The sequence below is a fragment of the Daphnia carinata genome, chromosome 4 (genome assembly GCF_022539665.2).
Source record: "Daphnia carinata strain CSIRO-1 chromosome 4, CSIRO_AGI_Dcar_HiC_V3, whole genome shotgun sequence".
In the NCBI taxonomy this organism is placed as follows: Eukaryota; Metazoa; Arthropoda; class Branchiopoda; order Diplostraca; family Daphniidae; genus Daphnia; species Daphnia carinata.
The window spans coordinates 3,344,347-4,367,423 of NC_081334.1; the positions used below are offsets into that span (position 1 = coordinate 3,344,347).

Below are 1,023,077 nucleotides of genomic sequence, written 5' to 3' on the forward strand. Positions count from 1 at the left end.
AGCCTAAACAACGCAAGAAAAAAAAAAAAAAAAAAGAAATACAGTTTCTTGGGGGTGGTATATGTATATCTGCTCGAAAGAAAAGAGTGTGGAAATGGGAATGAATGGTTGGGGAAAGAAAGGAAATGAAGCATTATGGCATAACAATTCTTTTTCTGAAATATTTTGGCAGTTAAAAGAAACCTTTCTTTGGCTAAAAAAAAAAAAAGCACGGAAAATAAAGAGAAAAAAATCTGTAAAAATATGTCTCGTGACAGGTGTCGACCTGAAAGAGATGGCAAGCGGGAGGGGGGGAGAGATAAAAGAAAAGAGGAAGGTAAAAGACAATTGGCTATTTTCAGTATTGAACCCCGGCAAAAAAAGAAGGGCACCCCTTATTTCCCAACAGCCCAAGTGGCCGTGATTCTTGTCGGCATTGCCACGTCACTTCCCGCACAGGATGTCGTCCCGATTGTCATAAACGCTCTTTTCATTCGTATAAGCTCTTTTTTTCTTCGACTTTGTTTCCTCCGAACTCACATCCGCATCACATCGCACTTGCCGGGTCCGCTCTGAAATTCGTGTATATATCTCTTGCTGGCGTACGCAATTACGGCCGTTATCAAAATGTGCCGATCTGCAATTGTAGATCATTATTTCCTCAGACCTATTTCACATAGACAGTCGAAATTACACCGTTAGAGAGAAACACAAGGGGGGAGCTGCAACTTCCGGTAATATAAAAGGCTTTTCCGGTTCCTACTATCTCGTACACTTCAAAAGTCAAGTTTCAATTTTTTTTTTTTCAAAATAAAACGAAGAGAAAAAGAAAAAAACAAAATCAAAATATTTTGCGTACTTAAAATGTGCGATAAAAAAAAATTAATAAATAAGAGCAATTGTCTTTTTGGCGGGACCGGATGCAGGATGCGAAGAAAAAGAAATCCTCACTCCACTGGTGATGTTTAAAAAAGAAAACAAAAACACACAACCAGTTCAGAGAGCGATGACTTTTCAAAAAAAAAAAAAGAAAAGAGGTGAAACCAGAGCACAGCAATGATAATCAATTTCATGTATATAGATTCGAATTTAGCGCTCCTGTCGAACGGTATAAAACAAAAACACAAAAAAAAAGAGGAGCTATATCCTCGCCCTATCGTTAACTTCCCCCCAGCTGCTGCTGCTCTTTGTAATCCGCATCGTTTTATTATTATTATTTTTTGGTGTTCTTATATTGAACTTTTGTTTTCATAGTTTTTTATTTTTAATTTGATTATTTACGATCCCAAGTCCCTTGTTTTTTTTTGGTTTTTTTTTTGGAGGGGGTTTTATAGTTCCATTGTGTTCCGGTGATATAGCCCACTGGTTGAATAGGTCACCATCCTACACGTTTTTAACTCGATTCTCTCTAAACATTTAATCGTAATCATAAAATTCCAGCATCCAATTTTGATTTATGAAATTCGATTTTCCTTTCCCCTACCCCCTCCCCCCTCTCCTCACATTGGTTCTACCAATCACCGTGCAATAACGAAAAGCGGTTCGTGGACGACTTTATCGTGTTGTCAAGGACCGACGTGCATTTCCCGATCAGAGGCGAGTTCAACTATCGAGCCAGGGCTGGAAATAAAAGTTTATCAATTATTCTTCTCTTTTTTTTTGGGGGGGGGGGGAGTTTTCATTATGGATAAGTGACTCGCAAATGCATCGATAATCGATTGATCATATAGAAACAGACGATAGGATAAACGAGCCGAGAGCCACTTTTTGCTGCCATTTAATTCAATCAAATAATAAAAGGCGCCGTGTTGACGAATGGCATAACGTGAGTACACAGCCCCACGTTTTTACGTTATCAAATTGAATATTGAATTGAGTTCTTTTACACGGCCCTTTATTATTCAATGTTTTTTTTTTTTTGGGGTATGAAATAAAAGCTGATTTCTCTTGTACACGTAGCACAACCGGTACATAATAATGTGACCCTTTCCGTATAGAGACAAGCGATCGAAAGATCCAGCTGGACACAATATGCATAGCCCCTATGAATAATTGAAATCATTCGACATACAGGAGAGGGGAAAGAGAAGAAAAAAAAAACAAAAAACATAATCAATAAGTCACTTCTCTTTCTCCCATATTAACATGAATATTTGTTTCAATCGAACGTTCGATTCCAGCATAGGGGGGGGGGGGCCTTCGCAATTTAAAGGCGATTGATAGAGTGTGTAACACATCTCGAACGGGGTGGAGTCGCTAGTTATTAAAGAGGATCAAGTCAATCATCTCTGATTCCTCTTCGTGTAACGCAATGACTGTCGCGAGCTGTGATTGGTCCCCCCCTCTCTTCCCTTCGTTCTGCTTGATTTTCCCTGCCGTTCCAAAACAGTGGCGTTCCAGTAATTGAATTTTTTGTTATTCAACTGCAGACTCGTCGATGTCCCCCCGCAAGACCCTCAAATGCCACAAAGTCACGGCGTGCTGCACACGCAGTCGTGTCTATTACATAATGAAAAAAAAAAAAAAGCCTGGACTGCGTTGCTTTTTTTTTTTGGACCTTTTGTGCGGAATGAAAAACAAAAATAATTTTTTTTTTTTTTGGAATGAGGGGAAAGACGAGGTAAAAAAAAATTCTGCTTTTTTTTCTCTCTCTAGTTTCCCCTCATGTGATACACGGCAGGTCATCCGGAAGTGGCTGTCGTGGAATTGATTTATTCCATGACGCTGTTTTTTTTTTTTTTTTTTTTTTTTTGTGTATGTCCTGAAAAAAAAAAGGCCTCTCCGACATATTTAATTCGAATGCTACGTTGTCAATCAGTTAAAAGTCTTGTTGTTGTTGTGGTCTTGAAACGAAACAAACCTGCTGAACGAGCTGCAATGCCTCTTATTTCCTCCCCCCTTCCTCGTGTGCGCGAGTGTTTGATTTGTAAATGGTCACGGCAAACACAAACGCGTGTCTGGGACGCCGTGGCGCGGCGGAAGTTTGTCTTTCGACTTAACAAGTTGACACTCTCTTTTTCGTTTTCTTCTTTATGTGTATATAAACATATACATATCCCCCCCCCTTTCGTTCTTCTTTCTACGTTTCCCGTGGCCAAAACCGGCAGACCGTGACAACACGCGTTTAAGTAGACGTTCAATTTCTCAACGAAAATATGGCTGGCCTCACACATCACGCACCTCACAAACAAAACAAAAACACTTTGTTATTTCTCTAATTCAATCTCGGTTGGAAAAAAAAACGAGGGGGGGGGGAGAGGATATTTAATGATGATGTAATGATTGTACGATATGTTTTGTTTTAAATTCTATTTTCTTTTGTGGCAACAAAGAATGGCTTGTGCCACATATAATTTGACTCCCCCCCCCCCCCCTCTCTACTTTGCGGTTGGAAAAAAAAAAAAAAAAAAAAAAAAAAAAGGCTCCGCCGGAAGAGGTCAATCGCTTTCAACACCGACGGAGCGCACATTGTTATTATTATTAACATACAAGCCCTTGTTTGTCTACACGAGCCATTCGCCGAAAAAGGGTCACGTTCATTTTTTTTTTCTCCTAACACATAACATCTAAACTTATTATACAAGCAGAAAAGAGAATTTAAAAACAAAATTACATCGAATTGCATTTTCTTCTTTTCAAATACATGTGAATAGGGCAGCCTCTTTAGTATTCCGTTTGCTGGCTCTATTTGGAGCGATTGACGTCAACATTATAGATCTCTCTATTACAGCAATGCGATACGACTATGGCAGATTGACGTGCTAAGCTACATTTCAGCCATGTTCCAAAAAAAGGAAAAATAGATTTCTCATTTTCTCTTCCCCCCTTTGGTCATTGGGCTTGATTGAGCGTTGAATAAACGATCGACAGGCCAAAGGAAGTCTGACCGCGAGGGGAGACACATGATTGCTTATAGACTCTCTTTCCCGATAGATTTTCTTTTTTTTTTTTTTTTTTTTTTTTCCCAAACAAAACTGGCATCATGGGTGGGGTAGACTTTTGTTTGGGGAGAGCTGCAATATATTTTCGTCTTGTAATATACACACACAGGTATATACGTGTGTGTTGTGCAGAGAGGGGCCGATAGAGATATAGATGGAATAACAGAGACATCAACCCGTTCGTGCAGCCAGACACGCGACACAAGTTTCTCATTCAATAACTTGTGGCTTTCAAACTGTTTGTGAAAAATGGATTTCAAAAAAAAAAAAAAAAAATAATAATAATAGTAAAAAAAAACGGCGCCAGAAGATGCTTTTCAATTTTAAGGAGGGAGGAATTTAGGGCGTCTATTGCTCTATTAGTTTTTGTGTGTGTGTGTGTGTTCGCCGAACAAGAAAGAAGATGTCACTCGCCCCATTTTTATTGCGACGCTCGATGCGACGCCCTTAATGGCAAATTGTTGAAAATATCGTTCGGTTACATCCGTCGGTAGAGCTTTTTGTTTTTTCTTACATAAAGGGATTTCGCGTCTTGCAACTTTTCAAAATTGAATTGGTCGGCAGAGGACACAGTCAAAAGTTGATGAAAACAATAAAAAAAAAAGGTCACGGATAAAAGGAAGTAGAAAAAAGAGAGAGCGTGCGTGTATATCAACATCCCCCCCCCCCTCTTCTCTCCATGTATGCAAACCCCACAGTTAAAGGATTCCAGTATGTGCGTGTAGCCGAGAAGGCAAGCCGGGGAAAAAAAAAAAAATACAAAAAATACAAAAAAACATTACCGGCCGGATATGACACGTCGAATGTTATAACCGGAATCGGATAATACGAAGTGTCTTTTCTCTTTTTCTTCCTTTCGTCACTTGTCTCTTTATCCTTAACAAACAAATAGGACATTTTTATCAGATTTTAGAAAATTGACTAATTGTAATTTCTTTTTTTGTGTGTGTGTGTGTGTGTGTGTGTGGTTTGATTCAAATTGACGATATGAAAATAGTAGCTCTTTTTGTTGTAATCCCATTTTTGATGTGTGGGAGCGCTTTGATTCTACGCATTAAATAAATACAAAAATAAAAATGGATATAGAAAAGAAGAAAAATATAAGAAAAAATGAATGTGTGTGTGTGTGTGTGTGTATGTATATAAAAATCGAGTCAGAAACTCGACGGAGCTTTATTCGGAGAAGTTGAAACCCCGCCTCGTCCATACATGGAGAACAAACTGTGCGCTCGCGCTTTATACAACAAGAGTGATGAATAATTTCTCTCCAAAAGATTTTTTTTTCTTTCTTCTTCTTCTTCTCAACTGAAATAAACATTTTGCCTTTTTTTTTTTAAATTTCTTTTTTTTTTTTTTTTATCTTCAGAATTTTTTTTTTTTTGTTGTTGTTGTTCCGATCCCGGCAGCTGACATCATTCTTTGCCAACCAATCAAAAGAGCCCAAGAAAAACTCGAAATAGATTATTGTGTTTAAAAAAAAAAAAAAAAAAAAAAAAAAATGGGGGCGATGGTGTTACCGATGGCTGACTTAAAAAAAAAACAAACACGCTGCTGGCATTGTCTCTTTTTTGTTTTGTTTTGTTTGTATTGCGTACATTCGACTGGAAAATAAAAATTTGCATCAGAGATGACGTCAATTCCTTTGGAATAGATCTGCGTGTAAACAACGAACGAGTTGTTGACGAGGAGACTGTGTGGGCGCTCTATCGTTCCCATCATGTTTCTTTTCGTCCCACCATTTTATATTTTTCGCTGTAGACGCCAATAACTGGAAATAATAATTTCTTTGGGAATTTTTTGCGCCCAACTTGAATTTTTCAAATCGAAAAAGAAAAAAAAAAGAAATTTATATTTTACAATTGAGAGTCTGGAGAGAGAGAGAAAGAGAAGGGAGCATATTAGATATAGGATTGGAAATGTGTTATGTATGTGTTATGATGGGAAGTATAAATATACAAGATACACACACACACACACACACACGTACACACTGAAGCTCATGAATGAATAATGAAAATTTGTGCGGGTTTGCCGGACTCACCGAACTTTATATACATGTATATATATATATATAAAATAAAAAAAAGCCGATAGAGATGGAGAAAACGGGCGTGGTCCTATCGGTTCGATGGATTCGTCTGGCCAATCATCGCGTCCATTACTTTTGTATGATCAAAAACGCAAAGCGAATAGAGAGAGTCCGCCATCACGGCAGAACATCTTGCATATTTGTCTTCCTGTCGGCTACGATTTCAAACGCATAGGCAACATTGTGCGCGTTCATAAATTACGTATTTACTATGCACGGAAATAAGACGAAAAAAAAAACAAAACAAAACAAAAATCTCGCATTTCCCGCACTCACTTCTCATCGACATTCATTCGCACCTCTCTTGCGCAATACGCTGATATACGGCGTTCTACGCTCTCGTTAATTATAAGAAGCTGAAGTTGATTACACATCCAAGAAAAAACAAAAAATACGTACTGATTACACGCCCTATTGTTTTCGTGAAATGACACTTGGTATCACATCAAAACTTCATTGAAAAATAGAAACAAGAACCGAAATTTCGAGCGGGGGGGGGGGGGGGGCGAGAATTCAAAATGGGCGTGTACACCTCAGTTCTTTTTTAAGATTTCTTTTTTTTTTGTATGTACACGAGATAAATCGTTGTTGTTGTTGGCTTTTTCTTCGGCTATGTGTGTGTAGGTGTTTTTCGTGAAAAATAAAAGACGCAGACGGTTCGTGCTGACAGGTGGAGGTCTCTGATGGGGGCAAACGAGTAACATACCCATATACGATTTCTCCCCCCCCCTTTTTCTTTCTTTTTCCAAATGTTTTGTCACTTGAATGTTTACGGACGGAAGAGAAATCGGGACCAAAATAAACCACTCCAGCGCACTCGAAGAAAACAAAAACAAACACAAACACATTTTGAAATGCATTCATCTTGCGCCTTATTTTTACGTTTAGGATTTAAAAGGATGCCTTTAAGGACGTGATGGAAACGTTAAGATTTGGATGAATGGAACAATGTCGTCAATGGATATTCGGTAGTAAAACGACAATCTTTGCTAACGTTCCAAGCGTGATTTACATTGGAAATGTAGACAAGTGCGTCTACACGAAATGAACCTGTTTTTCTTTTTTTTTTTTTGCATACACGAAGAAAGAAATTTTCACAAGACACGCAACAGCTTTTGTTTTGGTTTGTACCACCTTTTTAGCAGCCGAGTGTGAGTTACGAGAAACAAGTGACTGATAAAAAAAAAAAAAAAAGGGGTTTCCTCCATCCATTACGACCCTCCTCTCTTTTCGTTCCATTTCCCTTGTCGTTGTAATCTTTTTTTCCAGTACACTCGAGCGGAAGTCGATGTTGCCTTTTGTTGTCTCTTGTATTGTAAAATACTGGATACCATGTTTTATGTGTGTGTGTGTGTGTGGCTGGATGACTTTGTACACGGAATAATATCTAGAAATATAATTTTTTTTTTTCGATTTGTTTTGGAGCGTTGAACTTTGTCCGACCTGCACTGCGATAAAAACGGGCAACGTAATTCGGTTTCATGTTAAATCAAACATTTTTCTTTTATGGTGGGGGGGGGATAGAGATAAAATGATGAAATATCAAAATGGCGTCAGATTTCAATGGACGGAAATCAGTTAGAAAAAAAAAAAAAAAAAAGGCGCATTGAATTGGAAATTGAATGAGCCACTTCGCAACGAGGGAATGTCCATTGATGGAAATTCTTCTAGAGGATAGATTTATACATGTCTCTCTTTTTTAGTGGTTGAACAAGAGGAATTATTATTAATATTATTATTTATTTTTGCATTCATCAGACGTTATTTACAGTTCACATTAAGAGCCAGGGCATTCTTTTCGTCGACAGGCTCCTCTCTTTTTAAAATGGCAGAGCTTCTTTGCTGATTAAATATTCAAACACGATTTGGATGATGACGCAAATTAAGCCTATACATCTACGTGCTATACATATATATGATCGATTTCTCTCTCCGAGTATAATGTTCTTTTTTCTTTTTTTTTTCAAATCAAATCAGACGCACTTGAAAATAACACACACAAAAAAAAAAAAAAAAACGAGTAGAGAAATTTGATCTTTCTGAAAAGTCAAATGAATCAAGGCGTCGTTCGAAACAACCAAAAAAAAAGGGCCTATAAATTTCTCAACAAACTCTCATCACACAACGCGAAAAGAAACGCAAGAAAATAATCAAACGAAAACAGTAAAAAAGCAGAAGAATAAAAACTTTGGTCAGCCATTTTGTTAGTTTCATTCAAAACAAAAAATAATAATTGTGCTATCAATAAAAATGAATTTTGTTTTTCGCGCCCTTTGCAATTCAAAACCTAATCTTTTTCATTTGATTGTATTCCTCTTAAAAAATAAATAAATAAATGTTTAGGCAGTCACGTGCCGTTTCATGTGCAAGGCAAGATGGTCGGAGCGCGAAAAGGCCCGCTCGCACAAGCGGCACTGGAACGGCCGGTCGCCCGTATGTTTGCGGTAGTGGCGGGTCAATTCGTCGGAGCGGGCGAATTTCCATCCGCAACCCTTCCACGAGCACTGGTACGGTTTCTCGCCCGTGTGCGTCCTGTGATGGGCCTTGAGATGCGACGATTTCGTGTAGGTCTTGGCGCATCCGGCAAACGAGCACATGTGCGTCGTCACTTTTTTGCGACCCCAACGTTTCCGTCCTGAATTTTTGTTTCACCAGACATTTTTTAAAATAAAAATAAAACCCAAAAAAATCGTTTCATCCAAAAAAAACAAAAAAACTGACCGCGTTTGGATTTAATCAACGGCCCAGATGGGCCGGCTGATGTTTGCCCTGTCGGCGGAGGAGGCGGTTGCTGTTGCGACGTGGACGGATGTAATAAATGCGAGTGATGGTGGTGATGATGATGATGTAATTGCATCTGATTGTGATGATGAACGGCCGAAGGATTGAGCGTCTCGGCCGTCACCTGAGGCGAACAGGGCGGCGTCGAGACGGCCACCCTCGCGCCCGGCGGATGGTGACGGCCAAACGGCGGATGGTGGTGCGCAAACCTGCCGCCGCTGGCCGTCAAATGATGATGCGACGCGGCCAACACGCCCTGCTGATGATGTAGGCCATTGTGGGCCATCGGCACGGCCACCGGTCCGTACGCGTAAGCCGACGGATGATGATGATGATGATGGCCGAACGCAGCGTAACTGCTGTTGCTATTGCTGCTGTTAGGCGACGGAGACGGGCTGCTAATCGACGGATTGCTCGACGCCCTAGCGTGAACGGCGGCGTGATGATTGGACGCCGCCGGCTGATAGAGGCAATCTCTCGCCGTCGTCGAAGCCGACCTGGCGTAACCGCTGCCGCCGTGGTCGGCCGACGCGTTATTCGCTTGATGATGGAACGAGCTCGACGGATAGTAGTGATGCTGCTGGACGTGATACTGCGTCAAGTGATGGCTGGCCGCGTTGTTGCCGAAACTGTAAGAGCCGCTAGTGTCGTCCGTTTGGTGACTGATCAGGTCGACGGGTTCGTTCTTAATAACCGGCTCGCCCGTCACATCACTGTACGTCGCGCCCTTTTTTTTTTTTTGTTTTTTTTTTGTGCGTTTCATTTGAGAAATAAAAATAAAAGAGTGTCAAAAATAGAGCAATAATCTTTGTGAATGATTTCAAATAGCTTTCACAATCCAGAGCAAATTTGTTTTCGTTTTGGAATATAACAAACACGGCTGGAACGATAGCCCTTGCGGCTTTTTGGTGTGTGTGTGTGACACCTCGCTTTATGTCGGACTACTATTTCAAAATTCAGAAGCAAAAAAACAAAACAAAAAAACAACGACCTCGATTTCATTTCGTCCTCAAGTGGAATCAAAACTTTTGAATGAAATGCGCTTTTGGTTTATAGGCTAATAAAAACTTGAAAAGAGAATCACACACACACACACAGACACACACGAAAGACGCCATGTTGTGATTGATACGTTAAGGTGCCAGTGTATCATTATTATAAAACAAAAACGTTTCGTTTCTTGTTGTGATTGCGAAGAGGGGGGGGGGGGGGAAACGATCCGTTTCGCGCGGGTCATTCTCCCAAAGACACGCGCGTCTATGTGTTTTACATCTTCTCAAGAGTTATGATTATTTTTCTTTGGCTTATATACTTGATGGTTGATGGGGTGCTGCTGGAATCCTGGATGAACAAGACTCATCTGATGAGCTGCAATCGGATGATGGATGGCGTGGTAGTGATGGTAAGCGAGCGGGTCGCCGCCGGAAGCGTGTCCCGCGGTAGCAACGCAAGCGTTTGGACCTTCATCCAATAAAACGCTCTCAATATCTTGCCACATCTGAAGTGTTTTGAAATAAACGAAAACAAAAAAACAAAAAAATAAAAATAATAAATGATACATTTTCTCGAATAAATGAATCGAGGATTTACACTTGATCTTCAACCCCCTTAGCGGACCAATAGCGACAGCACAGACTCGCTTGGCTGAGGCCGGAAAAAAGGGACGCTAAAGTTCGATGACTTTAATGTTTCAAAAACAAAACAAAATAAAGGGAACATCTGCCGTGTGATGTTTGGACGGGCCGGCTTATTATACCATTATATTTAAAAAAAAAAAAAGAAAGAAAAGAAGCAGGGAAGGGTTGTAATAATTTGTGACTCGAGACGGACGCATTAACGAGCGTAACGATACATAAAGAAAACAGTGTTTGTACGCAACCGAGATTATATGTGTGTGTTGGGTGCACGTGCCGAGAGTGTGAGCCGTCACTTGCTGGACAAGGATGATATGCTGGACTCATTTTTTTTTTTTTTTTGTTAAAAATGAAACGAGCGCGCGTTTGAAAAAAAAAAAAAATTAAAAATTCCAGGAAAAAAACAAAACAACAAGTTGACTGACGACCGTCGCGGTTTGTGCGCATTTTTGACAGACAAAATGATGATCGATCCTTCCAGAGTTGTCATTTTTCGTTAGAAAAACGTAAAATAAATTTGATTTCCGTTATTGCACGTCACCCGACCAATTCGGACGGAAATCGTGAACAAAAGACGAAGAGATTCATCTTTAAATGTAAAACATTTCAGCGCGTTAACGACGTCGTAGGCGTATTGAAATGTGCCTTATTGGTGAATGGACCGTGACTAATTTTTATAAACAAAACAGAAAATTTAAAAAAAAAAAAAGGGGGTGCCACGACGTTCGTCTAAACGTTTTCTTCTCATTTGAAAAAAAAAGAAAAAGAAAAAAGAAAAAGAGGGCCGTGTACTTGCTTTCAGATCGCTCCATCATTATTACCGAGAAAACGTTCACGTATCGCGTCTTGTTGTTGTGGCAACTATGAAATCAATGCGCGCAGGGCTTTTCGTCTGATGTGTTCACCTAGGAATTTTACATAAGCTACACCTATTTCTATACTCTTAGTTTCAAAACAAAATTGAGATTTAAACAGGTAAAAGATTTTTTTTTTTTTTAAATAAGGGGAGGAAAAATAGTGATCTTTAAATTCGTAATTTCTTTGAAACAAAACATCGCCTTAAGCGAATACAAGGTCTTCCCGTTTTCGTTTTACGTTGATGCAGTTCTTTAAAAAAAAATACGCACCTAGTCGCAAACCAGTTCAATATTATCTCCTTTTTAGTTGAAATCAACACAGAAATTTAAAATGGGAACGTCTTTGTCCTTAGAAAAACAACAACAAAAAAAAAAACCAGCAAACATTGACAGCGCATTTACACGCGAATTAACACATCGGATGATTTTTAACAAAACCTGTTCAAAGATTTGAATTCATTTTGAATAGCAAAACGCACGAAATGCATCTAGGCCTATAAGAAACACCCCCCCCCCCCCCCCCCCCAAAGCTGAAACGCACATTTTTTTTCTGGAGGGGGATGTTGGGTTTAAAAACATCAGTCCAATATATCGGACATTCACTTACAGCCGCATAATAAAAATAAATACGAAGAACATGCACACACGCCAAAGATAAAACTACGAAGATTTCGATAAAGGGAGAAAAAAAAAAGGAGGTACCGCGATGAGCAATAACAATATTTTTGGTCACATGAGATTGCACTTACGTCGGTGAGATCGGTCATCTTGTTGAGTCGTTGATGATGTTGTTGCGGCTGGCCGTGGGCTGGCGGCGGCGGCACGACGGCTGCCATATCGCAAAGTGAACGACAATTTTCGTCTCTTTTTTTTTGTTTTTTGTCCTTCTTTTCGTTTGTTGTTGGTACCTTCGTGCCACTATTGAACTCTTTCCGTCAAACACACACACAGACACACACACACACACACACGGCGCAACGGTTTTTCACGATATGAAGGGCAATCAAAGAGTTTAACTATCGACACTTAAAACCGAATAAAAAGACACGAAAGAAAAGATGCCGACAAGAGGACGCGCGTTGGCGGCGAAATTCAATTTCGGTTTCTTAAAAAAGTAAATAAATAAAAACCTTTTTCCTTTCTTTACTCCGAAATGACAACACAGCACACGACACACGACACACTAATAAAAAAAAAAACAAAAAAAACCTTTTGCTCTCGTCGTCTCTCTTGGCTCTTGTGTTTTATTTGCTGTTTCGACTATAAGAGCAAATAGAGCCGAACGATCGCGATTCTTTAAGAAATAGAAAAATTCCTTTCCAGCTCGAAAAAAATCAGCCAGAGAGCGAGAGAGCGAACGCAAGAAAGAGAGAGAGAAAAAAAAAAATAGAAGAACTATTTTTTTTTTTTTGTTTGTGAGTCGGGTGTTCTGCCGGTTGATCGCGACGGAGCACCTGTCCAGGTGGAAATGCTTTCAGCTCTGGCGCAGGCTCTTGCTCTATTGTTGGCTCGAGGAAAAAAAAAAAAAAAATATATAAAAAATAAAAAAAAATGTTACATCGGCAGCTCCCCCCCTTTTTTTTTTCTCTCGATAGAGGGAGAGATGTTGCGTGGAACTGTGTGACGTTGTTATTCCTCTCTCTCTCTCTCTCTCTCAGTCTACTCCCGGGCTTATGTTTTTTTTTTTTTCTATCGGTTGTCTATTTCTATTTTTTTTTTTCATTATATTTTTGTGGGTTTAATTTTTTTTTTTTTTTTACCTGTGTCCCTTCCCCCGAATGTAGGAGAAGAGGAGGAGCTTGTGCTGCAATGTCCTCGCCTTCTTTTCATTCCCTTTGGCATCCGTTTGCGCATGACGTCAGCATTGGCCAATCGCAAACGCCAAGTTCCCTGCCGACTCGTTTTTTCTTCTTCTTCTTTTCTCTTTCTCGTTGTTTTACGTGAGATTTTTACATTTTTCTTGTTGAGCAAGAAAACAAGGAAAAAAAAAAAACAAAAATACGAAAGGGGGTTGTCCTCACTCGTTTGAAACTCCCGCTAGACGAGGAATGGGGGGGGGGGGGCCGCCATCACTCCCCGGCGACTTGTCGGTTATTCGCGTGACTGTCAATTAAACACGCACACGAACAACACGACAACCTCTATTTCTCAGCTTCGTTTTTCTTTTCTTTTTTTCTTTTTGTGTGTGCATGTGTGTGTTACCTGTTTGTTTTCTTCTTTCCTATTCGTCGCGAGAAATTTAAAGAAACGCAAATTTCTCAGACGATATCGATCGCAATTTTTTTATGTTCTCATTCGAAAATAAAAACAAACAAGAAAAATTTAATTTGCAAGAAGAAGAGGGGCGGTGAGAGGTGTCAAAATAAAAAAAAAAAAGGGCCGATATGTACACGTAGCACATTATTATTATTATTTTTTTTTGAATGATAAAGGAAGAAGCTCATCGTGCGATAACATCGAAATTAACTTTCAAATCGCCCGCCAACTATATGAAATATTATCGTGTGTACACAGTGGCCACAGGTCGTGCCACAGTATCTCTTCAAAAAAAAAAAAAAAAAAAAAAAAAAAAAATAAAATAAATTTTTTTTTTGTTTTTTTGTTGTGTCCAGAATCAACTTCTGGAACAACTTCCCAATATAAAAAAAAAATGAACTGGTATATATATTTATTTTCTTTAAAATAAAAAGCAGAGCGGGTTGCGTGTTTGGCCTTAAGAGATATAAGTGGTCATTTATTTATTCCCCTCTTCACGCACCCTCCACCTCCTCTTTTTTTTTCTTTTATTTGGAAAGATAAAAGAAACTTAAAAAGAAAAAAAAAAAAAAAAATCAGGAAACGAGTCCGTTCTGTAACTCAGGTGGTGATGGATGAGGAAGTCTCTGGCTGCTGGCCTGCCGCACTTCATTAAAAACACCTAACAGACGAGAGATGGTCTAACATCAAAACGAAAAGGTAAGGAAGAAATGTATAACAAGCGATCCGAAAAACATTTCCTTTCAAGAAAATCAAGAGAAAATTCAAGATTGTCCAAACAGCGCCCCGAGATGAAAAGAATCAACTGGAAAATGTGGCCATTGGCGCGAACAAAATGGCCCCCAAAAACGCAAAGGCAAATCAGAGCAACAGACACACACACACACAAAAAAAGCTCCAAACTTATCATTACGTGTGTGTGTGTGTGTGTGTCTATTAAACGAATGTGGAAACGACCAGCCAGAGGTAAGCACGTCAGCTGTTGCCAGTTGACAACAACAAACAAGAAAACAACGAGACAGTGATGGAGAACCAATCGCTTTATCGATAACTTGCTACCCACTTTATTTAAAAAAAAAAAAAAAAAACTAAAAAAATGTATTTCTGGTTTTTGAATTGAAAAACAAAACAAAAAAATGTTGCGTGGTGAACTGCCAACTACCGTGGGAAATGACTCGTTTCGAACGGGACAATACGCAACACCTTTCTTTTACGAAGTAACACGTTTTAAAAATCTTTGGAGGGCGCAGATGATTGAAAGAGAATGAACCACTTGAAGATCTTTGAGAACTGTGGATGTTGTGCAGGCATTCCTGGCATTTTCTGTTCAGCCATCAGCGCGTTGAAGAGGATCAAGTGCGGCCATTCAAGTCACCACACCCAACTGGTGGGCCCACAACGAACAGGGAATGCTAAAGAGCAATTTCTGTTTTTGTTGTGCCAAGCCGAAAAAAAAAAAAAAATAAATTTCTTTTGGATGAGTCCTAAGTATCGAGCCACTGGCCGATAACGTTCACCATTCGATGCAAAAAGGAAGCATTTTTTTTTTAAATATATAGAATTTATATATTGAACAAAAAATAAACGAAAATTCCTAAGAGCTCATAGAGAAGGGAGGCTCCTTTCTCAGTGTCGGTTGTGATGAAGTGTGGCCGTCTGCATGAAAATTTGTGCTCTTGTTTTCTCGTCAGAGAAAGTTTTTTTTTAAGGATTGAAAAAAAAAAAAACAAAAAAAAAAAACGTATTTATCTAGACCGGGCGATAGATAATTACGACTTGTAAAGTAAAAAAAAACAAAAAAGATAGTCCAGCACTCTTTTTTAAAAACTAGGTAATCGATTCAATCTGCATACAAGCGGTGGGTGGGCGAACGTGAGCGATAGCCTCGCGTTTCCTCATCGCTTCTCGCCGATCTTATTAATACAGATACCCTTAATTATATAGATTAACCAGCCAATGATTTCCGACTTCGTTCGAGCAAGAAGAAAAAAAAGCAAAAAAGCAAAAAAAAAAAAACAAGAAAATAATTCCAATATAGAAAACACAGTCGACTATGAGTTATATCAAATTGCGCGGTGATGTCATGAGCTTGGGAAAAAAAACAAAAAAAATTACAATACGCCCAATTGCACCTGTTGGCCATCAATAGCCGCGTCCTATACAGCACATAATATTTGCTTGTCAAAGGGTGTGCGCGTCTGATATCATCCCCTTTGAGAAGCTGCACAAAGATTGGAATCACCCAATATATCAAGTTACCCCATATCCAATGGAATGCGCATTGACATATCATTCGCCTCCCTTTTTTTTTTTTTTTTTTTTTTTTTATATCTCCCCCCCCCAAAAAAAAAGAAATGATTGTGGGAAAATAAAAATAAACATGATGATTTCTATAAATGTAATAGAAAAACATATTTTCTGCCCTCCCCTCTCCCGGCCGTCCTGAATGTTTGAAGAGTTTCATTATAAAACAGCAAGGAGCTGTGTTCTACCTGCACGAATGATGTACGATAGGCAGTGCGAGTGTGCGGGATAGATATAGCATGTGATTAAACATCCCTCCCCCCCCCCCCTCTTTTGTGCATATTGAGCTGGCCCATTCATTTAGCCGTCAACTGTTCTTTGGTGGAGGTACGTTCACGAGTGCCAGCAACTGAACTTGCAGCACGCGTCGCCCATTTTGCTCTTAAAGAAAAAGAAAAAAAAAGAAGAAGAAGAAGAAGAAGTGCGTCTTACTCTGTTATTACGCGCACCAGCACCGCTGAAAAAGAGATTTTCAAATAACCACATTTTCGCGCGCGCGCATTTTTGAAATATCGCACACACACCTGTGATAAGCGGCAAACGATCATTACAACCCCTTGCACAGTTTAAAATAAAAAATCAGGGGGAATTAGAGGGTGAGAAAAAAAAAATTATGTAATCCAACTGATGACGTATGAATTTGAAAATAAAAAAAAAAAATATAAATGGAAACGAGTAAATATGTTCGTTGGTGGAAGGTGTTGATCAATGATTTATGATGATGGAAAAGTCCGGTTGGGGAACTTGCTTTTGAAAAAAAAAAAAAGAAAAAAGAAAAAGAAAAGAAAGAAAGACTTGGAAAATGTGCACAATTACATAAAAAGGGGGCGCCTGAATTAGAGGGTGGAGTCTGAACGGCCAAGGGTTTGGCTGGTGATTGTAAAAGGGGGCCCCCATTAGTTATTCTACATATCCATTTAGACTTGTTTTTGTTTGTTTTTTTTCTTCTTCTTCTTCTTCTTTCAATCCTCTGTGCCTACATCTTGTTTTTCCTCTCTTTTCTTCGTGTTTGCAATCACACGTTTAGAAGAAAGAGACAAAAAAAAAACAAAAAAAAAACAAAAAAAGCCAATCACAAAACAAAACCAAAGAAATAAATAAATCAAAAAGGCCTCAAGTTATTGGTTTTTCAAACCCCCCCAAAAAAATCAAAGAAATGAGTCACACGATTGCCTCACCAGCCAAAGAAAGACAAATGCGGTTTCTCGTTTGATTTGATTTGATTTTTTTTTTTGCCAAGACATAATCAGACTAATTCGAGACGACAGCTCCTTCAACAAAACCTGCGACTCTCTGAACTTGTGAAGAGGAGCCAAAAAGAAAAAGAGCTACGCACGTCCGCATCACGAATTCTGACCCATTATCCTTGCGAGGAGATTAATATATTGCCTTAAAAAGAGAAGCAAAACGTCCATTTTCTTTTTTTTTTGGGGGGGTGGGGTGGGAGGGGTGGGCAGGATAGAAGGGTCGACTTGGAAAAAAAAAAAAAAAAAAAAAAAAAAAACGTTCACATTTTTTTGTTTAGTTGCGTTTGAATCGGCACGTGATGAGGCTATAAAAAATGTTAAACACATAAGCCGAACGAGATTGAGTTGGCTTCCTCGGCTATTCAAAAAAAAAAAAATATATATATACATCTCGCGCAGAGTGCCGTCTTTTTAAAGACTGGCCACGACGGGCGGTAGGTCGTCAGCTAATTGAATACGTGTGTGTGTGTGTGTAAAAAGATGGCCCGTGTCTCTCTCTCTCATTCCAAAACAAAATGAAATATAAAAAGGAAGAAAAAATCAGCCATTTCTTCCTAAAAGATTATCTACGTTTTTAGATCAATGCAACATTTTTATAGATCACAGTAGATGACCTTAATTGGATTGAAACATCAGATCCGACAGTTTTTCTTTTGCTCCTAGTGGCATTGATTGAATTATTCATCGCTTTTCCCACCGTCCGCTGGAAAACAACGAAGAGCTGTAAAAAAAAAAAAAAAAAGCAAAACAGAAAATATTTCCAGCGCACCATAACACGAAAAGGAAAAAAAAAAAAAAAAAAAAAAATGAAACACAACGAGGGTCGATTGATTTATCCGAAACAATATCATCAAACGGTCGTTTATAATCCCCCCGTGTACAACCGCGATCCTACACGGAGTCGGCATCCTTTTTTTTTTTGTTGTTGTTTTCAATTCTCTTTATAAAATAGAAACCCCATTGAAAGTGGGCTTTGCCCTCCTCCAAACTGTATCTTAATGAAAATGAGAGCTCTTATAATAAACAACGTCTATAAGCTTTTTTGTGTATGCAAACAAGAGAGCATGATCTTCCTTCTTTCCTCTTCTTCATTGGACTCTATCAAAAGCAATAGGGGCATTATCTGTGCATGGAACAGATTCTTTTTTGTTTTTAAAAACGTAGAGTGTATACTGATCGGCTTTAAACACGATCGTGTGTCATAGATATGGACCTATTCTATCGTCTATTTATTTAAAGGGAAAAAAAAAAAACAAAAAAACAAAGGGGCCCTGTTGATATTGAAGGAAAGGAAAAATTTGTCGGTTTTTGTGATGCTGATGACTGTCGATCGAGACAATATCAATCGCCATAAATTCAAACGAAATTCTATGCCCGACAGAGAGAGAGAGAGAGAGAGAGAGCTGAAAAGAACTTCCTTGGCGGGTTGGGGGCATAATAGAATTACATTTTTGTAAGACTGGCCGTTTAGAAATTAGCATAGGTGGATGAACACGAGTCAAAAGGAGCATTTTCTTTTTTCTTTTTTAAGAAACTAATGAAAGGGTGTCCATCGCCGCAATGTTAAAAAGAGCGATTCGTCAATACTAAAAAAAAAAAAAAAAAAAAAAAAAAAAAAAAAAAAAAAAAAATGATTTTGGCGGGTAAAAATCAACACATTTGAATTTTCGCTCACGTCTTTTAAATGAAAGATAATTTTCCGAATGTTATTACTGCCCGACAGGAAGAGAAACAGACGGTTAAAAAATAAAAATAAAAAAGGGTCAAACGGTATTTAAAATAAAAAAGCGCCCAAAGGTGATGAATCGATTTCTGGCGTGATTTAATCTTATTTACATCAAACGAGAAATTCTTTTTTTTTTTTCCCGTAATAATTCCAGTCGCATGCTGTTACTAAAGAAGAAGAAAAAAAAAGAAATGAATATTCAGAGCATCTCGTCTGATGATTTTTGACAAGTGGCCAAAGGTTGTTTATACAAGCGGTGTGAGTGTGTGTGTGTAGAAGCGAGCAGGGCCAATTTAACGAGACACACACACACACACACACACACACACACAGATGGCCGTACACCTTGCGTTTCGAATAATTTGATGTGTAGTATTTGTCTAACTAAACGAATTCGAGTTGATTAAGAGCCCGGGCCTATATTTTTGTTTACAATTCCAGCGGGCATTTATAGGTTGGATGAATACAAACAAATCGAATTATACAACTCGGCGTGTGTGTGTGTGTGTGTGTGTGTGTGTGTGTCTCGAGGAGAGAAAAAGGGGACGGTCATTTTCAAATGGTTTTCCATTTGATTAATCTTTTTTTGTGTTTCTCCAACTCAACGATCGTAACGAGCTGTAATGACAATCAAGGGGGGTGCCTACAAGATTGATGAAAAACAACGATGAAACACACATTTCGACTCGAAACGAGAATAGCCAATCAGAGAAAGAGAAACGATTCAAAAATCTCACACTGTTCTTTTTCTTCTTCTTCTTCTTCTTGACGATCGTTAAATTTAAAACAACATTTTCTTTTCTTTTTTTTTCCCCTCTTGTTGTTTCGATGCTGACGAAGAGGGTGGACCGAGTTAACAAGGAATTTTGATCGAAGATCCTCCGTAACTTTTCAACATTGAAATCAAATGGATTTTTATGTTTTTTCTTTAAATCGAATAAAAGCGCAATCGAAAATTGATTTCTCGTGACTTGCCCTACACACAAAAAGAAAGAAAGAAAGAAAAAAAAAAAAATGAGCATCTTCACTTTCGAATAAGAAAAAGAGTTGCGAGAAATGCGCATCGGTGGTGAGTCATTAGTCTTCACCTGGTGGGTGGTTTCTCCCCCCTGTTCTTGTATACACGTCGTTCTCGGGGCTCTCCTAAGAAAAAGAAAAAGAAAAAGAAGAGAACCCAAACGGAGTTATCTATTCGTTTTTCGAATTGTTTCGTGTGTCCGCGGCTTGTACGCAGGTGCGCAAGTGCTGCCTAATATTTATCATCCCGTTTTCCACTGCGCAACACATTCTTCTTCTTCTTTTTGGGACCACTCACGCAGCATAAGAAATAACGTCGTAACTCGCAATGATGTTTCAAAACTGTTCTACATCTTATTACATGATGAATTCCAAGGCACGCGCTTTTTTCTTTTCTTACCCAAACATTAGAAATAAAACACGATACAAAAACAAAAAAAAAAAAGAAATGTTTCAATAAATTAAGGGGAAAATCTCGCGTCGGATATCGTTTAAACGAAGGAGCTTATCATCGCGTGTAATTCACCCATAACTTTGGGGTTTCTTCATTTCCTTAAAAAAAAAAAAAAAAAAAATGTACCATCGTCAATAGACGATCAATTTCCGACGCTACTTCATCATTCAACTTGCGCGTTCCATTGGGAAACAATCGTAAGACGAATGAAAAAAAAAATAAAATACAAACGGTCCTCTCTCTCTCTCTCTCCCCCCCTCTCCCTCCTAACGTTCGGATGTTGTTGCACGAACGCGAGCGACTTGTAATTACATTGATAAGGTGCCAGCGCAAATCTATATCTAAAAAAAAAAAAATAAATAAATAATAATAATAAAAAAACAGAGGGAAAAATGAATTGTTTTGGAGAGAGAAACATGACCGTAAGTGACGGCTGTCTTCTCTCTTAAACATCGCCGTGGTACTCGTTTTTCCATCACGATATCAAAGACAAAAACAAAAAACAGTAAGAAAAGCGGCGTTTCTTTTCACTTCTTTTTTTTTTTTTTTGGAATGAAATAGCCAACAGCAATTGATAGCGTATAGAGTAGCAATTGTTTTTTGAAGTCATCAAGGAGAAGCTATCAGACCACCGGCGCAGACAAGCCTCTGAAATGGCTCACAAGAAGAAGAAGAAGAAGAAGAAGAAAGACAATAATTGAATCGGATATTTTTCGTTTGCAGGCGCCCCCTAGGCTCAATTGAGAAGAAGCGGCTTCTCTTTTTCAAGAGACTGATGTGCTGCCGTGTTCGGTTATGATTATCATACACAAGCATTTCTTTTTTTTTTGTTTTTGTTTTTAGACAAGTCGGGAGAAATCACAAGCAACATTGAATTACAAAAATACAAGAAAAAAAAAAAAAAAATAAGCTACTGAAATCGACCGCCGTGTTCAACGAGGCAAATTATTATTTTTTTTTTATTATTATTTATTAAAAGAAAAACCTCCAGAAGTTAGAAACAAGAGGAGAGAGATCACTTCACACGTCTTCGTGTTTTTCAAATCACAAAATTGAATACTCTCGAATGAAATAAAAAGTCGTGATGTCTCGTGAATCGTTGCGGCTAATTTTAATCACACGGCGGCGCGCGCATTAAGCGCTTCAAACAAACGTGGCGGGAATTTGAAAAAAAAAAAAAAATTGAAAAGAAATTCAAAATTCTTTGATTTCTTCAACATTTCAAATCAATTCAATTAGTAATTTAATAAGAAAAAAAAAATGGGGAGTTTTCTAATGATGTTCGATGTTATTAGCGCAATTTTTCACAGACGTCTGGCCTTAATATGATTTTTGGGGATAAATGTTGGGTTAGAGCGTTAACCGATGACGGTTCTCATAGTCATCCGTCTCGTTGAGTTGATGTATCAAATGCAAACCACCCATCGTGTTTGGATGAAAGCAAAAAACAAAAACAACACAACAAACTTCACGTTGATGCCGGGACCCGATAAACCTCCAATTGCCAACGTTAATCAATTAAATAAAGCAACGCAACGAGAAGACGCGTAATAAATGAGGGCAACACGTAGAAACGACGTCGCTCGCGCTAAACTGAAAATGGATCGAGACTTGATTACTAACTGATTACACGTGTAATTAAAATGAAGTTAAAAAAGAAAAAAAAGAATTTCTTATTTTTTTTTCCACGCCCATTTTTACTCGGAACTCAAAAACCGAAATTTTTTTTTTTTCTTTTCTTTTTTAAATCTAAAATTAATGATGTAGTAAAATACACTCCTGTTGGCGGGTCGTGCATTACTACCGAAGAAAAAAGAAAAACACATTTCGTTTTCCTCAGTTAAAAAAAAAAAAAAGAGAAGAGTTAAACCGACTAATTTGCCTACTATTGTACACACAAACGTACAATAGAATTGAATATATTTCAAACTTTTTTTTATTGATTGCTTACTGCCTTTTGAGATGCTTCAAACCTTCCGAGCAATTCAAAAAAAAAAAAAAGCGTCAAATCTATACAGAGAAATAAAAAAAAAAAAGAGAGGAGGTTCTGTCGTATTGTTGAATACCGACTGATTTGCATGATAAACATTAAAGCATTTTTAGATAAATATTTTCCTCTCTTTTTCTTTCTTTTTTTTCGCTTGACTGTATAAGCTGCTGTGTGTTTATAGACTGTGTGTGTTGCGCGCTCGTTGGGCCCAGGCGCAGGCAAAGACCTTGTAATTAGATATGCAAATCCAACAGAGGTTACCTAAAAAAAAAAGCGCGCGCGCGTTCCACACACTTTCGGGAACCCCGGGTCCCGAGACACAATCCGGGTTCTGAATTTTTGGAACGTCTAAAAAAAAAAAAAAAAAAAAAAAAAAAAAAAAAAAAAAAAACCTTCACAGTGTGAAGCGCGCTCTTAATAACCGTCATCAATATAACCACGCGAGCAAGCAAGCAAGCAAAGAAGAAGAAAAAGAAAAAAAAAGCCTGAAACATACATTTTATTATAATATGTTTCGGACTTCTATCCTGCTGTTCCATTTTCTCTTTTTTTTTTTTTTTTTAAATCCGAAATATTTAAAAAAAAAAAAAAAAAAAAACGCGAGATAACATTCAATCTAAACATTTTTTTTTTTTTTTTTTTTTTTGAGAAGGGTAAAGAAAAACTGTTCCAATTTTCGAATCGAACACGTCAAATGAAAAAATGCGCGCACAGAGAGAGAAAGTTCGCTTAAAGATGCATTCCTTACAAGGTGATGTTCAATTGGAGTCTTCATTTTTCGAGACTACGGTTTCTACTTGCATGAAATTTAGAGAGAGAGAAAGAGAAAGAGAAAAAAAAAATGTGTAAAAATTTGAAAACTAGCTTCGCACTTTGACGCTTCGCGAGCTGCAATTTGAATAAATACACAGTTGTAAAAAAAAAAATAGAAAATGACGGAATCATTCAAACCAGTTAATATTTTTTTTTCTTTTGTTTTGCTGGGGAGTTTCGAAGGTTTTAGAACGTCATTTATAATTGGACTTTGCGTCCTCCCCGAAAACCAAAAAAAGGCAATTGGTGACATCATCCGCAGAGCGAAAGGAAGGGGGGGGGGGGGGAAAGCCTCGAGGATGGGAAGGGGGGGGGGACCGGTCCGTCATCATTGATTCACGCCGACGATTATTGGCGCGAGCATTGATTAACTTTGAAGTCCGAAAATATATTCGTGAAACACGCAAACAAACGAGTTTTTTTTTTCTTTTCGTTTCTTTTCTTTTTGATGGCCAAAGTAGTTAGAAAGGAGCAAAGAAAAAGATCACAAACGACCTCAATCAAGAGCCATGCGATCTCGTCATTATTACTGTCCCTGCTTCATTAAATAAATAATAAATTTTTTTTTTTTGAGGGGAAATAAAACCCCATCGTCCATGTGTCCCATAAATGGAATCGTGGCCCTCAATTGTTTTTCTTTTCTTTTTTTTTTTTTTTTTTTTTTTTTTTAAAGAAAAATTCATATTGATACTATCGACATGTACCCCCCCCCCCCCCGTCACTGGAACAAGGACCAACAAAAAAAAAAAAAAAAAAAAAAAAAAAAATTCGGTGCTGTGTCGGGTGTTGTTGATTGTGTCAGATTAAGCCAGTTGGTCTTCATCGAATCACGTGGATGATGGGTCAAAAATGAAACAAAATTAAGGAATTAAAATAAATATAAAAAAAAAAAAAAAAAAAAAAAAAAAAAGACTTGCGAGTCTGGAGAAAAAGATTTAAGTGTCGGAGAGCACGCAATACTTTAAGGTTTCGTGATAAACGATCACGAGCTGTTTGGACAAGGCAAAAGCGGGGAGTTAAACTGGTGCGCGTTTCGGGACTGACACACACACACACACACACACACACAAAATTATTATTAGAATAAAAGAGACAGCAAAGTTAAATGATGATGACTCAGTTTTTGTGCAGCTCTTACGACACCAGTTTAAAAGAATAGGTCAGCTGTGTGCATTATACACAGAAGAAACAAAAAACGAATCATTATTAAATCATATTTTATTTTTTGCCCGAGTCCAGTGCGAGCCAAAAAAAAACAAAACGTGACGATGATGAGCATCGTTTTGAATAACGAGAACTTCAAAGATTCTTCATCTGTCATTTCTCCTTGTTTTTTTTCTTCAAAAATTAAAACAAAATGTTACAAAGAGGCTTGTAGAAACGAATTTTCGTAATCAGCCGATTACGAGAATTTGGAGAGGAAAAAAAAAAAAGAAAAGAAAAAAGGGAAAAATGAAACAAGTGAGAGGCGACGGCGAGCAGAGCAGATTGGTGCAATCAAAGCCTCGCGTCCTTAATTACTGGCAGAGGGGCAACACGCAGACAGCCATCCCGCGGGCCCGAGAATAACAAGAAGAAAGAGAAAGGTGATGGATCTCTTTCCATTTTGTTTCTCAGTCAATTCCTCCTCGTTTTTATTTTTATTTTTATTTTTAAGACAATTTGAATTTGTTGGAAGACAAAAAAAAAAAAAAAAAAAAAAATAATAATAATAATAATAAATAAATTCTTGTAAGAGAAAAAATCAGCTGATGTTTGAAGCTTGTAAGAAAAACAATTGGTGGACAAGTTTTTTTTTTTTTTTGTTGGTTTGGCCGAGGATGACGACAATGTCGCAATTAAATGTTCAACGTGAGAGGCGGGAATTTTCAAAAACACGAGTCAAAAAAAAAAAAAAAAAAAAAAAAAAAAAAAAACTAAAAAATTCAAATTTGAATGCGTTTATGTTTGGTTATAATCAGTTGAAAATGTACGAGATGAATACATTAAAGGCCATCGATCTTCAAGAGAGGAAAAAAAAAACAAAATTTAATCGAACTGGCCTGAATGAAGAAATCAAACCTCCCCCTTTTTTTTTTCTTCTCTTAGCAGAGAGTGAAAAAAGAAGAAGAAGAAAGAAAAAAAAAAGAGTTGATTATCCCGTGTTATAGTGTGGGGGGTCGGATTCCCATTTGCATAAAATCAATGAACATTTTCCTGTTGGTGGTGGTGTTACTTGTTCTTGTCAAGTCTACGTCTTACTTCATTATTTCTCAAAGCGTCAGAACGGGCCGATTGTTACGTCAACGAATCACGACCGACGGCGATGTAGACCACACGGGATCAATCAGAAAATCATTACAACCACAAAACAAAACTCAAACCTCAAAAAGAAAAAATTGAGAAACATCAACATTAGCCAAAATCGACTTCTCTTCTTAAGGGCCTTTAAAAAAAAAAAAAAAAAAAAACGAAACAAAACAAGAAAACAAATCAAGTCGAGACATCAGCAGATCCTCTATTTGCGCGCTGGCCATTTCGTACCGAACTTGTGATTTCAAGTCGGTGCCGATGGGTCGCAGCTGATACAGCGAACGTCCTTAAAACAAACCAACAACAACAACAAAAAAAAATGTTCAACCCCATCCATTTAAAAATGGACTTTGTACAAGCGATAAATAAACAAGTTCGACCTTTTCTTCCTACAGACCTCACAGGTACGACAGAAAATCCAAACTTTTTCTTTAAAAAAGAAAAAAAAAAAAGGCAATTTCAAAATGAAAGAAACATGCAAAAAAATATTGGCAAACAATTGACGTTTCACGGATAGCCCCGCTGCGTCTTGTTGGCTCAACGCCATCCTAAGATGACCCTACCATTCTCTTTTGATTTTTTTTAAACAAATTTTCCGCTACTTTTTTTTTGTTTAAAGGGGGGGGGGGGGAATGCGCTTGTTCTTTTCCTTTAAATAAAAAAAAAAAAAAATGAAGAAAAAAAAAGGGACCATATAGTTCACCGCAAATTTACGAGTTGCTCGTATAACTGGCGGGCCTTTTTCAGAATAGACAGCAACATAAGAGGCTCTCTCTCTCTCTCTCTCTCTCTCTCTCTCTCTCTCTCATTCGTGTTGTTCTGATGTAGGTGAATAGTTTTTCGATTTATCGGCCCCCACCGAAACTCTGCATCGTGTTATACTTTGAAATCATACGCATCTGTATGCACACACACACACACACACACACACACAAAACGTCTATAAATGTTTTAAGAGTCATTTAGAAGACAAGCGTTTCACAGCTGGCGGGCCGAAACGGTGCGAGAAATTCTCAAACATTTCGATCGGAAACTTTTGAAATGTTCTTTTAAACTGCAAACAGAAAAAAAAAAAAAAGAAAACAAATGAAAAACGGTGTGAACGCGAGAAAAAAAACAAAAACAGCATCGATTATGATAATTGCCCGACATCCTCTCTCTCTCACGGATGTCTATTTACACATTCTTTTATTGTTTCAGTTTGGTTTTCCAGAGCGGCTGCTGGACGGCCGTATACACACACTCACACACAAAACAAACAATTTTATCTATATATACATTTTGGAGGAAAAAAAAAAAAAGAGGCGCATCGAAACGATGGATTTATTGAAATGATTTGGCTTTTTTTTTTTCCTCTCTCTCTCTCTCTCTCTCTCTCTCTCTCTCCCTACCCCACATAAAGTGTGGAAGAATGTAACCCCCTTGAGGTGATGTGGTATGTAAGTTCCCCTTCTTTTCCAAACGTTTCGTCGCTAGGGCACACACATCTAGTGTTACCTGTGCGCATAGGAGAAAACAAGAGGAACGCACTGGGCGGTCCCCCCTTGTGTCTAAGTTTAACAGTCGACTCCTACACCAACACACACCTGAGTCCTCTTTTCTTTTCTTTTTTTTTTTTCTACCTACTTGTCGTATATCGTCGTCATCCCACTCGAATTTTCTTTTTTTTTTCTTTTCGAAATGTTAAAAAAAAAAAAAAAATCAACTGCACAAAGTTTAAGAAAAATAAAAAAAAAAAAAGTTTTTGGATGATACGATTGAATCAATCAAACGTTACATCCGGTTATTATCGAGTCAGGACGTTTGATAAAAACGTCGTGTACACGGGAATGGTGTGTACCGTTTATCCGCCCTTGTGTGTTTCGTTTTTTTTTTTTGAATGATTTCTTCATCGTTTTTCTCCGTTCGTGAAAATAATTGAGACGTGTGCAGACTCGGCTGTTCAACGCTTTGAAAAAAAAAAAAAAAACTCTACACACATCATATCACACAGTTTCCAAAGAAAAATAAAATAAAAGAGGGGAAAATGAATTTCCTTTTGTCACGACCACCAAGGAAGTCTGGCCCCAACTGCGGGACTCCATCATTGTAAAGCTGATCAAATGTTTGACAGCTTTTTATCCCGAAACCCCTTGATTTTTTAAAAATTACACTCGGCCTCTTTTCTTATTTGAAAACAACAACAACAAAAAAAAATAAATAAGAAAATTCCCGCGTAACCAATTCAATCAGGAAAAAAAGAACAAAAACAAAATTTTAAAAAAGAAACTCCGGATGATTAGTCAACATCCAAAAAAAATAAAAATAAAAAGACGCAATGCTTCGTTTCGAAATAAAAAGGGCGGTCGTAAGCGCCCTCCCGCCGTGCACTTGCGTACCCTCTGTGCGCGATGATATTATTAATTGCAAACGCGATGGTAACAAATGGATTACATTTTCTCCGCCAGACACACACACACACACACGTACACACGTACACACACACACACACACGTGGAAATGTAGAAAGCAAAGCGAAGAGAAACGAAACTGTTGCACCAGGAACTGCGTGCGACAGCTTCATTTATCTCTCGAAATGCAAGAGACCTCCCCGAATGCCATGACGCTATTTTATTTTATTATTGTTATTATTTTTTTTTTTAATAATAAATATCGAAAATTTTCATTTAGAAAAAATTCAAAAATAAAAAAATAAAAAATAAAAATCGACGATTTAAGAGTAGAAGGGGGAAGAGATGTTGAGCCTATAAATGATGACTGGAGATGATGCGATCACCTGTGCATCCGGCTGAAATATCAGGCGCGCCATCCATCGTCCAAACAAAAAGAAGCTTGCTGACCCCACACCTGGAGAACTGTGGAACCTTTTTTTTTTTTCTTCTTCTTCTTCTTTGATCGATTTATGGGCATCAAGTGTGATAAACGTCCCTGCCTATTTTTCTTTCAACAAATTCCCATTCTTTTTTCTAATATAATCATCCACCACACACACACACACGAGGAAAAGAGCCCCCTCCTACCCCTATCAGCAAATGGACAAAAGGCCATACGCAGGTACGCGACAATTGAGTTCCATACGCAGGAGAGCATTGGCTCATTAAGGACAAACGTTTTTCACACTTTGGCTAAGAAAAACTATTAATCATTTTTTTTTTTTTTTTTTTTTTTTGTACAGGAGCACGAGCTGCGTAGGAGGCGACTAATTCAAATACAAAAAAGAAAAAAAAAAAGAGGGAGAAACGATGTCCCACAAAATTCATTTAAAAAAGAACGACGCGGAACGGGTCAAACCCTCCATTGTTCGAAGCGGTTGAACACAGATCCATACAGCACAACTTCGATATATAAATAGAACCTCTCTACATGTGTGTGTGTGTGTTTGTGTGTGTGTGTGTGCGTAGAACATTTTGAATAATGCAAAGGTCAAACAGGTTGAGGAGCTTCCCTCCAATGGAGGAGAGATCTATAAAAAAAAAAATAAAAATAAGAGAAAAAAGTGTTTTCTTTCAAGACGCCCATCTCGTTCTATATGCCAAGTTTTGAATCTTCTTTTCGCTGGGGCTGCTGATCTGTTCCATCAGCTTTCGACCATGTTCCTTTTCGTGTATAGGCCTGGGCGTGATTTCCGTATATCGCACTTCGTTTGTTGTATTTATAAGACGCGAAAAAAAAGGGTGGGAAAATAAATAATAATAATAAAAAAAAAAAAGCCAACAACAATAAAGGGCTGGGCCGACTCTGTGTGTGTGTGTGTCTATGTGTGTACATATACAAATATATATTGGTATTGGCGCAGACACACGTAGCACCGGTGGAATATTAATCGGTTGATCGATTAGTTTTTCCCAATTTCCTCACACGTGTGTTTTTTTTTTTATGGCTTTGCCATTGTTGCAAATCTCTAAAAAGAAAAAAAAAAAAAAAATTCAAATCCGCATTTAAAATTTTAGAAAAATAGAATTTAAATAAAATTCTATTATCCGCTTTGAATTTGTAAAAAAAAAAAAAAAAAAAAAAAAAAGTGTGTACGCTGACTGGACCAGAGTGAACGCAACGAGCGGACGGGTAGTTAACACGGACCCGAATAAAAAGAAGGGGAAAAAAAAATAGGGAGACTCGGGAGTGTATAATTGAAATTTAATGACAGTGGGCGCAGATAGGAAAAAAAAAAAAAAAAAAAAAGTTTCGACACCAAAAACGATCCCGCTCCGTACAGTCAGCGTGAAAGCAAAAAGAAAAAATCATCATAAAAAAGAGATATATAACGCGCTCAACTTTAAGTATAGAGATAGCAACATTTTTTTTTTTTTTCTTTCTTGCGCTCAATTACTTGATTATCACAACACGAAAACCTTTTCATAGGGAAGGAAGGAAGAAAAAAAAAAAAAAAGGGGGGGGGGGGGGGTTTCAAGTGGACTATATCTATATCATTAAGAGCTATCCGAAACCATTCAAGAATATACACACAGAAACACACACAAGATAAGCCCCTCAATGATGATGATGCCCTTCGGAGCTCGTATTTATTTTCTTCTTCGGACCGGGTGTTGGGAAAGATGTATAATAGAAGGGCGCAACGTTACATAACAACGATTCGGCACACAAAATGGCGCAACACTTTGGGGAAAAAAAAAAAAAAAAAAAAAGCTGCTCATTTTCAAACACCCTCCCACTTTTTTTTTTTTTTTTTGCTACGTAATTATTTGTGATGGCATCATTTGAAATAGCGAGATTTCGAATGTACCGGCACCGTTCAAATGGTCAGCAATTTTATTTCATTTTTTATTTTTTTAAAAGAATTTTAAATTGAATAAAATCTCAACATTTTCGTTATTTCAACAGCTTATGGAAAACTGAATGTAAGGTAATGAAAAATAGCGATGATTTTTTTGGACCCATTCCTCATCTGGCAAACGGAAATTTTATCGGCGAGATAACGAGGCGTGAAATGAGAAGTAAAAATTCCCCGACAAATGGCCGCCATCCATTTATTTTTCCTGCAAACACATTTGTTTATTGCCCCTCTCCATTAATTGATTAAACGTTCAACGATTTATCGCGCATTCTTCCTTAAGAACGAGATCGTGACGTTACGACACACGACGTGCATCGCTGTCGTCGGCGCATTACACATTTTTCACGCTCTCCCCGCAAACAGGTGAAACGATAAAACAAAACAGAAAAACAAATGATTTCAAAACGTTCGGCGCGTTGTGGAAAACAAACGAGTAAAGACCGCGCCCCGTTCTCTCAATGCCGACGAAATTCAACAGTGCGCACTCCGTTAACAAAAGCCAATTTACGTTTAGTTTGACGTGTTGCGCGAGCGCAAAACCATTGAGAAACAAAGTGAGTCACGTAAAAAAAAAAAAAAAAAAAACAACAACAACAACAACAAAAAGATATGTACCGCCGAGTTCAATTTCATTCACCCTCGATGACCTTTTCCAAACATGCCGACTTTGACGATCAACATCCGGAAATTTAAAGAAAAAAAAATTTAAATTCTTGATCAATTTAAGTTTGTTTTTGTTTTTTTTTTCATCCATAATTTGTTAATAATGGCGCACGTCTTTACATCGGGGGGAGAAAAGAATGGTAGCCCTATCTGCGACTACTGATCCATCAATCAAAGTGCAGTTTGATGGTGCCAGCCACTTGGAGGCGGCACAGTAGCATTAACGTCAACATTTATGCCTTTTGCTGTCTGTATGTTTAGCAAGGAATAATAAATAAATAAATAAATAAATAAAAAACGATCACGATTCTTTCTTCTTCTTTTTTTTTTTTCACGTTATTATACTATTCAAGTTGATGGATGTGTCCGGCCTATTCGAAATTCAATTTTTTTTTTCCCCACCGAAATAAAAAAAAAAAAAAAATCAAAATAAACAAACCGGCGTGAAAAGAGGCCGATTCAATGAAGCAACAACAACAAGAAAGAAAAAAGAAGAAGAAGAAGAAGAAAAAAAAAAAACATGTTGTGGGTTTCGCCCCCTTTTTTTTTTTTTTCGCTCTTCTATTTACACACAGAGTCCTTGAATGATTAAAATCCTACAACAGCAAACTATATCTATGCTCTTTTCGAATTGAATGTTGTAGGCACTCGGTGGACATGCGCACACCGTTCAAATGAAAAGGCTCCCAACTTCTCTCTTCTTTTTTTTTTTTTTTTTTTTTTTTTCTTCTTGTCATCATTTTTTTTTTTTTTTTTCGGCGTCGGCTTCTCTTTTTATCAAACTACGTTTCCCCACCCGTCCTGCCCAACAAACGATTTATCCAGCAAAAGAAAATGTTTAGAAAATCTATTCCAGAAGCTCCGTGTACGCAAAACAAACATACACACACACACAGAAGGGCAACGTCAAATGACACGATCCCCAAACAACAACAACAAAAAAAATTCTTTTTAAATTCCAAACATAAAAAAAAAGAGGAGCTTAAATTAATGACACCAAAACTGGACAACGCACACACACACACACACACAAAAAGATGATTTATTCAACAACAAAAGGTAGTGTGCGCGCCTAACGTGTGTCTTGATCTTCTTTTAACAAGCGTCCACTCTTTTTGCTGCTCACAACACCTTGACAACTTTAGTTTTACCTACTCCCTCCCCTCTCTTTTTCGCTGTTATTTATTTGATTTATTTTAAAAAGTCATCATCATCATCATCATCATCTGTCTGTGGGCGCAACAGGGGAGGATAACCCATTCTTTCTTTCTTTTTTCTATTTTTACACACGAGAGAGAGAGAGAGGGGGGGGGGATTAATAATTTCGTGTTTGGAGATCTTGACCAACCCCGCGCGCGCCCATTTGATGATTTTGCGCGCACCGGCGCATCAGCTCAAACAAAAAACAAAACAAGACAAAAAATGTCGGCGCTACTTTGGCGCCCTCCTTTGACGGAAAACGCCGCCATTTTCAATCGCCACAAAAAAAAAAAAAAAATGTAAAAAAAAAAAAAAAAACCGACATATGAATTAAAAAAAAAAAAAAAAAAAGAAACGGGAATTGTATAACAAGAAACTTATTAGAGGCACATCAACAGTAAAGAAAATGTTGGTGATTTCTTTTGTGTGTGTGTGTGTGTGCGTGTCTACGTTTGACAGATTGGCGCAAACGGAGGGGTGGGGTGGGGGAGATAGAGGGAGAGGACCCTGTAATCAAAAAAAAAAAAAAAGTTGGAAACGCAAGTGAGCAAAATGGCCGCCATCCATCACGCGACATCCGAACCGCAGCCGACGGCATATCCGGTTTTTCTCCCCCGTACGCACAAAGATCCGACATTTAAAAAATTCTCTCTCTGATATTTCGTGTATAAACACACATCCGCGCGGAAGCCGTGAAATTTGTGATTCGATCCCCTTTCACCGTATACGTCTAACCCTAATATTGGGAGAGAAAAAGAAGAAGAAAAAAAATGCATGCCGCACATGAGCAACAGAATCCAACGGAATTCACAGTTTTCGAATAAGGGGAACGCGGTTTATTAGGGATAGAGGTAAAAGAGAGGGGAACGGTATATGACTCGCATCATCATCGACATCACGGCCGGTTGAATTCCAAATGACTTCCGGATATTCAAATTGTGTGTATCCCCCCCCCCCCTCACTGGTTCTCCTTTCTCTCTTACTAGAAGAATTCGAAAAAATATATGTATATATTCAGTTCCGGGTATTTATAATTCGTTGCGTTATCTTCTTATGTATCAGAATTTTCAGCATTTTATTTGATCGTGTCAATTTTCACGAGACTCAAATAAAAAAAAAAAAAATAAATAAATAATTCAGATTTATTATTACGGGTAACGTGTACGCACTCGATTGTTAGCCGTTGTTCCATGTTTCTCTCTAATACGTTCCTCCTCTTGTTTTCCCCCCGCGTGTTCGTTTTCCGGAAGCACGCTCCATCGACGCATCGTCCTCTTCCATCATAAAATTTGGATGTTTCAAATGTGTACAACCCCCCCCCCCCCCTCTTTTTTTTTTTTCTTCTTTTTTCGTGTACGGACTGTCCAAAAAAGCAACAAAAAAAAATAAAAATAAAAGTGTGTCGGAATGTTGTGCCTCTACATGCGTGCAGTACGCGTCTATTGTTATATCTACACACACGAACGAGTCACACGAGAGGGGGGTAGGAGAATGATGACTGATTTCACTCACCTACCCCACACTACCCCGACGGGTGGTAAGGCGGCAAAAAAAAATAAAAAATAAATATGAAAAAATAAAAAGGGAAATTGATTAGCAGACGCACATAGTTGGAATGGCATTTCAAGTATTTAATACCATTTTAAAGATGATGCATCATCGATTGAATTCAATTGAACGGAAAGAAATTTAAAATGAATGGATTCGTTTTCACTTAGGGGATTTGTTTTGTTTTTTTTCTTCTTAAGAAATACTAATAATAATAAGCGTGGGTGTTTTTGTTTCTGCTTTCCAGGGTGGAAAGAACGTGAAAAAGACGGGGCCCTTTGGCGGCGGGAAATTTCGAACGCGAACAAACTCGGAGAAAACAAAATGGGTCAAAGGTTATAATGGCACCAGAGTGAATCACTTCGATAACAAAAAACAAAAAAAAACCATACACAAGAGAGAGAGAGAGAGAGAGAGAGAGAGAGAGGGAAAAAAAAAATGCATAATAGAAAACAAAAAAAAAAGAAGGGGGGAGGTGAAACAGACAATCTCGGCGGGAGTTCATGACAGACGAATTTTCACGCTCGTTGAAGAAAATGGCCCCTTTCGACTCCCCCGCACAAGGGGGGGATAAGAAAACATTCCATGTTTGTTGTGTGCCTCTTTTGCATCGATAGAAAACATTCCAAAGCGCATCTACATACGAATGTAGATCCCTCTTAACGCATTCACATTGTTCGCCCTCCTACGCCTATTGGGGCAACCCATTTCGCCATCTTTTATTCCTTAAAAAAAAAAAAAAAAAAAAAAAAAAAAAAAACACGAATTTTTTTTTCCCCCATTGATTCACAAAAAAAAATTCTTCAGAAACAAATGCCAAGCGCATTTCTATTTTTGAAAAAAAAAAAAAAAAAAAAAAAAAAAAAAAAAAAAGAATTCCGGTAACAAACAAGCCCAGTCATTTTTGTTTAATGCTTTGATATTAATGTGATAGACATCCGCCCATTGAGATGTATGGGCTCATTGTTTTCATTTCTCTTCGGTTTTTTTTTTGTTTTTAAGAATAAATCAAAAAAGAAAAAAAGTCTGCACGATAATTTTGTTTTTCTTTCAAAATTATTCAAATCAAGTGGAATCTTTTATTTGAAATAAATAAAATGATATGGGCTGGATGTTGTACAAATTCCTTCGGCGCTTAAAATCGTCAGAGAAACAATACGTGAAAATGCCTCTCCCAAATTGAAAGAATTCATCAAGACGCAATCCCGAACAATAATAAATTCATATACAAACAACAACAACAACAGATTTATTTTTTTGTGGTGTGTTTGTTTGTTTCCTAAAGTTGCACAACACACACACACACACACACACACAAAACGACATCACACATGTTTTTGTTTTTTTTCTCCCTTACATTGCCCCCCGACTGATGGAACGCGTTCATCTCCCGCAGTCCGCCTCGTGCCGTTTCACGATCCATTAGCATATTCAACCGATTTGTGAAAGTTCTTTCTAAAGAAAAAAAAACAAAACAAACCTCCTACGCCTATGTCTGATGAAAACCTTCTCTTTTTTTTTTTTTTTTCTTTCTTTCAAAGTTATATCGAAGGGGAAGTCTGTTAGTGGTTGTATAAAAGCCCCTATAAAAATTCACTGGCTGTGTTGTTCTATACAGAAAAGACATTTTCAAAAAAAAAAAAAAAAGAAGGCGGCGCCCGTTGTAAACCCCCTCGTGTGGTGGGCCCAAAAAAAAAGAATTGTCGGACGATATTTAAAAAAATATATATATACATGGCGGGAATCGGTTGTTCTTTTTTTTTTTTTAAAGAGGAATGGGGGGAAGAGACCCATCTATGGAAAAAGCCAGCAGCCAAAACACGTAAATATTTTGGGGAGTTCAAATAAATAAAAATATAAAAAACATGCACAAGAAGCAAACACGCAGCGGTAGTCTTTTGCACGAAGAGACTCCCGAAGCGCAGTGCTTTATGGAGATGAAGACCAACGAAAATTCGATTCCGATTAGGTAATTATGTTCATAAAAAAAAAAAAAAAAAAAGAAAAGAAAAGGAAACGAGGTTTTTTTTTTTGATACCATATTGTCCTAATTCAATCCAAATGAAAGATGGCCAGCTGGGGTGGAGCTGCCCATCAGATTATTTGTGTTCCAAGGAGTTTATTAGTCAAAATGTACCAAAAGAGAATATACATTTTTTTTTTGTTTTGTTTTTTTAATTTGATGCGCGCGACATCAAAGTTTCATCAATCCTAATAATACGCAACGATAAGACCAAACACGGCCAATCGAAAACAGTGAATTTGTTTTCGAGGTTTTTATCAATTCCGGTTTCCACACATTTTCAAGTCCCCCCCCCCCCACTTTTTTGTTTTGTTATTTCTCTTTAGACGCTATACATTTATGGTCCATTCCCTTTTTTCTTTTTTTGTTTCAAACTTCTCAAGAAAGAAAGAAAGAAAAAAAAAAAAAACGATCCGTCTCAATCTTTGAAAATGGATGGCCGGATGATATTTTTTTTTTCTTTTTTTTCTTTTTTTGTTTCTTAGATGGAGATGGATTTCCATGCAAATGATTCCAGACAGAGATAACAGGCAAACAGAATATTTATGACGAAATACAGTATTGCTTGTATCTACTTGTAACGTTTAAAAAAAAAAAAAAAAATATGAAGCGCGACACGAGCCATTGAAAAAAAAAAAAAAAAAAAAAAGCTCCCGCTGTCGAAGACGCACTCACCAAAAAAAAAAAAAAAAAACGAGTCGTTCAACACAACTGTGAACGTGACTCGGTGAGTTGTAACATTTGAAAAAAAAAACAAAAAAAAACGTACATATAAAAGAAACAATCACACACACAAAAAATGGAATAAATGTATATGGAATCTTGGCGTCACCTTTTGTTTTCTTTTACCTTTACTCTCTCTCTCTCTCTCTCTCTTTCCCCCCCCCCCCCCCATTTCTAATGGTCTCCAGCTGTCGGAGAGAAAGAAAATAGTGATAGATTATAAGGCCAAATCATCTTCGATATGATGGAGCGAAACGTTAACTGAACGCAACTCGAAAATGCCGCCATTGGCTTATCAAAACGAACGTGATGAAGATGAATGCAGTCCAATCAAACGGTATCAATCTTTCGATGAATATCACAAATAGATTTTTTTTTTTTTTTTTTTTTTTTTTTTCAGATATGAGGAAAACTTGGTTGGACGCGTTTAGCAGAATCCCCGCACGGGCGCTGCTTGACGCGAACGCGATAACGGAATAGAAGGAACACAGGGTTTTCCTCTATTTTGAATACGGAATTATGGAAAATGAATTGAAATAAAAAGGAGAGCAAAAAAAAAAAATAAATAAATAAATAAATAAAAAAAAAAATATAGGCGGCTAAGAAACGAAATGTGTCGATCATTATGCGCGCCGCGTAAATACAAAAATAAAAATAGAAAAACAAAAACAAATGTTTTCCTGTGGTCTGCTGCTGTGCTGTGTTACGTGTGTTTATTGAAATGCGACTTGCATGAGTAATGAAGCTCCCATTGTTTCTCTCCTCTTCTTCTAAAAGTCCGACGCACTGAACAAGAAGGAAAAAAAAAAAAAAAAAAAAAAAAAAAAAGAAGGACGCCCGCGGTGAAACGATGCAAATCTAGAGCGCTAGAAAATAAATAGACGAACACTATGCCCCGCGTCCTGACGTTTTTTCCAACACCTACACTCGCCATCGGATGTTTGTTTATACAACTCCCAAACTCGAAGATTTGAAACGTGACTCTGGACAAATGGAATTTCGGGTTTTATTTTTATTTTTTTATTTTATTTTTTTTTTTTTAAAGCGTCCTGGAACATTTTGTGGAGGAAAATCTTTTCGAGCAAGAAAATGTAATTAGAATGTAAAAGAGGCAAACAGAAACAAGTTGGTTTTCTCGCTCCGATACCAGTCGATTATAAATTGTCCTTTCGTTCGAATTACCAATTATAGAACAACTCGTCCGGATGATTCACCTACCCCCAACCCCAAAAAAACGTCTTTCTCGTGTGAGAAAAGAAAAAAAAAAAAAAAAACAACAATAGAGTTGCGTTTTATATGGAGCGGTCAAACGAGCACGGAGTCAATCCATCAGCATCACCCGATTTGTTTTCCTTCGTTTTTAAAACAATTTTTTTTTTTCTATTACAAGAAAACAAATCTAAATACGGTCATTTCTTTTTTTTTTTTTTTTGCCTTTGAAAGAGAAATCAATGGACAACAAGAAAAATATTTATCACAGTCCCCCCCCCCCCCGATTGAAGAAATCATTTTGTTCACACTCCAAATAAAGGAGAGCGAGAGAAAGAGAGAGAAGGTGCTCATAAATATGGAAGGGGCCGAAACGACACGATATCGCCCAATTAGAAGGAATCAAGTAACGGGCCCTTGTTTTTCTTTATTTCAAAAAAAAAAAAAAAAAAAAAAAAAATCAACGTCCCCAATCATTTTTCTTCGAATACACAAAGCTCTTAAAAGAGCCTATTTTCAATATGCCTATCAACAACAAGAACGGAAAAAAAAAGACAGTCACCGTTAAAAACGAAAATTCGAGTGGAATACATATTTTCGTTGTTTTTTTTTTTTTTGTTTCAAATGCAAATGATTTATAAATAGGGAATAAGGGCGTTTTTACGTTACACGCAGAATGTTTTTTTGTTTTTTTTTTCTTTTTTTTGGAGAGTCCTAGAAAAAATCAAATCAAAAAACCTCATTTGTCGGGACGATGGCGAATCAGCGCACGTTTCCCTTTTCTTTTTTCTGTTTCAAATGACTCAGAAAAGTACAAATGTTATTATTATTTATTCACGGACTGTTGTTTGATTTTTTTTTTTCTTTTTTTTTTCGTGCGTCATTAATCAGGACACCAAGTCGTCAAACGAAAACCAGTTGTTCAAAATAGCTCTAACTCGCCTAAACTCCCCCCCCCCACCCTACCCCCGATATGAGAAAACATTCTCGCCCAATCGGAAAAAAAAGGACTTTAAACAGCCATTTTTCGTTACGATTAGAAATCGATTGTATTCTCGAATTAAAAAAAAAAAAAAAAAAAAAATTGAATAATCCGGTAGGCACGTGCTGCCCGCCCAAACGCAATTGTTAAAGTCATCAAACTACTCGGATTCTTTGATGAACCTGTTTCGATTCTTCTTCTTAAAAAAAATAAAAATAAAATAAAATCTCTTCTCTTTTTTTTTTTTTTTTTTTTTTTTTTTCAATGTACTATCTCCTCCCCACCTTTCCCCTGCCGTTGTCACAACGCTTTTTACGAGCGCCGCCAGAGTGGGCAGTAAAAAGTCACACACACAAAAATAATAATAATTGTCTAGTGAGAGAAAGAAGTCGTCGTCAAAGTGCCTGAAAATGACACTATCCCCCCCCCCCTCTTTTCTTTCTTTATCGATAAAAGGTCCCCAAACCTTTCGTCTCTCTCTCTCTCTCTCTCTCCAAAAAAAAATAATCCCGCACTGTCCCGTGTATACCTATCGGGGTCCGCAGGTGATGATGATGATGTCGCCTTCGATTGTTTTGTCGTGTCACGCGCGCGATACAAGCACCGGCCGACCGGTTTAAAAAAAAAAAAAAAAAAAAAAAATCCTCTTCTTTCAAACAAAACAAAAGGATTTTTCTTTTCTTTTTTTTTTTTTTTTTTTGTTTTGTTTTTCTCTTTCGGTCGAGCGTGTCGTCATAAGATAAAAGTCAGCATCACCACACAAGATGGCCACCAAGTCCCATGACCTATACCGTAAAGCCAATAAGCCAATAGAATTTTCATTCCAAAAAAAAAAAAAAAAAAAAAAAGATGTGGCTAAATACGCTTTATTTTGTTAAGATTTTCGGGATTCTTTATTTTTTTTTAAGAGTTGATTTATCGCCATCGCATTCGGGAGGTTTAAAAGAAAACCTCAACATTGTCTTTAAAATTTCAGGAAAGATAGTTCAATACGAGACTACAAGATGCTATGGGATTGCCTCAATAGTTGGGGGATATTTGAATAGAAGATTCTTTTTTTTTCTTTCTTTTAAATAAAAATTCAAATGCGCCATACCGTCTTCGAGTCACGTTCCTACTCTTCTGTTCCGACATTTGAGGTTCTCTTTTGTCACCAAGGGCCAAAGAAAAAAAAAAAAGGTCAAACGTAAAAAAGGCCTTTTAAGAGGGCAAGACAAGAGGTGTCTATATCTACAAGAAAGAAAAAAAAAAAAAAAAAAAAGGGAGGATATCATCATCCGTGGCATCGATGGACCGGTCACAAACTTGTTGGCCGGAAACGATCTCCCCCCCCCCCCCCCCCGCTCAAAAGTGCACTAAGTTTGAAATGAATTTATATATTAAAAAAGAAATATAGGCCTGTACAGCGATAGAGAGGGAGAGAGAGCTGCTACAAGTCATACAAGTCAATAAATGTTCATGGAGCCTCTTTCCAACTTGGAGAAAGAAAATCAAATACAAAACGATGTTCCAGAGTATCGCGTTTCACAGTGTTTAAGCTTATTGGGTATAACCACAAGTCAATATATTTGAAGAACACATTCCAATCCTCTCTTCTTCTTTTTTCTTTTTTTTTTTTTTTTACCTCGGTGTGTCCCGGAACGTCTAAATAACAGAATGTTCCAACAAGATATTTGACTTGGCTCCCTGCACAAGCAAAACACTCAACTAATTTCTTCCTACCTCCTCCTGCCCCCCCCCCCCTCACAAAACGTTCTCCAGTCAACACACCAAAATCAACATATCGATGGGCCTATCCTCGACATTCTTCACGTTCTTCTTCGAAAATTCAAACAAAACAAATTCAAATCGTTTCCAATACCTTTTTTTTTTTTTTTTTTTGGCTTCTAAATCCCCCCCCCCCCCCCCCCCAATTTTTCCGGGTCAAAATTGAATGCAGATAGAGACTACGTGTGATTTGTTTAGCGTTTGGCAAACGAGGCTCAAAGTGTTGGTACACACCGAACCGTCGGTGATGGGCCGAAAGATACACAAAACGTTCCAGTGCTAAAAAGCGCACCTGTAATTCTTTTCGAATTACAAACGCATCTAGTTCTCTCTCTCTTTTTTTTTTTTTTTCTTCAAAGAAAAACATACCACCACCATTCAAATGGATGGCTCTTTTTTTTCTCAGGCCTCGAGCATCTAAAAAAAAATAAATAAATAAATAACTCGTTGAGAGCGCAAAATAAAAAGAAAAAAGGTGATTCTTTCTTGTTCCAACACCTACGTAAAAAAAAAAAAAAAAAAAAAGAAAAAGAGAGGCCCTCGGTTGCGTGTTTGCGACGAGTTGGTGCGTCAGCGGCAGAAGAGCCTTCACGAAAAAGGGGGGGAGACGCTTCTACGTTAGAAAATTAATGATAGTGGGGCACACACACACACACACACACACACACAAGAAAAACCGGGAAGCCCGAGTCGATTAGTCAATGCCCAAGTTACACAAACGTATTTCTTTTTTATTCTTTGCTCTATCCGTCCACTCGAAAATGCAAAGAGACAGAGAGAGAGAGAGAGAAAAGAAAACGACATCTAAACTGTCACCACAAAGAAGATTCTTCTTCTTCAAACGCGTCCCAACTCCCATTCTTTTTTCCGTTTTAGAAAACAAATAAGATCAACACCAAATTTCCAAGTTGAGAAAATGACAAATGAATTTCAAGTAGCGCGCGAATGTTAAAACAAAAAAACCAAGTGGAGTTAGAAACAATCGACGTAGGCCTACGACGGCAAACGAAAGGGAATTCAAGATAAAAAAAAAAAAATAAAAAAAAATATGTCCATAAAAGGAAATATTTAACAAAAACGGGTCTTCTTCATCATTGACTCCTCATTAAATGATAGGAGAGTCCGTCCCCTATAATCATAATGCAACAAACGATATATCGATGATGAGAAATGAACACGGTTTTTTGAAGAAAAAAAAAATATCTTTCATCATTTTCCTTTCTATTAACGTCTATACCGATCCAAAAAGACATTGACGTGCAGACATTATAGCATTTTATCTTTCAGAGGCATAATCTTCTTAATTTAGAGGGGGGAAAGAAAAAAACCACTTCGTTAATGACCCCTCAACGTCTCATCATTTTCGTGTCAGCTTCGAACTGAATTCAAGGGGATTCGATAGGAAAATTTCAAATGAATCGTTTTCTTTAAAAGAAAAAAAAAAAAAAAAAAAAAAAAAGGAACGAGAAAAAATGGTAGGAAAAAAAAAAAAAAAAAAAAAAAACAAATGGAAAGAGACACAGACATCCGCCAAAAGTGGCGAGACGATGGCCCAAATGGCCGGCCATTGTCAAAGCCGTCACGTATACAAACATTTTCACTAACGGATACAGTTCCACACAAGAGCCGGACCACCCCTCAAGTCCATTTGCACCTCTGGAACTCTTCTCCTCACCCCTCACCCCCTCTGCTCTTTTTAATTTTAAACCGAGTGTGTATAAAAACGGACTTCATCTCTCTCCCCCGCCCCCCCCCCCCCCCCCCACCCCCGTTTCCTTCTATGCAGGGTTCGTTCTAATCAATAGAAAACTCGAAAGGTCACGATAATAAACAAACACAACAGAATCGCACATTCAGACATCCGTGTGTGTCCAAAACGAATCTGGTTGTTTCAGAAGAGACTGGAACTGTCACAAGGAAAGAAAAACCTGCTGGCTGTGGGGGGGGGGGGGGGAAAAAAAAAGTGGGGGCACAGAGAGTCACGTACCATGTAGACATCAAAAGATGGTCATCTCTCTTTGAATGTTTGACGGCCATTTAAAAAAAATAAAAATAAAAATAAAAATCGATCATCTCCTTTTTGCTTCTTTTCTTCAACCCCTTTTTTGCTACAACCAGTCGACCCCCCTTCAATTTATCAACAGGTTAATTGGCTACTACTGTGTGGACGCTTTCCAGACAGAACCAGACGAGTCAAGTGGTTTCCTTTTTAAAAAGGAGTCAACAGGTAAAAACTTTTTTTCAATTGTTGGGATCTCATTCCATTTTTGTTTTCTTGTCTTTTTGTAATGTAGCATTCTGATGGAAATAAAAACTGTACAGCAATAGAGGCGACATGGAGAAATCAATTTGTTTTCTTCAAATTAAACAATTCTTATTTGATAATAATAAAAAGAGGCAGCAGCAGGCACAACCAGAACATCATCAGAAACAGAAATCGGGGAATGCAACAAATAAATTCCATCGCGTTTAAAAGAACGAAATGAAAACGTGCGTTTAACGACGGATATTTTTGTCATAAAAAAATACGATCATTCAAAATGGCCTATTTTTTTTTTTCTTTTGATGAAAAAAATATTTGCATACACGAGAAAATAATGATTTTTTTTTTTTGTCTTTTTAAAAATCGAAAATGAAAAGAAAAAATAGTCTAATAGTCTTGTAGGCCTACAGAAAGAAAAACGTGCGGATCCCTAGACGATAGGTAGAAAACATTTGTTCTACGACAACAGGGTTACACAAATCAAATCGACGCGAATCCTGAATAATGTCAATTTGTCCACAATCAAAAAATATTAAAGATAATTTCAAATGATTAGTAAGATATATAAGATTTTAAAAAAGATTTAAAAAAAAAAAAAACAGAAGGAAAAGAAAAAAAAATAATAATAATTTGACTAGACGCATCGAAAATATAAACCGCATAATCGAGAATTCAAACGCTTATGTGCCGCTTCATGTGAAGGGCCAAATGGTCGGAGCGCGAAAAGGCCCGCTCGCAGAGGCGGCACTGGAACGGCCGGTCGCCCGTATGTTTGCGGTAGTGGCGGGTCAATTCGTCGGAGCGGGCGAATTTCCATCCGCAACCCTTCCACGAGCACTGGTACGGTTTCTCGCCCGTGTGCGTCCTCAAATGGGCCTTGAGATGCGACGATTTCGTATAGGTCTTGGCGCATCCGGAATGCGAGCAAGTGTGAATAATGACCCTCCGTTTGCCCCAAGTCCTTCGGCGACGGGGTCGCACCGTCGCGCCGGCCGCAACGACCGGAGCGCACGACATTTGCGCCGCCTTCAAGTGCGGAGACGACGGCGGCGTGAGAGCCGGGACGAGGCGCGGCATGTGCCCCTGCATCGCTGGCTGTTGCGGCTGTTGGTTATGCAAATGAGTCTGTTGCTGATGGTGATAGTAATGCGCGTGCTGCTGAAATTCGTCGCCGTTCAAAACTTGAGTCTGTTGCTGTTGGGCCAGCCGATTATTGGACGCCGTCGTTTGCTGGTGGCCGTAGACGCTGTCCGGAGTCGTCGGCGGCGACATTTGACCCTGCTGATGCGGATGATACGCCTGATGATAAGCCCCGTGTTGTTGTTGATGTTGTTGTTGTTGCATCCCGTTGTACGAGGCATCGGCCGTGTGATACGAATAATAATTCTGTTGTTGAACTGCTGCTGCTGCTGCTGCTGTTGCTGGAACGCGGTGATTGGCGACGTTCGCATTGGCCATCCGCTGCGGATGAAGAAAATAATTCTGCTGATGATGGGCAACGGCCGTGTAATTGTCCGTCGCCGCGACGTCTTGCAGTTCCTGTTTGATGACCGGATATGCCGAAGTGGCGCCAGCAGCGGATGGAATCGCCACGCCGCCACCTTCCTTCCGGTAGTTGTAAAACGGATACGAAGCCGCGGAAGAGACGCACTCCGCCTGGTGGTGGTGGTGGTGATAGTGTTGGCCGTGATAATTGTAGGCCATCGTTTCGCCGTTGTACTGCTGTTGCGCGGCCGCCGACGGATGCTGCTGGAACGCAGCCTCCACAGCCAGCGAGGAAGGGCCGGAAGACGAGCGCGTTTGCTGATTTTCTAGAGACGAATAGGCGGCCGTTGCGGCTGTCGGCGCATTCGAATACGCGCAATGCTGTTCGTTCAATTCGCGGTTACCGTAAACGGACGCATTGACGGCGTGAGCTCCCGCCGGAGCAGATCCTAACAAAACCGTTTCGATATCTTGCCAAATCTACGCGCAAAAAAAAAAAAATTTTTTAACGAATAATTAATTAACTAATTTTTTTTTTTTTTTTTAAATCCCCTCTCATATTTCGGGCCGAAAATTCGATATGTTACCTCTTGAAAATCCGACATTTTTGAGCAGACGCAGAATCGGCAAAAAAAAAAGAAAAACAGATGTTTCACAATTTCACGATTGTCAATTGTTTAGCGACGATTTCAAAATGAAAACTCAACAAGTCAAAATAAAAAAAAACGTCACTTGTGACGGGCACAATTTGTTAACACACTGTTTTTCTCGTTGAACGCACTGCGAACAAAACAACAAAAAAAATAACAACTCGTTTCTTTTTCTAAGAAGAAGAAATGTGCGCGACGTGTCTACCAAGAGCTTCACCTTGTGAATGACTCGTACGACCACCTGAGCCACTCGTCTTAAAACCCCCTGAAAAAGGGTACACACACACACACACACACACACACGGGGAAAGAGAGAGAGTCAAGAGAAGTTAACACAGGCCCTCTGGGTTTACCAGGCACAAACACCTGGGGACGGAACCTTTTTTTTTTTTTTTCCCTAACGATGGAGGAGGGTCCTTTAAAACTGAAAAAAGAGATAGAACTCGCTGTGTGCACATACCTCCGTTGACGTCAAGACCGACCAATCACGAAGTCGAGTACCATCCTCCTCTTTTGGCCGTGCATATCCGGCCCCTTTTTGCCTCTTTTGTTTAACCAAAAAAAAAAAAAAAAAGAAAAGAAAAAAACACACACAATGAAATCATCCGAGCATCGAATATTCAGGAAAAAAAAAAAGGAATATGTTCCATGTCCTTGTTGAAAAAAATATCGAGCGAAAGAAAAAACAAGAGGGGAAGGTGACAAAAACGAACGAACCGCAGACGAACTTTCTGAAATCAGTGGCTAACAAGGCACGAAAGAGATTTTTTGATTTTCTCGGGAAAGAAACCAGATCTTGATTGAGAACAGCTTACAGAGTCTTATCAGTTGTGAATCCATCATTGCCGAGCGCATGCGCGCGTCCAAAACGTCTACCTGTTTGCGTGCGTCTCGCGACTTACACAGGCAACGTTGTAATCTAAGCGCCAGGCTTGGGACATTTGCATCGATGACGGACACGTTTCACACTTTTGCCTTTTTACCAATAAATGTTTCGATCTTTTATTTCCTTTATACTTCAAAAGAAAAAAATAATAATAATAATAGATCTCCCCTTTTTTGGAGCGGGAATTTTAAACCGGTCCCGCGGGATAAAAAACCAGAACCGCCGCCGCACCGAAATAAAAAAAAAAAAAAAAAAGAGAGAGAATAGTATGTCGTAAAATCATCAAATTCGGCTTAATAGATGTGTGTGTGCATAATAATAACAATCGACTATCGCATCTGTTTTTCTCAACATTTTTTTTTTCTTTCGGTTTTTAAAAAAAGAAAGCGTTTTTTTTTTCTTTCTAAATGACAAACATTGTCACTTTTAAAAAGACAACAGGGGCGGATATCTGTTGATTGTGTGTATAAAAATATATATATATATAAACACGGACGCACGTTTTTAACAATCAAAAAAGGACTGCACGGAGGCAAGACAGAGGGGGGAGGACGGTTGGGGGATATCGCGTTACCACCTTTACCTATAAGATGATAAATAACGCGATACATATGAAAATATATCTAAATAAAAACTAAAAAAAAAAAAAAAATCTGGGAGAAATAAGAAGCAAAGCAGAAGCGAGGCCAGTGGGGAAAAAAAAAGGAAGAAAAAAAAGTAAACAAGCTTCGGTCACGTGATTTGTGACTTGTCTCCCCTGTCTAAACACAGCGCGAGCGCAGATAAATCTTTCTTTTTCTCTCTCTCTCGTTGAGGAGGAATCTTTAAAAGAAAAAAAAAAAAAAAAAAGAAGAAGAAGTTGGTGGTGGTTAGGAGAATTTAAAAGAAAAAAATAAGAAAATGCAACACGGGCCGCAGCGCATATGGTTTTTGATGAGATCATCTCGTTAAGCCATCTGGTGGCGGTCAGTTCACAAAAAAAAAACCCAAAAAAAAACACGGAGGAAAAAAAAAAAATTAGAAATTGCAAAGTAGGTGAAATGATGATACAAGTCAAATGTTATTATTTGAAAATGGAAAGGAGGGAAAACATGAATGTCTGCCGAGTCCAAATTTGGAAAAACGTTTGACGTGCGATGCAAAAACTTGTCGGGACGAGAAAACACGCGGGATTTTCGGGATAAGACAACATGAAAATAATCATTTTAATCGAGAAAGAGAGAGAACGGGAAAGAAATACGTTCAACTCTCGCGTGGTGTTCCATTCGCGCGTTTGTTTCACTTGAGAAATGTATTCATCACCATTTTCCCCTAGTCACAATAATCAGATCTGATTTTTTTTTCCCCCGACTGATTTACGACTTAATTCCTTTCTTCTCGATTTATATTGACGGTGCATTATAATAGCCATAAAAAATAAGGAAAACGAACATGGAACAAAACAAAAGTTTTGAGATCAAAGATTCTACAACAAACGGGATTTTTTTTTTTTTTAGCTAAAACAAAATAGTCCAACCGCACACGTCAGATTATTTCCATTACTAAAAAACAAAAAACATTTCCGTTGGATTAAAAAATAATTAAGCCAAACCCTCTCCCCCCTCCCCCCCCCAAAAAAAACGTGTCCTTCTAGCGAAAAGATAAACGCGCAGCGCAAGGACGGACGACACACGAGGCCTTTTGTTCCAAAATAAATTTGGCCCATGTTTATGTGCATAACCTTTTCTCTTTGAAACAGAGAAAGAAACTGGCCCGTAGACCTCGTAAATCGGACGAAAGACTTGGTCAAAACAAAACAAAACAAACAAAAAAAAACAGCGTTGCACACGACGTAAGGAGGGACGCAGCGGAGCAGAAAATAAAGAAAAAGATAAGCGCACGCCATACGAAAAAAGACACTTTTTTCGTCGATTACGTTTAGATAAACATGAAAACAGACTGTTCTATTAGTTGCGCATACACACACACACACAAGCGGACATTCCATCTCCCCCCCCCCTTAAAAAAATCGATCACGACCTTTTATGCGTATCGGACCCTACAACGTCGTCACGCAAATGATTTAAAAAGATAAAATAGAATCAACGTAACAAATGAACGTTTTCGACTCTACAAGAATTTTCAAACCAAGTTCCAAACATTGACAACCTTGCACTTTTGACGGAACGAAATGATAGTCGTCTTCTTCAAAAAATAAAAATGCAAAATGAATTTTCATGTTGCAGCAACAAACGAACACCCGTAGAAAAATGAATGAAACGGTAGTCGATGGCCATCACAAGAAGAAAGGTACACACACACACACACACGATGGTCAAAAATGGGTGTGGACTTTTTTCAAGATCCAAAAGAAAATACAACAAAAATGAGATCTATGGGCTATAACCGCAGACACAAGAAAAACATGTCACCTGAATTCTTTTCTATCGCTTCGAAAATTGTAATAACACACGCCCCCCCCCCACCACCTCTTCAGTAGATACACACACACATAGAAAAAGGTGCTGATGGCTGTAAAATTAGCCGCACTTGATGATATATTGGAGTCACAAAAACCTTTTTTTTTTTTTCCTTTCCTTTACCTACCCCGAGCACTCAAAAAAAAAAAAAAAAAAAAAATCTGTGTGTAGTGGACTCACTGACTCACAAAACGCAGGAGAGGAAAAAAAAAGAGACAAATGTCACCTGGGCAAAAGACCTCCATGGACGAACACGATGGGGGGAGCTATTCCTTCTCTTTTTTTTTCTTTCTACATGCCCCTTAACAACAACAAAAAACTGCTGATGCGACGTGGTGGGTGGGTGGTTGGGGGTAGTATATAGACGACAACTTTTTTTTTTTTTTTTTTTCTCCAGGATCCTCAGAACCGTTTTGTTGTTGTTGGTAAAAGGCATCCCCCCACGGTGGGCAACAATAATGACCATAGGAACAAGAAGAAGAGAAAAAAAAAAAGGCAGGTACATATAGAAGAGAATCAATGGCTCTGCTGGAACGTACTCTCTTTTCCTTGCTGGTTTTCTATTGTATCCCATTTACGAGAGATGGCCCTCCCAGGGTACTCCTCCACACACACACACACACACACTACATCAAAATGTCTTCTTGTGTGTGTGTGTGTGTGTGTGAAGGGACAAAAAGAAGGAAGAAAATACAAGTGGGAGGAATGAAACGACACGGTGCCAATAATCACCCATTTGACGGTTTGGGATAATAAAAAGTTTAAAAGATAAATCATTCGTTTGACGAGCAAAAATAAAAATGTTACGCAAAAAAAAAAGGGGGAACAAAAGAATTTTCGTGCAAAACGGAGTTGAGCAATAAGTTTAAGTGTCTGTTGTTTACCTTTTTTTTTTTTTTTCATGAAAGAGCTGGTCATAATACGTCATTTTTGATGGGCCCTCACACGTTACACTTATCGCATTTTTCAAATCTCCCAAACTATTGAAATCGAATGGCCAACATTGTGTCGTTCACCGACGTTCACCTGTCTCTGCCAAAACTGCCACTCCATTAAAGATGGACACATTTTCTTTAGTAGAAGAGACGCGCAACTGGACCATTCAAACAAAAATCTTTTAAAAATGTGGCAAATGTGGAGAAACAGGTGGACGTTTGAGGACACCTGTATTCCGCCGAGACCCCCCCAGTTAATAGCTTTAACTCTGGGACATGGTGCATCCTCATTGAACCAGCATCATTATCATCATTCCATGAATGATGGTTCACTCGTGAGCCTTTCATCATGCACCATCTCTTTTTGGCTACCCACAAAATTAAACCAAAATCTTTACAGGTGTTTTTATGAGAATGAAGATTCAAAGAAAAAAAAAATCCCAGGGATTTAAAAATTCTTTTAATAAAAAAAAATAGGGGGTCCATTATTTAGCCCACACGAGCCAAAAAAAAAAAAAAAAGAAAGTTTGAAATACAAAAAAAAATTGAAGAAGACATTCGTGAGGTAAAAAATAGAAAATGTTTAAAGATGATCGGTGTGTGCGCACACTGGTCGATAGTACAGAACACGTATGTTGGCATATACAAATGTATCGGCCCGATCTATTTTAGAAACCCCAAAAAATTTTACTTCTTTTTTTTCTTTTTTTCATGAAAGCGAATCGGAAAAGAAGGTTGTCTCGATACGGAGATGATTCGGTATGATTATGATGATTGTGTGTAAGCTTTTTATAGTGCAGTCGATGACGCTGCGATATTGCCCCGTATAACCCGCCGGGTCTATCTCCATTTTTTCTTTTTCTTTTTTGATGTTTCGATTCATTTTTTTAAATAGACACAACAAAAGAAAAAAAAAAAAAAAAAAAAAGGGAACGAGACTTTATTTTCTTTATTGATGGCCTCCGGAATAAAGAAATAAAAAAAAATATGTGAATCATAGCAAAAAAAAAAAAAAAAGGAGGCTACTATCTCGTCCGTCTTGCGACATGACACGATACAGATAGCGCCGCCGCCGCAATAACCGCCAGTCAGAGGATGAAAACAAAAATTTAAAGGGTAGAAGCAAAATACAGAAAAGGTTAATTAACTGTTTCTCCATTTTCAAAAATTACGGCAAAAAAAAGTCAAATGTATTTCGAAAGAAAATGATAGATAACGAAACCTCTTTTTTTTTCAAAATGGCGCCGCGATTCTATTTTTAACTGTTGGAACGTGAGATCAAACGACACCCAATACACACGTACGTCATCCATCCCTATCTGTTACGCTTTTTATGACCATTTGTTCCAGCATCTACAGAGAAAACGATGTTATCTCTGACGAAAAAGAACAAATCAAAAAAGAAAAGGTTTTATTCGATTCGTGTACGATTGTCATTGGCACGTGATGATTACGCGTACGGCTGTTTTATGACTGTGCCAACGCAAACAGAGGTGCCCAAAAAAGGGACTAGACGACCCCGACTTTATTTAAACCAAAACGCATTACATTTTTTTGGTGTTTTTCTCCTCCTTGCCAATTAATCACTCGATTTTCCAATTTCAGTGGAACCAAACACAATCCCCTCCTTTCCCTGCTCATGCCGACCGCAGAGTCATGCCCGATTGGATCATTCCCTCAAAATCATCGACAACAAGAAAAAAAAAATAAAAATAAAAATTTCAAAAACACACAGACCTCCAAAAAAAATAAATAAAAATCTTTGCTTATAATTATCGGAGAAAAGACAAAGAAAAGAATGTTTTTTTTGTTTTTTTTTATGTCGAGTCAACATCGAGACATACACACCCCTGTCACGGCTCCCGTTTGTGTTTATTTGAGTTTGTTTGATGAGGAGAGCAATTGCTGCGGAAAGTCAAAAAAGAAAAGAAAAAAATGAGACGCAGATATAATCATTCGAATTGATTTACTGCGGGTCATTTTCCAGGAAATTTCCTCCGAATAAAACGTTCCAATAGAAAAAATATCCATCACCAAATTTATTGAATGAATTGAATAAGAAAAAAAAAATGTATTTTTTTGAATGAGACTACGAGGAATTTGGTTCGACCCACGTTCCCTATTTGAGTTTCTATTTAAAAAAAAAAAAAAAAAAAAAACACTCGAGACAAGTGGAAAGAAGAGAAAAAAAAATATATAAAAACACGATGAGATCTTCCAGATTGATTCGATTGCTCAAAAGTTCAAGAAGCAGCTGAGAAAAAGAGAAAAAAGAAGTTGATGTATGCATTTGGCACTTGTCAGGATAAAGCGCTTGTCTCCTTCTCCGACGTTTTGATAGGCCATGGCGATAATAAAAGAAGCCTACAAGACGGCAGACAAAACAAAAGCAAAACGCTTTCAAACAGAACGAGAAAAGAGGGCCCAAGAGGTATACATATATAAACCGTCATCGCGCTCCCTTCGCTTCTCTTATATATATATATATTTAAATATTATACAAGAATGGGAAAGAGTGTGTAGTGTGTGTCTCTCGATTTGTTTCAACCATCAACACGCCAGCAGCTAGAAGTAGCAACTTCAGACACTCTTCATCTTCCTTTTCGAAAACATTCTTTTTTTTCTTCTTCTTCAACATGTCGAAACAAGTAGCTCCACTCTCGTGAAAAAAAAAATGCATTTCTTTTTTTTTTTTTTTTTTTTAAATAAGAAATACTTTTTTTTTTCTTTTAATTTATTCAGAATACGACAATTGCCTGCGATATTCAAAAATCTGAGCACAACTCCATTTCACACAGTCGCTCCGTGTGGAATGTGTTTTTCACACATTATTCGGAAGCCTTTTTTCCCTCCTTTCTAACTATACTCTGGCACCTCAGCGTGATGTCAATTCCCTTCCCCCCTATTTTTAATATTTAAAAACCTGGCCCCACGAGTTAAAAACCAACAGCTCCTGCTGCTGTTTTTATGTTTTGTTTGTTATACAAGTCACAGATCGAAAAGAGAAGAAAACACATTTAATGCAGACGAACTAAGTCACGAATTTTTGTGATCCACAAGTTAAAAAAAAAAAAAAACTCTTCTGATAACGAAAAAAAAAAAAAAAAAAAAATCGTGCTCATCATGACGCTTAGAGGGGGGGCCCCAAAAAATGTTTTTTTTCTTCTTCTTCCGAAATATATATATATATACAAATACAAGATTGCAGCGCAGAGTCAAGTGCGACGATAACCATCTCCTCCACGAGCTACCAGGTATATACAAAAACAAAAACCAGCAGTAGCCAAAAAGAGTAACAGGTAGTAGAGAAAGGTTACTCAGCAATCAATGGGGGGGGGGGTTGTTGTTCTATAGCAGTTATAAAGCACAGCTTCTCTTTTATATATATATATACGTGGATCAATAGAAAATGAATAAATCAACCCCTCTTCTTTACATAGGGGAAAAAGAAAAAAAAAAACCTGTCGTACGTGGCTCTGAATTTTTGTTTGTTTGAAATGTACACACAACGCCGCAGTCGGCGTTTGTTCTTATTTTCTTTAAAAAAAAAAAAAACAAAGGGAAAAGATCTTGATCGGTGATTGCTTACACAGCGAAATACAGACACATAAGACGAGTAGCCCTCCGACAGTGCCGATGCCACTACAAAAAATTTTTCCCCGTGTGTGTTGTTCTTTTTTTTTCATAAAATATCGATTACCTATGGTGATTGACTCGACCCTATTGCTTGTTCTCTGAAGGAAATTGACTAGAAAAATAGCTACGAACAACGTGTCGATGTAGTCCCTGCTGGAGGTATACATCTATCCGCGTCTAACAAAACATCAAAGTCAAGCCAAAAAGAAAAAGAGAAAAAAAAAAAAAAACGACCGTGTCCACGCGCTACCGCCTTTTTTTCCCTTTGATGTTCCCTTATTTGTTCACATTTGATTTCAGATTTAACATCACAAAAAAAAAAATGACGATAGCGAATAATATTTTCAGCAAATGCGTCAATGTAAATTTGAAAAAAATAAAATCTCGTCGGCATTTTCTTTCTTTTCAAATCAACATCATATATAATCTTGAAAACGCTATCTTTAAATTAAAAAAAAAAATACACTCGAAAAAAAAAACTTTTCTTTTCTTTTAAGTTGCGGGGTTTATGGCCAGCGCGCGCTAAGCGATAACGAAGCTTGTGTTGATAATCAACTTCTTTCTTTCTTTAAGAAAAAAAAAAGAAATATATAAATATACCCAATGGGTGAAGAAGTGGCAGTGACCAGTTGCCATCTTCACCTGGAGCGTATCATTCATGGCAAGAAAAAAACAAAAAAAAACGAAAGAAAAAAAAAAGGAGTTGAAAGCCAAAGGGGGGGAATAAATGTGTGGCCAGGCACTGACTTATTCCCTCCGTCTTTTTTTTTTTTTCGCTGGTAGGAATCCCAAAAACCAGCCGCACCACCGTAGGAAAAAAAGAAAAGAAAAAGGATTTACGGCTGCTGATACACGTCTCTTCTCTTTTCTCTTAAGACTTTCTATATAAATATCAACTCCAAAGATATCAAAGTTCAACGGGAAAAAGAAGAAGAAGGGGGGGGATAGTATATATCGCGTGTCTTCTTCTTGCCTTTGCTTAGTTGAATGGCATTTCATTGGACCAGATGCGGGGGCAAGATTATCAAAGAAAAGTGGATAAGCAAAAAAAAAAAAAAAAAAAAAAAAAAAAAAGGAACTGGAGAAAAGACACAAATTTCGTCAGTCACCCGCCAAAATGGTCGCACAACTTCTCTTCACGATTTATTATTTTTTATTTTAATTCACGCACGGCTCAGTTACATTTTTTTCCCCCTTCTGGATGGGAAAAAAAATTGAAATTGAAAAAGACAGGGGGATTTGATTGGACACACGCTGAGCTGTTCAATCGCAGCGTTACAAACGCGAAATTCGGGGATCAAACATATCTACCGAATCTCTTTCTAGTACACCCCGCCATCCGAGACTACCACAATTCCAAATGTTCCTTTTTTTTCAATGACCAATGATTCGTGGAAAAATACAACACACACACACAGAAATAGAGAGGGGAGAAAAAAATAGAAATCTTAACAAGATCAGTCGGAATCGATTTCGATAAATCGGACAGAGAAATCGGTGCTGACCTCTGATTTTCAAGAGAAAAAAAAAATTGAGAAGAATCCCACAGCAGGGGCTTGTATCAAAAAAGGGAGATAGCCAACGAAACAGAGCAGAGACCCCAAGCAATTTACGATCTATTCATGTACACACACAACATCGTCTCATATATACACACCTTTCGAAAAAAAAAAAATATTTAGCCCGCACAATCATCCAGGCAACGCTCAGGGAAGAAAAAAAAACAAAAAAACATTTCTTGTATATGTGGGTGTGTTTGTGTGATTGGCTTTTCGCTGGCGTTATCTATTGGCTATTACGTATACATCTAGAGAGGAATGCGCTCGCGCACATAATTGAATTCCTTTCGGAAGTTGTTGCGTACGAGATTATCTTTCTTTGCCCTGCTAGTTCGTATGCAAAGTAGGGCAAAAACAAAAAATTTATATTTTTAGGGGGAAAGGCTGCCCACGTTCTAGCGTCTGAGAGAGAGGGGGAGCAGCAGTCAAACCAGTCAACAGGTGTGAAAAGATTTACTATAAGAGTGTCTGTTTCATTTCTCGAACTTTCAGTGTTGGACGAGAAAGAGAGAAAAAAAAAACTAAACAAATGACTATCGACTACTTCCACTACTGAAGCAGCCCATCGATTATCATTCCAACCCGCCATACCACTCGAAAGAAACAAAAACGATATGAAATACGATCCACACACACACACACACACACGAGATAAGTTTTTTTTTTTAAAGCGATTTTTTTTCATTCGATATCAACGAAAAATGTTATTTCAAAATATAAAAAAAAAAATAATTTGGGATTAGAATGTGTGTCTTTTGGATCTCGTCCAAAAGAAAACATTGTTTTAATGGTCCTTAGCATATCGAATAATTAAGACAATTGGCTCGAACGAAGCAAAACAAAAACAAAACTTTGGCTAATGTTTTTGTTTTGCTTCCTTGCATACTAATTTGAATAAAGGCGACATCAGCAAATAAATAACTGTTTTATTTACCGACGTGTAGTGGCGTACGACAAACGGAACCTGTGCCAGGTGAGTTAAGACTCGGAGTGTGCGTGCATGTCTGACCGTCATATCGTTGATGCGTCGTTCAAATCTAGAACAGCGCATATAAACTCTTTGTTTTAAAGCATCCAATCCAACTTTTTCACCTTTACCCACCAAATAAAAAAAAAACCAAAACCATTCCTATCTTTAAAAATATTTTCCGGCCGAAATGTAACGCTCGCAGCTGAGATTCGAAGAAGGGGAAAAAAGCAATTGCATCTAGCGCGAGCGGAGGATCGTTAAGAAAACCTGGAACGCGCTCTCTCCGGAGCGCTGGAGAAAAAACATTCAAAAAAATTTTTTTTTTTCTGGGATATGTCTCTCTAGACCGTAGTCCCTTTTTTGTTTATATCGGGACAGCTCTACATAAGAAAAATAAGAGGCAGCCCAGATGCGAGAGGAGCCCCGTTTTCTAATCAAATTAGAACCATCGTGATTTGTTAAGATTGGCCTGTTTGGTCGTAAAAAAAAATATAGATAGAAAAAATAAAAAGGAATGTCTGTTTTGGCTTTTTATGATATCTCCCACTTACAGGCAGAGAGTGCAGACATTTCGATCGAGAAAATTACAAACAAAAAATTGCCAACCGCTTGTGTTTTTTTGTTTTTTTTTTTTTTTGTTGGTTTCTTCTTCCTCCTATTTGGCTGTTGAATTAGAATTTTCCAATTGTGGCCAGCAGCAAAAAAGAGAATTTCGGCATCAAAATCCATTTAAAAAATTTAAATCCAAGGGATTCCATTGACCTCGCACAAATTGTGACCAACTTCAACAGCACAGGAAACTGCTTGTTTTAAATAGTTAATTGACACGAAATACTTTGGCTTTCGAAAAAAAAAAGATCAACATAACAAATCAACATGGACGCAATAGCCCAACAAGAAATTCCCCTATTCAATTATGCAGCATCTTTACATCACGAACATCTTTTTTTCTTCAGATGAGCTCGTTCATTAAGCCTCCAACGATAACGATACGTCATCGAACACAACTCTATCATAGACAACAAGCGAACAAGAAAAATCCGAACATTTTCATTAAATTGAAAACATTCAAAATAGTGGCCACAACAAGAGACGAGGGTGCTCTATGAATAAAACTAACATCGCATCAATTGATCAAGAGATTGTTTTGCATATGCGCAGCTGCGCAACACGAAAACCTTTTAAAACAAGAAAAAATAGAAAGAAAAAAAGAAGCCTGATAGAATGCTTTCCGCACGCTCATTCCAATTTAAAGCGCTTCTTTATGAGCTTGTCCCGAGCTCGTTTGAATTGACCGAACTCGACATGGTCATTTTTCTTCTCCTTTCGCCCGTTTGGAGGCACCACGCGCGACATGTTATTACATAAAAAAAAAAAAGAGAAAAAAGGTCGCATACAGTTTCTCGAAGACAAAAAACTAAACAAGAAAGCGCCTCGAGATTCCAACGGCGTCGTATAGATTTCAACAAGCTTATCTTCATCGTGACATCTGGATAAGAGAACTCTTAGACCGGTGGTATAAACTAGATGGAATCCACACGCAGCGCCAGCGCACACATCACTTAACTCCCCTCAATTCACATTTATGGATGTTGACTATCTCAAATGTCTATTTTGAAGAGAAAGAAGAAGAAAAAAATTTCTTTGTTTTTCTTTCTGTTCGGCGCGAGTAAATATAGTATAATAGTATATGTACACAAGGGCCTTGATAGTACTGTAGTAGTAGTATCAAAAGATAATCGAGGAAAAAATCCCTTCACACCAAAAATAGGAGAAAATCGATTTTCAAATGAGAAACAAAAAGAACAGCCAGTAATCACTGCAGTTAGCAGTCGATCCAATCCAAAAAAGCCTGTCGCCTTTCGTAATCCAATCATCAGACATCCATCGTAAAGTCCAAGAGATAAGTTGACGTCATTTTTTTTTCAAACAAAAACGAAAGAGAAAAAAACAAGATTTCGAAAAAATACAAGAGCAACTGAATGGCATTCGCCAACTAATCAGATGGTCTTTCTCTCCCCTTTGCGCGCACGTTCAACAGCCGTAAAAAGCCATGGAGTGACGTCACTGTCTAGCAATAACAAGGCGGGGTCGCCCAGCAAATATCACTCCATCAATACGCAACAACAAGAAAATAAAAACGTGATTTAAACTGTTTCAAGGACGCAAAAGTTAATCAATTATTTTGTTTCTTAAAATTTTAGTTTGTCAGGGATTTTCAAGTGCGTAACTGTCATTTGAAAAACCCTTTCAATTAAAAATCAATGCAAGAATGTGTATCGGTAAATATAACTCCCTTATTCAAATAGGGTGAAAGAGCTAGCATAAATTTTTAATAACCAACTAGCAAAAAAGGAAAAAGAAATCAAAAGTTGATTCAAGTGGGATTGGATAAGACTGTATTGACCAACTCCCATTAGGTCGCAGGCTAATATCTAGTGTTACACTTGAAGGTCAAACCATGAAATGAAAAAAAAACCACCCACCATTTGCACAACTAACCAAAGATCGAGACCTCCCCCCTCTTTAGCAAAACAAATTAGTTCAGCCATTTTGCCAGTGATTAAGCAAGCTGAACGAGATTGAAACAAAACTTCAAAAAGAAACGACCACGATAGTTGTAGCCATTTGCATTAAATCACCTGAGGTCAAATTGATTTCAAAATTTGAACAGTACTCGACAAGAAACGTTTGGAACTCTCGACGAAGTTCCCCAAACAAAAGAGGAACTTCACCAGATCAAAAATACAAAACAAGAGGCCTAAACGATAAAAATGTAGAAAAGATTTTGGCGCGAAACTGAACGACAGCGAACCCTAGCGGTGAATATTGAAAGCTTTCGAACGAAAGAAAAAAATTGCCCCTAATTCTTCAAAAAATTCGGCAATTTCACAAAAATCTCCAAACGAAAAATAACGACAATCGCGTGCAGAGAGTAAGGTGATAGTTTGTTCGATCCTACCTGGTTTGAAGTTCTGGAAGAACGTTGCTTTGGCGATTCTGGTCGAGGGTAGCGGGCAGGACGAAAACGGCTTGACCACGTGTGAAACAACCTTTCACGTGTTGCTAGGTGTCCCTGATGAGTCAGGCATCTAAATAAAAGAAAGATATTAAATTGCAATCGAACGCAGACCGAAAAAGAACAAATAAAAGAAGATAACACTAATATTACACAAAGCTCAGGTACATGCATGGCAAATATTGCAAAGACTGCAGCAAAACAAGTCCCCACACGAAACAATTAGTACCGTCCACTGTGACACAATAGCAATTACTGAAGGACCGCCAAAAAACACTCCAATAAGACGATTCGACGTTTCATTACCATACCCGTGTTGCCAGCAAATAAATTAAGATCTTCACGCGCATTTTTTTTTTTTTTTTTAAATTACATTTAGTCAAAATGGCGGCTAAACCGTTTGGCAACACCGTGGAGCGAAAATAAGGAAACCAAAAAAAAAGGTGCAGAACGAGATGCTTTAAGACAGTGTGACGAGATCGTCTGTACTAATGAAACCAAAATGCGGATTGCTAGAAAATACCTGTTTGACGTCCATCGCATCACACCAGCAAAATGAAAAGTTTCTGGCGTCATAAAGAGTTCCTGGCTCGGAATGCTTTGTGCGCAAAGCGAAACATCGTTCCTATGTATTCCAAATAGAATTATTTGATGCATTTAAATATGACAAATAGAAAAATGCTCTTATACCAGGTTCAGTTTTGACGATAACGATAACAATAAACGAACTTGGCACAAAGCCTTGCAGATTCGTTATACTCGGTATCCCAAAAATATTCTGCAAATTATAAATAATGGCATAGAAATAGATTCATCGATTAACAAAAGGAAACGAATTACCCAAGTTCACCCACGCAACTGAATGAGGTCCATATTTATTTTAAGACCTTGGTATTATTCAATGTGATGTAGCTAATCTGCGCCAGCATAATGTGAGGCTGCTTTCACATGGCCCAGAACTCTTCGCAGATACATAGTGCAATCTACAGCTTCCATGCAGATTAGATTACAGCCAAGTCATATTGGCAACAAAGATCTTTTAAGTACACAATAGTTGGTCAATTCATGTACCTTTAGAAAAATTGTTGTTTAGGGATGGTTCTTGACCACTAAGCTTTAATTTCAAAAGTGTACCCAGCATCAAAAAATTTCACAGCAATGCCTCCAAATCCTCACATCTGCCCGAAAAGATTCTGGATGTCAGTAAAGAATAAAAACAGATCACAACCAATTCCATACTTTGTATAACCATTGCCGGAGTTCTTCCAGCAGCGTTATACCTAACATGACAGACGAATAATTAAAATTAATAAACTAAATAAACTAATTGAAAAGGTATACCAGGCGTAACACGTTGAATGCTAATGGAAAATCCTTAGTCCAAAAAGCAATGAGAAGCTACATAGCTAGAAATAGCTACTGTGAGATGCTCAAAATGGGCCTTGAATACAAGCTTGACATATTTGTAGTGGGCTCTAAATTGTGGAGTGGTCATTGGTCACAGATGAGTTAATCTTTAAGAAGAATTTTAATTTGCTATAAATAAAGGATGTAATTCATAATTATAGAAGGGATGGTATTAGTTATTCTGTATAATGTACCTTACATTACAGGCCCTCAGCCTAATTACTAAGTTAGCAAAATGGTTTGCCGCTATTAATATCTGGATAAACATACATATATGTCAGTATCATGGTTGTTTTATCAGCAACACAGTTACATCTGGTAAGCCATAACGAATAAACATTATAAGTGCCAAAATTTATAATTATGCAATTACGGGGCAGAAATTTCCCTCTGTTACAAACCTTTATTGTTCACTCGGATGAAGAACAAAATGTAGCTAATATTGATTGTTGTGTAACAAACATGAAATACTCATGGCAACACAATATCTATTCACACACTTTTAACCTACGCACACCACACCGCAACAAAAAAAGAACTGAAACAAAGCCATTACGTGCGTCGCCCTCGACGTGTTCGAACGGAAAATGGACGTACCAACAATGACCGGGATTTTAACTTCTCCATCCCTAAACACACTCACATACGCAAAATCGGGGTATATACATATATAGCAACTGCAAAAAAAATTAGTATTGGGATACCTATGGACATGAAATCAGGTGTGTTTTTGAAGAAACATTTTTTGTAGCTGAAATGTATTTGACCTTACCACGAAATAAACAATTGATGTTTCATTACTGTTTCCTTTTTCTTTTTCTGGGCGTCGTTTCACACGAAAGCAGGCAGTCGAATCAAACACCCTCTGTTTTGAATCTGTTCCGTTTCAATGGCTGTTAAGAGGATGGCATTTTCATTTATGATTAATTCTTTCAAATTTTAATGAAAATGACTTTAATCTTATTGAACGTGGTGCGTAATTACCTATATCGCAATTATTTCGTAACAGGATATGTTTTCAAAGTCAGATTTGTTTACAAATAACGGAAAAGGGGTGACCCCGTACTTGTTAGCCAGGTTTTCCCCCAGGTCCTCCCTACTTAATCAACCGAAATTTGAACAAAAAATAAGCAATCTCCACTCCGAATTTCTAGTGTTTTCAAAATGGACCTCGATCCGCCATTCGCCTGGGCAGCGGCCCTTCTGGCACAAGTGTAAGAGAGCGAAGGACGCTTCCCTCTGTTCCAGAAGCCCGCCCAGCTGAACCGAAACGCAAAAGATCTGCCGACGACAACGACGAATGCTGCGAGCCTGGTTCGAGCAAAAGAGCTTGCCGGCCGGTTACCATCGCAAGACAGGATAACAGAGTCGATGAACAACCCGAGCCTCCAAAACGGACTTCTGCCTTCGACCGTTTTTTTATCACTATCCAATGTGTTGTGTACAATTATTTCATCCCATCTTTAGATTAAATAGTTTATGTCTGCAATTAAAAGCTATAATGCTTGTTGCAATGTGTATAAGAACATTGAAATTCACATTCATATGTATGCGGAATATAGTTATTATGGTAATCATACGAGAAAGTATAAAGATAAAAAACAAATAATGTCAATTAATTTCCCCACATACATTTCTTTGTTTTATTCACTGATATCGTAATCTAAATCTCCTTTCGATACCGAACAAGTTCTGTTTCCATACTTACAAGGATAAGTTCCGTTTCCAAACTTAGAAAGAAAAGTTCCATTTCAAAACTCACAGCGTCAGTCTGTCAGATTAATTCGTCTGCTCTGGAAATCAAGGGACCTAATACTATGGCTACGCGGTTAACAGATTGCATTTTACAACATAACAACTATCACCACAAGTGGCGCTCATAACCGTTGCATACCAGGTGGCGTTGCAACAGTTGCGTACTCTCTACCAGCCATTCCACTTCTAGGGATATTACCCTATTTAGGGGGATTTAAGGAAAATTTTTGGAATCTAGGGTGCAGTTATGCAAATCTAGGGTTTCCGGGATTATCCAGGGCCTATTTAATTTTCTGGGGATTTCTCGGGATTTTGAGATTTTTGGCCAAACCGCTGTTGCTTTTGGCGCTTCTATGCAACTTCAAAAGTAAAATGTTCCTCAATAAGAGCCACCAAGCGGACAATGGTGAACGGTACGCTTTTCAGAAAGTAACACTGACTAGGATACACCACGAACTCTATTTGATCCTCCAAACGTCTGTGCCAAACATATCGCACGCCGAATTTTATAAGACTCAAGTCTCCGGCTGAATTTCTGACAAGCACTTGACCCAATTGCAAAAGCTGGGGAGGAGTTCCTTGAATATATACGTAGGAATTACGAATCTATTTTGTTCAACCATGATGAACAATTTGTTGTTGAGACATGATGAACCCGAGGCCTCTCACACAATTTTGTTATCTAGGTGAGCAACACACTGTTCATTGGGAAACGCTGTGATTCTCTTGAGGCTTTATAACGTTGAAAGTTCGATGACAATTATTTCTGGAAAAAACCATATCTTTTAATAATAACGAAAAAAAAACCATATCTTTATTGCTTAACTAAACAAATATGATGGGGCAATCCGATGGTTTTATTTCCATAGCCAATTTAAATTTTTCTGGTAACTTGTTTGGCTTTGACGGGCACTGGTTAATTGCTTTAAAAATGTGTTCGATTTAATACTGTTCTAAAATAAATAAAATGGGTTATTTTATATTTTTTATTTACATTTATAAAAATAATTAAAAGATTTTTGAAGCAATGGCGTCTATAAGAACCGAACACGGACAATCGCCGTATGATCTCAGTGCTATACCACAGTGCCCTACCACAGCGCGACACCACTATTAGTCATATATTATATAGTTCCGGTATTAGAACGAAGGTCGATGAAAAATAAATTTGTTTGAGATGTGCGGTCCTGGCACAGTGGTTACCACCTTCGCTTCGCATTCTGAAGGCCCCGGGTTCAAGTCCCGACACCGCCAATTTCCCCCCCTCCCTTTCCCTCCAAATCTTCATTCAAGATACGCAAAATTCATCGGATTACGCAAGTTTCTACAACAGATCAAAACGCAAGATTCTACGCCTTCAAGAAAGAAAAAAAGAAGAGAGAAAACAAGAAGAAAGAAAAAAAAAGAGAGAAAAGAAAATAGAAGAGCCATGCCTACTATAAAGGGGCTAAATGGCACACCAAAAAAAAGCCTTGCCAGGCTAAAATTGGCAAAAATAGCCTTGTCAGGCTAAAAATCGATCTGTAGTACTGTTCACTACCTTGAAGATCGAACCACAAACTGAAAGGTAGAGAAGAGGTGATCGTTGAACGTAGGCTGTTCGTTAGCCTCCCCACGGCCTGAAAGACGGCTCGTGGATGCAGGCAGCTTATCATCGGGATATGTGACCCAATTCGCTACCCGTAAGTTTTTGTTGTTTTTTGTGCCATTAGGGCGTGTTAGTGTTGTTGATGAAGTTCGAGTTGTTGATGCAGTTCAAGCATGAAAGAGTGGTTTTGTAAGTAGCTGCACAATAAAATAACAATATAACAATTTCCACTGTTTTTCCCACACATTTCAATTCGTCATTCGTTACCAAACAGTGGAAAGTGGAGCTCGGTTTGGGGTATTACCCTCTGGCAATGCAGTTTTAGGCGCTGGAGGTAATGCGCGCTGACAGGCCGTTATTATAGTAGCAATGTATGAATCATTCAAGCATAGATAAAGACCTCTGCTATGCTTTTAGCCCTATCCCTACTGACGCAGAAAAAGCCGAATGCTTACTCTGGTTACAGTGCCTCTCGCGGACATAGGGAAGAACTAAATGACATGAACGCCAATAGAAATAGGGTTTAGGTTTGAGGGACTTTTGGCGGATGTTCATAACGAATATATGTTTACATGTAGGCTAGTTCATTATTATTAACATTTGATAAATGTTTATAGGAATAATATTATAATCTTATGTCTTGTCTTCCCCTTATGCACATTTTCAAGGAGCTATTGGTACCAAATTAAACATCACATACTACACTGAAATTTAAGGAAGCTTTGCACTTGTCGCTAACAAAGTTACTAATAACGAAAAATCAATTTTAATAATTTTCCACCATAAAAGACCTTATGAGTCTGTGATTAATGTTAAGTTGATTAATGTTATGTGTCTGTGGTTAATGTTTATGATTAAGTCACTAAACCTTTTTAAATAAATCAAAGATTTTTTACTTCAAGTTTTCCACGATCATGGAAAGCATGCCAGTGTATTTTTATACAAAACTATCAGACTATCACATGTTTTGCACATAACAGAACACGAGTTAACTCATCCAAGAGTCAGTATCGCTCATTAATACGATAAATTGGCCTTTTTTCATTAGTTTAGGTTCTTTCTTTTCATTTTTCTTAATCTTGGCTTTTCTCTTTTTCTGTTCTTCGATGCAGTCGTCCCCTCCTTTTTCTTCGTGATTTAATTTTATCTTGTTTTGACAAACTCTGTATGATCAGAGGTTGCTGACACAGATGCTGCCTTGGTGGTTTGTGAAAGTTTCACAATTTTGTACTATCGAGATCTTGAACTATAGAAACATCCCGAGTTTGAATATTGGTTAGCAAGGTAGAAATGAAAAGACCTTCAGAAGAATTATTTTTTAAGAGAAACGATGTTAATTGGCCCTCGCTTTTCATCAGGCTCTTGACTTTTTGGCTCAATTTTCTTCAAATTGTGGTTACACGGCACTTTCAAGTTCTTGTTTTCCGTTTTTCCATTTACCAAAGCTGCCCTTGATATCGTAACCTTTAAATTCAATTATCATTTACTTTGGTCTCTCAACATTGTAACGATCACTCCATAGATCAAACTGTACAAACCTATCCTATTCTTATTTTCTTTAGGGAACGACATTTTCAAGCCAAATCTAGCTTCAGGACGCCACAAACTGCCACGAACAATGGCGGTTGTTGGAAAGCTATTTACCCATCAGTAGTGATAAAAACCTCCACTTGATGGCACTGCAAGCAGTGTAAGGATCCAAAAAATCGTAGGAAGGGTACCCAAAATTTTTGCGTCAGCAGCCCATGTTATTCGTGTTTGTTATTATTTATTTAGTCTTATGGAGATAGCGAACCAGAGGTCTTTATCTATGATTCAAGTATGAAAGTAACAGGGATTTTTCTGGGGATTTTATTTTTTTTAAATAGGGATTTATGTCCCCAGTCTGGCAACGTTCTAGGGATACCACTTTGCGGAAAGTGGAAACACTGCTCTCTACGAACATTATGCGCAGTACTAAGGAATGGACGGCAGTGATGAGATGGTAGCAAGAGGTTTCCGACATTTTGGGCCCGTGATGTCGAAAAGTTCGTTCTTGAAGAAAGAAGAACGAAACTATCATGGAGGTTTTACAACCAACTAGCTTAATATGGACCGTGTTTCATACCTGCAAATCGGTAAATTTACATTGTGTGATGTACGACTTAATTTTTACAATTTGTATTACATTGTACGTCTCGTAGACCGTATGTTCTGCAGTTGTACCACGTTGCATCCAGGCATTTTTAAGGAAAAATCTATTGCCCCGCAGAATCCGGGGGGTAATAGCATTTTGTCTATTGCTCCCCCGGAATCTGTGGGGCAATAGGCGTCACCCATGTTTAATGTAAAGCTGTTTGCTTTGGGTGAAATTTATGCAGTATAAAGTTCTGGATGATAAAATTGCATTTGGGATGTGACCCAAACTACTGGATCTCTGTCTCGCAATGACATCTGGCAAAGTATTATGATAAAAAAACAATTAAAAATTATACTATTTAGATTAGAATGGTGAAATTTATTGCAATGCATGCTGTTTCTAACAAAGTAGTTCCTTGCAATGGTTTCTATTTGCTTAATCACATTTTGTTTAGGCAACTGTATTGGGGGTTCAGTAAAAGCCTAATACGATAGGGTTCTAGTAGAATCTAAACTGTACAGTTTGACAAACCCATCTAGAAAATTGGCACAGTATATTATGTGATTACTTCAAGTTGGGTTTAGTAATTGCAGGCAACTTCTAATATAAATGTAACAAAGCATGCTTAAGGGTTCGGTGAGTTTAGAGTTATTACAGTTTTGCTGCTTAATGTTTTTGGTTGATGTCTGGGCTTCCCATTTACTTGTCTTAAAGGACGAATTTTTCTTAACTTTTTTAAAAGTATGTTGCTGTGAGTATTTTTAGTAATAATAAACTTGGCATATTAAAAAAAGTTAGCATATCTTGCTGTTGAATGGTTTGATTAATATAAAAATTTTTACACGACTTGGTTGCTATTCATTGGCATTAATTATTTTTTTCTTTAGGGTTTCCTGTTGCTGATGTGCTAGCCATGATACTGACAGATCTTTGTAACATTTTTAGAAGAAGCACGAAGTGGAGCTTTTTGGAGGTAGCTTAGACCACTTGCGTTTAAACCCATGATGTTCTGTATAACCCCTGGTTACACAGAACCCGACAAAGATATCAAAGCTGTCTTCAACATGAAAGGACATGGTAGAAGAATTACCAACTGTTGGGCGGTCAGCTGTAGGTGTTTGTTACGAAAAAGTACGAAAATCAAACAATGATGGTCGCTATGGTGGTTGTCCCGAAAACTCAGCCGAATGCGAAGCTCGTTAAGTATGCTCTACTATCACTACCTGTTTTAAGTGGTTTCAAATGTAAATCACGTTTTTAAAGAAAAAAGCCAATTATTTTGCTTTTCTTGGCTATTTATTTGATTCAGGAAGCAGCGTACTACTTCATGAGAACCACGAATTATGCACACCGAGGCCAAACAGTAAGGGCCTCTAGGGTAATTATCTAGACAGAATGTCGATCAACTCGTCGTTACTGTCTGATGTACTGGCTATTCTATAATTCTAGAATCTAGTTTGTATGTCCCATACATTAAAGTTTTAAATACTCTCAATAGATTAACACATCTGCGAGCAAGGACCTTTACGGGCTATGGGATCCTCAAAACGTATGACAACGAGCCCATATTCAAGTTGTAGCTCGAAAGTTCTACAACTAATGTTTTCCCTGAACATCAATGCAGCATGGAATGCTTTACAGGTCAATGGTACACTAACATCCCAGAGATATTATTCATCTGCTTTATTTGTTTTTCTTGCAATAGATGCCTAATGCGAGATGTGGAAAATGCTTGACAGAATGTGTAGGCTATTTTGATTAGACACATTGGTACCTAAGGTTTCTTGTGTTGGGTACATCAAAGCAGAAATAATTGTACTACAAAAAATGTGCAAGGCATGCTGGTCTGTTCTTCACAATTATGAGAGGTATAGAATTTATCAAGTAGCATTAAGGAAAGCTAAGGTTACCTAGAACTGATGAGGTTAATGTGGACATCAAGCTTTCAACTCCATCTATCTAAAACCTCCTGGCCTTTGGTCTTATTATTTGACCAGCTATTGCAAATCAAGTCGAGGTTAGTTTCAAAACGAAGAGGAAAGAATACTATAGAATTTGTGGTGTTTGCATCAGCAATGGACCCTTCTTCTATTTCAGAATCGCAAGGTACTGATCGTTTGCGTTGGAAATCTATATTTGGCGATGGTTCCAAATGTTATATTTTACTTATTATTGTGCAGGCTTTTGCGGTCCAATCTGAGTGAAAACTGCTGTGTAACTTATTACATGAGGAACTGGCGATTTTTGGAGATGGTTACACCTGGTAATACTTTTTTTTTTTTTTATATATACAGAGTGTGCCTAGTTTTTTTTTTTTTTCATACATCCATTATATTAGATTAAATTCTTCTGAAAGAGAAGCATTTGCCTATGGATAATGGTAACCCCAAGTGCGTCAAAACTTCGTTCCTAAAAAGAAGTTTCTAGGTATGAAGGCAATTTTCTTTAAATTATTTTCAGTTTTCTCTTTATTTTCCGGCAAATCCTAGTACCTGGCCAAGGAAACAGTTTTTAGCCTTATTATATGACAAACCTTCCGAAGTCGCACTAAGTTGAATTTATTAATGAAGGGGAAAGAAAACTTCAAAAAAAATTGGAGCTTTGCATTGTCGAAGAATTTCTATTGGGTCGGATTTCAAAAGTGCTAGCCTTGGGCGTTATTAAATGTTCAGTCGTCTATGGTTCTTCAATAATTTGTTCCACGTGCTATTGCGTGACTATTGTTAGAATTTCGCCATCCAAGTTATGAGGAAACTCGTGTAGCTTCTCAATTCATGATGAACAAAGGATTCGCGATCGCCATTGGAGATGTTGCATTTGGTAATGTTTTTTATGGATTTTATTCGGTGTTGTAATCTTAATTTATCTTTGATAATTCCCAACGAAGAAGAAGCAGATGAGGCAGGCAATAGTTATCTGTTGCTGTACAGTGCGCTCGCGGCCTCTCCGGTGTTAGCAGTGCAATTGGCACATGAAACGATGTTTCAACGAATACGAATGCAGTCGTCTTTCGGTTCAGCGTTGGATAAGGAAATAGGCAACGGTTATGATGTGTCCGGCAGTATGTTCCATTACGATCGCCGTAACGGAACACGTTTTACGTAATTTCGTTTTCTATGTCCGGACATTGGAAACATTTTAGGTGATATTCTTTGTTTGTTGCTCGTGCTGCCACATGAAACCTGTCGTTGGCTTATTTTGAGAAAATGTGCATGTCCTATATCGTTCTTTGTACCATATTAAACGGCCGCCAGATGATTCTCAGGTGTAGTTGTCTCTTGACTCTGTCTCCTCACTTTCCTACCTCCACTGTCAGTCGCCAAACGTCTAATAATAGACTTCAGTATAGTGAAACTGTGCAGCAATTTATATACCGAAACAGCAGGTAAGAAATGATGTGTTATAATTTTCAACAAAAATATGTAGTATCGTTTTGTCTTAAAAATGCCGTTTGATGTTGGTCATGTCCGCGAGTAACGAGCCGTAGTCAAATATTTTTGCTAAATTTTGAATCCAAATCACGTATTTTCGTAAAAATTTCTCTGGTTTTTAATAAATAAATAAAAAATTGATAAAGTTGCAATTTAGTATTAGCCCAACATTTGATCGACTGCTAGTCACAATTTTTAAGGGGACGCTGGGAATTTGCGCTTTAAAAACATAATTAACGTGTTCCTATCAGCATATCACTGTTAATACAGTTTACTCGTTAAAAAAACAAGTTTTACACTTCTTTAAAAACCTGCCTTTTGATTATAAATTTAAAAAACAAGATGGCGCTACTGCTCCTGCTAACTTGTGTTGTGATTCCGTGTGACAAGAAAGATCCGTGTTCGAATGTTTGTTAACTGTGTTACGTTCCAGTAGAAAATTCGAAAAATGGTGTGCTACTGTCTGCCAACTACCAAGTGTTTTTTTTTTCTCTTGTGTTATGGAAGTAAGGCAGATCAACTGGATTATTTTTCTGGCATCTTGTCTCATCTATGCCAACTGTGAAACCCCAAAACTGTTAGCAACCTATAGTTGTTGCATTCCATTTTGCTATGAAGTTGCTCACCTAGAGGTATAAGACTTATATTTTTGCTATAAGTATCTGGTTGAAATGATTCTGCTTTTAAGATTTAGCTCGTGAAACTTGCATTGCAAAGAATGATGACGGGGAAGAAATGTCACCAATGATACAAATGCTGTGGGATGGAATACCATAATATTATGCTGCTACCCTTAATACGCTCATGATCTTCTGTCATTTCCACTCTGACTAGTGCATGATCATCATCATTTTGTGTATCCAACTATAACCACCACCGTTTCAGCATTCATCTTACAATTTCTACTTAGCTGCGAACACACAAACATATACGTCAAAAGCATTTCCTTTGGTATTAGATGTCTTTCTGTTTAGTACTGCTTTTTTCAATGTCCCCTCATAGAAGAAGCTATATTTTTTTCAATATCCCATCGTAGAACTGCCAAGCCTTTGCCTTCATCTTCATAACTTCAGGCCCTACAGTCTTTCCAGCATTTGGACAACAGGCGTAAGTCAAATTGTGTTCTCTGTTTTAGTTACATAAACAATCTTATATTACCCAATAAGTAACACTTTTTCTTGACATTAACCATCTAGGACTATGCCTTCTTCCTCATTCGGATTCATCCTCAATATTCAAAGTTTTCCCTTCTTCGCTTCATCGTCGTCCCGTCTTCGCCTCGTCCGTCCATCGCCTCGTCCGTCCATCGCCTCGTCCGTCCATCGCCTCGTCCGTCCATCGCCTCGTCCGTCCATCGCCTCGCCCGTCACCCCGCCTTCGCCTCATCGTTGCCCGTCTTCGCCTCGCCCGTCGCTCCGTCATCGCCTCGTGGTCGCGCCGTCTTCGCCTCCCCTATCTCCCCTTCGTCACCTCGTGGTCGCCTCATCGTGGTATTGTTTTGTTTTGTTTCGTATTATGTAATGCTAATCTAATTAACTCGTTGGCTGCCACCCACCCACTTTGATCCCCTTTTTTTGTAGCTTGACAGGGACGGGCCGCGCTGTTCTGCTCCATGGTTTATCTGCCATGGGGTGGAGCAGCGCCACTGCCCAAGATTGGCCGAATGGCCCACAGGCAACGCACCATAGGGAATTCCCTTATTCGATGCGGCTGATGAGACCGGGGGTGTGCGTTCCCAGAAAGGTCTCATCGCCGTGTCAGCCCGGCCTACCCGGCCCCCTTGGTCGCTATCCCTAGGATAGCGACAGTAGCGATTGTAGAAAATGGTGGCGTGGCAGCCAACGAGTTAGTTGTATGTATTTGTGTATGTATTGTATTTTGTATAGTGTATTAAAATGTATGTAAAGTGGTGGATATGTGGGTGGAAGGAGGGACAATAAAATACTTTATACAATATTTACTTTTGTATTATTTATTTTATTGAAATTGACGGACTTGGGGATTGAACCCAAGTATTCTACTATGCTAGCCCCATGCTATATCGTTACGACAACGCTGCCTTATTTTATTTCAGTAGGCATTCCATAATAAGCTAGTGCGAAGTCCCTTTTTACAAAGCTATCGAAATCTAAATCATCGTTAGTAAGTACAGATATGCCATAACGGTAGGATGCTGGCCTACAGTGCGGAAGGTCCGTGGGTCCAACCCCAGAATGGTTAATGTTGCTTGGACGTGGTTGTCCCAGGATACATCTGGGACGCTGGAAAGAATTTTTGCCATTTTTCGTTATTTCACAAATAAACATTTGCACACTGAAAATTCCTCGTTTGGCGATTCTGAGTATTGAACCCTATACCTTCGACTTCTGAAGCCGATGCTTTACCACTGAGCCATTTCACATATTCTATCACTACAATTATTAATAGTGAACTTAGGAATAAGATTTGGACTTAGAATAAACAATGAACAACTCATCTTCCTTCGCTTGTACCAGTGTTCATGCAACGACACCATAAGCAATATTAATCATTCTGGGATTCGAACCACAGACCATTCGCACTGTAGAACAGCATGCTACCTTTATGCCATAACTATCCTTGTATATATAGTTTGAAATTTTGATAGCTATGTAGGTATGCGAAAAAGTAAAAAGAAAAAAACATAAACCGGATATGCAGTAGAAAAATGTAAAATAAAGTATTCTAATTAACTGTTTCCTTAGACAAAACGATTCCGTTCTGTATTCAGGTATCTGTCATCTTTTGTTCGTCAAAGAAGCTTCTTGATTTTCCAACATTTCCCACGCTGCCCGTTCGACCAACACGATGAAAATACTCTTCAATATCAGTTGGCAAATCATAATTTACGAAGTATGGCCAGCTTCATGACACAAGGGGTAAGACAATGGACCTGGGAACATAAGATATTTTTGTGAAGTACAATTAACATTATGTTGTAATACTTGCTGCCACCACTGCCTCCTCTTTGTGGACAATCCCTTGCTATATGGCCCTCTTTGCTGCACTGTTACAAAGAAACATTAAAAATTTGGAAAAAAAACAAACAAGATCTGAGTCTCATACTTACCTTATGACATGTACAAGCTCCAACACCCATCTTTTCCTTGTGGGCATTCCGGAGGAATATTCTTCTCTATATTACATAACCATGGATTAGCAAGACCAGAATGTAATAACCCAAAATGATTTTTTTTTACCTTATGGCGGCTACGACTTCCACCACCATCGCCAGCTCCTTATGGACAATCTCTCGAAAAATGTCCCTCTTCCACACACTACATAAAGCACCAAGAAGTTAAGTTTGAATATATATTTCTATACTTTTATCTTACTTTGTTACTCCACCACCACCGTCACCCCAGGCTTGTGAACAATTTGATAAAATATCCTACTTGTCCACACTGTTGAATTAAACCGTATTAAAGTAATCACACTGTTATCGGAAGGCGAGAAGGAAAGATGTACATTCCAGTCTAGCTAAGCCTCTTGCATTTAAAGTGAGGTAAATACTTCATTGGCGTAAGACCTCAACACTTGACTTTTACTCATTTGCCTTTTCACAAAATATTGTAAAAACAATCACACTTAACATCATCTTATGAAGTCCTACTTTCCATTGTCAAACCTTCTTCGTACAACATTCTGCTTAATACAATAAATATTTAATTCAAATTAGAAAAGCAAATTAACTCTGCAAAAAAGCATTACTATGTGTTACAGCTCTAATGGTGATGAAGAATTCTTGTTCCATCATAGAACAAGAAGCTATATAGCACTTGACACAAAGCCTGGAAGGTAAAAATGCTATCCATCAGATTAATTTTTATGGAATGTTGGTATACCACATGCTCGTCATGCATTCCTACTACATGATTGGTAATAATCACAGATGTACTAACTTCGTACCACTACTCAATATGGCTGGTTGTTGCATTTGATGAGAGCTGTCAATCCCGAAACGGTTACTTGCTCGCAGATTTGATACTCTATTTGAAAGATTACAATTTAACTGATTAGACGTAAGGGTGTCCACGTACCCAATGCTGGGTTACTAACATTCTGCTACAAATCTCCAAATTTCACACCAACTCGCACTACACACGGCTATTAATTTACTATTCGTACTGAATTCCACACCTCACCTAAAGAAATTAAAATACTAGTTGAATGTTAGACATCCAGTGCCAAGTATAACAGGTATCATCAGAAACGTGGGCACAGATAAGTTTCCTATGTTAATGTTTTCAGGTCACCAACTTCTTCTAAATGAGTCAAGTGGAAATGAGGTTACAACACCAGAAACTTTACCTTACAATTCAACTGATAAATAAAAATACTGTGATGCATGAAAGTGAAATACACCACATCAGAGCTGTTAAATCTGTATGATTCACCACCCATGCAAAACACTTTCATCACCTAGCCTATACCAAGAAAACCAAACACAATTAGTGCAAAACATTTTGATGATGAAAGTTAACGTACCTGACAAATTCACTGCAGACCAACAATTCCTGATGGACTCCCACACAACATTCCAGATAAACAAGACAATAGTAATTCCTAAACATCTTGCAGTGGTTGTAGATGTTCCTAACTGATAAACATAACATCTCAACAATGAACAGATGTGAGTGTAACCATTTGAAAATGAAGTTCATGTAAAAAGGTTTGATACACTCACTATAAAATTAAGAATGAATTCCTGAAAAACAAATTCCAAAAATGAATTTAAAGGGTTTTGCACAATTCTTATGTTCCAATATTTAAAAAATAAGTTATGGTTTCTTTAAAAACTTAAGTACCCTTAACTAATCAATAACAAACGAGCTGTCAACGACTTTGGAGCCTAATCCGCCAAGCAACGGCAGCTGCAGGGCATCAGGAGGTTTGGCAAGCTGGCCATCTATCGGGTAGTCTTAGTCAATCAAACTTGGGGTCATGTTCATATACTAACCCTGTCCAACAATGCCCATTATTCTGTGTGACATCCATCTGTACCTAACTTTATTATTAACCTCAGCACCATTTTCTCCTTTCGATTCGTAGTAGCTATGTAATCACGAAATATCTTGTTTGATCAACAATCAGATTGCAGTCAATCTGAGTCAACACGAACAAACAACAAATTATCAGGGATTTTTTTAAATTTGTACAGAATGAACAAATACATATACATTATATATATATATAATTAAACATATAATTACATTTTGCTTTTTTCATTATATATATATATAATTAAACATATAATTATGCATACATATAATATGGCTCAAAACACTTCGGTCAGCTCAGATCGTTCAGGGGAAATAGGAATCATAATAATAGCAATCACACGCTTATGTAAATGTGTATAGAATGCTTTTCTTTTTCGTTTCTTTCCCATTTTCCAATAGAAAACGATAGAGAAACAAAAAAAGTTTTTTGCCTGATTACTAACATTTGCAAAAAGTTTTTTTCAGGGCCATACCCTGTTTTTCTTTTCTTTTTTTTTTTTTTGCCCATCTCTTCATCTCGTTTTTGATTATTATTTTCTTTTCGACTTTTTGCAAACACGTTCAGCAGTCAGCGAATTGAAGGATAGTAACAGCAGAACTACATTGATTTTTCAGCACAGTCCGATATCCACAAAAATGCACTCACCTTTTATCAAACTAAAGGCAACCAGGTCCGCCTCTTGTTCATACGAGTAAGTGGAGGTTTGTTACCACGATGTAGGTTTATACTTCCTTCACTTACTGTTGTTGCTGAACTAACGGCTGCCGGTCACAAAGTTGCCGCTGACGGAGAGAAGAATCTTGTTCGGAGGTGCCATTGCCAGAATAACGTCCACATGATTTTTACAATTCACTCAAATGAAAAAAAAAAAGACACATTAGTTAAGTACATATCAAAACATTCATGTCCGGTATAATATATTACCTCTAGAGTTCGGGAGTGGTATTGACTATTGGCTGCCATTTCAATGCGCGAGTATTGGATCGCAATGGGCTGTTTTGGATGTTGTTGAGCCGTATGCTGCTATCCTGATCCTTCCAAATTATTGCTGCTGATATAATCAATTGTTCGTTCGTCATAACAAAAGAAGGAACTAGCGTAAAAGGAGTAACAGTAAGTCCCAACCATAGTGTGATGCCACGATGGCATTTAAGACGAGTCCATCGTCGTCAGAGTACCTGGCTTCCGTTGAACTTTAACCTAACCCAACCATTCATTTCTGAATGATGTTAACGGTTGACTATAGGTCTTCGGCAAGGCAAAAAATGATTGGATATCCATTCCAGTTCAGTTGAACCTCTTGATGTCGAGGACGTACTAAATTGGCGTAAACCCTCAGTAGTTGACTGGGAACGTGTGAAAGATCAGCAGCAAAAGAGAAAAGCCAAAATCCTTCCTCTCAGAGTTATTCATCATATTTCTTCTTACATGCCTAATTTTCTCTTCTTCAATAATGAGCTTATTAACATTTGCAACTGGGCGAAGAAACCATCAACGCTCTTGGTTTTTTGTTACCTGGCCTTTGTTTAACTTCATGAAAATAAGCGTCACATTTTCCATCTTTTGCTCGCTGTTCCAATTCTTTTGATATTCTAATCATCCTGTATGAAAAAAACTTGCAATATCACATTTGGACATCCACAACATGCTATCAAATTCAGAAATGACAACTAATCATTTAAGAATTTGATGTAATTTGGTGTGTATTCAAACCTGCACAAGTCCAATACGATCCTTTCCTGTAAAAAAAATTGATAAATATAAAAAAATAAACTTAATGGATGTATTTGTGATACCAGTTTGAAAAAAAAATGTACAGTTTATCTATGACGACACAAGGCTTCCTTGGGGTACTGCATTTTCCTGTAAGTGCCGAGTCGTCATCAATTAGGCAGTGGGGGCGAAAACAGGTATATTATTAGCTTGTGAAGCGTTAATGATTTTCTAAAATCTGAAAGTTACCGGAAAACAAAGTCATAAATCTCAAAATAATATAAAGAGAATTCATTTCTTGCCTAGGAATGAATGTCTGGATGTTTTTACTCCCTTCGGGTAACCATTGTACAAAGCTAAATACTTTTTTTCCCAGGAGTTTTATCTAATATGATGGATAAATGGTTAAAATTAGAAAACTAGACCAACTCCGAGAAATATCATTACCAAATATAACCATCTCCACAATAATGGTAACTCCGCGGTTCATCATGTAACGAGACGCTACACAGCTTCTCAAGATTCTCAAGCATTGTTGAAATAACATTAAAATTATTTTCACCTGGCTAAAGGACTGCGGCTTTTTGTATACATGGAGGTAGAGGATTAATAACATTAGCCTCACCAGTTGTAAATGTAAAGCATCTTTGGAGTTCCTTAATGTTATTAGATAAATTTTTCTCATCTATTAAATGAGGTCAGTTCAGCATGCACTGCAAATTTTTGTAGCACAATTATTATTGCTTTGAAATAACCAATACCAAAAAAACCTTAGGTTCTGAATGTGCAAAACCAAAGGTAGCTACACATGCTGTCAAGTCCATTTTCTACATTGGGCATCTTATACTTTCATCCCCTAGAAAAAAATCATTTAAATTAGGCAGAATATTGAAACTAATTGGATATTTACTACACCATTTGCCTGTTAAGCATTCCATACTGACCAGGTGTTCAGTAAGTATTTTGACTGTAGAAATTTTGTCCTACAATTTTAATATGGGCTTCTTGTTTTATTTTCAGACACCTCTCAATGACGAACCTGATCTCTGCATCGCAGATGTGCTAACCTATTAGGAGGATTTTAAATGTTAGCCGATGGAATATACAGTATGCCTTTTAAATTAAAGATAAAAGACAGTAATGGAAGAGATAGTACCGAAGGTTGAGTTGCTAACATTCTGCCTGGAAGATCTCACATCAGGGGCTCTCATTCCAGTCATGAAGTTAGCAATAGGATTCGGGTTTCGGTCGCCCTGATCAGAGTTCTGGTAACGTAGCACGCTATTTCCTGCTTCAAATAAAAAGCCAAGATAAGCCAAATATTTTGCTACTGTAATCTTTTAATTCATTATTTAAATGTGAAGATATACTTATACAGATGATAAGGACAATTTTGGCACACTGAACACGCTTCGTATTTGGTTGAATCTGCGGCGACTATCGTTCGCTGTACCTCAAAGATGACGCCGTCAAATATATCGGACCACCTATCGGGAGAAATCTCAGATAAAAGTTTGGTCGATGGCGTTGAATTTGACAATAATAGAGGTTCCTTGTATGATACAATCTCTATCGGGGAACATGTGATACAATCCCTATCTGGAAATAACAAATGTAGAAAAGCAAAATGGAACTTTTTTAAAAGTTTTTTGCTTTTTTAAAATTCAATTTCCCACGAGAAGAAAACAGGTACGCGTACACTGACACATCCCCCGTCGATCTTTCATCGTTACTCACGTTTCATTATTCTTTCGTTTGTGCTGTACGTACCGTGAAAGAAACTAAACATGCTTCGACTGCTAGTCCCACGCTGACTAAAAACGAAAGAACACAACCGGATGATTAGTCTACAAACTAAGGTGCAGCTCATAAAATTCCAAACGCATGTTTCGAGATGTGTGCACCTGACGTGAAAAGTATTCGTCATTAAAGCCTTTCTTTCATGGTTTCAACGCGTCGAAGTAAGTCTACGCCCAAGGTAATTAATAATCCATTGATAAACTCAAAACCTATGGTAGTAACCTATTCTGAATGCCAGGATTTACAGGGACGAAGGTCGATTGAATTGCTAACGATGGACGCCACATCAACGCCATCTTGAATAGCAATTCAACGAAAATCGTATGTTTGAAGAAACATGAATATCAAATGTGCCATAATGAAGCTTTTGAGAAAAAAAGCTTTCTGGTTGGAGGCTTTCAGTAATTATGAGTTGCTTAGTGACGTAGTCTACCATAAACTCAGCATTAGGTACAGACATCGTTCAAACGGCACCCATCCATCGTTTCAACAGCTACGCTCAATTCTATCGACTCACGCGATTGCCATTTCGTTCCACCTTTGACTATTCAGCAGGGCTGATGGTTAGAAAGGTATGTAAGAAAAAATTCACGGCTTTCTAATGTTGAATATGTGATTGATGCAGACTTTTACCAAGTACGAAAGTAGCCAATAAAATTGTGCCGGCCGGCAAGCCTTCTGGCTCGTAAAAGAAGAAGCGAGGAGAATTGTGCACATTTAAAAAACACGACACACAGGATAAAAGAAATTTTAATATCTTTTTACTGGAGACTATATCAGCTGCTATACTTCATATCTTCCCCAAGGTTGGTTGATTTAATTACATGCTAGAAAACGATCGTAATTCATGAAGAATGACTTGCAAGAAGTAACAAACCTAAAAAAGGCCATCCATTTTTTTTTATGTTATGATGGACACACACAACGTGATTTCTTTTTCTTTTTAATTACAGTCGTTGAAGGGCAGTCCGTGAGGAACGCCACCAACACAGCTCGTGGAAAGTTCTTTTTAATTCATTTGGTAATTTTAAAATATAATTCATTAATTAGATGGCCCACGAAAAAGGACAGTTTCTTACGTCAAACGCAGTTGTCACGGTCACGCGTAGAATTCCTGCAGTCTCAACAACGCACGGCCCTGCAGCCGTAAATCTTACGCGTGATGTGTCGTGACAGCATCTACTACGTTTCATTCCAGGTATTTATACGCTCTTTCTTTTTGCTCGTTTGTAGGCTGATTACCACGATACTTAACTAAGCCAACAGCAATGTTAGTGCCGAATATTTTCAACTTTAGTAGCGCAAAAGAAAAACCTCAACACGTTCCATTTCCAGAGTTAGAACTCGGCTCCTTAAAGTTCTAATTAGAACAACAACAAAAACGGATTCCAATCTTTTCGAGAAAGTGGGGAAAAAAAGAAGGAAATTAACGGGGTGTGTTCGGGACAGCTGCGTTCGAGATGTGCCAGACTAATTTGGAGGACATTCGCGGTGTTGATTTACGAATGGTCCAGCTTTTCATCTCATTTTTTTTTTCCAGCCGCATTTAAAAACAGTAAATATAAGCTTTTTTTTAATTTTTGCATCCTCCTAATGCCACATCTTATAAAAAAAAAATATTTTCTTTTTAGGCTATACGGAAAATTCCTACCGTGTTATATATCTTGTTTGTTTAAGGCCGCCGCACATGGAAGGAGAAAACTGAACGTCGGGATTTAGCCGAGTGTTTTACGAGCCACTCGAGTCGCCGCTTTCAACCGACAAGTTTTTTTTTTTTTTAACTTGTTGCTCATCCCTTTTTTTTTTTTAAATCCTGAAGACCAACCAAATAAACAAAACTAAAAAAAAAAAGAAAACATCCGACAATTTGAAACGACAAAAATCATAAACGAAGCACGCCCTTTTTTTTTCCTACACAGCTACTACACTTACGACTCTTGTAACTGTTTTCTATGTGCTGTGCTTTCTTCTTTGTATTTCTGTTTCTCAAAGGACGATGAAATGACACATTTCTCTTTTTTTCTTTTTTAAGAAGTTGTTTTCTTTCAGTTTGTTTCTTTGTGTGTTAGCAAACGGCCAGAGAAAAAGGAAAACAAAATGATGATTCTTCTGTTTAAATCTAGTTTAGGTTGAAAAAGGAGAATAATTCCAAATATTAAAACAAACATAATTAATCACAATCCTATCGTCGTTAACGAGGACATTCTATGTTATGTAACAAGAAAGAGGGGAAGGCAGGAGGAGTGGAGTGCAATTGAATTGCTACAAAAAGCCCAAAAGTGAATTTTGAAAAAACAAAAACAAAAACAAAATATAAAAAAAACGAACCAAACGAAAAAAAAAAATTTTGGCAGCATCAAATCTATGGAGGGGAAATGCGGTTGAAACAAATAATTCAAAAAATAATTATTATTCCATTTTTTTTTTTTTTTTTTTTTGTCATACGCATTATGTGCGTGAATTTTTGCGGACGGATTTTGCGGCTTCTTCAGCGGCCGTGGCAGCCGCTTGCTCCCGCCGGAGTTTCACCCAATCTTTGAACATGTTGATACCTCCTTGATTGCACTCGTTGTAGTAAGGCAATTCCGTTTTGAGTTTCGTGACCCAACGGAAAATGTTCTCGTACGACTTGTACGACCACTCCACACCTTCCAGGTGAGTTACGGTTGCCAAAATGGCCAAATCAGCGATCGTCAGATTATCTCCAGCCACGTATTCTTCAATTTCCAGGTACTGGTCCAGGTAGTCGAGGCTCGATTTCAATTGGTTGGCCTTTTGGGGATCACCTGATGAGCCCATGTACAGGATCGGTTGCTATAATTAAAATAAAGTTTTTTTTCGTGAGAAATCAACATTTTTCGATGGGTTCGTTCTCATTTTTTCTTTTTTTCTTTTTTTTTTTTGGTTTCGTCAATTTGATTTATCGATCAAGATTTCGCAAGGTCTTTTTCAATCTACATATGTAAAAGACACCCTGTTGCGCTGAAAGGAACTGACCATATACAGTTGCCGCGGCACATAAGACTCCCGCGGGAAGTAAGCACACAAATAAATCAAAAACATGTTGTCTCCCTCGTGTTTTCAGATATCCCTTTCGTTTTGAAATCCGTGGGGTCCGCGCGTGAAAAACTCAATTCACCGTCAGATATCAAAAAAATTTCTTTTTGAAACGGGAAAATAATATCAAAACACGCGGTAATCAGCTTAAAAGCATCCCGCAAAAGAGTAAATTTGTGTGTGTGTGTGTGTGTGCGCTATCAAATTAGATTATGCAAAACCAGTTTGTAAAACAAACTTCTAAATACAAATTTTCGCTATCTATGATGACCACACACCCACGACATTAATTATTCCTTAAAAAAAGGAAAAACAACATTTGGGGTGTACAGTGCTGCCGCTGGGGTCTGACGTAATCGCAGTGAACTATCTCGCTATTGGGCGTAGTTTAAATGGATGGATGATGAATTGGTCAATTCTTCTACCATGTAGGGTAAAACTACATTTGATATTTGCTGGAAATATTAGTAGTTTCTCTCATCAGACGAAAGAAATGACGGTGTATACACAAAATATGCATACATTTGAGCTCTCTCACAGACACACACACACACACACCCTTCAATAAAGAGTAACACGGAAATAGCATTCGGGACTCCCGCGGGCTTGACGGCCCACCCCGATCCCCTCCCAAAAGGCTCCAAATAAGTCCAAGTTCCAAATCCAGGTTACATAGACAGACAAGCTGCCTTTAAAAAAAAAAAAAAAAATGTTTCATTCCCGCCCTGTGCGGGAAATCCATTAGGCGGGACGTCAAAAAAATATTTCACGTTGGATATCAATCGCCTCGGGGACAGACTGATCGATCATCACCTTTCTTTTTTCTTTTTACATTGGCCCTAGTTCTTGTTTGTTTTTTTCTAAAAAAACTGAAGAAGATACCACACACGAAAAGTTGAACGAGTTTTCTTTGAAAATGACTTACAAAGTAGTCGACCATCGACTTGTAGAGGGTGCCGATGTCAAAGTAGAGCATTCGGTCGACCATGGCCCTCTTCTGCGGATCGTTGGGGTAGATTCGGTCGTCCTTGCCGTATTTGTTCACCAGATAGCCGAGGATGGCGCGACTGGATTTCCACACACACACACACACAAAAAAAAAAAAGAAGAAGAGATAAATAAAAATTCGTTAGAAAAAAAAAACCCCAACACACTCGTTGAGAAAATTGAATAAAATTTTTGGCTGTTAAGGGAGGAGGTGTCTCGTTTGTTTAACGTCTATACCTGGAAGGAGCGTTGCCACCTGTAATCATCAGCGGTTAAATAAAATAAAAAAAAAAAAGTGCCACAACAGCACATCAAAATAAGAACCAGTGACGGATACGTTGATACGGTCATAATAATGATACACACACGCCATACACTTTTTTGTTGAAAACATATGGTAGCTTTTTCCTACTTTTTACTATGTAATTTTTACATGTTTTAAAAATGCGTTCCAGCCTCTGGCTGAGAAAAAAAAAAAGAGCTTGTGTAAATAAGAAGCCCTTTTTTTTTGTTTGCTTCTGACTACATATAATCTCCATTTGAAATGACTTGTAGGCCACGGGGAGGACTTCCCGTACACGTTTGATTATGCATACAATTGATGTTACGAAAAACAAAAGGGGAATTATAAAAAGCGCGTGTGCCATTTCATATGAGACTGATCGATCCTTCCCGAATGAATAAATAGTCGTATAATTCAAACTGACGTGTCTCTTGTTTTTTTTTTTTGGTTAGGGGATCGTACGAAAAATGAATTGAAAATATTCACGTATGATGGGCGGAGTTAACCAAATCAAAACGGATACGCATACAAATAGTCACAAGCTTTTCCTTCGTTTGATTTCTCGCACACAAGAAAAAGGAACAAGAAAACAAAACAATGCCCTCTCATTTCAACAACGTCGGCGTAGTTCACGTCACGATCTTTATGCAAATTCGAAACGTTCACGTAGAGATTCGCCTCTTGGCGATGTGTCTGACAAGCGGTGCCATCATTTTCTTTGTGGACGTCATCGTTTAAACTTGTAACGAATTGCGTTTGAAATGACACATTGTAATTTTTCAAGTTAAACGCAATCAAAAAGGGAAAAGCAATTCTATTCGCGTTTCTAATTCGTGTCTATAATTTTAATTCAAAAAAATGTCTATTTTTTATTAGAATCACCTGTTTGTGGCATTTAAGGAAAGTGTGCGGAATTGTCGTTTACCACGCGACCGTAACACAAGAAGAATTGCGTGTCACACACAAAGACTGCCGTAATTTCATCTTGCGTTCGTGCAGCGTTCAACTGAACGGTCCTTTTTGATTGGCAATTTTCAAAAAGGAGGAAAAGTTTTTTGTTTTTTTTTTATTACGCATAAAGAACTCTATCCGAAGGTAATAAAATTATTTACAGTAACTACATAATGTCAATAAAAGTTGTAACAAGACACTTTGGGTCTAAAAAAAAAATCGCCGTATGTTTGCAACGTTCCCCTCCACTGTTTAAACATAATAGGTTCTTATCCTATAAATGGTGTTGGCAAAAAAAGAACGTCCCACTATCAAAAATTTCTAGAAACTATTTGAAAATGTGGCAACCTGGAAAACTTACAATGTCATCATTTTTAAACAATAGCTTTTTTCTTTTTGTTTTCTCTTTGTGCTGTGAAGACGCAGTCTCAGATTATACACGGGCCCCACCTAGCCATCGAGGTTAGACAACACCATCTATCGATTTCCTCTAATAATAGGAACGCCTAATGCCCAGTGGTGAGAGATTGCACACATCAAAAGAAGAAGAAGAAGAAAAAAAAAGAGTGGAAGAAAAAGAATTCAAATACGATTTCTCCCGAAAAAAAAAAAAAAAAAAGTTCCGCAAACGCCCATTTCGGGATTGGCGGCGGCACAATCACACGTTCTGTTTTTGGGCCGCACGATTGTAAGCGATTTCCCAGAGCGATTAGAGAAGCCACAACAACAAACCTCCCCAAATTCAATTTCTTGTTGTCTATTTTTATAAAAACGATGACGCCATGTTGCGTTGAAGGAATTGCCCTCACAACAACAAAAAAAAAAGGGACTTGACTGACGTCATCTTCTTTCATCATCTTGGGTATAGAATACACCAACATTCCGAGAACAACCCAAAAAAGTTGGCCAGACTGTCTCTCTTCCCCCCCCCCAAAAGTGTTTTGTTGAACAACACACACAAAAAAAAAAAAAAAAAAAAAAAATTTCGAATCCGCCCCCTCGAGCCTTGAAACACTAGACGCCATTCAGAAAACAGTATGTTACACAGGCCCCGGTTCTTTTATAGCGTACGTGCGGCAACAACGGGGAAGGAACCATCTGTTTTCAAACGGACTTAGTCTCTACGTCATAACACGATGTGAAAAACTGAACCAATAGATATGCTAATTTTTTTTTTTAGTTTCCTAAGTTTCTTACCTTTCCCATAGGATGAATCCGTCATCGTTGATGGTAGGCACCGTATGTTGCGGGTTCAACTGCAACAATGAAAAAGAAAAAAAAAAAAGGATTTAAGGTTAGGAATTCACGAAACGGCCAATCAAAGATTTTTGTTTTCTTATTTTTGGACTTTTCCAATATAGTCGAGATGTCGTGGTATTATCGGTGAACAAAAAAACCGTAGATGGTTCGAGCTATACGCCGATGACTACAATAGGTAGCCGGTGCGGCCATCAACTGCAAATAAAATCGTCGGGATCGGCCAAAAAAAAAAATGTTTTTCTTAGCGCCAACTCACTTTGATGAACCACGGTTGGGTGTGCTCGGCTCTCTTGTACATGTCGATGTGGCGCATGTCGACTTCGATGCCCAACTCTTTGATGCACATCCAAACGGCGCGGCAGGGCGGCGACGCTGCCATGTAAATGAACTCGATGCTGGCCGAAGAGAAGCTCATCTTCTTCCTGGAGTCCATTCCGACCTTTAAAGAAAAAAAACAAATGAATGACGTTATTACGTGATGTTACAAGACTGTTGTTTTTTTCTAGAGCTTATTTTTTTTTTTTTAATGATATCACGTCACTCTAAATACAGTAAAATAAAAATTGCAAGTTGCGTGTTTTGCCCTTTTTTCTTTTATCGTTTGATTTATTAGGTACAGAACTAAATTTCTTTCTTGATCACCTTCATATGGTCACCACCATTTTGAGGTGACTTTTCAAGGATGTCGGAGAAAAACAAAAACAAAAAAAAATACTGTATATATATATAGTGCGCAATAGAATGGCGCAGGGGAGGCCGCTGTGGGCTAACCATGTCTGGCCGAACTAATGCGCTAAATAGCGAAAATAAAAATTTGTGAAAGATATTAAAAAAAAAAAAAAAATTTTCTCAAAAAAAAAAAACAAGCCGAGCAACCCCCTCCGGGATGGTGTTCTTTTATATACAGCATCTTCTCTCAAGTCCCTGCACCATCTTTTACCTGTACTATCGACATGCACGCGTGACCATATAAGGCCAAGGACCTTATCCACCGAAAGAAAAAGAAAGATACATATATTTTTTACTTGAGATGCTAAAATAAAAAGTATAATTCTCAACCAGCGGGTTATATATATATATATATATCTTTTTTTCTGAAACAAAAACACGGCATTTAACTGAAGAAATAGAATTTCGTTTTGCCCTGCCCCAGACCTCTTTTTCTACGAAACATTTTTATTCTTTCCGATTGAATGGTAATCCTCTCAAATGTCGATTGGATTTCGTGACGATGGTATTTTTTTTTTCTCCCGTTGTCGCTCTTAACGCCACGTTAAATAGGACACTGGATGCATTTAAAATTAAAACTTGGCCGAGAAGGAATTTTCGTTATCGAATCAAACGCCTGATTTTTTCTCGATCTTTTTTTTTCCCGAAATGTCTGCATCAGATTGTTATAGTTATTACAGTTTGTTACGAGATTCATGTCTATCTATAGACCTTTTGACGACGAGCTGGGCGTGACACGATCGTCAAATTCGACTGTTAGACACACACAAAAAAGATCTCCCCCCTCCCTTTCTTATAAGGTGAAAGTTTTCGATTCTATCCGTGCGGATAACAACATCTGAAGCTTGGTATATAAATACTAAACTTAAACGCAATTCACGGCAAAGAAAACGTCAAAAAAACAAAACAAAAGAATATCAGTGGGCCACATAATTTGACACTGGTTTGTCAAGATAAAACAAGAAGCCAAGCAACAAAAGGAAACCTGTCAATTGGGTTGTATACCTATAGCCTCACCTGGCCAGAATTAAAGCCCCCAAAACGATTTCTTTTTCTTCAGCTAACGCTATTTGAATAATTCATGTGTCTTTGTTGTTGTATTGACTGAAATTCTTTCACGCATTTTCTTGAATTTTTATTATTTTAGCTTTGATGTTTGATCAACCAATGACGCAGCTTTTGCACTTTTTTTTTGTTTGTATGTCCCGCAAAAAAATTTCCATGTCTCTCTCTTGGCACATGAATTTAAAGAAATTTCCTTTTTAAGAAGGCATTTTTTTTTTGTTCCCAACTAGAATATTTCGCACTTGGGCGTTGTTGACACGTTTGTCGATTGGAGAGGATAGAAAACAAGAGAGAGAAAAAAAAATAGGAAAACTTGATATACGAAATGACGCATACGCTTAACGCAAGTTCTTCTAGCATCCGTAAATAGAGTTGGCTGACCCCGACAGGTGTACTACCCACCCGATTTAAAGTAACCCACCAGTACAACAACTTTGATTTCCCTATTTGTACACACACACGCAACTAACTCGTCTTCCGATTTAGGCGCATCCTCGCACACACAGTGTAGGTAAAAACAACAGAAATTTTTCTGAGAAAAAACAAAACAAAACCTTGGGAATGAATTTGAAAATATAAAGGCGGATATCATTTTTCGATGTCTACGGCCGCATTAATGAGCGAATCCGCTTCCTAGTCACGCTGAACTCTTGGGGCCCTGTAATTTCTTTTTATAGTACCATGCATGTTATTAAAACATAATTAGAATATGGCTGCGGGGCGAGTGCGTACGTCAACGCGAAATGTGTAACACAAACAGAAAGCGTTCGCAAAAGCTGTTGGATTCACGCATTTGCGTATCTTAACAAGAGTAAGCGAAGAAAAGGGCGTCGCCCAACAGAAACATTTCCTTTTGAAATGGCTGAAAAAAAACCACTCTGCATCTGACAGACGCTTTATAGTTGTATCTGCCAAAAAGAAAAGGATAAAAAAAGGTGGTAGATGTATGGCAATTAAACTGGTCTATTGAGATGGAGAGACTCCGAAATTGGACTCTCTGAATCTCCTTTTTTTTTTTTGGCTTTTTCGTAGTTGTTGTTGTGTAAAACTGACAGGACTCTTGTGCCATAAATTTACGCCGGGCTTTTTCGAATGACCGAAACTAACCGACAGAAATTTCCATACATTTTCCTTTTTTTTTTTTGCCTTTGAGGAAAAAACAAAACCCCCCCTCCTGTTGAATAAAATTACAGGGGGGGAGGGAGTTTGATTGTGTTTAATAATTCGTCTCAATTCGATCTAAATATCTTTTTCGTGCTTTATGGAAATCAACCGTTAGGGCGTCTCTCCTACCATTTGATTTACAGCAAACCCTGAAACGGGTTATACGATCAAATCAATTTATCTGATTCCAAAAGAAAGAAAACGAATGGCTTCTATTTACGACAGAGCAAACGACTGTTGAACAAGATGCTTAAAAAAAGGGAGGGAGGGAGTTTTCGTGTAATTTTCGATTTTATTTCTAATTCTCGCTCTAGTAACTCGCAACAACGGTAAAACGCGGGAAATAAAAATGTGTTTTGAAAAATATAATTCGATGGTTTCTGTGAAAAGACGATCATATTTTTATAAAGGCATTGATATTTACATTATAAGGAATGCAACGTCACGCGTTTCGATTCCAGTGAAAAAAAAAAAAAGAGAATATGGGCCACTCAGATTTTTGGACACTGAAACCACATCAATGACTTATCACTTCCTCTGTTTACGCTCTCAGCCGACGAGGGGAGAAGAAAAAAAAAAACGAATTTAAAGAAGGAAAAATAAAAATCTTGAAATTTAAACTAAATAAAGCAATTACGCGTTACGACGCCATTTTTTAGTGCTCCACGACAAACGCGAGTTAAAAACGAATTCAAAAAGACGATGGCCGTATTTAAACGAAATGAGGACGGTCAGAGGTGAAAGCTTTAAAGAAAAATTGTTTTTCACGAGCCGGATCTCTCATTTGCCATATGGAAAATGCATAACCCTACAGGCAAGGGTTTTTCTATAGGCTCTCTTTACTCTCTCCCTACCACACGATGTGTGTTCTCGCATTTCGCAGCCTTACGTATTTTTTTTTTTTTTTAAAGATTATCCTTCATGGGCACACACCATAAAAGGCTGAAAAGATGTGCGTACAACAACAAGAGAAAAAAAATTTTTATAACTTTTTTTTTTTTCATCTGGACTTACAGGTGGTTGGAGCTAGTCGACAGCGTTGAAAAAAAAATACTTTTTGGATATTCTGTACGAGAGAACCTGCTGGTTTTGTTGAAGAACTTGGCAGCCGAGAAAGAAAGAAAGAAAAACAGGAAATAAAAAACAAACTTGTTGATGTTGAAATGCACACAAAAACTTTAAAAGTCGCCTCTTTCTGTCTGATTTGCTTCCAGTTATTTTAGCAAACGAGTAAGGGGAAAATTAAAACTTAGTGTGGGAAAAAAATCGTGAATGGACTAGCGATCAATAAAAATTGCTAAAAAACGAAAGAAACTGTTTTTCGGAAGAGGAGAGAAAATAAAAAAAAGTTTTACTTCTTTCGGGATCGAACCGTTCGCTACGAGATGATTCGACCGACTGGTGAAGTCTCGGTTGGCGTTCGGTCCTTTTTGTTACGGCCAGATTTTTTCGGTGTGTACAAGGGGGAGCTAAGAAGAAGAAGAAGAAGAAGAAGAAGAAGGAGGAGGAAGAGGATGAAATAAGAAAAAAAAAGAACTTTTTTTTTTTAAAAAAGAACTCCCGTCTGGCAAACTCTCAGCTGATGATACCGTAAGAAACTTTAAAAAACAAAAAAATGGCCTAGTTGATTTTCAGAAAATCGGTAACCACAAAGACGAGAAATAAATTATCATTCAAATGCCACGTACGTAGTGAAAGTTTATGACATTTATAAAAATGTCACATTTCCCTTCTTCGACTGCCCACCCAAATACGAATGGAATACAAAAGTCGATAGTAAATCACATTCCTTGTTATGTCCATTCTCCCCATTTAACACACTAAAAAAAAAAATGAATTCGAAATCAAAATGCAACGCTTTAAATAAAAAAAAATCAGCGCCGATTAGACATCGCACACGCCAGGAAACGCGACAGTAAATGTAGTGCAAGTGTGATTATCTGCTCCCGAGAAAGGATGTCAGATTCACGGCTGTCAAAACGAGAAGATGGGAGTGGGCATCTCAGCTTAAAGATATCATTAAAAATTTTCCTCCCACTCTTACACGACTGGATGATAGCGAACTCTCTAATGGCGGCCTCGATCGTGAAATCGTGCCCAGGTGGTAAACGTGTCACACGCCCGTCCATCACCACACGGAATAGATACCGCAGTCGCGTGCCCAGTCCCGGAAATTTTTCTTTTTGAAAACTTAAGAAAAAAAAAAAAATATATGTTCCAATTTGTTTTTATCTGAACGAATAGAAAATACGGGGCCACTTATCTTCGGTCGACATTTTTCCGTCCTTAATGATGCCACAAAAAGCCTTCGGAAATGTTACGCAAGTATTTCAGATAAAAAACAGTTACACATTTTTTTTTTGCGTCTACAAGTCCATTTTCTTTATCTCCGGCCAGAGAAATGTCCGTCACGCGCCCCCCCCCCTGTGATGAATCATTCGGAACGCGCGGCCCACTATCATTTACATATCTTCATAAATATATGCAAGACGAAAATTCGTACGAACAGCTCGGAACTGACGAAGCGGAACAATTAAGCGATGACTTGATTTGCCTTTCTGCCGGTCTGTCGACATATCCTACACCGCGATTATGTCACAACGAGCCGAGTCATTTATCATTCCCACTTGTTTACCGCTTTTATTTTTACTTGACATTTTGTTTTTGTCCATTTCACGCACGACCAGTTTGCAAAAAGACAAGTTCTTTCCCGTGAAACATTTTTAAGCTGCGTGAATTTTCAAGAGCCGAAAAAAAAAATTAAAAACGATGAGGAAATTGTCCGAAAATAGAATGTGTGGATTTTGTTTTTTAAGTCGGCGTCGGTCGTGGCCTCTGTCACGCTTAAACGAGTATAGACCGAGAAAAATAAAGCCAGACTTTGCGGCGTCTTTTCTCTCGGCGTTAGAGCCTGATGGCGAGGCCATACAACGGGCCGATAAACGCGTGGGAAAAATACACAGACCTAGCCTTTTATGGGCTAATCTCAAGCTCTTTGCTCGTTCACGGTTGGCCCATCAATACTCCCGCGGTACAATGCACTTTTATTTTAGCTACATGATGCGAAAAAAAAAGGGTGGGATTTTTCCTGGTTCTTCTCGCATTCCATTGGTACAACCAATAGGATACGTTACTGGTTAATATTCCAACATCTTTTCAAAAACCACTTGGATACACAACAAAAGTTTGTTCGTGAGTAGTCAAATTGCCACGATTTGTTTTCGTTTTCAAGCATTTTTTTTTTTTAGGTCTTAGGAATTCCGCGATTCTCGTGTTCGCACGTAAAATATACGATTCAAAAATGACGACGTAAACCACGCACGAGAGAAATATTTTAACACGCCTAATGGTGCATTGTAAACACAAGTTATATCGACTATGCAAGGAAGCCAGGTCCTGCTATGCTGAAACCTAATGCTAAACGCCATTCGTACGCAGAAAAAGTAAAGCGTTCTTAGTAAAAAGCGATGATGAAAGTCCGTCGTTTTGTTTTTCATTGAGAAGTTGAAAAACCTCTAAATGCAGCAGTTTTCATTTACAAGCAAAACGTTATTCTTCGCGAAAGTTGCAATTTTTTACCACTAGGTGCCATTAGCTCCGTTTGGATGTCTTGCAAAAAAAAAACAGCCATGCAAAAAAAAGCTCTAGTACTAAAAGAAAATGTAGTTCCACTTACATTCGATGTCAGCAAGACGATGAAGATTGGATTCAATTTCGAGCCGTCAGTTCAGATAAAATCAGCAGTGCTGCCATCCTTGGCAATCTAGGGACGATCATGAACGCCGATACATCATCGTCGTATATGCAGAATTTGATTCTTTTTATCACCGTATCGCATGCTGGCACTTTCTCAAGGAACAAACTCGAAGGCAAACTGCATAGATAATTTCGAAATAAAGAAATGCAAATCATTTGAATTTATACTTGGCAAGAAAGACAAGCATGATGGTAGATGTACCTGATGGACGTCCGTCAAGGATCGTTCATTGTAGCTGTCAGAAGTCGTGATTATCAGTGTTCAACTGATGGTAGGCCTTGGAAAATTCACATTTCATGTGATGGATGATGAAGCGTCTATACGTGAAGTCCATGTATCAGCCACTACATTGCACCATACACTATCTATTACATAAATATGGGTATTAACGTCGGCGAGGTCAGCAGCACTCAATGAAAGAGCAATCCAAAGTTCTTTCCATTTTCTTCCCTTTTGGGGCTACCTGGCTTTTCCTTTCACGCTAAACACTGATAATAATCTCACCTCTCAATTGTTGTGCAGTTTACGATTGAGTTCAGAAAAACTCTGACCAAGGGCAGCCATGATTCTTTCGAGCCAAGTCGTGCATGAAGTCAAGGCAGCGAGAAAACGTATGGCGGTTCTGCGATTACTATTATTCGGTACACGTTGCTCTAAATACAGGAATTAGTCGAACTAAGATTCTTTCTCGACAGAACTCCAAATCAAACCACAAAATCTATCGTCAAACGTGCTAGCAAATCTTGCTGGATGGCAGAGTTCAAATTATTTCCATGCCCAACTTCAATGTAGCAATGAGTCACTTCACGTGGTGGAGTTCTCTGGTGGTATGAAGACAGTGTCATCTGGCGGCCTTTTACAAGTTGAGCATTGTAAATTTGTAATGAAATGAAGAAAATTAATAACCATTAATAAAAAACTGGTATTTGTTTGGCCAAGATTGCATTAGTATGAAAAAGGCATTATGTTTTTATTTAAAAACTTGTTACGTTACATAAGGTTTGTGGCAACACTGCTAAGCCACAAAAAAAAAAAAAACGACTTCATGTAGGCGCGCAGTTCGTACGATCAACGTTGATTGACCGTTGCATTTTCCAGCAGTTTTTCGTAGTGTAGATTGGTATGGCTGCACGGAAGTCTGTAGATTAACTTTTGGTCATTCGTAATTGAATAATATTTAAACCTTCTCCGTCAAGCGCGAAGTGATTAGGATGGCAGACCTGTATGGCGATGATTTTGAGCTCTTGTTAGACGAATGTGAATCGAATGTTATCGTAGATTTCGTTATTTTCCCGCTTAATGATAATCTGGAAGAAGAAAAGCATAAAATCGCCGTCCCGAAGATCGAAATCAAACAAGAACCAGAGTATTGTTTTGATTTCCATGAGGAATCCACACACATCAATTTCAAAGAGGAACCCATCTCCGATGATATCAAAGAAGAATTCCCCTCCAACCTCAGCAATTTGCTAGAGGAAGCACTACAGCTAAATCATGAATTACAAAAGGATTTTGAAGGCATTCTTTATGGATTTAAAGAAACTCTTCGGTTGAACTACCAAAAACAAAATGAATTGGAAGTAGAAATAATAGCATTGAGAAAAAGAATTTCTGGAGCAGACAAAACAGAACATGAAAAAAGAGTTAACAAAAGACAACAGCTCTCAATCTCATATTTTGGAGCCCCCTACTTCAAGAGCAATTTAGTTCTGGAAAGAATTCCTCCAAGTAAGTGTTTCGTAGACAAACTCTTCCATTTAACAAACAAATTTTTTTTTTGCAGTGAATGCAGATGTAGATATTGCACGAAAATTAAATTTGAGACCCATAATCTTTCCGTCAAAGAGGATAAAAATGACGGACTGCGAAGAAATCAAATTGCACGAAGCTGTAAAATCGGAAGTTATACGGTTGGCATTAGAACTCAAACTGGGGCCCGAACAAGAAAAATTGGAAAAGAAATTGGCAATGCAGAAAGAAAAAGGACGCGGCACGAGATCTACTGAGATGCTTCTGGCAAAACTAAAACAGAGAATTAGCAGTCTTGGACAAGATGAACACGAACTCTTCAAAGACTCCACCATTCATCGTATAGATCTCGTCCGATGGGATTTGATTGCCTACGTGATATTTCCAAATAAGTTTGAGTATACTGGCGAATTTTTACGGCTTTGGTGGACAAATTACCTTCGCTCTGATTTATTGAAAGGAGAAAAAAGTACAAAAGAAAAACAAGCCCTTAAAACACTGCTTGCAAATGTCGACTTGAATCGGGGCGTGTCGTGGTCGGAAATCGCAATAGAATTGGCACGTAAAACTAAAAGTAAACTACAGCGACCTGCTTTCGATTGTTTTTCTTACTTCCAACGCCGTTTGAATAACCATAATCGTATATTCGGCTGGTCAAAGGTAAATTTTTGCAAACGTCTTGTGTTTTTCCAAACCGTAATTTTCTCAAATTGCATTTCAGGAAGACGATGCGAAGCTCACTTTAATTTTCAACCAGCATGTATATGTTGACAGTAATGGATTAGTCAGAGTCGACTGGGAGGGAATTCGACCGCATTTTCTTGGTCGATCAGTAGCGCAAATGTGGAGCCACTTAAAGTACAGTGCACGCGCTTCCTATACCTTTCCGAATGTGACCGTCTCAAACGTTGAAAGCGGTCGAAAACAAGTGATTGCTAGAAAGGCTAAAGTTGCTACTAAATTGAAACCCCGTGGAAGACCGAGCCGAGTCAAAATCCCACTTGAAGACGAACTCCAACAGTTGCTCCGACCCATGGGAATCTTCAGGCAGTACCGTCAGCGCGTCATGTCGCTTCCCGGCGATGGTCGCAGAAACGGCCCAGTGCTCGCTGCTCTCTGTCGCTTGTTGGGCGTCCAGTTCGACACGACCAAGCTTCCCAACGTGGAAAAAGGAGCATGGAATCGTGCCACCATAGATGCATTTTATGCATCTGGAATTGAAGAAAAAGACCTCCATTCATATAGGGTTCTACTGGACATGATTGCGGAATTTCCAATAGAACATGATACCTACAACGCACGCTACTTGTCTGGAGAGACCCCACCGCCGGAATCACTTCTGCCCCCTTCGCTTCACACTCTGGCTGGGCTTAGAGGACTGCTACTTTGGAGCGAGTCCGTAGCACATGAGGTGGAGGAGAAGTTTGTTAAATTGGAAAAGGTCGAAGCAGCCGATGACTTGTACGAAGCCACAGATGTGGACATAGAAGACCTGAAAATCGAAGATGTTTTCGGAGATCCTGAAGCTGATAAACAGTTGCTTTTTTTCCTAGAAAGCATTTTTGGTTTGACCGGAGAAATGGCCTGCGTCTGGTGAAGACGTTCTGTTACTGCCATTGAATTTTCCCGGCTTAAAATTCTTGTTTTGAAATTCTTTGTTGCAAAACTTTTCGTGTTCTTTTTTGTTTTAGGTATTGGGAAAGCCATCCCGTTCCACTCAGTTAATGTCAAAATTTTAATATAGATGCATTTAAATATTTCTATTCCAAAAGAAAGAATATAAATTGGCAAGGAGACCAGATACAGTTCTAATACGTGCAACACAAAACAGTGTTCAATTACACTTTGCTGTCTTTTCTTTATTTGGTTCCTTTTTCTTTACCTTTTGAATTGTCAGTTGGCTGATGTATTCCGTTGTTGTGCGTAAATAGAAACAGAGTTCGATGACATGGTCCTATTTCTTTTATTGAATAATTAAAAGCTATGCACTTCCAGGGACAACAAAGATTTGTACATTAACATACGTTTCTTTTCCGTTTAAGCTCCTCTTTCCATTTCGATAGGCTTGAAATGGCCTCGCATTTCTTTTTCCATTTCAAAAACTTTGTTTTTGTATTTGGCGGCTAATTCAGGATTTTGTGCCACTCCATCACCTTTTGAGTACATCCGACTTACATTGGCACAAGCATAAATGTTTCCTAATTCACAGGCCTTCATACTGTAGTTGTATGCTGTTGTCATGTTCTTCTCTAAAACATCTGGTACACCTGAAAGGTACATACCACTCAGGTAATAGCATCCATTGTGGTTACCCTTGTCACATGATTGATTCAAGAATCCCATTCCTTGTGGGTAATCTAGTTTAACTTGATGCTTTTCATTGTTGGATGTGCACAAAAGGCCAGCATATAAGCAGGAATCTGCTTCTCCCAGGCTGCAACCTTTTTTGAAATATTCAAAAGCTTTTGGTTGATCGGCTTGACATCCTTTACCAGTCAGTGAATAGGTAGCAAATTTGTGGCAGCTCCGGCCAAAATGGTAATCGTCACATGTAGATCTGTATAAAGAAGCAGCTTTGTTGAAATCCTTTTTAATACTTTCCATGAAATCTCCCAGGAGATGGCACACTGTAATAAACACATTCTATTAGGTCTTTTTTGAGAGTTTACACAACAAGTATTATGGTAAATGTTCAAGAGGTTAAGAGCAAGCCGATGTCGTTCACCTTCCGGTTTTTTCTCGCTCAAGCATCCGAACCTATATTCTGTTCCTAAGTTTTCCAGGTATTGCTTTACCTCCTCCTCATTTTTTAAATCCCACGCCATGGTAAATATTACTGATTCGAATTTTTTCCCCGGTAAAATAAAACTTATTATACAATCGTATTTTCGTCTGCGAAGGTTGCAGCATCGACATCTGCTGACAGATTAGAAGTTCATCGCCATCTGTGAGCAAAAAAAAAAATAAACGAAAAAAAAAAACAAATAAAAAGTTACTCGTCAATCCGCAATTCAACATGCTACATTCGCGAAATTGTTTTTAGAACATAAACGAAAAATATTTCTGTTTAAATTCCAAAGGAAAACTGGTACAAGGATAAACAGTTCCTGCCTGAAATGCGCAAAGTTTAACTTTTGGCTAACCATCACACGTTTTGCGTCATCGTTTTTCGCAGCAACAAGAGTCGGACGTGATTTTGCATCTTATTTGGTCCTAGTATACCCGCAGGTTACGTGCTTGTCACGTTCGCAAAGGTGGCGCCACAAATCTTTTAAATGAAAAAGGAAATCGTCTTTGAAAAGAAGCCAACCCAGTAAATACCAGCACGCTCATGCAAACATTGAAAATTCTGCTACGGACCACCAGTTTGGCAACTACAGTGTGTTTATTAGGGTGTTAAGTTAGGGATGGGTGATTCTCCTGAATAGGGAAAGTGAAGTTTTGCGCTTCTGGTTTGTTTAGACATAACAGATTTGCCTAGAGAGCACTCTAACTGGAAAGTGCAGAGAACACGAACAACACAACCAAAACGGAAGCTATTCATCATTCAGCTATTTACGAGAACAGAGACAATTTTATTCCCACTTCAAAAAACCACAACGGATGTTGTTAAATGGTCAGCGGCCTAGCAATTCTCCATTGCCCATACTATGTGATAAGGGTATTTAGGTGCCTTTCTTATGTTAGTTATAGATATCTAACCGGTCAAAATCTTTAGTAACTTTGAAGCTAAAGTTTGCCTTGACTAATAGTATCTCTTCCCAGACGCTGGCGGACCCAGCTGTTTCTAGTATTGTGGTCACAGTGTTGATGGATCCAGAAGAATAGTGTACCCAGCTATTGGGTTCAATTATAGTGGGTTTTTAAGTATTTGGAAGCTTGGATTAACGTCACCACGCAATAAATTGGCCTAGCGGTCAAGTTCGTTAAAAGGAAGCCGTGGCCGACTTCGGCCCGGCAACCTTTGGTCCCTGCAATTGAGAAAGTTAACGGTTATCACCTCTCACTGAGAAGCCAATGATTGTTTAGAAGGTAAACATAACTACGTTTAGCTAATCACGTAGGCTGGCACGGTCGCCTAGGAGAGAAAACGACTTTGCAGGGCCCTGGGACTATTAGTGTAAATTCAGCTGGACGAGAAAGTTATTGATTCATGGTCCTAGTTCCAATGTATATCCTCCATTAGTACTTGTCACTGTAAGTTTCTTCTCTTAGATTTCGTTGAATCTTCTTCTTTAATGCTAAAAAAAGATACATTATTAGTCATCATTATTGCTATTTAGGCTAAACATCCCTATGTAACCAGCAAGAAAGTAATTTCCCATTTAATCTCAATAGACCTATGGTTTTATGCAAATTCCTCAATTGCAATATCAGCTTTTATGCTTATTAATTTTTTTTCTTTTCAGGAACATAACATCCAACCACTTGCTGTGACAGCAACTAAAGTGTGCAAAGAAACCAAAGCTTGATGCCGGTGTACAACTCTTTTCTCCTTTGGAGCCTTAATACTTGGAATGAAGAAAAGATTCATATTGTTGGAGGACGTGTCTGCTTCGTCCTCAGTTGATTGTCACCCGTCTCTATCCAGCATGGTCGATTACTCTGGTGCAGCACCCGGAGGCCTTCTTTTTGCTGTCTACTTCAGTCCTGGTGGAAATGGTGGAATTTTTTCCTCATGCTCCAATCAAGGTCTTGTAGCCAGTCCAGGTGCCATCGCCTTAGAGAGCGGTGTGTGTTCTTTCTCTGGTAATGTCGGCATTGAAATTTGTTGGCTCGAACAAGCATGGGCTATTGCCAAACATTCAGGTAATGTTTTGTCGAACTACCATACATTTTTGCATTTGACATTACATTGTTTGTGCAATTTTTTCTTCAGCCAAGGCGGCAGGATTCGTAGTACTTCTCGGAGTAGGCGGTGTTCTTTGTTACCACTGGCTCTACTCCATGCACAGGAAACGAAACCTGAGTGGAAGACGAACTTCTTTATATCCGTTCACCATTGAAATGGAACAACAAGGCGATTGTGAGGAAATGGAAGAGGTACGTATTGTCGTGTGACGTCAATACTAGGACCGTTGGATCCTTTCCACCTATTGATCCATAAATAGCGTGGCGGTGTCGAATAGACTGGGCATGTACTTTTTTGTTTTCGTTTTCTTGGCTAACGGTGATGTATTGTGATCAAATTTAGGATTTATTTGATTTGTTCGAAGTCGACATCTCGGTCGGTCTCAACTGCCTTTCGGGCGATCACAGGCCAAAACGCAAGGTGTGTTGCATAGTCTTGGAATGTTTCATCGCTAGATGAAAAACTAAATTTTTTGTATGTGTTGTTGATTGGACACATCGTTCCAAATTTAGATTGGAAAAGGAGTATACATAGCCGATCAAATTCGCACTCGTTGGCGTCACGTACCTCGTCGCAATAAACAAACGCAGGAAGTTGAATACCATCCGCAGCCACTTCACCAGAGCTATTCCATCCCCGATGGATTGGTTAAGTTCAATGAACCGCATTCATTGCACAAATTTGCACAAAATGAACGCTTTTTGGTTCGCCAATCCAACGAGTCATTCTCAGGATTTTCATCACACGAAGCGTCACCCAGCCATGCCTGTCGTATCCGTTCTTACAGCCTTTCTGTTAAAGATCAATACCTTCAGGTATTTCCTTTAGCCGAGCACTTTTTTTATGAATTTTCAAATCACGTTCCGTTTGTTTCTGAATAGTCGGAAGGAAGCTCTTGGAGTTTTTGGGATAGTTCTGTGGAATCCTTTATATCCGGAACAGATTGCAGTGAAACGAGTCGACTGATCCGGGAGTATTCAGTCGATAGCGACTGTTCCGATTTCTCCCTTGATATACCATTCAGCGAGAGTTGTAATTCAAACACTCTGGAGGTTATCGAACGAATCGAACAAGAGATCAACAGCGTCAAAAACAACTGTTTAGCCATGAATCATGAGTTATATACCCTTCACGACGTCCATCCATCTGGCATTACAAGTGGCGAATCAGAGATGGATCTCTCAAGTATTACCATGGAGCTCGCTCCTCTCCATATGTCCCAATCTTCCTTCAAAGGAATGCTAAACTTAACGTCCATCCCAGACGAAATCAGCGACGTAGCTTCAAATGCTTCAGATTTTTCACCAAGTCGCATGCAACTTGCGCTTGTTTCAGGAAGGTAGTATTCTTGACTGTCTTTTTTTTCTGCCTTATAGCCAGAGGTGATTTGACTTTTTTTTTTTATCTAGCGACGAAGACGGAATCTCTATGGAATGGGATAACCGTGATCTACAATCGTCCGTCCTGGACGAAGAGAGTAAACCCTCTGAAGAGGTATTGGTATTTACGGATCCGGTAGTTCCAGCTCCTAGCCAGTCGCTCGTCTTGTACAAAAGTGGCAATCTGTTGGACGTTCAAACTATTAGTCCCCAATGGTGCTCGCAAGAATCCGGCTACTTGGAGTGGGAAGGAACACCTGGCAGCGATGTATCAACTTCCTTTACAACTGGCTCAATCCTCTCACCTCTTCAAGAGAAGAGGTAGGAAAACTAGATAGTCATGGCCAATACTGGGATCGAGAAGAAAAACATTGTTTCATTTCTCTTGAAAAGGGAGAATGATTCCATGAGCTGCACCACGACTTCGTCGTACAGTAGCTGCCTTACCAGCCCGGATGATTCATCCCACGAAGATAGCATCGGAGTGGTCAAGCGTCGACAGTGGGCAAAAGCCAGTCAGCAAAATCGGGATTCAGCCATCTCCGATCTTGGACTTGATCTGGAAGCAGCCTGGAGAGAAGAGGCGGTTGGAATTACTGTTTTATTGCATCATTACGCCCAGGATACTTGGCAAGCACCAACGCCGCGTGCTCAGACTATTAAACAGGTACCTTGTTTGGCAGTTAAGCTTGCATATCATCTTTTCTGATATCCCGATTGTTTGGTAAACAAAGGCGTACATCGAATTGGAACGCATGACGGAATGCCGGCGGATGAGAAAGATGCGCGGTGATAACTACGGAATTTTGCGAGCAGCGCTGTGTCAGATGGTGATGAAGAGGATTCCTATACCTCGAGCAAGTGAAGCCATCGATTCCATTTCTCGTGAGCTGGCACACGGAGGTGACTGGATTCGGCAATGGACGTTTGGGCACCGACTGCCCTATGGACCCAATAACGTCTTACAAGGCATGCGTTTATGTCTAGAAACGCTGGACCGTTTGGTATACCTACTAATGTTATCAATTTAAAGTACTTGTTAATGCTCTTTTTCTTACTGTAGATGGAAGAAATGGAAAAGGAGACCGATCCGTTAGAAGCTTTAGTGTCACGTCTTAATGCTGACCTTGTTTTAGACACACAACTCATGGAAGCTCTCAAGTTACACATGTTGAATGCTGCCTTGAATCTGCAGTTAACCGATTCGCTTGGAGATGCACTTCCGCTGTTCGCCCTGGGTCTCTTTGCACGACCTGATTCCAAAAATGTCAAAGAACTGACGATTAATTATCTGAACCCCATTGGGGATTCAGCTACGTTACAGCGGGTACGTTTGCTTCTTTACTATTACCTCATATTGTTACGAGACATTATTCTGCTTGTTTTACGTTTACTAAATTGCCGCGCGTTACAGAGGAACGTAAGAATGGTAGAAATAGTGCGAAGAAGTGAGTCGCGTAATGTTAATTATCATCTTTATCCGTTTTCTAGGCCGAGTATTATCTATTGGGATTTGCACTTCACGCCCGCATTGACGTATACCGTCCCACGACCACAAATCTTGATGGGCAAGACAACGTGGACCTACGAACGTCTTACCCAGATTTCGAATCCTTCAGTAATTTAATATCCATCATTGAGGAGGACGAGCGACATTATTCAGTCCCAGTGCCTTAACTTTGCTAGCTGTTAAACAAATCAGTTTACATGTCTAGTCTTTTCTGTTGTGTTACTCATTTCTGTAAATGACTGGAATGAAGATAGTGTCGAAACTGTCTGGTCGTTATGTTCCTATGCAAAATCATCCCTTCTTGCTTGTATAGTCTTTTATAGGTGTAAATGTTTCAATGGCAATAGTGTTGTAATATACCTAAAGTTGTTAGAGCTGTTTTAGATGTTTAATAAAATAAAACAGACATTTCCTTATAGTTATGGAACAATCATGTTTTACTATGCAGATGAAGAATTTCTAACAACCAGGAAATGGGTCCACCCTATTTGCCCTCAACACAAACTGGATTTTTCTATTCATGTCTTCATTGTAAATGGCTTTACATTTTTCAAAATTGATCCTCCTTCTGGCCTATGAAATACAATCATTGAATTATTAGAATTCATCTTTAATTTCTTGTTTCATACCATGTAAGGCTTTTCATATCGTCGAGTTCTACGATACTGATCAAACCATCCTTCTGAGCCCATAATCCTGTAATTTAAATGGAATATATGAAAAAAAAAACATGTAAGTTGTAACTTATGCGGGTGGACCTGTTAATAATACGACAGGCTTCTTCGACATTGTTGTTTTGGACCAATACAGTCCTAGCAATGAACTTGGCATGCTGGCCCATCATCTTGCACACCTTTTTTGGTATATCCCCCTAGTTTTTATACAAAGAAAATTTGCGTTGATTTCATACTTGCAACTTAAGTCAAAACATATGAACATTAATACGAACTTGTTTAGAATTATACCTGATCTTATAGCAGTGGAAAGTCAAGATACATGAAAGAGCTTGCTCGCAAAAATGACAAAATTGATATAGTCGTCTGCTTCGCTGAACGATGAATACTTAAAATCGATTAATTGGCCATACTATTTTAAGAATTTATTGTAATGCAAAGATTAGCTTCCTGAAGAAAGTTATGGCCCGACATTTTCTCATTCCCATACTTCTAACAAGAATTTTTCCAATGGCAGGCATTCACAAATAGTTCTTTATTAAAGCAATTTGGCTAATGCCAAGAGCATGCAGTTGCATTCCTTTTGTTGATGACGCTTACAGCCAATCGCATTTTCTTCGGCCACTGATTGGACGTCCTTGTTTTTCTGGACAAAATTCAACTCACAGTTCCGATAAGTTTTCGCAAATTATTTTTTTCAGTTTCGTTTATTATTTAAAAATGATGGATGGGAATGACGCTAATCAAGACTTGGGTGCGACGTTCCTCTCCTCGGACTCACAATTATTTGTGCAATCTGATGGCGATGGTAAAAACTAAAATTAATTCTTGAGTTTTCATGTATGAAAATCTTAACTTATCAATGGAAAGGTGAAAACAGTATGGGAGGAGACAATGCAGATGATTCTGGTGATGGAGATGGAAGTGACCGTTCCAACCCTATGCTCAGGGAACAGGATAGATTTCTGCCAATTGCTAATGTAGCTCGTATCATGAAGAAAACAATTCCTCGCACAGGAAAGGTACGATTCACATTCTTATGATAAACTTGTTCAAAGTTGCACTACGCTTAGCCCTAGGTTAATAGGATCTTTGACCCTACAAAACCAGCTTTACAATTGTTATCAATGGTTCCAGATTGCCAAGGATGCTAGGGAATGTGTTCAAGAGTGTGTTTCAGAGTTTATCAGTTTCATCACCAGTGAAGCTAGTGAACGCTGTCACCAGGAAAAGCGCAAGACTATTAATGGAGAAGATATCCTCTTTGCCATGTCTACCTTGGGTTTTGATAACTATGTAGAACCACTTAAGAATTATCTTCAAAAGTATCGTGAATCAATTAAAGGAGAAAGGACAGCTGGAGCTGATGGATTTGAAGAAGGGACTGAAGAATCTTATGGTAATGATTTTTGTTTGGTTTTGGTTGAACGTATCACTCACCTTGTTTATTTTAGGCGACGCCAGTTCTTCAAACCACACAGTAAACGTTTTAACTGCAGACGGTCAGTTAACTAATCAGCAGGCCAATGTAATCTATACCACTTATCCAGGCACCCAGATCACACAATTCCAATTAGGATGAAATAATAACAATACAAGGTTTTTTTTTCTGAAAAAATTATTCATTATGTATTTATATACACACGACATTGACAAAATACACGAGTGTCAAATGAAATCGATCGCGATTACTTAAGAGAAAAAGACAAAAGAAACAACAAAAAAAACCTTACAGAATAATTATAAAAGGAAAACACGTTCGGAAATAAGGAGATCACCGCCAAGTTACAGACAACTGTAGGGGATAAGGGGTCCAGATAGGGACGAGTAATGGTGAAAAAAAGGCACAAACTAAAAAAAAGAGAGGAAACAACTTATCTTCATATTGGCCAATCATGTGGTGGAGCGCGAGAGAGTCATCTCGTCAAATACAGCAAGAAATATCTAATGGGAGCGTTAAACACAGCATGCACATGTCATCATCATCAGCTCTGGTCCCTGGTTGGTTTTAATCCGCCGTTTGTCAGGTACGTGCAGAACACCAAAAACTATCCTTCCTCACCTCAACACGGAAAATGAAAACAACTGTTGTGATTGGTAAAGTACGGAGCAGAAAAAAATCTTGAAACATCTAAACAGAAATAGCTGCAAAATCGGTGAGGTTCTCGTACAAAAAAGAAATTTCGAGAGGTAGCATAATTGATTTTTTTTGTTTCTTTTTGTTGTTTTTTTTTTTGTTTTGGATAATCCCGGCGGATTGAGATAAGACGAGGATGAAGAAGTAAGAATGGGCCATGATGGAACACATGAGAACTACATCTGAAGTTCACATGGTTTCCATTCGCGTGTCGCCAATGATAATGAGCTCATTGCCCGATGTCTGGAACTTGGGCAAGCTGTAATACACTTTCTGTGGCTGGGGTTTGGCAGCACCCGATTGTGGGACGGACGGCCTTCGGCCCGTAATAGGTGGGGCCAAACGGGACACAATGCTGACACCAATATTGAGCTGCTCCTTGTTGTTGCCGTTGGTAGTAGTCGACTTATTGTCGTCCAAAGGCGGACTGGGCTCGGGCGGTGTCACTCGAGCCAGTGGAGATGGGCATTCGACTTCTTCTTCAGGGCCTTCACCTTCGTCTTCAGATTCAGTGCTGGCTCCACCAGCTGACTCCATCTTCATTTCACCGCTTTCCAGCATTTCGAGTGCATCTAATTGGTACATTGACGAAATTTTGTTTAAAAAATACAGAGGTTGAAAAAAAAAAAAAAATAAAATACCTGGATAGGCCATGGCACGTTTGATAGCGGACGGGTCCTTCCGGGACCATTTGAGCACTTCTTCATCCATCTTTGTAGCCTTTGCAGGACTTAACGTCCACAAACATCCTAATAATTAAGGAAGGAAACGTATTACATTTTATCCAGAATAGCAATCCATTTTATCACGAGAAACAATGTATTAATATTTACCTTTGCGGGTCGAGGAACTATTGGTCGGGGTGGATCCTACGGTGCCATTTGGATTAGTAGCGCCAATTTTTTCCACCTTTTCAAAGCACTTGTTCAAGCTTAAATTGTGGCGGACTGAATTTTTCCAGCCAGCTGGTGCTGTCCGGAAATATGGAAAGTGCTCACTAGCAGAAAAAAAATTGCAATGCAAAAATTAAAGACTGTAAAGACAGATTTAAAGAGAATGCAATTATCTAAACGTACCACATGAAACGGTAGATTTCAGAGACGGGCAAGCAGCCAGTTCGGCTGTTTTTGAGCGCGAGAGCGATAAGACAAGAGTAAGAGTATGCAGGTTTGGGGAAACCGCTTCCGTTATTTGCGCCATTGCTTCCAGAATCGTTCATCACAGATGAGCTATTGTTGCTCGCTATAGACTTGGCGATTCTTGCCGGCAAGTTGATGGGTGAACCCTGTGGAGCCGGACTAGCCGGCATGGGGGAAGGAACATTGACGGTCGACGGTGCCGTGGAGACGATCGGCCTCTGGAGCAATGCTGACCAGCCACTGCTCAAGCTGCTTGCAGAACTACTGACAGGCAAGACTGATAAGGGGTTGACTACCACATCTGTCGAATCAGAGTCCATGGCCGCTGTCACACTGCACCCATGACTTAAACTGGAATCAATCTACATATAACAAATACAGGTTAAACCATGCCAAAATGGTCACATTATAGTGTAGACTTACGCTCATGTCTGAAGGAGCCCAGCCACTGAGCCCCAAGGAAGGTCCAATGAGAGTTGGTGGGAAGGTGATGGCTGATTCTCCATCCGAGTCCAGAGAACCCACTTCCACTTCGAGCCTTTCCAGTCGCTCAATCCTTTCTAGGTCTGCTTCCATCCTGACAAGTTGGTCAAGCTTGTCGAGGTCTAGTCCACCAAAGGAGTTGAGCTCTGGGAAGCTAAATCCCAAGCTACAGTCCATCAAGTCATTCTTGCCATCAAAATCACAGAAGTCTGGTAGAGCCAGCGGATCATGCATGGCTGAGTAGGTGAAAGATGTTGAAGCTAGGCTAGGGAGTCCACTATTAGAATACATGTCCATATTGAGAACAGGACTGTGCTAGATATATCACCTTTGATCAGAAAAGAACACAAATTAGACAAAGTTATAAACATGCTGATGACTTTCACAATTGCATACATCCAAAAGTAATTGTTGCAGTTACTGCCGTTTCAAACAGTGAAGGCCATGCCCTTCAGTACCGCGCAAATCAAGGGCACGTTTTACGTTGTTACTACTACTGCTACTACTACTCGAGGGGTGGGAGCAAATCTCTTTGACAAGAAGGTACGTGGAGAGCCGGGCGGGAACAGACGAAAAACGAGGGGCACGTAAAGTTTCTTTAAAACCAAAGACACACGTTTTCAAATTAACAAATAAAATGTGGTAAAATATATTGACGCACCAATATAACCAGAATGGCAATATTACTATAGAATTAATGGTTTGCCATAATTCACAGGCAAAAGTTGTGGTAAACATGAAGAGGCGCGAAAGGTGGTGCAAAGGAAATGAGGAGTAGAAAAGAAAGATGGAGGGTCGATCGCTACTAGTGCGCGCGACGGAATCAAAACGGAGCCCGCCCCGTCCGGCATTTTCCCGCGCCACTTTTTTTTGTTCACAACACGTTAAAAATACATTAACAGTGACGAAATTTAGTACCAATCGACGTGAAATGATGTTAACTTACTGTTTGTCACGTTGTTGTCTTGAATCGGCGGGCAAATGACCGAAATCCGAACGAAAAACTGTAGTGCAAGTTTGAGTTTCGTTGGGCCCACCACACCGCACACACACTACATACACACACACAGGATACACTTTACAACGGTCGTCCTTGTGGGGCGCTCGCTAGAGGGCGCATGTGCGATAGGGGTAGGGAAGGGAAAAACCGTTGAGGGGGGAAACCTGGCGGACGAACAAAGAATCTCCACTCCCCTTTTGAAAATGTTTGAAGCCTCTGAAAGCTCGTTTCTGGTTGGCTAATGGCTGTGCCCGCCAGCCATAGACATCACGTGATCTTGTATTTTCCCTACTTTGACCGCCATCTTTTCTCGCTCCCCTCGTTTTTTTTCTACTTCTGAAAGAAAAAAACATCTTTGTGTGTCACTTTCGAATTATTTATCATGCCCTTTTCGACCCTTTTCTTTCTTTAACCCTGTTTTCCCCCTACTGCACAGAGAATTAACTTTAGAAATCCGTCGCCTTAAACGAAGCGCGCCATGACTTCTGCCTTGATTTCAAAGTCTGCCGTGATTGCAATCTCTCGATTTTTTAAGAACTATCACTCCCATTCGGGTAAATATGAAACCTCATGATCAGACATAAAAACGTGGTCGAAACAAAAAAAAATGTAGTCTTCGCGCTCAAACTACAAGCAAGAAGAGAAGACCACGAGTAAGACAAAGGAATGTTTTTCCCACTTTTTGTGGCTTTGTATTTCAAGGCCAAACCGTTCTGTCATAAAAAACAGTTGATGGCTGTTAAGATTTATCCAAGAATCCTGTATTGCTGCATGATTTTTCTTCCCTTCCAACACAGCAAGTTACTTTTTATTATTTGAGACGAATCAATCTGCGTAACTTAAAATAAATAAAAGATTCAATTCTTTCTGCTTGAATTTCCAAGCCGCTGTCGTTGGCGCGCAGTGAGATACCGACGACTCCAAAGTTTGTTCCCAATCCATGCTTAGCCTCTTTTTCCCCATCTTTCCCATGTTACCCTCTTTTTCCTGTCTCTCCAGTGTCACTTTTTTCCTTATCATTTATATACTTTCTTCTACGAATAACGGACAGTAATCAATGCACAAAAATAATGTAACTATAATACACGATAAGTGTTTTCACAAGCTCGCTATTAAACATTATTTTTACTTAAAACTTTGTTATTTTATAATTCATGGGGCTAAGCTCTACTAGGGTACCCTAAAATCAATAACATTCCTTGCCCTGGGGGCACGGCCAAAGGGATTTAAGAAAGAGGAAAGACATGTTGTACCCCTAGCGGGGAACGATGGCATCTCTAAAGAACAAACCTTCCACAAAAAAAAGAAATAAAAACACCTTAACATTTTGAAGGCAAAACATGTAGATAAGATTGGATATTCGCAACAGTTACCCGTTATAGGCTGCGAAGAATGAATAGAAATGCAAAGGAAAAATTATTAGATAAATGCTGCTTGTCTACAATTTAAAATTCAAGTTCAACAGCTCTCAGGGAATTTTCCCCACAAGATGTTGCTATCCAGAACTTGTCTAGCAAGTTTGCATTTTCTTTTGATTTTGTTTTTTTGCAAAAATAAAAAAATGTTTTGGACAACTGCAATTGATATTGCAAACAAGCAGGTTTTACTAGTAGGAAAATTATATACTTCAAATTCCAATTTTTTCAATATGTTTTTTAGGGAAGTCAGATACCTTAATACAATACAAAGTTGTGGACATTACTTTCCATTAATGCATCACTGATGAACAGAAAACATCTGATTAAAAAAACAAACAAAGCAATATGTTTTAGTAAAAAAACAACACAAAACAAGCTGGTTAGGAAGAGGGATATTTGTGTGGAAAGCAATGGTATTCATTTAATATTATTAAGCTTCCAGAACTATAAAAGTGGCAAGTTGCAATCGGTAAATGCTAGATTATACTAACTCAACATTAGTTCATTGGAATGGTTGCCGTCTAAGACTTGTGATGGCAAAATTCCTCACTTCTTAGGTTATTAAAATTATTCCTAGTAGGTTCAATTAGACAAACACATTACACATTTACTACTAAAAAGAAGACTACTACTCGCCATAGGTAAGGTTATTATTATAACAGCCTGGGCAGATGGCAAAAGATGCACACTTTAATTATAATGAAGATGTAGAAATAACAAGTTAATTATATGTTATTGATATATTCAACTGAAAAGTCCTAAAAGGATAAACATGAATTTTACCATAGTATCACGAAACTGTTATTCACACTTACGTAATTCCTTACTCTTAAATTTGGTTACATAAAAAGACGTAAACTGTCTAGTGTCTAAAATGGCATTGATTATGCGTGTTTACTTCTCGTTTCCCACACTCCTCGAACTGATGAAACAAAAAAATAAGTGCAATCGCCACCTACCGAAAGAACAAATAACTAAATTATGGGGCAGAGCTACAGGAAGAAAAAATTTAAATAAAAACTTAAGTTCAGTCGGAATACAAAGTTTGCTACCTCTTAATTAAATACCCACTGGAGTATCAACCTTTGTGAGCATGGCTTTAGTATAGAACTTTTCCAGAACATATTTTGTTGCATAACTTAAATTCGACAATGCCGGGAGAGTATTGATTGGTTGATGGTTTACCGCCACGCTGCCAAGCAGAGTTGGAAGGAAAAATATTAAATGGTGATGGACGTCCGAAACCGTCCTGTATTTACCCAGTTTATGTTATTTGTTTGTATCCAATTGCTTCTGCTTCATTCTGGCCAACAAGAGTCGATAAAATCGACCAAAAACATACCAAGATACTCGTTCAAGGAATACTCTTACGTTGCATTGCCTAAATATGTGCGTTCATTTCCATTAGTTACTGAGTATCAAATAAATAAATAAATATTGAATCTTTTGTTAGGAAACTTACTTTCAAGAATTCCAGTCTGCGTGTAAACAAAATCCATCGTGCCAATTGTTAGAAGGTGTTGATCGGCTAAACTGCATTCGCGAGTGTATCTCTCCAACATGCTACATTGAACTCTATCAAGGAGACAAGGTATGTCAACATGCTCTTGTCCAAAAAGCTTTACCAGTACTGGTTTTCATATATTTTATGTTTAGCTGGAGATTGGTGAAATTGATGTTCGTTTTGAGTCCTTCAAAGGCTGCTTTATTCAACGCGGGATTCGACGTGGGTAAACAAGCCACGATGCAGACAACCAAAACAATCGGATAGCCAACACATTCGACTTTGAACAGGTTTCACAACCTCCTTTACTGGAAAAAAAAGTCAGCTTGTCGTCGACTACTACTAAGATATCTTCCTCAGATAGAAAATGTCCAGTCATCGTCCATCTTATATGTAAAGCAGTTAAACAACGAGTTTTTTTTTTCAAAATAGAAAACCCTCTACGTGCCAAGCCGCACGTAGTTTAGACCACGTAGTCAAAACACTAGGCTAGCTAGCCGGGATGGTTCGATATTCTATATCCTATTTTGGCATAATTTATTGCTTCGAGCACCAAAATTTACAGAGAATGGTCGCTCTAACGAATAGCGATTGGTTATCTAAAAGAAAAGAGTTAGACTGAATCACGATTTTTGGTTTGATTCAAGACATAATGCTCAGGACTATCAAATAAGGCGGTAGGAAGGCAGGCATAGAATGCAATTCAAATCTCTAAGTAAAAATCTGCAATAAATCCAAAGTGCTCGTTTTATAACAATGTTTTCCTAGTATGAATACTCGGAATGTAGTTTTTCATTTTATAACTAAATGGGGAGGTTTCTTCTCTCCCCAATGGAGAGAATGTTGTTTATTTGTTAAATGTTGATGAACATCACGAAGGTCTTACCCGGGGCAAAGATATTCTCGCACCACCTTGTTGGCCTTGGGTAACAGAAAACAAAAATTTTCCCTAGAATCCATTACGTCAGCGGCGCTCATAAGCGGGATTCCTATAAAAGCCGGCCACCATCAACAGTTCAGTTTGTATTCGTTTGCTCTGGAGAACAGTTCCTAAAAAGCTGGTAAAATTGAATTGTCCCATCACGTTCTTGGTTACCATATTTTTCGAACATAGAATTACGTACCTTGCTCCAAAGTTTAATTGATTCCCACGAAAATGTCAACTGAAATTTCACCTGCTACAAGCTTGGATCACCCTGGTACTCCTAAACGGATGTACATGGACGATCCAGAAATCGAATGGAGAACAGTGAAACCCAATTACGACTTGGTCAACCGTAAATACTTGGCAGAAAGAAGCAAATTTCATCCTGTCGATTCTCTAGAAAAATTAGTAGAAAATTTGGTAAAGACTTGGGAGATGGAGAGCACTCACAAAATCAAAGAAAAGGTACACTCATTTAACACATACTTTGCAAAACAATGTATATTAATTAAAAATTCAATTATAGGATTGGGGTACAGTCGATCCCGAACGTTACATTTTCCGGACCAATGGCGGGGCGCCCAAAGACCTGGCAAACAACATCGTTAACGGAAACTACAATATGATGATGGATAACTCACCCTTGTTTGATGCGTCAAAAGAAACCAACGAATCGTCGCATTTACTTTTTAAAACTGCCTTCCCAGATGGATTTGCTTGGGAATTACTTGAACTCTATTCGGGTAAAGATTTCTGTCTTAGTTTCATCAAGCCGAAAGGTTAAATGCAATTTTTAATATTTTCTATAGGTCCCCCTAAGGTGTCTTTCACCTGGCGACATTGGACTCATTGGACTGGTCCTTATCGCAACAACCCTCCCACTGGAGAGCTTATGGAGTTGATCGGATCTTGTGCGGTGGAAGTCGACGAAAACCTTAAAATTGTTGACCTCCAAGTCTTCTTTGATCCCCATCCTATACTAGGACGACTGATGAAACGAAAAGATGCCGACGACTCCGATTCATCAGGGGAGGGACCAAAGCTCTGCCCTTTTCAACATTAAATTCCCACCTTTAAGGTTTTTTGCCACGTCTCGGATTTTTACACAGATTTGCTTTGTGTTTTAAAGAAAAATGCATGCTAGACAATATCTATTTTGTCTCTTATCCCATTTGTTACGTTTGCGAATTATTCTATGGGAAAACGGCCTACAAATTAAGTGCAAAAAAAAAAATATTATATCAGACTGTTTCATTAAAATCTCTTTCACCTTTTCTTATCTTTTGACTTATGAAAATACAATCGATAGGGAAAAGAATGGAAACAGACGGGTTCAGTAATCAAATGAGTTTTCAAGTCAATAGTGGTGACAGATCTCAATGCGGAAATTACTGTTTAGTTGTTTTACATATTGTAGCGGCCTCTGACGTAGTAACGTTATCGCTTAGTAAAAGATCAAACAAGTTCTACGTATGTAACGTAACCAAAGGATGACGAAAATTGGCATCGCAGCACGGAAAATAGTCGACGTCAAAATATTGAGAGTAGCAAGAGTTCTATCCCGTTCATCGCACAACTGTTGGATTGTACAATTCTTTTTACGTGAAAGAGTTTTATTCCTGATGGAACTCTTTGATTAATGAAAGCCCGTTATATCCTTTAATAATGGCTGCTTTGAAAACTCTGCATCGAAATGTTCCTTATTTGAAGCAACAGCTCTCCGCCCTCCTGGGGAATACTAGCTCTTCCGTCAAAATCGTCTGCCTAATGGTTCTCATAGGTTATTTCATATCCTATTATGAACCCGCAGTTCGAGCTCTCACCGTCACACCCGGCTATGTCTTTCCACCTGGATTTCGAATTTGGACCATCTTCACCCATTGCTTTGTTGAATTTCACTTCTGGGAGGTGTGTGTTGATGTCGTTACTCTGGGGCTGTGTGGGAAGCTTATCGAGCCTCTATGGGGCAAGATGGAAATGTTGACCTTCTTCACCCTGATCAACACCTCAGTAGCCTTTTTTGGGGTCTTCTTTTACTTAGCAATTTACATGGCTACCTTCAATACAGATGTGCTCTTTGAAGTTCACATTCACGGACTCTCTGGATACATAGCAGCTGTTTCTGTTGCTGTAAAGCAGATGGTAAAAATAGCCAAATAAATGTTGAAAATACATGAATGATAAACCTTTATATATTTCCAGATGCCGGATCATGTTGTCGTCAAAACTCCATTGGGAAAGATGACCAATCGCAATGTCCCACTCTGTGTTTCCCTCCTGTCGGTGATCCTATACCTAGTTGGTTTGCTTGAGGGGGCATATCCTACTATGTATGCAACTGGAGTAGTCATCGGTTGGCTGTATCTCCGGTTCTACCAAAGGCACAGCAATGGCACAAGGGGAGATATGGCAGATAATTTTACCTTTGCCAGGTATCTAAATGTACAAGTATAATGTGCCCCATTTCTAATTTTGACAATTCTACATATCCTTTTTAGTTTTTTCCCCACAGTCATGCAACCCCCAATTGAAATTTGCTCCAAGTTTGTCTACAATTTACTGGTCGGATTGAGAATTTGCCGGAAGCCAATAAGGAAATATGACGTTGGCGGCCCTACAGCAATAACGATTAGTCTCCCAGGAACGGATACACACGATGCTGAACGTCGAAGGTACTTCTGCAATCTGGAGCTGCTTTAAACACTTTCATTGTTCTTCAAATCTCATATGCACAGGCAAATCGCTCTTAAGGCTTTAAGCGAACGACTAAGCCAGCAAGCAGATTCAGCATCATCTTGGCCCAACTTGGAAGAAGATTCACGACCAAAAGCTGGAGTGCAGGCAGAACAAGTCACTCAAGCAACGAATCAAGTAGAAGCTCTCACAGTTGCTGTTGAAATTGAGCCATCTGTTCCTAAGCCAACAGCTTAGTGCATACGTCCAATTTTTTTTTGTAAATACTGTCCGTTTTTCTCCCTTTTTTTCCTCCAGTCCAGCCATGGATTGTCTTTTAATTATGACGAAAGACAAAGAAATTGCAACAGATAGTTACGTCAGTGTCATTGTATTACAATTATTTTACATTGACAGTGTAAAGGGTACGATTCATTTAACATACTTTGGCTAAGGATAGCATGTTCTTGTCCGTTTGTCTCTCGTTGTTGGACATCCATATCTCATTTTCACCGATAGAACGATTGATTGGTGGTTGAACTCCACTGATTGGCGTACGATTGATTGCCATCGTACTGATGCTGTTGCTGAGGCGGTGGTGGCGGAGGAGGAGGAGGTGCGGGCTGCTGGTAATTGGCGTAATAACTAGAGTTGGTGTAATGGCCGGTTTGGGAACTGTACGAGTAACTGTATCCAGCACTTGTCGGAGGTGCTATACTGTTGTAATAATTTCCCGCATTACCACTATTGTTACTGGGCAAACCCGTCGTAGGATCTTGAATGTGCACGGACACAAGATTGGAACGACTGTGCAGAACAGGCATATGCTGAGAACCACGAGAGCCGGACAGAGGGACGGTGCTGATTTTTTGTGGCTCCTTTTCCGGCGGGAGCCGAAGGTGTCGATGATTAATGTGCGCTTGCAAATCCCGCTGTGATAGATAAGTCCGACGACAGCCGTCATTGCCGTAACGCGAACCACCGTGAGTACACATAAACACTTGACCAAGGCTCGTTTGCTCCACTCGCGCCACCCTCTCACGGCACCTCGGACAGGGTTGGTGCTCCTCTTGCCTTCCACAACCCAAGCAAAATACATGTTTGCAGGGAATCTATAGGAGATTCAGCACTGGTATTAGATGAACAAATATTTGGTTTGTTTTTTTCATTGGTGAGTTCTTACAAGGCGGCCATAGATGAGAATAGGTTTCAAACACTTGTCACAACAATGGATCATTGGATTGAGAACTTTTTCCCCAATCAGGTTAACTGGTAGGTTCCAGGTCAGGTGCAGCATAGGCTCCGGGGGGCCTCTGTTGATAGTTGTGAAAGTAGGTGCCTGGAGCTGGGATATGTCAGCCTCTAAATCAACTAGATAAGATCTTGTTAAAATCACTGCTGGAAACTGAAACATATGGCTTCTTTTTACATTCAGGGTGCTTGATAATAAGTTCGGGGCTGCAAGCTACAGGTTTCTCATTTTCGGTATCAACAATTTTGATTGGTGATGTTTGCTCCTCACCTTCTGATTCATCATCATCGCTGAGTATCAACTAAATACAGAACAAAAGAGACGATAAATGAGTAAACAGGAAGTTTTTTTCTATAAAAAAAATATTGTGCTTGATTGCAAACAACATACTTTAACTGCTCGTTTACCCCGGCCTCTACCCCGCGGCCGGCCTCGGTTCGATGGCGTAGTTGATGTCCCACGTCCTCGTCCCCGGCTTTTACTTCCTTTTTTAGTTGGTGAACTATCAGAATCCATTGTTACACAAGAAAAAAGTACAACAGTCACTATCAATAGAAAGTAAAACAATTAAAAAAGGTCGCACGCAATTGACATGTTAACAAGAAATGTCATTATACATTGCGATGTGTATTGCTACACAAATTTGAAGATGCGCTAGTGGCTAAAATGGCGCTTCACAACTTTATTTCCTTTCTTTTACATTAATTCAAAGCGCTTTACAAATTTAGTATTACATTCAAATATTCAATTACTTACATAAAGTAGCCTTTCTTGCAATCGTTGACCTATAAATTCCTTCAACAACATAAAAAATTCAAACTGACCGGTCTCAGTTGCACGCATCCCTTTGACACAACTCTATCAAGAAAAAGAATCCTTATCTTAGCACAGAATGACAAAGCATAAAATTTGTTTTAAGTTGCATAAACTTCTGCCTCAAATTTTACTAAGTAAAAGTATGTATGTTTACAGCAAAGTTAAATCTAAAACAAAGTGAAGTAAGTGAAACACGACATACCTGACAAGTGGAGCGTCCCACGAAAGAGCAACCATAAAGTTCCATTAGAAGAATCTTGCATGACTGTGACATGTAGTGCTGGCTACCGTCTTTTATATACGCAGGCACTTTCCACGTGCTGGCTTTCCTGGAATAAAATTTTAGGGTAGAGGAACGTAATTCTAAAGGTCGATATATGTCGTAAGGTAAATTTGTATTTCAACGTGGGCTCGGGGTTATGACCATTCCCCCTCGATTGAACCAACCTCTTGCAGTGACCTAGAATAACCTTCGGCCATTTAATACAAAAAAAAAAAAAAATCTAAACCAAGTTTTTGCCAAGCGGGCTCAGTAGCTCACTCACCTACATGTTGTGCACTAGTGTAGATTTGTTGCATTCAATGCTGTGTTCACTCGCACATGGATTAGATTTTTATTCACAAGCTGGTTATTTCGTTTCGTAATTTGTGGATATACCAAATCACCCACTAGACAAGCACTGCACTTTGTTTTGCCTCAGCACTGGTTTAGTTAGTCGCACTTGTTAAGCCACATTACTTGGGTCTACTTTAAGTAATACAAAATCCACCTCACTGGTTGCTTTTGCACAACACTACGTCGGCCATTTTGACGATTTCTCACATGTATTGTTTATCTGCACTGGTCACGTTTGTCGTTTGTATGCAATGAATTCTATGTTTCGCTACCCACAGTTTACGTCCCAAACTTTTTTACACGATTTGCAAATGCACATCCCAACTATTAACTAACATTAATCAATTTAAACCAATTTTTTTTTTAGGAACTTTGTGATTAAATGTAATTGTAATTTCTGTATTTGATGTTTGTTAGATTTTAGTTGAAGGCTGTCGTTAAATCGTTATTCAAAATTTTTTTCGTTCTCGTTTTTTGTGTGATCAGGAGGGCAATCTCGGGGGCCGAAGAGGACACTGGACAACGGAGATCGCCAGGCATCAGAATCCTGGCCCAGGTTTGTCAGCTATTAATTAAAAATTTGCAGTGTCTAACCATGTTTTTGTTTTGTTGTTTATGCAATCTAGGAGGGTGCACATCACCGAAGAGGACCACTGGACAGCGAGGATCGCCGCCGGAGCTGTCAGGTTCTTCGCTCAGGACTGTCAGGTATTACCTATTAAAATGTTTAATGTCTAACAATATTTTTTTATGTGTCTAGGAGAGCCCATGAAGAGGACCATGGGTCAACGAGGATCGTCGGCGCAGTCGCCAAGATTGTCGACCCTGGTTTGTCCATTATTAACTTAAAAATAGTAAATGTTTAACCGTGTTTTTTTGTGTGTGTCTAGGAGGGTTTACATCATTACCGAAGAGGACCCGGGACAACGGGGATCTTCGCGGGAGCCGACAAGATCGTCGCCCAGGTTAGTCACGTATTAATTTGAAAATTTATGATGTCTAATTCCGTTTATAAAAATTGATCTAGGGGGGCTTACATCACCAACGAAGACGACAACTGGACAACGAGGATCTCCGCCGGATCTGCCAAGATCTTCGCCAAGGACCGTCAGGTATCAATTTTAAAATTTGCAGTGTCTAACAGTGGTTTTTTTTGTGTGTCTAGGAGAGACCACATGATGACCGAAGAGGACCACAATCAGAGCTGCCCATATCGTCACTCAGGTTTTTCAGATTTTAAGTTTAAAATTTTACGTGTAAAACAATTTATTTGTTTTGTTGTGTAATCTAGGAGGGTATCACCACCGAAGAGGATCACGGGTCAACGAGGATCGCCGCTGCAGCCGCCAAAGATCGTCGTCCCAGGTTTTGTCAAGTATTCACTTGAAAATTAGATATGTCTAACAACGTATTTTTAATTTGTTCTAGGAGGGCCTACATCACCACCGAAGAGGACAACAGGGCAACGAGGATCGCCGCCATATCTGCCAGGATCTTCGCCAAGGAGTGTCAGGTATTAATTTAAAAATGTTTAATGTCTAACAATGGTTTTTTTATGTGTCTAGGAGTGCCCATGTGATCACCGAAGAAGACCACGACCAGAGCTGCACAGATCGTCGCCCAGGTTTGTCAGCTTTTAATTTTACCACTTCAAGTGTAAAACCATTCTTTTGTTTTATTGATCTAGGAGGGTATCACCACCGAAGAGGACCACGGGTCAACGAGGATCGCCGCTGCAACCGCCGAAGATCGTCGTCCCCGGTTTGTCCAGTATTAACTTTAAAGTAGTAAAATGCTTAACCGTGTTTTTTTCTATGTGTCTAGGAGGGTCCATCATCACCGAAGAGGACCATGGACACCGGGGACCTTCGCTGGAGCTGCCGAAATCATCGTCCAGGTTTTGTCACGTATTCACTTGAAAATTAGATATGCCTAACAACGTTTTTTAAAATCTGTACCAGGAGGGCCTACATCACCGCCGAAGAGGACAACGGGGCAACGAGGATCGCCGCCGCACCAGCCAAGATCTTCCCCTGAGACTGTTAGGTATCAATTTAAAAATTTTCAGTGTTTAACAGCGTTTTTCTGTGTGTCTAGGAGGGTCCACATCATCACCGAAGAGGACCACGGGACAGCGAGGATTCACCACCGAAGAGGACCACGGGACAGCGAGGATTCACCACCGAAGAGGACCACGGCACAGCGAGGATCACCACCGAAGAGGATCCCTGGACAACGAGGATCGCCGCCGATCCCCGAGATTCACGCACATTCGGATGAAGACAACAACAAAAGATGGTACGGTTGAGTATGCGCTTATTTTTATTCTATTTTGTGATTTGTGTGTGCCTTAAAAACGTGTTTCCTATTCCCTTTCCCCTACGTTTATTTCCCTATTCATTATGGCAAGGTGGTAAGTCTCACTATGGATGCACCTTACACTGGTCACTCAATTCTACGTAACATTTAGCTCACAGTTCGTTCACTGATGGTATTAGTATTAATGCACCGGTTAGGGATTAGGTAATTCTGGTTGGTGGAGGTTTAACAATACTTTTTGCTTTCAGAACAGTAAAACAAAATAAATTGATAAACTTTATCTGCCGTCTTCTTATTGAATACGAGTGGTGTTTTGAAAGAAGCTGACTTTTTAAAAAATAAAGATTACTGTAAAAAAAAAATTAATAAAAAATTAGTGCGGGTCTAATTAGGACGGGGTGGCCGGGTTGCGCACCCCGATAAAGCTACCCGATTAAAACCTGACGGGGCAAAATTTACAACCCGATTCACCCCGAAATCGAAAATGAACCGCCCCGAACCGCAAAAGCATTCGACCCGATCACCCCAAGGCCGAGGACTATTTGAGCGAAATGATTTTCTTTAGAATTTAAAAGATTCCTATAAGGTGTGCAATGCTGATTGATGATGATGTGTCTTCGCACCGCACACAAATTTTGCCATCAGTCACGAAATTTTGACGTTCCAGTATTATAATGTCTATGAACAATTTCGGGTTATATAGAAAGTCCGACGCGCTTGTGCCATGCGAGAATCTATTACGTTTCTCAAAAAGCCCAAACTAGAAAAGGTGAAAACGGTTTCACCCTCAACCTTTTCGCAATCGTTATCCGTTGTGATTTTGAAAAAATTCTATTTCTCGAATAATCACGCGCTGGCCATTAACATATCTCACATAAAAAAATAAGAATTCAAAACTGAAAAATGTCATCAATTGGATTTATAATGGTAGGATTTCTGAAACTGCGTGGTAATAGAAGCTCTACTTTATAATCCGGCTGATGGGGGGGGGGAATAAAATGATGCTATTTTTCATTTTTATTTAGTCTTTAAATTTACGATTGATGCGGTTAATGGCCATCGCGTGTAGCTTTACAAGCGAGCCATAACTACCATGGCCTTTCTCTTTTAAAAAAAAACGAGCAAAATACGTTCCATTTTTTTAAAAATATATAATTCAGGGTTACATAAAATTTGCATGTGAGAAGATGATCGATCCGTAACCGATTCATTTTACTTTCACGTTGAAAGCTGTTATCCGCACAATCATCGCCTCCTTTTCAACAACTGATTTTTTTTAGATGAATACCTTCCCAGAGGTGTTTATCGATTGATCACTTTCAATATATTTTTAATGTAAAAAAAAAACATGGCACTGATTGAGCTAGCCCAATGGATAAAATATCAAAGATCTATGTCAAGCGATCAGCATCTTATCTATCAGGGAAAAAAAAACGTGAAGAGTGAAAGTATGCAGGGTTGTAATATCCGGAATGTGTGTGAGTGTGTGTGTGTGTGTGTGTGTGTGTGCAATAGAGGTATTACGCAGCAGCCAATGCGGCACCTACTGGAAATGAAACAAGGAATCGGGTCAAAAACAAAACAAAACAAAAAATAATACTCATTTTCTTTACAAAATGGGCAAGTGTCCAAAATGAGACGTGTATTATGTACATGCACAAACAACATTAATTATCTACATCAAAGATTTCTTAGGAACTGGACGAATTCTATTTAATTCTTTTGTCGGCCAACCGCTAAATTCTCTTTTATGTCGAGAATTAAAAACTGGGACTTGTGTGTATTACCAGGTGAGCTAATTTTTTTTTTTTTTCGAGTAGATCTACCTCTAGAGAAATAGTGCAATTACCATAACAGGATGAAATGCGTGTTCCTTCTATTTCTTTTCGTGTGTTCTCTCTACCCAATTTTGGAACACATAGGAGGCACGCCATGGCGAATCGTTCCTCCGAAGACATTTGGCCTCAGTAAATGTAGGTGGTCTCATCACGACGCAGGGCAAAAATGCTCAACATTTATTTTTCCCCTTCACTCGCCAATGTGACGGATGGCTATCACAACCAACGTCTGGCGCCATTCTTTTTTTCTTTTTTCTTTTTTTAACAAGTAAATGGCCTGAAAGTGACGATTCACCGATCGTCTTTTTCAGTGAACTCATCATGGAAATTTTTCAAAAAAAAAAACAAAAACAAAAAGGAGCACTTTCACCTTCTTCACCCTGAGATCGACCGATATAGGGCCTTTTTGCCCTTGGTGCGGATCACCTTCCGCTGGCAAAAAAAGAATGCTCACGTAGGCAACAACAAAATGTTAGTTTCCGTCTCATCCGGAATGGCCTGCGTACAAAGACTTTATAGTCCTCCCCATCCACGCATTTTTACGAAATAAAAAAAAAAAAAAGAAAGAAATTTTTCATTTCAAACCATTAGACTTAAAAAGTTCTGGCAATAGCCAAACAACAAGAAAATAAAATAAAAAAATAAAAAACATTTGTGATCATAAAAATTTGTCATCGTCGATACATCAGTAAATCTTAGTTCAGTCAGATGTTGTCCTTTTTCTCTATACACGATTTATGATTCTTTTATTTGAAACGATCATTATATACGTTTTTTTTTTTCTTTAGCCGGAATGCGTTCCGGAGTCCGCGCGTTGTTAAAGGCTACCGTTTTTCTTCTTCTCCCCCCCCCCACTCCCATCACCTTTACTTTTATTTTCCTGGATTATTAAAAAAAAAAGAAAGAAAAAAGAGAGAGAGAAAAATACACGCGGGTATAGAAAGAAAAGGGAGGGAGCGGAGACAGGGAGAGAAAAGAGACGGCCCGGACCCTGACCTCAATTCCGCCCGGTTCCCTCCTCCCTGAAATCTATTTCTTCTTCTTCTACTAGATTTTGTGACTCTCCGTTTTTTTTTTTTTTTTTAAATGCAGGGGGGTAAATATGTATATTTTTTAAATTAAATGTTTTGCCCGGTTTCATCGACGTTATCATTTTTAAATGATAATCGGTGTGTTAATCACAGTACTTTTTTTTTTTAAATCAGTAAAACGCGGGATAACTGCCACACCCTTTGAAAAAGAACAGGGCGATGCGGATAAGGATTTTTCGTTGAATTTTGACACGACGATTAAATCGGATTTTACGAAATTATTCAAAGAACGAGGTGAAGGGATCGCCGATTGTCTTGTTCCATCGAAAGTGGGTCGCGTTGACACTTGCAATCCAGACTCTATGATATACATTTGAAAGAAAAAAAAAATGAACGATTTGTTCTCATTTCTTTATACACTTTTTGGGCGCAGTTCATGTAATAAAACATGCAACATTACGACATCTACGCGTATGAAATAAAAAAGACAAAAAGCCTTTTTGGCAGGTGTTTTTTTTTTTTCAAACGTTCTCCATTTTTAAAAGATCGCAAAAATCCCTTTTATTTTTCGAAAGGAATGCTCTCTGCTTTTTAGCGTGTTAACATATGTGCCATCAGTCATCATGGCAATTTATACCTGTCTCTTTTTCTATGGCTTTAGTTGGATCTGCAAGGAAAAGGGGGGGGGGGGAATTCTTTTTTTGAATTTCACATCTCGCCGAATTCCCTTTCAATGGCCAAAATGGTCTAATTCGCTACGGACTCCACCCGAACGACCACGCCCTATCGTGTCTCTATATAATTGGGTAGCCTCCATTTTATTTTTTGTGGCGTGATGGACCCCCCTGATTATCTTCGACCACCCCCCTAGCCGAATATTCACGCAACTCTATTGTTGATTTTCTTACTTGATGACTGATGTAAAAATGTTTGTGTATGCCATCACATTTACGTTTTTTTTTTTTGTCCAAGAGAGAGAGAGAGGCAAACCTTGGCAAGGCGACCGCAAATTCTTTGAAACTGTTTCTATCATTGTCTACACATCATCAGGGTAAAGACAAGGCCATAGGTCACAGTGAGCAGGTTCCTTTTTTTTATATATATTCAAAAAAAAAATGATCGAATTTCCGATTTTTATGGTAATTGGCATTTCTTTGTTGTTTGTCGCACACCTTGGGAGATAAAAAGGTACGTGTACAGTGAAATGAGACACGCCTTGACCTTGCCTTCTATGTCTCCTTTCCCCATTCCTCGCGCACTCGATATTCTCAATTCGTGTGTTTTGGCTGTTTCACGATGTTTTTTTTTTGCATTTTCGAAATTCTCCTTTCGAAATAATTATTCATCATAGCGCGGATGTCGTCACGAATTGTTCAGATCAAATCGACGGGATCGCAAAACAAAAAAATGCTGTCGATTTTTGTCTGACCTCGAAACGATGGTCTCGTTATGACGTCACCTATCCTTGATTTTTGGTTCGAAATCTCTTTCTCGTTCGGGCACAGACGTCACGCAGTTCAAAGTTCCCAGCGTTTCATAACGGATTTGTCACTATCCACCTTAAAGGGGCGCAATCATCATTATCGCAATCTACACGAACACGCACTTCGTCATCGTTAGCGACACAATGTGTGTGTGTGTGCAACAAACAAACACACACACAAATCAAAGCAGCTCGTGACGTCACACTGACCTCATTAGCATCCATCGATTTTGTAGGGAAGAAAAAGCGGTTAAACAGTGAAAAGAAACACAAGTTGCGTAAACTCGTTTTTTTTTTCCTATTAAAATACGTTCACGCCATTTAATTGGCTCATTATCTACGTTTCTAATTAGAGAGAAATGCAAATGGCTGTCGAACGTACAATCGATGCGGGCACCTGCATTTCACCCAAACTGTCGTGAAACGATTTCAAATCAAAAATCCAATACAAACTTTCGACCCCCTTCTTCTTTTTCTCATAGGGTCCACACCTTTTCTAAGCACATCCTTCTCATTTTTTTTTCTGGAGGTGCAGGGACGTACCGGATGATTTTGTACAGGAGGGGGGAAGGGCGAGTAAATCTATATATCTCAATATACCTGTGTTTGCGCGTATATGCCGGAGCCCCTTGTCAGAAGAAAAAAAAAAAAAGGAAAAGGGAAACACAACCTTGTCCGAACGACTTCTCTCTTTCTCTCTTACCTTCTCATTGTACAAGGCAGGGTTCTCTTTTTTTTTTTTTTTGCTATAGCTCGCTTTATATAGCCGAGAAAGAGAGAGAGATAATCCCGCACCCGTCAGTCAACCGTCGAACGCTGTCGGGCACAGCCGCACTGGCTATTTGCTCCCAAACTGTTTTTTTTTTGTGTTGTACAGTATTTTAATTTGTTTAGAGAATTTAGTTTAAGAAAAGTGCGTTATCAAATGTCGGTGAATTTTTTGGAGATCAACAGTGTTGCCGTCATGTCGAGCGTTCACCTATCGATTTGAGAAAAGAATTTCATCGACTGATTGGAGGGGGGACAACTAACGAGTTGACGAGAAAGCAATTACATTTTATTTATCTAATTAAAAAAAAAATTTTTAAATTGTTATCAACAAAGCTATTTGGATCAGTGATGGATTGTAATCGCCGTCGTTGCTGGTTAACGTCTTTATCGGACGGTAAGTCGAACACGAAATCTGTTTGTTATTTATTCAATCGCGTGTGTCGCCTCTGGGCTTAAACACAAGTATGCAATACGATTGCCGATTAAAATGCAATCGGGTTTTTATCAAAGCCCAATCATTTTTATTGGTTCAAACATCGACAAAAATTTGAATATAGAATATAAATACCATATATTTATTCTAAAATGATAGCTCCTTATTTTGTTTTTTTATTTACCGTACATTGCACTACCGGCATTTGTTTTATTTTATTTTTTAGGTTAAACCAATCGTAGCCGACATTGAAAAAAAAAAAAAAATGTGTGTGTGTTCCACTCCCACGTAAAAGGTCGTTTCATTATGGGCGTTCGATCAGCTGTTTTTTTGTTTTTTTTTCCCACAGCATATGTAAATGTAGAGTAGCCGTGAGTTGTTCAAGGTTTTGCAAAATCTCGTTCTCCTCGGCCCCCTATCGCGATTGCCACCTTTTGGTTCTAACTGTCCCCGATGCGCCAAACTGTTCCATAATAACCGCTCAAACTCGTTATGGCTCGTGTGAGCGGCTGGACAAAAAATCGCCAATCCTTGAACGACCTTCCTTTTTTTTCTTCTTGTTTATTCAGTATCTTAAAAAAAAAAAATCTTTTATTTTTTCGCGATGATAAATAATAAAAAAGCAGGCCACCTTGTCCCCCGACACGCTGTCTGCTACGCCAACAGAATAGCTGATCGTGCGGGATTATCGGAGCAGCTATCCAGGCAATTATTCCGAACGGCATTGCATTCCGTCCTTGATGAACACTATTTTTATTGGTATTGTTTTTTTTGTTTTTTTTTTGTTTTTGCGCCGATTGGCTCTCATCAATCATCATTTTCTTATAAGGACTTTGTGTGGATTTATTTTAGCCTTCAGCTTTGATTTTGATTGGGCGACCTACGCGTTCAATAAAAAAAAAAGTGAGAGGAGCAACCGTACATATTTTTTCTTTGAAGAATTAAAACAAAACAAAAACACAAAAAAAAATGAGAGTTTAAGAAAAAACAAAAAAAAACAATCCCGTCTGTACAACCTTCTCTTCATCGAACTCCATCGTCACCTGTGCACGCGATAAGAGAGACTCCCTCTTTCTTTTTTCGCTTCCACAAATGATGTGTTTTTCTTTTTACAATTTGACACAGCGGGACGCGAGTGAAAGGAATTCTTCTTTTCGAAATGCGAGAGAAAGAACGTCCAAAATAATAAATACGTACGAAATAATGAATGAAAACATTTTGGAGAATATCAAAAGAAAAGAAACAAAAAATGGACTCAAACATGAAACGACCGCGCCCGTATTTCTAGGAAAAATCGCTTCTAGTTTGAAGAATGGCTTAAAAATAAGAGAAAGACCTTTTGTTTATTTTTTTTTTTTTAGGACGAAAATTTCTGAAGAAAGAAAACAAAAACCGGTAGCAAAATATGTTGGTCACACATGCTGTTCCTTTCTATTACGGCTGTCATGGAAGACTATCACCATGCAGTTTTGTATTTGTTTTTGAAATGTAAGAAACGTGTCGAAATCGGGCGAGCTTGCACGTGTGATTAATGCGTTCAGTAAATCTAGGATATATAGGTATATCTAAAAGCCGATTTGAATAAGAGCGCTGTCCCAATCCCGCGTGATAAAATCCGGTTGGTAACAGCGTTTCAGTGTTGTGTGACAAGTACATTTGATACTCAGTTATTGGAAGTTATGAAAGCAAAAGAAACAAGTGCGGTAGCCAATCGAATATTCTGTACAATCAGAAAATGAAAGCAAAATGCTATGCGCTTAGTTCTTACCTGTTGACAACAGTTGCATATCATTAGGACCCGTTTCGAATTGCTGTAAGTAGAAGGGTTGCATTTCGAGGGATCGCCTCTTATTTTAACGACTCGTGATGGCAGTGAACTTTGACGCCCCCGAGTGTTGTTTTCAAATCACAGTGTAGTGAACATGACTCGGAATGCACCTTTCACTCTCTCGAGCGTGTCAGAGACGCACACGCGAATTATGAATGCCCTGTCTGTAGATGGCCAACGGGTTCCCGGAAATCTCAACACACGCTCCTTAATTAGACTGCGCAAAAATCATAACACCAGTATAGGAAACTTCCTGCTCTTACTTTTTTTTTAGTGTTCACTTGTAACAAAATGTGACAGGCAAAAAAACAAAGGGGGGACCTTCAAATTTGAAGGTTTGCGCCCCGCACGCGAAAATGCAAATCATTGGCGCAGAATTTTAATTCTTTGACTGCTGCCCACGCTTTAGAAACATTTATATCAAGGTGATAGCATAATGAAAAAACCCTGGGTACGCTTTAATCATTGCTTTTGAAAAAAGAGAGAGAGAGAGAGAGAGAGAAACCCCATGAATTTGCATTGCAATTTCACGGTCATTGCAAAACGAAGGATGTGCGTTGTTTTAATTGGGCCTTTTAATTTCTGCAAAAATAGCTGACCGATGAAGAAATCATGCGTCCATTGAAAAAACAAAACACGAGAGTTGCATTCAGCTTTTAATTGCACACGCAAAAAAAAAAAATATCATAGGTCATCTGTTCTTTGGAACCGATAAAATAAAAAGGACACGACTGGACGGCGTCTCGCATTTGGCCGCCTGCCCGTCTGCCACATTAAAAACTATGCGTTTTACTTCTTAGAATTGTTTAAAATAAAAATCCGAGTCATCTTATTGAATAAATCCTCCCTCGGCGTGAATAGAAGAATTTAAACTTTCCCCTTTTGAGATTACGAGAAGAAAAAGAAAAGAAGTGATGTCGTTGTCTTGGCTGAACGCAAAAGAAGAAGAAGGAAAAAGTAAAAGTAGAGCAGAGTAACTAAAACCGCGATGATTGGCTGTTGGGTAGAGAAGAAAGAAGAAGAAGACGAAAAAAAAAAAAAAATAATAATAAATAAATAAAAAGTGAGCGGAAAAAAAAAGGCAAATGGAACGGGGAAAGGAATGGCGGTCACGATTCGAAGCCAAGGTCGGGGACGTGAGCAAATATCAAAGAATCCCACGTCTTCATTTCTTTTTTCTTTTTTCTAGATCTATTCGCCCACGTCGGATAGAAATGCGTGTAAAAAAAAACCACAAACAAACAAAAAGAAAAAAAAGACTTTCTTTTCATTTCCATTTCAACATCATCGTGATTAGCAACTTGAAAAGAGTCCCGCGCGGGATCGTCCGATTTCCGATATGCGCAGCATTGCCATATATGGAGAATGAGTCTTCCTTTTATTTTTGTTTTGCATTTACATCCGCCAAACTGCAAGTTGCAAATAGGCGAATAGTTTCATTTTTTTTTTTTTTTTTTTTTTTTTGTTGAGGGCGCCAACTATTTAGCCCCGTTTTCTCCCCATTGGGCTGTGAACTTTCACATCCTCTTTACCCCAGCAAAAATAAAATTGCGCAACCTTCTTTGATATTTTTTTTTTTTTGTTTTCTTTGGCAAACTCCCACGGAAAAGAAAACGGCATTTACGAAGCTGGAAAGAGAAATATCTAAAACGTTTTCAGTTGGTCTCTGCGTTCGACTCATTACGACCGCCAATGATTTTTTGTCGTTTCACAGTGCCGCAATGCAACGTCTTCTTGCTACTAGTGGCCGTTCTTGTTTGCACGAGCCAGGCCGTACCTGTTGGCATGCCACAGGTGAGTTCCCCATCATCTGATAGACTCTTTCAATTGTTTATTTAAAAATTAAAAACAATTTGAAACGAAGATCGCTGACATGCCGTCCATCGGCGCATCCGGTTTCTCTTGCGAGGGAAAAGTCATCGGCGGTTACTACGCCGATATCGCTAGCGGATGCCAAATGTTTCACGTTTGCACTCTCGGCCAAGAAGGTAAATTATTTTTATTGAATTAGAAATTGAAACGGGTATGACCGTTATTTTTTTTTTCGTTTAGGAGAAATACAAGATATCAAGTTCCTTTGCCTGGCCGGGACCGTCTTTGATCAAGAAACGAGGGTAATGATTTCGCAACGAAATATTTGCCGTTGACCCGAATTTCTAAAAAAATAAAAACAATTTCCAATTTGATTTCATTCGTGATGGATGTAGGTGTGCGAAAGAGTCGACGAAGTGGATTGCGCAAACTCGGAAGCCTTTTACAATCTCAATTTGGACCTCTACGGCCAACACGGTCTCATCTTGTAAGATTTTCATTTTTCGATAATCATTTTGGCCCAATTTGAAATTGAATTTTCGATGTATCGCCACACAGGCAGACGGGTCGTAAAGTGCCCTCGGGCGAGGCAGGCTCTTTCGCCGACGAGCACAATGTCCAGCAGACGGACACGTTCTACGACTACGCCGATTACGATGACGTAGCGCCCGTCACGTTGACTGCCACTTCAACTTCGACTGAACCGATGACGACGTCAACAGAGCCAACAACAACAACAACAATTGCAACAACAACAACAACAACTGATCCACCGACGTCCCCAGTCATCCCAGAATTACCGTTAATTAAATGTTTCTTAATAAAGCAAACGAATTTAATTACTGATTTGATTCAAAATGATAGAACATTCAGCGAGCCGCCAAATGAATTATCTTCTTCGACTTTACCACCTCCGCGCTCGACAACGGAAGTACAGCCGGAAGTGCCATCGCGACGCCCTAGTGACATCGCCGAGGACGAGGACGTCTTGAGGTTGTTGGGTCAAATCGAAGCCGACGTTCCGCGAATTCCATTTTTCGGTAAACCTTCCAGCGGGAGCCGCGGCGCGTTCCATCCGCGCATTAGGAGGGACGCCGTGGAACCTTCTTCCACTCCGACGCCGAAGAGAAACAGGACCAGAAGACCCGGAACGGGACGTCGAGTCTACAATTCGACGACGCTACGCTACGCCAGTGAAACGGTACCGACTCCATCACCTACTCCGGCTGATAACACAGGGCCGTTCACCTGCATCGGTCGTATTAATGGAGGCTTCTATGCTGACGTGTCCAGCGGTTGCAGACGATTCTATACCTGTGGGGTTGGAAAAAAAAACAGGTAGAGAATTAATCAAGTTTTCCAAAATGAATTTTTTTTTTTTAAACATAATGATGTTATGTAGAGTGGTGTCGCACGCTTTTACGTGTGGTGTTGGGCTACTCTTTGACCAGGCGACGTTGACATGTCAAGACGTTGATAAAGTGGATTGCTCTTTATCACCGAATTTCTTCTATCTAAACGACCCTGCCCTACGTCCAGGTAATTTCTAGCCAATGGGGATTGAAGGTATTGATTAATGTTATATATTTTTTTTATAGCCGTCACAGAACCAACAGTGACGGATACGTTTCAATCGTTTAAAACGACTACACCTCCTCCTGAAACAACATCCTAGGATTATCTAATTTCTTCTTGTATAAAATAAAAAGTCTTAAACATTCGTTGTGACCGCTGTCGGATTGATTAGTCTTGTGCCATTGATTTCGATATCAAGAATACATTCCTATCACAGAATATTTAGTGACATTATTTATTAATTTTTTTTTTTGCACTCGTCACACGTGAGCATTGATTAAATCTTTGACAAATTCGAAATAGTTATACTTGATGTCGTACTCCATGTCGTACCAATAGTTGACGGCTATGCATCCGTGCGATTGGCGGACGTGGTGGAACCAAAGAGAAGGCAGGTAAAGCATTTCACCTTTGTGAACGCGGCAGTGAATTTGTCGAGCATTTTTGTATTTGGGATATTTGTTGTAATCTGGATTTAATGGGTCTATGTCTATCCAGGGAATAGCTCCATCACCTTCAGGTACGATTTTTAATTCGCCATCAACTTCTTGGTAACCAGCTGTGGGATAATTGACATAAGGTATCCAGGGCTGGTCTGTAGGGGGATGTAGGATGAAATCTTTGTGGCCAGAAACAACACAGTACATATTCTCATATGGATCCTTGTGCACTGCAAAGGATGTGTCATGATTAGGTGGATGCCTTTTTGTGATACTTTTAAGTGATTAGGGCCAGTACTTGATGTGATTGCTCGCTCATCTCCCATCCAGAAATTGACAGCATCTGGCTTGGCACCAAACAGTGTAGAAACCCATTCAATCTCATTGGCAGAATCTGCAATCAGTTCGGGAAACTCTTGTGTGAGATTAGAATTCTGCTTTTGGATGTAGTGAACTCTATCTTCAACAGGGTTTTCCAGTGAACACAAGAACTGATCTATGGGCATTACTTTTTCTAGGGGCAGGACAAAATGTCCATCCGTGACAGCGTCAGCATAGCCATTAGGGGTGACGGTGACTGTGACATCTTTTGTCCCATAGTGCTGCCTGTGATAAAAATTAGAATGACATTACGAATTCATTAATAGCAAGATACGAACACAACCTAAAATATTCAATGTTCCATTTCGATAGGGCTGGCCAGCTGGCGAAAGCATTACGAATAATCACAGGTCGATTTTGGGCCACAAAGTTACGATAGAATTCCAAGCAAGTCGGTAATTCTTCCAGGTGCGTTACGCTCGTTGATAAATAGAGTTCTAAATAACGATCGTTATAAGACCAATTTTACTACTAAATCATATGCTAGCCAACCAAAAGCTTCATTGGAAAGTTTCTCAAACGCGTTTGTTGACATTTTTCACGAACATGCTGTAGCAGACAGATAAACAACTGCAAGCTTAGTGACGTCATATGCCGGTAATTCGTCTCTGGCGGGCTATTTGATTTACATTTTTAATAAGTTTCCCTGCAGCTGTGCATCAAGAAAAGAAAATTCGAAGCTACACGTGAATATTTCCTACAGATTTAGAAAAGGTGTGGTTACATTCTGACGTAAGCGAAGGTTAGCCTCATTTGCATTGATCTCAATGTTTTTACATAAGAACTAGCCGTAAGGTTGGGAATACAACGCAGAAAAAAACAGGGTAGGGGTAGGAAGCAATTGAGAAGGACGGGAACGAAAACTGGGTCTCCTACCCTTCCCGTTGGAAATGTGTCGGAGAAAAGCAAGGAAGTTATTAAGTAACCTTGAATTTTCAGCTTTTGGTTTGCATTTTTTTTAGACGTATAATTTGCAAACGTCCAAAGGCAAGGGCACGATGAAGGACACAGGTGTTAGTTCCCATCTTTTTTTACCGTTTCAGCTCAATTGGTTTTCAGTAGCGTCCAAGTGATAGTTCTTCCAAGGAAAAGTGTTGTTGCATCGGTATTGAGGGTCTCAACAATGTCACGGCCATCGTTTCTGTAATTCTTTTGCATATAAAACATTCCAAAAGGAAGGAGCAACCAATTTACCATTACTAAACAGTAAAAAACTTATTTTGATTACACAAACTTAAAACAAAAAGTGATCGTGAGAACAGCGAAGTAAACAGTATAAGCCAATGTGAAACGGACATCATTTGCTGAGCCTATGTCTTCTGAGCTCTACTTTTCTTCAATCAGACTAAGAAGAAAACGGTAAGTGAATCAATTTGCTCATGCTACAGGAATATTATTTACTACATCATTAATATCGTTGGCCATAAGGAAGACCTGTGTCAACACGGTATACGTAATCAAATCAAAAGACACCGTTAGGCGGCAGTGTAGGTAGCCCTCCATCCTCTAAAATAATTGCCAGTGGCATCGGTGACGAATCGCACCAGCATTTCGTTGGACGAGGAGGTAACAGGTGCGCTGGGCAGCGTCGATCCGGTGTGTTGCAACAGCCAAGTAGCAGAGGTGGATGATCCGTCGTACACCTCGACGTAGTCGAAAGGACTTTCGATTGCAAAATGGCTAAATGTCAAACGAATTTTGGAGCCAGGTTCCAATTGTATGGTCCATTGGCAATTGTAGTTATTGGGGTAGGCGCCAGGGTAGTTGGGAGACGTTAACAATCCGCTAGGGGTCGTCAATACTCCATTGCACCCTGGTAGAGCAAGAATTTAGAGATATTTCCTTTTTTCGGATGAGATAATGAGAATACATACCAACGGTGAAGTTGCTGGCTATTGTGCGTGGCGCTAGAGTGGTCGATGGTTGCGTTTGTAGTGGTTTCAAAGCAGCAATTTTGACTGAGACGACATTGGAAGTGGTGCTAAGTAACCCATTCTTGTTAACAGCTTTTAGCGCGACGTAATAAATCACTTCGTCGGCAGTCAAAGGAAGCCGGAGGGACACGCTTTGCCTGTTTCCAGATTCCAACGGTTGCAAACTGCCATCGAGGACGTCTTGCGATCCAACTTGCACAGCCAAATTTGAATCGAAATTGTTGTCCATCAGATAGCCAAATGTAGTCGAATACTTAATCATATATGCAGAGGCTAAATTTGTTTTTTGAAACGTTTTAATTACTGATGGAAAATGTAAATTTATTAGAATGTATTACCCGTTCCGACATCGAGCTCATCACCAGTGGCCGTCCATTCAATTGTCAAAGACATTTGATCAACTTGGATTGCCACCACTTTTAAATCCGTTACTCGGCTGGGTGGGTAGGGATTTACCTTTGGCTGTTCCACCTTGAAATATTTATTAACTTTGAATTATCCGACAGATTGTTAACATAACAATTTCAATATTTGTTATCATTTTTACCCTAAAAGCGCCACCGGATTGGACGCGGTTGAAATTGCCCATAGCGGATCGCTGTCGTGTGGTCGATCCGTTTTCAATGTAAGTAGTTTGCGTGCTGTTAACTTTACATACCAAAGTGTAGCGTCCAGTAAGACTAAGGGCCACGTAGTAGCGTGAATAGATACCGTCATTTTTGTTGGTATCGGCTCCGACGCCGGTATCTTCTAAATCGACTACTTCAAGTAAGGCGTTGGGCGCTTCGATGTAAGCTCTAAAAAACACAATTATCTAAATGAAATGTTTCTTTAAAAAAAAAAAGGATTTGATGGATAGTATGTACTTGACGTTAGCTCCGATGACACGATTACGGCCCTGTTTGACAACAGCCACAAGACGGACGGCCGTTGTGGAAGCATTGTAGACGACTGTTCCACTGGGGACGGAGCATTCGACGGTGATTGGTGCCGTTGAATCGACTCTCGCTTTCGACGTGACGATAACATTTGCGTAATCTTGAGAATAAGCCGAGTTGACATTCAACGTGAATCTCCAATCCCCTTCTTCGGCAATGCCGGGAACGATGAAGTAGGCCAATTTCGCAGTGTTGTCGTAGATAATGTTTTGGTACAATTGGCCACTGGGCGATTGGATGTAGAAGCCCAAAATGTAATTTCTCTGCGTAAATTCGAGGCGGAAGGTGAGGTTTCGACCGACAGTGAAGTCCACAGTGACATAATCTTCGAATTGTTTGCCATTTTGGTATTTTTTTTGGAAGAGAACAACCGTAAGGTCCCCAGTAGGCACGGCCGGTTGATAGGTTAATGATCCAGTGAAGGCGTCGTTCAGCTCGTCGCTTTGACCATTGTCGTGAATGAAGTAACTTTTACCTTCGGTTTTCGTAGCCAAAACTTCGATTTCATTCTCAGCAGCGCGGCTTCATCGTGAAATCTTTTAGCAGGCTGAAATCTGAGTCATTGATCAATAGAGTATTACCCGAAAGCAAGAGATACGACTTGAATTTGGGCGTTGATTAATTGGGGATACATATCTGCTATGAGCGGATCGTGATTCTCCATGCCATCACTCACTAAGACGATCACGCCTCCTTTACCACCAGGTGCCAACATCTAAATGTTTGTTTCAAAGAAATTAATCGCTTTTCATTGAAAAATGTGGATTAACCTGACACTTACATCAACAGCTGTCTGGATACCACATCCTATACATGTGCTGCCTTCTGTATAGTATGGAACTTTATCCATCAATTTTTGGCGGGCACTATCGTTTACGACGGTCAAGGGACTTAAGATTGAAGCGGTATCACTGTAATTATATACAACGGTGAAATAAAAGTTTGCACTTAAGCGGTTGGGTTTGGACGAAATGAATTGTAGATTTACCTGAACTTGACGATACCCAAAGAAGTACCATGTCGAACATCGTATTTGATCCAACGACGGGCCGCCTCGTTTAATCTGCTGATACGATTCTACAAAGAAGCCAATCGCATATCATAAGGTTCTTTAAAAATACTTAAAAAAAAGATTCTGAAGTTAATTGAGAAAGCTGCTACTGTGCTTACATAACTGTCCATGCTTCCAGAAACGTCAGCAACGAGGACGTAGCGACCACCGTTCAAAACTCGAACGATGTTGAACATCGGTTTGACATTGGCGATGGCAGCAGGCGGATTGTTATTCCCGGCGAAATCGGCGTGATTCGAAATAACCGACCAAACACTTCGCAAATTACAAACAGCATTTTGCTTGGTCGGTGCTTCTCGGTTGTGTTTGTGAAGGCTGGACGGATCGTCATCGCAAAAACGCACCGCCTGCAATAACAAAACGATGAGTAACTTTTTAAGGAAAGCCAATTGTAATGTAGAGATACCGTGGAGAGCATTCTGTTATCGGACATGATGGATGACGTAGGCTTAAACGTCTTCACAAAACTGTACATGCAATTCGAATCATAAAGGCCTGTCTCGGGGTCCACACCGCAACCGTAGTCAATCGTAAAGTCAGCTGGTTCATTGGAGCAAACATTGGGCACCATATCAGCTGGCTGCTGAGCAGATCCTGGCCGATAGAAGGTTGGATAAGCAGAATCAGCGCCCTTGTAACCGTGCTCTTCAAAAACCCCGTAGCGCAATCGGGCCCATTCCTTCACGAACGCCTTGCCTGTATGTTACAAACGTAATATAGTTGTTAACGTTTCGAGATAAAGCAACATTACCAGCTGGGCCGAATTGAGATGTGATCAGGCTCGAATTATAAGTTAAAACATAATTTGGAGTCAAATGAATGTGCTGGCCAGGATCGCCGCATCCGCCTAGTTGCACGGTGTACGGCCTGTTACCGTATTTCGAATTTGGAAGGTCGATTTGAACTTCAGCATCCTGAAACGTTCGTAAAATATTCAAGGGTTTCTTGTATTGAAATTAAATTATTTTGCTACGTACGTCGAAGGACTCCCAAGTGTTGGGATTCGCCGTGATGTTTACCCACGACTGTGGGATTAGAATTCGCACCGATTCGATGTAGGATCTTTGCCGTGTAGCCGTATACAAATCAGCCGAAGCCTCAGTGATGATTCTCTGCAAACCACAATGAACAATTAAAATTTAGACAGAGCCTTTGTAAATTGCTTTTAGAGATAAAGGTATTTTGCATACTTGAATGTTTGTCAACAAATCAACAGCTTTGTCTTGTTGGACGTCAGGTGAAATGGCCACAACGATGTCGCGATAGCCGTTGTTGCTGATGCTCACTCGGCTTCCAAGTGCGAAACCAAATGAGCAATAGACAATGAGTAGAACAGGGAGATGATTGAAGACAACCATGTTACTGCGTTTCGAGAACTCACTGTACAGAAATAGGTATTTTGAAAACCCGTTTATATATCCACCCAAGCAAAAGAACCGGGCGAATGAATTAGTGTCTCCATTTTCCTGGTTAGTTACATGTTGACATTTATTTATTGCAGGAAAAGTTTTGTGCACGCGATACATGCACTGAACTTGACTGAAACGAACGTTAATCTTGTACGTAAGCACAAGTTTTACAATCGGTACGCATTTGCAAACTGCTCTTTTAAACTTGATAAAGATAACGAAACACCCCCCTAGAAATCAAGACCATTTTTTATGTTTTCTTCTAAACTCTTAGGCAATTACCTTTACGAGCGATAATTATTTTTCGTGTTCGAGTTGAGTGGTCGTTTTAACTGCTGTAGAAAGTGTTAAGATAGTGAGTTCCAGCACTTCAATTCATAAGGGATGATATTGCCTAGCTAGACTGAACACCACTATTAGACATCAGCATTAAGGAGGCCAGGAATTCCATTGTAAAATTGGGTGTACACATTCTGGCTTATGCCGATTTATCTTTGGCTTTAGGTTTAGATGCAACTAAACTTAACATAAGACTATCAACTAATAATTACTGTGGCAAGCCATAGAAGATTTATGTGCTGCATATCTCTGTGCGTTATTTCCAAGTCTTACGTAATCACAGAAAATCTTCATTGTGAAACAAGTGAGAATCGAATTAAATTACCCTGGACTATTGTTTTATTGCAGGTGATCAAACGTTGTTGTTTTCTTGTGCACCAAACGCTGCCGAAATAATCTGTCGTACAAATTGATATTTCCCATGGACCGATTGGCAAAATCCTGGACATTGGCTCTGAAGGCACGATTACGCCCTAATTGTTAAATTATACTATTGTTGGCGGAATACTGGAAGTATAGCACATCAAAATTGCGCACATCTAAACGATAAGTTGACAACGTCCACGCCATTTTGTTGAACTGAAAACGTCTGCAGTACGTCTGCACAAGCAACAGGTGCGAGGTTGACAACTCTAAGCATATCATGTACGAGAAACGGACGCGTCAAAGGATGGAGTACTACAATTGCACAACTACAATCCTTTATCGTGCCCTCGAAAGCCTGTGCCTAAGGCTTTAACATTTAGTCGTAACTCAACATTTCGCGGACAGACAACTGCAGTGATTACTAGTTCAAATTCAATTCAGTGATAGACGTTGCTCAACTTCATGGCCATCGCTTCAGCTTAGCTTCAAATAAAATAGGTAAGTCCTACGCGTTAGGTTACGTCTTATGCTACTAAAATTCTATGTATTTGATCAATACGGTTATTAAGAAAGAAAAAAGGAGGGGTGATCAAATCATCGTTGTTCATGACACGATTAAACTGTACCGTAACTAGCCCTCCATCCTCTGAAATAATTGCCAGTGGCATCGGTAATAAAACGCACCAACATTACGTTGGACGAGGAGCTAACAGGTGCGCTGGGCAGGGTTGATCCGGTGTGTTTCAACAGCCGAGTAGCAGAGGTGGATGATCCGTCGTACACTTCGACGTAGTCGAAAGGACTTTCGATTGCAAAATGGCTAAATGTCAAACGAATTTTAGAGCCAGGTGCCAATTGTATGGTCCATTGGCAATTGTAGTTATTGGGGTAGGCGCCAGGGTAGTTGGGAGACGTTAACAATCCGCTAGGGGTCGTCAATATTCCATTGCATCCTGGTAGATCAAGAATTTAGGGATATTTCTTTTTTCGGGTGGGATAATTGGAATACATACCAACCGTGAAGCTGCTGGCTGTTGTGGGTGGCGCTAGAGTGGTCGGTGGTTGCGTTTGTGGTGGTTTCAAAGCAGCAATTTTGACTGAGACGACATTGGAAGTGGTGCTTAGTAACCCATTCTTGTTAACAGCTTTTAGAGCGACGTAATAAATCAATTCGTCAGCCGTCGAAGGAAGCCGGAGGGACACGCTTTGCCTGTTTCCAGATTCCAACGGTTGCAAACTTCCATCGAGGACGTCTTGCGACCCAACTTGCACAGCCAAATTTGAATCGAAATTGTTGTCCATCAGATAGTCAAATGTAGTCGAATACTTGATCTTATATGCAGAGGCTAAATTTGTTTTTTGAAACGTTTTAATTACTGATGGAAAATGTAAATTTATTAGAATGTATTACCCGTTCCGACATCGAGTTCATTACCAGTGGCCGTCCATTCGATTGTCAAAGACATTTGATCAACTTGCATTGCCACAATTTTTAAATCCGTTACTCGGCTGGGTGGGTAGGGATTTACCTTTGGCTTTTCCACCTTGAATCGTTATTAACTTTGAATTATCCGACAGATCGTTAACATAATGGTTTAAATTTTTGTTATCATTTATACCCTAAAAGCGCCACCGGATTGGACGCGGTTGAAGTTGCCCATAGCGGATCGTTGTCGTGTGGTTGATCCGTTTTCAATGTAAGTCGTTTGCGTGCTGTTGACTTTACATACCAAAGTGTAGCGTCCAGTAAGACTAAGGGCCACGTAGTAGCGTGAATAGATACCGTCATTTTTGCTCGTATCGGCTCCGACGCCAGTATCTTCCAAATCGACTACTTCAAGTGCAGCGTTAGGCGCTTCGATGTAAGCTCTAAAAAAACACAATTATCTAAATGAAATGTTTCTTTAAAAAGAAATAGGATCGATAATATGTACCTGACGTTAGCTCCGATGACACGGTTACGGCCTTGTTTGACAACAGCCACAAGACGGACGGCCGTTGTGGAAGCATTGTAGACGACCGTTCCACTGGGGACGGAGCATTCGACGGTGATTGGCGCCGTTGAAGCGACTCTCGCTTTCGACGTGACGATAACATTTGCGTAATCTTGAGAATCAGCCGAGTTGACATTCGTCGTGAATCTCCAATCCCCTTCTTCGGCAATGCCGGGAACGATCAAGTAGGCCAATTTCGCACTGTTGTCGTAGATAATGTTTTGGTACAATTGACCACTAGGCGATTGGATGATGAAATCCAAAATGTAATTTCTCTGCGTATAATCGAGGCGGAAGGTGAGGTCTCGACCGACAGTGAAGTCCACAGTGACATAATCTTCGAATTGTTTGCCATTTTGGTATTTTTGTTGGAAGAGAATAACAGCAAGTTCACCAGTGGGCACGGCCGGTTGGTAGGTCAATGAACCAACGAAGGCGTCGTTCAGCTCGTCGCTTTGACCATCATCATTGATGAAGTAACTTTTACCTTCGGTTTTCGTAGCCAAAACTTCGATTTCATTCTCAGCAGCGCGGCTTCATCGTGAAATACTTTAGCAGGCTGAAATCTGAGTCATTGATCAATAGAGTATTACCCGAAAGCAAGAGATACGACTTGAACTTGAGCGTCGATTAATTGGGGATACATCTCGGCTATATACGGATGCTCATTCTGCCCGCCATCAGTTACTAAGACGATCACGCCTCCTTGACCACCAGGTGCCAACATCTAAATGTTTGTTTCAAAGAAGTTATTCATGTTTCATGGGAAAATGTGCATTAACCTGACACTTACATCTACAGCTGTCTGGAGACCACATCCTATACATGTGCTGCCATCTGTATAGGATGGAACTTCATCCATCAATTTTTGGCGGGTACTTTCATTCACTACAGTCAAGGGACTTAAAATTGAAGCTGTGGTGCTATGATTATATAAACCGTTTAAACAAAAGTTTGAAATTCAGTGGATCTGTTTGAGCGAAATGAATTGCAGGTTTACCCGAACTTGACGATACCCAAAGAAGTACCATATCTAATATCGTATTTGATCCAACGACTGGCCGCCTTGTTTAACCTGCCGATGCGATCCTACGAAGAAGCCAATCGCATATCATAGGATTCTTTAAAATGCCTTAAAAAAAGATGCTAAAGTTAATTGAAAAAGCTGCTACTGTGCTTACATAACTGTCCATGCTTCCAGAAACGTCAGCAACGAGGACGTAGCGAGCACCGGTCAAAGCTCGGACTATTTTGAACATCGGTTTGACATTGGCGATGGCAGCAGGCGGATTGTTATTCCTGGCGAAATCGGCGTGATTCGAAATTACCGACCAAACACTTTGCGTGCCACAAACAGCGTTCTGCTTGGTCGGTGCTTCTCGATTGTGTTTGTGAAGGCTGGACGGATCGTCATCGCAAAAATGCACCGCCTGCAATAACAAAACAATGAGTAACTTTTTAAGAAAAGCCAATTGTAATGTAGAGATACCGTGGAGAGCATTCTGTTGTCGGACATGATGGATGACGTTGGCTCAAACGTGTTCACAAAACTGTACATGCAATTCGAATCGTAAAGGCCTGTCTCGGGGTCCACATGGCAACCGTAGTCAATCGTAAAGTCAGCTGGTTCGTTGGAGCAAACATTGGGCACCATATCAGCTGGCTGCTGGGCAGTTCCTGGCCGGTAGAAGGCTGGATAAGCAGAATCAGCGCCCTTGTAACCGTGCTCTTCAAAAACACCGTAGCGAAGTCGGGCCCATTCCTTCACGAACGCCTTGCCTGTATGTTCCAAACGTAGTATAGTTACAAACGTTTCGAGACCATTAAAGCAACATTACCAGCTGGACCGAATTGAGATGTGATCAAGCTGGAATTGTAAGTCAAAACATAATTTGGAGTCAGGTGAATGTGCTGGCCAGGATCGCCGCATCCTCCTAGTTGCACGGTGTACGGCCTGTCACCGTACTTCGAATTTGGAAGGTCGATTTGAACTTCAGCATCCTGAAACGTCCGTAAAGTATTCAAGGGTTTCTTGTATGGAAATGAAATGATTTTTGTAACGTACGTCAAAGGACTCCCAAGTGTTGGGATTTGCCGTGATGCTTACCCACGACTGTGGGATTAGAATTCGCACCGATTCGATGTAGGATCTTTGCCGTGTTGCCGTATACAAAATAGCAGAAGCCTCGGTGATGATTCTCTGCAAACCAAAATGAACAATTAAAACTTAGAGCCTTTGCAAATTGCTTTTAGAGATAAAGGTATTTTGCATACTTGAATGTTTGTCAACAAACCAACAGCTTTGTCTTGTTGGACATCAGGTGAAATGGCCACGACTATGTCGCGATAGCCGTTGTTGGTGATGCTCACTCGGCTTCCAAGTGCGAAACCAAATGAGCAATAGACAATCACCAGAAAAGGGAGATAATTGAAGACAGCCATGTTACTGCGTTTCAAGAACTCACTGTATAGAAATAGATATTTTGAAACCCGTTTATATATCCACACAATCAAAAGAGCCGAGGTAATGAAGTAGTGTCTCCATTTTCCTGGTTAGCCACTTGCGGGCCTTTTTTTTATTGCAGGAAAAGTTATGTGCACGAGATTAAGATTCCCATTGATTGCACATGCACCGAACTTGACTGAAAACGAACGTTTATCAGTTGTACATACGCACAAGTTTTACAACCGGTACGCATTTGCAAACAGCTCTTTTAAACTTCATGAAGAGAAAAATAAATCTCCCAATAAATAAGATAATTTTTAACGTTTCTTCTAAACGAGACAATTATCTTTACGAGCGATTACGATTTTTCGTGTTCGAGTTGAGAGGTCGTGTTGGCTGATGTAGAAAGTGTTTAGATAGTGAGATCAAGCACTTCAATTACTAAGGCATGATATTGCCCAGCTGGACTGAACACCACTATTACACACTAATATTAAGGAGATCAGGAATTCTTTTATAAAATTGGGTGTATACCTACAGGCTTGTGCGGATTTATCTTTGGCTTTAGGTTTAGATGCAACAAAACTAAACATAAAACTATCAACTAATAAGCTACTGTGGCAAGCCACAAAAGTTTTATGTGCTGTATATCTCTGTGCGTTATTTCCAAGTCTTAAGTAATCACAGAAAATCTTCATTGTGAAACAAGTGAGAATAGAATTCAATTACCCTGGATTTTTGTATTATTGTAGGTGATCAAACGTTGCTGTTTTCTTGTGCACCAAGCGCTGCCGAAATCGTCTGTCGTAACAATTGACGTTTCCCATGACCGATTGGCAACATCCTGGACATTGGCTCTGAAGACACGATTACGCCCTTACTGTTAAATTATACTACTGTTGTCGGAATACTGAAACTATAGCACATCGAAACTGCGCACATCTAAACGATGAGTTGACAACGTCCACGCCATTTTGTTGGATTGAAAACGTCTGCAGTACGTCTGCACAAGCAACAAGTGCGAGGTTGACAACTCCAAGCCAATTACGTGCGAAAATTGGACGAGTGCAAAGGATGGGATACTACGATTGCATGCTTTATCGCACCTTCCCCCGAAAGCCTGTGCCCAAGGCTTTGACGTTTAGTTGTATCCCAAACGTTTCGTGTGGACAGACGAGTGCAGTGGTTACGAGTTCAAATTCAAGTCAGCGATAGAAGTTGTTCAACTTCATTGCCATCGCTTCAGCTTAACTTCAAATAAAATAGGTAAGTGCTAAACATTAGGTAACGTTTTATGCTGCTAAAAATCTACGTAGCTCATTTGAAACATAGCATTGTTAAAAAAAAGGGGTAAATTCAAGTCAGTAATAGAAGTTGCACAACTTCATGGCCATTGCTTCAGCTTAGCTTCAAACGAAATAGGTAAGTCCTAGTCGTTAGATGATGTCTTATGCTACTAAAATTCTATGTATTTGATCAATAACGTTGTTAAGAAAGAAAAAAAAGAGAGGGGGGAATCAAATCGTCGTTGTTCGTGACACGATTAAACGGTACTGTAAGTAGCCCTCCATCCTCTAAAATAATTTCCGGTGGCATCAGTAACCCACGCTCTTAAACTTAAACACGTGAGAAATAGGATTCAATTACAAAGGACTACTGGTTTATTATGGGCTATTTAACGTTGCTGTTTTCTTGTACAACAAACGCTGTCGAAATCATCTGTCGTACAAAATGACGTATCAAAGGGACTGTTTGGCAACATCCTAGACATTGGCTCTGAAGACAAGATAACGTCCTGACTGTTTAAATAGACTCATAATTGGCGGAATGCTTGAACTATAGTTCAAAGAAATTGCGCACATCAAAACAACGAGTTGATAACGTCCATGCCATTTTGTTGGACTGAAAAAGACTGCAGTACGTCTGCGCCAGCAACGGTGCGAAGTTGACAACTCCAAGCCAATTACGTGCGAAAATTGGACGAGTGCAAAGGATGGGATACTACGATTGCATGCTTTATCGCACCTTCCCCCGAAAGCCTGTGCCCAAGGCTTTGACGTTTAGTTGTATCCCAAACGTTTCGTGTGGACAGACGAGTGCAGTGGTTACGAGTTCAAATTCAAGTCAGCGATAGAAGTTGTTCAACTTCATTGCCATCGCTTCAGCTTAACTTCAAATAAAATAGGTAAGTGCTAAACATTAGGTAACGTTTTATGCTGCTAAAAATCTACGTAGCTCATTTGAAACATAGCATTGTTAAAAAAAAGGGGGGGGTCAAATCATCGTTGTTCACAACATAATTAAGCGGCAATGTAAGTAGCCCTCCATCCTCTGAAATAATTTCCAGTGGCATCGGTAACGAAACGCACCAACATTACGTTGGACGAGGAGCGAACAGGTGCGCTGGGCACGGTCGATCCGGTGTGCTTCAACAGCCGAGTATCAGAAGTGGATGATCCGTCGTACACCTCGACGTAGTCGAAAGGACTTTCAACATCGAAATGGCTAAATGTCAAACGAATTTTGGAGCCAGGTGCCAATTGTATGGTCCATTGGCAGTTGTAGTTATTGGGGTAGGCGCCAGGGTAGTCGGGAGACGTTAACAATCCGCTGGTGGTCATCAATACCCCATTGCATCCTGGTAGATTAAGAATTATGCGAATATTTCTTTTTTTCGGGTGGGATTATTAGAATACATACCAACAGTTATGCTGCTGGATGTAGTGGGTGGCACTAAAGTGGTCGTAGTTGGCGGTGGCTGCGTCTGTGGTGGTTTAACACGCACAATTTGGACGGAAACGACGTTGGAAGTTTTGCTAAACCCATTGTATTTGTTTATGGCCCTCAGGGCGACGTAATAGGTGGTGTCGTCAGCCGTCGAAGGAAGCCGGAGCGTGACATTTTGTTTGCTACCGTATTCCAGTGGTTGCATGCTGCCGTCAATGACATCTTGCGATTCAAATTGAACGGAAGAGCTTGAGTCGAAATTGTTATCCGTCAAACTATCGAAGTTGGTCGAATATTTGATCTGATACGCATACGCTGTTGGATTTTTAAACAACACAAGTTTCTAGAAGGAATACCGAATTTCTTTTGTGATAAGTTACCAGTTCCAACATCGAGTTGATCGCCAGGAGCCGTCCATTCAATTGTAAAAGACATTTGATCAACTTGCATAGCCATCACTTTCAAATCTGTTACTGGACTGGGTGGGTAGGTAGTTCTCATAGGGATTTCCACCTTCAAAATGAATTCATCAATTTTCGATAATTCAGCATCAATCGTAAGTCAACGTGTACGAACACGTTGGTTGCATTTACCCTGAAGGCGCCTCCGGACTGGACGCGTTCGAAGTTACCCATAGTAGTTCGTTGCTGAGACGTTACGCCATCATCAATATAAGTCCCTTCCGTACTATTGACTTCACAGACCAACGTGTAGCGTCCGACAATGTTAAGGGCCACGTAGAACCGTGAATAGATACCGTCGTTTTTGTTTGTATCGGCTCCAGCTCCGGTGTCTTCTAATTTTACGACGTGATCGGCAGAATCGGGGCTCAACACGTGCGCTCTGAAATGTCGAAAGTATTGAACGCTATTGAAAATGCCCTTATTCTGTTTTTAATATGATCAATTACGTACATGACATTGGCTCCGATGACACGGTTACGTCCTCGTGTCACAACGGCGACTAGACGGACAGGCATGACAGCCGGGTTTGCGACGACCGTTCCACTCGGAACGGAGCATTCGACGATGATTGGCGCCACCGAATCGGTTCTTGATTTCGACGTGACGATAACACTGGCGTAATCTTGAGAATAAGCCGAGTTGACATTCAACGTGAATTTCCATTCCCCTTCTTCGGCTATGTCGGGAATGATAATGAAAGCCAATTTCGCACTGCTGTCATAGCTAGGCTGGTTGTACGCCTGGCCACTAGGCGATTGTACAGAGAAGCTTACAATGTAATTTCTCTGTGTATATTCGAGGCGGAACGTAAGGTTTCTGCCGACGGTGTAATCGACGAAGACAGAATTTTCAAATCTACTGCCGTATTGGTATTTTGCCTGGAAAAGGATAACAGTAAGCTCCCCGACAGGTACGGCCGGTTGATAAGTCAATGAACCGGTGAAAGCGTCGTTCAGCTCGTCATCATTCCCGTTATCATTGATAAAATAACTTTTGCCGTTCGTTTTGGTAGCCAAAACTTCAATTTCTTCCTCAGCCGCCCTACTAAAAGATGAAGGATGATCAGTTAATCAGTAATCGAAAAGTAGATCATTGAAAAAGCTCTTAAGTTATACCCAAAAGCGATAGACACCACTTGAACTTGAGCATCGATTAGTTGGGGGTACATCTCGGCTATATACGGATTCTCATTCTCCATTCCATCAGTCACTAAAACGATTACGCCTCCTTTACCACCAGGTGTCAACATCTAAAATGATTAGATAACGTTATTCCTGGTACAGTGAATAGTACTGATTTCGGTATACATGGTGGGCCTGCTTACATTTAAAGCTACCTCTAGACCACATCCTATACATGTGCCGCCTTCTGTCCTGTATGGAACTTTATCCATCAATTGTTGGCGGGTACTTTCATTCACTACAGTCAAGGGACTTAACTCTTGAGCCCCGGTGCTATTACATACAATGTAAACAAAAATTTACACCACAACGAACGTGTTTGGTCGAAATGAATTGTAGGTTTACCTGAACTTGACGATACCCAAAGAAGTACCATCGGTGATGTCATATTTAATCCAACGGGTGGCCGCATCGTGTAATCTGCCGATGCGATTCTACAAACAATAAACGCCCGTTCTCAAATGTTTTTGACGCTCAAAATAAAATTTCTGGACTTATTGAGAAAACTGCAAGATTCTTACATAAGAGGCCATGCTTCCGGAGACGTCAGTAACGAGGATGTAGCGAGCACCGGTCAAAACTCGAACTATGTTGAACGTCGGTTTGATATCGGCGATGGCAGCAGGCGGATTGTTATTCCCGGCGAAATCAGCGTGATTCGAAATTACTGACCAAACACTTAGCGAGTCACAAAAAGCGTTTTGCTTAGTCGGTGCTTCTCGGTTGTGTTTGTGAAGGCTGGACGGATTGTCATCGCAGAAATGCGCCGCCTGAATAGCAAAACGATTAGTAACTTTCTTTATAAAAGCTATTTTTAATGAAGAGTTACCGAGGGGAGCATTCTGTTGTCGGACATGATGGATGATGTTGGCTTAAAAGTGTCTGGGAAACTGTACATGCAATTCGAATCGTAAAGGCCCGTTTGCGGGTCCACCGCGCAACCGTAGTCAATCGTAAATTCAACTGGTTCGTTGGAGCAAACATTGGGCACCATATCAGCAGACTGCTGGGCAGATCCTGGTCGATAGAAGGTAGGATAAGAAGTGTCATTACCGGTGTAGCCGTGCTCTTCAAAGACACCGTAGCGCAGTCGAGCCCATTCCCTCACGAAAAGTTGACCTACGTTTTGAAAATGTAGCTCAATGTAGTTCGAAAAAATTAATGAAATAGAACAGCATACCAGCTGGACCAAACTGCGATTTTGTGGTATCGTAATTGAAAGTTTTGACATAATTTGGAGTCCAATGAATGTACTGGCCAGGATCGCCGCAGCCGCCCAGTTGCACAGTGTAGGGCTGGTCACCATATTTCCAGTTTGGGACGTCAATTTGAATTTCAGCATCCTGACACGTTTTATGTTATATTATATGACATTGTGCAGTTTTAGCCGTTCGAAACCAAAAATGAATTCAAATGCTTTTGCGTATACCTGAAAGGTCTCCCAAGTGCTTGTGTTTGCGGTGATGTTAACCCACGTCTGTGGAATTAGAATTTGCACAGATTTGATATAGGATCTGTTCCGTGTAGCCGTATACAAATCAGCCGAAGCCTCGGTGATAATTCTCTGCAAGAAAATTAAAAAACTAGATTTGCTTGAACTTATTTTTTGCTTTTAAAACAGAAAGCTAGTGTACCTTAATGTTATACACTAAGTCTGCACCTTCATTTGGCTGAACATCAGGTGAAATCGCCACAACCAAATCACGATAGCCGTTGTTGGTGATGCTGACCCGGCTACTGAAAGTGTAGCCGAAAAACCCGTAAAGGACTAGCAGAAGTGTAAGACGACAGCAGCCCGCCATGTTGTGGAGCTTGTGATGGTATGGATGAGCATCCTAAGTTTGAAACCAGTTTATATAATAACTCAATGTAAACGATTGAGACACAACTGAGGAAAAAAAATGCGTTTGGTCATAAAAACGAGACAAACACCATAAGTATTAGTTGACATTTAGTTGACATTTTAAGCAGGGGATTTTCTTTCCATTTTTCGTGATTAGGATTATTTAAAGAAAATTACCCTCTGGATGTAAGATTTCGATAACCAAGTGTCGGGTAGTCCGGGTAAATTCGAAATGCTAAAGTGTACATGCATCGGATAAGAAAATTGCGAAATAGCTTGCTGTTGGTTTTCGAGGTTTGACAGTCACTTCTTGATGGGATTAGGAAAACTGTTTATTAGACAGAAATCCTTGAATATTTATGCACATTTGTGTACTTTAGTATATTTTTGTTTACAGAACACGTTATATCTATAAATATTCAGCAAATAGATTAAATGTCAGCGAGAAGAAACTGACGGCGTGGGAACTAGGAAGACAAGGCGTTCTTTATGGTACTGCAACATATATCCGTTTGATTTCAACCTTTAAAAATCTTACCGATTCTCCATGGCACTAGTTGATTTTACATTCGTAGTAACACGTAGATTTGATACAACATTTTTGTTTGCAGAGTTATCTAATTATTGTTTCCAGGCCACGAATTTTTCAATAAAGTTTTATGTCAATATGTTATCCCACCAGAAGGCGAAGAAAAAATGTTGTTTATCCAAACCTGTGAAGAATGGCGGAAAAATCACTCGTGAATCAGATCTTCCTTCCAGGCGATTCGGTGACTTTATCAAAGACAGATGAAATTTCGAATGCCAAAATCGTACTCGGTCCCGGTCTGAGGAAATATGGAAAACAGATTTTAGTTACTAAACCAGGCATTTTACGTACGAAATCAACGCCACCAACTTACTGGATAGACTGTCATCACAGACAAGTACTAAAAAATTTCAAAATCTGCACTTGCCATGTGGTATGCTCCCTTTTCCGATGACTATATCCGTATTCTGTTTTACTACGTTCCCGCAAGAGGAGATTGGTGTTCTTGATGTGGTTACCAATGTTGTTGGTGAATTGTTCAAAGTCTATATTGGATCAAATGAGGAAGCTTCCTTTTCAAGCATTGCATTTCCAGGTGCCCCTAAAAGAACAAGCCCAACATACAGGTATATTTCTCTGATTTGTTGCTAGTTCAAATTTGATAAACTGGAGCTTTATTACCTAGATCAGGGATCTGGCGTTTGCCAAGGTACTAATAGCGAGCACTGACATGGAACCAGAACTGGTAAAGGTGAATTCACTGGGAGAAAATGTTGGATTGGGTATCTGATCAACAAACGGCTTTGTTTTCACTGGACATTTGCATCATATTCACAAGTATGTTAAAACTAAAACTAATAAAAACACTGCTAACATAAAACTATCAACTAATAAGCTACTGTGGCGAGTAATAGAAGTTTTTGTGCTGTGCATCTCTGTGTGTTATTTCCAAGTCTTAATCAATCACAGAACATCTTCATTGTGGAGCAAGAGAGAATAGAATTCAATTACCCTGGACTATTGTTTAATTGTAGGTGATCAAACGTTGCTGTTTTCTTGTGCAATAAACGCTGCCGAAATCACCTGTCGTACAAACTGACGTTTCCCATGGACCGATTGGCAACAACCTGGACATTGGCTTTGAAGACACGACTACGCTCTAACTGTGTAATTGTACTCATAATTGGCGGAAGGCTGGTACCATAGTACAATGAAATTGCGTACAACGTGTACGAGAAAATGAACGAGTGCAAAGGATGGGTTACTACAATTGCATCCTTTATTGTGCCCTCGAAAGCTTGTGCCCAAGGCTTTAACGTTTAGTTGTAACTCAACGTTTCGTGGACAGACGAATGCAGTGATTACTAGTTCAGGTTCAATTCATTGATGGACGTTGCCCAACTTCATGGCCATCGCTTATTCAGCTCAATTTCAAATAAATTAGGTAAGTCCTAGACGTTAGGTGACCGTGTTAGCTACTAAAACTCTATGTATTTGATTGTTAAGAAAGCAAAAAAAAAAGGGGGGGGGGATCAAATCAGCGTTGTTCATGAAATGATTAAGCTACAATGTAGGTAGCCCTCCATCCTCTAAAATGATTTCCGGTGGCATCGGTGACGAAACGTACGACCATTTCGTTGGACGAGGAGCTAACTGGTGCGCTGGGCAGGGTCGATCCGGTGTGCTCCAACAGCCGAGTACCAGAGGTCGAAGATCCGTCGTACACCTCGACGAAGTCGAAAGGACTTTCAACGTCGAAATGGCTAAATGTCAAACTGATTTTGGAGCCACGTGGCAACTGTATGGTCCATTGGCAGTTGTAGTTATTGGGGTAGGCTCCGGGGTAGTTGGGAGACGTTAACAATCCGCTAGGAGTCGTCAATACTCCATTGCATCCTGATAGATTAAGAATTTAGGGGATATTTCCTTTTCTCGGGTAGGATGATCGGAATACATACCACTGTTTAAGCTGCTGGATGTAGTGGATGGCACTTGAGTGGTCGTAGTTGTCGGTGGCTGCGTCTGTGGTGGTTTAACACGCACAATTTGGACGGAGACGACGTTGGAAGTGTTGCTAGCCACATTGTTTTTGTTGATGGTCCTTAGGGCGATGTAATAGGTGGCGTCGTCAGCCGTCGAAGGAAGCCGGAGAGTGACATTTTGTTTGCTACCGTATTCCAACGGTTGCATACTGCCGTCAATGACGTCTTGGGATTCAAATTGCACAGACGAGCTTGAGTCGAAATTGTTATCCATCAAACTATCGAAGTTGGTCGAATATTTGATCTGATACGCAGACGCTGTTTGGTTTTTAAATAAAAAATTAACATTTGAAAACAAGTTACGACAAAGAATTAGCCGCATTTCTTTAGTGATAAAATTACCAGTTCCGACATCGAGTTGATCGCCAGGGGCCGTCCATTCAATTGTAAAAGACATTTGATCAACTTGCATAGCCATCACTTTCAAATCTGTTACTGGACTGGGTGGGTAGGTAGTTCTCATGGGGATTTCCACCTTCAAAATTAATCCATCAGTTTTCGGTAATTCAGCGTCAATCATAAGTCAAAGTGTACGAACACGTTGGTTGCATTTACCCTGAATGCGCCTCCGGACTGGACGCGTTCGAAGTTACCCATAGTAGTTCGTTGCTGAGACGTTACGCCATCGTCAATATAAGTCCCTGCCGTACTATTGACTTCACAGACCAACGTGTAGCGTCCGGTAACGTTAAGGGCCACGTAGTAGAGTGAATAGATACCGTCGTTTTTGGCTGTATCGGCTCCGACTCCGGTGTCTTCTAATTTGACGACGTAATCCGCAGAATCGGGGCTCACCACGTGAGCTCTGAAATGTCAAAAGTATTGAACGTGAAAATGCCCCTATTCTTTTCTTAAAGATGATCAATTACGCACATGACATTGGCTCCGATGACACGGTTACGTCCTCGTGTCACAACGGCGACGAGACGGACAGGCATGACAGCGGCGTTTGCAACGACCGTTCCACTCGGGACGGAGCATTCGACGGTGATTGGCGCCGCCGAATCGGTTCTTGGTTTCGACGTGACGATAACCCTGGCATAATCTTGAAAATAAGCGGAGTTGACAATCACCGTGAATTTCCATTCCCCTTCTTCGGCTAAGTCGGGAATGATAATCAAAGCCAATTTCGCGCTGTTGTCATAGGTAGGCTGGTTGTACACCTGACCACTAGGCGATTGTACAGAGAAGCTCACAATGTAATTTCTCTGCGTATATTCGAGGCGGAACGTAAGGTTTCTGCCGACGGTGTAATCGACGAAGACAGAATTTTCAAATCTACTGCCGTATTGGTATTTTGCCTGGAAAAGGATAACAGTCAGCCCCCCGACAGGTACGGCCGGTTGATAAGTCAATGAACCGGTGAAAGCGTCGTTCAGCTCGTCATAGTTCCCGTTATCATTGATAAAATAACTTTTGCCGTTAGTTTTGGTAGCCAAAACTTCGATTTCCGTCTCAGCGGCTTTACTAAAAGATGAATGATGATCAGTTAATCAGTAATCGAAAAGTAGATCATTGAAAAAGCTCTTAAGTTATACCCAAAAGCGATAGACACCACGTGAACTTGAGCATCGATTAGTTGGGGGTACATCTCGGCTATATACGGATGCTCATTCTCCATGCCGTCAGTCACCAACACGATCACACCTCCTTTACCACCCGGCCTCAACATCTAAATTGATTGGGCAAAGTTATTCCTGTTACGGTGAATAGTACTGATTTCGGTAGACATGGTGGGCCTGCTTACATTTAAAGCTATCTGCAGACCACATCCTATGCACGTGTTGTATTCTGTATAGTATGGAACGTTATCCATCAACTGTTGGCGGGTATTCTCATTCACTACAGTCAAGGGACTTAACATTTGAGCCCCGGTGCTATTACATACAATGTAAACAAAAATTTAAATTTCAACGAATGTGTTTGGTCGAAATGAATTATAGCTTTACCTGAACTTAACGATACCCAAAGAAGTGCCATCGGTAATATCATATTTAATCCAACGGCGGGCTGCATCGTGTAATCTGCCGATGCGATTCTACAAGCAGAAGAGGTCTGTACTCAAATGTTTGATGCTGAAATTTCTGGACTTCAGAAAGCTGCAAGATTCTTACATAATCGTCCATACTTCCGGAAACGTCAGTAACGAGGACATAGCGAGCACCAGTCAAAACTCGAACTATGTTGAACGTTGGTTTGATATCGGCGATGGCAGCAGGCGGATTGTTATTCCGTGCGAAATCGGCATGATTCGAAATTACCGACCAAACACTACGCGAGTCACAAACAGCGTTTTGCTTGGTCGGTGCTTCTCGGTTGTGTTTGTGAAGGCTGGACGGATCGTCATCGCAGAAATGCGCCGCCTAAATGGCAAAACGATAAATAACTTTTTTAGAAAAGCCAATTTTAATGAAGACGATACCGAGGGGAGCAATCTGGTGTCGGACATGATGGATGATGTTGGCTTAAACGTGTCTGGGAAACTGTACACGCAATTCGAATCGTAAAGGCCCGTTTGCGGGTCCACCCCACAACCGTAGTCAATCGTAAATTCAACTGGTTCGTTGGAGCAAACATTGGGTACCATGTCAGCAGACTGCTGGGCAGATCCTGGCCGATAGAAGGTAGGAAAAGAAGAGTCATCACCGGTGTAGCCGTGCTCTTCAAAGACACCGTAGCGCAGTCGAGCCCATTCCCTCACGAAAAGTTGACCTACGTTTTGAAAATGTAGCTCAAGATAGTTCGAAAAACATTAATGAAATAGAAAAGCATACCAGCTCGACCGAATTGCGATTTTGTGGTATCGGTATCGAAAGTGTTGACATAACTTGGAGTCCAATGAATATATTGGCCAGGTTCGCCGCATCCGCCCAGTTGCACGGTGTATGGTTTGTCACCATATTTCCAATTTGGGAGGTCAATTTGAATTTCAGCATCCTGAAATGTTTGTAGAGTATTCAATGTGGTTTCTTGCATAGAAATGAAATGCTTTTGTACGTACGTCTAAAGACTCACAATTGTCAGTGTTATATTATGTGACATTTTGCAGTCTTTATCGTACGAAAAAAAAAGAATTCAAATGCTTTTGCGTGTACCTGAAAAGTCTCCCAAGTGCTTGCGTTTGATGTGGTGTTTACCCACGTCTGAGGAATTAGAATTTGCACCGATTTGATAAATGATCTTTGTCGTGTAGCCGTATACAAATCAGCCGAAGCCTCAGTAATGATTCTCTGTAAGAAAATTAAAACTAGATTTGTTTGAACTTAATTTTTGCTTTAAAAACAAAAAGCTACTGTACCTGAATGTTATACAGTAAATCTGCTGCTTGATCTGGCTGGACATCAGGTGAAATCGCCACGACCAAATCACGATAGCCGTTGTTGGTGATGCTGACCCTGCTACTGAAAGTGCAGCCGAAAAACCCGTAGAGGATTAGTAGAAGTGTAAGACGACAGTAGGCCGCCATGTTGTGGAGCTTGTTATGAAATGGATAGACATTCTAAGTTTTCAGTTGCATTTATATATTAGCTCAATCAAAACTGTTGGGACACAAACGATAAAAAAAATTAATTTGGTGATAAAAACGAGACAAATACCATGGGTAAAAGCATGTTATTTTCTTTCCATATTTCGTGGTTAGGATAATTGGCAAGATAAATTACCCTAAAGATGTAAGATTTCGATAACCAAATGTCTGAATATCAGGGTTATTTCGAAGTGTTAAGGTGTACGTTTATCGGATAATGAAATTGTGAAATAAATAGCTTGTTGTTGTTATTCGAAGTTTGACATTAAACTTCGAATCCCATCAAGAAGTGATTATGGTATTACGTGTTAAGGTGTACGTTTATCGGATAATGAAATTGTGAAATAGTTTGTTGTTTTTATTCGAAGTTTGACGTCAAACTTTGAATCCCATCAAGAAGTGATCCCTTCTTAATGGGATTCACTTCTTGATGGGATGAGAAAAACTATTTATTAGACAAAAATCCTTGAATGTTTATGCACACTTTTGCGCTTTTGTATATTGTTGTTTATGATACATCACTTTATATGTATAAATGTTCAGCAAATAGATTAAATATCAGCGAAAAGAAGCTTACGGCGTAGAACTAGAAAGCCAAAGCATTCTTTATGAGCTACTACATATACCCGTTTGACTTAAACCTTTAAAAATCCTTCAAATTCTCCATGCCACTGGTTGATTTTACTTTCGTACTAATAAGGAGATTTTCCACAACATTTTTGTTTGTAGAGTTATCTAATTATTGTTTCTAGACCACGAATTTTTCAGTAAAATTTTATGTTAATATGTTAGCCCACCAGAAGGCGAAGAAAAGATGTTGTTTATCCAAACCTGTGAAAAATGGCGGAAAAATCATTTTCCACACACGTGAATCAGATCTACCTTCCAGGCGATTCGGTGACTTTATTAAAGACAGATGAAATTTCGAATGCCAAAATCGTACTCGGCCCTGGTCTGAGGAAATATGGCAAACAGATTTTAGTTACTAAACCAGGAATTTTACGTACGAAATCAACGCCACCAACTTACTGGATAGACTGTCATCACAGACAAGTACAAAAAAATTTCAAAATCTGCTCTTGCTATGTGGTCTGCTCCCTTTTCCGATGACTATATCCGTATTCTGTTTTACTACGTTCCCGCAAGAGGAGACTGATGTTATTGGTGTGGTTACCAATGTTGTTGATGAATTGTTCAAAGTCTATATTGGATCAAGGGAAGAAGCTTCCCTTTCAAGCATTGCATTTCCAGGTGCCCCAATAAGAACAAGTCCAACATACAGGTATATTTCTCTGATTTGTTGCTAGTTCAAATTTGATAAACTGGGGCTTTATTACCTAGATCGGGGATCTGGCGTTTGCCAAGGTACAAATAGCGAGCACTGACATGGAACCAGAACTAGTATGTGTGAATTCACTGGGAGAAAATGTTGGATTGGGTGTCTGATCAACAAACGGCTTCGTTATCACTGTACCTTTGCATCATATTCACAAGTATGTTTAAAACTAAAACTAATAAAAACACTGGTAACATAAAACTATCAACTAATAAGCTACTGTGGCAAGTAATAGAAGTTTTATGTGCTCTGTATCTTTGTGTGTTATTTCCAAGTCTTAAGTAATCACAGAAAATCTTCATTGTGGAGCAAGAGAGAATAGAATTCAATTACCCTGGACTATTGTTTAATTGTAGGTGATCAAATGTTGCTGTTTTCTTGTGCAACAAACGCTGCCGAAATATCTGTCTTACAAGCTGACGTTTCCCATGGACCGATTGGCAACTTCCTGGACATTGGCTTTGAAGGCACAACTACGCTCTAACTGTGTAATTGTACTCATAGTTGGCGGAAGGCTCGAACTATAGTACATTGAAATTGCGCACATCTAAACAATGAGTTGTCAACATCCGCACCATTTTGTTGGACAGAAAACGTCTGCGTAGGTGCGGGGTTGGCAACTCTAAGCATATTATGTACGTGAAAATGAACGAGTGCAAATGATGGGTTACTACAATTGGATCTTTTATCGTGCCCTCGAAAGCCTGTGCCCAAGGCTTTAATATTTAGTTGTAACGCAACGTTTCGTGGACAGACGAATGCAATGATTACGAATTCAAGTCAGTGATAGACGGTGCTCAACTTCATGGCCATCGCCTATTCAGCTTAATTTGAAACAAATTAGGTAAGTCCTAGACGTTAGGTGACCGTGTTATGCTGCTAAAATTCTATGTATTTGATTGTTAAGAAAGAAAAAAAAGGGGCGGAGATCAAATCAGCGTTGTTCATGACATGATTAAGCGACAATGTAGGTAGCCCTCCATCCTCTAAAATAATTTCCGGTGGCATCAGTGACGAAACGTACGAGCATTTCGTTGGACGAGGAGCTAACCGGTGCACTGGGTAGGGTCGATCCGGTGTGTTTCAATAGCCGAGTAGCAGAGGTGGAAGATCCGTCGTACACCTCGACGTAGTCGAAAGGACTTTCAATGTCGAAATGGCTAAATGTCAAACGAATTTTGGAGCCAGGTGCCAATTGTATGGTCCATTGGCAGTTGTAGTTATTGGGGTAGGCTCCGGGGTAGTTGGGAGACGTTAACAATCCGCTGGGAGTCGTCAATGCTCCATTGCATCCTGATAGATTAAGAATTTAGGGGATATTTCCTTTTTACGGGTAGGATGATCAGAATACATACCAGCGTTTAAGCTGCTGGATGTAGTGGATGGCACTTGAGTGCTCGTAGTTGTCGGTGGCTGCGTCGATGGTGGTTTAACACGCACAATTTGGACGGAGACGACGTTGGAAGTGTTGCTAGCCACATTGTTCTTGTTAATGGCCCTCAGGCCAATGTAATACGTGGCGTCGTCAGCTGTCAAAGGAAGCCGGAGCGAGACGTTTTGTTTGCCACCAGATTCCAGTGGTTGCATACTGCCGTCAATGATGTCTTGTGATCCAAATTGAACGGAAGAGCTCGAGTCGAAATTGTTGTCCATCAAACTATCGAAGGTGGTCGAATATTTGATCTGATACGCAGACGCTGTTTGATTTTTAAACAAACATTAACATTAAAAAAAAGTAACTGCAAAGAATTAGTCTAATTTCTTTAGTGATTAAATTACCAGTTCCGACATCGAGTTGATCGCCAGGGGCCGTCCATTCAATTGTAAAAGACATTTGATCAACTTGCATAGCTACCACTTTCAAATCCGTTACTCGACTGGGTGGGTACGTAGTTGTCATAGGAATTTCCACCTACGAAATTCATCAATTTTCAATAATTTACCATCAGTCATCAGTAAAAATGTAAGAATAAGATGGTTGCATTTACCCTGAAGGTGCCCCCCGACTGGACGCGTTCGAAGTTACCCATAGTGGTTCGTTGCTGAGACGTTACGCCATCGTCAATGTAAGTCCCTTGCGTATTATTGACTTCACAGACCAACGTGTAGCGTCCAGCAATGTTAAGGGCCACGTAGTAGCGTGAATAGATACCGTCGTTTTTGCCTGTATCCGCTCCGACTCCGGTGTCTTCTAATTTGACGACGTGATCGGCCGAATCGGGGCTCAACACGTGAGCTCTGAAATATTGAAAGTATTAAACTTAATTTAAAATTCCCTTATTCTTTTTTTTTTAAGATGATCAATTACGTACATGACATTAGCTCCGATGACACGGTTACGTCCTTGTGTCACAACGGCGACGAGACGGGCAGGCATGACAGCGGCGTTTGCGACGACAGTTCCACTCGGAACGGAGCATTCGACGGTGATTGGCGCCGCTAAATCGGTTCTTGATTTCGACGTGACGATAACACTGGCGTAATCTTGAGAATAAGCCGAGTTGACATTCAACGTGAATTTCCATTCCCCTTCTTCGGCTATATCGGGAATGATAATGAAAGCCAATTTCGCGCTGTTGTCATAGGTAGGCTGGTCGTACACTTGGCCAATAGGCGATCGTACAGAGAAGCTCCCAATGTAATTCTTCTGCGTATATTCGAGGCGGAACGTAAGGTTTCTGCCGACGGTGTAATCGACGAAGACAGAATCTTGAAATGTATTGCCATTTTGGTATTTTCCCTGGAAAAGGATAACAGTCAGCTCCCCGACAGGTACGGCCGGTTGGTAAGTCAATGAACCGGTGAAAGCGTCGTTCAGCTCGTCATCATTCCCGTTATCATTGATAAAATAACTTTTGCCGTTCGTTTTGGTAGCCAAAACTTCAATTTCTTCCTCAGCCGCCCTACTAAAAGATGAAGGATGATCAGTTAATCAGTAATCGAAAAGTAGATCATTGAAAAAGCTCTTAAGTTATACCCAAAAGCGATAGACACCACTTGAACTTGAGCATCGATTAGTTGGGGGTACATCTCGGCTATATACGGATGCTCATTCTCCATGCCGTCAGTCACCAACACGATCACACCTCCTTTACCACCAGGTGTCAACATCTAAAATGATTAGATAACGTTATTCCTGGTACAGTGAATAGTACTGATTTCGGTAGACATGGTGGGCCTGCTTACATTTAAAGCTATCTGCAGACCACATCCTATACATGTTGCCTTCTGTCCTGTATGGAACGTTATCCATCAATTGTTGGCGGGTACTTCTCATTCACTACAGTCAAGGGACTTAACATTTGAGCCCCGGTGCTATTACATACAATGTAAACAAAAATTTACACCACAACGAACGTGTTTGGTCGAAATGAATTGTAGGTTTACCTGAACTTGACGATACCCAAAGAAGTACCATCGGTGATGTCATATTTAATCCAACGGGTGGCCGCATCGTGTAATCTGCCGATGCGATTCTACAAACAATAAACGTCCGTTCTTAAATGTTTTTGACGCTCAAATAAAATTTCTGGACTTATTGAGAAAACAGCAAGATTCTTACATAAGTCTCCATGCTTCCGGAAACGTCAGTAACGAGGACGTAGCGAGCACCGGTCAAAACTCGAACTATGTTGAACGTCGGTTTGGTATCGGCGATGGTAGCAGACGGATTGTTATTCCTGGCGAAATCGGCGTGATTCGAAATTACTGACCAAACACTTTGCGAGTCACAAACAGCGTTTTGCTTGGTCGGTGCTTCTCGGTTGTGTTTGTGAAGGCTAGATGGATCGTCATCGCAGAAATGCGCCGCCTAAATAGCAACTGATAAGTTACTTTTCTAGAAGAGCCAATTTTAATGAAGAGGATACCGAGGGGAGCATTCTGGTGTCGGACATGATGGATGATGTTGGCTTAAAAGTGTCTGGGAAACTGTACGTGCAATTCGAATCGTAAAGGCCTGTCTGCGGGTCCACGCCGCAACCGTAGTCAACCGTAAAGTCAACTGGTTCGTTAGAGCAAACATTGGGTACCATATCAGCTGATTGCTGGGCAGAGCCTGGCCGGTAGAAGGTTGGAAAAGCAGAGTCATCACCGGTGTAGCCGTGTTCTTCAAAGACACCATAGCGCAGTCGAGCCCATTCCCTCACGAAAACTTGACCTACGTTTTGAAAATGTAGCTCAAGATAGTTGGAAAAACATTAATGAAATAGAAAAGCATACCAGCTGGACCGAACTGCGATTTTGTGGTATCGGTATCGAAAGTGTTGACATAATTTGGAGTCCAATGAATATACTGGCCAGGATCGCCGCATCCGCCCAGTTGCACGGTGTAGGGTTTGTCACCATATTTCCAATTTGGGAGGTCAATTTGAATTTCAGCATCCTGAAATGTTTGTAGAGTATTCAATGTTTTCTTGCATAGAAATGAAATGCTTTTGTACGAACGTCGAAAGACTTACAATTGTCAATGTGACGTTTTGCAGTCTTTATCGTACGAAAACAAAAAAGGAATTCAAATGCTTTTGCGTATACCTGAAAGGTCTCCCAAGTGCTTGCGTTTGCGGTGATGTTTACCCACGTCTGAGGAATTAGAATTTGCACCGATTTGATAAATGATCTTTGTCGTGTAGCCGTATACAAATCAGCCGAAGCCTCGGTGATGATTCTCTGTAAAAAAAAGAATGTAAACTACATTTGTATGAACTTATTTTTTGCTTTAAAAACAAAAAGCTACTGTACCTGTATGTTATGCAGTAAAACTGCAGCTTGATCTGGTTGGACATCAGGTGAAATCGCCACGACCAAATCACGATAACCGTTGTTGGTGATGTTGACCCGGCTACTGAAAGTGCAGCCGAAAACGCCGTAGAGGACTAGTAGAAGTGGAAGACGACAGAAGACCGCCATGTTGTGGACTTTGTGATAAAATGGATTGACATTATAAGTTTTCAGTCGCGTTTATATATTAGCTCAATCAAAACGATTGGGACATAAACGATAAAAGAATTAGTTTGGTGATAAAAACGGGACAAATACCTTAAGTATTTGGTGACATTTGATTGACAGTTTTCCTTGTTGCAGTTTTCCTTGTTAGGATGATTGGAAAGAAAAATTACTCAAATGATGTAAGATTTCGATAACCAAATGCCTAAGTATCCTTTTAATTTCGAAATGGTAAAGGTGTACGTTTATCGGATAATGAAATTGTGAAATAACTTGTTATTCGAAGTTTGACTGTCACGTCTTGATGGGATGGGAAAAACGGTTTATTAGACAAAAATCCTTGAATGTTTATGCACACTTGTGCTCTTTTGAATGTTGTTTTCATGCTACATCACTTTATATGTAGAAATGTTGAGCAAATGGATTCAACATCATTGAAAAGAAACTGACGGCCTAGGAAGGCAAAGCATCTTTATGATACTACAACATATACCCGTTTGACTTCAATCTTTAAAAATTCTTCAAATTTCCATGCCACTGGTTAATTTTTCGCTTGTATTAAAAAGTAGATTTGGCACAACATTTTTGTTTGCAGAGTTATCTAATTATTGTTTCTAGGCCACGAATTTTTCATTAAAATTTTATGTTAATATGTTATCCCACCAGAAGACGAAGAAAAGATGTTGTTTATTCAAACCTGTGAAAAATGGCGGAAAAATCGTTTTCCACACACGTGAATCAGATCTACCTTCCAGGCGATACGGTGATTTTATCAAAGGCAGATGAAGTTTCGAATGCCAAAATCATACTTGGTCCCGGTCTCAGGAAGTATGGCAAACAGATTTTAGTTACTAAACCAGGCATTTTACGTACGAAATCAACGCCACCAACTTACTGGATAGACTGTCATCACAGACGAGTACAAAAAAATTTAAAAATCTACTCTAGCCATGTGGCCTACTCCATTTTCCGCTGAGTATATTCGTATTCTGTTTTAGTACGTTCCCGCAAGAGGAGATGATGTTATTGGTGTGGTTACCAATAAGGTTGGTGAATCGTTCAAAGTCTATATTGGATCAAGCGAGGAAGCCTCTCTTTCAAGCATTGCATTTCCAGGTGCCACCAAAAAGAACAAGCCCAACATTCAGGTATATTTCTCAGATTTGTTTCTAGTTCAAATTTGATAAACTAGAGCTTTGTTACCTAGATCGGAGATCTGGTGTTTGCCAAGTTACTAATTGCAAGCACTGACATGGAACCAGAGCTGGTATGTGTCAATTCTCTGGGAGAGAATGTTGGATTGGGTGTCTTGTCAACAAACGGGTTCCTTTTCACTGTACCTTTGCATCACATTCGCAAGTAAATTATTCATATTTTTCTTATAGCCGTATTTCTAATTGTGATTTATAGGCTCTTGAATCCTGAGTGTACACTGCTGAAATCCCTAGGAAAAGCATTACCTTTTGAAATAGCTATTGGAATGAATGGAAAGATTTGGATAAAGGCCAAATCTGTCAAACAAACAATTACCTTAGCAAGAGCAATAAGCATATCTGAACACATGAACAAGGAAGAGATGAACCAGTTATGCAGAAAATTTGTAGACCGACAAGCTGGATTCTGATTCTCGTGATAACTTTTCACAATACAAATATTCAAAATTGTTCACACAGTTTCCAACTGTAGAAGGCGTGGGAAAAATGGGGAAGATTTCACAAAGGCACATATTGGAGATGGGCTGGCAGTTTGTATCCATCGGGTTTGTTATCATCTATCTTTCCTTGTAGCTCCGCTGGATCAACAGCTCTTAAACTCGTCGGTATATTGTCGAGCATGGCCATCTCCGTGGGATTTAACTGAAAATCAAATACCTGCAAGACCAGTTTTATCGTTACGTTTAATTTTTGTTATAATAATTCATACATGTATACGAAATTTAGAGTACCTGGCAATTTTCCTTAATTCTTTCTCTCTTGATTGATTTAGGTATAGTGACGACTTCATTCTGAATCGACCAGCGGATCAAGACTTGAGCAGGAGATCGGCCAGTTGATTGAGCCACGTTGACCACTGGAGCTTCTTTCAATATCAGCCCGTTAGCTAGCGGACAATAGCCCTTGAATAGCAGTGAGAAACATTTTTACTCCGATGAACGTTGTAAAAGAAAAACGTGAGTAGCATTACAAACCTGGAATATAATATTATTTTTTCTACAGAATGTCCTTAGTTCTTTCGGATTCTGATACGGATGGAACTCGCATTGATTTACCTATAGAAAGACTGTATCATCTTGAGATGCGTGGCTAATCAAATCCATTATTGGGGACTGACGTGCGGCACGACGCTGCAATTTTCCATCAATTCAGTAAGGTCTTTTATTGAGAAGTTACTGACACCTATAGCACGGCATGTTCCTTTATCCAGCAGACGCTCCATACCTCGCCAGGCATCATCCAACGTGGACCGGACGTCGTTCACTGAGCTGGGACAAAGCGGCCAGTGCATCATGTAGAGATCTTCCATTGGAGAAAGCCAAGGTTTGACAAGTTGAACGTTCTTTGCTTTTTGTTTTGAAATTACCCAAGTAATCAGTGTCGAGTTTGGTGAGGCTCAATTTTGCCGCCTGAATTGCTGATTCCATTCCGTAATCCGTTGGCCACATTTTAGTAGCTAGAAAAACAGATTCCCGCGTAACACCGCTTTCCTGTAAACCCACGTATCATGGCCATATTTTCGTACCCGTTCCAGGAAAATCTTTTCATTGAACTGACGTACCTTGATGGCCTGTCCGATTAGATGCTCACAACCATAACGCCGGGCAGTATCAATCAGCCGATAGTTGCATTCACGCAGCGCAAAAACGACAGAGTCTTGGTTATATCCTCCACCGTGGGATGTACCTGGAATAAAAAAAAATTACAGAAAAAAGCCAATTCAATTGGATCGCGCGGTTTCGTGCGTCATTCGGAATGGCCAGGTATACAATCCAAAAAATATTGCAATGAAATTCACCAGCTGGTCATGTTCTCTATCGTTGTCTGTTCTCACAAGGGATTAAATGCACACCCGATAAGGGAAGGGCCCGTGATTCCAGCCGGACAAAGGCACACACGCGTGAAGAAGATTAACAGATACGAGTGGAACTGAGCACATAGGAATTGCGAGTCTACAATAAGGTAAGACATGTTTTTCCCTCCTATTCTTTTTTCTTTTCTCTCTTTACCGATATCCTACCGTATTGCCGTAGAGAGCGACAGACACATTTTACGATACGATATATTTTTTTTTTTTTTGCGAAAACTTACCCAAGCCAAAAATTGGCATTCGGACACCGTTAGGTAGTGTTACGAAGTTCTCAGACGACGCCATTTGCTTGCGATGATCACTGTTCTTTTCCGTGCAATCTTTTTGGTCAGCAGTCCTTTAGGACGATGTTTCTTGGCTCCCGAGTTATTATTATCGACCGACGGTGGCGACGGTGGAAATTTCCTTTTCTTTTGCTCGATCCCGGGGATCATACAAAATCTTACAACCTCTCCCCCCTGCCCTTTTTCCCGCGGGAACTCAACGTCACAGTTGACATTCAATATGTTTTTTGCAAGACCTCCACCTGGAACTGACGAAATCTTAAAGAATCTCAAATTGGATGGCATGTTCTTCCTTTAAGCCGATTTCAGCATGAACGCTCATCGCTGTAAGCAATTAAGCCGTCTATACAAAAAAAGAGAACTTTGCCACAAACAGGCAACCCTGCTGCGCGCATCCCCATTAGTTATTTCGGGAAAGCTACCTATTTTTTTTTTCCCTTTTTTTTAAACGAACATTTGAAAGCAGTACGAGTTCTGTTTTTTTTTTTTTTTTTTTTTTTTTTGCTTCTCTTGTGTCCGTTGATGAACCACTAAGTGTTGGCTCTTCCCATCTAAACGGGCGTTTCTTGTGTGTGGGGGGTGGGAATAGAAGACTAAAAGAGAGCGGCAATTCGAAATGAGTTGACCTCAGCAAGAAAAAGATTGCGCTCTGTGTTGAAGGGGGGATGTCGAACGGCCTGTGATAGTAGAGCTACAATCAGCGCTGATTGCCCGTTGTTTATACACAAAAGGCTTAGTTAGCAACTATTTCTTTTGCGGAAAGGAAGGAGGAAATGCCAACCGAAAGAAGCTTCGTGATGGAAGTGCTCCTATTAGTTTGGTTGTTCCGAACGGATTCAACAAAACATCGTGGCACATTTCCATTGATGTCGCAGCGTAACGAACAACTGAGCGCGGGGTCCATTGTATCGATGTCAAACATTGAAATGATGAGGAGATGGGGCCCCCAGCAAGAGTACCGCCTTGATAGGGTTATTTGCATCCAGAAACCAGCACGTAGCCGCAAGTTTAGTAACAACTCTCGTCATCTTAACTTGGGGATGCATAACAAGGTTTTTCTTTTAAAAAAATATAAGAGAGGGAAGGACGAGCTTTTATATGTTCATGTTGGTCTACATGTTGACATTGGTTCGCTAATGGAGTGTGCGCGTGTTTCTGAATATCCATCGAATTTTTTTTTTTTTTTTTAGAACGCCGAAGATGTTGTCTAGATATCTTTAACCATGCTTGTCGAGTGCGATGTTATACCCCAAAAATCAGACTTGCTTTTATAAAACTACAATATCTTGGGGTTATATCCACGTGCCGTTTAGATAAATTGCATTGCGATCGATTGTGTTTCCGCTGAAAAACAGTCCTGCCCCCGGAATTGCGCTTAGGTTATTCGTTTGGCTGGCTTTGCGTCTTAGTATCCAAAACATATCCGGAATTCGTTTTTCAAAAAAAAAAAAAATTCTTCAACTCGTCTAGTTTTTTTTTTCAATAGATTTCTTGAAACGGACGTTTCAAATGTTTTGGATGTAAAACGGGATGTGTCAAATCCGCATTCAATCTCGCGTCAGCTTCGCTATGTGGATATCATCGTTCTATCTTATATATGCATATATATCAAACCGACGCTTTCCATTTATACAAGAAAAAGAAACAAAATCCATTATGTATCGAAGGTATTGTTTACAATATCTATTGTGCGAACGTCTACGATGGCGGTGGCATAATCTCGTCCCGCAGTCCTGCGCATACGGTCTTCTATACTTAAATCCCTCCTCCTCTTTTTCCGCATCTGTGCTCTCGAGATCTGACGAGATGCGAGTCGCTAGCACGCATTCTCTCTCTCTTTCTCTCTGCGTGTGTGTGTGTGTGTGTATGTATATATATATATATACATTCATAGAAGCAGGACGGAAAAGATGTGCGTTTAGTAGACCATATCTAGTTGGGCCAACTCGTTGAAGATAGTCAGTCGGCTTCGTTCAGCTGTCGGCAACATTTTGTTTTTCATTTGAAAGTAAAGGAAGGATCTCTAGTTTTATCAAATGTGATGGGGCCTGTGGTCTTGATGGAGACTATCATCTCAGCGGCTGTATTGGTGGCTTTGCTATTCGTCGGTAATGTTGGGGATTTCTTTTCATTTTTGTTTTGTTCATCAGTCATAACAGCGATGATTATCTGGCTAAAACTAGGGGTTGGGGATGGAAAAAGCTGTTGTTTGTATCCACGCGGGGTTATTCAAATAATCCATCATTCTCGTGGAAATGCGCTTTTAACGACGTCGTTGAAAATGTAACGATCCCGCACGACTTGAAATTGTGAGGCCGAATTTTGATTGACGATCCTTGTTTGCCATAGTTTTTCAAATTTTTTTTTTCTCTATTTAAATAACTATGTGGTTTGCGTTGGCGTTGAAAACAAAAAAAAAATTAGAGGAAAGGTTAATGTAAGTTAGTGATCAATGGCTTGTTGATGTTTAATTATTGAGCGCAATTTGAATTTCCCGCATTGCTCGTTACGGGCGGCGCTAAGTCGATGCAATTTAGAAGCTAGAAAATCTTTTTATGGGCGTGTTCCTAGCCACTTAGCGGTGCCGTGGGAATTTTATTTCAATTTGCCTGCCCATGTATCCCTTTTTTTTTTTTTTTTTTTTTTTTTGTCTACCTTTTTTCAGTTTATTCAATTTTCCCACACGTTTTCCCCATTCTTTGCCCCGGTAACGTCCAATCATTTCCAGTTTTCTCTTGGGGGAGACGGGATTTTCCGCCATGATCTTCTTTTCATCTCCCCCCCTCCGTTTTATTTCGGGTCACAATAATCATCGGATATTATTATTTCGATTTTAAAACGAAAAGAAAAAAGAATAATGTTATCACCGGCGGTCCTCCTTGTCTGTGCATACATAATAAATAGATGAACACAAAAAGCTGTTTGCCGTGGGGGGCTTCTGTTAGCACATAGCTGATTATGTATTTTTAGCTGGGGTTCTCCCCGCTTCTCTCTTTCTATATGTGTGTAGGCGAAACAAGGAAAAAAAAAACATTAGAGACATAGGGGCTTGCCGTATCACCTTTTATTAACATACCGGCAGTTTGCCTTCCCTTTTCAAAATGCATATTTCATTTTGGTACTCAGAAAATGGGTACGGTTTAATTTTTTTTGAAGAGAAAAAGAAAAATAGGAGGGCGGTAATCAAATTGAAATCAGAGTTTCTATTGAAAATGAAGTTCGTCTTTTTGTGATTGAATGAGTCGCGTCTCGGCTGGAATTTGACGCGCTTGTCTACATCCAAAAAATGGGCGAAATCATTTTCTCCACTTTCATCATCATCGCATTCGGACATGTAATTCAATTTGTCTCTTTTCGTTTCTCTCTTTTCTCTCCGGTTGTCACAAATGTTCTCGTTAGGAACGGCCCATTTTTTTTTCTCGAATCTTTGCAATAGATTTTTATCTTTGCCTAACGAAATGATTTGAAATTACAAAAAGAAAAACTGACAAGCCAATCGGGTAGCTCATTGAAAAGTGTTTCTTCTTTTAGAGGCAGAATTGAGTAGTACAACGAACAGTAATAATCATTCGTTTCTTTCTTTAACGTCTCTCTTTCACCCCAAAAAAAAAAAAAGAAGAAATGAAATTCTAATAATAAACAGTTGAATACACAGAGGCGGACGTGAGGGCCCAACTCGTTGACGTGGCCAGCGTTTTTTATCACCGGCCATTTCAACAACGACTTTATGTAGAATCAAGACAAAGAATAATAGCTACGCTATTCTATACTATATATCTACCACGAAAATAGAGGGGGGGGGGACCTGCTGGATGTAAACCAGTCTGTTGATGATCTGCCCTTGAGAAACGATACCAGTTCTCCGGGCATGACGTGGATGGACACTTTTGCCCGATAACACAATGTCCACGTGTCGCTGAAATGCCCAGCCGCATAGTATTGGGGACTTGTGTCAATATTTTTCTGCAATGGCTAAGGCCGCATGCCTCTCGACTGTCATTGCACCCATCCAACAGGAAATTTTTTTTTTCTCGCGTATTTTATGTATTTTCTTATATTTGGTTTGGTACGTCTCGAGCCTTTGGGGGGGGGGGATATTGTACAATGCATGTTAGGCGCATTCTCTTTTAATTGTTTTCCCGATATCAGGCTCGCTTCGTAGCGAAGGAAAATGTGGGCTACTAGAATTTGATGGCCGCTCGATGCAATTGGCATCGACGACATAAGAACACGCTTCTCTCCCTCTCTCGAAAAGCAAAGTTCAAATCATTTCGCTTGGCTAAGTCAATCAATAAAAAATGTCGTTTGTCTATTATTTTACAGGCTTTGCCCAATCGGCCGTCAATTGCAACCGGACCACGCTGGACCAGTGTCTGGAAGCCATCGAACCTCTGCTGAACAGCCCAGCCATGGCCAAAGGAATTCCATCGACCAAAGAGGCTGTCCAAGCTCGTTGCGCGTAAGTTCCATAAACATGACGTTCTTATGTCTATTTCGACGTCGTAACACACACATGTCTTGTGCCCTTACGCGTTCGAGCTTTAAACCCCCCCCCCCTCCCCACACGAAACATAACAAGAACACGAGGACTTTTCGTTATTCCTATCGATTTTCGTAAAGCGCTACGTTCAACTGTCGGAATTTTAACGGTATCGCATGATTTATTGTGCCACGTATAGGGAATCCTTTAAAAATAAATGGGGTCACTTGATTTCAATGGAAAAGAAAGGCAACCCGCACGTACGCCGGTACGTGCCGCATAGGCATTAACTTACGATGCGATTTTTATGTGTGTGTGTATGTCATTTAAACAGAAAAAAATAATTTTGAGCTGTGAGCGGGGAGAGTCCCCGCAAGCGCGAATGAGATTCAATTAGTATGGCGCTGCCTTTTGCCATTGCTGATGAAGATATACTTCAAAGGGGGGGGGGGGGGAGCAAGCTGCCCAGGAAACGAACAATGACATCTTGTTCAAATCACTCATCGTTCGTTTGTCGTATAATAACAGCGCAATAGAGTGGCGGGGAGGAGCTGCTGAGGAAGCCAAAAAAAATGTTCTTTTTCGTACTTTGTCATCGTTATTATCGATTGTAACGTCATCAGCTGAAGATGGAAAGAAAGAAAAAAGACGTGGGTTGAATTTTTTTGTTTGTTTTTTTTTTTTGAAGGAATAACTTCAAGTTAAAGTTTGAAAAGCCAAGACTAAAGTTTGAAGGGCTTTTCTTTCTTCTTTCTGATTATTTGCACGACTAATAATAAGCGGCAAAAGCGATGGGCAAACTCTGTTCAAAGTCAATCACCAAACGACGTTTTTGCTTAACCACAGCGCGTATTCATTTAAATTTCTCCGAATTGCATAAGACAAAATCGAGGCCCGCAAGAAGAAGAGAAAAAAAAAATGGCATTTCTATGTGATCTCGTTTATTCTTTTTTATTTGTAAATTATTCCGGACCCGTGATTCCGCTTGGATGCACCGATTGATCGACATAAAACTTTTCTCTTTTGAAAACTAGCGCCCCCCCCCCCCCCCCCCCCCAAAAAAAAAAAAATGTTTGTGCACCTGGAAGTTTTCCAACTTTTTTTTCTTTTTTCTCGAGGATGGGACAGACCGTTGACATTGATTCATCCGTGAAAATGACATTCTTCTTGCAGCTCACGATGATTTCCATGTTGACACTCAGCGGATGAGCGATGACCTTCTTGTTCTCCCTGCCCCAATCATTTCCATTGAGCTGTGCTTCTATGGCGCATCGCTTCATTATCTTCAAAGCGAGTGGCGGGCGAATCCATCACAGTTTGCCTTGTCCGAACGTAGCGTTCGAGAGCAGGGGGGGGGGAGTAGGTCTATAGTGATAAATGTATTCCACCTTGGAACATTTTCCATCACAAAAGGTTCAGGATTTAAAAAAAAGGGGATCAATTTTTCTTTTTCTTTTGCGTGAATCCTATCGGATCATAAAGGAATTAACAGCCTGACGCAGATGTTTGCGGTTTCGTTGTATTAAATTTTTAAAGCATCGATCGTGTGTCATGAACGGACATGTTCCACGTCAATTTCTGTTATATTTGGCTCTTGTGTTTTTTGTTTTTTTTCTTATTCCGTTAGCACTTTGGTAGTTCCAAACAGTTCCAGTTATTGTAGAACATCGGTCGTGTTCCTACTATGGCCCATGTTGCTTCAAATGTTCTAACCCCATTAGCACACAGCTGTCTTAAATAAAGACGGAGGGGAAAGACAGCTCAGCATTTGAGTCATTTATCTTTCAATCTATGGATTAAGGAGGAGTTCCTTGTTGCCCCCGCTGTCTTTTTTATTAAAATGATTACGACATCAATAAAAAGGAGCTCCTAAATAGATTTATGATGATGCATTTGATGTTTTTTGCTTTTCTAACAGGGTCTTCAAAGTGGGCATGTCGTGCATCGACGAGTTCAAAGATAAATGTCTAAATCAACGCCAAAAGCTGCAGATGGAACGGGCAGTGGCTGGAGCTCAACACACGTTCGCTTTCCTGTGCGACGATCCCGTTTTCCAGTCGGGTAAAGTGGATTTTTTTTTTTTTTTTTTTACTTTTCACGTTTTTTTTTTTATTAAATAAATCCCTTTTGTGTGTCGATGGATCCGGTTTAGAATTTCTGCAACATCAGAGCTGTCTCCATGGCACGTCCGACGATTGGGAACGCTGCGCTTATCATTTCCAGGTCTCTCTCTCTCTCTCTTCTCCTCTTTTTTTTTTTTTTAAATCATTTTTCATTTTCGTATATCACTGACATTTGCAATCTTCTGAGTTTTATCTGATCAATTATTCTTTCGTCTCCCTACCCCAGGGTATGGTCGCAGAAGAAATAGCAGCCAACGTCACGAAAGCCGATCGAAATCTTGGCCTTTGTTGGTAAGTCTAGCATATTGTTTACGTTTAAGACGTAGCACTCTAGATAGCTGGCGCATTTCAACTGTAATTTTCCCTCTAAAAAAAAATATGGCCGTTTGATGGGACGAACGTTGATAACACTGATAGACTACGGGCCAGCATGGACATTCATTTCGTTAATGAATGGCTCGAAAAACTTAAAGCATTTCGTCCTGCGTGTCTCTTTTGCAACACACACACACTCTCGGTAATAATTTTGTAAATCTTCCTCCCTCCCTCTCAAAGAAACATGTACTTTCAATCTAGGAGATTGCTCGTTTTGAATAACGCATTGCTTCTCCAAAAGCTCTCCGGTATCCCTTTCCCCCAAAGAGAAGAGGCAGGTTCGATGATGAATAGGTCATGAATAAGTAATAGCTAACCATTGGAGAGTATGTGTACTACAGTACAGCACTTGGCATATTAAAGCCATATTTCATTGACAATCGTTTTGTGTGTGTATGTGTGTGTGGTTGATCGAAGTCAAACCTTTCTCATTCCAGTCGATACGTTTAAAAAAAAAAAATACCAGTTATGTGATACGGTGCTTTTAAACGGATAAGGTTCATTCACGATTATTGGGAAAAACTAAAATAGTTGTATTTATATTTATTTTATTTTTTTGTTTTTTTTTAAAGCAAAGCTCAGCGATCGATTGCAGAAACCGATGTGATTTTCTACAAGAATTCGTTTGATTATTCGGCCCCTATTTTTTTTTTTTCCTTTCGTTTTGTTCTTTATCCTTTTAGTGTGTCTAGTTTCTTTTATGTGTGACGTAGTCGAGGTCGTAAATTTTCCATGTAAACACGCTATATCGACGTCGATGTTTTCCCCTACAAATTTCTAATATTTTTTTTATTATTATTGACACAAGCCTTTTTTTTTTCTTTTGCGGAGTGAAAGGGGGGGGGAGGAGGGGAGTTAAGCCCCTTTGATGATTCGTAATATTTTGTATAGGCAATCGATGTGATATGCTAAGTCGATCGATTGCACGAAAGCGGCGATCCTATTTTCCGGCGATTTTCCCTCGTTTATTTATTCACGAGTTCTACATGATATGATCTTTTCTTATTTGCTCACAGTGCTAAACACGGTTTCCTGAGGTGCGTCTATTACGCGGCCCAGTTCAAGTGCCGTAAAGACGCCGCGGTAAATTTCATTCATTCATTTTTTCCTCTTCCAAAATTGAATTTGAATATTGACGTTGGATATATATTTTTCTTCTTTTCGACAGTTGTTCTTGATGAGGGTTGCGCAAACGTTGACCGAGTCGCAAGTGCACGAGAACGCTTGTAAAAAGATCAAATTCGATGAGGTCTGCGCATCAGAGTCCACCGTCCTGACAACCTCTTCGTTCCTGATGACTCTGGTCGTCATGGCAACGTGGCTGTCCATCTTCGTCGCGCCACGATAAAAAAAATATTTTCAATTTATTAAAGGGGGGAGTAGGATCTTTTGAAAGAGAAAAAATTTTGTTTTGACGATGTCCATATTTATTTGTATACCAATTTTCAATTAATCGTGTGTAAATAAAGCCATCAGCGAGTCGTTCCAAAAAAAAAAAAAACGATTTGGAATTGGGTTTTTTTTTTCAGGTGTATTTTGTGGTCGTCTGACCAAAGCTCAACTTAACGGTCAGTAACGATAAAATTTCGCACAATTTATTTGTTTATAATTTCTCTTGGTCTACGTCATAATTTCTTATTCATTTTCGGCAGTTGTAATAGATTCCCTGGCGACATTTGTAAGAATTTTGTAGATAGTCTTCCTTACTTTTTTTTTTTTGTTTCTTTTTTTTGCACCATTTTTTCGATTAACTTTTATTTTCTTTTTCAAATTTCAGTGGAGATTCAACCAAAGTGTAATCGTCTGCTGCGCTTGCCGCTCTTCCTCAAGCCGTTGGAACTGGTTTCGTCGGTCGGGAAATGAAACGATCCGGCGGCTGGCAGCCACGTCTGATGCCGGCACTTTGAATCGGGAAACATTTGCCGCGATTCCTTCGAACTGATGGGCGTATCTTCTCCGCAAATCACCGTACTGCGCAGCCACACAAAACGTATGACAATTAAAGTTTAAGATAAATTCATTTAACTATTCATTGTCTTTTTCCAAGTACCTGTTGTTTGATTCCAAATTAAGGACGATAATGCGATTGACGTGAAGCGCCGGGACGGAGAGGATCCGCCAAGTGAGCGGATTAAAGACGCTGGAGGAATAAGTCCAAATGAGGGTGGCGCTTTTGATGGCGCCCAGCCACGGCGATCCCAGAACGTAGGAATAAGCTTTCTTCGGCTCGAATCGAACGCTCCTGTTTGATGTTGGTAATTTTAATTGTTTAAGAATTTTCGCTTTCCTTTCCTTTTTTTTTTTTTTTTTTTTTGTTTCTAAAAATGAGATAATTGCATTTTTTAAAAGAACGCGGCCGGAAAGAAGGAAAATCTTGTTTCAGTTGGCTTTTACGTGAAAGTCTATCCAATTCTGGTGTACGCCATAAATAAATCAAGTAGACGCGTTACCGAAAGAGTCATCAATAATAAGGGCGACAGTGCCAAAAGACGTTTGCGGATGCCACCTTTTTTTTTTACATTGCTACTCTTTTTAAAAAAAAAACTAATAAAAGATTAAGCAAAAGCCTTCCAATATCCGCAGCTAGTACGCACGTAACATTTGATTAGCAAAGCCCCAATCCCTTTTTTCCTTTAGCCATTTATAGAGATGACTAATGCCCTTATTTTAAGTTTAAAAAAAAGAAAGATAGGGAACCCACGGATGAGAACAAAAAGGAAAGTTTGCCCATTTTTGGAGGGAGGGCTACGTTCTAGACGTTAATAATTCGAAAGCAAAAAAAATGAGAGATAAAGAATTCATCTGTTATTTACTCAGGAGTAAGGCGAGTCGGCGGGGATGACCGGTTGTGTCCGTGCAGCTGGATCGAAAGCCATCCGCGGTCGCCGCCGTGCTGGACGCTCTCCAAAGTGTCTGATATGACGATCGTCACCCGATAGTGGAATACTAAATTTTTGTTTCAAAAATAAATTGAATTTAATTAGTTAATAAAAAAAACTTAAACATTTTGTTTGAAAGGGAGTAATTACAACAAAATGGCTGATCGTCCCGCGTGAGGAGATACATTTGAATGGGATCTTCCGTCTGCTGTTGGCCGGGCCAGTTGAGGCCGGTTGATGGGACCACCGATTGATGGTCAGCCGAATATCCCATGCGGTGGCAAGCGTTCGTGCCACAATGACACCTTCCCTCAAGGAAATCTTCAAAGGACGGACATTGAACAGCTAAGAACGGACAGGCCGAATTGAACGACTCGGTGAAGAATTCAACAGAGCGCAGGTGATTACAACCGATGAATCGGCTTAAACCTTTCAAGGTAAAAAAAAAAAAAAAAATAATAGTGAATTCACTCTTAATGTGTAACTGATTTTCAAGGTTGTGAGTTAGTCATTCAACCAGCCCCCGACTTGCTGTATTCAAATGAGGCTTCGCTAGAATTAGAAAGCCAGACAATGTCTCATCACTCGAAAAAAGGGCCTTTCTGTTACCGTAGAGAACACTGCCTCGCTCCTTTTCGATCGAATCAAGGACACTCGTCCCGCAGCCTGGCTGACGAACCCCACCGTTCGGGTAAAAGTCAATATGACCCACTGGCTGCATCATTCCCAATCCTATTATTCGTCCATAAATATACGCGTTCACTCTTACTAATCAGAAAATTTAATTTCTTTCATTTTTTTTTTTTTTTTTTTTTACCTCCAGAAAGGATGGGTCCAGCATCCGTATGGATAACGTCAACGAAGAGAGCTGCACAGCGTGTACGTATAATAGGAATATGTTTAATTAAAAAGAGATTGTTAATAATGCGGACTACCTTTACTAAATTCATTTCTATTTACACACGTTACCATCTGTAGGATCGAGCCGGATCAAAGGTTCTGTATTCTCGAAGTAAGGGTCAGCTGGATCCATGCCTTTTGTTATATGTTATTACGCCATTATATCAAGACAAAATCATTAGTCAGTAGAGGTATCGAATTGCAAATGGCCGTATGGATGACGATGTAAAATGAGAAATGCTTTGGTTTTTTAGATAATGGTGTGGAGAAAAAAAAAAGGCTACTGTTACCTGTTATCCTGCCGAGCATGTGACCTCGATCTCTTAGATATTGACCAGCGTATCCAGCCAAATGCGCTCCTGGGTTTTTCACGAAGGTAATCATTTGATTGTAATTATTATTTTCTTTTTTAAAGAAGAAAGTGCGTACCTAAACTATGTCCGGTTATATGGCAATTCTCCGTCGGCACTTGGAACTGAGCCTATTCCAAACACACAAAAACAAATTTGAATTTAACGAGGAAATTAGGGAAAGAGAATGTTAACTACGCACGTGGAGAAAGAGAAGTAGGTGGGCCAACATGACACCAATCAGTCGAATATTGGCCACGGCTTGGGTATAGGGTGGCCCAGAACCTTAGAAGTGAAAAGAATTGATTACGAAATTGTACGGGAAAGAAACAGAACGTTTTATGTCCAAAAATAACCGGATGTGTGCCATATACTGAACCTTACCACTAACCCAATCCACTACAACGACATTGATGTTATCGTAGATGAGGGCCTCTTCCACCATCCTCTTTTGGTCATTACAAAAGAAAAGAGAAAATTTAATGCAATCAGTCGGCTAAATTAAGCGTGGGAAAAACAAAACATGTTGGCAAACCTTGATCCATTTCTTGTTGCCATGTTCGAGATAACCGTGAACGATGAACAAGAGACGACGAGATGAATCTAATCCGCTACGCTGGATCGAATTTACGTCGCCTGTCACCAGATTCTGCGGTTGAACAAAGAAACATGAAGCGGATCGTTTTTCTAACACACTTTAAAAAAATCCCGCCCAAAAGTCATAAACATTTATTTTATTATCCCGTCATAAATTCATTTTTTTTTAAAGGGGGGCGGACTATGATTGTTATTGTTAAGAGGCATACTATTGATACCGACATTTTCAAAATAAAGGAAATGAAAAAAAATATATATGTACCTGACACCGGGACCGGTTGTGCCTTGTATACAAACAAAAAGCCGGTTGTATAATTTCCGGTGCTTCCGGAAAATTATTGATAGGTCTATTCGACGACGTCCATGGTCGGTTAACGGAATAACACCCAAAAGTACCGTAGCAGCCTGCACGAAACAATTAATCTCCGTTATGGTGTGTTTATAAATGACTCCCAGTTTTTTATTTATTTATTTTTTAATCTCTTCCTTTTAAATTTTTGTTTCTAGAAAATAATGATAATAATTTTAAAAAAAAAAAAGGTGGCTGGCATTTACGTTCAGTTGGTTTGTTGGAAACGGCCGTGCGGATGCCTCGTGTGGTTCTCTCGTGATGCGGAAGACTCGTGTTCTGCTGACCGTCGTGACGAAGAGATTGCGGATAACTGCTGGATCCATCCGTGTCGGCGATCCAATGGAAACACAAGAGCACAACGCAAACTATCCAATAACGCAACATGTTGGCACAACAGTAAAAAAACAATTCGGTATGTGAGGCAATCAAGCGTTATATCTTAAATCTAAAAATAAATGCCTTATTTTTTCTTTTCGCACGTAGAAAAAAACAAACAAAACAAACTGAAATTAAAACAACAACATCAACACAGAAAAAAGGAGAGTAAAGAACCAGTACCAGCCGAACAGATGGCTGGAACCCGACTGGAGGGATTTTCGAGAGAAAACCTGATGATAATGCTCCATGACCGCAACCTTCACCAAGGCAGTGTGTATATACATAACGTATATACACACAACTATATACAAGAAAAAAAAAATTTGTTTTCTTAAAGTCCCGCCCACATAAAAGCAATTAAGCGCTTCCTCATTCCTGTATTTTTCTTTATCTCTCCTCGGTTATGTTCGTTTTTTTTTTTTTTTTTTTTTGGTTGCTTAGTTTTCTCGGTCAACCTTTCCTCTCCCCCCCTTCCCTATGCAGTTACGCACCTATTGAGCAGAAATAGGTAAAAAGAAGAGGGGAGAGAAGTAAGAAGCATCTCGAAGGACAGGAAAAGAAAAAAAAAAAAGAAGAAATATAAATGACAAGGAGGGAGAAGGTCGTCTTTGGGAAAATCTATTACCTGTGATTTAGGTCAACATGCAAAATATCAATAATCTTTTTTTTTTCTGTTTTTAAAGTTACTTACCTGAAGTTTAAATGTTGGGCGAATTTAGTAGATGCCTCGGAGGGGTTTAATGTTACGTGTCGTAAAAAAAAGCCGGTCCTTGGTCGTCAGATCTCTCCAGTGAAAGTGAAAGCACGAGACCCTCCTTGATTTTTTATTTCTCTCTACGTATTCCGTTGATTCGTTTTCTCCTTTTTGAAGGGCGCCAGTGCGTGCTGGCATGTCACTCTATTTAAGCAAGAAAAGAAAAAAAACGTGAATTAACTTATCCACCATGTGTGTGTCTCGTGAAAAGTGATGGTGTTACCCGCCTATTTTCTGAAACAGCAGACACAAAAAAAAAGTTGACTGTCGCTTTCACTTTTAATCGAAAATGCAGTCACTTTTCTTTGCGACTGGTTGGTAGCGAAAAAATTGCGTTAATACAATTTAAACTTTGTGACGCGAATTCTTTCCTACGCCATCGTGTCAAACGTGTCAGCGGGAAGTCACGAACGAACGCGAAGGTTCGTTTTCGCGCTGAAACATTTCGTTCAATTCGTTTTTTAAATGGAAACGTAGTTAACCTATGTAAAACAGTTATTTGAGCGTCGACTTTAAACGTCTCTGACTTTCTTTTTCGTCCATCAGTTTTCTATTAGGCGCCGCTACAAATTTCACTAATACGCTGATGTCTATAAAGAATTTGGCAGAGAAATAATTAGACTATGCTGCACCTCCCCCTTTGTCTTGCAGACATTTTTCGTTTTCCTTTCCAATTTAGTTTTTTTCTTTTTCTTCTTGTCGTGATTTATACATCATATAGCGAAGAGAGATTGCTTAAAATAGGCTATCCCGTTTCATACATTCTGCATCGTGTTCGCTTTATTTTTGGAAAGGGACACCCGTTGCTTGAACAGCTTCTTCGTACTTCATTAAAAGTAGAGTCGAGTAACTTTTCTTCGAAACTTTGGCTCGTTTGTCATCTTCGTTTACACGTGGGCGGCCAATTGCAGCAAGTCTCTGTGGGTAACGTGAAGATCGCTGAACGGGAACAAGCAATAGCTGAAACTTGGTGTCACAAAAAATTGACGACAAAAGGATGTAAGCACATTTGACTTGCTGCCAACTTTCTCTATGTGTCGTTCGTTTTTTTTTTAAATACTTGATCGTTTCCTTTATTGACGAACTGCGTGATCTTTAAATTTCCCTTTTAATTAAAGGGAACCTTTTCGACGTTTTGTTAGAGGGATGCAAATGTTTTGTGTGTGTCGTTCCTTTTGTAGAGAATCGTGAGAAACACAAAATTCTTGGTGATGTTGGAAGAAAATTGTTTTTGGTGTAAGCTCTGTGGAGAAAGGGAAAAGGAAACGAGGATTAAGATCTATCTACGCACAAATGTAACACAGGCATCGGCACAAAAACAAACCTGAAATGACGGCAGCCATTTAGTGAAAAAAAAAAAACAAACATGAATTTCTTCTGGTTTGCTTTCCTCGGACGAGAAAGTTTTCCTCTTCAAAATAGAGTCGTTTTCGGCTGATTTTTGCTTTGATTGTTTCCCTTCTGACTCTGTAATTTCCCTTAGTCGATTAGTGCAACGAAATCGGGGAGATAGAAAATTCGAAATTAGATTGCTCAATATTTTTGGCAACCCTTACAGGCGGCGTATATAGGTCACTTATGTAACTTTGTTCGACGAGTAGACATCTATTTTCTGATGTCCATTGTGCCAACCTGCCACTCAATGATTAAGTCTTTTCAAAGGCAAGGTTTGGTGTTAATCTATCCCTTCAAGGTTTTCCATCCTTCACTCAGGCTGTCACGTTGTTTGCAAAACGTACATAAATCAACGATGAAGATGTAGAGCTCTGAAACACTAAAACCTCTCCAAGGCATGTTTCAATTTGGTGATGTTCCAAATAAACGAATGAAGTTTTGCTAGTTTTCGTCACAGTCAATCAAACTAGAGTTTGTTTTGAAACTTGTTCCCTGGTCGAATACAAGCATCGCTGGAAAACAAATGAAAATGCAGTGTTAATGAGAATTTCGTCTCCAGAAGACAAAGGAGAGATTAGTGCTAAATGATTCTGGTCTATTTCCATTGTCTTATGCTTATATAGGTTTAGGTCAAGGCCTCCATTGTATTTTGCACGAGCGATTGGTGATCTTGCCGTATATACAAAATCTTTTGCTAATATGTGGCTTCCACTAACGAGAAAGGTGGTGGTGCCTCGTGAAAGCTCCCTTATTAACATCTGTACTTCGACCTCATCGAACCATAAGACCACTGTGAGTTAGGGACGATGTTGCTGAGCCGATTACAGCGCTCGTCACAGAATACTGTACGTTTGATAAAGTATTAGTAGGATTTTTAGTTACCAAATCCACGCTGTGTGAGCAGGATAGCAAAAGTCTCCGCTTACCTGCTGTCTTTTTCCCATTGAACCCGAAAAGACTATGTGATGGCCTTGTGAAAAGTGCAGCTGATTCTTGCTGACATGCCCCACGAGACGAACAAATATGTGAAGTTATTACAAAGGATTTCTATCGGAATTATCTATTCAAAGTTCCTTTTTGCGCCACTGCCGTGACTCGTGTGGCAGTGTCGTGAAGCAGACGAGCATTGGAGGTAAACAGTCAACAGGAAAAACAATTTCTCTCGTGATCTACTTTATTTTATCAGCCTATAAACCAGTTATTATTGAATAAATTAAAGATAATTGAATTTAAAAATGCCAAGTCTTGAAAGTGAAATTGAAGGAATAATTGAAACTTTCACCAATAACCTCAAGCAAAGGTATGGTTGAAATAAGCCATATAAATAATGGCCATTCCCTCTCTTTATTGATATCCGGTATTTTTTTTCGTGTTTAGAAAATTCAAGGGATCGAGAGATTTGGCCCTTAATTCTGTACAGCTATGGAAAAAAATCATTGGACAAATGAAATGGCAAAATGCAAGGTTCGTGATTTAATATTGTGCCCAGTACCAACTTCGAATGAATGATCCAGCCTATTTTAGGGAGCTAATGGATGCCATCAAACAGATTGGTAAAGATCTGGCAGAGACTTTACCTTCCGAAACAGTTATTGGCAATATGACGAGAAGAATGCTGAAGATTGTACGGGATGAGTATGCTATGCTGCAGAAAGTAAAACAGGAAGAATCTGAAGAATCACTTCAAAAAATTCTTACGGCAGGTGAAGTTGATGTTGATTATATTAAAAACATACCTTCACTCAAATCAGCCATCATGGAACACATTGGAGAGTTTCTCACCGAACTAGAATCTAGGTTTCTTGAAAAAATGTCTTCAATATGTATTGTTCCTCACCTCTTTTATCAATTTCAACAGTGAAATTGACATTTCAGCACAAGCACTAGAACACATTCATGCTAATGAAATCATCATGACGATTGGATACTCTAAGACTGTCTTTGCATTTCTGAAGACAGCTGCCAGAGATCGAGCCTTCCAGGTCATCGTGGCTGAATGCGCCCCTTTCTACCACGTACGACTTCTAAAGACATTTTTTTAGATAATAGTTGTATTGAATTTTGGATATTTCAGGGGCATAAATTGGCTGCAGACTTAGCCGAAGCCAAAATCTCTACCACTCTCATTCCGGACTCGGCTATTTTCGCTATGATGGCTCGTGTCAACAAAGTTATCATTGGCACTCACTCTGTAATGGCTAATGGTGGTTTGAAATCAGTATGTGGTACTCACACCCTCGCGCTGGCGGCGAAACATTATTCAGTTCCGGTGGGTTATGAATTGCCAACTTAAATTTCATATCAAATGACATTTTTTCTTTTGGTTGCAGCTTGTCGTGTGCGCGCCCATGTTTAAATTATGCCCAGAATATGTATGCAGTCTAGATCAGGATGGTTTCAACCAGTTTGCCTCGCCTGAAGAAGTGTTAAGCTATGACGAAGGCATGCTCGTTTCGCGAGTAAATGTCTACAATCCCATATTCGATTACGTACCGCCAGAGCTTGTTACCCTCTTCATATCGAATACGTAAGTTAATCATAAGATTCATATAAACATCTATAATATTCATAAATCTTTCACAGGGGAGGCAATGCACCTTCATATATTTACCGACTGCTGAGCGAACTTTACCATCCTCTAGATGTGCAATTGTGATGCAAAAAAATGCTTTGTATTAAAAGCAGCTGGATTACACAAACAGAAGTACGAAGTCACGAGTATACAGGGCATTATCATTGTTTTGTTCAAAAATTTTCGAATGGGTCCCATATTTTCTGCTAGCAAGCTTGGAGAAGCCTGCTAATAGAAACAAAAGAAAATACAAAAGGAGCTAATCCATTAGTTAAAGCTTTTTTCGAGACACTGGATCGAAGAGAGAAACTTAAATAAGTAGCGAAGAGGAATAGTAGAATCATCTTTCAGGTACAAGAAAGAATTTTTTTAAAGTAGTGATGAAAATATCATAATTAGATAGTAATACCGTGTTTCGCTGAGCAATTACAAGGAGAATGAAAAAAACAGATTAGAAAGACGACAGGATTGGAAGGATGGGTTCGTATTTGAAATAAAAAAACTTTGGTGAATTCATTATTTTCAATTGTTTAGGACTGTGCACTTGAAGAAGCAAGTTGCATTAAAGCTATGGCACCAGTCCATTGCTTTTCGGCATTTTGCAGTGCGCGCATCAAGTTGCTGTTGCTGGGCTTGTCGGGCGTGGATGTGCTGTTAGGTTGAAACACCCTAGGCGAAGCAATGATGACGCTTGGTCGGTTCATGTTGGCATTAAGTTGTTCATTATTGCTCGTCAGAGCCTCCCGCAACCAACGCCGCTTGGGTTTTTCCGGACGGACAGGCGTGTCAGGCAGCGCCAGGAAACTGTTAGAACCGTTGGCTGTTTCGTTCATGGTATTCTCGCGACTGGAATCCAACGTGCTGTTGAGGTGACATTCTTGAAACATAGATTCATAGCCGGATGATATGTTGCGGCATGGTGTTGACGAAACAGAAGTACTAGCTGCAAAGGATTTGTTCTTGCTGCTACTCGACCTCGGAGACCATTGAAGAGGGGTGCAACCAAATGAAGATGGCTCCACAGCTTCGCAAAGCTTCCTGTTACAGCACCGATGCACGTTAAAGGGAATCCGAGGAATAACTTTTATAGTTGAAGAACTAACCTGTATAGTGGGATCGATTGAGCATCATCGCTACTTGTTTCCATTCCATACTGTAGCGATTTAGCGATACTGCCTTTGCCTCTTCTCTGTTGCCTGTTGATGTTATTCTGGCTTTGCTGCTCGTTTTCTTGCTGCGAATCGGTTGACCAGCAGCCTTTCTTTGTCCGGCACTTCTTCATCCTTATATCACTAGAATCAGCTTCATCATTGGTATCAGAAAGTTTGCCAGGTGTCTTCTCATCATTTCTTTTTCTGTAGCTAGCAAATAAAAAACAAAACAAGTTACAGATTATTTGCACTGTTATTAGTGTAGGGAAAAAGTAATAAATTACTTTTCTAACCAGCGGAGAACATCTGGGGAGTTCTCTGCCTGATTAAGCAAGGGTTGAAGAGCCAATTCATGGCATCTGCGCAGGCTAGCAAAAGGATGATCTGGGCAGTGGCGATTGGCATGGGTAAAACGACTGTTGCACCTACAAGTTGAAAACATTTTGATAACATGGCATTGGCACGCTGAGCAACATTAAAGAGATTTGTAGCTGACTTACCCAAGAACACTACAAATAAATGGCTTCTCTCCAGTGTGAAGTCTTTGATGTGTCTTTAGCTGCCCACTTTGAGTGAATGCTTTACCACATGATGGGTAATCACAGCAATAAGGCTTTTCACCGGTGTGGATTCTTTTGTGTGCTTGGAGGGACTTTTCTCGGGGGAAGACACGGTTGCAAATGTCACAACGAATTGAACTGTGAGATGAAGATCCCTCAATAATCAGATTATTGATCACTTCGGCTCGTGGTCTCCCTCTCTTTAAGTTATTTTCGTTATAGTGGGTCCTTGTTGTTTGAGATTCGTCGCTGTCAGTGACGAACCCTTGAGTAGCTTGACCAGAGTTATCTAAACTGACAAAAGATTCTTCTTCTTGCATTCGACATCTTTTTGGAGTTGTATAAGCATGAAGCATTATTTCCTCCATCTTCAAATGAGATGACAAATCAAATAGACACTATAGAACCACTTTGATGTGCAAACAATCGCCACTTATGTTCTCCAACAGCTATCACTGGTGACAACAGACGCGTGTAACCGCTTTCCCCCGCTTTTTTTCACAACCAATTCGCGCTCAAAACATGACACTATTGTCAGTTCATTTTCATTCTTATAATAGTAAAAATTGATACAAACAAAATAATATTAAAGCATTCCATCATAAAATAAAATATAATGACGTAAAATGGATTCATTATCATTTAAAAAATTATTTTGAATTTAAACATGAAGCAAAATCCAAATCTGATTAAGGTCTGGCAACTGTGCAGCTAGGGATTCTCGTGCTGTTCAGACTTCTCTTTGCAGTCCGCCAGCTCTCCCTAACTTATGTGCTCACGGTTAAAGGCTGTTCGAACAGCAAAATTTATATCCAGATTCATCGGGGCGTCAAAGCACAGGTAAAAGAAGATCAATTATTCATTCCTGATGCAGTGCTTAAATTTAACTATGTAGTCATATTTTATATGTTTTTCTGCCATCGCGTGCTCAACTTTTGCAATGCATGTGATGGCCCTATCTACAACCTAAGCATTTCGTTTTTGTTTCTTTTGTTTGACTGTTTTGCATTCACTTTAAAATTGAAAATTGTAAACAAAGTCGACTGCTGAAGTAATATTCAGAAGCTCCGCTTATTTTCATTTAATTATTTGTGTGTTCATGTATTTTTCACTTGGAATTGTTAGGGCCCCAGGAAAGCATGGAGGCCACGTACGGGATAGGAATTACCAACAGGCAATTACCCTGCATACGATTGAACTAGTAATTGTTTTAAACTAATAGTGATTGTTTGCAATACAATAGGTATGCGTTATTTCTTGAAGAGGGTGAAGATCCTCTTGAAGTCATCAAAGAAAAGACTAAGAAACCGGCAGAGAAATCTGCCGATGCCGCAACCAAGTCTGGAAGCGTGAAGCCGGTTGAAGTCAAAGGCAAAGCCGGTGGAGCCCCCACTCAACCAGCGGCCGTTAAGAAGACAGCCGTTCTCAAGGAAACGCAAGCCAACGTTATCAAGCCCGCTGAACAAAACAAGCCCCGTGAAGGTGAGAAAACGTTTCTTAATTATCAGACATTGTGACCTTGAGCTGTTCACAACGTGGTCACCACGCTGTGAATAAGCTCTACTTTCTATTATTCGGAAACTACTACATATATCTTAACGTCAATAGTACGTTTAGTACGTTTTCATGTGGTGAAAATCATTTAGTGAAGGAATATGTGAATGTTTCTCTTGAGTTTTCCAGATAATTGTACTAGTAAATAGGTTGTTTTTTTTTCCTTACAATTACACAACTTAAAGCTGCCATTTATTATGTAGATGGATATCGATCTGGCCTTGGTCCTAGACCACCAAGGGGTGACAGGGGAGGTCGCTTCCCCAACAGTGCTCCCCGAGAGGAAAGGAACAACAGGAGGAATGAAGACCGTCCAAGGGAATTTGGGTGAGTGATATTGTCTATATATCTCAATTACTTTGCTTGATGAGGAAATCTATTTGTGGTGAGAGTGCAATGACTAAACCATAGCCAAAAGGATGCTGAGAGCTTGTTCGACAGAATGTGTTAACACAATGTCATTCCTGATAAGTTAATTTTCTGTAATCATTCCTAATCTGAGCTTTTCTACATTTCAGATCCGTGACTAACACGGAGGGTGGATCTCCTGGCACTGGAGGAGCCGATGGCGAGTACCGTCCTCGCTCGGCTTTCCGTGGCGAACGCGGATCGTTCCGTGGTGGTGACCGGGGTGGCCGTGGACGCGGACGTGGTCGCGGTGGTATGCAAGACCAACGAGGCAAACGTGATTTCGACCGCCAATCAGGTTCTGACAAGAGTGGCGTTAAACCGATCGAGAAACGTGAAGGCAGCGGTCCGCACAACTGGGGGAGCGTCCAAGACGAGATCGAAGGCCAGCTTGAGCCGACTGTCGCTGAAGAAGTCGTGGAGGGAGAAGCTGAAGTCGTTGCTGCTCCTGGTGAAACTACTGAAGTCAAGTAATTACCCGCTTTATTCCTCTCTCTCTTTAACAATGTTTAGCTTTAAATGCTACATAAATTGCCTTTAATTATGTTTGTATTGCAATATGATGACTCTTCAAAGCCGAGAAAGATTTCAAGGAAACTTTCGTTGAATTTGGCTGGCCAAAAGGATACTGATAATTTGCAAAATGTTTTTTCGGTTTAGTACGTTAACTTTGACAACAAACTAATTTAGTGCTACTTTCTATTTATAGGGAGGGTGAAGAGACTGCCCCAGTGGCACCTGAAGATGAAGAGCCCAAGGAGTTGACACTTGACGAATGGAGAGCACTACGGGGTGAACGCAAGAAGCCCGAGTTTAACATTCGCAAGCCCGGAGAAGGTGAAGACAACTCTCAATGGAAAAAGACCTTTGTCCTCGACAAGAAGCAGCACGACGATGAAGATGAGGAAGAAATCATCGACTTGACTGCCGAGTATCCTCAACGCGCTGGACGTCAAAAGCGTTTGGACATTGACATCCGTTTCTCCGACTCTCGCCGTGGAAGTGACCGTGGTGGTCGCGGACGCGGAAGGGGCCGTGGCGAAGGAGGCTTCCGCGGTGACCGTGAAGGCGGTGATCGTGGAGGCTACCGCGGAGATCGCGAAGGAGGAGAGCAACGTGAAGGCGGCGGCTATCGTGGAGGATACCGTGGCGATCGCGAAGGCGGTGAACAACGCGAAGGTGGAAACTACCGCGGTGGATACCGTGGCGATCGTGAAGGCGGAGAGCAACGCGAAGGTGGAAACTTCCGTGGAGGATACCGTGGCGATCGCGAAGGCGGTGAACCACGTGAGGGCGGATACCGCGGAGGTTATCGTGGAGGCTACCGCGGGGATCGCGAAGGTGGCGAACAGCGTGAGGGCGGATACCGTGGTGGATACCGCGGCGGCGATCGCGAAGGAGGCGAACGTGGTACTTATCGTGGCGGATACCGCGGAGGACGGGGCTCCCGTGGTGGAGCCGGCGGTAACCGTGGACCGCCCATGCCCGTCGCTCCTAAAGTCGACGACGAGAAGGATTTCCCGGCCTTGGGTTAAATCCTCGCAGGTAACAAATCATAATTTCATGCTAGTTGAATGTTTGGGATAACTCGTGTTTTCTAATTATAGGGTTGATAGGTGTGCCCTAAAAATCACCTCTTCGAACACATATGAGAAGGCCTCCTCCACCAGCTCGACCAGGCTCCCCACCACTACTCACCTCTAAATTTTTTTTTTTCTTTTCTTGAAAAAAGAAGCCAATACCACCACGTCCTCGTTAATCCAAGGATGGATAGTTTTTCAAATGACGTAGCTCCAACAAATTTTTTGTCCATCTTTCTCTTTCGTGTGCGTGTTCGTCGTGTATTACATTTACATCCTCGCATCCGATCTCCCCCCACCTCATCTCCCTCCAAGTGTCAACATCGTGCCAGATGTTGAGTAATCAAAGTTGAAGCAGATCTTGAAATACCCGTCCCCACCTGCATTATAAAAAAAATCATCTAGCTCAACGAAAGCTGAAAGTACATAAAAATTTCCTAATCGAATCTACCTAGTAGGAAGAAAAAAAACGAAAAAAAAAAAAAATTTAGAAGTACCCCATGATTAAAACTTTACGGGTTTTTCGCTCGCCTCAACTTGGTTGGAAGTCTTTTTGTCAATCTCGCCAAACATTTCCCTTCCCTAATCCTTCCCCTCCCATCCCATAATCCCAGTCTGGACTGTTTGAAGTATTTTGAGGACGTGAAAAAATATGGTGTGATGTTTATCAATTTTTTCCTTTCTTCCCCGACAGTTAAGAGTTGGAAATTCTCGGAGCCCGTTCATTGAAGTAGTCAAAAACAAACAAAAAAAAAAGCTGTGTGAAAATGGTGGGTGTGTGGTTATGACTTGGTTTCTCCATTTTTTTTTTCCTTTTTTTTTTTTCTAGGAGGAGGCGTGACCTCTTTTGTGTAGACATGTGACAGATGACGATCCGTTTCAGAAAAAATAAAAAAAACGCCATTTCGCGCTAAATGGAAAAGAAAAAAACATCCTAGCTTTCGCTTTTATGTAGTAGTAGTGAAATCAAGGTTTCTTTCGGCGAATGTCGGTGAGTAGTCGTCCTTGATACGATGGATAGTATGTTGATTTACCGCCCTTCATCATTTTAGATGGTAAGCAGACCACTGGCAGAACCATCTTTAAGATTCCAACGTTGACGTCATCGGGAGTTATCAAGTGGTAGCTGAATTATTTTATTATCTACGTCGTCGGAGGATTTGAATATCCAACGGTAACTTCAGCTACTTTTTCTAACTTTACCATCCGGGGTTGGGCCGCTGTGTTTGACCTTTCAATGATGGCCTTGTTAACGTTAAGGAAAAGCTTTTTTGAGAGAATTAGTGAATCGGAAAAAGCAAACAGAATTTGTGTTGTTTGAAGACGCACATTCTCTTGTGGTGAATGGGAAATTGCGATGATGAAATTCATGCATCCATCCTTTTCCTCGCTAAATAAGCTCTCCCACCCGCTGTCATAAAAAAAAACGAACGGTGAGAAAACGTGCACGCTGCGGTGGCGCTAGCTTCCTCCGTGAGTGGGGGGAAACAATTCAGGTGAAGGTTTCCATAGGGGCAATCCGGGTACGTTTCGAATTGAATTAAGATAGCAGATGCCCGGCAGCTATTGAAACACGAGCTTATTCGTTTGCCTGCATCGTTTTTTTGTATTTAACGATCATCGTTACGCTTGCGGTCAAAATCCCTGGATGATGCACCAAGCAATTGGATCGTTATAAAACAAAAGAGAGCGAAGGTTACGTGTTTATCATCCCGTGCGATTTCCTGTCCGTTGCTGTCCATCGCGTTTCAGACATTTCCCAAAAATCGCCTGCGGTCACAAAAGTTATCGACATTTTCACCGATTTTCAGTAATGTTTTTCTAATAACACTCTAGAATGATGTCTACGTTTAAAAAAAAAACGCAATCCGAGAGTTGAATGTTTTGTTGATAACGTGTCAGCATTGCGATTCCCTTGCGCCCAACTGTCGTCACACGGAGAACTCGGTCATGTTGCGTGCAAAATGATCCTCGTCTGAAAAACGATCAAACTCGGTAATGTGATCACCACTGCAACCCATCGACCACGTTTTTTTATTACCCACTTTTTCTCTTTCTAAACGTGATAATCTTTGTTGAACTTAAAGTTTTTCCTGATTTTTTCAAGTGAATCGTCGCCGTGTGATTTTAACGATCTTGATAACTGCGCTAATCGAAAATCTGAAAATTAATAAGCAATTCGGTCTTTGGACTTTTGCCGCCCAGTGGTCAGTGATAGGCGTCGTGGGGGGTTTTTTGACACGACGTTGAGAGTTTTATATGATTTCGTACACGCCCCGCGACCATCGGGACTGTACCAGATGGCGCGTGTGTGTGTGTGGGTTTAAAGCTATTCTGCTTGCGGCTGAGCTATGTGGTGTTGTTTATACACGTTGAAACAAGCTGATGCAGCACAAGAGGTTCAGTCATCCAGTGAACAGTAGCTCGCCGACCATTGACCAGTGTGGTAGCGTCAGTTTTATATTCTCCCGAAAGGAAGGAGGGCGGCCTCTTCCACTCCGCCATTGTGTTTTTTTTAAAGCGATCGATCTTTCCTCTTCAGTTGGACTTGAAAATCAACAAGTGTGTTTGCTGTCAGTGTGGCCATGTGATCTCTAGTGAGCGCATCTCTTCAACGTTACCCTGTGCTGTAAATGTATATACTTATTGGGCACGAAATCTAATCAAAACTTATTGATTACTGTGTGTCTTGTTTGTTGCGTGACAACAGTTTGGGAATATCGATGGCGCCACTCAGTAGTCGTCTCGTGTTGTTAGTATTCTCCGTCGTCATGACTACGCAAATTTTAGGTAAGCAAACCCCCCTTTTCAAAAATTCATCGATCTATTTCTAGTAAATTTGGAATATTTTGGGAACACTCCCTTAATTTTCCGTGTCTTCCGCAATTGCCGCTTGGCTTGTCAGTTAAAAACAGGATAATAGGGAGCGGTGGGTTGTGATTGTATAGGTTTAGCTGTTTAAACATTCATTTGAAAAATGTTTTTTATTCATTATTTGTATAAAAATCTTTTCTATCTCCCTTCTTTTTGGGGCGTTGTTTTCATTCCGTTTTGCTTCTCGTCCGGTTCCGATGTTTCACATCCGTCCAAGGGCGTGGATTTTCCATTCTGCAATCTGATAGACCGAATAACTAAACAACATGTCAATGTTTTTCCCCTCCGTCTGAATTTGATTGACATTTTTCCTGTTTCTTGTCGCCAATTGCATGCAAGACCTAGTTCCATTTGTAGACACATCACTTGAAGGTTGGATAACCACGCTGCCCTCCACGACTATCAACAACCATTCTCCATTGATGCTCGAAATTGTGGTGTAGTATTTTCAATTTTATGGAAATGCGGTTTCGCCATGTCTAGCAGAAAAAAGAACAATGCGCCCGACACATGTAGATACGCTAAAAATACTATAGCTCTCTATCAAGAGTGAAAGGTCTGATGATTATGACAGACAGACGGGGGGATAATTCTTTTTTTCTCGTAGCCCCCCATTTTAAAACCTTGTAATTCAATGTCGCCATTTCGTCCGTGTCACCAACTGTCGGGAGTCACGCGTGTGTTATTGGCGGCCGTCTCAATTTACTTTTCCCCCCTCCTGTCTCGTGAGCGAAAACAAAACTATTTACTAAAAATGAAGATAACAAGTGAAATTATTTTTAAATGTGCTCGAGGCAAGGCCGGATCTAATTCCGTCACGTTTTAACGTAAGCGCGTGTTTGCTTATGGTTCTTGTCATTTCGTACGTACGAAATAATATTCGGCGTTACGAATTTAGAAGGCATTTGCTTTTTATTAGAAAGAACGTGGAAAGTGATTATTGTGGGCGACGTCCTTGAGCCGTGCGCTCTTCACTTGTTGCTTCTCATGTTTGGTGTGTTACACATTTGATTGAATTAAAAAAAGTAAGTAATTCTTGCTTGTTGGGCCTGGCGTTGATTAACGTCCAATTAAAAACCAATTCGGTTGTCGAAAAACATTTCTTCCCGTTGGAGTAACTCGGTCACGGCAGACTGATGAGGGATCGCGTCAAGGTCTTTTAACGTTGCCCACCGCAGGCTCGTGTCAATCATGATTCTTTTTATATTTAACTTGTCGTGTACTATATTTAAATCTATTTTTGTTTTTTTTTCTAGGTCTCAAGTTTGACAAAAGTAAACATTTAGAAGTGACCGCGGGAGCTCCCGCGGGTACCATCGTCGGAAAGTTAAGAGTCATCAGCCGTGCGGCTGGCGGGACATTGGTCGGCGAGCATGTCGGTATCAATTTTTCATTGCACAATTCCAGTGACTACGCCGATTTTCACGTCGATCCGAGATCCGGTCTTTTGTCTGTCGCCAGGTATCGATTTCCATTATATTTTTTTAGAATCATTCTAATGGGTTATTAATTTATTGTGGGACAATAGAAAGGTGGATCGTCCGGTTAATTCAACCTATCAGATAATCGTCCGTGCAATGCTGGCAAAATCGAGGAGTGGCGATACAGATCGATTCGAAATTCGAGTCACGGAACCGACCCAACCATCGGATGAGTCTCGGCTTCTCATGGATTCTAACCACTACGAGTATAATATTTTATTATTTGAAATGCTGGGAATTTTAAAATTGGCAATTTTGAAACTAACTAGCGGTGAAATAGATCCAGACAGTCCGGTAGGAATGGCCGTCATTGAAGTGATGGCCTTTGTTAATGGCAGCCATAACGAAATGCCGGGCAACGTCACTTATTTCATGGAATCATTTCCGGACGAAGAATTGTCGTTTACGGCCATCAAAGATTGGTTTCGGATGGACAACCGGACGGGCGTGGTCCAACTCCTCCAATCACCGCAGGCGGGCATGAAAGCCCACAATGTCACTTTCATGATCGGAGCCAGAGAGCACAACCAATCGCTGGAAAGTAGAGCCCCGGCCGTCGTTCTTTTCCACGGATTGCCCAGTTAAAAAATAAAATTCTTATAATTTATTGCTACAAAACTAAACATTTATTGGCGTTCTTTTTGGCTGTCTTTGTGGTCAGGGCCACGAAATGTGACGGTGACTAAGCTATCAGCCGACGCTGCCGTAATCTGTTGGAAATTTCCGCTAGCCGCCGGAGCTCAAGGTTATGTTTTGCGTTACTGGCGTCATCCGGCGTCACTAATATCTAGCGATGGTGATTCCACATTAGTCGGAATGGCGCCTCCAGTTCCACTGGAGCTGAAAATTATCGACATGGACGGTCCGCCCACTACAACAGTCAATGTATGAATTTCTTGCGTGCAATTTTGTCCGTTCACAACGAAGCGCGTCTGGAATTTTCGGCTGTTGTTATTATATACTCTTGTTGTGTATCAAACAGACGACAAACGACGAGATACGGACCGTTTGTTCCAGTTTGAAGCAACTGGAATCGGAGGCCGCCTACAAGTTGCAAGTGTCGGCCTGCGCCGGCGGCGACGCCACCGCAATATGCGGCGACTCAATCGGACCAGCTAGCGCCATTCTCCACTTCACCACTCAGACCAATCGTAAGACATTCGCAAAAAAAAAACAGAAAATCGGCTTGTGTGTGTGTGTGTGTTTTGTTTTTGTTGAGAAGGTTATAGTGAGCGAATGCATGTGTGGGATGTCAATCGGCAATGATCTCACCAGATGGCCAGCAAGACACTTTGCAGCTGGCTCTCTCAAAAAAAGGAAAAACTTTCTGTATATACCACATATAAATTTATATATACAAAACAATCCGTTTTGTTTGTTCCATCGAGTTGTTATCTCGAATTCAAGAAGGCTTTTCCGCCGTTGTGACGTCATCAAATGTGCATGTATGGTCGTTTGTTTGTTCTTATAGTAGAGCGTTTCTGCAGGCTACTAATCGTTAAAATCTCGTTTGATCAGTCTGACCTGCAACACACACACACACGCTCGTTATTGTTTATAAGTATATATTCTATATGCATGCTAATTTGTTATGTAGATTGCTTACTGGAAGGCACTTGCGTGACGGGCGAATGTCAGATACTGTTCGAACCGCCCGGTTTCGAGTGTCTCTGCCATTCGGGCGACTACGGCCGCCATTGCGAGTTATACGACCCTTGCGTCTTAACGCCTTGTCAGAACGGCGCCACTTGCCGCAATTTTGTAAATGGCACGTACGAATGCCAATGCCTTGAAGGCTTTGAAGGTGAAAATTGCATCGTCCCTGTTGGTCCGGCTTGCCTTCATGAAGAACCTTGTCTCAACAACGGCACATGCTCCAAGTGAATTAACCTTTATATTTTTTGTGTAGCTCTTGAAAATCGTGCGGATCGAATGTGAACAAAAATTATCTATTTTAGAGATGGATGCCATTGTCTTCCGGGCTATGAAGGCTCCCAATGCGAAGGTTTCAATCCTTGCTGGAATGACCCATGCCCCGAAAAGGCAAACTGCACCGTTCTGCTAGACAGCAATGAATTTCAATGCGTCTGTCCTCTAGGCTTCAGAGGTTTGTTCACTTCATTTTTAATTTAAATGTGGTTATTGACGTGTTTTCTTTTTTTTTTTTTTGAAGGACTCGCATGTGATGAAGCAATTGATTACTGCATTCTCGATCCGTGTAAAAACGACGGTCAGTGTACCAGCAAGGACGGCTTCTATCACTGTGAATGTACTAGCGGTTTTCGAGGTATTGTGTTGTCTATCTAGATATTGTGTCGTTTTGTTACCATATTTGATGTGACTAACTCGTTTTTTGGAATTTTTGTTTTTATTTGTATTGAAAAGGCGTTGACTGCGAACAAGACGTGGATGAATGCCAATCTGGCAATCCGTGTGAGAACAACTCCACATGTCTCAATCTACCGGGATCGTTCACCTGTTTGTGTCCACCAGGTTTCACAGGTAAAGAAGACGAACAACAAAGTAGAATTGAAATTTTTTTAGAAGAGATAAGCTTCGTTGGAATTCTAACCGCAACCCTGATACGTCAAGAACGCGGTTGAAATTTTGTAACAAACAGGACTTTGACTCTTTTGTATTTACGCATCATTAATTTTAATTTGGGTTCAAATTTTCAAGGAGCGAGATGCGAACAAAAAGAAGAAGCCTGTCTTTCATCTCCATGTCGGAATAAAGGTGTATGTCAAAATGATTTTGAAAATCATAGTTATACCTGTTTCTGTCGACCCGGTTACGATGGTCGTGATTGTGAGAATAACATAGGTAAAACAATCCTTCATTGTTGTTTGTAATATGCGCTCATCTTTCATTTTTGTTTAAATTAAAATTCATAGACGACTGTAACCCGGATCCCTGTCTCAATGGGGCGGCCTGTCGGGACTTGACGGACGCATTTGAATGCCTTTGTAAAACTGGTTTTTCAGGTCTACGTTGCGATCATGAAGGTATCATTATTTTTAACTGTCCTCATATGAATTCCTTGATCTGAATTCTTCTGTTTGCTAAATCAGACCCTTGTCCAGAAGAAATGGAAGAATCTGTTGAGAAAGGCTCTTTTCATTGGCCGGCTACAGAGATAGGTCAAATGGCCACATTGGCATGCCCTTTTGGTTCAGTGACTACGCTAGAGGCGAAATCGAAGCGACCGATTCCAACGGGCCTAGTAACAGACACAGAATTTCGAGAACGTCAGGAACGCATGAAATTCGACGAGTTTGCAACATTCGCAGTGCGATCATGCGACAGATTAACAGATGGAACAGCTAGTTGGAAGATTTCTGATTTATCCGCATGTCGAGAACAAAGACTAGCCATTGCTGAAGAGAGATCAGCTATACTGGAAAACATATCCATTGCTGCGAAAAATTTAACGCTGATTGGAGTGGAACAAGTGGCAGATGAAGTGGCTAGTTTAGTCGAAGACGCCCTAATGGATCTCAACGTAAAGACAATGTCAGCCATATTTTTGAATTTCTAAAAATGCGTATCGTTCTCACAGGTGGCGCATAATTTTTTCAATACCTTATCCAACGTCATGGAAGTCGATGATGACGTTTTGAGCTCTTCCAATAACAGCTGCGATCGATTATTGGATGCCATCGAACGTTATACGAGTCAAGTTCATTTGGAACCCGATCAGCCTGTTGTCTTGGCCACGCCCAACATTGCTATTGAAACTCTATACCATAGTAAACGAGAGTCTTACTCTTTTCGCCCGTCCTTTGATGGAGATCCATTAGCCAGCAATATGGTAAACCACTGCAATTGGATACAAATGTATCTTAAATAACGATAATAATTCTTTCAGATATCGCTGACGATACCTAAGGAAGCCCTAGAAGGATCCAATGATGGTGTTCGATTACAGTTCGTATCCTATAAGAGTGGTAAACTGTTCCAAAGCCGCACGAATCGCTTGCCTGGACAACCGGCTATGGTTCTGGCTGCAACAGTGGGCCATCTTTCCGTTTCCGGACTCAGTGAACCCGTGACTTATACAATGCCCTTAGTGAACAGCAGTTCCTTCTACTCGTGTGTCTACTGGGATGAATTAGGTTTGATTGTGTCTCAATTAAATCAATGTACGACTCTTTTAACTGATAAACTTTGACATACAGAAAAGGAATGGTCAACGAAAGGCGTTAAAACGACAAAGACAGAGTCGGGAATGATTAAATGCCTGTCAGATCACTTGACGGCTTTCTCCATTTTACTCGATCCGACACCCATGGATCGCATATCCGGTTTCCATGAATATATTCTAAGGATAATCAGTTACGTCGGCTCTGGATTGAGTATCCTCGGTCTATCCGTCACCGTACTGCTCTACAGTCTTTTTAGGTACGTGCGATTACATTACATTTGAATTCGATTATTATGTAACTTTAAATTTTCAATCAGGAATTTGAGGAGAGACCGAGGTGGCAAAATTTTATTGAATTTGAGCATTTCTCTTTTGATGCTCAATATCATCTTCCTTGTGGGTTCTATCCTTGGAACTACTTTTAAAAATGTGGATCTGGAACAACGTGCTAAAATGTCCGACCGAGTGTGGGCAGTCGGAACGGAATCGCCAGTTAATCAGGCGCATGTAGACATTTGTACAGCGTTGACCATCGGCGTCCATTATTTGGTGCTGTCATCTTTATCATGGATGTTGGTCGAGGCCGTTCACATGTACCAGTTGCTTATTCTCGTCTTTGCCAATAGCGAAACGTGTTTCATGCTGAAACGGATGGTCTCCGCTTGGGGTAAATTGCATCCACAAACGAGAATAGAAAATTATTTAATTCAAAATTCGTTTTAGGTGTACCGTTGATTATTGTCATCACCACGGGTCTAACGTCCTTAGATTATTATCAAGATCCTACGGGACAGACATGCGGCAGTATGTCACACGACCATCTGACCATCTATTACGGCGCATTCATCGGACCCACTTGTCTCATCCTTTTAATCAACTCAACCGTATTCTTCATGGTACTTCGAGTTATCCTGATGCAAGGGCAACGAGGAAGAGCTGTTGGTAAAGTGGCCACTGAGAACGGGAACGGCGCTGGTGGAGGCAATCGCCTAATGATCATGGCTCAATTGCGTGGAGCTGTGACGGTCATGGCCTTGTTGGGTGTCACCTGGGTAGCTGGCGCTCTGGCTATTGGTCCAGTCAAAGTGTTTATGACCTACGTCTTTTGCGTTTGTAATTCACTTCAAGGCTTCGTCATCTTTGTTGTCAGAGTTTTCCAGTACCCCGAGGCTCGGCAATCGTTCGTCACTTTGTGGAACACTGGACAGACACACATTCCTTATGATGCGACCCGTCATTCTTCTGGACCAACTATTAATTCTTCCGGTTCGGCCACTGGCCAGTCGAGTGCCCATGCAGTTTTAAGAGCACGCAAAACAATGTCCATCAATTCGAGATCTTCAGGACGAAACATGGGGCCCATTACTCGTGGCCCTGACGATTCATTGACTCCGTCGCAAGCCCCAACCCTTCCGCTTGGTGATCCGACCAACTCTGCTTCGCCTTCATTATCTTACCAGCACTGGTTCCCTTCCGCAACGGCATCGCCTGCCAGCAATGGATCAACTCAATCTCGATTTAGACGCATTTTTGGCCAACTAGGACTGGAACCATCTTCATTAAGAATCTCATCCAAATCAAATGGAAAGTCTACTGGCTCTCATTCGTTATTGGAACGTCATGTTTCTGGGGCGACAAACCCGCCTCCGTCGCCGGGCGATAAATCACATCAAATGCTTAGCGAACCATCGCCATTGCCAGAAGAATTGATCAAACCGAATTTCATGATTGGCGAAGAGATTTCCCTTTTGCATCCGGCTATTTCATCGGAAGAGCCATCCGTTTGTAACAAACGCTCCTCTTTGATCAGTGCAACGGGCGCGAGTAGCAAAGAAGGAGCCAATACATCATGGACCTATCTCCGGCCGGAAAATGAAATCGCTGACGACGATCAAATGGATAAAGGATCTGCCTCAGCATTAAAACCCTCCGATGGATTGATCGCTCGTCGACGAGCTGCATCTTTCGTCGTTCATTTACCCACCGAATCGATTCAAAATGCGTTGTTTGATGAGGCACCAGATGGCCAGCGTCCCATTCGGAGAACTCAGTCACTCCGCGAAGACGATTCAGAGTTGTCCGTAACCTTCCGCGACGGCCAACTGTCATTGCCTCTTCGTGAGCCTTTGTTTCATTCCTAAATGTTTCGCTAGATGGCAGCAGTTTACGTGTGGCCCATTTCCAAAAATCTGACACATTCATAACATATACAATGTCTGACGGGCACGTCAGAAAAGTCTCTTTGATGCTTGGCAATTTCGGACAACGATTGCCCAGCTAGAAAAGAAAGAAAACAAGTAATATAAACAGCCAAAGAAAGCATTCATTCGAACCCCAGCGTCGATATTATATACAAACTATTAAAGGTTCATATTGCTAGTCCAGCTGATTGCGCACCATGCTCTTCCTTTTTTCTTTTTCTCTGTTTGTTTCTTTTACGTTGATTGATTCATCTTGCCTTTCTATTGTACCTACAATCTATAATATGGATATATCGTTTGTATAGCACAATAGCTAAATTTCAAAACAAAATATTTCCAAGGCTTTCAATGTGTCGTGCAATTCAACGGGTCGCAAGGAAAAGGCCTCTGCTTTTATTGTGCATCAAACAATTTTATGTGTGTTTTGTTTTTAGTGGGAGGTACAAAAAGAAAGATGGAACGCTATTTGGAATGTGACGGCGTGACACTAAAGCACGTGTAGGATATTGTTTCCCACCAAAAAAAAATTAAAATGTTACAATCTTTTTTTTTTTTTGTCTCGTTTCTCATCGTCGCCATGGAAACCTTCCTCAAATTTACAATGAAGAAAAGAAAAGAAAACGGAAAGCAGTATAATTTTTTTTTTTTTTGTAGGAAAAAGAAAAGAGCTAAAGTCGTCGGGCGTGACTGAACCCCAGCTCTATGGGAGCCAACCGCGGATCGATAAGCTCCGCAGCTGTGTGCAGATATGTGTTTCCCCTTCCTTCCGTTTTTTTACACCCTCTAGGATGGGAATACCGAGCAAGCGATAGAGGCTCACGATCATATGGACCGCAATGTCTGCATTGCGCGTCGTCGGCTGAGCAATCGGTGCAGATCTTTTAAGTGTTTTAACTCAAAGGAAAATGTATTACTGTTTTCTTTGCCATACCTGATTTTTTTGCTATGTAAATTCAAAGTTAACGCTTTGCGTAGTTTAAAAATAGATGTCGTTGAAATATTCTATAAACATGGCACTGCTGTAAACATGCAAATGAATGACAAAGAGTGCCTGATGCGTTAGGTAAGGAATCATTTCGGATTCGAGTGCACTGTGCCAGTACTTTCTTCGAAGACTAAACTTTGTCATATTTGGGACTCGACGCTGCACTAACTCATGTAAAAGCAATAGCTTTCTAAACACCAACGTAGTTTGACAGGAAGGAGGAAGGAAGGATATAGTAGTCAGTCGTAGCAAAGAGAAATGTAATCCCTATAAAAAGCAATACATTATTCAAGGATGTGCCACCATTTCTTTACCCGGCAACCGTAATCCAGCTTAGGCGAAGCAAGCCGGCTTCCAATCAAGATGTGTTACACTCCATACCGCAGCGGCAAATGTCCACGTAAGATAAGTCTGTACGAAGGCCTGCACGAGTGAATCGATTATCAGACATCGGCGTGGTAACCTTTTAACCAATGGTAATTCTTCTAATGTTGACCTCATGGCTATCCAATCGTATTGCGAAAAGGATTGGTATCTGGATAAAATGTTTCTTTATCGGTGTAAGGATTGTAACATTCACTGAAGTGTTCATTGCAAATTACAAAACGATAACGTAGAGAAAGTTGAATAATATTCAACAAGTTTAGATATTTCAATTTCTAATATTTTTTTGTTATTGATTAAATAATCGATATTGACGTCACTGACTATTTCGTGGAAATTCTGTTCGCACTTGCAGCAAGAGTTGATGGATCGAAAAAGTTTGTAATCGCGATTATTGATCAATCCAAGCAAACTTCTTTTTTTTAACAAGGTGCCGTTAGATTATTCGTACATTGCTATAATTCACTCATGCAACCAAGATTTTACGATCCTTTTTCACATGCAATGGAAACGAAAAAAGTTAATTTTCTTCCATAAATAAATTAGGCAACGCTGGTAATTCACTAACAACAAGGAGTCAAGGAGCCTTTTTTACGTTTTTCGTTTTGGGGGGTGTGTTATCTCGGTGTTGTCCGGTTGGTGTGTATGGCGTGTGACTGCGTGTAGTTGTCATTTTTGTTAGCTAAGAGCAGTCGACATTTTACACTGAAGCGGTCAATATCGCACAGCAGTTTGGTCTTCTTCGTTCCGCCGAAGAAACGAATTTTGTTGAAACTCGTTACGTCATTTAACGTGGCTTCCGATTACTTAAAATTCCACAGAATATCTTGTTTCCTTTCATTTGAAAACTAGTATCTCTCTCGACAAAGGTTTTAGTCGTTTTTTTCTTTCGCATTCGGAGTCGTTTGTCTAGGAACGAATCGCTTGGTCGGTTTGAAATGCTTTTAAGCCGAGGAGAGGCTCATCTTTTAGGTACATCTGAGGTTGGCTTATCCCTTGCAACTCCTGCTTCTCGATCTGAGGCTTCCGTCAATTCATCTTTCCAGAGCGATGCCAACAGTTTGACCGAGGATGGCAATGGTGTGGAATGCCACAGCCCTCCTCTGTGTTTGACTGAATCTAAAGTGACCTTCCTCTCTCTGGGTGCGTTTTCCCCCAGCAATATTGGGCACAGCAAACTAGCTTGCACCCCGCTCAGCTTTGGCCTCCAGCCTGCCAGAACATTTTGTGAGAATTCTTGTCCTTCAGTCGCAATCAACGGAGAATCTCCAATGTCTAAATTCATGAATCTCGCCAGAAAGTTCAACTGCTTTTATTTCAACGGTAAGTTTACATGCAATGTTTTCCCAGTCATTAAACATTTCTAATCCTGGTCATTTTTCTTCAGGTGATCTTCAGAGATGCAGACCTTTTCTAGTCTGCGGCAAGCAAGTGGGTGTGATGCAGGCCAGGGTGGTAGAAGCTGCTTGCAGGTATCCCGACGTCTTCCACATGGATTCCTCGGGAATGGTGTCAATGCATCCCTCGTTAAAGACATACGAAGAGCGAAGTGCCAGAATTAACCACGTTCTAACCCAGTGGAAAGAAGAACGTCTCTTCGTTACACTAAAGGGTTGGCGAAACGAGGTAGTTGCTTCATTATACGATCATTAATTTCATTATCATCACGCTGTGCATTTCATTAGTGCTACGAAGTCAGAACTGGATTTGCCGATCCTCCCCTTCTCAAAATGGATCGCTCTGCGGCATGTAAGTGGTTTATAAATAGAGCTATGACGCTAGAATGATGGATGACTTTCGATTCACCAGGCCTTTTCGGTGTCCGTCAGTACGGCGTAGAGATAAACGGATACACACGTCATCCTCAACTAGGCATGTCCCTTTGGCTTCAACGACGAGCTCTTACGAAGCCCACCTGGCCGGGAAAGTGGGATAACATGGTAGCAGGCGGTTTATCGGTTGGTCATTCTGTCCTGGATACAGCGTTAAAAGAGGCGGAGGAAGAAGCATCAATTCCTGCCCATTTGCTGGCTAACCTCAGATCAGCAGGATCTGTTTCGTATGTCATAGCATTTTTGTCCAATTTAGACGAACTCGTTCATTCATTGTTGTTGAATTATTCAGGTTCTACTTTGAAAGCGAACGGGGTCTCTTTCCCAATACGGAATTTGTCTACGATTTAGAGTTGCCAGCCGACTTTGTTCCGCACAACTCTGACGGTGAAGTGGACATCTTCGAGCTGGTGCCCGTCAATCAGGTGATGGAACGAATCTTTACACCCGACTACAAGACGACCAGTTGCCCGACGACGTTAGACTTCCTCATCCGGCACGGTTTCATCAATTCGGACAACGAGCCGCGTCTACCCGAGTTGGTGGAGCTGTTGCACATTCCCCTCCACTACCTCTACAGCCAGTCTAGCAGCCAGTCGCCCATCTCCCCTAATTAGGAGTACCAATCAGCGAGCTCTAAGCTTAACGATCACTGGTTAATCGATCACCAATAATGTCATCTCCTCCTTCCCCCCTCCAAAAAAAGTTCTCATAAAATCTCATTTTTCTTGTCCATTTTTTTCGGTACTGGTAAGACGTAATCTATCTTGCTCTTGTTAATTCTTTTTTCTCAATTTCAAACCAAAGGAACATCTCATAGGTCGTATAGCGCGTTGCTGCCCAGTCGCTCTTGATTGATTTACACATAGCCTTTTTGACTGCCCAAACGTAAACAACACGTCGTATGTTTCTCGTCCCTCTTATTTTTCACTCTTCTGCCCATTAGTATCATCGGTCGAACTAATCGCTTTCTCTCATTTTCTTTTCACCACGCATTTTTTTTTTTTTACGTTTGCCTACACATCCGTATTCCTACCCTGCTCTACCCTACTTTCGGTCGCTCTTCTAGCAATACGACGAAGCAAAGGAGGTCTTGTTTATGCTAAAAATATCAACCGAGATTTGTTTTTTGTTCCGTTTTCACCCAGTCGAAATTAAAAGGGCAAAAAGTTACCCAAGGCGTCCTACCTATCCAAAGAGCGAAATAGAAAAAAAAAATCTTGTTGTTTTCTCAAACTATCAGCATAGAAGAAGAAATTTAGAATTAGGCTTTCACGGTATAAACAATAAGAAAAAAATCTCAAGCAAAAAAAATCATTTTGTCCCATCTACCAATATCACTATTCTAAATTTTCGTGTTTTTGTCAAACTTTTTTGCCAAGGTCTTTTCTTTTCTTTGTAATATTTATTGAACCGGTTTTCTCTACGCACGTGGCCTGTGCTTTTTTTTTTGCTCCTGTTTTAAAAATAAGTTACATGCGTTTAGTTTTTATATACCATACTCACATACACTTGCCGATAATTTCCCCCTTTACATTGTGTTTTGCACTCATCCTAGTCTCTGTCAGCTGTTCCCTATTTTTTTTCCTCGTCATCCGCGTATTTGAGTATACCATTTAGGCCTACCATATAATGAAAAGAAGATTAAAAATCAGAATTTCCCGATATGATACACAAGTCCACGTTTCAACGCTAAAAGAAAAAAAATAAGATGACTGTGGCGAGATAAGAAAAAGCGGTTGTATGGTCGGAGAGAGCGCGCCTTTCCGTGTATTTGTATGTATGATAAACCCGGATTAAAAGAAAAAAACCAAAAAAAAAGAAGCAAGAAAAATAAAAAAAAAAATTGTTTTTCCGTCTTTAACAAAATATGCATGAAATAAAAATTCGTAAGGCAAATAATAAAGCAGACAACAAAAAATGGAGAATGTATGTCCTTGTCTTTTTATTTCAATCAACTAAATCGTTCCAAAAATGGGTCGGTCGTGATGACAGCCGGGTGCCAGCAGTAAAAAAAAGAAATTCTAAACAGAAGAGAAGTGGCTGGTCCGTTTCGAAAACTTCTACCACTAAGAAAGAAAAATAAGTTGGTGTCTTGAAACGTTTCCTAAGAGAAAAAGTGGCAAAATGTCTGCTCTTCAAAGCCCGTCGAACGACTGGCATTAAGAATAGGAAAGAATCCTATGCCATTCACTTTAGCATAATAATAGCCAAGAAAAAGTACCGATTATTTATGAGACTCGTATTTTAGATATTCATCGACTACGGCGCAGAGGCAACTGTCATCCATAAAATTTTTTAAACAATACGGCAACCTCGCTGACGTCAGGGAGCGAACAAAAGTGAAGGCCGAGCAAGCCCAAATAGTTAAACGCGTTCGTGCTGTCGGCATACCAACAAGCATCACAGCTGCTCGTCAAACACAGTGCAATAGTTGTTCGGCGTTACTTCTGATTTGCCGTGTTGCAATCATTAAAGATTAGCCTTTACTTTGAACCCGTCTCGTTATTTAATTGTTATTGTTATTGTTGAGAATCAACGTGTTGTGATTTAAGTGACATGGCTCCTACCGCACTCATTCGCCAAGTGGTCATTGACTTTATCTGCCTCGCCATTGGTAACGTATGTCTTTCTATCGTGTTTACGTTAGATTAAAATCAGCCGACATCTCTGGTATTAAAAACATTTTTATGGCCGTCTATATTTTGTTACGTGTGGAGTTTTCACGCCTGCCTCTTTCTCGGAATTAAGTTATGCACTGTTTGTGCCATATTCGGACTGGCATTGAAAGCCGTTTCGCTCGCGCCTACGTGCTCAATGCTACAAGATGATTTTCGTTTTTTTTTTCGAGTGCTGCACACGCTTTTTCAAATTTTAACGCGACTTTTAGCCCCGAGCTACATATTTATCTCACCACCGTCTGTTTTTCCTTTTTTTTCGTTGGGGGAGAAAAACCGGAAAATACCAATCGTATGTAGCCGAATCCAATTTTTTTTCAAAATTTTGTACAGCGAAAACTTGTTTGTCGGTGATTTTTATCCGATACATGTTTTCAATCGCTTTTTCAAAGTCAATGGACTTCCTAATTGAAACAATATTTTTTGTCACCACGACATAGTCTTTTCCGCTTTCTAAACTTTGTGAACTGGTAATTGGATTCTAACGTGTAGGAATGACTCATTGCGGAATCTTAATTTTTCATTGCGCAACAACGGCGATATACGTCAAAGACTTTCAACATACCTGCAGCGTCACCGTCTTTTAAGCTACAATCAATTTTTATTAAACATTTCACATTAGCCGTAAGAATGTTGAAAGAAACTTACGTTTAGCTAATAAAGATATAAACATTAGTCATCACGTACACGATACGTTTCTTTGAAATACTGGGCGTGTGTAGTTATACCTAATGAGTAAAGAAAAATGGAAGGTTAGCGTGTGTGTGTGTATGTGTATGTGTCAGAAAAATTCCATCTCCATTAGTTTTTGTTGATATTGTGGGGGTTGATGACTGACATGAACATCAGTCTTCGTGGGCCTTCCGCTGATCCCGGAGAAAGCTTGGAGTACGCCGCTTCGGGGCTTCTTCTGCGATGACCCGGACATCCGCTACCCGTACCTGGATTCCTCTCTATCTCGTAAACTCGTCGGTGGAGTCGGATATATTGGTCCGATAGTGACGGTATGGTCCGGAATGGAAACAATTTTGAACACTTTTTCATCGTCCGCTCATTAATATCTACCTGGCGCATGAAAAAACAAAACCAATACTGGAAATCTACTGGAACTTACTCCTTCTACCAAAAAAAAAAAAAAGAAAAAGTCAATTAACATTTAATTACACATTTTTTATCTGTTTCGTCCCGTGTGGTTGAAGCATGGCTTTATTCTTTAGTGGGTAGTTTATTTTTATTTTTATCTCTATACTTTTTAATGGTATTTCGAGAAAGAGTGAGGTGGAACACACACTTTTAAACGGCAGCTGGAGATGTCGGTGTGGTTGAAAGAACTGAGATTAATGACGACATCCTGGGTCTGGAAAAACAATTATACATTTCGTATAACTCACATATACAACAGTTTGGTTGCCCGTCCTACTTTTGCACCTGCTCGCCGAGCCGTTCCAGCGAGGATTCTACTGTGATGACAATTCCATTCGCTATCCTTTCAAGAACTCAACTGTCACCAACGTTATGCTCTACTGTTTCGGGCTCGGCCTGCCCATCGCATCGGTATAATAATAACATTCAGAAAAAAGAAACCAGACGACTGGGGGATGAGTGAAAGAATCCTCTATTTTATTTTTATTTATTTTTGGCTTTGTGGCTGCTGTTGTTTGGCTGGATCGATCGATCGCACTTAACTGCTTTTTTTTTTTCTTCTTCCTTCTTCGCTACTTACTTATATGGCTTTCATCTATCAAACACAATTATCTTGATTGGAAGCTTGTCTTCTTCTCCGTTTGTGGCGGATGCTTTGTCTATCGTCTTTTTTGTTAGTATCGAGGAACGTTCGCTCGATGGATCGATCTAACCGTCAGCGACAAGCCAAATTTGGTTGTGTTTGATAATTGTGTTTCATTTGGCTTTCTTTTTTGAATTCAAACAGATGTTCATTGTGGAAGTGGTTCGTTGGAGACACAACTCAAAGTCTAAAAATTTGAGCAGACAAAACAGTTGCTCCACAATCAATCTTTCATCGTCAATTCGAATTCCATCGGTGATTGCCGAAATCATTCACCTGGTAGCCATCTTCCTCTTCGGTGCAGCCTGCTCTCAGCTAGTAACAGATTTTGGCAAATATACCATCGGTCGCCTCCGGTAAGAAAATGGAACTTTGCCATTTTTCCTTTCTCCTGAAATAATCCCATTTTATTTTAACGATGTCCTATTTCAAAAAAAAAAACTTTTTTTTTTATAGTCCCCATTTTATTGCCGTCTGTCAGCCGGAAAACCTAGCGGAATTGTGCTCGTCGAACGCGCCACACACGTACATCACCAATTACAAATGTACGGGTAGTGACGAAGATCTCGTCCGAGAATCTAGGTAATAGCCAGCGCAACCTAAAAATAATTCTTATTTGTTTCTCTTTTCAAAATGAGATTTTTGTTTGGTTTTTTTCACGCTTCATTTAAATAGTCCCTGATACTTTCCTGAACATTTATAACTCTCCCCCCCCTGTTCGTCATCTGCATTTTAGATTGTCTTTCCCATCTGGCCATGCTTCCTTTTCGGCTTACACGATGCTGTTTTTGGCTTTGTATCTCCAGCGCAGGATGAACTGGTCTGGCTCAAAATTGCTCCGACCCACCATCCAGATCTCTGCATTGTTGCTTTCTTGGTATACTGGCCTTACACGCGTTTCCGACTACAAACATCACTGGTGAGAAGCTTAGCAAATGCAAACACTTGTCTATTAAAATTTGTACAAGTAAACATAAAAACCGGCGCTTGCGTCATTTTTTAAGGAGCGACGTGTTGTCGGGATTCCTCATCGGCGCCATCGCTGCTTCCTTAACGGTATCAGCTTTTCTTATCTACAACATATGGCTGCTGTGAAATCTAACCATCTCCGTTTTCTGTCTGTTTGAATTGCCAAAAAAACAAAACAGGCGCTCTACGTCTCCAGGCTTTTCAAAATGTCTTCCCGGGACAATTCAGAATTTTTGCCTCAACATAAAGGAGATATTGAATTAGTAGATGATCTTGAACCACCTTCGGCTAACAAGTGACTACTACATCCTCTTTGATTGGTAATAACGAAATTTACTGCACGCATAAATGAGATGCCACTGCCAACCACAACCCAGCAGACTATTTTAAATTAGTTAAGAACTATTGACAAATTCAAAGTAATATAAATAACTGGCTTTGTTTATAACCATAACGCCCCCGTGATCACACATTTAGGTGCCTTTCGTTTTTTGTCAAACGTATTATTATTATTTAGTGCAACAGCCACCCGATACAACATTCACAATTGCTCTTTAACATTAACTTACAGCTTTCGCGATTGCAAACTGTAAAAAGAGAGATCGAATTCATGCTCACCGCACAACCACGTTGCCATGTAACAATACACACGGTTTTTCGCGAAGGAATTATCTCACGCTCAAGTTACTTTGGACAACAGAGGAGGGCCATCCGGATACAACTAGACGCTGCTTCGTCACAAAGCATCGATTATGCATGTTTCCGACTTAGGCAAGTCGTCTCAAGTTTAAGTGCAGAGTTAGAAACGCCCTTGTTTGCTGTGACAGTCAAAGTTGGCCCCTGTTGGGGGAAGCGGAAGAGAAAGCCAACCACCGTCTCTAGCAGTTTGTCATATTAGATACTTAACTTGGAGTTGTGGATACAGCTGCTAGCACATTTTAATTCTATTAGGAGAAATGCAGGACTTGTAAAAGAAAATGGTAATTTTGTTTTTTCAGGCTAGAGTTTTCGATAAAAAAAGAAAACATTTCGGTTAGGGGTTAAGAAATTGGAAAGAGAGGAGATAGGCTTTTAATCGTAAACATCTCATGGGTAGTAATGTGAAAGCTGTGAGGCCCTTCTCTTCGCGGGGCAGTAGAGAGTCTGTCGTAAACGGAGTAATTTTTCCCATAAAGGACAAATAGACTCCCTCAGGATGAACAGTTAAACACAGCGCCGCGTCTCTTATCACACAAGGGGAAAAATCTTTAAGAAATCCAAGAAAATACGGCTCATTCAACCACAATTTGGGGAAGATTTCCCGATAGCCGTAATGGGGGTCATGACACTAAAAATGTCGTCTGCTTTATGTTATTCAAACAAGATGCAGATGTGTCTGAATGAATATTATACTCCTCAGTTTAGCTATCAAGCCAAGCAAACCAGACAAGCAAACTGGTTCACATTTTGTGTTGAATATGGGGGAGAACATGTCTTGGAGCTGAAGCCATCATCTCATATCATGGTACATCTACGACCCTGAAAGCAAAAGGAAAAGTGAACAAGGTAATTGCATTTCATTAGCTTATAATTTATGACCGTTTAAGGGTTTTTTAGAGTAATGCCATATTTTCAAGAAAGATAGAACTCATAGATCAGAAAAATTACAAAGAAACTAATCACTATGTTCAAGCAGTGCCGGTCATAAAATTGAATATTAAAACGAGTCAAGCCCTGAGTTACAGCATGCTTACCGACAATGTATACCCGAGAGAACATTACGAGAGAACATTACGAGAGAATTTTCCGTTTTCCTTTGATTTTTCCTTTTATCACATAGCACGAAATAGCAAAACCCCATCGTTTCCCGCACATTCAAAACAACACCACGACAAACCTTATTATAGAATGGTATCTCATTTAAATTTCTTACAGTAGCACAAGCTTTGGCTGTGATTTGACGTCAGTCAATAGTACAAGGTAACCGGCCACCATGCGGCGCTAGCGATCGAACGTCCGTTTACCTCACTAAAACGAAAAGATAGAGCCACTCGAATATTTCACCCCAAAAGTAGAATAACTATAACTTTTTTATTAGGTTAATTAATTTAATAAAACTGTTTGCCAAATTTGTAAGAAAGTAAAAAAGTATGGTCTCATTCGCCCTGACGCTTTGGACAGAAAACCCTCGAAGTTTTAGTCTTTCGCCAGTAATAAAAACCACACAATAGTTTTATAATTAAACAGTTATAACGAAATTTAGAAATAATTAAATGTTTGAGTGATTCGTTCAAATATTGGAAAAAAACAAAAATAAAATTTTTCATAATTTGTTCGAAAGCATGTCACAACGCTGTAGTGTGATGTGGTTCTCCAAAAAGCAAAAACGAAGGCGGGAAAAACAATCAGCTGAGACCACAAGCTGTATTGTCCATTTGCCCTGAAAGTGAAATCCATACACTCATTTTTTTAACTCAAGCTTTTAAAGAAAGTCCCGCCGAAATTGGGATCCAGCAGTGAGCATTCATTTGCTGAATACGTAAGTCTGTAGTGTAATTATCTGCAAAGGGACGTATGTTACTCTGCAAACGTCATTAGAAATCTAGAAATGTTCGTTATTCTAAAATAAGGTGCTTTAGCTATTTTCAAAAACTGCATCATTTGGTTGTTTTCGTGATGTTCTAGGACACTCTAAATACCATAAAATGAAAATAGAGCTTGTAGATAGTGGTGAGGCCACCTGCAATCTAGTCAATGTTAAAGTAGAACCTGTGGCACCAAACCCAGAACAAGAATCCAGCAGTGACTCGAATAGCAGAAACACAACACCAGTGGAAGAAGAAGCTAAGCCAGTAATAGAGCAAGTGAAAACAAAAACAAGAGGAGTTAAAGTCAGGTATGCCTTTGATGATGCTGCAGCCCTTGGTGAGGATGACGATTTCCTTCCCTCTGGCAACTCAAAAAAGAAGCGAAGAACTACTAGTAGGCATGCCAAACTAGAATTGCCTGATATTGGTGGCTATAGGCCATCCAAGAAGAAAAGGATCAATCGTAAAGATCCCAACCGATGCCATGTGTGTCGTCAAAGGTATTGGGTTATCATTTTGCATATTTCTTTAAATTGTCATTGATGTCTTATGTCAAAAGATTTGATGATCCAAACCTGAAATATTTCCCTGGCCCACCTGCTGATGCCATTGAAGAAATTATAGCTCTCACTGATCCATCATTGAGTTTATTCACTGGTGAAGAAGAATACATGTCAGAGTTGGACCAAAGGCCCATTCTGAAATTAACTCAATTCGGCATTTACGACGAGCCTGGCCATTTGTGCCATTTAGACGGCGGTGCAATCGAAGCCAACCATTTGCTTTATGCGTACGGTTACGTTAAACCTGTTTGGAATGACAATCCTGGCACGGATGGAGGTATTGCGACAAAAGAAATTGGACCAATCAACGAATGGTTCATTAGTGGCTTCGATGGCGGCGAGAAAGCCATCATGTGTAAGTTGAAAGTGGGAACTTCTTAGGTTCTGTATACTAATTAAAACATTTGATTTATCTCTTTCATCAGGTTTCGCCACGTCATATGCCGATTATTATTTGATGTCTGCATCAGAGTTGTACGAACCCATAATGAACGAGTTGGAGGAAAAAATCTTCCTCAGCAAGACCGTCATTGAGCTCTTGATCGAGGAAGACAATGCTGAATATGAAGATCTACTTACGAAGTTGCAAAATTCTTTGATGCCCAATGGCTCACGTGTTTCGGAAGATTCCCTTCTGCGCTATGCTGAATTTGTCTGTGATCGCGTGTACCACTTCGACGCTGCCGGAGCGGAAGACGAACCACCACTTATTCTCAGCCCATGCATGCGCACATTAATTCAGTTATCTGGTATTACTCTTGGTAAAAGAAGAGCCACTCGAAAATTGGAGAAGAGGCGCCAACCAAAAGCCAAAAAAGGGCCCAACTGGACGAAAGCCACGACTACGCCATTAGTTGGTTACGTCTTCGAGAGCTTCTTTCGCGATCAGATGGATCAAGGTGAAGACAAATTCGGGCCCACCTCAGCACCTCGCCGCACCCGCTGCGGTATTTGCGAAGCTTGCCAGCAAACAGATTGCGGTAAATGCAATTTCTGTCGAGACATGGTGAAATTTGGCGGTTCAGGTCGCAGCAAACAAAGTTGCGCTTTACGTAAATGTCCAAATAGGGCTGTTCAAGTAGCCGATGATGATGATGAACTGGACGCTGTCCTTGATTCGGAAATTGAGGTGGTGAGTCTTGATGTTGACCACAAGAAGCCAGTGAAACGCCACGCCTACGATATTGAATGGGACGGACCTGAGCTGAAAGTAGTCGACGGCTTAACTTTCTATTCAGCTGCGATCGTGAATGGTGACATGCGCGTCTTCGCTGGTGGTCACGTTACCATCGAGCCAGATGACCCCAGTATACCCATGTACATTGCCGAGGTTGTCGCATTATGGGAAGATGGAAAAAGCGGAGAACAATTCTTGCATGCCCGATGGTTCTGCCGTGGAACTGATACCGTTCTCGGAGAAACATGTGACGACCCCAGAGAACTTGTTTTGATTGAAGATTGCGAAGATCTGCTCTTGTCTGCTGTCGTTAAGGTAGTCAACGTTAAGTACAAGCAGCAGGATCCTATCAAATGGAAAGCAGAAGGTGGATCAGATGATCCGTCTTTATTCCAAACAGAAGACGATCATTCCGATACTACCTTTTGGTATCGCTATCTCTATCAAGGCCGAACGGGACGTTTCGAAGATCCACCCGCACCTCCGGATGTAGTAAACAATAACAAAGGTTGTTACTGCTGTGATCGTCTGGATCGTATCCGCCAACGCGACTGTGCCAAATTGGGCAACAAATTGGATTCTGGCGGTTTTGATAGCGTTGCTTGGCATGAAATGGACATCAAAGTTGGTGATGCTGTCTTCCTGGAACCTGGTGCTTACGTCATGCGAGGTCCGGATGGCCTTATTGTGAAAAAGGAAAAAATCGATCCAGAAGAAGAAGAAGGCTTTGGGGATGATTACGATGAAGAGTATTATCCAGAAAAATATCGAAAAACAGATAACATCAAAGGGTCGAATAATGACACACCCGACCCGTTTTGTATTGGCTATGTTGTTGGTATCGTTTACAATGGAATAATCCGTAAGTTAAATTCTTAAAAAATTATGTTATTTTTTTAAATATTTTTATTCTTTTAATTATTTACTACTTTTTTAGATAACAATTTGAATGCCCACGAAGTTTGTCTGAAAGTTAAGCGTATCTATCGCCCAGCAGACACTCATTTGGGTCGCGATGCAGGTTTTCGCTCCGACTGGAATTTGGTCTACTGGTCGGATGAGATCCATAATATGGAATTATCCAAGGTTGTAGACAAGTGTGTCCTTGTCTGCAGCACTGCCATTGATGAGCCCATTGAAGAATTTGTCCGTTCTGGGCCTAATCGCATGTATTTCAATAAGGCCTACAACCCGGCTGAGCGAGAATTTGAGCCACCGCCTGTTGAAGCTGAGCGAATAGGCTCCAGTTCCAAAGGCAAAGGTGGAAAGTCACTCAAAAGTGCCAAAACAACTCAACCACTCTACCCGTCATACCCGAAAATTGAGCCGCTCAAGACGTTGGACATTTTCGCCGGATGCGGAGGATTGTCGGAAGGCCTACACCAATCGGGAGTGGCTAAGACCTACTGGGCTATCGAGTGTGAGCCTACAGCCGCTCAAGCCTTCCGGCTTAATAATCCTGATGCCGCCGTCTTTACTGATGATTGCAACACTATTCTGAAAATGGCGATTGATGGCCAATTGGAACAAAATGGACAATTGCTTCCACCAAAAGATGGTGTCGAATTGCTCTGCGGAGGCCCGCCCTGCCAAGGTTTCAGCGGCATGAATCGCTTCAACTCTCGACAGTATTCTGCTTTCCGTAACTCTTTAATTGTTTCCTATTTGAGTTATTGCGATTTCTATCGTCCGCGATTTTTCATCCTGGAAAACGTTCGTAACTTTGTTTCCTTCAAGCGGAACATGGTCCTGAAGTTGACGATGCGCTGTTTGGTACGCATGGGCTACCAGTGCACGTTCGGAGTCCTACAAGCGGGCAACTACGGAGTTTCTCAGACGAGAAGACGAGCTTTCATTATGGCCGCTGCGCCCGGTGAGAAACTTCCGCTCTACCCTGAACCGACTCACGTTTTCAGTCGACGAGGCTGCCAACTATCGGTGGCCGTCGGCCGCGATAAGTTTCACTCCAATTGCCGCTGGCTCTTCTCCGCCCCGTATCGCACCGTCACAGTTCGTGACGCCATGTCTGATCTGCCCGAGATTGCCAACGGAGCCAAACAAGAAGAAATCTCGTACGGAGGCGATCCGCAGTCGCATTTCCAGCGATGGATGCGCGGCACCGAGTCGGATGCATCCAGCGTCCTTCGCGATCACATTTGCAAAGACATGGCGCCTCTTGTCGAAGCTCGCATAGCCTTTATTCCGTCGAAACCCGGCTCGGATTGGCGCGACTTACCCAATTCCGAAGTGAGGCTGAAGGATGGCATCATGACCGTCAAACTTCGCTACACCCACGAAGACAAGAACGGAAGATCATCCAACGGCGCCATGCGAGGCGTCTGTTCGTGCGCCGAAGGCCGTCAGTGTGATCCATTAGACAAGCAGCACAACACATTAATTCCGTGGTGTCTTCCGCATACCGGCAACCGCCATAACCATTGGGCCGGACTGTATGGGCGTCTCGAATGGGACGGATTTTTCTCTACGACAATTACCAACCCCGAGCCCATGGGCAAACAGGTAGATCCGGCCGTATCTGAGTGAAACTAGTCCCCCATTTTTCGTTTCTTTATCTTTTTCTTCTATTTGCTTTTTACTAGGGCCGTGTGTTGCATCCGGAACAGCACCGAGTCGTCAGTGTACGCGAGTGTGCCCGCTCGCAAGGTTTTCCTGATTCGTACCGCTTCTTTGGCAACATTACCGACAAACATCGACAGGTTAATACCGGATCTATGGCTTTCACCCCATTAGTGGGAAGAACGAGAGAAAAACTGACTTCATTATTTTTGCTCTTTTCAGGTAGGTAATGCCGTCCCGCCCCCGCTGGCTCGAGCCATTGGCCTGGAAATCCGCAAATGTGTCTACGAAGCCGACTCTAAAAAGAAAAAAGAGCCTCTCACAGTCGTCGAGATTTAGACCCGTTTTCGTTAAGTTGTTTTTATTTATGGTGCCTTTTACGCAGTTTTTGTCGAGAACACGTCCTCCATTTTAGATATTAGCACACTGCCTATTCATAGTAGTCCTTCGCTTATTTTTAATTAATTTTTTTTTACAAGCTAAGCCACATTTTGTGAATTTTCTTTTTAATTTTCAAAGTGTGCATGGATTTCTCCTCATGTAATATTAATTTCTAGAATTGATTTACTTCCGTCTCTTAATTAACTGATCAAAGTGCACAAAACCTAAACTGTGCGGACTACAAGACTGATCTCTTTCCCGCACTTAAGCAACTGTACTGCGCAGAGTCTGGACTTGTCTAAACCTTATCAACGTGAATTATTTTTTAAATCGGCCTAGTGGCCGTTGGTAACGTCTTATGCCTATAAGAGACACTTGTTCATTTTGGCGGGTCACATATCCAAGGCAGTTCCCGCCGGAGCAACTTTTGTTCGCCAACTCCTTTTTCTACCACATTCTCTATTCCTTTTGAGAAGTAACTTATTGGTAAGTAAATCTTGTAAATTTTACTAATACAAAGATTTCCTACAAGATTAACCAGCAAAATGTGCACATTTTCATTTGTGGTTCAATTTTCTTCAAAAGGTGGTAAGCATTTCAAAAACGACCATTTTGAAGGTCTACAGTTTGATCACGGGTTCGGTTTGATAACCGAACAGAGATCGTGAAATAGATCCCAGTTTTGATCTATATACCATACGGAAGCTGGCCCGTCTCGTCTATCCACAGTTCAAATTAATGACTGTTGAAGGCCAATCGGTTCAAACGATGGCATTTGAATGTCTGAAAACGAGACGGGAAATGGGGGCTTCGAAAGGGTGGGAGGGGAAGCAGTTTTCCATGTCTTCTTTATGTTAACGTGGCAACGCCGCGATGCGCCATCTTTGTAGACAACAAAAATTTAACCGTTGCTACATTTTAGTAGTAGTTTTCTAGTTGTTTTCGCTTCCCTATGTGATTTTCGGGAAATGTTTTAATCAAAATGTTTGTATAAATGAAGTGCTTTTAAAAGGTAATCATCCGTATTTCACTATTATAGTAGAGACACAACAAATTATGTGTAAAAACGAAAAATACTTGTTTGTCCTCACTAAGGGGGTGGAGTCTTGCCTTGAAAAAAAAAAAAAAAAAGAAAAAGAAACATTCGTCATCGATGTTTTTCTCATCAGTATGTTTTCTGTTTTCGTATCGTTGATACTGAATTTTGTTTATCATTCCAGGCTGGGAGTTTTCCGCGGCAAGACGTGTGTTTTAACATCTGCTTGAATACCAAGTTATCAACTTAGTGCAAATCACAAGTGATACTGTATCCTGCTTCTCAACTTAGCAGGTAAGTGCCTAAAATTTCTGTTGTTGATTCAACTGTTCGAATGAGGAAGTTAGTGAGGCATTCCAGGACAGTGTTACAGAAATGATTTACAGCAGAACGTCAGCTATCCATGAGTTTTTTCGCTTTACTACATTTTGTAAGAAAAGATTAAGTGTTTTAATATTTCTCTTGAAATTGCTTGATTCATTTGCTGTTTGCCCACTTGAGTAACTTGTGCTTTCATCCGACACCTTCCTGTTGTGTCAGTTTTCATCTGTTTCTGATTGAGGTTCGTGTTGCAATGTCTCAGATTGTGTCAGATTTGAATCAAACCACTAGCTTAATTAGATTTGCAAATTGAACATTTTTATGAAGGCAGATGTTCAAAGCAGGGTACCAGGATGCATCTGCTGACAGGATACAACCTATTTGACTAAGAGGGTTGGGTGGGGAGAGAATTTGGCTGCAGGAAATGTTTTTCATTTATATACACCTGAGAGTTCTTCATTGTTGTTTGTGGTGGGGGGAAATAGTTGTCAAAAGTTGGAAAAAAAAGAACTTTCATGGATCATAGCGTACCCATTGTGAGACATGAAACTACAATTCATATTGTTCGTTTTTGGATCTACCGCGCTGTATTAGACGAATGGCCCGTGCTGCTGCACGTGTTGCTTTCTCGTAATCCGAGCACCTGTTTCGGTGAAGTCACATTTCTATTTTTCCTCTCTTTCAAAGCACAACAACGGAACACAAATGTTAGAATCCAGTTACGATCGACGCCTCCGGCGGACAATGGAACTAACAGCCGGTCCTTCAACAGTTACAACGACCTCAGCACTTATCTCAGTAATTCTGATCTCTCAATATGTTTAATATAATTGATTTTAACGTTGCGAAATAATTAGCCAACGAAGAACCGACCTAATTCAACTCGCAATATCGGTGATCGTCTAGTACCTACTCGGGCGGGAAATAATTGGCAGGTTGCCTTCCATATGAAAGAAGAACTGAGCCCCACGTCATCAAGTATTCGAAATCGAGAAGGGCCGCCAGTTGCAAGTGACGCCGCAGGCCGCGATCGTAGTTTGTTTCGTTCAATTTTAGAGAACGAAGTGTTGAATAGTGGTATTGAGGATCCCCGAGATTTACAAAACAAAAAGCGACGAGTGTTTCACGTACGTTATTATATATATATTTCTTTTTCAATTAAATTTCTTATTAATTTTTTAAAAATGTTATCCAGTACGATAGTCCGTTAAAACCGGAGAATCGAGTCAGTCAACCTTATTCCCTTTCGCCGTTGAGTCCTGCAAGCCAAAAACTGCTACAATCACCGCGAAAAGCAGCAAGAAAAATTGCCAAAGTGCCTTTTAAAGTAACAATCGTGTGATGCGTAATTTATATTGTACGTTCGACTAATTACAATTTTAACACCAGGTCCTCGATGCTCCTGAACTACAAGATGATTTCTACTTAAATCTAGTAGATTGGTCTTCGCAGAACGTGCTTAGTGTTGGATTAGGCGCATGCGTATATCTCTGGGCAGCTGCAACAAGCCAAGTTCGTCTTGCAGGATAAAATTTCATCTGGGAAAATTTATCTTATCGTCATTGCTGTTGTTAGGTTACTCGGCTGTGCGATTTGGCACCGGAAGGGGATAGTGTGACTTCAGTGGCCTGGGCGGAGCGAGGCCACTTGGTATCGGTGGGAACGCATCGCGGCACGGTCCAAGTTTGGGATGTAACGGCCGGTAAGCGGATTCACACGCTAGAGGGGCATACGGCGCGCGTAGGCGCACTAGCGTGGAACGGAGATCTTCTCGCCTCTGGTAGTCGAGATCGCCTTATTTTGCAGAGAGACATTCGCACTCCGCCATCGATCGCGCAACGCAGGCTCTCTGGGCATCGGCAAGAAGTCTGCGGCCTCAAGTGGTCACCCGACAACCAACTCTTAGCTTCCGGTGGAAACGACAACAGGCTATTTGTTTGGGGCCTTCACTCTGTTGCGCCATTGCAGACTTTTACCGAGCATTTGGCTGCCGTAAAAGGTAACTCGTTGTCAATCGCTTATCTATTGAGGATGTAACCTGACTATCGTATTTTGAACAGCTATCGCTTGGTCGCCGCATCATCATGGAGTTTTAGCCAGTGGTGGAGGTACCGCTGATCGGTGCATCCGTTTTTGGAACACGCTTACCGGGCAGCCTATGCAATATGTCGATACGGGATCCCAAGTGTGCAATTTAGCTTGGTCTAAGCATTCGTCCGAGCTGGTAAGTTTGAACTCATTTGTCCTTGCCAAGTAGCCTATCACATTTTATTTTGTAATATTTTTTTTAAGGTGAGTACCCATGGCTACTCGCAAAATCAGATCCTTATCTGGAAGTATCCGAGCCTGGCTCAGGTGGCGCAACTTACGGGTCATTCCTATCGTGTTCTGTACCTGGCAATGTCGCCCGATGGAGAGTCCATAGTAACGGGAGCAGGCGACGAGACGTTAAGGTTCTGGAGCGTTTTCAACAAAACCCGATCGCAAAAGGTAAATTATATTTCAGTAGCCTTGTCGGATTCGATTTAAAAACTTGAGCTTTACCTTGATCTTAATTTTTTAGGAAACACGATCGGTACTGAATCTGTTCACTAGTCTAAGGTAAGTTCGGTCTAACGTAATAACACGTTAAATCGAATCGAGTATACACCTATTCCCGATGCTTTAATCCGCAACTTGTAAATTCTACGAGAATCTCTGGTTTTTTTCCTGGTCTGTAGTTAAGACAGATGGCTCTTTGTTACTTTCATTTTCCCTCTTAAATTTTTTTTTCTCCTTCATAAATTATTGTGTGTGTGTGTTTGTGTGCGTGTCTGTCCTTGTGAAACCAAACCTTTCCAGAAATTGAGGGAAATTAATGAAGACATTTTATGTTTTGTAGGAGGGCCCTAACTCCTACATCCCTAAACCTCCCCCCCCCCTTTCCCCCAGTGGTTTCCTTCAATTTGATTTTTTACATAATTATTGTCCTTGATAGGTTGGGTACAGCCGTCCTTTTTCCTTATATCCACTTAAGCTTCTCGTTTCTTTTGTTCAAAATCCTTTTGTCCTAGACATTTATATGAAAATTTATTCAATAGGTAAACAAAACAGCTGGGGCATGTCAGGTGTTGCTCTGCGTTGTTTTGCCGGTATTTTTCTGGCTTTTGGGTCACAAATTAAGGAAATTAACAGAAATATATATGGAAATTCTTTAATTTTTCTTTGTAATCTTAAATTTTGATGGGGACTTTGCAACGGGTCAACACAGTAAATTTAGAGCATAATTGGTACACCTGTTTACCTTTTACAGTATTATTGTCAAGCATCCAAATCTAAGACGAGAAGAGCCTCTGATGCCCCGAGACCCACCTCCGCCAACGTTGGTGTAATCTCCATGCCCGGTTGCCAAGGTAAAGTCCGTTTGGGGAACGAAGTAGCCATTTCAAACTGGTAGGGCGAATCCGGATGGGATAAAATGAAATAGTACAAGTCCTACGGAAAACAAAGATCAGTTGAAAACTGGAAACTGCGAGTAGTTTTGCGGCGAAAATACTTTGAGTGTGTGTATAGTTCGATGGAAGCGTCGTTCGAGTTTTTGCCCTTGTGGTAACCGAATTAAAATACGGCAAATACCTGTCTCATCCGCAGCAGGTTCTGGTGGTACTTGCATTATCGCATCTTGCTTTTTTTTAATCATTTCCTACCATAATTCGTTGAACTTAATCCAGGTAAAGTAACAGTATTTTAAGAAAATTACCTCTTTCTTGCGTTCCTCGGCAAGTTCCAGCTCTCTGATTTCCCTAAGACGTTCTTCTTCAAGCAGACGCTCTCGTCGCTTCTTCTCTTCTTTTTCTTGGTCAGCACGTAACGACTCGAGATAAGCAACGTCTTGCTCTTGTCTCAGAGCTTGAGTAAAACTTCGTTCTTCACGGTCAGCTCTGGCAGCCACAAGAAAAGCTTCGTTATCTGAAATAATTGTTCGTAAACGTTGTAAGAGGCCTTCAGGTTCAACAAAGCCTTCGATCCTGTGAGAAAAGCAACAGTTATGAATTCACAGAAAGACGCCGTCAATTCTAATTTGGAACTAAGAAAAAAACTACTTGCCTGCCTACGATGGTCATGCGAAACTCTCGTTGGACAACAAGGGCCAGAAATGGATAGGTATTCTCGCGAAGGGCCTGCGAGACACGGTAGCCTTCTAAACTATCAACACTGCATGCCCACATTAGACAATTTCCATTGATAAATTCTATGACTTCAGGATTGCAAAGTGTTTGGCGACAAAATTTGTTTGTATCTTGGTGGTCCTTGCAATGCAGGTATACCAACAAGAACTTAAGTTCCTTTTTAGCTTCATTAAGAACCTGACTATAGGTTCCCGGATAGAATGTTGGGTGTGGATCACCAAATGTTTGATTATACTCTTGGATAAAAGATACAACATTTCCTGTTGGGTCTGTCACAGCTATTTCAGTAGAGACAATAATCAGGTGAAATCCCAACATATATAGAGCAGAACAGTAATACCTGGACGATGTTCTGGTCTGATGATCCTGAAGACAAAATGAGTAAACTGGTAAACGGTAACCATAATAACTCTCAAAGGCAGGGATGAGATGAACAGCAGCCATCCTGTAAACCCATATGGTCTTTGGTTTGTTCCAGAAGGCCAAAGACCCATGTTGTCATCAAAGAAAGTGTTCGAGAAAAAAGTCATTATCCTCTGAAAGATTGAGTCTACTGGCTGTGGTCTGTGTAAGCTCTGTTGCCTGACAGGTCTGTTGATAGTAATTTGCCCATTCTGTAGAGGAAAGACAGGCAATTCTCTGACAGGTTGGGTCACTTCTCTGGGATCAAGGCCCAGGTGATCATGTATAGCTGTCTCTACATCCCAGTTGTGCCTTTCCAGAATTTCTATACATCTGTTTAGGTTATCAATTCCAGATAACTCCTGTTTGCCGTCCAAGAAACGTGAGTAAACAAAGCTTTATTTTTGACACAATTGTAAGCAATAAATACTGATTTCTCACCTGAAATTGGACTAGTTTCTCTGTATTTTGAGGACTCAGTTCCCTCTCCATTACAACAATATGAATTCGTATTCAAAAAGCACTTGGGTAATAACCTTATGTCTTTTTACTATGTTTCTAAATCGATGAACAAAGTTTAGCACCTCATTCAGTCTTCAAGGGAAAAATAATTGGGAGATGGACATGTAGGTGCACATTCAGGCCGCTAGATAACGTTCATGTACACCATTTAACCCACTTTTTGATAGATAACTCCTGTTCTCTATGGCAATCCGTTTTACACAAAAAAAAAAAAAAATTCGTCGGTTTTTTTCTTTTTTACAACTATGGCCATCTATCGGCCGGCTTCCTATTTAATTTTCTAAATACAACTTTACGTATTTTAGCCATGTAAATATATTATTTTTTAATTAATAACTTAATTTCATTAATATAGAACTATACAATAATTCCTTTGTTATATTCTACTTACTTAAATTTATTATTATTACTATTAACTATTAACTATCCATTTTGTACTGCAGTAAGTATAATGAATGTATTTCTAATAACAATTAGAATGATTACGTGTTTTAAGTATAATGTTTAAGTAATATAGAGTTGTTATTGTGTATTATTTTCACACCGCAACAACCGAAAACGACTTTATATTACTCAAACCGTTCTAATAACAATTAGAATGATTGCTTGTTTTAGGTATAAATAATATGTTTGAGTAATATAAAGTCGTTATTGTTTGTTGAGGTGTGAAAATAATACACAAGAATGACTTTATATTACTCAAACATATTGTTTATACCTAAAACAAGCAATTATTGCTATTACTATCATTGCTGCAAAATGCAGTTCAAATTGAAAAGTTAATAGTTAATAGTAATAATAATTAAGTTAAGTAAGTAGAATATAACAAAGGAATTATTGTATAGTTCTATTTTAATGAAATTAAGTTATTAATTTAAAAATGATATATTTACATGGCTAAAATACGTAAAGTTGTATTTAGAAAATTAAATAGGAAGCCGGCCGATAGATGGCCATAGTTATAAAAAGAAAAAACCGCCGAAATTTTTATTTTTTTTTTTTTGTGTAAAACTATGGCAATATGGCAATCCGTTTTACATAAAAAAAAAATGGCGGAAAAAAAAAATTTTTTTTTTTTTTGTGTGTTATTACAGGCATGTAAGCAATTTGAGTTAATTGTATCAATATATGGCAGAACCGTTTTACACAAAAAAAAAATACCCCCTCGCCTAAAACTAAAAAAAAAACTCCAATTCCACCCATTCCGATTTCCCCGACTTTTTTCTGAATGGTAAAGGAGGCTTTTTTCTTAACTATCAAAACTTTGGTGTAATGGGTAACTTTCAGTCGGGAGACCCGTGTTCGAATCCAGCATAATCCTTTCCTATAGTAAACTGGCCAGCGCGGCGCTAGGTTCCACTTTCCATTGTTTTTCCCACTCATTTCAATTCTTTGTTAGTTAATTGTATTTCGTTTTAGGCGCAGTTAATTGAGGCCGTGATTATAGTAGGCCATGCTGAGAACAACGCGTGGCTGGAGGAACAATTGAAAAATGGATAAGATAATAAAACAAAAAAATGGTAAGTATAAACATTATTATATTGGTTTTCAATTATTAATTATTGTTTATTAGACCAAATTATGAAGCTGCAGGCCCAGTTATTGGAACAACACAAAATATTAGATAACAAAGCTAAGGATCGTAGGCCTAACACGTAATGATTCTATTTATTTGCTTTTATTCATTCGTGTTTTGTAGCTCAAATTTTGAGTCTTCAAGCTCAGCTAGGGGAAAAGAACAAATTGGAACTGAACAGTTTCCAAACAGTGACGGAGGTTTTTCAAAACTCATCCCTAACTGAATGTGAGGATGAGTTGGCATTAGGCGAACACAGCCAGGTACCTAAAGTTTTCAAATAAGAATTCAAAATATGTATAGAATTTTAAAAAACAATTATTTATTGTTTAGTTATTCAGTCCACCACCTGACAGTGTGTTAAATTTAAATTCTGTTAGTGCTGCTCTAAAAGAATCGTTAGTAATAAGCTCATGCAGTGAAGGAACTGAACAATTGTGGGACCGTATTTGGGCCGAAAATGGATGTGGTACAGAAACCCAGAAATGGCACAAGTTCAACATGAAACATGGATTAGGTACTTTTCAGTTTTTTGTCTATCGAAAAAGTATTTTTAATGCTATTATTTTGCATTCACAGATTTTAACGGGGGATCAAATCAAGTCTGGAAGTGTTACAGGATGGAAGAGTGAGCCTACAGATGAAAAAACACTGAGAGTGCATTACCGTAAGGTGTGAGGTAAATTAATACAGTAATGCAAATTGCCTAATGAGAAGTACCATCTTGTGTTAATGAATCCAGTACAACAGCAATCCTTTATAGTTCTGTCACAGCTAGAAGCCTCAAATAATTCTGCTTCTCTGTCTAAAGAACAACTTGTCCTTTACGTTCAGAGTGTTGGGGAAACTGGGTACTTGAATGGCCCTAAAGATATTTTAATTTTGCTGCTATTGCAGAGATGAACATCATACATGGACTCTTAAGGTATGAAAGGATATTTCTTCAAATAATTTTGAACTCATGACGAAGAATTTCTCCTCCTTTTTGCCAACCAGGTCTTATCTACCAAAAAAAATTTTATCCAATAGGAAAGGATTTTCATGTACTGGGAACACAACTATCAACAATGCAACATTCTACAGGTGCTAGTTTATCATTCAAGAGCCTTATACAATGAAGTTAATCTGCAATTTGTATGTCCTTTCCCAAGCTTCCACCAGAAGTTGAATCTATGAGTCATGTAAATTCCATTATCAACAATTGATGTGTTTAACGGTGTTGTTTTTCTTTTCTCAATATAGGTTAATAGTAACATTGGATCTGAAAAGATTCTTGGTTGGGGCAAGACACTGAATAAATTGTATTGATTGGATGGATGACATGACATTTCTATACTTAATTCGGATTCCCCAGACGGTATTTGATATTAAAAAAATTGAAGTGCATATCTGGGCTCCCTTCTTTTCTGAAGCCCCGTTTCCCCTTGACTCATAATAAGCCCGTAGGGGGTCATGCCCCTACTGTACGGTATATATAAAAACAACATATACCGAGGTTTGGAGGGCTCTGGCCGGAAAGGGGACGTGGGGTGCCGCTTAGTCCGATGATGTGTTCACGGAGGGCGACGTGGCTACCCACAAATCCGAACTAAAGGTTAATCGCTCCTGTAAAAATGTTCCAAATCTTCAGCTCTTCTTCCGGCTTCTCTTAGCCAATCACCGGGTAATCTCCCCGGTGGGTCAACAAGGCAGTGTCTCCCCCTGCCTGGGTTGACGGCAACTTTTGAAAGGGCTATTGTGCCTTTTTAAAGTTGCAAAAATAATAGTAGTGTGCAGAGAATTGTCAATAAAATTTTTTTTAGAAAATATTTTTTGCAAAATTTGTTTCTTTCATTGTCTGTGTTAGCTGTGTTCACACATTACATTTATCAACTTTTTTAAATTTAGGTTGCCAATTTCATCCTTATTGTTTTCAACCTTCCAATCCATTTGACTACACTGGGACTTGAACCACAGACTTCTTGCTTCACAGGCCAGCATGCTACTGTTATGGCATAGCTGTTCTTATTAATATTCTTTAGGATTGTGATACCTATATTTTGATTTGCAATTCCCATTAGCTTATTATTGAATGCACATTAATTGTTTATATGTTCATGGTTGGAATAATGGTAAAGCATGTGGTTGTCACGCTTGAATACTAGGGTTCGATCCCCATGTCAGTTAATGTGTAGCTAAATAAAAATACAAAAGTAAATACTGTAAAGTCGTTTTTATTGTCCCTCCTTCCACCCACATATCCACCACTATTACATACATTTCAAGATACAGTACACAACATACAATACATACACAAATACACTTAAACTAACACGTTGGCTGCCATGCCACCTATCTACAATCGCTACTGTCGCTATCAAAGGGATAGCGACCAAGGGGGCCGGGTGGGCCGGGCTGAAACGACGACGAGACCTTTACGGGAATGCACACCCCAGGTCTACATCGCCGTCTCGTTCAAGGGATTCCCTATGGTGCATTGCCTTTGGGCCATTCGGCCAATCTTGGGCAGTGGCGCTGCTCCACCCCATGGCAGGTAAACCATGGAGCAGAACAGCGCGGCCCGTCCCTGTCAAGCTACAAAAAAAAGGGGATCAAAGTGGGTGGGTGGCAGCCAACGTGTTAATTTGCAAAACATAATACAACATAAAACAAAACACAACCATACCACGAAGACCAGGCGACCATGAGGTGACGAAGGGGCGATAGGGGAGGCGATGACGGCGTGACCACGAGGCGAAGGCGGGGCGACGGGCGAGGCGAAGACGGCGCGACCACGAGGCGAAGAAGGGACGACGGGCGAGGCGAAGACGGGACGACGGGCGAGGCGAAGACGGGACGACGGGCGAGGCGAAGACGGGACGACGGGCGAGGCGAAGACGGGACGACGGGCGAGGCGAAGACGGGACGACGGGCGAGGCGAAGACGGGACGACGGGCGAGGCGAAGACGGGACGACGGGCGAGGCGAAGAGGGGACGGGGCGAGGCGAAGACGGGACGACGGGCGAGGCGAAGACGGGACGACGGGCGAGGCGAAGACGGGACGACGGGCGAGGCGAAGACGGGACGACGGGCGAGGCGAAGATGGCGCGACCACGAGGCGAAGACGGGCCATACAACAACATTTTGCACGATGTTCCACGATGATCTCCTACATGTCACTGCTTATTTACTATTCGGCATTGCATCACTTTTTTTTTTTCATTTTGCTGTCATGGCGCTACCTAAATAACAAACAACGATATTACAATATTACATTTGAACGGGCAAATGGAAACTTACGTTTACATGGCTTGAGAGAATTAATACTTAGAGACTGTAATCTTGAAGGTCTTTTTACATGGGACAAAAAAGGAAAATGCCCTAGCTCTAAACGGTAGAAGTTAAAGTAAACTGTTAATTTATGGGAAAGAAAACTTTGTTGGTGAAACTGTAACAGAGATGGCTATTTGACTTACAGCTGTTAACAAAAGACGAAAAAGATTGTGGGGCCAGGAATTACGAAGAAGAAAGTAAAGACTTGGCAGTCCTATGAAGGGATACTAAATGTAAAGAAAAGTCATATTATACTAAGAAAGAAACTTAAAATACCACGGGAAAATGGTTTTTGGGTCCATGTGTATGTGTGTTGGTTGGTAGGTAGGAATGGCAGGAAGATTGCTGAAACGGTGGTGAGTTTTGTTGGTCACACGACACAGAGTAATAAACCACGTTTGTCAGATCCGAACTGACAGTTGATGAAGGGATAAAGTGCTGCAAAATCAGACGAAGATATTCTAACGATAACACTTATGTCACTGTCACAGCCTCTATACTTTGTAAATAAAGTATCATGAGCTATCCCTTGAAAGTAGAATCATACTAATTGGATTCTAGTATCAAAATGTAAGCCTTATACCTTTAAATGAGTAATTGTATCACATGATTGAATGTGAAAGCCAGAGTATGCTACCAGGCTTTGTGTTTGACAGCTGGCATAGCTGATCTCGTTAAATAAGAAATAATCCATTTCATGTGGTTGACTTCCAAAACACAATCAAAACACTTAATAGTTGGTAGCACACCATTTTTAGTATCTTCTGTTGTATATGGCAATCCGTTCACCTCCTCCCACCTCAAAAAATATCGTTTTCTTTCTGTTTTACTGCTATTGCCATCTACTGGTCAGATTTCTAGTTAATTCTCTACATTCAGTCGCCGAATATTTCAATATATAAATATATAAAATAGCTCATTGGTAGATCACTGGCTTCAGAAGCAGAAGTCATAGGGTTCTATACTCAGATTCGCCAGGCACGTCTTTTTCTTCATAGTACATGTTTATTTGTCAAAATAACGCAAAATGGCAAAAATTCAAAAATCATTTCTTCTCGACGATCGGATGATGTTGATTAAACATTCTGGGGTTCGAACCACAGACCTTTCGCACTGTAGGACAGCATGCTACCGTTATGCCATAACCGTCCTTACATGTATAGTTTAAGATTTCCATAGATATGTAGTTATTTGAAAAATAAAAAAAAAAGCACTGAAAATGGAAAATTATAATTCAAAACATTCCAGTAAACTGTTTTCTTAAACAAAATGAATTCGTTCTGTATTGAGGTATCTGGGTTAGCAAAACAAACACGTAATCAAATTTTTCAAACATACATTGCAGGTAATTTCCAAGATGTTCTTGGACAAGAACTTTGGTTTTGGATTACTCCAAAATAAGACAACCAAGTGAACGACATTGAGTTAATCCCAACTCTCTTCAACTTCAGTAGGCAAGGCAGCAAATCCAGGTTTATCGCCGAACTGCGAATAGATTAAATTAGATCTACAAGTTATAAAAACTACCTAGGTCTAAACTTACTCGGCGCATATCTCGACTAGCAAAGCCCCCTTGAGTCGAAGGGGCGCTAAAGTCGTAACCCATTCCACTCACGCCTGAGACCATCGCTTGCAAGAATGGCGGTACATCGGCGTTGGACTAAAAAAAATTGTGTAGGATTATTAATTAAGAACAAAAGGGCATAGAATATAATTAGGCGTCAAACTGGAGTAGGTTCTTACCTTAGTTAACAAAGATACAAACTTTCCACCGTTAGGGCCGTCTCTTTCTTCGTCAAAGAAGCTTATTGATTTTCCAACATTTCCCACGCGGCCGGTTCGACCCACACGATGAACATACTCTTCAATATCAGTTGGCAAGTCATAATTTACGACATAGTTGACGCCGGCAATATCTAGGAAAAACAATACAAACATCAAATCCGTAAAAAACGCACGAAGAACCCATAAAGTATTACCTAAACCACGGGCAGCAACATTAGTGGCCACGAGAATATTCCTAATACCATTTTTGAAGTCACGAAGCGCTTGTTCACGCTGACTCTGAAGACGATCACCATGGATGCTGGTAGCCTATAGACATAAAATTAAGTCACTTTACCCAATTCACAACAGGTTTAAATCTTACTTGTAAGTTGTTATTGCACAAAAATGCAGCGACGAAATCCGCAGTCTTTTTGCTGTCGACAAAAACGATGGTCTTGGCATCACCGATATCTTGTAAAACTTCGATCAGCTTAGCTCTCTTATCTCTTTTCGAGCACTGGAAAAACAGCTGTTCAACATCCGGATTGGTGCCACCGACAATGCCCGTTGTGACGAATATGTAGTCTTCCATGTAACTTGCAGCCAGCGCTTGTACTTCATCTGGGAATGTAGCTGAAAACATACAAACACGACGGATTCCCTACAGAGAAACAAATAGTATTACATCAGTCAAATCTCATACTGAAAAGCCATCGAGAACATACTTTCGGAGGCATCGTTGGATGGTTGACAATTTTTTCAATATCGGGGCCGAAACCCATATCAAGCATTCGATCAGCTTCGTCCAAAATTAAAAACCTGACCCCGGAAAAGTCAAATACTCCACGGTCGAGAAAATCCTTGAGTCGCCCCGCGGTCGCGACGAGAATATTGCACCCAGCTTGAAGATTTGACCGCTGATGGCTCGTGACAGTTCCTCCATAAATAATCACAGACTTTAAAATGGAATTGTAGGAGAATTTACAAGCCTCGCGGTGAATTTGAATTGCCAATTCACGAGTGGGTGCGACTATGACAACTTCTGGCTTCTGAACCATGGCGTGAGACGCACCAGCAACACCTTGTTCTAACAAAATGTTCATAACCGGTACCAAGTACGCCGCCTACGTGAAAAAATGTAAAATTTTAGATTACTTAATCAAAGAATATCACGGAGGGTTTGTTGGGTATCTTAGATGCAATTGGACCTTATAGCAGTCGCAATCACCGACGTGCCCACTCAAAATTACTTTTACCTCAACTTGCCCATTTCATACCGACCCATTCAAATCAAGACAGTACGACGGCATCAAGGTTTCAAAATTAACCAGGGTTACTTAATTGAATTACCGTTTTGCCGGAGCCCGTGACAGCACAAGCAATCAAATCTCTTTTGGCGAGAATAACTGCAATTGAAGCTTTCTGTACAGGTGTGGGTTTAATGTAGCCGGAATTCTTAATGTTCTGAAGTAGTAGTGGGCGCAAGCCGGCTTCTTCGAATGATGTGATGTATTGAGGTACATCTTTTCCTGTAACCTAAAGCAAACCCAATAGATATTTCCAAATCATAAAATACAGTTTCGAAAAATGGCTTACCTGTAGGACGACTTTGTCAAAATTGCTGAAGCGTTCCCCACAGACGATGCCCTTAAACAGTTCCTTTTCATCGCACGTCACAGCTTCCGGAATGTATTGTTCACGCGGCTTTCCGTCTTCCGTCAATTCATTGAATGGATTCGGGCAGTCTTTCGAGGAGTGGCCAGCTTCATGACACTAGGGGTAAAACAATGGACTCTAGAACATAAAGACATTATGGCAAGATACAATTAACATTTACGTTGTAACACTTGCTGCTTGCACTGCCTCCTCCTTGTGGACAATCTCTTGCCATATGGCCCTCTTCTCCGCACTGTTAAAAATAAACATGAAAAATTTGTAAAAAAAAAACAAAAAACAAAGAATGCGTCTCATATTTACCTTATTACACGTACGAGCTCCCCCACCACCTCCTTGTGGGCATTCCCTGGAAATATGTCCTTCTTCTCCACACTGTTTAATAACGATGGATTAGCAAAACCAGAATATAATAACCCAAATAGTATTTTTACCTTATGGCAGGGACGACTTCCCCCACCGCCGCCTCCTTGTGGACACTCCTTCGCGAAATGTCCCTCCTTCCCCACACTATAAAAAGCACTGAAAGGTTAAGTTTGAACATATATTAAAATATTTTCATCTTACTTTGTGACAAGTCCGTGGACCACTACCACCGCCCCCACCAGCTTGTGGACATTCTCTGGCAAAATGTCCTTCTTCTCCACACTGTTAAATAAAACCATGTTTAAGTTACCACACTGAAAAGACAAGAACACTTACTTTGTGACAAGGCCGACTGCCGCCGCCGCCACCACCACCACCGCCTTTAGGACATTCCCTGGCAAAATGACCGTCTTCTCCACACTACAAAAGGAATTCAGAATTCACAAAACAAAGTTTGACGAGCATGCTAGTTTTCTTCCTTCTTTACCTTGTGACATGGACGACCACCTCCTCCACCACCTCCAGTGCCTTTGAATCCATTTCCTCCAGAGGTGCCCCATCCACCACCACGGGGCTGGTCATCAAAATCGTTCTTGAATTGTGAGGTGGTTTCAGGTGCATTCCAACCACCAGTATTTGGAGGAGCAGTTGACGCTGGAGCTCCCCAATCACTGGAATTGCCAGCATTTGTGGCTGGAGCATCCCATCCATTAGAGCTAGGAACAGGTTTTGCAGTTTGAACTCCCACTCCCCATTCATCGTCAGTTGAGATCTTCACACTGTTCATTTGGCTGGCCAATGTAGCTGCCCCTCTTCCTCTGCCAGCAGGTGGTTTTATTCCTGCTTGGTTGTTATTATTCCAAGAACCTCCACCCCTGCCTTGAGGTGGAACTGAGTAAAGCACATCATCCCAATCATCACCCATTTCAGAAAGCCTGTCCTAATCGATCGAAGAGAAATTAAAGGGGACTTTGTTAACAAAGTGGAATCAATTATCCGTTCGTATCAGTTTCATCCTAATAGTTACAAATGTGGGCAATATACAAGGTATGAATACTTAATATACGTATTTAACTTACAGAAATTACTCGCTTTTGCTTCAACTAATTACCCAAACCTCGGTTGTGCTTTGAGATAAAACGAGGTCAGGTTCACAGGTTCGTAAGAAATGAGGTGAACGCCAAATACCTCATTACCTCACCAATTGTGAACTTCAATTGTAGAACGTTTTGTCTCAGTTTTCAAGAGAGTCACGTGACTTTCCAGATCAGGGGCGACAATTCTTCAAATTTACAACTACAACGAAAAATATTAATATAATGAGTTAATACTATTTAAAATACGCCACATATTGCTCCATCTAAAAGTACAGTACATTAGTAAGTTAGTGTTTTTTTTGTTTTTTTTTGTAAAAGAATATGTGGCACTGCGATGCCATTTATTAAACACGCCAAAAGCTTCTGCTAGCCATCAAATTTTTTTTGTCTTACTTAGACTTCCAACTTTTCCCCGAGTTCCCAATAATATTATTCAGTTCTGGCTTATAACAAAATGCCAATATAGGGTAAGTAAATATCTACCACCTTTGACTGTGATTAAAAGCCGAGATAGTTAGTGAGGATATGGTATAGTCGATAGTGTGTGTATTATACTTTCATGACGTAGTAAAACCAAAGGGGCTATACCAAGTTCAGGAAACGTTTACCCCGATTATTAATGGAAAAGCCAGCATATTTTCTATTATAACTGTGCTTCAGACTCATGTTGAGCACTAGGGAAAAAAACAATTTTAATTATGTAAGTAATCTGAGATTGGCAAATGCAAAACGTTGAAGCCATGATGAACTCGTAAAAAGTTTACATGTCAACTGCACTTCAGAAGTCCAGACTGGAGTACAAGTATAGTTTTTACAATTTTCAAGAAAGATAATGGATCTATAATGGTTTTAAATGACAATATAGTTAAAGAATGTAATGTAAAAATCAATGCACTGAGAATAGTTTTGCCAGTAATCGTTTTCCCATTTGTTGTGAAAGTATGGATGAAGAACTCAAAATCCAACTATCATAAATGCTAATCAAAATGAGGAATGCTTTTACTGTCATGACGATTTGGCTGCTGTCAAGGTACTAATTGCGATTTAGCTGTGGAGCACGAAACTCCGCCCTGATGCTGTTGGCAGTAGCTTGAGGATGAAGTAACCTACAAATAACACGACCCTCCCCCTGACTATATTCTCAAATGAAATCCATTGCCTGTCAGATGAAACTTGTCCTCTTTTTCCTTAAAGTTTTATTTTTATTTAACGATCCTGTTTCTGTATTTGCTTATTTTCAGTTGATTTCCTCGACAGAGGATCGCAAACAAGAGACGGAAACTTTAGCAGACCATGCGATCGTCATTGGTAGCATCATGTTTATTCCTCCTGGTCGTGGATTTCAGCTCGACAACAGGATTGGCGTCACCACAAGGTATGAGGGAGTTTATAAACTCTGCGAAATAGGCGGAAATGAAGTTGGTTTATCTTGTCCGAAGCGGAAAATGCTCGCAGTTTCAAAGCCGTTTCCATGGTCCTGACTACCCGTAAACCACAGAGATGACGAACATTGAACAATCAGCGTCGTTTGTCAAAGCGTTCCGGTCCATCTATTGACATCATTTCAGGCCTTTCTCTCCGGCTCTTTATGTAGATCCATAAAAGCTTTCAGGTCTAACATGGATAGCCACAATCACAGAATGGCGCAATCAAATCTTGATTCGCTACCCGTCCTTTTTATTTATCATATCAATAGCCAGGCATATTATCCTCCTCTTGTTCTATTCAGAACGTGGCTCTTTTCTTTTTTCACGACGTCCCATTGCCAGTCAAACTGTCAACCGATTTTTATTACGTCTAACAAGAAATTCATTTGATAATGGCTCGTTTGATGAAATAGGTAGAAAAGCATTTAGAAATGCTTAGGCACTCGAGTGCAATGGATAGTTATTTTCACGCAGGCCGTCGAAGGCGCTTTCCTACAGGGCCGTCCCGTGAGATGTTACCTTCTTACTCTCCCCCCTCCCCTTTGTATTCATCTTGGTTGAATGCTTTCACAGTCTGAACAGCTCGTGATGAAATTATTCAATGTCAGCTAAGAATGTGGAAGTGCAAAGTCTATTGTTTCGTATCTCAACTGCAAAACTTTTTGAGCCAGCTCAACTTGCGTCTGCTAGTCTTTAGCGTGCGCTGCACAGCGAAAAGAGATTTTAAGAAAAAAAAAACAAAAAAAAAACGTCGTCACAATCCCCTCCCACCTTTTGCTCATCAAAATAAAAAGAGGGGGGGGGGGGAGAAAAGAGAAGCTAAAGGCCAACTTGATTTCGCATCCGGAACTGAATCCGGATGGGCCGTCGAGATTGGGGACCAGTTCCTCCTCCGTCTTGATCTTTTGTCGATTGTCTTTTTCTTTCTTCTACTTTGGTCGTCTTCATCTTTTTCTTCACTCCCCCCCCCCTCCTGTCTTTCTTTTTTTTGTGTGTGTCTATGTTGAATAACAAAAAGAAAAAAACGGATGCTAACCCGATCGACAGGAACAATCGATCCGTTTTTTTTTCTCTTTTCTGTATGATTGCCTTCAACGTTTTTAGCCCGTCGTATCGGTCGATATTGCCGACACATTTTTTTTTTTTTTTTTGCTCTCATCGCTACTTATTATTAGTCGTTTATTTCATTAATTATACATGCTCATTTCGGTCCAGCTTCGTCTGAAGTAAAATTATGGGCTTGGCAGTGTAAACCCCCCCCCCCCCCGCCCACGTTTTTTAAATTGAACAATTGTTGCATGGGTGCACATTTATGAAACTAACAACAATGTTAAGATGGTGTAATTGAAACATAATTTGTTCTCTCGCGCTCATCCTACGTGCTGATGAGGGTGTAGCTATTAAGAGATTGGGCGGGGTTGTTGACAGTCCGCTGTCGTGCCGCTCATCAGGAGCTGTAAAATGTTTTTTGTAGGAATCCAATAGAGGTAGAACAAGGGGGATTAATCGATCCGAAAGTTTAGTGACATTTTCGAGTGACGGGCGTTTCTCCTCTTTCAAGACTTGACACGCTCACGGGGGCTACGTCCTCGCTTCGCCCTTTTGAGGATGTTAGACAAGAGCGGTGCCGCTAAACGAATTGAGATGCGCCGTGTCTCGGATGTTGTCATGACAACAGCCTCTAGGTCCTTTAAGATTCGCTCATCCCTAAGTTACGGTCGAGAAATCTGTTGATACAGTTGATGGGAATTTCAATTCCTCCGGGTTGTGTGTTGTGGGGGGGAGGAGAGAACGAACTGACGGCAAGTTTTGAACCCGGCCAAATTCAATCGGAAGGAAACAAGAAAAACATTACGGGCTTCTTTGACTTGTTCGTCGTTGTGTTTCTCTCTTTTTCATTCTTGCTTCTGTGTGCTTTCCATAACCTTCTTTGTTGTTGTTCAACAGTTTCGTTTCTCCATTTTACTTGCCGCTTTATTTCTGAAGAGGTTGATCGCATCATCAGAAACCTGTCAGCCGCACAGATTGGTCTCTCTTGTCATCGTTTTCAGCTCAACCCCCCCCCCTTTTTTTTAGATGACAAACTTTCACCATTTCAGTAGGGTTTAAAAAAAACTGGTTTCTTTGAAATGAAAGTATACGATTAAATTTGGGAATTTCAAACTTAGAGGGAAAGAAAAAGGTAGCGCTACTATTGCACATGATTGGAAAATCGTTCGTTTTCTTCAGAGACATCAAGCAAAAGATGTACCCCATGTAGATGGACATTTTCCTCCTATTTTTCTCATTTATTCCAAACATTTCATTCAATTCTTATCGTGTTTTTTTTTTTTTTTTTTTTTTTTTTTTTAGAATCCCGAGTTGTTGAGAAAAGACTTTTATTATTTTTTTTTTTTGCCTCGTCTTTTGATCCATCCGTCTCGTTGCTTTAGGCAACGGTGTATTTATTTGATTTTATTTTTTAAAGAAATATTCGTCGTATCCGTGTGTGTTGCGCCAACACACTGGCGCTTTGAAGAGTAGTATTACTTCCTACCCACTAAGCCGTTGAAATATAGATCTAGTCCATCTTTTTCGACACCATTATTATTACTGTCTGCATTTTCCAGAATAGGTCTCTCTCTCTCTCTCTCTCCGTGTTATAGAACACAAACAAGAAAGATAGAAGATTGTAAGAGTCGTATAGTCTCGTTAAATAAATGGGAGCAATGGGGGTAGCTTCCCGGAGCTAGTGTCACAGCGGAATAGGTTATAATATACTATCAAAAACGACTGGAGAAAGAGAAGACAACAACAACAACAAAGAAAAACCGCCTCCCTCCCCCCCCCCCTGCGCAATGATCCTATTTGTTATCGTGATGACGTGTCTGCAGGACTGTAGGTATACCGCGGTGTTTTTCTCACTCACGCACACAACTATTCCCGGAGAAAAAGAATAGACAGATATATATATATATAAAAAAAAAAAGAAGGAAACAAAATCATAACAGTAAATCTTTTAAGGGATCCGTCCTTCCTTTATACTCCCAGCCGAGAACCATTGCGAAAGTGTAACGTAGATTCCCGACTGGCTGGTCGTTGCCCGGCAGTGTTGATTGGATTATTGGACTCGACACATCAAGGGACTCGGTCTGCGTGTCGCCCGTATTCTTTTCTTTTTTATTATTTGATTTCATTTCTTTTTTTTTTTTTTTTTTTTTTAGATATATATTTAAAGGTATCCTTTCTCTTGTTGGCCGTGGGCCGGCCGTGCCACTTGATCCAAAAGTCTTTTTCTCTCCAATGGGTACCTCTCGAGTCCTGGTTGAAGACGTGACCGATGATCCGGCAACACAAATAGAAAAAGACACTCTACGGCACTGGGGAGGGGGAGGGGTTCTTTATGTCGCATCTCTCAATCACGTCGACATCGGATGTAATAACTATCACCCTGCTACTAACATCGCCGTCGTTAGTTTTCCGTTAACTCTGATGGTGCCCCCCCCCCCCATCTTTTCTTTTTCGCCCGTTCCGGACTTGATTACCGTCGCATCTGTAAACGACAGTGTGTGTGTGTGTGTGTCTTTCTCGACCGTCTTTAGGACTGCTGGCCCAGTTCGCTAAGGCCAACAATAATCTTTGATCCCCCTATACGTTTTTTTTTTTTTTTTCTTTTTTCGCTTGCGGATCTGTCAAATAAATAGAGCAAGCGAAAAGGAGATGACATAAATGCGTCTATTTGAAGTGAAGGAGAAAAGGAAACACAATCCTTTAAGGGGGGGAGGGGGGGGGCAAGGGGGAAAAAAAAGATGAACGTCGCAACGGGACGCACACGCGAAGATGATAATCACGAACGAAGAGATTGTGTTTCTGTATAGTTAAGCTTCCGGCGTGAGGGGTAGGGCATCAAAATGAGAGTTTACTCTTTTCCGCCACAGTGGATGACGTTATCGTTTTTTTTTTTTTTTTTTTTTTTTGGCTCGTCTTTATTTTTACCCCGATGGCCAAAAGTAAGTACCCCCACCCCTGCACGAAAGGGTTAAAAAGCGTAGGGAGGGAGAGAAAACGATGTTTGGGTAAAACGCTTGTTGATGTTGTGTGCGCTCGACCTCACACGTCATTGTCGTTTGTTCCGTTGATGGGATGCCAACGACATCCTTTCAGTTCTTCCCACCCGAGGGAAGATCAACAAAAAAAAATTCGATGAAAATGGGCGACGATGATCGACAATGACAGCAACCGATCTTGAAAAAAAAAAATAAATAAATAAAATGTTTTTTTTTTTTTTTTTCCTGTTCCAATTGTTGTGTTGTGCAACTTGAATGGCCAGGAGAGAGAGAGAGAGAGGTCAGTTGCCACCATTTTAGCTTTATTCCACTCGATCATCCTGTCTGCCTCAGGTTAAATCGTTTTGGGACTTGTTTATTCATTCCGTGGATATCGTTGGAGCGTGTAGAAAAAAAGGGAGGAGCTCCTTGTTCGAGACGTGAAAAGGCTAAATAAAAAGAAAACTGGAATGGGCCATGGTGATGAAAATAAAATAAGGAAGAAAAAAAAAAAGAGGAGGTCTCAACGACAAGAATGAAAGAATATACCGTCGGACGGATCAAAGATCGAAAGGAAAAAAAAAAGGATTTAGCCTGCGCTGCTGGTTATGTATGGAAAAGACTTTCTGACGAGCTTGAATGTCGTCCTCGATATCAACCCCCTCTTCTTTTTTTTTTTTTTTTTTTTTTTACTCCCCTTATTTTATTCCGGTCCTCTTCTTTTCTCTTTTTCTTTGTTAAGTTCGCTCTTTTGTATGTCTTTTTTTTTTCGAATCGATTTAAGGGGGTGGGGGGGGGAATATCTCATACTATGTATTTACGTATAGATTAATGAGGAATGATTTGTGTAAAGAAAGTTGATCAATAGGCTCCCAACCATTTTATTTCTTGGGAGAAGAGAAGAGGCCGGGCTATGGGTCCCCTTTTGAAAGTCAATAAAACCGTCAAATATAAACGACAAATGCCCCCCCCCCCCCGTAGATATTGTCTACTTAACCGTGTGCCATATTTCATTGTTTTATTGCAACTTATTTCCGTTTGTTTTCATTTCATTTCGGTTTTATATTTGGATTTTCGTATTACAGTGCAAGATGGCCAAGTTGAAACGGTAGAGGCAGTGCTCGGTGACGGATTAACGCTGCAGTGCCACCTGCCCGACATGGAAGATAAACCCGGTCTGACAATACGATGGCAAAGATGGGCAACGTACCGTGGCGCCGTTCACGACGACGCTGAACTAAAGAGCGAGGGGCTCGTACGGCGTCGCCGCCGCCACCACCACCATCGCCGCTCCCGCCGCCTCATCCATCAGTCTACCGGCTCCGCATTACGTTTCGCCTCCATTTCAGAAGAGGACGAGGGCCTGTACAGGTGTGTCGCATCCAGCAGCGTCGATAACGTCGGGACTAGCCTCGTCGAAGGAGATCAGTCGTTGAACGACAGCGATTCTCACGTATCAAAGCCGACACTCGATCAGCTGGACAACGCTACCGACGTTTCAGCTATCGACGACGTCCAGCAAGCGAGCCAAGGAGGGGCGGCATTAACGAGTAGTATTACTGCTACATCCACCACGTCGACAGTGTACGGATCGTTCATCTACTTACGCATTCAAGGTAAATAGAAAGAAACAACAAGCTCGTCTGTGTTTAAATGGGAAGCGGGGCTCTAAACGAGATAATGGGCTAGTGCGTTCTCGTGTGTGATTATTTGCAGCTCAACCTTTGATAGTGTAAATTTCCTCCAATTTATCTTTGAGATGATAGAAAATGCGGCGGGGGGGGGGGGGCTGAAAACGACGTTGTTGATGATGCAGCCCAACGTCGTTGTTCCCTTCTTTTTCCTCCGCATTTTGAGGGTTCAGTGCAAACGTCTTGTTCCTTATTCATGGCGCCAGCCTAAAAGGAAATCCGATATTCGTCAGATGTTAGGGGGGGGGGGGGCTGGAGACGAACGGGAAGCTTCGCCGTTGTTCCTTCCGAAAGTAATGGAGTTTTCAAAGGTAGACGACAACGACGTGTCGCTCAAAAAAAAAAAAAAAGAAGGCAAAGAACGTCGCGTTCTTTAGTAGTATTGACACGTCTACAGATCCGAACACACACACACACGTTAGGCCACACATGTTCATTTCCATGGACACACAATGGCGTCAAGGAAGGAGACAAACTATTCTTTTATTTCCTTTTGCTTAACTCTTGTTTTTTTGTTTTTTTTAAGGGGATCTTTGCGACGGGGATACACGCTACATCTCCCCAATCATTTCCCATGTATTAGGAAGCGCGTCTATGTATATAATGTAAGAATATGTAGGACAAAGTCGAGTCGACGGAGAGTGCAAGTCTCGGATGGATGAGAAAGAGCGGGGAGTTAGTGAGATGTTGGTCTATGCGGAAGAGAGAGCCCCCCCCCCCCCTCCGTTTGTTAATCTCCTGGTACATCTCTCTCGTGGCGCTCAACTTGGTTGCAACTTACTTTCCTTCTTTATGGTCTACGGTTTTCGCGCTTACCCAAACTGAGCCCGCTTCTACTTCTTTAATAGATGAGAGCCTCTCTCTCTCTCTCTCTCTCTCTCTCTCTCCAGGGTCTCTCTCCCGCAGTCTTTTCTCTTAGCAAACTCGTTGTATAGTCCGACGGACGTGATTCTTCCGTCTAATGAACAAGACCTCCACTCGACGAGGGGTTTTTAGGTTTTGGCCGGGACGATGGCGATGAGCATTAAAAAAATAATAATAATCGTACAGACACTCAACTTGAATTCGCTTCGTTTGTTATACTTTGTCTCATCCTGGAACCGCCTAATGTGAAATCTAAGAAAAGCTGCCCATCATTAGCGAATAAAGAGAGGGGCTTTTCTTTTTTCTTTTTTTTTTTATTTCATAAATCATTGGATTGATTTGCCTTCCTTTTTTCTTTTATTATGCCCATTGGCTTCCATTACATCGATTTTTACGCTATCAATTTCAGGAAATTAATGGCCCCTTTTTACCCTGACGAAAAAGGGATTTGTTACATGGAGCATCGATCTTTTTCTTTTAATGATCTACCCAAAAGGGCGCGTACTTAAATTTCTCTTTTTTTTTTTTAATTAAAAAATCCTTTAGTGGCTGCCGTCTTGACGGACTACCCGGAATCGCCTGTTTTGATCCACCCGTTGCGGCAACAGCGACGACAGCAACGTCTCAAGTGTTTGGCTTTTGGCCATCCGACGCCCGTCATCCACTGGCGAATCATCAGCAACGACAGCAGCGCGCACCAGGTTGGCTTCTTTTTTTTTTTTTTTTTTTCAATTTTCATTTTGACATGAAAACGTCGAAAATAAAAAAAAAATAAAAAATATATTTGATGGGTACCGGTGACAGGATGACACGCAGCAAAGGATTTTGTCAAAGGGTCGAGGAAGGGACAGCCAATGAACTGTTTCGTTCTAATTCATTGGAGCGTGAGGGCATCGGGGAAAAAAAAAAGACATGGCACCCCTAACATGGACGGAAAAGTAGAAATTCGTACGAGCCCCTTTGCGAAAAATGACAATAGATCTAGTGCGTAGGGGAGTTGACGTCCGGGGCCAGCGAGGTCGGTATATAGAGGAGGGGAGGGCTAAAGGACGTATTGATTAGCATTGTGTATGTGTGTATATGTACCGTGTGTGTGTGTGTGCGTGCCGATTCGCGTAAGCCATAAGCTTTATTTCGAGAACTGCGGCAATGATGAGTTGGTCGGTTATGGTGTGCTTTTTGCTCTTTCTCGTCGTTAACTTCCAACTTTCCTCTCTCGATCCGGAAGCCAATTAGACGCAGAGAGTATCATGCCCTAAAGGTGGATAACAACACATACAAAAAAAGAAGGAAAAAAAAAAAAAAAATTTCTTTTTATAAAATAAAAAGATGTTTCCGAGTGGAAGAGTAGGCTTTGGCGCCGGATCGTTAAATTAAGCGTCCCCTTCTTTTCCTTTTTTTTTTTCTTCTTCCGCTTTTTTATTATTTTTTTTTTCCTCATCCGCATTCCGCACTATCTGCGATGATGATGATGATGGCATATGGATTCATCAACACGCACCGTTGACTTCATCTTGGTTATTAATGTCATGTCAAATTATCGTCTCGTGGCGGCGGATATGGCCGGAAGAGAATACTTTTCTTGTTCCCTCTTCTTCTTCCTCCTTCTACCCCTCGGGTTGTATAGGATGAAAGAAGATCGTGGATGATAGAGCACGTTCGATCGGTAGGCACGTACACAACGCATGGAACCGCAAGATGTTTTCAAAAACAATAGGGATCGATGACCGACTGCATTTGATTTTTCTTTTCTTTTGTCTTTTACGTTGGCAGTTTTTACGCCGTTCGTTCATCAAAGAATTTGAATAAAAGAGAGAACCTTTTCTTTTTTTTTTCGCTCGACACCGATTCTTAAACCCTGCAGGTTTCTTTAGAAAACAAAAAAATGTCTCATAGACAGCAATAGAGTTAGCTAAAAGAAAAGAGAGTGAAGCGGGAGGCGTCGTGTGTGTATTCCACGTTTTTTTTTTTTTTCTTTTGTGCTCATTGATTGGACCGTGACGCAATTGCGTGGTAGGAATAAGCGAAGAAGATGATTATGCCGGAAAACTGTGCGCATTAAATTCGTGGCCGCAAAAAGATGAAGGTCTCGATGTCCGCCCGTGATTCGTTTTCCTATCCCGCAAACGATTGGCGGGGAGCAATCAAAAGAAATGAGACGACGCAATCATTCTTTGTTTGATCGCTGATTTATTGTTCCCCTCCCCCCCCCCCCCCAGCCTCTTCCCTTTTTGACTATGTGTGTGTGTGTGTAGGGAACGTACATTTGTTCAATGTTAAAACCTCGTGACATAAACCGAGTAAGTGAGAAGAGCCGGCGGAAGGACACCGTCATCGACATCAATTGGAACACAAGAGAGCTATAAACGATGTTTCTGTTTTGTTTTTTTTTGCCATTTCTATCGGCCGTTGGCACGAAAAAGAAAATGCCCCAAAAGGGGACAGTAAGAGGAGTGGCAGATATTATATGTACATCTGGCATAACTCGTTCAACAAACTCTTGGCACGAATGTCAATGGCCGTGATGGCCGCTCTTAAGAACTCTTCGCTTGCTCGCCTCTTCACATATTGGATTTCTTATCTTTTTTTTTTTTTCTTTTTCAACTTCTCTCGCTTTTCTTTGGAATCTAGAAAAAAAAAAGAAATCAAGAAAAGCTCGTGACGTTCGCGTGTGTAGGACGTGGAGACTCTCTCTTTTGTTTGCCAAAGTCGTGTGTGTTATGTGTGCGGAGCGGGGGGGGGTCCCTTCTTTTAAAACTTGGTATTCAAACGGGCAGCGGGTATGGCACCTTTTTGAAAAAGCTTTTGCCTGCAAAATGGTTAAAGAGCGTGATGTACTTGAGAAAGCGAAAAAAAAACAAAAAAAACTAACCGTATCGATCGTATAAGCGACACGCAATAGACCAACTGGTCAAGTGCACAATAGGCTCAATTCATCTCCCATTTTCGGTTTTGAAAAAAAAAAAAAAAAGAAAAATTCGATGTAACGAAATAGAGAACAAGAAAGGACCAAAACTTTTGAGAGCTCAACGTTTGTTTGTTTATTTTCAGGTGCGTTTGGTCGAAGAAGAAAGGCAGCAAATCAAACGGGCTGAACGAGGTTACGTTCGCTCTGCAGTTGCAATCGAGTGGGAGAGCGGACAGGAGGAAGACGAGCAGGAGGCAGAGGAGGACGACAGCTGGCGGCAGACGATTAACGTGACTTGTTCAGCTAGGAACACTATTGGACGTCAAACGCACACCGACACGCGAATGTTCAACTTGGAAAGAGTCCGCCCGGCGGACGTGAGAGGTAACACAATTATTCAACTTTTTTTTTCTTTTCTGTTTTTCACAAGTCGGAAGAGTGAGAAACGCTTTGCATTTGTTTATGACAGTTTCTTTTCTTTTCGATTCTTTATTTTATTTTTTATTTTTTGCATTTCATTTCTTTTGATTTCGAATACAGGTGAACAAGAAGATGAAGCCAATGATAATCAAGCGGGGGCCGGATATTGCGGCCGCTACACGGGCCATATTTGCCGCGGCCAGTTGAGCAATCCGTCGTCCGTCTGGTACAACATCAGCAGCAGCGACCAGACGGGCGGTTGGCTCAACGAGCAGCTCGTCCACGGACTCTGGGACGAAGTCGTCCGCACTTTGCGAGAGCCCTGCCAATCAGCCGCAAAGGTGCCTATTTTTTATTCATTTTTTTTTTTAATTATTATTATTATTGAATTTTTTTTAGCGAAATTCTTTTTGATTGAAAAGTTCTTTTTTGAAATTTTCAATTTTTAGAAATTATTGTGCTTGTACGCGTTTCCCGAGTGCCATCTAGACGAAGATGGATTTGCACGCAAGTTGCCTCTTTGTTACGAAGATTGGTACGTTCCAAAACTTTACACTTTCGGCCAAACAAAAAAAAAAAAAATAATGAAAAACTTGAAAAACATTTTTAAAAATTGTTTATCGATTAGCATGGCGACGAGGCAGCTCTTCTGCGTCGACGATTGGGCTCAGCTGGAAAGCAACAAACAACGGGGATTCTACCTCGGTTCCAGGGGTCACTTCCGCCTGCCCAAATGCGAGAAATTGCCCAGGATGAGATCGCGTAGCTTTTTCATGTCCAGCAGCGGTAGCAAGTACGGCCAAGATCCGCCCAGTTGCTCGCGTGGCCATTTGACTCAACTCGTTCCAGCCGAAGTGACCAGTCAGTTTTTTTTTTGTTTTTTTTTTGGAATGTTATTGGATTTTGATTGGATTGCGCTTTTTCTTTTTGTTTTGTCTTTTAGCGTCGTGCGTCAAAGGACGCGGCCGATTCTACCAGGGGAACGTGAGCGTGACGAAGGAAGGGATCGCCTGCCAGCGGTGGGACGCCCAGGAGCCGCACTCGCACAACCGCCCGCCTCTCAACATCTTCCCGGAGATGCAGGGAGCCGAAAACTTTTGCCGGAACGCGGGCGGAGAGGAGCCGAAGCCGTGGTGTTATACGACGGACCCGCTGGTCCGGTGGCAACACTGCGACATCCCGCAATGCGGTTGGTTATTCTTGTTCTCGATCCTATCCGTTTTCAAAAATGGGGATTTTGGAAATAATTAAAACATCTTGCGTAGGTCGTTCAGAGGTCGAAGTGACTCTGCTTCCAATGGAAGCCACTTTCACTCCCGGATTTGTTCTGCTGCTGGCCGGAGTCGGTTTCCTCTCGTTACTCATCTTCCTCCTGTTTCTACTCTTGTGCCAGAGGGCCTTGAAGCACAAACAAGGCTACCAGCTTCCTTCGTTACAAGTAAAAAACGAGAGACGTTAGCAATAGAACATTCGGCCTGCAGCTGCTTGTTTTGTTTGTTTGTTTTTATTATTATTATTATTATTATTTCATGATTCGCTTCTATTTTCAATATCGCTTCTATTTTTCGTTTATGCGTTCATACAGAAAGAATCGATCGACTTGCAGAAGCTGCGAGACAACTCGACCTACCAGTGTGTCGGCGCCCGCATCGATCCGTCGCTGGAGAAACTCGAATATCCCCGCAACGACATCATCTACATCAGAGACATTGGCCAAGGAGCTTTTGGCCGCGTCTTCCAAGTAGGTTCCCCTCCCCTTCCCTAAGAAATTAATGGACAGCCGTCCTCATTTGTTTTGTTTTTTTTGTTTTTTTTTTTTTTGATTAATTAAAAAAGGCTAAAGCTCCTAACCTGGTGAAAGGTGAGCCGTGCACAATCGTGGCCGTCAAGACACTTAAAGAAGAAGCGGACGATGAGATGTGCGCGAATTTCGAGAAGGAAGCTTGCCTATTGGCCGAATTGGACCATCCCAACATAATCGGCTTGCTGGGCGTCTGCGCCGTCGGCAAGCCCATGTGTCTCTTACTCGAATTCATGGAGCTGGGCGATCTCAGGCAGTACTTGCGCTCCTGTTGCCCGTCCAATTACATCGCCATCCCCGAATCGTCGGCTTCGTCCAACGTCGACTTCAAGGACGTCAAACTCAATGCTGCCGATCTGACGAGCATGGGCCGGCAGATCGCCGACGGCATGCTCTACCTCTCGCAGAGGGGATTCGTCCACCGCGACCTGGCCACCCGCAACTGTCTCGTCAGCTCCAACGGGCCGCCCAGCAGCGGCGGAGGCGTCACCGTCAAGATCGCCGATTTCGGACTCTCTCAGAGGGTCCACTGGCAACAGTACTACTACACGGGCACCGACAACGACGCCATACCCATACGGTGGATGCCGCTCGAGAGCATCATCTTCAACCGATACACGACGTCCTCAGACGTCTGGGCTTTCGGCGTCTGCCTCTGGGAGATCTTCTCCTACGCCCAGCAGCCCTACCAGGGCATGTCGCACGAGGAGGTCGTCCGCTACTTGCAGTCGGGCGGCATGCTCCAGCCGCCGGCACACGCCTCCTGCGCCATCTACGCCGTCATGCGGTCCTGCTGGCACAGCTCGGCCAACGAGCGGCCCAGCTTCGTCGAGCTCCACGACGAGCTCGTCGCCATCGAAGAGGCTCTCTGCTGCCAACCTCGTCCGGCTTCGGACCCACCTCCAGTTCACCTTTGAACAGTTATTTTTTCTTTTGTTTCTCACCTCTAAAAAAAAAAACAAAGAAAAGAAAAAAAAAAAAAACAGTCATGCCATCCTATTTTTTTTTTTTTTTTTTTTTTTTTTTTAAATCTGCTATATCATAGTATATTTAAATTACTTCCAAACCTTTTTCTTTTCTATCAAGCACTCGCGTTACACTGCACAACGTCAATCATATCATATTTCATTTTTTTTGTTTTTGTATTCCAGTCATAGCGCCTTCGGCTAACGCATTATGTTTGTGCTAAGAGCGAAGATATGAAAGAAATCTCTGTTTGGGTCTGATGTGCATGTAGCATTAACTTTTGTGTCCCATTGTTCTCGTCTTGTAGAGAAAAAAAACCACAACTTGGCAATGATCTCTTGCAACAGTCAACTCTGCTTTTATTTTCTGTTTTGGTGTCTTTATTTCTATTTTTGGGTTTGTTTTTGCTGTACGATGTACCGTATATTGGTAACAGTTGTCTAATAAGTAAGACGTTTACAATTATCGATCTTGCTGGCAGAGAAATGGATGTATCGACTCACTGTTAGTCAATAGATTCTTTTTTGCAATACCACGGTCTCTTTCGATTTATTACGTAATCTATGAAGAGCAATCGATAGGCATTTTGAAGTTACGAAAAAATCCTTTAAACTTTGAACACTTACAACTTACGGATTTCCTATCTTACGAAAGAAGCCTCGATAAATTTATGGGCAATCATTACTGGCTTATGAACAGTAGTAAGGAAGCAGAAGACTTTCTAAGGTTTCGTCTGCAACAAATATCCGTTGGACTATGCTTGCGTACAATTTGTGCAGTTGTCAAATTGACGTAATTATGGTATAAAGCACAGCATTAACATTATACATTAACACATGTAGTAATGAAAATTTGTTCAAAAATTTGTGATGGCTACATGAAATGTTCTTTCCATTTGGTTTTATACGTTCGACGACGTTTAAAAATTCGCGCAGGTACGTCGTAAGTCAAAACAAAGTAAAAAACATCAAATCATTTTCAGTATTTTAATTTATTTTCGGCCTTTTAAATATTTGTGAAGTTTACAGTGTTATCTAGAACTCGGTTCGTTAGTTTAAAAAAAAATTATTGAAGAAGATATGCGGAATTTGTATAGTCGCTCAATTGACTATCCCTAAACTAGCCCTAAACACATTTTCGTCGTACCGCGCCACCGCCATCTTCCTCCTCGCCGCGATCTCGTGTGCTTCACGTGCCTAAGACTAATTACAGGTTCGTTTTAACAGTTTCCCGCAGTTCTTGTTCTTAAATTTACTTGTTAGAACTCAGAAATTTGTGCTGAAGTGAAGTAAGTCCGGCTAAAACCATACTGAGCTGCTTTTCACGTGACGTGACATTTTGACAATTGGTTTATAAACGGACAATCTCGGCCGCATGGTCTTAGTCGGTTAAAAATAGTCTTCATGATTTTGCTATCAGTGTACAACATACATGTTGTGTGTAGTGTGTAAATCAATTTAGAACTCCTTAAAATGTATCTTTTCTGTTTTATCTAGAATGAATGCAGAGAAGTTGGCAAAACTGCAATCTCAGGTCAGGATCGGGGGCCCTGGCACTGCTCGCAGGAAGAAGAAAGTTGTCCACCGTACAGCCACCACTGATGACAAGAAGCTGCAGAGCTCCTTGAAAAAGCTGACCGTCAACAACATCCCTGGCATTGAGGAAGTGAACATGTTCAAGGATGACGGAACAATCATCCACTTCAACAACCCAAAAGTACAGGCTTCTTTAGCGGCCAACACTTTTGCCATCACCGGCCATGCTGAACACAAACGTAAGATGGAAAATGGAAAATGTCTTTCGTAGGTTTATTTCACCTGTCGTTTGGTTTTCAGCCATCACTGATATGTTGCCAGCCATCCTCAATCAATTGCCAACTGAAAGTTTGGCACACTTGAAGGAAAGGATAGTAGGAGCATCTGCTGGTGGACAAGGTGCGTCATCGGCAACATTGCCCACAACCGAAGAAGATGATGAAGTTCCCGATCTTGTGGACAATTTCGACGAACCCAGCAAGAAGGAGGCGCCCACTGTCGAGACGAAATCGACAGCTGAAGTCAAAGTAGCTGAAACTCCTGCTGCGACAACCGCCGAACCAGTCAAAGCTGCTGAGACTCCCAAAGCAGAAGAATAATGATAAAGGACGGACTACCGGCAACAACATGAAGGATGCAGTCGGAACAAGCAGGCACCAGCGAAAGGAAAATCAACTCCCGACTGTTTCTATTTTTTCTCTCCTCCCTTCACTTTTTTAGATTTTTTTTTCTCCTCTTCTTTAAACTCCTTTTCTGTCCTAAAAGGAGGTACTCCTCTGGTCCCGCCTAGGCCATTACTACTAATCATTGGAAAGAAACAACTGTACTCGTATTACACACACTGAACGAAAAGAGAAAAACGGGGAAGGATTTCTTGTTGTTATTGGCTGTTTGTGATTGTCCCTCAGATCAAACAGAGAATGAGCTTGTGGCTGCAATGTTTCCCTGACCGTCATGAAAATCTAAAAATACACCATCAATTGATTAGTATTCAATCTAATCCTTTTTTTTTTTTTCATAGTTACAGCAGCAGGGCGCCGGCCAACGTAGGGAATCGCTTACGCGGAGGAGCTTCATCTCTCTTATTAGGCCCTGGTATGTTAAACTGCAAGCCAAACAAGTACTCAAAATTGGGAGTGTAATGTTTTTATCGTGATGATCGTCATTATCATGAATGATGTGAAATCCCATTTTACACTTTGAAGTTGCATCCACTAACATTTTTCTACGATTGCAGCTAATGTAAAATCGCACTTTTTTTTTTTTTGCGTATTTGTTTTTACAGTGCAATGATTTATGTACATATGCCGCAAAAACGTACAAAAATGTCCTCATGGAAGCACTTAGGGAACAATGGAAGCGTAAAATACGAAATTTGTACAAGGAATTTCGTGTTTTAAAGCTACAGTAAAAGCAATCCAAATCGATTTTCTTCGCGTCCAGTAAAGTATTCCTGGACGACATTCTATGAAATCGCTATCTTTTTCATTGAGAAGCTCGTCAGCCAAGAACTTGCTAGAATATTACTGGGTGATATTCTATATCTAGTGATGTTAGACTGTTTACCATTAGAACAAGTTTGAAGTTTGGGAAGGTGGTAACGGGATAGATGAACTTACAGTGTAACTTTTTTAGCCAACGGTAAATTGATAGTTTTCGGAATTGGTTGTCGAGCTTACGAGAAACCCCAAAAGGTAAAGTAATTAATGTCATGAAATTTTGTTGTTGTTCCGTTGAAAATAATAATTTATTTTTCAGTATTAGGGTTAGCAGTTGCGTAAAAATAGCCAACTGGTACCAAAGCTCATGGAAATGTAGAAACGATTTGGAGCTTGTTGATCCCCTGGCAGTTTACTATCGAAGTACGGGATTACATTTGTACAACGCCCTACTTGATGAGGGTTTAGAGGAGCTAGAAAAAAACTGCATATGAAAATCACTGCAGGTAAATGCCGTCTCAGCGGTTAATAATTAATAAGCTTTTTCAACCACATTGAATTTATTGTATCGTTTTTTATTCGTGGCAATCGAAGATGAATTTGGCTTTTTCGATCGATTTGAAAATGAATGATGAAACGATCACAGAGACCAACGTAAATCGCTGAAACATTCAATTCGATTCGCTTTATTTGTCTTCAATTTTTCTGAACGTTATCACTTTCACAGAAACCCGTTATATCTTGCGTTGTTTCCCACATCTTAACATTCACTTTTTTGGCTAATTTAGCGCTTTTTATATTTTCCTTTACCCGCAGTCGTTTGATTGTGTTAACCCATTTAAGAGATTTCTATGTTGTGCGTTGTTTTAGAACTTTCTTCGTGATAATATCATTGACACTAACAGCAAACAGGCATACACATTATCGTACCTATTATGTGTGCGGATTCTATTGCGGATGCTTTTGAATCATATTATACGGCTGCCAATTGATTTTCTGGTGTTGTGTTTTTTTTTTTTACTTAATTTTCCCATTTTGTATACTCATTTTCAAATCGAATGAGAGCAATGTGGTGACTATGTGCGACTCTTTATATGCAAAAACAGCAGGTAAGAAATGGTAATTCTAATTTTAGACAAAAAATGAAGAATCGCTATCGTCGTCTAAAAATCCGCTGTCTACGAGTACTAGTCACATGTGTTGGGGGGAAAGGTGAATTTGCGCTTTAGAAACAGAATGGACGTGTTCACAAAAGTAAAGTTCACGCATTTAAAAAAAAGTTAATTCTTAGGAAAATTCTGGTCTTGATTATAAATTAAAAAACAAGATGACGCTGCTGTGCAATTAATTTGTTCAGTTGGAACGCACAACAAGTGAAATCCGGTCGAATGTCTGTTAACTGTGTTATTATACAAAAGAAGATTCGAAAAATGGTGTGCTACCGACTATTAAATGTTTTGATTGTGTTTTGGAAGTCAACCAGATGAAATGGATTATTTCTTGTTTAACGGGATCAGATATGCCAGCTGTCAAACACAAAGCCTGGTAGCATATTATGGCTTTTGCATTCAATCATGTGATAGAATTACTCAATTAAAGGTATAAAACTTACAATTTGCTACTAGAATCCAATTAGTATGTTACTACTTTCAAGGGATAACTCATGAAACTTTATTTGCAAAGTATAGTGGCTGTTAATCACAATGACAAAAATGTTATCATTTGAATATCTTCGTCTGATTTTGCAACACTTTATCCACTCATCAACTGTCAGTTCGGATCTGACAAATGTGGTTTATACCTCTGTGTTGTGTGGCCAACAAAATTCATCACCGTTTCAGCAGCCTTTCTGCCATTCCTACCTAACCAACCAACACACATAGACATGGACCTCAAAACGATTTTCCTGTGGTATTTTAAGTTTCTTTCTTAATCAAATATGACTTTTCTTTACATTTAATATCCCTTCATAGGACTTCCAAGTCTTTACTTTCTTCTTCGTAATTCCTGGCCTCACAATCTTTTTAGTATTTGGGTAAAAGCTGTAAGTCAAAAAGCCATCTCTGTTATAGTTTCACCAACAACGTTTTATTTCCCATAAATTAACAGTTTGTTTTATTTCTATTATGTAGAGCTAGGGCATTTTCCTTTACTGTCCCATGTAAAAAGACCTTCAAGATTCCGGTATCTAAGTATCAACTCTCTCAAGCCATCTAAATGTATGTTCCCATTTGCTCGTTCAAATGTAATATTGTAATATCGTTGTTTGTTATTTAGGTAGCGCCATGACAGCAAAATGAAAAAAATGTGATGGAATGGCGAATAGTAAATAAGCAGTGGCCTGTAGGAGATCATCGTGGAACATCGTGCAAAGTATTGTTGTATAGCCCGTCTTCGCCTCGGCCGTCGCCCCTTCTTCGCCTCGTGGTCGCGCCGTCTTCGCCTAGCCCGTCGTCCCGTCTTCGCCTCGTGGTCGCGCCGTCTTCGCCTAGCCCGTCGTCCCGTCTTCGCCTCGCCCGTCGCCCCTCTTCGCCTCGTGGTCGCGCCGTCTTCGCCTAGCCCGTCGTCCCGTCTTCGCCTCGCCCGTCGCCCCTCTTCGCCTCGTGGTCACGCCGTCTTCGCCTCGCCCGTCGTCCCGTCTTCGCCTCGTCTTCGTGGTATGATTGTGTTGTGTTTTGTATTGTATTATGTAATGCTAATTAACACGTTGGCTGCCACCCACCCACTTTGATCCCCTTTTTTTTTGTAGCTTGACAGGGACGGGCCGCGCTGCTCTGCTCCATGGTCTATCTGCCATGGGGTGGAGCAGCGCCACTGCCCAAGATTGGCCGAACGGCCCTTTAGGCAATGCACCATAGGGAATTCCCTTTTTCGATGCGATAGATGAGACCTGGGGTGTGCATTCCCAGAAAGGTCTCATCGTCGTGTCAGCCCGGCCTACCCGGCCCCTTTGGTCGCTATCCCTTCGATAGCGACAGTAGCGATTGTAGATAGGTGGCGTGGCAGCCAACGTGTTAGTTTAAGTGTATTTGTGTATGTATTGTATATTGTGTATTGCATTTTGAAATGTATGTAATAGTGGTGGATATGTGGGTGGAAGGAGGGACAATAAAAACCATTTTAGACTATTTACTTTTGTATTTATTATTTAACTATACATTAGCTGATACGGGGATCGAACCCTAGTATTCCAGCGTGACAACCACATGCTTTACCACTATTCCAACCATGAACTTATAAATAACTATTGTGCAATCAACAATAAGCTAATGTGAATTGCATATCTATATACATATCACAATCCGAAACAATAATTATAGGAACAGCCGTGGCACAACAGTAGGATGCTGGCCTGCGATGCAAGAAGTCTGTGGTTCAAATCCTAATCTACTTGGATGTAAGGTTCCGAGTCGAATATTTGCATCCCCTCTGCTAATCAACTAGATGCCATTTTTCTTTACTTCGACTATATAAATAAAAATTGCCGCAGTACAAGATACAGTTCCGACAAAGTTGTGTATTTGTCAAATACAGGATTTTTGAATTTTGTACAAAAAAAGAACAAAACAATCATTTTAAAAAATCCGCCATTTTTATCAAAATCGAACGGCGTCCATCACAAAATACACAGCCACGTTGCAGGAAAACTGTTTTTTCTTTGTGTTTTTTTCCATTTCTCAAGAGAAAATGAAAGAAACATGAGAATTTCTCTTACCGCTGGTGATGTTGGTGGCAGGGAATCAATGGCCGACTGTCGCCATAGGATCAAGACGATTCGCGGCTGACGTCACCGCTGCTCCGACGACGATCTTTGTCGCAAAATAAACAAAAAACAAAACGTTAACAAAAAAATCTCACGTTATTAGAACAAGCTTTGGCATTTTTACTTTTTGTGGTAATGACTAAATAGGCATCATGATATGTAGTCATCGTAGTGTCATATCTTTGAAACGGCAATGTTAGCAATGGAATTCGTTACCTGTACCGACAATAAGCTGGCGACTGCGGATGGTTAGGTTAGAGATAGAGATCAGAGTTGCACTACTCTAAGTTTGTTCAACATGCAAATGAGAAAACTTAAGGTGGTACCTTTCTTACATCCATCATTTTCTCTTCTTCAAACGAGCTTTAATACTTGCAACTGTGCAAATAACCTATTCAAGCTATTGGATTTTTCTGCCCTCTGCATCCACTTAAATTTATGACAGTAAAATTTGTTGTCTCACCTTATGATCCCTGTTTTATTCAATGTTTTTTTTTATTCTGATTATTCTGTAAAAAAATCTTTCAAAGTTGTACTAGAATAATACAAACCGAGAATGTGTGAAATATAGACGTATGTTTGCATTGATATACATTAATAACTTCACGCGTACCTGAAATTTGAAGTGACATGCAGTCGACACTTAAAACACAATTGTGGGGTGTTAGTGTGCTTCATTCTGGGTTTTTGAATCGCCTCGCAATTCTTTAACTGCAGCAGAAATGTGGCAAAGGTCTTCGAAACCAATAAATAATGAGGTTATCAAACATAAATGTAAAGTACATGAATTAAGTACGCAATTAAAGCCATAATAAATGTAAGTATAAATTACCTTCGGCAATTGAGAAGTAGAAATTCAGTACATTGTTAGCCCTCCTAATAATGCACTGCCAATATTCAAACATTTTTTGATCCATACACTTTTCTATTACAATGGGCTGACTGCTAGACTTGTGAAAAACAAAAGAGGAATCTGGAGGCTTAGGGTTTAAAGTTGTATATCATTTAAACATCATAACAAATTTCATTATAGTTTACGAAGAGCCCAACGATGTTTTTGTGTTACAAAGTTCTTTCCCACAAGAATAATTTTACCACGTTTTTTTTTTAAAGAATATGTACTCGAAAAGTATTTTTTTTTTTAAAGAACTTACTCCCCCTTCTAAAAATCAAAACTTGAATTTTTAAACGTGTTCTTCCTTAACCTTAACTACCTTTTCTCAATGTATCCTTTCTAACAATTCGCGAAGTTATTTAAGCCTAATTCGCAAGGTTCATCGTACTACGTGGAATTTTTCATATAAATTACCTTATCGCGCAATCCTTTGCCAGCCATATGCATGGAGGTTTATCTTCCCTCTTCGTTTTATTGAGTATGATTGGACTTAACACGATGCAGTTCATGTCCAGGAGACAGGTACTATTTAACGCGTTTCAGCGGGCAACTGCTCTGGAACTCCAGCCCTGTTTCATCACCGTTCTCGTGCACGAATTCATTGTGCCCATAACACTGAAATACAAAAATGAAACAGCATCAGGGTAAGCTGTCAGAACTAAAGGCAACAATGTCGTTGTTATAAAAGAGAAATGATGATTCAATTCCCATCAAAGAGCTTACCACATCCGTTAGCCTCCGCTAATGGCAATAGTAAATTGCAATGGTAAGCTGCAACTTGCCTCTCGTAATGGACCCAACTCTCCTTTGCTATTAAATCTATTTGACACGAAGAAAAAAAGGGGGAAATTAATCGTACTATTTCAAAGCATGTGAGGAATTTGAAACAAATTTAATTTGGGTTTGTTTATCGCCATCATTTCATCCAAGATGGTTGCTCCGCCTAAAAAGTTAAATTTTACAATTGGGTAGCGGTTTCATTTGGGAGCATAAAAATTCTAGGGGTATTCTACGATCGTCTTCCTACTTGCGTTTCCACACATAGAAAAATAAGAAAGGTAAAAGTTAGTGATACGAAGAGAATTAGTTGAGACGTGCTGGTTATATAGAAAACGTGCAATAAATTATATCAATTTCAACACTACAAAATCTGTAAAATAACTGTAAAAAAATTAACACTTGAACCGGAATTTTGAAGTGGAGTAGTCCAACCATAGGGAAAGATGTAAAAAAAAACTGTTGCAAGGTGCGAAACAGCTGTAGTTGAATCTTATAAATCACAGAGTACCACGCCTAGTCCTGGTGGTCAGAGTTTTGGCGAGAAGTCCATTTTCATCCAGCGGGAACGTAAAGGGATTAAAGCAATCGTGTGAAAAGAAAAACTCCCGTACCACGTGAATGTCTTTCGATAAAGCTTTCGTCCGTGCAGACCATTCTCCTTCAGACCACAGCTCGCTTCTCCTCTCAGCTAGATATTCATTCTTTTCTTCACGTGTCATGCTGCCGTTTTTCGGTGCTACGCTGTGCTCAATAGTGGGACGTATGCATCGATTTCTCAAGTTTTTCCTCAACTGTTTTACTACAAGGTATAATTTTACTCGAGTTCTTTCGTCCAGTTTCTTCGGCATTCCTCCACGCATAAAAAACACGATAGATTGGTATATGAGGCCGTAGTTAACCCCGCCAACTTCGGAAGGGCAAGGGTGTTTGCCAAACTTGGAATAGGCAGCAACGAACACAGGCCAATTTTCTCCAAAACTGAGCCGTCCATGATCATCTTTTATCATTTTGATGTATCTATCCAACGACATTTCCCACTCTTCTTTCTTGGGATAAATCAAGCTGGCGAAAAAGTAACGTAAGCTGTCCACACTCTGTCCAGGAAACTGGGCTGCCAGATATTTTATGTCTCCATCGTATCCTTCGTTTTTCAGGATATTAACAAGCTGTATCCGTTCATCTTTAGTCCACTTTCTTGTCTCTTTGTTGCATTCCATCGGTTCTTCACTTTGCTTTTTCTTAATCTAATTTCAAAGATTAAAGATGATGATTCGTTTATGAAACAAAAATTTTATGACTAATTACTTACTGGTGTTGTGCTACGTAAGTTGTACATAAGGACAGGTAGAACATGTTCAGATTTGATTATTACTTTATCGATGGGCTTTGAGCTCTCTCCCTGCTTTAATTACGAAATGCTGTGATGTTCAGTTTTGACATTAAACATAAGAAATTTTACCTTTTTGTGAGAACTGTTTTCACTCTTTTCAACTTTCACATTTAATGGACAGGAATTCATGTCCTCTTTATCAGATGATAGTGTGGCGCTGTGTAACCGACTGGGCAATGACAAAGTCCGTCTCCTTCTTCTGCCAGCAAACCATGCTTTCTCTTCAGTTTCAATTTCTTTCTTTACCAGAGTATGGTTTACTGATACATCTGTAGCATTGCTTTCCATTTTGTGTTTTTGATCTTTTATCTACACATAGGGAACAAAAAGCGAAAAGGAAAGATTAATGCAGAACAGGAATCCAACATGTATCACCAGAAACCATTTTGATTGACCTATTGATTAGAACGTAAGAGAATCCACGAAGTTCTTCATTATATTTACGCACCAAAATTAAAACTTACCTTACAAAACCTTTGAAAGAAGCACACGTGAAGAAACTCGGGGCACAGGTGTGACTATTACGACACGTAGTCACGTTGTCACAAGACGAAAAGCGTCTGCTAGAGCTAGACAACCTAGGTAAAAACAGGTTTCTTTTCAGTTTAGGAAATAAAAAATGATTTCAATTGTGTTCATTGAAATTTGAATGAATTCGATTAGAATAAGAATTTTAATGTACGCAAACTATTCCTTTCGAAGTCGAAGTGAACATCAAGATGCCAAGGTAGTATTTGGATTTCGATCACTTGCCACTCCCACGTACACCATTTTCGCTTGAACTTTACGCTCACTTTCATCTAATAACACTTTTTAAAACTTTCGCATAGTTTCCTGTTTTGTTGTCCATCTTTAGAAGTACGAAAAACAAAAAAACATAACGACAGAATATCATAAAAACCACTATGTACAATGTATTGTTTTGCCGAGGACAGAGGGAGTGAAAAAAAAACACGTTTGCAGCACAAAGATGTAGATAGACGGAGAAAAACCAAAAATACAGAGAAAAAAAAATTGCAGGAATAAAACAACCAAAAAAAACACGTTCAAAATCAATGACGGATGAATACACAGCACGTAGCCTATACGCAACGTGGGCAATGTCAACAAGTTTTAGGATATTATTATTATTATTATTATAACGTTTGTGATCAGAGGAGATATAGAGAGACAAAGCGAGCTCAAAATATATTCACAGGCTCGCTCGTGTGCTCGCTCACACACATACACACAAAAAGAGTACAATTTAGAGTCATCATCAGTATTACAGTTGGGCCTTTTTTTTCTCAACTTTTTTTTTCTGTTTTTTTTTTTGTTTATTTTTTTTTAATGATTTTATTTTTTGTTTAAATTCTAATCCAGCCGCATTTATTGTATATGACACGTAACGAAATCAATGGAGAGACATACACGACGCGAGTCATTCGACAGTGAAACATTTTCCAAGAGACCACAGAAAAAAAAAAATAAACCAACAAAAAAAAAAAAACAGGAGCAGAATACAAAAGCAATCCATTCGCAAAACACAATATAGTTGTCATTGATAATTGTTTTTTTTTTTATTGTTCTTAGCCATGCAAAAGAGACGGAGTGAAAAAAAAAATTAGAATAATTAAACGCAGCACATCTCAACGGCTTTTACAGAATAGAGCGTTGTTGTGTTGTTGTTTTTTTTTTTTTTTGCAAATCTTGGACATACGAAACAGACGAGCTCAGAGAGACAGTAGAGTGAAAAAGATTGAATCGTTTTGTTGTTTTTTTCTCCCCCGAAAATCACGTTGAGGTAGAATCATCAGATGATTTTCACCATGGGGTCGCGAAAAGAAAATGGCAACAAAAAAGAAGAGAAAGATCTAAAAGTATAGTTATAATTCTTTTTTTTTTTTTTACTTGATCTTGATCGATGATTGTTTTTTTTTTAATCTTGATTTAGTTGTTTGGTCGGCGGGTAGATGGCTCTCAGGCTCGCTCTGTTTCGTCTTTTGAATGTTGGGGTGGAACGAAAGGTGGACGAGAAGTCACGTGATAACACTGTACACAACAGGAGTTTTTTTTTTAAAGGAAGGTGGGGAGAAGAAGTTCAAAAGCCAAAAGAAAAAGAAAGAAAAAAAAAAAAAATGCAAGGATTCCTTTTATTTTTTTTGTTTCTCTTAAAAACCGGAGAGAGTCCAGCCATGATGTGCAACCTTGTGCCAAGAGCCAATTGAGCACCTGGCCGGCCGCTTATTTTTTTCTTCCGTGTCTTCTGTCAAAAAAAAGTTCCACAGTTGAAAAAAAATCCATGCACTCGATATTTCTCACCACACACACGCACACACACACACACTCTCGCATTCACTATCACACACACATCATTTGTCTTTTTTTTTTTTTCTTTTTCCTCTTCTTTTTATTGCTTTTAACTTTTTTTTTTCAGCTTCACTTGTGACCGAAAAAGTTGCCCGGCTGGCCGGCAGCTCCCATGGCCTGTTGCTGTTGTTGCTGTTGGTTGTTGCTCATCTGACTCCGCGTATTCGTGGCGTACAACTGCTGCTGGAAATTATGGAACTGTTGTGCATAGTTGGGATCGTTTGTCGTCGGGCCCATAAAGGGAGAAGACTTGAAACCGCCTGGACCGCCTCCTCCTCCACCTCCGCCCTGCGGGCCTTGATTGGGATCGCCTCCCGGACCGGATGACGGTTTGCCACCACCACCACCGCCGCCACCACCTCCGCCGGACGAAGGGTTGTACATGTTGGGATTGGGTCCTCCTCCGCCGCCCATCATCATCGGGTTGTTGCCTGGACCTCCCATCGGTCCGCCCATTCCTCCTCCCATGTTGGGATTGCCACCAGGGCCCATGTACATTCCGCCTTGATCGTTGCCCATCGGGTTGCCCGGCGGACCTCCGTACTGCATTTGTTGTTGCTGTTGAGGCCTCATGCCCATCGGTCCAGGTCCTGGATGCCTTTGCATTTGCATCGGCCCTTGCGGTCCGCCCATCATCGGGCCGTTGTTCATTCCCATGCCGCCCATTTGTTGCTGCATTCCCATCGGTCCACCGCCTGAAGGGCCGTTCATTCCGCCGTTGCCTGGACTCATGACACCGCCGCCTCCGCCACCTGGCCCGCCGGGTCCGTTCATTCCACCAGCTCCACCCATCGGGCCGCCCATGTTGTTGGGGTTGTTCATCATGTTGCCGGGGCCGTTGGGTCCAGGTCCTCCGTTTCCAGGGCCGTTCATGGGTCCACCAGGGCCCATTCCGCCCATATTCATGTTGCCCATCGGTCCTCCCATCCCGGGTTGCTGGCCCATTCCAGGTCCGTTTGGTCCGCCCATATTCATGGGCATTCCTCCCATACCGGAATGAGGTCCGCCTGGACCGCCTCCGCCGCTGTTGAAAAACATCTGATTCTGACCTCCGCCCGGCCCCGGTTTGCCACCGCCGCCGCCGCCACCACCGTCCATGTTGCCGGACATGGGTCCAGTGAATCGTTGTAGAAACTCCAAACTGGGCGGACCTCTCGGACTGGGCGCCGTCGTCTGCGGCCTGGCCGGTAGGTACTGGATCGTGTTGGGCGCACTTGCTTTCACTTGAACGTTGGCTCCGTTGAAAGGGCCACCACTCGACGGGCCGGGAGCTCTGCCGCCCGGACCCATCATTCTGGGCATTCCGCCAGACATTGGGCCCATCGGCCCATTAGGTCCTGGCTGTTGTTGCATTCCTTGCATCCCAGGGCCGGGGAAAGGTCCGGCTGGTGATATCGACGGTCTCGGAGGTCCTCCCATCATCATTCCACCTTTAGACGGATCTCCGGGTCCCATCATTTGACCACCAGGGCCGCCCATGTTATGTCCAGGTCCGTAGCCGCCGTGCATGTTCTACCAAGGCATTGAAATTTTTTTTTAAATTTTGCAATTCAATTAAAAATAATAATAACTTACCATTCCGGGTCCGGATGGTCCGCCTGGTCCACCATTTCCAGGTCCCATCATCATCGAGTTGGGATCGCCCATTTGTTGAGGCATGCCCTGCATGCCGTGCATCGACGGGTTAAACTGGCCCATCATTTGTCCGCCGGGTCCGCCCATTCCACCTGGTCCCATGCCGCCCATCATGCCACCGGGTCCCATCATTCCGTTGGGTCCGCCCATCATCATCATGGAAGGCGGAGGCGTCGAAGACATGGGCGGTCCTGGCCCAACTTGGCTCGTCAGTTGTTGCGACATTTGTGCCATCGACGAGATGGGATCGAACGGAGTCGACATCTTGTTGTTGGCCGGCCCCGACGAGATCGGCGACGGCCCCATGGCGTTGTTGGGTGTTCCGCCCGGATTCAACGGCATGTCAGACGGCGCTCCTGGGTAATTGCCACTGGAATTCATGTCGCCCATTCCACCACCGCCAACGCCACCTCCTCCTCCACCTCCGCCCATCCTCGGCGATGACAAGTCCGGGAAGGGCGATGAAGGCATCTTCATTCCGGGGCCGCCAGGGCCAGTCGGATAAGAAGCCGGCCCTTGGCCAGTCATCATGGGACCTCCTGAATTCTGGTTGAATCCGGGGGCACCGACGCTGGCCGGACCTCCCGGCATCTGCGGACTGGAGCCCGGATAGCGATTGCCATTGCCTCCTCCTCCTCCTCCTCCGCCTCCTCCTCCTCCTCCACCGCCCATCATGTCCATGTTGATGCTGCCTGGCGTTCTCGGCATGCCACCAGAACTTCCATCCATACTCGTACTGACGGGCGTCCTGGGGCCTTGTTGCTGTTGCGGTTGCTGCTGTCCGGGAGACGGGCCAGGGTAGCGGGCCTTCTCCGTCGGAGCGAGTGGTGTGTGCGGTCCGGCCATGTTGTTTTGATTGGAGCTCTGCTGTTGACACTGGTTATTACTGCCTGCCGGACTGGGACTGGGCACGGTAAACGGGTTGGTAGGATTGGGCGTGTGCGGCGTTTGAGGGCCGGCTCCACCACCACCACCCGAAGAAGAGTTGTTGTGGCCTGGATAGCGAGGCGGTAGCGAATCGTTGGCGTTGGAAGACGGCGTGAGCGGGGTATTGGGGCCGGACATGCCTCGATTGTGGCCCTGGCCTTGATTGTTATTGCCCTGGGAGTCCGGACAGGAGCCTAATCCGCTGCCGTCCATATTCCCAGATTGAAGCCTGTCAGCGAAACGAGATGAAACGAAAATGAAGAGCGTCGTCTCGAGATAGTAAATGGGAAAAAAGGACGGGCCATAAAAAAAGAAAAACTTACGAAGGCGAGAGAATGTCCGTGTCCCGTAAGCTGGTGTTTGGCTGCTTTTGTATCGTCAGCTCCTGGGCCTCGAACGCATTCAGGTACTGGATTTGCTGCGGCGACGGAACGGGCATTAAATTGGGCTCGTTCTGCTGTTGCTGCTGCTTATTCGGCTGCGGGCCGCCATGTTGTTGCTTCTGCTGGGCGAATGACTGCAACTGACGCCCAAACGACACGCCATCTAAATTCGCATAAAAACAAAAGAAAAGCGTTACAACTTAAAGCTTTTAAAGGAGATGAGTGACCAATATGAGCTGACCAGGCTGAGGTTGTCCAGCAGAGATGAGGTTACCCATGCCGGGCGAGACGTGAGGTGGTCCTGGTCCAGCTAAAGGCGTACCGGGATTACTGGGGTTCATCGATCGACCTCCTCCTCCGCCTCCTCCTCCGCCGTTGTTGTTGGGGTTGGGAGAATCCAGCGGAGTGTTCAAGTGATTGGAGGAAGACGGGCTGGGCCCAGACGGTATCCGCTGTTGTTGTTGCTGTTGGTAACCGCCTCGTTGGCCGTCAGCCGGAGAATTGAGACCTGATGCGGCTCGAGGTGAAGGCATCGATAGGCCGACGGTGCCGCTCGGTGAGCCCGGACCAGGACCGGGACTCGTCATCGAACCGGGCACACTGGCCGATCGCTGCGTTTGGTGGTAAGGAGGAGGAGGGCCTTGCATTCTCATATTGCCTATGCCCAACAAGAAAAGAAATGATGAATTTAAAGATCAACGATTTAAAAACAAAGAGATTTGACGCATACCTGGACCGCCTTGAGGTAATCGAGGGCCCGGACTAGGACCAGATCCAGGTCCGCCCGGTTGCATATTCATGGGCATCATGTTAGGGCCGCCCATATGTCCACCCATTGGACCCATCGGGCCCATAGGTCCCATCGGCCCCATTGGACCCATGTTGTGCTGGTTCATCATCGGGCCGCTCATCATCGGTCCACCCATTGGGCCTCCGCCCATGGGTCCTCCCATCTGGTTGCCCATGGGGCCGCCCATTTGACCGCCGCCCATGGGTCCTCCCATTTGATTTCCCATCGGGCCGCCCATCTGGCCGCCCATTGGTCCGCCCATGGGCCCCATCGGTCCACCCATGCCCATCTGCATTCCCATCGAGCCGGGACCCATTCCTCCTCCGGGTCCCATCGGCCCACCTTGTTGTTGTTGTTGCTGCTGCTGCTGCTGCTGCTGCTGCGGGTGCATGGGTCCGCCGTGCATGTGAGGATGGCCGGGCATGCCCATCCCGGGAGGCATATTCATAGGCATCATTCCGCCCATGGGTGGCCCACCCATCGGGCCGCCACCCATGCCCATAGGTCCCGAAGGCCCACCGTTTCCACCCGGTGCTGGACCTCCTCCTCCGGCCGCGTTATTGGCCGCGGCTGCGGCTGCAGCGGCCGCAGCTGCCGCCGCCGCCGCACCGCCTCGTTTCTTCTTGGCCGGCGGTTTGGACGACGTCGTCTGCTGTGGCGGAGGAGGTGGAGGTTGTTGTTGTTGCTGCTGCGGCTGTTGTTGCTGCTGCATCATCGGGTTGGGCCCGCCGGCCATCATCATCTGACCGGGTCCGCCGGGCATCATGCCGTGAGGTGGTTGTTGCTGTTGCTGGCCCATCATCATCATGCCGCCTTGATTTCCGGGCGGACCGCCAGGTCCACCGCCGCTCATGGGGCCCATCATGCCCGGTTGCTGATTGCCGGGGCCTGTCGGGCACGGACTGCCGCTCGATCCGGGGCCCATCATTCCACCGGCAATTCCGCCGTCGGGTCCAGCATTTTCAGGGAAGAGCAACTGCTGCATCTTCCTGATGGTGGCCAGCTGTTCCTCTCGGTGCTGTCGCTGTTGAGGTGTCAAGTTCTCGTCCGGTATTTTCACTCCTGACACACCGAAGAAAATGTTAAACCAATTATTTCAAGAAGTAATCGATCAAGTGGACACGCACCTGGAGGCATGTTCATGTTTCCGGCTTGCATCGACTGGGACATCATGGGTCCGCCGGGACGGCCGCCGCCGTTGCCCATGCCCATGGGTCCTCCTGGACCTGGCGGTCCTCCCATGCCCATCGGACTTCCAGCCGGAATGCCGGCCATCATGGCTCCTGCCGATCCTGGCCCGCCCATCGGGCCCATGGATCCGTCCATCGAGCCGGGCCCACCTTTGGTAGGGCACATGGGACCGCCGGGGTTTCCCATCATCGGACCGGCCGACGAGCAAGGAACGGGGCCACCACCGCTAGCCGGACCGCAGGGCACCATCCCCGTCGGATGGTTCGGCCCGCCGGGTCCTGTCGGGCAACACTGTTGTTGTTGCTGCTGCTGTTGTTGTTGCTGCTGCATTAAACCGCCAGGCCCGCCTGGACCTCCGGCCGCATTGCCCATCTGACCGTACGGCCCCATGTTGCCTTGCTGAGATCCTGGTGGCCCGCGCATCATGCCCTGACCGGGCATCGACATGGGCATCGACATGTTCGACATCATCGGTTCATTTGCCTGCACGAATCAAATCAAATTCAATCAAAACATTGAAATCTCAACAATTCAATCGAAAATTGAATGGGACTCACGGGATTCCATCCGCCCATCGAGTTGGGTCCGCCCATTTGATTGAAATCAGCCGGCCCGCTCATGCCGCCAGGTCCTCCTCCACCGCCCATGCCGGGATTGGGACTCATCCCAGGGCCCGGTCCTGGCCCGGGACCCGTCCCGAAATGCCCGCCAATGCCTTTCATGGGCATGTTCGACTGGCAGTAAGGATTGGGCCCGGCCGACTGATGCGGTTGCATCTGTTTGGGCTTCTGCTGCATTTGCTGCTGCTGTTGTTGTTGCATCTGCTGCTGCTGCATCCAGTTGGGCGGATTCCGATTGTTGGGATTCTTGGGCGGATATTTCTTAAAAATTTGCATAAACCAAAAAAGTCCATTTATTTTTTATTTTTTTTTAAATAATTGAAATGAAAGATGAATACCTCTAGAATCTTTTTCGTTCCGGGTTGGGAACAGTGGAAGGCAATGATCGTCTGGAACTGGCCCTGATGGACGGCCTCGGCCGCCTTGTTGGCCAGGCTGGTACTGAAGACGAAGATCTGCGACTGTTGTTGCATGTACTGCGCCTCCATCGTACTGTTGCCCGGCTGCTGTTTGATGGGCTGCTGCTGCTGCTGTTGCGGCGGAAACAGCTGCTGTTGCTGCTGCTGGGGCGATTGGCCCACCATGCCGCCGTCCACGGGTCCACCCATGCCGGACATGGGTCCCGCCATAGGTCCACCCATGGGTCCACCCATCTGTCCGCTCATCGGGCCGCCCATGGGGTTGCCCATCATCGGTCCGCCACCCATCATCACGTTGCCGGGCATGCCCATTCCCATGCCCATCGGGTTTCCTTGGCACGGATCTGACACTGCAATTTTTTTAAATGCCAACATTTTATTGATTTAATATTTCAAATGATTTTTTAAAAAAATGATGCAGTTCAAAATCTCACGATGGCCGAAATCAGCTCCGCTGAGGCCGTCTTCCATTTTCAACAGCTGATTGACGAACATGCCTCCGTCCGGTCCGCCAGAGCCATCGGCACCCGATCCGCCCATCATCTCCCCGCCACCGGATTTCACCGACTCGATGGGCGAAAAATGAAACGCTACACGTCGACACCAAATCAAATTAAAAGAAATCTAAAAATGCCATTTTATGCAAAACGAACGTACCGTCCTGTCCGGGATCGTTGAGGAAGCTCTCCATGCCGGAGGGCAGGAGCGACCCGTTGGCGTTGACCATCGTGTTGCTGTTGGGTCCTTTCAGGTCGAGCAGATTCGAACCGGCACCGTTACCACCTGAAGACGGAGTCGGCGGTCCGTTGCTAGTCAAATGATTGCCAATGCCACCCCCACCATGTTGTTGCTGTTGCGGCGACGACGCCAAGGGCGGCCCCGACGCCCCACCGACCACTGACGACGACGGCGAGTGTTGATGATTGTTTACAACGTCACCTGGCGTCAACAACAAGTCACTCGAATTGTTCTCACCATTGCTCACTAAAGACACGCCCTGTTGTTGTTGTTGCTGTTGCTGTTGTTGCTGGAGACCAGAGTCTTCCTTGTGATTGACGGGTACCCCGCCGCCAGACGGGTCGGCCTGCAGGGGCGGCGGGGAGGAATCGGGGCATGAAGAATTGGACACGGCCGACGAGGTGCTCGACGACGACGTGGGCGTGGCCGGCTGCTGGAGGGCCAGCGGCGGGCCCGAAGAGGCGGCCGGCGTGGTCGGACTGTTCTCCGACTGCTGCAGCTGCTGCAGGTTGTTGTTGATATTGACGTTGTTGGCCGACACGTTGCCGCCGACGCCGTTGCTGTTCGAGCCGGGCGCCGACGAGCCGTGAGACGGAGACACCGAACTCGACGACGACGACGACGATGACGAAGACGACGATGACGACGACGACGACGACGAGGTAGGAGGGGCTTGTTGTTGCTGGTTTGTTCCGGCTGCCCCGCCTCCTTTCTTGTCTCTCTTCTCCTTACTCTCTTTGCTCATTGTCAATCAACGGCGGCTATAAGCTGCAAGCGAGCTGGGCTGCCCACCCTTTTGTTGTTGTTTCGTTTTTCTTTTGTTTTATTTTTTGTTTTGTTTTTTTGGTTTTCAAGTAGACCTCGGCCCCTGCTGGTGGTAGGCGGCGGGCGGGTCGCTTGGTCGCGGTGGTCCAGCCACGGCGAGTCGTCGACACGGCGTCGTCCTCTCCACGGTGCGGAGCGGAACGGCCCAAGACACGAGAAAAAACAAACGAAACACGGCAGCTATTTTTTTGTGTTTCGCCAATCTGAAATTGTGGGAAAAGGAAAAAGAACAATGAAACGTTCATTCATTTTTATAGTGAAGCACGGTAGGTAACACAAAAACGTGGCATCAAAGAGAAGTTCATGTGAAATTCAGATGAGATTGTTTGATGTCAACGTTGTTAAGTGGCATTCACGGTGATTGTGTTTAGAGCTAATGACGAACGCGTGCACGTTCAACAGCATCAAGAAATCGACAACGTTTCATCACTTGTGTTGGGTGTTTTGACAATTCGATTTCGTTTCACTCGACACGTTTTCTGCAATTCGCAATAAGAACGATGTTGCACAACCTGACCAAAGACAACGGCTTGACAAAACAAAATGGCTGTATTGAAAAGAATTGCGAAAATCTTGGGCTGGAAAATGATTTTGCTCGTTAATGAACATTGACGTTTTCACTAGCAGACTAACTTCAGTGTTCATAACCATGGAGACGGGTTGCCAAATCAACCAATGCGCTTTCCTCAACGCGGCTATTGAAAAAAAAAAAAAAAAAAAAAAAAAAAAAAAAAAAAAAAAAGGCTAGTTGCCAAACGCCACCGCTCCCCCTTTGCCATTCACGCATATTTTAATACGTGGAAAAATTAAAATAAATAAATTATTCAGAGCTCTTCTGAAATTGTTTGTAATTTTGAATTGAATTAGCCGAGCTGGCGATTTTTTTTTTTCTTTTTCGATTTTCGACACTCTGACGCACGCCATCCGACGGCCGGAAGTGACACTCGATATCGATCCGTTTACTTGTGTACACTAGGATTCAGGCCACCCATTTCAACTCCCACTCATCTATCTACCACAACTCGGCTTGACTTTTTTTTTGTTCTCATTTTTTTCTCACATTATACGCTCCCGTCTGTAACACAGCATTTTAAAAAAAAAAAAGATCATTTTAAACGAACGTGCAACTTTTTCAAGGTTTGATTTGATTCACCATCAAATCCATCCATAATCAATTTAACAATAGAAAAATATAAATATTCTCTTTAAAAAATTTAATTTTAAAAATGACAACGATGACGCAACGACGTTCCTTTCCATATGATAAATAATTAATAACAGAATGTTAAAAAAAAGGAAATGGTGGCTGATGGATTCGAACTTGAGGTCTGCGCGGAAAGAGGTAGACCCTTTTAAAGATATTTCTTAATCAATTATTGAAAACAAGTCGAACGTATCGACTCATTGGCCCATAACTTTCTTTTCCACATACGCATCAATGTAAGAAATAGAAAGAGGACGATGAGCGTGAGGAGAGGGGAGGGAAAGAAGATTCTATTTCGGAACTCGGGCGTCTGCTGTTGTTGTTTCTTTCGTTTCTCTTCGTACTACTACGAGATCCCACCCCACACACACACACACACACGTACACACACACGTAAACATGCTCCAATATTGGTAAACGGGTTTTATCGCTGTTCATTTTTGGGGGGAAAGGGGGGGTTGTTTGATCCATTTGGCAGATTTCGTTTAAATCTTATACCGTTAACTTTGTTTTGTTTTCTCTTTCTATCAATGTTAATGCTGCGTGGGCTTCTTTTTGCGACGGGTGGCGATAAACAAAACAACGAAAGCTTATGTAGCAGACACACTCACACAAGAGCCACCCATGGGAGAGGATGGGTAAGGAGGAGGCACACAACAGAATGGAAATAAGGGGGGATTGGGAGGGAATCAATAAAAACCCTACCACCCTCTTTAGCCTTTGGCTATTTGAATGCCATCTAGTGAGCAGAGCAAAAGACTTTCAACCAAACAAACGCATATCTTTTTTTTCTTGTTTTGTTTGCATTTGTTTCTTTGAATGTGTCAAGAAAGAAAGAAGGAAACGCTGATTCTCGTCCTTCAATTCGATGGGTTTCCCCCTCTCCCCCCCACCCATTTGACATTGACACGTATGATTGTTTCAGTTCCCAGTCATTTCCTTTCAACTTTTCAGCTGTAAAAAGATAATTCATAAAAAAAATGAAATAAATGGAACGCAAAATAAAAATATCAGTATCTAGGAAATCCACGCGGGGCATCGATCTTTCACCAACAAGAAGAAGAAGGAAAAAAAAAAAAAAAAGAAACAGACGTGAGGCTCGATGCCACCTATCGTGACCGTCATCGCCATGACAACGGCCTTGATCCCGACCAACTGCCACCCTGGACGAAGAAGCGAACGAACCCCCCCCACAAAAAAAAATCTGCATCATATCCTCTCTTCTACCATCTCACGCACGCATAGCCCAAAGGTGTTGTATAAACATTCTGCACGACTTATTTCAAAAAAAATAAAAAATAAGAATGTTTTCCTTTGGTTAACATTAGATGGCAGCACAGGAGCAAATCAAGTTTTCGTCCATTTCTTTTTCTTTCTTGTTTCCTATCTATTCATTTCTTTTTTTCTTTTTGAATTGATTTGCCAAGTTGTGCGTCGTCTCCCCGACTCCTGGACTCTCGTGTGTGCGTTATGACGTCATTGTTATCGATGGGGGGGGGGGGGACGGTGGGCCAGCACGCACAAAATAAAAGCCGAGCGGGGTGGATTGACGGTGGGAGGGACAAGGAGGAAAGGTTTTCTCGGTCGGTATTGATCACAATGTCAACTCTCTCCCCTACCCCCTCGCACCAAAAACCTTCTTCTACTGCGCCGCCACCTTCCCTCTAACCCCCGTCGCACCCTCAATAAAGAAAAGCGAAGACAAAAGGGGATTGCACGTAAAAGCCCGTCCTTAATCCCGAAATGGGAAACCAGTAAACTTCTTCTTCTTCTTTTTTTTTTTTTCGGTTTAAATGTTCATTAATTCTTTCATTTTTCATTGTGGAAATGAGAAGTAAAGAAAAATCATTCGCCCTTACATCAGTCGTAACGACTCGTTTCGAAATGAGATATCGAATACCATAAATGGAGACTTTTTAATTTTTGTAAACGCAATCGCGTACAGCACCGCAGGGCCCAGCACAAACTGACGAGCACCGAAATTTAAAAAAAACAAGACTTTTTTTTTTTAAATCAGAATTCCCCTTAAATAGAAATGACGTAATCAACGGGTTCAAACGTCCAATTCGAAAACAACGTTGAAATTTCGTCCTGCAAAAAGGAGACAATCGTCAACCGGATGCTAAAAAAAAAAAAAAACAGGAGACACACACAAAAAAAGAAAAACCCGTTCGTTTGCTTGAACGCAATTGCCTCTCCCATGAAACGTAAAAAAGAAAAAAAAAAAAAAAAAAGATATAACAGATGAGATTGTTGCACCCGTTGATTTACATCGTTTCAAAAAAGAAGAAAAGAAAAACCTTTCCCGCCGTTGTCTTTTTTCTTCGTCTTCCTCTTTTATTATTTTGTTTTCAAGGTTAACACACCACCACCATCTTCTTCTTCTCCCTTTTCGGTGTACATAAATAATCACCTGGCTCTTCCCCTTCCATTTACCTGGGCGCCTCCCAACCCCACTACCGCCACCCGTCTTCTTCTTCTTTCCAGACATACACGAAACGTGTTCATTGGTTCCAAGAAAAACTCTCAAGAAAAAAAAACAAAACAAAAAAAATCTAAACATATTTTTTTTTTTTTCAAACAAGAAGAAAAAAAGAAGGTGGTTGGCAGTTGGACGGAGATCTAAAGCCCCCCACCTCCCCATGAAAATGTGAGGTGGACTCGGTGGTCCATCCATCACGGCCGTTTGAGGGGCTCCCGAATACACACACACACAAAACACACGCATTTTTATATTTTTCTTTAAACTTTTGAAGGGCAATCGCCACCCGTTTGTCGTCTCTCTTTTGTCTCCTCTCTTCTCCCCACCTCTTGCCCGCCCGTCCATAAACGAAATCAAGGCAAAACAGTGCCTCTCGGAAAAAAGAAAAGAGAAGGAAGGCATCATCGTTTAATAAGTTTTGAACTCGTCCCTGTGTGTTTGTTATCCTCACCTAACATATCGTTCAATTTTTTTTTGTTTTTTAAAAGGAAAAATAGAAATTTTTGATTTTTGTTTCAGACGTGGAAAACAGACACGCCGTCAAAAACGATCCAAACTACACGTTGAAAGGCGCGCAGGGCGGCCTTGAATAGCAGACACACAGCCGGTGTGTTCCACGCACATACACACACACTTCCTCTTCCGTTCTAACCCACCCAACCCCCCCCCGCAACGTAACCAACTCCGTCCTTCATTGCAACAATTCCCTCTCGTCACGTTGTCTCGCAACTTCATTTTTTTTTTAAATCACTTGATTTTCCCTTTGTTTGTTTTATGTAAAAAAAAACTATTTTTGAAATTACCAATTTAAAAACAAAACAATAATAAATTTTAAATGACGTGCAATGTGGCAACGTCGCGCTACTACTACTACTACTACTACTATATTTCCCTGCTACTACACGCAGTGTGGTGCGCTGGTGTGGTGAATGTGTTTTGTGTGTACGTGGTTTCCTCCTCCTCTCTTGCCCCGTTTCGAATATAAAAAAAAAAAGAGGAGGGACGTTAACATTCGGAAGAAGGAACTTGACTTGCGTCCCCACCATCCCCTTCTTCTCCTTTTCTCTATATATACATACACACCCAAGGGGGAGTGGGGGGGGAGGATGGCAAGAAGATGAAAACGGGAAAGAATTCACGACGGGTAAAACTAAAATAAAATAAAAATGTTTGAAAAAGAAGAAGAAGAGGGAGGCAAGCGTCAGAAAAGAAACGACGACCGAGAGGAGGGAGGGAGTGAATTATAAATAACTGTCTATGCGTGTGCGATGCGCCCCAGCTGACAAGAGCGAGGCAATAAGGAGGGAGCTGCGGTGGCGTCGGAGGGTGGCACACGGTCGATAACTACACACACACACGCACGCAAACTTTCCGGCCTGTCCTCCCGATATCGACGGATTCAATCATTCCTCTTTTTTTTTTTTCAATTGGATTTCACAACGATTCAACGAAATAATTCAATACATCAACATTGAAATTTAAAGAGGAAAAAATGCGTTTAAATAATAGGACAAAAGTAAATAAATAAATTCGATTGGTTTTTTAAGACTAGAATTTTAAAGCGAAATTTGCGACACCCCCCCCCCTCCCGAAAAGAAAAGTTGTGTTCACGATGACGACGTCACCTCCCCCTCCCCCCTTTTTGTTCTCCATCGCACCTCCTCGTGCGTGAGCGGTGTTCGCGCGCGCCCCGATCAATAATAATAGAGGGGTCGTATCCTTCATCCCCCCCCCCCCCGACGTTGGAAATCGGGCGCCGCTGCGCACCATCTTCAACGATTTTTTTTCCCGCCAAAATTATTTCGTTTCATTTTTTTTTCTTTTTGTTTTAACTTGTCGTGATTTTTGTTTAAAAAAAAAAGAAGGTGGAGGAGGTGAGGGGGGCAGGGAGGAACAGATGACACCTAGTGACCCCAGTAGGACTCATCCGGCATGCGACCTTTTGACGTGTTGTGATCGTAACAAGAAGGAAATGGGTACCCTGGGCATCCCGTTGATGCCCGCCAGCCAAGTGGGGGATTCTTATTGTTTTCACATTGCGCACTTCTTTTTTTTTTTTTCGTCTTCTTCAAATTTCATCTTCCTGGGCTTCTTGCCAGTTCAAAAGATCACGCAACCCAATTTGAAAATAAAAATTGAGGTTCGAAAAATGTCAGCGCGTATCAAAAAACGAAGTAGAAAAAAACAAAACACGTCGACTCATTTTAATGCATTTTTCAAAGATAAAGATAAAATGATCGTGTGTATGTTTTTTTTCAAGGGACACGACAATCAGCTGTACAAAGAGACCTAATTTTTCAGGGAATAATTTGTCTCATCGTTTAATCACGCACACCTGAAAACCGGATGGTGCCTGTTCGTCCACGGCGCTCTAATCAGCAACGGAAAAAACAAAAGAAGGACGAAATCAAAAGTTTCGGAGAAAACGTCGACATCGATGTTTCATTATTCAAAAATGATTCTTTAAAAAAAAAATTGATTGAAATAATAACAAAGAAAGAAAAAAAAAACGATTTGCGAAGTGAAATTCTTCGTTTTTGGCATGGCGCCAAATTTGAATGTTCAATTATTTGATCAAATTCAAATTGGCGGGATCAATTAAAATATTCCTCAAATTTTAAATCGTTTTCTGTGTGTCTGTGTGTGTGTTAAACCCAAATCTAATTCGAAGAAAAAGAATGCCATCATATAAAAAAAAGGCCAAGGGCCTGAGCTAGAGCTGCCGTTTTCCCTACACCCCTCGAGGCTATTTTTGAAAGAGCGACTTTTCATGACGGACGGAGCAGGGAGAGAAGCGGCAGTGGTGCGTGTTGAAAAATACCCAAAAATAAATTTAAAAATAAAAAAACACACACACACAGGGACAGACACACACCCAAGGTAATCAGAAGAGGAAACGGATATATTGGGACATTGACTGTTCCAACTGGTCCGCTCCGCTTCGCTGTGTGTAGGAGAACGAACGCGTTCAAACAACCGTGAAGTGGAAATATGTTTCGTTTCTTTCTAGTCGAACAAAATGCTCTGCTGCAAGAGAGAGAGAGAACTACTATTTAAAATACAAAAAAAAAAAAGAAGAGAGGCACAAGTCAATAAACAACTGATGGCCAACCACCTCCCCCCCCCCTCTCATCTATTTTAACTGGACAGTGTAGGTACAAATTCGCTATGTGCGAAGTCTTTCATACGTTTCTCTCACCGGAAAAACTTGAAATCCTCAGAGTTTGAAAAAAGAAAAAAAACGTCGTCGACTCGATCGAAAGGCGACGTTGCCTCTCTGAAAATAGACGAGCCATTTAAAAAAAAATTTATATATATATTCGTTTTTTAGAGGGAGGGTTTCTTTAGATCCGACCGTTCATCCAGCACTTCTTCCTTTCCACTTCTTTTCGGAGAGACCCCGAAAAAAAAAGAAGGTGGTAAAGTTTTTTTTCTTCTTTTTTCGTTTTTTTGAAGGGCAAATACTTTTGTGTGGTGTGTCCTATGGGGGGGGAAGCTGACCGGGACCCGCCTCCAGGGGCTTTTAAAAAAAGAATAACACGTCCTTCTTCTTCTTCTTCTTCTTCTTCTTCTTCTTGTACTCCAACCTTTCATCCAAACCCTCCTTTTTCAGTTGAGTTTCTTCTACTTCTTTTGGCTGTGTGTGTGTGTGTGCGCCATGGCATCCATTTTTATTTATTTTAACAACCCCCCGGCCTCATAAAAATGCCTTTCGTCTTTTTTGGAAGTTTTTTTTTTTTTTTGTGGGGAGTTTTTCTTTTATTATTATTTTTCTTCTTCTTCGTGTGCGTGGAACTGTACCGAAAAGCTCTCTCAACTTGTCTCTCTATTTTTTCTTTTTGAATATTCTAATTCGAAAAACTGGCACTTCCAGTTTCTTTTGATTAGTAGACTCGCACATGGGGGTCAATCAGAGCCTCTAGCGGTTGGATGGAAAATTTTGGCAACTGAATTTGATGACGTAGGGTAGTGGGGGGGGGGGACTTTTGTTTTTTGTTTTTTTTTTCTGATCCTTTCGTGACGTTGAATTTATTTCAGAACGTTTAAAAGAAATTGCGTTTGAGGAAATTTTTTTTTGTTATTTTTGAAAAAGGCGGAATGAAATGATAAAACAAGTGAGTAGCGAATGGCGGGAAACAAGATGCCGGATGAATGCACTCCGCTTATGTGTGAAGTGAATGGAAACGTTTTTTTTCCTAGTCTTTTAGTGGGGGGGGGGGGGGGGGTTCTACAGGGGGGGGAGGAGGAGTGCCGCCATTTTGTAGGGAGGGGATTGGGTGAAATTTTTTTTATTTCATTTAACGAAAAAAAAGTTCTTAACAGTTTCAAAATCCGAGCGCCTTGGGGCTAAACCGAAAATATTAGTGAAGGGGGGGGGGGGGAGTGGGAAGAAGAAGATGACACAAACACAGACGGACGACATATCCCCCCCCCCTCCTTCTCAACATGCCTTCTCTACTATTGCCCCTGGTGGCTAATGAAATGGAAACCAAACATGAAAATGTCAACTTTTTTTTTTTTTTTTGCCGGTATGTCTGTGTGTGTGTCTTTGGGCTTGTGTGTGTAATAATAATCTGTGTGGCGAAAGTCGGCGACTTGCATACATAGAGCGATAAGATTACGATTGGGAAACGGAAATTTTTTTTTTCCATACACACACACAAGATGGCCGACACACACACCTGAGGAAGGGAATTAACTATTTGACACAATCATTTTATTTATTTTTAAAACTGGTGTTTGTTTTTACCTGGCGAAAAAGAAATGGACGACAAACCAAAAATTCTTTGATTTCAGGATTAAAGATGGCGGCAGCAGTCGATGACGAATTGCATTCCAAGTGATATGATTCTTGTGTTTCTTCTTCTACTGATTTTTTTTCAAACTTTTGATGTAGGATTTATTTTCACACGACACAACACGAGGTAATAACACACGCACCGCCACACTATTTCCTTTATCTTCTTTACGTGAACGTTTTCAGTTTTGTTATTTTTTCCTCAAACGATTATCTCCTCCAAATGTGGCCGACAAGATATTCTCGGTTTTTCTTTTTCAATTTGGACCCTTCCAATAAACGAAAAGGTGGCAAAAGAGGAAAAAAAAAACACACACATCCACACAATATAACATACACCACCACCAAACCACTCACACCACTCGCACTTGAGCCGCGTTGCTGTAGCTGCTGCTGCTGGTTGTTCCTACTCTTACTCCACAGCTGATGGAATCCTCCATCTTGGACGCGACTGGCGGCAAATATGCACAGGCAAGGCCATTCGGTCTGGGCCTGGCGCGCACACACACACACACACACACACACACACTATTTCTCCCCCCTCCCCAACAACACACACAGAAATGCCCCTTCCTTCCTTTTTTTCTTCTTTCTAACCGGCTTCCTAAAAATGAATGTTTTTAGGCAGCAAGTCAACGGCAAATTTGTTCAACGCACCAAATAACGTCTGTGTTTCTAATGGACAGATGGAAATCGTGAAAGAAAAAATGAATTAAAGCTGCCCCGGCAATGGAAAAAAGAAACAGACACAAAAAGTTTGGGATAAAGTTGTGGCGGGGGGGGGCACACACAGGGGAAGAACAATGGCCGCGCGCTGAGTTGTCTGCTGGTTTTCAGAACTCTCGACACTTTTAACGAATAAACACACACACACGCCAATTTTTCGACAAATTTTCTCGTGCAACACACAATTTCTTTATTTCTTTTCAGGGTGTATCAACGTTGTCACTTTGAACTCCCACGAAAAAACAAAACAACGGGAGGATTTGTCCGAGAAAAAAAAAAAGAGTGACGACAACGACGCCGTGTGTGTGTGTGTGTGTGTATGTGCACAGCACGGAAAATGGGAAACCGTCTGTGGAGACCCAAGCAAAAGGAAACAGAACCGCATTCACACACTCACATGCCCACTCGTGATGCCTTCGCCACCCCGACTCTGAGGCGCTTTTTGTACTACCAATCGCAAGCTGTCCCCTCCGAAATTTCCCAAAGCTTCGGCAACCAGCACTTCCCCCCCTCAAGCACGCGCGTCTCCAACCCAGCCCTGAAACCGAGACGGCGACGATGGCACTTGCGGTGCCATCTAGCGGTCGTTATTTACATGAAGAATCGGTGTCAAATGAATAAGAATAATAAAAAAATTTCGCTTGTTGTGGGGGGGAATGGTGGCAAAATATGACGAAGGATAAAAAAGAAATGAAGAACGATTGACAAGAAAAGACGTGAACGGTCTAGAAAGGGAGAGAGTAGATCTGAGGAAGAGAAAGGTTGAGATTGGTGTTTGACGTATTTGGGGAAATGGCCGTCTAATATAACTTTTGCGTCATTGGCATGTTTTTTTATTACGCACTGCAAACTCCGCAGCAAGGCACAACAAACCCCAGTTTTGGTTCAGTTTTGTTGTGACAGTGCATAGTCTGGTTCAACGTCATTCAGTCGTGTCGTCACACGCTTCGAAATTTTCTCACAGAAATATCAAAAAGTTCTTTTCGTTTCTACTTTCTTTTCATTCCGCTCTGTGATTTTCCGACTTGCGGATACGAGAAAAAAAATCCATATTTTCTGCAACAAAAAACGTCAAAGCCGTCAATCGGAACCCCCCACTAGGGCCATAGTAGCCCCGAGGCCAAGGACCTGCGCGTTAGTACTCAAAGTAGCCTTCCTTTGTTGTTGTTTTGTTGCTGGGTCGTAGGGTTGTCAGCTGTTTTAGGCTTCGCCCAAGTTCCTTTCTTTTATTCGCATTTTTAACTCGTTTCTCGCCCAAAAGTGATGAGCAAAATGACGCAGACTTCTTTCAAAGAGCGTAGGACCTACGGTGAGCCACAGTTTTGCAACAAAACGTAGTTGTCTTGTTTTAATTGTTTTTGTCCGACGATTGCTTGATAATACAGGTCAGAGAGTTAAAGATGCTGATATGGTGAGGGAGCTGCACCCTAACAAGATTCCTATCATTGTTGAGCGTTTTGCTGGAGAGAAAAATTTGCCTCTATTGGACAAGACCAAGTTTCTGGTTCCCGATCATGTCACTGTTGCCGAGCTCATCAAAATATTGAGGTAGCTATCTCATCTCGTTCTGCCCTCAATTTTTGGGTGGCACTTGAACTAAGATTATATGTAGAGGGCAGCACTTCTGACTTTGTCTCATTAAATGTGTCATAACCCCATTTCGAAATTGTTGCATTGCAACATTCTCCTTTGTCCACAGACGCCGCATGCAGCTGAATCCCAATCAAGCTTTCTTTTTGCTGGTGAACCAACGCAGCATGGCCAGCATCTCCATGACCATGGCTGAACTCTTTCAAAGGGAGCAAGATGAAGATGGCTTCCTCTACATGGTCTATGCATCTCAAGAAACTTTTGGCTACTAGCTGCAAGCTCTACAACAGCCCAATCTCTCCACCTCCCGTTTGATCCTGATTTCGACACAAAGAAAACTAAGTGTATATAAAGTTAGTTTCCAATTTGAAGCAACAATTGTGACAGGTTCGTTCAGACACCTTCAGAGGGATGCTACAATAGTGAGGCACACCGTCTTAGATTCTGTTTCTGTGGACAGCAGTGGCTATTATGTCAGGAAAACTTTGGGTCATTTATTTTCTATAATCTTGAACCATTGAATTGTTGTTTTTTTTTTGTGTGTGCTTTTCGTTTCGTTATCGTATTTCGGTTTTTTTTTTTTCGATTTCGTCTCGTCGGATTAGTGTTCAACTTGCAGTCTTATTCTATTCGCCGGCTTCTGTGTTGTCACGAGACACAAAGAAAAAGAAATGATAAATGTACAAAAAAAAATAATAATCCATTTTTGAAAGTGTGTCTGTAATTGGTATCCGCGATTTGAAATTTTGTTGACCTGTACACCGTTTGAATAAACGTATTCAAACCTCAAAAGAAAAAAAACGACCAGGCTTCTAAAATCGATAAAAGTTAACTCAGACAAGACTCGGCTTCGTGTGTGTGCACAAGGATAACAATCTCGATAAAACGTACAGACGTCACGCTATGGAAAATACACACAAAGATAACAGTAACTCGTCCACATAAGGAGCATTGTGTTTGGTAGATACAAGCCAATCGATCGTCTAGAAACGTCCCAAATTGTGTGGACACAAAGGTCTGTTTATTTCGACATTAATTAACGTGTTAAATTGCACTTACACGAATCGCAATAACAATTAACTGTGTACGTGTAGATGGCGATGAAATTAACATGTTTGCTACTGGTAGTGGTGGGCACCGTCACCGGTATTTACGTCGATGAGCCGCTACTCTACGACACGTTTCCAACCGACTTCATGTGGGCAGCGGCAACGAGTGCCCATCAGATAGAAGGCGGATGGGATGCTGACGGTAGCCGCCGAAATGACTTGACCATTTCTAGCTTTTTCTAAAATAAAAATAAATAAAACATGACAAGTGAAACTACACAAAAAGTAAAATATAGAAAATAACGTCTCCAACACGTTCCAGGTAAGGGCCTGAACATTTGGGATGTCTACACGACCAACTCGAGCAATGTGTTGGACGGTTCGACCGGACAGACGGCCTGCAACAGCTACAATTTCTACCAGAAAGATGTTGACGCCCTACAGAGTTTGGGAGTGAGTTAACACATTAAATTTGTCGATCTACAGCTACTACTACTACTACTTGCTACCATATACTTAAGCCCCCCCCCCCCACTCCCCACCTGCCATGCTATACATAACAAAGGGTCTTATTATTTTCTGATGATGATCTATCCCAAAAGGTGTCTCATTATCGTTTCTCCATCTCCTGGGCCCGAGTCCTACCCAACGGCATCGGTCAAGTTAACCAGCCGGGCGTCGACTATTACAAGAGATTGATAGCCGCTCTCAAAGCCGCCAATATAGAACCCATGGTGAAAATGAATTTCTATTTTTTTTTTTATTTTTTAGAAATGATTATTTAAAAGAGAAAAAGAGGTCGATGGCATTTGTTTAACCTTTTCCACTATCTCTGGGTTAAAAATAATTTTTTTTCAAACGTAAAACAACTAGGTGACTTTGTACCATTGGGACTTGCCGCAATCGCTGGAAGATATGGGCGGATGGCTGAATCCTAGCATTGCCGACTGGTTTGAAGAATACGCCCGCCTTTGCTACACGGAATTCGGCAATGATGTAATTATCTATTTTGCCATTGTCCACGTCACAAAGCAACTTTTTGCGCATTACTACACGACTTGCTAATTTTTTTTTTGTTTCTGGCCAAGGTCAAAATCTGGATCACCATTAACGAACCATGGGTTGTGGCTTACCAAGGTAAAATTCTACAAGAAACCAGTCGTTCCAAAAATTGTCATTTAGAAAGACATTTACATTTGTTTCAGGGTACGGATCAGGCATTAACGCTCCCGGTACATGTTTCTCTCGACTTGCGCTCAATAGATTATAAGTAAAACGACAGCAATCATTTAAAAAAAAAAAACCCCAAAAACAGGAAGGTATGGCCCTGGAACTTTTACCTACCAAGCTGGACATAATTTGATTCTAGCTCATGCTCGAGCTTATCGTCTTTACGAGTCGGAATTTAAACCGACACAACAAGGTTATACCTTTCTACAATTTTAAATAATCATTTAATTGAATTGGACTTACTTTCATAATTGGGATGATCGTCGGTTGTGATGCAAATCCAACAGGTAAGGCAGGGATCACGTTGAACATTAACTGGTACGACCCCAAAGACGATCAAGTTACCAGCCAAGATGCGGCCGAAAGAGCCATGCAATTTCTAGGCGGTTGGTTCGCCAATCCAATTTTCGGCAACGGCGAATACCCCGCAATTATGAGGCAAAAGGTAACCTACACAGAAAATTGTTCTTTTTTTTTTAATTTACACACTTAACATGAATTCAAAAGGTGGACGAGAAAAGCGCTGCCCAAGGTTACAATCCGTCGCGATTGCCCGTCTTCACGGCCGAGCAGAAACTGTTGGTGCAGGGCAGTTCGGATTTTTTCGGACTCAATTATTACACGGGTTCGTTGACCATCGAAAAGATCCAAGACATCAGCATCGTAGACTATAGCGCAGATCAGGATATCGAAGCTTCTTACGATCCAGCCTGGTACGGGTAAGTTTTCTTCCCCTTTTCCTTTTCCAGTTTTTGGCATCGACTTCTTCCAACACCTGCAATTGATTTGAAAAAAAATGTCAAAATACAGGTTTTTTATTTTATTTAAAAAAAAAAAAATAAAGATCGGGTTCCGGTTGGTTGAAAATCACTCCTTTTGGCATGCGCAACACTCTCAAGTGGATCCGTGATCGATTCAACGATCCCGACATTATCATTACCGAGAACGGTTACAGCGACAACTCTGGTAATCTTGACGATATGATGAGAGTTTACTATTATAAGCATAATATCAACAACGTCCTCAAAGGTATGTAGAATTATTGCATTTTGAAAAAGACTAAGTCTAAACGTTTTTTTTAAAACGTCCACAGCCATTAAGGACGGAGTTAAAGTAATCGGATACGCCGCTTGGAGTCTAATGGATAATTTCGAATGGGGAAGCGGTTACACGTAATTGATTTTTCCATTTAATTTTTTTTTTGTTTGTTTGTTAAGAAAACAATAATTAACTTTCATTTGGCTTCAGGCAAAAATTCGGAATTTTTAGCGTGGATTTCGCTACGGCGGATCTCAATCGGACGGTCAAAGCTTCTGGTCGTTATTACGCCCAATTAATCCGCGATAACGGGTTTACTGCCGACCAGCCTTGCAATAATTACCCAATCAGCAATTAACACACTTAATCAATTTCGTTCTACATTTACAATCAAAATAAATGTGGCAAAAAAAAAAAAAAACAAACAAACAAGCAAATAATAAAAAACAACTTAAGCATTTAATTAGCTGGGGCTTTCATTGTCTGCGGCCTTTGTGATGGACGCCATCCAAAATCCGTCCAAAGTCAAACAGATAACAATGAGAATGTGATTCAATAATAATAAAAAAAGAGAAACACGGCAGAAACAAATAATAGCGTGCAAAGTTGGCCCGTTAAAATACAAGCAAAAGATAACGAATGGCTGTCATGGCAATCGCTCAAACTCGAAAAATAAAAATAAAAAATTATTTTGATAAGAAAAACCTGACGATATACGAAAATGCACCAAGCAACCGGTTGTTACTGTTGGCGTTTATCTGTTCGGTTAGATCATTTTTCGAGACATCGCCAAGGTGCATTATTATTAAGGTTTTGGACATTTCTTAATAAAAACGAAAAGAGTGTGAGAACAAGAATGGCCAACATCAACTGGATGTGTTGCTTGCTAATGGCTTTACTCGTTGGCAACCATCACATTGTGCCCGTCTCTTGCATCTTCGTCGATGAGCCGCTACTTTACGACACGTTCCCGCCCTCTTTCGTTTGGGCTTCGGCCACTAGCGCTCACCAGATTGAAGGCGCCTGGAACGTCGATGGTAATAAAAAAAAAAAAAAAAGAGAAGCCAAAACAAAAACATTTGATTCTATTCGATTGAAACACGCAACACGGAAAACACGTTTGAAAACACAGGTAAAGGACCTAGCATTTGGGATACCTACACATCTCAGCCGGGCATTGTTGCAGAGGGAGCGACCGGTCAGACGGCCTGCAATAGTTATTATTTCTATCAGAAAGACGTGGACGCCCTCAAGAGTTTGAATGTAAGAAGAAAGGCAAAACAAAAACAGGATATATGCTAAATAATATCGGCCTAGCCTCTTCTTGCATTTGTTGTGCTAATTCTTACGATGACGTGAGTCCCTTCTTTTTTTTTTTTGCATACATCAGGTGAGTCATTACAGATTCTCCATTTCTTGGCCGCGCGTTTTGCCCGATGGAATCGGACGTATCAACCAACCGGGAGTCGACTACTACAAGAATTTGATTGCAGCTCTTAAAGTGGCAAACATCCAGCCCATGGTTATTATTTTTTTTTTTTTCATTTTTTAAAAAATAATATAAACAAGCCGCCATCTTGTGCCCCCTTCGTTTTTCTCAGATTTCTTTTTGCTACTCAGGTAACCTTGTACCACTGGGATTTACCGCAAGCGCTCGAGGATATGGGAGGTTGGTTGAACCCAGCAGTGGCCGACTGGTTCGAAGAATACGCCCGCCTCTGCTTCACTCAATTCGGCGATGACGTACTATACTATACTCTTCTTCATTTAGACGATAATATCGCTTCCATTCTTTTTCCTCATAAAAAAAAAAAAAACAAAAAAAAAACAAACAAAACAAAATGTTGCGTTAGAGCCACAGGCTCCTTTCCGTGTCTTGCACACGACGACGCATTTTGCTTTTAATGTCGAGCTTTTATTCAAGAAAGAAGTCGTGTTAAAGTCAACGTCTTTTTTTTTTTTTTTTTACTTCCCCCCTCAAACTGTTTTCAGGTAAAAATATGGGTCACCCTGAATGAACCTTGGATCAGCGCCTGGCAAGGTTATATTTTTTTTTTTTTACATTTTCCGGTATTATTTAGAAAAAAAAAAGTTTGTCGTAAATCTTGATATTCATCTCGGAATATTCTCTTTCTTCTTTGTCCTTCTATTTTTATCCTTCAGGCTATGGACTCGGAGTCAGCGCACCAGGTATGTAACACGAAAACACCATCTATCCCTCCCTCTTTCCTCCTCTTTTCTTTTAACATCTCACACACACAAACACAGACAGAATTCTTCTCCCCCCCCCCTTCTCCTCCTATTTTTGTTGGGATTCTTATCTCTTTTAATATGCTTGCTCGTCGTCTCACAAGCCAAATATGGACCTGGGACGTATACTTATCAGGCCGGCCACAACCTGATCCTTGCCCACGCCAAAGTCTACCGACTTTATGAATCTTCTTTCAAACCCTTTCAACAAGGTAAAAACAAAACAATAACAAAAAATTTATGGTTCACAGTTAGAGATGGTAGGAGAAACGCTAGCCAATTTGAGATATTGTGCCAAATTGTTTGTTTTTGGTAGGGAAGGTAGGCATCGCTCTCAATGTTAATTGGTACTCGCCCGCCACCGACCTGACGGCCGACGCGGATGCGGCTGAGAGGGCACTCCAATTTATGGGCGGATGGTTCGCAAACCCGATTTTTGGTAGCGGAGATTATCCGTCAATCATGAAACAAAAGGTGGGCATTTTTTTTCTTGAAAAAATTCAATTCAATTGGGGGAAAAACAAATGTCGGTTAATGAAACAATGAATTGTTTTTAAGATTGCGGAGAAGAGCGCACTGCAAGGATTCAATCAATCGAGATTGCCGGAATTCACAGAAGAGCAAAAGATTTTTGTTCAGGGTAGCGCAGATTTCTTGGGTATCAATCATTACACGAGTTTCTTAACGCAGGACAAACCCAGTGACATCAACGACGTCAGTTACGAAGCCGATCAAGATCTTTACGCTTATCACGATCCGTCTTGGTACGGGTGAGTATTTCTTTCGAGGAGGCAAATTAAAGATGTTTTTATTATTTTAATTTAATTTAAAAAAAAAAGATCGGGATCGCCGTGGTTGAAAGTCACGCCGTTCGGATTGCGTAAGCTCCTCGTTTGGTTAAGAGACGGGTTCAACGATCCGGAAATGATCATCACGGAGAACGGATGCAGCGACACGGCCGGCAATTTAGACGACATGCTGCGAATTTATTATTATAAACACTACATTAATAACGTCCTCAAAGGTATTTCAAAGAAATTCATTAATTTAAGAGTGGAAAAATGTGGGTCGATATGTCGCTAAAATTGAACGCAGCCATTAAAAACGACGGAGTTAAAGTTACTGGATACACGGCCTGGTCGCTCATGGATAACTTTGAATGGCGCGCTGGATACAAGTACACACATTTTGAATCCCCACCTTTTCTAAAAATAGCATTTGCATACTTAAAAAAAAAAATTCTTTTAAATATGTAAAGTGAAAAATTTGGGCTTTTCAACGTGAATTTTACGTCACCCGAACTCCCGCGGACTGCCAAAGCTTCGGCAAATTACTACGCGCAAATCATCCGCGACAACGGATTCCGAACGGATCAACCGTGCAATAATTATCCTATTGCTTAGCATAGTCTGCCTAAAAATTAACGCTTCAAATATCAATTCGCGATATTTTTTTGAAAATATATTCACCGTTTAAAAACAAGTTGTTTGGATTTTCAATCGATTCTCACGGAACATTGGGATGCGCTACGATAGTTGAGATCGATACGGCAAAGTGTTTAATGCCCATCGCTAGTTGAATAAATGGCATTCATTTCCCGATTGCATTTGTGCCCGTGTTTAAAATTTCAAATAACCCGCGCAACTCTACACGACCTTGCAAAATAAAAAAAAAAGACTGACGATCGCATTTTATGTCGTTAAGACGTTTACCTGCCGTGCCACGCTGAGTCCCCCGCACGTTTGCGAATCAACCCCAATGTCAATATAAGTTTACGGATACATAAATAATAAATAACATTGGTCCAAAAATAGGACGCAAGTGTTGGCCTTCCTTAGTTTGTTGACAACGTTTTGCGAGGGAAAAAAAAAAGATAAACAAAAACAACATCGTTTAAAAGAGGTACGCAAAAAACCCACCGGCCGCAAAATTGCGTGTTTGAAGAACCCAATGTGCAAGGCCAGAATCTTTTGTTTCCTCACACATCCTACGCAACATATGGTCAATACGTGACGTCAGTGTGGTAATTTCAGACGATATATATGCGACTTCAGTTTTCGCATCCTTCCATTCCAGAGGTAAGTTGTCAAATTCTTAGTTCTCTTTCAATTCTTGGGCTATTCCTATACTTCCGAGTTAACATTCTTTTACTTGCATTATAAAGACAATTTTATAAACGGAGAAGAATCTTAACCTGCAAAATGGCCAGTTTTTCGTTAAAAGTAAGTCGACAATTACATTTAACTTTATTTCCTCAATCACTTTTATAATTATGCAAAATAGCATTTCATCGCTATTGCCCTGATCGCGATTATCTTGGAGACGTCACACGTATCCGGTAAATTTTCTGTTGGGTTTTCTCGCATAAGTACCTCACTAAATAAAAATCCCTATGCAAATCAGGTGGTTCTTTCGGTCCCTGTAGCGGGCAGAGGCTTGACACGCTGGCCAAGGGTCAGTACATGTCTGCAAGTCAATGCGTCTCTATGGGAGGCACCTGTTGCGGGCGGGACAGCGTTCGTGATCACAGTAACCCAACATTTAAGCAAATCACCTTACTCCGCCCTTATAAATTAATTCAAATTCCAAATTTTAACAGTCAATGAGGACCCGAGAATCATGAGCGCCACTGATAGATGCTTCACTTGCTACAACAGCAACGTCTCCGTGAAATGTACGGGCACTCTGATCCGATTTAAACCTGGCCTCCAGGCCGACTGGTGGGTGACTGCGGCTAAATGCAATCAAGTCGGCGGTACCTGTTACCAAAAATCCGCCACGTACGCGTTCAGTCCTCAATTCATGACAACCGATCAGGATTGCATCAATTGCTATTCCGGCCAAGTGTCTCTACCGTGCGGGGGAAGACTGCTGGCTTCGAACGATTACACAGCAAAGGCGTGCACTGCATTCGGAGGCTCTTGCTGCGACGAATCTCCTACTGGTTCAGTTTTAGAAGTTAAAAACATGAGATGCAAATGACACGTAACATTCAATATGCCTACAGGTGGGGACGCTTTCAATGCTGGAACATTCCCTAACCCGGAATCGCTGTCGTGCCTCTATTGCTACAGTGGATTGCCCGCAATCTGCGGTTAAAGGTAAAGCGAATCCCATTCCACTGACACGACGCATTATTGTTAAAATTGAACGTTCAATGAACATGTTGAATCATTATGCAGCATTAAACGAAGGTCTGAAATACACATACCAGAACTCTCTGAAAGGGTAGTTTCAGCGATTCAATGATGGGTTTCAAACAAGGCGATTTTCATATTGATCGAACAAAATAAATCAGAAGCTTATCAATTTTCTCGTTTGATGACGAGAGAACAAAATCAAGAGGCCGAATATGGTAGTCCGATCTAGCATCACCATTTGGAAAAATATGTTAGAAAAATAGTAACATTAAATCATCGACAAGCCACCATTAGTTGCCCGCTTTGTGCATTCAATGTCAAATGATATCAAACAAAACCAAATCTATTCAAACATCAAAGAGAAGTTGGTGCCTTTCCGCTATGCAAAAAAAAAAAAAATCCAGTGTGGATATGCAAATTATTTCGAAGCGTTCAGCGTCTCTTTGAATCAATTGCAACGAGTCGAGCAACAGGGGATTGTATGCGGCAAACAGGTGGGCAGTTGGCTTTGCAGCTTTATCGGAAGCTCCGCATTATTTAAATTGGACCAGCTGCAGATGTAGCAGCTCTGCTTGCAGAACTGCCCACACAACAGTTCATTCAATAAACGACGTCAATGTCTTAATTGCATAGACACGTATAAAAGTCTGCAGCCTTTGAACACAGTTCTACCACACTGGCCTTCAGCGTCCTGTTTCTAATAGTAAGTTCTCGCATCGCTTACATTTTTGCATTTCTTTTTTTGCTAATCTCATTTAAATTTATGGTTTTTATACGTGACGGCCTTTTAACTTGTTGCACGCGAAATTCACCAGAACTCCATAATGAAAAACTTATCGATGCTAAAGGTATTGTATAGAAATTTTCAAATAGAAAAAACAAAACAAGAAGAACTAATGTGATCTGTATCAATTCATACAGTACACCCTAACGCTATTCGCCTTTGCCTTGGCATTCCATAAAGTGGCAGGTAATTCGATTTCTACAAGATTGGGTATAATAAAACTCCAACGTTCATACTTCCAGCGGAATTGAAATATGGCGAGTGCACAGGATTGAGACTCGATAATTCCGTATCCATCCGCGCAGGCAAATGCGTCGCTCTCGGCGGGAAATGCTGCGACATGACCGGCTACAGTAAATCACCAACACGATGATTTCAATTCTTCCTATTACATTCATATGGTTTACCCCTCCCCCTCTAGTGATCGATGACCCGAGGACAATGAAAGCAACCGACAAATGCTTCACTTGCTACAATCCCGACGTGACCGTCAAATGCACTGGAAGAAGAATCCGATCGAAACCGGCCGTTTGGGGTGTGGACGCAAATTCGTGGATTACAGCGGCCAAGTGCATCAGCCTGAAAGGGGGTTGCTGCCAAGTTCGCGGGAAATCATTCAACCCTAACGATTCGCCAAACGAGTTCTACTGCAACGATTGCTATGCGGGTGCGCCGGCCGGCGCTGGATGCAGCGGTAAACTGTTGGCTTCCGTAGACTTCTCACCGAAGACGTGCATCGCCCTCGGAGGACGTTGCTGTGACGGCGATTTCGCTGGTAGGGGTACAAACAATTTAAGGATTTCGCTGAACGAAATTAAATTGAGATTCCGACGCAGGTACTAGCACTGGATCGGCCTTTTGTCCTTGGAGCACGTTTAGCTCCTCGCTATTGAAAAAGTGTAATGTCTGTTACACTGGCGTGCCGGTAGCCGGTGCCTAATTCGAGCGTTCAGACAATGTCATTTGATCGTTAAGCATTTCAAAGAAATAAACTTGTGCTGCAAAATGAAAAGAAAAAAAAATGAGCAATGTTTCAACGTTTTTTTTTTTTTTTTTTAGCGATGTAGTTTGGTTTTAAAAAATTCAAAATGAGAAAATAATTTTAAAGCAATTCCGCTCATTGTTGATGATCAAAATAATCAGCAAAAAACAAAGCGTCACGGGGTAAAACACAAAATATGTAAAAATCTGGATAATGCTGACATTTTCCATGAGATTTTTTTTTGGCAGCAATTAGCCTGTTGCGTTACACGCTATTCTCAGAAAAAAAATAACGCGGAACAAACGAATAAAACCAAACATACCGCGGACGCGATTTTGAAAATGACAAGTATTAGCGCGCTCTTCGTTCATCAAGAGAAAAACGAAAACATTTTCTGCGTAACATCCAGAAGATGCGTGATGTTCATAACTGGTTTTAAATTTTCCCATTTGAAATCGGCACACGAACGGTAACAAAAGAAAAGAGACGCATAGTGAAGTCGCACGTGAAACAGCAAGAAATACAACCTCTACTCAGAATCACCAATACAGATTGATAATTTCCGGTGAAATGGCTAGGACGTGCTTCGTAGTTCTCACGCTTAAAGGTAACTGGGTTTTGGTCAATATTAGACATGTGTACAGAGCCATTTGCGCTATAACTGCCCCATCTGTTCAATCAATGACGTCAATTCATTAATTGCATCGGCCTCTATAAAAATGGACCGCCTTTTATTTTTGCAAGTGCCACCATCGAGTCTCATCTCTGAGCTCCTCGTTACGAAGGTAAGTCGTTTAAGTCGCTCAATAATCGCGAGCACCTTATTTTAAAAAAATTTTTCCCAATACATTCAAGTCGCCAAAATGAAGCGCTTTCATCTACCGAAGGTATCGCGATTATCTACCAATCAAAACGTAATTACAATTTAAAATATACCATTTCATTCGATAGCACATTGTTACCGTTTCGCTGCTTGTCTTCGTTTTGGAAACATCAACCGTGGCAGGTTAACAATTACAGCCAATTTTATTCCGAATTTCGCGTGCATATATTAATGAAAATTAATTTAGGACGCCTAATGTACGGCGAGTGCACGGGGAAGAGGCTGGAAAATGCTCTAACGACATCTGCCGGTAGATGCTTCGCATTGGGCGGAACGTGTTGCGATATGGGCGGCTACAGTAAGTCTTCATTTCCAATTTTAAAGGAAAAAAAAAAGGCGATTCTATTAACACATCATTATGTAATTATAGTGATTAACGACCCGAGGACAATGGCACCAACCGATAAATGCCTCACTTGCTACAATCCGAACGTTAAGGTCAAATGCACTGGCAAGTTGATTCGAGCTAGACCTGCCGTTTGGGGTGTGGACGCTAATTCGTGGGTTACTGCGGCTAAATGCATTAGACTCAACGGCCAATGCTGCGACAATGGCAGGACACGTTTCTGTCCTAAATCTTCCCCTAAAGAATTATTTTGCAACGATTGCTACGCGGGTGTGAATACGAACGCCGGATGCAGCGGCAGGTTATTGGCTTCCAGCGATTTCACGCCGAGCGTCTGCGTCAAATTTGGCGGTCGTTGTTGCGACGGAGACGTCCGTGGTATGTAAACATTTAATCTTTTTATTTTTTTCAGGTTTTAAAAAATTGGGATATTTAATTTCACGTAGGTAATAGGACCGGCTCAGCTTTCGCGCCAACAAGAATTTTCAATTCAGCCGTGGGGAAGCAATGCAATTTGTGTTACAATGGCCCACCAAACGTTATCGATTAAAAGAAAAAAGCCTTTCCTAATGAAACTGATTCTAAAAAATACATCCGTCGTTAAGCATTCACAAATGTCTGAAACCTAAAACCACAACGATATTGAAAGGCAAGCCAAGTCGAAGGGGCGGAACGTGTACGTCGATACATTAAACGTTGCAAAGCGAATAATGTTATCCGAAAACAATTCTTAAACGCATAGGGCAAAATCAGATTTGAATCCGCTGCCAATATGAAATCCAAGTGTCAGATTAAACGACGACGTGACGATTGCACGTACATTTCGATTAAGTCATGGAAATGGACGATTGTGGCGGTTCAATGATCCTTTCCCTCCACCGACGCAGTTTATTTCAAATCAAATAACAACTGGTTGTAGATGGTCAGACAGCAAGCTGAGAAAGTTACTTCCTACGCATCAATCAATCTCCCACACAACAAACACTATCTAACGTCCCCACCCTACGGGGCATAAAAACCACTTTCAATCCGGTAAGGCATTTGCCCTGACGTTGATGCAACAAAACATTGATTTAATGCAGATGCAAATGCGCTAACTGTAGGCGATCTTCAAAAAAAATAATGGCTTTCTTATGAAAATGGAATAATTAAATGGAAATTAAAACAAAAAAATGTTGGCAACGAAGTCAAAAATGTGAACCGTTCCCAACTCGACTCGAAATGTCTCATCCGTAAAACTGGTGGTCCTGTCGGTTGATGTTTTGAAAACGAAGTTACACCTGGTTCAAATAGCTTTATCGGCAGTTAGCTGTCAATCCATCTCACACGAGTAATCATTTAATGGACGTCTTTAAATAACAAATCAATTGTAAGATGTTTCATCAACGAACGTGTGCCAACTGTATAAGCGAAAAATTTCGAACGAAAGGGGGGTCCTCACGGGCAAGCCTTTGGGTGGTGGGGGGGGGTTGTTGTTAATTAATTCACTATCTGCGCATTTATTCGCGTGTGTGTGAAACACCTGTTGCATACGTAACGACGATACAACGAAGGACATCCGCGAACCGGATTTTCGGGTAATTTTGTTTTCCCCCCAACTGAAATGCAACATGTCGAGCGGATGAAATTTCAAATTGACACGTTTCACGCTCTTTGGCTTGTGATCTGGCGTAAACTACACGATGCAAATTTCAGGATATAATGCCATAAAAAAAAAGAAGATAAAGGATGGCACTGGGTTTTGAGAGCTGAACAATCGGCTATCCCAAAGATCTTGCCGGAACAGCTAATCAACAGAAATAAATTAATCAAAGTGCTGAATTAGACGCACGATATCTACTTAATAATTAGCAAGTGTTCCCGCTCGAGATTTTTAAAAATGCAAATGAGAATAAGAGATGCAAGTAACTGAAAAGCGGCAATTTTTCAGTGAACGCCGGAAAAAAAGAGCATCCTGTTTGGTTCGCACAGCTGGCTCACCACATGCGGACCAAAATCGAAATTAGAACAAATTGGTTTAACATCTTCTGCGGCACACCTGAATGACGTCAATGCCATTAATCGTATGGATCGGTATAAATACAAGCGATATTCCGGATCTCTCTCGATCGCGTTCACTTCGTTGCATCCGAGGGTAAGTTAACAAGCCTAATGTTAAGTGTGCTCTCATTTTAATCATCCTAACTGATAGTAAAAAAAAAATTGCAATTCAACAGGTGATTTAATTTAACTGCAAAGATGAGCTATTTCCTCCTGAAGGTAAAAAATGTTTTTTTTTAAATTTACAATGTCAAATGAATTTCCGACGATCCAGAATATTATTGCCATGGCGCTGGTTGCCTTCGTCTTCAAGGCAACAGGGGTTTCAGGTAAGTCCCTGTTATTCAAACAATTCAATTGTTCTGCTACACTTTCTAAACGGTATGCAAATCAGCCGGTTCTTTCGGCCCCTGCAGCGGCCGGCGACTCGATAAATTAGCTAAAGGCCAGTACATGTCGCCCACCAAATGCGTGTCAAAAGGCGGAACGTGTTGCGGAACTGATCCTTCAGTTCGTGATCATAGTAAAACAACGCACAATCAATTACACGCCAATTTAAAAATAAATCTATCGCTAATTTTTAAAAAATGGTAGTCAATGACGACCCGAGAACAATGGACCCTAACGACAGATGCTACACTTGCTACAACAGCGACGTCAGCGTCTCGTGCCATGGAAATCTGATTCGAATACAACCGATCCGCGAGACGGAAAGGTACGTGACATCCGAAAAATGCAAGCACGTCGGCGGAAATTGTTGCATGAAATCGCCCACGTACGCGTTCAACCCTCACTTCATTTCGGACTCTTGTGACAACTGCTATTCGGGAGACGTGAGCCTTCCCTGCAAAGGCAAACTGCTAGCCTCTTCTGATTACACGGCGAAAACGTGCGCTTCTTTCGGTGGTAGATGTTGCGATCAATCTCCTACTGGTACGTGATTACGTTATTTTTCTACGGGACTGCCACGTACAAAAAGAATTTGTTCCGACAGGTGGCGATGCATTCAATCCCAGAGTTTACCCCGATCCGGAATCATTGACGTGCTACTACTGCTACAGTGGGTTACCCACAATCCGTTAAATCCCAACACTGAGGTTCAAATTGGGCAAGACGTTTGACAGAATTTAAAAAATTAATAAGCAAAGCATAAAAGGTTTGAGATATGCAGAGCTTTGAATTCAATCTGGCCAAGTTGCTTCAAAATGATAAAATAAAAACATTTAGATAAGAGAAAAGCCCAAAGATGAATAATAAAAGATAAGAAAAACAATAGTTTTTGTTGTTCCTATATCAAGAGATGCGTTGATTGGTCTTCACAATCATTCCATAAATACTGAAAACGTTTAGCAGTCCCCTATGCGAAAAATAAAAAGGCACAGACACAGTCTACAATTTGGAATGAATTGGGTAAGTCTACTTTTATTGACATCGTCCACACTTGTGGTCAGCATCTACGTCGATGAGCCCTTGCTCTACGACACGTTCCCACCCGATTTCATGTGGGCCACGGCCACTAGCGCCTATCAAATCGAGGGTGGATGGGACGCCGACGGTAACGTTTTAAATTGAATTCAAAATGATATCGACTATCATTTTTTTAATCCCATCCGCGCAATAAAAGGCAAAGGATTGAGCATCTATGATGTCTGGATGAACGATTCTAGTCACGTGACAGACGGCACGTCGGGAAAAGTGGCTTGTAATAGTTATTATTTGTACGAAAAGGATATCGAAGCCCTGCGAAGTTTGGGGGTAATCTGACATGTGTAAAACGTGCGCGGAAACGCCGAGACGATTAATCCCATTTGAAAACATGCGATGTATCAGGTTTCCCATTATCGATTTTCAATTTCGTGGGCTCGGGTTCTGCCCGACGGGATCGGACGAATCAACCAACCGGGCATTGATTACTACAAGCGATTAATTGCAGCCCTCAAAGCAGCTAATATTCAACCGATGGTTCTTTTTAATTTATTATTTTTTTAAAATTTTCTTTAAATCCATTTTTTTTCGAATTGGGAATGCAGGTGACTTTGTACCACTGGGACTTGCCTCAAGCGCTTGAAGACATGGGCGGATGGCTCAATTCCAGCATCGCCGACTGGTTCGAGGAGTACGCCCGTCTTTGCTTCACGGAATTCGGCAATGACGCAAGTTAAAGAATTTTTTTTTTTAAATGGTGGGAAATAATTAAAGAATTTTACGACAGGTTAAGTACTGGATTACAATCAACGAACCATGGGTTATTGCCTATCAAGGTTTCTTTTTATCTTTTTAATTTAATTTTCTCATTTAATTCCCGCCCAAAAAATTCCTACATTAGGCTATGGTTGCGGAAATACAGCGCCAGGTTAGTTGGTTCGTCAAAAATATTTGAAAAATGAAGTCATTTAAACACTTAACTGAAGGAACGTACGGACCTGGAACGTTCACATATCAGGCAGGTCATCACATCATTCTGGCACACGCCAGAGCGTATCGAGCCTATGAAACTCAATTCAAACCAACTCAACAAGGTTTAGAAAACGATTTCAAAAAAGCGTCGCAATCAATTTTGAAAAAAAAAATGTGTGGCAAACACAGGTAAAGTGGGAATCACACTCAACATTAATTGGTACGATCCGAAAGACGACCAATTAGAGAATATCGAAGCGGCCGAACGAGCTTTGCAGTTTCTCGGAGGATGGATCGCCAATCCCATTTACGGCACAGGAGATTACCCCGACGTGATGAAGCAAAAGGCCTGTTAACTACGTCAATTTTTATTTTATAAGGCCAACTCAATTTAACCAGTTTCGGCAAATAAAAAAAAACAGGTCGGCGATAAGAGCGCCCAGCAAGGATTTAATCAATCTCGATTGCCCGAATTCACGGCCGAACAAAAAATTTTAGTGCGAGGCAGCGCTGATTTCTTCGGACTCAATTATTACACCAGTTACTTGACGGCTAACAAGATACAAGACATATCGATAATCGATTACGGATACGATCAAGACATAGAAAGCTACTCGGATCCAACTTGTTACCAGTTAAAAACTTGTTTTTGTTCTCTTGAAAATGACTCGTTTAAATTTGTTCAACGTTTGCTTTTTTTCTAGATCAAGTTTTGATTGGTTAACCATCACGCCATTCGGCATGCGCAAAACATTGCAGTGGATCAAGGATAGATTCAACGATCCGGAGATTATCATAACGGAGAACGGCATTAGCGACCGAGCAGGAAATTTAGACGACATGGTGAGAGTTTACTATTACAAACATAACATCAACTCCATGTTGAAAGGTATGAACGCTATTTTTTTAAAATTTAAACGAAAAAATCATTAATACTTTTTTAAACTAATTGCATTACGGAAGCCATCAAAGATGGAGTTCGAGTCACTGGTTACGCAGCCTGGTCGCTAATGGACAATTTCGAATGGGGAAATGGTTTTACGTAAGTTTAGAAACGATCGATAGTCAAGCGATAGAGTTTTATTGGACATTCAACATTTTATTTCCTTACAAAAAAAAAGGCAAAAATTTGGGCTTTTTTCCATCGATTTTACAACGAGCGATTTGAATCGAACCGCCAAAGCATCTGCCCGTTACTACTCCAAACTCGTCAACGACAACGGATTTATGGCCGATCAACCTTGCAACAACAGTCCCATTTAGTGATACAAAAAAATTCAAGAGGATTTTCCTGTTCCACACGAGCAATAAACAGACATCCAGTATCTCGACCGAATTAATCGATCATAAATCAAAGCGAACCCCCCCCTGCAATTTCGCTGTATTTTTATGGGCGCCGTTTGCGAACGGCGAACGAGACGTCATTACATAAAATGACACGGCCAAATTATCGCATTCAAAAATCAGGCAAATTAATACGCTTCAAATTAACTGTACAAAAAAGGATACGCACAAGACGAAAAGGTTGGGATTTTAAAAACCTAACCTTGATCTCAGACATAATTCTAGATAAACTAAAAGGCGCGCCAGGTGACTCATTTATCCATCGCAGGGAGTGGGGGACTACACGTTAATCAACGAACAGGATTTTCGACTTTTCGTTAATCGTTGGAGCGTCAAATGCCTTCCAAAATAAGAAAAGAATCTTCGCTCCATTACCAGTCCTTTCTAGTTGGTTAAACGTACTGATTTTGAGTCGATTAAAACGATGGATCAAGTCCTTTCTTTTGAACTTGAACTTTTACCAAGAAATACGTCAGTGCAAGTCTCTAAAATTCGGTTAATTAGACGACCATTCTGAATCCCTTACGAGTTCTGATCGAGGCTGTCTGTTTCATCTACAGTTTAGGAAAATCGTTAGAACAATTAGAAAATGGTGGACACAGGTTTTCAGGTGTGTCAGCCGCTAGCTAGTATTCCTTGCATTGTTCTCGGAACTGGTGACGGATGAGCGATTAACCAAATGATTTAGAAATTCAAGCAGAAAATCGAGCGGATTTTATGTGATAAGGTTTAAAAAATGTGAAACTAACAATCACCAACAATTGATTGAATATAATTATTTCTGGTAATTAAAAAATTGCCCTGAAGAGTTTGGATTGTCTCGTGATTTAAAATGGCGGCACGAATTTTCCCTGGATATCAATTAGAAAATGCTCGGGCAACGAATAGATGAGAAACAACAAAAACAAGAGCCGCAGAACGTCACGTCAAAGCGGTGGATATTTAACCCGTCGTAAATGCCAAATAAAACCACGCCTTTATGACTCTTTAATTATAGCTTTACCTAACGAGATAACTATACATCACTGGCATTTTAATCCAACCATTTTTACAAAAGCACATAAAATTCAGCATCACTAAACGATTAAATCATTTGTTCAGTTAATTGCTTTTTTTTTCTTTGGCCAACAAAATTACAATAATTTGATGTCTTTAAATGCTGGGCTAAATGACCAACGCTATCACGTTTAAGGTTAGATGCTGAATCTTAAGTAATCTATTTCGTGCCATGAAACAGGTCGTAAGCAAAGCAGTTCTTCAACTAACTCGAAAACTAGAAAATCAATCATTCAACTTTGACTGGAAAACGCGAGAAAATTCAAAAAATAAATCGATGCAAGAAAACGTTTTTTTTTTAACAAACGGGACATGACAGGCTGCTGGCTCACGCTAAACCAAATCATTTGCATAATGACTCATTTTTTGGGTATACCTAACAAAGGTAGTTGTAATTCTCTGAATTCGTTAAAAGCCTTTAACCTTCATGTGCCATTGTGCCTCTAGGATGTTGAAAAACAAAATAGGAATCACGCTAGACTGTCATTTGTTTCGACCCGAAGAAAACCAAACTACTCACACGTACACGGCAGAAATAAAAAAAAAAAAATTCATTTACGCCATAAATCCTCTTGGTTAGATTTTTATTGCAACATGCATTTTAATTTTTATAAAATTCAACGACCCGAACAAAATTGATTCTCATTATCCCGTCGGCAAGGATTCGCAGAACATGAACATCTACTCGTAAGTGCAAAAATCTAAAATTTCTTCGGTCACTAGCCAACGATTCGAAAAAAAGATCTGAAATCAAATACAAAATGAGGATTCCGCACATCCCATTTTACATTTGTAAATCAGCCGAAAAAAGGACTAAACGAAATGAACGTAACCACATCGTCACATCTGATTTTTAAGAACAAAAGTTCCCCATTTTCGGAGAGAAATCTAAACATGAAAACAGTCGTTACAATAAAGTTGATCGCCGAAAATGGACTTGACGAACCGCGCATGTAACTCACGCGTTATCGCGGCAGCAAGTCAAACAACATTCCCCGACTGTAATTCGTTTGAAGACCAAAAGTAGTTAAGTCCATAAATAAAAATAAAAAGAATGTTTGTTTCATCAACAAGGTTTCACCAGAATTTTACGGTTACACGAACTGATCTTTAAATGTCACTGAGTTGCTTACAGTGAAACAGGAATTCGGAAAGGTCATGACAATCTCATTAGTAATAGGTGGAGACCAATTTCCGAGGAAACAGGCAGAATTAGCGGCCTACTATTACACGACACATGGTTCGTGATAATGGATTTGTCAAGGACAAAGAAGAGCGAATTAGCAAAGTAAAAATGTTTCAATCTGATTTCGGAGACGGGGATTACAAATTCGGCATCATAATCCTGATTTATTTCGGTATTTTAACAAGATTAGCAAGAAATTAGTTGAGTGGCCGCTCTAGACAAACGCAAAACATGTAGCAAATAAGATTACAAATGAGACCTTGGAAGCCAAAAAGATAAAGTATTCAAGGTTTCATGTGGTGGCGGGGTGGAAAGGGAGGGAGGTGTCAGCTTCTTTAACTCCCAGTTATTGCGTCAGAAAGGACAATACGCAAATGAATTTACGGACAAACGTCTGAAGCCATTTCTTGGCAAATAGCCATTTGAAACGCGGTAATGAACACGCTTTCCCGCCGCAGTTCCACGCGATTACGTAACTCTTTCGAAATACCTCCTTTTTTGGAGCTGTTGCTAAGCCGTTTTAGCTAATAAAACGACGGCAAGCGATCAAAATGAGAAAAAAAAACGAATGCATACTTGTGCTAGAAAAAAAAAGTAAAAGTCCATCGCTAAATTTCAAAAGAACAAAACTCAAGGAACGTCTTTCCATCAAGTTGTAACAATTAGCAACAAAAAACCAGCTCTAAACGCCATCTAGCAGTCGAATCAAAGACCAACACAACTCTTCATTTCAAAAAAGGATGAACGACAGCCTCGTTGTTCAACCACAATATAAAAATAAATTATTGGTTTTCCTACCTTGGAGTCACACTGGAACGAATGTTGCAGGTTTCACACCTCATCTAATGAAGGATGGCACGAATCATGTCCAGAACAGCGTGGGATGTTCCCGAACCTGATACATGAGATAAAACCGGGTTTTAGATAGTTCATAGTTCGATAACACAAACAAAGTATTGAATTCATGCAAATACAATAACTCTAATTACATTTATCCACACATACAACTTCTTACAGGGCTCTGAAGTTCTCAATAACTATACTAAGCAACCGACACCAAACCAAATTGCCAAATTGATCATTACATTCATCTGCTGATCAAATTGTTGTAATTGAAGGAATCCATCACCTTAAACACTTATTGCCCTTCAAAAATGATCGTAGAAATTAGAAAAGCTTACCTTTTTGCCTGGAATTCTCAGGCACAAGCACTACATATTGACAGTTGCATGTCGGCAAACATTCTGAGGAGTAATTTGGCGGGGAAGTTCGGACATGAACTCCCCCCCTTTTTTGTTAGTGCCTAGTTGCCAGATTCCTCTGTCAAGGTCAAAGCAAAGATTTTTATTTTGAAATGTCGCTAAATTCGCATCTTCCGTTTATATTGCACAGATTAAAATTTTTATTACTGAAAAGCTAAATGATTGTCACGTTTAACTGCATATTTCATTGCAAAAATTTTTTCCTAAAAAGTATTTAGGGATGATCGACCACGACCTAGTGATTCCCATTCGGTGGCGGCCATTTTGCGTACTTGCTCGAAGACACATTTTAAAAATACATTTAATTATGTATATCCTAAATTCCATTATCTTCTCAGAGTGCAACAGTTTGACAAATATTCGAAAAAGAGCATTTATTATTTGAAATAGAGTTTATGCCATCTATGTTCTTTGGATGTCGTTCTAATAACGTTATGAAAAGTAAAAGAGGTCAACGGAAACATGGAATGAAATCTACCATCCTTAACATGCAACACATTGGAAAGTAAACCGACAATAGATCGTTCAGTTGGGTCCTGAGTTTCTCCATGCATGACTTTTCTATTATTTTGACAGCAACGGTCACGGCATATCCCAATTTATCGTCATAAAAATTGGTTAACCTTCTTGGGGGTTGTGGCTTGTAATGGCGTAGAGGATAACGAAACCGAATTGTGGGTTACTTCCGGACGTGTCGAAATAAAAACGGCGTATGCGGTTTTTACCGAAAACGTAACCAAGTATGTAAAAATTTTCTGTTATCGAAAATGACACAGTCCTCTTCGTGCTGCCAGTTATACACAGATTGATCAGTTGTACCACGTCAAGCCTCCCAAGTTGCATGCGAGAGCTTGGTAGTTTCCCGATGCCAACACACATGCGAATGGTACGTCAGATTTTTCGTATGGCTTAAGCTAAACATAGTACAAATGTCGTTTATTTTCGGCCGTACAAATGATAGTGCTTACCTTTTCTAAAATCGTTTTCTTTCTGGAGTTGTCTCGGAAAGATCTTATTAGAATTTACCATTTCATCTATCATTATTATATTGACACACAAACAATTTTTTTATTCATTTTAGGATTGTGTTCAAATCCAGGGAAGATAAAAAAAATGTTCCATTCCGTCTCTCACACATTTTTCTTCGTTTTGATGACATTATGGATGTTAATGTCCGGCACACTAGCGGCTATCCATTCTAAAACACCACTGACGAAATGTTGTTTTAATCATCAAGCTTACATGGCCGAATTGGATGTCTGTCGTGATTGGAAAAGACCCATAACTCATTCCAAATTGTCGGAAGCCCCGCCCGTCTACTCTTTAGGAAGAAGCTCTGAACCGGCTCCCGTTCATGTGGAAACTGACAGCTTTGTAATGACTCACCAGTTGAAACGTTGCCCTGTAGGATACGTCGGAATGAGCAGCCCAGATTTCAAATTCTATGAGGACGGTTCCATCTTTAGTCTGGAGGAACACATAACTTACCAAGCCGGCGAATTTTGCATACAAGAAACGTTTCCTTCCGGACGGCTAGTGGCTCGCTATTGCGTCAGAGATCCATGCAATCGCACAGACGTCTGCATACGGAAATGCTGTCCAAATTACACAGCTTTTGACATTTCTTCGACGCGTTGCATTAACCATTTGAGCAATTTGACCGTGACGCTGTACAACAACACGGGATATCCTCTTCACATCAAAAGCGAAGATCTTTTCATTCGGGATGGAATAGCTCCGCAATGCCGGGATGGTTTCAAGCACAGACTGCTGGATGTAAATGATTATATCATGCTACCTAATGGTTTACTGGACATTCTTCAAACTCGGCGTTGCTCCGGAGCTCAAAAAGACGGTGGCCTAATCACTGACGAATATTGTATCGACCATTTCGTGGATGTCAATGGCACAGTAAGACTTATTTCGTTTTTGTTATCTTTTTAAATTTAATTAATGAGTTGTATTAACTCACTTGTATTCACAGTCTGGAGAACGCGCCCTGGTCTGCGTTGAAGATGACACGAATTCAACTTATCCGATCTTCTTGTTCGTTTCGTCATTCTTCTTGGTCGCAACATTTGCTGTCTACGCCCTAATACCTGAAATTCGAAATATTCATGGTCATTAAATTTGCACATCAAGGAGAACCCAACTTTTAAGAACAATTTTTTTCTTAATTTATTCAACAGGTGTGGTCATCATGTGCTATGTTGTATCTCGGGCTGGTGCCTACCTGATTTTCGGCACTCTACAATTAGTAGGCACAACTAGATCAACAATTGCTTGTAGAGCTATGTCCATCCTCATTCACTTCTCCTACCTGTCGACTTACACATGGCTCAATGCCGTTTGTTTCGACATTTGGTGGACTCTAAAGTTTGATAACGTTTAATACCATCAATTCTGGAGTAATATATTACCTTTTAATACATGTAGATCCATGCAACCGTGCAGTTCCGTCAACCAGGCCATCCGTCAAAATAATCTGGGCAAACCATTTGTTGCTTATTCACTCTATTCGTGGGGACTGGCCGCAATCATCGTCATAATTGGACAAGTCCTAGATTATTACAAAATTTCGGCATCTGAATCGATCATCAGATCACAATTTGGCGAGGATGCTTGCTGGTTTTCGAGTAATAATTAAAGACAACAGATTAATATTTTAAATAGTTGACAATGGAACTTGTTTTCGTTTTGTTTTTTACTTAGGTTATGGAGCCATGTTTGCATACGTGTATGGTCCGGTTTGCATCTTGATTCTTGTCGATATCATCTTTTTCGTTATGACAAGCGTCCTTCTTCGTCGAGCTGGAATCGGCGCAGGCAATCGCCATGCTCGCGAAAAATACCGGTTGGTTTTCTCTTTCCTTGGTTTTCCCCCCACACGACATCTAATGTTAATTACATGTTTACATTGTACAACAGTTTACGTGTCATTTTCGGTCTGTTTGTCCTGAAAATCGTCTCTTGGCTGGCCGAGTTTATCACTTACGCAATCGGCTGTCTAAACGAGGCATCGTACGCCATCGACGTTATCGAAACGCTATCCAGCGTCTTGACGTTTGCCATTTTCGTCTGTAAACCAAATGTTTGGCGTTTGTTTAAACAGAAATGCCCATGTCTGGAACGACTGGAACGCATTCTACCTTACAGCGCAAACGCAAACAATAGGTGCAGCACTGTACCGACCCTTTCGACCAACGTCAGTTCCAGGGAGCACCTCCACGCCGATTTAATTAAGAGCATATCATCACGATTCCGTAAATAGAATGAAGAGCCTTTTCCATTTGTCCGACGTCCATGACGTAAAATAAAACGTGTCAAACTTGAAAATAATGTCATCGATCTGAAATGCTGCAATTTTATTGTGGATGTGTAACAAATTGTTCAAAAATTATTTCCTTGAGTGCCACACAAAATTTGAATTGTCTTACCCGCCTTAAAAGGAGTTTGAATATTCTCTCCTCCGTTGCTCGTTACGAATCTTCAACTGCAATCGCCTGATAACGAATCCATTCGAAATTGGATTGTCGTGAGCCGGACTTTCTACTGGTAGAGCGCCTCTGAGGTTGGCGCAGGCGAGCTGATTGCCCAACTGGCACGCTTTTAAATCGTACCTGGACGTGACGGAAACATTCCTTTCCAGGATGCCAGGCACGCCAACGAGATACAATCCGCCGGCCAGGTAACAGCTGTTATCGCAGCCGAGATGGCATCCCCGATCGAGCAAGTTGACGGCCTCCAAAGGGTCATTGAGTTCGATTTTTTTGCTCGATACTTGTCCACGCTCAGCATCTGAAACAATAGCCATTGCTGCATGAAAACAGGATTTCGCCTGACCGTAATCACATCCCTTGCGATCGTAATCAACGCTCACGTTCGGGTCGATGCCTTCAATTCCTCTTCGTACGAGACTGGCGAATTTCTGACAACTATCGCCATATTTGTGGTCGTCGCACGTCTTACGGAATAAGGTCGCAGCTTTGGCCACGTCTTGGTTCACTGTTTCCAAAAAGTGGGCCAGATAATGACAATCTGTTTGAAAAGAAAAGGGAGACAATAAGGAACATTAATCTTATAGAGTTAAAGTAGATGCAATACCTTTAGGGCTTTTATGTCGCAGACATTTCTCCCTGTATTCAGATCCTAATTGTTTCATTAGAGTTTTCCTTTCTTCCTTGTTGCCAAGATCCCACGCCATGGCTCCAAAACTCTTAATGGCTACCTGCGTCCTAGAAAACGAAAAACCCAAGATAAGCCATTTTTAGCTTTGCAAATTCCTTCGAATGGAAAATGTCAACGATAACGTGGTAAAAACGATTGGATTTTCCGAAGCTATGTATTTGCCAACTTCGATAAAGGCTATTTCGATTCGGATGGTGCAACACCATGCAAGCTCTTAAAATGAGCTATTCTCCATAATACGCCAATAGATGGCGCGGGTGTCACTCCCGCGTTACTCAACGCACCGTTGAGGTTGGCGCAGGCCAACGGGAATTCGAGTTGTTTACACGCTTCAAAATCGTACTTGAAAGCGAGCGATAAGTCGCGATCGACTACACCCGGAATGCCGGTTATGTAAACACCGGCAAGCAAATAGCACGCAAATCCAGAGCCGAGTTGGCAGGCTCGTTTCAAGTAGTCCACGGCTTGCGGGAAATCTTGTCCGACGCAACCTTCCTCCCGCGTGTCACATAATTTAGCCATACCAGCATCAAGACAACATTTGGCGTTACCGAGTTGGCAACCTCTTCGATTGCACGCGAAAGCTGCCCGATGATTTTCCAAGTGGACATCGGAGTGGTAAAGCTGGCCCAACTGGTAGCAACTGTCCGCGTGATGGCCATCCTTGCAGTTTGACCTGTAGACGTCGGCTGCTTGAGAGTTGTTGCTCTTAATGACTTCCAAGAATTTGCCGAGAAGATGACATTCTGTTACAAAAACATTTTGGATTCCAAAAATTTGTTCAATCAACTGGTCCAACAATTTCGCTTTTCTCGAAAACACTTTTTTTTTTAAACATTACTTTGATGGCCTTTGTGTTTTTTACAACTAGCTTTTGAGGATGACGATGGCAGGGTACTGGCTCACCTTCGGAAAGTTTAAGTTGAAAACAACTCGTTTCCAGTCGAGTTTCCAGTTTGGTGACTTCCTCTTTCAAGTTCAATGCCATTTCAATATGTTTATCCCGTTTTTATTCTTATTTTCCCCCTACCTTGGTTGATGACTCTCTGATGCGCTGTTTCGTTTTCGCCTGAAAAAAAAAAAAGAAAGTCAATGTAAATAGAATGACGCAAAAAAAAGGCGGTTATGGATAAACTACGAAATTCGTTTTGGCAAAAAAGAAATGCGTTAAACTTATTGTCAGTTCAATACGCCTCTTTCAACAAAAAAAAGCGTTAAACGGAAAAACGATCGATCAACGTGGGTATGGATTCACCAGCACACCGATCAATTGTGTGAAAGTGAAGGCAAAAGAAATAAAAAAAAAAGGTGGATGGCCTTAGGCAAGGTTGAAAGGTACGTTTGAAAACAAAAATCAGAGACATACGCAGGTAGACATAACACGGGGGGTGGAAGGGGTCGTGCTGTCAATGATCCTTTGATTATTGAATGGTTAGAGAGATGGGGTGGGAGGATTATTCTCCATTTTCACACAGAAACGAGGGAAAATACACAGACGCAAAGATACAAAGTCATTAGCATTTCATATCGAGAAAGAATAAGACGTATCAATCACGTACCAATCGAGGTAAAAGGGAGTCGTTGAGCGTGATGTATTGATGCCAAGCTGGAAACACGTGAGCCGTACGATAATTACAGTTTTACTGATCGACGCTGTGCAACACTGAACACCTGCACTCTCAAGGGACGAAAGCAAGAAAATGACCGATCATAAATGTCCTAAGGGCCCGATGTTGCCAGTCAAATCAAAATGAAAGATTAAAAAATAAAATAAAACAATTTATTTTTATTTTATTTTTTCTTATGATTTAAGAAATAATTTACAGTTAATTTTCTCGGTGTGAGGGTGTTTTTCGTTGACAAAAAGCCAAGGTTGCAATCCCTAATGATGACTCATTAAAACAATGGCCAAATTCGGATGTTGAAAAACGTTCAAAATTAAAGAAGCAGAAAACGAGTTTAGATACAAACACCGACAAGGTTTCCTTTTTTAAAAAAAGAACAATACAGAAAGGGAATGGTTCAAAAGGGAATGTTTCAAAAAAGAAGTTTCTATTTTTCGAATGTTGAAAGTAACAGCGACGTAAAATGAGTTCGTTACCCTGAGAGAAACATGTAAAAAAACGTATTTTCAATTGTAATGAACATAAATAGATGTCAGCGTCTGTTTCGTGCACAGCTACTTTAAATATTCAAATTGAAACAATGAGTGGCAAAACACTCCCAATTTGGAATCCCTTTTTCGGCTGTGATAAATTAACGGATATACAAATTGCAATTGTGTTGGCACCGATGTCGAAATACAACAACAGGACAACTCCTGTTCATTTTGATTAATCAACTGAAAAACTCTGAAAGAAACGTTATTTTTCATCGACGGTAATCTTAACAGTATACGAAATCTAATTATGTCGTCACAATCCCGTTTTATCGACCGATTGCCAATCTACGATTTTCCCCCATGGCAACCGTCCAAGAAAAAGTCTGATCCGCCCCAGCAACACACGAAAATTGAGTCAAAAAGAAGAAATAGAAAAAGAATTATTTGCTGAACAATCATCTAAATATGGAGCCATTTAAAAAAAAAAAATAATGGAGGGTCGTTCGTCCAAAAGATCATGGCTGAACTCTTTCCACAATACAACGATGTGCAATAAGATTGGAATAACCTAGATATCGACACGCAACAGCATATCATAAAATACCTTACGGGCTTATTTATTTGCTCGTAAAAACAGAAAAAAATGAGCATGTCGCTAATAATGTAGACCTTTGTTGTTGTTATAGCATCTCTCTCATTTTATTTATTATTGTGTTATTCAATCGTGGCTGTTTCTCTTGGAGCCCAGATCGCCTGTCTCAGCAATAAGCGCAGTATTGACGTATGTTTACACAGTTTGGCTGAAACGGGCAAAATGCCCGTTATATTGAGGGCAAAACACACACACAAAAAAAAAATAGCGCTAACCTTGCCAAAAAACAAAATGTTCCTGGCTGAAAATCGAGTTCCTGTCTCCGTGGGGAAGATCGAAATAAATAATAAAGACAGTAGAAGTAAACAGTGGGACGCCATACTGGATTGTAAGTGAGCAAACAAACGGGGGGCAAAATAAAAAAAGGAAGTCTTCCCTCTTCTTCCGCTACTCGCATATCCTATTGGAACCAATGGCGGAAGCCGGAATGGAAAAATAAACACACACAAGAACGAATTTTTTTTTTTTTTTTCGTGTCAACAAATTCGCGTTTTTGTTTGACAGCGGTAAACAGCAGAACATCTTCGACGGATGCGTCTCGAACCCTCGTCCTTTTTTGCTGTGCGCCGTCCTCGCGGAGAAAGAGACGACGGAATGCATAAAGGAGACGGACATGGTGAAGGGGCTCAGCATTCTTGCCAAGATAGCCGTTGGTCCATCAGCCGGACCAACAAGTTCGTGAAAATGAGTCGTTGCTCTTTATTGTCAACGTCCTTTGTCATTGTCATCACTCTGCTGTCCCTTTCGAATATGAACTGCCAAGCTCGGCCCAACAGCCCATCGAATGGCGGCCAATCCGATTTGGAATTGTTGATCCATGAGGTACGCTTTTTTTTTGTTATTAGACACACAAGTCGGCCATTGTTGTTTTGTCGCTTTTCATAAATGACATTGAAAAGAAAGAAAAAGTCGATCGATCATTTGAGTGTTATTTTTCACCTATTTACTTGTGGGGTGGGGGGGAATGTGGACAGGTAAAACTGCTCCGGAACGACCTTCGGAATCTCAAAACTCACGTCGAGGATATTGGTAACCGTCTACCTGGGGTGGATCTTTCAATGGTCAACAAGGTAAACATTTGAATTGGCATCGCATTTTTTTTATATTTTGTTTGCTAAAATCCTTAACGGTTTTCACATGTTTTTTTGAAAATGGACCAGACCGATTTGGCCAATGATATTTGGGCAGTTCTCAACCGCCATCTCGGATCGAACAAACAGGTAATTCACACACAAATCTATCCCATATTATAAAGGGGCTTTATATCTAATGACGTCAATTATGTTCAGGACATTGAACAACCATCCGAATGTCTACTGGGATCGATCTTGTCATTGGCCGTTTCAGGCCACGATTCGTGGGACGGTGTGACGCGAAAATTCGGCAAGAAGAACAAGAACTTCACGCCGGCCTCACCTTCGAAATTGGGCAAATACAAGACGGCCGCCATTAGTTCGGACAGCACTCCGTGCTCCGAAATTGGAAAGTAAACAACCGAAATACGTAAAAACGTATTCGTTGAACAAATCGATTTCAATAGGGATGTGATGGCTGAAGGTGGTAACGCTATGGATGCCGCTATCGCCGCCCTCTTTTGTAACGGCGTCGTCAACCCGCAAAGCGCCGGAATGGGCGGAGGATTCCACATGACCGTCTACGACACTGCCACCAAAACGGCCAAGTGTCTCGACGCTCGCGAGACGGCCCCAATGGCCGCCACTGAAGGCATGTACAGCAGTAACGCCTTCCTGTCTCAAATAGGTGAGGTTTTTTTTTTTTTATTTCGTTAGTGCTCGCCATTGAACCTCAATTTTTTATTTGGAAACAAAAAATTTATTAGGTGGTTTAGCCGTGGCCGTGCCTGGAGAATTGGCCGGTTATTGGGACGCTCATCAGACGTACGGCCGATTGCCCTGGTCTCGTTTAGTCCAGCCGGCCATCAAATTGGCTGAGAACGGAATCGAAGTCAACACTCACCTGGCCATGGTTTTGAAATTGAAAGCTGCTTCCATCAAAGCAGAGCCTTCCATGTGGTACGGAGAGCTTTATGCATTTTTAGTTGTTCATTTTTCATTCCGGAGGGTGAATTTGATTTTCCAGGATATTTCTGAATGAAACGACGGGCGATGTCCTCCAGGCTGGAGACACGTTAAAGATGCACGGCCTGGCCAAGACATTAAAAGAAATTGCTGAACACGGTGTCGATGTGTTCTATAAAGGCACCATCGGCATCAAAGTGGTAGAAGACATCCAACGAAGAGGAGGAATCATCACCAAAGACGACCTCCTCCATTATCGGTATATCTCTTCCACATGTCATTTCACTTAAACACAGAACAAAAAAAAAATGTGTGTTCCAGGACGGAATGGATGGAGCCAATCGCCATTGATCTCAGCGATAATTTGACGTTGTACTCAATGCCATCACCCGGTTCCGGCATCTTGGTCGCTTACATAATGAACATGCTCGACGATCGTTTACCGCTGCAACGAGATGTGCCACGGTCACTGGACCCGCTGACGTATCACCGCATAACCGAAGCCTTCAAGCATGCATTTGCTCAGCGAACCAAATTAGGTGGAAATCATGTCTCTATATTTTTTTGAAAAATTTTTCAAATCTTTTTCATTCTCTTTTCTTTGAAGGTGATCCGAGATTCGTGCCTGAAGTCTATCAAGTCAGTTAAAAAACGGTGCGTTGGGTGTGTGTGATATGCAAATGACTTTGTACTTTTCTTTCAGTTGAGTGAAACGCTCGCGTCAAAGAGATTCGCTGATGAAACGTTCGAGAAAATTAACGATTCCTTCACTTCCAACGACCCGGCTTTCTACGGCGCCGTTATTCACAGCCCGGACAGTAAAGGGACGTCGCATATTTCAGTTCTAGACCGAGACGGATTGGCCGTCTCGGTCACGACAACCGTCAACACCTAGTAACGAAAGAAAAAAGAAAAGGGCCATAACTCGTCCATGACGGCGGCCCTTTGTTGAATGTGTTTTTTTTAAAAGCAAATATCGTTTATGTCCATTTCCAGTTTTGGCGCTGGATTCATCTCGGAGCAGACGGGCATCATCATGAACAGCGAGATGGACGATTTCTCATCGCCCAACACGACCAATTTTTTCGGAGTGCCGCCCAGTCCGGCCAATTTTATCAAACCGGGCAAGAGGCCTCTGTCGTCCATGACGCCCACCATCATCGTCGATTCCGACGGCAAAGTCCGTTCGGTTGTCGGGGCGGCCGGCGGCACCCGAATAACAACATCCGTTGTATACGTACGCACAAACTCGATCACGTTCAATCAAAAAAAAATGTATTTAAATAATTGAATTGAATTGACAGACGTTGATTCGCAACTTGTGGTTGGGCGATAACATCAAGGAAGCGATCGATAGTTATCGCATCCATCATCAATTGATGCCAATGGACTTCCAATATGAAGCGGGTTTCCCCAAGGTGAACCCGCAATCATTGGCCCATTCTAAAATCAAACGAGTTTTTATTTATTTATTTATTTTTTTAGACTATTGTCGACGGTTTGAAAAAGAGAGGCCATAACGTGACGGAGCGTGTCCTTCGCTCGGCTGTTTACGCAATTTCCGTCGAATCGGATGGCGTCATTTACGCGAACGCCGATTATCGCAAAGGCGGGGACGTTGCAGGACTCGACCCCATTATCGATGACATTTTCTAAACCCTTTATTTTTTTTTTGTTTTGTAATTTATGATCCTTTTGTGTTTAGTTTCTGACGTCAGTAAAACTCCCCCACCCCCCGTTTGTAAAAACTCACGCAGCCGGCGAACAATAATGAAAACATTTTCGGGATTGGGAGAAAAGGGCCCAGTCAACTAATAAATCGTGTAGAATACAAATGATGGCTGGTAGAAGAACAAAAAAGAAACGACCGATTGTATTGATGTTCACAAATAATTAGAATATAGCAGAGCATAAAAAATAGAGTATCCATGGCGAAAATAGTTGTTGACTTTGATTCACTTGTTTCTTTTTGCTCTGTTAACTAACGTGCATAGCTGCGGTAGCTAACAAAAACAAACGGGGCATAGCATTAAACCATTATGTCGGTGTTTATATATTCCCTGTCTGCCGAGGTTACCCACACAAAAATTTGAATACGTACATACAGCACTATCTTTTTTTTTTTTTTTCCGGACTATAATACACACTGAAGCCCTGCAGCCAAAAAGCATTTGTTGTTCATATTGATGGCCTCCTGTTGGCCAATCAATGATGTGTTGAATGTATTCGTGTTTTCACTCTGACATTTGCCTCATTATTTATGCGTTGGCAATGATTTTTTTTTTTTTACCTGTTTCGCGAAAAGCCATTGAAGGATGGGAGGGGGGTATATACCGTACGGTCACGAACGTAACGCGATGGTTGAATGAACTGGCGCTAGATGGTGATGATTCACGTTGGCAAAAAAAGAACCATGACCGGGGCACAAGCTTTACGAGGGCACGGACACGTTAACACGCAAAAGAAATAAATAGGTTGGTTCCCGAAACATCGCACAAATCACGGAGCACACAACAAAAAACAAGCCTCTTTCTGTTTTTTGTTTTTTTAACAAACAGAATGTGTTGTTATTGCGTAATAGATCACGCGGGAAATCGTGAACAACAGCCATTAATAAAAGAGAAGAAAAAAAAATTCATGAAGTTAGGGATAGACGATATAGACCCTTTGAAAAAAAAAAAATCAACCGGATCGAATGCGCACATTTCCTGCGTGAATGCTGACCATTCGCATAAGTTTAACGCGTGATAACAATCAAGCCCACCCGTTCAAACAAAAAATACACGAGCTATAGAAATGAATGCCAAACACAACGCACGTAGAGTATAAATACAGCACCTTCACACTGACAACCCGCTCGTTTTTTTATTCGCTATATACCTCTGCATCCGTTTTCATTAAAAACAAAAAAGACGGATGTTGCATGCCCGTTGTTTGTACACACAAAAGTCGTGCGGTCTGGGCGGATCATTTTTGAAAATAAACATCAGACAGAAATGAGTGTGTCTGCCTGTTGGGATTCACAATATAGTAGCAGTTGGTTTGCCTCTTGTTAAAACCTGATCAGATTTCTTTAAAATTAAAAAAAAAAAATAAATCCCCCCCCCCCCCCCTCTGCTGGGCACAGCGGACCGTAATGTTTCTTCTTGTGATTTCAAGCCTTACACAAGAAGATTATCGTGCCATTAGAGGACGAATATAGAACCAATACATGTGTGTCGTGTGGTTGTGTGTTTGATGAAACAACGACCTTGCCACCAGGTGATTATACCTGGCCTCTAATGAGGTGGACCGGTCTGGTATATAAATCTACGGGGTATGGGCCATCGCGTCTCCGTCTGGACTAGGGCCCATCTCCAAATCAATCACAATCATTTTTTTTTTGTTGTCTGTAAAAAAAAAAAAGAAAGAAAGAAAAACAATAAAAAAAAAAAAAAACATTGGGAGGCCCCTCAAGGGTTGATGCGAGGGGGAACACAAAAGAAAAAAAAAACAAAGGGGGGTAAAAATATAAGGATGAGCTTTTATTTGAACAATGTTCCAGTAGAATGGAATGCGGAAAAAAAAAAAAAAAAATATCAAATCGATAACGTCTACGTGACGATCATGTGCCTCCTCTACCTGTGTGTGTGTTTTCTGTTTGACGATCGTTAATGAGTGGGTTACACACCAACGGACATTTGCGTTGCAACTTATTTCCGTGGAAAAGATAAAGCGAGAAAGATTTCAATCTAATCTGAGCGCTAGAATCACAGGTTCTTGGGATGGAGAGGTGTCTTTTCATCGGCCCCCGTAATAACGGCTTTGCTCCTATGTAATATGCAAGAAGTAGTCCCGGTAAATACATAGTTGTATGCATAGAGAGAGAGAGAGAATCACGTGCCCGATGATGGTTCTTTTTCTATCCGGTTCGATCTGAAACTTTCCAACAACAACAAAATAATTGCGTAAGCGAGAGTCCGGCGCCTCTGTCTTCATTTGCATATTTTTATTTTTATTTTTTAAATCAAAACTCGTTTTTTTTTTTTGGAGAAGAGAGAAATATTGCGGGGGGGGGTTGACGTAATGTATTGACAATTTCGGGATTTTATGCCTGGCTTTTGCTTTATCTTTTCGTCTTAAAAGATAGCCACACATACCGAAGCATTAACTAAAAAAAAAACTAAACTAAATAGAAATAAAGTTATATTGTACATAATCGTTTGTTTTATTGCGCAACGGCGTATCATATACTTAACCCGTACGACATTCGACGGCAAGCGCCAGTTCGCTCTCGCAAAATACGTGGCGTTGTGCCCCTCTCTCGCTTTTCATTCAATTTCGACATTTTTAAATAATAATAAAAAGAAAACCCCGAAAGACAAAACAAGTTTTTTTTGAAAAACTCCCTCTAATAATTGAATTGATTTTTTCTTTTTGAAAAAAATAAAACAAAACAAAAGAGATAAACGTCACGTTTGATTGGCCAGACGGAGCTATAAAAGAAGACTGATAGCGGCAACACTGTTTCATTTTTTTTTTTTTTTTTTATCCTTTCATTAAAAATTTTCTTTCATCCTTTAAATTTTTTTTGTTTGTTTTCTTGCTTCTAATTTGTTGAAAGAATCTAAGCCGATGGCTTTTCAAGTAAGTGCCTTGCGGCTTTCAAAACAAGTGAAATCATTACCTCTTCTACCAGTGGCACCCCGTGCCAGTTCAGTTCGACATTCGATTCAATCGAACAGCAGCGGTAGTCAGTCCGTCCCTGACCGCCGCGTGAATATGGCATCACGCGCTGGATACGAGCTGGCCTTCGCCGCGTCTCCGACGTCCACGCCGTCCCGACTGGGCCGGTACAAGAAGGTGGCCGTCAGCTGCGATGGCGCTCAATGTTCTAACGTCGCACGGTAAAACATCCAAAATACGTTTTCCAAAAAAAATAAAATAAATAAATAAGATTCAATTCTTCCTGAACATTTCGTTTTTGCTATGATAGCGAAATTTTACAGCAAGGTGGCAACGCTGTGGATGCGGCTATCGCCGCTCTTTTTTGTAACGCCGTCGTGAACCCGCAAAGTGCCGGCCTTGGAGGCGGATGTCACATGACGATTTACGATCCCCTCACGCGAACCGCCAAGTGCTTGGACGCTCGTGAAACAGCGCCTCTAGCGGCCACAGAGAACATGTTCGAGGCCGATCCATCATTAGCTAAAAAAGGTTATTGAAATCGAAAGAAAACAATCGGCTAATTTATAATGTATATTTCAAAATAAAAAAAATAAATAAATAAAAACCAATGTCGTTATCAGGCGGTTTGGCCGTTGCGGTTCCGGGTGAATTGGCCGGATATTGGGCCGCCCATGAGACGTACGGCCGATTGCCCTGGTCTCAATTGATCCAGCCGGCCGTCAAATTGGCCGAGAACGGAGTGCCCGTCAATCGTCACCTCGCCGAAGTGTTGCGGTGCGGGGCCGAATCGATCCGGAAAGAACCTTCCATGCGGTTTGGATTCATTGTTCTTTTGTTTTTAATGCACTACATTTTAAATGTTTAATGTGATTAAAAATATAATTTTTTTCGAATGAAAAATTAGTTCTTACGTGGACGAAACGACCGGTAGAGTTCTACAAGTCGGGGACACGTTCAAATTGCCTGCGCTGGCCGACACGTTGAAACAAGTCGGCCGCCACGGCATCCAAGTCTTTTACGACGGACCCATCGGCGACAAGATGGTTGAAGACGTCCGCCTCAGGGGGGGCATCCTCACCAAAGAAGATCTTCGCCAATACCGGTCAGTTATTTATTTTTTTAATTTTTTTTTGTGTGTGTGTGTGTGTGTGGAACGTCTGGCAAAAGAGATGGACACGACAATGGAATTTGGTGTGACATTATCTTTTCTTTGGGGGGTGGCTGTTCAGGGCCGAATGGGTGGAGCCCGTCCAAGTGGAGTTGAAGAACAACTTGACACTTTACTCGCATCCACCGCCCGGCTCGGGCGTCGTGACAGCCTACATTATGCGCCTTTTGGACGGCCATGTTGGGTCGGGCGCAATGGATGGAGACAACCCCGTGACGTATCATCGCATCGCAGAGGCCATCAAACACGCCTTTGGCCAACGCACTAAATTAAGCGATCCCAGGTTTCATCCGGAGGTCAACCAGGTTCGTCCGGCCTCCATTTTTTGTTTTTATTATTAATTCATGAATTTTAAATTAAATATGAACGATGGGTTTCTTACTTCGGGCGGTGTAGTTGGCAGAATTGCTGATTTCAGATTCGTTTGTTGATGAGACTCGTTCGAAAATGTGCGATGCCTCTACGTGGGATGATCCGGCGTATTACGGAGCGGCGTGTAACGCTCCGGAAGATCATGGGACGTCGCACGTGTCCATCGTGGATGAAACTGGAATGGCCGTCGCTGTCACATCGACCATCAACCTGCAGTTAAAATATTATTATTAATATATTTTGGAAAATGGTCACTTAAAGGCGATAGTTTTTTTAATAAATGAACGCAGTTTTGGAGCTGGATTCGCATCCGCACAGACCGGTATCATCCTAAACAACGAAATGGCGGATTTCTCACTGTCCTGCTCGGAGAATTGCTACGGTCTACCGCCTAATTTCATCAACATGGTGAAACCGGGCAAACGGCCGTTATCCTCCATGACACCGACCATCGTCGTCAACTCATCCAGCGGACGTGTCCGTCTCGTCATCGGTGCAGCCGGAGGCATCCGCATCACCACATCCACCGTTTACGTAATCGAACTTTAATCATCTTTTCAAAAAAAAAAAAAAGATTTAACAAATTCAAAATTCCCGCCGATAACGGCAACGTCGCATTTTTCAAAATAATAATAATAATTAAAAAAAAAAGGCTATGATTCGCAATTTGTGGTTCGGCGAGGACATCAAAGAGGCCATCGACAGCCCGAGGTTCCACCACCAACTCTTCCCCATGACGCTGAATTACGAAGAGGGTTTCCCCAAGGTATTTACATCCCCGCATGTAGGGGACCCTTGTTTTCGTGTACAATCACGAACGTCCAACCGCAAGCTTTAAAAAAAAATATAAAGGAAAAGAAAAAACATTTTTTTTTTCCCGTTACATCGGGAGGCCAATTGATTTCCTCTTTTCTTTGCTGCTACTGGAACGCTACATTTCGATTTTTTAAAAAATCATTTCTGGATTTGATTTCAGGAAATGGTGAAGCAATTGGCGAATCGAGGCCATCAAACGAGCCAGGAGAACACGCGGGGCGGGTCAGTTTATGGCATTTCCGTTGAACAAGAGGACGACGATGAATTTTACCTCTACGCCAACGCCGACTACCGTAAAGGTGGCGACGTAGCCGGTTTCTGATGCGTAATCGAACACCCAAATGGTATTTTTTTTTTCTTTCTTTTTTTTTTCGTATTTCATTTTCGCATGTCGGTGCGCCCACTCCTTTCTACCTCATTTGAATTTCTCGTTTGATTTTTTTTTTTTTTTTTTTTTTGCTTTTCCTGGAAAACGAGAAGAAGAATGACGACATTCCTGTACGACGTTGCCGCCGAACAGAATGAACGATTCGTTTTTCTGATTTCAAGTTTTTATTTTAAATTTAAAAAAAAACAAATAATCCCTTTCCAAAAATTTGCGTTCCATTTGTTTTTTGGAATTTTTAGATTTCTGTTTTTCCCCAGCATTTTTCATTGCCGTTGTGACAAAACAAGAACGAAACGATTAATGCGTTTTATAATTCGTTTATCATCGGCGCTTGGCGAACTAACCGGTTTCAATCGGCCAATTAAACGGTAGCCAAAATATGAAATTCTCTTTTTTTTTTGTTCCAGGACGAAGGTAATGGAACACAAAGTTTTTGCGGGGATACGAAAAAAACAAAAAAAAGAAAAGAAGGTTGTGGTCTATTATTTTTTTTTTTCCTGGCCCTGTGGTTCCGCCCTTGCGCACAGGTAGAGCACCAGAAGTGTTCCAGGTTCCTGGAACACAAGGTGACGAGAAAAAAAAAATAATAAAATAAAAGTAGCAGACCGTGCAACTAGACCAAAAGGACAAACTGCCATTTTAAAAATTTTAAAGCGTGGGTTTGATTTTTAACGATCCTGGAACACTTTCACGATTTGTTCGTTTAAAAAATCGCCTGGAATCCACACACATTATGTAATGCGTGTCGTGTTGATTTCGTGTACACGATGTGAACGCTCCCCTTCACCCCACATGTCGTGAGTGGAATTGAACGATTAATCAGCACGCGCGGCAACGTTTGAAAATCTTTCGAAAATTGCCATTCATTCCCCCTTCGCACCGTCATTTGTTTCTCAACCGGTTCCCTCTTCTGCGTGAATCAATACACATCACCTTTTTAAAGAACCCGTGTCTGCACTCGTTGCGCAATCAATTTTTTTACGCGTTAAAAACGATCTCCTTTTTGAAAAATCAACTCTGCAAAAAGTGACACGGTGTCATTGCCGTGAGCGATGGCCGTGAAAACAACAACAAAAAATCGCATCCCGCTATTCTTCGTGATTCCCGCCCCATTCGATTCCCCCCCCCCATTTTTTTAGGGGGATCAATCTCGATTATTATTACTATTATTTTCGTACATAGGGAAGAAGCTTGCGGGCTATTTTTTGTTGTTGTTGTTGTTTCTCTATTACATTGTTAGATAGCCCTGCGCGCGCACGGATCGGCTCATTACCATTCAATTCAAACCTTGAGGGGCTATCGTTCGTGTTTCGCGCCTGTGCCTTACGGTTCGAAATCGGCCCCCACCAGGGTCATAATATATAGATATATTTTTTTTAAATTTCCTTATCGGTAATAACTCTCCCGAAATTGTTGTTGTTTAATCCTTTAAATTATTCATCCCGCTGTTGGGTTGTTTGTCTGCTAGATTCTCGATATTTTATTTTTTTTTTTATTCTTTGTCTCTTTTTTTTATTAGAAGAGAAGCTGGTTGTCGATGTATTTTTTAGTCACGCATCGATTTACTGAGACACCTTATCTACCATTCTGCGCCACCTGCTGAGCGGAATTCCTTAACGTGTCACGCAGTTTCCCCCCGTTTCGCTTGAAAAGACAACTGATTGGCACGTGAAACATTTTTTTGTTTTTGTGGGGCTGTTATCGTTTGAATCAATACGTCATCGTTGACCTTGCCATCGGACTGATTACGGCTAACATCTAATTAACTCTATAGAGCGAAGGTTAAAATAAAAAGAAAAAGGGGGAATAATAATGCTGGCTCCCTGTTGCGTTTGATGAATCATTTTGATCGAAGGCTGCCTCTTTCTTGGCTAGTATGTAAAACAGCTTACGACTCTACCATGCTCCATTACGAACATGTATATACTACTACTACTGGGTATAGACGATCAATCACAATCAACCAGATTGCTCATCACGAAAGCCTGAAAAACAAGTGGTAGCAGGGCGGTGTTGCCAAGAAAATGAGAAAAAAAAACGAAAGAAAACCATGGAAAATTGGCGGGATTTTTACGGTAAATTATAAATCTATAATACAAAAAAAAAAATGAAAGAGAAAAAAACCCAAATGGATTTTTTTTTTTCTTTCAATGTAGTTTAATTGTTGAAAAAAAAAATGAATTTTTAGTTTCTTTTGGAAAATTGAAAGCAAAAGAGAAGATTGAAGAAGATTGCCCCAGAAGGAATAATGATTTGTGTATAACATAGAGGATAATAGAAACGAGCGTTCGTGGGGAGCCGAACAGTAAAAACACTGCCGCATTTTCCATTCATTTTCTCATTGTTAAATTTTCTTTTGTGACTAAATAAAAAAAATTTTAAAAATGTACACCAGGGAGCCAGACCTGTGTATACTGTCCTGTGGTTCTTAATTTCCCTAGCCAGTAACAATTAACTCACGAAGAAAAAAAAAAATTCGTGACACTAATTTGCATATAATTAGCATGCGGTGATTAGATGTTTTATTTACCTTGTTATTGCTGTTACGCGTATCCAGGAAAGAAAAATCACGTTGAAACTGAATTGTTAAGAGTTACGTCCTTTAACTTATTCACCTGCAAAAAAAAAAGAAAAGAAAATATATTTTAAACGTGTCGTCGATAATAAAAATACTTTTATCATGTTGCTGATAGCGAAAACTGATTACATGCTGGCGGTGAATCCAACTTTATTTGATGTACTTCCTTTTTTTTTCTTCATTCCATAGTTTTATCTTTTTATTCCTCCCACATCCTTTTTTTTTTCCTTCGTGAATATTAAAATATTTAAAAGGTTCTCCACCACGATAACAAACATCAAAGAACCTTCTTTTTATTCATTTGGATGGAATAAAAAGAAATTAAAGAAGATGGTTCCATCTCAAAAGGAAGAAGAAAAAAAAAACAAAATGGCAGACAAAAATCTTGACGATCGTTTCAAGTTGCTGAGGCGTTACCTGGTTTTTTTTTTTCTCAAGTGGCTTGGAGTTATAATCAAAAGCACCACGTTTATATTGGATAGGGCAGCATACACATACACACACACACACACACACAGGTATTTTACCTTTTTTTCTTGAGGGGAGTTCGTCCCTCCTCGTCTTAAACCTCTTGCCCTGTGGATCAAAGTGGGAGTTTGAGAAATGACTCGGTTCACATACACACAAACTGAGAGGAAAGAAGGACTCATTTGCATATCTGGAACTGGTATGTTGCTTCTTCTTCTTGGCTTTTTAACTTTCATCTGGTCGTCCCCTTTCTCTCGAACGCACAACGATCTTTTCCATGGGCTTCTTCTCGTCATCGTTTTCTTTCAATGGCGTCTGCTACTCCCCCCCCCCCGCACAACTCACAAGCCCAAACATGGCAGAGGAAAAAAATAAAAATAAAATGAAAAGTTTCTTTTAATTTTGGTTTACCGGAAAAAGAAAAAGAAAAAAGAGAGAAACATAAAACGGGAAATCTTTGCACAAACCGCAAACATAAAAACAAAAGAAAAATGAAAAATCATCGAAATTCGATACGAAAAGAACACGATACATGCAACGTCCCAATTGAACTATCGATATAATCAAAGACAAAGGGAAAAAAACAATTGAATAATGCATCTAACCCTTCCCGCCCAAAAAAAGGGGGGAAAACAATATTTTGCAACTGTATGAGTGCGGCAACAGCGCAAGTCTGCATAGTTTGCCTTGTTCATTCCATGCAACGAGGAGGCAATGGGCCCACGTCGTGTCCAGTGCTGAGCCCCCCACAGTCGCCGTCGGTTAGGCGCCCCGTGGTCACGTTAGAAAAAAACCTTCTCGGTCCCTCACATGGTTTTGTTTCTTCTCTATTCAAGTTTTCTTAAACTTTAATTCCTTTTTTTTTTTTGTGAGAGTGTGTGTGTGCGTGTGTATTGTTCGAAGTGCTTCCATTTTTCCTGCGTTGCTGATGTTTCTTCCTGGACGCGTTTTTATTGCACATTGATAGGTAAAAATTTTTTTATTTAATGAACTTTGACGATTGAGTTAAACGAAAAAAAAGTATGCCACTCGTTTGTTTAGCTTTTGCTTTGCATGTTTAACAGACGTTGATGATGGTAGGAAGCCAATTAGAGCGTGAACAAGTCGAAAATGAGGTGGCACTGCCTAGACTCTGGAAGTCCCTGGGGTGGGGAGGAAAGATTATGGGATTAACGAAAATTTCCAAATCGAATTATCTTTGCTCACGCGTGTCCACCTTGTAACGTTGTAGACTTGAAAAAAAAAAAAAAAAAAAAAGATTCAGGTGACCCGATTTGTTGTTGTTGTTGTTGTTGTGCCTGGGCATGCGGAAAATCATGCGTTCCCATTGAGGAAAAAGTCAGTAAGACTCGGCGGCTTATCGATTTGTGTTATGTTTGTTTCGAAAAGGTTAGCCCAAGAATCCCGAACCCATTTTCATTCCGATAACGCATTCCCGCTGTTTTCCCCTGTTGAGATCGTGCCATTGAAAGACGATCGGCGTTTTTTTTTTCTTTCGGGACACGAAAAATATGCGGACGCTGCACGTCGTGTGTCCCCCCCCCCTCCCCTTCTCAACGTGACTGAAATTGCTGATGGGATTCAATCAATTCAGAGACTCTTTTCAGGAACACTCTTCTATCGTTTTGATTACCGAATCTGTTTGAAACTTTTTGTTGAAACTATTTTTATTTCGTTTCTTTTTAAATGGCCGCGTTGAAAGAGTTTTTTTTTTCTTCTTTTTGCTGTTTAAAAAAAAAAATGGGTCATTGATTTCGGGATGAAGGTCATCGCGTCTATGATTACGTTTATTTTCGGGTGAGTAAAACAAAACCCCAAAAACATGTCCGGGAAAGCATTATCGAATGTCCCTTTACGTACGTCCTTGAAAATTTCCTCTAAAATTCGTTCCTTAAAACGCAAATTTTTTTGATAACCGTCTTAGTTATGCATGCAAATCTCTGGGAGCTGTCGTAACGTCGGTACAGATATGCATTTCATTATGTTAAAAGCTGAGATTTTTTCTTTTTTTTTTTTTTTAAACACAAGTTGTTTGACGTATTTTCGTACATGGCTGCCCTGATTGGTGACATCTATCCACAAAAAAATGGCACTTGAGTTAGCCCCGGGCGGACGTGCAAGCCTGGACATGGTAAACTGTTTTACGTCGCCCACCCCCCTCCTTGTCTGAAAGACATGAATAAAAATTACATTTTAACTTTTTAGAAAAGTATAGGGCAAGGAGGAGGGGAGACGTAAAGTAGATGTGTCTTTCGAAAAGAAAAAAAAAAAGATGGTGGGGGTGGGTTGAAGAAAAAGAAAATGTAGGGGGAAGAACTCTAAACCTCAAGAAAATAACGTTTGTATTTGGTCAAAAAAGAAAAAAAGATTATGGAATGGATTTTGAAATATAAAAAATTTTGAATCCCTCCAGGTGGAAAGCCTTTAATGATATGCATCCAGCTACAGTTACAACCACAGTATGATTTTAAATGCATCATCTTTAACTATTTTACTTTCTTAACATGCAGGAAGAAATTGCCGATTGTTTTCTCCCCAACGATGGACGATTTATTACACCGGTTGCGTCACGACATGGTGAGTCCGAAACAACTTTTTTTTTTTTTTTTTTTTTTTTTAATGGCGGACTTTTTAGCGATTATCGCATCCCATTTGCTTGTTATCGTGAACGAAAAGAAAAATCCCGTTTTTTTTTTTTTTTTTTTTTTTTTGCTTGAGAGAAGCAAAAGAAATATTTTAACAATTGTCTCGTTTGATATCGCGTAAATATTATCGGAATGGTCTTTTCACAGTGCTGGAAAGAAAGACGAAAACAAAAGGCACTTTGAGATCAAAGAATTATTACAGCAGCGGCCGCCGTGTCGGCGTGAGAGATTAGCTCGTTCGTGTCCCACCTTTCCCCTTCCCCCTCCATCCCGACAATGAGAGTACAAGTAAAACGTTGACGCTTTGCCAAACGAGCAGTGCTTTTAAAAAAAATAGTAATCACGCAATGACATTTGCCGGATAGCAACCGAATAATAAAGGGCACATGTTTTTTTTTGTTTTTTTTTCGTATTCTGATTAGAAAAGGACGGGGGGGGGAAAGGAATTTTCTCCCGATATTTTCAGTTTTTCTTGATGAGATTTCTCATCATTACGAGAGTCTTTAATTACAGGCTTCCTCATATAGTTGATGGATGTGTGGGATCTCCCTTCTCGACATTTGTGGCCGTGAGTGCTAAGGTGTTGGCCTTTTACACACGGCTGGAATGGGGAAGTCTCCTCATTGGTCCGCCCTTTTTTTTTTCTTTTTTTTTTTTTTCTGTTCTATTTCATTTTTAGCGATATCGATCGAAATAAAGAATATCATCGATGGACACGTACCGTACGGGCTCAGTGGTTTTTGGTCCTCTATTTTTTTTTTTTTTTTTATTCGACCTCATTTGCATATTTGGCTGAGACCCGCCTTATTTATTTATTTATTTTTTTTTTTAGGACAAGCTTTTCTCCTCTTTAAAAAAAAAAAAAAACTTTCGAAAGACAAAGTCCGCAGTAGTTGTTGTAGTAGCAACTCGCCCTCCATGTAACACACAAAGTGTCTATCAAAAGAGTCGATCTGTTGTGCCGGACGGAACAACAACAACAAAGTGTTATGTGTTGCAAAACGTGGGCTTGTACACAATGGAGATGATGTATGAATAGTCGACACGCTATTACGCCATTTACACATACATGTTTTTTTTTGCTATGAATAAATTTTCCGTTTTTTTTTTTTTTGGCTTTAAACCAAAATATTTATCCTGTACCACCTGGATAGGTATTTAGGTTAAACAGCAATCAGCCATCACAAATAATCCGTCCGGGTCAAAGTTTTTTGAAAGAACAGCGTGCGAGTGTGCCCGATCGCCTAAACTACGTAATAAGCTATTAAATTAAAGGGAGAAAAAAAAAAAAATTCTTAACCCAATAAGAGGGGAACTGTCTATCGGTTTTTTTTTTGAAAAATGGGGAGGACGAGATGATGGGTCAGAGACATCCCGCAGCGCCAACTCCCGCGGCCATAGCCTTCCGTCACAGCGTGTGCTTAGACGTTGTTTTTCTTCTCGGGAGCGCACGCGTTCATTTCAAAGGGGAATGGAGGGGTTCTTATTAAAAGAGATTCATGGATGATGTATGAACGTTTTGTTTATTTTTTGTTTCGGTAGAAAAACAAACAAAATCGGATATCCGTGTCGACATTAACGTCCGCATTTTTTCCCGCTCTTTAGCTCCTCCCCGAATTGACAAATTACGATTTTTAAATGCGGGGATTTGATTGAGTTTTTTTTTTTTTTTTTTTGTTTAAAGGTTGTGGAATTCTTGCGACCCAAGTTTTCTCCGCTCGGAGCTCTTTTTCTCCATCGAAAGAATTTTTCTTACAAAAAAACAAAACAAAAATGAATAGCCGTAAATTATTATTTCGGTTCGCCTCCAGTTGGCGGCTTGTATGAGCTGCTTTGGCGATTCTCTAGAAACAAACGCTAGCGTGTAATTCCACACGAGAGAGAAAGCCTCCCATCACAAAAAAAGCCCCCCCCCAAAAAAAAAAAAAACAATAGGCTACTTTGTCTGGCCGTTGTAGCCTCTCCATTTTTTGATTTACGACGAAACGTTGAGCCGCCATTTTCGAAAGATGTGAGAAGGGCGCGAAATGGATGTCTTTTAAAAAGAGCAGGGAATTTTCTCCTGTTGGAATGCTGTGGGCTAATATAATGTGGCCTCGTTTGGCCAGCAAAGTCGGACGACGGGGCAAAAGTCTAGACTTAATTCGCACCCGCCATCATGTAACACATATGAGGAAATGTTTTGGAAAAAGAAAAAAGATTGTTTTCTTTTATATATTTCGCTAATCATTTGAACGGGGTCTGCGCTCTCTCTACATTCCGCGTAACATTCTTATGATTATTACAACATCGCGTGCCGAGGTGACGCCCATCTTCATCGGTCTCGCATCATTTCCCATCACTAAAATAAAAAGGAGGGGAATTTAAAAAAAAAAAAAAAAAGAAACTAATTTCAAAAAAATTACTCGTTCCAGACATTCATGTGTGTGGATTTGTTTTTGTTTTTGTTTTTCCATCTCGGAAGCCTAAAGACAATTCACAAGTTCAAGTCCGATTCCTCTTGGCCCTTTATTTTTCTGAATTTAGCCTAAAGAAATTAAATTTAAAATGCCCATATTTGCATGTCTACCCTGTATGTAACAATTGTACGGCTTCCTCTATTGTTGTACAATTTTTTTTTTTTTTAAGAACTCTTTGCAAAGGGGCTCGTGATTGGCCCTCGGCCATTTGATAATTCCCTCCCTACTGCGGGTGTTTACCTGGCAGCGGCTGCGTGACAGGTCGGTTGTTGTTATGCTACAACCACATCGTGAATCATTCCCAAAGCTACGGGTAGAATTGAAGCAATGTTGCCTAATCGTTTCTAAGACAATCTTTTTTTTTTTTGTATTCCGGAAATCTAAAAAAGGCCAATTTAATAGAAATAATTGGCCTTTTTTTTTTCTAAACATTTTGGATTAGACGTGGATTAAATTTCGAAGGACGAGTAACAAAGAAGTTTGTCTTGACTATGAAACAGTAAGCAAATAAATGCGTGAAAGTCTTGATATTTAACAAAAGAACAATTGCAATTGAGATTTTTTGAAGAAAAAAGAAATGGGTCTTTCTCCGAGGGTAGAAGAATATGCAGACAGACAGACGTAGACATACAAATATGTTAGACGCTCGGGGAAATTGGATACGCTTGCGAGGGATACACACACACACACAAAAAAAGACCCCCGATGGAAAGCAGCCCAGCAACAATCTCTGCACAGTCTACTGAGTTAGGGCATTTTTGAATAATAATTTTTTTTTTTTTTAACTTGGCGCTCCGTGACCAATTGGAGATTGTTATCAAATCATCCCATTGACTTTGTCATATTTTGCTTCATCATTTTTTTTTTTTTCTTTTTTTCTTTTTTTTTTTTGCTCGTCTCATTGCCCAGCTGCTGTTTTCCTTTTTGGAGTAACAAAAATCTCAGACATTTTTTTTTATTGATTAAAAAAAAAAAATTATAGTTTTCTGAATTTCCGTTCGCGTGTCCCTCTGCGGTCTGCTAACGTTTCCGGTGTTATCCATATAATTGAGGGAAGCGTCCCTCTACATGACCGAATGTTTTTTTTTTTTTTTTTTTTTTTCAAAAGAGAAGCAACAGGTAGACTCACTATGTGTAATCATCTATGGTCGGGGGAGGGATGTAACATTGTCGTAAGACCGCACGCATAGTTTTGTGTTTTAAATTGTTCTGGCCGTTGGTCGAGTGCGATTCAATTTCATGGCGCACTTCCGCCTTCTTTTTCTCCCCTCTCTACTTAAAAAAAAAAAAAAAAAAACAAGGGTGGGACGCGCGTTGAAAACGCGTGTGTTGGATCTAAACATTCCGATGTTTTGATTTGTTTTACTTTTGTTCGTTTTCTGTTTGATGACCAATCACAAATCAAACAAGGAATCGGAAATTTAAACAAAAATATTTTCTTTTGTTGTGTTTTTGAAAATCGATGAATAAGAGATGAGAACCCAAGTGGGGACGACATTTTTAAAAGTGCGCCTATTTTTTTTTCAGGGAACTAAAAACGATCGCGGGGTGTCGCCGGATTTATTCCGACACTTTTTTTTTTTTTTTCTTTACAAAAAAGTTAAAAAAAAAAAAACCCGGTGTTAAATGTGACGATTTACTACCCAGGGTTGTTTCTTTAGACACCTACTTTTCGCTGGATGTTTCTTTTTATTCAATACTATTATTCTTTGAAAGAAAATAGCAAAAGAGAACCCCTTCTTTTTTTCTTTCAAAAGAGGAATTGTATGGGATATCCGTGTCTTTTCACTTTGTTTGTACGTTTGATGGTCTTTTGCTTTAGTCGACGGGGTGTGACCTGTTGACCCTTGTGGTTCGAACCACAGGTGTCCCTCAAAAATATAAATCGTACGGTAGGGGGGGGGATGATGATGCTGCATACACACCTCTTACAGTATGTCTTTTAACATTTGTTATGATTTTTCTAAGCAAAATCCCCCCTTTTTTTTTGACACCTATTTTTTTTTCTTAGGGGGAGGGGGTTTGTGAGAACATGTTTTCCTTTTTTTTTTTTTTTTTTAAAGATTTTGGTTTTAATTTTGTTTGATCTTATGAGGAAAAAAAAAGAACTGGACTGACCAGAGATTGATAGTTAAAAAAAAAAAAAAAAAGATTCGATTTTTTGTTTCATTACCCCTATAATAAAATGGGATCATTATAAATGAAAATTAATTGGATTTTCAGTTTCCTGGTAAATGTGAGGAAAAAAAAGAGAGGGGGGGGGGGGCGGAATTTAGAAAAAAAATCATGTGATGCGGGTCTCTATCTAATCATCCCAAATGAACGTTTATGAAATAACGAATTCTTATACATATATATATATTTTTCCTCGATCATCAGACGTCCTATTAAAGTAAAAAAATCGTAAAAAAAAAAAAGAAAAAATGGTTGGAATCGAGTCTTCTAGGGGGTAACGCGATACACAAGTCCGTGGGTGGGGAACGTAAACGTAAAAGGGTTACCTGATTGAGATGCGATTTTTTTTTTTTTTCTTTCTGAAATTGTATCGCACCGTTGCCTCTTTTGATGGTCTACAACTCGAATTTCGATTATGATCCACTGGAGCGCAAAACATGATACAATACAGTACATCCCCCCCCCCCATTTCGTTTCTTCAAAATTAACAATCAAGAAGAGGAAAAAGGTGGGGTTTTTTTTTTTTGTTATCTACAACGACTCGAATGAAAAAAAAAAAAAAAAAAAATGGAGGGACCAACAAACATGTCGAGGCGAGTTGGGACGTGTTTCACCACAGCAGCCACATTCTTCACAACAGTTCCACAAAGATATAGAGGGGGGGGGAGGAAGGTATTCTTTGTCCGACAGGGGGAAGCTTTACAACCGCAAGTTGTTTGGTGAGGGAAGTAGAAGCAACGAACGTAGGACGGAACCGTGAAGACACCACGTCTTTTAAAGAAAATGTTTTTTTTTTTATTTCTTTTTTTTATTTAGCAAGTGAATGAGAAAAGTTTTGAATGGATCGATGCGATCTGTACGGTAGGACAATTGTTGTCTTATTTGGGGGACTATCGATAGGATCGTCTGTTGGGTTTAATGAATAGAAAAAAAAAAGAAAAAGGAAGGTGATATGGGATAGGGGATTGATGTGACGCGGACAATGGCCTTGCGACATTCCTGATCAATTAAGAAGAAACAAAAAAAAACGAAAGAAGATGAACTGATCTCTGCTCCCATACAAATGGGATTTGAATGTTTGGATGGATTAATTGTGTGGGGTGCATCTCTTGTCATCTATCGGCAAGGTATTAAACAAACATTTTCCAAGAAAAACAAAAGATGTTTTCCCCCTTTTGTTTGTTTTTTTTTTCTAGCGAAAGAAACTAATGAACGAGACGAAAAACAAATCCCGCTGTGCATTTTAATTCTTAACGATGGCTGGGGTCAAACTTAATTTTTTTTTTTTTTTAGTGGCGGTCAGTTCGAAAACGTTTTAAAAATACACCGCGCATAACTCGTCGATGGTTAAAAAATGCCGCCGCATTCATTTCTCTCTGTGTGTTAATGAATCAATTGATAGCCAATTAGTTTAGTATTTACTTAAATGGACTCCTGCTGATTTTTTTCCCTTCGATTCAAATCAATCCCCCCCCCCCATCTAAACATTTAAAAAAGAAAAATTCCAAATCTTTCCCCGGAGTCTGACGTGTCATCAGCCCGCAGCACATATCCATCTTGTAGAGTCCCCCCTCCCCCTTCCAAGAGGTAGGAAGGAGATAGGGAGAAACGATGGACATGTATCACTGTATACCGTGACCACACAACGGACACGTTTTCACATCTGTTGAATTATTCATTTTCTTATTTTTTTTCTTTTCTTCTTCTGTTTCGCGATGGGCTTCGAATTGTTTATCGGGAGCTTCTCCAATCGATGAATCGCGTTGGGTGTGGTATAAAAGTAATATTGGATTGTGCGATTTAAAAATCGGTGAAGGAGGTGTAAGCATTTAAACGGCTGTGGAATGTCTGAAGAAAGTAAATGGGCAATGGAAGGGAAGTGGAACATGTTTTTTTTTTTTTTTATTAAGTATAGTGCGCCCTTGTGCAAAGACGAGGGCTCTTTATTTTCCCCTTACGGTGGACTGGTGCTCCGCCCACTGCCGTGTGCGCCCTCTGGCGGCCTCACCTGGCAAGTGAGCGGTTCTCGCTGCTCTGAAAAAAAAAAAAGAAGGAAATAAAGCGCCCCTTATTTTCTTTGGAATGAACTAAAGCTTCTCTTCCCATAGGGGAGTGAACAGAAGAAGGGAAGTGTGTAAAGAAACCAGTTGCTCGGCGAACGTGCACGACATTAGACGTGTGTGTCATCCTACTCTCGCGAACTCCTTTCAAATTTTCGTTGACAAAGTTATTTGAAAGGGGGAAAAAAAAGTGGCTCATTGTGATCCCTCACCAGGTTTTTTTTTTTTTTTATTACAACCATTTTCGTCTTTTTTCGGAGAAACGTTTGTGTAAAAGAAGAAGAAGAAGAGGCTCTCCCATACACATAGCGGATTATTTAAACATCACAAGAACAAACCAAAACGGACTGCCATAAAAACTCGTTTTTTTTTTTTTTTTCCCTCTCAGTTGAAAGGAGACGTTTCAATTTTCTACGATTGGGATTTAAATAGAAAAGGTAAACGAAAAAAAAAAAAAAGGGCACGTACAATTCTTTGAGTGTTTTATTTTTATTTTTTTTTTTTTGGTGGAGGGGCTTCCGGATTCCGAAAAGGTGCGAAGCCGCTCTAAAAAAAAAAAAAGATCTTCTTATTTTACGACGAGGCAATTTTGAAAAAAAAAAATGTGAAATTTACGACTCGGTGACAAATCTGCCGAAGAATTTTTTTTTTGTTCCTATAGGTGGGGTTTATGGTTAAAGTGAAAACGTTGGATCGATATCAATAGTTGATTAAAAAAAGAAAAAGAAAAATGACGGATGATTCGGGGAGAGTTTTTTGGAAAGTGGGACAACGCCCGTCTTCCGTGCAACATTTTTATTTTGAACCACAAAATGGGGAATTGATATTGGACCTCGTTTTCATTTGTCAGATGTCGTTTGCAACATTGTACAACAAGTCGCCGAAAATGCAGACCGAGTTTTGACAGTGGCTTTTCCTTGTTCTCACGCGGGGCCAGGGGAAATTTGATATCAATAAAAAAGCATCAGCCATTTGCATACGTTTCAATTCTGCGTTGCACATCATTGTTTGTTTTTCAAAGTTTGCACGTCTGCCAAACGTAGCTGAAAATCAAATAGAAACTTTGATCTGAAGAGAGAACAAACCTGTTAGACATTTTGTCCCTTTTTTTTTCTCATGCCAATCTTGGACGTTTGCCCGCACAAAAAGAATTTGAATAAAATGTTATTGGCATTGGAAACATACTTGCTGTCACATCGCATATATTCAAATGAGTTTTTGTTTTGATGAATTGCACAGGTAGAATTATCATCGCAAGGAGACAATTTCACGCAACAAATATGGTTAATGTACGGACAATTTGAGCAAGTGGTGGACCGTTTCAACAGCCCCGTTGAAGAAGTGATCCGGCCGCAACGTCACACGGCCAGACGTCGCGTCACGCGCCATATCCATCCGACGACGATGAGCAAGAGCGGAGAACGTCATCGCGTCGCCGCACGACGTTCGTCCAGTTTCGTCAGTGACTCTGAATCGGACAGTGAGTTGGAAGTGCCCAAGATGAGCGGACTGGCCCGTCAGGGCGTGTACGGAAGTCGTTCGGCCAGCAGTCGCTTGGGATTGAACCCGCTCCTGGAAACGATCAGCGTCATTGGCGATTTGTGCGACTCTGACGACGCCGTCGACGGCCCAACGTCGAGCGCCACGCTCTACGCCGGATCGAACTCGGTCGATTCGGGATACAAGAGTGCGTGCCCGACGCCCGATTGCTTGATGCCGGCGCACGACGCCAACAATTACATCAGCGCCAGGTCCGCATTACCTCCGCCCGTCCTGCCTAAATCGCGGCGGACGCTGCCCGCCGTCCCGATGGCGGCGGCCGCCGCTCACCTTCGCTCCTCGGCGCCGGACACGCCGCTCGATTTGGATCATTTGACGTCGCTGCGTCGCACCTTGTTGACGGCCATCGAACGCTACGACACGAAGACTAAAGAGCTTATCGATCGCGATTTGCCCAGCAAATCGATCGATCAACATCAGCTGCAATCAGCCTCGCCCGGCAAACCGGAATGCGATCGCCAGCCGGACGACGACACGGATCGAGGTACAGTCCTTCTTTTTTGTTTTTATGGTTCAAGTTTTCATTTTTTTCGTGATTCACGACACGTTTCGTGAATGAAATTATAGACGTTGTTAGGCGCACGCCATTTATTTCAAAAGTGTGTGTAAAGACGAGCGCGCGCGCGCGCGTTATTTAAACGTAATAAGGATGAAATGATGTTCTCCTTTTTTTTTTTTTTGTTATGTTTAAAGAGATGATGACCGGATGGCGGTCCGACGGTTGGGCGGAGTCAAATCTGGAGGTTGTGGCTAGAAATGACAGATGCAAAACAGTTTTTTTTTTTTTTTCAAATTGAAATTGAAAAATAATTTCTTGTCTTTATTTTTTTTTAACTGTCGGCTTTGTTTTTTTTTTTTATTGTTTTCACGTAAAAAAGAAAAGAGGGTTGGAAAAAAACAGCATCCGGGTGGCAAAGCCCCGCGGTTATAAATGTCGGGATGACTCCCGACATATGGGCGCTAACGTAAAGTTTTTTCTTCTTTTTTTTTTTTACAGTCATTGCGTAATGACTTACAGACTCGAAAACATTATTTTTTTTTTTTTGTTGTGTTTTTAAAGAAAAGAGGAATAGAACAGGAATACGGGCAGATGAATAAATTAAAGATCGGACCCTTTTCTATGGTTGCAATTGATGTGGCATTAGAAAGAAAAAAAAAACGAAAGAGATTGTTGGGAGCCCCCTACGAATCGAAATCGCCTTTACGCATTTCTCTTCTTCTTCTATTTTTATCGGTTCTCGTGTGGCTTTAGCCGCGACAAGTTTGAAAGCTTTTTGTGGGGGGTGGGAGAAAGGAAACCCTAGACAAGAAAAAGGAAAATGGACAGACTAATGTTCCACACACGCGGCAGACAGAGAAGACACAAATGTCGTCACTCTGCTGGAAACTAACGATGGCTATCTTTCTTTTTTCCTTTCCCCCCCCCCCTTTTTTTTTTTCTTCTTTTGTTCAATAGTTTCCACGTGTTTTTTTTTCCTCTTTTACGAATGACCCTTTTAACCCTTTTTTTTTTCAAACCACAACATTAAAAAAAAAAAAATAATAAAAATTCCCTTAATCAAAGCGGATATTAAAAAATAGTTTCTAGTTTTCCCAACAGCTTCATTTCATACGTTTTCTCTTCAATTTTCACTTTCAATAAATCTAGAAAATATTATTATTATTTTTTTTTTTTAATTTAACGATCGACCTCATTTTGAAACGAAAAAATTCCTGTCTATAACGATCAATTTTTTTTTTTCTTGTTTCCTACCATATAAAAACAGGGTGTTGCAAATTGCCTAAAGGTGAACTGAAGGAGCCGGACGATGAACAAGACGGAGCCACCCGTTTCTCGCGGGTAGCGCATTGCATGCTGGAAATCATTGAGGATCTTCAGCGCCACCAGCAACAGCAACAACAGCAAGAAGAATGTGGCGTGGCAGACGCGCCGGCCGTTATGGCCGATGGGCCCGTAGTGCCACCGAAACCCAGTCGCATTTCGACGGCGGCTCCGGCCACGCCGCCACGGGTGGCGCGTCGAGGACGTCGCAAGTTGCCCACGCCGACGCAGCAATTGATTGCGAACGATGGGGCCGATGCGGCCAGCGATTTGAACGGCGCCGATTATCATTTGTACGAGGAGATCATCTACGATTTAGCTGGTTCGAATTTGGCGCTCAATTCGAACGAGAAACATTCGAACGTTTCGTGCCCGCCACCTCTGCCGGCCAGGCCGGCTCGACCTGCGCCCACGGTGGGCTCTTGTCTGAGCAGCAGCGTCGTCAAGCCGTGGTTGAACGTCATCAAACCGCTGCGTAGAGACCGGAATAATCAGCTGATTCGCAACAGCACGTCGTCGACGAGTCACTGCTGGACGTCTAAAATGGCCAACAAACTCGGCCATCACACGGACGTTGCCCGTTCCAATGTGTACACGTTCGCCAGCCATCCGCAGCACACACCTCAACAGCAGACGGCTGGCTGTCATAATAATTCTGCTATTATTAATCCGTTTCATCCGTTGCCCGGCCGCAACGCCAACGTCCATCACCACCACCACGAAGACGAGTACGGATTCCGGGCCGTCTCGCACATGGTCTAGATTTCTTTTTTTTTTTTTTTTTCTTTCTTTCTGTATTTCATTTGCTCCTTTAAATCACAAAATTTTTAACTAAAATAATTTACTTACTATAAATATGAATGTGCATATTTAAACGTATGCAAATTGGATTTCCGCATTGTCCCAATTTTTTTTCCCAAACGCCTCTCTGCCTGATTGTGTTTAAACCGTGTGCGTGTCAAACCTGTTTTTCTTGTGGCAAAAGTGTAAAGATGGCAACATCTTTGAAAAGGGGGGAAGAGCTGGCAGCTTAAAAAAAAAAAAAAAATGTGACTGAAAAAGTTTTAAAAAAAAAAATGAATAAAAAAAAAAATATTTGTAAATGTTTTGTATAATAGGGCAGGGTTTTTTGTGGTGATTTCATTCTGTACTGCTGCTGATGCTGCTGCCTTATTATAAGCCCCCCCCCCTACGCTCGCGTCATTGAAATTTGCCTTTATTGTGGAATGTGTGACCTTATTTCCTCATCTGTGCTCTCTTACCTGCCAGCTCCGCGCCATTTTTATATAATAACAATAATAATAAATGTTATATCGTCCTCATTCTTTCTCTCTCTCTCTCTTTCTATAGAAAAAGAAGAGGCAAACTCTTTTCAATATCCTTGTACGTCAGTACAATAAAAAAAAGAAGAAGAAGAAGACGGGAGACAAATAACTGGTTCAACCTCAAAGAAAAGAAGAAGATAACTATACCGGGTTTGTAACGTATTTATAGAGAGAGTTTTCTGTTTAAAAAGTCTAGAGTTTAAATATTAAGGTTAAGGGGAGAAACCGACCGTACAATTTCGAGTGGCGTGCGGGAGCTGCAACACTTCGTCAATGGAATTGTGTTTGAACGCGACGCGTGAAATTTCAAGTTATGCGAGTCAAACGACTTTTTTAAAAATGTCAACAGGTATGATTTGAAAAAAAAAAAAATGTTTGCGTCGACAAACGTTGAACGTAGCGGAAAACCGCATCGATAAAAAATTGTGCAATTACATTTAAACTTTTAATTGGCATTTTTTTTTGTTTTTAAAACGAACAAGAAAAAGGAAACCTGTTTCAGGTACGTGGACTTACGTCCATTTTGTTTAAAGACGGAGAAATTATACGAAGGGGGGGGGGGGGGAGGCGGGGGGACTATATGAAAAAAGGCCTGCAGGTAACAGGGGCGGATAAAATAAAAAAAAAAGAAAAAACAATTTGAGAAATAAGAGAAGCTCAAGAAAGTGCCCGAAAGGTCTTTTTTTTTTTTTTTTTTTTTTTTTAAATTAGAAAAAAAAAAAAGCGCTAAAAAAGAACCGCATTCCTGAGAGCAATTACACAAAAGGCAGCAAGCACATGAACCGCAAAACTATACTGTCATTGATATACACTCACGCGGCTGAAGGTGGTATCACAAAAGAAGTGAAAACAAAGAGAAGGAAAAAAAACAAAACAAAAGAAAGCGGAGAAAAAAAAAATACATTCTTTTGTATAATAATAATAATAATAATAACGTATATATGTAAAAAAAAAATATATATATATATATATATGAAATGAAAGTATATAGACGAGTGAAAGAAAAAAGAATTTTCGGGATGATGCGCACAGCGCCGCTGGTGATTGTTATGTACATTTTTTTTTTTTTTACACACGGTAAGAGAGTTGGCCTGTCTCGCCAGGTTGACGATAGTCTTCTTCTTGTAAGCTTCTGGTATTTTTTTTTTTTTTTTTTTTAGTTAAAGCTTTCACCTCGTTTTGAAATTTGAAAGAAGAGAAGAGGGGGTTTCATTTCGTACACACCTGTGGCACCTTTAATTGGCCTATAATAAATTGATGAAAAACGTGTGGCGATCATTCATTAAATCATTTTTCTGTATTTTTTTTTTTTTTTTAAGAAAAAGGAGAGAGAGGATTTGCATTGAAGACAAAGTTTTTGGCTTTCGTGTTTAGACCAATTGTAATTGATGAATAAATCCATACATTTTGTTCTCGTTGTTACATGAATTATGACCTGCAAGGCGGATAGCCAATAAGAGAGCCCCCTTTTTTTTTCGAATATCTAATAAGTTTCATTTCTTTTTTGTTTAGGAAAAAGAGAGAGAGAAAGATGCAACAACAACAACCCATAAATCGCTTCGATGCCAACACATAGAGTTTTGGAACAACAACAACAAAAAAAATAGGGGAAGAATATCATGATTTACGGCCGACTTATTCCTTCCTATATTTTGAATAGAGATTCCATCGACAGATTGGAGGTAGGACAAAACTTTTCTTCTTATACCTATCACTATATATTTTTTTTTTTTTTTTTTTTTGGCTGCTGCACAATAGAGAACCAATGCGATTTATCTGTGTTTTATTCTTTGATAAAATATTTATTTTTTTTTTTTCTGTATCCTTAAAGTTCCATCGAAAGATAATAACGAACATGTTTATTTTTTTATCCAGTAGAACGTGCCTGTTCGACTGTGTTTTTTTATTTTATTTTGTGTGTATATAAAAAAAAAAAAAAAAAAAATTTTGTACTCAAATATTTCCCTCACATCAACTGTCAGCTTACAAAATTCTTTTTTTTTTTTTTTATTTTTCACTCGCTTGCAAAGCATCCAACTTGTAGTAGCAAATATCCCCCGTAGTTCTATTGTTATTAGCACAGCTGAGGATTTAAAGTGAAGACAGAACAATGAAGAAAAAGAAAATGAAAATTGTATCTGGGAAAAAAAAAAAAGAAAAAAGAAAAACAGGATTTTCATGGTAACAATGGGGGGAGAAGAAGAAGAAAAAGAAATAAGAGAACAATGACTGTAGAGACCTCTAGTGTATTAACTCTATGGATTTTTTCATCCGTGAAGAAATTCGTCTAGATACTTCAGCCACTGTATTACAGGCCCTTCAACGTCCCACTGTTTAATTACATTAAATTTGAGAGAAAAAAAGTTGTTGGATGCGATTGGGATCGTTCCCACTCGTGCCGAGTAGCTGAACATCTTTCACCCATCAATAAGTATCGACCTCTGCGAAATCGAGATAAAAACAGTTAGAAATAGAATATAACGGACTGTAGCACAAAAGAATTTCAGTGTACTCCACAACCGGAAATCATTGCCCAAAATGTTTGTATTGATTTAAACAAAAGAAGAAAAAAAAAACAGTTGATCGTTTTACAATCAGCCGTGTCGAACACAATCAAGCGTTTTCGTTTTGTTTTCCCCCTTTACGGTAACCCCTTTATTATGATTAGGATATACACCTGATTTTCTCCTTTAGCATGGTAAAAAGGAAGAGGTCAAGAAGATCCACCCACTCTTGCCCAAAAGGTAAGAAAAACGCGTACTTCAACATCTATACGATAACTACTCTTTTTCTTTCTCTTTCTATGTGTGTCTCTCTCAGGTTGTAATTAACCCGCGTTGCAACTCTTTAATGACAGAGCAGCAACCAAACGACTCGAATTTTTTTTTTTTTTTTGCTTGCGTCTTTTTTTTTCCCATCAAAAAGAGGTTGTTTAAAAAAAAAAAAAGGAGGGATGGATGAAGAGGCAAGAAAAATATGGTCGAGGGGGCGGTCTATTGTTTTCTCATTCTATAAAGATATACTTCTTTTTCTTTTTTAGCTTTCTACCTTTCGGAAACCTTCCAAGTTGTTTCTTTCTCCCCCCCCCCCCTCCTCTCGTCTCTTTTTTTTTTCTTTTAATACGAAAAAACGCGGAACGAATCCAAAGAAGACCGCACAGACTGAAAGTTCTTTGAAAGAAAAAAAAAAAAATGTTTTTTTGAAGCTTATTGTATTGTCGTCATTCGTCGTTTCGGTCGCATGCCTTCAAAGGCAAGTCGGGGTAGAGTATATAGAAAATTGAAGGGGGGATGGGGATAGCACCACCTTTATTTTTATTGCGGTTTACACCGCGTCAGTCGTTAACAAAATAGACGAGGCCGAAGTATTTTGGGTTCGCAGCAGTCACGGCAACGACACGGAAATTTTGTTTTTCTTTTTTACCTGATGAAAAAATGGACTATAGAGGGATAAACTATTATGCCGCCGGAAAAGAAGTCGAACGGCTATTATAAAAACGTGAAAAAAAAAAAAAATAAAGGGAGAAAAATGAAAACGATTTATTATCACGTCGTATTGGTGTAGTTTTACGGTTTACTACTAGATGGCAAATATGGAAACTGCTATTTAAAAACTCGTCGACATAAATATAGCTGGCACGTTTAAAAATATAAACCCCTTTTAAAAAATTTTTTTTTTGTGGAGTGTATTTTATCATCGAATCAGGTCATCTCTCACGGTAAATGTCTGCAGCAATCCGTGTACGGTTTGACTCACAGCATGGGCAGCACTGTATGACTCATGGACTGCATTGCCATATCCAGGTATATACGTCATAAAATCTCATCACAAAAGGGGACGAACCTGCAATTTCACAGCGAGAGCCAATTCATTTTATATGTTTATTGATAACTTAATCAATTCTGTTTCGGTTGATTGAATTTCAATCATTTTTATTGCAGCCCTGCACGTCCGGGAAAAAAAGGCGCCAACAGGTGGCGTCGGCGCCAAATTGCGAGGGCATGGGTCACTTATAATAGATTTGTCTCTGAAGGAGGAACATGTGTGTCGATGACGAGAAATGAAGAAAGCGAGGTAAATGAAGTTTGATAATGTTGCACGTTTTAATGGTATTAACTCTGATAACACACTTAATCAAATTGTATAATCACGAATGTATTTGTTGTAGTGTTTCTGGTTCGTTGAGAGCAAAATGGCGAAAAGTGAAGAGGTTTTTATCGGCCATTATCTTGAAAGGCGCCATAAGCAGCAAAATGGCGCCAATTCTTTGCCAGCAGTTGATGGGTAAAAGCACTTTTGTCGATTGATCTAGACCATTGTCATGAACAAAGAGATTCTTTTTTTATGTGATGTGTTCCACATGTTGGACTTGTTTCTGGAGCAGGGCCAGGAAACTTTGATATCTGGAACGATGTGTGATGGGAGCCTGGCAAACAACACACAGCATAAACCTCCTGATGATTACATCCATGCAGCTCGTCCCCCAGCAGCCAGCCAATTTTGGTAAGTTCACACTCGTAACATCCTTTCATTTTTTGTTTTTCGAAGGTGCCTTGGAGCATCTGTGAGATTCTTCACCAATCACTAGGGCCTTAAATACTTTGCACCCTGTTGTGTGGTGGTCATCAAAAGGATGCTCTCGTACTTTCTCCTGATTTTTTTTGCTGCTGGTAGAGTTTTGCTTGACCACCAACTGGGATGGAACAAATCATCGGAAAAAATGTTGGATGATAATAATATTGCTGTTGCAATCAGGTGATGTTCCATGCTAGTTATCTAATAATGGCTATTACAGTTGATAGACTCAGAACAGGGGAGAAAACAATCTTCTCTAGCAAAAGATCACTTGGTCCACTTTCTCCAGCAATTAAGTTTCTATCCTCCTCAGAGTCCGCGTGCGTGCATAAGGATTGTGTAAATTGCTTGAGAGGTGTGTTGGGTTCAGAGTTCAGGCAATTTGAATATATTGAGGCTTTTGTTGTTTCCTTTTTTTTACGATGGCAGGCCACACACATGCGTTATTGTGTTAGTCGCGGCATGATGTATTTATATACAGACAACTAAAGAAAAAACATCATATTGTGGATTCTTTTTTTTTTAACACTCAATGAGGCTCTTTTTCTCACGCGTTCTTTTTCCTTTTGTTTGGCAGTGTCAAAAAAGTGATTGTTTCTTTTTTTAAATTGTCGATTTGATGTGTACACAATCGACGGTGAAAGTCGATGAGAAAAAAAAAACAATCGAAAAAGAATGGCGAATGATTAGGGAATGATAGAAAGGATTGCGAGAAAAGACAGATGATGTATCGCTTCACTTTTTATAATATAAACAGGAACTGGTGAACCATCTTTTTTCTTGAAAGAGAGAAAACATTAAATTTTTTATACAGAAAAACTGGCGATGAATTGGCGAATGAGAAAATAAAAAACTGCGCAACAAATGGCATTTCTTGAGGAATGGGGTTGAATTGTTAACGAAGAGCTGCTATGCTCTCTTGAATCTATCGTGCCGTAATACGTGGGTCCGGACGTTGGGTGTGGTCCTGGGGCTTCGTCTTCCACCACGTCCCCTTTTGTTTTACGATCAATCAAATGATTTTATGCGCCTTTTTTTTTTTTTTATTTTATTGAAATGGGACTCTTACCGTGATTATTGTCATCGGTGACTTCATTTTGAGTGGCTGGAGAATTTCCTTTGTTTGGCCTTGCTCTTTTCCTCTCTTATTGAACACCAATCATTTTGGATCAAAACTTGCAGTACCAAAAATCAAAAAATTTTCAATACCTTTCTTTTTTGCGTGCCTGATAGATGGCTCTGTACTTGTTTGTCTGTTGACTGTGTTTGTGACCATGCCGATTGTTGTGTGGGGATTAGGGATTTCTAAACAACGGATTGATTGACATTTAGAGATTTCTTCTTTTTTTTTTTTTTCAAGCCATTTTTACGTACCGTAGAGTTTGATTGTTCCGTCCGTTTCGCCCAGCGAATTTTTGGCCACGCATTTGTAAGCCCCGTAATCGGCTAGCCCGACGGAGCGGATTTTGAGTCTCATGTAGACCCGATAGGAATCGTCGGATGATACAGCTTCGTACTTGTCGCCCGAAATGATCATATCTCCCTTGGCGGTGGTCCAGTAATTGATGGACTTTGGATAGGCTTCGATATGGCACACCAGGACGACATCCTGACCGCTGTAAGCCAATTCTTGCTGATTGGGGATCCACAACATTGGCGGAACTGTTTGTTTGTGTTCGTTTTGCAAAAAAAAAAAAAAAAAAATTTAATTTTGATCGGAACTTTCTAGCGACGTTTCGCCATCTAGGGGTTAGTGGGTGCACTAAATTGAACTTACATTGAATTTTGAGGGGAATCCTTTGCGATACGGATGGTGGAACGCCGTTCGATGCTGTTTAATCGTCCATTTAATTGATTGAAATGAGGGGAAAAACAAATCTTGTTATTAAGATTTATTTTTATCAAAGGAAAAGAAGCTTGTAAATGTTTTCATACCTATGCAGAGATAGGGACCCATGTGAAGCCGACTGGCTTTGGTCAATTGCAGCACTTCGCTCTCGACGGCCGATACTTAAAATTTAACAAAATTAGTCAGAAATAAAAACGGGGAAAAGAATTCTAAAACAACTTGCGTGTAAATTTTTGCTTTTTTTTTTTTTTTGCCTTTTGCTTTTTCAAATTCTATTGAGTGGATAATTGCGGAAAAATGAATTGAATCGATGATCAACGTTTTGGAATCGCGCCCTATTTGAGAAATCCATTACGCCCTCACTCGGGTTGGGTGGGTGGGTATTGCAATAAATAAATAGTTCAGAGAGAAGGGGAAAGAAAAAAAAAAAAAAAGTTCACGCTGCGCGCTGATCGATAATATGACTTTGATTGACCGCGACATCATCTGTTATTATAAGGCGGTACTATCACGGCACCCCTTTATGTGTGTGTGTGTGGTGGTCGTGGTGGTGTATTATGTTATATTGAACGCTTCCGTTGCCGTCGGTCGCTTTATTTTCCTTTCCCATTGTACGATCATCGCTTTTTTCTCCTCCCGCGTTTCTCGTGAGTGGCCCGGGACTGATCAATGGGCCGTGGTAATTGGTTCCTAACTCTCGAGCTCGTCCAAGCCTTTCACTGTGTGTGTCTAGAATTCTTTTTTTTTTTTCTTTCCTTTTTTTCTTGAAGATTATTATTAATATTATTTCTGTTGAATGAACAAGCGGGGGACGAGGCACTTTTGTATTCGTTTCTGCCATTGCCACCACACCAACATCCCTCTCTATTTTTTTTTTCTTTCTAGTTATTGCCCCCCCCCCAAAAAAAAAACTGCAATATGGTTTGTTGTACCATCTGTTGGCACAACAGATGATGATTCAATATGCTCGCTTGATGTATGCATCGTGTAATCATCTAGCTCTTAATACTCACGCCGCCGCCCCTCCCGTTTTGCTTTTCTTTACATGACACTGACACATTCACGGTGCCTCTTGACGTGGGAGGCATTCGCAAGAGGGGATATTGCTTGATTTCAAAACGCACATCAATCCCCCCACCCCCCAAAAAAAAAAAAATCAAGACATTCGTTACAAGCCAAGATGTGTCTTCATTTTCTTTACCCTCCCCTTTTTTTTTAGATTTAATTTCTTTGATGAAGATGGAAAGACAGTAAAGATTTTCGTTAATCCCTCCATTTTTTTTTGGGGGGGGGGATGAGGGTGAGGCGTTTCAAACTGACCTGATATCCCATTGTGGACGAATTCGGAGCCATCCTCCCGTCTCCAGGTGATGTTGGGTTCCGGGTGGCCGGTGGCCCGGCAAGACAAGCTGACGTTGGATCCCTCGCGAGCCACGACGCCGTCCGTCGTCCCGCTGTCGACGATATTAGGAGGCACTGTTTTTGTTTTGTTTTGTTTTTGCCCCCGTGATGTTGATGGATGGTGAGGGTTGGTGGGTGTGAAGCGCACGTCACCACCCCGTACGCAATACAAATCACAATTTGAAAATAGGAAAAGAAAAAAAAAAGAGGAACATGTCATTAGAACTCGGGAATGGGATTTTTTTGTGTGTGTGTGTGTGTGTGCTTCTTTCATAAGAAAATGTGTCCAGGGAAATTTTTCTTTTCCTTATTGATATATGTGCGGTAGCGTCCCGCGATTGGATTAGCTTATTGTATATGTATCAATTTAGGCTTGGGGCGGTTTACTATTAAAAGCAAGTAAGACAGGGGAGGAGCTAAATCAATCTACTGGCCCCAAAAAGCCTTTCAAAAAGAGACACATTTTTTGTTGTTGGTGTTGTGTGTTCCATACCCAAGACTTCCAGATAGCCTTTTCTGTTCTCCATCGGGTCCGTGTTGATCTGAACGTCCCAACCCCCGCCGCCGCCGACAAAAAAAAGAATGAAATCAAAAGAAGTTGATTAGGTTTCTGATGACATATACTGTCGTGCTTTTCTCTCTGATGTTTGGGTAGGAGGGGGCAAGGGAGGGGATTGCTTTGATGTTGGGAAACATTACCTGGCACATGTAGTAACCGCGGTCGCTTGGCTCGACATTTTTCAGCCGTAAATACCAATGACGTTTGCTGCTTTGCGCTAAACCGACTCTCGGATTGCGCGATATTACCTGTTGTTGTTTTTTTTTAATGCAAAGTAATTTGCATTTTGTTGAATATTTTTCATCAAATAGATTTTTTTTTTTTTTTTTTTTTTTTACCTTGGTGTGAATTGTTAAAATGGTTTGAGTGTCCACTCGTACCCAAGCCACCTATTTGGACAATTGATTTTGAGTTTTTTTTCTTCTTCTTCTTTATTTTAAAAGAATGCTATTTACTTTGAAGTGTTCCAAATTGTCGACGATGCACGGTAGAACGACGTCTTTACCAGCTACGACCGTTATATTGGGCACGTTCTCGGCGAACGATGGTGTCATCATCCCAAAGGCTTTTTTTTTTTTTGTCGTTGCAAAAAAACATAATCGTTATCGTTAAAAGAGAAAGAAGTAGGTGCCATATCAATAGAGCAGTTCCATGAAAACAATGTCTATTAGTTTCGTTCCCCGTTTGATAAAACGCAAAATCCGATCTTATTTCTTGAAGGTCTTGTCGTCTATTTCCAAAATTCCCAGGGTCGTGTTAGAGAAAGGCAACATTTAAAAATGTAGCAGAAAACATTTTGGAACTTAAAAAAAAAAAAAGGGTTAAATCAACTGGTAGCGCCGTTTTCCAAGGCTCTTTGGGTTCTCTCGCACACATCGCCGGATTTTGTAATACCGTAGGCCGGATGCTTTCTCAATATTAACAAAAGAAGATGAAGGAAAAAAGAAAAAAAAAAATCATTAGATCCATTTTATTCTTGGCTTTTTATTATTTTCCTTCAATTTCTTATGATTCGTTAAAACAAAAAAACAAAAAAAAAAAAAAGAATTGAGATTGGGCGAGATGCTTTATTCAATCGTTAATTCTTTTTTTTTTATGCCGTGCAAGATCAATGGAAACGCCTAACGCGACAGAGTTCTTTTTTTTTTTTTTTTTTTTGCAAGTCTTGCGTGTAAAGAGAAATGCGCGCGTGCGTGGGTAACAAACACCCCATTTTTCACGCTCACGATTGTTGTCTGGTGCACAACAAAGCAGACTAATATACTAACTCTTGATTTGCATAGGGGTACACACAAGTCTATTTTCTTTAAACAATAGAATTTTCCAATGTTCTTTTACCGGCGGGGGAGTAGGCGTTATCCAACGATAAACATCTGAAGAAATAGGGTGGCGCACACACATTATCTTGACTGTTTATCCAATAGGATTTCTTATTTCTTTACACATCGTATGAAAGAAACATAGTGCCCAGCAGTGTGTTTAGGGTCATCCCCTCGAATCGATAAATAATATTTTTTTTTTTTTTTGGGGGGGGGGGAGTTAAAATAATGCGATGTGTAAATTGCTTTAAATCAAGCCGAGAGCGACTGACTTAATAGGCCTTGTATTCCCTGTTGTACACGATCGCTTTAAACCAATTGGCCGTATGAAAATGATCGTATGCGATGAATCCGTTTACACTTCATAAATATTATCGCCGCATCGTTCCCCCCCCCCTCCCTTTTGGTGTCTGTTTGTGCGAGTTCAAAATACTTAATCAAGGTGAATGTTAATTAATTTATTTCTCTCTATGCGCCATGTTTTTGGCGTTCCCTAAGGTTATTGACTAGAAGCAACACTGGCATTTCCTTTCGTTATTTTTGTGTGGGATATGTTTGCACATCAAATGGAAGGGGGGGGGAGGGAGGTATTTTGTATTACGCGGTTGCGGTACGGGATCGTTTTCTCTCGCTGGTACGACTGTCCATCCGTTACGGATCCGACTTTTAGGAAACGGAGAAGGGAAATTGAATATCTCCTGTAGAATTTTCTTTTTTTGTTGTTGCTGAAGGGGCGGGAAATTCGAGCAGCGCGTTTCTTATTCCGTCTTGTCTTATCTTGTAATCACATCGCCATCATAACAGACACGCACGCCACAGTTAACTGTGGTCGCGTACCGACTTCTCTATTGACATCCAAACCGATCGGTAAAGCCACCACCAGCTTCTCCCATTACTCGCGTCTAACAATTGAACGAGCTGCAAATGTATTCCAAGTGACGTCTAAAACTGCGGGTGTAAATATTTTTCGTCGTCTAAGCGAAACGAAAATTCACGTTTCGATATTGAAACTCGTTCTTTTTTTTCTCTCTCTCTCTTAAATTAAACAAATATTAGCATTTTCTGACCGTGGTCTGAAATTTAACTTCTAAAATTTTTATTTTGGAGCTTTCAAAAAAAAAAAAAAAAAAACTTTTTCTTTCACAACTGCCATCCGTTGCCAACCCAATTGACCTATTATCATTGCGTTTCAATTGAAGTAATGCGGGGAGGGGGAGGGAAAAGGTCGTATAATCATAATTTCATTTTTGGAATGCTACGCTGTGTATGCATGTATACAGTTGATTGATCGATGATTGTCATACTTGTAAAGTTACTTGCTCTCTCTTTCTCTCTCTCTCCCCCTTTCCCGCGTGTGATCGTCATAATCACGCGGTCATTATCAGCTCTTCCTTTTTAGGTGGACTTGATTCCTCCCCCCCATTCTCGGACATGAATTCCCCCCCCCCCCTTTTTTTTATAGATTATTACATCAGAAGAAAAAAGGGGAAGCTCGTAATGACATCTTTGTTGTAATTTGAATTTTGGGTGCGTTGTAGTAGAATGATTTCAATTCATAGATTTGATTGTAATATCTCGCTCGCCTTGAGGGGCTCGTAAATATTTTTCGTTTGTTATTGTTTTGAAAAAGTTTTTGTTGTTTTATTCATTCTCTCGCCTGTAATAAAAAGGAAGAGGGAAATCATCGTAACAGAAGAACGGTAAGAGGGGGGGGGGAATAAAAGCGCTATTGCCAAGTTTAGTTTCTTGCGTTATTTGTGTCTTACATTGCTGGCCAATATGGATTCGTTCAGTAAGCGGGAATCACGAAAACTGTTGTAGACACAAGAGAGAGGGCAAACAACAATAAGGGATATCAAAAAAAAGGTAGAGTGGGAATCGAGATGTCAACACACACACACACACACACACACACGAAACGAAGGAGTGCACAGGAGCTCAGCCGGCGGGATTCAATTTAGTTCGTTTTTGTTTGTTTTTTTGCCAGTATGACCCGCGGGACTCTTCTCTTTTGTTTATATAGCCAATGTCTTTTTGCCCGTCTCTCTTCCTCTCTCTGTGTGTGTCTGGAAAAAGTGAAGTACAAGGGCGCAGAAAAATAAGTGGAAAGAAAAAAAAAAAAAAAACTTTTTTTTTTTTTTTTTCGAGAGGGGAGGAGGGGATGTGAGTGTGTAATAGTACATCCGGATTCAGTTCCGGTGCCATCACACAGTAAAGAGATGAAGCTGCTGACAAACTCCCTCTTCTTTCTATTGTCATAATAAAAACTCTGCTTTTTTTTTTCTTCTTCTTCTTCTCCTCCTTCTCCTTTTCGTGAGTGTCTACAAGGAGTCGTGAAATCGGGAAAAGTTTTTTGTTTTTTAGCTGACGAGGCTTGATACAGGATCTCTGTAGTATCGTAACAAGTTGAAGCGATAGAGTTGGCCAGCATAAAAAAAAAAAAGGAGTTGAAATAGCGAACCACTTGACGCGCAAAAACACACATCACATTTCTTGTTTTTTGTTTTTTGTTTTCTTGCTCGATATGTTCCAAAGTGTCCTTGATCATTTCCTTTTGTTTTGTTTTTCTACTGGAACATTCTTGTTTTTGTTTCTGTTTTCGTTTTTTTTTTTTTTTTTTTTCTTTTGGGGTGCGCATTAAATAGTTGATTTAATCCGGCAGCTTCTTTTGCACGTGTTTTGTTTCTAGTCGCAATGGAAACAAAAGAGAAACATACAATTTTTTTTGTGTGTGTGTGTGTTTTGGGCGTTGCTATAGGAGGAAAGAACCTTGGGAAAATAACACGAGTTTAAAAAAAAAAAATGAATTTCATAGAAAATCCTTTCAGGTTTTTTTTTTGGGGGGGGGGGGGTCTTGGGAGAAAAGAACAGCTGATGATGGAAGAGTAAAAGAGTTGGCGCCATCTTTTTGAATTTTTTATATGTGCAGAAGAGCAGCCGTGTGTCATCGTGAAACTTAGAAAAAAGCCTGTGCGTGAGACATTGACGAACGTGGCCGATCGAAAATGATCCCTTTGATTTCATCTTTTTTTTCGTTTAAAACGATCAAAGTTTTCGAGGCCGGCCAGTTCAATGAAATGCCCCGTTTTATTATTTTTTTTTTCTCGCCCCTCCATCGTTACAACATTTTTCTGCCTTTTTCAAATTCGATTATGCGGATCACGTCTTTTTAACTCTAGTCGTCATAATTGGGCAAGGACTACGGGCCGTGTCGGCGGAGTCGTAAATTCAGAAGAAGAAAAAAAAGAAGTCTGCGATTCCTCCCCCTCCCCTCTCGTTCCCTTGCCTATCGGCTTGTTGCCGGATGAAGTGATATACACCATCTACTGCTAATAAAATATATTAGATACCAGTGTGTGTGTGTGTGTGTGTGTGTGTGTGTAATATTACGGTCGTGTCAAAACATTTTGGCCGACATTTTTATGAGATTGTTTTTGTTTTCTCAGCAAACAAGAACAAAAAAGTTTGGAACGTTTTATTTTTTCCTTCTCAATTGTTTCAAATGGGCCGATATAAAACCGGAAGAAAAAGAAAGGCAGGAGGGGGGGGGGGCTCTAATACTACTCGATCATCGAATCAAAATTCGAGCGGCAATTTGAAGCACAAAAATGGCGATAAAAACCGCGGCTTTGTTTTTTGTTTTTTTGTAGTTGATGATTTTTTATTTTTCTTCCTCCTTTGATTCGATTTTCAAATGCAGTTTCAGGAAGAAAAAAAAAAAACAAAAAAAAAAAAGAGGGGGAGAAGCGAAACAAGTAGAAAGAGAACGAGGACAAAGCCGTCAATTATTCACGATGTCGAGCAAAAGAACAGCAGACGGCGGCTATGTGGAAAGTCCCCGGGTGTGTGACACACACAAGGAAAGGGGGGGGGGGATAAAAGAAAGAAAAAGATACATCTATAAAAGAATGCACGCCGATCATAATTCAAAAACCAACCCGCTATAGTCTTTTCTATCTCTCTCTCTCTCTCTCTGTGTCTCTCCCTTATCTTTTTATGCCGAAAAGTCAAAGCCTTTTTCTTTTTGCCGTGCGACCCGCAGGCGTTGAAAAGTAAACAAGAAAAAATGAAGAGTCGGTTTTTTGTTTTTTAGGCGTGTAACTGTTGATGCTATTAGGCGAATTATTTTTGTAAGAGACGAAGAGATAAAGACATTGTTTTGTTTACCTTGGACGTTGCGAGCTGATTGCGTGAAGAAACAAACGAACGCTATGAATCGCATGGTGTTCATGATGAATCACGACGCATAATCTGATTATGATCGAGTTAAAACTACACTTTGAATATTGTCTTGTTTTTTTTTTTTGTTTTTTTAATCAGAATGTTTTGTTTTTTTGAAGCGCGCGAAAATTCAAAAAAAAAAAAAAAATTTCGGGGGGGGGGGAAACGATGTTTTGATTTTTGAATGCGATCCTGCCGACGGTTGGCGACGGACTGACGGTAACCACCGCCACCCGCTTGCCTTTCTTTTTCCCTCTTCCCGAACTCTCCCCCCCCCTCCGACTGTAGAATCGGCGTGTGTCTCTGCGCCGTCAGGTCCCGTTGAGAGTCACGCCGGACATACTCCTCCCCATGAACACACACAGAGAGAGAGAGAGAGAGAGAGAGGCACGCACACAGTAGATATTAGATCTGATGATGGTGGCGTTAGTAGTCGTACATGAAAGCCAATCAAAAAAGAATTGGACCTGTTATATTGTTTGGCCCGAGGATCGTCTTACCTTGCGGAGTCGTTCCGAATAAAAAAAAAAAAAAAACAACAGAAGGGACGGGATCAAGATGGATTGCTTCGTTGTCCTGGAACAAAAAAAAAAAAAAATCCTTGGGGAGGGAGGTGTCTGTAAAAGAGTAGAAATCATCATCTTACACGGGGAGAAAAAAAAAAAGAAATGTTCTTTTTTTTTTCGAGGGGGGGGGGGGAAATAAATATGTAAGTGCAAAGAGATCGTATTTCTCTAGAAACCGAACTCAAGACGAAGGCGTTCGGCAGGGGCCCGGAAGCCATCGGATGCCCCGTGATCAACACACACGGTGCGATGGAGAAGAGAACCGTGAAACGGTTACGGATCAGTACATTTCTCTTATTTTTTTTTTTTTGGGGGGGGGGAACGGGAGGGTTTTGGCTGGTGGTAGTAGAAATACAAGACACAAAGCAGGGGTATGTTATTTTTTTACTTCTTATTTGTTTTGTATCGATATAGAAAAGAAGAAAAAAAAAAAATCCATTAATGGTGTGGAAGGTTATGCCTAGTTCTCATCCGGGTGGATCAAGTTGTAGAAGCGAAAGTACGTAAAGGTTCGTGAATTGTGAATGTTGTTCCAGAAAGGAAAAAAAAAAAATGGGGGAAGGAGAGCGCGTTGAAAAGTTTAAACAAGACGAGAACAATTCCATGTGGGTTGTGGGACCTCTTGAAAACTTTAGAGCCCTTTTTTTTTTTTTTCTTTCTCTCTTTCCCTTACCATTTTTGCGACAGGAGTGGGGAACACGGCGTCTTTTCTTTCTTTACACGCAAGAGCGAGAGAGGGACAGGGATGAGCTGCATCATTTGCTTACAGAAAGGAGAAGGGTGCGGTGGGGAGGGAGGGAGATTTGTCATTCTTGTCGTCGCCAATTGGAACAAAAGTCTTCATCAAGTAGTAATCGCTTTAATGTATAGACGATGTGAAACTGCAGCCGAGGAAAAAAAAAAAAAAAGAAAAGCGATGATGATGACGAAAAGAAGTTAACGTGATTTTTTTTTATACCGCATTGATTTTTTTTTTTTTTTTTTTTTGATTTTCCCTCTTCTCTTCATCCGATTAACTTTTCTGTAAAAGTGATAATTGAATGGACCAATCAAGCGATTCATTGTTTAACCGCCTACACACGCTCACCTCCACATCGTTTTAACGTTTGACTGTTTTATTTTTGAAGGGGATATCGAAATATTTTTGATGAAAATGATGACGTTAGATGGCGGTCATGTTAAATAATTCATTTGTAAAAGAAAAGGGGGAATTTTGTTTTAAGAAATTCCACGTACTCTTTTGGCCTAGTCAAATTGTAGAATTTCCTCGTATTCTTTTCTTCTTTTCTTTTTTTTTTTTTTTTTTTTTTTGTAGAATTCCAAAAAAGTTTGTCATGAAACATTAAAAAAAAAAAAAATCCCTTTTGCGTAGTGCTAGTTGAATAATTCCCCCCCCCCCCCCCCCACCGCACATCCGCGCCCCCTTTTGCATAGTGAAAAGCGGATCTGCACGACGACGACGAACGGATCAACTTTCTGTATGATCCTCTTGTCTTGGGCTAAAAGCTTTGCAGCGTCGTCAGCACACACACACACACACACATACACACACACAAGCGTCTCTTCTTAGATAATTGTATAGTACCCGCGTACTAATGAATCATCGCTGTCTCTCTGTACAGCGCCAGTTCTTCTTTGCGGCATTTGACTCTCTCCCCCGCTTGTTCCCGTCGCTGGCTGAAAATGGAAACCAGCCACCACGAATTTTTTGAACGCGTTTGCTCTTTTTTGGGAATAAATCTTCCACTTCTTCCCGTTTTTTTTTTTTTTTTTTTTTTTTTCAAGGGATGAGTTCATATTTTTTGAGGGCGCGCAATTCAAATTTTGAAAAAGTTTAGCGCGTGTTTTATATTAAAGTTGAATTAACTCTGGATCTTTAATTGGGTCGTATCGCATTGATGTTAAATTGAATGAAGGGACACGTTTTTGATTACTCTCTCATTTACCCATTTCTTTTTTTTCTTTTTTTTTTTTTTAAACATGTGGATCTATGAACGTTGCGGATGACGTTAATCAAAGCGGATTGGGGTCATTTGACGCGCGTGTGTTTATTCATGTCTTGTTATACGCAGAACACATTCTTCTACGGAAAGAGAGGGGGGGGGGTTGGAGGAATGGTTTTCTTTTGATTAAAACTATTGAACGAGAAAAAAGGGGGAGGGGTGAGGAGGGAGAGAGGGCTAGTTTCAGTTTTTGTTTGTGTCCGTCCACACAATGTCGTCCGGCTATGATATAATCAATTGCTCGGTTTTTTTTTGTTTTTTTTTTTTTTTACATTCCCCCTCTTTTAATTAATGAAAATTTTGCGCTAGTTTAATGATGCAGCCTGCAAGCCGTGTACATAATAATCTGCACACAAAAATAATAAGACGCAAACGGCGAAACAAATCATAAAATGCGAACCGTATTGTGTTTTCGCCCGTTTTCAAATCGTAAAACTTTGTGTGTGTGTGTGTGTGTGTGTGTGTGTGTTTGTTGGGTTCGTTATCGTATTCATCCAGACACGATTTGCGTCTCGTTCCCCCCCCCCTCGTTTCTCGGTAATAAATTAATAAGTCGATTTCTCAATTTTCTTTTTTGGCCCCCCCCCCCCCCCCCCCTATTCCCATTTCTTGTCGTTTTTGAACTCCGCCATTGATCAAATTCACGACTCTATTGCACCCTGTTAAATACTAGCCGTTTGATTTAAAAAAAAAAAAAAAACTTGAACGGGAAGTCGTTTCGTGGGGAGGGCGATCCATTTGGTTAGGAATCCGAATCAATGTCGGTCACGCACTGCTGGATTTGATTGAAACACAAGTTGAAATGGCGGAAGAGAAAAATATGATATCCTTCTAATTATCTCTCTGCGCCGCACAACAAAGCGAATTTTGTTTTTTCCTTCTTCTTCTTCTCATCTTTTTTTTTTTTTTGGAGGGGGGGGGGTGTAAAAAAAAAATATATATATATATTAGGGTAGAGAGAAGGGACATCAGAAAAAAAAAAAAAAAGAAACTCCTCCGGCGATATGGTGCATCTCCTCTTCCCCGCACACACACACACACACACACACACACAAAATTCCGGTTGGATGGATCCGGCTGGAAAGTCGCTTCCAGTTAAGAAGTCGGCGTGTCTCTCGGCGCATTTATAGAAAAGCCGGGGCGAAACAACTTAATTGGCCCCCCCCCCCCGTCTTTTTTCTTTCTCGTTTCTTTCTAACTGGACCTCCCGTTTGTAATACGAATATGATTGAATCAAATAGCCTTTTATCCCCGAAAGAAAAGTATTTAATGTTTTAGTGTGTAACATCTTGTAGCAAAGAGTTTTCCCTATTCTCGTGTGTAATTCAATGCAGATGAGCTGCCCCCCTCCCCCTCATGAATATTGATGGACCTATGCAGTAGAGCGTTCAATGTAAACAACAGGAATTTTTTTTTTTTTTCTATCCCTTTTTTTCTCTCTTTCGTACTGGAACATCCAGAAAAAGAAATGAAAAATTGTGCACGTCGCAATGTTCGACGTCGTCCTCTAGAGTCGTCCTTTTTTTTATTTGATGGTCTGTTGTGCGAGAGGCAATCCCTCTAATGGCCATGGCCCCAAGTCCATTTGTATTGATATATAAAAGGTCCAGTCAAAAGTTGATTGACGTTACACCTTTCGCTGTCTGTGCTCTTGCATTGTGTTACGTTCGTTCTTGTGTTGGGCACACATTTTCGTGTCTTGCCTTTGCAATCCGATTGCGCATGGGGGCCATGTAGGCCCCCCTCCGTCTGCGTGTGTGCGTCACGAGACACAAAGTTCCAATTATCGTGAGAGAGTTTGAGGACGCGAAAAGAAGAGAACTGCGGCGTATTTTTTTTTTTTTTTTTTTTTTTTTTTTTTTTATTTTAAACCTAAAGAGAACCTGAGACAGTCGTCTCTTTACGGTGTGTGGCAGGCAAGTCGGCAGAAAAGCTGAAGAGAGAGAGAGAGAGAGAGACATGCAAGAGAGGGGCGGTAAGATGGGAGCCACTCGAGAGTGAAGAAACTCTTCTCGCACAGAGCGGAGAGAGAGACTTGGGCTCTGCCCGCCGGAAAAGGTTCGCAATTGGCTTCGTTACGCGGACGAGGAAACGTCAGGCCGTCCTCTCACGCCCCAAGTTTTTTTTTTTTTTTTTTTTTTTTTTTTTCCCCTTTTATTTCTGTTTCCAAAATTTTTGTATTTGATTCTTACCTTATTACCACAGTAATGCCAAGCTTCCCTCCTCCAAAATGTACATGTCCACTTGACGCAGAACAAACAGGAAGGGAGAGATGGGGGGGGGGGCACTTTTTGATGTTTACCGGCCCGGCCGTGTATGTACGACGAAAAAAAATAGACAAAACGAAGAATGGCATTGATTAGACATGAATTACGCTACGATGGCCATTTTTTTTTAATTTTTTTTTTTTGCGTTCCCTATTTTTAAATCGCTATTTAAAGATGAAATAGATGAATGAGTAATGATTGCGCTACTAGCGAAAGTTTGATTCGTTTTTTTTTTTTTGTTCTTTCGGGAGTCCGGCCGAAGGCAGAGGAACTCGTTTGTAATAGTTTCAGCGTCAGACGCGACTGAAAAGGATGAACGTTGCGAAGATGGGCGACACGATCCCGACAGCGAACTATACATCCACGTCGGGCCGTGTGAGCACAAGAAGAAAAAAGTTGGGGTGGGGGTAGGAGCGAGCGCGCGGGCCAGAAAGAGAGAGAGAGAGAACTGACTCGTCAAAATTTCACAAGTGGATCTTCTTCCCTTTTCCGACAACTCGTAAGTCACTCGCTAATGGACAAAAAAAAAAAAAAATAAAAAACCGGGGCGCAAAGGGTCGCCAGGTTCAGCAACGTGCCCTCTCGCCCCAATCACTAAGAAAAAAAAAAAAAAAAAAAAAAAAAAAAACCACCATCGTTCCAGTCGTTTGGTCCTCTCACATTTTGCGTGCTAGGGGCGAGGGAAAACATTTCTACAAGACCATTAGTCATAAGTAGAAGCTCCTATATCTTATTGAGGATGGGGAGGGGACTATGTTTCTTTGGCGTCTTTTAGTCTACGTTATTAGGACAACCGCACGGCATTTGGCTTTGACACTTTTTGAAAATGGTTTTAAAATTTTGTTTGTTGCTCTGGCGCAATTTGTTTTTTTTTAAAGAAATTTCTTTATCTTTTAATGAGAAAGATTTAACACTATAGAAATGTGTAATTTTTGTTTATTGGCTTTTGAAAAAAAAAAAAAAAAAAAAAAAAAAAATCTATTCGACTGGATCGATCCCGGCAACGTCGCTACCTTTGCGATAATCGGCATTGGCGTAAATGTAGCCGTCCGACTCGACGGACAGGCCGTGAACGGAAGATCCGACCTGGAACTCGGCCAGGGTGTGGTTTTTCGTTAGCATGTTGTCTGTGATATCTTTTGGAAATCCGGTTTCGTACTCGAACGTCATCGGAAACAATTGATGATGAATTCTCGGCCTATCGATGGCCTCTTTGATCGTTTTGCCGAACCACAAATTTTGAATAATTGTCTGTAAAAACATCATCAACATAATTATTTCATGTCCATTCTGAATTCATTTTCTACTTGATATTTAATTAATAATTTATTTATTTTTTGAACTTACGTAGACGACGGAAGTGGTGATCTTGGTGCCACCGGAAGCTCCGACAACCGAACGCACTTTGTTCGTGGCGGAATCGACGATGATGGTGGGCGTCATGGACGACAGAGGCCTCTTGCCCGGTTTGATAAAATTGGCCGGACTGGGCGGCACTCCGAACGCGTTTGTGACGTTTGGAGAGGAAAAATCGTCCATTTCGTCATTCAAAATGATGCCCGTCTGCTCCGATGTAAATCCAGCGCCAAAACTGTGAGGCAACAACAACAACAACAACAACAACAAAAACTGGGGTAAGTGATGAACACTCCTCATTATCTTTAATTGGGATGGACGAATGAAATCAAAAAAGTGCGATGGAACAAACAAAAAAGGGCATTATATTTGTCTGACTAGAGATTGACGGTCGTCGTGGCTGAGACGGCCATCCCGTCAGCGTCCAGGACGGACGCGTGTGATGTTCCTTTATCGTCCGGTGTGTACGTCACGGCTCCGTAATATTGCGGATCGTTAGAAGTGAACGAGTCATTGATCTTTGCCCGGGTGTCTATCGCCCATTCCTCCGACGTCAAATTGCTGGCCAACTAAATTATTTCCAGCCACCATCGGCGAAATGATGCTTTTACAAATTTAATGAAATCGAAAAAAAAAAAAAAACAAAAAAAAAAATGGAAATGTTTTGAAAATAACCTGATACACTTCTGGAACGAAACGCGGATCGGCTAGTTTAGTGCGCTGGGCGTAGGCGTGTTTAAATGCTTCGGCCATGCGGTGGTAAGTCAGCGGCTCCGTGTCCGACATTGCGTTCTCATTCTCTTGAGCGAAAAGGTCGAGGATGTTGATGATGTAGGCGGCCAAAACTCCCGAGCCGGGCGGTGGCATCGAGTACATGACGAGATTATCTTTGAGTTGCACGCGAACAGGTTCCATCCAATCCGCACTGGGATAGGCAAAAAAAAAAAAAAAAAAAAAAAAATATAGTTTTATATGAGGAGGACAAGCTGTTCGATCCCCCGGTTGATTTAAATGATTAGAAATCGTGCCTGTATTGCATTAAATCCTCTTTGGTAATGATGCCGTTCCTCCTTTGAATGTCCTCGATGAACCGGTCGCCAATCGTTCCGTTGTAAAACGCATCCATTCCGTACTGGGCGATGTCTCTGAGCGTTTTGGCGAAGGCGGGCCTCGTGAAGACGTCGCCCTCCACCAACACTTGGCCCGTCTCTGGGTTTAGGAAGTACCTGGGGTCCCATTTTTGGACATTTTTTTGTTTTGTTTTGTTTTGTTTTGTTTTTGCTGTAGATTTAATTTTTTTTAAATATTCATTTTACCACATGGACGGCTCGGCTTGAATTTCAGCGGATTTTTCACGGAGGGCGTTGGCCAAATGTCGGCTGACTGTGATGCCCGTCTCGGCCATGATGACGGACGGTCGGATCAATCGAGACCAGGGCAATTTGCCGAATCGTTGGTGAGCTTTCCAAAATCCGGCAATTTCTCCTGGAACGGCCACGGCTAGTCCGCCTGAATTTTTTTGGGGGGCAGGTTTTAAAAATCGAGTTTTCGAATCCACTTTGGCTAGATTATGTTTCCCCCCCCCCCCCCTCTTTTCAATTACCTTTTTGCGCGAGAGAGCTGTTGCCGTTAAACATGTTCTCCGTCGCCGCTAGGGGCGCTACTTCACGGGAATCGAGGGACCAGCCCGTCTTGGTGGCCGGATCGTAAATGGTCATGAACACTCCGCCTCCAATACCCGACGTTTGCGGATGGACAGTGCCCGTGCAAAACATGGCAGCGATGGCCGCGTCCACTGCATTTCCACCTTCCACCAAAACGTCCCTTAAAAATTTCGAAAAAAAAACAAAAAAACAACGAAATAATTCAAATTAAAATGGGCCAGTTTACAAACATCGCCGTTTCATCTTTGACTTTACACGTCAGCTGCTATCGCGTTGATCACGATCTTTATTTTTACGTTCAGAGCTGATTAAAAAAAAAAAAAAAAAAAAAAAAAAGCGGATCGTTATCTGATTACCGTCCGACAGCCGAGCAAGGTACACCGTCCGAACTCACGGCCGCCGTCTCGTATTTGCCCAGTTTAGAGACCGATGGTGGCCCGAAAGGCACTTCGGGTGCATTGGCGATGCCATAGATGCCCAAACCGAGTGTCAGTCCCAAAATGCAGATGATGCTCAACGTTCCAACTGTCGCTTTGATCAATTTTTTGGATTTTCTGAAAATTGCGTTTGAAAAATTTGCATAACTCGGATCAAATTATCAATTTTTTTTTTTTTTTTTTTTTTTTAACGTTACGTTTTGGACATTTTGGTTAGGCGAAACTGAGAAAGAAAAGAATGTCGTGCAGAAATCCGATAGGCAACAGTTCGGCTGGAACTTTGTGAGAGAAAAATTCGAACGTCCAAAAATCAAATTGAATGAACGGGAATTTCGTAACGGCTCGTGCGACACTCGAAAACAGACTAACTATTTCTATCTCGATCTCGTTTCTATTATGTAAAAATGAAAAAAACGGCTTGACCCAACTGATACAGACAATTGAGTGACAATCGAGGTGATATACATTTGAAAGAATGAGGAAATCGATTCGATAGGTCGTGTCATCTTCTCCTATTCAAATTGACGTCAATGGAAACGTACCAAATCGCGGCGTGAGTGGTTCCAACGTTCGTCAAAGCAGACGTAGGGTTTGCGATAATCACGATGACCGTCGAGCACAATCATGCTTCTCTTGTATTTTTCTCCAATTCAAATGACGAGCGTTCGAATCTCAAGTGCTCGAATTAAACGCGCGTAGTTCGTTACGCCGCTTGTTAGCTTTCCATTGCGGCCCGCCCAATCCCGCCCGCCTTGTCTCCTAAATATCCCGACATCCGGATTTAAAAATTTTTCGTTTCTCAATTGTTTTCCCTACCCGCATTTATAATTCTACAGTTGGACTCGCACAATGGTCTTCAAGTGATCATCTTCAATCCAATTGCCAATGTTTCCGCACTAAATTTCTATCAAAAAAAAAAAATAAATAAAACCAAAAATCGTAACAAATCTACGCTTGTTTCTTAACGCAGTATGCCTTTGGGTTTCGCAATGCCAGCCGCGTATTGTTTACAACGGGTCGGCTGTTACGTCATGCGTCGCTAATAGCGTCTTTCGCGTGAGCGACCTCTTTTTAGATGCCCCCCCCCTCTTCTCTCTTGTTGGTCCGGGGGTATATTCGTTCAAGCGAATACCCACTTTGATTCTAACGATGGGGGGGGGGGGGAGTGCGTGTACCGAAAACCTACACCCTATGGGCATGCAACTCCTTACAAGTTTCTGGACATCTTAAAAAAGAATTGAAATGTTTATGGAATAACTTACGCCCGTCCACGCCCACTCTTTGACAAGCTTTACACGGCTCGGGGAGGGGGGGGGGGTTGGTTACCAGCTTATTAATGATTTCGAGTTCGACATAAACACGGGGGCCGAAATGTTTTATTTAGATTTTTTTTTTTCTGTGAAGAAAAGCTTAACTTGTGGCCTAGTAATCCGGTGCTGTAATGTTCACTTGGTGCGTAGTTAAGGGCGATGCTGATTATTTGTCATGTCTCATTGTTTTTTTTCCCATAGTTTCGTGTTTGTTAGGTAACGCATCGATGTTAGTAGGCATTTGCGAGGAAAGAGTGTGCCATCGTAACTCATTTGTACCAACTTTTGGCGGGGATTGTAAACAATCCATTTTGTACTTTGAAAGTTTTCAGTGGAGAAAAAGCAATTGAAGTGTTTTGTCTCTATTTTTTTTTTTTGAGCAGAAATCAAATGGCGTGTTGACAACGTACGAAAGAAAAAAAAAAAAATCGGGGAATAATTTGGCAAGCTGTACAAAGCTCCGGGGTATTTGAACTAATTGAAGAATGTTTTTCTATTAATCGACTGGATCGATACCGTCCACGTCTCCGCTCTTTCTCCAGTCTGAATTTGCGTAAATGAATCCGTCCGCTTCGACAGCAATGCCGCAAATGACTGCCCCTCCATCGTATTGCCCTCCCGTTACGTTGTGTCCCTTCGCCGTCATGTTGTTGACGATATCCTGCCAATCACAATGAATTTTTAAGTGTCAGCGGTTGTTACGTCATCCGTTTTGAATTCAATTTTTACCATGGGGAATCCCTTTTCGTATTGCAAGGTCATGGGGAAGAGCTGGTGATGAATTCTCGGACTGTCGATGGCTTCTTTAATGGTTTCTCCAAACCACAGATTTCGAATAATTGCCTTTTAAATTTGAAAAAAAAAAAAAATAAATAAAATTTTTAATGATGAATTGAAATTTAATGGATTTGTTTTTAAATTATTATTTTTTTTTTATTTACGTAGACGGTCGCCGTGGTGATTTTGGTGCCGCCGGCCGCCCCGACAACCGAACGGACTTTGCCGTCGGAATCGACGATGATGGTGGGCGTCATGGACGACAAGGGTCTTTTGCCCGGTCGGATAAAATTGGCCGGACTCGGAGGCACTCCGAAAAAGTTGGTGACGTTGGGCGATGAGAAATCGTCCATCTCGCTGTTCATGATGATGCCCGTCTGCTCCGAGATGAATCCAGCGCCAAAACTAACGAACGAACATAAAAAAAAAAAAAAAAAAAAAAAAAAAAAAGGTAGGAACAATTTGAATTTTTTTTGTTTTTTGTTTCATATAAAAATGCGCGCAAGTTCGTACCGCAAATTGACGGTGGACGTAACGGCAACGGCCATTCCGTCGCCGTCGAGTACGGAAACGTGCGAAGTGCCGTGATCGTCGGGATTGTAAGTCACGGCGCCGTAGAATTCGGCGTCGTTCGATGTGAACGAGTCGTTGATTTTGGCGTAGGTTTCAGCCGCCAGAGCTTCCGAGGACAAGTTTTTAGTCAACTGTTGGGGTTGGGTTAGTTTTTTTTTTTTTTTTTAAAGATGGAGGTTATTTAAATGGATAATAATTTACAAAAAAAAAAAAAGTTTGTTTTTAACCTCGTTCACTTCGAGGACGAAACGAGGATCAGCCAATTTCGTGCGCTGGGCGTAGGCGTGTTTAAAAGCTTCTGCCATGCGGTGATAAATTTTGGGATCGCTCGAAGCTTTGGCCGTCTTGTCTTTGATCAAATGTCCGTCGAGGATGTTCAGAATGAAGGCAGTTAAAACTCCCGATCCCGGTGGGGGCATCGAGTACAGCGTCATGTTGTTGTGCAGTTCCACTTTGATGGGATCTCTCCAGTCAGGCCTGTTTTCATTTTCGCAAAAATTAGATTTCGCATTTGCATCTGATTTAGTGTTTTACCGATATTGCATTAAATCCTCTTTGGTAATGATGCCACCTTTCCGCCGGATATCCTCCACCATTTTATCGCCCAGAGTTCCATTGTACAAGGCGCCGACGCCCTCGCGAGCGATCGTCCTCAACGTCTGCGCTAAAACTGGATTTTTCACTATATCGCCAAATTTCTTTACTTGTCCCGTCGCTTCGTTCACGAAAATTCTGTTTTTTTTTTGTGTTTTTTTTTTTTTTTATTATTGGAATTTGATATGGGGATAATGGAATTCATTTTCTTTCAAAATAATTACCTCATGGACGGGTCGGCCAGGACGATTTTCTGTTCTGCTTGCAACGAATCGGCCTGGTGCCTGTTGATTGAAACTCCCTTTTCGACGAGTTCAGCGGTCGGCAGGACTAGACGTGACCAGGCTAATTTTCCGTACTGTTGATGGGCTGCCCAGTAGCCGGCCAGCTCTCCCGGTACACCCACAGCTAGTCCGCCTGTTTTTTTTTGTTTTTTTGTTTTTTTTTTTGAAATTTGTAATTTTTGAAAGAGAAAAATCCGCATTTTTAACGTACCTCTTTGCGAGATGGAAGAATTGCCTTTGAACATGTCTTCGGTGGCCGCTAGAGGCGCCACTTCACGGGCGTCGAGACATCGCGCCTGCCGTTTGACTGGATCGTAGAGGGTCATGTGGAATCCTCCACCGATTCCGGCGCTTTGCGGATTAACCGCCCCGATGCAAAATATCGTGGCGATGGCAGCGTCCACTGCGTTTCCGCCATCCGCTAAAACGTCCCTGTAAATTGAAACGATTTTCTTAGAATTTATTTTTTTTTTTATTGATCATTTGAGTCGGTTCAAATTCAAATTTTTTTTAAATTTGAATATTCGCGTACGTGTTGAAAGTAGATGAAATTAGAGGAGCTAAAATTGCAGATTGTTTTTTTTGTTTATTTTTATGATGAAAAATTACCGTCCGATTGTCGAGCAAGGGACGCCATCTGAGCTGACGGCCGCCGTCCGGAATTTGCCCAGCCGGGATGGTGACGGAGGCGAAAATGGCGTATCGGAATTGACTCCGTTTAAGAAAGTTAAAGCCAGGGCCAGACCCACTACGCAAACGAATGCCACGGCCGTTGCCGCCATCAGTTTCACTTTCCTAGACGGCCTAATATTTTTTCCAAACACATCAAACTAGTTAGAATTTTCAAATTCAAAAACAGTAAAAAAAAACAAGATAACAAGACACGATAGTAATGTAAAATCTATTTGAAATTAGTGCTATTCTAACCCGCACAGAGGCCTCCTAGATCCGAATACGGAATAATTTGAAACACTTCCAGTCATTCCTGTCCAGCTTATTTGCACAGATTTTATTTTGTTTTTCTCAAATTCAAACAATCCCCTAAAGGACTTTGGGGCGTGTTCTTTTTGCTCTAAACGAACACAACTTTAAAACGCCCAATATAAAAAGATATTGGTGACAAATGACTCTTTAATTGCTTACTACTCCCCTCCCTTCCATACACACACACACACACATACACACACCAAAACTACTGTACAAATCAGATAGGAGTGGTTTTTTTTTCTCTTGTTTGACTTCCAAAAACCCGAGTTTCCTAAATCTCCCAAACCGCAGCTGTTTGAACATGTGGCTGTCACAACACTGGCATAACGGTACAAGGTAACAAACGAGGGGGATTTCTTACTCTTTCGCCATAGTTGAGTTTGTTTAAGGGCACACAACAAATGGCTGCGATTGGGTCACGATCCGCGGGGTTTTTGGTGCACGAAATTGTAGAAGAAAGTGTCAAATATTCTTTTAAAAAAAAACAAGTCGATAACCCGAGGGCGATGACAACACAGCACTAGTCTTGTTGTCGGGCGAACTGTCAGAAGCCAACTGCCGAATAGTTCAGATTGTTTGGGTTTTCTTTCTTTCTTTCGGCCATGAATCGAGCCGGAAAAGGGGGGAAACGGTAGGCTTTTTTTGTTTATTTAACAGCCCTGAGGCGGTGCAGGTACCCAATGCCCGTGGCTCTGATGCATTTCACGAAGATCCTTTAAATTTTTTGCTAGTCATTCTGGCAAAATAATTAAATTGCAGCGTTTTTTTTTTCGGTTCATTGATGTGTTTTTGCGGATGGATGTATTTCCTTATTTTGTCGTACAATTATTTTGATTTGTTTTACCCTTTTTCCTGTAAAGGGATTGGCGGTACAGGCACTTTTGAATTCAATATTACGGATCATTTTATGTGTCCATTGATCCCTCAACTTGTGTGGCCCTACTTTCCGTTCTCAAGTCTCAAGCAAAACCGATGTGTTGCTCAGTATTTGTAAAAGCAGTTGGGGGCCAACAGTTTGTCTTAAAAACGGGATGCTTCGTAATCCATAAATTTAAAGCATCGCAGCGTAATGCGACGAGACGTTTTGCTCGGGAAGATCACGAATCTCTTTGCGGTAATTCTTTTCTAATATGTACGGTTGAATTAAATATTTTTTTTCTGCGATGAGGCAGCGTATGCAAACTATTACCGTGGTTACTTCTACATTGGGGTTGGCTTAACTGATTTTTTTTTTTTTTTTTTTTTTTTGGTACGATTGGATAATGCAAATGAAGCCGGAGACAAATGATTTTCAATTGCACGTTTCTCTCCTTTTTTTTTTGTGTGTTAAGAGAGAAACATGCAACAATTGATCGGCACAATGGAGTAGGAAATGAACAAAAATCAATGCCGCCAATACCGAACGCAGTCGTCTAGACATTTAATGCTTTTGTATAGACGTGCAGCACTTTAATTCTTCCATTATTTTACAAGAACCATTGCCGAATTGAATGGTACATGTTGATGTGTTTGTTCTTTTGAGGAATCCAACAGCATGAAACAACTCAAAACAGTTTTGAAGAAATAATGCATTTTCAATGGGTGTTCTGTTTTTATTAAAATGTGAACGGGAAATTCAAATGAGGCGTTCACGAAATACATCAACCGTATTTAAAAGTAACGATGCTAGATGGCAGAGAAAGTCGAGTAGATTTGAAGTTGATATTGGGCCGCTAGATGGCAGTAAGTGATGGGCACGAAAAGCCGGGAAAATTCAAATCGCTTAGGTTTCTGTTTGTTGTAGTGATTTTGGCATCGCCGGCACTCTCATCACCGAACGAACTCTGCCATTTTTTTTTGTCATTGTGAAAATATTGGACGCTTGCCCAGTTCCATGAAACTGGCGTTAATACCTGCCTTGATTTGCTGCCATGTTTCTTTTTATTTTCATTGCGTCTCCAGACGCAGCACTTGAATCTCCTCATCTTTCTTTTGCATCTTTCTTTTTTTTTTTTTTTTTTTTTTTTTTTTTTTAGAATCTGAGAATGTCGAAGGCAAGAAATCGGGTTCTCTTTTCGGATGACGAGGTCAATAACCATCAAAGTTTAGGGCCATAATCGAGGAATGTCTGTCCACACCTTCAGTGCCAATGACTCCTTTATGCGCCTCGTCATGCAGGTCACGGTGACCCATCGTTTATTTGGCAATAGATATGAGCATACGAATAGGTTGTACATTATTCTAATCTCCCGTTCATCCGCCATTTCCGTATATTGCGGAGTGGGGGGGGGGGGATTTAAATGGCCGTTACAGTGAGCAAGTAGGCGATGGGCAGACTTCCAAGACTCGTCGATAGTTTCAGAATATCGATGCAGTTTTTTTTTTATAGAGACTTTTATTTCGTCATAAAACCAGTAGAAGTAAAACTACCTCATTTTAAATTATTGACATCGATATATATATTGCAACAACAAAAATTCGTGATTGTTTAAATAATTCGTATACATCTAACGGATGCATTTCGATTCAGCCGTTAACTTGGGGATTACCACTGTAACAATAATCGCATCCTCTCACCCCGTGATTAGTCGGGAAATCGATGGCGGAGAAAGCCGAACCGCCTTTGAAATAGCACGTTTTTAATTGAATTGAATAAAAAAAAAAAAGCTATTAACAGAATCGTTCCGTACCTTTCGATGTCGTATCGCAGCATTTACCGCCGAGCTCCGTGCAACTTTCAGCTTTCAGTCCGTTCTCAAATTTCACCAGTTTTCCCGTGCATTTCACGCTGATGTTGCTGTTGTAACAAGTGTAGCACTCGTCGGTTGATTTCATCGTTCTCGGATCTTCATTATCTGATGCGTGCGTTTTTTTTGTTAAGATATTGGGAAAGAAAAAAATATGTTAAGGGAAAATTCTAAACCAATTGACTTTGAAACTTACAATGGTCAAGGTCCAGCTCGGTACTGCAGCATGTGCCGAACAGTGAAATGCATTTTCTGGCTGTCATGAACTCGTCGGTTGCGTGCCGATCGAGTCTTAGCCCATCACAAGGGCCACGTGACCCACCTACAAAATTTGTAAAATAACGTGTTGTAGCAAAAAAAAAAAAAAAATAGCTGGATGGAATGAAAACTTACAGGCAACGATTGATATTTGGGTAGCAACCGCAATGAGTGCAATGGCGGTGATCCACTGTTTTGGAAAATTAAATTGCGGTTTATTGTTTTCAAATAAGGGAAAAAATTCTTACCTTAATCTTGTTGTAGGCCATTTTGTGGTTGATCTGTTGATTTATTCTAAATTGAAATTTAGTTTAGTAATAAAAATTGATTTGGCAAAATGTTACGAGGGCGAATCGGGGGAAGGCAACACTGAAATTGTGCTTCAGCTTCCTCAAGGCTAACGGGATTGAGTACATGCTTTAACGTATTCAAGTCTGAATAAAATACATCGGTGCATTGAGGCCTCAGGACTTTACATTGTACCTGTCGCTAGTAAGCACGACACATTTTCTTCAGATTTCAATATCATACGATGCAAAAAGAAAAGGGCCAATGTTTACATAATAATAACAAATAAGGGAACGAGTATAGTGCTAAATTTTTAAGGTACCAAAGCAAACTAAAAATGTATCACTACAAACAAAAATTATCTTTTGTTTTTCAGTTGGTGCCTACCTTCCGTGCGATCCGCAGCAGCCAAAGATGCGCAATGCTACTCCGGAATTTCGAGATGGGAGCCGCCGATATGTAGGTACCCAATTCCCGTTATTTTTCTTTTCTTTTCTTTCTTACGTGCACGAACCCTTTTGTCTGGTATTATCGGACACTGCTGCCATATAAGGCGTTCTCAGGCATACTTTTTTCTTATTTAAAAAGAAAACTGGGTTTCCCCCTGTTAATGTTTTTTCTCGACTTGACGCGTAGTGTTTATTATGATCAACAGTTGTAGGTCGTGTTATCTTCCTCAATCGCCTTCCAGGTTAAACTGAGGCTAACGAAACACGAAGACGCAGAACGTGCAAAGTACAAAGGAATGGGCACTAGCTCTTGATATGAGGAGCAATTCAAGGATAATTGTCGCATAGGAACTAGTCAGCCATGTAAATTCATCAAATTCAACTTACGTTTTCGGGTTTAAAAAAACAAAACAAAAACGCGTGCGCTTTAGTAAATAATTTCAAGATCGCCGGTCGCTTCCAAGGCTGACACATTAGGACAAGACTTGTTTTAGGGTGGAGTAGCTCCGAAGCGTTATGTGAATTGCGGAAGGGCGTCAAAGATTCAAAATGGGATCTACCCCTCGTGAAACCATGAGATGATGGCCGTGAACAATGTGGCTAGTTTTAGTCAAATGTCCAAGCGTATATAAAGAGCGAGTGTTGCGTTTATTTTATTCACAAGCAAAACGTCAAGCTTCTCTCAAGTTCCCCAAGACGCGCAAGAAAAATGGACAAGGTACGCATTTATCATTTTGATTTTAAAGAGGTTCGTTCTTCATCGGTTAACATATTGAATTTTAAATTCATTTGCGTTCGGCCCGTGCCAAAAACGAAGGTATTTGTTTTCCTCGCCATCGTAGCGGCCGCCAGCGCAATGAACTTTGGTTTGGGAGCTCCTCTCCTTTCTAAAGTGAGTTATCAGCCAACAGAATATACTCACGTCAGGCCGGAGGTGACTGTCCAGCAACCTGAATACACGTACAAGAGCTATCCGGTGCCCGTGCCTGTTGCCCAGCCTTATCTCACCGCGCCTGTTGTCCGCAACTTCGTTGCCGCTCCGCAATTCGCAGCCTATCCGGGTTTCGGCGCTGTTCCATTCGGTTATTAGGCGATGGCTTGACCTCTTCGCGTCTTCTCTCTTTCTATCGTTTTTCTTTCTTTGCCGATTCATTTTGCAACTTCAAAAATAAAGCGTCTTTTACGATCTCCTTGTTTAATTCGTAATGAAAGATCAAATGTCTTAAAATGCGAATGCGATTTTTTTTTTTTTTTAATGGATGCTCGAAATCCATACGGTATAGAATCATCGCAAGTCATTCAAAAAATTGAGTTTGGTCTATGGAATAAAATACTGTGGTAAAATGGGAGAGGCGTGACGATGAGACAACTTAGATTGCATAGATGAGTTGGATGGATGCCGGGAGAAAACTTGGTGGCATTGGCTAATTTGGCCGTGTGTTGTTCAATGAAAGTTAATTTAATTTCGATCTAAAAGCATCAGTTAATGACAAAATATTTTTGGTTTTTTTGATGATCATATTAGGCGTCTTGGAAGATAAATAGCCATTTGCCCAGTCGGATGAACTTGGCCGGACTGGATAGCCCTCCGACGTAACTGATAAGATTGCTGTCTACCACAGGACCCAAAACTTCAAGGTATTAACCACAAGTTCTTTGCAAACATATTGCTAATGTCACTTTCTTTCAACGTCCAAAATTTCGGGTTGAAATTTGAAGTAACAAAAGCAGCCATTCGTTTGCGAACCCAGGCAGAAATGTGCGCGTTGTGCTGATTATCTGGATTGTGCGGAACGTCTCTACGGAAGGCTGTACCAAACACGAATGTTTTGCAGTGAATTGGCGAGCTGATTGTGAACTCTTTTTCCCAACTGATTCCGAAATCGTGAGAACAAATCAAGTTCATGGCAATGCTGTACTTTACTGATGAACGACGTTTCATCCACCCAACAATCGCTGCCAACAAAGGAAGTTAAACGTAACGCACTTTTGAATTATTTTCATATTTGAATCGAAATCGATCAATTACTGTCTAATATTTGACTAGGACGCACCTTCGGCACTGGCAATTGTCTTTTTGAATTTAACCAATCGAGATGTGATGGGAAACGTAGATGTTTTTGGCAACTCTGGACAACGTAAGGGGAAGTACAATTCAGGAATTAAAGCAGACTCAAACCAGAGTGAGTACACTACGATATATACTTATTCGATTATTGTTATCGTAAATTGTTTAGCCAACAAACTTTGTCCGAATGGGGTTGGTGCGGCCTATTGGCATTTTTGGACTGTGAGGAGCGACGCATTTCGTGTAGGGGTAGAATAGATAAGTGTAAAAATAGGTTAGGCCAAGAAGGACGTTTTACTCTAGCCACCAACCGTTCGACCAAAATGAGTTTGACTTTGCCCTTTGTAACGACAGTGGGAGTCTCAAGAGTTACTATCGTAGGCTGGACTTTCTGTAATCTCAATTGCGTTATCCGTGGGCGAAGAGATGTACTTTGTGTTCGGTCAACCAGCTTGGGCCGTTATGTTTTGCTATTCAGGTTTGTGCCTTTTTGTTTGTTAAGGTCGATTTGCTTTATGAGCAATGGTTTGTTAGAGAATTCGAACCAAACTGATAAAATATTTTATGGCGTTGGTCTAAGTTATGTTGTGCGAGCCACACTTGATAGTGTTGATGATACGTCACTTGTAATCATGCTTTTGTGAAAGCTTGGCCATCCATTTGTCAACGAATTTTCCAACTTTAAAATATGACTATGATCGTCCGTATATTTCATATTCAAATCACCATCACTAAATTGCGCCAGGAAGAAAACAAAACAAAAACTTGTAATCAAACATTGCTATTAGATATCCCAGTTTAATAAGTGCATAGTAAATAATATTGATGAAATGTCGATGATCACTGCAACTAATTGAGAAATTAACCAATAGAAACGAACTTGCCAGTTTCATTCATTTAGAGGACTAGAACAGCCCCCGTCGCGACGTGGATCTTCGTCAATTTTCAACAGCCGCGTGAGCCGCTTAGTCGTCCAATGGACCCACACTCATCACGTCTTCGTCATCTTTGATCTTTTTCATAGTAACGGCCATCTTGCGCAGTTTCTTCAGACTCTGGATCCGTTCGTTGTAGCCCGGACTTTTCTCCTGTTGCTCGGCGTCGATGATCAAGTCGATGTACTGCGGAGTCGAGAACGGATTCGGACGTAAGGCGATCTCGTCCAGCCGCTGGATGCATCGCGAAACGGTGTTGACGTGTTCCAGAACAACCTTGTTGTTTTCGTCGACATCCCTTTCCAGAGCTTTCATTAAGTCTTCGTATGTCAGCTTCGTCTTCAATTCCTTTTCGTATTTTTTTCATATCGTTTGAAGAGACGGTCTGCTTCTCTAAAACGTACTCCCACCTGTACGGTTGGTTGGCGTGCATGCTCCAGATGCATTTCTGCGGGCAGATGCGACATGTTCGATTTTCAGCCGGCATCGAATGATCCATAGCAGAACAGCGGGCCTTGTCACTATCGTCGGCAAATACACAGGTAAGATGACAAGTCATATAACACTTGTTGCAATTTGTCAGATAATGTCCGTTTAGGTTCGTCACTTTTTTGGCACGTTGACCTCCACCTCGATCTGGACGTTTTGATTGGCCTCTATCTGCGCCTGAATGTTGGTCATTTTCTGCTGGATTTTCCTCATCTCCTCCGTTTTGGCCAGCCCGATTTTGATGAGCGGTTGGAGCCCGTCCACAGTCACTTCCAGCTGCTTCCTCTCCTTAAGGACATCTTTGGTTAACAAAGCGATCTCGTCTCCATTGTGGCCAGTGTGATGAAGAAACGTTTGAAATTGTCCATTCCCATCTGCCAGAAGAAGCGATTGAATTTGTCGGCGTTATTACTGGCACCGTCTCCAGACTCGAGGCTCGAGCAAAAGAAGCCAGAATTATTGAACTTATGGTGGCGCGGTTTCCCGGTCTCGGGGTCTACCGGATACGGTAGATCTGTCTCTGTGATGGCTGCTAGAATTGGTGGCACCTGGCTGTCGGCGAACGTCAACATGAAGTCAATGTTGTCCCTAACATCTACACCGAAGATGGACAGCACCGAGTCGAAGATGTACGTCTGGATGGCCGTCAAACGAGGTAACGAAGCTTGGGCCACGAAACCGACGACATCCAGCTGCTGGATTCCGTCTTTGTCTTCAAAAAACTTGCGCACCATTTCCGTAATTTCCTGGTCTCGGTCCAGGCCTTTGGTGTCGCCGTAGCCGGGCGTGTCGACGATCGTCAACGAATAAGGGATGCGGAATCCTTCGGCGTGATGGATGTCGTAGGCCGTGATCTTGCTCGTTTGACTGTGGCCCTGCGAATTGCCAACCAATTGCGAGTGGATCAACTGGAACCGGAACGTATCTTCCCACTGGACATTGAAAATGTAATTGATCATTCCATTGATGAGCGTCGTCTTGCCCGAGCCGGTCGCTCCCATCACCAAAATTGTTTTGTGTTGTGCTTTTCTAGTTCCGCCAAAGCCGAAGCTGAAACGTTCGACCGTTGAGTTCGACTCGGTTGATTTGTTGAGTGGAACAGCAAATAGATCCATGCCGTTTCTAACGCCGATGCTGTCGCAATGCTTGACAAGAATTTCGGCGAAACGGGGATCTTGTTTGAGCGTCGTCAGATGGACGTCTTCGCTGGGTACGCTGGTATGCTGTCCATCATTGGAAACGGTCACGATGTGAACGCGGTACGTTGATTCGGGCTGGAGGTTCTCCAATCGACATCCGGATTCATTGAAAGGGACCTCCAGTTCATTAGCTGATGGATTGTCTTCTCCTGCTTGCCAATATAGGACGCGATAAAAGACTTGGTTCCCAGCATCAGTTGTCTTCCATTCCAATTTCGCCGTCAGCTGCGTCACCACTCCAACCTTCACGTCAGTCGGAGGCGTTAAATCAGGTCGTACAGCCTTACTTTCAGTCGGTGGCTGACTTGTAAGCTGGACTGGTTCGCTGTTTCTTCCAGTTTCAGGGATGACTTCTTCCAGATTGATTGATCCATTGTATGGAAGAGTCTCATCATCTTCACTAGCATCCAGCATCGTGTGTGTACCAATGACTTCGCTGAATTCACTTCGACCGATGCAAGTCTCAGCCGCAACCCGGAATTCCATCGCCGACCCCATTTTGTAGGGGATTACAATTTGTGTCTCATCTAGATTTGTTGTTTTCTTCTGATTCCAAGTGTTTTGTTTACCGTCAACCAATCGATATTCTACTAAAAATAAGCAGGGGAGGCCAAGGTCTGCATAAGTCCATTCAAGCCGGATGGTTGAAGAAGATGACGTTCTCTTCACGCCATGGATGTCCGACACGTGAATCCGCAAATCAGTAGGAGGTGCGGGCAATTTTCTCATGTTATCCTTTAATAGATTTCCAGTATCGTAGACAGAGTAAAGACATCCAAATTTCTCTAGCGCTTCGTCAAATACAATTAAACACTGCACGTTTTTTTCTAGGTCTTTGTTATTTTCCAGGTGATCGACAAGCTCCTGGATTTTGGCCAGAACAGGCTTCTGATTGCGGTTGAGCATGTGCCACGGAACATCGTCTTCATCGTCGTCAGTGCTACTTTCATCGTTGTTTTCGTCGTCACGTATATGGATAAGTATCTTGTACGAACCAACGTGTTCCTTCATATTTTCGAGAGTTTTGTTCGTCAGTTCATCCAGTGGTGGAATGCTGAGTACCAGAGAGTATTTCTTGTCGAAGGCAATTTCCAGGTGTTTCTTCAGTTCTTTATTATTAGCCAAGCATTCGATATCCGTAATGCTGCGTATTTGACAGGACATTTCGTACTCTGCCTGTTTGTAGCGGAGCCATCGTTCCAGTCGTGATGGCTTGAAAATCGTGTGATTTTCAACGATGTTCGCTACCCGTTCAATCTCGTCCTCTTTGCCAGTTTGGCGCGCCTCTACAACGCTGCTTCCCAAAGCTTTTTGCACCAGCTGTTGGTATTTGTTTAAAGCTTTTTCGAATTGACGCAATGAACCGTGATTGGCTTTCTTGTTTGTAGTGCGGATGGCGACAGACTTGGCGCAGAGGCCATTCAGTGCCTCCCAGATAAGACAACAGCGAGTTAACAACTCAGAATCGATGTCTTGAAAGTCAGCGTATACATCCGCAGCTAGCCCCGGGATGACTTTGAGGGGACAGAGAAGAACAGCAATCGGTACAATCTTTTTGTTTCGGATGTCGCCCTTTCGGACTTGCTCAATAAGTTTATGGCATTGTTTGAAAGTGTTAAAAACACTACCCTCTTGGAATGACGTGGAGGTCTGGAGATCGGCATACAGACGACATTTAATACGAGTCAGTTGTTTTTTTTCTTCTGCATTGAACAAATCTTTGAACCCGCAGAAATCCAGGTTTTTGTTTAACGCTGCTTCCATTTTGCTTGATATTTCGGACAGGTATTCTTCGTCTCTTTTTCACGATCATCTTCGCATGACTCTAAAGAAAGGACGCAATAGGCTTCGACCCCGTATGTTACTTCCACTACCATATGAGTTGGCAGTGTTGTGGATGTTGATGACTCCACCCCGTCCTTCGATGCAACAAGTCGCGGAACATCTTGGCTGATTAGAGTCTGCAAGTCCAGGCAGACCTTTCTTGATTTGGCGCGGCAGATCAACACTTGACTGGCCTCTGAAGGACTGGCTCGATCACCCAGGTACTTTGTAGCACCGCGATATTTTTCGATGAGACCGGCCATGACGCTGGCCTGCAAATGCTCGTCAAGGCCCACGTTTTCACTCTTGTTGCTAGTTGAGCCGGAGTCGGGGCTCTTTATTTTCAATGTAAACTCATTTTTGCTTGACGTAGCTCGTGCTATTTCATTTGATTCCCAACATTTCGTACCTGTTTGGCGGTATATCTTGATCGTTTTATTTTCTACAAATTAATATTCAAATTCACTAAAATATGAAACATTACCTGTCACTATGCGGTCGTTGCGGTAGTCGTACAGGTCTCCTGTTTGAAAAGCGCCACCCAACACAACCATCTTGGTGAAGTGTTGCTCCATCGCGTTAGGATCCATCATCTTTTTTTGGGCCATATTTTGTAGATATTAAAAAGTCCACTGTTTCGGAACAACTAAAATGTGAATGTGTTTTGTATTGTGGCTGTCGATATGACTGGCTTCAGCTGTCTTATACGGTATGTCCACCGAACTCGAGATGCGTCAGTCAATTGACTTTTTTATAATTTCTTTGAATTGCTCCATAGTTCTTTATCTTGTATTATCTGTTTGTTGGTTACGGTTTGCTATCAATTTGATGACAGCCTGTCACAAAAGTTCAACTTTTCCATTACGCAGTTCGTTTTGGTCAATAAGCGCTCGATGTTATCAGCAGTGACGTACATTTCTATTAACGTTGTTGCTGAAAAGTATAAATGGTATGCCGAGCAAATGATTAGTCCGAGGCCGAAAAAGCCACGTCATTTTTCGTTCTTTTTAGGTGAATGATGTCATCGACTGCTCGCGTTTTTTTAGAGTTCAAAGAAAGGGTCTATGCGTAGGAATCGAGTCGTTTAAGGAAAAGAAAAAGAAAACATTTCCATTTTGTTTCTTTGTGAAACCAATGGTTTTCGTTAAATTAACTTAAGTTGATCAATTCTTTTGAAATGGATTCTGCTAAATGCTATTGTTGTTTCAAATAATTTACATGCGCATCAGCGATTCGACCGAATCGAACTGGTTAAGTTGGCGAAATCCCGATGATGAATATCGTTAAAGAAAATACGACTGTTCATCCAGTCGGGTGACGCTGGTCGTCACACTGATTGTTGAGAAATCTTCCAATTTCGCTTTTCTTCAAGATTCCTGTCTGCCCTGAAATTATTCCATCATCAATCCTTAAAGGTGCTAGTGAAAATTAAAGTTCAAACATCTTAATGTTAATTTTTTCTTAAAACTTGCAGCGCTAACATCGCGAAAGCAAAGGATTTCTTTGGTCAGACATCAAAACGGTATTGCTATAAAAAAAAAGGAATAAATCGGTAAATTTAAATGTTTTTCTTTCGAATGCAGATCGCTCAATATCTTCCAATTTTTGAGTAGAATACGTCTTCGGAGTTCCAAGCATTCTTTTTTTTACCCTCCGTCGAAAAAGTGATGGAATTGAAATGGAAGTTCCCGTACAACCCGAGCATCAAATCCTAAATTATAGCAAAGTAAGTGCATTTAATTATTCATTTCGTAGTCGTTTGGTGGCTAGCCGGGCTGAACACGTTTTAGCACTTTTGGTTGTCTGTTTCGTGACTTGACGTAGTAGTGGATCAGATGCGAAATTGCGTGGGGAATTTTTATCGCACCTATAAAAATGTAGTTTAGGTTAGCAGAATTCAATTTTTTGTTGACCTGGCGGCTGTTGACAAATGTAAGCTATTTTTTTTTTTTCGTTCTGAATTAACTAATTCGAAGGACAACGTATAGGTTTGCGTTTCAAGTTGTATTAGCTTCCTTTTTTATGACTATACTTGCTATCTCAATTCAGCCAACGTCTTATCATTCCAATTTTCAAGGCGGGATGAAACATGCATCTGTGCGTCGCTTTCACTATTGACAAATACTTAACAACAAATCGGTAAGCGGGAAGTAGATTATGGCTTTACTGGGTACTGCAATAACAAAAAATAATCAAATTTTATTTTCGGAAAGAAAGGTAATTTTTCCATGTCCGTGATTTAGAATTGTCAGTTTGTGCACTCTGCAGCAACATGATGTCATCATCGTAAGCTTAGATCGTTTCATTGTGTTCCTCTTCATCGCTGTACTCCGGAGTTTCAGAATCGTCTTTTCTATCCAAACAGATTTTCCATATTCTTAATTTTGGTTGTAATAACAGCCACCTTGCAACGACATGTCATCTTCAAACTCGATCCATCATCTCTTCATATAGCCTTGACGTTTTTCGTTGTCTGTCTGAGTGAAAAATCGTCTTTTCAATATATTAGAGACCGGCGTACTGGGTATACTGGTTCCGAGTACATCGAGATGGTGTCTAAATTGGCTTCATCATCATCGTCAGAATCCGACGCGGACTCTTTGTTGAAGACTTGACTGAACTCACTTCGACCGATGCAAGTGTCAGCTGCAACGCGGAATTCTATCGCCAATTCCGTTTTATAGGGGATAGTAAGTTGCGTTTCGCCCGCGTTGTTGTTCTCTTTGCGCCCAAGGTTCATCGTTACCATCGTCACCTGTTCGATATTCCACTAGAAAATGATAGGGAAAGCCAAGATCTGCATAGTCCCACGTCAATGCGATGTTTCTTTTTTTGGGGTTGTTCGCTGTCGGTACGTGAATCCGCAGACCTTTTGGAGGTTCGGGCAATTGGATAATGTTATCCTTTAGTAGACCATTAGCGTCATAAACGGAGTAGCGACATCCTGCTTCGGCTTTGCCCGTCTCACAGAAAGTCACGAAGAATTGGACTTTGTTTTCTATATGCTTATTTTTTTCCACGTGTTCAGCAAACTCACGAACTTTGGAGAGGACATACTTTTGCTTTTGCTGGTTCCATGGCATGTTGCTCTCTTCTTCCTCATCATCGTTCGTTTCGTTATCGCCGTCATCGTTTGCTACCAGTGTGTTATATGAATCAGTGTATTCGTTCATCGCTTGAAGGATTGTGTTCGTCCGTTCGTCCAGAGAAGGGAGACTAAGAACCATGGCGTATTTTGTTTCATAGGCTTCTCCAATTTCTTTCTCTAGTTGCTTTTCGCTTGTTAACCGAACGTTCTTTGCCATTTTGCTGATTTTTTCGTGCAGATTGAACTCTTCCTTTTTGCAGAGGAGCCAACGTTCTAAATGCGACGGCTTGAAAATCACGTGGTTTTCGACGATGTTGGCCACTTTTTCTATTTCACTTTGCTGTCCAGTTTCTCGCGCTTTCCGTAAGCGATTTTTCAAACTCGATTGCATGAAAGATTTGTATTTACCAACGGCCTCTTCAAACTGACGCAATGAAGGGTTACCGACTTTTTTCTGGACACTGCGATTAGCAACGGATGTCGCACAGATTTTGTCTAATTCGTCCCAAATAGAGACACAACGATTGATCAGTTCTGGATCGACGTCGTGATATTTGAACTGGTCTTCCTCGTCTTGTCCCATGATTGCTTGAAGAGGGCAAAGAGACACAGCTATCGGAATGGATTTGTTGTTTCCGATGCCAGTCTTCTCGACTTGCTGGATGAACTTGAGGCAATTTTTATAAGCGTCAAAGACGCTGCAATCCTTTACAATTGTAGTTTGCAAATCGGTGTACAAGTTACATTTGATACCAGCCAGCTGTGTTCTCTCTTTCACGTCAAACTGTTGCTTGAACTCGGATAAATTTTGTTTTTTATCCAACGCGTCCCTCATTTTATTTGCGATTTGGAACAGACATTGTTCAGCCTCTTCACAAGAATCGTCGTCTGTCTCTGCGTCTTTGAGACCGTACGTTAGGACGCAATAGGCTTCGGCTCCGTAAGTGACGCTCACCACAATATGAGTTGGGTTTGTTTTCCATTTCGACGAGTTTCTTTTTTCGCTTAAGTCATTGAGATGCGCAACGTCTTGAATCGCAAGATTCTGCAAATCTAATCGCACCACTTTTGATTTGACGCGGAATTTGAAGACTTGCGCTGCTTGTGATGAGCTGCAACAGTTGCTCAGGTACTTACTGCTACTGCGAGGCTTTTCGATGAGTCCGGCCATGTAGCTGGCCTGGAAGTGCTCATCAAGGCCCATATTTTCCACCTTGTTGCTCATGGAACTTGAATCGCAGCATTCAAATTCCAGACTAAAGTCGTTTGCCACTTTAATACCCGATCCTATTTTGCTCGACTCCACATACTTCCGACCGTCTGCTTTCAATGGATTTTAATTGATAGAAAATGTAGCTCGTAAATCGTAATTGACACAATTGAATGCTGTTACCTGTCAAGATGCGATCGCTGCAATAGTCGTACAAGTCGCCCACTTGAAATCCGCTTTCTAGCACCACCATCTCAGTGACGAATTGCTCGATCGCCTTAGTCCTTGTTTTCTCTTCTTCTTGTAATTCCTCACCGTCGTCTCCCTTTTCCAGATCTTCTTCATCTTCGTCACTGTCCATACGTAGCAAAGTTTCCTCATGCTGTGTCATGCTGGTAGAGTCAGGCGCCTTCCAACCTTCCCGTGTCGTGTCGGTCGTGAAGACACGAGACGTAGGCTGTAAAATAGGTGCAGTATTTTGATTTTCTATTGGCTGTTGACTCGTTAACACATTTGTCGCTGCAGGTTCAGCCTGCCTGACTCGATCCATTTCCGCATGATCGTTGGCGTTGACGCTAGTATCCGCTTCCGAATCCAAAATTTCCTTTTCAGTTATCGCCTCTTCATCTTCGTAAAGTTCCCGCATCGTTATTGTGTCGATCACTTGGCTGAATTCACTTCGACCGATGCAAGTGTCTGCCGCCACGCGGATCGTCATCGCCGATCCACTTTTGTAGGCAATTGCTAGCTGGGTCTCACCCGATTTGGCTGTCTTCCGTTGCGTCCAGTCTTCATCTTTATTCCCATCCAGCCGATATTCTACCAAGAAGTAACACGGAAAACCAAGTTCTTCATAGTCCCACTCGAGATCGATGGGGTACGTAGAACCTGTTTTCCTGACGGTTCGTGTTTTCGGGGCGCGAATTCGCAGGCCAGTAGGAGGTCCGGGCAAATGACGAAGGTAATCCTTTAATAGATTGCCAGTATCATAGACACAGTAACGACATTCAAATTGCTCTTTCGCGTCACTAAATACAATCAAACATTGTACATGTTTTTCTAGGCCTTTATTCTTTTCCAGGTGATCGACAAGCTCCTGGATTTTGGCCAGAACAGACTTCTGTTTGTGTTTGAGCATGTGCCACGGAACGTCATCTTCTTCGTCGTCAGCGCTACTTTCATCGTTGTTTTCGTCGTCACGTATATGGATAAGTATCTTGTACGAACCAACGTATTCCTTCATATCTTCGAGAGTTTTGTTCGTCAGTTCGTCGAGTGGTGGAATCCTGAGCACCAGACAGTATTTCTTGTCGAAGGCAACTTCCAGGTGGTTGTTGAGTTCTTTGTTATTAGCCAAACAATCGATACCCGTAATGCTGCTGATTTGACAGGACATTTCGTACTCTGCCTGTTTGTAGCGGAGCCATCGTTCCAGTCGTGATGGCTTGAAAATCTTGTGATTTTCAACGATGTTTGATACCCTTTCAATCTCTTCCTCTTTGCCAGTTTGGCGCGCCTTTAGAATGCTGCTTCCCAATGCCTTTTGCACCAGCTCTTGGTATTTTTTAAAAGTTTTTTCGAATTGACGCAATGAAGCGTGATTGGCTTTCTTGTTTGTAGCGCGGATGGCGACAGACTTTGCGCAGATGCCATTCAGTGCCTCCCAGAAACGACAACAGCGAGTTAACAACTCAGGGTCGATGTCTTGATATTCAGGGTATACATCCGGAGCTGGCCCCATGATGACTTTGAGAGGACATAGGAGAACAGCAATCGGTACAATCGTTTTGTTTCGGATGTCGCCCTTTCTGACTTGCTCAATAAGTTTATGGCATTGTTTAAAAGTGTCGAAAACGCTACCCCCTTGGAAAGGCGACATTAGGGGATCGGCATACAGACGACATTTAATACGAGTCAGTTGTTTTTTTTCTTCTTCATTGAACAAATCTTTGAACCCGCAGAAATGCAGGTTTTTGTTTAACGCTGCTTCCATTTTGCTTGCTATTTCGGACAGGTATTCTTCATCTTTTTCACGGGCATCTTCGCCTGACTCTAAAGAAAGGACGCAATAGGCTTCGAACCCGTATGTGACTCCCACTACCATATGGGTTGGTAGTGTTGTGGATGTTGATGACTCCACCTCATCCTTCGATGCAACAAGTCGTGGAACGTCTTGGCTGATTAGGGTCTGCAAGTCCAGGCGGACCTTTCTTGATTTGGCGCGGCAGACCAACACTTGACTGGCTTCGGAAGGACTGGATCGATCGCTCAGGTACTTTGTAGCACCACGATATTCTTTGATGAGACCGGCAATGACACTGGCCTGCAAATGCTCGTCAAGGCCCACGTTTTCACTCTTGTTGCTAGTTGAACCGGAATCAGGGCTCTTTATTTTCAATGTAAATTTATCTTCCCTTGACGTAGCTCGCGCTATTTGATTTGAATCCCAAAATTTCGTACCTGTTTTGACGGTATGTCTTGATCGTTTAATTTCCTACTAAGTAAATTTTTAAATTCACCCAAATATAACATTACCTGTTACTATGCGGTCGTTGCGGTAGTCGTACAGGTCTCCTGTTTGATAAGCGCCCCCCAACACGACCATCTTGGTGAAGTGTCGCTCGATCGCGTTAGAATCCATCATCTTTTGCTGGATGGTGCTTTGTGGATATTAGAAAATTCACTGTTCTGAAATAACTAAAGTGGGTATGCGTTTTGTTTTGGGACTGTCGACATGACTGGCTTCAACTGTCTCATACGGTATGTCCACCGAACTCGAGATGCGTCAGTCAATTGACTTTCGTTATGTTTCCTTTGAATTGCTTCATAGTTCTTTATCTTGTATTATCTGTTTGTTGGTTACGGTTTGCTATCATTTTGATGGCAGCATATCACCAAAGCTCAATTTTTCCATTACGCAGATCGTTTTGGTCAATAAGTGGTCGATGTTATCAGTAGTGCCGTATATTTCTGTTTACTTTGTTGCTGAAACGTCTTAAATGATATGCCTGGTAAATGATTAGTCCGAGGCAGAAACAGCCACATCCGTTTATCCTTTTTCGGTGAATAATGTCGACTGCCCGCTTTTCTTTATATTTTAAAGTAAAGGTCTATGCGCAAAAATAGAGACGTATAAGGAAAAGAAAAAGAACACAATGGTTCTGTGGTATCTTTGCGGAACCAATATCTTCCGTAGATTTACTTCAGTTAGTCAGTTCTTTAAAAATGAATTTTACTAAATGTTATTGTTGTTTCAAATGATTTACATGCGCAGTAGCGAATCGATCGAAACAAACTGGTGATGTTGGCGAAATCACGTTGGTGAAAATCATGAAGGAAAATAACGACTGTTGTTCATCCAGCCGGTTGACGCCTATCTCCACACTGACTGTTGAGAAATCATCCACGTTTTTCTTCAAGATTCCTGCCTGTCCTTATATGTGTGAGTGATAGTGACATTTCAAACATTTAAATGGTTAATTTTTCTATACAACTAGCAGCGTAAACTCCGCGAAAGCAAATGATTGCTTTGGTCAGACATCAAAACGTTATTGCTATAAAAAGAAACAGGAAGAAATCGGGTAAGTTTAAAGGCTTTTCATTGGAATGCAGATCGCTAAATATCGTCATATTTTTTTTTTTTTTTGGGGGGGGGGAAGATGTCATCAACTGTCCAGTTATTTATAGTTGACAGTAAGGGTCTTCAAAGAGGAATAGAGACGTATAAGGGAAAGAAAAAGAAAAACATTTTCTTTTTGTTTCTTTGTGAAACCAATCGTTTTCGTAGATTAACCTTAATTAATCAATTGTTTTGAAATGAATTCTACTAACTGCTATTGTTTGAAATCATTTACATGCGCAGCAAACTGGTTAAGTCGACGAAATCCCGGTAATGAAAAGCGTTAAGAACAAACAACGACTGTTGATCCAGTCGGCTGACGTTGATCGCCACGCTGATTGATGAGAAATCATCCACTTTCGTTTTGCTTCGAGATGCCTGTCTGCTCTGAAATTAATCCAGCCCCAATCCTTAAAGGTGCGAGTGATAATTACATTTCAAACATCTTAATGTTAGTTTTTCTTTCCAACTTGCAGCATTAACGCGAAAGCAAGGGATTGCTTTGGTCAAACATCAAAACGTTATTGCCAACAAAAGACACGAAGAAATCGGGTGAGTTGGTAAGAAATGGAAGATAGAAATGGTTTTCAATGGAATGCTGATCGCTCAACATCATCCAATTGTTTGAGTAGATTACATCATTGGAGCTTACAGCCTTCGTTTATTTTTGTTGCCCCGCTGAGAAAGTGAGTTCCCGGACACCGCGAACTGTAACTGCAGATCTTAAAAAACTCCGAGCATCAAATCCTAAATGTGAGCAAAGTAAGTGCATTAACTTATTGCATTTCGTAATCGTTTGGTGGCTGGCTGGGTTGCACAAGGTTTAGCACTTCTGGTTGTCTGTTTCTTGACATGACGTAGTGGCGGATCAGAAGCGGAATTGCGGGAGGGTTTTTTTTCGCACCTAGAAAATGTGGTCTGGCAGAATTCATTTTTTGGTGACTGGACGGCCCTTGACAAATTTTAACTATTTTTTGCGTTCTAGGTTAACTGATTCGTAGGACAACGTATAGGTTTGCGACTCAAGTTGTATAAGCTTCAATTGTACATGACTATGTTTGTAGTCTCAATTTAGCTAGTTTTCAATGCGAAAAATTTTTTCTCTCCCCGTGATCCTCTTTTTTTCCCTTGAAACATCCAAGCGTACGGATCCTTCTTCTACTTCTCCCAGAATAACAAAACAAAACAATGGTGATATTGTTTACTACTTTTACGTGCTTCACTTTCACGTATGACAAATACTAAACCACAAATTTATCAGCAGGAAATAGAAGATGGCTTTTCTCGGGTATTACAATAACAACAAGTAATTTTTTATTTTCGAGAAAAGAAACTTGCCAATTTCTGTAATTTCCACCTGTCAGTTTGTGCGCTCTGCAACGACAGGGTGTCATCATCGTCGTACGCGTGGGCCGTTTCATTGTCGTCCTCTTCATCGTTGTCTGACTGAGCCTCGTAAACGTCTTTTCGATCCAGGCTCATTAGATTTTCCTTATTCTTAATTTTGGTGGTAATAACGGCCATCTTACGAAGTTTCTTCAAACTTTCGATCCTCTCCTTGAAACCGACCTTTTTCTTGCTGCTCGGCGTCGATGATCAAGTCGATGTACTGCGGAGTCGAGAACGGATTCGGACGCAAGGCGATCTCGTCAAGTCGGTGGATGCAACGCGTAACAGTGTCGACATATTGCAGAACAATCGCATCGTTTTGATGTAAATCTTTTTCTAAAACTTTCGTTACGAACGGGTTCGTCCACTGACCGTTTGCGATCATTTGCCTCGTTTTTCTCATCTCCTCACATTTAGCCAAACCGTGTTTGATTAGGGGTTGAAGCCCCTGCACCATCGCTTCCAGTCGCCTTCTCTCCTCCAGAACTTGTTTAGTTAACGAAAGCGATTTCGATTTCATCGAGGCTAACGTGGCGAAGAAGCTCCGGAAATTGTCCATGCCCATCTGCCAGAGAAAGTGGTTAAATATTTCGGCGATTCCGTTGGGATCACTTCGGGATTCGCGGTTTCGGCAGAAGAAACCGTAACTATTGAATTTGTGATGGCGTGGCTGCCCGGTTCCGTGTTCTTTTGGGTAGGGAAGTCCGGCCTCTGCGATGGCGCTCAGAATAGGTGGGTCCTGGCCGTCGGCTAACGTTAACAAAAAGTCGATGTTCTCCTTAACATCTTTACCAAAAATGGAAAGCACAGAGTCGAAGATGTACATTTGGGTGGGCGCCAAGCGATGCAACGAAGCTTGTACCACAAATCCAATGATGTCCACATTTTGGATGCCATTTTGGTCCTCGAAAAACTTGTGAATCATTTCCGTGATTTCCTTGTCGCGCTCGAGACCTTTAGTATCACCGTAGCCTGGCGTATCGACGATCGTCAGCGAGTAATCGATAAGGAATCCTTCGGCGTGATAGATGTCGTAGACCGTGATACCGCTGGTCTGACTTTGGCTCTGCGAATTGCCGACCAGTTGCTCGCGAATGAGCTGAAATCGATACGTGTCCTCCCATTGAACGTTGAAAATGTAATTGATCATGCCGTTGATAAGCGTCGTCTTGCCTGTGCCAGTTGCTCCCATAACCAAAATCGTTCTCTGTAGTACACTTTTTGCACCGCTACCGCCCTTACCAAAGACGAAACGCTCTACGGTCGAATTGGATTGAGATGATTTGTCAAGTGGAACGGGAAGGAGTTCCATCCCGTTTCTAACACCGATCGGCTTACAACGCTTGGCCATAGTTTCAGCGAATCGGACGTGTTCATGGACGGTCGTTAGGTTGACTGTCTCACTAGGCTCACTCATCTCCTGCCCGCCGTTTGAAACGGCCACGATGTTGACGCAGTATGTCGTTTCAGGCTGGAGACGTTCCAGCCGACAGCCGGTTTCACCGACGGCGACTTCCAGTTCATTAGCTTTCGATTCATCCTGTCCGTATTGCCAATAGCGAACCCGATAAGAGACGCCCTTGTTTCGAGTTCCAGTCCATCCCAGTTCTGCTGTGCTCAGCGTGACCATTTCAACCTCCACATCAGTCGGAGGTTTTAACGTAATTCTTACATTTTGTATCAATGACTGGCTGGTTTGCAATGAAGCGGCAGTTCTGTTCAATTCGGAACGTTGTCTAATGTTGGTAGATCCTTCTTCCGAGTACATCGAGACGGTGTCTAAATTGGGGTTACTCATTTTCGGTACATGAATCCGCTCTTCTGAGACCTGTTGGACAGGGGCCAAGATCGGGCCAGAGCGATGTTTCGTTTTTTGGGGTTACTCATTTTCGGTACATGAATCCGCAGACCTGTTGGGGGTTCGGGCAATTGGCTAATATTGTACGTTAGTAGGTCACTAGTGTCATACACGGAGTAGCGATATTCCTCGGCTTTGCCCGTCTCTGAGAAAGTCATGAAGAATCGGACGTTGTCTTCTAGATGCCTATTTTTTTCCACGTGCTCAGCAAACTTGCGAACTTTGGAGATCACGTACTTTTCTTTTTGCTCGGTCCACGGCTCGTTGCTCACGTCTTTCTCATTGTCGTTGGTTTCATCATTGTCGTTGGTTTCATCATTGCCGTCATCGTTTGCTACCATTGTGCTATATGTATCAGTGTAGTTTTTCATCGCTTTAAGCATTTTGTTCGTCCGTTCGTCCAGAGCAGGAAGACTGAGAATCATGGCGTATTTCGTTTCACAGGATTCTCGCAGTTCTTTCTCCAGCTTGTCTTTGCTTGTTAAACAAACGTTCTTTGCCATTTTGCTGATTTTTTCATGCATTTTGCATTCTTCCTGTTTGCAAAGGAACCAACGTTCTAACTGGGAAGGATCGAAAATCGCGTGGTTTTCGACGATGTGGGTCACTTTTTCTATTTGCTTTTGCTGTCCCGTTTCTCGCGCTTTCTTTACGGCATTTTTCAAACTCTTATGCATCAACGATTTGTATTCACCAACGGCCGCTCCAAACTGACGCAATGAAGGGTTACCGATTTTTCTCTGGACGCTGCGAATGGCAATGGATTTCGCTCAGACTTTGTCCAATTGGTCCCAAATAGAGGCACAACGACTGATCAATTCTGGATCAACATCGTGATAGTTGAACTCGTCTTTCCCGTCTTGTCCCATGATTGCGCCAAGAGGGCAAAGAGACACCGCTATCGGAATGGATTTTTTGTTTCCAATGCCACTCTTCTCGACTAGTTCGATGAACTTGAGGTTATGTTTATAAGCGTCAAAGACGTTGCAACCCTGTATAGTTATAGTTTCAAAATCTCCATACAGGTTACATTTGATGCCACCCAGTTGTTTTTTCTCTTTCATATTGAACTGTGCCTTGAATTCGGGTAAATTTTGTTTTTCATCCAACGCCTCGCTCATCTTATTTGCGATTTGGGACAGATACTGTTCAGCCTCATCACGAGAACAGTCATCTGTTTCGTCGCCTTCGAGATCTTGCGTTAGGACGCAATAGGCTTCGCCTCCGTAAGTGACGCCCACCACAATATGAGTTGGATTTGATTTCGATTTCGGCAATTTCGTTTTTTTCCATACCTCATAGAGATGCGCAACGTCTTGAATCGTAAGTTTCTGCAAATCCAATCGCACCACTTTTGATTTGACCCGGCTAATGAGGACTTGCGCTGCTTGTGATGAGCTGCAACAGTTGCTCAGGTACTTACTGCTACTGCGTGGCTTTTCAGTGAGACTGGCCAAGAAGCTGGCCTGGAAGTGCTCATCGAGCTCCATATTTTCTACCTTGTTAATCATGGAACTTGAGTCGGAGCACTTAAATTCAAGACTAAAATTGTTTTCCACCCCAACAGCCGATCCTATTTTGCTTGACTCCACATACTTGCGACCACCTGTTTTCAATAGATTTAAAATGATAGAAAATGTTGCTGGCGAATCGTAATTCACACAATGCAAGGCTCTTACCTGTCAAGATGCGATCGCCGCAATAGTCGTACAAGTCGCCCACTTGAAATCCGCTTTCCAGCACCACCATCTCAGTGATGTGTTGCTCGATCTCCTTAATAGTTGTTTTATCTTCTTCTTGTAATTTTTCGCTGTCGTCTCTGTCTTCCTTTTCCAGATCTTCGTTACTGTAGCGATCCATACGTCGCAAAGTTTCTTGATTCTCTCTCATGCTCGTAGAGTCAGCCTCCTTCCAACCTTCCGGTGTCTCGTCATACGCGAACTCAAGAGACGTAGACTGCAAAATATCTTCTTCCGAATCTAAACATTTTTTTACAGGTGTCGCCTCTGCATGTTCATTAAGTTCTCGTATAATTACTGTGTTGACCACTTGGCTGAATTCACTTCGACCGATGCAAGTCTCAGCTGCAACCCGGAATTCCATCTCCGATCCCATTTTGTAGGGGATTGCAATCTGTGTTTCACCTGGGTTTGTTGTTTTCTTCTGATTCCAAGTGTTTCGTTTACCGCCATTCAATCGATATTCTACTAAAAAAAAGCAGGGGAGGCCAAGGTCTGCATATTTCCATTCAAGGCGGATGGTTGAAGAAGACGGTTTTTCCTTCACATTACGGATGTCCGAGACATAAATCCGCAGATCAGTAGGAGGTGCGGGCAATTGACTCAGGTTATCCTTTAATAGATTGCCAGTATGATAGACGGAATAATGGCATCCAAATTTCTCTAGCGCTTCGTCAAATACAATCAAACATTGTATGTTTTTCTCTAGGTCTTTGTTATTTTCCAGGTGATCGACAAGCTCGTGGATTTTGGTCAGAACAGGCCCCTGTTTGTGCTTGAGCATGTGCCATGGAAGGTCGTCTTCTTCGTCGTCAGTGCTGCTGTCGTCGGTGTTTTCGTCGTCACGTACCTGGGCAAGTTTCTTGTACGTAGCAACATATTCCTTCATATCTTCGAGAGTTTTGTTCGTATGTTCATCTAGCGGTGGAATGCTGAGCACCAAAGAGTATTTCTTGTCGAAGGCAACTTCCAGGTGTTTCTTCAGTTCTTCATTATTAGCCAAACAATTGATATCCGTAATGCTGCTTATTTGACAGGACATTTCGTACTCTGCCTGTTTGCAGCGGAGCCATCGTTCCAGTCGTGATGGCTTGAAAATCGTGTGATTTTCAGCCATTTTTACTACTTTTTCAATTTCGTCCTCTTTGCCAGTTTGGCGCGCCTCTACAATGCTGCGTCCCAAAGCTTTTTGCACCAGCTGTTGGTATTTATCTATAGCTTTTTCGAATTGGCGCAATGAAGCGCGGATGGCGACAGATTTTGCGCAGATGCCATCCAGTGCCTCCCAGATACGACAACAGCGAGTTACCAACTCAGGGTCGACGTTTTGATATTCAGGGTATACATCCGCAGCTGGCCCCATGATGTCTTTGAGGGGACAGAGGCGAACAGCGATCGGTACAATCGTTTTGTTTCGGATGTCGCCCTTTCGAACTTGCTCAATTAGTTTATGGCATTCTTTGAAAGTATCGAAAACGCTACACTCTTGGAAAGGCGACATCGGGAGATCAGTATAAAGACGACATTTAATACGGGTCAGTTGCTTTTTCTCTATTGCATTGAACAAATCTTTGAACCCGCAGAAATCCAGATTATCGTGTAACGCTGCTGCCATTTTGCTTGCTATTTCGGACAGGTACTCTTCATCTTTTTCACGGGCATCTTCGCCTGACTCTAAAGCAAGGACGCAATAGGCTTCTGCGCCGTATGTGACTCCCACTACCATATGGGTTGGCAATGTTGTCGATGTTGATGACTCCACTTCATCCTTCGATGCAACAAGTCGTGGAACGTCTTGGCTGATCAGAGTCTGCAAGTTTAGGCGGACTTTTCTTGATTTGGCGCGGCAGATCAACACTTGACTGGCTTCTGAAGGTCTGGCTCGATCGCTCAGGTACTTTGTAGCACCGCGATATTTTTCTTTGTGACCGGCCATGACGCTGGCCTGCAAATGCTCGTCAAGGCATACTTTTTCGCACCTGTTGTTAGTTGAGCATGGATCAGGGCTCTTTATTTTCAATGTAAATTTATCTTCGCTAGACGTAGCCAGCGCTATTTTATCTGAATCCCACAATGTCCTATCTGTTTGACGGTTTTATCTTAATTATTTTAATTTCTACAAAGTAATATTAAAATTCACTTAAAATAACATTACCTTTCACTATAAGGTCGTTGCCATAATCGTACAGGTCTCCTGTTTGAAACGCGCCCCCCAACACGACAATCTTGGTAAAGTGTTGCTCGATTGCGTTAGGATCCATCATCTTTTTCTGGGCCATACTTTGTAGATATTAGAAGTCCACTATTTTGAGACACCTAAATTGGGAATATGTTTTGTATTGTGGCTGTCGACATGATTGGCTTCAACTGTCTTATAGGGTATGCCCACCGATCTCGAGATGCACCAGTCAATTGACTTTCGTTATAATTTCTTTGGATTGCTCCGTAGTTCTTTATCTTGTATTATCTGCTTGTTGGTTACGGTTTGCTATCAATTTGATGGCAGCCTATCAACAAAAGTTTTTTTTTTTCCATTACGTGGGTCGTTTTGGTCAATAAGTGCTTGATGTTATCAGCAGTGCATACATTTCTATTTACTTTGTTGCTGAAAAGTCATAAATGATAAGCTGAGTAAATTATTGGTCCGAGGCCGAAAAAACCACAGCTTTTTTCGTTCTTTTTAGGTTAATGATGTCATCGACTGTTAGCCTTTTTTTTATAGCTTAAAGAAAGGGTCTATGCGTAGGAATCGAGGGGCGTAAAGAAAAGAAAAAGAAAACATTTTCATTTTGCCTCTTTGTGAAACCAATGGTTTTCTTAGATCAACTTAAAGTTAACCAATTGTTTTAAAATGAATCCTTCTAAATGCTATTGTTGTTTCAAATAATTTCACATGCGCAGTAGCGAATCGAACGATACAAACTGGACAAGTTGGCGAAAGCACGGCGATGAAAATCATAACGGCTGTTCAGTCAGTCGGTTGACGCTGGTCGTCAAACTGACTGGTGAGAAATCATCCACATCCGTTTTTCTTCAAGATTCCTGTCTGCTCGGAAATTAATCCAGTTTTAATTCTTAAAGGTGCGAGGGATAATTACATTTCAAACATCTTAATGTTTCATTTTTCTTTACAATTTGCAGCGTTAACTACGCGGAAGCAAAGGATTCCTTTGGCCATGCATCAAAACGTTATTGATATGAAAAGGCAGGAAGAAATCGGGCAAGTTTAAATGCTTTTCATTGGAATGCAGATTGCTCAATATCGTTCAATCTTTGAATAGAATACGTCATTGGAGTTCAAAAATCTTCGTTTATTTACCCCGTAGAGAAAGTGATGGAAATGAAATGGAAGTTTCCGGACAACCCCAACAGCGTCTGCAGGTCTTCAAAAAACTTCTAGCATCAAATCCGAAATTAAAGCAAAGTAAGTGCATTTAATTACTCCAGTTCGTAATCGTTTGTTGGCTAAGCGGGTTGAACAGGTTTTAGCGCATTTGGTTGTCTGTTTCTTAACATGACGTAGCGGCGGATCAGAAGCGAAATTGCGTGAGGGGTTTTTATCTCACCTAAAAAAGGTAGTTAGCCAGTATTAAATTTTTTTTCTTGTTTGCTCGACTGCGGACAAACTTGAGCAATTCTTTGCGTTCTAGATTAACTGATTCGGAGGACAACGTATAGGTTTGCGCCTCAAGTTGTATTAGCTTCATTTTTGCATGACTACATATGCAACCTCGATTTAACCAATGTTTAATCATTCCGATTTATCAATACGAGAAAGTCTTTTCCCCTCCGACCCGTGATCCTCTTCTTCCCTTGAAATATTCATCCGTACTTCACGTTCACTTTTGACAATTACTTCACAACAAATTGATAAGCAGGAAATAGATGATGGCTCTACCCGAGTATTGCAATAACAAAAAATAATCAAATTTTACTTTCGAAAAGGCAAGAACTTTGCAAATTTCTGTAATGGTGATTTGTCGGTTTGTGCGCTCTGCAACGCCAAGGTGTCATTGCCGCCCTCTTCATCGTTGTCCGCCTGGGCCTCGTAATCGTCTCTTCCATCCGGGCTTATTAGATTTTCCTTATTCTTAATCTTGGTTGTAACAACAGCCATGTGGCGCAATTTCTTCAAACTCTCGATCCTCTCTTTGTAGCCTTGACGTTTTTCGTTCTGCTCGGCGTCGATAATCAAGTCGATGTACTGCGGAGTTGAGAACGGATTCGGCCTTAAGGCGATCTCGTCAAGTCGGCGGATGCAACGCGTAACAGTATCGACCCGTTGCAACATAATCTCGTCGTTTTTCTTAACATCCTTTTCCAAAACTTCAACTAGTTGGGTGGCCGTCAACTTCTTTTTCAATTCCGCTTCGTACTTTGCTTTGATGGCGTCTGATGTAGTGGTCTTCTTCCGCTTTTCGTACTCCCACTTGTACGGTTGATTTTCGTGCAGGTTCCAGATACACTTTTGCGGACAAACGGTACACGATCGATTTGCTTCCGGCATTGAGTGATCCATAGCTGCGCAGTTGAGCTTCTTATCAGTATTTCCCAAATAACACGGGATGTGACATGTGTAGTGGCATTTGTTGCAGTTGGTTAGACAACCGTCGGTGTACTTGACTTCCACGGCTTCGTTGACCTCCACCTCGATCGTGACATTTTGATTGGCGTCAATCTGCGCCTGACTGTTTGCGATGATTTGCTTCGTTTTTCTCATCTCCTCCATTTTAGTCAAACCGTGTTTGATTAGGGGTTGAAGCCCCTGCACCGTCGCTTCCAGTCGCCTTCTCTCCTCCAGAACTTGTTTAGTTAACGAAAGCGATTTCGATTTCATCGAGGCTAACGTGGCGAAGAAGCGCTTGAAATTATCCATGCCCATCCGCCAAAAAAAGTTGTTAAATTTGTCGCTGGTGCTGCTGGCATCACTTCCGGATTCGCGGTTGGAGCAGAAGAAACCGGAATTATTGAATTTGTGATGGCGTGGCATCTCGGTATCAGGTTCCTTTGGGTAGGGTAGCTCGGCCTGTTTTATAGCGGTCAGAATAGGTGGGCTCTGGCCGTCGGCAAACGTCAACAAAAAGTCGATGTTTTCCTTAACATCATTACCAAAAATGGAAAGCACAGAGTCGAAGATGTACATTTGGGTGGGCGTCAAGCGAGGCAACGAAGCTTGTGCTACAAAACCAATGATGTCCACATTTTGGATGCCGTTTTTGTCCTCGAAAAACTTGCGAATCATTTCCGTGATTTCCTTGTCGCGGTCGAGGCCTTTAGTGTCACCGTAGCCTGGTGTATCGACGATCGTCAGCGAGTAATCGATACGAAATCCTTCGGCGTGATAGATGTCGTAGGCCGTGATACCGCTGGTCTGACTTTGGCTCTGCGAATTGCCGACCAGTTGCTCGCCAATGAGCTGAAATCGATACGGGTCTTGCCATTCAACGTTGAAAATATAATTGATCATTCCGTTGATGAGCGTCGTCTTGCCCGCACCAGTGGCTCCCATCACCAGAATCGTTTTCTGTAGTACACTTTTTGCACCGCCACCTTCCTTACCAAAGACGAAACGCTCCACGATGGAATTGGATCGAGTTGATTTGGCAAGTGGAACGGGAAGGAGTTCAATCCCGTTTCTAACACCGATTGGCTTAAAACGCTTGGCCATAGTTTCAGCGAAACGGACGTGTTCTTGTACGGTCATTAGGTTGACTGTCTCACTAGGCTCACTCATCTCCTGTCCGCCGTTTGAAACGGCCACGATATTGACGCAGTATGTCGTTTCGGGCTGGAGACGTTCCAGCCGACAGCCGGTTTCACCGTCAGCGATTTGCAGTTCACTAGCTTGCGATTCATCCTGTCCGTATTGCCAATAGCGAACCCGATAAGAGACGCCCTTGTTTCGAGTTCCAGTCCATCCCAGTTCTGCTGTGCTCGGCGTGACCGTTTCAACCTCCACATCAGTCGGAGGTTTTAACACAGGTCTTACATTTTGCGTCGATGACCGGTTGGTTTGCAATGAAGCGGCAGTTCTGTTCAATTCGGAACGTTGTCTAACGTTGATAGTTCCTTCTTCCGAGTACATCGAGATGGTGTCTAAATTGGCTTCCTCATCATCGTCAGCGTCCGACGCGGCCTCGTTGTTGAATACTTGACTGAACTCACTTCGACCGATGCAAGTGTCAGCTGCAACGCGGAATTCTATCGCTGATTCCGTTTTGTAGGGGATAGTAACCTGCTTTTCGCCCTGCGTTGTTGTTCTCTTCTGCGTCCAAGGTTCATCGTTACCATCGCACGATCGATATTCCACTAGAAAATGGCAGGGGAAGCCGAGATCTGCATAGTCCCACGCCAATGCGATGTTTTTTCTGGCAGGGTTACTCGTTTTCGGCACATAAATCCGCAAACCTGTTGGGGGTTCGGGCAATTGGCTCATATTGTCCTTTTGTAGGCTACTAGTGTCATACACGGAGTAGGAACATCCTGCTTCGGCTTTGCCCGTCTCACAGAAAGTCACGAAGAATTGGACTTTGTTTTCTAGATGCTTATTTTTTTCCACGTGTTCAGCAAACTCACGAACTTTGGAGAGGACATACTTTTGCTTTTGCTGGTTCCATGGCATGTTGCTCTCTTCTTCCTCATCATCGTTCGTTTCGTTATCGCCGTCATCGTTTGCTACCAGTGTGTTATATGAATCAGTGTATTCGTTCATCGCTTGAAGGATTGTGTTCGTCCGTTCGTCCAGAGAAGGGAGACTAAGAACCATGGCGTATTTTGTTTCATAGGCTTTTCCAATTTCTTTCTCTAGTTGCTTTTCGCTTGTTAACCGAACGTTCTTTGCCATTTTGCTGATTTTTTCGTGCAGATTGAACTCTTCCTTTTTGCAGAGGAGCCAACGTTCTAAATGCGACGGCTTGAAAATCACGTGGTTTTCGACGATGTTGGCCACTTTTTCTATTTCACTTTGCTGTCCAGTTTCTCGCGCTTTCCGTAAGCGATTTTTCAAACTCGTTTGCATGAAAGATTTGTATTTACCAACGGCCTCTTCAAACTGACGCAATGAAGTGTTACCGACTTTTTTCTGGACACCGCGAATGGCAACGGATGTCGCACAGATTTTGTCTAATTCGTCCCAAATAGAGACACAACGATTGATCAGTTCTGGATCGACGTCGTGATATTTGAACTGGTCTTCCTCAGCTTGCCCCATGATGGCTTGAAGAGGGCAAAGAGACACAGCTATCGGAATGGATTTGTTGTTTCCGATGCCAGTCTTCTCGACTTGCTGGATGAACTTGAGGCAATTTTTATAAGCGTCAAAGACGCTGCAATCCTTTACAATTGTAGTTTGCAAATCGGTGTACAGGTTACATTTGATACCAGCCAGCTGAGTTCTCTCTTTCACGTCAAACTGTTGCTTGAACTCGGATAAATTTTGTTTTTCATCCAACGCGTCCCTCATTTTATTTGCGATTTGGGACAGACATTGTTCAGCCTCTTCACGAGAATCGTCGTCTGTCTCTGCGTCTTTGAGACCGTACGTTAGGACGCAATAGGCTTCGGCTCCGTAAGTGACGCTCACCACAATATGAGTTGGGTTAGTTTTCCATTTCGACGAGTTTCTTTTTTCGCTTAAGTCATTGAGATGCGCAACGTCTTGAATCGCAAGATTCTGCAAATCTAATCGCACCACTTTTGATTTGACCCGGAATTTGAGGACTTGCGCTGCTTGTGATGAGCTGCAACAGTTGCTCAGGTACTTACTGCTACTGCGAGGCTTTTCGATGAGTCCGGCCATGTAGCTGGCCTGGAAGTGCTCATCAAGGCCCATATTTTCCACCTTGTTGCTCATGGAACTTGAATCGCAGCATTCAAATTCCAGACTGAAGTTGTTTGCCACTTTAATACCCGATCCTATTTTGCTCGACTCCACATACTTCCGACTGCCTGCTTTCAATGGATTTTAATTGATAGAAAATGTAGCTCGTAAATCGTGATTCACACAATTAAATGTCGTTACCTGTCAAGATGCGATCGCTGCAATAGTCGTACAAGTCGCCCACTTGAAATCCGCTTTCTAGCACCACCATCTCAGTGACGAATTGCTCGATCGCCTTAGTCCTTGTTTTCTCTTCTTCTTGTAATTCCTCACCGTCGTCTCCCTTTTCCAGATCTTCTTCATCTTCGTCACTGTCCATACGTAGCAAAGTTTCCTCATGCTTTGCCATGCTGGTAGAGTCAGGCGCCTTCCAACCTTCACGTGACGTGTCGCACGTGAAGACACGAGACGTAGGCTGCAAAATAGGTTCAGTATTTTGATTTTCTATTGGCTGTTGACTCGTTAACACATTTGTCGCTGCAGGTTCAGCCTGACTGACCCGATCCATTTCCGCATGATCGTTGGCGGTGACGCTAGTATCCGCTTCCGAATCCAAAATTCCCTTTTCAGTTATCGCCTCTTCATCTTCGTCAAGTTCCCGCATTGTTATTGTGTCGACCACTTGGCTGAATTCACTTCGACCGATGCAAGTGTCAGCCGCCACACGGATCGTCATCGCCGATCCACTTTTGTAGGTGATTGCCAGTTGGGTCTCACCGGATTTGGCCGTCTTCCGTTGCGTCCAATCTTCATCCTTGTTCCCATCCAGCCGATATTCTACCAAGAAGTAACACGGAAAACCGAGGTCTTCGTAGTCCCACTCGAGATCGATGGGGTACGTAGAACCTGTTTTCCTGACAGTACGCGTTTTCGGGGCGCGAATGCGTAGGCCAGTAGGGGAACCGGGCAATTTGTTCAAGTTGCCATTAAGTAAACATTCGTTTTCGTAAACGGAGTAGCGACAGCGGAATTCTTCGGCCGATTGACCGAGTTCAATCAAGAATTGCACGGTGTCCTCTAGGTGCTTATTCTTTTCGACGTGTTGGGTAAACTCGCGGATTTTGGCGAATACGTGCTTCTGCTTCCGTTGGATGCCGTTCCAGAAATCTACGCTGCCGTCGCAGTCTGCGTCGCCATTTGAATATTCTCTTATGGGCATAAATTCGGAAGCGACGTAGTTCTTCATGGCCGATAGTGTACTGTTCATCCGCTCGTTCAATAATGGAACGCCGAGTACCAGCGCATATTCAGCGTCAATCGAATTTTTCAGTTCCATTTCCAGTTCGTTGCTTGACAAACAAACGATGTTGGTCATACTGCCGATCTTCTCGTACATCTCGCACTCGGCTTGCTGGTATTGGAGCCATTCTTCCAAACGAGATGGACTGAAAATCGAGTGCTTTTCGGCGATGTTGATGACCTTTTCAATTTCGTCTTGCTGTCCAGTTTCTCGCGCTTTCGTGACGCCGTTTTTCAAACTCTTTTCCACGAGTGCTTTGTACTTAGCGATACCCTCTTCGAATTGAAGGAATGATGCTTTATCGGCTCTTTTGTTGACAACGCGAAATGCAGCCGATTTCGCGCAGATTCGATCCAGTTCGTTCCAAATCCGGCCGCAACGTGCCACCAGTTCTGGATCGACGTCGTGATATTCGAAGCGTTTACCATCGACGTTTCCCATGATAGCTTTAAGAGGGCAAAGAAAGATGGCGATCGGAATGGATTCGTTGTTTGTGGCGTCCGTACTTTGCACTTTCTGGATAAGCTTGAAGCATTGTTTGTAGGCTTCAAAGACTCCGCACTCGCGGAGAGCAGGAGTTTGGAAATCGGCATACAGGCGACATTTTACGCGACTCAGTTGGATCTTATCTTTCTTATCAAACTGTTCCTTAAAGTCGCCGAGTTCGAGATAGTGGTCCAACGCCTCCTCCATTTTGCTTGCAATTTTGGACAGATACTCTTCGGTATCTTTTCGAACGTTTTCGTCCGACTCCAACGTCAGGACGCAATAGGCTTCGGCTCCGTATGTGACGCCTACCACAACATGGGTTGGATTCATTTTCGAGTTTTTTTCTTCTCCGAAATCCTGCAGACACGGAACGTCTTGGCTGATAAGAGTCTGGTAGTCCAGCCGCAATTTTCTTGACTTGGCTCGGCAAATGAAGACTTGACTAGCTTCTGAAAAACCGTCTCGATCAATCAGGTACTTTGCAGCTCCGCGATCATTTTCAATCAGACCGGCCATGAAGCTGGCCTGCGAATGCTCTTTAAGTCCCATGTTTTGCCACTTGTTGCTGGTAGAGCCCGATTCAGGGCTTTTTAATTTCAAAGTAAATCGATTGTCGCTCCACATAGCTCCCGCTATTTCTTCCGAATCCCAGCATTTCCCACCTATTTTTCGGATCATTTAATTCTCAAAACTTTCCGGAAAGTAATAATTTCCAAATGAATTTAGCACAATACCTGTTACTATGCGGTCGTTTCGGCAGTCGTAAAAGTCTCCCATTTCGTAACGGCCTCCCATGACGACCATCTTAGTGACGTCACTATCGATCGCTTTCTTGCCCGTCATCTTTCTCCAGGTGATGGTTTTAGTGAATTAATTGGTTTTAAAGGTCGTTTTAAAGAGTGGTTTGTGTCTGCCAACGTATTAGCTTCTACTGTCTTTTGTTCTCTCCAACAAATTTATATAATTTGAAATGCGACCGACTCTCAACGTTCGTTATATTTTCTTGTGAATTTCTCCTTTAGCGTTGTTCCTTATCTGTTTGTTGATATCTGAAATCCAACTTTTCAACTGCGCAGTACGTTTTGACTTTTACAATCAGCAGTGACTCATATTTATTTTTTACTTTGGTTTCGTAAAGCCACTAGGTGCGTCTGATAACAATGATCATGGAGACCGTATCATTTGATGAATGCTTGTTTTGTTAAATTTTTTCCGTGAGTTTATATATTTATTTTTATATATTTAGATATATATCTAAATAATTCGATAAAAAGCACATGGCACGATCAAAATTAAACGCTGAATTCGATTATGTTAGTGGTTTACGCGTTAAACCAGTCGTTTTCAAACTAAACTAAAAAAATGCGAAAATATTATTATTTTGTCGCTCGACCGACAAAAAATAAGCCCGACTTTTCGAATTTTTTATTTTTAATTCAAAAACTACAGGGCCAATTGTAAAACAAACTAGATGTTCGTGATTAGCATTCAATTCTGCATCGAATTCATGTGTTTTAAGCCAAATTTGAAATTTGGCCAAAAATGAAAAAGTGGGAAGGCTACCTTCTCACTTTTGACAAAAATCATCAAAATAAGACATCTCTCAGAATTCAATAAAAAATATACATCTGGCTCAAAATCGAACGCTGATTCTAATTGACATGTTTGTTTTGCCGTTACCTATCAAGTTTCTGAATTATGCGCAATCAGAGCTGTTGTAGCGCGTACAAAAACTGGCGCGCCAGTACGCGACAGCTCTAGCTCTAGCGTGATGCACCGAATATATCTAAATATAGAGTTTATATATTTAAATATTTATTTATTAATGGAAAGGTCATGATTAGGAAAGTAAAGTCAAATTTAGATTTTTTGCTTTAAGACAAGAATGCAGATTCCTTTCGTTATGCCGTTGTCATAATCATGGCCTTTCCTTTGCCTTTTTGCGTATCTATTTATCCTGTTCAGTCTTTGTGAATATCGAACACTCATGACTATGGCTCGGCGCCGTGTACTTGAGACGCTAACATTATCGGAAGATAAGGTCGTTACACACGTAAAAGTATTCTGAAAATGTTTAGATTGCCGATGGCTATTGATTTATTTATTTTCATGTATTTATTTTGTTTTATTTTATTTTCTAAGTCATTTTTTTATTTCTCAAAACGAATCGTATTTCGAAATTTAATGTATTTTCTTAAACGGGAATCAAATGATCGTTTTCCGAAAATCTGGCAACGTTTTTTTATTAAGTATTTCCAGAGATCTCTCAAAATTCGCTTGGAGTAGTCTGCTATGCTCACTGTGCAGGTTTTAATCTTTGACATCGTGGTTGGTAACAATATTTGGCGTATAATTTACTAACCTTTAAAGTACAGTAATAGATCAGATAAAGTAATTCAAAAGTAAATGAAAAGCAATCAAACGTTATCGCCCAACTTACATTTTTTAAAGAAACTTGCCACATTGTATCAACCTGTATTGCAATATTTTCTCTGATACCAAATTGAATGATACAGGTTTGCAGTTGTCTTTTACATTTTTTAATGTCTAGTTACTCACAGTAAATTACCGACTTTTGAATCAATTGTAGATTCTAATGTATCATGTTATTTTAAGTTATACCTCACTTGTTATCTTTGAAATGTAAAGAGTTTAGTTCTTGCGGTAAAAAACAACTATCTTTGTTTCATTCTAATATTTTATTACTTTCTTCACAGAATACCTTGTGTTGATGTGCTTGTTGATAATGCACTGGCAGCCAGTCACAAGAGGGTGGGTGCGTAAGGACTGCCTTGCCAGAGGATTAAAATTTCCCAAAGATCTAAGTAAAGGTCAACAGGTGTATGCAAAACATCCTGAATCAGGCAATTATTGCATAGTAAGCTACAACTGATTTATATGGTTATTTTTCTTATTCTCTAATATTCTTACTTTTCTTGTTTATGGAAAGGGTCATGTGACGGACAATTCAAAGACAGTCACCTACTATTCCATTGAGTACAAAGAAGGAGCAAGCAGGCAAGACACTTATACAGAGGACATTCTTAACTACAACTGCATAGAGGACGGCCCTCCACCAATAGGTGCTGCGGTGGAACTCTTTTGTCAGGGGAAACGTGTTACTGGCTTTTCCGTGGAATACTTGAGCGCCAGCTATACGAATTGTGTTTTCATGATGGAGAAGGCACTATTGTTATAGCGGAAAGAGAAGAATTCTATCATCCCGACGAAGAGCTTCCTAGAGGTTTTGAAAAAACCCAAGCAATGAAATTTATCCCAGAGCGAACGGATTAAGCCTTCACACGAAAGTGAGTCTCAGCCCAAAAAAAAGCCAATATCTTTTATTAATTCAGGATTCAGGATGAATTCACTTGTAATTAGATTTAAATATCATTTGTATACCATTTTTTAAAATGTTCGTCTGCCAGACATGGCTCTTAGAATAAAACTTCGATGTCCCAAACTTTAACTTTTTATTGGTTTTGATTTCAGATTCACGTCCCTGACGAACAACTGCAAGTTTTTATTTGTTTCTAGAACGATCTAATTTCTAATTCTATGAAAGACTCGTCATGGAGAGAGAGGTTCGTTTGTGCAACATTAATCTGGAATTGTCTTGTTTTTGTTTCATCATATTTTCTAGGAGAACAAGTGCATTGGGTTTCCACCATTAATGTGGAGAAAATGACACTATTCTTCTGAGATGTTCTTTTAAAATCTCGTCACCCATTAACTCATTGCTTCGTACGGTGATCTTCATAACTGGCGCCATGAAAGGTGTGAAGTCTCATTTTCAGGTTATATGATCTATAAATTTTATGGTTGGAACTAATAGCTGCATTTCTTAGCATTTTGTCTATTTGCTCAAATAAATCTCTGAATTTGCCTGAAGCACCTTCGCTGACGTGAAGGATGGCTAAACGGAAACTAAATCCACGTCTTGGTAGAACTGCGAAATTTGACCGATTCCGTGATTGGATATTACAGAGCGCCCGCGCATGGATATCCAAACATTCTATCATCCAGGTATTTGGTGTTACTTTGTCGTCTATTATCCGTATAACTTTTCGAAGTAAATATTTCACTACCGGCACTCTGAATGTGCTTGCTAGCAGTTAGAGCGACCATCAGAAATAATATTATTTGTAAGCAAATTCCAAAGGGTAATCAAGACAAAAAGATCGTTTTCATGTTACCTGTTCGAGTTCAAGCAATTCGGGCTAACTTTTTATTTTATACATTTTGTTTATACTGTTAATTATATAAAATTTTATATGTGCATGTACTGTATCTTGTGTTCTTTGTATCATATTATACGGTCGCCAACTGATTCTCTGGTGTTACGTTTTTTTTTTTGCCGTAATGCCCCCATTTTGTTTCTTCATTTCTAAATCGACATAACACAAGGAATGGTTAACAGTCCGGTGAGTATGTGCAGCTATTTGACTGCAGAAACAGCAGGTAAGAAATTTCAAATACCAATTTAAACAAAAATGTGAAAGACCCATTTTTTAACCTAAAAATTCAAAAAATCCTAAAATAAAAAAATTGGTCGGCCATGCGTGTAAAGAGCAACGGTAAACATCCTTGTTAAATTTTAAATACAAATCATGTATTTCCGTAAAAATTCCTAGTTTTCATTGCTTTATTGGTTTTTACCGTAAGTTCTGTAATTCTTTTTAAATTCGCTATTTATTTTGGTTACAGAAAAAAAACCAGAGGGCGCCATTGTGCCTCTGGTGTTTTTGTAATGACTTGTTACCTGGACTGACTTGTGAAACCTGTGCTGGAAAGTTTGTTTTAAATGTGTTTAATTCCAATTGAAAGTTATCCAAAACCTACTACTTCTACTGAGTGTTTACATCCTTGTGTATGATTGGAAGTGAAACATATCAAATGGTTCATGTTTAATGTATTGAGTAATCTTGTAAGCGAAGCAAGCTGTCAAGCCCAAACATCCATGGATTGCCCTGTTAGCAACCTATGATCTTAGCATTCCATCATGCTATCGTATTGCTCATTGAGAGGTATGTGATTTGTTTTGTGGCCATTTGTATACCAGTTGGCATTATTCTGCCTTTAAGATTTAGCTCGTGAAATTTACAACGCAAAGGATGTTGACACTGGGGGATGGCCACCAGCGGAGTGAATCCTTTACATCAAACACCACTGTATCATCTTACCATCTAGCCCAGTCATCATCTTGAGTCAGTTTCCATCTGATGAATGCAGCATATCCCCATGTTTTGTTGCCAATGATGAACCACCACCAGCCATCATACTGAGATTGACATCAAAACCAATCCCTTTTGGTATTTTGAGTCTTTTGCTTCTCTAGTATTGTGTCTTTTCAAACTCAATCCCATCATAGGACTGCCAAGCCTTTACTTTCTTGAGCGAAATTGCTGGCTTTACAATTTTTGTAGTCCTCCGACAACAGCCGTAAGTAAAATAGCCTTCTTCCTTCTAATATGACAATAATCTGATTTTCCTCGTGCAATGACATTTTTTTCCCGGTATTTATCACTTAGAACTGCCACGGCAAGCTGTTTTCAAGTTTTACTCCGTCTTCGTTTCGCCCGTCGCCGCGTCTTCGCCTTGCCCGTCTTCGCCTCGCCCGTCGCCGCGTCTTCGCCTCGCCCGTCGCCGCGTCTTCGCCTCGCCCGTCGCCCCGTCTTCGCCTCGCCCGTCGCCCCGTATTCGCCTCGCACGTCGCTCCGTCATCGCCTCCCCTATCGCGGCTTCATCACCTCGTGGTCGCCTCATCGTGGTATTGTTTTGTTTTGTTTCGTATTATGTAATGCTAATCTAATTAACTCGTTGGCTGCCACCCACCCACTTTGATCCCCCTTTTTTTGTAGCTTGATAGGGACGGGCCGCGCTGTTCTGCGCCATGGTTTATCTGCCATGGGGTGGAGCAGCGCCACTGCCCAAGATTGGCCGAATGGCCCACAGGCAACGCACCATAGGGATTCCCTTGTTCGATACGGCTGATGAGACCGGGGGTGTGCGTTCCCGGAAAGGTCTCATCGCCGTGTCAGCCCGGCCTACCCGGCCCCCTTGGTCGCTATCCCTAGGATAGCGACAGTAGCGACTGTAGAAAATGGTGGCGTGGCAGCCAACGAGTTAGTTGTATGTATTTGTGTATGTATTGTATTTTGTATATTGTATTAAAATGTATGTAAAGTGGTGGATATGTGGGTGGAAGGAGGGACAATAAAATACTTTGTACAATATTTAATTTCATATTATTTATTTCATTGAATATTGCCGGACTTGGGGATTGAACCCAAGTATTCTACCATACTAGTCCCATGCTATATCGTTACGCCAATGCTGCCTTATGTTGTTTCGGTAGGCATTCTATAATAAGCTAGTGCGGAGTCCCTATTTACATAGCTATCGAAATCTAAAACATTGTTCGTAAGAACAGCTATGCCTTAACGGTAGCATGCTGGCCTATAGTGCGAAAGGTGTGTGGTTCGAACCCAAGAATGGAAAATGTTGCTTGGACGCTGCCGTCCACGGATAAATCTGGAACGCGGGCAATAGAACAAACATCGGAGATGACAAAGACATTTGGCAATTTTACGTTATTTTAATTATTAAAATTAACGTTTGCACGGGGATGCTTCACTTGGCGATTATGAGTATTTAACCTTCGACTTCTGAAGCCGATGCTCAACCACTGAGCCATTGCACATATTCTATTCCTACACATATATATTTACCGATTGCAGGTATTGAACCCTAGACCTTCGGCTTCTGAGGCCGATGCCCTTCCATTGAGCTATTTCACATACTTTAGTACTGCTGTTACTAATAGTGAATTTAGGAATAAGTATTGGACTTAAATAATGATGAATAAATGATTTTCCTTCGCCTGTATCAATGTTCATGCAACGACCAACCCCAGAAATATTAATCATTCTGGGATTCGAACCAGAGACCATTCGCACTGTAGGACAGCATGCTACCTTTATGCCATAACTGTCCTTGTACACATAGTTTGAAATTTTGATAGCTATGTAGGTATACGATACAGTAAAAAAAAAATATATAATTGTCTACCACAACATAAACACCCACGTTGCACAAAATCAGTACAAGTTGGCAAGGTGGTCTTTAGCCGAATGGTTTGGTGTCAAATATTTTCTTAACGGTATAATTAGAGGCTCCTTTACTTTCCAACTTAGGGCATTTAAGGGAAATGGGAGCCAACGATAATGAAACCTTTGAAAAAATGTAAAATTAATATTTTCTTCTCTTTTTTTTCCATTTTCCAAAAGAAAATGAGAAAAAATACGAAATTCTCGTTTTTACCGCTGCTGATGTTGCTGGAAGGGAATCAATGGCCGACTGACGCCATAGGATCGAGACGCTTCGGGGCTGACGCCATTGCTGTTCGTACGACGATCTTCATTGCTCTGATCCGGCTGCAGATGGTGCAGATCTCACTGGGAGAAGCATTATCTTTTTCGGATTCGCCATTGCCAGAATCACGCTTGTGCAATGTGCACGATCAATTCTAATGAAATAGAAACAAACAAACCGACACATTAGTTTATCACATACTTAGTAGGAACTTTAGGGATTTTACAACCACCATTCATGTCCGGACGAGAGAATCTGATAATGTACCTCTAGTTCGTTATAGCTGTTGACCATTGGCTGCTGTTTGAATGTGCGCGTGCTGGATCGCAATGGGCTGTCTTTGGCGTTATTGAGCCGCATAATGCTGCTCTTGCTCTTGTTGCAGATCCTTCGAAATTATTTCTTTTTACTGATATCAATCGTTCGCTCCTCGATGAAGAAACGAGAGATGGACGTTAAAAGAGTAACAGAAGACGCGCAGCCAAAAAGTTGAAACGAAATTGGGTTCTGTAAGGCATCCTTTATTGGCGTAGTTCCCCAATAATAGACTGGGAACTCGTGAAAGATCAGCAGCAAATGTCGGACTGCAATCTAATTCAATGTCGCCCATGTGACGTCAACAGCCCACGTTATTTCTACAGCTGTAAAATTATTATATTTAAAAAACGTATAGTAGACCAACCTTTTCTTGACGATTAAACTAGTGGCGTTGTGAGGAATCAAGGGGTCCTTCGATGGAGGAATCTTAAAAGACAAAACATAAGACAATTGATAATCTACTGTTAAATAATTTTTGTTTTGTTTTGGTAGAAAGTTCAATGCATTTTTTTGGGAAATAAAAAAAAAATACTTCATTGCTGCAAACAGCCGTTACCGAAGCAGTGAAATTCCACTTTCTCAATGTGTGGTTATGAGCCTTGCAGCGTGACGGATCGTAATCCTGTTTATTTTTCTCGGGTTGATTAGTCGTGATGCGAAGTGAACTATTTTCTCCATCTGCGGCGCATTTCTCTCGATAACAACAGCGATCGAAAAACGCAAAAACAAAAGTAAGGCCACAATCTTCATCTAAAAAAAATAAGAACAATGAAAAATATGATTGAAAGTCGGCGCATTAGAAGAGCTTGTGGCCGCACACCACAAGCCCAGAAAACAAGACTCTCACGCCGATACCAGAAAGCAAGTGATCACGCGGAAGGGGAAATATTGACACTACATTTGATGCTAGGAGATGGCACCTTTTCTTTAAAGTGGGGTATAAGTCCCCTTCAAGGTGCACATCTTTTCATCAGTCAGTTCTCGACTTCAACGTCAACAAAGTGTCTCTAAACAAACACCCTCTCACGGATACATAAACTGACACTTGTTTTCACGATGAAACATTTCATTTTCCAGGTAAGTTTTGATTGATTGTCCACAGCCGTTTCCTTAAAGCGCTTTCAACTGAACACCCTTTAATTTATCAACATTTTGACACAGAATTTCGCTGCGATTCTGTTAACTGTTTTATGCACAGCTGTTGTTATGCTTGATGGAAGCAAAGCACAGCCAAAACGCACTGCGGCGGTACGAAACGACAGCGATTGGGTTCCGATTTTCCATCGGAATCAGACAAAAATTCGTGCTGAACATTACCATCGTGGGCGATACAGTGAATATCGCATAGTGAGCCGGCAAAGCAAGTACCGACGACCCAATTCAAACTACAACGAATGGAGGCCCCACTTTCCCGCTCCAGCTCACAGATATCTCTCTTCAACAAACAAGCCACCTTCGATCCTTGATTCGTACGCTCCCGTTTATCCCCAAACACCTTACTCTCCGCCGAAAATTCAAAGCTATGAACGTCCAGCATCGATCTATCCTACAGCTTACTACACCAAACCAACACGTACCGTTTATCGCAAACCTTCTTACTCGTCACCTTCGTCACCTTCGTCACCTTCGTCACCTTCATCACCTTCTTACCCATCACCTTCTTACCCATCACCTTCTTACCCATCACCTTCTTACCCATCACCTTCTTATTCATCACAGTCTTACTTTCCTCCGGCCCATTTCGATGTGCCTAAATTTCCATTACCGGAGCCTGAATACCCTTCGATTTACTACAACGATTTTAAACGAGTACCTCAAAGTTATAAACGCCCAAGAGAACGCTACGTCAATAAGCCAATCGATTTTCCCGATTTCGATGAGTTTCTAAGACAGAGCATCGCTTTTCAACACTTTAGACCTTAACATTTAAGAGATATTTTGTAAAACTATATACCTTGTGTTGAATTTGACGTTTTCTTGTTGACCATTTTAAGCTTTGAATGCATTCGATTTCGCCAATTAAGATGTTCATTGTCCTCGAGCGCATGGCAGGCCTATTCCAACACGAAGACAATTGTAAATTATGGAAATTTAAATAAAAACGCAATTCTCATTTACCATTTTTCTTTTCCTCCGGTAGAAATTATGAATTCCTTTGATTTCACATGTAGAATGAAAAATAGGCTAGAGAAGAGAAAAAATAAACAATAAAAAATATTATTGAGGTTTACCCATACTGGTGTTCTGCGTGATCTTATGGTGTTTGATCTAAAAAAACAACAAAGCTTTCTCTTAACAATGGCCGAATTACTTTGAAACTACAAAAACTGTTAGCAAATTGGGCAGAAAAGTTTCTCTATTCTAATTTCATCGCAATCGAATGTGCCAAATTAAAAGAAAATAAACTGATGGCGTACCTGTTATTTTAGTGGTTAACATCGAACCAGCCGCTGTAACGATCGAAGCACCCGAATGAGCCCTTGTCCCGTTTTCTCCATCCCTTTTTCGGACATCATTAAAATTACCACCTCCCTTTGTAATTCGATCAAAAAAAAAAAGTTGAATTCCTTACGAAACCTAATGGACAAGTCGATAAGATCCCTCGTTCAAAACAGAATCAGCTTTTTTTTTTTTTGCATCGATCAGATTATGCAATTTAGACGGCAGGTAACCTAAACAGGTTTCGACGAGACAATTGAATCAACGAAAAGGGAAACGTTGACATCAATATGACAGCTAGACAGAATTAACAACACTTTTCTAACTGACAGCAAAAAAGAATTGGCGCAGCTATTTAATTCAATTAGTCGGAGTCTTTTTTTTTGTGGCTGATAGACAACGATGAAAAGCGACGATAAGAAACGACCCACTACTTCTAACAACGCCAAAAGCTACTGACGTATAAGCACTTTCCCAAATTTTGAGAAAATTGGCTACACCGAAAAGCATTCAACGTAAACCGATTAGATATCTTAACGCAAAGCTGAATAAGAATAAATTTCTTTCTTTACATGAGGCTGCGGTGAAAGGGAAATTGATCTGTCAGTGGCACCTGCGTGAGTGCACTAAATAGAGGAAATGCCACCCCCCCCCCCAACCCATGCATTTCTGACAATTGACGGATTTCTTTGTGCTATTAAGGACTAGCATTTGCGTGAGAACAACAAAAAAGTTGGTAAAATACTACCTTAATTGTTATGAGATTGAATAGACGAGATAGACGCGATGGCCAATAACGTCTGGGAAGATGACGAACTCTCGAAGAATCACCTGCAAATAAAAAGAGATAAGTGACAAGATTTGATTTACGACTAATATTAATAATTGAAAATATAACACGTGACAGATTCATCTCCCACGTGCTATAACTAAAAGAAAAACAAAGTTCCATTAAAGCGTAAAGTTCAAACGAAAGCTTTTAAATAACTTGTTTTTCAAAATCCCATAAGAAAACTGGTTTACTTACACTATCTCTCAATATTTATATGATAACCGTCCCCTTCTATCTTTTTTTTTTTACAATAGCAACACGGGACTGTGTTTTTCTTTTTTCATCATCAGCTGATACGCGATTATTTACTTTACTACCTAACACGTCCGCTCCGCAACTTTTTGTGGAGTTTCATACAATCTAGTAGTTGGAACTGGAACGCACCGCAAAATGAAAAGCAGCTCCTTCAAGTTAACTCTGTTGGCCACCATCATTGCTGTCTGTTTGGCCAGCCATTTTGCGCCGAATGAAACGAAAGGTAATACAAAAATCTCAAAAAAAAAAAAAATAAATAAATATTGAAAAACTTACAATAAAATGAGCTCTCAGGTGAATGACCCCACAGGCGAAGCGTATGAATACATCTCATTGCCGATTGTTATTGTTAGGATATTGTCCACAGTTTCTACAAGGCAACAGCAGCATGCCTTGCTGGAACTTGGGAAGCAAGTGTTATTGTTTTTCCATCGTCTATTTTGTAAGTAGTACTTGTAAGAATTTGTAATTAATTTGACGTAATACTTTTATCTGAATTATTACATTACCAAATACTGAAGCGCCCCGATTGGAGTGGTGCGGATGCGTTTTGCAGAGGCGGAAACATGACTCTACTGAGCGTCGATTCCGAGGAGGAAGACCAAATGATTTTCAAGCACATTCGCCAAGATCATCCAGGTACACATCCACCTGTTATGATACAATAATTATGTTTTAAATAACAATATTTTTTTTAAACTGTGTACATTGGAAATGGAAAGAACTGGACGATGGTAGCTACTGGACTTCAGGCAGATTTTCTGGAAACATTTTAAACGGACAATGGGAATGGGCTTCTGTCGAACCGTTTCAGCCATTCAATTACAGTAATTGGTATGTGGGAGAACCTGGCTTCAACAAACCAGGTTATTGCGTCTATTTTTATTTTGGCTACTACTACGAATACGGCTACTGGTGGGATTACCCTTGCGATCACTCTTACGGGTTTATTTGCGAATCATATTAACTGAATTAAAAACCCCAAACTAAAACGACTATTAAACCACTTCTTGCACATCAATGACGTCGAGTTTTTGTACAGCACAGTTCAAACGACAAGCGGTCTTGTAGGGGCATCGAGTTGCACTGAAAGACAAACGATGGCGCAAGCTTCGGGTGCCCAAGCAGAAAAGAAAAATGAAACAATAAAATTCAAGTGGAGAACGTAACTTAAAAAAAAAAAAAGGACGTGAAGATCCACTATCGAGTGGCAGAATCCATTCAATGGGACGTGTCATAACTGACGAACGTGACAGAATTGCAATTCGTACTGAATTGGCACTACTTCAATCCTATTGAGACAAAAAGGAGGAGCTTCGCATTTTTTTCGTAAAAAGCGTTTAAGTACCCCAGCTCGATTACTCAAAGTCAACGACATGATTTTCTTCACGTTTAAGCAGACGAAAATTTCGTTGAACTAGGTTTATAAATCTCGAAAAATTAACAGATGCTAGACAGTAGATTAATGAATATCCTACTTGTCGCTGAATAGGACGCACTCAACTGAAATCAAATGTAAAACTCATCTAACCGGATTCCTACGCGACCGGGACCAATGAAGATCAAAGAAAGTGATAACATTGTAAATAATTACGCACCTCGAACGATGTCTGGGTGTTGCGTGTTCAGACGAGATTTCGGCGATGATAAATTCAGAATTTCCATTGTCACGACAGCGGCGTATCAATCGATTTCATCCAACGGCAAGCACAACAGAAGCTTTTATTGCCATGGGCTAAACTGGCGCAACCAGTAAATCAGCTGAAAAATAAAGCAAAAAAGAGAAAGGAATTAAAACCGTTAGTTTGTAACATGTAACTGTTGCGTTCCAACGTTTCTTATCCATCAATATCGAATCAATTACGAAATTCCTGCTCGTCAGTTAACTTGTAGCAACCGTGTGAATACAAAACATACCAAGCAAATCGTGATTAAAAGCCTGAGCGAGATTAGATCAAAATTTACCTTATGAATAAGTAAATGTGCGGCCGTCAGTTCATCCCATTTTTTTTCCCGTTCGGACGTATGCTGATGAGCAAAACACAGCCGAACAAGTTTCTGTAATGTTTTTACACCTTAACCAAAGAAGGCAAAACATGGTAGGTGGTAATAGGAGAGTCTGGAACAGTTTAAAGAGCAGAATATGTTGTATGACGAATGACATGCATGAGAAACACCATTATCCTGCACCAGTTTAATGACCGATGAAGAATTAGGGTTACCAATATCTGATTCAACTGCTGTTTCTTCTTTTACTGGTAGGATAGCTGCACTATAAATCAACTACCTTAAATTGCTGAGGTGATAAATTTGTGTTACATTACTTGTCATGGAAGTGTCCCTAACTCATCATGGACGGCTCCATCAGGATTTGAAGTTCTCTCTTTAAAAGATGGAAATGTGCTGACCTGGAAATTAAATTAATGAAATCTAATTAGGAAAGCCAATACATGTTGCCATTCAAGTTATCAGTTTTCATTGTAATCAAAAATTCTGAAGGGTGAATTAATACCAAAACATTGGTAAGACTTTGTGTATCTACTTTTTACATGACACACGTGTTCGCAGACCGTGCAGTGCATTCTCCTGGCAAAATAATTTCCCGTTTCTTACCAAATAACTATGATCACGAATACCAAACACGTGGTTAGCAAAACTAGTCATTACACTTTTTGAGACATAAGCCCAATGGTCTACTTCAACTCTTCGTGATCTAAACATTTTCCTACACGTCCACATCACGCTCATTTTGAATACGAAATTCCAAGGATTTATTCTTTTTTCACCATTCACTTTCCCCAAAATCTTCATAGCCATCTAGCGTCAATAAAACGAATCCTTTTTTGCATGCCATCTGGCCATTAATGGCAAACTTTCTCTAAATGCGTAGGAGAGCGTGAATTTATTAATAAATAATATTTAAAGATATAAATATTATTTATTTACTACCGACTACTCTTTATTATTAACTACAGCCAGGCCTTGTCGTAAAATTGCTAGATAATCAGCAAACGCTCGTAAAAAAGAAAAAAAAAGAAGGGGAAACGGCAAATAGTCAATACTTGTGACCTTAGCCACAAAAAGTTATTATGCACAGGGCCTCAACGCCATCATTCTCTACGAGTGCGATGGGAGGACTTAACCAGATCCGGTACATAATATGCATCTCACCCATGAATATTTCCCGCGGGATTTTAAGACCCTCTCTCGCAATTTGGCTGTGCGCAAATCACCGACATCGATCAGGATCGACTCGTTGATGGCATCCCGTTTGTCACTTAAACATAAAACGAAAATGAAAAAAAAAAAAAAACACTTTAACAACGTCCATAAAATCAAAATATATCATTTTACGAGAATCGAACAGGCGAAAAAAAAAATTACAGGCAACTGCCAGTAATTTAATTTCCATTTAAAATTGTTTTGTTTTTTTCCTTTTCAGCGCGGGAAAAAAAAAATTTCAAATATTTTTCGGCTGATGTACAGTTCTTTTAAATGGATAAATTCTTAATTGGATCAAAGGTCATTATTGGAGCCATAAACAAAATTTTTTTTTTGAAAAACACCATAGAGCGCGCGATTGGGGACGGGGGCGTTATAAAAAGGATATCCGCCCGTGAGAAAAGCGAACGAACGAATCCGCAAAAATGATTTTTTAATACCAAGGCTTCTCTTCCTTTCTTTCTTTTTTTGGACATGGCGTATAAAATGAAAAAAGAAAAAAAAAAAATCTTGTTTTTGTTGTGATAGTATCATTGAAAATGCGTGTGGGAGAAGATAAACAAAACGCTCGAGAGCCAAAAAAGGGAAAGGGGGGAATGCAAATCAAAAAATAAAAAGAACGAAAAGGAAAGAAAATAAAAAACAAAATATTTAAAATAAAAATAAAATAACAAGAAAGACGCCACGTAATATTGACTCACGTTGTTGAACTACTACGCACGAGATTGCACGACGACGAACGCGCCTTGGGGGGAATAAATTAAATTGAAATAGAAAAAAGGGGGACCCTGATCCATAGCGCACGGGACGGCCAAGGTAAGAAAACACAGAAACAAAAAGAAAAACACATTTTTTTTCCCTTTTTGTTTATAAAAACGAAAGGAAAAAGTTCGTATTTTTTCTTTGAAATTCGGCCAGTAGCGACCCCCCACCGCAAGAAGATGTGGAGACTGTGGAACATCTTGCGTATTATCTCTATACGCAATAAACGTTGTATATTTTTAAATAGAAAATTAGGTTCCACGTCGAAAAGCAAAATAAACAAACAAAAAAAAAAAGTCGGATATCTTTTTTTTCCCTTTCGCTATCCTATTTCGTGATGATATAGTTGATATGCTATGTGGGAGATTTTCATGGAAGAATCTCTGCCGACATTGTATGTATCCAAGTCATTGGAATACTGATTTATATCAATGGCCTAGAGCGCTCTATAAACAAGACCTCCTCTTGTACAGTTTTTGTCTATCGACGATGTGCTTCACCACCATCTTCTTTTTCCCCCTTTTTTCAAAATGATATAACAAAACAAACAATTCCTTACCTCATTGTGTTCTGGTCGAGATCCATTTTTTTTCTTTTCTGGAAAATGTCATGGAACACACATTCTCCGCCACAGACTTTTTGGAACGTCATATCCTACACAAAGAAGAAAAAGATTTTTATTCGTTTGGGCTAGACAGCGTCAGCGTCTAACCGGTTCAAAAACACGGAAATGGTTTTTTTTTATTTTTTATTATTATTTCTCCAAAATGTTTCCAAAATGGAAATGTTAAGTTTTAAATAAGGGAAAAAAGGGGGACCTTTTTTTTTATTACCGGCCATATAAGAATCTCGCGGTAGCTCCTCGACGTTGTACAACATGAACGACATCAGCGCCACCGCTGCCAGGAATTTGAAAAATCCCACTGAAGGACGATGTTCCAAACGTAAAAAAAAAGGTAATCCTGAAATAAGAAAAAAAAAAAAAAAAAAAAAAAGACAAGCGCGAGAAATGTGTATGTAATAATTTTTAAAGGGAAGGGGAAATTATCGATCGTGTGGCATCAGCAAAATAGAAACACGCCAGCTATTCTTATTGTTACAGCCCCACCACCCAGAAGGCGCTCACACATTGTAGCAGACTTGTAATTAGAATTTCAACCTCAATCCCCCCCCTTCTTTTTCCATTCATCGCATGATTAATGAGTCTATCAATTTGGGTGGATGTAAACAATGTACTCGATTCGACGACGTACATCAAAAATTGGGGAAAAAAAAAAAAAAAGAAAAGCAATTCGTCCCTTTCTTCTTCCTCAAACCACGTGAATATCAACAGGGGGTTTTAAGGTCGATCCTACGTACAACAAGCTTTTATTTTGTTCTTCTTGAATGTAAAATGTCCTTATCGGGCAGGGGGGATGATCCGAGAGAAAGTACCAACCTACCCAAAAACAGCTGTGGGTGATTTCATCTGTCGCGACGGACGTCGGGGAGGAATTGAGTTACCGCTTACATTTTTTGTGATGGCCTCATCTATAATACGAGTACAACAAGGACCGTTGTGAAAAGCCTACACACAGACGGTCATTACAAACGTTTCTTCTTTCTCGGAATAACATTTTTGGTGCCTTGAACTTTGCAAGTGTAGTTGTACAAATGATGATCGTACACACGAGTGTGTGAAAGGGGCTTGGCTTTTCGCCCGAGCATGTCGTGAAATATGCAAATGAGACGATACAGCTATAGAAGGGGCCTGCTTCCATCGAGCGCATAACTATTAGCTACTCTATAGGCGAGGCAAAACACAGACACCTACCGTCTCAACACACGGAACGAATGGCGCAAAATGAAATTCAAACATCAAGAAAGAAAATATTTCGTGTAGAGTTTTTTTTTTTTACCTACTTAGAAATGCATCAATGTCCGAGTGTTTTGGCGCAAAAAGGCCTAGATTTTTCTGTGGCCGTATTTCGAAATGCTTTTTTTGGGCATCCGCATACGAAAACTGCTGTGACGGAATGATGAACGAGCACGTAACGCGGAATTGTAGAGTCTACAGCTTTTAATCGGAATCCGTTTGTTCAGAACCTTTCTCTCCCAACAGCCTATAGGAAAAAATTCAAAAATGATTTGTCCATTATTTCAAATCTAAAAAAAAAAATGAAAGCAGAAATAAAATTGTTTACATGTTGTCATGACGACAAGATTCCTGTCGTTTTCTTGGCGAACGTGAGGAAATGTTTTTTAAAAAAATCCTAGCATACAAATGACCAAGAATAAAGAGGATCGCCTTAAATAAATATATATAAAAATAGGACCTTTTTTTAAAAAAAACTTAACTTCATCATTTTGTGTCATGTCCATTGTCGTCGGAGGGCTGCACGCTCTGTCGCTCTGCGAATCGATCGATAACACATTTGGCTTCTATTATTCTTCGTGTGTGTACTCATAAAAAATAAAGGATGGCGGCCAAGCTTTTTGGCTTTTGCGGCCTCAGCAGCTGGCCCTGTCAACGTCATTCGAAACTGATGAATGACTCGTGCAAACATATCTGGAGGCCTTGTCATCATCCGGCCGCTGCTCTCCTAATAAGACAATTTCAACCGGTCAAAAGAAATTCCATTTCATTTTTAAACGTAAAATATATACATGCCCTGTTTAATACGTCGATCCAGTTATGGACTCCGAACTCTAGAGCCTGAAAAAGAAATGAATAAAAATTAGCCAATTATGGATATGTGAGAAGAAGAATACGTTGTTTTTTTAAAAATATACTCATGCATTTATTTATATACGTTGTAATATAGCGATGTAGGGAGGAGGCATATGTGCCGGGAATGAGCGATTCTCTGTCTGTCTCTAATGGCGGATTTATGATGATGATAATGTCCATTTTTTTTTTCTTTCTTCCTTCCTCTTGTTGTGCCATGTGTAATGAGTTGAAGAGAAAAAAGGGGGTGCCGCTCACTTTTACGTATTCCATACGCAAACTCTCTCTCTCTCTCTCTCTATATATATATATATATATAAAAGAGCGCCATCGGCGGTCAACGGGAACGAACCGGACGGATTCACAACCTATAACGAATGAGAAAAAAAGGGCTGTATGTAGAGGTGTATGTATCAACCATTGTTACATGTACCCACTGTGCATAATATTCGTGAGCTGGCCCCGGGATTGATTGGTGTGTTGTTCCGCGGGCGGATCACGCGTTCACGGGATGCGCTTCTCCAAACGGCCGAATGGATTACCAACTATAGAAAAAACAAAACAAAAGCCCGCATCCAAGTTTGTTGGCTATTACACATGTGGCACAATTTCTACCAAAAGCCGGAAGCATTTTTCTTTTTCTTATAGAGATTATTATTGATAAGAAAATAAAAATAAAAGAATTGTGCAAACTTGTTTTTGTCTATTGGAAATGTTTCCGTTATGTTTTATCTTCCGGAAAAAGGGAAAACTTTTCCACAACTTTAGAGACAACAATAACAGAAAAAAACAAAAAACAAAAAAAAACTTTCGATCTAACAATTGGATTCAAGTACTCGATAATCCGATTTAAAAAAAAAAAAAAAAAAAAGTTACACTCTCAAAATCCCTTAACAATCGAACTTCATTTTCCCTCTGGTTGTAAACCTATCGTCTCTCTCCCGCGTTTTGACGTAACATTTAACGTGAGTGGCAAGAAGCCATTTTTTTTGGCGTGTAAATCATTTCAACTTTATAGAAAAAAAAAAAAAATAGAAAATCCTTTCAAAAAACCTTCAACCGAAAAAGGTGCGGACATCAGAAGACTTGATTATCGACCGATATAAGAGGAGCGGCCTATACAAATCTCGTCTCACCCATAAGCGCTAAATTACGGCCATGAAACACACAAAGAAAATGTTTTTAACACTTGCGCCCTGGTCTAGTGTTGAAATCGATATTACCCCCGGCTTAAGAAAAAAAAAAAAAAAAAAAATGTGCAGCCGTTAACGTGAAGAGCGAAATAGAGTCTGTGTGTGATTAGAGGCCTATTCAACACGTCAACGTTTGCATTAACATTCAAACATGCCTGAGCTAATAAAAAGAAAAACAGAGCGTTTCGAATTTTACTCTCGTTTTCACGGGAAAAATGGAAATCGAAAAGAGACCAACTTTCTATTGTATGAAGAATTGCGCAGAGCAGACGACGTCTATAAATAAAGCGAAAATGGCCTCTTCAACAAAAGGCTGATTGGCCAAAACTTAACAGCGCGTGTGTGTGTGTGTGTGTGAATGCGCCTATTTTTTTTTTTTTTTTTCGTTGTTATTTTTAGGTTAGATACGATAGCGAAGAATGCAATAATAATAATAAAAAAAAAGGAGGGGGTATCTCCAGAGACGATGGGTTTCGGCAACTTGATTCCGCAACTTATTCACGCAAGGGCTAAAAAAAAAAAAATTGAGGCTTTTTTAAGACTTACTTTTACTTGTGTTTTGTACACATTCAGAATAAAGAACTCGTGAAAGAAAAAAAAGCCTTTTTTCAAAGGGGGGAGGGGGAGCCTTACATTAAAGCTGACGCCATCGTGAAGGCCCCCGAAGGGTTTCTTTTGTATGAACGGGAAGGCGAACCAGAAGAACACGACTGCAGTCAGTTGGCTCACGTCCGTTCACGAGAGCGGGCGTGTTTTTCTTTTCATTCCTCTTTTCCCATGTTTTCCAAAACGATCGAGCACAACGACATTCTCTAAACAACAAAGTGCGGAAAAAAAAGAAACGTTGCCAATTTTGAAGATATTTTAAGTGTTTACATTCGCAGAAGGAGGAATTCTAGCATAACGCCCCAAACAAGGTAAGATTCATAATTCGCTCGTTAATTGCTTTTAAAATTCCCACCAATGGCAATTATAAGCGGAAAACAAAATCAATAAAAACAAAATTAAATTTTCGTTTGAAAAAAAAAAAAGAGGCAGAAATATAAGAGAGAGAGAGAGGGTTAGTGACCTGAACACACACACACACACACTGAGGATATATATATATATATATATGAGAGTTGTTGCACGTATGGACTGATTCACGCTCGGCTGATTCCGATAAATATGTGAGAGATGAGGTTCGCGGCTGGGGTCCGTTATTATTACATGTGTAGCCAGTTTCCCTTACTCGTTTTCCTCGGGATATGATCCCTCTCTTTCTTTTTACTATTATTACATTTCCTCCCCCTGTTTTTTTTTTTTTAAATACGACGTCTCAGAATGAATATGATTATTCATGAAAGTTTGTGCCATCAAAAAAAAATAGAGCTAAAGTCTAGAGACATAGAAGATCAAAATCTTTGACACGCGTGAATAATCAGCTTCATTTTGCTAAACATTTTCTGTTTATGCATTGCATCGTTTTCGCTTTGCAAATAGGGTCCCCCTCCATTTAAAGTTTTGAAACAAATCGAGTCAGGGCCATTGTTCTTTTTGGATGGTCTGGATTTTCTGAAGTATTGCGTCCTCGTATAGGGAAATCGAAGGTTTTGCGTTTCAATCAAAGTCAAAAGAGCAGACGACATAAAAACGGCGGGGGGATGGTGAGACACAATGAGATCCCCATTTTAGACGGACACACAAATCCATTTAGGACATGTGGCGCCGGTGGTTTCAAAATGAAAAAAAAATCGAACAATCAAAAATGACGATCGGAGCGTTGCAATGAACGGACCAAAATTGGCGGGACTCGGTGCCGTGAGAGATTTTTTTTTTTCGTGAATTAAAACAGACGGGCAGAATATCAAGGCCTTTTTTTTTTTTTTTTTTTCTCTCTTTCAAATGATGGAGCAGGTGAGCGCGTTTAGAATTTTAAATTGCAGCCGCTTTGCAAGGACTATAACAATCACGTTGAAATAGTTGAAATAAATGGAATAGCATTGTTTTCGTGTCCCCCCCCCCCGCCAATGTCGAGAGAAACCATTTTTCCATCCGCTAATTATGAATTAAAAATTCTTTTTTTTTTTTTTTTTTTGACCATATTTCTTTCGTTGTGGGACACACAGACAAAAAAAAAGAAACGGTTTATAGAACTAAATTTGCATAAACTATCCTGGCGACGTTCTTTGAAAAGGCCAAAAACAATAAATCAGTTTAACCTTTTCCTCTTGTTTGAATAAAATAAAAGCAGAAGAAGCTCAAGGAACATCAAACCAGCAGCGCGTACATGTGTGATAGCGAAAGAAACATGTTAACGTGCTAATATGGTAGTGTTGGTCAAGCTCTGTGTGTTAGCCTAGTAGAGAAGAAAATGCCTTGACCCGATTGGAAGGACACGCACAAAAAAACGGGAATAAAAAAGAGAAAATGGATAAATATAAGAAACACTAACAAATACACGAGTCATGTGAGAAGGCCACCGATTCTTTAGAAGACGAAAAAAAAAAAAAAGGGCCTTTTTTTGCAAAACGTTGTGCCTATGTCTCAAAACTTGAAATAACATGGCCGTTGCGAAGGGAACATGTTTTTTTTTTTAAAAAGAAATGAAAATGTTTGACATGACTCACGTTTTTCGTGTGTAAATGCAGATGTCGATCATTCGTAATCCTCCATTTTTCCTTCCAGCTGGTGCATCCATCATAAGCAGCCAATCCCATATCACAATTCCCCTTTTTGTTGGCCATATTCGTCGTTCCAAAATCTAAAATTTACAAAAAAAAAAACATTTTAAATAAAGAATTTGACACGGTACGTTGCTCTTTATGGATCGGGTTACCTCTTTCTTGTACGGTCTCAAGTTATATCATTTCGTAGTTGCGGTACCCATCGCAGCCTGTCAACAGATTACAATGACACGTTTTAAATAAAAATCGACAGTTAACAAAGCAAAAAAAAAAAAAAAAAAAAATGCCTTGCGGGAAACAAACGAATGTGCTCTAGTTTCTTAAAGGATACAAGAGTCCCTTTCGTGTTGTTGTCCAATTTTCTAAAACATCACGGGATTGATTTACAGACTAGCGTGATAATCATAGCCGACACAATTTTCACGCTCCACCCCATAGACTTACATCTATGTTAAATGATATCCTTGACTGGCTCCCCCCGTCCCGGGGTCTCCAAGAATCTGCGCCAAAAACAAAAACAGAGAAAGTTGTTATTGTACAATCAGACGAAGACGTCGGTCCCAATTTTTTTTTTTTTCCTTCTATGATGCGTGAAATATTCCGGGAGCGAACATGTAAAAAAAAAAAAAGGACATAGTGCACGTAGAAAGTGAATAAAAAAAAAAAGCAAGGGATGGCTGATCGATTGGGGAGTGACGTCATTGGGCAATCAGCGGGACCCATAACTCTCTCTCCGCTCTTGGCCATCCGTTTGATCGCTACTCAAAGACAATCTATATAGGGTAGCACAGAGACGTAAAAATCGAATTACACACATGCCCTTCACAGTAAATGCAATTTCACCTGAGCGAAATCGATCTATTAAAGGGCGAGCTTCAACGATGAGTCACACACACACAGCCTCTTCCTTTTCTCACAAGTCTTTCAAAATATCGATCAATACGCAGTTTGGCATCTGGTAGCGGGTCACGATGCCAAAAAAAAAGAGAGTCTCCTGTGTCAAGTGGATTTGAATAAAAAAAAAAAAATACAGATGACTATATTTTTTTTTTTTTTTTTGAAAATAAACTTTGAATTTGCATAAGATGTACCCGAAAATGTCTAAAGGCCTCCATTTTGTACATCTCCTTATGGTAGACATCATTTCTTTTGTGTAAAGGCCCCCCCTCCCTGAAAAAGAAAAGGAATTCTTTTTCTTTTGTTTTGCAGCCGATGAATATGTGTGTGTAGTCTAAGCACGAACGCAGGGCACACGCCGGGGTTATTATAACCGCAACCCGGCCCATTGAATTCAGAGCACAAACATAAGACGGCCTTAAAAAGAAAAAAATACTTCCATTTATGTTTGTGTGTCTCTTTTCGGAGTTTCAATAATGGCAACGCTGTAGAACGTGTTTTAACGGGGTCTTTAAATGCAAGTTGAATCCAAACTAGAATTGTAGTTACCTTTGATTCGACGAGTTGATGAAACGTGATTTGTACAGATGGGATTTAAAAGAACATGTCATCCTTGTCAGCTGATTCCCACTGCCTCCATAATGCGAGAGAGAGAGAGAGAGAGGGTTGAAAGGATATTGAGATGGATGCAATTTGACTTGTGCTGTTTGCGAACGATCGATCAGGTCGATAAATGTTCAGGGCTTCCATCCAATTTTCTTATTTATCCGTGCGAGCAAGACGCCATGATTGAAAAATAAACATTTTTTTTCCTCCCCCTTTTCTTTCCGGCTTCCGTAGGAATGAGTTGAAGGATAACATCGCCTGGAGGAAGAAAAAGATCATATTAAAAAAAAAAATAAAAAAAAAAAATACGAAAATGTTGAGCAGTAAGCTCAAATCGTGGATGGAATCGCATCTGACGCGGAAGAAATCCTCCTCCGGAAGTAGTGGTACGAGCACGAGTAATAAAAAATGCACATCCGCATTCCACGGTTCGGGTAGTAACAGCACAGGCAGTTACAAAGAATTGTCGCCAGCTGATAGGATCGCTCATCCAGCTTCTGGACTCGTCAATCTTGTTCCAGCTGTCCCACTATGCTCCACAAGCGGCCGCAGCAATGCCGGATTGGTCATCCGGCTTCAGAACGATTTCAGAGAGAACCAGCACGCATCGCCTTGTCATCTCAGACATCAACATCCGTCATGGACACGCAGTCCAGTCATGTTGGCCTGGAATACGAAAATTCATCCTCCTCCTGTACCGCAAAGACCAATCGAACCGCCCCTTTCGCCGCCATCTTCCCACTGTTCCACCATCATTCAGCAGGTTCCTTTTTACTTCATTATCCAGCTCCATTTTTCTAGGAAATATGTAAACATTTTCATGCATCATTCATTATCAGAGCGTGATGGCATGGAACACAAAGAGATTGCCAAAGCTTATTACCATCTTTGTTTTTTTGTTTTTTTTATTTATTTAAATAAAAATGGCAGAATGGAGAACCTTCGCCAACTGGAAGTGATTGGACGTCAAAGAGTTTTGCCGATGAAAGCGGAATAGGACGGACCGATCGTGATGGATCCCTTTCGTCCAGCAAAGCCAATACGACGGGATCTTCGATTGGAACGGGCGATTTTCATCACGAATCAGCCGGAAGGCGGATCAATGCCCCTTCGCTATCCTCGCCAGAGTCGGCCTACTCGACGGGATGTTCGGCCGACGGAGTCTCGCCCAGTCAAGACGGAACGTACGATTCCAACTTTCATCCGCACCAACCGCTGGCCGCTTTGCTCCTCGATCCAATATGGAGGAGATCGACGCTGGAAGCGGACGCGTCCGGATCAAACTCGTCGACCCAATCGCCGAGGACGCGGCCGGCCATTCGAACGAATCCGTGGCTTCCAGTGAGGACCAGTTTGACATCGGCCGGATCAACAACATCAGACCGAGCGTCGTGGATGACGGACTCGACGCCCGAGGCTCCGTTATCCGAGATCTGCCCACCGGCCGTGAAGGAAACGGATATCGTGAGCAGCGGGGAAGATCCAGCAGATGATCCCATAGCGGCGGCCATGGCCGCCTGTGCGGCCAACGACGAACTCGATCAATTGTGCGATTCCCTCCAGTTGCTGATGGACGGGGATAATTTGCGCGTCGTCAGCACAACGGGCCAGCCAGCGCATCGGCAAGTAGCGACGGTGGCGCCACACCAGACAGCAAAAACGGGATACAGCCCGGCCGTGGATCGAAGACGCGCAACTGAAGTCGACGTCGACGATCAGTACACGCTGCTGATCCGTCAAACGGAAGAGATTCTCCTGCAACTGGAGAAGGATGAAATGCTCTTATGCAGCCGGAAAAACATGAACCAAGACGAAACAGATGCTGCAGCTCTTCATCTTCTTCCGGCCGGCAAGAACAACATCAGCAGACAGCCTTGTTCTCTCTCTTCCGGCTCGCATTTAAAACAGCCCCGCAGGCGATTGAGGAAAAGGCCAACGTCACGAAGACGCTGCTCCAGCCGGAACAGCGCCATCTTGTGCTCATCGCCGTCCTCCAGTTCGGAATCTTCCGATTGCGAGTACTTGGATAACAACAGCAGACGGACGTCATCCGACTGGAACGCCAACCGACGTCCGAAAAACATGAACAGTCTGAGTAAAGGAATCACCCCTCGTTTTGCCCAGCGTCAAAGTGTTCGAGTGCTTCCGCAAACGCCATCGCTTCTTCCGGCCCAGCCGCCTCGCGACTGCTGGATCCTGGGCAGTCAGAAGCCCAGCTGTTCTCCAGACGATTGGACTACGGAACACGACAGGCCTCCATCGCCGGCCCCGATGGACCCGCACTGCCATTGGGCCAGCCATCCCGTGCGCCATTGCGAACGGATGGCCGTTGCTGCAACGCGATCGCCTTCCGTCTCGAGTTGCAGCAGCAACAGCCGAAGGAATTCACGCGTTCGTGCAAAAAATTGCGCCGGACACTTGAGTTCATCGGGACCGACATCTCCGGTCATGCGACTCGATGCTTGGCCGGACGATGATTACCACCCGCAAACAAACAACGGGGGCGCTGGGCGGCGCTGGCGCCAGTCCATGACGAGAGAACAGCAACGTCTCGAATCTCAGATCGCCTTCCTCCGGCGCCAGTTGAAAGACGTCACCGACGACTATTACGATTACGATAGAGGAGCTCGAACGCCCTCCAGCACTTCAGACTCTTCATCTCATTCTCACCGTCTGAAATAAAGAGCCGACATAGAAAAAAAAAAAACAGACAACATCAACATGCAGAGACACACACAAAACATGAACACTAGTCCCTTTCTTACTTACCCCGCCCCCCAAATTTTTCCAATTTTTGAATCAAAAATGAATTTTTTTTTTTTTTGAATTTTATTTTTGTTCTCATTCTCTTTCCCGTCCATCATTGTCACACAAGTCATTGACTGAATGATTATGAAATCATCATCGCTATAAATAATCTTTTAAGGGGGGGATCGGGAGCTGTTTTTTTTTTTCGGGAATCACGCTCAAACATTCAAACACACAAATAGAAGAAATGTGGTGGGGTAAACGGTGAAACTAACAGCCGTTTGTGTTTGACACAGTTTTGTTGTGCGCGTCTTTTAAAAGATAATAAAAAATTTCCATCTTTTATGTAAATTGACACACCTGGTGGAGGTCGATAATTCCATGAAAATAAAAAATTATAATAAAAAAAAACGTCATTATTTACCTCGAATAAAAGAATGAAAAAAAAAAAACTTTTTGTTGTTCTTCTTTTGGGGGCTGGAGTTCGTCGAGCAAAACCAAACTAGAATTTAAAAAAAAAAAATAATTTTTAAAAAAAAATAAAAAAATAAATAATAAACAATGAGGATTATTTTTATATAGGAGAACATCTGTTTTGGCACCCACGTTGTTGTCTGCGGTTGCGAGGAGAAAATAGCGAAGCCGACCGTTGTTGTTGCTATTGCATTTTACAAAGAGGAGAAATAACACGCATGAGGAAGAATCAAAAAAGAAGGTCTAGAGGAGTTGTGTAAAAATGAACGAAATTCCGTTCTAGATGTAAACGCAGTTATTTATATATTCATTGGGGTTGGTATTTCAAAGTGACGACTAGCCGACTCTGATCCATCGATCGATCGAGTACTCCAAAGCGGCGATCCACCTGGGGGCGAAAAAAAATGTGGGATCACGTCATGTTTCGTGTCACGCCAGCCCCAAACACAAGTAAATGGGTTGGTGGCGTGACTCCTTTTTGAATAAAAAACAAAAAAGTATGTACCGTTTGCGATCGTTCTCCGAGTCGGTGTAAAAGTGGAAATGGCGCATGCGCGGCTCAGGCGGCAACAGTTCGAAGGCGAATTTGCGTCGCTCACCGCTCGAGGCCGTCGTGCCCGAGGCCTGGACGCGGTAACCGTGCAAGTGCAACGCTCCTGTCCCAAACGAGAGAAGAGATTTAAATCCAATCAACATCAAAGAGAAAATGTCATAAGGGGGGAAGACTTTGAACTGCTGCGGGGCACCGATAGAGGGGGGGATTATTATAATTATCATTTTCAAAGGGAAAAAAAAAATAATTACCGAGGGCAGACGAGACGTTGATGTCGACGTAAAAGTAGAGGCAGGCGTCTTTGAGAAGGCAGAGTCGACGCTGCCATTCCTTGGCCCGGTGACCGAGCTTCATGAGATGGCCGACGCAGTCGGGCGATGCCATCGACGCCGGCGGCAATTGGATGTTCTGGGCGCACATCTCCAGCCAAACATCCTGCCGGGCCAAAAGAGGAAAAGACACACAAGACGACGACACACTCAGTGGTTTTTTTCTTTTAGGTTAAATAAATAAGCAGCTTATTTTCTCTTTTTCCTATGTTATCTGATCCCTCATTTTTGTTTTATTTTTTACGATTATTTTTTTTTACAAATAGTGTATGTGTGTGTGTGTACCTGGACGGCGGCTTTAGAAGCGTGATTGAAGACGGAATGCCACAGTTCAACCGATTCCGTAGATTCGGCTGCCAGCCAATGTCGTATAGTTCCACCTTTGCTCAACAGTAAACCGTGAGGTCGTTCGGCAAACGATGTACGAGTCACCGTGTAGTGCAAAAGAGAAACGGCTCCCAATGGCTGCGAACTCTGTTTCAAAAAGAAATTCAATATTAGACATAGAAACAAAGTCGCATGGCCAACAGCCAGCAACAGACGGTAAATTACGAAAGAAAATATAAAAAGGGGACTTGTGTTAGAGACTGTTATTAGGCTATTGAAAATCCCCCCCCTCGGAGCGGTGTTCACTACTCTTTTATTGTATTTTTCTTCCTGCTAGACCATGTTCAGAGAGACGCAAGGACAGAGAGAGTATCGATCGCTTTGTGTGGGTACCGTACAATGGGAAATTACCCATGATTGGTTAGACCAGTCTGAAAGCAAAGGGAGAGCCGTTTTGGCCGGCCTTATTTGATCGTCTCTTTCCCTTTTGTGATTCTCATAGAAAAAAATGCAATTGCGTGATCAAATCTTCACGCTCGTTCCACCTGAATAGAAATGGGCCCCGACGTCTCGTTTCCTCCTCCTCCCCCCTTATTTGAACGTTTCCATATACACACACTTCTGACTTTCCTGGAAAAAATAACAAAATTTATCTGGTAGGGGTCCTGATGGAGAGATGTTGAAGAACATGACATTTCCCAATTGTAATTGCTGACAAAACTATTGGATTATGCCATCAGTCGTGGAATAGTGGACCTGCCAAGTTCAACCTTCAGTGGCCAGACCTTGGCAGCGAAGACAACCCTGACATGCAACTAATTGATTTGCTTGGATGATGATGTAGGAAAATGCACTCACATCTTGGTTTTTGTAGTAGTAGAGACAGTTGTCTCTCTTGAGGACGAACCATCTCCTGTACCAAACGTTGCTGCTCTCGTCAGCCCGGCTGGCTGACTGGCTCTTCTTCCACAGGTAACCCACCAGAATGGGAGACTCGTTGTCAGTGGTGTTGCCTCCCTGGGAACCATCAGTTGTTGATTGGTCTGCAGCCAAAATGGGGTTCGTTGACAGGATGTTGCATGTTCTTGCCACCTCAAGCTTCAGCTCATCTGTGCCTACACATAAACAACAAAATAATTTACACTTTGATTGTTTGGAGATTGTATCCTAGCTATTGTAAGGTCATGGCCTTTTAGATTTAAGTGGAAAAAGGTAAAGTTATAGTGCAAAGAGAATTCGAGCAACTGCTGAGAAGTTAACGAGTTTAGCAAAAGCGACGTCAGTTTCAAATTTGCAATGGGAGGCAACTTAGTACAGATAATAAAAACTATGGCAGTAATCCAATAAAGGAAAGTTGAGAGACCCCCGACAAACTAGATCAGCCATGAAGTTAAGTGCACTCAAGGGTGCACGTCATAAAACAATTTTCCCTCGCAAACTGCGAAAGAGTTGCAATCCCGCCAGAAAAGAAAGACTAACGCCATCTATCAATGAAAAAAGTCACTACAACTAACCTGTATGGGCGATGCGTACAACTTCCGAATGAGACGAATCGAGGACGTTGACATCGTTGATACTAATGAGGATATCGCCCACCTGCAATCCAGACAATTCAGCTGGAGTTCCAGGCTCAATGGCTGACACAACAACCGGCTTAGAACCGTGAATTCTGAATCCAAACTCGCCCGATTCTCTCTTCACCAGGACGACATTATCGCACTCTACCGGGGAAATTAAAAAAAAACAAAAAAAAACTATTAATTAATAAATTCTAGTTAATTAGATGAGAACAGTGTGGATGAAAAGGGAAATGATCAGGCTACCAAGAAACCCTACAACAACGATACGGTTAAAAGACAAATGAGTGGGAAGTCGTGGGAAATGTTAGTTCAAGATGGCGAGACCACAAACAATTTCTTCATAAAAAAAAAAAAAGAAAAAATAAAGATCGAAATAATCCAGAGATGAAGATGATGAAGTGCATAATCCATAGCACAGTTGTTTGACACCGCAGTGTGTTCTGTTTTACGTACCGCCTGGACGAATGTCCGCTAGTCTGCGCAGTGCCAGACTCTCTCGGCACCAAATCATCAACATCAACTGGTAAATATCTTGTAAAGAGTGTCTGACACTTGAGTCGGTGGTTGGATCTATGGGCCGCAGCAACAACAACGGGGGGAGTAACAAACAACAACAGCAAAACACAACAAAAAAAAATTAAAATACTGGGTCAATCGTAGCCACAACTGTCTTTTGTTTTGATACATTGGAGCTGAAAACAATTTCGTGATTCACGTGGCTGTTCCAAATTCCGGATCACATCACACGAAAGATATTCAAAAATTTTTTTAATGAAAAAGTGTTAGTCTACAAGGAATTTTTCTCGTTTTATGTGCCGGTGCTCTAAAAACAAATTCCGGAATTCCGGTTCACCAGTGTAAGAGAGCGTTAAGTGCATGTTAATTTATAAAAAATTTGTTTCCCCAAAAATTAAAAGAATCTATATCAAACTTTCTATGAAAAAAACAAAACAAAAATTGATGGATAAGTTTTTACCGAATGTGCTGGTTGCGAGCCGTCTGAACATTTCCACGCTGGACTTGCGGTGAACCATGCGGTGTGTGATGGATGTGTATTTACGGCGGAAGTCTTTTTCGGATGCCGTCGACGAATCGTCGGTTTCTGTTTTAGAATTTTTCAACAAGAGATCAAGCGAGAGATAATGAGTTCTAGAATGCTACACGGATGAAATGTCTCTTCAATGATGATGACAAGTCTAAGAAAAGATCGATCACCTTGTAACGGCGTCTGCGGTTGGGAACGGCGCCAGACTTGCAGCTCTTCCGTCTCGCCGATGTATGCCCACGCACCAGCCCGATAGCTCGCATTGTAAATACCTTTCAACACCAAACAAAATTTATAACGTACTATTAATTAAAAATTAAAATTAAAATACCTGCGTCTTCATCATCTAAAGGTGTTCCGTCGCAACTCAATTTAGAACCGAGAGAATCCCAGCTGGCCTCGACGGATCTGATTAAATGATTCAAGTTCCTGTCCGTGTTGAGCGCAAAACAATCTTTTGAACGACGATTGAAAAACAAGACGACTTTAATTACCGTCTAACAGGTCGATTAAAACGTTCCTTTTCTTCCGACTTGGCACGAACGGTCAATTGCCTTTTGGGCGGCAGTTGAGTCTCCGGATACCACATGTCGATGGTGGAAACGGTCCTGTGAGGGACTTGATTGTCAGACGAATCAGCCGTTTCGGCTGACAAGGCCGATGCGCTCGAATTGCCCGCCGGTAATGTGCAACTCTTGGTCCGTTTGCTACGGCCGGAATCCCGCTTCCTTTTGCTCATTTCTTGATTGTCACAGCTGATCGAGTCCGCCTGACTGCCGTGCGTCTTGGAAGTTAAATTCCAGTCAGGTGCCAAAATGGCCGGTGAATCGGCAAAACCTTCCGGCGGAGGAGGTACTCCACCGTTGCCAGATATCTCAGCTGGTGTTTCAGAAACAAAGACATTGTCGCTTCCGGGACTGACGGATCGAATGGAATCGCAATTCTGTTTGTGCGATGGAGATGGGGCCGTTAAATTCCACGATTTGCCAACCATGTCGGCCATATTGTCCGGATCGTGGAGGGAAGACTCGCTCGGATGTTGCAGAGTGAAATAATTGTGTTCATCCGATAATTCCGCGTTTGCCGGAGGCGATATTTGCGGTGCGGCAACGTCCCAATCCGCCAATCGGAAGCCTTCGTGCATTGCTGGACTGCGAACCATTCCGGGTGTCGTAACATCCGCCGCGATTTGAGAATCACGTTTTTTGGCACATCCATCCGGAATAGAAAATGAATTGTTCGGAGTGATAGGATCTCGATTGCGCGTTTTCTTGTGCTTGGAAGACGGACGTTTGACCACATCAGGTGCGGGCTCTGTGGCGACATTGTTCTTGTTCGACCTCCGCTTCCGGCTGGAACGATCTCCGGCTTCATCATTGTCTTCCGAATCAGTCGAACTGTGCTGATTGGTCGATTGCTGTTGCGTGAAATGTTTACGTCTTCCGCTGGCCCCAGATTTGGTCGGAGTGGAAGGCGAAGCCGTCGAAGAAAACATGCTGGATCCCGGCGGAAATTGCAATTTCATTGTCTCCCTCAACGTTTTTCGATCGGTTGCCTTGGCAACAGCGCCCTCTTGAGTGGAAACTAGTACAGATTCCGGATTCGAAGTTTGTTTTGTTGAATCCATTACAGCCGCGAGGCCAGCAATCGGACTAAGTGAAGCGCAAGGAGTAGCTTCCAGGCTATAGCTTCCGGATGTGGAACTCTCTCGGCAAATGTCTTGCCCATCGTTGTTTGAATCCGGTGACGTCAGCAACGGAGGAGGCCCATCGAGAGGTGGAGGAGATTCGTAGGGCAATTCTTGAACGCCGGAATGATCCATTCTCAGAGTGCTGTTATGTGAAGTGTCACTTTCTCTGAAGCTCCTTTCACTGCGCTCCATCGCCGTGTTGTAGACTTCCGTCAGTCCGGCCGTCGTCAAATGATCCGACAGGGCCGTCAAAAACGCGTCCGAATTCGTATCGGTGGAATCCAACCCAGCCGGTTTGCTGTTGATATCCGCTTGCAAAGGACTATTGAGCTCGCTGACAGGCGGACTGAGAGGTTCAGAACTGGCTGACGTTTCATGTTCGGTCACTCGACGACCGGAAGAATCCGAATCGACGGATGTAATCGTCTCAGACATGCTTTTCGATCCGTTCTTCATGTGACGCAATAAAACGCGTTGACTCATCTGATTGTTTGATAATTCAACGTCTTGGGGTAGGAGAGGAGGAATTGAATCATCATCATCTTCCGGATGAAGAGACGAATTGGCGGAAGAACAAGCAAAACTGGGCGGGGCCGGGATCACTTCAGTGTCATGAGATCCTGGCCATGGAGGAAACTGGACCATAATTTCCTTCTCCATTTCTAGTGCTTCCGCTGGATCGATTGTGGCTGGTGGGCGTCTAGGTGGTGGTGTAGGCGGACGCGGTGCATCCAAATCTGAATCGCACGTGACAACGAACGAATTATTTGCCTTTTCATTGGGACCTACACAGGACGAGTTCGGCTGGAGGACCGTCACTTGCGACGTGCTGCCAAACTCGTCGCTGTAGTTGCCGGCCGTGTCCGGCAGAGAGGCGTTCGAGTCGAAGGATTTCTGCGCTTGAAGAAAAGACGTAGAGGTGACGTCTTCCGTTTGCCCGTCTGGCGGATGCTCCGAGTCAGACCAAACGTCTTCCACGTCAGTGAAACCCAACGAGCGGTTGATATCTTGCGAGGAAGTTGTGGCTTTTCCTTTCAGCGGAAGCGACGAAGCAAAAAGCTCCTCATCGTCGAAACTTCCATCCTCACTGGAGCCGTGGCGCATTGGATCGTGAACGAGGACTCTGCCAGCCACTTCTTCGACGGGCGAACGTTCGTTGTCGTGAACATTAACTTCAACATAGCCGGAAGCAAAACGTCGGGCACGTTTACGATCCAGCAGGATCGTTCCTTCCGATAAAGCTTTCAACAATTGTCTCCGTCTGCTGGAACGCACGTGTTTACCCGTGCTGGGCGACCCTCGGTCAGGTGATGGAGTCTTTTTATATTCTCCAATTTCTTCCGGTTGAGATTGACTTAGTTCATCCGGCAAACGTTTTAATGGCTGGAATTCAGCCTCTGTTTTCTGACATTCTCTTTCTCCTTCAACGTCCTGATCCACAGCCGACGAGCTTCTTGTTAATCGTTTTGTTTCTTTAGATGAACGCGGTTCAAAGTTCGTCTGCACTTGGCGTGTGACTGTGCTGACAGCTCCCGGAATCGACACTTGCTGGAAAGAATTTTTAAGTAAAAAAAAAAATAGGTTTAAAACAAAGTATCGATCCATTTTACCGATCCTGCGCCACTATAGCAACTGGGGTAGGAGAGTGACGTCGTTGAATTATAATAACCTTCCGTTTGCGTGGCCTGGCTTCGCATCGACGCTTGGCGCAATCTCTCTATTGTGTGCAAACGTGCAATTCATTTGGATGACAAATTTTCGTTAAAATAAATCGTGATAAATGGAAAAATACCTAAAAGGATGGCACGAGCCAATACTGGAGAAAATGCAGCTGTCTGATGTGGATGTCTTTTGGATTCGATGAATGGCTCAGGAGTTTTACGGCCGTCTAAAAGCCGTTCCTGGCTTTTGGAAGCATTTGCTGGAACGGCTGACGTGTAAATTTCTGAACAAGGAGACGAAGCATCGAAACTGACATGTTTCGAAATCGAACCGGTAGATCTTCTATCATCTAAAAGGGCCTCGCTGGACATGACCTGCCTCCGGTAAAGTGCAGCCGATAGTTCAGGCGTGTTTGGTTGTGTGTAGGCCAATCTGCCACCATACCGGAACGGATGGTTAGATCCGTAATTTTCATTTTCATTTGGAGCATCACTGTTTGTCCGACTGCATCAAATATCAAATTTAAATCTGTAATATTTTATTACAGAGATTTAGAAGCAAATACTCACTGAATGGGCAACGTGCTAATTTTCCAATCTGGATCAGAATGGCGAGGTGCATAGCTATTCACAATCTAAATACATTTTAGAAAATTAAAATTAAGCAGATTAGAATGAAAAACACTGAATTTACGCAAGGAGCAGTTGAGGTTTGCATGGAGAATCTGCGTGGATCAGTTGTACAGAATGATTGAGGACGATTCCGAAACAAGCCTGGTTGATTCGAGCCATCATCGCGAAGAGGAACCTACATTTCAAAAATAAAAATAAGACGTTACATTTTTTATGTATATAACTTTTCAAAACCGTTCTGTAAAGATTGTAGCCCAACTTCTTGGTTGAATGGCATACCAAATAGCTTTGTTTTATCTTTTGACAACAGGCTTATTCAAAAGACGGGTTATAAAAAATGTATCCAAGTTGATACTTTTATCTTCCTCTGTGTCATCTGCCCCACTTTCTTCCTACAATACTTCAGACTCTAGCTAAATGTCCCTTTTTCTAGATCTAACATTAAAGTTGAATGCTTGAGATAAATGTACTTTCCATGTTGCATGTGGGTTGATCAATATTGGTCCCATTGTTAGCAGATTTACAAAATGGTTGCTTACACTGTCTGTTGACAATAGCTTTAAAGTGGAACCATGAAAACAAAAGGCTACGTAGGCTAATGGAAAATGGCTCTAGTTTGCAAGTTGCATCCTATTTTCCATCTTACACGAACAAAGACCTGACACTGCACATAGTTTGGTGTGAAATGTGCACACACTAAAACATGTTAACACTCTGGGATAATTCCTAATTGAGTTTTTCAAAGGCCAATGACATGCCCGTGGGTCATGTGTATCTGATTATTCCACATCACAACCTTGATGTAAACAGCTCTCTTGATTTGATTCTATACGCTTCTTTAGTTCCCTAACGAATCACGCATGCCGGTTGAAAAGATCAACAAACCAAAATGTCAATAACCAGCCGCACACAGCGGTTAACAGTCTTCTCTACTCAACATCCGGCAGAGAAGAAAATGATTGCCATTTTCATTTCCTGGGCTACAACAACGTAACACACAAAAGCTGTGAAGGAGGAAAAAAGCAACAGTATTAGATTTAAAAGGCACAGTTTGATTAAATCATAAATGGGAGCTGACGTTTTCTTTAGCTGAAGGTTTCCTATTCTTTTTAATGAAACCCTGCTTAAAAAATACGGCCAATTTTCTCTCCTTTGCGTGTGTATACATTCGATCTACGATAGAACTAGAACGAGTATCAATACGTAATCTAACACGCTTCTAGTTGATTTGAATGAACAGTTATGTTCTTTTTTGTTTCGTTACGAAGCGAAACGAGAAACGGTGCAGATAATTAGAATGATTAAATTTTACCGTAAATGGCTGAAGTGCAGGTAGAGTGACGCTCCGATTTGTATTGGCTACGGGTTTATTGCAGCCGTTGTACAAATTCTCTTCGCTCGCCCGTCGGACGCACAACGCAGAAAAGAAGGACGATCGTGATTTCTTTTTTTTAGCTCCATGATCCTGTAAGAATACAAACATTTTGTAAAAATTTTGTGCTAAAAATCGAACCCTCCTTTTAACGATTAAAGATTTCCTGCTCATAAATCACCGATGCATCTCTACACAGTTTGCTAACGTCTTGGATTCTTTGTTGTCTTGATATCGATCGATTCCCGTGTTCTTCAATTATTGAAGAATAAGAAATAGCCTCTCCCCGAATGTTTTATCGTTTACAAGAAATCGTTGTCTAAAAATTCCTGTTCCACAAAAATGCCATCAGAGGGAAAATTGAAACAACATCCGATCTGATTGATGGACAAAACCTGCCGTTCACTGTGTGACGATCCCTATGACATTTGTATCTCTTTTTTTACGGCGTACACAGACGCCATTTTATGACGGTGTGGCGATTAAAGAGCCGACTATTTACAATCCAGCGAGTCATAAGGACAGAAGCAAGCGGATGCGACCGGAATATCTATGTAAGCTGCCAGTATATAGACGTATATTCATGTTCACCCAACTCTCTGTGTGGATCCCCCTGTATTGATTTTTTCTTCTGCATGGTCCTCTTTTGAGAGACGGAGCAAACAAAACGTTAAAAAAAGAAAGGGACAAGATGGCTGCCGCATAAGATTAAATAATAATATGTAAAAGAGTGCAAACAAAAAATTACCCTTAAATAAGATGCTCCCTTTTTATAACTTAAGAAAAAAAAATGTTACCTTGCGACTTGTTAAGCATCCGAAGAATCCCTTGGCTCTTTGGCGCACGTGAGACGAGCGATCCAGCACATCCGTTTCTTTTTTGTTGATGCAATACTGTTCGCGAATGTCTTCTCTTGAATAAAGGGCCGTTTCATATTGCTCCGATTTTCCAGCGCCTCCAACTTTTGGATTTTTTGTTGTACGGCCCATTCGATCGCTATTGGCCGTTTTCGATGATCCGACGTCAACCTGCGAAATAGTTTCATGTCAACTGACGTGTGTGACGCAGGGTCTAATAATAAATCGAAGCTGTTGCCCTTGACACGTCATTTTGAGTAGACTGTCAAAACAGCTGATTTGCTTGCAAGTCAATTGATTTTCCAGCATTTCATGATTTTGGATAGTTAATAAATTCTAGTGCAACTGACTTGAATGGAAACGTCACTCCGGTTGTTGCCTCGGTTGCCTCTGCCCGCCGGCTGGCCTGTCGGATGATGAACGTTTCCAACGGCGCCACCAAAATCCCGAGAAGTTGGCAATCCTCTTAGCGCTCCTAATCAAATTTATTGACATTAAATCGATAGATTAATAAGTGGTAATTAAAAGAACGTTAGATTTAACGCTTTTCGAATAATTGGATCAAAAGGCGCAAAAAAAAAGAAAGATCTATAAATAAAGAGCCTCGACGCAAACAAGATGGATATCTTCTTCAGGGCATCCGCAATATCCACATCCAATGGGGAAACAACGCATATAATAAAGGTCCTCTGGGTTTAACTGTGGACTACTCTAATAAGTTTCCCGCTAGCAGCATTTTTCGGAAAATGTAAATATAAATCCTAAAATCTTGTTTAGACTCTGGTGACATTCGATTACTTTTCGTTAATACATTGCAGAGGCCTTTTCAGCGATTGTTTTGCTCAGAAAAATCGAACTGTGGGTCTGATAAGAAAAACTAATGCGATCGAATGTTGCAGATTTCTTATCTCCAATATCACGACATTGTAACTGAATTCTTTGAAAACAATTCGTTGGCTAGAAATTAAACATTCCGATTTAAAAAAAAACACGACAAAAATGAATTGCCTAAGAAAATTGATCGATTTATGCCACATTCGCCGAAAACTTTTATGGAATCCAGACAGATTGTCTCTGCTATTTTTTCTTTCCCACGTCTATGGTGAATTCCACCATTCCCCCCCCTAAAAAAACATCTTGTTTCTAAAGAGGGGGGCTACTTCCGGAACATCCCACAACATCCGCATTTGTTCTCTTTCCCCCATTTTCGACCCTTTAAATTAGGAAATTGTTGTTCGATAAAATCCCCCCCTTTAACGGCGGAATAAAGACATTTAAATGAATGGCGGGATTGTATGGGAGTATTTGGCCGTAGCAAGTGTATCCTCTCTAAAAATAGATTCCCGAAACTGATTTTCAAGGAAGTTATGAACGATATTCTTATGTCTACTTTTGGTCTACTCTGGGAAATGCCTGTCCTATATACGAAAAAAAAAAAAACAATCTGAAATAAGTTGTTTTTACAGCTTAACAAATATGTCAAGCTCGGCATTGAATTTGAAAAAAGGGACGGTTAAATTGCGCTCTGTTTTAATACGATCGATGGTGAAAGATCTGTAGCTACGCGCTTGATAGTCCAATGGTGCGTGACATCAAAGACACCCAAAGAAAAATTTGATGACTACGTCTTTGCTGAATAAGGATCGAAAACAAAAGATTGGCGAACATCACAGAAACTAGCAAATGAAAATCCTTTTAAAATCTATAATTAAAAATGCTCGCACAGTACGAACCTTTTTCTTTAATCAAAACGACAGTTGTTTTCCAAAGAACACGCGGAATATCTTAAACAAAAATAGCAGTGAACACGAGAATCCCCGTCCGGATTGACGGTTACTGAACGACTGACGTTAAATTCTTTTCAAGAAACTCTTTCACAGACGCTAGGGTCACCCCGGCAACATATCTGGCAACAGCCCCGCTGTACACCTTCTTTTTTTAGCGCCCCCCCCCTCCCTCTAATCTTTCTCATTCTCACTGGCGTGTACGCGTCTGTCCTTTTGTCTATTTATACACGGATTCAAGAGAAAAACAAACGGCGAGTAAGGTTAACTAAGAACGCAAACATCTGTTGCCCCCGTGCTATTATGTTTTCATAATAAGCCAAATTATCCCTTTGATAGGACTAATCCTATTGTTCTTATTCTCTAAAATTGCCGCAATTTTAGCCTGAAAAAAAAAAAACATGTGACGGACCTGGCGGTGCGTGATGCTGTTGAATGATGGCATTTCCGACGTTAGTGTCCGAATCTCTCGAGTAAGCTCTTATATTGATCGCCATGTCTTCTTCGTTCTTTTTTTTTGATTTTTACGAGACGCTCTCAATCTTCAGTGATGAGCAGTGCTCCTTCCACACGGCCGAATTGATAGGTTTAATGATGGATTCTCTTGCTGTTTTCTTGGGCCTATGTTGAGACTCGTGTTGACCCGACCTAAACATTAATTTCAAATGAAAAAAGAACAAGCTGAGATGTAAAAAGATTAAATACCTAGAAGTAGGACGTCCTCATTTACGGAATGAATCTCTCGCGATCCCTGTGTACACAAAAGAAAAAAAACATTCAAGATAAAATCGATAAACATAGGTGAATCCAAAATCCGTTACACATTCGTTTAAAAAAAAGGTCTAAATTTTATAGTATCCCTTTCTAGAGATTGCAGTTCGTTGTACGATGTAACTCCACTTATTAAGTAACAAAGGATCGTTCAATCTCTTTTTACAGCGACGGAAGATATTTCTTTTTCACATTTTATATGCGCTTGCTTATATAATAAAGATACTACCGCGAGAGAACATCAGGCTTTTTTTTTATAGAGCTGGACGTAGACGGAATGCTTGCGCACAGTTCATAAGCACAAAGTTTTATAGCTGTCTCTGCGAAATATGACAAGATGGTTCCAGCGAAATATCAAGGGTCCTCATTTTTCGCACTTGGATCGATTCAAACTTGCGTATCTTTTCAATTTATTAAAAAAAAAAAATACCTGATGGACCGGCTCAAAATCAACTGTCGAAATGTTTAGCTTCGCGAAAAGAAATGAGACTAGGGGTCTCTTTAACAATTGCAATGTTAACACATTTACGAATTTTGTGAAAAATCAAACATTTTCTGGACACAAACACGGTTCGCTGATGCTGCTAGATGTTGTCATCAGGAAAAAAAAAAAAAAAAGCGCCGCTGTCGCCACTCAACTTGTGTGCCCCCCAACGGCTTTTGCCCCACTACTACATCTAGCATTTACTAACCTATACACTCCATCCCCGGTGATGCTGCTCTATCGATCCTCACCGTCTCTCGTTTCCTCAAAAGATTTTCTTTTTTTTTTTTTATTATTCCAACCGCGCAACGCGGATGCGCACGACGTTCATCAACAGCAGAAAAAAACGTGAAGAGGGATATGTACGAGTTGCAGGCGCGTGCGATAATCATCCCACCGTCCTGGCATTTTCTTACACATTGTCTTTCATGTGTTATCAATATTTTTTTTTTTTTGCAAGGGTTGTACTTTATTATCCTCTGGTGTTACGGTTTCTGCCATGTTCTTAGAGTTTAGTATTATTCCCTTTTGGTATGCCCCATACAACTAGTTTATTATTTGTCTGACAACTCTCCATAGTCTAACTACTGACGAGGGAAAATGAGGTTTGATTACATTTCGGTGATGTGAAAATGTTTGACTGAAAAGTAGTTTTTAAAAAAATAAATAAATGGGGAGGGCATGACAAACGTCATGTCACATTCTGGCGCGACTTGTCTTTCTGCGCGTTAGAGGAGCACACCCAAAAGAATTGCGGAAGTCGCGGATAAACTTGTTAACGCGCGTCAGCTCCTATTTACTTTTGCTTTAACAAACCGCTGTCGCCCTGACTGTTTTGCAAAATGAAAATAGATTGGAACTGAAAGGGGGGGGAAGAAGTCTGTGCACCTGAAAAAGTTAAAGAGGGCAAAAAAATAGAGTAGAAAGGGAAAAACAGGGAGTGAATTGCCTAATCCTATTTTCATCTTTATCGATGTTGATATGGAAATGAAGACTATCGATTTCGGGGTTTTGCTGTCGCCATTTTGGTAAATCCCACGCTACCCATGGCACTTTGTACTCTTCAGATGATACAAGCGGTATAAGCAATTCCATTTCCAAATATCTTATTTACATATATGTAAATCAAGAGGGAAAGCGGCAAAGAAAACACTATAAATAAAAGCCCATTTTTTTAAGAAGGGGGAAAACGCTAGCAAACGCCATCTAACGCCCAAACAAAACACTTTTCAATTTTGAAAAATTCAAAATAGTTCAAAGATTGCCGAGAGAAAAATTAAGATCGAAACAGCAAAGGAGGATCAATTAAAAAATTAATTCACAATCCTAGGTACCTCGCAAACGCACAAACAGCCTAGTAAAAATATTGATTTTGCAGATGCGACTGACACAATTACCCTTCAATCTACTTGGCACGTCTTCCAAAAGAAACGAAAATAAGAAAAATAGGATGGAAATATTAGAAAACAAATGAAAGGGAAATATACGATACGAAGACGCCTACGCGAGGAACGAAATTCATCCGGAAAATGTGCCACGACAACAATCATTCATTACACTGAGCACCTAATTAGTCTCTCGATTTTTGCACATCACTAACGACTAGCTATTACGCCATTCCTCCCACGTAATAGCAGACACAGAGGGAAGGCGGATTCGTTAGTAGAAATGAATCGGTCGGCTGGGCTTAATGACACAAATGGCATTTTTCAGCATTGTCTACTTGCACTTTTATTTTTACCATCAATTACCGCAGACAGATAGCAATTTGTAGAAAATTAATTATGAAAAGCTAGTCCTATCGCACTGCAATGAGAAAAGATAGGCGCAACGGTCTAGATTATTTTTTTCATTTGAAATCCCATCCCATCCCCCTTTTAAGGAAGGAAAAATCCCATCCCATCCCCCTAAAGGAAAACGAACTCGTTTCTCTAAGTTGCTGTGATATGTTAAAACGAACTTCTTGCAACATAAACATCGTCAATGACTTCCCATAAAATAATTCATATCATAGTCCTACCTTCAACATTCGGCGTATGCAGGTGATGGCAAGCCCAATGATGAAATCCGTCATAACGCTGTGGTTGGCCAGCTTGTCTGTTCAGGAATACTGCGATACCTTTCACAGAATAGAGCAACAATTACTATATTAGACATTTGTCATCACATGTGGCAAAGGGAGATTGGTAGGGCAAATGAGTACGAACGATTAGGCACCGTAGGGCATCCAGACAAGACAGGCAATTTGCTACGACACAAAATGAGGGTAAACAAGATTTCTTCCCTGCTGGTTAAGCAACGACATCGACCAATTGAATTTCGTTTAATGAGCTGTATGGCTGATAATATGATGCATCATGCAAGTAAAATTTGCTGTCGTCATGAATGGTAGATTCAATAACGAGAAGTCTAAAACATGATCGGAAAGCCATCCGGCTTTTACAAATGATCTAAGTGATAAAGTAAAATTTTGTTTCGAGTAACTGAAGTTTCACGAAGCCCCACGCTTGGGTTTAGGACTGTTCCGGAAAAGGATCTGGCTATCAGTAAAACTTCTGCACCAATATCTACAATTCAATTCAACTGAAAATATTAGTAATTAGCGACAGCAAACGTTGTTGATATGCAAAGGCTACGATGTATAAATCCTACCCACTATCAGTGAAAAATAATTTTCTCCATAATTACACCAATCGATGCAGAAAGCAATGACCCTCAAAATTCTTTAAAACCATTACAGATTAAGCTGTTTGCACGATTTACTACCGATATCAAACGATTTTCTTCGATTATTCAATACAGCCGCCCCAAATTTCTCATACAGGCATACGAACAAAGAAATACTACATTACGCGTTTCTACACTTAGACTAAAAATACAAGGCACAATGAATTAGTATCACTAATATTGAACACTCAAACAAACTAGTTAAGAAAAAAAAGCGAATTTGGTCAGCATTGCTAAACACACCAAACGAAAAATGTCGGCCACAAGAGGCACTGGTAATTGGCCGGAGGCACAGTTTTTTCCAAGTTGCTCAGTCGCAACGCAGGGATTTCGAATTTAGTTAAGTGAAACAAATGGAGTACGAATGATGTTATCGAACTATGGATTAACTCTAACTTTGTGACGATTCCCTGATTACTTTACACAAAGGAAGTGGCTAGCATTTGCAAACGATGGGGCACACGAATAGCAAATAAATATGAAAATTTGATATTTACCAAAATTTTTGGCCTCCCGACTAGTTGACGAAGATAATTCGCCATGATTGATTGGACTTTTTCAACTTCGCCAAACGAAGGGATGACTCCATGCCGTCTCCATTTTTTCGTCACTGTTCAACGTGGTCTTTCCCTCAACGGCTCAGTTCAACCAGCATGACTCCTTGGAGTCATTTGGCCTTCACATTGTTTATCCACCAAAATTTCCAACATCGCTTATTGTTTAACATTCTAGCACACACCAAAAGCTGCCTTAAAATATTACTTTGAGAAAAAAAAGTAAGTTACTGTAACCATTGTCTTCACCGTGTCAGATAACGTTGGACAATGACGCGCAATTGTTTAGTTCCTTCGTCATCGACAATTAAATGGCGGAAGCAGAGGTCAGCACAGCTGTCACAATTCACAATTCTGCCGCGAAATTTCCAAAACTAAAAACATTAATGTTTACATTGCAATTATTTAACTTTAAGTGCTTTCATTTTTTAGAAAATAAAAATTTTTATAATTTGTTTGCTGAAATCAATTACTGAAATTTTGTAGTAAATGGTGAAACGTTCAACTTCCTCAGTTCGCTTCCTTGGTCAGTTCGAAGTTGGGCACACGAGGTTGAACGGTCATTTGGAACTGATCTATCCTTTTAGTTTAGAAGAAACGCAACAGTTTCTATATAATCCAGTGTTGGAATCCTAGGAAATACGTCGATCCTGCATGTGCAGCCCTACAACAGCTCAATTAGCTTTAGTAAGTTTTTTTGTAAACTAGTTATTTAAAGTTTTGCTTCACTGTTCTTCCCTGTTGCTTGGGGCTTCTGATCGTAATTTTTCATCTGCATTGCCACCATTTTAATATGAAACTTTGGTTTGGCTCTCGCGTTTTATCGGCGAAAAGATATTTTTGTCCGTGTTTTTAGTGGCTATTTGTTAACCAAAAAAGGATCAAGTTGTCATCGCATGCTCGGTGATGTCGTAAAAATGAATTTAGTCGTTTTAGCTGATGGCAATCGTTCTCAAGGTTGGTCTGCCAAAAAAGGACAGACAAATAAAATTGTACTATCCTAAAGTCTCAAGAAATTCAAACAACGGCCTTCATGGCTTTGCTTTCTTAAGGACAAAATACAGAGCAGCCATTGTTCTTAATTTAATTGAGGAATATTTACTTTGATATGGCATTGTGAAAGTCTTGCTTAGGAAAAAACTTCGATTGTGGAGAAACCTTTGCATTACTAATGGCTAACTGAATTGGCATTTGAATTCCTAGAAACTGGAATAAAGAATCATACCAGATATACGTCCATGGGGCGTTCAGCTGGCTTGCAGGTCATCACAATGTGGACACTGAAGTTGCTGTTGGATTCGGTCGTTGCCAGCAGACAGGATGAAAATCAGCCAAAGATCTAATGAATGGATTCGATGAACGTCAGATTTTCTACAGGAAAATTAAAAACTCGTTAGTGAACTGTGGTATGTATGATTATGCCTCACGATTACCCGTTTTATTTTTGCCTTTGGCTTCATTGAACAACGTACACGTCAACTCAAAGTGCAGTACGTTAGCCAATGAGTTTGATATGGTCGACTACTACTAAAAGTGATTCGATTTGCATGGCTATTAGTCCGTCTCGTCAATTACGAATGTTCAACAACGGATTTGAAGTTATCCGGTGTTGCTGGGAATGAAGTGCTCGACGAAAACGGCAAAGAGATTAAACCCATTATTACTTCGGAAGAGACGAGACAAGACGGGTTTCAAATACTAGTAATATATGCCAGAAACATAAGCATAATTTCTTTCATAAGCATCTGTGATGTTACGCCATAGTCCAAAACCCTTTTATGGTAAACGTAGCATTATCACTAAATATTCAAAAAAGTAAGACGCAACGCCCTATTCAACGCAGAACAATGTTCCTTTAAAACATTTTAATAATTTACTTGTTACACAACCTTAATTATGGAAAGATGCATCAACAATGACGAAATTGAAAGTCTCACTTGACTAATTTTTTTTTTTTCGCCAGCAGACACAAAAATTTCACTTGAGGAGGCGCTGATGAAAAATGAAGATAAATCGACCGCCAATGATCCAACGGATGCACTCTATGAACATCAGATTTTCTTAAAGAAATTTAAACAAAAACCTGATAATGAGTTGTGGTATGTGTAACATTTTCTATCAACTACGCGTTTTATTTTTGTAAGTTGTTTCATTGGGCTTCGTGCACATCGATTACAAGCGTAGTACGGTAGTCAATCAGTTTGGAGTCGTTGGCTTCGTTAAATAGTGATTCGATTTAATTTTGTTTGTTAGTTAATCCCCACTTAAAGTAAAGAAAATGTGTTTGTCATAGAATAACCAAGAAAATTTCTTTTCTAGGGGGATGGAGTAGGACAATGACTTGAAAAACTGCGCGAGAAAGATAAGCAAGGTTACTTTCATAACAGTGGATTACGTCATGCGATAGTTCAAATCTCTATCATGATGATTGTAACGCTATCATTAAATGATGAAAACAATCAGAAGCAACGCTCATTTTAACAAACAGAGAAGTTCATTTAGAAAATTTTAATAATTTATTTGTTACGCAGCCTCAATTATGGAACGAATTCGTCGACTATGGTTGTACAGAAAGTCGTCTAAGGTTTGTTCGTGTTTTGTTATCATTTTTAAAAATTTATTTACAGATAAAATTCCTCGACATTTTTCTGCAGGACGCTATTTGCATTTTCAGCGGTTCTTTTGAATCAATAAAACGTGGAAGAAGGATCACGTAAAAAAACGTTTTTTGCCTACATAATTGGTATGTCTTAAACGTTTATGCGAAAACATATGATGAAAGCTTCAGCATTTTTACATGTCATGCAGTTTTTTTTTTTTAGGAAGAAAAAAAGTTGTTTACCTTTTCCGACAACCAGCGAAATGGGACCCTAAACATTTTGGAGGGACGTACTCAAAAAAAGCAGTTAAGTTTTGAATACTACCTTATTTGAATAATCGATCACGAGCGCCCATTCGACGCAATATTTAGTGGTTGTCGATTCTTACGCTGAAACCCACAAGCGAAAAAAAAATAACATCTATTTTTCAGGTCGCACCTTCCAACCCTCCCTTTCAATGCTAATGCGCCAGCTTCCCTACCCCTCTTTTATTGGCACTAAACAAACACCGGCCCATATAATTTTAGTTAATAAAAAAAAAACAGCCTTTAGTATCCTCTGTAGTTTTCCATCATCTTTGGCGTCTTGTCAAATCGATCGTTAAGCTTATTTTTTTTATCGCTGTTTTTAAATAGTTTGATGTTTCCCGGTCCCAAGGCCAGCTCAAGTTATTCGCTCCGTCTTCCACGTACGTCACTGCATGATTGTTACCCCTCTTCCTGTAATCAATGACCTCTCCTAAGAGGCAATAGTTCTTCTTGACAAGTCTGCCGTGTCACGTGTGCTCTATTTTAACAAACAAAATCTACTTTTCCGTTGAACGGAATCCTTTTGTTTTTAACCGCAGGGAGGCAGACGATAAATAACGAAAAAGTGAAAAGTAATTTTTGTTTACGAATGTTTTAGGATATCATCGATTCAATGCGCTGACACAGCTGGCACAATCGGATGGAATTTGGAATTCTAAATACTAAACAGAAAGTATTACCAGAAAGATGCGAGCCGGATGCAAATGCCGCCGGTTGTCACGCTCCGCCGACTAAGCAAATCGTGGAATGTAACGTGAGTCAAAGTCTTTTATTCTACTTCCACACTTTAGCCTTTTTCTATTCTTACAGACGTCAGTTGACTTTCTTTGAAGTTTTCTTTTCCGACCGCTCAGCGATTCGGATGTTAAAACGCATCCGTCTCATTTTAAAAGCTCAGAATGTAGACGGAAGTCGGAGGACTGCACCGCGAGACAATGATTCTCCATTGTACGTATCCTAAACATTACCCGTTTATTCTACCGGATGGAAAGCAGGGAAAACGGGTGAATGCTGTAGGTCTTATAATCTGTAGAAGTCTTTGATATAAAAAAACTCTTGATTTCGTGCGTCACGGAGTTTCGTCTTTTTGGCATACCAAAGTATGGTAATTAGTAAGTTTCATGATACTAGTCGGACGTCAAATATTTCTTTTGCCAGTTTACGTCAATGCAAAACGTCGGAACAAAAACAATGGACTTCAAGGAAAAAAAGTTTGGATGTCAACAAAAGAGAACTGGACACTGCTGCCATCTGTTGCCAATCTACGAAGTATTTTACCATAAACGTTGGGCTTCAAATTTAAAGGGCAAAACTATTACAACATCGCAAGGAAATTTTTAAGGTGAATTTCTTTACGTTAACGCACATTTCCACAATTACGTTATCCTTTTCTTCAACGCAGCTTTTAGGGAGACATTGTTCGAGTTAAAACGAATGGCGGCGGTGCTTTCTGGTGGCTATGTATTCGTAGTTTTTTATTTTCCACCATCGTTCAAAAAAATTTTAATCGACACTACACTCGGAAGTGCATTCGTTACATAGACTCTGAGACCTTTTAAGCTAAACGATTCATCTCGGATCCTTCGTACCGTGGTAAATAGTAGTGGCTTTTGTCTGCATATTCTAATAAGTGCGAGCAGTACGAACGCATAAGAGCTCTTTGGTTTTTAATGCCAGGGCAATTATTTGTTTAAGAGCAATCCTCAAGTGCAGCGAGCAACTAGAAAACGCGTCATGAGGTCTAACTATTATATCCACAAACTATTGATTAGAAGAAAGAGTACATGCTGAAGTTACTACGTAGCGTCGGTTGTCGAGGATGTTGGCGAGGAGGTGAGTAATGTGAAACATATTTACAACTTTTACGTAAATCGCTTTTTTTTTTATTAGTCTGATAGGAAAGTCTTCCTTTCTCTTCGCTTCGCGTTATGCACGTGTAAGTAGACTGGAAGCCGATTATTTCGTATTCAAATCGGGTTTTAAAATGTCAACAACTTATTTATTATTTACAGTCCATTATGATACCGATACTTTTTTTTTCAGCGGAATTCCGTAAAAAATGTCGATAAATTTTCCATGAGACATTTTAAAGAATAACCATGAAGCATTATCATCGTGAAAATTATGTCTTTCATGCCGTTATAATTATGTCAACTATCGATAACGAGCAGTGGCATAGCGAGGCGGGGCCTGACGTCAATTGAATCAATTGCAACTCGTTTACATGTAAGTCGTTTAACAGTGAATGGAATTTGTTAATATCAATGAAGGTATTTGTTGTGTAAGCCTTCTAGTGTACAAGGAAGGAATGAAACGTCATGGCACTTCTGTTAATTGGAAAAGTTTTGTTGAGTTCACAAACATTTTGATTTGTAAACTTCTCAATGAACTTTCAACGACGACGGAACCGAGACTTTTATTTTGGAGATTCAAAGAAAAATATCGTGAATCTTTTCCTTTACATTTAATTAAAGAAATGGTTAATTTTAAAACAAAACAACCAACGCCAAAAACTGCATTGGTATTGTTTGATAAATACTCGATGAACTTCTCAAATCTATCGCATTTGATTGTTAATTAGTCAATTGCAGACGAATAAATTAATATGGCCAGTTATAAGTTACGAAACTTATATGCAGAACTAGAAACCGGTGTTTAATGCAGGTAACTAAAGTCCCCAAAATTAAATTTTTAAAGCTATTTTTTCTAACGTTTTACTGCTGTCTTGACATGTAGGAAACCTTTCGCATTTGGATGTACCGTAGCAACCAGTTAACCGCGTATACCTGTTTTCTTAGTTAACCTGGTCAACGGATATGACCTCGGACTTCCTTGGGTAGCAACAGAAGAACTTATTTATAAACTACAATAAAAATAGGTCGAAGGGTCGCTACAAAAACAGGTGAAAGTATAGAAAAGGCCCAACTTGTTTACCTGTGAACGAGGTCAGTTTTTTTTTCTATTTCCTGTAGATATGGAAAACCGTAAACTCCATCTGGAGTAAATGCGTAGCTCCCTGGCGTATATAAAGACCAGAGATTTCTTGGAAAAGACACACTCCACCTTGTTAACTCCTCCAGTTCGACACTCAACTCTCCAGCTCAAAATGAACACCTTCAAGACTGTAAGTAAAAACAAGTTCTGCATAATTGAATAGTGTCACCATATTTATAGTTGCTCCATGTGAAAGTTTTAAGTTTTTTCAACAACGGAATCGAATGCATATCTCATTATTACTTCGTGTTTTTTTTTTCAAGGTCGTTATGGTTTGCGCCATGTTGGCTGCCTCCTGCTCCGGCCAGTACATGTCCCAGTAAGTTTATCCCTATTTTTTGTTCCAATATGAATTACGCAGCTACTGCTTAATAAAATAATTTTTACTAATTTAAACTTTACTTTGATGTACGTCAACAAAACAGCCAAGGATCTCAGTCGGGAAGTTCCAGCATGGCCGGTCAATACGCCACCCAGGCCCAACAGGCTGCTTTGAACGCCGGATCACTTTCTCTTGAACAACAAAGACCAGCAGCCAGCCCAGCTTTTGTTGCTGAGCAGTCCATTCCTGCGTCCAGCCCCGTCTCAGGTGCTGGCAGCGTAACAGCTACCCAACAGATCTGCTCGTGCGTCACCATCAACCCGGCCGCATCAGCTCTCCAGACCCCAGCTTCATCCGCTCCAGAATCCGTTGCTCCTGTTGCCGCTGCCCCCCAACAATCCTTTGCTGCACCCCAACAATCCTTCGCTGCACCCCAACAGACCTTCGCTGCTCCTCAGCAATCCTTCGCTGCTGCCCAGCAACAGGCGTACGCTGCCCCACAGCCGGCTGCCACCCAGACCCAGGGACGCTATTAAAAGATATTGACATTTGATAGCCCATCATCTTCATTATCGCTCGCCACTCATTTCTCATTTTGTATTGTGAAAATACAATAATATCATACTCGCATCAATTGTGTAACTTTTATTAGATACTCTTACGAATACCTCGTTTAAGAATTTAAGACAATTAAGAGACCTACCATAGGAAATGAACAAGGACGTAGAGGGCATGTGTATGTTCATTGCTTAGTCTGAGCTTATCTAGTCGTTTACAGACCTGACTACGTTATTTTATGGAGAAATGTCTATGCGCTAGAGATGAATTGGCTTAAGGATTTAGTTGCCTTGACATTGAGGTATTCGATCGATTTGCACGTAATAACGATAATACGTAATATGAAAATTCCTTTTATATATTTCGTGGGCAATGTTCACTATTGAGAGCCGAGGAAAAGAAGAATATCACCCTACAACATATTGACTGCAAAGTAACGTTAAAGTTTTGTTTCCCCTATGAGCTTTAATATTCTCCCATGACACGAGAGTTTTAGCTACTTGACAGGCAATTTTTAAACATATTTATCTCAAAAATTCAACGTGAAAAAGAGGGATGATGGCACACACAAGTCTGGGAGTGCGAAATAATACTGGCTGTTGTGTAGATTAGCGGAGACATATTGATTATGCAAACGGGCATCAGCAAAAAATTTATGCTTAAACAGCATCCAGTTTTTAAACAATTCTGTGTTGAATAACAACAAAGGTAGAAGAGGAAGGATTTTTTTTTAAACCTTCAATTTTAAGTCTTTGGTGTTCTGACGTTCCTGCGGTTACAACACGTCCATCGAATTCAAGCGTTAAAAAAAGAATGAACTCGTTATGATCAATAGTCTGTTGTTAGTTTTACTTAAATCGAATGTACTTTCATTCACTTAAATTGGACCAATTAGTAACATGAAGAAAGGCCCTACCTATTTGAAGAATTTGAAAATGGTAATGAGTGTTGCTATGTTTTGAATTCTATTTCCTTTTCATTCTGTGAACAGCAAACATTCCCTAACAAAGAAAACAATTAAATGTCTTTCATCTTGTCTAAGAGTTTCTTTTAATTAAGAATGAAAGAAATCTAATTATTACTTGAACCGTCAATTCCCACCAACGAAGGCCTGTCTGTTTATAAAGAAGCATACTGCATGAAAAATAGAAAAAGAATAATAATCCAATTAGAAGACAGTTCCCAGATTATCATGATTCCATCTGACAATGTTACAAACATTTAACCTGATAGCAATTAAATTTTAGATTTTAGCCTACGTGACCTAGCAACAACACTACCTGAAAACTGACCTACTTCAATTTTTATACTGACCTCTAATGCCCCATTTGAAAAATCCATTCTGGTTATCTTGTTTTGAAAATCAGATGCTCCTACCTGAGAAATCTTCACCTTTAGTGAGATAGAGAAAGGTCGAGGGTTCTTAAAAGAACGTACAAGGTTAAAACCTTGTACGAAAAGAGACGACCACAATAAAAACGAGTGAAAGTACAAAGAAGACCCAACTTGTTTACCTGTGAACGAGGTCAGTTCTTTGTATTGCCAGCGGGTATGAGAAACCTTAAACTCCACGTGAAGTTCCGTGTACAGTACACAGGAGTATATAAAGGCCCAAGATTTCTTGGAAAAGACATACACTTCACCTTGTTAACTCCTCCAGTTCAACACTCAACTTTCCTGCTCAAAATGAATACCTTCAAGACCGTAAGTCATTTCTACATGATAGAAAAATGTCATAATATCTAAAGTAGCTCTATATCAATATAATATCCCTACCCCAAAAAATTCAGCAATTAACTTTGAAATTATTCTTCCTGATTTTACAGGTCGTTATGGTTTGCGCCATGTTGGTTGCTTCCTGCTCCGGCCAGTACATGTCCCAGTAAGTTAACTTGAATTCATTTCAATTTAAATCCCTAGTTTTTCAATTCAAATCTCACATCTGCCTCGGAAGGTCATCAAGCAACCAGGGAGGTTCCAGTTTAAGCGGCATGCTGGTCGGTCAATACGCCAGCCAGGGCCAACAGGCCGCTTTGAACACCGGAGCACTTCCTCTTGAGCAGCAACGCCCAGCAGCCAGCCCAGCATTCGTTGCTGAGCAACCAAGACCAGCGGCTAGCCCAGTCATGCCAGCTGCACCGGCAACTAGCCAACAGATCTGCACGTGCATCACCATCAACCCGGCTGCCCAGCCCGCAGCTGCCGCTTCACCTGCCGTTGAATCCGCTGCCCCAGTGGCCGCTGCCCCTCAACAGACTTTCGCCGCTGCCCCCCAACAGACTTTCGCTGCTGCCCCCCAACAGACTTTCGCTGCTGCCCCCCAACAGACTTTCGCTGCTGCCCAGCAACAGGCGTACGCTGCCCCACAACCCGCCCAAACCCAGGGACGTTACTAAAAAAAAAGAAAAATTATGACTTGCTCATCCTTCTGCGTGAATTGTAACAACGATTACAATAAAACTTAATTCTTTCCCGAAAAATTATTCATTCATTTCTTATGTATAATAAATAAGGTTGAATATGGCAACGTCGATCATCTCCAGGGTTGTTGTTCTACATGCAACTAATCTTATTTTGACGTTTCCACGTAAATGTTGATGCAGCAGTTTACGAAGGACATGTTTACCCTATAATTGTTCTTCCGAGTTATCGCGTGTTTATTTCAAACGACTGCGTCGTTGATGCCAGTTAGATGCGGACGCGCTTGCGTCGCGCAACTACCCGCAGAACCATATAGACCGTGCGTGAAAAGAACGAGGGGCTGTAGTCCGACTGCGGTCGACAAAGCAACGTGCAATTGTGGCACAAGCCGTTCGTGTGTCTTCAAGTGTAGACGGAAACAGTGCGGGGACGAGGAAAATACAAGAATTAAGATCATCGGGAAATGAATTCGAACGTGCATGTGGATGGTTGTTTGTGTGTCGTGATGCAATTGACTTTCACTCAGTATAAATCAAACAAAAACAAAGTGTCATCTGTTACGTTTCATTTAGAGAGCGTGATATCCAGCAATCCGGAATGATTTTACTTCCTGTCGGAAAGAAAACCAATTAAACAAGGTTCGTTGTTTTTTTTTTTTATTTCTCTAACTCATTCTATTTTACGTTCGGGAGCGAGTGTGTGAACCCAAAGAAACGAAGGGAGTGCTAATGTAATCATGGCTATTGCAACATCTTTTATTCTGTTGAGGTAATTTTGCTCCCGAAATGATCCAGTCACGCACCCTTCCCCAGTAGGCCTCGAAACTAGACGCCCAAAAACATTGTGGAAACATAAAAAGAAAACGTTAAAAAAACAGCTTTTTGAATAATCGTAGCTCTCTGTTTTTATCATTTCATCCATTAAAATATTTAAAAGGATTCCTGGACACATTTCGATCATCCATTGCCGATTGAAACTCATCAACAAATTTATCCTTGAACGCATGTAAACATACAAGCAAACACTCTATCAAAATGAAAATCCCAATTGACATGTTTCCCATTCAAATTGCACTCCACGATTTATCGATAAACCTTAAACATTTTTCTTCCTACACCTTGATTACGTCCTACGCACACAAAAGTATCGAACGAAAGTGGATGAATTGCTTCTCCGTTATTACTCTGACCTCTTCAATGTCAGGCTCGCTCTTTGTTGCGTAAGAAAGTGCGAGAAAAAGATATGAATGTGATCGTTACACGTACAGGCGGATAAGAAAATTCCATTCCTTTCAACAAGGAAAAAGAACATTTTTTTTTTCATTTGGAAAAGTGGTAAGGAAGACCATATTGTGGGATGCAGATAGTGTCGTTTTTTCTAAATAGCTTTTTTGCTTTTATTAAAAGGTGGGCCTGGATTTGTATACTACGCACTTACATTAAAGCTTACACTAAAGCGTTGATGTTTGGTGAAATGTATTTAATAATTCCAGAAGCATCCTTTCTTTTTAAGATAATTATTGTTGCATAAATGCAGGTAACAACGTGCACGCGTAAACGTTTCGTATGATTTAGTAATAGGGTCGTACGACCTATTGAGATTTAAGTCCAGGGAATTATCTAGTGGAGTAGCAAGTCAGCGTTCGCGGCTCGTGATTAAAAGTATATAAACGATTGATTTAATAATTAAAAAAAAAATAGCTCTATATAGAGAAAATGTGTAACCAGTAATGACCTACCCCGGATGTTATATTCATTTCATGAAAAACATCCTCTTGTACGCATTATAATGGTTTGGGCGCTACAGTTGCCCGTGATCGTGAAAAAAAAATATGTATTGTAACGCTATACATTATCGGCCAAAATGCAGTCAACTGCTAATGAACTACGTGCAAGTAGGTTTTTACCCTCCCGCAAAGTCCGTGATATCAAATTGCAACGTTCAATACGAGCCTGTATAGCTAGCGGCAATCGACCACGTAAGGTCAAATCAACAGAATACAGATAGTCTTTCTTTCAGTTTTTGTTTCAATCAGCTTTTTTTTATAAAAAAAGAAAAAATCTGCGAACTATTCGATATTTTTTTGTCCAGCAGAGTCCATTCAAACTGGTCGAAGAAGATTTTCCACTTCGCCAGACACGTAAGCATTCAACTGGAGCCAAAATAAAATAAAATTCTTAGTGCCTTTAAAAGAGAGAAGAAGGGAAGTTTGACGTCTCTCAGAGCGATTTACTTATCCAGAAATTCAGTTCGATCTTGCTGAAATCAGTTAAAAATGTATGTGATGGCTATTTCGGGAACCTATAGAAGCTCACGATAAAAGCAAAGTTCACTGTTCGAATTCAACGTCAATGATTCAGTGCCCAAGTGTGAAGTCGATATTTTATGATTGAAAAATGTTGCATTTATTTTAGGAATCAGAAGACAAAAAATAAAATGGACGGTTTAACGTGGACGTCTGGATCGATGACGACGACCGATTTATTTTTGAGTGAATCTTTCCTCAACTCTACCGAAACGAACGTCTCGAACACGAACTCGTCGTTGCTGACGATTCCGGCGTTCGGTGACGTCGAGTTGGATCTCTCGCTCATCGAGCGTTTCCGCTCCAACAGTCGAGTCAACGACGGCGCCTTCTTTTGCCTCATAGCGGCCTATTGCGTCCTCATCATCTTCGGAACACTGGGCAACTCGCTCGTCGTCTTCGTCGTCGCCCGCCAACCGGCCATGAGGACGGCTCGCAACGTCTTCGTCGTCAATCTAGCCATCTCCGACTTGCTCCTCTGCCTCATCACTATGCCACTAACGGTAAGTTTAATTTTTGTTTTTTTGGGGGGGTTTATTTCTTCGGGTTATTCAGTTGAATCTGGTCCGTTTAGTTCAACATCTTGTTTCAGCGGTTGGAGGGCCAAAACACTTGGACCCCAATCGATTGTGTATGACGTCATGTGGGCCGGAACCAAGCCAAACAAAGTGAACAAGTTTCATTCGACTTTTCCTTTTATACTGAACTTCTCTATGATTTTAGAGTTAGAATAGAAAAATATTGTGTGTAGAAGGCATTTTTCTTTTGATCCTCCTATCGTTGGGCTTCCAAACTGCGTCTTTTCATGCCCAGTTTTTATATATCAACGGTCAGTAAAATTCTCTGGTCCGGTCTTTCTTTTTTTTCATCAGAAGCCTTTAGATGACGTAGAGAGAAATGTAATAAAATCTGTTTTTGATCAAGGAACATACGTATATATTCTTGTCCGGATTAAAGCGTTCGGTTGATGTGGAATAGCTTTGATAGTATTGGTTCAAACAGAAAAGATTGTTTATAAAGTTTAAGGACGTATTTGGCATTCAGTTTGAAATGGAAGATCCGATTGCGATGAAAATAAACAATAAGGGTGAAATAGAAAAAAAAAATGACGTGTAGCAATTATATTGATCGTTATCGAGTTGGGAGATTTTCAAATCATAGCTGAAATCTTATATGCATATCAATTTACGATTATGCACGGTAGCATAATCGATTGCGACGAAATCGAGACCATTTGAATCTGTTTATAGATCGTCAATTGTTTCCTCTTATTTTGTTTGATCCCGAATTTGTAGCTCCCCCTTTTCCGATTTTTTCCTTTATAACGAAAAGAGCAGCTCCCAGTGATGTGTATAGGCTCACAATTTTCTATCACGTTACCTCCATTCTCGAATGAACAGCAACGGCAGTCAAACTCAAATTGGGATATTGTTCCCTCATTAAAAATGAATGCTCATCAATATTTAAAAACACCAATCGTGTGGGCAATTTGACTGTGAATAACTATAGCAGTTGCCTTGATTGCTGATTGCCTGCACGATCTCTACAGAACTATACAAAAAAATTAACGGAGCATTCATTTTTCTGATCCGTTTGTTACTCGTTTGTGTTAGCTACAAGGAAAACGAAACGAAGTGGAAAAGGCGTAGAGTCATGGTAACATGCACTTTGATTTGTAAGATAAAAAATGTTGCACCAATTTCAGAATAGTCTAGTCACATTATTCATGTGTTTGTCGAACCATGCGTGGCGTTCTGGCTATCGTTCATTTCTTTTTTGTTCTTGCAATGTCAAATAGTTCCTTGCCGAAAAGAAGTAAATTTTCAAAATAAGAAACTGGTAGAATCACGTCAGTCACGGTTTGGGTCTTCCAGCTGACAGATATCTTTTTCTCGTTCTCACTTGTTATCTATGGAAATGAGCCGACGTTTCCTCTTCTTTCCATCGTCTGAGTTTGTAAAAACAGATGAATAAATCTATCCTGTCAAAGTTATCTTTTTTTATTCGCTTCAGTTACTTTAAAGGCACTTCAAACTTTTCGATTAGGGGTGCAGTCATTTCTTATGTACTAGATGTGCCAAGTGTTTGCCGAAACCCTCTAGACCTAACGCTTTGAATACTACGCCCCTAATAGAATCAACTTTACGTTTACTGATTGACGCTCATTTGTAATTCAAATGTTTTCATTCGTGAACACTGTTCACTACCGTATGTTGTAACGGAATACGTCACATTATCGGTTTAAGAGGCAATCTAAGAGATTTTGGCCAATGATTAAGTGAACTGTCGTTTGCAAATCATGGTCGGGAACAAAGTTCTATTTAGGGCACGACTTTTTTTTTTTGCAAACTTATGGACACGTTGGTCTGGTGTTCTAGTGGTTCGCTGTTCTGGTGGTTAGCTGTCACCAGGTTTAGGCTAAACGCGAGGCTAAGCGATAGGCTATGCGTGTAGGACGATCTCCACCTAGGCATGCTAGCCGATAAACCACATGATGTTAAACAAATAAATTCAGATTTATAAGCAACCAATGTAGACCGATTGTGATTGTGTTCAGAGTAAAAGATTTCACGTCAAAGTAATGTCAGTAAATCTGTGCACAGTAATTAACAAATTCGCTTACGAATAAACACGTAACAGTGATCAATCCTCATTTTGAAATATTGAATTTGGCCGACTCATAACGTACGTACATTAGTTTGTTTATCTCCTTCGTGACGTAACTGCCCTTTTGCCACCAAACCGCCCAAGGCAAATCTTGAAAAGATAAGCCTCTAAAAACTTCTAAGAAAACTGTGTAAACATTTCTACGCTAAAGTTAAAGATACTAAACCAAAATTAAACAACCATTCTATGTTTTACAGTTGATGGAAATACGGTCGTACACTTGGCCGTTGGGCAACTCGCCCGTCTCGTGCAAAATGGTGGGCTCATTGCAGGCCGTTTCCATCTTCGTTTCGACGCTCTCCATCACGGCCATCGCGCTCGACCGTTACCAGTTGATCGTCTACCCCACTAAGAAGAGTTTCCAGCTGACGGGCGCTTTGCTGGCCCTGGCCGGCATCTGGACTCTCGGCGTCGTTCTGGCTCTTCCCCTTTTTATCGTCCGCACGCTGCAGCATCACGACATCCCCATACCCAACTCGCCCATCACCTCCGTCGACTATTGCCTGGAAGAGTGGCCGAACGAGAGGGGCCGTTCCCTTTATTCCATCGGCAGCATCTTGATCCAGTACGCCTTGCCCATCATTACCGTGTCCGTGGCTCACGCGCGCATCTGCAACAAACTCCAAGTGCGGATGGCTTCCATGAGCCATCAGCAACAGCAGTCGATGCGCCAACCGCCCAGCGTCACCAACGGCCAGCAAACTCCGAACGATTCTTCTACGGCTGCCCGTGCCGTGGCCCGCGAAGAGAAACTCCGTAAAACCAATACGCTCCTAGTGGCCATCGCTATCATTTTCACCATCTGGTAAGTGATTTGAGTTTTATTTTAAAATATTCCCGACAAGTAAATTGGATGAAATCAGCGAATTGACACGAAATGTTCACATAGTTGGTTGCCCATGAACACGTTCAACGTCGTCGTCGATACCTGGAACGTCTTTGGAGATGACACAGAAACGATGCTAATCTGCTACGCCGTCTGCCACATGGTCGGCATGTCTTCGGTAAGCCCACGTACAATTACATTTCTAATTCAAGATTCACAAAATGTAACTGTGACCAAATCAGCCGGCAAGAAGAATTAGGGAAAAGCAGTTGAATTGATTTCGTATTTTATCGTGAATGTTCCAAAACATGCAGGCCTGTGCTAATCCGCTTCTTTACGGCTGGTTGAACGATAATTTCCGTAAAGAGTTCCACAAGATTGGCACTTCTTTCATTACCAAAACGATGAAAACGAAAGCGACGACTAGCAACGCCAATCCTCCGGAGATTGCCGGCATTCACGCGGGAAGTAAGCGACTCGAAGCGACGTCCGCCGTGATCGAGAAAGACGGCCAAAAGCAATCGATTGTTGTTCCATGTCCACAAGCGACAGGTGCCACTACAGCCGTGACTATGTTACCATCGCCGACGGGTGTGTCTCATTACCGGACGGAAGTGACGGTCGTCACCCATTTGGGGGCCGAACCTCCGGCTTCCGTCTATCGGGTCAACGAGACTAATGCGTCCGTCTCTCAGGAGCAACACCTTTGACTGACGAGTCGATTAACGATCGCTTCATTTATTTTCAATTTAATTAGCGACGATCATTTACCAAATTCAAATTGGCTATTAAAGCACGTCTGTAAATACGCTCTTTAGCTTCTTCCAACTGTCTGATTGTCTTTTGTGTTATGCGTGTCGTTCTGTTTGATTTTCTAGAGCAACATGAACGATATATAAAAGAGCTTTGATGAGATTGTCTGCAAATTAGGTTAAGCCATTAGTCCTTCTTTTTTAAATAGTGACTCTTTTCTTGTCCATACGAATATCGACTGACAGTGGGAGGAACAAACTGTGAAGCCTAGCGATGTTGTTTGTTAGTGGACTTCTATGGTAAATAATCTAGGCTGTTGAGGATTACAGCTGAAGAGTTGAAATTGGGTATAAAAATACACGTAACGCTCTTTGTGTAGACGGGCCTCGCGTATTGCATAGTTGAGCTGTACATACTTGCACATTGCCCTATTTATAGAACATTTTGATTGGGAATAGAAAAATGAGAGTGATTCCAGTTTGAAAATATTACATAACTATTTAGATTGAATTTTCCGGTAAAATTAAAAATGAGCTTATCGTGTAGCATTTTGCATGGAGGGATCAGTTCTTTATCATGTTGCGATTTTGAGTTTCATACTTTCAAATGGCAAATGTATCTGGAATGTACTCATCCGACGGATAATACACATTCTCTTGTTACAGCATTACAACTTTCTTGTATGTCGTGACATTTATGAAAAGACCGAAAAGGTTATGAGGATTTTTCAGAATCTTTTCTGTGTGGGCTTACTTAATCTGCATCTACTTTTCTTTCTTTACATTTAAATGTTAACGTAGTTCTTTTCTTTCTTGGGCTCGATAAAGTTCGTGCTGTCAGACATTTTGTATCACATTCATCGTACCATCGACCAATGCCAAACGAACACAGTGGCAGTATAGACTTTGGTTGTAATTCATCTCGATATCAATAGCCTCGAATATCAAAGCTCGTCATACCGAACGCCATTTTCAAATACGTCTTAATACTTTATCAAAGCTCCTTTCAATTATTGGCAGCTAGTGCCGACGTGACTTTTTAACGTCAAATTCTAAAAAAAAAAATGGCAAAAGAAGAAAGACATTCCTACACACAGGTCTGCGTGTGTGTATGTGTTTAGGGAACCATCTCTGTGTGTCGATATGAGAAGGTGGCATGCAATAAAATTTTTAGAAGAACTGAGCATCGATGATTGAAGAAAAAGCTTTCAACATTACTCTGTAAGGCCAAGGAATAAAAGCAGTTTGATAAATATGTCGTACAAAGGTGCATTCTGTACGCCATTATTTTTTCAGGATTTACGGAATATGAAAAACTAAAAGCTGTACAAAAGAAAATGCAGACGGGTCGTTTTCGACTTGAACTTTTCTGGAATGTACATTTTTTTTTTTTTAGCCAAATATCTTATGTGACCAGATAGTGAAATTGAGGTAAAAAGACTTTTTTTCCTTTTTTTTATTGTACAAATAAATTTGCATGTGCTCGTCACAGGTTATTCACGATATATGTGCTGAAAAGTGGATTATTTACATAAAACAGGCACCATTGTGTTTTCTCGATTTGTAGACGTGTCTGAGCTCGCATGAAAGCTCGTAGCCTATACTTACAGAAGTAATCTCGCCGCCACACAACCATCTTTAAGAGTAAATCTACTCATCTATTTGTGAATTGTAAAGCATTGTTCCAGAAGAGCTTGTAAAGGCATTAAAGGATCTACAGAGCCGAAAGTATAGTCCGTGCGTTGTGTTAAACATGTGACGCATTTTTAGAGAACGTGTCGAAAGGAAATGGAGCCCAAAGTACGTATGGAAAATTTGTTTATGCAGGTTTCATTTTTCGTGTGTATCAACATGCAATGTGTACTTTTGTTTTGATTCCAGCATGTAATGGTGCTATGTCATGTTTAGGATTGTGAAACTGGAGAATACTTTGGGAGCGGTATAATGCAGATAAATTTGACCAATTAACATGTAGAATTAAGCTGGATGTGAATTTCTGTGCGAAAATCACAGACTTGCGATTATGCTGTTAAAGAAGTTCATTTAAATCTGTGGAGTGTCAGACCGTAACTGAATAGTCAAGTGCCACTGATAAGAATTAACTTAATTTTTATCTCTTCTCCTTTGTGCAAGGGTACGCCGGGAATTCAATAACGCTTCGTCCCAAGCCGTGACAGTAATTAGCAGGGAACAAGGGAGAGTGAACAAGTGCAAGTTGACACTTTTTGCCCTTGACGAGGTCTTTTACGTCGCTGCAGGTAAACCGTTTCAATTTTTTATGTAAGAGCGAAAGCCATGTGTGAGACACGTTCCCGTCGAACTTAAGATAATGATTGAAAGGCAGGCATTAAAATTCAAAGGGTGTCAATATTTTCTACCTAAATTTGTCTCTTTAGTTTAACATCCAACAGAAAAAATAATGAGGAAAAAAAGAAAATGATGGAAAACCAAACAGAAGCAAATATTAATCAATACAAAGCAAGGCCTTTCCTGGCGAATGCAAATGATTTGCTCTTCAGTTCGCCAATATACAATTTTCACCATTTGGTAAATTGTCGCCTATGCTGGGTAAACTCGTGAACTCTCAACGACGACGGGTTTGTGGATGACTAATAATCTGCACTTGTAGATCTTTTGATATGTTAAGTTGCATGTTGAACTTGAAATCGACATCTCCGCAAGAGAGAGCGAGCCCATTTAAACCCGAAGCAATATCATTGGATTACATCCAATGATATTGATCACTGATGTTTTGTCCCCAGACAGCATACGCAAGTTCTTTACGCTGTCTGATTTTGTCGGATTTATCTCTTTTCCAATCCTGTAGGATGCATAAAAAATAGAATTTTGTTTTTTTTATGATTCCAGGTTGGTCCAACTCTGATGGTACTGGTCTTTTATTATGGCTAAAATATCATTTTTTGCTAGCCAAACATCGCATTTTTCTTTTTCTAAAAAAAGAACTTAATACTGTTTCAGTTATCCACCCACTATTTTGCAACGCCATCAATATTGCTTAAGCAGAAGATACTGCGTCGTAACTTTTCGCTGCCCAAATACGTCAATTGTTTTTCTTTGTGTGATTTGATCGCCAGCTTTTGGCAACGAAAAGACTTATGGTGGGCGTTGCAGGCATGCCTCCGACATATACTACCCTTTTTCGTAGCAAATTGATTTAGCTTCGATTCGGAAATTTGTGTCGTGAAATAATTAATGGCGTAATTGCTATTGCATCAATCGTCTCCATAAATCACTTCTCAAGGCGTAGATAGGCCAACCCTTTTTGCTGTGACCGACTGCAGCACTTAAGGAAAAAGTAAGACATCGTCGCAAGTCTTCCACCATCTTTATTCATAGACTCAATCTCGTTATCGTTTTTCCCTGGAAATTAGCAAAGAGTGTATAATGCGTGCATGATAAAATGTAGTCGAGGAACAAATCATGCATTTATTTGTCTAATGCGTTCGCAATCTGAAGCTCAAGTCTACCATTTTCTCGAAGTGTGCGGAAATGCGATTAGAGTTTTACGTGTCATTCAGACGTATGATCCATAACACCCAGATTCTTAATAATTAGTCTCCAGATTACGTGGATTTAATTTTGTAGGAATCTCGGGGGAACTTGGCTTCTAAATTGATTTCATCGTGATTTGCAGTTTCTTATTAAATAAAACAAATTATGTGCAGATGCTTCCTGCTATTGTCCCATCATATTTGCAACGCCGAATCGTTTTATCAAGAAATACACAACCAAATAAAGGAAAAAAAAGCTTCTTTTGCACGTTCATACATTTTTGGTCTAATAATAAGAATGGGCTTTTGTGCCACCAACTGTCTGGGCAGACGAACGCGAAGGTTTAGTACAGCTGATTAGCAGTTGATGTAACAAAGGACTTAATTGGATTTTGAACTTCGATGGATCTTCACAATATTAATCGCTACACGTTTCCACTTCATTTGATCAAAGCCGTGAAGTAGATTAGACCTTAATCTTTTAAGTATGTAATTAACGTCACATCCTTATGGTTCAGTGTTTCAAAAATTTCGCTCTGTCATCTGCCACCAAAGCAAAGTTATGATGGCGGGGATACACAACTATATGCAGTCACCTTACACGTCCTCACCGATAACAAAGATGTTTGAGTGGTGTAAAGAGAATAACAAGCACTAGCTCTGGGCCTTTTCTATTGCCTCTAGATGGAAAAAAAAACTAAGATATAAATAACAGCAAAAAGACAATAGTTCATGTGAGCAATAAGTTACTGCAGCACTTGGCTGTGAAAAAGTATTCTAGAAAGTCGATCAAGTATGTGTGCGTGCCAAAACCGGCTGCATCTGGCGCGTAGCAGCCGACGACAATGGGACGTGGAAATGTTCCATTGGAGAGGATTAAAGGCCACCAGAATTTGGCAAGTGGGTTGACTAAATGCCAGATAATCAACAACAATTGATGCTGGGAAATAAAAAAGATTTAGCAGATAAGAACTGTACGAGTATTTTGTTTCTTTATTGTGTAAGATAGCTACAATTAACGATGCAAGAGCTGTTCGACTGATAATTTTGTTACGCATTGCTAATGGCGGGAATGTCTAGACGCTTGTCAAAATGGCAATGCAGCCGTTTCCGATCTCTGCAATTAGTCGTTATTGTTTTCTACCGTAATATAAATTGCGAATTAATTTCCCAAGTAATACGAAAATAAAATAATTCCCAGATTTTAGCATAGCTTTCTAGTTCTCTACTTCTGACCTAGAATTTATTGCAACAGCGATCGAGATAAAGAAATCCGGCAACGTTACACGTTGCGATGTAAACACGAACTCAATTCTTGTTGCCGGCCAACGACCAGTCACCATTTTCAACCAGTCTCACCATGCCGATGAGAAGGTAAACCCTGTGATCTCAACTATCAGGAGCATATACGACACCTTTTGTGTCGTTTCAATCCATTTGTTAGCCAGGTGAATGGTAACAAACGTTTGGACTCGGAACATCGCCTGCAACACAATCGGTAAGTCTATTCCATATGAAATGTATTTTTTTTGGAACATGCTGCCTCAGGCTTCGACACTTTTGATCAGTTGATGATGTAACACTTTGTAACTTTCCCAGATGCAAATTTCGATCAGATAGTTTGATATTGAACACAGCATAATTTCAATCAAAGACCAACTTCCACTCAGATGAAATGTAATAGATGAGCTACATATTGGTGATTTCATTTTTCCCCGTATTAAGTTTTCAACATTTCTCATCTATTGTTTCAATTGCTTTCCTTTTTTTTGTATTTTACTCCTTCGATCTTAGTCTGACGTTCGATTTGTAAAAAGTAATTGCTATCCCACTTCGCGTGTTCTTCCCACTCACAAACACGTGGTGTTTTCCGCGTATTTCGATAACTGGGACATTTATTTCCATCCAATTCGTTTCTCACCACTTTCAGTTCTATTGTTTTATTTATTCCCAATTAGTACATGCCGTGAAAGTGAAAGCTTATGAGAAACCCAGTGAAGCAAATAACATTCAATCGATAGCACACCCATCCATAAGCCTGGCAATATTCGCACCGATCCATTCCAATTTGGTTAAATTTACGTCTGTTATTTGCCACAGATACACCGGTTGCCATGTTAACAAGTTTGCTCCGCTGATTCTTCGTCACGTTTCAGACGTAACCACGGCTTTAAATCAAATGCCATTCAGCTGTCATGGTTCAATCATGTAACACCTATGCTTTGCTTTTGTTTTCTTAAAGAGATGGTTGTTTATTCAAGCCATGAATCTTAGACAAAAAAAAAATTTCAATTTTTTATTTTAAGTCACAAAGTTGTTACATCACGAATGGAAGTCAGGATTATGCGGCTGTCTACATAGTTTTCTTTGTGAATAGAACATGTTTTTTTTGCCGTTGGGAGTAAAAAAAAAAAAGGAGGGCGGAGTCTCTCTGTCGTAGGTTTGCACCATGACGTTGTGTAAGAATCACTCTTTGATCTTCTTCGTGTCCATTTTGTTGATCTAGTTGCAAGTCGGCAGTACTAACCCAAGGAGAGATAAACAAAAAATCAGCAGCTCATCACACAACCGGCCCAAGTATTTTCTTACTTTCCCCCGCTTCCAAACTATCGTGGAAGCGTAATGGAGCATCGTGTCGCCGACCCCTATTGATTGCCCACGGAACAAGGCCACAGGACGTTCACTTGTGTACCGGCGAACGTAGCAGAAAACAGCTGATTCATACAAAAAGAAGGTAAAACGTTTTCTTTTTCATCTGGATTAAGTAGGAATCAAATGAACCCGGGGAGAAAAAAAAGAATCACGATCGAGTATTAAAAGAAATGCAAAAAAACCTACCGGTGGAGGATTTTAAGTATTTCGATTTTGAATTCCATTTTTCCTTTTATTTATTTTTCCAATTTTTCTGAATGTAGTGGATTGCAAGGAAATGGGGAGGAAGAATTCAGATTAATTAGGCAACCGCCGATTTTGACTATAAGTCTGGCGCTGAATATGTGAAGGAATGTCAATACCGATGCAGCCAGAGATTCGCCCCTTTATCCTATTTGTGAATATCAATCAGTTCGACAACGAAACTTTTTGTTATGATGGAACGGCAACTGAAGCGTACAATGGAAAATCCTTTCAATAATTCTCTAATTCCTCGTGTGGCTCGATTGAAACTTCCCAATTTCATGCCTTTTCGCTAATGTCAAGGGCTGTACTATCGTCCTTTTGCAATCCGCAAATGTAATACGTGCCTCCTTTAATACTTCCGTATTGCGCTGTAGGCGCGCCACAGATCTGTCTAGTCATATTCATAATGAGGACTGTGGCTCGTGTGAGCTTCCCAGATATCATGCCACTTCATTACTGACTGGACGTTACTGTCAAACAGACCTAAAAAGAAGAATGTTCTATTTACAGGCAAGTCTCGTGATTGGAAGCAAAGCTCTAGGTCGGGGATTAATTTGTGTACATTCATTATAGCTCTTACTCCCTCTGAGCTTAGACATCGTGAAGGATGGATGAAAACGACCTTTGGAAGATCGATAACTAATTTTTTTTCAATTAATCTTGAATAGGAAAGAAGAAAATAGTGGACACTGTAATTGAAATCGGCGAAAGAAAGAATGGCCATTGAAGATTTCGACGACATTTTACCTCATGTGGGCAGTTTCGGCGCCTTCCAAAAGAGGATCTTGCTCTTATCTCTGCCTGTCAATTATTTCCTGGCTGTCGTCTACATGGCGCAAATCTACCAGACTTTGGTATCAGACTCTTGTTATTGGATACCCGTAAGATTCGATCCATTAGACGTCCAGACGCTGGGACTCTTTTAATGTGTTTACTTGAAGAATATTTTCTTAGTCTTTTCTTTCAGCTGGGAGAGACTCTCCTGTTTCCACGTTTACATTGGACCTTCGCTTATTTTTTTCTATTTGCATTTTTACTTTGTTTGACTAGACACCAGAACATTGGTGCGCGGTACCTGAACTGAGCAACTTGGACTTATTGGATCGACGGAATTTGTCAATTCCGTTGGAGCTGCGCGACGGTGAGCTGGCCTACAGCAGGTGTCGCATGTTTGATGTCAACTACACTCACGTAGGCTACTAAAAAGTGCAAATCATCTAATAACTTTATGGCCAAATTTTCAAGTTGAGCTATCGGCAAAATCAGTTCGTTTAACGTCACGTCTTGTTATTGAATGGCATTCAACTCGTAGTGTGTTAAATGTTATGTTTGACGTCATTGGTTTTGTCTAATCAACTTCTTTTATTTTGCTTGTTCCGCAGTGTTTTTTCTTTTTGCCCCACTTGATTTACAGCGTTATAAATGTAGCTTCTTTTGATGTCAGTTCTCATTTGATGTTACATTCATTTTCTTTCCGACACGGGCACAGATGGACGTGACGGAACAGCCAAACTCATCGTGGCCTACCAAACCGTGCTCAACTACTGACGGCTGGGATTATGACCTGAGTGGCGGCATGTATCACACTATCGTCTCTGAGGTTCTATTCTCCACACTTTTTTTTATTATTAGTTTGGTCGTCTGTTAATCAGGCTTTAAATCAAGGAGAATTAAAGAAATGTTTCTTTTTTTTTTAATCAGAAAGCCACTCGGCCAAAGTCTGGCCAATAAAGTTTCGTAAATTGATTAGATGTTTGAAATTGATATTTCCTGTTTAGGGGCAGAATGAAATTGCGTCATTGTGTGATGTTTTAACTTTGTTAGTTTAGTCCTTTTTTTTTTTCCTTTTTCCACGTTGACCATTTCCAAAATGATTAATGTCGGTTCTGTTAATGAAATTCGGCCTTTTTCTTTTTGGCGTCTTCAAAGGGGTTTTCAGCTATTCAATGTCCGGTTCTTTTGTGCCTGTCTTTCCCCGGAATGAAACTTGATGTTCTATCATTTGCCATTTTGTTTAGAGTAATTGGGTCTGCGATGACGACTGGCGACCCAATTTCGCACAAGCCATGTTCTTCGTCGGGGCCATCGTCGGCAGTCTGCTCTTTGGTTTATTGGCCGACTGGTATGGTAGATTACCCGTCTTGATCATGAGCAATGTACTGGCGTGCGGCGCAGGCGTGGCTACCGGATTTGCCAAAGGATTCGTCGATTACGTCGTCTGCCGCTTCCTCGTCGGCATGGCTTATGATCTCCATTACATGTAAGTTGATTATTCAAATGTCAACTGATGTTTCTTTGATCCACCGTTCTGATTCGATTATTTATTGAATTTGTTTTTTTTTTGTCCAGGATGATGTACATTATCTGTAAGTATGTTACGATATTATTACGTACTCAAAAGTTTATTTTTTTTTTTCAAAACGGTGAAACGAAGGATTTTGAAAGTTATCGAATAACATATTTACAGGAGGGTGTTGGAGGGAATGGATTGGGGGCGGAATAAGCCGATTAAAAGATGATCCTTTTCAACAGAAACGTTCCAAAGTGAGATATTTGAATAGACGCAAAGCTGGGGGCTGCGTATGACGTTTTGTGCGTCGCGGACAAAACGCTAAAGCCTGTCGATTTCCGTTTCTATCGTTTCGCATTCGTCGTCAAGCTTTTGAAAAAATACCGGGGGCGTAATATAATTGGCTTCTCTCATTGAACTTGGTAGCAGAAGTAAGCTTTTGTAGTTCTTCACGTGCGCTAATTTCTATTGTTCAAAGAGTTTTACGCATTCGCTTTGACTGGCACTAGAAATAGTTGAACGATCAAAAGATTTTCCGTCATCCATTTTTGTTTGTTCCCTAATTAGGGTAATAATAATTAGCATACATTGCGGGGGCGATTGAACAGTAGGTTTTTTGTTGGTACTTTGCTCTTTACTCTCGGTGATTAAGTTTAGCGGCAACGATTCTCGACTACGGCTAAACTAAACTTGATAGTAGCTGAAGAGCCTTGTCTATTTCTCCGTTGATTCTCTTTCATGTTTTTGTTGTGATTCGATTTCGCCATTTTTAGCCGAGCTTTCAACGCTAGGGGGAAATCTATGGAGTGTAGTAGGTGGAAAGAAGGGATAGTAGGAAATAATCTTTAAAAGAAAAATAAACTGGTTTTCTAAATAAGTCTGAGGGAGCGTTTTGGGAGCCGTCCGAAAATAGTTTCTCTTATTTCCTACGCAGTTTCCGATTCTACGCTCAATTTGGTAACAATGCGTATATCGATCGATAGAAACTGTATCAAAAGTTTGGGCTTTTTTTTCCCTGGAATTGCCGAATGTAGAGTGACCAACCGTTTTTTTTTTAAACTAAAGTATTTTTTGGATACGTCAGAAATGGGGAATTAAAATCGATATTTATTGGATAGTTTTGTTACGTCAGAGAGCGTTTGAAGCGATGATGCGTTGTAACCGCCGACATCAAGATTTTTATCGTCAAATCTCATTCCCTCCGTTTTGCTGGATTCACATTGTCCTCTTCGTGGGTTGCCTTTTCTCCACGAAATCGCTTTTAAACTGTTTTGTTTATTTTTCCCGCATTTTTTTGTTCTTCCGCGTTAAATGACGTTTCTACGCAACGGGCAAACTTGCACGAAAAAAAACAAAACCAAACATAAAGAGGCAGGAATTAAAAAAAAATCGCTTGCTTCCGCCCTTTTGTTTTTTGCTCAGTGATGGAGTACGTCGGTCCTGAAAAAAGAACGATAGTGGGCAACGTTCCCTTGGCTATTTTCCTGACTCTGGGCGCTAGTAGTTTGCCGTGGATCGCTTACGCTTTGGCGGATTGGCGTCTTTTTTCCATCATTTCCTCGGCTCCGATTGCCATTATCGTTGTCGCTTGGTGGCTAGTTCCCGAATCCGCACGATGGCTCGTCCTCAAGGGAAAATCAGACCAGACGCTCAAGACGCTGCAGCAGTGCGCTCGTATCAACAAGAGAACAGTCGATCCGCTCATTTACCAGGAATTTCAAGTAAGGCCCACCCCATTTGCCTTTTCTTCTTATCTCTTGCCATTTAAAAACAATTCAAAGTTTACGAATTATAGGCGGCAACGTTGAGAACGTACCAGCTGGAAAAAGAGAATCCCACCAATTGGATGGATCTCTTTCGCTCGCCAAAGATGCGCCAACGCTTTCTCATCATCACGTTAACGTGGTAAGCATTTCATTTTTCAATTCGATATCTGATTCAAATGGGGTCTACACATTTCCTTATGCATTGAATTATTGTGTTATCTTCTTTTCTTTTTTTTTTTGTATTGATCGCGGACACCATGCACGCACGGGAAAACATTAGGATGGTCATCACGGTGGTTTACGACGGCTACGTCCGCTCCTTGGCCATCTTGCCCTATAGCGTTTTCATCACCAACAGCGTGGCCGGCTCCCTGGAATTGCCGGCCGATCTAGTGCCCGTCGTCACGCTCGATCGACTCGGAAGGCGCTGGACTCTGATGTTGGCCCTCGGTTGCGCTGGATTGGCCGGAATCGCCACCGGACTCGTTCCCCAGAGTAAGAACTCGCATTCTTTTTCAGCATCCCCCTCCCGTTTTTTGGCCGTCTGGCAGTTCCCAAGAAACAAAAAAAGAAAGGAAAGAAGACAAACACTGTCACGTCGCTTTATTTTTATCTTCTATTAGGCTGGGCAATGATGATGACTGTTCTGGCCATGGCCAGTCGCTTCTTTATCACCATCGCCATGAATACGGGCCTGCAGTATACTGTGGAACTCATCCCGACGCAGTTGCGCGGCCAAGGGACCGGCGTCGTCCACATCACTGGGCACGCTGCCACTTTCTTCGCTCCATTCATCCTCTATCTGGTAACGTATTGCAAACACTGACACCAACCGTTTCTATAATAATAACCCACCCCGCCAAAATAGTTCAACTACTGACGTGTGCAGTCTGTTTAACTATTTATGGACGTCATTCTCCCCCCTCACTGTTTTTCTTTCTTGTATTTTTTTGCAATTTTGAATCGACCTCCGGGGGGCTATCGATCCACTCCTTTTTTTTTTTTTTTTTTTTTGCTTAGCTGGACTGAATGTCTTAGATATATAGTAGACCGCGACAATAATGAAATGATAATATTGGTTATGTATGTCGTCTGTTTGCTTTCTTTAGTAGATAGCTGTAGATATTAAATCATTTAAATGTTAGTTTTCGTTAAACATTATCTGTTATTATTTTTGTTAGAGCACGTATTACAACACGTTGCCGTACATTGTGCTTGGTGCTTTATCCATTTTTGGCGGACTTGTTTGCCTTCTCTTACCGGAAACTGCTAATCAAAATTTGCCTGAATCAGTCGCCGATGCTGAACATTTTGGAACGGGGCAATCTTTCTTCAACATACCGTGCCTATCAAAGTACCATTTTTTTTTCTCTTTTAGTCAATTTATTCATTGTTTAAAGTTTTTCGTGATGTAATACAATCAAGTTGTCAATTTCTTTATTCGATTGCCGTGTAGGCGTCGTGAACGTCGAAGAAGATTGAACGATGTCGACAACGTTAAAAAGATTTTACCAGCCTTGGATGCTGTGGGCGTCAACTCTGCTCGTCGATACGTCAAGGACCTGTCACATCCACCGTGTCAGCTTGGAAAATCTCAACAAGAAACGGGTTCTCTTCCTCGTAGACAGCAGACTGAAGGCTGCCAGAATGACTCTTTTGCTAGCAGCAATCCATCTTTTTTGAATCAGACCACTCGATTTTGATTGTGATTCTCAACTAGAATAGGCTAGAATTTTTCTTTTATGTTTTGACGGTTCCTTTTTTTCTTCTTCTTCATTCTAGACATCCATTTGTGCCTCCCGACTCTCTGCGGGATGTACGCGTTGATCCCCTTTCCCGCAAGTTGGACAGGCGTATAAACGAACGATTTCAAATGGGTTCTCACAATAAGGTTGTCCAAGTAGAACGAACGATGATGGCTCTGAATCGCGCGTACGCGCCATAACTGCTGGCACACATAACAAGTCATGTCTTCTAGACTATTTTCTTCTTTGTTTGTTGAATACGCAGCACAAGTCTACTAGTGTCGAAAGATACAGAAGAGATTGCATTTCCAGATCTGCTCAAAAAAAAAAAACTGAATTAATGTGGGAGCTGTTATTACGTTAGCAATGCGTGGATAAACAACTTATAGCCTGTAGATTAAAAAAAAAAAGATATAAACAATGAGTATGAGACTTTTGATGACTTGCTGTTGTTTGTGTGCACAAAGCGGATAACTTGGCTCCGTTATTGGTTTCCTTTTTTTTTTTTTTTTTTCGTTTTTATTTCCTCTCCGGCACGATCGTCAATCTTTTTTTTATCGAAAATTGTCATTATGTGAAGGGTCTTTCGTACATAACAGACGATAACTTGGCGAATGAAGTTGTTGAGAAACTGAAAGCAACTCAATAAGCCAAAGTTATTGACATCAAGTATAAAGATGATTTAGGAATCAATGCGGCGTTAAACCAATGGAAATGTGTTGACGTGGAGCAATTTTTGTTCTAATGTCACTGGGTTCAATTAACGCAAAGTAGTTTTCTGAAACTACCGTAATAAAGTTATTTATAGGATATAATTTAGGATTGTGTTATTTCTCTACTTACTTGCAGACGTAAAATGAATAGACCATTTCAATTGCCTGTAAAAAAAAATGGCAAAAGTTGCTGATGAGGATCAAATTGGTATGAAATAAAAGTTAACTTTTAATTACATGCTGTATAATCGATATTTATCAGGAAATGAATACCGGCTTGCAAGAAATTTCCATGTTGGTCTAGAGCAAATTAATTTCCTACTTTATATCACTTGAATTGTTTCTGTCTTCTTATTCATTTTGTGACCTTTGGTAAATCAAGCTGTCGATGGTACAGCAACTAAATACACGTGTTTCGATTTCTTGTACGTGTTCTTCTTTAGAACTCGTTATAAAGGATTTGATGTACTACTGTACAGATTGGATTGCTTGTTAACTTAAATTTGAATTAACTTATTGATTTAACAGTTGACCATAACAGATAAGTGCCTGCAGCGAGATGATTATACCACCTCAAACTTCGCCACAAGTTTGACATTTGCAACTGTGAAGCCACAAGATAGAGCAAAGGTAGTTGACGGCATAGGAGATGGGCTCCTTTTCTAAAATAATAAATTTACAAAAAAAAATTTAAAAAAAAATGCTTTACATCACACGTACATTAAATAAAGTAAAATAAATCTGAATTAATGGAACAACATCCACCGTCATAAAACTTGCAGACGACGTTATGATCGTTGGTCTATCAAATAAATTCGCATGGAGATCATGATTTCATAGCAGTTTTATATGTAAATGGACTAGCCTACACAAATATTCTCATATCAGAGATGAACGGCCTTCTTCTCTAGCACGGCTATATCTTTTAGTTACTACTCGTTAATTTCGAATCATTGATCCAGACAAGCAGAAATGGCTTCACTACTATTAAAGTACTTCACATCAATGCTTACTCCCCAAAAGATTGGGCTTGGGTGATTTTAAGGAATTGCTACGAAATAACATGCATATTTACCCATTAAATATTCCGGACTTGCCAATTCGCGATATCCGAGAATTGAAGTTATGTGTTTTTGCCAAGGTGAATAAAAATCGGTCGTTGTTCCCTTAACGATGTCGAAAAACATTTAAAGTTCCACTGAGGCAATCTCGAACGTACTACATCATTGGGTCCATTTTTATTCCCCCCTCCTTACACCGGTTTCCCGCCAACTTTTAGGAAAAGCTAAACAGGAGTTTCCCGTCCATGATAGAATTAGGGTGAAATTTTTTATGCTAGTGAATCAATCAGCCCCTATAATTAGGGGTATTTTCGGTCAACGTAACACGACTTGAACAGGATTGCATTACAAGCTAAACGATACACAATAAAATCATTATTAAAAATTAATGATGCCCCCTAGCGACCTTCGTTTTCTATTGTTCAAAAGGATTCGTCCTGACCTTGTCCAGTACTGCTCTAGCCCATGACACGTGACCTATTGTTCCTCGTCAATTTTGCTCTTTAATCTTTTTTGTCGTTGGCTGAAATTAACATATTTTATTTGTTATTGTAACTTATCAACACAGTTGTCAATGTCTAAGAAATTTTCTTACATATCAATTTATGTGTATATTCCTGAAATTGGGCTTTGAGCCATGTCCGCCAACCGAAAACCATATCAGAATCATGGCTTCCAAAACCACTCATGTCACGGCGGCATGGTGCCTCCCTATCTGAATCTCGAACGGTCAGCACAAACTGAAGCTTTCGTCGTTGCCCCCCTCGTGTTTGATCCAGTTACAGAAAATAGGCAAGCATCTGTAGGATCTCATGAGCATGCTGCCGACATCTTCAGCACAGATTACAAGTATTTGCCCGACACCTGGAATAGTGATTGCTATGATGATGCAGAACATGTGGCATTTAATCTCTGTGAGGTAAGTTCGAAATTTAAAGATTATTTGCCAAGTGGGTTTGCTATAGTTCATAACTTGTTGACTTTCGCTAATTCATTTGTATTGGAGTGAACATGAAGATAGGTGGTGGTTATTCATCATACCAATTCTTTTCTTGTAGGATAATCAAAACTTGATCTACTGGAATGACCCATTCACCAAAGGCAATTTTACGCAGCTATCTCCTTCAGCAAACTCTCATACCACGACATCAGTAATGCCCATATTGCAAGATATATCTTCCCCTTGTGTACCTTTAAGACAAAATCAGCAGAAAGAAGAACTGCAATCGACCAAGGGGGCGCTACTTATAGCGAGCGAAGAAAAGTCAAGAGAGAATCACGTATGCCCTATGTGTGGGCGTACATTTGTCTACCAATTAAACTTTGCAAAGCACTTGACAGCAGCAGGCTGTTGTCAGCCCCCTTGCAAAAAGAGCCGAATGGATCCTGAGTCTGATACAAAAGAAACATTCAAATCTAATACCCTGCCACGAACCAGCCGTACCAAGAAAATAACGCGATCCAATTCAACCAAGTCACGAAAAAAACAAACCGTTCCATCATTAAACAACCATCCACAAGAGTATCTACCGAACACGGTAATCATTTCCGATTTGCAAGGGACTCCAATGATGATGCTTTCAAGGGAACAAGATTCAAGATACTTAAGGCTACGAAACAACGGCCCTCAAATGCATCAGGCCAGTACGAAGCCCAAACCCTTTTCGATAGTCTACAAGAGTCTACATACTGCAGTTTTTGTGACTTGCAGTTGAATTCAGAGAACCTCTATCAACGACATCGCCTTGCTCATGCTCTTGTGATCCAGCTTACTCGTTGCCTGGTGCATTCTCTACCAAGAATTTCATCTCCATATAATGAGACAACTTGTGGCAGCAATCCGGCTGTCCTCGGTGATTGGTTGAGTGACCAAATCCGTTGCAGTATTAATGACGACAACTGGTTAAAACTTTCTGTTCAGGAAGTGGAACAAGTACTGGGCAACAGCAACATGGACGTAGATATCCCACAACGCCACGGAATTCAAGATAATGCTGGGTTTCAAAACATTGTTGACCTTCTAGTTAGCCAAGATTTGAATCTCGCTCCGGTTAGTGAGTTTGCCGACGCCACAAGAATATTGGATTTCATTCCACAGGAAACGGAAAAATCTATAGAAACGACTGGGATGTCTACCTCCGTCACGTACGATCCGTTTCTAATTCAGTCGGTGTGCAGTATGCCGGACCAGCCCATGGTTTGCAAATTAATGATTGCTAATTATTGCTACTTCAATGATCTTCTTTACCCCCGATTGCTAGATCGTTCCAGTTGGCAGCGACTTAGGGACAACTGAAGTGGCTAGTCCTGTTTGGCAGACATCCGGAATTGAAATGTCAGATGTGAATGGATGCACGTCTTTCTGCGATTTTAATGAAGCAGAGGGATCTTTCAAGTTACTTATTACAGATCTTGATGTTGTGGAAAGGCAAATGGCTAGCCTTTTGAAGAGTTACGAAACTCTTTCACCGTCAGGTAAAAATTTAGCTACTTATTATGTATTCACTTAGTCACAGATAAATGGTCTTGAATTAGACGATGGCGGGAATCTTAGTCACTCCGAATTGGAATTTGAGCATATTTGCAACGGCCATCCGCAGGATAAGTTTGCGATGCACCACACCGCTTCCTCACGGGCGGCTGAATATCCTTCAACTTGCAAACTCGATGTCGAACTTGCAAATCTCACGAGTTGCAAAATGTTGCCCATATTGGGGGACGTTGACCGTTTGACTTACAAACTCGATCGACCAGTTAGATCAACAACGCCAGAGGAAGAAGAAAATCTAACCCACTGACGTCACTTTGCACCGTTACCCAGTTGCGCAAGTTGCACTGTCTAATCATTTGAAGTTCTTACCTTATTTTCAGTTTATAATATTTTTCGTTTTCAGCACAAATCCGCCATTCCGCGGCAATTCCTTCATATCTATTATATCGTTTTAAAAAAATTATTTGGTCAAACTGTAGAGAAAGAACAAAAAGAAAGTTATTTGTTATGACACACAAAAAAAAAGAAAAGAAAAAAAAATAGAAAGTTTCCCGTACAGCAACCGTACCCTACGTCCCCTTTTTTAAACTTTTAAAATTTAAAGTTTTGTTTTTCTCAAAGACCTTGACGCCATCATCGGCCAAAAGGTAATCGACCTTTTGGTTACATCTTCCTCTTGCACTTCCTCGTACCAGGCATACGTTGCCATAACACACTCAATCGAGTTTGGGGCGGAAAATTCTAAGAAGAAAAAGGCAAGAAAAAGGAAAACAGAAGAGACTTTCTCCCGAAATGTAAAAAAAAAAATCCCTACGTAATCTTCTTTCGTTATCTCTTTTTATCCTCTCCCTTTTGTCTTTTAAACAAAATTTTTAGGACACAGGTATGGAAACGAGATGGCCCGTCGAAGGCGAAAGGACGAACATGGAGTGAAGGCGGGGGCCTCCTGATTTTCAAGTTCAACGACCGTTGGGCAGTGCGAACAAACACACAACCGCCCAAAAAATTCCATTTCTTTTTTTCGTGTGATTCCGTTGCCCATAATAATGATGGATTACTCACGTTTGAATGTGTGCTTGGCATGTCTATCAACGCTTTCCCCTCCCTGGCCGTGAACTTGAAGAAAAAAGGTAGCGGTGCGTGCTTTTTCCAGCGTGACTTTCATCACCTTCAGCAAATTGCGGTCGTCTAAAATGGAAGAGATGTGGGCAAATACGCCATTTCTTTTTTTTAATTTTTTAAAAATCTTTTTTAATTAGTTGTTCGAGCAATGATTCCGCATGAGGACGCATGTAGCTGTTAGCCGAATTTCCGTTTCAATCAGGTATACGAAAAGTGAAAAGATTTCATCTGTTGTCTTGAGATCGTTAAAAATGTCACATGTCGTTGCACTTTTAGGATGGCGGGCGGACATGTTACGCCACATTGAATTTGGAAGAGGAAGAGTGAGAGCTGAGGGGGTTTGCGACCTCGAAAAGTACGGAATCCTCTTCTCTAAAGGCGTACGGCATTGCCTTCTGGAAATATGGTATTGGAGAACCTCTATTGTAACCTTTCTTCGTACATGTTTTTGTCGCTCTCTTCCTTTTTTTGTTTGCCTACTAATGCAGGTAGTGCCGAGAGAAGGTTTAAAAAGCATAAGACTGCAGTCTGCACGTGTTCAGTTGCCAGTGGACCTTCGAGACTTACACAACAATCTTCATACCTACACACACAAAAAAGAGAGAGAGAACAAAAACAAAGAAAAATAATGGCCAACTTGTTGATATTCTTGGCTGCATTGCTGGCAGTTCCTTCGTCAGGAAGCGTTCCATCATCTGCCAAGTACCGAGTAAGTCAATTATAATCCTTTGTTTTTTGTTTGCGTTTTATTGCAGACGAATATACGTTCGTCATTATTTCACATGTTTTATTTTTCTCCCGTCCAATAGAGAGGTCGGCAATGGGTAGGCGAACTGGAAGATCAGAGCGGCTGTAGCTTTCCCGTCTCCGTCGGGCAGAACGGCACGATGAGCAATTCGCCGGTTGAACGAGTTTCCTTGTGCAATTTCACGATCAGTGGGCCGCTTGTCGACAGTGTGTATCCCTGGCGGAAAGGATTAGCCTCACTGAGTAACTGGCTAGGTGGCCCGGCTACAGATGCTTCCAATTCTTCTGACGGTAAACATCGTTTTTACGCAGACAATGTTACCCCCCGCAATTCAGTTAAACGTTGCGGATGTTGTGTGTTTTTATTTTTCGCTCCGTTAATTGAAAACTTTTTATTACATGTGTGTTTGTTTTATTTTGACCCTTAAAGGGGGATACGCATATTTTGAGACTTCCTTTCTTCCCGGACAACATCAACAATTACCCGGAGTTCAAGCCAAGGCGTGGCTCAAGAGTCCCGTTTATCAACCTACCACGCCTAGCGGTCATTGTCTCCATTTTTCCGTAAGTCACTTGTTCCATCTCACACGTTTCCCATCACTATCTCATCAGTCTTTCTTATTTTTTTACTTCACATCATCCGTCTCCATCTGCGGTTGATGTTTGTAGTACAACGTTCAAGGTGTGAGCGCGTCCGGACTGAGGCTATTGCGCGTCCAAATGGTCCCTCTTGAAGGTCACAGCGCCGCACCCAAGAATTCTCCAGCAGCCACGACGCTCATCGCCAACAGTATCCTCATGCCGTCGTTGTCATCGAATACGCAACATAAAAGACAAGCAGACGGAAATTTGATATTCGCAGCGCCGTGGACACCTTTTCGAAATATCCTTGTCAATCAGACAGGATGGCAGGAAGTTGTGGATGAGATTTGGTTATCTTCCGACTCGACTCGAGGTGAATGGCTCAAGGGTCACGTAACTTACAGTTCTCCCTATCCGCACGCCTTCATTTTTGAGGCCGTACCTAATTTGGCGTATTCGCAATATCGCGGCCACGTTGCCATTGATGATATTCAGTTCGCCAGCGGTTCGTGCGAAGGTGCGTACTTATTCTTGCTGCATACATTTTTATAATCATTTTACGTTTTTTTTTGTTTTGGGTCGCGCCATTCTAGCTGAATGTGAATTTAATGTGGACTTTTGCCAATGGTCTAATGACCCTGATGGAGATTTTGATTGGTCGCTGAGTCGAGGTTCATTGTGGACGAATACGGGGCCTTTGCGTGATCAGCTTTCATCGCAACACAATTTCAATTTTGGTACGTTTGAAAATTTCATACAGTCTTTTTATCTTTTGTCTTTACTTATCGATCTTACCATTAACGACTCTGTAGGAGGATATGCTTTTATCGATTCGCGACAGCCGCATTTTGCTGGCAGCCGTGCCTCGTTGACGAGTAATATTTTACCTGCAACGGCTAATCAAGAATCAGATAACGCCCTTTGTTTCGTCTTTTGGGTGCACATGTTTGGCGCAGGCATCGGGAGCTTGAGGTTATTCTCGTCTTTTGTAACGAGTGCACTCTACTAAGTATTCGTTTGATTAAAAATTCTTCTTTGTCTGACTGTTATAGAGTTCTTCAAAAGTCGACAGACAATACTTCCTCGGAACAAGAAATATGGCAACTTTCCGGCCAATCTGGCCCTCGTGATTCGTGGTACAGGGCTCAAGTTACCTTAGCTTCATCATCGCCTTTCAAAGTAATCCTTTTAATTCATCTCAATCGTGTCTATTCGCCAACACATTTCTTTTTTTTTGCTTCATTTCATTGCAAATTCGGGAAAAAAAAAACAGATTCGATTAGAGGCGACAGTTGGCGAATCTGGATATGGTGATATTGCAATCGATTCGCTGCGCATAGAAAACGGATCATGTCCTGGTGAGTTATTGCCACTTCATCTCAATTTCTGTTCTTATTCGATAACCTGGTGGCTATCTTTAAAAAAAAAAGGATTACCCGAGTGGGCGGTGAATAGAGGCCTTGACTGTACATTCCAGAATGGATTGTGTGGGTGGGTATTAACTAATAGCAGACCTGGAATCACATCCATGTGGACTCGAAATAGCGCTGACATCTTCTCAGGTCGCCCAGACGGTCATACGCAGTAAGGAATTATCATTTAATGTACCGCAGGCCGTTAATGTCTGGCTTTAATGAATTAATTAAATCATCCATAGGCAGAACGTACTATCCCATTTACCCAACAGCTACATGTTGTTTGATACTTACCTCAACGGACATACGCCCGGATCGCGCGGCTTTATTTCGAGCCCTCTGCAACGTAGCACCGAACATCATTGCCTATCGTTTTGGTTTTACATGGCCAGCGCTACAGCTGTCCATCCTCGCGTGGGCGCATTTGAGGTGAGTTGAAACAGAAAATTTGGATTCCCAACAAAACTCTTTTAACCATTTTGTATTAGGTGGTCTTGTATGAACCAGTTACGTCTAACAAGAGCGCCAATGAGACAAACAATGCTGTCAAGCATACGTCAGCGGTATCGAGCACTTTGTGGCGCTTGGAGAATCATCAAGAGGAGAAGTGGCTCTCTGCTCAGGTGACCGCGAAAAGAGATGCCTAGCAACGGGGGATTTGCTTGTCAGGCATCCCTTTGATAGAACATTTTTGTTTTAATTTTTTTAATGTTGTGCAGGTGTCTTTCGTCCCCGCTTCCGGGGGATACATTAGCTTTGTCGGCATAAGAGGTGAAGGATTACGTGGGATTATTGCCATAGACGATGTTACGCTCTTCCGGGGCCGTTGTCAAAGTAAACAAAAATTATATACATACATTAAATGTTGATTATGCCACCTTTCAAAAAAAAATGTCACGGCGTCGGCGTAGCACGATAACGTATTAAAAATCTAAATGTTGTACAGTTTTGCCAGCGGATGCTGCTGTCAGCCCATTAGATTGCAGTTTCGATCAAAACTTTTGTAATTGGAGCGTTGATACTGAGTCTGTCATTGCGTCCATCAGTACTGAAGCCATTACAACAGAGAAGCAAGTGGAAGCTTCGGTAACAACGGAGAAGCAAGTGGAGGCTGCCGTCACAACAGAGAAACTAATGGAAATGACGACCACAACTGAAAAGCAAATGGAAATTGCGATCACAACCGAGAAGCAAATGGAAGCTTCAGCAACAACTGATAAACCAACGGAAGTTTCCGTCACAACAGAAATACCGCCAACTACGAATGCCTCTTCTTTAGATTCAAAGATCAATTCGACGCCTGAAAATGACGAACAGCCCATTGTATTTCCGGTCGACGACGAGCAAGTCACCACAGAAGATTCCATTCCAACGACGACTGCTGATGTCGTTCCCACATCGACTGGCATTGCTGAATTGATTGAATTGATTCCAGCCCAATCGTCACCTGTCGCAACAGAAGCAAGACGCAATTCTGTTCAGACTATCGCATCGATATTGGTCAGTGAAGTGTCTCCAGCAATCGGAGCATCAAAGGAAATTGAAAGTTCCAGCAGTTCATCTGTTTCGATTCCATCTTCGACGCCATCTACCACAACAGTGGCGGCAACAACGAGCACGCAAGCATCAACAACAACAGATAGTGCAAAGAAAGCATCTCCAACACCATCAGCCAGCAGCCCGTCGATAGTAATCAAAGCAGCGTCTGATAATGTTAACAAAGATAGCGCCGTGAGGGGAGTCTCTGGTCTCTACGATGAGATCACGTCCTTTGGCGGTAACACAATCGAAGTGATCAGTACAAGTCGCGATGGAGCCACTAAATCGATCATCATCAGCCAACCGGTGCGCAATCGGTTCCGACGCTCTGCTAAATGGATTGGTTACAATCATCGGCGCGATTCTAGGATCGTTAATTACCGCAGAGCTCAAAGTTCTTCAGCCGAAGAAGGTGTCTGGAAACGTCCAAAACCCGTCCCGCTTTGGCTCCGGTCACGTCAGCCACCCGTTGATGATGAACAAATCACTCCCGTATCTGCACACCAAACGTTTACGTCACAGAGAACGTCACCGCCAAAATTATTTGCTTTTTCAAGCGTTCCAAGATCTCCCGTCAATGAGCCGCCTTCTCTCCCATCTGGGTAAATTTGAATGTTATTAGCTTTTGTATGGTGTCTTGATTAACAAAATTGGGGGGTTGCTTTCATAAATATTTTTAGGAACGGCTCTCAATCTCTCGTCAACGAAAACCCTCAATGGCTATTATCGAGCTCTTCAGCATCGCTTTATGGCGTACGTGACCACACGCTCCAACTAGCAGACGGTGACTTTTTATTTAGCACACATAATTTGTTCACCCTAGGTAAAGTGCTGTTTTTCAACTGCGTTCGGTTTTTTTTTTTTTTCTAGGTGGCTACGTTTACGTGGAGGGTAAAGGGAAATCGAGCGTGAGTCGGCTATTTTCTCCATCATTCCCTGGCAACGCAACATATTGCCTGTCATTTTTCTTCACCATGGTTTACAATAGCCCGAACTCAACTTTGACTGTTTATCGGTTAGTTTTTATACCACTGACCAGAGGGAAAAAATAATAATAATTTTAAAAACTATTCATGTGGAATCGACATAGGCTCAGCGAGGGTCCGTTGAACGAGTTGTGGAGGGTTACGGCAGCGGCAATCGATCGATCCGGCGGCCGCAACAAATCACCCTGGATACCTGCCCGTGTCCCTATCCCAGCCGTCGGAGAAGCCGATCAAGTAGAACGAGTGATGTTTTTCAAAACTTTGGTGCACATTTTAGTTTTAATTTCTATTTTTTTTTTCCTTTGATCTAGTCTATCGTCATTGAAGGATCAACAGATAGCGGCGGAATCGGACTGGATGACATTCGCTTTAGACAAGTCCCATGTTCAAGTAAAATATTATTTACAGAAAGTGGACATAATTCGCTGAGAATTTAATTATGCATATCTTTATTCTTTCCGTTTCAGTTCGGCCCTGAAGAGCTAATCAACACGTGTTCCTAATTTATATTTTGCAAAACTTTTTGTTAATCTTCTTTGCATGTTTTGCTTCGCTCTTGTTTGAAACTATACAGAAAAGTACTAAAACAACGTTAGTGACTTGTGTTTGAGCAATTCTCACACGCTTTCAAGTCTGCAAAGTTTGCATGGGCATCGAGTTATATGTGCCAAATATTCATGTGATTCCACTACTAACACCCTTGTCATACATCTGTTGTGTGCTGTGGGCGATGGAGCAGTCTGGACGAACCCAACAAGTGAAAGGGTACCCTCTATTGATCCATTTTTGCCGGAAAAATGAGCTAATGCTTCGACCCAGAGGAAAAGCCGTAAATTCTTTTAAAATGTTAATCAAACACTGATGCTACAGTTCTATACAGGGATTTGTGTCTTACAGACTACGTGGATCGAGGTAAACGTATCTTCTGACATTTTAAATAATTTGACTGCCATTAACATTAGGAATCTAGATGGATTGCATTCTCTATGCAGTTGTCTTACAGTAAATCGGCCTATTGTGTTTTTCGGTTTGCGGAAGGAAATCCTACCGTTCAACATCCGCTTCCAACGGAACAAGGTAAAAACCCTACTTGACGATCTAATGATGTACCCTTGTATAATAACCCCCTCTTGGCGTAAAGGACAGCGATGATAGTGAAGTGTTTCCTGCCTCTTGAACTTTACCATGAAGTCCTTACAAAATCTAAATGACGGATTATTAGTTGCATTTGGAGTAGTTGGAACCCGTGCGTGAACGAAGACTCGCTGCCATCAAGACGTCCCCAATTTAGTCAGAAGTCAAAGGGTACAATCCTGTAGCAAAAGTTTGAGAAAACAGCTTTGTTCAAGTTAATTTTACGTAAACAGCACTCAGGAAGATGCACTTCGCTCCGTCAAAGGACGCGTGATTTCTCGTATCCCACTAGCGGCGTAAAAATCGCGTTTCCAGGTACTGGCATGACTTAAGTTGAAACGGTTCTTGGTATCATGTTGCTCATTTTGTACCCAAATGTTTTACCGTTGTTTTTCAGGCATTAACTGCGTTGCGCCATTACTTGCTGCTGGTAATGATAAACGATGATACGTCCTAAGGAATATTTTTTTTGCCAGATGTCATCAAATTGTGACGTCAATTGGAAATCGGATTGTGTGCAGTTCTAACAACGCGTTTTAATGCAATCGTCTTATATGTATTATGAGGTAAATCTTCTGTTTAATTTCTTTTTAAAAAATATCGTCTAAAAGCTAAATTCCCCAGCTGCTGCATGGCATGACCGTGACGCAGCACAATTCGCTTGTTTCATTTGCAAATAACAGACGTGTTCTAAAAGGAGCAGGCTTTTTTTTTTGGATCAGCTATCACCCCTTAGTTAAAAATGAGAACATTTCCTAATTCAGTAGGAATACATCTGTTACTTATGGTCATATGGAGAGAATCAAGTGAAAGTAGGTACACGCAATGCAGAAAGTTGATCCATTGCAAGGTATTATGCTAACTAAAATCGATGCCTTGCATGGAAAGCTGTCATTTGCTATTGTACCTGTTTCATTTTCGAGACACCACTTTCGTGCAAAGTAGGCATTTCAGCCGTCTGCCAAAAAATGCCTTTTTTTTTAAAATTAATTATTGGCTTTGTGAAGAAAAGGTTTAATTTTCTTTCTTGTTTGCTGCAACAGGAATCTTTTTCCGGCGACATAGAGAATAGCAAAAATGAAATAGACGCAATGCAATAAAAGCAACGGCAAAAATGGCGACTAACAATATTAACAAAACATCGAGAAGGGCCCGTTGTGGAAGAGCAAGTTCGCGCGAAGCATTACGTAAATGAGGTGCGCCTTGGTGACGAATGACGTATTCGATCCAGAAAATAGCTCGATCCAGTGGATTGTTTATCTCGTCGTGCATTAGTGCAGAAACTTGTTTCACCCTTTGGCTATAGCTACAGATAAGCAGGTAAATTATAAAAAATAGTTGAGTATTTATGTATTAATGGTACCTCGGATTGGTAAGCATGAGCTGGATGGCATTGTAAAGCTTTTCTTCGGTTAGATCACCCCAATTTATACGGATTGCGTATCCATCGTCTTCGGATTTCTGGGCATTGATCGGATGATCGGCCCAGACAGGCAGACAAATGGACGGAACGCCGTGATAAACAGTTTCAAACTGACTCAACAGACCACCATGTGAAATGAATAATCGAATTTTAGGGTGGCTTAGCAATTCTCGTTGTGGTAACCAGGAAATTGTTTTAACATTATTCGGGATTGCTTCCCCGGCTTCATCGAATATACTGTTGTTTTCCCATTTCCAGATGACGCGCTGCTGTAACCGGGCAAAAGTTGACAGGAAAATTCGACGGAATTGTTTTGGAAGTCCATCACTCCGTATCATGGAACCAAAACTGAGAATGATAAATCCAGCATCACCCGAATCGTCTAGAAATGCAGCCAATTCCTAAACCGGTAAATGATTACGTTTAAACTAAAATACTGCGGTATTCATTTGCATTTTTTTTTTTATTCTTCAAGTTACCTTGGATAATTTGGTTGATTCTCGCTTTCCACTCATATGAATCCCACCGACTTGTACGACAGCCGAAGCGGTTGGCAGGTGATAATTGACACTAAAATGACTGTTGACTAATAGTAAACTCAAATAACGGTTTTCGATTTCCACAATAGACGTTAAATTGTTGATTCCCAGCGTCTGGGATGCCACGTTTTCGATGAGAGGTAAAATAAGCCAACGGTGAATGTAAATAGCAAGAACAGTCGTTACACTGTTGAACAAACGCTGCCAAAGATTCATCTTATCTCGATGTCCTACAGGATTTGGAAATTGTTCTAGAGCCAATGGTGAGCCGATTTGATACAAAAGCCACGGTGGAGGGGCCAAACAGCTTAAATAGACGAAAGGGACATCAAGGATTTCGGCCAAAAACAAAATGCAATCATTGACAAATCCGTCGACGATAATCAAATCATATCGTTCCTTCGAATGCATCAGCTGGTGAAAAACAGGATCTTCGTACACAACCCTGCAATATGTCACCATTGTGCGTGGCAATCGGAAAAACAGAGTGAACTGGCTGTCGCGATCGTTAAAATCAATTTCGTGTTGGGTGTTCATCTTCACGAGATTCGGAGACATCAAAAGACGTAATTTGCCCCTGCTGTCTGATGAACCCGATTTACTTGATTGCAATCCATTCCAGTAGGTAACGAGATGCCCACGTTCTACCAACGCTTCCACCAACGGTTTAAACACAAAACTGTGACTCGGCGAGGTGATGGGTGTCAGGATGAGAATGTTGTAAGCTTCAATATAAGACGTTGCTAATAACAGGTACATAAAACATTCTGGTATGTACGGGATACGCATTTTTCGGGGTTGTTTAGTTACCTAATTTCACGTTTTATGTTTTTGTAGGCACCAAGCGATGTGACGTATCACTAGACTTTCCACCTTCCACAGAACGAAATATACTGAACCACTGAGAAGATGGAAAATGGAAATCAGTAGAAGGGGAAATTTCAATCGGACGTGTCTTAGTGTCAGCAAAATAGTTGGAAATGAAGTGAAATGCAGGTATGGAACAGGTTTTTAAACGTAACCTAGAAATCCTTTTAGAAAATGCTGCCAACGATGTTGAAATTATTTTTATAAAAACGGAGGGAAAACGTGAAAGATTTAAAAAACGGGGAGGTTTTGGTGTAAATTTCCGAAAGGATTTTACGTTGTAGTACCCGTTATGCTAATTAAAACTTCTTCTCCGCAAAAGGTCACAACAACAGTATGGCTGCTTACTTTCTTTTGATTTCAGAATAGCTACACCGGTTAATCCCCACGTTTGCGAATGATTGTTGATCGCAAAGCAAGAGAAGAAAGTTGAAGAAAGAGTACAAATTTGGAACAGAGCAGGATTTGCACCGAGTTCAACATCACCTTAAACACGTATTGGGTAGCTCTCTTTCTTAAAAGTAATTGTTCTAATGGAGTTGATTGCGCTTATTGTAAGTGCGTACATTAATGTCCCACTAATCATTGTTAAAATGTTTTATTTTCAGCGCTTGTATGGATTCATTGTCGGCTTGCCCTTGAAACACGGAACTAGAAGTTCATTTTGTGGAACACGAAAACAAGATTGAAGGTTGCCATTCTGACTTAATAAAAAATTCAACAGGTAACAGGTTTCAGTTACTTGTTGTAATGTAGCCACATTATTACATAACCAACTAGATCTAGAGCAGAAAAAAACTGGCATAGGTGTGTACCGACAAGACCCTAGGAGATCTGAAAAAAGCAACAAAATGAACAACAGTCACATACAGCATACCTGTAATGATTGGCAGGGAAAAAAATTCACAGAAACCTGCTTTGTAAATAGGTCACCTTTACAGTGAATGGCGTATTTCTATCCACGTTCCAACTGTCTATGCATCAGGGCAGAAATTTTCTTCCCTTTTACAGGTAAGTCTACAATTATAGATGAAAATGTAAATTAAAGTTATTGGTGAAACTCTTTAGAACAAATTTGGCTGAATGCAGTAACCAAGTGTGTTCGACGTACGTACGGCACTTGGCAAGAGCTTGCTGATTAAAGTGGGAAAACACTTCTTTGGTTATTGAAAATGGAAGAGTGAATCAAGTGCAATCATTGGCAAATCAGCTGGCATTAATCAGATCGTATCGAGAGGAGAAAGAAAGGATCTTAGTAGACGGCCATGCTTTGTCACCGTATTTGGTGTTGGAAAGAAATCAGACGGAAAATTTGTATAAACTAGAGTGGGAGAGGTGAGCAAACGTAACTTGCAATTTATCATCGTTGAATTCGCGTTTGTCAAACTGGTTTTTCTTGATTGCAGTCCTATTCCAATAGCTTACGACCACGCTGCCACCATTTGGTTGGAATTCATCGGCATTGCTGAGAGACGGGCTTGGCATTAGAAAGAGAATATTATGGTCTTTGACACAAAACGTTATTGGCAAATAGCAACATTATTTTTGTCAAAGAGCGATACACATAATTTTCAGGTAATACTTATTCATCCAATAATTTTACAGTGTTGATGATACCTGAAATTGTTCACTAATCTGAAAAAGCTTTACTTCCTGGTACATGAAGAGCAGCTTCAGTTACCATCGCAGTAGAGTCAAAACTAAGCAAGAATTGGAAAGCAAACGAGTTTCTGGTTTTTGGCAAACAAAGAAAACGAACTAGCTATTCAAAACAAAAAACAAAAAAACCCCAGCAAATGCTGAAAAGGAATATTGGTGGTGATAATCATCAGTTTCGTTGTAGTGGTCACCCACCACAGAGAAGTGAATCTGTTATTGGAAATCTAGTTGAAATCCTGGTTTGGTAGAACGTTGGCTAACTGACCGAGGCGTTCATCCTTAACAGACATTTAATATGCTGTAAGGGTTTGGGGGCAATGCGTTTCTTTGTTTGTTTTTTTTTGTTTGTTTTATTTTATTATATGGAAGAGAATGGTCACCTATGATTAAAGGATAATATTCTTAAAGAACTGTCCGTAAACTTCTTGGGAGCAATTTGGATAAGCTAAGAGGAATGATGCTATTTTCCAATGGCGGGATATAACGAAGTGTTTTATGAAATGTTATTCTACTAACTGACATCGATGTTATGCATGTGTAAGAGTCATTTGTTACAGTTACTTTTTTATTTTTTAAATTCATTAGTGCACAGGAGACGTTTTTAAACAACGGCAAGAAAAAAAATTCAGATTTGGCTATTGCTAATTAGCAATGAGGTAACAGGTTCAATTCTCTTTCTTGTTTGTTCCAATAACAAAATTTTTCAAACTGTATTTAGAACACCAAAACCAACCTAGGCGAAGGGCAAGATACGCAGCTAAAAGTATGGCGACCATCAAAATTAGAAAAACATCCAAAAGCGCTCGTTGTGGAAGAGCAAGTTCGCGCGAAGCGTTGCGTAAATGAGGTGCTCCTCGGTGACGGATGACGTATTCGATCCAGAAAATAGCTCGATCCAATGGATTGTCTATCTGGTCGTGCATTAGTGCAGAAACTTGTTTCACCCTTTGGCTATAGCTGCAGACAAACAGGTAAATTATAAAAATAGTTGAGTAATATTTATATATTGATTGTACCTCGGATTGGTAAGCATGAGCTGGATGGCATTGTAAAACTTTTCTTCGGTTAAATCGTCCCAGTTTATACGGATTGCGTATCCATCGTCTTCGGATTTCTGGGCATTGATCGGATGATCAGCCCAGACAGGCAGACAGATGGACGGAACGCCGTGATAAACAGTTTCAAACTGACTCAACAGACCACCATGTGAAATGAATAGCCGAATTTTAGGGTGCATGAGCAATGCTTGTTGTGGTAACCAAGAAATTGTTTTGATATTTTTTGGGATCGGTTCCCCGTCTTCATCGAATCTGCTTTCGTTTTCCCATTTCCAGACAACTCGTTGCTTCAACCGAGCAAAAGTTGACATGAAAATTCGTCGGAATTCGTTTGGAAGTTCGTCACCTCTCAGCATGGAACCAAAGCTAATGACGATGAATCCGGCGTCACCCGAATTATCGAGAAACGAAGCTAATTCCTAAATTGAGTAAAAAAACAATTATTTTTAAGGTAATCTACTTTTATCTGCAATTTACTTCAGTTCTTAGAGTAACATACTGTTGATAATTTTGGTAGTTGACGCTTTCCACTCACATGAATTCCCCCGACTTCTACGACTGCCGAAGCAGTTGGCAGGTGATAATTGACACTAAAATGACTGTTGACTAATAGTAAACTCAAATAACGGTTTTCGATTTCCACAATAGACGTTAAATTGTTGATCCCCAGCGTCTGGGATGCCACGTTTTCGATGAGGGGTAAAATAAGCCAGCGGTGAAGGTAAAGACCGCCTACGCTCGTCAAACTGTTAAACAAACGCTGCCCAAGATTCATCCTGTCTCGATGTCCAGCAGGATTTGGAAATTGTTCTAAAGCCAATGGCGAGCCAATTTGGTACAAAAGCCACGGTTGAGGAGCCAAACAGCTCAAATAGACGAATGGGACGTCAAGCGCTTCAGCCAAATACAAAGTGCATTCATTGGCAAATCCGTCGACGATAATCAAATCATATCGCTCCTTGGAGTGCATCAGCTGGTGAAAAACAGGATCTTCGTAGACGGCCTTGCAATAGGTCATCAAAATGCGTGGCAATCGAAAAAGTAGAGTGAAGGGGCTATCACGATCGCTGAAACTAATTTCGTGCTGGCTGTTCATCTTCACGAGATTCGGAGACTTCAGAAGACGTAAGTGGTCCTTTTTCGTTCTGTTTGAGAAACTCGATTTACTTGGTTGCAATCCATTCCAGTAGGTAACGAAATGCCCACTTTCTACCAATCCTTCCACCAACGGTTTAAACACGATACTGTGGCTCGGTGAGGTGATGGGTGCCAGGATGAGAATATTGTAACCCTCGATATAAGATGTTACTACCAACAGGAGGATAACATATTCTGATATGCAAAAGGTGCGCATTTTTCACGTTGGTTTTGTAAAGTTATTTATATTTCACGATTTTGCATCCGACGCTAGAAGACGTATTGTAGACTTGCCGCTTACTACAGCTCGACTGGTACTAAACGACTGCGATAAATTCAAAATAGATATCTGTTGAAGTGAAAAGTAGGAGTGTATTTGGACTAGGTGACAAGAAAAGTATTCGTAAAGTGACCCCTTGGTACGAAACAGGTTTCTTACAGACTAACATCTAATTCCTTTTGGGCAGCATCACCACGCAACGTAAGGGCGTGTCAAACGGGAGGGAAACGTAAAATAGGAAAGAAAAAAAAATTCCTGTTGTCTGGCTTTTTGGTGTTCAATTCAGACATACGAACTTTGACTCGTGGGACCCGCGCATGTTTAATGGTAGGTCTTTGACACCATAGGTCACCTTCGTCCTACAGCTGTTTACTTTCTTTTGATTTTGTTACCGGTTACACCGGTTTAACGATATATTGACAGAATCGTCGATGGCTAATGGACGTCAAGCAAGAAATGAAAGTTGGAGAAAACGTGCGAAATCGGAACACAAAAAGATTTTTTTTTTTTTTTTGCAAATCTTGAACGTCAAATTTGTTCATCACCAATTTGCCAATTTCATGTATAGACGGGGAAGTTCTTAACAGCTCTCATCCGTCAAAAGTAAGTGTTGTCCTAAAGTTGATGTATCTTATTGGAAGTAGGTAATGTAAGTTCTACGCTTTTTTTAATGTTATATTTTGCGTACAGCAATTGGCTGTAATATCAGCTTGCGTTCACCACACTTAATCGATTCCTTGTGCTAGATACCAACCGGAAACGAAAGATAGTGATGCTGAGCTGTGTGGTAACAGCTAAAAGTTTTCATTTACTTTTTTTTTTTAATGTAGCCACATTGTTACTTGACCAACTAGGTCGAGCGCAGAAAAACTTGCATGGGAATGCAAACAAACCTCGTAGACCGAAAAGAATGAAGAATGAAAATACGTACACGGTATCGGCTGACATGGAAGGGAAAAGTTCAAGACACCCGCTTCGTAAATAGGGCACCTTTACGATGGTTGACGTCTTCCATCCAGTTTCAAACCATCGGCCTGTCTGATTATGCAACAGAGCTGATATTTTCTTCGCTCTCTAGGTATGTTTACAGTTACATATCTGAACATGTAAATTTAGGTTATTCGTGGAAATTGCTGGTAAAAATTCTAGCCGAATCGTATTCGGCGCTCGATTTGATAATAGTCTGAACGACATTTTAAATACTTATTCGGTTAATTCGTTTCAGACCCCCTAGTTAGGATTTATAATCGTAGTTCTCGGCTTATAGTGCAATAACATTGCGGGTGTTCTGTGTCGGCAGAACTAGTTTAATTTCAAATTACATTATCGACCAAAGCATTCGCAAAAATGGTTAAAAAGAAAGTCAGTCTTGGGGTTAAAAATTCAAAAAGAAAGTGCGAAATGGATTTACATTGTATATCGTAAAGTGAATGTAGGTATTTGAGATCAAGAAAGTATTTTGTGAATATCGCGCACGTTAGATTACAGGTATGGGGTACTGCGTCTGTCCTTAAAAAAAAATGAACCTGAGACCCTCGAAATCTGTACAAAAGATTATGTTCACGCAATTTTGAGAGATGTGGCGATACTCCTCGTTAATGTCGCCATCAAAATCGGTTACGACCGAATTTTCATTGAATTATAAATACGGTTACTCACTCAAGGGCTTGTTTTGTAAAACCGGTTTTTAAACTCGCCTATTTCATAATCAAATCGTCATTTCATAAACATAATGTTACAATGCAGCAATGGGTTGAAAACCAATTCGATTCATTACCACTAAAATGAAACGATTCTTAATATTTATCTCTTTTTACGTTTTAGATTGTGGCTATAAACTATGCAGAAATGTTTGCACCTACGGAGCACTCAGTTACCGTTAAGCGTGATTAAAGCGTATCGCACAGTTTCCTGCATATCCACATTCTTCGAAGGAACTACAACTGCCTTGTATTATTATAGAATTCTTAAAGGTAAAAAAAATTCTAGCTGGAAACAGGTTATAGAACTAGGGAAGAATTGACAGTCTAGTTTATAAAACTAGTTCACCGAGTCTCTTCTGGCTGCTGCTGTTGATTAGCTGCCAGATTTTCTCCTAATTTTTAGAATTCCTTTTTCATTTATTTATTTATTTTTTTTTTTTTTCAGGAATCCTTCCTACCATAATTTGCCTGGCGAATTAACGGTGTGATCAATCATGTCAAGTTGTGATTATATAACTTTATGATGGGTTGCCAGATCTTTTAGTCGTAATTACATAAGGTACATTCTTTTGTGAAGCTCAAAGATTTATGAGTTCTACGGGGTTTTTTTACGTGCTGAATGTAGGAAACCTTGGTTACTGAGGTTTAGTCACTTTTCCGGGGGCGCTGCTCTACTGACAAAGTACTGCGAGTCGACGAGTACGCAAGTTTTGTTGTTGAATAAAAAGTGAATGGAGGCAAATGCCCGATTTTTCTCCTCCACTAGAAGGTAAATACTGAAATGAAAAAGATTTAAAGCCCATGGGTTTTTATGACCCAACTTTTTATTAATTGTGATAATCTTATTGACATAGTTAACAATCTTTATTCACTGGTAATCTCGTTACAAACTGTCTGCATTGAATTTACAGTTTGTTGATACTGGAGAAACAACTGAATCTTCGAGAACGCAAGAAAATTCTGGTGCATTTCAGGAAAATGCGCTATTCACTATTCTTAGGCATTCTGGCTTACGTCTGGCTTTCAAAATCAAGTGAATGCTCAATTGGTTTTTCATTACGGAATTAGGTAACACATAGGTTTAATTATTTTTTTTTTCCTGGTGTCAGTAACCACTCTTTTCCGGATGAAGGAACAAATGCAGATATGGCACAGACGAAAGATCACGTAAGCCATAAACAGAGAAACTACCAAAAGAAGCAGAAATACGTCAAAGAGTGCTCGTTGAGGAAGAAAAAGATCGCGAGAAGCGCCTCGTAAATGAGGGGCACCTTGATGACGTACGACGTATTCTATCCAGTAAATAGTTCGATCCATTGGATTGACTATCTGATCACGCATTAGTGCAGACATTTCTTTAACTCTTTGTTTATACCTAGGTAACGAGAAACATGTAAACTGGAGAAATATTCAAAATTATGCACGATTTTCAAACCTTGGCGTGTTTAAAATAAGTTGAATGACGTTGAAGAGACCCTCCTCGGTTAACATCCCAATTTATACGAATAGCGTAGCCATCATCTTCGGCCTTTTGAGCATTGATTGGCTGATCAGAAGAGATGGGCATAAAGATGGCTGGAACATCATAATGGATGGCCTCTTGTTTACTTAAGAGGCCAGCGTGCGAGATGATCAATCGAACTCTTGGATGAGCCAAAAGTTCTCGCTGCGGTAACCATGGCATTGTTTTAACGTTAGAAGGGATTGGTTTTTGCTGATGATCCAACTTTTGTTTATCTTCCCATTTCCAGATAACGCGTTGTGACAGTCGTGCAAAGGTTGACAGAAAAATCTGACAGAAACGATCTGGAACGTCGTCGCCTCTCAACATGGATCCAAAACTAACCACAATAAATCCTGCGTCGCCGGAGTCATCCAAAAATGAGAGTAGTTCCTGAATTTGGGACAATTCTAAATGAGGTAACTTTAATCAATAATTATTTATAAACCTCTGAAAGGTTTCGATGTCTTCTGTTCAGGTGCATTCCACCCACTTCAATGACAGCAGGTGATGTTGGTAATTGGTAATTGATACTAAAATGAGTATTGATTAACAACAGACTCAAGTAACGGTTCTCAATATCTGCTATAGATGTTAAATTGTTGATACCCAATGTTTCGGCTGCGACGTCTTCAATAAGGGGCAAAACAATGCGTCGGGGGAAATAGACGGCAAATACAGTTGTCACGGTGTTAAATGAACGCTGCCAAATATTCATCCTATCCCGAATGCCAGAAGGATTGGGGAATTGTTCCGTAGCTAATGGCGAGCCGATTGCATGCAAAATCCAAGGTGAAGGAGGAAAACAGTTCAAATAGATGAAAGGGATGTCAAGGACTTCGACCAAGAATAAAGTACAATCATTGGCAAATCCATCGACGATAATCAGATCGTAATGCCCCTGTGAATTCATCAGCTGATGAAAAACAGGATCTTGGTAGACGATTTTGCAATACTTTGCTATTGTTCCCGGTATTCGAAAAAGCAGACGAAATGGACTGTCTCGATCGTGGAAACCAATTTCATGCTGAATGTTTAATCGAGCAAGTTTCGGGGAGGTAAGAAAACGTAACCTGTTCTTCGTCTGTGGAACTTAACTTATCTGATTGCAATCCATTCCAATAGGTGACAAAGTGTCCGCGCTCTACCAACTCTGTAACCAATGACTGGAAAGTGGTGTGGCTAGGAGACGTGATTGGCGTCAGTACGAGAATATTATATGCTTCGACAACTGATGTTATAAACAAAACGAAAAGAATTTTTTCTTTCGCACATGTGATGTACATGATTAAGAGGTTTGGTCACCTAATAATTTTACAAAATTAATTTAAAACCGCACTGTTTACTACTCTAAACAGGATCTAGAAAAGCAGCTTGCTTACCACCGCAGCACAATATAAACTAAGCAGGAAGACCAATTCTAACGAGTTTTGGTTTGATGCCGAAAAAAAAAAAAAACTAACCAAACAAACGAAAAGAACGTTCTTTAAAAAGACTAGTACATGCTGAATATGTATTCTAGTTGTGATAACGTAGCGACAGAACCGGTTACGGGCAATCAATAGTTGAAATTCCGGTTTGCAACATGTTTCTAATCTGGCCGTGACCTTTAAACGAACATAGACTATGTGGCAAGAATTGAATGGAATATATTTCCGTTTCTTTTTTGTGGCCCACGGTGATCAGCTATAATTTCACGTTAAAATGGCTATCCGTGTCTTCAACGTTCAAACCGATCACGTTATTGTAAGTCACTTTTATACTTTGTTCTAAATTGGCTTCACTAAAGTTAAGCGTAATATTTTGTAATGTATAATTGTAAATGCACTTAAGTCAGTTTCTATAGGCGAAGAAGACTCGATTTTGTTCCAGTAACGAGATAGTGAAATACAAAACTATAGTTTTCTTTTTTAGCAATTCAAACGTGCTTGAAAAGAAAAGAAAAACACTTGCTTGAAATGTGACAGTGTTCTTCATGCTGTTTCAAGTTCGACAAATGGACAGGTGAATCCTACCTGTTGAAGATGCGAAATTAATAGCTCGTATTACCACACCCACCAACCAGTGACAGAAGGTAAGCCATACAACGTTACCTTCTCGATTTCGCAAACTCTGTAGATTTAAAAATAACTCCAAGCGCAGACCTTCTTGTCCAACCCTCTGTTTTCCCTAAATGGTGCGTCCTCAGGTTCATCTTCATCGCGCGGAATTCCTATACCAAGGACGGCGTGGGACTAGTACACGAATGACACTATGCTGGGGATCCTTCGACACTGCACTGTATAGGCCTAACTAAAATTACACGTAGGCCTTTACCTCACCAGTAAGAAAACTGCACGTATGCCATTCACATTCACGTCATTCGACGCGTAATAGACACGCTCAATACTCGACTTAGTAGTAGATTTCATTACAATGTAAAGTTTGAATCGCTAACAGGGTAGGGAATTGGTAGTTAGCAGGTTGTTCTTAGTTTACCGCATGAACCTAATACATCGCATAGCGACCTCTAGGACACAAGGCAGACAGCGAATCAAGGAGCTACGACCTAATTTTATTATAACTATGACTGTCCATAGTTCTTCTGCCATCTACATACAACATATTGTTATTACACGAATGACATTCTGGTTTAGTGGTTACTATTAAATAATAAGAAAACACAGAATTTTGAGTCAGCCAACCTTGAAGCTAAATCCATTAGTGCCAGCACACCATTTGTACCATGATGTGGATGTGCTTAACTTGCTTTCAGGTATCCTTATAAAGAATTTTGCTTTCCTGGATCCATATTAAGCCAATAAGCCCCATTTTGTTCTTAAGTGAATTTTCTGTAAAAAATTTAGTCATTAGTTCATGTTTTCCTTTAGTGAAAGTAACAATCACTTGCCTTTGAAGTTTTATCACTAGGTATATAGTGGAAGAAGAGATTAGTCCTCAACTAATCAAAGCCATAAACTAATACAAAGTTGATGGTTGTGGGATTTATTTTTTAAAGAATTTTAATATTGATTATAAGAAATCCATTCGAAAGAATCCAAGCAATAGGATAAATAAAAGCCATTTCCCAACTATCGCTACCATGGCTTCCATTGTGCAAAGTGCATCGTCAATTTGTCGTAACTGTCATTATATATTGCAAAAGTTTGTGTTTGTCTCCTTACGTTGACAACCATAGTAACAAATAATGAAATAGATGAGAATTTCTAAAGTATTAAAGAGTATTACAGTCGGTTTTGTTACCAAGAAGCCAAATGATGAAAGACATTGATCGTCGACTGCCTGAAGCACGTGATTGAAAAAATGGAGCCAAAACGATGTGCCATGACGCAAGAGCAGCAATGCCGGTTGTTATTTAGTTTTACATCTTAAAATTTACATTTATAAAATGTCTTTTTATGCATTTATTATATACACCAATTTTTTAATACATATTAGTAGTAGAATTTGTTCAAATTATTTTGAATATCTTGAAAGTGAGTCCCACCTTCCCGCCCAACAACAACGAAATATGGCGGTAATCGCGTGATCCTAATTGACCTATCAGAAGACAAGGTCACTGATAAAACACCCAATCCTCTTTTTCTCTTTGTTTTGGCGCCAATTGAGCCTCAGTTCTATAAGAGGGTGGCGGATCAGACGTTGATTTCATTTCAGTGTCTCATTTTATGGAGAAAGCATGTCCAGTCTCTGTTTTTTAGGTAATAGATATTAGTTCGTAATTGTTTGATAACTGGAAACATGCATGTGTTTGATTTATCATTAAGGCTTTTTTAACTGTTCGAAATTTTATCTGCATTTGTGGTTTTGTAATTTACTGGGAATCATGTGTGTAATAGTTGAAGGCTGTTTCATCCATTTTCTGGTGGGTTTAATCATTCTCATTTCACCAGCTTGAGGTAATTTGGGAAACGTCTTCACTATGTATAGGTATGGAGGATTGGCATAGAAACTTCGCAGTGATCCTGTTAAGATTCAATTTCTTCGCAGCATGTTTTTCAGGTTAGGATACAAAGAAGATTGAGAATTTTTGAAGCATATTAAGGCAACGCCTAAGTAAACTTGTAATTACTGTGATGTTCTGGTTACAGATTCCGCTACCAAATTCATCTGGCACTGATGCTGATGCAATGATGGGCCATGGTTAGCTGGGAAAAGAAAAAAATTCTATTGGCTTGGAATACAGGTAAAAAGGTTTCACGTTTTCCCGTTCACTGTTTAAACTTGTTTGATATTAGTGAAGGATTTGTCAAGTCATTAACCTGTAGCTTCTCAATTGTTTTTGTTTCTTGAAGCAAATCGATTGATTGGGGTACTTCCCGTAGAGATTTTGTCCGATTTAGTGCTATCGATGCACTTACTGTTTAAAAAAGCAATTTCAATAAAGCACAATGAAGGGTAGGTTTTAATCATTTACCCCAGCTATGCATAGTTTCCATTGTCCCGAATTAATCAACCAAGCATTGTCATTGACAAATCTCGTTCTCTTTTTTCATTAATTACGTTATCAATCGATGTGAACAGCTCTAAATTTCAAACCATTCCAACTAAAAAGTTAAAGTGTTAAGCCAAAGTGTAAAGTTGTAAAAAAATCCAGCTAGACTTCTCCAGCTAACTCTATTGCACTGGTCACATTTAGATTCTAATCGAATAGCAGTCGCTCTAACCGCGGGAAACAACAAATGTCTCGTTTAGAATATCTCCGGGGGGGGGGGGGGAATATGCGACAGGTGGTACCAATCGCTTTGAGACGCCCGAGGATCTGTATTTCATTTCGTACTTTCCTTATTGTCGAAAAGTTTCACTCGATGGGCGTGTGCAACGGGACCGTCTATAGCTGAGAAAATCTGATCCCGCTGTCCGCATTGACGGAAAGGAGGTGTTTGCTTTCGTTCACTTCCTTATTTAATCACCTAACTGCACAATTAATGGCCATTTGATCAATATTCTCTTCTAGTGGGAAACTAGGCTTTTTCTATGCAACGTACGGAATCGCGTCGTAAATGGCCGGACCATCTGGAATTATTATACACTGCCCCTGCCGTCTTCCATTTCCTAACCGGTAGTTCAATGGACCTTGACGATGAAAACAAATCGCTAAGACTTTGGTGTTGGGGTGGGGGGGGGGGGAGGGAGAAAGTCTTATTTCCTTTCCGTATGCGACCCGTGTCTTAAATCCGCTTTGTCGTTTCCGGCAGTGTAAAGCAATTGCGGCGTCGAAAAAAAACAACAAGATTTTTAAATGTAAGAACTTTGTAGATAAAAAAAAAATCCGTTAATTCTTCGTAGGATTCTCATTCATTTCAGGTTCGTTATAGGTGCGTGAATATTTTTATGATCTACAGTTTTACATAAAAATGCCATTAAGAAACTTAAACTACCATTAGAACCGGTTACTTTTTGTTTAAATTACAAAATACGAAATGAATACCGGGAACTTTGAGTCCGAGATTTATTGCGTGTCATCTAGCGGCGTGCGGACACACCGGGTGATGTTAATTGATCTTTAAAAAAAAAATTCACGGTCGTTATTCAAAAAGGACGAGAAGGTGGTCGAGAACAACAATATCAAATGACAGCACTTTTTTTTATTTTTGCGAGGCTCTGCTACCGTGTCAAATAAATTCCTCTGCGCCTACTAGCATCTAAGAAGCGAACCTTTTTCCCCTTCAATTAAAACGAATACAGTTGAAGTGTGTTCTTTTGAAAACTTACAAAAAAAAAAATGTTTTAAGTAGTCAAATAATGGCCTCACGACGACATCCTCTTCATCCAAAGCCTTTCGGGAGAGTCGTGTTGATGTGATTTGCATATGTACAGCTACTTTTCGTTTTAATCTCTGCGCGTGTAAGACGTGAAAAAAACAAGAAACGTTGCAATTTCGGGCTTTTTAAATGACCATTCTTCTTGTTTGTATTCTAGCGGCGAATATAACGGAGCAATTGAGGATGGAACAACGAGCCGAAAGGGGAAAACAAACGAACAAGAAAAAAAAAAAAAAAAAAAAAGTGATGCTAAACACAATTCGTTCGTCACGGACACCTCGTCAAACGAGCTTCACGGTCGAAACAGGGAGTCCGATAAACGGTATGTGCAGTGAATCAACGTCACGTCGTGAATCCCGAAATTGAAACAGCCCTCGAAGAAGTTCACAAGGTAAGAACTATTTCAGTGATAACAGTCCCGCGTGTGTTTCCCTTCCTTTCTTTGCGTGATGTTATCGCCAGCCTGTTTTTTGTTTTTATCCCGCTTAACTGGCAACTTGATCTTACCGTTAAAAACCTACTAGGTGAACTTGAGGTGAATGTCGGGCATTGGATTTGAGTAAGGGGAGGGTTACATTTTCATATCTGGGTATGTAGTGGTTTGGGTTCGAAGAGACAATGACAGTGACGTATCCATGCAGAAAATCATTCAAATGCGTCAACGTCTTTTTTAATTTTTAAGTTTACCTGATTTCTATTCCATTACCTGTCGCGACGAGTTGTGACGTGCTGCAAGCGGGACTGAAGAGTGAATGACCGCTGCGTTATTTTTTATTTTACAACATGCCAGCTCGTGAGGGTACGCACATTACATGGCACCCTCTATTCTATTCTTTTTTTTTTTTCCGAGGAAAGAATGTTTTCGTTTCTTTTTGAAGAAGTCCAAGCCGACTGGACTTCAGGTCCAACAAGAGGTTCAATCTTAATGTCCCGTTTTGATCTCTTCATTCTTTTGCTACGTCAGGTTTCGGTTGGGAACTTCATTTCAGTTGGGGAGGGGGGAATTGTCCCGTGAAAAATACCGGAAATATTTCTCACGAATTCCCTTTTTTTTTTTCTTCTTCTTCTTTTCATCAATTAATAGCACTTGTCATTGTTGGCGTTTTTCTTCGCGTATTAACCGTCCCCAATCAATGGCTGTGTTCACCTAGTCATGCCCGCGCTAATAGCGTACACGTCTAAATGTCAGTCACGTTAGACGCGTTAAATATGTAAATTCACGTCGAGTGAATCAGCAACGGCTTTATCCCACACGATTCGACGAGTCCTTTTTTTTTTTTTTATAATTCTTAAATGCGAGAATAGTTAATTCCAGCATTGGCAGTTTTTCCTTGTGTTAACGTAACAATAACAGCCCATCGTCACGAGCTCACGATCTTGTTAAAAGGGCCGTTCTTTTCACAAACGTCGCTTCTTTTCTTTTTTTTTGTTGTTATGAAAATATATTTAGTCATTATCCAATTGTAAACGTAGTGCACGAAACGTCGATCGTAAGTGATGGGAAAACGATGAGGAAAGGGGATGGGGACGAACCGAAAAAAAAATAAAGCGGGGAATTTATGGGGAGAATTTAAATTGAGCAAAACGAAACGTGTTATAAAAAATTGAAAGAAAACAAAAGATAAATGTCATCCGCCGGAAATTATTCTCCCATCCATATCCACATGCTTTGATACGTACAACTTATTGTTTGTTTTTTTTGTTTTGTTTTTTTTAGAGGGAAGCAAAAGAAAAAGAAAACAAACGAATTCTTATTGGAATCTGTTTGTGTATTCCACCCGTTTGTTTTCATTTTCTTGCATCGCTGCGGGTGGCTTTCTGTTTATTTTATTATTATTTTTTTTTTCCCACTTGTCCTTTCTCTCTCCCTACACCCTTGTGTTGCATTTATAAGTAGCCCCCTAATCGTTATGCTAATGATATTCGCAATCATAACAAGAGGCTACGTCTATTTACCAATACCGTACACATATAGGGGTAGTTACAATGGATGTGTGCTCCGTGATGTCGAGTCGCTCAGACACATTCGATCCGCCTTTCTTTTTTTTCTTTTTTTTTGGGTGTAGTAAGAAGAAGAAAAAAAATTCCATTTTGCGCTACCTGTCGATGGTTTATTCCCTTTCTGAATAATGGCGGCGGCGGCGGCACATCCGTGCATATTAAAAGCTACAGTCATGTGGGTTTCAGTTTTTTAAAACTTTGCCTTCTCTCTTTCCGTTTGGCAAGTTCAAGGTCTCGACGAAAATTGGGTGCGTGTGTCTGTGGGGGTTGGCGCACCTTTCCCTTTTTTTTTTTTCTTTTTTTAATTCTTCCTATTTACTCTCTCCCCTCCCAGTATTGACGTCGCCATGTAGGATGACGAACGGGCTCCTTTGTGTGTGTTACCTGGCCATATCCACCATGAAGACGCCCCATTATTTCAAAAATCAAATGAAAACGAAACTGGTAGGGTATTTGTGTTGTTGTTCTTGTTGTCGAGGATGAAGTTCATCATCCAAGACGTGATGAGATAGATGAGCATGGACAATTAGACATTTAAAAGCCGGACGGGCAAATGTCTAGTAAGAGGGGGGAGAAAAAAAAAAAAGGGAAAGCAGACTATAATTTTTTTTTTTTTTTTCAAATATATTTTTCTTTTCCCTTTTCATCAGGCCTGTCTGACCGACCTTTACTGGAGCCCCCCTCCCCCTCTTGAAATTTTTCTCGTAAACAAGAAAGAAGAAAAAAAAAATAAAAATGCGAGGTGGCACGGTCAATTTCCCATTTCCGGAGAAAGTTTTATTTTTTTTTTTTTTCTATGTGGGGGGGGGGGGGTTCAGACGGACAAAAGTGACCAAGTAAGAAAACACGAACGACAGGTGTAAGAGAGAAAAGAAAAAGAAAAAAAAAAGCCTCGAGAGACGCAAAGGTGGATGACCTTTTTCTTTTCTTTCCATCATTGCGCCGTTGATTGCCTCTCATCTCTCACCTGTTGGCTCTTTTTTTTTTTTTCATTTTCTCGTTCACATTGCACCTACGAATTAAGTTTTTAGATTTTTTTTTTTTAGATTTCTTCATTTGTTCGTGGGTTCTTTATCCCCCCCCCCCTCAAAAAAAAAAAAAAAGAAATTCACGATCGTGAACTGTTGGGATGAAAACGTGAGTGATGATGTTAAACGGCGATGAACCCCGGCAGCAAATCGAGAAATTACCGTCCTCATAAAATGATCGTGTAAAAAAGTCCCGTTTGGAATTTTTCTTTTTTTTTTTTTTTTTTTTTTTTTCTAAACCGACGAACAAATTTCCATGTTCGATTTACACGTTTTCATTTTTCTTTTTTTTTTCTTTTTTAATTGCTCCGATACGCAAAAAAGAAAACGTAAAATGTTTAGACTATTCGCCTCTTTTCCTCAAACAAAAAAGATTGAGCAGATTTTATGGGTGGGGATCGATGACCCGTGAAACTGCCGTTGTTTTTTTTTTTTCTCCTCTTTTGTTTTTCCCGTTTAACGTGACATAGCAGTTGATGGCACGCTCTTATCAACGATCGAAGGGATGGGGGGGGGAAAGAAGAGGGTAGTGAAAAAAAAATATTTGATTCATTTTCACACTATTCGGATTTATCTCGCACCATTTTATGTTTCCCTTTTTCCTTTCTTTTTTTTTTTGTTTTCAGGAGGTTCAAATGAAATGGCGCCTTTTGTTTAGCTGGCCGTTTGTCCGCGTCGTTCGTTTGTCACACACACGCGGCGAAGCGGTGGCAGTTGGTAAACGAGCGTGTTGGGGTCAATAGTCTTAACGCCACGCGAGTTTGTGCATATCGGTAGACGAATTAATGAAACGCTGCTGGAATGCCATCGAACCTGTTCCCGCCGGTGTCACGTCCAATCGGGTAAGGCCAAACTTGGGGGCAGATTTCTATCAGACATTCCCTACTAACACACACACCCACACCCACAGCCCAATATGCAAAATCGTTGACAATATATCGACAAGTATTTCGAATATTTGATTGCCCCTTCATTTTCGATCAAATATTGGAAATATGGCAAAATTCGTGTGTTTAGACGTTTTCAATTTGAATTTAATCTGTCGTTGACGTCGTACTTCCCTTTCCCCCTTTTCCTTGATGGTAAATTACGAACGTGACACCTTCACCTTGTTTGTCAATTAACGCCCGGCAGCTTCTTTTTATTTTTTGAAGGCGTGTCTTGCGTTTTGGCTGACACGCCAACATGTCACCACCACCACCGCAATTCGTTTCCTTTTTTTTTTTTTTTTTTTTTTTTCTTTATGGAAAAAGGGGGGAAAAGAACATTTCGATGGCGAAGAAAATTCCCGCATTTTCTTCATTGTTTCGTGACCTGTCGTGAAACATTTTTTTTTTTTTTTTTCGAATGATTATTAACCGCTGTGAGATTGCGGGTGACAACGAACTTTTATAGAAAAGAGAATTTTCAATTTTTCAAAGAAAAAAAACAAAAAAAAAAAATGTTCAGTTCAGTTTCCGCCGGAATCGACTTGTCTCCGTGTCAGCGGATGGTGCAGACACATGAGGCGGCGTCCTTGACGTTCAAAACGAGACGAAAAGAAAATTATCTATAAAAAAAAAAAAAAGGAAAGTTCAACATTCCACCCAAATACTATCACTTTTTTTTTTTTTTCCCTCCTTTTCAAAGCGGAAAGGTGGACGGAAGTGATCCGTAACCGACGACACCTTTTGCCGTCCAATCAAGTGTATCACCTGCCTTCCTTCTTTTTTCCATCGCATTTTTTAAGGTACAAATTGAACAAGTCGTTAATCTCATTTATTTTATTTTTTTTTTCATTTCTTTTTAAGGGAGATGTCTAAATTTAGCTGCCAGCAATATGGTGATCATCGAAACATAACAGGCGTAAGATGCTCTTAACCGTTCGTTGACTCGCGCAAAAAAAAAGAATTAACTTTTATTTATATTTTTTTTTTTCTAAGGCAGGTGAGAATAGTGTCCGCTACGCGTTTGTAAATCAAACAATCTTCGTAATAATAAAAGAAGTACCCTTAACAAAAAGGAAAATGGCAGACGGAAGAAGGGGACCGATGAGCCGGGCAACGTAGTAGCCTACTACCTGGTTTTGTTTTTGTTTTTGTTTTTTTCCTCTCTTTTTCCCATTCGCCTTCTTTCCCTCCTCCCCCTTGGGGGGAGTGGTGAGAGAGAGAGAGAGAGACGCGAAGTAAACAGAGGAGGTGGGAGGTAGAGAGAAGAGGAGCTGTCTTTCGTCCGGCTTTTTGCCTAGACGGCCGGAGCCCGTTGTTGCATGCATTATAAAAGGCAAGTGGCTTTGGTGCAACGACTTCAGTCACGAACATCTCACCCACGTCGACAGATCTGCTCCTCTCAATTTTTTATTTTTGCATCTCTTCCCCTCCCCAGTACAAGTGCCGAGTATTTTTTGAGGTTTTTCTTCTTCTTCTTCTTCTTCTAAGGATGGCCATGTCCGGTAGTATGTCCAGCAGCGCGTTGATGTTCGTGTTCGGCATCTTGTTGTTGGGCAGCAAAGTGGCCGATTCTCAATCGGCCGAGGCGATCGAATGCGACAGCCAAGACACGACCTTTGAACTGAGAACGGGTTACGTTTTCACATCACCGCAGGAGATCCTGGACACGCGGCCCGACACGCTCCAACTGTCAGAATGTATCGAAACTTGCCGTCTCAATAGCAGCTGCGCAGCTCTTAATTTCGAGACGGGCCTCTGTGTCCTTTTCCGCACCAACGCCTTCGACACTCCCGGTAAGCCATTCCTTTCTTTCTTTTTTTTTTTTTTCTTCTTTAATTTTTGTTGTTGTTGTTGTTGTTTAAATTGGTAGCAAGGAAAAAGTTAAAGAAAATTGTCCATCCGCGACTTGGTAGGTGGGTGGTGTCAGGGTTCATTTTTTTTTTTTTTATTAGCGGCAGGGTGTAGTCCAATGATCCAGGGATCCAGCAGAGCGCGACCGTATCTTTCTTGCTCTTTTTGCAAATAGAATGTATATATATTTTTTTTTAAACGCACAGGGGCACGGAGATTGCCAGCTTTGTTTTTCTTTTTTAAATCATTCGTCATAAAATGTAAAGAAAAGGCTAACGATTTTCAATTCTAGGAACGAAATTGTTTGATGGTAAATACCAGTCATTTTCGATCTGAAAATCGGGGGGGCATCCGATTACAATCAAAGGATCGTAATCTTTTCTTTTCGAGAGAAGAGAAGTTCAAGTTCAAGTTCGACAGGTTTTCTTTTTTTTTTTTTTTTTTAATATGAAACAAAAAAAAAAAAAGTAAACGGGAAAACTGGTCGCCCGTGGGTGCCGAACGAGATGCACCGCCCATAGCCGTACGTTCTCGGCATGACGACACACATCCCTGACCCTTTAGGTGTGTTCAGTCTTCCTTCTTTTTCTTTTTTTTTTTTTTTTTTTTCCACGTCTTGCATACATCTCCGAATGCATTATAAGGCACGTCGAACCGAAAGTAAGAAAAAAAAAGAAAAGCCCATCACAGAACATTCGCCTGAAGGTCGGCTGCTGTCTGCTAAGGTTCGGTTACTCCGCTCTATTGCAAGAGAGTTGGGAGGGGGATCGTGAATTATTTTTTTTTTTTTCATTCTTCGGTGTAAACATGCGCCTGTAAAAATATTTTCGCCTTTGGGAATTTTTTTTTTTTTTCTTTTCGTGAAAAGAAAAAGAAAAGGTGGAGAGGGAAATGTTGGATGACGTGCGCTTAGGAGAGATGCTGTAAGATGTCTTCGGTAGCGCTCTGGACACGGGCCAATGACTTTTCCGCCTTTTTAAAAATTATTATTATTTAATGCCTGCAGAGAATTATTTATTGGGGGTCTTTTTCTTTGATGGTCACTCACCTTCCTCAACTGGATGATTACGCAAATGCATTTATTATTATTTTTTTTTTTTTTAAGAAAAGTCAGTTCCGTAGGCGTTTAACCGCGTCTTCAGATTTGAAAAACATGTCGATTGACTTGGTTATATCGTCTGTGAATCCGTGCGTTTATCGAAAGGCAATTACGAACACGAGACGCTTTTCGTTGCTCATTTGTTGTCGGCCATTTTTTTTCTTTTTTTCGCTAATGGTTCACGAACGTCGAATGAAAACGGAACATTTGTCTTGACCGACCCGTATTTGCATGAGAGACGATCTTTATTGTGCCAAGTCATGACCAGTACTCGGAGACGCAGCCAAAAAAGAATACGAAGACGAACTTCCTTAAATGACTTGACGCATTTCTCGTCCTTACGATCTTAAGGGCACTTGGACAAACAAGGAGATCGGTCGTAACGGTTTCCCCCTTCTTTTTTTTTTTTTTTTTCATTTTGTTTCTTCTTTTTTTTTTCTTTCCTGTTTGGCGTTGTTCAACAAGGATTCGCCCCTTTTGTGGGTGTGTGTGACGACATCCTCAGCAGCTCTCAGTCAAACACTCCCTTTCGTGTTTTTTGTTTTTTTTTTTTCAAGGGGAATTTTTTTTTTTTAATGTCGGGATGACGCACAAGTTTATCGACTCGCCCAAAAAAAAAAAATAAATGCAGAAAAACCAGACACTCGATTTACCGTAAGGATTGGCAACCCTGCCAGTGGAACGTAATCATCAAAATTTTGATTGACATTGCCATTGAAAATGTCAGTTACGCTCATAGATTGAGAACCGACATATTTTTTGTTTTTGTTAGCAACGAAGATTGCATTTTTTTTTTTTTTTTTGAATGTCGTGAGACGTGAAATAATTTGATTAATGGTGTGTCATTTTTGTTTTTTTTATTTATGCAGAGGCGCTGACAAAGTCGCAGTTTCCTGTTTACACGATTTACGCTCAAAGGATCTGTTTGGCCAATGCCAGCCAACTGTGCGCCCAGAGGTCCTGGTCTTACGAGATGGTTCCGTCCTTCGAAATGTCGACCTTCGTCCGCGAAAAGAGACGGGCGGCAACCCGTCGCGCCTGCATGGAACTCTGCCTCAACGAGCAAACATTCCAATGCCGGTATGACTCATTTTCCCCTTCCTTTCGCTTACTAAGAACATTTCATGTCTCTCGCTGGACGGTTATCGTCTTCTTCCTTAATGTCTTTGTTTCCAATCGCCAACGAGAAGTGAACACTAAAAATTCATCACGTCGAAACGCATTGTGACCGGTAGCGTTTCGTTCCATCGTCCGTAGCAAAATTTAACTTTTCCTTTTCTTTTTCTTCTCACACAGCCCGTCGTTTCGCCCGTTTAATGGATTTTTAGCTTTTTAACAAAAACAACAGACGGACACTTTGAAACGAAAAAGAAAAAAAAAAAAAATGAATATCTTGTTTGGAAAAAAAAAAAAAAAGGTTTCAAAGTGTTCCAGCTTAAAAAAATAAGAAATGATGAGAATGGAAAGGAAACAACAAAGAAAAGAAACAAGAGCTTTGACACGTAATCATAATGAGCGAATTTTTCTTTTTTTTTTTTTTTTTTTTTTTTTTTTCCAAGTAACAAAAACTGAACGAAAAAAAAAATGTTCAGGTGAACGAACGTTCGAACGAAAGATTTCCTTTTTTTTTTTTTTTTTTAAACACCTCACGTCGGAGGAGGTAGGAAAATACGAACATTGAATCTGTTTTTAGATGGTCGATTTTGAGTAATAATGTGTTTCATAATGTGCGTAACAAGGTGTCCAGTATGCAAATTCTTCGCTCCAGCGTCCGTTCAAAAATGGCCACTTGCCTTTTTTTTTATTTTACTATTTCTGATCCGTTGGCTACTGGCTAATAACAAACGAGGAAAAAAAAAAAGTGCCATACGAAAAACGTTTTTCGATTATCTAAAAACTCCGGTTACGGTCGATGTGCGGTCAACCGCATCAACGAGGCCCCCACGTCTCCGACAATCGAACGGGCCGTAGTGGCTCGTTTCCACGACGAATTCCCAGCATTCTTTTTTTTTTTTTTTTTTTTTTGGTCCGTTTTGCTTATTTGCTCTATCTAAGCAAACAGGGAAAAGAATTAAAATAATAGCTTACTTTTTTTTTTGGGGGGGGGGGGGGGGGCTTTTTAGTCGAGGAAATATGTACTACATTTAAAGATGAAAGTCTAGACGATATGGCGATCAATTTTGAATTTAGAAAAAAAAAAAAGAATTATCTTGAAGGAAAAGCCGACAGATTGAGGACTCTTTTATTCTTTTTAAAGACAACGTAATCATCTCGAAAAACAAGATGATTTGAAAATGTCGGGTACCTCGTAAAAAAAAAAAACATAATCATTTCACGGTTGATTCACCATCGTTTTTTTTTTTTTTTTTCCCCTTTATTTTCCAGACATGGAAAAGGGGGGGGGGGGGGCAGAGTAGAAATGTAAGAAGAAAAAAAGCAGATTGGAAAAAAAAAAAACCTGTTTGATGATTTCCGTTCCGTGTGTTTACTTTCATTTGTCACAATGTCAAGCGGAGCTGAAAAAAAAAGGGAGGGGGGGGGCAGATAAAATAGTGTAGTAAATGACTGTGGGAACACACACACTACAAAAAAAAGCAATAGTGTCTTGGCATGCTTCCGACTTCTTTAATCACGAGTCGGCTGCCAAGGGTTTTAATCTAAAAAAAAAAAAAAGGAAGGGGAACACAAACAAACAGAAAATATTTTATGGGGGGTGGGGGGGTGGAGCAACACGGCATTGGTGTCCCGCGTGCGTGTTCTCTTTTTGAATAACAACAACCTTGAAAGTTGGAAGATGATTTGGTGTCGTATCCAACATAAAAATGATAATATTATTTTTCTTTTCTTTTTTTTTTTTTTTTTCTATTTGACAACAACAGGTCGGCCAGTTTCAGCGCCACGACCGGCGAGTGCGCTCTCAGCGACATGGATCGTTTCTCGGTGACGGCCCGGTCGGCTTACTCCTCCTCACCGGACGTGGATTATTTCGAGACCAACTGCGTCGATGACCCGGTGAAAATGTGCGACTTTCAGCGGACCGAGGGACGCATCCTGAAAACGGTGGACGCCGTGTTCCAGGTAACTGCAAAAAATACACATTTTTTTTTTTTTTTTCCAAATAGAACTGCAGTTCAAAAAGATCAACAACCTCTCGCTCTAGGATCGAAACAATAACATCAAATGTAATTTTCATCTTTTTTTTATTGACAAACAGGATGTCGAGACGGAGGAAGCGTGTAAAAATCTGTGCCTAAACGCCAACTTCCGCTGCCACTCGTTCGATTACGGCGACACTGGCGATAAAGTCTGCCGACTCAGCCACCACTCGGCCAGCTCCCTCAGTCAAATTCAGGTGATGACTTCATTTTTTTTTTTTTTTTTTTTTTTTTAATAGTGACATCTATCGATGTTCAAATGGGCAGCACGAATTGAGAACAACAACAGAGACACATCGAACGATGCGCCTGCTTGAATTTCGTAGGACGATTCACTGGAACGTGAAGGCATTTTGCGGTTTTTAAATTAAAAACACTTGAATGCCGATCGTTATTGCGTCGCAATCACCCAATTTTATTAAATGTTGTTTTGTTTTCGTTTGCGGTTGGGGTGGCTTTTTTTGTTGTTTTGGTGACACAGGATCCCTACTTGGAGATTCCAGAGGCGACGACGCACGAGTTGACGTCTTGTTACAACGTAACGATCGATTGTCGCTCGTCAGACATGGTCGTCCGCGTCAAGACCAACCGCATTTTCACCGGCAAATTGTACGCCAAGGAGAGGCCCAACTCTTGCGTCACGGACGTGGCTAAAGGCCTGGAATTCGAGTTGACACTCGGCTACCAAGATCTCGGCTGCGATGTCAGACAAGAAGGACTTGGCAAATTTTTCACCGAAGTCGTCATCCAGGTAATTAAACGTTGCCAAATATTTTGGAAAACAAAATCTAATTGATTTATTTTATTATTTTTTTTTTTTTCCTTTAAATTCGAAAATAGCACCACGATCAAATTGTGACGAGTCAAGATGTCGGTTTGGCTCTTCGCTGCTCTTATCAACTGCAAAATTACACTTTGACCAGTGGACTCGATTTGTCGGTGGCCAGTCGGGTGCCGACCATCGCCGAAGAGTCGACTGTCGTTCCAGGACCGACGGTTGTCATGAAAATCGCCGCGCGTCAGGGTGGCGACATCCAAACGGCTCAAGTCGGCGATCCGCTCAGCCTCTTCTTCGAAATTCAGGAACCAAACAGCCCGTATTCGATTTTTGTGCGCGAATTGATCGCAACCGATGGAGTGGACAATAGCGAGATCTTGTTGATTGATTCCAATGGATGCCCAACTGACCAGGAGATCATGGGACCCATCAACGTTCTGAACGGAACCTCCAAAGTCCTTCGCGCTCCGTTTGACGCTTTCAAATTCCCCAATTCGGACGTTGTCCAGTTCAAAGCCCTGGTGACGCCGTGTCTGCCCACTTGCGAGCCGGTCCAGTGCGACGTCCAAGACTACCTCGGCTACCATCGTAAAATCGAGTCGCTGGGCAAGAGGAGGAGGCGTCGTCGCGATTCCGCTAGCCACGACCCACACAATTTGCTTGTCGTCCAGTCCATCCGCATTGCCGACAAGTTCCAGGCCGTTGCTGACGCCTCGCCGGCCAAGACCAAAACGGCCTCGACCGAATCCGAAGTGGTTGTCCTCCACAACACGGACAACGTCTCGCAACATCACTCCAATGTTCCACCGTGTCTTAACTTGCTTGGACTCCTGATGGCCGGCGCCTTGTTCCTGGTCGCTCAGGCCGTCCTGATCGGTGCCTGGGCGTTCATCTGGCAAAAGAGGCGTCAAACGAAGATGGCCGAGACGACGATTGAAAGCGACAGACGATTTTTCTCAACTTACGCCAATAATGCTTACGCCACTAGTTAAACATTGCAAACTGATCCAGCTCAGCCCTTTAACTTATTCAACTTAAATTGAATACCCACTTCTAAACCTTATTTTCTGATCATTATCTTGTTGGAGTTATTTGTTCGAGTGCCTTATTATTAATTTTTTTTTTTAATTATTATTATTATTTTTTTTTTTTTGTTTGAGATTGAATTCGTTTTGACAGGTAATTGAAAACGAGTTGATCACAAAACCAAACAGAAAAACAGGGAAACTGTCACTTTACGTCCTATTATATTGGCTTATTTTGAAAAAAGGCTTTGGGTTAACAATGTATTCCAATCAAGGTGGCTGGGTGTGTCTTCTCCAGATTTCCCCGATTTTGTGTGTTGTGCGTGGATGTGGTTATGGGTTTCATTTCTTTTTAACTTGTTTTTTTTTTTTTAATTGTTTCACTCTTTTGGGTCCAGGCGTAACACGTTCGACGTGTTCGTCGTCTTTGTACAAAAAGAAAACAGAAATCACAACACAAATTTCAATGGGTGTCACGTGCATACGTCTCGAGATCAGCCAATAAAACGGATTACGATGAAGTTCTTCTCATTTGATTTTTACGAAATTTATTAATTTTTTTTTTTTTCGTTTTGTGCTCGCTAGATTGCGCGTGGTAAGCGTCTAGTATGAATTATTGATTACGGGTACGCGTGTTGCACGAAAGATGGAGAAAGTGGAGAACAATCTACGTAATACGATTCTTGTGACCATTCAGCTGGAAAAGAAAAAAAATGACCAATAAACCGGATCTTGTGAAGCATCTTTCGCAATCGTATTCTCTCAGCTTTCAATGATATTAAACATCGATTATAGAACAATATCACGTACTTGTTTAGACCTGACCCATGTGAAGGTGACCTCATACGTGGAGATCAGTCAGAACTCGTTTGATGATTCATTCAGCTGCGACCTGCTGATGTGCATTAACGTGAATTATCTTGGTTATTTCAATTGCGAAAGAATTTTCCCTGCCTCGTGAGGAGTATGCCAGGTACATAAGGAATACTCTGCAGACGATCGGCAGGTACACAGTCTGATACTGCAAACTTTACATCGCCCCAATCCAGGATAGAAAAATCATGTAAAATTGCTGTTTTTCTTGTCAAGTCTAGACAACTAGTGCCAATTATTACTCAATGTATCAATGTCAGTCAATTCTTTGTTTGAACTCGTTCAGGTTTCCATTGCTGTTACTCATTTGTGCTTTGGCTCTTCCGGCCAGCAATGCAATCTCGGTTGATCCCTCGTCATCCGGCCAAGTCTCGCCTGTCGGGTCACCACCGGCGTTTGTTGCTGCACCACCGGTGTTTGCTGCTACTCCACCAGTTGCTCGGTACATTGAACCCGTCATTTTTAGCGCCATTCGTGCCTCCGACAAGAGCAGAAAATCCAATTCGAAAATCTTTTTCGACACCACCTTGAGCGATGTCGGGTTTGGCTGGAATGCCAAAAGCAGTGAATTCGTCTGCTTCTACCCAGGCTCGTATTTCTTCACGTTCACAGCTGTATCCGACTCCAGCTCTCACTACAAGTGAGTGTTTGCAAATTTCTTTGACCAACTTTGTCTAACGATGTTTCTTTTCTTTTTTTTTTTTAAATACATTAGAGCTGCTATAGTCAAAAACAGCGAAGAGGTGGCAACTATTTGGGGCGAACAAGTTGGCTACCAATCGGCATCCAATTCGGTCATCTTGAATCTGGACAAGAACGATCGTGTTTTTGTTCACTTAAAGGAGGGAGAAATTTATGAAACTTCAAAGGCAGGACGTGGCTACACGACTTTCTCAGGTTTCCGACTTCATTGAATTAAACTGTTTTTCCTCTTACCGTCCAGTTTAAATTAGCTTTTTCGACTTCGGCTAAACAAAAAATTCTATTGTGGTAGTCTGTATCCTGTATGTCTGTCAGTACGCTAAAAGAATAAAGAGAAATGGCAAACCACAACTTTCTTTGCAATTATAGCCTACGTGTTTCTTAGAACTGAAAGAATATTATATGTGATATTGGGAGTGAATTCAAGCATTGACGTTAGTTTAGCGGTGAAGCTCAAGTAACAGTTGAACGTCATTTGGCTTGTCTCATGAGAAATCGTAGACATGGGAATTCGATTACTTCGGTAACTATATATCCGTATGACACGAATGTATCCTGCATGTAAGAAGAAGCGCTCTCATACTCACGGTTCGTTTCCCGAATCAATCGGAGACTGTAGATATTTTAAATAATGTGGGTAGCACTTGAAATAGTTTTTTTTTTTTTGTACTAGGAATCTCTGTGTGTGAAAGGATTTATAATTAAAACTCAGTTTTGGCAATAACTAGTTTTTTTTATGTCTTTGTTCGAAGCAGCCGCCAGCAATGACAGCTATGGTAGCGCCACCTAGCGAAATATGTTGACATTACGAAATATGCATATAAAAAAGGGGTCCCGAAGACTCGAATATTGTAATACACGCACAGGACACGTTCTCACTGATAGTTCACGGACGCACGTGAAAAGACTATCGAAATCTAATTAATAGCGTGGTGTCTCTAAAAAAGATCCCCGTTGAGTATTATCGTTAATCCATTCTCTGACAGCTGCGCTTCACTTGAAGCCTTCCATTTTTGTTTTGATTTTTTTTTTAAGTACCTGGTATCCATACCAAATTAATTATGGCTGACTTTTTGATCACTGGGGGAACAACTTATGTTCCAGAGGACGGCCTTGTCGGTTCATCCTTGTTCAACGTTGGAGACGGACTGACTTACAAGTATGAGCTGATTAATAACACTCGTTGCCAACACATGTTTCGCCTCATGTGTCTCATGTCTCTATATGTCACTTTCTCTCTTTTTATTTTAGTGACTTCATCATTCTTCCTGGATTCATTGATTTTGCAGCTGAAGAAGTGGTAAGATTCATTTTTTTTGTCATGAAATTTCCTGTGTTTATTATTGTTCATCATTCTCTAGGATTTGACTTCTGCTTTGACCAAGAAAATTACTCTGAAGGCTCCACTTGTTTCTTCTCCCATGGATACCGTCACAGAATCTGAAATGGCCATTTCCGTTGCAGTAAACTTCAGCATTTCGTTTAATCTCTAGACCCTCATAAAATACATTTACTTTTTGTTTTTGTAGTTATGTGGTGGTATAGGAATTATTCACCACAATTGCAGCCCAGAATATCAGGCCACTGAAGTTTCCAAAGTAAAGAAATACAGACATGGATTCATCAGGGACCCTGTTGTATTGACAACCCAACATACTGTAAATAACCTGTTGTGAAACATTTTTCAAAGTGGAATGATTATGTAAAGTGTCCTATATAGGTTGGAGATGTCTTGGAAATTAAAAGAAAGAAAGGGTTCTGTGGTATACCCATTACCGAAAATGGGCGTATGGGAGGAAAACTGGTTGGCATTGTCACTTCAAGAGACATTGATTTCTTGGAAAAATCATCGGATATTCCCCTCGAACATGTAAGTGTTTCTTTGCTTCACCTACGGTGCGTCATTCTATTTGTTTACCGTTAAAAGGCATAATTTGAAATTAGTGTGCATTCATTTAAAACTGCTGCCATTACTAAGGAGCGCTCATGGAAGCTCGGTCAGGTAGCCCGAAAGCCGCTGCTTTTTGCCTCGACCTGTAATCTTTTCTAGAGTTTGTAAGCTTATACGAGTACTTTTGAATTCGCTGTACAGGTAATGACAAAAGCGGGAGATTTGGTTACGGCTCCTTCCGGTGTCACTCTGCAAGAGGCTAACGCTATATTGGAAAAGTCCAAGAAAGGCAAGTTGCCCATCGTCAACGAGTGCGGCGAACTCGTGTCGTTGATTGCTCGAACTGATTTGAAAAAGTCACGAGAGTATCCGTTTGCGTCGATGGATCCTGGGAGACAATTACTTGTGGGCGCAGCGGTTGGCACTCGCGATGCTGACAAACAACGGCTCCAGCTCTTAGTCCAAGCGGGTGTTGACGTCGTTGTCCTGGTAACAGCTCGATAAAATGGAAGTGATCAAAAGTAGCTTATTAAAGTATTATTTCATTCTAAATGTAGGACTCATCTCAAGGCAATTCGATTTTCCAAATCGACATGATTCAATATATTAAGCAACACTATCCGGATCTGCAAGTAGTTGGTGGAAATGGTAATTTGAATAAATTTGCTAGGTTTGCAGAAATACTGATTTACTGTTTTGAATTACAGTTGTAACAGCTGCACAGGCCAAGAACTTGATCGATGCCGGCGTAGATGGTTTGCGAGTTGGTATGGGGAGTGGATCGATTTGCATCACGCAGGAAGTGATGGCTGTTGGACGCTCGCAAGTAACTAGTCTCATCCATTTTTTTTTTTTTTTTAGGCTTCGAACAGAAGAGAGGACACTAATTGATGTTTTTTTTTTTTTAACTACTTAGGGCACCGCCGTATACAAAGTAGCTGAATATGCCCGCCGCTTCGGAGTTCCAGTCATCGCTGACGGAGGCATTCAATCTGTTGGTCACATAATCAAGGCACTTTCGTTGGGCGCCTCTACGGGTATGCAATTTAAAAGGAGTGGCGAAGGGGAAAGTCAACAAGCTGACATATTTCTTACTTGTTCAAACAGTCATGATGGGCTCCATGTTGGCGGGAACAACGGAATCTCCTGGGGAATACTTTTTCTCTGATGGTGTCAGACTGAAGAAATACCGAGGAATGGGCAGTCTTGAAGCCATGGAAAAGAAGGACACGAAAGGTGCGGCGTCCAGCCGTTACTTCCATCGTGAATCGGATAAAATCAAAGTGGCCCAAGGTGTTAGCGGCGCTATCCAAGATCGAGGATCAGCTTTGCGTTTCTTACCCTATCTACAGACGGGTATTCGACATGGTTGCCAGGACATTGGAGCTCGCTCTCTGTCTCATTTGAGGTACAAATCGGGGTGCATGGATCATTTTGTGCGACCCTAAAATTTTATTTTCGTAGTATTAGTCGGATTCTTTAATTTAGAGTGTTTTCTTATAGGGCCATGATGTACTCAGGAGAGCTAAAGTTCGAACGCCGTACTCCTTCTGCCCAAATGGAAGGAGGCGTTCATGGCCTCTACTCTTACGAGAAACGTCTATTTTAAAACAAGAAGATACGGAATCCAGTCAACAGCTTTAATCTACAATGCTCAGCTGATATTAACTAATCCTGGAGTCACAATTTAAACTTGAATTGGAGCTCAGCCAAATTGAAATTGGACAATACCCTATTCCAAATCCATGGGTTTCACTTCTAATCTCAATTAACGAAAGTCCAATTCAAATTTGAACCATAGCTCTTGCAACTGACCATATAGGTGCTCTTTGTGTAGGACACCTGTTTACGTCTTGTCCGACTTGTTGTTATCGGCACATTCCCCAACACTGTGACAAACAAAATTTTGGTTTTCATTTAGAGAATCAATCCTTTTCCTTAATTAATTCTAAATGATTATTTTTTGAAATGAGATGTTTCAAATTAGGTCGTTCTACCAGAAGTGTATAACTGTGTTAGTTTCTCAGCATGTCCTGTTGACCACTTTTCAGATTCTCATGCATTGGAGAACAATGTAATGAGACTGAATTTCTTTGTTTATCTTTATATTTCTGTGAAAGAAATATAGATTTATAGTGGAACACGCTGTCGAAAGAAAAAGTGATTATTCACTGATTTTGATGCAAGGTTTCTTGTTTGAAGTGATGTCGACAACGTAGAAAAGATTCAAAGATGTATTTAACTGGCTTAACTAATAGGAAAAAATGCAGGAAGCCTAATTCTTAGGAGCACACGAAATGGGCGATTTTTGGGTTAGGTCCAGAATTTCAGGAAAGTTTTGAGTACAAAATCCGATAGTACGCAGGTAAGTAATTGAGACCATTTTCCATTAACATTGGTGCACTTATAACCCAACGTTCATCACCGGTTTCAAAGCCCCTTAAAGACAATATAAGCACTATAACATATCACACAAAAATGTAAGTCACTTAAATGCAAGTAATGCGTTTTAATAACTGATTAAATGCCATGAGCATTAATCGAACCCTGGAGAATGATAGTCGAAGAGCCTGAAATCCATCTCGTATATGTGATAGAGATGCAGCAGTTCTTCCCGCGTGAGATGTTTGGTATACTCTTCGACAAGTGAGTTTGTGCTTGACGGTCGATCGGATCGGGGAAAGCTAACTTTTTGATTGAGATTTGCTTTCTCCAACACTAACCATGCATCGTCCATGAGAGTTTCGTATTTTCCGATCACGTTGTACTGAATGGTGCACGGCAAACAAAGGTCTACCATTGGGCGCCAGTGTTCGTTGAAATTAGCACGCGCAACTGTGCGAGGATCGATTATGTACTGGACGAACTCACGAAACGTGACGTCATGACCTCGCGAAAGAGATTCTTCCGAAGCATTGGTGCGATATTGTTTGATGATTTGACGTCCATATCGCGAACGAAAGTAGTCAGAACTGGAACTATTTTGGCCAAACTTGTTACGGAAGGCGGAAACGAGCCTCTCAAATGGATGCCGGATAAACATGAATTTCATGAAGTGATCTAAGCGATAGCGTATTTCTTCACCAGTATAATTGTCTAGGCGGCGGAAGACATTCAAACGATGGGAGTCATCTGCTACGATGGCTAGAGGATTGGTTGTGTTTGCTTTGCCCATCAACACCATCTGACCAATAAAGATTTGATATGATTGATGTAAAAATTGTAGGTTTACTTTGCAAAACATGACTCACCAGTAATCTTTTCCAGTTTGTGCATGCAACTTTTGGCACATAACAATATAGTAGTCTGTGTTCCTCATCAACAATAATATGATCCAGTAGCACACGGTCCTTTATAACTGAGTCAAGATTTGGGTATCTTTGAGAAAGTGTGCATACCTCTTTTGCTAATTTTTTTCTTTGGGTTTGCTCTGTTTCTAAGGTAGTGATAGACTTCTCAGGCAAATACTTTTCTGTACCAGCATTTGCTGGAAAGGAATCTGTAAACGAAATATCAGAAAAATGCATTTGTAGCCATAATTTCCAAAATATTAGATGTTACACAACTATAAAAAACATTACCATCAGTTTTTTGATTAAATACAAGGCTAACATGATGGCTGGGGAGTTTACCATTCATAACAATTACACCAAGCCACAAACCAAACACTGACAAGAGCACCAACACAAGCTGCTTACTTCTTCGAAGTAGTACAACTCGCATTTTGACTAACTAATTTTGATAGGAAATAATAAGTGATAACCTTGTCTATTAAATTCATGAAAAACCCTGATGCTTGTTTGGAGAATAACTTCAAAGCAAATATTTCCTGATGACTACTTAATGGTTATAAGGTCTTCCGATTTTCTGGTAAGAAAACGATGGCAGTCCAGAGGGTAACATCATAAAGATTCTAAAATAGCCCACGAACTTGACTCTTTTCCCCCAAAAGTTTACTTTTCAACAAGGGTAAGGCGGGCACTACAATTCCACAAAGGCACATCGAGGTCCATTCAACACAAGAATGGATCGGAGGCCATGATTGTTTATACTTCAAAAGACAAGCGTGACGTCACACGCGGTTATTTTATAATATTTTTTGAATTGGCAACAGCGGGAATCGTCTGTTTAGGTACAAATCGAATATCCACGCCCCCAGTTGCACGCGCTAATGGAAGTGATCGTGTTTTTTCTTGTTGTAATAAAAAATGTGTAGTCGCCGTCCTGCGTCTTCTTCTTCAAAGCATATTTCATCACTTTGGTATTTGTTGGCAGTTATTTTTGCAGTAAGATGCGGGGTGTCACCATCCATAGATAATGATATTTTCAGTATGCGGTCCCCGTAATAGTTGTTTGATTTTGATGTATTTCCTTGTTTTTTTTTTTATTGAGATTTACATTTTCTTAGAATTCAATGCTTCAGAGATGACCTAATTCCTGTACTAAAGATAACATGGGATGAATTCAGAGTAGAAGTGAATCAAGTACCGGAAACTGGTTCAGTTATAAAATATTTCCTCCAGTCAGAAGGAGCAAACTTAAGGTTGAATTATGTAATATGAGTTGATTGTACACATTTTTAAATTTCAGTTCTTTTTTAATAGATCTACTGCAGTGGCATGCATTTCAACACAGAACTTGCCACTCTTCAAATTTTCTATTACTGGCAATTTGCTCAATCAACCTGTTGAATTTTACTTTGATCCCATGCTTGGGGATACCAATGGGTTCTTCCACTACCCAAAATCTGCAAAGAAACTATCGTTTTGGCTGAAAAAAATGGGTGATCAACAAGTATTTGAGGTTAACAAAATATTCTAAAAAGCTTGACTATAGCATACAATATCTTGTGATTTTTGATTTAAGGATGGTGAAATGCAAGGCTTCCCATGGAATTTCTTTTTCCAATACGTAATACAGGATACACCCTTTATTAATGGAACTTTGTCAACCAACTGCAATCTTTATGAGGTAATTGTCAACATCTACTTGGACTTACTTAGATCTGGAAATGTAACATTTTCTTTAACCTTTCATGGTTTTAGACAAATTCCAAACCAATGTGCATCTACAAAAGCATTTTGAATTTTCCAACAAGTCAAGTTTCCTGGGTTGCTCAAGGGAAAATTCATCGTTCCTCAGATAGTAGTATCTTGTCAGCGCGGCTTACAAGAAGTGCATCTCACCAGCCGATAGCTCCGCTATTTTTCAATGCAAATTGGAACACTTCGCAAGAATCGTTCAGCCTCTCTTCGGACCTTGTCTTGGGTGAACAATCATTATTGTCATTGGCAATCACATCATCGTTTCTTAACGGGTATATTATTTTAGACTACGTCAGACTGCCGTTTTAGTGTATTTAATATTTATTGTATTTTTCATACATTGAAAATTAGGTGGCAATTGCACCTTGAGATTCTTTCATTTGCATTCGATTGGCGATGGTCAAGCAATTTGAGTATTCTACCGAAACAGGATGGCCGAGAGGTCACAGCTATATCAGAGGGAAACTACTTATTTCAGCCAAGTCCTATACCGATTAGATATCGCTTTGGCTTATTGGAAGGCAATTCATCTTCACAAGTGTTCATGCTACGACACAACATCAGCTCTGCGTTATATCGCTTTGAAGGCAATATGTCAATTGATGTGGAACCTACGGATTCACATCCAGAAATCATCACAAAAATTACCCAAAAAATACGTACATCATCATTAGAAAGACCTTTGCGACTTGACCTACAACAGATTTTTCACGAATCTGGCTATTGGACGTGGGAAACCGTTGTGTTGAGGTCCGGTTTGTTCGACATGCACGTTTCAGGGCACTGGAACGATACAGTTCTTCAACATTACCGAAAACTCTTCCAGATTCATTCGCACGATGAAGACTGTTTACCCTCAATGAACTTAGAACTTGATTATTCAGATCGACGCCGCTTCTATCACCAGATCTCATATCCGTTTTTGGCCTGTTCGTACGGTCTTCTTGTTCAGCTTTCTGACACTTCCAGGTTCTTACCTGCTGAAGTAAAAATTCTTTATCGAGACGAATTCAAAGCAAATCACTCACGAAGCATATTGCAACTGAAGCTCTCTGAAGTTAATTCAATTTTGAACGCCAAAGTATCTACTGAGTGGTCGGACATAAATCGAATGACTGCAGCTATTAAAAACCACCTGGATAAGGTATAAATTTAAAGCATATAGTTGCTATTGTTTTTTTAAAACTATTTTTAAATTTTCAGATTACCAATTGGATGGCAGATGAACAACATCCTATTAACCAGCTTCTTAAACCAATTCTCCGTCGGCCTACTCTTGCCAAAAGTTTTGCTGATGCGTTGAAGTGGCTAGAAAACTATTCAGGATTGTATTAGGGCTTTGAACCAAAAGTCTGCTAATACGGTAGATCAAATTATACTGAAGTATTTTTAGGCCCTCCTCCAACCGCCCTACATCTAAATTTCAATTGAAAATGGAGAGATTGTTAAGAAGCATCGCGTTGAAATGACAATTCCTCTCAAATTTTTCCGACCTCATTCTACAGCCACCTGGAAAACAAACTGGAATAGATTCTCAACAGCTGGTCTTCTTCGTCCGGCGTTGGAAAGTGGTGCGTCGAGAGATGAAACTAAAACCTAAGTAATCCGAACTTTACCATTAAAATTAGGTAAGATGATTAACATTGTTTCAGTTTAACCCTTAGTTTCTGTTATGATTACCAGAAGCCTATGGTTACCGGTAAATCTTTCCTAGCTATCGTGCCATACAAATTCTGTCAGATTAAATTTTTTTCTTATTGGATTTTTTTACATTTGTAGATCATCTCGTCTGAGTATTGGCCGATGAAAAATCGGTTTGGGCAACATTCATGATTGCTAGTCATTTTACCATTTCCTCAGCCAAACACCTCGTTTTAAAGGGTAAAGATTAGACAAGAGAAAAATAAGCTAAGACTCATCAACTTATGCTGTTCATAACACAGAAATTTAAGGGCTGTGTTAAGTATCACTAGGTGTTGCCTCCGTTCAGTCGCTGCTGGTTCGCAAAGTAATTTGAAGTTAAAACAAATTACGAATGGTATAGATGCATGTATTCAAAATTGTATAGATAATTAACCGTTTCCCTCTCCGTATCCATAAGTGCACATACCCCTTTAAGTGACTAGAACAAAAACAAAACCATTCCAAATGTAAAGGGAAATTAGAAAATTCCCAAGTTCAGCCATTGTCGAAACCCACCCTACCCAAAGTACGTGTTAGTAATATCCTATTCTCTAAACATTGCTCTATTTTGGTGGTTTCAAAGTAATGAAATCGTTGTCTGCGTAGCCCGAGTCGCTCTTTCCGTTGTCTTTGGCTGCCTTTAAGGTCTCGGCGTCGATTTCGTCTTTCACAGGTTTTCCATCTTTGTCCAACGTAAAGTAATCCTTTGGTGTTTTAGGTACATCAAAATAGGCCATCATTCAGATCGTGCACTACTCTCGAAAACAAGACTATAATACAACCTCAAGTGCAGCGGGGATTTTGTGATGGGCTTCACCCGTCATCGGAGCGTTATTTGCCAAATCCAAATCGGTGTGTTGGCCTACTCTGCGAGTCAATCCTTCTGCTACGTCGGTCGACACGCATGATCGTTGAAGACAGTATAGCTCCTTTTGGCCGTCATTACCGCACCAAGTGCCATCAGGAAAATGGGCAGAGACATCAGGCAAACTATTCAAATCCAAACGTGGCGTGTAAAAGCCATCTCGGTCATTGCGCTTGCAGAAAATGGCGCACGATTGCCAGGGACGTTCTAGTATGAAAATAAAAATATGCACATGATTAAAACTTTTGCCAGACAATGGATGGGTGTTAAGAAAAACTTACTGTCTGAATAAGCAGCTTGCATGCCTGTTCCTTTCGGATCGATAAACGGTACAAATTGGCTGAATTTGGCACACTGCTGGGTAGCAAATTCGACAGGCGTTGTTCGTGGTTTTCCAGTGCAAACCTGAGCATCGTCGCAAGTCGCCGCTTTGACACTGGCACCTTCACAACGGTGTAACACATCGCTTGGCTTGGGATTATTACATTCTCTTTCACTCACAATGGCTCCTGTTAAGGGCATCGTATATTTCAGCCATTGGTGCAGAATTTAAAAATCTTATTTTGCAAATGGGTTACCTTTGGATTTCTGAAGACAGCCTGAAGTGCAAGGTTTGCTTTTCCAATCTGACCATCCACCTTGGATTGATTGTACAATGACAGAACGACCTGTCGGGACGCAGTTTCCTCCATCACACCACTTGAAATGCAATAGAGTATTATTGAATTTTTTCAAGTACATTTTAAACAAGTAATCAAGTTCTAGGATTCACCATCGAAGACCCACAGACGGTTCCTGGAAGTGCTGGTCCAGACGTAAAGAAACCATCGCGATTGGGCGTTCTGCATTTCAACGAATTACACGATCCCTTTCATGTAAAATGGTATAACAATTGGATTACATTTTGGTTTGAATTAAGCTATTTAAGTCTTTTTACAGCTATATCAGCATTAGTGGCAAAGTAAGCAACAGCAGCCTTGTCCCTCAAGAGAATTCGGCATTGCTCGTCTGCTGTCCATAGTTGACCGGGCTTGTCTCCATATTTGTCGTGATTGTAGTCGGGAAATTTGCCAGACGGGACGTCGTTCATGCAAGTTTCACTGCTCAAATGGAAGGTTACTATTTTTTGTACGTCGTTTGTTAATTAGTTAAATGCGTAAAAGTGAATTTTTACGTGATAGAAGCTAAAGTTTTGGCGCTGCACGTCGACCATGTAGCTTCTCCTACCACACCACGTGACGGACTCATGATGTAACCTATGAAACGCAGTATGAATGGTAAAATAGTTTTTACATTTTTTCCAGGTTTGCCTTCGAAACATGTTTGGTACCTTCTGTCGGACATGTATTTCCAGAACTATCGTGGGACATTCCTAAACTGCAAAAAGGCATTGATAATTCTGTAATCAATGATTCCTAGTTCTAAAAAAAAACTATTTTGATATCTTCATAGAAGAGTCTACTTACTTGTGACCAATTTCATGGGCCATCACATAAACTGATGTGAATCCAGTGGAAGGATATGGCTGCCCCTGCTGGTTGGTGATACCGAATTCTCCAATAACACAATTGTAAATATTTGTGCAAACTCCAGTTACCGTGGACAAGCCTTTTTGGAATCATACACCAGACAAGTATCATAATTTGCTTTTGAAAGGTAGAGTTTTTTAAAGATGACATACCCATTGTTACGTAATTGTTTTTCCCATTTTCAACAGCATAAAAATCAAGCCCAGACAGCAACAGTGCCATATCCCAATGCTCAGCTTCAGTATCTGAAGGTTTATTGAGTTTTGTTTGGAATGCACAGAAGGAATCAAGCAGTTTCCCTCGATCGCCGCTGTTGATTAAATTAGCCGGTGCCTTGGCATGGAATTCCATGTAGACGATTGAGAGGTCAACTCGCTGGCCCAAGCTAGGGAGGTGATACAGCGCTTGCATCTAGGTAAATATAGAGATTTTCTTTCAACTTCCAATTGCTATTTTTTAATCAATTTTTTACCGCATTGACGAAGGCTAGAACCAATTCGCGGAGCTTCACGTATTCTTTTTCCCCTAGGTAGGGCATAAACAATCCCAATGCCGCTTGATCGACGAAAATTCCCAGCTCAATGATCTTGTTAGATGCAGCTTTGCCAGTAATGGATTTCTCAAGAGCATTTTTACTTGAGCCCTGACTAGATTTACCAGAAACGTCATTTCCCTTGGCCTTAGCCCCCTTGCTCTGCTTAGTCTTCCGTTTTTCTTTTGATTCAGATTCCACCTGATCGAATAATACGTAAAATTTTAGGTTGGCAGAGATAATTTTCCAGTTTTTTTTTTTTTACCAGGACGGGTTCCTTTGCAAGCATCGGTTTCATCCTTACAGGTAAATCCGCTAAAGTGCAAATCAAAAATTATTGAAATCATTAAATAATTTTTCATGTTTGCGTAGTGTACCGTCGCAACTTCGCTGATGAGCTTTAAGATGAGGGAAAGGATCAACCGTGCGAAGGATATGAGCGCCAACCATGATTATTTCGTTACCCTCTTCGGAAGGAGGATGCAGCAGCTGACGAAGTCGGGGTGGAATTGGTCGAATTTCCATTGGTTTCCCCCCATCGATCACGTAACCATGCTTTTTAAAAAATATATACTTATTTGTTCATTATCAAAGATCAATTCGTAGACCTTACAATGTCATCTTCAGTACAGTGACTCAGAGCGGCTGCGAGTCCACCGTCAACGTGAAGGAAATGGCATTCGATGCCTCTAGGATGTTCCTCCACAACTTCTTTATTAAGCCCCCCGCTACTCCTCACAACCGTCTTCATGTTTGGCGCCATGAGAAAATTATTTGGCCGCACTTTAAGGTCATATTTCCTATTAATTTTATATGGTTAATAAAGGTAGCGTTTAAAATAGCTTATTTATCAAATTTTTCATACTTTCCGTTGGCAGCGAAAGAATAATGAGCATGGTTGTCATGCGGTCCGCTGCGTTTTGTCTTGGGCCTAATGTCGCGCTGAAGAGGATCTTCGGCTACGAAAACTTGATGACGGCGGATGTAAATCACCTCGTAATCGTCCACTTGTGACGAATTGTCAACGCCAAATGTCCGACCCAATTCGTCTCCGTTCATGAACGTGTGCAGAGTGCGCAACAACTATAAATTGTGTGAGTGACGATAACATATTTTTCTAATTCAATTAAAAAAGTAAGATCGTATACCTCTGAAGGCTGTTGAATCACTCCCGCCGATGCCAAAGCAATAGCAGATAAGAAAAGAATTATGCACTTCATCGTTTTAGCTTAAAGCTCACGAGTGATTCCGAACGGAAAATGTCAGCCATTTATATGCTTCGTACGTCGTGTTCCATACTGGTGAGCAGGTGTAACGTATTTAAATCAACATGTTTCGTTGTAACAGCTGCTAATAATATGCTGTTGGTTACCTATGTATTTATCTCTGTATTGCTTAATTTTTTTTATGCAGAGACAATCAAAACTGTCATGTTCATAAAAATATGCTAAAAAAAAAAGCAAACAAAAAAAGACAGAGCATTCCAAAATGCAGGAACATCAAGGACACGAACTGCATATCATTGTGAGTTTATAAACTTCTAATAAATCTTTTTTATTACTTATTGTTTATTGTATGTTTATTAGACAAGGAGGAAAGGGATATCCTGGTAAACGGTCCTGGTTTGACGGAAGTGGGTGTTATCGCGACGGGTGGCTATGCAACGGTAGACACCTTCATCGCGGGCAGAATATTCTCCTATAACGAGCCGCGACCCAGCAATCGATTGTTGACGGATGGAAAATCGTGGATCTTGTCGATCTAGTGCCCAGCTATCCACACCATTTCGCTCCAGCTTCTCCCACACGATATTCTGGAACGTTTAAAGCAAGTATTCAGCATTTTTTATTAAGAATTTAAAGATAATTTATAGGTTTGAGAATATCCTGATTTACCGAGATGATGTCGAATGTGGGGGGAAACTGGCAGGTGAGTTCTGCCTCCTGGCCGTTGACTCGAACCTGTCCCTGACCGACCAACTGCGGGTAGGCCTCGTTGGTGTAGTAATCATCGCGGTAGCCGACACTCTCGTAGTTGAGACCGTGCAGCGACGTGTAGCCGCTGCCCTTGATCCGGTTGCCCATGTATCGCGTAGTTCCCGGTAGATAGCCAAAATCAAGTGGGCGATAATCTGATCCACTATCGAAACTATTAGCCAAAAGCGGATCCGAGTCTTCCATTGGAGATCCCGGAATCATGGAGTCGGGTATCGTTCCTAACGAACCTGGACGAGATTTGGGAATTAGGGCGGTAACCGTTGCTACCAGTACACATGACAATAGGAGAATAATCAAGTAACTTTGCTTCATCTTGTGACGACTGGAGATGCACTAAAGTAGACGAACTTTGTGACTGGGCCCTTTAAATAGACTCGTCAACTACTTTTATTCTTGGGTTTGCTGTGCTCCTAATAACTCCTTGTTGGCATTTCTTGAAAATGATTGTACCATAAAAATGGCAGCAGTAAGGGGCAACAGCCGAAGAACAGGATGAGAGTGTCCTTGGATATTAGCTTTGCGTTTCCATCTCGGGGTTTTTCTTGATGGTGAGTGCGCCGGAAACCAAATTCGTGATGCCATGTTTTTCTGTTTATTTCTTATTTTGAGTGCCCCGTGAAGAAAGAAACAGCGGAGAGGCGATTTCCTCGCGACTTTCACTGAGCACATTAGCAGCATCGCTTGCACCTGTGTCTCTTTGAGTCGCGATTTCTTTAATAACCGTGCCGTGTCATTCGAAGGTGAAGAGGCGGATTGATAACGACCATAGCCTTTGTTTGAAGTCGTCAACAATCTAAAATCCATTAAGCCAACTTTTGTTTCTTCATTTCCCTCCGGAGTGAAATTTGATGGCTAGTTCCCGGTTTTTTTTATTCCGTCGTCATCGACAGCCGTTTCGTAATTACTATGGTCGCAACTTAATTTCTTTTTTTTTTTTGTCCCCTTTTTTCTTAAAGTATTTTATTTATTTTATATATTAGTTTGCTTCACAAGTTTCCAGTTGTTTTCGTGCGCGAGAGAGATAGACGGTGTCTCTAAATTGAGGAAGTCACCTCGAAAAAAACAAAAAATGTCAATAAAAGCGGTCAAACAACCCCGATACCCCTATGCGGTATCGAACAGAATGATTTTAGTTATATGTTATCCCTCTTACAGTTGTGAGTAATCGCTATCTGGTATCGCTATGAGTACGGGATCGTTCACCCCTTATCACGCTTACCCCGTTCTTCAGTTTTTATTCATGAACCCGAATGTTAGCAGGTGGTTTTTTATACAGCTGGCTAGAGGTTGGGACGGAAGGCTTTGAAGATGGCAACTATCCATTTATTTTATAGCAATCCTAAATTGTTTTCTCTAATTTCAACTGGTAATTCCCAATCCGTCATTTGCTGTGAATGTGCGTTGAACCTACATCTAAATACTGCTTTCCAGGCCAAAATTACTGGGATTGCGTGGTTTTTCCTTCGCAGTTTTATGATCTGCAATATTTGTTGCACGCAGTAGTTTATAATTGGCAAGTTGTTGCTTCCTTGCTGTTCGTGACTCAATCGCTGGGAAACAAAAATGTAGTCCATCTAAGGTGTCATTTAAAACAATACGTGCTTGTTTACTTGCGGTGGGAACAACTTTCGCTGTGCTGTAAAGCTGGCTAGTGGAGATAAATCCAAAGAAGATGTCCAAAAATCGAAGAACAGTCTGTGCAATTTCCGATTCGCATTGTTTACTATAATCACTAGAGCAGCATTAAATAGCTCATTCCATAGTACTTGCTTGTTATGTTTTGTCGTCTGCAATGATCAGTAAAACAATACTGAAAATGGTTTGGATAAATACGCAATATTGATGTGTTCTACACGACTACCCGCCATTTAACTTCAGTTTTTTTTTAATCTAAGGAGAAAAAAAAAGTGATTTGGTTCTTTGCAAAGCTGTAAGTAATTATATAAAGGATTTGTAAAAATATGTCTGTTTTGACTGCTAAATTTATTGTTGTATTCAGTTTCTTTGCACATTATGTTAGAATGCTCATGCATTCTGTCAATGAGAACCTCAGCCTGTGAAATAATTAATAGGTAACATTACTTGTATCGTTTCTTTTATAATCTAGTATATATTTTGTAAAATGCCTAATTAAAATTCAACCAGTATTGTGTCATTTGGAAGATGGTTAACTTGTTACTTGGGAAATCTAATGTTGGCAGATATTTTCCTACTTAAGAAGTACAGTACAGCAAAAATATTTCTAATTTGGAAGTCTGGAATTAACTGCCTCGTGATGTCTTCAGATTTTTTTTTTTTTAACAAGGGCAATATTGTTGTTTAATGGATCACCTGTAAATATTTTCTTTGGCAAGGAGATTTAATTTGATTGAAACATTTAACCAAATTCCTTGTTTAAAGCTTCCCTGCTCAATTTTATCAGGAATCATGTAGTTTAATGAAAACAAAATCCATAGTATTTCCATTATTTATTGAATTGCGTAGTATAAGCCCAGAAGCAATTTCGAGGACGATGTAATAGCTTACAGTGTACGCAAAAAAAAACGGCCATGTCGAAATAAGGTAATATTATTATTTAAAATGTTTTCTATTACATTACGATTAATTAGAATTCCAGTTCTCCGGTACTATTCATACTGCGAAGCAGTGTAAACAATGCGGCGGTGGCGTTATGGTTAGCGCTCTGTCTTTGCATGTTCAAAGCCTGAGGTTCGATTCCCGCCTCCGCCAATCTACGGTTGTCCCAACAAACCTCCTCGGGCTATTGGAGCCTTGTGGCACGGGAGTTACATTAATGTGACCTATTCCCAGCCAGATCGTAGTAGATTAGTCTTCTCCTTAAATGTGATGAGGACGGTGCCATATTCCATGATTCTGTCGAGCTCCTAGTGGGCGAGGATGGCGTGAGGAGACCATGGCACCGACATTTTTAACGCTTAAAATCTGCTTTGTATTGAGAACGTGAAAACGATACACAATTCTGAATTTTCTATTAAATTAAAGACCGCTTTTCGTATAAATAACACCGTTATCCTGACTTTCAAATGTATTCATAAATCCAGTAATTAATTTAAATTCCCGTATTTTTTGGCAGTGTTATGTTAGTCATGGCGGTCTTTTGAATTAAAAAGCAATAAATCTCTTATTGCCTGCTTCGTAAAACCCCTGCTGCTGTAATAAAACATGTGGTGTATAGAATCGAGCTGTTTTGTATAATAAGCCATAATCTTTCGCAAGTTCATCATATGGCAAAAGGATGCTTTGGAAAAAGTTGACTGCATAGTGCACGTCTGCTACGTCATAACGCTACGAAAAATGCAACAACAAATACAAATGTGGTATGGCATTGCCAAAAACAATCCTTAATGCTGAAATTCGCTAAATTTCGTATACAAATTCATACAAAAATTAGAATACACGTTTATATTCTTCTAGATATTTCCTAGATTTTTTTTTTTTTTACTGGAAAACACCAGCCATGCCTTCAAGAAGTAGGAACAATGAATTAAAATTAAAAATTAAAAAAATTATTCGATGTTGAAAACTTTTATATTTTTTTCTTGATAATAAAGAAAAATCTAAATGCTAAATTTCTTGATGACAAATGACACAGGAAAATTGATTTAGATCGTTTGCTGATTTGAGTGGTATTTTTAAAAAAGTGTGTTGAGGGATTTGATAGTTGAACGCCTTGGCTTTTAGTTGCCTTCCTGCCTACTTGCATTTCTGGTGTCTTTTCTCGTCGTCGATTTCTTTGCTACAACATGGCGGATCAGGTATAATGCTATGGATTATTTCTAAAAATTTTTATAGGTTTTATGTAAAGTGGCCTGTGTATTTGAACCAAAAATTACGAATCGCTGATAGTCGTTCTTTTTGGAATATCTTAACAACTTAAAAAATCCGAAGAGATCACAATTGTATTTGATAGGCGAGTTGCCTGATCTGGTCACATGGTTTACTTTGAAGTTTTTCATTTGGTCAAAGTGAAAATTTGTAATTCTTTATCTACGATAGGATTCGTGTAAAATTTTCTTTAAATGTTATTTAATGTAACTGTGGTTTGGGGGTATTAAGTGTCAAATTTATAACGATTTTGTCATCAGTTTGAAGTGTTAACGTGTTTCGAATTAGGGAGAGCGTTCATTTCAACGTCAACCAACCATTTTCCTTAACCGGAAAAGCGGTAATAACAAAAAGAGTAAAATCGATCGCTACACACGTGCGGTTGGTCTGGGTTTCAAGACTCCCAGAGAGGTAAAAGCAAACAGCAGCATCTGGTTTTGCAACTATTTGCACAAATTTGCCTGCTGTCTGCTTTGTAGAGGGTGGGACATTGAATCGTTTTGTGTCTGTAATGAATGCTTTATCCGTTTTGCATGATTTGGTTTGATGGATTGTTTCCCTTTCCCTATGTCTTTTAGAATGAAAAGTCCTTCCAGAAGCAACCCACTGTCTTCTTGAACAAGAAGAGTGGTAAGAAACAGAAAAATCTGAGATACCATAGGAATGTTGGTCTTGGATTCAAAACTCCCCGTGAGGTACTGTTGCAAATGCCCTTGTAGTATAGTTTTCAAAATGCATGTTACTTTTAATGTTCTTGAAGTGCAACGTTATTTATTGAATTGGGTTTAATTTTAGGCTATTGAGGGCACCTACATTGACAAGAAATGCCCTTTCACCGGCGATGTTTCTATCCGTGGACGAATTCTTACTGGAGTTGTCCAGAAAATGAAGATGCAAAGGACCATCGTCATCCGCCGTGATTACCTTCACTATGTTAAGAAGTACAACCGTTTTGAGAAAAGACATCGTAACATGTCCGTGCACTTGTCACCGTGTTTCAGGTAAATAACATATGGCTAATCTATCCTTTATCGTTCGTGTATTTTAATTCTATTTTTGTTACAGGGATGTTGCTCTCAATGATGTTGTTACCATTGGCGAATGCCGGCCATTGTCCAAGACAGTTCGTTTCAACGTGCTGAAGGTCAACAAGGCTGCTGGAGCCAAGAAGTCCTTCAGGAAGTTTTAGACCATTATCTTCTGAGAAAGGATTTCCAATACAGAAAAAAAACTCCGGCTGACTTGATCATTTAAAAAATCGGTGGATAATGGTTTCATTATTGAATCTTTTAAATTCGAGTACCTCGCGCTGTACGTAAGTAAAGGAAGAAATTTAATGATTCAGTTAGCTTTTCGCCTCACTTTGCAACGTGTTGGTAATGGAGATTCGTTTCAACCACAAGGAGTTTACCTCCGAGATGGACGTGACAAATTCAATGGAACTTGGCAATTAGATCAAACGTTTTTTATTTTGATAGCTTTTCTTTCGCAATTAAGGGACCAAATGAAGTGAGATGAATTTTAATCGATGATTTTGTGCAGCCTTCGTTTTTTAAATCGGCATAACAGTAAGCCAGTAAAAAAAGAAGGGACGTCTGTCGGCTGCAGTTCAAACGCATACCGAATTGTGTAAGTAAATATATATATTAGAAGTTCATAATAAGTAGAGTAATAAATTGTGATTGTCTCTTCCTATTTAGTTGAACCTACATTTTTTTTCCAAAATCATTAGTAAATATTGAACTTGTTGGCAATGCTTAAAATACGAGTCTTCATTTCGCGCTTCGTCTGCTCATTTCCATTGTGTTCATGTTTCGACGAAGGAAAGATGATAAATTTTGGGCATAACCAATTCTTCAGGCACTTTGATTAGACTGCTGTTCGCGAAGGAAGTGTTCAGACTATGGATTCGAGGACGAAAGACGGTTGAGAGTAGCATATGTATTATATGTACTGAAAATGGAAGGTAGAAGTATTTCAAGCATACTGCCTTGAGAACAACAGTACACAAGGGGTTTTATTTTCGCCGAAAAGGTAAGGTTAGCAAAACGCCAGTAATCTGGTAAACATTTTCAGTAAATTTCAAAAATTTCAATTGCATCTGTAAAATTCCAGGAGAAACCTATGTAGGGTTTGGATTCTTAAGGCTATCCTCGTATATCTTTTCTATCACGAGGAGAAAATAAGCACATGCTGATGTATCTCATCCTTGCTTATGGTCCTTCTTGGGGAATGCTCATGAAAGAAAAGATATCTGTTTTGTTACATAAATTTAAGACTTAAACTTTGTAATAGTGTATTGTGAAATTTCCAAATGGTAGTGAACTAAATAGTTGTTTGTTAAAAGAATGAAACTGTATCATATGCTTGACACCCAAATAATTTAGTTTGTTTTCTTTTTCTAGGTGAATGATTTGGTATTTCAAACGGAAGAGAACAAAAAAAATTACTGCTCATGTCACTCAAGAGATCTTGACTATCCAGTTGTCCAGACTACCATAGCATGGCTTTTGGAAACCAAGAAAATGTTTTGTTCAAGGTATGCAATTATGTCTGGGCCTTTTTGAATGAGTCTGTTACGCGATCGGGGATTCCCTAGGATTTAGCCAAAGAGGTTACTTTTAGCCGCCACCGCTTATTTTCTAATAACGGAAATCAAATTTTTAAACACTAATTTTTTATCCGTTTAAACAAACGAAAGTAGTGTCCAATACTACTAAAATAATTCATTATGCAATTTGACGTTCAAAGTGCCGTTGTGTTATGTGAATCCGGTTGGGTCGTCTAAGTCATAGTGGTTGATATTGGGATATCAGTAGTCACCGTGTCTCCAACAGATTCACATATGAACAGGATATAGGATGGGCGATATTCATTAAACCAGTATGCATTTGGAAAGTTATAATTGATGTAGATATAACTTCCAGTTTGGTTGTTGTTAGGATACCCCACATACCAATTTGTGTAACTTATTGGCTGAAAAGGTTGTGCCAGTGTAGTCCACTTCCATCAATCTTTACCTTCTTGGGAATACCTACCGGAAGTCCAATAGTAGTCGACCGTCAATTCTAAATTTTAATTCCATTAAACAGTTCAAGTTAATTGTCAAGCTAAGAAATACGACAAGCAATAGTGTTTCTTACTTTGTGTAGTTTTCATGTGCATGTTAATTAACTGGTCTTGTGATTCCACACTGAGCAGTGCCATGCCTTCGCTTCTGCACGTTAGATCTGCACCCTTCCAGTCACGGCGACTTTGGCCACTCTGTTATGCAAATCTGAATTTTTAGGAATCAACCGTGAAGCGCATGCTAGTGGTTACTTACAGATGAATCAGTTGAAAAACAGTAGCATTTTCCTGCCAATTGCCAACATAGCAAATCAGGATTGCCTTTGAAATAATACTGGCAATTTTCTGTTGAATAGAAATTCGAATTGAAACGTCACTTTCGTACTGCACATTGCGAAGTAGTGTGCAATTAATAATTCCATTCAATTCAAATCATCCAATTCCATGATTTTAAGAAAAACGCTACCACAGTTTCGTTTAGCCTTTAAATGTAACAGTTACTTTACATTTTGTTTCCCCCATCTCGCTGTACTGGGACGACTTCGGCCCAACAAACAGCAATAGATATGGTCGTAACGAATAGATTAAAAGTACTTGTATTCATTTTTTATTTTATTTTTTACAGGTTAAGCACAGCCAATATGCAACTGCTCTGTCCGAAGCCGATGGAGCTTAATTTATATCAAAAGGCATCAGGAACCCACCATTGCCGGCATCAGCTTCAGAGATTGTCCAATGCAGTAAGACGCAAGCTAAGCAGACTTCATCCCAATAATCTGTAATAACGGTTACGTCAAGTGTCCTGTCAATCCAACTAAGATGTGTGGAGAATAGTAATCCAGGTGCGGATTATATGTTGTATTACTTCAGCAGTTCAAAGCAATGTAAAAGATTTTTTTAACTTTCTTTTTTTTTTCTCGTCACCGAACGATTAATTCCAGTGTTTCTTATTTTTTCAGAAGGCCTCGGTTGCATGGAGAATCTCGGAATGTTTGAGGCAACATAGATATTATACTAGCACTGGCTATGATTGTCTATAGAATAAAGGAGCAACCAGTAACGGACCTTTTTTAGGGCTGCCGTGTCATGCTGTAAACATACGACGGAACAGCTCGAGGTTCGTTACAATTCAAGCTTTCTCTTGCGCCATCTAACCTTTTCTCAGTAGTTTATACATTGATTGCATCAGGCGCGAAGTAAGTTATTTAGCCATACACGTCAGCCACTTAAATGTCCTGTTGCAATAATTGTACCACTATTAGCCACCATAAAGCAGACATATCCAGATCGAAAATTTCCATGTGATAGTCAAACAAAAGAAAAAAAGAAAGATGAGGCGAATTTTGCTGGTCATTTGCACTTTTTGTTTAACTCACCCCACATGAGCTATGAAAATCGTTGCTTAACAAAGGAATCACAATTCGTTGTCGACGTTGCGTTTAAAGTTTCGGTGAGGTATTGCGCAACGCAAAAAATCACGCAGTAAAGCTTAAAATCCCAGTAAGCCTCTTAATTTAAAATCAGTTAACTCTACTTGGTTGTCAGCAAATATTCATGCCCCCATTCTGATTATGTCTTTTCTTTTTAGGCATAGAAAAATTCAGCCCATCCCATGATGAACCGCTTCATCATCAAAAGGGGCATCCAAAGTGGAGAGCGGAACAAAAACTTAGACCTCGTCGGAAATGGATGTACAAGCTGTGCAATTTCAGGTGAGAATATTTTTATTCATATTTTATATGCTGTTCCTTTCGTACATTGCCTTCCTGCTTAGTCCAGTGATTCGCATATGAATCTTTGATAAGATGCAGAAGAACAGGATATTGGGTACCAATATCCGTTGGCATAGTCTCTGTAGAAACTAAGCTGGACGCAATGTCCGGGCTGGTTATTGGGAGGGTTGTAATCAGAAGGTTGGCCCGTAATCCAATTGGTGTATTCAAATGGCTGAAATGGTTCGTTTGTTGCCCATTCCCATCGCTTATAGCCTGTTTGGGAATAGCTACCCGAAGTCCAATAAGTGTAGGGGTATTCTGCCAACTCTGGAATTCATTTCGAAAATCGTGAGAGCGATAAACGATATACATTTTGTATTTAGAGACTCACCTGGGTGGGTTTCACGTTGGCTGTGGATTAACAAATCTTTTTGCTCCGTTTCAATGCTGAGCAGGGTCATATTTGCTGCTTTACATATTTCATCTGCCTGCGTCCAGTTATAAACCTTAAACAAACAGCGAAATTACTACAAAGTTAAAAATTGTAAATATCTGGGCTTTTATATACTTTGTCTATTACGTCATTGTTGGAAAAGCAAAAACACTTGCTGCCCAAGCTCCAGCAAGGAATGGTCGTGTCGCCTTGTAAATAGGACGGGCAGTATTCTGAAAACATATTGAATCTATTAGCAGGAGGGCGATTTGATTTTAAAACCATTGTTGCACGTTTGGGCGATTTTAGACGCAAATTAGAAACCGTTGTCCATTCTATCTGACGAGATGCATTAGCAATTATGTAATACGTTACCTTTAGGTTCACCTTGATTAATTATTGGTAAGCTGCTTGCCAAACAAACAATTATAAAAGCAGATAGAAACAACTTGACTAGAATTTGCTGCATTGTTTAAGTGTTTTGGTATTCCAAATGGTGGACATTTTTTTGACTGTGTCTTATCGCAATCAGTTTTTAACCGATTGTCCGATTGGTCAGTCACGATGGAATTGAGGGTAGCCACGATAAAGCATGCGAAGAAACTCGTTTGATTTTCAATAATATTGTCAAAATTTGCTTTGTCCTTGTTTCCTTGTCCGCGATTCAACCAAGTGGGAACTGAGCGTTGTTTTCATTTCTTTTTTCATACTATTAGATAATTCTGTCTACGAAGAGGTGAGGCACGTTGTTTATTTATCTTCTTTTCTTTGCATAATCAGATGCAAGAAGTAGATGAAGTGGTCATACAGTGGCTTTAAGAGTTTTTCTATTGTAATGGATTAACCTGTATTTATTTCACACTAAATATTTTCTTTGTTTGTTATTTTTTAAAATCTATTGCAGGGACATTATCCAACATTGGCTAACGTGACGATAATCAGGCTACAAAAACTCACGTAGCCGTCTGGCAATAAAATCGTCCAAATCTGCGTCCCTGCCAATGAACAAGATTATCAGAAACACCGCCATGGTATGTGCTTACAAATAGTTTTCCTTTTTCAGTTATGTCATGCAGTTGTGATTGCAAGGTGGCTTGATTGATTTGTCCCGTCATACGTAATGCCAAATTATTTGTGGAATGTAGTCTTTTGATAGGAGTGCGTGACATAAATCTCGATCTAAAAGGGGCGTTTCCATTCAGGTAACAAGCATGTTCACGCCAAGAAAAATGGTTGTATATGAAACTGTTTTTAGTTGAATCTGCATTCTAGCTGCTTTGTATATAATGTAGATTGAGTAAAACGGGAGCTTGTACTTTTGGTTTGCGGAATACTAGCATATAGCCAGAGTCTGCTTGATAACGTAAAAATCTTTTGGCGATGATCTAGTTGTTGAGCGCATGATGTTGGTGATACATAGAATTCCAAGAGCTTGTCTTAAGAGTATAGCGAACCATATTTGGGCACATTTACAAGTTCAAATGGCTGTTTTCATTTCACATTTTAAAGTTTACGATAGTTGATCAAAAAAGCTCTTGAGCGATAAACCGCATTTTCATGCCCTTGTACAATTAACCTTATGCGATACCTTTTAAGCACTATGGACGTAGTAGATGTTGTGTTTATATATTTACACCAATGTATACATTGTCACGACAAAGAATATTGGATATGTTTTTTAATTTCTCAATTTATATTATTTTAATAGATCTTGTAGCCCTTTCCGTTGAAGGGAATGTGTACTGGTGCGACGGGGAGAACGTATTCGTGGACGGGGGCAACTGGGAGTTCGTAGACGTGGACGGGAGCAACGGGCAAGTGGTCACCCTTGGGTTGGAAACCGGCCTCATCGGCAGCCCAGGTCAAAGTAAGTTTCTCGCCTTCGGGAGAGATCCAGTAGGAAGATCCTTTGTTGGTGTTGCCATAGACGACTTCTCCATCCGATTCTTTTCCATAAGAATCGTAGGTAACTCCTTGGAATTTCTTCTGGACCTGGGATTCTTCGCGGGTGGTGTAGTCGGACTGAGCATAGCTGTAAGTTGAAATTCATTTTTTAAAAAATCATTTAGATCATACTTAGCAAGAGAATTATGGATGTTATCTTACCTCCATTGGCTGCTGCCATCGATGTTGCGCTCATCGGATTGGCTGGTGACGGTGATGTCGTCGTATTTGTTATCCTTGTAGCTTGGTGCAGAGTAGCCTGATGCAGGGTAGTTTGGGGCTTTGTACTCCGGCTTGTAGCTAGCAGCGGCAGCGACGGCCAAGACAGCGGCGATGATAAACTGTTAAAAAATTTTACATTTAATTTCAAATACTGTAAGGTTTGATAGATTGTCTTACCAGCTTCATGTTGTAGTCGGTTGAATTGCTGGAACAACTGATACTTTTGAATCTTAACGTCTGGGCTTATATAGTCGGGTGAAGGGTGTAGAAGAACTTACCTGACCCAATTGAATAGGAAAGATAGTACGCGTTTGGGCGTCGTGCAAGACAAGACTAGACTCTCACTTTTTGTTTTCTTTTGTGAAACCCCATTCGAGATGTTTTTTCGGCTCATTGGAAAACACTGGTGAAGTCACACTATTTTTGCCAAAAGAAAACAGCGTTTTGACGTTCATTTGATCATCCTTCTCCCGAAAGCTACGCGTTTTGCATATATTAATTTGGAAATTAGATTGAACATCTGTTGGTGAAATTAATGCGAAAGCTGCCAAGCGTCTTCATACAATATATTCAGGTCTATAGCTTTCTGTCGATTAAACATCTTTTCTAAAGAAATTAACCTAGATGTGTGTTTTTATATTTTGTTTTTACCTCGAAGTTGATTCATTGATGTAGCGAAACGTAAATAGTAAAGAGCAGTTGGGAGCAAACATTGCGCGGATCTTGAGAAATGTCATAAATCATATTTTGTGTAATAAATCTCGTTATAATTGTTTATGACAGAAACTTGAAAGTAGATAACTAGAGTCTTTCCTTCACATGCCTTTCGCCCTTAGCAATCACTGCATCAAAAAAAAAACTAGTGATACAGTCAAGGTTTTAGAATAGAAATGTCGGTTAACCACCGAAAGAGAGTGAAATGGCCATGGATGTCAAAACTGGGTCAACAAACGCTAAAATATTGAGACGGCACTCCCTGGGCTGTCTACATAAACTCGATTGAAGCAAATCCAAAGCATCACTTGTTCCATCCATCCACTGAAATCAACATGAAGCTGGTAAGAAAACTAAATTTCAATTGTTTTCAACACATTAGTTATTTGACGGGAGAAAAAAACATATCCAATTTCTGTTCATAGTTCGTCGTAGCCGCTCTTCTGGCCGTTGCCATCGCTGCCCCGTCCAGCTACAAACCGGAATACAAAGCCCCTAGCTACCCTACACCGAGCTATTCCGCACCTGGCTATAACAAGGATAATAAATACGGTGAAATCACCGTCACTAACCAATCTGATGAACGAAATCTCGATGGCAGCAGCCAATTCAGGTAAAAGCTATTTTCTATTTACCCCCAAGAATATCGCTTAAGCATTAGTAAAATTTTTAAAACAAACTATGTGATTTTATAGCTATGCCCAATCCGACTACACTACCCGTGAAGAATCTCAAGTACAAAAGAAGATGCAAGGAGTCACCTACGACTCGTATGGAAAAGAATCGTATGGTGAAGTCCTTGCCAACACCAACAAAGGATCTTCCTACTGGATCTCCCCCGAAGGCCAAAAGTTCACTTTGACCTGGGTTGCTGATGAGGCCGGTTTCCAACCCAAGGGTGACCATTTGCCCGTTGCCCCCGTCCACGTCTACGAGCTCCCAGTTGCCCCCGTCCATGAGTATGAACTTCCTGTAGCTCCTGCTCTACCTTACTCTCGCACTGGACCCGGATACTAATTCCCCATTTTCAGTTGAAGATCATAAGAAATCGTATTTACGACAGGAAACTTACGTCTTGTAATTTATAAATGTCAAATTATATATTAATATCTTTTTACGTGGTTCAGCTTTGGCTTGGTGTGTGCACGAGGCATATTTCCATGTTTCATTGCGAGATGTAGAGCTATTCCGACTACTCAGTTTCTCAACGCCTCAAACCAAGAAAGTTGAGGGGATGTTCCCTTTGTTGGAAAGATCTTTAGTAGATGATGTCAAGAGAATTGTTACTAATTTCACGTAGTAATGAAAGGAATGGTATTAGTCCTAAATATGAAAAAGTCATAAGTTGGAAACACGTAATTTGTAGAGCTCTTCTCGATTTTTATTTAAAAAAACAAGATTTCAACTTCCTTTATGCAGTCATCAAAATCAATGGCCGCCAAAGAACCTCTTCGTGGAAGCCTGACCACTTGGTCAATCTTCGAGAAAGTCTTTAGTTGCATATCTGAAAAAGTATATCGATATTATCAGAGAAATTCGTCCTCGTTGTTTATGGGGAAAAATAGCTAAATGTTTTATGCATTTTCAGTAAAAAGAAAAGCAAAAAGAAATGTTTTCTGAAAATCTTGCAACGTATTTCTTTTTAGACATCATCCTTGCCTAGTTTCGCCGATCACACGTAGCAGCTTGCCGACTGCCTTCTTCACTAGCATTAATCTTTGACCTCGGGGTTTTGACTTTTTTGGCGTTTGATCTTCGCGCTTCTCAAGGTATTCTGGGAAGGGAAAAATAAATTTATGTACCAGTATAAAATGTTGACACAATTTAAATTTGCTAGGAAACTATTTCATGACCGTAGGAGCACATGGCTCAGAAGTATCATCGGAATTGCACACGAAACGAGGCTTTTTTATGCGTCCGTACAACATAGTGCAATTCTAGTGGTTTACACAGATATGGGTTTACAGCAATATGTGACTATTGATGGGTGAGTCAATGGAAGAACCTGATCTTTAAAAACTTTTGAGATGAATAAAATATGTTTTCTTACCTGCAGTGACAGGTGAAAGTCAAGATATTACAACGCCAGGTAATGTAATACCAGGTTTTGCAATACTATGTTAATTCACAATGTATAAATGCATCATGTCCGGGAAGCAAATACAGCAGTGACCAATGTGGACTAAAATGGTCAACAACACACATATACCAGGTAGATTCATCCTATTTCGAAGAATTCGGGAAAAAGAATTGAAGTTAATTGCTGTCTAGATTTTGCCTCAAACGTATCCAAGAATTGGGCCTAACCCCTTGCATAGCAAAAGAAAAGAATAAGAAAGAACTAGAACCAATTCGTAAACAGCAAAATGAAGCATGGGAAGCTCTGGAAGAGTTGGATGTTAAACAAAAGGTATTGTTTCGTCTTGGAATTTTATTATTTGTAGGTTTTGTTATTTGGGATAATGTGTTTCTTGGTCTAAAACTCAATAGGAGCTGGATATAACTACAGCAAAAGCTATAAAGTTTACGGTTGACATAAACTCTGACGACGAGGCAGATCATAGCGAAACGGAATCAGCCACCGTCCAGAGCGTCGCATGCGGCATCGGTATTACAGTCAGTAATGCAATTCGACACATGGAGCGATGTTGCAATAAATACGAAAGCCAAACCTCCTTCGGTTCCATCTTTGATACCAAAGTAGAAGGTAACAACGTTTTGTGACTTTTACAATTCAGTAATCGAAAATATTGCAAACGATTTCGTGTTTTATATCCTGAGCATTGCAAAGATCCTGAGGTAATGCTACCGGTTTGTTTCTCTGGCTACAAAATAAAATCCTTTGTCTTCTATTAAGGTCAATGACACTGATGTATGCGGGTATCCTTCAATGCGGGAAGTCTTTCACGAGACTGGAGAATTCTGTCTTATTCAAAAAAAAAGAATCGTGTGAAGCACAACAACTGGGAGAAACTGCGAAGAGCCGAAATCGATATGGAAAGAGCACGCCAGTTGATCAAACTCGAGTTATTCGAAAAAGAACGCCAGAATCAACAGCCATGGCTTAAAGAGCAGGACTTTCACCACTTATGCTTCATTCAACTTTCAATCATGAATTGATGCAGCAACAGTATTCCGGACACCCTTTATCGACTGCAGAAAGCGGCGATACCATAGCGATCAATGAAAACGCCATCAAAGAAGAGGATACTTGTGGATAATAACCAACAGCACGTCACAGCTCTAGGATATCGAAAAGTTCTACTGTGTTGTTGACGTACGGCTTCAGTGAACTTAGAACAGGGAAACACCACCCCAAAAGGAAACTTCTTACTGGGTATCCCAGAAAACTAGGAATTGGCTATGGCTTGGACGCCGATGAGGCCGGTTTCCAACCCAATGGCGACCACTTGCCCGTTGCCCCCGTCCATAAATATGAGGTCCCTGTAGCTCCTACTTCTCGCACTGGAAACTGGATACTGATTCCTCCGTACTCTAAGTTGGAGAAACTAAGAAGCTTTATTCACGACAGTAATACTATGAATTCTAATTTATCAATGTCAGAATATATCTTAATAGGTTTTTACATGGTGGGGCTTAGTTTGGTACGCTAGTTCAAAATGCCAAATATTGTTATTTATGTAATTGTGGGGCATTCGAAATCTGATCAGTTACGCAATTATGTACTAACATATTGTTTTTATTTTTTGGTTTTGCTGAATTTGTTAGGCTTCCTCCGTTTAGATGATTCAACAGAAGCCACCATACCGCTGTAATTATTTATCTTCTCTGTCCAGTTACGTTAGAGCCGGAGTGGTTATTTTACCTATGGATATAGTGATTTCTCAAGGAATACGCTACGTATCATTGTCTATCTTTGGTAAAGATGTGCACACTTGATTCAACCTTTGTAGATAAAGTAATCGCCAGTTGTTGAAACCTAGGAACTCGCCATATTTGCATGTTCCAATGAATGATGTAGAGCAGTTTCGACTGCTTAACTTCTCAACGCATTGAACCAAGAAAGAATCGAAGGATGTTATCTTAACCGACGAGCTGTTTTCGTAAATATGCCAATAGAATTTTCACAAATTTTATGCCATTTAGTAATGAATGCCCACAATGCAGATTGTGTGACAATAAACTTTACTCATTGGAAATGCGTGATTAGCATAGCCCTAACTAAAGCCATGTTGTATGTGCGGCTATTTATATGCAGAAACAAAAGGTAAGAAACCATTTTAAACAAAAAGTGTAGAATCATTTCATCTAAATATACCGTTTGATCTAGATTGGGTACCTATGTGAAGAGCCGCAATCGACCAATTTGTTAAAGTTTGAATTCAATTCCTATCTTTTCGTAGAAATATCTAGTTTTTTAATTTTAAAACAAATCGGGCTTAAAAACAAACCTCGACAAGATAAGCCCGGATCCTTGGATTTTGTTTATTCGCATTTACTATTCGGTTATAAACAAAAAAACCAGATGGCGTTAGCGCGCCTCTATTTCTTTTGTGCTTACGTATGACCTGATGTGACAAGTGAAACCTGTGTTAAAAGTTATTGTTAACTGTGTTATATTACGATGGAAAATTATGTAAAACTAGCAATTATTAAGTGCTTTCATCTCTGTGTATGTTTTGGAAGAAAAGAAAATCAAATGGATCATAGTTTATGTAATGGGCAAAACTTGCCGTCACCTATGCAAGATGCCAAATACAAACAATCGTAGATTGCACTGTTAGCAATCTATGACCTTAGCATTCCATCTTGCTACTCTGTTGCTTGCTAAAAGGTATATGACTCATATTTTGCCCATTAGTATACAAATTGGCATATTTCTGCCTTTAAGATCTACCTCGGGACACTGACAATTCAGAAGACACCAACCTTCAAGGAAGGTCACCAACGATGGGAATTCTTTGGATAGAACATCACTGTCTCACTCTACAACTCTTTGTGCAGTCAACATCATGAGTTAGTTTTAACTGGATGAGTGCGGCATACTCTTCTATGTTTTCCGATTAACCATCATCAGCCAACACACATAGACATGGACCTCAAAACTATTTGTTTCTGGTATCATAAGCTTTTTCTTTGTCTAGCATTACATTTTCAAATTTAATATCCCATCATAGGACTACCAAGTCTTCATCTTTTTCAGCAAAATATCTGGCCCTACAATTTTGTCAGTCTTCAGACAACAAATGTAAATAAAATTGCTTTCTATTACATCAGTAATATTATTCCTCATGTAGTGACACATTTTCTTCTCATTTATCATTTAGAATCATGCGATCTTCATTGTTTTGTCCCACGCAAAATTTAAAATCAACATTGTAAATTTTGCTGCTTCTTCGCTTCATCATCCGTCTTCATCTCGCTTTGCGCCTCATCTTCGCCTCGTCTTCACCCCGTCATCGCATCGTCCGTCACCCCATTTTCGCCTTGCCCGTCGCCCCGTCATCACTTCGCCCGTCGACCCGCCATCACCTCGCCCGTTGCCCCGCCATCGCCTCGCCCGTCGCCCCGTCATCGCTTCGCCCGTCGCCCCGTCATCGCCTCGCCCATCGCCGTGTCATCGCCTCGTGGTCGCCTCGTGGTATCGTTTTGTTTTTGTTTGTATTATGTATGTTAACTAACCCATTGGCTGCCACCCACCCTCTTTGATCCCCTTTTTTTTTTAGCATGACAGGGACGGGCCGCGCTGTTCTGCTCCATGGTCATCTACCATGGGGTGGAGCAGCGCCACTGCCCAAAATTGGCCGAACGGCCCTTAGGCAATGCACCCGTAGGGAATTCCCTTTTTCGATACGGCTGATGAGACCGGGGGTGTGCATTCCCGGAAAGGTCTCATCGCCGTGTCAGCCCGGACTTGTCCTATGGCAAGTCCCTTTGGCCGCTATCCGTATGATAGCGGTGGTAGCGACTGTAGGTAAGGGTGGCGTGGCAGCCAATGGGTTAGTTTTAAGTGTATTTGTGTATGTATTTTGTATTGTATGTGCAATATGTACAGTGGTGGATTTGAGGGTGGAAGGAGGGACAATAAAAAGCGTTTTACATGATTTATTTTCGTATTTATTGGATGATGTGGGGATCGAACCCAACATTTCGAGGATGCCGATCACGTGCTTTCCATTATTTTACATATATTGGATGATATGGGGATCGAACCCAAGAATTCTAGCATGCCAATCACGCGCTTTACCTGTAATCTAATCACGAGTTATTTCCATTTAATAGTCCTCCCATAATAGCTTTGTATGCAGTTCATTTTAACATAGCCTTCAAAATATAAAGGTAGGGTTGTAAGAAAAGCCATAGCGCAGAGGTAGCGTGCTGGGCTGGTGTCTGAAAGGTCTGTGGTTCGATTCCCAGCCCGGATGCTATTGCTTCATCGCCAACGAGATGTCTAGGATATTACCAGGCCAGAAAAAATCTTGGACAGAAGACATCGGATGGTCGAGAGAAATGAATTTTTAACGATTTTTCGTTATATCGACAATTAAATGGGAATTTTTAAAAGTAGTATGTGTGGAGAGTCTGGGTATTGAACTTTAGTCCTTCGGCTTCTGAAGCCGATGCTTTTCCACTGAGCTATTTCACATATTTTTATACTACTATTACTATTGGTGATTTTAGGAATGGCTTCTGGACTTAGAAAAAAACGACCAACACCTACTTTCGATCTCCTGAACCAGTGGTCAGGCAACGGCTTGGCTGGCTCGAAAAATCGAAAACATGAGACCACTTGCCTTTTCCAAGACCAGACAACGGCTTGGCTGGCTTGGAAAATCGCAGCCAGGACTCAGGCCACTTGCCCTTCCGAAGACCAATACCTCATACAACAGAAAACCTTTTTTTTTTTCTCTGACAGGTGTTTTATCATTTTGCCATCAGCTGTACGTCAAACCCAGTGAGAGCGAAATGTGGACTTGGAAATATTTTCTGAAACACTTTTTTTCATGCCCCTTTGGCAAAAAGAACATTTCAGTCACACGCTGGGAATCGAACCATAGCCTTTTGGCTTCCTTTGCAGATATTTTACTGGTCTTACTTCCACTACGTATACGAAAGTAACCACCATTTTTTTTTTTTTTTTTTTTTTTTGTGATTTTGAACGTGTTTACAATTGCGTAAATATTCTGTTTACAATGCCAAATTTAGGATAAAATCTGGATCTGTAATCAGGATATTTTTGACTAAAAGTTCTTAGTTACTTAGCATCAAAATATATTTTTTTAGTTAGTTTAAGAGGAGCCAAACAATAATACAAATATTTTAAGAAAATGAATCTACCATTGAGATGAATACCACTTGTTGCAGAAGGGTCTTCCATTTTCTAGTCTTCTCTTCTTTGGTCATGAAGTACTTTCACTGTCCTGTCACAGCATAAAAATGTGTCGTAGCCAAGGGTTTTAATCAATTTCCAGCAGATCGTCTGTTTATTGAAGGAACAACTACGATGAAAAACACTGTCTTATTGCTTTATATACATGACATGGGCGTGTTTTTTTTGTTTTCAATTACGACAAAATGTAAAGAAGAACAGAATAATAACACTGAGTATGTTATCCTTTTTGACGATCTGAAATGCAACAGCTTTAGTCTAGCTTCTTTGAAACCATCATGCTGGCATGATTTTTTCTCTCTTACTTACGTATCATAGCAAAGGACCTTGAGGACAATCTTGATCTTGCCCGTCTTCGTTGCTGTCATCATCGGAAAGATCGTCGTCATCTTCACTCCATTCCGACTGGCTGGTTTCTGCCTGGAGAGCGGCAGCGCTGGCCAGTATTTGGCGCACTTGTTCCTGTTCCCTCTGCACGTCAACGGCCACCTCCCCCCGTTTGCGCTCGTCGTCCGTCGCATTTTCGTATTCACTTTTCTTGGCCTGGCTTTTAAGACTAGGGAAGAGACCTTCTGACCGTGTCGGACTACTTATATCCAAAGGAAATCTGTAAAACAATAAACCAAATAAAAAACGATAAAAGCTTCCCATAGATTTAATAATTACCTGCTAGTCTGCAGTTTGGTTGATTCGGGCAAGTCTGAAAGGCCTCGACGGGAGCGAACTGTTTCGCCAGCAGCTGGTGTCAGTTGAGCGTCATTTTGTTTTCTTGAGGATCGAAGCGTAAACCAAAGACGCTCCCGATTTCTGATGTGCTACTGGGACTGCTAACAGCTGAGCTGGATTTCGTGCCGTCGGAGCTAATGATGAGCAATTTGGGTGGCGAAGGCGGTTGAGAGCGTTGCTGTTCCTGTTCTGTCGTTTCGTCTTCCTCTTCGTCATCATCTTCGGCTTGCGCTTCCGGTTCGTCTTCGTCAACAAATTCAAAACTTGCACACGATTCTGCTACGCATGATTCCGCCATCAGATCAGAATCAGCGCCTGTAGTACCCGATTTCATGGAGCGATTGCTACTTCCGGCAGTCGTCAACTTGGCCGTCGGAACTTTCAATAAATGCAAATCTAAATGGTGAAAAACAACGTTAAGAAATACGTCATCAATTAAGATGGAGATGCTGTTTACCTTTCAATTCAATCGACTCTGCCGCCGGTGCAGCGGCCCTAGCTGCTGGGCGTGCTGGAGTGGGGAGAGATGGGACAGCTTCACCCACTTGGCCACTAGTGTGTTGTCTCTTGAGAGGTGGAGCGCTTGGCGAATTTTGCAACTGGATCGGTCCGGCCGCCACTGTCCTGACGCATAATCCAACGCCTAAGGGCGATCCGTTTTCCGTCTCCGAGCAGCTGCGTATCGGACTGAGATTCTGCATTTGTTGTTGTTGCTGCTGGTGGTGATGGATGCGACCGTTGCTCCGGGGGGGTTGGGAGCGCTACCGTGCCGAGGGACTGGTGGATTGGGCTGGATGTTAGGAATGAATGACTGATTGTTGTTGATGTTGCAACTGTTTATGGTATGGGCTTTGGAGAAACGAGGAATTTGATGATAGGCCGATGTCGGTGGAGGAGGAGGAATCAACGGTGGCACTATCATTTCTTCTGATAGCGGATGAAATCTGGGGTGACCCGGATCGTGCATTGGACTGCGTCTTTCTCGAATTGCACTGCCGCCACTGCCACTGTTGCTCCTTCCAACCGGCCTCAGCTGCCCTAGGGGGCCAGCCATTTGTTGCTGATGATTTTGCTGTCGAATTTGCTGGTGGACTAACGCCAGCGGCGTTATGACTCCACCGTACATCGAGGCCATAAAATTCGAATTGTGATGATTGGGTCGTTTCGTCATCATCAGCGCAATATCATCGACGCGGATAGTGGCTGGCTGTTTGCGATCCGTCAGGAAGTAAGTCGTCACCAATGTTCATTCCAACACGCAGCGTGAAATTATTGGACGAATTCTCAAATAATCAATAAATCAAATAATCAAATGAGCCGTCTAGCTCGATATAGAACTCGTGGAAATCGGTGATGGACGCGAAAAAAACGCCCAATCGCGATTAACTATGATGCTACAGTTCCAGATTGCTCCTCGTTTTGTGGCCGTCTTGGCCGAGAAAATGCTGGGCCACGTGCGACGGCAGTAAATTGAATAGGATGCGCCGATTGCTGTGCTGCAACGCGTCCATCTTCTGTTTCTCCTCCTTAGCTTGCCTTTGCAGCAGAAAATCTAGACGAGCCGTCCACTCGACTTGGCGTCCATGCAAGATGACTCCCAGCAGGAAGAGTAGCAGCTGTAAAGAGCCCATAGCGCGCAAAGGGATCAGCGTTCCAGTGCGGGCGTCATAGCAGTCGAGGATGGGCCGATGGGTCAGGTGGAAGAGCAGCAAAGAGACGGATGTCACCAGAATCAATCCGATTCCTTTGACTACGGCAGGCAAACGTAAACAGATGGCCACGCCCAGAAAGCCGAGTACGCCGGACAGGATGATGTAGTGCGGCAACGGGCAACTTCGATGGTCTACAACGACTGAGCCAGCGGCAGATGGCGTGACATTAGACGACACAATGGGGGCGCACACGTTTTCGGGACGGCAAGTGAACTGATCAAAAATCAATCAATTATTGTCGATTGAATTCTTAAATATGAAACCATTAAAATTAAATAAATACCACGTTAACTTGTGCGACGGCGCACAAGAGGACGATCGTAAAGACGGTGATGGCTAGCCGGAAGGCAAAAGCGTGCGTCACATTCCAACGCAGCCATCGGAGCCGGGCGGCCAAGAGCATCATGAGCAAGACGGCCGTCCAGACAAAGGCCGTGAGGAAGAGGAGCAGGAGAATGAGCGTCCGCGGCAAAACGGCCAGCTGGACACTACCCAAAAACACAAGCAAGACCAGATTGAAGCCAACAAACTTCCGAAACTGCTATCCGCATCCCGTTGGTACTACACATAAAAGGCCGGAATTTTACAAAACCATTGCTTTCACAAAAGAACACATGATGGGCGTTACTTTTTCCTCTTTGAGCGAGTCACGGAAGCAGAGGGTTAGCGCGTGGACATGATTGGATTTCTCTTGTCCCATCGAACGTGCCTCGATCGCCTGAGCTAAGAATTTGTTGACCCTATTGGTCGGTTGATGTTGATGGAAACTGGCATGGCGCTTTTTTAGTGGCCGTTTCAACTTATCCGTCACCTTGTTCTAATGCAAACAAAAATATAAACATTAAATGAAATTGGATGCGCGTTATTTATTTGATATTTTTTACGCGTTACCTTTTTATGGCCAGCCATGCTAGGACCGGAACTGTGACAATTGGCCGGGTTCTGTTGATGTTGCCCGTAAATAATGATTCAATGCATATTCTTCATATGCCGCACATCCATTCAAGAAATATGAATGCCCTAAGACACCAGACAAAACAAAGAATTAGAATAAACTTCAGAAAGGACATCGTGCATGAAAAACAAAAAAAAAACCTTTTTCCTAGAACATAACTTGCTTCTTTTCCCAATCATGAGTCAGTGAATTTCACAGTTTCACCACGAAGTGTATTTGTTTCTGTAGGCCATCACCCTGACGTCAGCAAGAGTGCTACGACCCAATTCTGAGATCTAATTGACCCCAGTTCCAATAATACTCTAAAATTTTCAACAATAAATTATGTTTTGTTTTACACATACCTTTCCAGTAATTTCACATGTTGCCACCTTGGGCACTGTGGATGGGTTGAGTCTATATTTGCAGTTGTCAACTCATCGCAAATTGACGACCCTGAAGTAATCTACATTAAGTCATATAAGTACACCAAGTACAATAAGACATTGTTCTACAGTAAGATATCCAATCATTCTGACCATTCTGTATGAAAGAACCAGCAATAACATACCAGCCTTCCATCATACCTATTCCAGATGAGATTATGGTTATTGAATTGCTTCACCATTCTTAAACATATAGTGCAAACACAGGCAGGTCCCTTAAAACAGGTAAACAAAGAGGTAGTCACACATTTGCATACGTAAATATAAATTCTACGCAAGATGCAATGGAAGGACAACCTGCCCCACATTAAAAGCGGTTTAAGCTGTCATCTGTAAAAAAAAACGTGATAAATTAATCCTACCCTAAATTGCTGGATTACTTTAATATACCTGAACATAAAAACACACAACAAACTGTGATTGGGAATTCTTGAAATACTACGAAGGTGCCAATCAAGGGAACCAAAACTACACAATTACATGTCATGAAAGTTTGTGTGATACTGTGCTATGTAAAAACTTGCCCTTTCGAATACCAATGGCATTTTGATGTAATGTAGTGTGTACTTAATCATGAAATTTAGTTGGAGGTGTGCTTGTCCAACATGATCCTTCCCTGTAAAAAAATGGAAAAAATAAAATTAATGGATGTAGTTGTGATACCAATTTGAAAAACATACTGATGTATGTTACACATATTTTGCTTCAGGAAGTCAAGTTGAGTAACAAAAGAATCTGGATTTTACACAAGAATTGAGTACAAAATTCTACAAGTCTGCTATATAGAATCAGTTACTAAAATAAAATTGAAACTTGTTAAATCAAAAATCATGATAACCAGAATCATTTTGACCAATTTGACTTCTCCAAATTTCATTAATTTCGATAAAATTCCATTTTACGTTTGATATATACGTATTTAGCTACAAACCTTCCACGCACATTATTCAGAGAACACAGATGACTTTTCAGTCATCATACCACGGCTTTGGAGTTTTTAGGAAGCAAATGTTCATTTTCAGAAGGTGCCCAATCGTTTTTTATTCTGCCGTCAAGTCGTATTTTTGAGGGTATTTCGTATTGTAAATAGAAAAATAAAAATTTTAAGTACGAAATCATAAGTATATTGATGAATTAAAATATTCAAGGTTTTTTTTATAGTTTATATGGAATTTTACAAACCGGTACATCGTAACGCGGCAACAGTGCGTTTCTTGTTTACAGACCGGCTAGACTTTGACTTAACCAACGTCGGAATTTACTTGTCGAGTTAAAGCTGATAATTTTTACTAGTCAATACCTTACCTTTGGTTTATTGATATATCGCAATCCATCATGTCTGAAACAACTGGAAAGGTAAAGATTGGTCTATTTGTACTGTTTAAATAATCCCTTGTAAATGTTAGACTAGTATAAATTAAGAAATTTTGTAGTATGGCTATTATAAACAGAAGAATGGAGACATATTTCTAAGTTACTCTTACCTTTGTGTGTGATATATTAGATGATCACCTGCCGTGCTGCTGTTGCTTGGGCAGCAAAGGAACCCCTCAGCCTTGAAACAGTTGAAGTGGCACCACCTCAAGCTGGAGAAGTCCGTATTAAGATTGTGGCAACTGGTGTCTGCCATACAGATGCTTACACTTTAGACGGACATGATCCTGAAGGAATCTTCCCTTGCATTCTTGGTCATGAAGGTGGTGGCATTGTAGAAAGCATTGGAGAAGGAGTGACGTCTGTTTCTCCTGGTAAAGCTAGATTCAGCTCCATTGTTAAGATGGTTATTGGACCTTAATAACTTATTCATTAGGGGATCATGTAATTCCCCTTTACACCCCACAATGCTATGAATGCAAATTCTGCAAGTCTTCCAAAACAAATCTCTGTGTTAAAATTCGAGCTACCCAGGTAAGGTATATTCATAAATAATCAGTATAAATGTGTGATGTGGAAGTTTTACCTCTGTAGGGAAAAGGAGTAATGCCTGATGGAACAACTCGTTTTAAATGTAAAGGCAAAGACGTGTTTCACTTCATGGGATGTTCCACATTTTCCGAATACACAGTCTGCGCCGAGATTTCTGTTGCCAAGGTAATCATAGAATGTCAGCATTTTTCGCTTGAAACGGTATGTTAGTATTTCTTTAATGTTTACGTTTGGGTCTAGGTGAATAGTGTTGCTCCCCTTGAAAAGTGTGTCTCTTGGGGTGTGGTATTTCAACTGGATACGGAGCAGCATTGAATACTGCTGGAGTGGAGGCCGGTTCAACTGTAGCGATTTGGGGCTTAGGTTAGTTAAATTATGATCTGCCAAACTGCGTGAGCAATTATTGCTAACTCAACATAAAAATTAACAATGATGTTGGAATTTTTACCTAAGTGCTATTTCTTTGTAGGCGCTGTTGGTTTGGCTGTTGCCATGGGATGTCAGCAAGCTGGTGCTAGCCGAATTATCGGTGTCGACGTCAATCCAGCAAAGTTTGAATTCGGTAGTCAAATTTACCTAACAATTTAAGGTGAAAACATTACTTGGTAGCCTACTATTATTTTATGTTATTTAGCCAAGAAGTTTGGGGTTACGGAATTTGTCAATCCTAAAGATCACGAAAAGCCGATTCAAACTGTACTGATTGAAATGACGGATGGCGGAGTCGACTATTCTTTTGAATGCATTGGAAACGTGGGATGCATGGTACGCATTTTTTAAACAGATTTTTCCTGAATTATCTCCTAATAATAATCAACTTGTGATTAAAGAGAGCTGCATTAGAGGCTTGCCATCGAGGTTGGGGAGTATCGGTTATTATCGGAGTTGCGGCGTCCGGACAAGAGATTTCAACACGACCTTTTCAATTAGTTACTGGTCGTGTCTGGAAAGGAACAGCTTTCGGAGGTAGTATTCAGTGCTACTTATTAATGGCTTATTTTAATTTGACATTTGAGGGAATTAGGTTGGAAATCGCGCGACAGTGTTCCTCGTCTAGTTGAGGATTATTTGAGCAAAAAAGTCAAAGTTGACGAGTTTGTTTCTCACGACGTGCCTTACGAAGAAATTAACAAGGCGTTCCATTTGATGCATTCTGGCCAAAGGTAATGCAATTATGATTTACAAATTTTAGCTACATTTGATAGTTAACTAATTGCTTTTGTTCTGCATAGCATCCGTTCTGTGGTTCATTTTTAATTACCGAAGAATTCAGATGAAATTTGCTTACAAGTCTCAAGCTAAACAGAATTTAGTACTGGTTAATGTTTACTCTGGGTTACATGCATATATCAATACAAATATTCTAAAAAAAAAATCCCAAATGAAGTTTGGAACGTGATCAAGTATTTTTTTTTTACATGTTAATAGTTGCTTAGTAAAGCGAACTTTGTAGAAAAAAAATACTTAAGCATTAAAAGTTATACTTTACTTAGATTTCAAATAGTCGTGAAATTTCGTTTCCCGATTACGAAGGAAACTATTTAACGGAGAAGTAAGAAACTTAAACGGTTCAGTCATGCTGGTGCATAAAAAATGTATCAAACTAAGCTAACCTACTCAGGAATGCTACCCCATAACGGGGGAAAAAACATGAAACGAACGACGTGACTCCCTTTATATCCTACATACCTCATTATCGGTTAACTTTCCAGTATTTCGATCAGAAAACACAGACGGAAAGTCATGCACGCGCCGGGTGAAAGATCCAACCATGGGTCAAACGGCCTGTCAGGATAGCGTGCTCTACGGCAAATTTGTTAGACGGCCAGCTTGTAGTACTCATGTTTGCTGTTAATTAGCAAATTAGACATCCAATTACAGCAGTAAATTCTCATAAGTTAGCTGAAGCTGGCGTGACGAGAAATCCTGTAATGCAAAAATTAGAATGAGAATCGATCGCCTTTCATTCCATCCACATGACACAATCCTTTACCACGATATGGACTGCTGACTCAACTAGTTAAGAATTCTCGTATGACCTTGGCGCTGACAAATAAGAATCCTTTATTTTCCGACTGAGACACAGCGGTGTTGTGGTTTCGTCCCGATATGGTTTCTGAAAAATATAAGATAATAAGGAAGTGTCAGATGTAGTTTTATTTTTTCTCCATTTTTTAAACAGTTGAGCATGCATATTATTCCCATGCAATTTTTAAAGTGACACTAGTCTGCCTGATGTAAAAAAAATCAAAACCAACAGATCAGGATCTGTTTCCAATCTAATTTGGTGTTGATAATTTGCATTGCACAACTATTACTTTTTAGACTAACACAGCTTTTATGGTAAGTGGATGAGTCAGTATTCCACGAATTGCTTGGAGTGACGAAATGTTGAGACTGGCAGCTCATTTGCAATCTAAATCAATTTTAACTAGCTTGGGGCTCTGTCAAAAAGCTTGTTTGCCTTGAAAAGTTCCACATAGCTTTTACACAGTGGTTATAGCTTGTGAAGGGTTCACTGGTCATTCGTAAAACATGGGGAATTGTCAATCCCTCAAACAAATACTTAACTAATGGAATTGAATAATGATACAGATTTTTAAAACTACAGAAAGGAATGTTGTAGTATTACCTTTTATATTTAATGGCGTCAAGTCCAGAAACCTTCATTGTAACAGTCTTCGACAACACACCTCGAGTTAATGAGTTCTATTTATAAATGGTTCATGTATGTCGTCTGCTGGCACCAACATAAAAAAAAAGAAAACCGTCTGAATACGAAGATCCAAAATAATTCCAAGGCCAATGACATTGGTGCTGTGCGTGACACTTTGAGTGTAAAAAAAAATCTTAAACTATTCAGTGATCCGTCAACCGAACGCAGGATTCTTTTCTTTTTCTTTTTAAATTTCTATGTATTTCGAGTGTTATGGAAAATCAGGAACGAGAGCAATACAAGAGACTTCCCCTATAGCAGTAATTAAAGGAAAAAAAATGAAATAAACGAAATATTACAAATGTTTTTGCGAGTTTTTTCGTCTACACACACAACCGTGTAAAAAATGGCTTCAAGCTGGCAAGGACTCGAACAGACGGGGAGCGACTTTTCTTTTTCAATTTTCAGCATCAACTAAATCAAGGGAAAAAAAAGAAAACCTGTTTGCATAAAAAAAAAAACAAGCGACACAAAAGATCACGTATCATTTTGCATCACTCATAAAAACTGAAAAGAGAATTCAATAAGCGAATTACAAACAATATATTCGCTCTACACGAAAAAAAAAAGATGAATGCATTATGTGTATATAATACCCTAGTATATAATAGAAGGGGGAAGAGAGAAAACATTTTTCAACGAAAAGAAATACAGCCCTCCAAAAATGTCGGTCACGCGTGACTAGTCCAGTGATATACCATCATCATCAAATTTCGCGGGAGCCCTAACGGTTTTCACGAGGTTCACAACAAGAAAAGGAGACTGTTTCCATTTTCTTTTCGTCTGCTTGTTTTCTTTTTTTTTTTTTACTCCATCTCCGTGTTCTTTTGACACGATTCCGGCTCGGCATATTTATACAAGCAACATACATACAATGTGAGATTGCTCCACTCTTATTCCGCCCCTTTCTCTTATTTTTTTAATCGTAAAAAAAAAAAAGGAATACGTTTCTTAATCTTTTTCGCATCACGTCTGGACACGTCCATAGAGGGAAACAAATGTTTTTGATATCACGTATTCGATTGCAAAATACCGCCGCAAGTAATTGTAAAAGAAAATAAAGGCACCAACGATAATATTTACGGGCGAGGAGGGGGCACACAGTTCAAATATAGCAAGATTTGAAAAAAAAATAATAATAATAAGGAAGAAAAATATCAGGCAGAGGAAAGAAAAAGCCGATAGCGGAAGCACGTCAAATATTTCCGGGATACATTTTTGTTTTCTTTTTTTGTGTTTCGTGTCTAAATTTTTGCAATCAACAAAATCAACTAGCTCCAAAAAGAGTCTCTAGTCAAGCATTTGGTGTTCTTTTGTTCTGCAGGGGAAAAAAACATTGCCATTCGTGATCGATCGTAAATGACCGTGAACAAAAATCATGGCGGAAATGAAAGGAAGGCAAAAATAAATGAGGAAAAAATATATTTTAGCAGATTGTTTTTTTTTTTTTCCCCAATATTTTCCTTGTTTAATTTTAGCGAGGGGCTTTTATTTTTCTCAATTCAGAAAAGAAATTGTTCTTTTTGTTGCATTACTGTTTCATCCGATTGGCTGGGAAAAAGAGAAACAATTCGATTTATCCTCTATGCATTCCAAATGGGGCCAATGAACAAGCTTTAACCCCACCCCCCCCCCCCCAAAAAAAAAGGGAAAGAAAAACTAAATAGCATTTAATCAAAATCAATTCTATGTGGATTGTTTGATTCGTTCGAAATTTTTTCGTAAAGGAAGCGAAGCAATTGGAGAAGGAAGAAGAGAAGACTTGCATCACGCACGGCTGTTTAAAGAGACTTTAAACGCACGCTAGTCATCAACATAGATAATGGGGAGGAGGGGATTTCCGTTTCGTGCTTTCCGTCGTCTTTCTTTCCTCAGACAAATACAAACACACAACACACGCACACAAAATAAATCCCGCATGAAAAATCACCTTCGTCTCGCTTTCTTATGTCTCTGTTTCCATTTGATATCACAGCAGTGACTTGGTACCGCGCGCAGAACATTCGCGTACACACACACACACACACACATAAACACAATCGACAAAATTCGGAGAGGGCAAAATAGAAAACCCAAATAAGATTAAATTTTTTAAAAAATAGATTGGAATTCGGAAAGGAAGGGAAGCGGCAAAAAAAAAAAAATGTAAACATCCAGTGCTACGGGAATCGCTAAACAAAAAAAAAGTTGATAGGAAAAGAAAATAATGACTTGCTTGCCATTAGCTAATTGAACCAAAAAAAAAAATGAATAATTAATAACCTTTAAAAAAAATTAAACTGTAATCTCACATCCCTTATTTAATTACTTAAATGTGTGTGTCGAGATGGGGGGGGGGGGGGGAATAAATGAAAGAAAACTGACTTTCTTTTATCTCACGCTACCTCCCCCCCCCCCCCACCTTCCCAACGAAATAAATCTATTTACTTATTTACTTGTCATTTTAAAATTTCCATATTTTTTTTTTTTAGGGTGAAGAAGATCTGCTATCTTTGGAGCTGAGTCTTAGCGGTGGGGAACGCAAGGGACTGCCGGCCGGAGTGTTAAAACTGAAGCCGGCCATTGTCGATGCCGACGAGCAAGACGAAGAGGAGGATGCTGCTGCTGCTACTGTGCTGGCCAAGAGGGGCACTGACGGCGGCGAGCCGATGACTGAAGACAACGAGTTGGGCTGGATGTTGATCGGGTGGCTGGAAGCTCTGCCCATGTGGCTGCAACAGGACGCTGCGCCCGGCTGTTGTGAGGCGGCCGAAGGGGCAGGCGTATGGGCAACGTACGGCGGATGGATGGGAGAGAAGATGGACTGTTGACCGCAGAGACTCGACATAGAGCTGGTGGACGGCACGGGCGACAAGACACCACCGAAAGGCCGGCCGAAACTCAGTCCTGCCAAGCACAATGGAAGCTAGACTGCCTTCCTCATTTTCTTTTTCATTTTTCCCCTTAACAACTTAACAAAATTCAAACTTAAAAAAATTGAAATGCTAAGGCACAAGAAGCCTCCGATATTAGAAAAGCTTACAGGGAAAGAAAAGTAATGATTTTGCGTGTTAACTACCGGTAATTAAGCCCAAGCAAAAACAAATAAAAATAAACAAAAAGGAAATAAGCCAGAGGAGAGATTCCGAGAATGATTTAGGAAAAATAGGAAATCATTAATTGCTTGTCACCCCCGATTTCACCTTGGAAATGTCCCTCGTCAACCTCCCGCGAAATCAAATCGCGTTCAAAAAAATAAGCGATCCATCAAAAAAAAGAAAACATTTTTTTTTGTTTGTTTGTTTTGGCTTTACCGCAATGATTTAAAGGGATCAGGTGGGTGGTGTAAAGATACCAGCAGTTTGAGTCAGCGAATGATGTTGTTGTTGTTGTTGAAGACTTGCGGCTCCGTTAGCGCCGGCCCTCAGTTGATTCAACGTCGGCGCTTTCTCAACACCTTCCGCTCCGGCTTTTTTACTCTTCTCCGTTCCAGGTTTGCTGCCCAGATCTTGAACGAGTCGCAGCAGATCGTCGGTGAATGTTTTCGTCTGTCGCGTCGGCGTTCCAGGAGACGAACTGCGCGTCGGATTGTTGGCCGTCCCACTGGCCCCGTTCGCAGCGGCGGCTGTTGCGCTCTGCGCGGCCAAACCACGCCCCTCAGCTTGATCCAAATTGCAACTGGCACCTGGAGAAGGTGTCCTGGAACCTTCTGTGGCTTCTTGCCTCTGCAAAGGATGCGGTTGCGATGGCTGCTGAACAGCTGATTGCTGTTTCCTGCGGGCGTGGAAAGCGGCCAATTCTTCTTCGTGCTTCCGGATCAAAGCTTTCCTTTCCTGTTCGTGTCGCAATAACAATTCCCTCAATTCAGGATCTTTATTGGCCTCTTCCGGCAGTCCGCCTGTTCCAGTCCGCTGTTTCTCGTCAACCAGGCTGACGCAAAAGCGCGAGATTCGACGCTCGCCAGATGGAACCGCTGGAGGAAGTGATAATTTACGTAGCTGCTGGCCTTGCTGGACAACGCTAAGCTCAGGCTCCGTTTGGCTGCTCTTCTGTTCTTTAGTTGTAGCTACTGGAACCAACGATGCCGCTACACTAACCGGAATCGGTTTAATCAACGTCTTATCCGCAGGCGGTTCGTCAACAACTTCAGGCGGATTGCTCGCTGCTGGCTGGACAATCGATGTGGTGGATGCTACCGTAGCTTCCGCCGGACAAGCATTCAAAACTTCTTTGGCTTTCAGCAACGACGGCGGATGACCCGGACCTTGCGAATGCAATTTGGACAACTCCGAATGCAAATCGTGAATGTCGATGGTAGATGGCAGCACTTTGCGCTGCTGTTGTGCTGGCCGGTTATTCTCCGCCGCTTGATCCACTTGATCGACGACTACCGATGGATGAACAACCGGATCCAGCAGAGGTGTACCTTCTTTGGTTGACGACGAAGGTGACGGAAGTTGTTGCGTGGCATCGGGCGAGTGACTCTGATGCTGTTGCTGCTGGACGTGAGCGGATGGGTTCGGATTGGCCATGGATAGCGAAGCCAATTTATGTTGTAGGTCCATCAAATACGTGTCCATCGTGGGGCACGCTTGCGGGGTAGGTGGTTGCGATGTCGGCAAACTGTTACCTCCGGCAGGTCGCGATCCGGCCGCATTCGCCTCGGCGATGCAAAGCTTTAACGGGACGGAGGCCGTGCTGGTGGATGGATCGGCCGCAGCAGCATTATTGTTATTTGGAACACGTGCTGGACTGCTACATCGGCTCGTCGCGTAGATGCCATTCGACGTGATGTTGATGCTCAAAGCGACCGTCACAAAGGCAGCGCCTAAATCGCTTCCGGCCATGTTTGCGGCAGCGGACGGAGCTGCTGGAACGGAGGGCACGTTGGACACGGGCTCTTGTCCGACAACAACTGGAGGCAATTCGCATTTTTGAATAGCTCCCGCGGGCAAATCAGTTGGAAATAGCTCAGGAGTGACCGCCATGGCTGGAACGGGCGTCGCTGGCGGCGGTGTGGGTAAGGGTGCGTCTAAAACAGCTGATTGAGGAGCCGCTGGATCCAAAACGGGCAGAGGAGCGGAAATGGTTTTGACCAAAAATCGTGATACCTTGCGAACCTGTAAAAAAAAAAACACATCGAGACCACAAAGAAATAAAAAAAAATAAATTAAAATCCCAAAAAAAACAAAAAAAACAACCGGAAAGCGGGAGGCAGGAACCTGGAACTTGTGTGTCAAATAAAACGATAAATAATCAAAACAATCAAAACAAAAACTACAACACACAAAATTAAAAGCTTAAAAAAAAAAAAAAGGCGGCTAATGAATTAAAATACCTTGGGCGTTACGGTTTCAGTGGGTTCAACTACCCCACCGACGGTAGGAGGAGCTGCGTCAGCAGTGGCGGGTGTAGGATGAGAAGCCATGGTGGGGAATTGAGGTGCGGGAATGGCTACGACTGGCGGGGTAGCACCGTCAACGGTGACTGCCACGACAGGATTATTAGAAATACTAAGCGGGACAAGGTTGGGTGGTTGTGTTGTTGTTGTTGTTGTTGTTTGGGATTGGGTAGTAGCAAGCGCAGCAGAGACGGCCGAGTCGGCCGGCGACGTGTGACATACATCGCTGCCATCCAAACTGGCTGATCGCGAATGGAGATACAATCCGGCCGCTAGAGGGACAGCCGAAGCCACGACCACTGGAGCAGCGGCTGCTTGCTGGACGTCACTTAACGATCCTTGGGCACTTTTGCTAGTCGTATCGACACTGTCGACAGATGTAGTGGCAACGCTGGATGCGGCTGTCGTCGCTGTTCGATTGGGCGAGAGCGAATCCGCAGCTGGCTTAGTTGGAGGTAAAGAAACGACAGGGAGGACATCTGGATTCTCTTTCAATTGACGCAAAATATCCTCCACCTTTAATATTGAATAAATAATGAATTAAAAATATGAATACAATTATTGATTAGCGAAATACCTGTTCGATAAATATATCTGCGTGTTGTTCGCTAAGCAGACGATGTTTAATCAAGTTGTTGGCCACGTCGGCCGGGACCGTGTCGGCCTGATCGAATTTGAATGTCACCGTTTCTTGTTTCATCGTCTCCACTTGACACTCGACGACGGAACCCTGGACACTCAAAACAGACAATCGCGGGCCACGTTCGGCCGTCCGGCGACGTTTATTGGTCAACCGGCGGCCGAGGCGCTTCTCACCTGCCGTTGCGGTTGGGTTACTGCCGCTAGCGGCGCTAGTAGTAGCACCGGCAGCTGACGCAACCGTGTCGACCGACTCAGCGGCCGATGATTCACCGCACGAGTCCGTCGTGTACACGTCGCTACAACAGCACGGCGCCACAGGCTCCGGGGTACCCGAACGATTGACGGCCGGCACCGAGTCATTGACAACGGCTTGCAAAACAGGGTTTTGCAATTGCATGTCCACCACGGCGGCGGCTATTTGCGGATCGCCTTGCGTCACTTGGCCTGGATGCGGATCTAATTTCTCCAGGAGGTAGGCTGTTGAGGCCGCTTCTAATTGTTGTGGACACAGGCCAGATTGTTTGCGGACGAGCTCGGGTTGAACGTACGCCTGTTCAAGCGTTGGCTGAGGCAGTTGGTACGTGGCTGGAACGTACTGATCGACAGGGTGAGCTTGGATGTAGGCGGGCTGTTCCATGTGTTGCAGCTGATGGATGGGCTGTTGTTGCTGTTGAAGATAGGCCGTTTGATCAACCATTTGCTGGCCAACAACGGGTTGAATAATGCCCGCTTGCGTCAGCGGCACCTGCTGGATGACTGGCGGGGGGGAAAGATACGTCGGTTGCTCCGATACGCATTGTTGGATAGGTTGCTGAGCGTACGTCGCCTGATCGACCATTTGCTGGATCGGTTGTTGGGCAACCGTCTGTTGGATGTACGCCATCTGATCTTGAGATTGCTGCATCACTTGAGGCACAGACTGATGGATGTACGCCATCTGATCCTGAGTCTGTTGCATCGGTTGCTGGGCAACTTGCGGCATCGCCTGCGGGATGTAGGCCATTTGTTCTTGAGTTGGCTGCGGGTAATTTGAAGGATCCACCACCTGCTGGACGGCAGATTGCTGAACGTACGACATCTGGTCTTGCGCAGGCTGGATCGAAGGTTGAACAGGAGGCAGGTGGATGTAAGCTGCCTGTTCGACGGGTTGCTGGACCATCTGCTGGATGGGTTGTTGCAGATAAACAACCTGTTGGGCATACTGCGGAGCCGTCACTTGCTGTTGCTGGACAGGGAACGCCATGGATTCGGCGGCCGTGCAATGGACTTGCGCCTGATCCATCGGTTGTTGTTGCACATAGTTCACCATCTGACGGACGGGCTGTTGTTGTTGAGGAACAGGCTGAGCGTAAGGCTGAGCTTCCGTCGGTTGGTATTGGTTATACGTTTGTTGTTGCGGCTGTTGAAAGACGGGCAATTCGGCCGGAACGAAATACTGGGCAGGCACGTCTGCAGGTTGTTGTTGGTAGTGCTGTTGTTGTTGCTGCTGCGGTTGAGTGAAACCCTGATGGTCCATTTGCTGGGCAGGCGCCATGGGTTGATTCAGCAAATGTTGTTGATGTTGCAAGAGTTGCTGCTGGATCTGGACCGTTTGCTGCTGCTGGATCTGTTGATTGACTTGCTGCAGCTGCTGTTGTTGTTGTTGGATCTGCTGATTGACTTGATGCAGCGTTTGCTGCTGCTGGTGGATTTGGTTCTGGATGGCCTGCACCGTCAATTGTTGTTGGTTAGCTGCCACTTGCTGTGGAATCAAATGTTGTTGCTGTTGGATCACGTGTTGTTGTTGAATGACGTGCTGCTGAGGCGGAGTGACCAAACCCGTTGCCATAGCTAAAGGCAATTGCTGATTGGACAACATCGGCTGTTGTTGTTGTTGCATCAATGGCTGTGGCACAGGAGCAGGTTGCTGTTGTTGTTGTTGCTGCTGCTGTTGTATCGACATGGTCTGATCCTATCAAGAAAATAACATCAAAATTGCATTCAAATCAAATGAAGATATGCATTTACCATAGGAGTAGCTTGAGGCTGCTGGATGACCGGCTGCTGAATCACTGGCTGCACCACCTGGGGGGCAGGTTGTACAACAACTACAGCCGGCGCTTGTTGTTGGGAAGCAACGTGATTCTGCCTGCGAATCTCTTCTCGTTCATCGCGTTCCTTGATCAATTGCTGCACTTGACTTCTCAGCAATTTGGCCAGCACCTTGACATCTTCTTCCATGAGGATGCCGTCCGAGTGCTTTGACAAAAGAGAAACGACGCATTAAATCAGTGAGGCAAAAACGCATAACCGCAAAACATTGGAGATAGCCTAAAAAGGGCGCGTGATTAAACGAAGGGAACGAACCATATCCTGGGCGAGCTTGTCAGCGTCGTCCGTCACAACATTGAATTCGAACTGGATGGCCTCGTTCTCCTTGTGCTTGTCGCGCCTTTTCTTCGGATCAAGGACTCGCAACCGGAACTGGACGCTTTCGCCATTGCTGGCCACCGCCTCGTCTCGCGAGACGACTTCCACCTTCAGTCCGGTTTCTTCGGCGAAGAACTCGGTATCGTTTAATAAATCCTTGACACTCGGTCTACATTATTTGTTTTTCAAAAAACAAAAAACAAAACACCCAATGATCAAATCCGCGTTGAATTCAATAAAAACGGGACGCACCTTTCGTCCTTGCGCAGACGCGTGCAACGGTCGATAATATCACGAATCTCGCTGTTCTCCACCTTATCGAAACTCTGCGGCCGCACTCCCTGTATCATAAAATACGCATTGAAACGAATAGTTCATTCACGTCAAGATGAGCCCCAAAAGGGGATTAGGAGAACATGAAAACAGATGCGGGACGAGTTGAGACTCACGCTGACGACTTTCTTATAGATCTGAGCCGGTCCCATGCATTCGCTGTAAGGGTACTCGCTAGTTGCCATCTCCAGCATGCACATGCCAAAGGCGTAGACGTCGACGCCTTCGTCGTAGTGCTCCTCGTACATTTCGGGGGCCATGAATTCGGGCGTGCCAATCACCGATTTGGCGAATGAACGATTTTTGAGCGTAGCCAGACCGAGGTCTCCGATTTTCACGCAGCCCGTCGTTCCGGTGATGAAAATGTTGTCGCACTGTCACGCGCCCAGCAAGTGAAGTCAGTAAAAAAAAAAAAAAAGAAATAATGCATTCTTTTAAAAAGGATTACCTTCAAATCACGATGGATGATGTTGGGCGTTCTCGAGTGCAGGAAATAAAGGCCTTTCAGGATCTGACGGCACCATGACTTGAGCACTTTCAGATTAATTTTTTTGAAACGCCTCAGATACCTGCGTGTTTGTTTGTTTTAAGTGAACTTTGAATTTAAACAGTTTAAAGAAATGGTACGTTTTGAGTGTGCCAGACGTCATGAGCTCCGTGACGAGGACGATGTACTTGCGTTTGGTCAGGGCGACTTCCCAATAGTCGTAGAATCGGACGATGTTGGGATGTTGGAGGCCTTTAAGCATCTCGGCCTCTTCGCGGAACCTTTGCCTCTCCGATTTGTTTAGTTTCTTCTCCTGCACAATAAAGAAAAATAATTTCAAAACACCGTGTGGAATGTTGCCAAAAATGCAATGTTGGCAAAAAGCCGATGCGTCAAGTGCACACATCTTTCAGGTTCAAGTTGTTCTTGATTCATGATGACGCAACAGGCAAACAAGATACAACTCTATTTCGTCCGCTACAGTCATGTGTTCATCCAGCCGCATAGACTAGTATTTTTTTTTGCGCAACGGGTGACGTATCAGAACCTGCACAAAACTTTCTAGCCATCCAAAAAGAACTGGGGAAAAAAAACGAGGGCTGGCGCCAGCGCAATCAAGCGGTTATACTTTCTCTTCAGAGCGAGCAGATTATGAAACTCGATAAACGGGAAATGATTCTAGAAGGACGTGTGATGGGAATAAAGAAAGCATCACTTGATCCTATTGTTAGAGGTTCAATTGCTTTTTCCCCTCACATGATTTTTGTTTTTTATCACATCGATCGAATGACGCAGATAAAATGCGCTCTAGCGTAAATTGCAAACTTGAAACAAGGACAGCCATTGGCGAATGCCCTTCGCCAAAAAAAAAAAAAACGGGCAAAGTATATAAACAAGATTACGTCCGCGCGTGTGTCTTAAGCACATGCGACAGGAAATGAACGATTGGGCGAGACGAATAAAACCGGAAGGAAAAAAAAGAAGGAATTGAACCTGAAAATTCTATCTGACGCAGAACATGTGCAAGCAGTAAAGGATGTGCCAAAAAATAAAACACCTGACTCATTATTATGAGAAGGAAAACACCTTGACACGCATTCCTTAATCTAAAATCGTTCATTTACATAGCGCCGGCTATATACTAGCAGTACCAATACATGGCTGCTGCCTATTTAAGGGGTATGAACCTTGGGATTCAAAGAGTCAAGAAAAAGCCCCCCCCCCCTCCACATGACATCATTCGAACGGAAACGTGAGACGGTAATCAATCTTTTTTTTTTTTCGTGCAGAACCCGAATTTAGTTCGCTTCGTTCGAGCCTCTCTGCCCGTCTTTGGTATCGGCTGAATGAAAGTTGACCCCCAAACGAATCGGATAAGGAACGACCTGGCACTCTGTCACGTCAGCAAAAAAAAATACTGTTAAATATGATACCCATCGGTGTGATTGTGATTACAACTACGCACACACAGACACGCACGAAAACATTGCTATCGCGAATTACGTGAATAAACAATTTAGTTTTCGACGGTCAAGGTTGATGCCAGTTCACGCACGAAAACACACAATAAATCACATTATGTACGGCGGAAACATTAAAACTTAAGCATGATCCGTCTAATGGAATGCGGCTCATCGTTAGGAATCTATTGGCGGAAACAAACACAATTCGTGATAACACTGCGCAATTTTTCACGATTTTTATGTCGCTTGTTTTTATTGCGTAACATATTCAAATGACGTCACATGTCGATAAAAATGTCAACATTCTTGTGTTTCGACAATCGAACATTTTATAATGACCCTCCGTGAACTGGCTTTTATCGGCTACTCACGCAACATTTATCAGTCGCAACAAAGAGAAATGTTAATTGAATGAACAAAACTCTCCGTGTTTTATCGCTGTGCGGATGTTCGATTCACCAAACGTTGCCGAAATAAGATTTAAAAAAAAACCTACGTCAAGGACGACGGTAAGTCAAACACGTCTCGCATGTGCGTTAAACGCCTCGTGTTGGTAATAACAAACAACAATTGAAATAAGGAGAGGATGCAAATCGAACGAAAATTGCTGAGCGTTCATTTTCACGCGAGGTGTCGATCGAATTTCATCATCAACAACAAGAATTAATTTGGAATTTTTTCACGGAAAAACCGGGGGAGGTTAAATATACTGAAATGCTACGAAAATGGTCGTGTAAAAGATTCGCCTTGAAGATGAAAGAACAACGGAATTGACATTGATGTGTCAGGAATGCGAGGAACCACCCAACCAAGCCCCACTTTCATCAATGCAAAGTCTCGTTCGGTATGTTTGACGCAGACCGTGAATGCATGAAAACGCACGCCAATACGCAGTAACATAGATCGGGAACACAAGAAAAAAACACATGTCAATGGCATGTGATGTAAAAAGCACAAAAGACAAATCAAGCGAATTAAGCCAATCCGTGCAAACATCCTTTCGTTACGAACCCAATCAAGCGATTTTTAATAGTAAAAAAAAGAAAATTAGTTATTTGTTTTAATCTATCAGAAAAGGAGAAGATTTCGTGAAGGAAAAAATCCGAAGGAGCGCAAAATTCGGGAAAATGCGGTCAATGTCACGACCGCGGGCGGGTTTTCTCCTTACTGCGCGTTACAGTGGTGGGCACGACATGGTACCGCCATCGTACTTAATTTTTTTCTTCTCCTCCACGTTTGATGTTTATTAAGAGCCAATCGTTTGCTACTAGCGCTGAGAAGAAGGAAAAATGTAGGACGTCAACAGCCCGGTACAAACGAGCCGTTTCCTTCAGTTAAAAACCTACAATTTGATTCGGCTAAAAAACAAAGTCATCGGAGACGGGCCATAATAACTGGAGAGCCAACCCAAGTACAAATGAATTGATCCTTTTCCTGGTTATTGACCAATCGATTTTCAGTTCTACTTTTCCAGCACCAAATCATCTTACCCCGCTTATTGCAATCATTTTACGTAAACCTCAGCATCAAAAGTGGCGTAGGAGTCAGAAAAAAGAAGTAGAACTCTCGCATAAAATTAAGTCCCTTCGTGGTCGATGTCTGGCTTTGCTGGATCGATTCAGGACACAGACAAGGCGGCACGGTACCTTCTCTGTCCTACAGCCTTATTTTGGTAAATTTTTGTTTTGCTGTTGGCTTCATTTTGTTCAGAGCAAAAAGAAAAACAGAGCAGGAAAAAAACAAAACGAGTTTGTCACGGGCCTGTCCCGGGGTATTTACCAAGTAAAAAAAGGAACGGTACTCTTTTAGAAGGACCACAGCTATTGAGTGGGAAAGAGATACAATAAAAACGGACCAAGAAGCCAAGGACGACCTTGGTATAGAAGTGTAAAAGAGAAATAATAAAAAAAAACACACGAGGAGAACTTGAGGAAGGAGAAGAAGAAGAACAATAAAACGAAGAACCAGAGGCCTTCAGGAGTTGTTCTTAACACTGGAGCGATTATTAGAGATAGACCGAGCAGAAGACGCCAACAACCTAAGAAAAAGCTCTTGTTTTTTTTAAACGCGTGTCGTTATCGACGCCTATCAGGTTCAGTTTTGAGTTCTCCAAAAAAAAAATATTCAAAATTCTTAAAGAAGCTTGGAGCGATCCTAACTACCCCACCCACAAAAATAACTCATTTGAAAAAGAGAGACAACAACAAAAATCATTTTTGGAACCGGGAAGAAAATGCGAAGGGCATCGATGTGTGCATCCAAGGCCGCTAGACGCTGGTGGTAGACACTTAAAAACATGAACCAACCCTTTCAACCACGTCATAACGAGACGAGTCGTTTGAATTTTTTTGTTTTTAATACGAGGAGGAGTAGCCGGAAGTAAGCCAACAAAACTGTGATGGATCGTCTATTCTGATCCCGTGACAAAGGTCGACAACTTTTTTCGAACGACGTTGCAATGGCAAAAGTTTCACATTACCCGGTTTCGTGTTTCTTTCTATCTTTTTTTCCTTACTACTGGACAATAAACCTACAATCGATAGTCGGCTAAGTTTTACCTGAAGTTCGCACCAGGCAACCGAGACTCCCGTTTGCGTGTCCAATCCTCGATAGACGGTCTTGAAACTGCCTCGACCGATTTCCTCCTCGAATTTGAGGAATCGCTCATCCGGCGATGTGGCTACAGCTTGCTCCTCGCTGTCCTCAGTTGCGTGAGTCTCGTCACTCTCCTCCTCTTTCTCGTGACCGTTTTCACGATGACCACCTCCAATTGGTGGCGGATCGGTTTTGGTAATCGTTTCCAGGCTGTTCTTCTTCTCGTCTTCCTCTTTAATTTCGGGCTGCGTTTGCAGAGTGACAGACTCCAATTCAGTTGACTTGATCTCACTGGGGACTGGCTCGCAGTCTTGGTCAGTTGATTCTTGCTGGCAAAGCGTCTTTGAGATGGACAGGTTTATCAGATCTGTTGCCAATTTACTGCTGGCCGGTGCAATCTCCTCTGGTTTATTGGAAGATGCTGGGCCTGACTCTGACATACTGCTCTGCCTCTTCACTTTGTTGGGGATACCCGCCCTGGGTCTGGGTGAAACAGTGTGTGATGGGATTTTGGAAACCTTGGTGTTATGCACAACTTTGACTTGACGGTTGAGGGCTTCCACACTTTTCGAAGGCCCAGGCTTTCCAGGAGTGGAGGAAGGTGGGGGCCACGACTGCTCCATCCTACTCTGTGGAGTGTTGTTGGATTGTGTGTTGTTGGCGGACCTGGGTGAAACAGAAGGCAGGTGTTCTCTGCTGTTGGTTTTCATCGGGGGCCTGGAAGCAGAATTTCTGTTGTGGAGGAAGCTGCTGCTGCTGCGTGAAGGGCTCTGACTGGGGCTTCTGCCTCCCAATACCAGCTTGTGGCTCGGCTCATCATACTGGCAATGAGTCTGGAAGACATTTCTTATAGTGTTGTTCATCTGACGGGTGTGAGTAGTGGGGCCCAATATCTCCCCAAGTCCTTTTTCAGACTCTTCTCTGGCTTTCGTGGCTATCCTATTAGGCATGATAGCTTTAGTTCTCGGCATCCTGATGGCACTGTGCACAGGCTACTTTCTCACTATGCACTAAATCAAGAAAAGGAGCACACAATGATTGTTATAGTGGGTTGTAAATTCGAAGTCGTTCTGCATAGTCTTTTTTTACTATAGCGAGGAAAGGAAGTGGGCAGAGATCCACGGAAACGTCAAAACACAAACAAATGTTTCACTAGCGAACGGAAGCACTCATACCACCGCCTCCGTCGTGGATTACGGCATCGAAACTGTTACCCACAGTGTCTCCAGCTGGTCCATTTATCAGATTGTCTTTTTACGTGTGACGACGGAAAATTTCAACCATGGACACACACACAACTCCACCTCTTTTTATTCTCTTTCTATTACTCGTCTCTCGCTCACTAACTTTACGTACGGTTCTCTCAGAGGCTAACAGCCAAGTGCTCCTGCACTCGCGGATGTCTGTACCTTTACCCAGGCTCCCACAGTCTGCTTTTACACCAGACGGCGGTAAAAGCACATAGATAAAATAATTTGTGTCGGCTTGTGATTTAGAAAGTCACAACCAACGCCATCTAACGGTCGTTAAATATAGCGGATGTCCCTGAAGAAGAAATGTGTCCCTGGGGGATTAGAAAATAAGCGGATACGTCTCGATTTCCAGAGAAAAAAAAAAAACAGAAATTAATCAGATAATAACCGGTACTGTCTGGTCGATAAATACCGGATCAAAGGTTTCAGACTCAATCATGAACACCAAAACAATAAAGGAAAGTGTTTTGCTTTGTTTTTTTGGTGGTCTCTTGAGGTAACGGCACAGACTTCCGCGAAAACTTTTTTTTTCCCTCCCGAGCGCGATATGCGGATTGTACAGCTCCAGCCATCACCTTGAGCGTTCCAATCCAAGGTCTTTGTTGTTTTTCCCTATGCGCCAAAATATACGTTTGCGTTGACTCTCAAGTGCATATATCGCCGGCATTATTGGCATTACGTCACGCGTGCAAATAGATGAGAGGATTGATTGTCGCTTGCCAAGGTCATCGCAAAAACAATTTTAGTTCTTGCAGCATGCACAACGACAAAAACCGATTGGCTAAAATAAACGACATCGACTCACGACCTCGCGAAATACCAAATACTCAGTCTTCCGGTGAATCACCCATGGTTTGTCTGAATGCAGAAAACATTTCGCCAAATCCCCCTTCTCTCATTAAACAATAAGCCATACTCACGGTCCTCGACGAAACCCAAACATACACATTTTTTTCTTCCTTAAAGGTAGCCACACAGCTGCCCGTCACTGCATCTTGACGGAGTGAAGTGCCATTCCGATTCCCGTAGTCTACACACACACGCCAGTCGGGCGGGCGCCAGATGTAGACGACTGGCAATGGCTTGTCGTGTCAATAATAACGACCCTTTTTTTTTATTTCGAGTCTCCAGGATCAGGTGACTGACGAACTATGGTAAGATATAGCCTTGAGATACGCGTCCAGCAAATGGCAGCTGTGATTCTTCTGTTTTATTTTGATTTTTCATTTTCTTTTTATTTGGCGCTCAAAGGCTTCCCGAAAGTTTCCACACGATAGGTTCGAGCAAAAATATTTGCTTAAATACAGCCCATTACGTCAAGTTTTTGCATTCGAGCGGCTCTCACAACCTTGATGAGAAACGTACACCGGAACTCTTGAAACGACGCTCATGGCTGGCACACTTCCCTTTCCAGAGATCATCCCCAAGGTTCCACTTTTTTACAAGGAGAGGAGGAACAACATCATGTGAAGTGATAGTCATTCGACACCCAGCAAGGCAAACGAGCAAATCGCCACATGTTTAATTTTGCTGTATCTACATCCGTTCAAGGTGGGTACTCGCACTTACGTAGTACACACGCGTAACGGTACATCAAATGTGATTAATTGAGTTACGTCTTTCCTTTAATCGTTTCTGCCTCGCTTGTGGCGACGTCTGCTTCCACTCGCTGAAGGTTCCGAATTAAACTCTCCGGCATTACGCAACCGATGGCGGATTTCTTCTGGGTCCATATCCCAATAACGGACAACGCCGCCTGAAATTTGTGAAGTTGGGAGCTCCTCGTTGTCATTATTGTTTTCTTCCGTTTCTCTCCTAAAACGGCCTCTGCTAGAACGTAGTTGTTAAATGTTGACATCATGAATCTTGCCGATCGATGCACGTGTGGAGCATCGGCATGGAATACCTGGTTGATTGCAGTTGTTCAGGAGACCGAGAAGAAGAGCGTTCGCGCCTCCTTTTCTTCTTTTTGGATTTTGTGCGTTGCTGCTGATCTCTGCGCGGCCGGCTGCTTTGTTTGAGGGCCTTACCGCGTGATGACGTAGAGCTAGCTTCGTTTCGCTCCGCATCTTCTTCGCGGTCTTCTTCGGATTCTGATAAGGTAATCACCACAGGGGAAGAAGGGCGGACAACTTCTACTATCTCAATGTCGCCCTCGTCCTCTTCATCTTCATCCGATGGTCTCCGTGCTACATTTGAATGTCCTGGAATTGCCGAATAACTTTGCCCATCGTCTATCATCGCAGCTGATGAAGAACCGCGACCGATTCCACTTGGTCCGGGTTGAGGAGACGGGGGTAACGGAATATCAAGAGGGGCCTCAAAAGAAAATTTTCTTTATTCAAATTGTCATCCAAAATGTAAATTTAGGGAAATTACCACACGATGTTGTTCATTACTGAATGATCGAGTAACAGGTACGTCTTCCTCACTGGATTCACTGACGGCCACCTCCTCATGTTGCAGGTTGTTTCTAGGCTCGTAATCGGCGTTTTCATCAAACCCGTACATATCGTATGGCGAGCGGGCGAATTGGAAGAACTCGTGAATGAAATGTTCGGTATATGCGCCGATGTAAGATTGGATAGCTTCACGAAAAGCTCTACTTCGAATATGAAGTTGGGTAATAAGTCTCAGAATAAGTTGTAAAACGTATGATAGTCGATTCTCGTGGTTGACCAACAAAACGTTCAATTCTCGGTTTAGCCAGGGCACAAGTCGATGAGTCATGGCGGGATTCATTTGAAAGAATTCGGGCGTCGTTTCACGGTAGCGGCCGGTAATATCCGACAGTGGACGAACCCACAGATCTCTTTGATATACTCGACGGCGAAAGGTGCTTGTCCCAGTTAACCGACTTCTCATGGGACGACGCTCAGTAGGATGTGGTAGCACACCTTCTTGTGCAAATTGCCTCATTGTGTGAAGTCTTTCCAGTGCTAACATTCTCCTCCTTTCTGAAGTGACTGTTGTCCTGTTATCAAAGCCAATGTTTCGTTCTGTTAAAATAACTTTTCTTGGGAGAGGGTAGTTGCTTAAATGCTTACCTGTAACGGAATCGGTGATGAAGCAATTGATCAAAAACATCAGGTTCTTCAGGTTCTACCAATGGTATTTTATGCTCATCATATTCATGATTTGCTCTCACATTATGAATGATAGAAGTGAATGCCTGTTTACACAGCGGACATTCTGGTTTCACCTAAAAATGAGAGAAATATTTAAGCATTATAGGCATTATTCATCTTATTATGGTGACTCATTTAATACCTTGGACCATTCTAGCAGGCAAGTAAAGCAAAACTCATGAAGGCAGTTATTAGTGTAGGACTTGTTTTCATGCCGTCCAAGACATATGGAACAGGATGAGCCTGGTGAAGATCTGCCTGAGTCTGGGGAAGATGGGCAGGAAGTTGAAGGCTTTTTGGATTTGCCTACCTTTTCTGAAATCTTCAGTTTTTTTGGGACACCACGTCTTGCATTTGAGTTCGAAGACATAACTAAATATAGTTCTAGAATTATGAAAACCTGAAATGTATGGCTCGCGTCAGTTAACAGGGAAATATTCAATGGATTTTCTGCCAAATTAGTAACCAGGATTATGCTTAAATCGTATTTCAGACATCATAACACGTTAGCTAAATCCTTAATGCATTTGTTGATAAAGTTTGTGCTAGAGCGTAAATACAGTTATGATTTCAGAATTACACAATGGGAGAAAGAAAAATGAGGTAGAACGTTGCCATTCCGTAAATTTGAACGTCTGAATTTTATTAATTAATAACAAAATACAATATGTTTACGAAACCCAGTCAGTTGTCATGGTCTTAATTACGACAATATTTTCTACAGGAAATATGTATTATTATTTGATATAATGCTGAAATAGCATTCCAATCTGGCATTGTTCTAGTGTCAACGGTAGAAGAATTGGTCTGCCTACGTGGTTCTTTTTCAAATTCAAAATTTATTTAGCCGATCATCTAATTTGTGATGATTTGGTGATTCTTCCACGGTTCTCAGGTTCTTTTACTCGGTTCCTACTGCCTTAGTCAGCATCTCTCAAAGTTGTACCTTTTTGTGAAATTCCATTTAAAAGCCTTTACACGTGTAAGCACCCATGCTAATCGTTCAGTCAAGTAGTCTGTCGACAGTTGACGTTATTGCATAAAACATGCAATGAAGTAGACTCAATGCCAGTTTCGTACCAACTTATGTGAAACACAAAATCAGTTGTTCTGTTTCCAACTAGCAAAATTATGCTGTCTGCTAAATATGATTGACGGGATCGCCACCGACTCGAAGGTAGGTATGACCTTCACGCTTAATAAACGTAAAAGAACTCTTCGCTTAGGCGTTGAGCATGCTTAGAACAACTAATAACAAATTCATAATAATGAAAAACAAAAAATAAATGGAAAATCCTGACCAAGAAGAACGATCAGGCTTGCTTTTCTCCTCTTTGGATTTTGTGCGTTGTTGCTGCTGCTGATCTCTGTGTGGCCGGCTGCTTTGTTTGACGGCCTTATCGCGTGAGGACGTAGAGCTAGCTTCGTTTCGCTCTGCATCTTCTTCGCGGTCCTCTCCGGATTCCGACAAAGTAATTACCACAGGGGAAGGGCGGACAACTTCTACTATCTCAATATCGCTGTCCTCTTCATCCTCATCCGATGGTCTCCCTGCTGCATTTGAATGTCCTGAAATTGCCGAATAACTTTGCCCGTCGTCTATCATCGCAGCTGATGAAGAACCGCGACAGATTCCACTTGGTCCAGGTTGAAGAGACCCAAAAGGAAAATTTAGGGGAATTACCACACGACGTTGTTCATTACTGAATGATCGAGTAACAGGTACGTCTTCTTCACCGGATTCGCTAACGACCACTTCTTCTTGTTGCAAATTGTTTCTCGGTTGGTAGTCAGCGTTTTCGTCGAACCCATACATGTCATACGGTGAGCGCGCGAATTGGAAGAACTCGTGAATGAAATGTTCGGTATATGCACCAATGTAAGATTGGATAGCTTCACGAAAAGCTCTACTTCGAATATGAAATCGGGTGATAAGTCTCAGAATAAGTTGTACAACGCATGATAGTCGATTCTCGTGGTTGACCAACAAGACGTTCAATTCTCGGTTTAGCCAGGGAACAAGTCGATGTGTCATGGCGGGATTCAATTGAAAGAATTCGGACGTCGTTTCGCGGTAGCGACCGGTTATATCCGACAGTGGACGAACCCACAGATCTCTTTGGTATACTCGACGGCGAAAGGTGCATGTCCCAATTAACCGACTTCTCGTGGGACGACGCTCAGTTGGATGTGGTAACACACCTTCTTGTGCAAATTGCCTAATTGTGTGAAGACTTTCCAGTGAGAACATTCACCTCCTTTCTGAAGTGGCTGTTATCCTGTTATCAAAATTAATTTTTTGGTTCTGTTAAAATAAATTTTCTTGGGAGGGGGAGGGTTGCTTAAATGCTTAACTGTAATAGGATTGGTGATGAAGCAATTGATCAAAAACATCAGGTTCTTCAAGGTCTACCAATGGTATTTTATGCTCATCATATTCATGATTTGCTCTCACATTATGAATGATTGAAGTGAATGCCTGTTTACACAGCGGACATTCTGGTTTCACCTAAAAATGAGAGAGAAATATATAAGCATTAAAGACAACACTCATCTTATTATGGTGACTCATTTAATACCTTGGACCATTCTAGCAGGCAAGTAAAGCAAAACTCATGAAGGCAGTTATTAGTGTAGGACTTGTTTTCATGCCGTCTAAGACATATGGAACAGGATGAGCCTGGTGAAGATCTGCCTGAGTCTGGGGAAGATGGGTAGGAAGCTGAAGGCTTTTTTGAATTGCCTACCTTTTCTGAAACTGTAAGTTTTTCTGGGACACCACGTCTTGCATTTGGGTTTGAAGACATAACGAAATATAGTTTTAGAACTGTGAAAATCTGAAATGTATGGCTCGTTTCAGTTAACAGGGAAACATTCAATGCATTATCTGTCAAATTAGTAACTAGGATGTTGCATAAATCATATTCCAGACATGATAACACGCTATCTAAACCCATAGTGCATTTGTTGATAAAGTTTTGTGCTAGAGTAAATACAGTTATGAATTCAAAATTACACAATGTGAGAAAGAAAAATGAGGTAGAACGTTGCCGTTCCGTGAATTTGAACGTCGGAATTTTGTTAATTAATAACAAAATAAAAAATGTTTAAGAAACCCAGTCATTTGTCATGTTCTTAATTACGACAACACTTTCTGCAGAAAATATGTATTATTATTTGATATAATGCCGAAATCTCATTCCAATCTGGCATTGTTCTAGTGTCAACGGTAGAAGAATTGGTCTGCCTACGTGGTTCTTTTTCAAATTCAAAATTTATTTAGCCGATCATCTAATTTGTGATGATTTGGTGATTCTTCCACGGTTCTCACGTTTTTTATACGTTTCCTATTGCCTTAGCCAGCATCTCTCAAACTTGTACCTTTTTGAGAAATTCCATTTAAAGGCCTTTACACGTGTAAGGCACCCATGCTAATCGTTCAGTCAAGTAGTCTGTCGAGAGTTGTGACGTTATTGCATAAAACATGCGATGAAGTAAACTCAGTGTCAGTTTTGTACCAACTCATGTGAAACCCAAAATCAGTTGTTCTGTTTACAACCACCAAAATTATGCTGTCTGCTAAATATGATTGACGGGATCACCACCGACTCGAAGGTAGGTATGACCTTCACGTTTATTAACGTAAAAGAACTTTTCAGTTAGGCGTTGAGCATGCTTAGAACAATTAATAACAAAATTATAGTAAAGAAGAACAAAAAAGAAATGGAAAATCCTGATATTCAAAGAGGTATACTGCGGGAAAAACGTTGACCCCATCTAGAAATTAGCTAGGACCATGAAAATGTTGGAAAAACCCTACTGTGAAAGCAGGGTTGAATACGCGAAAGATTTCACTGCGCTGAATCCAAATGCATAGTTGGTTTGAATTCAATTACGACATTAGGAAAATTTTCAAATTTTCAAATTTTATTCCGACTTTTCTTCGGTAGATTCCCCCAACATGCAAACCAGTCTAGATAAAAGGAAGGTCAGTCAAAAACATTATTTATCAAAAGCAATCAATGTGCAATTTGATTGGTTTGTACTAGGTAGTTGTAGCATTCTATTGTTGTTCAATGGAATAGGTTTTTGATTGCTTTAACACGAAACCATTCCAAGGCAGTTAGCCACAGAATTAGAGTAATCATTAGGTAAACCGGCAAAATGAAGATTGCAAAATTCAGATCCATCGCTTTGAGTTACTCTTCGAGCGTTAGTATAACCCGGACTCGTCGATCGGATAGGTTTGAGTAAATCCAACAAGTAAAATGCCCACGTACTTTCTCGTGTCATTGAAGACGATTCTTTCTTATTCGTTAGTTGGTTAGTTGCCGCCAGTCCTTCATTTCTATCCGACACTCCTCCAAAAGTAGAATTCGATCGTTTAGCTGCAAGCAAACCAGGTTGGGCAAGACGGTTGTTTGTGTTTGTGGAAGAATTCCAGGGCGGGCGGTTATCTAATGGATAGTTTTTAAAGGGCTTTCTCTGCGCCGTGAAAGTCGGGTACATTACGGATAATCTAACAGGGAAGTCACATACTTTCGAACAAGTTAAAGGGACAGAATACATAATTTCGTTGGATACAAATTTGTAACCAACAAATGTTCTCCCAAGGGTGTTAGATCGGATGTGGTTTGAAGACATGGCACAAGTGGAACTTACTGGAATTTCTGGAGTAATTGGTACTATTCGTAGTTCCTGGGTTTATGTTTCACTCGCAGAAGGTCATGTCTTTTCCCAGATCGACACTGATCCCTGTATTATTACCGTCGCTACGCACTTAAAATTTGAGATGCAGACACAACAGGAAGTAGCCAGAAAATGATAGACAATTTTCTAATACATAGCAATTTCATATCTAAAGGTAGTTGACAGTTGGGCTGCAGATGGTCAAACAAAATTGCGTTATTTGCCTGCATAAACGTTTCATCTGCTTCTGACTGTTTGACTACCTACAACACATCATCGATTCTTTTTTTTCCCCTTTCTTTAATAATATTTTTTATTTTAGTTCTGCTCTTAAATTATAGTTAACGTCAATTTAATCTTTATTTAATTTTAATATCAAAATTTTTGTTTTATAGTTGCTAATTGTTTTATGTGGCAGACACGCGCAAAAAGCAGACAAATTTTGATTTTTCACAATAATTTCTTCTTCTAGCTGTCACGTGTTTGACAACTTTTGTGTTTTTCGTCACTGTTGATTTTGGTATCAGAAATGGTACGTTAGTTATTCCTGTTTGTAGAAGCATCCCACTAATTAATTTTCTGTAATTAGCTGCGTAGACAAGCTCGATTGCGCCGAGAATATTTATATCGAAAATCCCTAGAGGGACGACAGAAAGCCATCCAAGACAAGAAAGATCGCTTGAGACAGGCGCTTGAAGGTTCAATTTTTATGCTACCTTTTTAAACTAACCATATAAACAATTATTTTATTTTGGCAGAGGGAAGACCAATTGACACGGATCTAAAGAAGCAGGCTATTGAACTTCAAAAATCATTAGAATGGGAAGATGCTGGGCCAGAAAGAGCAGCGCTTTTGGGTGGAACAGATACAGGTTTGTTTCCATTTTTTGTGTATAAATGTTCAATACTATTCAATAAAGATCTCACTCTGATTGTTCAGGTGGTGGAGGAACATCACATATGGATGATGAGTACCGTTGGGCTGGAGTTGAAGATCCAAAAATCATGATTACAACATCCCATGACCCCTCATCTCGTTTAAAGATGTTTGTTAAAGTACAAAAACACTTACTGAAATAATTAATTTCCAGGACTTACCTTTTTTTGTTGTTTATGTTGCAGGAACTCAAGCTGGTCTTCCCGAATTCACAGAGGCTTAACCGTGGCAATTATGAAATGAAACAACTTTTGGATGCATGCAGGGCTAATAGTGTAACTGATTTCATCGTCGTTCATGAACATCGAGGTCAGCCAAACGCCATCATAATCAGCCATTTACCTTATGGTCCTACGGCGTACTTCAACGTTTCCGATGTGGTTATGCGTCACGATATTCCTGACATTGGGCCCATGTCCGAGCAGTATCCTCATCTCGTATTTCACAACATGAAAACGCCATTGGGTCAGCGAGTCATGAACATTCTAAAGTACGAAGGGTTCTTTTGGAATTTTAACTGGCCGTTTGAAGTAATAATTTGTTTATTTGAAATTTACAGGTATCTTTTCCCTGTTCCGAAAGAAGACAGTAAACGAGTCATTACATTCGCCAATCATGATGATTTCATTTCATATCGGCATCACACTTACAAAAAAGGCGAGGCAGGCAAAGGCATTGAACTTAAGGAAGTTGGCCCGCGTTTTCAATTACGACGTAAAATATTGGTTTTTTCGGTTGTTTTGTTACTATATTCACCAACCATTTTTTTTTCATAGTGTATGATTTGAAATTGGGGACTATCGACCAGGCCGATGCGGCTGATACAGAATGGGCATACAGGCCATACATGAACACTACTAAGAAGCGGCGTTTTCTTTCAGATGACGATGGTTGGAAAGCTTGATTAAGAATGAAATAAGTACACGCGGTGAAAATGATTGACGCGTTCAAAATGGTCATTTTAATAACTCGATGTGACTAGCACAGGAAAATAAACAAGAACCTATTAATAGTTTGTGAACCGACAGATATTAAGGAGTAGGGAAATTTGGACTATTCGCCCAATTTAACAGTAGGAAATAGTGTAGAGAAGACAATCTAAATTTTATGTTCTTTTATCTTCGTAGCGAAAAAAATATATCATTGGGCGTTTCAAGACGATTCCACTCCATCACGAGATAATCACAAGATAGTGCACTGTGGAAATAAAATTAGTTCATTAAACTGTTCAATACCAAATGCTAACTATCTCAATTACATCTTTCTTTTTTGATGGCTGAGGCGGCGGCGAGCGCTGACCTGCAGCTGGTGACTGTTGCGAGGAAGTTGCTGCAGTTTCCATTTCGGCTGTCTCAGCCTCGGCCGCATGCCTCTCTTCTAACTGCAACTGACGAGCCAACTCTAAACTGTTCAAATGAGAAAACAAACGATAGTTTTTTCCCCTTCAACTCTAAATAAACAGTGTTTAACTTACTCTCTCTGCTCCTGGGAGGTCCTTTCATTTTCAGCTAAAGTTTTAGCAACATCCTCTCCTACATCCCCTACGACTTCTTCATGAACAGCTGCTGGCTGCTCTTGTTGCTGCTCCTCTTGCAGGGACAAGGCCACTAAGAAACTAAACCAAAAGATTTCAAGAACACATTAAACCGGGCCCCAATCAAACACGAAAATTGTATTTGAGACTACTCATGGTCAATCTGTTGCTCGGCGGTCAGTTGAGCAGAAGTATTCGGTGAGGCTGATTCGCCGCTTGTTGCGAGTTCAGGTTTTGGTGGTACTGTGCGGAAATGACTATCAACAAACTGACCATCTCCATCGATGCTACCTAGAGTTTCCCATACGACACTGGGTTCACCGAGAAATCCTTGGTCTGTAACTAGCTGCAACAACTCCTTTTGGTGCTGTAACATGACAATTGTTTAAAAATTAATACAACTGTAGCAACCAACGCTATGACCAACAAATACTTTGTAAATAGTGCTAAAGTGATTGTTGCGAAACAGAACACCAATTTCATCTTCCTCCATGGAGGTAGTAAGCTCGCTTAGCCCGTGATAGGTCAGTTGAGAGGCACTCCGCTCCAAAAAGTTTTCAATGACCAACGCTTCAAGTACAGCATTCTCGTCGTTGGAACACTTTTGACTGATGACTTTTTCCACCAACTGATTATATCCAGCTTGACCTGATGGAAAAAAACACGAATTATGTGTAATTTAAAAGAGAACATACAAATGCAAAAATTGAACTTACCGACAGCCGAGACTACTTCTGGTGTCTGAGGATCGACTAGCCAACCGTGAAACAGTGGAACACGAAGCAAATCAAAAATGATGCATTCGGGCGTGTACTCGAAGTCACGAACGCCAGTAAACTTGACATTGACATCCAAACCGGTCTGCAGCTTTGGCAAGACAGCCATGGCGTCATGCATGTTCTGTTCATAATTAAGCCGTACCTCACCACTCAAGTTCTTGGGAACACTTTCCAACATTGCGTCACCAATATGCTCCATCAGTTTTGCGGCAGCAACGATTTCGGAATGAGGTGGAAGCGTGATCTGGCGTCGTAGCAGCAAAACATTGATGATTGCAACCAGCGGGCAAGGACCGTTCTCGTTTTGGGTTACAATGCCTACGTTCTTGTCTTTAAACTGTATGTTTTTGATATGATGAAGCATATCACCAGGCGGAGTGGTATTCATTTTAGCGGAAGGCGACGTGGTAGCAATAGGTAGTTTTGATAGGGGTGTGGGACTTCCTACTTCGATATCATGGTTAACTGGTGGATCTACCGTTTCAGTCGGCGTCACAATTTCTGAATAGATAGCCTCTTCTACCGGATTGCAGGACTGACCCAGCTCGTCGCTTGTAGCTTTTTCCACTATCTCTTCTTCTCTTATCTCGTGGGGTTCTGTAGGTTGATTGATATGTTTACCTTCTTTATCTACATCTACATTTGAGGAAATCGTTGGTTCTTTTTCAATATCTTTCTCGACATCCGTTGCGGTGGAACATGGGGCTGTAGTAGTAATCTCATTCTCAGGAATGGGATTTTCTTGTCGTTTTTCAGCATGAATATCAGAAACCTTTTCTACTTCCGATGCTGCCTCTATTACTTGGGTTGGCTGGTCATGCTTCTCCAAAACAATATCTTTAACTGTTTCACGGTCTCCATTATTACAAGTTTCATGGAATGGAATATTTTTCTGTTCTTCCGGGTACTGTTCGGATACTTCTTCTTTACTTTCTGTGGCGGGGTGGGCATCGTCTCCTCCCTGCTGAGTTTCCTGGAATGATAGTTCTGATAACTTCTGTTCGATGTCTTCTATTTCTTCTTCATAGTTTGTCTGGTCTTCGGTCGGCTGTTCACTTTCAACCATGTGGGTTTCTTCTTTAGAAGTTTTGTCCTGCTCAGCCATATGTACTTCGTGTTGGCCAGTGAATGCTCTGCCATCATTGCCATCATCACCATTCCCATCTTCATTTCCCATAACATTCCCTTCACATTTTTCTTTGTTTGGAGTTTCTTCCTGTTGGCCAGGTGATGCTGTGTCATCAGCATCTACTTTTGCTGTCACATTCTCTTCAGGTTTTCCACTGGCTTCCTGGTGGGTTTCTTCTTTAGAAATTTTGTTCTGCTCAGCCATATGCACTTCGTGTTGGCCAGTGCATGCTCTGCCATCATTGCCATCATCACCATTCCCATCTTCATTTCCCATAAAATTCCCTTCACGTTTTTCGTCTGTCTCCTGATGAGCAATCTGTTTGACAGGTGTTGATGCATCTTCTGCCAAGTTGATTCTTTGTATTTGAGTTTCTTCCTGTAGGCCAGCTGATGTTGTGTCTTTAGCATCTACTTTTGCTGTCACATTCTCTTCAGGTTTTCCCCTGGCTTCCTGGTGGCCAATCTCCATGCCAGCTGATGGTTCCATTTCAACCAGGTTTGGTTCATCTTCAGTCTCTTCTTTGTGATCTACATTTTTTTCTTCAAATTGATCAATACACACCTTGTCATTATTCTCATCTTCTGCTTTCAACTGACTCTTTTCAACGGTTTTTTCTTTGGTTTTCTTATTGTGCTCTGCTGGCGAGTTTTCATTTTCAGTCATGAAGATTTCTTGTTCAGAGACTTTTTCTGGTTCAATTTTGTCAGTAGACTGGTTCTCTGCAGACGTCATACTATCATTTCCAACATCTCCTTCTCCATCGACTGTCATGAACAGGTTTTTTTCAACACTTCCTTCTCTATCTTCATTGTTGAAAGGCTTTTCTGTTGATTGTTCATTATTAGCACCATTTGCTTCTATGTTTTCTGCCATCTCTCTATCACCCTTTTCAACAATTGGCTCTCTAGGAGAGGAATTGCCAGATTCAAGGTGCTCTGGGCGGGGCTGTTCTTTAACTTCTAATTTAGGACCTGTTTGTTCTACCTCTTGTGCATTTCCAGAATTCTGACTCTCTGACTCTACCACCCAATTAGGTGAAGTCGCCGTAACATGTTCCATGGCTTGAAAGGCTGACTTAACTTTTAGTCGTGCCTATAGAAATTCAAAACAAGGTAAAATAACTTGAATGTCATGTGTTATAAAACTAGTTTTCTGATTTTTTACTTAGATGAGAGACCAAATTTTGGGAACCGCTATCGAACGGACGATTCTGAGCGTAGTGCGCCGAGTTGAAACACTACAAATTTATCTCAAACGGGCGATTTTAATACAGTACACAGTAACGTCCATGGAATTTCTCTACTCCCATAAGTTTTTTGCCTTGGCAGCTGATGAATCAGATACCAGCGTTGACAGTCCGCTTTAAAACTCTATTTCTTTTTTAATCAAAGAGAAACGATGCAAAAAATCAAATTTTCAATAAATTTGGGAGAAAACTCTAAAATTTTACTATTGAGTGCTATATTCAGGATTTTAAAATAAAATAAATCGGGAATCTTGTCTACTCGCAAAAGAAACTAAAAATGGGGAGGAGCTATGTGTGTGTCGCGCTGTGCATTTGCTGTGGTTGGATGGCGGAGGTAATACCTAAAAAAGGGTTCAAACCACCTCTTGCTGTAGTGAATCTGCATGTAGCCATGTATTTTTTATTTTTATGATTTATACTACCCTGGAGAGGAAAATAAAATCATCTTTTCCGTAATCCAAGAAGATTTTAAATTAAAAAATGGGAAATGTGATTTAGCGGTCCACCAAAAACAGTGCGTTCTGGTGCGTTGCTAAACGCAAAAAAAAATATTTAAATAATTTTAAATAAACTAATAAGTGTTTAAAAATATTTAAATAATTTTAAATAAACAAATAAGTGTTTAAAAATATTTAAATAATTTTAAATAAACAATAAATGTTTAATAATAGTTTTTAAATAACAAAGATTTGAACCCGTGGTATCAGAATGGCAGCTGCAAACTATGCCATAGCGCCATACTTCAATCGCTTACTATATGTATAAGCTGCCTATTTTATTGGGTGACCCCCAAAGCAAATTTTGATTTGAATGTGCGGTCCTGGCACAGTGGTTACCACCTTCGCTTCGCATTCTGAGGGCCCCGGGTTCAAGTCCCGCCACCGCCAATTTCCCTCCCTCCCATTCCCTCCAATTCATCATTCAAGATACGCAAGATTCTACGCCTTCAAGAAAGAAAAGAAGAAGAAAGAAAACAAGAAAAAGAAAAAAAGAAAAGAGAAAAAAGAAGAGAGAAAAAAAGAAGAGAAAAAAGAAGAGCCATGCCTACTATAACGGGGCTAAATGGCACACCAAAGCCTTGCCAGGCTAAAAATGGCAAAAAAAAGCCTTGCCAGGCTATAATCGATCTGTAGTACTGTTCACTACACGTCGACCCACAAACTGACGGGTGGAGAAGAGGGGACATTGAACGTAGGCTGTTCGTTAGCCTCCCCACGGCCTGAAAGACGGCTCGTGGATGCAGGCAGCTTATGATCGGGATATGTGACCCAATTCGATACCCGTAAGTTTTTGTTGTTCCTTTTTGTATCTAACACCATTAACACGATAGGACGTCTATTTAAAATTGACAAATTTATATAAATTTAAAACTTCTTTCATATGAGGACTTCACTTCATTACTCCTAATGTTAAATTAGCGCCACTTGGCGGTTCTGTGTTCATCCACTCTTCAACACTCTTCGGCTACTCTTCAAACATGGAGTCTTGCTGTCATGGCATCTATGATCTTCGCTACCAATAAGTTTTTGTTTTTCCTTGCTGTGCTACTACTACTAAGCAGGCTAATCTTTATCCTATAAAGAAACAAGGAAAAATGAACCCACTCTACCATATGAATCGTACCCTGTATGAACCCCCGAGCGGATGGACGGGCAGAGAATGTAAGGGTTTGGAAAGAGGCAAGTTAAGGATCAACGGGCAGAACAAACAGTGATCTATGCTCAAAGAATGGAGGGTCTTGATTTGCAAAAAGGCGGGCAAAAAAAATTGCGTGGATCGATTTGCTTACAAAAAAGTGTTAAAACACGCTGGCGCCACCTATTCCGCGCCCGGGATAGGCCCAAAGTTGTGTAGGTGGCGCAACTGTGATAAACGTTGTTTTCATTTTCAACTTTTTATTATCGAGTTTTGACATTGAAATTATTTCCGCAAAGCCACATGTCCTTCTGATTCCTTTCACTTTCTTGTGTGTCTGCAATAGCTTGCATGAATCATGCGTTGATACTTGCACCAACCCATTTACGAGTTTTCTTTAGCAATATCAATGGCGTTTTTGTCGAGACGATCCGTAGCATGTGAAAGTAATAGACATTCATATCAGGATCTGTCGTTAGCACACTCACAGCTTTTGTTAAGTGACAGTCATAGTAGCAGTGATTCTCCAATCAGTCATGATGCTGAGCATTGTCCACAGAACAAAACGGAAAAAACAAAAGAGCCAGAAGATGGAGATAGAGTGAAAACCAAGCTTATGAGCATGTGGAACAATGTCCGCTACAGTTGGAACTTTAAGAGCAAAGCTCATTTTGCAAAGGATTCTCCCATCTGGCTACTTGGCAGAATTTATCACCAGTCACTCAAGACTGATGATAGCACAAGTTTACCCACAAACAATTTTGAGTCCCTAAAATATGATTTCCACTCAAGGATATGGTGAAACACTTACATTTTACTTTGTTATGGACATTTGTTTTTACCAATTTTAATAATCTAGGTTGACTTACCGGAAGGAGTTTCCTGTATTAAATGGTTCCTACTACACTAGTGATTGTGGTTGGGGATGCATGTTACGAAGTGGACAAATGTTGTTGGCCCAGGCACTAGTCTGTCATTTTCTGGGTCGGGACTGGAGATGGAATGAGAGTGGGGTCCAAGAAGAACAAACTCTGCAGGAATCCCTCCATAGAATGATTGTGCAATGGTTTGGTGACAAGCCTTCTCCAGCTTGTCCACTATCAATTCATCAAATGGTCTCGCAAGGTCACATATCAGCTGGAAAGAGGCCGGGTGACTGGTATGGACCATCTTCTGTTTCCTATATTATCAAGTAAGTGTTTTGATAAAGTCAACCCACAGTTTGGATACTTCTGAGCAGTCAATGCATTTACATTCTAGGCAAATTTTAGAAAGAGCCACAGACACATACCCTGAACTTGATACATTAAGAGTTTATATTGCACAGGATTGTACAGGTATCAATGTTAGAAATTAGCATTCAAGTCAGTTTCCAAGAAACTATTGTTCTTTCAGTTTATTTAGACGACGTCAAGCAATCCTGTTCAAAAACACGCGATTATGAGTACGAAGACGCCGAATACGAAGTGATCGATGACCAATGGAAATCGCTGGTGCTACTCATCCCTTTACGATTGGGTGGTGAACGGATGAACCCCACTTATGATTCTTGTCTCAAGGTTCTTCTCCTAATATTTATCTCATGTACTCGTATTACAGTTACTAACTTGATCGTATTTTTAGGGACTATTGTCATTGGAACAGTGCATTGGCATAATCGGCGGGAAACCCAAACACTCTCAGTACTTTATTGGCTGGCAAGGTAAAATTAACAACAACTCTTCCCGTTATTCTTTGTGCTATACATGTTTATGCCAATACCATTCTACCTGTTCAAATAGATGATTATCTCATTCATTTGGATCCACACCATTGCCAAGAAATGGTAGACGTTCTCATCCCTAATTTTCAACTAAAATCTTTCCATTGTCATGAACTTCGTAAAACTTCTTTGAAGCAAGTCGATCCTTCCTGTTGCGTTGGATTCTACCTACGATCTCAGAGAGACTTTGAAGACTTCCGTCGCAACGTTCAGCATTACCTTGTACCGACACAGAACAAAGGTGACTACCCCATCTTTGTATTCAGCAATGGAAGTAGTCCCCACCTCGACGACGCTTGGTTCAACCAAGATGAAGACTGTCTATCTCCCGCAGCAAGTCAGCCGCCAAGTAGCGGTCCAGCGACCGTTGGCGATAACTATCTTGACGATTTTGAATTCCTCTGAAATTCTTTGGACACGAGTGAAACATTTTGAAACCACGTTGTATCTTGACAGTACCATCAGATTCTTGTAACTGCCTAATACTTATTAATATCTAACTAAGATCGACCTTTATTCCTTCGCCCTATTGTACAGAATACCGAATACAACGTCTATGTTGATTACATTAACACAAGAGCCGAAACAAACCAAGTTTGTATGCATCGAAGAAATTTAAAAAACAAATTAATTTAGTCTGCGTCAAGTGCAGTGAAGCTTCCCGGACTGGAATGAGGTGTTCGTAGAGGACTGCCAATGCTGAAAACTTCTTCAATGGAAACGGAACCGAATGGAATGAAGAGATCGGATGATACCTGCTCCTCGTATACTTCAGATTGGGAACAAGTCGCTGTGAATTCATAAGAATGTTGTTCCTGTCCCCCGATGGAAGGTGCAATTACATCCGAATAGAACTGCTCTTCATATGTATCTTCAGTGGATGTAAAACCAGGACCCAGGACATCAGAAGATGGCTGTTCATCGTCCACAGACTGATTGGAAACTGTTACCATCGTTTCGGGTGAATTGTCGAGTACTGGTTTTGACCGTCTCAGCGAACTCCGCTTCCTCGTTGGCTGGTTTTGATTCTCGTGGATCCTCTCTGTTAAACGAAATATTTAAAAGATGAAGAAGCACGAAAATAATTGAAAAATGGGTGAACCTATTCCGCATTCTTGGCTACTGTTCATTAACTGTCTGTTATGACTTTTCGGCCAGACAGTGAACAGTTCAGGATCGGCAAAAGGAACCGATTTTTCACAAATTTGGCACGGTTCTCCTCCTTGGACAGTCCGCAAAACGAAAGCTCCAATGGGACCTCCAACTCTTGTTGGGACGTGAAGATTACGAGCATTTTCACAGCAGCCACTTAGCCGGGCATGTCGGACGCCATCAATGAAGAAGGTCAGACTAAATGTGAACCCTGGTTGACGACGGGATACGATGGCGAAATCTTCTCCGATATGTAAATCTGCTGCAAACACGAGAGCGTTTGCCCCACCTAGTGGTTGCTGCTCTATTCGGATGTTATGCATCCGGCCACCGGCGGAAGGAATTGCTGTCTTATTACAGCATCCCGGTCGTGGCTTGGATGGATTACCGGTGAACTGGAACCACAAAACACAACGAGGAGCTTTAGGTTGTTTAGGTTGTGAATGATTAACATTCAAATGTTTCCGGTCCGGATAGGTGCTTGGACGATTGAAGGTCACTACCGTCGGATTACAGGTACTAGATGGAACGAATTTGCGCCACCAGGCATAATGAGCACTGCGGTGTTGAAGCCATTCTTCCACATGATCAATCTAAACAGATATCATTAAATGCACCGAGTTTTCATAACTGAAATTTGAGTTGAAAACTCACCTCGTTAACAGGTTTATTATTACGGATTGTGATTTTGACTGCTGGAGTTGTAGTTTGTGATTTTTTCTTGATTTTCTTTTTATTATTCTTACCCCTTTTGCTGTTGCAGCTTGCAGATGACGGTTTTGACGGTGAACCATTGATCTGGTCTACAAGTAGGGAGGCAAAACTAACTGTCAAACTCTCGACTGGCTGACGGTAGGAACTAATGGCGCTTCTGGTCCGACGTGAAGATGATTTCACAATTGGCCGAATTCGATGAACTGGCGAAGATTCAGACGTCGATGTGTGATTCATCTCCCGCTGAAGATGAACCCAACGTTCCACTAAATCGGACGGCGTCGTTGTCCTGGGCGATGACGATGAGATGGGAGGGTCGTCCTCCATACCAAAATGCCAGCCCCTCAAAATGGACTAGACGCAAAGGGTTCACGTCTCTTTGTCAACTAGGTAACAAACCTTATATATACCCATGTTTCCTAGGTTTTAGTCAGACACAGAAGATGGATTGTTTAATCGATGAGTACGATCTAAGCCCTTTTTTATTTTAGCTCGGTTACGGTCGCAATCGGTCTTGTATAGAGCGACGTTGGACTCGAAAAAAGTTGGGCTACCATGTCATAATTTTCCGAATAATTTGCGAGAATGAAAACTACCCCATTCTGCAAAATGCAGCGAAAATCAACTAATAAATTCCGGGCACTTGACGTTTTAGTTTAAATGATGCCAATGCAATATTTCTGTGACGCTATTGTTTGATCGATACGTGAGCAATCACGGAGCTCAAATCAGCAGACACGGACTTGTTTACATCATCCATCAGCGCTGCAAACTTTTCTTTGCATGCTAATCAAATAACCGTGCAGCTTTTGCACAGTTTTGGACTGGACGATTCTTGGAATGGAATTTTGGAACATGGATAATCTCAAGTCTTTATTCAGTACTCTCTAAGACACTTGGCAATCGCTATGAATTTGGTGTCCCTCATTCGGTTGTGGAACTGATGAAGAGGATGTCATCAATGGCGATCGCATCTTCAGAATTTCCACCACAATAACCGTAAAATATCAGCTGTAAAATTATAATGAATAATTATTAAAAAGATTTATTTAGGTTTTTGAGAACACTGGATGGCTCACCGTCAAGTTTGTTGGTGTCGAGATGGGGAAGGAAGACGAGGCTGTACGCCACTCGAAATTCACCGAAGTGGAATAGCTGGACAATGTCAACAAAGTTGTTTCAACATTTTCAATGGCCAGGACGAGCTGTGTACAATAAGTATACACATTACGTTAGTGCAATAATTGAAAATAATTATGGTTTTTTATTAATTGTACGTCTAGAGTGTTGCCACCGGTGTATTTGGATCGAATCCAGAACTTGAACGTAATTGAATCACCGGGAATTGCTGCGAACGTTGCGGTACGCAAGACGAGGAGACCAGGAGTCAGTTGGCTGTCCCTTGTAGCTCGTAAATATTTGGTGCCTATTGACGGGGTAGGAGGAGGATAATCAACCTCCGCCGGAATAGAAAAATCCTCAACGTTCCAGTAAACACTGGTTGGAGAAGTATCGATCCATGGATCAGGTGAGCCACTTTCAAAGTCGTTGGTTACTGAAGTCCTTGTTAGTTTAGAATTGATATCAACTAATGTAACATCTAGCTTCCTGGTGTTTTGTCTAGAATCTGGAACACGATTGCCCAGACAAACGACAATCGTGACTACAGCTAAGAACAACTGCAACAGATTGCTCATGTTTAAGTATTAAAAATGCCTATAAATTTTACGAGCTAACGAGTTCGGCTTTTCCACTTGGAGATACCATGATGCCTTATCAATCTTATCGCATAACAAAGTGCATTAAATTGCCGGGATCATGTTTCCTTTCTGGAGATTGGTAAAGTATTTCTATGCTTTTGTGGGCGTTGGATTTCATTCTACTCTCTGCCCCCAAATTTAAATTATATCCAGTCAATTGGGTTACTCATGGGCAACTATTCCGTACAGGTTGCCCAGCTCTACTATACCGTTCCTACTATTTGTTACAGCCATCTAATTCGCAGCTTATCTGAATTAGAGTCTGTCCTATTTGCTTTCACTGGAATGATGTAACACTTTCCAATTCATTTTCTTGTTTACTTTTAACTTTATTGTTGTGTTATTCCAACACCACAAAGATACATGACTATTTCTTGGTTTCATTCAGTATCGAAAGCGAAGTAAAACAAATTTTTATGGGTTGCATCTGGAGCGTGAAGCTTGTACAGCTACGACCGACTAAATACCATTTGCATTATGTCACACAACCATGCAGCGTTATCTTGTTTAGCTGCGGCCTGTTTCCAGTTAGTCGTCCTCATCACTTCAGTTGGAAAACGCCGGAAATAATCCAGTGCAAAGTTCTTCAAATGACTCGCCGGATGATGTTCGGTAAGCAAAAGCAAATCTAAGCAATTTTTTGCAGATAGCCTATGAATTAAATGATTCTCACATTCAATTTTCAGTTGATCGAGCAGGTATTTATCAGCGGCAGCCAACAAACCGGTTGCCATCTTATTCATCGTTTCAAGAGTCAATCGTCCGGTGTAAATGAAACGGAGAATTTCTTGAAAGACGTCAGGTTCGCTTGTACGTAGTATTCACTTGTACGCGATTAGATAACTTTTCTTTTGTTTCGTGGGCAAACATGGCAGCAAATACTTTGCTTCTTGATGCTAAAATGCTCTTATGGGCTTGAAAATGATGACCGTTGACATCAAGAATGACGTCATTGAAAGCTTTGCTCTCAAACAACTGTTCCATTACGGTTCGCAGCAATTGATCACCATCACTAAAAGGTAGGTTGGAGACTGCTGTTGTGCAACTCGTTTCTCCTCCTAGATAAGTATATACGTCAATTTTACAGTAAATGATGAGACTCTTATCAGGTTGCAAGCAATCGGATTCTAGCATCGCTTTCTTGCTTAGCGTGTAAGTAACGCTAGCAACATAACCATCATTTGGTCTAACAAAAATTTGTTCGAACATTTGTTGACGTTTTGTGTTCAGAATTGCAAATTGCGCTTTAATAGTATGGCTTGTCCTCCCGTCACTTTTCAGGTGGATTTCTATGGTTCGACCTTCGTCCCTCAAGTTTAAGTTCCACTTGTAACAATAGCGGTTGCCTTTGAAGAGGTACATGGATACATACATTTTTCGTGGGAATCCAGAAATGTAAACTGTTGAATGTTCCATTCGAAATCCGTTGTAAATATTTTACAAACTGTTTGGTACCCACAATCGGCCAATGGTCTAAAACTGAACCCACTCATTTTGGATTTGGTTCGCCTGTGAAAAGCTGACAACGATACAATCTGACGCTGTCTGACTGACGGAAGATGGACGACAACGTTTGCACTCCACGGACGTCTTTCGAATGGACAACGTTCGTTTTCTACGTTCATTTTGGTAATTCCTTCTCTCCTAGTAGATTTCTTTTGTTAACTTAACCTTCAGGGACGCTATAACGGCTTCGAACGTTTACTTCGTAGAAGCAACTGGATAATAGAACTCATAAAGACAATCCCGAATTCTTGGCTGCGTTCATCTGGCAAATTTTTATTGCTTATTTACGTAGGTAAGGCAACCTGCTTTATTCGTTATTTGTTCAAAATTGCAACGCATAAATTCGTGTATTTGTTTCGCGCTTACGCTAGTAGTGGATATTGCCAGAGGAATCGATTCCCCTGTTTCAAAAATTGTTTATGTCGCTGTACTGCTGCACAGTTGTAGTTTCCGTTGTTGTAGTTGTTTCTGCCTTTAATATCAATTTTTCTGTATAGGTCAAAGAGATATCGTCAATGGCGACAGCATCTTCGACATCTGTACCGCAATAAGCGTAAAACACCACCTGCCCACCAATTCGGCATTCGATTAACAGGCGTAATGCAAATAAGGTTATTGAATACCTGAATCTACCTGATTTTCAAAGGCACGGCCGTTTGTTATTATACGTACTGAAAAACTTATAGTTTGCCACTTTCGATTGTTAACGTACGCATATTCGTACAAACTTCGAAACAGCTTTTCCCTTCCATTTGAGACGGTGTAAATCTGAAGAGGTAAGAAGTTGAACGAAACAATTGAATTGTGAAATAATATGTATCCTCTACGTTTATCACCTCAAGGTTCGTGAATTGTGGCCATTTGGAGCGTATCCAGAACGAGAACGAAAGGGTGAACTGCCTGTCACTAGGTGGAGTAAAAAATACTGGGCTGCGAAAAACGGCTACACCGAATGATAAAGAGCTACCACGATCAACGCGGAGATAGGTGGAACCATTCAGCGGTTCAGGAGCAATATTATCCAACTCCCAGGGTGAGTTTTTGTTCTCAATATCCCATTTTACACTTCTCCGTGACGCCTCCGTCCATGGGGCTATTGTTCCATTTTCGTAATCAATATTAAAACCAGGGATGATGGAAACTGGTGTAGGCGTAAATGTATCTGTAACCGATTTTGCGTCTTGCAAAACTGTATCCGTTGACGATTCCTCTGAATTAACTTGTGCGTTAGTAATCAACATCCACAATAAGCCAACTGAAAACAGAATGAAATGCTGGTCCATCCTTTTCCAACTGTTTCCAACAAAATATTCGAAAGAATAAGAGATATGTTGAAAAAAGATAGATCGAGTTGATTCGACCATAACGCGGCTTTTTCCGGTTCTTACCTGATGAATTAGATATAAAAATCCAAAAATGATGGGTTGCAAGGTTCCTATCGCTCGTTTGCGATAAATATGTTTTGATAAATCGTAATAGTTGAGCGACGACAACTTTTTTGCCCTTGTTGAAACAATTTATCTCTGAAGTGGACGCTTAACTGTTATTGCACACTAAGGCGACGTAGAAATGTTTGAAGCGAAACATGAGGTCCTTTAGATTAAACACATTTAACCTGTGAACAAGCAAATGTGCCCTTGCCGTTTGTGTTGCTAAAAATGTGCGTACGAGAAAGGAGTTCATTTGTAAACAAGAATTCGAACGAGAGAGGAAAATAGTTAACAGGGCTTATCGAAGAAATTCCCCCTGCTGCAGTTGATTGGGATTGGACCCTAAAGTTATGGGTGGGTCCGAAAAAGCCGCTTCCATAGTGCCAGAATATCTTGTGGATCGAAAAAGATTCGTATTGTTATAACGCAAACATCTGTGTAAAACAATAGTGATTTATCTAGCTTAATCATGACATTGTTGCTACCCGACAAACAACTGAAATGTGGATCAGAGCAACCGGCGGCTATGCAACTGATTGATCGGTAAGCTTACATTATAAGTAGGATATAAATCTCAGATTATATTGCTTATAGCCATCATTTTTTATTTATGTTTCGCCACCCTTAACTGATTGTAATTTCTTTTTATAGGTTACGTTAGTCTGCAGCGACTCACTCACTTCAACAATTGCACAGACGTGTTCTTTCAGTGAAATTTGCCCAACTATAATTAAGTTGGGTAGTGATTCTGTCACGTATCCATATTTTTAATATGCATCCAATAAGTAAACAGAAAACTAAAGATTAATCAATTGTAGAATCTGGCCGATCAAACGCAGAAACGGTGATGCAATTGTAGTTGCCGGCGTTGTAGATTCCGTTGTTGGAGGTTCCATTGTTGGAGTTTCCATTGTTGGAGGTTCTGTTGTTGGAGGTTCCGTTGTTGGAGGTTCTGTTGTTGGAGGTTCCGTTGTTGGAGGTTCCGTTGTTGGAGGTTCCGTTGTTGGAGGTTCCGTTGTTGGAGGTTCCATTGTTGGAGGTTCCATTGTTGTAGATTCCGCAGGAGGTTGCGTTGGAGTTTGCCTTGGAGTTTGCGTTGGAGGTTGCGTTGTTAGAAAAGGTGTTGTAGTTGTTTCTGTTGTCAATGTCGATCCACCTGTAATGGTCAATGAGATATCGTCGATGGCGACAGCATCTTCGACATTTGTACCGCAATAAGCGTAAAAAACCACCTGCCCACCAATTCGGCACTCGATTAACAGACGTCATGCAAATAAGCTTATTGAATACCTGAATCTACCTGAAGTTCAAAGTTACGACCGGTTGTTGTTATATTTCTTGGAATACTTGTAGTTTGCCACTTTCGATTGTTAATGTCCGCATATTGGTACAAAGCTTTAAACAGCTCTTCCTTTCCATCTACGACGGTGTAAATCTAAAGCGTTAAGAAGTTGAACGAACCGATTGAATTGTGAAATAATGTGTATCCTCTTCGTTTATCACCTCAAGGTTCGTGAATTGTGGCCATTTGGAGCGTATCCAGAACGAGAAGGAAAGGGTGATCAGTCTTACATCAGGTGGAGATATAACTACTGGGCTGCGAAAAATGGCTACCCCGAATGATAAAGAGCTACCACGATCGACGCGGAGATAGCTGGAACCATTCGCCGGTGCAGGAGCAGCATTATCTAACTCCCAAGGTGAGTTTTTGTTCTCAACTTTCCATTTTACACTTCTCCGTGAAGCCTCCGTCCATGCGGCTATTGTTCCATCTTCGAAATCAATATTAAATCCAGGGAGGGTCGAAAATGGTGTAGCCTCAACTGTTGTAGTCGCAACCGTTGTAGTGTAAACTGGTGTAGTCGAAAATGTATCTGTAACCGATTTTGCGTCGTTCAAAACTATATCCGTTGACGATTTCTCTGAATTAACTGGTACATTAGTAATCAACATCCACAACAAGCATACTGAAAACAGAAAGAAGTGCTGATCCATTCTTTTCCAACTGTTTCCAACAAAATATTCGAAAAGAACGAGAGAGATGTTGAAAGAAAGATATATCAAGTTGAATCGACTGAAACGCGGCTTTTTTCGGCTGTTACCTGAAGAATTAGATAGATAATAAAAAGCAATAAGAATGATGGGTTGCAAGTTTCCTATCCTTGGTTGCGATAAAGATGTTTTGATAAAACGTAACAGTTAGCAATGAACACTTTTTTACCCTTGTTGAAACAATTTTATCTTTGAAGTTAACTATTAACTGTTATTGCACACTTAGGAGACGCACGAATGTTTGAAACGAAATATGTGGTCCTTTAGGTAAAACACATTTACCCTGTTAGCAAGCTAATGTGTCTTTGTCTTTTGTGTTTTCAGAAGTGCGCGTACGAGAAAAAAGTTCTTCAAGAAGAGGAGTAGATAACTCGGCTTATCGAAAACATTCCATGTGCAGCACTTGGTCGGGATTAGGTCGTAAAGTTTGAGGGTGGACCCGAAAAAAACGCTACAATAGTGCCGCGATATCTTGTGGATTGAGAAGGATTCGTATAGTTATAACGCAAACATCTGTGTAAAACACTGGTCATTCATCTAGCTAAACCATTGTTACTACCCCAGAAACAACTGAAATGTGGATCAAAGCTACACGTGGTTACGTAACTGATTGCGCGATAAGCTCGCAGCACAGGTAGGATACAAATCTCAAACTCTGTTGTATATAATCAATACTTACTTTTCTTTCGCCATTCTAAACTGATTGTACTTTCTTTGTATAGGTTACAATTGCGTGCAGCGATCCACTCACCTCAACAGTTGCATAGACGTGTTCTTCCAGTGAAATGTGCCCAACTATAATCAAGTTGGGTAGTGATTGCGTCAGGTATCCATATTTTTTATGTGCATCCAATAAGTAGACAGCAAATTAAAGATTAATTAATTGTAGGATCTGGCCGATCAAACTCGAATCGTTGTTTTGCTTTCAGTTGTAGTTTCCGGTGTTGTAGTTTCCGTTGTTGGAGGTTCCGTAGGAGGTTCCGTTGTTGGTTCTGTTGGTGGTTCTGTTGGAGGTTCCGTTGGTAGAAAAGGTGTTGTAGCTGTTACTGCTGCCGATGTCGATCCACCTGTAATGGTCAATGAGATATTGTCGATGGCGACAGCATCTTCGACGTTTGAACCGCAATAAGCGTAAAACACCACCTGCCCACCAATTCGGCACGCGATTAAAAGGCGTAATGGAAATAAGGTTATTGAATACGTGAACCTACTTGAAGTTCCTGACCGATTGTTGTCCAATATAGTGGAAAAGTTCGAGTTTGCCAGTTTCGATTGTTAATGTCCGCATATTCGTACCAAGTTCGTAACAGCTCTTCCTTTCCATCTGTGACTATGTAAATCTGAAGAGGTAAGAAGTTGAACGAAAACAATTGAATTGTGAAATTATACAGTATGTATCCTCTACGTTGATTACCTCAAGGTTCGTGAATTGTGGCCATTTGGAGCGTATCCAGAACGAGAAAGTAAAGTCGATCCGTCTCACACCAAGTGTGACTTCAAATACTGGGCTTCGAAAAATGGCTACACTGAATGATAAAGAGCTACCACGATCGACGCGGAGATAGCTGGAACCATTTACCGGTGCAGGAGCAGCATTATCCAACTCCCACGGTGAGTCTTTGTTCTCAACTTTCCATTTTACACTTCTCCGTGACGCCTCCGTCCATGCAGCTATTGTTCCATCTTCGAAATCAATGTTAAATCCAGGGATGGTCGAAAATGGTGTAGGCGAAACTGTTGTAGTGTAAACTGGTGTAGTCGAAAATGTATCTGTAGCCGATTTTGCGTCGTTCAAAACCATATCCGTTGACGATTTCTCTGAATTAACTGGTACATTAGTAACCAACATCCACAACAAGCCTACTGAAAACAGAAAGAAGTGCTGGTCCATTCTTTTCCAACTGTTTCCAACAAAATATTCGAAAAGAATAAGAGATGTTGAAAAAAGATAGATCGAGTTGATTCGACTAGAGCGCAGCTTCTCTCGGTTGTTACCTGAAGAATTAGATAGATAAGAAAAATCAATAAGAATGATGGGTTGCAAGATTCTTATCCATGGTTTGCGATAAAGGTGTTTTGATAAAACGTAACAGTTAGCAATGAACACATTTTTGCCCTTGTTGAAACAATTTTATCTTTGAAGTTAACTATTAACTGTTATTGCACACCTAGGAGACGCACGAATGTTTGAAACGAAACATGTGGTCCTTTAGGTAAAACACATTTACCCTGTTAACAAGCAAATGTGTCTTTGCCTTTCGTGTTTTCAGAAGTTCGTGTACGAGAAAAAAGTTCTTTTGTAAAGAAAGAATTCGAACGAGAAAGGGAGTAGATAACTCGGCTTATCAAAAACATTCCACGTGCGGCGATCGGCATTGGACCGTTAAGTTTGAAGGTGGACCCGAAAAAAAACACCACAATAGTGCCGCGATATCTTGTGGATCGAAAATGATTCGTCTTGTTATAACGCAAACATCTTTGTAAAACAATGGTGATTCATCTAGCTAGACCGTGACATTGTTACTACCCGACAAACAACTGAAATGTGGATCAAAGCTACCCGCGGTTACGTAACTGATTGAGCGATAAGCTCGCATCACAGGTAGGATACATATCTCAGACGATGTTGTTTATAGCCATAAATTTTAATTTTTGTTTCGTTTTGTTTCGTCACCCTCAACTAATTGTGTTTTATTTATGCAGATTGCAATAGCCTGCAGCGATCCATTCATTTCGGCAGTTGCACAGGCGTGTTCTTCGAGGGAAATGCGCCCTACGCGATAACCAATCAGTGATTGTGTCAGGTATCCCTATTTGTTATGTGCATCCAATAAGTAAATAGCAAATTGTAGTCAAGTTAATCATTTGAATCTATCGCCTGCGTAACAACTGCGCTTAAACGAAAGAACTGAAAATTAATTCATTGTGGAATCTGCTCGATCAAAGCAAAAAAACTTTCGTAGAGCCCCTAAGCATCTTATAGCAATCATGGATGTATAACGCTTCCTTTTTTCAATCATCAAGCTGTTAAAAACAATAATTTTAGTCCATTTCTCTAATGGAATATCCTTGGTATGGTGTCCCGCGCTTTTGACGGCATCGATAACCTAATCTACGAACGTCTGTCTTTGTTATGGTCGCTTGATGCAATTTTTTTAAAAACGTAGATCAACTTCGTGTCAATCAGATTTCTTCTGTGTACTCTCGAACCGTCCCAAAGACAACAAGTCTTAAAGGCCTTATTGTCTTGATTGTTTTGGAAACGCAAAAGTGTCAAGTGAAAATCCGTGATTATGCATAATCCATTCCTATTTTCAGCGTTCTACATCTTTTTGGTACTTTCACCTGTTGACAGATCGTTCGTTCAAGTCAATTGTTGGCATGATTCATGCGATCGGGCAGTCGGAAGAACAGTGGCAGAATCGAACGATATTTCGAATCTTGGCAATGATTTTGAAAATGGTGTAGTTCACCCATGGATTGAACAATCAGAAGCCAGTGCTAAATGGAAAATTGAGAACATAACATCACCTTGGCAAACCAATAATGCAGCACCTACACCATTGAATGGCAAAAATTATCTTCGTATCGATCGTGGGACGTCTTTATCATTCAACATAGCTATTCTGCGCAGCCCACATTTTAAAATTCCACCCGGCAATGATAACGTGATCTTCTCCTTCTCTTTTTGGATTCGTTCCAAATGGCCACAATTCACAAATCTTGAGGTAATCACAATTCGTTAGAACTTGCAAGTATTTTATTAATGAATTTTGTATTCAGTTGTATTTAGCGAAAGAGGAAAACGAAAGCCTTCTTCTAAGTTTGCACAATTATTCCGATATCAACAATTTGGCATGGCAATCTCAATCGGTTTTGCTAACAGATTCATCGTCCACTTTGACGGTATCAGCACTGTTTCTCTATTTCTAACCATTTATTTCATCTTCTCTAAATTTCGTTCAAACAGTTGGTGTTTTACGCTTATTGCGGATTAGACATGGAAGATGCTGTTGCCATTGATGATCTACGATTTATCTCGCAATCTACTACGTCGATTCCATCACCATCATCGACCGAATCGATTCCGTCATCATCGTCAACCGAATCCACGGCTGTAACTGACTTTGCAACTACAGAAATCAGCAAGGATACCACTGTCGTAACAGATATGTCCACCACAAGTACTCCGCTTAAAACAACTACGGAGCAGGAGGCTCAAACGACAACGACCACTAGCACTTCAGGTTGCCCAAGTTCTTTCGGAAGTGATACTAGAATGAGTTGTTGGATATTGGAGGGAAAATGCTATTGCTTCTCACTGACTACCGTAAGCTAAGTTCTTATGATTGCTGCTCCATTAATTTAAGTTTGATTTAATAGGCTAGTTTGAGTTGGATGAATGCAGATGCTTTCTGTAAAAGCGGAAACATGACGCTAGCCAGCCTTGAAACTAAAGAAGAAGACGAACTGATCTACAATCACGTAAAAACCATACCAGGTAAACCAGGGTGCTCTTTTACATTTCAGGATTTTTGAAATTGATTTTCGTTTTGGAAACCAATTAGGAATGTCCAATACCAGGTACTGGAGTTCAGGAAAATATTCGATGGATGAAGATAGGTTTTGGGAATGGGAATCTACAGAACCCTACCAGCCCTTCACATACACCAATTGGAGTCCTGGTGAACCTAGTGAAAATGAATTTGGATACTGTGTTTATCTTGATTTCAACAGTGATTTTAGCAGTGGTTACTGGAAAAATTTGTTATGCACCAACCCAAGAAGATTCATCTGTGAATCAATCAACTAAAATCGTAGCCCATCTGTAATTGATCTGTAACTAATTTAATTTGTCTAACTAATAAACGTTTCGGATTCCGATGTTCAGCGAGGCGTGCGTTGGTGCGTGAGCGTGAATGCACGATTTTTTTCGAAAAAAACTGGATCTTTGGCAACGTTGGTTAGGTTAGCAGACGAATTTTTCAGAAATTCTGATGTAAAGTTAGTAGCGAACGAAGAGCCGGAAATCTCGTGGCAGATAAAAGTACACCGTTTGTTGGATTTTTTTCTTTTCTATAGGTAATTTTATAAAGATGATATTTATTTCTTCCATTATTGGACAGCATTTGATTACTTTATCAGAAATTATTTGGATAAATTTTGTGAGCTTATATTTTTTTGTTGTGTCAAAATCGGAAATTACTGACTTAGCACTAGAGGAAAGGTTTCATTTGTCTTGCTAGTAAGTCATAAGCCTTTGCCAGTGTTAGCACATATTTGCGATGATTAAATTTCAGATGAATAACAACTTATTCAATTCAAAATAGTTCTTTTCCATTAAAGCATTTAATCATTCCTTATTCCTGTCTACACCCATTTCTAGTTAGAAATGGTGGAACCAGTTCCTGAATCCATCGACTTTTCCCAAGAAGAGGCAAAAATTTTGGAATACTGGAAGAAAATTGATGCATTTAAAACAAGTTTGAAATTGTCAAAAGGAAAACCAAGGTAATAGACAATGGGAACATTTGATGTTATTTTGTGTTTCTTTAAAAATAGTTTGTTGTTATAAACATGAAAGGTATACCTTTTATGATGCATTTATGGGGCATTTGTTAAAGGGGGCAATCGTCGCTATCCCCTTATGATGGCCCACCGTTTGCTACTGGCCTTCCCCATTATGGCCACATTTTAGCTGGAACAATTAAAGATATTGTAACACGGTATGCACACCAGAATGGCTTTCATGTTGAAAGGCGCTTTGGTTGGGATACTCATGGACTTCCAGTTGAATATGAAATTGACAAAACTCTGGGAATCAAAGGTCCAGAAGATGTCATGAAAATGGGAATAGCAAACTACAATGCAGAGTGCAGGAAGATTGTCATGCGGTATGCTGAAGATTGGGAAACAATTGTCAACAGACTGGGACGCTGGATTGGTATTAAATATTTATTTTATGTCTACGTTGAGTGACCTAGCAATATTTTTCTGTTTATAGATTTCGAAAACGATTACAAAACTCTTTGTCCTTGGTTCATGGAGTCAATTTGGTGGGTTTTTAAGCAACTCTTTGAGAAAGGACTGGTATACCGTGGTTTCAAGGTGATGCCTTTTTCAACTGCTTGCAGTACTCCATTGTCCAATTTTGAATCAGGTCAAAATTACAAGGAAGTAGTAGATCCAGCAGGTAAGCTCATCATTGTTTTGCTTACTATTTTTATTGTTTAATCTATTTCGCACTGAAATTTACGTGTTCTCGATATGCAGTTATTGTTAGTTTCCCGCTGGATGACGAACCCGGAGTGTCAATTCTTGCATGGACTACCACTCCATGGACACTGCCCAGTAATTTAGCACTCTGTGTTAATGCCGCCATGGATTACGTTAGAGTTAAAGGTTTGTTGCTTTTTGTTTTAAATAAAATGTTAAAACTTATACATCTTACATGAACAACAGAGAAGGCAACGGAAAAGGTTTCTATCATGATGGAAGCTCGCCTCAGTGCGTTGTTTAAAACAGAAGAGGAATATGAAATTTTAGAAAAATTCAAAGGAGAAACTCTTAAAGGAAAGACTTACCTGCCGCTATTCCCGTACTATGCGAACGTAATAATCAATCACAATTTTATCTAATGATCTTGAAACTCAAATCAGTTTTATCTTGCAATAGTTGAAGACTTCCGGCTCGGGTGCATTTAGAGTGTTAACAGATTCGTACGTAACTGAGAAATCGGGTACCGGCATCGTTCATCAAGCCCCTTACTTTGGTGAGGACGATTACCGTGTTTGCTTGGCAGCTGGCATCATTTCACGAGACCAGGACATGATTTGCCCTGTGGATGATGGAGGACGCTTCATCTTACCAGTGTCTGATTTCGCTGGTCAACACGTGAAAGACGCAGACAAAAACATTATCAAAATGTTGAAAGATTGCGGTCGACTAGTGAACGCTGGCACTATCAAACATAGTTATCCGTTCGGTTGGTGATCCGAGACGCCCCTAATTTACCGTGCCGTGCCTTCGTGGTTTATTCGGGTGGAGCAAATGTCGCAAACAGCTATTGGACAACAACCAGAAGACTTATTGGTCAGTTTAAAATAAAATTTTTTTGTTTTAATTTGACTGATTTAAGAAAATTTTGTATTTTAGGGTGCCCGATTTTGTTAAAGAAAAGCGTTTCGGTAATTGGTTGCGAGATGCTAGGGATTGGGCCGTCAGTCGCAATCGTTATTGGGGTACACCTATTCCCATATGGACGTCCGAAGATGGTGAAGAAGTTGTGTGTGTTGGATCCATTGCCGAATTGAAAGAGCTCACTGGTGTTGAACTGACTGATCTCCATCGTGAAAACGTTGATGGACTCACCATTCCGTCCAAGATTGCTGGCCGACCGCCATTTCGACGTGTTTCCGAGGTCTTTGACTGTTGGTTCGAATCGGGGTCTATGCCTTACGCCCAGGTCCACTACCCATTTGAAAACAGGAAGGAATTCGAGGATTGTTTCCCTGCTGATTTTATTGCAGAAGGCACCGATCAAACCCGCGGATGGTACAGTTATTTAAGAATTTCATCCGATTTTATTCAGAATTGCATAATATTATTTAAGAATTTTATTCAAAATCGCAACACATCAATTCGTGTATTTGTTTCGCGCTTACGCTGGTAGTGGATATTGCCAAAGGAATCGATTCCTCTGTTTCAAAAATTGTTTATGTAGCTGTACTGCTGCACAGTTGTAGTTTCCGTTATTGTAGTTGTTTCTGCCTTTAATATCAATTGCTCTGTATAGGTCAATGAGATATCGTCGATGGCGACAGCATCTTCGACATTTGGACCGCAATAAGCGTAAAACACCACCTACCCACCAATTCGGCACTCGATTAACAGGCGTAATGCAAATAAGGTTATTGAATACCTAAATCTACCTGATTTTCAAAGGTACGACCGGTTGTTGTTATACGTACTGAAAAACGTATAGTTTGCCAATTTTGATTGTTAACGTATGCATATTCGTATAAAGTTCGAAACAGCTTTTCCCTACCGTTTGAGACGGTGTAAATCTGAAGAGGTAAGAAGTTGAACAAAACAATTAAATTGTGAAATAATATGTATCCTCTACGCTTATCACCTCAAGGTTCGTGAATTGTGGCCATTTGGAGCGTATCCATAACGAGAAGGAAAGGGTGAACTGCCTGTCACTAGGCGGAGTTAAAAACACTGGGCTGCGAAAAACGGCTACCCCGAATGATAAAGAGCTACCACGATCGACGCGGAGATAGCCGGAACCATTGGCCGGTTCAGGAGCAGCATTATCCAACTCCCAGGGTGAGTTTTGGTTCTCAATGTTCCATTTTACACTTCTCCGTGACGCCTCCGTCCATGGGGCTATTGTTCCATTTTCGAAATCAATATTAAAGCCAGGGATGGTCGAAAATGGTGTAGGCGTAAATGTATCTGTAACCGATTTTGCGTCTTGCAAAACTATATCCGTTGACGATTCCTCTGAATTAACTTGTGCGTTAGTAATCAACATCCACAATAAGCCAACTGAAAACAGAATGAAATGCTGGTCCATCCTTTTCCAACTGTTTCCAACAAAATATTCGAAAGAATAAGAGATATGTTGAAAAATGATAGATCGAGTTGATTCGACTATAACGCGGCTTTTTCCGGTTCTTACCTGAAGCATTAGATATAAAAATCCAAAAATGATGGGTTGCAAGCTTCCTATCACTCGTTTGCGATAAATGTGTTTTGATAAATCGTAATAGTTAAGCGACGACAACTTTTTTGCCCCTGTTGAAACAATTTATCTCTGAAGTTAATTGTTAACTGTTATTGCACACTAAAGGAGACGTAAGAATGTTTGAAACGAAACATGTGGTCCTTCAGGTAAAACACATTTACCCTGTTAACAAGCAAATATGCCCTTGCCATTTGTGTTGTTAGAAATGTGCGTACGAGAAAGAAATTCATTTGTAAACAAGTCGAACGAGAGGGGAAAATAGGTAACACGGCTTATCAAAGAAATTCCCCCTGCTGCAGTTGATTGGGATTGGACCCTAAAGTTATGGGTGGGTCCGAAAAAGCCGCTTCCATAGTGCCAGAATATCTTGTGGATCGAAAAAGATTCGTATTGTTATAACGCAAACATCTGTGTAAAACAATAGTGATTTATCTAGCTTAATCATGACATTGTTGCTACCCGACAAACAACTGAAATGTGGATCAGAGCAACCGGCGGCTATGCAACTGATTGATCGGTAAGCTTACATTATAAGTAGGATATAAATCTCAGATTATATTGCTTATAGCCATCATTTTTTATTTATGTTTCGCCACCCTTAACTGATTGTAATTTCTTTTTATAGGTTACGTTAGTCTGCAGCGACTCACTCACTTCAACAATTGCACAGACGTGTTCTTTCAGTGAAATTTGCCCAACTATAATTAAGTTGGGTAGTGATTCTGTCACGTATCCATATTTTTAATATGCATCCAATAAGTAAACAGAAAACTAAAGATTAATCAATTGTAGAATCTGGCCGATCAAACGCAGAAACGGTGATGCAATTGTAGTTGCCGGCGTTGTAGATTCCGTTGTTGGAGGTTCCATTGTTGGAGTTTCCATTGTTGGAGGTTCTGTTGTTGGAGGTTCCGTTGTTGGAGGTTCTGTTGTTGGAGGTTCCGTTGTTGGAGGTTCCGTTGTTGGAGGTTCCGTTGTTGGAGGTTCCATTGTTGGAGGTTCCATTGTTGTAGATTCCGCAGGAGGTTGCGTTGGAGTTTGCCTTGGAGTTTGCGTTGGAGGTTGCGTTGTTAGAAAAGGTGTTGTAGTTGTTTCTGTTGTCAATGTCGATCCACCTGTAATGGTCAATGAGATATCGTCGATGGCGACAGCATCTTCGACATTTGTACCGCAATAAGCGTAAAAAACCACCTGCCCACCAATTCGGCACTCGATTAACAGACGTCATGCAAATAAGCTTATTGAATACCTGAATCTACCTGAAGTTCAAAGTTACGACCGGTTGTTGTTATATTTCTTGGAATACTTGTAGTTTGCCACTTTCGATTGTTAATGTCCGCATATTGGTACAAAGCTTTAAACAGCTCTTCCTTTCCATCTACGACGGTGTAAATCTAAAGCGTTAAGAAGTTGAACGAACCGATTGAATTGTGAAATAATGTGTATCCTCTTCGTTTATCACCTCAAGGTTCGTGAATTGTGGCCATTTGGAGCGTATCCAGAACGAGAAGGAAAGGGTGATCAGTCTTACATCAGATGGAGATATAACTACTGGGCTGCGAAAAATGGCTACCCCGAATGATAAAGAGCTACCACGATCGACGCGGAGATAGCTGGAACCATTCGCCGGTGCAGGAGCAGCATTATCTAACTCCCAAGGTGAGTTTTTGTTCTCAACTTTCCATTTTACACTTCTCCGTGAAGCCTCCGTCCATGCGGCTATTGTTCCATCTTCGAAATCAATATTAAATCCAGGGAGGGTCGAAAATGGTGTAGCCTCAACTGTTGTAGTCGCAACCGTTGTAGTGTAAACTGGTGTAGTCGAAAATGTATCTGTAACCGATTTTGCGTCGGTCAAAACTATATCCGTTGACGATTTCTCTGAATTAACTGGTACATTAGTAATCAACATCCACAACAAGCATACTGAAAACAGAAAGAAGTGCTGATCCATTCTTTTCCAACTGTTTCCAACAAAATATTCGAAAAGAACGAGAGAGATGTTGGAAGAAAGATATATCAAGTTGAATCGACTGAAACGCGGCTTTTTTCGGCTGTTACCTGAAGAATTAGATAGATAATAAAAAGCAATAAGAATGATGGGTTGCAAGTTTCCTATCCTTGGTTGCGATAAAGATGTTTTGATAAAACGTAACAGTTAGCAATGAACACTTTTTTACCCTTGTTGAAACAATTTTATCTTTGAAGTTAACTATTAACTGTTATTGCACACTTAGGAGACGCACGAATGTTTGAAACGAAATATGTGGTCCTTTAGGTAAAACACATTTACCCTGTTAGCAAGCTAATGTGTCTTTGTCTTTTGTGTTTTCAGAAGTGCGCGTACGAGAAAAAAGTTCTTCAAGAAGAGGAGTAGATAACTCGGCTTATCGAAAACATTCCATGTGCAGCACTTGGTCGGGATTAGGTCGTAAAGTTTGAGGGTGGACCCGAAAAAAACGCTACAATAGTGCCGCGATATCTTGTGGATTGAGAAGGATTCGTATAGTTATAACGCAAACATCTGTGTAAAACACTGGTCATTCATCTAGCTAAACCATTGTTACTACCCCAGAAACAACTGAAATGTGGATCAAAGCTACACGTGGTTACGCAACTGATTGAGCAATAAGCTCGCAGCACAGGTAAGGATACAAATCTCAAACTTTGTTGTATATAACGAATACTCATTTTTCTTATGCCATTCTAAACTGATTGTACTTTATTTCTATAGGTTACAATTGCCTGCAGCGATCCACTCACCTCAACAGTTGCACAAACGTCTTCTTCCAGTGAAATGTGACCAACTATAATAAAGTTGGGTAGTGATTGCGTCAGGTATCTATATTTTTTATGTGCATCCAATAAGTAGACAGCAAATTAAAGATTAATTAATTGTAGAATCTGGCCGATCAAACTCAAATCGTTGTTATGCTTTCAGTTGTAGTTTCCGGTGTTGTAGTTTCCGTTATGGAAGCTCCGTAGTAGGTTCCATAGTAGGTTCCATAGGAGGTTCCGTTGGAGGTTCCGTTGGAGGTTCCGTTGTAGGTTCCGTTGTAGGTTCCGTTGTAGGTTCCGTTGGTGGTCCCGTTGGTGGTTGTGTTGGAGGTTCCGTTGTTAGAAAAGGTGTTGTAGCTGTTTCTGTTGTCGATGTCGATCCATCTGTAATGGTCAATGAGATATCGTCGATGGCGACAGCATCTTCGACATTTGTACCGCAATATGCGTAAAAAACCACCTGCCCGCCAATTCGGCACTCGATTAACAGATGTAATGAAAATAAGCTTATTGAATACCTGAATCTACCTGAAGTTCAAAGTTACGACTGGTTGTTATATTAGGTGATTCAATAACTATACCTCGCCAACTTCGATTGTTAATGTCCGCATATGGGTAGCAATCGTAAAGCAGCTTTTCCTTTCCATCTATGACGGTGTAAATCTAAAGCGTTAAGAAGTTGAACGAACCGATTGAATTGTAAAATAATGTGTATCGTCTACGTTTATCACCTCAAGGTTCGTGAATTGTGGCCATTTGGAGCGTATCCAGTACGAGAAGGAAAGGGTGATATCTCTTACACCAGGTTGAGATATAACTACGGGGCTTCGAAAAATGGCTACCCCGAATGATAAAGAGCTACCACGATCGACGCGGAGATAGCTGGAACCATTCGCTGGTGCAGGAGCAGCATTATCCAACTCCCAGGGTGAGTTTTGGTTCTCTACTTTCCATTTTACACTTCTCCGTGACGCCTCCGTCCATGGGGCTATTGTTCCATTTTCGAAATCAATGTTGAAATCAGGGATGGTAGAAAATGGTGTAGGCGTAAATGTATCTGTAACCCGTTCTGCGTCTTTCGTATTTATACTCGTTGACGATTCTTCTGAATTAACTGGCACATTGGAAATTAACGCCCACAACAAACCTACTGAAAACAAAAAGAAGTGCTGGTCCATTCGTTTCCAACTGTTTCCAACAATATATTCGAAAAGAATAAGAGATGTTGAAAAAAGATATATCGAGTTGAATCGACTAAAACGCAGCTTTTCTCGGTTGTTACCTGAAGAATTAGATAGATAATAAAAATCAATAAGAATGATGGGTTGCAAGATTCTTATCCGTGGTTTGCGATAAAGGTGTTTTGATAAACCGTAACAGCTAGCAATGAACACTTTTTTGCCCTTGTTGAAACAATTTTATCTTTGAAGTTAACTATTAACTGTTATTGCACACTTGGGAGACGCACGAATGTTTGAAACGAAACATGTGGTCCTTTAGGTAAAACACATTTACCCTGTTAACAAGCAAATGTGTCCTTGCCTTTCGTGTTCTCAAAAGTGTGCGTAGGAGAAGAAAGTTCCTTTGTAAAGAAAGAATTCGAACGGGAAAGGGAGTAGATAACTCGGCTAATCAAAAACATTCCGCGTGCGGCGATCGGGGTTGGACCTTAAAGTTTGAGCGTGGCCCCGGGAAAAAACGCCGTAAAGTGCCACGATATCTTGTGGATCGAGAAGGATTCGTATTGTTATAACGCAAACATCTGTGTAAAACAATGGTGATGCATCTAGCTAAACTGTGACATTGTTACTCCCCGACAAACAACTGAAATGTGGATCAAAGCTACCCGCGGTTACGCAACTGATTGAGCGATAAGCACAGGTAGGATACAAATCTCAGACTATGTTGTTTATAGCCATAACTTTTTATTTTTGTTCGTTTTGTTTCGCCACCCAAAACTCGTACTTTATTTGTGTAGATTACAATAGTCTGCAGCGATCGACTCACTTCATCAGTTGCACAGGCGTGTTCTTCGAGGGAAATGCGCCCTGCGATAACCAATCTGTGATTGTGTCAGGTATCCGTATTTATTATGTGCATCCAATAAGTAAATAGCAAATTGTAGTCAAGTTAATCATTTGAATCTATCGCCTGCGTAACAACTGCGCTTAAACGAAAGAACTGAAGATTAATTCATTGTAGAATCTTCTCGATCAAAGCAAAAACGTTTGTAGAGACCCTAAACATCTGATAGCAATTATGGACGTCGCTTCCCCTTACAACTATCAAGCTGTTAAAAAAATCATATGGTATCCCTCGCTTTTGACGGCACCGATAGCCTAATCTACGAACGTCTGTCATTGTTATCGTCGCTTGATGCAATCTTTCTAAAAACGTAGATCAACTTCGTGTCAATCGGATTTTCTTCTGTTTACCCTCAAACTGTCCCACAGTCAAAAAGTCTTAAAGGCATTTTCTGTTGATTGTTTTGGAAACGCAAAAGTGCGAAGTGAAAATTCGTGATTATGCATCATCCATTCCTGTTTTCAGTGTTCTACATCTTTTTGGTACTTTCACCTGTTGACAGATCGTTAATTGTTCAAGCCAGTTGTTGGCATAAGTCATGCGATCGGACAGTCGGAAGAACAGTGACCGAATCGAATGATATTTCGAATCTTGACAATGATTTCGAAAATGGTGTAGTTGACCTGTGGATTGAACAATCAGAAGCCAGTGCTAAATGGAAAATTGAGAACATAACATCACCTTGGCAAATGAATAATGCAGCACCTACACCATTGAATGGCACAAATTATCTTCGTGTCGATCGTGGAACGTCCTTATCATTCAACATAGCTATTCTACGCAGCCCACCTTTTAAAATTCCACCCGGCAATGATGACGTGATCTTCTCCTTCTCTTTTTGGATCCGTTCCAAATGGCCACAATTCACAAATCTTGAGGTAATTACAATTTGTTACAACTTGCAAGAATTTTATTAATCATGTTTGTATTCAGTTGTATTTAGCGACAGAGGAAAACGAAAGCCTTCTTCTAAGTTTGCACAATTATTCCGATATCAACAATTTAGCATGGCAATCTCAATCGGTTTTGCTAACAGATTCATCGTCCACTTTGACGGTATCAGCACTGTTTTTCTTTTCTAACCATTTATTTTATCTTCTCTAAATTTCGTTAAAACAGTTGGTCTTTTACGCTTATTGCGGATTAGACATGGAAGATGCTGTTGCCATTGATGATCTACGATTTATCTCGCAATCTACCACGTCGACTTCATTACCATCATCGACCGAATCGATTCGGTCATCGTCAACCGAATGGACTCCATCATCATCGTCGACAACATCGACTCCATCATCATCGTCCACGGATGTAACTGACTTTGTAACTACAGAAACCAGCAAGGAAACCAATGTCGTAACAGATATATCCAGCACAAGTACCTCGCTTGAAACAACTATGGAGCAGGAGGCTCAAACGACAACGACCACTAGCCCTAGCACCTCAGGTTGCCCAAGCTCTTTCGAAAGCAATACTGGAATGACTTGTTGGACATTGGACGGAAAATGCTATTGCTTCTCACTGACTACCGTAAGCAAAGTTCTTATGATTGCTGCTCCATTCATTTAAGTTCGATTTAATAGGCTGGTTTGAGTTGGATGAATGCAGATGCTTTTTGTAAAAGCGGAAACATGACGCTAATCAGCCTTGAAACTGAAGAAGAAGACAAACTGATTTACAATCACGTTAAAACCATACCAGGTAAACTAGGCTACTCTTTAATGTTTCAGGATTTTTGAAATTGATTTTCGTTTTGGAAACCAATTTAGAAATGTCCAATACCAATTACTGGAGTTCAGGAAAATATTCGATGGATGAAGATAGGTTTTGGGAATGGGAATCTACAGAACCCTTCCAGCCCTTCATGTACACTAATTGGAGTCCTGGTGAACCTAGTGAAAATGAATTTGGATACTGTGTTTATCTTGATTTCAAAAATGATTGTAACACTGGTTACTGGAACGATTTGTTATGCACCAACCCAGAAGATTCATCTGTGAATCAATCAGCTAAGGTCGTATCCCATCTGTATTTGATCTGTAACTAATTTAATTTGTCCAAGAACACTCACTTCATTGTCCAAAGCTTAATGTGTTTCCAAATTGGTTTGTGTACTGGAATCCTGCTACTCCTGTTAACCAAAAAATACATTGTGGTATTAGACAAATAAACGTTTCGTAATCCGATGTTCAGCGAGGCATGCGTCGGTGCGTGAGCGTGAATGCGCGATTTTTTTCGGTAAAAAACTGGATCATTGGCAACGTCGCCTATATTAGCAGACGAATTTTTCAGAAATTCTGATGTAAAGGTTGTAGCGAACGAAGAGCCCGAAATCTCGTGGCAGATAAAAGTACACCGTTTGCTGGATTTTTTCTTTTCCCATAGGTAATTTTATAAAGATAAATATCTATTTCTTCCATTAATAGACAGCATTTGATCAGTTTATCAGAATTTATTTAGATAAATTTTGTTAGTTTCTATTTTCTTGTTGTTGTGTCAAAATCGGAAATTGCTGACTTTGCACGAAAGGAAAAGTTTCATTTGTGTTGCTAGTATGTCATAAGCCTTTACCAGTGTTAGCGTATATTTACGATGATTAATTTTCGGAAAAATAATAACTTACTCAATGCAAAATAGTTCTTTACTGTCAAAGCATTTAATCATTCCTCATTCTCTTCTACAACCATTTCTAGTTAGAAATGGTGGAACCAGTTCCTGAATCCATCGACTTTTCCCAAGAAGAGGCAAAAATTTTGGAATACTGGAAAAAAATTGATGCATTTAAAACAAGTTTGAAATTGTCAAAAGGAAAACCAAGGTAATAGACAATGGTAACATTTTGATGTTATTTTGCTGTTTCTTTAAAAATTGCTTGTTGTTGTAAACATGACAGGTACACCTTTTATGATGGACCTCCATTTGCCACAGGTCTTCCTCATTATGGACACATTTTAGCTGGGACTATCAAAGATATTGTCACTCGCTATGCTCATCAAAGTGGTTTCCATGTTGAAAGGCGCTTTGGTTGGGATACTCATGGCCTTCCAGTTGAATACGAAATTGACAAAACTCTGGGAATCAAAGGTCCAGAAGATGTCATGAAAATGGGAATAGCAAACTACAATGCAGAGTGTAGAAAAATTGTCATGCGCTACGCAGAAGACTGGGAGACGATTGTAAACAGAATGGGCCGATGGATTGGTATTAGATGTTTCATTGATGTCTAATTTGAGTGACCTAGCAATATTTTTCTGTTTCTAGATTTCAAAAATGACTACAAAACTCTTTATCCTTGGTTCATGGAATCAATTTGGTGGGTTTTCAAGCAACTCTTTGAGAAAGGGTTGGTCTACCGTGGCTTCAAGGTTATGCCTTTCTCAACTGCTTGCAGCACTCCCCTATCCAACTTTGAGTCAGGCCAGAATTACAAAGAAGTTGTCGATCCAGCGGGTAATCTCAATATTGTTTGGTTTCTTGTTTTCATTCTTTAGCCTATTTTGCATTGACATTTACGTGTTCTCGAAATGCAGTTATTGTTAGTTTCCCGCTGGATGACGAACCCGGAGTGTCAATTCTTGCATGGACTACCACTCCATGGACACTGCCCAGTAATTTAGCACTCTGTGTTAATGCCGCCATGGATTACGTTAGAGTTAAAGGTTTGTTGCTTTTTGTTTTAAGTAAGATTTTAAAACTTAATACATCTTACATGAACAATAGACAAGGCTACAGAGAAGGTTTATATCATGATGGAAGCTCGCCTCAGTGCGTTGTTTAAAACAGAAGAGGAATATGAAATTTTAGAAAAATTCAAAGGAGAAACTCTCAAGGGAAAGACTTACCTGCCTTTATTCCCTTACTTTGCCAGTGTAATAATTATTCACAATTTTATCTAATGATCTTGGAACTCAAATCAGGTTTATCTTGCAATAGTTGAAGACTTCTGGCTCGGGAGCTTTCCGAGTTTTGACTGATTCGTATGTTACTGACGAATCTGGTACCGGCATCGTTCATCAAGCCCCTTACTTTGGTGAGGACGATTACCGTGTTTGCTTGGCAGCTGGCATTATCTCCCGAGATCAGGAGATGATCTGTCCCGTTGATGACGGAGGGCGTTTCATCCTCCCTGTGTCCGATTTCATTGGCCAACATGTAAAAGACGCTGACAAGAACATAATCAAAATGTTGAAAGACTGCGGCCGACTTGTTCATTCCGGAACAGTCAAACATAGTTATCCATTCTGTTGGCGATCTGAGACGCCTCTAATTTACCGCGCCGTGCCTTCGTGGTTTATTCGAGTTGAGCAAATGTCGCAACAGCTTTTGGACAACAACCAGAAGACTTACTGGTAAGTTAAAAATTAAAATGTTTGTTTTACTTTAACTGATTTAAGAAAATTTTGTATTACAGGGTGCCAGATTTTGTGAAGGAAAAGCGGTTTGGTAACTGGTTGCGTGACGCCAGAGATTGGGCCGTCAGTCGTAATCGCTATTGGGGGACACCTATTCCTATTTGGACGTCCGAGGATGGTGAGGAAGTGGTGTGCGTCGGATCGATTGCCGAGCTCAAAGAACTAACGGGCATTGAACTTACTGATCTGCATCGCGAGAATGTTGATGGAATCACCATTCCGTCCAAGATACCCGGCCGTCCACCTCTGCGACGTGTCACAGAAGTTTTCGACTGTTGGTTCGAATCAGGATCCATGCCTTACGCTCAGGTCCACTATCCTTTCGAGAACAGGAAAGAATTTGAAGATGCTTTCCCTGCCGATTTCATCGCTGAAGGCATCGATCAAACTCGCGGCTGGTACACTTATTTAAGAAAATTTCGTAAACTCAATGTGAAAATGCCAAATTTCTTTCTGATTTCAGGTTTTACACATTACTGGTTTTGTCAACGGCCCTATTTAACAAACCACCGTTCAAGAATCTGATCGTAAACGGTTTGGTGTTAGCCTCTGACGGCCAGAAAATGTCAAAGAAGAAGAAAAACTATCCCGATCCAATGCTGGTATGTTGGAAATATTTTTTCATTAATAGAGTTGCTTAACGAAGTATTTTTACGTTCAGGTTGTGAATAAATTTGGAGCTGATGCTCTTCGTCTTTACCTGATCAATTCACCTGTGGTCCGTGCTGAGAACCTGCGGTTTAAAGAAGAGGGAGTACGAGATATTATCAAGGATGTTTTTCTTCCCTGGTATAACGCCTATCGCTTTTTCGTCCAAAATCTGGAGCGACTTGAACGCGTAAATCTTTCATATATTTCTTTATACGTTGTCGATAAATGACACTTCTTTCATGGCTACAGGAAGATGGAATCAAGTTCGTTTATGAAGAGGAGTCGTCAAATTTATCAACTAATATAATGGATCGCTGGATCATCTCCTATACTCAATCCCTATTGTTGTTCGTTCATCAAGAAATGGCTGCGTATCGATTGTACACTGTCGTTCCACGTCTTGTCCGGTTCGTCGATTATTTGACCAACTGGTACGTGCGAATGAACCGTAAACGTCTAAAGGTACACAGAGATTTCTTATTTTTATTACAGTATGTGTAGAACATACATGCTTGTTTGGCTGAATAGGGAGATGGCGGTAAAGATGATTGCCACCACGCTTTGCAAACACTGTTCAGTGTCCTGTTTGCCATGATTCGTGTTATGGCCCCGTTTACGCCATTCCTCACCGAATTGATGTACCGCAATTTACGTCATTTGGTAGCCAACCAGAAAGCCGGAACAACGGAATCTGTTCATTTCTTATCTACTCCTGAACCAAAGTAATATTTCATTTCTTGCTCATTTTTCCTAAGCGTTAACAATTATTTTTTCTTGTAGGAAACATTTAATTGACACAAAAATCGAAAATGCTGTGAGCCGGATGCAGGTAGTGATTGAATTGGGACGCGTCCTTCGCGATCGTCGTACACTCCCCATTAAAGTAAGTTTGTGTTCCAACTATTTATCTCGACTGGTTATCAATTTCAATTTGATCGATAGTATCCTTTACCCGAAGTGATTGTTATCCTTCGTGAGCAAGAATCGTTGGATGAATTGAGGACGATGGAAAAATATATTCTAGAAGAATTGAATGTTCGTGCCCTCAAGTTAACCACTGATAAAGACAGTTTTGGAGTCAGTCTACGTGCTGAGCCGGATCATCGCATCGGAGCCCGTCTTAAAGGCCAGTTTAAGGCTGTCATGGCTGCTATCAAGGTACTCATATTACTAATAGACCTGAGGATGCCTGCTAAATTGTTGTGTTTCAATTAGACTTTAACTGATGAGCAACTGCAAAAATTCCTAGCCGATGGACAACTTGATGTACTGGGTAACGTCATGGGTCAGGAAGACTTGCGCCTTTTCTACCAGTTTACTGGTGACCGAGCTGCTGAATTGGCACAGCAATACGAAACTCAAGCTGAGAAAGACGTATGAATAATTTTTAAAGTTATTTTTAATTTTTTGGCTAATGTTTTTTATAACATGGATTGGGGGACGAAACAGGTGCTGGTCTTGTTGAATGTCGTCCAAGACCAGAGCATGAAAGACGAAGGTTTGGCACGAGAAGCCATTAATTTAGTCCAAAAACTACGCAAAGAGGCTCATGTGACACCTTCTGATGCTGTCACGGTCTATTATGAGGTAGAGATTAGCACCTAGTTAGCAATGTACGGTTTCTATAATTGAAAATTCTGGCAGATTGTTCCTCCCACCGGTTATGTAACCGACGTTGTCAATACGTATTCGGCTTACATTGAAGCCGCAATCAAAGTCCCCTGGAGGGCCGCAAAAACCGACAAATCCAGTGCAAAAGTCCTAATCAATAAATCGCAAAAGGTAGAACCAACTTCTTGTTTTCTCTTTACAGTTGGAGTTTTAAAAAATTCGTTATCAATCTACAGTTGCAAGGCGCCGATTTAGTGCTAACTATTCAAGAAGGATTCACCGCTGACTGGGCAGCAGCAAAAACCGGTGCACCACCGGCCAAAAAGGCTCATCTTTCCAATTCAGCGCCCAGTGGCAGAGGCAAACCATCCGTGCCGTAATGAAGCACTATTTCCAATTAATTCTAGTGGTCAAAAGCTTATAGTTGTATTTCTGTTTGCAGGTTTGTCAACCTGTGCTTAGATGGACTGAAACCTGGTTGCGATGTTGTTGGAAACTATGGAACAGTCCTTTTGTGCAATCCTGCTGGAGCATCCATGATCTCTTTTGAGAAACTGATGAACGAGGTAATCCTTTTAAAAGAAATCCACAATGAATGATTTGCTGAGCTTTGATTATGTTCAGGTTGCTAGGGTTTTCGGTATTCATGGTCGATCTTACATGTTAACAAATTCCGGAGTTGCTCTTGACTCCACTGCTGATATTTCGAAACTAGACGGCACCACGTTGACTGTTGTTCCAGTAGTAGCTGCTGACGCAACTACTCAGACCCCATCCATTGATGGATCTACGTGCAGGTAGTTACGATTCTAAAAGAATTGAATAATTTCACAGCTCAATCCTTTCCTTTGTTAGATTTGTTAACGTTAAGATAGATGGCAAAATGGGAACAGTCCTCTTAGAAAATCCTGCCGGATATAAACTATTTGACTCCTCAGATGACATGGAGCGAAAAATCAAAGTTATGTTCGGAACTTCAAAGAAGCTGTCGGCGGATGAAAAGCTGCCAGTTACATTTGCTGACGGATTAGACGGATTACATGCGAAAACTTTGTATTTACTTTGATTCTATCAAACAATATTGGTGATTTAGCAATAGCTTGACTTTTGTCAGAGTTGTTGTGTATTGGGCTAAACTGAGACAACATAAAATACAGTGAATGGTCTCCTCGATTTGCATGTGCGTTAGCGATCGTCAATTGTTTCGAACACGACTCAGTTTGGTCGGGCGCTTGCTTTAAACACTTACTGAGAATCTGGCACGCTGTTCCGTTCAGTTCCTTTCCGTACACTACAGAGAGCGCATCTTGGGACGGCATTATAGTGCAGTGTATCTCACCAAGGATATCTAACTTCAAGTCGGTAAGTAGGTTAGCTTTTGTTATTCTTTTAACATTTTACCTCGAGGATTTAGTTCTTCTTTTACGATATTTTTTCCAATTCCATAGTTGTTCCATTGAATGAATTTGTAATAAAAAAATGAAGTACGGTTAGATGGTGTGGACGTTAGGCGCATTAGAAGATAACTGCAATCTGTAAAAGTTAAAAGTGCGAAAGATTTAATCCTGCTATTCGCCTTTGTTTTCTGACGAATCATGCAAGACAAAAAGTCAAGTGGTTTGTTCCACATATTTATACTTTTGTTCATATCAAGCTGACGTGTTTGCTATGCGGCTGGAAAACAGATCCGTGAGTCTTCACATTCCGCGTACGTACACCGGGCCACTTGTGCAATGGAAGGGTCCGTGATTGAGAATACATTAAGTCTTTTGAAATAGAAGCGGCCGCCGTGCTTCTTAACACATCATTTCTAATTATGTCTATGAGTTTACTGATTTTTCTAGCGTTTCGTTCTACCCTGAAGCAAAACAGAGAAAAGAATTAGTAAAAGCATATGCTTACAAACCCACTTGAAGATAGTGCATACGAACTGTTTCAGTTCAACTGCTGATATTCGTCTTCCATTGTAGTTTCATCCCTAAATAAGGCTTGGAATGCTTTTGGACTGGAAAATGAGGAGATGTTACACGCTGTTTATCGGGCTGATGTTTTCCGGTGTTTTCGCTCTATTTCTTATGGCGAAAAGAGAAGCAGAACACTCCAGCAGAAACTGGATTCTAGATGAGGTAAAAATAAACATAAATTACTATTGACCATAAATAAAGAAAATGATAAAATGTTTAAATGAATTCAGGAGGAAATAGCATACTGCGAATGGAAAATGATGCATGATCCAGCCATGCGACAGCAGTCATCAAATCACGAAAGATGGAATGTCTCGTTACTCCTAAGCCTCGGCTTACTGGCTCCCAAGACCTCATATGGTTTTAATGGCTCTTCGATGATATACCGTCAAAGTATGCTATTCGATCAGATAACATTTCACATTTTCTCACTTTTGCTAACTTTGAGGCTATTAAGCAGATGACAAACAGATTTGCCGTGAATACGACGGCCAAATGACATCTCAAGTAAGTAACTGTTTTCATAATTTCTTACAGTTAATTAATAATTAATTAAATGAAAATAAATTTTTTTTAGCTCACTTTGAAGAGAATTCTTGGGCAGCTATCATCCAATGCAGATTCCTGGTGTCAAACGTTGCGTAACGTAACTGGCCGTGTGAGTTCCTGTTACGATCTCAACAGCAATTTGGATGAGTTCCTGACTAGCGAGCATAGTTTGAGCAAAACGTGGCATTGTTTTCATCCGTCGGAAACCAAGAGCCAGACATTGACGACTCTGCAAATCTATCAAGCAATTCGACTGAAAAGGTTGGCATTGACATACATGATGTAGACGATTTCTGACGTTAAGTTATTAAACGTGAATAAAACTATTTTTTCAGATTTTCAACGAAGGAAACTGTGGTTATACCTGTGCCGGAAGACAATTTAATCGGGTTGCCAAATTCAACGTTAATTTTCCGTCTTTTTTTCTTAATTGGAGGTCTTGATCCCCCAGAGATTTACACTTTTAATGGTGGACTACTCTTGCTAGACCAGGTTTGCATTTTAGTCATTTAAAAAATTTAATACAAAATTTTAAATAATTCAATTTAAAATTAAATTTTTCTTATTTTTAATAACTTTATTTTAAAACTACGGATTTTTTTGTGCTTAGGAAAATTCGTTCAAACAATTTGGCTGCTCAGCTCTTCAACAGGTTTGTGACTCAGCCGCAAGGTGGATTCAACTAGTTTTAAACCACGTGGAAAAGTCGCCCCAGGTTCACGAATTCAAACTGCTTCCTCGGTAACAAAAGAAATCATGCAATATCAATTAAAGAAATTTGCATCCCCAACCAATTTTTCGACATCTTTCAAGAGATGGAAAAGTATCTCAGATTATTGCTGCAGATTTCATACGCACGCCTTCAGATACCGAATTATTGCGTATTCACCACGACGTACATCGCCTACGTACGAAATCCACCCCCCATTTCCTCCATCTGCTTTTACATAAGACCATTAGCATTGCTGTCCGTTTCCTTTCTGTTCGACGTTTCTATCCGGCTACCAAATTCGGCTCAGCCTTGAATGAACACCTTTATGATGAAAGGGAAATATTTGGCCTTATTCACAGTCTTGTCATCAACCCTTTCATCAAACTGGAGCCTACCTTTCATTCGAGATGGACTCACTACAGTGCAACTGTTCCCTATGAAATGACTTGGCTAAATCTGCAAGTGTTTTTGAATGACCATGCTACATATGCTCTTGTGGAAAATCAAAGGCAAATATCATACATACTTACAATACTTCTTGGGTTCACTGTACTAACATATTCTCTTTTATTTTAGGGCCAAGAGTTTCAAAATCAGTATCGGTCTGGGATGGAATGATTTCAAAATAGAAATTGGCAACAAAGACACACGGATAAGGTCCATCACCTACATTCTCAGAATAAGACGCCTACCCAGAGAAGATAACCCAATTCCATTTTGTGCCAACAATCTAACTGTTTGCATCCTGGAACAAGTAATAGTACATTCTAATGGAATTTCTTATCAAGCATGTTAGATATTCATTTACTATTGTTTTTATATCTTTTTTTTTATCCCTACCATAATGCAGGAATGCAGTCTCAAGTTTAAGGAGAAGGCAGAATGCGGATTGCAGGCATCACCCTTCGGCAACTGGAACTCGGCTTTGACCGATTGGGACCGGCTGCCGACTTGCCCGTTTGGCAACACAGAAGAAGGTATATTTTAGTGCGCAGTCGGCACAACAAGGAGCCAAATTGCGCAGTCATCAATCCTAGTAGGGAAAACAGACCTTTATATACCTATAGGTTTTTTTCCTCCTCTTTTGAACAAATTATCGGACATAAATCAAGTAAAGTTTTATCTCTCTTGTCTTTTTATGTTATGGAACTCGGCTGTTCCGCTTTTTTTTTATTTTCCTGAATGGATTTCATCTCCCATCGTAAAGAGAATAAGAAAAAAAAAAAAGTACAGCACAACAGAAGCGAGGGCGAAGTTATTTCAAACCCGTCACTTTTTGGCTTTTTACGCAGTGTTAAATGTCGTCATGGAACGCGCGTGAATTCCGACAACCAATTAGACTGTGCGTGTGAGAAAAAAGAGACTCGGAACAATTTGACAAATTTATGACGTCATTTCCGTTCATTCTCCGCCCCCACCCCTAAATAGGAAAGAGGAAAAAAACCTCAGGTCCCCCCTGCAATTTGCCATGGAACTGTCATGGAATTTTCCCTTTTTTTCTCACTTTTTTTTTTCATTTACCTACTTGGAACTTTTTTCTATGTGGGCGGAACCAAGCCTTGGAGATATATCGATAGTTAACTCCTCCTCCTCCTTTCGCCTCTCGTGTGAAAATGCGAAAATTGAGAGGGGACGACAAAGGCGGCCATTTTGACTGGGCAGCCCGCCGCGACGTACACAGACCCCCCAATTAGACTCGGCCCCTAAAAAATGTATAAATTACCCTCAATGACGTCACCGGCCCTCCCCTACACTTTTTGCCTGTATGTCTTTTAAAGTTAATTCAATTTCTACCCTTTGTACATATTTTCCTTGTTTTTGGCGGTTTTTTTTTGTGGGGGTCATAGAAGGCGCCTGGATGATCCCCTGTTCGTCTTGCCTTCTGGAACGATCCTGTTATTGGAGCCGTGCTCGCTGGCAGCCGTTTGAATGCCGCCATCCTCATTATAGCCCGTCCAAAGTGAAACAGTGTCTGCTACATCGCAAGGTTAATTTAATAATGTTTTGGTATAATTCTATTTTTACCCCTTAAAATGTATTACGATTTTTTATATTTTACAGTTGATATTTGTTGGTGACTCGACGAACCGTGGAATGATGGAATCGCTGCTGGAACGGCTAGACGGTTGGCTAACGACGTCCGACAGGTATTGTATTTAATAATAGCATCCATATTGTCCTTTTTTATTTCTCCATGGTTTTATTATTTTGTTTTGTTCCAGGACAAAGTGGCACGGTTATCGCCACCGTCTTGCCAACACTGGCGGGCAGACACAATTCGACTTTGATTATTATCCAAAATTCTGGATGTCTTCGAGGACTTCGCTTGAACAGACGCTCACCCACATGCTCCGGAGGTAATACCGTAAACAATTTAAGTATTTTTTTTTCATTGATGTGTACATTACGGAACATAACAACCTTACAATCCGAAATATCCGTTACGCACCGTCTGCCATGATCAATGATGACAGGCGCAGTATAATCTTAGTGGTTCAAAAAAGAAAATTTCTATTGTCTTGTTGTAAACAGCCGGTCCATCATAATAGGTCCTTTTTTAGAAACGAAAGGTTTGTGTGTGTGCCCACAAAACACAGAGAATAGATCCCCCCATAATAATAAATTGAATGATGGTCGAATTGGATAGAGGCGGATGTTGACAGCAGGTTTTCGGACCATTGAAAATCAAAGGAGCATCATCTTTTATTTTTGATGGAACGAGACGAGCGCAAGTTTTTTGGAAGATTTCTGTAGCACGTCTTTTCTTCGATGGCCGTCATGCGGAATCCGTAAGACCCCCCACTTTGGAGAATCATGCGCATCGCTTGTTATTCGCCTCGAGAATGGCCACTCGATTGTTCATTCACCGTGATGCACCAACATGGCCTCTGGATGTTTCATTTTTTAAATTGTATTTTAGTGTCATCAATTTTTCAAAATTCATTTCAACTTTTCACGTATTTAGGGTAGCCGCCAATGAAAGTGACACGACCCTGATTATTGGCGGATTAGACTGGATGTCTGTCGAGCATTTTGAAACGATCCAGCGAGTCTTGGCCGCGTAATTGTGTTCATAAAATGCGAATTTCTGATGGACTTTAAATAAAAACATTTTATTATAGCGAAGGTTTATCACGGATGGCGGTAGTAATCAAAATGGCGGGCGCCGGTCAATCAGACGTGACAGCAACACATGGCGAAAAAGGGCTCGTCTCGACCGCCCGTCGACTAGCCCGCTTGTCGCAGACGGCCCGTCTCCACTACGGTTTCCGCACTGTCGACACGTGGAACATGACGGTCGCCAAATTCCGCGATTTTCTGCCGGGACGGTGTCGCTGCCATTTCCATCAGGTCATTTTTTATTTTATTGCCTTTAAAAAAAAAATTAAATTTGTGTAAAGTGGAACAGTTTTATTTAATTTGAAAAGGAGAATATTTTTTAAAAAATTGGTGAATGCTTGGCATGATTTGAATGTTTTTCCCGCGGCTGGGAGAAAGAATGCGGATTAGTTAGTTATGCCACATCCATCACGATCTACTTTTCTTCTTCTTTCTGTTTGTACATTCAACTGGTGTAGGAGGATTGAATAACTCGGATAAATAAATTTTATTGTTTATGCGCATATTTAGATCACGGAAGTGGCTGGCGATTCGTCTGATGCGGATGCGATCAACCTCGATTCTTCAAGTGGCTCATCCCCTCGTCGATTCAGCATTGACGGGTCCATCAATCAAGTCTACACGGAGATCCTTGCTGATCAAATATGCCGTACGTATTTACATTTAACTCTATTCCGCAATGATCACAAGTTGACCTTTCCCGCATGTTTGGGTGACCCTCTTGCCGAGCTAAATCCAGATGGATGCGTTTCGGCTCTGAGAGAGCCACGTGGTCTTTCAGATGATGGGGAGGGTTATCAAGCGCGTGCGGAGGGTGAAGAATTTATCACGCTGGATGTGCGTTCTTGAGGCAAAAAAAGCCGACATTGTAAATACCGATGATGACCTCATAGGATGAACTTGCGCGCGCGTTCAAAAGCTTTTCTTTTATTTTCGTCTTGGATGTGATGGATGGCGTAGGTAAAACTCTACATTGGTAGAGAGAGAGGGGTGGAAGACGTCACGTCTTCTACAGAGTCCTAAGCGATTATTCAAAAAAAAAAGAGAAACCGTCCGTCTCATTAAGCGACGCATTCAGTCGGCGTGTCGTGATGGATCGACTACTTGAACAAATAGCGACACATTGGCCATGTTCTTTTCCCCCACCCCAACATTCCGGTCATTTTCTTTTAGTTTTTTACGAAAAATTTGATGCGAGTTTGCCAGGGGTTTGAGAAAAAAAAAAAACAATTCTTGGTTCTTTTGGCGTTCCAGTGTTGAATTCGCCACGTCTGGTGCGAAAAATTTTTCGAATGAAGGGACACCTGTGCCAAGTGTAAGGTGTGTAGTCCTAGTATAATACGTATCGCCTTCTATTTTTTTTTAAGGGTACATTTTTTTTTCTTCTCGAGTTGCGGCTTCCAGTGGTCCCTCCTTGTAATTAACTCCCTCAAGTTCTTGTAATTGAAAAATGTTTTTTTTTTCTTCTTGTCCGGGGGGTGAAAGGCGGTCGTTAAGACACTACACACACACACACCGATACCTTTTTTTTTTCGAATTTGTTGGCCATTTTATTATTTTGACCCTCTTTTGTGTCGTCTAAAATTAGAAGGTGGCTGTGTTTTTTCTCTCTCACACGATCTCTCGACTTATTTTTTTTTTCTGAAATTTTTTATGACTTTTAGCCCCCCATTCTAAATCTAATAGGTAGAGACGTATTTATATTACAACAAGAAAAGGTAGCCAATGTGTTTTTTTTTTTTTTTCAATTGGGGTATTTTTTTTTTGCGCGCTCCAGAATAAGAAAACAATGTCACAACATCCAGAAAAAATGAAATCTTGGAGAAATATTTATTACAGCACAGAACCAGGTCTCTTTGTTTTGACCTTTTTTTTTTTTTAGGTTTACCTAAAATAATCACAGAGGAATGTAATAATCTCTACAGGGGGGACGGCCAAAGGCTTCCATCGATCGTTAAATTGCGGATCGTCTTTTGTGTCATCATTTGTTTAATTTGATTTAGGCATTTTTTGTTTTCTACTCTTTTTTTTTTCTTTTGAGAACGGAACGAATTAATAAAAAAAAGGGGGGCAGGTAGGAGACATCAATCGAAAAATTTGTATCGGGGTCATCGCTGCCGCCCCGTGTGTTTTACCTGTTCTTTTTCTTGCCTCCGACACACCGCCTCACTTGGAAATGTCGGAGGGATAGAAAAAAAAAAAGTCTTGTTCTGAAATTAAACAGCACCCAGGGGGTCAAACAGGGTCAAGGGCTTTCCCCCTTTAAAACCAATGAAAAAAAAAAAAAAGGCCAAGAAGAAAAGATGTGTGTACAAACAGTATACGGTGCAGGTACCCTAAGAGTCAAGAGGACCACTTGAACCCTATCTCTTCAAAAGTCTATATTGATCCTCTTTTTTAAACATTTTTTTTTTTGTGAAGAAATAGAAAACACACCTTTAAAAAGAACAAGATCGATCACTACTTAGTTTTTAAGCCTCTTGTAGTAGAAAACAGATAATGTATTTCTCTTTTTTAAAGACTCGTGTCTTTATTGTTTAAAGGGACGCCGGCTCAACACAAAGTCGTGTGGCTTGTTTTTTGATCAATGACTTGATGAGTTTTGGCCGTGGTGTGAAACAGCTCGTAATTATTCCTTTAATTTTGAATTTTTTTTTTTTGCGCGCGGGCAAGTTTAAAAATCAGCTGATGGATGTTTTCGTCGGTTAAAGAAAGAACACCGCGACCGAGTGGGTTTTCTATTTTCTAGTAACAAACACAATTGACATTTATTGTGTTGAGGGTAAAAACTTGCGCTTTTTTTTTTTTTACCTACCCCTAGGAGGTGGTGACGATGCCCACCAGGGGGCATTGACCACCACGACAAGCCGCGCTCAGACAGGTAGCCTGTTCCAACAGCAGGAAAAGAGAAAAAAAAAAGGTGTAGACAAGGAAATGTGATTTTTCTTTCTTTTCTTTTTTGTTTGGGAAATGGTAGAAGGGAGGAGTCTGAAGAGTGTTGGAAGGTAAAGGGAGGAGCCAAAAAGAAAAGAGCCCTGCGTGGAAATCCGATCCGTAAATCCCCCCTCGTGAGTCTCTGTGTCGGCACCGTCGGAGAAAGACGCGCCTTCCTATTAGTGAAGCGACACATAAGAAAAAACAGTGTGGCATTCATTTCTTGTTTTTTTTTTTTTTGGAGATCATCTTCTTTTTTATCCACATTTTCGGTAATGAAAAATTTAAAAAAGAATACGTTATTGGTGTTCTGCGTGTAAAATTCAGGGAATTTGATAGAAGAAAAAAGTGTTTGTTTTTTAAACGTGAAGATGCTGACGTGCTGACACCCGAATATGGGAACAAATGAATTATTCATTTCCCAGCGTGTCCATTTTGAAAAGAAAAAAAAAAAATATTTAAAATAAGAAGAAGAGACAAGTCGAAGCGATTTGATCTATTAGCTTTTGGAAGATGGAAAAAATGTGTGGCTACCACTAGCAGATTGAATTACAACACGTTATTTTCCAATGTGTTTGTTAGCCATCCATCACACCTCGTCTTACCAACATTTTGATTGAAAACAACTCGTTTTACTAATTACACATCTCATGTTCTCCTTTTTCTCTTTTTACAGGTAGATGACAGCATATACAATTTGAAGAAGATTGTTTGGGATAATCTAGTGCAGTCTTTCATGATCATGCTATCCGTCGGATATTTACATCGAGTGCCGTGATTCAAATCCAGTGAACGTTTTCTAAAAGGAAATTCAGCCAATTTTTTGAAGAAAAAACAAACTAGTGCGTGTGTGATTCAGTGTGTGTGTGTGTGTGAGGGACGCAAATCGTTTTGGAATCCATAATGTCAGCTGATCGGATTGGCGCCTATCCGAGGACGACCCTCTTGGCAACGTTTGTTCTTCTATTTATCCTACTACGGCCGGTCACCTGCAATTGGATGTAAGTTTGATTATATCTGCCTTTAATTAAAAAAAAAATGTATTCGATGAAAATTACGAAACGAAAACGGATGTCTTGGGGGATATACGAGAGGAGGGTTGGCCATTAGAAAGACAGACAGTGACCGTGAATAAGGTGAGGTCACATTAGACGTCAATTTATCATCGGGACCGGCGGTCATTCATCACGGATGTGTGCATGGCTTTTTTTTTTCTTTACCTTTTTTTCCCCACGTCCATCGATCCACCTCGTCCTTAAATGGCACGGCTTTCCATGGAACTTTTTGTTTATTTTTCTATTTTATAATTCACTGATTTTGGAAAAAAAAAAGTCAATCGTCTTTTGTTCTCGACCTAAAGTTCAAACCTGTACGTTGTGTCAGGTGTTGCATTAAAAAAAAAAAAAAGTGAAACGCCATTTTATGCAAACGAGTCGGGTGAATGGCGTACGAAAATAATGCGACGGGAGAAATAGGTCACGTTCTAACGAAGCTTATTATTTATAAAGCCAACCTTAATAAGGTTTTACTTTCATGTAAGCGAAAGAACAATAACAATCGTCGGTCTCTCTTGTGATATTTGATCTATCAAAAGGAAACAGATCTCTTCCTTCTTGTCGCTTTTTTACTTGGGATAATAAACCCCCGTTTGGCCGTCTCCGGTTACTGCGGATATCCGCACACGGAGACATTAAAAAAAATAAAGAGTTGATTTTTTATTTTTAAATCGACCACACAGAAACGATGACGTTCGGGTAACGAACAATGTCGTGGAATTTAAATGTCACCACCGAGATAAAAAAATTTTTAAAAAGCCCTGTGGGAAAGTAGGGGGGAAAGAGAATGGCTTTTCTTGGGCGTCTATTTATTTTTTGATGGGCATCCCTGATGATTGTTATCAGTTTGAGACAGAGATGAAATGCGCAAAGATGGCCACCAAAAAGGGCCGTTGCAATTAATCTTGCAGTCGTTGTCGATAACTGAAACATTTCTCGATGTTTTCCCACAGTTTGTAATAAAAAAAACAACACGTCATTAATTCGTGAATTATGCAGATGATTCACGAGTTATTCATTGCCGATGGCCTAATTACTTGAGCCTATTTTAGATCATAAATAGTTTTTTTTTTTTTTTTTTTTTTAACTTTGATGTTATCATTAAATATTTTTGAAAATAAAATAAAGGCACTTGGGGCTGTCGGGCACTTCGCCGTCGTTGACGATGCCGCCACAGTCTACGCTGACGGACCAGGCTCCTGACCAGCAGATGGACCAGGGAACGCTGACCCCGGGGTCGGCGCGGGCCATCTGCGCCGCCCTGCCCGGACTCGTCTCGCGCCAGATCCAAGTCTGCCAGGCCCATCCAAACACCATCCAATCCGTCTCTGATGGAGCTAGAAAGGTAAACTTTAAATCTTTCAAACAAAACAAAGAAAAACGAAATTGAGATCGTCTTTTGTTTAAAAAACACGCAGGGCATACAACAATGTCAGCATCAGTTCCGCAACGAGCGCTGGAATTGCACAACCAAGGACGACCAGAATGTGTTTGGAGCCACTTTAGAAAGAGGTGAGTGTTGTTTCTTCTTTTCAATGTTCTTCCCATCACGGGGTGTGTCTATCGTTTCACACAACAAAGTCATGAAAATGGTGGTATCTTAAAAGCGATTGAATCGTTGGGACGACGCGCATATTTGGATGCATCAACATTGTCTCTCTTTCTCTTCTAATCTTTTGAATCGTATTAGAAAGAAAAAAAAAGAAGTGGGGGGGGGGGAATGGAGATAGCGAAGATTGAGACATGCAGACAGTTCTCTACGTTGAATTGAGATCATAAAAACAAGAAGAAGAAACGTAGTCGTAAACAATCGTTTCTTCAACCCCGAAAATGATTGTGGAATTATGCCGACGTAGCCTCGTCCCTTTTTTCTTTTTTAAATTGTAGAATCAACAAAGAGAAAACGTGTTGGTTGTGTCTTTTTAAGTTAAAAATGAGGTAGTATTTCAATCACGACAAGCGCGATTGTCGATTCCAGCCGTGTGCTGGAAAGTTTTTTTGTTTTTTTTTCCACCTGTCTTGATATTTTCTTCATCAAAGATAAATCAAACTGTTTTTAGAACAACAACGAATTTGGGAAGGGGAAAGAACCGTTGCCAAGAAACAAACAAAACGGCCCTTAAATGTATTTAACACGTCCGTCCAGACGGACACCCCGTCATCACAAGTATTTTTGTTTTCTGGCCCAGCAACGTGCCAGGTGGGGAGAGAGATCCAGCATCCGCTAGATTCGTGTTTACGTGGATGAATATTTTTGAGAATTAAATATCGATGCCAGGTGGTCTCCGATAGCGGCAATGTCGGAATTTCCGGGTTTTTAAAAAAATATTATCGATAGGCGTTTTGAAAAAAAAAAAAGAAGAAAAGAATAGCTCAATAAATCTGGGGAAGGTTATGTGGCATTTTGAAAACCAACAGATGGCGTTGATTGAGTTGCTTGACGTTTGAGGGACAACAACATTTTCATTGAATTTCAATAGTTGGCCAATCGTTTTGTTGCGCTGTCGTCGCTTGATTGACCTATTTAAAAAAACTTGAATTCAGAAAAAAACGATTTAAAAAAAAATGCATCAACACGAAACAGTTGAAAGGTAAAATGTTCAAAGTTTTTTTGTTTTTTTTTTTTGAAAGACCGAGGACCCTGAGGAAAATGTGATACAACATCATTACATCGGACGATAGCCGCAAGCGTTTTTTTAACACCGGCCGCAAGAGAGAGAGAGAGAGTTAATTAGTCGGGATTGAGTTGTTGTACAACACACAGCATCTCCATGGGAGGTCTGGCTGTTGTTTCTTCCCAATTCTGAAACTATTTTTCTTCTTTTTTTTTTTTTTTTTAACGGGAGAGAGGGGGGGAATAGAGTTATTATGTATATATTATATAGATATATATTTTATTACACATGTCGAGTGTGTGAGGGGAAGATTGGATTGTCGGAGGAATTTTTTTTTCTTTTTTAAATTGTTGGACACCTATTGCGCCCGCAATCGAGTTGGGTGGCCATCTTTACCACAAACATTTCATATTTTCTACTGGATTTATTGCTTCTTTTCTTTTCTGAATAAGAAGGGGGAGGTAGATAGAATTCACACATAGTTGTCGGATGATGATTCAATTATTTAAAAAAATGCGTTTCCCAATTTCTTTTTGAAAAAAAAAAAAAAATCTGATGTCTGGAGCGCATCGTGACACGAAAAAAAAAAATGTTTTCAAGATAGAAAAAAAAAGAATGAGAAGGTCATCGGTTCGGCTTTCAATTTTTTTTTTTTTTTTCATAAATAGATATAAGAGTTGACAGCTTTGTCTAAGGTCTCCACACAATATATAGGAGCTATGCTTTATTACGCAGGTATGTGTGTCCTCGAAAAAGAGCGGGCCCCCCCTGTTCCATTAGACACGCTCTCCCCACCTTTCAACACACAGTCGGTCCTTTGTAGACCTTCACGTGTGTACGTGGCATTCATCGTGCCGACTTTCTTTCTTCAAGAATCTCAAACTCAAACATGTTCTTCTTCTTCTTCTTTGATTATTTCATCTTTCCCCCCATCATCCTGAATTTTAAATGGATTTTTTTTTTGTGTCCTATTCGAAAGGGTCGTCATCATTTGAGCTAGAAAAGAGAAAAAAAAGGAAATTTTATTTGATGTGTCTCTTGAGGTGTAGGAAAGAAAAGGGCTCTGACTGTTGTCGTTTTCAAAAATGTAGGACGGAGTACCTGGTAATGAGATTGGAACTTGTGATGATGATGGGAGAGGCGGAGTTCTAGGCCGCCCACTTTTTTTTTCAACATTAATTTCATATTTCTTTTTTTTTTTTTGTTTCTTCGAAAACATTTTTTTTGTGTGTGCGTGTTTCCCACCTTACCGTGTGTGGTCTGACATTTCCAGTCATTAACACGAACACTGAGAAGGTTACCCTACAGGAGCTAATCTCTCTCCATATTTAGATGCTAATTGCGCTACAATTACAAATTTCTTTGTATACACGTTGTGACGTTTTTTTTCGAAATTTTTATTTTTGATACATAATCAGATGACAAGAACGTCAACAACAACAAAAAAAAATAGGGGGGACCGTTTTTTTTTTCGCGTGTCGGGAAGAACCTTTTTCTTTAAAAGGATCACGGCATGTGTCCAACATTTCTCTCTTTTTTCTTGACATTTTATTTTTTTTTTTTCACAGCGATTTTAAACTCTTGTCCTTCTAAAATTCTATTGTCCACACCTGGATGTCATGTTCTAATCAACACCTTTTTTTTGGGGGGGGGGGGTATGGCTAAGGTGTGAATACGAAAAGAAAAAAGAAGGGAATCCATCATTTTTTGATTCTTGTTCCATGTTAGTTCTTTTTTTTTTTAATAATAATAAATTATTCCGACCACACCTGATGATGGAAATGTTGCGAGTTAATTAGTTGTTGTAATAGCCCCCCTGAAAAAAAAAATGTAAATATTATTTTGAAAAAAAAAAGAAATACCTGGAAAATGAAAGAAACTCGATGATGGAGCTCTTTCTTTTTTTTCGTAGTTTGTGCATCTCTTTTGTGCTTGACCCTCCATTCTCTAGTAAACAACAAAAGAGATGAATCTCACATCGGCGGAAGAAGGTCTGGCCGTGACCAATTTCGATGCTCGGAACAATCAGGGGTGGTCTCATTTCAAACTTTGCATTTTCTTCTTCTCCTTTTCTCCCCTTCAAACTATTTCCAAAGTCAAAAAAAAAAAAAAAAGGGATTGTCTATTCAAGAAAAAAAAAATTCTTTTGAAGAGAGTGGAACCATTTGAGTTCAAATGAATGTTCCATAAAAAAAAAAAAACTAAGAAATTCATAAATAGCCTTGTGTGTGACAATGCAAAGGTGATGGAGGACGTTTCAATAATTATCACATTTTCTTTTTGTTTTTTTAAATAGGGAGCAGAGAAACGGCTTTCATTTACGCCGTGACATCGGCAGGCGTCGTGCATGCTGTCACGCAGGCCTGCTCGTTAGGCAACCTCACCGAGTGTAGCTGCGATATGGAGCGACAGGGTCTGCCCGCCCCTGACGGATGGAAATGGGGAGGATGTTCGTAAGTTTAAATATATTCTTTTTTTTTTTTTTTAATTCTAGTTGTAAATCTATAAAAAAAAAAAAGAAAAATGTTAAGCCAATAACGAACAGGTGGACACGAAAATTTTGACACCTTTTCGGGGTCTTTCGGTATATTTTCTTTAAAAAAAAAAAAAAAATATTTCGGTGGCTGTTTGAACGGGCCGAAAGTGTGAAACTGTTTGTTTGACGGCCTTCCCTTTTTTTTTTTTTTTTTTCACCTTTTATGTGTTTATTATTTTTTTGGTTGGTAGGGATGGAATTTTATTTAACTTGAATTTTGTTGAAAACAGAGACAACATCCGCTACGGGATCCAATTTGCCCGGCAATTCGTCGACGCTCCCGAAAAGGCCGTCCAGAAAAAGCCGAAGAACGTCCGTAACTTGATGAACCTCCACAATAACGAAGCCGGTCGTAAGGTAAGATTGACTCATTTAAATCGCTTGAAAGTCTCAACTGACTCGACTCATTAGCGAAAATGTTTGCATGTTCGGGGCAAAATCATTTGGAAATGGAGACAATGGCTTTTAGTGTATAATTCCTTATCATTTTACAAAAGAGAAGGAACACATTCCAAAAGGGAATGATAGAAATGCGCTGTCGTGTTGCGTGTTTCTCATTCCTCAATTTTCACATTTCTTTTCCCCCTCCTCCACCCCCCTGACTTGTGGGAAACTGAAAATGGATCCAGTAAGTTAACGTGGAAGAGATATGAAGAAAAATCAAGGGACATTCTCTACATTCCCGGGTAGGAAACTCCCTTTCCTCTCTGTACTCGTGTGACAGCTATTAATTGCCCCTTTAAAAAAAGATTCCTGTTTGTTTCATTTTATCGCAATCATCTTTTTTTTTTTTTTTTTTTTTTTGAAAAATGCAAAAAAAAATAGGAAATTAATTCGTTTGTTTTATCGCACTGAATGTGGGAAAAAGGGTCAGTTCATTTTGTCTTTTGTTTCCTTAATTCTGTAAGGTCAATCAGAAAATTCCTTTTTTTTTTACGATCCTTTTAAAAAGAATATATCATCGACGATGAGAGGGGGGGGGGAGTCATCACGATTTTTTTTTCTTTTTTCTTCGGGGTCCATCATCAATTATAGTGGCTTAAAGAAATTCCAGAAAGGATCTCTCTCTTCCTGTGTGTTTGAATCCTAAAGGTGGGCAAGAGAAAATGTTGATTGACTGGAACGCGTTTTTTTTTGTTTCCCACATTTCCAAACAGAAATTTTGACAACTCTGAAAAAAAAAATGAAATTTAAAGAAAATAAAAATTAATTAAATATACCGCATATCTCATCCTCCTCTCGCACTATGCCCCTCCTCTCCTCCCTTTTTTTTTTTTTTTTCTTTCTTCAAGTTAAAAAAAGAAACCGGATCGAATTTCGAGAGCCTTTCGGTTCTTTTCCCCCTCCCTTCGCCCGATCCTCCTTTGATATGTTACCCCCCTCCAGTGCGGATGCCCTTGTATACACACACACACACCTTCTGTGTTTAGTAGACTATCTGCAAACACCGTGAATAATTTTTACAATCGAGTCTATTGAAAGAAAAAAAAAAAAAGAAAATCTTGTTATTCTTGATGTAAAAAAGGAGGGGGGGGGGAATTGAGTTAAAGAAAAACGGAAATGGAAGGCGCTTATTATTGTGATGTAAGTTATCAAAAGAACGTTGAACGACGACATGAATGTCTGGCCGCCAAAACGCCTCAATTTAGTTTGTAGAGGGGAAAAAAGAAAAAAACAAAAACAAATGAGAAACGGATGTTATTTGATAAAATAATTTATGATCATCATTTTCGTGTGTTTGGCAGGCCATAGCGACTCTGATGCGGATGCAGTGCCGCTGCCACGGCGTGTCAGGTGAGAATACCTCCGTTATGTATTAACATTGGAAGGCCTTTCTAAAAAGTTTGGCCGAGAAAAACAAAAACAAAATACTCAATTTCGAATTCTTTTTTTTTTTTTTTTTCTTTTGTGTGTGTGTGGAATGGCGTGGCAAAAAACCGTGACGACAGGCTCTTGCGAGTTGAAGACGTGCTGGAGGACCATGCCCACTTTTGCCCAGGTGGGCGACTACCTGAAACAGAAATACGAAAACGCCGTTCAGGTAAAAAAAAAAAAAAAGCCCAAATTTTTTTTGTTTTTTTTTTATATTTAAACCGCTCGCATGCATAAAGGACATGTATTTTTACGGTAGAGATGCGACAAGAGACACACAGACTTGACAGGATGACACTTGAAAACACAACAACAACAACAACGAAAAACCGCAAAATAGTTTTTTTGAATGTTTTTTTTTTAAAAAAAAAAAAGAAAAAAAAGAAAGAAGCTTTAGGGAGAGGGACTAAAATTTCAGACTGGTTATGTAAATTTTTTTTAAAAATTCAAATGCGAAACGTTTTTTCAAACTTGATCTCGTACACATGTAGAACTTAGTGAGAGCCATAGGGGTCGTTTGATTGATCTGTGTCAAACTGGTGAGATAATTGAGTAGCCAACCAGTCCGTGAACTCGGCAGATTCACATAAACATTTTCCAACAGAACATAAAGAAATTGTTCAATTTTTTTTTTTTTTTTTTTTTGTTTTTCCTACTTGTGGTGTAACAATTTTCGTGAAACTGGGCGGGAACAAAAGAAAGAGCTGTCGAAATTCCTCCTGTTCATACTTTTTGATTCTTCCCCAATTTACATAAAGCAGATAGTTGCAATATCTTTTTGGAATTTATTTTTCGTTTTGTAAACCAGACTAGTTTTTTCTTTTCTCTCTTTTTTTTTTCAAAGGGAATTTGTTCGTAGTAGCTCGAAAGTCGAATAAAAACTACATTTTTTTGACAGTAAATATATTTTGTGTTTACATCTTTTTTTTTTTTTTTTTTTTTGCTTTAGTTGAGGGAACATTTTTTTTTTGTTTTGTTTCTATTGTCTCTTCTTATTTTTTGATTTCTGTTGTAAATTAAATAGAAAAAAAAACAATACCCGAAGCAGTAGGAGAAAATATATGTACGTTAAGGCACGTTGGTAAAATAACGTGGGGCTGTCAACCTGTCGGCCCACCTGGTCCCGAGCTCCTGACGGCCTTCTTTTTAATGATCATTTTTTTTTTCTTCTTCTTCTTCTGCTTCTTAAAGCTTTTATCTCTTTCCCCTTTGAGAATTTTTGCTTCTTGCTTTGTTTTGTTTTTTTCTACCTTCATCCAGCTGCTGTCTCTCCCGCTGCTTTTATGAAAGGAAACATTCCGATAGTCTGTACTTATAATATTCCCTCTGTTACGTCTACACACACAGAAGAAAAAAAAAAAAGGGCCATTTTTGTTTATTAATGAGACTACGACGACTAAGAGACAAGCCGAATGTGAACGTTGTGAAAGTAGCGGTCGCATGTCAGTCTTCTCATTATTCATCATCGATAGTATTAACCTGTTTTTTTTTTTTTTTCTATGTTCTTTGTTTTGTTTTGTCAGATGAAACCGACGAAATTCGTGAGAACGGTAAGAAACGCATTTTTCTTTATCGTTGTGTTACCCACATTCGTTTTTGTTTTGTTTTGTTTTTTGTTTTTGTTGCTTTGTTTTTGTTTTTTATTCAATATTTTTGAATGCCATCTAGTGTGAAAAGAATGAACAAAGTACGCTATATTTAGAAAGAAAGATAAACATTGAATAAGTTGATTGAACACCAGAACAAAACATTGAAGTTCTAATGCCTTTGATTTCATTTGGATTAAAGATGATGCAGGATAAAATGTCTTCCAAGGAATTGGACATTCAACCTTCTTCCATCAAGACGAAGCGACAGGCTCCTCTGGGCAAGACGGACTTGATCCACATCCACAAATCGCCCAATTACTGCGTCGAAGACCCGAAGAAGGGCATCTTGGGCACGTCTGGACGAGTTTGCAACAAGAATTCAACGGGCTCCGACAGCTGCGATCTACTCTGCTGCGGCAGGGGCTATAACACCCAGGTAAAGCATCATTTAACACCTCAACCGTTTTTTTCCCGTGCCATTTAACGAGTGCCGTTCATCTTACTGGACATCCAATTCCAACACATATAAAAAAAAAATGGGGTCAAATTCTCGCTTTACTGCAGAAAAAGCAATTAAAATATAAGAGATGTTTGAATTCTTAAAACGAGTTCATTTGAAATTTCAAAGAATATATTCCTCCATCTCCAGGTGTTTTAATGTTTTAATTTTCTTCTTCCACAGGTGGTCAGACACGTTGAACGCTGTTTCTGCCGATTCGTCTGGTGCTGTCAAGTCAAGTGCAAGACCTGCGTGACCATGTTGGACGTCCACACGTGCAAATAGCTTCCCAACTAGAACGAGTTAGTGTCACCTTCATCATAGTTTTCTTTTTTAATCTCTCCTTTGCATGAAAGAAAGTTTTTATTTTTTACAATACCCCTCCCAACAAGAGATGGATGCATCATCAGTATTAAATATTCGGACGTTATTATTTTTTTTTTAAATATTATTATCCCATCTTACGAGATAATAATACTTTTTGGCCCTATGTTAACGTGCCAGCGCCCTCTCCTTAGAAAAAATGGCCTAATATCCATAATTGAAAATCGTTTAGTAGTCGTAAAAAAAAAAGTGTCCGGTCATCTCCCCCCCCCCCCCCATTTTAAATGTCATTTTTACCAGCTATATGATTATTATAAATATTTTCTATTACGTCAGCGAAAAAGAAAAATCGTTAAGATTATGATGTACATAAATTCATCCGCATCTCCCTGTCCTCCCCTCCCCCCTCATCTTTCTGTACATGAAATCCGTAAAGTGTGTGAACTGTTTCAAGTCAATCGCCGAATTCACTTGCAAAAATTATCCACACGTTTCATATTTTTAGAAATCCTTTCCTCGTTTTTGAGAAGCCAGTGAAATGATACAGTTTTTAAAAAATTACAATTTTTCGTGTAAAATTAAAGGGAAAAAGAGTTTACATAATCGTGAGTGTGTTTGTGGGAGGAAGAGGAGGAGAAAGGATCTGTTACGCTTTTCGATTCTGTGTATCTTTCAGTTTCTCTCATCTTCATTTATTTTGGAACCCGCCCCCTTTTATTTTTTAATGATGTCATTTTCTTTTTTTCCATTTAAAATCAATGGGGAGGTTCAAATTTCAGAATTTTTTTTTTTTTTTTCGCGCCATTTTTAACTGATCACTTTTACACATCGATCCGTTTTAATCTCATTTTCCATACACACACACGCGCGAAAAGGAAGTTATGGATAGAAATTGGTTTTGAAGAGTCTCGTCGTCATGTTTTTGCGTCCATCTCTCTATATTTTAAGTGTTTTATTTGTGGCGTGAATCATTTTGTGTTGTCTGTGTGTGTACCATGTCGTTCAGTGTTCTTCCCGAAAGAGTAAACAAAAAACCCAAAAAAAAAGAAAGAAGCAGGAAATCGATACAGTTTATTTATACTTTTGAATATAAAAAAAAAAATACCCGCACATCTTCAAAGTTGATGACAGTAGCGGGTTAGCCTATTTTCAAGAGGGTCAAGGATGACACGGACAAGTGATGCGCCGATGCTCTTGACACACACCAAAACTAACCAGGCGAAATCAAAGATTTTAAGCGGGCTGCCCTTTTTGCGCGTTAAGAAAAACCCAAGTGAGTTTTAATATTCAATTTTTATGAAATACGATTTAATCTGGCATCAACATTCCTCTTCTATACAGATCACGCGTGGAACGCTTTTTAAAAAATTAGTACGTGCTTGGATTTCCAAAATCCTGTTTCGTCGGCCGACAGAAAGGGGAGTGTCGAAAAACAAAAATGAAAACTATAGAAGGGGTGCATGGCGTTGGGAACTGCTGGGACATTTGATAAATCGACCGAACGTGTAAATGAAAATCAAACCTTTTTTTTTTTTTTTTTTTTTAACATTTTCATTTTTTTTTTTTGGGGCTGATTGAAATTCTAGTAGATCCTGGTATGTACACCCCAACCGACTACACCGGATCACACACACACACACAAGAGTCTGCTGGGTGGACCCGGTGCTCTCCCCCCCTCATTTTTCTTTTGAGGTCCATCCCTCACTAGGAAAGTGGAAGTTACCATGGTAATGGCATGGCCCTTGTGTATATATACAACAGAAAAGCAAACGGGCGCCACAGCCGGGAATGAAATAACGCCGCGGTGAAAAGAAAGAGAGAGAGAAGAAGAAAAAAATTCGTGGCGTCCGTCAAGTTTAGTGTCCGGCAGTCCTTCAGTGTATCCAGCAGCGCATTTCTCCCTCAGCGAAAGTGTTGAATTTTTGGTTTTCTTTGGCTGCGATGAAGATGTCCGCCGCTTTTGGCCCTTCATTGGCCATCGTCGCCACCCTTTTATTGGCCTCAGGTTAGATTTGAGATTTCATTCGAAATGAGTTCCAGAACTTGGCTGTGTTACTATGTAAATTCAATTATTCAAATTCGACATTGATTTTTTTGAATTATTTTGCTTGTTTTTGGCCAGCAGCCAGGACAGCTGGTTTCCCTACCCAATCACGAACGCATATTTAGTTGTCAATTATAACGTTCGCAGTGTCTACGCTTTTGCGTGAATGTTTCTGATTAACCAGAAAAAGAAACGAACCATTTTTTTGTGTGTGTGTGTGTGTTTGGCAGGGAAAACTTTGACACACTTGAAAAAGGGTTATCAATTTTTTTTTTGAATAGCACAAGTGGTGAATGTAGTCGTGGCAGCTCTTGAGAAGGGAAAAAAAAAAGACGTGTCAGCATCAATTTTATGATTGACAAAATTTCGTAGACGAGTTTGTTCTGCAAATGGTATTTGCTCTTAGCAATAAGTGATATTTAAAAAAAAATTAATTAATTCAGGTGTTCACGAAAAGTGAAATGTATTCATGATGTAGCCTAGATTTGTGTTTCGTTCGGAGGTAGTAAGGTTGACGTGCTCGACGCCCACTTGCGCATCTCGAGTTACTCATACAATCAACCCCGATCCTGTTTTCGTGTGCGTTTTTATATTTGATGGTTATAATATTCAACAGATCCAATTTCCATTTTTTTTTTGTGTGTGTACAGAAATTAATAATAATACTTTCCTTCACGGTTCATTTTTCATTGACTGCAGCCAAATCGCTAATGGCTAAACAACGTGAAAAATGATGAATTAAAACAATTTTGCAAAACAGATTCTGGTTTGATTTTAACCAAATATTTATGCTAATGGTTATGTGATCTTTCTGGCAGGTTACTGCACCGAAGATGTAACGGGAAGCGAACCACCGACTTCTGAAGCCGCCACGGTGCCAGTGACGCAGGATAATGGTGTTGGAACACAAACGATGACGACCTCTTCGATGCAAACACTTGGCTTGGATGTCACGGATGGCCCTGCTGCTGATGCATCACAATCACCGGAGAATAACAATCAAACAGAAACTGATCTAGCAGAGATTGCTCTCGCCACGTCGATGGCGCAACCCTCAGATGTTCCAGTTACTGTTTCGGAAGAGACAATTACAACGAACCAACAGGACGTGCCTTCACCTGAGCCATCTGTTAGTGGTTCTCCAGTAGAAGGAACAACTTTGACGAACCTACCGGCCACGACTGTAACCGTTCAATCAACAAGTTCCACGACGATTAGGCAGACTGAGAAACCGATATCGACGTCTAGCATTACTGGAACAGCGAATGTTGATCATTCGACAGCTGCGGCTGCGAATTCTCAAACGATGATAACAGATACTCCGCTGAATAGTACCATCGATTCTACAACTTCGACGACGGTTCCACCAACGACCACAAATCCTGGAACGACTACGAGGAGATCTACCAGGATCCCTAGGACGACGACTCAGAGGCGGTCGTCAACGACGACGGCACCCCTACACGAATGCGTGACATCGACGACCTGCCTCGATCCGAATGCCCATTGCGTTAATTTAGGCGGACATAACACCTGTGAATGTCGTATGGGATTTCGCAAGAGTTCGCCTGTTGGAAGGTGTGTATTAATCGCTCCTCCTTCCACGACGACGACGACGGTGCCGTCTACGACAGTGTCTTCCACGGTAGAATTGGCCACTCTGACGAATTCGAATGGTCAAAATGTGACCGCGACTAGCTCGCCTTCAGAGAGCAGTTTAACCATCCCGCCTCTGCTGCCTTCAAATAATCGAGTAAGTAGTACATTTTTACCGCTAGATGTCTGGTTCGTTATTGTTAATTTTCCCCACTAGATGTCTGGTTTGTTATTGTTAGTTTTTCCCACTAGATGTCTATTAATAATTGGTACCGATAGATGGCGATAGTTCTAGTTTATTTTGAATGGGAAAAGAATGTCCACATGTGCTCGTCTTATGTGGTTTTCAGTGCCTTATCGTAATATATTACCCTAAAGGTAAAAATCAATTCGAGATCATAGTGAAATAGTTTCGCGTCAAATAGATCCTCGAATAGTTCTGTTGGCGTACTAATCTTGTACTTGCTTCGGTTTAAAATGTTAATTTATATTTACAGAGAGATGCCGTTCGACTGGCTTCGAATTTGAGCACCAGAGAAAAAATGGATGTTGTTTCTATTTCGTTTCAGCCAGCCTCCAGTGTGGTTGAATGGTTGCTGTCACAAGATCTTCCATTCCGCAAAGCTATTGCAAAAATTCTAAGCTCTACAAATTTCACTGTAATATTCTCGTTTATGTGTTAAATTTATATGAATAATTAAAGGTGTCCATTTCAGATAGTGGAAAATACAGAGACAATCAAGAGGCTGAACATAACTGAGGATGAAATCTTATATGTGGCTCCATCACCACAGTTAACTGCAGAAGGCCTACTTGTTTGCTTTCTAGTTCAGGATAAAGAAAAGGCCACTCCCAGACACCGTTCATTTATTGACGGCACTGTTGCACGTCGAAAGAGAGAAACGAATGTTACGGACGAGATTTCCACTGGTTACCTACCCTCTGTATGGATTACCACAGCCATTGGAAATAGTCAACATCACTTGGAAGCAGCGGTACATCATATTATTTAGACACCAAATTGTTAGTCAAAAACCGTTCCCTATCCAAAGAATTGTTTGTTTCTTTACGAATAGCTGAACCAAACCGTCTGTTCCCTCTATGGTGGGATAATCCCGTATGAACTTCTTTCAGTTGAGCAACTTGCGGCTGCTTCCCTTTTCGAGCGACGGTTGGATATCTTCATCCCACTTATACTGGTGGCCGCCCTCGGTTTCATGGGCCTGGCTGTCAGCTTAGTTTGCATTCGAGCCAAGACAAGATCAATGGCCACTTGGGATCCTCCAGCCGGAGTGGTTTTCGGAAAGGTTTTTTCCTTAATGCCATAATTTTTTGTTACTTATAGACGGTGTGGTCTTGAACTGTTTTCACTTCTCATTCGAATTACAGACTAGTATTAACAGAGAAAGCAGAGAAGATCCATTGGGTTGTACTAGCAAACCCGATGCTACTGGCAATCATTTAGCCACAGATGAACAATGTCGCGATGGTGAAGAGCAGCTTATGAAAAATTCGTCCGAAATTCATGCAGATGACGACGTTTGGGTCGTGCCTTACGAGGATGGTCCTCCACAGGGCAATCCTGGACATATGAAAACCCAATACGAAGACACAAAGCTTTAACAAAAAAATGTAACGTTTAATTAAAAATATCCGGTGTAATTTTCTTAGCGGAACAACCCCGGCAATATGTTGTCAGTCGAGTCATCAAAAGCCATACCATCCCAATTGTGTTTCCTTTTGAAAAATTCTGAAGTAGAGTTCGTTCAACAATGTGTAGACATTAGTTATTGATTGCTAAATTTATTTCATTAATCGTAGGTACATGCTTTGTCCTTTTTAAAATTTAATGTACAGACTCAAATTTCAAGTAAGTTCACAGCAAAATCCAGTGCTATTTTTAAAGCGTCATTTTCTTGCATATGGAACATTGGAATACGTGGACGAATACAAAAATAAACGATCAACATTTTTGTGAATTCCAACTCAACTTCCGTGGTCGATGTTTTTCTGGTACTAAATGCATCAAATTTGATTTATTTTAGCGCCAAACATTATATTTTATCTGTATTTTTCTGTTTGTTTTGTTCGGTATCTTCGCTACTGGCAACATTGCAAGTCGACAGGTGTTGTCGTGGCGCCAGTTAGTTAAGATGTTCACTTGTCTTTTGATTTTAGCCACGTTAACAGTCTTCATTTTAAATATAGATTAACTACTTTTCGGTTTTAACGTCTTAATTTTATCGTTATAAAACATAAGTCATATTTGGAAATGTCCTATTCAGGTAATGCTGTGTTAGTCAAGCTTTTCAAGTAGATTGTTAAATTATCAAATGAACATTTAGGAATTGATAACATCTCTCAAAAATTATCTACAGGATCCCCTTGTAATTCCTTAGAAGGAATCTGCGCCATATGCCTGGGAGTTCCTGACAATAAGTCATTTGCCAGTAACTGTCTCCACGAATTTTGTTTTATTTGTTTACTCGAATGGTCAAAGGTAAACAAGATTTTGGCAAACGTAACTATGAATCAGATGTCCTAAATTTTTGCTTCTACTGTAGATCAAAGCTGAATGTCCATTGTGCATGCAACCTTTGTGCTCAATCATCCATAATGTGAAGTTTGATCATGAATATGATGAGCTGGAAATTCAGAAATTGGGAAAGCATTCATCAAGACCATTTCCATCTCCTGTTGTGCTGTTGCAACGGCAGTCACTACACAACTCTACCTTGGCAAATGCCAGCAATCCCCAGGGCACCACCAAAAACCACCTGCAAACACCAACCACTTCTGGAAGGAGGCAGACTATTCACACTGGTATACGAAAGCAAAGCACAGTTCCTCGACAGTCTGAAAAGCAGTTGATTGCCCAGAATCATCTAGCCAAGGCTCTAAAACCTGGTGAACGAACTGCTAACGTGATTCGCTACTCACTTAGATCTAGAACTATCCTACGTGACGATATTGATCGTGCTTGTGACACTGAGCTTGTAACTTCACTTGCATTTAGTTTAAATTGTACCCTTTCAATAATTTCCCCGTTGTTTTAGGTAAATGAATTCCGTCCAATCAGTTCTTCTTCTGCTGTCACGATTTCTAACATGCTACCAGTAATTAACGTCACTGCTGACCCAGCTGAGAAAGTGCTGTTGTGGCATGATTTTGTTCCGACTGACATGCGTAACCAAATGGTCCAAAAACTTGTGGTGGCCATAATTTCTGATCCAGTTTTTGATCCCCATAATCACATGGAAAGGGTGATTGCCTACATGCGCCGAATCGAAAGGGATATATACATGAAGGCTTATTCGGAAGATGTGTACTTTGCGTTTTGTTCGGAAAAGATTGCGGAATTACGGGACATGGACAAGACTCGAAAGAGATTGTTTCTCCAGCTGTTCGAATCTTACGAGGGTGCTCTACATTCTGAACTAAACCGCGGTACTTTCTCTCAGGACGCGGTAAGTTAAATGCTATGGATGTAACATTCCTTCACCACGTAATTACGACAAACGCTGGCCATTTCTATCTTTTAGGTCAGGTTAAGTGTGAACCCTGAAATTTCTTTGGAACCTGGCAACAGCCATTTTCCCATTGAAAATCTTAAAGATACTGAAGAGGATGATCTCATTATTTTGGAAGTGCCTCCTAAACCTGTGCCTGAAATTATAACATTATCAGATTCTGATGACGACTAGTCGTCATGTAAAGTCCATCCTGCTATTTTAAGTCATTCGTTTTTCGTCGTTTTTTTGTGCTTTTGACATGTGATATTTATTTTAATTCCCTCTAAAATGTTAAAATTTCCCGAAATGTCTATGATTTTAGAAATAGCAAAGAAAAATTACCCAGCTTACAGTGGATATTATGAAATAAAGTTGCCAAATATGTATTTTTGTATTTATCTGTTATTGATTTAAAGCATTTGTAATAATTTTGGCTGTAGAACAAAGAAAATTAGTTGTGAATTTAGATTTAATAAAAAAGAAAACACAAAAAAATATATGTTTCTTTTTCAATTATGCAATATTGTTTGCGTTGGCAACGTTGCTTACGTTAAGGCGCCAAATTGTCACATGCCTTGGAGTTGGTCGACCTAATCTTCAGTTTCCTGTCTGACCTGCTCGCTGTTCTTGCAATCGCGCGTGTTCTTCTGCGTTTGTGCACGTTGTGAATTAATTTGTAACTGATGAATCGGAAAAAAAATCCGAATAACTTAAGAAACTCGATAAGCAGTAAGTTTGTTTTTCACTTTTGTTTGCAAAAAAAGTTGCAACTGTTTGGCAGAAGTAAAATTTTGGTTTGAATTTACCCTAGAAGAAAACTGAGTGAAACACATTGTATTAGCAAGGAACTCATATTCATGAAATAGAGTTTAATGTCAGCCTGTAAAGGTAATCTACTTTTGAAATGTGAATTTCAATTTCCTAAACCCAATGAATCAATGTTCAGGAATGTCGGAGCTACCTTTGGTGTATCCAGTCGAATCAGCCGTTGACCCATGTGCCATTTGCCTGGGAAAGTGTGACAATCAATCATTTCCTAAAAACTGCCTTCATGGGTTCTGTTTCATCTGCCTGCTCCAGTGGTCCAAGGTAACTATCACTTACTGAAAGAGAATTTTTCTAATTTCAAGTACAAGTGTTTCAAAATTTTTGCTAGGTGAAACCCGAATGCCCCCTATGTGTAAAACCTTTCAGCTCAGTCATACACAACATAAAATCTAATGATGAGTATGACGAATTCAATATTGACTCAGCGTGGCAAGAAGAAATGCTTAACAGTGAATTCAGTGAATCAGCTGATGATGATTCGAGCTGGAGCACTACCAGCAGTGATTCCAGCTGGTATACCATTAGCAGTACATCCAGCACAGAACTTCTTATTGTAGAAGAGCCAAGCAGTTATTTGCAGCAATACATGAGACAAGAAATAGCACTATTCAGAACGAGGAGAGAGTCTAGCAGCGAGGAATCCAGCAACGACATACCTCGCCATGAATCCAGCTGGGTCACTATTGACAGCGAAGAGAGCTCTGAAGATGATTTTTCCATAAGCGACGATATATGTTCCCGCGACCTCATCGCGAGCGGGCAGGATCTGCAAAGTCTCGACGCTTTTCTGTTGTCCCGCCATCCAGACTTGGCTGTAATTTAAACATATCAGTTGACTTTTCTGTTTTTATACTTAACGTCCAATTTTTGTATTTACAGGTACCTCACAACGATCCATCTTTTCCCACCGCGCCTCAACCAAGCCGAAATAGGATTGGTCGACTTACGCTGGTAATCGACGAAGAACCAAACAACGGTGATGCAACAGAACTGTCCTTTGTCAGGGTACCCGTGTCTGAAGTCGTTTATCGTTGGCTGCAAGGAGCATCATCGTCAGATGAAGATAATGTAAATATTGAATCACAAATTAATTCTGCTCAATGAGCTATCGCTTTCAAAGATATAGACATGTCATGTTATGTGATAATTAAACCAAGAAAAAGAAATGGGAAAGGGGGTTTTAAAAAACAAAAAATAATCGCATCCTTGTTTTTTTTTTGTTTTTTTAAAAGGGGTATGGGGTAGTAGTTCCGTGTGTGAAGTTGAAATATTAAATGTTTTGTTCATGGCTATGTTCACTATGCTAACGAAAGCTCTCGTGTTCTATAATAAAGGGAATCAAGGACAAAGGAACGGCCCTTCGATGCATCAGAAAAGGCAAGAGCCCTTCATGTGAATGAATGAAGGTACATTTTGATGACAAGTTGGTTGCGTTGAATTTCAAATTTTTTATTTTTCTATCCATACTTGCAGTGCGTCGTGAAATATAGCCTCGACCTACATTTTGCTGGATCGGGATAAATCGAGTCACGTCCACCTCAAAGGTAGGCTCAATATTTTTCTAGCACGCATTTCTTTTTAATTGACATGTGTATAGATATCACCGCCGTGATCAATCATTCACCCATCAACAACCAGTAAATTTAAGCGAAAACTAAGACGAGGAAACAACGAGAAAACATGCCCGTTTTTTTTTTTTTTGTAAATCGAACGAATCTAGGCCTCTTTTTGTGCATATCTCTCTTTGAAGTGTAGGGTAGATTGAGAAATTGAGATTGTATCTCTCAGATCAATGGGGAACGTGAATCCATGACCTCGTCGACGGTCAGTCCACTGCCGCCCAGAGCATCGGCCATTTTTCCAAAGTGGACGTTGTTGTAGTGCTCCTTCAACGCCCGTTCCAATTCGACAGCGTGTTCCACATCCCTCGTTTCGCACATCACTCGGACCTAAATCAACACGCGATCGTTAGCCAACTGCAAGATAATTTGTAAACCCCAAAAAAATTTTTTACCTCGACGCTAAAGATGTCGCTCTTGAGCCAAGCGCGTTCGTGTAAAATATCTTTAATGGAAACGCCCAAGTTTGCCATCAAGCGACAGAGTTCTGCAATTCCGCCTGGACGGTCAGAGACGGTTACGCTGAACTTGACCAAACGGCCATCGACGGCCAGACCGCGCTCGAGACAACGACCCAAGACGGTCGTATCGATATTGCCACCGCACAAGGGAATGACAACTCGTTTGCCTTTTAATTCGGGCAAAAGACCCGCCAGAATAGCCGCCAGTCCGCAGGCTCCCGCTCCTTCCACAACGGCTTTTTCAATCTCCACCAACCTGTAGATATTGTTGACATTTTTGGGCGTTCTATTTTTTTTTTTGTGTTTGACTTGTTTCTGCGACCTACCTCAAGATAGCCATAGCGATGTATTCTTCCTTGACGACGACACACTTGTCGACAAGCGGAGCGGCCGTTGCCAGTGAGTTGATACCGACTTTAGGGACGGCCAGACCGTCGGCTAGCGTCGAATCGGCTTTGGTGTAAATAGGCTGGCCGACTTTAAGCGCACTGCTGAAGCTGGCGCAACGCTCCGACTCGACACCGATGACTATCATTTGGGAAACATCATTTGAATTTTAAAAGGCATTTTCCTTTTTTTTTTTTTTTTTTTTTTTTTTATTTTAAACGATGGTAAATTACCTTGAATGTGTGGGTAGAGGGATTTGACGGCCAGGGCCACTCCGGCTATGAGTCCGCCTCCTCCCACAGGTACCACGACAGCGTCAACGTTCTTCACCTACATATAAATAAAAATATGATAACGTTAGAGTTTTGCGTTTGTAAAGAAAATAATAATAATAATATGCGTCTGCTTTGAAATTGGGGGGGGGACCCGTTTTTCATTTCGTCTGTGTGGCTAGGAATAATTGAGGCTAGATTATACAGTTATTCCCCCCCCCCCCCCCCCCCCCCCCCCCCCGCTCTTCTCTCACCAACCTGTTCGACGATTTCCAGTCCCATGGTCCCTTGGCCAGCGATAATGTGCGGGTGGTCGTAGCCATTAATGTACGTTAGGCCCTTTTCCTTGGCCAGGCGCATGGCGTACTCGCGTGACTCGCCAATATCACGGCCCTATAGAAGAGGAGGGTAAAGAATAATACGAAACGTTAAACGCCTTTCCGTTTTTTCTTTGTGTGCGTTATTTGAAAATGCTAATCACGTGAATGATGATGTTGGCGCCAAATTGACGACATGATTGGACTTTCATTATGGGCGCTACGATAGGCATGACGACCGTTACTGGAATACCTGTTGAAGAGAGAGAAAAAAAATGATTTGAATTTGAATTTTTGAGGAGGCGTTTTTTTTTTGGGGGGGGGGGGGGGTTTGTTTTTGTTGGATTATTTTCGTACCTAATTCTTGGCCGTGATAAGAAAGAGCCAGAGCGTGATTACCGGCCGATGCGGTACACACTCCTTGTTTCTGATTGGCTTCTGGCAGCATCAGTAACGTGTAACGGGCTCCTCTTTCCTGTTGTCCATCGGAGCGCAACGTTCGAATTTTTTAGAAATTATTACGTAACGGTTTGAAATATCTGCTGTAAGTGGGTTTACCTTAAAGCTGCCAGTGTATTGGAGGAAATCTTTCTTGAAAAAGATTTGAGTTCCAGTCAGGTTGGACAAATGGGAGCGGGTGCACGGCGTCACCATAATGCCGCTCTTGATTTTAAAAGCCGCCGCGCTAATGTCTTGGAATTGGACGATCCGTGGCCGATTGGGGTCGCACCACGGGTCGAACAGATCCGACGGATCCGATCCGTTAACGGCCACCTCGTTGCCGTTAACCGAAATGGCGGGCGGTTGTTGATTGGCGCTGCCTTCGTTGTTCGACATGTTGATGTTGGCCGTGGAGATGACGGTCGGCGGCTTTGGCGGTTCCTCTTCCGGCTGCTGGCTGATGCGTTCACTGGTGAAGACGAGTTCACAATCGAGTTGGGTACGCGTCGCAGGTTGAATCAATTCGAATTCGATCGATTGCTGATGTTGAACGGGCTCGCGTTGAGGCTGAACGACGGTCGTCTGTTGCGGATATTTGATGATGGATTTGAGAGCGGCAGGAGATTTCGTTTCGACCTTCTGTGCTGCGCAGAAAGGAGACTGAGACGCGGCTGCGATGGGATCGCGGCCGTTGATGGCCGCCGACGAGGGAAGCGAGTCAGCGTCACACGTTGGTGACGTACTTGGCGTCGATCCACGTTCGTTGGCCACCTGACCGTCTATTATTGTTGCCGACGAGTCGTAATCTGCAAAGTCCACGCTCTGCAAAATAGAAACGTAGCGTTGCCAATTTGCAAGTGAATTATTACTTTGGACATTTAGGAATTCCCCCCCTCCCTCCCCTTCCTTAAAAAAAAAAAAAAAAAAAAAATGGGCTTTTGAGAAAGGTGAAAACATTAAGGGAAAAAAAATGGCGGCTGCAAAATGGGCGATAGATTAGACAAGAAAAATGAGGGATGCAATCAAAATCAAATTAGCTGCAGGTACCTTATGAGAGGTGGTCACGTGTGAGACGAAATACTGACGCCGATCCTTGCTCGACATGTGGCTGCTCATTTTCGCGTCACGCTTCTTAGTCCCCGAGACGACAACCCCAAAAAATTTCAACAACAACAATGAAATGGACTAACTTTCAATTTTTTTTTTTTTTTTTTCAACTGACAAATGTTCGACCCCGACTGTGTTCTCATCCACGAACACAACTGGTTGCGATCCCGTTCCTGTCTGACTGAACACTCTTTCCTCTTTCCCCCTTTTTTTTCAGAATTTTTTTTTTTTTCTTTGTCCAGGGCCCAAAAAAAGATAATTACTCAACTGTCGTCTGCTCTTTTCTTTCTTTCTTTCTTTTTTTTTTTCCCGCCCTTCAACATTTACATTCGCCGTGTGATGAGTAAAATGTTTGCCGCTTCTAAAAACAGATCAACCTTACTCTACAAATGTATTTGTAGGTACTGAGACGTACACACACACACACACACACGTTCGGCAGACTCAGTCGACTGCTATGTGCCGTCTGCTCAATTTTGTGGGGTTCGAAAACCAGGGCGCCCCCCCCCCCCCTCAGTTCCGAGTTGAGGGCAAGGAGGGGGGGGGGGGATTGACGTAAAAACAAACAAGACAGGAAAGAAAAAAAAAAAGGGCGTGGTGTCTATTTCGGAAGATGCGATTATGAGGAAAATGTTGGACACGAGCCCGTTTGACGAACGGAAAATATATTCGATTTTCTTGTCATAGGGCCAGGAAGAAGAATGGAAATGAATATGAAAAATAGTCTGACCTTGGCTCTAGTGCCGGACAAAACCTTGCCCCGATGCGTTTAATAGACGAATGTATTTTTGATCTGAAAGGCCCTTCAATTCCACGTCATTTTTTTCTTTATTTTTTTTTTTTTTCTTTCGATCGATTCTTGGGAAACACTTAAAAATAAAATGTGATGAAGAGGGGGGGGGGGTTATAGAGTTACACCTGTCGGCCAAATTGGGTAGATTGGAATATCAACGCCATCTGTGGATTTTCATTCGATTTTTACGAGTCGCTTTTTTTTTTTTTTACTTTTTAATGGCCTTTTTATTTTTTTTAATTGTCTTAAATGAAGTTGGTTGGGGAGGAAGAAAAGGGCGGTGTTTAATTGAACGATTTTCAAACATTGGATATCCTAATGTTTGAAATTTTATTCCCTTCATTATTGTATCGCAGAGAGGCCAGGTGCGTTCGGGTGTGTCTCGTAATCTGAGAGTCAAACGATCAAGTTTAACGTCGCTCGAATTGCTCGTCATAAATTAGGCGATAGTTAACGTTTACAAAAATGTGCCGAGCTATTTCTCTCTCTCTTTTATTTTTATTTTTTTTTTTTTTCGTAAACACAAACGTTTACCACATTTTTTTTTTTTTTTATTTCGCCCCCCCCCCCCCCCCCCCCCCCCCCCCCCCCCCCCCCCCTCAATTGGAAGACATTCTTTCGTATTATTTGACTAGAAATTTGGTATGGGTCTGCTAGAAACACGAAATGTTTTTCTTATGTTCAAAAAGGATCTTCCTCTCTCGTTTTCGGATTCGCTCTGCATAATGGGACCGGTATTTTTGTTTAAGCCACTTGTGGCGGTGCGTCCTACAGGATTTCTTGTCTTTTTTCGGTAGACGTCAATAAATTTCAGATTTCTTGTTTTTTTGTTTTTTTTTAAGGAAGAAAAAAAAAATTGTAGCGCGTCTCGCCTCCTTTTTTAAAAAAAAAATAAAGAAATGGGACCACCCGGGACGAACTCAATCAAGAGGATAAACGAGATATTCCTTTTTTTTTTTTTTTTTTAAAGAATGATTTACTAGATGGCCCTAGTATAGATCTCCTATTTCTCGTGAGGAGATCTGATTGCTTAGATTACGGATTTCCTCCATGGCCAGCATTACCATATAAAATACGCGCGCACATAACGATCACCTCAATAAATCATTTTCTTTTCATTAAAAACAAAACTTGAATGTAAAGAAATATTATGAAATTTGTGTTTTTACCTGAATGAAGAAGACGATGCGTTTTTTTTTAAATTTTTTGGGTTTTCTTTTGAAAAGCGAAGAGAAATGAAGATGTCTATTGGAGCTTTCACAGGGTAGTGTGGTCTTAACGATCATATGTGTCGATTCTTATACAAGGGGGGGGGGGTCCAATGCATCTCACTTGAATACTGAACCATTTTTGTTTTACCTATTTTCTCGTTGGGGTCCGTGTCCAGTTCGGATATGACCCTCCTCCCGCTGCCCTTCTCGGCAAGAAATGTTAATTACCTTTCGTCAAAAATGCGCGTGTGTGTGTCTGTGTGTGTTAGCCGCCTCTAGCCCTCCTCTTTCGCCTTGTCCCGTATAAGGTCGAACAAATAACAATCATAACAAAAACAAGACAAAACTCTCCAAGGCCTACGGTTTTTTTGTTTTTTTTTTTTGTTGTGGGGGAGAGATTTGGATTTGCCATAGGCGACTCGACCTGAATCGCCTCATCGACAATGTTTTGCACACAGCGCCGGCTGAAGAGATTGAGAAAACGAAAGACAAAAAAAAAAAAATAATAATAATGCGCTCAATTTTGGATAGGATTGTAATTTTTTTTTTTTTCCAATTGAAACTAATCACAAAATCTTGTTATCGAACTTTCATCAAAATCAAAAACGACCTTGCCTCGATCTTTATTTTCGTCCATTTGAAATTTCTCTTGTTTTTTTTTGTTTTTTGTTTTTTTTTTTTTGGCTTTGAGATCGTCTTCGGGGTAGATCCGTTCGGATTCAGATCGGAATAAAAACCGGATTTTCCCGAACGATTTATTGCCCGCAATCGTCTCTATTTGGCAGTGAACACATCTTTGAAAAAAAAAACAAACCTGATATGGGTACATGGAAGATGATAAGACGGGTATCAGAAGAAGTCCTCGAAAAAAAAAAAAAAATTGTGAACCGTTAAAAACATGAACAAATAAAAAAAAAAAGAAAGAAAAGAAGAGGATTTGAGAAGGAGAAGAGAGACGCGGAGGTCATCACGTCCAATGGCAGTCCGTAGTGGCCCCGTGCATATATGGCGCGGAATTCAAACATGAGACCCATCTCGTGTTTTGTTATGTACAATTGACAAAACGCGCACGCTCCGACCGGGGGGACCACTGACGAAAGCGAGCGGACCACGTCAACAACTTCGTGTTTGTTTTGTTTTTTGTCGTGAGGTTTCGACCCTGGCCCTTTTTTTTTTTTTTTTTTTTTTTGTTACCAAGACGATGATAACGGGAGGGGGGTAATCAACAAATGCGTTTAAAAAAAAAAGAAAAGAGAGAATTAAAAAGTAATAATAATAATTAGCGATGCGTATTAAAATCGTTTCTCGTCAGCGCTGGTCGTTCAGGTGTTTTATTTTATTTTTTTTTTTTTTTTTAATATTTTTGTTTTTTTTTTTTTTATTATTATTTTAAAAGAAAGAAGAAAAAAAAATGTGGTGACGACGCCCCTTTTTTTTTTTTTTTTTTTGTTTTGGCGTTCCTTTTGCTTTTCGTTAGGTAGATGGAAAGGATTCTATTTTTACTATCTAAGCTATTCCTGCCTTATTGCTTTTCGTCCGCTTTTTTTTTTTTTTTTATTGTTGAGTGCTTTTTAAATCTTTCCTTTTTTTTTTTTTTTTTTTTATTTGTATAATTCTTTTTTTGGGTGTTTTATTCGTCATCGACCGTTTGCGTTGAGAAAACAAAAGAATGTTTCTCGCTTTGGCCCTCTGGCATTTCGATATTTATTCACGGAATAATAATAAGAAATAATTTTGTTCGATTTTTTTTATTTATTTTTATTTTTTTGCGAAGCCCTAGCCAGGAAACATTGTAGGGAGGGTCATAAACGAACGTGACAATTTCGTTTACGTTCGATATCACGATTTGTCGTGGGGTAATAAGCAAGTTGATTGCACATCGGATAGATGGCGTTCGCAAACCAATATTTATTTTTTGCACCGGTACGTAATCCGCCACTTTCTTTTAAAACAAACGACAAACAGGATCGATCATTTGAAGAACTGCCGAATTTGAATGTCCACGAACATTCGTGATTATTGATTGCATTGTTCTCTATCAAAACTCATAGAATCGTAGGGCCTTGAAATTTCCCTCGTTAACAATCCCGCTCCCCCATAAAAATTCGAGTTTCCATTGTTTTTTTTTTTGGTTTTTTTCTGGTCCACCGAAGAACAAAATTAAACCAACCCAACTTAACTGTCCAATTTTGGTATTGTCGAATTCCAAAAATATATATTGCCAACAATCAGGTTTCGTTCTTCGGTGAATCGTCTCGCTCGATTCAAGCTCTCCCCACTTCATCCCGGTGTCAAAATAAGAAGATCCCGTTAGCACGCGTTCAACACGGTTACTTTTATTTCATTTTTTTTTTTTTTTTTTTTTTTTTTGTTAAAGCCACACAACAGCATAATTTCCTTTCAAAATTTATCCTCAATCCTCACACACACACACACACACACACACAAAGAATTTACTTACGCTATACGTGTGATGTTCTTTTTTTTTTTTTTTTCATCGTGCGAACTGCTACTTACCCGATGATCCGTTCATTGAGTGCCCGTTTGCCGAGCTTCCATTTCACGCTCGGGACGTTTTCTTCGTTGCGACCGCAAAAATTGAGGCCGTTACGATCACAAGGCATACGGTCAAAACATAAATTCATTTTTTTTTTTTTTTTTTTTTTTTTTTTTTTTACATGAACGAGGGGGGGGGGATGTCTAATGATGGATAGAATCATATCAAGAGAAACGAAAGAGGCTGGTTTTATATCGCAGTTGATTTTCACCACGTTATTCTTATTTTCAAAAAAAAAAAAAAATGGGATCAATAACAAGAAAGGAGAACTGTGTCGTGTAGCCTTTTTTTTTTTTTTTTTGGCGTTCTACCTAACCCTTCGGAAATGAAAGAATGAAGGCGGATTGTTAATCTTTTTATTGTTTTTCTTTTTTCTTTTTTCTTTTTTCTCGGGGTTGGAAAGTGCGTTCCCGTGTCCAAGTGTCAAGACAAACGACCTCTTACACGTTGGTTGGGAAAGATATTCGATGGAAAAGCATCAGAGAACTTTCCCTTTTCTTTTTCTTTTTCGGGCCTAATGCAACAAACGTTCATCTTGCACGCGCTGCTTCTTTATCTTTGATCTCCAAACAAATGCCTAAACACGTCTATAGAGTTCATCAGCCATTCATGTAACGTCGTCTTTTCTCGAGAAACATTTCTTTTCTTTCTACCTCTGCAAGCCTACCGGTCCATTCATGAAACTCTTGATGACTTGTATCACGTTGAGCATTTCATTTTGCGTACCATCAGCTTGGTCAACGGCCACACTGTTGGCTTGACGCTTAGTCTCCTTGTTTTGTTACTAAACATTCACCTGTGAAAAGAAAGAAGTAAGAAAAAAAAAAAAAAGGGAGAGAGAAATCCCCTCACATGGCCATCGAGCTAGTCAGTTGGTTGGTATTAGCCACGTTCGATGGATCGACCATTTTGCTCAGTCGGGAGTCACACACACACACACACACACGAAAAAACTGGAACACCTGTGCATTAGAAAAAAAAAAAACAAACGAGTGCGTGTTTTGTGCTTGCGTGAGCTACTCGTGTTTACTTACTTCGTTTTGGGTGACATGTTTTTGATGTTGTCGAAAGGACGTGTGTGTGTCGTCGGATAAAGTGCAAAAAAACATACCGGCGTAGCGAAATTTGATGCAAATCAAAGGTGAGCGATGGATTATAGCCGCAAGGGTTTAAAAAAAAAAAAGTGCGATTCGATTTTTGTTTTGCTTTTTTTTTTTTTTTTTGGAACGAAAATATGAAAAGAGATTTCTCCTTTCTTTCCATTCTGATGTGGGTGAAATGAATGAAAAGAAAAAAAAAAAAAGTTTGTGGGGAAAGTTCGGCGCGAGTTTGTTTTGAAAACTCGTCAAAAACATTTTTAGTAGATTGGAAATTTTTTCGGGAAATTCGGTGGATCCCGTTATAGAAAGAAAAAGGAGAAATTCTTTTTATTTAGTTTTTTTTTTTTTTAAATAAAATGAAAGGGAATAAGTTTTTTTTTTTTTTCTAATTCTTCAACCGCTATTTGTAATTCATCATTCACCTGACTGTGTGAATTATGGAACGAAAACGGGTTTACACGTTTCAATCAGCCTCCAGCTAAATATCGAAAATTCAATTCTTTTCGTCGTCTATGTGTTTGGTGGCAGATTAAAAAAAAAAAAAAATAAAAAAAAATAAAAATACCATTATCACTTTGATTCGTGATTGATTACCCCCGCAGAACTTTTGATTTAAAATATCTTGTTTTCCTTTTTTCTTTTTTCTTCCCAGTTTTCTCGAAAAAATGCTGTAAAACTCGAGGAAAAGAAAACACTCGAAATAGGGAAAGAGAATGACGTCACCGATAGCGCGACAACAACACGACGTGGCGTTATCGATGGTCGCAAACGGGCCGTCCTGTCCGACTAATCAGCCGAAGAGGAAGAGCAACATGCTGGCCTTCTCCAACATGTTACAACACGAGCCGTCGGATTGCCCGCTGCCATCGGCCGGCTCGCACAATCACCATCATTATCGCCAAAATCATCGGACCGCTAGCAGCGGATTCCTGGCCATTAGAAATCGAGGCAGTAAACTGAAACTGCTCCGTCGGGCCCAATCATCGTCGCCGTCGTCCACCAACGCTAATGTAAGTCCCCCCCCCCCTTCTTTTCTTTCTTTTTTTTTTTATTACGATGATTTTTTTTTTTATTTTTCTTTTTAAGTATGTGATTGCGATTGGGGGTTTATCGTTTGAACGGACGCGCGCGTTCTCGTGTGTGTACGGGCGAATTTTTTTTTTTTTTTTTTTTCTTGTGTTTGTTCCAACGTTTTGTTCGATTATTGGCCCGTCCGATTTTTTTTTTTTTCATTTGTTTTCAAGGATAGGAACCACGCCCTTCTGAAAAATTTCGTACAAAATCAAGAAAAAAAACACACAAAGTTTCGAGACCAAACATGGTGGAAAAAAGGGGGGGGGAGAGGGGAGGTTGGTCTAAAAATAGGAATGACGGTGTGTGTGTGTAAAGAGATTTGAATTTGGCGCGCCTTTCATCGCCTTTTCCCATTGCGGACCAAAGAGAATCGGTTGGGCGTGGGTCAGCCTCGATCGTCGTCACCGACCTAAAGCTCAGCTTTGGAAAAATAGGCGTCCCAAAGTCCGGCACAACATTTTCCCCGAATGACATTACACGTCAAATCCGGGTGAGGTCATAAACTTTACCGGTTTTTTTTTTTTTTTTTTTTTTCAAAAACCGATAACACGGCAACAATCTAAAACAGGAAATGAATTTATTTTCGTGAAGCCCGTCGGTAACTTTGAAAGGAAAGAATCTCATTTAGTGGAAATCATTTTCTGTTGGCCCGGTGTGCCGGTGATGGATCCGTCTAAAATCTAAACTCCTCCGCACATTCGTGTCACAAAAACACACACACACACACTCACCTGTCGTGTTTACAAACATTGGAACCCACCTCTTCCTTTTTTTTTTTAAATTTAAATAATTACGCAATCCGGTGGAAGATGTTTCGAAAGCGGATACGTTCACGACGCGATTGGAATTTCATCGTGAAACATTTTTTCTTGATGCTTTAAGGCAAGGTGTCCGATATTTTTTCGCTCGTTTAAGGAGTGACACTCTTTAATTTGTTGACCCTTGACCTCGTTTTTCCTCTCTGTGTTACGTTGGTTCTTTCTCTTCTTTCGTTTTTTTTTTTTTGAACGCTTGTCCATTTCGGACCGCGATGTGCGACGTCACTGACACAACGGAACGAGAGGCGAATTGTTTCGTTTTTTTTTTTTTTTGGGGGGGGGGGGCGTTTCTTCACCGCAATGTTTTGGTTGCAACCTCCCGTCAAGGACGATTTCACCTCACCATATCGAGAAAAAAAAAAAAAAAAAGTCCCCCCCCCCCCCTCCTTCTCGCTATATACCCAAAATAAAATAAAATAAAAAAAAAGACCGGGAGAATTAGAATGCGATCCCGCGGCGTTTGAAAAAAGAAAAAAAAAAGACAAATGTTTTGAAACTCCTTAATTTAAAGGAAGAAAAAAAAAATCACGACAAAGAGAGCTAGAAAAAAAAAAAAAAAAAAGACGTTTCGATGTGAAACAATAGGCGAAAGAAGAAGGGGAACGTGTGTACTAGATACGCCATAAAAAGAAAAAAGAAAGAGACAAGGGGACTGTCTTTGGTGGAGAGGTGGAGGAAGGCTCATCATGTGTTATTACGCGCGATAGGAGCAGTTAATCACGTCCACCTGTGAAAAAACCTTCGTTTTTCCCATACCGTAGAGTAATAGTCATCTGACGTGAAAAGAAAAGAGAAGAGGACGGATAATTATGACTAGAAAGGGGTATCACAATCTCACGTGCGGTTCCCCCCCCCCCTTTTTTTTTTTTTTTTTTTTTTATTTCTTTTCAATTGCAATGATTCGCCCAAATAAAACATACACACACACACACACACGTATAAAACGGGGTGGGGGGGAGGTTTTTAAAGGGAAACTTGTAATTGAACTGATTGCAAGAAATGGGTTCTTGCTTTACCGAGAGTTTCTGTCGCGATCGATCAAACCGGAATTCTTTTGAAAATTGGCGGGCTTTTTTTTTTTTTTTTTTTTTTAAATCTCCATTCATTTGTTGCGTGACCCAATTTCTTAATTTCACGCGCCCACACCGCAAATGTTAAAAAAAAAAAAAAAGAAATAAAACAAAAAGCTGAACCGGAAAAGAAAAATGATGAAAATTGAAATTGCATTATGGCATTGGTCAATCGCGTATGACGTCACTAGCGTCATCTACCAGGCATTTTAAACGTAATAATCCCTACCCCTACCTTTGAACTAGGCCGCGAATTTCAAACATTTCGTGCGTGCGCCCGTGATCTAAAAATGTCGTTCATTCAAAAAACTCGATATCTCTCAATGAAATAAGAATCACACACACACACACACACACACACATTCCCTTTCCCCCCTTCTTTCGTACACCTTTCGAGATCAGAGCAAATGTCTTTGAACTATAGCTGCCAGCTATTTCACTCCAAAAAGATTTGGCCGGGCCACACTCTGTCCGGCGGTCTTCCCCCTCTCTGACTCTGAATGCTTCGACTATCACTAACATAAAATCTAAGAAGATACGCTCCAACTGGAGCGTCCATCCGCAAACGATACATTTTTATTTATTTTTTTTTCTTTTAATTTCATCAAACAGCTAGGGCCTCCCTGCCAATTAGGATAACACCTGTCGAGTCCCATTTTTGTTTTGTGGGCCCATCACAGCGTATGTGTGTGTGTGTATGTTACCGAAGCTAATCAGCACGTGTCGTCTGTCCAAAATAAAAAAAAAAACGGGCCACAATTTTTCAGAGCGGAAGGCAGCGTGTGTGTTGTGTGTCTAATTAACCGAGTTTTTTTTTTGTTGTTGTTTTGTTTTTGTTTTTCACACAAAAACGAAGTCAACTAAATTCATTTTTTTTTTTTTTACACAATATCACATTGAAAGAATGAGACTGTACATTTGCATACGTGTTGACGTCATACGCGTGAGACAAATAATCCATCATAGTAAAAAAAAAAAAAAGAAAAAGAAAATGTTTGTTTCTGGAAAAACTTGACCACAGCTGAGCTTTCTAAACCAGTTGGGATCCATATAATTTTGTTGTTGTTGAATTTTGTCTTGCTGTCCTCTACGATACTTTCTTATCAATATGCAAAGGAATGTCGGGAAATGTGTTTTTTTTTTTTTTTTTTTTTTCCGGCCCCACACTCCCGACGCTTGCGGTTTTTGAGGTTTTTCGACGTTGGCCACTTTCACGAAGGCTAAGGATTTTTTTTTTTTATTTTATTTTTTTTTTTTTTGTTGAGAAACAAAACAACAACAACAACAAAAAATGGCGGATGTGTATTTGGCTGTAGGCGGCTCCGTAGAGCACTCTTATTGAACATGATTTAATAGCATACAGCTCGAGGATGTGCATTAGTGTCACTTTCACGATCCGTCGGCTCCTCCCCTTTTTCTTTTTTCTTTTTTCTCGTGAAATACCCTAATCGAGAAAATCGCTTTTCTTTTGTTTTTGTTTTGTTTTTATAAGGGAACGATATTGTTTCACGGCCGTCCATCAAGGGAAAACTTTGAACGTTCATTTTTTATTTTAAAAATTTCGAATTGAAATCGTTGTTGTTGTTTTCTTTGGAATTTTATTATTGCGCAATAGTCGTAATCAAATGTGATGAAGGTCGCCATTTTGATTGAACGAAAAAACACCGACCGACGTTTTGTGGCTTTTGGGTGGGGGGGGAAGGGGATGTTATCTCGCCGAATTTTTTTTTTTTTTTTTTTTTTTTTTTTTTTCCTTCGAAATCGGGACGGTAGAACGCACTTTCGATGTCGTGTCAGCTCGAGTTAGCGCACGGAAAGCGCCAGTTCCTCGGCGAATACATTGGCGGATCCATTTGCATTTGCATTTCCATCCAAAAAAAAAAAAAAATAATAAAATAAATAGTGTTTGTGGTTGCGCAACATGGCAAGGTCGTCACCTCAATCCAAATCCAATTTGCTAATCCGCAGTGGCAGCCTCAAACTGATAGCCAGACGCGTCATGGAGGCCGGCCACAATCTAATCCAGCCTGTTATTGGTATCCAGGTAAAGGTTGACTTTCACTCTGACATAACATTTGTTTTGTTTTTTTCTTTCTTATCTTTTCTTTTTCTTTTTTTTTTTTTAATTGCTTTTTTTATTTTTCATTAAAACAAATGATGAATGTCAATGATATTTCCGGGCAATTGACAACATGCCTTGTTATTAAATCACGTCAATGTTCGAAACTTGATGGCTTTGAAGAGACAGGTGCGCATGTTTAGGTATTGGGCGTATTTTAAGTAGGTCAAAAGGTCGTTTGTTTTGTTTTTTAATTCGTTTTAACGATGTGTGCGACAAATGTCAAAATCGATTGAATGTGGGGGATCGAATTATTTATGACAGCATCAATGGCCGACGCGTACACACACACACAAAAAAAAATGTGTTTCTTTTTTTTTCCCCTCATTTTCGTTGGCGTGATTTATAGCGCTGTGAATCGTAACGTTGGGCCGTTTATTATTCCCATTTTAGGGGGAGGGGGGAGGAGGACAGACAGCAAAGAAATGAATTCACATTTGATTGAAAATTCACGCAGCTAGTGAATTTACGAGCGGCTGCAAATATTGTTTTTTTTTTATTATGATTATTTCCTTTGCATTTTTGCGCATTGTCTGTGTCTTTTTTTTTTTTTCATCGTTTGTGTGCGTGAATAACAAACGAAACAATTTCTGTTTCGTTTGGGTAGCCGGCGTGAGTGGCATAGCCAAACAGGTGGGTCGGGATTTTTTTTTTTTTTACCCAGTGCCGAAGCAGGAGAAAGTGGTGGCAGCACCGTAGCTGCTCCGACAGGCAAAAGAAGGAGGGAAGGCAGGCAGGCAAGGATGAAAGGGGGGGGGGGGTACTCACGATGGATGGAGAGATGACCATAATTGGACGACCCCAAGGTTCGCTCATTTCCAATAGCCACGTCCAAACCACGTCAAGGTTATTTAACCTTTTGTTTTGTTTTTAAGGAGGGGGGGGGGGGGCGGGGGTTCGTATACCAGGATCTCCCAACTCTCTTTTTTTTTTCTTTTTTTTTTTTGCCTTCTTTAGGACAAAATGTATGCAAGAGAAATTCAAAAGTCACAAACATTTTTGAATTTTTTTTTTTTTTTTCTTTCTTTTTTCCCCATTTTTTATTTTTGGCGTGTTTCGTTTTTAAAAGAAAGGTTGTAAGTGATGTGAAATATAGCGCACGACGTAGGAATCAGATTACGCATGTGATTGCGCTGCCATTTTGGGAAACCTTGTCTAATAACCTCGAGAACTGGAAACAATTGCAGAAAATGAGTTTTCTTGTTTCCTTCTTCGTTTTTTTTTTTTTTTTTTTTTTTTTTTACGTTTATAATTCGCAGCACATTCCGTTAAGGTTTTTTTTTTTTTGTTTTCTCCGGTTAAATTTCGCGGTAGTTTTAAAAACAAAACAACAATCAATCTCATTTATTTATTTTTTTTTTTTAAAAATTGGCGCCATTTTTTCTATTGAAATCGAGACGATTGCGTCGGAGGAATTTGAATTTATTACCACATTTTTTATTTACCAAAGATGCAACGCAATAAAAGCTGGACTTTATTCAATACGAAGGGAAAAAGGGATCAAATTATGTGACGCAGTTGTTTACGATTGCGACAAACACTTTCCAAACGGAATTTTCGGCCACCAAATAAAGAGAACAAATTTTTTTTTTTTTGTCTTGTTTTGTTTTTGAAACGTGAACCGATACGTCCCAGGTGTGTACGTGACACGATAGTCACAGACGAACTTAATGCCAACGTCCATCAGGTCCTTGAGAGATTACGCCACACCTATCTTTACAATCTTATTACTCATTATCACCCGAAATCTTTTTATTTTTATTTTTTTTTTTTTTTTCGTGTACCTTTGTGTCCAATGACACAAATAGAACAAACAAACGAAAGAATGCGTTACATATTTTTGTGTTATATACAACGTCATTAGATGCAAGAGAAATGCCTTCCGTTTTTTTTTTTTTTTTTTTTTTCTTTTTCTCTTTTTATTTCTCATTTTCGTTAATAAAATGGAAAGGAGCGCTCACGCCGATGACCTTTGCCGACCGTTTTTTTTTTTTTTTTTTTTAACACGCTCGCACGATCATTTTCTTGAACTTGCTCTCTGGTTCCTAAGGGGATGCGAAGGTTGTTCTTGCTGCTTCCCGTCTGGCGCTAATTAAATCCACATTTGTTATGCGTTTTTTTTTTTTTTTTTTTTTTTTTTTTTAATTCCGGTTATAAGGTGCGAAGATAAGTTTTTGAAGAAAAACATATCAACGGCTACTTAAAATGTAACGTTGCATTTTTTTATTTTTCAAAAATTTTGTTTTCTATTTTTTAAATGACATTTCGCGGGGTTTTTTGTTTTCTTCGTTAAAATGGATGGACGTTTATTGCACCTGTTTGGGTTTTCCTAACGTGTGAACGCAATCGAAAGGAGAGAGGTTTTTTTTTTGTTTTTTTTTTAAATGAGAATTTTTCGTTTCAAAGATTTTCTTTTTTTTTGTTTTTAATAAAAGGAATAAATATTTAGTAGCGGCAACGTCGCCATTCCATTCGGCCCCTCAGGTGTTTCACTGTGATGTTGTCTGGAGGGTGACGTGCGTGTGCCCGCGTTCCTCTCTTTGGTCGTTCGCTTGCGTGTGTCTGTAATAACAAAAAAAAAAGGAAAAAGATAACCGCAGGTGAAGGAGAAGGATGGGTAAAGTGGGTGGAGTTTTCGGGTGAGAGTAAGCCGAGAGGCGCTTAGCAAAGAATAAAAAAAAAAAAAAAAAAAAAAGAAAAGGGTCCCCCGCCCGACCCGAACCTCCGCCAAAAAAGATACACGCGCAACGTACGGGACGGATTTTTTAGTTATCGGTGAGACACGGTGTGAGTCAGTTCGCGTCCGCTTGGTGTCTAAAAAAAATTTTTATTTTTTTTTTTTCTGTTTTCATCTGCGGTGCTGTGAAAAACCAAAAAAAAAAAAAATTTCAGAAGAAATCAAATTTATTTGATGTTTTTTTATGGGAGGGGAAGGTGGTAGGGAAGAAGTGTGTGTGTGTGTGTGTGTGTACAGGTGTGGCGTGCCGCAACGATGTGAATGGTTTTCTCACTTGAAGTTGGTGTAAGTTTCATCGACATGGCGCACCTGATGGGATCTATTTCATTATTCCGTTTCTCACCTACAAATCCAATCGAGTGAAACGTTTTCTTTTTTTTTTTTTCCCCACTTCGGCCGACATTTTTTTCTTTTGCTTCGTGTGCGGTACCCCTTTTCTTATTTTTTCCTTTAAAAAAAAAAAGAGTACAAAAATGAAGTGGCCCATCGCAGTTAATAAGGATTATACATCATCCGCCAGCCGACGCCATCAACACCACCTACAGGTGCGTTTTGCGTCCATTATCGAATTTTTTTTTTTTTTTTTTTTAGAAAGATCGTCGATAACAAAAAAAAAAAGGGGCAAATCGAATATTGCACCTTTTTTTTATCGAGTTGAGTCACGTCTCGTTTGATTTTGAACGTGGGTGTTGTCCAACTTTTTTGTTTTTTTTTTTTTTTTTTTTCTGTGTGTTGTTTACATTGAAAAAAAAGATTTTAGAGGTCGCGAAAAATGATGTCGAATCATATCTCCTTTTTAGAGGCAAATGATAATTCCGGTTTTATTTTTAAGTGTTTTTTTTTTCCCCCCTTCTTTAAATGTTGTTTTGGCAACAACGCATTTCTTTATTTGCGCTCCATTTGATTTCCTCCGTGATTTCTTTTTAAACTGTCAAACTGCGCGGACGTAATTCTTTTTTTGTTTTTTTTTTTGGCGCCCTCATCATGTGGTTAAAGGGAGGTTTCTCTCTAGAAAAAAAAAAATGCCCCTCTACATTTCGTATTTAAATGCATTTTAAATTGGTGCAAATTCGGCGCCTTTTTTTTTTTGTTGTTGTTGAAATCTCGTCCCAACCGAGTGATAATCATCGTGGCAATGGCGTCAAAAGCAATTAAACGACGCTTACTCATACGTTTCCCCGTGTAGCCTAGTAAACTTTTGATCTTTTATCTGAGAAAAAAATTCGAGTTTACTGTTCCAAATTCATTGGATTCTATTTCAAGATTTTGAAATCAATTAAAAATCTGAAAAGGAAATTGTCGTAAAAAAAAAAAATCAAATGAGATGACCCTCTTTTTCCATCGTGCTGGATATTATTGCGTAGGTCACCTGTTTTTCTTCTTCTTCTTCTTAATTTCGCGTGAATTTTTCTGTTTATTGTTGTTGATTTTTATGTGTGTGTCCCGTTGGTGGGCAAGAAATAGTTGAAATTCAATGGCCAGCAGCTATTAGTACAGTTTTAAATGGTCAGTCGTGTTTATAAAAAAAAAAAAAAAATACTTAAATTGACGAATTGAATGAAGAAAAAAGGTTAGACTTTGTGATGATAGTCCGAAGGTCAGTTGGAACGCAGCTGCTCCAACGTCTGTGTGTAATCATCTGCCGGCAACAATTGTGTCTGCGCTATAACGATTCTCCATCATCCGCATTTTTTTTTTTTTTTTTTTGCGGTATCATTTGTCTCGGTGAACCCGTTTTCTCAAACTTGATTTTCATAAAACGTGTGCAATTTGAAAACTCGATGATCGCCAGTTTGGCAGGTCCTTGTCCAATTCGATTGCGGCTTTTAAAACAAAATGATAAAAAAACAAAAAAAAAAACAACTGAAAATGACGTTCACTTTCAAAATGATGCGATGAACTTGGAAATGTTTCTCTTTTGAAATCTGCGAAAAATGAAAATGCCATTAGATTAATTTTAATTGTAGGCATTTCTTTTTTTTTTTTTTTTTAGAAATTTCACGCTATTTTTCGCGGTGCGTCTCTTTTTTTTTTTTTTTTACATTTAACTACGTGAACTTTACAGTTGTGCTGTGTGTCTTGCCTAGTGTGTGTGTGTGTGTGTGTGTGTTAATTCGAAAAATATCCGTGATTCTGACGTCACACTAAGCCCGTTGTTCTTTTGTTTTTCCTACTTCTCTTCTACCTCTCTCCCTCGAAAATGCCTAATGACGATAACGGGATCGACACTTTGGCCGCTTCTCCCTACACACCAAAAGTTCGTTTGCAAAGATGCACGAAAGCGTCCAACATTTTTTTTTTTTTTTTACATAACGGAGCTGCGACCGCCTATTTCAAAAATAAAAATGGCCTCCTATTTTTATCAAGTCTATGTTTCTTTCGATAAAAATATTAGGCACTTGAGGGTGGGGATGGCGCACCTATCAATTGGCCGATATGAAAACTATATGCGATGGAGGTTAGTAGCGTGAATGAAACACAGTTAAAGAGCATCGCCGAAAAAAATTGCGGTACTCGTCTTGCCTTCCTTTTTTTTTTTTTTAACGGTGGGAGGATCGTGAAAACAAATTTCCCGATTCTTATTTCGACAGTTTTCATTTGCAAAAGATTTTATTATTCCATAGAATATGGCCGATTCTCTCATGTCGAACGAGGACAGCTCCGTTAAGTCGCTCTTCATTTTTCGCGTTTTTGAAAGCGTTGAATGTTTGTTGCGCCGAAACGGAGCGCGCGCGTGCCCAGTTTCCGCCAGACTGCGCTGCCACAAGAAGAAGAAGAAGAAGAAGAAGAGCAACGTGATGCGTTTCATATAGAACCGCCTAGCGTACCGCTTGTTGCGGTACCCGATTGTTCGCGTCCGAGGCACGCGCCATGACTATGTCTCTTAAAACATGTTTCATTTCCCGTTTCAATAACATCGCATTTTTTTTTTTTTTTTTCGCGCCCTTTTTTTTTTTTTTATTTGAATTATTTTTATCGTTTTTTTTTTTTTTTTTTTTACATCCCCCGCACATTTCGAATTTCTTTTTTCAAATGTTTTAAAAAAAAACCAAACAAAAACAAACGACCGAACTGCGCAGCCGCCAGAATGGACTCAAAGTATCGGCGGTCGACTGAGTTTTTTCGAAGCGCCCCAGCATTTGACTCCCCGCCGCTGGTGTGTCGTGTGTCGTGTCCCGCGTTCAACACACGCACAGGGGGCCACAGCCGTGAGTGTGGGGAGGGAAAGGGAAACAAAAAAAGAAATCGTAATCATTTTTGTATTTCTTTTCGCTGTTTTGGTCGGCTTGTTCTCTGGCCAGCAAAGGCAGTCGGTTGGACGACGAGTGCGGATGTTTGGACGACGAGCGTTGTACAGCAGATCGGTTTTCATGTGCGTTGCGTGCGGCCAGTGAAACAGTGCGGGTGGGGTGCGGGATGCGTCTTGGTGTTTCGACAATCTCATCCACACATGAACGGAGAGAGAGGAAAGAAATCAAAGCCATCATGGATGGATGATTGAGAGAAAAACGAGAAGAGAAAAAAGGGTCCGTCTTTTTTCTTTTTTTTTTTTTTGGATTGAAGGGCCGGCCGTGAAGAAGAAAAAAAAAACAAACAAAACAAACGATTTTACATTTGGTTTTTTTTTTCGTGAGCGTGAGTGTTTCAGTGTTTTTTTTTTTTAAAACTCGATGCTATACGAGTTGAAGATGCTTGAAATAGCATCAAGATCGGAATAACGAAAATTGAAAGAAGAAGACAAACAAAAAAAGTGAGTCCGTTTTTTGTTTTTGTTGTGTTCATTTTTTTTGTTTCTGTTCGAATGACGTTGGGGAAAACGTCATTTTCATCTTCGGCTTAAATGGGCAAAATGACTTCAATCCTAATTCAAAAGAACTCAAAAAATGAATACATTTCACGACTTGTATTTTTCACTGCCGAGGGACGAGAAGAAAAGAGAGAAGGAGAACGGTCTCCTTCTTTTTTTTTTCTTTTTGTGTTTGTGTCTTGTGTGTGTGTGTGTGTATGTGTGTGTGTTCTTCTGTGCGGCGGGGCTCGGCCGCCCGTTCTAAGTTTAGACAACCTCGACGACGACCATTTGGCCCAGCGCCCGGCTTCTTATTTTCTTCCTTTTTGCTTACTGAGGGAAGGGATGGGGCTGCTGCGGCGATGTGTTACTTCTCCCTTCCCTTGCCCAGTGTGTATACACACACACACACACACGACGGTTTTTATTTTTATTTTTTATTTTTTTTTCCCTTCCTCTCTCTGTTGGGTTTTGAAGTTAAAAAGAAAAGTCGGTTAGGTTTTGCCGTGAGACGGGCAAGCGAGCGTGTGTCACTGCTGCTGCTGCTGCTGCTCTGCTGTACGCCCTTCTTTTTTTTTTTTTGAAACTCTTTCGAAATGTTCGAGACGAAAACGGAACTGGTCCGCCAGACAGAACGGCGCATTACGGACACCAATGATGTTGCGTCATCCCCCCCCCCCCCCCCCCGTTTTTTTTTTCTAAATCGCAGAAAGGTGAAACGAAACTGCGACATTTTGTTACGCCAACTATGACGATCTTTTCCTTTTTGAATTGACGTTTACTTTCGATTGTTTTTCGTCCCCGCAGTTCAAACTGGGCGGCGGTGAAGTGTCTCGGGAACGGCGCCAAAATTTCAAACCTCCCCCTTTTTTTTCCTTTTTTTTTTTTTTTTTTGCGAAAAAAGGTGAAAGTCGTGACTGGGGCGTTTAAAGCCACACGTAAGAAGACAACAACAACAACAACAAAAAGAAAAAGAAAAAAAAAGATAATTGCGTCACACAAAAGCCGATGGTGTGAGAAAATGAGAAAGAAAGAAACAAAAAAAAAAAAAAATGAAAATGTTTGATTTAAAAATGGAAAAATTGAAATTGAAAATTTGCATTTTGAATGCGACAGGTGCCTACAGTTCAAACGCATTTGATGAGCAACGGCAGTAACGGCGTGCTGGAAGATCCCGTCACGATGGACTCGCCCTCATCGACGATGACGGCAACGTCGGCCGGCCCGGCCAAAGGCAACCAACAAGGCGGCGGCGGCGGCGCTGCGTCGTCGGGTCGCGGACGCGGCGTGGGCTCGGCATCCGGTTCGCGATCCGTTTCGCTGGCCAGCGTCAGCTCCGACGGCAGCAGCTCCGAGAGTCACCTGGTGGAGCAGGAAGACATTGTGGCCCTGACGCAAGAGGTCCGCGCCTTCAAAGAAGCCCTGGGCAAACTCCGACGGCTCTTCCACCCCAATGACAAAGGTACGTTTTTCGTTTTGCATTTTCCCTCAATTCATCTGACGTCGTCCTCCCTGTGACGTTAGAGAAAAAAAGGGGTGGGGGGGGGAGAGGGAGGCGCACGCAATTGTTATTCGGAAATTGATATTCACGATACCTGGGAATCGTTAACACGTACACGGGCAGATGCATTTCGAAAAAAAAAAAAAAAAAAAGAAAATGGGAATCCCGTTGGATTGTGTGTTGAATTGTTAACATGTGTTCAAGTGCCTTTACGTAACAGGGACCTAATCTAAGCGCGGAGGAATTTCGGCATCGCGTAGAAACATTGGCTAACGGGAATGGTTTTTAACGAAGACGGCCTCGTATTTTTCCAAGTAGCAACAAACACAAGTGGAGCTCATTTCACGGCATTTGTATTATTATTATGATGATGATTATATCGAAACGAAAAGAAAACAAAAAACAAGAGTAACACGGGGGTAAAAGTTGATTGTTCTCGTCAACGATGATTGCGCCATCTGACGTTTTTGATAGATTTTTCCGCTTCATTCTTTCGAAAATTCATAATATTAGACGCAGTACCGAAAGCCCAAACAAACAAATGGAGAGAACCATTTACCATCTGCTATAGCCTATTTTGTTTTTTTTTTGTTTTTAAAAGGGGGGGGGGGAGGAATGATAGTTGTACTCCTATTGTTTGAAATGATTATACACACGTCTTCTCCCAATCCTAAAATGGGAGACGTAGTTGGGAAGAACGACGTTGTCTGCAATCAGTATGCGTTCTGCGTGTGCTGTTTTTATTCTTTCTTTCTTCTTTTCGGGCTTTTTACCAAATCAAACATTTAAAATATTTGAAAAAAAAAAAAAAAAAAAAAAAAGGAGGCTAAAACAAAATGGCTGTTAACGACAGCCGGTTAACTGTGAACGGAGGAGAGCTGAGGGAGAGCTAGAGCCTTTTAAAAATGATTTGATGCTCATATTCGATGTTATTGCAGTCGGCGAGTTAACAACAGTTTAAAAAACATAAACACAAATAGGATTTTGTACCAGTTTCGTTTTTTTTTTTGTGTTTTTTTTTTTATTATTTCTTATTTGAATATTTGTTGTTTAGAACCCGTTAATTCAAGTCGCCATAAATAGCCCCACCTTAGTTTGTTTTTTTTTTTCCATTTGGTTTTGGATGGTGGGGGAGAAGGGTCATTGGGTAAGTGGGGCCACCTGATTGCAGTGCGTTGTTCTAATTCGAAAATGGGAGGAAAAGAGAACTGGACTTGCTAACGACGCCTAACGAAAGGAACGAAAAAGAATGAGAAGCCTCTGCTTTTTTGTATGTTTCGGCGTGCAAGACGAAAATGCGATTGCATTTTGAACGAAAGAACGTCCTATGAGAAATGTAGTCGAACCGGAATGACAGGTGTCAACCGTCTCCATAGAAACTAGACGAAAGAAAAAGGAATTGAGAATTATTCACCAGGAAGAAGCAAAAACTGATTGGCTTTTTTTTTTTTTTTTTGTTTGTTTGAAACAATTTTTTGAGATTCCGGGTCGTGGCCTTTTTTTTTTTTTTTTTTTTTTTCATTTTTTTTCACGTGACATTCCGGTTTTTTTTTTGTTTTTTTTTTTTCGTTTTTTTTAAACAATATACGTGCAACATATCTTTCTGGCACATCAATTCTATGTGTAATGGCATTGAATGCGAATCGAAATCCGGTTGTTCCCCGCCCCCTCTTAAAAAAAAAAAAAAAATTTAATAAAAGATTATTTTGTTCATTTGTAGGTTTTTTATGTCGTTCAATTTGATTAGATAAAGATTCATTTGTTTGTCGTGTCGTCACGACTCACCATTTAGAAATGCGTTCGCTATTTGCATTTTTTTTTTTTCAATTGAGAACAAACAAACAAACACAAAAAAAATGTATCGATTCATTTGATTATTATTTTTTTTTTTTCGAAAATGGAAAACTCCCGCGTGACGCAAAACTCGATCTCATTTCAATTTTTCACGGTGAATCATCAAAAGATTATTATATTTTTGCCCATAATGGACGTAAGAGAAAAACATTAAATGTGTATTTTTATTCATCTTTTATTTTTATTTTTTTAAAGACCTAAGAATTCGTGACTAAAAGTAATAAATGATTGGCCGCTTTTGGATTTGATCTTTTTTTTTTATTCCCTTGTTGTTGTTGTTGTTGTGTGCGCAGACAAGTGCGACGCTCTACGGGTGGCCGCTCACGAGCGGCTCGGCGAAGTGTTGCGCATCCTGCGGATCATCCTGGAGCGCTATCCGGCCCTGCAGTCCACTGAACTTTTGGTCGCAGCGGGCTCCTTAATCCATCAAGTCAAAGGTACAACCACCACCCCACCCCCCTCTCCCCATTGCCATTTCGTTTCAATTCTTTTTTTTTTTTTTTTTTTTCTCTTCATTATTTTTGTAAGGTCTAATTTGATTTCTTTATTTGTTCAAAATGAATCGTTAAAACCAAACAGAACATCCGTACGAGGACGAGAAGAGCGACGTCAGAGAATTCATGGAGTCGATCGACCAGCTGGCACTGGCGTTTAGCAGCAGGTAAGACTAATCACGAACCCCAACAAACGAATTGATTTTCTTTTCTTTTTTTTCTCTTGTGTGTGTGGGCAGAAGCAAGGCTAGTCGAGGCTCGTAAAACAATCCCCTTTTTAAAAAAAAAAAAGAAAAAACTTGTTGTAACATAACCAAAAAAACACGCGAGACACGCAGTTCTAGACGGAAATCAGTGAACTGGTGGTGAGCAGCTGGACAGGGACGCGTCAGAATGTCAAGGATGTGTCGGCATTTAACCTTGGACGTTGATGGTGGGAGAAGAAGATAGTCGGGAATCACGCGGCAATGGGAGCCAAAAAAAAAAAAAAAAGAAGGAAACGATGCGAAAGAATTTAGCAAACGACACACACACAGAAGCAACAAAGAGAAACGAGAGAAATGGAATTTTTCTTTTTTTTTTTTTTACGTTGTTGGAAGTTGCATTTTGTGATTGTTGGTGGAAGAAGAAGAAGAAGAAGAAGGCCGTCTCTTGTATGCGCCAGTCGACGACGGCCGACACCCGTGATCCCGAAATAAAGTTTCTCAAACATTCCAGCTGCCATCGTCTACCTCCCCCTCCCCCCGTTTTCGACTCCTTTTAGTCCGTGTCGGAGAAGCGGCTCCTGCACTTTTTTTTTTTTTTCTCTTTCTTTTTTATTTCTAAATATTGAATTCTCTCTTCTTTTTTTTTTCCAGCACACGCCTTCCAGTCTCTTCTCCCCCCCCCCCCTGTTCTTTTCTTTTTTAGAGACAGAGGGCAACGGCCATTTCAAATTTTCTTCTTTATTTTATTTTATTTTATTTTTTTTTTACACATTTTAAGAAATCCGCCGTTGCCAAATTGCAATCGAAAGAACAAAATATGCGCCATTTTTTTTTCTTTGGACGCGGCTGAAAACACAAAGTCATTGTCACTTTCATCTTTAAACGTAAAATCGAAATATGTTTAAGATAATTCCCCCACGATATTCCCGAGGACAAAAAAACAAACAAAAAAGAACAAAATTTAGGTTACTTTTTGATTCTTTTCTGGGGGAGGGGAAGTGTGTAGGTACATTAGTTAAGAGTCTTGATTGTAATTGGTTGAAAGGAAACGCAAGAGAAATTTCTTTTTTCCCCGGTGTATTAAAATAGCGGTCGTGCGGGACCCGAATATAATAATAATAACACACACAAAAAAAAAAATTGAAAATAACAAGACAGGAAGTGATTAGTATGCCGGATCACATGTGGAGTGCGTTACCACTCGATGGTTGGCCACATTATTATTAGCCAAGAAAAGAAAAAGAATTAAAAAAAAAAAAAAAACGTAGAAACTATTGATGGAGTTTCTACTACTGCCAGACTCGTTCCAAATCATAGTTCACTGACCTGATATCGTTTCCTTTTTTTTTTATTAGATTGTCGGAAGAAAAAGTCGGCAGAATTTGCGTGTGTTTTATGTGCATTAAATGTAGCGGACTGTTTTTTTTGTTTTTTTTTTACTGACGAGGAAACGGCAGGCCAATTTGTTGTTGTTTTTAATTGGACGCAGCAGCTGCGTGAGAAGATCGTTAACTCTCTTTTGGAGAAAGAAAAAAACGAGGATGGAGATGGATCGAGTCGCCCACGGGTTACTCCCAACTTTTTTTTTTTCTTCTTTTTTCCCTCACCTTCCCTTTTTTTTTCCGTAGAAAAACTTACCGAGAAGCAAAAACAAAAAATCCATGTAGGAATTGCGTGTGTGTGTGTGTCAAAAAGCAAAGCGTTGCATCACATCCGGTAACATCGTGAGCCGCGTGTCAATATGTTGTTGCGATAAGGACGTTTTAGATTAAGAGTCCGACTTGCTTATCTTCGCTCTTCAACTTCTCACGATGCCAAATTCTTTGACATCAAGTAGCGGTTCCTTCCGTCTTTGCAACACTTGACAGTTGAGTTTTTGACGGAGCCCAACGTTAGTGGTATAATGGTTAGCATTGTTGCCTTCCAAAACGTTCGCAGTAAGCAATAGACTCGGGTTCGATTCCCGACTAACGCATCCATTTTTTTTTTCTTTATTCCTTTAATTTTCTAATGGACTTGACGGAGATAGTCATATCCGTTCGTTGATTTACAAAGTTTAGAGTGCCTTATCGCATTGCGAAAGAAGGAATGCATACCACCCGATCGGTGATTAGATTTTTAGGTAAAGATTGCGTAGTTTTAATTGGGGGGGGGGGAATCGGCGAGAATGAACCGACAAAAAAAATTAATATTAAAAACAAACTGGGTTTTTATTCTATTTGCATATGTTGTTTGTTTTTTTTTTGTTTTTTTTTATGTCCGACATTTAAAGGGCCAAGGACTAAAAGTCGGAACACTGACCTTCTTTTCGCGAATGTCCCCGTTTGTGTAAGAAAGACTGGTTACGACGACATCAAAACGAAGAGAAACAAAAAAAAAAAAACCTGTCCACCTCTTATTTGTGAATGCACCAAAGTTGAAAAGATTATCGCGTTCTTATCTGCGCATTAAAAAACAAAAAAAAAAAAAGAAAAATTCCTCCAACTCCATGTTTAATGGCAAAACAAAAAATATTCACTCAAAGTCGGGAATCTCTCAATCGAGAAAATCGAGTCCTCGTTATCATCTCGTTTCAATTGGGCGCGTTGATTCTCGTTTGACACGAATAACTAAATAAGGGAATGAATAAATCATTTGTTTTTATTCATTCAGAGTTTCGGAATACCTAATGGGCGATTTGGACAGCAACATCTCGCTGGCCAGTTCCGTTTCGAGCAAAACAAAGTCGTGCGAAAACATCCCGTCCGATGCGGAGAATGGCGTCGCCTTAATGGCCGAGCCGGCCACAACGGCCACCAGTAAATCCGAGTCGGTGACATCCGTCGTTTCGGGCGCCTCGTCCTCCTCGACGGCCATCACCGACCATCTGCAGCAGCAACAAGCCAACCTGACGGGCATCCAAATGGACGCCGTCCTCTTGCAGCTGGAGCAAGGCGTCGAGGTGGCCCTACACCGGGCCAAACTCTGGTCCAAGTACGCCAAAGACATCATGACCTACGTGGAGAAACGCTGCAATCTGGAGATCGAGTTCGCCAAGAACGTGGCCAAATTGGCGCAGACGATGCGATCGGCTCTCAAAGAAGAGGTACGTTATTTTATGAAAAACGAATGCAATTTCGGACGTAATGTTCGTGTGCCTTTGAAAGACAAAAAGTGATCCATCTAATCGTCGATCCTTGCACTTGAAAAACAAAAAATAATTGGTTACGTCATTCCTGTATAACCATTAAATGTTGGGTTATAGACGTAGTATTTATTACGAACAAGGTTAACTACTTATGGCCGGAGGATTGAAGTCATTGCTTTTTTCTCGTGGCTATTTCAGTGTTATTTGCCGTTCCAATCGATCTACATTACGGCCATGGACCGAGAGATTGACAATAGCAATTCGGCGCAGTCGACCACTTCTCTACTGACCGGCCACAAATTCCTCGAGGTCCGGCCGTTACGTTCAAAAAAAAAAAATTCCGTTATCCTCATTCTCATCTACAAGAATAAAAAATAATAATAACGATAATCGCCATCTTGTCGAACGATTACGTTCTCTTGACACGGATACAACTCGAATGCCGTGGCCGAACCATTTTTTTTTTTTTTTTTTTTTTTTATTGACGTCTTTGATCTTCTTGTTTCTTATGTTTGCCATCACGTGTGTGAACACAGCCATTGTCGGCGAGACGGAACGAGCACGAACGCTGCCGAAAACAGATCAAAGAGACGTGGCATCGCGAGCTGAAACGCATGCAGGAATCAGTCGGCAACTTGCGCAAGGCCAAGGCGCTCTACGTCCAGCGGCAGCAAGAGTGGGAGCGGGCCAAGGAGGCAGCACAAAGAGCCGAAAACGCGGCAGAGTCTTCCACAGAGCAGGCCTCCAAGCTGGACAAGAGGAAGAAAACGGAAGAGGATGCCCTCCAAAAGGTAAACCCGACACATTTACATATTTTCAATTCCCTTTTTTTTTTTTTTTTTTTTTATTATTTATTTATTCTGCTTGCGTTTGGGGTTCCGTGTCACGTGTGGCTTTGAATTCCTGCGTGTTGCCTTGCTTCACGCAGATCATTTCACGGGCTTTTGCTTTTGCCAAAAACGCAAACACACGCACACCAACACACTACGTCGAGCGTGAAGTTATGACCATCATTTCTTTTTTTTTGCCTCTTTGCTTCGCCCACACGTTCTGAAGTCACACTATGTCGCCAATATTTACCACAAGAGTAACCACCATTTCCTGCCTTTAAAAACAAAACAAAAAAAAAAAATACGATTTGTACTTTTAAACAGTTATGGTTCTTTATTTTGCTTTCGTACGTTTGATTCAATATTTACGAGAAATCCGAACGTTTCATTTGGCGTACTAGTTTTGTTTTTCATAACATTGAGGTGAGGGGGTCAGCGGACGTCCGGGTTAGCTGTTTAGTATCCACCCTCGTCTTGTTAGACTTGTCAAAGTCACCATAGATCAGCAAAGATGTAGTGTGTCTTTGATGGGACGTAGATTAATAACTGTTTTGACGAAAGCTATTTCAATATCACCATGATTCGTTCTAGGTAAAAACGATTTTGGTTTAATTGTTAATGTTGTTTGGTAATTGCATTTCGATTGAGTGTTACCAACCGGCTCTTTCGTATTTTAATGCCTTTTGCTTGTTGTTTCGTTTGTTTTTTTTTTTGTTTGTTTTTGTTAACCTCATGGTGTGTAGGCAATGGAAGCTGAGACCACTTACAAGGCCAGCGTCTGCGAGGCGAACGAGAGGCACGGCCAGTTGTTGCGCGTCAAAAGTCAAGTGCTGCAGCAGGTTCGCGAATTGATGCTGCAGTGTGATCAGACCATGAAGGCGGTCACTGTTTCTTATTTCCAACTTCAACACACTGTTTCCGCTCCTGCACCTGTTCAGGTAAACTCATTGCTGTCTCATGTTTGGGGAATCTTGTCAACCTAATGCTTCTGTGCAGTTTCAGACTTTGTGCGAAAGCAGCAGATTGTACGAGCCTGGCTCGCAGTACATGGAATTCATCAGGAGGATGCCTCTACCCAGCAAACCCAGTCGTGACAGCACCCCGACAGCCACGACAGGAAGCCCAAGTGGCACGTCCCCAGGTCCCTACACTTTTGAACCTTACTCTGAAGAGTCCACTGTGTCAGAAAAGGAGAGAAAGTCGAACGGCTCGCTCAGTGCAGACCTCAACGAAAGTGCCGGTACAGTATTGCTTAACAAAAAGATGCTCATTAAAATGTGCACTTTCCCTTGGCGCGTTGCAAGTGACTCACGAGCCTTCGTCTCCAGGAAAGGAAAGAGTCCAAAGTGGAGGTCCAATGAAAGCGTGGAGCGCCTCGGCCGTGTCGGGTGGCCAGTCCACCGGCAATGTCGTCACCCAGGTCAGCAGCGACACGGAAAGTGTCGAATCGAGTCCCAGTGCCAAGAGCCGGGAAACTTCGCCTACCGCCAGCCCCATGATGCCCGCAAGGCGACTCGTGCCCGCCTCTTCCGGTGACGAACTCGAAAATGAACCTGACCCAGAAGTGGACGCCACCTACATGGGCTACACCGCCACCCGACGTCATTGCATGTCCAAAGCGGCCGTCACGCATACTTTTCGCAAACTCAAGACACCGTCTCGGTGCCGCGAATGCGATTCGTACGTCTATTTCCAGGGTGCCGAATGCATCGAGGTAGAAACACAATTTGAATAGATCGTTCATATATGTCAGTGGGCTTTTGTTTGTTCTTATTTTAACCTCAATTTTCCTTGTGATTCCAGTGCGGGCTCGGCTGCCACAAGAAATGTCTAGAAAGTTTGACGATCCAATGCGGCCACAAGCGGCTGCCGCGCAAAATGACCACCTTTGGCGTCGATTTGAGCCAGCATCTGGCCGAGACCGGCACGCAAGTGCCGCATCTGTTGGCCAAATGCATCAACGAGATCGACACACGAGGCATCCAGATAAAAGTATGCACCTAAAAAAAAACTTGCCTTTCTTTCTGTCAAAACGTCAAGGAATTGACCTCGTTCGTCTTAACAATGATTTTTCATTTCTTTTAAGGGACTGTATCGAGTGTCTGGCGTCAAGTCCAAAGTGGAAAAACTGTGCCAGTCGTTTGAGAACGGGGCCGATCTTGTCGATCTGACGGACATTCACCCGAACGTCGTGGCCAACGTGTTGAAACTCTATTTGCGCCAGTTGCCGGAGCCGCTGCTGACGTCGCGACTCTATCCGGACTTTATCCGTGTGGCTCGAGAGTGGACGTGCCCGTCGGCGGACGCGACGGCTCCCGGTTTCGAGGAGCTCAACGAGCTGGTGCACAAACTGCCCCGGCACCACTACGCCACGCTGGCCTTTTTGATGCACCACCTGAAACGGGTGGCGGGCGAGCAGGAGGCGAACAACATGCCGGCGTCCAACCTGGGCATCGTCTTTGGTCCGACGCTGCTGCGGACGTCGGAGGGCTCGGCGACTCTCTCCTCTCTCGTCGACACGGTGCACCAGACCAAAGTGATCGAACTGCTCATCGAACACGCCGACGCCATTTTCGGACCGCCGGATCCGACCACGTCCCTGATGACGGCGGCCATGGCTGCTGCTTTGCCCGGCAGCAGTCCAGCTCACCGCTCCGCTCAATCGCCCAAAGTGGAACCGGAAACGACGACGACTTCTTCTTCTTCTATTTCCTCGTCCACGTCCACATCGACGTCGTTGCTGTCCAAAGTGCCCGTCGTCCGCTCCATCTCCTTTCTGGAGAAACACCGCTCAAAATCGCGAGACGCCGCCGATCGCGACCACGCGGCCGGCAACGCGGCCATCATTTCGACGCCGGCCGATCGGCGCAGTCAACACGTTGGAGAACTGCGCGAGGAAGTCCTCTTGCCCGGCTTCGTGGCAGACAAAACGCCCAACAATTCACTAGACATCGACCCCCTGTCGGGTAATTTGCGCAATTTGTTTCTTTGTTTGTTTTTTTTTATCTACACCATCATCTTTCGGCCATTTATTCTTTTATTTTGATGGGAAAGAATCACAAGTGCATTTAATTATTCGGTGCAGCCCAACGGGTTTCGACTCGTGTAACAATCTCGACTAACGGATGTTTTTGTTCAATTAGTCGTTCACGTTATCGGACCGCAAAGGTCCAACGGTTCGCCACATTGTAAAAATCGAAAGATTTTGTTACTTGGCCGTTTTTCTGAGCATTGTTATTACTGTTTATTGGTTTTTCTTGTACTAACCCTCGCCCGTTAACTGCGAAATTGTGGTTGTTTTTTTTTTTTTCTTTTTCGATTGAGGTCGAATTCGTGAAAAAAAAACAATAGCCACGCCCTTTTTACCGTAAAATCCGCCCTGCCGGACGAACGATGTCCGGAAAAAAAAAAAACGTTGTTGAAAAAAGGAACATTTTCATTTTGTGTTTCGACAGAGGAAGGCTTACTCGGAGCGGCTTCAGACGACGACTTACCCGACTTCCTGCTGCCGGACGATTCGAGCAAGACACGCAAACTGCCCGGCTACCTGAGAAGCGGCTCTGCCCCCAAAATCTTCAAAAGTTCGCTCAAAGATTATCACGGCCTGGAAGGAGTAAATTGCAATTGTTTCTATTTTCAATTGATTTTCGATTTCTAATTTTAAATTCCTAAATTGCCAGGTGGATTTGAACTTGCTGAGTAGCCAAGATCAAGAAGCGCATCCCGTCACGCCCACTGGCCGAGCAAAGAAATCCATCACGGACTCGATCGCAATGACCACTGGCCAACTATCCGAGGCAGATACAATGGGCAGTCATTCGTCTGGAGTTCGGGCTTCGTCACTGGTGAAAACTTGACCAACTTAAAATTTTCAATTTCGTGATTATTAAATTTTTTGCTTTTCCAGGTGAAAACAAGTGGCGTCAATCCGTTCATGGACAGTTCCATCGATTCGGATCACAGCTGGGAGTCGCATTCGACCGGATCGAGTGGGCGTGGTACTCAGCACAGCGACCAAGGGTCTTTGGGCTCGGCCCAGCGAGCTGTACTCTTGCCCGGCAGTCACGACGAAACGGACGGTAAAGCAAATGGTGGCTTTCTTGTTTTCCCAAGATTTAGTTTGTTTTCAACGCTTGTGCCTCGCAGGTCGGTTGGACATGTCGTTCACGTCGGTATCGAGTCACCGCGTATCGCAATGCGACGAGAATCGAGTCAAAATTCAAGTCCCGTCGGCCGCCTCGTGCCCCAATTGGAATCAAGCCACCAACTGTTGCGGGCCGGCTTCAATCGCATCCGTCGAGTCATCGTCCTCTTCGTCATCGTCATCGTCGTCCTCGAGAGGTGTCGTCACGGTGCTGGAAGGACCTCAAAGCGGCACTACCCTGGTGGAATCGCTGTCCGGCGAACCCAATGTCAAGGTGAGAGGTTCACTTCGTGCCTCTTTCACGCACACACAAATCGCTAAAGCACCGCTTTGAAATATCTTTACCTTTCAACACACCTTCCTCCTTGACTGCAACTAACTCAACTCAAACACACTCTTATTAAAACCCCATTTTGCAACCTCCTAAACTAATCCAAAAGAAAAAAAAAAGTGTGGTAGCGTGTAGCCGCTCAGTAACTGCTATAGCATCTTTGGGGTGGTTAATGAAAATTCAGGTTCAAGGTGGACACGTTTGATTGATTAATAACAGAGTGTGCTGATGATGGGTGGAGGACGGTGCACTTCTACTACTAATATGGCTGGCGGTGCAGCGGCGGCTCTGGTGGTCTCGGATCTGGCGGCCGTTCCGTTCGGACTCACTCACGAATTTGCTCACGTCTTCGGCAGGTCGTCGGTCGTCAAGAGCGTCTCCACAACCACAACAACCTACAGTTCTTCGGCGTCGACGACGATGACGACGACGCTGGAAAGCACCAGCAGCAGTAGTAGTAGCAGCAGCAGCGGCACCAGTCCCAGCAGCGTCAAGAGGGCCGGCGAACGTGTTCCAAGATTCGTCTGAAACGGACATTTTAAAAAACAAAATCTATTTAAACAAAACAAAAAAAAAACACAATCGCTTTGAATGTTATTGTTGTTGCAATTCTTTTCTTCGTTGTTATAGCTATGGATTTATAAAAAACAAAAAAAACAACATAGACATTGTACTTACTGCTACCCAGTACCCACCCTCCCTTGCTACGAGAGAAAGAACGTTAACAATCAGTGTTCCTTTTATTTGAAAATAATATTTTTGTTTTGTTTTATTTGGTATTCTCCGTCATCTCTTTCTTGTTAAACGAACCGTTTTGTTTATTCGTGAAAAGATGTGAAACACTTGGAGACACTCTTTTTAAAGCTGTCATCTTTTCGTTGCAGAAACCCATTTTTCAATTATTATCATTGAAACAATTGAATTCGCCGTAGAAAAAGAATCACATTCCAAAAACACCAAAATTGTTTTTTTGTTTTTTTTCTGTTTCCTTTCTCTTCTCTTTAAAAAAAGAAAAATGCGTGTTTTTATCGATGATGTGCACAATCAACGACCTGTCATTTGTTGTTGTCCTCTGAAATTGTCCAACGAGTCTACAATCGTTTGTATTTTGAATGTCGATTTAAAAAAAAAGTCACATTTTTTACGTCGACAAAAATAACAGAATTTTGAAGGGAATTTTGTCATTAACAGTAACGTTGTGTTGTGCGTTACTATTATTCACGTTCTTGTTTAGGAGCTGGCCAGTGTATATTGTTTCATACATTCATACAGTATATATATATATATATATATATATATACAAACAAACTTCTATATATATATATATATAATATTTCGCTACTGCCATTGCGATTCGAAATGTTGATCGAAATGATGTGTCTCGTCAATGTTGTTTATTGGGATTTATGTTTATTATAATATTATTATTAACACAGTCTATGGTCGACCCATCCGTTTTCAGCCCCGCGCACAACCAAACCCAAAAGACCCCCGTATCTACCCTTACCAGACGCACCGTCACCCTTCTCACCAAACCGTACCCATACGTACGTCGTGATTGATACCCTTTCATCTGTATAGTTGAACAGAGGGCGTTCATTCTCTGTAAATCTATTGAAAATACAATCTTGATCATTTATTGGTCTTCTTTCATAGTCCGTGCAAGGTGTTGAATTTACGAGTAAGTTTCGAATAAACCGCCAAAATGTTCGTCCGCCATTGAAGCATTGGCGCGCGTCGTCTGCTTTTCCATGCTCATTAATCATTCATGCGTAAACAAGTGATCTTGGTAGTTCTCTCACGTTGAATCCCTTTTTTCAAAGTAATTGAATCCGTAAGTTGCCTTTTGTTGGAAAGAATGACGGCATTATGAAACTAGACTGCATTAAATTGTCCTTCAATCTACAATTCGCTGGTATGTCATTAAATGATAAAAATTATCATTCAAGGGAGTTAACGATGTTGATTGAAATTCCGTACAGCCTATTGACGTTAACAACCTCAATTGAAACCGTCAAAGAATGGACGAGAATAACATGAAGAATGAGGACAACGTGTCCAGAGAGCAATCTTGCTTTGCTCTGGATGAGGGTTCTGCTACGGAAAGCGAACAAACTTGCACAAGTGGCTCTAGCTCATCTGCCTCCAGCCCAATGCCAGTGGAAGATTTAGGACCTGTATTTGATGTCAAGGGCATTCGTGCCACTGCAGACTCGTTGGTTTTGACGTTTCGCATCTCGAGAATTGATGACCCGGAAATCAGAGATTCCTGGTGGGAGGTAACGAGAAGTTACGAAGAATTTGAAGCCTTCAATCGGTTGCTGGTGGATTGCCAAAAGTTTGGTGGCATGATATATCCCCCTTTACCCCCACCATTGACATCCAAGTATGAAGACAATTTTGCCGAAGCTCCCATCATTCATCGAAAACAAATTGAAAGGTGCTTTCTATTTCTTTGTGTCATTAAAACCACAGAGTCAAAACTAACAAAACATCTTCTTCCAGGTACTTGCAAATGGTTGCTTTGCATCCCACGTTAGGCAGGTCTCAAGCCTTAGCCGATTTTCTGTCCCCAACCTATGTGATAACAGAAAAATCGGGTCGTAAAGGGCTTTTCGCTAAGCTTGCCGAGAGTTTTACCGGATCTTCCCAGCCGGCTAAAGTGCCTCTTCGAGATATTGAAGAGTTTTTTCAAAACGAGCGTGATTGGTCGGCCAACTACTCGATTCATCTTAAAACCACGTTGAATGCCGTACTGACCGTCATTCATTCGGAAAAAAGTAATAAAAATTCATGTTGATGAGAAACTGGATCATGTCTGCATTTCCATTTTGCGGTTTCTTTTCTTTTTTCAAATTAGAAATCATCGGCCAACTGAAACACCTGTGCACAGCTCTATCGATGAATGCCCCGAGTTCGTACCAGCAGGAAACGAGCCGCATCCATCATCAACTGCATTCCAAAATGGCAGATTCGTTTCTCAGCATACAGGTATTATTGTTTATTACGAATAGAAAAGCAAAATTCGGTCATTTGACGTTTCTCTTTTCTCTTGTTTTCCTTCTGTCCCCACGCTGACGCCCCAGGATTTGACAGAAGACGGGCTGCAGCGTGGCTTGTGCGATTTCTATTGCATTTGGGACCTGTACCACCAGTATTTGGCCAACGAGCAGCTGATGCTCAACCGACGGACCGCGTTGCTCGTCAACTACGAAAACGCCAACCGCAACTGGGATAAGGCCAAAGCCCATAAAAGAGACGAGGTACTGTCATTTCTCTTGTTTCTTTTCACCTTGTCTCGTCATTTCTCATCCTTGTGACAACTGCGTATGACCGTCTCGGCGAGCCGCACGCTCGTGACTCTCAATAAGATCTCGCGTCTTCTCCTACGTCATTTCCGTGCCATTTGGTACAGCGTAATTTTTCCTCGTATCTCCGTTAGCTCGACGTTAACGTGCATGAATGTTTTTCGCTACAACGACACGAGCCCGCACGATTTGAAAAGGATTTCCCGTTTTATGTTATGGAACATCACTTTCCTCCATTTTTCCCTATGACACAACGGGGAGGGAAAGATTTTTTTTCTTATGAAAAAATGCCGTTTTGAATTCTTTCTTTTTGTTTTTCGACTCAAAATCGTTTACTCCCTGACGGAAAAAAAAACGAGCGTCATCAACCATGTGTTCATTCGTAAAAGTCATTTGTAAAAAATCCCTTTTTGCAGAGAGAGAGTGTAAAAGCAAAAAGAAAAATTCTTTCGGTCTTATTCCTCACGAATTTTTCCCCGGCGGGAGTTTTAAAAAAAAAACAGAATAACGGATCATCACCACCACCACTTGTGTGCATCATTGGCGTGGAACCGTCAGCTGCAGCTCCTGCGGCTTTGGCACCGGCTTTTAGGTTATCAACCCTCTTTCCCCTTCTCTTAGTTACGTCCGTTGCAATAACAACAACAGCATGCCATAGGTGGTTGTTATCTGCTTCTCTCATTTTTTTTTTTCTTTCTTGTCTTCATCTTTATGGAAATAGATGTAGCCGAGCTGTTGCTCTGACTTGTCGAAAATGCCCGAGAATAGCAGGATGTTTACCGTTACGCTTCTCCAGCTTCCAATTCGAACACAACGACAGCCTCGAATGTTATCGCGTTAGTCATTTCCCATTTTTTTTTTTTTTTTTAATGAAAACGAGGTCTTGGTTGGTTGAATTTTTTTTTATTAAATCCAAATTTCGCGCTCAGGGTTGTGAAAAAAAAAAATTCAAGTGCATTGGCATCGTGTGAATTTCAAACACCTTGTTGGATGTTACGTGTGTAGCCGACGGAAGTCCCGGAAGTACCATGAAAGTGTACGTCGTAAGAAAAAGGGGACGTTGTCTTTCGTGAGACTTTCATTTTCTTTACTACCCCCCCCCCCCCCCCCCTGTACCAGCTATTCAACAAATTTGTAGAGAGCCATTTTTTTGTTGTTTCTTAATGAAATCTGGAAATAATTTGTCGGGTAGAGAAAGGGTGGGGGGGACTGACCAGATGTTGTAATGATTCCGTATTAGAGAAGGAAGCGAAACGTTTAGTGGGTGTCTGCAAATGGTCGTTGCACTGATGCAGCGGGAATCATCGTCGGGAAAAAGCGACGGTGAATTTCATTCGACATTTCCCACCGACGTTCTTTTTAACGTTTGTGTTTATTTTTGCTCCGTTGATTGGAGCCCCTCCATCAGACGACCAGCGCCTATGAGAAGCGCAAACGATTTGCGATGAATTGACGTGAGAAATCAAACGGTTTCTCCCAATAACGCCCGTCATTAAAAATGTTGATTGTCGCAGTAAACTGTCATTGGCAGCAGATGGTCCACCAATTTCTTATTGAAGATGATTCAATTCATTTTTAAAGAAAAACATTTCCCTTTTTAAATAGAAATCAAGACAAAAAAAAAAAAGGAGAGAGCAAACTGATGGCAATCGAGTCCGTCATGATCGTTTCTATTTTTATTGTTTAAAACAGAAAATCTTGGAAATTAGAACAAATCGAGAACGAAGATTGTTTATTTTTTTTTCGAAAGGTAGAAAGGTGTTTTCTTTTATCACAATAGATTGTAAGAGGGTGGAAGGGGGGGTCGTTGGTCTTTTTTTTTTTTTTTTTTTTTTATTCCATCTCGTCACGGCCGGCAGAGTGTTTCTCATCGGGAAGGTTGTACTACTTCCTCCTCCATGCCTCGAGGAAGAGGAGGAGCAATGAGGTCTTTTGCCCGACCGCACTGATTCCAAACGCATTTCTATCTCGCGGCGCTCTCTCTTTCTCTCGTACGCGTCCATCCCTCGCCTCTCTCATAGTCCCGTTGGTCTTTCGGGTCTGGCCGTACAGACCGTCCGTTTCTTTTTTTCCGATGAAGTTGCACCGGCTGTGCAAAGGAAAACACCTTAAGGGCGGAAGAGAAAAAAAGAAGAAGAATCACAGTGTGCGTTAGCGACGTGGAACAATCTTGCCCACACGCTGGACGCTACTTTTCAAAGACATTGGCCGGCAACTGATCGGTCAGACTCAGAAGGTCCTCGAGCGTCCGCCAGTGAAGTTCTTCTCCCCCGTTTGAAATTCTTTTCTTCAATTTTTGTTTTGTTTGTGATTCATTGGTCTTTAAAGAGAACAACACAAACAAAAGTGGACGAACATTAGTTTCGAATTTCGCGCTGTGGATAATGTCTTGAAAATCTTCAATGTTAGTCAAACGTTTAGCCTACACCCAAGTGAACATGTTGAGTGCGCTCGTAGTACTTTTAATGGCCGCCGGAACGGCCGTGGCCGTTGAGAACGCGGACAAAGTGGTGACCGATCGTGCCGAAAAGGCCATTTTTACGATCCGCGTCGATCAGAAAGGCTCTTCCTACATCATCCATCCGGATTTGAGCCGACTGGAAGCCGAGGCTTTGCTCTCCGCTTCGCGCACCAACAACACGTCCTTCTTTTACAACGTGACCGGATTGGCCGCCGATGGCGTCGAAGAGGCCCGTTCGGCCCCCAACTATCAGACGACGGCCAGCGCTAAATTGTTGGAAACGCTTTTGAATAACATTAAAACTTCGACGCCATCTTTGGTGCCGGTACCGGATCAAGCGACGGCCCGTCACGACACGGAGTGGGTGGTGCACAGTGGCGACGCTATTAGCGTCGAAGACGTGACGCACAAAGTGTTCCACGCGGCCACCAATCGCGTTTCGGGCCAGCAACATCATCACCATCATCCGCTTTTGGCCGCCATGCCGTTGGCTCACAAACCGGAACAGTTGATTCCGTCGTCGTTGGTCAAAGCTCGGCCACCTGTCGTTCGATTGCCGACGGCCGTTCATAGCGCCGCCGCGCCCAACAACAGGATCATCGATAAGAGAATAGGGGCACCGCTTCCGGCTAGAGGGCAAACTTCGGCTCCGCGTCCGGCCCGTCCCGTGCCGACCAACGCGCCAACAACAACGACAACGAGGAGAACAACAACTCCGTCGACTACGACGACGATGAAGCGTCCGGATGATTCCAATTTGAGGTCGATTAATAATCCGCCGGAAGAAGAACAAGATTTCTACGACGAAGAGTACGAAGAGTACGACGAGGAAGTAACGCAGACGACGCAGAAGACGACCAGCACGAAACAGTCCACCGTTCCGTCCACTTCCGTCTCGACTAAGAAAGCCATCATCGTCAGCCTTCCGGTCCGTCCTTCCGCCTCAACGACGGAGAAGGGCTCGCCAATCGGAATGGCTTACATGCCGCTAAGTTCGGTGGTAACTAACAAGAACGGCATACTCACGCTGGCTAAATTGAACACGACCATCCCGCCACTGACGACGTGGAGGCTTCCGGAGTACACGGTCAAGACGGGCGGCAATTCCCTGGGCGGAAATAGCGTCAACAGCAGCAGTTTAGTGACCAAAACGGAACCGATGTCGGCTTCTTTGTCCACCACCAAACCAACGACGACGACTAGACCTACCCCGACGTCGACTAAGCCAACCACGACGTCCGTTAAACCGACGACGACAACGAAAGCGGAAGCGTTTGATCTGGCGGATTTTTTCGCCCGCGTGGCTGGAGATGCCAGCGAACTGTTGATGGAACCTTCCATTCCGGCGGCCAACACGAAACCTGTTGGCGAGGGCTCCATTTTGAGTAGCCTGTTCTCGTCGGCCGAACGCAGACGCAAAGAGGAGGGCGAAGGACGGCCCAATTCGGCCCGTCCGTCGGGCAATTTGAATCCGCCGCCACCGCAGCGCAGCGGCAGCGTTCACAACTTGAACAGGCCCGGCTTGTTTTCGGCTTTTAACGCGCCGCCGCCGGATCAGGCGGAGTCGACGCGAGGCGATGAACGATCGCGAGCAAAGAACGCGCATCATCACCGCCAACAGCATCCGATAGCTACCGGTGGATTCCGGCCCATGGAACACGGCCAGTTTCGCGGAAAGGACGACGTCGGCCACCACACGGTACCCAACACGGACGCGCTCATTCCTCTGTACTCGACTCCGGATGATCCGGCCGTCTCTGGAATCGCCCACGTGACGGAACAGCCCGGCGAGGTGGACGTCATTACGGCCCCTTCGCAATGGAATCTCATTGTCAAATCGAGCCTGACGTCGACGTCGGATAAGATCAAATCGGTGCCCAACATTCCCGTTCCGGCCGGATCGCTATCGCATCGCCACGGCTACATCATCGATCAGATGGAGTCGTCGGAAGGCTCGGAATCCTTGGCCGCTCGGCCGGAATCGATGATTGCAAGTGACGGCCTTATGCAGCATCAGGATTCGCCTTCCAGGCTGGGCGTGGCTATCGATTACGACGAGCATTCTCACTTTGCTTCAGACGCCGGATTGAAACCGCATCTGAAGGCCACTGCAGCTCCTTCGTCCGAGTACGTCTCTTACGAAGACTACGAAGATTACGCGGAAGAGCCGGTCGCGGAACCCGTGCCCAATCGAACGTGCGCCGCTTCTTCTTCTTCTTCTTCTTCTTTCGATCGGCGGAAACTTGCCGTTCCGGAATCGAATCCGCTTCCTTCGCCATCACCATCCCCATCGCCTAAACTGCCTCCGTTCCCGTACGGCCTCTTTAATCTGGGCGATTTAGAAGAGGAAGCATCTCCGGCGGCGGCCGGAGCGTCCAGCTCGGAGGAAATGGAAGGTTTCGGCGCCGCCTTTCCGGAATTGATCAGCAATTCGGTCCGGCGATTGGGGGTGCCGACGTCGCGCCCCGCCGATCCAACCGAAGCCGACGAACCGCACCGACATCATTTAGATGTGGAAGAAAAGCGGCCGGAAGTGTTCCAGTCGGAGCAGGCCATCGACGCGTATGACAAGAAATTCCGCACCGTCGAAGTGGACGCCGATCTGCCCGTCAACACGACCACCATCCCGCACGACTCGGGCGCCGTCCACGGCGCGGCCGGCAGCGGCGAACTGAGCGGAGCCGCCCTGACCTACATCCTGATCGGCACTTTTGGCGGATTGAGTTTGCTCTTCCTCTGCGCCGTGGGAATCACCATCCGCTGCCGGAAGAGGCGTTTCATGTTCAGCACGTTCGCGACGTCGATGATGAGGCGTCGCGACGCCGACGACGAAGAGAGCCAATCGGGTAGCCCCAACGCGTTGACGGGTCGCCGCTTGGCCAATCAGCAGCTGGCCAGCGGCACGGCCGGCAAGGGCGAGGTGGCCGGCGAGGCGGCCACCCACAAACTCGGATCCTGGTTCACCGGACGCAATTCCGTCAGCAGTTTGCACGGCGGGTCGCAGGTCAGCCGCGGGACTCGCAAGTTACGCGCCGAAGTGGCCCTGCCCCGAACCACGCCCAACACGCCGAGCGGCAAAGCTTCCGCCGGAGGCAAAACGGTCACCACCCGGGCCTATTTCACCGACGGACGAACCGGTTCGACCCGCGATCTGATTACCACCAACTCGTCCACGGCCGGCGGGTCGTCGGACTCGTCCGGGGCGGAATCCCCCGAAATCCCCGGGGCCGAATCGCCCCGCGCCCCGCACCGCAATTCGTGGCTGCACACGTCCTACTCGATGAAGGACCGCGGCAACAGCCTGTCGGAATTGCGTGACTCTTCCTACTATTGCCTGACGCACGATCACGCGGACGCGGCCTCGTCGGACGGCGAAAGGCCGCGCTCGACTAGCGCCACGGTGCGCTCGCCGCTGCACCACTTTCGGTCGACGGAAGGCTTGGATTCGATCGAATCCATCCCGCCGGATCTGCCTCCGAAACAGCGACAGCAGCGCTTTTCCATGGGCGATTCCATGTCGGGCGTCGATCCCATGGGCTCCCACTTGACCATCCAGACGGAAGCGTCCGTCGCTAGCAATTGGGGCTCCGTCGAGGATAGGCTCATTTGAATACGCATTTCACTTCCGTTTGTTATTTAGTTCTGCCCCCCCCCCCCATTTTATTTTTATTTTTAATTCCTCCGGAATTCCGTCGATATACGTTGCGTATTTTGTTTTGATTGTTTTTTGTTTCTACTCAATTTTTTAAAGCCCGTTTCGGGGTTCCATGACAGGTTGTCACCCATGGCAACCAACACAAGGGCTTTTTACGTTTTGTTTTGTTTGTTTTTTTTTAGTTTTCCTATGTTTTTTGTTTGACAATTGTCGAGGAGAACAGGTGTGTGGCTTCCGGTGGCGGACTTTTGTTTTCACCTTTCATTTCCACGAGTAACACTTTCAAGTTTTTGACATTCCGGTTTTGTTACACTTGCAGTGGATTTCAAATAGGAAATGATCGATGCTGTCGTGTATTGTTTTCAAAGCCGATCAATATGTTTGGATCGCACTTTTTTTTTTCGAAAGGCGTGTTGTCAGATCACGCCCATTCCTATGAGACTCCGCTTTGCGTGTCACGCTCTCCGTTGCGCTGAACTTTTTTTTTTTTTTTTTGCAATCGGTTGAGTTGGGTTTATCCACGAAAAACAAGAACAACAACATGAAAATACATTTCGTTTTACCAAAGTGACGTTTGCCAATGTGATTGATGTTTGCAATTCTGTTTTCGATTCAATAGGCGGAAGTGGCTAAAAAAGCGGCCGAAACGGCGTTTGAGGAATGTTCCGACGTGGCCCGTCACGAAGTAAGTCCAGACAATTTCATTAATTTTTTTGATTTGCATTTTATTTTATTTTATTTTTTTAACCGGTTATAATGCGCTCGATAAAAGTCATTGGCCTTGTCCATCTGGACACTACGAATACGATGGGCCCACCTTTGTCCAACGTAGGCCCGCCCCGTTCCATGCGAATCCCAAATAACGACGTTAGATTAACTTTTGGCGCAATCGATTTGGCACAAAAAAGGGGAGAGAAGAATTGATGTTTAACCTTGTGGAACTTGAATCGATTGTGATGGCACGAGACGAGCAGAGTTCCTATTCTTCCGTACTTGTCCTTTGTTGATTCCAGCCGACATTGTGCGTCACGTTGTACCAATTCGTTCACGCATTTTTTTCTTTTTTTTTTTGGGGGGGGGGGGGAGGTGTTGATAGTAAAGACGTATTAGAGCAGACCTTGTAGTTTTCTAACGTTTTAGACGTGGCCGTTGCTTTCAATCGAGTCAATTGCTCTTGTCGTAAACATCTGTCGTGTTGGCATCTGTTCCACGTAGCCGAAGGCCAACATCCTCTGCCAACCAAATTCTTTTTTACGAATTGTTTTTCTTATCCATCTGTTCATTTTATTATTATTTTTTAAAAATGGGGGAACTGGCCCACCACATTTGCAAGTTCGTGGAAATTAGTGGGCGTGTCCTCATTGCGTCATTTGCGCTCAAACAATTGCTTTGCGTGGGTGTGTGTTGTTTCATGAAAGAGGTGGATGATATGAAATGATGGTCTCAATTTCAACGTTGTTGAACGTCCATGTAGATCAAGGCTTTTCAAAAGCAGCGGGTCCAAGAAATGCGCCTGAACCTGACACAGTTGGCGAGAAGCGAATTGGCTCGAGCGCGCTCCATACGCGCCTCCCTACAGCGAGCGCTGGATCAAGCTCGCCTCTTTCCAGTTCCAGATGACCCGCATCTTTCCTCTTTCTATTCGTAAAAACTCGTCATCCAGACGCGGAGGAAAACAAAACATTCCAGCGAGCCAACCATGCATTCCACGACACCTAATTATCTGTGGAATTTTATTTGGAGTTTTCTTTTTTTTTTTAATATTATTTTCTAATCAATTTCTAATCGTCATTTTTTTTTTTTTAATTTGTCCCTTACGTTTTTCTTTTATAGTCGCTCTGATCCAAAAATGATTTTGTTCGTTATATAGTCATGTTCCAGCGCCAAACAATCTGTCCGCTACCGTCATTTCTAAATCGCTGTCCCTCTCCTCCGGACAAATATTTCTAGTAAGTTATGCCCGTATCTAACTTAATAATAATAATAAAGCATTTTAAAATTCCCGCCTTTAAATTTCAAATCCCCAGTTTTTAGGTGTGCACAAAAATTTGAAACGTTTGCGCTTTCATTCTCTTTCTCTTATCGGCGTTTAACGTTTAAAAACGCACGTAACAGATGGCGGATTTATTTTGGAAATAGGCGCGTGATGGCCGTGAAAAAAAAAAAAAAAAACGTCCAAATGTAAACGTTTAATGACGACCGACGTCGGTCCGACAGCGCGCCACACACACAGAGCGTCGGGTCACAGCGCCATTAACGGATGGCTGTAATTCCTGTTGATTCTATATTTAACACGGATGACGCACTCGCATAGAGTGGGTGGATTGTGGATTTCAAAAAGAAAAGCCCAAGCGAACGATGGCAAAAAAAAAAAAAGAAAGAATTGTATACGTAAAAGGGGAGGGGGGGTTGCAATCCGGAATTGGTTGGTTTCTCTTGTGTACACGTTGGGTGTAGTTTTGTTTTGGGCACGGCCCGCGAATCGTTGCGCTGCGCAGGCGTTTGATATTTCATACCCGACAGAGTACGTACAGCACGCCCCAACTCTTTTTTCGTTTTTTTTTATTTATTTTTTGGCGTTCAATTCAAAGTAGCTGCTGCCGTTCTTTGCGTGAAAACAGACAGGACGGATCACTTTGGTCGTCAGTCTGGTAGCCAAGGCTGTCCCGTGCAGGACGATCCTTCCGCTGTTGCCATTCTCATTTATTCCCTGTTTTATTTTGTTTGTTTTTGGAACGGTACATTTTGCAAGCGGAAGTGAATTGAAGAAAGGTGTTCAATTGAATCAAGGGCAATTTAGGCTAATAATTATTGTAAAAAAAATGCCGTCGACGAGTTGGCGTTCGCATTTCCTTCCGTCGTGCAGTGTGGCCGAACTTCAGGACATTGCCGACGGCTTGTCGGGATTTGTGCTACCGACTGAACCGGCAAACGAAGTCTATCCGGGAGTTCTCCTCGGCGATGCGTGAGTTTCATTTTTCTTTTTCTTTTTTTTTTTTCCCGTCTTTACCGTTTCAAGCTGGGCCATTTTGGATTTCCGTTTGAAATGATTAAACATTTTTAACAATGGGCTGAAATTGTTTGTTTTTTTTTCTTGTCTAGACCGACGGCGCTATCAACGTACAAACTGAATCAACTCGGCGTGACTCACGTCGTCAACGTGGCCCAAGCACCGACCATCTCCATGTACCCACCGTCTGATACTTTCAAACATTCCAAATGGCAAGACTGGGGAGCTGTCGGTGGATTCGTCCGCACATCCGAGGTGTTTTTTTTTTTCTTATTATTATTAAATAATAATTATTTAGTTTGAATCATTTGAAATTGAAAAATGTTTTTTTATTATTTGTTTATAAGGCTTACTACAAGCACGTCGGCATGGAATTCCTGGGAATTCCGGCCTACGACACCATCACTTTTAATTTATCCAGATATTTCTACGAAGCCGCCTGCTTCATCGACGAAGCTCTCGCATCCGGAGGTATGTCCTTTGATTTTATTTTTATTTTTAAATCAGAATTCCGGAATAATTCGTTTGAAACTTTGGGTCGTCATTAGGTACCGTTTTGGTTCACTGTCACGCGGGAATCTCCCGCAGCGCTACCATCGTTGCCGCTTTCCTCATGATCAAGCGTGGCATGACGGCCCAGGAAGCCATCAGAGTCATCAGGTTAGACAACTTCTGTTTATTTTCATCATTTTTCTTTGGATTTATTTAATGGGGATGCGGATTCCGACCCAATCGTTTCATGTTCTCCGGGAGTAAAGGGGAGGGGGGTCTTCCGTTTCGCTGAGGGCCTTGATCTTAAAATAGAAATGGAGCATCGTTAACATCTTCTTTTCTTTTCTCTTTCTCTTAAAAAACAAACAAACAACAAATGTGTGTGAAAACACAGGTCCCGGCGCTCGATCCGTCCCAACAGCGGATTCTTGCAGCAGTTGTGCGACCTCAACGAGAACTTGCTGGGCGAGAGAAGGCGGGCCAGGGCTGATTTGGCCGCTAGAAATGGTGGCACCTCGGTCGCTGTCCTTTGATTTCTTCCCTTCTGTTTTCGTTTCTCTTCGATCCGAATTCTTCACTGAAATCCATCATCGTCCATATTTGCTCCGGGGATTCTTCTCAACATTCTTCCTCTTTTTTTTCTCCTGCTGTTCTTCTTCTTTCCTATCCGTTCTGTAACGCACGTTTTTTTATGGGCCAATACAAATCAAGCAGTTGATGTCGTAACAGCTGGTCTTCCCCCGGTTGACGCAACTCACGGAAATAGCCCCACTAGCGTCTAACAATCCATTTGCTCGAAACTGACCAATTGCAAGCAAAACCGAGAAGCTGTTTAAACAATAACCGTATAACTAAAGCGTGATCGCTACTTCCATTATTTTCATGTTTTTTTTCTCTCGGAAAAGTTAGAAACAAAAGTATCACGCACAACAAAGTCCGTGGGGTTAGTCCAGACCGTGAACTTAACGTATACATTGTACTTTTTTTTTTTTTTTTTCTTTTTTAAATTTAAAACTGTTTTCCGTCTGGAAAAACAAAAGAACGATTGTTTTCTTTTGTTTAAATATCAGATGTCACGTGTTGGGTTTTTTGCTGGGCGGACGAAACGTCGTCAGCTCGTCGTGCAGCCCTAAACAAAACAATAGTTTTTTTTTTCTGTAGGGTATAAAATGACCTCGAGCGTATCAATAGACTTCTTCTCCGTCCTCTTTGGCTTCTTCTTGTTCCGCAAAGATGGACATGCAAACCGAGAGAGTCAGGCAAAGCCGCCATTACTGCCCCCAAGCGACTTGTAAAACAAACAGATAAATTCAACTAGTTAAAACAAAGTTTCGCTTCAAGTCTGCTGGTAATGTCGGACTTTTTGAAATGTCGTCTTTTTTTTTCAAGTGTGACCTTCATTCCTCCTCGTTACCCTATACGTTTTTCGTCCCGTTGAGAAAATGCAAAACAGGGAGCAATCATGGCGATATGGCGTGATCATCCTCGAATCCCGCCTCAGGATCCATAGAGCTGCAAGGTATCGAACCTTTTTTCTGCTCGATTCAGCAAAATCGGCCCGCGAGGATGCAACACGCGATCGCTTTGATTGCTATAGAACCCCTATCTTCTCCCTTCGTTCCTGGCTTTAAAATTATAACGTAATTACAGGTACGAGGGGAAACAGTTGGCTACAGAACGTCGGACACGAAATCCCATTCAAAACTTGTGAGTGTGACAGAGGTTTGCTATATTTCGTGAATAATCAAATCAAATGCTCTCTAAACTTAAGTGTAGTAATCTTACATTTTACGACAGTCTCCCATAAAAGTAGCAAAGCCATTCCAAAAATGGATGCAGTATGCGAGGGGGAACGTGGCAGCAAGTTGTCGCCGTGGCCCGTCATCGTTTCACGACGTCTACAACATCGCCCCCGTTCGCCATCACCTTTGCAACAACAACAACCCATCGATCCAGCAAACATTTTCTTTCTTGTTGTTCGTCAAGGGCTCCAATGTTGATGGAAGGACGTAGGGCGCCAAAGAAAATGGATCATCATTTGTAAGGCAAACTAGAAAGGCGAACGTGAGTTGACTGCTCTTATAAAAACCTCCTCCCGCCATAATTTGCTCAGCTGAAGGTACACACACCTACACCGTTATACATCGTTCATTCCCGTTCTCTCCACTTAATTTTTTTTTTTTTATTATTACATAGGGAACTCGTGGAATAGTGGCACGCAGAATGAAAAAAAATACACCGTGGCTATTTTCACAAAGTGACGTTATTCTGATACGCGCCACAGTCGTGACGACCTTGCGTGAGTCAACAACGCGGACGGGTATAAATGTCGACTGGACTTATTTGCAAAAAAGAAACAGTGCCACGATCACCTATTATTTACTACTGCTACTAGACGAGGGTTGTATTCTATGGCATTCCCGCCGAATCAACTTAATATCGATCTGGATTTTTCTACGGAAAAAACAAAAACAAAAATGAAAAGTAAGTACACGAAATTGAGAGCGATACATTCGACCTCTATCTTCTTTGGCTTGCATGGTTGTTTGTATTTACGTCGTCCATGTTTGCCTAACAATGATTCATTACAAGCCACTGCACGACGGGGAATCATTAATCGTTCCTGAATGTCTCAGACCAGCAGTTAAAGAGTACTGCGCATTTTGCTCCAACTGGCAAAAGAATGAAAGTCTGTTTTGTAGGGAATGTCCCTTATTTACCAGAGCCATTTTGTTGATGGATGGAATAAAAGACGACAAACGTTCAGTAAAGTGCTCTGAACTTGTCATTGTACGACGGATGTAAACAATATTCGTTGGACAATCGGACGTTTGCATGGGCTTAGTGATCGTTCGACAAACGTCACGTGTCCAAAGCTCGGCATTGCAAACTTGGCGAATTGCGAAGAATCTGAACACGTGCCGCACTTGCACGTGTTTTTGACTAAGTTTAGTGCAGCAGTGGCTCGTTGAATTCAATTGATGGTGAGGGGCAGACCTGCTACCACCTGCATTGGCATTGGGTGATCTTGCTCACTGTGCCACTATTGTAATGGTATAGATAACACTAATAAGATTTTGTTTGTTTTTTTCTTGAACCAATGGTCCGTTTATTCCTGAGCGCCTTCATCCCACTAGTTGACTAGAATATTGACCAGAAAGAAGAAAAAGAAAGGATTAAAAAAAAAAAAATTACCACAGTCCCCCGGTATACATGATTGAGAGAACCATCAACAACGTGACGTCTTTCTAGCCATTCATTCTTTTTATTTAGGTGGTTTCAAAGTGATGAAATCAATGTCTTCGTAGCCCATATGGCTTTTTAGACTCTCTTCAGCAACTTTTAGTGTCTCTGCATCAATTTCTTCTTTCAGAGGATTCCCATCGTTATCCAGCATAAAGTAATCCTTTGATATGGTAGTTTCATTAAAAACATTAGTGGTCAATTAAATCAGGCTCATTAAACTAGGTGTAACCGAATAATACCTCGAGAGCTGTTGGAATTTTGTCATGGATTTTGCCCGTCATCGGAGCGTTGTTGGCAAAATTTAAATCTGTGTTTTTCCCTTCACTGCGAACCAGCCCTTCGGCCACTTTAGTCGAGACGCAGGATCGTTGTAGGCAGTAAAGGTCCGTCTTTCCATCATTTCCGCACCAAGTACCGTCGGGAAAATGAGCAGAAATTTCTGGTAAGCTATTCAACTCAAAACGTGGTGTGTAAAAACCATCGCGATCGTTCCGTTTGCAAAAAATGGCACACGACTGCCAAGGCCGTCCTAGTACGAAAACATGTAGCGGGTCTTCAGTTAACTTGTGAACAGGACAAATAGGTTAAACGTACTTTCAGAATATGCTGCTTGTATGCCTACTCCCTTTTCATCGATGAAAGGCATCTGTTGGCTAAATTTGGCACACTCCTGCTTTGCGAATTCAACGGACGCCAAACGAGATTTCCCACTGCAGAATTGGGTGTCATCGCAGATTGATGCTTTGACACTGGCACCTTCACAACGATGCAAAACATCGCTGGGCTTTGGATCGTTACACTCCCTCTCACTTTCCACTGCTCCTGTTTGGCATGACAGATTTTAAAGTGAGGTGAGTCCGTTACATTTTGAGATGCCTATAGCTACCTTTAGATTTCTCAAGACAGCCAGATTGACAAGGTTTATGTTTCCAATCAGACCAGCCCCCTTGAACCGATTTCGCAATTAATGCACGGCCGACTGAGACGCATTTTCCTCCATGACACCACTAGTTACAAAATATAAAGTATTAGGGGTTTGACAACGAAAAGTATCATGATTTGTATTAAAACGGTCACCATTGAGCTTCCACAGATTGTTCCAGGAAGAGCTGGACCAGAAATGTAATAGCCATCACGGTTGGGTGTTTTACATTTCATCGAATTACAAGATTCCTATCGAATGGTTAAGTTTTAGGGCTGTAAAATTGAATGATAATAACATTATATTTGTATCTGTTATTTTTGCTTACGGCAAGATCGGCGTTAGAGGCGAAGTAAGCAACAGCAGCCTTATCCCTTAGTAGAATTCGACATTGTTCGTCTGCCGACCAGAGCTGCCCAGGCTTGTCTCCATACTTGTTGTGGTTATAATCGGGAAATTTGCCCGTTGGAAGATCGTTCATGCAAGTTTCTCTAATTGTAACGAACAGTTTAGGGGTAAGTTCAATTGTTTTTCTCGCTCTTTGTCTAATTTAATAGGACATACGTAATGGCAGCCAAAGTTTTAGCACTGCAAGTCGACCATGTGGTTTCGCCTACCACGCCACGAGATGGACTCATGATGAAACCTATTAAAAGGTCGTTTATACTATGTGTGATTTTTTAAAATCTTAAAATATTTCAGTTTGATGAGATAAGTTACCATCCCTGGCGCATGCGTTTCCAGAACTATCATGGGACATCCCCAAACTAGTAAGTGCAGGATAAAAAAAATTGTATTGTTCGTTTTTAACTTATTTATATTGCAGATTTTTACTCACTTGTGGCCAATTTCATGAGCCATTACATAGACCGAATTGAAACCTGTGGACGGGTATGTTTGGCCTTGTTGGTTTGTTACACCAAGCTCTCCAATAACACAGTTGTAAATACTAGTGCAAACACCAGTGACAGTGGATAGACCTTTGTTATTTCGAAAGTAGTCTACAATCATCTTCTTTAAGGTTAGAAAATTCAACTTCATTTACCCATTGTTGCGTAATTGTTTTTTCCTTTCTCGACAGCAAAGAAATCATGCCCAGACAGCAACAGCGCCATATCCCAATGTTCTGCATCATTGTCTGAGGGCTTGTTAAGTTTTGTTTGGAAAGCGCAAAACGAATCAAGCATTTGGCCACGTTCACCACCACTATGTAGTGTGGCTGCTGGCTTTGCATGGAATTCCATGTAAACTATCGACAAGTCAACCCGCTGACCCAGACTAGGGAGGTGGTAAAGCGCTTGCATCTACATCGAACTCAAAAGTAATCTTTCAGCTATTAATATTTTTCAGAAATTTTCTTACGGCATTGACAAAGGCAAGAACCAACTCACGAAGCTTAACATACTCTTGTGCCCCAAAATATGGCATAAACAAAGCCAAGGCTGCTGAATCCATAAAGATTCCCAGTTCAATAACTTTGTTTGGAGCAGATTTTTCAGTAATTGATTTTTCTAAGGCATTTTTTCCTGTGTGTAGATTTTGTTTTCCAGTAGAAATTTTATTACTTTTACGCTTTTCAAATGTTTTAGGTTTCATCTGTTTGACAAAACTCGTTAATAGAATCGGTTATTGTCAATGGTATCTGCCTTTTACCTCTGGTTCCCGAGTTACATTCATGGCCCTCATACGATTAGGTAATTCGACTATTCAGAAATCAAAAATCATATATCAAAAAAAAAAAAATGTGTTTTTGATTTTTGCGCATTTACCTTCGCAGCTTGCTTGATGGGCTTGAAAATGGGGTAGTGGATCAATCGGCCGAACGATGTGAGCGCCAATCATAATAGTTTCGTCCTCGTTATCAGGAGGAAGGTGGAGCATCTGACGAAGTCTCGAAGGTACTGGTCTGATCTCCAAGGATTTTCCTCCATCGATTAAGTAACCGTCCTGTATAAATATTGGAATGATTACTCGATTATTAACCTTCAATATTAAAAGGATGTTGCCTATACAATGTCGTCGTCGGTGCAGTGACTGAGAGCTGCCACTACCTCACCATCAGTGTGGAGAAAATGACATTCTGTGCCTCTGGGATGTTCTTTCACAATTTCCTCGCCCAGTAATCCACCGCTTCGTACGACCGTCTTCATATTTGGTGCCATAAGAAAGGTGTTAGGTCGCATCTTCAGGTTATATGTTCTAAAAATTTTATGGATGAATCTGATGGCTGCAATTTGGATTACATTTTTCAGCAAAGTTTCATACTTTCCATTGGCAAAGAAAGAATAACGAGCATGGGTATCTTGTGGGCTGCTTCTCTTCGTGTTACGATTATCGCCGTTCGGGAAAGGACGTGTAGGGGCGGACACTCTATGACGGCGAATGTAGATTACTTCATATTCGTCAACTTGCGATGAATTGACAACCCCAAATATTTGACCCAACTCGTCTACACTCATCAAGCTGTGCAACGTGCGAAATAACTAGAAAGGTATGTGAAAAATGAAATGTAATTTGTTATTGAAAATTTTAGGGTTATTGGAAACCTCAATGTTGGGCTGAAGCACCCTTGCCGACGTCAGGGCGATGGCTGACAGGAAAAAATCCCGTTCATGGTGAAACTGTATAGAATTCACTGACTCATGTGTGGGAAAAGAAGCAACTTATATACTTGAGAAAGATTTTTTTTTTTTTATATAATTTTCATAATTACATAGTAAGAAATTTAAAATTTCACCTGCGTACCAGTATAATATCAATTATCTTTGCTTTCGTCTTCCGGCTGTCGAAATTACGCGGGTAGTTGATGCGTTGTCAAATTATATATGTACCCGTGATTTGTTTTCTGTTTTTGCATGCAGGATGCCATTTTCTAAAGTTTATTCTAATTTAAAAATTTAATTTTATAAAAGTCAGGTGTTGAGGTCTTACGCCAATGAAGTATTTACCCCCACCTTAAACGCAAGAGGTTTAGCTGGACTGGAATGGACATCTAATGGCTACAAGATAAATGTGACCGGCTACCAGACTCTGGCGAACTCGTCGTATCTGCATCATCGTGTTGGTCGAACAGGCGGCGTGGGAAATGTTGGAAAATCAATAAGCTTCTTTGACGAACAAAAACATGGCAGATACCTGAATACAGGACGGAATTGTTTTTTTTAAGGAAACAGTTAATTAGAATACTTTATTTTACACTTTTCTGCTGCTTATCCGGTTTATATTTTTTTTTACTGTATCGCATACCTACATAACTATCAAAATTTCAAACTATTTATGTAAGGACAGTTATGGCATAAAGGTAGCATGCTGTCCTGCAGCGCGAATGGTCTGTGGTTCGAATCCCAGAATGATTAATATTGCTTGGCGTGTTCGTTGCATGAACACTGATACAGGCGAAGAAAAATAAATTGTTTATCATTTATTCTAAGTCCAAAACTTATTCCTAAATTCACTATTAGTAACAGCAGTATTACATTATATAAAATAGCTTAATGGAAGAGCATCGGCTTCAGAAGCCGAAGGTCTAAGGTTCAATACCTGGTATCGCAACAAATATTCATCTTTATTCACGTTTAAATATTGAAATAACGAAAATTGGGCAAAAATCCGTTCTCATCGACGATCATATGGTTGCCAAGGCGCTAGATTCGAACCACAGACCTTTCGCACTGTAGGACAGCATGCTACCATTATGCCATAACTGACCTTGTAATTATTGTTTTAAATTTCGATAGCTATGTAAATATGGACTCCGCATTAGGTTATTATGGAAAGCCAATTACATATAAATCAGGAAGTGGTTGTCTTAATGGTATAGCATGTGACTATCATGATAGATTCTTTGGGTTCGATCCCCAAATCAGTCAATATTCAATGAATTAAATAATACAAAAATAAATATTGTAAAAAGCATTTTATTTTCCCTCCTTCCACCCACATATCCACCACTTTACATACATTTTACTACAATATACACAATACAATACATACACAAATACATACAACTAACTCGTTGGCTGCCACGCCACCATTTTCTACAGTCGCTACTGTCGCTATCCTAGGGATAGCGACCAAGGGGGCCGGGTAGGCCGGGCTGACACGGCGATGAGACCTTTTTGGGAACGCACACCCCCGGTCTCATCAGCCGCATCGAAAAAGGGAATTCCCTGTGGTGCGTTGCCTATGGGCCATTCGGCCAATCTTGGGCAGTGGCGCTGCTCCACCCCATGGCAGATAAACCGTGGAGCAGAACAGCGCGGCCCGTCCCTGTCAAGCTACAAAAAAAAGGGGATCAAAGTGGGTGGGTGGCAGCCAACGAGTTAATTAGATTAGCATTACATGATACGAAACAGAAAAAAACAATACCACGATGAGGCGACCACGAGGCGATAACGGGGCGACGTGCGAAACGAAGACGGGACGACGGGCGAGGCGAAGACGGGGCGACGGGCGAGGCGAAGACGGGGCGACGGGCGAGGCGAAGACGGGGCGACGGGCGAGGCGAAGACGGGGCGACGGGCGAGGCGAAGACGGGGCGACGGGCGAGGCGAAGACGGGCGAGGCGAAGATGGGGCAACGATGAGGCGACGACGGGGTGACGGGCGAGGCGATGGACGGACGAGGCGATGGACGGACGAGGCGATGGACGGACGAGGCGAAGACGGGACAGCGTTGAAGCGATGAAGCGAAGAAGGGAAAACTTTGAATATTGAGGATGAATCCGAATGGGGAAAAAGGCATAGTCCTAGATGGTTAATGTCAAGAAAAAGTGTTACTTATTGGGTAATATAAGATTGTTTATGTAACAAAAACAGAGAACACAAGTTGACTTACGCCTGTTGTCCAAATGCTGGAAAGACTGTAGGGCCTGAAGTTATGAAGAAGAAGGCAAAGACTTGGCAGTTCTATGATGAGATATTGAAAAAAATATAGCTTCTTCTATGAGGGGACATTGAAAAAAGCAGTACTAAACGAGAAAGACATCTAATACCAAAGGATATGCTTTTGACGTATATGTTTGTTTGTTCACAGCTAAGTAGAAATTATAAGATGAATGCTGAAACGGTGGTGGTTATAGTTGGAAACACAACATGATGATCATCATGCACTAGTTAGTGCAGAAATGACAGAAGATCATGAGCGTATAAAGGGTAGCAGCATAATATTATGGTATTCCAACCCACAGCATTTGTATCATTGGTGACATTTCTTCCCCGTCATCATTCTTTGCAATGCAAGTTTCACAAGCTAAATCTTAAAAGCAGAATCATTTCAACCAGATTCTAATAGCAAAAATATAAGTCTTATACCTCTAGGTGAGCAACTTAATAGCAAGATGGAATGCAACAGCTATAGGTTGCTAACAATTTTGGGGTTTCGCAGTTGGCATAGATGATGACAAGATACCAGAGAAATCATCCAGTTGATCTGCCTTACTTCCATAACACAAGACAAAAAAACACTTGGTAGTCGGCAGACGGTAGCACACCATTTTTCGAATTTTCTACTGGAACGTAACACAGTTAACAAACATTCGAACACGGATCTTTCTTGTCACACGGAATCACAACACAAGTTAGCAGGAGCAGTAGCGCCATCTTGTTTTTTAAATTTACAATCAAACGACAAGTTTTTAAAGAAGTGTAAAACTTGTTTTTTTAACGAGTAAACTGGATTAACAGTGATATGCTGATACGAACACGTTAATTATGTTTTTAAAGCGCAAATTCCCCGCGTCCCCTTAAAAATTGTGACTAGTACTCGATCAAATGTTGGGCTCATACTAAATCGCAATTTAATAAATTTTTTTATTGATTTATTAAAAACCAGAGAAATTCTTACGAAAATACGTGATTTGGATTCAAAATTTAGCAAAAATATTTGACTACGGCTCGTTACTCGCGGACATGACCAAGATCATACGGCATTTATTTTTTTAAAGACAAAACGATTCTACATATTGTTGTTGAAAATTATAACATATAATTTCTTACCTGCTGTTTCGGTATGTAAATTGCTGCAGTTTCACTATACTGAAGTCTATTATTAGACGTTTGGCGACTGACAGTGTAGGTAGGAAAGTGAGGAGACAGAGTCAAGAGACAACTACACCTGAGAATCAACTGGCGGCCGTTTAATATGGTACAAAGAACGATATAGGACATGCACTTTTTTTTCAAAATAAGGCAGAATTCCCTGGACTCTTTAAGACTATCATTACAAAACTGTACCAGCATAGATCGGTTACATTGTCCTAAACAAACAACGAGAGGTTTCATGTGGCATCACGATGTACAAACAAAGAATATCACCTAAAATGTTTCCAATGTCCGGACATAGAATACGAAATCACGTACATGTTCCGTTACGGCGATCGTAATGGAACATACTGCGGGACACATCATAACCGTTGCCTATTTCGTTGTCCAGCCGTTGCACCGAAAGACGTCTGCATGCTGAAACACCGCTCCATGTGCCAATTGCACTGCTAACACCGGAGATGCCACGAGCGCACACTGTACAGCAACAGTTTACATTCGCTATCGCCTGCTTCATCTGCTTCTTCATCATTGGGAATTATCAAAGGTAAATTAATATTACAACACCGAATAAAATCCATAAAAAACATTAGCAAATGCAACATCTCCAACGACGATCAAGAAACCTTAGTTCATCATGAATAAAGCTACACGAGTTTTCTCATAACTTGGATGGCGAAATTCCAACCATAGTCACGCAATAGCACGTGGAACAAATTATTCACGAACCAGAGCCGATTGAAGATTTAATAACGCCACCGGCTAGCACTTTTGAAATCCGACCCAAAAGAAATCCTTCGGCAATGTAAAACTCCATTTTTTTTTTTACAGTTTTCTTTCCCCTTCATTATTAAATTCAACTTAGTGCGACTCCGGAAGGATTGTCATAATAAGACTAAAAACTGTTTCCTTGGCCAGGTACTAGGATTTGCCGGGAAAGAAAGACAAATCTGAACATAATTTAAAGAAAATACCTTCATCCCTAGACACTTCTTTTTTAGGAACGAAGTTTTGACGCACTTGGGGTTACCATTATTCATAGACAAATGCTTCACTTTCAGAAGAGTTTAATCTAATAGTGGATGATGATTAAAATCAGAAAACTTGAAAAACTAAAAAAGCATTACCAGGCATAACCATCTCCAAAGACCCGACAGTTCATCATGTAATAAGTTACACAGGAGTTTTCGCTTAGGCTGGACCGCAAAAGCCTGCACAATAATAAATAAAATATAACATTTAGAACCAGCGCCAAACGTAAATTTTCAACGTAAACTATCAGCACCTTGCAATTCTGAAATAGAAGAATTGTCCACGGTTGGTGCAAACCCCACAAATTCTATATTATTCTTTCCTCTTCGTTTTGAAGCTAATGTTGACTTGATTCACAATAGTTGGTCAAATAATAAGACCAAAGGCCAGCAGGTTTTATATACATCGAGATGGAAGCTTGATGACATCTCCATGACATTAACCTCATCAGTTATAGTAACCTTAGGGTTCCTTAACGTTACTTGATAAATCTACTTGTCTCATTATTGAAAAGAACAGACCAGCATGCCTTGCATATTTTTTGTAGTACAATTATTACTGCTTTGATGTACCCAACACAAGAAACCTTAAGTTCCAATGTGCCTGACCAAAATAGCTTACACATTCTGTCAGGCGTTTTCCACATACGTTTTGAGGATTCCATATCCCGTAAAGGTCCTTGCTCACAGATGTGTTAATCTATTGAGAGTATTTAAACTTTAATTTATGGGACATGCAAGCTAAATTCTAGAATTCTAGAATAGACAGTACGTCAGACAGTAATGACGAGTTGATAGGCATTCTGTCTAGACATCACACTTACTGTTACATCGGCCCTTACTGTTTGGCCTCGGTGTGCATAATTCGTGGTTCTCCTGAAGTACTACGCTGCTTCCTGAATAAAATAAATAGCCATGAAAAGCAAAATAAGTGGCTTTTATCTTTAAAACATGATTATGTTTGAAAACACTTAGAAACAGGTAGTGATAGTAGAGCATACTTAACGTGCTTCGCATTCGGCTGAGTCTCCGAGATAACCACCATGGCGACCCTCATTGTCTGATTTTCGTAAATTTTCGTAACAAACACCTACAGCTGAACGACCAATGGTTGGCAATTCTCCCACCATGTCATTCCATGTTGACGACAGCTATGATATCTTTGTCAGGCTCTGTGAAACCAGGGGTTATATAAAACTTCATGGGTTAAATGCAAGTGGTCTAAATTACCTCTAAAAAGCTCCACTTCATGCTTCTTCCAATAAGATGAAAATCTGTCAGTATCATGGCTAGTACATCAGCAACAGGAAACCCTAAAGCAAAACATAATTAATGCCTATCAATTGCAACCAAGTAGTGTAACAAATTATCTATTTAACAAACCATTCGACAGCCAAATATGCTAACTTTGTTAATCACTAAAAATACTCATAGCAAAATACTTGGAAAAAAATTAAGAAAACTTGGTTTTTCAAGACAAGTAAACAGGAAGCCCAGAGATAAACCACAATAAACATTACACAGCAAAACTGAAATAACTCTGAACAAACCGAACCATCAAGCACAATTTGTTACATTTATACGAGAAGTTGCCTGCAATTACTATACCGAATTCACAGTAATGACATAATATACTGTGCCAATTTTCTGGATGTGTTCATCAAACTCACAGTTTAAATTCTACTAGAACCCTATCACATTAGGCTTTTACTGAACCCCTATACAGGTGCCTGAACAAAATGTAATTAATCAAATAGAAAACCTTGCAAGGAACTACTTTGTTGAAACAGCATGCATTGCAATAAATTTCACCATTCTAATCTAAATAGTATGATTTTTAATTGTTTTTTATCATAATACTTTGCCCAAAGTCATTGCGAGAAAGAAATCCAGTAGTTTGGGTCACATCCCAAATGCAATTTTATCACCCAGAACTATATACTGCGTAAATTTTACCCAAAGCAAATACCTTAACATTAAAAATGGCTGGATGCAACGTGGTACAACTGCAGAACATACGGTCCACGAGACGTACATGTAATACAAATTGTAAAAATGAATTCGTACTTCATACAATGTAAATTTACCGATTTGCAGGTATAAAACTCATTCCATATTAAGATGGTTTGTTGTAAAACGTCCATGTTAGGTTCGTTCTTTTTTCTTCAAGAAGAAACTTCCCGACATCATGGGCCCAAAATGTCAGAAACCTCATTCAAACTACAATCTCCTAACTATCCTCAGTCCTTTAGTACCGCGCATCATGTTCGTAGAGAGTACACCTGGTATACAACGGTTTTTCAGCGCCTCTTGTGGTGGTAGTTGTTATATTGTACAATGCAATCTGTTTACCGCATGGCCTACAATAATCAAGGCCACACAACGCGCTATACCTCCTGCGCAACTTGGTCTCCGTCTCCTAGGCCAACCGTTTGGCTCTTGCATTGAGCCAAACAGTTGGCTTAAGCCAATGATTTTACGAAGCCCCTTCTAACCAAAGCGCTTTTTTTTCTTCCGCTAAATCGCTTACACACCGGCTTTGCCATTTAAATTTCGTCTGCTGGGGTGACATTACACTTTTTTCCTATTGGCCAATTTTGGTCAAGTAGCCCCAGGCAATATCGACGGGCGGCAATAATGGACGACTTCAAGGTCGTAAATTTGAAACGCTACTTTAACCATTATCAGACGGAGACCAAGTTGCTTCTGCGCCTAAAACTACATTGCCAGAGGGGCGTACTACCCCCATAATTTACGCCCCGCGGTGTTGCCAAAAGGTTTTGCCGCCATTTTGACTAAATGTAATTTTCCAAAAAAAAAATATGCGCGGAAAATCTTAGAAATTTATTTTCTGGCAACGCCGGTATGTTAATGAAACGTCGAATCGTCTTGATGGGTTGTTTTTTGGCGCCCGTTCAGTAATTACTATTGTGTCACAGTGTTGTAATTGTTTTGTGTGGGGACTTGGTTTTGCTGCATTGCGTCGCAATATTTGCCATGCATGTACGTTTAAGTTGTATTATATTGGAGCCATTTTCTTTGATTTGTTCGTTTTCGGTCTGCGTTTTGTTGCAACACAACAGCAAGCATGGCGTCATGGCCAAGAAAACTAATTTCTTCTGCTGTTGCGTTTTGGCTTTCCACTCCTAGCCCCATGATAAATTTTCTTTCCCTTCTTAAAAACTAGCAGCGACGAATGACGCGCAAAAATATATTAAATAAATAGATAAGCACTTGCCCATTTTTCAATGGCAAGATGACTTCAAAATTCTTTAGTATTTCATTTTCTATGGCCGTATGTCTGTACGTGCAGTGTCGTAGAGGTGGACTGGTGGTAAAGTGGAATGTAATCGGAAGTGCCAAAGTGTAAACAGAAACCCCATGCCTGATAGCGAGTTCATGACAAGAAAAAGAGTATCGTTTCAAATTTTAATTTCAATACTGTTTGACTTGCTTATTTAAATTTAAAAAAATGAATAATTAAGGAAATATACAATCTAGCAAAATATCGAGTATCGAAAACTGAAAACTATCGAATATTGCAGTAGACTACAACATTCGAAATTACCTATACCTATAAAATGCATTCTATATCATAACAGATAAATTCAGAATACCTAAAATTTAACGATGTACGTTTTAGATAATAGTATTTGAAAATATTTGAGTTATCTATCCTAGAAGTTAATTTGTCATCATAGGTTTAATTGCTTTGACTAAGTCATGATCCTTTTAAAATGTTTTCGAGAGCTAACCGTCGCCGCTCCAGGATATCCACCCAATGGATCTCATGACGTAGGATTCCTGAAGATGCTACCAGATAATCAGCTGCTTTTTTAACAAATTCCTGGTAAGCATTAAAATCATTGTTTCGTATAATTCTAGTAAAACTCTACAGAAAATTATTGATACTTTAAACTGAGCCGAATCACGTTCAAAGCTGCGGCTGGCTTTTTTCTCCATAGCAGATTGCAATTCAAACAGCAAATGACCTCTTAACTGACTTAAGCCAGGATCGATGAAATCCGCCAATTTCAGAAGTTGATTGCAGTATTCCAACTTCTTCCCAATCTGTTCTTCATTTAAATCTGAAAATTAAAGTAAACCATCAGTTGGAAGCCAAATGATATCAAAATCGGCCTAAAAGAAGCATTAGTGAAGCTTTGAAATGGATTTTTAAATCATACTACTTCCGAGTTGCAAAGATCGACATGCAAAGCGACTCTTGATCCAGGCATGTAGTTGCTTGCTGCTGCTTGCGAACGGTTTAAATATTAAGCCAATAAACACGAATAGAAGAACGATCTAAATAAAAACCGTCGTAGAGAAGTTTTGATGCATTCCCATAAAGTTGAATGATGGCATATTTGGCCTCGATCACGTGACAGCTACCGGGATGAATAGCTCCGGAATACGTTGCAATAAAATTTTCCAGGAGTTCTGGACGGCTCCGTGCCATCTGAGCAATTTGTTTCAACTCTGCACGGACGGAGTCATGGAACCTTTTCACTTTTTCAATTTTTTGCACCAACCCGCATCCACTGCATTCCCAGTTTGCGAATTGATCCAGTGGATCATTGCTGACAATCATACCTCCACAGTTTGTGCATTTTAGGGCGCCCATTAATGTTCCTAATTCTCTTGGATCTGCGCATCGACTACATTGACACCAAAAGTGCTTCGAGGATTTGAGATGCAGTCGCCGATCTATGGTGTTCCAAAAGATCTGCGTATAGGTTGCACTGATTTTTTCTCCTGCTCTTATATTTCTCGTGGCCAGTACTCTTATCTTGAAATCGAATGGATCAAAAACATGCCTTGTGTTAGGCACGCATTCGTGGTTCATCAATGATGCCGTTGGGTAAAGTCCTCGAAAACTGACGCGATCCTGAATCCGGATTTCGAAGCAATTAGTCTCCAAAATGCCGCAAACCCGCTGGATATGTTCGGAATCATACTGAGTGAGCTTCAGTCGCTGACGCAGGAAACTGGAAATGTTTTGTTCTACTAGTCGGTAGATGTCTGTTCCCTTGCGTTGTTCCATGTGGGAGACGAGCTTGTCCAGAACTTGCCGATTTTTAGCAGATAGCGACAGGCAACGTAGAGGGGTAATGCATTGATACACTTGATTATTGATGGTTCCCGTGCAGAGAAAATTGGCAACCAGTGCAGGTTCAATCATTCGACATTCGCTATTCCGGTGGAAGGCAGATTCCTCGCAAAGAGCCGAGCACATGGGCCAATTACAGCGTGAACATCTGTTGTAGATAAAGGCATATGAACAAGATAAACAACAAAAGCTTTGAACACTTTACCTGTAGGTACCACTTATATGCTTGTAACAACCGAGACAAAGAGGCAAGGATTGAAGTTTAGGTCCAAGTACTAGCGGCGGTTCCTGTAGGATGATTTCCCCGGCTTTAATGGAACGCTTAGCAACCAAGTAACGACCTTCATGTTCTGATTCGTCGATCTAAATAATTAAATTAAATTTTTTCACTATCTCTTATAACGTTAAAAAAATGAAAACATAGTTTGAAATAGCCCGCGTGAAAACTTGGCAGTATGTCACAAACCTTGAACGGTGGAACACACAATGTCTTGTGAATTGCCCAGTCAGCTTTCTGATGATCTCGGGAGCAGTAATACACGGCACGGCACTTTGAGCAACAATTAGTGGATGGAACTTGGCATTTGGCACAGGGGAAATGCTCGGCCATTCTTCAGACTCTTTGTATTTATCCGGCTGCTTTCAAAATATTCCTTCAAAATTTCTAGGAGACGTGAAATGAAGAGCTTCGCATCCGTTGCGGGACCAAAGGGTGATGACGCTGACCTCTTTCTGTGCAGTTGCTATATTGCGTCCGTGAGGCGTTGCTCTCCCAACACTTATTCTACGCCGGCACAAAAATAGATCCTGGTGATGTTGAAAGCGTTCTCTAAGTTCCACACCCTACGTGTTTCAAGTTTCAGATAGTAAAAAAAATTTTCTTTTCCTATTTTCATCGGTCACGACGTTTCCAAAACATCGACTACCTCTAAATACACTTCCTCTTGCGAAATCCTTTTTTCTTCCATTTTCTGGCATGCAGCTAATCTAACATTGACTCGTCTGAGAATTTGCATGCGATTTTCGTGATATCGCTGGAATAAGTGTAGGAATCTTGCCTGATGAATGACCGATGCAAATCCTATATGGACCCTTGGATTCATTTCCTGTTAAAATAAAAATAAGCTATAAAAATAAATGAACGTTTAAAACTAGTGCTATTAGCTAAATTAAATCAATTCTCGAAACTTCGAACGCCGTCAGCTAAGGTTTAAAATCAGCGCGAGGAGACTTTAACACAAAAAGGTATTTTTAGCGTCAGTCATTGTCAATTTTCTTTAATGCTCTAGCAACCCATAAATAGTCCAACTTGCCCTTTATGCAGAATAAAGATATACAAGTAGTACAACGGAAAATGGATTCAAAGCTATAGATTAAAATGGTTACTTTACGCAACACTATCTGCTCTATGTCGCCTATCTCAGATATCATCCGTTATCAGCGAAAATCGTTCTTACCTATGCCAGGCTGTCCGAGTTTCCTTCCGCTGTTTCTTTTTTGTCTTTTTTATTTTCTTGTTTTCTTTGTTTTCAGTCTGGAACATAACGGTTTTTCATCAGCATGACGTTTTACTTTTTAATTCAATTTTGCTGCTTTGTCTCCATCGCCTACGCTCAAATAACACAAGGTAAACATCAGACATTCAAGTTTTTCAATCCAATAAGATAATGATATTCATTCTTTCCTTTAAAAAAAAAAACCAAATTGGTCAACGTAAAAGTAATTGAACTTCCGGAAAATGTCAATAAGACAACCTGCATACCTCTAAAAAATTTGAGAGACTCAATGGTGCAACGTGGACTGGGAGAAGCTAGGAAAATACGAAAGGCGGGTTAAAAATTCAAATCGTTTGACCAATAATCCATTCGAGTAATTATACCATGTTTTCTAATTTAGGTTCAGCTATATTTTATCGGAAGTGGTATCCAAAAACGATATACTACTTAAGAAAATTTGCGAAAAACTTAATGTGATCTCTAGGTAATGTCGACGTGTCAGTTGCTATTGCAATTCGATTTCTGGATGAAGGTTTGACGAGACCTATTCTGCACAAGTGCGGAGAATATCAAGGTACCGCCAATGACGTTATGGTCACAATCAGCTGCATAGGAGAAAGCGAAAATGCAGATCTCGAGGGCTATACTGGTTACGCCGTCTACGCACGCTTTCACGGGGATATTTCTAATCAAACAGTAGCGATCTGCCAAATGGACATTGTCCTTCACGATAGTAATATTTAGCTAAACACAGTTGGTTGTAATTGTCAAAATAATCCTAACCCCTTGTTTTAGAATATGCACAAGAGAAAAATCAAAAAATGAAATCCCTAGTGATTTTAGCCAGTGTGGCTTGTGGGCTTATTGTCGGGGCTGCTATTGGGGTTATTATCTGGTACAGCAGAACGAAAAAGTAAGTTTCGTGCAATAATACTGAACAAATTACAGTTGAATCATTTTAATGAATATTCTAGGACACGGCGGGAAGAAGATGAGCTTCCTTCAGGGGTCCAGTATTGGGAGGAGGATGTTCCGAAAGAGGAGGTGAGAAACAGTAAACGACAACGGTCAACGGTTGACAACGATTACGAGGATGAAGTTTTTTTAAGATGACTTGTTGTGTGAGGCAAGAAACTGAATTCAAGACATGAATTCTCTTTCTGTTTGTTGTAAATGTTTAGGTCTCGTTAGATCATTCTGAATTTTCCTTTAGTTCTATTACTTTTAATAACATTAATTGTTTGCTATACCCTTGTTTACAACTTGCTACCTTGCTTGTTGCTTATTCAATATTTTCAAGCAACAAGCATTTTGCTAAGTTGTTGTTAACACAATTCCAAAGTCACAAAAAAAAATACAAGGTACATCTCAAATATTTTCAAAACTTTCAGAAAATACTTTAAAAATACTTTAAAATATAGATATCAGTATGCTTACTCATGGTTGCTTTAAGCATTTGACTTCCAAGATGGCAGGGTTACAATGATCTTGTGAATCCTCTGAAGATGACATTGCAAAATACATAATGCTCACACGAGTTGCAATACGAATCAAAAGTTATATCCTCCAGAATACTATTACAACTTACTTTTCCTTACAACAAAAAACCAGTCAACTTTCATCATTACGTTTTATCCATGTTCGCTAATCAACTACACCAACTTTGAAGGAAAAATGTGATTTCGTACAGAATCTCGACGTTGCCAAAACTAACAAAATAAAGTTATGGCGCTGACGTTGCCATTCTCCATGTCTTTCAATCATGGCCTGGTGTACTATGCCATGATTGTAGCTTTCTATTATAGATCGATATAGATCATTTTAAATATTATTATTACGGAAGGCTATGCTTTCATATTTCAATATCAATATGATTTGAATTAGCTCATCCTACTGGTGAAAACATGAAACCGCAAAGGCAAATGAATTAAAATTTCGTAAAAGGAAATGCATGTACTTAGGGGATGCCATTTGAAACATTCTTTCATTCACTGAAATACGAGATGAGCACAGAAAATGCGTGATCGTGAGTTTTCCGCATTTCCTCTTTTTTGCATTTACCATAAAAGTAAAAGGGATTACAAAGTAAAATCAAAGGGTTGAAACAGCTGTCGAAAACGTGCTGTTTCTTTAACCTCCTGATCTTTTGAGGATGGGCAATTTTTCCAATCTACCCGATCGACACAGTTGAGTAAATCATTGTTTGCAAGTACTTCACGACCGAATTGCAAAGGAAATCGGCCTTGTATGTAGCAGACAAAACGCTCTTTCTTCGGTAGCTCCAGGAAGAAGTACGGTTTGCCAGCAGGTACAACCTGGCGAAGTTCTGCGTGAGGCGGTAGCTCGTCCAAATTGATAGACTGCATTGCAGCCATTTCAACAAAAACTTCTTTAACGAGATCTTCTTTTTCACTCGGTACGGCAATGCATTGGATTTGCAAATGAGGAGATTTGAAGCTTCTTTCGAAGAAGACCACGCTTTTACCCTTCGCTTTTAAAGCTTTCTGGATGGCCACTTTAAATGTACAGAAGTGGTTAAGGATTATCTTTAAACGAATTAAACATATTTAAAGCTAATAAAATAATGTAAAAAAGGATATTTTTCGACTTCTTCGAGGACTTCTTCTGGCAATTCTATAATGCTTTGATAATGCCCAATCGGTAAAATTAGAACGTGTTCAGGTACCAACGGACCCTTAGGCATAGCTACGTAGCACTAGAACAGAATAAAAGGAGAAAGATACCTTATTACTATTAATCGTATCGGTAGACAGACAACATTCTACTCACATGTTCGCCCACACTGATCACCAGATGTTTTTCTACTTCGGGGCTTGACAAGCAAAACCAGCAAGGACCTTGACAAAAAAAAGCTGATAAGTAAAGGAAATCTACGTTTTGTATGCATTATAAGTTTTACCCATTGGTTTAGGCGGTGGTCGTGGAGGCCGACCTTGATTGTTTTGTCTGCGTTTGTTACCCCTGGTATTTCCAGACATGACATCGGCACTGACATCATAGAAATATTGATTTCCTAGCGCTTCCTGTTGGTAGGGTTCTACCAATAAGTTAAAATACATTGGGAAAATTGTGTTGCTTCTCCAGTTTGACTTGCCTTTCGAGTCTCCGCTTCTTCCTCTTCCAGCGTGTTAAGGTATGGACAAGGGGTTGTATTGGCCGGTTGTTCATTAAGTTTTAATGCTGACATTTTAGCCATTGGGGCTATATTAAATGCATAGATCCATTTGAGCTTCTTTACATTGCCGACTTTGCCCAATGCAATAAATCGAGTAACATGTAGAGTCTTTTCTTGCAAAACTTCGTGGTTTCTAGATTCACAACCAACTTAGTGATTTTTCTATGCGCAGTAAATTGACAAGGTTCTTATACCTATAGGGTAACCGTTCGTAATGTACTCCTTCCATTCCTGCAAAGTGGTACCTAGGTTTAATCTTTTGCGTCAATCGTGAAATTAAAGAAGATCCGAACTTTTCACTATTCCCGCAATCCTAAGAAACAGATAATCACAATGGTTTGTGTTGGAACATAAAAGGGAGATTCCATACCAATGGGGCTGCCAAATTTTCAACACCTTTCGGCCACTGTGATGTGAGCAATATGTCTACCCCCGCAGAGCTGTTCCCAACTTGAACTTCAATTGATTTAATGGCCTCCATTGTAAAACCATTTTCAGTTGGCGTAGTGAGAAGTTTCTCTTTGCCGCTAACATACACCATCTTTAGGCCACTACTTCCAGTGAACACACCATGATCACCTATACACATAAATGCTGAAACCAACTCTGTGGAAGGTGCAAATAAAGATCTGACCTAAGTAAGTTAAATTTGTGCAAACTTCACATCCCTTCAAATCTTGAAGATAGCGACAATGTTCTTGTTTAGAAGGTCCCAAAATAAATGTTGGAATGGGAACTAAAACAACAAAAAACTATTTTAAAAAACATATATATAACTCATTATACTTGCCATATAATACAAAGTGAATACATACCCTGCTTCTCTGCTATTTTATATGATTCTAGTTGAGTGTCTGCAGCAGGATCACTGCTAAAAAAGTCACCTACACATAGCTTAATTGACCAAAGTTGTGATTTACTGAATTGCAAATAACACAAATAAAAATAAATTTTTTCGTGGATCAGAATTTTGCAGTCTTACCAGCATGTCAAACGGGCCTGATTTTTTATTAATTGTTCGGACTCGATTGAACAAGACATCGTATTGCCCCTCTACGTCACCCGCTACAAGGCTAAGCAAATACAAAATGTAAAAAAAGATTACAGCAGCGGAAAAATAAGTAACAAAAAAATATGGTAACAAATATTACATTTTCAAATTTTCAGCCATTTTGCTGAGAAACAGCAGACAGTTTTTCAGCACACGAATGTTGCCAGGTCGGAAGTTTAACGGTTCTGAATTGAGTAAAAAATTTAAAACCTTGTTTTAAATTAAAAAGCATCGCGAAGTCAAATAATAAAATTCATTTAATATATTAAGAAGAAAACTTATATCCTACGTTACAAAATAAGAAATTTACAGCCAACATGTGAAAAGTGAAACTACTTTTCTGAATTGCTAAGACGTGACCAGCTTGGATTCGTATTCATAACAGGTTGTTGTTGTTGTTTACCATTTGCCGTCAAGGTCATGTTACCATCTAGCTCGTCAGATCAGTTTGTTTTCCTTCCTGGTGTTGTAGTATCAGTTGGTCAGTTACTACCCGAAAGTCAATGAGGATTCAGTATCAAAATGTCTAGGGAAGCTACTTCTATGAGTGGATTTTGGCGGACACAGCTAACAACATTTGCCGTCTTATTTGCTGGATATGCATCCTATACATATAACCGAAAAAGCGGTACGAAGATTAGCTACATTTATATTATTGACGTGTACATAATATTTGTTCCATTGCCAGTTTCGTTTGCCTTACCTAATTTGATGAAGAATGGTCTTTTGGATAAAAGTGCTGCAGGTATTAATTTACCCTTTACTTTATCATATAATGAAACAGGTGAATCTTAATTGTCTGACCATACAGGAACCATATCAAGCAGCCAAAATACTGCATATGCCATCAGCAAATTCTTGGGGGGTGTTTTGTCAGACAAAATAAGTGCCAAATGGTTATTTTTCTCAGGTTTTGGTTTTTCTTAAGTTCTCAACTATTTGTTATGACATCTAAACTTGCCCTTATTTCTGTAACAGGTTTGGTACTCAGTGGAGGAGCAACTGTGTTATTCTCAACGTCTTCATCATTAACAATGTTTGCTGCCTTATGGTTTTTAAATGGTTTTGCTCAAGGAGCTGGCTGGCCAGCTTGTGCCAAGTTGCTCAAAAAAGTAAAAAGCAGCCTAAAAATTTTGCATTTTTGAAAGATTAAAATATAAATATATATATTACCTAAATAAACTTCTTTTTAGTGGTTCAGCCCTGAACAATTTGGAACATTTTGGAGTGCACTTTCTGCTTCTTCCAATGTTTCAGGATCTCTCTGTCCATTCTTGGCAACTTCGATAATTGCACAATTTGACTGGCGAGCTAGTCTACTTGTGTCTGGTATGACATTCGAACACAATATAAATATAATGTCAGTTACCATTAAGTTCCTAACTGATTTACAGGCGGAGTTACCCTGACCAGCGCAATTTGTGTTGCATTAATGTTACGTGATAGTCCAATCGAAGCTGGGTTTAACAAAGATTTTAGTCAAGAAGCTACGAAGAAGAAAACTGATGGGAAGTCTACGGCGCACCGGCTGACGTGGAAAAATCTCATTCAATCGCCTTTCCTGTGGCTCGTTTCTGCCGTTTACTTGGTCGTTTTCGCTGCCAAAACAAGTGTAACCGAATGGGGTCAACTGTATTTAATTGAAGACCTGGGCCATTCAGCCTTCACCGGTAAAACGTTGCCTTTTACTATTTAGTTGCAGAGAGCATCTGAATATTCTACTTCACTGCCATTCAGGAAGCGGTTTTATAAGTGCAGTAGAAACGGGAGGCTTCTTCGGAGGAATCGCCGCTGGATACGTAACCGACTGGCTTAAGAAAAAAGTCCGTCTTTAATGTGTTTTACTTCGATTCAATTTCACAAGCTTTTGTTTTTCTTCATTTTAGTGGGGTAAAAAAACACCTGGTAATCCACGGATGTTTGCAGCCATTTGGTTTATGGCTGGAGTTGCGGGATTCTTATTTGTTTTGACCACTTTCGTGACGACATATACCTCACAGGTTAAGCAATTAAATCAAATTTTTGGAGGATTAATCTACAGGATTAATATTGAATTTCTTGCAGTTTTTCCTTACTGTGATAGGATTCGGTTTAGGGGCGTGTCTGTACGCGTGCATTGCAATATATGGAATAGTCGCTTCTGAGTCCTATCCTTCTCACTTGAGCGGAACGGCGCATGCAGTTGTTGCGCTAGCAGCTAATGGTAATCTAAACAATTTCAAACATTAGAGAAAACCATTTCGTATTTCTTTTTTTTTCTTTTTAGTGGGAGCAATATTGTCCGGGTTACCTTGTAGTTATGTGGCTCAGTTATACAACTGGCGTGCAATATTTATAGTATTGGAAGTTTTGGCGGCAGCCGCAGCCCTGTTTTTAATTGTATTCCGCAAAGTGACCCCAGGATTGCCTGAAGATAAACCCAAATCCCAGTGAAATAACCAATGAAAAATTAGTTTTTAAAAATCCCTAATGCATTTACTTTATTTCTTCCTAAACCTAATCAGTCCTGATTTAACCATTCTAGAACAAAATAGAAAAACAATTCTAAACATTTACGCCAAATACTTTCTTTAGTTATCTATGCCAGTTTTTTTGACTAGGGGAATCTGAATGTTTGCAGAACCTTCTCATTACCATAAAAAAAGCAGCTGTACATGAAATATCCAAGATTTTTGTAAACCTTTAGTTTAGATGCTTGCTCCGGAACCCATCACTGCATTGACATTCCTGCAAATGTCCAACTAACTGGCAAATATTTCCTAGTAGAAGAAATTCTTTAGTTTTCAGTTACTTTATACTGTACCACCAACAGATCTATGCCGAAGATCCTAAAGAATTCTTCCTAAACTACAATGCAGTGCAAGTTAGATCAATTTAATTATTAGTTTGTATAAATAGGCTTGAATTTGATATGATTTTATCTAAGAGAACCACATCCTTAATACACTTCTAAACAATAAACTTGTTGTACTTTACATCTTTACTTCTTCAGGCTTGATGGCTGGGGAATTCTAAAGGGCTTCATTGCTTTTTCAATGTCATAGTGAGACATAATGTTGTATGTGTAGTATTCAGGGTTTTTATATGGTCCTTGTTTTGATGCTCCAGGACCTACAACTAAAAAAAAACTCTAATTTTATTATTCACATGAGCATTAAGGATATAGTACCTGGTTCTTTCGTTGGAGGCTTCGCTGTTGCTGCAGCAGCTGCTTTGGGGTTTGGTGTATTAGATTTCGGTGCTTCAGCAGAATAATAACGAAAACAGGCTGGCATCACCTTAAATAGTAAGTTAGGTTGTGACAAAATGTACCAGAAACCAAGGGATAGCAATATTTTTAAAATAAATTTGTTTTGATTAACCATTTTTCAAACCAACTTCAAGTTAGGTAAGTTGGTAACTCACTTGAACTGAAACTAGGAAATCATCTGTTAACACATGCTATATTGGGTTAACAGTGCTTAATGAACATTTATGCTCCAGCAATATATTTCTTTTAAAGTTTGCAACAGTAAATGGCTACCTTTCTCATATTTGGGCGAATAAACGACATTTTTCTCAGATTTACTCCCTCCGAAATCAAAACTTATTTGGTTCTAGAAATCAGCTGAGAAAATGATTAATGAGTTGCAGACGACGCATTTGTATGGTTAAGCAACGACAAAATAAGGACTTGGAGTTGCAAGTTGCGAAACCCCGTTTTGTTTCTTTTTTTTTTTTTGGTTTTATAGCTACCTCTAGATGTCAGCATCTTTTCTGTCATTAAACATGGTGGTGCGTTTTCTTCTTGTGTTATTTGCTCTAAAATTGTTTTGTTATTCCTAAATCTTTCGAATGACGTTTCATTTTTTTCCTTTGATTTTTGTAGGCCGCAATGATTGACGTGGAGGAAACAACATTTGATCTCTTTTTAAGATATGGGCTCTTTTTTGGAGCAATTTTCCAATTAGTCTGCATAGGCGCAGCGATTTTTGGACCTGAAATTTCAGAAAGTCATTCCAAGGTAAGTGAATAAGTAACTATGAAATTAACTTATTTGAAATCAAAATTCCGGTTGCTAGGATGACAACAGCGAAGATTCTGGTTCTGAACATGGTAGTCCAACAAATGCAGGCCCCAAGCATTCAGGACAGCACAATCGACGAAAGATAGATAAAAAAAAGAGGAGGTGAAGACAACCGTCACCCTTGTGATCAAATCTTGTACTTGGGTGTATTTCTCATACATGTGGCATCTTTCTTAAGACCCAGTTTTAAGTTATTAACTCAATTTTATTGAATTGTGGTTCTTTGTTTTTCTTTAAATTTTCAACTTGAATACATAGAGGATAGATGGAACAAACGTGAATTCAATGCATGGTATATAGTACATAGGAAATGAGGTTGGACACCAGCAATAAAGACTATTACAGATAAACCATCCATTATTTAGTGTTTACCAAAAAGTGTTAAAATGATCTTAAGCATAAAGAAAAATTTCTTTAAACTGCCATCTCCGTACTGTTTATCATTATGCAGTTTCCAATGCCTTTTGACAATATTATGGGTTGCGAGGGGACTGGGATCCTTTATGTTGTCTAGTTTCCGCTCTCCCACAGCCGCAGCGTCCGCACAGTCATCCTGGAAAACGATTAACACGAATGCGATAACTGTCAACAGGAGAACACTTCTCTTCCATCGAAATGTCCTCTTCATAGCGACTTGTTCAGCTTCTGCTACTATAAATGAAATACTCTTGAACATCCAATTTCTAATGGCTATTAATCTAGTGCTTGCTAGTACCACAATTCGTTCAAAATGCAAATCTTCCTAAAATCAGCGTAATCAATTTTGCGACCTAGCCGTTGTCGCGTACACAAACAGAATGAAATGTTAAAGAAAGAATGAGTGAGAACCTAGGTTAGAGCGGACACGCCAAAGTCCCCTCCAGCATTGTTAACGAAAACGAAAAAGGGGGTTGACAAGGGCCCACTTTCACCTCATGCCGCTGCTCGCATGGCAAAATACGATGGAATTCTGGGTTAGCTGCGATCACTGCGATTGAGAATGGTGTGCAGTATAACTGCTGCGGCAGCAGACACATTCATTGAATCTATGTTTTTGTTCAGGTTAGGCCGAGCTTCGATATAAAGCCGGTGGGTACACAACGATACAAGTTCTTCAGGTAAACCTTGTCCTTCATTACCTTTAAATGAGAGGGGAAAAAATGGTAAACTTTAAAAGAACGACGGAATGTTCATTGATTAAAATTTTTACCCAATATGATAAGGGTTGGATTTTTTCGAAAAAATGAACCGACTGGACTACATACTAGTGACTTTTCGTTTGTTTCATCATTGTGTGAACCAGTCCCCACAATATCCCATTTGGACTCCTTGAGAATTTGGCAGAACTGAGATGGGTTATTGACTGAATAGACAGGCATTAACTCCATTACCCCAGAACTTGCTTTACTGACAACTGGAGTCAATGAACAGCTATGTTCAACAAACGCATAACAATATGTAACATATAATATAAAGAATGATTACATTAACACTAAATTTAAAAATTTTTTACCCTTACCTTTTGTGGGAGCTGACAAAGACCTTGTTACATCCCATGAAATAAGCAGACCTCAGGACTGAACCAAAGTTCATAGGATCCTGGATTTCATTGAGCAATAGCCACACTGGTGATTGGCAAGATTCTTTTTCTGATTGGGAGTTTGCAATAAATTTCTGAGTACAAGGGGTGGGTATATAATATAAACGAGTAGCTTTAGCAAGTAGCCCTTGATTTGGCTTTCCTTTTGGTGCAATATTGTCAATCTTGCTCTGCGGAAGAACTTGAGTTTTAACGTTCTCCGCCCAACATCGTTCGAGAATTTCTTTAGCTCGTACATTGTGGTTCAGCAAATCTCTCCGGTAGAAAACAGTCTCAATGGAACGACGTTTAGCTTCGATTGCACAACTGATCGGGTGAATGCCGAAGAGAATATCAAAACAAAGCTCCTGGCGACCTGGACTCTTCTTTCCATCTAATGTCATCAAATCTAAACCAGCCTTTAAAATAGAACTTGTACTAAATGTTCTTTGCATAACAAAATGAGAAACTTTGGAGGACCACATGTTAGTTTTTGAATAACTTCTACAACATCGTCTGCACAACTGCAGGCGGTGCCGGCTTTTTTAAAATCTTACTTTCCTTTCAATCCTAGTTTCTGGATCCCTTATTTCCCAGTCCAATTCATTACAACCTAAATTCAAATAAGTAATACAGGAAGAGGCTAATACAAAATACCGGGACACTTTAATTAGCAATCGGCCAACTTGGCACTTGTTTGCCAATACTTTCGCAAATAGAACGTCGTTTCGCTTTTGCTTCTTTGTAATAGAGGTAATAACGACCCCTTAAACGGATAGCTGATTGTCCTTGTAAATTTAGGTAGTCATCGCATCACAACACAAATTCCTTTTCCAAACGGTCGCTGATGAAGGATTGCATTCTTTCTTTGTAAATTTACTCCAACACCGGCAGCGAATCGTTTGGCTGGTTAATAACACTTCAATGTTAAATAGCGATCCGTCTGCGAACTAGCCTACTTACTTACCACATAGTTAAAAGGGATATGCAATACTGCGTCTCCATTAAGCATTGATGTGAGAGCTTGTGCGACTATGCTTCGAAGCACAACGACCTGCTTAATATTTCCAATTGTGAGAAAATGAGATACAGCGTTACATTCAAAATTTTCCTTTTAACATTAAACATGCGACTATATGGCCGACTAAAAGAAAGAATGCTTCCCCAACCAATATTTGTTTGTTCTGGAATACAGTTCGCAAGAGGAGATGCCTAGTTTTATTAGTTCAACAAATAGAGAAAGGTGTTAATTAAGTGTGAGGTATGTGAAAATTAACAGAATGTGGCTTGGCGCAAAGTGTTAGAAGGAGGTCATCCTGTTCTTAGTTCTTTGGACGTACCAATCGACGTGAGGATATGTTGAGGAAAATATACAAATTCCAACCAAAATAACGTCCAGTATTGTTTTTAGTTTGACAAAACTTTCCGCGAGTGTGACTTTCCTTCAAGTTATGCATGTCAGTTTCAATTACGAGTCCTAGAATGGCCATGCGTGTGATTACAATCATGCTGGATGGTTGCATTTTCACTGTGCGACAGTGCAGGGCGTATCTTAAGCGTGCTTTCTAATCTCGGCATTTTGCAACGAAAAAAAGCTAACCTTTTCCCCCATGGGAAAGCAGAAGTAGTCCTTTATACGAAAAGCATTTCCGTTTAAGTCTAAACAGGCAAACTTGAGTTTTTCGTATCCGGACAGCTCGAAAGTTTCTCCATGTACTTTTGTAAATACTAATGGGTAAAACGTTTTTTCCTGATTCTTTACGGTTGACGTGAGCGTAGTTGCCTCAGAATTTTTGAATAAAAAAAACAGTGAATTCCTTTTAATGTCTTAAAAAGAATTGTTAGGCAGTTTTCCAATAAATCTTGTGATGCAACCTACCAAATTGTTGAAAAAGCGATTTTTACGTTGCAAGCTAGCCGAATCATGAATTACGGTTAATTAGTTTCTTTTCACGAGCAAGAGTGTGACGTCTGTTACAATGTGGAATAGTCGAGTTTTCCCTTAGATAGCCATACATACCCATTTAATTTGAGATGACGCAGGAGGGGTGCCAGGTTTGGAATGCCGCAAATGGGACTTTCGCTTACGTCATGGTCGGTGTAGATGGACGGCACTGCGAACTAGCTAAAAATTGAAAGATGCGAAACAAGGGAAATTAGTTTCATTGTTGTCAATGTAGTAATAGAAAATTTTCGTTAAATTCTTTTGCCCATACAAAAAACCTTGGGTGTGACGGATGACGTTTCCTTTAGTAGAAATGATGCGTCTGTTTCCTTAACAAAGGCGACGAGAAAGTATTAACAATCAGCTACCGTGGCAGAGTTCGTCAACCGAATCAATGCGAGGCTTAAATGATCAACCTCAATATTGCCAAGTGTTTATCGACAAGAGATACGTCAAATCGTAACTGCTTGAGGGAAATCAAACTTTCACTGGAAGAACAAAAGGATTTAGGAGTTCAAGATCAAGATGATTAGTCGAAATGGTATGAAAAGGAAAGTGAAACTTATAACTTAGTACACGGATACCGCTGCATTAAACCATAGAAGGAAAGCACTTATTGTTGAATTCTGGCGCAAGGCGGGATGGCTGTAGCCTAATCCCATCGTTTACATCGAACATTTGCGTGATAGCTCAAAGGGAAAGCTGAAAAACGTTCCTTAGGTGCCTGTTTCTTTTTGAAAATCGTGCCTTCATGCTGAAATGGCACTCGGTAGTTACTACTCTGCCTTTTCTTCTTCTAATTGCAGAGAATAGGAAGCTACTTTTATTCGCTCGTGACGCCTAATAATTATTTTACAGAAAACGTATATTACTCAAAAGAATTTTCCTAATCAAGGGGAAAACATTTTACATAAGTATGCAAATTAATTGAAACAGTGGAACAGGTGAGGTATCAGACACTGGATTGCAAAGAAAGTAAATGAAGATGTTATACTACTTCCATAGTGCTGTGGCTCGACTCGCTGTGAATGTAGGACTTGAGTGGAGGTTCCATGAGACTATTCTCGGTGTTTTCACGTATTTCAACTTGGGACTCGGTTTCCATTTCATTCGGTGCTTCACACGCTTCGCCACCCCAGTCTATTTTAAATCGGGTAACTCTTGGCTCTTCCAGAATGTTCCGTGTCATCTAACAAAACGAAATTGCTTAATGAAGAGAAAATTCAATTCAATCAACCAAAATCACCTTATCAAATTGGGGTACTGGTGGTGGATTGTCCTTAAGTTCAGGATCTGTGTAATCATTGTTGACGAAATAACCCACTCTTACAAATTCATGTTCCTTGTAAGAACAAGTAAGCAGGACTGCAGTTACACCAATAGCATCAGCTACTGGAATTTTTTCAGGATCTGGCTGGTCCGCTTGGAAGACAAATTTGTGTTTCCCAACTGGAACTGGACCGACAACTACAGTGTCAAGAATCTGGTCATGTGCTGCACTTTCTGCTGATCCTACATATGTCAATTTCCACTCCAAATCTACCACAATGACAATTTGTTGTTAAAAGAGACAAATAACTGGCAAAATAATTAAGCGGCTTGCCTTCTGGAATTTCATCGATGCATTCGAAAACGATCTCAAATTGGAATGGACTGAAAAATGTGCAGGGGTTGTTCAAGACTTTGACATCGCAAATATGAACTTTCGCCATTTGTGGTATAAAAAAACCCAGAAAATAAGATCTTCTATGAATTATTCTTCTTTAATGTCTATTGTGCTTAAATGTTTATTACCTAGAGCAACAGTTGATACTTGAGTTAAAAAAACGAAATGGCTCAAAAAATTTCAGTAAGCTACATGCACACAACGAAGAGAAAAGCCACTACGACTGCCCTGCCGCCAAAAATTCCACAACGATGCACGATGGTAAAAATTCAGGGTAGCCTTGTCATGCGAAATTTTTGTATTAAAAATTAGTAATTTGCTAAATTGTACATGCCACGCTATGTAAATTTAACTGGTATACAATTTAACTTTTCCGTTTGTTTATGGTTCAAAATTAACATTGGCTGGCAGAATTTTTAGTTTCTGCTACTATTGTTTCCATTTTATTGACGTTGAAAAACTACACAATCTTGTATGCCTACGCAGAAAATCGCAAACAAAGAAATGCATTGGGCATTCACATACCATAACATCAGTTCATTATGATTTTCTTACTCAAACGGAATTCAAAGTTATCCGGTCCAGTAAAATACATCTGGGATTTTCTCAATTAAACTGATTCGCAGATGTGATCAATGAACAAGCTGCTACATAAATAGTCGACCCAGAAATATCCGCTTTCAAAATCAAAATCCATCCAGAGATAGACGCAATAGCCAAAATCGTTGTGACTAGGTTTACCCGATTGCCAATTGGTATAAGTGAAGCGCTGGAAAGGCTCAGTGGAGGCCCACTCGTACGTTCTGTTATAACCTTTCTGAGGAAACTTCCCTGAAGTCCAATACCTTTGGTCTCCCAGTTCTGATTTGGTTTTTCAAATAAAATTTAAATGATTAGGTTTGAAGGTAATAACTCTGGAACTTGAAAGCAAGTTAATTTGACTCACCCTCTGTAACTTGCCAGTGACTGTAAACTAATCTTTCTTCCTCCACAGTCTCAAGACTTAGAAGAGTCATATTTCCTGTCCTGCAGTATGTGTCCGCTTCATCCCAGCTATGCATCTTCATTTGAAAAATATGTGCATGAAAAGAAAGAGGAAAAATTGCTATTTACGTTTCTGTAGTATACAGTTACCTTATCTGTCGTGAAGCAATAACATTTGTCTCCCAAGGCCCAGCAGGGCACTTTAGTGTTGCCTAGAAAATAAGGCGCACAATTTTCTGCAGATTACAAAAAAAAATTAGGGTTAATCAAAATCGTGCCAAAAATTATGTCTCAGAATCTTATGAAGAGTAACTAGGGTTCAAGAAATAGAAATTCTTAAGCCAAAGTTGCACTAAGTACTATAAACTTATGCTCAAGTTACCTTTTGTTTGGCTGCCTCCCAATGTTGCAACACGCACCGTCATACAAAGAGCAGTAAGGGTCAAAGGTAAAAATATCTTGAAAGACTTAACGTACATTTTTGTAAGTGAATTCGAGCATGAACGATCTTTAACTAATGCTCGGAAACCGAATGTGCAGCATTTATACAACGAAAACAATAACCACGTCTCACGTGCTAATTTTAACGCAACATTATCGCTTGATAAACGCTAAAGAGGAAGGGACGAAAGTACATTTATGAGGCAATGCATCAATACTAGTTGATTACTAGTTAATTAAATACACAGTTGGATCTACAAGTTTGACCCTTGGTTTCATCAATTTCTTATCTGACTTTTATTTACTTAATGCCTCCAAATCGTGCTTTAATTATCTATAGTGATCATGTTTTTTCTGGGCTAATCGAACTTCGATTTTCACAAGTTTTGCTAAAAAACCTTTTTTTTCTTTCACCAGTAAAATTGTGCGTATTGTAGCGATCGACTCCAAAGTTCATTCAAACAAAACAACCGAATTTGTTCTTGCTTCCTTGAATTGCAATGGGAGATATTGTACTTACCTGAACTGATTCAAAGCCGACCACAGGAGTTCTACATTTGATTTATCTTCGAACTAAACTATCGTAAGATCTCTTCGCGTGTGCATAGTACTTCGAATACTGCAACAATAAGTTCCATTAAACTTAAAATTCATGTAAAGAGTATTCCAGTTTCCAATATTCTATAATTACCCAAAAATTGCTGTTTACGCTACGCTAAACAGTTATTTGATTAACACAAACATCGGCCGCCATATTACAGTTCACAGATGAAGTTGTACAACGAAGATGAACAGGCGATGTCGATCCAAAAATATCCGTTCTCAAAATCGAAATCCATGAAAAGATAGGCGCAGTATCCATCTTGGTTGTAGTCAGGTTCATCAGGACCCCAGTTAGTGTAATTGAATCGTTGGTACGGTTCTGTAGCAGCCCATTCCCATGTTCGCTGGCTTCCTTTTAGGGGAAATTTGCCTGAAGTCCAGTACTGTTCGGCACCCAACTCTACAATTAATTGTCACAAGATTAGAATAGTAATAGCACCAAAGCCTAGATATTTTTCTTGAATAAACCTAGTTAATTTTCAGTGCCCACCTGGTGTGACTTGCCAATATTTGTAGATTAAGCTTTCCTCTCCTTCAGTCTCAAGGCTAACAAGAGTCATATTTCCTTTTCTGCAGATTGCATCTGCGTCTGCCCAATCAAGGTACTTCAAGCCATTTATGTTTTGAAAAATTATTAGTTTTAATCAAATAAATTTGGATTTACACATTGACACCTACCCCAGAAGTACGATCAGATATACAATAGCACCCAGTTCCTAACGTTACGCACGGAACGGCTGTGGTGCCCGGAAGAAAGGCTGGGCAATTTTCTGTCAAGAAAACAAGGATTATCAATATTGTCCAATCATATCGACGAAAGCTGGGAGAGTATTTATTCTAAAATTTAAATAAGTCTTTTTGGTATGATGAGGAAAGACAATTTACTATTAATAACTATATTGCTGCAATGTCTTTGCCGTACCTATTTAATCTCAATTAGTATTGAACTTACTAGGTTCAGGAGTTGCCCTCGTAGGTGGCATGGATGTCGTCGATATGATGGACGCTGTTATTCCATCAGTAGTGGAACCTTGTGTGGAAACAAGAACGATGTCGTCAATGGCGACAGCATCTTCTGCGTTACTCCCACAGTTTGCGTAAAATATCAACTGAAAAAGGTTATTCATCGTGTTAGTACATATTGGCAATCTAGGTGTACACACCTTCATTTGACTACTCTACAAAATTGGCGGACTTCTAGAACAAAACCAAAGCCTACCGTCAAGTCGGTTGGTGACGTAACTGGGATGGAGGTAGAGGCTGGACGCCATTCAAAATTCACCGTAGTGGAGTAACTCGACAATGTTAACAAAGTCGTTTCTGCATCGCCAACAACCAATACGAGCTGAAGGAACAAAGCATGTTAATTGGGTTATTAGTCATTGAATCCGTAACACTACTTTTGTGGTTAAGCTCAGGTATACAGGCGAAAAATCTTGGTTGAATCTTGCTGTATACTTACCTCTAAAGTGTTCCCAAAGGTGTATTTTGATCGAATCCAGAAATTGAACGAGATCCGATCACCCGGCAGTGCCGTAAAAGTTACTGTCCGCAAAACAAGAAGACCGGGACTTAACTGGGCGTCCCTCGTAGCTCGTAAATATTTGGTGCCTGTTGATGGAGTTGGTGGTGGATAGTTGATTTCAGTGGGAGATGAAAAATCCTCGACAGTCCAGTGGACGGGACCCAACGAACTGTCGTACCACGGGTCAGCTAGGCCATCTTCAAAATCATTGTTCAAAAGAAGCCTGGCAGATTGAGGATCACCTTCCAATTGATCACGGATATTCGAGGTATTCTTTCTTGAATTTTGCTGCGGTGAAGGGATAATGCTGGCCCAACAACTGGTAATAGTAAAAATGATTAATAATAATCTGAAAATGTTTTTACTCATTTTTTCGGGAGAGCTCTTTCCACCTAACCTAGGTGCATTTAAGTGCGGCAATAACATATTTGTCTATCAATTTCACCATCGGCTTTGTGATTGTCCAATGTCTGTAACGAGCTAATGGTTGGTATCGCTAGTTTAATTATTGATAACGAGAACGTTACCAAATCAACAAATGCGTCGAACTTAGAACCATGCTGACTTTTAACAATCCTGTTGGGAAATAAGCTAAGATAGAGGTGCCAGGGAAAAAATGAACAGAGAAGAAAAAAGTACAAGTATTTAAAGTCGAACATTTTTTTGTCCAGCTATGAGTCATAAATGAACACTAAGATCCACGAAAAGCTAACAACCCAGAATTACTAATTATGAAACAACACAATGGTCTATGATGAATGAAAATTAATAGGGTATGCCACAACAGGTAGGTAACGTAATTAAAATCTCCCTCAATCATCCCCATTCAAGTATTGATCTTTTCTTTGACAATGTAACTACGGGAGCCGGGAGAGAATGAATCAGAAACAGAAAAAGAATCGTCTTTGTTGTTTTTTAAAAATGACTTTGCTACTTTAATTTAGATCTTAAACTCAGCTCCAGCTTCACATTTCTTTTTTATTTGAGATCTCGAGTTCTCCAGTAATTTTTTTTTTCTGTTAACTAATTCCGTTTTAGATTGCACGCTGAATCAATTCATAACGTCATAAAAATTAACTACTTCTAACGCCATTTAACTACTGTCATATAATAACAATTTTAAAATTAAAAAGTTCGGGTTGCAGACGCCACCTAACGTTAAGAAGTTAAGTTAACTAAACGCCATCAAACGGGAAAATAGAACATTAAAAATACGCCATCTAACAGTTTGCAATCAAACCCGTCACATGATAAACGATACGCCATCAGGCGACAAAGAGCGTAACATAAAGAAAATTTCGAACGCAACGCCACCAAGCTGCTCATCTGCAATTTGCTTGTTTAATCATTGATTTGTGAGCAGACGTCACGTATCAAATTAAATTTTATAAGATTAGAAATGGCTCTCTTTAACAAATTTTTTGGGATTAAGAAAGAAGTTCCTGCTGCAGCACCGCACACTACTGTGACTGTCACTAATGAAATAGCAGAACATGATGGGTATGTCATTGTACCTACTGCACTAGAATCGCATCAACTTCGTCAAGGTACTAAATCTTTCCTACTATCATGCAACAACCTTGTTTACTTAACATGCAGCAATAAAGAAGAAATTTTAGAGTTTATACCTCACTTTTCCTATAGGTCCTCTACCATATGCAATTAGCTCTAAAACTGCTGGCATCAAACAGGAAATTGCAGCCAGTAAAGTGTATGATGAAATACCTTTTCAGTTTTCCCCAGCATACAGTAGGATGTGGTCAACTGGCACAGCTATGAAACATCATCCTAAAATACTAAAAGAAATTGACTGGGACTCGCTCTGTTATGACTTTACACTAGAGAAATCTATTTTACAGTCATGAATATTTTTCTTCGTAGGACAGATATGGCATGAAATGTTGATCCAAACACAGCTGTAAAATCAAATCAACACTTGTAATGCCTACTGTATGTCCATAATCATCTTATTAAAATGTCATCTATTGCCTGGTCATTTTTCAGAGCTGTTTTCTGTGAGCTGCATTAAAAATAGAAATTATTATGTATGTACATATTGAACTTATTTATATATAATTACACTGCTTGGGTATCCGTAGTGGATCTGTATCCTGGATGGTCACTTCATGTGGAACCCCATGAAATGTGTACTGTACATATAAAGATTTATCTTCACCCATGCAGGGGTCATAAAATCCTGGAAGCTGACACTGTGATGGACAAAAAGCGTACAACATGATTTTTTGGCTTAGGACTAATTTCATATTGTTTAGTCATTGTTGAAAATAAGCCTAATCTTACTGCTAGAAGTTTTTCCGAGGATTATTCGTGTGCTGAAAATTTACCTTGGATGCCTCGTGAAGTATAAGCTTGGAATCCTTGACTAGGCATTGAAGAGGGATAGTAACGTCGGTGATGGCGTCACCGAGATCGCGATGGCTGAGATCTAACCACCGACCGTAAAGCGCTTTTGTGATAATTAAGCCTTTTCGGTTTTCCTCGTCCTCCACAATCCGTCTGTATGTTTCCTTCATCAGGTCGATAGAAATTTCAGCTTCTCTGCGGCGTGCCAGCATTCTTAAAAATAATAATAAATGAATCGGTTAAATAGTTTTTCACTGAAGATCCGTAAAAGCAAACTAACTGTGAGTGATGCACAGCTCGGTGTTTTTCAATATCTTTAATTTTCTGTTGCTGCATGTAAGGTTCCACTACCACTCGACGTATGATGATCCATGCAATCATTGGTGTGACTGTTCCGTAAAAGATGGGGCTTGGCAAAACTTCATGACACAAATGGATTGGAAAATTGTAAATTTGGTTCCCTCGAGATAACCTGCAGAAATTAAATTGTGTTAATTTCTTGTGATAAGTGTGGAAAAAAGTGTCGTAATACTTGATTTTAAGCATTACACCAGTCGGAACTCCAACTGTCATAGAAACTGCGAGCGAGCTATGTTCTGATACTTTACGCTCAAGACCATATTCTACCATAGCTCCAAAGGTTCCGGCTCTGTAATAAAAATTAGTTGGTATTACAAACAACGCAAATGTTATCGGCAAACATGTGCTTACTTGATAGCTCCTCGTAATCTTCCATCGTGTTTTTCGAGTTTGTGGCAGTATGTGATGGCGAAGTAGGAGTGCGGGATACCAAGAACAAAATTAACTTGCGCCCGGTATCTAGATGTGTCCTTGACCACCATGGTGCTCATCGAACTAGGTCCAGAGGCTTTATATGTAAGATAACCAACCGTGTTCTTATCCAATTGATGCGCCAACGCTTAAAACCAAAACACCATTGTGAGATAGAGAAAAGTGAACATTTGAAAAACTAAAGTGTACTTACTAGACACAAATCCAAGGGTTAAACCTCGGTCTGTGGAAGTGACAATTCCAGAAACATTCGTAAAGATCCGCTTAGTTAGATTGCGGAAGCCTTTGGCTGAAAATGAGAGACCGCTACCGAATCCCATTTCAAGTTCTGCCCACCCATCAGGAGATGTGATTCTCCTTAATGAGACATTAACTGAGCCAGAACCTGAGCCTTTGTGTGTTGACAGTTGACCTGTATTTATTTATTTTTAATTAATAAATGTGTAGACTAAATTTTTTTAATGGCTAGTAGTGATTACCAGAAAGAAAAGCTGTGTCATTTAAAGTAAGAGGTGCTTCAATAGATTGAGAAAAGTTCATGCCTTTCACCACAATAGATGGAAAACCATCAGATCTGCAAAAATCTATTAGTTGTGTCTTAAGGTAAATAATAAGCTCTGGTTTACCCAAACTCATCATATTCATCTTCATATGGATTGAAGAGTTCTGTGGCATCAATAGACACAGAAATGGAGCTTTTGGGGTTGGTCCTTTGAAGGAGTCTGCGTTCTTCTTTTTGCTGGGCAAGGAGTTCATATTCTTCTCTAATTTCTTGTGGTGTTTTTGTTCGCTGAACAACCTCCCAACCTTCTGTTTCTAGTCCCTTGGTTCCAAGACTATCATATATGGCTCTTTTATGGGGATCACTCAGAACTTCATATGCTTTTTTCGTCTTATTGAACAAAACTTCAGCTTCCTTCTTTCTGAGGGCATCAGTATGTTTGTCTGGATGATAAATGCGACTTAGTCTTCTGTATGCATTTGTGATTTCTTCTTGCGAGGCCTGATGCAAAAAAAAAACACACCATGCAGTAAATAAATAAAAGTCATGTGGAATAACATCAGTGATGTAACGCAGGTTCTTGGGTTCTATCTCTCAAAAAAGGTCACACAAGCCATGTACGTTGATAGCATAACTGAATCAAGTACTTACATTTCTTGGTAAGTTAAGGAATTGATAAAAATCTTCTTCCAATCGTTCATCTTCATCATCCATATTGGACGACAATAATCGGCAAACTACTCAATACGAACAACGTTAAGACGAAACGTGAAGTGCCGGTCAATTGGTTGCGTCCAAGCTTCCACCTGGCGGTGATTATTTACATGTTTGAATGCATCGAGCAACGTACACTTGATGGCGTTGTTGTTTATTTGGGTGCCTCACAATATTTCACAACAAACATGGGAAAACATATGAAATGAATTGCATAGTGTTATTTGTGGGAAGTTGCAGCACCGGTCGGCCGTTATCGCAGGATAAGGCGTAGGCGAAGCATCTTCAACGTTGATTTGGAACGTTCCATTGAGTATATTTTGTGACAGCAAGGCGAAGCAGCAGCAGATTCTCAAGTAAGGTAGTTTCTACTACGTCGTAATAATAAAACCATCCTATAGCAATCGAAGTAAAAATGTAAACAAAATTTTCACTTATAAAGAACACATACTGGTAAGATTCGTGCACTTGGCTGACCTTCACGAACGGCCAAGGTGAGGCACTGCATATTTTAACAATTAGTGTAGACTACCTATTTTGGTTGTTCCATAGAAAAACAAGTATTTTCGTGATTTGAAATTGCTATCTAAACAACGTAACCATTATGAAATTGATATTAATTAATAAAAATTACATATCTTTCTTTTCAGTTGCTTTTGACAGTTGAAAATGACTTGTTGTGGTTTAATAATTGAGCGTGCCGATCGTGAGCCGATACCAGTGCCCTTAACTGGTGTCTCCGTCCAGGCACGCATTATCGACTTGGTTGCCGAGGTAACCATTCAGCAACGCTACGTAAATAAAGAAAATCAACCCATCGAAGCTGTTTATCTTTTCCCACTTGATGAAGGTATTCATTTTCAAAGAATTATGCTGTCAGGAAATGCAGGTGAATTTTAAATCATTGTAGGAGCTGGAATTTGCAAATTTACTGCCGAAGTAGACGGGCGTGTCATCGAAGGTGTTGTCAAGGAAACGAAAGAAGCACAGGAAGACTATGACGAGGCAATCCAGAGCGGACATTCGGCTTTTTTGGTTGAAGAGAAACTACCGGATGTCTTCAAGGTATGTTGTTTCCTTTGTAACCCACATCTCGTTTGAACTTTCACTCAGATTTGATTCAATGAATTGTTTCCAATCGATAAGGCTAAGGTAGGCAACTTAGCTGCTGGTTCTGGGGCCAAAATCAGCTTAACTTATGTCACGGAATTAAAAGTGGAAGGAAAGGAAATCCGTTTTTATTTACCGACGACCATCGCTCCACGCTATGTTCCTAGCAGCGATAAGTCTAGCGCGGCGGCTGACCTGGCATCGGTCCAATATACAGAGTTAGTTCAGTTTCTCATTGAACGTCATTTTTTCAAAATATTTAAATTGAAAATTGTCTCCTTTACCAAAGGCAATCCAATTATCAAGTTGAATTTAACGCCAGCGTGCGAATGGCATCGGCCATCAAAGAAATACGTTGTCCAACACATAAAATTGCTGTTGATCTCGATGCTGCCACGGTATGACCAGTGATTTACTCTATCTTTCTTGACGATCTTCTTTAATTGTTTCAATGTTTTCATCTATTCTCGGAAATTTAGCCATTGAATGGGACGTTTCGTTTAGACAATGTGGTGACATCCATGGATCGCGATCTCGTCTTTTACATTCAAGTGGCCGAGCCGAACCAGCCACGGCTTATTCATGAGGTAAATTCGTTGCACTTGTAGAAAATAAAGCATCTTCTTGATTTAAATTCTTTTTTGTCAGAAATCCCCTACCGGTACAACAGCCATGATGTTAAGTCTGGTTCCTACCTTCAAATTGGCTGATCAGAAGACCGAATTAATTTTTCTTGTGGATCGTTCGGGTTCAATGGGTGGGGTCGGAATTGGGCAGGCTAAACAAGCGCTCAAGGTACTATCATCTTTATATTCAAATTAATCAAATTATTAAATATTCTTTGTTAAACAGCTATTTCTTCATTCACTGCCCTTGGATTGTTACGTAAGCAATATCTTACAATTCCCATTTCCTATTCACTTCTTATCTAGCCTTACATCTGCACTTTTTCAACGGTAATCAATTAACTAATTATCAAAGGTGAATATTGCGGGGTTCGGCTTCACCTACGAAGAACTCTTCCCAGAAAGCAGGAAATACGATGAAGTGATCCTGAACACCGCAAAGGCCTACGCTGAAAGTATGGCAAACAAACTAAAACTTACCGCATAGCTCAATTTTACGTATTTGCCCTTGTTCCATTAGAAATCGATGCGAATTTGGGAGGTACTGAAATACTGCAACCATTGGAAATCATTTTCAAGAAACCGCCTATCGATGGCTACTTACGTCAGGTGTTTGTTCTCACGGATGGAGAGGTAATCATTTTCATTAACGTCTCCAGTCTCAACGTTATCATTTGTGCTATCTATGGTGTATGAAAGGTGTCCAATGCGAACGAAGTTCTAAGTCTGGTCCGTCGTCATAATGGACAAGCCCGAGTCTTCGCCTTAGGTTTGCATCTAAATTTAATCGTGCAAAGAGATTAGAGTTCAGGTTTTCTTTGATGAGGATTGGGAAGCAGCGCTAGTCATCATCTAGTAGAAGGAATGGCCCGTGCGGGCAACGGAACGGCGCTCTTTGCGTCTCTAGAAGAAAGATTGGAGAAGAAAGTCATGCAACAACTTCAGGATGCTCTACAGCCGTCTCTTACCGGTACGAAAAAACACATTAATTTACCTGGCTTATGTTACCAACAAAACAACAACAGACATCAAGGTGAAATGGGAAGGGCATGATGAAACTGAACAATCACATGCTGTGGCCAGCAGACCCGTTCAAACTGAAAAGACGTTGATGGGATACGGTAAACCGCTGGAAGCCGATCCTGCGACGACTGTCTGTGTTGAAACACCAGAAAAGAAATTCCGGCAGGCGCCGTGCAATTCCATGGTAACGATCAACTGATCTTTTGCTGTTTGTAATTGTGAGATAACTTTGAGACTCGTTTACCAGATTCCTGCCGTTTTCGATGGAAGGCATTTGATAGTGTACGCCCTGCTCGCGGAGGATGCTCAACTGCCGAAATGGGCTGAGGTCGTTGCTGTTTCTCCAGATGGTCCTCTAACGCTGAAAATAAACGTGACTGCATCTAATTTGGAACAAGGCCAAATTATTCACTCGTAAGTTTCAGATTTCATCACGTAACTGCGAACCTTTTCTTATGACGTACATTGTAGTTTAGCGGCGAGGAAACTGATCCAGATCCTGCAAGACAGAGAAGGGAATAATGAAGATACAAACACTAAGAAAGAAATAGTTCAACTTGGCTGTCGATATGGTACGCAGCGCATGGAACAACAAAAGAATTAAACTAATGCAATATTTGGCGTTTAGGATTAGCATCGAAATACACTTCGTACGTGGCTGTCGATCCCAAAGTGCAGAAGGAACTCAAAGAATCCTGGATGATGATGAAGTCACGTGATGTTCCTCTCCATATGGCTCACGGTTGGGGTGGTGGCTTTCGTTTAGTTGCGCAGGGCGGATGCGCACCAGTGGCAATGGCATGCTCCAGTGCGCCCCCGATGATGCGATCTGCCATGGCACACAGCCTCAACAGTCAACCCCCGATGATGAAACGTAGCATGGCACGCAGAGCTAGTCCTTCACAAGCAGCTATCCAATGTGACAGTATAGTTGGAAAACAGAGTATGTAACCGTGGTCGTAGCTAGGATTTCAGAACTTGGTTAAATCATTTAGCTAACTGTACCCTTTTTTGATTTAGTGCCACAATCTTTTGACATGCAAGGGGATGCTTTCGACAGCGTTTCCTTTGGAATGCCCCGTGGTGCGGCTAATTTTGCGGCTTCCATAGAAAACCATCCGGAGGAGATCGTACCTGAAGGAAACACGAATGACGACAAGTTAATAAAACTCGTATCAAGCCAAAATTTTGATGGTTCGTTTAAACTGGAAAAAACATTCGCTAGTCTTCTCGATACGACAGTAGAGGACATCAAACAAGGTACATAAACTATTTAAAGCGCAAAAATGGATATTAATTCTACTTCTCTGCAGCCGGACTGGAACATTCGTACAGTGAACAAGTATGGGCTACTGCTGTTGCTTTGGCGTACTTGTCGATTGCGCTGATTGACCTGCAGGATACTTGGATGTTGGTGGCTAAAAAAGCGGAATCTTGGTTGCGTTCCTCCCTTCAACCTACTGGAGACGATGTCACTTGCACGAAAGCAGCCCAAGATTTTGTTAAATCGAAATTAAATTTGTGAAAAACATCGTCATCAACTTGGAATGTGGATCGAACGACGTTTTTGCTTTTGCTTTTCTTTCACTTGTCAGCATAAGGCAGTTCCTTTGTTATACACAAACAATGTCATGTTTGGTATTATTAATCAGTATTATACATGGTTTGCTTAGTTCAAATATTATATGAATATATAGAATGTTCAACTTACCTGATGTCCTGATGAAAACATCAATCTCTTCTAATAAGTAAGAATTTTGAATTAGATTTACCTGAAAAAAAAATTGGAAACAGTTGCAACCATCTGCTGTCTAAGGTTGAATTCCAAACCCTAGGAATTCTTAGTCACTCTGGCAGGTTTTGAGCAGTGAACCGCCGAGACAGACACAGGCCGACAAAAAGGCAATTGGAATATTTCAAATACAAGTCTGTCGTCTTTTTATTTACAGAACTATCCGGTGGAATAAAACATTTCTCTTTGTTTTGAATGAAACAAAGAGAATGTTTAGAACAACAAATGTATCATCGAATAAGAAAATGTTTCTTGGAGAAATACAATAGAATATGATAATAGTCACTTACGAAAAAGCCTCTGGGATTTCAGTTGATGTGATAAAAAGATGTGACAGACATTTCTGTGTAAGTCACAATCATTTGCAAATTACTTTGAATTTCTATACTTAACAAATAGAAAACAAGACACATAAACGTAAAAAAGGAAAATTGACTAGATGGCAATGTCAACCTCGATTGCTACGTTACAGTTAAACAAGAGTAACGTAACACGAAGTTTTAACTTAGTCTCATGAAGCAACAAATAAGAATTATTAACAAGTAAAATGGATACACCCTGTCGAGTTTAGGCGAACAGCTGGTTCAAGGTTTCTGCGTCTTCTTCTGAGAGGAGAGGCACAGGTGAGTTATCGTTATTCGACGGTGAGGCTAAAGAGCGACCAAAACGTATAATTGTCAGCTTAGATGACGTGTCGTCTTCGTCAGAGTTGCCAGAAAGATCTAATGAAGACGATGGTTTATTTTGCTCCGGCTGTTGTTTATTATCACTGGGTGATGATGAAGCCACAGGTGGGGCGATGAAGGTGGCAGGTGGACGAACGCGGATCTCGTAAGGCGACGAGTAGACCTCATTGTTGATGGCAACAGACGATTTCAATGGAGTCTTCATCGGTTTCCCACTCGTCAGTTTCGTTGGCAATTTGAATTCACCGCGCATAATCTTTTCCCACACTGAAAGCATTTAAATAGACATTGGCCATTAAATTGAGTATTCGAAGAAAGAAGGAATTAAAAAGAAAAACTTACCGATAGTTTTGGCGTCGCGTTGGTAAGGGTCCATGAGATCTAGCGAGTGTTCGCTCTCGCTGACCAAATTAGACATGCCGTAGAGCGTCAGAACCTTGGGGCAATCTGCGATAACACACGAAAAGAAAGAAAAACATGTAACAATCAGTTGTTGTGGTTCCATCATCATCTGTCGATCGATTCTATTCGTGTGGAACGCACTTGATCATTATCGTCAGCCTTTAGTCCGACCCTTAAATGCACCGATTGCAATTTTTGAAAAGCCTTTCCTCCTCCCCCTTCATCAACTGCAATCTTCCCACCGCTTGGAATTTTTGTGTTCGATATGCAAATCATTCACGAGGCGACTAACTTCCCCCCTCTTCATCTAGTCGTTTGACGTCATCACTCGATGTTTCAGGAATTTCCAACTCATACGCACCAAACAACTCAACACGCATATCGTGAACTTTATAGACGCATCGGGAAAAAAAAATTCGTGACGTGCTGACCCGCTGATTAACGACTGGCGCCCCAAAGAGAAATATTTGTGTGCGTGCAAATAACTGGACATCAGTAATGCCCTCGTTTCTTTTCCTATTTAAAACGTATTTTTCTTCTTCTTCTTCACGACCGTGACGTCAGCAAAATTCCAGAGACCCCGAAGACTTGTTTTCTTTTTTAAATTTATACGACACGTTTAGGCTCTTCTTTTTTTTTTTTACATCCTGGTCCAAGTCGAACACAATGATAAAACGACCTTCCCTAAGGCTGTGGACGAGTGTGAACTGATTTTATTCTACTCGTGCATGCGGACGGAGCCAATCACGAACGAGGCTGTTTTTTTACGTTTGGCCTGGAAAATAGAGCTGCCGGGGTTCCGTGCCCGCTTTGTTTGCTGGGAGGATTTCCCAGTGATGGTTTTGGTCGTCGAGATTATGTAAAAGACATCACTGAAAACAAACTGAAGCATCGGGAGTTTTCTATTCGCCGTGGGTATGTAAGAAAAATGGTTACAGACAACCACTGGATTTGCTCGTCGGGGATTGATTTCTTTAACTTGATTTTATCGTGACTCTTCGTAAAAGGCGGGATACATTTGGAGACGTATGCGCGCTTTACCCTTTCACTTGTTTTTTTAGTGCAAACGTTATTCGAAACTAAGAAAATTTACGGAGTTCAAGCTGTTTCTTGAGCTATTTCCTAAGATGACTGTATTACGCGAAATGGAGGGCAGGTGGAATGATAAAGTCAGTAAGATTAAAAAAATTAAGTACTTAAAACGGCTGGACAATTTGTCTAGTTCTATACGATTGCATTTGAGCCTGTGTGGTCGTTTTGCTCTTGTTTTGATGATGCATAAACTTATGATTTTCTTTAGTAGGAAGAGAATTCTTACCAGGGATGTCTGAAGTTTTGCAATATTGTTCGACGAGATGAACGAAAACGTAGAATAGTCTGCCCATCTGTAAAGATAACACAGTGTTGTTTAGTTCCAGTCAGAGACTTGAATGCACAACACAATTGCGCTTGCGTAAATGGATCAGATTAAATGTTCGTACCTTTTCTTCGTGTTTGAGCAGCTCCCAAATAGGAATAGCTGCACCATCAGTTTGTTGTGGTTGACTCACAAGTAACAAGGAGACGATGACAAACAAAGAGCAGCAACACCAGCGAGACATTTTCCGTTTTTTGTGTGTGTTGGGAGAGTTGGTGATGAAAACGCAAATCGTAACACGAGACTGGCAACGTGAAAATTGTAAAAATGAGGAATTGTAGAGAGTCGGTAGTGGATGTGGACTGAACGCTGGTCGGCCAACGAATGATTGCTGGCCAACGTTGGCCGTTGCCTCTTATGAGCGAAGGGCGGTCGTGGATTGTTGGGCATGCGGGACTGGTGAGGTGGTTGTTGTGGTCCCGAAGCTTCGGTCGAAAGAAACGAAAAATAACCAGCAGAAAGAGAGAAGTTCAAGAATGCATAGCCTGGAGCAAGGACGTTCCAGCCAACACGGTCGTTTTTTTTTCCTTCTTTTTATTTCGAAAAGTTTGTCTTCCTTGAATTTTTTGTTTCTTTCTTTCTCCCCCTCTCTAGATTTTCTTGTTGCGTTCGTTCGTTTTTCATTGGAATGCCGTGGTCGGCCTCTTTCCAGCATTCTTTCGGAGGTCACCAAGGTCGTTCCCTTTTTTTTTCTTCTCCTTCGTTTCCTTACGGTGGGATTCCGCACAGCAATCCGCTGCAACGTAAATCTTTGAAGTTCTGGCGCCAAATTCACGCCGACTGTGGCCTGGATAAAATATTGGAAACTCTTTCTCACCTTGGCCAAGGTCCGTTTCATATTCCGTTTGCTTAACATCATCCATTGCGACTGTTGCTGGGTCCTCAGCACTTGCACCGATCTTCATCACGACGATAAAATCGGGTCATCGAGTACACAAAATTCACACACCTCGATGTCATTTATTAGACGAGTTAATGTTGGACGCTTTCGAACAAGGACGGCCTATTGTGCGTTGTTTTGTTTCCTCCTATTGGAATAAATAAAAGAAAAACGATGAAAATGGACTAGGTAAAAACCCAATTCAATCAGCGATAAAAGAAAAGGCAAAATAGAAAAAGAGAAAAAAAAAAGGACGTTGGCTTCTGCTGCCAAGTCAAAACGATTGAGTAACATTTCCATATATGGCCATGTCTCTTGTTGTATTGCATTTCTCGTGATCGTGAGCCGCGCTAGGACGTACCAACCAGGCCTCGGGAATATCCTTCCCCTTTATTTTACATCACGCAATAAAGAAAAGGCCAAATAATTTCGTAGTTTTTTTCGATTTTTGGGAAAAACGTTCCGCGTTTTTAGGACGACGAGTCTGGACATTCGTCAAAAAAACAACGTGGCCATTCTTTTCGTTTTAAATCTGTTTAAATGTAGATGGACGAAAAATATTGTAAAGGGTTACTGGAGGTTAACTGTAGGATTAAGGTGGCCATTTCTTTTTTTGCCCCTTCAAATCATTTTGACTGATAAGATATCAAGAAAAGAAGGAAAACGAGGAGAAAAGAAGAGGCCGTGCAATAGGAAAGAAACGATTGCGTCGGCCTGTCGCCGCTGTCCGCCAGCCACCGACCGACTCTCTCCGCTCATTGCACGCGGGACTTGGAGTCCCGACTGGACGGCGCCGACTCGTTGGCGCCAACAAGAAAAAAAAAGGGGACGAAAAAGAAAAAAAAACTGGCAGGCGGTTAGAAACCAGAGGGAAGCCAAGAGCAAAAGAATTGAGAAGAAGAAAAGAAGAAGAAGAGGAGGTTCATGCCCGTCCACTCGTTTGGGTCGACTCCATCAACCATCGTTTATGCGCCCATCATCTTCCCACACGCACAAACGCACGAGGTTCTACAGGCAAATAGCGATTGCAATACAGCCAACGTATTCACGGGTACGGTGATGCTGTTACGTGATCGCAATGGCTTTTTGTGCATACCAATAAATAAATAAGAAAACGGACTAAAAGCCATCGAAAGGCATTTGGGTTGTTGGAATGCTGCAGGCGGCCTAGGCTCTCCGTCGCCACACCACCAACAATAACAACAACTTAAACAACAAACACAACAATTGCAACATCAACAAAAAGCTGGGAAAAAACAACAAACAAAAACACTTAGGATGGCAAAGAAAAGACAATGGACACAACGCTACGTAGAAAACAATCAGTTAATGTTTTCACTTTGTGACGCATTATTTATTCAACTATCTGCAGCCCTTCTGCGACGTTCTTTCGGTTGGCCGTACAAAAATAAACGAAAGAAGGAGAAACGAGAACAGGACAGTGGCCCCTTTTGTTTTGTGATTCTGTTACTCCATTACTTTCCTTGTGTTCCTACTGTAATAACGTAAACGAGTTCAACAAAAATGGCGACAAGAACAACCGGTTCTCTTACTGCTACAGCCCGTACTGTTACAGTTATGTACGCGTGTGGAATAAAACTGGTCTAGTCTGGTTACATCTAGCCGACCAAAACTAAAAACAGTGACTAGATTTTTATCAATGTCAACCGCATCGCATTAACCGTGTAACAATCAACTGAGCAAATTGAGTGGAACGAAAATGCTGAAGGCAAGAGTTCACTGTAATGCCCAACAAGCAACAAGAAAAGAGGATGAACTGGGACTGCCCACTTTTTTTAATTGATATCACGTGCATCCAAAATGGTTCTTACCTAGTGGCTAACGGTCCTCACCATCACACTACTCTTTTTTTCCCCGTTTAAGAAAACAAACTTGGACTGATTGCCAGCGTGCATTTGTCTGGCGGCAGACGGGAGCCATTTTGGATTTTATATTGCCTGCAAATTGAAAGCTGCGCTAATTACACTAATTGCGCGATGCGATGAGTTTTCGAAAACAGGATTCGCACCTTTTGATATTGCAATTGAAGTAATTGTTCATTTTAATTGTAATAACATTGACTTATTTGCCATATCAGGGAAAGAGGTGAACTAGGTTAACCAATATGCAGAATATTCAGATTATTTTTAGCTCGATAAATGCGGGGGTTGATGCAAATACGCATTTGCATGTACTGTGCATGTTCATATAAGGGTCGATCAAACGAATTCCGGCACTCAAACAGAGAACAACATGGATACTCACTAAAAAAACATTGTGGAAAAAAAAAAGAAAATCCCACGCATTATGTTCGTTTATTTTCTGTTTGACCGATCGCATCTGAAAAAAGAAAAACATTTTCTCATCGTATACCTTTTCTTTCTCTTTTTTCAGTTAAAAGTGTGTCTTGTGGCTCGTGCCATATCGTTACTTCTCTCCCGCTGCTATTGGTATGCGGAATTTATTTTTTTTCTTCTTCGTTTTCCACTTTCGGGTATTTTTTCGAAAGGTACAAACACATCGATGCGATAATAATAATGACGACCATACACACTGCCCTACGCATGGGAAATGTTACGAGAGACGAGCGCATGGTTCTGCGGGAAAAGGAAAAATCCGCATTTTTTGTTTGTGTGTTTGTTTTTGAATCCACGCTAAAATATTCACAGCCTCGCGGCCAAACGTAAAAGAAGTAAAATTTGCAAGCGGCGACATTTTCGGATCGTTAACCTTCCCCGATCAATCTGTCCTTTCTCTGCGATGGGAAAATACACACAAATAAGGAAATTCTTCTTCTTTTCTTCTCAAGTTAAATCATAAAAAAAACAAAAAACAAATGTACAAACTAAACCCCACACAAAATAAAGAAGTTAAACGCATACCTGCTACGCAAATATATATGGCCAACATCAATATAGCCTTTTTCATCGTCGTTTTTACAACAGAATTGATGGCCACCAGAAGAAAGGTCAGAAATGGTCCACTGGTCAAAAGAAATTTGCGTAACCGGAATATGCAAAATAACCCGCTATACGGTTAGCGTATAGCCAGCCCAATCTATATAGACTGAGTTTGGAACCTTTACGAGGAGGACAGTGCTAGAATTTCAACTTTTTTCATCGTTTACGAAAAAAAAAAAAAAAAATGGCAACCAAAACATGTGCATAATTGACGCTGTACGTATTGGCAATGAATAAAACAAAAAAACCTGTCGGGGCGGATCGCATTCATCACGCACCGGTGCTGCGATAAAGAACGTCCATCCACCGCTGAGAAAAAATAAATCGACGATGATAATTCATTGTCCAAAAAGGTCCTTGAATCGATTTCTTCCTTGATGTTGTTGATCGCACGTTCGCATCTTTTTGCTTTGATGGCCATCAACAAATCATTTCATCCGCCAATTTCCTTTTTGCCAACTAATGGATGAATGCTCCTGGGTTGTAAAAAACGTTGAAATATTTGTACTGTAATCATCCCGCGTGCAGAAATCCCCGCCGTTGTGGGTGATGGTCTTAATAGACACAGAGAGTTTCGTCCGGCTGATGGAGAACCCTAACACGGCTATCACTTTCGGCCAGTTTACGACCTTTGGATTACAACAAATGACTTTATGGCATAGTGCTATAGTGCTTCTCATTTGTGCTGTTCGTTTTTCTGTGTGTTCCCACCGACTGTTTAAATGCGACAATCTATAAGATTGCAAGTCCATTTGATTTGATTCCTGTTAGACGAACGGTGTGTGTGTGTGTGTACGTGACTGTGAGCCCGTTCGAATCTCGTGGAAATCCAAATTTGGATATGTCTCTCACCACACCTCTAATGTTGAATATATAATGAAATGTCACATACAAAATAAAGTGCGAAAAGAGTTTCTTTGTTTCATTCTTGTTACCTTTGTCGCATTCTGTCGTAACAGGAAGGTGTCGAATTCTTTTGTTCAGGTCGTCGAGATACCACGTCATCGAGAACAATTGATGCGAAAATGAGAATCAATAAAGCCTCGGATGTATGTCCTCGACGTGTGTGATAACAATATAACCCACACGATGAAAGAGCGGAATAAAAACAACACAGTATTTATTGTGCACGAGAACGAAGGGAATGAAACCAACAATGACACAAAGCCAAAAATAGACGTTGCCTTTTTATTTTTTATTGCCTTTTCTATTTTGGCTAAAAAAAAGAGGAAACAAAATAAAAGAAATGCCCAGCCAGTTATGGAAACGTTTTGCTTATTCCCTTTATTTTTTTTTATGTTATAAAAATACTGGAATGTCTAGAAGCGGTTTTTGAACTTGAATAGTCAGAAGAACCAAAAAAAGAAATTTTGGCGTAGCAAAAATTGAGTTAAAAAAAATAAACTTTTGGAAGGTTAAATGGGATGCTTTTTTTTATAGAGCCAAATAAAAACTTGGAATTACATTCAAATATCGATTACCAGTTGAGCCACATACAAGAACGATGCAGAGTCTTTTGATTCGTTCCAGATGTTTCATCAATTTCGGACCGAAATTTTCACGCTGGAAGAGACTCTACGATGACGTCAAGCTCTGTTGCTGCCCTTGAAAACAAAAGGGAGAAAAAATACATTGAAAAAACAAAAAGATTGAATTTATGCAACAACTAGCGGAGCTCATCAGTCGAGCCACTGATTTCATAAGAATTTTTAATGATAATCAGATTCATTATACAACCTTGTGATTTGTTTGTTGCATGTGAACGTCAACTGGACTTTCTCAGTACATTCTCTGCTTTTCGCTGTTCATTTTCTACTTTCTTATATTTCTTAACCGCAAAAGATTCATTGTGTCACAAGACAATGCAACGGAACGGTACAACAGATTTTGACGGGATATAATCACGCGGGAGGAAACGGCCCGCTGAAATTCTATTCTTTCACGCACACACCCATAACAATTTAAATTAATTCTTTTGTTGTTGTGAAAAAAAAAAAATGATTATTCTATTTGAATGTTGCCAGTAATTATAAAACATCCCGAAAACCTACCACTTAGCAGAGAAAGTTGTGGCTACTGGGCTCTTGGGTCCGGGTTGAAAAAACCCCTTCGGTATGTGATGGTGTGCGCTAGATACGCTCACCATAGGTTGTCAGCGGTTGCACTGTCCAGGAACTGAACAGACCAGTCCAGCTCATAAATAAGTATTAGAGGGACTGACGAAAGAATTTGGTACAAATTGAGCGGCGTTGCCAGTGCTGGCAACAGGATGTTGTTTGGCCCATCATTTGCGTGCCTCTTTTCCTTTTTTCTTTGGAGCCAAATGCCGAAAATGATTGCAAATCAGACAGAAATCATGTGAGTCGAGAGTCAACATCCGCCTCTGTTCACTCGTTCACGCGATCTTTCAAACAGAGTCGGTGGTCCGTTGTTCAAATCACCATGCCGTTTTTTGACGTCAGCCAAAAAAAACATCAAAATGAAGCTAAGAAACGGCCAAGAATAAAATAAACGAAATGTTTCATCGTGAAATCACGGGAAAATGTGTCACAAAAGAATCCCAAAACCAACACAATCTAAACGATCGACAATAAAAAAAAGAGCAACAGAGTCAACGTCGATCCCAGGGACTCGGAATGGAGACATTGTTCCAGCACCGATTGACATACTTTGTATAGGGTACGTCCCCTGTGGTGAATGAGCGCGACCGAACGTGATGACCGACTTCATTGGCTTATCGTTTTCCCGTCAATCGACGCCGGTTTGAAAAGGGATCCGCAACAGAGCGTCACGGCAACGTCTCCTCTTCTCTTTCATATTCAAAGTAAAAGAGTTTACAAATATGGAAGAGTTTGTCCTCCCTATCCGCTTCGTGATTGTGAATTGGTTCATTCTTCAAACAGAGCCGGTCACGGTTCGGTAATCGACACCGTTGCGTGCACTGAAATCGTCTGCAAACAGCGTGAACGCGATGGCGTCACGTTCATCGAGGTCGAAATGCATCACATCCCGTGAACTGGCATCCGCACTGACGAATGCGAAATGAGAGAGAAAGGCAAAAAAAAACAAAAAGGAAGAGAGAAAGGATGATCGAAAATCAAATTCGTTTGGTTGGAAGATCGTTGATCAACTGCCTGAAGCTGCGATTTGGCCAATTGCGTCGTAAAAGATGATTCATTCCGCCCTCGGAAAGTCAATCAATCCGCACTGTTGGCACGAGATCGAACGTGTTTTTACCAACCCTATTTGATGTTCACAACGGCTCACGAACACGAAATCGTACGCCTTGTTTGTTATTGTTAAAGCAACTTTGTAAAAACAACACGAAACCAACAAAGAGCAAGGCCACCTTCATCAGAATCGAAATCGATCATCTGAGGGGATGGCCTTTTTCTGAAAATTCAAGTTATTCCATCCATCCATCCCGCCCACTCCAGTTTGGTGTTCTATGGCTCTTTCATTTTGGGACAGTTCAAGTGATTCGGGCGGAGTAAAATGAGAAACGTGACAGTCCAATCTCTTTGTTCCGCATCGCTGTGCACGAACCGTTTCAAAATTCTGCCTCCACCAAAGCCATTTGCAAAAATCACGAAACTTATTGCTTCAAAAGTTTGCGTGAATGACTCATTGATGGGAAGTCATCTATTTCTTTTTTCTTCGAAATGTTTCGTGGTGAGTCACAAGTCCCATCATTTTCTCCTGAAAACATTCCATCGCATCCGCAATGTCCTGCAGAGAAACGATTACCGAAGCCGGATAGACCCGGCGCATAACTCAAATGAGCTTTGAGATCAACGGTTAGAAATAAGAATGAAACTATTGTTGCACGATGTTTATGTTTTGCTACTGACAACGTGTAACAATAGCTGTATTCATTTGTTTTATTGATGACCGGTCAAACCTTTTCGAATGTTGATAGCGTATGCGATGTATTCCTCCGCCATATTACATTGTGTTCCTGGATCACGTTCTTTTGCCAGACCATCCGTTCAGATCTAGCGATCACCATGAGGAAAAAACGTTTGGTTTAATGAGAAAGCGGGTTATCGAGTACGAATCCAGATAAACCCAACGGTCGTAACAATGATGTTCTGAAACAACTTGAACGAATAAGAAAGGGCATTTAAAAGAAAACACACTGTAATTTGTTTTATGATAGTAATAGATCGAATTCATTCAACGATCTAGTCAATAAAAATGTATTTCGAAAGATATCAATTTTAATCTCGTCACAAGTCAAACGCGTATAAGGATGTGAATTGGGAGCATAGGGAACCCCAATATACATAAATTTACAAAATTTACATAGGTCTTCTGGTCCACACAAATGAACATCAAATGTACAAGGTTGTTTGTTTTTAATAGTTAGCTCCAAAAAAACCAGCCTCTCGGAAATAGTTAGCCATTTTACATCAGGTACTGGAACAAATCGAAAAGAGCCAACGGTTGAAACCCAAAAAAACAAAGGGAAGAAACGTCACGAAGCGCCGGAACAAAGTTGTAAAAATATGTCATCCAGCCACCAGTCGACACTTGAAGGCTTTTCACACCCATCCAAACCCAAAGTTTCACAATATTCTGTGGAAATCAAGAAATGTGTGAGATAAAATAAACAAAATCAAAGGGCATTGCCAATATAGGACATACCTGTGAAATGAAGTGAGGTTTTGAAGGCTGGATCGAAGATCAAGAAAGAAGAACAACTGACATCCGAAGCTTGTAAAGCGAGGCCGGTCCTTCCGTCATAATGGGTCACACATATGTTGGTTCTTTGTTTCTTCCGGATGGATTCTTTTAGACTCGATTTTCTGTGTTATGCGAAAGGATGATTTGAGAGGAAGACGTATCGTCCGAGTGCTCATTACTGGGTGTTGATGAAGCAACTGGTGGAGCAACGTAGGTGGCAGGCGGAGGGACGCGGATCTCGTAAGGCGATGAGTAGACTTCATTATTGATGGCAACAGACGATTTCAATGGAGTCTTCATCGGTTTCCCACTCGTCAATTTCGTTGGCAATTTGAATTCACCGCGCATAATCTTCTCCCACACTAAAAGCATTTAAATAGACATTGGCCATTAAATTGGGTATTCGAAAAAAGAAGGAATTAAAAAGAAAACCTTACCGATTGTTTTGGCGTCACGTTGGTAAGGATCCATCAGATCTAACGAATGTTCGCTTTCGCTAACCAAATTCGACATGCCGTAAAGCGTCAAGACCTTGGGGCAATCTGCGATAACACACGAAAAGAAAGAAAAACATGTAACAAACAGTTGTTGTGGTTCCATCATTTGTCGATCGATTCATGTAGAAAGGCAATGGATCATTATCGCCAATGCTATCCTTAAATGTACCGATTTTTAAGAAACCTTTTGGCCATCATCATGAGCTATCTCTTCACCTGTTCGTATTAGATCTGTTTATCAGTCACGGTTGTTGGCTTGACCTTCGTGTAAGTGTTTGACGTCATGACTGTTAACCAGGAATGTCGTCGACATCAATACAGTCGGTGATTTACAACCTCAACATGACGTAACTGCTGATTAACGATCGTTCAAGCAATACAGGGAATGACTTATTTGCGTGCCAATAATGTGTTTTGAGGGACCTGTTGGCTATTTTACGTCACGTTAGAGTCATCACATATCCTGGTCGTAACCAAAATGAGGTTTTACGAAACTAATAACAGCCAACATTGGTGCTGGCTTGGAAAACATCTTCATTTAAGGGAGACAATTCTTACCAGGGATATCCGAAGTTTTGCAATATTGTTCGACGAGATGAACGAAAACGTAGAATAGTCGGCCCATCTGTAAAGATAACAAGGTGCTGTTTAGAGTTTGTCCTCTTTATGTCAGAGACTTGAATGCACAACACAATTGCGCTTGCGTAAATGGATCAGGTTAAATGTTCATACCTTTTCTTCGTGTTTGAGCAGCTCCCAAATAGGAATAGCTGCACCATCAGTTTGTTGTGGTTGACTCACAAGTAACAAGGAGACGATGACAAACAAAGAGCAGCAACACCAGCGAGACATTTTCCGTTTTTTGTGTGTGTTGGGAGAGTTGGTGATGAAAACGCAAATCGTAACACGAGACTGGCAACGTGAAAATTGTAAAAATGAGGAATTGTAGAGAGTCGGTAGTGGATGTGGACTGAACGCTGGTCGGCCAACGAATGATTGCTGGCCAACGTTGGCCGTTGCCTCTTATGAGCGAAGGGCGGTCGTGGATTGTTGGGCATGCGGGACTGGTGAGGTGGTTGTTGTGGTCCCGAAGCTTCGGTCGAAAGAAACGAAAAATAACCAGCAGAAAGAGAGAAGTTCAAGAATGCATAGCCTGGAGCAAGGACGTTCCAGCCAACACGGTCGTTTTTTCTTCTTCTTTTTATTTCGAAAAGTTTGTCTTCCTTGAATTTTTTGTTTCTTTCTTTCTCCCCCTCTCTAGATTTTCTTGTTGCGTTCGTTCGTTTTTCATTGGAATGCCGTGGTCGGCCTCTTTCCAGCATTCTTTCGGAGGTCACCAAGGTCGTTCCCTTTTTTTTTCTTCTCCTTCGTTTCCTTACGGTGGGATTCCGCACAGCAATCCGCTGCAACGTAAATCTTTGAAGTTCTGGCGCCAAATTCACGCCGACTGTGGCCTGGATAAAATATTGGAAACTCTTTCTCACCTTGGCCAAGGTCCGTTTCATATTCCGTTTGCTTAACATCATCCATTGCGACTGTTGCTGGGTCCTCAGCACTTGCACCGATCTTCATCACGACGATAAAATCGGGTCATCGAGTACACAAAATTCACACACCTCGATGTCATTTATTAGACGAGTTAATGTTGGACGCTTTCGAACAAGGACGGCCTATTGTGCGTTGTTTTGTTTCCTCCTATTGGAATAAATAAAAGAAAAACGATGAAAATGGACTAGGTAAAAACCCAATTCAATCAGCGATAAAAGAAAAGGCAAAATAGAAAAAGAGAAAAAAAAAAGGACGTTGGCTTCTGCTGCCAAGTCAAAACGATTGAGTAACATTTCCATATATGGCCATGTCTCTTGTTGTATTGCATTTCTCGTGATCGTGAGCCGCGCTAGGACGTACCAACCAGGCCTCGGGAATATCCTTCCCCTTTATTTTACATCACGCAATAAAGAAAAGGCCAAATAATTTCGTAGTTTTTTTCGATTTTTGGGAAAAACGTTCCGCGTTTTTAGGACGACGAGTCTGGACATTCGTCAAAAAAACAACGTGGCCATTCTTTTCGTTTTAAATCTGTTTAAATGTAGATGGACGAAAAATATTGCAAAGGGTTACTGGAGGTTAACTGTAGGATTAAGGTGGCCATTTCTTTTTTTGCCCCTTCAAATCATTTTGACTGATAAGATATCAAGAAAAGAAGGAAAACGAGGAGAAAAGAAGAGGCCGTGCAAGAGGAAAGAAACGATTGCGTCGGCCTGTCGCCGCTGTCCGCCAGCCACCGACCGACTCTCTCCGCTCATTGCACGCGGGACTTGGAGTCCCGACTGGACGGCGCCGACTCGTTGGCGCCAACAAGAAAAAAAAAGGGGAAGAAAAAGAAAAAAAAACTGGCAGGCGGTTAGAAACCAGAGGGAAGCCAAGAGCAAAAGAATTGAGAAGAAGAAAAGAAGAAGAAGAGGAGGTTCATGCCCGTCCACTCGTTTGGGTCGACTCCATCAACCATCGTTTATGCGCCCATCATCTTCCCACACGCACAAACGCACGAGGTTCTACAGGCAAATGGCGATCGCAGTGCCGCAAACTATTCACGGGTACGGTGGTGCTGTTACGTGATCGCAATGGCTTTTTGTACATACCAATAAATAAATAAAAAAACGGACTAAAAGCCATCGAAAGGCATTTGGGTTGTTGGAATGCTCCAGGCGGCCTAGGCTCTCCGTCGCCACAACACCAACAATAACAACAAAGCAAACAATCGCAACATAAAAAGATGTGCTGCAATAAAAACAATGGAATAATGGCTGACGATCAGTTAATGTTTTCACGTTGCCACACAAAATAGACTTTTTTCTAAATACCTGCACGTATTGAATGTGACGTTGTTTAAGTTGTCTGAACCTTGAAAATCTTCTTCGATGAGCGATGGAAAGGGAACAGGACAAGGGGCCCGTCTGCCTGTGTCATTGCCTCTCTTCTTGATTCAATTGTACCAAATATATCCGACAGCAATTCCTTGTCATCGGTGTTTCATAGAACTGTAACACTTCCAACTAAAATGAAGGGAAAAATGAAATTTTTAGGACAAAATGTAAATGGATGGTTTGTTTTCAAAGAAATCAGATCAGTCACTCCCGTCGACGACAACCACTAGTAAACAAATGACGTACGTCGAAGGATAAAGATCACCATAGAACTAAAAACTGGCCACCGATGGCAACATCCGTCTGTTGGGTATTTCCATCCCAAGAAAAGAAAAAAGGTTTTTTTTTTCTTTTTTTTACTATCAGCAGATTGAAGATCAGCTTCTAGGACATCGTGAATTCACGCTGTTTTTTATATTTATAGACGTGTCGCTTTTTTTGGGTAACCTACCAAAACGGTCAATAACGGTTTGACTCTTGCAAAAAAAAAAATATCATTGACTGTTTCACGAATGTCTCACTGCCTTCGGTCCATATCGGGTGGACTAGGTTAAACAATATGCAGAATATTTATAGCTCGATTAATGCGGGGGTTACCAAAACTAAAAATGGTGACTAGATTTTTATCAATGTCAACGGCGTGGCATTAATCGTGTAACAATCAACTGAGCAAATTGAGTGGAACGAACATGCTGAAGGCAAGAGCTCACTGAAATGCCCAACAAGCAACAAGAGGATGAAATGAGACTGCCCACTTTTTTAATTGATATCACGTGCATCCAAAATGGTTCTTACCTGGTGGCTAACGGTCCTCACGATCCTACTGTTCTTTTTCTTTCCCCGTTTAAGAAAGCAAACTTGGACTGATTGCCAGCGTGCATTTTGTCTGTGGCAACCGACAGAAGCCATTTTGGATTTGAAATTGCCTGCAAATTGACAGCTGCACTAATTACACTAATTGCGCGATGTTGCCAGTTTTCGCAAACAGGATTCGCACCTTTTGATATTGCGATTAAAAGAGACAATCGTTCATTTTAGTTGTGATGCTATTAACGTAACTTTTTGCACGAGTGACTCATTTGCCATATGAGGGAAAGAAATTGACTAGGTTATGCAATATGCAGAATATTCCGATTATTTATAATGTGTTGTTGATGCTAATACGTCTAGTGCATACATTTGCATGTACTGCGCATGTTCATATAAGGGGCGATCAAAAGGATTCCGGCACTCAAACCGAGAACAACATGGATATTCACTAAAAACATTGGGGAAAAAAGAAAAAATCCCACGCATTATGGTCGTTTATTTTCTGTTTGACCGATCGTATCTAAAAGAAAAAAATTTCTCATCGTATACGTATTTTTTTTTCAGTTAAAAGTGTGCCTTGTGGCTCGTGCCATATCGTTACATCTCTCCCGCTGCCATTGGTATGCGGAATTTTGTTCTTTTCTTTGTGTTCCGTGTTTTTCCACTTTCGGCTATTTTGAAGGGACACACGAGCGTCATTGCCGACGTAATAACAATCATGCACAACACATGCGATATAACAACAATGTCTTACAACAACTTGCCCGACGTCAGGACGAACGAAATTTGAATACGACGACATTTTGCGATCGTTAACCTTCCTTCTCTTTTCACTTCAAAAAGAAAACCGTCTGTAATTGCGTTCGTGCAACTATTCTCGGAACCCAAACGCATGTGCTTATAAATGGCCCGTTCATGTCATTCAACCTAACCCCTATCCATCAATAAATTCAATCAATTTTCATCCGTTGCCTACAGCCTTTATTTGGATGCGTCCAACTAGCCACTGGGCAAATCATTTTCTCCTTAGTTGAAAAAAAAACCTGCTCCACAACCGTTACTATATTACACACCGTCGGGTAGTCCCAAAAATAACCAAAAGGCAACAACACGCAAGTCCTCATTTTTTTTTTTTTTTTTACATCAAACGTCCATCATCTTCTAAACATATGAATAGACGTCTAGACATTTCTTATTAACTTAATTCAAAGTTCTAAACGAACTTTAGAAACTATTAGAAATAACTGGCAATTGAATAGGTATCGATATAAGGACCGCACTGTCATTGCCTTTTGTCTTCCGGCTATTCATCTCGAATGTTTATGCAGTGTGAAAACGTGAGACAAAAAGACGCTTTCCCAATTGTTCATTCTCGTATCAAGTATCAATTGACAATGAAAGAAAGTATGACGCACTTCTTTTTCATTGCCATTGTTAAAATCCTGCGTGACTTGCTTGATTCATTCCAGCACTTCCATTGACAATAAGCATACAGAAATAGCCAGCAAGTTTCTAATGTCATACGCTTGTAATTGACACAGGTGGCCATTTATTGATTTAAAAAAATAATAATAAATATACACGCGTTTTATCTCGGGAGCCTTTTCTAGACGCGTACTGTAAATTTCTGTCTGAATTATTGACGATGGTCATTCATCTGGCACGTCCAAATGCAAAAAAAGATGGACGGTATGCCCTTGAATCGAATGGATGTGCTCGTTCGTCTTCAATTCGCGCACACGTCCGGCTTTTTTTTGCTAGACATTGACGTCATCAGCTTCGAAATGGAGAAATAAAACGATGCGAAAAAGCCGTCGTCGTGAATCGTTGTGCCATCGCAAATCTTCATTTCAATGGCGCATCCAAACGTGTCATTTATTGATAGTTTTGCTTCTGATGGAGCACTGCGCTATTAGCGAGTCTATATTGGCCGAGAACAAGGTAATCATCTCCATCGTCGTCCTATAGAAAGAAGTACACGCGGGAGCACACACACACACAGGTCCGTGATTTTTTTTTTGGGGGGGGAGGGGAAAGCCATCAAATGATCTTTCCTTACACGGCTATCATTTCTCTTCGTGCTGACGGCACTTACAGCTCACGGCTGTTTGGTGCTCACAAAACTTATTTTTCTTCGTGAAAAAAAAAAAGATGCTTTTAACAGGTCCAACGGTGTACGTGACTTTTCTTGACCCGTTCGGGATGTTGAAACCCAAATTTGGATCGAGCTGGCCACACCTCTAAATGCACGATGAAATATCACGTTTGGGTCCCACGTAGGCAAAAGAGTTGTGGATGTCCTCATAAGATGCAAGGCAGAAAGTGATTTCACCAATATATTCAGGCGACGTCTTCTCTACGTTCAACGATAAGCTTTTGCTAGTTATGACGTCACACTACAGCATTCCTTGTTTTTTTTCGATCGTAAAACAGAATGTTATCACCGCGTCTTTTTGTTGGCACCGTCAACGACAAACATCGTGACATTCATTTTTGTCAACACCTCGGGTATTTCCCCCAAAGAAAATCTACCAGATCATCTCATTGATTGTCGCATATTCTTGTTTAATTTCGAAGCACGCTAGCCGACACCCCTTTCCCGCCTGTTTATTTAACGATTTGCATTGGATGCGTTCCATGGCCTTGGAACATTCCGTTACAAACATCGGCTCCAATTCAAATTGGAAATCGTTAAAAAGAAAAGCCTGGACCAGGAAGAAAGCCATTCGTTTGTGTACAGCCAAAATAGTTATGGATGTTTAGCAATATTCCTAGTTTTTTATGGTTTCGCAAAACGACATAAAACAAAGTTCGACTTTGAATGCATTTGAAACAATCCCTTGCATGGAATTGCGGAGTTATTTAAACATGATACCCACCCAATTTTTACGAGTCCTATTTCAACGGTTATTGAAAGAAAATAAAAACAATTTAATGACTGGAGAACGAGAACAAGCAAAACTTCGAAGAATATGTTTGTAATCAATAAACTGATTTGAAGGGGGCCATGCCTTTTTAAGAGTCAAATAAAAAAATCAAAAGATGGAAATGTTTATTCAAATTGAGCAATGCGTAACCAGTTGAACCACTTGTCGAACAACGAAATAGACACAAAAAAACACCTGGAATTCCCAAGGTTGAGTGGATGAATGTTTTGTTTCGTTCCAGATGTCGTCATTTCAAAGAATCTCAGATGAGCCGAAATTCTGTGGAAAAACAATAAACAGGCTATTAACAATAAAATGTTGAAGGGCTGCGTGATGACGTCAACCTCTGCTGGATGTGAGTAACGCCCTTGGAAAAAAAAATGCGGAAATACACACACAAAAAAAAAAAAAGAATTAATTGATGGATTCACATCTAGCGAAGCCAATCAGTTAGACATTTTACATAATAATGAGCCCTCCGACCAACTATAGAAACCGCACGTGAATCCTTGCACTGACATCCACATTGGTTAATTGCGAAAGAGAATCATTTTAAATATGGCCATATTCAGTTAGAAATTTATGATTTGCGGTTGATGTGGTATTTCCCACTTGTGGTGTTCATTGCTAAACCACACACGAAAACAATGTTCGAAACGTTGGGACCGAACGAACTCCCGATCAGACACGCAAGACAAACCAAGGCAAAAAGCAAAAATGCTTAAACAACGCGAGTCCTTTGAATGAGAGAGGCCAGTTATGCATGGACTGTTGCCATTAAACTTCTTAGTTTGTATTCTGCCTGCCAAACGATGTCCGCCTATTCAGGCGGTCATTATACGCGCACCGACTTCGTTTGGGCCCCGTATGAAATATGCAATCGTGAGTCGAACGTGATTGCGTGGATAGGCTGTTTAAAGCAGTCAAACGTTTTCAAAGTATTTAGTGGGCACACTATTTAAGGTACACATATGAGGCTCGTAAATAATTATTAGGAGATGACTGCAAAAGAATTCGGGACAAATTGAACGCAGTTCGGGCGAGCACAGCACGCTCCACCAGGATGTTGTTGGCGAGAGTCATCATTTAACTGTTGGATTTCTCTTTCTTTTTTTATTATTTTTAGGAAAAGAAAACTGCTGAGAAGAGAGAGAAAGAGAGGCTGTCTACAAGCTGCCGTGGGCAGTCAGGGCTACTGATTGCAAATCGGACAGAATCATGTGAGTAAAGAGTCAACATCCGCCTCCGTCTACTCGTCCACGCGATCTTTCAAACAGAGTCGGTGGTCTGTTCCTGGAAACACGAAGTTTTGTCGAAAAAATCACCATAGAAAAAGAGGCAAAGAAGCGATAAAAGAAACGAAATGTTTCATCGTGAAATCACGGGAAAATGTGTCACAAAAGAATCCCAAAACCAACACAATCTAAACGATCGACAATAAAAAAAAGAGCAACAGAGTCAACGTCGATCCCAGTGACTTGAAATGGAGACATTGTTCCAGCACCGATTGACATACTTTGTATAGGGCACGTTGTCTCTCCCCTGTGGTGAACGAATGCGACCGAACGTGATGACCGTCTTCATTGGCTTATCGTTTTCACGTCAACCGACGTCGGTTTGAAAAAGGATGCGCAACGGAGCGTCACGGCAACGTCTCCTCTTCTCTTTCATATTCAAAGTAAAAGAGATTACAAATATGGAAGAGTTTGTCCTCCCTATCCGCTTCGTGATTGTGAATTGGTTCATTCTTCGAACAGAGCCGGTCACGGTTCGGTAATCGACACCGTTGCGTGCACTGAAATCGTCTGCAAACAGCGTGAACGCGATGGCGTCACGTTCATCGAGGTCGAAATGCATCACATCCCGTGAACTGGCATCCGCACTGACGAATGCGAAATGAGAGAGAAAGGCAAAAAAAAACAAAAAGGAAGAGAGAAAGGATGATCGAAAATCAAATTTGTTTGGTTGGAAGATCGTTGATCAACTGCCTGAAGCTGCGATTTGGCCAATTGCGTCGTAAAAGATGATTCATTCCGCCCTCGGAAAGTCAATCAATCCGCACTGTTGGCACGAGATCGAACGTGTTTTTACCAACCCCGGCACAACGGCTCACGAAACGTACGCCTTGTTTGTTATTGCTAAAGCGACTTTGTAAAAACAACAACACGAAATCAGTAAAGAGCAAGGCCACCTTCATCTGAATTGAAATCGATCATTTGGCCTATGATCTTTTTTTAAATATTCGAGTTTTCGAAATCGGGAGTGAAATGAAAAGCCTGGCAATTCAATCGCTTTCGTTCCGCATTATTGTGCACAGATCACGACTGTTTGCGATTCAAGACTCATCTATAGCTGAATCATTATGAAAACACAATTCTTTTGATGTAACACGGAACAGCAAAACTTTACGAGAACAATTCATTTTAATCATTTACAAATTCTGCAGATTATTTAGAATTTCGTAACAAAAAATTCATTTGAAATGAATCATCAGTTTCAGCATTTTCCATTCGAATGAATACCAATAGAAAATACTCTATTGTCTCCGTACTGTGCACCGTCCAAACTCAACACAAACGCAAAGAAAACATCCGGCGTACAAAAAACAAACAACACAATGAACGCAAACGATTTATGTTCTTTCGCCAACATAAACGCGGAGACTAACAAAGAAAGAAAAGAGTCTCCCTGCCATCATTATTATAATTGTTGATTGCGAATAGACTGTTGGTAGAAATTTGAATTTATTTTGTAAAATTTATTACAAACTAGCAAGTGCTTTTTGAAGCAGCTGGACCATGATGGCGTACTCTTTGGCAAATTCTTTTGCTTGCCTTTGTTTAACGCCTTGAACGTAAGACTCGAGTGCGCCCTGGATAACTGACAGACGCTCCTTCTCTGTTGCGTGTTCGTCCAGCCATTTCGAATAACGAACGACCGACCATCCAGCTCCCTGAAATAAAAAAAAATACAGTAGGTAACAATCGATGATTGTTTTTCGTCAAGAAAATTATTACTAGCTATTAAATGTTTTAATGAGCAGCGCACCTGGTGAGGAGATTTCAATTCCGCCGGAGCGCGTGCAAATAAGAAATGCAAAACAAGGCTGTATGGAATGACGTCACCGACGGCTGGTGATTGAGCCAGATGTTCTACAGTCTGAAAGAGCAGTGGACGGAAGGAGCGCAGGACGCGATAGGAGCGGCCCAACTCTGTCGGCCGGTCGTAAAACGAAGATATGGCCAGTTCCATCTGAAAGTGAATAAATAAAAAGGCTATAATCAAGCATTACACGTACACAGGTAGCCATCAACGTGCAAACCTGCGCAAAATCGGCTGCTAGTTTCATTTTACCACCATCGCCCAAAGGTCGTAACAAACTCGCGTGACGGACAAACAAATCCAAGCACCTGGTAGCAACTGCTCGTAGCCTAAAAAAAAAGCCCAAACATCAATCAAGTGATTCCAAATTGATTGGCACGAAATTGCCCTTACTCTTCGCGGAGGAAATCCGGCGAGTGGTAGAGAGAAAAGTAATCGCCGGCCGAACGCGACATGAAATTCTGCAATTCTTTCATGTACAGAGAGCAAGGGGCGGATGCGGCCCCACTTTCAGGAGGATGAGCGCTGGAGAAATCTTCGTCATGCATTGTCAACAGGATGGCTTCGATTGCATCCGTCAATGAGGTCAGCAACGGCTGAATCGAATTTCGCATGAGCGTGGCGATGTGCCTGAGAGAATCGGTAACTGCCGTAACGCAATCTTCGGGTAGGCCGGGCAAAGAAACCACGGCGCGTCTCAGATTCCGGTCGAATTGATGCAATAAATTTACAGCTCCGGCGTTCGTCTTTTGAGCGGCCGTAGGTGGACCGATCACTTGTGACGCATCCCCGTCCGAAAGGATTAGATTTTCCGCTTTGACGGCCATCATTTGGATGGTTTTCGTGACGTTCTTCGTCACCAAATGGCCCAGTTTCGGATCAACCAATGAAACTGTCAACTCACTGGTACACAATAAATTGTTATTTATTAAGTTTCGAACATTTGGGATATTGTTTATACTGACCTTTGGATAATCTTGATTAGATTATCGCACTCGTCCGATGAGGGTAAGCCCTCATTTCCACCTGACGAGAACATCAGGTTGACGGGATCAAAGAGACGGGACAGGGAACGGGAAAGGTAGGCGTTTTGGAATGTCGCCAAACTCCGCCGTAGGGCTGTTTCCGCACTGTAAGGTTTCAGGATGAATTCATTTATATGAGCTAATAGGAGAACTAATAAAAAATTTACTTGAATTGGTTGGTGGCAGTAGTGTTTTGTTCTTCGTCGAGGTATTCGTCATTTGCCAAGTTGGCAGCGTTGGAAGCGGCGCTAATTTCTTGATGGAACTGTTGCAACTTGCCCCAGAGATCGGCAGACATTCTCAACAGTTTGGGATATTCCGCTTCGAAAGCTTGTTTGATATGAGACGATTCTATGAAAAGAAGGAGGTGAGGAATAGAATTAATGTGTAGGGAAATATTGATCATACCATTGGCAGCTTTGTTGAATTCTTGGGTAAGCAATCCAGTTACTTGGGTCCAGAAGCGCTGCACTAAATGCGTGTTGCGATTCTGATTAAGCTCCTCCAGGAAGCAAACGTGAGTCACCGGGTCGCGTTTTTTCGCCAAAACTTTTTGCAAATGTTGCACCTAGTCCGACAATTTATTGCATTAATGAACACATAGAAGGGAAATCAAATCAAATCTACGTACCTGAGCACAACTGTTAAATATCTGATCCATCAACCTCTCCATGTTCGCCCAAAGGGCCGTCCGGAAAGCAGGGCTGCTTCCAGTCACAGGCATGGCCACTCTACCCGGACCTCTAAATTTGCCATCAATTTGATGAAAACTGTTCGAGCTGCTGCTAGTTGAGAGCTGTGACAACTGTTCCACGTCTAAGGCGCGTTTCAACCCGCTGTGAAGGGTTTCTCTCGCGTTCTCCAGAACCGATTCTACCATCGATTCCAAGATTCCTAAATTATGGAATACTTGCAGGGCCGTGCCAACCTGCCAACGAAAACGATTAAAAATATTTAGACGATAGCGATCTTAGACATTACATTCAAGCAACGTTTAACACCTGGCTTTGATTTTGTGCTTCGAGACCTTTTTGAAGCATTTGTTTAGCTTGTTTTTCAACTTCAATTCTTGCACGAAGAATAATTTTTTGATCTTTTTCGATGACTTCCACTCCGGATAAATCGACATCCTTGTTCAGTTGATCTACCAATAGTTCGTCAGAGATAATTCATAGGAGCTTTTAACTACTACAGTCACTGTGTTTACCTAGCTCACTTAATGTTTGGGCAGTCTTTGTAATTTCCTTAGAGCCTGCTTGCAATTGAGCTTGAAGTCTCTTAGAAAGAGATAAGATGCGAATGATCCTCCTCAGCAGTTCACATGACACCTGAAGTCGACTCAGCATTAAAGTTTGTGTTTGCAGCTTGTCATGAGGCTCAGTGATTCTGGCTCTGATCCTTTCAATGGATGCTGAAAAGCCCTGGAAGAACAGGTTTTATTTTTTGGAGTTGATGGAAATAACAGATAAATTACTTGAATGTGGTTTTGCATCATTGATAAAACATTCTCAAGGGTTTCAATTCCCGTGGCATGCTTCAGTAGATCCTCATAATGCTCTGATACTTGATTCTGTATTGTTTTATCCAGCAAAGATAAACCTAAACTTATCCAGATAAGTTAGCAGCTGAATTGTGACAAATAATGATATTCCTGTACCTTCAGCTAACTTGGCCAGTTGTTCTGACACAATAGAACCTTGCAGGACTTGGCTGGCATGTTCTTTTACATCAAATTTCTCTGACAAGAACTGATGATAGAATTCTGCAGAGAACCACAAATTATCAAGCTTATATACTAATGCGTATGCAAAGAAGAATCCATAACATACCGTTCTCCAAGATATCCTCTTTTGCAACTGTCTGGTCTGCCATATCCTATTTGTTTCCTTTTATTTTTACATGAAATAAGAAGTCTAACCGGTCATAAGTTTGTTTACGTATAACACATCTGACACATGCAAGTAGACGACGTGGCATAGCAATGCCATCTATTTTGATTCTTGTAAAAATCGAATTCTTTTGGAAAGCAGACGGAAAAATGTTACCCTTTAGTAAAAGGAGATACTTGGCGCCTCAGTTAAGAATTTCAGATCAGGAAAATCGAAATCGACCATATTTCTTGCGTTTGATAGCTTTGTTTTTTAATCGACCCGTGTTCCTGACGGGGTTACGGTTAGGGTTAACTATGTGCGTACTGTCTAAATACGAAAAACTTGGGTTTTTCTTGCTCATGCTGAGCGTTTCATTTTAAGTAGTTCCAACGTTTTGTTCTTTATTTCTCATTTGGTATCCTTTATAAGTTATCATGCTGGGGTTATTTCGGTTTGCTCGGTCGGCCATGCGTTTCAGTCAAATATCACACTTGCCACCTGTTACCCCATTCAGTAGAAGGGCCTTCGAAAAGAGGACAAAAATTGTTGAATGTGGCTTTCACACCAGTAGACCCAGGGCTGCCATACCACCTTTGGTTTTGATTTTAATGAGACCTGTCTTGAGAGTTGCTGCATTCCTTGCTGGAAGAAATTTCCGTAAGTGGTGGCGTGCCTTACCAAAAGAAAAGCGAGAATACTACTGGTCAAGGATCAAGGAGAAAAAATGGAACATTGCTGGTATGTATATTTACTATACTTACTACATGAATTCTCTTAATTCAACATTATTTTGTCAAAAATCAAGGTGGAGGGGCCATTTCAAGTGCTATGGCTTATTGGTTCTACATGTCCCATCTGGAGGTTGAACCAATAACTGGCCGAGAAAAGTTTTCCATTGTTTCCCCTAAGCAAATTCAAGAACTGTCTCAATTGGAATTTCAAGCAGTTAACTATTCTTCAATTTCTTGGTATAAATTGGAAAATATCTCCTTACTTCCGAGTTTTATCGCCACAGATATGTTTGGAGTTTGCCAATCGCATTGTACCCACTCATCATCCTTATTACGCTCGAGTTAAACAAGTAGCCAATCGTTTGCTCGTAGCAAACAAACAGTTACCGCAGATTTATACGAAAACATGGACAATAACTGTTTTGGATGATCCGGGAAATATGAATGCTTTTGTTTTGCCTGTAAGTTGGAAGCCAATCATTTTTCTTAATTTGACCTTATTATTCGTCGATGTTTCCCGTCATTTTTTCTGTATTTATTTACAGAATGGAAACATCTTTGTATTTACGGGGATGCTGGACATTTGTGCAACAGACGATGAATTGGGAATCGTTTTAGGACATGAAATCTCTCATTGTCTCTTGGGCCACGCGGTAAGATTTAATTTGCATGAATTTTCAATAGCTTCTAAAATATGCTGTCTGCTTTATTTACAGGGTGAAAATGTCAGTCGAGAACATCTTTTGGAGTCTATTAAGTTGGTGCTCATTGCCTTAGCGTGGGCCATTCTCCCGTCGGATTTATTGAGCTTGCTTGGATACAGTATTGGAGCAGGAGCTGTTAATGCTACACTTCGCTATCCTTATTCACGGCTGCTGGAGAATGAAGCAGACCAAGTTGGGATTCATTTGGCAGCTAAGGTTTGATTTTCCGTTTGGTTTTAGCGGAAAAAATTAAAAGTGTGCCAACATTTATATATTCTAAAATTTTACAATGGTCAGGCTTGCTTCGACGTTAGAGCTGCCATAGCGTTTTGGGCTAAGATGGATCTAATCTACGAATATGATCAACTTAGTTCGCTAGAGTGGCTATCGACCCATCCTAGTCACAAAACCCGACAGGCCAAACTCGAAGAACAACTTCCAGATGCCATAAACTTTCGGAATTACTGCAAGGTAAATTTCCCCTTATGCTTCTAGTTATTAACGTATAGAAAATGCCTAACGTGACAGTTTTGCATTAGTGTCCCGATCTTCCAGCTCGGGACCCTCGCCAGGAAATTGAGAGCTTTCGTAAGTCTATGTTGGAGGGAATGCATAAAACAATGCCCGTCGGTGTTATCCTAGTTGTTCCTGATATGGCCGCCTATGCAACTGGGAAGGAATAATAGCAACATTTGCTTGTACATAGTATATAATGCTGTCACAGAGCTTCCCTGGTTTTTGACTTTTCGACATACATCTTGGTTGGTTTCTTGGTTTCACAAAGAATAAAGTTTAAAATTGTTCAATGGTAAAAAATTTACATTAATTAATCCAAATTTTTTTTTACATGATTAGATAATTTTTACATTATTAGCATTAATTTGTTTTTTACAGTTAATGTTTACCTACTATTTATTACTGTACACTAATAATTGAAATCCCTAGGATCCCTAATCAGCAATCGTAGGTGTTAAATCTTTTTTTAATTCCCACAAAACTGGACGTTACAGTACAACAGGTTGTTTTTATAAGTTTTTATTTCATCAATCAAAATCCGTGTTACACAATTTCTGAATTTTCTTTTACAGTTGATCAGTAAAAATTGATGTAGACGAAACCGGCAGCAGCATGGACCGAGTCATAAGCATCTGAGGCGCTGTATGACCAACCCATGGGCATACGTCCGGACTGTTTATGTAAGATCAAACGATTTTCTTAAAATTTTACAAAAATTGGATGTTACATGTCAGATTTGATCACCTTACGTGAATGGGCACATCCCAAAAGTCGCCAGTGTTGAGTGATCGCTTAACGCGGAGGATGGTGTTTGGGTTGTTGTACGAAGCACTCTGCAGGACAATATCATTGCTGGCATCAGGGATGGGGAGCAAGTGGGCACCAGGAGTCCACTCAAGACTCCAGTCCTGTCAAGGACGCAATTGGTAATTTACTTGAAGACTTACATCTTAACACACAAAAAAAAAATTTCTAGGGATGCATTATTAATTATATTTACCTCAATGTAGCCAGTATTCAACTCGTCGTTGTAGCCTCCGAAAATGACATCAGCGTATTTACCGTCATCAGTGACGATCTCCAATGATACCCAACCAGCGGTTTTAGCTTGGATCTCCAAGACGATGTCTCCAGTTCCAGCGATGACTTCCCAACTAAGGCGGAAATTACCTGCAGGATCCAACTCCTGGGAGTTGGTCAAGTTGGTGAGCTGGCCGGAGCAAATGGCCAGCAACGGAATAAGGGCGATCAATACTTTCATCATTCTACAAGGTAAAATTAAAATTTCACTCTCATATGAATCTATTTGAATTATTTTTACTAGCAAATTTCTAAGTGTGAAAGAATAGGGCTAAGAAATTTTTAAGAGTAGCATTACCTTGTAGTTAGTTGAAGGAGGGCAAGCCAATTCAGTGATTGCCTAGTGTAAGTGAAAGCCTTTTTATGGGAATAGAATAAAGTAGTAATAGGAAATTTAACTTATATAACATTCCTTAGTCCCTCTGGTGTTTTCAATTGCTGACTGTAGTCCTATTTTTTATCTATGGATATGAAAGTATAGTGCACATGTCAAACTTTAGGATTGACATTATACGTGTGACTACAGAATTAACTACGTCATGCCACGTGCATAGAGCTCTTGAACTGGTTTTGCTTTGTACAATACCTGACCACATCGCGTAGTAGAGCTTTACCTGTCACGGAAGAAAAAAGTTATAGTAGTTTATTGTTTATCTTCTTTCTCTCGAGAAGTTGGATTACAAATGTCTGTTTATCTTTCCCTCTTCAACCAATCGTAGCCGGTTTATAGATTGGAACTAAACAACCTGTTTGTGCCTAAATATTTGATCAAAACCAGCGTCTGTGAATGAGGCTACACGTGGGGAACTGTAACCTTGTGTAACTTTGGTTATATAAAATCCGACATTCTCGACTTAAGTTGCAAAAGATGTTATTTTTTAAAGGAATAGTTCTTCAATGATTCCCTCAGAAATGAATGCCTATTAGCTTAATACAAGAAAGCTAGTCAGTGTAAACGCAACTAAAGATTAACACAGACTTCGCTTTAGTTCAGAAACACTGTTACGTGACACGTAAGGCCGAGGTTTAAGCTGTACCAGTAAAACCTGAAGCTTATTTCACCCATAACCTGTATTACATTCGACATTTCGTTCGCGCTGACACTAGACGATCATATTCAAAACATATTTAAGAGCTTAAACAATTTTAAAGTTCTGTTTCTTCGTTGTTGGAAACACGTGCCATGAAACTATTTTCCCGCTTTATGTAACATAGTATTTCTGCATCTTTTTATCTGTGTTAGCTTATATCCGGGTGTACACGTTTCGTATTGCAAAGATATACTCAATGACCCTTTGAAGTAGACAGCGTACTAAAATAGCTGTAATCGTTATTGATAAATTGTTTATAACACTCAAAAGCGTTATTTTTAAAAACGTTTTATATTTTTGTATTACCATTCATTTAAGAGCAGCGTGTTTTTTTTTTCATGCGGAACATAAACATTTTTACTATTTTTAATAAAAGGTGATGTAGACGAAGCCGGCCGCAGCGTGAACGGAATTGTAATCATCGGTGGCGCTGTAAGACCAACCCATGGGCATCTGTCCACTCTGTTTTTGGTAAATTTATCAATAATGTGATTTATTTTGATGAACGGAACGCACTTTCAAATTTCTATTGATCAACTTACGTGGAAGGGGACATCATAATAGTCTCCGGTGTTAAGTGATCGTTTCACGCGGAGGGTTGTCGTGGAATCCACGTAAGAAGCGCTTTGCAACACGATATCTTTGCTGGCATCAGGAATAGGAAGCAAGTGAGCAGGTGCAGCCCATTCAAGGCTCCAGTCCTAAAGCCATAATTATTTTATCGTAAGTAAACTAACAAAATTCTATTACGTTATAAATTTTAGTTAAATACCTCAACATAGCCGAAATTAAATTCGTCGTTGTAGCCTCCAAAGATGACATCAGCGTATTTGCCGTCATCAGTGACAATCTCCAAAGATACCCATCCGGCGGTTTTAGCTTGAATCTCTAGGACGATGTCTCCTGTTCCGGAAATGACCTCCCAGTTGAGGCGGAAATTACCTGCTGGGTCTAATTCCTGGGAGTTGGTCAAGTTGTTTAGCTGTCCGGTGCAAACGGCCAGAAGTGGAATAAGGGCGATCAGTACTTTCATCATTCTGGAAGTAATATTTAATTGTTTTTAGTGGCCACAAATGGCAAAGGTAAATGCACCATATTAATTAAGAAAGCTTTCTTACCTTGTTAATTGAGCTGGGATAATCGAAGCAATGGTCTGCCAGTTTTCAAGTGCGTGCCTTTTTATAGTAGGATTCGAAAAAGGTATTGGTCAAAGGTACTAATTTCAAAAAAGCTTATATAAGGAAATGGTTTTCATTTGGTTTTACCCGCCTTCTTGCTTGCAGTTGACATATCGTTTACCATATTTCATATCCGAGTACACATAAATAGTTACATATGATAAAGGTCGAAACATCATCCATGAAACAGCTTATCTTATTATTGAGGTTCCACACGTAAGTGTAGGGTACCTATAATCTAAGTTCGTTGCTTAACTAGTGGACCAACCAACTGGCAGATAAAAAAATGACAATTCATCACTTGATTGCGTATGGTGATTCTATTTCTGCACTTGCCTACGTCAGCCTATTCTGCATATGTTGATATTTTAAAGGCCAAAAATAACCCAACCCATTTATCTGCGGTTCAAAGTTTTGATTCAAATTTCTGTATGCGTGCTTAACTAAAAGCACACGCTTGTGATGAACAAGCTTCGTTACGTAAATCAATCTATCTACCTTGGAATTCCTATCTAAGATCTTGACATGTAAACATCAGTGTGCTAAATGATCGATTCAAGTCTAAATTAGAATTTGGACTACTGTGAAGATCTAACTTCAGTTGAGCTTGCAAGTTACTTATTTTTCTTATTTATTGGATTGAACAAAGTTATTTAACAACAGTTCATTTTCCCTTCATGTTTGTTTCCCGTCACTCACTGTTGTGGTATTCACGTTGTTAATCAACGTGATTTGATGAAACATATTATTTCCACAAGGTAACATATGGAATTATCGCCTGCCTGTCATCGCTAGCTTTAGCATCTGACTCACACAACTTCAGGTTTTATTATATCTTCATGTTGATTTGATATCTCCTTAAAGTAAAATAAGACAAATGACTAGTAGATTTTAATTCAGAAAAAATATTAAGTCTTGTTTGTAGATAGCATGTCATCATCCACCAAAATTACTAGCATCTGCCAGAAAATGGCCAACACCTACTTGTTTGTTAATATACGAATTTTAACACTCGATCGTATGGTTAACAGACGTAATTATTGCCTACTGCGTAAGAGTGAGAAAGTTGGAAATGAAAAAGAAAAAAGGGAAAGGATAGCAAATTAAGAGCAGCATCGAATCGGCTCGCTAGTGTTTCCCCAGTGAAATCTGATGTCAGCTAACGCTCTAATAAATGCCAGGCATACTTCTAGGTGTGCCCCACGCTTTTGTAACGCTAATTTATATGCAAATAAGGCCCTGGTGGTTATTTTCACGCGGTTACCAACATAAATAATCAGTTTTGCCTTATTTTACGTATATAAGCGTAACAAAAGAAAACCGCTGTGTAGAATTTGGCAACGCTTTTGTTTTTCTACCAAACAATTTGGAAAATTTGCACAACCTGTGCACGGTGATTGCATTCTGTTTGCCGAATGTTGCAAAAACTGAAACCATTCTACGTTTTTTTAAGTATTTAATCCACTTTTGATCTATGGTGTCTAAAATATATTCGTTGGGACTTAAGAGCATTATTTCATGTGGTAATCAACTGATCGGATCCTGATCCTGCTCCCTGGTCTGCTACTATGCATCGCTGCATGGAAGAATGGAAAAGTATTTATTTCATTATTTTTCTTCGTCGCATAAAAATTTCAGCTGATTCCTATATTTTTACGATTTTTTTTGTTTGAAAGCCTCCATTTTATTAATGCAAACCAAACAATGACGTTTGCAATTCAATTCAACTCGAAATATCGTCAACGTCGCACGTCAATGTTCTACACCGGAAGGAACGGAAAACCGAAATTTCGAAGATGGAACTTGTAGTTATAGACGGCAGTATACTCGAAGGTGGTGGGCAAACGTTGAGAATCTCATCAGCATTGAGCGCCATTCTTGGCGTGCCTATTAGGATCCATAGCATCCGTGCTGGGAGATCAACTCCAGGACTACGACCTCAGCACTTAACTGGTAATTACTGCTATTAGAAAACAAAACAGGCATTAAGAAAAGAAATATTGTGCTCTATTATATAGTTCATTTTTTCTGTGTAGGCCTCAACCTTATCAAAGACTTGACAAATGGATCTCTGGAGGGTGGTAACATTGGTTCGACAGAAATCACATTCAGACCAGGCCAAATCAGTGGTGGTGAGTTTTCGGTTGATACCAAAACAGCAGGGTACTTGATTTTCTGTGTGGCAAGTTTTTGTGGAAGCTTCAGTAATTGCATGGTTCTCGACACAGGAGTATAACATTGATAACCCAAGCTGTTCTACCATGCCTACTTTTTGGTGGTAAAAAAAGTGTAATCAAAATGAAAGGGGGAACAAATGTTGAAATGTCTCCACCATTAGGTAACTTTTACACTGCTCTGCCTACTTTATCATAGGTCATGCACATAATTTCTAATATTTTTTTTACTTTTAGATTACTTGACCGATGTTTTCTCTTCTGTTGCTAAAAGATTTGGCATCAGTTTCTCCTGCAAACTCATTAAAAGGTATATTGTTTGTTTATCGGTATTAAGAGTTTTATTCTTAGTTTGGATAACATTGCAGAGGTTTTTATCCTAAAGGATGTGGAGAAGTTGATTTGGCAGTTGAACCAGTTAAAAAGCTATCCTGTGTCACCTTGGACCAACCTCAAATTCTCAAGTGTGTAAATGGTGTATCCTTTGTCGCTGGCACCATACCGATCCGAGTAAATCCAAAAAAAAAATAGATAATCAATGTTTCTATTACGTCATACGTTTTCTTTTGCAGGTTGCCAACGATATGGCACATTCTGCCATCTTGAAAATTCACGAGACTCTTAGAGATATTCCGGTTAATATCCATCAATTTAAAGAGAATAAAGCTTTCGGCAATGGGGCTGCAATAATGTAACTATCCATTCTTACTATTTCTGTTTCAATAGGTACGGTAACCAATTCTTTTCGACTACTCTTGATAGACTTTCATGTGAAACTACCGATGGAATGTTGCTTGGTGGGTCAGGATTAGGTAAGCCACGACATCCTGCAAATCGAGTTGGACAAGAGGCAGCTGACGAGCTTATCGAGTCATGTTTTCGTAAAGTCTCCTTAGATCACTACGCCCAAGATCAGGTTCGTTTATTGATTGTTCACGTTCCTCGCTGCATTCGCAATCTAATGGTTGCCTCATAGGTGATTATATTCATGGCCTTGGCTGAGGGTATTTCAAAAGTTTTGGTGGGGCCCCCTACGCTACACACGCGGACCGCCATGCATGTAACATCGCAACTCACGGGAGTAAGTTTGACTATTATTTGCTTTCGATTGTGCAAATATAATTAATGACAACGTTCCTCCGTCATGATCGAGATTATGTCATGATGGGTTTTTAGATTGTCATAGATTAATGTCTCTTATTCACCCGGCTGGAATCGGTTAACAGATACCCGGCCGGTTTTGCAGGAGAAGACAAAATTAAATTTAAAAAATTTGAATTAATAACGTACTATATTATCTAACAATCATATTATTTGCACAGGTAAAATTCGACATTATTGATCTGAAGACGCAGCCTGAAACGTACATTATCGAGTGTAAAGGTATGGGATTTATTAATACTCGTCTGTGATTGAATTTGAACTGAAAATGTACAGCCTTGTTGTTGATTCAGACATTCCTGTATTTGTTTGACTTTTAATATTTACGATGTTTTAAGATATGCACATATGACACAATATCATTTGGAAGAAAAATAGTATGCAAAGAGATCGCTGATCGATCGCTCAGTATTCGGTCGACCATCAGAATAATTCAAAAACAAGCACAGTCTTTTACAAGTGTTCGTGTAGAGTAAGGTCGAATTCAAAGCATCCAGAGGAGATTTCTTTACTCGAACAATGACGTCTGTGACTCGTTATGTTGAAAATGAAATTCTCTTCGAGTGGTTTTTCATCACGTTGATCCTCTACTTCTTGCAGCGCTGGCGCTGATACACCTGACGTATGTTGAGCAAAATGCAGTAGCCCTTTATATAATAAGTCTCCGTCTAATCAAACTTCCCTTTTTTTTTTATAGAACTTTGATAGACGTCGAATCGACCAAATTGTCGAAATCTTTCTCGGGAGAAATGTCGATGGAGACACAGTAATACTTCTCATCCGTTGTACCGTTATCGTTCACGACAACTTCGGATTTGGTGAGATCGACAGGTTTTAAATCGTCGATCGACAATCCGTTTGCTGACAAAATGGTGACTGCAGAAAAAGTTAAATCTTCCTTACTAGATTCACTAAAGTCAGTTTTCATGCCTTTACGACACCAGAGCGAACAGCGGACAGACGTGGCCAGGTAGGCTAAAACTAACAAACAAACACAAGCAGCGAAAATCACAACTACTGCGATATCTTCCATAATTCACTTGCAAAGTTAAATTATTTTATTTTTTATGAGCGTCCACCTCTATCGGCTGATGCTGAGAGAATGGTTTGCAAACTAGGCAAGAGCTTCCCATTTGAAGTCGTTCATGAATGCGAATCAACTGTCATTTTGATCAAGAAAGCTCTCACGGTGTAAATTCAAAATGGTATTCCCCCTTTCCCGTAACATTCGCCTTCCGGCCAACTACAAGTGAAATCGGTTCACGGGAAATTGGTTGCGCGATGAATTCCACCCGTATGACAACACGAAAGCTATCACGTCATGCATAAAGGAAAAACCACGAAGACTCCCGAGGCGATTAACGAACAAAAGGCATATTATGAAGCAAAATTTCATGAATGGTAGGTATACAAAGAAAGGAATACTGATGTCATTAATCTTAACGTTGTTTAGAAATGTGGCGGAAAAATGTTTTTATAACGTTATTTAAATTTTAGCAATGTATATTTGTAAAATGTTTGACGGTACAGTTACTTCCAAAAAAAAAAACTTTTCAAGAGGATGAAATGTAAATTTCTAGAAGGTTAAATAGGACTGCTTTGTTACCGTAATTTGGTTTGCCTTTTCCCATGTCCAGTTATTTGCATATTCTAACTTGATCATGTTTAGGTATTTGGGGTGAAACGGCACATGTTAATTTCCTTATTCCATTTATAAAAACACGTAACAGCTCCCATCCGCAAGAGAACATTTCATAAGGTTATGGGCAAAGTTTCATTTTGCCAATATAGGTTTGTCAGTAGTTAATAAATTGTGATTTAATATCATTTTGTATGCAGGCGCACAATGTTACGGTTTCAAAATTTAACATTTTACTATCATCGTTTAATATATTGGGCAACTTTAATCAAACTGAAGATTGGGTGATAGAACAATATATATAATAGCAGCTATTGAGGTAATAATTATCTGAAAAAATTTAATAATCAAACTTTGAGGATATTTAAAACTATTTGGTTTGAAGCCCTACGAACTGAAAGGAAATTTTAATTGTGCTTGATTTTCATTTCGGCTATAAAATCACGATATGAAACTTTTGCCTGTTCACATTCTTCGTAAGTTGGAGGCGCTATTATTCACGTAAATACCATAACGTTGAATTAAATTTTAACCTTAAAGATTATCATAACAGAAAAATTTGTACTTACGACTGCCAAGCTGCAGTTCCCCTACACCTCTCGACATGGTGCTACCTAATGTCCGATCAGGTGTAATTGCAGGTAACGGAGTTGAATTGGTTAAATTTCGACGAGCAGTACTCCTAACATTTCCAATCGTGATATTTAGACGAATAGTTAAATTACGATCGAAGAATCCAGGATCCACAATTAACTAAATTTCCCAATACTATCAAGTGAACGAGCGTTGCAAGGTAAGAACATTAAAAACCTTTATCACGTAAGATGTATAGATTAAATCACAGTACGGCATGCCGGACGATGGAACATGTGGAACAATAATAGGAAAGCTTTCCCAAACTTGAACTTCATTATCACAGATTGATCTTCCTTTTTTCTCCCAGAGAACTTTCTTCGCCTTATTTTCATGTTTTCCATCGGTGAATGTGGTGTACTAATTAATCAAAAATATGCAAATTACTTTATAGTTAAAACCTATGGGATACGTACCTGAATAAGTTGAACGGTAGTTCCCCTTACAGATTTACCGCTATAATTATCGATAGTTGCGTTAAACTGAATTTCTTCACCAGGTATGTAGCCCGTTTTATCTAACCAGGCATCTGCCATAATCCTCTTCAAACCGGACCGCGGTTTTGACATGGATTCTCGCAATGGAAACTGATGACAGTTGAATAATAGAACAGTTAATTTACTACAGAAGTAACTGAAAATACCGAAGAAGTTTCGTCTTTGCTGAGATCCACGATGGCGTTCACGGTAAAATACATTCGACTGACATAATCAAATTTGAATAATGATCGTCTCTTTAGCACGGCTTTGAGGCTGTATCGAATATTGCCCGATTTATCTTCGTAGGAGCTTGGAATATCGGGTGGAAGTGCAAATTTGAAGGGGAACTTGACTCTATTGGTAAATACTACATCACAAGTAAATTATTTAATACCTTTAATTTATTAAATTAAACTCTTTTACCTGCAATAGGTGAAGAATCATGTGTCAAAAGAATCTTGAGATTCAAATAGGAACTTTGTGCACAGTACGAAACGTCGTTCTTGTTCCAGGCTACTTTTGCACGCCCCTCGACCTCGATGTACGAGCCTGACAAGATACAAAAATCACAGTATAAAATACGATGTTTAATGTAATAACGTACCATTTAAATTAACTTTCGTAGTGCCCCAAACGACAACAGCACCAGACACGACCTGTCCAGGTGTGTAACCATAACAATGTGACGACGTACTAGTTTCAACTGGGTCCAGCTCGATGGTAATATGTTTGACACCCATGACTGTCGATCCAACAATGTCAGCCGTGTGATACTTTTTCTATTTCAGGAAGCTTCAGGAAAAAAAGTGGATTTTCTAACCCTTCCTCCTTACCTACAGGAGACGAAGGTTGGTACGTAGAAGTTTGGCGAAACCAAAACTATTACACGCTGGTTTCAAGGACGTGGCGGTTGGCAACTCTCTCAAAGGTGGGAGATGCCTGTAAAGTGCAAGAGAAAACAGGTGAAATTCAAAATGGGCACATCTCGCCGTGTCCTTCACAATTTCAGGTAAAATATTTACTCCCAAAATCGTCTGCTTAATCTTAATGACATAATTATGTAAATTTTACGCTCGTTATTCTTAAAGCGAAGTGGTTTGTTATGAATTAAAAGCCATAGTCTACCTTACCCGAGTTTAGCATTGTGAAGTAGTAAAGCTCAAAACTTCTGAAGTTCAATGAATGTATTGTCTTGTAAGCGGCTCCACAGTTCTTATCACAACCGCCTCGTATGTAGCCACGATCAAAATGACACCAACAGATTGCATTGAGTGACGTTACATGCAATTGCGACATGTTGCGTTTAGAAATATCCATGGAAATGACGCTTTCACATGTGCGGTTTACCTATTTAATCTTATTCGCATTAGTAAAAAAAAAACGTGCTATTTCCGGCTCTTTTTACGATGTTTAACAGCAAACCTTTTTTCGATCTGTTTGTCAAGTTTCGAAACGCCGCTTCAATGCGGATGAGACTTGTTAAAACAAAAGTTAGTCGGTGCTGTTTAGCAGCCGGCAAATAAAGATACAATAACGTGTTTCAAAAGATAATTCTGTCCGTTAAGAGCTAATTAAATGTAGTAAACGGAAACGGACAAAAGCATTTGACTTTTTTTTTTTTTTTTTAGTCACATATCCCATAAAAGCTTTCGAGTTGGACGGACGGAGCCAGTATCACAAAACGTTTATGCGGAATTAGGGGTCAGTTTATTTTTCTCAGATTATTGTATTCGCCAATTCTAGTAGTGTCCGTTATAATTTCCCTTTGGAAGACGTCAAAAGAAATGGCATCACGTGAATTTCTAATGGAGCATTATAGTGCAGCAATCCAACAGGAGGTAAAAATTCAGTAATAAATTAATAAAGGGAATATTAATTAATGTAAACTAATTTAGTTGGAAGATAAGCTGATGAATTTAATGGCGGACAAGAATTCTAATTTGAACGAAATCGATGCTTTGATCGGTCAAGGTGTTAACATAAATTGCGTCAATCGTGAAGGTTTGACTCCACTTCTGCAACTGGTCAAGCTAAACCATGCGAGAAACGATTTAATGGATGTGATTCACTTGTTGTTGGATCAAAACGATATTGACATCAATTGCAAAGATAACGAAGAATGGAATGCTCTTTATTATTTGTGTCGCCTTTATCAGAAACCGAATTTGATTGATATTATTCTGTTGTTGATTCAACGGGGAATCCAAGTCGACTGGACCAACAAACTGAGGCAAAATGCGTTACTATTACTGTGCCAACATTATCCGCACGAAAATATGCTCGATATTATTCAAATTTTCATTGATAATAATACCAATATCAGATGGACTGACGATGACGGATGGAATGCTCTGCATCATTTGTGCAATAAGTACAAACAATCGAATTTAGTGGACATCATTCGTCTTTTAGTAGAACACGGAATGGACATTACATGCAACAATGGTGGCGCATGGAACGCATTTCATATTCTATGTCATGAAAAGACGGAAGACGATTGTATGGATTTAATTAAACTTTTTATCAATCTTGGAATAGATGTCAATAGTAAGAATAACGGGGGATGGAACGCGCTACATTGTTTGTGTCAAAATTATCAGAAGGATAATCTGATTGACATTGTTCGAATTTTTATCGATCATGGTATCGACATCAATTGTATTAACGACAATGGATGGAATGTTCTACATATTCTATGTAATCGGAACACGGAAGAAAATTTGATTGATTTAATTCAACTGTTGATTGATCGCGGAATAGACGTCAATAGTAAGAATAACTGGGGATGGAATGCGTTACATTTTTTGTGTAAAACCTATAAGAAGGATAATCTAATTGACATCATTCGACTTTTTATTAACAACGGTATCGATATCAAGTGTAATAACGGTAGTGGATGGAACGTTCTACATATTTTGTGCAGGTCTTGCTCGAATCTCGACAATTTGGTTGAGATGGTTCAGCTTTTGGTTGAAAATGGAATCGACGTTGATTGCCAGAGCCATTTTGGTAGAGGAGGTAATGCATTCCAAATTTTGTGCAAGTCCAATGCAAATGCTAAACTGCACAATACACTTAAACTACTTCTTGAGAAGAATTAACTACAAGAAACAAAAAATATTATCAGCAACCTATTATCCCTAAATTTTTCAAAGGATTAACAAATGATCAATCATTACTCACATAAATTGGCAACCAATTAATAGAGGAAATATTTCAAACAATACACTCTTTGCTTTTGTTTCCATGATCCATGCATTCCTTCCATGTTTTAGTTCTGAATATGAATCAACGGATTGCTCCATCTCAAAGATGGCACCGGAATCTCTCCATCTATCCTCATCTTTTTTTTTAAACATCATATTACACTGATCCGCCATGAAAATATATTAAAGTTTATTTCATTTTACCTCGTTGTAGGACGGTTAGCCAACACAAATTTGGACTCATTTTAACACTGGTGACTACACTGCAGTTCTAGTTAATTGCTTCATCCATTTAAACTTAAGCATCACAAACGAGTAAAATTAAATTTTTCTTCCAATTGCCCAATATGAAAGCGCCATTCATAACTTTTAACTGAGTTCGTAACTTAATTGAGTTTCGCTTGAGGGAGGGCTAGCAAAAACACGTGCATTGGTTGGTTTTTCAAGTGTCCTTGATAAATCTAGATTCTTTTCGTCATGCGACCACAAAGTAAAACGTCCTTTCTTGACCTCTTGACATTTTTTTTTGTAGGGGTAGGCTATGAAAGAAATCCTTGATCGTTTTCTATTTTACAGAGGAAAGGGACACGTATTGCACACGTGTTTTTCTTCAGCAACGTCTGCGAACGCTTTGTGAAAAAGGGGTATGGTAACCTTTTTTCGAATCGCTTGCCAAGTTTTCATAAAGGTTCCCATTTTTTTAGTAAGAAATGCAACGTTGAATAGTCCATATTGGCGCCGCAAAGCACATTTTAGTTCTTTCTCTTCTGTGCGATCGTTGTTAGTTTCTGCGTCCAGGTCAAGGTAATCATTTTATTTCAAGTCCATTAATTTTAAATTGTTTTGCTCTTGTTAAATACTCAACGTAAAGCGTATTTGGATTGGAACTTATGTTTCAATTTGACGTTGTTTGCTCAGTATGAACTTTATTGTCTATGGGAAATTAATTGCATTAAATATCATTTGGTTGGCCACGTTGTGCGTTACAGACGTAGGCAATCTACTCTTATAACGCAGTAAATACACGTGATAGAAGGTTGGCGCCAAACCAGATCTTGCATTTGCCAGCTGAATTATCTGTTTGTAATACGATTAATTTGAACAAGACAATCAATAAGAGCTGGGAAGACAATAGTGTGAAATCTAGTTGACCTTTTTGCTGAAATGACGTTCTCTAAAAGTGAACTAAAATTAGTTACAGTCCTGAAATGGTTGTAATTGTTGACTTTTACTGTAATGGAAAAAATCTAGTATGGTCAATCTCTTTTCGTTTCAGGATTTTGGTAACAACGGTTAGCGGACCATACTTGATGTGCTCTCGGGTTAGTTGTTCGGTGACTTGCCTTTTTTCTGTTTCGTCAATTCGGCTTCAGCAGAGGTGAACAGAAAATTAGATTATAGGCTAAAAGTCAAAGGGTTTGATAAACAAGATTTTTGGTGACCTTTTAGCAAGACTATATTTTAAATTACATCAAGGCTTCATAAAGGTAAATGTACAGAATTCCTCGATAGCAAAATTGCAATTGATTTGCATCTCTTGCAAATCAGGCTATATTTACTAATGCAATGTTTTTATCTAACAACCTGTTTGGCAGATGAACCAAATGATATTCCAGGAATCCAAAGGAAATTTGTAAACAATTCTTCATTCCCCATCTTTAGTTGTCCAATTGAGGCATGTCGGGAGTCGTTGGCTGAGTTGCGTCGATAAAGGGAATGCATTCAGCACTAGTAAAAGCCGTCGTGACATCTTCCAGTAATTCTGCTTGAGATCCCATTGGAGCTGGATCGCGGCAAGTGATCGGTCCGGGATCCTTCGGTGGAGGTAAGATCAGCCCGCCTACGTAGAAGGAATAATGTCGTTGAGGTAACACACCAAGAGTTCTAGCCCTTCGATGCATAAAGAGGCAAGCGCAAAGTAAAACCAGCACTATGAAGCAAGGGCCACCGATGACTACAAGAAGCCAAAGCCAATATTTATCAGCCATTAGTCGACTACTAACACAAGAGCAGTAAGTGCACGATCGTTTTCCCCCTCGCTTTGTCTTAGAGATGGTGTAATAGATGCTGACTTTAGGAAGACTTGCGAAGGATACAGCTCCTTTCCTCTAACGTATCACGAAAATCAGATTCGGTTAACCTCATCTGTGCCGGGAAGTGGGCACGTGAGAACTCAGCAGCAATAGTTACGTCACCAATTCGAGTTGGGCTCAATTAGATGCGAGTTACAATTTAATTGACTAAACTTGTACACTTAAACTTTCTCTGGGAAGTGATTTGTATTAAAAAAAAACGGTGTTTAATAGTTCAGTGGTGGTATACGTAACCAAAACAGACTATGCCTTATTTGTAAGTATTGTTGAACAGTGTTGGGGAACTGTAGCGGACTGGTTTTTTAAACTTAGCTATTCTTGTGTTACTTGTGACGTCACATTCACGTGCGTTGTTATTGTAGGTTTTTTAGGTTAGTAAGGCTTGTGCTTTGAATTTCATTGTTCTGTCAGATGAGCTCTTTAAAACAGCTGAATGGGTCAAGATGAGTCAATTTATGTGAAAGAGAATTGAAAGCTGTGTCATAAATAGCAATGAGGTATGAGGTAATTTATATACAATTTATTGATGTAAGGAAATTCTTTATGGAGGGAGATTAACTGAATTATAGTAACCACTACGTTTTCAGAGGAGCTGTACTCGATTATTAACCATATATTTTACGAGGAGTTTTACTCCGGCGTGGTTTGTAAGTATTCGTTTTTTAATCTAGAGTAGAGGTTTCTATTTTATTCGTTAGTAATTTGCCAACTGATGACGAATGAGAATACTGCCTAATTATAATGGTTATTTCAACGATCTTCATAGCCAATATGTGGTCCCTTTATTTGTCTATCTTTGTCTGCGAATCAAGTTAACATCCGCAAAACCATATCCGCGTATGGTGCCTGCTGAATAAAGAAAAATGACCTTTCTTGATTTGATGGAGGGTGAAGATCGATTTGATAAAGGACACTGTCCAAACGTGGACTTGGTCTGGGTAAGTAGATGTCGTTTAAATTTTTAAATTAGATCTTTTAGACTGATTAAAGTTGTCAATTTTGTTTTCTTTGACGGTTTAAGTTTGAAATGTAGGAAATATTGTATATGGGGTGCACTCTTCAATAGTTGAGTTGATAGAAGTGAAACTGAAATGAAATGGTGTTGCAGAATAAGTGCTTCGTACCATAATGAATAAAACTTCTTAGGTAAATGAGGTATTTCGTTTCTCAAACTATTCCTCGCGTTATTTTGTCTATCAAGTGTTTCTATTTTTCCTATTTTTTGTGCAGTGAAAATTGTTGCAATTCCAAGTTCGCGTACTGCTTTCTACGTTTCCCCGCCATGGTTCGACATCATCCGATATATTGGAGCAGTCTGAAGGTGGAAAGCAATAAGTTTTCATGAACAAACAGGTTATTTTTGTTATTTCCCTATTCCACATATTGCTTTGCAACACTGCTTAGAAGTTTTTTTATTTTTTGTTAGTAGACATGGTCAAGTCGTGTGGGTGGGCTTCGGTGAAACTCCATCCATGTTCATCGAGGGCGTATAACTTTCAATCCATCTTCGCATAAAGTGGCCAAATGGGTTAAAAGGAGTTTCTTAGAAGTGGAAACTTTAAAAATTAAATTCGGATCTTCTCCTACACCACGCTGGCATAAATTGCTTCATACTAAGGTAAAAAGAAGAATTGTCAAGTTTGATGGTAATGAAATTTGTAGTAACAAATTGATGCGATAAAATGATATTGTATTCGCAGTGGAATGGCAGACAAAAGCACAAGAAGAACAAGAGGGAAAGACAGTCAAAGAAATGCAACAATTGTCAAATTGTTAACATATTAGTAACGTCCTTGGGTTTGAGTGGAAGCTGACTGAGGAGCAGCGTACGCCTGTTGCTGCTGGGATGTAGCTGAAGCAGCGAAAGCATTCTGCTGTTGGGGAGCAGCAAAGGTTTGCTGTTGGGCAGTGGCAAAGGTCTGTTGCTGGGGAGCAACAGATTCGGCAACGGATGAAGAAGCAATTGGGGCTTGTTGGGGAGCGGATGCGGCAGGATTGATGGTGATGCAAGAGCAGATCTGTTGGGTAGTTGTTGGTGCGGCGGGACTGGCGGCTGGTCTGAATGGCTCAGCAACGAATGCTGGGCTAGCTGCGGGTCTTTGCTGCTCAAGAGGAAGCGCTGCGATGTTCGGGACTATTTGTTGGCTCGGGCTAGCAAACGATTGACCGCCCAACATTCCGCTTAGACCAGTACTTCCCGATTGCGATCCCTGGTTGCTGGAAGATCTGTAGGAATTGAACACAGCATGAAATGACAGCTATGGAGTGAAATAAAAGAAATTTCAGCTTACTGGGACACGTACTGGCCGGAGCAGGAAATAGCCAACATGGCGCACATCACAACAACCTAAAAAAGGAAAACAATTCAGAATGAAATGGTAACACTTCAAAAATTCTCGATTCAACAAGTATTAATTTTTTAATGCTATGATGGTACGTTCAAACAAGTTAAATTTGCTGGGCTTTTATTTGACCAGGAACGATTTAAAAACTGTACTTACGGTTTTGAAGGTGTTCATCTTGAGGAGGAAGTTTGAGTGGTGTACTGGAATACTTGTAAAAGTGAACTGATGTCTTTCCATGGAAATGCAGCACCTTTATATAGTCCGACACAGGCCCAGTCGACCACCACGGAATAGTTGGTTGTTGTGCTCCAGAACAAAAGGTACGGTAAAAAAAAAACTGACCTGGTTTAAAGGTAAAATAGTTGACCGTAGCTTTCACTGTTGGTTGTTGCTGGGTACGTCCGAGCGAGGTCACAGGCCCCCACGACCTATTTTACCTTGCTTTTCAAAGCTTTCTACTATTTTATAGTTTCATTTCTAGTCAAACGCAGTACTTTTTATTGTTTTTCCTTTGTTGTACTAGGACAAATACTGCGAGGTCGTGTAATACTTTCGAGCGGGTCAGTTAACCGAACAGCAAGCAAGGTCATCTTGTTGCTACGCCAACCAAAGCTACCGTTAACTTTGAACAAGAGGGAACTATTTCCAATCTACGACTATGCAAACTAGTATGATGATTATCTCCTTACTGTGTCTTCCTGAATTTGCAGATTTTGGAAGGCCTTTTAGGTAACTGAAATTTTTTCAATATCGTTCAGTGTTTCGTCTTGCATAGCTTCTTTTGTACAGGCATTTAGCTCGTATCCCATAAAGACTATACGTAAATTGTAAACATAATTTTAGTGATAGCGTTAACTTTTTTGATTTGCTACAGTGTAACATTATACAGACGTTACTTGTGGAGTCTAATGCATAGCGGAATGGAAATGGACTCGTGTTAATCTACCTGAAAGTACAGCCTGGGAATTAACGCTGTTGCCTTGCTATTGTCTTTATCTTTTAGATTGGTATGTCGGAGGTGTTGTAAATGGTTGATGTTTGCGTGACTCAACGTTTCTAATCATTTTATAACGTAATAATTCTTTTTTTTTAGCGGAATATTTTTACCAAACATTTAATCATGATTTTGAGATTTGAGAACTTTAATCCTGTGAAACAATATTTCACCGAAATTAGAGTTTGAACAAACACGTCCATTGGAACAAAAGTTACGGGAAGTTCGAGAAAGTTTGCGGAATAATCCAACTGTTCGGTATGCCGAAGTTAATCCCGAAGACTTGTTTATTTCTCCTGGAGATTTACAGTTAGGTGAGGTTTAAATCTGCTTCCATTTATCTTCATGTAGCAATGCTATGTTGATTTTTCCTCTTGTTTAGGGTAAAGTTATTTCGGTACGATAACGTACCATTCGGAAAGGAGAAATAACGTTGGCTGTTATGCAAAACAATAGACTGTCCAGCGCAGTTTCCATACTTTATTAGTGGACTGCATCGAAAGGAAGTGAGTGTAACATACGTATACAATTTTTATTGGCATTTTCATTCCGTGTCCACTACGACGATGGTATTGTCTGCTCCTTTAGTGCCTACGGATGCCGGAGTGGAGCCGAAGTCGGCTTCACCCGATCTACCACCACGACATTTGGCACACATTCCGATGGCAGCTAACAAAACCATAAATCCGCAAACGACGAACAGGAAAGAGCTAAAATCCATTACGATTTTGTCACTCCGACGGAATGTGGTGATCTGCGTACAAGATAACTGATTACAGTGTTAATTCAGATTTACATTTTGATCTATTTGAGTAGGGTACCCACCTGATAGGTTCAGTTGGTAAGTAAAGTTTGAAGAAAAACCAGGGAAGTTAGAACCAAAAATGGAACGCTTGTACACATAAGGTTCGTACGAGAGCCTAGACGATACTTGGCATGCTATCTACATCACTGTGGGAACTATGTGAGCATGTTTAACAGTCAGCTTTCTGTCTTATTGGCTTGCTTATCTTATGTGGTTAACGGCGTTGTTTTGATGACGAAATTGCCAGGGAAACAGAACGAAACCGGTTGTTCGTGTCGCACAAAACTTGACCGAACGAATTGCCCCCGTCAGACGGCAATAAAACGTTGGATTCGTCATCCTGTGTTTCACACCAAGGAGATAGTACCACAGGCAAAATGTCCGTTTTGCAATAGGTCTAGCTTTATTCTTGTAAAATAAGAGGGAGGGGATGTACCGGGTGAATTTAGGTCTCCGTTCCAACACGGTAAATTGCGTTGGGCTCGCTTTAAAACGCTTTCCAATACGACGTGCCTACTAGAATCACGAATGAAAGTAAACCTGTTGCAATTTCCAATTTCACCATGATAAAGCTATCCGATGTTTACATTTCGCATGCGTACGATATTGAGAAATTAAAAACCCGAGTCTTTGACGATGCGGTTTAATTTCTACCAACTTTTTTCACTTTTTGGCAACAGGTGGCGTTTGTATGTTTTGATGGACAAGTTTTGTCATTTTGTGGTTGTACGACTTCGTGTGGTGAGTATTTTACAATTTTAATGCTTTAAATTAAAAATCAGCAAATTAGCACACTTCAGTTACTTCTGTTTTCCCCAGAAGTGGAAGAAAAAATGGCCTGGGCGTCACCAAAGCCCAAGTATATATATCAATTGCCGTACATACCGCAACGGGACCTGGCACTGATTTTGGATGACAATAATCAATGGAAAGAACTTGGTAGATGAATTGGGATGTTCAATTTTTTCTTCTCTTAAACTTTTTTTTGGTTTTGTTTTCATAGGTGACTTCATGCAATATAATGTAACTAGGCTGAATGAGTTTGGAAGGAATTTGCAGTCACCCACATTGGCAATGTTTTCAGATTGGGGGCAGAAAAATCACACTGTTGTAGAACTCTTCGTTTTGCTTTCTAAAATGCAGCATTACAGAGCCCTTGAAATACTGATGCCGTATGGTATGTTTGTGTTATGGAAATCTAATGATCTTTTGCAAACTTAATCTTAATTGTTTTTTTGTTTTTTTTTTACCCAGTGGATGAGAGTTACCATGTCCTATATAGAAACGGAGAACTGAATCTGTCCAAGTTGCTGAAAACTGAACTAAGTGGTGGTCTGGGGAGCAACAGTGAAGCTGCTGCAGCCACAGTGAGGGTATTACATTTATCTTTCAAATGTGACAAATATTGTGACAAGGCGTGTTTATTCAATAAGTAGAGTCCTAATGGAGCAAAAGGATCTGTTGACTCGTGCAATTTTAATTCACCAGTAAGTGAAAGAGCTTTTCCCTCAAAACTGGCAGTCTTTGAGATAGGTCAACCCACTACAAGTAGTAGCAAACCCATACCAATAAACCAAGGGGATTTGACAAGAAGCGAAAATATTCAAGCCTCCTGGAACCCCGTTTCGCCTGCTCAGGTTCCGAATCCGTCACCGCAACATGGACCCATCAATGGAACTCTTCCGAGAAGGGATTCGGAAAGCTCTGGTATTGAATTCTTAATTGTCGACTGACTTAAAAAAAATTTAAACTTCCATGTGCTTTACTAGCCTTTAGCGATGCTTCTTCTGCTTCAGCTATGTCAAACATCCCACCCATCGACGAGCATGAATTGGCAATTGCAACTAACTTCTGGAATGCGGTTTCCATTCTCGGTAAAGGAGGTTTCGGGACAGTCTACAAAGGGACGTGGAAAAACACCCAAGTGGCCATCAAACGGATGGAAAATGTAAATAGAATCGCAAGCTCAAACAAAAAGCAGAAACTTCACGAATTTTTCCCTTACTATTTTTAATTTTAGAAAGGTTTGGCTGGTGCTAACCTCATCCCTATGCAGCAGTCTATGGGTGAACTCCGCATCTTAAATGCCGTTCGGCACGATAATATCTTGCCTCTGTATGGCTATTCACTGGGTGGAGATTATCCCTGTTTGGTTTATCAATTCATGCCCAACGGATCACTGGAAGATCGCCTTTTATGTCGACAAAATACCTATCCGTTGAATTGGGAACAACGCTTCAACATTGCGCGGGGGACGGCTCGTGGCCTGCAGTTCCTTCACACTATGGGAGATAAACCGTTGATTCATGGCGACATCAAAAGTGCGAATATTCTGTTAGACAAAAATTTTGAACCGAAAATTGGCGATTTTGGCTTAGCTAGGGAAGGGCCCCAAACACATTATACGCACATCAAAGTAAGATAAAAATTTTATTTTCAATCCGAAGATCTCGTACATAAAATGCATCGCATTAACTTCGAAGGTCAGTCGTGTTCTTGGAACGCGCCCTTATTTACCGGATGAATACTTACGAGGGAAGAAAATTTCGACGAAGGTTGATACCTACAGGTATTAACGGAGATTGAATTTATTAAATCCTTCCTTAATTAGATTTAATTCATTTTTTTTGTTTGTTTAGTTTTGGAATTGTCTTGTTTGAGTTGGGCACAGGGCTTCGTGCATATGATAATCACAGAGAGCATCCATATCTCCGAGACCAAATTGAAAACGGTGGACAAACAGATCTGCGAGATGTCAAAGCCGGTCAAGTTTGTGTGGCGCTATACCAACCACTGATGCATTTAGGATGGTTGTGCGCCTCTGCCAAAGCTAAAGAACGACCCGAAATGGTTAAGGTATAGTTTTTACTTCTACACCTGCATTATTTTTCCAGTCATTACGGGTAAACTTCGTTGTTACCAGGTGCTTCAAGATTTAGATCATCTGGCATCGGGAACCGAAGTTTACATTAGACAAAGCACGGCTCGACCTCCTCGAGCTGTTGACACCCCTCCAGTTAGGTTAGCGAGGGAGAAAGAGATAGAATTTTTGTCTCAAACTCCAAGAGATAAGGAGATATCATTCTTACCTCCAACTTCAAGAGATAAAGTGGTTCCTTTTCTTCTTCCGAGTCCTGCCCCACAAATAGAAGCTTCTGCTGAGCCTTTTCCCGTACCAAGAATGAATTATGCACCTGGAATAGAAATTGTGCAACCAAACGCCATTCCATCGCCTGCCGTTATGGTAAATGAACATGAAATCATCCCAGCCTTCGATCAACTGGTTGTGTCAAGAGACGTATCAACAGGTCTTTGTAGTGTCGCATCCGATGAAATCCCAAATTTTAATTCGCTATTGAATGTGGAATCATCCTCCCAGACGGTAAATGACGACAGAACCAAGAGTAGTTCCGGAGATAGCTCAGAAACGAGTTCTGACAGCACTGACGAGTCGGAAACCCAAGATCGTCACAGCAATATATAACCGCCCTCGATCCAAATTGATTATATGAAATATTATTATTACTTATTTGTTTGAAATGTGTTTACAGGAAACTTGAATTCATAAAAAAAAAAAAAAAATGTAAAAAGGAAGGCCCGGGGAGGAAGGTGTAATAATTTGATAAAAGATGCTTGAAATCTGGTCGAGTTTGTTCATAGAGGTCGCGGCGTACGCCTTTGAAATGTTTCAGTGATGTCTGCTGCCGTTACAAAATTGAATGCCTGAGATGAGCTGTAAACTTTCGGGATTCTTCACGTTATTATTGGTTTGTAACAAGCATTCAAGTCTATAAACATTCATGAACCTGTTTCTAATTGCGTTGTGGTTTTAATACATTTTAGTTATGGTGTATTGCAGACTGCAAAGATTTGACTTTACAATCGGTAGTTGGAGACGTGGTTGCCGATAATTTTACGTATTTCACCCTAGGCTACGATGGACCCATAAGTTTGATCCTTGATTCCTTGTAAGTATTCCATAAAAGTCATGTAAAATGATTCAAAAAACAATTCAGCAATAATTTTCTATTTCAGGGAAGGTGATGCAGACTTGTATATATCACAGTTCTTGTTACACCCATCATACAACACTTCTGAATACTGTTTGCACTCTGCCACATGTGGGCAAGATCGTGTTGATATACCGTCAGGCTTTCAAAGGCCAATTGGTGTAGGTGTATATGGTCATGTTCTACATCCATCTACAACATTCCAGCTCACCGTTGTCCTAAGAGATGAGTTTGGCCAATTGCAGGAGGGTTTTGAATCTCTTTTAGACTCTGATTACCTTGAAATGAAAAGAGTTGGAGGCACTGGAAATAGTGGATACAGAATTCCCCAGGTATTGCCAATGATTTCTATATTAAAATAGCTTCTCATCAATATTTTGTTATGGTGCCATTACAGAGTGAAGAGCAATCAGTTTTTTCATCAATGCTTTGGACCTTTTTAGAGATCCTCTTAGAAGTGCTTTTTGCCTAGTTTCTGAAGAAAATCCTCACTATGTTGGACTTCGAGAATCAAATGTTTTTGGATGTATTGAATGAAGATGGTCTGGTGATAGCTGCAAAAGGAATTGGACTTGACAGTGTTTTCATCAATTTGTTGAAAGTGTACAGTGACACTGGGAATTTAGTGATTGTTTTGGGTACCACACCAAAAGAAGAAGAATTTTTCATTTCGGAACTAGAGTCCATGGGAGTGAAACCTCTACCCAAGCTTTTGTCATCGGAATTCAGTGTAAATGATAGGTAATCATAAAGGTTTTTTTTAAAATATCAATATGTCTACGCAAATAACGAAAATGACCAATTGCAGGCAATCTGTTTATATGGAGGGTGGTGTGATATTTAGCTCTTCCAGAATCTTAGTAGTCGACATGTTGATGGGTCGCATGCCGATAGATTTGATTACTGGGGTGCTTGTGTACAAGGCGCATCGCATCATAGAAACTTCGCAAGAAGCATTTATTCTTCGATTATATCGACAAAAGAACAAGGTAAGAACATTTTGCGTTATGAATGTTGCTTCCTCTTCAAGAGTTTAAAAACCACAATGAAATTGCACATACAGAAAGGTTTCATCAAGGCATTTTCCAGTTCCCCAGTAAGCTTTACCCGGGGATTCAGTCAAGTTACCCGTGTAATGAAATCCCTATACGTCCGTCATCTTTTCCTTTGGCCACGTTTCCACGCCACCATTCAATCGACGTTGAATGAAAACCAGGTAGAGTTAAACTGGCTACCTTTTTTGAATGGAGCTTGGTGAATCTACCCTTAATGTGCCTTATATTCAATAGCCGGATGTTATCGAACTTCGCCTGCCGCTGACTCCATACATGGTGACGATACAGACTGCAATTCTGGACTTGATACATTTCAGTGTTAAAGAATTGCGTCGTATTAATCCTTCGGTACAGACATTTTCATTAAATTGGAAAATTAGTGGTATTTTCTTAGAAGTTCGTTTGAATGTGTAGCTAGACCTGGACGAAATGACAGTTGAAAATGCCTTATCCAAGTGCTTCAAAAAAATCATTAAATTTCAGTTGGAACCCGTGTGGCATCAGGTTTGTTTACCGTAATTGAATTTCGTATCTGTTACAAGTTTTCTAAATCAATCTAATTAACAGCTCAGCGGGAAAACAAAGCAGCTTGTTGAGGACCTGGGTACCTTAAGAAACCTTCTACTCAATTTGACGCAGTATGACTGCGTGACGTTTAACGTAGTAGTCAAGTCTCTAAGGACTACAGAACGGGCGTTAAAAACTGCCGGCTGGATGTTGTTAGATGCGGCCGAAAATCTGTTCCTTACGACAAGAGCGCGTGTTTATGGGAAGTCTCTAGAAGAAAATGGTACAAATAAGTTTTTATGGACACGATAGGTCAATATGTAGCGTTCTTAATACTTGATTTTAGCCAAGCCAGAACTAGAAGAAAATCCAAAATGGACAGCGTTGACGGAAATTATGAAAGAGATTCGCATTGAAATCGATGCTCAAGGAGAAGTGTTTCCGTCCATCAAGACATTAATAGTAGCTGAAGATGATCGAACTTGTCACCAACTTCAACAAATTCTCGAATCTGGCTCAGAACAGTTTCTCCAGAAAATCTTTACGAAATCAAATTCATCCAAGGATTCAGTTGAAAAACAAGAGTAGGTTTATGGCAAAATGCAGGTCCACGTAAGACCAGCAGTTTCATTTTCATACTTTATTTTAACAGGCAGCGCAACCCCAGTGAAGTTGTGGAGTCCGTTGAGTTAATCCGCGAGCCCGTCATCATTCAACCACTTAAGGGGGCAGCTGATCCTTACGCTCTACACCAAATACTTTACCAGTTACGTCCGCGATTCGTTATCATGTACGATTGCGAAGTTTCGTTCGTGCGCCAGGTAAAAACATAAAATCCATGGAGAGCTACCTTAACATCGTTAATGTAATTTAATTATTTTACTGAATTTTCAAAAGGTGGAAGTTTATCAAGCCACTCATAAAGAACATGCCGTGCGGGTCTACTTTCTGATCTACGATGCGTCGGCCGAAGAACAATCCTATTTAACTAGTTTGCGTCGAGAGAAAGAGGCGTTTGAATTGCTCATTCGTGAGAAAGGGGTACTAGCGTATTATTCATTCTCTCCATCGATTGTCCTAAAATTTTTCCTTAATATTTGAGCAGACGATGGTGATTCCAGAAGACCGTGAAGGTCGCACCGATGACCACCCAGACTTCGTTAGAGATCCGCGCAAGGCATCGGAGATGGCACTGGTTCCGCTCGACACTCGTCAAATGGCTCGCAAAGATGTCCGCCAAGTGGTTGTTGTCGATATGAGAGAATTTCGCAGTGAATTACCTTCGCTACTTCACCGGAGAGGAATTGATATTTTGCCAATAACTATCGAGGTATGGCTCGGCTTGAAGTACCCTTACGGCATTTCATTAAGTTGTGTTTTTATAGGTTGGTGATTATATTCTCACTCCCGATATTTGCGTCGAAAGGAAGAGTTTGAATGATTTGATTGGGTCATTGAATAGTGGTCGGCTCTACAGTCAGTCGCAGGAAATGTGCCGACACTACGCTAAGCCTATGCTGCTGATTGAATTTGATCACGACAAGCCTTTCGCATTGCAGGTAATCTAGTTTAGTCGGATTTCACATCTATCTTTGCGTATTAAACTTGTGTTTCTATCCCAGGGAAAATATTACTTATCTAATGATTCTTCTTCATTAACGGATGTTACGTCACGTTTGCAATTACTGACATTACATTTTCCGAAACTACGCATCGTATGGTCACCGGGACCTTACGCAACCGCTGAAATTTTCGAAGAATTGAAGGTAAATGATTAATTTTGTTTATCATGATGGAGAAAGTTCATTGATCAAACAAGATAACATATATTTATTGCTGCTACAGAAAGGGCGTGATCAGCCGGACCCTGTCAAAGCGGCATCGCTAAGTTCGGATGCTTACACAGAGAAAAATGCCGAAAAATATAATCCTGCAATCCACGTTGGTTTATCTTACAACTTAACTGTCTAAAATGTAATCTAAGCTACTGTGTTTGAACAGGATTTTATGATGAAACTACCCGGCATCAACTCTAAAAATATTCGAAGGGTTTTAAACAAGGTGGAAGACCTCGGTCAGCTACTTTCATTATCTCTGGTAAAAATCTTAAGATTACCTCACCGTTCGTAAGCTTTAACTCTTAATTTTTAATAGGAGGAGTTGCATGAATTGCTGGAAAATGGTACCAATGCAAAAGAGCTTTGGGATGCATTGCATTCTTCCCAGCATTTAGCAGTTCTTCAGGCGGAGCCCACTGGAAAAAATAAAGGCAAAAAGGGTAAAAGTTGGAGAGGCAAACCTCGAAGACCATGAGGACGATAATGCAATCCATATTTTTTATGTATTTGGAATAATACAGTATTCTGTTTCTTGCAAGATTTCAAATTCAGATCGGTTTTTCGGAATTCACCGATGAAGATTGATTGCGGCCAACAGCGGGTATCACGGATTTGCGCAATTTGATGGGGGGCGTCCGATGCTCTTGCACATCTTCTTCGTGATAAATCATCCAACCGCTATGATTTATGTCGTTGAGGTGAATTGGATTAGGTGTAACTAATTTAATAGCTTCCGTGATTGGACCGGTAGCCGCTCGCTGTTGCCAGTGTCCAGTGAACGTGTCGGCAGCGTGATATGCCATGTTTGCGTTAACGAACTGGCGATTCCCGATCACGTAAACTTCGCGGCTTTCAGCCGTTGAAGCTGTTGACGAAACGGATTGGCAATAGTAAGCTGCCTGTGAATGCAATTCCACCGTTTAAATGCCTTCGTGGTTTTGTTGTGAAATCCACTATTACTTACCTGACTGGAATCCGGCTCTGGCCTGAGAAATGTTAGTACGGAACGTGTGGCGCCATTTGGGAGGTTCTCCAAGTTAACAGCGTAGTGCACCGGATCGACGACGTTGGTTCCGTCGGCTATGGTAATTGCTGTGCTGGCAACTGTCGAACTATCCCGACGAACCCAACGCAATAACTACGACGTCGCATAGGATTTTTTTAATGATTTTTTGCTTGAATAATTTGATTAATTACCGCTGGCTGTCGTGCAGGAACAGATTCGCAAGACAGCTGGATTCGCACGAGTTGCATCCTAGGAGGCGGAATAACCTGCTGAGGAGGGCCATTGTTATGCAGGATGCTGTTTACCACGACCAGGTAATTGTTAAAATAGTGGACTTTAAATTTAACTACCGTTACTCTTACGTATTGCCGTAAGGAAATCCCTCGAACGGCTGGAGGCCGTTAGATCCAAGTGGCATGAAACCTGCATGGGGCGGGAAAGGTCCATTTTGCTGTTGTGGGGCCGGAATCTGTTGTTGAAACGGATAGGGCCATGGATTTTGGCAATTCGCCCTAGCTAGCAGCACGACAAAGCAAACCACCTGGAACACCATGATCGAAAGCACTGAAGCTTATGTTCGTTTTCGTAGCCCATTATTATAGACGTGAACGGCGACAATGATGCGGGTATCGAGCAATATCTATTAGTGGGAATCGCTAGGCGTGCGGGTTATAAATGATCCGTTGAAAACAGGAGACTCCGGAAGCAAAGTGAAGAACAGTACAACTAAAATCGTTGTTTTCTGTATTCACTCGTCACGATTAATGAGTACATTCATGATTTAACGGTAAACAAATTTCAATTTTCAAACTGTTATTCTTTAGATTACGGGGAATATTATGCGGTTATTTCCATGTGCGGGTTGTTTCGCCGGGCCGGACGACACGGCCGAAGAACAAAATGGCCTTGGAATGAATATCGCGAATGAAAAACAGGAAAGGTTGGTTAGCCACGAATGATTTTGAAGGACCATCGCGGCTCAGATTAAGCACTGTTGCTGCAGCGGCTTCGGTGCCGCTTTCCGTCACTTCGATGAACGTCTGATGAATTATGTTGTCCAAAGCCACTCCGCTTTTAGTTGTCATGCGACTCAAATCAGCCGAGCTGGGTGAAAAGAGATCCGTCACCCCCAGACCTCGTAATGCGTTCTGATGGTGCAGTAACAGCTGGTTCTTCATGTTAATCTAATTATTTTATAGAAACCAAAGTGTACCTTGAGCTCGAGCTTTTTCTGGATACGAAATTTAGGTAAAGAAATGGACACTGTTTTGGCCTCCATGCGCGAGAACAGTTGTTCCAGTTTCTCAACTGTTAACTTGTTTTCCAGACGATTCAATGAAGCCAGACCTTGTTTCTCCAGCGGCAAAAGGATGAACATACCAAGTTCTTCGCCCTAACAAAAAGAATTGCAAGATTTTACGGATTTTGTTTTAAATGGCTGGATGATGAATTACAACCTTATAGGGCATGCCGATCATCTTGCATCCTAATTCTTCGCTTTCGACGTAGGCCACTAGAGAATGAGTTCGCATAGTCAGTGGGGATAGGATCTCCGATGGAGAAATGTAGAAGTCTTCTCTGCGAGTCAAGTCGGGTGCGAACGGATCAGCCCAGTTGGCATTGAAGTAGACGGCATTCGCCACAACCAATTGCGTGTCTGGTGGCAAGCTGGCCAATATGTTGGTGATCTTTCCCTTGGTCTTGTCTGACACCCACTTGTTGATTATATTAGCGGAACCGTAGGGATTGCGGATAATATCCAGTTCACTCACTTCACTATGGTAATATTCTTTAGCCTTCAATTTCAAAAATTACAATTAAGAACAATTGTTTTAATTAAGTCCAACCAAACCAATTTTTTTACTTTGTTGATGTAGTCGTCCGTGAATCGTGATTGCTTCTGGCTGAACAAACCATTGGCGATATTGAACAAGATGGAAGATCCAGCATCGACATCCAATCTCTTGGCTCGGTCCATCAAGAATTTGTAGGCTCCATTAATATCCAAGTCATTGGCGTTGTCGTGGTAACCAAGAGCAGTTCGGAGTTGGTTATAACTGTTACCGCTTGAACCTGGGTTTGTAATATGTGACAGGTAAACAAACGTGATTGTTATGTAAGCTATCGGAAAACTATGTTTTCAATCGATTGGATTGGTTACGTACCCATAAGAAGCATAGTGAGCGTAGAGGCGATACTCAGCGGCGAAAAGACGGTATTGGTGGCGCAATCATTTTCGGCATTGCCTTTGCATCGGCCCATGTCCAGCGCTAGCGAAAGCATGGCCGTCGGGATGCTGAAGCCATTGTTGTTGTTATTCTGAGGCTGCTGGAGAGGCTGACTTTGATTCCGTGATAACGATTCTCTGCTCGCCAACAACGAAACTGGGGGCGCAAACTGTAAGTTGTCAAACTGTTGTTGGGGGAAAGAAGGCAGCGGTTGGGAAAAGGATGAGCCAGTCGAGGGACTGGGAAATGTGAATGGAACGACCTGCGGGGCTGACCGTCTTTGCTGATTGAAACTAATTACATCTGATTGCTGATGAAGAATTTGATCGTGAAGTTGTTGCTCGCTGACAGGTAGAAGAAGAAGTCCGCCAAGTAGCAGATATACTGACATCTCTGTCTAATCACAAATAAAAAGGTATAGTCTAGCAAGTGAATTAAAATACTATTGTGATGCTTTTTACCTGATTTAATTGTTTGGTTGCACTAAGAATTTAAACACCAGAAACCGGAATTTGACGAAGAAAAGTAAACGTATCAGCCAGGAAAACGTTTGGCGAGATGACGGGTCGGCCTTCACGTGAATGATTGTCCAGCCAGGCAGATCTTCTACTGGGAGACTATGGCCATCGCCACACAGGACTAAGGTGCGTGTATGCGTGTCAAGCCAAAGCTGCAGCGCTGTACACACCACTTTTATTGCAATAGGAAGGGCAGAAAAAAATCCGCGACATTGCCTCGGGTATCCACCAGCAGTTGTTATCGACGAACAACATCTGAAAACGTACCTTAAATACCTTCTTTCTCTTCCACGTAGGTGTAGCAACAAAAGCGTTGGAAGTTGATAGATATATTTTTTTAAAATTGCTATTGTGTTGGACTTAGGCCAGCCGTGGTTACTCCTCAGATGAGAGATACTGTTGATTATGAAGAAGATCCAGAGGTTTATTGACTTTTTGACTTGGTACCTTCAGGTGCGTGAACACGGACGCGTGGACTCTCGTGTCCAGCTCAAAAACCAAGGTGAATCCCGCCCTGCGGCTATTTTTTTTTTCTTTTCTTTTTTCTTCTTTATTCTAACAAAACATTTAAGTGATTTAAATTTTGATACGCGGTGAGCTAAGTGTTTTTTGGGATTGCGAACCTTTGTGTTCTTTCTTTAACAGAATGAGATTGTCGCTGGGCCGAAACGGATGACTTTTTTTCTTGATATTATTTCCTTTGATGAAAAGGTTAGAATTGGAGTCATACCTATTAAATGAAAATGTAGGCTGGTTGTATCTGGTAGCATTTCTAGGCTTTTCTTCATTCATTCTTGGTGACTCGTAAATTTCTTGGGAGCCCCAGGATGACGATAGCGTCGGTTTTCCCCATTCAACAAGCCAATGCCGGAAATGCTTTTTCGGATTTTCCCATGATAAAACACCTATAAAGGAATCTGTACTTCGTCATGTTAGGCAATATTTACGGGAAGAAAAGGGGTTTTTGGCCATGCTACATGATTTGTGCCAAATGTTCTTTGTAAGCCGTGTATTGGGCAAATGCGTGATCCAAGGCCGTCTATTCTCTTTTCTTTTAGTGTTATCTGCCTGGCGCATTGGTAGAGGTAGAAGCTTACAATCGTAATCTAGAAATCCAAATATCCGCAATTGACTGAAAAAAGTTTGCGCTTGCGAGCGCCACCGCTATTAGGCGCGTTTTCCGCTGGCTCTTTGCCAGCTGAACCGGGTTGAGCTGGGCGAGGAGTCAATGTGCCATTGTTTCTATTGTTGCCTTTTGAATTGTTAGGGAACTTGCCCGGCCTTTCCGTTGCATTGTCACTAGCAACGAAGGATAGCGGAAGTTTGCGTTTGGATCTTTGTTGTTGTTCCAACTGCTTGAGTTCCTTTTCCAAGCGTGCACGTTGCTTCCTGAAATCCAGTTCGATCTGTGTTTGCCAACATGAATTTCAATTGGAAGAAAAATTGCTGTCTTAACGTGCAGAAAAGTATTTACTGAACGACACTCGATGTGATGACTGTCAGATTTCATTCTATTGGCCATACTTTTCCGTACTTCCTCCATCCGTTTTGAGTGCTGAAAAGACACAAAAACGGCAATTACACCATTAGTGATACAAATGAATGCTATGTTACCTCCAATTCCTGCTTTTCTTTTGCTGTTCTTAACTCATCTTCTTTTCTCTTCATTGCTTGGCGCACAATTTCCATTTCGCCTTCAAAAGTGACCTCCAGTTGGTTCACTATAAATCGTCACAATGATTTCTAGTTTGCATTTCTAATGAAATGCGATTAAATTTTTGAAATTACTTTGTTGTAGAAATTCCTGTTCGCTTATCCGAGACATTTCCCATGCTGACTTTTCAACCTGTTTGATGGCCGCTTGAATTTCCTTCGTGACAAAAAAGTAAGTTATTCGTTTAAATTAATTGCTACAGTAAATGAATCTCATAAAAGTTACTTCCTGCTGGCTCAGCAATTTTTCTTGTAGAATTTTGATGGAAGCCCTTAGCTCTTTATGAATTACTAAAAATAATATTTGTCTCTTAATATTTATATCGAATCCCAACCGTACGTTAAAATACATACATTCGATGTTGCAGAGCTGTTGAACTCCTAATTGAGGAATCTGGTTGTTTTTCGTTTTGTGATCCAAGACGGTTTGGTAATAATTGAGTTCATATTGCATATCATCTGCTATTTTGATTTCATGGTCTAATTCTATTTGGTAGCGAGCCTTTTCTTCAATGGCTTCTCGATATTCCTATATCAAACAACGCAATTTGAATGACTAAAATTTGGCTGATTATGCTTGATGTTACCATCAATAGACAACTTAATGTAGGAAGTGGGCGTTCCAGTGCACCCGAAAGACTCGGACGAAATTCCATCCGGTTTTCCAAATCTTCCGTGACATTACCACTGCCGCCTTCGGTGGTTGAGCGTTCCATTTGTACAAATTTACCAAGTCTTCACACTAATAATGCATAAAGAAGAAAATGAAAGACACCTATCATAAACAACTTCAACACATGGCAATCACACCCCTGTAGCCTGCCTTGAAATTACAAGGAACTGAATGTCCTTTACTTTAAAATTTAAAATTTTAGAACAAGCCTGGTCAGTTGCTGAAGATGGAGAAAAAACAATTGTGAGGTGGCCAGACATTACAAAATGACCCATAATTTCAAAGTCAAGGAAGAAAAGAGTAACAGTATTGTGGAATTCACTTAGCTGACGAACGAAGTTGTACAATGGGAAGGAATGCAGTAATTACGAAGCTAAATTCACTAGATATATGGCTATTGATATGCAATTTACTGTAATGGGCTTTCACAAAGGGCTCGTGGATAAATGGAAAGTTTAGCTGCCGATCCCAATAATTTTCTATTTAACTACAGTTATTCTCGTGCCACATGTTCACTGTTTACCAACCATACAGACGAAGCAACGCATTTAAGGCGCCAATTTTTCGAACCATTACTTAGTGCGCCTACTGCTCTCGCTAGATGGTGTTTATTAGCCGAAGTTTCTTTTCAAACTAAAAGATTAACTACAAATAGCCTGTGATAAGTATTCTAGACTAAATAAGGAAATAATGTATTTAATGAAACTTGTTTATTTAGTAGTTGTTTAATGACTTAGTTTGCATAACAATAATTATTTTAATTGACATCTGGCAAATAGTTATTGTTTCCCCATCAGATGGCGCGCAATTGGTATAGCATGGCATGAAGGGAACGAGACGACAAATACAACATTTTAATTCAACAGTTTTTTCTTAACAATTTATGCTGTAATTTTATTTTAACTTTCTAGAATGGAAAGTTTTAAACATGGTGATCGAGTTTTTGCTAAAGTGCGTGGATATCCTTGCTGGCCTGCTCGTGTCGACAGCAAATGTGAAGTGCTAGGCAGGACTCGCTATAACGTGTTTTTCTATGGCACATATGAAGTGTGAGTAAACTTGCGCTCTCTGACCCATCATTCTCTTGTCATTCTACGATATTGGACCGCAATAGACACTCATCTGTTAGAAATTATTATACATTTGAGATCAGTGGTAGTCCAAGAACAAATAAATGGTTTTGTTAAAACATGTGACAAACCAGAGTAAATGTTTGCCACATTTCCTGTTTAAACTCACCAGACAACTACCGTTCATAATTGTTCTTCTGATCTATCATATCTCTCCTTTTTAGCAATTTAGATTATGAGTCAAATTTTTAAATGAATATTATTTAAATATCTTATAGTGCACAAGTAAAGAGTGAAGACTTATTTCCATATGAAGAAAATAAGGAAAAGTTTGGCAAACCCCAGAAACGCAAAGGCTTCAAAGAAGGACTATGGGAAATTGAAAATCGTCCAAACATAGGCCTGGCAGATGATGTAGTTACTCCAACTCAAGTAAGTCTTATTTAATCGAAAATAAACCAATCAGTACTCAGTTTAAAACATTTACATCAGGTACCACCCATGTTGATTGAAGCAAATGAATCAGAAAAGGAGGAAAACATCAAAGAACAAGCAAAATTACCTCTAAAACACAAGCGTAAAATTGAAAAAGTTCAGGTAAGAGTTATTTTTTTTCCTTTTCATATTTTGATGGCTCTTGTAGGTAATAAGCAATATATTTGAGACAGTAGCCTTCAGAAATAGGAACTTGTATTGTATACTCTGCAAAACCTTTTCAACTATGGGTTCATTATCTTTTACTTTGGTTTTCCTATAACATCTTTTCTTTTTCATTTCCTTTCTTTGGTGGTGGCAACGGGATTATTGGTAAGTAGGAATCGGAAACAGAACTCGAGCGAGTTAGTCGAAGTGGGAGGCGAATTAAACCCAAACGGTTTGCCGACGAGGACACTCTCGAACCAACTTCTCACGACACTCACGACAACCTTTTGTCCGATTCGCTCACAATTAGCCAACCGTCACAGGTTGGTTGATAATCCAACTCTTTCCCTTCTGCCTTTTCGAATGCTTTTTTTTTCACTATTCTTCTTGTAATTGAAGAGTAAAAGTATCTTTCGCAAATAATACATTGTTTTTCTCTTCAGGACGAAACAGGCGAAGATGCTGCAACAATCGCGAAAAGGAAACCGAAAGTAAAGGGTTTGGACGAAACGCTGGAAACTAAAGACCAACTTATTGAGAGCTCAAGTAGTAGTAATCAACCCCATTCAGAAGCAGAAACAGACGAAGTAGAAGGTGACGATGAAGATGAAGAACGAGCAACATCAGAGAAAATGGATGTAGTCAGTCACACAACAAACGATGTGAAACTTCCTAAAACGAAAAAGGTACAAATATTAAATCTTCGTCGTAAAATTCTTAAATAATTCGTCTTGATTTGTTTCGTAGAAAGCCCGTGTGGAGTGGGATTGCAAAAACAGTAGGGGGGCTGTTGCTAAAGTCAAAGAAAATGTTAATCAGACCGCTTTACCAGAAGGCATAAAAACCCAACTTGAAGCCAAGGTATTGATATGAGAATAAATGTCTTCAACGAAGTTATTATACTATTAAATTGATTAGGTCAATCAAGTAACGCAACAGCACCAGGAAAAGTCCAATCGTTTATTAGACGAGAAAAAGAAGAATAAACTTCGTTGGTTAAAGACAGAAAGCCGCCTTGTTGAGTTAGACTATCGCATTAAGGAGAGTCTCAGTGTTAACCGACCGAATTGTGAGGCCGCCATCCAAGCCTTAGACGAACTCAATTCCCTCCAAATGGCTCCTTTGATGCTGAAAAAACATCCTTTCATAGTGACGACTATCCTAAAACTGAAGCGGTATATTGGCCCTAAAGAAAGCCCTGAACATACAGACGATCAGAAGGTTTGCGCTTCTTCTGTGATTCAAAAAGCTTGAGGTTTGCCTTTTTAATAGTTTATTCTCGCTCCAGGCAATGTACAAAGAAAAATCCGCCATTGTCCGCAGCAAGGCAACGATGATATATGAAAAATTCAAGGTATCGCCAACAAATTCTGTACTCAGATTATTCGGTCTTAACTTTTAATTTATAATTTATCGTTTTAGTTGCTGTTTTTGACACCCGAAGGTCAAAACTTCTGGGACAACTTTGCTGAACATTTGGAAAAATTCAAGGAAGACTGTAAATCTATGAGTGAAGAAAGCCTTGTCCGTTTAACGGAAGACCCTTCCAGTAATAATTGTTCTTCGTAGCTATTCACCCTTAAAATCGTGTAAAAGTCTAATCTTTAACGTTTTTGTAGTGAGAAAGAAAAAGGCTGATGCCCCTTCCGCGGAACCAGAAGTCACACCTTCAAACGTAATTAGAACTTCCAAGTTTTTGTCATTCGTAAGATCAATTATGAATCCAATTATGTTACAGGACTTGACGAAGCCAATCAAAACGGAAGAAGTAGCCAAAAAATCTGAAGATCCTGAGAAAGTGATTACAACAGCCGAGGAAACAGTGACGACCGGAACTAACGGCGAGGGACCCTCAAGTAGCCACTAGTAGAGACACATAACTAAGTAGCAACCCTCCTTGTAATTTAACCGTAAAAGATTGTTTGCTCGTTTTTTTTTTCTCATCTCGCTCCTCTTGTTTTCAACCAAGAGATTGGTTATTAGCCAATCAATCCATTGTTTAGCGCATCAACAGGAATGCACTGGGTTTTTTGCTCTTTTATTCCTTGGTTAACGGGATTAAGATGATCTTGCAACTGGTCATTATTGTTTTAAGGTTTGTCGGTTGGGCATTCGTGTGGCCAAGCAAAAGGCGTTTTGTGTGGAAAGCACTGTGATTCTAAAAGTCAAGCGCTTTTGAATTCTATTTAGAATACATAATCGTGGTACAATTCACCATACATCTGCTAAAATTTTGAGCCCTCGGACATCAAAGTTCTAGTTGACTGAATCGTATCAAATGTGATTCCTTTCTTTTTGTTTAAGTTGTTTTTGAGGTGATTGAAACTATTTTTGTGACTGATAGATAATTGCCCACGCTACACATTTATTTTTTTTCCATTTGCTATGATTGATAAACAAACTCAAGAACCAAAAACAATCGAATTATAGTCAAAGAAGAAGAAACTAATGTATACATTCTTGTCGTAATCGTAATTCGAGATTTCTATGTTTTAAATGGTCGGCAGAGTGAGTTCCATTTGAAATTGTTCAATCTTCTATGTTGAATCGCTGGTCGTGCTGGAAACACCAGTTTTGGTTGAGCAAACAGAGTCGTTATCAGCCTTGATGGGCTCATGGATGCAGAACCACGGGTATTTCTCTTGCAAAGCCTATGGTATTTAAAATGTGAATTTTAATCATTCTTATTCATTTGCAGGAGCTGTGATGAATGTACCAGTCGGAATTTTGGATGAGAAATTGCGTAGACAACCGGATTGCAGATGGATGCGGATTTAGCAATCAATGCTGGCAAGATCGTTACCAATGGTGTAATGGTTGATTGATCTCCAAGAAGACCCTTTAGGTAAGTCAAGCAGTTATAAATTTGTCATTTTAATGTAATAGGATTTAAATACCTGGAGGACGATGGCGGCGTAAGGAGTCCACATGCCTGCCCACAGAGCAATATTGCATAGGGCGACCTTAGCAATTCTGATTTCAGCGGAGGTAGCGTTGGCATCAGCGTTAGCGCGTAGGGACGAAACGTTCATCCTCTTGGCCTGCTCACGTAGAGTGTTCTCGTGCTCGAAGATGGTCTTGACGATGAAGTAGTAGCAGAAGGTGATAAAGGCCAAAGGGATGCAGTAGAGGAAGAAGAAGAGACAAAGGCCGAAGATTTTGGTCTGCTCAAACGGCAAAAGAATTAGGAGAAGGACTTTAAACATGGATCGACTTTGACTACCTGCTGATCTCGAGTAAGATAATCGAAAGAGCAAGAATCCAAAATGCCTTCTGGGATGTAACGACCGAAACCAAAGTAAGGCATGATAGACCATACGGTGGCGTAAATCCAGCAGCAAGCAATCAGGATCGCGGCCTTCTCTGATGTTCAAAAGAAGAAGGTATTATGATTGAATGTTATTCAAATTAAAATGTATACTAACTTGATGTCATTCTAGTTCCAGACATCCCTTTGACGATGACGTTGTATCGATCGTAAGCGATAACAGCCATAGTGCAAATGCTAGTAGCTCCGAAGATACTTCCTATACATCAAGGTAATCGTGTCACAATTTTTTTCATTCACACAAGTTAAGTGAAATTGCGAATTTTCTTTTACCAGTGCAAGCGTAGAGTTCACAAGCGGCTGGACCAAAAAGCCAGATGCCGCCATTGAACGAGTTGTGGACAAACATAGGAAACTGCGTAACCTGGGGAGAAAATTCTTTGTTAATTGCAATCGCTTCATTTTAATGCAGTGGATAACAGACCATCATGCAGAAGTCGGAAAATGCAAGATTAACGACGAACATATTGGCCGTGCTGCGAAGTTCTTTCGTCTTGGTGAACAAGCTGTGATTTCATCGCATTTTATAGGTAATTTATATTGGTATATTAAACTTCATATTCTTACCTGATCACTACTCCATTACCGAATAAGGAAATCAAGCCCAAGAAGACGTAGATTGTTCCCAAAAGGTAGTGCCACATGGGATTGACAGGCGGAAATTTACTCCAGTGCGGGTGAACCTATTCAAATTCATGAATGCATATAAATAATTAACTCTACTAAAAATTTTAGATGAAAGAAATACCAAAGCCTTCATGTCATCTGTGACCAAGTCAGTTAGAGCTACACCAGCAGGATATCCGAAATAAACATTCTGCTGGATTGCTCTAGCCGTCCGGATGAGATTTGAAGCATTGGCGTTCGACAAAGGGTTCATCATTTCCTGCATGACGCTGTTTGGAATCGGAATAGATAACTCAAGTAAGTGATTTTTTTGTGTAATTTGTGTTTTAAAAGCTACATACTTCTCCATAGTGAATTAGAGTTAAGTTGATCGTTGGTTAAACGCTAGTTCGCTGTCTCAAAAACTGAGAGATTCGACCTGCGTCCTGGTACTTGCACCGAAACTTGTGTTTGCCACGAATTCGACAATCTCTGCACCTGCTGTTTATATAGTACCTCTGTCCGCTACATCTTTCCCAGTCTTTGACTTAATTAGCCTTTGACGCAACCTAACAAGATTTAGCGATCACTCCCATCCGTTTAAGCTAGTAACGCAGAATAGTTTTTAAATAATAGTTTGCAAACGCGTAGAAGCCAAATTTTCAGGGAAGTCAAAACTGGATAATCCGCAGGCATAATAGGTCCCGTTTTACAATGCTTTTCCATCCATTTTACCGGAAAAGCTTTTGGCATGTGTTGAGGGGGTCACAGATTATCCTCTCGCTAACTGTCTCGTCTTTTGTTCGTCCTAATTAGATTATAGCAGTTCTATATTTTGGAATGATAAAATGATATCGCGGTACAATGTTTAGTAGTTATATCACGCTTTTGAAAAGCTAGTGGACTTTAACAAGGCAAAACTAAACAAAAATCCCCTAACAGTCCCGAGTAAACATTAAATTCGTGAATCAACTCAAATAAGGTACCAAAAGAAAGTCGGGTGACTTTCTTGCTGTCTTTGTTTTTTTACAGTTGGTCCTTATCACCTCTACATTACGTCAACGGTCCAAGAGTTAGTTAAACAATAGGATTGGGAGCAATGAAAACGAGTAAATCTACCGGATTTTTATGTGGGAAAATCTGGGTGATTAGATTGTCGTAGAGGTGAGAAGGTATACCGCATATTGTACGTGTAGTAATTTTAATTGATGCACGTAGTAAATTTGCGGTTTATTTCTCACAATAAACCTCGAGGCCCTCCGACTACCTATTAAATTTTTTCTAGTTGAGAAAAAAAATAGGCTTATTGAATGAAACAATGGATATTGATTTTCTTTTTTGTTTTTGTTTTTCTTATTTCCTCTCAACATTAGTTCCGGTTTGATTAGTTACTTGCGATGCATAGCGATCGTCCGTATGGTAACGATATTGATAGTCGACGTCGACTCCTGTAGGGAGGTTCAACGTCCTTTGATTATTGTCTCCCTTTTTTTCTGTTGTGAAGGTGCCGAGGTGTACGGCCCATCGACTTTGAAAACGAAAGACGGTAGCAGCTGTTGCGTCTTTTTAACTTTCAATTTCCTTAAAAAATTGCAAAGATGTTTACAACACTTTCAGGGTTTCCTTTTTTACACAGGGGCTTTAACGCCATGTCCAAAATGTTGTTGAATTCGATCTGTCCTGGTACACTTAAAAATTTACTGCTTTTTCACTCAAACGCTTTCCATGTCTGGGAGTTTGACCGTTAACTCGTAGACTAGCGGAAGTAATTATTATAGAGGATAAACTCGCTTGTGGCTAAAGTTTGAAAAATAGCGGCCACCAGACTTTCGGAAAATTTGTAACGGAGATGTTAAATAAGTAAAGAATGGGGTGGTAAAGCAATTAGACTTTTTTTTTGCCAGACTAACCTAGTAGTTAGTCACTATGGGATTGTTTTTGTTCATAAAAAAATTCCTATCGAGAGAAGGACTAAACCCTTTCAATTCAAAGTTGGTTGTATTCTACTGACAAACGTTTTCTGGGACACTCCGCGTCTCAAATGAAAGTTAACTGAAAATTTGTCAACGTTTTCCGGGATCTTAAAAGGCAATGTTTTTGCATAGAGATGCTCATAAATATTTATAGCGAGACTGCGATAAAAAAAAAAGAGGAAGGTTTATGTACTCTTTCTCAACAGTTGTGCGTTGATGGAAGATGACATCAGCGAGCATCATGAAATGCTCACGGCTAGTAAGCATGAAGCCAGTTGCCAACAGGGCGCACCGCCCTATTTTCGTGACCTACGTATTATAACCAGAAAAAATCCTCACGATCTCGAGCTTATCCCAATTGTTTTCTTAACAATGAGGTCATGGTGCTAAGCGTACATTATCTTACTGCGAAATCTCCCACCGTACATAATCGGGCATGTATTTTAGAAACAACGAAACGAAAGCAACGGTATTTAGAAAGCTAACAGAAAAAAAGGGAAAACATTAAAGAGCAGTTTTCACTATCTCTCATGCGAATAAAAAATAACAACGTAAACGTGCACCGAATCCTTTATGATGCTGGTTACTAGAGTAAAATTTTGTCTCTGATTGACAAGGCTTGTAGCAGAGAAAGACACAATGCTACTGTTTCACTTTCTCGCTACAAGTTGAATGACAACCCAATTTTTTAAAGAACCCAAATTGTAATAGCACTATCTGCACTCTCATCTGGTTCTGCTAGTTTTCCACATACGCCGTAGAATTTTGATCATCTAACATACACGCAGACTCATCAAACGTGGCTAAAACCGTGTGGTAATAATCCCTGTACCGTAAACTCTTTATTTTATTTCGTTTTTTTTTTGTTCTTTCCCATCACGTTGTGCCCCCCGGTGAAAACCCACGGGTTGAACAAACCGTCTGCTCAAAAGCAATGACCGACTGGTGGTTCATCAAATAATATTCACGAATAGCCCTCATTTTTCACGAGAATAAGGAATAAAATAAATTCGTAGATCAAGTAATCTTTTGTATATTTATGTCGTGTTTTATACATTCAAATTAGGTTGGTGGAAGGAAAGATTTTCTCGTTCTTTGAATAGCTACAAAATGAACGTGCGCAAAAACACAGTTTTCGTTTGTGAAGCATTACAATAGAATTTGAAATGCAGACCATGGTTAGAAGAATGAATGCGGTTTTGGTGTAGATTTTATTGTGATGGAATGTATAAAAGAAGGGAACGAGCCCCGTGGCGCAATTTCGACAATTACATGTTTCAATAGAACACCCACGCCTTTTTACCCGAATAACAATTTTCTTTGAAATGAACTCTCGTTCAATCACCCCGTTAGGGCCAATTAGCAGATTTGCAGAAACAAGTTGGAATAATTTTTTTTGAAGTTCATCTGTAAGGTACTGAATCTTCAACTGGTCTATGGTAAATGGAGAATTTAAGTCGGTGAATATAGTTTTCTTATGCGTGAAAATCAAAAGTGAAACCAGTTTTATATGGAGGTAAAAAAGAAAAATATGTCAAATTCTGTTTGTGAATGATCACGCGAGCAACTATTTTCTATAATTGACTGTAAGCCGTTACCCTTTTGTTCCTAATAAAGGTAAAATATTAATATTAAATTGTGTTTTCCTTCCGCGTTTTTATTACCTCTTGCATACGTAACAAATAATCCTAGTCGCATTTTTGCTAATAATAAGTAATTATTTGGTTTATTTGATCGCGTGACTGTTTTATTTCAAACTATTTTTGTATCCGTGTATCGTTCGGGCATTAAAAATTTTTATTCTACAAAAATTGATTGCACAAAAACCAAAAACTTTATTTGTGAAAACTTGGCGACGCCTACGAGTCACTGTAGTCGAAGTACTCCCCCCTCTTCCGTAAGAATAACACACTTGCGGGTTGCGGGCCAACGTATACACACATGCTACGTACCGTACCGCAAGGGATTTGTCACTTTCACTCAAGCTCAGGTTGTTGCTTTGTATCTTTTGTATACGAATTTTTGTTTTTTTAGAAAGCTCTCCAGTCTCAACCGAACACTCAGTGTGCCACTGTACGTTATGCGAGACCTATACGTGCTCTCCTGTACATAAACACATTTTTTTTTTCTTCTACATTTTTTTTTTGTAATGGTACCTATCTACGTGTGTGCGTATGTATCATTTCATTAGTCTCGAGTGTCAACGGCAGTGTTCAACAATCGAGTGATGTTTGTTTGGCCGAAAAAGTGAAGCTTGGATACAAAGGATTTTCTCGACAGCAGGGCTGTTGATAAGTCTGAAATAAGTCTGCCGATTTTCGCTCGTCTTAAGAGAAAGTTCTCTCTAATAAGTGTTACCCTTCCACACCTGTGTTTCTGTGCTGTGTGTTGACCTGCTGAAGTCATTCTGTTGCTGTGGTATACATTTATATCACATTTAACCATACAAGGAATGCCTGTGAATTACTACAGCTGACTGACATTCTACCTGACACCATTGTGAAGTGCAATAACAAACTGAGAAAGTTTTTGATACTGCCAGGGGTCAATCTTTATTCTCAAAATGAGTCCAATTGTCAAGCGACCTGTTGTTTTGTTTATGGGAGTGTGTTTTGCCTGTGTGATATTGATATACTATCAGTCCAGTCATTCCCAAGGAAAACCCCATTACGAAGGGGTTTGCAATGCAGGTATTGCAACTTTTTTTTATTCTAACCACATAAAAATTGCCACTTATTTAACATGTATGTCTATTGCAGAAAATGTGAATTCAGTGATCATGGAACAGGATGATCCCTGTATATTAAGTTTACTGCGTGGCCAATATTTACATCCTCCATCTAAAGATAAGCTTAATCTTGAAGCACCAGAGGTTACAAATCCATCAATGGGGCAAGCTCAAAGTATTCTTGAAATCTTGAAAAACAAGGTATATTTCTTGAAATATTAGCTGGTTAAGGTTTTTATTCATATTAACTTTTGTTTGGTTTTCAAAGGAGAATGGCTTTTTTGTTGAATGCGGAGCCTTGGATGGCGAACTTCGTTCAAACACTCTGTTTATGGAACGAGAATTGGGATGGGAAGGTATTCTGATTGAAGCAGATCCCAAAAACTTTCAGAAAGTCAAGGAGAAAAACCGTCGAGCGTGGGCTGTTCCCGCCTGTCTCAGTACGTCCACCAGTCCCAAGTATTGGTTAAGACGTTTATGCAACCATTTTAATGAGGAAACATGAAGTAATCTGTCTTTGTGTCTTGAAATCTAGAACTGTAGTTTTCAAACAGGCTTTCAACCAAGGACGAATCTCTCAGAACCAACTCGATGACCAAAATCGAGCGGGAAGCGTACAAGTCCAGTGCTTTCCCATATACTCAATCCTGGCAGCTCTCAACCGAACTGTGGTCGACTACTTCAGCTTAGATATTGAGGGCGACGAATTGGCTGTATTGAAAACCATCCCGTGGAATAATGTCCGTATACAGGTATAATTTAAATAGTTTTAATATTTAAAAATATATATATTCACAGTTATTTGTTGACAGACCTTATCAGTTGAATTCATCCACGACGAAGAGGGTAAAGACCAGATAAGAGAGTACATGACGCTACAGGGCTATGAAGTGGTGAAAGAAGTCACGGATCCAAACTGGCTCGCCAACGATTTCATTTTTAACAAAATCTAGCCTTGAATCTAGCATGAATGGTTGTTTCAAAAGCGATCGGATATCAGCAACATGCTAGTGTTATCACATTTTATTGAGCAGCAACAAATTGGCTCTGGCATTTTTCCAAAGAAAAGCCGAAAAGCTTCCTGGATGGAACACTAAGGTTCCCTCAATCCCGCCCAATTAGAAGACAAGTTTTTTTTGTTTTTTTTTTCCGAACAGTTTTTATTAACATTCTTCGAGTTGGCCAATATAGTTCATATATAAAACACCACTCGTTGTCGTTTACTTCTATCCTGACGTGGCCAAGGATCAGACGTACAATGGGGAAAATTTGAAATAGTGTAAAAACGTGACTTCCAGTGGGCTCAAATCACATACTCAAGTATTTAATAAAATTTGGCATAGGATCGTCTTTGCCAATGAAAGCAAAATGCGGATTAAGCACTTCAATCTTTTCCCCTACAGACAGCGACGGAAAACATTCATCGTAGCTGTAGCCACACATTGTTTGATGGTTCCAGGCCTTTTCAACACGCTCGTCTGCCGTTGAATCAATAGGAATGGAATCGATTCGGTTCGGTGAAGAAAGATTCAGTTGTTCAAACGGTAAACTTTCGACAAGATGACTTTTATTCCAATTCTTTAAATGACTTTTCCCCTTCAGATGGGCCTCCATTGGTATTGGACCTGTGCAGGTAAAATCAACACAGACTTTGCATTTGTATGAGCCATCTGGCTGTACCACTGGAACAGAGGCAAAAAAATGTTAAAATTGAACTGTCCAATCTTCTAACAATATTAGAGAAAAGAAATTATACTGGCTAAAGAAAAATCAGTTGCTGTTTCTGGTGTTGAAACACTTTTCAATATTGGTGTGCTTGGCAATGGAGATGCCTTTAGAGGAGAGCTTGAAGGAGACTGGATAGGTGATTCTGTAGCTCTCTGAACATTTTTCATATGCTTCTGACCTATTACATGCTGCTCAAAAGGAATGCGTCCAGAGCCCACAAAATCATTGCAGATTTTACATCTGTAATTGCCATCAGGCAAGGCAACTGCAATACGAGAAAAATGAGTCAGATGTCGAATGCTGCCACATTAATGTAATTGAATAAACTATACTTGCTGCTGACAAATCAACGGTTTGAGGCTGCTTAAGGGCAGCAGCTCGCATATGTTTTCCTCCGGTTAAATGTTGATCCCATTGGAATTTGGAATTGAGTTGGATATTGCATGGGCCACAGAAAAACTCAGGCATCTTTTAAAATATTATAATTAGAAGAAAACATTATTTACAGAATTTTTTTACCTCAGAGAAAAGAAGAAACGCGTCGTCAAAAGGGAATAATAGAAGCGATAAGAGGTATATTGTTCATTACGTGACTGTTGACGAAATCTAGGATTACGAAATACATGACTATGTTCCCCCCCCCCCCCCCCCCCAAAAAAAAAACATATATATTGGTTTTGTTCTGTTTTACTGCTATCGCCATCTACCGGTCAATTTCTAGTTAATTCTCTACATACACTCACCGAATATGTCTGCTGCATAGCGCTAGCGCTGTAGCGTACTGGCGCTTGGGCTTATTTATTCGGGCTTAAAATCTTTTTTTAGCAAAAACTGACATTCGTCGGAATTGATTGAATATAACAAGATATATTCAAAATTGAATGCTGATTCCGGAATAATTGCTATATTTTTCATTAAGTTAATCATTTTTTAAATACACCGAATATTTAACGCAATGCTAGCGCGCCAGTATGCTACAGCGCTAGCGCGATGCAGCAGAAATATTCGGTGGATTGCCATAGAAATGTAAATATTCGATCCATTTCTAGAAGCCATCTACCGCTTTCAAAATGAATCACGCAACAATATCAAAATTTTCCTCCAGTTGGTGGAAAGGAGTTTTTGAAGCATTCAATACGCTTCATATCAGTCACACTGAATCTCCGTCTCATAATAGAAACCTCGAATAAAAATTGTGCTATATTCCATTGTTACTATTTTTCGATTTTTGCGCTTCGATAGCTTTTCAAGCACTTCCTTGGAAATGTCGGTAAGCATTAGTCAAATAATTTTGGGTTTGGAGTGTACCTTCTACTATTTGGTAATTCCTTACCAAGACGATAATTCCTTTATAAATTTAAATAGAGAGATAATATAGCCAAGCAAAGCATATTACCTGAGAGGCAATCCAAAATAAACTTAATGATGAAACAAGAAGAACATGGCCTTGAAGAACAACTTTACTGCATCTGCCGTAGCTCAGATGCCAGCAGATTTATGATGCAAGTAGTTAAAAACCTTGTTTCATTACTTCGTTGATAAAAAAGGATTTTATACTTTCAAACAGAGGCTGTGACTACTGTGAGGAATGGTACCATGGGGATTGCATAGGTGATTTGTTTGTAGAGAAACAAAATTATTTGAAATAATAATGTATATAATTTTATCTTGTACAGATATTACCGAGGAGGAATCCCGCTTCATCAAAAAGTTTTTCTGTCCAGTAAATATATATTTTCATTGCATTTGATATTTCAATAATAAATTTGAACTATGACAGAAATGCAGACAAAGGGATCCTAGCTTAACTATCAAATACAAACAGAAAAAACTGGAACAGGTAGGGAAGGAAGAATCAGCGAAGAAAGCAAAAAAACGGCATGAAAAAAAAGAATCGGCTCCAAAATACCCTCATTGTGGCGAATGCATTGCTTGTTATCGTGTAGATAACTGCAATAAGTGTGACTCTTGTCGAGGAAAACCACGTCAACAGTGTCAGTACAGAGTCTGTCTCACTTTTGTACCCAAGGTATCGTCTGTATTTTTTTCATTTAAAAATTTTCATTTGTTGTTAATTGATTCAGACTTGGCAGAAAAAGGTTGAGGCAGTAGCAGAAGAAGAGGAAATTCCAATAAAACCGGTTTTGAATGAAAAGAACTATTCCGATGATGATGTATGGGAGCCGAATCTGCGAAAAGAAAAACCTCCTGTTCCAGCTAGTAAACCATCCCGGCATTCGACAAACAAAAAAGTACTCACATATATTTACTGAATTGTTCTTTGTTTCTTAAATTTATTTTGACACAAGGAAAAGGCAAAAGGAAAACATCGTTCCTCTGCTACTTCTGGGGATCACCGTCGCCGGAAGAGAATCACCTCGTCTACAGATTCGGGAGGGGAAAGCGAGATAGAAAAATCTCCAGCACGGAACAAACAAAAGGTATTCAGACAAATTATCGTGCACGGGAAGATACAAGTAATTTTGGTTAAATTCCTTTAACATATTTCACCTGACCATTCCTTGAAACAATTTTAGGTCATCCATTGTTACGGACCGCAATGTATAAATGCATCGCGTCCGGGAAGCAAATACTGCAGTGACCAATGTGGGCTAAAATTGGCAACAACACGTATATACCAGGTAAATACGTCCAATTTCAAAGAATGCGGGAAAATAAATAGAAAAAAAAATTGCTCTCTAGATTTTGCCTCAACGCATTCAAGAATGGGGCTTAACCCCTTGCATAGCTGAAGAAAAGAATAAAAAAGAACTAGAACTAATTCGTAAACAGCAAAACGAAGCACGGGAGGCTCTGGAAGAGTTGGATGTTAAACAAAAGGTATTGTTTCGTCTCGGAATTTTATCATTTTTAGGTTTTGTTATTTGTGATGATGTGTTTCTTGGTCTAAAACTCAATAGGAACTGGATATAACTACAGCAAAGGCAAAAAAATTTACGGTTGACATAAACTCTGACGACGAAGCAGATGAGCCAGGCGATAGCGAAACGGAATCCGCTACTGTCCAGTGCGTCACATGTGGAATCGGTCTTACAGTTCGAAATGCGATTCGGCACATGGAACGTTGTTTCAACAAGTACGAGAGTCAAACATCCTTCGGTTCGATTTTTCAGACCAAGATCGAAGGCAACAACATGTTTTGTGATTTTTATAATCCCAGTAATCGGACTTACTGTAAACGACTTCGTGTTCTGTGCCCGGAACATTGTAAAGACCCCAAGGTAATTCTACGGATTTGTTTCTCCGGCTACAAAATGAAATCCATTGTCTTCTATTTAGGTCAATGACACTGATGTATGCGGGTATCCTTTAGTGCGGGAAGTCTTTGAAGAGACTGGAGAATTCTGTCTTATTCAAAAAAAGAAATGTGTGAAGCACAACAACTGGGAGAAACTGCGAAGAGCCGAAATCGATATGGAAAGAGTGCGCCAATGGTTAAAGCTCGACGAGTTATTTGAAAAAGAACGACAAATTCGAACCGCCATGGCTCAGCGGGCAGGACTTTTACCACTTATACTTCATTCAACTTTCAATCATGAATTGATGCAGCAACAGTACTCCGGACACCCTGGATCGACTGCAGAAAGCGGCGAGACCATAGCGATCAATAAAAACGCCATTAAAGAAGAGGATACTTGTTGTGGATAATAACCAACAGCACGTCACAGTTCCAGGATACCGAAAAGTTCTACTGTGTTTTTGACATACTGCTTCAGTGAACTTAGAACAGGAAAGCACCACCCACAGCCTATAGCTGAAAGCTGTAAGTTTTAAAGTGGAATAATAGATTAATAAATTGTTGGACGAAGACCTAGTCAACACGACAAGAATCTTCTTATTGGGTATTCCCGGAAAGCCAGAAATTGGCTATGGCTTGGACCACCGATGAGGCCGGTTTCCAACCCAATGGTGACCACTTGCCCGTTGCCCCCGTCCATCAATATGAGCTCCTTGTACCTCCTACTTCTCGCACTGGAAACTGGATACTGATTCCTCCGTTACTGTAAGTTGAAGAAACTAAGAAGCTCTATTCAAGACAGGAATACTATGAATTGTAACTTATCAATATCAAAATATATCTTAAGGTTTTTCATGGTCGGGTTAGTTTGGTGCGCCAGTTCAAAATGCCAAATATTGTTATTTATGAAATTGAGGGGCATTCGTTTTTATTGTTTGGTTTTGCTGAATTTGTCAGGCTTCCGTCGTTTAGATGATTCAACACAAGCCACCAAACCGCTGTAATTATTTATCTTCTCTATCCAGTTACATTAGAGCCCGAGGGGTTATTTTACCTATGGATATGGCGATTTCTTAAGGAATACGCCACGCATCATTGGTCTATCTTTGGTAAAGATGTGCTCACTTGATTCAACCTTTGTAGATAAAGTAATCGCCAGTTGTTGAAACCTAGAAATTCGCCATATTTCCATGTTCCAATGAATGATGTAGAGCAGTTTCGACTACTTAACTTCTCAACGCATTGAACCAAGAAAGAATCGAAGGATGTTATCTTAACCGACGAGCTCTTTTCGTAAATATGCCAATAGAATTTTCACAAATTTTATGCTATTTAGTAATGAATGCCCTCAATGCAGATTATATGACAATAAACTTTACTCATTGGAAATGCGTGATTAGCATAGCCCTAACTAAAGCCATGTAGTATGTGCGGCTATTTATATGCAGAAACAAAAGGTAAGAAACCATTTTAAACAAAAAGTGTAGAATCTTTTTATCTAATAAATCTACCGTTTGATCTAGATTGGGTACGTATGTGAAGAGCCGCAATCGACCACTTTGTTAAAGTTGGAATTCAATTGCTATTTTTTTCGTAGAAATATCAGGTTTTTTAATTTAAAAAAAAGCCGGACTTAAAAACAAACTTCGACAAGATAAGCCCGGATCATTGGAATTTGTTTATTCCCATTTACTATTTGGTTATAAACAAAAAAACTAGATGGCGTTAGCGCGCCTCTATTTCTTGTGTGCTTACGTATGACCTGATGTGACAAGTGAAACCTGCGTTAAAAGTTATTGTTAACTGTGTTATATTACGATGGAAAACTATGTAAAACTAGCAACTATGAAGTGCTTTCACTCTGTGTATGTTTTGGAAGAAAAGAAAATCAAATGGATCATAGTTTATGTAATGGGCAAAACTTGCTGTCACCTATGGAAGATGCCAAATAAAAAAAATCATAGATTGCACTGTTAGCAACCTATGACCTGAGCATTCCATCTTGCTACTCCGTTGCTTGTTAAAAGGTATATGACTCATATTTTGCCATTAGTATACAAATTGGCATATTTCTGCCTTTAAGATCTACCTCGGGACACAGGCAATTCAGAAGACACCAACTTCAAGGAAGGTCACCAGCAATGAAAATTCTTCAGATAGAACATCATTGTCTCACTCTACAACTCTTTGTGCAGTCCACATCATGAGTTAGTTTTAATTGGATGAGTGCAGCATACTCCTCTATGTTTTCCGATTAACCATCATCAGCCAACACACCTAGACATGGACCTCAAAACTATTTCTTACTGGTATCCTAAGCTTTTTGCTTGTCTAGCATTACATTTTCAAATTTAATATCCCATCATAGGACTGCCAAGTCTTCATCTTTTTCAGCAAAATATCTGGCCCTACAATTTTCACAATCTTCAGACAACAAACGTAAATAAAATTGCTTTCTATTATATCAGTAATATTATTCCACATGTAGTGTACATTTTCTTCTTATTTATCATTTAGAATCAAGTGATCTTCATTTTTTGTCCCACGCAAAATTTAAAATCAACATTGTAAGTTTTGCTGCTTCTTCGCTTCATCATCCGTCTTTATCTCGCTTTGCGCTGCATCTTCGCCTCGTCTTCATCCCGTCATCGCATCGTCCGTCACCCCATTTTCGTCTTGCCCGCCGCCCCGTCATCACTTCGCCCGTCGCCTCGCCCCGCCATCGCCTCGTTCGCCGCCGTGTCATCGCCTCGTGGTCGCCTCGTGGTATCGTTTTGTTTTTGTTTGTATTATGTATGTTAACCAACCCATTGGCTGCCACCCACCCTCTTTGATCCCCTTTTTTTTTTAGCGTGACAGGGACGGGCCGCGCTGTTCTGCTCCATGGTCATCTACCATGGGGTGGAGCAGCGCCACTGCCCAAAATTGGCCGAACGGCCCTTAGGCAATGCACCCGTAGGGAATTCCCCTTTTTCGATACGGTTGATGAGGCCGGGGGTGTGCATTCCCGGAAAGGCCTCATCGCCGTGTCAGCCCGGACTTGTCCTATGGCAAGTCCCTTTGGCCGCTATCCGTATGATAGCGGTAGTAGCAAGTGTAGTTAAGGGTGGCGTGGCAGCCAATGGGTTAGTTTTAAGTGTATGCGTGTATGTATTTTGTATTGTATGTGCAATATGTATAGTGGTGGATCTGAGGGTGGAAGGAGGGAAAATAAAAAGCACTAAACGTGATTTATCTTCGTATTTGTTTATTTTGAATCATTTCGGATGATGTGGGGATCGAACCCAAGATTTCGATAATGTCAATCACGTGCTTTACATTTTTTCTTTACATACAATGGATTCAATTATTATCCAAGGATCGAACCTTGGATATTTGGCATACCGCGCCGATGCTCTACCAATGAGCCATGAATCATATGATAGCTAGTTGGCTTTTTTCTAGTCGCTTGTGGACTTGCATTTACACTTAGAATAAAACTGAAATCCAATTCTGCAATATACACTTCTACATACATTCTAAATCATTTTTTTTACATCTACTGAGGTTTGAACCCAGGGTAACAGGTATCGCAGCTACAAGCTCTACCACAGAGCTATGGACCTTATGAAAGCAATAAAAAGATAAACATATAGTTGTCAAAGACTGCATAAACATCCTAGACGATAACATATGATATGCGATAATAAAATAATTTAATATATCTCGTGGCTCAATGTTAGAGCATCGGCGTGGCACGCTGATTATCTAGGGATCGGTTCCCATACGAGTAAAGCAAAATACAAATACAAACTTACCTCAGGAAATATCCAGATATTACACGTTGATACTTGAATCTAAGTTGAGGAATTCGAAGAGTGTTATAAATAAAAATTGAATACTTACAGATAAATGATAAACCATTGGAAACAAGACTTGCCATCACCAAAGGTGGCAAAAACAGATAACGCAAAGCAAAAAAAAAAAAAAAATTGATAAATCTAATGTGTGAACAAAGCGAACACAACAAAGAAATAAACAGTTTTAGAAAAAAATATTTAAAAAAAAAAATTTATTGACAATTCTCTGCACATTAGAATCATTTTTGCAACTCTAAAAAGGCACAATGGCCCTTTCAGAAGTTGCCGTCAACCCAGGCAGGGGGAGACACTGCCTTGTTGACCCACCGGGGAGATTACCCGGTGATTGGCTAAGAGAAGCCGGAAGAAGAGCCGAAGATATGGAACATTTTTACAGGAGCGATTAGCCTTTAATTCGGATTTGCGGGTAGCCACGTCGCCCTCCGTGAAGACTTCATCGGACTAAGCGGACCCCCACGTCCCCTTTCCGGCCAGAGCCCTCCAAACCTCGGTATATGTTGTTTTTATATATACCGTACAATAGGGGCATGACCCCCTACGGGCTTATTAAAAATTTAAGGGAAACGGGGCCACAGAAAAGAAGGGAGCCCAGATATGCACTTTAATTTTTGAATTTTAAATACCGTTTGGGGAATATGAATAAAGTGTAGGAATTCCATGTTGTCCATCCCATATCACAATTTATTCAATGTCTTGCCCCCAACCAAGAACATTTACAGAGCCAGCGTTACTTTTCACCTTTATTAAAAAAAAAAACACCATTAACTATTGAATAGAAAATTATGTAGGTTAGAAATAGTTAGCAAAAAAGCAGAAAATGCTTCGCGTTTACTTACAAGTCCCTTTCTACGAAGATGAGTTTAGGCTTTGAAAGGTTATTTCAAACTGCAACTTCAGGAAAACCATCCGACTCTATCACCAAATAAATCCAAGTTTCCATGTGCCCTAGAAAATTTCTCGTGTTTAATGAGAATTTTAATGCAATTCAAGATGAATATCCTGTCATAGTGGAAATGACTTTTTCCCATCACGCTGGTACCAACATCATTTCTACGGCTAGAATGAGAATGACGGGCCAGACAAAGCTAAAGATGAAGTAATTGTGGGCTCTTAGCCAACAGAAACCAGGGGTCCCGTAGCTGGGTCGACGATCGAAGAGACGGCCACGATCAACACGGGCACTCCATAGCCGTTGAGGTAATACCATTTGACGCGAGACTTGTCCGACTCGAACACCTCCACCAGCATTACGTACAGCTGGAACCCTTCCAGCAGCATCTACATGAAGGCGCAGAGAAAGAAGAAGTGCAAAAGGCCAGCGACGAAGCCGCACACAATCCTGACGTGAGTGGCATTGATGCCCGACAGGAAGACAATCTCGGCCACTTCAACTGGCCACGGCACAGCGTGACACGTTCTTCTTCTTTTATTTTCCTTCGCCGCCCTTTTTCCTTTTTTAAATTTTCCTCTCTACTTCTGTATATGTGTGTCTGACATCAGCCGGACACACACTAATGGTAGACACTCTTAAGCATACACACATTGAAAAGAAACTTTAAAAAAAAAAAGGAAAGATAGAGCTAGAGAGAGCTCGTGTGTTTTTCATCCACAAATGGGGAGGCAACTAATCAGAATAGAATCATAATAGGTGTACTGGAACACGCCCTCTCGTTACGAAAACTTCTTTTCCCTTTCCTTTTTTTGTTGTTTTCCCTTTTAAAAAATAACGTACCCCAAAGAAGCGCGAAGAAAAAAAGGAATTTCTCAGTAACAACAAAGATGGCGGAGGCTATATGCTTACCGGTCGCACCGGGAACCGGGAGTGGTAATGAGATCGCCATTTTGATCGCGTCCGTTTTCTTTGCCGACACCAACGACGACGCCATCCAGTCGGACTAGATCTTGATCGTCTTCGACACCGGAAATGTACAGCGTCGAGGTGGTCGGCGGTAGCGGAATGGACGATGAAGAAGGCGATTGCGGTCGTCGTCCAGGGAAATCTGGAACAAGCACCGCCACTTCCGACAATTCCACCAGCAAAATTGGGCACGGGAGTCGTTGGAGTGGTGGTTGACGGCTCGCTCGTGGTCGAACTCGTCGTCATTGGAGCTGTCCTCTGGTAGAGAAAAACGTGATAAATTTAGCCAAAATCCAAAAAATAACAACGCAGAATAAACTGTAAATCTAATGAAAACGGTGAATCCTTGAAAATACTACGAAGACAACAAAAGAAACCAAAATACAATACAAATGCACACCATGAAATTTTGTGTGATGCTGAGTTGAAATCTCTAGTCCGTTTTTGAAATGCCCAAGGATATTCTTTTGAAAAGATTGTTGTAAGAAGATGTGACAAACATCGGAGGGTGGGCACAAATCAAGTGTTCCATAGCCATGGGTTTCCATGTTTTCCTTTCCGAAACTTCAACTTTTTTTCCCAGGAAAAGGGGGAAAAAGATAGTCGCTTGGCATATAAAAATGTAACTAGAATTGGTGGAACTCTAACTGGGTAATGTGAAAAAGAGCTATCCGTTTCCTTACCCTTCTTTTTTTGTTAATCTAATTCCACTATCCAAATAATGTGACTATTCTGGTTGTCCTAATTTTCTGGGATTCATGTGTATGCTGTGTTGGTAGGAGAATGAGCCTATCAAAATATAATCTGGGAATGTCTGCCTAAAGAATGGTAACGTTTTAACGTAGTAAATCTATAATAGAAAAAGGTTTTAAGGTAAACCCATTTCATGCATAATTTAAACCTCTTACCTTAACCACTAGTCCTTAACGTGTTAACGTAGGCCACATGGTCAACTCAGCTCTACAACTTTTGCTGTTGGCTGCCTCCACTGACACATCACGTCACGTGAGAATCTGATCGCTTACTGACCTAAGTTGTGGTGTAATTCTCTCGGTAGGTGGCGATAGTTTGCAGCTAGTGACATTGAGGAGGAGATACCTAGAAAGCTATGGTTCGTCGTCAGGCCTTGTAGTATTGGTTCGTGTGATTTAAAAATTTTATACCCAGTAAAAAACGAATTTCCTTATTATCTTTATTTAAAAGCAAGTATTTTAACCTACAATTAAAGCTTAAAGCATTTTAAACACGATGGTGTTTTGATTGTCTGTGAACTAAGTGATTCTGGAACTTAAAATTAATCTGAGGAAGTCCAACAGGAAACCAAAGTTTTTCAACGTACTTGTCAAATACATTTTTCTCAGAGTTCTGTAATGGATCATCAGTTGAAAACAATCTTCAACATCACAACAACCGGTGAACCATCAACCATGAGAACTAAGCTGACAGAAAACTCAATATCAAAAATTGTTGACTCCTCCAAGGAAACTGCTATGATTGCTGCAACCCTTAGTATTGTTGGAATGATAATATTGGCCACCTTGTATGGACTCCACCATTATTTTAAACGAAACAGACAGACAATGGTCATGCCTGTAATATCTCCAATTGTTCCTATCCAAGATTACTTCACAAGACCAAAGGAACCAATGGTGTTTGATCATGAGTTTTCTGGACAAAATTTTCATCAAGAAACAGCAAAGTATTGGCACAGACCACTTCAACCAGTCACAACAAATACTGATATATACCCTGTTGTGCTTTAATGGTTCTAAATGTTGGCAGGCCATCTTAAAACTAATTTTCTACATGTCTAGTCTATGGAACACAGTACATTTATTACGAAAAGCTAGAATACAACAGCAAATTTTTGTACCTCATGTTTCATGTTCTTTATCAAGATGACCATAAAGCTTTACTGGCCCTTGTCCACCAGCTTTGACACGGCCAACAAACTCCCGTTGTTTTTTTGAGACCTCTGCCGATACGCTGGAATTCCATACTTCCAACAAGCTCTTACCAGCTAATGATGACCTCACCTAAATTTCCAAAACAAGGAAATTAGTCTTAAAATTCTTCAACATCATTTCTAAAAACTTGCATCTAGTCGGGGGGCTTTAGCTGCGGGCATAGCTACAGGCGAAAGAGGAGTGTCTGGAATCGACGATCTTGCAGAATTGATTTCCTGAGCGGATTCCTGGAAAATAGCAATGAATTTTCTTTTCTCTAAGCACCATGTCGACGCTAACGATTCATTGTTTATCACATTACATACTTTCGTTGATGAAGGCACAAGCAAAGGATTAGGTGCGGTTCCTTTGCTTCGACATTCCAGTAAGCAAGCCAATACACGACGGTGTTGTTCACTTCTACAATGATGCCGAAGCATGATCTCGCATTCCTAGAAAGTATGAAATGTTAGGGTTTGACGTGATATGCAACGTACGACAGGTACCTTGAAAAGTATGCGATATTGCTCCTCCCTGCGATTTCCTTTAGCACCTCGATCGCGATGACCAGAACACGTAGGAGGCAATGGCTCGTTCCTCGATTCCAGTGCCAACAGATTATATATAACTTTTTTGCACTCTATGACCTGGTCGTCTGTAAGTTCTTCGTTGACTATAATTTTTGTTAAAGTTTCCATATGAACACCCATGTTAAATACGATCGTGGAGCTGATGGTCATTGGCCAATACTGCGTCCAACGCTCCATCCGATTTGATGCTCGTTCTATAGGTAAGGGAGTTCCAAAAGGTTCCGAAAGCAAATAAGGTACCAATTTGTTTTCTTTCATCAACTCTCCAAAATCGGGTATTCTAGGAAGGTTTATAAAAACAAAATCAATTCTTTGTCTTTTTTCGCGTACACCGTACTAGTAAATCAATTTACCTGTAATCTGTCACCCTTCCCCCAGAGCCTTCACTAATGCTAGGAGGATCTTCTATTACGCTTCGACCAATTAGCAAAGAATGCAGAAATATTTCTCCTCCATGGGCTGCGAGCATATGCGATGTTGTCCGTCCACCGGTGCCACTTCTCGGTAACTCTAACATGACTGATCTGCGAGAATGATTATTATCAAGTGGTTTAATATAGTTTTAACTTCTGTTACCGTCCCCCAAGCAGAAAATTGGTCAGACAGGAAGACGGGCGGCTAGTAACATCGACAGGAGATATGCGATAGGCTGAGCTGCACGGCCACATTTCGACGCTGTTGGATGTTGCTCGTGGAGTGCACCATTTAAGAGTGACGGTTTTGTAACCGTAGCCCTCTTTCATAAGGAAAAGTGCACTTTCGTTCTAAAATTCAAGCATATTCATAAATGATCTGCATTGGAGCACCGAAGTTGTTAACAACCCTACCTTTAATTTTAAAATATCAGCATGTGCTGATACTGGATGAAAGATCTCGACGTCATAATTAGCTGAAGACGATGCATTTTGCTCCTCCTTCATTGGAATGCCAGTGACAGTGGTTGAAGCCAATTCATAGTGCTGGAGCACGAGGCTATTGACAAAAGAAAAAAGTAGGGCTCACGTTTGCTTGACTGAAGGCAATTTCTGTCATACCTCACAAGGCGACTTGCAAGCCACCGGCTTGCACACACTGAAATAAGCTCGCAACTTAAAAGGGGAGATAGTTCTAGACGCGGGTGTTCTAAATTGTAAGACAATCATGAATTGAACAAGAAATAAAAAATTAGTAAATTTCTACCTTTGAGGGTTATTGTAGGAGGATTAGGGAAAATATTTACTACAACAAAATCACAATGATGAATTGGCATGTGGGTTGGAGGGAAGTTTCTTTGATTGATCTGGAGTATGGTTTCTTGAAAGAAGGATTCTAAACTTCTGACATAGCCATCTTCTCTGAATGAACTGATGCATATAACTCGTCCTCTGTTATGCACCTGTGAGACATCCATCATATAGGCAAGACTAGATTTAAGAAAAATGAAATCAGAACCTTTGATTTATTTTCAGCTGATTTTAATTTTTCCAGCTGGGCATCAGAACATTCAGTTAGTGCTTCTAGTGCTGCTGTTAGGCCATGCATAATTGAAGAATCTCCAAGTCTAGAATCAGACACAGGGACACCAAGTTGAGCAAAGTGATAGGTAATCTGTTAATTCAAAAATATTTTGCTGCATTACATCAGAATGTCTAATGAAGCATAATAGTCCTTACACTGGTGAGATTTTGTTGGTTTGTTCCCCATGATCCAACTGGATTCACTTTCGTATCACAGATCATGAATCTGATGAGTCTACCAGTAGGATAAATATCCCAAACAATCCTGCAGTACTCAAATGAAGCTTCTGCAGCACAAGTCCAGAGCGATTTACACACTGGAGTAACAGGAATAAATGCTCCTGCTCCGTGGCTCCTTGATTTGTTAAAAACATCTAGTTCAATGGGAAGATCAGAGGCACGTGCCATAACAGGGCCGTGGTCAATCACAAATACTGTCTTTAAACTGTTTGGCCAAGACATTTCTGAAGTACGTTTTAACCACAAAATATTAAAAGTTGTTTGGTAAGTTATTGAAATGCAAGAAAAAATAAATAAGGGATTGAACGTAATAAAACGAACTGCAAATTTTGTGAATACATTTAACGGAAGCAGACATAAATTTGTTGCCTTCCACCTTTATCACGAAAACAAACAACGATGACGGATAGTGCACGTTGCCATGTTTTGCGATAGGTGTGAAAATCTATAGTAGACTCCGCCTCGGGAGTGGGTCGCAATCGCAGGAACCACAACTCAGAATAAATTGCAGTACAACATTACCGCCATCAATGCATTACATTGTACTATTTACGTTCAAACTATATTTTACCTGTTATTTTGTAAACGAAATCCTAACCATTTTCTTACCCTTTCATTAAGAGTAAAAGGAACTCCAATAAGGCACTTAAATTAAAATGCAAAACATCACTAAATAATTAATATTAATACAATTTAACAATAAAAAAAAAAACAGTAGAGATGAACTTCATACTAAAACAAAAATTTAAGGGTAAATGTAACACAGTCAACACAGTCCGGTCGAACCGTAAAAGACTATGCTTGCACCTCCGCCCTCGCCAAACTAATATACAAAATATTTAGAGCATAATTATCCTTTCATTTTGCGCCGATTTTTGGACCTTTATGAACCTTAATGCTGAAATCGAAGTGTATTAATAATGGATATAGTACTTCAACTTATCATGACGTTCTTAGGTTACCCAGATAACTGATTCCATTTCCGGAAGCAATGACGTATGTCCAGCGTTTTTGCCCATAAATGGCGGGACCTTCATGAATCATGACGTCGTCGAAGATTCTCAGAAGAAAAAAAGTCATTGTACTGAAAATATAGACCACAGAATAGATCTAGAATCTATATTGTTTCATTTCTCTTTCATTGCCTTATGTTTTGGGAATTCACGGAGGTGAGAAAGAATATATGGAACTTGTAAAGCTGTAACAAATAGAAGGCGATTTCCTACTACACGTTGCGGTAGTGGTTGCGAAGCGTTATTCATTTGTTTTCAAGGCTTGGCCTACTTCCGGCTGCGGAAACAAATGAATAGCGCTTGCTATCGGTAGTCGACGCTCAATTTTTGGTGTCATTTTGCTTTTACTTGGGACATCGCCCACTTTTCACATCGAAAACTTTGCTAGTACTGTTTTAAACTCAACATAGTAATATTCAACGTAACGTGTTTGTAATTCGTGTTTGTTCGTTCTGTTAGGTCTGTGTAATTAGTGGCTTGTTTACGGGGTAAGGCTTACACTTTGTACTTATCCTTTCGTGAAATGCAAATATTTCATGCTGATTGGTGATTCCAGTGAATTTATCGCCCACTTGTTCCGTCTCCATTACAAACGTTTGATATATTTTACCCTTTGCTTTTATTTGCTTTTAGAAAAGAACGATTTGCGATGCGGGAATATAAAATTGTGGTCCTTGGAAGTGGTGGTGTAGGAAAATCTGCACTTACAGTTCAATTTGTTCAGGGCATCTTTGTAGAGAAGTATGACCCTACTATTGAAGATTCTTACCGGAAGCAAGTGGAAGTTGATGGACAACAATGCATGCTCGAAATCTTGGATACAGCTGGAACGGTTTGTCAAAAGTTGTCTCATCCAATGTGTGCTGAATGAAAATATCTATGTTTATTCTCCAGGAACAATTTACAGCCATGAGAGACTTGTACATGAAAAATGGCCAGGGTTTTGTATTGGTATACTCCATTACTGCACAGTCTACCTTTAATGACCTTCAAGATCTGAGGGAGCAAATCTTGCGTGTGAAAGACACTGATGATGTTCCTTTGGTACTTGTTGGTAACAAGTGTGATCTTGAGGATGAGCGTGTTGTAGGGAAAGATCAAGGCATGAATCTTGCTAGGCAGTTTAACAACTGTTCCTTCTTGGAGTCTTCTGCAAAAGCAAAAATCAATGTTAATGAGGTAAAGACTTTTATTTTATTTCATTATAATCTATGTTGTGCAAAGTGTAATGCTTTCTTTTCTTTTTCTTTATCAGATATTTTATGATTTAGTGAGGCAGATAAATAAGAAATCCCCAGAAAAGAAATCAAGTAGCAAAAAGAAGACACACTGCAACATTTTGTAACAAGATTCCAACTGGTTCTCATTTTAATTAGCAGAGAGAAAAAGGGGGAGAAGGAGAGGGAGGGAAAATATTCGCATTATAAGATAATCATGATTCAAAATGTAACTATGGGCTATCTGCCATCCGGTTGCTACTAATTGATTTAGTTTCCAACATTTCATCAAGCACAGTTTTGTGTTGATTCATTTGAAACTTCCAACCAAGTTATAAAATCGGCATGGTGGCATTTAGTCATGTAAATTGCAATTGTACCCCTTTTTTTTTGTCTTGCCTTCAACATATTAATCAACCGTCATACCTTTTGATCCCTTTCGCTATCGATCCATTAATAAATGATTAACGTCATTATAAATTTTGTTATTATAGGCGATGTTCTTATACTATTTAAAGTATTATTAATTACCGCAAAAGAAGACAGGTTATAGAAGATGAAATGGCGACATTTCTCGCCTTTTTCTTTTTTACATCAGGCAAAACACGAAAAAAAAAAAGAATTGAGTTAATAACAAGCAAAGAAATTGCTTCAAACGATGTCAGATCTTTTCAGCCAAACCTGCAAAGCTTTAACCAATCCAGTTTTACCCTTTAATGACGGCAATAGGGCGGAGCTTCACACATTTTTTGCTGATGCCAGCAGCATGACAAGTATCGACTACATCCGTAACATTTTTATACGACTCGGGCGCTTCTTCCATAACCAATTTAGGGGATGCAACTCGGATGGAAATTCCTTGTTCCTTCAAACGATCCAAAACTTCTGTGTAGTCCAAATTTCGTCGTGATTTTGCTCGGGATAATGCTCGCCCCTAATGAAGCACGGAATGTTAGCTCAAAATGGAACTTGGACTGTACGAAACACGAAACTCACAGCTCCGTGACAAGTGGACCCAAAAGTTTCTCCCATCCCTTGTTCGGTACCGGTTAGGATGTAGCTACAAGTACCCATTGTACCCCCGATAAGGACAGGTTGTCCTGTTAGTTGGTAATCGACCGGAATCAAAGGGTGATGAGGTGGGAAAGCTCTTGTGGAGCCCTATGAAGAAAAAAAAATTTATTATCGATTATACAGTTCTTTTTGGCGAGCATTATTTCGCTCACCTTTCGATGGACCAGTAAGGTTTTTAGTTTGCCACCAACAGTATGCTGTTCCACTTTAGCAATATTGTGCGACACATCGTATATGAGATGCATGTCAAGGTCATCTGGGGTTGAATTAAACTGCTTCGCAAAAGCCTTTGATACCGTCAGAAAAGGTTGAAGGGATGTAAGGTGAATCCATGAAGAAATTTAACTATACTTGGCGGCAAAGAAAAGTCATGGAAGATCGATTGACCCACGCAAAATTTGCAGCTGCAGACATGGCCTTTAAGTAGTCCTGGCCTTCGGTAGATGAGATTCGAGCGCAGGCTAATTGACGATCATTTGTCACAATGTTGTCTCTTTTCATTGCTCTTTCCATAGAAACCAAGGCGTCTTATAGAATCGAGTAATTTCAGCAATTACTAATTTTTTGGCCAAAGGGAAAAAGACTACCGGTAGCTACTTGATGGCCAAACCCTCGGCTACCAGAATGGATCATGATGCAAACTTGTCCTTTGTGTTCAATACCCATTTTGGTGGCCGCCCACTTGTCATAAATCTCGTCGACTACCTGAATTTCTGCATAGTGATTACCGGCTCCAAGAGTGCCCAACTAATCCGGACAAAAAGGAATTGAAGCGTGAAGCCAGAAAGACCTTCATTCACCCAAAATATTTAATTAAATGTTACCTGAGGAAGTCCCCTCTTTTTAGCTCTGAGACTGACTTTCGAAGGATCAGCATTCAGCATACGGCCAAATTCTTCGCAGTGTTCTTTATCTTCTGCCCAAGCGTAGCCTAGTAAACAGGATACTTTTCGTTTTTTTAAAGTTAAAGGAAAGTTCATGTATTAACGGGTTACCTTCGCGGAGAGACCAATCCACTCCCATTTCTAAAGCTTCTTCAAGATCCTGTGCTGTAATGGGAATCACTCCTTTAGATCCAACTCCAACAGGAATGTGATCAAACATGCTTTGGGTTAGTTGTTCCTATTCAGGCAGACCTAAATGAATTTCATCGTGAAAATGAGGAAACTAAATCAAAACATACCTTAACAGGCTGAACATCTTTTTCAGTAAGGTTTGTCCTCAGCAACCTAACTCCACAGTTAATATCAAATCCTACCCCACCAGGAGATACTATGGAATTTGGATCATCCATGTCAAATGCAGCTACATTTCCAATTGCAAAGCCATAGCCAGAATGAACATCAGGTAACCCAATAGAACGTCCAACAATTCCAGGCAGAGCAGCAACATTGGCAATTTGCTTCATTCCTGGAAGAAATCCCCCTACCAGGCCTTGTGCACTGGAGGCTTTCAGTTCTTCAAACATCAGATTCTCTAAATTGTTGTTGACATAGAAAATTCCTTCGACCTACATGGAAAACAAGTTTAGCCTAAGGTACAACACTATACATCGAGATTTTCAACTAGTAGGGAAATTTACTTTCATATTAGGAACAAATCCTTTTTTGATGCGCCAAGCACAAGGGGATAACCTTTCTATGAACTTCAGTTCTTCTTCGTACGACCGGGGCATTTTAGATTATGAATCCAATTAGTTCCAGGCTAGTGAAATTTCAATAGGATTTTCTAAGTCTCGTTTCAACTTTTTTTTTCTGTTTTTTCTTGCGAACTGCCAGCTGGAGACAAACGTCAACTGATGATTGGTTTTGGAAACGTTGTCGAAATGCTTCGACGTCGGAATGGACAAAAACACGTGGGATTGAATAATCAGTTGATGTAATAGTGAATATAAATCTGAAGTGCATCGTCTGCTTGACGTCTTAAAAATCGCAGCAGAAAAAAACGATGAAGACTTCTATACCCTTCCAAAATATAATTTAATTTTGGTCACTCTTTTCTTGTCACCGTATTAATAACTGTTGGCTTAAAAATATAGAACCAGTTTGGAAGAAAGCCTGTAGGCTACTGCATCCACCGCGTGATACCGCGGTATTATCCCTTTTCCTTTATCTCTTATCTTTTCTTATCTATTTTTCTTATCAACTTATCGATGTGATATATTATTTAGTCATACTTACTGCAATTATTTCATCATTAACAGTTATACGTACTTTTAAGCTTTATTTAAACTGGACGAGAGCTATAATTATTAAGTTTTGCTGCCCGCTTTGTAATTTTGTATCATATTTACCACATACTGCCGTGACTTGTTTTAAAAATAACGTTACCACTAATGCTGCAACTACCATCTCTTAATCTATTTCCGCGTCTCCAATATTTTCCGTGAGATTAAGCTCTCTAAGATAACATTAAATCTGCAATTACTTTCAGGCAAAACAAATTTGTTTTATTGAAATACATTGAATTCAAATATTAAATGATTAATTATGCTCCATATCGATCGTGACGTTCTCATCTCCACCATTACTAGGGGACGTATCCATATCAAGAAATTCTCGAAAGTTACCACCGCCTACTAACAATAGCACGGCGACGTTACATAGAAATAAAATTTTTCATTAAAACACATAAAAAGTGCATGCTACTTACTTTCTATATCATTACTAAACATTTCAGTAGGTACAGTTGCAGGAGCTTTGTCAGGTGCAAACGAGAATTCCAACTGACTCTGTTGGGCTCTATAAAATTTAAAATTGATAACTAGAGATTATATTTAATTGTAAGAGCTAATATACCTTCTTGATTCTAAGTGCCTCACAACTTCTTCTGGAGTCATATGACCTGTTTTGGTTGTAACCTCTTGTTTAGAACTCGAATCTTCCATCAGAAGGTTTGCTACTGTTTCAGGTTTCACGCTGTTTTTCTTGTCAAGTTTATTTGGAGGTTTTCTTCTGGGTTTTGATGGAATGCCAGGAGTTTTCTTTGTCCCCCGTTCTGTTTTCATTTTTTTCCTAAAAATCGTTTCTAGTGGGTTGCTCTAACAAAAATTTAAAATGTAGTAAACCAGATAGTTGCTTACTTTCTATCTGAACTTTTATGCTGCATCTTCATTTCACCATCAGAAGAATCTGTCAAATCATCATCAGATGATTCAAAAGCAGGGGACCCCGCTTCATGCTGGGTCAACATATCTAGTAGAAATGTTCTGTCTTTAAGAATCCTCAATAGCCTTTTCTCCATGTTTCGTATCTCCATGGAAAAACACTCATTTTCCTATTTTAAAAAATATAATCAATCTAAACTTTCATAGTGGATAAATTTCTGTCCTTACATAAATGAGAAATTTTAGCTTCCGCTTTAGATTTCTGTATTTATCCTTAAATACCATGTCCTCATTGTCAAAACTTTCTAGAGCCATTCGGTCGTTATGACAATATTGAATGGTGTGAATTCGTCAAGCTGTAAACTTTAAATCCGTCAAGGAAGTCTCCAAGGCCTGAAGTTATTCACAGTTGTACTATAAGTTTTGATAGGTAAATTTAAAGCTTTGAACCAGACGACGCAAAGGCGTGTTGAAGCTGTCGCGACATCTGGCACCTGCCGTGCTAATATAATCAATAACTTCGTTTCCAATAAACTGTTGAAATACTTATGAAAAATTTTACTCCCACGAACGAGAATAAAAATTAGTAAACGTTTTTTTATTTACGTCAATTAAGAAATTATTTGAACATTTATAAACAAAAAAGGTCGCAGCGTTGGAAACACCATAAGCTTGTCGTCTGGTAGGGTTTCAAAAAATAAAAGAAACACGCTCAAGATCAAAATGTGTGAATCACAATAATCTTATTTTTTTATTAGAAGAAAGTAAATCGACTTTGTAATCATGAGTGCCCATAATTTCCATTATGATATTCCCTATGAATCCTCGAACACCGAATCCTTGTTCACGTTGTAAGTATATTATTTGGGCAAAATTTTTTCGAAAATCTTATTTTGTTCACTCTGCAAACAGGTGCACGAGAATTGTTGCCCTAAACATCACATCAAATCTTTCTATGGCTCAGTTCTTACCAGCAAGTATAAAAAGCGTACTAGTAACACTGTTAGGGAGGAGACATTTGTTGACTGGACCAGTTTTAAGATGCTTGGCCCATCCAGATTTAAAGGCATTGAATTTGGCTGGTTCAAAAGTGAGAGACTCAACAGTGAGAATCCTCCAATGCCTAACAAAGCTGGCATTGTTGCACATTCCAGGAAATGAAATCTCAACGCAAGGTAACAACGTAAACAAATCACTGCATTAAAATCAACTCTAATTTCTGTTTTACTCCCCACAGGCCTTGTTCAGTTATTTCCTTATTTAACTTGTCTTGAAGAGCTAGATATCTCAGATAGTAAAGTTGATGACCAGGCATTAGTTTCTCTTACTGATAATTGTCCTAAACTTCACATAATCATTCTGGGAAAATGCCCTGATATCACGGATAGAGGCTTCAGATATCTAGCCACAAAACTTCACAACATTGCTGTCCTTGACATCTCATATACTAAGGTATTGATTGTCAGATTCATTCAAACCAAGTCTGAGAATAGCATCCCCAATTCTATAAACATTTATACCAGGTGACAGATGGTGGTCTGAAGGCTTTAAGCAAAGGCCCTTCTTGCTGCAAGCTGAAAGAGTTGCATATAGACGGGTGCCAGCAGTTGACTTCTCTATGCGGGCCGTACCTGCAAGCTTTCCCATGCCTATCGATGTTGAGCTTCTATGACTGCCCTGGTCTTCTCAAGAGTGAATGGTTTGAAAGGTATTTATAAATATTCGTGTTCTGAAAGCATTACAGCCTGTTTAATAATTTTTCTTTAGCTTCAGCTGCGACAAGAAAAAATTATTCAAGAATATTTCATTCACGATCTAGTGAAAAAGTTGACATTGTTACATTCCCCCAACAAAGTCCTTTCATTTCTACTATTTAGAAATAGGGAACCAAGAGTTATTTTGTTTTATCACTTTTGCATGCCTTCGAGAGCGTGGCTACTCATAATTATGGGGTGTTTCGTATACAGAACTCACTCATGTGTATTCCCACATCTTTCTCCTATACAAAAAAAGGCCTCATTCTTATTATTATAAATTTTGGTAAATTATGTATCCTGTATGAGACTCGTGATAGCTAGAAAAAAAAAATACAATCAATTTTTTCCTTAACTTCCATCGGTTACTATATAAATAAAAAAGAACGTTTCGGATACGAACAGACGGGATGTCCTGAAAGAAGCAGAAATTCTTAATTTTTTTTTCGGTTATTTGGAGATTAAATACTTTTTTGTTTTGTTTTCCTCGCCTAGGTACTCGTATAAATGGAATGTGTTGGGTATCTTACTGGAATGCTAAACTTGTGATTAAGATTTCTTAAAGTAGAACTAAAAAAAAAAACGTTTCAGAGAAACCTAGATATGTGCAGCATTGTGCACAATCTGTTTGGTTGTATACACAGCTTGACGGACTGTGCTTTTTCAAAATGATTGAGTTATTAAAAAAAAAAAAAAGAATACGAAAAGGACACGAGAGAAGGTGTGTGAGTGACTAAACCAACGTCTCCTTACCCTTAAAAATATTTAGAAAACTTAAATTAAAGCAAAAAAAAAACGAGGGTGGTTTAAACGAGCAGTTTGCAAGAAACTTTAAAAAGATTCACCAGCTTCGGGGGAGATGCTGTCGACATTGGAGCGCAATCTCCAGATGTTGACCGTGTTATCATTGGAAGCGGTGAATATGTTGGTAGAGTTGAAAGCGATCGCATTGACTGAGGCCGAGTGGGCACGCATTTCGCCGACAGATTCCCAATTTTCGGTTGACCACAGGCGGAGGACGCCTCCGCGGCAGCCGGAAATGACGAGACGTTGAGGCAGATGGACCAGACCGCAAATCCAGTCGCGGTGAACGTTAGATAGCGACAGCACTTGCTCACCCTGTTCGACGTCCCACAGTTTGATGCAAGCGTCACGTGATCCTGAGACTAGCGACGTGCCACTCAAGGAAAGGCATTGGACACCATCGTAGTGAGGCGGGTCCAAATTAAACCTAACCACCACGAACGAATTAAAATCCATGTGCATAAGAAATAAAAAAATACGAATAAAAAAGGGCAAACCTCGGACTCAGAACTCCAGTGGCTCCATCACGCACTTCAAACACTTTAACGTAATGATCCTTAGATCCTGTTATGACGTATTCAACTTTGTCGTTGCCGTCCGACTCGACGCCGGCCATGGGGGCGTTTCCGACGGCCAGACACATGACGGCTGCCTGGTGGCCACCGCTCAACTTGCCCGTGCTGCTGAATTTGCGGATGTCCCAGATGCGCACCTGGCTGCCCGCCGCGGCGTACAACACGGCACTACTCTGACCGCTCAAAGCGATATCGTTAATCAGCGATTCACCCTGAGGTAGCTGTAGGCTGCGTGTGCTAGTCGTGTTTGCCTGATTGCCGCTGGCCGGCCAACCGGAAGAGCTTAAGGTTTTGATGCAGCGACTCGGCGATTGCCTCAAGTCCCACACTTTGACGTAAGCGGACGAGGCGGTAAAGACCAGTCCGGTTTCCGGTGAATACTTGACAGCCACAACATTGTTGGGGTGGCGGTCCAGCGATTGAATTTCAACCCCGGAATGGAGATCCCACACTTTGACGGTACGATCTAACAGCCGTAATGTGAAATGTTATTATTTTTTTTGTGTGTGTATTAAATAAAAAATAGTTTTGTATTTAATTACCTTTTGAAGCTGAGAAGAGATTGGCGTCCGTGGCACAAATGGAAAGTACTGCCTGGCAATGCCCTTCGGCCGTCCGAGTACAGATGAGGGGTGATTTATTGCTCAGCTGTTGAATAATTGAAAAAAAAATGCGTAGAATATTACAGAACCATTAATCAAAAGAAAAAGAAAAAAAAAGGGAAACTTGGAACATAGACAAACTTATTACAAGCATCACAACAAGCGAAATTCAGCCAATTATTTATTCATTATTTTTTTTTTGTTTTTCTTTCTTACCTTGCCCTGGAATGGATGGACGACGCCACGGTCAGGTACGGGCTCTTGGCCAACATTTGTGCCGTGAGTTAGCCGTGAAAAAACGTTGGGATTCTCTTCGCGACTGGTCCCGCCCCGTCGAAATGTGGGTGGTGAAGCGGGTGGTGTCGGAGACGTTTCACCCGGCTCGCTGGATATAGACATAAGGCATGACGGGATTCAAGCGTAGGAAAAAAAAGGGGGAAAGGGAGGATGAGGCACAGAAGCGGCAGCGTCACAGGCCAGTCACGAAATATAAAAAAAAAGAAAAACAAAAAAAGGTAAGCATAAAAAAACAAGTCAATCAACAAGTCAGTCAAACAGTTAGAAAGAAGATGAAGGCAGAAAGATTATTAATGTTTTATTGATGAGGTTTAACGTCTGTTGCAGAAGAAAGAAGTTAAAAATAAAAAAAAAACACCCGAAATAAAATGAAAATACACAACACAGCAAAGGCGTTTGTGTAAATTGTGCGCGAGAAGAAGAACGAGAGTTGAAGCTACTTACGAAGAGTTTAGTTTGGCCAGCAAGTTGGAATTGCTGTGGTTAGCAGATTTGCGGGGTAGGCGAGGAGAAGCGAGGGAACTGTTCGAAGTGAAATTTTGGGGAGGAGTGATTGCCATGTGGTCGACCCGTAGACTATTCTCAGACGAGCCGCGATTACTCCGAATATCAATCCTACACCAAACGAAAACGATTTTGTCATAAAAAAAATTGAAAATGAATGCGAAAATTTTTACTTTTGCGAGCGCGCGACATTTGGTATGGGCGGTAGATCAACCAGCGGCTCAATAATGGGCGGTGGAAGAGGTGGCGGACCTCCAGCGTTGCTCATTGCGACTACGCCTTCGTAGTAGAGCAAATCCTCCGGAGCGGCAAAGGTTAGACGCCTGGCCTTTTTGCTGATCTTCTTGCTGTAACGCCCGCTGCCTGTGGCATTTGTTGCCGTCGTGGCGCCACTGGCCACACTCTCAGCGGGCGAAGGAGAGCGAGAACGAGACGAGATTCCTCCGCCTATCAATTGATCTTCTTGCGCCGATGAACTGCTAGTCGTGCCAGTGGCCAGCAGATTGTACACCTCCAAATCCGAGTGGGCCAGCATGTGTTGCAGCAGCTGTTGATGGACTGCGTCGCGTTCCAGCACTTGCTTCACCTGATTCTGAAGCTCCTTGTTGCTGGCTTCACGCTGCGCAGCCAAGGTAGCGTGATTCAGGCTCATGTTAATCAGCTTGGCAAACAAATAACGGGCCTCTTCCATATCATTGGGCTGGATAGCCAATTCCATGTCTAAATCACCTTGTCCCTCCTGTTAATGGTAAAACGAAAATTAGTCATAGACAGATTAAAATAATCAAATTAAACGAAAAATTCTACTTTAGTCTCTTCAATTTGGACGATATTGCGTTGACATTCCGCAATGTTTTCCTGGACATATTCGATATTAGCCTTGAGGCTTTCCAGCTGATCGTCAAGTTCGCGGATGTAGCCTTCTTCTTTGCCGCGCATAAATGCGCGATCACGAATTCTCAGCGTCTCGGCCAGTGATCGACCCAGTTCGTCTCGATTGCCCATCAATCGTTCCAGATCCTTTTCCAGCTGCGAAACCGTTAGCCGGTTCAGCGCCATCTGCGAGAGATTGTGTTCCAATTTGTGCCACTTTTGCTTGGCCACCTTGGGCGAATACATGGGCTGACGTGGTTTGCGCGAATTCCGTCCCGACTGTAAGACGCGGCCAGACGCCCGTTCGCTCAAAACTCCTTGACCACGAGCCTGGACTTTGCGTAAGGCGTTGACTTCTTCTTGTTTGCGTTTCAGCACCGTCTCCTTGACTCGCTTGTCCATCTGCAGCGTGCGGATTTCATTCTCCCGTTTGCGTGACTCTTTTCGCAACTGGGCAATCTCACGTGTCCGTTTCAGTTCAATCTCTTTGTGACGGTTGGCGTCTTCTTTCATCTTTTGCATCAGTTTGACCTACATATATTTTAGGAGAAATATAATTAACGATCAAATAAGAGACATGACATCATCATTCCTGCATACCTTGTTTCGCTTCATGTCCAGCAAATCGTTCTTGAGTGATTTGAGTTGACGTTCACTTTCGCCCTGACTCTTCAGCAGTTTGGCGTGTTCCTGTTGAGCGGCTTGGAATTTCTTCAGACGCGATTGCAAGTCAGACAATTTCTTTTCATAGTCCTCGCGTACCCGTCGTAGCGTACCCTCCACATTTGGATTAGCTGGCCCGTGATTCTGCGCAAATCTATAGAGCAAAGAGAAAGCAACGTCAATAAAAAACACAGTTCCACTTGGCTACGTTGCACCATTTCAAAAAGCCAAAAGAAAATGATGGAAAGTTACCCCGCCAAGACTTTGTCACGTTCTTCAGTAGTGGCACGGATACGTTCTTGAAGCTGGACAAGTTTCTCTTCATAGTGATGCTTCATAATGTCCAGCCTGCGTTGCGACAACTCCAACTCTTCAATCAGCTGCTGTTTGACGCTGATTTCTGAAGTGAGTTCAGCCAATTCGGCGCTGTACAATCCTCCATTTTCTTCGGCCTGATTGGCTTCATCATCGCTGCTACTGCTGCTGTCATCGCTCTCGCCTTCAGCGCTCGACGGGCTGTTATCCTCTTCTTCATCGCTAGCCTCACCGCTGCTCATCGCTTGAGATTGGCCAGTCATCAGGCTACTCGGTTCCATCGATGAGACTGACGCTTCCATGGCCGAGTCATTGCCGCCACTGATTTCACGTCGAAGTTGATTCTTTTGCAGCAACGATTTATCCTTTTCCAGGTTGCGTTTGGCTTCCTCGATGAGGACGTTGACGGAACTGTTGAGTTTACGAGGGGACAGACCACCTTTGATAGGCGATCTGCCAGTCTGCAACGTAGCGGCTCTCAGGCGTAATTGAGATGCCATGTTTTCCGATTCACAGAGCCGGGCACGCAGTTCCTCAATCTCCATCAGATAGTGCTGCACCATTTGGGTTATGTCCGAATCGGACCCGGCTTTGCTCCAGGTGGCGGCCGCCTTCTGGGATTGCAATTCCACGTTGCGAACAGTCACCGACTGGACCGTTTCTTGCAGGGCTTTCAGTCTGGTTCGCATAGTTTGATTCTCCGACTGTAACAGCCGATTCTCGTGGAACATGTCGTTTACCGCTTCGTGGCCGTCCTCGCTCACAACGCGTTTACCCTAATTATCCAAAGAATGTCACGATAGATGATAACCCCGTTAATAAAAACGTAAAACGTGACATTGCGTCACGTTTCCACTAACCTGTTTGTATTCGGCTAATTCCTGTTGGAGTTGTAGAATTTCTTGTCGCAACAGCGCAATTGTACGGCTACTTCGATCCTAAAAACCCGGCCGCCCCCCCCCCATCAAAAGAATTTTTTTATTTTCAATACCATTCAATTGAATCGGGTCGAAAAGTCCTTACCTGATTGAGTACGACGCGATTCTTGATGTTCCTCGCCCTGTTGGCGTATTTGAGCGTGTTGAGCGTTTCCATAAAGTCGCGGTCGGACGGGGAGCAGCACGCAATCATCAAGGTGCGACTATTACCTAAGGAAATCGTTAACGACACACAGAAAAATAAAGGAAAGACATTAAAACGAGCCTTTTATTCTTAACGAAATTTAAGTGCATCGTGTTTTATCGACCGTAATAGTAGAATACCTCCTAAAGAGTCTTGAAGAAGTCGAGTCAGCTTCGAGTCGCGATAGGGTACGTGCAGGGCCTTGCGTGTGGCGTCGCCCAGCGCGGAGATAACGTTGCCCAGGGCCAACTGGAAAATTTTTTTTTTTTTTTTTTAAAAAAGGAGAGCCAAATCCATCAAGATCGAGAGTTTTTTTTTTTTTTTCCGTACAAAAGCCGAAATATAAGTCATTTGTAATCAATAGCGTACCAGGCCGCAATTGATCGAGATGCCTTCTTTGGCTCGTTCACCCGTCGCTCCGGTTCGTTTAAGCCTTTCCGAGCCGGCCAGATCGACAAAATGTAATTTGGCCGACAGAGTTTCTAGCTCCGATCCGGCATCGCCCGATCCACTTCCATTAGCCTGGCCTTCATCACTGTCTCCATTGCCGTTCTACCCAAATAAAAAAGAGATAAAAAGAAATTGTTATTCACAGAATGAAATGGTCGTCATGGAAACCCTTTTATATAGATAGATAGCAATTGAGGCGAATAAAGAAAGAATACCGACCTGAGCCGGAGCTAGACGTTGCTGGCGGATGTGCAACGTGAAAATGGCGTGACTGCGCGACGACTGCGCGTTCATTTGGGTCGAGGCAGTGGTGCGCGCCAGGGCGCCCATGTGTAAGCAATGCATAGCCTCGTCGCTCGTCGCCACCGACTTGCTCGTTGCTCCGGCAACGTAAATTCCGCCCACCTGGTCTTCGTGAATCCGCATATCCGATCGTTGACCCTGAAGTTTCCCCATTTAAACAAGCGAAACCCCCCCCCACCAAAAAAAAAAAAAACAAGCGTTAAAACAATTCATTCAAGAATAAAAAGGGGGAGAAGAAAAACAAAAAAGAAACCACGTGATTTGGAAATATTATTTTTAAAAGGAAAGCATTTTTCTTTTTTTCAACGATTATGACAGATCTAGTTCATCCTTGAATTGGAAAATCTGTTCTAACGCTTTGACCTCCTTTCTTATCAACGTCGGATCACGTTTCGATAAAGTAAAGAGGAAAAGTCTTTTCTTTTTAATATTTCCAAATGTCCATCAAAATTTCCGGAATAATTCTGGAAAAAAATGTGATTGAAAAAGAAATGCTTAATGAAATTTACCCTGGTGGTGGGCTCGAGCAGATCGATAATCTCTTCGTTATAGAGTTCGAGAAATTGGGCCTGGACGCGGAACTCGGGCGGCGTCTTCCCTTCTTGAATGGCCTCCTCCCTCAGCATTTCGATGCCCGTGAAAAGGTGATGAACCGAACGAGGCAGAATGCCGACGTTATCGCTCATCGAGCAAAGTTGCTGGTCAGCCTCCAGTCCCGTGCCCATCGTATAAGTTTTGCCGCTCCCAGTCTATTCAGCCATAGGGACAAATTGGATATCATTAATGTGTCTTTTTTTCTTTTTGAAAAGAAAAACAAACAACACGAAATTCCATACCTGTCCGTAGGCCAAGACGGTGGCGTTATATCCCTGGAGGCAGCCTTCAATCAGATGCCGGACGCAAGTATTGTAAATATGAACCTGTGAAGACGAAAACCCACCCCGAAAAAAGAACAACTTGTTAAAAAAAAAATACCAAGGCAACAACTGGAAATCATTCCTATTTCTTACGATGATAATGATCGTAAAAAAAACCTCACCTGGCCGCTATCCATATCGAAGACGTAGTCGTAGGTGAAAGCCTTGTCGGCGCCGAGGATCACCTGAGGCTCGCCGGCCGTCACCGTCGTGCACGTCCGGCACATGTCGATCACCTCTCTCGCCGATTGTGGGCGTATTCTACAAATGAAGTGAATAAAAGAAAAAATTAGCTTTCTTTAGATTGCGAAAGATGTCGTTAAACATCGTAATCAAGCGTGTAAAAACAACGTATTTCAATATTACCAAAGACGCTTTAAAGGTTTCGTTCCCCTTTTTTGTAAATACTGCGTGGCACTACGTATACCATGACCGTACGCGAAGTTATTTACAACCCGATAAGAATCAACATTCCTATTCGTCACGGTAACATAGCCCCCCCCCCCTTCTCCTCTTAAATAAAAGTATATTTATTTTTTTTTCGTTTAAAAATTTCGCATCGTTAAAAAAAAGATGTCCTTTCTGCTGGACAGATGGAACAATAGAAAAGATTTCTTTGCGGTTGAAGTAAAAAAGAAATGTAATTCTACAATAGGTATCTTCTCGGTTCATTTGACTGTCGTTCTGGTGTTATTTTTACGGCTTCCATAACAACACCTGCCGGACATATACACACACACAAAAAAATGAATATAACAATGTTTCACATTTTTTTTTTAACAACTGCGACTCAAAGTAGGCTTCTTTATTTTTTCTTCAAAAGAAAACTGGCCGACCTTCGGTTCAACGGTGTCGATTAGAATGCAAAGGAACACACGTGAAAAAAAAAAGTGAAAACTACAAGTTACACTGGCCAAACAACCGGAATGTTCTGACTGTTCATATTTTTTTTTGGGATATTTGGGTTTCTTATTTTTTTTCGGTGAACGCTATTTAAATAATGTTTGATAGTGTTCAGCAACAGGTGCAGGTTTCTACCTACAATTCTAGACAGTCCAATAAGCACAGGTCCAACCGTCCCCCCCCCCCCCCCCCCCAAAAAAAAAAAAATAATAGAACGGCTCGGGATTCCTCTGTTAAGAGCGTACAGAAAGAAATGTTGAAACGATGACAAACAAGGAGCGAAAGAAGTGAAAGCCGAGACCCCCAACCTTTCAGGGTGGCCTTCATTTTGTTATTTCTTTGGCCGATCAAAGAAGAAACAAAATAAAAGACCTGTTCTTTTTGTTTTTTAAAGGCTAATTATCATTTTCTTTTGTGTGTTTAGAGTCTCTTTATCACCAACACCCAACGTCACACACAAGGCATTTTTTTTTGTCTATCGAGTAAAAAGAAAAGCGCTCACGAACGACGGGATTTTTTTTTCTACGCGTACAACCTTTTTGTTTATCCACGTTTCTTATTTTTTTACGTCGTGTTAAAGAAAATCTCCTAAAATGGTGCGGTGAGAGAATTGCTGGGCGTCGACGTGCGACTGCGGGAGAGAATCCACGCGGATACACACCGACAGATAAGGGCAGCAGATTTTAAAAAAATATATATATATATTCTCGAATGGATGCATCCATTCAGTTGTTTTTCTCATACCCCCGAAGGCTTTGATTTGATCCAGCTTCCTTCTCATCCCCAAAATCGTTGAGACGAGTTGACGTTGAACGCGGGAGACGACGACGATACGAACCGACGCCCAAAACGGGAAAAATAAAAAGCAAATCTTTCCCGCGGGAGATTTTTTTTCAAGGTTTCTCATTTTCATATTCAAATTTTGTGTATCGTTTTTTGGTCTTCCCATTGAGGAACAAACAAAAAATGGCTCGATCCGGATCACCAATTAATCGAATGTTACTGCAAACACTAAAAACGTTTAACAGCCTTTTGGAAAAATCCCGATGCACGAGGAATCTCAAAGAGAAAACAGTAACGATGAGGAGTTCGTACGGTCACGGTGTAACACGACCCTGAACGTGCCGCATTTGGTGGAACGTGAAGAAATTCCTGCACTGCGAGCCTAATAGAACTTTGCGGGACTACATTTTTACAATACATTTTCAAAAAAAAAAAAGAAAAAGTGCGTTTGAAATAAGAGATCCTGTCTGTCAAACCCTCACGGACTTTTATTTCTTTCCGTACAAGGTGAGCGAGAGAGAGAGGACACTTGGATCACCACACAAAGCCCTACCCCGTTTTTTCTTGTTTGACCGAACGACCGACGAAGGGCAGTCAGTGGTGATTTCGATGTCATGCTGCTGCTGCTGCTGCTGTTGCCTTGCCGTTGTTTGTTGGCAAAAGGCAACGCCCGATTGGTTGGGCGTCAAAGGATCGATTTAGATAGTTCACAAAAGGGTGCGGATTGCAACGCCCGACCGGAACGCTAACGGCACAAAAGGATTTTTCTGGCCTGATCGTTAAAAATTGGCAAGCTGCCAAAGGCGAGGAAACGTGGGGCAAAACAAGACAAGAGATCAATAATCTGACGTCACAACAGCAGGCAATCTCACCCCCGTGTTGTTCGCAAGTGAAACCCCTTCAGAGCGTGGGGCCTCCCTTACAAGGAAATGGGAATATCGACCCTCTCATTTTTGACTTGGAAATAAGACACAGCCCCCCGTCTCTCGTTATCTCTAACGTAAAAACACCTGGGTGGCAGGAACGGTAGCACACCGACAACAATCTGTGCACTCGTCCGTTCCACATTCTGTTTGTTTTTTTTCCAAGCATTAAAAAAGAAAAAAAAAACTAGGCTAAAAGAACGAAACACATGTGTTCGATGACGGTTGTTCACCGGACGCACATAATAACCCCACGTGTGTTACTAGTAACTCATTAAAATCCATTTACAAAAGCATTCTCGGTGGTAACAAGGTAGCACAGTGTCTGGGTGGGTAACCCACTTTTTCTGAAATTCTAAGAGAAAAAAAAAGGGTTTCCTCGCTTTTATAAGCGGGACCTTGGCCTCGGTTTGACGCACACAGGTGGGTTTTGTGAGTGTGTGAAACAAACAAGAGAATTTTCTTACCTGACTGCGACCCGCACGCTTGTGGAATCATCGTCCGCCATTGCTTCTGCAATTTTTTGGGGCTGCAAGGATGACTGGGTACACGACACACAGAGACGACGTCAACCTAAAACCAGAAGAAAAGACACACACATGTGCAAGGTTTTGATTTATCATTCATGGCATAGAAAAAAAAAAGGGAAAAACGCAAATATTTTTTCCCGTTCGGCCGTGACGGATGAGCTACTCTTCAAGACCTTAAAAGGATATTCAAATATTGAATATGATTTCCAACCGAACCACCGCCCCAACCAGTCGGTGTTTTACCTTCAAAAGTAACGTTTTTTTTTTCTATGGATATTACCTGTGGTGTGGATGAACAAGAGTTCGGTTGTCCTAGTGAACTTATTGAAACTGCAGTGGGTCGATAATGATCATCACAGGATGTCCGGAATTACTTCTCGTTTTTTTTTTTTTTTCGTTTTACTATTGTTGTAATCGAGTTGTAAAAAAACTTTTTGCACAGGATAATTAAAAAGAGGAAGCACTCTACTGTTTTGCTATTGTAAGAACCCAACACATCGACACACTCACAGACAATGGGCTAAAAAATCAACGCTGCCAACGTAGAACAGGGCACTTGTACTGCTACTCGTTTGGCACTAGTAGGCACCAGTGAACGAATAGCCATCATCTTCATTTCTCTACTGAGTTTTTTTTAAGATTTTTAAATGTTTAAAACTTGTCTCGTCACTCGTCACACAATCAATGAAAGACGTGGGTTAAGTATGTTGTAGGACGCTTAAAGATACACAAAAGGGGAGACAGCTGAGACCAACGGTGTCCACCATCGATGTCCCCCTACGTACTGCTGAATGAGTAGAATACATCCCCGGTTTGTGTTGTCAGGAACGAGTTTCTTAGTTGGCAAGGCGCCAAGTCAACGCCATCTAGCGCTCAACATAAACTTTTTTTTGCAGTTGGTTTTTTTTCGTGAATGGGAGAAACTGTCCAGAGATGCAAGAGTACGACCTTGTACTTTTGATGCCCATTTATGGAACTGTTATTCGACGAAATGCCATTGTGTGCTAGTAGTGCGTTTGGTGTAGGACAACAAAAAGGGAAAAATAATGAGGCTACATATGACCGGGACCCTGTTTGTGCAGAATAAGAATAGCGATTCTTCATAAGTTAATGGGGCTTGTTGAGATGTGATCTAGTCAGTTGTTAAGATTATATGGACTGTCCGCTAGCCACCTTGTCTTTCACGAAAAAACATGATCTCTTTATGGTCACGAGCATGCAGCTTTCAATCCAGAATGGCAAGTATAGTGGCGGTTATTGTAGGAAACATCACCGCCTCATAAAGATATCCACTAAGGATTTGCGCTTTCCCTTTTTTTTTTTATCTATAATTCACCGACAATGTGTACAACAGGGAGTTAGAGAGAGAGTGTACGTAATAAAATACAAAGGATTTCCGTTACAGGTCGTTAAATCCAACGGCCGCCTTTTCTTTCACGTTTTCTCTTCCCTTTTTGATCACCAACTAAATAACAAGTACATTCCCCAAAATTGTGTATATATCTTCAATAGCCTCTATAAATGACGCGTGAAATATTCAACTCTTTAACAACTTTTGCATTGATCGAAGTGTAATCACGAACAAACGTAAGCCTTTCAAAGCTTGGACTGCAGGGAACCCATCAACTTTTCCAATTTCATGGCCTTGCCCATATCTCCCTTAATCTTCAGCTTGCCGGTCATGAAGGCGGCCGTTGCTTTCAGTTTACCTAAATATTTCAACCACAAAAAAATAAGCCGTCAAAAGAAGCTCCGGTTAGGAAGAAATAACTTTTTAATTGCTACCTTGGAACATTTTGACGAAATCTTGGCTGTCCATTATCAAAGTGGCATCCGCCGGCGATGGCGATTCTCCTTTCCCGGCCGAACCTGAACCGTTTTTCAGGTCGAGGTACCAGCGGCCCTCTTCCGCGCCCTTGACTTCGAACGCGAAGACGGCATTGGTTTTTTTGACGATTTCTTCGTTTGTAACGGCCATGATAGTCTTGAACAATTGATCTACTTGGCCAGCGGCTGCCGAAGCCTCTTGTTTCACTCCAGCTCCCGTTTTCGGACTCGATTTCTTCGCGAAGTCATCGAGGAATTCGTCAAGGAAAAAGTCAGGCATCAGTGGTGTTCCTATGTAACAAGACAATCGTAAACGAAACATTATTAACTTTCTTTGAGAAAGTAGCTTTAAAAACAATTCAAAGTCTTACCAGGTTTAACGGCGTAGACGTCAAAATCCGTCACGCCCACTTCCCTGAGAATATCTTCATCGATGCAAAAGTTGCGTGTGAAATTCTTTGAATCTCTAGTGAGGATGACGTAGGCGGCGTCAGCCATGATCTCTGGGAACCTAAGCTGGTTGACTGTGTCTTCACCACCCATCAGCTTGCCCAACATGTCCATAGCAGCAGTTGTGATTCCTGAATGAAAATTTATGATCATGAGAAAATCTGAATGCATTATTTTAAAGAAACTTTACCAGTTCTGGGCCAAAGGGCATTGACTGCAATTCCATCTGACCGGAATTCCTCTGCCATACCCAGCACACACATTGACATGCCATATTTTGCCATAGTGTAAGCCACATGGTTTTGGAACCAGACTGGATTCATATTCAAAGGAGGACTTAGGTTTAGGATGTGTGGGTTCTTCCCTACCTTCAAGTAGGGCAGACATAGTTTGGACCTGCAAAATAATATCAACGTAAATCTGAATTCCTCTTAATGCAAATAGCTAAGGATTGATGCTGACGTTAGGTATGTGCCTCTTGTATTGACATGGTGCATGAGGTCATACTTCTTCATTGGTGTCTCCAGTGTACCTGTGAGGGAAATTGCTGAAGCGTTGTTTACCAAAATGTCAATTCCACCAAACTCCTTCACAGCAGCTTCAACAGCTGCTTGAATTTGAGCTTCATCTCTTACATCCACAATGCATGGAAGGCATCTACCTCCAACAGCTTCAACTGTAAAAAATTCAGAAAAGAAAGCAATAATAATTTGGTTCAAGCTTTTATATAACAGGAATTGAATATCTGCATACTCTCTTTAGCTGCAGAGTAGATAGTTCCGGGCAATTTTGGATGAGGTTCTGCCGTTTTAGCAGCAATGACGACGTTGGCTCCATCTTTTGCTGCTTTCAAGGCGATAGCCTTACCGATTCCACGACTAGCACCAGTGATGAAAATGGTACGACCGGCAAGTTTACTGATTATAAAACACACGCAATACATAAACTGAAGTGATTTGAACTTAATTTAAAATAATTTTACCCAGTATTCAGCATTTTGGAATAACGTATCTGAAGAGAGGCAAACAGAAAATGAAGAAACCTGATTAAATCAACAGATATAGAATAACCATTGGTAAAACGGAGAAATGTGTCAATTCTCCGCTAGGTTTTACAGGAAAACAAATGTGATCTAACCGCCATCTTTCGTTAAAACAAACTAACTTATATTTGTGAAAACAAAAATTTTCTCAGAAAATAACACATCAATTTCTTTTCAAAAAGGGTTTCGCATTTCAACACCATTACAGAACTTTTTCTTCGCTACTTTCAATTTTGAAAACGGTTTTTTTTTCCATCCACCAAAAGAGAAAGAACAAGTTTGAAACAATTTATAAAAATCACGGAAGCGATCCGTAATTTTTCCGAATGAAAAACCCAAGATATTGAAATAAATTGGGAATTTATAACATACATGACGTGCTCAAGCTACAGAGATGTATTCGAAAGGCACTTAATGGATCGCTCTACTTAAGAAAATTTTCCTCTTCGCGAGAACCATTTACCAACGTGCCCATAAATTTTTGATAACTCTCCCCCTCCTCCCCCACACCATTACATAAAGAATTTCTGGTAAACAATTTTCCGTAAACAAAGCAGTAATATGTGGAAGCGAACGGGGATATTTTAGTTTTTTTTTTGTTTCTTGTTTTTTCTTTATGTTGCCCGTAGATTGTAATGTTTTTGGTAAGGTTAAGCATGGTTAGCTTCTACGGATGCGGGACATTGATTGTTGGTCAGTCGATAGACGGCCATTTCTGAGATCCCTTGGTAGTGAACAAAAGCTGCGGCTATCACCAAAACGTGGAAAATTTGATGGCTTTGGAACTGTAATAAAAGAAAAATCACAGTAATCAGCAAAATAATTTCTGGAAACGCTAGAACATTAAAGGAAATTTTCACGCACCCAAATATCACATTTCCCAGGGAAATAGCACTCAGGTATACGTCCTGCGTACAGGAGGGCTCCCAGAATGTAGAGCGATCCCATAAGAATAAGCCATCCGAGAGAGGCGTAGGAAACGGCGTTAACCCAGCCTTCCATGACAGCGTAATGAATCGCTGGTATAGCTCCACTCAAGCCAAACGCGATGAAAATACCTTTCGAAATTTCAATAAAAATACAAGTTAAACAGATAAAGACATAAAAAAATGAGGTGACAACTTACCCGCTCTAAAGGGTCGGTATTTTGGCTCCCCAAATCGATCGACCATTGAGGTAATAATGGCCCCAAGACCCAAGACCGTGGCCACAGTTAAGTAAATCACTTTGGGTTGATACTGGCAGTAAAACGTGTAGTAAAGCCAGGGGACTAGGGATCCCAAAATGAGGAAGGAGATTCCGACATAGTCTAATTTCGAAAAGAGTTTGCCCACAAATTCGGAGTGGCAGTGAACTGTGTGGTAAGTGCACGATAAGCCTAAACACAAGATTGCTCCGGCGAAGAAAGCAGCAAAAACCAAGCGTTCTTCCATTTGTAGATCGGACCATATAAGCGTGTAAACTGCTAGGCTGACAAAGAGAACACATCCAATAAGATGGGTCCAAATGTTGCCAGTTTCTGTGTGAATTCTGAACAGGGACTGGAAGCAGGCAGTGAATGAGGGAAGTGGTGGTCTATGGCCCCAAATCAGGTAGTCATTGTCTTGAAGCCAATGAGGCAGAGCCTGGAAGTGACAGACTTTCCAGGATGCTTCAATCACTTTACGACATATCTCTCCAGCTTGTTCTGCCACGGCACCAGCTCCAGCAGCCATGTCTGAGCTAAACTCTGCTGCAGCATGTAATCCATCTTCCAACTGTATGTCAAATGCAAAAATGAGGTCTGGGACACAGTCTCCATAATGGGAGAAGATGTTAATCACTCACCATCCGTTTGGCAGAGGGAAGATCTGTGGGCATGCAGTCTGTAAGCTCTTTGGTTGACTCGAGGATCCTTTTCACAAGGTCTCTTTTTGCATCATCTTCACATTCACTACTTTCTAAATCTTCCTCATTTTCTTGAATTTTTTTTCGTAGACGAATTCCATCTTCTCTTTCTTGGCTTTCTGGAGATTCCATGATTGAAACTTAAAATTATGTCCTAACGGCGGTTTCCGAGCAGAAACAAAGCTGAATAATTATGAGAAAATTAGGTGACACAGACGACAACCGAAATTTCATTGTTTGCCGAACAAAGACGTTTACAGGTCTACGGTAGTCTATGGTGAAGAAGTTTACCTACCGACAAAAATAAACCAGGTCGTATTCCGTCAATTGTTCTCCTTATCCAAATCACAAAACGAACAAAGAAACCGTGAACCTTCCTCGAAATTAACTTAAGAAGTTTCACGAAAGTGCAGGACGACCTTTATTCGTTGGTTACGACTTGCCTTCTGGTTTTCAGCTGATAGCTTTCGACGTATACACAGTACACACACGCACAGTGAGGATTACGACATCCACAGTGCGCCCCCTGGAGTTTCGATTGCTGCCATTGGTTGTTGGTCACGTGACAAGATAAAATTCCCTAGTTTCATTGTCTTTCTGATCGGATTACACATTGACAGCTCCAGTCCTTTTTGTTTTGCTATAAATTGGGCTATAAGTGTTCTTGTCATTTGTGGAAAATTGTTTTTCCCTACCAACGACATTCCTTTTGGAGAACGTCAGCGCCATTATTGCGATCTAGATGACAATACGATAATTTTCGATAACTTTCTTCAGTGTTGAATCATGGGGAGAGGGGGGGATTTTGCATTCAAAATTTAAATGCTCAGGGATAATGCTGTGATTTTAAAAAACACAGTATTTTCGACGTACATCTGTTATAATATAAAGCCAGTGGTCCTTTCTATCCAGAACTTTTAGACTATAATTGGAGTTAGTCTTTGTGTGCATTTCGCCAAGGCATTGACGTCGTTCCTCATTCACAATATGCGACGCTTTAGGCGTCTGCTGAATCATTTCAAGGCTCCTCTCTCCAATAAGCGGCCTCAACACGCTGTGCCTTACTGACGGCCATTTTTGCGATATTTAGTCACGTGGCTGCTAGCTGATGGAACCAATGCATTTCTCTTATTCCTGCAAAAAAAAAAATACATATATATAAAAGAAAAGAAGTCGTACGAATGCCATGTGTTTGTTCCGGGGCTTTCATCTCGTACGTATGACGTAGTTTCAAAAGGTACACAAGGAGAAAGGGGAATATAGAATTTCGAGAAGAATTCGTACCACCTTCCCGCTGTGAATTGTTACACTTTTCATGGTAGTTTACTTGTAATTAAAAAGAAACGAATAACGTTTTCTCTACGTTTAGAATTATTTCTGTGTAAGGCATTTATCATGCGCTTATTGACTCATCTTGTATGGACAAACACAAGTCCAGTCTTGCTGATCTTTGGCCAGAGGGATAGAATTTAGTTTGATTGTTTGGACTCTTGGACAAAAATGAGCTCATTTTTCTGGTAGACATAACACGAAACATAGCGACGATATCGCAAACAATGAGATTCTTGTACAAAAAAACAAAAGACTCGTCTACTACAAACACGAGTCCATATGTCGTTCTTATCACACAGCCTATAATAGACAAAAAAAAAATTTAATAAAAAGATATTTTGGTCACAATGATTTGAGTTTTGTGTTTTTCCACCAAACCCGTTCTTTTTTGAAGACCCACATTTATACTAGCCTATATTTCTATTCTGCGGGCCAGTAGATTTTATCGATCGGAGCTGCTGCTTCCACACGCAGCTGTTTCTCTTGTCTGTATTCCATTCGCTTCAAATGCGTACATGTTTCTCCATCTTTTTTTTCTCCCCTTTTCAACGCAGCCAACACACACGTGATGACGACCAACGGATGAAAGGCGGGAGAGAAAAAGGGAAGTAGAAAAAAAAAAAAAAAGGCTAGGCGGCTGGCACACAATTTCCTTCGGGGAACGGTCTCATTATAAGCAACCCGCTCTCGGTTCTACTTTCGCCCGCTCCTATAATTGTGCGTGGGGAGGCAGAAGGTTCAAGTGTCAATATTATCCCTCTTCTTTTCTCAACTACAAGTTATTTACTACTCACGCAGAGATTGGACGTCAAAAAAATGTAGGCGGTGTAGGAGGAAATTGAGTATTTTCCAGAACGATATTCCCGATGGTAACTGAAGCTCGATCGAAAAGTCCGATAGATTTCTGCACGTTGATTCGTCGCTTTCTGAGTTCATTCAACCTGTGACATGCAAAGTTTCATCAGTTGTTTCCAACATTTCAATTTAGTTCACGTGTATCGATTTTTAACAACTCGGTTGCCTTGCACTTTTGTCCAAACTCGTTCCTCGTGACTCGTGTCGCTTTTTCTTTTTCATCTTTTCTGTACACACGAGGCTCTGGGATTTGCGTGACCTTGTTGAAGTTACGGAAAAGCCGCGGCATTCGCTAGACAACCACATCGATTTATCGATGAACTCTTGAAAATCTATGAACAAATAAACAATTTTATTTTTTGGAAGCGGATTTAACCGAGAAAAAAATTCAAACATAAAAAATAAAAAAAAGGATCAGTTTTCAAGTCACGCGTGATCTGATATGATCTTGACACGAAGCCGCACATACTACCCTCAATGAATCTGTGTCAGTATTTTAAACACGCCCAGGGAGTGACCCGTTTCTGAACAACACGCACGATGCTTTCATTAAATACACATTGACAGTGAGCAAATACTCAAGATATGCCGTTAGACGCAGACCATAACAACGTTTCCAGGCTACCAAGGTCGCTCCATCATTTATGCAACCTATTTGCGATATTAGCCGCCATTGCCAAACAATCGGAAACGGCCCTCGGCCAACTGCGTTCCCTTGCTTTTTTATTGTAATGCCACTGGATTGCGAGTTTTCATACTTTCTCTCTAGCAGTACATAAAGGCCGAACTTTAAGGGTGGCTTTACGAGGCTAAGGAAGACGGAGCAGCCATCGATTCAGGAAGCGGAAGAAGAATGAGGGAGTTGTTGCGGTTGTGGACCACAAAAATTCCCCATTACTCGCCACAATTTTTTTTGAGCATGAGCCAAGACAAAACTTACCGATTTCGACGTGGATGTTATACATCATCCCCATGTTTTGTTCCGGTTCCGATCATCCAATCAATGCTGTCAACAAAAGTGCAGTGGTGCAAACTATACCGACATCTATCGCCATAATAGGATCGCGGCTGTTACGTAAAAACCACGAAACTGAAAAGTACGTGAAAACAATACAAGTTTTCCGGTTACTGATCTTACGTAAAGAAGGATGGAAAAATGAAGTGTATGGTTTACTTACACACAAATTTTAATGACGTTTTTGTTGACAAAACGTTATCAGATGAGACATCCCGAGAGGAGGAGTTGGCGGTTTAAATCGCAGCCCGATGCGTTGCATAATCCCAACGGCCAATATTTGGATGATTTCCAAACCAGTTGATCTTGATTGTTAGTAGATAACGTCGAATTTTTCGCGCTTGGACGTTCTATGTTCCAAAAATAAAATTTATTCTGGGATTTTCTTTTCTTAAACATAGCTAGTCATTTTTCCTGCACATGTTAATGAATATAATGCGCTCTATGTAAAGTGAACGTTAACAGCGTGTGTAACATTGCCAATTTACCATAAATAATCCTACTTGATTTGCATTTAACTTAAGTGCAATAACACTTTTAATTGTACGTTAACTGCAATAGGCACTTGAAAAGTTTAATGAAGCACTGGCCCAGCAGTCAAAACTCACATTTCAATTCAAAAGGTTGGCATTTTGTCATTTTTGGCTGCACACCAAGTTCTGAAGTAGTTGGCACATGACAACAGTTGAAGCTTAAACTGAGAAGTTGCCCAGTGACTTACCATTTAAAGAAGGCAAGGTCACTAGCTGGCCATGTGATGTTCAAACTTTTGAAAGTCCAAGAAAGTCAAACCATTTTCTTGTAGAGAACAAGTACGGAGGAACTGCAGGATTAACAAATAAAAAAGATGTTTAAAATTTAAATGGTGGCCACGTATAAATCCAGTTGATTCAGAACTTTCACGAGAGATGTAATCAGGATACCAGTAAAGGCAGTGGCCAAATACTACGACTGTTTAGGTACTGACAATTTAACTGGAAATGTAAATTTAGAAAAACCTGAATGAGCATCTAAGGTTCAATGTCCGCTGCGCGCTGATGCACATTCGAAACAGGAAAAAAACCTTGAAGTTGATTTATTCGTTTTCCCATCATGGTAGGTCGTTTGCTCGTGGCAAATTCGGATGCAACATCAGATCGTTAAAAATTAACAGCATCGTTGAATTTTGCCTATTCAAAATGGAATTAGTTTTACGCGTTTTGCAACATAAGAACTAAAGATTCGTATTTAAAATCGCAGATTTGACACGCTTCAAATTTGAAGATAAAGCAACGTATGCATGTCTATATTTATCAAGATTTTTTGAATTGTCTAGCAAGACAAACACATGACTATGTCTGGCTAGCTCCCAAATGTCATTTGCGAATGTCTACCCTGACACAAATGAGAAAAGAATAATTAAAGCAAATTGTGCTGAACTCGTGGTCATCAATTTTCTTCTTTGAATAGTTTTACTTTCTCAATGAAATCTAGGAAAGCGCTCCGTTCTTATAGTAATTTCAACTCCCAGGGCGAAATTCTAATATTTATCAGACACGAGACAATGGAAGGCGAAAAAACCTGAAATTTGCGCGCACGTCGGCAGAGCTAAAATACCGTTATTTTTTTTAATAATCACGAACGAACAACGCTGGAGCCATCTAGGTCAAACCATGAAAATTACGTACCGAATAAAAATCCAAACAACATTTAAGTGGCTGTTGAATTCCGTTACATAAATGGAATGAAAACTCAATTTCAATCGATAACTATTGACTACTTCACTAACATCAGCCACTGTGTTACTATTTTAAGTGGATGGAGTGCTCAAACGCAGAAGATGAACAAAACGTCATGGGGCATCTTTTTTAAACTACTGCTCGATGGTACGTTATGCGAAACAAGAAGGCTGATGTCTACTCACCGATAAATTGCGACGTCTCCCCGGCTCCAATCCACGTAGAAGGTCATCTTTGGGACATACAGGTACGAACATCTAAATAAAACAGTACATATAATTTATCTATCTGCATTATTTTTAGTTCGAAATTCATACAAGCTTGTGAAAGTGAATAAGTTTTACCTTGTTCGAGCGCGAATCATTGTTTGGCTTCATCTAGAATCCTATACCGAATTTCTTAAAAACTTAGGAAGCTTGGTTTACATCTTTTTCCCTTTTACATAGCTGGAATGTGGCTCTATTTGTTGATGTCCAAATGGAATTACACAAAATACAGCATCAGCCGGGTCTTTTCAAATAACCTTGTGGCAGGTAAACAAGACGGTATGGCGTCAATACTATCGTCCAATCTGAAGTAAACCAATATGAAGAGATTAAGATTTTTATCAGTTCACAAAATCGTAGTATAAACCTTTCAAAAGAGGCATCCGCATTGCCTATGGGTCAGTTTGGCATCATGTATCGAATTGTGATTTTTGCTTTTTTCGTCTTTTTAACCTCAGGTAACTAACATATTAGATTTTGCTTGATCAGCAGCTATGTAAAAATTGACGCACCTTTTAACGTAAAAAGTTGAAGTTGAACCTCTAAGCGACGCAACTGGTCGCATTTCTAACGGATATAATGGCGCTCAGAATGTGCGCTGTCTGATGTCACTGCAGGACGTTATCCTTTCATCGTTTCGGTGACATCTAATAAAATTCAATGGGGACATAAATTCACGATAACTGTCATAATTACAATAACCAGGTAACATTTAACAACAAACACATTTGTGGGGGGTTCATCTATAATTCTCGATTTATCGTTACTGCCGCATCCTGTGCCTATCAGTAAGTCAACGAAATATTAGAAAATAAAAAAAATGATAAAATTACTTTACGCTGTAAGAAAACAATGTCAAGAATTTCTATGAATTGCTAGGAAAACTACTTCTCAAATTCAAGTAACAGTAGGCGAACTTTCCTTGGTACTTCCAGATCCGGGCGAATTAAACCTTCAAGTTCAATCCATTACTGTTCATGAGGCTTATAATCACACAGAAAAATTCACGCATGAGTAACATTAACACAGGACGGCTAAACGAAAGCAATTGGTACTTACAGAGTTGGACTTTGGGATGCGACCATGTCAATTCGATGAAGGTTCGCCATTGTTTTATCCAACCTCTGCCACGATATTTATGCCATGGGTATAGTATCGAAAAATTTGGGCTGCGGTGACAGCCAACTCTTTGAAACAATTTACACTCGGCTAACGGCCTACAATGACTGGATGTTGAGGGTTGGTGGTCCACAGCCTTAGTTTGCAACACAGTAATCAAATTAATTACATTGGGTAATATTTTATTACTACAAATATACTATTGACTACTTTACCCGCGTTTAACTGTAAGAATGCTAAGTGGTTTAATTACATAGAGCATTTCTCTACGTGGCGTTAAGGGGTGGCTATTTCGGCTACCGGTCGATGGTGCGACAGGTGGAGCAAGAGTATTATCTTCGTGTAATCATTGAACAAAAGTGCAGGAACAGCAAAAAGCAGAATTATAAATTATTTTTTTTTACTCACCTATGAACTGCGATGCCTCTCTAGTTGTCCTCTTCAGTTCAATCCGATTACATGTTGGGAACTAGAAATACGATCATCTCTACAAATGTTTCGAAACGAAAAATTGCTGTTTTTAATACAAGAAAATAAAATAAAATAAAATAATGATATTTACCTTTTGCCAATATGAAGAATCTGGCCACGTAGATTCGTCGCACGTTTCAAAAGTCGAAGAGGATAATTCTCAAAAGTTGAAACTGAAGTAGGAGCGAAATATTACAAGTCAGTAAAGTTTTGACTGTCAGCAAACAACAACACTAGATGATCCGCCTTTCATAAGGATCGATGTAAATCATTTCTTGAAAATTAAGGTGGTATGATGATTACCATTTCCATCTGAAATGAAATGAATGGTAATTTTAAAAAATTACTAAACAGAATACAGACAAGAAATCACCAACATTATTACGATGATACGTATTTCTCTATCTTTTTTAATGTCACGAATAACATACATTCATCAATGGCGTTATTTAGCGCTGCACCTAAATTTCATTTGGTATTGTATACTAAATGCTCAGCAAACTTTAAAAGGTTGGCAAACACAGATCTTCTCTGTACGCAGCAAACGAGTACTTCTCTTCGTTAAGCTAACCTCAGACCAGATGAGCAAAATGGCATGGCGTTAACACTATCATTGAGACCTACTTAAATCATGATCGAGAGATAATGGTTTTTTGTTATCAATGGATAATGCCAGTAATGCGAGCATTTCACACAGGGTATCCGTAACTTTAGGGTTTCAGTTGAACATCATGCATCCCGTTCTATTCTTGGCCTTTTTCTTCTTTTTTACACCGGGTAACTAACAAATATACTCTAGTCGGTCAAGACAGATGGGTAACAATTTACTTGCCTTACATAAAAAATTTCGAAGTTGTACCGGTTAGCAACCCATTTGGTCGCATTTCTAATGGCTTCAATGGAGCCGAGAATGGCGCCGTTGACGCAGGACGTTATCCTTTCATGGTTTCGGTAATACCTGTAAAGAAGAAATGATCACATGCATTCATGACCATTGTTATAATTAAAAATAACTAGGTGACCTTTAATGACAATCATATTTGCGGAGGTTTCATCTATAATTCTCGATTTATCGTTACTGCAGCATCTTGCGTCTACCAGTAAGTAAAAATAAGAGTTAACAATTTTTTAATTGTCTTAGAAATAAAATAAATAAATAAATAAAAAAATACAAATTGTTAAAATCTTTATGAATCGCTAGGAAAACTACTTCCCAAGTTCAAGTAACGGTAGGTCAAATTTCATTGATACTTCCAGATCCGGGTGAATTGCGTCTTCAACTTCGGAGCATAATTGTTCACGAGGCCTACAATCATGCGACAAGATTTAACGACATTGCCATGCTTGAGGTATTAGTTATTTTTAGAAGTTGCGCAAGTAAATATTGATATTTCTTTCAAATCTATAATGTTGAAAAAGACGTCCCAAGCATTGGAATTCGGTCCGAATGTTAACTACATTCCATACAACGCAGTTACTGGTAGTCTGGCCACCATAATTGGATGGGGCGCCTTTGACGTAATTAATCTATTAAACTCTTAAACCAATTAAGTGTTCTGGAAAGACTTATTAAGTTATGGATAAATAGGCAACGAAAGTGGTGTCAACCAAGCTACGCGAAGCCCCGACCAGCTCACCTATTAACTGTGATCTTTTCCCTGCTGATGTTTTCGATCAAAATACAATGTTTTGCTGGGGTCGGACAGGTAAATATTAAAAAATTTAATCAGAAAACATAACATAACAATAAGACACTAACTACTTGAATGTAGAATAAGTAAACGAAAAGAATTTAAACTTACAGATGTCGGCGGTGGCGCGCGACCGTGTCAATATGACGAAGGTTCGCCATTATTTTACCCGACATCCGAAACAACGTTTTACGCCATGGGTATCGTTTCCAAAAACTTGGGCTGTGGAGACAGCGATATCTTCGAGACGATTTATACTCGACTATCGGCCTATTATGGTTGGATGACGAGGACGGGTGGTCTTCAGCCTTCACTCGCAACGGAATAACAAATGATTACAAATCCATAATACATTGTATGAATACAAATAAAGTATGTGAACCTCATCATTGTCTTCCATATGAAATTAATTGTTTGCATGTTTGCGGGATGCTTTGTTGTAGATAGTTTTTTTTTGATAATCTTAGCAGCACATCAAAATGTTTGTTGGTTGGCTTGATAAGCTACGTGCAAGACGTTCATAGGTAATCCCACATTTTACAGTAACGGATAACATTTGTTGTCTTTCAGCTATCCGTTACGTTCCATATTACTGGCGGTTGTTATTGTAGTTCGGCAATAAATTAAGGAAAAAGAAAGCAGACATTCGGTGGCAAGAATTAATTACAAAAGTATCTGAAGCACAGAACCTAAAATGCGGATCTTGTTAGCCATATCATTCCTCAATGTAATCACAGCCTTCAAAGGTAACAAAGCCAAGTATGTTTTGGGCTATTGACATTTAATTTTCTCACGTTGCTTTCAAAGTTTGGTTACTTACGTCCATTTTTCACAGATGAAACCGCAGCTAGTCGCATACTTCAAGGCGTTCCAGCAGCAATAGGAGAATTCCCTTATGTTGTTGCAATAAAAGTGGACGACAAATTCCGTTGCGGTGGGTTCATCTACAACGAAAGATGGGTCGTTACAGTTGCTTCTTGTGTCAACGGGTTCAACAATGTGTTGGACCGAGTGACTGTGGAAGCTGGAATTGTCTCTTTAAAAATGCCGGAGCCGAGTCAACAACTTATCCGGATCGAATCTTTTCATCTCTACGATTCTTACAACGAATCTCTAACCGGACCATTACATGACCTTGCCCTCATACAGGTATGCCCTCCCGATCTATCTACATAATTCGTTCAGCAATTCACTCCTTGTGCCACAATCATTTGTAGACGAGATTGCCCTTTACATTCAACTCGGAGGTGAATTTTTCGTATTACGATGAAACTTCGCGTGAAATGGCAACATTCATCGGATGGGGTGTCGCTGAAGTCATCGGAGTATGATGCCATTGTTCAGAACATTTAAACTTCATTACTAATAAGTGCAAAAACTGTAGGATGGTGGCTCATATTCGAACGAATTGCGCAAAGCAATGATTACCGTTAATTCAACCATTTGTCAATCTGCTTATGGAACATCCTATCAAAATGCCTACATGATCTGCACTGGCGATGCAGGTAACATTGCTTAAAGAAACCAACATGGAAGTGATTGTGATTGGCTTACCATTTAGATGCAGGAGACACGCAGAGTCCTTGCCAATACGATGAGGGATCGCCACTAGTTCAGAACGGGTACGTCGTTGGCGTCATGTCTAGAAACAGCGGCTGCGATGCTAGTGGAACTGTAATACCGACCATTTACACCCGGTTGTCGGTTTACTACAATTGGATGGTCACCACGGCAGGGATACAACCTCTTCCTTCCCTCGTTCAGTTGGATCGCTCACTTTCTGAACCTGAAACAAATTAAATAAAACAATAAAACATAATTTCAATTTTGAACGAAGCAAGTTCCAAAATTTTCTTTCTGATTTCGACAAAGTGTGGCGCTAGCTGTTTTCCCCACAATCCTTATCATTACTATCATCTATTGATGACGCATAGGAAAGTTGACTGAAAACTTGTCCAAAATACAAAATTCTAAAAGTCCAATCAGTTTTTGAACCGAACTAGCCGTGTTTCAAGATCTGAGCATTCGCCATGAGATTCACCACTAGTTCACTTTCCCTTTTCTTTTTTATTCTAGGCGCTTCGGCGTCACCACTTATTACAGGTAACTAAAAAAAACTAGGATTTAATTAATAAAATTTAAAAATTACCTTCTTTACAGGGGATGTGGTGACGGATGAAGAACGTATTTTAGGAGGAACTAAAGCCACAGAGGGCGAATTTCCATACATCGTTTCCATTACAACGAACGGCGAGCATATCTGTGGTGGGTTCATTTACAATCAACGTTTCATTGTCACGACAGCTTCATGCGTCCTAAAGTACGAAAATTTTAATGTAATATAGGAAATAATTCTAAAATAACTGTAAATTAATACTTGAAATTCCATAGTTTGGTGCCATTTGATGTTACGATAGTTGTCGGTCAAGTGTCGCTGATTTTCAATGATCAGTACGAGCGTCGCTACCAAGTCGTGAGCATCATCCCTCACGAAAATTATGATCCTGTCCTCGGTGTAAATAATCTTGCAGTCATTGAGGTCGGTATCAATTAACATTTCTCATGAAAAATTTAATCATTATTCTTAAGTTACCGTTTGACAGACATCGAGTTCAATTGCATTCACTCCTGGTCATGTTGAGTATATATACTACAACGAAGATAACATGACAGTAGGAGCTACCATCATGGGCTGGGGAACTACCCAGGTTAGCTAAACGACCATTTCTGCACAACAAAAACAAAAATTGACTTCATTACTTGAAATTTAGGAGGAGGGATTACCTTCAGTTGATTTGTTAAAGGCAAACGTCACGATATCGACCGACTGCGTCGTTTATGGTAGCGAAGAGTATCAACCAAACTACATGATTTGCGCAGGAAGTCCGACAGCCAGTCCTTGCCATTATGACGATGGCTCACCCCTTGTACAAGGCAACATAGTAGTCGGTGTTGCAGCGAGAAATACCGGATGCGGTGCAAATTTTTTGCCAACTCTGTACACCCGGTTGTCTTCCTATTACGCCTGGCTGAACAGGAACGCCGGCCTGCAACCACCAATGTCTGGCTAACGGAATTTGTATCCTGAAAAAATAAAGAAAATGAATGGAATCCTTAAGTAAATCCTTGTCAAATTTTACAATGTAAATAAAACGACATGAAATAGAAGTCATAAACTAGTAGCGTAATAGCATAGGTTTTACCCAGTCTAGTGTTCTATTTACCAAGATAATAGCATAAAACCACTGACGTACACAGTTTCCATAGGTTGTAGTGGAGGTCAAATAAATAAAAGTGAAGCAACGAGTATGATAATGGGCTTAAATGACAGGGACGCGATAATGTTGTCGTGGAGGGCAAAACAAATGCCAACTTTTTTCGAAAAAGAAAACCGATTGTACTGTTAAGGGCGCTTCGTTACAGCAGCACAATGAAAATTAACGTTGTGAAAGCGATCATCTTCATTGGATGCCTTTTCGTATCAGCCTTGGGTAATTTCCATCATCGTCATTTATCTTAAAAAATCTCTACTAATCCTCGTTTTATTTCGTTTCGCCTTACATTTCCCCCCTCGAATGTCCACGCACAAATCGCATAGCTATTTCTCAAGGCGACGACGCATTGGCAGGGGAATTTCCCTACGTTGTTTCTGTTACGTACAACGACGAGCACATTTGCGGCGGATTCATCTACAGTAACTATTTCGTTCTAACAGCAGCCTCCTGCCTTATGGGGTACAACCTAAACTTGAATAAAATTATTTAACTCTTTTCTACAAAGGCTTCAAATTGCTATATCCTGGTACCCAAAAGTTGGCTACAGATAACGCTATATAAAGCTATAAATCGTGACGTAAAACTGAGAAAAATGCTGTTAGCTAACAAATATCTTCTTTTCTTAAAGGAGATCGCCATGGAACACTGCCGTGGTTATTGCCCAGTTGTCGCTAGTTCAACCGGATGTGGATGAACTCCGCATTCAAGCTCTTTCCTTCTACATCTACCCAGAGTATGAAGAAGTTTACCATACCAACGACCTAGCGCTCATCAAGGTAAACCAGCCGATCCCTTACGGTCCTAACGTTTACTTTATCTATTACGATGAGGCCAACGACACTGACACTTCAGCAACAGTGATGGGATGGGGAGCGACTCAGGTATAAACATTTAAACAAATAAAAGCATTGCTAATCCTCTGAAGTTCATCGGAGATTTAAAACAAATAAAAAGGATGGAGGAGGTCCTTCAGCAAAGTTACGTAAAGCAGTTGTAACCCTTCCGGCCGATTGCCAGTCTTACGGAATTGACGAATTTGTGATAAACACGATGATCTGCGCTGGTATCAATGGTAAATCTCCTACAGCGTACAGCTTTCGAGTATCAATTAAACTAATCAACATATTACAGACATTGACAACGCAAGTCCTTGCAATTATGATCAAGGATCGCCATTAGTTCAAGGCGATTACGCGATTGGTATCGTGTCAAAAAATCGCGGATGCAGCGGAAACTTCGCCCCCACTATTTACACGCGATTGTCTAGCTTCTACCCTTGGATAGGAAATACTGCCGGCAAACAACCCGTTCCCACTACTCTAAGCACAAATCGTTACACGTAATTTAACTTAATTTGCACACACCCATGTTCGCTAAAAGACCCTATATTATTGCTGGGAGTCTCATTAAAAAAAAAACACCCACAAATCATGATCTTATATTCTTCGTTTCTCATTTGGTCGCAATAAAAACAGTTTCCTGTCCATTGCCGTTTCAAATTCTAGATCGTTCAAAATCCAGTCTTATCTGGCGGCAATCAAAATCAACGACATTCCCTATCGTTTCACCATCCTGCTCTTCAAAACTTATCTCGTTTCTAACATCACAATGGCTTTTGACAATATTTGCTCAGACTGTTTACTACCTATTAGGACGTAATGTGGTAAAAACTGTTTTTCTCATAGTCTATCGCACATCCAATCGACAGGCAGGATGAAGTACGTTACGTTCCTCCTCGTTTCCGTCATCGTTTCCATCGTGACAGGTACGTTGGGTTTTTCCCAGAACACAAACATGTAAACCGACATTGTCTCACCAATCACACGAAACAGGAGTTCCCGATAATAGCGAACGCGTTACGAATGGCGTTCAAGCGGCAGCCGGAGATTTCCCTTACATCGTTTCAGTCACTGTTGGAGGAGGACACATTTGCGGGGGATTCATCTATAACGAATATTGGATTGTAACATCCGCTGCTTGCGTATACAAGTAAAAATCTGATTAACTAAAGGGGATTTTTTTTTCTAAAAATATGTCAACGGCGTTGCAATTTTACGTTGCAGCTATTTACCGAGCGAATTACGCATAACATTGGCGCAATTATCTCTGATTGCCGACGACCCTGAAGAGAAAGTTCTTGCCATATATCGAATTGTTTTGTTTGACGGCTACGATTACACTTCCGGATTGCACGACATTGCACTGTTGCAGGTATACAACGAAAAAAACTCTAAGGAGCCACTTACTACTTTTTGATTCACTCTCGTTGTAGACTGCTACACCCATCGAGTTCAGCAGCAACATCAATTTCATTCCTTACGATGAGGCGCGAGAATCTCCAACCGAAAAAGGCATTTTCGCCGGATGGGGAGCTACTTATGTAATTGAGAACAATCAAAATTTTGTTTTATTCAAATAGAAATTATAACGAACAATACTTATTCAGGAGGGAGGTCTAGGCACGTCTAGGCTGCGTTCAATCGAAGTTACATTCGGATCCGATTGTAAAGCTTATGGTGAAGATCAGTACTATCCGAATTACATGCTGTGCGCTGGAGGCTGTAAGTATGCGTAGAATTGAAAAATTTAATTTATTATTAAAAATATTACTAATCATACGTGTCATATACTCACTAGCTGCAGTAGATCCTGGAAACCCCTGCTCCTTTGATGAAGGTTCACCATTGGTACAAGAAATTAATGGGGTACGTTATGCTGTCGGTATCATGTCAAAGAACAAGGGATGCGGAGCCACTGCCGAACCAACCATCTACACTCGAACTATGCCATATTATCCATGGTTCGTCAAAGTAGCCGGAGATCAACCTACGCCCGTCTGAAAAGAAATGAAAACATTTACTTTTGCATAAACGTTTTGGAATACCTATGTTATGTACAAAAGATCAATAAAATTACCGGATTCATTCCGAAATACAAGTTGCGTTTAACAGACAGCTGACGAAAGGCTTCGCCGATATGCTATCCATGCGAAACACGCAAATATTGGATAACTCTTTTTGACTTTTGTACTGCCTAGTCTTATTAATCTTTGCACGCCGTATGAAAGATGTCACGGACCTAAAGACCCGAAGGCATTTCATCAGCGACAGACGAATCACGCGCTTTCACGTCTTTGATGTACCCGGACGATAACATGGTCATAATTCACTCAAAGTGAGACAATGTAAGCTTTCGTGTTACGCTGCATTAAAATGGACAAAATGTTTCGTTTTCAATCCATTGGAAAACTTCCCCTTCGTTTCGACACTAAGGAATTTGACATTTAAGCCATTATCAATGGCTAGGGATGAAATGGTTTAAATCCAGGTCACATCACAACTGTAGGCTATTATCAGTTGTTTACTTCAAGTGGTGCTATCACCAATCAAATTTTTAGATTTTACATCCTGGACCCTCCTGAAATCTACACATCTAGAAAAACTCAAAAGGAAAACAAAAAAACTTTAGAGACGTTGGCAAGTTGAACAGAAAACAAAATACCACCATGAAGCTTACAGCGCTTTTGGCTACTCTCTTCTTCGCCTTGACGGCAGGTATTTACTGAACTATGTTACTAAGGTAGTTTGCAAATTTTAAACTAACTTTAAAAATCAGGAGCGCCAAATGAAGATCGCATCTATGGTGGAGCTCAAGCTACCGCTGCCGTTCCTTATTTGGCTTCAATCGTCGCGAACCAGCAACACATTTGCGGAGGATGGATATATGAGAAAGACTGGATAGTTACGGCTGCCAACTGCGTTTATAAGTAAATAAAACTTTACTCATTATAACAAATTATATTTGATACGGCAAGTTGTTTATAAAACTAACTTTACTGGTTAAAATGAATAGTTATTTACCAAGTGAGCTCTCGGTCATCGTCGGTCAATATTCGTTGATTCAACCTGATGTAGAGGAAGAAGTTATTAACGTTTTCAAGATTTACATATACAGCGGTTACAACAATGCTACTCTGCTACATGACATTGCTATGCTGCAGGTAAATGCGTTCAAATCGATAGGAAAACCCTTTTCACATAATTTTTTTTTCGGTTCAATAGCTTGCAACCCCGATGACATTCGGTACCTACGTCAATTACTTACCCTACGAAGAGGCGGATGAAATGTCTGGTGCTACTGGTACTTTTTCCGGATGGGGTGGCACTCTGGTAATACACCTTTTGAAACATAACAAAAAGTTAACTGTGAAAAGCCTTGTCTAAACAGGAAGGCAATTTACCTTCAACTAAACTTCGTACAATGACCGTGGACTTCCCTGGTGACTGCTCTGGTTACACCCAGGATGAATACAGTCAAAATTACATGCTGTGCGCAGGAACTGGTAAATGACTCTTAACTGCAAACCTCCATTGATTGATCTGATGTAACAAGTGATTGTAACCAAATTATGTTGTTGATAGCCGCTGCCACAAGCTCGCCTTGCCACTATGACGAAGGATCACCCTTGGTTCAAACTATCGGTGGCGTTGATTACGCTGTGGGTATCATGTCAAAGAATAAGGGTTGCGGGGCCGCTGTTCCATCAACAATCTACACCCGCCTTACCGCCTATTACGCTTGGTTCAATGAAATTGCTGGTCTCCAGCCCCCACCTGCAACCGGAAACAAATAGTTAACTGATTTTCAGCTTTCTTTTGTTGACAAAAAAATGTTCAATATTCATTTTAAACCTAGAAAATACATCAAATAAATTAAAATCATGATAACAGTCACGCATGCTCATAGTTAATCCATGTAAAGAAATATTGTAGGCAAAATCTTTTAAAAGCTTAAGGGGGAAAAAAAAACACGTCAAAGCTTACCTTATCTAGCATCGACCCGGAACAGCAATGATGAAAGAACACCATTTGTTAATTCATGGCATGGGTTTTACTGGTGTTATCCTACAACTTTATATCACCGAAATCTTTTAAATTCTTTAACTTTTTTCAAGGTAGGATACGCGATAAATCTATAATAAAAAAGTTAAAACCATGTAGAATTAGAACACATTAGGACACACAACCAACAAATTAGAAAACACTGAAAAATAGAATTCGAAAATTTAATCACCGATGAAGAAGGCTAATGTTTCCAAAGACACCAAAACGTTTTTTGTAATAGTGGGAAAGAACGTGGTTAATCTATTGGCTAAGAACGGTACTTAATCCACTAGCTTATACGTTGTCAAATCCAGGTCACGTCGGCTGACTTATCAGTTGTTGGCTTCCAGTTGATAATATTGGCATTTGAATCTCGTATCAAGATGTCAAGGAATCATGCTATCGTTAGAAACCCACCGACAAACCCAAATACGCTTACAGAAAGTTCAAGATCGCCATGAAGCTTACAACATTATTAACTGCTCTCGTATTTGTCGCCGTAGCTAAAGGTCTGCATTGAATTACATAAACCTTAAATTTGTAGCAAAAATTTACTATTGTTCTTTGGTTTAATTTAAAAATTAGGAGCGCCGAGTGAGGATCGGATTTACGGTGGCGCAACAGTCACTACCGCGATACCTTACTTAGTTTCAATCACCATAGACGAACAGCACGTTTGTGGTGGATGGATTTATAGCCCCGATTGGGTAGTTACAGCAGCTTCCTGTGTCTATGGGTAATTTGGACGATTCCCGTACCCCAAAACCCCAAATATCTGTACGCATCCTGTCTGTTTTTTTTATACAGGATCCTACCTAGCCAGCTAAAAGTAGTAGTTGGCCAGGTGTCACTAATCCAACCTGACATTGACGAAGTATGGATTTCAGTTTTCAGGACCCATATTTTCGAGGGTTATGACAATGCAACCCAGTTGCACGATATCGCAATGCTACAGGTAAACGAATGATAATAAGACGGAAATGGCGTACTTACATTTTCACACGACAGATGGCTACTTCTATTCCCTTTGTCCCGGCGGCCAACATTTTGTACGAAGAGCCAGAAGTAGGAATTCCGGCTGAATTTGCGGGATGGGGTGGAACTTTCGTAAGTCTCTTGAGATAAACAGATAACAAATTACTATATGCTTGTAAACAAAAGTAATCACAAGTCATGTGTTGCTGATTAGGAGGGTGGCCTACCATCTACAAAACTACGTAAAATAGCAACTGTAACCGTACCTGGTGACTGTTCCTCCTATACTGCATTAGAATTTGCTCCCAACTATATGTTATGCGCCGGTTCGAGTAAGTCTTATATAGCTTAAACTCACCATCCATTTTAATGATAGTAAACAATTATTCTATCCGTTGCTAAATAGCCACAGACACGAGTTCTCCGTGCCATTATGATGAAGGATCGCCTTTGGTGCAAACGTTTGGTGGCACAACGTATGCGGTGGGCATCATGTCGAAGAACAAAGGTTGTGGGCTTGGTGCACAACCTACACTCTACACACGACTTGCTTCATATTATTCCTGGCTGTACAGAATTGGTGGTGCCCAACCAACACCTTAAATGGCATCAATATCCTGCATAATAAAAATTAACTGTTATTGTAGTAATTCCATGACATAAGAGATTTTTTTTTTAAATACACCTTTTTTCCCCTTCTTTGTTGGTCAGACAAGATCTTTCATGAAACTTTCAACTAAACTAAATTAAAATGCGTACAAAAATTAAAATGCAACTGTGTAAATTAAACCACTGAAACAATATCCAAGAAATTCTATGCAGCAAGTTACTGATTAAACATACTGTGTAAACACAGGCTACCAAACGATGGAAGTTAAAAAAAAATTGTCAAGTAACCATGTTCCATTACCTAATTACATTCACTGAACCAAACTACGTTACTTAACGCCAATCGTCTAATATTCAAATAACCCTTTAACCCCCGATGCGAAAACAGCCGGGGTTGAAGTTATTAAAGCTTTACAAATAACGATTGAAGATTGCCTCACAGTGCTCCTGTTGTCCTGAGATCACTTCCGGTTCTCCGTGTTGGTGTATATACTCCTCGCATTCCTGCAAATCCGACTGTCCTGTAGCTATTTTCAGGCCAAGGCCAGATTCAAAAGAGATATAACGTGCCTGAAACAAAAGAAAGAGCGGGATGAAATAATATTTTCAGCATTTCAAAGCCTCTCATCCACAATTAAAGATCGACAATTAATATTAATGATGACTTTAGTGTTCCTTGCAAATGCTAAGGTACCTTTAAGTGTTTGGACATGATACCGTCTTCAACAATCTTGGCAGCATTACGGAGTCCACGTGCAAACGAATCCATGGCGCCGATGTGTGCTATGAATAAATCCTTGGCATTTGTCGACTCCCGTCGCACTTTGGCATCGAAATTTAATCCACCGGGCTGTATACCATCCTACACACCGTTGAATACATACCAAGAAAATATAATCGTTTCTTTTCTGTTTTCTCTTTCTGTACTTAATTATGCTGAAGCACAGACACATACCTGTCGGATAACTTGGAGCATCACTGACGTACAAGCTCGGATATCCATTGGGAATTGATCCGTGTCCCAACCAAGATCCGGCGATCCTGTGTTGGCGTCGATTGATCCCAACATCTCTAAACTTCAAATGAAAAACATGATAATATTTTTGCTGCCTTTGTTTTGTTTGTTGTTTTTCCCCTCAGTACCAAAACGATAAACTTTTTGTTTAAATTATTACGTGGAAGCCATGGCAATGTCATGCTCATATCCATGCCCAGCAAGAGTTGTGTGATTGGGTTCGATGTTCAGCTTGAAATCGTCCTGCAGATTGAACTGGCGCAGAAATGATGTAACTGTCTGAGCGTCGTAATCGTACTGATGACGTGTTGGTTCCTTGGGTTTAGGTTCGATAAGCAACTGTCCTTCAAACTCAATCTTTTTCTTATAAACTGCAAAAAACCAAAATAAGGAAATGTAACACTGCACATTATTCAAACCAAACCAAGCTATATTCAACTCACCCAGTGCCATACGTAGAAAATTGGCCATATTAGACATTTCAATATCCAAATCCGTATTAAGAAGGGAGCTGTTTGAAAGACAGTGGTATAGGGAACGTTTGTTTTAATTCTTGTCAAATTTAAATAATTACTTGTAACCTTCGCGGCCACCCCAAAAGACAAAATTCTTGGCTCCCAACTTGCGGCCTATCTCCAAGCCTTTCTTGACCTGGGCTGCGGCATAGGCAACAACGTGTGCATCAGGGTTGGTAGCTGCTCCATTAGCATAACTATTGGCAGGAATAAAAATCAAGAATTCTTTTCGATTATTAAAAAACAATAATAATAATCGGCACATACCGCGGATGAGCAAAGAGGTTGCACGTGTTCCACAACAATTGAATTCCAGTCTGGCGTTGTAAATCCAAGGCTAAATCAGTCATGTCGTCAAGGTTATGATTCGTCTCCTCCAAAGTCGCGGCCTCTGGTGATATATCGCGATCGTGGAATGTCCAATACTTGACACCTTGATTTGTCAACCAAATGTGGATTAATAGATTGAATTGCAGTTGGAAAGAAGAGTTAAACATGCCTAGTTTTGTGAAAAATTCGAAGCCTGCTTCAAGCCGGCGTTTGTAGTTCTCCATGGTTTCAGTTCCGTCATCCCAACTTCGCTTTATTGTGGCTAGACCAAACGGATCAGCTCCTTTTTGTGAAAAAAAAAGGATCTCCATCCAACTTTTCTGGAAAAGAATATTGATTCAATTACCGGTTCCTCGGAAAGAATGCCAGAAGCAAACGGAGAATCGTAGCCACTCTTCCATAGAACGTCCCAGGATAACTTCTGTCGCGTTGTAAAATTTAAAGCAGAGCGTGTCATCGACTTTAGCGTCCGGATTGAAAATTATGCGTGGTACATCTATTAGAGAAGGAAAAACAAATTCCTTGTTTGCAATTCTAATATTTTTAAATAAGAATAAACTACCTTGAAAGTATTGGCCAATCATTTTTCCTTTAAAAAGGACAAACTGAACGTGTATCTTGTTAAAATGGGCTTGCTGTGTCGACTCAACAACTGGCTAAAACCTGAAGAAATGAATGCGACTACGAATGTTACACGCTCTTAAGGCCATTGTTTTCGTGCCGCCCACTAGATGAATATCCAGCGGCGGAAAAACGAAACCCTTTGAAATTCTACTGTAACACAAACATAAAACTTTAGAATTAGAAATGACAATTTCTACTTCAGCATTGAGGTATTTGTAAGCACTTACCTTTTGGATAACACAGTATGTAATGACTAAAATGTTATTTGAGATATGATGTACACATTAGAATCAAAACGTTTGCAGGATCCTGAAAGCTACACCCTGATTTGGAAGGTGATTATGCTTCTTAGGAAAGCTGATGCAACCGTACCATTAAGTAGGTTGTGTGAAAATCTAATGAACAATTAAAAGTAAATTTTTATCATTGCAAACTAACTGTAAATAGTGGCGATGTACTATTTAAAATAAAAATGTTAGAAAGGAAGGCATGCTTACGATATTGATGCAGTAACATGTTTCGATAAATATTCTCAGCTATCGGTAATTCGAAAGTCTTTAGCGATATTTAAAAGCATTCAATTAAAAATCTAGACGATCTTAAAGACAATCCAGAATGAACATCGCCCAAAAATAGAAGGCTGTATGACTTTCAATTAAACTTACCCAACGCAACCCCCTCCGCGTGGTGCACAACCATTTGCCATGAGATGTCGACAAATTCTTTCTAGAGCTTCGTCACCAACTTTTCTATCCTGTATTACAGAGCAAATATTTAGACATCTTTCTCTTTCAAATCCTAATTACTTATGAAATGTGTACCCACACTTTTTCAATACATTTTGGCTAGCATCTACCAAAAACAGGGAATGGGATAAGAACCAGCAACCAGGTTGGAAGGGAGGGTGAACTATGAGGAAACGACACACGTGCTGGCAGCTTGAGGGCAAAATGACGCCTGCAGAAAAGATGCGTAATTGCAACCTTGAAAATACTTCATTCCACAACGTTTTAAAATCAGATCATGATTATAAAACTAGGCTTATTTTTATTTGTAATAATCGAAATTTACAAATCTTTTAATTAAATTATTTCATTGAACACCTTGAATATTTGAATTATTGGAGAGGGTGGAAGTCATCCGGATTCTCGACGTTTCGACACGCCATTCCCCCCCCCCCCCCCCCACCAATGAGGAAGGATAGCTTGATGATTAGGAGCTCCGTTTTAATGATTAGGTGTTCCATTGTATTTTGTCTTCTCAATCGGAATTAGTTGGTTATGCATACGGTAGCATTTTCAGTCTTTATTTCAACGGTGTACACAGGAAGAATTGCAGCTTTGAACGTCTAGAAATGTCTAGCAAGATATTGAAAAACTGATGGTCATCATGCACTTTTGCCATATGTATTGAACTCTTTTCTAGCATTCTACATGGGTTACAACAGGTGAAATAATGAACTGAGTACACTGAGTTTTCATTTCATCAAAATATTTTTTGTTTGTCACTTGGTGATGAGTACTAGGTACCACATGAGAGAATACATGTGTGATAAACGATACCAGCATTTCTTCCAGATTCGACCAAGTCAGTTTTTTTACGAGTTTCGGTACATTTACAATTCAGTTTTCTATATTGTATGTTCACACTTTTCCAGGCAAATCGAATACCTCATATTCCACCGTTTGGAACTCGTCTCGATTCATCCACGAAGTTTCGACCATTATTATAGCACGGCAAACTATGTCTATTGTATAAGTATGAATCAAAACACGATAGATAATCTTGTTCCTTAAGAATGTTTCCTTTCTCACGCCATTTTCTATGTTCCAAAAGGTTTAGCCGAGAAAAGAAAATATTAATTCCCATTTGGATGTTGGCGTCGGTTCTTGCCAAATTGATGTAGAGGAAATTAGCCCGAGAGCCACGTGTGCAGCGCCGTTCTCAGGTAAGGCGAAACATTTCTTCTGTTTGCACGAAGAGATATAAGAACCGTAAACGAGAGCTTTTCGTTAAGAATTTCAACGGCGTAGGATTTTCGAACATTGACTTCACGACATACCACGTTTTTACCATACATACTGCTATCGAAGTCGAGTCACGTTTTGTTTCTGGAGACCGAGGCAGTCGTGAAAGACGTTAAAAACCTTCTGAGTAATTGGCCGTAGATTCCTTTTTTCTGAAGCACGAGGGCATGGGGAGCTTTGCAAAAGAATGACAGTTATTTCATTAGGTAAACCGCTGCCTTACGATTTTCGAGACGCATCGGATTGGAAATAAATTTCGCCTTCAGTTAGGCGCCGTTCAACACCCATGCCCAACTGTTCGATTCATTAGGCAACTGTTGTGTCAGTCAAATCTAAGCAATAGCCAAGGTATTCAAGTTAAATGCCTTATAGCAGTTGTGTGAAATTTTACAAATGAAAAATGTTGAAATAACGGTTAGACCAAAAGAAAGGAAAGGGAAGTTTAACAGACTCGTTGAAAAAAAACAGGACAAGGATAGCTACACAAACTGCTTTATTTTAAGATCATATTTTAAAGTTTTATTTCTAATTTACTGAGCGGAGTTTTTCCCCGTAACGAAGAAAAGCTTGTAGCCTATTTCCACGTACCTTAAACTCTTGCAATTAAAATCTAACAAAAGAAACGCTTTGCAAAACAGCCCATGTGTGATTGGGTACAGCCTGTTATTAAAGTTAAACACCATGCTTATGCACAACTAATTAAGGGTTGCAGGATACAGAGAAAATGATTTAATCGGTACTGTTGAATGTTTGCCTCGTTAGTGAACTTTAGTGAAATGGGTTTCAAACGACCCTGTTGACAATCAGGAATAATGGGGAAGGGGGGCCGTCTCATGTCATTACGTAATCCAGTCAATTTCGTACTAGAAAAGCAGCAATTCCGATGTATTCAGAGTTTCCTACGAATCTCAACGACGTCATGTGACACAGGTTGATTATGGCAAACTATCCTCCCAGCGAAAATAGGTCCCTGAATAAAAAACGTATTCTCATTAGTGAAAGTTGACTATATCGAGCGCCTTGACACTCGCCGTCATAGAATATTCAATAGGCATCATCGAAAAAAGTTGGTCTATACCCAACAACATTATAACTGCTTGTGTCTAAGTTATATGTACGGGGGACTGTAGTGAAGTTGCATGTCGCCCACTCTCTCTGCTACTGAACATGGGAGAGTGACGGTGTACGTAGTGTGTGCAGAGTCGACAAGCAAAAAGGTCTGATGCATCGTAACTTGCCAGACATTCATATAATGATGAAGCACTTTTATATAGCTGCCGTGTAAGAAAATATGGACAAAACCGGCCCGTCCTATCCTTTTTAAGCGATAAGTAAATCAATAAATCCCAAGAACCCAGGAAAGAAAGGTTATAAATAATCGATATGTGCTCTACGTAATAATAAAAACATTTTGGGTTGAATTCACAATCGTAAAAAGTAAGTTGAAATCAAAGGTAAAATTATACAAGTTCGTTTCGTTGACGACTTTGTCTTCCACGACAGTTAGAGTCATGGATGTACAAAGTCCTCTGAAACAATGTCTCGTACGTAACAAAGTGAACTTTTTGTTGTCTCGTTAAGCAATTACAATAGCGTTGCTTCTTGTTTTTGGGGTTAAAATACAATACATTTGACTTTGATTCCATTTTTCAAAAAGGTTTTACAATAATGATTTTATTATTACGTAGATTTCACGGAAACTGGACAGCAACACAACAAAACATTTGAGGATAAACAAATTGGAAATGATAAAAATGGTACGTAAAAATCCCTTACTTTTCTAGCTGTCAAATAAGTCTTCGTTCCACAATTCCATTTTGTTTATAATACAGTATGTATGTATGGTATAATGGATAATATTTTTTCTTTTCCTCCAAAAAACACTTTGTCAGGACATGCTCACACATACAGAAATATCTTACTAGGCTTCCAGCACAGAGAACAAATGCAGCCGAATACAGAAGACGTTGCCAGGCCGATAGAGAGACAACTAGAGAGTGACGTCATGTAAAATTCAAACAACCATTAGAGAGCATCTTACATAATAATTCTCTACCATCAAAGGTGGCAATAAGATCCAATAAATAATTCAAAAAAAAAAGAAAAGAAAAGAAAGTAAAGAAACATTTTTTTTTCCCTTACAGATCATGGCATTATTCAACAGCTGATGTGATAGGTGCTTTCCACTTCCTGACGTGTGACGACACGCTGGCCAGGGAAATAATGACGCTGAATCCGAAACTGACGACCAACACCATCACCCAAGGGTAATAATAATCTTGGTTATAGCTACTGTTCCGCAACGTGCACGATTCTTCATCCAGCAGGAAACCAAAGAGACTCTGCTGCGGGCAGTTGATCCGCCCGTCGCAGACAAGACTCTCTGGAATCGACCAGTTACTGTCCGGACACGGAAATAATGATAATAACATCATACCGCCACCAGCTGCTACTTCATTATCCGCACTAGTTACTCCAGTAGGAGATTCTTCACTGGATAAACTCGAGACACTGTTGAATAGGACGTTCCACTTGAGCAGGAAACGAGCCCGTGGATGATTGGCTGATTTAGTTTCCAGTTGGACGTGCAGGTAGCGCAAACCGAACGGACTAATGAATTCAGCGTTCATAAAGCACTCGTCTTTTCCGTAGTTATCCATCGTCACCACCTGACGGAGGCGTTGCGGGCGCTTTTGGCTGTCGTTTTGACGTCCGTGATAACCGAGAGACACGTGATGATTCCGGTGGCAATGCTCTGACGAATTCCCCGCAAAGGCCATATTGATTTTCAACAAGATGCGATCGTTTTCAGGCAGCTGGATCAGCCAGGTGCACGACTGATTGCTGCCCTTAGGGTCGGCTCTCCAGCGGATCATTCCGCCCTGATCGTCTTCGATCGGATTACCACATCCACTGTCCTCTATCCAACTGTAATCGATCTGGAAGCGATAAATGTTCGGGTCCTTGTACGACTGGTCGTAGATATGCTTGAGATCGAGCTGGATATCGAGCCGATTTGACGCACTGTCTATCATGGTGGGCTCCTGATTTTTACCAGCGGATTGGCAGAAACAATGGAGCAGATCACGGTCCGACACGAGAAGCCAATCGAAATCCTGTCGATTTGAATCGATGGAACACTCGTCGCGACGGCCCGGGTCGCATTGTCGGATTGGGTCGAAAACCATCTGCCGGATAACGATGCGGATGCGGTAATCGTCCCCGTAAGGCGCTTGGAATCTGTAACGACATTTCAATTGTTTGCGTCGCATCAAGAGAAGCCGATCTCCAATCAAATCGATTGTGCCGTTGGGCTCTTCCAAGACCCTGTCGCACAGCGTGTCCGCCACGACGGGAACCTCTTCCGGAAGGAGCATGTAAAAGAGGCTAAAGTCCGTGTCGGATCCAGTCATCGATCCCCGTTGGCTGAAGAACCTCAGTTGAACCTGATCGCGGACGAGTAACGTCCGTGTCGAAGTGCTGCTGGATGTTGAGTTGTGCTCGCAAATAGTCATCCGCTCGGCTGGATCTGAAGACGTTCGGTGCACTAGCAAGCGATGGAAACACGTAGCATTGTTGTGATTGGTGCTTGACGTTGCCCAGCTACTACTAGACAACTTATTGCTTTTCGATTGGATTTCCAACCAGATCCGGCTGGATGTTAGCGACCAGGTGCAATCGACGTTACGAGGAAACCAATGCCGGGGGGAGGTGATGGTTCCCTGTTGATAAAACTGTCCACTGGCTGCTATAGAATGATAACAAGGTGAAACGATACTCTGATGATCCGATTTTCTCCTCCGCTGGTGTGTGACGCTTAGCCGGAAGCCTTGATGAAAAAATCCTGTCGGCGAGCTAATCAATTCCACCATGACTTGACCGCTTTGGGCGATAATCTAACAAGTAATGTATATCAATATCATTGATACAAAATCTGATTTTTTGATGTGCGGATATTTGTTTTACCTTAGGGAATGTACCGCGTCCGCAGAATTTGGCCACTTGTTGGTACTGCTGATGGCCAATCAGTTTCTCGTAGATGACTAATCGATCAGCGTTGTTGTGACAATGTTGGTGAGGGTGATGTAAGCCCAGGTCGTAGCGATCGCCCGGCTGTCCGCCGAGAACGACTTGCCAATCGTCGCGATCGAAGAGCACGCGGTAGTGACACGTAACATTCCGCGGATAAGCGCTGACCGGATGCAGCGGAGACGACAGCCGACAAATGTTGGGGCAATTGCGGATCAACGTGTCGCATTGTCTGCCATGAGTTTCATCGTCCGATGCCAGACCGTTGGCTCTCAATATATCCGGATAACGCTTCCGCAGAGCTTCCGTCGACAGCACATCAAAGTACGCGTTGAAATGATCCGCTTCCGACATTGGATTGGAGTAAAGCGTCAGAGCTTTGGCACTGGTCAAATAAGTTTGTGAATCGCCACTTAAACGTCCGCAAAATGTTCCGGATGAACTTGTAGCAATTCCAGTTTGCTCGACAAACTATTTCGGTGGGTTTATAGTTTAAAATTTAAAAACTAAAACAAAAGGATAGTTTATAAAAATGAAAGACATACTTTTAGGTGGCCTGTTGGACACGTTTGATTCAAGACGGAACGGCCCATCTGGAAGGAACTAAAAGCGATTTCGATCCACCAATGCCGTTGATCCATTTGGGGACTACCAGGACGATTGGGTAGCCGGAAGAAACAAGGTCCGGCACCGAAACGATGCTGGAAACGTACTCTGGGCCATAGCGTCACGTTGCAACCTGAACTCGGAACAAAACAATTGGAACATATAGCAGCAGATCACATCCCCCTTCTGAAGAAGGAAAACTTAAGTGATTTCCAACTATCCACGACGTGTTGAGTGCTTTTAAGTGTCCAGCGGACGACCCCTCAGCAAAGTGAAGTGCAACAAAAACCTGTCCTTCTTGTTTTATTACGCTCTTTACAGAGCATAATCAGTGACAGGCGTCTTGGGATTCGGTAACAGTCGAGAACAAAGAAACAAAACAAAAAATATCCGATTTGGAAGGAACATAACGCAATTGAAAAACTTTGTACTTTCTCCCGTCTGCTGAGAACTGGGCAACAACGTTCTCTGTTTGAGATTGATTTAAGAAAATGGACGGGAGGAGAGAGACCCTTCCATTTCATCTGCGGGAAAGAAAAATGAAAGGCGCAATTGTCACCAAACGACTCGGAGATGAGAGCCGGGGTGCTCCCGAAGAAACTGGATACCCATCTTCCAGCGTGTGTATATATCCTTCTTGATCCAACGAAACCCATAAACAACAGCCATTGGGCCGCTGCCGTCCGATCATATCAAAAAAAGCAAACAAAAGCAAGAATACGAGCCTTTGTTTTTTTCTTCTTCTCTATTTAAACAATAGTTTTATTTATTTTTTTTTTTTTGCCCTTCCAGATGTGCCCGTCTGTAAGGGAACAGACTGCAACCGTTTCCGATTGTAATGAATTACGATCAACAGCAATTTAAAATGCTGTCCTTTTAAAAATAACGGCAAGATGGAAGTCGAATTGTTGTTACCTTTAACGTTGTGCAGCTGAAGGACAATGTTGATGAGAGAGAAGAAGAAAAAGACGTGATCCAGCAAAAACCTTGCCATCGTTGCGGCCGATGGTAAAAATCGTTTGTCTGCGAAACGAACTGCGCTTCGATGAACTGACGATGTACAACTGACAAGTCCTGTAAGACAAGAAAAAAAAGGAAGAAAAAGACAAAAAAAAAAAAAAAAAAAGGGGGGGGGAACACTTTCTGATCTCGGGTCTGCTACGACGCATGCGCAATTTCTTCCAGCCCATTCCAGTTAAAAGACCGTCTGTTCTTGTGGTCTATCAAAGTCGATCGTCTTTTTTATTTTCGCTAGCCATTTTGTACATATTTAGACTTGGCCCGATGTCGCTGTTTTGCTCACCCAAGTCACGTCATCTATTTTTCTTTTTTCACGTCAAATCGGTCGCGCGCGCTCTTGTGTCTACCTTGTGATGTTCCACGCTTTTCGCTTTTTCAATTCCCCGTGACGGAATTCGGGATAGAAATTTTTTTTAGAAACGGTGGAAAAATCATGTTCGATCGGGGCTACTGTTTTATGGCTCACGGCCTGGTGTTTGAATTCTGTGCAACGCGCAATGCCAGATGGATTTGTCTTGTAAAATTTATAGACGTTGTTTAGTGTCACGTAACATCGTAAGGGAATTCCTTTTTTTGTTGTTGTTGTTGTTGTGTGCGTACCTAACTGCCTATCCAGTGTTTTTCTGTAGGCAAAAGTGAGATCAAGAACTGAAAACAAAACAAAACACCGTGGGTGGAAGACATCCAAAAAAGCAATCCAATAAATTGCCATAAAATGAGAAAATATCGACAAAAAAAACAAACAAAAAAAAACCGAAACAATAACACAGGAGATCATAGAACCGTATGCGTGTGTATGTCTGTCGCTATATAAATCCCAATCCGGAATTGAAAAAAGGGGGGGAAGGGGGAATTGGTTTAGGGAAATAAAACAAGAAATACGAGAATCAAAAGACTGAAATCCCTTCCCACCACCACCTTTTCCACCGGATTGAAGAAAAAAAAAATCCTCCTCAAAAACAAAAAGCGGAAAACAGGAGCTGTAACAACAACAAGGAAGTATAGAATTGCTGTGAATGGAAGGGGAAGAGAAAAATCAGTATATTCAATAATTCACAACGATGCGCCCCGCTGGAAGCTTCTGTCTCTGTCTATCCATAAAAGATTGTTCCAATTCGGATGCTGCATCTCTCAACGTGTGTGTGGGTGAAAAATGATTTTTTTTTCCACGTAAATGCTTATCACGGATTGTAACTCCACGATCCATCTGGTCGTCTTGCAACGTGCGTCGAATGATTCGAACTCATCCGCTGTTGTTTCCGCACTGCCCTGCCGACACTGTTCCTGCCAGACAAGACGGGCGGATGATGGATATGTTGAATTGATGAATTCTTCTTGTTGGGAATCGTCGATGTATAGGTGGATTCACCGTAGAGCGAGTCGGCAGTGGATAAGGTGGAAGGTTCGCAAGACGGCCGATAGGGTGGCACAGGTGATCGATTGAGGTGACGGTAGACGTGGGCTGGATGAGGCGGAGGTTGTTGCATCAACGACATGCAAGGCAATGTCGGATGATGGCCATACAAAACTCCATTGACATCCGCTTCAATGCTATTGGGCGAATGACTGTCATCCGCAAGTCCATTCGACGCAGCGGACGGTGCGGACATGAGCGAACGGCACGTGTCCATCCCATTGATAGGCTTCAACGTGAACGTGGCGTACGGTGTGATATCACCGTCATCATCATCTTCATCATCTAATTTGAAAACAAAAATTATCTTTAATGAGAGCGGAAATGAAATTGGAAATGAAGCAAATACCGAAATCAATTTGTTTGCGAAGAGAATAACTGCTACCGTTCATGCCGTTCGACCTAGGCAACGAACGGCCGTGTTGATGGAACAGCTGGTTCGGATTGTCATCCATCGCTTGATTGTCCAGCTGCTCAGCGACAGTTCTCAGCGAGTATTCGCTCTTGGCGGATAGACCGGCAGCTGCAACCGCAGACGCCGCGTTGGCTTGGTACTCTTTCCTCTTGTGGATGACGTAAGTGATGGCGGCCAACGAGAAGAGTAACATAATCCCTGATATCGACATGGATGCGATGACAATCAGAGATTCGTAACTGATCGATTGTCCGACGGGTGACGTCATTGGCACAACTTCGAAAGCTGATCCATTGTGTTCCACTACGATTTTAAAAAAGACGCTCGGTATCATTGAATGATTTGAAAATTAAATTAAATGATTTAAAACCTTTTCTTCCAGAGGTACGACGGACGTTGTACGAGACGGAGTGGATTCCGGAATCGCTCGTGGCAGTTAATCTCACGTGATATGTTTCGTCGTCGATAAAGTCGCTCACTTTGAGCATGGGCTGCTCGTCCGGATTGAGATTGGAAGCCAAAGTGTTCCAGTTTGCGGACGAATGATCCACTTGACCCGATTGAACGGGTCCTCTCTTTTCAATTTGAAACGAACTGATTCGACATCCACCTGTCGGCCAGTGATCCAAATGAATAAAGAGCGTCGCTGGACTTGCGGCAGAGAAACCAAACAAACTGGACGATTCCGGCCAACTGGCTGGTCCCGATCCGCGAGTCATGGCTCTCAACAAAGGACTTTTCTGCCCTAGGCCGATTTGATTCCTAGCCTGCACTTGCAGTTCGTATTGAGTGCCGCACAGCAGGCCGTCTAGAATTGTACCGTCTTCACTTCCATCCACCGACTTCTCCTGGACAGCCGATCCGGCACGAGCCGGCCGATAGGACACAACGTACTCCAACACAGCTAAGAGAGTGCTCAACTTGCTGCCGCTGCTGGACGGTTTGTTCCACCACAGACGGATAGACGAGGTGGACGTCGGTGTGACAGACAATTGCGGAATCTCCGGAGGGCGGAGCAAGTGGATCGTGAAGACGACGGCATCGCGTCCGTGTTGATTGCGGGCCGTGCAAGCGTAATCGCCTTCCATGTGCCTGTCCACTTCCAACAGCTGGAGCGAGCCGTCTTTATCCCAACGGTAGTTCAAGTGAGGGTTGCTACCGAGAGGTTGGCCAGCGAATGTCCAGCTCTTCTCCACTGGATTCGTTCCAGTTGCTGGGCAAGAAAGGATAACGTTGTCTGATCGCTGCTGTTCATCAATCCAAATCGTCCTGGAAAATTCCAATATCTTTGCGCCACCTGCATTTCAATGGGAGAAAATGTTGTTCCAGCATTTTTAATGGATAATTTTTTGCGTTTTACTTTTGGCCATGGGCGCTACGGTAACAGTTCGAGACGGACGACTCTCTCCAGCTCGTCCTTTGACTGTAATACTGACTTCGTACAACCGATTTTCTACCAGCTGATTGACTTGATGTTCCAGCACGTTGTCCGTCTCGTGTTGCATAAACCGTTTCTGTGTGTTAACCAATCGAAATCGTGAATTTCTTAAAATTTGATGTAAATTGTTTGACCGACCGTTTCCTGCGTGACTGTATCTTTCAACTGAATCACGTAATGCATTATCCGACCAACAGGTGGTGCTGGCCGTCGCCAAGTCACCACGATGGACGAGCTCGACGCGCTAGAAGCTTTAACTTCTTGTACGGCACCAGGAACTTAGAGAGAGAAGAAAAAACAAAAAACAAAACAAAAAAACACGAAAATTATTTAAAATGTTCCAGCAGAAAACAAAGTGAATATTTATCTCACCAGATTCGTCCGTTTGGCAGACGACTGGAACACTCAGAGGACCATTCCCAGCTCGATTGATTGCAGATATCTGAATGCTGTAATTGTGATACGCTTGCAATCCATACAGAACGGAATCGAGGACGTTAGGTCCGACCCTTTTCGATTCCGGACGGACAAAAGACGACAGCTCATCGGCTAGAACGAATCTATGATGATTGCCGACGACACTGTTGCTGGACAAGATTTTGTAAAAGATGCGGAAGCCCTGCAAGTGTCCGTTATGATGAGCCGCGATCGGATGAGTCCACGTCAGCTGGATGGCATCAGCCGACAACGTGACGCAATGCAAGTTGATTGGAGGTGAAGTAGGTGCCGCTTCGGGCGTAGTTAGGGCGACGGGAGGATCGGATTCCGGGCCGGCCCCCATCCGATTCAAAGCTCGAACAGTGACGGCGTAAACCGTGGCTGGAACAAGATTTTCCATCGTCACCTGGATGCGCCGCACAGGTTTAGAATCCGGCGATACATAAGGAACACTGCGCTGGATCATTTGGCCGTTTCCGCTCGTCTCCAGACAAGTGACGGTGAACGTCACCAAACGGCCGTTCCAAGTCTCTTCGTTGGGAGGCTGGAACAAATTCAAATTAAGACGATTAGAAAAGATCAGAAGAAAAAAAAATGAATTCTCACCAGCCACGAGACGAGGGCCGAACGGGAAGATTTCGCTTCTGCCTGGACGTGTCGTACCGGTCCGGCAGGAACTTCTTCGTGAGTTTGAAACTGGAGGGGAGCAGACGGTGGGCCTATTCCAGCAGAATTGATTGCACTGACTTGCACCTCATAGACGGTAAATGGATGAAGGTGAGGCAGTGTGACGAGGCTTCGTCCTCTTGCTTCGATAGTTTGATTGAATGTCCAGCCCGTAGTTCCCGGTCTAGTCAGCTGGACGCGATATTCCAGCAACGGATCGAGTTCATCGTCGTCCATCCATTGCAATTCAGCGGATCGACTCTGGATGGAGGTCAACTGAAGTTGTCCAGGAGCTTTTGGAAGTTCTTTTTTTTTTGTTTTTTTTGTTTTTTTTTTGTTTTAAAATCAAACAATAAAATATACAATTTTCATTTGTTCCAGGATGTTGAGTTAAATACCTTGGACAATGAGGCGAATATCAGACGCATCGCTTCCGTAAAGATTAGCCGCCTGACAAACGTAGATACCACCGTCGTCTGCTTCGATCCGGCTGATATTCAAATCGAGGAATTCACGTCCGTCTAACGTCGAACTGGACAATTGGAAACGTTCCAGCTGTTGTTGGGGTTCAATCAGCTGATCGAATCGCTTCCAGTAGATGGTCATCGGCGGATCGCCCGAGCCTTCGCAACGGAGCAAAGCTTCAGATCCGGTAGGGAAAATGGCGCCACTGGTGTGAATCCTGACCTTCGCAGCCGCTGGATGAGGATGGAACAAAAATGATTGAACTACACTACGGAATTTAAAAAAAAAAAAAAAAAAAAAAAAAAAAAAGATTCAGAATCTAACGCGTACCGTTGACGCTGATTCGAATAGTTTTAGACAACGCACTTCCGATGTTGTTGCCAGCTCTGCACTGGAACACCCCTTCGTCGCTTTTGCTCATCCTGGAGAAACGGAGTGATCCGTCTGGCAACAGGCTGACCTTGCTGGACGAATGGACAGCGATGTTGCTTTCACCTTGGATAAGATTTTTGAAATGCTAATGAAATTGAAAAACGTGCGAAAGGTAATGTTCCAGAACTGACCTTCCACACGGAACCAGCGGACGCTGGGCGGAGGCATTCCATGCACCTGGCACGGAATGCTGGCCGGGTAATTTTCCAGCAAAGCCGCGTTTTGTGGTTCCACAATCCATTTAGGTGGTACTGGAACAAAATAAAGTCAGTTAGCGAAATTTCTGATTTAAAAAAAAAAAAAATAAATAAATAAATAAAATAAATAAAAAGACGGACCTTGGACGAGTAGAGTGGCGCTGTGAGTGGCCGTTGCGGCTAAATTGCGGGCCGTGCAGGTGTAGACGCCGCTGTGTTCGCCCCGAAGTTTCTTGAAGATGAGCAAACTGTGGAACTCGCCCGTCTGCATTTCAACATTCAAATTGGCAGCGATGGGCCGGCCGTCTCTTGTCCAGCTGACTTTGATAGGGAGATCGCCAGACGAGATGGAACACGTCACCTGTGTACGACCGCCATCTTGCACTTGCGCTGGAAAACCAAACGGTTCGATAACGGGAGGTCCTAGAGAATTACAAGCCGCAATTAATTATTCAAACGGCCCGGAACTAATAATAATTTCCTCTTACGAATAATTTCAACGTAAAGTGCTTTTTTAGCTATGGAAGATCCAGATCCTTTGACTGCGCACGTGTATTCGCCGCCATCGACTGCTGGTTCCATGACAGCAATCTTCAACGTTCCATTGGCAAACATCTTGTACTTGCTGTCCGTCTCCTTGATTAACTGGCGAGTTCAGTTTAGAATTGTTAAGCCTTATTGCTTAGTTAGAACTTCAATAATAAACGATCAACTCGACTTACTTGACCTCCTCTTAGCCACGTGACGGACTGCACTGGATAACCGGCAAAAGGACAGTCGAGATTATAATCCTGTCCGGCCACGGCTGTCTTGTTTCCTGCCCACCTGATGACAGGGATGCCGTAAACGTTCAACCGGGCGCAATGTTGTTCCTGCCCGTTCAATTGAAAGGCATCCAAATAATCCAGCTGTCCAGCTCCCATGGCCGGATGAATAACGGAACAACAATACAATCCGCCATCTTCCACCTCGGAGGAACTGATATTCAAATAACTGCGGATGATGCCGCTATTATCCAGCAAATGCGACGACGTCGACACACTGGGGAATCAACGTCAACACCCAAAATAAAATCAATCACAATATATTTGAAAGAAAACAAAATAAAAAAAAAAAAAAAAAAAAAAAAAAAAAAATGACAAAAGATCCTGACCGGCCGGATGTGTATGGAATAGTCAAAGAATCGACAGTCCAGGCGATAGATGGCGGACTAGGGCTGCCGTGGCTCGAGACGGAACAATGGAGAAAGGCTGGCCGGCCGGGATAGACCATTTGTTCGTTAAAGACATCCGCCAGTCTGGACGGGGCCGAATCGCGGACAATTAGCTCGGCGCTGGCCTGCACGTGCTGGTAGCTTCCGGCCAACGCGTGAGACACGACCGACTGCTGCTGGAACTGGCCGTTGGTATCGACGCGGACAAAGCACTGATACATTCCGGAATCCGTGACGGCTGCGCGATTAATGCGCAAGACATTCAATTGAGGCATGTAAAAGCGTCCAGCCTCGACGGCGATGTCGATCCCGTTCCGCGTCCACCGGATGGACGGTGTCATCAATTGCGGAGATAACAAGCCGGACACGTTGCACGTCAGCTCGGCCGGCTGATTCACACCCACCACCTTCACAAGCGAGAGAGAGAGAGAGAGAGAGGGGAGAAATAAAATGAATATCATCAAACAAATTTACATTTGATTCAACAATGTTGGACGAGGACCGTCTCAGTCCAGCAGAGGGGCGTGGTCCACTTCAGAATAATAAAAAGGCAATAGAGATACTCGGCCCGGCAATAGCGGAAGCCGAAGTCTGTTGTTGTCCTTCAATTAATTGGGAGAAGCAACTTCTACCCAGAGAGAGGGGGGGGGGGGTGAAATGAGAAAGAAAGATGCGCAGTAGTTTGTTATTTTTCTTGAAAAAACACCGTGAGGACGTTGCTGGATCGATTCCAGCTGTTGGTGTGTCTCGCAATTAAACGAGCAAGAGCTTTTCATTCTCAAGGAGGAGGAGGAGAAGAAAGAAGAAAAAATAAAAAAAATAAGCAAAAGGGAAGTGAGAAATTGGAGAGTGGGTGAGCGGACGCCGACGGATCATTGGGCGAAAGGTGGGGATGGAGACGTGACCAATCGCAAGTGTCCGCACATCCGCAACGATCAAAGCAAAATGAGTTGGGACGCGTAAACGTTAAGACATGTCTGAATAATGACGAGACTTTAAGCGAGAAACGGACACGCGTTTCACTCAACTTACTTGACGTTGAGGTTCGAGACGAGCGCGCAACGGAGCGTGGACGTCCAGCCGGAATTCCACCTCCATTTGGCCCTGGCTATTGGTGGCCTGGCATCGGTAACGTCCGGCATCGTCGCCGTTCGGCTGTCCGATGCGGAACCAGTCGCCTCCCGTCGATATCCGCCTTCCGTCCGTCACCAAAGCCACGGCCGCTCCATTGGCCGCGTTCACTTTAAACCACCTAAACACACAAAAGTGAAACCATTTTTTTTTTTTTTTTCAATTGAAATTCCGTGTTACACACACACACACACACACACACACACACACACACACAAGGAAAGATCCTTCCGGCCAACACACACAAAAAAAAAAGCCGGGAGTAAATTTGCTCCTATTGAGTGCGGGCATAAGAAAAGAATTCATTTTTTTTTTCTTTTCTACTACTGGCAACGTCCGAATTGAAGTGGATGCTGGACCGCATGCAACTCGCAGCCGGAATTGAACAGAGAGAGAGAAAGAGCTGGCCTTATTATTATTATGATATATACAGAATAAGAAAATGAGGGGTACAAGTTTTCTATCGATCTGCTTCTCTTTCTCTGAGCTGAGTTGAACAACATTTTTTTTTCATCAAAGGCTGCGTGGCATTAAACTGTCGCTCGTGAATAATTCCCCGGCCGAAATGATACGGAGTTGACAGAAAGAACGTTGTCGCGATGAAGACCAATTGAGGGGTGGGGGGAGGGAACACAATTGGTAGACTTTGAGCGGAGGCAAAATGGAAAATAGAAAGGAAATAAAGCTGTTTTGCGTGGGGCAATGGAAAAGCCCATTGATGAGATACAACTTAAAGAGGACTGATGGCGGATTCCAATCACGACATTTTTCCTGGCCTTCCCCCCTTCCCCGGGACGGCCCGTAATCCCCGTCTCTCGACAACATTCGTCCTTTATTCAATTTCTCCATTTTTCTTTTTCTTCGTCCAGTTTATCTGTGTCCAAGAGGCCAGCAAAAAAAAAAAAAAAAAAAAAAAAAAAGGAAATAGAATCCCTCCGCCGATATCCTTTTTGTGCAAACGACCATACGGAATGGGGTCGCACAACATCACAAGATTTTCTAATCTCCATCTGCCGTCGCGTCTTTTGTGTGTGTGTTTATACACACACACACACACACACACGCAATAATATCTGGCGTAACAATTTCAGATGAAAGGGGAGCCAAGAATAAGTAACAAAACAAAACAAAAAAAAAATAGGCTGGCGTTCATCACCATGACAACGAGCGATGATCGTTTTTTTTTTTCCCCGCAACGGTATCCGCTTTTGTGCCCGTTTTCAATCGATGCGCGTCATTTGCACACGAACGTTATCAAAAGCCGCCACCACCACAACTGCGTTTGACATGGCGTATCGAACTAAAGTCTCTCTTATTTTATTTTCTTTTTTTTTCTTTCTCTGTGTGTGTGTGTTTGTGAAATGGATATGTCGGTAGACGGATGCGAGTAAGAATCTCCCCCCCCCTCCCCATGTTCTCAAAAAGACAGGAAGATGACGTTGCCATAGCGACGTGTGACGCGCGCCTTCGCACTCTTTTGTTTTGTTTTGTTTTTCACGCCCCGTTCGCCCCGACTGGTAGGAGAAATGAGAAAAAAGAAAATGATTTCGCACGTTTGAGTCAATTGCGGTTATCGACTAACAAAAAGAAAACTCTTCCGTGTTTGCCAGCTGCCCGAAAAGAAGAACAAAAGGGAAAAAAAAAAAAAAAAACAAAACAAGACCGGAAGAAGGGGCACATCCTAATTTGGGGAGGATCTCTTTGAATTCCCTTTTGCAACAAAAAAAAAAAAGCTGTTGCTCCTTTACTTGTTTATAGCGCGGAACGTGTTACGTACAACAATAATAAGATTCGTTTTTTTTTTATCCCTTCAAACTTATCCTTCAAAAAAAAAAAAAAAAAAAAGAAAAGTTAAGTTTCAGATAGAGTTCTCTCTAACCCCCTCCTTTTGCTAAAAGGAGAAGGACGCACGTCTCGTTTTTGTTAACACCCAAGTTGTTCTTGCATACAGAAGAATAACGTTTTTATTGTTACGGAAGAAAAAGAGAGAAATCCGGAAGTCGACGGAACGAGAAATTCGAATGGATATTGATGTTCTCTAAATAAATAAATAAAAGAAATACAAGAAAATAAAAAATTGTTGGCCCGTTGGTGTCTCTGCCATCATTATGTATGAGTCCCTTCACCCCCCCCCCCCCCGCTTTCTCCCTTTAGAATCGTTTCCGGTCCGTCACCTCCGGCCGGACTCTTGCAATGGATATACTGGAAAGGGCGGACATGTTTTCCATTCTATTTATATATATATGTAAGCGAATAAAGAAAAAAAAAAAAAAAAAAAATGACTTGTGTACGATCAAAATCAATTGAATGGAGCGCGTCAACGACTCGTAACACGAATGACCCCCCCCCCCTCTTCTTTAGATTTTTTTTTTTTCCCCCTGCTCTTCCCTTTCTTGCTCAGTCATGTTTGGATATGTAACTAAAACAGATCGATACATACAAGTCTATCCTTTTCGCTGATTCCATTTGGGCCCCACTGTTAGCCACGCTCTCTTCTCGAGCTCGACTAATCAAAAAGGGCACACGCTAGCACCTCTCCTCTTATCTCTTTGATCGCACAAAATATATAAAAAAAAAAAAGGAGACGCCAACAAAGAATTCTATTCTTCATCCCAATGCTGTGCGCCCTTTTTTTTTTTTTAAATATTTTTAAACCCTTTTCTGTAAGGACTAATAGATGGGATGATTTAAAATACATAGGAAGGAAGAAAAAGAAATAGGGCGTGACTCGATTGAACTACCTGATTTTAGCGGGCGGATAAGCAGAGACGGTGCACGTCATGTAGATGTCATCGTGCGCGAGCCGGACGTGCTTGATGGTGAGCGACGTCGACGGATGTTGGAGGCCGGGCACAAAGGGGACGATTTGAGGAGCCATCGGCAATTGTTGATGAGCCGACGTCGACGACGACGACGACGGGTGTTGAGTAAAGACGATTTTAGCTGGCGGACTGGAATAAGTCTGCCTGTGCTGGCCATTGAGACGATGACGGGCAAAGCAGCGGTAAGACAGCTGCGTGTCTTCCAGCGACACGTCAGCCACGTGCAGATGGCCGCCAATCAGCGCGTACTTGGCACCGGCTGCACTCTCGTCCACGCACGCCACAATCAAAGTCCAAACCGTCGCCATTATTTTCACGCAGCAACGAGAAACCAAAGAAAGAAACAAAATTTTAAATCTCAAGTTGTCATGGCAACGGCATCACATATTCAAAAATGCATGCAACCCTGCCCCACCCCCCTTTTTTCTTCTTTCTCTCCAAGTGGGAATTTTTTTTTTTTTTTTTTACTTCAATTAAATTTTCTAGGTAAAAATAGCCGAAAAAAATAAAAAAAAAATAAAAATAAAATAAAAGTTTGATTCCTGGATGAGATCAAGGAGATTCGTTACTGGAACGAAGAGAAGCAAAGGTTCGTTCGCCCCTTTTTCGCTTTCACTCACGTTGGGGTACGGCGTGGGAATCGACCAGGTGCTGGTTGTTGGGGCTGGAGCTCACCGACCAATGCGTCACTTGGACAGCCCAGGCCTGTTCCACTGGCACCATCACTAGGCACGGCAAGACGGCCGTGTTGCCCGGCAGCGTGTAAGCATCGCTAGCGTACACCTGCAACGTCCCAATTACCACTAGTCCGTGCGTGAAAAAAAAAAAAGAAAAAAAAAGAAATAGAATTGGAGATCAGACTCATGATTTACAATGTAAATGCAAATTGAAATGTTGATGTCGGGTTTCAAATGTAATTATACCTGAGCGGATTATGACGGGCGGACTGAGAAGAGCTCCGGTGGCCGTGCTGGCAAGGCACCTGTACTCGGCTGAATGAACATCTGCGGGGGCATAAAAAATGCATACATAAATAACCGAAAAACCAAATCTACATAAAACTAAGAAGAGTTAACTAAAAAGATACTGGCGAAATGTCAACTGTTTTACACATGCCACAGAAAAAATAAGAAAAACGGAGGGCCGTTCTGTATTTACCTGATCGGTATGCATCGTCGCGGTAAGCCGGAAATTGTAAAGTCCCATTACTCAGAACGTGCCTGAAAACAGAACCCCCCCCCCCACAAAAAAAAAAGATCGTGAACAAAAGACAATCGTCTATAAAAAAAGATGGGCACATTTTTTTTTTTTTTGTCCTTATCTCCTACGCACACATACGCGGGAGGGGACATTTTAAAAGTAAAACGTGCAAGAAGAAAATAAGAAAAAAAAAAAAAACACAAAATCGATCAAAGTGTGTGTCTACAACATCATCGAACGATGATCGAATTTCCCTTTTTCTTATTCACGTCTCCTCTCTCTCTCTCTCTCTCTCTCCGGGCCCGTCTTTTGTGATGATCAAACAAGGGAAAAAGACACCAGACACTCTGTTGGTATATCCAGCAGAACGAGACGGGTATAATAAAATCCAAATGAAATAAAAAAAAAAAAAAAAGAGAAGAGAGAAGAGACGGGCAAGAGGAGTATATTGTATTACCTGATGCCGGGAATGGAGACGACGGGCTGTCGATTGGCGTCGAGCCAAGTTAACGATAGGCCGTCTGTCGCGGAGGAGCTGTCACCATTATCAGCAACTAGTCCGCCTCCATTGGCCAGCTCCTGATGGATAGGCCGATTATTGGCCGCCGCCGCTGTCGGCTGCTGCTGTAGCGGCGGTGCGCGTCGTCTGCTCGTCACGTCCTCCGCCGTCCAGTCGCAATCGACGCTCACCGACGACGAGTTGCCGAACTCGACGATGCGAATTCCAGCAATGCCGATGTTACCCGACCTTTGCCATCCGCACGAGCCGCTAAACAGCAGCGCTACGTCACATACATCACGCCCGGCGTGAGTGTACGCAGGGGAGGGGTTTACAAAAATCAATAAAGTCAACAATCAACTCGAATTCCAACAACAACAACAACAACAACAAATAATAATAATAATAAAAAAAAAAGGGACGCTCGGTTCACCGCCTACGTTTCGTGATTGCATCTCGACGTAATTGCATTAAAAGCTGGAGACGACGTGAAACTTTCAATGCGTTACGCGTACGTCAATAATAAAAAAATAAAAACCAACTGTGTTTGTCAATAGAAAATATCGATCGTCTTGATTAGAGACTGACAATAATTCAATACGAGCAAGAAAAATGTGTACGTCGGGCGGATGTTGGTCGCAGCCACTGCGGCGCTATAACGTTCATTTGTTAAGTGCTGCGCGTAAAGTCGCATAGACGGCGAAAACAGCCGCAGGGCGGCCTGCAGCTCATTAACACAAACTGACGTCTCTGCTGCAAACTTTTCAAAGTGAAACTGCTGCATTTTTTTTTTTTTCTATTTCCGCCCAGCATCCGGTTTTGCCTTGGAAAACAAAACTAAAAAACAAAAAAAAAAAAAAAAAAAAAAACTAGTCCATTAAAGACGAGGTAAACATTAAAAAAAAAAAAATAAATAAATAAATAAATAAATAATAATAATAAAGATCGACGTCGTGGCCAATGATATGCTGCGCAGGATCGCGTCCCAAAACTATTTCCAGGATAGGGAAAATGTCATTTCAAACAAATTTCTATGAGGGGGGGGATGAAAAGAAGAAGAAAAGCGGTTTGGATGCCGGCGATTGACTGGGAAAAAAAAAAAAAAAAAAAAAATGGTGGAAGAGAGAGACGAATCGATCCAGCCGAAATGATTGGATCCTGTCAATATTGCCTTTTTTCGCCTGCCAGCCTCTTTTCAAGCCGATAAAAAAAAAAAAGAGAGAGAAAAGTCCGCGCACAAAATAGGGCCATCCCGCTTTCCTCCTCCTCCTCCCCCCACCCCTTTCCTTCTTTTATAAAGAAAATCTTTGAGATTTCCGATGGCCACGACGCTACTTTCTATAGTGATCTGACCACTGAACTGTGCATTGACGAGGACCCCTTCTCGTTGGAATCGTTTTGCGACTTGGATCCAAAAGAAGAAAAAAAAAAAAAAAAAGAGAGAATCGGAACGTTGGCTGAAATCATTTGACACTTGGACGTCACCTTGCGAAGAATGTCAAGTCGCATTTTTCGGCGTATTGTTAAGATGATTCAATTCCCCAACTCAAATTCAATTGACGACTGCAAAAAAAAAAAAAAAAAAAGAAAAAGAAAAGTCTGTCGTGCTCGACTCGCAAACTTGATACGACCCCCAATGTAGACACTTGATCCCGCGTTCAAACGGATATCATCGAGAGAGACGTGCTGCTCGCAACCGTCCAATCAGACACGTCGCGATCGGTTAAGCCGATAGAATTGACACGCATAACCGTGTCAGCCCCTTCAAACTGCCCTTTTTTCTTCTTCTTCTTCTTCTTCCATAGTCCGTTACGTGCAGCTTTCACTTCGGCCATTTTAATGAATCACGAAAAGACGAGTGCCAAAAAGAAAACAAAAACAAAACCTTAATCAAACATTGAACCACGGCTGCTTTTAAGTTCCACACACAGCGTAGGTGTGGCGCCCACCAGCTTTCAAATAATGATTCGAACCTTTGATTTCTTTTTTTAACTTCTCGCATCAAAGAATCAAGGTCTATTTTTTTCGTGTGTTTTGACTCTCTTTTTTTTTTTTTCAAAGTTCAAAATCGATTCGGGGCAAGGGTTTTTTGCGCGGGAGGTGAAATGCCAACAGCTGTCGCGCAGTAAACAAACGAAAAAAACAAACAAAAAAGACGCAGCTTCCCACAACAACGGGCGGACGGGAGAAGATAGAAGACAAAAAAAAAATTGCGTTGTGCGACGATCTGATTGAATAATAATGCGGGCGGTGGCGAACGCTTCACCGGATATGCAATCTGCGACGCCCCATCTGTACCAGGGACTGAAGAAAAGATCAAAAGGGGCCTCAAAGCAATATGTTAGCAACTATTGAACGGAATAATAATAGAAAATAAACAAAAAAATAAACCGGAGATGACAACCGCCATCCCTGCCCTTCTTTTTTTTTTGTGTTTCACTTGGGTGATGAGCGTCCCCCTTTTTTTTTTTTTTTTTTTTATTAGAATTTTTTTTTTTTTTTTCTTTGGCAATCTTTAGTTCTTATCTCATTAGTATGTCAGCAAGAAGGGAAAAAAAGAAAAGAAAGGAGGTCCTTGGACATAGTTCTTTTGTTGAAGAGTATTCTTTTTTTTTTTTTTATTATTTAGTAATCAACTTACCAGCAATGGCCAAGATGACGGCGGATAACATGCCGGAGGGCTCGCTTTTTTAGAATGCGAATTCAATGGTGTAACGTCCTTTCTGAGAAAGAAAAAAAAAAAACAAAAAACAAGATAATTAAGTGTAACAGACGTGATAATTGCATCAGCAAATCAATAGAAACAGTACGCGCATGGAAACAATTTCGTCTTATTTTTTTATGTGTGTGTGTGTGTGTGTGTGTGTGTGTGTGGCGGTGGAAAGCCCCGAGAAAAGGGATCTGCGTTGATTGGATAGTTGATTGATTGATTAAACGGATGGGCAAGGAAGGGTGAGAAGACGGACGAGAAAGTTATGCTGCCCCGCCTGGATTATTGTGAACACACAGTTTGGCTATCCCTTTGCAAAACAACCCCGCGTTCCAAAGAAAAAAAAAAAAAAAAAAAGAACAAGGAAAAAAAAAAAAAGAAAAAAAAGCGGAAGTAATATCCTGACGCTCCAACGCCTCCTGACGACCGGAACACACTCTCTCACGTCTACGACAGGCCAGTGAACGAAAAAAAAAAAAAAAGCAAAAAACAAAAAACAAATTGATACAAGAATGGCAGAAAAGAGAAAAAAAAAAAAAAAAAAAAAAAAAAAAAAAAAAGGACGGGCCATTTCGTCATAAAGTCGGAATTGAGTTTTATGCATTGGCGGAAGGGCAAGCAAAAGGCTTAATCCCAAAGTCTATAAAAGAGCCTTCTGGTCTATTTCCTTCTTTCATAATCGTACCGAAATGAACGTCCGACTTGTGTGTGTGTGTGTGTGTTTGCCTACGGTACACACACTCGTCTCGATAATCGAAATAAAACTCGCGTAAGAATTTTGTTTTAGTTACGTTTTCTAATAGTCGAAAGAAAAAAAAAAAAAGAAAAGAAAAGGATCTTAAAGCTTGTAAGCTGTCAATCAATCAATCAATCAACGAGTACGTGGTGGGCAAGCAGCCAAAGAGTCCATTCCCATTCTTTTGGAGGCCTGCGCCTACCAACAGACGTATATACAAGTTCCCATTTGATCCAATCAGCGACTGCGTCCAGCACAGTCCCCGCTTTTTATTACATACTTTGCTCCTTTAATATTGTACACTTATTTAGATCGAAATGCCATTGGGCTCCATTTCTATTTACAGCCATTCATTTTTTTTTTTTTCCCCTATTTTTTGTTTTTATCCTAAAAGAAATAAATTTTGATTTCTGTGACACGTGTGATTGTTAAGAATAATAAAAGTTTTAAATGGACGTCCTTCTTCAAAAGAAAAGTTCTAGGCTTAAAAAAAGAAAATAATAATAAAAAAAAAGAAAATAATAAAACATGCAACGCTGCCAAGCTGAAAATAAAATAAATAAATAATTTGGGGTTATTTAATAAATGATAACCCACCCACCCACCAAAGATGGAAAGAAAAAAGGGGACACACGCAGCCAGCGGGGCTAACATAATCAATTCTATCAGCTGCTACTTTTGGTTTTTGACTATTTATGAATCTTAATTGAAACTTCGTCCGACCGGGAAACTTGGTAAATATCCTTTCGTGAGAGCAGATGCAACCACACACACACACACACACACATAACCAATCAGCTGTTTCAATTTCAAGTAATGCAAGGTCTTTTACCTGAATAGATTGATGTTCATTCGCCAAGAAAGAAATCGAAAATCACACACACACACACAGTGACACACTGTCGTTGATGTGCACGTCCTCCTCCGACGCAATCCCGCCGACTACTGAACGATCCATGTGCGCACCGTATCCTTTTTTTTTATTATTATTATTCTTTCCCGTTCCCGATAGAGACATGCGGATGAAGGACTGAAAAGAATCCAGCAGCATTATTATTTTTAGTTATTCAATCTTTTTTTGATTTAGTCACCGTTGTTAGTTCAAATGATATTACCCGCATTCCTCGTAGATTGAGGGATCGCATAGACGCGAAACATCCGCGACCAACTTGAAATCATTGTCCATTTTTTTTTCTTGCTTACTCCCACCATGGAACGCCATCCTAGAAAAGAAAAAAAAAAAAAAAAGGAGGGAACCACCAGGATCTAATTAAACGTATTGATCCAGGTAATAGGCATGAAAAAAAAAAAAAAAAAAAAACAAACAAGAGTGTACTGTGTGCTAGAGGCACTTGAAATATAGCGCCGCAAAGACTTTTAGGCATCTTAGAAAAAAACAAAAACACGTAAAGAAAGACGATCGATACACTGGACTTGCAGCATTCTTACAGTCTATTTGTGCGTACGGAAAATAATGCAAGGCCGTGTTATAACTTGCGTAATGTCACGCCCGTGTCACCAACGGTAAGAGAAATATAAAGGGGGGGGGCAAGGAATCCCTCCTTTATATACCGATCAATTTTCATGAAAAAAAAAATAATATGAATAATGCAAAGGCCAGGGTTATTTCAAAAAGAAAGAAAATGGATCAGAACGTTTTGATGGACAGGAATCGAATATCGAGGCAGTCAAGCCATTTCAAAAAAAAAAAAAAAAAAAAAAAAAAAATTACGAATCCCGAATGATATCGGGAGTTGAAAAGGAACATCTTTTTTTTTTTTTTTTGAATCAAGGCCCCACACACTTCGGCACAGCCTACGCAGATTAATGGAGCCTAAGGTGCTCTATAACAATCCTAAATCCATATGTTATGTTGCGTGCGTAAAAAAAAAAAAAAAGAAAAAAGAGAGGCGGGGGGTTCAGATACATAAAGAAGAGATGATTATCCAATAACTCTTCAGCGCACAAATACAACGGGGGCCCCGCGCGGAACGTCTCCCCGGAATGAAAACGATTTCATTTTCACTGGAGTTGCGCCATCCACTGCCGCATTCAATTCAAAAAGGTAAAAATTTAGGCGAGTGAAACATTTTTTTTTTTTTTTTTTTTTTTCGCTTTCACGCAGAGTTTGAAAGAGGTTGAAAGATGTTTGGGTGTTAGTCCGACTATTTGCCAGGAACGAGTTCAACATCTTTTCTTTTGGAAAATGTTCAGTTGAGAAGATGCAAATGAGCAAGACGAGAGAAAATAAAAAGATCTTTTTTTTTCTTCTTCTTCTTCTTAAATTAAAGGGGCGGAATAGGATAACTAGGTAAAATGTGAACGAGCTGAAATTGAATGACACAGTTGCAGCAAAAATTGGTTTTGTGTTAGCTGAATATTCGATGCGCAGCGCACGTAAAGAAAAGCGAATGTCTATATTTAAAATAAAATCAAAAAAAAAAAGGGGGGGGGGAACGAAATGATTATCTACTACGGAAATAAAAGGCTTGGAGCTGGGCTGTTATACTGTGTAGATAATGATGTGTGTAAGAGTAGCGGGTTACCGAACAAGTCCCTCAACATCGCACCCCCCCCCCCCACCCTTTTTGCGTGTATAACGATCGGCTATAAGGCCTGAAGCAAAATGTATTCAAATTGAATGCGAATTCAGTTTGTTTTAAAAAAAAACCCCACTTTCGATGCGATGTGAAGGGCACCGCAGACTTTCTTCAACATGTTTAACAATAACGAAATTGATTTCTTTGCTTTTGTCGGTTGGTTGTCGTAATCGCGGTTAGATTAGCATATTTTTGCTTTTCATATTGAAATCCAATCTGACGGACTCGACTGTCCCCTCCCCCCCCTCCGCTTTTTTTTTTGGGGGGGGGGGGGTACTCATTCGCTACATCACAAGGCCCATGACAATTGGCGAAAGGAAGAAAAGATTTGCTTCTTTTGTCCGTGTGCGCAGTAAGGCTTATGGCGTCTGATGTACGAGAGCGAGTCGAAATGAGAAACAGATCTACAATACAGACAAGAAAGAAAACAAGGCATTGAGGATTTCGCTGACTTGGCCAACCCATTTCCCCCAAAAAGAAAAGCAAAAACAAACAAAAGAAACAAGATAGGAGAAGCAAAAAAAAAAAAAAAAAACTAAATAAATAACAAAAAATTGTCATTATTTTTGCAAATCTGATATGGTTGATGTACTACATTTCTTTCGATTAGTTCTAATAAGAGCCGCATCATATCTCAAAAGCCGCAGTCTGGAAAACATGAGCGCTGGTACGGACGTGATTCGATCCATCATTCAAAAATGCGCGCCAAATTCGAACGCAATCATCTCCGTTATACCCCACAAAGTTTTCAGCTAAATGATTCTTACACAATGTACCAACGGGGATAATGCATTGCTCTCCTTATCGAATTAAAAAAAAAAAAAAAAAAAAAAGATCTTATCCAATATATAGCGCAGACAAAAGACACACCCCCTATCCCTCCTGCGACCGGAAGAGGGCGATAAAAAGAAAAACAACAAAAAAAGATGTACACACACACACACGCACAAAACCGTAGGCGAGTAAACAAAAGTTTTTACGACACGAGAAGAAAGAGGGGGGGAACGGTCAGCACCGGGACACGAAGGAGGATCAATCACGTGACCGCAGTATCTCCTGGCACGAATCAGACAGAGAGAGAGAGAGATAAGGGGGACGAGAAGGAGGTCATGCGGAAAGGACGACACTATTTCTTTGACAATATTTTTCTTTTCTTTTTACCGTAAAAAAAAAAAAAGAGCCGCACAGCTGGACAAGAAGAAAAAAAAATATATATAATAAATCTTGAAAAGAGAAAAAAAAAAATATATAACTTTGAGGTCTATTTTATAGATATAAAGATTGGATTTATCGTCGAGTAATTGCTGGAGCAGCTCGCACATCAACTCTGCATCTCTCTTTCTTTTCTTTTTGGCTTTCGTCTAGATTGGACAACAAAAACAGAAACTGGATAAGCGACTTCTTTTCATGTCCAGCGTCATGTCCAATCGTCTTCACGTAATAAGAAGGGACAGCCCGAAAATCAAAACAAAGTTAGTTGAACTACGCGATTACATGGCGACACAAATCGTTTCTGCATTTATCGCATTCGCTTTGCGGATAAGCGCGACAACAACAACAACAACAACAACAACGACACGAAAAAATCAATGGCAGAAAAATGCTGCGACGCGCGGAATTTCGAGTGAATATTTCGTTAGTTATATGGAGCTCGCGTACAACAGACGTCATTGATCGTTCTAAAGATGCGTCGGCAAGGAATTTGCATTGCTGAACATTAGCATACGGCAAGACGGCGAGTGCGCCAATACGCGTCACGCTAGATGACGGCATTCACTCATGTGCAATGTTGATATCCAGCCATGCGATTAACGTTTTCGCTGTGTTTGTAGTACGTCTCTCCCAACTATAGATTTTGCATACCTAACGAGACGTTGGGCTCTGTAATCTAACGCTTGGTTGCTAAACTGACCAGCAGATGTCTCCGTTTGTCAGGGCGCCAAATTCAAAAGTGAAATGGGGCAAAGGAAGTGAGGGTGTCGGCCGCACGTCAAAATGCCTTGAAAATCAACAAATCAAATCATGTTTTTATTAAACCCCCGACATTCAAGAAATAATTAACAAATCAATTTGCGCAAGGCGTGCATTAGCAATTGAAGTAACGGCACTTGACAAATCCGCAGACAGCGCCATCGAGTCGAGTTCGAAAATCAATGTCTTTGGTGTTCTTCATGTAACAGACGCCTTTGTTCCACGTAAAATGGATGCAATCCGCATTGGCCACGCACACGCTTCCGCATTGCCCTAAGGTGGACGCCTCATTGTCCATATCGTTTCCGTGAAAATCGCAGTTGAGCCAATATTTCACTTGGCCGTCGGCGCTAGTGTACATTACGTCATCGTCACGCAGCTGATTGAACGGGACACAAGCCACTCCCGCCATCAAAACGAAAAAGACACACCAGCAACGACCTATTTGCGTCTTCATCGCATTCAAATGTTAAATCTAACGCGAAAAGTAATGAATAAAATTTGTCTTTTTCTGCTGAAATATTTAAACGACAAATATTAAAAATTACTTGGATAAAATCGATGCGATAAGGAGGAGAAGCAAACGAAGGCAAAGATAAGCGAAGGTAGTTCAGCAAAGACTGTGCCCTTTTAAAGATAGCGTCGTGTTATTTAGAAAAGGAGGACATGCTTAACTTCTACAATTTTCAACGCAGAAATTTCGATCAGTCGGTCAGAATTGTACGACAAGTTTCTTTTTCACCCACATACTATATTAAGTAGCAATCTGACATGTTTTTTTTTTTTTAAATACCATAATGGATCAACTTAGAGAAAGAAACGGGTTGAATAGCCCATCGCATGTTAAATTCAATTCTTCAATTCCTCAAACAAGTTTGTGAGTTTAGTAGCGATAAGCTGTCAAACATGTTGTACTGTTATCATTTCTTTTTAAAAAATTCAAATAACAAAAAAATAAAACTTGTTTTCAGTGACCAATGCGAAAGGATCTTTCTGTGAATTTAAACGTGTCGTACAACTTTTCCTGAACGAAACGACAAGGTTGTTGTTTTTTGTTTTTTTAATTTTTACTGGGATCAAATTAAGAATGTACACTCGAACGAAACGGAATTAGAATCGTGAAATACTATAGGTGACTGCTGATCACGCAGTAACTGCCCAAAAAAAACAAGAGTTTTTCAAGGGCGCAAATTTAATGATCTAAATCATTACGGAAACATCACGCGATTTTTGTCCTCACTTTCAGGAAGTGCCAAATGTCAGTTCTAGTTTCAGTTAGTCGGGGAGTGGGGAAAAAAAAGAAGTTGTTCAATCATCACGCAAGGGCATTTCGAAATCAATGTTCATTGCCAAACGTTTAACGACGTTTGACGAGTGCGCACAATTTCCTGAATCGGCCCAATATAAAAGCAAAGCCACTTCACGACTGTTGTTTAGACCCATTCCCGACGACGTCAACGTAACAATTCGATTCGAGTTTTAAATTAAAGAAAGAAAAAGAAAAGGACGGCCACATTTGAAATGGTTGAATGGACAACGTTAATAACCATCGTTGATTCGGCAGAAAATTGTTACGTTGTTCCCCCTCCTGCGAAAGACGGACAATCAAAGCAACTGGAAAGAGTGGAAACTCAATCAACTGGAGAACAATCAGCCGTGGAAAAGTTAAGTGACGACGTCGAGTCCGACGCAGAATTCGAAGCCAGTGCGGACGGGTACGAGGCCGGAACGGAGTCCGAAACGGATTCGGACGCGGAATCGAGTGGTAGTCAACCCAAACGAAGGCGAATGCAACGTTCGGCCGGATTACTAGAGCGGATATGGTACTCGATGACGGGCTACGTCATGGCAAAAAGCATGCCATCGGAATTGGATGCCAAATCGCAAAACGAGCTTGGGAGAAACGAAAACTAACCTTCAATGTTGAAAAAAAAAAAAAAAAAAACGTGTAGGATGTATCCCTGTGCAGAACAATTATTTATGCAGGCATTGAATGCTTTTTTTTTTTTGTGGACGCAGTGAAAATGGATTGAAATTGATAAATGTAGTTCAAAGTTGCTAGTTTTTTTTTTTTGTTCCAACTGATCTGACTAACCTTCAATTTGTGATAAAAACAAATGAAACTTTAATGGATATTACACAATCATTAAAAAACATGAACCAGTTCAATCCAAATTTTAATGTTCTCCTATTTGGGGCAAATGACTTTCTAACTATAGTAAAAAGAAAAGTGGAAATTCAACCAGTTCAGATTTAGCCCATGGAAGATAATCGTGTTGAACAACACCTTGTAAATATAACTCTGCCATGTCATGTAAGCTTTTACCGAGACAACAAGATAAAAATCGATTGTGCCAGCATTTTCTCTTCCCTAAACACACATCAACAATCCACCGAAAACAAAAGAAAAAAGAAGAAAAACTTTTTCTTGCTAGTCACATGATCTTTTCACAGACTCACGTGAACTAGACGCCCTCATTGTTAGCCCTATTTTTTTTTACACTGCAAATGTTTTCCTCGAACCAAAAGTTTCGTACAAGATTAGTCCATACGCAGAAAAACGTTGCCTGGATTTTTCTTTCAGACCCTTCCCCTTTCCATCAGACTCATCCTACCGATTCGAATTTCACAGCATGAAATTGAACCACAAAAGAAACTCTAGACTACGCAATTCTTTTTTCAAAAAGTACACGACTTTAAGTACAAAGTTCTCGTAAACGTTCAACATCGATACGTGGAGACGCGACAAACTGTTTAGCAAGGCGTACAACTTGGCAAAACCTCGTGGAATCGTCCATTAGACGGTAACTCGTGTTAGAAACTGAAGTTTGTGATCGAACTGTGTTCGTATGAGACAAGAACGCAATAAATCTACAAGTTTTCACTGTGGGGATCTTCACTAACTTTCTCTATGACACTATCAGTACACAAAAATAATGGGTCTTAATGTTCGTGGTGTGTTAACTTTGCCTACCTTTTAGGGCTGTGTCCTTCACGAACAGTTAGTTGACTTCAAAATGGATGAAGGCGGCTGTCCCAGAAAGATGTTGATACAAACGTAGATCTCCATGCTCCATATTCAAGAAAAAAAAGGAGCAGCAATGTTAAAAGGTATGAGACAGATTTCTTCAAAATGTGTTTCGTGGGAACCGCCATATTGGTTGCCTCAGCTCAAACTTGTACGACACATTCTTTAGCCGTTCGAACTTGCTTGCCACGTTGTCGGCTTCTAGATCACCCGATTCCCGCCCACAATCCTGATGCAGCGCTGACATCTAGTGGAGAAAAGTACAAACTTAGCCAGGATTATTTTTTTCTTTCTTCTTTTGACCATTCGTGATATTCAGCACGTGGTTGGCAGTTGGCCAAGAGAACTTTCAAGCGAAAAAATTGCATTACGTAGCAAAAACAGCCTTATGGTATCGAATGGTTTCTTAGAATTTTTGCCAGAGAAGTCTTTGGTGCTTGGCTATATGCCAAGTTATTGAATTTTATGTTCAACCGCAAGCAGCTTAAGTATTAACAACGGCATAGTAAGTACTGTACGTTACTTACGTAGTTTAAAGAATATGGCGGCAGTTGTGCACTTCTTTTTGTCCAACAATGAATTTTTAACCTTTCCATTTCAAGCTCTACTCTGCGAGGATTTAAAGCATGGCAAGCTAAAGGTACTAGCGTGAACGCTTGAAGGACAACTTTCAAGCATAGGTAATAAGGCATTGCACAGTCATTTTAGTTTATTGACCATAGTTGCTCTTCGTACCAAGTGAGAGAGTTACAGGGCCTTCTTCGTTTATATCCCCAGTGTCTAATGTATTGTTGGACTTGCTTGATTCATGGGAGTAATCCAATTACATTGATGGGCAAATTTTAATGCCACATTTGCATCTGGAGAAGTTTCATATTAGAAACAAGAAAGGGGTTACCAACTTTTGTCTCAAACGAAAGTAGTTGTTTGCACAGAGGCTGGAGCAGCAACTGACAAATGAAAATCTCCTTCACTTGGTGTGAACCTACAACTTAGGCGGTTACAAATTGACCAACTGGCACGACCCCTATCGCCTCGGCTGAATCTGCTGGATACCCGAGGCTCGGTTTTGGGCGTTACGACACTTTGGTTGGTGTGTTTCTCTTTGAGAGACAAGGTAACTTATGTTTTACAGACCTAGGGATACTTTTTTCCCCCTAAACTTTGTTCATCTAAAGCATGACTTCAAACTCAGATTGTGGTAACACTCCTAGCAATGCCTTTAGCACAAGATCCAATTTACTCTTGAAACTTTTCAACTGCTATTTGTAGGATGGTTAATCATGTTAGCCACTTTTGAATTAGGTCATTATCAATGGTAATTTACGTCTGGTTGCAATATGATCAGCGTTTCAACCTCAAGAGGTATAACGTTCCAAAGACATGAGGACATCCATGCTGCTTTCAGTGCTCTGGTGTTAAAATTTAATTTCTAATTTTCGTGGCTTTATCAAATTTTGCATCTTCTTTTACTATTGTAGACACCACTGATAATCGACTGACATGATTTGAATTCGCAGGTATCTTCGTTGGCAGGTAGTTGGAAATTTCTTGTGTGTAAGATGTGGCGGATGATATTCTCTATGCTAACCAGCAAAAACACAGCGTAAGTTTTCAGAAGTTTAATATTAGCTTAGTCAGTTCTTCATGAATTTTTCGTTTCAGTGTCAACATTAACTACGTTAACGCACGCGTACACACAACCAAACGAACTCGTAGTCTTCCGAAGTTTCATTCTCCGCGCCGTAGGAAGGGAGCTCATGCGTTTCCCGGTAAGTCCCATGTTTAGTTATACGAAAATCCTAATTTCGTTTGAGTTGTGTATGCTTTCAAGCAACATAGGGATGGGTATTGACGTCGTTGAGGAAGTGAAATGAGAATCGGCATAGGGCATACAGGGATGAGAAATCGGACGGGGGCGGTATTAGACACAGGGAAATGTGGCATTGGGTTTCTAATTTAATGTTGAAACGGGAAGCCGTTGCTTTGTTGGCAGACTACTGCAGACAGATTTTATTCAACAGAAATACTTAAATAGCTTTCGAAATTGCCGTCGTGTATTAGATGGATACTAAAGATACTACATTGAAAAGGGATTCTGCATTATTTCAGTTTTGCAGCTTAGGATCTTCTTTTAAGCTTCTTGCCATGGGTGGAGATTAACCCGAAGTATAGAAGATGACTCGCAATCGACGATAGGATTTCTGTAATATAGATTTACAAATTAATGAATTGGATTACAACTAATTGCTTCAACACTTACACGACAGCCTTGGATTTGAAGATCAATGGTTGGATAGACCGGACATTGCTGTTGTCACAGACGAGACGAGCAAAACTCGTTCGCCGGATCTCATTTAATTGTTCTATGAATGAAAGAAATTTGTGATTGGATCTCCCATGCAATGTTAAATTTAAATAATACCTTCAGTAAATGAACCAGATTGACCAGAAAGATCGTAGAAGTAGCGATCACCCCGTTTTAGCCTTAAAAACTGCTCAGCAATCAGACATTGAAATGTAGGACCTACCACAGCACCATTGGCCAATCGTTCCGAAATACTTCCGATAAACAGATCTATATCATCCATCGACTCGTACAAGCTCTCGAAGCGATCAACGATCTGTAAAATTCCGTAAAATAACTGTTAGCGTCTTCATTTTCCACCAACTTTGTACGAATGAACCGGAGAGGGAATTAGATCACGAAGATCGTTAAAATCGTTCGCTGTACTTAGGCCACATATGGATCGATAGGCATTGTAACCAGGTAGACCTGTACAAAATAACCAAATCTATTTTTACAACATAGATTCAATTATTTCATTAAATGAAAATGTACCGTGATCGCGACCGCGTTGAATGTTTAAAGAAACCAAGTCTAAACCGAAACCTTTGCCTTCCTCTTCAAACAAATGATTGGTGAGCTGCGCATGAAGAACCATGCGTTTGTCATTAATCGTAATGAAGAGACATTGTCACAATTAATATACCTCTTGGCTGAAATAGTTTTCAGGTTTTTGACCTGGTTGAGTAGCCAATCCGATAAGAAACTTGTCGAGATTTCCGGGCGTGTAAATCTCTTGCGTTTTGAAAAAATGTTGACGTAACAAAATGTCTCTTTCCTTTGTTCCCCTTGCGTTCGTCAAACTGTATTTAGAAGATCTCGTTCATCAAATAATTCACCTTTATATTTGAATGACTAAGAACCTACTGGTGCCGTCCTTGGATAAGAGTGTGACCGAATCGGAAAGCAGCTCCAGCAAATTCGTTAAAAATGGTAGGATTCAAATTGGAATCGTAATCTTGGCTAAAACCTCGCTGTAATGGCAATAAACCCAACTGTTGCATTTTCTCTCTTCCGATAATAATAGGTAGCCATTCGTTGTAGGTGATGTGCTGCATCTGCGCAGTCAAAATCCGCCTTGCTTCCTGATAGAGACGCTCGTCATCCCAATGCGAATTGAGACGGGCAAGTTCTTCTGCCAGCCGGTTGTGTTCCCGTAAAAAGACTATGTGCGTGACAGCTAAATTGGGATGTTCGTTCACTCGAGGTGTGTCGCCTGTTTGAAGTTTTATAAAAAATAATAATAATTCTGGAACATGTACCTTTAACAGGCAAGTTACCTGCTTTAAAGCACTTGACTTCAGCAGGTGGATCAATTCCGGAAACCCGCTTGGATAACGCACAGGACACTTTGGATGCCTCATCGGCTGGGAGTAAATCTAAATCACTCCGATGAGTCGCCTTTAGTTTGCCTTCTTGAAAGGTACGCAATTCGCTGGCTAATTTATCATCAGATCCGTATACATTCGATTGATCTAAGTAGTGGGTGAACTGGTTCATCTACGACATTAATTGATTAATAAGGGAAAACGTAGAGTTGAATGAAATGATGAATGGAGGGTAACACAACTGGGAGAGGATTAGAAACTTACCTGCTCGACACAACCTAAACTGCAATCAGGTCTGCGTCCTGGAGCTGATCGAACCAAGGGCATGCAACGTTGGCCAAACCTGGAGAAAAAGGCATCGTTTCGCGGGATCTCAATGGGAAAACATTCGGGGTGGACGAGATTCTTGTCAATGAATCCTCCGTTTGGCATGCAACATGGGATTGTACTGGAATTAGCTTTTTGTAGATGTAAAACAATAATTGAATTAAGTGAAAGCAACTGAAAACACTTGTGAATTGTACCCATTCTGAATTCGGGAGTTCTTGTAAAGTCGTGATCGAGGAACTGACCGTATTGCATAACCCAAGTCGTGTCTGTCTCGCTGGGGGCATCCACATCGCGGGTTACAGTGGTAGAAATCAAACGTGCACTGAAAATTCGTACAAACCACGTAACGTATTAATAGAGCAATAATGAAATGAAAGCTTGTGTTTACCTGGGAAGTTCACGGCCACTTTTGGCACGTCGTGGAACACGGACACCTAATGAAATTGTGATTAAATCTGAGTAAAATGTTTACTTACTATTCGACCTTTTCAGGCAAACGTACCATCAGCATAAGCGGAGGGGATAACTCGCTGGAATGGAGTGAGCGACTTGCCCCAGGATGAATGCTGGACATTATTGCACGAGCCATCCAGCGTCCGGTATCGAGAGTCGATTGTTGTTTGATTACAAACAGCATCCGCGGGACACGTGTCAGATAACGTCGTGTCCTTCAGATAGAGTTGGTTCAATGCTTGCGCAACATTCTCAGGTTCAATATCAAATCTAATAATCATTTAAATTAAGAACTAATTAGTTTTACTGCTTTAGGGACCTGATAACCACAGGTAAAGACCTTTTGACAATATCACTGGCTGCGTAAGCTCCAAGAATTGCCTGTCGGCTGATTTGTTCAGATTCTGTAGTTGTGGCAAAAACAAGTGCGTGGAGAGCACGAGACGAACCAGGTAAAACCAGAATATTATTTTCATTGAGTCGTTTTTCTATTTCACTCATTGAAATCATCTGCGATCGACTGGCCTCAGCTGCTTGATTCATAGATGGTTTGTCGATGTTGTAAAAATTACCGTACTTTTTACCGATTCTATCAGACAACGTTTGCAGATGTGCCGAGTAAACTATTGAAAATAAAGTACAAACAATGCAAATGTTGTTAATTGAATGTGATAATTATCATACTGTTTGTAGGAAGGTCGGGACAACAAGCTCCAGGATTTCCATCCGATAGTTTACACGCTGCTCCTGGTGTACTTAGAACCAGGTCGTACCAAACAGCACAGTCCTTGATTGGACGGCATTCTGATGGTAAATCGTCCACTCTGGGACATGTGACAAAGGAATCGTCAAAATTCCTATAAGGGACATAGCCACACATGCCGCTGTTGATGGGCGTCCGGGGAGTCGATAAAGGAGCTTTCTTCATGTAGCAAAATCCGTCGTGAAGACGGAAATGATTACACTCGGGATTAGCGATACAAAGGCTGCCACATTGTTCTCCGGTGCTTGCTATTCGCCCGATATCGTGGCCGAAGAAATCGCAATTCAAGAGCCACTTGACTCCATCCCCACCAGAGTTCCAATGGTCTCGCCCTAAGAAAAAGGTCAGTTAATAGCAAAATGAAAGATGATTCATGTTTTCGTATGTCTTACTAGGATCGAATTTCCAGGGAATGTAACCGCAAACTCCGCCGTTGATTGCTGTGCGAATAGTTGTTATTGGTGCCGCTTTCATGTAACAATTTCCATCCACGTAACGGAAGTGAGTACATTCGCGCTTTGCGATGCAAATGTTGCCGCAGTCTTCTCCGGAACTTGCGATTTTATCAATGTCATTGCCGTTAAAATCGCAATTGAGTTGCCATTTGACGTCACTGCCTCCAGTTTTCCAGTCGTTCCCTATCGGCAATACAGGTATTCGTAAAGAATATTATGTAATTAAATTCGTTGCAATTTTAATTAATTACCAACAATTGACCTAAAGGGAAGAAATCCACACACTCCACCACTATGAGGTGTACGAGAAACCCCGAAGGATGGATTCTTTAAGTAACAGAATCCATCGTCGGAATAATGAAAATGTGTACACCTTGGATTTGCAATGCAAAATCCACCGCATTGTTCACCAGTACTCGCCCATCGTCTGATGTCGTTACCAAGAAAATCGCAATTGAATTGCCATTTGACTCCACCTTCTCCAGTGTTCCAGTCTTCCCCATCTTGTTCAATCGTTTCACTTTGCGTGGCATCCTGAGCGTTTACACGATCACTCCAAATTAAAACACACAACATCCATATGAACTATTGAATTCATTCCGTAAGTTTATAATGTTTTCTGTAATTTAAGTTAGAATTAAACTGAAATTCTTACTTTAGATTTCATGGCGCTGGAGTTGCTGATCTTCAACCAGAGACGCCAGAAGAGGGTTACGCTTTAACTGCTGTTCAGGTAAGTATTTTTGGTCCTTCTTATAGTTTCATACGTAAAGGTTCGCATATTTCAAGGCCATAGCTATCGCGTAACGGTGAAAAACATACAATTTAAAATTGGAAAGTAAGGTATAGGCTATTTTTTGGTGGGAAGGTCAAATTTTTGTGGGTTCATTGTCCTGATGTCAAGCCAGTCGACCAGAAGAAGAGTGAAAGTAGTTTACGGCCAAAGTTCATTGACATTCACAACCTTCAGCAACATTTTTCTTGATGTTATCGGATAGAAATCTATTTCGTTTGAAGAAGGAAACAATTTACTGAAAATTATGTGGAACAAGCAGTTAGTGGATACAATCAGATGTCGCATTGGAATCCTACTTTGAAAATCCCATTTTATATCTTCACGATGGAAAATTTAAAGTTATTTGAATTGAATTTTGACGGAAAAATGATGGTTATTTAATTAACCTAATATCAATTCAATAACAAATTAACTTAACCACGTTAAATCGTCGGAACTCGAAGAACTTGTAGTTGCAGCTGCACTGGGGAGACCTCAAATCAACTTAAGCGCGAGAAAACTGAACGGATTTTAACTCCATCAAACTTTGTATTGCAAATTTATTCAGCAATTCAATAAAGTCTCACTACTCGTCAGAAGAATGCTTTCGTTCACGGCCATGTCTGTCCTCCTACCGGCTTTCACGTTTGTAGGGTTTGCGGGACTCATCATTGGTTTCTGCATCCTTATCCACCAGAGCCCGTGTAGTCGTTCCAGCAATGGATTGCGACTACGGGGATTGTCTCGAGGACCATTTCGTCGACCAGATGTCGAATCCACTCGATTCCGAAGTGACGATCACACTAGACACTTAATGGACACTCTAAAGGAAACCGGAATGGATCATGAGAACGCACCGGGCCTCGTTTCCCGCCTGCACTGGTTGCATAGACTGAACCATTTCCTAGACATCCTCCATAACACCGAAGAGTCGATCCAGCATGTCGCGGCGGGAATTTCGATGCTGATGAATTATCACGAAGCCCATCAGCAGGAAGCCGAAGAGGACCTTGTCAACCTTGTCTTCACACGAGTCCTGCAAGATGGTAACCTTTCGCACTTGTACGCAAAATTGTTTAAACGACTGAGGAAGGGCAGCGACAAGGCGTGGACTCTTAACATCGTCCGCCGTTTGTTCCAGCTATGCGTCGACGAATTCAATGCAGTATATCCCGAGTACCAGGAGAGTGCCCTCTTGAAATGCAGAAGAGCAAATAACGTGAAACTTATGGCCTCCATGTTCAAGAGGGAACTGCCAGGAATACCGGACGATTGGATCACCGACTGTGCAAACAGTTTGATCCGTCGAGTCGACCAGGACGTCAATGAGCAAACGGTCAAAGAGCTCCATCTCTTCGTCAAGACGCTATTGCTACCCGAACCGGGAGAAAACTGCGCTCCGATTCATCCATCCCGGCAAAGGCAACTGCTGGATTGCTTCGATGCGATTGAACGGGCTGCGTCTCCACGCAGGGTCCAGCCAACACCTGCGCCTGAGAAATTCGATGGTGAGAGCTCCGCAGAAGACGAGGATGTTGGTATGGATGGATGTGAAGCCGACACGGACTCAGAGTCAGAGACAGCATCCGGTAGTGAAGATCGACGTCCGTTATTGTCACACTCGGACTCTGAATCAGAATGCGTGATTTGCTCGGATGGATACGAGGTCGAAGTGGGTACTGATTCGGGTGAAACGGAAGATGACTCGGATACGGATGGGGATGAAACGAATGATGACACGGATACCGATGAGGACGAAACGGAAGAAGACACGGATACGGATGATGATGAATCGGAAGGTGACACGGATAGGTATGATTTGAACCCAAAACCAGAGATGGAGAGAAAGACCGTAAAGCCTATAGGATTGATAGAGGGCATTATCGTTTGGGTTCAAAAGGCCGTGAATGTAAGTGAGATGGCTAAAAAGAAGCTCGAAGATGAGAGATCTAAAATGCTGGAGGAGGAAAGAATTCTGCAAGAATATCGGGCTGAGATGCGTAAGAAAACTGCTGCCGCTGCGGAAAGACGAATTCTTAACAGCAGAATTCGCTACCCTGTTCGCACGCGAAGACATTAACGATCAAGCACGACCAAATGGCATAAAAAGTGAAACCGAATTACTTACTAAACTCTAAGTAAAGTAATAAATTAAGAAACTGGTAAGGATGAATTTGTAAAAAAAAAAAAAAAAAAAAAAAACAAGCGTGAAAGAGTCGCCGTTCTTGAAATTCCATCGAGTGGCACGATTCCCACTTCTGCGTAACTCTACAACTGTCTTTTTTAGGCAGTTCGCTAGAGCTACCGTTTCTGGGGATTCCACGAAATGGTTTGATTTCAAATCTGCGCAACTCATCAGCTGGGTTTTTTTTTTTCAAAGGATTCCTTACCAGTTTTCCGACGTATTACTTTATGGCCAGTTCTCAGTAGTCATTTGGATCTTCATTTCCGATTGTCATTTGGATCGTCGCAATTTTTTTTTATTTATTTGTTTTTTCGGCTTTGTCACATTAATTTGCTGTTTCAAGTAAATTACACAATAATTATTTCATTAAAAAAATCTCGTTAGTTTTATTATTATTATAAGTTGAATTTCAAAACTTTTTAGTTTAATTACTCGAACTAAAAAGGATTTTTTCTTGAATAGGTAAACAGCTGGAAAATGGATCAAAACAATTGGGCCGCAACATCGACACGTGTACGTCCTCGCGCATGCACGGAAACGATTTATCACTGACGGTCCAATTCATTTTGTTGGCAAAATGCCCAATTTTCCAAATCAAACAAGCCCGTAAGGTCTGTGGAACAATCCGCTTTCGTTCTTTACTTATTAAGGCTTTAGCAATCAAGCATTTCAATAGAAAATATCATTTTTTACAGAAGCTGCAATGCCTTTAAAGAAGGGCGAAAGCGGTGGAACAAAGGACAAAGAGCCTTGTCCGTCTATGAAAATCTGAGTCGTAGTAGTTGTCCAATGTTTTGGAACCCTGAAGCGAGAAACCTTGGCCAGCCACAAACAATAACTTTCAAGGTGGATGATCTGGCGCAGGTTTTCATTTCGGGAAACGGCTTTCTGCTGGAAGAAGTCAAATCTAAGCCGGTTCAACATTTCCTACCAATGTACAGACTATTAATAGACGCGTCGTTATGCAAGGTCGGTTCAAAAACTCGTTTTGAATACCTTGGTATATGTTGCTGACATGTCACGTAAGCGTTTCCTGAATGGCACCGATATAAGGCATGCCGTTCGAATGTTTTCTCTCATTCTTAAGGTGTCGATAACTGAACAACACTGCACTTTGGAAAGATTTCTAGAGAAAAATTTTAACTGTTAAAAAATGGCAAGTCCGTTTGTTATCCTGCTTTGTTTTGTCGTCTCATCAGCGCATTGGCGTAAGTTCATGCATTTCGAGTATAACAACAGTGCGTTTTCGCTCAATTTGATTAATTTTTCTCTTTTTTTTAAATTTTAAATCTCTAGGAAACGTGGAAGGACAAGCTGGCCAAGATGCTGTGATGGGCATGGGCTCTTTAGTAGGACCTGCAAATACTTTCAAATTGCAAACGTACGAGACGGAAGGACGGAGTGATCCCAGCGAATTTTTGGCCATGTGTTCCCTTTTCAGACAGTACATCTACATCCCTCCAGGACCGAAACCCACGTTTCGTTTTGTGTACCACTGAATTTGTATCGGTGCAGAATTGTCTTTCCTTAAATCGATCTCTAACGACAAAATGATGTGCTTGTATCATAGGTAGAACCCATTTAGATTTGAACAGCAACAACAACGAAATCGCAATTAAAGATCGAGAGGAAATGCAATCCGATTATAGTTCCAACGTTGGAACTCTTCATTTTTTCGAATTTTGTATGACTACTCCCATTTATCACAAGTTTTGTCTGAACTGTGTATTGTCATCCCATCTTAATGTTTTTATGTCAGCTAGCATAATTAAAATCACGTGATAATACTTGGCGAATTTATTGGCCAAAGCCATAGTAAATCACAAATCAATTCCAGAACGACTAACCGAACTGCTGTTGTGATGTTTGATGTAGTCGGCACTTTTAGTATATTGTTGCACATGTTACATATTATAAACAATCAATGATTGCCCTGCACTTGGGACGGACGTAAGGAGCGTGATCAAGCACGACTTCTAACCCAACCACAGATGGCACCTTGCAGTTTATTTAAAGGGCTTGGGAGCTTAGCTTTCTTCATGTAACAGACGCCATTGTGATATGTGAAGTGGTTGCATTGAGGATTGGCGATGCAGACGCCGCCGCATTGCTCTCCTGTGCTGGGCTGTTGTGCGATGTCGTTATTCTCCCAGTCACAGTTCCACATCCAAATAACTTGGCCATTGTTTCCGTAATTGTATACTTGACGAGGCTGTGAGTCATCGGCAGAGCTGAAGGCAATACCTGCCACCAGCAGCAGAAAGAACAAGCAAACTGGAGATGTCTGAGTCATAGTTGCTAAAATGGTACGGTTTCCGGTTTCTGTTTAGTACAAAAGAACATTTGAAATACCACAAAATGCGAGATCTTTTTGTTAGTTGTATTGCTTTTCAGGTGACGTGAGACTTCTATTTGAATAAAATGAAGGTAACTTACAAAAAAGTGAAGAGTATGATTATCGCTCGACGAAAAAGGTACGTCGTTTGCTGTCAAAGGAGTTGCTTCTGTCGACTGTGTCCTTTTCATGAAAAACCTTTGCCTTTTTATACTAGCATACTTGCATTAAACAAGTTTCTATTGATATGAAATATAGAGCTCTACCAAAAGGTCAATGTACCTTTATAGAAACTCAGAAATGGTTGTGGGAGGTGTGTTCTGTTCTACAAATGTCACATCTGGAAAAAAAAAAGGTAATGCAGTCAAACTGGGTAATCAATTCTTGTTCTTTGTGCATTTTTTTATCTTTGGTTCTAATTACGTCTGCCCAGTTTTCGTCATGATAACGATTGAAACGACTTGTTGCAAGGCTGGTATGATGAGTCCGGATTGACCTTTCGGTCATTACCCTCATTTCCTCCCCTTTGAGTTTACAGCTGTAGTTCTTGTGAGTTCATTTTCTCCATCTCGTCTTCGAGGTGCATTGACATGTCATTTGCCATGTCCCACAATTTATCCTTTTCTAAAAAACGGGGGATCATTGTTCGGCTGAAATTAACTATTGATATCATTATGTTCTTTTTGTTGTTGTTTTTTTTAATGTCACAGAGCTCTGAAGAGGACATCTGGTGTTCCAGATCTGTCTTCAGATGATGGGCTTGGGATGCCCTTTAGCCCCTATCTTTATGTTGCCAAATGATATTACCTGTCAGAAAAGAAAAGTGTTTTTTAACACCATATCTTCCCATATTTCACCATAGTAAAATTTGAAGGTGAACGAAATATCTATACATATCAGTCTATATCAAATTCTTTATTGAATGATTCATGATTGAAATTTTTGCAACGTAAAAGTAAAATCCATTTCCGGCAACAGTGCATTAAACAGTTCGTCGCTAGATGACGGGATTGCCATTTTTTTTATGCCTTCCTCCCATTTCGACTTCCTTTGCGCTTTGACGGAACACCACGTTGGCATGAACAAAGTAAATTGACCACTCTTATCCATTTACTGCGCCGTCGTATTTCACTGTTTAACAGCGATTCTTTTTAAAATATTCTTGGTAATACTATGACATTTATTGGACCTATTTTTTTTTCCATAGAAACATGATTCCCACCTCCTCACGAAATGAAGAGCCACCGTGCAATAAGGAATGGGGATATCAGATTTCACAGTCGGTTTTTAAAAAACCAAATAGCTAATGGATTATTTAAGGTACGAGAGTGTCAGCAATCTTAAGGTAATAACTGCTATTGTATAATAGGACTCTGGACTACAAATTTTACCTGAGCTGAGTAATGTTTTATCTGTCCGTTGAAAAATAGCAAACGATCCTTCTCATGTCCATCCACATTGGTATAGGTCTAAAATGGAAGTGGTTGTTACATGGCAACCAGCTTTGGATTGCCTAGGTACAAATCATATTGAGTTAACATAAATCACTTTAATTAATCGTTACAGAAGCTCACCCAAATTACAGCCAACATCAAACAAGTTAGATTGAAACAAAGCAAGTAAGTTTCAAGAATGAGATAAGGGAAAAGAATTCTATCTGGAAAGAGTTGCAGGTCGACACAAACTCAGCGCAACAAGGTATTGTTCTGGTTCTCTTTTCTGATAAGCTTTTAGCCAATTTCTTCCCATTAGCAAATTTGATTTAGCTAGATTTGATTAGTTTCATTGGCTTGTTTATTTTAATTTCAATCATTTACAATTGTTTAGTGTGTCCGAATAGCCCTGCCACTCGTTGAATGATTACGTTATGATTAAAGGCGATTTGTTTGGCATAAAGATCTAAAAGTTTGGAAAGTTACTTAAACCGTCCTGGAAAAAATCGTGAAATTTGGGAAATTCAAATTCGCCATTATTCGCAAATCCTGCATTACCAACGCTGTTGATTACAGGTACTTTTTTGAGATTGGTGTGCCCTGGTCTGCGGTTATTTTCTGGCTTTTTTTTTAAATCTTCATAGTAAATTTGAGGGTATTGTGTGGTTGATTCAGGGTAATAAGGGAGTTCCTCATGGACGGTTGGGAAAAAAGGTGATTGTGGGTAGTCTGGGGTTGAATGAAATGGTGGGGTGTAAGCAGCGTTAGTAGGTGGTTCGGTGTAATAAACAAGAGGATAAATGAATGATGACGGATCGTAACTTGGAGTATGTAGAGATGAGTAAGGTCTTTGTGGCTCAGAATCGTAAGGCTTGTAGGCTGGCTGTGGGTTGTAGTCTGGGACTGATCCGTGTTGTTGTTTGGGCCATTCCAAACGTGATGGTAATTGAAGATTACTGTTCCCTTCTGGTGCATGATATCCGTTATAATGATGTCTTCCACGTGCTTTTATTTGATTTCGCAGGTCGCTAAGTTTGCCATGATTTTCGATGTCCGTCTGCCGACTGTTTTTCAACCGTAAAGGGTGGCCTACAAGCCTGGTGACCGCTATTGCCAAGAAAGCCAAAAGAACTAAAAACAGATGCTTTGGTAGTTGAATCGAAACAAAGAATCATTTAGATATTGTTGTTCCACTCTTTGAATTGAAGAAGAAAAAAAACTGGTAAGTAACTTACGTTGGAAATAAGTTGCATGTCCACAATTAGTAATGTTTTTCTGTGTTCTTTTAATACCAGGCTTTCCTTACTGGAGCTGTGATAGTGTTAAGCTCAAGAAGTTGACTGATAAACAAACTAGAGTACTGGGAAGAATTTATACTCGACGGAAAAGGTTACACCCCTCTTCAGTAGAAACAGAAAGACATTCAAAGTTTCTCCGTTGCGCTGGCTTTCCCGTGTGAGATGGTGCGCGGTTGCGGGCTTGCTATAAGCTATTGATTCTTCGACCGCTTCAGCTTTCCTCACGTGGAGAACTTTAAATTTTTCTTACATTTTTCATGTTGATCGGTCAACATGTTGGCGAAAACAAACCGCAAAAAGGCGTTCAAAGATTCACGATAGTAAACCAGGATTTGCTAGCGAGTCCAAGTAGAGTACGTATTCGGCATGCCTCCAGGCATACAACCACTGATGAGAAAGTAGAATTATCCGCGCCAGCCAACGTGCATAGCTTTCTATGGTTTTGTTTTTCGGTTCATATATGCAAGGCTCCATGTGATCCACGAAATAATTGCACTTTGTTGCTTGTATGCCTTAAAGGATAAAAACGGATGAGTTACTGAGTAGAAGGTAAACCATGGCGGTATTATTACATTTATTTTTAATTATTACAGCTCCAGCAGAATGAGCTTTACATATCTTGTAACTGACGATGAAAATTTTATTTTATGCAGCTGATTTGAGCATACCATGTGACTTACCTGAGGATAGCGTCGGCCGTCTTGGTTCCTCGGCTTCGAAGATCGTCGTTTTGATTAAGCTAGAATTCCTTATCAGTAGCTGTAGGAGATCTTTGCTAATTTACTGTGAAGCAGATTACAAAAATCGGAATGACGAATTCGCTTGATGAAGGTAAGTTTATTTGTTTAGAAATATTTGATTCGTTGTGTACTTTATGGGGTGTTTATTCACCGACGTTACCTTGAAACACATGCATGTCTGAGGGACCTAGTAGTGCCGAGGTCTTCGTAAAGCTTTAAAAATGGGCGTAGAGTTGGGTGATGTCTTTTAGATGGCGAATTTTAACTCAATCGTATTGGTTTTTATTCTCCTATTTCTTTGATATTATTGTTAGATCATGTAGAAATAGGTTGCAAAACAGAAGTTAAGCTTAAATGATTATCGGAGATGTAATCTTGTCATGTAAAATTAACATAGTAATATTTTTCTTTGCCTCGTTTAAAAGCACGAAAGTAAACAACAGAGATTATTCTACATTGGTTGCATTATATAGCCACGTTTCTGCGTTATCATTGTATTTTTTTTTTATCATTTCCTTTCTTTGTTGTGTATGTATCGCTTTCCCGAACAATCTTATCCTATCCTTGTCCATTCTTACACTTAAGATTGTGTATATACATGTACTACTTCTCGTGCATTTTGCATATGCATATGATACAGCTGCCAATTGATTCACTCATGTCGATTTATTTTATTTCCTTACTTTCTACATTAATTTTTAATCTGCAAAACAAACACTAGAAAGCAATCCGGTGAATATGTGCTGCTATTTATGTGTAGAAACAGCCAATTTTTGGACAGAGGTAAAACTAATCGTTAAATACTCAAAATTATGTCCATTCTAGAACGGATACGAGTTATTTTTACGCTACTATAAATGGGTATCAGTTACGTACGCGTTTGCATCAATGTGACTTCACGCTAAAAAAAAATGGGACATGTAATTAATTACTTTTTTAATTCGTTTGATTAGAATTAAGAAAACTAGATGGCGTTGCTGAGCCCTCCTTTGTTTTTCATTTCCTGTCAGCAATGAAGTTTGTGTTCGAATATTTGTTAACTGTTAAAATTCCAATGGAAAGTTCTTTAAAAGAAAGTGGTGTGCGACCTATTACTGTTAGTTTGTCATCCATGAAAAATCAATGTTTTGGAAGTGAAACCACATCAAATGAAATACATTTTGTGTAACAGTGTAACGGAATCTTATGATCAGCTTGAAAGCTGTTAAACCCAAAATGTAAGCCATGCTGTGACTGATGCTTTCCACTGTGTTATTCTATTGCTCATTTAGAGGTATATAACTTATACTTTGACCATTAGTATACCAGTTGACATGATTCTTCCTTGAATAACTAGTTTCTGAAATTACAGAACGATGGTGAATATGGAAGAACGTCACCACCAATATGAATCTGATGGATAAGAATAGCAGCATCTCATTCATCGTCATTTGTCAGATCATCCCATGGCTATGATTCCCCAGCACAATTTCAGTAGTCTTCGTCATTTCTGCTGAATCAGCCAATACACATAGACAGGAACGCCAACTATTAATTCTAGGTATTTAAGGTTTCTTTTGTGATTAATATCTATTTTCTAAATCCTAATATCTCATTGTAGAACTGCCAAGTCTTCAATCGTCAGCAAAAACTCTGGCCCTACAATGTTTCCAGGCTTCGGATAACAGGCATAAGTAAAATAGCCTTCTGCATTATAATTACGCTAATAATCATATATTCCTCATGTAGTGACGAGTTTGTTTCATATTTATTATTTAGAACCACGCCATTTTCTTCTTCAATCCCACGCAAAATTGAAACCAAGATTCTAAATTTTGCCCGTTCTACGCATCATCATCCGTCTTCGCCTCGCCCGTCACCCCGTCGTCGCCCCGTCTTCATCTCGTCCGTCACCCCGCCATCGCCTCGCCCGTCGCCGAGCCATCGCCTCGCCCGTCGCCGAGCCATCGCCTCGCCCGTCGCCGAGCCATCGCCGAGCCCGTCGCCGAGCCATCGCCTCGCCCGTCGCCGAGCCATCGCCTCACCCGTCGCCGAGCCATCGCCGAGCCCGTCGCCTCACTCGTCGCCGAGCCATCACCGAGCCCGTCGCCGAGCCATCGCCGAGCCCGTCGCCGCGCCATCGCTTCGCCCCGCCACTGCCTCGCCCATCGCCGTGTCATCGCCTCGTGGTATCGTTATGTTTTTGTTTTGTATTATGTATAAAAATTAACCCGTTGGCTGCCACCCACCCTCTTTGATCCCCTTTTTTTTTTAGCGTGACAGGGACGGGCCGCGCTGTTCTGCTCCATGGTCATCTGCCATGGGGTGGAGCAGCGCCACTGCCCAAGATTGGCCGAACGGCCCTTTAGGCAATGCACCGGTAGGGAATTCCCTTGTTCGATACGGCTGATGAGACCGGGGGTGTGCATTCCCGGAAAGGTCTCATCGCCGTGTCAGCCCGGACTTGTCCACAGGCAAGTCCCTTTGGCCGCTATCCCTTTGATAGCGGTAGTAGCGACTGTAGGTAAGGGTGGCGTGGCAGCCAACGGGTTAGTTTTAAGTGTATTCGTGTATGTACTTTGTATTGTATGTAGAACATGTATAGTGGTGGATTTGAGGGTGGAAGGAGGGATAATAAAATGTTTTTAAAATTACTTACTTTTCGTATTTATTTATTTTGATGTATATTGGATGATGTGGGGATCGAACCTAAGATTTCTAGGATGCCAATCACTTGCTTTAACTTTTTTTTACATGTATCGGATGGTGTGGGGATCGAACCCAAGAATTCTAGCATGGTATTAACGTGCTTTACCGGTAACCTAATCACGAGTTATTTCATTTTAATAGTCATCCCATAATATCTTTGTGTGCAGTTCATTTCAACATACCCATCAAAATCTAAAGCTATGAATGTAAGGACAGACATAGCGCAGAGGTAGCGTGCTTGGCTGGAGTGTGAAAGGTCTGTGGTTCAATTCCCAGATCGGATACTGTTGCCTCCCCGCCAACGAGCGGTCGAGGAAATTTCTAGCCAGAAAAAATCTGATAGAAGGCATCCGATGGTCGTCAGAAATGAATTTTTGCGATTTTTCGTTATTTTGACATTTAAATGGAATTTTATAAATAGTACATGTGGATAGCCTAGGTATTGAACCTTAGGTCTTCGGCTTCTGAAGCCGATGCTCTTCCACTGAGCTATTTCACATATTTTATTACTACTATTACTATTAGTGATTTTAGGAATGAGTTCTGGACTTCGAAAAACTCGACGAACACTTACCTTCGATCTCCTGAACCAGTGGTCAGACAACGGCTTGGCTGCCTTGGAAAATCGAAGCCAGGACTGAGGCCACTTGCCTTTCCGAAGACCAATACCTCATACGGCAGAAAACCTTTTTTTTTTTTCTCAGACAGGTGTTTTACCATTTTACGGTCAGCTGTACGTCAAACCCAGTGAGAGCGAAATGTGGACTAGGAAATATTTTCTGTAACACTTTTTTACATGCCCCTTTGGCAATAACAACATTTAGTCACATGCTGGGAATCGAACTACAGCCTTTTGGCTTCCTTTGCAGATATTTTACGGTTCTTACTTCCACTACGTATACGAAACTAACCACCATTTTGTTTTTGTTTTGTTTTTTTGTGATTTTGAGCAACATGTTTACAATTGCGTAAATATTCTGTTTACAATGCCAAATTTAGAATAAAATCTGGATCTGTAATCAGGATATTTTCGGCTCAAAGTTTTTAGTTATTTAGCACCAAAACATATTTTTTTAGATAGTTTAAGAAGAGCCAAACATTAATAAAGAAATTTTAAGAAAATTAATCTACCATTGAGATGAATACCACTCGTTGCAGAAGGGTCTTCATTTTTCTGGTCTTCTCTTCGTTGGTCTTGAAGTGTTTTCTCTGTCCTGTCACAGCATAAAAATGTGTCGTAGCCAAGGGTTTTAATCAATTTCCAGCAGATCGTCTGTTTATTGAAGGAACAACTACGATGAAAAACACTGTCTTATTGCTTTATATACATGACATGGGCGTGTTTTTTTTGTTTTCCATTTCGACACAATGTAAAGAAGAACAGAATAATAACATTGAGTATGTTATCCTTTTTGACGATCTGAAATGTAACAGCTTTAGTCTAGCTTCTTTGAAACCATCATGCTGGCATGATTTTTTTTTCTCTTACTTACGTATGGTTTCTCGATAACATACCTAGTTAAGTACATAATGACATTTTAGGTAGAAAAAAAACAGTAACAGGATTCGTAACAGCAATCGAAACAACGAAACGGATCGCATTAGCTAATCCGCGACATCCATAGTTAAGGATAAAGGCACACCTCTTTTTTCTTTCCGCTGACCGTAAATGTAACAAGCTGAATACTACGCTCAAGAAAAAATAATCTACATCAGCAAGTCTTTTGTAAAAAAAAAAAAAAAAAAAAAAAAAAAAAAAAAAGGAAACTATCCGTCAAAAAAGCCACCGACGAAAGAGCGATATGAGCGAGAGCAAAATGCAAACTAGGAAGAGCCATGCAGAGGCGATTCGCGTGAAAGAGTATATGCAAAAATACCATTATAATTAAGAGACAGAGATAGTTTGTTATTCTTCCCCCAAGGAAAGACTGAAGAGGGTATCAACTTAAATCACAGTAAATTCGAAAAAAAAAAAATAAAAGAGAATTGTAACGGACGATCGTAATCAAAATTCTGACGGAGAGAAAAAAAATGTGCAATAATAATAAATGCCTAGGGTAGTGTAGCGATTACTTTACAAACTCTGGAAAGCTGCGGAGATTCGAATAATTAAACATCAACACAATCGAAAAAATTGAGAGAAATAGACAAATGATCGTTAAATGAAAAGAAAAACTCCCGAGTTTTTCTTTTGTTTTGTTAAATTAGAAAGAGAATAATTAACAAGAACAGCTGGTGTTCACCTGGCTTTTAAGTTTTACAACTTAGGCGTCTTCGCTGTCGCTACTAGTGCTGAGATTACGCTGACTGGGCTGCCCGAAGCTGCGAGTTATGTGCTGAGAAACGCGGCGAATCTTGTCTTCGCCGCCGATCAGTTGTTTGCTGGCTCCAGCGTCCAACGACTGGTCGTCGTACAGATCGTCCGAGGCCAGCGAACTAGGACCGTAATTATCGTACTCGGAATCGTACAACATGCTGTTGGCCATTTTATCTAAAATTGCGAAAAATGAGTCATCGTTAACGAAATGGAACCAAAATTGAATTGAATGAAAACGTACTTGAGCCGACCCCGGAAGCGGATGGATTCGTGTACGTTTCTAAATTAAGAATAGGTTCCGAATCAAAGAATCGGGAGGAAGCACGCGAACTTAAGCTGGTGTCATCAGCCATATCGAAATCACCAACAGGGATGCCATCGTTCAAAAGTGAATTAATGTCGCTAAGGGCTCCTGTAAAAGATAATCGATTACCTTTGCCATCCATTTGATAAGAGTTTTCATCTCAAGGGCTCTTACCTTCGGCATCCGTGAGACCGGCGTCATTAAAGACAGAGAGGTTTTCCAGGCCAGCGTCATCTGTCGTGTAACCCGTCGATTCGACATCGCTGGCCAATCCAAAATGGAACTTGCGCCGGCGGTTGTGGCACAGTTTTCTGCCGCTACCTAACGAATTTTGATGGTTGGATCCGAGCAAAGGACCTTGAGGACAATCTTGATCTTGCCCGTCTTCGTTGCTGTCATCATCGGAAAGATCATCGTCATCTTCACTCCATTCCGACTGGCTAGTTTCAGCCTGGAGAGCGGCAGCGCTGGCCAGTATTTGGCGCACTTGTTCCTGTTCCCTCTGCACGTCAACGGCCACCTCTTCCCGTTTGCGCTCGTCGTCCGTCGCATTTTCGTATTCACTTTTCTTGGCCTGGCTTTTAAGACTAGGGAAGAGACCTTCTGACCGTGTTGGACTACTTAAATCCAAAGGAAATCTGCGAACAAATGAACCAATTAAAAAAACGGTAAAAGCTTCTGATAGACTTAATAATTACCTGCTCGTCTGCAGTTTGGATGATTCGGGCAACTCTGAAAGGCCTTGAGGGGAGCGAACTGTTTCGCCCGCAGCTGGCGTTAGTTGAAGCGTCATTTTGTTTTCTTGAGGATCGAAGCGTAAACCAAAGACGCTCCCGATTTCTGATGTGCTACTGGGACTGCAAACAGCTGAGCTGGATTTCGTGCCGTCGGAGCTAATGACGAGCAATTTGGGTGGTGAAGGCGGTTGAGAGCGTTGCTGTTCTTGTTCGGTCGTTTCGCCTTCCTCTTCGTCATCATCTTCGACTTCCGGCTCGTCGTCGTCAACAAATTCAAAACTTGCACACGATTCTGCTACGCATGATTCCGCCATTAGATCAGAATCAGCGCCCGTAGTACCCGATTTCATGGAACGATTGCTACTTCCGGCAGTCGTCAACTTGGCCGTCGGTACTTTCAATAAATGCAAATCTAAATAATGAAAAACAACGTTAAGAAATACGTCATCAATTAAGATGAAGACGCTGTTTACCTTTCAATTCAATCGACTCTGCCGCCGGTGCAGCGGCCGTAGCTACTGGACGTGCTGGAGTAGGGAGAGATGGAACAGCTTCAGGTCGATGGCCGTTTGCCGTGAATTCCGCGTTCATGCGGGACCATGCTTTTTCAATGTCAAGGCTGAGTGGCAGAAGCGAAGGAATTCGGAAATTAGGAGATGTACCGGGACTGTCCGGGTCTGCCTCCGCTTCCGTTTTAGTGTAGCTCTCGTCCGACGAGCTGTCTTCCGTCTCACTTTCACTACGTTCGCTCCTATTAGCCGAACTGACGTCATCAGCCGAAGAATGTATCCGCGTGGAGTAAACTTCTCCCCGCATGGAAGAACCGATGCCAGACAGGCTTTCGTCCGATCGGTGGCGCATATTGCGGCCCATGTTCCGACTACTGGCTGCTGAAGACGTGCCGTGCGGAGGAGGAGGTGGTGGCGCCGGAAATTCAAATGCTGGACGGCCCGGAATTCCGGAATGATGGCCACTATTGTGTTGCCTCTTGAGAGGTGGAGCGCTTGGTGATTTTTGCAATTGGGTCGGTCCGGCCGCCACTGTCCTGACGGATAATCCAACGCCCAAGGGCGACCCGCTTTCCGTCTCCGAGCAGCTGCGTATCGGACTGAGATTCTGCATTTGTTGTTGTTGTTGCTGATGCAACAACGTGGGTACTTGTTGTTGCTGCTGCTGGTGGTGATGGATGCGACCGTTGCTCCGGGGGGGAGTGCTACCATGCCGAGGGACTGGTGGATTGGGCTGGATATTAGGAATGACTGATTGTTGTTGTTGTTGATGCTGCAACTGTTGAAGGTATGGGCTTTTGGAGAAACGAGGAACTTGGTGATAGACCGATGTCGGTGGAGGAGGAGGAATCAATGGTGGCGCTATCATTTCTTCTGATAGAGGATGAAATCTAGGGTGTCCAGGGTCGTGCATTGGGCTGCGTCTTTCTCGACTCACACTGCCGCCACTGCCGCTGTTACTCCTGCCAACCGGCCTCAGCTGTACTAAAGGGCCAGCCATTTGTTGCTGATGATTTTGCTGCCGAATTTGCTGGTGGACTAACGCCAGCGGCGTTATGACTCCACCGTACATCGAGGCCATCAAATTCGAATTGTGATGATTGGGTTGTTTCATCATCATCAGCGCAATATCATCGACGCGGACAGTTGCTGGCTGTTTACGATCCGTCAGGAAGTAGGTCGTCATTTCACCTTTGCCTTTCACTTTGACACGCCCACGGCATTGGAATTCATAGGGCTGATGTCTCAACACCTGATACACCTCTTCCGTTACCTTCAAATTGCAAAACATGAGTTAATCCAATGGATCATTCAGATTTTCCCGGGTAAATATATATACCTGGGTGTGATTGGGCAATCCGGTAGAATCCATCCGGCTGGCAACGTTGACAGTGTTGCCCCAAATGTCGTACTGCGGCTTACGGGCCCCAATGACGCCAGCGACAACCGGGCCGATGTTCATTCCGACTCTGAGCGTGAAATTGTTGTATGAATTCTCATTGATGCAGAGGAGTTTCTCCTTCATGGCGAAAACAAACTCGACGAGCGTCGCCAAGTAGAAAGAGGCCGTGACGTTGGCGTCCGTTTCGGCCTGGCCGATCCGCATATCGGGCATGAGCCCGACCGCTGCCATATAAGTGGAGCCGACCGTCTTGATTTTGTCAACAGAGCGGAATCGCTCCTCGCCGAGCAGCTCGTCAAAATCGGCGATAATCTCGTTGAGGAGCCGCAGACACTCGACGCCCTGGTTGTTGCCGTCCAGCTCGATGTAGAACTCGTGGAAGTTGGTGATGGAAGCGAAGAGGACGCCAACACGGGAATAGCTCTGATGGTACAGCTCCAGATTGCTCCTCGTGTTGTGCCCGTCCTGACCCAGAAAGTGCTGGGCCACGTGCGACGGCAGTAAGTTGAACAGGATGCGCCGGTTGCTGTGCTGGAGAGCGTCCATCTCCTGTTTCTCCTCCTTGGCCTGGCTCTGCCAAAGGAAGTCGAGACGGGCCGTCCATTCGACTTGGCGTCCGTGGAGGATGACGCCGAGAAGGAAGAGGAGGAGCTGGAGCGAGCCCATGGCGCGCAGCGGTATCAGAGTCCCCGTGCGGGCGTCGTAGCAATCGAGGATGGGCCTGTGAGTCAGGTGGAAGAGGAGCAGGTAGACGGTCGTCACCAAAATCAATACGACGCCTTTGACGACGGCGGGCAATCGCAGGAAAATGGCGACGCCCAAAAAGCCGAGAACGCCGGACAGGACGATGTAGTGCGGTAGCGGGCAACTTCGATGGTCTACGACGACTGAGCCTGCGGCAGACGGCGTGACATTGGACGACACGATGGGAACGCACGTGTTTTCGGGACGGCAAGTGAACTGAGCAAAAATCAATCAATTACAACATTGTCGATTGAATTCTTAAATATAAAACAATAAAAACACATACCACGTTGACTTGAGCGACGGCACAGAGGAGGACGATGGTAAAGACGGTGATGGCCAGCCGGAAGGCGAACGCGTGAGTCACATCCCATCGAAGCCATCGGAGCCGGGCGGCCAAGAGCATCATGAGCAAGACGGCCGTCCAGACAAAGGCCGTGAGGAAGAGGAGCAGGAGAATGAGCGTCCGCGGCAAAACGGCCAGCTGGACGCCGCCCAAAAATACCAGGAGGACCAGACTGCAGGCCAGCGAACTCCCAAAGCTGCTGTCCGCGTCCCGTTGATACTGCACATAAAAAGCCCGGAATTTTACAAAACGATTGGTTTCACAAAAGAACACATGATGGGCGTTACTTGTTCCTCTTTGAGCGAGTCACGGAAGCAGAGGGTTAGCGCGTGGACATGATTGGATTTCTCTTGTCCCATCGAACGTGCCTCGATCGCCTGGGCTAAGAATTTGTTGACTCTATTGGTCGGTTGATGTTGATGGAAACTGGCATGGCGCTTTTTTAGTGGCCGTTTCGACTTGTCCGTCACCTTGTTCTAATGCACACAAAAACATAAACATGAAATGAAATTGGATGCGCGTTATTCATTTGATATTTTTTACGAGTTACCTTTTTATGGCCAGCCATGCTAGGACCGGAATTGTGACAATTGGCCGGGTTTTGTTGATGTTGCGCGTTGACAGAATGGACGGACGGAGCGGCGGCAATGTTGGAAAACGGCACTTCCACAGAGTACTTGATCGAGTGGAGCAGCTGGACGACCACGTTGGAAACGTTGCGGAACGACAACTTGCGACGCTGGTTCCCTCCGGAACTTCCGGCTCCGCCCGCCTGCCCGATGGCGCTCCTCACCTGCAGCGTGTTAAACAAGAGCGGCTGCATGTCGTTGTGCGTGATGTCGATGGCGAAAAGCGAGGACGCAAAAAATAAAAAGGCGGATGGACGGGAAAGAGGGGAGTGGATAAAGGAAGTTTTCGTTAGTTTGGCTCGTTGCTAAGAGACGCGTCTGACATCGATTAGTTTTGCAAGGCACGAAAGGGACGGACGAGAAAAAGCGAGACAAAAGCGGACGCACATGCCACACAATAAACGGAAAAATTTCTGCCTCCTTCCGTATATCCCAAATAATAAAACAAAAAAAGGTCTCACCTTCCGACGACGCGCCGGTGGTATAATAAAGTAAGTGTGGACGTTGTGGTCACGTAGGTACTGATTGCGGCTGCCGCCATTGCCCGGCTCCACTTGATACTCGCCGTGTAAACAAGCCAATGTAGACTCGGTTATGTGGACCCGCCTGCCAAAAAAATAAATAGACGTAAACACACAAATATTTCTCGTGCCAATTTGATATACAATGACGTACCCCGGTTCACCTCCGGCTTCCATGGCGTTGGCTAACGTCACGTCATTCGACCAGACGTCGTATTGCCATTTACGTAAACCGAGAACTCCGCAAAGGACTCGGCCCGTGTGAATGCCGACTCGCATATTGAGACGGACGTCTGTCGCCTCAACAACGGAAGCAATGGCGTCAATCACGTCTAAAAGTGAAAACCGGAAAACGGGGCTAATGAAAATAAACAGGGATTATTAATTCAGCGCTGTGCGACTCGATACCTAAACCCATTTCTACGCAACAGTGAGCATGATCAGATCGCGGGTCCGGCAGTCCAGACACGCAATAGTAACAATCACCCAAGATTTTGATTCTTAAACAATGATTATCGCTGGCCAGCTGGTCAAAACGGCCGAAAAGCTCGTTCAACAGCCGGACCAGCTCTTGAGCGGTGCATTGCGACGCCAAAACGGTGAAGCCGACGATATCGGCGAACCTGAAAATAAACAAAAGAAAAAGAATTTTCTATTTTATTTAAAGAGGGCCAAGTTTTTTTTTTTTTTTTTTAATGTTGTGCTGGCTGGAACGAGTCCAAGATATGCAATGCGGGAATGGCCCAATTATTATTACAGAATGCTGACGTTCTCGTGACGCTGGATGTAGATCTTGTGAAACTGGCCCTCGACAGGGGCCATAAGGTCGGCTTTCATTTCGACGGCGACATGTTGCGGTAGGACGGACAAGAGGAGTCGCTCCAGCTTCTCATTTTCGTCCTCGATCTCCAGACGGGCAGCGATGCAATTGCGGGTGTCCAGGAAGGCTTTGCGCTGGGCGTTTTCCATGACCATGTGCAGAAAGAGGCCGACGACGTTGACGGCCAGGAGTACCAAGCAATTGCCCAGCACTTGCTGCCAGGCCAGCCACGGCAATGCTGTTGGCAACAGGACAACAACGGCTAAATGCATCGTGCCCATTACGGCGCCAAATAACGTGGCCAGCCAGGTGGGCAATGGAAGAAGAGCGTAGGCTACGAACGTAGCAAACACAATCGGCCACAATCCTTCGGCGGCCGCAACCGTCGGCATCGGCGGAGGCGGTTGAATCGCATCCGTCAAATTATTGAGACGCTTATTCGATTTGCCTTTCCCTCCTCGAGGCGGACGTGTCACCACCATATTGACGTCCTTGCCCAAGGCTTTGCTGGGCAGCTGATCGACGTTTTTCACGAGTCCAATGGAAGGCGAATAGCTGGAAGTAGCAGTCACATCTTTAGGGGCCGTTCCAGCCCAGCTCGTCATGGGAATGGGCAAACTGGCGATGCAGAGCGCGGTGCAGAGGGCCAGCAGAGCGTAGGCGAGCCACAAAAGGTGAGAATCCTGGCTGCGCCTGATGATGAGGAAGGCGAGCAGAGCGGCGCAGGCGGCCGTTTGCAGCAAAAGGTAGACTCCCTGGACGGTTGGGCTGCCTCTTGAATACCAAAAGTGGAGACACGAAAGGACGGCGCCCATGACGAGCAAAAGGATGGTGCAGCTGACGACCGAGGCCGTCTGCAATCGGCAACTGTATCGTCCGTAGAGCGTCTCCAGCTCGTCATTGGAGAAACGATTGCGGTTCAGCAGCCGGGCAAAGGCCACTTTCCTGTGAGTGGGCATCGTGTTGACTCGGTGATCCATTTCTGTTCGCTCTTCCTTACTCTTTTTTATTGAATGGATGTCAAACAATTGTTCAGCGTGTTGACAAAAGTCCCACCGACAGCGCACCCGGATGGGATTTTATTTTTGTAGACAAACGTCTGGGTATCCTCCCCTCCTCGTCCGGCTAGTCCAGCATGGCGGCCAAATTTTCTTCTCCTTTCTCTAAACTATAGAGACCCTGTGCGTGTGGACAAATAAACAGAAAACATCAAGACGTGATTAGTTTCCAGTCTCACACAGTCCTCTTAACAGATGTCGGATACCACAGCCATTAATCATTATAGAGACACACACACGCACACACAAAATTGTAGAAGAGTTAAGTGTTGAGAACTCGTCGACTTTTTTTTTTTTTTTTTAATGAACCTATTTCCCCCTTCAGTTTCTATTAAAAAATGTTAACCGCAAAGAGAAAAAGGAGAACGTCCAAAAAAGCACTGCCGGACACTGGCGAGAATTGACGTCAACAACCGACAACTGCCAACTATAGACTAGTTCAACGGTATCTACTTCTTCTTTTTCCAGTCCCGAATACACGCGTGACTTTTACATAGCCGCCGATACGGTGAAAAGCCCCCCTGCCTCCAAAACAACAGCCGACTATTTTCGTTCGCTTGGAAAAAAAAACCTCAAAGGGAATCGATGATGAATTTCTTGTTTCTTTATGGAATGGAAAAATTCCCTTCCGTTTTGTTTTTCGGCGTCGCTCGCCGACTTTATGGAATTTCACGTTGGAACATTCCAATCTGCAAAGTGATAAGTGAAGATTTTCTATCTCACCGTTGAACCAACACGAGGCCTCTTCTTGTGTTTGCGCGTAAAATGGGGAGGAGGCGGCGGCGTCGGCGCGTCTGTCAACTGCTTTTAAGTCTTTTCTTTCTTTCTTTTTTTTTACTGGCATGTGTTTCGGTGATGAAAAATGATTCAAAGTTTTCGGTTCAAGGGCTCGATTCCAAATTTGTTTTTCTCTCCCTCACGGTGAACTAAAAATATACATAACATTAACACACGGCCGTTCCAGAAGCTCTCACCCCTTGTCGTTCCCCTAAGAAAAAAGAGGGGACAAGATTTTTCAGTTTAAAAACTGTTTTGTATGGAGCAGTAACTTGTACAAGACTTGATTATCTCGTAAGAAAACTACCCACACAGACGTCCCCCCTCCCCTTACTTCGAATGGAGCCCTTGGGGTTCTTTTTTAGCTTGCGGTACTACTGACCGGATGTGCTTTTCTTTTAGCCTCCTTTTTCCTCACCGTTTGTAGGCTACATGGCAATTATTGTTATTAACCAAACACTAGGAAACAATCGTCAAAGAAAAAAGTTCACCATGTCGTTGCCGGTGACTACTTTGGAAGTCTGTAGGGTAAAATGAAAATGGGTCTAAACAACAACCCATCACACAATGAAAAAGACACCCCACGCACAAATTACATTGAGAATATAGGTATCTGACACGTCTTTTCCTTTGCAACAAAAAACCTGCCCAGTGATATCTGACCATTTGCTGAACTCTGCACACACACAAAAAAACAAGACCTTCAGCCATCATCAAAATCGAATTACCAAGACGTTTGGCTAGTACAGGAAAACAACTGCAAAACTGGTCTGATATGCGTATGTTTTACACCGTCACAATGGTGCATAATAATGAGATTGAAAAGACGGGAATATTCATACATAAACACATACTCACAGTGTTAATAAGGTGCAAACAAGGGGAGGCTTCGGGCTAATATTCTTCTCATTCAATTTCGAAAAGAAGGGGCAGTTTTGATTAAGTAATCCGTCTAGCACTACGTGGAAAATGGGTAATTGTGATTCTTCTTCAAGGATCCAACGAGATTCAAAAACGGGAGCCAAAAACATTCACGGGAAAAACTGACAGACAGACAAACAAACACACACACACAAACAGGACGATCTCCGATTTGCAACTGACACACAATGGATTCCCTGGGTGATGCCCCTTCCCTCAACAGTAGAGGGTGGAGGGGGGGAGGCCTATTCCAAAAAGGAAGACGGGACTGAAGCCTCTACTCATTGCATGCGCTTTGCCCATAATAAATGGGTATAGAATAGAGGGAAGGGTCACCTTTTGAAACACGTTGTTAGAATAAGAAAATGGAATCATATTTCCTAGAAAAAAAAAGTCGTTAAATGGTGTGACGACAGGCGACCAACCATTTTTTTTTTCTCTCCAGATAATTACGTGTATGTCCACATATTTTTTTACGACTTGGACATTTACTTCTTTCACTTCAATCGTCAAATAGAATGAGCACAGACAAAAATTTGACGAGCTGAAGCTCACACGACGAGACAAACAAGAGGCCAATCAAGTGAAACAACGTCACTTTGTATCCGATCGCAAAATAGTTGAAAAATTGCAACATTCCCTAAAAACAAGAACAGGAAAAACGAAACTTCCAATAAAAATCAATAAGAGCAAGGCCGTCCAGAAATGAAAGAAAAAAGGGGAAACCGAAACAAAGGGGATATTTTCTGTGCGAGTGTTTGTCTCATACAATATTTCAACGTAGTGTCGGGTTCTTCCTGTTTCAAAAAAGACTATCGAAATCGAGAGAACCTTATGACCAAAAGCAGAAAAGGACAACAAATTACAATTGAGAGCCTGGGTTGATCAAGAATTTCAAAAACGACAGTGGGTGCTAACAAACATGAACTTATTTTGTTTGTTTCCTTAAAAAAAAAAGGATTTTACCAAATACTTTGCAAAAGACTTCAATCTGATATATCACCAGGAACATTTTCAAAAAGAAAAGCATTTACCTTAATTTTTTCTATTCCTTTTGTTTTTTTTTCAAATGCAATAGTGGAATAGGATTCCAACAATAGAACTATACGGTCAACAAAAGTCTCCGGTTGTTTACCCTCTTTCACACCGCTTTCTCAGACACGGGCGCAGGCATAGACATACAACTATTTTCAGAAAAACGAAATCAAATGGGTTGTCCTGAGGGAGTGGCGGGAATCATTTGTACGGTGGAGGAAATTTGTTGTTGTTGTTGTACCGGCCACTGAGGAGGAACGCTACTCGAACGGTCTGAAAATTCACTGAGATTCAATCCTTGAATGACATTGCCTCCTCCACCGCTACCGTTGTTCACGTGAAACAATTGCGAACTGCTGCTGCTCTTCATCGTCGAGGCACTAAATTTGTTTAGCGAACAAAAGGCAGAACTGCTTGACGGTTGCAGTACAAATTGGGAGCTGGGTTTTGGAGGACAATACACCGTTGTGGCATCTTGTCCGTTTCTAATTAGAAATCAGAATTAATATCGACACGCCCCATACATCAATCAAAAATTTGAAAATGCCCCGTTGGTTGGGTTTGCTCACTTGACAGGATGCTCCGCAATTTTGAGGGTTTCAACTTTCTCGCAACCATCAGGCGGTTCGCGGCACAGAAAACGTCCTCTTGGCGAAGTGCCAAGCGCCAATACTTGAAAATCTTCCGGCGATAGGGAATTATAGTCGCCTAGACATGTACCAAGCGGAAATGTATACTACTACTACTGCAAGCTGTCACCAGCTGAAAGTTATAAATACTTGCGGGAGGTGGGGGGTGGGGGTGGATTTCGGGATGTGGAACGAGGACAAAGAAAGAAAAAAGCAAAGAAAAAGTGATTATGCATACCAATTTCTTCGGCTGTGCATCCGTCGCTGGGCGGTCTGGACGAAGAATGATGATGATCGAACACTCCCCAAACCGATGGGGAGACGGATCCACATGGTGAGGATGCCCCTGAAAAAAAACAAAAAAAAAACGGAAGATAATAAAATGCCATTATATACGACCGCATTGTTTCTTTCCCCCTATAATTTTTCTCTTTATTACCTGAAGAAGAATTTGTGGAATATGCTTTGACAGGAGTTTGAGTGTCAACGCTCCGGCAAGTATTGTTGCGTTTGAAAAGTTCGGCTATAGGAGCTCTATGGCCATCCGGTGTTGGCTCCATCATCTAAATGGAAGGCAAAAAAAAAAAAATAATACGGTTAATACATCTTCGTTAGTGAAGGTAGAATAGTGAAATGCTGCCCACTTTATTAGTTGATGGCTCCCCATTGCCCCTACAGACGAGCTTCTCAATTTCGGTGTTGAAACCCTCCACCGAATTTCTGGCCCTGGAACTCTGAGATGTCGGAGGCGGGGGCACGGGAATAGCTCGAGACGTTTCTTTTTTATTATCACTCGATGCTACGGCCATCGAGAGACGTTGTAGCTCTGTGTTAGTCGAGGCAGCAACACGGTTAGGCGAAACCGAACCCGAAGAACCCATTTGAAATGGTGGTGGATTCAATGTTGGATGGCCTAAAAACATGCGCTGCTTCTGCTTCCTTTCACGACTAGGGGAAAATTCAATTCCTCGATACGAGAACCTAATAAGAAACGATGATTTCTTTTTGCATCCAGAGCTGACCAATATTCATGTACCTTTTGATATCAATCATCCACTCCTCTGGAGTTTGTGTCGCTTTGTCAAGTAAATACGAATCATAACCTACTGTTCCTCTGGGCCACTGGCCTTTGAGATAAATGGCATCGAGGGAAGCAGTTCTTCGCATAGCAGGAAAATCATCAGTCTTTGGTGCAGACTCATGGCTTTCTACTAAAAAAAAAGAATAAACAATATCAAATTGCTGATATGTAAATGCTTAAGTGATAAAAACCTTTAAGTGTAGGAGACCATTGCCTCAGCCTCCACGGTGATTGTTTTGGTATCCCACACTGTAACATGTTACCAGTGCCTAAAACTGCCATGGGTGGGTTCAATTTACTCCAGGTGTTTTGAGGCACGTTGGTATGATGTGGGTCTTCTGGCACATCATGGATCACACTCTGAGTCATCAGACTGACTGGAATTGTTGCTCTGAGTGGGCCACTTGATTTATTTGTGCTAGGTGAGCCATTTCTTCTTAGCTTTTGAGATGGCTGTGAATTACTAGACATTTTTATACTGTAGAAAATATAGATTATTTAGATTCTGTTGTTCCAGTCGAGACAACTGTCGACACCAAGATAATGATTTATAAAAATTGTACAAGTTTGCCGATAACTTTAAATGTCTTACAATTATTAACGTAATCGATTCTGTGAGATCTGGTGGGACTGAGAATACGACGGTATGAAAGAAGCCCTGACCGACGATCGTCTTTACGACATAGCTTGAAACGAGCTCGTAATCTAATACTATATGGCCAAATCGGAGATATCTTAAACCTTCAATAAACTAGCTAGATATTTCTCTGCGTGTAAAGCAGACGATATTTACTAACGACTGCCCCGCCACCACGACAAAAAGAAAAATAGGCCTTTAAAAAATGTAGGACAAATATTTTGTGTATTCGATTGCATTCAAATTCAAACTAATCATGAATTTTTTAAGTTTTCTATTGACCGACAATATTTCATGTGGATTTGTAGTATACGAGTGAGGGTAAAAAATGCTCTGACATTATGCAGCCGTAGGTCTACTACTAAAAGCCAACTAATAGCATTGTTATGATTGGTTACCGAGGGAGGAAGGGAACCACTACAAACAAACAATGGTCCTAAAATTGGCCTTCAAAACCATATTTCCACTTGTGTATACACAAATATATTTTGAAAAGCAGAAAAGGAGCAGCTGTGATTATAGGATAATAAATGATACTAAATAAATGAAGTAAGTAAGTTACATAATTTCTATTTGATGATATAACAAAAATTTTGACAATGCATGTAAGATTACTATAGGTTTTGTGCATTTCTTACATACTAGATTTTTCAAAAAAGGAGAACCTTAAAATGGCAAATGTCTTATTGACCAACAGCTTTTGTGCCTTCCAGAATAGTTACATGTTTCACCTATATCTCAATTAGGTTCATTTACCTGCTATAAGGGTTCTTAATGCTCCTGGTTCTAACACAAATTTTTCGTAGCACTTCCCCTCCCCTTTTTCAAATCAAAATATGCATGATCTTCCAAATGCTTCAGGTATAAATTTTTGTAAGTATTTCATTGCTGGCTTGGGGTTCCTAATATGAAAAACAATTAAATGTATCAGGAACCAGAAAGTCCTGGATTAAACTAAACATACCTTTGCCATTTCTTTTTGGATGTTCTGTCAAAATTGAAAATCTAACACAACTTTTTAATTAATCACTCTTCTTTTTTTCCTTCAAATTTGCATTCTCAAGCAAGTTCATCAATCTTGCCAAAAAAATATGCTCGAAATTTCTTGGCAGTTGCATGAAACTTCCTGCTTTTACGTCATTTCTGGCGAGTGCCTCGTGTTCCGATTAAATGCCATTCAAATCGTGGCCATTCACATAGTGTTGTTTTGCTTAAAGCATTTTCAGGAATAACCCCTGAACGTACTTTTTGCTCGTCTTTTCTTTTTTTTTTTGTCATCTATCAACCTGTCTACATCATGTTTCGTGATCGACTGTGAAGCAAAGTTCAAAAACGGCCAAGTCATTCAAGTTTCATTTTCACTCTTTGTGTTTCTTTTGTTACTAGGTAAAGGTTCAGAGCAGTTTTTAAACTGGATATTATCAGTCACATGTACTGACGAAAGGGTAGAGCACAATAAAAATTGTCTTTTTGCATTTTGGTTTTTTTTTTCTTAATTCTTACATAACGCCCTTTGGTGGGAACAATTCGAAATCAACCTAAAGCTTTTTCCCCGTGAGCTAAGGAAAAAACAAGAAAACTGTCATATTTAAACAATAGCGCCTTTACCATAACGGAAATCATTTAACAATTGGAAATACGTTAAAACGAAATCATCCACGATTATACGGCGTTGTTCGAAAATCAATATGATGATACACAGGGAGTGATAATGACGATGGACGCAGAGTAAATCCATAAAAGCCAATAATGGATAAGTGATATTTTTGTGTGCATTTAAATCACCTTTACTTCTTATTATTTTTAGGATAATTTTTGCGATGAGCAGGTGACCACCTGATCGCTGACACATCAACCGTAAGTCGCGGTTTTTTGAATTGAGCTGATTTGATGTGCTCCTCAACCAGCTTTGGCGTAACGCAGATGACATGCTGGCCTTTCCAGTACTTAACCATGTTCATTGTTTGCAATGTTGAGACTATATCGCTTTGCGTGATACTCGTCATGTGACTGTATGAGATAAAAATTCATTATTTGCTAGCACATTAGTAAAACAATAGCTAGGTACTACCTCAAATCACGAATGGAAAGAGATCCTCTAAAGTCCCGTAAAATCTCTAGTAGGACCCAGGACCAATAGGAACGATAACTCAGCTTCCCCAAATCGGAAAGAGGCTTCTCAGGGCTGCCAACTGTGTTTTCCAGCTTAGAAAGCTCATAGCTAAACGCGATTAACAATTTGCCGTAGCCTTTTCGCTGAAATGGTGGCAAGGTTAGAATACAGGCCACATTGTTTCCGTCAGGAGATTCTTTTTCCTGTAATTGGCAAACATTTACGGTTAGTTAACCAATTAAGATTAGGACGAGCAGATTATCACAAACCTTTGAGAAATAGCCAACGACATGAGCGCCAGCTTTATCTATCTCGCACAGAATGTAGAAAAGGAAAGGTTCGACATCAAAGTACAAGGTCTTGTGATCTAGAAATAGTTTGGCAATGAGACACAAGTTCTGAGCATAGATTTTGTGCTCCTTCCCGTCTGCTTCGTATATCGAAAGCGTGCCTTTCCGATAAATTTCTTTTCCTGGAGGTTGTCGGAGCGTACACTCGCACTAGTTGGCAAAATCAAATAAAAGTCATGCTTAGTGCATCCATCACATAATAAAAGCCAACCATCCTCACTATGTGATGTCGATAGGTTTTCTCCATACGCATGTACTTGAGACAGTACTCACAGACCCACAATTTGGGCACTTTCCCATATTCCTCAGGATAAGGACTGAAGTACCAGGTATCTATCTCGTACTTGCCCATTTGGATTTTGTCGATGTACTTGACTTTGGTAATGGCTTCATGTTCTTTTTCTAGTGCAGCTGTGGTGGGGTCCATTTCAGCATATGTCTGTTGAATTTCAGTAATGAAATAAAACTGATACATTATTTGTTAGGGCAGATTACTTTTTGAACATGGTTGATTTCATCATGTTTCCGTTTCTGATTGCGGGTAATTTTCCTGTCCGACTGTTCCAACAAAAGGTCTAGCGAACTGACTTTTTCACTTTTGCTCAAATGTGTTTCATTGATGTTGACTTGTGTACTAAGAATCCTTTGTAATAATAAGATGATTAGTAAAGCGGTATGCACAATTACCAAAAGCCAAATACCAGAATCTGACTCACTTTTCTTTTGATACCCATTCGTCAAGTCTTCGGTTGAACCCTTCGTAATGAACATAGTATTCGTAAAGACCAAGGGCTTTGTTGTACCTCCTCTGAATGATTTCTGCTGGGTCTACAATTTAATGGATTAAAACACCGCGTTAGGTCCACGAGGTGGCAATGTCGACAATGCATATTGCTTACGCCAAGAGTCTTCTCCTCTTTTCACGAGATAGTGTTCGCCAATTTCCAACGGAGGATCTTGATCTTTCCTTTCGTATTCATCTCCACTTTTGTCATCATCTTTTTTGGCATCGCGTGATTCTTGTACGGGTTTGTTTTCGGTCGGCTGAACTGTTTCAATCGACATCTTGGAATCTGAAATCACAACAAATACAAACCACCGTTTTGCTGCAGACGGCACGCGAGTCTTGCGCAATTGGCGCGCACCCACCAGAGGCCTTTCTAAAGGTCGACAGCTAGTGCCTCTAGCGGCGAAGCCATAAAAATCGATAGCGGCAGATTTGAATAAGGTGTCTTCTCCGAATCAAGTCGCTGCATGATGGAAGCAAAAAATTTGCCCTTTAATCTTCATTCTTTTCCTTTTCTTGCATGGCTGGAACGCAGGGAACCAAGGGGACAGCTGCAGAAACAAGTTCTTGGAATCAAATCGTGGAAACCATTGAGCAGGATAAGTTCTACGTACCTAGGATTCTAAAAAATTTTATTTAAAAAAATCCTTTTTCATTTCGCTCCGCTCGTTTGACGTGCCTATATCGACAGGGACGTCTTCAAGACAAAAAAAAATTCATTTTATCGCACATTTTCTAATCAATTCCACAGTTCACTCGGGAACGGATGACTTAATCGTTGTATTGATTTCAAACGAGTTCCAACAATCAATACACAGTGGTGAAAAATGACGCACAGGCGATCGAAAAACATTGTGTATTACATAATATAGTTTAGTCGGTCGTAAATAACGATACATAGTGTACACCGGGCAAGGGTGGTTGAAGTTATGTAAACAATTGGAAGAGAATGTCTGAGAAAGACTAAATGGGGAGGGGCGACAAATGTGGAAGTACAAAACATTCAACGATCCCGACAAGGATTCATTACATACAGTTTCTTGATAGAGCTTCGTGGTGACTCTTGACACACACGCACACACTCATGGCAACTGCTGTTGTGCGTGTTAAGTTACATAAGAAAATGCATTTTTTTTTTCTTTTTACGTCCTTTTCAGGTGATGACTTACGTAAAACATAACGTGCGTAACGATGGCATGTAACATATAGACAAAATAGCGGGAACCTCGGAGACACATTTCTTATCAACACCCCCCCCCCTCCCTTCCTTAAAAAAAGTTAATTAAACGAATGGAGTTTGCTGGTTTTCGTCTTTCAGGCTAAGTGACCTAAATGACGCATTTGAGTTCCAGGTGATCTCTGCTGATTGAGCGAGCTGCGTCCTGTAACGCACACAAAAAGAAACTATTATTTAGCTTGCGACGCAAACTTGGCCATTCTATCTGCTCACATCGAACTTTTGGGCTGACCACATACGCGAAAGAAACAACAATAACTTTGATTATCAAAAGACGATACAAAAGAAAAGAGAGAGAAAGATTTTCAAAGAGTTGAAATCGAAGACGCAAAACTGTCCAATTGACCCATTCCACATGAATTCCATCTTTGGAGCATTTGGTTTTGAAGCACGATGTTGACCACGCCCTAAAGTGGAGGCGATTCTAAAGCTGGCTGATCGTCAGATAACATTACACGAAAACCTTGTACTATTTACAGCGCATCCCATTACATGTTTGCCCGTCTAATGCTGTGCGCTTGTCTGTGCCCAATGCGATTTGAAATTCCTGTTCGAATCGCATGCGTCAGCGCGGACAAACTGTTCAATCAAAGCATAAAGGAATTCGCTTGAATGCCTCATGCACTCAACGCGGTCGTATTTACTTGCCAATGACGACATGCCATGGGGAATGTTTGAACATTTTCCAGGTGTTATTTCTCGTCGAAGAGAGACGGAGCAAAAATCACGTCGTATAAAAAAGAAAAGGGGGGGGGGGGGGGAAGACGTGGAACGTCGGAACGATTTGATTGGTAGCGAACGCGGCAAGGCGTCTAAACAACATTTCTTTTATCCTTTTATTCTGGTGTATAATAATAATAATCGGACAAAAGAAATGGGCCAAAAATATGGGGAAAGATGAGAACCGAGATTCGATCGGATGATGCACCATTCCAGTTCGATGGGTATATAAAGACAAAAGCCAAAAAATAGTAATAAAAAAAAAAAGCGTATCTGATGGAAGATGATCGGATTACACTAAACATAAACCCCCTAGCCATCACTACGTATAAAGTCGTTACGTATAGAAACGAAGCGAACGAGATATCCTAGGGCAACGTAGGTTCCAGTTCGTGTTGACTAGCTTTAACGAACCGCATCGATGAATCTGTTGCCTATCGATTGATTCAATCTCCTTCTCGGTCTTCATCTTCCTCCAGTTGATCGGATATCGTCTTTGATCCGATTGAGCGAGTTTTTATCCGATATGCCAATAGATTCATTTAGATAACACAAGATCACCTTACGACTGGCATTCGTATGAACTGATGCCTTTGCTGACGATTCAGTTCAAACTGCCACAGCTGTCACGCGGCAAATCCAACTGCGTTTTTTTTTACGGTTCATGCCAGTCAACAGCATTTCGCATCCCTTTTTTTTTTTTAACTAGCGACAGGGCATGTGCTTTTTACTTCTTTTTTATTTCGATTGGTATAAATAGGCGCAGAGAGAACATCTGCCATTTTTCTTTCGGGTACCCGCGGGGAAAAAAAGGAAAAAGCCATTAAAGGTGCCGTAAACAGTGAACGTGAACGGTGTGACAGACGACGCATCTTCTTACACAGAAAAAAAAACATATACACAGCATTTCATTCACCCCCCCCTCCGCTTTTTAAGTAAAACAATCCAATTCCCCATGTCCACAAAAAGAAGGTGTGCCTTTAAAAAAAAAAAAGAACGCTATAAATACATTAATGCGAGTCAACTTGCATGCAAACAAACACGGCCAAAGTTTGCTCTAGATCTTTGAAAGCCCTAACGAGTATGAAGTCAGTCGAATAAACTAAAAAAAAAAAAGCGAAAGAACAACCGTCGTGCGGGATGAAGTTTGCCAACCAACATGCCCCACTACGAGAAGACTATTTACGTAACACACCCCGCCTCACGCTAATCTCTTGACAAGGAGTACCGATCTGTCAGTTTTCTTCTGTTGCGTACCCTGTACGTTAACTTTGTATACGAAAATCACTGCACGGCGATAGAGCACGGATTCCTCTTTTAGCTGGACATGTGCGCACGTGCGCTACGTTCACAAAAGGGAGAGAACCGCACAGGTAAGTTCCAGTTTGGAAATCGATTGTGGATGAACTATTCCTTTCTATATATAATCTCAAAGTGACTTGGATAGCTTTCTCAGATGGAAGACTAATATACTAATGCCTTTTTTTTTTCTTTCTTTTGTTAAAAGAAAATAGCTGCTGGACGGTTTGGTAACGTTGCCCGGTAAACGGGGAAACAAATAATAAAAAAAGGCAAGAGGTTTTTGTATGACATGTTTTCACTGAATGGAGAAAAAAAACTTGTTGTTCCTCAGCGTATGAAAAGAGACGCAACAAAAAGGAAGAAAGGCCCAAGCGACAACAGATCCGTTTTCAAAATGTTGTTTTGGAAGGGGGGGGGGGGAGGCATGAGGAAAAGAGGAACTTGCACGACTGCGTTCCGGGACTCGAGTAAAATAGACGCACTTTCAATCGCAACAATAGCGCACTATTCAATGGTTTCAGAGTCTGTCTACATCGCTACCTTCAAACGCAAAAAAAGGGAAAGGAAATGGAGCCGTCCAAGTTTTACATACTCACCGGTAAATGCGAATTCAACAGCCAAAAAGGGCAATGTAATTACGCAAGAATTTCGGCTTGGAAACGTAACTCGCGTTGTAACATAGGTTGCTGTGAGGTGCAACTAACGAGGTAAAACCATTTTTTGTTCTTACATATGCTTTCGCCGCAGAGAGGGTAGCGAAGCGCGCCAAAGAACCCACGTCATTAGAGGCTCATAAAAATTAACCTCCGTTTACTATTTTTTGTTTTGTTTTTCTCGCGAGTTCTTGTTTCCTCCCGTGCGCTGAGTCACGTCAGTTTGGCGTTTAACACGGTGTTAAATGACAGATGTATGCGAGGTGTCGGCAGGAAATCATGTAATTACGTCGCAACTGATCTAAATTAACGTTTTGCCTTTTTTTTTTTTTTCCTTTTAGCTCGCATTCTCTCCAATCCCTACGCTTAATCAAAATGCACGATAAAAAAAACAACAAAAAACGCAAGGATTAAAATGAACGATTCATCATTAACCGCCGGTCACTATAGTGACGTGGCAATTCCCTTTGTTTCTCTTTATATCGCGTTCGTGAAAGATCCCCTGACTTGTCAACGCCATAAACAAAACAAAACAAAACAAAAAAAAACCGTGAATTATTTCCTTTTTTTTTTCACGGCCAGAAAATGAGCATAACTCAGTCGAAAACAAAATAAAAAATAGGGACTCGACAAAAATAAGAGATAGATGGCATTAGTTGGTCTGTCAACGAGATTTCATTAGCACGCCACATATTTTAGGTATTGTACACAAGCATTCTTTCGTTTTGCGACAACGATGCGACTATGATGCTTTTTCGTTTGCTTCTTCAAGGAAACAAAAAAAAAGAAAGGGAGTGGGGCCAAAAGTAATTACAAGCCCGCTAATGAGCATCATAACCGAGTCGCTGTCTGTGGCAGTCGCAATGTCTCTTATACGTTAATACATTCCCTACGTGCGCATTTTCGTTGTACAGCGTTTTATTGATCCGCACCACGTTAGTGCTTCTTACGTCTGACGTCTTGCTAACTTTTAATTCATCCCCAAATACATTTAGCGGCAAAAAAAAAACAAACAAACATTAAGGCTACCGTCATTTTTCGCTGGCGAACTCGTTGAACCCATCAGCATCGGACGAACCCGTTTCAACCCATTATTTTGAAAAATGTCCTGTCACTGACGCACAACGTCGCGTCATAAGTACACCGGATTATTTAAAAATGTGTTGCTTCCTTTTGTCTTGTGTCAAGGCTGTAAGGCCACTTTGTCGCAAACAAAAATCACTGATGAAGTGATTGAACTGTTTGACGCAAATTCCACGGAACTGAGATCTTTTTGTAATTTTTTGCAATTGAAAAATCATTCAGTTAAACGCAATCTACGAGCATAGCATTTTTTTTTTTTTTTCAAATGGGAAATCGTTGACTGCGTTAGTCGCGTCCAGGCAAAAAGCAATTTCTCGTGCCCTTACGCTGGCAATAAACAATAATAACATCTTCAAAATTGTAAGCTGAAGGAGAGTGGGCGCTGTGTTCGCTGACATGGAATAGTGGCCTCGATAATCAAAACTTGTGCGAAAGTCGTTTCGCTTGATTGATCCCTTCAACGACCGTCGAAATCATTTCCCCCTCTCTGACGGAAGTTTTGAGAAAAATAAAACTGGGACTCACCGCAAAGAAGAATCCGCTGGAAGGCTCGTCGAAACTTGATAGACATGGCCGTGTACAAGATGGGATTGATTGCACTGCGTTCGTTAATCAATCGAATGAATTCCTCAATCTTTCTTGAAACGAAGAAAAAAAAAAGGGTGAAATCACCTGTTGATGTAGACGCAAGTTTTGGCGAACATCAGAAACCACAGATCCATAAAACTGGCTCGCGAGTACATTGTGGCGAAGCTGTTGTAGACCAACATGCCGCGGTAGGGCAACCACAGCGTCGCGAAGATCACGACGACGACCACCAGCATTTTCACCACCTGAACCAAAAATTAAAAGAACAAAACATTAAGACCTTCATCCAGGGCATACACGTAACAAAAATTCAATTCAATCAAATACTCTGAATGAAAATGAGAGTAAGGATTTCCTATACTCCCCCCCCCCCCAAACTAAAGAAACTGTACAACAATGAACTATAGAAAGAGAGAAGGGAAATGTTATTAGATGGGCCAAACGAACGCACCGACACAGTCACGTGGCGTTATTTCCTGACACGATCACACAAAGTTTTGCCCTTCTGTCGCCATCAATAATCAGTGGTATACACACATGCACTTTCCTATAGATCTTTACACGCAAGTTCTCGGCCGCTCTCTTGCCGCACGCGTCTCCATGGAACACCTTAACTATTGACGCTATCTCAAAGTGCTGCTGCCGCCCCGCAAAATGGAAAACGCCCTTAGCTAACAGAGACCACCAAAAGTTGATGTCTCATTTATTTCCTGCCTTTCTTTTTTTTTAAAAGAATGGAGAAGAGAGAGCCGAGCAAATCGTGTGCACGTAACACGTTTCGATACGTTTCAAAAGAATACGAAAGATAGAAAGCAGTGCATGCGTAATACTAGGACGAAGAAGATCTTTTTCAATTACGATTTAATGAAAAAGAAAATGAAGACGTAAATGCAGAGCAATCATGCCGTTCTATCGTCGATGATTCATTGCAATAGACTGTTCAAAAGATCCTGTGAAACTTTGGAAAGGCGCGCACATTTCAAAGGTCTCACTTGCATCAAAGATTTCGTCAAAGTCCATTTCAATCTAGACGAAAGCGTACGGCTATCACAAGGATATAATCGCATTTTCAGCTGACGAGTCTTTAGACACTCGAAACGGCTAGGCCTATGTTTTTTTTTGTATGCAGATTTTGTGAGCAAAAGCAACTCACGATTTCATCAACGGTGACGTATCATCGGATCAATTTTAAAAGTCTATTTAATACGTTTTTTTTTTTGGTCCCGTTCAAATATTCGTAGTCTTGTACGTTTTTAATAAGACGGGGCTAATCTATCTATTGAATTTCACATCTTCATTAAATTTCGCAGATTGGGAGAAAAAGTGAGAAGCATTTAATTTTGAAAGATAAACAGAGTCGAGCCGATCGTTTGAGCGAATTGATTCATGCAAAATTAATACAATTTTTTTTCCCGTCTTAAGAAAACGAAATGATTTTTGTTGAAGATAAATTTCGATAGCGAAGCGCACCCTATCTCACTTTCAGACTCAATTTTTCGTGAAATAGAATTCAATTATTTAAAAGAAAAAAACATTTCCTACGGGATGCGTTGGTTCAATACAACAACCGCGTCGTTCTCCACCACCTTTTTTTTTTTTTTATCTCTCTCTTCTCACTGAAGAAAAAAAAAATGAGAAATTTTACACAAGCGTGTTGTGATGGAGCAGATTTACACACAGACACACAATCTCCCGCAGGAAAAGTTCTACGTTCGCAAACAAGCGCACGCTATTTTCTTTGATCCTCGTAGCAATAAACTTGTCATCATGTCCGATAGTGAATAGTTTTGAAAGAGAAAAAAAAAAAAAAAAAAAAAAAAGGAACTCGCGTGTTGCAGCTGACACGCGTAAAAAACTGTCCAACCACTCAATCAGAAAGCACAAAGAAAACGGACTACAATTGAAACACGCGAACGTTGTAGACGCCGAAATATTAAGGAAAACGTAAAGGCACAAAAAAAAACGTGTGGGACGATTGAAAACAAGAACCGAGAAGGCCAGAACGCAGTAATTGCCACATCTAAGAAAAAAAGAGAAACATATCTTCCGTTTCCGGGTATACTCGGAATGCAGCGGCAGCTATAGATGAACCCCCCCCACTTGTCTTTTAATGAGGCCCATTTTCTTTTTGTCAAGCCAGCGCACAGCTTTCAGGCTTCGTGCAAGCTAGCTGCATCTATAGCTGCACACTGGCCTATTATTATATGAAGCTATCCTCGATTTACGTGTTTGTGTTATGCACTCTCCCACAACTTGCAACGTACAAACTTTTATTTTTCTTCTACTTCTCCACCCCGTTCTTTTTCGATGTGTGTTGTGCGAGATTTTTTTTTCCCAACCCACCCCAAATCTCGTGCAGTTGGCATCATCTAGAGTTGACTGCTTTCTTCCTAGTTTGGACAACTTCCATTTATATACGAGTTTCTATTTCTTTTTTCGTCTTTATTCGTCCTTGCCTTTTTTTTTTTTCACTTCTCTCAACTGATGTCTATCCATCTATGCTTGGTATATACGAAAGAACGTACATCCGGCAAGTTGTGGGCGAAAAAATAAAAAATAAAAATCATTCCCTTTTTGCCTCAAAAAAGCAGAAAATAGTTTTTTTCTTTTTCTTTTTATTCTAGCGATTATATGGGAATAAGAAGGAACGCTTGCCTTGGACTCCGTGCTTTATTAACTCTCTGGCGTCGGTACACGCTCCAACCTTTTATTATACGGTCCTAGAAAAAAGATGTGCTGCAGCTGGCGGATAAAAGAAAGAAGGGACGGGCATCACACACACACACACACAAGTATATAAGAGAGAGAGAGAGAGAGAGAGAGAGAAAATGACATCACTCAGCGGCTGCCTTTGCCGCCACTATCAATGCACCTCTCTTTCGATTTGAAATAGGAATGGCCCTTGTTTTCGGGATATTCTTCAGTGGAACTGGCATCGTTCCGATTATTAAGAGTCTTAACTCTTCGAAAGAGATAAAAGAAAAGAAACAGAAAGGGCTTCTAATATGAAGTGTTATTTGGTACGTACAAGTTCAATCACTTGGAAATCATTTCAAACGTCGCGATATCGACCAAACGGATGCGATTGGTTTACGACCGACCAACCAGGAGGTTCTTTTCAGGTATACGGAACACGAACGAATTCTCATTTTTTTACGAGTACCATAAACAAAATAGCCCACTTGACCCCGTATTGCCAAAGTGATGGTTGACACGAATGAAGGGAAAAAAAAAACCCACAAAGAACCAACCCCCTCCTTCAAAAAAAAAATTGCTTCTCTCGAATTCACATATTTTTTCACGATATCGATCCACTGCAATTCTATAGGCAAACGCAATTTTTTTTTTCATTAGTTGAAAGAAGAGTAAGCAAACAACAAACGGGCGGGCAAAAATAGGTAAGGTCTCGTCCTATTTGTTGAAAAAAAAAAAAAAAACGGATAATGTTACGTCGTAAATAAGGCCGTCAGATTTTTATTAAATGCTGGCTAGCCCCATCAGCTCCACCCGAAGCCATTTTTGTCATTCTTTAAACAAGGCATCACATATGAAAAAAAAAAAAAAAAAAAAAATGTAAACAACGTCCTTTGAATTTTCGTGCCACCCCCCTTTTTGTTGCCATTTTTTATACGACACTATTTTGCACGTGAAACATGTACGCAAAAAAACAAAAAAAAAAACAAAGATCTTATTGATATCTGCTGTCAAATGCAAGATGTACGTGTATATTGTTTTCTTTCCCTTAGCAACTGAAAAAAGAAAATTCCGGCCCGGATGGTTGATGTTATATAGGGCGTCTATACATATTGCCCATATCGATTCGTCTGCCCATATTTGATTCTTCTCCTCCCGATCTGTACAATTCGACAAGCTAAAAACACGCATATATAATCAGACAGTCGGAATCTAGAAGGTCCAAGATGGCCCCACCCTTTTTTTTTTATTGACACGTCAATCAAATACAAAAAAAAAAAAAAAGAAATTGGAAGGCTGTTCTTTCTCTACGAATATCCATCTCATTTATGATTGAAATATTCATGCCATTGCGCGCGCGAGAAGCTATACCCGAACCCAACGGTAGAATATGAATGCAAATATGGACATTAGGTTCGTATTATAAAAAAAGAGAAAGTGGATTTAGAAAAGTTCACGAACGCGCACTGAACGCGTGAACGTCATTACAAGAAGTTGGTGTCTACTGATCTTCCAATCGATGGCCATTCTTTCCGCCTCTCCAAGCCAAAAGAAAAATAAAAGTTCTCCTTTTCATCTAATTGGTTGTCAATCCATGTCTTTATCCATATACACCCAAAAAAACTAGCAGCTCCTCCCCAAACCGGGGAGAACTTACTTTTATTTTAGAGAATGACGGTAGGACGTCAAATGGCTTTCCCCGACAATAAATCGATAAATGATGATTGGCAACAATCAGCAAATTAAAAAAAAAAAAGAACGTGATTACGTGAGGCGGCCATTTCGTGGTCATGCAAGTTTTGCGTCACTGAAACGCAGCGAAAAACAGATTAGCATATTCGCTTCATTAGCGATCATGTCAAAGGGTGTTTTCATTTCCTGACTTGTCCCGTAGCTAATTACGAAGAGACGACGTGCTCCATGATGTTTAAGTTCCAACATCTTCATACAGGATGGACAAACTCCTTCAAGAAAGATAATGATGCTCCACAATCAAACGACTCCTATGCACAAAATCAAAGCCCTAGCGCAAACGTACGCGTGAATGACAGCTCATTTGAATACCCGCATTATTCTGTAAGCTACTCAACTATAGTAAGAGAACACACAAAAAAAAAAAAACGGGTACCAAGCAAAAAAAAAAAAAAAAAAAAAAATCGATTCGTATCGGTTCCAAATGCGCTTGTACATATGGAAGCCAATCGACATGAGCTCCTTTGTCATTCCTTTTGAAAAGAGCATACGCAAAAAAATTGCGGTAGGAATTTTCTTTTTGTTTGTGTTTTCTAGGGTCGTTGATATGTAGACTATTCTTTATGCAACATCAAAAAGATTGCGGTGTATAGCGCCCAGATTCGTGCTTTCTAAAGATTCGTCTGACGTCAGACTCAACAACAACAAAAAAAAACGCTGCTTAATCAAAACAGAGAGAAAATAAAATTGCCTACGTGTTTACACGATTATGTTTGGCCATTTAGCGTAGCGACGAGGACCGAACGGCGTATAATAGTCAGGGTTCGCATAACATTTTCCGTAAATTGAAATCACTTTATCCCAGATTGTATCAAACGAAATCTATTTTTAGTATTCCCTTTTTTTGGTTAAAATCTCGATTGCTGCCAAGTTTCTCCGAGATCCAAAAAAAGAAAAACGCCCATTTTTCCTACAAGGTACCCAATTGTAAAAAAAAAAAAAAAAAAAAGACGTTTGCATTCAAATGAGAAAAAGTTTTGACGATAAATAGATTGGCCAAGTTCGAGGGGAAAAAAAAACGAAAGAAAAGAAATTCGATGATTCCTTCCCTCGTCAAGCTAACATTTCAGCTCCTTGTTTGTAACACAATGCAAATTTGCCAATAAAATTTCGAATTTTTTTTCTTTTTTCCTAGCTGTAAGTTAAACGCAATGCCGAACGAGAAATAAAAATAAGAAAACTGACCTGAACTCTGGAGCTTTTAGTAGGGTCGACTGACGATTGATTGTCGTGCCGGCAGACCTCCGGGTATTTGTTAAAGTGTCCGTTGAACAAAACGCGAGCGATGAGACCGTAGAGGACGCACGAAATGAGCAACGGCACCAAATAAAACACCACAATGTCCGCAAAGAAATAACCCTGGATAAACATACATTTCTATACATATATAATTGCCACATCAATCAAAGTAACAAGTTTGTTAAAATTACCAAGTATTCCTGGCGGGATAATTTCATGGCGCAGCGCTCGACCGTTTGGAAACCTCTGTAGTGGATGGGTTCGGTGACTGTGAGACCGAGCCAAGGCGACGAGTAGCAAAACGCGAAAGCCCAGACGCCGCCGACAATCTTTTTAGCTCTTTTGACCGTGCAGACGCTCTGCGCTTTCATCGGGTGACAGATGGCGATGTAGCGCTCGACCGTGAACGCCGTCAAACTCAGCGACGAAGCATTGATTCCTATACATTTTAGATTTTTCGGGAAATGCAAATGGTTCATGTTACTTTCATACTTTCGTCGTTATTAAACACGCGGGCGAATTTCAGCGCCTTGATTTAAAAACTCGCCTAGATTTTGAAGGAAAACGAAAATGGCGCATCCGATGGGCCCCCAAATCCATTGGCTCCCGATGACGTAGTATGATAGGATCTCGTTAGGCACGGAAGCGATGAGGACGACGCAGTCGGCAGCCGCCAGGCTGACCAGGTAGCAGTTGGTAGGTGAATGCATCGAGCGCGTACGATAAACGACCTGAAAAAGCGCACATTTTTGTACCACGTCAAACAAACAAATCGACCGGAAATGAAAACGCCAAGGCAACACATTTTTTTTTGTAACAAAGAAAAATCCACGGGTGTGGAAGAATAGAACTGTTCGCTTCATCACCATTTGAAAAATAAATAAATAAAAGAAGAATTACCATGACGACGAGTAGATTTCCGAGGACGCCTACGAGTAGAATTAATCCCTGAAATAACGTGCCGACAAGGCGATAGTCTCTTGAAAAATACGACGGATTCTCTTCTTTATCCGAAAACGATGAATTCGGGCCGCCAGTGTTGTCGCCTAGGAAATCCATCGACGTCCGGTTAATGCTGGACAGCCACCAATCGGTGCAATTCGCCCCTAGCGCCTTCTCCAGCATAGAATAATCAGCCGCATCGTCCGATCCGTTGGCCGTCAACGCTCCGCTTTTGATACACACACACACCCCAACCACAAAAAAAAAAAAAAATGATTTACATATCATTTTGAAATAAATTCAATTTGTTCATTCAATTACCTTCGGATGGCGTTGAGAGTATCGTTGACGGCTTGAGAACAGACAGCATCCATGTCGGCTCTGCGCTGTGACTTTGGAACCGTATAAGCGCACCAACACTAAACTAAACAAAACTGGGTTTAAGCAACGACAACAACAATATCATCAACAGCCAAAAGCAGTTCACCAAAGAGGCTGGATGACGAGAAGCGACTGAAGGGGCAAGCTGTAAGCGCAACGCCCTTTTTTTTACTCTGTTCTCTGCTGCATCGCGGCCGCACACATCCGGTGCGCGTAGGGGCGCAGGATCCATCGCCAGGGAAAAAAATATATCAATCGTTGGGGTGGCGGAGTGGAAGACGACGATCCTGCAAATGCTGAGTGGAGAAGGAATGCGCAGAATAATGATCAGAAGAAGAAGAAGAATAAAAAAAAAAACGGAAGCGAACTTTATTTTTCGCTGTTGTTGGAGAGATCCACTTCAATTCGATCACGCGGCAGCATTGGCACAAATGCGCATACGACATAGTCGAAACGGACCGTACGACTGTAAAAAATCGCAACGACAATGGGACAGACAAAAAGCAATGAAAGCATTTTTTTCTTTACATTTCCTTTTTTTTTTGTCAATCATCTGAGGATCAATTTTGGGTTTCTTTGAAAATACAAATATGTAGGCAAATCAAGCTTTTCAATTGAATTCGGGTAGAAATACATTGACTACCATGCAATCAGTGCACGCCTACCAAAGAAAAAGAAATAAAAACCAGACTTGTTTCATTATTACATTCCAGCTCAATTCTTAATAACTTAAAAAGGAAAATCAAGTTGTGCAACTGCTCCACGCAACCTATTCATTTACGAACGATGATAAGTAGTATGGAACATGCTGTTGTTCGGTAAATTCCCTTGTTTTTCCCATTTTTTTTTTTTTCAATCTGTTCTCCATTCAGCAGATTCCTAACGAAGGCCCATTGAATTTGTATAAGACAGGGAAAAAAAAGTAGTTGCTCCGGAAGGTGGATAATGATCTTTTCGTGTAGAACACACCCCACTCCCCCCAAAAGTAAATACAAACTTGTTTGCAAAGGGCGATAGACACTGTCTTCCCGATCAAATACAATGGCAACTTGTTATCATTGTCGCCTACCGACACGACAAAGCACTTTGGCCTTTCACACCCACTACACCTTCCCCCGAACCCATTTCTGCCCTGCACCGATTTGAAAGTTTCAACGGGCCACCGATTGTCGTGACAAGATGGCAGATAAAAGGCAGACGAGAGAAAAAAAACGACAGACCATATGCTGCTAATTTAATTCTCGTTTCATGATCGACAAGAGAGCCTGAAAAAGAGAAGAAACATGTGCACGGAGCAGACAGCCTGTGCCGCACTGGACCGTGAATCCCAGAGTCGTTAAACAGGAAAAGGCTGCGGCCATGTTCGACGCAAATCGAAAGCGAGTTGCTGCATGTAGCATCAAGTCGCGGATTATTTATTTTTATGTAAAAAAAAGAACATCACCAATGGGCTGCAGCCGTGGAATTGAAGTAAAAGGCTTAAATTTGCCGACCATTTGAGTTGCTTGAAAAACTTGAAATCGGAACACATACACGCAGAGAAAAAATCGCGAATAGATGGCGCCAGTGAGTACCGACATTTCCGACGTCTCTTGGTAAACTCAAGCGCTTTGCTCCTTCCGCCGCACGCAGCGGATGATTGCAGCGCAGGAAGAGGGAAGAAAAAAAAAAAAAAGGTCTCGACATGTCTCTAACATGTAAAGACAGTCTAAGCAAACCATTTCTATAGTTGGCAGAAAAATAGAAAAATAGAGTGTGTTTGCTGCTGTCGGTATTTCGTTCTCGCCAGTTACCCAAAAATGTAGAAGAAAGCCGTCCGTAGGGAGCAAACAAACCAATAAAAAAAGGATTTGCGGAAATTATAGATGACGTAAATAAAAGAAAAAAAAACTAAACGGGAAAAAAAGAAAAGAAAAAGAATTGGCTCCCGACAGTTAGGCAGACACACACACACACCGAGACACGCAGACACAAATGAAATGATCTCCGGAGCTGTACATTTATAAAGCCAACCGAACGAAAAAGGAAAGAAAAAAAAAGGGAGAATGTTATAATATAGTGGGGCAATGAAAGAAAGAGCAAGATCCGTCTCTTTATGACTAACCGAAAAAAAAGAATGGAGAAAAGCTCTACGATTCCCTGTGGTTTGGACGCGAAAAGAACCATACCTTCATTCTGTTTTTATCTTTTAGATTTTCATTTTAATTCAAGTCCAGCATCAATTTAGCATTGCGTCGAAAGTGGAAAACAATGCCACCTTACATAAAAAAAAAAAAAAGGGCACTTTTAAGTGAGTTCTATCCCTATTTATACAGAATACTGTAGCGCTAAAGATTTTATTCAATTTCCAGTTTTAAATAGTTCGTACGGCAGGCACTCCTATTCTTTTTCCATCGAATTTCCCACCATTGAAAATGCCAAACAGAGGGCAAACAAAAGACAAGCTTTCCTAGTGGACTCTCGGGTCCTTTAAGAAAAAGAAAAAAAAAGTCCTTCGCTCCAACCTATCGATATTGTTCTACATACTCTCGCATCCGACGCTTACGCAAACGCGTGGAAAACAGACAACATAATATTTCTAGAAATGAGATGGTGGCAAAGGGAGGGAGTGCAATCCATCTTGTCGTTAAATGGGGAGAAAACACAAACACAAGGGATAGCCCAACGCCCAAATAGAACAAAATCGCTGGTCCGGAAATCTACCGAGATCTTGTGAATTTCACTGAACAATTCAACGATCTTAGAATTTCTTTATGTGCAGTTCGCTTTTTATTTTAAGAGCTTTTCCTTTCAAGCTTTTGAATAAGAAATAAATATATCGGGTTGACAGTTCTACGAATACACAATAAAAACAAGTGGATCAATCGATTGCGCAATTACCTGGATCAAACCTATATTTGATTACGTTGAGTACTGAGCCTAGCAAAGAGCAAATGAGAAACGATAGCTGAACCTGAAATAAGCTACCCTATTGAATCGATTTCTTTCTTTAGTTTGTTTCCATTGTCTTAGGCCCCACGCGAATCGATTTAACGCTTTAAACAATTCAATTCAACGTGAACGAAGAGGATGCTGCTAGGCCCAACAATAATACACTTTCAACATTTCTGAGCTGATGTTGCATCGCAGACTGTTTATCGATTGCAATTGCGCGTGTAAGGTCTGAGAAAATCAGACGAAACACCTTGGGGCTTTCGTGAGCATACGGGAATCTATAGAATAACGAATATTTCACCACGTAATTATTCGATTAGGACACTCTCCCGATGACCATTAAAAGGGCGAAGAGTCCAGTCACGTAAAAAAAGAAAAACCATCATTCATTGTCTCTGTATCGGCTTACTGCGGGCAGGCAAGTGAAGAATAATGGGATCGTGGAGAGAGATGGATCGCTCCGTAAGTTACAATCAAATTGCGTTTAACGCATCATCCATTTCTATTTAGTTCTAATTCAATTTCGTAATGACTGCATAATGAATGAAAGCTGTCCTGTGGTGACAGCGTTCCTTTTTTAATGTCGATTGACAAAGACTTTATTCGCTGTTGGCAAAAAAGAAAAGGTCAAACGCCATCTTTAGGTGAAAAAAAAAAACGAAAAAGAGCGAAAAAAAAAATGGCGGGATGAGCTGATGAATAATTTAAAACTACCCAAGAAAGACTATCCATTTCCAAAATATACCACACAAACAAAGTTTTGGTTTCTATGTTAATGCCTCTTACCTGAGATATGTTTTCCGCAGTTCATTGTCAGTAAAGGTTCAAACGATGTCGAAGTTGAGACGTTCCGACTATTCAACGCTAATGATCTGAAAATGAAACAAATGATAAGTTATTAAGTCACTCGGAACAGAGACATACGATAACAAACAAGAGTACTGAACAAAAACCTTTTTCTAATTAACCTCTCATTTGATTATTACAGCAATACTATGCAGGGGTTGCACGACATTTCAATAAGTTTACCAGACAAACACGAGCCACTGTGCACAAACTATTTCAAGGCTGTCCCCCTCCCCAACCATGTTTGTGACGACGTCAATGAGATTGCATTTTGGCATGCCAAGTTTCTCATCAACAATTGAATTATGAATAGAAATGGCACGACATACTGCATACGTGGATACCCTATTATCATTCGAATGCAAATCCAGATCCATGCGTAGTCACTGTCTACTGCGAGTACGTACATGTTAACAAAAATTGCGATTTCATGACACTTACCCTGGGTAGCATGGCACTCATTGGTCTGCAGAGCTCTAGTCGAGATTCATAACACAAGGCTAAGGAACGAAATTTTAGTTATTTTAAATTGTTGGCACTACTTTTTTGGTGGAAATACTGCAAGATTGGAAGTTCGTATTCGAACAGCTATCGAGAAAGGCAGCAGGCCTGAGCACACCTCGTGTCGACTGTTCTTCAGCCAGGTGAGAACTAGCTTCGTAGGCTGCGCATTTCCCGTAGTTAATTTTTCGAAATTCTTTTCTGGATTTTGAATTCGTATTTGATGGAAACTTGCAATGCTGCAAATTTGATTTAGTATGCAAGAACTTTGCTTGAAGAAACTGTAACAATTTTCTGTATATGATCTGTTTGAGATGTTAATCTGTTGAGTTTTGAATACTTACAATATGGATTTTACGTTGGAAGAAATTCGTTGTATTCTTGAAGAGATGGGTATAAAAAACATTCCAGAAAGTCATCTCAAACACTTTGCCAGAGGTTGTTATTGTGACAGCAAAAATAGAGTGGATCTATCTTTGTTAGCTTATTGTCTAATTATTATTTGATGGCTCTGTCTTTGTTTAGATTTAAAACATTTAATGAAACACGAAAAGCATGTCCAAAAACGAAAGAGAGCTTTAGGAGAAGCTGATATTCAAGCTCCAAGACCTACCAACACTCTACCCGCCTCGAAGTTGCTGGAGAAAACACCGCCCAGAACCTCACCAACTATATCCCAACCAATGGCAAGACCCAGTACCAGTTTCTATCCTCCACACCAACAGTACTCAATTATGACATTTCTAATTGGCTTTTTATTTTAATTACTGAATTATCTTTTGTTGCAGGGAGAATTGTAAGTTGGGTGCTGGTAAAAAATTATCCACAGAAGACCCATCTGATGATGTCAAAAACAGAGGAACAACAAAATTTGCATCAGCAGCTACTCGTTCTGCCTCAAAAGCTGAACTTGGTAATTTTTTCTACAATATGTATATATCGAGTTTCAAATATCACTTGAATCCTTCTGTTATAGACAAAGCAAAGCTTGAAGAAGCAAGATGGAAGAAGCTCAAGACAGATCCTGTAAGACTTTATGGTTGGTATAAAACACACTGGGAATTTCATGGACTTGATTAACCAATAGTAATTTTTTAAAAAATTCAATAGCTATATCTTTGGTATCAAAATAATGTGTTTTTATTGCAATAAACAAAATTGTGTGACCAGAAAAATCAAGCAACTTTTATGGGAAAAAAAAAATAGGCATGCTAGTACGGTTTAAATAGTCACTTTTTTGGCGAGACCAATCGCGAGCAAAAGTGAGACGTAGAGACTGAGGAACAAAACAAATTTGTAACGCTGTAGGAAATTTGTTACTTTAACTGTCTTGACTTTAGGTCTTGTATATACTAGTAAATAACGTGGGCGGACAAGCTCGTTATTAGTCACGAGAATATACTTGTCTGGAATCACGGAATCAGCTGCCGATGGTCTCGAACCTTTTCAAGTAAATTTTTCGTTATGAATAACCGTTGCGCGAAGGAAAAAATGTAATTCGCACCTCTTCTTTTCACGTCTGGGTGATTAATAACTTCACAAACGGCGAGTACTGATAGCTCTGGTCCCAACTGACTCTTATTCCAGCCTTGCCCAGAAGGCGAATACTGCAGACTTAGAGACTGTTCAGTCGATAAATAAATTCCTTCGCCAAACAAAGAGGTCTACATAGGTAAAGCAAAACTGTTCAGTCACCATTCTGAAAGTAAAATATCAGACAATTAATGAGAAGTTGTGGGCGTACTTTGTTGAGATGTTGATGAAGGCCCAAATTCAGAATTGAATGGAAGTTCTCAAAACGACTTCCGTGAAACGCGAAAAACGTAGAAGAGGATAATTTTTTACGCTCCCAGGCCTGCTGACTACGGGCGAGATGATCAATTTGAAAAATCCATCTTGGAGCAAGTTGTAGCTCAATTTGTCCGGATAGTTGTTGTTTAAACTCCTCTATAGAGATTAGGCTGAGCTTCTGATTGTGATTCAAAAAGAATGTCTTCATAAAACTTGCTATTTCAGGATCCTGTTTGTTGCTGACATCAAGGAGAGGCAATTCCGGAAGTCTTGAGACCAGTTCTCGTATAATTTCAATATCTGCTTCGCCGTCACTTTTTCGGTAATTTGCAGGTATAGGTTTAAGAAGCGACTCTGCGACGAAGATTATCAAAGATTCTTATTATTATTGATTAATTGCTGACTGCACCTGAAGTTACCATATTTGAAATTTTGCACGGCTCCAACAAATAATGAGATACGCAAATCTAGGGCCAATAAGTCTCTTTTCATCTCAGTTTCCAGTTCACTCCATTCTTCTATGGGTTCCTCAACATTGGCTGCATGACAGCAAGCTTGACTACATGTAATTTCAGTTTCAATCATCTTCTTTGTCAGGTAGCTACAAGAAAATTATTTTAAATATCAGAATTAAAACATACAGTTTAAAATTGACTTTAGAATTAGACATAAAACTATTTAAAAGAAAGGTTGTGTTGAGCCAAAGACATGTTGGTTGAAATGGTATTTACCAACACAAGATTAGAACCTTTCATACACGAAAAGTACACCCTTCCGAGCGAATATGTCCCTATGGTTTCATGCACAATAAATTGAAAAAATAAAATCAAAAATGAAATCCACTCTTACCTTGCGTCAGTTTTTAAATTGTTATTGGGAGTAGTGATTTATAATGACTTGTTCCTGGGGGATCCAACCAGCAGCTCTTGTGTTGACACGTCGCAGTTTGGCTTTAAAGATGGGGCAGACGACGCTGGTTTGTTTACGTTTAGCTCTCTGCGTGGCGACGGCAATTCTTTTTCATACAGAAAACAAAAGCGCATTTTTACCATTTCCGACAGGATGCTACACCCAAACCAACACAATGGATTTAAAGCCTCAAGTTCAACTATTTGTGGGAAAAGTTTTCAGGTTTTGTGTAGAACAAGATGATCGTCTACGTGAAACGTCGTGTGTTAAAGGCTCGATCTTGTCAAATTTTGGGGCTCTTAATCCTATTGGCTTGTGCGGTTTTGTTCCTTTTACATAGCCTATGTAACAATGAGATTTCGTTTCAGTACACTTTCCAGAAAAGGACTGGAATTAAAACTTCAATAACTAATGACATTACCACAATGACATCAGAATTTCTCCGGGTAGACATACACAGCCGAACACCTATTGGAGAATATTTATGGAATCATTTGCTTGAGGGAAAAAAAGAACTTATGTCTGACAAAGCCACTTACAAGGGTAACAAGATGGTAGATGATTTAAATTTTACCTACCAGACAGGGAATGCAGAAATTTCAATCACTTCCGCTTCTAACATTGTGCTGGTTATTGATGGGTCATCTCAGCTGAATCAAAAGAAAGAAGAGTTGTGGCTTAATAATATGCTCCTTTTTCGTCCACCCAAAAGCCTATTTCTAGTTATTTTGGGTGATAATGCTTGTGATGATAATCAATGGATTGTTCATTACTTGTCTTCAAATGGTGGTCCTATTAGTGCTGCCTTTATGGTTCGGAGTAGTTTTTTGGCTGATGAAGACGAAGTCTACCAATGGCCTCTTGGAGTCACAACGTAATTTCCTTTGCAAAAAATATAAAGATTTTAAAGGATTTTAACCATAGAATTATTTTAACAAGGAATCGAGATTTCCCTTTATTTTGGGCAAACGAAATCGACATCTTGTCACCGAGACCCTTTATTTGCAACTATTTTGGTACCAATCCTGCACATAATGCTACCCAAGACGTTATTCCTCAACTACTAAAAGCGTTAAAACTTGAAAATTCATGCTATTTGAAGATGAGCAGCAAAACGTAACATGACATTTGTGGCAATCTAATTACATAGCGGATTCGTGTTAATTACATTCGTTGTTTCGTGACAGAGCCTTTTCAACCATTGAACCTGTTGGTGAATACATTCAAGCCGTTTCGGATTCTGATCTAAGCCTTTGTCCAGCTACCGAGACGGGCAGTCCTGAAACGCATTGTATCTACGAAGCATTCTCGCTTGGCAGTGTTCCAGTCGTTGAAGATGTCGAAGTCTCTTGTGGGAGGGATTCCCTTTTTCTACTAAAGAAGCATAAAGCTCCATTCCTACTTGTTGAATCGCTTGAAAATGAGCTGGGGGATGTCATTGCTAAAGAGAATACGATGAATTTACAGGAAAAAATCGCCAGAAGAGCTACCGTTATTAATTGGTACGCTGATTTTCGACATTATATGGCCAAGCAATTCTATCGTGTTGTTTTTTCAAAAATAAATCTTTGATACGATAATACAAGGTTTCCCACGTAATCTATTCGAAGCGTATTGGCAAATAAGAAGTCTTTAGTTTTCCCGTAGTTTGTAGTGGTTATAATTCGCGTTATCAGCTTATCTGGTCCGGTAGCAGCGGATCAGCAACGGATATTGTACAAGACTAGTCTTGCACAAGCTGAAAGGACTTCGAGCTTATTCGCTTAGCGGGGAACATCAATCCAACCCCGGTAGGCCCAGCGGAAACCGATGCACTTTAACACAACCAATCCTAATCGAACAAACTCAGCTATCGCTGTCGGTAGGTATAAAAAGTCTACGTCAACGTAGACGGAACTCCCTAGTAGGTGCCCACCCAGTTTTCAAGGTAAGTCACACCGACACTTTCAAATATAATTACTTACGTTAAAATCAGTAGTTGCAGTTCAAAATCTCGCTCGATTATAATGTAGGAGAATGGCTATGTTGAAAAATACCGAAGTGTATGATGTCTTGCTAAAAACCGTTTTTGGCGAAGCAAGGGGTGAAAGTGAGAAGGGACAAAAGGCTGTTGCTTGGGTAATTAAAAACCGGGCTGATCTTAATCGCCCGGAATTTGGCGGCAGCTACATCCCTGATGTTTGTCGACATCCCATGCAGTTTGAATGCTGGAACCATGCTGGTCAAATTGATAATGCTCTTCGCACTGATTCCGGAAAAGCTGACTGTGATGCCATCGATATTTGGTTGCCCAAAGTCTTTCTGGGCACTGATCCCACTGGTGGGGCAATCTACTTTAACAACCCAGACAAAGTAGGCTATCCCCCATGGACCGCCAGACTCCAGGCTTTGGAGAAAATCGGAGACCATCAATTTTATAAAGAATTAAAATTCCTGAGAAGAAAACAGTAATCATGTGAAAAACCTTTTTTCTACCTTTCTTATATCCTGACTCCCCATCTATTGCTGTTCCGCATTAGGCAACGCATAAACTGTACTCTTGATTAATGCCTTTAGAGGTTAAATGAAATTGGAGTAAGAATTTGTCAGCTTACCTTTGTTTGCTGCCAATTAGATTATCACCCACATTTTTATCCAAGTATTCGACAGAAAAACTGTAACCAATGATTTCCTTTCAATAAACTGTGTACGAACCACATAACTTCTTAGTTAATTAAAATTTTAGGTTGAAAAACAACAACTTCTTCGTTCAATCGCACAGGTTGTTCTCGATGCGAGAGAATGAGCGCGCACGTCACAGCAAAATTGAAAAAGTCAGCTGATCTTGTGCAACGTTGCCGATTCTCGTAAACAGTACAAGAAGAGAAGAAAGAAAAATAACATTTTGTGAAAGTCATTCAAATTTTATTATCAATCAATATATAAGTATTTACAAGGGGGAGCAATTGTTTCCTTTTTTTATCATAGTAAGTAGAAGACGACCATTCTGACATCCCAAACGCTCAATTGTGCTGCACAATCATTTTGATGCTATAAAGTCACAAACGTACAGGCCGGGCATCAGCAACTGCAGAGAGGAAACGGGTAAGAGGATGAATATAGAATGTTTTAAATATAAAAACGGAGCAAAACATGCTTTCTTCAATGACACACACGTACAGACAGACGATTTAAAATGAGGGAGGAGGGTAAAGTGGCAAATAAATTAAAACATCTAAAAGACATTTTTTCTGGACATCATCTCCCTCCCTTTGTTAGGCGGGAATTCAAGAGCTGGCTGGAGTGGCTCGGACCCTAAAAGAAAAGAAAATGCATGCCTTTTTGTTTTTTTTTCTTTTTCACATATACACAAGTCTTAAGTGGTCGGATAACGATTATCATCATCATTATCTGAACGCGGGAGTAGAGAGGCGCGAAACATGTTGAGAACAAAAATAATAATAAATGATGTAAGGGGTGGTGATTTTTCGCCCTGAGACGTCGGCTCAACACACAATAAGGGTAGGAAAATCGACAACAAAACTCAACAACAAACAAATTCCCTCAAAAAGAAATTATTTGCATTGAAATTAAAACTAACAAAAAAACGTACACGCACAAAGATTGAGCTTCCTAGCTTTAGTTTTCATTTGTTAAAATGTTTGCTTCTTATCCGAATTCTGAAGGGGGAGACATGCGTGTGGTGTTTTAACAGAACTGATCATAGATGAAGGAGATATTATGTCATTTTTTCTTTCTTGCCTTTTTCACATTTTAGAGATCACATGAACCATTTTTTTTTGTTGTCTTGCTTAATGCACCCATGTGCATGACTCTATAATAGTTCCAACTTCATTCAGTTTTTCATTTAGCAAACATACATATTTTTGTTACTATGACACAGGCAATAAAACAAATGTTTTTCAAACGAAAAACAAAATTTGTTTTCTTTTTCTGAGGGATTATTTGTGTGTGCTTGTCTTTTTTTCGTTTCTACCTCTCTACTCTCTTCCCAATCTTTCCGTTAAGGCTTCCGACCATTCAAAGGATACCCAATCTCCTGTGACTGCCGGTTACACACTAGAGAACAACAATTATAATTCTAAAATTTTCCCCCTTTTTTCACAGAATACTATTGACAGCTTCGTTGAGAGCAAGGTCCACCTGCATTTCGCTGGAATTACAAAACTGTTCACCGTTTTTCAATGATGGTAAGCCGGCACCGCTGCCGGGCTCGTAATGGTGGGTCGACGACGAAGCTCCACCAGCTGGAGCGACACCAGTCGGATGGGCCGCATTGGCGATGTGATGGTGATGTGGCGGTATGACCTCGTCGCAGCCATTGAGTCTCAACAAATCGTCGATGGCATTCTGCATCTGGGCCTTGATATCTTCATCGTAGATGACGCCTCCTTCTTCTCCATCCATTCCAACGAATCCCTAATAATTTAAAATTAGCGCTTTACAAATAATTTTTCAATTGAAAAATGTAAACCAACCAAGTCATCCCTATCCCTAGCGTCTGGGTAAAGGGCCAGCTCACGCTGTATCGCTTCCCATTCGTCGTAGGGTTTAGATTCCATTGCACTGCCAGGCAATCCAGATGAATCGTTTACCGAGCCGGAATGATTCATTTCGTGGGATTCTCGTATCCGGCCGTTATTCCTGACAACATCTTCTACCATCATTCGGACGTCTTTGTACTCTTGCGGTAACTGCAATTCAGATTTGTAGCCTTCGCCCTCTTTCCTCGTGAACTTCAATAGCGCCATCTATGAATAACAAGGATTAAGACAAATGCAAGCTACCATTCATCGACTTGTATTATACTTTGGGTGTTAATTTCAGATCTTCTGATGGCGAATCTCGGCGACCATTGACAATATCGGCAGAATTAGTAGCAACAGGTGTTGTTGCAGAAGTTGTTGGTTCCGATTTCACCGGCCAAACGGGGGTCAGTTGCAATTCTTTGGCTACTCGTGTCTCTTCTTTTAACCGTTCCAGCGATTGTTTCTCTTCGCTGGCAAACATCCTCTCCACCATCACATGTTCCGAAGTGGGAGCTTCTTTCGTGCTCTCCTTTTAAAAAATAAATATTTATAGAATAAATCAACCGACAAAAATAGATGAGTCAACTACCATAAGAAGAAGGTAGTGATATTTGTTAATCATCTGATGGAATTTCGACAACAACTGTTGGGCGTGCGTTTCTAATTCATCTTCTTCCTTCTCGAGCTCTTGTGGTGTTGGCCCCAAATCGTGAAAGACGTGATACCGCACTAGCCTCTTGCAAGCATTAGTCTTGTTCTTGAATGGCGTCCTAGATTTACAGTAAAGATTAGCTATCGTGCTTTTTGACCCAAGAAAAAAAAAAAATTAATTATGGATAAGACGTACTTGCAATCCGGCGCTAGAGCTCCGCTTTGATCCGTTTTCAGTTGGTGCTCAAAAAGCGTACTTTTACTAATGCTAGGTTTGGGAGGCGCCGCAGGAGGAGCTGGCCGCTTTACTCCCCTCGCTGGTGGATTACTACTTCGACCAGCTTCATTTGAAGGAGCTGGGGACATTACCGCTGGGCTATTGGTTAACGTGCAACTACTGCCACTCGTGTTATTGACGGTAGGGACAACAGGTGAAGCTCCTCTGTCCATCGTCGTGACTATCAGCGTCCCCATCGGAGATTGGATGGTGGACTGGGTGGTTGTTACATTAATAACGGTCGCATTCGATGTGGTAGTGCTACTGGCAGTAGATGTGACAGAAGATGCTGGTGTTGATATCGTGATTTTGTTAGGAATCGATGTCAGAGTTACACTCGCAACCGGGCTGCCGGCCGTCGTCTGTGTAGCAGCAGGGCATGAGGCTCGAATTTGTGTGGCTGATGGTTGGATTTGCCGTAATCCAGCCTGTTGAGACGACGCGTTTGATGTTGTCATCTGTGGTAATGAGAAAAAGAGAAATAAAAATAGAAAAATTGTTGCGGGCAAAAAGACGGAAATGGGGTAAATCAATTTTACCAACTGATTGACCTACGATGCAAATAACTTAAAACACACGTCAAGTGACGACGAATGATAACAAAGAGGGAGGGGAAAATGAGGATGACAATGAAAAACATAGAAGTGAGTCAGCTTGAAAAATACCCTTGAGTTTTTATCGGAGACGGGTTGGCGAAGAAGGTTAGCCAGGTGCGTGTTTTGCTGGATGTTAGCCGGCACAGTGGACACTTTGCCTTGAGACCTCGACACGTTGGTGGGAGGGACGGGCTCAACCAAAACAGACCCGCTCTGTGGGGCAGGAGGGGCAGGATTCTGGAAGGAGGAGAGCCGGATTCACAAAAGCACGTGGACAAAAATAGGGGGAGGAAATGATAAAAGAATGAAAAACTCAAAGAACAATCATGACATGCAACATGCTGCAAAGATTTGAAATTTTTTTTTCCTTGTGATTAACTTACGAATGGAATGCCCTGAGCATGCTGGCCCGGAATGGTCGGTACTGGTTTCCCCGTAGCCAAAATTTTTTGGTGATGTTCAATCAACTTCTGCAGTAGAGAAGTGTCCTGCGAAGTAGGATCCTTTTTGGACGTCAGGTACTGAATTTGGGCCTGGATATTGCGCAGATTCTGCGGGAACGAATTATTGACAAATCGCTAGAAATTAACACACCAATGCTCTCAGTCAAAAATCACATCAAAAGGACCAGACAACTTATGCACTATCGCTTCCTACTTGTTGATTTTGAGGAGATAATTTGATCGTCTGCACTCGCGGCACCGTGCTCGCATTCGTTGGTGTCGTTGGGTTGACAACGTTCGCTGTGTTGCCCGCAGCCGTTGAATTTGTTCCGGCTGTTGAATTAGCTGCCTTCACAGGAGGCGGTTTCTTCTTACGAGGCTCTGCCTTTTTCTTCGGCGCGTTATTGTTTGTATTAGCCGGAGTAGCTTTCTGGACAAGTGCCGCTTTGTTTTTCATTTTTTTCGAATCTGACACAATCTGACTCCTGGCTAAATCTTCGAGAAATTCGTTCTGAAATCCGTGATTAGTTGAGTGAATCACTTCTGTAGCAGGAGCAGCGGGAGGTGGTGGAGCGGCTTGAAACACTTGCGTGGCATCGAACGCATTTGTCACAAACTGAACTCTCGACTGTTGCTGAGCTTCTGCTGCAAAAGGCTCGCCCGTCAATTGAATCACTTGGCCGTTGCCCAAAGTCAGTGAAACGGCCGCAGCCGGCGCTTTCAACATGGCAGCTCCTCCTTTGAGTCCGTTAAGGATTGAATCACTTCCTAAGGCACTGGACTGTTCATTAGCCTCACTCGGTTTGATAAAATTCCGTAGCGTGTGAAGATCGTCGTCAGACAGGGCCAGGCCGTGCTGATGCAGCGTCTGGATGAGGTTCGTTTCACTCAACATTGGTGTAAACATCACCTGAATCGAAAGGGGATTTATTTTTTAGAATGAAATGAAATTTTGTTAGTTCTCATACGTTGTTTTCTTTGGTCTCTGTAGGCAGGATTGGTTGCTCCTCCGGAATTTGAACCACGGGTTGGGGCGCTGGCGGTGGTGGCAGCGATGGTTCATCATCCATAAAGAAAGACTCGTCATCATCGACAATACCCGTCTGTTTCAAAAGTTCAGCTAAATTGACCTGCACGGCCGGCTTCTTTTCTTCAACCACAACCTGTTAAATAGAACACAAATTGTATTAAAACTAAATAATTTAAAGAATGTGAAGAGAACGGACCTCTTCCTTTTTCTTTTTCGGTTTAGGCTTCTTTTTAGCTGGTGGTTTCTTGTTGGGCGGAGTAGCAAATGTTGTTGAACTATTGTTGGTGTTGTTATCAGCCGTATCGTTATTGGTTATCAACGTGGTAGCTGGACTGGATATGAGCCTAATATTGTCTTGCTGCTGTTGCGACTGTTGCTGTTGTATTGTTTGTTGAGTGAGAATATGAGGTTGCTGTTGCTGCTGTTGGGTGACAATGTGAGGCTGTTGTTGTTGTTGTTGGATGACGTGATGTTGCTGGATAAATGTTGGTTGACCTGGATGATTACGTAAGAAGGTAGTCGGCTGCTGTTGCGTCTGCTGCTGCTGTTGCTGCTGAGGTTGTTGGACGGCCAGAAAGGCAGGTCCGTTGGGTGTTTGAATCTGCTGCAGCTGGACAGTGCCCAGGCCGGGTAAAGTGACTAATCTTACCATGGGCTGCTGGGAAATGGTTGGGTGGCAGGGAGGAGGGACTGCGGCGACAGTAGCCGGACGGTTAGGGGCTAGGTGGACGGTCTGACCAATCTGAGGTTGCATCACAATGCTCTGCTGCTTGGGAGGAGAGCTAGAAGGGACGGGCGGCCGGACAATCAGCTGGAAACCGCCGCTGCCTTGCTGCTGAAGGAAAAACTGGCCGCCTGTCGGCGCCAGTGCTGGAAACATGGCGTTTCCTCCACCTGAGAACACCAACGTACCCGTCGGCCCACCCGTTCCTAATTGCACTACTTGGCCCGTCGCGTGTGGTTGTGTTATTTGTTGTTGAACAGGCTGTTGTTGTTGTTGTTGTTGTTGTTGTTGTTGCTGCTGCTGCTGCTGCTGCTGTTGTTGTTGCTGCTGTTGTTGTTGCTGCTGCTGCTGCTGCTGTATAATAGCTGGCGATGACGTTCTTGGACTGCAAAATGAGGATTAATTGTAAAAATAATTCCCTTGTTCAACATTTGAAAACGAATTACTTGACAGCTTGAGCCTGTTGAGCTGGCCCAGGACTCGAATTATTAGCTGGTTTGGGCCTTAGTTGTGGCTGTTTAGAACGTACACCTGCCACAGGATGCCTCACAACCGGAGAAGTTGTCGTGTTGGGGCCAACAACTTGGGGAGTCGTTGAAGGTGGAGGACCTGACAATATCTGGAGCACCTGGCCACCCGAAACTAGTTGCTGGACTTGACCAACAGCAGCTAATACGTGAATTTGAACGATTAATCATAATAATCATTAAGCCAATGAATAGAAACTTACTGGCGAGTGCCGGAATAGTGATAGTGCCAGCTGGCAGCTGGACAGATTGAGGATTTTGTCCATTGCCTGGCCCTGGGCCGGGAGGATAATTGATGGGTGATGCCACCGGTGTAGAGGACAAGGAACCGCTCCTTTGCTGTGGAGATGGAGCTGCCCGGTAGAACTGCTGAGGGCCGGGCGATGGTGCCGGTGCTGGAGATGAGACCGAGTACGAGGTGGCATGTCCAAGTGTATTCGGCGCCGGACTGGATGCTAGCGACGACGGGCTTGCAGCCGGTGGAGGAGCGGCGGGCGAACGAAGGATCACAGTCGCAGCCGGACTTGTACCAGGCGCCGGCGACCTGACGGGAACCGAAAACGGGGAATGTATCTGCTGCTGTTGTTGTTGTTGCAACTGTTGAAGTTGTTGCTGCTGCTGCTGAATCTGCTGCTGGAGACTGGCCAGTTGCTGCTGGGTGATGGTGTGGGTCGAGTCCAGCGAAACACCACTGTTAACAGGACCGTTATTCCCGTTTCCATTTCCAATGCCGCCAAGGAAACTCTCTAAAGCGTTGGGATCATTGATCACGTCCAACAAACGTTGCCCATCGTAATCCATATCCGTCAAGTCCTGCATAGATCAAAATGAATCAAAAAGCTCGATAGATAATTGTGTTTGAACAAACCTGGAACGAAACGGGACAATGGATGAACGATATGAGTGGCGCCGGTCACACATCCGTCAGGTCAAGGGCCATAAATCGGACCATAAACGTGTTATCGAAAGAAAAGGTCACGTTTTCTTTTGGCTATTATCTTTAATGGCGATTCCAGAAATTGGAAATAGCGACAACTTGTCGTCGTTAATCTTCGACACTGGTTTTGGAGTGGGAAGGACACAATTACGTAGAGCGCGTCTCTCTATCACCACATCTGCAATAGAATAAAATCTCATTACATTCGTGAAACAGACCCTTTCAATTCATTAACACTAAAAGCAAGTTAAAGAGAGAGAAAACTGTTTAGAAATCCCGGTTTAAAAAAAATACGAGTACTGAATTTCAATCTCATCTACGTCTTCACGACATTCAACTCAAAAGCCAATAATTTGTTTCAATGGTCGTCCTTTCAGCATGTTTATACTCTTAAAATGAAGGGCCCTGCACTGAATGGGTAGACCAATTTGAACGAGTGGAGCCCGTCATACACAAAAACATGCCGCCATTTTGACTCAATAAAGAAAACATAACACACACACACGCACTCACACACACATACACACTCTGGAAAAAAAAGCCTTCGAAAGAATTGCGAGACGAAATACGATTTTCTCACTCGGAGTGTGTTTTCATAGAGACTGCGCATGAGCAAAAAGGACGTCTAACCAAAGGAAAACTGTTTTTCTCTCTCTCGCAGCTCGTACGACCCACTCAAGAATAAGCCAATGGGGGGAGCCAAAGCTTATTCGCCAACTGTCCGAATAAAAGGGGATTCCTCATCTTAATACGAGGCAAATCACTTGATCAGGGAAATTGACATGACGATGATCTTATTGTTTCTTTCGGAGCAGCTGTCGAAGACAGAGCAATGGCGTAGGTGCCCACGCTGGCAAACACGTACACACACAACACACAACAGCCATTGATGTGGCAGCAAGAAGGAAAGGAGGGAATGAGCACACACACACACACACACAGGAGGGAAATGCCCGTTCAGACAAAAAAAACGCAATTAAAACACATTGAAAACACTGATGAACCCGATGAAAGTGAGCGAAATGGACGGAGGTCTACCTTAGCGGCGCGGTACACGTGACCCTGCCCCCGAGAATTCCATCATTCGAAATAATATATCCCTTTTTCTCTGTGCTTTAAGCTGCTCCGTCGGTTGTAAGAAAAAAGTTAAAACCGCGACACATCCAAGGTACTGCCTCGGTTGCCTTGCTTGGTCGCTCTCGCATCCAAGCTCCGCCCCCCAGCCCAACGGTCCTGCTATTGCCAGTTAGAACCTTTGGGGTTCTCTTGAACGAATTCACGGATGCTTTTTACTGCAATATTCACTGGTCTTTTGGGGAGAAGAATACATAGCGTAAATACGTCGACGTCACCAAGCCACCCCCTCCAACGGACTCACTCGACTCCACCCACCTCTCTCTCTCTCTTTTTCTCTCGTCACTCTCTCCCGGGTTCTCTCTTACAGAGCCTCTTCGTTTAATGAGGTAACTTTTGCACCCACATCATCTACACACAGAACAACACAACTGGACACACCTAGGATGTTGTTCCAATCAGCGAAAGTTAATTACAAGCATTTTCTGATCACAATGCTTTCTTCTCGTGACGACGCCATTGACTGATTAATTTCAACTATATGTTGCTAGATGGCATTCTGTCGTTGGATCTTGCTCCCCCTATCTTTTTTGCATCAAAAAGTTTGTCAAATAAAAAAAATATAGCGTTTTTTAAAGGTTTGTTCGTTCAAATTCAAAATCGATTCAAATAGTATTATGATCAAGGATTTTACAAGTATAGTGCATCACTCATGATTTATTTTTACGACGGTAACAAAATGATGTGGCAGAAAAGGGGGCGGCACCTGCAACTTTTATTTGACTAGCTAGCTCCTTTAATTGATACCGATAGTATGCCAATTACATTTTAATATTTCACGAAAAAATTTGCGTGAGTTATATGTAGCGAAGTATCAGTTTTTCAATATTTTATTTTTATTGTTATCTTTTTACTACTAGATGGCAGAAGCTGATAGCGAGCGTTAAGGCCAAATAAATGAATGAATTGCCTAAAGCGCTTGCTGTGTACTCATATAGGCCCTAAGGCTCATTCTTGTTCGCTGTAAATGTTCGCATTCTACTCGCTAGTGTCTCTAGCAACTAAACCCAATAGGCATGAGCCACTTGTCAGACTGATCTCTGCTACTGGCTGTGACTCGTCAGTTTTCCGTTGAACCGGTCACGTTGATCGTCGATCTAGCTCAGTGACCACTTTACCGTGACATTTTTTTGGATACACAACATGGTTTATCAAGTTGCTAGCAAGGTAAAATGTCTTATAGGCTCTCTGTTCTAACGAAGCCGTGCGACAAGCCAGAAACACGCATTTAACCTCCTTTATATAATCAATAATTTGACCGTGTTTTTCGGCTATGCTGTTTAAAACAACTAGCAAGCATGTTGCTTATATTTCTTTCATTTCTGAACTAAATTTTTTTTTTTGCATTTAACAGGAGGATTTTAGCGAACAGTTGAAGAAAGCAGGAGGCAAACTGGTTGTTGTGGACTTTTACGCCACTTGGTGTGGTCCCTGCAAAATGATAGCTCCAAAAATTGAGGTCAGGAATTATATATTCATAACAGAAGAAAGTTTTTTAACTTTCATTTTATGTAATAGGCCATGTCGAAGGAGTTCACTGATGTCGTTTTCCTGAAAGTAGATGTGGATGAATGTGAAGAAGTTGCATCTGAATACAACATCTCCTGCATGCCTACTTTCCTTTATTTGAAGGATGGTGTAAAGGTTAGGCATCTTTTGCTAAAGATGTAAACAAATTTATTTTAATATACCTTTACTACAGGTGGCAGAGTTTTCTGGGGCCAATGAAACACAACTTCGAGCATTGGTCGAACAACACAAGTAGACTATTGCATCGGTGTCCTGTATATGGGCTACATAAATATTTCAATCTCTTATTTTCTCATTTTAATTAAGTGGGTAATAGGCCTTCCTGCATTGTACCACAGGAAATACAAAAAAGATATCATGAAAATACATTCCTCTGCACCATTATTAGAATAATTCAGAATATTTGCTGGGTTGAAAAGAGCACGTCTATTTGCAACGTAGTTTATTACGTAGTTGTTGCTTTTTCGCGAAAAGCCTTAGCAACAGCTACGATTTAAGAAACAACGTATTGGTGTAACGTAAATCGATGAATTCGTTCGATAAAGCTATTAAAAGCATTACTATTGATCAATAATACCGCCTTCTTAATAGAAGCTTTTTGATGTTGTTCAATACAAAGACTATTCCCGCTGTGAAGTTCCAACCTGTTTATGGTTGGGTTGCGCCGAATAAACAAGAAATCCAAAATGGTATTCTACTTACCATACCACACCATAATACAGTAACTAGACGAAAATAAAACGTGAATTCCGAATTACAATCGCATCCTCTTGGGTTTCCAAACAATTTCGAAAGACAGCGATTAAGCGAGGGAGAAGTAGTATCTTACTTTGAAGCCTTAAGAGTCGTACTCAATTTCGCCACAGTCGCATAAACTCTAATCAGAAAATGGGTCATGCAACCAAAAGAAAAAAAAACAGGTTAAACACGGATTTGCCTTTTGTTTTACTCTCTTCTCTGTCTTACTGTTTTTCACAATCTGCTTATATTTCAGCTAGTCCCTTCTGCTGCTTTGAAAGTGCAGTTTTTTGGCTTTAGACAATGAGCCAGAGCCTTTTCCTGGAACAGCGCCAAATTACAGGTGAAGAATGGGATAAAAAAAATGTCAATTAATGGTCAAAATGATTGAATCTCCTCCTGTAAAATACACCATATCATTGCAAATTCTAAAAAAAAAGAAAAAAGAAAAAGAAAACAGTAATTTCCAATAACACGATGGTAGCCAAATGGATTAAAAAACCATCCAAAAAGGTAGGGCAATCGAGTAAAATATTCAAATTCGATTACAGCTTCGGTTGAATCGATACTTACTCATAAACATTTAGTTCGAAGGACACCTATATCATTCAAACTCATTCACCATCCACATCGTCTAGTGATCAAAACCTACGACTATCACTATGGGAAAACAGGCACGTGAACGTCAACTGGAACTTGAAAAAAAAGTATTGAAATTAATACATCGCGTAAGTGCCAAGACGTAACAAGTAACAAACTTTAATTAGTTGCCTACATTTTTTTTCCCTTGAATTTTGGATAGGAAAAAGAACTTCGAATCACTAAAGATCAGACCTTGGCAAAATTGAGGTATAAATGTGAACTTCTAACTCGAATAAATGAATTGCGTCAAGAACAATTCGAACTAATGCAAGAGAAATTCAATTTGGCATTAACAATGGAAGTTGAAGCTGCTCTCCAGTCACGTTTAGAGCAGATCAACGAAGAGCAGAAAACCGTCGTCAACACCCAGGTGGATATCGTTAAAGAAGACGCTGCCTCTGCAGAAGCTCGGGTAAGTCTTGACAAAGCCTTTGAGCATGTTTGAGGTGTTTTCAATAATTCAATTTCTAAACAGAATATTTCTTGCCAAGACATTGCCGAAAAAATGCAACGAATGGACAAGGAACTAAGTTGTGGAATCTGTTCAGAATTGATTATTTTCGTAAGTTACACAGCCCTACAACTTTGACAACGCGTTTGGCAAAATTGTTTGTTTACAACATTTCAGGCCACATCGTTAAATTGCATGCATACGTTCTGCCAGTACTGCGTTACCCAATGGAAAAGCTTTGAAAAGAACAGAGCGCCCGTCATCAGCTGCCCTGTTTGTCGAGAACCGATTGTTTCCGAAAAAAGAAACTTTTCAATAGACAACATAGTTGGCATCATGGTCGAAGTCTGGCCAGAAGAAGAAAAGAATAATAGGAAAGATTTGGTAAAGCAACACCAGGAACTTACCCGAAATCTGTTGTCGGGATTACGTCAACCAGGAACAACGAATCCGTTTTACCAGATAACTAACCGCAATGTTTACATGGGAGAAATGCAAATCGAAGATTTACCAACACGTCCTGCCACCAATTTACAAAATGGTAGGTTGAGTTTCTAAACTTAAAATCAAGCACAAAATCGGTCTCAATTTAAAATCAATATTGACACTGTTTCAGTTCCTCGTCGTCGTACCCGTTCAGCAACTTCGTCTCGTCCCACAAGTGTTCGTCGGCTTCAAACGTCTGCACGACCACGCTGGCGTTGATTCTCAAGTCAAGTATAATCTATTTTTTTTTTATTTTTTAATTCCCCCCACATTCTTTGCTCGTTGCTATTTTTACTTGTGAAAATTATGTGTTTTTGATTTTTTTTTAAATTTTACCCAATGTTCCAAATGCAAATTTTTAAACATAATGATTTTGAATACAGAGATTTGAATAAAACAAAATTTAACTTTAGTAACTTTAACGTAATCGACCAGAGCAGTTAAAAAACTAGGAAATACTCAGCAACACAAGGCCGCATGTAAAGCTTTTAAATTAGGCCAGCTGGGACTGGAGGGAAAATGTGACAGTTGTGTTATTTGGCAAGAAAGCTTCACCACATAAATTGATAACAGACTTTCAATGAAAGTTGTTTTGTGAAACCACTTTCCTTAAAATTCTTACTTAAGAATTATTCTACAGCCTACTAGGACAGGTTTATCAAATTTACGTGCAAACGCCAGTTCTACACTGAGTTTGGCTCTCTGTTGAAAACGATTGTTGGCTGACTTGTTACTGAACGATATACATTGCATTATTTCCAATAAAAGCAGAGAATGTGAATGTCCATAACGTTGGTACCACTTGGGCCAGTAATCAAATGGTATTTACCTTGTTGAAGTAGATGGAAGAAATTGTAAGAATCGTTGTTATCCAGGTACGTAAGAGGGTCAAGCCCTTGTGCCTGAGCTTGAGCAAATTGGCCCTGGCAGGCAAAAGCCCCAGCTGCCGTAGTTGGTCCGTCAATTCCTGTGAATACCGGACTTGAATGTTTACATAAAAAGAAACGTTATATCACATATTAATTGATCATTATACCATCTGTTCCAGCGCTAAGGAATACAATATCCAAATCGTCTGAGCATGCCTCAACAGCATTCTCTACCAAATAACTCAGGACCATTTCTTGATTACGACCTCCAAGGCCTCCGCCGCGAACTGACACCGTGGTCTCTCCTCCTCCAATCAAACACAAGTTCTGTCGTGCGTTGCGGCACCTGCGTACAAGCCGCTCCAATGTGCAACAATAACGCGGGTTTATGTGTAAATTTTCGGCAGCTACGGACAATTCTTCCATTTGTTCGTGCTGATCATTTGAGATGGTCATCATCTGGGAGAAAAGGCGAGCTAATCGAGCAAACTGCAGGCCAATTTCCTTAGCTTCTCCATTAATGCGATCGCTTAAAATAGCTGTGGCGAAACCAGTCTGCTTAGCGTAAGCTTCGGCTGCTTGTAGTGCACTTAGGTTGCTTCCAATTAGAAAATTATGTACATGGGAAAATGCTGCCTCGTCCAGATTGCTTGCAGTCGGGGACGAAAGGCATTCTACGATTCGGGCGGGTAGCTGATTGCCAAGCTGATATTTTTGTATAATATCGAGGCCTATATTCGTAGGATCCTTGTTTTTCACCGTGGGCCCACTGGCGATGACATCAAGTGGATCACCAATAACATCGGACAGAATTAAGGCAACCGTCGTAGCAGGGTACGAAAGCTGCGCTAGCTTGCCACCTTTGATTCGGGACAGTTTCTTTCTCACCGAATTAAGTTCTTGAATATGAGCGCCTGATTTGGACAGTAGCTGGATCGTTTTTTGTTTCTCGTCTAAAGAGAGGCCCTCAGCTGGGGATACCAACAATGCAGAACCTCCTCCTGTGGAAGATTAGAAATGAATCATGTTGAAACACAGAGAAACATATGGTCTCATACCTGATACCAATACAAACAACAAATCATTATTCTTCAAGTTTGCAACCATGTTTTCTATTTCCTTAGTAGCTTTTGAAGAATCTTCATCAGGAATGTTGTTTTCAGCACCTTCATAGATTGTGTACCGTTTCAAGAACTGATCAGACAAGCTATACTGTGCCATCACTCCGTGAGGTATGGATATGACTCCTTTTGTGGTATGCTGACCAATAATCTTGTCTATTTGCAGAGCCATTGCCAAAACAGCCTTTCCAAATCCTAAATCCAGGAACTCGGGTTGTATCATTGTAAACTAAATTTATACCAAGAAAGAGAAATACCTATAACATGGCAATTCCTGTCAATTGCAAGCTCTAGTTCTCCTTGAATGTGAACTAAATTGTCTAAATACTTGATTGCTTGGTTTACAAGGAAGCCAGGCCTCACAGCATCGACAGCTGCTTTATAGATGAGTCTCATCTCATTCATGACACTCATCGTCTCACGGCTGATAAACATGTTTTTCAAGTGAACAGTAACATATTCTTATTGAAATGTGCAACCAGAAATATATATAAGGCATTTTTAAAGCGTCTTACGCGTGTGTTTGAATATGAAATTCTTCGTTAATTATTTTGTTTTGTAATCAGTCGTCTGCTTTCTAATTAGGCATCGAAATCAGCTGATCGATTTTTAAAAGAGAAACTACACAAAAAGGCCTTATTCGGTTGCATTATTCAATGAAATTAGGCTGTTCCGATTAAAAGTAACAAAATCAGAGCAGGACTAAATATTTCATAAAGTTAACCAGTTAATAAATGCCCAAGATGTTTTCGACTGGGTCGAAAACGCGACCTTTAGATTTTGCGATGGTTATTAGGTTTCCCAAATGAAACGAATTAGTAGCTTACCGTCAGAATTCCCTCTCCATTTCCAGTACGTATTTACGCGCAGAATCCTGACCTAAATTTTTAATCCTTCAGTTCAAAATACGCGCCCTGCAGCTGGAACAGCCAGGGCTGCGTCCAAACACAAACTTGGTACGTTTTTTTTATCTACAATTAAATAAAAAATCAAGAAAAATATTACTAGACATGAAATTTATAATAATTAGTATGATGTGAGGATAAAATCGACAATTGGGATAAATGAAGACATTGCAAAACACTATGACAGCACAGCTGATTGTGTGTCTTTGTTATGGTTTTGGGCCAGTGGGGAGGAGTAGTCAGGAAGAGGAGAGCTAAAGCACATCGTTCCTTCACTGCGTATATCTTTTTCAACCAAAATAACTGTGCGATTTCAAGGTCTTCAGTTCGTCCTTTTTTTTTTGCTTTCAAGCTCATCGACTGTATTCGTTGTTTTATTTTATAAAATACGATATCTTTCAGTCAGTTTCCTCGTGCTGCTTATAAATAAGGTGACGTCATAAAAGGCGAGAAAGAATTTGTTGGTCTCCCTTAGCAGTCGGCCATTGAGCCCATCTGTTCTATCGAAAATAATTAAGCAAAGTAGCAAACTCTAGATTGGGAAAAAAAGAACCTACTCTTTTTTGTAGAGAGAAAAATCGGACAGGAGTTTTACGCGAGGGAGTCAGTTTTGAACAAGAAGAAAAAATGTCCTCGCCCAGTGCTGGTAAACGTCGTATGGACACAGATGTCATCAAACTGTACGTCTCTGTGAGAAAGTTTTAACTTTGTCTACCTTTTGTTTAAATTATACATTAGTTTGCTTTTTTACATAACTATTGGTGAATTTTGGTTTTGGTTTCCTGGTCTCAGAAAATTTGATTGTAACGTTCATTACTTTCATCTTTAGGATTGAGAGCAAGTATGAGGTCACCATTTTAGGAGGCCTGAACGAATTTGCTGTCAAGTTTTATGGGCCACGAGGAAGTAAGTGATGAACTGGTATGGCATCATATTTACAGTTTTATTTTCTTTTTTTAATTACATCACAGCACCTTACGAAGGAGGTATTTGGAAAGTACGAGTGCACTTGCCAGAACACTACCCATTCAAGTCTCCGTCTATTGGATTCATGAATAAAGTCTACCATCCAAACATTGATGAAGTATCAGGAACAGTCTGCCTTGATGTGATTAATCAAGCTTGGACTGCTTTATATGGTATTCATGCTAAATATATTGAGCAAGCTCAGATACTAATTAGACATGTTCTTTTTCCAAAGATTTGTCGAACATCTTTGAATCTTTTCTACCACAACTTCTGACGTACCCCAATCCAATTGATCCACTAAATGGAGATGCAGCAGCTATGTATCTTCACAAACCTGAAGAGTACAAGAAAAAAGTGCAGGTAATTTTGTTTCAGTACACAAAGCCTAGATCAATAGTGACTGAGATTTTTATTTCCACAAGGACTATGTCAAAAAGTATGCCACTGAAGAGGCTTTAAGGGAGCAGGAAGCCCAAGAAGCCGCTCACCTATCGTCCGATTCGGAATCCTCTATGTCGGATTTCAGTGAGGACGAAGCTCAGGACATGGAATTATGAGTTTTCTCATCGTTTTGTTTACGTGAAAATTTCGTCGTTTACCACGTTTTCCCTCGTCTCTCTTTCATCGAAATCGCCTCTTGATTCTTTTTTTTCGTCCTTTTTGGCGGCATTCATCGTTTAACGGAAGAAAGGATTCATCGTACAAAAAATTCGTCTCACACCAGGCTTCATCATATAATAATTGCGATAAATCACTAATCATCTCTTGCACCTCCTCTCATCCTTGTCGTTTGTTAAACAAGCCTCGCATCTTAATTGTTCACGGGACGTTTAATATCTAAATTCTGTCTTAGAAAACAAGAATAATTTGCCAAATTTTTTTTTCTTCATCTCCCAACCGTCGCTCTTTCCCAATTCTTTTTCACTTGAAGTAAAGAAAGAAAAAAAAAACAAAAAACAAAGTACATTCAAAAGTGGAGATGCCTTGAGCAGTCAAGAGAATAAATGTTTCATAGTAAGATCCCCTTCTATCACATATTAATTCATCAGTTCATTATTAATCGTTACACGTTTCTAATGTGAATTTAGCTTTTGCTACCCTTTTTTAAAAAATATCAACGTGTCTGCGTGTCGTGTCGATATGTCAAAAATATCGTAGTAAGCTTGAGTTCCATAGTGTGACACCGTTACCTTTTCTCTCCCGAGTGTTGAAGCTTGGGTAGAAGATGGGAGAACATTTTCACGTAGCTTCTACTTTGGACCATTTTCTTTCATAATTTTCAGTTGTTTAGTTATACTTTGACCATGATTAGAAGATTTTCCTTTTCTTTCGTACTTTTTTTATTCTACGCCCGTATCACAGAAGATCGGCCACCAAATTTCTTAGTTTGAAGTGAAGCCAAGTGGTCGGAAAAGAATTTGCATGTCGGAATGGAATACCTGTTTGTTTTTTTGGGGGGAAAAAATAAAAATGTAAAAAAAAAGAATTAAATATGACGATTCATTTATCAACGAAAAAGCTTTTTCCTTTACAACATTTTCTACACGAAAAATAAGAGAAAGAAAAATTCAAAACTTTCACTCTGACTAATCGTCCAGGTGTTTCGAGCACGCGAACCCAACCAAAACGTTTTATAAAATGAATCAAAAGCTACACACCTGTCTGATATTTTCAGTTTTTTCTTTTCCTTCTTACTGTAAAATAGAAGCTATGTGAGTCAACATCAGAAAATCACTCTTTTATTGTTTGCCGCTTACAATGTAGCGTTAAACAAAAAAAAAAAAAGATATTCATCGATAACAGGTCTTATCTCTTGGCTGGAGGACAAAGTCACGCGTGCGTTGACGGATTTCCGAACGTGACGATTTAATAGGTAATTCACTACGATCGTGCAAGATTTACAAAGAAGAAAGCACAATTACTTGAATGTTAAACGGACCTTGTAAAAACACGATTGTGTGAGGGCCGAAGGACCGGTCCTCCCTTTTGTACATATCAAGACAATCCTCAACAAAGATCTCAAGTCTACAGGCAAAATTCAACAGTCTGCAATCGATGTCATCGGAAGAATATTATTCTATTCATCTACGCTTTCCCTGCGCTGACTTTTCAAATTCATTTTAAAATATGGAAATTGCTTTGCACACTTTTCCCAACGTGGTTCCGAAACAATAACATCATCATTACAAATGGTGTGTTGTTATGTAACATTAACGTGTGTAGGCGGTGATGGAGTGAACTCTTACGACGTGTGTGGGTCGGGTTCTTCTTTTTTTTCTTTTGAAAAGAGATAATTAGAAAATGCACGCACTTAGAATTGTTCGAAACATAAAAAAAAAAGATGAAAAACACGAGTAAACTAAAGTTACCGGTAAATAACGTGCGGCCTGAACTCGTTTTTAAAAGAAAAAAAGCTACGACTGGAACGGCGGAGAAAACCGATTGCGACTTGTTTTCTGTGCTAAAACGAAACTATGGAAGGGCCAGAGGAAAGCGGATTCTCCCAATTATACGGAGGTAAAAATAAAATAGGACAGCCCTTGCAACTACTTTCAATTTCGAAAGGGGGGGGGATGCCTGAACGAGAGAAGCAAGGAAATGCCGAAAATTGAGCGGATACAATTACAGCTACGAAAACACGTTGATAGGTAAAAAGCTGCGTGATGTCAGACTAGACCCTCAGGTACCTTAAAAAACGAATGTGGACTGGCTTCTTCATCAGTTAAGCAAAAAAATGTTTGATTTTCACGTAAACAAGAGAACATTTTCACTTTCAAAGGGCAGCTACTACACGTAAAAGGTGATCATGCAAACAGGTAATCTACACGATTCGCAAAGTAGTACGATGGGAGCTACTTTCCCAGATGCCTCACGACGATGACGTCATACCTACACGCATTTCCTACGAGTCGAGAAGATGCTATGTTAATTTTTAAATTTCATCAAATGGCTGGCTGTCTTTTGTAGACAGAAGGAAAAAAACAACAAACAGAAGTTGATGGAGTGCAGATTATGAGCAAACTTCTTTTTGTTTTCGGCGTCCATAATTTGTCGGCAGTGTGATGAGTTTCCTTTTCGCATTTTTATTTGATTCTTTTTATTTCTAGTAAAAAGAAGAAAAAAAAGGCGAATCGCTTTTCCCGAATGACCACAAGGCAGACACTTGGACTAATTGCCTCATTCAAGGATTTAAAGAGCTCATCGCTTCATTGCCGAACCAATCAAATAAGACACACACTCCATAATAATCGGACAGAAGGTTTTCTCGGCGTTTAAAGCCAACGCTTTTTTTTTCACGACCGACAAAGTTTTTTTTTCCTGAACGCGTGTTTACATTTTTTTCTCCGTTTTTTTTTATTACGACACGTAGCAAGACTTTCTGTTGTAAATCTTTTCTTCCCTTTTTTTTTTGGCGAGTTAAAAACCACACAGAGGAATTGACCCGTTTTCTTCTTTTTTTTTTTTGTAAAGTGAGGGCCACAGACTAAAAATAATAATAGGACGATCCCAAGCGGTTTTTAAAGGCCATTAAAAAGAGTAAACAACGGGGTCTCGTCTGTGTGTTTAACAATAATAATCGCACAGCTAGAGATTCTATCCTATTTATAACCTCGATTAAAATAATGGCGAAACCTAGCCTCACATACATGTCAAAAATTCAAAAAAAAAAAAAAAAAAAAAAATGATTCACGAATTTTTGCGGACGACGACGGAGGATAAAACGCGTTTGTGAGAAATTGAAACCTTACGAGGTCTTAGTTCTAGCCCAAAGAAAATTTTCAAACAATTTTTTGTTGGTGAATTCTTGTTAAAATTTCTACGAAACGAAAGTGAAATGATTTACAGATAGTCGCGGAACAGCGGAAAAAACTTCCTCTTTGTAGGAATACCGAAAAACAAAAAGATCTCCTGCCAACAACATCCAAGACGAATTTTTTTTTCTAAAGCCAACAAGGTCGAAAGCTCAAATTTTAAACCAAAAAAAAAAAAGGGATGGCAGAAATAGTGAACCGTGTGTGCGTAACAATTTCGTGAGTCGGCCGGTCATAAAATGAAGAAAGAAAACTGAGCGCCGACAACAATAGACAAGCAAACGAACATGTTTTCAGAGCAAAGAAGAACAATAACTATGTTCTTCTTATTTCCAGATGCAAATGATGATGCTTTGAGCAAAGGAAGAGGAAAAAACAAAGCCAAGTTGAATAGGTTGACGATGAAGCCTTCCATCGTTGACCTACATGGAACGTGACGCCATGCCCATTTGCAACTGCTCTACCAAACTACCAATATGGGCTGATAGGGAGACGAACAGAGCGTTACAAATGGAAGGCCATTTTACGGCAATAAATCAGGACTCAAACAGCGTAAATAATACACACGCCCGCAACTTGTAAAAATACGAGTTCGTCACGATTTGTTTCGTGCTCCTCCCAACTGAAAAAACAAAACAAAAAACGATTCCTTCCATGTTCCCCTCTCGTTGTTCGCTAATCTCCCCAATCACGTTTACTACAACGTCTATTGGGCGTGAAAAAGATGACTCTTTTTCGCTTTTCGAGAAACGAATAAACAACATCACACACAAAAGTAGCAGAGACTTGTCACGATATCGTAACTCGTTTGTCGTTAAAATCTAATAATTATCACCGGCTTCTTGTTATTCTTTGAACCGCAACGTGACGAGTTTTTTTCCCGCAATGACGTCAAGATTGAAACAAAATAACGGATTAGCGTCAAGTAAAATTTTTAAAAATGGGATGAAAAGGAAATACTGTTTTTTTTTTCTTGTTTTGTAAAGGGAAGATATTTGAATAGCCTTGCTCCAGGTGCTGTGCACCAAGGACTAGTTACGATAATAAAGCCGAAGCTGATTTTTAACAAACGAGGCACGTACGGTGTTCAAGAGAATAAAGAAAGGCAAAGAACAAAAAGTAGCCTACTCGTTTCCCGAGATTTCATCATTTAGTTCCGGTTATGACGTCATTCTGACAACCAGACGAGCAAAAGAGGACGACCTTTCCCTTTCGTAGAGCCTTGCCCTTCTATTCTAATTGTCTATTAAACAACGGCCAAAATAGAAACCAAAGAAATGAATTTTCGAATCCCCTGCTGAGTTAAACAAGAATTTAATGGCCGTACGCAATGTGCGAAAGACGCAGTTTTTATACGCGTGCGAATTAAATATGAATATTACACTATACGCGAGCTACAACTTTTCATTTACAGAAAATCCAAAATCGGAAAGGGGAAAAAATAAAAACTTTCTAAAAATAAAATGTAATAAAATCGCCGAAATTTTATTACGCGTCGGGGGGAGGAAAAAAGGAAAGACGTCGGAACCTGCCAAAAAGAAATTCGTAATACGGCCACGAGGTATTCTACTAAACAAGAACGAATCGTATCTCTTATCCGAAATCTATCGGTAGTGTTACGACACAGCGAGTGTTCCTCCCCCCCCCCCCCTTTATGGAACTACGGCGGCCAAAGGGATGACAGGACGTTTGCCCGACTGTTGTTGTGCCTTCAGACAAGTAACCTCCTTTTTCTTCCCTCTTTTTTTTTTTTTTTTTTGCATACCTTTCCGAGAATCCCTTTCACTTTTTCAACTAATGGCGGGATCGCATTCTCGCCATTCAAAAATAGAAATAGTAAAATGATCATTTCCGCTTACCTTTTCGTATGGATATCGTTGCAATGCGATCGGGAATTATTATTTTTTTCCTTCCCGTGGAGTGGCTGGAAGGCGAGAAGAAAATGGAAGGAGAAAGTATTTTGAAATTGTTGGGTTCTTAATTTTTTGGCATCCATTCCGGAATGGAAATGAAGTTCTTGATAACCTTCACAAAAAAAAAAGTAAAAGTACAGAAACAAATTAAAAATATATCACGATATGAACGTAAGAAGACGATAAAAACATCACCTTTTTGAATCATTTCTCGGTTTATACGACATACTTTTATTATTTTCATCAAATAATAATTTAGCCTTTGTAATATTTCATTTTCCAAGTCCCGTTTCATACTTCAGGTTTCTCTTGTCGTACTAGACAGCAGCCCTAGTAAAAAGAAAAAAATAATAATAACATTTTCTATGAAAAAAATAACAGTAAAAGGGTATAGCAGCGATTACCCGGGATGCCGGTTTCCAAAAATGTGTCTCATCCACATGTTTGTTCCGTCCATTCAAGCAAAGATTATTTTTGAAGAGAAAAAAAGGGAAAAATAGATCTGAAAACACTCGAAATGATTACGTCGTCTGTTTCGCTCGCTGGGGCAGCAGCAGCAACATAGCACAACTATAATAATAATTTTCGGTTGCGTCGTAAAAGAACGACTTATGGTCGAGCCTGGTTAGGTTCTAGTTGCTCTTGTTATTTCTCCACCGCTCCGAGGTAATCGTGCACAACGTCCCAAGGTTTTTTTTTCCTCTCACAAACTCTCTCTCTCTCTCTCTCTCTCTCTCTCTCTCTCTCTCTCGTATACAGAAGAGTTACCAACAAGAAGAAATTGAACTTTTTTTTTTGATACCTTTTGTTTTTTTTCCGTCATAAATGAAAGAGAAAAAAACAACAACACATTTCGGTATTTTTATATGCGGCACACACAAGAACTGGAAGAGAGAGAGAGAGAGAGCCGAAATATATAGCCCCCACGTATACATGTGATGCTATCAACAACAAAGAACATTGCGACTATATTCCCCTAAAAGGAATAGTCGGGAATCGAGTCGAAAACGCAAAAATGGATTTAACTTGTTCGTACGTCTCACTTTTTTCGAATTCCCCTAGTCGTGATTTCAACACACACAAGGGGAAAAAAAATGAATTACAACAAAACAGCATTAAGAGAAAAATCACGGCCGGCGGAATCAAAAAGAATTTTTTTTTTCTTTCAGAAAAAAAAAAAAATGGTCCCTAACGAAACGAGAAGATTGTGCATACGCTTTTGCTTAATTACAATTTTTCTTTGTTTAAAACACGCAAGCAAAATCTCGTCAACACGTTTCCTTTCCAAGCCTTTTTTTTTTTTCTTTTAACGGAATATATCACAGATAACACAGAAAAAAAGGGTAGCGCATTTGCAGTAGGCATACAAGTTTTTTTTGTAGATTGATTTTTAGCTTCTAAACGAATATGGTGTTTTTTTTTACCACTACTAAATTGAAGAGACGCAAGTGGAAATTGGGCGGGGCCGAAACCATGACAGGAAGTATCCCACATGAGGGGGAGAAATGTGTGAGTGCGAAGAGTCTTTGTCCTCTTCTCCTAATCATTTTTTGAAATCATGTTGTGTGGTGGGAAAAAAAAACAAAAAGACAAACAAAGACCAAACGAAACAAAACGGAAATAAACAAAACAAGAAAATAATGGATAGTATTTACGTGGATTGACGAGGTGCAGGAAGTTTCCGACGAGCCACAGACACACGGACAGAGAGGGGACGCAGGGCTCGACGTGAATTATTTTTCTATGTTGCGTCTCACTGGAGGAAAAAGAGACTGTCAGCTTCATCCGAATAATAATCGTCTGAATCCGATGTGTACAAGTCGAGGTCGTCCAGGTCGAGCCCCAACTGGAGGACGTAGCGGCTCTCACGCTCTTCCAAGAAATCCCACAACAGGACCTGGAAGACTTCCGCCTTTATTTCACAATCAAAAATAAATTATTCTTTCGAATGGCAAATAAAAAATTATGTATAAATACCTCTTCCTCGTCTTGCCCGAAACGACGACGTCGCAGCTTGCCTTGAGGAGGACCAACGTCCGTTCGGGTACCGTCGGGCAGCGCGTGCAAGTAGAAGCAACGGTTTCCAAACGGACATTCACCGCCACCTTGATTAAAGTACTTGCAAGCTTTGTTGCTACATAAATCACAATGGGAAAGAATAAATTAAAAGCTAGCACGCTCTCTAGAAACCCCTTGGAAAGGAAAAAGAAACAAATGGTCTTACTACTACCTCAAGGCTTTCTTGTAATCGGTTATCAACTTTTCCTTCTCTTCTTTCGTTTCGCACCAGTAGCGACTGGGACACACGAAATCTGATTGGACTCGGCATTCGGGGCAAGATCGAATGATCTTGTTCTCAAACTGCTTCTCTTGTCGCCACTTGCGAATGCAGTCCAAACTGGAGAACATACAGTAAAATGTTGGGGGGGGGAATGTAAACCCAATTTATCGATGAAAATTGATGTGTTGTTACCAAAAACAATGCGAACAATTTGGGAGCAGTCCGAAACGCTGTTTAGTGGACGGCAATTTCTCCCAAATGATCTCCATGCAAATGCCGCAGGCCTTGTCTCGTGAACGAGCAACAGCAAAGGATTTTTCCATGTCTACTTTGTGCTGGAGCAGACAGTTCTAAGAAATGGTACCAACAAAATGTGTAAGAGTTGGGTTGTCGGAAGTCTGAAATGGATTACCTGATTGTGTTCCAATCGCTGCGCTTCATCCGTCGGGTGAAGACAATGCTGGCTGCAAAGTTCACAGAGATCTCCGTGGATGTATGTGCACTCTTCGCCGTACCGGCAGGAACCCATGAAATAATAGGGACACAGCTCGGATGTTGACTGAGCAATCTTGAAACTCTGGCCAGCGTTGGGGTCCACAGCTTTGGCATAGGATTTGACAGAGGACTGGGGGCTGCTCGGTCCAGCTTCTTCCTGCTCGACAACATCTGCTCAGATAAAGGTATAGCTATTCGTGCAAAACCAGAAAGATCTAACCAGCACCACCTGTACCTGATTCAGTAAATGACTGCATTGCTGGAAAGTCTAACTGAGTGTTTGCGGCTGAATATATGGTAGCCGAGGGGATGAATTCGGGAGCATTGACCCAATCTAAAGAGGCACCATCATCAATGAGTGCACAGTTTTCACACACAGTCCATAAAAATTAAACTTGGTAGTGTCAATGTTTACTTACTCACTGCCATAACATTGTGACACGAATCGTCCGATTCATTTATTTCCGCATCTAGTTCATGCAGATATCTGAAATAAAACAAAACACGATGAAACCTTCCAATAGAATCACAGTAGACAGCAAATTGTTTTTAAAAATTCATATTAAAGAAGGAAAAACCTGCAATTTTCTCCATAAATACATTTTCCTAGTTGAAAAAAACGACACGGTGGCACCGAGGACAACGAGTGCGACTCCAATGGGCCCCTAGAAAGACGACATTCATAGCATTGTAGAGACAATGTTGCAGTTCAAGTCCAGCAACATAAAATGTAGAACAATTTAAAGAAAAATAAAGATGTAAATTTACCAGGAAGATTTTTTTCCTGTCCAGCCTTCTGCCATGTTTACAATAAGCAACGAACGAACGAACACTTTGCGCAACCAGACAGCACAAATGGCACCAATGCCCAAAATCATTGAAGTGGCTGCAAGATAAACAAAACAAGTTTGCGGGCCTGATCATCTCGAAAGACCGAATTTTTCAATTAGACCGTTTCGTAATATTACAAAAGAGGAACCCCGATAATGAGACAAGTTTCGTATTTTGTTTTCCTACTTCCATTGTCGGCTGTAAATTTACATTAACTTCTTGGTGCAATGACTGGGCAAGAAGCGAATTTCTTATTTTTGTTCGAGGCAAACGCAATGCAAGTCTAAAAGAACGGGTATAGATGCAAATGAGTTCTCGGAAATGCTGGCCGTTGAAAGAGCATGTCGCTGTACCATGGTAACAAAACCAGCGTACATGTTGCACGCAATTGTTAAAACACACTCAGGAGAAATGAAGTTGCACGACAGTGCAAAGAAAAACTCTTATCAAACCTTTTTTTTCCAACCATATGTTGCATACGAGTAGCCTATGGGTAATATTTATAGAACGATAGCCGAGGAATGAACAAAAACAAAACTAGTATTTTTTTTTTTTTTTTTTTTGTGCCAGGCAAAGTATTTCCCGGTATGGACAAGCCGATGGGTCTGGTGTTGATTTCAACATTTTAAAAACGAAAGGAGAGATGGAAAGAAAAAGGAAAAAGAATGATGCCGGCAAACAAAAAACCATTTTCAAACAGGAAATGGCAGTGCGTTCTTTAGTACAAGGAATTGAAAGGATTTGAATGTTATCGGTACAATCTTTTTCTTTCGAACTGAAAATGTAAGAAATTTAAACGTTCAACTATGACTTGGTAACGCTGACAATGTCATGAATCTTCAGTCAAAACCTTTCCTTTCTCTGCTCGCGACCTCCCAAAATGAATTTAACTTGAAAAAAAAGCAAGACGAGGCCACGCCAAACGAACAAGTACCAGATATCAATTGAAATTATTTTTCTACAAAAGCACAATGCCAAACGAAGATTAAAAAAAAAAAAAGACTGGGACCAGTTTTGGCTGAAAAGTGAACGTACAAAATGTCATTTAACCAGAAATTAAAAACTGGGTGATCAAGTGAAACTATGCAATAGCAAAAATGACTATTAATGCTCCTCCTGTCTGCACGCGTTACCCTTTGAATTTATTGTTCGTTGATTTCAATAGAAAAGAAAGAAAATTAGAAATTTTTTTTGGGGCTCTTCGTGTTAGACGTTATCGTTTTCTAGGTGTTGTTTGACTAGTGGCCCATGACTCTCCCTTCAATCTCTCTCTTGTTTAAACGTCTCTCTGCCAGTTGTAAACACGTGTATCATGCAAAGAGAGAGAGTCAAGTTGGGCTGTTTTTGATCGAACTGGTCATACAAAAATGCCCCAACAGTAGAAGAATATGTACGAAAACTATATCGACTCTCGTTTTGTACAAATGTGTGAAGATAATTGTTCGAGTCTTACCACCGCAACCGCCATGTACGACTTTCACTTGTAAAAAAAAAAAAAAAAAAAAAAACTAATTCCACATAGAAGCCAAAAAAGTAGTTTGCGTTCAATAAATGATGGACTGTCGATCGTCAAGTTGGTTTTCGAACAAACAGAAAAATGATGAATTGCCTCGTGTTCAGTCGAGCAGACGACAGTGAGAGAAGGAGGAGCACTTTAGGCATCATCAGTAATCGGTAGGGAAAAAAAAAGGAAAATATACCTTTCGATATCTTTTTCAGCGTAGCCACCTGAACTGATAGTATTGGCCAGTCAGGCAAAACAAAGCCCAAAGGCGTGTGAATCATCGTCGTTCGCATCCACAGCACGAGAAAGGTATTGCGTGAAAAAGAGTCAATAGAAAAGGGACGCCGAGGATGAAAAGAGACTGAAACTAGGGCACATTCCAGCCAAAAGAAACAAGAAAAGAACATTTTTTTTTTCTTTTTCAAATGGAGAGCTACTCCTTTTCACAAAAAAAATGAAACCACACAGCAGGGGGTGGGTGCAGAAATACACAACTTTTTCTCTGTCTGAGACAGAGAGAGAGAGAGAGAGAAATGTACTTGTTTTTTATTGCCTGGGAAGAAAGATGAAGTACTCGCCGATGAAGAGCCAATTGTTGCATCACTACATAGTTGTGCTGTGCAGGTATTTGTTTAACAAGACCTCGTGTGTGAATATCACGTCCACAGGTATTTTTCGACGTAAAGAAAAACAATTGCACCCACTGTATTCGGAAATTGATGTCTTTTCAGACAACAGTCTAACAATAGATTGAAAGGGGGGAAAATGTGAATTCGAATAAAATAAATTAGGCAATGTCGAATGCCGTTGCAGCAAATAAAGTTGAAGGAGCAATAGAGGAGCGAATAAATGGCGCCAGTAAATGTGCCGAAAAAAAAACAAACAATTTCTTTTGTTTTTTGTTCTCTAGTTGAAGAAACCTACAAACAGTAAAACGAAAATATTTTATCAGACAGAAGGATATAAATTAATTGAGCTCTCGTTTTTTTTTTGGGTTGAATGAAATTTCTTAAAAGAAAATGGGAACACTAATAATGCACTCTGAAGAAAAACGACTTTATGACGCATTTGATTTATTCATAGTTCACGTTTCTCGTCTGTTTTTTTGTGGGATTGGCGTTGTCAACGGACTCGAGTGAATTTGTTTTATCTAGCTGAGAGAACTGATTGTTACGACTCTTAACGTATTGCCATTGATGCAGGTTTCTTCATACATCGCCATATTGGTGCAGTAGAGTTGTGAGCATCCCCGTGGAAAATTCATTCGACAACAATTTCGTTTATTTTATTCCATTAGCCAACACAAATGGGGGCGTATCGCAGGAATGTTGTTGGATATTATTACCTTTCCCCCCAAATTTTTATTCCCCAAACAGTGTAGGTAAAATAAAGATGTGGAACATTTTTGTGGTTTACCTCCGACTGATCAAATTTTTTCGACGACAAACAAAACTCTTTCGAAGGAATTGTGACGATGAAAAACTAAAACAGGAATTTCGACCACACAATTAGAAATATTTTACATATCTCAGGTAAAAATTGATTCTGTAAATCGACTGAAAGGTCACGCCTCCTTTCTTTTCTTTTTTTTTTTTTTTTTTCCTAGAAGAGAAGCAACTTTCGTTTGCACTACACCGAAAAAATGCAACAGGAGCAAAAGAAATTCCGAAGAAGCCAAAAGCTCGTAATCGTATGCACATCGTGATGAAAGAGTCACGACCGGACGTCATTGTATGCCCCGTCTATAGACCCTGATACATCTATATCGTCTGTTCACGAATCGTGTTGAAAGAAAATGTTTACATCTGGAAAAAATCTCCACACAAGATGGAGGGCAAAGAAACAAGAAAAAAAAAACGATGCCAACGATTATGGCCGCCCAAATCAACACATCACAATGGAAAAAAACCCCGATTTTTTACTGGCAAATTGATGGAATTTAAAAATTCGTGATGGAATATAAAACTGTTTTTTTTTTCTCCCCATTGTCTAATATTTAGAGACGGCACGCGACATCAACGTGACACGATGACGGGACACTAAAAAAACAACAAAATACCTCCCCCTCCATTTTTTTTTAGTTCTTCTCCCACGTTATTCACGTAGAATAAAAAGGTATCCAATAACACGCGATAGGTCTGGTGGTGTGTGTGCGTGCGTGAGCAAACAATGGAGATGAGTCTTTTTTACGGTTTTGTTTGCACAATTAGATTTTTTTTTCATGTCCTTTTTTTTTGCGCCAGGACCCTGAAATGTGACCCTCTAAAGTAACCAAATAGGACACTAGGGGGAGGATGTGCGTCCCCATAATCAGCTAATGGATAACGTCGATAGCATCACGCCGATGCGGCGCAAAAATAAAAAAAAATGGAGTTAAACTTGATGTGAATTAAATTGTCCACTCTATTATGGAGGTAAGGTAGAAAGTAGAGCAAGTATGTAGAGGAGCCTCCTGTTGCGAGGCTCGATGAATCAAAAAGGAAACTTACCAGCCTCTCTTTCCTTTGCCGGATGATGTATGTACATGCATTGGGCGCTGCAGCCGAAAGAACAAAATGTCCTAATAAAGAAACTGAACTGACCCCCATGACGTACACACACGTACATCTATAATACGGGCTTGGAATAAATTTTAAAGAATTACAAAAAAAAAAAGGGAAAAACGGCTCATTTTTCTTTGAGATTTACGTTATTACATCAGCCCCGTTACACATAAACATGACTGCCGTATATATTGTGGACGTAGGGCAGTTTAGACGCTGTGCATAATGACCTGTTCACGACGTTCTCCACTTTTTTCTTTTTTTCTTTTTTCCAATCTATATCATTGCGTTTAACAACAAATATTTTTTTTTGTTTTTTTTTCGACATGCACAACGTTCTTTTTTGTTTGCATCTAATTAATAACCCGTTGTCGATCAGTTGCTCCGATCGCTTTTTCTAGTTTCGCATTCGGGGATTTTTCTTTTAAATAATTTACAGGTTACTCACTGGTGCAGTAAGCGACGTTTTTAACATCATGTAAGACGACATGTAGAGAGGCTTAAGTTAATATGAAAAGGTCGAGATTTGAATGCAAAAAATCGGCAAACAGTCACGATCTTACACGACGATGAGATTGCATTTTACTGTCGGCCCCAAAAATCCACGCAAAGTTAGAAATCTTGGAACCCCATTTCTACAGCCGTACAAGACAAAGATATCGCATTCAACTTTGTTATTATTATTATTTTTTTTTTTTTATATGAGAGCCTGACGTTAGTTCCATACACAAATCTCTTTTTCTTTTAGTTAGAAAGACGGGCAGAAAGCCGTTTTACTGGAAGAGAGCGTATCAGAATTATCTCAACTGGAGCGACCATGACTGCAATCAGCCACCATAAAAGGTTGTTGTGTTTGCCCTTTTCTTTCTTTTTTATTTTTCTGTGCCATCCGACGTCCAAATCATATCGTCATCTTACGACTGTTGTGCCGGCCTTTCATTAAAAGACGTGCGTCTCTATCTTTGTGTGCGTGCACAACAATTAGGTTGCTGGCCGCCAGACATTTACACAACAGACCAGCCATGTTTGACTAGATAAAAAAAAAAAAAAAAAAAAGAAGACCCAACTCGCGATGCACTCCGATGTTCAAAGATTCTCTTACGAAAAATGCGATCAAAGAAAAAAATTGTTTTGATGGAGAAATTCGTGCTGATGGTTTGGGAAACATAAATAGGTCAACGCTGCAAATGTATTTGACCGTGATTTTTATAGTAGACTATTTCTTACTTTTTTTTTTTTTTTTGATCGAATGGTAGAAAGAGTGGGGGGAGTGAAAAATCTCTACACCAAAAAAAAATGATGGTAATCTATGAAAAGTAAGTAGTGAAAGTTTGTACCCAAACAGCCTCTCCCAGATTTTCTCTGATATTTTAAGTGCCACTAGATTTAAAACAGCGAAGAATTCACCTTCGTTTTTCTTTTTGTTTTAGGCCACGAGGTTACATCAAGAAACTGTGAAAAATCGTGACCAACTATATAACATCGGGTGGCTATTTGAGATCTTAGCAGAGCCCCCATATTTCGTTGCCGAACTCTTTTGCTTCCATTCACGCGTGAAAGTTGTTTTGATTTTGTTTTTTGAAAAAGAAAAAAAAAATTCGGGGCCCGACAATCATCATCGCTAATTGTAGAGATCCTGCCACAGCCAAAAAAAAAAAAAAAAGTGTAAAAAATTACAAGGCAGTAAAGGGACGTCGTTAACAGCCGCATAATAGAAGATGAAGAGAAAAATAAACGTTAAAAAATAGATCGCTGATTCGTTTTTTTTTTATTGAATTTCACGTTGTCCTGAGAAAACTGTAGGCGTCCGAAAATAATCACATCGTACGGCTGGCCTTAATCTCCGCAAAGCCAAAACGTTTTAATAATTACAGACGTTTTGTTCAAAGTGTTGTTGTTATTGCTCTCCATTACGCCAGCCGTCGTTTTTTAAAACGTGCGGGATTTTTATTCTTTTTTTTTTTTTTTCAAAAAAGAAACGCTACATTTTTTTTTTATTTCAAGAAATAATAATAAAAAAAGTAATATTTTGACAGCATTAAGTAAGAAAATGAAAGCGCAGGGACGAATTGTTCCGAATTCGAAAAGAGCGCAAAAGAATAAAACAAGGAGCGCGGAATGAAGGGATTTGAATTCAACTACCGTCGCAGAAGCTTTAATTTTGTTTTAAAAAGAAAAAAAAAAAAAATGTAGAGCTTTTACTTATAGGAGAAAATACGACTTTTAGTGATGACCAGCTGTTTATTTGTTGGATGGGAACTCGATAATGGACTGCGCGTGACTGGATGCGATTGCACGGCGGCTTCAAGTCACGTCCCTCAATGCGCCTTTCAAAATTGGATGATAAAACAGGAACAAAAAACAAAAAGCCTTATATATGTATATGTATATACAATATACATATAATTAGAAGCATAAATAACGGGAGAGAGGGGTTGCTCGTTGCCGATATGATTAGATAAAGGCACGCACGGACGTATATATCAGACGGGCCATCAGATCGTCGCCACCCTTCTTCATAACCACGTCATCACAGGTGGTCCATTCGCTTCTCCTTTTTTTGACAGATGGCACACATAAAAACAATTGATCGTGTTTTCACCGTGACGTCACCTCTGACCCAATGTTGCATTTCGATTTCAAGTCTTTTTCGAAATTAAATCAGCGATTGCCTCTTATTTAAAAGATGAATATCAGGTGGAACGCAAGAGTCGCTTTTTGCCAATCTCTCTCTCTCTCTCTCTCGTCTGGACGAAATAAAAGCCAATTAAAAATGGCAACCGTTGACCTTTTCGGACCGGATATTGCTTCAAAGAGGAGGACCTTGAGGAAATTCCCCTGGTCTATGTAAAAAAAAAAAAAAATCAGGTTTCGATAGAATAAGGAATGCACGTTTTATATGGCTCGTAATCAAACCAAATTGGATTGATTGAACTATATACGTCATTAAATATAGACTACTTGCTGTAGAGTGGATGATAAGCAATGCGCACATCCGCATTCCGCCTTTCTTCGTGTTAGCACAAGCAGAGGGGGCCCTTTTGCTCTCGATTTTTGGCCATTGATTGGCTACCTCTAGTGCGCATGACTCGTCGCCTCTTCTACTTGTACACGCACAGGATATAGGCAAGGATTTCCGGGTCACGTTCGCACGCACACACACGCGTACCCAATGACTGAAGACGTGGGTGGAGCAATCCAACTCATCTCATTTTCTTTAAAAAAAACACATTTCACGTGGTCAACAATGCATCCGTTTGGTCCGTCTCTTTCAAATCGTATTTTCGTTTTAAAATTTAAAGTCGGCCTCTTTTCAATAAAAAAAAGGCAATTGACCATCGTGAATAGAGCATTTTGCCGGCCGATAGTTGGACTCTATACCTGTCGAAAAAAAATTGGCTGCCTAGTATGCATTCCCGAAATAATGGAGAGCAGTAGTCGTGAATCACGAAACAATCGGGACGCAGCGTGAGCTTTGCTTCCCACTGGAGAAACAACATCAGCCGACAGGATCTGGAAATTCGTTTTCAATTGCCCAACAACGGCCAGTGAGATTCTTTAGCGATAATGGCGCCCGAAATTTTCATTTCTTTTTTCTTTTTGGACGTCTGTAGACGATGTCGATCTCTTTGTTCGCTACGCAGATGGCAGACGTTGTGAAATGCGCGTGAAAAAAAGGTGCCAAAAAAGAAAAAAAAAGGGAGGGTCACCCAAGCGAAAGAAAGGGCGGAGGCGTCGACGACACGTGTCCTCCCAATCACAATGTCCTTCTCAACTGTCCCCTCTATCACAATGCACGCACTAAAAGGAAAGTTTAAAAAATAAATAAATAAATGAAACTTGCAAGTCTTTTATCTTAAGGTGGGCCGAACAATTCGGCCAGCTGTTAAGAACGAAGAAAAACGCTGGGCCGTAAAAATGAGTGGGGCCGTCATCGTTTCGACACGCATCTATTTGATTTTATCATTTGACGGTCACGGGGAAACGGGTCGTCCTTGCCACGTGACGATTTCGACAAGGCTGTAACAGAAAATGAAAATGTATCTATTTTAACTTTTAGTTTCGTTTCGAAAAGCTGAACAACGTAATGAGGAAGCCGATGGGCGTTGGCCGGTTCTATTGCCCGTGTGTTGCGCGCTCTTGTTTGCGTAGCGTAGCGCATCGTTTGTCTTTTGTCAGGCTGGTACGGTAGATAGACGCACGCGGGATAATGGCGTTCAAACAGGAACCCCTAACCGACCATTAAATCAACATTAAATCAGCGCGTGTGTGTATACGTGTGTGTCTCGTTTTAATAATAAATCTTGATGAAATTGAACACCCGGAACTGGAAGCGTTCCAGCCATTGGAACGGAATTTTGCGATAGAAATCAAAGTGTTTTTTGGATGCGGTTCATTGCAATTCAGTTCAATTTCAAGATGAAAAAAATAAATAAATAAAATAAAGTAAAAGCAAAGTTGCAAACCAAGGTCGTGAGAGGGTGAGCCAAACGGAGCATCGGATCACGCGGAAGTGCAGAGGAAATGTAATGTAGGTCCCACAAGGGCGTGGTGACCTCCGATGCGGCTAACGTTTGTCTTGTTTTTTGTAAGCGTTTCGCATTTAAGTTTTCAAAAAAATAAAATAAAATTGCCCTAGTTTTTTTGTTTTTAAAAATTATTCAATCCTTTTTCACGAGCGGTGGTTGTGGCAAGAAAAAGAGAGAGAGAGAGAGAAAGAGATAGTTATCCGATAGTTATCCAACATCTCATGCAAATGAGGGACATCAGACAAATGTAAACTAATTCACAGAATTTTTTTTTTTTTTTTGGTATTAAAGGAATGAAACAAGATGCCATTCTCGGATTGACTTGCTCGAAAAAATTGGACGACGAAAGAAAATGTTGTCGATACGCAAAAAAAAAAAAAAAAAAAAAAAAATCAAAATCACGAACAGCGGTTCGTGACAAAATGGGGCATTTGACATCAATCACCTTTGCTAATGGCATTTGCCCAATAGATCGTCCCTTTACCTACCCACTAACCGAACGATTGTTTCATAGGGAACGGTCGAAACGAAAAGAAACTCAGGTACCTGATTCTGATGCATCCAACGTTCTCGTGTATCGGCAATTGAACAGTCGGCTTCACAAATGTCGGTAGGAATTGACGGGCCGTTACGTAACTGCACGTGTTCACACACACACGGCTGCAAGGTGTTTCGCTCAATTGCCGCAGGAAGAGAGAAAAAAGGGAAAGAGGAAACAAAAGGACCTTGACGAATGACGTCTACAACCAACAGCACAAAAAAAACAAAAACAAATGATTTGAAACGTTTGAAAAAAAAAAGGGGAAAGAAAAAAAAAGGAAAAAACCAGGTAGGACGATTTGAGAAAAAAAAGACGGACAAAGATAGGGCGTTATTGACCTTGTAGGTTTCAGTAAGTCGATATGAATCAGAGTGGAACGTCTCGGTCCGTCGAGAAAACAAAAGAAAATCAGTGCGCTATCTGCATACCGACTCATTGTCTCATTATCGTTGTCCACATTGCAAGGGGATTTCCCGTCTCTTCCTCTCTCTCTGTATTCAATTGCATCTGGCACTTTTGCGATCGATTTGAAGTGGGCGTGGTCGCTGATTCAAGTGACAAAAAAAAATGTACCAAAACTTCCGTTTAGCGTTTACATCCAAACCTCGAAATGTGTATCAACTGCGCCTGCTGGCTATAGAGGTGATGGCCCACATAATCACGCTAGACGTCAGTGAGGGGGATGAGAAGCCGGAACACGTCCCCCCGCATGATTTACTGATGTTTCTCTCTTTTTTTTTTCCCCTACATTAAAAATACATTTAAAAAAAAAAAGAAACGGGGAGTGATGATAGTTGATGACCCGTCAATGTACTCGCCGTTGTTTTTCGACATTCTAAACGATGACAAACGACAGGGAAGAAAGGATTCAGTAGGATAACTGAAAAAAACAAAAACAAAAATGAAAGGTAAGTCATTTGCATACAAGTATTTTCATTAGAATTTCGCCTAAACTTGCTTGACAATCGAAAATGAAGTCGATGTCAACTGATTGCCGGGTACCAGGTGTTGTGGCTGCAACATTCGTACGATTTTTTTGGGCGTGGCCATTTGCAAACGTCTTTTTCGTACCAAGTGTTGATGAATTTCGTATTTTTCAACGTACGCAGGTGACGTGAGTAGAAGGGAAATAGACGTACATTTGGCGTTGTATAATTACTAGCCTAATTTATTGAGCATAGAAGGAGGACACACACACACACACACTTTTGCTTTCATCACGTTCTAGATGTTTCTTGTGCGTTCGTGTACTTATTTACACGGAACGAAAAATTTTGAGACGAAAAAAAAAAAGCGAATTACCTTGGACAAAGATGTCGTTCCATAGCAACAAACTAGCTGGGCTACGTCCTGAAAAATCTGATGACCAAATCCAAAAAACAGACCGGTCCAACCGGTTTTTTTTTTTTTTGCTCTTTTATTTGGACATTTTTTTTTTTTTTTTCGCAATGAGATTTTTTTTGAGCCACAGGCGTCAAATCATTGTTGTTTCACGTGATTCGTCACGTCTTCAGGCCAAAATTTGCTGATCGATGTGCTGCAAACCTCTTTAAATACACAGACCAGCAGGTTGTGTGGGGTTTGTTAAGAAGAAGAAAAAAGAAAGAAGGAGAGGGTCACCTGGACATTGACGAATTATTTTGTTATAGACTCTGTAATCAGTTAATATTATTACCCATGCCGACAACTAGAATTTCAAGAAAAAAAAAAAATATTCAGCGTTGCACGCGTGATGGAATAGCCGAACATTTTTTTCTTTTCCCCTCGCCATTCTTTTCTAATTTCAATGCATAGAGACAAGCAAATTTGCGTTTATTTGTTTAGGTTTTTTTGATGAGTTGACGATGAGCTCCTTATTTGGATGCACGATTGCATTTCAACCGAAATACGCATCGTTTCGCCACAATTGGCATAGAGCACCAAGTTTGATGGATGATTGTAATAACAACAACACGAAGAGAATCGAAAGCCTTTCGAATAGACGACTAACGAAGTCGTTTGATTTTTTTTCCCATACCCCCGCACCTTGATTGTGTACCGCGTGTTTTGAACGTGTCTCTGTGTGTCTTTGTCAAAAGAAATTGAAGAGTCACATGGCAGATGTTTTCATTCTCGGGCCATTTCTTTTCTTTCTTTCCTCTGTTCTACACGGCTGGAACAGCAGGAAAAAAAAAAACGGATCGTACGAATGCCAAAAAAAAAGGAGATAGAAATCAGCCAGTTCATTGGATCTCCCAGGTGCTGGGCAGAGGAAAGAAGGGGGGGGGGGGTGGACCCTGAGACAGCAGTTTGTCTTGTCTGCGGTGTAATCTACTAGATCATACTGGAACACGTAATGGAAGAGAAAACGGTTTGGAATCGATCAAGCGATGGTCTTTTGAAAATTGCGTATGACGTCATCTCTTCCGGATGGAAAATATGTCCCCGACTGTCTCAAGGCCGTCACGTCCCGCTCGCCATTGCCTACCCTTAAACATATATCTACGTTTAATTGAGCTGTTAAATGTAATTGAGCAAGTGATCTGACCCTCATTTTTTTTTTTTACCAACCTGATTAATGAAACACGAATACTGTTTTTGTTTTTTTTTAAATATCCGGCGTAACGGATACGACTATAAGGAAGCTGTTGCATTTCCGGTTGACATATCGAGACGAATGGAATGGATCAATTAAAAAAATGTTTATTGAGATCGGGCAACGAGATCGTGTCAACCTTCAACACCTGCGCTGGAACAATTGCCTTTACAGCTTCCAATTTTTTATTGTTGTTGTGTGTGTGTATGGTTGCATTAACAAGAACAATAGACGCACAAACAAAAAAGGTACGAAAAATTTCAATGTCACCTGGCGATCATACGGCCCCCTTGTGCTACTTCCGGTTTTTTGTGTGTGCGGTTAATCATGACGTTCTACGAATAAAGGGGGGCAAAACAAATTTTTTTTTTTTTTTGCACGATAAGGAACAGACGATGGCATTTAAATTAACCTTCACGGCTGTACGAATCTCGGTGACGTTACAGCCTATTGGATGCCGTAAGTAGTTGGTGACCCCTTTCGGGGCCTGTAATGAAGTGCCAAAGTGAGTGCCAAAAAAAAAAAAAGAGAAAGCTGCGTGAGAAAGATGATTGATTCCAAATGAAAGTGAAATCGCGCTGCACCAAGTCAATGATCTCTGCAAATATTCACGCGGCTCTTTTTATTGTTTTGGAGCTGACGCGTGTCCAGCCGAGAAAACGAGTCGAACGAACATATCGGCCTCAATTTGCTATTCTTAGCAACCTGAAATTATAGTACGAGTGTCATCAATCAGTCCACTGGTCGATAAAGCGAACGTTGGACCCTTTCGATCACGCCGGGATAATGAAGTGAACGACAAGTCTACCTTTGAAGAAAAGGCCGAAATGTATTCGAACTGGATTCGAAAATCAACCAGATGATTCCCGTTCATTTTCGATGCCATCTATAAATAGGATTTCGTATAATTTAATCATTTGCACTTATCAGACATGGCGACACTCGGCCAAAAGATTCTTTTCTTTATTCCCCCTTCAATTTGTCTCCGTACCGCAATTGCTTGCTGGTCACTTGCAAATAGAATCCATCGTGACAGGGACACGCAACGATCGCAATTTCAACATCAGATATTTTTTGGTCTGACCGGCTCCCCTTCCCTATCACCGACCCGCCAAAAAAAAAAAGTGATCGACTTGGCACGATATTCAGGGCAATCATGATTGCGTAATGATATTTTTCCTATGAAAAAGCATCTCATCATCAAAAGATTTGCATTTAATCGGTCGACTCTGTTTTCCTATGTACGGCATTTAATACGTTCGTCTTGATCTTTATATTCAAATGAGGAATGGTCCTATCGTTATACACCATAAAGCAGAGTTATGGTAGTAAAAACTAGATCAAAAAGAGCGATTGATGATTATTGGACGGATGTACACAGTCGACCTCGGTCCAGCCCCCCCACTAAACTGCACAGGCCTCCTTTTTATATTTCATCCCCTATATGCAGACCAGACCTAATTACGATCGTCTGCCACGCAACGTGATTTAGCGCCAAGCAATTAAAAGACCAATGCAATGTGTGTTGTAGATAACGAGATAACACCAATTGGCACGTTGCCTTACATTTAAATAGAACCAGCTAGGATTTTTTCGAATCGCATCGTTTTTTTTGTTTTTTTTTACGTTTAGATTATTTTTTTTTTTTTTTCATCATCTGGCCTTCAACATGTTCGATGATAACGCCGCGAGACAAACTCAACTGCAATCATGTTTCGCCTTCTAGTTGGTCGTTTTTTTTTTTTTTGTATTTTTTGTGCCAGAAAAAGTGTTGAAGAAAAAAAAAGAGCAAATCATTTGCATATGTATGCATCGTCGATTTGGTGGACTCGAGTATCCGCGATTGGTGTGGGACACATAACTCGTTTTTTTTTTTTTGCTATCCATCTCTCTGGAACTGAGGCCCCCCTCTTCCCCCCCCCATAAAAAATGTTGACTAGAAACATAACAAAACAAAAAAAAAAAAAAAAAACTGGATGACATTGAAATTCTTGTTTTTTTTGCTTAACATAAAGGCAGCCAAAAATGTATATGATCAGACACGCACGCTGAAGAGTCTTATAAAATTGGCCAGTATGGCAGGTAGCAGCAGAGACTCACGGTGGGTATTCGATTCTTTGTCCCGAGGAAGCCACGCAAGAATAAAAAAAAAAAAAAACTCGGTGTCCTTACCTGTCGATGAATAAAATTTCAGTTGCGAATCAACTATTCGAAAGAGGCCATCATCATTTCACCTCTTCGTATAAAAAATATAATATAGAATTTAATTACAAACGGGTTGCAACACACACCATCATCATAAAGACGTTTGTTTGAATAGGTCCACGTGCCGTGACCCGCGAACAGAGGGGGTAATTGAAGTCACGCCCTTTTTTTATTGTCAACAAAAAAAAAAGTGGTGGTCATCAATGCCCCTTCCTGCTTTAACCGCGTGCGTGATGCGTCAATAGATCGTTACCATCCAATGTATATTTCGCCAATGAAAAATTAAAAAAAAACGATCGATAAATGACAGGTTTATTTAAAAACTAAGTGTTTAAAAGGCATCAGTGTAAAAATGTCATTTTACTATAATGACTTTTCAAATAATGACTCACGTTGTTTGAATTAACGTCAACACATCCGACAACGCCGCCGTCCGAGAGCCAGGGAATGCCATTACGTAAGTTGGATTCACCCGTGATCGTGATGCACCGAAGACAAAGGGGCAAAAACAAGTTGCTGATTGACTTATTCATTAACAACGATCGCATTGCGTGCTGCTGACTTTGTAAGTGAACAAGCACCATTTTCATTCCTCTCTACTCTTTTCTCGCTCCGAGTGCAAACAGTTGTGTCCAACTAGCGTGACTTGTATGCAAATGGTTTCTTTTTTTTTTTTTGAATCACACGGTGTTACACGGCGTGTGTACGTGCCGCAATTGGCATAGATTTTTTTTTTTCGCCAACAATTCCTAGAAGTTCGTCATCGTCTCGCCAATTGAGTGGTGCCTGCCATCATTGTGGGCCACTATTTGCATATGCGTTGCCTTGATGTATTGCAGGGGAAAAGCAATAGACTGGCAAGTCTTTTTGCCTTGGCAACAGGGGCAAAACGCAAAAATTCGCGAATGATTCAGTTAAACACGACCGGTTTACCGGTAATGGCTCCGTTTTTGTTTGTTTGTTTTTTGTTTTTTTTTCATTTGATTTATGATACCCAATTTTAGACAGTAAATGCAATTATATTCGTTAGGTTTAATCTGTATATTTTGACATTGAGAGACATTACACACGCCACGCAAAAAAAAAAAAAGAGAGGTGGGGAGACGAACAGCAAACATTTTTTTTTCTAGTTTCAAAAATTGCGTGGAGACGTGGAGAGGGGGGGGGGAGACCAAATACAAGAGAAAACAAAAATTAGGTTGAGGATTGGGTTACGATACTATGTATATATTGTTACAAAACGTCTTAGAAAAAAAATACATACCCCCACACTTGCCACGTCTCGCTAATTACGCAAAGGAAGGGTAAGCCTATTATTTGAAAACGAAAAAAAAAAAGAAAGAAATGTCTGTGACCTTTGAAGGTGAACAGACAGGTAGGGCAGGTGAAAAAAAAACAAACAAAAAACATAAGAATAAACTCTACAATAATATTTTTGCATATGTGGTAGACACTGAAAGCTGGTGGGAGGGGATAATGGATATAGGACAGCACTAGCACAATGTGGTATTTGTTATTCGATTAAATTATCCTCTTTTTTTTTTGAATTTTAAAATCATTTTTCTTTTCCCAAATAATCATGTGAGCGGTGCATTTAACATTTTTTCGAACGTGAAATTAGAAAGAAAGAAAAGAAATCACACTTCCTGCGTGTGCTGTCTATGTAATTATAAAAGATCTAAGACGATCAAAAAACAGCATCTATTGTGAAAATTGTCTTTATGGAATTGAGAGAGAGAAATTGCGTCGATTTTTTTTTTTTTTTTTTTTTTTCGTAATGCAAGTTTGCTCCGTTTTTTTTTGTTTTTTTTTAATTGTACTGGGGCATGATTTCGAACGTGTCCTCGCCATGAGATTGGAATAACTCGACTTGTTATTTTTCATTTAGCGTTCATAGAATTCTGCAAAAATAAGGATAGACTGCCAAAAGTGTATATATGTATTTTCAATCCTGAAAAAATCGAGGAGGCTCTAAATAATTATTTACACACACAAACACATTGGGCAGCGCAAGTGACCATTTGCTCCTTTTTTCTTCAATTTCATCTTCATAAACTAAACGAGAATTTTAGATTTGTGTTTGTTTTGTTTATTTTTTTAATATTTGATTTTTGCTATATAGCAGTGAGTGTTTTTTTCTTTGAAAAACTAAATCTGTATTGTACGTCGATTCCCCGTTTTTTTTCGGAGTGAAAAGACAATCGAGCGTCTGACTTGAGATGGAACGCTGCAATTTGTTTGTTTTGCCGCACTTTTTAGATAATTTTCTCTTTTTTTTTTTTTTTTTTTTTTTGGCACGCCGCGTTCCTCATTTGTTATTTTTTTGCGTGCGCTGTCCACCTATTGAAAATAGCTGCACAACAACAATAGACACGCACCTTGCTTGATTAGTCATCCGCCGCACATACAGCCGCCCGCTAAATTTGAATGCCTCCTCCCCCCTCCCAACAAACGAACAACCCGAGGGCCTATTACCGTGAGCCGTGGTGTACATCGATGTCTTCTATTGGAAAAAACAAAAAAATCTAGAGCAAAAAGAGGAATGCGATGACGCAATTTTTACCTCAAGGCGAGTTCTACTTGCCCGTCCTTGACAGCTGGCCCGATCCCCCCCTCCCCCCACAAACGCCCTTAGAAAAAGAAAAAATGGAACAAAAACATAAAAACAAAAGAAAAAAGAGGGAGGATGATGCGCATCCAAAAGTCCATTCATCAAACGCTAATGTGTCGTTTCATGTGCAGAGCGAGGTGGTCGGACCGTGAGAACGCCCGTTCGCACATCTGACACTGGAACGGCCGATCGCCCGTGTGCTTGCGGTAGTGGCGGGTCAGTTCGTCGGAGCGGGCGAATTTCCATCCGCAATCCTTCCAGGCGCACTGGTACGGTTTCTCTCCAGTGTGCGTTCTTAAATGCGCTTTCAAGTGCGACGACTTGGTGTAGGTCTTGGCGCATCCGGCGTGCGAGCAGGCGTGTGTCGAGAGGCGCTTGCGTCCCCAACTCTTGCGGCCGCCTCGGCTGCCGCGGCCCGTCTTGCCGCCGGCTTCCTCCTCGGCCGAGTCGGACCGTTGCGGATGATGCGACACTAACGGCCCTCGCAGAGCTGGGTGCTGATTCTGGTTGCTGAAACTGATTGCGCTTCCGCTTTCGCAACTGCTGTCCCCGCCGCTGTTGGACTTGCTGGCCTCGAGGTAGTCCGTCAAGTCCGGAGAAGATGGCGGAGTGATGACTCTACTGGACGATTGTTGATGATGTTGTTGTTGTAGTTGCTGTTGTTGTTGCTGTTGCTGTTGGATGGATATCAAACCGAGATCGACTGGGCATAAAGTGCTGCTGTTGCGCGAAGAGGCCAGTTGTTTGAGTTGCTGTTCGGGACTAGCGGGCGGGGTCATCTGATTGTGGGTCGATTTCAGACGGTTGGCGACGGGCGGAGGTGAAACTGGAACGAGGTGGTTGGGACAACGGACGCCCGTCGTCAAATAGGAAAATAGGACGGGGTTGCTCGGCGATTCTGGAAGCAGTTTGGATCCTCCTCCTCCTCCTGCGCAATCGACGGCGTACCTTTCGGCCGTCTGGTCCAGCAACGAATCCAAGTCGACAAAGTCCGTTTCGTTGTTGGCCAGCATCGTGTTGCACTTGTTGTTGTGATGTTGACTGTTGTTCAGGTGATACATGGCGCACATTTCCTCCAGCTCCTGTTGTGGTGTCATGGCCGGATGGGTCATGCAACAACTTCTGTCCTCTTCCTCCTCCTCTTCCTCATCCATGACGCCGTGATCGCGCAAAAGCGAAGCGGCCAAGTGTTCCGGCTCGTCTTCTTCTTCCGCTTGAAAATGATTAGCTATCACGTTGCTGTTGTTGTTGTTGTTGTTGTTGTTGTTGTTGTTGTTGTAGGATGGCGTCGGTGGTAGGACGAAAGCTCGCTCCGAAGGTATCGTTGGTTCGTTCGTTTGCTGCTGGATCGGGCTAATTCCGGCTACTAACCGTACGGATGAAGCGGCCGAGTAAGGCATCCGAAGGGCAGGTTTATGTTCGTGGTGATGCTGTTGCTGCTGGACCAGTTGAAGTTCCAGGTGGACCGTGGCCTGTTGTTCTGGCTGGACGGGTTGCGCTTGAGGCGCTAGTGGATCGCCAATCAACGAGCCATTGTTGTCCGTCATCATGGCCGACTCTTGCATCCACAGTTGCTGAAACTATTTGCACACAACACATTTTTTTTTTTTGGATTAAGATTTGAATTTTGATTTGCAACCGTGATTGAGGAGAGAGAAATGAAGCGTAAAACGCAATCGAATCGCGCGGGTATGCAATCACTGAAAAACATTTCAAAAACCAAGGCCGTTTTAACAATCGTCCTAGCCCAATAATGGAAAGGGTGGACACAACAATGGGCCAATCCATCATCATTATGGTGCGTTATATATACACACAGACTAGCCCTCGGGACGCATAATAAATGCATCACGGCCTTGAATGACAACTCTCGGGGAAGTTAAAGCCAACGGAAGCCAACTGAATTTTTTTTGTCTTACTTTTGATTATTCATCATCGTCTTACTTTTTTTGCATTTGAATTTTGCGTGAATGTTTTGCGGTCGAACAAAAGAAAAAAATAATTGATATTTAATTTTTTTTTTTTTTTTTCAAACGTTTGACGCTTTCCTTTTCTTTCTTTCCTTCCTCTCTCCTAAAAAAAAAATAACATTTTATTTTTTTATTGTCTCATTGTTTGTGGCGAAAGGGAAAAGTGGTGATGACCAAATCATCCCGGCATTCACGCGGGAGCCGTAAGCAACGGCAGCTATTATTGAAGTGCTTGTTAGTACACAAGCTGACATACAAATCTCGTAACCTTGCGAATCGTTTTACATTCAATACCTCAAAGCCCTTTTCCTTTTGATGATGGTTATAAGCGCCGTACCTTTCCATTGTAGAGAGCAAAGAACAGTTTTCGTTATTCAGTTATTTATTTGACGCTAACACGGCGGATTATTTCTTTCAAGTAAAAAGGAAAAACAAACGTGCGAACGAAATGTTCGGAAAGAAAGTGACGTCAGGTGAGAAGAAAGTAGAGGATTATGTGCAAGGCCGTCTGTGTGTTATGACATCATAAGTCTGGGCCCTTTTTTTTTTCAATTAACTAAAAATAGACGACATAGTCTTTTGTTTTTTTGGGTCTAGCGTGAAAAGTCGTCTCTTTTAATCGTAAAAAAAAAAACAAGGCAAACTGTGATTCTAAATGGTGAGCGAGAAAAAGGGAAAGTCGACCTGTAAATGAAAAAGCATTTTCCGCGTTATCACACGATAGCGCAGCTTGTTTGTTTTTCAACGTTTGCGACAATGTTTCGCTATGCCGATGGAAACGAGCATCGTTCTTTTTTCTTTTTTTTTTTAATGTTATTTGTAGCGCGTGTGTGTGGGAATATGGCCGAACGCATTGCAGTAGTGTGTGCAAAATGGAACAGTTAAAAGAAAACGAGAAGAAAGAGAGAGTCTTTTTCGGTCGACCACTTCTTTCACGAAATGTGTATCAAAGAGAAAGCCATTCTTCGATTAAAAACGATGAGATTTGTTTTTATGGACGCACTTTTTTTTCCGTCTTTTTTTCACTTTCTCCAATTGGAAAAGTAGAAACGGCCTCTATCCATAAACCTAAACCCAATTCTTTGTTTTTTTTGTTTTTTTTTAACGTCTTCTTAATTTAGGTGGGGACCGCAAAAAAAAACAATGTGCTCATCAGTCGATCAAGTTTTCAGTGTGAAACACGATCTCCTTCGGCCCAGCAAAAAACAAACAAGGAAGTCCATAAAAACGATGGTAAAAGTCTTGCCTCAGTTTGCGCCACGTCAGGTTGACAAAGATCGCACTAAATAAGGAATGCACTTTTTTTTTTTTTTTTTTTTCAATTTCAGTCAAGAAGGGCAGGGAAAAAAAAAAAACCAGTTCACCTCGCCGATGTGTTGGACATATACGGAGTGCGTCACGGAACACACACGCAGACGCAAATCCAAACGACTTTCGCTCATCGTTCAACTCGCCAAAGAAAAACGAAAAACACAAGGGTTTAGGAGATTCCGCGTATTTTGTTGTTGAAAATCACGGAAAAATGAAAGAAACTCGTTCTCTGTTTCTAGTAGTCAAACTAATTAAGTTTGCATGACTTGGTAGTTTGAAATCGCTAATCTGCATCGTTGCGGTGATGACTTGCCGTGGCCGTCGTCTAACTCATTTCAAGAAAAAGGGAAGACTGTAAGGTAATACGTAGAGAAATTGAAACGATTGGAAAGTCGATCAGGACGACCAAACAGAAAGAAAAAAAAAATGTGTGCGGGAAAGCGAAAGTGATGACGATATTTTCTCTTTTTTTTTTTTTTTTTTTTTGGTCTTCGCTCACGAACGCGTCTTACTTTCGCTAATGAGTTTGGTTGTTTTTTTTCCTTTTGTTTTGTCTCTCACACCGGCCTTCTTCTAATTATCTATTTTTTTTTTTTCATTATCAATAAAAGCCGAAAAGAATTCACGACGAAAAGGAGAAATTCGTATACAAAATTCACGCTCTCTTTCACCTGCAAATCTATTTCGACGTAGTGTTTCACACTTGCAAAAAAAAAAAAAGCAACGGCCATGTTTGTCGATTGATAAAATAGATCAAAAAACTGAACGCGTGAATGTAACCCTGAACCCGATTTTCAGACGGCCGACTGAAATAATGAAAATTGTATGCAAGAAACACAATCTATTGTTCCCTGTCGATGACTTTGCCACTTGAAAAACAAGAAGAAAAAAAAATGCCAGAAACAATCAAACGAGAGAGAACGAACGCACAATAGAAATTGCACGCACAAACTACGTGCTTTTATTTGAAAAAAAAAAAAAGACAATTATTGTAGGTCTATGCGTTTTAGCTGGTGGTCGAGTGAAAGTGTCCCGGCGTTGGCAAATAATATATCAAATGACGTAGCGAGAGAGAGAGAGAGAGAGAGACTATCATGAACGACCAAAAAACTAACCCAAATGTTCTTGGAACATCACGTGAGTATGATTATATAGAGAAAATGAAAACGTACTTCTTGGTAATACATGTTGGTGACGGCCATGCTAGTGGCTTCAAAGTAATCGCCGGCCTGGAAAGTCGCGTGTAATCCAATTGCCTTTCGAAAAGAGAGACGGCCAAAAAAACAATCCCGCAAAAATCACGACCACTTTTAGTCAACTGCCCGCACTATTCCACTCTTTTATTTGTTTTCAATTCTTTTTTTTTTTTTTTATTTGAAAACAAATATATTAATAATTAATTTGGATGGTCAATCCTTTCGTTCGAAATCGTGCAGTCCCGCTCACCGGTGCAAGCTCATTCTGATTCACTCGCTGAATAAATGTCTGTTAGTCGCAGTGCGCAAATAAAAAAATAGAGCACCAACCGCAATCAAGGTAAGATGTTTTTTTTAAAACAAAGTGTTTTCCTGAAAATCTCTTTTTTTTTTTTTATAGTGGCACCACTAAAACGCACAGGCACATCAACACTGGAAAGCAGGAATCAAATGATTGTATGAAGAACAACAACAATGAAAAAAGCTCGTGCGTGCTATAGTACCGCAGCTAGCGATAGCTTGTAAGCAACTGACGGTCTTCGTTCAGGTGAGTGTTGAACTTGAGGCTAAAACTACAAGAGCGAAAGGAAGGGGGGGGGGGGTTTATACTATTCTGCAACTATTCTTCTACATTTCGCCTCTGGGGCTTGGCTTTTTTGTATTTCACGTTTCCCACTATAGCCCCTTGCGTGTAGAGTTTGTGTTGCTTGCACGTAATACAGCCAGTCAGAAACGCATGATCTGATTGCTCTACTTTCATATACGTGTACGGCGGGCTCTGCTTGTAGAGAGGCGCAAGCGCAGCAGACCCCTCCTTTCTCTCCCGTGTGTTCTTCACAGCCCCAACAGCCGCTGAAGAAACGTGTGTTTTCACGCACCGCCCACAAGCCGACGGGGATGTTTGTTTTGAAGAATTTCCTTTTAGACGATGAAAGAATTGACACCGTATTATTATCAATCGAAATTCCCAATGAAAAACGGTTGATTTGTAAAAGTTCATGTTTGAGGAAATTCCAGAAAAAGGGAGAACGAGATTTTGCATAGCGATAAACTAAAAACGGGTGCCAACATAATGACGGGGTGTGATGAATTATTTAGAAATGTTGAGTCTGCAAGCTATTAAATGGCGAATTTATTTGCAAGGAAATAGCCCAAATGTTCTTTTTCTTTTGTTAAAGGTGCTTGTCGACTGCGAAGGGGAGGGAACGTCGTAAATCATGGCCCATGAAACCGGAGTGCTGAAAACGAAGCTATAATTAAAAGAAATCGAGCCGTTATCAAAGGAAATTTGTTTGGGCTCTACCCATTTCCTCCGATCGTAATCCTCATGATTGAGTATCAGGTAGAGAATGCCAAATTTCTCCCGTTTTTTTTTTAAGAATTTTTTGTGGTGTCGCCGCCATCTACCAGTAAATAGTTGTAACTTGATTATCTGACCGCTAGATATCGCTGTCCTCGTTCTAACCTCGTGCATTCAAATCTAAAAGTTTCGATGAATGATCGTCTTGGTGCTTTTGGAATTTTCAATCAGGATTTTTGATACGTAGGTTCTATTGACGAAGGCAGCAATGGAAAAATATCTGTTATGCCATAAGTACAACTGAAAGAACTCATAAAGTACCAAGTCTTCTCCCCCGTCCATTTTGACATCCAATTCTGAACTCAGAGGAGAAACTAATGACGACTGTTTGCGCAGCAAAAAAGTACGTATCCAGTTGTTTCTAATATTAAGCTATTGGAAAACCACCCTCAGTCACACATTACCCAGAACATAAATCATGTAAAGTAATTTGCCAAAGTTGCATTTCATATGATTGTTAATCTTAGGACACGAAACTAAAAGGGACAACCAAGGACCAGTGGCAGACCTTGTTCAACTCTACAGTTCTAAAACAGCAGCACAGAAATCTAACTTGGAAGTCCAATATCAAGGCAGGTGTTTCAAGCACAAAGTGTTGCAAAAGGTTGTTGTGCGAGAGACATTGGCCTGCCGAGGTTCCAACAGATACAGGTATTTTAAAAAGCTTGGTCCTGAGCAGCTTCATTTTAAGCAAACTAGAAATGATTGCTAAGCTGTTATGGCATGTATTTGTTGTTTCTATCTCTTTAGGTATTGGTGGCACAATTATGTATGTGAATCCATAATTAATCAAGAACCTTTGTTCAGAAGAGATCAGCCTTGGACATCCTTGGGGAGGTTAGTATTTAATGGGTTTAACGAATCGCCGTTAAGGTCACATTGGTTTTTTTTGTTTTACTACTTTGCAAATCTGGTTGTGAGTGACTATGTCTTCTTGCTCGATTTCAATAGTTACCAGCATCATACCTTCTGCTCCACAGAGTCGATCCGCTGTGTTCCAGACACTGAGATAACTCCGGTTGATCTCGTAGACTACGTGAAGGTGAACCGTACCGAGCAAAAGACGATAGAAAAAAAACAACAACAAGAAGAAAACAGGAGGTTCTACATAATGGTAAGCAAAACTTGGTATTGAGTAATCCATCTCAATGATTGGTTTTGATCGTATTTCTTAACAGCATTCATCGAAAATGATACCACCTGCTTCATATCAGTTGTGGTTATATTTTCACCAGTAACAGTACCCCAAGTGAAGGATCCCTAACATCACAGGTAGTGGAATATCCCAAATCTTGAATCAATTGGCGGCAATCGAAATCACTATTTTAGATAGCGGTAACATGCTCATTCATTAAAAAAGGTAAAATTTGACCGAATTTCTTAATTCTTCAAGTTATACTCATCATTCAATTATCTTTTGTTTCGTGTTTTTTGCCACAGATACCTTCCCGGCCCAACCACTGGCCACTGCGATTGCGATCAATACTAATTTGAACGGGATCCTCATCATTTTTATGTGCTAGTCACTTTTGGCAACTACTCTGTCTGAATTGGTAAACCAACATGTCTTTATGTTTATAAAGCCTTGCAAAGTTTGCTTTTCAAATTCCATTATCAGTTTTGTTTGGAGATATTTTGGCTTTTTATCTGGATTGGGGAAACCCATGTGTCTGAACCATTGACACGATATTGACGTAGGAACGAGAAGCCATGATTATTCCTCTCTACCTACAGAAACTATCGGTGTTAGAGAGGTAGGAAGTTTCGTAGAATCTTTAAGAATCATGATACAGTTTGGTAGAGTCTACGATGTTAGAACGTCGATATGATATGCATCCTTTAATCAGTGTGTTACCATATCAGCGAACAGGGATACTCTACTAACTACTTATGGCTTAATATGAAATTCAATAACAGTTGCGACGTGGGAAACCTAACGAAAACTGTTACATCATGTCCAAAAATGGAAAGCGGTGCTGCATGTCGGTATGTTCGAGCGATAAAGGTATTACAATCTCTAGTTGCCTGTATCATTTGTTTACACAATAGTTTTTGACATTGTAAGAACAGAAAAGAAAGTCCCAAAAATAACAATTTGTTATCCTTTGCGAAGCCCGCCTTTCTGATGGTAAGTTTATCTAAATGTTTGAGATCTTTGTTCTTCCTTCTAATACAGACCCTTTTTTCTATTTAGAACATAACTTTCAACATTAATCGCTTTATTCCTTTTTACTTTCGGTTTTATTTTTTCTAGGTTCTGGCGTGAGATTGAAGTTACAGCCACTTCCAGGAAGGAAGGAGATAACAAAGATACAGTGTCCAGCTTCGATGTAATAGGATAATTTGGTACGACATTGGTGTAATTAAATGTGTTCATCTTTTCATTTCATTCTTCATTTTTGGTGCAGAAATTGCAGTCATCGTTTGCAACTACACTGTCATAATGGGTAAACCTAGCAAGTTTATCAAGTCCAAAAACATTTAGATCCAATTGACCTTAATAGCCAGAAAGCTTATCGCGTCGACGGGATTATGGTAATCCAACAGATTGGAACCACTAAGCCTATGTTGGCGGAGAATTTTCCCGGATGCCTGCCTATTGCAAACACATCCCCGTTGATTGGTCAGGCTACGTAATTAAAGTTAACTCAAGTTTTTTAACGAATCTTCATTACCCTGAAAGAAATAATCACTGCCGAGCCGTGGATGCCATCGATATGGTATAAATTGGACAACTGATAGTCGTATTGTTTTACGCCGAAACAACAGGATTTCTCCACTATCTACAGGAATTCGCCGCGTCAGATCAGGTAGGAAGCTTAGTGAAATCCTTAGTTATTATTATATATAGTTTAGAGACAACGAAGTAGAAACGTCGATAGGACAATGAGCCCCACCAACTTAATGGAACTGCTTGGTTTGACGAATCCCAACTAGCTGTATATTCTCTTGGACACACGTAGATACGTACGATAGCTTCCCTTTGTTAGATTAAAATTATTGGAAATTAGAAGGAAGAATCGTACAAGGAACCTGAAAACATTTTATAAATTTACCAGATGTTCGAAGTTTGAAAAAAATTGTGTAGCAATTCTTGCCTGAACTAGTAGACAAATCATTTCCATGGCGATAGGAGATGTCATAAAGTCAAGCTTCAACACCGATTAGCTCATTGAGATTAGTAAGTTTAGGAACATATCCTGTATGTGTTTGGACTTTGCTGTTCAAAGAGATTTTTGGACCCAGACTCTTGACAATGTTCTAAGCTAGTTTTCAATTGTTGCAAAATTGTGTGATAGTTAGTATGCGGGGTAACCAACTGAAAATTGACTAATCGTTTAAAAAAAAAAAAGATAGTAGCAATGGAAACCTGTATTGCAGTCCGATTTATTCGAACGATACGGCTACTCAAATTTTTAATCGACCGTTGGGTCTGTTTGCATAGAACTCCTTGACGTCATATGCAAAGAAAATAATTCCAAAATTTGCCACCTTATCTAAAGCCCATTTTGCCCATCCGTCTGTTCGATGTAGATTCTTTTTTCAGTTAAAAACATAACTTTCATATGGATTGCTTTATTTATTTTTTTTTTTTGCACTTATTTATTTTTTAACAGTTGAATATTCAGTTGTTGGCCGTTCCGTTGTTGACGGTTCAGTCGTTGGCGGTTCAGTCGTTGGCGGTTCAGTCGTTGGCGGTTCAGTCGTTGGCGGCCGGTATGTTGTTGGCGGATCCGTTGTTGGCGGTCCAGTTGTTGGCGGTGGTTCTGTTGTTGGCGATTCCGTTGTTGGCGGTTCAGCAGTTGTCAAAGAACCGGTAGTCGAAGTGGTTGTTGTCGAACCATCAATTGATTCGCATATGAATAAGATAGATGTAGTGTTTGCCATGTCAAACCAAATTCCAGTGTCGAAGAGATAGTTGACGTAGGCAAAGCTTCCAGGTAAGTTGTTGTTAGGTAACCCGGGATACCAATTGGTGTAAGTCATTGGCTGGTAAGGTTCGACAGTAGCCCATTCCCATCGATTCCTTCCTTCTTGAGAGTATCTTCCCGATGTCCAATAGTAGTCGTCTAGCAAATCTGTTATTCGATTTTTGAAATTAAACATTTAATTTGAAAGAACGTTCTTATTAAAGGAATGGATTGTCTTTTTTACTTGGCGAACTGGTTCCTTTGATGTGATTCGAGATCAACATGTCTTCCTCGAAAGTTTCAAGACCAAGCAATACCATACCTCCTCCTCTGCAGAATTCGTTTGCTCGTCTCCAATCAAGACGCTTCAATTTATGTTTTTTTACAGAATGAATTGCAAAATTGTATTTTTAAAAATGTATAAAAATAAGAGCAGGAATTACTTTGGTCGCGGAAAAGCAATAGCATTTTGCGTTAAAGCCTAAAGTCCAGCAAGGCACTTCTACATTATTTTGCAAATAGCTTGGGCAGTTCACTGTCAAGTAAGATATTATAGCCATCCAAATGTTATTATACAAATAATTTTTTTAAATTTACCTTTTGCTTTAGACTCGTTGACCGATGTTGGGACACCACGAGCCCAGCAAACGACAAAAGTTAAGGATAGTAAGTATAAATGAATAAAATTGTTCTTCATTTTCGTGCTTCACCGAAATAAGCCTGGAAATGAAACAAGCAGCTACAGTTGGTACATTAAAAACTGTGCAGCTACAGCCAACTTTCTCGTGTCTTTTTACCAGTTTCGCTATCGGCTTTAATATTGCTTAATCCATATCAGCCTTGAGATTGATTTTAGAAATGAAATTCTTATCAGAGAATGATTGTTACGAGGCGGCAAAGGTAAGTCCTTATGATACGAGTCACTCTCATCTAGGTATTCCCATTCTGAAGATATTTTTGATCTTGTGAAAACCTGGGTGTTTCATGGGGTGGAGCTTCAAAAATTTCGTGGTACGTGTATTGCATTTGGCTCTAAAGTTCCCGATGGCGGACGGTCGAGTGACCAGCTTCAGGCTGATCAGCGTTTAGCATCAGAGCAACGTAAAAACGAATGAAATTATGATAATGTTCAATAGTTATTTGTTCATCGTCACCGTGTATACCACCACGCGTTACAGGCGTCAACACCGTTGGGGTAATTCGGTAAAGATGATCGGACAGTTCGACGTAACGCCGAAGGTCCGTATTGGCAGGTGAACAAGCTAGAACGAGATAAAAGTGAACTTTAGATGTCAACTGATTTGCAGACATTGATCTCAAACCTGGGGCGATGACGCTAGATGGGTAAATTTGTTTGACAGAACTTGCAATCAGATTGAAAGCTGAAACGTCGAGACCATATGGTGAAATGGGCGTCGGTGGATAATAGTCGACCACTTTGATGTGAACGCGTGGGTCATTAATGACCCGACGGTTGTGTTCAATGACTTGATCCAGGCTGTCTGCCGGATGGATTCGATGATTGACGGTAGCCGAGGCACTACCTGGAATGACATTTTGCTGAATAGGAAAGAAGTTTTTCATCTAGATTTCACAGCCTGAAATTGTAAGTAAAACCTTGTATCCTCCTTGAATAATTGTGATGGCTGTTGTTGTTCTTTGTATAGCATCTGTAACAGGAGAATTTGCCAAAAGCTTTGATAATAGAGGTGACAAAAGCCACAAGTTGGAGAACAGGACGCTGTGCCCAATCTTTGCCTGGAACGATAAAAAATTGATGAAATTGATTTGTATTGTCAAAGACATCGACGTGATTTACTGAGGATGAAATGTATGCAAAAAAATCCATTTCAGGACCATGGCCGAACATGGATGGATGTGGATTAGTTTCAAGTGCCCACACTGCCTTTGCTAAAACGCCGATGGCTGTTTCCTTGGGAGGAATACTTGAATGGCCAGGGCTCATCTCAACTGATAATTCCAATGTGGCATATCCTTTTTCTGTGACACCAATTCTGCAAATACAGTTGAATTAGCGTCGATCATAAATAGTTTAAGACTTTAATTCGTACACACTGACAAGGTCGTCCACTCCTTCCACCAAATCTTCTAGAACAAAATACCCCTCGTCCAAAACAAAATCTAAATGGCTGACTCCAGTCTCTTTGAGATGCTTGGCAATGTGGCCTGCACCCTCAAATCCTGAAACCTTTAATAGTTATTGAATTGAAACTTAATCAACGTGAAAATAGTTTTAAAATTAATAAAGAATTTACTTCTTCATCGTGCCCAAAGCCAATATAGAAAGTTCGATGAAAATGATATTTGTTTTCTAAAAGAAATTCCAATGCTTCTAAGATGCCCTGTAAAAAAATTGACAAGCTTTTTAAATTCATTTACAAAAAGAATTTCCATTACAACATTTTAATAAATAAATGAAAACTATAAGAATAATCGTTCCAATTTAAAAAAATGTGCAATGTTGTACCCTGCGAATTTACTTCGCACCACTCTGTTCTTTCTTACCTCATTTCGCGCTCGATTGAGCTTAAAGGCACAGGTGCCGCCAAAATATGGTGAAGTGTGACTAAGTAATTCTTCGTTTTTTGCTTTAAAACGAAAAACTTTATGCAATAAAGTGCTAAATGGTACACTATGATTGTGTTTGACATGCGTATGAAGGGTTTTTTGTGTCCTGTAAGCCCAATTAACAAGCAAAGCATGTTCATGCTGCTCAGATACGCCAACCATGCACGTGTGAGACAAAAATTACGAACATGTTCTTAACTTGGAAACGAAGAACTATAATGCACATTCAAAAAACAGTGATTGACAATTACGTAGTGGTTTCACACATGCAAAGAAGTTCTCATTTCAAGTGCTGCTCGTTTTCAAAATGCCACATATTCCACAGGTATAGCTTTAAATATTACTCATTGTGCTCATTATCAAAGCTTAATCAATTTACTTTTATTTCAGCAGATGTGGAATATGGGCCATCTCCAAAGACGAGCACTGTGGCCAACTTGCAAGTGACCTGTTTGCAAGTGTTCACACTACATGAGACGAAGGCAACAGCTTACCATAACAGAACTTTTGTCATCTAAAGCTCCTCGTCCGTAGATAACACCGTCGATGATGCTTCCTTCGAAAGGATCAGCCATTTTCCACGTACCGTTGGCGACCGGGACCACGTCCATATGTGCTGCCAACATGTAAGGTAGGACACCACCATTTTTATCCTCCTTGCTTTCGTGAATCTTGTAGAGTAGGCTGTAGCCATTGATTACGTTCACTTCAATCGAGGGTGAAGAATGTATCAATGGGAAACCTGGAATAGCGTTCCCGAAATTTTGGCGGGTTTTTTTATTCGTGACGTTTTTTGTTCAAAGATGGCGCTGGTTAGTACTTACTGTCTTTCAGATGTTGATGGAGTTGAAGCAGGGCTTCGGTTTCGAATAGATCTCTCTCCCAGGAAATGGTCTGAATAGTTAGAGCTTTGGCTAATCGTTCAGCACGTTGTTGAATTCTTTCTCGGTCGAGTTGTGGAAGTGACGTCACGTCCTTTCTGTTCATATCCCATTGGAACTGTCTCTGTCTACTTGTTGTTGTGTTGAGGGCTAGTAAAATGGCAAGGAAGCTGGCCGGTACCAGCAAAAATATCAAGACTACCTTATTGCACATTTTGTGTTGTCCGTCTTTTTCACTTTGTAGACGTTACGTATGGCGTTAGGAAAATGACTGTTATCTTTATTTTTTCTTTGGATTCATTCCTATTCGTTGGAATGTTCGTCTTCATTTATCGATTTATTTTATCGATTGACATCTGTTGAATTGTTTCTCAATGTTGTATTAGCTTCTTTGTTTCACCGCTAGATGGCGTCTAGTTTCGGAACAACGAGACAAAGAAGTTTTATCACAACTTCAAAGTTTACCAGACATTTCATTTTCTACGCCCTTTTCATCTACTTTTTTTCCGTCTCGTACGAAATGAAATTGAAAATCGATCGTCTAAAAGGGCCTTAAGGGGAGAAAATGTTTTAAATGGGTCGTTCGTGTTTCCCCTCGTCGTGCGGACTGTCGGCTTTGGGAATGAATAGGAAATGAGACAAACTAATTGACGACCTTCTTCTTCTTCTCTTTTTAAACTCGGGCTTTATTAGATCGATTCGATCACGAGTTCACGACACCTCCGTCACGCAGTCCCCACTGCTGTGTCACGTTGATGTTACGGTGCTTTACGGGGAAATGTGTTTTTTTTTTTAAAGAAATTTATGTTTTGTGCGTGTGTTTGTGTGCCAAAGGAGGGGGGGGGGACCTGAGAGTTATGAGACACGGCCGTCCGGTTATCTCGTTCTCGGGTCGCATATAGAAAGGAGAGGAGGGGTTGGGGATGTAAAATGTTAGCGTGTTCGGACAACATCTGTAACACCTTTAGCGTACTACACCTAAATTTTCTCTCAACTCTTGTGACGCCAAACTGCGAACGCGAGGTTATTGTTGTTGCCCCGTGTTTTGGTGCTTTTCTTGATGCCTTTTTTTTTCCTTTTTCAAACGGCACTAGAATTTATTGATCCTGTTGTTATGTGTGTTATTTTTTTTTTTAAAGAACGTTTGCCGCCGACCCCTGCTACTTTTGTTGTGGGTTGACTCTTTTACACGTAACGTGTTTTCTTTGCTTTGTCGCCATCTTTTATTGGAGTTTTTTTTAGGACATAATTGGATGATGATTATCTTCTTTTGATTTTGCCTCTTTTCCGATCCACTTATTTTTGTTTTGTTTAAATCTTGAAAAAAACGAAACGAAAGAAAAGGCTATAACATTTTAAAAAAAAGTCTATTCTCTTTTGTTCTGGGAAAAAAAAGGAAGGTCTCTTAAATAATTGGTGTAATGGGTAATAAAGAATCTAAAAGAGATCATTCTTTTTTTTTCCTTTTCGGGGGTGGAATGTTGTCTTATGATTTGCGCGTGTCTTAACATTATCTACGGACTGAAATGATCTTATTATCTTCGTCTGGCTACATTTTCGAAAGGCTATTACACTCTTGCGGCGGTGGGGTGCAGGAGGGAATGAATTGGAATTAATTTTTTTTTGCTTGTTGGGGTGACATGTTTTTAAATCGATTGTTGTGCGGTTGACGGGATTTTAATCTGTCGTTTCCGGTCAATAGTACACTCATGTACGAAATCGGGATGGGAAAGTTTACGCAACGGCGGATGATAATCAAGAGAGTGAGAGCAAAAACTTTCCAATTCTTTTTCTCTGGCGGTTTTTTTTTTGTTGAGGGATTGGGATAGAAGGAGAGTTTATAAAAGGCGAGAAGATTGGAACAACCACTCGTGAAAGAAGAGGGGGGTAGTAGAGAACTGACGCTCGATTTAGATTACATTACAGTCGAGTGAGATGCTTCTATCTGCTCCACTTGTGTGTATATATGCAGTTGTGTATGAGTAGTACTAGTAATACTGTGGGGCTATAGACACTGTATTCCCCCCTCCCCCTTTCCTCCCCTCTTGTGGAAATGGGAAAGAAAGCGGGACACGAGGCGACGATCTGATAAAAAGAAAAAGAGATAGAAGGGATGCAACCGGGGACTTTACACGTCACATACAACAGCCTCATCTCCATTCCAGATCGAGACGAGGCTATTGCTCTGATCTTTTTTTTTTTTCCTATAATGTTTGGTGCATTTTCTTCTTTTTCTTCTTTTTTTTTATTAAGATTTTTTCTTTTTCTTTTTCTTTTTCTATATGTATTCCAATAGCATTGATGTGGCTTGGGTCCTGTTGTATAGTTGGTTCTATTGTGTGGCCGGCTGCGGCCACTGACAAGCCAATTTCCCCCACGCCGAGCCGCGTTTGTGTGTATAAAAAAAAAAAAGAGAATTTCGGCCGACTCGGTTCGTTCTTTAGACTCGGTCCCCTGTTTACCATGTAATGGGATTTCTGAATTTCCAGCAGCTATTATATCTACCCAGCACACACACACACACATCAAATGTAGTCGACCAACACAAATCAGCTTATTATCATCATAAACGCCCGGTTCACTGAGATGAGATTATTTCTCTTCCCTTTTTTCTGTTTTGTTACTGCCTCGGACGCTATTAACTAACCCAACTATTACTCGAACGTTCATATCTCATTTTTCGAGGGGGAAAAATGGATCCGATGACCATCCTCATTTTCACACTGTGCTGGTCATCAACCGTGCGGCTCTTCTTTCCCTCTGGTGCGTTCTGGCTTTTTTCTTTTCGCTGGGATTAGATCATCTAGGCAACCCCCTCGTCCTCTCCTCCCAATTCCCATCTCCGGCGTAAATGTGAAATTGAACGAGCGTCAAAGGAGCCCTTAAAAATGCGTGGAATAATCATAATAAAAATAAGGTAGAAGGTCCCTTTTTTAAATAATAAAAATAGTTGATGTGTCCAGCGTCGGATTTCCCTTTTCTCCCGAATCGGTCGTCTCCTATTCCCTTAACAATTAGAAAGTACTTGCCCAAGTGTAATTAGTAGACGATTCAATGACTTGTACTACTACCACTCATCGATTATAATCTCACGTTTAACGAGGTCTTTTACGTGCTTCCCTCTTTTTCGTCTAAGCTCGTAACACATTCGCTTCATTAATAACGAGATAAAAAAAAAATGCTTGACAAGAAGTTGGACAGCATTTTTTTTCTTTTTTTAAAAATTTGAATTTCAAAACTTTTTTGCTTCCAAAAAAAAGGGCCGAGTCATATTTGATTAGATTTATTATTCACCGTCTGGAGAGTCGGTTTATAACATAGACGTGCGTGCCGTCTGGTGTATGTCTTCAAGCAGCATCCGAAGATGACGATGCTGAACAGCACATTTCCTCCTCCTCCTCCTCCTCCCCATTCTCTGTGTAGCTTGTCACCCCGCTCTGCCGATATCGCCGATGTCGACGCAATGCTTAAAAAAAGGAGGGCCGTCAAGTGGCTGGCGAGAACAAGGGATTCGTTCTGTGAATATTGACGGAACGTGATATTTTCTCAAGCAAAAGAGGGGAAAGAATGTCGTCAAGTAGAGACACATATAAGGGGGGAGAGAGTTGCCTGTTGAAATATCATCACGACCGAGTCAACAACAGGTCGCAAGACTTTTTGGGGGGGAGAGAGAGAAAGAGAGGTGTGCGCGCTTTGTGAGAGCTGTCGGAGGGATGCTAGTACAATTTAAAACATTGTCGTCAATGCCAGCCGTGAACCTCTTGTGCGCGCAAGAGATGACGCTGTGCAAACAAAACTGCGCGTCGCTTGTATAAATAGATATTACCAATGATGATCAACGACATGGGATTTTTTGTTGGTATTATTTATTTTTTTTCATTTAAGGACACGCAAAAGTCGATGAATTGAATTTTTGATGACGTCGTCTTCGCTATCTTAAGGTTTCCTTTCTCTATTCCGCCGTAATTTGATTGATTGTTTTGAACGGGCGTCTGGTTGGTGCACGCGTCCGCACGTGCTGCCTTCCTATCTTTTGCTGGCGTTCACTTTGCACGTCTTTCCAAGGGTTTCCACGAAAAGAGCACCACTTGATCATCATCATCCCTCCTTGCATTGGTGATGGGAGTTGGAACAAGATTTTCAGGCAGGCGGGCAGGGGGAGTTGGACGAATAGCGTTAAGGCAATGTACCGTTGCTATTGACGATGCCTCGGTCCCGTTACTCATTTTTGCCGTCTTTTGATGTGCGTACGATGCAATCAACAAGACTCGCCATTTTTCTACATTCTAAAACAATTTGTTTCCTTTTTTTTTCTATGGATGTTGTTTCCTCTTTTGAATATTCGGTGCGGAAAAAACTTTATTTATTTTTTTTTTAACTGGATGGATGTCGATGTGGATATTTGAAATTTACCAACTTCATTATGTCGCCCAGGCAACATACATCCGTCATACGGGGAAGGGAACGTAAAAGGGGGGGGGGGGAGTAATAATACGTTCCCCTTCTTTCAATCATAGAGCTTCCACTTCTTTTTTTTGACGATGTCTAGTGATGCTTGACAACCAACGCAATCATCTCCATAGCAACCGGCTCTCTTGTACGTGATTGGTTGTGAAGCAGTTTGTGGAAATATCCTTGCATGTCGTCTTGTATGTCGTATGATGACTGGCCATTACAAACATGGCCTCTACCTTTGCTTGAAAAAAAAAAAAAACTACTTTGCACTCGTCATCTTTCTGACGTCATTCAAAGCCACTTGTTTTGCTCGGGGAAAAGAATCACACTCTGTGTCTATTGTTGCGTTACTGAATTAGCATAATAGACTTTGGGGGAATCGGCTTAAAGAATGCTCGGCTTATTTGACATGTCTAAAGAAGAGAGAAACGCCACCAACTTGTCGGATTGTTGGTCCACGTCAATTCTCTTTGCCCGTATCTTTTCTTTCAATGGACCATGAAAGATTAGAAGAGAAACGTTTGTAATATCGTCGAATACATTTTTTGAATGATGAATTTTAAAGGCAGGTATGAAGGATTAGTATAGGCTGTTTTTTTTTTTTTTTCGTGACGATGGTCACGATTTTTGTCGGTTTCGATCGTTCAGCCCTTAATGCCCGACTTCAAGGGATGTAATCTTTTTCCCCCTCGAATTTTCATTATTTTTCTCTTTTTATTTTTATTGATGTCGTGCGTTGTTCTTTCTCTGTTGGGTAAAACGAGGCTATTGAACAAGTTGTATTTGACGTATTGCGGTCTCTATTTTCACTGCTTAATAGGTTATAATCACAAGAGGATAATGATTTGATTTTCGTGACTGGTTTGGTTTTCATTGAGGAATGAGGGCGACATCATCAAATCCCATTTTGTCGATAGGAGTCAGCTGCCCGTTTTCCCAAATGCCAGCCGACCAGAACCAACCAATCATCATCGGGCCGGGCTGTTTTAAGTTTTTTTTTTTTTTTTTTTTTGAAATAACATTGTTCCATTAGTGAGGTTTCGAATGAGATGAAAGGCTTTAGAATCAGTAAAACTCACCGTAATGACGACGTCTTGCAAATGACCCGTGTCGACTAGACGAGCAATGCGCATTAAAGTGTAATCAGCTCCAAAGACGATCGATATCAACTGGAAATCGTTACGGAGGTCGTCTGTCGGTCCGTCCGCAGTTTCGCAGCCTCTGCCGTTGTTCAGTTCGCAATGTTTGTCCAAGAAGAAACTGTTGGATGGTTGGTTGGCATCGTACGCGCCGTAGAAGTAATCGCCCAGCGAAAGATCGGCCGATGTGAAACGTAGGCTGAACCAACCTCTTGTTGCGACGCGCATTTCCAACACCACCTGCGGATTGTTGGCATCTTGATCGTAGACAAAGTCCCAATCGAGTCGGAAAGTCCCTCCTTGCTTGTCCAATTCAACGGTGTTGTTTAAGATCATGGTCTCTATATCTCTGTTGCTGCTGCGTTGGCTCATTTTTAATTGGTGAGGGTGGGCAGCGCAAATGGCCAAAATAGGTACGGCAATCACCAAAAATCGAAGGCTCATCTAGTCCGTTTAACTATTATTAAATTCAAATTTACAATTTTTTAAAAGAAATTTCAATACCTTGTTGGATGGTTTTGGTTACGTGGTGGAACTGGGTCTGTTGAATCACCTGGTGATGCCTCTATTATTTTGGCCATTTTTATACCTTTTGATAAGATAGGATTCTACGTGATTAGTCCCGATCTCTTTGGCCTTTAATCTTTCCATCGAGTTGATATCAACCACCTTGACGCAATCGGGCCGTGAACCCATCAATTTTTTATTTCATTCTTTTTCACAAGTTTATCTATTCAGGAACAAGAGTGTCGTGCATAGACCACGTTCTTTTTTATTTCCTCTTCCGCGTTTGATATTCTCTCTGCTACACAATGAAAAAAGCAGCTGAACCTTAAAAAACAAACAAAAAACAGAATAGATTGGTAGCCGGGTGTTATTTAATCAAGCGAATCTTGATGATAAATAACCATGCGCGAACGATCTGTCTGATGCCAGTTGGATGCTTTTTCCATCGTGCAGCATTCATCAGGTTTTATTTTTTTATTCCATTAGTTTTTATCGTTTACTGAGCGACATCAAAAAGCAAAAGGTTCACTAACTGTTCTTGTTTTGCCGACTGTTTTTTTTTTCTTTTGTTGTTGCTTTTATTTTCTGAAGAAAAAAAAAAGAGGAAAACTAAACGAAACAAATAAAAGAATCGAGTTGTGACGTTGACTGATTGCTTATCGAAATGGGAAGGAGAGTTAAAGAAAAAAAAAAGCGACGTTTTGGTTTCTTTTGAGCGATTGTCAAAGCCGCAAGCAGAAAGACGAGCACTTTGCTCTTATCGACATTTCTTCTTCGGTATCCTTGTTAAGTGGAATAGATTTTCCTTTTTTTTGTGCGTCTGTTGTATGACTTTTGGGGTTTGGAAATTCGTTCAGTGCCGTTTGTCTTTTTCGAGACACAACTGGAATGTCCGACGAAATGGATCCAGTTTTTTTTATTGATTCCTTTCATCATATTTTATTTATTTATTTATTTATTTTTTGCTTCTTTCGTCTCTTAACAGCCAATCTTATCGAAGCCGTTCACCTGTCTGCCACCTAATTGATGGCAGGCCCTATGAGCCAAGAAAGAAAAGTAAGGGAAAAAGCGGGTCCCGATTTTTTTTTTCTTCTTCCAGCTCTCCTTTCAATACAGACACACACGCCCGGTAGTGCCATAAAATGAGATTGAGAGCCTTCCATTTCCTTCTTTTCATATCTGCCTATCTATAAAGTGTGTACAAATGTACATACACAGCTATATATACCGTATATATGAAAACGAAAAAAAAAAAAAAAAAGCATAAATAAATAAAAGACCTAAGGGTGGAAGTTGGTGTGTGTGTATTCCACTTCCACCTTCCCTTTTTATTATACGATATATATAGGTAATCAATGACGGCTTCGTAAATAGTGGATTGCAAGTACGTCGAGGACATAACAGAGCGAGCGAGAGAGAGCAATACAAAGGTAACCATAGCAACACCCTCGCGTTGGGTCCCCCAAAGAGAGTCGAACGAGGAATATTAGATGGACTATATAGCGGGAGGAAACTATATAACACAGCAACAGCTAGAACCTTATCCGATGTGTGTATCTCTGGTTTTGTATGTGCGTATCTGCTTGCAGTTTTTTTTTTTGTTGTTCTTGTCTGTTTTACCGAGCTTTTATTTTCTTTCATGGAGGAGGGTTGTGTTAACGTTTTTTGGGGTTGGGAGAAAAGAAGAAGGCCGGAAACAATTTCAGCTTCTCTTTTGACGATCTCCTTCAAAGGTATTAGAGACTGAGAGGTGTCTTTCTATAGCTTCGTCGTAGATGCGCCTTCAGAGTCTTCCCCCTTTCGATATTGTTTGTTGTATTTATATAGAACGGGGAGGAAGGGATGACGGTTCGTCTGAAAGACACAAAGAAATAGCATCATGTAAAAAAAAAAAAAAAAAAAAAAAAGAGGCGCCATCTTTCTCCGGCACATCAAAAATAAAGAGAGTAAAAAAAAAAAAAAAAAAAAAAGGGAGGGTGTCTTTCTTTAATATTATTTGGCACAACGAATGAAGAAAAAAAAAAGAGAATTATAGGTCTGCCTTTCAATATGTGGGAGGGCCGAAGGAAGAAATCAATAAGATCTGCGCATCGAAGAGGGAGCCTGTAAAAGGAGCCGAGGCAACGAAAATATACGCCATCAAAGCTAATTAGAAACAGCGTTCCGTCGAGTTATGATTTTGTTTTGTTTTGTTTTCTTTTGTTGCTGTTTGTTGTGTGTGTGTGTGTGTGTGTGTGTGTGTGTGTGTGTGTGTCTATGGCTTTGCCTTCTGAGCCTTGACGGTCTTTTGGCTCGTTGATTGGACGGATTTCTGCTCGAGTTCCATTGGGAAAGGGTTTATGTTCGGGTCGATGACAGTTTGAGTGCTTGTGTGTCGAGCAAGACCTTGGACCTATAGAGGCAGACGACATCCTACCTACGAGATGATGATGTTAATGAAGGCAAAAGCGGCCCACTTTTTTTCATTCTTTTTTCTACCTTAAATGTTCACTCGGATGAACACAAACGAGCCAAGCGCCCGAGCAACGATGCGGACATTGAGGAAAGGAAAAGAAAAAAAAAAAAAAAAAGACGGTCTGACTCTCTTTTATGTGTGCGTTTAATTAACTATAGAGCGTGCGTGTGTAAATGCGTCCGTCTGTGGCCTCCAATTTCTACGGTCTCTGCCAAGTTGGGTAAAGTTTTTTCAGGCCTCGGGTATTTTTTTTTTCCTAACGTATGCCAGACTCGTTTGGTACCCACAAAAGCCGATCTACCCGTAATGCTCTTCTTTTTTTCTTAAATCGGAGCGGGGTTGGTAAAGCCTGTACTGAAAATGGAGGGATATAGGGGAAGGTATCAGAGAACACGAAGTGGGGATTTAAAAAAGAAGAACCCGGGTGATGTGGGGTGGAATAGAAGTAAGAGTGATCCAATGATCCGCACGCGGTCTATAATATGTATATAAGAAGGCGGGAGCGTGTGTGTGTGTGTGTGTGTGCACTTTTCTCTCTTGAAAGTTGTTGCCGCGTGAGAGTGGTAGGTAGAAAGCCTTTCCATGTCTGTCAATCAAGTAATAGCGAAACTCGTCGCCCAGGCTTTGATTTCTTTTTATTAGTACCACCGAAATCAACTCTTTTTTTCTTCTTTTCTTTCCGGGTGGGGAGTACACGCAGAGCGATGATGTTGCCTTTGACGACGAAAGATCAAACCACCTAACGGTAATAAATATACGACATGTGAAACTATGGCTGAGAAGCGCGTGTCTAGAGACAACAAATAAGTGGAAATGCAATGGATTGGTTGTTGGCCCTCACTGTTTCAACTGTCACATTGAATTTACGCGCTTCTTTTTTCCCGCTTGATGAGACGTCCGTCTTCGTAATGACGTTGTAAACAACGTCTAATCTCTTTTTCTGTTTGAAACTTTTCCCTTTTTATTTGATTGAACTGCGTTCTCTACTTTGAATGTCTTCAGGATTTTTCATCAATATTGAAAATCAATTCGGATTCGCTCTTCTTTTTTTTTTTCAAAGTTTTCTTTTGATCAAATCAAATGTAAAGTTTCACTTTTTGTGCAAAAAAATTGGTACATGTGTGAATTGTTCGAAACTTTACGTTTCAAGCATGTTCATTTGTTTTTTTTTTTTTGTTTTTTTTTTCGTTTGTTGATTTGATAACATCTTCGAAATGTGGATGCCTTTTTTAGGACATTGATAGCTTTGCCTGAATCCTTTTGAGTTTAGCGACATGGCCATTAAAGTTGTTTTTGACAGTTCCATTTCGGTACATTTGGCGTAACGGGTTTCTCCATCTTATTCACATCACAAAGTTTCACCTTCAACTCTTGGCTCCACTTTTTTTTTATTGGGTTTTTATTGTAATCATTTATTTAAACGAGTTTAACATGACTTAATGAATGGATGACGATTGCAGCAGTGCGTGTTTTTTTCCGTTTGCTTAAACTTTTCGCTGCCATTCAAGATAAACGACATTTTCAAAGTTTTTTTTTGATCTTTGATAGTTGGCGGTATTTTTTTTAATTTGAATTTTTGGGTGTGAAATAGTGAAGGTACAGGGCTGAATAAAAGAAGGTACAATCGATTGTTTTCGTTACTTTGGGCGTCAACTAATTGAACTCGCCTTTTGAAGGTTATTCAATTTTTCACGGTTTGGCCAAAATGGCGCCCTATTGTCTATCGCCCAACATCTTGTGAACATGATGAATATATACAACTTGCATTTGCTCTCCCTGATGGATGAACAATTGCAATTGTTCATCCTGTTCGAACAACATTTTTATTCATTTTTATTTTTTTTTTAACTGCTTTTTTTTTTTTTTTTTTTTTTTTTTTTTTAATAAAGCAAATGTTTTGTACATTTGCAAAACCAGTTTTTGGCTTTGTGTGCAAGCAATCCGGACGAGACTTTTATTTGACTTGAACGATGCCGGTAGCTTTCGTCGTTGCGCTTTGACTATGACGTTCAAGTGATAAGTGCCGCTAGTAGCATTTCCCACTTCCTTCTTTGTTGTTGTTGTTGTCGTCCTTACCTGTGCTATTACCTAGCGATGCAGGATGTTGCATTCATGCTGGTTTTCTTATCGTTCGTTTTATGGAAGCGAACAATAAAGCCAATATAGTTTTCATCTTGACGGTCACATGCAGGGCATCTTGCCATTTGAGATTTTTTTTTTTTTTTTTTTTTTTTTTCGAGAAAAAAAGATGTGACTTTTAGTGTTTCCTGTTGAAACTGCTGCTGAGAATGCATTTTTATGGGCTGTTGCTATCCTTAAAAATGCGACCAACATCGTCGTCGCCCGACTTTTTAACTGCCATTTTTTAATAGAAAAATTTTGCCTCTGGCGCGGGAAAAGACTTTTAATCAATAATGAAAAAAAGAATTTGGCGGTGTAATTTTCTTTTTTCGGCTTTGTCGTCGAACAAATGCCGCTTTTGAAAAAAAAAAATCTTTCCATATTGAAACATTTATTAGATTGAATTTTCTAGACTTTGGACGATTTCAAATTTTGTTTCAACATGAAAAAAAAAAAAAAAAGAATTCAAGTCGAATCCTTTCGTACGGACATTAACGTCAATCGCTTCTGCATTTCGTTCTATCAAAACAACAGAATTCACGAGTTCATCGTGAACTTTGGTGTCTCTTTTTGTGATCGTGACTGCGTTTGCCGCGCTCACATCGTAAGCAGCTCTCATTACAAGTTACAAATCCTGGGATAATGACGAGGGTTATCGATCGTTCTCATCACGTTAAACTACGTACCGCAAAGACTTTTTTTTTTCTTTTTCCATGTCAACAGTAGAATCAAAACCATTGCCAATTCAAATCAAAGTTTATGTCCCCCCCCCCTTTTTTTTTTCAGTTCGACTAGGCAACAATTTTCGTTGCCAAGTTGCAGTTTATTCTACGGAAAAGAAGAAACGGCCCGTTTAAAATGCGTATCCACTTGAGCTGTCTCCTTGTCCCGTGTGCAGTTGGAAGCTTTGTGGTTTCTGTTGAGGTACAAAATCCAACCGACTGGAATCACATGCGTCTTCTTCAACATTGGCCAAGAGGGTCCCATATTTATTCGGACGAGTGTTTTTTTTCCCCCTCCCTTGTTCGCAAGCCCGTCTACAATGTTCGTTGAGACGTAGCTCTCTTTTCGGCCCTTTTATTCGATTGGTTGGGTCGAGTTCTATCTTGTACCGCTTACGTTATCGACATTTTCTATTTCAACTACTTGCCGACATCATTCCGGTTAAATTGCGATTTTTCTCAGAGCCGCGCATGTTTTCCCTTTTTAAATGTCGGAGTGAACAAGTGGAGCGAGACCATTTTCAAAAGGCAACGTTGGATCGATTGAGTTCTCATCTACTTGCAATGGCGCAACAGCTCGTCTTTTTTTTTTTTTTTTTGTATGCGTGTGTGTTCCCTTTTTATTGCGTCGTTACGGCCCTGGACGAGGCCAGTGGACTGTGATGTGACACCGGTGACGGATTGTGGGAACTGAACCACGTGTTTATTACATTTGAAGAAGAGAAAAAAAAAGGAGACTCTTCTTTGCCTAAATGTAAACGTACGAAAAGCGAGAAATGAAAGGGCAAAGGGATCGTAATAATCCGACAGCAGATCAAACCACCCCCCTATTTCGTTCTGAATGTCGTTTTGCTTATGTTTTCCTCCTATATTTTTTTTTGTTGAACCCGCCCTCGTCTACACGAAAAAAAAAAATGAGGAATAAAAGAGACAGAAAAAAAGAAATTCTAAAAATAAATAGCAACTGAAGGGGGAATAGAGAAAGGATCAAAAAGGAACCGCCCCCCCTTAACGAGGATAATCTGTCGCCGTGTATGACCGATCACGCGGACAGCCACCGTATGTCCTCCCACTCTTTTTTTCGGCGCACTGCGAATAGGTTAGGCACAGAGGGAGGGATAGAATGAAAAAAAAAGGGAGAGGGGATCAAATAAAGCGTGACAAGTTTTTCAACACACAAAAAGAAATAGAGCAGGATTACCCAATGCGTGGAAGGAGTTTGTTTTATGAGGCCGTGCGTTGTGGAAAGTAAATCGCGTTTGATGATCTAACGAATAGGATCTAAAAGGTGAACGTCTGACTCAATCGTACTATTTTTTCGAAAAATGTTGGTTTTTATTTGATCAAGTGCTTCTCGGTCTCTTGAAACAAGTCTAGCAAAAATTTTTTTTTTTTTTTTCTTTTCCCCACTTCACTTGCCGAGTGCTCTCCTGGATAATGCACCGATCCAGTCCGCTTATTTCTCCTTCTCTAGACGAATAAAGAATATAAAGAAAAAGCGAAGGTTGGCATGACGACGGTGAATAGTCTTAAGAAAGCAGAAATAAAAGGATATGGAGTGAGTGAGCTGTGAAGCTCTCCTCTCTCTCTCGAGAGAGAGTTTTTGTTGGAGGATCACTCACGAATCCAACCTACTCGGGCATTCCGGCACGTCTAGTGTATATAGTGTATTTTGGAAAACGCGCTGGATATGGATCCGAGTGATGGTCTCTATCTCGTACTCCCCGAAAAGTCCATTAAATCTATATATACACACCAGCATATACGCAGTCGAGGTGATTCGATCCGTCAGGTTTGCGTGCATTTTGCACACACACTCCCGAAAGGAATAAAAAAAAAAGAAAAAAAAAGGGGGGGGGCCCTGGATTTTTTTTACAAACTCCATTAAAGCAATCGTAAATATTGAAGTTTACGTTGCTTAAAAGCATCTCTCGGTTCGTTTTTAACAGAAAAAAAAATTCCCTTACTCTAATGGCATCTAATGTGGGACATGTTTCATTAAGAGCTTTCATCCAATCTCTTAGGCCCGGTAATAATTCGATCGATAAATGGCCAGCAGCATTTATCCCGTTTTTTTTTCTTCCTTTATTTCCATCATCTTGATGAAAGTCCGTTGTCTTTTGATGTTGGGATCCGCTTTTTTTTTTCGCTGGCAAGGATCATCGGATGTTCTAGGTCGATACGTTTTTGAATAAATCATATGACTCCACAGGTGTGTGTGCGCAGAGAACGAAAGCCAGGGGGGGTTGGAGTAGTAACGCATCTGTTTACTTCCACATGAGCGTGTGTAACACATACGATCCGCGATTGGTCCACTTGAAAGAGTCTGATGGGATCCAGGCTGAAACTTTTTTTTTCCACATCTAAGTGAGGGGTTGGCTGGATTGTCTTTGTCTCCTAGCAGAGGGAGGGGGGGGGGTGGCGTATGCGACTGTGTTGTTGTACAACATCATTTCCGGTCGATGAAGCTGATGGTTGCAACTGGGAAGTGGGGGGGGGGTGTTCTATCGTCAAGCAACTCTTCACTGACAGTACGCAATCAAGTATAGATAGAACTGGCAACTGAAACAACCGGGGGGGATTCGCAATGACTGTGAAAGATCAGTCGGTCACTCCCGTTTTCAGCCACCGATACGCGCGCATAACAAAGGGGTTGTTCTACATCCCTGTTCTTTTTTATTCTTGTTGATATGTTTCACACTACTAACAAATCCCTTTCTCCCTTTATGTATATATCAGGAAGAGAGAAAGAGAGAGAAAGAGAGAGAGAGGTGTCTAGGGTATTTGCTTGTTGTGTGCAGGTTGGCCGTTGATGCTCTTGTTCTATTATTGGGTTTTATGTAATATATAATAAAAGAACAACGAACGTCCCTATATAGCCCGTCTGGAGCTATATAAGTTTGATAAATAACGATGAACGTTACACTCACATGAGCAATAAAAAAAAAAAAAATAAAGGCGGCGGCGTTGGCGGATGGTGTGCAATTCCAACACTAGTGCGAGTGAATGTTTGTAGTCTATAATGTATAAAGGAGGGCCTGCATGGCGAGAGAGGGAAGAAAAATTGGGTTTTATATGCAAACACAACAACAACAACAGGCGGACCAAAAGAATCCCCCTTCTTTTTCACACTTCCTGAGCGATCCTTTTGAATATTTCATAAGAAAAACGGGCGATATAGGATCATGCACGTCTATATCGAGGCCAGAGGCCGTTTGAGTTACTCAAAAACGTCCGTGCAGTTTGACGCCGGTTTTCGATAAAAAAAAAAGCGGAAGGAAAAAGAAAAAAAAAAAAGAAAGAAATGGGAAAAGCTTTACGGATTTATGGCTGGGAAAATAAGATCCGCTTTAGCTCTGAGCCGCCCCTTATGGGATTTTTTTCTAGGACGAGGCATTGTTCACGTCTTTGAACGAATATATTTTTCTTGATGCCAGTACGGCGTATAGTGCTACTGATGTCATTATATCTTTTTATGGCCACACCTTAATCTTTTTTTTTTTTTTTTTTCAAATTCAAGTTGATGTTTCATTTTCGATCAACTTTTCATCTTCTTGACGTAATCCTCTTTTTATATCTTTTTGTTTAATTTTTGTCTTTTTCGGTGCGCCCAATCTTTTGAAAACGTTACCATGGAATGCGTTTCTTTTTTCTTTCTGAGCCGTGGCGTTACAAACTTTTGCCATACGATTCTAACTTTATGGGCATTTCGAACGTGAATAAAAACCCGTTTCCTTTCAATGGGAAACAAATGGCTCTTGTAGTTGCTGGTTGTAATCACCTTTACGCACACGTTCTTTGTGCGCATGCGCATATTTAATGAGATGCAGTCAGCCATTATATATAAAAAAAAAAACTCGTTCGTCTTTCAGCATTTTTTTTTTCTCGTGTCCTTTTGATTGGATTTCTTAAGGGAAAAAAAAAACGAATCAAAAGTTATATTACAAGGTTTTTTTTTGTTTTGTTTTTTTTTCCTTCTTCTATCGATGGGGTAGGGATGGGCGTTTTGTCGGGAGGCCTGCGAATCGTGACGACGCCCACCCGAAGATGAGAGAATTTCCATTTCAATAAATCGCTCATAAAAAAATAAGGAAAGGAAATAGGATCTCGTTCGAATCAACTGGAGGGGCACAAAACAAAAACACAATTTCAATCTCAAATCAAAATGTTGTTCGCAGACGGTCGAACGAGCCCAATGGACTTAATTTTTTATTTGTTGCTCGATGGCCTGTTGCTCGGCAATGCCATCAAAGTGTTATCGAATCTTGTTTTTTTTTTTTTTTTTTTTTTTCTTTAAAAAACGAATCTAATGGCCGTTGAGGATCTCTCACGACTTTGGATACGCCACTAATGAGTTTTTTTTGTTTTTTTTTTTCTCTTTCAAACGCTTATTTTTGAGACCAACTGTAAAGAAATGAATGTTGTTAAACACGTGTAACGATGTATAGCTGCGGGAATGTTTCCGCGTATTTCTTGAATTATTCCGAAGAGTCACGGTGGGCCCCGAGCTCATTGATCTCTACGTTTTCTATAACGTCCTTTTGTTTTTGTTTCTTTCGTCGATTGGTTTATTTCGAGAGAAGGAATAATGAGTTTAGTATTCCGAGAAGAGTTAAAAATAATATGCCGAGTGTTATGATGATGATTCGCTTTGTGTTCTTGGAAACCGGTTCGAAATGGATATTCAATTTCTTTTCTAGCAATCGATGACCATATGATAACTTGCTTTAATGAGGCCAGTAACGAGAAGAAGAAACAGGATGGCGGGCATAGCGGGGACACTTGTCGAAACAAAACGGTGGGGCAACGATACAATCACGAATTTCAAATAGAAATGGAAACTATGTCTGAAAAAGGAAATGATTCAAAGAGCATTTTTGGTGTATTCCGTTGTACGAGTTTTCCTTTTTTTTTCCGCTGTGACGGAAGGAATCCGAGAACTGAAGAGTTTAACGGCGTAGAAACAAAAAAAAAAAAAAAAAAAAAAAAAATAGATTGATAGCATTGATCTAGGGAATGCGCTGTTTGATCCATGAACGAACGAACCAGTCCGGCACTGATCCGACTAGACAGTTTTTTTTTTTTTTTTTTTTTTTTTTATCTTTCCGAACATGTAAGAGGGGAAAATTGTTGTTGTTTTGGGCCTTTTAGACGTTGGAATGTGAAACACGAGAAACTTTAGAAACGTTCACAAAAATAAAAGGGGGAAAAAAAAAATGGACAGTTAACAATGTACAAAGCCATTGTGGAATTTTGGTTTCAACTAGAAAGATTGCGCCAAGAGATGGCGTGGCATTCCGAACTTTTCGTCCGTGCTTCACCTGAATGATTCACGCCAAAATTGTTGTTGAATCGCAACGTGATTGCGAGTCTCTTCTTTTTTTCAAACAGCCCAAACTTGCAATCGCTTTATTTTGTCAACCAAACGCCTTATCGATGGCTTGTTCATTTTATCCGTTTGTTGCCGATCATCGTCACACAAAAGTCATTTTTTCCACCTTGTACATACCATGTAAATAAATTGAGTCCTGCAAAGATGATAAAGAGTGAGGCAAAACATTTCACACACACACACACAAAAAAAATAGAAACCGACATTTTAAAAGTAGAAAAAAAAAAAGGGAATGTGATGCGATCGGCGTGACTGATGAGCGGCGGCAGAAAACGTCGTTCTTTTTTTTTTTTTTTCTTTCCATCTTCTCACGAGGGATAAAAAAAAAAAAAAAGTGTTTGCGGGTGGGCGAAGAGATCGCGCGCGCGCCAGTTCTTGTATAATGGCCGAAAGCGGCACGGTGTTTCATCATTTTTTTTTAAATTTTTTTTATTTTTTACTTCCCCTTCAAACTTTTTGGATAACCCCCCCGCGTGAAATGTGAAGGAACGAGTAGGAAATGTGTTTTGAAAAGAAAAAAAAAAAAAAAAAAGAAGGAATGAAACGTGTGTGATGTGGGAGGGTTGATGCGCATCCAAGTTAATTATACCATCAGCGCCATCCTCCTCTTTTTCTCGCCGCAACAACATGCCAGGCTGGAAAAAAAAAAAGAATGTGGTAAACCTCAAAAAAAAAAAAAAAAAAATAAAATAAAATAATATAAAATAAATAACCAAATTTCTGGATGCGCAATAACATTTTCATAATCTTTCGAGGAAATTCATCAACAACTTGGGAATTGCAGCTTTCGGCGTCGCCCCCCCCCCCCCTCTCTCTCTTGAAAACCGCAATGACCACCCTGAACTGATTCATCTAATATAGTTTTTCTTTTTTTTTTTTTTTTTGGTTAAAGAATAAAAAAAAAAAAAAAAAAGGTTGGCGCACTTTTTTTTTTCTGTTGGATTGTGATACTTTGATCGTAAGGATAATTTAGTGTTTGATTCCTCCTGGTTCGTATTCAAATCCGTATTTAATGGCGGCGAAGAGAAAAAGAGGAAGACAATGATGGATCTATCAGCAGCAAAATCATGGCCCGTTTGACCTCCTTTTCTAAGTACACCGCACCGTTCCGACTATAATTTACACACACACACACACACACACACACACCTTTTTTAAAAATTTCATATAAATAAATTTTCCTCCAATTTTCATGTGTGTCTGGGGGTAGTGATCATTTCTCTTTTTTTTTGGCTCTATAACTAAATTAGTTGGCATTTCTTCTTTCTTCTTCCTTTTTTTTTTTTTTTTTGTTGAATTTGTTGGCTTAGTTAAACAGGTCGTCGCTTGCCTTTGTTTCATTTTCATTTAAAGTTTGAACTGGAATTCTAGTTGGACAGAGGGGGGAATTGACACGCAAACAAGTTGGACAATTAATCTATTGGTGGGCCCCGTCCAAATGCGGTCACTTTGACGTGATCCCGTTTGGCATGTCGATATTTTTCGAACAATTTGTTTTATTTTTAGACCAGTTTTTCTTTTCACCGCCCCCCCCCCCCCCCCCCACTTTTTTTTTCTTTGTGACGATTTAATTGCTTCGTATTTCTGGAAAAAAAAGGGAAGAATTTTCAATCTTGTCATCGAAAATGTGCCTTGGGCTTCAGACACAATCTTACGTGTGTGTCTGTGTGTTTAAGGGCTTTTCTTTTTTTTTTTTTTTTCTTTTTCTTTTATTATTCCAGCCGAACGGGCGACTAAATTGCTTTTTTTTTTCTTTTTCCCCTTCGTTTTTTATCCCCCCCCCCCCCTTTGGCGTGTTTATTTTTTTTTTTGCGCCTCACGGCGGTGTCGGCGTCACTTGCAGAAGCGACGCCCTCAAATATCCAATAATAATGGCTTCGATGTACTTTGCTCTCTCATTCCGCCCTTATTCTCCGTACACACACACACACACACACACAATAGATAGAGTTGACGATATAAATACGGAACTTCATTCTATCCAGAGGAAAAGAGAGGGGGTGGGGGAAAGCTTTTTCTATTGTTGCGTGTGTCCTTCGAAAATTGAAACGAGAGAAAGGTAGAAGAGGAGGGTGTCGGGGAAAAAAAATGCAAGGAAAAATTGGATCCAGCCTCTTGATGACGTAACCGTATAAGATCAAGGGGGTTGCTTTCCTCTTCGACTGGTTGTCAAACGGATGAGGGAAAGAGAATGAAAAATTGGGGCCAACAGGGGGACGTCCAAGTGCAAACAAAACAATAGATTGAGAAATTTTTTTTTCAACAGTATAAGAGGGTGGAGGTTTGAAACAGCTGCGCAGCCTGGCGATGTATGGAGGTGCGTTGGCATATCAGTTGATTAAGAAAGGACTTGAATGTCTAATGAGGTCTCTGGCCAGGGAGGGTGGGGTTCAATGACGCCATTGTGAAATATTCCAAAAGAAAAAGGGGAAGTCGGTCTCCATTTAAATTGATGGAAAAAAAAAAACATTTCAATTGTTTCCCTCACGCATGTCATTAACGCTTTTAATTAAATATACCCAAGCAGTGTGTCGATTCTCCCGCTTTTTTTTTTTTTTTTTTTTCAAAAATAATTTTAGAAAACGAATATTTCCCTTGAAAACGTTGGATGTGGGCGGTGCATTTGTAGACCCCACCTGACCTTATTGACGTGTGGAGTAGTACACGATGTGTACCGGTAAAGTACACGTACCTTTTTACACTACCCCGGCTATTGTAATTTGGGTTTAAACAGGAGAGAGAGAGAGAGAGAGAAAAAAAAAAAAAAAAAAAAAAATAGGCGTTATGATATGCATCGGGATCAGGTGCCGAATAGGATGGGGGTGTGGATGAAGCCGCGAGTGCCGCCGCCAACCGGACCTGTAAAGAATAGGAAGAGAAAATGAGACGGGGCTTTCTTTCTTTTTTTTTTTTATTTTCTGGTTGGGGTGTTGATGGTGTCGGAGCTTGTGTGTGTGGTAGAGAGGGAGAAAAAGAAAAAGAGGATCCGCCCACTTTGGAGTCGCTCACCTTTTGTGTGATCCTCCTTTTATTTTTCTACCTTTGTGGTATTTCTTTCCATTCGTCCATCCTCTTTGATTCTGTGTACTATTGCGGGTTGGGTTTCCTGCTTTTCTCCCCCCTAAAAAGATGCGTTCTGTTCGGTCCTGCATTTGCTTATATTATACGAAAGCCGCACTTTATGCACATGACTAATTAGTAATCAAGACTGACCGCCGCTTTAGCCGCTAACCAATCCCTCCCATCTAAATTTGTTTTTCTTTTTTCTTTTTTTTTTTCCTGCCCAATTTCCATGTGAGAAGATGGCAAAGGTGAGAAACGATCGGTGTCGGGGCTTCTTTTTCGTTAGCTGTTTTTTTTTTTTTTATTACATCCCACCCACCCCCACAGACACTCCCATCATTTTCTTGTGGTTGAACGGACGACACCGCCAGCTTATGCGCAGTTTTTGCTTTTCCATTTTTTCAAGAATAATTCGAGACCATCGATTTTGTTTCGTATGCCCACCCCCGCTGGTGTGTGGTGTTGCATATCCGATGTTTAAACTCTTGGTATTTAAAAAGAAAACAGGACGCAATGGGAGGCAACGTCGGCAAATGTGATTAGCTGATTAGGCCTTTTTTTTTTTTTTCTTTTTTTTTTCTTTTTCGTTTCAACATTTCCTCTTCAATTAAAAAGAACGGAGCGTCGAAATGACAGGCGGCCGATGGAGAACGTGAATCGATTTCTTGCTTATCGTTTTTTTTTCTTCTTCTTCTTCTTTTTCTTCTGGAAAACACCCCACTTTGAGGCAATTCGAATAAATGACCTTTCAACTTTCTCATTTTTTACGATAGCACGTCCGTCTCATTAGTTTGTCTTCATTTTTGACTGCGTTTTTTTTTTTTTTTTTTTTTTTCTTTTTCGAATCGACTTTTTCTTCGTTAGGAAAAATAGAAAAAAAAACAAAAAAAAAAAACGAAAGGGAAATTGAGAAACGTAAACAAAAAGGTTCTAATTTGACCTTAGTTAACTAGCCGTCCGTGACGAAATGATTTTCGCTGGGTGTCGCAAGATATTTACGATTTCATTCTTCTCGTGTGTACACCTTCAAAAAAGAAATCCAAACGCAAATTTGAATAATATTTTCCCCCAACTGACGATCGATTGCGTCACACCCTTTCAACGTTTGGCCGTCAGATCTAGCAAATCGACACACACACACACACACACACTAAGGGCAAAAAAAAAAAAAAAAAAAATAGTAAGTCAATAGCGTGATTCGATATTTGTTGTCGTGCGCTGCTGATAGCTTTTCTTTTTCGCTCGTTTAAAATAGAAGAAAAGCTCTTTGCTGATGCGGAGCGCACAAAGAGGGTAGAGGAAATGTTGTTGCGACTTGTCGACAATTGAATCAAGCGACGAGCAGCAGGAGCTTTTTGCCTTTCGTTTGGGTGACAACATTTGCCTCGCATTCGACGTCCTCCTTCGTCGAGAGGGGCAACTCTCTTTTCTACTAGTCCAATTCACTTTGATTCGCCGTCCCAAATGCAATTTCAATCATTTTGCTCCACTCTCTTTTTTTTTTTTTTTTTTTCTTTTTTTTTTCTTTGCCCGATTTCTTATTTTGAAATCTCTGTTTTTATTCGGGGGGAGGATTTCGGAACATCTTGTTTCAATATTTTATTTTATTTTTCTTGTGAAGGTAGAGCATTTGAATGGAAAGCTTTTATTTCCGAACTGTAAGAGTTGAGTCTTTTGTTGGGACAAAAGAACATTTTCTTTTCCCTCTTATTTCATTCCAACAAGGCTGAGAGATGGTATTATATCAATAGAGTTTGGGTGGACTCACTGTCTCGCCGCCTGCTATACACATGGACCAAAAAAAAAAAAAAAAAAAAAAAAATGATTTATAATAGCCAAAGAAAAAGAGTGAAACAATAAGCTTTTATTCTGTTCCTTTTTTCTTGCGATTCTTCTTCAACGCTGATGGGATTCGACGGAGCGTGAAACCGACCTCGCAGCAGAGGAACCGTTTCTCTTGTGTTTTATTAGTTCCTTTTTTTGCTGTATGAACAGAGGGGCTCACCGATTGTACATGTAGACCGACAATTTTTTTTTTGTTTTGTTTTCTCAAAATGCTTGCGATTTATTACACCGTACTTCCATCTATTTTTTTTTTTTTTTTTTTTTTTTTTTTTTTTTCCGTTTTGAGGGTTTATAAAAAAAAAAAAAAAAAAAAAAAGAGAAAATTGTACAACAAAAAAAAAAAAAAAATGAAATCGCCGACGAAAAGGGACTAATAATACAAGATAGAAATGGGGGGGGGGGGGCTTTCCAATCCCGTTGGAGAAGAAGAGAGTCTGGAAAGACAGTGATTTACGACAGGCCTGAAAAATTCCTTTTTCTTTTTTTTTTCTTTTTACTTTCTTCCATCCGGCAACGTATATATAGATTTATATTTATATACAACTATATAATAGTAATAACTGGCTGGGGGATGTAGATGTCGACCATGTCGATGTGTGTATCGTATCGAACGGTCCTTTTTCTTCTTCTCTTTTACCTTTCGGATGGACCGTTGGCCATCTGACAGTACAACCGGCTTGAGGGAGAGCCTTCAAATGATGCAGCTGCCTCTCAGCCAAAAAGAAGAAAATGCTTCTTAATAAAATCTGGGTACGAGCTACTTCTGCCGACTCTTTCGTTCTACGGCGCTTTTTCTTTTCAAAACGCAACAAGTTTACGATTAGGGCATAACTCACGTGTCGAAAATGAAAAGGAAGGGTGCGGGGCAAATCGTTTTCCTGTAGAGAAGGATGTGTAACAGGGCAAATCATACGGTTCCTAATCAACAATTCCGGTGTGCCTTAAAAGGCGGACGTACAAAAAAAAAAAAAAACGGCCCCCCTCCCCCTGTATAAAAGAAATGCTTTCAAAAATGAACGCAAGAATCAAAAGTCTAATTCGCACGCTCACCTGCTGCCGTTGACGTCATCTCAATGGGATCAATCAATTTCAAAGCGTGTGAAGATGTGTGTTACAGAACCCGTCGTCCTTCGTTCGAACTCGAGGTCCGTGAACCTCTTTTTCTTTATCGTTTTTCTTTCTCTCTCTCTCTCTCTCTCTCTCTCTCTCTCTCTAATAAAACATCGTATTTTGCATAGCCTTCTGGCGGTAAACGTCAAAACGCGGAACGATGATGATCGTAGGTAGTAAACAAACGCATATGTACGTGTATGTATTACGATCTGATGATTATTCAATGCTACGACGATGACAAATCTCCTTCCTTCACTTGTTATTATACATTTATTTTTTTTAAATTCTTAGTTTAGTTTGCGCTCGTGGCCAAAGAAAAAATGGCCAGCCTGGTTTTTTTTTTTTTTTTTGTGGTGTTGTTGTTGTTCGAGATGGTGGGCGGCTCTTGTAGCCGAAGAGATGGAGAGGGTCTTGTTCGGGTGGCGGCGGGGGGTTATGTGTTACATTACCGCATCAACTTGTTCCCAACAGCTTGAAGGTGTGAATCGATCACAATCGCCATTTTTTTTTTTTTTTTTTTTTTTTTTTTAATTTTAGCTGAAAGAAAAAGAAAAAAAGAAAAAAGAAAAAAGAAAAAAAAAAAGTTGTTTGACACGGAACAGAAGACAACTGGTTTTTTTTGGCAAAAAAGAGACGACCTCTTTGGCCGTGTTATTCAATCGTCTGATTTCCTTGTCACGAAACGGCTGGCCCGTGGAAATGTACCCGAGTCTTGTAACAACAAACACGCCAATGTTACTCGCCTAAACGGAGGAGAATATTCACGCGTTAAAATTTCTTTGCAAAAAACGTCCGGCTTTTCTCATTCCGTGAGCACAAAAATGCGTTTCGATGTGAAAGGCAATCGTTTTTCACTCACGTTCCTTTTTTTTTTTTTTTGGAAAAGGAAGAAATGTTTTGAGTTTGCAATGTCGGGACAGACATTGTGAGCCTTTGATAGATGTCGCACCAGCATTTTTCTTTGTGCCCCGTACGGCTGACCATAACAGGCCGAACAAAAGTTTAAAGAATGGAACACGTTGTTTTTGAGATTCCACACAGAGACGCTAAACGGAAACATCTTCGTGTGTGGGTCTCTTTTCACGTGTGATCGACTGGATTGCGTCTCACGTGTGTGTGTGTGTCTGTGTATGTGTGTCTGTGTGTTCCAATTGCCGAGGCATTTCTCAGTTGGCTGGAATGTCGACGACGCACATTTACAAGGTCTGCAGAGAAAGAGAGAAATGAATGAAACGGGAGAAAACATTTTTCAAAGTTTCCAACAACAACAACGAAAAGGGGGGGGGACGTAAACACGCGAGGTCGGCGCCGTGAAGACGACACACACACACACACACGGCCATTGCTGAGTAACCACACTCATTTGAAGATGACCACGACTTTTTGTTTTCTCTCCCCCCTCATTTTTGTGTGTAGATGAACGTTTAGGAAAAAAACAAAACAAAAACGTGTGGCTTCTTTTTCTTTCTTATTTTTTGGAAAGGAAAAGAAATGCTGTCGTTGTTTCACGGTAGATGAAGATGGAGAAGAAGGTTGCACTTGCGTGTCTGCTGTTATTTCTCGTGTCGGAACAGATCACGAAAATGCGGCAAACGCCACATCGCGAAGAAGAAGAGAGAAAAAGAACAGACTCTCGTAATGAGTTTTGTGTTTCTCTTTAGTCACTACATTACCACTGTGTGTGTGTGCGTGATTGTTGTTGCCCTCTGCGACTTCATCTTTTTTTTTTTTTTTTTTTTTTTTTTTTCTCCTCTCCAACACGAAACAGAACCGCAATCGGGAAACGACTTAAGAAAAAAAAAAAAAAAAACACCTGCTGTTCTATTCTTTTTTCACTGACATTTTTTTTTTCAAATGGGACTAAACTCTTATTCGTTTTTCTCTGCTTTTTTTTTTTTTTTTTTTTTTTTTTTTTGGGTGGCCAATGATGATGACGATATTGATTAATAGGAATTTTGTTTCAAAAAGACGACAAAAGAAAATCGTGCGTCGATCCCGGAATGTTCCGAAAGAGTTTTTTTCTTTTTTTTTTTTTTTCTTTTAAGGATATTCAAAAGAAGAAGAAAAAAGCGATGGAATTAAAAGAACCCCCCAGCCGTTCCTTCTCTCTGACCAAAAAAAAAAAAAAAAAAAAAAAAAAACTTCCAGCTGAGCTAAAAGTCGTTTGTCACGACCAGCCACTGCCATGCAAAGCGGGACGTATTTTTCTCAAATCTCTCTCTCTCTCTCTCTCTTTCTAGTACTACGTATACATCCTACTATATAGACAGTCAGTTTATATAGTAGTATATAAATTTAGAAGAAGAAGAAGAAAAAAAAAGGATTTCTTTTTTTCGGGGGAGAAAGAAAAAGCTTCACGCGGTCCATCAAGAATTTCCTCCTTTCGTAATGAACTCTCTTATCTTTCGTATAAATCTTTGACGTCCCTTTTTCTTTTCAGACTCTCGTTTTTTTTGTTAGTATTTGTGAACTCGTTGATTTATCTGAACGGTTTTTTTTTTTTTTTTTTTTTTTTTTATAAAAAAGGAAACGAACGAAATTTGTGTGCATCCCCGTTTCAAGTCTGTACGTAAAAAAAAACAAAAAAACACGATGCAAGCAACGTCAAAGACATAGTGGTTCTAGTAATAGCTACTACAATCATCCCTATTCAATGCCTATCCTGTTCATCGATCCATCTTCAATACTCGAAGCGATTCTTATTTTTTTTTGTCATTTTTTGTTGTTGCATAATTTATCGATGGCATCTCGCGCGTACCATCGGCCTTCTCTTTAAAAAAAAAAAAAACAAGAAAATGATTTGAATACATCCGGCGGTGATCAAGAGTCCCGTTTTGTTTTCTGCTCGCTAAGGCAACAATGATGAAGCCGATTCCGTGTGACAGAACCCTCCCCTTCAGAAGAAAAAAACAAAAACAAAAAAAGAAGAAGACGGAACCGTCTCGGGTTGTTTTCGGTCGTGATTACAAAGAAGAGAATGGGGAAAGGGGAGGGGGGAATGTTCGTGCTGCATTCCAATGTGTGACGGTTCGTGTGTTTTCATTTTGCATCGTGAAAAAGAGCAGCAAGACAGAGACAAAGTCTCACAGGAGCGTCGTGCCACACAACCGGTGTCTGTTCGAACCCAATTTTTTGTTGTCTTTTTCTTTTTTTTTTTTTTTCACGACATTGGGGGGGGGGGAACGAGAAAAATGCTGTCGTTGACATTTGCAATAATTACGTCTATTTTTCTTTTTTCTTCTTTTTTTGGCTGCGAGATCGAGTCGATTGCAGATGATGTCGGATGAATGCGAAAACGCAACTTTGGCGGCATTGTCGGTGTCTCTTGTAGGCGCTCCGTTGCTCCTTCCACTTTGATTCTTTCTCACAGATAACGGACTCTAGAAGGATCGGAGGGGGAGATGAGAAAAAGGAACCTGTTGGGCTTGACCTTTGCCCAGCAGCTCATCCCCGAAAAGTTTAGGAAACATTTCTCTTTGGCGTGATGGATTTTTTTTTGTGTGTGTGTGTGTGTGTGTGTGTGTGTGTGTGTGTGTGTGTGGAAAAAATAGGGCGGCACAATTGGAACGAAAGAAAATGGCAATAAAGCGTTGACATGTTTGATAAGATTCGTAGCGAATTGCGGAACGAATTAGCTCGATTGAAATGTCCTTTTCTTGGGGCCCATTCATCTGGTCGTCCATGAGAATTGTGTAGCAAATAAACAGGCCATCCTCGTTTGCCACGTTGTTTTACGTCAGGGGTCGTTGTGTCCTTTTACAAGGACATTCTTTTTCCATGAATTATCTTTTCATTTCTTCTTTTTTTTGGACCATGAGGGGGGGGGGAGTAGTACAATTGAAAAGACGTGATTATCCCTAGTCACGACATTGAGAAGTAATCAAGATTCTTTTTTTTTTTTTTTTGTATTTATTTGATTTAGGCAAAAAGACGGATGTTGGTGCGACGGCCCTTGGATACGACAAGTAGTAAGTGCGTGCCCTTTTTCTTTATGTTGTTTTATTTCGTCTAAATGGATGTGCTCAACATGGTCTATAAATATGACAGCGTGCACGCGTGCTGCACTTGTTTCCCCTCTTTTGTCTCTCGCCTAAAAAGCTCGTCCGTTTAACGGATAGCGGCCGTACTTGCGCGTCCCCCCCCCCCCCAAAAAAAAAATGAATGACGATAGACATCGTTAATGAACGTCATCCTAAAGCGAAAGAAATGTACATGAACGCCCGTCTCCATTTCTCTTTTCCTTTGAACTTGAAAAAGACGCCATTTTGCCATTATTGAATTTTCTGTCCAACAAACGGCGTTCCATGGCCCGAAAAAAAAAAAAAAAAAAAAAAAAATGTTGTCGAATTCTTTAGCGTTTGGTTGGGATGTCTTTGACCAGCCAAAGAAACAAGATCGGAATGTAGCCAGCCCTTTTTTTTTTTTTTTTTTTTTTTTTGTTCTCTTTTTTCATCCTCATGTCTCTGCGCTATTTGATTTATTTCGAGAAAAAGGATTCCTTTCACATGACGTGCACTGGACACAACTGTTCAACCTTTTCTTTATTTTTCAAAAAAAAAAAAAAAAAAAAATCCCCTTTTGTTTTGTGTCTAGTGATGAGAAGAATTGCATTTCACGTCTAATATCATTTCGTACGGCTCTCATTAAATGCGCATATTTTCCGCAAGAATTCACAACGACATTTTGAAAAAAAAAAAATGAAGGGGGGGAGGAATCATTCATGTGAACCAATAGAGAAACGTTTCAAGGCAAGTTTATGCTTGGATGGTTATCGATGAAAAGAGAAAAAAAAAAAAACGAATTATTTTTCAGCGCAGAATGGACGTCGGTGTTTTGTTTGTTTTCCCTTTGGCTCGCCTTGTCCGCCGATTTTCACGTTCTTTGATTTTTTGTTTTGGCCGTTGCTAGAAACCACTTTATTTCGAATTCTTTTCAGTTGGGATTCTGGAACATTTTTTTTTTTTTTTTCAAAGTCATTTCTCCTCTTGCGTCGTTGAATTTCTAGTGGGTATTTTTGTTTGTTTTTGCGTTTATTAGGCATTGTTACAATACAATGTTGATGTAATACGGCAGTAGGACTTCCGGTGACGCCTATCATCAGACGTATCAAATGAAAATGTACGCCGTCGAAAAACATGGACGCATTTCTTTTTTTTTCTTTTTTTTTTTCTGTTGTTGTTGAAAAACGAGAGCCTCCCTTCAGGGCTGGCCACTTCCTTCTTCCTCTGCCTCATATTGCTCCTAATTACACCTTTTCTAGTTTTTTTTTTGCCTTTCCTCCCACCACTGCCAGTTCCGAGTGCTGGTCATTTTCTATTCATTTTTTGACTTTTTTTTTTTTTTTTGACTTTTTTTTGGGGGAGGGTGGATGAAAGGGGGGGGGGGGCAATTGTTTCAAAGTGGCGTGTAGTACGGGTTGATTGCATGTCTTATGAGGGAGGATCAATAACAAGGAGGAAACGGCTTCCCCACCGCAATGTGTAACGACTTTTTTTTTTTTTTTTTTTTTTTCGTAGAGTGTCTCATTTCCTTTTGTTTAAAACAAAAAAAAAAATGATCTTTTCTTTTTGTTTATTGGGTTTCATTTTGTGACCGGTCCAACGCCCCTGGCGACGCACGTTCGTTTTTCACGTTCCACCTTGTAAGTCATCTGCTTTTCTTTTAAACAAAACAAAGCAAAAACAAAAATCGTTTCTTTTGTTATCGTCGAGTTCATTAAATCTCGGCGTTTCAATGTTTTATTTATTACGGGGCTTTGTTTTTCGTTGAGCATCTGTATTAGTAAACATGTCGGCCGAGTTCACGTCATGTACACTAACGGATGAAAAAGAAAAAAAAAAAAGCAGGTCGCGCGGTCTTATTGTTTCGACTTCAAATTGAGATGTAATATTCAATCGGGAAGAAACGGTAAAGGATAAGCCGAGAAGGAATGTTATGCTGCGTGATTTGTTTCTATTCTTCTTCTATTTTTTTTTTTATTTTTTTTTTTTTTTCTCCTCGAAAACTCCAAACAGATGCTTTTGTTATTTTTGCTTGGCTTTCTATCTGCTGTGCCTCGGCTCATTCAGATGGCCGCGGCCTCCATTGTAGATTGAATCGTACACGTATAGCGGATATCTGAAACTGGCCAATGCACCACCCTCGACGCATTGATTATCATTTATTATCCAGCCCACGCACGTAAATTATCCATCTGGAAATCGAAAAAAAAAGAGAGAGAGAGAGAGAGAGAGAGAGAATGGAGATATGCAACTTGTACCCGGTGGCTTTTCTTTTTTTTTTTCTCGGGACTTTATTCAAAAATCAAAGAAGAGATGGGCACAGCTTGAGGAGGCTGTGCTCGGTCCCGCTGATGAGATGTTATAGCCCTCCTCTATATATACTTATTATTACTACCACCACTGCCACTACGACTACTACGACTACTACTACCTCTGTACGACTGGCAGCATTATCATCATCATCTGGTGCTGCTGCTGCTCCTCCTTTTGGCTTCTTCATCTTCTTTTCATATTTCTTTTTTTTTTTTTTTTTTTCTTTCCTTCATTCTTGTATCATAATAATCGCGTCTATTAAATGCGGCGCGACGTGAGTGGTCACGCGTGGCGAAGCCCAAAAGCGCAGCCAGCCCCAGCAGCATATGCTTCTATCGTCTTTCGTTCAACCTTTTTGGATATATATGATTATACGGTCCGCACCGTGTGGGGCCGGCCCCCGTCCGGCCCGATTGAGAGGATGAGCACGAAAAAATGTTTCTTTTTTCTCTTGCGAAGATTATCCAACAGAAAAAAAAAACAAAAAAAAAAAACAAATGGAAGAGGGAGGAAAAGAAAAAAAAAAAATCAGGTCGGTGGGTTTTTAAAATGCCTTGGAGACTGTAGGACCACACACACGTATAGAAAAACTGTTTTGCACACGCACACGAATTGTTGAATTTTTTTTTTTTTTTTTTTTTGTGTGTGTTCCAGCTGCAAGATGTTGGTTGATGACTGAATGAACGATCTTTCCCGCTGGTGTTTTACAATGTCTATTACATGTCTATAATGACGTCATTTCTTTATGAGAGACAATTTTTTTTTTTTTTTTTGATCAAATTGCCTCTTTTTTTTTTCTTTTCTTTTGGAAGATTGAAAAAGAAATTTCCATAAAAGGAGGCGCTTTTTCATTTTTGAAATGGACAGTTCCAGAAAGAAAAAGAAAAAAAAAAAAAAAAAAAAAAAAAAAAAAGGGTTATCGACAACGGATGTGAATTTGTCTTGGATATAAAAGTCATTGTAGGACAAGAATGGAATGTTTTATTTGAGAAGAAGCGAATGTCGGATAATGCAATTGATTTCCGACACGCCACCCACGATGGGCTCCCCCTTTTTCTTGACTCCTCTTTTCGTTTTCAAATAGGGAAAAACGAGTGGTCGTTTATGCCTCGTCAAATGGACAATCTCATCAGCAAGGCCATTGTTCTTTCACACATTTTCTTTTGCGACTTTTTCTGTTATTCAACCATTCCAAAAATGTGTCATCTTTTATTTTTTCGTATTTATTTTTTTTTTTTCGAAACATTTCGATGGTTGCGTAACCGTCGGCCAATGCAAACGGATATTTCGTCATCCATTTGCCTTCACTTCACGACATTCTTTTTCTCGCCGTGATTTCGTCGACGCATCGCACGAAACGCGGGACGGAAGTCGACTCAAATTACGAGCGCAATCGTTTTTCTAATGTTTTTTTGTTTTTTTTTTCGGTTTGTTTCTAAATCTCTCTTGATTGATTTATCTTTGATTTTGATTGAATGAAATACAGGTCTGTAAATGGGAAAGGGGGGCGAGGGTTATTTCTGTGCAATATCAAAAGAGATATGATTGAGTTGCTGTTGCGTTCCTAGGGTAAAAGAGAAAATGAACAGATGGGAACTGACGTTTTTCTCCCTGCCTGCCCGACACGCCATCTCGCATCGTCAGATAAATTCTATTCAATGCCAGTCGGCTATTTTCCTTTGCTTTTTTTTTTTTTTTTTTTTTTTTTTTTTTTTAAACGTAGGAAATCGGGGACGGTGGATTTGTAAATCCCATTTTTGATTGTTTTCTTATATCCTAGAGCCGGACAAAATCTTGATTTCCCCACTTGATTGCAATCAATGTTCCTTGTTTTCTTTCATAACAAAATTATCTAATTGAATGAAGCAAAAAAGAGAGAGAGAAAAAAAAAAAAGTTTGATCTTTAACATCGTTATCCGATATCTCTAAACAAGAACTGGATAAAAAAACAAACAAAAAAAACCAATAATAATTTCGATGGCTACAAAAAGATCTGATCGTGTTGCATCCCGCGTCGTCGTTCATTCTTCAATTGTTTTCTAATTAAAAAAAAAAGAAAAACGAAAGAATGAAAAGGTTCTTGGTTGTAATCTCGTCGGAGGGAAGAGAAGGTAACACCACTCTGGCGAAAATGCGTGTGCGTTGCACAGCAACAGATGGCCGATAGATTTTGTGTGCCCGTCTTTTGGAGAGCCTTTGCACCTTCGCCGTGGGCCGTCGTCCATTTGACCTGACCACAAGATTTTTGTGAAAGAGGAAAAAGAAGAGAATGCTAGTGATTTCTTTATCTCTCGAATGCATAGAGACCTTGGAGCTATGCTGTCTAGCTATTAGTTTGATTTCATTCTTTAAATGGGAGGGCGCACACTGATGCCCACTCCCAATCGTTTTCTTTTTTTTCTTTCTTTCTTTCTTTCTTTCTTTTCGGGGTTTTGTTTTCACATGATTTATAGTCTGAAAAATGGGCAATCTCTTTTTTTTAACAATATCACGTACGGCATTGAAGATGATCCCTTTTTTTTCCATTTCTGTTTCGATATTAATGGATGGGATTTGTTTGTTTTTTTTTTCTTCCAGTAGAAGATGAAAAAAAAAGGGGGGGGGGGGGGGGGAAATGGGTGCTCGTAAATAAATTGGCCGTACTTTGGGAAATGAGACAGAAGAAGAAGTGAAAGAATTGGCCACCTGTGTGATGGTTTTCCGGGTCTAGAAGGTGAATGTTATCATCATCATGATCATCATCATTTCGAGGCCAAGGGAAAGATCATCAAACCCAATCGAGTAGAGTGTTTTCCGTGTGAGGTCCGCTCGGCAAAGACGATCTCTTTGCTTCTTTCGTACGGTTCATCAACCAGATTGGATTGGTGGACACACACAAAGTCCAGCGTCGATGACTGCGGCCAACAGCTGCCAACAACTTGATGGTCCCTTTTTGTTTTTTGTTTTTTTTTGTTTTTTTTTTTTTTTTTTTTTTTTTTTTTTTTTCATTCTTTCGCATTGCCATATAAAAACACCTTTGGCGCAGTCTATCCGTTGTCCTTTTTTTTTTTTTTTTTTTTTTTTTTTCTCTTGAATTCCTTTAAAAGAGATTGCATCTTCCGACGATCTTTCCGGTTTATTTGTTTCCTGACTCGCTGCAAATCCTCTTTTCGTATAGATAACCGAGGGTTTATGCGTTGAAAAGAATGTAAACGTTAAATTAAAAAACAAAAAACAGGGGATTACATTATACAACTGACGAAAATAGACATTTTTATACAATATTTATTTATTTATTTATATTTTAAAAAATCTCATTCGCATTCAATCGGCTTAACCCTTTTTTTTTTTTTTTTTTTTAAATCTTTGTATAAAATTCGGGATGTACTGCAGTGCATTTCAAAATGCCAGTTGAATAACATGAAATTAGAAAAAATGATGATGAAATGTTTGTATTCAATGGCAATTGAAGTACGTTATAACCGATTAAAAATTCGGCTCTTTCTTGGGGGGACGCGTCTGAACGAAGGGGGTCCCCCATTTTGGCTCGTTTAGCCGAGGTGTTTCATTTGAAAATTTATAGCACTTTCGCTCTGCGTGAGAACACTGTTTGAAAATGATGGCATTTGATTCTTTTCCCCTCCCCCCCCCTTCTCTCTCTCACTTTGCCTCCTCATCTTCTTGTCCGTATAATATTCCCCCTCGCCCATCGCCGTCCTTACAAAAAGGAAAATCAACATGGAACGCAAAGTTACGAGCGCCGACAAGGCGTGTGAAATCTAACGCATTTTTGACATTGCTGGCATTTTTTTTTTGTTTGGCCTCCACATTTAGAGATGCCCGCCATTGAGCGAAGCTTCTTCTTTCTTGTTCATCAGTTTTCATTGAAAGAAAAAAGGACGTTGTAGCTCATTACTCGCATTCTTGTCTACTGGCCTCCTATGTTTTATTGTTTCTTCTTTCTTTTCTCTCCGCTCTACGTGCGTAATCAGCTCAATCAGGTGCTACATTAGCAGGGTAATAACAATCGTTTTTTTTTTTTTTTTTGTTACGAAAGAAGGGCGAAACAAAATGTTGAAATTCAAAAAAAAAAAAAGAATCCGTGACGAATCGGGCGCGTCCGAACGACTCATCCATTCCCATTAACTCGCTGTCGCCTGTTTACACCTTCAGTTTTTTTGGGGGCCCCGTTCTCTCTTAAATGTGTGTGTGTTGAAAAAAACAAAAAAACAGAGTTGGGTTTTGTTAAAAAGAAGAAAAAGGCCACTAAAAGTTTAGATGTGCCTTTTTTTTTTTTCTTCTTCTTCTTCTTATTCTCTTTTTCTTTTTTTACGATGTTTCTTTGTATTTAATACCGCACTAGGGCACGCCACATTGTGTAGGTGTAAAACGATGTGGCCTCGACACAGCCACAAAACTACACATTTTCAATTGACTATGTTCTTCTTTTTTTCTTTTTCTCGCCCTCTTTTTTTTTTTTCTTTGGGGTCTATTAAATTCTATTCTGATGTCGTCGGTCGTGCTGGAAAAAAAAAAAACAAAAAAAAAACCTTGGTCACCTTTAACCTTTCATTTTTCCACCCCACAAACATACAGGATATTACACACACGTGTGCGTTCTATTGAAACAACTACCCGGACGCGTCATTTTCATTTTTTTTTTTTTTTTTATTTTTAACTTTTACGAATCGGCTAGCCTTTTATTTTATTTATTTTATTTTTTTTTTTGTTCATTTTATTTAGTAGAAATGAAATTTATCGCGTCCCGAAGCGACACACACACACACAGAGAAAAAAAAAATGGCTGCAGGCCGTGCCGGAATAAATTAAACTCATTTCCTTATAAACGCCCTTTCAAATATAATAATAAAAACGAGAGAAAGAGAGAGAGAGAGAGAGAGAAAGAAAAAAAAAAAGGACAATATGGCGAGCTCATCATCATCTTGCGGTCTGATCCGACGTGAGGAAGAAGAAAAGGAAAAGAACATATTCACGCCCGGCCATTATGAGCCTAGACAGCTATTACAAAGCTACCTCTTTTCTTTCTTTTCTTTTTTTTTCTCTCTCTCTCCCTACCTACCCCTCTTTTTTCTCTCTCTTTTTTTTTTTAATTTGTACATTTCTTTCGGCTCCTCCTACCCTTTCAAATAAATAAAAAAAAAAAAACGTCTTTTTATTTTTTTTTTACACTTCTCATCATACGAGTTTGAAAGAAACAGTTTCCCGAAAATGTTTTGTCGACTCGTGTGGAAAGAAGAAATGCAAACTATCGAGCGTCATTTTTTGTGCGTTTAAAATAAAACGCCATTTAGGTTTCTTATTTTTTTTTTTTTTTTTTTCCTTTTTTATTTATTTATTTTTTTTTAAACCTGAAAGTGATATAATGAGGCAACTGTTTTTATAGATTGGGGT

At 40.7% G+C, this 1,023,077-nt stretch overlaps 175 protein-coding genes, 33 long non-coding RNA genes and 5 pseudogenes across 290 annotated transcripts; 108 read left to right on the plus strand and 105 right to left on the minus strand.

The window, feature by feature from the left end:
• Positions 1-7,763: 7,763 nt before the first annotated feature.
• LOC130694916 (Kruppel-like factor 2) lies at positions 7,764-12,410 on the minus strand. Its single transcript, XM_057518041.2, has 4 exons — positions 12,031-12,410; positions 10,103-10,288; positions 8,731-9,517; positions 7,764-8,644 (listed from the first exon to the last, which is right to left on the minus strand). The coding sequence occupies exons 1-4, from the start codon at positions 12,115-12,117 to the stop codon at positions 8,349-8,351; spliced, it is 1,356 nt and encodes a 451-aa protein (XP_057374024.1). The 5' UTR covers positions 12,118-12,410; the 3' UTR covers positions 7,764-8,348.
• Positions 12,411-42,570: 30,160 nt separating this feature from the next.
• LOC130694914 (dendritic arbor reduction protein 1-like) lies at positions 42,571-58,767 on the minus strand. Of its 2 annotated transcripts, XM_057518035.2 has the most exons (3): positions 58,676-58,767; positions 58,096-58,225; positions 42,571-44,518 (listed from the first exon to the last, which is right to left on the minus strand). In XM_057518035.2, the coding sequence occupies exons 1-3, from the start codon at positions 58,726-58,728 to the stop codon at positions 43,226-43,228; spliced, it is 1,476 nt and encodes a 491-aa protein (XP_057374018.1). In that variant the 5' UTR covers positions 58,729-58,767; the 3' UTR covers positions 42,571-43,225. The 2 variants fall into 2 exon arrangements, with proteins under 2 accessions (XP_057374018.1, XP_057374019.1); XM_057518036.2 differs by lacking the exons at positions 58,096-58,225; positions 58,676-58,767 and adding an exon at positions 44,626-44,916.
• A 609-nt stretch (positions 58,768-59,376) lies between these two features.
• LOC130694969 (uncharacterized) lies at positions 59,377-60,071 on the minus strand. 2 transcript variants are annotated; one of them, XR_009002218.2, is made up of 4 exons: positions 59,961-60,071; positions 59,759-59,874; positions 59,494-59,688; positions 59,377-59,432 (listed from the first exon to the last, which is right to left on the minus strand). It is a non-coding gene; the product is annotated as an uncharacterized LOC130694969 (long non-coding RNA). The 2 variants fall into 2 exon arrangements; XR_009002217.2 differs by having other exon boundaries at positions 59,754-59,874.
• Positions 60,072-64,829: 4,758 nt separating this feature from the next.
• LOC130694959 (uncharacterized) lies at positions 64,830-68,260 on the plus strand. 4 transcript variants are annotated; one of them, XR_009002196.2, is made up of 12 exons: positions 64,830-65,019; positions 65,086-65,343; positions 65,909-65,994; positions 66,054-66,224; positions 66,331-66,446; positions 66,520-66,662; positions 66,727-66,889; positions 66,964-67,127; positions 67,202-67,284; positions 67,360-67,448; positions 67,511-67,841; positions 67,909-68,260. It is a non-coding gene; the product is annotated as an uncharacterized LOC130694959 (long non-coding RNA). The 4 variants fall into 4 exon arrangements; XR_009420817.1 differs by having other exon boundaries at positions 67,749-67,841; XR_009420819.1 differs by having other exon boundaries at positions 66,331-66,399.
• Positions 68,261-68,782: 522 nt separating this feature from the next.
• LOC130694976 (uncharacterized) lies at positions 68,783-69,790 on the plus strand. The gene is made up of 4 exons (XR_009002228.1): positions 68,783-69,084; positions 69,141-69,403; positions 69,489-69,559; positions 69,649-69,790. It is a non-coding gene; the product is annotated as an uncharacterized LOC130694976 (long non-coding RNA).
• A 4,949-nt stretch (positions 69,791-74,739) lies between these two features.
• Positions 74,740-76,458, minus strand: LOC130694977 (uncharacterized). The gene is made up of 7 exons (XR_009002229.2): positions 76,344-76,458; positions 76,103-76,254; positions 75,635-76,043; positions 75,271-75,572; positions 75,188-75,213; positions 74,990-75,075; positions 74,740-74,919 (listed from the first exon to the last, which is right to left on the minus strand). It is a non-coding gene; the product is annotated as an uncharacterized LOC130694977 (long non-coding RNA).
• A 2,404-nt stretch (positions 76,459-78,862) lies between these two features.
• Positions 78,863-87,919, minus strand: LOC130694933 (glutathione S-transferase 1-1-like). Its single transcript, XM_059494875.1, has 6 exons — positions 87,839-87,919; positions 87,498-87,583; positions 83,782-83,964; positions 83,463-83,521; positions 80,970-81,111; positions 78,863-79,801 (listed from the first exon to the last, which is right to left on the minus strand). The coding sequence occupies exons 3-6, from the start codon at positions 83,956-83,958 to the stop codon at positions 79,436-79,438; spliced, it is 744 nt and encodes a 247-aa protein (XP_059350858.1). The 5' UTR covers positions 83,959-83,964; positions 87,498-87,583; positions 87,839-87,919; the 3' UTR covers positions 78,863-79,435.
• Positions 87,920-90,156: 2,237 nt separating this feature from the next.
• LOC130694964 (uncharacterized) lies at positions 90,157-91,048 on the minus strand. Its single transcript, XR_009002208.1, has 3 exons — positions 90,745-91,048; positions 90,442-90,605; positions 90,157-90,357 (listed from the first exon to the last, which is right to left on the minus strand). It is a non-coding gene; the product is annotated as an uncharacterized LOC130694964 (long non-coding RNA).
• A 403-nt stretch (positions 91,049-91,451) lies between these two features.
• Positions 91,452-93,595, plus strand: LOC130695172 (uncharacterized). Its single transcript, XM_057518298.2, has 3 exons — positions 91,452-91,968; positions 92,024-92,649; positions 92,711-93,595. The coding sequence occupies exons 1-3, from the start codon at positions 91,452-91,454 to the stop codon at positions 93,584-93,586; spliced, it is 2,019 nt and encodes a 672-aa protein (XP_057374281.2). The 3' UTR covers positions 93,587-93,595.
• Positions 93,596-93,734: 139 nt separating this feature from the next.
• On the minus strand, positions 93,735-94,875 carry LOC130694939 (cytochrome c oxidase assembly factor 7 homolog). Of its 3 annotated transcripts, none has more exons than XM_057518078.1 (3): positions 94,715-94,875; positions 94,014-94,616; positions 93,735-93,943 (listed from the first exon to the last, which is right to left on the minus strand). In XM_057518078.1, exons 1-2 carry the CDS (start codon positions 94,812-94,814, stop codon positions 94,027-94,029), a joined length of 690 nt encoding a protein of 229 aa, XP_057374061.1. In that variant the 5' UTR covers positions 94,815-94,875; the 3' UTR covers positions 93,735-93,943; positions 94,014-94,026. The 3 variants fall into 3 exon arrangements, with proteins under 3 accessions (XP_057374061.1, XP_057374060.1, XP_057374059.1); XM_057518077.1 differs by having other exon boundaries at positions 93,735-93,949; XM_057518076.1 differs by having other exon boundaries at positions 93,934-94,616.
• A 598-nt stretch (positions 94,876-95,473) lies between these two features.
• LOC130694896 (uncharacterized) lies at positions 95,474-100,049 on the plus strand. 4 transcript variants are annotated; one of them, XM_057518005.2, is made up of 11 exons: positions 95,474-95,605; positions 96,399-96,798; positions 96,869-97,032; positions 97,184-97,261; positions 97,354-97,656; positions 97,723-98,180; positions 98,251-98,541; positions 98,614-98,887; positions 98,955-99,224; positions 99,284-99,547; positions 99,712-100,048. In XM_057518005.2, exons 2-11 carry the CDS (start codon positions 96,507-96,509, stop codon positions 99,895-99,897), a joined length of 2,580 nt encoding a protein of 859 aa, XP_057373988.1. In that variant the 5' UTR covers positions 95,474-95,605; positions 96,399-96,506; the 3' UTR covers positions 99,898-100,048. The 4 variants fall into 4 exon arrangements, with proteins under 4 accessions (XP_057373988.1, XP_059351128.1, XP_059351127.1 ...); XM_059495145.1 differs by having other exon boundaries at positions 95,548-95,623; positions 96,418-96,798; positions 99,712-100,049; XM_059495144.1 differs by lacking the exon at positions 95,474-95,605 and adding an exon at positions 95,676-96,186.
• A 55-nt stretch (positions 100,050-100,104) lies between these two features.
• LOC130695199 (small ribosomal subunit protein bS21m-like) lies at positions 100,105-100,836 on the minus strand. The gene is made up of 4 exons (XM_057518321.2): positions 100,696-100,836; positions 100,489-100,601; positions 100,360-100,426; positions 100,105-100,303 (listed from the first exon to the last, which is right to left on the minus strand). The coding sequence occupies exons 2-4, from the start codon at positions 100,572-100,574 to the stop codon at positions 100,190-100,192; spliced, it is 267 nt and encodes an 88-aa protein (XP_057374304.1). The 5' UTR covers positions 100,575-100,601; positions 100,696-100,836; the 3' UTR covers positions 100,105-100,189.
• A 228-nt stretch (positions 100,837-101,064) lies between these two features.
• LOC130695232 (nuclear transcription factor Y subunit beta-like) lies at positions 101,065-102,082 on the plus strand. The gene is made up of 4 exons (XM_057518349.2): positions 101,065-101,212; positions 101,275-101,426; positions 101,542-101,803; positions 101,859-102,082. Exons 1-4 carry the CDS (start codon positions 101,125-101,127, stop codon positions 101,984-101,986), a joined length of 630 nt encoding a protein of 209 aa, XP_057374332.1. The 5' UTR covers positions 101,065-101,124; the 3' UTR covers positions 101,987-102,082.
• A 243-nt stretch (positions 102,083-102,325) lies between these two features.
• Positions 102,326-105,232, minus strand: LOC130695065 (forkhead box protein N4-like). 2 transcript variants are annotated; one of them, XM_057518181.2, is made up of 6 exons: positions 105,110-105,232; positions 104,104-104,491; positions 103,618-104,042; positions 103,375-103,538; positions 103,183-103,290; positions 102,326-103,113 (listed from the first exon to the last, which is right to left on the minus strand). In XM_057518181.2, the coding sequence occupies exons 2-6, from the start codon at positions 104,458-104,460 to the stop codon at positions 102,731-102,733; spliced, it is 1,437 nt and encodes a 478-aa protein (XP_057374164.1). In that variant the 5' UTR covers positions 104,461-104,491; positions 105,110-105,232; the 3' UTR covers positions 102,326-102,730. The 2 variants fall into 2 exon arrangements, with proteins under 2 accessions (XP_057374164.1, XP_057374163.1); XM_057518180.2 differs by lacking the exon at positions 105,110-105,232 and adding an exon at positions 104,560-104,725.
• Positions 105,233-109,052: 3,820 nt separating this feature from the next.
• On the plus strand, positions 109,053-112,099 carry LOC130694339 (transmembrane protein 115-like). Its single transcript, XM_057517408.2, has 7 exons — positions 109,053-109,475; positions 109,537-109,753; positions 109,820-110,051; positions 110,657-111,152; positions 111,213-111,442; positions 111,509-111,682; positions 111,746-112,099. Exons 1-7 carry the CDS (start codon positions 109,242-109,244, stop codon positions 111,939-111,941), a joined length of 1,779 nt encoding a protein of 592 aa, XP_057373391.2. The 5' UTR covers positions 109,053-109,241; the 3' UTR covers positions 111,942-112,099.
• On the minus strand, positions 111,893-113,573 carry LOC130694343 (E3 ubiquitin-protein ligase Hakai-like). 2 transcript variants are annotated; one of them, XR_009001992.2, is made up of 5 exons: positions 113,326-113,573; positions 113,113-113,236; positions 112,867-113,054; positions 112,129-112,795; positions 111,893-112,017 (listed from the first exon to the last, which is right to left on the minus strand). XR_009001992.2 is itself a non-coding variant. In XM_057517415.2 (4 exons), exons 1-4 carry the CDS (start codon positions 113,449-113,451, stop codon positions 112,193-112,195), a joined length of 1,041 nt encoding a protein of 346 aa, XP_057373398.1. In that variant the 5' UTR covers positions 113,452-113,573; the 3' UTR covers positions 112,059-112,192. The 2 variants fall into 2 exon arrangements, 1 of the variants encoding a protein (XP_057373398.1); XM_057517415.2 differs by lacking the exon at positions 111,893-112,017 and having other exon boundaries at positions 112,059-112,795.
• An 8,294-nt stretch (positions 113,574-121,867) lies between these two features.
• On the plus strand, positions 121,868-127,679 carry LOC130694335 (uncharacterized). The gene is made up of 9 exons (XM_057517405.2): positions 121,868-122,203; positions 125,785-125,864; positions 125,935-126,058; positions 126,123-126,184; positions 126,278-126,369; positions 126,441-126,683; positions 126,747-127,220; positions 127,285-127,421; positions 127,481-127,679. The coding sequence occupies exons 1-9, from the start codon at positions 122,158-122,160 to the stop codon at positions 127,555-127,557; spliced, it is 1,335 nt and encodes a 444-aa protein (XP_057373388.1). The 5' UTR covers positions 121,868-122,157; the 3' UTR covers positions 127,558-127,679.
• Positions 127,680-127,698: 19 nt separating this feature from the next.
• Positions 127,699-128,902, minus strand: LOC130695171 (bifunctional peptidase and (3S)-lysyl hydroxylase Jmjd7-like). Its single transcript, XM_057518297.2, has 4 exons — positions 128,771-128,902; positions 128,562-128,715; positions 128,196-128,503; positions 127,699-128,127 (listed from the first exon to the last, which is right to left on the minus strand). The coding sequence occupies exons 1-4, from the start codon at positions 128,811-128,813 to the stop codon at positions 127,718-127,720; spliced, it is 915 nt and encodes a 304-aa protein (XP_057374280.1). The 5' UTR covers positions 128,814-128,902; the 3' UTR covers positions 127,699-127,717.
• Positions 128,903-129,723: 821 nt separating this feature from the next.
• On the minus strand, positions 129,724-133,591 carry LOC130694360 (calcium-activated chloride channel regulator 4-like). Its single transcript, XM_059495118.1, has 13 exons — positions 133,413-133,591; positions 133,200-133,334; positions 132,974-133,136; positions 132,629-132,918; positions 132,321-132,569; positions 132,139-132,227; positions 131,932-132,061; positions 131,732-131,865; positions 131,079-131,672; positions 130,760-131,009; positions 130,551-130,683; positions 130,153-130,485; positions 129,724-130,091 (listed from the first exon to the last, which is right to left on the minus strand). The coding sequence occupies exons 1-13, from the start codon at positions 133,578-133,580 to the stop codon at positions 129,754-129,756; spliced, it is 3,006 nt and encodes a 1,001-aa protein (XP_059351101.1). The 5' UTR covers positions 133,581-133,591; the 3' UTR covers positions 129,724-129,753.
• Positions 133,592-134,951: 1,360 nt separating this feature from the next.
• Positions 134,952-138,772, minus strand: LOC130695170 (calcium-activated chloride channel regulator 4-like). Its single transcript, XM_057518296.1, has 13 exons — positions 138,605-138,772; positions 138,396-138,530; positions 138,169-138,331; positions 137,820-138,109; positions 137,512-137,760; positions 137,331-137,419; positions 137,124-137,253; positions 136,924-137,057; positions 136,271-136,864; positions 135,956-136,205; positions 135,748-135,880; positions 135,350-135,682; positions 134,952-135,289 (listed from the first exon to the last, which is right to left on the minus strand). The coding sequence occupies exons 1-13, from the start codon at positions 138,770-138,772 to the stop codon at positions 134,952-134,954; spliced, it is 3,006 nt and encodes a 1,001-aa protein (XP_057374279.1).
• Positions 138,773-141,055: 2,283 nt separating this feature from the next.
• LOC130694325 (calcium-activated chloride channel regulator 4-like) lies at positions 141,056-144,960 on the minus strand. The gene is made up of 13 exons (XM_057517394.2): positions 144,783-144,960; positions 144,578-144,712; positions 144,329-144,491; positions 143,978-144,267; positions 143,670-143,918; positions 143,494-143,582; positions 143,292-143,421; positions 143,083-143,216; positions 142,418-143,011; positions 142,097-142,346; positions 141,884-142,016; positions 141,477-141,818; positions 141,056-141,414 (listed from the first exon to the last, which is right to left on the minus strand). The coding sequence occupies exons 1-13, from the start codon at positions 144,948-144,950 to the stop codon at positions 141,077-141,079; spliced, it is 3,015 nt and encodes a 1,004-aa protein (XP_057373377.1). The 5' UTR covers positions 144,951-144,960; the 3' UTR covers positions 141,056-141,076.
• A 727-nt stretch (positions 144,961-145,687) lies between these two features.
• On the plus strand, positions 145,688-146,905 carry LOC130694367 (uncharacterized). The gene is made up of 4 exons (XR_009001994.2): positions 145,688-145,917; positions 146,011-146,146; positions 146,206-146,357; positions 146,555-146,905. It is a non-coding gene; the product is annotated as an uncharacterized LOC130694367 (long non-coding RNA).
• Positions 146,906-147,042: 137 nt separating this feature from the next.
• On the minus strand, positions 147,043-151,033 carry LOC130694359 (calcium-activated chloride channel regulator 4-like). The gene is made up of 13 exons (XM_057517438.2): positions 150,861-151,033; positions 150,658-150,792; positions 150,337-150,499; positions 149,985-150,274; positions 149,677-149,925; positions 149,512-149,600; positions 149,310-149,439; positions 149,101-149,234; positions 148,436-149,029; positions 148,118-148,367; positions 147,905-148,037; positions 147,479-147,820; positions 147,043-147,416 (listed from the first exon to the last, which is right to left on the minus strand). The coding sequence occupies exons 1-13, from the start codon at positions 151,026-151,028 to the stop codon at positions 147,079-147,081; spliced, it is 3,015 nt and encodes a 1,004-aa protein (XP_057373421.1). The 5' UTR covers positions 151,029-151,033; the 3' UTR covers positions 147,043-147,078.
• An 845-nt stretch (positions 151,034-151,878) lies between these two features.
• Positions 151,879-153,344, plus strand: LOC130694366 (uncharacterized). Its single transcript, XR_009001993.2, has 4 exons — positions 151,879-152,141; positions 152,235-152,370; positions 152,430-152,581; positions 152,781-153,344. It is a non-coding gene; the product is annotated as an uncharacterized LOC130694366 (long non-coding RNA).
• LOC130694326 (calcium-activated chloride channel regulator 4-like) lies at positions 153,344-157,365 on the minus strand (annotated as a pseudogene).
• Positions 157,366-158,039: 674 nt separating this feature from the next.
• Positions 158,040-159,032, plus strand: LOC130694346 (exosome complex component RRP40-like). Its single transcript, XM_057517419.2, has 4 exons — positions 158,040-158,287; positions 158,367-158,516; positions 158,576-158,727; positions 158,779-159,032. The coding sequence occupies exons 1-4, from the start codon at positions 158,075-158,077 to the stop codon at positions 158,990-158,992; spliced, it is 729 nt and encodes a 242-aa protein (XP_057373402.1). The 5' UTR covers positions 158,040-158,074; the 3' UTR covers positions 158,993-159,032.
• Positions 158,963-160,806, minus strand: LOC130694344 (uncharacterized oxidoreductase ZK1290.5-like). Its single transcript, XM_057517416.1, has 7 exons — positions 160,674-160,806; positions 160,144-160,268; positions 159,949-160,072; positions 159,700-159,884; positions 159,557-159,637; positions 159,314-159,484; positions 158,963-159,239 (listed from the first exon to the last, which is right to left on the minus strand). The coding sequence occupies exons 1-7, from the start codon at positions 160,735-160,737 to the stop codon at positions 159,081-159,083; spliced, it is 909 nt and encodes a 302-aa protein (XP_057373399.1). The 5' UTR covers positions 160,738-160,806; the 3' UTR covers positions 158,963-159,080.
• On the plus strand, positions 160,207-169,164 carry LOC130694347 (uncharacterized). Of its 2 annotated transcripts, XM_057517422.2 has the most exons (8): positions 160,207-160,345; positions 160,420-160,544; positions 165,060-165,195; positions 167,135-167,277; positions 167,369-167,439; positions 167,566-167,630; positions 168,731-168,797; positions 168,883-169,164. In XM_057517422.2, exons 3-8 carry the CDS (start codon positions 165,146-165,148, stop codon positions 169,060-169,062), a joined length of 576 nt encoding a protein of 191 aa, XP_057373405.1. In that variant the 5' UTR covers positions 160,207-160,345; positions 160,420-160,544; positions 165,060-165,145; the 3' UTR covers positions 169,063-169,164. The 2 variants fall into 2 exon arrangements, with proteins under 2 accessions (XP_057373405.1, XP_057373404.1); XM_057517421.2 differs by lacking the exons at positions 160,207-160,345; positions 160,420-160,544 and adding an exon at positions 162,690-162,844 and having other exon boundaries at positions 168,883-169,163.
• Positions 169,165-169,323: 159 nt separating this feature from the next.
• Positions 169,324-173,346, minus strand: LOC130694363 (pancreatic lipase-related protein 2-like). The gene is made up of 14 exons (XM_057517440.2): positions 172,996-173,346; positions 172,703-172,845; positions 172,379-172,492; positions 172,228-172,291; positions 172,046-172,128; positions 171,923-171,974; positions 171,784-171,852; positions 171,563-171,628; positions 171,411-171,461; positions 171,203-171,325; positions 170,744-171,022; positions 170,528-170,660; positions 169,765-169,956; positions 169,324-169,685 (listed from the first exon to the last, which is right to left on the minus strand). Exons 1-14 carry the CDS (start codon positions 173,174-173,176, stop codon positions 169,499-169,501), a joined length of 1,737 nt encoding a protein of 578 aa, XP_057373423.1. The 5' UTR covers positions 173,177-173,346; the 3' UTR covers positions 169,324-169,498.
• Positions 173,347-176,420: 3,074 nt separating this feature from the next.
• Positions 176,421-178,038, plus strand: LOC130694342 (translation initiation factor eIF-2B subunit beta-like). The gene is made up of 7 exons (XM_057517414.2): positions 176,421-176,619; positions 176,697-176,783; positions 176,844-177,116; positions 177,178-177,334; positions 177,394-177,588; positions 177,650-177,846; positions 177,903-178,038. The coding sequence occupies exons 1-7, from the start codon at positions 176,555-176,557 to the stop codon at positions 177,973-177,975; spliced, it is 1,047 nt and encodes a 348-aa protein (XP_057373397.1). The 5' UTR covers positions 176,421-176,554; the 3' UTR covers positions 177,976-178,038.
• Positions 178,039-178,286: 248 nt separating this feature from the next.
• LOC130694336 (zinc finger protein 384-like) lies at positions 178,287-180,094 on the minus strand. The gene is made up of 4 exons (XM_057517406.2): positions 179,543-180,094; positions 179,327-179,467; positions 178,995-179,252; positions 178,287-178,929 (listed from the first exon to the last, which is right to left on the minus strand). Exons 1-4 carry the CDS (start codon positions 179,968-179,970, stop codon positions 178,422-178,424), a joined length of 1,335 nt encoding a protein of 444 aa, XP_057373389.1. The 5' UTR covers positions 179,971-180,094; the 3' UTR covers positions 178,287-178,421.
• Positions 180,095-180,294: 200 nt separating this feature from the next.
• LOC130694332 (SERPINE1 mRNA-binding protein 1-like) lies at positions 180,295-184,076 on the plus strand. The gene is made up of 7 exons (XM_057517402.2): positions 180,295-180,442; positions 180,728-180,776; positions 180,846-181,084; positions 181,360-181,483; positions 181,675-182,034; positions 182,274-183,109; positions 183,172-184,076. The coding sequence occupies exons 2-6, from the start codon at positions 180,742-180,744 to the stop codon at positions 183,097-183,099; spliced, it is 1,584 nt and encodes a 527-aa protein (XP_057373385.1). The 5' UTR covers positions 180,295-180,442; positions 180,728-180,741; the 3' UTR covers positions 183,100-183,109; positions 183,172-184,076.
• Positions 184,077-185,495: 1,419 nt separating this feature from the next.
• On the plus strand, positions 185,496-194,390 carry LOC130694323 (uncharacterized). Its single transcript, XM_057517390.2, has 18 exons — positions 185,496-185,934; positions 187,275-187,479; positions 187,547-187,705; positions 187,769-188,079; positions 188,161-188,384; positions 188,482-188,650; positions 189,097-189,379; positions 189,458-189,606; positions 189,673-189,786; positions 189,885-190,001; positions 190,179-190,322; positions 190,394-190,504; positions 190,571-191,001; positions 191,059-191,310; positions 191,368-191,614; positions 191,678-191,900; positions 191,961-192,310; positions 192,367-194,390. The coding sequence occupies exons 1-18, from the start codon at positions 185,868-185,870 to the stop codon at positions 193,782-193,784; spliced, it is 4,974 nt and encodes a 1,657-aa protein (XP_057373373.1). The 5' UTR covers positions 185,496-185,867; the 3' UTR covers positions 193,785-194,390.
• A 1,390-nt stretch (positions 194,391-195,780) lies between these two features.
• LOC130694337 (uncharacterized) lies at positions 195,781-197,738 on the plus strand. Its single transcript, XM_057517407.2, has 5 exons — positions 195,781-196,536; positions 196,601-196,839; positions 196,899-196,962; positions 197,023-197,272; positions 197,338-197,738. The coding sequence occupies exons 1-5, from the start codon at positions 196,152-196,154 to the stop codon at positions 197,660-197,662; spliced, it is 1,263 nt and encodes a 420-aa protein (XP_057373390.1). The 5' UTR covers positions 195,781-196,151; the 3' UTR covers positions 197,663-197,738.
• Positions 197,739-199,419: 1,681 nt separating this feature from the next.
• On the plus strand, positions 199,420-203,142 carry LOC130694345 (putative phosphatidate phosphatase). Of its 2 annotated transcripts, none has more exons than XM_057517417.2 (7): positions 199,420-199,662; positions 200,573-200,727; positions 201,654-201,865; positions 201,966-202,091; positions 202,246-202,428; positions 202,514-202,565; positions 202,658-203,142. In XM_057517417.2, the coding sequence occupies exons 1-7, from the start codon at positions 199,605-199,607 to the stop codon at positions 202,775-202,777; spliced, it is 906 nt and encodes a 301-aa protein (XP_057373400.1). In that variant the 5' UTR covers positions 199,420-199,604; the 3' UTR covers positions 202,778-203,142. The 2 variants fall into 2 exon arrangements, with proteins under 2 accessions (XP_057373400.1, XP_057373401.1); XM_057517418.2 differs by lacking the exon at positions 200,573-200,727 and adding an exon at positions 201,126-201,277.
• Positions 202,869-204,408, minus strand: LOC130694374 (uncharacterized). Its single transcript, XR_009002001.2, has 2 exons — positions 204,212-204,408; positions 202,869-203,996 (listed from the first exon to the last, which is right to left on the minus strand). It is a non-coding gene; the product is annotated as an uncharacterized LOC130694374 (long non-coding RNA).
• Positions 204,409-204,866: 458 nt separating this feature from the next.
• On the plus strand, positions 204,867-209,925 carry LOC130694324 (DNA (cytosine-5)-methyltransferase 1-like). 2 transcript variants are annotated; one of them, XM_057517391.2, is made up of 7 exons: positions 204,867-204,996; positions 205,143-205,545; positions 205,605-205,963; positions 206,034-207,647; positions 207,723-209,305; positions 209,386-209,502; positions 209,585-209,925. In XM_057517391.2, the coding sequence occupies exons 2-7, from the start codon at positions 205,163-205,165 to the stop codon at positions 209,699-209,701; spliced, it is 4,173 nt and encodes a 1,390-aa protein (XP_057373374.1). In that variant the 5' UTR covers positions 204,867-204,996; positions 205,143-205,162; the 3' UTR covers positions 209,702-209,925. The 2 variants fall into 2 exon arrangements, with proteins under 2 accessions (XP_057373374.1, XP_057373375.1); XM_057517392.2 differs by having other exon boundaries at positions 204,912-205,545.
• A 675-nt stretch (positions 209,926-210,600) lies between these two features.
• LOC130695169 (fizzy-related protein homolog) lies at positions 210,601-214,372 on the plus strand. The gene is made up of 10 exons (XM_059495018.1): positions 210,601-210,755; positions 210,964-211,073; positions 211,788-211,898; positions 211,958-212,227; positions 212,296-212,427; positions 212,490-212,612; positions 212,676-213,099; positions 213,161-213,324; positions 213,393-213,590; positions 213,664-214,372. The coding sequence occupies exons 3-10, from the start codon at positions 211,806-211,808 to the stop codon at positions 213,703-213,705; spliced, it is 1,446 nt and encodes a 481-aa protein (XP_059351001.1). The 5' UTR covers positions 210,601-210,755; positions 210,964-211,073; positions 211,788-211,805; the 3' UTR covers positions 213,706-214,372.
• Positions 214,280-216,275, minus strand: LOC130694334 (FAS-associated factor 2-like). Its single transcript, XM_057517404.2, has 6 exons — positions 216,113-216,275; positions 215,610-216,033; positions 215,187-215,547; positions 214,840-215,107; positions 214,636-214,782; positions 214,280-214,574 (listed from the first exon to the last, which is right to left on the minus strand). Exons 1-6 carry the CDS (start codon positions 216,161-216,163, stop codon positions 214,401-214,403), a joined length of 1,425 nt encoding a protein of 474 aa, XP_057373387.1. The 5' UTR covers positions 216,164-216,275; the 3' UTR covers positions 214,280-214,400.
• Positions 216,276-217,783: 1,508 nt separating this feature from the next.
• Positions 217,784-218,459, plus strand: LOC130694368 (uncharacterized). Its single transcript, XR_009001995.2, has 3 exons — positions 217,784-218,032; positions 218,103-218,286; positions 218,349-218,459. It is a non-coding gene; the product is annotated as an uncharacterized LOC130694368 (long non-coding RNA).
• Positions 218,460-220,983: 2,524 nt separating this feature from the next.
• Positions 220,984-221,863, minus strand: LOC130694371 (uncharacterized). Its single transcript, XR_009001998.2, has 4 exons — positions 221,665-221,863; positions 221,358-221,519; positions 221,225-221,295; positions 220,984-221,135 (listed from the first exon to the last, which is right to left on the minus strand). It is a non-coding gene; the product is annotated as an uncharacterized LOC130694371 (long non-coding RNA).
• A 471-nt stretch (positions 221,864-222,334) lies between these two features.
• LOC130694362 (probable ATP-dependent RNA helicase vasa-like) lies at positions 222,335-226,123 on the minus strand. Its single transcript, XM_059495013.1, has 14 exons — positions 225,968-226,123; positions 225,376-225,828; positions 225,225-225,308; positions 225,090-225,170; positions 224,826-224,897; positions 224,686-224,757; positions 224,445-224,621; positions 224,199-224,384; positions 223,574-223,972; positions 223,231-223,509; positions 223,061-223,175; positions 222,825-222,997; positions 222,625-222,741; positions 222,335-222,566 (listed from the first exon to the last, which is right to left on the minus strand). Exons 2-14 carry the CDS (start codon positions 225,811-225,813, stop codon positions 222,507-222,509), a joined length of 2,253 nt encoding a protein of 750 aa, XP_059350996.1. The 5' UTR covers positions 225,814-225,828; positions 225,968-226,123; the 3' UTR covers positions 222,335-222,506.
• A 238-nt stretch (positions 226,124-226,361) lies between these two features.
• Positions 226,362-240,619, plus strand: LOC130694327 (tyrosine-protein kinase transmembrane receptor Ror2-like). The gene is made up of 12 exons (XM_057517395.1): positions 226,362-226,452; positions 227,227-227,360; positions 232,523-233,053; positions 234,539-234,693; positions 237,044-237,284; positions 237,441-237,661; positions 237,770-237,855; positions 237,949-238,181; positions 238,264-238,509; positions 238,586-238,758; positions 238,906-239,061; positions 239,157-240,619. Exons 2-12 carry the CDS (start codon positions 227,279-227,281, stop codon positions 240,036-240,038), a joined length of 3,006 nt encoding a protein of 1,001 aa, XP_057373378.1. The 5' UTR covers positions 226,362-226,452; positions 227,227-227,278; the 3' UTR covers positions 240,039-240,619.
• A 548-nt stretch (positions 240,620-241,167) lies between these two features.
• LOC130694355 (transcription factor BTF3 homolog 4-like) lies at positions 241,168-242,354 on the plus strand. 2 transcript variants are annotated; one of them, XM_057517433.2, is made up of 3 exons: positions 241,168-241,299; positions 241,584-241,861; positions 241,923-242,354. In XM_057517433.2, the coding sequence occupies exons 2-3, from the start codon at positions 241,585-241,587 to the stop codon at positions 242,219-242,221; spliced, it is 576 nt and encodes a 191-aa protein (XP_057373416.1). In that variant the 5' UTR covers positions 241,168-241,299; position 241,584; the 3' UTR covers positions 242,222-242,354. The 2 variants fall into 2 exon arrangements, with proteins under 2 accessions (XP_057373416.1, XP_057373417.1); XM_057517434.2 differs by having other exon boundaries at positions 241,232-241,375.
• Positions 242,355-242,691: 337 nt separating this feature from the next.
• On the plus strand, positions 242,692-244,053 carry LOC130694370 (uncharacterized). Its single transcript, XR_009001997.2, has 3 exons — positions 242,692-243,316; positions 243,381-243,567; positions 243,656-244,053. It is a non-coding gene; the product is annotated as an uncharacterized LOC130694370 (long non-coding RNA).
• Positions 244,054-244,763: 710 nt separating this feature from the next.
• LOC130694369 (uncharacterized) lies at positions 244,764-245,550 on the plus strand. The gene is made up of 4 exons (XR_009001996.2): positions 244,764-244,972; positions 245,035-245,105; positions 245,194-245,280; positions 245,339-245,550. It is a non-coding gene; the product is annotated as an uncharacterized LOC130694369 (long non-coding RNA).
• A 2,345-nt stretch (positions 245,551-247,895) lies between these two features.
• LOC130694340 (uncharacterized) lies at positions 247,896-250,190 on the minus strand. The gene is made up of 4 exons (XM_057517411.2): positions 249,959-250,190; positions 249,809-249,901; positions 248,443-249,743; positions 247,896-248,334 (listed from the first exon to the last, which is right to left on the minus strand). The coding sequence occupies exons 1-3, from the start codon at positions 250,175-250,177 to the stop codon at positions 248,997-248,999; spliced, it is 1,059 nt and encodes a 352-aa protein (XP_057373394.1). The 5' UTR covers positions 250,178-250,190; the 3' UTR covers positions 247,896-248,334; positions 248,443-248,996.
• Positions 250,191-250,778: 588 nt separating this feature from the next.
• On the minus strand, positions 250,779-259,686 carry LOC130694358 (collagen alpha-1(III) chain-like). The gene is made up of 10 exons (XM_057517437.2): positions 258,861-259,686; positions 258,638-258,793; positions 258,123-258,553; positions 257,722-258,045; positions 257,101-257,647; positions 255,914-257,035; positions 255,425-255,841; positions 255,124-255,346; positions 253,814-255,029; positions 250,779-253,750 (listed from the first exon to the last, which is right to left on the minus strand). The coding sequence occupies exons 1-10, from the start codon at positions 259,684-259,686 to the stop codon at positions 252,308-252,310; spliced, it is 6,705 nt and encodes a 2,234-aa protein (XP_057373420.1). The 3' UTR covers positions 250,779-252,307.
• Positions 259,687-269,750: 10,064 nt separating this feature from the next.
• Positions 269,751-271,367, plus strand: LOC130694357 (microtubule-associated proteins 1A/1B light chain 3A-like). The gene is made up of 3 exons (XM_057517436.2): positions 269,751-270,285; positions 270,362-270,524; positions 270,676-271,367. Exons 1-3 carry the CDS (start codon positions 270,240-270,242, stop codon positions 270,836-270,838), a joined length of 372 nt encoding a protein of 123 aa, XP_057373419.1. The 5' UTR covers positions 269,751-270,239; the 3' UTR covers positions 270,839-271,367.
• Positions 271,368-271,647: 280 nt separating this feature from the next.
• Positions 271,648-273,226, minus strand: LOC130694376 (uncharacterized). Its single transcript, XR_009002002.2, has 2 exons — positions 273,089-273,226; positions 271,648-271,854 (listed from the first exon to the last, which is right to left on the minus strand). It is a non-coding gene; the product is annotated as an uncharacterized LOC130694376 (long non-coding RNA).
• LOC130694365 (lactase/phlorizin hydrolase-like) lies at positions 271,661-274,259 on the plus strand. Its single transcript, XM_057517443.2, has 12 exons — positions 271,661-271,817; positions 271,938-272,068; positions 272,218-272,349; positions 272,489-272,611; positions 272,704-272,752; positions 272,821-272,847; positions 272,931-273,038; positions 273,133-273,290; positions 273,353-273,564; positions 273,690-273,874; positions 273,939-274,017; positions 274,094-274,259. The coding sequence occupies exons 1-12, from the start codon at positions 271,661-271,663 to the stop codon at positions 274,239-274,241; spliced, it is 1,509 nt and encodes a 502-aa protein (XP_057373426.1). The 3' UTR covers positions 274,242-274,259.
• A 462-nt stretch (positions 274,260-274,721) lies between these two features.
• On the plus strand, positions 274,722-277,564 carry LOC130694333 (lactase/phlorizin hydrolase-like). The gene is made up of 12 exons (XM_057517403.2): positions 274,722-274,920; positions 275,016-275,146; positions 275,274-275,405; positions 275,504-275,626; positions 275,876-275,924; positions 276,047-276,073; positions 276,238-276,345; positions 276,450-276,607; positions 276,692-276,903; positions 276,973-277,157; positions 277,229-277,310; positions 277,392-277,564. The coding sequence occupies exons 1-12, from the start codon at positions 274,740-274,742 to the stop codon at positions 277,534-277,536; spliced, it is 1,533 nt and encodes a 510-aa protein (XP_057373386.1). The 5' UTR covers positions 274,722-274,739; the 3' UTR covers positions 277,537-277,564.
• A 712-nt stretch (positions 277,565-278,276) lies between these two features.
• LOC130694353 (uncharacterized) lies at positions 278,277-279,353 on the plus strand. Its single transcript, XM_057517430.2, has 5 exons — positions 278,277-278,355; positions 278,417-278,471; positions 278,537-278,662; positions 278,733-279,077; positions 279,141-279,353. Exons 1-5 carry the CDS (start codon positions 278,335-278,337, stop codon positions 279,230-279,232), a joined length of 639 nt encoding a protein of 212 aa, XP_057373413.1. The 5' UTR covers positions 278,277-278,334; the 3' UTR covers positions 279,233-279,353.
• Positions 279,354-279,955: 602 nt separating this feature from the next.
• Positions 279,956-281,073, plus strand: LOC130694351 (uncharacterized). The gene is made up of 6 exons (XM_057517429.2): positions 279,956-279,976; positions 280,089-280,121; positions 280,195-280,243; positions 280,300-280,410; positions 280,479-280,832; positions 280,894-281,073. The coding sequence occupies exons 2-6, from the start codon at positions 280,098-280,100 to the stop codon at positions 280,995-280,997; spliced, it is 642 nt and encodes a 213-aa protein (XP_057373412.1). The 5' UTR covers positions 279,956-279,976; positions 280,089-280,097; the 3' UTR covers positions 280,998-281,073.
• Positions 281,074-281,789: 716 nt separating this feature from the next.
• LOC130694350 (uncharacterized) lies at positions 281,790-282,883 on the plus strand. Of its 2 annotated transcripts, XM_057517426.1 has the most exons (6): positions 281,790-281,824; positions 281,895-281,926; positions 281,991-282,045; positions 282,110-282,220; positions 282,293-282,646; positions 282,715-282,883. In XM_057517426.1, the coding sequence occupies exons 2-6, from the start codon at positions 281,903-281,905 to the stop codon at positions 282,816-282,818; spliced, it is 648 nt and encodes a 215-aa protein (XP_057373409.1). In that variant the 5' UTR covers positions 281,790-281,824; positions 281,895-281,902; the 3' UTR covers positions 282,819-282,883. The 2 variants fall into 2 exon arrangements, with proteins under 2 accessions (XP_057373409.1, XP_057373410.1); XM_057517427.2 differs by having other exon boundaries at positions 281,822-281,926.
• A 683-nt stretch (positions 282,884-283,566) lies between these two features.
• On the minus strand, positions 283,567-369,242 carry LOC130695027 (uncharacterized). The gene is made up of 4 exons (XM_057518144.2): positions 368,849-369,242; positions 366,497-368,773; positions 364,546-366,423; positions 283,567-283,577 (listed from the first exon to the last, which is right to left on the minus strand). Exons 1-3 carry the CDS (start codon positions 368,955-368,957, stop codon positions 364,694-364,696), a joined length of 4,116 nt encoding a protein of 1,371 aa, XP_057374127.1. The 5' UTR covers positions 368,958-369,242; the 3' UTR covers positions 283,567-283,577; positions 364,546-364,693.
• LOC130694354 (uncharacterized) lies at positions 284,392-285,541 on the plus strand. Its single transcript, XM_059494934.1, has 5 exons — positions 284,392-284,527; positions 284,583-284,637; positions 284,703-284,831; positions 284,903-285,241; positions 285,303-285,541. Exons 1-5 carry the CDS (start codon positions 284,507-284,509, stop codon positions 285,389-285,391), a joined length of 633 nt encoding a protein of 210 aa, XP_059350917.1. The 5' UTR covers positions 284,392-284,506; the 3' UTR covers positions 285,392-285,541.
• Positions 285,668-288,040, plus strand: LOC130694364 (lactase/phlorizin hydrolase-like). Its single transcript, XM_057517441.2, has 12 exons — positions 285,668-285,863; positions 285,933-286,063; positions 286,139-286,270; positions 286,339-286,461; positions 286,521-286,569; positions 286,635-286,661; positions 286,720-286,827; positions 286,895-287,052; positions 287,128-287,339; positions 287,410-287,594; positions 287,669-287,747; positions 287,827-288,040. Exons 1-12 carry the CDS (start codon positions 285,668-285,670, stop codon positions 287,966-287,968), a joined length of 1,542 nt encoding a protein of 513 aa, XP_057373424.1. The 3' UTR covers positions 287,969-288,040.
• On the plus strand, positions 292,347-294,874 carry LOC130694329 (G-protein coupled receptor Mth2-like). Its single transcript, XM_057517397.2, has 7 exons — positions 292,347-292,439; positions 292,635-293,464; positions 293,538-293,673; positions 293,743-293,929; positions 293,990-294,189; positions 294,266-294,407; positions 294,482-294,874. Exons 2-7 carry the CDS (start codon positions 292,667-292,669, stop codon positions 294,822-294,824), a joined length of 1,806 nt encoding a protein of 601 aa, XP_057373380.1. The 5' UTR covers positions 292,347-292,439; positions 292,635-292,666; the 3' UTR covers positions 294,825-294,874.
• On the minus strand, positions 294,901-297,436 carry LOC130694349 (cytochrome c oxidase assembly factor 7 homolog). 2 transcript variants are annotated; one of them, XM_057517424.2, is made up of 4 exons: positions 297,301-297,430; positions 296,772-296,810; positions 295,658-295,788; positions 294,901-295,591 (listed from the first exon to the last, which is right to left on the minus strand). In XM_057517424.2, the coding sequence occupies exons 3-4, from the start codon at positions 295,755-295,757 to the stop codon at positions 294,996-294,998; spliced, it is 696 nt and encodes a 231-aa protein (XP_057373407.1). In that variant the 5' UTR covers positions 295,758-295,788; positions 296,772-296,810; positions 297,301-297,430; the 3' UTR covers positions 294,901-294,995. The 2 variants fall into 2 exon arrangements, with proteins under 2 accessions (XP_057373407.1, XP_057373408.1); XM_057517425.2 differs by lacking the exons at positions 294,901-295,591; positions 295,658-295,788 and adding an exon at positions 295,868-296,487 and having other exon boundaries at positions 296,648-296,810; positions 297,301-297,436.
• LOC130694328 (scoloptoxin SSD14-like) lies at positions 299,143-302,368 on the plus strand. Its single transcript, XM_057517396.2, has 13 exons — positions 299,143-299,316; positions 299,469-299,564; positions 299,655-299,714; positions 299,784-299,980; positions 300,035-300,255; positions 300,335-300,527; positions 300,595-300,792; positions 300,855-301,072; positions 301,141-301,172; positions 301,237-301,427; positions 301,530-301,770; positions 301,838-301,951; positions 302,019-302,368. The coding sequence occupies exons 1-13, from the start codon at positions 299,179-299,181 to the stop codon at positions 302,187-302,189; spliced, it is 2,070 nt and encodes a 689-aa protein (XP_057373379.1). The 5' UTR covers positions 299,143-299,178; the 3' UTR covers positions 302,190-302,368.
• Positions 305,136-308,172, plus strand: LOC130694330 (scoloptoxin SSD14-like). Its single transcript, XM_057517398.2, has 10 exons — positions 305,136-305,419; positions 305,509-305,729; positions 305,822-306,014; positions 306,106-306,303; positions 306,431-306,674; positions 306,766-306,956; positions 307,032-307,275; positions 307,394-307,507; positions 307,718-307,901; positions 308,038-308,172. Exons 1-9 carry the CDS (start codon positions 305,148-305,150, stop codon positions 307,877-307,879), a joined length of 1,839 nt encoding a protein of 612 aa, XP_057373381.2. The 5' UTR covers positions 305,136-305,147; the 3' UTR covers positions 307,880-307,901; positions 308,038-308,172.
• LOC130694331 (uncharacterized) lies at positions 311,768-324,504 on the plus strand. Of its 2 annotated transcripts, none has more exons than XM_057517399.2 (4): positions 311,768-311,958; positions 313,502-313,568; positions 321,570-322,374; positions 323,657-324,504. In XM_057517399.2, the coding sequence occupies exons 2-4, from the start codon at positions 313,533-313,535 to the stop codon at positions 324,472-324,474; spliced, it is 1,659 nt and encodes a 552-aa protein (XP_057373382.1). In that variant the 5' UTR covers positions 311,768-311,958; positions 313,502-313,532; the 3' UTR covers positions 324,475-324,504. The 2 variants fall into 2 exon arrangements, with proteins under 2 accessions (XP_057373382.1, XP_057373384.1); XM_057517401.2 differs by lacking the exons at positions 311,768-311,958; positions 313,502-313,568 and adding exons at positions 320,505-320,545; positions 320,719-320,767.
• On the minus strand, positions 330,112-339,050 carry LOC130695031 (lachesin-like). The gene is made up of 12 exons (XM_057518148.2): positions 338,908-339,050; positions 333,877-333,986; positions 333,760-333,810; positions 333,562-333,669; positions 333,356-333,404; positions 332,782-332,937; positions 331,548-331,622; positions 331,390-331,443; positions 330,987-331,274; positions 330,822-330,917; positions 330,682-330,756; positions 330,112-330,606 (listed from the first exon to the last, which is right to left on the minus strand). Exons 1-12 carry the CDS (start codon positions 338,969-338,971, stop codon positions 330,419-330,421), a joined length of 1,314 nt encoding a protein of 437 aa, XP_057374131.1. The 5' UTR covers positions 338,972-339,050; the 3' UTR covers positions 330,112-330,418.
• Positions 344,718-347,603, minus strand: LOC130695029 (glutathione hydrolase 1 proenzyme-like). Its single transcript, XM_057518146.1, has 9 exons — positions 347,452-347,603; positions 347,174-347,371; positions 346,757-346,977; positions 346,470-346,662; positions 346,182-346,379; positions 345,829-346,078; positions 345,532-345,722; positions 345,145-345,388; positions 344,718-345,048 (listed from the first exon to the last, which is right to left on the minus strand). The coding sequence occupies exons 1-9, from the start codon at positions 347,460-347,462 to the stop codon at positions 344,776-344,778; spliced, it is 1,779 nt and encodes a 592-aa protein (XP_057374129.1). The 5' UTR covers positions 347,463-347,603; the 3' UTR covers positions 344,718-344,775.
• Positions 348,911-352,281, minus strand: LOC130695030 (glutathione hydrolase 1 proenzyme-like). Of its 2 annotated transcripts, none has more exons than XM_057518147.2 (10): positions 352,141-352,281; positions 351,402-351,596; positions 351,004-351,224; positions 350,733-350,925; positions 350,449-350,646; positions 350,142-350,391; positions 349,855-350,045; positions 349,506-349,746; positions 349,294-349,407; positions 348,911-349,225 (listed from the first exon to the last, which is right to left on the minus strand). In XM_057518147.2, the coding sequence occupies exons 1-10, from the start codon at positions 352,149-352,151 to the stop codon at positions 349,061-349,063; spliced, it is 1,779 nt and encodes a 592-aa protein (XP_057374130.1). In that variant the 5' UTR covers positions 352,152-352,281; the 3' UTR covers positions 348,911-349,060. The 2 variants fall into 2 exon arrangements, with proteins under 2 accessions (XP_057374130.1, XP_059350998.1); XM_059495015.1 differs by lacking the exon at positions 352,141-352,281 and adding an exon at positions 351,921-351,930.
• LOC130695034 (uncharacterized) lies at positions 354,230-355,053 on the minus strand. The gene is made up of 5 exons (XM_057518152.2): positions 355,012-355,053; positions 354,899-354,953; positions 354,702-354,827; positions 354,449-354,613; positions 354,230-354,379 (listed from the first exon to the last, which is right to left on the minus strand). The coding sequence occupies exons 1-5, from the start codon at positions 355,030-355,032 to the stop codon at positions 354,285-354,287; spliced, it is 462 nt and encodes a 153-aa protein (XP_057374135.1). The 5' UTR covers positions 355,033-355,053; the 3' UTR covers positions 354,230-354,284.
• LOC130695040 (uncharacterized) lies at positions 357,047-357,683 on the plus strand. Its single transcript, XR_009002251.1, has 3 exons — positions 357,047-357,138; positions 357,220-357,478; positions 357,548-357,683. It is a non-coding gene; the product is annotated as an uncharacterized LOC130695040 (long non-coding RNA).
• LOC130695028 (uncharacterized) lies at positions 358,258-362,016 on the minus strand. The gene is given in 4 exon segments (XM_059494977.1): positions 358,258-358,861; positions 358,914-359,024; positions 359,111-359,306; positions 359,309-362,016. Coding segments are annotated over 4 exon segments (3,282 nt in total). The 5' UTR covers positions 361,956-362,016; the 3' UTR covers positions 358,258-358,533.
• A 2,030-nt stretch (positions 369,243-371,272) lies between the features above and the next one.
• On the minus strand, positions 371,273-373,935 carry LOC132087918 (uncharacterized). Its single transcript, XM_059495011.1, has 2 exons — positions 373,232-373,935; positions 371,273-373,142 (listed from the first exon to the last, which is right to left on the minus strand). The coding sequence occupies exons 1-2, from the start codon at positions 373,854-373,856 to the stop codon at positions 371,458-371,460; spliced, it is 2,310 nt and encodes a 769-aa protein (XP_059350994.1). The 5' UTR covers positions 373,857-373,935; the 3' UTR covers positions 371,273-371,457.
• LOC132087917 (uncharacterized) lies at positions 373,935-376,932 on the minus strand. Its single transcript, XM_059495010.1, has 2 exons — positions 374,859-376,932; positions 373,935-374,785 (listed from the first exon to the last, which is right to left on the minus strand). Exons 1-2 carry the CDS (start codon positions 376,852-376,854, stop codon positions 373,950-373,952), a joined length of 2,832 nt encoding a protein of 943 aa, XP_059350993.1. The 5' UTR covers positions 376,855-376,932; the 3' UTR covers positions 373,935-373,949.
• Positions 376,933-377,862: 930 nt separating this feature from the next.
• LOC132087921 (lysine-specific demethylase 4C-like) lies at positions 377,863-388,803 on the plus strand (annotated as a pseudogene).
• LOC130695026 (uncharacterized) lies at positions 378,594-385,419 on the minus strand. Of its 2 annotated transcripts, none has more exons than XM_057518142.2 (3): positions 385,261-385,419; positions 382,939-385,188; positions 378,594-382,865 (listed from the first exon to the last, which is right to left on the minus strand). In XM_057518142.2, exons 1-3 carry the CDS (start codon positions 385,367-385,369, stop codon positions 378,850-378,852), a joined length of 6,375 nt encoding a protein of 2,124 aa, XP_057374125.1. In that variant the 5' UTR covers positions 385,370-385,419; the 3' UTR covers positions 378,594-378,849. The 2 variants fall into 2 exon arrangements, with proteins under 2 accessions (XP_057374125.1, XP_057374124.1); XM_057518141.2 differs by having other exon boundaries at positions 378,594-382,868.
• A 517-nt stretch (positions 388,804-389,320) lies between the features above and the next one.
• On the plus strand, positions 389,321-390,229 carry LOC130695037 (uncharacterized). The gene is made up of 4 exons (XR_009002249.2): positions 389,321-389,553; positions 389,611-389,838; positions 389,898-389,968; positions 390,058-390,229. It is a non-coding gene; the product is annotated as an uncharacterized LOC130695037 (long non-coding RNA).
• A 616-nt stretch (positions 390,230-390,845) lies between these two features.
• LOC130695035 (uncharacterized) lies at positions 390,846-395,895 on the minus strand. Of its 2 annotated transcripts, none has more exons than XR_009002247.2 (10): positions 395,807-395,895; positions 395,406-395,488; positions 394,636-394,750; positions 394,337-394,402; positions 394,173-394,272; positions 392,775-392,968; positions 392,583-392,644; positions 392,168-392,491; positions 391,850-392,054; positions 390,846-391,759 (listed from the first exon to the last, which is right to left on the minus strand). It is a non-coding gene; the product is annotated as an uncharacterized LOC130695035 (long non-coding RNA). The 2 variants fall into 2 exon arrangements; XR_009420879.1 differs by having other exon boundaries at positions 392,751-392,968.
• Positions 393,381-394,315, plus strand: LOC130695032 (adhesive plaque matrix protein-like). The gene is made up of 2 exons (XM_057518150.2): positions 393,381-393,824; positions 393,936-394,315. Exons 1-2 carry the CDS (start codon positions 393,425-393,427, stop codon positions 394,139-394,141), a joined length of 606 nt encoding a protein of 201 aa, XP_057374133.1. The 5' UTR covers positions 393,381-393,424; the 3' UTR covers positions 394,142-394,315.
• On the plus strand, positions 395,820-396,765 carry LOC130695033 (lithostathine-1-like). Its single transcript, XM_057518151.2, has 4 exons — positions 395,820-395,967; positions 396,098-396,186; positions 396,266-396,383; positions 396,467-396,765. Exons 1-4 carry the CDS (start codon positions 395,880-395,882, stop codon positions 396,709-396,711), a joined length of 540 nt encoding a protein of 179 aa, XP_057374134.1. The 5' UTR covers positions 395,820-395,879; the 3' UTR covers positions 396,712-396,765.
• A 7,593-nt stretch (positions 396,766-404,358) lies between these two features.
• LOC130694280 (uncharacterized) lies at positions 404,359-410,504 on the plus strand. Its single transcript, XM_057517349.2, has 3 exons — positions 404,359-404,545; positions 408,032-408,560; positions 408,728-410,504. The coding sequence occupies exons 2-3, from the start codon at positions 408,111-408,113 to the stop codon at positions 410,477-410,479; spliced, it is 2,202 nt and encodes a 733-aa protein (XP_057373332.1). The 5' UTR covers positions 404,359-404,545; positions 408,032-408,110; the 3' UTR covers positions 410,480-410,504.
• A 103-nt stretch (positions 410,505-410,607) lies between these two features.
• LOC130694273 (uncharacterized) lies at positions 410,608-424,157 on the minus strand. 7 transcript variants are annotated; one of them, XR_009001975.2, is made up of 23 exons: positions 424,052-424,157; positions 423,556-423,601; positions 423,263-423,498; positions 421,417-421,541; positions 421,007-421,237; positions 420,150-420,302; positions 418,899-419,012; positions 418,775-418,839; positions 418,336-418,709; positions 418,154-418,260; positions 415,348-418,091; positions 415,185-415,282; positions 415,024-415,125; positions 414,785-414,910; positions 414,262-414,378; positions 413,743-413,949; positions 413,087-413,343; positions 412,187-412,375; positions 411,824-412,007; positions 411,525-411,675; positions 411,152-411,407; positions 410,970-411,047; positions 410,608-410,905 (listed from the first exon to the last, which is right to left on the minus strand). XR_009001975.2 is itself a non-coding variant. In XM_057517340.2 (21 exons), the coding sequence occupies exons 3-21, from the start codon at positions 423,345-423,347 to the stop codon at positions 411,356-411,358; spliced, it is 5,481 nt and encodes a 1,826-aa protein (XP_057373323.1). In that variant the 5' UTR covers positions 423,348-423,498; positions 423,556-423,601; positions 424,052-424,157; the 3' UTR covers positions 410,608-411,355. The 7 variants fall into 7 exon arrangements, 4 of the variants coding, with proteins under 4 accessions (XP_057373323.1, XP_057373324.1, XP_057373325.1 ...); XR_009001973.2 differs by having other exon boundaries at positions 410,608-411,047; XR_009001974.2 differs by having other exon boundaries at positions 410,970-411,407.
• A 5,625-nt stretch (positions 424,158-429,782) lies between these two features.
• Positions 429,783-430,253, plus strand: LOC132087947 (uncharacterized). Its single transcript, XR_009420937.1, has 3 exons — positions 429,783-429,970; positions 430,041-430,129; positions 430,209-430,253. It is a non-coding gene; the product is annotated as an uncharacterized LOC132087947 (long non-coding RNA).
• A 656-nt stretch (positions 430,254-430,909) lies between these two features.
• Positions 430,910-431,876, plus strand: LOC130694314 (uncharacterized). The gene is made up of 4 exons (XR_009001980.2): positions 430,910-431,043; positions 431,105-431,394; positions 431,453-431,636; positions 431,697-431,876. It is a non-coding gene; the product is annotated as an uncharacterized LOC130694314 (long non-coding RNA).
• A 3,891-nt stretch (positions 431,877-435,767) lies between these two features.
• Positions 435,768-436,564, plus strand: LOC130695161 (cuticle protein 16.5-like). The gene is made up of 3 exons (XM_057518287.1): positions 435,768-435,872; positions 435,995-436,050; positions 436,123-436,564. Exons 1-3 carry the CDS (start codon positions 435,855-435,857, stop codon positions 436,562-436,564), a joined length of 516 nt encoding a protein of 171 aa, XP_057374270.1. The 5' UTR covers positions 435,768-435,854.
• A 485-nt stretch (positions 436,565-437,049) lies between these two features.
• On the plus strand, positions 437,050-443,675 carry LOC130694290 (neuropeptide F receptor-like). The gene is made up of 5 exons (XM_057517361.2): positions 437,050-437,227; positions 439,004-439,397; positions 441,759-442,366; positions 442,451-442,565; positions 442,702-443,675. Exons 2-5 carry the CDS (start codon positions 439,026-439,028, stop codon positions 443,095-443,097), a joined length of 1,491 nt encoding a protein of 496 aa, XP_057373344.1. The 5' UTR covers positions 437,050-437,227; positions 439,004-439,025; the 3' UTR covers positions 443,098-443,675.
• A 4,329-nt stretch (positions 443,676-448,004) lies between these two features.
• Positions 448,005-455,792, plus strand: LOC130694311 (organic cation transporter-like protein). The gene is made up of 14 exons (XM_059495014.1): positions 448,005-448,149; positions 449,158-449,385; positions 450,218-450,403; positions 450,600-450,740; positions 451,039-451,149; positions 451,568-451,809; positions 451,899-451,915; positions 453,262-453,560; positions 453,635-453,744; positions 453,886-454,100; positions 454,229-454,410; positions 454,787-454,959; positions 455,062-455,310; positions 455,388-455,792. The coding sequence occupies exons 3-13, from the start codon at positions 450,266-450,268 to the stop codon at positions 455,306-455,308; spliced, it is 1,875 nt and encodes a 624-aa protein (XP_059350997.1). The 5' UTR covers positions 448,005-448,149; positions 449,158-449,385; positions 450,218-450,265; the 3' UTR covers positions 455,309-455,310; positions 455,388-455,792.
• Positions 455,793-457,551: 1,759 nt separating this feature from the next.
• On the plus strand, positions 457,552-460,334 carry LOC130694283 (uncharacterized). The gene is given in 5 exon segments (XM_057517353.2): positions 457,552-458,043; positions 458,183-458,713; positions 458,716-459,321; positions 459,386-459,599; positions 459,660-460,334. Coding segments are annotated over 5 exon segments (1,896 nt in total). The 5' UTR covers positions 457,552-457,761; the 3' UTR covers positions 459,923-460,334.
• Positions 460,335-461,273: 939 nt separating this feature from the next.
• LOC130694310 (uncharacterized) lies at positions 461,274-466,596 on the plus strand. The gene is made up of 18 exons (XM_057517386.2): positions 461,274-461,446; positions 461,547-461,775; positions 461,915-462,048; positions 462,154-462,583; positions 462,660-462,803; positions 462,879-463,038; positions 463,119-463,245; positions 463,340-463,424; positions 463,497-463,650; positions 463,724-463,910; positions 463,970-464,104; positions 464,201-464,315; positions 464,428-465,622; positions 465,701-465,804; positions 465,891-466,035; positions 466,111-466,240; positions 466,318-466,396; positions 466,474-466,596. Exons 1-18 carry the CDS (start codon positions 461,366-461,368, stop codon positions 466,482-466,484), a joined length of 3,645 nt encoding a protein of 1,214 aa, XP_057373369.1. The 5' UTR covers positions 461,274-461,365; the 3' UTR covers positions 466,485-466,596.
• Positions 466,597-468,154: 1,558 nt separating this feature from the next.
• LOC130694287 (UDP-glycosyltransferase UGT5-like) lies at positions 468,155-469,923 on the minus strand. The gene is made up of 3 exons (XM_057517356.2): positions 469,043-469,923; positions 468,504-468,964; positions 468,155-468,446 (listed from the first exon to the last, which is right to left on the minus strand). Exons 1-3 carry the CDS (start codon positions 469,889-469,891, stop codon positions 468,155-468,157), a joined length of 1,602 nt encoding a protein of 533 aa, XP_057373339.1. The 5' UTR covers positions 469,892-469,923.
• A 2,370-nt stretch (positions 469,924-472,293) lies between these two features.
• Positions 472,294-474,055, minus strand: LOC130695160 (UDP-glycosyltransferase UGT5-like). The gene is made up of 3 exons (XM_057518286.1): positions 473,186-474,055; positions 472,645-473,105; positions 472,294-472,585 (listed from the first exon to the last, which is right to left on the minus strand). Exons 1-3 carry the CDS (start codon positions 474,038-474,040, stop codon positions 472,294-472,296), a joined length of 1,608 nt encoding a protein of 535 aa, XP_057374269.1. The 5' UTR covers positions 474,041-474,055.
• A 2,990-nt stretch (positions 474,056-477,045) lies between these two features.
• Positions 477,046-478,593, minus strand: LOC130695158 (UDP-glycosyltransferase UGT5-like). Its single transcript, XM_059494979.1, has 5 exons — positions 478,581-478,593; positions 478,381-478,538; positions 477,756-478,334; positions 477,242-477,700; positions 477,046-477,181 (listed from the first exon to the last, which is right to left on the minus strand). The coding sequence occupies exons 1-5, from the start codon at positions 478,591-478,593 to the stop codon at positions 477,176-477,178; spliced, it is 1,215 nt and encodes a 404-aa protein (XP_059350962.1). The 3' UTR covers positions 477,046-477,175.
• Positions 478,594-481,091: 2,498 nt separating this feature from the next.
• On the plus strand, positions 481,092-483,321 carry LOC132087937 (uncharacterized). Its single transcript, XR_009420907.1, has 4 exons — positions 481,092-481,172; positions 481,238-481,309; positions 481,399-481,493; positions 483,230-483,321. It is a non-coding gene; the product is annotated as an uncharacterized LOC132087937 (long non-coding RNA).
• A 396-nt stretch (positions 483,322-483,717) lies between these two features.
• Positions 483,718-496,838, plus strand: LOC130694303 (C1q-related factor-like). 2 transcript variants are annotated; one of them, XM_059495027.1, is made up of 3 exons: positions 483,718-483,721; positions 496,098-496,451; positions 496,527-496,837. In XM_059495027.1, coding segments are annotated over exons 1-3 (555 nt in total). In that variant the 5' UTR covers positions 483,718-483,719; the 3' UTR covers positions 496,726-496,837. The 2 variants fall into 2 exon arrangements, with proteins under 2 accessions (XP_059351010.1, XP_057373360.1); XM_057517377.2 differs by lacking the exon at positions 483,718-483,721 and adding an exon at positions 495,870-496,001 and having other exon boundaries at positions 496,527-496,838.
• On the plus strand, positions 488,496-495,459 carry LOC130694281 (uncharacterized). The gene is made up of 6 exons (XM_057517350.2): positions 488,496-488,823; positions 490,850-491,060; positions 492,860-493,058; positions 493,195-493,332; positions 493,617-493,886; positions 493,976-495,459. The coding sequence occupies exons 1-6, from the start codon at positions 488,520-488,522 to the stop codon at positions 494,903-494,905; spliced, it is 2,052 nt and encodes a 683-aa protein (XP_057373333.1). The 5' UTR covers positions 488,496-488,519; the 3' UTR covers positions 494,906-495,459.
• A 528-nt stretch (positions 496,839-497,366) lies between the features above and the next one.
• LOC130694289 (inosine-5'-monophosphate dehydrogenase 1-like) lies at positions 497,367-500,545 on the plus strand. The gene is made up of 11 exons (XM_057517360.2): positions 497,367-497,672; positions 497,765-497,813; positions 497,875-497,976; positions 498,043-498,171; positions 498,234-498,383; positions 498,606-498,893; positions 498,962-499,052; positions 499,112-499,230; positions 499,321-499,441; positions 499,512-499,812; positions 499,908-500,545. Exons 1-11 carry the CDS (start codon positions 497,575-497,577, stop codon positions 500,011-500,013), a joined length of 1,554 nt encoding a protein of 517 aa, XP_057373343.1. The 5' UTR covers positions 497,367-497,574; the 3' UTR covers positions 500,014-500,545.
• A 78-nt stretch (positions 500,546-500,623) lies between these two features.
• Positions 500,624-502,463, minus strand: LOC130694297 (carbohydrate sulfotransferase 11-like). The gene is made up of 3 exons (XM_057517369.2): positions 501,986-502,463; positions 501,656-501,903; positions 500,624-501,588 (listed from the first exon to the last, which is right to left on the minus strand). The coding sequence occupies exons 1-3, from the start codon at positions 502,125-502,127 to the stop codon at positions 500,941-500,943; spliced, it is 1,038 nt and encodes a 345-aa protein (XP_057373352.1). The 5' UTR covers positions 502,128-502,463; the 3' UTR covers positions 500,624-500,940.
• Positions 502,464-502,558: 95 nt separating this feature from the next.
• On the plus strand, positions 502,559-505,737 carry LOC130694286 (uncharacterized). Of its 3 annotated transcripts, XR_009001976.2 has the most exons (8): positions 502,559-502,746; positions 502,813-502,947; positions 503,009-503,207; positions 503,271-503,375; positions 503,450-503,721; positions 503,801-504,593; positions 504,653-505,077; positions 505,229-505,737. XR_009001976.2 is itself a non-coding variant. In XM_057517355.2 (7 exons), the coding sequence occupies exons 1-7, from the start codon at positions 502,613-502,615 to the stop codon at positions 504,782-504,784; spliced, it is 1,770 nt and encodes a 589-aa protein (XP_057373338.1). In that variant the 5' UTR covers positions 502,559-502,612; the 3' UTR covers positions 504,785-505,737. The 3 variants fall into 3 exon arrangements, 2 of the variants coding, with proteins under 2 accessions (XP_057373338.1, XP_059350999.1); XM_057517355.2 differs by having other exon boundaries at positions 504,653-505,737; XM_059495016.1 differs by having other exon boundaries at positions 503,009-503,198; positions 504,653-505,737.
• LOC130694278 (A disintegrin and metalloproteinase with thrombospondin motifs adt-2-like) lies at positions 505,484-509,304 on the minus strand. The gene is made up of 16 exons (XM_057517346.2): positions 509,207-509,304; positions 508,924-509,141; positions 508,672-508,858; positions 508,436-508,613; positions 508,324-508,373; positions 507,999-508,259; positions 507,679-507,937; positions 507,464-507,605; positions 507,328-507,374; positions 507,172-507,253; positions 506,935-507,097; positions 506,770-506,865; positions 506,576-506,696; positions 506,279-506,506; positions 505,915-506,204; positions 505,484-505,836 (listed from the first exon to the last, which is right to left on the minus strand). The coding sequence occupies exons 1-16, from the start codon at positions 509,276-509,278 to the stop codon at positions 505,696-505,698; spliced, it is 2,535 nt and encodes an 844-aa protein (XP_057373329.2). The 5' UTR covers positions 509,279-509,304; the 3' UTR covers positions 505,484-505,695.
• Positions 509,305-509,397: 93 nt separating this feature from the next.
• Positions 509,398-510,413, minus strand: LOC132087920 (uncharacterized). Its single transcript, XM_059495026.1, has 2 exons — positions 509,954-510,413; positions 509,398-509,871 (listed from the first exon to the last, which is right to left on the minus strand). The coding sequence occupies exons 1-2, from the start codon at positions 510,365-510,367 to the stop codon at positions 509,641-509,643; spliced, it is 645 nt and encodes a 214-aa protein (XP_059351009.1). The 5' UTR covers positions 510,368-510,413; the 3' UTR covers positions 509,398-509,640.
• Positions 510,414-513,705: 3,292 nt separating this feature from the next.
• On the plus strand, positions 513,706-515,149 carry LOC130694306 (small ribosomal subunit protein uS17-like). Of its 3 annotated transcripts, XM_057517384.2 has the most exons (5): positions 513,805-513,831; positions 514,190-514,312; positions 514,480-514,596; positions 514,697-514,902; positions 514,967-515,147. In XM_057517384.2, the coding sequence occupies exons 1-5, from the start codon at positions 513,820-513,822 to the stop codon at positions 515,088-515,090; spliced, it is 582 nt and encodes a 193-aa protein (XP_057373367.1). In that variant the 5' UTR covers positions 513,805-513,819; the 3' UTR covers positions 515,091-515,147. The 3 variants fall into 3 exon arrangements, with proteins under 3 accessions (XP_057373366.1, XP_057373364.1, XP_057373367.1); XM_057517383.2 differs by lacking the exon at positions 514,190-514,312 and having other exon boundaries at positions 513,706-513,831; positions 514,967-515,146; XM_057517381.2 differs by lacking the exon at positions 514,480-514,596 and having other exon boundaries at positions 513,788-513,831; positions 514,967-515,149.
• A 566-nt stretch (positions 515,150-515,715) lies between these two features.
• LOC132087922 (uncharacterized) lies at positions 515,716-520,329 on the plus strand. The gene is made up of 6 exons (XR_009420876.1): positions 515,716-515,935; positions 516,307-516,440; positions 517,596-517,854; positions 517,930-518,087; positions 518,559-518,682; positions 520,023-520,329. It is a non-coding gene; the product is annotated as an uncharacterized LOC132087922 (long non-coding RNA).
• On the minus strand, positions 518,732-519,601 carry LOC130695154 (uncharacterized). Its single transcript, XM_057518279.2, has 4 exons — positions 519,494-519,601; positions 519,254-519,351; positions 519,077-519,191; positions 518,732-519,012 (listed from the first exon to the last, which is right to left on the minus strand). Exons 1-4 carry the CDS (start codon positions 519,585-519,587, stop codon positions 518,741-518,743), a joined length of 579 nt encoding a protein of 192 aa, XP_057374262.1. The 5' UTR covers positions 519,588-519,601; the 3' UTR covers positions 518,732-518,740.
• Positions 520,330-520,731: 402 nt separating the features above from the next.
• Positions 520,732-521,598, minus strand: LOC130694304 (endocuticle structural glycoprotein SgAbd-2-like). Its single transcript, XM_057517379.2, has 3 exons — positions 521,462-521,598; positions 521,225-521,403; positions 520,732-521,150 (listed from the first exon to the last, which is right to left on the minus strand). Exons 1-3 carry the CDS (start codon positions 521,468-521,470, stop codon positions 520,820-520,822), a joined length of 519 nt encoding a protein of 172 aa, XP_057373362.1. The 5' UTR covers positions 521,471-521,598; the 3' UTR covers positions 520,732-520,819.
• Positions 521,599-521,970: 372 nt separating this feature from the next.
• LOC130694305 (cuticle protein CP14.6-like) lies at positions 521,971-523,115 on the plus strand. The gene is made up of 3 exons (XM_057517380.2): positions 521,971-522,342; positions 522,424-522,611; positions 522,694-523,115. Exons 1-3 carry the CDS (start codon positions 522,334-522,336, stop codon positions 523,013-523,015), a joined length of 519 nt encoding a protein of 172 aa, XP_057373363.1. The 5' UTR covers positions 521,971-522,333; the 3' UTR covers positions 523,016-523,115.
• A 6,358-nt stretch (positions 523,116-529,473) lies between these two features.
• On the minus strand, positions 529,474-531,321 carry LOC130695153 (uncharacterized; annotated as a pseudogene).
• On the minus strand, positions 531,318-533,038 carry LOC132087919 (Ca(2+)/calmodulin-responsive adenylate cyclase-like). The gene is made up of 5 exons (XM_059495025.1): positions 532,883-533,038; positions 532,679-532,807; positions 532,416-532,604; positions 532,071-532,348; positions 531,318-532,000 (listed from the first exon to the last, which is right to left on the minus strand). The coding sequence occupies exons 4-5, from the start codon at positions 532,191-532,193 to the stop codon at positions 531,470-531,472; spliced, it is 654 nt and encodes a 217-aa protein (XP_059351008.1). The 5' UTR covers positions 532,194-532,348; positions 532,416-532,604; positions 532,679-532,807; positions 532,883-533,038; the 3' UTR covers positions 531,318-531,469.
• Positions 533,039-534,384: 1,346 nt separating this feature from the next.
• Positions 534,385-536,468, plus strand: LOC130694296 (alcohol dehydrogenase class-3-like). Its single transcript, XM_057517368.2, is given in 11 exon segments — positions 534,385-534,523; positions 534,672-534,915; positions 534,978-535,075; positions 535,136-535,258; positions 535,334-535,358; positions 535,361-535,456; positions 535,563-535,655; positions 535,728-535,858; positions 535,924-536,059; positions 536,118-536,256; positions 536,326-536,468. Coding segments are annotated over 11 exon segments (1,131 nt in total). The 5' UTR covers positions 534,385-534,502; the 3' UTR covers positions 536,351-536,468.
• Positions 536,469-536,583: 115 nt separating this feature from the next.
• On the minus strand, positions 536,584-537,935 carry LOC130694313 (uncharacterized). Its single transcript, XR_009001979.2, has 3 exons — positions 537,726-537,935; positions 537,087-537,209; positions 536,584-537,019 (listed from the first exon to the last, which is right to left on the minus strand). It is a non-coding gene; the product is annotated as an uncharacterized LOC130694313 (long non-coding RNA).
• A 2,285-nt stretch (positions 537,936-540,220) lies between these two features.
• LOC130694272 (serine/threonine-protein kinase WNK1-like) lies at positions 540,221-552,554 on the minus strand. Of its 2 annotated transcripts, XM_059495008.1 has the most exons (12): positions 552,297-552,554; positions 551,082-552,121; positions 547,201-547,373; positions 547,022-547,142; positions 546,690-546,947; positions 546,493-546,581; positions 546,178-546,409; positions 545,839-546,069; positions 543,767-545,782; positions 543,127-543,705; positions 541,144-542,908; positions 540,221-540,695 (listed from the first exon to the last, which is right to left on the minus strand). In XM_059495008.1, exons 2-12 carry the CDS (start codon positions 552,087-552,089, stop codon positions 540,277-540,279), a joined length of 6,891 nt encoding a protein of 2,296 aa, XP_059350991.1. In that variant the 5' UTR covers positions 552,090-552,121; positions 552,297-552,554; the 3' UTR covers positions 540,221-540,276. The 2 variants fall into 2 exon arrangements, with proteins under 2 accessions (XP_059350991.1, XP_057373322.1); XM_057517339.2 differs by lacking the exon at positions 552,297-552,554 and having other exon boundaries at positions 551,082-552,279.
• Positions 552,555-553,878: 1,324 nt separating this feature from the next.
• LOC130694288 (E3 ubiquitin-protein ligase Topors-like) lies at positions 553,879-556,068 on the minus strand. 2 transcript variants are annotated; one of them, XM_057517359.2, is made up of 5 exons: positions 555,642-556,068; positions 555,419-555,573; positions 554,751-555,345; positions 554,278-554,690; positions 553,879-554,198 (listed from the first exon to the last, which is right to left on the minus strand). In XM_057517359.2, exons 1-5 carry the CDS (start codon positions 555,867-555,869, stop codon positions 553,997-553,999), a joined length of 1,593 nt encoding a protein of 530 aa, XP_057373342.1. In that variant the 5' UTR covers positions 555,870-556,068; the 3' UTR covers positions 553,879-553,996. The 2 variants fall into 2 exon arrangements, with proteins under 2 accessions (XP_057373342.1, XP_057373340.1); XM_057517357.2 differs by having other exon boundaries at positions 553,879-554,201.
• Positions 556,069-556,201: 133 nt separating this feature from the next.
• On the minus strand, positions 556,202-557,759 carry LOC130694307 (E3 ubiquitin-protein ligase Topors-like; annotated as a pseudogene).
• LOC130694308 (E3 ubiquitin-protein ligase Topors-like) lies at positions 557,668-558,472 on the minus strand. Its single transcript, XM_057517385.2, has 3 exons — positions 558,079-558,472; positions 557,855-558,008; positions 557,668-557,778 (listed from the first exon to the last, which is right to left on the minus strand). Exons 1-3 carry the CDS (start codon positions 558,454-558,456, stop codon positions 557,774-557,776), a joined length of 537 nt encoding a protein of 178 aa, XP_057373368.2. The 5' UTR covers positions 558,457-558,472; the 3' UTR covers positions 557,668-557,773.
• Positions 558,473-560,644: 2,172 nt separating this feature from the next.
• Positions 560,645-562,135, plus strand: LOC130694298 (U3 small nucleolar ribonucleoprotein protein IMP4-like). The gene is made up of 7 exons (XM_057517371.2): positions 560,645-560,720; positions 560,778-560,886; positions 560,947-561,060; positions 561,129-561,244; positions 561,311-561,615; positions 561,685-561,839; positions 561,902-562,135. Exons 1-7 carry the CDS (start codon positions 560,718-560,720, stop codon positions 562,027-562,029), a joined length of 930 nt encoding a protein of 309 aa, XP_057373354.1. The 5' UTR covers positions 560,645-560,717; the 3' UTR covers positions 562,030-562,135.
• Positions 562,136-562,226: 91 nt separating this feature from the next.
• LOC130694277 (uncharacterized) lies at positions 562,227-565,908 on the minus strand. Its single transcript, XM_057517345.2, has 7 exons — positions 565,735-565,908; positions 563,376-565,662; positions 563,093-563,307; positions 562,812-563,026; positions 562,600-562,740; positions 562,384-562,531; positions 562,227-562,322 (listed from the first exon to the last, which is right to left on the minus strand). The coding sequence occupies exons 2-7, from the start codon at positions 565,627-565,629 to the stop codon at positions 562,308-562,310; spliced, it is 2,988 nt and encodes a 995-aa protein (XP_057373328.1). The 5' UTR covers positions 565,630-565,662; positions 565,735-565,908; the 3' UTR covers positions 562,227-562,307.
• Positions 565,909-567,661: 1,753 nt separating this feature from the next.
• On the plus strand, positions 567,662-569,790 carry LOC130694292 (cysteine protease ATG4C-like). Its single transcript, XM_057517363.2, has 6 exons — positions 567,662-568,249; positions 568,311-568,643; positions 568,712-568,788; positions 568,847-569,010; positions 569,075-569,153; positions 569,233-569,790. The coding sequence occupies exons 1-6, from the start codon at positions 567,861-567,863 to the stop codon at positions 569,616-569,618; spliced, it is 1,428 nt and encodes a 475-aa protein (XP_057373346.1). The 5' UTR covers positions 567,662-567,860; the 3' UTR covers positions 569,619-569,790.
• A 42-nt stretch (positions 569,791-569,832) lies between these two features.
• LOC130694291 (uncharacterized) lies at positions 569,833-571,524 on the minus strand. The gene is made up of 3 exons (XM_057517362.2): positions 571,020-571,524; positions 570,316-570,958; positions 569,833-570,255 (listed from the first exon to the last, which is right to left on the minus strand). Exons 1-3 carry the CDS (start codon positions 571,404-571,406, stop codon positions 569,846-569,848), a joined length of 1,440 nt encoding a protein of 479 aa, XP_057373345.1. The 5' UTR covers positions 571,407-571,524; the 3' UTR covers positions 569,833-569,845.
• Positions 571,525-571,939: 415 nt separating this feature from the next.
• On the minus strand, positions 571,940-572,791 carry LOC130694302 (uncharacterized). The gene is made up of 3 exons (XM_057517376.1): positions 572,357-572,791; positions 572,159-572,284; positions 571,940-572,090 (listed from the first exon to the last, which is right to left on the minus strand). The coding sequence occupies exons 1-3, from the start codon at positions 572,774-572,776 to the stop codon at positions 572,004-572,006; spliced, it is 633 nt and encodes a 210-aa protein (XP_057373359.1). The 5' UTR covers positions 572,777-572,791; the 3' UTR covers positions 571,940-572,003.
• A 497-nt stretch (positions 572,792-573,288) lies between these two features.
• On the minus strand, positions 573,289-573,870 carry LOC132087904 (speckle-type POZ protein B-like; annotated as a pseudogene).
• Positions 573,871-576,374: 2,504 nt separating this feature from the next.
• On the minus strand, positions 576,375-588,100 carry LOC130694301 (mucin-2-like). 6 transcript variants are annotated; one of them, XM_059495019.1, is made up of 6 exons: positions 579,823-580,101; positions 579,242-579,728; positions 579,039-579,167; positions 577,279-578,970; positions 577,076-577,210; positions 576,375-577,007 (listed from the first exon to the last, which is right to left on the minus strand). In XM_059495019.1, the coding sequence occupies exons 4-6, from the start codon at positions 577,768-577,770 to the stop codon at positions 576,573-576,575; spliced, it is 1,062 nt and encodes a 353-aa protein (XP_059351002.1). In that variant the 5' UTR covers positions 577,771-578,970; positions 579,039-579,167; positions 579,242-579,728; positions 579,823-580,101; the 3' UTR covers positions 576,375-576,572. The 6 variants fall into 6 exon arrangements, with proteins under 6 accessions (XP_059351002.1, XP_059351003.1, XP_059351005.1 ...); XM_059495020.1 differs by lacking the exon at positions 579,823-580,101 and having other exon boundaries at positions 577,279-577,877; positions 577,997-578,970; positions 579,242-579,811; XM_059495022.1 differs by lacking the exons at positions 579,242-579,728; positions 579,823-580,101 and adding an exon at positions 588,042-588,100.
• LOC130694294 (asialoglycoprotein receptor 1-like) lies at positions 580,941-582,684 on the plus strand. Its single transcript, XM_057517365.2, has 5 exons — positions 580,941-581,555; positions 581,611-581,733; positions 581,798-582,157; positions 582,211-582,328; positions 582,396-582,684. Exons 1-5 carry the CDS (start codon positions 581,121-581,123, stop codon positions 582,638-582,640), a joined length of 1,281 nt encoding a protein of 426 aa, XP_057373348.1. The 5' UTR covers positions 580,941-581,120; the 3' UTR covers positions 582,641-582,684.
• Positions 582,895-588,186, plus strand: LOC130695142 (isoleucine--tRNA ligase, cytoplasmic-like). The gene is given in 13 exon segments (XM_059495017.1): positions 582,895-582,909; positions 583,214-583,338; positions 583,412-583,771; positions 583,832-584,020; positions 584,101-584,229; positions 584,290-584,438; positions 584,503-584,886; positions 584,888-584,919; positions 584,983-585,381; positions 585,623-585,771; positions 585,854-585,901; positions 585,968-586,158; positions 588,048-588,186. Coding segments are annotated over 8 exon segments (1,515 nt in total). The 5' UTR covers positions 582,895-582,909; positions 583,214-583,338; positions 583,412-583,668; the 3' UTR covers positions 585,753-585,771; positions 585,854-585,901; positions 585,968-586,158; positions 588,048-588,186.
• Positions 588,187-589,408: 1,222 nt separating this feature from the next.
• Positions 589,409-591,167, minus strand: LOC130695140 (uncharacterized). Of its 2 annotated transcripts, none has more exons than XM_059495024.1 (4): positions 590,640-591,167; positions 590,089-590,545; positions 589,939-590,020; positions 589,409-589,817 (listed from the first exon to the last, which is right to left on the minus strand). In XM_059495024.1, the coding sequence occupies exons 2-4, from the start codon at positions 590,533-590,535 to the stop codon at positions 589,498-589,500; spliced, it is 849 nt and encodes a 282-aa protein (XP_059351007.1). In that variant the 5' UTR covers positions 590,536-590,545; positions 590,640-591,167; the 3' UTR covers positions 589,409-589,497. The 2 variants fall into 2 exon arrangements, with proteins under 2 accessions (XP_059351007.1, XP_059351006.1); XM_059495023.1 differs by having other exon boundaries at positions 589,886-590,020.
• A 280-nt stretch (positions 591,168-591,447) lies between these two features.
• LOC130694293 (uncharacterized) lies at positions 591,448-593,574 on the plus strand. Its single transcript, XM_057517364.2, is given in 6 exon segments — positions 591,448-592,320; positions 592,376-592,498; positions 592,562-592,969; positions 593,023-593,140; positions 593,209-593,421; positions 593,424-593,574. Coding segments are annotated over 6 exon segments (1,329 nt in total). The 5' UTR covers positions 591,448-591,882; the 3' UTR covers positions 593,453-593,574.
• Positions 593,575-594,132: 558 nt separating this feature from the next.
• LOC130694276 (isoleucine--tRNA ligase, cytoplasmic-like) lies at positions 594,133-599,284 on the plus strand. Its single transcript, XM_057517344.2, has 20 exons — positions 594,133-594,257; positions 594,333-594,640; positions 594,701-594,889; positions 594,970-595,098; positions 595,160-595,308; positions 595,373-595,788; positions 595,851-596,249; positions 596,315-596,453; positions 596,513-596,689; positions 596,752-596,964; positions 597,031-597,224; positions 597,283-597,385; positions 597,445-597,660; positions 597,718-597,876; positions 597,952-598,089; positions 598,147-598,284; positions 598,350-598,489; positions 598,556-598,679; positions 598,738-598,910; positions 598,969-599,284. Exons 1-20 carry the CDS (start codon positions 594,139-594,141, stop codon positions 599,177-599,179), a joined length of 3,834 nt encoding a protein of 1,277 aa, XP_057373327.1. The 5' UTR covers positions 594,133-594,138; the 3' UTR covers positions 599,180-599,284.
• Positions 599,229-600,796, minus strand: LOC130694312 (uncharacterized). Of its 2 annotated transcripts, none has more exons than XR_009420877.1 (4): positions 600,660-600,796; positions 600,323-600,592; positions 599,752-600,230; positions 599,229-599,646 (listed from the first exon to the last, which is right to left on the minus strand). It is a non-coding gene; the product is annotated as an uncharacterized LOC130694312 (long non-coding RNA). The 2 variants fall into 2 exon arrangements; XR_009420878.1 differs by having other exon boundaries at positions 599,752-600,259.
• Positions 600,108-608,297, plus strand: LOC130694279 (cadherin-like and PC-esterase domain-containing protein 1). The gene is made up of 16 exons (XM_057517348.2): positions 600,108-600,239; positions 600,308-600,464; positions 600,535-600,584; positions 600,655-600,887; positions 600,962-601,118; positions 601,237-601,367; positions 601,440-601,847; positions 601,915-602,092; positions 602,189-602,315; positions 603,189-603,325; positions 603,400-603,485; positions 603,561-603,695; positions 604,304-604,399; positions 604,461-604,689; positions 604,969-605,107; positions 608,069-608,297. The coding sequence occupies exons 1-16, from the start codon at positions 600,108-600,110 to the stop codon at positions 608,074-608,076; spliced, it is 2,403 nt and encodes an 800-aa protein (XP_057373331.1). The 3' UTR covers positions 608,077-608,297.
• Positions 608,298-609,612: 1,315 nt separating this feature from the next.
• On the plus strand, positions 609,613-617,843 carry LOC130695097 (protein Wnt-16-like). Its single transcript, XM_057518216.1, has 6 exons — positions 609,613-609,792; positions 609,866-609,959; positions 613,359-613,515; positions 613,829-613,955; positions 617,259-617,495; positions 617,742-617,843. The coding sequence occupies exons 1-6, from the start codon at positions 609,613-609,615 to the stop codon at positions 617,841-617,843; spliced, it is 897 nt and encodes a 298-aa protein (XP_057374199.1).
• Positions 617,844-619,548: 1,705 nt separating this feature from the next.
• LOC130694282 (mucin-2-like) lies at positions 619,549-623,489 on the plus strand. 2 transcript variants are annotated; one of them, XM_057517352.2, is made up of 6 exons: positions 619,549-619,887; positions 620,745-621,679; positions 622,020-622,181; positions 622,239-622,517; positions 622,599-622,829; positions 622,917-623,052. In XM_057517352.2, the coding sequence occupies exons 1-6, from the start codon at positions 619,824-619,826 to the stop codon at positions 622,920-622,922; spliced, it is 1,677 nt and encodes a 558-aa protein (XP_057373335.1). In that variant the 5' UTR covers positions 619,549-619,823; the 3' UTR covers positions 622,923-623,052. The 2 variants fall into 2 exon arrangements, with proteins under 2 accessions (XP_057373335.1, XP_057373334.1); XM_057517351.2 differs by having other exon boundaries at positions 619,572-619,887; positions 622,912-623,489.
• A 202-nt stretch (positions 623,490-623,691) lies between these two features.
• LOC130694295 (uncharacterized) lies at positions 623,692-625,379 on the plus strand. Its single transcript, XM_057517367.2, has 5 exons — positions 623,692-623,807; positions 623,901-624,022; positions 624,087-624,518; positions 624,579-624,989; positions 625,065-625,379. Exons 1-5 carry the CDS (start codon positions 623,795-623,797, stop codon positions 625,224-625,226), a joined length of 1,140 nt encoding a protein of 379 aa, XP_057373350.1. The 5' UTR covers positions 623,692-623,794; the 3' UTR covers positions 625,227-625,379.
• Positions 625,380-625,627: 248 nt separating this feature from the next.
• Positions 625,628-627,243, plus strand: LOC130694299 (uncharacterized). The gene is made up of 5 exons (XM_059494889.1): positions 625,628-625,763; positions 625,846-625,922; positions 625,981-626,123; positions 626,191-626,676; positions 626,742-627,243. The coding sequence occupies exons 2-5, from the start codon at positions 625,907-625,909 to the stop codon at positions 626,964-626,966; spliced, it is 870 nt and encodes a 289-aa protein (XP_059350872.1). The 5' UTR covers positions 625,628-625,763; positions 625,846-625,906; the 3' UTR covers positions 626,967-627,243.
• Positions 627,244-627,295: 52 nt separating this feature from the next.
• LOC130694284 (L-threonine ammonia-lyase-like) lies at positions 627,296-632,567 on the minus strand. 3 transcript variants are annotated; one of them, XM_059494887.1, is made up of 9 exons: positions 632,429-632,567; positions 629,477-630,181; positions 629,276-629,393; positions 629,083-629,171; positions 628,860-628,994; positions 628,563-628,659; positions 628,269-628,470; positions 627,877-628,198; positions 627,296-627,811 (listed from the first exon to the last, which is right to left on the minus strand). In XM_059494887.1, the coding sequence occupies exons 1-9, from the start codon at positions 632,543-632,545 to the stop codon at positions 627,647-627,649; spliced, it is 1,950 nt and encodes a 649-aa protein (XP_059350870.1). In that variant the 5' UTR covers positions 632,546-632,567; the 3' UTR covers positions 627,296-627,646. The 3 variants fall into 3 exon arrangements, with proteins under 3 accessions (XP_059350870.1, XP_059350871.1, XP_057373337.1); XM_059494888.1 differs by lacking the exon at positions 632,429-632,567 and adding an exon at positions 631,197-631,228; XM_057517354.2 differs by lacking the exon at positions 632,429-632,567 and adding an exon at positions 630,407-630,600.
• A 3,366-nt stretch (positions 632,568-635,933) lies between these two features.
• Positions 635,934-660,464, plus strand: LOC130695096 (rho GTPase-activating protein 45-like). Its single transcript, XM_059495129.1, has 18 exons — positions 635,934-636,168; positions 636,780-637,137; positions 648,849-649,194; positions 651,381-651,524; positions 651,667-651,748; positions 654,440-654,872; positions 655,113-655,223; positions 655,451-655,705; positions 656,488-656,682; positions 656,741-656,984; positions 657,073-657,458; positions 657,548-657,736; positions 657,831-658,710; positions 659,200-659,357; positions 659,425-659,589; positions 659,652-659,823; positions 659,891-660,162; positions 660,404-660,464. Exons 2-18 carry the CDS (start codon positions 636,841-636,843, stop codon positions 660,422-660,424), a joined length of 4,350 nt encoding a protein of 1,449 aa, XP_059351112.1. The 5' UTR covers positions 635,934-636,168; positions 636,780-636,840; the 3' UTR covers positions 660,425-660,464.
• Positions 660,465-661,988: 1,524 nt separating this feature from the next.
• Positions 661,989-671,636, plus strand: LOC130695675 (sorting nexin-32-like). The gene is made up of 7 exons (XM_057518838.2): positions 661,989-662,134; positions 662,202-662,659; positions 662,725-662,999; positions 663,080-663,210; positions 663,306-663,482; positions 670,263-670,328; positions 671,118-671,636. The coding sequence occupies exons 2-7, from the start codon at positions 662,241-662,243 to the stop codon at positions 671,289-671,291; spliced, it is 1,242 nt and encodes a 413-aa protein (XP_057374821.1). The 5' UTR covers positions 661,989-662,134; positions 662,202-662,240; the 3' UTR covers positions 671,292-671,636.
• A 650-nt stretch (positions 671,637-672,286) lies between these two features.
• LOC130695205 (dual specificity protein phosphatase 3-like) lies at positions 672,287-673,863 on the plus strand. Its single transcript, XM_057518326.2, has 5 exons — positions 672,287-672,608; positions 672,746-672,908; positions 673,001-673,124; positions 673,202-673,313; positions 673,540-673,863. Exons 1-5 carry the CDS (start codon positions 672,466-672,468, stop codon positions 673,676-673,678), a joined length of 681 nt encoding a protein of 226 aa, XP_057374309.1. The 5' UTR covers positions 672,287-672,465; the 3' UTR covers positions 673,679-673,863.
• A 2,411-nt stretch (positions 673,864-676,274) lies between these two features.
• LOC130695665 (A disintegrin and metalloproteinase with thrombospondin motifs adt-1-like) lies at positions 676,275-679,772 on the minus strand. The gene is made up of 15 exons (XM_057518834.2): positions 679,579-679,772; positions 679,326-679,512; positions 679,083-679,260; positions 678,967-679,016; positions 678,676-678,909; positions 678,359-678,617; positions 678,152-678,293; positions 678,034-678,080; positions 677,878-677,959; positions 677,642-677,804; positions 677,469-677,564; positions 677,278-677,398; positions 676,986-677,213; positions 676,631-676,920; positions 676,275-676,551 (listed from the first exon to the last, which is right to left on the minus strand). The coding sequence occupies exons 1-15, from the start codon at positions 679,770-679,772 to the stop codon at positions 676,411-676,413; spliced, it is 2,412 nt and encodes an 803-aa protein (XP_057374817.1). The 3' UTR covers positions 676,275-676,410.
• LOC130695666 (uncharacterized) lies at positions 677,859-680,642 on the plus strand. Its single transcript, XR_009420809.1, has 10 exons — positions 677,859-677,969; positions 678,025-678,083; positions 678,140-678,204; positions 678,267-678,334; positions 678,395-678,599; positions 678,689-678,862; positions 678,934-679,007; positions 679,091-679,251; positions 679,345-679,804; positions 680,226-680,642. It is a non-coding gene; the product is annotated as an uncharacterized LOC130695666 (long non-coding RNA).
• Positions 680,643-683,506: 2,864 nt separating this feature from the next.
• LOC130695426 (uncharacterized) lies at positions 683,507-686,833 on the minus strand. 4 transcript variants are annotated; one of them, XR_009002384.2, is made up of 9 exons: positions 686,473-686,833; positions 686,355-686,391; positions 685,616-685,698; positions 685,387-685,557; positions 685,210-685,281; positions 684,640-685,085; positions 684,482-684,565; positions 684,329-684,426; positions 683,507-683,877 (listed from the first exon to the last, which is right to left on the minus strand). It is a non-coding gene; the product is annotated as an uncharacterized LOC130695426 (long non-coding RNA). The 4 variants fall into 4 exon arrangements; XR_009002386.2 differs by having other exon boundaries at positions 683,507-683,871; positions 686,355-686,833; XR_009002385.2 differs by having other exon boundaries at positions 683,507-683,874; positions 686,355-686,833.
• Positions 686,834-687,976: 1,143 nt separating this feature from the next.
• On the minus strand, positions 687,977-691,081 carry LOC130695602 (SET domain-containing protein SmydA-8-like). 3 transcript variants are annotated; one of them, XM_057518763.2, is made up of 6 exons: positions 690,953-691,081; positions 689,962-690,601; positions 689,701-689,858; positions 688,703-689,643; positions 688,298-688,473; positions 687,977-688,232 (listed from the first exon to the last, which is right to left on the minus strand). In XM_057518763.2, exons 2-6 carry the CDS (start codon positions 690,103-690,105, stop codon positions 688,107-688,109), a joined length of 1,545 nt encoding a protein of 514 aa, XP_057374746.1. In that variant the 5' UTR covers positions 690,106-690,601; positions 690,953-691,081; the 3' UTR covers positions 687,977-688,106. The 3 variants fall into 3 exon arrangements, with proteins under 3 accessions (XP_057374746.1, XP_057374748.1, XP_057374747.1); XM_057518765.2 differs by lacking the exon at positions 687,977-688,232 and adding an exon at positions 688,576-688,637 and having other exon boundaries at positions 688,332-688,473; XM_057518764.2 differs by lacking the exon at positions 687,977-688,232 and adding an exon at positions 688,573-688,637 and having other exon boundaries at positions 688,332-688,473.
• On the plus strand, positions 690,987-692,245 carry LOC130695189 (uncharacterized). Its single transcript, XM_057518312.2, has 6 exons — positions 690,987-691,122; positions 691,216-691,322; positions 691,392-691,416; positions 691,476-691,724; positions 691,787-691,904; positions 691,966-692,245. The coding sequence occupies exons 1-6, from the start codon at positions 691,056-691,058 to the stop codon at positions 692,102-692,104; spliced, it is 705 nt and encodes a 234-aa protein (XP_057374295.1). The 5' UTR covers positions 690,987-691,055; the 3' UTR covers positions 692,105-692,245.
• An 800-nt stretch (positions 692,246-693,045) lies between these two features.
• On the minus strand, positions 693,046-695,675 carry LOC130694501 (CWF19-like protein 1). The gene is made up of 12 exons (XM_059495154.1): positions 695,642-695,675; positions 695,339-695,423; positions 695,170-695,260; positions 695,003-695,081; positions 694,822-694,923; positions 694,558-694,766; positions 694,382-694,500; positions 694,107-694,320; positions 693,912-694,035; positions 693,782-693,849; positions 693,592-693,707; positions 693,046-693,514 (listed from the first exon to the last, which is right to left on the minus strand). The coding sequence occupies exons 1-12, from the start codon at positions 695,658-695,660 to the stop codon at positions 693,070-693,072; spliced, it is 1,671 nt and encodes a 556-aa protein (XP_059351137.1). The 5' UTR covers positions 695,661-695,675; the 3' UTR covers positions 693,046-693,069.
• Positions 695,605-697,701, plus strand: LOC130694503 (glucose-6-phosphate exchanger SLC37A4-like). 2 transcript variants are annotated; one of them, XM_057517572.2, is made up of 11 exons: positions 695,605-695,623; positions 695,711-695,866; positions 695,927-695,983; positions 696,050-696,148; positions 696,217-696,350; positions 696,432-696,567; positions 696,633-696,908; positions 696,976-697,061; positions 697,125-697,238; positions 697,303-697,441; positions 697,505-697,701. In XM_057517572.2, exons 2-11 carry the CDS (start codon positions 695,761-695,763, stop codon positions 697,669-697,671), a joined length of 1,314 nt encoding a protein of 437 aa, XP_057373555.1. In that variant the 5' UTR covers positions 695,605-695,623; positions 695,711-695,760; the 3' UTR covers positions 697,672-697,701. The 2 variants fall into 2 exon arrangements, with proteins under 2 accessions (XP_057373555.1, XP_057373554.1); XM_057517571.2 differs by lacking the exon at positions 695,605-695,623 and having other exon boundaries at positions 695,638-695,866.
• Positions 697,702-698,138: 437 nt separating this feature from the next.
• On the minus strand, positions 698,139-698,869 carry LOC130694523 (uncharacterized). Its single transcript, XM_057517597.1, has 3 exons — positions 698,762-698,869; positions 698,408-698,516; positions 698,139-698,355 (listed from the first exon to the last, which is right to left on the minus strand). The coding sequence occupies exons 1-3, from the start codon at positions 698,789-698,791 to the stop codon at positions 698,219-698,221; spliced, it is 276 nt and encodes a 91-aa protein (XP_057373580.1). The 5' UTR covers positions 698,792-698,869; the 3' UTR covers positions 698,139-698,218.
• A 97-nt stretch (positions 698,870-698,966) lies between these two features.
• On the plus strand, positions 698,967-699,552 carry LOC130694522 (protein anon-73B1-like). Its single transcript, XM_057517596.2, has 3 exons — positions 698,967-699,012; positions 699,107-699,241; positions 699,300-699,552. The coding sequence occupies exons 1-3, from the start codon at positions 698,980-698,982 to the stop codon at positions 699,408-699,410; spliced, it is 279 nt and encodes a 92-aa protein (XP_057373579.1). The 5' UTR covers positions 698,967-698,979; the 3' UTR covers positions 699,411-699,552.
• LOC130694511 (rRNA methyltransferase 1, mitochondrial-like) lies at positions 699,489-701,376 on the minus strand. Of its 2 annotated transcripts, XM_059495153.1 has the most exons (5): positions 700,803-701,376; positions 700,494-700,714; positions 700,216-700,422; positions 700,020-700,074; positions 699,489-699,955 (listed from the first exon to the last, which is right to left on the minus strand). In XM_059495153.1, the coding sequence occupies exons 1-3, from the start codon at positions 701,345-701,347 to the stop codon at positions 700,259-700,261; spliced, it is 930 nt and encodes a 309-aa protein (XP_059351136.1). In that variant the 5' UTR covers positions 701,348-701,376; the 3' UTR covers positions 699,489-699,955; positions 700,020-700,074; positions 700,216-700,258. The 2 variants fall into 2 exon arrangements, with proteins under 2 accessions (XP_059351136.1, XP_059351135.1); XM_059495152.1 differs by having other exon boundaries at positions 700,020-700,422.
• Positions 701,377-703,642: 2,266 nt separating this feature from the next.
• Positions 703,643-704,540, minus strand: LOC130694515 (histone chaperone asf1-like). Its single transcript, XM_057517590.2, has 3 exons — positions 704,411-704,540; positions 704,054-704,346; positions 703,643-703,996 (listed from the first exon to the last, which is right to left on the minus strand). Exons 1-3 carry the CDS (start codon positions 704,517-704,519, stop codon positions 703,796-703,798), a joined length of 603 nt encoding a protein of 200 aa, XP_057373573.1. The 5' UTR covers positions 704,520-704,540; the 3' UTR covers positions 703,643-703,795.
• LOC132087950 (uncharacterized) lies at positions 704,247-704,853 on the plus strand. The gene is made up of 2 exons (XR_009420941.1): positions 704,247-704,524; positions 704,606-704,853. It is a non-coding gene; the product is annotated as an uncharacterized LOC132087950 (long non-coding RNA).
• Positions 704,754-709,117, minus strand: LOC130694505 (uncharacterized). 6 transcript variants are annotated; one of them, XM_057517579.2, is made up of 8 exons: positions 708,554-709,117; positions 708,424-708,496; positions 707,964-708,345; positions 707,721-707,846; positions 707,454-707,610; positions 707,180-707,271; positions 706,992-707,106; positions 706,563-706,901 (listed from the first exon to the last, which is right to left on the minus strand). In XM_057517579.2, the coding sequence occupies exons 2-8, from the start codon at positions 708,450-708,452 to the stop codon at positions 706,654-706,656; spliced, it is 1,149 nt and encodes a 382-aa protein (XP_057373562.1). In that variant the 5' UTR covers positions 708,453-708,496; positions 708,554-709,117; the 3' UTR covers positions 706,563-706,653. The 6 variants fall into 6 exon arrangements, 5 of the variants coding, with proteins under 5 accessions (XP_059351132.1, XP_057373562.1, XP_059351131.1 ...); XR_009420940.1 differs by adding an exon at positions 706,019-706,517 and having other exon boundaries at positions 706,590-706,901; positions 707,964-709,117; XM_059495148.1 differs by having other exon boundaries at positions 707,964-708,496.
• Positions 709,118-709,381: 264 nt separating this feature from the next.
• Positions 709,382-710,122, plus strand: LOC130694521 (uncharacterized). The gene is made up of 2 exons (XM_057517595.2): positions 709,382-709,573; positions 709,671-710,122. Exons 1-2 carry the CDS (start codon positions 709,426-709,428, stop codon positions 709,889-709,891), a joined length of 369 nt encoding a protein of 122 aa, XP_057373578.1. The 5' UTR covers positions 709,382-709,425; the 3' UTR covers positions 709,892-710,122.
• LOC130694499 (dnaJ homolog subfamily C member 11-like) lies at positions 709,852-712,481 on the minus strand. The gene is made up of 10 exons (XM_057517568.2): positions 712,336-712,481; positions 711,809-712,185; positions 711,662-711,756; positions 711,376-711,594; positions 711,102-711,309; positions 710,923-711,039; positions 710,671-710,862; positions 710,372-710,603; positions 710,107-710,236; positions 709,852-710,046 (listed from the first exon to the last, which is right to left on the minus strand). The coding sequence occupies exons 1-10, from the start codon at positions 712,396-712,398 to the stop codon at positions 710,027-710,029; spliced, it is 1,653 nt and encodes a 550-aa protein (XP_057373551.1). The 5' UTR covers positions 712,399-712,481; the 3' UTR covers positions 709,852-710,026.
• A 117-nt stretch (positions 712,482-712,598) lies between these two features.
• Positions 712,599-716,867, plus strand: LOC130694494 (von Willebrand factor A domain-containing protein 5A-like). Its single transcript, XM_057517562.2, has 18 exons — positions 712,599-712,754; positions 713,049-713,248; positions 713,309-713,463; positions 713,545-713,726; positions 713,798-713,906; positions 713,988-714,095; positions 714,157-714,303; positions 714,361-714,393; positions 714,490-714,589; positions 714,655-714,767; positions 714,834-714,903; positions 714,961-715,104; positions 715,160-715,341; positions 715,405-715,571; positions 715,629-715,729; positions 715,786-716,100; positions 716,178-716,417; positions 716,471-716,867. Exons 2-18 carry the CDS (start codon positions 713,068-713,070, stop codon positions 716,680-716,682), a joined length of 2,559 nt encoding a protein of 852 aa, XP_057373545.1. The 5' UTR covers positions 712,599-712,754; positions 713,049-713,067; the 3' UTR covers positions 716,683-716,867.
• Positions 716,868-717,048: 181 nt separating this feature from the next.
• On the minus strand, positions 717,049-720,467 carry LOC130694514 (rhythmically expressed gene 5 protein-like). 2 transcript variants are annotated; one of them, XM_057517589.2, is made up of 5 exons: positions 720,272-720,467; positions 719,519-720,190; positions 719,356-719,422; positions 717,978-718,082; positions 717,049-717,902 (listed from the first exon to the last, which is right to left on the minus strand). In XM_057517589.2, the coding sequence occupies exons 2-5, from the start codon at positions 719,636-719,638 to the stop codon at positions 717,517-717,519; spliced, it is 678 nt and encodes a 225-aa protein (XP_057373572.1). In that variant the 5' UTR covers positions 719,639-720,190; positions 720,272-720,467; the 3' UTR covers positions 717,049-717,516. The 2 variants fall into 2 exon arrangements, with proteins under 2 accessions (XP_057373572.1, XP_057373571.1); XM_057517588.2 differs by lacking the exon at positions 720,272-720,467 and having other exon boundaries at positions 719,519-720,243.
• Positions 720,468-727,524: 7,057 nt separating this feature from the next.
• On the minus strand, positions 727,525-729,930 carry LOC130694518 (rhythmically expressed gene 5 protein-like). The gene is made up of 5 exons (XM_057517592.2): positions 729,210-729,930; positions 729,036-729,102; positions 728,418-728,522; positions 727,942-728,342; positions 727,525-727,872 (listed from the first exon to the last, which is right to left on the minus strand). Exons 1-4 carry the CDS (start codon positions 729,327-729,329, stop codon positions 728,089-728,091), a joined length of 546 nt encoding a protein of 181 aa, XP_057373575.1. The 5' UTR covers positions 729,330-729,930; the 3' UTR covers positions 727,525-727,872; positions 727,942-728,088.
• Positions 729,931-737,865: 7,935 nt separating this feature from the next.
• Positions 737,866-741,249, minus strand: LOC130694495 (conserved oligomeric Golgi complex subunit 5-like). Its single transcript, XM_057517563.2, has 13 exons — positions 741,098-741,249; positions 740,926-741,030; positions 740,743-740,867; positions 740,476-740,689; positions 740,270-740,412; positions 739,900-740,196; positions 739,677-739,836; positions 739,436-739,619; positions 739,209-739,373; positions 738,637-739,146; positions 738,464-738,572; positions 738,190-738,393; positions 737,866-738,094 (listed from the first exon to the last, which is right to left on the minus strand). The coding sequence occupies exons 1-13, from the start codon at positions 741,138-741,140 to the stop codon at positions 737,903-737,905; spliced, it is 2,451 nt and encodes an 816-aa protein (XP_057373546.1). The 5' UTR covers positions 741,141-741,249; the 3' UTR covers positions 737,866-737,902.
• Positions 741,250-741,306: 57 nt separating this feature from the next.
• Positions 741,307-743,364, plus strand: LOC130694504 (metalloendopeptidase OMA1, mitochondrial-like). Its single transcript, XM_057517573.2, has 7 exons — positions 741,307-741,877; positions 741,945-742,084; positions 742,155-742,331; positions 742,416-742,523; positions 742,587-742,790; positions 742,872-743,045; positions 743,114-743,364. The coding sequence occupies exons 1-7, from the start codon at positions 741,574-741,576 to the stop codon at positions 743,255-743,257; spliced, it is 1,251 nt and encodes a 416-aa protein (XP_057373556.1). The 5' UTR covers positions 741,307-741,573; the 3' UTR covers positions 743,258-743,364.
• A 229-nt stretch (positions 743,365-743,593) lies between these two features.
• On the minus strand, positions 743,594-744,619 carry LOC130694520 (uncharacterized). The gene is made up of 4 exons (XM_057517594.1): positions 744,469-744,619; positions 744,091-744,355; positions 743,840-743,998; positions 743,594-743,762 (listed from the first exon to the last, which is right to left on the minus strand). Exons 2-4 carry the CDS (start codon positions 744,352-744,354, stop codon positions 743,667-743,669), a joined length of 519 nt encoding a protein of 172 aa, XP_057373577.1. The 5' UTR covers position 744,355; positions 744,469-744,619; the 3' UTR covers positions 743,594-743,666.
• Positions 744,620-745,573: 954 nt separating this feature from the next.
• LOC130694519 (DBH-like monooxygenase protein 2 homolog) lies at positions 745,574-792,650 on the minus strand. Its single transcript, XM_059495047.1, has 4 exons — positions 792,644-792,650; positions 746,034-746,299; positions 745,804-745,962; positions 745,574-745,723 (listed from the first exon to the last, which is right to left on the minus strand). Exons 2-4 carry the CDS (start codon positions 746,295-746,297, stop codon positions 745,628-745,630), a joined length of 519 nt encoding a protein of 172 aa, XP_059351030.1. The 5' UTR covers positions 746,298-746,299; positions 792,644-792,650; the 3' UTR covers positions 745,574-745,627.
• LOC130694509 (RNA 3'-terminal phosphate cyclase-like) lies at positions 748,182-750,062 on the plus strand. The gene is made up of 9 exons (XM_057517582.2): positions 748,182-748,392; positions 748,476-748,602; positions 748,668-748,777; positions 748,851-748,923; positions 748,982-749,123; positions 749,186-749,304; positions 749,376-749,529; positions 749,590-749,694; positions 749,936-750,062. Exons 1-9 carry the CDS (start codon positions 748,236-748,238, stop codon positions 750,023-750,025), a joined length of 1,077 nt encoding a protein of 358 aa, XP_057373565.1. The 5' UTR covers positions 748,182-748,235; the 3' UTR covers positions 750,026-750,062.
• On the minus strand, positions 751,736-753,304 carry LOC130694508 (arrestin domain-containing protein 17-like). Its single transcript, XM_057517581.2, has 7 exons — positions 753,130-753,304; positions 752,949-753,074; positions 752,690-752,892; positions 752,463-752,633; positions 752,224-752,406; positions 751,983-752,166; positions 751,736-751,903 (listed from the first exon to the last, which is right to left on the minus strand). The coding sequence occupies exons 1-7, from the start codon at positions 753,263-753,265 to the stop codon at positions 751,821-751,823; spliced, it is 1,086 nt and encodes a 361-aa protein (XP_057373564.1). The 5' UTR covers positions 753,266-753,304; the 3' UTR covers positions 751,736-751,820.
• LOC130694525 (putative ankyrin repeat protein RF_0381) lies at positions 753,319-755,658 on the plus strand. Its single transcript, XM_059495046.1, has 3 exons — positions 753,319-753,534; positions 754,154-754,363; positions 754,421-755,658. The coding sequence occupies exons 2-3, from the start codon at positions 754,310-754,312 to the stop codon at positions 755,624-755,626; spliced, it is 1,260 nt and encodes a 419-aa protein (XP_059351029.1). The 5' UTR covers positions 753,319-753,534; positions 754,154-754,309; the 3' UTR covers positions 755,627-755,658.
• On the plus strand, positions 757,006-761,669 carry LOC132087932 (uncharacterized). Of its 3 annotated transcripts, XR_009420893.1 has the most exons (12): positions 757,006-757,109; positions 757,181-757,218; positions 757,327-758,762; positions 758,846-758,970; positions 759,055-759,177; positions 759,254-759,442; positions 759,525-760,202; positions 760,302-760,489; positions 760,693-760,898; positions 761,044-761,176; positions 761,263-761,477; positions 761,546-761,669. It is a non-coding gene; the product is annotated as an uncharacterized LOC132087932 (long non-coding RNA). The 3 variants fall into 3 exon arrangements; XR_009420894.1 differs by having other exon boundaries at positions 757,056-757,218; positions 758,846-758,979; XR_009420892.1 differs by having other exon boundaries at positions 757,056-757,218.
• LOC130694496 (serine/threonine-protein kinase pelle-like) lies at positions 762,583-765,826 on the plus strand. Of its 3 annotated transcripts, none has more exons than XM_059495044.1 (10): positions 762,583-762,709; positions 762,788-762,907; positions 762,972-763,145; positions 763,223-763,341; positions 763,405-763,675; positions 763,738-763,916; positions 763,989-764,384; positions 764,452-764,537; positions 764,608-764,824; positions 764,892-765,826. In XM_059495044.1, exons 2-10 carry the CDS (start codon positions 762,802-762,804, stop codon positions 765,450-765,452), a joined length of 2,109 nt encoding a protein of 702 aa, XP_059351027.1. In that variant the 5' UTR covers positions 762,583-762,709; positions 762,788-762,801; the 3' UTR covers positions 765,453-765,826. The 3 variants fall into 3 exon arrangements, with proteins under 3 accessions (XP_059351027.1, XP_059351026.1, XP_059351028.1); XM_059495043.1 differs by having other exon boundaries at positions 762,626-762,709; positions 762,791-762,907; XM_059495045.1 differs by having other exon boundaries at positions 762,626-762,709; positions 762,791-762,907; positions 763,223-763,335.
• Positions 765,597-766,450, plus strand: LOC132087905 (UPF0669 protein v1g209471-like). Its single transcript, XM_059494980.1, has 4 exons — positions 765,597-765,735; positions 765,812-765,936; positions 766,004-766,310; positions 766,376-766,450. The coding sequence occupies exons 1-4, from the start codon at positions 765,688-765,690 to the stop codon at positions 766,448-766,450; spliced, it is 555 nt and encodes a 184-aa protein (XP_059350963.1). The 5' UTR covers positions 765,597-765,687.
• LOC130694497 (DNA repair endonuclease XPF-like) lies at positions 766,457-769,916 on the plus strand. Its single transcript, XM_057517566.1, has 15 exons — positions 766,457-766,719; positions 766,787-766,967; positions 767,042-767,194; positions 767,268-767,381; positions 767,448-767,537; positions 767,601-767,823; positions 767,887-768,124; positions 768,193-768,361; positions 768,438-768,581; positions 768,646-768,870; positions 768,926-769,099; positions 769,163-769,306; positions 769,386-769,481; positions 769,542-769,637; positions 769,695-769,916. Exons 1-15 carry the CDS (start codon positions 766,472-766,474, stop codon positions 769,851-769,853), a joined length of 2,454 nt encoding a protein of 817 aa, XP_057373549.1. The 5' UTR covers positions 766,457-766,471; the 3' UTR covers positions 769,854-769,916.
• On the minus strand, positions 769,856-771,019 carry LOC130695082 (uncharacterized). The gene is made up of 4 exons (XM_057518197.2): positions 770,747-771,019; positions 770,576-770,681; positions 770,343-770,516; positions 769,856-770,277 (listed from the first exon to the last, which is right to left on the minus strand). The coding sequence occupies exons 1-4, from the start codon at positions 770,935-770,937 to the stop codon at positions 769,927-769,929; spliced, it is 822 nt and encodes a 273-aa protein (XP_057374180.1). The 5' UTR covers positions 770,938-771,019; the 3' UTR covers positions 769,856-769,926.
• LOC130694502 (leukocyte elastase inhibitor-like) lies at positions 771,120-773,216 on the minus strand. The gene is made up of 6 exons (XM_057517570.2): positions 773,074-773,216; positions 772,550-773,005; positions 772,249-772,457; positions 771,842-772,180; positions 771,598-771,777; positions 771,120-771,532 (listed from the first exon to the last, which is right to left on the minus strand). Exons 2-6 carry the CDS (start codon positions 773,001-773,003, stop codon positions 771,230-771,232), a joined length of 1,485 nt encoding a protein of 494 aa, XP_057373553.1. The 5' UTR covers positions 773,004-773,005; positions 773,074-773,216; the 3' UTR covers positions 771,120-771,229.
• LOC130694510 (uncharacterized) lies at positions 774,123-775,590 on the minus strand. Its single transcript, XM_057517583.2, has 7 exons — positions 775,431-775,590; positions 775,198-775,372; positions 775,070-775,134; positions 774,919-775,000; positions 774,745-774,851; positions 774,605-774,685; positions 774,123-774,536 (listed from the first exon to the last, which is right to left on the minus strand). Exons 1-7 carry the CDS (start codon positions 775,557-775,559, stop codon positions 774,237-774,239), a joined length of 939 nt encoding a protein of 312 aa, XP_057373566.1. The 5' UTR covers positions 775,560-775,590; the 3' UTR covers positions 774,123-774,236.
• On the plus strand, positions 776,344-779,442 carry LOC130694524 (PC4 and SFRS1-interacting protein-like). Of its 2 annotated transcripts, XM_059495116.1 has the most exons (11): positions 776,345-776,565; positions 776,865-777,018; positions 777,079-777,183; positions 777,402-777,551; positions 777,672-777,914; positions 777,976-778,089; positions 778,147-778,449; positions 778,517-778,582; positions 778,651-778,777; positions 778,848-778,903; positions 778,967-779,442. In XM_059495116.1, the coding sequence occupies exons 1-11, from the start codon at positions 776,429-776,431 to the stop codon at positions 779,093-779,095; spliced, it is 1,584 nt and encodes a 527-aa protein (XP_059351099.1). In that variant the 5' UTR covers positions 776,345-776,428; the 3' UTR covers positions 779,096-779,442. The 2 variants fall into 2 exon arrangements, with proteins under 2 accessions (XP_059351100.1, XP_059351099.1); XM_059495117.1 differs by lacking the exon at positions 777,402-777,551 and having other exon boundaries at positions 776,344-776,565.
• LOC130694507 (compound eye opsin BCRH2-like) lies at positions 779,576-781,662 on the minus strand. Its single transcript, XM_057517580.1, has 10 exons — positions 781,525-781,662; positions 781,305-781,452; positions 781,124-781,239; positions 780,981-781,062; positions 780,830-780,920; positions 780,654-780,755; positions 780,452-780,591; positions 780,126-780,392; positions 779,945-780,067; positions 779,576-779,879 (listed from the first exon to the last, which is right to left on the minus strand). The coding sequence occupies exons 1-10, from the start codon at positions 781,530-781,532 to the stop codon at positions 779,766-779,768; spliced, it is 1,191 nt and encodes a 396-aa protein (XP_057373563.1). The 5' UTR covers positions 781,533-781,662; the 3' UTR covers positions 779,576-779,765.
• LOC130694512 (protein Star-like) lies at positions 785,032-787,072 on the plus strand. The gene is made up of 5 exons (XM_057517585.2): positions 785,032-785,825; positions 785,895-786,064; positions 786,132-786,322; positions 786,399-786,615; positions 786,676-787,072. The coding sequence occupies exons 1-5, from the start codon at positions 785,699-785,701 to the stop codon at positions 786,814-786,816; spliced, it is 846 nt and encodes a 281-aa protein (XP_057373568.1). The 5' UTR covers positions 785,032-785,698; the 3' UTR covers positions 786,817-787,072.
• Positions 787,166-788,227, minus strand: LOC130694513 (uncharacterized). 2 transcript variants are annotated; one of them, XM_057517587.1, is made up of 4 exons: positions 788,111-788,227; positions 787,924-788,059; positions 787,620-787,856; positions 787,166-787,545 (listed from the first exon to the last, which is right to left on the minus strand). In XM_057517587.1, the coding sequence occupies exons 2-4, from the start codon at positions 788,057-788,059 to the stop codon at positions 787,172-787,174; spliced, it is 747 nt and encodes a 248-aa protein (XP_057373570.1). In that variant the 5' UTR covers positions 788,111-788,227; the 3' UTR covers positions 787,166-787,171. The 2 variants fall into 2 exon arrangements, with proteins under 2 accessions (XP_057373570.1, XP_057373569.1); XM_057517586.2 differs by lacking the exon at positions 788,111-788,227 and having other exon boundaries at positions 787,924-788,096.
• On the plus strand, positions 788,715-793,996 carry LOC130694498 (CXXC-type zinc finger protein 1-like). 2 transcript variants are annotated; one of them, XR_009002060.2, is made up of 17 exons: positions 788,715-788,861; positions 788,957-789,093; positions 789,159-789,202; positions 789,268-789,314; positions 789,372-789,620; positions 789,685-789,843; positions 789,901-790,032; positions 790,129-790,233; positions 790,295-790,432; positions 790,513-790,833; positions 790,892-791,375; positions 791,473-792,143; positions 792,208-792,307; positions 792,374-792,877; positions 792,934-793,159; positions 793,219-793,289; positions 793,368-793,996. XR_009002060.2 is itself a non-coding variant. In XM_057517567.2 (11 exons), the coding sequence occupies exons 1-11, from the start codon at positions 788,856-788,858 to the stop codon at positions 791,258-791,260; spliced, it is 1,707 nt and encodes a 568-aa protein (XP_057373550.1). In that variant the 5' UTR covers positions 788,715-788,855; the 3' UTR covers positions 791,261-791,426. The 2 variants fall into 2 exon arrangements, 1 of the variants encoding a protein (XP_057373550.1); XM_057517567.2 differs by lacking the exons at positions 791,473-792,143; positions 792,208-792,307; positions 792,374-792,877; ... (1 more) ...; positions 793,219-793,289; positions 793,368-793,996 and having other exon boundaries at positions 790,892-791,426.
• A 1,198-nt stretch (positions 793,997-795,194) lies between these two features.
• LOC130694526 (uncharacterized) lies at positions 795,195-796,816 on the minus strand. Its single transcript, XR_009002069.2, has 3 exons — positions 796,512-796,816; positions 795,547-795,655; positions 795,195-795,448 (listed from the first exon to the last, which is right to left on the minus strand). It is a non-coding gene; the product is annotated as an uncharacterized LOC130694526 (long non-coding RNA).
• Positions 796,817-797,835: 1,019 nt separating this feature from the next.
• LOC130694868 (integrator complex subunit 13-like) lies at positions 797,836-801,305 on the minus strand. 3 transcript variants are annotated; one of them, XM_057517972.2, is made up of 12 exons: positions 800,757-801,305; positions 800,536-800,691; positions 800,284-800,479; positions 800,139-800,226; positions 799,932-800,076; positions 799,681-799,868; positions 799,458-799,628; positions 799,021-799,384; positions 798,841-798,966; positions 798,667-798,762; positions 798,442-798,604; positions 797,836-798,383 (listed from the first exon to the last, which is right to left on the minus strand). In XM_057517972.2, the coding sequence occupies exons 1-11, from the start codon at positions 801,060-801,062 to the stop codon at positions 798,443-798,445; spliced, it is 1,998 nt and encodes a 665-aa protein (XP_057373955.1). In that variant the 5' UTR covers positions 801,063-801,305; the 3' UTR covers positions 797,836-798,383; position 798,442. The 3 variants fall into 3 exon arrangements, with proteins under 3 accessions (XP_057373955.1, XP_057373954.1, XP_057373956.1); XM_057517971.2 differs by having other exon boundaries at positions 798,383-798,604; XM_057517973.1 differs by having other exon boundaries at positions 798,383-798,604; positions 800,536-800,644; positions 800,757-800,894.
• Positions 801,306-802,141: 836 nt separating this feature from the next.
• Positions 802,142-803,550, plus strand: LOC130695670 (ras-related protein Rap-1b). The gene is made up of 4 exons (XM_057518836.2): positions 802,142-802,341; positions 802,487-802,685; positions 802,748-803,032; positions 803,109-803,550. The coding sequence occupies exons 2-4, from the start codon at positions 802,503-802,505 to the stop codon at positions 803,196-803,198; spliced, it is 558 nt and encodes a 185-aa protein (XP_057374819.1). The 5' UTR covers positions 802,142-802,341; positions 802,487-802,502; the 3' UTR covers positions 803,199-803,550.
• Positions 803,551-803,736: 186 nt separating this feature from the next.
• Positions 803,737-806,042, minus strand: LOC130694866 (RNA-splicing ligase RtcB homolog). The gene is made up of 9 exons (XM_057517969.2): positions 805,727-806,042; positions 805,328-805,654; positions 805,140-805,266; positions 804,969-805,075; positions 804,732-804,891; positions 804,496-804,671; positions 804,297-804,431; positions 804,067-804,231; positions 803,737-804,004 (listed from the first exon to the last, which is right to left on the minus strand). Exons 1-9 carry the CDS (start codon positions 805,817-805,819, stop codon positions 803,777-803,779), a joined length of 1,518 nt encoding a protein of 505 aa, XP_057373952.2. The 5' UTR covers positions 805,820-806,042; the 3' UTR covers positions 803,737-803,776.
• Positions 806,043-806,571: 529 nt separating this feature from the next.
• On the minus strand, positions 806,572-807,743 carry LOC130695229 (uncharacterized). The gene is made up of 5 exons (XM_057518346.2): positions 807,479-807,743; positions 807,227-807,420; positions 806,943-807,158; positions 806,797-806,885; positions 806,572-806,722 (listed from the first exon to the last, which is right to left on the minus strand). The coding sequence occupies exons 1-5, from the start codon at positions 807,563-807,565 to the stop codon at positions 806,628-806,630; spliced, it is 681 nt and encodes a 226-aa protein (XP_057374329.1). The 5' UTR covers positions 807,566-807,743; the 3' UTR covers positions 806,572-806,627.
• Positions 807,744-807,926: 183 nt separating this feature from the next.
• Positions 807,927-809,415, plus strand: LOC130695187 (F-box/LRR-repeat protein 2-like). Its single transcript, XM_059494870.1, has 5 exons — positions 807,927-808,101; positions 808,163-808,425; positions 808,488-808,702; positions 808,774-808,958; positions 809,018-809,415. The coding sequence occupies exons 1-5, from the start codon at positions 808,034-808,036 to the stop codon at positions 809,067-809,069; spliced, it is 783 nt and encodes a 260-aa protein (XP_059350853.1). The 5' UTR covers positions 807,927-808,033; the 3' UTR covers positions 809,070-809,415.
• A 419-nt stretch (positions 809,416-809,834) lies between these two features.
• Positions 809,835-820,359, minus strand: LOC130695188 (kinesin-like protein KIF21A). Its single transcript, XM_057518311.2, has 19 exons — positions 819,849-820,359; positions 819,506-819,611; positions 816,552-816,690; positions 816,349-816,432; positions 816,022-816,261; positions 815,429-815,650; positions 815,129-815,311; positions 814,900-815,008; positions 814,661-814,785; positions 814,498-814,575; positions 813,575-814,413; positions 813,260-813,476; positions 812,594-813,190; positions 811,960-812,525; positions 811,727-811,897; positions 811,202-811,370; positions 810,926-811,031; positions 810,306-810,849; positions 809,835-810,235 (listed from the first exon to the last, which is right to left on the minus strand). Exons 2-19 carry the CDS (start codon positions 819,544-819,546, stop codon positions 809,836-809,838), a joined length of 4,830 nt encoding a protein of 1,609 aa, XP_057374294.1. The 5' UTR covers positions 819,547-819,611; positions 819,849-820,359; the 3' UTR covers position 809,835.
• An 802-nt stretch (positions 820,360-821,161) lies between these two features.
• LOC130695185 (hydroxysteroid dehydrogenase-like protein 2) lies at positions 821,162-822,974 on the minus strand. The gene is made up of 7 exons (XM_057518308.2): positions 822,828-822,974; positions 822,599-822,762; positions 822,308-822,521; positions 822,036-822,241; positions 821,767-821,976; positions 821,354-821,686; positions 821,162-821,277 (listed from the first exon to the last, which is right to left on the minus strand). The coding sequence occupies exons 1-7, from the start codon at positions 822,839-822,841 to the stop codon at positions 821,165-821,167; spliced, it is 1,254 nt and encodes a 417-aa protein (XP_057374291.1). The 5' UTR covers positions 822,842-822,974; the 3' UTR covers positions 821,162-821,164.
• A 294-nt stretch (positions 822,975-823,268) lies between these two features.
• Positions 823,269-825,251, minus strand: LOC130695186 (adiponectin receptor protein-like). The gene is made up of 5 exons (XM_057518309.2): positions 825,070-825,251; positions 824,715-824,957; positions 824,014-824,644; positions 823,752-823,945; positions 823,269-823,672 (listed from the first exon to the last, which is right to left on the minus strand). The coding sequence occupies exons 2-5, from the start codon at positions 824,904-824,906 to the stop codon at positions 823,538-823,540; spliced, it is 1,152 nt and encodes a 383-aa protein (XP_057374292.1). The 5' UTR covers positions 824,907-824,957; positions 825,070-825,251; the 3' UTR covers positions 823,269-823,537.
• A 689-nt stretch (positions 825,252-825,940) lies between these two features.
• On the minus strand, positions 825,941-832,758 carry LOC130694320 (uncharacterized). Of its 4 annotated transcripts, none has more exons than XR_009420787.1 (15): positions 832,388-832,758; positions 831,642-831,862; positions 831,295-831,566; positions 831,020-831,215; positions 830,473-830,607; positions 830,328-830,404; positions 830,039-830,265; positions 829,880-829,951; positions 828,975-829,145; positions 828,698-828,799; positions 828,140-828,326; positions 827,902-828,051; positions 826,901-827,293; positions 826,507-826,815; positions 825,941-826,406 (listed from the first exon to the last, which is right to left on the minus strand). It is a non-coding gene; the product is annotated as an uncharacterized LOC130694320 (long non-coding RNA). The 4 variants fall into 4 exon arrangements; XR_009001986.2 differs by lacking the exon at positions 825,941-826,406 and having other exon boundaries at positions 826,585-826,815; positions 831,295-831,415; positions 831,488-831,566; XR_009420788.1 differs by lacking the exon at positions 825,941-826,406 and having other exon boundaries at positions 826,585-826,815; positions 826,901-827,047; positions 827,120-827,293.
• LOC130694319 (transmembrane protease serine 11D-like) lies at positions 832,228-833,627 on the plus strand. The gene is made up of 7 exons (XM_057517389.2): positions 832,228-832,327; positions 832,404-832,501; positions 832,568-832,650; positions 832,752-832,899; positions 832,970-833,068; positions 833,139-833,256; positions 833,355-833,627. The coding sequence occupies exons 1-7, from the start codon at positions 832,282-832,284 to the stop codon at positions 833,567-833,569; spliced, it is 807 nt and encodes a 268-aa protein (XP_057373372.1). The 5' UTR covers positions 832,228-832,281; the 3' UTR covers positions 833,570-833,627.
• A 196-nt stretch (positions 833,628-833,823) lies between these two features.
• On the plus strand, positions 833,824-835,041 carry LOC130695077 (trypsin V-B-like). The gene is made up of 5 exons (XM_057518190.2): positions 833,824-833,987; positions 834,077-834,390; positions 834,459-834,566; positions 834,626-834,746; positions 834,803-835,041. Exons 1-5 carry the CDS (start codon positions 833,936-833,938, stop codon positions 835,039-835,041), a joined length of 834 nt encoding a protein of 277 aa, XP_057374173.1. The 5' UTR covers positions 833,824-833,935.
• Positions 835,042-835,218: 177 nt separating this feature from the next.
• On the plus strand, positions 835,219-836,409 carry LOC130694542 (trypsin beta-like). Its single transcript, XM_057517617.2, has 5 exons — positions 835,219-835,344; positions 835,402-835,561; positions 835,633-835,780; positions 835,845-835,949; positions 836,013-836,409. The coding sequence occupies exons 1-5, from the start codon at positions 835,272-835,274 to the stop codon at positions 836,310-836,312; spliced, it is 786 nt and encodes a 261-aa protein (XP_057373600.1). The 5' UTR covers positions 835,219-835,271; the 3' UTR covers positions 836,313-836,409.
• A 187-nt stretch (positions 836,410-836,596) lies between these two features.
• On the plus strand, positions 836,597-838,000 carry LOC130694546 (trypsin-like). Its single transcript, XM_057517621.2, has 5 exons — positions 836,597-836,732; positions 836,840-836,975; positions 837,145-837,397; positions 837,471-837,588; positions 837,648-838,000. Exons 1-5 carry the CDS (start codon positions 836,672-836,674, stop codon positions 837,857-837,859), a joined length of 780 nt encoding a protein of 259 aa, XP_057373604.1. The 5' UTR covers positions 836,597-836,671; the 3' UTR covers positions 837,860-838,000.
• A 158-nt stretch (positions 838,001-838,158) lies between these two features.
• On the plus strand, positions 838,159-839,470 carry LOC130694545 (trypsin-1-like). 2 transcript variants are annotated; one of them, XM_057517619.2, is made up of 6 exons: positions 838,159-838,281; positions 838,349-838,505; positions 838,580-838,727; positions 838,789-838,896; positions 838,963-839,077; positions 839,154-839,470. In XM_057517619.2, the coding sequence occupies exons 1-6, from the start codon at positions 838,230-838,232 to the stop codon at positions 839,354-839,356; spliced, it is 783 nt and encodes a 260-aa protein (XP_057373602.1). In that variant the 5' UTR covers positions 838,159-838,229; the 3' UTR covers positions 839,357-839,470. The 2 variants fall into 2 exon arrangements, with proteins under 2 accessions (XP_057373602.1, XP_057373603.1); XM_057517620.2 differs by having other exon boundaries at positions 839,160-839,470.
• Positions 839,471-839,910: 440 nt separating this feature from the next.
• On the plus strand, positions 839,911-841,243 carry LOC130694544 (trypsin I-P1-like). The gene is made up of 6 exons (XM_057517618.2): positions 839,911-840,070; positions 840,132-840,282; positions 840,369-840,516; positions 840,578-840,685; positions 840,744-840,858; positions 840,938-841,243. The coding sequence occupies exons 1-6, from the start codon at positions 840,022-840,024 to the stop codon at positions 841,147-841,149; spliced, it is 783 nt and encodes a 260-aa protein (XP_057373601.1). The 5' UTR covers positions 839,911-840,021; the 3' UTR covers positions 841,150-841,243.
• Positions 841,244-841,775: 532 nt separating this feature from the next.
• LOC130694547 (trypsin-like) lies at positions 841,776-843,073 on the plus strand. The gene is made up of 6 exons (XM_057517623.2): positions 841,776-841,908; positions 841,985-842,135; positions 842,207-842,354; positions 842,408-842,506; positions 842,589-842,706; positions 842,781-843,073. Exons 1-6 carry the CDS (start codon positions 841,857-841,859, stop codon positions 842,975-842,977), a joined length of 765 nt encoding a protein of 254 aa, XP_057373606.1. The 5' UTR covers positions 841,776-841,856; the 3' UTR covers positions 842,978-843,073.
• Positions 843,074-843,138: 65 nt separating this feature from the next.
• LOC130694538 (uncharacterized) lies at positions 843,139-845,565 on the minus strand. Its single transcript, XM_057517613.2, has 10 exons — positions 845,406-845,565; positions 845,190-845,339; positions 845,013-845,126; positions 844,781-844,946; positions 844,573-844,710; positions 844,442-844,509; positions 844,159-844,369; positions 843,939-844,059; positions 843,678-843,845; positions 843,139-843,553 (listed from the first exon to the last, which is right to left on the minus strand). The coding sequence occupies exons 1-10, from the start codon at positions 845,425-845,427 to the stop codon at positions 843,395-843,397; spliced, it is 1,317 nt and encodes a 438-aa protein (XP_057373596.1). The 5' UTR covers positions 845,428-845,565; the 3' UTR covers positions 843,139-843,394.
• A 2,359-nt stretch (positions 845,566-847,924) lies between these two features.
• On the minus strand, positions 847,925-853,228 carry LOC130694529 (uncharacterized). Of its 3 annotated transcripts, none has more exons than XR_009420871.1 (5): positions 853,045-853,228; positions 852,069-852,262; positions 851,461-851,994; positions 849,417-851,390; positions 847,925-848,464 (listed from the first exon to the last, which is right to left on the minus strand). XR_009420871.1 is itself a non-coding variant. In XM_059494978.1 (4 exons), the coding sequence occupies exons 1-4, from the start codon at positions 853,121-853,123 to the stop codon at positions 849,648-849,650; spliced, it is 2,550 nt and encodes an 849-aa protein (XP_059350961.1). In that variant the 5' UTR covers positions 853,124-853,228; the 3' UTR covers positions 849,204-849,647. The 3 variants fall into 3 exon arrangements, 1 of the variants encoding a protein (XP_059350961.1); XR_009420870.1 differs by having other exon boundaries at positions 847,926-848,464; positions 849,271-851,390; XM_059494978.1 differs by lacking the exon at positions 847,925-848,464 and having other exon boundaries at positions 849,204-851,390.
• A 695-nt stretch (positions 853,229-853,923) lies between these two features.
• On the minus strand, positions 853,924-876,612 carry LOC130694527 (cell adhesion molecule Dscam2-like). The gene is made up of 24 exons (XM_057517600.2): positions 876,471-876,612; positions 870,041-870,148; positions 869,758-869,955; positions 868,121-868,202; positions 865,438-865,762; positions 864,939-865,000; positions 864,704-864,784; positions 864,401-864,583; positions 863,700-864,039; positions 860,860-861,079; positions 859,768-860,234; positions 859,337-859,655; positions 859,103-859,259; positions 858,756-859,037; positions 858,549-858,668; positions 858,316-858,480; positions 857,919-858,218; positions 857,461-857,825; positions 856,789-857,398; positions 856,555-856,694; positions 856,339-856,492; positions 855,349-856,275; positions 854,913-855,281; positions 853,924-854,848 (listed from the first exon to the last, which is right to left on the minus strand). Exons 4-24 carry the CDS (start codon positions 868,149-868,151, stop codon positions 854,331-854,333), a joined length of 6,135 nt encoding a protein of 2,044 aa, XP_057373583.1. The 5' UTR covers positions 868,152-868,202; positions 869,758-869,955; positions 870,041-870,148; positions 876,471-876,612; the 3' UTR covers positions 853,924-854,330.
• LOC130694550 (thioredoxin-2-like) lies at positions 856,537-943,685 on the plus strand. 2 transcript variants are annotated; one of them, XM_059494871.1, is made up of 5 exons: positions 856,537-856,546; positions 942,886-942,958; positions 943,146-943,250; positions 943,310-943,435; positions 943,494-943,685. In XM_059494871.1, the coding sequence occupies exons 2-5, from the start codon at positions 942,935-942,937 to the stop codon at positions 943,554-943,556; spliced, it is 318 nt and encodes a 105-aa protein (XP_059350854.1). In that variant the 5' UTR covers positions 856,537-856,546; positions 942,886-942,934; the 3' UTR covers positions 943,557-943,685. The 2 variants fall into 2 exon arrangements, with proteins under 2 accessions (XP_059350854.1, XP_057373609.1); XM_057517626.2 differs by lacking the exon at positions 856,537-856,546 and having other exon boundaries at positions 942,802-942,958.
• LOC130695066 (chorion peroxidase-like) lies at positions 878,624-881,541 on the minus strand. Its single transcript, XM_059494868.1, has 13 exons — positions 881,323-881,541; positions 881,032-881,252; positions 880,918-880,963; positions 880,724-880,851; positions 880,464-880,657; positions 880,152-880,371; positions 879,739-880,087; positions 879,518-879,674; positions 879,367-879,451; positions 879,212-879,300; positions 878,950-879,148; positions 878,788-878,890; positions 878,624-878,728 (listed from the first exon to the last, which is right to left on the minus strand). The coding sequence occupies exons 1-13, from the start codon at positions 881,523-881,525 to the stop codon at positions 878,659-878,661; spliced, it is 2,064 nt and encodes a 687-aa protein (XP_059350851.1). The 5' UTR covers positions 881,526-881,541; the 3' UTR covers positions 878,624-878,658.
• LOC132087908 (uncharacterized) lies at positions 883,577-885,055 on the plus strand. The gene has a single exon (XM_059494982.1). The coding sequence runs from the start codon at positions 883,577-883,579 to the stop codon at positions 885,053-885,055; it is 1,479 nt and encodes a 492-aa protein (XP_059350965.1).
• On the plus strand, positions 888,504-891,544 carry LOC130694553 (uncharacterized). 2 transcript variants are annotated; one of them, XR_009002075.2, is made up of 5 exons: positions 888,504-888,582; positions 888,703-889,193; positions 889,953-890,150; positions 890,224-890,775; positions 890,880-891,544. It is a non-coding gene; the product is annotated as an uncharacterized LOC130694553 (long non-coding RNA). The 2 variants fall into 2 exon arrangements; XR_009420794.1 differs by lacking the exons at positions 888,504-888,582; positions 888,703-889,193 and having other exon boundaries at positions 889,779-890,150.
• On the plus strand, positions 891,990-892,872 carry LOC130694556 (uncharacterized). Its single transcript, XR_009002078.2, has 4 exons — positions 891,990-892,239; positions 892,318-892,506; positions 892,567-892,639; positions 892,725-892,872. It is a non-coding gene; the product is annotated as an uncharacterized LOC130694556 (long non-coding RNA).
• On the minus strand, positions 895,064-904,948 carry LOC130694528 (Ca(2+)/calmodulin-responsive adenylate cyclase-like). Its single transcript, XM_057517601.2, has 14 exons — positions 904,677-904,948; positions 901,921-903,162; positions 901,572-901,786; positions 901,318-901,495; positions 901,104-901,248; positions 900,564-900,830; positions 900,301-900,489; positions 899,954-900,232; positions 898,861-899,883; positions 897,486-898,794; positions 896,974-897,424; positions 896,450-896,913; positions 896,213-896,383; positions 895,064-896,145 (listed from the first exon to the last, which is right to left on the minus strand). Exons 2-14 carry the CDS (start codon positions 902,961-902,963, stop codon positions 895,919-895,921), a joined length of 5,961 nt encoding a protein of 1,986 aa, XP_057373584.1. The 5' UTR covers positions 902,964-903,162; positions 904,677-904,948; the 3' UTR covers positions 895,064-895,918.
• Positions 905,179-908,262, minus strand: LOC130694535 (protein FAM117B-like). Of its 3 annotated transcripts, none has more exons than XM_057517611.2 (8): positions 908,077-908,262; positions 907,676-907,962; positions 907,440-907,611; positions 907,048-907,384; positions 906,843-906,966; positions 906,642-906,749; positions 906,344-906,482; positions 905,179-906,259 (listed from the first exon to the last, which is right to left on the minus strand). In XM_057517611.2, exons 2-8 carry the CDS (start codon positions 907,953-907,955, stop codon positions 905,944-905,946), a joined length of 1,476 nt encoding a protein of 491 aa, XP_057373594.1. In that variant the 5' UTR covers positions 907,956-907,962; positions 908,077-908,262; the 3' UTR covers positions 905,179-905,943. The 3 variants fall into 3 exon arrangements, with proteins under 3 accessions (XP_057373594.1, XP_057373593.1, XP_057373592.1); XM_057517610.2 differs by having other exon boundaries at positions 907,440-907,614; positions 907,676-908,010; XM_057517609.2 differs by having other exon boundaries at positions 905,180-906,259; positions 907,440-907,614.
• LOC130694537 (histone acetyltransferase KAT8-like) lies at positions 909,779-911,725 on the minus strand. Its single transcript, XM_057517612.2, has 7 exons — positions 911,484-911,725; positions 911,301-911,412; positions 911,080-911,227; positions 910,805-911,023; positions 910,504-910,734; positions 910,193-910,437; positions 909,779-910,131 (listed from the first exon to the last, which is right to left on the minus strand). Exons 1-7 carry the CDS (start codon positions 911,647-911,649, stop codon positions 909,909-909,911), a joined length of 1,344 nt encoding a protein of 447 aa, XP_057373595.1. The 5' UTR covers positions 911,650-911,725; the 3' UTR covers positions 909,779-909,908.
• LOC130694552 (thyrotropin-releasing hormone receptor-like) lies at positions 912,223-924,032 on the minus strand. Its single transcript, XM_057517628.2, has 8 exons — positions 923,903-924,032; positions 923,540-923,810; positions 923,187-923,370; positions 922,831-923,078; positions 922,586-922,759; positions 917,039-917,199; positions 916,892-916,965; positions 912,223-912,753 (listed from the first exon to the last, which is right to left on the minus strand). The coding sequence occupies exons 1-8, from the start codon at positions 923,953-923,955 to the stop codon at positions 912,686-912,688; spliced, it is 1,233 nt and encodes a 410-aa protein (XP_057373611.1). The 5' UTR covers positions 923,956-924,032; the 3' UTR covers positions 912,223-912,685.
• On the plus strand, positions 928,515-929,418 carry LOC130694549 (uncharacterized). The gene is made up of 4 exons (XM_057517625.2): positions 928,515-928,681; positions 928,769-928,967; positions 929,032-929,156; positions 929,220-929,418. The coding sequence occupies exons 1-4, from the start codon at positions 928,591-928,593 to the stop codon at positions 929,321-929,323; spliced, it is 519 nt and encodes a 172-aa protein (XP_057373608.1). The 5' UTR covers positions 928,515-928,590; the 3' UTR covers positions 929,324-929,418.
• On the minus strand, positions 929,387-931,220 carry LOC130694540 (protein mono-ADP-ribosyltransferase PARP16-like). Its single transcript, XM_057517615.2, has 6 exons — positions 931,084-931,220; positions 930,884-931,028; positions 930,454-930,635; positions 929,988-930,388; positions 929,748-929,907; positions 929,387-929,685 (listed from the first exon to the last, which is right to left on the minus strand). The coding sequence occupies exons 3-6, from the start codon at positions 930,617-930,619 to the stop codon at positions 929,465-929,467; spliced, it is 948 nt and encodes a 315-aa protein (XP_057373598.1). The 5' UTR covers positions 930,620-930,635; positions 930,884-931,028; positions 931,084-931,220; the 3' UTR covers positions 929,387-929,464.
• Positions 931,183-932,523, plus strand: LOC130694539 (ribitol-5-phosphate xylosyltransferase 1-like). The gene is made up of 3 exons (XM_057517614.1): positions 931,183-931,817; positions 931,883-932,059; positions 932,131-932,523. Exons 1-3 carry the CDS (start codon positions 931,183-931,185, stop codon positions 932,513-932,515), a joined length of 1,197 nt encoding a protein of 398 aa, XP_057373597.1. The 3' UTR covers positions 932,516-932,523.
• Positions 933,916-942,280, minus strand: LOC130694551 (nuclear receptor coactivator 6-like). Of its 5 annotated transcripts, none has more exons than XM_059494864.1 (14): positions 942,173-942,280; positions 940,589-940,835; positions 939,924-940,533; positions 939,640-939,862; positions 938,666-939,578; positions 938,408-938,602; positions 937,654-938,349; positions 937,380-937,574; positions 936,320-936,858; positions 936,062-936,242; positions 935,753-936,001; positions 935,422-935,694; positions 935,119-935,362; positions 933,916-934,237 (listed from the first exon to the last, which is right to left on the minus strand). In XM_059494864.1, exons 3-14 carry the CDS (start codon positions 940,519-940,521, stop codon positions 934,158-934,160), a joined length of 4,386 nt encoding a protein of 1,461 aa, XP_059350847.1. In that variant the 5' UTR covers positions 940,522-940,533; positions 940,589-940,835; positions 942,173-942,280; the 3' UTR covers positions 933,916-934,157. The 5 variants fall into 5 exon arrangements, with proteins under 5 accessions (XP_059350847.1, XP_059350846.1, XP_059350850.1 ...); XM_059494863.1 differs by lacking the exon at positions 942,173-942,280 and adding an exon at positions 941,696-942,076; XM_059494867.1 differs by lacking the exon at positions 942,173-942,280 and adding exons at positions 937,066-937,233; positions 941,238-941,679 and having other exon boundaries at positions 933,916-935,362.
• Positions 943,686-944,149: 464 nt separating the features above from the next.
• LOC130694532 (glycerate kinase-like) lies at positions 944,150-948,063 on the minus strand. 2 transcript variants are annotated; one of them, XM_059494869.1, is made up of 5 exons: positions 947,886-948,063; positions 947,566-947,823; positions 946,675-947,508; positions 946,468-946,605; positions 944,150-944,198 (listed from the first exon to the last, which is right to left on the minus strand). In XM_059494869.1, exons 1-5 carry the CDS (start codon positions 948,061-948,063, stop codon positions 944,173-944,175), a joined length of 1,434 nt encoding a protein of 477 aa, XP_059350852.1. In that variant the 3' UTR covers positions 944,150-944,172. The 2 variants fall into 2 exon arrangements, with proteins under 2 accessions (XP_059350852.1, XP_057373587.1); XM_057517604.2 differs by lacking the exon at positions 944,150-944,198 and having other exon boundaries at positions 946,031-946,605.
• Positions 944,658-945,929, plus strand: LOC130694541 (E3 ubiquitin-protein ligase rnf8-A-like). Its single transcript, XM_057517616.2, has 5 exons — positions 944,658-944,787; positions 944,862-945,113; positions 945,177-945,263; positions 945,330-945,693; positions 945,769-945,929. The coding sequence occupies exons 1-5, from the start codon at positions 944,722-944,724 to the stop codon at positions 945,855-945,857; spliced, it is 858 nt and encodes a 285-aa protein (XP_057373599.1). The 5' UTR covers positions 944,658-944,721; the 3' UTR covers positions 945,858-945,929.
• Positions 947,464-948,139, plus strand: LOC130694555 (uncharacterized). Its single transcript, XR_009002077.2, has 2 exons — positions 947,464-947,602; positions 947,671-948,139. It is a non-coding gene; the product is annotated as an uncharacterized LOC130694555 (long non-coding RNA).
• Positions 948,140-949,056: 917 nt separating this feature from the next.
• Positions 949,057-950,522, plus strand: LOC130694548 (ubiquitin-conjugating enzyme E2 H). The gene is made up of 5 exons (XM_057517624.2): positions 949,057-949,213; positions 949,363-949,439; positions 949,505-949,672; positions 949,735-949,862; positions 949,925-950,522. Exons 1-5 carry the CDS (start codon positions 949,161-949,163, stop codon positions 950,057-950,059), a joined length of 561 nt encoding a protein of 186 aa, XP_057373607.1. The 5' UTR covers positions 949,057-949,160; the 3' UTR covers positions 950,060-950,522.
• Positions 950,071-960,634, minus strand: LOC130694534 (probable E3 ubiquitin-protein ligase makorin-1). Its single transcript, XM_057517607.2, has 13 exons — positions 960,535-960,634; positions 958,772-958,889; positions 958,582-958,668; positions 958,423-958,490; positions 958,239-958,337; positions 957,921-958,174; positions 957,701-957,858; positions 957,458-957,625; positions 957,205-957,361; positions 955,632-957,139; positions 955,423-955,557; positions 955,174-955,339; positions 950,071-950,941 (listed from the first exon to the last, which is right to left on the minus strand). The coding sequence occupies exons 1-10, from the start codon at positions 960,629-960,631 to the stop codon at positions 956,981-956,983; spliced, it is 1,365 nt and encodes a 454-aa protein (XP_057373590.1). The 5' UTR covers positions 960,632-960,634; the 3' UTR covers positions 950,071-950,941; positions 955,174-955,339; positions 955,423-955,557; positions 955,632-956,980.
• A 14,320-nt stretch (positions 960,635-974,954) lies between these two features.
• LOC130694531 (dendritic arbor reduction protein 1-like) lies at positions 974,955-980,371 on the minus strand. Its single transcript, XM_057517603.2, has 2 exons — positions 979,796-980,371; positions 974,955-976,922 (listed from the first exon to the last, which is right to left on the minus strand). The coding sequence occupies exons 1-2, from the start codon at positions 979,823-979,825 to the stop codon at positions 975,444-975,446; spliced, it is 1,509 nt and encodes a 502-aa protein (XP_057373586.1). The 5' UTR covers positions 979,826-980,371; the 3' UTR covers positions 974,955-975,443.
• Positions 980,372-982,371: 2,000 nt separating this feature from the next.
• Positions 982,372-982,927, plus strand: LOC130694984 (uncharacterized). The gene is made up of 3 exons (XR_009002233.2): positions 982,372-982,539; positions 982,620-982,732; positions 982,798-982,927. It is a non-coding gene; the product is annotated as an uncharacterized LOC130694984 (long non-coding RNA).
• A 505-nt stretch (positions 982,928-983,432) lies between these two features.
• Positions 983,433-983,974, plus strand: LOC130694985 (uncharacterized). The gene is made up of 3 exons (XR_009002234.2): positions 983,433-983,525; positions 983,588-983,626; positions 983,684-983,974. It is a non-coding gene; the product is annotated as an uncharacterized LOC130694985 (long non-coding RNA).
• A 785-nt stretch (positions 983,975-984,759) lies between these two features.
• LOC130694983 (gamete and mating-type specific protein A-like) lies at positions 984,760-985,838 on the minus strand. The gene is made up of 4 exons (XM_057518101.2): positions 985,688-985,838; positions 985,534-985,625; positions 985,335-985,455; positions 984,760-985,258 (listed from the first exon to the last, which is right to left on the minus strand). The coding sequence occupies exons 1-4, from the start codon at positions 985,785-985,787 to the stop codon at positions 984,783-984,785; spliced, it is 789 nt and encodes a 262-aa protein (XP_057374084.1). The 5' UTR covers positions 985,788-985,838; the 3' UTR covers positions 984,760-984,782.
• Positions 985,839-986,091: 253 nt separating this feature from the next.
• Positions 986,092-988,818, minus strand: LOC130694982 (N-fatty-acyl-amino acid synthase/hydrolase PM20D1-like). Its single transcript, XM_057518099.2, has 8 exons — positions 988,504-988,818; positions 988,174-988,421; positions 987,367-987,453; positions 987,163-987,299; positions 986,910-987,105; positions 986,708-986,848; positions 986,413-986,650; positions 986,092-986,352 (listed from the first exon to the last, which is right to left on the minus strand). Exons 1-8 carry the CDS (start codon positions 988,772-988,774, stop codon positions 986,123-986,125), a joined length of 1,548 nt encoding a protein of 515 aa, XP_057374082.2. The 5' UTR covers positions 988,775-988,818; the 3' UTR covers positions 986,092-986,122.
• Positions 988,819-993,789: 4,971 nt separating this feature from the next.
• LOC130695175 (uncharacterized) lies at positions 993,790-994,597 on the minus strand. Its single transcript, XM_057518301.2, has 2 exons — positions 994,095-994,597; positions 993,790-993,996 (listed from the first exon to the last, which is right to left on the minus strand). Exons 1-2 carry the CDS (start codon positions 994,524-994,526, stop codon positions 993,886-993,888), a joined length of 543 nt encoding a protein of 180 aa, XP_057374284.2. The 5' UTR covers positions 994,527-994,597; the 3' UTR covers positions 993,790-993,885.
• Positions 994,598-1,023,077: the final 28,480 nt, after the last annotated feature.

What these genes read in the sequence shown, in the direction of transcription:
- LOC130694916 (XM_057518041.2), bottom strand. Translation starts at nt 12,117, where the DNA reads ATGGCAGCCGTCGTGCCGCCGCCGCCAGCCCACGGCCAGCCGCAACAA. An exon ending in AGATGACCGATCTCACCGAC is followed by an intron (nt 10,289 to 12,030) that starts GTAAGTGCAATC and finishes AAAACACTTCAG; the next exon opens with ATGTGGCAAGATATTGAGAG. An exon ending in GTTGATTAAATCCAAACGCG is followed by an intron (nt 8,645 to 8,730) that starts GTCAGTTTTTTT and finishes ACAAAAATTCAG; the next exon opens with GACGGAAACGTTGGGGTCGC.
- LOC130694914 (XM_057518035.2), bottom strand. Translation starts at nt 58,728, where the DNA reads ATGACGCCAGAAACTTTTCATTTTGCTGGTGTGATGCGATGGACGTCA. An exon ending in ATGCGATGGACGTCAAACAG is followed by an intron (nt 58,226 to 58,675) that starts GTATTTTCTAGC and finishes TCTTTTATTTAG; the next exon opens with ATGCCTGACTCATCAGGGAC. An exon ending in CTTCCAGAACTTCAAACCAG is followed by an intron (nt 44,519 to 58,095) that starts GTAGGATCGAAC and finishes TTTTGCGCGTAG; the next exon opens with ATTTGGCAAGATATCGAAAC.
- LOC130694933 (XM_059494875.1), bottom strand. Translation starts at nt 83,958, where the DNA reads ATGGACTCCAGGAAGAAGATGAGCTTCTCTTCGGCCAGCATCGAGTTC. An exon ending in CCCAACCGTGGTTCATCAAA is followed by an intron (nt 83,522 to 83,781) that starts GTGAGTTGGCGC and finishes TCATTGTTGCAG; the next exon opens with TTGAACCCGCAACATACGGT. An exon ending in AGTCGATGGTCGACTACTTT is followed by an intron (nt 79,802 to 80,969) that starts GTAAGTCATTTT and finishes TTTTAATTATAG; the next exon opens with CAACCGATCCTGTACATGGG.
- LOC130695172 (XM_057518298.2), top strand. Translation starts at nt 91,452, where the DNA reads ATGGCAGACCTGTATGGCGATGATTTTGAGCTCTTGTTAGACGAATGT. An exon ending in TCTGGAAAGAATTCCTCCAA is followed by an intron (nt 91,969 to 92,023) that starts GTAAGTGTTTCG and finishes TTTTTTTTGCAG; the next exon opens with TGAATGCAGATGTAGATATT. An exon ending in GTATATTCGGCTGGTCAAAG is followed by an intron (nt 92,650 to 92,710) that starts GTAAATTTTTGC and finishes ATTGCATTTCAG; the next exon opens with GAAGACGATGCGAAGCTCAC.
- LOC130694939 (XM_057518078.1), bottom strand. Translation starts at nt 94,814, where the DNA reads ATGGCGTGGGATTTAAAAAATGAGGAGGAGGTAAAGCAATACCTGGAA. An exon ending in GAGCGAGAAAAAACCGGAAG is followed by an intron (nt 94,617 to 94,714) that starts GTGAACGACATC and finishes TGTTTATTACAG; the next exon opens with TGTGCCATCTCCTGGGAGAT.
- LOC130694896 (XM_057518005.2), top strand. Translation starts at nt 96,507, where the DNA reads ATGAAGAAAAGATTCATATTGTTGGAGGACGTGTCTGCTTCGTCCTCA. An exon ending in GGCTATTGCCAAACATTCAG is followed by an intron (nt 96,799 to 96,868) that starts GTAATGTTTTGT and finishes TTTTTTCTTCAG; the next exon opens with CCAAGGCGGCAGGATTCGTA. An exon ending in TAGAAACGCTGGACCGTTTG is followed by an intron (nt 99,225 to 99,283) that starts GTATACCTACTA and finishes TTCTTACTGTAG; the next exon opens with ATGGAAGAAATGGAAAAGGA.
- LOC130695199 (XM_057518321.2), bottom strand. Translation starts at nt 100,574, where the DNA reads ATGATGGGCCAGCATGCCAAGTTCATTGCTAGGACTGTATTGGTCCAA. An exon ending in GCCTGTCGTATTATTAACAG is followed by an intron (nt 100,427 to 100,488) that starts GTCCACCCGCAT and finishes TTTAAATTACAG; the next exon opens with GATTATGGGCTCAGAAGGAT. An exon ending in GATATGAAAAGCCTTACATG is followed by an intron (nt 100,304 to 100,359) that starts GTATGAAACAAG and finishes TGTATTTCATAG; the next exon opens with GCCAGAAGGAGGATCAATTT.
- LOC130695232 (XM_057518349.2), top strand. Translation starts at nt 101,125, where the DNA reads ATGATGGATGGGAATGACGCTAATCAAGACTTGGGTGCGACGTTCCTC. An exon ending in TGTGCAATCTGATGGCGATG is followed by an intron (nt 101,213 to 101,274) that starts GTAAAAACTAAA and finishes ATCAATGGAAAG; the next exon opens with GTGAAAACAGTATGGGAGGA. An exon ending in CAATTCCTCGCACAGGAAAG is followed by an intron (nt 101,427 to 101,541) that starts GTACGATTCACA and finishes CAATGGTTCCAG; the next exon opens with ATTGCCAAGGATGCTAGGGA.
- LOC130695065 (XM_057518181.2), bottom strand. Translation starts at nt 104,460, where the DNA reads ATGGACATGTATTCTAATAGTGGACTCCCTAGCCTAGCTTCAACATCT. An exon ending in GGGCTCCTTCAGACATGAGC is followed by an intron (nt 104,043 to 104,103) that starts GTAAGTCTACAC and finishes TGTTATATGTAG; the next exon opens with ATTGATTCCAGTTTAAGTCA. An exon ending in ACGTGCCATGGCCTATCCAG is followed by an intron (nt 103,114 to 103,182) that starts GTATTTTATTTT and finishes TGTACCAATTAG; the next exon opens with ATGCACTCGAAATGCTGGAA.
- LOC130694339 (XM_057517408.2), top strand. Translation starts at nt 109,242, where the DNA reads ATGTCAACTGAAATTTCACCTGCTACAAGCTTGGATCACCCTGGTACT. An exon ending in GATAATTTTACCTTTGCCAG is followed by an intron (nt 111,443 to 111,508) that starts GTATCTAAATGT and finishes TATCCTTTTTAG; the next exon opens with TTTTTTCCCCACAGTCATGC. An exon ending in CACGATGCTGAACGTCGAAG is followed by an intron (nt 111,683 to 111,745) that starts GTACTTCTGCAA and finishes TCATATGCACAG; the next exon opens with GCAAATCGCTCTTAAGGCTT.
- LOC130694343 (XM_057517415.2), bottom strand. Translation starts at nt 113,451, where the DNA reads ATGGATTCTGATAGTTCACCAACTAAAAAAGGAAGTAAAAGCCGGGGA. An exon ending in TATTATCAAGCACCCTGAAT is followed by an intron (nt 113,055 to 113,112) that starts GTAAAAAGAAGC and finishes GATCTTATCTAG; the next exon opens with TTGATTTAGAGGCTGACATA. An exon ending in TTCTCATCTATGGCCGCCTT is followed by an intron (nt 112,796 to 112,866) that starts GTAAGAACTCAC and finishes AATCTCCTATAG; the next exon opens with ATTCCCTGCAAACATGTATT.
- LOC130694335 (XM_057517405.2), top strand. Translation starts at nt 122,158, where the DNA reads ATGGATTGTAATCGCCGTCGTTGCTGGTTAACGTCTTTATCGGACG. An exon ending in GTTAACGTCTTTATCGGACG is followed by an intron (nt 122,204 to 125,784) that starts GTAAGTCGAACA and finishes GTCGTTTCACAG; the next exon opens with TGCCGCAATGCAACGTCTTC. An exon ending in TCTTTGATCAAGAAACGAGG is followed by an intron (nt 126,185 to 126,277) that starts GTAATGATTTCG and finishes TGATGGATGTAG; the next exon opens with GTGTGCGAAAGAGTCGACGA.
- LOC130695171 (XM_057518297.2), bottom strand. Translation starts at nt 128,813, where the DNA reads ATGTCAACAAACGCGTTTGAGAAACTTTCCAATGAAGCTTTTG. An exon ending in ACTTTCCAATGAAGCTTTTG is followed by an intron (nt 128,716 to 128,770) that starts GTTGGCTAGCAT and finishes ATCGTTATTTAG; the next exon opens with AACTCTATTTATCAACGAGC. An exon ending in TGAGCGAGCAATCACATCAA is followed by an intron (nt 128,128 to 128,195) that starts GTACTGGCCCTA and finishes CATCCTTTGCAG; the next exon opens with TGCACAAGGATCCATATGAG.
- LOC130694360 (XM_059495118.1), bottom strand. Translation starts at nt 133,580, where the DNA reads ATGGTTGTCTTCAATCATCTCCCTGTTCTACTCATTGTCTATTGCTCA. An exon ending in ATAACAGAATGCTCTCCACG is followed by an intron (nt 132,570 to 132,628) that starts GTATCTCTACAT and finishes TTGTTATTGCAG; the next exon opens with GCGGTGCGTTTTTGCGATGA. An exon ending in AATCCGGTGGCGCTTTTAGG is followed by an intron (nt 130,684 to 130,759) that starts GTAAAAATGATA and finishes AAATATTTCAAG; the next exon opens with GTGGAACAGCCAAAGGTAAA.
- LOC130695170 (XM_057518296.1), bottom strand. Translation starts at nt 138,772, where the DNA reads ATGGCTGTCTTCAATTATCTCCCTTTTCTGGTGATTGTCTATTGCTCA. An exon ending in GTCATCGGAGCTAACGTCAG is followed by an intron (nt 136,206 to 136,270) that starts GTACATATTATC and finishes GTGTTTTTTTAG; the next exon opens with AGCTTACATCGAAGCGCCTA. An exon ending in AGCCAGCAGCTTCACGGTTG is followed by an intron (nt 135,290 to 135,349) that starts GTATGTATTCCA and finishes TTGATCTACCAG; the next exon opens with GATGCAATGGAATATTGACG.
- LOC130694325 (XM_057517394.2), bottom strand. Translation starts at nt 144,950, where the DNA reads ATGGCGGGCTGCTGTCGTCTTACACTTCTGCTAGTCCTTTACGGGTTT. An exon ending in GTCTAGAGGTAGCTTTAAAT is followed by an intron (nt 143,217 to 143,291) that starts GTAAGCAGGCCC and finishes TAATCATTTTAG; the next exon opens with ATGTTGACACCTGGTGGTAA. An exon ending in TCAACTCGATGTTGGAACTG is followed by an intron (nt 141,819 to 141,883) that starts GTAACTTATCAC and finishes AAAATCCAACAG; the next exon opens with CGTATGCGTATCAGATCAAA.
- LOC130694359 (XM_057517438.2), bottom strand. Translation starts at nt 151,028, where the DNA reads ATGGCGGCCTACTGTCGTCTTACACTTCTACTAATCCTCTACGGGTTT. An exon ending in GTCTGCAGATAGCTTTAAAT is followed by an intron (nt 149,235 to 149,309) that starts GTAAGCAGGCCC and finishes CAATCAATTTAG; the next exon opens with ATGTTGAGGCCGGGTGGTAA. An exon ending in ATCCAGCAGCTTAAACAGTG is followed by an intron (nt 147,417 to 147,478) that starts GTATGTATTCCG and finishes TTAATCTATCAG; the next exon opens with GATGCAATGGAGTATTGACG.
- LOC130694346 (XM_057517419.2), top strand. Translation starts at nt 158,075, where the DNA reads ATGGCGGAAAAATCGTTTTCCACACACGTGAATCAGATCTACCTTCCA. An exon ending in TAGACTGTCATCACAGACGA is followed by an intron (nt 158,288 to 158,366) that starts GTACAAAAAAAT and finishes ATTCTGTTTTAG; the next exon opens with TACGTTCCCGCAAGAGGAGA. An exon ending in AGAACAAGCCCAACATTCAG is followed by an intron (nt 158,517 to 158,575) that starts GTATATTTCTCA and finishes TTTGTTACCTAG; the next exon opens with ATCGGAGATCTGGTGTTTGC.
- LOC130694344 (XM_057517416.1), bottom strand. Translation starts at nt 160,737, where the DNA reads ATGGCGTCGTCTGAGAACTTCGTAACACTACCTAACGGTGTCCGAATG. An exon ending in AATGCCAATTTTTGGCTTGG is followed by an intron (nt 160,269 to 160,673) that starts GTAAGTTTTCGC and finishes TTTTTATTCCAG; the next exon opens with GTACATCCCACGGTGGAGGA. An exon ending in GAATTAAGGAAAATTGCCAG is followed by an intron (nt 159,240 to 159,313) that starts GTACTCTAAATT and finishes CTGGTCTTGCAG; the next exon opens with GTATTTGATTTTCAGTTAAA.
- LOC130694347 (XM_057517421.2), top strand. Translation starts at nt 162,778, where the DNA reads ATGGGGCCTGTGGTCTTGATGGAGACTATCATCTCAGCGGCTGTATTG. An exon ending in GGTGGCTTTGCTATTCGTCG is followed by an intron (nt 162,845 to 165,059) that starts GTAATGTTGGGG and finishes ATTATTTTACAG; the next exon opens with GCTTTGCCCAATCGGCCGTC. An exon ending in CGATCCCGTTTTCCAGTCGG is followed by an intron (nt 167,278 to 167,368) that starts GTAAAGTGGATT and finishes GATCCGGTTTAG; the next exon opens with AATTTCTGCAACATCAGAGC.
- LOC130694363 (XM_057517440.2), bottom strand. Translation starts at nt 173,176, where the DNA reads ATGTTGCGTTATTGGATAGTTTGCGTTGTGCTCTTGTGTTTCCATTGG. An exon ending in TATAACCGGACATAGTTTAG is followed by an intron (nt 171,853 to 171,922) that starts GTACGCACTTTC and finishes TGAAAAACCCAG; the next exon opens with GAGCGCATTTGGCTGGATAC. An exon ending in CATGCTCGGCAGGATAACAG is followed by an intron (nt 171,629 to 171,783) that starts GTAACAGTAGCC and finishes ATATAACAAAAG; the next exon opens with GCATGGATCCAGCTGACCCT.
- LOC130694342 (XM_057517414.2), top strand. Translation starts at nt 176,555, where the DNA reads ATGCCAAGTCTTGAAAGTGAAATTGAAGGAATAATTGAAACTTTCACC. An exon ending in CTCACCGAACTAGAATCTAG is followed by an intron (nt 177,117 to 177,177) that starts GTTTCTTGAAAA and finishes CAATTTCAACAG; the next exon opens with TGAAATTGACATTTCAGCAC. An exon ending in CGAAACATTATTCAGTTCCG is followed by an intron (nt 177,589 to 177,649) that starts GTGGGTTATGAA and finishes TTTTGGTTGCAG; the next exon opens with CTTGTCGTGTGCGCGCCCAT.
- LOC130694336 (XM_057517406.2), bottom strand. Translation starts at nt 179,970, where the DNA reads ATGGAGGAAATAATGCTTCATGCTTATACAACTCCAAAAAGATGTCGA. An exon ending in TTTATTTGTAGTGTTCTTGG is followed by an intron (nt 179,468 to 179,542) that starts GTAAGTCAGCTA and finishes TTCAACTTGTAG; the next exon opens with GTGCAACAGTCGTTTTACCC. An exon ending in CAATCGATCCCACTATACAG is followed by an intron (nt 178,930 to 178,994) that starts GTTAGTTCTTCA and finishes GTGCTGTAACAG; the next exon opens with GAAGCTTTGCGAAGCTGTGG.
- LOC130694332 (XM_057517402.2), top strand. Translation starts at nt 180,742, where the DNA reads ATGGAGGCCACGTACGGGATAGGAATTACCAACAG. An exon ending in GGGATAGGAATTACCAACAG is followed by an intron (nt 180,777 to 180,845) that starts GCAATTACCCTG and finishes GCAATACAATAG; the next exon opens with GTATGCGTTATTTCTTGAAG. An exon ending in ACAAAACAAGCCCCGTGAAG is followed by an intron (nt 181,085 to 181,359) that starts GTGAGAAAACGT and finishes TTTATTATGTAG; the next exon opens with ATGGATATCGATCTGGCCTT.
- LOC130694323 (XM_057517390.2), top strand. Translation starts at nt 185,868, where the DNA reads ATGGCGCCACTCAGTAGTCGTCTCGTGTTGTTAGTATTCTCCGTCGTC. An exon ending in CTTCACCACTCAGACCAATC is followed by an intron (nt 188,651 to 189,096) that starts GTAAGACATTCG and finishes TTTGTTATGTAG; the next exon opens with ATTGCTTACTGGAAGGCACT. An exon ending in TGTCTACTGGGATGAATTAG is followed by an intron (nt 191,615 to 191,677) that starts GTTTGATTGTGT and finishes TTTGACATACAG; the next exon opens with AAAAGGAATGGTCAACGAAA.
- LOC130694337 (XM_057517407.2), top strand. Translation starts at nt 196,152, where the DNA reads ATGCTTTTAAGCCGAGGAGAGGCTCATCTTTTAGGTACATCTGAGGTT. An exon ending in CAACTGCTTTTATTTCAACG is followed by an intron (nt 196,537 to 196,600) that starts GTAAGTTTACAT and finishes ATTTTTCTTCAG; the next exon opens with GTGATCTTCAGAGATGCAGA. An exon ending in AATGGATCGCTCTGCGGCAT is followed by an intron (nt 196,963 to 197,022) that starts GTAAGTGGTTTA and finishes TCGATTCACCAG; the next exon opens with GCCTTTTCGGTGTCCGTCAG.
- LOC130694345 (XM_057517417.2), top strand. Translation starts at nt 199,605, where the DNA reads ATGGCTCCTACCGCACTCATTCGCCAAGTGGTCATTGACTTTATCTGC. An exon ending in ATATTGGTCCGATAGTGACG is followed by an intron (nt 200,728 to 201,653) that starts GTATGGTCCGGA and finishes GAATTCAAACAG; the next exon opens with ATGTTCATTGTGGAAGTGGT. An exon ending in TCCGACTACAAACATCACTG is followed by an intron (nt 202,429 to 202,513) that starts GTGAGAAGCTTA and finishes TCATTTTTTAAG; the next exon opens with GAGCGACGTGTTGTCGGGAT.
- LOC130694324 (XM_057517391.2), top strand. Translation starts at nt 205,163, where the DNA reads ATGAAAATAGAGCTTGTAGATAGTGGTGAGGCCACCTGCAATCTAGTC. An exon ending in CCGAGCCCATGGGCAAACAG is followed by an intron (nt 209,306 to 209,385) that starts GTAGATCCGGCC and finishes GCTTTTTACTAG; the next exon opens with GGCCGTGTGTTGCATCCGGA. An exon ending in TTACCGACAAACATCGACAG is followed by an intron (nt 209,503 to 209,584) that starts GTTAATACCGGA and finishes TGCTCTTTTCAG; the next exon opens with GTAGGTAATGCCGTCCCGCC.
- LOC130695169 (XM_059495018.1), top strand. Translation starts at nt 211,806, where the DNA reads ATGTTAGAATCCAGTTACGATCGACGCCTCCGGCGGACAATGGAACTA. An exon ending in CGACCTCAGCACTTATCTCA is followed by an intron (nt 211,899 to 211,957) that starts GTAATTCTGATC and finishes CGAAATAATTAG; the next exon opens with CCAACGAAGAACCGACCTAA. An exon ending in GGGCAGCTGCAACAAGCCAA is followed by an intron (nt 212,613 to 212,675) that starts GTTCGTCTTGCA and finishes TGCTGTTGTTAG; the next exon opens with GTTACTCGGCTGTGCGATTT.
- LOC130694334 (XM_057517404.2), bottom strand. Translation starts at nt 216,163, where the DNA reads ATGGAGAGGGAACTGAGTCCTCAAAATACAGAGAAACTAGTCCAATTT. An exon ending in CAGACCAGAACATCGTCCAG is followed by an intron (nt 215,548 to 215,609) that starts GTATTACTGTTC and finishes CTACTGAAATAG; the next exon opens with CTGTGACAGACCCAACAGGA. An exon ending in CCGAGGAACGCAAGAAAGAG is followed by an intron (nt 214,783 to 214,839) that starts GTAATTTTCTTA and finishes GAATTATGGTAG; the next exon opens with GAAATGATTAAAAAAAAGCA.
- LOC130694362 (XM_059495013.1), bottom strand. Translation starts at nt 225,813, where the DNA reads ATGGGTGATGATTGGGATGATGTGCTTTACTCAGTTCCACCTCAAGGC. An exon ending in GAGCTCGTACGTGTAATAAG is followed by an intron (nt 224,758 to 224,825) that starts GTAAATATGAGA and finishes TATTTTTAACAG; the next exon opens with TGCGGAGAAGAGGGCCATAT. An exon ending in TTGTATCTTTGTTAACTAAG is followed by an intron (nt 222,742 to 222,824) that starts GTAAGAACCTAC and finishes AATTTTTTTTAG; the next exon opens with TCCAACGCCGATGTACCGCC.
- LOC130694327 (XM_057517395.1), top strand. Translation starts at nt 227,279, where the DNA reads ATGCGATCGTCATTGGTAGCATCATGTTTATTCCTCCTGGTCGTGGAT. An exon ending in AGGATTGGCGTCACCACAAG is followed by an intron (nt 227,361 to 232,522) that starts GTATGAGGGAGT and finishes TTCGTATTACAG; the next exon opens with TGCAAGATGGCCAAGTTGAA. An exon ending in CATCTACTTACGCATTCAAG is followed by an intron (nt 233,054 to 234,538) that starts GTAAATAGAAAG and finishes AAAATCCTTTAG; the next exon opens with TGGCTGCCGTCTTGACGGAC.
- LOC130694355 (XM_057517433.2), top strand. Translation starts at nt 241,585, where the DNA reads ATGAATGCAGAGAAGTTGGCAAAACTGCAATCTCAGGTCAGGATCGGG. An exon ending in CGGCCATGCTGAACACAAAC is followed by an intron (nt 241,862 to 241,922) that starts GTAAGATGGAAA and finishes TTTGGTTTTCAG; the next exon opens with CCATCACTGATATGTTGCCA.
- LOC130694340 (XM_057517411.2), bottom strand. Translation starts at nt 250,177, where the DNA reads ATGGAAAGCAATGCTACAGATGTATCAGTAAACCATACTCTGGTAAAG. An exon ending in AAAACAGTTCTCACAAAAAG is followed by an intron (nt 249,902 to 249,958) that starts GTAAAATTTCTT and finishes TCGTAATTAAAG; the next exon opens with CAGGGAGAGAGCTCAAAGCC. An exon ending in ACTTACGTAGCACAACACCA is followed by an intron (nt 249,744 to 249,808) that starts GTAAGTAATTAG and finishes CTTTGAAATTAG; the next exon opens with ATTAAGAAAAAGCAAAGTGA.
- LOC130694358 (XM_057517437.2), bottom strand. Translation starts at nt 259,686, where the DNA reads ATGAGCAAAGAGAGTAAGGAGAAGAGAGACAAGAAAGGAGGCGGGGCA. An exon ending in AAACATGAACATGCCTCCAG is followed by an intron (nt 257,036 to 257,100) that starts GTGCGTGTCCAC and finishes TCGGTGTGTCAG; the next exon opens with GAGTGAAAATACCGGACGAG. An exon ending in ACGGACATTCTCTCGCCTTC is followed by an intron (nt 255,030 to 255,123) that starts GTAAGTTTTTCT and finishes TTTCGCTGACAG; the next exon opens with GCTTCAATCTGGGAATATGG.
- LOC130694357 (XM_057517436.2), top strand. Translation starts at nt 270,240, where the DNA reads ATGAGCAAAATGACGCAGACTTCTTTCAAAGAGCGTAGGACCTACG. An exon ending in CAAAGAGCGTAGGACCTACG is followed by an intron (nt 270,286 to 270,361) that starts GTGAGCCACAGT and finishes TTGATAATACAG; the next exon opens with GTCAGAGAGTTAAAGATGCT. An exon ending in GAGCTCATCAAAATATTGAG is followed by an intron (nt 270,525 to 270,675) that starts GTAGCTATCTCA and finishes CTTTGTCCACAG; the next exon opens with ACGCCGCATGCAGCTGAATC.
- LOC130694365 (XM_057517443.2), top strand. Translation starts at nt 271,661, where the DNA reads ATGGCGATGAAATTAACATGTTTGCTACTGGTAGTGGTGGGCACCGTC. An exon ending in ATTTAAACCGACACAACAAG is followed by an intron (nt 273,039 to 273,132) that starts GTTATACCTTTC and finishes CAAATCCAACAG; the next exon opens with GTAAGGCAGGGATCACGTTG. An exon ending in TATCAACAACGTCCTCAAAG is followed by an intron (nt 273,875 to 273,938) that starts GTATGTAGAATT and finishes AAACGTCCACAG; the next exon opens with CCATTAAGGACGGAGTTAAA.
- LOC130694333 (XM_057517403.2), top strand. Translation starts at nt 274,740, where the DNA reads ATGGCCAACATCAACTGGATGTGTTGCTTGCTAATGGCTTTACTCGTT. An exon ending in AGGCGCCTGGAACGTCGATG is followed by an intron (nt 274,921 to 275,015) that starts GTAATAAAAAAA and finishes TTGAAAACACAG; the next exon opens with GTAAAGGACCTAGCATTTGG. An exon ending in TCACTCAATTCGGCGATGAC is followed by an intron (nt 275,627 to 275,875) that starts GTACTATACTAT and finishes AACTGTTTTCAG; the next exon opens with GTAAAAATATGGGTCACCCT.
- LOC130694353 (XM_057517430.2), top strand. Translation starts at nt 278,335, where the DNA reads ATGGCCAGTTTTTCGTTAAAA. An exon ending in GGAGACGTCACACGTATCCG is followed by an intron (nt 278,472 to 278,536) that starts GTAAATTTTCTG and finishes TATGCAAATCAG; the next exon opens with GTGGTTCTTTCGGTCCCTGT. An exon ending in GGACAGCGTTCGTGATCACA is followed by an intron (nt 278,663 to 278,732) that starts GTAACCCAACAT and finishes AAATTTTAACAG; the next exon opens with TCAATGAGGACCCGAGAATC.
- LOC130694351 (XM_057517429.2), top strand. Translation starts at nt 280,098, where the DNA reads ATGAAAAACTTATCGATGCTAAAG. An exon ending in AAAACTTATCGATGCTAAAG is followed by an intron (nt 280,122 to 280,194) that starts GTATTGTATAGA and finishes CAATTCATACAG; the next exon opens with TACACCCTAACGCTATTCGC. An exon ending in CTGCGACATGACCGGCTACA is followed by an intron (nt 280,411 to 280,478) that starts GTAAATCACCAA and finishes CTCCCCCTCTAG; the next exon opens with TGATCGATGACCCGAGGACA.
- LOC130694350 (XM_057517426.1), top strand. Translation starts at nt 281,903, where the DNA reads ATGAAGCGCTTTCATCTACCGAAG. An exon ending in AGCGCTTTCATCTACCGAAG is followed by an intron (nt 281,927 to 281,990) that starts GTATCGCGATTA and finishes TTCATTCGATAG; the next exon opens with CACATTGTTACCGTTTCGCT. An exon ending in GGAAACATCAACCGTGGCAG is followed by an intron (nt 282,046 to 282,109) that starts GTTAACAATTAC and finishes AAATTAATTTAG; the next exon opens with GACGCCTAATGTACGGCGAG.
- LOC130694354 (XM_059494934.1), top strand. Translation starts at nt 284,507, where the DNA reads ATGAGCTATTTCCTCCTGAAG. An exon ending in TGAGCTATTTCCTCCTGAAG is followed by an intron (nt 284,528 to 284,582) that starts GTAAAAAATGTT and finishes CCGACGATCCAG; the next exon opens with AATATTATTGCCATGGCGCT. An exon ending in TCCTTCAGTTCGTGATCATA is followed by an intron (nt 284,832 to 284,902) that starts GTAAAACAACGC and finishes AAAAAATGGTAG; the next exon opens with TCAATGACGACCCGAGAACA.
- LOC130694364 (XM_057517441.2), top strand. Translation starts at nt 285,668, where the DNA reads ATGCGAAAAATAAAAAGGCACAGACACAGTCTACAATTTGGAATGAAT. An exon ending in ATTCAAACCAACTCAACAAG is followed by an intron (nt 286,828 to 286,894) that starts GTTTAGAAAACG and finishes TGGCAAACACAG; the next exon opens with GTAAAGTGGGAATCACACTC. An exon ending in CATCAACTCCATGTTGAAAG is followed by an intron (nt 287,595 to 287,668) that starts GTATGAACGCTA and finishes GCATTACGGAAG; the next exon opens with CCATCAAAGATGGAGTTCGA.
- LOC130694329 (XM_057517397.2), top strand. Translation starts at nt 292,667, where the DNA reads ATGTTCCATTCCGTCTCTCACACATTTTTCTTCGTTTTGATGACATTA. An exon ending in TCGTGGATGTCAATGGCACA is followed by an intron (nt 293,465 to 293,537) that starts GTAAGACTTATT and finishes TTGTATTCACAG; the next exon opens with TCTGGAGAACGCGCCCTGGT. An exon ending in CATGCTCGCGAAAAATACCG is followed by an intron (nt 294,408 to 294,481) that starts GTTGGTTTTCTC and finishes ATTGTACAACAG; the next exon opens with TTTACGTGTCATTTTCGGTC.
- LOC130694349 (XM_057517424.2), bottom strand. Translation starts at nt 295,757, where the DNA reads ATGGCGTGGGATCTTGGCAACAAGGAAGAAAGGAAAACTCTAATGAAA. An exon ending in GCGACATAAAAGCCCTAAAG is followed by an intron (nt 295,592 to 295,657) that starts GTATTGCATCTA and finishes CTTTTCAAACAG; the next exon opens with ATTGTCATTATCTGGCCCAC.
- LOC130694328 (XM_057517396.2), top strand. Translation starts at nt 299,179, where the DNA reads ATGAGTCGTTGCTCTTTATTGTCAACGTCCTTTGTCATTGTCATCACT. An exon ending in TGGAATTGTTGATCCATGAG is followed by an intron (nt 299,317 to 299,468) that starts GTACGCTTTTTT and finishes GAATGTGGACAG; the next exon opens with GTAAAACTGCTCCGGAACGA. An exon ending in ACGACAACCGTCAACACCTA is followed by an intron (nt 301,428 to 301,529) that starts GTAACGAAAGAA and finishes GTCCATTTCCAG; the next exon opens with TTTTGGCGCTGGATTCATCT.
- LOC130694330 (XM_057517398.2), top strand. Translation starts at nt 305,148, where the DNA reads ATGGCTTTTCAAGTAAGTGCCTTGCGGCTTTCAAAACAAGTGAAATCA. An exon ending in GAAGATCTTCGCCAATACCG is followed by an intron (nt 306,304 to 306,430) that starts GTCAGTTATTTA and finishes GTGGCTGTTCAG; the next exon opens with GGCCGAATGGGTGGAGCCCG. An exon ending in ACATCGACCATCAACCTGCA is followed by an intron (nt 306,957 to 307,031) that starts GTTAAAATATTA and finishes AAATGAACGCAG; the next exon opens with TTTTGGAGCTGGATTCGCAT.
- LOC130694331 (XM_057517399.2), top strand. Translation starts at nt 313,533, where the DNA reads ATGGACGATTTATTACACCGGTTGCGTCACGACATG. An exon ending in ACCGGTTGCGTCACGACATG is followed by an intron (nt 313,569 to 321,569) that starts GTGAGTCCGAAA and finishes TGAATTGCACAG; the next exon opens with GTAGAATTATCATCGCAAGG. An exon ending in GGACGACGACACGGATCGAG is followed by an intron (nt 322,375 to 323,656) that starts GTACAGTCCTTC and finishes ATATAAAAACAG; the next exon opens with GGTGTTGCAAATTGCCTAAA.
- LOC130695031 (XM_057518148.2), bottom strand. Translation starts at nt 338,971, where the DNA reads ATGAACACCATGCGATTCATAGCGTTCGTTTGTTTCTTCACGCAATCA. An exon ending in ATCAGCTCGCAACGTCCAAG is followed by an intron (nt 333,987 to 338,907) that starts GTAAACAAAACA and finishes AAAAAAAAAAAG; the next exon opens with CCTTTGGGATGATGACACCA. An exon ending in GCGGTTACTACATGTGCCAG is followed by an intron (nt 333,405 to 333,561) that starts GTAATGTTTCCC and finishes TGGGACGTTCAG; the next exon opens with ATCAACACGGACCCGATGGA.
- LOC130695029 (XM_057518146.1), bottom strand. An exon ending in CAAGCCGAGCCGTCCATGTG is followed by an intron (nt 346,380 to 346,469) that starts GTAAAATGAATA and finishes ATGGGACCCCAG; the next exon opens with GTACTTCCTAAACCCAGAGA. An exon ending in TCGTTCCAGAAGTGTATCAG is followed by an intron (nt 345,723 to 345,828) that starts GTTATTTTCAAA and finishes GAAATAATTTAG; the next exon opens with TTGGCCAGCAATTTGACGTC.
- LOC130695030 (XM_057518147.2), bottom strand. An exon ending in CCTTGCTCGACAATCGGACG is followed by an intron (nt 351,225 to 351,401) that starts GTAATTTTTCAT and finishes TTCAATTTACAG; the next exon opens with GGACGTTTTAGCGGATGGCG. An exon ending in ACGTCCACCGTCAATTTGCG is followed by an intron (nt 349,747 to 349,854) that starts GTACGAACTTGC and finishes TTCGTTCGTTAG; the next exon opens with TTTTGGCGCTGGATTCATCT.
- LOC130695034 (XM_057518152.2), bottom strand. Translation starts at nt 355,032, where the DNA reads ATGGCCTACAACAAGATTAAG. An exon ending in TGGCCTACAACAAGATTAAG is followed by an intron (nt 354,954 to 355,011) that starts GTAAGAATTTTT and finishes TTTCCAAAACAG; the next exon opens with TGGATCACCGCCATTGCACT. An exon ending in CCAAATATCAATCGTTGCCT is followed by an intron (nt 354,828 to 354,898) that starts GTAAGTTTTCAT and finishes CAAATTTTGTAG; the next exon opens with GTGGGTCACGTGGCCCTTGT.
- LOC130695027 (XM_057518144.2), bottom strand. Translation starts at nt 368,957, where the DNA reads ATGATGGATTCTAACGCGATCGAGCGACACTTCACCAAGATGGTCGTG. An exon ending in CAACGACCGCATAGTAACAG is followed by an intron (nt 368,774 to 368,848) that starts GTAATGTTATAT and finishes CCGTCAAAACAG; the next exon opens with GTACGAAATTTTGGGATTCA. An exon ending in CAGCGATCGCATCTTGACAG is followed by an intron (nt 366,424 to 366,496) that starts GTAACAGCATTC and finishes CATTGAAAGCAG; the next exon opens with ACGGTCGGAAGTATGTGGAG.
- LOC132087918 (XM_059495011.1), bottom strand. Translation starts at nt 373,856, where the DNA reads ATGCATAAGAGTTTGAAAAATGCCGTAAAGAAAGCGCGAGAAACGGGA. An exon ending in ATTGCCCGAACCCCCAACAG is followed by an intron (nt 373,143 to 373,231) that starts GTCTGCGGATTC and finishes AACAGGTCTCAG; the next exon opens with AAGAGCGGATTCATGTACCG.
- LOC132087917 (XM_059495010.1), bottom strand. Translation starts at nt 376,854, where the DNA reads ATGGCCGGTCACAAAGAAAAATATCGCGGTGCTACAAAGTACCTGAGC. An exon ending in CGGCGATCGCATCTTGACAG is followed by an intron (nt 374,786 to 374,858) that starts GTAAGAGCCTTG and finishes TATTGAAAACAG; the next exon opens with GTGGTCGCAAGTATGTGGAG.
- LOC130695026 (XM_057518141.2), bottom strand. Translation starts at nt 385,369, where the DNA reads ATGACGGGCAAGAAAGCGATCGATAGTGACGTCACTAAGATGGTCGTC. An exon ending in AAACGACCGCATAGTAACAG is followed by an intron (nt 385,189 to 385,260) that starts GTATTGTGCTAA and finishes TCCGAAAAATAG; the next exon opens with GTGGGAAATGCTGGGATTCG. An exon ending in CAGCGATCGCATCTTGACAG is followed by an intron (nt 382,869 to 382,938) that starts GTAACGACATTT and finishes ATCCATTGAAAG; the next exon opens with CAGGCAGTCGGAAGTATGTG.
- LOC130695032 (XM_057518150.2), top strand. Translation starts at nt 393,425, where the DNA reads ATGCTTGATGGAAGCAAAGCACAGCCAAAACGCACTGCGGCGGTACGA. An exon ending in CAAACCTTCTTACTCGTCAC is followed by an intron (nt 393,825 to 393,935) that starts CTTCGTCACCTT and finishes CTTATTCATCAC; the next exon opens with AGTCTTACTTTCCTCCGGCC.
- LOC130695033 (XM_057518151.2), top strand. Translation starts at nt 395,880, where the DNA reads ATGAAAAGCAGCTCCTTCAAGTTAACTCTGTTGGCCACCATCATTGCT. An exon ending in TGCGCCGAATGAAACGAAAG is followed by an intron (nt 395,968 to 396,097) that starts GTAATACAAAAA and finishes TGTTATTGTTAG; the next exon opens with GATATTGTCCACAGTTTCTA. An exon ending in CATTCGCCAAGATCATCCAG is followed by an intron (nt 396,384 to 396,466) that starts GTACACATCCAC and finishes GGAAATGGAAAG; the next exon opens with AACTGGACGATGGTAGCTAC.
- LOC130694280 (XM_057517349.2), top strand. Translation starts at nt 408,111, where the DNA reads ATGTTGAGCAGTAAGCTCAAATCGTGGATGGAATCGCATCTGACGCGG. An exon ending in GTTCCACCATCATTCAGCAG is followed by an intron (nt 408,561 to 408,727) that starts GTTCCTTTTTAC and finishes TAAAAATGGCAG; the next exon opens with AATGGAGAACCTTCGCCAAC.
- LOC130694273 (XM_057517340.2), bottom strand. Translation starts at nt 423,347, where the DNA reads ATGGCGATCAATATAAGAGCTTACTCGAGAGATTCGGACACTAACGTC. An exon ending in AAACCTCAACTGCTCCTTGC is followed by an intron (nt 418,840 to 418,898) that starts GTAAATTCAGTG and finishes AAATGTATTTAG; the next exon opens with ATTGTGAATAGCTATGCACC. An exon ending in TGTACGCATCGCCCATACAG is followed by an intron (nt 413,344 to 413,742) that starts GTTAGTTGTAGT and finishes GTTTATGTGTAG; the next exon opens with GCACAGATGAGCTGAAGCTT.
- LOC130695161 (XM_057518287.1), top strand. An exon ending in TCCGGCCAGTACATGTCCCA is followed by an intron (nt 436,051 to 436,122) that starts GTAAGTTAACTT and finishes CTGCCTCGGAAG; the next exon opens with GTCATCAAGCAACCAGGGAG.
- LOC130694290 (XM_057517361.2), top strand. Translation starts at nt 439,026, where the DNA reads ATGGACGGTTTAACGTGGACGTCTGGATCGATGACGACGACCGATTTA. An exon ending in TCATCACTATGCCACTAACG is followed by an intron (nt 439,398 to 441,758) that starts GTAAGTTTAATT and finishes TATGTTTTACAG; the next exon opens with TTGATGGAAATACGGTCGTA. An exon ending in ACATGGTCGGCATGTCTTCG is followed by an intron (nt 442,566 to 442,701) that starts GTAAGCCCACGT and finishes CAAAACATGCAG; the next exon opens with GCCTGTGCTAATCCGCTTCT.
- LOC130694311 (XM_059495014.1), top strand. Translation starts at nt 450,266, where the DNA reads ATGGCCATTGAAGATTTCGACGACATTTTACCTCATGTGGGCAGTTTC. An exon ending in TCATTTACCAGGAATTTCAA is followed by an intron (nt 453,561 to 453,634) that starts GTAAGGCCCACC and finishes TACGAATTATAG; the next exon opens with GCGGCAACGTTGAGAACGTA. An exon ending in CTCCATTCATCCTCTATCTG is followed by an intron (nt 454,411 to 454,786) that starts GTAACGTATTGC and finishes TATTTTTGTTAG; the next exon opens with AGCACGTATTACAACACGTT.
- LOC130694310 (XM_057517386.2), top strand. Translation starts at nt 461,366, where the DNA reads ATGGCCAACTTGTTGATATTCTTGGCTGCATTGCTGGCAGTTCCTTCG. An exon ending in GCAGGCATCGGGAGCTTGAG is followed by an intron (nt 463,039 to 463,118) that starts GTTATTCTCGTC and finishes TGACTGTTATAG; the next exon opens with AGTTCTTCAAAAGTCGACAG. An exon ending in CCGTCGGAGAAGCCGATCAA is followed by an intron (nt 466,241 to 466,317) that starts GTAGAACGAGTG and finishes CCTTTGATCTAG; the next exon opens with TCTATCGTCATTGAAGGATC.
- LOC130694287 (XM_057517356.2), bottom strand. Translation starts at nt 469,891, where the DNA reads ATGCGTATCCCGTACATACCAGAATGTTTTATGTACCTGTTATTAGCA. An exon ending in AATCAACCAAATTATCCAAG is followed by an intron (nt 468,965 to 469,042) that starts GTAACTTGAAGA and finishes TTACCGGTTTAG; the next exon opens with GAATTGGCTGCATTTCTAGA. An exon ending in CTCATGCTTACCAATCCGAG is followed by an intron (nt 468,447 to 468,503) that starts GTACCATTAATA and finishes GCTTATCTGTAG; the next exon opens with CTATAGCCAAAGGGTGAAAC.
- LOC130695160 (XM_057518286.1), bottom strand. Translation starts at nt 474,040, where the DNA reads ATGCGCACCTTTTGCATATCAGAATATGTTATCCTCCTGTTGGTAGTA. An exon ending in AACTACCAAAATTATCAACA is followed by an intron (nt 473,106 to 473,185) that starts GTATGTTACTCT and finishes TACTCAATTTAG; the next exon opens with GAATTAGCTTCGTTTCTCGA. An exon ending in CTCATGCTTACCAATCCGAG is followed by an intron (nt 472,586 to 472,644) that starts GTACAATCAATA and finishes GTTTGTCTGCAG; the next exon opens with CTATAGCCAAAGGGTGAAAC.
- LOC130695158 (XM_059494979.1), bottom strand. An exon ending in GTTCCACAGACGAAGAACAG is followed by an intron (nt 478,335 to 478,380) that starts GTTACGTTTTCT and finishes TTAAACATTCAG; the next exon opens with CATGAAATTGGTTTCCACGA. An exon ending in GACATCGAAACCTTTCAGAG is followed by an intron (nt 477,701 to 477,755) that starts GTTTATAAATAA and finishes TCCCAAATTCAG; the next exon opens with GAACTACTCTCATTTTTGGA.
- LOC130694303 (XM_059495027.1), top strand. An exon ending in GACTCCAGCTCTCACTACAA is followed by an intron (nt 496,452 to 496,526) that starts GTGAGTGTTTGC and finishes TAAATACATTAG; the next exon opens with AGCTGCTATAGTCAAAAACA.
- LOC130694281 (XM_057517350.2), top strand. Translation starts at nt 488,520, where the DNA reads ATGGCCATGTCCGGTAGTATGTCCAGCAGCGCGTTGATGTTCGTGTTC. An exon ending in CAACGCCTTCGACACTCCCG is followed by an intron (nt 488,824 to 490,849) that starts GTAAGCCATTCC and finishes TTATTTATGCAG; the next exon opens with AGGCGCTGACAAAGTCGCAG. An exon ending in GCTCCCTCAGTCAAATTCAG is followed by an intron (nt 493,333 to 493,616) that starts GTGATGACTTCA and finishes TTGGTGACACAG; the next exon opens with GATCCCTACTTGGAGATTCC.
- LOC130694289 (XM_057517360.2), top strand. Translation starts at nt 497,575, where the DNA reads ATGGCTGACTTTTTGATCACTGGGGGAACAACTTATGTTCCAGAGGAC. An exon ending in ATTTTGCAGCTGAAGAAGTG is followed by an intron (nt 497,814 to 497,874) that starts GTAAGATTCATT and finishes ATCATTCTCTAG; the next exon opens with GATTTGACTTCTGCTTTGAC. An exon ending in GTGTTGACGTCGTTGTCCTG is followed by an intron (nt 498,894 to 498,961) that starts GTAACAGCTCGA and finishes TTCTAAATGTAG; the next exon opens with GACTCATCTCAAGGCAATTC.
- LOC130694297 (XM_057517369.2), bottom strand. Translation starts at nt 502,127, where the DNA reads ATGCGAGTTGTACTACTTCGAAGAAGTAAGCAGCTTGTGTTGGTGCTC. An exon ending in ATTTAATCAAAAAACTGATG is followed by an intron (nt 501,904 to 501,985) that starts GTAATGTTTTTT and finishes TTTCGTTTACAG; the next exon opens with ATTCCTTTCCAGCAAATGCT. An exon ending in CAAACTGGAAAAGATTACTG is followed by an intron (nt 501,589 to 501,655) that starts GTGAGTCATGTT and finishes TTTATTGGTCAG; the next exon opens with ATGGTGTTGATGGGCAAAGC.
- LOC130694286 (XM_057517355.2), top strand. Translation starts at nt 502,613, where the DNA reads ATGTGTAGTCGCCGTCCTGCGTCTTCTTCTTCAAAGCATATTTCATCA. An exon ending in TCAGAAGGAGCAAACTTAAG is followed by an intron (nt 502,948 to 503,008) that starts GTTGAATTATGT and finishes CTTTTTTAATAG; the next exon opens with ATCTACTGCAGTGGCATGCA. An exon ending in CCAACTGCAATCTTTATGAG is followed by an intron (nt 503,376 to 503,449) that starts GTAATTGTCAAC and finishes TCATGGTTTTAG; the next exon opens with ACAAATTCCAAACCAATGTG.
- LOC130694278 (XM_057517346.2), bottom strand. Translation starts at nt 509,278, where the DNA reads ATGAAGTGCATAATTCTTTTCTTATCTGCTATTGCTTTGGCATCGGCG. An exon ending in TGATTCAACAGCCTTCAGAG is followed by an intron (nt 509,142 to 509,206) that starts GTATACGATCTT and finishes CACAATTTATAG; the next exon opens with TTGTTGCGCACTCTGCACAC. An exon ending in GCCCATGAAATTGGTCACAA is followed by an intron (nt 507,375 to 507,463) that starts GTAAGTAGACTC and finishes GCCTTTTTGCAG; the next exon opens with TTTAGGAATGTCCCACGATA.
- LOC132087920 (XM_059495026.1), bottom strand. Translation starts at nt 510,367, where the DNA reads ATGAAGCAAAGTTACTTGATTATTCTCCTATTGTCATGTGTACTGGTA. An exon ending in CCACATTCGACATCATCTCG is followed by an intron (nt 509,872 to 509,953) that starts GTAAATCAGGAT and finishes TAAACGTTCCAG; the next exon opens with AATATCGTGTGGGAGAAGCT.
- LOC130694306 (XM_057517384.2), top strand. An exon ending in GTTTCAAGACTCCCAGAGAG is followed by an intron (nt 514,313 to 514,479) that starts GTAAAAGCAAAC and finishes TATGTCTTTTAG; the next exon opens with AATGAAAAGTCCTTCCAGAA. An exon ending in GATTCAAAACTCCCCGTGAG is followed by an intron (nt 514,597 to 514,696) that starts GTACTGTTGCAA and finishes GTTTAATTTTAG; the next exon opens with GCTATTGAGGGCACCTACAT.
- LOC130695154 (XM_057518279.2), bottom strand. Translation starts at nt 519,587, where the DNA reads ATGCAGCAAATTCTAGTCAAGTTGTTTCTATCTGCTTTTATAATTGTT. An exon ending in TAATCAAGGTGAACCTAAAG is followed by an intron (nt 519,352 to 519,493) that starts GTAACGTATTAC and finishes ATATGTTTTCAG; the next exon opens with AATACTGCCCGTCCTATTTA. An exon ending in CCAACGTGAAACCCACCCAG is followed by an intron (nt 519,013 to 519,076) that starts GTGAGTCTCTAA and finishes AATGAATTCCAG; the next exon opens with AGTTGGCAGAATACCCCTAC.
- LOC130694304 (XM_057517379.2), bottom strand. An exon ending in GATGGCAGCAGCCAATGGAG is followed by an intron (nt 521,151 to 521,224) that starts GTAAGATAACAT and finishes TTCAACTTACAG; the next exon opens with CTATGCTCAGTCCGACTACA.
- LOC130694305 (XM_057517380.2), top strand. An exon ending in GATGGCAGCAGCCAATTCAG is followed by an intron (nt 522,612 to 522,693) that starts GTAAAAGCTATT and finishes GTGATTTTATAG; the next exon opens with CTATGCCCAATCCGACTACA.
- LOC132087919 (XM_059495025.1), bottom strand. Translation starts at nt 532,193, where the DNA reads ATGATGCTCTTGGCCGCCCGGCTCCGATGGCTGCGTTGGAATGTGACG. An exon ending in CCGTCGCACAAGTTAACGTG is followed by an intron (nt 532,001 to 532,070) that starts GTATTTATTTAA and finishes ATTTTTGATCAG; the next exon opens with TTCACTTGCCGTCCCGAAAA.
- LOC130694272 (XM_059495008.1), bottom strand. Translation starts at nt 552,089, where the DNA reads ATGCCGAGAACTAAAGCTATCATGCCTAATAGGATAGCCACGAAAGCC. An exon ending in TCATCCATCGTGATTTGAAG is followed by an intron (nt 546,948 to 547,021) that starts GTAATCCTTTTT and finishes GGCGCGTGACAG; the next exon opens with TGCGACAACATTTTCATCAC. An exon ending in AGCCTCAAGCTACTCCTATG is followed by an intron (nt 545,783 to 545,838) that starts GTAAATGCATAT and finishes TTTTCTTGATAG; the next exon opens with GATCAGACCATGTCGATACA.
- LOC130694288 (XM_057517357.2), bottom strand. Translation starts at nt 555,869, where the DNA reads ATGTCTTCGAACTCAAATGCAAGACGTGGTGTCCCAAAAAAACTGAAG. An exon ending in GTAATGAACAACATCGTGTG is followed by an intron (nt 554,691 to 554,750) that starts GTAATTTCCCTA and finishes TTTTCTTTTGAG; the next exon opens with GCCCCTCTTGATATTCCGTT. An exon ending in GAACAACTGCAATCAACCAG is followed by an intron (nt 554,202 to 554,277) that starts GTATTCCATGCC and finishes ACTACGTTCTAG; the next exon opens with CAGAGGCCGTTTTAGGAGAG.
- LOC130694308 (XM_057517385.2), bottom strand. Translation starts at nt 558,456, where the DNA reads ATGGGTTTAGATAGCGTGTTATCATGTCTGGAATATGATTTATGCAAC. An exon ending in GCCTGCTAGAATGGTCCAAG is followed by an intron (nt 558,009 to 558,078) that starts GTATTAAATGAG and finishes TCTCATTTTTAG; the next exon opens with GTGAAACCAGAATGTCCGCT.
- LOC130694298 (XM_057517371.2), top strand. An exon ending in CGAGTCATGAACATTCTAAA is followed by an intron (nt 561,616 to 561,684) that starts GTACGAAGGGTT and finishes TGAAATTTACAG; the next exon opens with GTATCTTTTCCCTGTTCCGA. An exon ending in CCCGCGTTTTCAATTACGAC is followed by an intron (nt 561,840 to 561,901) that starts GTAAAATATTGG and finishes TTTTTTTCATAG; the next exon opens with TGTATGATTTGAAATTGGGG.
- LOC130694277 (XM_057517345.2), bottom strand. Translation starts at nt 565,629, where the DNA reads ATGGAACATGTTACGGCGACTTCACCTAATTGGGTGGTAGAGTCAGAG. An exon ending in AGAAGTAGTCTCGGCTGTCG is followed by an intron (nt 563,308 to 563,375) that starts GTAAGTTCAATT and finishes TTTTTCCATCAG; the next exon opens with GTCAAGCTGGATATAATCAG. An exon ending in GAGCAACAGATTGACCATGA is followed by an intron (nt 562,741 to 562,811) that starts GTAGTCTCAAAT and finishes CTTTTGGTTTAG; the next exon opens with TTTCTTAGTGGCCTTGTCCC.
- LOC130694292 (XM_057517363.2), top strand. Translation starts at nt 567,861, where the DNA reads ATGGCGTTTTTGTCGAGACGATCCGTAGCATGTGAAAGTAATAGACAT. An exon ending in TCTGTTTCCTATATTATCAA is followed by an intron (nt 568,644 to 568,711) that starts GTAAGTGTTTTG and finishes TTTACATTCTAG; the next exon opens with GCAAATTTTAGAAAGAGCCA. An exon ending in GTACTTTATTGGCTGGCAAG is followed by an intron (nt 569,154 to 569,232) that starts GTAAAATTAACA and finishes CTGTTCAAATAG; the next exon opens with ATGATTATCTCATTCATTTG.
- LOC130694291 (XM_057517362.2), bottom strand. Translation starts at nt 571,406, where the DNA reads ATGGAGGACGACCCTCCCATCTCATCGTCATCGCCCAGGACAACGACG. An exon ending in ATAATAAACCTGTTAACGAG is followed by an intron (nt 570,959 to 571,019) that starts GTGAGTTTTCAA and finishes ATATCTGTTTAG; the next exon opens with ATTGATCATGTGGAAGAATG. An exon ending in TAGCCAAGAATGCGGAATAG is followed by an intron (nt 570,256 to 570,315) that starts GTTCACCCATTT and finishes TTCGTTTAACAG; the next exon opens with AGAGGATCCACGAGAATCAA.
- LOC130694302 (XM_057517376.1), bottom strand. Translation starts at nt 572,776, where the DNA reads ATGAGCAATCTGTTGCAGTTGTTCTTAGCTGTAGTCACGATTGTCGTT. An exon ending in CCGGTGGCAACACTCTAGAC is followed by an intron (nt 572,285 to 572,356) that starts GTACAATTAATA and finishes TATTGTACACAG; the next exon opens with CTCGTCCTGGCCATTGAAAA. An exon ending in CGACACCAACAAACTTGACG is followed by an intron (nt 572,091 to 572,158) that starts GTGAGCCATCCA and finishes ATAATTTTACAG; the next exon opens with CTGATATTTTACGGTTATTG.
- LOC130694301 (XM_059495022.1), bottom strand. Translation starts at nt 577,770, where the DNA reads ATGGATCAGCACTTCTTTCTGTTTTCAGTATGCTTGTTGTGGATGTTG. An exon ending in CACAATTCACGAACCTTGAG is followed by an intron (nt 577,211 to 577,278) that starts GTGATAAACGAA and finishes TTAACGCTTTAG; the next exon opens with ATTTACACCGTCGTAGATGG. An exon ending in GTCGTAACTTTGAACTTCAG is followed by an intron (nt 577,008 to 577,075) that starts GTAGATTCAGGT and finishes ATTGGTGGGCAG; the next exon opens with GTGGTTTTTTACGCTTATTG.
- LOC130694294 (XM_057517365.2), top strand. Translation starts at nt 581,121, where the DNA reads ATGCATAATCCATTCCTATTTTCAGCGTTCTACATCTTTTTGGTACTT. An exon ending in ATTGCTTCTCACTGACTACC is followed by an intron (nt 582,158 to 582,210) that starts GTAAGCTAAGTT and finishes TTGATTTAATAG; the next exon opens with GCTAGTTTGAGTTGGATGAA. An exon ending in TCACGTAAAAACCATACCAG is followed by an intron (nt 582,329 to 582,395) that starts GTAAACCAGGGT and finishes GAAACCAATTAG; the next exon opens with GAATGTCCAATACCAGGTAC.
- LOC130695140 (XM_059495023.1), bottom strand. Translation starts at nt 590,535, where the DNA reads ATGGACCAGCACTTCTTTTTGTTTTCAGTAGGTTTGTTGTGGGCGTTA. An exon ending in CACAATTCACGAACCTTGAG is followed by an intron (nt 590,021 to 590,088) that starts GTGATAAACGTA and finishes TTAACGCTTTAG; the next exon opens with ATTTACACCGTCATAGATGG. An exon ending in GTCGTAACTTTGAACTTCAG is followed by an intron (nt 589,818 to 589,885) that starts GTAGATTCAGGT and finishes ATTGGCGGGCAG; the next exon opens with GTGGTTTTTTACGCATATTG.
- LOC130694276 (XM_057517344.2), top strand. Translation starts at nt 594,139, where the DNA reads ATGGTGGAACCAGTTCCTGAATCCATCGACTTTTCCCAAGAAGAGGCA. An exon ending in ACTATCCCGATCCAATGCTG is followed by an intron (nt 596,454 to 596,512) that starts GTATGTTGGAAA and finishes TTTTACGTTCAG; the next exon opens with GTTGTGAATAAATTTGGAGC. An exon ending in TGAACCGTAAACGTCTAAAG is followed by an intron (nt 596,965 to 597,030) that starts GTACACAGAGAT and finishes TTGGCTGAATAG; the next exon opens with GGAGATGGCGGTAAAGATGA.
- LOC130694279 (XM_057517348.2), top strand. Translation starts at nt 600,108, where the DNA reads ATGCTTTTGGACTGGAAAATGAGGAGATGTTACACGCTGTTTATCGGG. An exon ending in GACTACTCTTGCTAGACCAG is followed by an intron (nt 601,119 to 601,236) that starts GTTTGCATTTTA and finishes TTTTGTGCTTAG; the next exon opens with GAAAATTCGTTCAAACAATT. An exon ending in ATCCAGCGAGTCTTGGCCGC is followed by an intron (nt 604,400 to 604,460) that starts GTAATTGTGTTC and finishes ATTTTATTATAG; the next exon opens with CGAAGGTTTATCACGGATGG.
- LOC130695097 (XM_057518216.1), top strand. Translation starts at nt 609,613, where the DNA reads ATGCCGCCACAGTCTACGCTGACGGACCAGGCTCCTGACCAGCAGATG. An exon ending in TGGAGCCACTTTAGAAAGAG is followed by an intron (nt 609,960 to 613,358) that starts GTGAGTGTTGTT and finishes TTTTTTAAATAG; the next exon opens with GGAGCAGAGAAACGGCTTTC. An exon ending in GCAGGGGCTATAACACCCAG is followed by an intron (nt 617,496 to 617,741) that starts GTAAAGCATCAT and finishes CTTCTTCCACAG; the next exon opens with GTGGTCAGACACGTTGAACG.
- LOC130694282 (XM_057517351.2), top strand. Translation starts at nt 619,824, where the DNA reads ATGAAGATGTCCGCCGCTTTTGGCCCTTCATTGGCCATCGTCGCCACC. An exon ending in TGCTGCCTTCAAATAATCGA is followed by an intron (nt 621,680 to 622,019) that starts GTAAGTAGTACA and finishes TTATATTTACAG; the next exon opens with AGAGATGCCGTTCGACTGGC. An exon ending in CCGGAGTGGTTTTCGGAAAG is followed by an intron (nt 622,830 to 622,911) that starts GTTTTTTCCTTA and finishes TTCGAATTACAG; the next exon opens with ACTAGTATTAACAGAGAAAG.
- LOC130694295 (XM_057517367.2), top strand. An exon ending in GTTTACTCGAATGGTCAAAG is followed by an intron (nt 624,023 to 624,086) that starts GTAAACAAGATT and finishes CTTCTACTGTAG; the next exon opens with ATCAAAGCTGAATGTCCATT. An exon ending in GTGCTTGTGACACTGAGCTT is followed by an intron (nt 624,519 to 624,578) that starts GTAACTTCACTT and finishes CCGTTGTTTTAG; the next exon opens with GTAAATGAATTCCGTCCAAT.
- LOC130694299 (XM_059494889.1), top strand. An exon ending in GCCTGCTCCAGTGGTCCAAG is followed by an intron (nt 626,124 to 626,190) that starts GTAACTATCACT and finishes AATTTTTGCTAG; the next exon opens with GTGAAACCCGAATGCCCCCT. An exon ending in CCCGCCATCCAGACTTGGCT is followed by an intron (nt 626,677 to 626,741) that starts GTAATTTAAACA and finishes TTGTATTTACAG; the next exon opens with GTACCTCACAACGATCCATC.
- LOC130694284 (XM_059494887.1), bottom strand. Translation starts at nt 632,545, where the DNA reads ATGATCGTTAAGACCACACTACCCTGTGAAAGCTCCAATAGACATCTT. An exon ending in GCATCGTCTTCTTCATTCAG is followed by an intron (nt 630,182 to 632,428) that starts GTAAAAACACAA and finishes TCTATTTTGCAG; the next exon opens with AGCGTGGACTTTGCAGATTA. An exon ending in GCGACATCTTTAGCGTCGAG is followed by an intron (nt 627,812 to 627,876) that starts GTAAAAAATTTT and finishes GTGTTGATTTAG; the next exon opens with GTCCGAGTGATGTGCGAAAC.
- LOC130695096 (XM_059495129.1), top strand. Translation starts at nt 636,841, where the DNA reads ATGACGTCACCGATAGCGCGACAACAACACGACGTGGCGTTATCGATG. An exon ending in CTTAATCCATCAAGTCAAAG is followed by an intron (nt 651,525 to 651,666) that starts GTACAACCACCA and finishes AAAACCAAACAG; the next exon opens with AACATCCGTACGAGGACGAG. An exon ending in AGGGTGCCGAATGCATCGAG is followed by an intron (nt 657,459 to 657,547) that starts GTAGAAACACAA and finishes TTGTGATTCCAG; the next exon opens with TGCGGGCTCGGCTGCCACAA.
- LOC130695675 (XM_057518838.2), top strand. Translation starts at nt 662,241, where the DNA reads ATGGACGAGAATAACATGAAGAATGAGGACAACGTGTCCAGAGAGCAA. An exon ending in AAGCCCATAAAAGAGACGAG is followed by an intron (nt 663,483 to 670,262) that starts GTACTGTCATTT and finishes TCGATTCAATAG; the next exon opens with GCGGAAGTGGCTAAAAAAGC. An exon ending in CCGACGTGGCCCGTCACGAA is followed by an intron (nt 670,329 to 671,117) that starts GTAAGTCCAGAC and finishes ACGTCCATGTAG; the next exon opens with ATCAAGGCTTTTCAAAAGCA.
- LOC130695205 (XM_057518326.2), top strand. Translation starts at nt 672,466, where the DNA reads ATGCCGTCGACGAGTTGGCGTTCGCATTTCCTTCCGTCGTGCAGTGTG. An exon ending in GGAGTTCTCCTCGGCGATGC is followed by an intron (nt 672,609 to 672,745) that starts GTGAGTTTCATT and finishes TTTCTTGTCTAG; the next exon opens with ACCGACGGCGCTATCAACGT. An exon ending in GATTCGTCCGCACATCCGAG is followed by an intron (nt 672,909 to 673,000) that starts GTGTTTTTTTTT and finishes TTTGTTTATAAG; the next exon opens with GCTTACTACAAGCACGTCGG.
- LOC130695665 (XM_057518834.2), bottom strand. Translation starts at nt 679,772, where the DNA reads ATGAGTGTAGACGAGTTGGGTCAAATATTTGGGGTTGTCAATTCATCG. An exon ending in TCTTTCTTTGCCAATGGAAA is followed by an intron (nt 679,513 to 679,578) that starts GTATGAAACTTT and finishes TAAAATTTTTAG; the next exon opens with AACATATAACCTGAAGATGC. An exon ending in CTGTCTTGAGAAATCTAAAG is followed by an intron (nt 677,214 to 677,277) that starts GTAGCTATAGGC and finishes CATGCCAAACAG; the next exon opens with GAGCAGTGGAAAGTGAGAGG.
- LOC130695602 (XM_057518763.2), bottom strand. Translation starts at nt 690,105, where the DNA reads ATGGCCGAGCATTTCCCCTGTGCCAAATGCCAAGTTCCATCCACTAAT. An exon ending in CATATAAGTGGTACCTACAG is followed by an intron (nt 689,644 to 689,700) that starts GTAAAGTGTTCA and finishes TATCTACAACAG; the next exon opens with ATGTTCACGCTGTAATTGGC. An exon ending in GTGATTCGGCTCAGTTTAAA is followed by an intron (nt 688,233 to 688,297) that starts GTATCAATAATT and finishes AATGCTTACCAG; the next exon opens with GAATTTGTTAAAAAAGCAGC.
- LOC130695189 (XM_057518312.2), top strand. Translation starts at nt 691,056, where the DNA reads ATGACGTTTTACTTTTTAATTCAATTTTGCTGCTTTGTCTCCATCGCC. An exon ending in CTACGCTCAAATAACACAAG is followed by an intron (nt 691,123 to 691,215) that starts GTAAACATCAGA and finishes TCAACGTAAAAG; the next exon opens with TAATTGAACTTCCGGAAAAT. An exon ending in GGACATTGTCCTTCACGATA is followed by an intron (nt 691,725 to 691,786) that starts GTAATATTTAGC and finishes CCCTTGTTTTAG; the next exon opens with AATATGCACAAGAGAAAAAT.
- LOC130694501 (XM_059495154.1), bottom strand. An exon ending in TAAAATAGCAGAGAAGCAGG is followed by an intron (nt 694,924 to 695,002) that starts GTATGTATTCAC and finishes TTGTTGTTTTAG; the next exon opens with TTCCCATTCCAACATTTATT. An exon ending in AAGAAGCGGAGACTCGAAAG is followed by an intron (nt 694,036 to 694,106) that starts GCAAGTCAAACT and finishes CCCTACCAACAG; the next exon opens with GAAGCGCTAGGAAATCAATA.
- LOC130694503 (XM_057517572.2), top strand. Translation starts at nt 695,761, where the DNA reads ATGTCTAGGGAAGCTACTTCTATGAGTGGATTTTGGCGGACACAGCTA. An exon ending in CAAATGGTTATTTTTCTCAG is followed by an intron (nt 696,149 to 696,216) that starts GTTTTGGTTTTT and finishes TTTCTGTAACAG; the next exon opens with GTTTGGTACTCAGTGGAGGA. An exon ending in AGCTAGTCTACTTGTGTCTG is followed by an intron (nt 696,568 to 696,632) that starts GTATGACATTCG and finishes ACTGATTTACAG; the next exon opens with GCGGAGTTACCCTGACCAGC.
- LOC130694523 (XM_057517597.1), bottom strand. Translation starts at nt 698,791, where the DNA reads ATGTCGTTTATTCGCCCAAATATGAGAAAG. An exon ending in TTCGCCCAAATATGAGAAAG is followed by an intron (nt 698,517 to 698,761) that starts GTAGCCATTTAC and finishes TTACTATTTAAG; the next exon opens with GTGATGCCAGCCTGTTTTCG. An exon ending in GCCTCCAACGAAAGAACCAG is followed by an intron (nt 698,356 to 698,407) that starts GTACTATATCCT and finishes GTTTTTTTTTAG; the next exon opens with TTGTAGGTCCTGGAGCATCA.
- LOC130694522 (XM_057517596.2), top strand. Translation starts at nt 698,980, where the DNA reads ATGTCAGCATCTTTTCTGTCATTAAACATGGTG. An exon ending in TTCTGTCATTAAACATGGTG is followed by an intron (nt 699,013 to 699,106) that starts GTGCGTTTTCTT and finishes TGATTTTTGTAG; the next exon opens with GCCGCAATGATTGACGTGGA. An exon ending in TTTCAGAAAGTCATTCCAAG is followed by an intron (nt 699,242 to 699,299) that starts GTAAGTGAATAA and finishes TCCGGTTGCTAG; the next exon opens with GATGACAACAGCGAAGATTC.
- LOC130694511 (XM_059495153.1), bottom strand. Translation starts at nt 701,347, where the DNA reads ATGTGGTCCTCCAAAGTTTCTCATTTTGTTATGCAAAGAACATTTAGT. An exon ending in TTTGTCAGCTCCCACAAAAG is followed by an intron (nt 700,715 to 700,802) that starts GTAAGGGTAAAA and finishes TGTTGAACATAG; the next exon opens with CTGTTCATTGACTCCAGTTG. An exon ending in TCCAACCCTTATCATATTGG is followed by an intron (nt 700,423 to 700,493) that starts GTAAAAATTTTA and finishes TCTCATTTAAAG; the next exon opens with GTAATGAAGGACAAGGTTTA.
- LOC130694515 (XM_057517590.2), bottom strand. Translation starts at nt 704,519, where the DNA reads ATGGCGAAAGTTCATATTTGCGATGTCAAAGTCTTGAACAACCCCTGC. An exon ending in CATCGATGAAATTCCAGAAG is followed by an intron (nt 704,347 to 704,410) that starts GCAAGCCGCTTA and finishes TCATTGTGGTAG; the next exon opens with ATTTGGAGTGGAAATTGACA. An exon ending in CAGTACCCCAATTTGATAAG is followed by an intron (nt 703,997 to 704,053) that starts GTGATTTTGGTT and finishes TCGTTTTGTTAG; the next exon opens with ATGACACGGAACATTCTGGA.
- LOC130694505 (XM_059495148.1), bottom strand. Translation starts at nt 708,452, where the DNA reads ATGTTATTGCCGCACTTAAATGCACCTAGGTTAGGTGGAAAGAGCTCT. An exon ending in CGTCACCAACCGACTTGACG is followed by an intron (nt 707,611 to 707,720) that starts GTAGGCTTTGGT and finishes AACCTTTTTCAG; the next exon opens with TTGATATTTTACGCAAACTG. An exon ending in GAGGGCAACTCCTGAACCTA is followed by an intron (nt 707,272 to 707,453) that starts GTAAGTTCAATA and finishes TTTTCTTGACAG; the next exon opens with AAAATTGCCCAGCCTTTCTT.
- LOC130694521 (XM_057517595.2), top strand. Translation starts at nt 709,426, where the DNA reads ATGGCTCTCTTTAACAAATTTTTTGGGATTAAGAAAGAAGTTCCTGCT. An exon ending in ATCGCATCAACTTCGTCAAG is followed by an intron (nt 709,574 to 709,670) that starts GTACTAAATCTT and finishes CTTTTCCTATAG; the next exon opens with GTCCTCTACCATATGCAATT.
- LOC130694499 (XM_057517568.2), bottom strand. Translation starts at nt 712,398, where the DNA reads ATGGATGATGAAGATGAACGATTGGAAGAAGATTTTTATCAATTCCTT. An exon ending in GATGAATATGATGAGTTTGG is followed by an intron (nt 711,757 to 711,808) that starts GTAAACCAGAGC and finishes AGATTTTTGCAG; the next exon opens with ATCTGATGGTTTTCCATCTA. An exon ending in TGACACAGCTTTTCTTTCTG is followed by an intron (nt 711,595 to 711,661) that starts GTAATCACTACT and finishes AAATAAATACAG; the next exon opens with GTCAACTGTCAACACACAAA.
- LOC130694494 (XM_057517562.2), top strand. Translation starts at nt 713,068, where the DNA reads ATGACTTGTTGTGGTTTAATAATTGAGCGTGCCGATCGTGAGCCGATA. An exon ending in CGCAAAGGCCTACGCTGAAA is followed by an intron (nt 714,590 to 714,654) that starts GTATGGCAAACA and finishes TTGTTCCATTAG; the next exon opens with AAATCGATGCGAATTTGGGA. An exon ending in AGGCGCCGTGCAATTCCATG is followed by an intron (nt 715,342 to 715,404) that starts GTAACGATCAAC and finishes CTCGTTTACCAG; the next exon opens with ATTCCTGCCGTTTTCGATGG.
- LOC130694514 (XM_057517589.2), bottom strand. Translation starts at nt 719,638, where the DNA reads ATGTCTCGCTGGTGTTGCTGCTCTTTGTTTGTCATCGTCTCCTTGTTA. An exon ending in TGCTCAAACACGAAGAAAAG is followed by an intron (nt 719,423 to 719,518) that starts GTACGAACATTT and finishes TTATCTTTACAG; the next exon opens with ATGGGCAGACTATTCTACGT. An exon ending in CAAAACTTCAGACATCCCTG is followed by an intron (nt 718,083 to 719,355) that starts GTAAGAATTCTC and finishes GTGTTATCGCAG; the next exon opens with ATTGCCCCAAGGTTCTGACG.
- LOC130694518 (XM_057517592.2), bottom strand. Translation starts at nt 729,329, where the DNA reads ATGTCTCGCTGGTGTTGCTGCTCTTTGTTTGTCATCGTCTCCTTGTTA. An exon ending in TGCTCAAACACGAAGAAAAG is followed by an intron (nt 729,103 to 729,209) that starts GTATGAACATTT and finishes TTATCTTTACAG; the next exon opens with ATGGGCCGACTATTCTACGT. An exon ending in ACGTGACGCCAAAACAATCG is followed by an intron (nt 728,343 to 728,417) that starts GTAAGGTTTTCT and finishes AAATGCTTTTAG; the next exon opens with TGTGGGAGAAGATTATGCGC.
- LOC130694495 (XM_057517563.2), bottom strand. Translation starts at nt 741,140, where the DNA reads ATGGCAGACCAGACAGTTGCAAAAGAGGATATCTTGGAGAACG. An exon ending in CCAAACATTAAGTGAGCTAG is followed by an intron (nt 740,413 to 740,475) that starts GTAAACACAGTG and finishes AACTATTGGTAG; the next exon opens with ATCAACTGAACAAGGATGTC. An exon ending in ACTGCCACCAACCAATTCAA is followed by an intron (nt 739,374 to 739,435) that starts GTAAATTTTTTA and finishes GAAACCTTACAG; the next exon opens with TGCGGAAACAGCCCTACGGC.
- LOC130694504 (XM_057517573.2), top strand. Translation starts at nt 741,574, where the DNA reads ATGCTGGGGTTATTTCGGTTTGCTCGGTCGGCCATGCGTTTCAGTCAA. An exon ending in GAAAAAATGGAACATTGCTG is followed by an intron (nt 741,878 to 741,944) that starts GTATGTATATTT and finishes TCAAAAATCAAG; the next exon opens with GTGGAGGGGCCATTTCAAGT. An exon ending in TGAATGCTTTTGTTTTGCCT is followed by an intron (nt 742,332 to 742,415) that starts GTAAGTTGGAAG and finishes ATTTATTTACAG; the next exon opens with AATGGAAACATCTTTGTATT.
- LOC130694520 (XM_057517594.1), bottom strand. Translation starts at nt 744,354, where the DNA reads ATGATGAAAGTATTGATCGCCCTTATTCCGTTGCTGGCCATTTGCTCC. An exon ending in TGAATACTGGCTACATTGAG is followed by an intron (nt 743,999 to 744,090) that starts GTAAATATAATT and finishes CGTCCTTGACAG; the next exon opens with GACTGGAGTCTTGAGTGGAC. An exon ending in TTTGGGATGTGCCCATTCAC is followed by an intron (nt 743,763 to 743,839) that starts GTAAGGTGATCA and finishes TTACATAAACAG; the next exon opens with TCCGGACGTATGCCCATGGG.
- LOC130694519 (XM_059495047.1), bottom strand. Translation starts at nt 746,297, where the DNA reads ATGATGAAAGTACTGATCGCCCTTATTCCACTTCTGGCCGTTTGCACC. An exon ending in TTAATTTCGGCTATGTTGAG is followed by an intron (nt 745,963 to 746,033) that starts GTATTTAACTAA and finishes TTATGGCTTTAG; the next exon opens with GACTGGAGCCTTGAATGGGC. An exon ending in ATTATGATGTCCCCTTCCAC is followed by an intron (nt 745,724 to 745,803) that starts GTAAGTTGATCA and finishes TACCAAAAACAG; the next exon opens with AGTGGACAGATGCCCATGGG.
- LOC130694509 (XM_057517582.2), top strand. Translation starts at nt 748,236, where the DNA reads ATGGAACTTGTAGTTATAGACGGCAGTATACTCGAAGGTGGTGGGCAA. An exon ending in GTTGATACCAAAACAGCAGG is followed by an intron (nt 748,603 to 748,667) that starts GTACTTGATTTT and finishes TTCTCGACACAG; the next exon opens with GAGTATAACATTGATAACCC. An exon ending in TAACATCGCAACTCACGGGA is followed by an intron (nt 749,695 to 749,935) that starts GTAAGTTTGACT and finishes TTATTTGCACAG; the next exon opens with GTAAAATTCGACATTATTGA.
- LOC130694508 (XM_057517581.2), bottom strand. Translation starts at nt 753,265, where the DNA reads ATGGGTGTCAAACATATTACCATCGAGCTGGACCCAGTTGAAACTAGT. An exon ending in GCAAAGACGAAACTTCTTCG is followed by an intron (nt 752,634 to 752,689) that starts GTATTTTCAGTT and finishes AACTGTCATCAG; the next exon opens with TTTCCATTGCGAGAATCCAT. An exon ending in CTACCGTTCAACTTATTCAG is followed by an intron (nt 752,407 to 752,462) that starts GTACGTATCCCA and finishes TTGATTAATTAG; the next exon opens with TACACCACATTCACCGATGG.
- LOC130694525 (XM_059495046.1), top strand. Translation starts at nt 754,310, where the DNA reads ATGGCATCACGTGAATTTCTAATGGAGCATTATAGTGCAGCAATCCAA. An exon ending in GTGCAGCAATCCAACAGGAG is followed by an intron (nt 754,364 to 754,420) that starts GTAAAAATTCAG and finishes AAACTAATTTAG; the next exon opens with TTGGAAGATAAGCTGATGAA.
- LOC130694496 (XM_059495044.1), top strand. Translation starts at nt 762,802, where the DNA reads ATGGCCTGGGCGTCACCAAAGCCCAAGTATATATATCAATTGCCGTAC. An exon ending in CCATCAAACGGATGGAAAAT is followed by an intron (nt 763,917 to 763,988) that starts GTAAATAGAATC and finishes TTTTAATTTTAG; the next exon opens with AAAGGTTTGGCTGGTGCTAA. An exon ending in ACGAAGGTTGATACCTACAG is followed by an intron (nt 764,538 to 764,607) that starts GTATTAACGGAG and finishes TTGTTTGTTTAG; the next exon opens with TTTTGGAATTGTCTTGTTTG.
- LOC132087905 (XM_059494980.1), top strand. Translation starts at nt 765,688, where the DNA reads ATGCCTGAGATGAGCTGTAAACTTTCGGGATTCTTCACGTTATTATTG. An exon ending in AGTTTGATCCTTGATTCCTT is followed by an intron (nt 765,937 to 766,003) that starts GTAAGTATTCCA and finishes TTTCTATTTCAG; the next exon opens with GGAAGGTGATGCAGACTTGT. An exon ending in GTGGATACAGAATTCCCCAG is followed by an intron (nt 766,311 to 766,375) that starts GTATTGCCAATG and finishes GTGCCATTACAG; the next exon opens with AGTGAAGAGCAATCAGTTTT.
- LOC130694497 (XM_057517566.1), top strand. Translation starts at nt 766,472, where the DNA reads ATGTTGGACTTCGAGAATCAAATGTTTTTGGATGTATTGAATGAAGAT. An exon ending in GAAGTCTCTAGAAGAAAATG is followed by an intron (nt 767,824 to 767,886) that starts GTACAAATAAGT and finishes ACTTGATTTTAG; the next exon opens with CCAAGCCAGAACTAGAAGAA. An exon ending in GATTCAGTTGAAAAACAAGA is followed by an intron (nt 768,125 to 768,192) that starts GTAGGTTTATGG and finishes TTATTTTAACAG; the next exon opens with GCAGCGCAACCCCAGTGAAG.
- LOC130695082 (XM_057518197.2), bottom strand. Translation starts at nt 770,937, where the DNA reads ATGGTGTTCCAGGTGGTTTGCTTTGTCGTGCTGCTAGCTAGGGCGAAT. An exon ending in GGATTTCCTTACGGCAATAC is followed by an intron (nt 770,682 to 770,746) that starts GTAAGAGTAACG and finishes CGTGGTAAACAG; the next exon opens with CATCCTGCATAACAATGGCC. An exon ending in CAGAGCCGGATTCCAGTCAG is followed by an intron (nt 770,278 to 770,342) that starts GTAAGTAATAGT and finishes TTGCATTCACAG; the next exon opens with GCAGCTTACTATTGCCAATC.
- LOC130694502 (XM_057517570.2), bottom strand. Translation starts at nt 773,003, where the DNA reads ATGTCAGTATATCTGCTACTTGGCGGACTTCTTCTTCTACCTGTCAGC. An exon ending in CGGACGACTACATCAACAAA is followed by an intron (nt 772,181 to 772,248) that starts GTAAAAAAATTG and finishes TTGAAATTGAAG; the next exon opens with GCTAAAGAATATTACCATAG. An exon ending in AGAAAAAGCTCGAGCTCAAG is followed by an intron (nt 771,533 to 771,597) that starts GTACACTTTGGT and finishes CTGCACCATCAG; the next exon opens with AACGCATTACGAGGTCTGGG.
- LOC130694510 (XM_057517583.2), bottom strand. Translation starts at nt 775,559, where the DNA reads ATGGAACGCTCAACCACCGAAGGCGGCAGTGGTAATGTCACGGAAGAT. An exon ending in ACAGCTCTGCAACATCGAAT is followed by an intron (nt 775,135 to 775,197) that starts GTATGTATTTTA and finishes TATTATTTTTAG; the next exon opens with TAATTCATAAAGAGCTAAGG. An exon ending in ATCACATCGAGTGTCGTTCA is followed by an intron (nt 774,537 to 774,604) that starts GTAAATACTTTT and finishes TGGCAAACACAG; the next exon opens with ATCGAACTGGATTTCAGGAA.
- LOC130694524 (XM_059495116.1), top strand. Translation starts at nt 776,429, where the DNA reads ATGGAAAGTTTTAAACATGGTGATCGAGTTTTTGCTAAAGTGCGTGGA. An exon ending in TTCTATGGCACATATGAAGT is followed by an intron (nt 776,566 to 776,864) that starts GTGAGTAAACTT and finishes AATATCTTATAG; the next exon opens with TGCACAAGTAAAGAGTGAAG. An exon ending in TTTAACGGAAGACCCTTCCA is followed by an intron (nt 778,778 to 778,847) that starts GTAATAATTGTT and finishes ACGTTTTTGTAG; the next exon opens with TGAGAAAGAAAAAGGCTGAT.
- LOC130694507 (XM_057517580.1), bottom strand. An exon ending in CAGATGACATGAAGGCTTTG is followed by an intron (nt 781,240 to 781,304) that starts GTATTTCTTTCA and finishes GAATTTGAATAG; the next exon opens with GTTCACCCGCACTGGAGTAA. An exon ending in TTTCCGACTTCTGCATGATG is followed by an intron (nt 780,921 to 780,980) that starts GTCTGTTATCCA and finishes TTTTCTCCCCAG; the next exon opens with GTTACGCAGTTTCCTATGTT.
- LOC130694512 (XM_057517585.2), top strand. Translation starts at nt 785,699, where the DNA reads ATGAGTCCAATTGTCAAGCGACCTGTTGTTTTGTTTATGGGAGTGTGT. An exon ending in CGAAGGGGTTTGCAATGCAG is followed by an intron (nt 785,826 to 785,894) that starts GTATTGCAACTT and finishes TGTCTATTGCAG; the next exon opens with AAAATGTGAATTCAGTGATC. An exon ending in TTGAAATCTTGAAAAACAAG is followed by an intron (nt 786,065 to 786,131) that starts GTATATTTCTTG and finishes TGGTTTTCAAAG; the next exon opens with GAGAATGGCTTTTTTGTTGA.
- LOC130694513 (XM_057517587.1), bottom strand. Translation starts at nt 788,059, where the DNA reads ATGCCTGAGTTTTTCTGTGGCCCATGCAATATCCAACTCAATTCCAAA. An exon ending in CGTTGATTTGTCAGCAGCAA is followed by an intron (nt 787,857 to 787,923) that starts GTATAGTTTATT and finishes CTCGTATTGCAG; the next exon opens with TTGCCTTGCCTGATGGCAAT. An exon ending in AACTGATTTTTCTTTAGCCA is followed by an intron (nt 787,546 to 787,619) that starts GTATAATTTCTT and finishes CCTCTGTTCCAG; the next exon opens with TGGTACAGCCAGATGGCTCA.
- LOC130694498 (XM_057517567.2), top strand. An exon ending in GATGCCAGCAGATTTATGAT is followed by an intron (nt 789,094 to 789,158) that starts GCAAGTAGTTAA and finishes ACTTTCAAACAG; the next exon opens with AGGCTGTGACTACTGTGAGG. An exon ending in CAACAACACGTATATACCAG is followed by an intron (nt 790,234 to 790,294) that starts GTAAATACGTCC and finishes ATTGCTCTCTAG; the next exon opens with ATTTTGCCTCAACGCATTCA.
- LOC130694868 (XM_057517972.2), bottom strand. Translation starts at nt 801,062, where the DNA reads ATGTCTTGGCCAAACAGTTTAAAGACAGTATTTGTGATTGACCACGGC. An exon ending in CAGCTGAAAATAAATCAAAG is followed by an intron (nt 800,480 to 800,535) that starts GTTCTGATTTCA and finishes GATGTCTCACAG; the next exon opens with GTGCATAACAGAGGACGAGT. An exon ending in GGAAGGGTGACAGATTACAG is followed by an intron (nt 799,385 to 799,457) that starts GTAAATTGATTT and finishes AAACCTTCCTAG; the next exon opens with AATACCCGATTTTGGAGAGT.
- LOC130695670 (XM_057518836.2), top strand. Translation starts at nt 802,503, where the DNA reads ATGCGGGAATATAAAATTGTGGTCCTTGGAAGTGGTGGTGTAGGAAAA. An exon ending in TCTTGGATACAGCTGGAACG is followed by an intron (nt 802,686 to 802,747) that starts GTTTGTCAAAAG and finishes TTTATTCTCCAG; the next exon opens with GAACAATTTACAGCCATGAG. An exon ending in CAAAAATCAATGTTAATGAG is followed by an intron (nt 803,033 to 803,108) that starts GTAAAGACTTTT and finishes TTTCTTTATCAG; the next exon opens with ATATTTTATGATTTAGTGAG.
- LOC130694866 (XM_057517969.2), bottom strand. Translation starts at nt 805,819, where the DNA reads ATGCCCCGGTCGTACGAAGAAGAACTGAAGTTCATAGAAAGGTTATCC. An exon ending in TGACTTTTCTTTGCCGCCAA is followed by an intron (nt 804,432 to 804,495) that starts GTATAGTTAAAT and finishes ACGGTATCAAAG; the next exon opens with GCTTTTGCGAAGCAGTTTAA. An exon ending in GGTCCACTTGTCACGGAGCT is followed by an intron (nt 804,005 to 804,066) that starts GTGAGTTTCGTG and finishes GTGCTTCATTAG; the next exon opens with GGGCGAGCATTATCCCGAGC.
- LOC130695229 (XM_057518346.2), bottom strand. Translation starts at nt 807,565, where the DNA reads ATGGCTCTAGAAAGTTTTGACAATGAGGACATGGTATTTAAGGATAAA. An exon ending in CATAAAAGTTCAGATAGAAA is followed by an intron (nt 807,159 to 807,226) that starts GTAAGCAACTAT and finishes AACGATTTTTAG; the next exon opens with GAAAAAAATGAAAACAGAAC. An exon ending in AGGCACTTAGAATCAAGAAG is followed by an intron (nt 806,886 to 806,942) that starts GTATATTAGCTC and finishes TAAATTTTATAG; the next exon opens with AGCCCAACAGAGTCAGTTGG.
- LOC130695187 (XM_059494870.1), top strand. Translation starts at nt 808,034, where the DNA reads ATGAGTGCCCATAATTTCCATTATGATATTCCCTATGAATCCTCGAAC. An exon ending in ACCGAATCCTTGTTCACGTT is followed by an intron (nt 808,102 to 808,162) that starts GTAAGTATATTA and finishes CTCTGCAAACAG; the next exon opens with GTGCACGAGAATTGTTGCCC. An exon ending in TTGACATCTCATATACTAAG is followed by an intron (nt 808,703 to 808,773) that starts GTATTGATTGTC and finishes CATTTATACCAG; the next exon opens with GTGACAGATGGTGGTCTGAA.
- LOC130695188 (XM_057518311.2), bottom strand. Translation starts at nt 819,546, where the DNA reads ATGGCGGACGATGATTCCACAAGCGTGCGGGTCGCAGTCAG. An exon ending in TCGATATGGATAGCGGCCAG is followed by an intron (nt 816,433 to 816,551) that starts GTGAGGTTTTTT and finishes TCGTCTTCACAG; the next exon opens with GTTCATATTTACAATACTTG. An exon ending in TCTCGATCAATTGCGGCCTG is followed by an intron (nt 815,009 to 815,128) that starts GTACGCTATTGA and finishes AAAATTTTCCAG; the next exon opens with TTGGCCCTGGGCAACGTTAT.
- LOC130695185 (XM_057518308.2), bottom strand. An exon ending in ACAAGAGGCACATACCTAAC is followed by an intron (nt 822,242 to 822,307) that starts GTCAGCATCAAT and finishes ATTATTTTGCAG; the next exon opens with GTCCAAACTATGTCTGCCCT. An exon ending in CGTCTACGCCGTTAAACCTG is followed by an intron (nt 821,687 to 821,766) that starts GTAAGACTTTGA and finishes CTTGTTACATAG; the next exon opens with GAACACCACTGATGCCTGAC.
- LOC130695186 (XM_057518309.2), bottom strand. Translation starts at nt 824,906, where the DNA reads ATGGAATCTCCAGAAAGCCAAGAAAGAGAAGATGGAATTCGTCTACGA. An exon ending in TTCCCTCTGCCAAACGGATG is followed by an intron (nt 824,645 to 824,714) that starts GTGAGTGATTAA and finishes TTTGACATACAG; the next exon opens with TTGGAAGATGGATTACATGC. An exon ending in ATACCGACCCTTTAGAGCGG is followed by an intron (nt 823,946 to 824,013) that starts GTAAGTTGTCAC and finishes AAATTTCGAAAG; the next exon opens with GTATTTTCATCGCGTTTGGC.
- LOC130694319 (XM_057517389.2), top strand. Translation starts at nt 832,282, where the DNA reads ATGCATCCCGTTCTATTCTTGGCCTTTTTCTTCTTTTTTACACCGG. An exon ending in ACGACATTGCCATGCTTGAG is followed by an intron (nt 832,900 to 832,969) that starts GTATTAGTTATT and finishes ATGTTGAAAAAG; the next exon opens with ACGTCCCAAGCATTGGAATT. An exon ending in GTTTTGCTGGGGTCGGACAG is followed by an intron (nt 833,257 to 833,354) that starts GTAAATATTAAA and finishes TTAAACTTACAG; the next exon opens with ATGTCGGCGGTGGCGCGCGA.
- LOC130695077 (XM_057518190.2), top strand. Translation starts at nt 833,936, where the DNA reads ATGCGGATCTTGTTAGCCATATCATTCCTCAATGTAATCACAGCCTTC. An exon ending in TGTAATCACAGCCTTCAAAG is followed by an intron (nt 833,988 to 834,076) that starts GTAACAAAGCCA and finishes CATTTTTCACAG; the next exon opens with ATGAAACCGCAGCTAGTCGC. An exon ending in ATGACCTTGCCCTCATACAG is followed by an intron (nt 834,391 to 834,458) that starts GTATGCCCTCCC and finishes AATCATTTGTAG; the next exon opens with ACGAGATTGCCCTTTACATT.
- LOC130694542 (XM_057517617.2), top strand. Translation starts at nt 835,272, where the DNA reads ATGAGATTCACCACTAGTTCACTTTCCCTTTTCTTTTTTATTCTAGGC. An exon ending in ACAGCTTCATGCGTCCTAAA is followed by an intron (nt 835,562 to 835,632) that starts GTACGAAAATTT and finishes GAAATTCCATAG; the next exon opens with TTTGGTGCCATTTGATGTTA. An exon ending in TGGGCTGGGGAACTACCCAG is followed by an intron (nt 835,950 to 836,012) that starts GTTAGCTAAACG and finishes CTTGAAATTTAG; the next exon opens with GAGGAGGGATTACCTTCAGT.
- LOC130694546 (XM_057517621.2), top strand. Translation starts at nt 836,672, where the DNA reads ATGAAAATTAACGTTGTGAAAGCGATCATCTTCATTGGATGCCTTTTC. An exon ending in GCAGCCTCCTGCCTTATGGG is followed by an intron (nt 836,976 to 837,144) that starts GTACAACCTAAA and finishes CTTTTCTTAAAG; the next exon opens with GAGATCGCCATGGAACACTG. An exon ending in TGGGATGGGGAGCGACTCAG is followed by an intron (nt 837,398 to 837,470) that starts GTATAAACATTT and finishes ACAAATAAAAAG; the next exon opens with GATGGAGGAGGTCCTTCAGC.
- LOC130694545 (XM_057517619.2), top strand. Translation starts at nt 838,230, where the DNA reads ATGAAGTACGTTACGTTCCTCCTCGTTTCCGTCATCGTTTCCATCGTG. An exon ending in TCCGCTGCTTGCGTATACAA is followed by an intron (nt 838,506 to 838,579) that starts GTAAAAATCTGA and finishes TTTACGTTGCAG; the next exon opens with CTATTTACCGAGCGAATTAC. An exon ending in CATGCTGTGCGCTGGAGGCT is followed by an intron (nt 839,078 to 839,153) that starts GTAAGTATGCGT and finishes TATACTCACTAG; the next exon opens with CTGCAGTAGATCCTGGAAAC.
- LOC130694544 (XM_057517618.2), top strand. Translation starts at nt 840,022, where the DNA reads ATGAAGCTTACAGCGCTTTTGGCTACTCTCTTCTTCGCCTTGACGGCA. An exon ending in GCTGCCAACTGCGTTTATAA is followed by an intron (nt 840,283 to 840,368) that starts GTAAATAAAACT and finishes TAAAATGAATAG; the next exon opens with TTATTTACCAAGTGAGCTCT. An exon ending in CCGGATGGGGTGGCACTCTG is followed by an intron (nt 840,686 to 840,743) that starts GTAATACACCTT and finishes TTGTCTAAACAG; the next exon opens with GAAGGCAATTTACCTTCAAC.
- LOC130694547 (XM_057517623.2), top strand. Translation starts at nt 841,857, where the DNA reads ATGAAGCTTACAACATTATTAACTGCTCTCGTATTTGTCGCCGTAGCT. An exon ending in GCAGCTTCCTGTGTCTATGG is followed by an intron (nt 842,136 to 842,206) that starts GTAATTTGGACG and finishes TTTTTTATACAG; the next exon opens with GATCCTACCTAGCCAGCTAA. An exon ending in TATGTTATGCGCCGGTTCGA is followed by an intron (nt 842,707 to 842,780) that starts GTAAGTCTTATA and finishes GTTGCTAAATAG; the next exon opens with CCACAGACACGAGTTCTCCG.
- LOC130694538 (XM_057517613.2), bottom strand. Translation starts at nt 845,427, where the DNA reads ATGATTGGCCAATACTTTCAAG. An exon ending in GCATTCTTTCCGAGGAACCG is followed by an intron (nt 845,127 to 845,189) that starts GTAATTGAATCA and finishes TTTCACAAAAAG; the next exon opens with GAGCTGATCCGTTTGGTCTA. An exon ending in GACATTGCCATGGCTTCCAC is followed by an intron (nt 844,060 to 844,158) that starts GTAATAATTTAA and finishes TTTCATTTGAAG; the next exon opens with TTTAGAGATGTTGGGATCAA.
- LOC130694529 (XM_059494978.1), bottom strand. Translation starts at nt 853,123, where the DNA reads ATGGCAAGGTTTTTGCTGGATCACGTCTTTTTCTTCTTCTCTCTCATC. An exon ending in GTCCAACAGGCCACCTAAAA is followed by an intron (nt 851,995 to 852,068) that starts GTATGTCTTTCA and finishes CCACCGAAATAG; the next exon opens with TTTGTCGAGCAAACTGGAAT. An exon ending in GACGCGGTACATTCCCTAAG is followed by an intron (nt 851,391 to 851,460) that starts GTAAAACAAATA and finishes ATTACTTGTTAG; the next exon opens with ATTATCGCCCAAAGCGGTCA.
- LOC130694527 (XM_057517600.2), bottom strand. Translation starts at nt 868,151, where the DNA reads ATGTTATCCGCCGTCATCTTGGCCATTGCTG. An exon ending in GCCCGTCATAATCCGCTCAG is followed by an intron (nt 864,584 to 864,703) that starts GTATAATTACAT and finishes CGCACGGACTAG; the next exon opens with TGGTAATTGGGACGTTGCAG. An exon ending in CGTGGCTAAGAGGAGGTCAA is followed by an intron (nt 859,260 to 859,336) that starts GTAAGTCGAGTT and finishes TGAACTCGCCAG; the next exon opens with TTAATCAAGGAGACGGACAG.
- LOC130695066 (XM_059494868.1), bottom strand. Translation starts at nt 881,525, where the DNA reads ATGAATCAAGCAGCTGAGGCCAGTCGATCGCAGATGATTTCAATGAGT. An exon ending in AAAACTATTTCAGCCAAGAG is followed by an intron (nt 879,452 to 879,517) that starts GTATATTAATTG and finishes CTTCATGCGCAG; the next exon opens with CTCACCAATCATTTGTTTGA. An exon ending in TTCAAATCCAAGGCTGTCGT is followed by an intron (nt 878,729 to 878,787) that starts GTAAGTGTTGAA and finishes TCTATATTACAG; the next exon opens with AAATCCTATCGTCGATTGCG.
- LOC132087908 (XM_059494982.1), top strand. Translation starts at nt 883,577, where the DNA reads ATGCTTTCGTTCACGGCCATGTCTGTCCTCCTACCGGCTTTCACGTTT.
- LOC130694528 (XM_057517601.2), bottom strand. Translation starts at nt 902,963, where the DNA reads ATGGATCACCGAGTCAACACGATGCCCACTCACAGGAAAGTGGCCTTT. An exon ending in GATTGCCCAATCACACCCAG is followed by an intron (nt 898,795 to 898,860) that starts GTATATATATTT and finishes TGCAATTTGAAG; the next exon opens with GTAACGGAAGAGGTGTATCA. An exon ending in CGCTTCCGGGGTCGGCTCAA is followed by an intron (nt 896,146 to 896,212) that starts GTACGTTTTCAT and finishes TCGCAATTTTAG; the next exon opens with ATAAAATGGCCAACAGCATG.
- LOC130694535 (XM_057517610.2), bottom strand. Translation starts at nt 907,955, where the DNA reads ATGTCTAGTAATTCACAGCCATCTCAAAAGCTAAGAAGAAATGGCTCA. An exon ending in ATGGTCTCCTACACTTAAAG is followed by an intron (nt 907,615 to 907,675) that starts GTTTTTATCACT and finishes CTTTTTTTTTAG; the next exon opens with TAGAAAGCCATGAGTCTGCA. An exon ending in ATTGCGGAGCATCCTGTCAA is followed by an intron (nt 906,260 to 906,343) that starts GTGAGCAAACCC and finishes ATTTCTAATTAG; the next exon opens with AAACGGACAAGATGCCACAA.
- LOC130694537 (XM_057517612.2), bottom strand. Translation starts at nt 911,649, where the DNA reads ATGTCGATTGAAACAGTTCAGCCGACCGAAAACAAACCCGTACAAGAA. An exon ending in GAATGGGTATCAAAAGAAAA is followed by an intron (nt 911,228 to 911,300) that starts GTGAGTCAGATT and finishes ATTATTACAAAG; the next exon opens with GATTCTTAGTACACAAGTCA. An exon ending in AAATCAACCATGTTCAAAAA is followed by an intron (nt 911,024 to 911,079) that starts GTAATCTGCCCT and finishes GAAATTCAACAG; the next exon opens with ACATATGCTGAAATGGACCC.
- LOC130694552 (XM_057517628.2), bottom strand. Translation starts at nt 923,955, where the DNA reads ATGGATGCTGTCTGTTCTCAAGCCGTCAACGATACTCTCAACGCCATC. An exon ending in CGTTTTCCTTCAAAATCTAG is followed by an intron (nt 923,079 to 923,186) that starts GCGAGTTTTTAA and finishes TAAAATGTATAG; the next exon opens with GAATCAATGCTTCGTCGCTG. An exon ending in ACTTGCGTCTACATCAACAG is followed by an intron (nt 916,966 to 917,038) that starts GTGATTTCACCC and finishes TAACGAACGCAG; the next exon opens with TGCAATCAATCCCATCTTGT.
- LOC130694549 (XM_057517625.2), top strand. Translation starts at nt 928,591, where the DNA reads ATGGATTTTACGTTGGAAGAAATTCGTTGTATTCTTGAAGAGATGGGT. An exon ending in TTCTATCCTCCACACCAACA is followed by an intron (nt 928,968 to 929,031) that starts GTACTCAATTAT and finishes CTTTTGTTGCAG; the next exon opens with GGAGAATTGTAAGTTGGGTG. An exon ending in TGCCTCAAAAGCTGAACTTG is followed by an intron (nt 929,157 to 929,219) that starts GTAATTTTTTCT and finishes CTTCTGTTATAG; the next exon opens with ACAAAGCAAAGCTTGAAGAA.
- LOC130694540 (XM_057517615.2), bottom strand. Translation starts at nt 930,619, where the DNA reads ATGATTGAAACTGAAATTACATGTAGTCAAGCTTGCTGTCATGCAGCC. An exon ending in CGTGCAAAATTTCAAATATG is followed by an intron (nt 930,389 to 930,453) that starts GTAACTTCAGGT and finishes TCTTCGTCGCAG; the next exon opens with AGTCGCTTCTTAAACCTATA. An exon ending in CCCAGACGTGAAAAGAAGAG is followed by an intron (nt 929,686 to 929,747) that starts GTGCGAATTACA and finishes TTACTTGAAAAG; the next exon opens with GTTCGAGACCATCGGCAGCT.
- LOC130694539 (XM_057517614.1), top strand. Translation starts at nt 931,183, where the DNA reads ATGATCGTCTACGTGAAACGTCGTGTGTTAAAGGCTCGATCTTGTCAA. An exon ending in TGGCCTCTTGGAGTCACAAC is followed by an intron (nt 931,818 to 931,882) that starts GTAATTTCCTTT and finishes TATTTTAACAAG; the next exon opens with GAATCGAGATTTCCCTTTAT. An exon ending in TTGAAGATGAGCAGCAAAAC is followed by an intron (nt 932,060 to 932,130) that starts GTAACATGACAT and finishes GTTTCGTGACAG; the next exon opens with AGCCTTTTCAACCATTGAAC.
- LOC130694551 (XM_059494867.1), bottom strand. Translation starts at nt 940,521, where the DNA reads ATGGATTACGATGGGCAACGTTTGTTGGACGTGATCAATGATCCCAAC. An exon ending in CAGAGACCAAAGAAAACAAC is followed by an intron (nt 938,350 to 938,407) that starts GTATGAGAACTA and finishes CTTTCGATTCAG; the next exon opens with GTGATGTTTACACCAATGTT. An exon ending in ATCTGAAATTAACACCCAAA is followed by an intron (nt 935,695 to 935,752) that starts GTATAATACAAG and finishes TGTTATTCATAG; the next exon opens with ATGGCGCTATTGAAGTTCAC.
- LOC130694550 (XM_059494871.1), top strand. Translation starts at nt 942,935, where the DNA reads ATGGTTTATCAAGTTGCTAGCAAG. An exon ending in TGATAGCTCCAAAAATTGAG is followed by an intron (nt 943,251 to 943,309) that starts GTCAGGAATTAT and finishes TTTATGTAATAG; the next exon opens with GCCATGTCGAAGGAGTTCAC. An exon ending in ATTTGAAGGATGGTGTAAAG is followed by an intron (nt 943,436 to 943,493) that starts GTTAGGCATCTT and finishes CCTTTACTACAG; the next exon opens with GTGGCAGAGTTTTCTGGGGC.
- LOC130694541 (XM_057517616.2), top strand. Translation starts at nt 944,722, where the DNA reads ATGGGAAAACAGGCACGTGAACGTCAACTGGAACTTGAAAAAAAAGTA. An exon ending in GTTCAGAATTGATTATTTTC is followed by an intron (nt 945,264 to 945,329) that starts GTAAGTTACACA and finishes ACAACATTTCAG; the next exon opens with GCCACATCGTTAAATTGCAT. An exon ending in TGCCACCAATTTACAAAATG is followed by an intron (nt 945,694 to 945,768) that starts GTAGGTTGAGTT and finishes ACACTGTTTCAG; the next exon opens with TTCCTCGTCGTCGTACCCGT.
- LOC130694532 (XM_057517604.2), bottom strand. Translation starts at nt 948,063, where the DNA reads ATGTTTATCAGCCGTGAGACGATGAGTGTCATGAATGAGATGAGACTC. An exon ending in CAGGAATTGCCATGTTATAG is followed by an intron (nt 947,824 to 947,885) that starts GTATTTCTCTTT and finishes TCCTGGATTTAG; the next exon opens with GATTTGGAAAGGCTGTTTTG. An exon ending in CCTTAGCGCTGGAACAGATG is followed by an intron (nt 946,606 to 946,674) that starts GTATAATGATCA and finishes CGGTATTCACAG; the next exon opens with GAATTGACGGACCAACTACG.
- LOC130694548 (XM_057517624.2), top strand. Translation starts at nt 949,161, where the DNA reads ATGTCCTCGCCCAGTGCTGGTAAACGTCGTATGGACACAGATGTCATC. An exon ending in GACACAGATGTCATCAAACT is followed by an intron (nt 949,214 to 949,362) that starts GTACGTCTCTGT and finishes TTTCATCTTTAG; the next exon opens with GATTGAGAGCAAGTATGAGG. An exon ending in AGCTTGGACTGCTTTATATG is followed by an intron (nt 949,673 to 949,734) that starts GTATTCATGCTA and finishes CTTTTTCCAAAG; the next exon opens with ATTTGTCGAACATCTTTGAA.
- LOC130694534 (XM_057517607.2), bottom strand. Translation starts at nt 960,631, where the DNA reads ATGCGAACGACGATGATTCACACGCCTTTGGGCTTTGTTTTGCCTGAC. An exon ending in GCTGAAAAAGATATCGAAAG is followed by an intron (nt 958,890 to 960,534) that starts GTATATTTTCCT and finishes TTTATCTTGCAG; the next exon opens with CCACTTCAATGATTTTGGGC. An exon ending in ACAGGAAAAAAATCTTCCTG is followed by an intron (nt 958,669 to 958,771) that starts GTAAATTTACAT and finishes TCGTCTTTCTAG; the next exon opens with GGGCCCATTGGAGTCGCACT.
- LOC130694531 (XM_057517603.2), bottom strand. Translation starts at nt 979,825, where the DNA reads ATGGCCGTCACCAACATGTATTACCAAGAA. An exon ending in CCAACATGTATTACCAAGAA is followed by an intron (nt 976,923 to 979,795) that starts GTACGTTTTCAT and finishes GTGTGCAAATAG; the next exon opens with TTTCAGCAACTGTGGATGCA.
- LOC130694983 (XM_057518101.2), bottom strand. Translation starts at nt 985,787, where the DNA reads ATGAAGAACAATTTTATTCATTTATACTTACTATCCTTAACTTTTGTC. An exon ending in ATTGCTTTTCCGCGACCAAA is followed by an intron (nt 985,456 to 985,533) that starts GTAATTCCTGCT and finishes CATAAATTGAAG; the next exon opens with CGTCTTGATTGGAGACGAGC. An exon ending in CAAAGGAACCAGTTCGCCAA is followed by an intron (nt 985,259 to 985,334) that starts GTAAAAAAGACA and finishes ATCGAATAACAG; the next exon opens with ATTTGCTAGACGACTACTAT.
- LOC130694982 (XM_057518099.2), bottom strand. Translation starts at nt 988,774, where the DNA reads ATGTGCAATAAGGTAGTCTTGATATTTTTGCTGGTACCGGCCAGCTTC. An exon ending in TTGCATACATTTCATCCTCA is followed by an intron (nt 986,849 to 986,909) that starts GTAAATCACGTC and finishes TTATCGTTCCAG; the next exon opens with GCAAAGATTGGGCACAGCGT. An exon ending in TTATTCAAGGAGGATACAAG is followed by an intron (nt 986,651 to 986,707) that starts GTTTTACTTACA and finishes TTTCCTATTCAG; the next exon opens with CAAAATGTCATTCCAGGTAG.
- LOC130695175 (XM_057518301.2), bottom strand. Translation starts at nt 994,526, where the DNA reads ATGAGCCAACGCAGCAGCAACAGAGATATAGAGACCATGATCTTAAAC. An exon ending in TGCAAGACGTCGTCATTACG is followed by an intron (nt 993,997 to 994,094) that starts GTGAGTTTTACT and finishes AACTTAAAACAG; the next exon opens with CCCGGCCCGATGATGATTGG.